Below are 1,118,608 nucleotides of genomic sequence, written 5' to 3' on the forward strand. Positions count from 1 at the left end.
TTATGGAGTAAATGTTTTTGAAAGGGGGAGAGAAAAAGAGTTTTCACCACAATCCTTGTTATTTCTCTTGTATAGGAAAATCTAAAATTGGACCAAAAGGAAACGGGACTATGAGCTTCCAGCATTCTCCCTGTGACTGGATTACTCCATATTATTATTTCTATTCATAGTTTACATTGCTTTTGTAGAGCTGTTATTACTGGAAACAAAAACACGACAATAACCCTTTGAAATCTTTTCCAGCAAGTTCTCTAAAGAGGTAGGCCTCTTCCCATCTCATCGCAATTCTTTTCTAAGAGGTCAGCTAATTTTTCCGTTTAAAATCATTGATATTTAAATCTGCTCTTTCTTTAATAGTCACTTGCCAAAGAATCGTCAAATCTCGTTTTGAGCACGGAGGTAAAAACGTCCTTATCCGTTGTTGAGGAGGCAAGTGTTCTCTGTCATCCCACGGGGAGGTGGCGGCCCCTAAACCCGCGTGGGCCGCCCCCTGGGCTACTTCTCGCTCACCTGCCTGCGCTCAGGTATGAGCAGGAGCGCAGAGTTGCCTGTGTGACAAGGCGACAGCCCCAGGCCCGGCAGAGACACGAGTAGCACAGCAGCAGGGACTTTTGCTCCTCGTTAGCCTTTCCAGATCTGCGGGGCTCAACCACCAGGTCTTTTTGTGGACAGGCAACAGGTAAGCGGACCTCACAGCCTGCAGCACCCGTGGTGCTTCCAGAGAACTCCATGCGCCCCGTTCACTGTTGTCGCATGCGTGCCAGGCAACCCTGGCCGCTTCAAAGGCACAGACCGCATAGGCCCGCATTTCCTTCCTAAGGCCCCAGACATCCAGTGCCTGCTCCGTTCCAGCCACGTGGGCAGGGTGCTGGGCTGGAGCCCTCCCCCCCCCCCCCACTTATCCCCTGCATGTAAATCAGCCTCCCCCTCTCCCAGGAACAGCAGAGACCCATATAGAGCAGTCTCCTGAAGCTGGGTTTGCTGTAGCAATGTCCTTGTCAGAACTCAGTTTCTCTTGTCTCTTTGTATGCCCAGTGAAAAATTCTGGAACAGTAGCCCCAAGAAAGCCTTTCTTTCCCCCTCTCCGCGCCAGCGCTCCTGTGGATGGGGCGGGGGGGCGCCTTCTGAGGCCTGCGGCCGGCTCCCCTGCTCCTTTGATGGCCCGGGAATGTACATTCCTGTCTATTTCAGCTGCGCTCCCTCTAAAGACGTTTTCAAAAATGTTAAATGCTGAACTCTAGCCAGCGTGAAGCCGTTTCATTTTGCTTCAGCCAGACTCTCAATACTAAAGCTCCCGCAAAGACATTCAAACTGTGTTTTAGAAACGAGAGAGAAACACAAGTTTGAGAACACTTTGCAGGAGTGAAATTGCGATCTTTGCAACAGCGGTTTTGACTTGTGTTTGGAATGAGTCGCAAGATAATACGAACCGGATTCAATGGCAGAAAATGGTACGAAAAGGCCCAGATACACCATTATTCAGTGTTTCTAAAACGGCATGGAGAGGGCTTTTAGCAGGATCTACCCCTGCTTATAAAATGTGTACACCTTTGCCAAGAGGAAAAATGTGAGAGCAGATTACATCTTCTATCTGAAGTGACAGTCCCTTTCTTTACTGTCTTCGTGATATTTGGCTCTGCAAACACCAGCAGCGGCGTGTCAGCTGCTTGTTCTACAATGAAGAATGCTCCGCACACATTGCGGTTGTAAGTAGGTAATCAATCTCCCATGTGGGCAAAAAGGGAGTGATCTCCCAAATCTGTATAGACCTTGTTTCTCTGTCTCCTTTGAAAGAATCTGTGTGCTCAGAGAAATTTCTGGTGCTCATCTGTAGCATATGTGGAAAAGCACGCACATGGAAACGGAACGCACATTATCCAAAAACGTTGTGATTAAACCAAGCGAGACTCAGGGGACTGAGCCCCGGAGGGAAGAAGGGAGGAAGCTCTTCTTTGGGGAGCTGGTTTGCTGAAATATTTTGTTTCCCATCCTATGGTTTGGGAGCAAAACCTGATTGCAGAAGGAAGCCTCCTTTTCTGGTGCTTGCTTGTCTGTAGTCTTGCAAGTGCAGAATAATTTCTGTAATTTGTTTTTTGGGGAACTGAGCATCAAAGCCTGGGACACTCAGCTTTTGCAGGCATCTCTGGAAAGGAGGCGGGGCTGTCCAGGGCTCTTTGCCTCTCTGTCACCTTGGCCACCCAACCAGGGTGGCCCACAAATTCTTTCTGATCTGAAATCTTTATTATTTTATATTTGTTTAGACTCCGGCTAGTTTCTGTGCTCCCAGGGAAGCAGCTCTAAGGAAGTGTGTGTCCGTGCCTCCAGGAAGTAAAGCAGGAACTTGCGCGTTGGACAAAGGGTCTGAATATGAGAACAAAAACAAAAACCCCAAACACATGTTTTCTAAAACTGCGTGGTTGTGATGCTCTCCATTATGGTTGCACAGGCCGCTTTTTTTTTTCTTTTTCCATATATGTTACTCATCACCAACGTGTTAGACAATGGTGTCATTTTTTGAGGAGTGCCTTAAAATTTTTTCAATTTAACAAATGATCAATATTTAAGTAATTAGATGAAACCAGTCATGCATTTTCTGTCAGTTGAAAGACATATGGTTAAATGAAGGTGGTTTTCTCTAGGCCGTTTAGCAAAGGGCATCATTTCTAGTTCAGGAAGTCACAGCCAGTCACATTCCGTGATAATATCGTTGGGTGCAGCTCACTCTCCGGCTGGTGCACATTGCAGGGTGCCCCGTTAGTGACTTGGGCTCTGCTCTGAGCTCAGAGAAGAACACTCACGGTGCAGAACAGCAGCTTTGCTCGGCTGAGCCCGGAGCTGCCATCAGGGGCTGGAGGCAGAGGCTCAGATGGGATCAATGCACGACTTGCAGCTAGTTCTAGAGTTTCCATTCTGTATCCATCATACTTCAGTAAGAACAATTATAACAGGATATACTGGTAGAAGTATGCAAAGGTCAAATGATGTTTGACTTACAAGCACGAACACCTGGGAGCTAGGGATAATTTTAAGTTCTTAAGCTCACAGAAATCAAAGTGAAATCATCCAGTTGCTTATTTGAAGGTGTGATCATATCAACATAGCTTGTTATAATTTTTTAAGTTCAGGAAGTCTTGTGTGTTGTCGTAACAACCCAAACAACAAACACTACCACATAGTTAAGTGTCATATGCCTTCTATTTGTTTGTATTATTTTGTTTTGTTCTTACGCATGTGGGCAGAGCATGTATACCTGAAATAAAAGTGACTGATTCGCTTTAATTTTTTTTTAAAGTTTCAAAGTGTTCGGCAATGGCTAGGAGAGACTCTTTTCATTTACCAACTTGCTCATGTCTCCCCTAAACCCCCTTTCATGTTGCCTGACTTGGTTTAAATTTGGAATGGTATAAAGACAAAGGAGGGAAACAAAAGCAGTATGTCTAATAATTGGATTGTATTTTGACAAGTTAATTCTCCACAGATGTCTGGCCTGCCAGTCTAGCTGCTACCTGGCTTCATTTCACAATACAGTCTTAAGGGCTCCTTACCAGGAAGATCCTTTTTAAAGACAAAACAGAGTGTCATCTTATATCAGAAGAAGGAACTACCTGTCTCTCAGAGTTGCTTTCTGTGTGGACAAAGTTGCTACATCCAGTGTCTGAAATACCAGACAGGATTAGGAAATTAATGACTTAATAAATTAATAACTTTTTATCTTACCAAGAGAGGATGTGATTGTGAACGGCTTCCCAACGCTTAATTTTCAGCGCTCTAAATGGAATTTAAGCTGCAGGCAATAAATCAGTGACACCTTTGATTCATTATAGATAATCAAGAGGAAGCTCTTCTGATTATCAGTGCTAGCAGATTCATAGCTCCTCATTTTCTTCAAACATACACGATCAGTCAAAAGGAGGGACTGGCCAGTGGCAGAGGTGGGGTAGTATTAGGTGGTAGGTAACAGCCGAGTGTCCTACCAGAAGCCAGATGCTTTAGGTCTATTCCACTGCAGCTCTACATAGTAGATGTCATACCTGCCAGGGCGTGGACTGACTACATTTGAGGCAGGGTGACATGGGCAGGTTTTCACCTTCTCTGGGAAATGAGGGTATGATGCTACCTACCTTCAAGGCTTTTTTTTTTTTTTTTAAGATTTATTTATTTGAGAGTGCATGTGCAAGAGCAGGAGTGGAGGAGGTGGTGGGAGGAGAAGCAGACTCCCTGCTGAGCAGAGAGCCCGATGTAGGGGCTCGATCCCAGGCCCCTGGGATCATGACCTGAGCCAAAGGCAGATGCTTAACCTACTGAGCCTTCCAGGTGCCCACTCCTGAGCTTGATGAAACCCATCTCACTGAGCGTAGGGCCTGGCACAGTCTGCTCTCGGGATGAGAGGTCTAGCAGTATCACTGTGGAGGAGAAATGGCAGCTCAGAGGGATAAGGGCACCTGCCAGGAGCTGCTCAGTCAGCAGATAGCAAACTTCAGGTCCCAAGCCAAGCCCTTCTGACCTCAAGGCTGGCCTCTTCACCAAGGGGCCCTTGCTCCCTGAGGCCCACAGGCCCTTTCCCATCTATTTCAGGGATTTATACTGCTCTTTCTGGACTCTGCACCTTCTCCTTGAGAAAGGACATGATGGAAACTCATGCAGATAGAGGCCAGGGATTTTCATTTGGGGGACAGGGGCTTATTGTTTTGGGGTCAGGTTTTGGTTTTTTGGAGATGTTTTTACCCCAAAAGATGCTCTAAATTATTATAATTGGACTGTCCTTTCCACATAGAAACCTGGGTTTTGTTTTTGTCTTATTCTGCTTGTCCTGACCAATGCAAGGCCTTAACTAAGCAGTGCGCCATCGGCTTGCTCAGGCCTTGGCCCTAAATTAGAACACATAGCCCCTGTGTCAGAAAGACCATGGGGAAGGTCACCTGCCAACAGGCTTTCTGAACATGAGACTTTCTGCTGGAGAGAGTCAGCAGAGTTTGTTGCTGGAGCACAAACATAGGCTCTATAAGCTGGCAGGTCCCTGGGCATGAGATTTGAACCCTAGAGCAGCCCCACCTTTTCTATGAGTCCCTTCCTTTTCCTGGCCTTGACTGGAAGCACCAGTGGTTCCCACCATGGAGAAGGGAGATCTCCAAGACCATTGTTACAATGTCCCGGACAATGAGAGAGCTTTCTTGTTCTTTCCCTTTGCAGATCAGTCTCACTGGCTTATTTACTCATTGGACTCACCGATGGCCTGATAGCAAGTCCCGCAAAGAAGGATGCAAGAAGGAAGCAAAGGAAATATTAGGTCAATGCAATAGATTCGTATTGAGTCCCTGCCCTATGTGGACCAGACACTAAGGACAGAGGTGCATGAGTGAGCCAGCTCATCAGAGACTTACAGTAATATATCCGAGAAGAGGAGGGATCCAATCCTGGGAGAAGCAAGTGAGGACACCTGTGAGAAATAACTTTTCAAAATGTTTTTTAAAAATATACGAACTTATAAGAAAGCTGGTTTCTGATTGGAGCGATGATGAAGAGGAAGAGCTAGGATCAGGTTTCTGGAGAGAGTTATGGGTGATGAGAGGGCCCGCGAAAGCCCACCTTAAGCCCAGTCTGGAGTTTGCCTTCTGCCCCTACCTTGCCTTCAGAAGCACCTGCTGCTGTCTGACCGCAAGGTAGGGGCCAACGGCCACCCTCTCCTCATGGCAGCCCCTCCTCCACATCACAGAGAAACTCCAGTAGGTGCTGACCCTCAGGCCTTCCTTAGGTCATGTCCCCAGAAACCCCTTCATCCTACCCACTGAGGTTTTTTATTCCAGGCTCCTATGGACTTGTACCGAACTGTAACTTCTCCTGCAGCTCTTTGAAAATTCAGGCTCTGCTAAGGTTCTTGCTCCTTTACCTCCAGGACACTCCACAGAATAGCAGAAATACTATTTTCCTTTGGTTCTCAGATCCATTTCCACTTCTTCCCATTTTCACATAGTCACATCCCTGAAAGCAGGGTGTGCTTGAGTGTTGATAGCATTTTACAATTAGAACTGGCAGCAACTTTTTAAATCAGTGGCACATAGAATAATGGCACATTCTACAATTAGCAGCATCCTAGATTTAATCAAATACAGCAAATTTGTAGATGCAAAGCAGTGCTTGGGCAAAGGGGCGGCACCCCCATCACTGGTACAGAGGATCCAGATCCCAGCATAACTGCAGGTCAGGGTCATGTGCTACCTCCCCACCCCCTGAACATAGGAGAACCTCTGCATGGCAACCGATATTTCCTCTTATTTCCAGAGGAATTGGGAGCGTGAGAGTCAAAAGACTTTCACAGTTCTCATTACACAAAGGGGGAAGGCTGCTGTCTAGACATAGACTATAATTACTATTATTATTTAAAGTCACTGAAATGCCTGAATTGAAGAAAAGAGCAAAAGGGCTCATATATGCCAAAAGCCCTATTATGGTCCCCAGTAAACACCTCCCTGTTTCATGTGACATCTATTCCACCCTTTGTCGGGGAAGCTGATAAAAGAAGCTACCAGAATCTCAGAGAAGTTTGTGGTTGATATAACCCATAGACAGTATTTCTATAGTAAGCTATTTTTTTAAGTGCTCTCAATTTAGTTAACTCTAAGGTCAGTTAAAGGCTTGAAATGCCTATGCAAGGCAGCCCAGCATGCTGAGATGAGCAAAGAACTTGTCAGTATTGCACTACATTTTTGTAATTGTCACCAGATCCTACAGAATGCCCCTGCTTTTATATTTTAAGAAATACAACATATGATTCATACTTAGATCTATGTTGGTCAAGGCACAACATTAGAAAAACAACCATAAGGCTGTGGCAGTGTATATAAACACTGCAAACTGCTTCTGAAAACAATTTGACTTCCAACATTTTCTATTTAGCTGACTTTAATCGTATTTATCAACATATTTGCTCTTCTTACTAACATCTGTCTCCTCCTGCTTCTCTCAACTGCAAAAACACCTTCCTTTGTGGGAGGATTGGGGATCTGTGTGTAGGTCTGTTGAACCCCAGAGTGGAGTTGGTCCCCTGAGTCATTGAAATGAGTCACCATTTGACCCGTTTCAGCCATGGCATCTCTTCCAGCCACAGCTGTGACCTACTGATCCCCAACTGCAGGTAGGGCCACCCTCATCTCCCCAGGACCATCCAAATCGAAAATGACACATACGTCAGTCTTCGAGGACCACACTGTAGTCAGACTCCTACCAGGGTGCTCTGGGTCACTACTAAGGCCCAGTGTGGCCCAGGCCCCAGGTTCACCCTGTGCCTCCCACTCTTCTACGTGGAACGTGGGTTCCTGGTGAGTTGCCTCATTGCCTGTGACTCCTGAAAGGACCTTTACTTTCCCGCCTCTACTCTGAGGGCCTGAGCCTCTCTCTCTCCTAATCCCCAGCTGGATGGTGGGGATGGCTGCCTCACACAGATCTGCCCAAAGCCATTTGTGGCCTCACTTTCTTGAGGATTACCTGCCCTGCATTCCGCTGGTACTGTTCCTCTCCACCACTTAGGACCCTGTGCTATGCCATCTATGTCATCCAAACCACACTCTTCTTAATTGGGTACTGTTTACCTTAATTGCCACCAACATTCCAGCCATTCCAGAGATGCATACTAGCCTGCTAGATCGATGCTGTTTTTGATAGCACCTGGCACCTGGTCTGTCCTTCAGTCGCTGTCCTCAGCCTTCTCATTCGGCTTCATGTAGCTTACCATGCCTCGTCGATTCCAGAACCATGACCCTTTTGCTAAAGGCTAGGCTCTCACCTAGAATGCCTGGCCATCTCTCCTATCCCCCTCCATCCTTCATGTCTGAGTGCACAATTCACTTCTGTGTTTCTTGTTCATTTCACGATTTATTAAATGGGTTGGACAGCAGCATGGGTCAGACCTAAGGTAGCCAGGATTCACTGAAGGCAAAAGAGGAAACTGAGGCTGTATGTGGGAGCTGTCAGAAGACCACACCAGGTGGGCAGGACTCTAGCCCGTGAAACACAGGGAAGATCAAGAGGGCTGGAGTAACTGATATAAAACCAAGGGACCCAAGTATGGAAAAGAAGGCTACAGGGTACTATTCAGTGGGAACCTTAGCAAGAAACCAGCAAATCCAAAAAGGATCAACATCTCCATTCAGTGATCTCTGAACCTCCTGAATTCTTGACCAAGTATGACATGGTCAGTCTTGATCAGTACAACATGATGTGTATCCCAGGGGCTGAGAATATGGGTATCTGAGACTCTGGGCTGGTGTCTGCTTTTGCAGTGCTCTGGTCTAGAATTTCCCAGCCTGCACTGCACAGAGCAGTCTTCATGAGACAGTCTAGGTGTGCCAGGTCAACTGAGTGCCATGATGGGATGATGTCTGGGCAATGCTGCATATTCAACATACATGTGGTGTTTGGATGCTCTCTCTACCTGAGTATGAAATTGCCTGCATATCATTTGAAGTATTTCCCAGAGATGTGGTTCTGTACATTCTATTATTTCACCGTTTCTAGAATCTGGAATCCCATTCATATTCATGTCTTAGGAGTTTCCAATTTCAGGTATCAATTTGCCGCAAAATGTTACAGAAATTTAAAATTTGTATTTCTTTCATGTCCCATTTAAAAGGGTAAGTATTTACTCTGTTTATGAGAGTGTAAATTAGCGCAAACATTCTGGAGAGCAATTTGGTAATATCTAGGGAAGTTAAAAATGCCCAATCATGTCTCTAGCCACCCTAAAATTTTGATGTTGAAGCTTTAACCCCTAATGAGGACCTAATGAAGTCATAAGAGTAGGGCTGTAATCCTGTAGGATTGTGGATTGTAAGAAAAACAGAGAGAGAGATAGAGAGAGAGAGAGAGAGAGAGAGAGAGAGAGAGAGATCTGTCATGTGAAAACACAACAGAAATGTGGCTGTCTGCAAGTCAGGAAGAGAGCTCTCACCAGAAAAGTGACCATGCTGGCCTCATCGCCAGCTTCTGGCCTCTAGAACTGTGAGAAAATTAATTTCCATTGTTTGAGCCTCCCCAACAGTATGCAGTATTTTATTGTATCAGCCTGAGCAGACCAAGACACCTACAATATAGAAATTTAGAAATTCAAGTTCTAGGTATGTGAACAAGAGAAACTTTGAATGTCAGTCCAAGGAGTCCTGTACAACAAAAATGGAAACCCAACTAACTCTTCATAAATAGACGAATAAAGGAATACATTATCTTATATTGATAAATAGAACACTATAAAGCAGTTACAAATAGCCAATCTACAAATCTGCAGGTGCCATGTAACTATATCTCAATATTTTTGCACAAAGTAAAAAAAGTCAAGTTGCACATGGACATGTCAAATATGGTAGCAGCTGTACAAACCTTAGAAACAAAAATCATCTTAACTGCATAAATATGCTTAAAAATGCATATGAAATGCATATGAAAATAAAAAAACATGGTGGAAAAATCACCAGTTTCAAAACAGTGATTCACTCTGAGATGAAAGGGAAGTGATAGAGGTAGGGGTATCACAAAAGGCCTCAGTTGTATATGTATGCTGTTTATTTTTTATAGGTGGGTTGATCCATCCTTGTTCCCTTCCATTTACTCTTAAGATCAATCCAGTCCCTATTTTGCCCTGATCACAACAATGAAACAGCTCTTGTGAAGGTCCAACCACTTCTATTGACACTTCTTTGTCCACATTTTACTTGACTTTAGTGAGATTAACCCCTTCCTCCTTGATAATCATTCTGTCACTTGACTTCTGATGTCATTTACCTCTTTTTTAAGTTTATGTCTTAGCTCCTCCTCAGCTTATGCTAGAATGTCCACCCATCATTCCTGGGTTTCCTCTACTTTACCTAGCATGTGTCTCCAGATATTCTCATGCCATCTACATGTTAATGACTCCCAAAGGCATACATCTGTCCTTGAGCTCTAGTCATATCTACTGTCAACTTGGCATTCTGACTTGGATGTCTACTAAATATTTCAAATTTAATGTATTCTAAACTGAGCTTCATGCTCTGCATGCAACCCTAAACCTCTTTATCTCTTGAGCTCCTACACCATTCCCTTCCTCCAATATTCTAGGGATTGTGCTTGATTTCTCTCTTCAACTCACTCCACTAATGCATTACCAAGTCTGGTAGGTACTACCTTGATTTTTCCCCATCTCCACCATTTCTTGCATGGATTAATGAGCTAGTCAATCCTCCACTGGTCATCTCCGCTTTCACTCTTGCTTGTCACTTTCCACAAGTGGATTAAGGAATCTTATCTCTTTATGCCTGTTTCTGGATCTTAAATATTTCATGATAATAATTCATTTTGTTTTTTAAGTTTAAATGCAACTTGCCAACATATAGTATATCATTAGTTTCAGATGTAGTTTTCAAGAATTCGTCAATTGCGTACAATATCCAGTGCTCATCACATCACGTGACCTCCTTAATGCTTGTCATCTAGTTACACCATCCCCCCACCGACCTCCCCTCCAGCAATCCTGTTTGTTTGTTTCCTATAATTGAGAGTTTCTCATGTTTTATCTTCTCTGATTTTTCCCCATTCAGTTTCCCCTTTTTCCCTTATGGTAACATTTTGTAATGTAAAGCCAACAGAGCCTAAACCCCCCAAGTCTACCATATACCCATAGAGCAGCTTAATAAATAGAATATTTCAAGTTAGTGAAAGCCTTTGGGTAGTAGCCCCCTCATTATTCTTCCTTTCTTCACCATCAAAAGTAAGCATTAAGTTTAATTTTGTGTTTGTCATTCATATATATTTCTGCATATTTTATCCTTGTGTTTGATTTTCTAAACATCACACAATTTTTGTATATTTTAAACTTTATTTATGAGTAGCATACTAAGTGTATTCTTCTGCAGTTTTCTTGCATTCCGCAGTATTTTTATGAGATTAAGCCATTTTGATACCTATGACTCATTCATTCATTTTTCACTGCTGTATAGCATTCCAAACATATAAAATAATTTATTCATCTTCCTGTGGATATTTAGTTTCTTTTTCTTTTTCATTAATTCAAACAATTCTTTCTATTGCTATTGACTGAGTGTTTGTGTGCCTCTAAAATCTGTATGTTGAAACCTAATCCCCAAGGTGATGTTATTTGGAGGTGGAGCCTTTGGGAAATGATTAGGTCATAAGGATGGAGCCATCCTGAATGTGATTCATGTTCTTATAAAAAAGGTTCCAGAGAGCTCACCTGTCCTTTCTGCCATGTGAAGGTACAGCAAAAAGTCAGCATCTGCTACCAGAAAATTTCTCACCAAAACTTGACCATGCTGGCACCCTGATCTCTAACTTCCAGCCTCTAGAACTATGAGAAATAAATGTCTGTCATTTGCAAGGCACAAAGTCTACGGTGCTTTGTTATAACAGCCCAAACAGCCTGAGGCACCTGCTATGAACATATTTAAGATCTTTCCCTGCCTCATGCTCAAGAATTTACCTAAGACCTATGTTCCATGGTAAAATTCCTGTACTAAAGAGAATGAGCATCTTCAGCTCTTCTTGAGATTACTGAACAATTCTCCAAAATATGTCTTACCAATTTATCATTCCCCAGCAGCATGTGGGCTCCTATTGCCCTAAATCCTTTCCAACACTTTATATTGTTAGCCTAATAATTTTTAACAATCAGTTGGGTGTGAAATAGCCTCTTGTGCCTTTTGAAATCTAAATACCAATCACGGACAGCTCAGGTGGCTCAGTGGTTTAGTGCTGCCTTCAGCCCAGGGCGGGATCCTAGAGACCCAGGATCAAGTCCCACATCATCCCTGCATGGAGCCTGCTTTTCTCTCTGCCTGTGTCTCTCTCTCTCTTATGTCTCTTATGAATAAATAAATTTTTTTAAAATAAATAAATAAATAAATAAATAAATAAATACCAATCACAGTGAGCATCTTTTACATGCTTATTAACTTCCAGTTTCACATCTTCAACCCATTTTTTCCATTGACTTTTTTCCTTCCTACTGATTTTTGGGGGAAAAAATGTATATATTATACACTAATCACTGGTTAGTTTGCTGGTTATTGCTTCACTTTTTATTTATTTATTTTTATTTAAATTCAATTAGTCAACGCATTAGTTTCAGATGTAGTGTTCAATAATTCATCAGTTGCATGCATCACCCAGTGCTCATCACATCACATGCCCTCCTTAATACCTGTCCCCCAGTTACCCCATCCCCCCACCCACCTCCCCTCCAGCAATCCTCAGTTTGTTTCCCAGAGTTGAGAGTCTCTCATGGTTTTTCTCCCTCTCTGATTTTTTTCCCATTCAGTTCCACCCCCTTCCCTATGATCCTCTGTGCTGTTTCCTGTATTCCACATATGAGTGAAACCATATGATGATTGTCTTTCTCTGATTGACTTATTGGACTCAGTGTAGTACCCTCTAGTTCCATCCACATCGATTAAATGGTGGGTATTCGTCCTTTCTGATGGCTGGGTAATATTCCATTGTATATATACACCACATCTTCTTAATGCATTCGTCTGTCAATGGACATCTCAGCTGTTACAGACATTGCTGCTATGGCTTCACTTTTTAAATCGTGTTTTTGATAATAGAATTTTTAAATTTTAATGCAGTGAGATTTATACATCTTCTTTAAGATTTTCTTTTTATGTTTTTTTTTTTTTGGTCTTTTTATGTCTTTCTTGTTTAAAAAAGCCTGCTCTACCCTGGCCTGTGGAAAGTAATGTGAATCATACCACATCCATGTCCTGCTTAAAATCCTCCAATGACTACCTTCACTGTGAATCTGAAAGCCAATTTCCTCCTTGCCTGCATCTCTGAACTTGCTGCCCCACTGCTCCCTTGCTCACTCCTTGCTGTCTTCTCTTCAATCCTCAAACATGCCAAGTCTGCTCCTGTGTCTCACCTCTTTAAACTTCCTGCTGCCTCGATGCATCTTTGCCTGCCTAGGAATATGGCTGGTTTCTTCTTATCACGTGGGTCTCAGTTTGGAGATCACCTCGGGGAGACCTCCTTTGACCCAAGTATCTAATGCTCCTCCCCCATTCCTTTCTAGAACATTCCTCCCATTTTATATTCTTTATAGCACTGTTGTGTTGTGAAATCATCATGTGTGTTTGTCTATTTGGTGTATTGTCTGTCGCCACCATTAGAAGATAAGTGTCTACAGAGCAGGGGCTTTGCCATCTGCTCTCCTCGATACTTCTGTCTTGTGTAGTGATTAACACACTCAAAGGCCTGAATAACTATCTGTCAAACAAGTAAATAAACAGAGAATGAATTTGAGGGAAACTTAACAAGATAATGGGAAAGCGGCAATCTGTAAAAGTGGTAGATGAGTGATGTGAGATACTGACCAAGAAACCCAAAATATGTGTAACTCTTATTTCTGAAGAAACTACAGGATACATTGAACAAACACAATGAAAGATCTAATGAACTTTTTAAAGTGTTTCTGAAGAATAGGAGGAGCTGAATCTTCCCATACCCTAGTCTATTCTGTACACAGCTGTCAAAATATTCCTTTCACGGCACACGTCAGGTTTTTCTTGCACTCAAAACCCTGCAATGGCTCTCATGTCACTCAGGGAGAAATCCATATAGCCCTGCTGGCCACAGAGTCCTGTGGGGTCAAGGCCTGGGGACTCATCAGTCTCCCCTCCTTTTCCTCCCATCCCCTCTGCTACCACACAGGCTGTCTTGAGACTTCCCCTCTGCTCTCCCTCTCCCCCTGCCTGACCCTCCATCATCCAGAATAACCACCTGCCTCTCACCTTCCTCTCCTTCACCTCCTTGCTCAAATGTTATTTTTCACTCAGGCCTTTCTGAATCAGCCTATTTAAAATTGCAATCCACCTCCATCCTGTAGGCTCTTTACCCTCTGTCAGAGCACAGATCGCCCTTCCAAACAGTGTTAAATTCACTCTTTATATTATGCTTACTGATTGTCTTTTCCCATGAGAATGTCACCTCTGCAACGACAAGGCTTTTGTCTATGTTGTTCACTGTCATATTCACAGCACACGGTAGGTGCTCAATATATACTTGCTGGATGAATGAATTCATTCAACAAACCTGTGTCTTGGGAGAAAAAATGAGACAGAATGACCAACGCTGAGACACACTTTCATAAATTTACAGAACCTCAGTTTCAAGAAGAGTCTTATGGAGATCCAGGCAGAAGAACACACATATGGGGAAGAAGGAGGGAGGAGGAGCCTCGGGCTTTTCCTCCACCATCAGTGCCAGCACAGTGGTCCATGCCTGCCACATTCTGAAGCAGAGAGAGCACTACACCAGCACTGTTGAAGGAGCCACTCTGTTCTTTGTGTATAGAGGGAGGACACTCTCAAGCAGCCAAGAACTCAAAGGAACTGGAACTGCCCACTTTCTTTTCTTTCTTTTTAAAAAGCATAGCTAATTGGCTTTATTCAACGATTCTTAAATCAGACAGCAACCCATCTAGCAAGTAGAGTGGTGCTCCAAGGAGTTGGTTATACAAAATGGAAGGTTTTTATAGAAGGAGGGTGGGCCGAGGAAGTTACTAGCAAAAGTAAAGGATGGTTCCAGACAAGGCTGCTTTCCCTTAAGGGAAAAGAAAGGAGGTCTTATCGTGCAGATGACCTCATCCTTCTTTGGGGGAGGGGAGGAGTGGACAGGGCCCAAGTAGCAGACTCACTGGTATTGATGGAAATATTCCTAACTGATCAGTTAAGACCACATTTCTGGGGGAGATCCAACTGCAATGAGGTTCTGTAGTAAGCCCTGGCTTGAAAACTCGGTTTAAGTGCCACCATTTCAAGCCTGTCAGCCACCACTGTCTAAACTAGTTTGTAGAACTGCTGTGTGCTGTCTGTTCCCCTAGCGTTGTTGTGTCACTCCAGCCGGGGACCGCAGGGCTGTCATTTACTGAGTGAGTGATTGCTATGGGTCTGGGCTTTTCACCTCCTACCCAATGAAAACCTCACACTCTAGTTGATGAGAAAGCCCCATTTTATACACGAGAAGCCTGAAACAGAGCAAGGTGAAGCTACTCCCCAAGGAATGCAGTAGCAGAAGGAGGATTCAGTGTTACACAGCATTGCAAATATCAGCCTTGCACCCATCAAACTCCAGGGAAATCCTACCTCCTGGCCTCCTAATAAAGCCGAGACCACCACTGTGCAAAAGTGATTTCTAAATCTCCATTTCCTCAATTTCTGACAGCTCAAGAAAATATCAGAAAGCAGAATTCCCTCCCAGAAATAACACAGAAAGGATTGGGACTCTCCATCTAGAAAAGAAAAGATGAATGCAGGACTTCATGAATATAATTTTTAATGTTGTGAGTAATGTGGATAAAGCCGATGCACTTTATTTTATTTATTTATTTATTTATTTATTTATTTATTTATTTATTTATTTATGATTTAATTTATTTATTCATGAGAGACAGAGAGAGACTGAGAAAGAGAGAGAGAGAGAGGCAGAGACACAGGCAGAGGGATAAGCAGGGTCCATGCAGGCAGCCTGACATGGGACTCGATCCTGGGTCTCCAGGATCACGCCCTGCACTGAAGGCAAATGCTTAAGCACTGAGCCACCTGGGCATCCCCGATGCACTTTAAAATTGAGAACAAGTAAGAAATAGTGATTGTGGTCAGTTATAGTCAAGTTATATTTTAAACTTCAAAGTACCTAAAAGACTAGATCTTAAGTATTCCTACTACCAAAGAACCCCCAAACAAACCAAAAACAACTAACAAATAATCCTGTGACCTGACAGAGGTGTTACTGATGCTATGTTGGTAATCCTACTGCAATATGTAAATATATCAAATCAATATGCCCGGCACTGTTGATCCTTCCACAATGTTATATGTCAATTTGATTTCAATATAAAAAAGAGGGACAGCTTTTAACAGTCTATGATAAAGCTGTGTAACCCCTACCCATAAAAGTGAGAGTAGCAGGAAATAAAAATAAGTCCAAGCTGTTTAGCCACGTTAAAGAAACTAGTGCCCTAACTGACTATTTCCCAGGTGAGCATGAAATCCTCAGCAGGAGGACTATCAGAAAGACCTGGATTTGAGCCATTCTTATTTAATACTTCTTTTTCCTCACCCCACATGCTTGCTGTTAGAAGAGAGTAATAATTGGTTTCACTCTACTCTTATGACTGACTTCATTTAATTTGTAAGGAATTATTTATTTACCTCGTTTCTGTTGCTACTTGATAAAGAAATATTGCATCTTTTAAGAAATGGTTGGAAGCCCAGACAGCAAAACAATAAAGAAAACAGAAATATAGCTGAAATGAAATAGAAGTAATTAGACTTGAATCTGGCATCCCTTTCTTTAGCTAACACAATATATTAGTACAAAAGGGAGAGTAATGGTTTTTCATTTACCTTCATATTTACGATCATTATGAAAAAATCACATAATCATAGTTAAAGAAATCTCCGCTTTAAGCCAGTGTTAAAAAAGGGTTTTACTTGAACTGCATTACACTAGTGATTTCTGAGCAAGTCGTTTTTCTGCACAGCAAAAAAAATATTTAAAAAAAAGTTATAAGCATTAGTCTTTTTTATCTTAAATTTATATATTTTCAAATTATGAGTGCAATATCTGCCACTGTTGTAAAGTCTTCTGCATCACCAAAGAATATCCTTTGGGGAATTAACATTTCAGAAATTACTGGAATATGCTGGAGCTACTTGTCATGTTGTTGCTCTATAAACCCATTTTGTGTTGAGTAAGACAAAGACACTATAGAAGTTGGTTTATTTTTACTTTCCTTAACTGGACCTGTATTATGAGATGAGATTTATTTCTTATGACCTCTTACCATTATTTTTTTTTAATTTTAAAATTTGGAAATTATTATTTAAAATATATATTTTTTAATTTTGAAAAAATTAAGCTTAGGAATTGTAGTATAAGCAGCACAATTACAATGAATTAAAACATTATCACTCATCAGCACTGTAGTTCCTCAGCTGAGGAACTCCACATCTCATGCCTGAAAAGGAAATAAAAATGAAGCTGAGCCTGGAGCTTAGAGCTCCATTATGGACTCAGCCTGGTTCTCATCAGGCCCCTCGATCCCAGATTGATCTCCTCATCTCCTCTCTGGGAAGAGCCATCAGGATGGGTGCGGCAGAAGCAGCCCTTCTTGCGAGCTTGTAGGGCTCTGCAGGCTTTTGAGCCAATTAAGACATCTCACCCATGTGCCGCAACATTTCTCGTTCCCCATCGTCTCTGACTCATGCTCAAGCCATTGCCAACTCATGCTCAGAACCACTGCTCACACAAATGCAATTTTTGATCTTCCTCCCTGTCAGAACTGCAACACAAGAAGCCCAGAGTTAGAGCAAGGGTAAGCTGAGTTTGGTGGCCATCTCATGGTTCTCTAGGGCCACACTGTCCAAGAAAGCAGCCACTAACCACTGTGGTCTTTCAAATTTAAAAGTAATTAAATATAAATAGAACTTAAAACTCAGTTCCTCAGTCTTACCATTTCACATACTCCATGATCACATGTGGCCAGTGGCTGCCATATTGAACAGTACCAAGTATCTACACGTAGAAGATCATAGAAGATCTCAGTTATCACGGAAAGCCTTCTTGGACACAAATGCCCTGGAAGGTATTATATGTCCTATAGGTGATAATTTTGGGTAAGAAGTGCTGCTAGGTCGATCTCAATGGAGAAAACCCTATCTTGTTCTCTGGCTCTGTCACCAACCTACTGGAAATTGGGGTAAGTTATCTCCTTACTCATGAAGGCTTTCTGGAACTAGATTTGGGTCCATGATGGAAGAAGGGCAGGCTTATATGGCATGTGGGTCCTAGAGCAGTTATTTCTGCATGGCTTTTTATAGAACTGGTTTTACCAAACTGTGGTTTTGTATCATGTCTCCCACTTATGTAAGGACAATCACATAAAATTCAGTACTGCATTCATTTCAGGGATATTTTTGAATATTCTAAAAATTATGTTGCATAATTTTCTTTTTATGAGACCCAGTGGGGAAATTTCTCTCAGGTCTCAGGACCAAGACAAAATGTGCTTCTTGTAAGCAACCTGTGGGCATTTAGTTTTCAAAACAATGTGAATATTGTAACTAATCTTGTTTTCCTTTTGGTTCACTGCAAGGAAGTTCAGAGCAATAATGTTAGAAGAAGTTAGACAGCATTTATGGTATTCATTCCTCTTTCCTAATTGTATAAATAAAAACTTTTTGCAAGCCATCAAAATATTTGGGGGAATGAATAGTAATTGAAGAAATTATTTTATTAATTGAGAGAAATAAATGTTTAGACCCTCAAAGCCCTCAAATACATCATGAAATGCATAACATCAAGTCCATGCTAAGAGAATCCATCTGCTGGGAAGATATCCTTACAAAGATGGGCTGTAAGCAGACTTGACCTTAGATTTGGAAGTTTGGTAGATACATATTTCTAGAGTCTAGTAAGAGACTAACAGAAGTTAGTGTGCCTGACTTCATTTATTTTCATTTTCATTTTTATTTTTATTTTTTTATTTTTTTTTTTAGTGTGCCTGACTTTATAAACTCAACTGTTCTGGAGATTCAACAATAAAAATACATCACTTTTTTTTAATGGAGGCTTTTGCTGTTCTGGTTAAAAAATATGTTCTTTGAGTGTTTCTAAAACTGTTGAATTGACAGATTTCTCACCATTCCTACACCAAGCATAATCTAAGAATATGCTACTTATTCCTAAATGAAGGCATAAAAAACAATACTGAGTATTCTTTTTATTACACATCTGAAAGTCTATTCCTTACATATTTGTAACAGAAATGATCATTGATATATCCTTGTCCTCTCAACGATCGTGCCAGATAAAGGCACAACAAGGAGTATTATTTAAATAATAATAAATTATTTTTACAGGGAATTTAGTACGTTCCAGGCATTCTAGATGGATTGTCTTGTTAACGAACTATGAGGTAGGTACTGCTTCTGTTCTCATTATAGACTAGATGAAACATGGGAGCTAACTTCTCTGGCTCCATAACCACTCAGTAAGAGATAGGACTCCAGCCTGGGACTGACTCCTTAGCTACGCTATTTGTCCTCAGCAGTGTGAATGACCTCACTGCAAGTTAATGTGGAAGTTGAGAAAATCCCAGAAAGGTCCCCATTCTCACCAACCATATACCCCAAAAAGCCCTTCTGAGCTCCTTCTCCACTGCCCAGAATAAATGAGCATGAACCAAAGGCACGCACACAAAGACCTGGGACAGAAGACTACCCAAATAACTAGCAGAAACTTTTCTGGCCTGGCTTCTTATCATCTAATGGCAAACTTTTTCATTTGCTTTTCCCTAAAGAGAGAATAAATGCAGTTGCACTTACACACAATTAATTTGCTTATCGTGTATATAATAATAATCATTCTGATTATCTAAGTATTGAGGCCAGATAGTTGCAACTCTGAGTAGGCTCAGTTCTCCTATCTCTGCTTCTAATTCTATTAAACAAGGATGGATAAAAGGCTTCCTTATCAAAGTACCTTAGTGTTTGATGATGAGTGCAACAAACATACACTGAACTGCCTTTGTATGCAGCTTAAAAGGCCAAGAGTTTTCCAGTGGAGCCTCTAACCACATGTAAAGGCCCAATCTAAATACAGCTTCTATAACATAATTAAGAAATCATACTTGTGGCCCGCATTTTACCATTCAAAAATAATTAAATGCTCACAACTGGCTAGGCATCTCTCTACAGATCGTGGTCCATTTCGTCTTAGAAGATGCCTTACTTATCTGTAGAATGAACGTGTGACGAACCATCCTCCCTTTCAGATTGAGTAGAAGTGGTTGGGGAAGAGAAAAGATGGGTCAGACCCTTCTTCCTTCAGTGTTTGGGAGCTAGAGCATCTCAGCTTGCAGAAGGCTCTGTGAGCTGCCCCACAGTGCAGCCCCAGGGGACAGGACCACCTGTCTGGGAAGGAAGGATGCCATGCTGGGCTTGCCCAAGCCCTGTGTGCTGGCAGCTGCCTCTTACCATATAAAGGTTTTTGCCGGCCTGTCGGACCACTGGGTAAGCAGCCCCCAAGGAGCTATCATTCAAAAATGTTTATGATACTATCCAGCTCTCCTGGGAACTTCCCCCACCATATTTAGACTTGGGCTCCTATAACTCATTCTGTGTGAAAGCGAACAATTGCCTGCATTTTGGTCTGAGATTGCACTCGCTGTTATAAATCTTGGTGATCCATTATTGTCTGTAAATATATAGATAACTAGTGTAGGTACATTTATTTGATTAACATCTGCTGGGCTCCCTTTATGTCTGTTAACTTTAGCACTGTCTCCTGACCAAGAAAGAAAATAGTGTTGCCTGGGCTCCCCCTCTTTCTCTTGCTCTCCAAAGCAGAAAAGAACTTGTCTCTTGTTGACCAGCTACCAGCCACCTGGGATTCCTGAGAGAACTTCCCACCCCTCCTCAGTCTCCTACCTCCCACCTCCCCCTACACCTGACGGCTCAAAGCCAAGTGCATTGACAAACACTCCCTGGACTTCCCGTGCACTCTGGCTTTGTGAAGTCGGTGCCATAGAGCAAGGAAGACTGAGTGATGAGCCAATGTAAACAAGAACTACTTCCGGGGGGAACTGGTATGGGTCCTAAGAGGACCCTCTCAGAGAGTTTGCCGTAGGAGGGCCCTCAGCAGACTTGGATGGTTCTTTCCAAGCAAACAGGCAGATCAAAAGCAAAATGATCAAACAGAGTCTTAACAAAGACATTGCGCCCGAGTGTGGTGAAGTGTGAATTTTAGAGCTCTGCTTATGTTCCAGCTCCTTGGGGAGTCAGGTACAAAGGCAAATTTTATTGCAGTAATGAAAAAAGTCATTGATTTACATGGTACTGGAAATGCATCTAGCCAGATGAAAGAACTCAAACAAAACAAGAACTAACATGCTCTCCTCCTGTCTCCTCCCTCCTCCTCCTTTCGGGAATGTGAGTTTGGGAGAAAACTCAAGAAACTATTTGTGCATGAGGCAGATAGCCGGGGCAAACGTCACTTGCTGCCTGGTCCCAGCCCTCAGCATCCTGCTGGTCATCAGTACAAGCAGAGTTGCAGGAGAAAGGCCCCTTGCCAACTCTAGCTGTCCTCACTCACCCTGGTCCTATGCTCCACTTTTGACAATTACTTGGATAAAAAAAAGTAGGCATAGAGCATATAAATTCCTTGTTTTGCCTGCCTGGCATCTGAACCTCCTTTTTTTTTTTTCAAGATTTTATTTATTCATTCATGAGAGACACAGAGAGGCAGAGACACAGGCAGAGGGAGAAGCAGAATCCTGCTAAGCAGGGAGTCAGATATAGGTGCTGGATCCAGGACCCTGGGATCATGACCTGAGCCCAGGGCAGATGCTTAGCTGCCTGAGTCACGCAGGATCCCCCGAACCTCCTTCCTATATTAGGGGAATAGCTTGTATAACAAGCCCTGATGGGAGGCAGAGCTCACCTCCAATAGTAGATCCAGAAAGTACCAGATACTTGCATTCCCTTCCAGCTAGGGTGCAGGTAGGTGACCCAGGACTTGCCACTCAGGCTAATGCACCCTCAGTTTTGAGCCAGAGGATGGGAACTCAGAGAATGATAGAGGCAAATCCTTTCCATGGCAGAGATAGGTTGTGGCAGCGGCTCTGGGTTTCCAGGCAGCACTGGCACATCACAGGGCCTGCGTCCACGGTCCAGGGCCACAGGCTGGGCAGGTGGGGCCATCCAGGCACAAGCAGTGACGTCCTCCACAGTCGGGTCTCGTACCCTGGTCTGTGGTGGCGTCTTTCCTGCTGCTCAGACTGCTCCTTCCCTGCCATGGCACAGGGTTCTGTGGCCTCCACAGTGATTCCGGGAGCCGCCCCACATCTTTGCAATCAATTGTTTCTCTATTTACATCAGCCAGAGTTGATTTTGTTGCTTGCAACTGAGCACATTGACTGGTAGCATATTTTTTAAATATGCCAAAGGCATGAAGCTGGAAGGAAAGCAAGCTCTGGGATGAGAGAATTAAGAGTAAAAAAGATCACCAGGACTGGAACCTAACAAGACGATATCAAACAGGAATAAATGTGTTTGCCTTAAAGTTGGACCCCAGAGCCAACTCTGTGAAATCAGACTTGAGCAACACTTCCCTGGCCTGCATTGCAAAATCCGCACTTTCATGAAACAAAGGGATCCCTTCGGGGTTGATTTTAATTTTTTTTTTTATCGCATTGCTACTCAAATATAAAGTAACATAAAATTAGGTATAAAGTCCTTATGATCATGGCTCGTTTACAGTTATAAAACCAAAACAAATTTACAAATTAATTACAAGCAGAACTACAAAAGCAATAACATTCAAATTAACATCATTAATTTAATGTGAGAGATGATGATGTTTTGCTGAAACTGGATCATTGCTCACCACATGGCTCTGGCACCAACTGCTGAGGCACAGGGGGTCTTGACGTGGGGGACGCCTGTCTGCAGGCTTCTAAGCTAGGAATCCACTGAGCCCAGGCACCGCCCCCCCATTCACCACATATCAGCTTCCCCCTTATTTCCCATGACAGTGTTCTGTCCCTAGAGTCAGGCTTTTGTCTTACTGCCCTGACTTGCACTGAAATTCCTTCTTCCCTCAAAGTTAACCCTCCTTAACTGAGCTCCAGTGCCCTGGGACTCATTGGCCCTGCATGAGGCCAATATTGATCCCTGATTAAACCAACTGAGGTGAAGAGACAAGATCAAATGGTGCTAATGCTATGGCTGCTTTAGATTCATGAGGATAGGGAGGGGGAGTCACAGTACAGTGCTGCACACCTATCTCAGCGACATGCCATGGCTAAGTCCTACATTTCTACTCTAGCACCATGGGAATTCTGATGCATGGCCATCGGGAGACCTGCATGAGGATGTTCACTGAAGCATTGTTTGTGGTGGCCAGGTGTTGGGGGTGACCTGGTTCCCATTACTGGGAAAGCAATCCACGGCAGATATACACCATGATCTACCAGTAACTATTAGAACCAATGGAAGTTCATACGTCAAAGTATGTGGACTTAAGAAACATGGCAATAACGAGAATGAGATTGAAAATACTATTTACATAAACTAGTGATACATACAAAAAGCAATATGCACTTGGCAAGAAGGTATGCAAATACAAAGATGCAGATTACATTTAAATATTTGCTTGTAATGGTGAGACGGGAAAGGTAGTGGAGTCTGCTGATAAGAGACATCAAACAAAAATAAACTCACTCACTTGCTTATCAACAAATGAGACAAAGGCCATATAAGGGCCAGTGATAATAACATCCACGAACATTAATGCTTAATGAATGCTTATGTCAACCCTCTGTACCCAAGGTGGAAAAAAAAAAAAAGAAAAGAGAAGGAAGAAGGAGGTAATAAGGAAGAAAGGGAGTGCTGGATATAGCAGGGATCCACCACACATGCAGATTACAGAGATTCTTTCTAAAGTCTTATTTCACCTGATGAGAAAAAGTTTTTGGAAAGTTGCAATTAGAAATTTTGCCTTTGAAAGGCAACAGCCATATTGCTCGATACGTAGTCAGGAACAGCTATTTGGACTTTAGCAGTGCCTACTAAAAGCCTGCCTAATATCCCACAGATCTACATCTTAAAAAGTAACCCAGTCATTACTCTAACTTTGACGTATCCAAATACTAGTCTACCAAGCGTGATTTGAAGGTAATGAACGTGAAGGTATTCTTTATTGCATAATAAGTTCGCACACAGCTTTATCTTTTCAAGCCAGAATAGGCTGTGCTATTTCAGTTACATCTGAGTGAGATACCCTAGTCATGAATCATGAAAACATTTCATTAACTGATTATATAGATCTTGTCACTTCAGCAGGGGAACTGAGAAGTGCACTTCTGACCTGAAAATCCTTCGGTACAGATTGAGTGACAGTGACACACCAAGTGTCACAATTCCCTGTTTGGTTGCCAGTAAGAGATGCTAAGAAAGTGACATTTCTTTCTAGCCAGGCATCAACCACATCTTAAAGAGATGATTTCCATAGTCATCCTGGGATCTATGAAAATCTTTTAAGACTTCGCAAGTAAGTTTTAAAAATAATGGCTTTGTGTACAAAAGAATCACCACCGGTTGATACTTAACTCCAAGGCATGAACAATAAGCTTGTTATGGTTTGACCCCGAAGTGAGCTTTCACCTTAAATTAAACCACACGTAATGAAGTCCCTATCCTCAATATGCAAATAAATTGAATAACATTTTTCAGCTGCATGAAACAGCTACTGTCATAAAACTTATCTTCTATGTGGTCCATTCTAAGTAAGGTCACAATTTATGTAGCTATCTATTGCATTATTCATGATATAAATAGTTTGCTTCAATATCTATGTGCTGTCTCAATTTCCCACTCCCCTTGCAGTTAGGTGGAGCCAGCCATGTGCATTTCTCTGGTCAAAAGGCAGTGAGCGGGAGTGATGAGTGTCACATCTGATGGAAGGAAATTAAGACCTGGAGTATGGAACTCACCTGTGGAGGGTTGTAGTGTCTGTTAGCCCGGGTCTCTGAGAGCCCATGAAGGGCAAGCTCCCACAGCTTAAGGAGGGCAGATGAGAAAGAAACTTCAGCTCTTTTAAGCCACTGAGATCCACGGGTCACTGGGTTACTGCAGCAAAACCTAGTCTATACTGACTAATATTCAATTTAATGACTTAATTAACAAAGAACCTAATATATCACATCCTAGGAGGAACAAAACAAAATTTAAAAGATAACTGACATGGGAAAGTTAGGCAACAATGTTTTAAAAATACAGTAGAAGAATTTCTTGAGCCTTTATCATGTGACCAAGTGAACCGTAAGTGAATGAGGGCTCCAGATTCAAAGAGGTGTCCCTGGGCTGCAGGGCTGGAGGAAGAATTCATAAAATAAAGTGAGATTCAAGATAACCCTTGTAATTGAGGCCAGATTTGGAGAGTCTGGAGCAAGAATGGGAGTAAAGGTCTGTAATTAAGTATGCACTGGGGTGGTCCAAAGATAGTAGAAAGAGAGATTCTGTTAGGAGAATAACTGGAAATCAAGTTTGGAAAATATTTTGATATCATAACATGAAGTCCATCAAAAGCTGAGCTTAGGATTTTATACTTATATTTAAGGCAACAGAGAGTTGGCTTGGCTTTTCAAATATGATGAAGAAAGAGAGAGAGAGAGAGAGAGAGATATGCTACATACTTTCCTATTTAATCTGTAAGTGAAAGTGATTTCAGGGCTCTGGGCAGGTCTGAGGACTGGACTGAGTGGAGGTAGAGGTCTGGAGAACGTCCCCTGGGGTTGTGGTCATGAAAAGAGAAGGAAAGGAGAGGCATGAAAGGCATCATGAAGAATCTACAGATATGAGTGACTTTGCAGATGCAGAGAGCGAAGGAGAAGGATGACTATCAAGCCATTCATTCATTCACTCACTCACTGATTCATTCATTCATTCATTCATTCATTATCAAATACATAGTAAGTACACACCACAAGCCAGACACTATTCCTTGGAGGGAATGTGGGGATTTTGGACATTTTAATGAGAGAAATGATAGCATTCTTTCATACCAACGGGAATGGGGTAGTACAGGAAGAGCTTTGAAAACACAAAAGCAGGAAGAAATACTTACAGGAGAAAACTTCCTGAAAACAGGAGGCAATAGGATCCAGAGAATCACTGGAGACTGTGTTAAAGAGGACAATTTTATCTTATAATTTGAGGGATTATTTAGGTTTTACTTGTTTCCTGTTTCAAGTTAATAACGGAGTCTCTGTTCTCTGTACTTTCTATTTTTAATTAAATTGAATTTGTATCTAATGCTTCTTGTTGGCTATGTTATGATGAAAAGATTTAATATTTTAAATACTTTAGAATGCCTGTTTTAGAGTACTGGAGAGGTGGTGTGGGAGAGAGGGAGGAGCACTTTTCAGGGGTCTAAACATGCTTTGATTGGTGATGTAAGGAAATTTAACGATTGATCAAGAGATTTAATGGTGTGCTTCCAAGGCGGTGAAAACATTGCTTTACACATATCACACCACCTTAAAAATCCTTCAGTCACTCTCAGAGTGTAACAAGTTTAATTGTGAACTCTAAATCTGGACTCCTAGTGCTTCCTCCACTCTTAATTGTACAATTTTGGACATATTCTAATTTCCTTATTTGTAAATTGGGGAGAGTAATACTTCCCTGACCAAAGGTAGGTGATCACTAAGTGTGATATTAGGCCAGTTATTATTGACTTGTAGGATATTGTCACAACCTCTCAGCATTTGTTCCAACTCTTCCCCATTGGGTAGAAACCATGTGGTTTTGGTAGTACTAATTCTACTTCTAACTCTCTCTCTTCTAGCAAGGAAGCAACTGAGAACATCTGGAAGTTATCTTAAATTCATGAGGGGAGTTAATCTTAAGATAAAGCAGACACCATGAGAGACAGAGGAGAAATGGAAAGGAAGGAGATCCATGATGACATGTTTGAGTTACTAGAATCAAGCCAACACTTAAAGTAAGTTATGTGAATTTTCATTGTTTTACCAATGTGAGTTGGATTTTCCATTACCTACACTTTGAGGGAAATTTTTAAAAAGCACAGACTCCAAGTGTAGAGTAAGATTTTGCCATTTACTAAGAGCTGAATCCTGGAGGGCAGGAGAAAGCCTTCTCCTGGCAGAATCAAGGAGATTGTTATACTCTATCTTCTTGACTGGCTGCCAGGTTGGAAGTCTATATCTACAAGTATGGAGGAAGGTGAGCAGTGATGAAAGGCAATGGATTTTTTTAGTCACCATAACTTCTAAGGGGGCACCTGGGTGGCTAAGTGGTTGAGCATCTGCCTTCAGCTCAGGTTGTGATGCTGGTGTCCTGGGATCGAGTCCCACATCAAGCTCCCAGCAGGAATCCTGCTGAGCTTCTCCCTCTGCCTATGTCTCTGCCTCTCTCTCTGTCTCTCATAAATAATAAATAAAATCTTAAAAAAAACTCCTAAGAATAACTCATTGTAGCAAAGGGTTATACCATTGCAAAGTGTGTGACATTGAATAGAAGTCAGTAAATGTGGAGAGCTAGCCACGCAGTGCTGATGAACACCCTGGTCAAAGGGATCAAGTACATCCAAGAAGAATAAAACCCAATGGTCTTAGTGTATCAGGCTTTCACTTTTTCTCTAGCTATGTGAAATGTAACTCTGTTATGGGGATGATAACAACAACAAAAGGCTTTAATTGACACATTTATTGACTCATAATTGAACTTTAATTGAATAAAGTTCAAACTCTTTCCTCCCTGTGACAGCACTGTGAGGGATGCTGGGGGGAAAGGATGAGCAAGATGAGAATGTCTCTGCCCTCATGGAGCTTACGTGACAGCAGAAGACACAGATGTTTAGACTCAAAGACCTACAAATCCAGGAATCATACACGTACAAAACGTTAGTCGGGGTGCTGTAGAGGAGAGACAGATGTGTGACAGCATGTAAGCAGTGAGTGACAGTCCCAGCATTCCCTGCCATACTCTCCTATGAATGGTGTTAGTGGCCTGTTGCCCACTCTTTGTCTCTTATCTTCCATCGACTTAAGTAACTTGTCACTGATGATTTCATTAACTATTAACATCATTATTGGATTGTCAGTAGGAATCTTCAGATAAATCATGAGTAGGTCAATTTGCCTGTGAACAACTCTTTTTTTTTTTTTCTGGTTGAGAAGGCTAATGTCTAATAGCACTTGGTTAATTTTTATTTATTCAATGGTTAAAATAAGAAAGCATTGGAAAGAGATGAGGAAATGGACATACTTACACAAAATCAGAGAAGAAGTAAACTGATACAACCAGTTTCAAAGATGATTTGGCAATAGCAAAATCATGTATGTGTATAAGCAGAATTTCCACTTATAGGACACTCCCCTACACAAGTATTGATGAGTATATGCAAAGACTTTTGTATAGAGTTGAGCATTGCATCATTGCCTTTATTAGCTATGTATTAAACACAACCAAAATGCCCATCTATATAGAAACCATTTATAGACACTTATATTGTAAAATACAGTGTAGTTGTTAAAAAAATGATGATTTTTATAGAATGAGATAGATCTCCATGAAATATTAAGTAAGAAAAGCAAATCATGGAACTATATATTGTGAGTTTTAATTTTTGTAAAAAATAACTAGAATCATGTTTGTGTGTGTATATATATGTAATAAAAGTAAATAAGAATATCTGGAAGGATAATAGCTACCTAGGGTGGGAGGTTAAGAGAATTAAGAGAACCTTAGTTTTTCACTCCAGACTTTGAATTTTTTACATTACCACAAAAGATTCTTTTTAAGATTGGAAAGCAATAATTGTTGTTTAACCATATTCTAGGGGTTCTGGAAGCTCTAGCCAGCATAATAAAAAGATTTTTAAAGCAATTGAATATATAAATATTGAAAAGGAAGGCATAGAGCTACAAATCTGTGATGAAACGATCATCAAATTGACTATTTTAAATTGAATCAGTGGGGAAATGGTTCAGTGTTAGCCACTTATCACACAAACACACACATACACACACACACATGCCTGTGTGTGTGTGTGTGCGTAAATGCATGCATAATCACACATTAATGCAAAACTTTCTAACTCTATTGGCCAGAAGAGGAAGGTAGAGATGTGGAACCAGGCTTCTAATCCTGTTCAATATACCAGAAACCACACTGAAAGTCAATATATTCCTGAAAAGTCTCACAAATGTCTCCACATCTGGAGAGAAGCAAACAGTATCACAAATCTTTTTCTTCTTTTTCTGACTGAAGAATTACAGAAACACCTGCTGGGAAGAAATTGGGAGATGGGGAGCAGACATGGGAGGAGACGGGACAGTGCTGATCCTCACCCTGCTAAGTAGTAGGGGACAATCCACTGATACTTTCTAAATCTGAAACATGTTGATTTTTAATAGCACAATAATGCTGAATGGTTGTCATAATTACTTTTACTTATTCCAGAAAAAAGTTTTATAAAACAATATATGTTGAGAGAAGGACATATTTATAGAAAAGCCAACAATTCTTTTTTATTTCCCTTCAGTTCCTTTCTTCTATGAAATTCAGGTAAAATTAAGAGTACTATTTTTATTAAAAACAAAAATATTCCATCTATTCTCCATATTTCTGTCTGCCCACCATTTTGAGCACATGCAAAAAAGGCCCACTGAATGGCACTTCGCAGTATTTTTCAGACTTAAAATAGGGCTTTACATTTCACCTTCATACTTTTTCCACATTATCTGAGTTGTCTGTAATGATTGCGTGTCACTTGTATACAGTTGGCAAAGGAGTAAGGGAAAATCTTCATCTCTCTTTGAGCTAAGAAGTACACTGTGGGTTTTCTCTCCTATTTAAAAAAAGTATATATACATATATGTATGTATGTATATATATATTTGGCCTATTTTATAAGTCACAATCATTTTGTAAAGTCAAAGTCATATTACTCCTTTTTTTTCCTTCTTATATAATTTTTAATTATCCATTGCTGCAGTCCATTGCTGTGAGGCAATAGAGTATGGGGCAGTAGAGTATAGTGGGTAAGAGCACACTCTCAGGTGGACTGCCTACATCCCCTGGACTTGCTATGACCCAGAGCAGGTACTTGGTTTCTCTGATTTCCTAGTTGCCATAGACAGATGCTCAAACAATATCTAGCTCATAAAATTATATAAGTCTCCCTAAATGCAGAGGAAGTGTTCACAACAGTCTACTATAATACTTTGCTCTACTTCCTCTTTTAATAACACAAGCAAAATAGGTTCACTTTAGAAAACAGGTCAATTTCAACTAAGCAAAAAGGGAAACAGGGAAAATAATTTGAATCTCTTTACCTACAAATAATTACATCTCAGCATGGTACTGTTATGTATTTTCTTTCTTTTTTTGTTATGTATTTTCTTATGCTCTTAATGTTAGTCCTCTTATGTTGTTATTCAGGAAAAAATAAAAAGCATTTTTTTCTCTCACTCTTTCTTCAGGAAAATACCTTTTGACTAGATATTATAGATACATGGTTGAAAGGTCAAAATGTACAGAAGCATCTGTCTACACTGGAAGGTAAATCTTCCTCCATCTCCAGCCACTACCCTGTTATCCTCCCTGGAGGCAACCACTACGAATTAATGAATGAGTGAATGCACACATACACTTTTTTGCTTACAATGCTTTCCTAATGGATTTTTTAAAATTGAGGCATAATTGACATGCAATGTCCTACTAGTGTCAGGTATACATCATAGTGATTAGATTTTTTTATTTTTGTACATTACAAAATGGTCTTCCCTGTAAGTCTAGTTACCACCTGTCATCATCTGTCACAAAGTTACTATGATATTATTAACTACATTCCTTGTGTTGTGAAAAAAAAAGTCTTATGACTTATTTACTTTATAACCCAAAATTTGTACCTCTTAAGCCCCTTCACCAATTTTGCCCACCCCCACAACCCTTTCCCTCTCTGGTAACCATTAGTTTGTTTTCTGTATCTATGAGTCTCTTTCTGTTTTGGTTTGTTTGTTTTGTTTTTTAAATTCCATATGTGGGGATCCCTGGGTGGCGCAGCGGTTTGGCGCCTGCCTTTGGCCCAGGGCAAGATCCTGGAGACCCGGGATCGAATCCCATGTCGGGCTCCCGGTGCATGGAGCCTGCTTCTCCCTCTGCCTGTGTCTCTGCCTCTCTCTCTCTCTCTCTCTCTCTCTCTCTTTCTCTCCCTGACTATCATAAATAAATAAAAATTAAAAAAAATAAATAAATTCCATATGTGAGTAAAATCGTATTGTATTTGTCTTTCTCTGACTTTTTTCACTTAGCATAATACCCTCTAGATCCATCCATGTTGTTGCAAATGGCAGGATTTCATTCTCATTCCTTTTTTCTGGCTGAGTAATGTTCCATGTGGTATGTATGCTACATCTTCTTTAGCCATTCATCAGGTGATGAGCACTTGGTTGCTTCCATGTATCTGGGCTATTGTAAATAATGCTGCAATAAACATAGAGGTACACATATTTCTTTAAAGTGGTGTTTTTGTTTTCTTCAGATAAATGCCCAGAAGTAGAATTGCTGAATCATATGGTATTTCTATTTTTAGCTTTTTGAGGAAACACCATACTATTTTCCACAGGGGCTATACCAGTTTTCACTCCCACCAACAGTGCACGAGTTTTCTTTTTTTTTTTTTTTACGAGTTTTCTTTTTCTCCACATTCTTGCCATCAGTTGTTTTTCTTTCTTTTTTTTTTTTTTAGTTTTTTTTTTTTTTTAGTTTTTATTTAAATTCTAGTTAGCTAATATATAGTATAATCTTGGTTTCAGGAATAGAATTTAGTGATTTCATCATTTACATATAAAACCAGCACTCATCACCACAAGTGCCCTCCTTAATGCCCATCACCCATCTAGCCCATCCCATGCTCACCTCCCATCCAGCAACCCTCTGTTTGTTCTCCATAGTTAAGAGTATTATTTCTTATCTCTTTGTTTCTAGCCATTCTGACAGTTGGAGGGTGATGTCTCATTGTGGTTTTCATTTGCATTTACTTGATGATGAGTGATGTTGAGGATCTTTTCATTGGTCTGTTGGCCATCTGGATGTCTTCTTTGGAAAAATATCTGTTCAAGTCCTCTGCACATTTTTAATCAGGTCGTTTGGGTTTTTTGATAGTAAAATATGTAAATTTTTAATGTATTTTGGATATTAATTTTTATTGGATGTATGATTTACAAGTATTTTTTCCCATTTAGTAGGGAGAAATTCTTTGTTTTGTTGATGGTTTCCTTTGCTGTGCCTCGAAAAATTTTTAAATTAAACTCATTTCTTCATGGAGGAGTGGGAGGAGGACATTTCAGTTAGCCACAGTCAACCACAATCCAGAAGCAGATGATCATCCTTCTGACATATAGTCTGGTCAACAGCAGCCTAACACTGCATCACATGCCCACATCATTGCCCTCACTTCCTCCCATCACGTAGGCAATTTCTTTGCATCTCACTGCATTATAGTACAAGCTATTTTTTAATAAATTAATTTTTTATTGGTGTTCAATTTACCAACATACAGAATAACACCCAGTGCTCATCCCTTCAAGTGTCCTCCTCAGTGCCCGTCACCCATTCACCCCCACCCCCCGCCCTCCTCCCCTTCCACCACCCCTAGTTCATTTCCCAGAGTTAGGAGTCTTTATGTTCTGTCTCCCTTTATATTTCCCACACATTTCTTCTCCCTTCCCTTCTATTCCCTTTCACTATTATTTATATTCCCCAAATGAATGAGAACATACACTGTTTGTCCTTCTCCAATTGACTCACTTCACTCAGCATAATACCCTCCAGTTCCAGCTATTTTGAGAAAGGCACCACATTCATATAACTTTTACTACAGTATATTGCTCTAAGTATTCTATTTTATTATTGTTGCTGTTAACCTCTCACTGTGCCTAATTTATAAATTAAACTTCATCATAGATATGTACAGTTAAACCTCAAACAGTACCGATTTGAACTGTGCAGGTCCTCTTATACACAGATTTTTTTTCAATAAATGCAGTAGTACAGTACTGTAAATGTGTTTTCTCTTCTTTGTGATTTTCTTAATAACATTTTTTCTGTAGCTTTGTTGTAGGAATATAGTGGATAATACATATACATAGTAGGAGTTAGCAAACTGTTTATGTTATCAATAAGGCTCCCAGTCAACAGCAGGCTTTTCCTAGTTAAGTTTTTGGGAAGCCAAAAGTTACACACAGATTTTTCGACTGTGCAGAGTGTGGCGCCCCTGACTCCCATGGTTTTCAAAGGTCAACTGTATGTGGTTCAGTACTCCCTGCAGTTTCAGGAATCCACTGGGGGTCTTGGAAAGGAACCCCTGTGGCTAAGGGGAAAGACTGTGTCTCACTAGGTCTTTCCTTTTCTTTTTCCTTCTCATGAATCTTTAAGAAATGCAGGAGAGATCTCTGTCTCCCCAGGCATAGTCTAGAAAAAAGGAGTGGACACTCACCCTAGCCTGGGGCCTTTTCAGATCATCTGCTTGCCTCATGATTTGGAGGAGATTGCTGGACACAAATCTCCTCCACATCTCTCCTCAGATAGGATTTCAGGGTGGCACAGCCAGGGAACTCCCCTCCCACAAAAGATACAAAGTTCTGAATCAATTGTTCCTTTATTAACTCTTAATGTAGAGTTTCTTTCTTACTGTAAAAGTAATAGATACTCATTAGTTTAAAACTTGGAAGAAAACATTTCAAAGTATGCAAGATAAAAATAAGCATTTGAATAGTTATAAATTCACCATTCGTAAAATTGTTTTATCCTTAAATATTAATATGGCTCTTGAGCTAATAATTGAAAATACACTAAAGCAAACAAAATATCACATTTAAAAATCACAATACAAAGAAAAGGGGGAGTGAAAATGTCTCAAATGAAAAATAGCCATTATTTTAAGTAATTTTAATATTTCTTAATAAGTAAGATTCCAATATGATATTTGGACTAACTTAAGATTCCCTCACCCTGTGTCATTTCTTGACCAGGATATCAGTATTTGGGAGTGATAAATATACTCCTTGAGGAATGAATTTTAAAGCAAATCAGCTATGCCAAATAATTATCATGTGTGAAAACTGGTATCATTTAATTGTTGACATTTGGTTTGCTAAGCTCCTTTGTAGATGTTAGGCATGACGTTTGCCCCTCCTTCCTTTCTTTGACTCAGCCTCTTTCCCTTACACAATCAAAAACTGAGATTGTCACTTCACAGAGAGAAGAAAGACAGGAAGTAAAACCACCAGGGGAAAACAGGTTCTATTTGAAAACTGTGATTACGTGTGGATAGAGGCTGATTTTTCAAACAAGTCAGTCATCTTTTACTGCTAGAATAAATTAATAGCTTAATCAAGATAAAATGTTTAAACCATTTATAATAAACAAGCTTGGCTTCCACATATTTTGGAGTCAGATAACTCTTATTTGTTCATTATAAACAACTATTTTTTTATCCTAGCTTATGTTATGCATAATAATTATGTTAAGGCATTAAAATATTTTAAAACGAAATATTCTGTTTTTTTCCAATCAGTCCAAAATAGTGAGATTTTACTCTATCAGGTATTCCAGAAATTTGCCTTTTCTCCTTTGTAGTTTTTATATTTTTTTAATTATACACAATATGTGTCCACTACAGAAAAATAGGAAATATAGCTAAATTTAGAACATTTAAAAAATTTAGAGGTCTGGACTTCAGCCATTGGTGAGAAATAAAGTGAAGACATCTACCAGAGATATTAAAATGAAATTTATTTCTCAGGACTTAATTAAGTACCTAGAACACACAGATTTATCACACACCTTTATTTTATTTTAAAATGATTTCATATCATGGTGCCTAGGTGGCACAGTTAAGTTTTGAACTCTTGGTTTTGACTCAGGTTGTGATCTCAGGTTCTTGAGATCGAGCCCTGCATCTTGCTCCACACTGAGCATGGAATTTGCTTAAGACTCTTCTTCACTCTCTGTCCCCCCCTGCTCTCGCTCTCTCTCTCTAAAATAAATAAATCTTTTTAAAAATGTAAAATGTAAAATTATTTCATGTTGACTGTGACCATCAAAGTTGCTACTAGTTTTTCCTCTATTATTAACCAAATAGAGAAGATGTTGACTAATTCAACCCATAGGCTGAACTATATCCAATTAGTCAGAAACAAGTGATTTTTAATTCTATTTATAAAATATCCAAGGGAAAACATCCTACCTTGCCCAAATAATCTGTTACTAAATTTCCTTCCTGCTCTGAATAGCTCTACTATAAAGAAGCTTTTCATTACAATTCATTTGAATCTCTTAAGCCATAACTTCACCTCATTTCTTCTCATGGAATCAGTTGTATTTGAATCTATTACCTGTGATTTTCACTTCCATCAGGGCATTTGTCTCAGTTTCTAGACTGTTTTTGGCTTTTCCTTACCTATAATCCACTTGTGCTATTTGTTTGACAGAAACAATTGTTGAGTTATGTGCATGTAACACATAACCACAAATTCTACTTCCAAGCCCAATTTCTAAAATTTTTTTGGTAAAAATTTGTAAGACTTTATAAAAATTACACAAGAAATGCACAAATACATTCCTACTATAAAAGATTTAAAGATATCAAAGTATATAGAATGAAACACTAACACCTTTCCTCATGTCTCTCCACACTAATTTCGTAAGCCGTTACCATCTACACTATCCGTTCAGTTCCTATACATTGTCAACCTGTTCTAATTTCTTTTCCCCAAGACTTATTTAGGGCTTATTTTCTCTGCCTCTGTAATAACAGAAGAAATACAGATCCATAGAATCAAAATAAAGTTCATAATCAGTAGATAAAAAACTTTTATGTCTTCCCATAGAGGCTCAATACTCACATTGAGTAGCTGCTATTTGACCCAGCCATCCGGAGTCATACCAATGGTTCATTGTCTTCAGTGTCCAGTCTCTGCTAATGAGCCAGGACTCACTCAGGCAGAAGAGCTCCACAGATATCCTCAGCAAAACCCCACTCTAGCCTCCCACCTCTCCAAAAGCACTATTTCACTTTACTTATCCTCCACATACTTATAGCATTTAAATAGTATTCCTCAGGCACCTGGGTGGCTCAGTGGTTGAGCATCTGCCTTTGTCTCAGGGTGTGATCCCAGAGTCCTGGGATCGAGTCCCGCATCAGGCTCACCACAGGGAGCATGCTTCTACTTCTGTCTATGTCTCTGCTTCTTTCTCTGTGTCTGTCATGAATAAATAACAAAATCTAAATAAATAAATAGTATTTCTCACTATTAATGAACTTAGTAACTAGTTGAGTGATGTTGGGAACATCACCTAACCTCGGGGGCCTCATTTTGTCATGTAGAAATAAATCTAGTAGTCAGATTATGCCATTTCTAAATTTCCTCCCTGCCTCTAAAATTCTTTAATATCAGGCTTAAAATAAGGTAATGATATTAGTAAGAATAATTTATAAAAAACATAGCAAGTATTTTTTTTCTAAGGAATTCTTCACCTTGTTTTCCTACTGAAAATATTGATTGACAGACCTTGACATCAATGATCTAGAAATGGTTCCCATACCGCAGCCCAAATGAACCAAGGAGTCTGCACTGAACTGTAAAGTCATTGAGAGGGCAATAATTAAGGAGACACACTGGATCCCAGTTTGAGGAAAGGAACAAAAGTTCAAGGTCAAGAAAAATTTGTCAAAAGTCAAGTTCCACAGATGAGGTAAGGCCACGAAGGTGAATAAAAATCACATTTCCAAAATGACCAGAAATAGACTGGGTATCAGAGTAAGAAAAAATATAGTGGCATGGTGGAAAATATAAGGTTTTTCATACTCTGTATTGGTTATCTACTGCTACATAACAAATTACCCTAAAAGTAGCTACTTGAAACAACATACATTTATTTTCTCATATGCTTTCTGAAGGTCAGGGAGCTAGAAATGACTTAGCTGGATGGCCTGGCTCAGGGTCTCTCATAAGGCTGTGATCAAGTGTTGGCTAGGGCCATAGTCTCAGAATTTTTGACTAGGGCCAGAGGATCCACTTCCAAGCTCACTCACATGACATTGGCAGGAGGCTTCCTCTCCACATGGGCTTCTCCATAGGGTTTCTTGCAATATGATTTCCCCAAGCCAAGTGATCTGAGAGTGAGAGGGCAAATATATAACTGACAATGTTGAACTAAATAGAACCAAAACCAGACATGGAGCAGACCAAGGTTTAATTCAAAACTCATCTCATCTGTTTTGTTCTTTTGTTTTGTTTCTTAAATTCTACACAAACAAAGGGAAAAAAAGACTCTTAAATACAGAGAACCAACTGGTGGTTTCCAGAGGGTAAGTGGTGAGGGGAATGTGTGAAATAGGTGAAGGGGATTAAAAGTACACTTATTCTGATGAGCACTGAGTAGTGTTTAGAATTGTTGAATCACCTATATTGCATACCTAAAACTAATATGACACTGTATATTCATTATACTTTAAGAAAAAAACCTCACATCATCTTTAAAAATGAAAATACAGAGGTTAGTTTACTGCTTTGTAAACATTTAATTTGATCACATTTACTTGTTGAAAATCTTTCCTCCATCTTTTTAATAAAATAATTAAAAATCATTTAGTATATAATTCAGAGGATGTAAGCAAGTTAAGCCAAATTTATTTCACTAGGAGAAAAAAAAGAGTAAAAGTAATTTGAAATAAGAACTTATCTTTAAAGAACTGAACTTTTGGAACTAATGTGACTTCCAAACAATAGACACTTCAAATTCATGAACCAACCTTAGTAAAACTATAACAGAATGGCAGGACCATACACCAAACATCTCCAAGTGTGTGAAGATAGCTTGGGAGAACGTTAGTGCTGATATCTGAACTCTTGCTCTTTTGAATTTTATTTTCTCTTTTATAAATATGAGAAATACAATAGAAAAAATTATTATACATATTATTTGAGTTTTCCAATTGGAAAAAGAAATTGGTCTGTTTCCTTTGATGATTACTTATATTTCATTTCAAAAGCGTGCTGAATACGTGTCTCTTTGATACAATAATAGACTATAAGCCATCTGCTGGTTAGTATCTTCCAACCGCTGATGGTGTCAGAACACAGAGACCTCTTCACCATTCCTAGGGTAACTCAGCTGAGAAGAAAGTCCATCCCCAAACTAGCTAAATCACCATAGAACTGTGCCACCCCATTTCTCAGTCTCATGCATTCATTCTCCTCCATCAATCCATCCATTCAAACATCTACTGTGGAGTTTCTGTTATTTCCCAGTCCTGGGCTCCACATAAGAGAGCCTCTCTCGGGTGCAAATTTGACCTAATCTCAACAAGGTTACAGAGCCCTCATCTCTAACAGGCTTTCCTCAGTTGTGCAGTCAGAGAAATTCAATTCATCAGCTTGCCTTGACACCACCTATAATAAAGAACAGTGCCTTGGAGCACCTGAGTGGCCCAGTCAAGCGTCTGCCTTTGGCTCAGGTCATGATCTCAGGGTCTTGGGATCAAGCCCCACATAAGCTCCATGCTCAGTGGGGAGTCTACTTCTCCCTCTCCTTCTGCCCATCCCCCTGCTCCTGCTCTCTCTCTCTCAAATAAATAAATAAAATCTTTTTAAAAACCCCAAATCAGGGGATCCCTGGGTGGCGCAGTGGTTTAGCACCTGCCTTTGGCCCAGGGCGCGATCCTGGAGACCCGGGATCAAATCCCACGTCGGGCTCCCGGTGCATGGAGCCTGCTTCTCCCTCTGCCTGTGTCTCTGCCTCTCTCTCTCTCTCTCTCTCTCTGTGTGTGTGTGACTATCATAAATAAATAAAAAATTAAAAAAAAAAGAAAACTGACATTGGTATATTAAAAAAAAACCCAAATCAAACAAAAACCAGTGCATTTTTTCATTGACTTAATCTTTGTAATTTTTTTTTTATAAATTAATTTTTATTGGTGTTCAATTTACCAACATACAGAATAACACCCAGTGCTCATCCCGTCAAGTGTCCCCCTCCATGCCCGTCACCCATTCACCCCCACCCCCCGCCCTCCTCCCCTTCCACCACCCCTAGTTCATTTCCCAGAGTTAGAAGTCTTTATGTTCTGTGTCCCTTAATCTTTGTAATTTTTTAAAAAAGATTTTATTTATTTATTCATGCAAGAGGCAGAGACACAGGCAGAGGGAGAAGCAGGCTCCATGCAGGGAGCCTGATGTGGGACTCGATCCAGGGTCTCCAACATCACATCCTGGGTCAAAGGCAGGTGCTAAACTGCTGAGCCACCCAGGGATCCCCAATCTTTGTTATTTTTAAATGCAAGTAGCAGCCAATGCTCAGAAAAGCCCAAAAGCACATTCTTACACTGATTAATAAACAAACCTAATATTTATTTTACATATAAGCCTGCTAAGTAATAAATCTGTATCATTAAATAAGAAAAAACCCCACAGAAACAGTATTTTTTTAAAAGACTTTATTTTTAAGTAATCCCTACACCCAGCATGGGGCTTTAACTTACAACCCCAAGATCTCGAGTCACATGTTCTTGTTGACTGACCCAGCTGAGTACCCCCAGAAACAGTACTTTTATTTTATATTATTTTGCTTTCATTTTAAAAAATATTGTATTTATTCTGTTATTCTAGAGAGAAAGGGAGGAAAGAAAATAGTGTGAGGAGAGGGAGGGGCAAAGGGAGAGGGACAAGCCAACTCAGTGCTGAGCATGGAGCCCAAGGCAGGGCTTGATCTCATGACCCTGAGATCAGGACCTGAGCTGAAATCAAGAGTTGGATGCCCAACCAACTGAGCCACCCAGGTAACCCAGAAATAGTACTTTTAACAGTTGTCTTTGACCTAAACAGGGTGTCACTTAATAAAAAAAAAATACTTCTCTGTTGTTAGATTCTTAGTTCAGAGAATCTTCTGAACATTCTTAGTTCAGAGAATTAGTGCTTATAAGCAGACAAAAGGACTATCTGGATATGCTGCCTGGTGCTGTTCTCCCTTCTCACATCCAGAAACCCAGCGTGACGTGTCAAAGACATGAGAAAAAAGAAGACATGAGCTAGAAAGATTCTGCTCATAGATTGTACAACCATTGTCAGTTCATCAGAAGAAGTTGTTTTATTTGGATGGGCTATTGGATTGCCCTAGGGAAATCTTCTGATTATTTATTGATTTAATTTGGTCGGGACATACACTGCTCTATGAACCACTGACTTCATTCTTATGAGGTAGGGCAATTAGTTAGAAAGAAAAGAAATGCACTATTTGAAAGAAAGACAATGAGAAGGGATACTCCCGTGCTTGAACTACTAACAATCCATTAGAAATCTCATAAAAAAAAAAAAAAGAAAGAAATCTCATAAAAGTTGGCGTTTTTTATAATATCTGAGCTGGGATGAAGTGTGGGAAGACAGGCACCTCTGTGTCATTGCTGCATACAAGGCCCTCCATTTTCTCACTCAAGCCTGTGAGGCCATTAACCCAATGTCCTCCAGCTCATTCCTCTTTCCGCCACATCCTGACCTCTGGAAAATTAGGTCAGTTAATACTTTAGGACATTTATCAAAATGATAGTTCTGAACTGATTTAGATGAGAAAGAATGCATATAATTTTAAAAGGTTTCTTTATCATGCATGATATATTTATACATAGTCATAACTGAATGAGAAGAAAGAGCATTCATCATCACGTGAGGAAAGAAATATTTTCTCCATTAGCAAAAAAGATATACATTCGGTTAGGTAAGCACCTAACTGCATATCAAAGAGACTTACACCTCTTATTTCTTATCTTTCAGGAACTGCCCATTCTGAGTGGAAATCATGTAAATGAAACAGGAACTATGGCATAAAAGCAATAAACCAATTCATGAATATGCAGTGCCTTATTTACATCAAATTCAAGTCAAAAATGATTTAAGGCTAGGGATTAGGAAAAACAGTCTATCTAGGGGTGAAACTAGGGAGGCTAGGGGTACAATTTAAATTCTACTCAAGAGGGAGAAGTTTTCAACTCTTTCTAATCAATACAGAATTTTCCTTAACTGTGTCCTAAAATAGCAAACTGTGATTTGAAATGATGACCTGAGAAAAGGGTCATTGTTTCTTCTTAGAACAAGGAAGAGTGTGCTCTTTTGCCCACAGAAGGCCTACACTTGCCCCTGGGGAACTCACCTGGCCTGTGCTCATAGACCAGAGGCTGAAGGCCTGAGGGCCTAATGTCTTAGGCTGGATTTGGGCACACTCGAGGTGAGCCCCAGAAGTAAAAGTGAAGGAAATAAAGTGGGAAAGACAGGAGGAGTTCAAACCACTACAATGTGTACTATTGACTCAGCACTTGAGGCTCAGGCTTATCGTAAGCAAGTCCCTGAAGCCCCATGCAGAGAGTAGCTCTAAATTGTTCTACAAAAGATGGGAGACTGGTTTATTCATTTATGACAAAGATGCTAAGACTACACAATGGGGAAAGGACATCGTCTTCAATAAGTGGTGCTTGGAAAACTGAGTAGCCACATGCAAAAATAAATAAATAAATAAATAAATAAATAAACAAACAAACAAACAAACTGGATCATCTCACTACCAAATACAAAAATAAACCCAAAATGAATTACACACTTGAACATAAGACCTGAAACCATAAAACTTCCAGAAGAAAACAGAGGGTAAGTTCCTTGACACTGATCTTGGGGATGATTTTATGAATTTGACACCAAAAGCCAAAACAACAAAAGAAAAAAAAAAACTATGTCAAACTAAAGAGCTTCTACACAGCAAAGGAAATTATCAACTAAATGAAAGGCAACCTACTGAATGGGAGAAAATACTTGCAAATCTTGAATCTGATAAGAGGTTACTATTCAAAATACATGAAGAACTCATACAACTCGATAGCCAAAAAAGGAAATTTGAGGAAGTGAATAGACATTTTCCAAAGAAGAGATACAGACGGCAAACAAACACAAGATGTTTAACATCATTAAGCATCAGGGAAATGCAAATCAAAATCGTAATATCACCTCAAACCTGTCAGAAGGACTACCACACACAAAACACAAGAAATAACAAGAGTTGGTAAGGATGTGGAGAAAAGGGAGCCCTGATGCCCTGTTGGTAGGAGCATAAATTTTTGCAGCCACTATGGAAAATAGTATGAAGGTTCCTCAAAAAACTTAAAAATAAAACTATCAGGAGTTCACTTCTGGGTATATACCCGAAGGAAATGAAAACAGAACCTCAAAGAGGTATCTGCACTCCCATTTTTATTGCAGCATTATTTACGACCATCAAGACATGGAAATAACCTAAGTATCTATCAGAGGATGAATGGATAATGAAGATGTCACACACACACACACACACACACACACACACACGAATATTATGCAGCCATAAAAAAGGAGGAAACTCTGCCACTTGCAACAATATGGAGCATTATGCTAAATGGTATGTTCGAGAAAGACAAACACTGCATGACCTCACAAATATATGGAGCCTTACAAAACAAAGTCATAGAAACAGATTGGTAGTTGCCAGAAATGAGTGGGGTTGGGGGGGATGTGAAGGAAATGGATGAAAATGGTCAAAAGATACAAACTTCCAGTTATAAATAAATAAGTCCTAGGGATGTAACGTACAGCCTGCTGACTATAGTTAACAATACTGTGTTGTGTATTTGAAAGTTGTTAAGAGAGACATTAAAAATTCCTATCACAAGAAAAAAATGTGTATGCCTGGTGATGCATGTTAACCTTATCATGGTAACCATTACTCTATATGTATAGATCGCAAATCATGATGTTATAAATCTAAAACTAATATAATGTTAAATGTCAATTATATCTCAGTAAAAGTTGGAGAAAAGAAAAGATAGGAGGCTGGGCATTATCAAGTTGGTCCCATCTTCTGTTTCTCCAGGGTTCTTCCTGAAGGCACTAAATCCCTTAAGCCTTGCAGCTACAGTGTCTCCACCTGAATGAGCTAGTGCAGCTTCAGTGGAAGTTCTAAGGTAAGAATCAGAGACAAAAAGGTTGCTTGAGACAGGACACTGCAGCATACATGGGAACTGTCCACTGCTCCTGCAGCCAAAACCGGAGGCAGGAGGTAGGATGTGCTATGGACACCATGCATGTCTGCTGGCTAATCTCCTGCAGCTGTCAGACCTACTCATGCCCAGATTGGATAACTCAGTTGGACTCACCCATCCTGGAGCAGTTACATGATGCCCCAGTGAATTCTCTGAATTCCAGATATGTGTCTCCCTGTCACATTATAGCAGCAACAGTAGCTCTTCGTGATCGTCAGAACTGATTTCTCCTGCCAGTGTAGGAATTCCTTCCTTGCCTGACAGTCTCCAGTTTTGACACCAAATTGCCCAGGCTGTAGACTCACTATAGTTTAGCTTCCATGGAACCCATACTGTTCCCAAGTCAGAGCCATCTTCTGCAACCAGAATTTTCAATCCATTAGAACTTAGAGTCACAGGATGGATGGGTGCTGAAAGTGATGGTGAGAAGGTCAATCCTACTTTTGTCTCTTAGTTCCTGAACCCATGAAGTCTAGCTATCAGAGATGCAGTGCTCCGTACCAGTGAGTAGTCCATTGCAGATGCCCCATCCTGAAGGACATCCCCAGGTTCATGCCTCTTTGAGACCTTGAAGAAGCCATTCCAATGTTCTTACTCTTTCTAGGTAATGAGATATGTGGGAGAACCACTGTGCTCCTGGTCCATGTGCCCATTGTCATACTTACTTTGCCATAAAATGGACCCTTTCATGCAAGGCAATGTTATCTGGGATCCCATGCCTATAAATGAAGCACCCTATATGTACCCAGACCACTGTGCTTACAGATGTGCTTCAGGCATGGAATACAACCCCAAATCTAGGACAGTCATCAGTCTCAATAAGGACAGATCTCTTCTCCTTCCAGAGTTGACTGTGTCCAGTGTAATTTACCTCCCATCAAGTGGTTGGCAGTTCAAACACATCAAAAATAGAGCCCCTGATATTCTCCTTCAAACCTGCTTTCCCGTCGTGATTTATAGCAACTCTATCCTTCTAAAGCTTAAAAATAAGGCTAACGACTTTGGGAGAAGCCCGGACTCCTCTCTTTTCCTCATGTTCTATAGCTGATGAACCAGCAAATCGTGTTGTCTGCCTTCAAAATATATCCAGATTATGTTTCTTCCCCATTGCTACCCCAAATTTACCTCTGTCAACTTTTTTTAAAGCTTTTATTTATTTATTCATGAAAGACACAGAGATAGGGAGAGAGAGAGAGAGAGAGAGAGAGAGAGAGAAAGGGAGAGACACAGGCAGAGGGAGAAGCAGGCTCCATGCTGGGAGCCCGATGTGGAACTTGATCCCGGGTCTCCAGGATCACACCCTGGGCTGAAGGCAGCGCTAAACTGCTGAGCCACCTGGGCTGCCCACCTCTGTCAACTTTTATCTGGATTACTGGATTTGCTTTTGACTGGTCTCCCTAATTCTGTCTCTGGCCTCATGAAGTCTATCCTCAATCCATCATCTGGACCAATCCTGTTAAAACACAAATCATATCTTGTCATTCCTCAGTTCAAAACTTCCTGATGACTACCAGTGCCAATCAGAGAAAAAGTCAAAGTCCTTATAGGGCCCTTATATCCTAATGTGATCTGAGGTCCCATGATCCTCTCTCCTAGTGTCCATGCCTTTGTGTGATCCCTTCCCTTTGAGTGTTGGTGGGAGCTGTGACTGGCTTCCAACCAAAGCATATAGCGAGGATGTCAGATGACACTCTTGCAATTACATTTATGTAACTTCATGTTACACTCCCTCTGCTTGCAGACCCTCTCACTCTCCCGCTGACCTTGAATAATAAGCAAGCTGCCATATTGTGAACTTCCTATGGAGTAGGCCATCTGGTAGGCTTAAAGCTGAGGGTGGGCTCCACTGAGGCCCAAGAAGAAACCCTTACAGCTCTCATTCTTACAGTAGCAAGGGAATGAATTCCAACAACCTGAGTGAACTTGAATGTGGATCCCTCCCTAGTTGAACCTCCAGATGAGAACACCGCCCATCTGATACCTTCATTGCAGCCTGGTGAGACCTAGGAAAGAACCTAGCAGAGACCTAGCAGAGAACCCAGTTAGGCTGAGCATGGACTCCTGACACAAGGAAACTGTGAGCTAATGAAAGGGTCTTGTTTCAAGCCTCAAAGTTTGTGGCAATTTGTTAGCAGCAATACATGACAAATGTAGTCCTGTTTCTTTTCTGAACACATTTCCTCCTACTGTCCTCATCATCTGCTCTGCTTGAGCTACACAGGCCTCTTCGTTGTGTCTCAGATGAGCCAGGCACATTCCCATCACAAGGCCTTTGCATTTGCTATGTTCCTCAGCTTGAAATGTTCTTTCCTAGGATATACACATGGCTTTGTGCCCTCATTCAGTTCTTGTTTTCACATAAAAGGCATCTTCTCAGTAGGCCTTCCCTAGCCAGCTTATCTAAAATTTCATCACTCTCCCTCATTTTATAACTTCTTTCCCTGCTTTTTTTTTCTCCTTGGATTTCACCATCTTATAACTTACTATTTACTTTAATCATCTACCCTACTTATTGTCTTTTCTCTCTCACTAGAGTGATAGCTCCATGAGGACTGGGAGTTTTGTGGCTTTACTATATTTATTCCACAGTGAATCCAGTCTGTGTGATTGTGATTCCTTTCTGTCACACTGAATCACTCTGCAGCAGGCACAGAATGAGAATATATTTGGGTTTAGCCAGGGTTGGAGTACGATGAGGAGACAGAGCAAGCAGCAGGAGGGCTGTGTGTGTTCTGGGGAAAGGTTACACCGTGAGATCAAGTCTAGAAGAGAAGTGGGGACATTCAGGAAGTGGTGGGTGATTTGAGGTCTCATTAAAATCTGAGAGCTCCTGGGCTGGGCTTACTAGATATTCAGGAGACTGGGAAGTTATATCTGGAGAGATGTTTGAAATTGAGAAGCTGGGAATGTGCTTGGTAATAACAAGGTCTGGGGTGTGGCTTTGTGAGTGGGCGCCTGAAATGAGGTGGAATAAGAGATTAGTGGCTGCAAATGATTTAGGAACTGAGAGATTAGTGTGTTAGATGGACAATTTATTAAATTACGAAGTCTCCAAGAATGGTGGTAAGGTTGTCAGCAAAGTGACTCAAGTGTTCAAGTCATTGAGGAGTAAAGGAGCACAGCAGAGAGATCAGCAATTCACAGCTGTGATCTTGGATGGTTGTAAGTGGGAAAAATCACCTTTGCCTAAAAGCTGAGGAAAACAGGAGTTTTGTAGGGGTGGCCAGGTTTTTGTTAGATCAGAGACTGGAGAGCTACTACCCTTGGGCCACATCTAACCTGTCCCTGATTTTGTAAAGAAAGTTTTATTGGAACACTTTGTTTATGTATTTTTGATGGCTGCTTTTGCACCGGAATGGCTAAGTTTAGTAGTTGCAACAAAGGCTTTGTGGCCTCTAAAGCCTAAAATAGGTATTACCTGGTCTAACAGAGGAAATGTTTGAGGACCTGGGTTAGAGCAAGAAGAATGTTCAGGCAAGAGGTTGAAGAATCACTGGGACTTTGTTGGGATGGACTCTGAATTTCAAAGGGACCTTTAGGAATGATCTGGGAGGAGGAAGAAGGGTGGAAGGTGAGGGCACATTAGGGCAATGTGGCCATCTTGAGGCTTGGGCTTCTGATGGTGATGGAGGCAGCCAGGATGGTGAGAGGCGTGATGAGTCGGAAGCTTAGGACACCCCAGACTGGGGGAGCTCCCCATGCATAGAGATGCTGCCCCAGCTACGGGAGCCAACAGCAACTGAAGACCTTGGAAGGTTGATTTGCCCTCGGCTGATGCAGAGGAACATGCAGCAGTGCATGTCTTTGGGGTCTGGGCTTGCAGGCATCTGGTCTGGGGTCAGCTCCCAGAGGACAGGCACTGCCTAATTCCTGAATGTGTTCCTGGAGTACAGAGGAAGGGGGTGGAAGGAAGCAAAGAGGGAGCAAGGCAGGCACTCAAACCAACAAGCCATGTAAATAAAAGTTAAAATGACAACTCTGGGTTACATATATTAGTTCTAGGTGCTCATAAGCTAGATAAAATATTAGCAAGCTTTTTGTATTAAAAAGTCTCTTTATGGGGATCCCTGGGTGGCGCAGCAGTTTGGCACCTGCCTTTGGCCCAGGGCGCGATCCTGGAGACCCGGGATCGAATCCCATGTTGGGCTCCTGGTGCATGGAGCCTGCTTCTCCCTCTGCCTGTGTCTCTGCCTCTCTCTCTCTCTCTGTGACTATCATAAATAAATAAAAATTTAAAAAAAAGTCTCTTTATGACCTTAGACAATCAAAGTAAGAAATCTTATTATCATCAGGCCTGTTCTGGGACCTAAAAATCCATGGCTCAATGACAGTGAGACAGATACTCTGTGTGTCTTATTCTCCTTTAATGCATTATCCTTCTAATCAACTACCTGTAGTCCTAAACAGTGATTGGGGCGCTCCTTTAAAATTTACCCACACTCTTAACTGTGTCAGAATGCTTGTAGGATAAATGAGTAACACATGGCCGCTGGCTAGCCCTGGTATTCCTGCTCTCCTGCTGTTAACTACGACTTTTACCTGTCTCAGCCACAGGCAACCTTTCCCACCTTCCATCAGAATAATGAAGGGGAAGGCAGTGCTGCTCCTGTCTCAGCCACTGTGCTAAGAAGATCCACACTCTACTGCTTCCCATGAGGGTACACAGTTTTGTTACACCCCCAGAGAAACTTAACCCAAATTCCCAGTAGGAAACCGCCAATTCTAGAACACTCCACCAGTTAATGACTGCAGTTTAATACATTTCCTTTTCATAAGAGTAGAACAGCCCCCTCCCTTCCCTTGTAGTCTGGAAGCTGCCTGCTGGATTCGCATACTGTTAAATATTTCTCAACTCTGCTGCCTTTAGCAAAGGTCTCTCCCCTATAAACTTGATCAGAGCAAATGGCCGAGACTCCAACAGGAAAAATAAAAACAAAATTCTGAAAAGATTTGATACCAATTTGCAACAGAGTTAATCTGGTTTGGTCATAGATATTGGGGGGTGGTTTGTTTGTTTTGTTTTGTTTTTTAATTTGAAAAAGAGAGAGAGCAAGAGAGCACAAGCAAGGGGAGAGGAGAGGGAGCCTGATGTGGGGTTTGATCCCAGGACCCTGGGATCACCACCTGAGCCGAAGGCAGATGCCTAACCAACAGAGCCACCCAGGCTCCCCTATCATAAATATTCTGCAGGGGGAGGAAAAAAACTAATTCAAAGGTGGGGAGTGAAGTAAGTCTGATAGCCAAAAGTTCTGAGAATCTAAAATGACATCGAAAAATCATATTTGTAAATGTACCCAGAGGCTATTGAATGATGGGCACCCATAGGAGCAGGGCCCCAGGCATTTGCCTGTGCCTCGGGCTGCTTGTGTTGATTGGCCAAAAATAGCAACAGCAAGTTTTCACCTAGGCTTCTACCATCATTCCCCCCAGCTACAAATGTAACTCCCATCCTAAGGATCAAAGTGATTCCCTTCAAGAATGTCTTCCATCCCATTCGTGGGCAAGTCTGCATTTTGCAGCAGTGCAGTCTGTTCTCTTAGGAGCCAATGAATTTCTGTTAGCATCCTTATAGCTGCTGTGTCTTAGGTTTTCATATTTACCTTTCTTTACTTCCTCTTGTCTCTGTGCTTTATCTTTCCTGCCCATTTCTACCTGTTCCTCTGAGCTTTGGAAAGCCAAGGGAGGAGCAATTAATTCTGATATGAAAGCTCTTGGGAAGACTTGACAGTATGTATAATATTCGAGGGAAAGACCGAGGGAAAGACTTTGTAGCTAAAGCAAAGCACATGTCCAACCTTGGGTCCGACTGTGAACCTTTATCCTAGAGGCAGTGGTCAGCCATGAAAGATTCCCTGCCAGTGACATAACTAGGTTGATGCTATAGAAATATCTTTGTATTACAGAAGTCTTCAATAGTTTATCTCTGGTTGCATAACAACTCATTCCAAAATTTAGACCTCACATAACAAAGTTTAGGAGTTTCTGTGGGTGAGGAATCCAGCATGGATAGCTGAATGCCTCTCTTCAAAGTCTCTCTCAAGGCTGCAATTAAGGTGTCAGCTAGGATGGCAGTCTTCTCAAGACTCAACTAGGGAAGGATCCAGTTCCAAGGTAACTCAAATGGTTGTTGGCAGGACTCCTTTCTTCACCGGCTATTGCTTGGAGGCCTACTTCAGTCCCTTGACACTTCTCTCTGGGCTTTTTTGTGGGATGCCCATTTTCTGTAGGCTTCTCCACAGAGCAGCTCACTATATGCCAACTGGCTCCATCAGCATGAGCAAATGAGGGTGCAAGTAAGAGTGAAATTGGAGTCTTTTTGTAACCTAATCTCACAAAGGACATCATATTATTTTTTGTGTGTTCTGTTCATTAGCAGGAAGTCACTTGGTCCAGCCTCTCTTCAAAGGGAAGACATTACAAAGGACATGAATACCAAGAGGTAGAAATCACTGGAACTCATCAAAAAATAGGAGGGGAATCAGGAGGCGACATTATCTATAATCCAAGGAAGAAGAGGATTTCAAAAAATGAGAAGTCATATATGGCACAGCAGTATCAATACCCTCCAAAGTTTGCCAGAAACCCACCTATAGTTGAACAAGTTGGGTGTATTATTTCTTGCAGGAGGGAAGGCACACACCATAAGAACCATGAAGTCTCTCGGTAAAATGGTGTTGGAAGCTACTATGGGTTTGGGGCTTTGGATGAGTGATTGGGGTGGGGGAGTCTAAGGAAGCAGGGGCTCACTGTGAACTGGATATTGCAGCGACAGTTCTGTGATTGGGTATCTCAGTAAATCTTATCGAAAGGGAAGGAAAACTAGAAAGAAAATAAAGTTGTAATTGGTTAACAATAAGCAGTCACTTGTTTTGGCTGAGAAGAGAGGGTGTTTCATATTTTATGATGGCACAGTGATCTTGCTATTGTCTGTTATCAAACAAAATTATGAAGTGGCCTTGTTTTGGCTCATTTTACCATGGTCTAAGGGTAGCCTTCTCTGAGGTTACTGGTCTGTGAGGATGTTTATGTTTAATAGAATAACATAACCTAGCCCTGAGGGACCAATCAGCTTCAGAATGTCAAGGGAAGACAAGAGCGGTTAAGAACATGACTCTAGAACCAGACTACCTGAATTCAAGTCTGACTTCACTGCTCACTAGCTCTGTGTCCTGGGCCCATTGGTAAACCTCCCTGTACCTTACTTTTCCCACTTTAGAGTAGAAACTGTAATAGTATCTATGTCATTGGCTTGTTATGAGGACTCATGAGTTAATATACGTGTGTGTAGAATCAAACTAGCATGTGAGAACTATGTGCATGTTGATTATCATTATCATCTGTGACCCCTGAAGGAGCGATCTTGTTCGAGTGGTAGAAGGCAGAAGCCAGACTGCAATGACCAAAGATAAATAGCAGTTGATGAAGTAAGGTCTGTATGTGCTAAACGGCCCCTCAAGAGAGATCATGACAGGAAGATCTGGAAATCCTGCAGAGAGAGGAAGGGAACTGGTTTATTCAAGGTCAGTATAGAGCAGTGCCTCTCAAAGATAGTTAGAAATGCAAAATGCCCTCCAGGTGACTCTTTTTTCCAATTGCTGAAGTATAATTGACATACATCAAATTGCACCTATTTAAAACATACAATTTGGTAAGTTTTGACATAAGCACGCACTATGAAACCATCATCACAGTCAAGAATGAATATTTTCATTACCCCTTGGTAATCCCTCCCTCCTGCCCCCCCACCCTCACAGTCCCCAGGTGGTTCTGATGCTGACATGTGAGATCCACAGGGGTTGTGAAACAAATTCTGTCATTAGAAGGACCTAGAGGGGGACACCTGGGTGGCTCTGTGGGTCTGCCTTTGGCTCAGGATGTGATCCCGGGGTCCTGGGATCGAGTCCCACATTGGGCTCCCTGCATGGAACTTGCTTCTCCCTCTGCCTATGTCTCTGCCTCTCTGTGTCTCTCCTGAATAAATAAAATATTAAAAACAGAAGATCTAGAGTCATGGCTCAAAAAGCAGTAAGAAAGATGAAATCCTAACAACTAATAAAAGGAGGAAATGGGAGCTAAGTGACAAGATCAGTGTCTGGGAAAGGCTGAGGCGGCCTGCCAGCCCCAAGGCTGAGAACAGGGCCCTTGCTGAGCTCTTTCACTTAGGGCCACTGGTAGAGGGAGCAGTGAGGACATACAAGGAGCTTTCCAAAGGCCACCACTCATGCACTTCTGCTAGGACAGTGCTTCAACTCCAGGTCTCTGGTGAAGGCATGCCCCTGTGCAAAACCCATGGGGGTCCCTTGGTGGCTCACTGGGTTAAGGGCTGGACTCTCCTTTCCAGCTCAGGCCATGATCTCAGGACGTGAGATGGAGCCCTGTGTTGGGCTCCATGCCGGACTTGGAGCCTGCTCTGGTGCATTCTCTCTCTCTCTCTCAAAAACAAAACCAAACCATTCAGTGGATTCCCCTCCCTGCAAGGTGCGGTAAGACAAATAGATAAATGAACAAACAGCAACAAAACCTGACCTCATACAGTCATACAGTCGGGCTGCCTGCCTCCCAGCACTGCCTTTCCCTCCTTCCACCCAGTTGGCTGGGATCTTGTCGGTGGGTTTGCTTCCCGTTCTGCAACTTGCTTCCTCCTTTCCTTCCTTGTGAGAGCGGGTCCCCCCTCTGGGTGGCCCCCACCCCGCGGCGCCCGAAGCCCCGCGGGAGGGCTGCTCTGCGGCCCAGGGCCTCGCCGAGGGGGCGACTCCCCGAAGGCACAGGCTGTGCGCCCCGACCTCGCACCCCAGCCTCGAGCTTCCTCCCTGAGCGCGTGCCGGCGAGCCAGTGGACCAACCAACGGGTTCGCCTACTTGTCCACCAGGGTTTTTCACCCCGGGCACCTTTGACGGTTGCGGGGGGCTGATTCCCCGCGGGGGGCTGTCCTCCACGCTGTCGGAGGCTGAGCAGCATCTCTGGCCTCCACCGCTAGATGCCGGGAGCACCGCCTTCCCAGCGGGAGGACGGGAAAGCCTTCCCGACGTCGCTTCCCGCGGCTGGAGGGGGAAGGAGAGCATCACCCTGGTGGAGACTCTTGAATATTGACTTCCCGGGAATTCCATAAAATTCGTATCATAAAAAGTATCGTGACAAGGATCTATCTAATTCAGGTCAAGAAAAGAAGAAAAATGTTTAACCCTGGGAACACTTCTAAGTCCCAGGAAACCCCCTTAGAGTTTTTTTTTGTTTGTTGTTGTTTTTGTTTTTCAGATTTTATTTATTTATTCAAGAGACACACAGAGAGAGACAGAGACACAGGCAGAGGGAGAAGCAGGTTCCCTGCGGGGAGCCTGATGAGGGACTCCATCAGGACCTGAGCCAAAGGCAGATGCTCAACCACTGAGCCACCCAGGCATCTCCCCATAGTTTTCTAAGTGGCTTTCTTTCTTTCCCCTCCCAACTTGGTCCTTCCCTAGTACCTGGTGCTGTATCCCCACATTCCGACCATCAATTCCTGCTAACAGCAAAGGAAAACAGAACCAGAGTCGTGAAGCTTTAGGAATGGGAAGGCCTCAAGAAGTTGGTATTTTGAAATAGGGTGCCCATTAGGTTCCTCAAACTGAGCTACGCAGGTACTGCTCACTTTATCTCCTCCTAATGCCTGCCGTGTATGATCTATAACCATCTGTTCTCAGGAACTGAAGACGGTAAATCACTTCTGCACATTTGTTATGAGATAAAATGTTTCCCATCTTGACTTCATGTGGACAAGTTCTGAAAGTGACAAAGTCAGGGAACACTGATTCATGCTCCGTCTCTCCGAGCTAATCTAGATCTTTACAATCCTAAGTGTTTCTCCCTCCTTCTCCTAGATCCAGTCTTGGTTTAAATAGAGTCATTTTCTTCCTTATTATAATATGATATATGGTGTTCATTTCGCAAGACTAATTCAATGAACTATTTGCTCAATGGCCTATTCAAATGGAGGAACGGCCTGTTACCCTAAGCCTCCGTCTGATTGCTCCGAGTCCGAGCATCCCTCCTACCAGCACCACCCGCTGCTCCCACTGCTTGGCCCTCCCCAGCTGCAGGCAGGTTGCTGTCTTTCTCCTTTGCAGCCTCTTCTTCTTCCCACTTCTTCTTTTTCTTCTTTATTCTCAATCTACTTCACGCTGACATTCTCCTTTGATCCTTTTATGCTTTATAGACCCTTTGTCTCTGTTCTTATACTCAGCTTCTGTCTGTGTTATGTGCTTCAATTTCAAATCACCGGGAACATAAGCTACATATCACTGTTTTCCTCCTTTAGTCACAAAAGCAAAGAAAAAATAAAAAGGAACTCATCTTTCTGCCTGAGTGGAGCCTTATTCATGCAGTTAGTCTGCAGGTCTGTTGCTCAACACCAGCTGGAGTGAACACTGGACACGATCGTCTTAATGAGGGAACTTCTGATGCAAATGAAAAGCATATGCTTGCGGGGAAAATAGCCTGGAAAAATATGGTAAGATACCCATCAGGAGGAAAATCAAACTTAATAACGATACTCTCATTGAGTTGATATCATAACAATACTCAGCTTTCCATAGAATGTTAGAATTTGTCCTTGATATTATGACTCTGGGGTTCTTTTTAATTTTGAATGTGTCTAACACAAATGGGAAATATCTTTGATTTTGGTCATTAATAAGCAACAAGAGATTCAGCTAGCTGAAGTCGAAGAGCTCATCGGCAAGATTGCCCCTAGAAGTCAGCCCCATGGTGAAGGATCCTGCCATTCTGTGCAGGTCGCTGTGTATATACCCATCTGTTTCTCTCATTGCTATGAGGAGCATCCTTAGCTGTGGAAGGTATAAACTATCTAAAACAGAAAAATGAACACATAACCAGAAATGTGAGTATACATATAATAGCAGCTTAACAAATGTTATGGACCAGTTTGGAGAACAATGATCCACTATTCATTCCTAAAGTATCACAATCTCTCCCACTGACCCTGTTCTCTTTTGAACTCTTTTATCAACTTGTCACTGTCCCTGATTACATATGCAGCCTGCAGAACCCAGAAGGAAAAATATTCCAGGTTCTGACTCCTGACTACCGAAAAATCTTTTCAAAACAAAACCAAACCACAAAAAAACCATCTGACCCCAGAGAAAGCTGAGAGTTTGACAGACAAGCAAGCTTAGAGAGAGGCAAATGTGCTTTGCCTAAGAGGGAAAGGTGATGGCAACCTTTGCAAATAGGGAAATGTGGGCTGCGGTCTATCGGAGAGAGCCATACGTAAAATGTGGAGACTTTATTAATTCCTCCTGAGTAGATATTCACAATGTGGCCTCAGTTTTTCATTTGATATGAATTCCCTGAATAACAAATATATTCACATTCGTATTGCAGTCCAAAATTTATTTTCCAAAACCAAATAGAAATAATCTTTAATATTCATGCTATTGCCTTTCAATAAAAATGAAGATATTTTTCCTTATGCATTTATTAATCAGAACATTTTAAAACTTGGCTGATTTTTTTAAGATTGTAATTTTATTACATAATATAAAAGGAGTATCAGTAAAAAATATCTCCTTTTTATTATGACATTGACATTTCTCTTCATGAAGAGAAGCAAGATAATGCCAATACTATTTTAGCCTTTCTCCATTATGAACTCAATAAGTTCATAAAGATAAATGTCATAAACAGAGGTTAGCGATCATGCAATATATATTATGAGGGATTGCATTTTGATCTGGCAAGATGTTTGGTTTTGCAATATTGTAAAAATTATTGTAAAATTTCAGAGGATTTTTTGTTTTTAATTTTAGTTTTTCAGCTGATGTATTTTCTTTCTCTTTCTCTCATGAGTTTTCTTCTTCTCTTCTTTTTTATTTTCTGAATCACATTTGCTTTCTGAGGTTGTAGCTCTACCAACCATATATAAATCTATTTTCTCTGTTTTTCCTCATTCTCAATTATAATGGACACTTGAATGGTAACCCTTTGGGAAATAAGATTCAACAGTCCATAATCTCGAGTAGTCTTCATGATATTCTGAAGTGAAAACATGGCAAATTGTCAAATCTGGAAGTGAGAAAGGGAATACTCACCATAGTCCTATTTGAGCTCTTGTAGACTTCAAAGTGTTTGATAGGAGTCCAAAAAAAAAACCCTCAACACAGAATATCACTAATGTGATTTACACATGCTGTATAGCTGCTCAGAGCTATGGCTTGATCATGTAATAATGAAACCCTGCATTTATACAGAAAGTAGATACAAGAACTAGAACATGACCAGCATGACCAAGGACTTGAAACCACTAAGCTGGAGGGCAGGAAAATTGTATTGGCAGTTTGAATACACCCAGGTATAAACTTTAGATGTTTGTATAATGTCAGAAGAAACCTGAATGGTAAGAAAGAAGTGCTAATTGTACTGTGGAAAAAAATCTGATAGTAGTGGAGTAAGCAAAAGGTGCTGAAGGAATGTTATTTTGGTTCACTAAGATTCTTGAGAATTTGCCATTATGAATAAATAATCAACCGGCTTGCTTTTGAGATAACCCAGGAGCAGTGCTGAGTCATTATTTATTTAGAAATACCCCCCAGGAACTGGGTAAAATATAAAGGCTTAGAGGATAGTGAAGGTTCTGGACCACAGGAAAAAAGATAGTATTAAATTATCTCTCCTTATCATCTGTTACAATGTTCTTGATTCTACCTACTATAAAGAAGGAAGCTGATCCCTAATTACATCATAAGAAAATAGGAGATGATCAAAGGATTCTTTCTAAGGCAGTTAATAATTAGGAAATAATAAAATAAAAGTTGGCTAGAAGAGGTTGCCAGGATTCTTTCCATCTTTTGTAAATAGGGGTAAAAGGAAGGCTATCATATATTAAATACTTACCATGAAAAGACAACTATTTAAAGCCTCTGCAAATGGTTTTAAGGGCAAAGACCAGATAAAGAAAACATAAATTCAAGAAAATCTATGAAATTTTGCTAAGAAAGATGAGAGTCTGTGGTGTTTGAACCAAGATTGTTCTCCCCTCCCTCTCCTTGCTACAGCCAATAGCACAGGCCAGTCTCTCCCCACAGCTTCCAGTAGGAGGGATTCTTCCCAAGAGACAGAAACTCAGTATTTCTCACCCAGCTCCATCGCCCTGCTGCCACTTCCTGATGCTGAGGCTAAGTACTAGGCAAGTGTGATTGAGAGGTGGGGACTCCCTTCCTCTGAACAGCTCTGACTCATGGGATGGGGGCTTTACCTTGGGCACAGCTCACCACACACTCTGGAGCCCTGAGAGTTTTCCTTCACCTTGTGGTTCCATGATAGGAGAAACAAGCTGAAGGAAGCTCAGGCTGCTGCCCCTCTGCACACTTCTCAGTCCACCTAGCATTCAGCCCCTGGAGAAGCAGAATCAAAGAGAAGGTTGTCATCACCTCCACTTCAAGCTCCCAACTCTTGTTTTAGAAATTTTGCCTAGGGAAGAGAGAGGCTGTAAAACCCATAGCTCTCAGTCGCTTCCTAAATATATTGACTTAATTTACAACAAAGATGGATAAGTTTAAACCTAACATACTCTCAAGAACAGTGGAGGTTGTGGTGAAAGGCAATTGAAAAGAGATTCAAAATATTAGTGAAATTGTTATGCACCACAGCATTGTTGAAAACACAACAGCGATCAACCAGCAGTTACTAAAGTTTAACAACTGGTTGTGGTCAGAGAAATAGGAGACTAGGGCCTTATCAAAGCCACTGTCATTCCAATGTCATTTTATAAATTAAGATATATATAGTAAACCCCAGAGCATCTACTGAAACAACTCAAGAAATATGGTGACAAATTAAAGTGCTGTACTACAAAATATTGATTTATTATAAAAAGGAAGCAGTAGAGGAGGGCTAGAGGAAGAAAAAGACATAAGACATAAATGTCAAGAAAAATGGCAGACATTACTCCAATCATATCAATAATAATGCTAAATATGAATGGATTAAAGATTCCAATCAAAAGGCAGAGATTGCCACTCTTTATTTTATTTTATTTTTGCCAAACTCTATTTTAAAAAGTAAGCTCAAACTATATGCTATTTGTAAGACATACACATTAGACTCAAAGATACAAATAGGTTGAAGTAAAAGGATAGAAAAAGATATATCATGCAAAAAGCAATCACAAGAAAGATGGAGTCACAATACTCAGTGCAAACAAAATTACCTTTAAAATAAAAATATGTAAAAAAAATAAAATAAAAAAATAAAATAAAAATATGTTGCTCAAGATAAACACATTTTATAATGATAGGTATGAAGCAAGATATATATATATATATATATATATATATATATATATATATATACACACATATATGCACCTAAAACAGAGACTCAAAATACATTAACCAACAAGTGACATAACTGAAAGAAGAAACAGACCATTCAACAACAATAGTTGGAGACTTTAATATCACTTTCAATAGTGAATAGGAAATTAGGCACAAGATCAACAAGGAAATAGAAGACTCAAACAATTACAAACTAACTAGATCTAATAGACATCTATAGACAATCCCACCCAATAACAACAGAATATACATTCTTCTCGAGTACAGCAAAAGATATTCTCCAGGATAAACTATATGCTGGGCCATAAAACAGGCGTCATAACCCTTTGGGAAATAAGATTCAACAGTCCATAATCTCAGACAGTCTTCATAATATTACGAAGTAAAAAGTAAGGCAAATTAAAAGCTAGAAATAATACAAAGTATGTAAGCATAATAAAGTACAAAGTCTGTTCTCCAACCTCAATGAAATGACATTAAAAAGTAATAGCAGGAAAATATTTGGCAAACTCACAAATAAGTGGATATTAAACAACACACTTCTAAATAACCAAGGAGTCAAAGAAGAAATCACAAGGAAATCAGAAAACACTTTTAGATTAATGGAAATGAAGATACAATATATTAAAACGAATGGAATGCAGCTAGAGCACAGCTTAGAGAGAAATGTATAGTTGTAAATGCATATATTAAGAAAAAAAGACTTCATATCAATGACTTTAATCTTCCACCTTTAGACACTGGAAAAGAAAAAGAACAAACAAAACCTAAAGCAAACAGGAAATAATAGAGATTAAATCACAAAGTAACAAAATGGAAGATAGAAAACCAATAGGGAAAATCAGTCAAAGCAAAAAGCTGGCTCTTTGAAAAGATTAACAAAATTGACAAAACTATAGGTAGATTGACCTACAAAAAAAGAGAGAAAGCACTCAACTATTAGAATCAGAAACAAACGAGAGGACATTACTATTGACCTTACAGAATTGTTTTAATGGATCATAAAATGATACTATGAATAACCACACAGCAATAAATTAGATAAACTAAGTAAAATGGGCAAATTCTTTGAAAAATACAAACTACTAAACTGACTAAAAAATAGGCAATCTGAATAAACCTATAACAAAAGAAGGAATTTAATTGATAATCAAAAACTACCCACAAGGTGTGCCTGGGTTCAATGGTTGAGCATCTGCCTTTGGCTCAGGTCATGATCCTGGGGTCCTGAGATTGAGTCGCATGTCGGGCTGCCTGTAAGGAGCCTGCTTCTCCTTTGGCCTATGTCTCCGCCTCTCTGTCTCTCTCTGTGTTTCTCATGAATAAATAAATAAAATCTTCAATAAAAAAAAACTACCAACAAAGAAAAGCTCACACCCAGAAGCAGCCTCACTGCTGAATTCTACTAAACATTCAAAGAATTAATACCAATTCTTCACAGTCTCTTCCAAAAGTAGAAGAGATGGGAATACAACCCAACTCATTTTATGAGGCCACTATTACCTGATACCAAAACCAAACTAAGCAATTCTAGGAAAAGAAAAGATCAATGTCTCTTATGAATTTGGACCCCCCCAAATCAACAAAATACTAGCAAGCTGAATACAGCAGCCTATAAAAAGAATTGCACACCATGATAAGTGAGATTTAACCTAAGGATGTGAGATTGGTTCTACATCTGAAAATCAATTGGCATGATACATCATATCTACAGACATTTTTAAAGTCACACAATTATCTCAATAATTTGCAAAGCATTTGACGAAAAAAAAAATCCACCACTACTTCATAATATAAACACTTGCTAACCTAGGAAAAGAGGGAACTTTCTCAACATGATAAAGACCACATATGAAAAACCCACAGATAACATCATACTTAATGGTGAAAGACTGGATATTTTCTCCTATCTCAGGAACAGGCATCTGCTCTTACCACTTCTATTCAACATTGTGCTTAAAGTTCACACCAGGGCAATTAGGCAAAAGAAAGAAAAAGTATCTAAATCAGAAAAGAAGAAGTACACGATCTTTACTTGCAGCTAACATAATCTTGTATACAAAAATATCCTTAGGAATACACTAAAACAAATAAACAAAAAAACGAACCCTAGTGAAGTACTTCTGCAAGATCAGGATTCAAGATCAATGTACAAAGATCAATTGTATTTCTCTGCACTTAAACAATCTGAAATGAAATGTGGAAGGCAATTCCATTTATAATAACATAAAAATAAAACATTTAGGAATAAATTTAGCAAAAGAGTAAGAGCTATACTCTGAAAATTACAAAATGTTGTTGAAAGAAATTAAAGATCTAAGTAATTAGAAAACATCTTGTATTCATGGATTGGAAGACAATATTGTTAAGATGGAAATACTCTTCAAACTGATCTGTAGATTCAGAGCAATCCCAATCAGAATCCCAGCTGCCTTCTTAATAAGAATGGACAAGCTAATTCTAAAATTCATAGGAACTGCAAAGCACCCAGAATAGCAAAAAAAAAATCTTGGCCAAAAAAAAAAAAAAAGTAGGAAAACTCACATATCCCAATTTAAGAACTTACTACAGGGTAACATTAATCAAGCTGGTGTGGTACTAACACAAGAATACACATAGAGATTAATGGAGTAGAAATGAGAATCTAGAAATAAACCCATACATCTGTTGCCAACTGATTTTCAACAAGGGTGTCAAGATCATCCCATGGGGTAAAAATGGTCATTTTAACAAATGGTGCTGGGAAAACTGGATACTCATATAGAAAATAATGAAATTGAACCTTTATATCACACCATGTACAGGATTAAGTCAAAAACCCCTAAGTATTAGGGCTAGAACTATAAACCTCTTACAAGAAAACATAGGGACAAATTTTAATGACTTTGGATTTGGCAGATGATTCTTAGATATGACACCAAAAGCATGAGCATCAAAAGAAAAAATGAATCAATTGGGCTTCATCACATATTAAAAAGAAATTTGTGCTTCGAAAGATATTATCAAGAAAGGGAAAAGAAAACCAACAGAATAGAAGAAAAAATTAGAAAGTATATCTGATAAAGGACATGTCTAGAATATATAAAGAATCCTTTTAATTCAATAACAAAAGACAAATAACCCAATTTAAAAATGGGAGAAGTATCTGAATAGATATTTCTTCAGGGAAGAATGGCCAAAAAAACACATCGAAAGATACTTAATATCATAATCATCAGGGACATGCAAATCAAGTGTACATACAACGAGATACCACTTTGAACCCCCTGAAATGACTAGAATCAAAAGTCAGATAACAAGTAGTGACAAGGATGAGAAGAAATTGGAGCTGCAGAGGAGGAACATTTTATTTCCTTTTCTAGGTTCTTTTGGCTGGCCTATTAATTAAATCAACATAAGGCAGATCAATGGGAGAAAAATTAATTTAATTTTATAAATACGAAAGCTTCACAGAGAAATGAGAGGTTCACAGTCAGGCAACTAAGATTGCAAGGGCCATCCTGAGCTAAGGAGAAGAGGAAAGGAGCCTGGGGCTTCAAAGAGAAGGAAGACAATTCACAGAAAGATAGAAAGAGCAAATGTTTGGTAATGGAGTGCAGACAATGGAACGCAGAAAAGAATTTGAACAGGACCTGTGGAGCTCCCTCCAGCTTTCGTACCTAGCCTGCACTTTTTGCAGCTATCTCTGGTGATAGCTCTCTTCCCTGAACCAAGCCCTCTATCTAAATTCTCTTTAGCAGTTAAAGGGGGGGGGGGTAAAAGTTTTTCCTGAGCTTTTTGGGTCTTGATTGTCTTCCACTCAAAATAATCCACATGCTGAAGTGGCACATTCTGGCAGACTTGTTCCAAAGCCCTTAAGAACCTTTGTACGTTGCCAGTGAGAATGTGAAATGATGCAGCCTTTTTGGAAAAACAGTCAGGCAGTTTTCCTCAACCATTAAATAAAGAGTTAGCATCTGACCCAGCAACCTTACTCCTCAGGTATATATCCAAGAAAAATGACAACATAGGTCCACATAAAAACTTTTACACAAGTGTTTATAGTAGTGTTACTTGTCAGAGCCAAGAGGTGAAAACAACCCATCATTTGAACAGATACATGGAGAACAGTTAAACAAATGTGGTATAGCCATACAATGAAATATTATTTGGCCTGAAAAAAGATTAAAGTACTGATGCATGCTATAACTTAGACGAATCTTTCTTTTTTAAAGATTTTATTTATTTATTCATGAGAGAGAGAGAGAGAAAGAGAGAGAGAGAGACAGGCAGAGGGAGAAGCAAGCACCTGCAGGGAATCTGATGGGAGACTTGATCCCAGGACCCCATGATCACGACCTGAGCCAAAGGCAGTCACTGAGCCCCAGATGAATCTTGATTAAACTGTGCTAAATGGAAGAATACACAGACACAAAACAGACTACATATTATATGATTCAATTCATAAGAAATGTCCAGAACAGGAAACTCTGTAGGTATAGAAAGTAGATTAAGGATTGCTTAGGACTGGGCATTCAGGGTAAGAGAAAAGAGAGGTAATAAAGAAAGGATCAGGAATTTCTTTTTGAGGTGCTAAAAATGTTCTAAAATTGACGATGTTGATGGTTGCTTATATTTGTTGATACACAAAAATCACTGACTTGTATACTTTAATGAGAGAATTGGATGCAGTGTGTGTGAATTGTATCTCAATAAAGCTGTTTAAAAAAAGAAAACTATCCTGAGATTAACACAGCACCTACCATTTCTACATACGAATGTCTCATTTCTAGGTTCACTTTTTTCAGGTGAGGAAACTGAGGCTTAAAATGTTTAAATAGCTATGCCAAGGTCACCCTGCGAGGAAGTAGAAGAGAGGGCATTAGAACAGGAACACTGACTCCCAATTCACTGTTGGAATTCATAGTTACTGCATTCGACTATGCTGCCAATTAACCACATTTCTATGTATTATACCATTTAACTCTTGAAATGCCTTCTGTGATGTGTAAATATTACTTTTTTCACTTCAGAAATAAGGAAACTGATCTTCAGAGAAATGGTAAACAGCAAAATTTCAAAGCCATTCTTGCTGTGCTTATTGTACCTCATCAGAGCTAAACGACACCTGCCTCCACGAAGGTTGGCAGAAAGAAGCTAAGACCCAAGTCTACTGACACTCTGAGTATAATATCCATATTAAGTGAAAACTTTTAACTACCTACAAAAGAATAGATCCAAGCCTAGAAAAAAATATATCTGCAGGTGAAGCAATATCACCAGCAATTATTAATGAGTCTTATTCTCAGCCCGGTAGACAACAGAAATGCAACGGCCCTCCCACCCCCCACCAAAGCCACAGTTTTCAAATTACTAATTTGATTCTATGGTCATGTGTCTTAAGCCTGCTTTCTGTCACCATTTATTTGTTTAGCTGAATTACGGATCAGCTTCAAAAGTCCACTAATGGTGAAATAACCTTTTTCAGAAGGGGAATTGTACAAAATGTATCAGTACTTTTCAAGAGAATAAAATGCTTAATAAGATTTGCCTTCAGAGATTTTTGAAATTGAGGCCTACAGAGGCAAAGCACATCTGCCAGCAGGACCTGTGAGGTCAGCTCCCTTGCAGCTTTCTAGAGTTTTCCTAAGAAGGGCTGGAAGAACAATAAGCAGTGCCTAAGGCTGGGAAAATAAGGGGGTGATGGGCAGCAGGAAGCCATTTCTGGGACAGGAGGAAGGATATCCAGAGGGGGCTTACTCATCTGTTTATGCTCCCTCCTCCCTCTCCAGCCTGAGAAATGAATAAGGGCAGACAGATTCTCATCTTCCAAGAAGAGAAGAGAATCTGCATCGAAGAGCAGAGAAGCTGCAAATTCCACTTGGATTTTCTTAAAGTAGGTCTTAGGCAAGAATTCTTATTGTCCCAGGGTAGTGTTCAAGGTATAAAAGCATTGGTTTCTGTTTAAAGATAAAATATCTTCTGTTTCTATACAAGAGTGTCAGAACCATATTTAAAGGGCTACCAGTCAGAAAAATATTTTGGGGACACCATGGGTGGCCCGTAAAAGTGGATTTCACAGGAACAGCTTTCCTTGTGTGCAAAATATTTTTTTACATCATCGCCTCAGCAAGGCACTTATTCTTTTTTTAAGATTCTTGGAATGCCAAATGCAATACAATCTTCTGAGAAGAGGGGAGTAAAACCTCGGGAGAGCTGATTAAATACCTGTGCAAGTATTGTCTGAGAAATTCAGGGTCCTTGGGCATTTTTCCAGGGAAGTCAGTCCTCCAACTGCTGGCTTGTCAGATTTCCAACCTTGGACTATTAGCAAATTCCAACTTACAGAGGGCTAAAGAAAATCTTAAGACCTTAAAAGCTTTTGGAAAAAAATTCACAGTCAGTTACAGTAAACCAAAAAGTTAACCAAAACCCAAACAAGTACCTAGGTTATCTGTTTTCAGCGTGCTAGTAATAGAAGCAATCAGAGTTTTTTTTTTTTTTTCAATCAGAGTTTTCTAAAACAAAAAGACACTTCTTCTTGCAGCGCAAATGCCTGCTTCATTAGAGCCCATACAAAGTGCCTTACCTTAGTGCATCTTCGGTTGGCTTCAGCTGCAGGCACAATTTTGACTAATTTTGGGAGACAAGATGTGCGAAGGAGTGCTTCAGGTATCCATTACTCTTGTTGAGAAAAGAAGGCCTGCAAATAGGAAGGAAAGTCTGCTTGGCTCATTCCCTCCCTCTCCTAGCTCTGTCTCTGTTTTCGGCAAACGCTTTACCATAGCTTATCTAGACAGCAGCTGACACAGGCCACTGATTCACTTTGGGTTGAAAAAGTGATCTCTTGAGGACAACAATCTCTTTAGTCTGTGATTGTAGAATTGTTACTCACTCTTTCTGTAACACACACACACACAAACTTAGAAACAATCATATATATGAAAGTTGTCAGTAGTGAAGTCCTAAGGCAGTCAGATTTTTAACTTATAATATTAGATGGATGAACATGACTTGATGATAGTGTGATATAACTTTCAGCTAATTGCCATTGTCCTCTCAATATGTCCTAGCTTTGGCTTTGGCTTCCTCTTTTTGGTTGGACAGCAATTAATGTGAAAGTGAGATCAAATTTCTCGGTCTTCTCTCCGTATTTTCTGATATTCTTTGGCCTTAGGAGCCTGTGGAGGGATTCCATCAGAGTAAGGCTCTTGGCCTTTCCCACCTTCACTTCCATGGGAAGACTTGTCACACCTCCCTGGACAGCTTGAGAGAAGGATTAACATGCTCCGATCAGGCTCTTCTGGACACCCTTCAAGGACTGCCTGTCCACAGAGTGAGCTAACATGTACTCTCATTTCCCAGGCTGCTCTGTCTCTGTGGGGGAAGTCAGGGCATGAGAGGGACCTGTGCCTGGCAGGTGGTTGAGTGCATTTAATGCTGGAGTTATTTAGAGTTAAGAAGCCTACTGTAGGCACACATCTAATTTTCATCCTCCAGTCTAGTATTTACTTGTGATAATACTGATTTTTTAAAAAATCTCCTTCTGCCATAGTCAAATCCATAGAGACAAAAAGTAGAACGGTTGTTGCTAAGGCCTGTGCCTGAGGGAGAATATGAAGTTATTGTTTAATGGATATGTGGTTTCAGGTTTGCAGGATGAAAATGGATTCTAGAGATGGATGGTTGTGATGGCTACACAACGAAATGAATGCACTTAGGTACTTACTGTCACTGAACTACACACTTAAATACAGTTAATATGGTAAACTTTATGTTACTTTACATTATGTATTTTATGTTATGTTACATATTTTAACACAAAAAAAAAAACAGAAAAAGCAATTTTTTCTAGTTCTTTTGCCTGTGTTTTCCGGGGCTGGATAGCTTCCGTTGATCATACATTTAACTGTAAGTTTCAGTGATGTAAAGGAGCCAGAAGCTAGAAATGTTACAAAGGAGATTCCATCCCATGGTCTTCCCCCCCCCCCCATGGTCTTTTATTCTACGAGGGGACTTCTTTCAACTTTCTCACCTACTCCTTTCCTTGAGAGGAAAGGTGACTCTGCCCTGCTAGGCAAGCTCTCACTTGCCCTTAGAACCAGCTGCCTAGAGGAGGCTGCTGTGGTAGGAAGTCTTTACATCTCTGCAGGAAAGGTTTAGGGTTGTTCAGATTTTCCTTGAACTGGATGGGTTACTTAAATTCTGAAACGAAGTATCAGGAAGCCAATTTGTCCATTATGCTACATTCTTCAATCTAGGTTTTGCTAATTTGTTCATCCACCAAGTATTCATTGGCTACTTATGTGTTCCAGGAACTCTTCTGAGCACTTGGGACAAAGTGACAAAGCTGCTATTTTTTTTTCTCTCTCTGTCCAATTCCTGGGTATTAATGCTTCATCCGGGAAGGAAAACAAAACTGGGGAAGGAAAGAAAAATGTGTTATGTAGTGAATCCCTAAGCTGCTACAATTAACTTTTTTAATGTATAATTTACCTACATTTGTTTATTCAATATATATTGAGTCCCTATTATAAGCCAGCCACTAAGATGAACAACAATCTTTGTGAAGCTTCGTGTCTAGTAGGGAAAAAAGAAACACCAGCAAGTATATTCAATACATTATATTGATAGATATTGTGGTATGAGCAGAAGCAGGACTACAATTAACATATTCTTATTTTAATTAGCTCAATATGGAATACATATCAAATTCTCAATATACTCTTAACTGAAAGCAGTAACCCCCACCACTTTTTTTTTTTTTTAATTCTGGCAAATGCCAGAAATACAGAAATTTAGAAAGGAAAGCTGAATGTCAACAAAAAAACCAAAAAGCTTAATCTAAAATTAGGACAGAGTCAGATATTATCATGCTTGGTGGTTAGTGCTAACAGGAATCAACATAAAATGGATAAGATTAGCCATCTGCAGGAATCATGGCAGGAAATAAGCCACCCAAGAGATGATTCACAAACATATTGCTAGCAATTCCAGGGTGCTTTCTACGTCTCACCAGGGTCTAGCATGCTTCCCTAAAAGGGAAGTCATCGATTTAAAATGTAACTAGTAGAAGATTAGCAGTAATTTAAGAAATTGCAAACTGTCATAGGAAATGACAGAGGTTTTAGATGACATATAAAAAGTATAGAAAATGAGTGGTATCATAGAATTTGTCACAATCTCCGGGGAAGGAAACTTGCTGATTCTAAAGACTACTAGGGGATATCTTAGTAAATATCTTAGGACCAAGAAGAGCAATTCATCCTGTTTGATAGTTGGATAACCCCTAGTTACAGCTGAGTCTCTTCTTTAGTCTATGTTCACTAATCAACCTGCTGATCCAACTGATGGCCAAGCACCAACTCCTCTCTGAGTGGCCCAGTAGCCATGCACAAATGACCTCTTATGGTCATCCTGTAAGGTATAATCCCCAAGGTAAATTAATGAATGGGTATGCTCATTGCCAGACGACTTAGTGAGTTGCATTAAGGGGACTGATCCTCTAGAATCTGTTCATCTTAGATTGCTAATAAAATTGATACATATTCTACATGTGTTGCTCTAATTCAGATTCAGGTATTTCAAGTCTCATGGCATAAACAACTGAGTTGCCTGTCTGTCTGCCATTCTTTCCCTAATCCCCTCAATTTCATTCATGTTACATCCACTCAGGCCAAAACTCTTAAAAACTTACTTTGAATTCTCTTAATCTACGTCATAGTCTGACACTTATCACAACCAATTAATTTTTCCTTCTAATTCTTCCTTCCAAATTCTAGGCCTTGAGGATATCATAACTCTGTGATGGCAGAGTATTTCCAAGTACAAATTGATATAATTACCCATGCCTACTCCTACTCCACCTAAATCACTCATTTGCTCCCTCAGAGCCCCCCTCCAGATGAGTTAGACAGGAGACACCTGTTGCCACTGTGGATTCACTACAGAACCAGAAAATGTAGAAAGTCTTGATTCTTGAGTTCAACACCCTGGAGGTGATACTGAAAGATACAGATCCACATATGGGACTTTCTAACCTAGACTAAAAACAGAATCCTCAAGCTAGAAAAGAGGGCAATGAGGGGAGAGGCTTGCAGAGAAAAAGAAATAAATGAGTGTGAGAGTTGTGCTCTGCCCTCTGCTCCCTCATGATAAGGCCTGAGAGAGGACATCACTGATCCTGTTATTTAAGTTTGAGGACCCATAAATAGAATGTTGTTCTGATGGAGTAGGGCAGACAGTAAAACTGGGAGACAAAAATCTCCCCCCCACCTCCCCTTATGCTGCCATCGTGCAGAAGAACCTGCAAGGTGGCTCACATTTGGCTAACTGGAGACAATCCACCCAGTGTCACAGGCTGGAGTGGTGTGGATGGCATCTGAAATCTCCCACAGCCCTCCACTTCTGAAGATTGGAGTCATTCTGAGAGGGACCTACAAGGTCCTCACGGCCAAAATAAGGGAGCTTCTGATAAGGAGGATTCTGTATCGACAGCCTCTTCTCCCAGTGAGAGGCCCACACCTACACAGAGGATAACAAGAGAAATGAGCTTGGGAGCAGTCTCCACCATGATGTGGTGAAAGTGACAATGAGTATCTCCCATGTCTACCATTCCATTCCTTTACCCTGTCCTGAAATAATGGAGCTAAAAAAAAAAAAAAAAAAAAAAACCTGAAAAAACACAGAAAAGGCCTTATTTTTACCTGGAAGTGACTAGAGTAAATTTCCTCCAGTGAGTGAAATGGAGGCTTAGTACCAGAAATTAAAATGAATTCTAGAAAATGAAGACACTTATGGGTCTTGTTTATGTTTTTGCACACTTGACTAGGACCTTTAGAATTTGTACCTGCTACTTTCATATTACTAAAATATCTTTTTAATAAGCTCCCTGCATCTATCTTACACACCACTGTCAAATTAATCTTCCTAAATGCCTACTTTAACAGTGCGCTTGATGGCTTCCTGTTGCTTTCAGGATGAAGTCCAAGTTTTTCATCCCTGAGGCATTGTGAAAGGCCCCACACCATCTGCTCCCCAGCTACTTTTGAACATTTTACCTCCTGCCATGTTCAATAGGAATCCTCTGTTTCCAGAAAGCCATCCCTCTGACTCCCAGCCTCGATGTTTTGTTCATCATCTTCTCTTACTACCTTTACCATATTGAAAGTGTTCTCCCTGCTTCTTTCTTTTTGAGAAATCTCAACTTACCTCATCAGTTACTTTAAAAATGGGTTTTGAAGACCATCCTTGCAATTTTCTGAACATATCTGTCCATTTTCATTCTACTATGTTGTAAGAAAAATAGTGATGAGTTGCCACAGGAAATGAGAGGAAGGGCAGATCGTCTCAAGATGGGGCTGTCAAGGAAGGCTCTCTAGAAAGTATGCACATGTGTTGGGCCATAAAGGCAGGTAAGATTTAGATATATGGAGATGGTCAAGATAGGGGATAAGAAATCTACAAGGAAGAGACAAAATTATCAGCAAGGAAATTACTCACACATTTGGGAATTGTTGAATGGTTGAGCCAAGCACAAGCTGAGTTTTATTTTCTTAACTCTTAAAATATGTGTTGTCTGTTCCACTTACTTTTTTATGTAACTGATTACCTTTGTCTCTATCATATCATCTCTCTATATATACCACATCATTTAAGTTATCTCTCAACCTACCTACTGGAATGGTTTATGTACATGACTTGTCTCCAAATAGAAAAACACCCGCCTATCATGGGTGGGATGTCTTAAAAATCACAGGTAACTTCTGACTATCAGTCCTTCTGATTTTAACATTAGTAACGTCACCTTTACTAATGACAGTATACGAAAAGCTAAAGAAATTTAGATGCTAGGTCTGAGCACTGACCTATCTGTAGCATTAATTGCCATTTATTTCCATTTAGAATTTCTAGCAAATGAAATATCTAAGGTGATGGATGCTTGGTTAATAATGATGTTTATAGAATCTGGATAAAATAAAAGTAACTAGAGAGAAGGTAGTAGACATGGAAGAGAGAACAAGATGATCCAACATAAGAATAACTTGTTTTCCAGACACCAAAAACTGCAACAAACAAAACAAAATAAGATGGTGCAAGCATCTAGGGATTTTTTTTCTTTCTGAGTATATTATTCAGTGGAGCCTCTGATGCACAATATCACTGCCGAAGAAGTCAGTTTTTCTGGGAAGAATGTTGAGCTCCTAACATCACAAATTGAAGAATGGAAAATTTTTTCCCCCACAGAAAAAATAAATACTGGTTAAATTCTTTTAGGATCAATTCTGGTAACTTTTGTGGGCTGATTTACATGAAGAGTCAATGTTTTTAGAACTGTTTCTATGTGGAAATGTGTTCTGAGTGTCAAAGCCCTAACTTAGAAGTAAACTTCTAGAATGTAAATCACTTTTTCATTTGGAAGTTATCTATATTTCTTGTGTAATGGCTTCAGAAAATTATACTCAGAACAGGAGTCTAGTAAAAGAGTCTAGTCTGTTGGAAAAAGAATGAATGTATGCAGGTGCTTAATTCTGAATTCCCTGGGTGATAAGAGTAATAGTTTGTGTGCTGGATGGGAAATGATCAATCCTTATGTGATAATTATGAGAAATCACAAGCACCTACCACATACTAAAAAATTATGATAAATCTTATCACAAGAGGGCAGAGATGGTGCTTCCAGCATGTAATTGTCTCCTCTTGGAAGCCAAAGATGGGACAAAACTGTGAGATGGATGCAGAGTGTATACTTCTTCTATACCATGAAAGGATGTTTTATGATAAAACTCCTGGACAAGTTTGGAGATCTGACCTCATAGGGGACCTGTGTCCCTAAATCTGGGCCAACCTCAGGAGAGCTAGATAGGGGTCAGATTTTTCCTTGCCTGATAAATAAAGGACAGAAGAAACATCTACAGGGTAAATCTGGGTTAAGCTCTAGTATAAAGCAGGGAGCATAATTTACCCTTATCCCTGGTGTGACATAATTGTGGTGAAAGACTTTGGACCATAAGAGATTTCCAAAACTCCAGAACAACAGAGGCAACCTGCCCAAAGTTCTTGAGGTAGATCCAGACCTGGAGAGACTGTATGGCCATGATTCCTATATGCACAAGCAGGAGAACCTGACAGGTAGGAGTGCAAATCCATGTAAGCTCCCTGGAACTTGTAGATGCAGTGCCACAGCAGGGAAAAAATCATGAATTGACTGAGATTAGTTTCTGCTACCAGTAGACTGAGTTAGAAATAAAAATTAAGGTGAGTTATGGAGAACAAAATTATATTTGTTGCATATCTGAGATTTCTACACACAACATATGAACAGAGAAAGACTAGAGTAAATGCTTTATAATAGTGATGGTAGCTATCACTCTAGGTGTTACCATTATGAATGATTTGATGTTATTGTTTGAAATTATCTAAATTCCCATTTGTTGAGATAATGGAGTATGTATGAATCTCAAATGTGGAAGAAATAATATAATTCTTTATTTTCTCTTACAGTCTAATATAAGCACCAGCCCTATCTAGTAGGAACTCTTCCCTAATTACTCTGGAGTACCTCCCATGTTTAATCAAGCTTCTGGGCCTTACGCAGTGTTAAAGAATCCTGTGTGTGTGTGTGTGTGTGTGTGTGTGTGTGTGTGTGTGAAGAGGAGGATTCCCCCCCCCCCCAATCATCACAAGTTATCTGTCCACTTGTGGGAGTTATCTCCCACTGTGTCATCCATTGTCACTCATCCCACAGTCCCTGTGACTTACAGTTTTTCCTAGGATTTCCTTATAATTCTTTGTATTTCTGTAAGGGTAGTAGTGATGTCCCCTATTTCATTACTGATTTTAGTAGTTTTGAGTCTTCCTTCCTTCCTTCCTTCCTTCCTTCCTTCCTTCCTTCCTTCCTTCCTTCCTTTCTTTTTTGCCAGTCTTGATAAAGGCTTGTCAACTTTGCTGATCTTTTTAAAAACTGAACTTTTGATTTGTTGATTTTTGTGATTGTTCTTCTACCTTCTATTTCATTCATTTATGTGTTAATCTTTATTATTCTTTTTCTTATACTTGTTTTGGTATAGTTTTTTCTTCTTTTTCTGGTTTCTTAAGGTGGAGACTTAGGTCATTGATTTGAAATTTTTCTTTTATTTTTAAAAATTTTTAAAAGATTCATTTATTTAAATAATCTCTACATTCAACATGGGGCTCAAACTTGTGACCCTGAGATCAAGAGTCACATACCCCACAGACTGAGTCAGCGAGGTGGCCCTCTTTTGTTTTAAATATAGGTGTTTACAGCCATAAATTTCTTTTTAAGCATTGTTTCAACTGTATGCCATAAGTTCTATGTTAACTTAAAAAAATCAAGTTGGTTTTAATACTAACTAAATTTCAATAAAATACAGAAACTTGCTTCAATACATCTATATTCCTTTTCCCCTCATTTGTGCTATACTTGGCACATAAATTACATCTTTGTGTATTATGAGTCCAACAACATAGTTTTGTAAATATTGTTTATGCAGTTCTTTTAATCAGAAAAAGAGTTACAAAAATACATTAATATTACCTTTTATATTTATCTATGCAATTACATTTCCTGATGCTCTTTATTTCTTCATGTGGATTCAAGTAACAAGTGCCTTTTCATTTCAGCTTAAATGGCTTCTTTTATTGTTTCTTGCAGGGTAGGAATTCATCTGCCAGGAACAAATTTTCAGTTTTGTTTGTTTCTCCTTCATTTTTTCATGGATGATGTTGTTGGATATAAGAGTGCATTGACAGTCTTTTTCTATCAGCACATAAATACATTTTCCAACTGCCTTCTGGTTTCTATACTTTCTGATGAGAAGGCAGCTGTTAATCTCATTAAGGATCCTTTGTACATCATGAATTATTTTTCTCTTGCTCTTTCAAGATTCTTTTGTCTTTCTTTGTCTTTCAACAGTTTGACCATGTGACTATATACGGATCTGCTTGAATTGATCAAGTCTGAATTTGCTTTTATTGATGTGAAGTTTGGCTTTTTTTAAATTAAATTTTGGAAGTTTTCAGCCATTATTTCTTCAAATATTCTTTCTGCCCCCCTTCTCCTGAGATTCTTATTTTGTATTTTTTAGTACATTTCTTGCTCTATCACTGGTCTCTGAAGCTCTGTTCATTTTTCTTCATTCTTTCATCTTTTTGTTCCCCAGACTGTACAATCTTAATAGACATATCCTCAGGTTTATGATTCTTTCTTCTTCCAGTTCAATTTTTTTTTGTAAAAACCTTCTAATGACTTTCTAATTTTCTTTGTTGTATTTTTAAGCTCCAGACTTTCTATTTGTCTCTTTTGATCATTTATTTTTACTTATATTCTCTATGTATTCACAGACAGTTGTCACACTGTACATTAATTCTTTAGATTTGGTTCCTTTGGTTCTTTGAACATACTTACTGTAACTGATTTAAATCTTTGTCTAGTAAAGCCAACATCTAGGCCTTTTTAGGGGCAGTCCTGCTGACTGCTTGGTTTCCCGTGTATGGCCACACTTTCCTATTTCTTTGCCTGTTTTATAATTTTTTTTCAAAGCTGGGCATTTTATATAGTATAATGTGGTAATTCTGGAAATAAGCTATTTCCCTAGTCCCACAAGCATTTGTTATTATTTTATAGGGTTTTTGTTGTTGTTCTTGTCATTGCTGTTTTTGCTATTTCTTTAATGACTTTCCTGGATTAATTCTTTCTTCCCTGTGGGGTGCAGCCACTGAAATCTGCTCAGTTAGGTTAGTGGTCAGATGATATTGGTCAGAGACCTTCTCAACTAATCGGCTTGAACCAATTTATTGGTCTGAACCAACATATTTCCCACCCTTTCGTCAAGGGCTCTGTGTGTGTGTATTGGCATCACTTTCACCACTCAGGCAGTTGAAAAGTCTGCCTTAGCCCACTTCTTCTGTTTGTGTAGGCCTCGAGGACACAGGTTAGAAGACTTCAGTTCTCTGAGGTCTTTCCTAGACATCCACACAGCCCTACCCATGTGTGTGGCCTCCAACATCCCAGCGGTATGACAAAGCTTTTCAAAACTCCTTTGGACAACTCAATCCCCAGATCTTCCTTCTAACTTTTTTTTGGTGACCTCTTGTAAGCCCCAACTGTGAAGTATCATGGCCTAAAGTAGAGATAATATTAAACAATTACTGGTGCTTATTTTTGAAAATTGCTCTTGGGGTTCTGTGTCAAGTCAAAAAATGACAACATCCTATGAATGGGGCTTTTCCAGGAAGCTGAGGGACAAGTCAAACAGTGACAAAGCCATAGAAATGGGACTTCATGAGGGACTTCAAACTCAGTCTGCATCCCCTGGGGCTTACAAGGCAACTAACTTGAAAGATTTCTTTTTTTTCTATATTATTATTATTATTATTATTTTAATAAATTTATTTTTTATTGGTGTTCGATTCGTCAACATATAGAATAACACCCAGTGCCCATCCCGTCAAGTGCCCGTCACCCAGTTACCCTAACCCCCCCGCCCACCTCCCCTTCTACCACCCCTAGTTCGTTTCCCAGAGTTAGCAGTCTTTCATGTTCTGTCTCCCTTTCTGATATTTCCCACTTATTTTTTCTCCTTTCCCCTTTATTCTCTTTCACTATTATTTATATTTCTAAAATGAATGAGACCATATAATGTTTGTCCTTCTCCGATTGACTTATTTCACTCAGCATAATACCCTCCAGTTTCATCCACATCCAAGCAAATTGTGGGTATTTGTCATCTCTAATGGCTGAGTAATATTCCATTGTTACTTGAAAAGTTTCTATGGAGTTGAGGAAATGAAAACAACATAATTTAGTTTTTATATTTAAATTGTGACCATTTATACACTGTCTCACACATGCATACACACACACACACACACACACATTTATATATTCACTATTGACATCAGAAAAACACCAAGAGGGTGCCAGGGTGGCTCAGTCCCTACATTGGGCTGGCTCCCTGCTCAGTGGAGTGTCTACTTCTTTCTCTGCTCTTATACTCTCTCTCTACCTCTCAAATAAATAAATAAAATCTTAAAAAAAGAAAAACACCAAGATGTATAGTGATTTAAATATCCCTATCCATTTTTTAAGACCTACCTCAATGTCCAGTTTGGGTTTTCTCATTAATTATGCCTTCCTTCCACTAACTTAAATTCTCCTTCTTTTGTTCAATAGTGCTTGGTCATGCCCATGTTGTATCACTTCTCATCCTGGATTATTCTTATTTGTATGTGTCTTCTCAATATTTTCAATATTGTAGGAACAAATAAGAAAGGATCATATGGACATGATCACCTCCAAAAAGTAATAATATTCAATAATAAGGCAAAAGAAAACACCTCTGAATTTATCTTTTTTTTTTTTTTTTTGATGATAGTGCTTTTAAAATTTCAAAAAGATACACTTCTGGAATGCCTGGGTGGCTCAGCAGTTGAATGTCTGCCTTCCACTCAGGTCATGATCCTGGGTCCAGGGATCGAGTCCTGCATCAGGTTCCCTATGGGAGCCTGCTTCTCCCTCTGTCTATGTCTCTACCTCTCTCTGTGTGTCTCTCATAAATAAATAAACAAAATCTAAAAAAAAAAAAAAAAAAAGATACAGTTCTGTCCTCTATGAAGAAACCATACAATAGAGAGTTGGTTATAAGCACTCCTGGAAATGAGGCCTAAATCCAGTTAGGCCTATGCAAAAAGTTATTCAGAGCCACTTGGATAAGGAGACAAAAGGAGAGATGGTAAAGAAGTATGAACAAAGAAAAAAATCGAAGTATGAGTAAATAGATCTAGGAGATGGTAGATTTATGGTCCTCCCTGGTACCCATGCCTGGAGTGGGTCTTGACAATGTTCTTTTCCCAAAGGAGATATCATTCTATAGTCAAGGGCACCCACATGGGTTTTAGACTCAGCTCCTGGAAAGAAACAAAGACCCTCTCTAGGGCCAGTATTATATAACTCTGAGCCTATTTCGGTAACAAAGAATAGAACCTAAAATTGCAAAAGATGACTTAATATGGAAGTGTGTCTTTTATAGACATGGTTGATGTGGAAGCCAAGTTTAGTCTCTTTTGATATCTAAACTGAATAGAAGTTTCTCTTTGGAACCATGCCACTCTGGGAAGTTGTGATGCTGTGATGAACTCTCATTTCACATTAGAGGTCTACTGGTTTGTAGCCCTGATCGAGTGGAAAGGAATAGATTCTGAATTAGGAAACAAAGATTGTAAGAACAATATAAAAACATAGCCATAGTGGGTTAAAAATTCTGTGCCATTCTCCTCAAGCCTAAGTCTTTTAGTTTTGATTAAAAAGATCACAGAGAATGAAGGGGCTTGCTAGCTTAGAGACCATACTGATAAAACCAGGAAGATTAACTACACTCCATTTTTGATATGTGGCCCAGGCCCCCTTTGGGTGAATGATGGGGTCTGGCTTTGGTTAAAGAGATCACTGATCAGATTTTTCAGGTAGGGGCAAGTAGGAATAAGCAAGAATATAGTACATAATGTATATAATTGTGATCTTATGAATGGAATGCTATGAAAATAATGGCATAAATATGCATATTCATTTATATTAATTTCTTGGTATAAAAATAGGATAAAAATGAGAAAACATTAAAAAATATTTACACTAAGGCAGAGTAAGTTTTATAATCATCAAACTTTGGCAAATACATTTAATATAAATTTATTTTTCTCATCATGGCTAAATAGAAAATGAACACTCCAATCAGTTTGAATTTCTATCTATGCCCAGAATTACTTTAGTTCTGCTTACTCATTACACATGCTTGGAGACTTTAGAGCACTGGGTGTAAACATTTGCCACTTTGGTCTATTCTGCTTTCAAGTGACAAAGTCTGTTTTATTTGCTAACTTTAATTACTGTGGATGGCTCCTTATCTGTGCTTGCAATGGGCTGATCCTGTCCTTGTAGTCATGGTCTTGGATGACACTGCATGACATTCAGAAGACTCTGGACATCTTCTTTTCTAGGGCCTGGAATTCCTCTACCCAGCTAAGAAGGCAACAACCCCCATGGAAATGGTACTGTCCTTCTAATTGGTTTGCTTACTTGGCAACCACATGAATTTATCACTCACTCACTGGAAATGGATTTAACCATGGGAATTGCTTTGTTAAATTCTGAGTTCCCATAACTTACAATCATTCACAGTGCTTTAAACTATATTTTTTACTATCCAACCTTACAGATAAAATACTTATGAATATTCTATCCTCTCATACTCATGTTTACTTGTGAATTCCAGACACTTCGAGCTATAGTTGGGATGTCCCTATGTCCATGATATTAATTCCTCACCATTCAAAGAGCTCTTTCATCTCAGTCTCAATTGGGCTCTTAGCAGTAAAGTCAGACTCCTAGAAGAACCAAGTGAAAATGTAAATTGGTGTTCTTTTAATTAACATCATTCTTGCTTCTCATTGTTGTAAGCCTTCCATCTGGATACTGGAAGACAATAATTTTTGGTAAGGACTGGAACTGAGTCAAAAGGAAGTCTTGTCAGCCAAACAATGAGAAAAATAGATGATTGGGAAAATAGGTATAAATTTCTAAAGTAGGGTATCCCTCCCTCCAAAAAATTAAATGCAAATGCTTGTTAAGTAAGGGACAATGCATTCATTATATGAGAATAAAACTTTAATTAAATGTACTCTGTTATTGGGTATATTTCCAGATTTAACTTATAAAACTAACACTGTGATACATATTCATTATTGTTTCTTTTAAAAGTTCTTTCTTTTTAAAAAATATTGATAAGATTACAGGCATACCTCAGAGATATTGAGGGATCAGTTCCAGACCACAGCAATAAAGTGAGTGAAATGTACTGTTTGGCCTCTCAATGCATATAAAAGTTATGCTCCAATTGCACTGCAATCTACTAAGTGTACAATTGCATTATGTCTAAAAAACAATGTATATACCTTAATTCAAAAATACTTTATTGCTAGAAGTACAAACCATCATCTGAGCTCTCAAGGAGCCATAGTCACTAATCACAGGTCACCATAAGAGATATAATAATGATGAAGTTTGAAATATTGTAAGAATTTCCAAAATGTGACACAGAAACATAAAGTGAGCAAATGCTGTAGGAAAAAAATGAATCAAACAGACTTGCTTGATGCAGGGGTTATCCACAAGCCTTTAATTTGTAAAAACAAACAAACAAACAAGACAAAACAAAAACAAAAAACACAATATCTGCAAAGAATAATAAATTGAGGTATGCCAATTTTTCATAGCATGGATGTTTGTTAACTATGAAAATTTAGTCAATATGCTTAAGAAAAAAGAAATCAAAGTTGCTCACAAAAAATAAAAAAATAAACATTGCCATAACCATAATCCCACCATTTATAAAATGTGGGGTTCTGGGATACTTATTTCCAGAATGCATGGTATTCATAGTTGAAATCGTGTGACACTCAACAAGGTGTAAATTATAAATATAAGATGGAAACAATAACTTATTAAATAATAAGCTTCCATTATTTGAGTTTTAGCAAACATTTAAATTATATGTATAAAAGTCATCTTTCTGTATTTCACCTCTATGCCTCCCTCAGTCCCTCAAGCCCAAGTCATTTTTGATGTGGTTTATATTTGGAATGACAACCACTCTGAATATAAGCAGATAACAATGGTTGGCAATCAAATGCTTAGGAGGGCTTGCAACTGATTTCTAAAATTTCTTACGCAAAGATGGAGTAATATGAACCCCCCAACCTTGTCACACCTGGCCACAGTTTACCCAAATGGCCCAAGGGAATTTAGAGCTGCCATGGTATTGCTCACTAGGGGAGACACAGGCTCATAGGCATAGGAACCCAGGGGCTAATCTGCACCCTAGTGAGGACATCTCTTCCCTAGGGATAAAAAATGCCAAACTTTCCTCTGCCCTCCAGCAAAATTACATAAAGGGAATTCTTTATCTTCTTATCCACAAGAGTTTTTTAGAGTAAATAATGAAAAGGCTAAGAGAAAATTAATAGATTTGATGAATTTAAACCTTCAAAATAAAATCTGGCAGTTTCAAAAGAAAGGCAAATGAGCCATTTCAGGTTGGGGAGACTGTGATATTCCATCCTATCAAAGAAATTTGTTTTGTATATTTTTCATTGGAGTTCGATATTCCAACATACAATATCACCCAGTGATCATCCCATCAAGTGCCCCCCTCAGTGCCCATCACCCAGTCACCCCCCCCCCGCCCACCTCCCCTTCCACTACCCCTTCTTCATTTCCCAGAGTTAGGAGTCTCTCATGTTTTGTCACCCTCTTTGATCTTTCCCACTCATTTTCTCTCTTATAATCCCTTTCACTATTTTTTATATTCCTCGTATGAGTGAAACCATACAATGATTGTCCTTCTCTGACTGACTTACTTCACTCAGCATAATACCCTCCAGTTCCATCCACATTGAAGCAAATGGTGGCTATTTGTCATTTCTAATGGCTGAGTAATATTCCATTGTATATACAGACCACATCTTCTTCATCCATTCATCTTTCGATAGACACTGAGGCTCCTTAATTTTGCTATCATTGAAAATAGTTGGGGAATAAATAAGCAGGCAGGGATCCACATGGTTCAGCACTGAAACTGATTCTTACTTTAAATTTTACAAAGCTTCAAAAAGCTGGAAATTAGTAGAATGTCTAAACACGCACTTGACATCAAGCTCTCCTGTGAATCAATGTGCTAAGCCTAATTGGAAACTAAAGGTAGATTGTTTGAAACTAAAATGAGTCATTGGGAGAGCTTTAGTCTGGATAAGGAAGGACAAGTTATAGAATAATGACCTACACGGTGCTTGTTGGGTTACAGATTTATCACGGGACACTATTAGCATCTTACTTTGTGCTGTACACCCTGTTAGCTGCTTTCACACATATTTTTAAGATAATCCTCAAAATAAATCCTGTAAAATTATGTATTCTCATTTTACATGTAAAGAAACTAGTGTCAGGAGAGTGTAAGTCATTTAGCCAAAGTCCTAGAGCTAATAAGAGGCTGAGCCATCCTTGGACGGTCTTCAGAGATGTCGGTTTTAATCCAAGAGGTATGAAATGTATTATAGACTCCACATCTCAGACTCTCGCACAAGCTCTTACTCTAGCAAACATTGTTATACAATTTTTTAGACATATCAGAAGGAATATTAGAAAGCAAATAAATCTTATATTAATATCATAGTACATTTCAGTTTGGAGTAATAGGTGTGATCTTAATGTACATTTCTTCCAAAATAAGATATGTTGGAGCTGGAGAAGTCACAGTGATTGACAGTGAAAACAAATCTGCTCTTAGGAAGTGATATCTCTTCAACTCAGTGTATCTGTGATCACATGTTGCTTAACAACATCATCACAGCCACAAAGCAAGTTCAAATACATTAATAACAGTCTTGCATCTAAATAATAATTTCCACTGCCCTCTGTCTTCTCCTTTCAAACATGAAATGGCTATCTGCTATTCTTTGCCTCCTCTCCCCAACCAATATCTATTTGCAGAGGTGCTTTCCTTTTGAGCAATGCCCTCTTCCTGTACTTGGAGTTCATTGGCCTTATGAAAGGCTTTGCCCATGCTGCAAGAATGAAAGGAATGATCCAGACTGACTGGGCAACTCTCAGTGATTAGCTCAGAGTTTGTCATGTGACTCAGGATGGTCCAGAGTGAACCTGTTGTTTTAGGTTCAATGGCTGCTGTAACCAGTTCCCACAAACGTGGTAAAAACAACAGAAAACTCACCCTCTCACAGTTCTTCTGAAATCTGTTTCACGAGGCCAAAATCTCAGTGTCAGCAGGGCCAGGCTCCTTCTGGAGGCTCTAGGGGAGAATCTGCTCCTTGCCTCTTCCAGCTTCTGGTGGCTGCCAGCATTCCTGGACTTGTGGTCACATCACCCCCCCCCCCCCCACCGTGGTACCTCTGTGGTCACATTATTTTTCCTTTTCTGTGTGTGTGTGTGTGTGTGTGTGTGTGTGTGTGTCTGTGTGTGTAGTCTCCTTCCACCTTCTTATAAGGATACTTGGGATTGCTTTTAAGGTCCAGCTGAAAAATCCAGGATAATGTGCCCATGGATTTATAACATAATCATATCCTCAAAGACCTTCTTTTCATTTTAGAATAGTATTTCCTGGTTTCAGGAATTAGGACCTTCAGATGGCCATTGTTCAGCCTTTTCTACCTACCTGGGCAGAATTAATGAGAGGAAACATTATCGGTTCACTCTGGACTCGGGCTTTGTGTATGTGGTCTGCAGACATCTTGCCATCAAGGGGATATCTGCCTGAGAATGACCAGCAGGAGAAAATAGAGCCAAACGCAGACAGAGGGGAGACCTAAATGACATCCTTTCAGGATTCTCCAGGCCCTAAGCGAGGCCAGCTTCTGGACCAGTTATTTAAACCAGTAAATTCCCCTTTTCCTTAAGCCAGATTTTTTTTTCTTTTGCTGAGAGAAGGACGAACATAAATTATGTCTCCACTATTAGAGCATATCTTCCAGAAAACTACCTCACATTAGGCCCATTTCATAATCATAGGGGTTTGGAAATTTTCTACTTAAACCCAATAACTTTGGAATACACGCATGTGCCTTTTATGAACACTGATTCAGAGTCAAAGGTGGAATCCAGTTTCCCTGAGTCCTGTTGGGCCTTTTTGCTTTCTCCATTGTCCAGAAATGCTTCTTATTCTCTCCTTTCATGCTGTTTTTCTTTCTGCATCACCTGCCTCCCACTCCATTTCTTTTCCTTTCTCACTTCAAAGGTTTCCTAATTGAAATGTGCCGAAGCAATTGAAATGTGGTACCTCGGTGAATTACTGTCAGACACCATAACCTTTGCACCAGCTAGCATCTTGTCGTGAGAGGAGACCGCGTATGTTGGTGAAAGTTTAGAAGAGAGTCGCAAGCAGTTTCACGTTGGCAAAGTTCTATACGAAGAGAAAATAATTTTTAAGAAGTTAAATTGTAAGGTGGGCCATTTGCTATTGACAATTAAACTTATCTCTTTTGTATGTTTTCTATCTATTGACAATTAACATTTTTGATACCAAATATTCTGAGCATATAAAGTAAAAGACATGTTGCAGATAGAGAGATTTGGGGTAATATGAAACAGTGTAGCTTTCAAGATTTCATTTTTAGAAGGTGGCTTTAAGAAAGATTCTTACAGCATTTCTGTTAATAAGATGGAGGAGCCTGGGCTGAGCAGTTAGACATGTAGCAGGTGTGTGACCAGAGGTTTTTTCTTTTTTTGTGGGGGAAAGAAAAAGAAACATCTAAAATTTATTCTGCAACAAGACAGACAGCATCAGCAGGTAAAAACTACAGGGGTTTCTCCACAGATCATACATTCACACGGGCATGATTTACTTAACAGGGAGAAAGGCTCTGGTGTGTTCTCTGTAACAATATCCACTTCACAGTGTAAACAGGTACTTGCATTGTGTTCTCAACTTACAATTCCAGAAGGAAAGGCACAACATGGCAAACAAATTTTTGGATCCTAAAGTCAGGTGCAATAACACAGACCAACTTTTGTTAGCAGTCTTGATCTACTTTTCCACAAAGGAGTTTCTCCACTCAGAAATTAAGGTCTTTCTTTCTCCTTCCTTGTTCAACCATCAGAGCACACACTAGATTACGGGCCTCATGACCAATGTTGACCCAGAGGGAAGTCCTTAGGAGATTTGCCAAAGGTTCTTTTTCTTTTGACATGCTTATTAATAACTTCAATCAGGCCAGGGTGGTATGTTGATCAAATTCAAGTATGACATGAGCTGGGGAAGACAAAGATTATACATTGAATGGCTGAATCCAAACTGAAACTGACAACCTGGATTTTGAACTAAATCGAATAAACTCAATTTAAAGAGGCCTCTATTTTAGATTAATATTCAGCTTCACAAATCCAAGATGAGGGAACTATGGATTAACAGCACTTTCTTAAAAACAAAAACAAAAACCCATCCACTTAATTTTGGTTAATTTCTTGATTATCATGACCCCAAAATCTGAAAAAAGCTACCAGAAGAATTAACTGAATCATGGTTCTTTGGCGGATCAAAGGAGTCCAGACCTGCGGGAATGACAATGGCCCTCATGTCCCTAGCTGTCACTGTACTAACCGTACTTGGTGAGAACCAAGTAAATGGAGTTTGGTCCAAAAAACAGTGATGTGGTGATGAATGGCAGGAAACCATGCCATCAAGGCAGTACTGAAAGAACAAGGACTCATGGTGAAAAAACTTAGAATCCCTAAGTATTAAAATGTGTTTTCAAAATTTTAAGCCATGCAGAATTCTAGGCCCCATTGTCAGAAATTTGGGTTCAGCAGTTAGGTAGGAGACTTCACAAATCTTTCTACAAACCTCCTCCCCCAAGGATCTGACCGATTAACTATTCAAGATCAGATTGTATGACTTCTAGAGCATCTTCCAGCGTATCTTATGCTTCTAAGAATTTTTGCTTCCTGAACAGTACATATATTTTAAAATGTTCCTTACAATGGATCTTGCCTCAAATATACATAACGTGTTTACTTTTTCCCCAGAAACAGAATTAGATTCCAGGCGGTTGCTACTGCTTCTCACACCCTGCCATGTCCCCAATCTCCACTCACTTGAGGAGTTTAGCTAACACCACACCCAGCTTGCAGCCTCCCAGAGGGAAATACAGGGTGGGGCCCGAGAACCTGTCATCTCTAAAAAGCTTCAATGATAGACAGAATGACACATTCGATGAGACCTTTCATTTGCTAAATAATTTTGTCTTTTATAAATCCACAAGTTTTGTTTCAAGGACTGCTTAGGTAGAAACAAAGGCTAAAAGGTTAACCAACACCACTTGGTTCATCAGTTACAATTCTACCCCTCTTCATGGAGTGGGTGTCCACACATCCGCAGGTGCCACAGAAGGGTCTAGGCGATCAGAACATCATTTGCACCCCCTTAATCGGTCCTCAGGATTTCACATGTGTCAACCCCATTACTGCTAATGGGAGTTATGTGCACTCAGCTAGGGAAGAGTCCTTGATAATTGTGGGATTCTGGGTTTGAAAAGCAAAGTCACATTTAATGTTTCAGACTTTTGTGAAGCCTTCCTGGCAGCCTTATTAATTTGCTCTTATTTTGGTAATCACTGTTCTTTCGTCTGAGTGGTTATTTTAAAATGGGAAAGGAACCTAAATTAGTATTTTACATTTTAAGACATACATTTGCATCCGTCATAAACTTTAATTTATACTTTGGCCAAATAATTTTAACAGTTGCTATAAAATCAGTTATTTAATAATAGTTTTTACTACCATATTGAATGCAGCAGGAGACAAGCTTAATAGCCTCGTGTCCACAACAAATTTCCAGCTATTATTCGTACATCCCACATGCCTTTGACAACTCCATGGACTAGTCAAGTTCCCACTGATTGCATTATTTGAATCTTGCTAAAAACTAGTTTGCCACGTGCACACAGTGGTTTTTTAGTGAATACATCTGTTTTCCCAACCTCGATTTCTTTTGCTTTCTCAGATTTACATCATTATAAAAACTACTGTTATTTTCAATAGAATAATTTTCCATAATCATATATGTGCCCCTTAATAGAACATCTGCAATTCAATTCTAAAGCACAAAGAGGAAGATGTGTGTAAATGACATTTAACATTTATATTTGCATTAGTAAACATGAGATAAGATTTCAAGGGGGTTAAAAAATATATTTTAGATACTTGCCAAGATAGCTAAGTAAGAAAATTTAAATTGGGCAATTTGTGAAAAATAGTTAAAAAAAATAAAAGTATAACACTAACTTGATTTCTGTTTTAGGCAGCTTGCTTTTTATTTATTTATTTTTATTTATTTATTTTTTGGCAGCTTGCTTTTTAAAAATTATGTTTATTTCCTCAAAAGCATGAATATAGCTTTAATTTACTTATCTAAATTTAAGATAACTTTGTCTGAATTTAGGAAAGTCTAAATACTCAACTTATCTTTAAAAAGTTAAATTTCTTTGTATCTTCTAGAACATATGACATCCAGTGCCGTACTTGACATGTGGAAACAGCATACAATATGTGAGTGAATAAGCCTAAGGACTTGTCAAAATATTATTAAGACTTTTTGAACTTGGATTGTTGGTTAGCCAACAATTGTTTTTCTTTTCCAGTGGTACAATAATTCTTCATCATTTAATTTATTAATTCAATAAGTTCTCATTAAATAGTCATTATAGATGTTTGGGATACATCAGAGATTTACTGTTTTTCCTAGAATATTTAATTAAGTAGTTAATTAACATTGAAGTATAGTTGACACACAATACCACACTTGCTTCATGTACACAACACAGTGATCCAACAACTCCACTTGTCAGGCCATTGCCCACCATGGGTGTCACCACCATTCACCACCAGTTTCCTCTATTCCCTGTGCGGTACTTTTCATCTCCATGACTTACTTATTTTATTACTGGAAGTTTGTACCTCTTAATCCCCTTCATCTCTTTCACCCATCCTCCCATCCCCTACCCCTCTGGCAATCACAAGCTTGTTCTCTGTGTTTATGAGACTATTTCTGTTTGTTTTTTAGATTCCACATATAAATGAAATCATATGGTATTTGTCCTTCTCTGTCTGACTTATTTCACTAAGCATAATATCCTCTAGGTTTTGGCAAATGCCAAAAACTTCATTCTCTTTTATGGCTGAATAATATTCCATTATATGTCTTTATATGTGTCACATCTTCTTTACCCATTCATCTATCAATAGACACATGTTGGGCAGCCCGGGTGGCTCAGTAGTTTAGCGCCGCCTTCAGCCCAGCCTGATCCTGGGGACCCGGGATCGAGTCCTGCGTCAGGGTCCCTGCATGGAGCCTGCTTCTCCCTCTGCCTGTGTCTCTGCCTCCCTCTCTCTCTCAATCTCTCTCTCTCTCTCTCTCTGTGTCTCATGAATAAATAAATAAAAATCTTCAAAAAAATTAAACACATGTTGCTTCCATATTTTCACTGTTATAAATAATGCTGCAATAAGCATAGGGGTGCATATTTTTTGAATTAGTGTTTTCATTTTCTTTGGACAATACTGTATTGCGGTTTTTAATTTTTTGAGGAACCTCCATACTCTTTTCCATGGTGGCTGTGCCAATCTGTATTTTCTACCAACAGTGCACAAGTGTCCCTTTTTCTCCACATCCTCTCCAATACTTGTTATTTGTTGTCTTTTTTATTCTAGCCATTCTAACAGGTATGAGGTGATATCTCATTGTGGTATTTGCATTTCCCTGATGACTAGTGATGTTGAGCATCTTTTCATGTGTCTGTCAGCCACTGTATGCATATATTCTTTGGAAACATGTTTATTCAGGTCTTCTACCCATTTTTAATCAGATTAGTTGTGGGTTTTTGGTGTTGCAAAAGTTCTTTATATATTTTGGATATTATCCCCTTATCAGACGTGTCATTTGCAAATATGTCCTCTCATTCAGTAGGTTGCCTTTTTACTTTGTTGATTGTTTCTTATGCTGTGATCTTTATTTTGGTGTATTCCTACTAGTTTACTTTTGCCTTTGTTTCCCTTGCCCAAAGAGACGTATCAGAAGCATGTTGCTAAGGGCAATGTCAAGTTGGCATTAATTCTTGACAAAATTATTTTCAATCTTTGAAAATTTGCAATGCCTCAAAATAGTGTGTGGAAACAAATGAAGACCAACCTAATGAGAGCAAAGGGTATTTACTAAGATCTTGCTGTAGCAAGAGTGTCAGGTACCATCACTTGTGTTTGCCTAAGACTCCAAGGCAGGTAGGGGAAAGCTTTATGGCTGGAAAAAGAAATGGCTTCAGGCTTGCCTTGCTTGGTGAATCATGGCATGGGGCAACTGTATGCAGATTAGTTAGAAAAGACGCATGCTTTGTGAGTGTTTAGGGGTGCGAATTTGGCTTTCATTGGTTGGTCCTAGTTGGAAGCAGAGACAAAAATTAGAGAAGCTGTCAGTTATTTTTTTTTTTTAAGCTGTCAGTTATTGATCGAGTTCTGGCCATTTGGGACCGATTGTTACAAGAGGTAATGGTCTGATCGTCTACAAGTCTCACAGGGAGTTGGCTCCCTGGGCTGGATGCAGTAGGTAATGGGTCAGTTTCCTGGACTGATTGTTGCAGATTGTGGGTCAGAGTTCTGTTTTTATATTTGGTCTGACCGTTGCCCATTTATAAACTCAGTGTTTCAAATGCTTAGAAATGGGCAAGTCCTGTAATCCAATGAACAAAGAACAAATTAGGGTTAAGAAACTATAACATTGTCCCCTGTAACAAAAAAATATAGTTTGGTAATTTAGTTGACTTTTTTGAGAAAGTTAGTTTATAGTTGTATTACAGTTACATATGCATAAAATCTGTCCTGATGAGCACATTATGATCACACACACGCACGCACGCGCGCGCGCACACACACACACCTATTCACACACACTTCCTGTTCTTAGGGGAAATCATTTTCATCTCTTGGGCATTTCTTTTGCTATTTATCTTCACATATCTAAATATCCCATTTACATACTCCTAATTTAAGACTTGCTATTGGTTGCCCACCTTGGAGGATAAAGATTTAGCTCTCTTTCACTATCACCCCTCAATACTATCACCCCTTTACCCTTGTACAGTAGAACTACCACACTTCTGTGCTCCCATCTTCTCAATACAGTTACATTCTCATTTTGATCGGATAAATATTTATTGTTAACATTATTATAACAACCAAATGCTGTTCACAGCTGATACATATTGTATCCTATGATCATATTTCCTCTTCTTCCCAAGTTTTTGTAATTAATAATAAACTTGTTTTTTCCTGGCTTAATTTTTGATTATTTAATTTCTATCACCAATTTATTACAAATTCTACCTACAAATATTGAAATCTCCTCTAAGTATGTTTTGATATACTAAAGTCTTCTATTAAGTTCATCTTTTTTTTTTTTTTAAGTTCATCTTCTTAGAGCTATCTCTTGTGGACCTGCTGACTCAATCTAGTCTTCCTTGAGTTTTCAGCACAGCTTTCATCCTGAGACCTCCCTACACTATAGTTCCTGATAATTCTGTCTTTCCTTTTCTTTTCCTTAAAGATGTTATTTATTTATTCATGAGAGACACAGAGAAGGAGGCAGAGACACAGGTAGAGGGAGAAGCTGTCTCCCTGCAGGGAGCCTGATGAGGCACTTGATCCCAGGACCTCAGCATCACACCTGAGCCAAAGGCAGATGCTCAACCACTGAGCCACCCAGATGCTCCATGGGAAGGGGTTTTTAACATCAATGCATGTCCTATGGTTACTGGGGCGCCCTCCACAGCCCCCTGCTCAGTAACAGGGCCTCACTAATTAGACTGTCACTGGACAAAATTGCTTGAGACTTAATTTACTCTCCCAGCTTTCCCCAACCTCAGTGACTTATTTAGACCAACAGTGACATAAACCATGTAAATCCTGGAAAAAAATTAAATAAAAGTGAGACATTATTTTATGGTTGTAAATTCTACCTCAATAGAGCTCTAAACAGACAAAAGAAAAAAAGAGGGGTGTTATGCAGCTGACACGAAGTTCACAGAATGTGGGTGAGGCTTGCCATCTTTATTTAGCTACTTGTATGGTTTCAATGCAAGAATCGCAATGTCAGAATTTACGTCTATTCTCTTGGTCTGGTCAGAGTCCTCAGAGAAGAATCTTCCAATCTTTTATCTCGAGAGTAAAATCCTGGTTGTCAATTCTCTGGAAGCTGAGTGGGAGAAAGGGGTTTCAAAATTCATTCCTCACCCTGCCACTTAAGCTCCATCTTCAACATGGTAATTCCCATTCTCACATGTACCTGACATTCCCAAGCAGTGCAGACATGGCCTGTCAGGACTTTGCCAGGGCATCATCTAGTCTTTGGCCAGAGCATACCAGAGGAAGTCAGCTGGCTAGGTGAAGAAATGATGAGCTGGTAGGGGGCAGTTGATTACATTTAAACAAAGTAACCAATCCTTCTGTTTTGGAGCCCACATAGACACCACTTCCTGAAGCCTTTGGGTCTTCAGTGATACAGATTGAGGTGCTTCTCAGGTTTCTCAAATGCCAGCTTAGGATCTGTTTTCCCTTGTCTTGCTGGGTAAGTTGTCAGTCTTCTTTCTTCTTTTCCACTTCAAAATTCTGTTGGCATTGCCTGCCCTGCCATATTGTCTATGTGGCTTAGTTACTCCCACTCCACCCCACCCCACTCTTTTTTTTTTTTTTGCCTATTTCTTTATCATTTTCTTTATCATTATCACTATTTTTGGCTTTCAGGAGGAGGCAACAATAAAAGTGTGGGTTTGATATAACATCTTTAACCCAAAGGACTGATGAATGTGTTGGCCTTTCTGCTCTCAGTATCTTATGTAAAAAGGGATGAGATATAGGCTCATGATACTATTTATACGATACAAAAATTTTCATCTGTATATCAGTTTACATCATATAAAATGTTTCACGTAAATCTCATTTCATCCTCCTGATACTTTTGCAGATATTGTTGGTCCTTTGACCTAAGTGGAAACCTACGATGGTGGCACTGCACCTGCCCGGAGGTCGCCATGCCAGCAAGGGGTGGAGACAGATGCACAGCTTCTGTGTGTCACATGGTCTCATGGAGCTATTTGAATTAACAGAGGACAAGGAAAACAAGAGAGCACTAGAGTTGATTCTGGAAGCAGAAAAAGTGTACATAATTTAACAAAAATGAGGATATTTAACAGGGATAAAAGATCCTGGTTTCTGTCAAGCCAACAGTTAAAAAATTCCAGGTAAGAAAACTAGAAATGAATCAAGATTTTCAGACATCATATTAGATTCCCTGGTAAGGATGCATATGACAGAAGCCATTATCTAAGCACAAAGCCTTATTTCTTAAGGTTAAATACTGATTTTCTTAACTTAGTTGTCCTCTGGGAAGCTTACTACCTTTATGACCATTCTTCTATATCAAAGTATCAGCGACACCTGAAGTGAACAGACAGTATCAAGTAAGATCTCTCTTTTCTGCTGAAGAAAAAATACAGGTAACTTTGGGACATATCAGGCTTTGTTTCTTTCTAATTCTATCGTTTTTTTCTCTTCAGCCTCATATTCAATCAATTAACAAAGATCCATGGAGCTCCTCCTTAGGAGGACCCAAAAGAAGATGAAAAAAAGAAAAATGCAATCTCTGCCCTGAAGGAGCCGTCATCTTTTGAGGAAACAAAACATCACATTCTAGCTCTACTGGAGTGAGCTCAAGCTCTCATACCCCATGAAAATACAGGATACTCACATCCTGTTAAAATTTATCACCCAAAACAATTCATTCATTCATTCATTCATTCATTCAACAAAATTGAGGTGCTTTCCTGTGCAGCTACTGAGTGATTGTGGCTGACTCTGATTAGTGCCATGTTAAATTTGAGATTTTTGTGAGAGGTATGCCATCTTCTCAGACTATTCTCAGAAATTGGGCCATTGACACCTCAATGTTCTTAGGTACCTCTGCCTTGATGTCTAGCCCCTTCTCTCTACTTTCAGGTCCTTTTTAATTCCAACATTTCACTGCAGCTGGAAGGGGATGGTTCTCCACCTCCCATTCTTTTTGACATGAATTTCCATAGTTTATTCTCCTCCTTCCTGAAGTTGACACCATTCTGTCCTCTTAGTAGGGGTCATAGTGGTATGGCAAGGAGAAACCCTCCTTTGTGGAAATATAAAGAATACCATCCCTTTAACCTTGGCAATTGAATGAAGCATTTTGAAGGAAATAAACAAAGTGCTACCTAAAAAGATAAGAGGAGAGACCTGTATTTATTGAAATGGTTAGAGAACTGCTTTCCATAGAGAGGGCATTATTTGGAACCCAAAGGCTGAGATAAAACCAACCATGTAAAAGAATGGTTCCTAGCAGAAAGAATCACAAAATAATTCCAAAGGAAGAGTATAAATCATGTCCTTGAAGTTGGTGATTAGGATAGACATGTAGGTAGACTATGAGCTGGGTCTTTCAAGTGGTATTAGAGGTCAGTCCACAGCACAGTCATCCCCAAACACATTCTCCCTTGCCTTACTCCCTTGCCCAAGAGGCTGGAAAAAGTATAACTAAAATTCCCAGCCACCACGGAAGTGAGATGTGGCCATATAACACCATTTTTACTGACAAGATGTAGGAGAAAAAGTCATTTGGAGGGCCTTTCCTTCCCCAATAAAACCCACAAGCCCACAAGAAGAGGTCATTTGGTCCCTTGCCTTTCCTATTTCTGTAATGCAGAGGGAGGCACATACGTTTTGCAAGGCTGAGAATGAGCAGTAAGACAAGAGAAAGCTGTGTTCTCAATGGCTCGGTGATATGGCTATACCACCTGAGCTCCCTACCTCTATGTGAGAAACTAGATACTGGTGACTTGTTAGCATTTTCTAAGCAGTTGACTTAAATTCTTAGTTATTCCTCTTAAGAACTTAAAAGAGTGAGTCCCATTGTTATTTCATTTTTAGATGACCAAATTGAGCCATAGAAAAGTTGAATAATTTACCCTAGTTACTCAGTGAGTGCAGAAGTGGAACTTTGAACTCCAGCAGTGTGCTACTTATTCCTACACCTTTAGCCATTATTCTATGTGCCAGTGTTGGCTGGGTTTTCTGTTACCGTTGATGATTGCAATCCTAACTACATCCTTGAAGTAAGGCTTGGATGGAAGCTTTCACATCATTATATAAACAAAGATGAGCACAGTGTGTGGCCAAAGGATGGCAAGTTAGACAACAATTTGATGCAGAGGGACACCTGGGTGCCTCAGTGTTTGAGCTTCTGCCTTTGGCTCAGGTCATAATCCTGGGGTCCTGGGATAGAGTTCCGCATAGGGTTCCCTGCAGGGAGCCTGCTTCTCCCTCTGCTTATGTCTCTGCTTCTCTCTGTGTGTCTCTCATGAATAAATAAATAAAATCCTTAAAAAAATAAAACCAATTTGATAAAGAATGTATGGCCGGAAAAGAGAGACAAATGAAGATGGAAATGCAGCAGAGTGGTCAGGAGAAGAGCTCAGGATATTAGAATCTTTGCCCATAAATTGCAGCTCTCCCAGTTTATAGCTTAGCTAACATTGCCTATTTTTATCGTCTTATCTTTATAAGATCGAAGTCATTCTACTTTAATCCTCAGTTTCTTCATCTCTAAAATGGGCGTGATGAAAATACCCATCTCTCAGAGTTTTAATGGCCTAGCAAGATGCTTTGTTCATAGCAAGTCTTCAGTAAATATCAGGCCCCACATCATATTGAAATAAGTCTGAATGTTCTCCTCTAAGGCTTGTCTCAACTTGACAATAATGACTGTCTAGAAATCTTCAATTCACAATGCAACATTTGGAAACTTTAAAATATCTAAGATGAAGAGAAAGTAAAGATGATCTTGTCTTTGATGTTAGCGGTGAAATGTTTTTTTCATATTCTCCAGGAAACTCAGCTTTATTACAGATCACAGGACGCAGGAATCCATTGTTACAATAATTTAATCTGAGGTAGGGCTGACACTGTTAGCGTAACGTTTCTTAATAGTATTAGTCAAGCAGAGCTTTAAGGAACATACCTATTGACTTCAAAGGATTTGTTTTAAAGACAGTGAAATAGAAAGGAAATAAGAATCCGTGGGAACAGGGTACAGTGACAAGATTTCCACTCCAAGTTTTGGAAGAACCTCACTAACCTCCAAACTGTGCTCCGAGAAAAACAGTTACCTTACAAAAGGCACAAGAACTAATATGAAACATGGGTTCAAAGCCTCTGGGGGAGAAGAGAGGGACACAAAGACAGTTGCTCTCTCCTGTAATGAACCCCCACGTGGCAAGTCGCTGCTATGTGGGGAGCTGGTGCCGGGTGCTTTAGAAGTGACCGTGATTCAGGCAGCAAAGTGTCATTTCATGCTCTGGGCTCTCCGAGTGAGCTGGCACACCTCGGACGCTCCCCAGCTCCAGAGATTGCAGAAGACGTTTTCTTCTAGGACTTCTGGGTGACTTAGACACAAGAGGTAGTGTGACTGTCTGGTGACAGCCAGGGACTCTGATAGAACCCTCATAAACCGATGTCTTCCCTTGTCTTCTCCCATATGCAGTGCACCAGCTGGAGAGCCCCCCCGGGTGTGTGTGCTGGGGGTGGGGGGTCCACTATGTGGCTGGTGCTGCTGCTTGCGTGGATGGAGCCCAGCTTCCAGACAGGATGTAGCCTGCTGCTGGCTCTCCTGTCCCGAGGGGCAGGGCCCACAGGCTATTCTGGTCGAAGGGGTGCTTCTGTGGGGGGGCAGGATGCAGGAGGCAGGAGCGGAAGGAAAGGGCACCGCATGACCTGCTTCCCCAGAGGGCCCCACAGCGTGAAGTAGCCCTGGTGTCCTGACGACACAGAGCAGGGAAGTCACCCGGGGATGCATCCGTCCCTGCGCAGTAGTATACAAAACAACCCACAGAAATCAGACTGCTGCAGGGATTCTCCAGCAGATCACTTCCTAGAGCCACTATTCTGGGAACTCTAGTTTGGACGTGGATGGAAAAATGACGTCTTCTAGTCTATTAAGATTGCCATGTAGGATCCACCTTGCTATGGGATCCCCACGACTAAGTAGAGAGGTTTTTTTTTTTTTAATGATTTTATTTATTTATTTATGAGATACAGAGAGAGAGAGACACAGACACAGAGAGAGAGGCAGAGACACAGGCAGAGGGAAAAGCAGGCTCCATGCAGGGACCGACATGGGACTCGATCCTGGGACTCCAGGATCACTCCCTGGGCCGAAGACAGGTACCAAACCACTGAGCCACCCAGGGATTCCCCTAAGTAGAGAGTTTTTGAGACTATCAGCCTACCTACCTATTTTACCAAAAACAATGAAAAGGGAAAAGTTCCAATCAGAAACAGATTTTTAAAGAACTATGACCTAAATCTGTAAATTGTGAACTTTTAGCCTCATATGGTAAAATGGCATAGAAGAGCTACATAAAAAACTTTAAGTTCATTAATTAGGAACCTGTTTATAAAGAATGTTCATGCCTACTGACATCAACTCTCTTACAGTGCAGTGGGGTAGACAGGACAGAAACAATTCTTCTCACTTTGAAGATGAACAAACAAGAAGGACCTGCCATGATAAACCATGTAGTTTTACCGCATAGTCTGCTGTTGGATCTGGCAGCTGATGAACCACAGTATGCCCCCGAAGAAGCGTCTGATGGAAGAACAGGAATATCTGTTGAAGGTCTTGCCATCTAACTGGTATCTGGACCCAATTCGATATTTCCACCCCATCCCTACTCGTACAGAACCCCAGCATAGAACTCTGTGCATACTGGACTCTCTTTACTATCTGATTTTAAAATCAGCGGTTAATAACAAGAACTTACATGTCACTAATAATGCAGCAGAAACTGTATTAGACACTTTACATTATTATCTCATGTATTTATTTATTTTTAAAGATTTATTTATTTATTCATGAGAGACACAGGCAGAGGGAGAAGCAGGCTCCATGCAGGGAGCCCGATGCGGTACTCGATCCAGGGACTCCAGGATCATACCCTGAGCCAAAAGCAGGGGCTAAACCACTGAGCAACCCAAGGATCCCCTATTATCTCATTTAATTCTCATAACTCTGTGAAATGGGCACAATTATTACCTTCATTTTACTGATAAAGAAGCTGAAACCCAGAGAGGTTAAATGACTTGTTCTATGTCACACAGACTAATGGCATGAGGGTTTAGGTTTTTAAAAAGAACATGCAAATGCGTTGCCCTAGTATCAACATTTCAGGAGATTAATTTAGATTCCGAGGGTATTGTGGGCAAAGCAAAGAACTAAAACCTATTACTTCTCCCCTTTTAATTAGGCCACGAGAAGGAATTCCTGGGGCATCTAAAAATTCATCCTAGTGATTTAAGCCTTTATACAAAAGTGGCTTTGAACTGTGCTTGGATGAGCTTTGCCTTTTGTCAGTGACAGGTTCTGACCTTAGGTAGGATATAAACAGCTACAAAAAAGGGCACCTGCCCCTGTTCTTTTCTTCTTCTGTTCAGGTGAGAACAGGGTTTCATTGGTGAAAGTTTAAATGACCTGGTTTCTTCTGACCTTTGTGAAAAACTAATGATGTGTTTTAAATTTTCATCCCATTGCCTTTGGTTTCATGTGGAGTAGTCTCCTCCCAGCCCTTATTTTCCAGGTATGAGAATACCTTCCAAGCCCCTCAGTGCATGCCTGAAACCACAGATGGTGCGGAATCCTATGTATACTATGTTTTTTCTATATATACACATCTACGTTAAAAATGTAATTTACAGGGCAGCTGGGTGGCTCAGTCGGTTAAGCAGCTGCTTTTGGCTCAGGTCATGATTTCTGGGTCCTGGGATCGAGTCCTGCTTCGGGTTCCCTGCTCTGCAGGGAGCCTGCCTCTCCCTCTGCCTCCCTCTCTCTCTGTCTCTCATGAATAAACAAATAAATAAAATCTTTAAAAATGTAATTTATAAATTAGGCCCAATAAGAGATGAACAATAACCAACAATAACATAGAACCATTATAACATTACAACATAGTGTAATAAAAGTTATGTGAATGTGAGCTCTCCCTCTCTCTTAAAGTATCTATTGTACTGAACTCATCCTTCTTGTGATGCTGTGAGATGAGACAATGCTTATGTGATGAGTTACACGTTCAAAAGTGAGCGAACCTGTGAAGTCCTGGGTGAAAAGTTCTCTCTGCTACTCTCATGTCTGAAACCAAGTAGAGTAGACTCCAGTGGTGAGTGTGTGCATGGTGCAGGGCTCTGTATAGCTGTGCCCAGTTTCCCCACTGCTACCCCCTGGCTCACGCTTCCCCTAGGCAAAGACAAATGGGGCAGGGGGGAGCAGAGACTGTGATGTGATGCTTGCTTAAAGCCTTGCTTACCCAGAGATCAACGCAATACATAATCAGGTTTGCTCAGTGCCTCCCAGTTCACACAGAGCTTTCACATGTAATACCATTTTCACAAGCCAGGAAACAGAAATTAACTTAAATTAATTTAAATTGCACAGTTGGGACTCAGTCAAGTTGGACTCCAAATTCTGAGCTAGCTTTCTCTGTCTCTGACTCTCTCTTTTGCTCCTTCTTTGCCTTCATTCATATTTCCTCCCTCCCTTCCTTCATCCATCCATCCCTCTGTCCTTCTTTCTTTTTATTCTTCTCTTTTTTCAAGGACACACTATCCTTCATCAATGAAAGATAATACAGTATATCATTGTGGAAACTTATACAAGCGTGCTTATTACATTTCTTATCTCAGAATACATGTTCAGAATCTAAGTGCATCTCTAAAAATGGGAATTAATCACTACAGCGAGGCCTGGAAATGAGAATATGAGTAGCAGAAACAAAGACAGTCTTTTCTTTTCCTTTTCTGCTGGATCATGATAGCTCCAATTAAGTGATCTTGGCAGGTATTTTAAAGTCTATGTCTATGCTTTTTGGCGGTGTGATACTTTGGATGGAGTAGGGACTTTCTGCATGTGGTTAACCTCCAAATTCAACATAACATTTCATATAGGTAAGGATGGGTTATGGTCAAATTAGTTTTCTTTTTTTCTTTCTTTTCTTTCTTTTTTTTTTTTTTAGTTTACATTTTGACTTTAATGGGGTTTGGACAAGTTTCACGAACTGAGTAATTGCTGCTAAAGACATCATCATTGCATAAGGATAGTTGGCAGATCTGCCTGCAGACCCTGCATAATGGGATCCTGCTCTGGCTGTGTGCCTCACAGGGCGCGGAGTATCACAACCTATACAAATGAATTTATTAAGGGACACATGGTCACCTCTGTCACTAGGGATCTGGTGCTCAGTGCTGAGAGAGCATAAAACATAACCCTAAACATCCAATCTCAAAACCAACTCTGTTCAGTCCCCAGAGAAATTTCACAATCCTTGTCCCATGGCCTTGAAACAGTACTGTGAAGGTTTTCTGTGTGCCCTAACATGGCAGATGGACACTCCTAGCTGTGTGGATGATGTAGTGGCAGAGACATTTAGTTAAAAGAAAAGTCAAATTAGTTAAAAATCAAGTCCTTCCTTTCAGATAGCAAGAATATTTAAATAGTCTTAATAACGAGTTTTTCCTAGGAGTGGTGCCAACCATCAATTTTCTTGCTTCTCTTCATGTTCTAATACATGGTTCTGGAAAGTTACACATTAGTATAGTATTTGCATATAGTTGAACACGGTGATTGAGGAATATGTTGCAGAATTAAATAATGTTAAATGGTAGATACAGAGTTATAACTTGATTAATAACTTTGAAATATTGACATATGATGTGTCTCCATGTACATCCTCTTGCCCCAAGCTCACCAATATGAGGGACTGGCTTGAAAGCCCTAACTCTGACCAGCCATTCTGTAAATGTCACTATTGTCCCCAGAGAGCCATGAGTATCCTGCGGTTTGACTAAAATAAAAAATCTTTCCTGCCGAAAAAAGAAGTGAAAGCAAATGTCCCGCTGGGAGGATTCCTACAGGGTCCCTTCCTTAGGGAAACTCTAATCCATTCATTGTCAATAGAGGCCTTCCATGTGGGCTCACAGTGGCTTTGACCACCTATCCCTGAGAGAGAATACATAAGAGAGTTGTCAAAAAATGGAAAGGGAAGGAGCTGCTGGTAAAACCCGTCACTGCTTGCAATGTGGATTGCAGACTAATATGGGTGGAAGCTTAACATTGTAGCCTCCTTTAGGAAACAGAGATAATGCAACTCCTTGACCCTTCCACTAAGTTTAACAGGAAGAAGGGCCCGGGTATCTTCAGGTTACCAGGGTAGCGGTAGTTGGAATCTCTGCAGGGCTTTCTTTCCTTAAGTGCAAGGAAAAGCTACAAGTGCAGCTGCCTCCCAACCCACCACCAAACCAACTTACACATTCCCTGGCCGCGGGTGTCCACTCTAAGGCTGTTCCTCACTTTCTTCCTGAGGCCGCCAGGGGATTGAGTCCCAGGCGCCCACAGTGGTAATCTGCTCATTGATATACCCACACTGGCTTCTTTCATTATATTATTTTTATTTTATTTGTCTCCTTTGTCTCATTTTCCAATTCCTCTTGTGCCGCTTCCTGGGATAACTGCCCCAGAAGATATCACTTGCACATATGTCCCCACCTCCAGGTCTGTTTCTAGGGGAGCCTAGCCTGAGACAGCCACCAGCGTGCACCATAGCGCCTGACATGAAGTAGGGCCTTAACAGATATTTGCTGAAAGAATTAACGTGGTTCGCAAATGAAATCCTACCTTCACGCTAACTTCTTCCAATTTAAACAAGTTACTCGGAAGGAAAGCAACTAGACTGACTTTTAACCTCCTCGTCTGGATGCTCCATGCATCTAGTAGCATAAAAGTTCCATTGGCAAGCACACTGCCGTTCAAAAAAGGCAAATTTAGGCTTGGTCACAGCGCACACGTGCTCTTAATCAATGGAAAGCCCAGGTTGCAGATTGCAGCGTCCCCACTTGCTGCTCCTTTGAGGTGTGCGCCTCCCTTCCCCCTTTGACGCCTGCCCCGTTCATTTTGCATTTAAAGACAAGGCTCGGGGATCCCTGGGTGGCGCAGAGGTTTGGCGCCTGCCTTTGGCCCGGAGCGCGATCCTGGAGACCCGGGATCGAATCCCACGTCGGGCTCCCGGTGCATGGAGCCTGCTTCTCCCTCTGCCTGTGTCTCTGCCTCTCTCTCTCTCTTTCTGTGTGTGACTATCATAAATAAATAAAAATTAAAAAAAAAAAAGACAAGGCTCGACAAGTACCTACTGCTGAGAAGTGGCAGGATGATGCCAAAATCATCAAGAAGTAAATGATTGACAGAGAGCCTTTTCTAGAGCGCACTTCTCTTAAGGATCCAGTGAGTGGAATTCCTCAAGAGAAGGGAATCTGGGGTTGGGACACCGAAAGCAAAAGTCCTCTAGTCCCCGAATTGGCCGCGGAGAGGCTCTCGTCTGTTGGCCGCGGGGCCCCGGAGGTGGCGCGGAGCTCAGCGCGGGATCTGCGCGCCCGGGGCCCCTGCGCGCCCTGGGGCGGGGGCGCGGGCGGGGGCGCGGGCGGGGGCGGGGGCGGGGGCGCGGGCGGGGGCGGCGCGCGAGAGCTCGGCGCACACCTGCAGGCAGCGCGCGTCCGCCCGGCTGCCGGAGTCCTCGCCGGGCTGGGAGGCGAGCGCGCTGCGACCTCCCCGGATCCGGTCACTTTGACTTCTTCTGTTTTCAAGCCCCTCACAGGCGTTGACTCGGCGGGGAGTGGCGTCTCCACTGTTTGGTGCTGGCTCCGTGTGCTTATTCTGGGGGAGACGGAAGAATCTGTTGGTCGATCGATGCTAATTTAGTGACTTGACAAAACGCCCTCTTTACCGAAGCATTCGTAAAAGAATAAAAGAGTGGTCCCGAGCACAAAATGGCAAATCACATATTGCAAGCCGTGGTGTGATGCAGCACCAGCCCCCTCCTCCCCGGCTCCCGGCACGGACGCCGCGGCCTCGCCACGCCCGGCGGCTCGGGTCCGAGCAGGGGGAGGGGGGCCGCGGGGCCGCAGCCGCCGCAGCCGCCGCAGCCGCGGCTCCTGCAAACTACGAGCGGCCCGCGACCCGGGACAAACTTCTGGCGGAGGCGCAGCCCTGGCGCGGCCCGCCGGCCGGGAGCCAGGCGCAGGGCACACGCCGCGGCCGGGGGGGGGGAGCGGGTGCGAGCGGTGCGGGGCAGGCGCCGCGGCGGGGGCGGCGGGGGCGGCGGGGGCGGCGCGGGGCGCGGGGCGCGGGCGGCCGCCCCGGCCGAGCTCCCCCCCGGGGGCGCGGCGGCGGCCGAGCGCCGGGGCGCGGGCGGCGGGGCCGGGCGCTCACGCCCCCTAGCGGGCCGCGGCGGCGCCGGGCGGCCGTGACGTGGGCGCTCCCTCCAGCCGGCCTGCGGGGCACCGCCAGTCAGTCGGGGAGCAGGAGCCCCGCGCGCAGCCGGCGCGGGCTCGGCCAGCGGCCCGCGGCCCTCGGCCCTCGGCCCTCGGCCCCCCTCGGCCCTCGGCGCACGCCGCCCCCGGGGCTGCGCTCGCGGCCGCGGCGACCAGGCGGCGGGCGGGACGCGCGCGCCCCCCGCCACGGCCACGGCCGGCGCCGGCGCCTCGGGTCCCGAGCAGGGGAAGGAGAGCGGCGGCGGGTGCAGGCGCCGGCACGGCACGGAGGGCGGCTCTGGGCTCCGCGGGCGCGCCCTCCGCTGCCTCTCGCGGCCGCGCGGGCTGCCGAGCGGGGCCGGCGGCCGGGCGGCGGGACCCGGGCCCTTCGCCCGCGGCCCCGGGCGCTGCCGGAGTTCGGACTTCGGCAAGTGCGGGCACTGGGGGGCTCGGGCTGCGCTTGCGGCTGCGCGCCTTCCCCTCGTGGCCGCCGGGAGCCGCGAGCCCCGTCCGCCCCCCGCCCCCGCCCCCGCGCGCCCGCCCGCGCGCCCGCCCGCCCGGCGCGCCCCGGGCAGCATGACGACGCTGGGGACCTGCCTGGCCACTTTGGCCGGACTTTTGCTAACTGCGGCGGGGGAGACCTTTTCAGGTAAGCGGGGCCGTCTGCGCCGCCGCCGGGGACGCCGGCAGCTCCCGGGCCTGGGGAGCCCGCGGCGGGCAGCGGGTCCCGAGCCGGGCGCGCGGGCGGGCGGGGCGCGCGGGGCGAGCGGGCGGGCGGGGAGGGCGGGGAGGGCGGGCAGGGCGGGCGGGGCGGGCGCCGAGCGCTGGCCGCGGAGCCCCGACCCCCGTCCCGCCGCCGCCCCGCCGCGGCCTGGGCTCGTGCTGGGGGCGGGCCGCCGCCGCGGCGAGTCCCCGGCCGGCCCCGAGAGGAACCGCGGAAAACTTTGCTTGAAGTTGGGCGCCGCAGCCCCGGGCCGCCGGGCGTGGGCGCTGCGCGATGCCTCCGACCCGGACCAGCGGCCAGGCCGGGCCGCGGGTGCCCGAGTGCGCCCGCGGCGCTCGCCCAGACCCGCTCCGGCTCGGGCGGTGGTGGCGAGAGCGCCCGGCGCTCCCCTCCCCTCCCCTCCCCTCCCCTCCCTCCCCGCCCCTCCCCGCCCGCCGCCGCCGCCGCCGCCGCCGCCGCCGCCGCCGCCGCCCCTCGCGGCAGCCGACCCCGGCCCCCCGGACGGTCGCACGGCGGCTCCGGAGAGCCTGGGCGGGCGCTCGGCGTCAGTCCCAGCGGGAGGAGCGGCAGCCCGGGAGGGAGCGTCCGGGCTCCCGGGCTCCCAGGCCCGCGCGGCCTGGCGCTGCCCCGGCCCCGCTGCTCGCCCTCGGCCCCCAGCCGAGCGCCGGAGCCGGAGGCAACTTGCGCAACTTGCGAGCCCAGCGCGGCCGCCCGGGGTCCCGGGTGGGACGGAAAGCGGCTGCGCGTGCACGAGTGTCGGTCGGCGCGCGCTGGCGCGGGGGCGTGCGGGGCCCGGAGCGGCCCCTCGGCCCGACCACCTGCGGGCCCCAGGGTGGGCGTCAGGGTGCGGCCCGGCGCCGCACAGTCTGGATCGTCGTCGGTACCTGGAACACACCCAGGGGATGCGAGGCGTGCACATTTGCACACTTTCATGCACACACACACACACACACACGCACACTCAGTTCATTAAGGTCCACGGGTAACGGTGAACTAGGATTCCTGTTTTTATTTTAATAAAACTCGCACGCTTTGGCCATGAACCTGGGTTGCAAAGTAGACTTCTTTGTTTATTAGGGAGGCATGAGTGAGTTGGACCTTTAAATTTATTTATTTATTTATTTATTTATTTATTTATTTATTTATTTATTTAGGGGTTTTCACTGACTGCAAAATGCATGATCTAAACATTGGAGATCTCTGGCTGACTGGCCTGTGGAAACATAAATTTTTACTTTCTTGGAGTCCCAGGTACACACAGGCACAGATGCTGGCGTTCCTGCGTGTTGCTGAGCTGCAGGACCTTTGACCACAGCTGGCCGCAAAGATGAAAATGAGATTGTGGTTGGCAGATTGCTCTGTACTGTGAAATGCAGACTGTCAACTTCAATAAAGAAATGCCCTTTCCCTAAGTTTAATATTTCCTTAACTGTCTGGTAATTGCACGTGCTCCAGAGGACTTTAAACGAGACACTGCTGTCTGCTATAAGATTGATGCGGATTTTGGCCTCCGTTCTTTCTTATTAACGAATTATGGGATAGATTCCCCGGTTTTTAGAGCCTTGTAACTCATTAGTGTTAGAAGCCAAATATGAGGGCCTTAGTGATGGTTTTCTCTTTATTAACATTCATAACTCCCTGCCTGGGAATTGTTTAAAGTTAAGCCTGTCAAATAGCGTTTGGATGGATTTTTAAGTTGTGTGCACGGGGATGGAAACAAATATTTATGGAGCTTATTTAAAGCATCAGCCCTTCATCATTAAAAAGGATTTCAGCATTAGGTAGTACTGACCTATGTCTTTGTTAAAGCTGATTTAAACTGTCAAACGCAAAGAGACTTTTACCAAAATTTTGCCATAATTTTTTTCAGAGAAAATGGATCATCCTATTTGTTATTATAGCATTAACTGGGGTGTGCTTTCTGAGTTATCCTAGTATGGTAGTGGCTAAAGGGGGAATGAGCAGTGTCTAAGAGATTGCGGAGAGATGTTGAAATTGTAAATGTTTGAAGTTGGTGACTTTTCTGTGCAACGAACGATCAGACATGTTGCTGTGCATTATGTTTTTTTTCCCCCCTCCACTTTGCATTTTACATAGTCTAGGAGTGGGGCTCTTAATGCTTTGGAAAAGACAGTTTCTTTGTGTATGTTGGGAAAGTTATGAGTGACGTTATGAGTGACGTTGATACTTTTTTTTTTTTGAGGATTCTTCTGGAAATTTTAATAATTGCTTTTCACGTGACACACTTGATAATCAATTTTAGAGATAGAGGAGATAGATTGCAAGCTCCTTGAAGGCAAAGCCAATATTTTTTTTCCTTGGTCCCCCATAAAACACTTAGCATGAAGCCTTAGATCAAACAGGCAATCACAGTGTGTTGAATAAAATGGGAATGTGAATGCTGATCATTTTGCAAACACTCATGCTGTACCTGAATTACCTGACACAGAAGGGAAGGAGAGGGATAATTGTAGGAAGTTAGACTTGTGGGGCATTTCCCTAAGTTTGAAATGGGGTCTCTCCTTAGGCCACCCGCTGACCTAAATCATGAGATTTTAATGTGTTCAGTGGTGAGTTTTTTTTTTTTTTTTTTTTTTGCGTGTGTGTGACTTAAGATTTATACACACTAGAGTTTGCTCTTCTCCCGTCTGCAGTGCTCTCAATCTCCTGTCTTCTTTGAGAGGGGTTTGGAATTTACGTAGTTATTAATCAGTCATTCCTGGAAATGGACTATGGGGAGTTTGGATTCCAGAGATCAGAAATAGAATGCTAAACTTATTGGAAAAAAAAAAAAAGATTTTTGTGTTTCATGTCAACTTTATTTACTATGAAGATTCCATTTTAAAAATTGTATTCCATCTTTACGATTTCTAATTTGTTAATATCCTGGGAATTTCTAATGCCCTTATTCTTATTGGAGGCTTACTTTCTGCCTTCTAGGCTTTTAATGATCGTTAAAAATAACTTTTATAAAGAGGAATCGAGTCAGACTCAAGGAAGTTAAAATCATTTTACTTTTGCTTGAAATTCTCTTTTCCATGGTGAGAAGCCAAAAACTGGCAAGTCATTCCTCTTTGACCCAGTTTCTTAAAAGCTGACTTGTAATACATATTATCCAACAAAGTGTTTAGTTTTATGTTATAATGGATCTGATGTGTTAAGGTCTCTTAAGCAAACTTTGGTTTGCAGAGATAGAAATAGAAACAGATTTGGCCCTGTTTCTTCTACAGTATTTGGAATAAATTAAACTTTAACATAACCTTGTGAATTTGGGACTCTTGTGGAAAAATTATTTAAGAAATACTCTTTAAGGATATTTGTGAGAAAACGGGCAACATTGGAATAAAGTCTATAGTTGGTGTTTAATTTCTTAATTTTGGGAATTCTGTGAGGGTTATGTCAATTGTAAATGTTAGGGAAAGGTGGGTAAAGCTTGAAATCTGTACTATTTTATGCAACTTTTCTGGTAAGTGTAGATTATTTTAAAATACAAAATATTAAAGTACCCTTTACAAAGAATGGGGATAGATTTGTTTAGCAGTGTCATTTATTTTTCTTTTTCAGATAACTATAGTCATGACATTTTACATTTTTATGGTGCTTTAACTAGACTGATAATTCATGTGAGCAAATACTTCAAATTTAAATCAGTGAGCATGAAAGAAATATGCCAAGAAATTACTATAACATTTTTAGTGTTATGTGTATGTAGGGAAGTATTTATTGCTTGAGTGTAATAAATTGTTCTGATCTGGAAAACTACAGATTTTAGTCTCCCATGTTTCCAAAGGATTATTCGGTTTTTTTTAGAAGTGAACTTACTTACATATCGTGATATATAAGTGTGTCAATAACTTGTGTAATTCTAACAGAACTTTCCTTAATGAACAAATAATCTGATTTTTTTGCCTTCAGATTGTATAAATCCTTGATGAAAGAAGCATAGCCTTTGGTTTTGGCAAAAATTGGTTTTAGAACTGAAGTGTTTCTGTGACAATTATATAGAAGTTGGTGGCTTTCTTCGATTTTTTTGCATAATAGTTCTATAACAGGACATTCTAGGAGCTGATGGGCTTTCTGTGTATATTTTAGTAGGGGAACTGTGTTTTGAACTGAGTATTGCTTCCTTTCACTTTTTGTTTTGGGATTCATGAAATTTTCTAGAAGGAGTATGTATCAATTAAATATCAGAAAACATAGGTCTCAGCTGGGGGTCAGGCATGTTAATAAGTAGTTAAGTTTTTTTTTTTTTTTTTTTTTTTTTGGCAGTATAACATTTTTCTTAAGGGTGTTGTCTACCACACTATGCTCTTTAGTTTAATTCTGAGGTTCCTGTCTTTGAAAACCAACTTTCCCACAAACTTTAAGTTTCATATCTCAGTTACTATCTTTACGAATATAACACATTAATAAGTTTATTTTGTAAGTGAGAAAGGATTTAATAACTAACGTGTTTCACACTCACTAGTGAAACATTAAAAAAAATGCAAAATAATATAAACCTCCCTTCACAAGACGATGCAGCTTCTTGGGTTCCTGAAATATTGCTAAAATACTGCTGTGGTTTCCAGTTTAGTCATCAGGAAGCTTGAGCTTGCTCTGTAGCTCTGAAAAACTCAACAGAGGAAAATAAGTAGAGCTGGTGTTGGGTGGGGAGCAGGAAAGCTTTAGTCACCAACCTTGGGAGTCCGTAGTACCCCCCACCATGGAATGGAAGTATGTAAGAGACCAATAAAAGAAAACAGGCATGAGAAGAAACGTGTTAGGAGCTCAGGCATCAGTGATGTGAATTCTGGAGGTCCTAGCAGAGGAGAGTTGTCACTGCCCTTATACTCTCTTTGCTTTTAAAGAATGGAACTTATGGAAAAGAAAGGGGAGGTATTCAAAAGAGTGACAAGTGTATACATAGGTTGTGCTGACATCTTGCAGGTGAGTGGTTTTAGGTGGCCTTGGGGAGGGCCTGGAGATGTTGAGTCCTTGTTGAGTGCAAACTGTGTTTAGAGCTGTGCTTCGTGGGACACCTGGGTGGCTCAGTGGTTGAATGTCTGCCTTGGGCTCAGGCCCTGATCCTGGAGTCCTGGGATTGAGCCCCATATTGGGCTCCCTGCAGGGAGTCTGCTTCTTCTGCCCTTGTCTCTGCCTCTCTCTCTCTCTCTCTCTCTGTGTGTGTGTGTCCTCTCATGAATAAATAAATACAAATCTTAAAAAAAAAAAAAAAAGACTTGTGTTTCTTAAAACTTAGTGTGCCCAAGGATCACGTGGAGTGGCCCTTCTAGCTCTTGATTTCTGGGGTGGACCGATGGTGATTCTGGAGGGAAAGGTTCATGCAGGGTCTCACAGCATCCCCAGGGAATCCTGGTTTGTGGCCATGGTTTGAGAAATGTTGATCTAAAAGAGTACTTCTTAAAGTGTTATCCTTGGACCAGAAGCAGGAGCATCACTTGGGCACTTATTAAACATGCCTACTCTGCACCCCCTCCCCCTGCCTGCAGACCTACTGAATCTGGAGGATGGGTAAGGGGGAGCTGGCTGCTGTCTGTGTTGGAACAAGCCCTCGAGGCCATTGTGATGCTCACTAGAACTACTTTTCCTGAAAGAACTGGGATCCTTATTCTGTGTATCAGCCTCCCTTGGATGAGAGTTGAAAGAGAACCAGGGGTAAAAATAGAATTCACATTCATACACTTATTAGCCTCCTGATGAACACAGCCAAAATTATGAACAGGCTGATGCTATGACTCTCAGCCTGTTAGGTGAAACCGCCAGTGTGACATTTCAAATAATAGTCTTATCTAGGGAAGATATTGGATCCAGCCAGTTGTAAAACTTAAATAGAAAAAGTTCTCAACATAAAGTTTTAATTAAATTTTGCAGCAATGATGAGCCTTTGGAAATTTCTCTGGGTAGATATTGTGTATAGAAGATACTTGTTTTGTTGTAATAAGTGCATAGTCCAATGTGCTTACAAAATAATGCCTTGAGTTCAAATAAATATTTATTGAGCACTTCTTGTTTGTAAAGCCCCTTTCTAGGGGAGCGCTTGGGTGGTGGTAGGCAATGATAAGAAAGATACAGTTACCAATTCTTTGTCCATTTATTAAAAGTTTCGAAATCCACTGACTTAGAAACAAGGGCTTTCTGAGGATAGAGCTGGAAATTAATGTACATAAAATTTGGAATTTTAATGTGGAAATGTGAAACTGGAGATTTCACATTTTTGGAAATGAACTCAGACTTCCTGATAGAAAATAAAAGATTTTCAATTGTACATCTCTTCAGTGTACTGCTAGCACATGTCCTAAAATAGAGCCTTGCATTTCTGTTATCCACAAAAGACAGCCATTGCCATGTCTGTCATTTAACACCCCAGGTAAAGAAAAGCGATCCTGACGTTACTGAACAGATTTATCTTGAAAACATTGTCGCCAGACTTTGAAAGAATCAAGGCGCCCAGTGCTTCCCACGAGGCAGGCTGGCCTGCTCCCCGCTCCTCCTGCTGCGATCCAGCTGATCACTAGGTGTAGCTGCTTCCTTAAACCCACCTGCCTGCTACAGGAGGGGCCCAGCCTTACCCACCGAAGGCTCTAGCACTCATCTGCTTAAGACCCGAGGAAGGCATGCTCTTTATTTAATGCATCTTCATCTGCTTTTCCATGCTTCTGACTCTTCTCCGTAAAATTAAACTCTTTAGTGGAAGGTGTAGTTCCAGGAGGTTCAGCACTGACCCAAAGACAGCTTGAAACTTATCTGGGATTATCCTTCTCGTTTCTTTCTTCTTCTTCTTCTTTTTTTTTTTTCCTCTGTCTGTTGTTGCTATTTCTATATACAGCAGTGGAGCTAGAAGTAGTAGTATATATCTGCCAACTAAGTAAGAGTTCATGTTAACTTCTGGGCCCTTCTCGATCAGGCCTTTTAGCAAGAGGCCCAAAGAGGCAGTGGGATGGATGGCCAGGGGCAGGTGTGTAACATGGATAGGAAGCAGCCTGTGTACTGTGCTTACCTCTGCAAGAGATTATACTTCTACGGCATTGTCAAATTTAGGTATAGAGTTCAGGAAGTGATTGCAGTTAGCATTGGAAATCTGATTCTGGTATTTTTCTGCTCAGAACACAGACGACTAATGCGTCCTTAAAAACTTTTTGTATGAAACTCAAGTGTTGGAAGCAAGGGAAGGGAAGGGAGGAGGACCTGATGGAAGGCAGTGTCACTCACTTTCTATCTGCGCCTGATGGGGAGGGCTATGACCTGGAGGCTGGAGAGCAGTGAATGCAGCATGTGAGGGAGAGGGTGAGTGAGAGCAGAGTTGTCAGGCACTTGTCAAAACAGATGTGTTTTTGGAATCTCCTTCAGAAGAAAAGGCCACCGTTTAACAGATTGATTTATTTCAAAATACAACAGCCTAAGCAGAAGCAAAGCATTTGCTTTTTATGGGCTGCAAAGCATAAAAGCTTATAGAGCATCAGTTTGTTTTCTGATGGGTGAATATTCATTTTGATCTCATTCCTATTCAGTATGCAGTAAGCAGATTTATTGCATTCAAGGAGAAGAATGTGTTTTAGTTTGCGTTACTGTGGAAGTCAAAGGCCCCATTCGCTCTTGCCAGCTTCCAGCTGTGGAATCCAAGCAGGTTCACAGGTAGGCTTCTGACAGCAGGAGACAGGAATTGGACCACACCCTGTTTACAGTTGCTATTTGATGGATCCTGTTTGATCTCTCTTCTTAGTTGGAGTATTTTGAGGTACTTTAATTCATGTCCCAACCACATGCTTGAAATGAACTCGTTGTATAATCTCTGGATACGAAAACAAGGTGTGACCTAAAGTATTCCTTTGAAAATAAATGTTGATGGGGTGCTGGGTGGCTCAGTCGATTAAGCGTCCAACTTGTTACTTTGGCCCAAGTCATGATCTCAAGGTTGTGAGATGGAGCCCTGCCCAGCACAGAGCCTACTTAATGCAGAGAAAGGGGAACCCTCTTACACTGTTGATGGTGGAGCCACTCTGGAAAACAGTATGGAGATTCCTCACAAAGTTAAAAACAGAGCTACCCCATGACCCAGCAATTGCACTACTATGTATTTATTCACAGGACACAAAAATAGTGCTTTGAAGGGGCACATGTACCCCAGTGTTTATAGTAGCAATGTTCACAATAGCCGAAATATGGAAAGAACCCAGATGTCCATTGATGGGTGAATGGATAAAGATGTGTGTGTATGTGTGTGTGTGCGTGCGCACATATAGTGGAATATTACTTAGCCATCAAAAAGAATGAAATATTGCATTTGTCACAATGTGAATGGGACTAGAGTGTATTATGCTAAGCGAAATAAGTTAGAGAAAGACAAATACTATATGATCTCACTCATATGTGGAATTTAAGAAACAATACTGATGAATAAAGGGGAAGGGAAGGAAAAATAAAATAAGACAAAAGCAGAGAGGTAGATAAACCATAAGAGATTCTTGATTCTAGGCAACAAACTGAGGGTTCCTGGAGGGGTGGTGGGTGGGAAGATGGGGTAACTAGGGGATGGGCATTAAGGAGGGCACTTGATGAATTGAGCTTTGGGTATCATATGCAGCTGATGAAATTCTACCCCTGAAACTAGTAACTAATAACAAACACTCTATGTTAACTAACTTTATTTAAATGAAAAAAAAATTGGCAGTGTTTTGACATGGAAAGAAATGATTCCGTAAAGGAGAAAAAAAAGATCCTCTTCCTATCCCCTTCCCTCCCCCTCCTCCCTCTCTCTAAAAAGAAAACAAAACAAAAACAAAAACAAAACTACTGATGATATATAAAATAAAAAATCACTGGGCAATGTATAGCACATATTAATTGCTTAATAATAATATTTATTGAATGAATACAGTGAAGTTCCCCTGGGGAGGAAAAATATCAAAGTACTTATGCTTGCTGCTTTTTTTTTTTTCTATCAAGTTTGACTTCTGAAAGCATTTGGAATAATGTTAATAATAGGCCCAGGCTGGGGATTTTGTGCTTAGTACCCTTAGCAGTTTATAGGCATGTAGATATTTGGTTGCTAAATTTAAAGGAAAAAGCATTACTTTTTGTTACTTAAATATATAAAAGTGAGCCTGTGATTTTGTCATGTATAATGGGAACCTATGAATCAGTTATGTTATAAAGGACAATTTTGCCAAAAATGGAATTTATCATGTGGTAGGTGTATCGTCATGGCTCTAGGGGGATTTGATTTTAGTCACTGGTAAATTAAAAGAACTATGGCATCACTGGTAAGAAGGTTCCATAACAAGGAGTAATATATATTATCTCTGCTGGTTGTATTTCTGATTCAGAATGTAATAATTATACCTACATAGAGCTCACTTTCCCACATTAACGTCTGGCTCATCTTTAGTAGAGCCAGTGTGCTCTAATTCCTTTTTTTTTTTTCTTTTAAAATTTATTATTTATTTATTTATTTATTTATTTATTTATTTATTATTTATTTATTTATTTATTTATTTATGAGAGAGAGAGAGAGAGAGAGAGAGAGAGAGAGAAAGGCAGAGGGAAAAGCAGGCTCCCTGTAGGGATCCCGATGTGGGACTCAGTTCCAGACCCCTGGGATCACGACTGAGCCAAAGACGTTCAACCACTGGGCCACCCAGGTGCCCCTCTAGATCCTTTTTCATTCAGTTTGGTACATACTCAAGTGATGATACTTCATAAAAAGAGGTCACGAGGGGGACAAAAGTCTCATAAATTGTGTTCTCTACTTCTTTGACGTTTGAAATCTAGACCCCTGAATATGGTGTGAAATCTCCACGGTTATCCAGTGGCATTATGTCCTGAGAGTAATGTTGTGGGAGTTCTTGTCCTATTTCTCTTGTCAGTTAACATTTTCATCCCATTTGCGTGGCTTTTTAAGGAGCCCCTCCCTTTTCTTCCAGTGTTGCTGGGTGGGCAAGGAGCTGCAAGCTTATTGAGAGTCCTCTGTTGCTGACCCTGGGAAGGTTTGGGGCCTTCCCAGTCACAGGGGGACTTGGACAGCTGGAGGACGTTAAGGCTCTGACGTCAACTGTGGGTTCCCCGGGGTTTGGAAAGAAGGACAGAGGCCCCCAGGCAAATCAGGTGTTGCTGATTTTGCAACAAGGCTTCTGAATAGCCTCATGGCCTTGGGTATGTTACTTAATTTTTCTGAGCCTTCGTTTTCTTTTCTGGAAAAGTACCTTGCAAGATTATTGTAAAGACTAACCAAGGCTGTGACATTAGAAGGCCTCTTGAGGTGAAGGCCTCTTGTCTGTGAAGAAGAGAACGTGTTGGCTGGTCCTGCACCATCCATGTCCATTATAGGTTTAACCATGTGAACCCACTGTTCTAGTAAGTCAGAAGGAGTTGAATATGGACAGTTTCATATGGTTCAAGCTAATAGAGTCTTTTTCTGGGTCTTGAGTGTTGATAGTGGTGCCCGGAGGCTATATAAGTGCCATTTATGTCGATGTGGTTGTACACATATATATGTGATAAAGTACATGGCCACTATTACGTTTTAGAAGAAAAAAAGTGAAAATGGGAAAATAATCACCTCAGAATTGGTACCATGCAAAGCCAGCACTACTCAGTGGCATAGAAAGTGGTGTTGCGTAGGTGCGTTAAAGTCACATGGGACTCCAGGCCTCATATTCTTGGCCCCAACACCCACTGAGTCAGATTCTCTGGAAGGGGCTGCAGAAACTGGTGGAGAAACATCCAGATGATCTTGATGCTTGTAAAAGTTGAAAGACTGTTAACTAAGAAAGTAACAGTGGCTCGGAGACCCTGCCCTTTGGAGAACTTACCACATCTTCTCTGATTAGTGTTAAGAATGCATCTAAAGATCATCACATGGATTTTTAGACCAGATTATTAACTGACCAAAGAATATTTCTTTTATGAGGCAGAGGCTTTCTGGTGTCGGAAGAGAACGTGAATTATGAAACAAGGCATTTTATAGAAAATTGGCTGTTTTGTACCTATCTTTCAACTTGGTGACCTATAGTAAATGTGCTATCAGTCTGGAATTTTTAGGATATAATAAAAGAATAAAGACATTTCAGAGTAATCAGAACATGATGACTTTAGATCTTCAGATTTGCAGCTCTGTGCTGCATTTTGAGATGACACTTTCACAGAACAGAATGAGACAACATGGCACTGGGAATAATATTTTCCAGTACTTATTCCTTTATCTCCTGTTCATTGAAACATGGACACTGTAGAATAATTGGTCTTAGGGGTCCCATAAGGGGACCAAAAGCTTGGCATTTTGATTGTAGTAGTTCCTAAAAGACTCACAAACCTCAACATGGGCATACCAGTCTATTTAGGACACTAGAAATTTCCACCAGCTCATCATTTTGACCAAAGAAGAAAGGTGCTTGTTGAAATGTCATGTCTGGGAGAGGTGGCTCATTAAGTCATCTTAATATGACATCTCCAACTAGCTGTCACCTTGATAAGTTGACATCCTTAGATGTCAGATTTCTTGTTAAAATGAAGACATTCGATTCAAGGATCTATAAGGTCTCTCCAATCACTCGAAGAGTTTGAGGATTGTCATCTTAGTTCAAATTAATTTTTCAGATAGCATGGTGTTAAGAGAGTGAGACCTGAATTAATGGGTTATTTTTGATAGATGGGGATGGGAGAAATGTCTAGAACATTGGGTCTAATCTAAGAGAGTACCTGATTTTTCATGAAGTTGCTTGTTAAGAGGAAGTTGAAGGGATATCTGAGTGATTTTAGATGCTTCCCACATTTGCTGTAGGCTGCCTCTGTACAAATGAAGCTCACTCTTTTCCTCCATACTTGAGAATGTGTTTGCCATTCATAAGTGTCACTAAAGGCTATGTGGCAACGAGGCTGAAGGCTGTGATTTTCTACTTAAATTGAGGTGACAGAGATAGGCCTTACTTGAGGGGGTTGGAATTGATAGTAATAAGTGACAACCGTGCTTTGAGCACTAATTATGTGTGAGATACCATGCTGAGAGGATATGATATTTTCAAACCCATTGCCACACAGTAGCTAATAAAAACTTGACTGTGAGTATTGATAGAAGCTTCGGGAGGTGAAGCTGTCTCCATTTCTAACAAAGCCAGGTCATCTGAGTGTGGGGTATATGCACCATGTATCTTCCCTCCCTATACGCACAGGTACAGAGTTGCCTTTCCTGATTTCTGCTTTGATTTGATGCCATCCATCTATATTGAGGTGTGCTCTATGCAGAAGCATTTCAAATGGAGTGTTGTGTCTGTTAGAAAGATGTTGAGTGATATTTTAGTACATGATATAGAATCTTTATAATGGCCATCTGGGGAGATTTCCTTCTGGGTCTTAGTTCTAGAAACAGGTGATTCTCCTTTGTACTTAGTTTCTTCTTGTGAACATAGTGAATTGTATAACCCATCAAGTTTTTCTCTTTATGTTGGCTGCTGGAATACCAGATTCAAATGTGTGTTCTGTCATAGTAAGAACTTTTTTGAACAGAAAGCCTCAGTCAAAGCTGGCCTTCATCAAATAGGGAATTTGTTGGCTCTTGAAACTGAGAATGCAGTGGGTAGGAACAGCTGGTCCCAGGGACTCAACACAGCCATCGGTGTTCTGGGTCTTCTTCTCTAAACATCTTTCCTCTTTATGTGGTATTTCTAAGGGGTTGCAGCTGAAGCCTCCAGCTCCAAGCCCGGTGGGTATAGAGATTCTGTTCCCCCAAGGTACACACCACTTCTGCTGGTGGGCTGGCTGAGTCAGGTTATATCACCTGCTTTCCCATTAACCTCATGCACTACTTGACCTGCCCACTGGACCAGGCATGTGGCCAGCCTACATGCACCACATAGAACCTGAGTGAGGAAATGGAGTTTTCTCCATGGAAAAATGCGTTCTGTGAACAGTTGAAGAGAGTGGTAGTGACAGAAAATAAATGAGTTCCAAATCTTAACATCTGACTCAGTGTTCCAAATGCAACTTTTGTGTGTGTGCATTTCTTTTACTTCGGGGTGACACCACATAACACATTCAAAGCTCACTGAAAGTGAAGAACACAGGAAGTTACTATAGTCTACTGTAGTACTTCTCCAACTTGTTTTTTAAAGCACCAGAATATTTTCATTAAACACAATTTTACATAGATGAAAAAGCCCAAAAATATTTGGGCTTAACAAAATTTTATGTGGGAAGATTAAAACAAAGGACTCTCCAAATTGGAAAACAAGGTATAATGGTTAGCTAATTGCTTGTAACAAAGCTCCCCAAAACTTGGTGGCCTAAAACAACAACTATTTTCTACTTTTCATGCTTTAGGCAGGGAAGTCTGCTGATCTGAACTGGGATTGGTATGCTTCATGTGTATGTCTTTACTTAGCTGATCTTGTCTGGGGTCTATGAGGTTGGTTAGGCTGCTGAAGGATGGCCTTGGCAGGGACAGCTGCTTTTTCCTTCATGTACTTCTTTATTCTCCAGCCGGCAGTTTCCAAAGATAGCAGAAATGTGCTTGGGAAGAGCACATCATCCCTCTCACCTTGTTCTTTTGGTCAAAGCCAGTCCTACAAGGCCAGCCTAGGACAAGGGTAGGGATATAAACCTCAGCCCTTGCTGTGCTGGGCTGCAGGACTACATTGTAAATAGTGTGGATACAAGGAGAGGTGGAGAATTAGACCCCACATAGGGTCTACTAGGCCCCAGTGTCTGTGCTCTGAGATGCCTCTGCTTTGTAGAACAAAGTTGGGGGATCATTGGTAGCATGAGAAAAGGGAATTTAAGATTGAAAGATCTGTATTCAAGGGTCCACCCTGCCACCGTCATCTGAAAAGGAAGCTGTTCAACCTTAGTTAGCTTAGTTCCTTATGTGTAATTAGGGTCATTCAGTGGCATTCTGATTCATTCATAGGTTTGCCTTAGAGATCAAATATGATCATGGGCTCTATTAAAAAAAAAAACAACTTTGGAAACCGTTGTACTTCTGGGTGTATTCTGAAGGTGATTATAGCCCGATGAAGCCTGAGCTGTCATCCTGCATGTGTCATTTATCAGTGGTGAAAGTCACATTGCCTCTTGGAGTCAGTTTCTTTATCTACGAAGAGGGGATAATGTCTGCCTCCCTGGTCATCCTATGGAAAACATAGTGCCCGGTCTCTTGGAACTGTTGTCATTGTTCTCAGAGTCCTATGACCACAGAATGACCTTGAGTCGTTGCCTGGTGTGTTTCCTTTCTGTCTGCAAACCCCAGAGGGTGTGGTTCCCCCAGCCCCAGATTTTCTTCCATTTGTAATCCAACTCACAAACTTGCTGCCACTTCCTCTGGGTTCCCAAGGGCAAGGGCAGAGGAAATATGAATATCACATCCTATCTACATGTGGGTCCTTTGCATGTTCTTGATCACCAGAGTAGTCCTATAAGGTGGAAATGGTAGCACTGCCATTTTATAGTTTATGAAACGGAGGGCCCAACACATTTTAATTGTTGCACAGATGGCATGTATACCTCAAAGTGCTCCATTCCTCCAAATGCCCCTTAAGCCCAAAGCCTGTGCTCTTGTCTCCACCTGTGGGCCCAAAGCATATGCCATCATTTCCACCTGTGCTTAATTGATTTGGTACAGTTTCTCATTTTGATGCTAAAAACAGTTGTAAATTTGGCTTAGCTCACAGTGCACTGTAGCCATTGCTGTTTTACAGCTCTGAAACAGGAAATTAGGAGGAAAAGTACTTAGCTTCTAAGTAACTTGAATGAAATTAATTGATGAGAGACATTATCCATATTTTTCGCCAGCACAGGAGGGTAGAATGTTGTCTTCTCTGGGGTTTCAGGGCCTCTGAATTATGTTTTTATAATTTCTTGTGTTTAACATCTGGATATGTGTGGGATGAAGTGTGAAATCCTTTGTAAATCTCTTATCTGTGTGTTAGTGGTCTCGGGCAAAGTGCCACTAAGGTCAGTGGCAATTTTATTTTTAAACCACTCCCTTCAGGTGGAGGTGGGCTGGTCTTTGGAAATTGATGTTAAATGCAATCTGTAGTACAAATTGCATTTTCTTTTGAGGTTGGACAAAGACAAAGGAAGCAAGTAGATCCACATTTGAAAGATTTAAAACAATCTAGTGAGTTAGGTCTTATTGTAGCCACCATGGGAAAGAACTATTTGTTATATAATAGTTTACCATAATTATGTGCTTTGCTTTATTCTTTTTTAAGATTTTATTTATTTATTCATGACAGACACAGAGAGAGAAGCAGAGACATAGGCAGAGAGAGAAGCAGGCTCCATGCAGGGAGCCCAATGTGGGTGGGACTCGATCCCGGGACTTCGGGATCATACTCTGAGCCAAAGGCAGGATGCTACCCATGCATCCCTGTGCTTTGCTTTAAATCACTTTTTTTTTTTCAACATTGTTAGGGGCAATTACACCAAAATAAAGAAGAGTAAGTAAATAATAAGAGAATATTAGCATCTTTCACAGTGATTTTAAAAAAGTTATGGATTTAGATTTTTTTGTCAAAATCACTTATCCGGGATCACGCCCTGAGCTGAAGGCAGACACTCAACTGCTGAGCCACACACCTGGAGTTGGGACATTCTGTAGAGCTCACCTGTGTTCCTCATCCTGCCCTGCAGCCCTCCTGCTAGGCCTGCTTTTAGTGAAAATGAAAAATCTACTAGCACCAGGTGATTGTTCTCTGTCTCTTTATACATAGGAAATTGCTATCAAGTTGGCATTTTTTTTTCTCCTGGGATGCTTTCTGAATGCATATTATTTCTTCCATACTGGACCCAAGGTTATTCTCTCATGCTTCAGTTCTATTGATTAAAATTGAACAGGAAGGTGAGAAATCCTCAATAATTGGAGGAATAGTCAAGAAGTGTTTTCAAGGGCATATTCTTTTCCAAAGAATAAATAACATATAGGGATACCTGGGTGGCTCATTTATATACATTGTGAAATGATCATAATAAGTCTAGTTATCATCTGTGAGTTTTTGAGGTAGTGGTCATCTACTTACAGTAGATGTGGAAGGGAAGAGGCCTGGGAAATTGGAAAGAGGAACGAACTTCATGTTTTTTGTTCTCTTTTAATTAGAAGATCATGCTGTTGGTGACTTGGCATCTTTCCCTTTTGTCTCTAAGCAGTAGATCTTAATTGCTGCTGTATATAAGGATGAGTCTGTATAGGTTGGAAATTTGGCCAGAAGTCGGAAAAGTGCAGGGTGTTAGGGAAGGTTCAGGAATAAAAAATTTGACTTATTCTTTTATTCCCATGCCTGTATTATGGTCCTAGGCTTTCTTTTTCTTCTTTCCTCCTTTCTCATCCTCCATCTTCATCTCATGTCGTAGGTGGATTTTAAAAGACAGTGGTGAATTAAGCAGGTATCTGTATCCCCCTGGACCATCACTGCTCTTACTGTATTAGAATTATCAGAGACAGGTATTGACATCCTATTTCTCCTCTGAAGGATATGGATAGGACAGTGAATATTGATAGAAATAGAGAGAAATGGTAAGTAAAAGTGTAACCATTACCATGTCTGGTTGGTGCTTTATCTATTTTATTTCTAATCGACACAGCAGTACTTAAGGGTACAAGTATTAGAACAAAAGGACAAGTAATTCTTATTGAATATTTAAAATGTCTAGGTATTAGTTTATGTGATTTTTTTTACATGTATTACCTGATTTGAAATTGATAACCACCTAAATTACCCTAACCTATTTACAAGCCAGGGAATAAGCTCAGAGGCCTAGCAGAGTGGCCAAGCTCAGACAAGTTACAAGGGCAAAGCTAAGGTTTTACTTGATCAGCCTGAACCTAAAGCCACTAAGCCATAGTACCTGCCAGTTCTTTGTATCAAACACAGAAGCCCTCAACCCACACCATGAACTTGACATGCTTCTGTTTCAAGACCCCCAGGGTAGGTGGATGGATGCTCTACATGTACAAGGCATTGGACCCTGAATGACAGGGTGAACAAACAGAGGAGAATGCCAACTCTTGGGACACTTAGGCTGGTCTTTTTATTTTGGAGTATGACTCAAAACAGTCAATGGACGAGTTTACTCATTCTGGAGACTATGTTGTAATATAACCAACAAAACTGTTAGAGTCCAGAACAAAATAAGGGATAGATACTGCTTTATGAGATCTTGCTCTAGAGAATTGGTTTTCTTGAACCAGGGCAGATGCTGGTAAGTTCCATGATCCCCGGCCATTGTCCCGGGTCATCTTCAGACTTGTGTATCCAGTCAAGTATTTTAAAAAATTGGACACTTCCTTGAACATTGATAAGTTCACATCTGAAAAATTTTTTAGAATTTTTATTTGTTTATGATAGTCATCACAGAGAGAGAGAGAGAGAGAGAGAGGCAGAGACACAACACAGGCAGAGGGTGCAGGCTCCATGCACCAGGAGCCCAACGTGGGATTCAGTCCCGGGTCTCCAGGATCGCACCCTGGGCCAAAGGCAGGTGCCAAACCGCTGTGCCACCCAGGGATCCCCACATCTGAAATTTTACATCATAAATTTATACAATTGAGAAGGAGGGAATTTATGCTCTACAATAAATATTGACGTTTTAAGGTAAAATGTACAACAATCCTTTAAAGACAACCTTCAGAAGCAACACACAAATACCAAAGAGATTTGATTCTCTCCATTGTCCATTGAAAAATACATGAACAAGCTTGTATTTAATTGAGAGAAATTTTACATGCTTAATTTTTTTCTTGAACTGGTATTTACATTTTATTTCCCCATAGAATCTTACTCTGTTACAACATGCTTAAGCTTGAGAATCTTTTAGTGATTGCTTACCAAACTTTTCTGCAACAACAATGTGTAGAAATTGAGATTTAATTCTATCTTTAATTTTATGGGACTGTAAAGCAGTGCTGTAAGTGCTAAATTTTATCTAGTTCAGTTATCACTCAAATTATTTGTATACAATTGAATTATGGTTAAAATATATTGGAATAGTGTTTTAGCTATCAGCTGGGCTTTAAAGAATTAGTTCATGTATCTGTGGATAGACATTATGACATTACTGCTAAATAGGGTTGAGCCCAAATTCTATTTCCATTTTTTTTAAGATCTTATTTATTTATTCATGAGAAATACACAGAGAGGGGCAGAGACATAGGCAGAGGGAGAAGCGGGTTCCCAGTGGGAGACCAATGTGGGACTCGATCCCAGGAGCCGGGATCACGCCCTGAGCCGAAGGCAGACACTCAGCCACTGAGCCACCCAGGCATCCCCTATTTCCATTTTTTATTTTATAAATATCTGTGTTGAGAAATTTGTTCATATATATATAGGTAGACAGTACTGGAGAATTTTTGTTATACCAGTGTCCCTTTGAATTCTTTTCAAGTTACATACCAAGATTCATATTGAGTTCTAGCATTAGAGATATCTGTACCAGTTTAATAGTTTCATTCTTAAAAAATCTCAAAGCCAAAAATTGGAAACTGACTAGTCTGTAAAGATTTTGCTGTCCAGTCATGCACCTTCGTGTTTGCTAGGAAGTAAATCCAAGCCGACTGTGTAAACCAAGATTCACCAATGCCTGTTAATTACATCTGTTATTTTTAACTTAAAGGTATCTTGTTTAACCCAGAAATACAGAAATATACAGAAATCATTTTGAAAGCAAAAATATTAATTATAAAATTTTAGCCAATGTATGCTTTAAATATACATCTACATACATTTATATACTTTGTGTACATGTACATATATATATAAATATACATTTTTATGTATTTTTTGTCAAACTTTAGAGATGAAGACTTAGGCTAATCACTGAATGAAAAATATCTATTATATGATTTAGTTAGTATAGTGGTCCTCATCAAAGCTGGCAGTCACATCAGCTTTACTTTCTATGAGAAAAGATCTAACTTAGTTTTTAATTTCAGATAAGTGTTAATTTGCATTTTGGGGAAAAGTGTAAAAAAAACAGTGAAAAGAAATAATACGGCGGATTATTAAAAGCCGTTCAGTCAAGTTTAAAACAATGTAGACTTAATGGAATTAATTATATTTTATATCAGGTATAAGTTCCTTTAACCATGGCAAATTTATTTTGTTTCTCATTAATTTATAGGAATGTAATATAAGGGGCACTTAAAATTATGAGGTATTCTACAGTGAGGATTATAACAAAAAAGCATGCTGTTTTTCTGATAAGTATGTGAATGTATGTGTTGAACTCTGGTGTTTGACTTCTGGGAATAATTAAATAAGAATCATGGACATACTTTCAGAAATAACTATATTAGTTTCTAAAGATAGCAGAATCCAACTTTTAAAATGTCTTTTAAAAAGAGCAGTATAGCTGCTCAAAATAAACTGGCAGAGCAGCAGATTGACCTAGCACATTTTTGTTAATATGAGGTAGAAGATGTTAGATATTTTAGAAGATGAGGGTTGACTTTCATTGGGCAAATTACTTCATGAAGGAATGTTTGATAAAGTGGATTTTAGTTATATTGCTGTAAAATGCACACTGAATCTAAACTAAATGTTTTGTATTTTTATTTGTGAATTTTTCCTGTATAATTTGAAAATTTTGGAAAGCATTGAAATTCCACTTAAAAAAAAGTGTCGGGAACATGCATACTTCCAGTTGTTTGAAGGTTCTTTTACTTCCAGCTGATGTCATGTTGTGAGTGTGAGTATACATGCTAAAAAAGAATTATTACATTTAGGTACGCTTAAAGGTAATGTTTTTGCATTTAATATTTACCAATGTCACCCTTTTCATAATTTCACCAATTCTTCAGCTGTGAAATGGGTCCTTTATGGTCAAGGGAAGGAAGATCTGTGGTTGTTAACTTGTGTCATATACCTGATTTTATCACATTCCACAAGGGCTGAACTATTCTAGCTCTAGTACATTGTTTTACCCTTAAATGAAATATGGATATGACAGGGAAAGACATGAAGCTCCACGGTGAGTGTCTGGTGTTTGATTAATCATTAAAGAATGCTTCCTTGAGAGCAATAGCTCACATTGTGTCTTTGATGCCAGGGACGTTTTTTACACTAGAGAGGTGCGCCTTCATTTTGTAAGGTGTGAGGTCTGTTGAGAAAGGGCAGACAGGAAAGCAGAGCCTATCTAAATCTAGGATGGAAATCAGTGGCCTTTCTCTGTACTGTGTCTGTACTGTGTATCCCTTAATTTTCCTGTGGCTGCAGAGGTCTACTGGTTTGCAGCTCTGTTGGGACTTCTGTACCAACCATGGAACTGATGGAGCAGGCCCTGGTGGCTAGGGGTCTGTTGCCTGTTTCTTTCTAGAGACCTAATTAAAAAAAAAAAAAAAAAGACTTAATTTTTTAGAGCAGTTTTAGATTCCTGGCAAAATTCTAAAGGATTAGGTACCAGAGATTTCTTTTTTTTTTTTTCCCCAGAGATTTCTTTTATGCCCCTTCCCCCACGCAGGCATAGCCTCCTTCATTATCAAGAGCCCCCACCATTTGGAATATTTGTTAACAATCGATGAACCTGTACTGACACATGGTTATCACTCAAAGTGCACAGTGTGCATCAGAGTTCTGTCTTCTTAGTGCTGTACATCTGTGGGTTTGAACTAATGTATAATGACATCTATCCACCATTATAGTGTCATACAGAGTATTTTCACCGCCCTAAAAATCCTCTGTGCTCTGACTGTTTAACTCTTCTCTTTCCCCCAACATGAAAAGGTGGAAACCAAGCTGGTGACCCCTGGTTTATAGTAACTCAGTTCTGGTCTTGACTTACTCTTTGTGACTTTGACAACTATTTCATGCCTCTCTGCCTCAACTATTCCTTCTGAAGTTGAACCAGATCATTAGGACTTAAAAATAATTTAGATGTTAGGACTTCAGTTTTTGAGTCATTAATAATTACAGGAAAACAGAACAATGGAATAAACTCATTTGCCCTGAAAGAATCAATTTGACCTGAAAGAATCTTGCAGAAGAAAAAAAAAATCGTTTCCCATTATGTAACTAAATCTTCCAGACAATTGGCACTTTCCGGTTGAATTCTCACCTTGTTCCAAGAAGCAGAATGTGAGGGAACAAGAGGCACATAAAGCTGTCGAGATGCTTAACACAGCCTGTGCGTCTCCACGGTTTCCCTGTACACTCAGTGTGGTCTTTCTCATGGTTTTTTTTTAATGGGAAGTGGGTGGCAATTATCTTATTACATGGATCTTGAGGCACAGGTTAAATGGTTTGTTCAGGCCTCAGAAAGAGCCAGAGCTCAGGTTCCCCATGAGTTCTTAAAGCAAGGCAGCCAATCGTTTGTAATGTACTACTTAGGAAAATGATGAAGCACATTATCCTTTTACTAATATTCAGTCACATTTCTCCTTTAAATTTCTTTCAGACAATACAACATCAGCATCTTGTAAGGATTTTAGCAATTTTCATACATAAGAATATAATATTATTTGAGTGGGATTGAAAAAGATGGAAATGATAGTGGGTTATCCAAGGTCAACCCATTGGCTTGTGTTTGTTTCCAGAGTGATGGATCATCTGAAGTAGAGTGTACACACCTGGGGTGTGGAAAGATGATGCATTAGGATGGAAAAAGGTTGGGGCTTTATTAAAATATGATAAATCTATACTAAGGAAATAAAAGTGGACATGTACAGAGAGTCCTCTGCAAGCATATTCACTAAAGCATTTTCTACAATAGGGAAAAATGGAAAGACTTGAATATCCAACAATAGAGAGTACATTAAGTCACTGTATATTCATGTAATAGAATGCCATACAGCCACTAAGAATCTTATCAAAGAATATTTAAGGATGTCAGGTGATCACAATATAGTGATATGGGACAAAAACAAGTGACAGAAGAATGCTAATATTAATGATTTAAAAATGTTTATTTTTTTAAAGATTTTATTTATTTATTCATGAGAGACAGAGAGAGAGAGGGGGGGGGGGCAGAGACACAGGCAGAGGGAGAAGCAGGCTCCATGCAGGGACTCCAACGTGGGACTCAATCCCAGGACTGGGATCACGCCCTGAGCCGAAGACAGATGCTCAACTGCTGAGCCACCCAGGCATCACTAAAAATATTTATTAAAAAAATCTATGGAAATGTGTAAAATAAAAGCCAAAATATTTATAGTGGTTATCTCTTGATAGTGGATTTATTTCTATTTTTGCTTTCTTTTAGCTTTCCTGCCTCTGCCAGATTTCCTTCTGTGTGTTCATATATCCCTTTTATGATGAGAGAAAGTGACTTAAAATATTATTAATATGTATTATATTAGTTATTATATAAGAGTGGAATCCATAAGTATTTAACTCAATAAAGAACTATGATGATTTTGTGCGTATGAATTGGCAAAGTGATGATCATCCCCCCACTTCTAGAAACTGAACAGGAAAAGAGGAAAATTCTCAGGTGGCATAAGTTATCTGATTTTTCTTTGGTCTGAAAGGTATAAAGTATAAATCATGTAAGTGTAGATGTGAAAACATGTGCACCACAGTGTGATTTTTTAAAACAGATTGTACCCTTAGCCAGTTGTCTTCTAATCCTCATTTGGCTGGCTTTTCCTCTGGAATTGTTTCTTTGCTAGAGTGTTAATGGATTGGTTAATTTGTGAGCAACACTCTTAATTGTATTAAATCTCTACAACCTTATTAAGCATTTGTGCAGAATTAGATCAGAGAGCTTAGGGAAGCAGCCTGCCAGTGGTTGGAGAGAGGGAAGGAGGGAGGGCTGAGGGAGGCTAACAAGCGTGTCTGTGCTCTAATTGAGCCCCCCCCCCCCAAATAAAACAACACAGATTGAAAAACTCACTGCTAAAAGTTCAGAAATATTCTAATGCACACGAAACAGCTTTTTTTTTGTATGTTTAAACACCAGTAATGACAGAGAGAGACACAGACCCTGAGAGAGGGAGAGCCACCTTGTTTTTATTTAGCTCTGTTAGGATTTGCTTTATTTGAGGGAAAAGAAATGAGCAAGAGTTAACAAAAATCTCAAGAGAGCTAGATTTTAATTCTGGTGGCCTATGTTAATATTTAGACACCAGGTTGCAGGTATTTGTGCTTAGAGAAACAATGTCAGGAAATATAATTGGACCATGCCGATTTTGAGAACTAATGGGAATAGCCTGAAATACACTGATTTTTAAAAACCACGACTGGTGGCTGCTTTCTTCTGCAAGCAGTGGGGACTGGGAGAGCAGATGAGGAAGCATTAGCACTGACCTCTGGGAACTCCTTGTGTCCCATTGCTTATACATACCTACTGGTGTTCTTTTCCCAAAAAAAGTAGAAAATTTTTACTCAACATTATCACAATTGTAATGGAACTGGAAGTAAAGAATTTCAGCAGCCTGTTGTTTGACTTAAAGTCACTGATTCCTTGGGTTACGTATTTTAGCGGTTTCGAAGTCAGAAATACTGATACACTGTTAAGGACAAAAAACTATTCAGGCCTTGAAGAGTCAGAATTCTTACTTTCTTAATAGTTCCACTGTACCCCACTCAGAGGGTTTTTCTTGTTGTTTTAGATCACACAGTTCTGTAGGTTTTTAGGGTCACCTGCAAAATAGAAAAGTAAAGGGTGCGACTAATTTTTGAAATTTTACGTAGTCATGTTTGTGCAAACAACTTAGGCTTGAAGGGTAAATAAGATAGAAAAGTAAGGAAAGAGGAGTAGGTGGTACTGCCTTCTCCACTCTCGGGTAGCTCTATTCCACGTGCCACTTCGAAAATCTATGGAGATGTCCCAAGGGCGTCCCCCGGCACTTTCCTGTCCTCTTCCAGGTAGGCTCTGCTGTTTCTGCTGCCTTGAAGGCTGTGTGGGAGGCCCTGCTCCTCATGGCCCCAGGCATGGACCAGACCAGTGGCCTGGCTTCTCTGTCTCCGGCTACCGTGTCTCACCTGTTCTGGATGTTTCCTGCTCCTGGGCTGGTGGGCCGCTGCCCTCCTGAGGCGGGGAGCCCACACCCAGGTCCTGGCTCACAGCTGCCTGCACTGCTTCGGAGGCATTGGCAGCGGCCCTTTATTTAGTAGCCCCTGCTCTGGGCTTGTTGGGGAATTGGCCTGACAGTCAGCAGGGTCCTAGAATGGGGAAGCCTACGGATTGGAGCACATGTTAGAAGAAAGGGGTTCAATTAAGAAGTAGAAGGGTGGTATAATGTGTGTGTGTGCATGGGTGTATGCTCAGCAAAGGGAATTGAGATAAGATAAAATTGCCCTCTGCTTTGGAGGCCATCCCTAGAGGGTTGAAAAAGCACACTGAGAGGTGGCTTTCCATAGTTGTGAGGAGTGAAAAAGGAATAGGCTTTCATTATAACTGGGACTTGAACATTTTCTAGATAGATGCAGCAAGTTCCTTTCAGATTTTCTAGGTCCTTGTCATGATGTAAACACATTTCACTTATTTTTTTCAGTCAGCTAAATATATAGGATGCTTCCTGGAATAAAATGGGTGGCAAGGAGAGTGCAAACTGACTGCTTAGTTAATAATTGCTGGTCTGGAGTGTTCTGTTACTTTGCTTCCCCCCCCCCCCTTAATTGGTTGAGTATTAATAAACTCATGGTTTGTTTCAAGGGCACAGCTAGTTTTTAATGGTCTTACAGAAATTTCAGGAGGAAAGGGAAAGAATTAACATAATAAATAATTATTGCTTCCAGAGTTTTTTGTTGTTAAGATAATAAAATGTTAAAAAGCAAGCCACTTGAGCGGAAAGTAATTGCCCTGACAAGCACCACACAGGCAGCATTCACAGTGAAGCAGCCCTTCCCTCAGTGTCAGCCGGATTTGCGTCCCACGTAAACGTTTCCTTGCATTATGGAAATCTACTTTTCCTATCAGCAGTGGAGAATGAAACTCCAGGCTTCTAATTAATCTTGGCTGACGTTTGATTTCATACGCAAGTTAAAGGCAAGAGGCAGTGGGTCTCCCCCTCCACGCCCCCCCCCCCCACGTACATGACCACAGGCAAATCTCTCCATTAATGTCAGGTTGCATCTGTGTGTCTCATTGTCGCTGCCACATGTCCGTCATTAATGCATTAGCGATCACTAGAGTCCACTTCCTTCCCACCCTCCTACCCACCCGGTCCCTGCTGGAGGAAACAGTGTTGCAGGACTTTTACTGGGCAGGCCTTTGACCTTGAACCTCTGTATTAATGAGTTAAAGACCTTTCTCAGATACAGTGCTTTACACATTATAAGTTGCTTGTGTCTGTTCTACGAGTCCTGAATCTTAGCAGCTTGGTGAGGAAGGCCATACTCGCAAGTCTTGGACACCAAGCTTCAGAAAACCTGCATAGCTTGTCTAGGAATTGGTGGCAAGTGGGTGGTGGAGTAGGGGTTTGAACCCAGAACTTCTTTAGTCAGGTGTACTCATCTTGTTCCTTTTTTGAGGGCTCCTTGAAGGCAGAATTAGGTCTACTTTGTCTCTCTGTAACACTCCTCCTGCCTTTTCCTCAGTTTATTTTCTGTGGATGTTAGGGAAGCAACAGATACTTTGGGTTGGCAAAAGACAAAAAAAAAAAAAAAGAAATGTATAGAAGAAATAGTAAAATCAGTTTCATTTAATTTAAGTGGAGCATAAAAGGATAAGAGAAGAGTAGTAACATTCAGAGTGAAACAGAAAGGTGTACACCATGAACTACTGGTTTGTGAAGATGCTTGCTGCTCTTTGGTTTCCATCCACCCAAGGCTCTCTTGTCAGGAGGTTGAGTGACATAATGGGGGGTGGGGGGGGATGTTCTGCTCATGAACAGCTTCAGTGTCACTGTAGCGGCAAAATGTATGCAGCTCTTTCCTTTTTTCAACCTGACCTCCAAATTGAAGGAATAACTTGAAAACAGCTCAGGGAAGGCAACTATAGGGCACAAAGATGATGTAGGGCTGATTTGATTTAAGGACGGAAATCAGCATACATACCTAGCAGAGTGAAAAAAACTGCTTGTTTCTCAAATTATCATCCTTGAAGCTCACTTCTCTGCATTGAATTTTGAGTCAAGGGCACAGCAGTATTGTCGCAGTGCTTTGGAGTTCTAGGGTCTTTCTACTGTCTGAATGGCTTGTCCAAGGACGTCAGCCAGGCTGGATGTGGGCAGGAGCCAGGGTTCTCTTCAGGCACAGGCAGGGCTTGGCTGTGATCCCAGAGCGCCACCGCCCACCCCCAATGATGATGGCAGAGATGGTTTTTGCCTGGAGGATTTTGGAGCAGGTGGTACCCAGGCAGTCACCATGGCTGTGGGAAAACCTCAGGAAGATGCCCATCAAGTACTGAAATCTAAGCAACATCAGTGCCTTCCTGATGTGCCTCTGAGGAGGAATTGGCTGCCAAGGGCCCCTTTAGGAGTGAAACAGATTGACCTGAGTGTGGAATGACTTTTTTATTGGCTACTTAAGTGTTGGGGAATATCCATCAAGCAGTTGATTTCTGTTCTGGCCTAGTTAATGTTCATCTGCTTTTGGGGGGACAGTAATTAAGTGAAGGAACATCAGTTCATGGTAGTGTTATCCTAGGAGCATGTAGCATTGCCAGGGAGGCCCGGATGTCAAATACATTTTATACAGTGTCAGTTGGTTACATTGAGAGAGGAACATGGTGGCATAGATGCTTTAGTAATAATGTTGCTCTATCCACATTTTTAATATGTTTTTTTTTCATTTTTAATATGTTTACTGTCAGGAACAGATGCAGATCTTCCCCTTGATTATATAATGAATACTTTGGGGCCCATTTTCAGGTCTTTGACTTGCTCTGCTGTTCACCTGTGAATATCTGGATATGGTGGGCATCTTCTGTCCTGAGGTCCCAGGAAGCTGAAACAGTACAGTCTTCATTTATCAAGATAATAATAAAACATTTCTATAGTTGTGCAGTTTTTATTTTTTCCTCTCTCAAAAAGTTAATTCTCTCCTAAAAGATAATCCCATGAGACTGGTAATAGCACTCACATTTTAGGAAGAGGGAAATAAACTTAGGCCTGGAATGACTAGTAACTAGTAGAGCCCTGGATGTGAACACTGGCCTTTGTGGGGCATATCCAGTATTCTTCCCCTGGTCCCACAGCAGTCCTCATCTGGAATAGGAATCTGATTCTTTATGCCTGTTCCCCATCTGGCCTGGAGAAGAGAGTAGTGTGTTTCTTGGAATGAAGCTAATCTAACTCCTGAGAAAACTTGGGACCTAATTATCCTTATGTTTTAATGAGTAATCTCTCAATCTTCTCACACCCAGGACTCTGTGACTTTTACTTACCTATCTTTTTAGTTCCTGAATGCTTAATACTATGCTTCATAGTGGGGATCAAGAGTGAGCAATGTCCTCATGGACTTGCATTTCAGTGAAGGGGGCAAACAAAAACAGGCCGAATGCCGTAGCAAGATGATTGTAAACTGGGAGGTTATGTAATGGGGAAGGCTTGGGCTAATCAGGGAAGGCTTCCTTGAAACTGACTTTTGGGATGATCATTCTTGTTGCTGTAATGACAGTGTGTCAAGAAAACATCACAGAATTATTTCCCCCAGTTGTTTGTTTGATAGAGACTAGGAGAATAAATACTCATGTGTTAAAATGGCAAAGTCAACCTTTTGCTTTCGAAAGGATTAAGGATACTGAAATAGTGACCCAAAAGTGAATAAAGCTAATAAAAATATAATAAATTAGTTTTAAAGTTACTTTTAAGAAATATTGTAGTGTAATTTCTTTCTAGCCTTCTAGTTATTGAATCTTTTTCACTGAATATTTAACCCCAAGTTGGGACTAAATACATAAACTTGATACTTAGAGTGGGTGAGTTTGTTTAAAAAAAAAAAAAACAAACAACTGATAAATGTTACTGACTTAAAATCCCATTTGCCAGTTTTAGAAAATGGCCTAATTTTTCTCATTTTGAAGGTAATCACTAGATTGTATTTTTTTTTCTCTATCCATATACTTTTTTTCAAGGGATAAGTTATGTCCTCTCCCCAGTTAAGTAGGCGGGTGAACCTTAATAATTCTGATGAAGGCTCTTGCCATTAAACTAATTGTTTTTATTTTTATTTTAAAAACTTAATTTATTTTTTATTTAAATTCAATTAATGTACAACATATTATTGGTTTCAGAGGTAGAGGTCAGTGATTCAACAGTTGCATATAATACCCAGTGCTGATCACATCATGTGCCCTCCCTTAATGCCCATCACCCAGTTACCCCATTCTCCACCCCCCTCCCCTCTAGCAACTCTCCTGTAGTTAAGAGTCTCTTATGGTTTGTCTCCCTCTCTGATTTTGTCTTGTGTAATTTATTCCTCTCCTCCCTATTATCCTGTTTTGTTTCTTAAGTTCCACATATGAGTGAGATTGTATGATAATTGTCTTTCTCTGATTGACTTATTTCATTTAGCATAATATCCTGGAGTTCCATGTACATTGTTGCAAATGGCAAGATTTCATTTTTTTTTGATGGCTGAGTAATATTCCACATCTTCTTTATCGATTCATCCATCAATGGATATCTGGGCTCTTTCCATAGTTTGGGTATTGTGGACATTGGTGCTATGAACATTGGAGTGCAGATGCCCCTTCGGATTACTACATTTGTGTCTTTGGGGTAAATATCCAGTAGTATAATTGCTGGGTCTTAGGGTAGCTCTATTTTCAACTTTTTGAGGAAGCTCCATGCTGTTTTCCAGAGTGGCTGCAAAATGTGATCTTTCTGTGTCCCTAATGGTTAAAATGGCGTGTGGCATGTGTCAGCCTCTTATTTCTTCAATAAGTGAATACGTTTCATAAATTACAGCATTGTGTAGCTTACCTTTTACCTTAAAACCTCTTTAGTGGAAATTCCATTTGTAGATAGCCTTTTAAATGAATATGGACATGTATTTTGAATTTACATTTTCTAGGAATATTTTAGTAGAAATATTATTTTACAGTTAACTTATTTCTTTACTTTTTATATATTGTGTAATTTACCTCCCCTTAGACTCTTATTCGTTAAAATTATTTTTTTCCAGGGCGCTTAGTGCCTCATCTGCCTTTGGCTTAGGTCGTGATCTCGGGGTCCTGGGATCAAGTCCTGCGTTGGGCTCCCCTTGAGGAGCCTGCTTCTACCTCTGTCTATGGTCTTTGACTCTCTTTCTGTGTCTCTCATGAATAAATATATAAAATAAAAAACTTTTAAAAATTAAAAAAAATTTTTGATACAGCAAGTTTGGAAAACAGGAAAAATATAAAGAAGAGGCAAGTTAATAATGCTGTCATTCATCACTACTATACTTCAATATATTTTGTTCCTGCTTGTTTGCAATTCATGTGTATTTTAAAAAATTAAAGTCATATGTATATAATTTGATCTTTTTCTTTTTCTAACTTTGTCTTAAAATCTAACTTAGTCTTAAATTGTGACCTTAAATTAACCTTAAACAATCTTAAACTGTATTTTTCTGTGTCCTTAAAATGTAAGAAGACCTCTGAGAGCATGTATTTCCTTGGCTGCATAATACTCCTTGTTACAGAAGAACATGCTTGTTATGCAACATTTTTGTGGGCTGGATATTGTTTCCAAGCTACTGCTATTATGCAAAATACTAAATTGTGATGTGATTAACATTTTTTCACACACATCAACTTTTTTGCACATGCCTTATTATTTACATAGAATAATCACCGTAAATGTATTCATGGATTTTTGACAAACTACCCTTCAGAAAGGTTGTATCTGTTTCTATTCATACTCCCAAAACACACCAGAAATATTTTAATCTTTGCCAGATTGTTTGACAAAAGACAGTGTTTCTTGGAAATGTATTGAAAAAACATTGGTAAAGTTTATCAGCCATTTGTGTTTATATATTGACTTGTCCTTTGCTTTTTTTCTATGGAGTTATCATCTTATTTATTGCTTTGTTGAAATTCATGGTAGGAATGTCATTTACCTTTCTCTGCAACAGTTCACCCTTGAACAATATAGGTTTGAACTGTGTGGAGCTACTTCTATGTGGAATTTTTGATGAATACAGTTTAGTACTGTGAATGTATTTTCTCTTCCTTATTAACATTTTCTTTTCTCTAGCTTACTTTGTTGTAAGAATACAGTATAGACTACATAATATACACAATATCTGTTAATAGGCTGTCAACAGGTGATTAGTAGTTAAGTTTTTGGGAAGTCAAAGTTATACACAGTTTTCGAACTGCGTGGGGTAGCAGTACCCCAATCCTCGTCTTGTTAGAGGGTCAACTGTATTTTCCCCTGGTTTCCTTTATTTATCTTTCCCATCATTTTCTTAACATAGAGAAACTCAAATGTGTGCATGTGTGGATGAGTGTGGATGAAGAAGTGTTTTGTGATCAGCAGTACAGGCCTTAGGGTAGTGATGGACAGGGGCTGAGTGGGCTGGGAGAAAGCTGTCTTTTCCTTTCCTTGGCTATTTTCTCCATCTCAGATGTGGATGCTAGTCTTTCCTCATCCATCCTCTGGATGTTATATGTGGAGATCAGCTGAGTTCCTTAGAAAGTTATTTCTTTGTGCTGAAGTTTCTGGCCTCTTCTCCCAATCTGATCTTCTCCACTACGCTGCACTGGTCAGGAGGAAGAGGGAGGACAGTCAGAATGGATTATGGTATGTACAGTGGACCTAGATGATGTATAATTCAGGTTTTCAATATTAGCTTATATTCCAGATCTTTTGTAAAATGCTTGTTTAGCTGTATGTAAGCATTAGATTTTCCTGCAGAGATTTCAGAAACCACAACTGTTTGAAAAAGTATGCAAATTTGCAAAGAATAAAAATGTGACAGTAGGAGAAAAGTTTCTTCCCCCAAACTGTCCAGATATGGGCAGTTTAGGATTACATGTCAGAACATTTATAAATAACACACATTAGTATTAATGAACACTGAAACGTTCAAACCTTGGAACGATGTATTGCAGTTCCCAAAATGGGATGGTTTGCATTTTCAAAAATGGCCTTTATAGAAAGAGCCTTTTTGAAATTAATGAGAAGTTTTAGATACAACATTAGATCAGATTCTTCAATATGACAGGCTGGTATTTTAAGAAACTATATATATATATATATATATATATATATATATACAAGTAAAACAAAATGAAGTCCTTTTGCAGTTAATCAGAATATATGTTCTTAGGCATTTCTTGTGTTTGTGCCCAGAATTACCCAGAAAATCTTTGGTTTCTCAAAACTCAGAATGTTTACTAGTGACAGCTAAGTAATATCTTCTAGTAAACAGTGTGGTTCAAAATTATGATCCTATGTTTAAATAACTGAAATCTGAGTTAAGTGCTTGTGACTGTATTTGAACTGACACATACTCTCCTAGGAATGAACTCAAATGTCTGATGTTAAGACAAATTTGTGTGGTGTTCATTATCTCTACATGTGTTTATGGATCATCTACTGTTGCTCAAGTCAGTGCTCAGTTCTCTGGGGTGAGGCAGAAGAAATTAGGTACTCAGAGAATTTTCTAGAATTAAGTAACATCTGTGAAGCAGACATAAAATAGTGCTAATCTTGTGTCCTTTTATAACAGGGTTGCCAACCATTGTTGAGCTTTGCTGTGTTAATAGCATTGTTGATGTCAGCACTTTCTTGGGAGAAGTGTTTTTTGCTTATTCAACTTTTGTCTCGTGTTAGAATTTTTTTCTGCTAAACGTTGCTGTTATCTTAGTGTTTGTTTTTTGTTGAACTACTATTTGACCTGAGAATCCAATTTTGAATCTTTTGTTTTGTTTTATTTTAAAGCAACATAGAAGACTAAGCAAGCAACTGTGTGTGTCTCTTGGTACAGTAGTCTATTTACTATGATTTATGCCCACTTACTTAGCAAGCAAGTCTTATTCCTAAAGGGTATAAACTTTATATTCCCTGTAGGGACCCTTGAATTGTTGGAACTCTGAACATGTTAAAGTGTTACTAAGTTTTAGACCACATAAAAATATTCTGTCTCATTCTAATTTTTGCCATTCCAAAATGCAGTGGCTCTCTGTGGCTTGAGTAGTGCAGTCCAGTGTTTAGAATTTCTTGGCTGCAACCTGTTGCAGAGGGTTTTAACTCGGTTATTGTTCAGGGAGGTCATTCTTCAGCCACTGTTAAGCTTTGTAAATATGTTATTGTTAAGAGCTGTTAAGGAAAAAGGAACTTTAATGTCTTGTTTAGAAAATGAGATGTACTCATTATGTTTTGTTTTGAGATATGGCTAAAATACATATTTTTAATTGCCACAGGGCAGTGTTCAAACTTGAAATAAAAAATGGCTCTACTCTTAAGACAGATTGAATTTGTAATTAAGAGCTGAACTGCTATAGTGAAAGCATAGATTGTACTAGGAGAATTAATGCAAGCCTACTTAGTCTCAAATGATTCTACAATTTGTACAATTACAAGTTTAATAAGAAGTGCTATATGGAAATTCTGCTGTCTAATTGGGGCTCTCCCATCTTTTGCCTGGACCATTGCTACAATTGTCCCATTTACCGCAGCAGAGTTTCTACCCCCTTAGGGTTCACAGTGTCATCTGGTGGTGGTGGGGCTGCTAAAGCATGGAGAGCTGGACAGTTGTGATCCAGGAGCCTGGAAAGGGAACTAGAAAGTCTAGAATTAAAACAAAACAAAACAAAACATTTCAGGTGCTCATGAAGGCCTCTTGAGAGAAAGCAAATGCTTTTTTTGGTGGTCGGAGGCTGATTTGGCCTCCTTTCCCATCACACTTGGTGAATTTTGTGGGACACTCCTAGAGACGGCTGTGGTGTTCCTCATGTGCCCTTGACAGTCACCTTGCAGCCCATTCTCTTGCCCAAGCTCTTCAGTGTGGGGCCACCCCACTCCCTCCTGGCGATCTCCTCATCTTCCAAAGTCTAATTTCATGTCATCACTTCTCTGTACTATACTTTTCTCCCACAACACACCCTACTTTGGTGTGATGGCAGCCACCCTCTTATCAATGTTCACATTATGCTTTAGTCACATCCCCTGTCCTCTTTCATACTTGTCCCAGTGGCTAAGAGCAGGACTCTGGAGCTCAAGCGTCTGGCTACTCCTTTCTAGTTGTTTGATGAAGGGTGAGTTACTTAACCTCTCTGGCCCTCAGATTCCTCCTGCAAAGTGGGAGAATAGTGGCTACCTCATTGTTTGTGGCAAGATGGAATGAAATAATAAATATGTAAGACTCAGGACATGGACTGTTAAGTGAGAAGCATGCAGCAAAGGTCAGACGTTGCCTTCGTGATTGTCTCTAATGTTATCTTTTCATCATCATCCTACAGAGCTCCTCCATGTCCAGAGACCTGGAGGGCAGGAATCTTGTCTTCCTGTCCATTTCCAGTACCTAACCCACCACTCCCTCCGACCGTTCTGCAAATGTTGATTGCATTGAATTGAATTGACTTCGCTTGCAAATACAGTTCCTGGCTTGGATGTCACCAGACCTCAACAGTCTGTGGCTCCAGAACACATGTCTTCATGACCCCTTGGAGCCTCCCTGAAGGACATACTTCCCTTGCTCGTAAAGCAGTCTCCGTGCTACGCCCGCCCTGCCTTTGGGTCCTCATAAGCTGTAGAGAGGAGCACCTGTGGCAGCTGCTGGCCGAGTGCACTGTGCGCTGTTGGCTTCTGCACCCACATGCTCCTCCTGTCCCCAGACAGGTGCCAGCAGCTTCCAGGAGCTGCACTTGAATCTCTTGGGGCCTGCCGGTGCTGCCTCAGCGGAAACTGCTCCTTCATCTGCAGTGAGCACTGCTTGCCTAGGAACAAGCTCATCACAGAAACCGGAGCCTGGTTTCCTCCGGAAGAGGCACAGCCGTCCACAGGAGGAGACCCTGTAAAGACCACCTGTGCATAGACAGAGCCTCCGCTCCTGAGTTCTGGGGCTCTGCCCTGCAAGGGAACAGATGGCACATTCCTACCTCTTAGAAGAGACAAAACTGGCCAAAGTGTCTAAATGACCATTTCCCAAGACTCGAGTTTCTAAATAGTTTCCTGGATCTTGGGTCCACATCTTGGTCCACTTTTCCTCCCCTTTAGCATTTTTTTGCAAGAAGTTTAATTCTAGCTGTGGAAATTCTTCCTCCTTGTATTTCTTGCTTGACAAATGACTGCGTTTTCTCTGCTGTGGTAGCTTCCTGATTTGATGATTTGAAACAACAGGCACTTGCTTTCTCAGTTTTGGAGGCCAGAAATCTGAGTTCAAGGTGGCTCCCTGAGCTCAGCAGGGTCACACTCCTTCCTAGAGGCCCTGGTGAACCAACCATTCCACGCTTTTCCCCTGGCTTCATTTATGGTGCTGTGGTTGTCCTTGGCTTGCAGCCGCATGGCTCCCCTCCCTGCCCCCTTTCACGTGACTGCCTCTTCCTCTTTCTTCTCTGTGAGTCTCTCTCAAGTACCCTCATTAACTGTAGTTAATGAGGCCCACCGGAATTTGCAGCCCACCCTGAATAATCCAGGATTATGTTCTTATCTCAAGATCTTTAACTGTATCTGGAAAGACCCCCTTTTTTCAAGGAGGGTAATATTTACAAGTTCCAGGGATTATGATTTGATATCTTTGAGTGGCCATTACTCAACCCACTACAGAAGGATAGTAAGAGTTTACAGGATCATGTGTTGTTGCAGTGTATGAATTTCATAAGCTGTTTGTGTCCGTTAATTTTAAGGTAATCTGGTTGCTGCCCAGCATCTTTCATATTTGAGGGAGAGAGAATAATGACAATTACAGAAACAGTCTAGTGTTTGAGCCCTTGCTGTGTGCTAAGTACTGTGATACGCACAGCCCTCGCTGCCCTACCATTCGCCGTTTTCCTGATGAGGTGACTGATGCCCGGGGCATGTCAGTAACTTGCTAAGATCTGCTTATCTAGTTGGTGGCCTAAGCAGCAGAGCACTCCTGGTGGCCACTTTCAGAGTCTGTTTTGAATGACTCTCCCAGCTGCAGAGAGGTGGCCACCAGTCAGGGTTGGGCAGGGGTCCTCGTACCCAGCACTTATGTGATGATAAGGCCATGGGCAAGTTACTTCACTTCTATGAACTTGATTTTCAGTCTTGCCCAGTAAAGGGACTTTGAAGAGGGGATTAGTAAGGAGGGGAAAATCAAAAGAAAGCCAGTGAGAAGCTTTGGAGAAAGGCTTTGTTGGACTAGATGTTTGGGTGATCGGGGAAATTTGGGACAGAGCTTCTATACAAAGCACTGTATAAGCTGTTAAGCACTATACAAATTTAAATAGTACTTTTATTCATTTAGCCCCATTTCCCCTTGTACTGCAACCTTGGTACCTTAAAGTTGATGGAATAAAAAAAATGCCTGTTACCGCTTCAGTGAGTTTAAATATATATGTCAATATTTGACATGAATATTAGGAGAAAGATGATAAGCTATTATGAAAGTATTTAAAAATAATTTCTTTGGAATGATTTTTATAGTCTCTGTTGATATTAACCTTTCACTTTATGATAAAGAAATAATTAGAGTTTTCCTTAACTGGGAACTTGTTTGGTTGTGGTCTACTCCAAAACTCCAGGAAATACCTTCTTGCAACTCCAGTTTAGGAGAATCATTTTGCATCTTTCCGGATATGTCTGACTTGGATGTTAAGCTACCTTTTGCCTTGGGTTCCTGCCTGTTAACATGTGCCAGGCCTCTGCCTGTCTGGCATTGGCGTTTGCTTGTACCCTTGCTGGGGGTCTGTGAGATGAGCGTGAGGAGAGCATGGCAGGCAGGCTGTGAGCAGGCCCGAACCTCCTGTCTTCTTCTCCCTCTTGTGCTTGGCTGTGTCGGGTGGTCTGTTTGAGGCCTGCCCATTCTTCGTGTTCCTCTAGCTCCGAGTCTTTCTACGGCTCCTCTGTAGCTTTGGCTTTAAAGTGTACAGACCTCCTGCTCCCCTGGTTCAGAATTAGTGATTTTTATCCTTTAAGGGATCTTGCTGTGAAACACACAGTAGCCTGTTGAGTTTCTGCTAAGCCCGCCGGCTCACAATGGAGCATTGATTTCTGTGGCTGAGTGGCACCCAGACTTGTGCAGCTCAGCGTGAGCTCCGGTCAGAAAGCACTTTCAGTGGGTGTTTAGATCTGACACTCTGGCTTCTGTTTATAGCTAAATCAGGGGCCTGCTTCCCCTTCACCTCCAGTCTTTATAAGGTGGTGATTAGTTCCCTCATAGATTTTTGATGCCAACATAATCATTTATGAAATCATCACATTACATCACATGTGCTGTTTTTTTTTCCTCATACAAGAAATGGCTTGCAGTTGATGTATTGATCAGTGTAGTTACTGCGAACCGAGCCTGATCCATTTATTCTCTTTTTTGAGATTACTAAAATTGCCTCTGTCTTGGGGAGGCCGAAAAATGATCCAGGTTGCGAATGAGTTGTTCCAATTCTTTTCGTGCCTGGCAAGTCTCCATGCTAAATTTGGGACCTCAGGAGACAGATTTAGGATCCGGAGAGTTAAAAGTGAGACATGGTGGCGGCCTGGCCACATGCCAGATGCCAGGAGGTAAGGCTGGAGGTTCGTGAAGGGGTTTGGGCATAGCTGCTGCTCTGTTAAAACAGAACAAAACAAAACAAAAAACCCTCCACCTGATTCCAGTGGAATATGTGCTAATATCTAGAAAACCAAGATTCTGTGGTGTGGGTAATCCCATGAAGTGCCTGGCTTCAGTGGTAGCACCTGGAAATACTCATTTCAATTCAAATTAGTCTGAAGTAGGTTCCTTAGGAGCTACAGGGGGAAATTTGGTGTTTGTGAAGTATTGCTGGCGGTGCCAAATGTATGAATAGTGAGGGAATGTGTGCACTCAGGAGGAAACAAAAGGATTTTAAAATTTTATTTTGACATCTCCATCCTGTGAAATGCATGGTCTAGAAGTAACTGTAAATGAAGATAGAGGCAGGGGAAGGTTTGGTTCCTGAGAGATGCCCATGAAGTATCCCGTTCATCTGGTGCATGTGCGTTCCCCTGGGAATATGGGTGCGAGTCCACAGGGCAGGCACAGGTTCCTTCAGCTGGAGTTGGAATAGAAAGATTTTTTTCAATTTAGTTTTGGTTGGAATGATAAAAGTAGTCCTGATATTTTCGTACTTCTCAGTGGCATTACCCAGTAATATGCATTACACAGGAATTTACGTTTTCAGTTTCCAATTTACTTTCCATTAAAGCTTTCCTGGGCTCCTATGATAGTGTTTTTGGCTCTTCTCTTTTGGGGCTGACACTTTGGTATAATTTGGAATACTGAGAAAAACTTGCAGTGCAACACAGATGAATTTTTAATGTGATAAGCTAACTCATTTTTACTCACTAGAATATTAATAAATATTATATAGCCAAAAGGTTTGTGCTTATGTAAAATTTCAGTGATAATGTCTCAGAAATTAGCCATATTCATCCCCTTATTTTGTATTTTATTTTCTAGAAATCAGCAAAAATATCACACATACCACCCTCCACATGCACCTTTTTTTTTCTTTTTTCTTTTCTTTTTTTTTTTTTTTTTTTTTTTGGTAGTAAGCTTCATAGCAAAAAGTTTTAGGAAGGAAAAGATGTTCTTGTTCATAGCCCATCAACATTCTTTTTTCCAGTAGAATTGTAAAGGAGGCAAGGTGAAAATCAGCTTGTCTTTTCAAGACTTTGCAGTGGATCAAGACAGATCTTCTCGGTTATTCTAAGGATTAGTTCCTGGGTTACATTGTAAAGTAGAACTTTGTGGACGGCATCAGGGTTAACCATGCACAGCTCATTCTGATGTCACTTCTTCTGAACAGCTTCAATTTTGCATAGGTTGCAATGTATGGGCCTTCATGTATCAGCTCTGAGGCCTGTGGCAGTGATTTGGGGAGGGGTCTGCTGTGTTGCCAGCCTAGCTTGTCCTGTCCAGCAACCCAAGGCTTACCTGGGCATAAACAGAGAGATGATACAGGGTCAGTCAGTACATCGAGGGGTCTGGTTCTTATCCTGAGATGAGCCTTTGCAAAACAGAATAGATAGGGAGAGGCTGTGGTTTGGAACCAGGTAAAGCCCCCCCCCCCCCCAGAACAGTCACTCCCTTCAGCTGTCCTCTGGATGGAGCAAGGCAGGGAGTAGGGAGGGGCGTTTGCTCCTTCCATGACTGCAGGGTGGCTGTCTTGCTCTCTACTACCTGCCTTTGCTACCTACCTGCCTTGTTGCTTAGCTACCTGCCCTCTCTCTTAACTAAAGACAGACCATCTCTAAAACTCCCAAGGATATAATGGCCTGGTTTGGGTGTTTTGGAGAAGACTCTTCTGGCTAGTGGTGTTGAGGCTGGAGAATTCAGTGGTTGTCATTCCTAGTTCCCTGCACATAAATGATTTAGGGGGCTTTTTGGGTCTGCACAACTCCAGAAAGAAGAATCACTCTCACTTGGTTGCTTCAGTAACCATCACCCTCCTTCCTCGAAGGACACAGATCAGACTCAGGTTCTGGTATCGCATGGGTGGCCCCCAGATGGGGAGGGGCCATCAGGAACACTGCTTCTCATTCAACACCTCCCACAGATCAGATGTGGAGGTGAAGAGCTGCCTTTTTTTTTTTTTAAAGATTTTATTTATTTATTCATGAGAGACAGAGAGAGAGAGAGAGGCAGAGACACAGGCAGATGGAGAAGCAGGATCCCCTCAAGGAGCCGGATGTAGGATTCAGTCCCAGATCCCGGGATCACGCCCTGAGCTAAAGGCAGACACTCAACCGCTGAGCCACCCAGGCATCCCATGACTTCTTATCCTACGGTCTGGTTCTGAAGTCAGTAGAGAGGGTAAACATCATTTTTGATGTTTTTTGTTTGTTTTCATGACTGGCTTTGAATTGGTTGTGTTCACCCAAGGGGTGAATGATTCCTGTGTATCCTGCCTGCATACAGTACTCATACTACATGGTAGCAGAGTGTGGTGGTATTTTCCAAGACCTACTTTGTGGAGATGAGCAAAATAACTCTAGTTATATGACTAGTTTATATTGGTTTAGAGCAGGAATTGCTATTTGGGCTCCCTTGACCTTTCTTATCATTCTAGTTCCCAAGCTTTTCTTCTAGACATAGCCCCTGGCTTTAGTTGAAGGAATGGGAGTTTTGTATTGTTTTTGAATCTTTAGTCTGCCCCAAAGATGCTGGAGGAAGCTTCCTTGTTAGTTTCAGATCCCTGGATTCCCTCAGAAGCATATTTTTTTCTGACTTTGGCCTTGGTGTCTCTGCATACTCCCTTTTATCTCTTTTGATTGAAACCATTCTGCTGGAGGTCCCCTAACCTACTAGCTCATCTGGTGGCTCTCTGAATTTTACTTCTACTCTGTCACTGACCTTCCTTTCTGCTGCTTGCAAACACCAGCTGCCTTACCTTGGAGGTTCCTAACCCGCATCTGGAGTCTTGTACTTGGACTTTACCAGTGGCCTCTGGCAGGTGGAGAAGGAGCTGGGTGTGTGCCAGCCCTCAGTGCAGTGTTGTACAGGTGCCACCTCGCTAAATGTTCACACCAGCTCTGAAGGGGAGCTGCTGCCATTCCCACCATTTTAATGATGCAGAAACTGAGATTCAGAGCTGTAAGGAATGTAGATATCCTTCAGCGTATTTCCTACAGAAATTCTCACCGCAGCAGTTGGTGCTTCCTTTCTTTGCTCACTGCATGTGGAAGAGCATGGAGATAAATTGTGTTGAGAGTGACGTGTTCTGGTGTGCCAAGCTGTCTCCTCAGGTGCATCTCCCACCTGAGGGAGGAAGCTTATCTTGAGGTTTAGACCACAGCTTACACTCTGGAGCCAGATTTCTGGCTCCTTGAATTGCTGTGTGATGATAGGCAAATTACTCAACTTGTCCATGCCTCACAATTAGAGATATTGGGGAGTGCCTGGGTGGCTCAGTTGGTTAAGCATCTGACTCTTGATTTTGGCACAAGTCATGATCTCAGGGTTGTGATATGAACCCCGTGTCATACTTTGCGCTGGGCATGGAGCCTACTTAAGATTCTTCCTCTCTCCCACTACCTTCACATACATGCGAGCATGCACTCTCTCTCTCTCTTAAAAAAAATAAGAGATCAGAGATACTAGTTAAATAAATTAAGCATTTGAGTATTCTTTTAGTAGTCTCTTGCCAGAAAATGAGCAAACGTCACTTCTGCATGTACCAGCTTGATCTGTTAGAGGATAGGGTTGTGGGGCCTTCTCTATGATAGCCTCTAGGCTGTGAAGTTTCAAGTTGCTGACTGCCTGCCGAATGCTAAGATGTCACTTTCCTAAAATAAGAATCCTGGATGCCATAGGTAAGCTGTCCATTCCTCTCCTTGCAGTCCTCAGAGAATTGGTAATCCTCTCTACATATGGCAAAGCCCTGTGGATGCCCCAGCAGTGCCCCCCCCCCGCCCTACCCCACCACAGACATGATTTTCTACTGCCCACCATCTGATGTTTAATCCTGAATGGCCTGAGGGGAGAGGAATGGGGAGCAGCTCAGTAGCTGGCTTATTGCCCTTGCTAGCCTTATCAGCTGCCCATCTGCTGGCCTTTTAGGGACATTGGACCCTCTTGCTCTGCGGGATCACTCTCCCACCTGTTCCAGTAGTGAATGAAACCATCAAGCCTTCCATCCCTAGTTAGAGAAGAGACTGTAAAGGCCGGAGCTCCTGACCGAGGCGCACACATCAACTGATATTCACATCAAAGGAATGAGCATCCCCTTTGCTTCTGAGTAGGCTTTTTAGAGAGATGGCAGGATAGAAGGACCATGAGAATATGAGATGAGATGGCAATGAGAAGCAGGGGTAATCTGGAGAGATGAAGAATCATTTTTCCTGATTTATGTTTTATTCCAGGCTGGCATGCTTCTGCACATTCCTGACATCACACGCATTTAAATACAGCTTGTTCAAGATAAGGAGGGTTTCTAGTAATTTCTTACATTCCATTTTTATGAAAAATTTCAGAGTTCTAGGTAGAAAACACTCATTGATCTGTGAGATTACATCAAGAAACTATTGGTTATCTCAATTTTTTCCATTGAAACTCCACACTGATCTCCGGAATTAATGTCATTACTGTCAGTGAGCTTTTGAGGACTCTAAAAGGAGAATGGCAATTGCCATCCCTGATTAGGTGACTCAAGTTGATGTGTGGTTATCTGGAGTCCAAATTTCCTTTGGATTTTCCACTTAACCCCCTAAGCCTTTCAGAATAAAGCACTGAATTTTCCCATGTAGGGCTATTTCCGTTTTTGTGGCCCATTCTTGAACCATGCAGATTTGGGGATGAACTGAAGCTTCTGCATTCACCTGACTTCCACTGTTCTGAAGGAGGTGGAAAAACTGTTAGTAGTATTGCTGGCTCTGAAAAAGCTTTGAGAACTTTTAGATGAACTCTCTTGGAAGAGTAGGGTAGTGGTGTGGGCATTGGAGCAGTCTGATTAAAGAGTAGCCTCTCCCAGTTGGAACAGATGTAAGAAGTAAAGAGAGCAACTCTGGCAACATCTGGAAAACTCTGAAGTGCTTACTCGTCCCCTGCACCCTGGAAAGTCAGCCTATCAGAAGCGATGGAGGAGGATGTCAAGGTTAGCTGTCTGGGATGCCCTTTGTCATTCCTGTTCTCTCCCCTAGGGTATGTTTATGCTATTATTAAATGATTACACAGACTTCTTAGTGTATATTTTCTGGCTAATGTCATTTAAAGCTAAAAATAATTCTGTAGTCCTTAGAGTTCTTGAGATTTTTCTGTCCTGCTCTTGTTCTTCTTCTGTGGTTTTTGGTCTAGAATTGTAGTGAATATTGACCTCACATTCTTTTTTTCTCCTTGTTGTAAAATGATGGGAAATTCTTGATGACGACATTGAGTTCTCATCTCACTAAGAAGCTACAACCGGTGTGGGGACGGGTGCACAGGTGGGTCCTGTATGCAAAATTGCCTTGGGCCCAGGCCTAGCTGTTCTGTTCCTACTGCTGCCACTGGCTGCCTGTTTCCTGGGGCCACCATCTCCTCTTGGAGAGACGCAGAATTCTTTGCCGTGGAATGAATTTTGGGATAGCGGTGCAGTCCAAAACCTGCTCCCCCCCTTTCGATAGCAGGGAAAGTCCTGTCTTCAAATAGCTTCATATGGAGCCTGAGTTTAGAAAATGTGTGTGTGTGTGATACATACATAGGATAGCCATCCAAATTAACTTTCCCTCAGGTCCTATTGGGGCCCCCAGTCCCTTCCCAGTTAAGGAAAAAAACATAACTTTTGATCTTTTGGAATTAGAAGAGCAACCCCAAGCCCTGGGGGATTTCTGGGATTTCTGGTTATTCCTCAGTTATGGTTATTAGCCTGAGGTTAGGGAAAGTATTTCCTCAGAAGTAAAACGGTAGTTACAGGGCATTTCTAGTCGTTTGAGGGAAACTGGCCTCACCAAATAGTGAGAATTTTACTAGTGATAATTGCTAACAAAGATACTTCTCATGTTGCTGGTGGGGAATGATGACAACTTTATTTCTCTGGGGAAGCCCTACACAAATGACGTCCACTTCTTTGTCAGTATTGGGGATTGGGAGACATTTTAATGAAAGTGGTAATTACCGACAACAGAGAGACTCCTTAGACAGATACAGGAGGATGTGAGAGGCACGAGACAAATTCTTTTGGCAGTTGGAAAACTTGACAAGGTAAATGGTCATTTTAGGAAATGTCTCATAAAGACTCCTCGAACTGAAAATTTTCTTTTTAAAAATTTTCTTTTAAAGATTTTATTTATTTATTCATGAGAGACACAGAGAGAGGCAGAGACATAGGCAGAGGGAGAAGCCAGCTCCCCCTGGGGAGCCTGATGTGGGATTCGATCCTAGGACCCCGGGATCATGACCTGAGCCAAAGGTAGATGTTCAACCACTGAGCCACCTGGGTGCCCTAACTGAACATTTTCTTATACTAACCTTGAAATTAGAACAAACTGACAAGAGCAGTTTGTTTGATAGGAATTACTGGGTTTTTTTGCATAGTTGTCCTCAGTGGGGCTCTCAAGCTTGTGTTTGGATGATAATTCTTAGTTGGTGAAAGTTCCACAGGATTTGTAAACTGTATCTGATGCCTTAAATTATATTTTATCGGTTATGAGGTCTTAAGTTTTCTAGTTTTTTTTTTTAAGATTTTTATTTATTTATTCATGAGAGACACACAGAGAGACAGAGACAGAGACACAGGCAGAGGGAGAAGCAGGCTCCATGCAGGGAGCCCCACGTGGGACTCCATCTCCTGTCCCCAGGATCAGGCCCTGGGCTGAAGGTGGCGCTAAACTGCTGAGCCACTGGGGCTGCCCAAGTTTTCTAGTTTTATTTTTTTTTATCTTTTATTTTTTTTATTTTTTAAAAGATTTTATTTATTCATGAGAGACACAGAGAGAGGCAGAGACACAGGCAGAGGGAGAAGCAGGCTCCCTGCGGGGAGCCTGATGTGGGACTTGATCCCGGGTCTCCAGGATCAGGCCCTGGGCTGAAGGCAGGTGCCCAACTGCTGAGCCACCCAGTTTTCTAGTTTTAAATTAGTGTTTCTCAAGCCAGGGTCTCCCAGAACCCTTTAGTAGGACATTTCTTTGGGTCCCAGATATCTTCAGAAGGCTTCTAAACCTTATTCAGACTTGAGAAACACTGACTTTGAGAGATGTCAAAGTCACTAATGCCATAGATAGCATGGTTTTCTCTTATACGTTTGGAATAGCATCTTTATTTCTTTGTCTCTCTCTCTCTCTCTCTCTCTCTCTCTCTCTCTCTTTTTTCGAAGACAGAGAAAGTAAAGGGAACTAATGTGCGTTGTATGTGTGTGAAAGGGACAGAATGGCCTTCTGTATTCTCCAATTTACTTTTGCTCTCTGTTCTGAAGAAATAGCCAAAATGTACATGGAAGCTGTAGTTGAAGTGCTGGTCACATTGCAGGTCCCTTTAAGGACACACGATCCTTATTCTGCGTGGAAAATCTTCACTGACTCCCTTTTCACTGCATCGGATAATTTATGTCTGGGTTCTGGGCTTTCCTTAGACTGATTTCATCTTTCTGGTCCACTGCACTTTCTGCTATGTCCCAGCTTCTCTTAACCATGCTTGTCAGGCCTATCCCACAAAATCACCTTGATTCTATCTACCTTGGAGCCTTGGTTCATATTAAACCTTTCGTTTAAAATGTCTCCACTTCCATCCATCTAAATCCCAACCATACCTTGATGTTTGTACCAACTCATGGCTCTGTGGTAAGTGAGAGTGAGGCTAAGCTGGAATCATATGTTCAGGGGATCCCTGGGTGGCTCAGCAGTTTGGCGCCTGCTTTTGGCCCAGGGCACGATCCTGGAGTCCTGGGATCGAGTCCCGCGTCGGGCTCCCTGCATGGAGCCTGCTTCTCCCTCTGCCTGTGTCTCTGCCTCTCTCTTTGTGTCTATCATAAATAAATAAGTCTTAAAAAAAAAAAAAGGAATCGTATGTTCATGCCAGATCCTGCAGAATTGGACACATGAGAAGGAGGAGACACTCCGTGTGAGTGGCTCTCATTCATTTCCATTGCCCCTTCCATTATGACCTCACAGATGCTTTAATTCTTTCTGTGAGGTATGGATGCTGCTGGACCACCCCAACAAGGCTTGATAAAACAAAACAAAACAAAAACAAAACAAAACAAAAACCATGCAACTAGGTAATTGGGTTAACGAAGTAGAATTTACTCAGCTTCAACTGGGAGTTTGCCTTCAAGGTGTTTGCTTGAACTCCCCAGGCTGCTGCCATGTTTCTCCTCAAGAGAACAGGAGAGCCACTGCCTTCCCACCTGCCTAAGGGAAACAGCGTCCTCTCTGTGATGTTTCTACCTTTTGCTAGTGATTGCCACTGTAATGCATTTCCTCTTTAGGGGAGCTGTCATCCCCAGTGTGTAAGAAAATAGCTTTGCTTATGACCTCGAAGGACAATTTGGGGTTTTCAAACTTTAGTCTGTGATACTCTGTATCTAGCTAGCTAATCTGTATTTTGGGTCTCTATATAAAACCTAAAAAATAATTAAATGTAGACATTTTGGGTCTTTATGTATTCTGTAAATCAAGATCAACTCTTAATTTTAGGGTTAAACACAACTTACCCCTTAATTATATATTGTCCTTACTTTTGTTTCATTCAGTAGGCGCTCAATAAATCAGGCTTGCGGCTGATGCTGACCTAACCACCGTGTCTGTTCCAAGAAGTTGAAACTCCCCTGAGAGCTGGGACCCTGTTGCCCTATTGCCCATGCAGTTATTGATCAGGAAATAAATGCTTGGTTGCTTTCAGTGCAACAAAGAGGTGACCCTATTTGATTAATCTCCTGGGATAGCAGATTACTGTTGTCAGCTCCAGCAGGGCTAACCTGTAATTTTTTTCACTTAAACCAGGTAGATACATTGTAGTATTGTTTAGGTGGAAAAGGCCCTATTGAGTGAAAAATCTGAATTTTCCCTGATAGCTTTATTGGGCATGCTGGTTAGGTGTTGGAAAAAAAGAAGGCAACACATGCATGCTTCAGTGGGAGCTTGCTGGATCTGATTTGCTGGCAGTGAATAGAGCACAGTGGATGAAAACCTCCACCCTCCCTAGAAAAACTGAGGGTAAGAAGCAGAACCAGAGAACGTGTGTTCAGTAGATCCAAATCAGACCTGCTAATTGTGCAAATGATTTAAGGGTTATTGTGGAAATTTACTTAAACCGCCAACTCAGCGTAAAACAGCACAAACATGAGGCAAAACTGGCGTTGCCATAGTAATAAAGTACACACAGGGTAATGAGCCTTTGGGATATGCAAGGCAATAGTTAGAGCACATCTGGAATGCCGGTTTCAGAAACAGAAAAAGATGCTAGAAGTTTGATTCTGTGTGATCAAAGATCATTTCAAAGCTAAGGAACTGAAGGAATATTAAAGAACGCGGAATGTTCATGTTTGAGGTGATTAGGGCTTCTTGTAAGCTTAGTAATAGGGAGCAAATGATAAATGATCCTAAAAAGAACAAAATAGCTTGTTACCCTGAAGGGTTGTCTTTCTCTTTAGAGAAAATTGGATCACTTATAGGCAATTGATCTAGTTAATAATCTGAATTTTATCAGACCCAACCAAATCATCCAGATGAATTTTTCCTGCCTTCTCTGCCTGATGTGAAAGCCTAGTTCAGTATCCCTCTCATTTTTCATTTAGAAATTGTCAGCTGCTGTTGACAAACAGATAATGAGCTTGACACAGGATCAATATTGCATCAGTTGTGTTTATCCCATAACGTGGCTTCTACATGCATTTGCTGAAAGAATTGTTCTTTACTCCAGGGAACACATAAATAAACTCATTCTAACGACTATTTTTAGAAGTTTATTTAAATTTTTAAGAGGGATGAGCAGTTTTTCATTGTTTTTTACTTTTAGATGGGATGAGTTGAGGCTTTAATTCTGACCTGATTTGTCTGCCCCCCCTAACCAATACAGTATTATAATAAAATTCAGTAAATGGTTTGTTTCTCCATTTTAAGATTTCAGTTTGATGTTTCAAGAGGTTAACATTGAGAACTCTAAGGAAGATTATCTTCAAAATCCCTTGTTTAACTCTGATAATTTTTCAATTTGGGGAACTAGTTTGATTTTGCTTAAAAAAAAAACCCTCCTCATTTAAAGACATTTAATTACAATTTCATTACAACAATAGAGATAATTTGGGAACTCTTAAGGGGGAAAAATCACCCATGCTCTTATCACTAATAGAAGTGCACTAATCGTGAGTTATTTCCATTCTGGTTTTTTTTTTTTTTTTTTTTTTTTAGCACGATTTGTTTTGCATACTTTGTTCTTCCATCTTATTTGTTCTTCGTGTGCCTACTCAACACCCAAGGAGTGGATGTCAAGTGCAGAGAGGTGACCCTGGCCCTGCAGATTATCTGTGACTATTCCTTTACATAAAAATAGGAATGACTGGCTTGGTGTTGAGGGTCAGGGGCTGGTACAGGGGGAGAGACACCAGTGCATCCTGGAATGTCTAAGGCTGAGGGTGCCAAGAATACAGGACTACTGGGGACAGATGGCCCTCCCCCAAGGAATCATCATTGCATGAAGGATGGTGTGAAGGGTGGCATTTCCTGTGGTGGTGCGCTTCAGAAATTTGTTTGCATAAAACAATCTTGACTTGTAAGCTTTTCACTGTGGGCTGAAACATATTATGTATTACTATTTTCCATACATATGTTTTCTGCGAAAACCTTGGAGCTACAAAGCCTAATTGGCATAGCCAGGCCTCGCCATCAAACCAAGTCAGCCAAATCTGACTTAACTCTCTTCAGCAAAGGCCTGAGTTTGTTTTTCGCATCATAGGGCCTCCCTCTGTCAGCCCTCTCACGTCTGCATTCTGATTCTGAAATTAAAAAGGAGGTTGTTTTTGTCTCCTCTGTCTCTGAAGTTCTCTTTCCATTGCACTCTAGTGACATCCCGCAGAAGGCACGGGGTGGGGGGGTGGTGGTGGTGATGAGACAGGCACCACTAACTGAGAGGAGGGTGCACAAGAGTCCATACTGGATGGGGGTTGGGGTGCAATGAGAGTGCGAATGGAGCAGTGGAAAGGGGGTTGGGGAGGTGTAGACCCTGGGCAGACAGGCCCTCAGGCCAGCGAAGGGCCCACCTGAAATGGATTCCCTTGTCCAGCTCAGAATATTTTCCAGAAAGCTTTGGGCTACCCCCCACCTTCCTCAAAGTATAGGGGCCACTCTTCAAAGGATGTCTGATAAACAGACTCTCCACATGTTGCTTATTTGAGGAGCTGGAAGTAGTTTGAGACAACCTGATCTTTTTAGAGACAGCCTTTATTCTTAAAGCCTCATCTCTTTATTTCGATGAGTGTTATAAAAATGCAGTTCCTTGAAGACCTGCCATTAAATGTGTCAGAAGAGTCTCTGTCCTTAAGAAGCAATTAGATTACTTATAGCACAAATTAAAGTCCACCACCACCACCAAAATTGAGAGGGGACAAGGGAGTTCCTCAGAGTTCTCTAGGTAGGCACTTTCTTCCTTTCCTTCCCTTTCCCTTTCCTTTCCTTTCCTTCCTTTCCTTTCCTTTCCCTTTCCCTTTCCTTTCCTTTCCTTCCTTTCTCCTTTCCCTTTCCCTTTCCCCTTTCCCTTTCCCCTTTCCCTTTCCCTTTCCTCCTTTCCCTTTCCTTTCCTCCTTTCCTCCTTTCAGACCTGGCATGTGCATGCAAGTGGGGGGAGGGCCGGAGAGAGAAGCAGCCACCCCGCTGAATGTGGAGCCCTACATGCCTCCATCCCAGGAGCCTGAGATCATGGCCTGAGAGAAACCAAGGGTCTGATGCTTAACCGATTGAGCCACCCAGGTGTCCTCAAGGCAGGCATTTTAAAGAGGGCGTCTCTGATCTCTGTGGCTTCAGGAGGGACAGCTGGGCTCCCTGGTGGAAGGTGATAAAGGGGCAAGTTTGTGCCCAATGCAGCAAGGTATTTTCTTGCAGTGCATTCCACAGGTGGAATGAGTTTGTTTTTCTATTATGTTACGTGGGGTATGGTAATAGGTTTCACAGGAGAAAAAAGTTGGTTTTTGTGAAAGATGTGTTTTTTTTTTAATTTTTATTTATTTATGATAGTCACACAGAGAGGGGCAGAGACATAGGCAGAGGGAGAAGCAGGCTCCATGCACCTGGAGCCCGACGTGGGATTTGATCCCGGGTCTCCAGGATCGCACCTTGGGCCAAAGGCAGGCGCCAAACCGCTGCGCCACCCAGGGATCCTGAAAGATGTGTTTGACGCAGGGCTAACCAGGTTTCTTTATTGAAGTCCTGGGTGCGCATCTGACCCTCCAAGACGGTGATGGTTTGCAGGATATCCTAATCACACTCGCTGCGGAGCCCTTGATTGGCTGGTGTCCCTTGGGACACACTCTGGTATATGCTGGAGTGACCGAATGATAGCTGCCTGCCACCAGCTGCAGTCCACTGGCCAGGTAGGTGGCCCAAGTATGTGCATGGAGGTGGTGAGCCTTGGGGCCCCTTATCTTAAAGTCAGACATGTGCTTTGATGAAATAGGGAGAAAAAGGAAGAAAGACTTTATGTAATGGAATGAAGCAGAATTTTGGACTAGGGCCAAGACTGTGTCAGTACTCGCACCTTGCCATCTCGGTGAAATGAAGCCCCGGGAGTAGAGCCTTCTCTGTTTGACCTGAGGGGCCATCTCTCACATAAGAGGGGGCAAGGAAGGGTGCAGAAGGCCTGTGCCTGCCATCTTGTTTGGAGCAGAGAGAGGATGAAGGAGCGGTGCCCGTTCTCTCTTCCTTTGAAGAATCCTTCTGTCCCTCTTGTAAAGGACTTCATGAAACTCTCCTTGGATTCCTGTGCGGGGATGTGGCTTCTGTTACAGGCACGCATGGCAAATGCCCTTCTGCAGGGAGTACATAGCCATAGGCCTGACCCCAGGTAACATCCCCAAAGCCTTGGGGATTATGTGCTCATGTCTTTTGGTTGTTGAGACTCTTTAGCTGAGTTCAACTAAAGAACCATTTTTAGTTCTGGTTCCTAGGAGGGTCCTCGGTTGCTCTGCAGAGCTTGGGGTCCCCTCACCAGGTACTAGCCTGGGCAGTGGATGGGTGGCATAGCTCTCATGCCTTGGGCCCCCTTTTCTCTTTATTCCCAGCCCAGGGCTGGCCTCCTAGGGACACTCCAGAGCCAGCAGCCAGTTTGTGTTTGGAGAAAAGCATAGTCTCCTCCCACTTCTCCAGCGTTAGTATTTCCTCCTGCTTCCCCTCAGGACTGCCTTCCCAGGACAGCAGAGCTCCTGGTGGCTTCTGGGGAGAGGATTACGGGAGGCCTAAGGAGACCCGCCCGTTCTCACCACTCACATGGCTACGTTGTTCCTGGTGTCTCTTGTTTGTCTGGTCTGCTTTCCTGGCTGGTGCCCAAGATGGAGATTTCTTAGTGTTTCCACATGTGAGTGACTGTGCTGTGCTGGGTCATTTGACTTTGTTCTCACCATCAGCACCTCCTCGATCAAAAGAAGTACAGAGAGGAAGGTTGTATATTCACAAGAAGCAGAGGGGAGTTTAAAATAAATGTATTTGGGTAGATGCTTTCGAAATAGTTCACAGCTGAATGGGGCCCCTCGCAGTAGAAGATAAGTAGAACTCTACACTGCGTCATGTGTGGCTTGTGTGAAAAGCACCCAGCCATGTCAGTGGGTGTATGGAGGTCATGATTCCAAGCACAGGTCTTTGAAGGGGGCTGTTACAATTTTGAAGTGAGTTTGGAAAAGGAAACATGGGAGACTTGAAACGGTGGGACAAAAAATTTTATTTCTAAGTTGAAAAAATTAAAATCTTTCTCTGCTTTTAAGCCCTTGCTTAAATGTCACCTCTTCCCTGAAGCCTCCCTGGATTCTTCCTGACTGGAACTAATGTTGCCATGCTTGATGGTTTTCTAGTGCCCAAAACATATGATCATTGTACACGACAGAATGTACTGCTTTTGTTTAAATGACTTTCTCCTCTATTAATCTGTAAGCTCTTCGAAGGCATAACTTCCCCTTTTCCATTCTGTTTCCCTGGAGAAAAATTATACACTCAACAAAGATTTATTGAATGGAGTCAAAATATATCAGATAGTCTTTCTTTTCCATTTTTGGGAAACATAGAGTTTTCCTAAGTAATTTTAGGAGTTATTTGCTTAAAAAAGATAAGCTTTAATTAAAAAACCAATTTTAAAGAGGGTTTGCATCAAGCTTAAACACTGGGAATAGATATAAATATATATTTGTATTTCACTGTAAGCCTTTCGTGAGAAGACAATAATCGTTAACCACATGAGTTAGTGTGGCGGAATGTCTGGGAAGTGGGAGGTTCAGGAATGCTGCATCGTTGAATAAATTGTGAACATTTCTGGTTTCAATTTGGTTTACCTACTCTTGGTCTGCAAGATCTGGAACGCTGCCCTGGACTTTTGGTTCTGTGTGAATTGGCTCTGAGGAGGAGGAATGCTAGAAGTAGCTGCTGGAATTATGAGCTTCAGGGACTGGGATCATGAGAAGTCAGTGGACTGGAATCTGTGTTCTGAGATGCTGCCCTGAGTCTGTCTCCTTGCTGACAGCCCCACGTTGGAAATACTCTTCCACTGTTAATGAATATGTTTTATTTTCACATGCAGCTTGCTAATAATGTAGCCAAAAATCCTGAAACAAAACACAACCCTCCCCCCAAAAAAACCCACAAAAGCTTTCTGGAAGTGATTACTTAATAGTGCACATTTCGTAGACAGTTGAGTAGAACACTACAATAAAGAAAATGTTGTCTTTCCTTCCCCGAGGGAAGAGAGGAGGGCTAACAAGCTTAAATATAGAAGGGGATTGCCGTCAAGTACATTTTCATGCCTCTGTTTTTCCAAATTCTCATTACTGCCCCTTCTCTTTTATGGATTTACTATTTATTCTACTTGAATAATCCATTTTTGGGGGTGTATTTCCCCCCTCACTTCCATTCTGATGTGATAACACATTTCAGAATGTCTATTTAACACATTAATAAAATTAGCTTTAGTAGGAGTTGTAAATCCAGGATATCACACCTAGATCGAGTGAGCAGATTGGCTAGGTATTGTGCCTGAGCCTTGGTGTCATTTTTTGCTTTTGATTATACTTCTCAGGCCCTTAAACCTGCAGACAAGTCATCTTCGCTGGCACTTGTCAGGTGCACTGTGCTCACACACAGACCTTCAGCCTCTCTCTTCTGTGTGGCACATTGGACTGCACAGAGTCAACAGGATAGGATTGGCTTGCTGGGAGAAAGCACATTTCCTAGCAGAAAGGTCATTCTCAGCAACGAGGATAATACAATTTAAATAATGACAATCGAAGCTCACTTACCTTCTCATTACTTTATTTTGGTCTAATATCCAAATCAGTTTGTCAAATTAAAATAGATTAAGGGTAGCAGAGTCCCCAAATGTGATACATTAGTAGGAAAAACCAGATTAGAATTAAAAATGTATATTTAATCATGAGGTAACCTTATCAAATAGGAAGTCTTTGTAGTTCCGATATTATTGAGAAAATCTCCAATTTTTAGTAGGGTGCTTCCTGAATCTCTTGGCCAGGAATAATAAGCACTTAATTTTCATTCATTGCCCATAATGACAAAGTTAGAAGGTGCCCTTCTATAGTAAAATCTTAATACTGTTAGAAGCAAACCCAATATAAAAGGCTGTAAAAGAAAAAAGGAAGTCATGATGTGTATTTGATTGTTGACCTATAGACTACCTGGAAGTAAAAACCACAGAAGTAGCTGTTCTAACCTGATTCGAAAATGCTCTTTCTTCTAAAGGATGTCTTTTAGCTGTTGGTTGGCCAACTGAGTGTGTCCAAAAGAAGCCATCTCTAAAACCCCAGTCAAGAACAGAGGATGTGGGGCACCTGGGTGGCTCAGCAGTTGAGCATCTGCCTTTGGCTCAGGTCGCGATCCTGGGGTCCTGAGATGGAGTCCCACATCAGCCTCCCTGTGAGAAGCCTGCTTCTCCCTCTGCCTATGTCTCTGCCTCTCTCTGTGTGTCTCTCATGAATAAATAAATAAATAAATAAACAAAATCTTAAAAAATCCTCCAAAGAATAGAGGATGTATGTTTGGAGATAATTGTGTCCTAGTGTCATAAGACATACAGAGGCTCTTTAGGGAGGTTTGTATAGGAGAAACTATTATTGAATTAGTGCATCATTACTGTTTTTTAAGTCCAAATTCCGGGAGGTTACCAACTGTTTTTTTTTTAAACTCCACAACAGAAGTAACATAGAAGCTTTTCCTTTAAATGACTGACAGAAGAAATGGATTTTGTGGAGAGCGATACCAAGGTACCATCTCCAGTAATTAGAGAAGAGTTTGGTTAGTGGGTATGTAAAGAGAGGTCATCCCCAAAATGTAGGGATATAACTCGGGATGTCATCAGTGGTTCACCTGATGATCTTGCTACAATGTTTTCCATGAAGGAAACCTTTCCATTGCTACAACAATCTTGATGACTGTTGATGACTGTTTGCACGTGTGTGTTGCTGGGTTGTGGACGTGGTGAGGGAGGTATTGGGCATTGTAGAGCAGTTGAAAAAAAAATTGCTCTAATGTACTGGTTTTCCAAATAGTCCTCCACTGGAGTAGATGGCCTGCCTCACCCTGGTTCTTTCTGAGGAGGTTTACAGGCATATCAATTAGTAGAGGCTAAAAATAAAACAACTTGAAAGAAAAGAACCTCCAAAGAAATACTCCATAGCGACCATCTCTCAAACCCATACAATAAGAATGTCAATCCTACCACATCTCTCTCCATTCTTCTTTTCATAGTTTAGTGTAACCTTTGGGTTGTATTCAAATGAAATGTTTCGTACCAGCTAAGATGAACCAACCTGGAGCTGTTATTTCGAATCCCCTCAACAGACCTCATGAAAAGCATCATTGTGATTGGACGTCACCCCTGTGACATTTAAGATGTATACTACACAAAATACAGTAGCTGGCTAACCAGCTCTATAGCGCTTGTTAAGCTTTTTCCATTCTGCAAAGGCAATAGCTCTGCAATACAGAAAGTGATTGCATTAAATCCTTGGCTGGCAATTTTGTGTGGGATTGGGTATTGAAATGCAGCAAAGCAAATAATGAAGGCATATGTTTACCTATAATTCTTTTTACCTTGGGAGAAGGATTAAATAGGAACAGTTTGGTTGTTGTCAAATTCTTAACAGTTGCTTTCAAGCATGAAACAGTCCCTGGGCTCTCGAAGGATTTACTTAGCAGTTTGAATAGAGAGGTCTTTACCGCTAATGGAACTGAGATGGCAGGCTTAAGCAATGGGGTGCTTTATAGCGTCTTTAGCCACTTGAGAAGATGTAGCATCAAATAGCTAAAACCATCCTGGTCTCCATTGGTGTTTAAGAAGTTGTGCAAAATTGGTGAATAAATAATTCAGCGTTGTATGAATGTCTGGATGCCAAAAGTGTGGAGAGTATCTAAAAGCTTGATTCACGGAAGGTTTAGTTCTGGGAGCAGCTCTGGAGCGCCTACTTGAGCTGGGCCCCAGGGAACATTTACAGACGATGACATTTTCTAAGAAAGAAAGAATTTTCACTTAGGATTTGACTGAGCTTTGTAAAGAAACATTTCACTGGGGACTCCAATCCTGGAAAAGTGTTATTCATAAAAAAAAAAAAAAGAATATTTTATTTTCAGTACAGATGGTTGGCAGTGACTGCTTGTGTTTGTATGCACGTGTGTGTATTTAAAATACGAGATGGTGACGATGATGTAGAATCTTAAGTAACTATTTAAGCTCTGTACTATTTAACAGTTAGCTTTCAGAAAGCACTTGTTCAAGAGGTGGGGGAGACACAGTCACAATTTGTCTTGTAGCCAGTTGAAGCTTCTGCTTCATACTCTCTCATCATTTTGTGCAGTATCCGGGGACCATGGTGGAGATGTTTATGGATTGTGTTCTTTACTGAGCAGGTGGAAAGCAGCTCTGAGGGATCTTCCAGAAGAGTGGATATTCACAAATTTTCTGACTCTCCCTCTTGGCATGGAGGGCTTTACTTTCTGTCCATTTGACCATATGCGGCCATATGACTTGGGCTAATTCATTGTCAAATTCTGAGCAGAAGCCCTAAGAGCCAGTGTGCGTCTCAGTAATCCCTGTGGCCCCTGCCATGGCAGCTTACCGTGTTTTGGCTCCAGGGGTGAGGATGACTTGGAAAGAGCCCCTGGCTGACCCGCAGTGGGCATGGAGTGGGGGCGAGAAGTGATACATCCCCCAGTATCTTGTAATTGTATAACTCGGCCTACCCTGAGTGACATAAGCCACAAGGTGCTAGATCCTTCTTGAGGAAGAGAAGTGTGCTCAAGAGTTCCATTGACATTTCATGACCTTAGGCTGAGTAAAGCAAGTCTTGTGCTGATGTGGTGAATGTTAAGTCAGGGACAGATAGACCTTGGTTCCTGAATGAGAACAACTTCATGGTGGGATTGGCCTTTCTCTTGACTTTCTTTTTTCCCCTCCTGTTATATAGCTCACCTCCAACATTCTTTTTCTTCCTTCTGCCAGTTGGAAGAAAAGACCCCCCCCCCCCCCCCCCCAGGGAGCTGTCATGGGATCATGCCAGAGCCTTGACAGTCTTTGTGAGGTGCTGTCAGGTGGAACTTTATGGGCACAAATGCAGCCGAGACTGGCCTGGCTGGCACATCCCCTATGGGCTGCACTGTGGCAAGGCCCCACATAAATAGGGTGCTTACAGAGAGGCAAGCCTAAGAGGGGGTGGCAGCCCTGCTGCTAGTGTAGGAGGTGGTCATTGAGCTGGGGGCAGGAGAGAGAGAGCAAGCCCCACTGCAACGTTGAAGAGGACAGGCATGCAGTGGGTGAGACCTTTAGGGAAAGCTGGACGGGTTTAATCTGAGCAAATCAAGAGTTAAATACTTGACGAGGCCTGGCTTTGTGTGAGTCTGTGTGTGTGTGTTGAGGGAGAGAGAAAAAGAACAAAAAAAGGGGTTGTTGAAACAAGCCAAAGTTCGGCCAAGTTCTCCTCTGAACCCATAATCCCTCCAAGATATTTTTTCCAGGCATAAGAGGAAAAATCATTTTCTAAAACTTTCCATTTCTGATTTTTCTGTGATTCTGGCCAGTCACTTGTATAACATTTTTATTATGCCTTTTTTATTTTTAAATCTTCAGTATGTGTAGCTTGCTTATTTTAATGCTATTTGAATTTCTGGAAATTATTATTTTTTATTTTTCTTTTATATGTAAGGTGATATCTTACTGGGGTGTTCTTGTATAATTTAGTGGCTTTAAAATGGTTTTGCTTTTAGTGTAAATCCTAACTTTTTTTGAAAAATATATATTTGTTTTGTCAAAAATCATTTTATATTTTTAACCCTTTTTCTGATTATATGAATCTTGCATTATCATTGTAGGAAAAATCAGAAAATACCAGAAAGTTTCAAAAAGAAACTAAAACATGATAAAATTACTCAAAGGGCACTATTAACAATTTGTTGTATATTTTCCAGCTTTCCCTGCATGTACTGTACATGTACATCCATCTGTATTGTACATGTGTACTCCTGTGCACAATAGTGAATATGTTATGAATGCAATTTTTGCAGCTTGCCTTTTTCAGAGATCAAGATCATCATTATTTTTTCTTTCTGAGAAATCATTCTGGAAAATATGATTTTTAATAGCTGCCTATGACTTTAGTACTATTCCACAATGTGTATTCTCTTACCTTTCTTAGTGTTGGGCATTTAGGTCATTAGCAGTACTTCAGTATTAATGCTACATTGAGTGTCTTTGTTCCATGTTTTCATTAATTTGAGAGTTTAGGTAAGAGATGATTAAGGCCTAGAGTAATAAAAACAGCTCCTTGTGTATTAACAGGCCCTGGACCCTTTATGTGCCCCAAGAACAATGATAGGAGGTGAGTGGCATTGTTTTCCCTGAGAAATAGTCAAATCAATCCATCCAGTGGCCACAGCTGGTGGGCTGTGAATGTGAGTCCAGGACTTACTGGGCGAAGCCTCAGTTCTTCAGTGCACCCCTGTTCCATGGAGAATCCCCCATGGAGAACATGGGGACTGAGTGGTGAGAGAAGAGCTCTGAAAATTGTATGGGAACCATCATGATTAAACAAAAACCTGCCAATATTGGAAGATCTAAAACCAGCTCAGATATGAATATACTGTAAACTATCCTACCAGCCATCCTTTCCTGGCTTCTGGTATTTTAAATTAGAACAAACCAAGGCCTTGTGATTTACACAAGTGAATATTTATAGGTGTGAGTAGGACCATAACCCCTGTTGGCCTTCCTCATTCTTTCCTTGCACTGCTCCAGACTCTCCAGGCTTACTAAGGAATGAAGAACTAGAAGTCCTAATTCTCTATTCATAATGAGGTCAGATTGCATATTGCACAAGGGACTTCTCCCCATGTTACCTAGTCTGAAAGCAGTCAGTATTTGTTGAAGTGCAAGGGTGACAGTACTGGGGGATTGGCTTGGAATCCCAGCTCTATCATTTTCTAGCTATGTGGCCTGGGCAAATTACTTCACTTCTCTGTGCCTCCATTTCCTTTTCTGTAAAATGGAGGCAAGACTCATATCTACCACACAAGGTTATTGTGAAGATGATACGGGAGAGCATGTGCAGGGCTCCTAGGACTTGCAGGTGTGTGCAGGTGAATTGCTGCTGTCTGGGGAACCAGCCATTATGTTTGTGCCACTTCCTTCCTTTGGCTAACATTTTCAAGGACCTAGATAGAATCAATTTTTGCCTCTAACAAAATTTATAGAGACTTTACAGGAGCTTGGAGTATACCTATTGCCGTCATTGAGCGCATATATTTAAGGGTAGTAGTGAGATAAAAGTGTGTAAAAAAAAGCTTTAGAAGGTTAAGAAAACTCCCAGATTTAAATATCTTTTAAAGCAGGCAGTAGAATGTCATCACAATTGTTTCCTTTATTTCCTGTTATGAAAGTTGTTGGAATAAAATTAAAAACAACCTAATAGCATATCAAAAAGTCAGAGATTTCAGATTTCCTGATTTGGTTTTACCTACTAGTTACTTTCTAGCTCTTTATCATAGTGAATGCAGATAGATTTTTGTAAAAGTCACATGAAATTTGAATCAGTTTTGCTATTTTTGTCTTAAAAATGAAAAAGGACTATGACCTAATCCCTGCCCTGTGATGAAATTATATTGAGGTAAGAGAATAGAAAATGCACTAAAAAAAAAAAAAAAAAAGAAGAAGAAGAAGAAGAAAGAAAATGCACTATAACTCTTCCATGCTTTCTTTTTCTTTTTAAAAAATTTATTTATTTATTTGAGAGAGAGAGAGAGCATGCAAGCAAGCGCATGAACAGGGGAAAGGAATAGAGGGAGAGGGAGAAACAGATTCCCTACTGAACAGGAAGCCTGATATGGGGCTCCATCCCAAAACCCCGAGATCGTGACATGAGCCAAAGACAGATACTTAACTGACTGAGGCACCCAGGTGTCCCCTCTTCCATGCCTTCTTGAATGAAAACATTGAGAGATAGCAGAGGTTCTGGGATCATCAAGAAGCACTTATTCTGTTCTCATCAGTCACTGACAAAGTTGCAGTGAGGCCACTGATGTTAATGTGTGACATTAGCAGTTATAGGTCTTGGTTTGAAATCCATATCCACAGTGTACAGCTGAGGGGCACCCAGCATCCTGGCTTCATTTCCTTTTCTTTTCTTTTCTTTTCTTTTCTTTTCTTTTCTTTTCTTTTCTTTTCTTTTCTTTTCTTTTCTTTTCTTTTCTTTCTTTTCTTTTCTTTTCTTTTCTTTCTTTTCTCTTTTCTTTTCTTTTCTCTTTTCTTTTCTTTTCTTTTCTTTTCTTTTCTTTTCTTTTCTTCTTTTCTTTTCTTTTCTTTTTTCTTTCTTTTTATAGAGAAAATACTTCCTACTGTGAGGATTGAATGAATTAACATTTGTGAGATTGCCTAATGCAAATACTCTCCTGACTTTGCACCTTTTCCTCTGAGGATGTTGACCAAGGCAAAGGGAAGGCTGTCCATAGACCAAGCTTAATTCTTATCGAGACTACATTCTAGGTTTGTTTTTTAAAGTGGGCTATTTTCTGATACTGTCTAATCAGATGATATGACATAGGACATTGTGTGCCCTCTGTGAGACAAGCACTCTTCTTTGGTAAAGCTCTTAGTCCCTGCCCCCATTTAAAGGTTTAACAATTTTTGGACTTTGGCAGGGTCCATATAGGCCTAACACACAGACTTAAGGGAGAGAGAAAATTTTCTATTTCTGTCTTGTACGTAGGGACCTAAAAACTGCTGTCAGAGTTTTCTTCGATGAGTTCAACTGTCAACCCGTGGGTAGATGGCCAGAAGAACATGTTGGGACCAGGGACATGGTATAATTTGCTCAGGGAATGGGAGGGAGCTTAGAGATAGCTTCTACTAGCATTATTACCTTCCACGTGACCCCCATCCCTGCAATGAAGCTGGTGGCTTTATGAACATAAGAGGTCTGCTAGTCATGAAGTTGTAATCTGTACAACCCCAATGCCCTCGCTCAGGGTCTAAGCCTAACCTGTGTTCTTTCAGCTTTCATACTTGGGTTATAATTGTGAGATTTTTGACAAGCTCTTATACTCAGTCTGATTACATCTCCCATTGGGAATTAATTATACTTGACTGCCCCTTACTTGAGCATTGTAGGCCTCATAACTATGCAGATGGCTTGGTGTCCTTCAAGGAAGGCCTTGTCTACAGAGGGAATTCCCTCTGAAGGCTCCAAAATGATGCCTAATGGAACAGTGGAATTAGGAATCCTTCTGGAAGCCACTGTCTCCGTCTCATGCTGTTTGTACTCCCCTCCTGACCCCACTGATTTGCACAACCAGTCACTCTGTCCTCACTTTGAGCAGGATATTTTCTCTCTTCAATTTTTGAACACCAAGCATCACAGTCCTTCTGGGCCTCAGAAATTAGCCTTTCCTTCATCAGGGTCATGGCTCCCTCCCTGGGGAACCTGGTTAAGCCAAGAAGCTGAGCAGGGAAGTCATTTACATTTCATTAATGTAGATTGTATGTCCTGCTCTGGGGCATCTTGTCTTTACCCTCCTAGTCCCTGGGAGGGAGATGTTGTCTGCCCAGAAGAGCACTGGCCAGACAGACTGCACACCCATCTGTTGTGATAGTCTTTGTCCTAGTGTTTTAGGGCTGGACTCTGGGCTTTGAGGTACCACGGAAGGGATCCATCAGGATATAGATTACCTAGGACCTGTGATGATGCTCAGTTCTTTCCAGCAAGTATTTAGGAAGCACCTGCTCCCTCCTGCCTCATGCTGTGTCCAAGGTAATATGAATATGAGGCCTCTGGTGTATACCAGGAGCAACCAGAGGCCAAGTACGTGGGCCATGCTTACCTTAAATACCATCTTAAATATTTCAGGTGGGAAGTTTTTGTGGTATGGAGTAGAATCAAAGTTAAACCCAGTTATTTTTCCTCTAGAAGGACCAGCACAGAAACCAGCAGTAGAGGTTAGTTAGGAAGCCTGTTACTTGTGGCCATGCTTGAGCAGAGTTCCATTTGTTACTAATAAGAGGCCCTGTGGAAATGGAAATCCTAGTGTGGGTAGCTCTCCTTTTGGGGGAAAAAAAAAAAACAGCTAATTTTTTTCTAAAAGGTTTTTGAGAATTTTCAAATGGCCATGTGACAAATATACTAGGTATATATTTCCATAGTAATATAAGAAATACGTATGTCGGGGTACATATTCTATGAGCCACTATTGGGTTTCTGTACACTAGATTGGGTTTTTTAAATGTCTGAGACATTCACCACGTTTCACTTTAATATTAATGAATTAAAATAATTCAGAAACAAAAATTGTTAAGTAGTTTAATGATTTGACTTAATGCAACTGATTTAATGCATTTCTGTTACTCCCTAGTGTACTATTGTTGCATGGTAGATACTGTCTTTGAAATGAGATTGGAAAAAGATAATAGTTTCCTAAAATTTGCAAATAATGCAAATAAGGTACAAAGTCTTGATTCTAAATCATACATTTCTTATTCGATTTTATTTAAAGGAATGAAACATTTAAATCACTATATGATTGGTCAAAACCATTGGTTGGCATTTTAAGGGTCATCTAAAGAATATACTTTAAAAGGAAAACTAAATTGGAATTCCTTTCCGTCTTAGTTTTTTCTTTTTTTTTTTTTAGCTATCTTCAAAATCAAATATTTTCTTATTTTATTATTTTTTAAAGATTTTATTTATTTATTTGTGAGAGACACACACAGAGAGAGACAGAGACATAGGCAGGGAGCCTGATGTGGGACTCGATCCTGAGACTCCAGGATCACACCCTGGGCCGAAGGCAGGTGCTAAACCACTGAGTCACCCAGGGATCCTGTATTTTCTTATTTTAAATTCTGCTTTGCCCACCACTGTTAATGATTCAGTCATTCAACAAATAATTGAATGCCCACTCTGGGTCAAGCAGTATTCTGAATGCTGGCAGTGCTAAGCAAAATTGTCATAAAGCTCTGTCTTCAGGGAGCTCACATCTATTTATGTACATTTCTGTGTGACAGGCACCAAGCGCTGTGCTATCCATGCATGAGCTATTTTAATCTTTATATTGGCCCAAAGAGGAAGACACTGTTGCTATTTCAATTTAGCAAATTAGGAAGCAGAGACTTGGTGTGGCTTGCAATCTTGAGCCTTCCTAAGTGACAGGCTAGGTTTCCAGTGCATATCCATTTCCCCACTACTGGTTTCATGATCAGTGTGCTGTTGAGAGAGAACCACTAAGTTAGCTTCATGAAGAATTGGCCTGGAACCATTGAAATTTGGCTTTAGGAACTACACTTCAAAATTGTGGTGGACTATGGACTCTGGGCAATAATAATGCACCTGTAAGTTATCAGTTGCAACAAATGTTTGATATTGGTGGCGGATGTTGATACTGGGTATCCAGTTGGCGGGGGGGGGGGTACATGGAAAATTTCAGAAACCTCCCCTAAAATTGCTATGAACCTAAAAGTGCTCTAGAAATTTAAAGTCTTAAAAAAATAGTAGATGCATGGAAGCAGCTTCAGAGGGAAAACATTAAGATGGTGGGATGTCAACATGTCCTATGAGGAAATTTTAAGGAATTAATGAAGTAGACCAATGGGTAGAAAGTTCTGGGACACAAGTTTCAGGCCAGTATAAGGAAGAGCTGTCTAACCTGTCTGTAGGAGTGGATTGCCTCATTAATGGTGATCTTGGCCCCATGGATATGATCAGGAGGGGTCAGTCAAGTGTTTGGAGAGATAATTATATTAGGTCCCCAAACCTACTTAACGGAATCATGTGGTCATTGTTGGAAGGATGTATTGGGCTACTCTGAGATGTTTTGATTCTTTAGGTTTAGGCTGAGGCCTGATCATCCAGATTTTTAATCAACAGTATAGATGATCCATTTTCAGGGTAGAAGTGGTGGTGGTGGTAGTGGTGTAGCAGAGGGCATCAGTGTACAAAAGACATTTTTTTGAGCAGGGTGTATAGAATGTTTTAGAAACTGTAAGGCCAGCATGTCTGTAACACAGAGAGAATAGGGTAAGGTTTATTAGAAAGAGTAGAGATGTAGGTGGGGACCAGAAATGGGAGAGTCTTCTAAACCATGTGAAGTATCTCAGGTACAGTTGGAAACTACTTGAGCCAAGAGCAACACGGACTAACACAATTGTGTGTGTGTGTGTATGCACATTCCCACACAAATACACATAATGTTTTTAAAGATCACTCAGGTTGTAAAGATAATGGATTTAGAAATGTGGTGGAGAGAGCAAGTATGGGTGGTGGTAAATGGGTTCATGGACTATGTCACTATTCTGGGTAAGTGACAACAGGGTGAGGTATTTGGGAGCTAAAATCAGCAAGGCTTGATGATAGATTGGATAAAATAGGTGAGGGAAAGGGGAAAATTGAGGTTGGAGGGAGATGCCATTTACTCACCAAGGGAACACAGGAGGACAGCCAGGGCTGTGGGGATGTTTTGCATGTGTGGTAGTCAAGTTGTGGAGATGGCTGAGGTGGGCTGAAGGGGAGGCCAGGCTACTGAAGCCAGGGGATGGATGAAATATCTAGAGAGCAAGAAGAGAGCTAGAAGAGGATCCAGGGAGGAGTGCAGACCCTCCTGACACTGGACACCTGGTGGAGGAGGAAGAAACACAGGAAGCCCTAGGAAGTGAGGGCCTTCCAAGATGGTGAGGTGGTCCAGACAGGAGGGAAGACAGAGCTTAAGAAGAACAGCCTTTGGCACCTGGCCTGGAGCCACCAGGGACTTGGTTGGGCACCTGATGTGTGCTGGGGGCTTGTAGTCACTTCAGGGGCGAGGGGCCTATGGTGATTGGCAAACCATTCTCCTGAGAAATGGGGTTGTGAAGAGCAACAGAGAAGTAGGACAGTTGCTTGCAGAAAATGTGGAAGGGAGTTTCGGAACATTTAACAAAATGGAACAGACTTGTGGCTTGTTTGCTGATTTATTTTAGAGTTGGCATGTGAGGGGATTAAAGAAAAAAATTGGAGTGATGCTTTTAAAGTTTCATCTTTGTTATTTTTTTTTAATTTTTTTTTTATTTATTTATGATAGGCACACACAGAGAGAGAGAGAGAGGCAGAGACACAGGCAGAGGGAGAAGCAGGCTCCATGCACCAGGAGCCTGATGTGGGACTCGATCCAGGGTCTCCAGGATCGCGCCCTGGGCCAAAGGCAGGTGCCAAACCGCTGTGCCACCCAGGGATCCCTCATCTTTGTTATTTTAAAAATGTTTTCTATCGTGAACTCTGAAGAAATCCTTGAGAGGATGATGGATTTCCATGGCCGAGCTTGTACACAAGTGAGTCCTCATGAAGGGACTTTATTTTTTTGAACCTAAGGCTTTGTTTTTCTCTCCTCCAGATAAGATAGAAACATCGTTAACACCACATTTTGCCTTATCTAGGAAGAGGAGAATGGTTCCAGATGTATGCTGCAGCACTAATGCGAGCCAGTGGATCTGTGCTGGAGGGCCTGAGGTCAGACCGTTTCACAGGCTGCGTGAAGGGGGGACCCACATCCAGGACCTGAATTTCCTCTTAAATTGAGTATCACGTTAAATTTGGGAGCCTCAGGGACCACCATTCAGAACCTTTTCCCTCACACTGATTTGCTTTTCTGGTCTGCAAGTCCATGTCCCATTTCATTTAAAACAAATGTAAGTCTTTAATTAAGAAGGTTTTAAAGTCATGAGATTACAAAGTAATCTTGAATCCAATCCTCTGGAATTTTAACCAAATCACCCAATATCTCTAAGCTGGGAGTCCTTTCAGCTTTAAATTGAAACTGAATCCCACTGAGAAAATATAACCGAGCCTCATCAAAACCTGTGCTAATTTCCTTCTTTGTTTTGACTCTTCCTTTTAAAAATAATCAATAAACTTGATTTTCTACAGCAGTGATTTTCAACTTTAGTAACTGTGATGAGATATATTTCTTCCTATTAACTTGGCTGTAATAGCACATTTGTATTCAGATGGACAGAGAGTTAACTAACACAAGGCCAACTTTTAAATTTCATGATACACCAGGGGATTCATTGGGGTGCTTCTGAGGATTACTGAGAGTCTAGTTTGGGAGTTAGATAATGGTCCCGAGATACAGAACTGTTTCCTAGATAGATCGGTGATTTCCCTGACACCTTTCCCTTCTCCCATGTCTAGACTTTTCCTGGTGATTGTTCTAGTGCCACATATCTGTCAAGGGTGAGGTAGTAATAGTAGCTGTGGGTCGTAATGAAATTTTTTTCCAGTTTTATTATTAAGGTATAATTGACAAACATTGTATGTATTTAAAGCATGCATATACATGTACATTGTGACATGATGACCACAATCAAGCTAATTATAATGTGTCTGTCACCTCACATAGTTATTTTTTTTCCTGTGGGGTGAACATTTAAGATCTATTCTCAACAAATTTCAAGTGTACAGTACAGTATTATGAACTATAGTCATGCTGTGCATTAGATGTCTGTAGCTTATTCGTCTTGAATAACCAAAATTTTGTACCCTTTGACCAGTACATCTCCATTTCCTGCCACCCCCATCCCCCCAACTCCAGCTTCTGGCAACCACGGTTCTCCTCTCTGCCTCTGTGTGTTTGACTTTTTTAGATTCCATGTATCAGTGAGATCATACAGTCTTTGTCTTTCTGTGTCTGGCTTATTTCACTTAGCATAATGTCCTCCAGGTTCTGGATGTTAATGAAATTTGATTGTCAATATATCCTGTGCTGATTGTACTCCAGTTAAACAAAATCACAAGGTGCATATGTATAAAAATCCAAATGTCAGATGCTAATCTATCAGTTTACAATGAGAATGTGACAAAGCGTTCTGTGAAAGGCACATTGTACCCAGATCTAAACAATCTAAAGGGAAGCCAAGTTAGAAGGTTGGTTATGTATGGAACGGGGATGATGTCAATGGCCAGTTGTCATCAAGCTGTTTGACCAGTGTATCCATTTCCTCTGTAGTGACACACTTCTGGTAGGAACCAGACCATGGTGTTTTCTGAATCAGTGGCCTGTTCCATTTTTCTGGCAGTTCTCTACTAGACATTTTATATGCAAAGGCATGAAGTGATAACCTCATTTTTATAGAAGAGCAAAATGGAGCTCAGAGAGGTGGTGTAATTGGCTTAAAAGTTGCACTGATAATAATGGTCATAATAATATTTAATATTAATTTAATATTTAATTCCAAGGGCTGTGTTTCCATTCACTGTGCTATACTATTAACATTTGGGTGGCCCCTAGGTCTTCAGTGGCACCAGTCATCTCTAAGAAACTTAAGTGTGTCAGCACTTGATGGCCCTTCCATGAGCAGAGCATCTGGTTCACTTTGCTGAGGTGTTTCTAAGCCAGGGTGGCCGCATCTGTTCTAATTAGGAACGTGTAAAATCTAGCCATCAACTGTGTCTGAAGTCTGGATAGGGTGAATACAGCAGATAAATGATCTAAGGCAAATGATCTGGATTTAAGGATGGTGTTTGGGAAGGAGTTACAGAGATGAAATGATAAAAGAGAGTTTTAATGGTCTCTCACCAAAGCTGTGTGCTGTTTACTGTTGGAATTAGCATGACTGATTAGTACAGTGCTCTGAAAAGCTGTGAAAACATCTAAAAAAATTCAGCGATTGCCTCAGTGCCCTAAATAGTCTTATGTCAGCAATTAGCATTAACAGTCTTTCATTAATCCGTCAGATTTCTGATGCTGCACATCCTAAAGCAGGAGATAATAGAGAATCCTCAGGATTAGCCACCGATGCATCGCACTACAGCATGTCATTACGGCAGTGGTGTTGAGACAGCACTTGGAAACGGAAGAAGGGGAGGGCAATAATTCTCTCAAAGCAGCAGTGCGTTCCTCTTCTTCATTCAATTCAGAGTGCTACGTAATGTGGCGCATAACCAAGGGGGAGTCTTTATCATGAACTCTTCCTCTCTATAGAGGTAGGTTGGCTTTTTAGTTGTTGTCTTAATGAGACATTGTTGTAAAAACGACATTCCAAGTGCCTCCTGGAAAGAGGAATATTGCTGCTGAATTCAAAGCAGTTCAGATGGTGCAACCATTACTTGCGGAAACTTGTCCGCCATCATTTATTTCATGAACATGTTCTATTTGAGCAGCATTCTCCATGTTCTTGTTCTTCCTTTTATTCCTCTCTGGTGGTTTCTATAGGAGAATCATTCAGCAAACAGTCCACATCTTTTCTGGTTTCTGTGAGTCCCCAGAAGACTTCTTCTTCTCCCTCATTCCTGGTATGCTGCTTTCCCTTCAACTTGACTTTCCCCTTCTTGTCAACTCTCCCGTCTTCCCTTTGCTCTGCTCAGAATTCCTCATGTTGTCACCCATCTGTTCCTGCATCTCAGCCTCCATCAAAGCTGAGTAGAGCATTTGGGCACTGGAGTTTGACAGATCTGACCTGCTCCTTATGGCATCCTACCAGAGTGAGCAGGACCACTCACCTGGAACTCCTGATTCTCCCATCTTTCTTTCCAAATGGTTGTCCTGCTTCTTTCCCATCTCAGTAAATAACAATACCTTTTGTCTGGTTCTCAGGCTAAGTAACTTGAAGTCATCCTTGCTCCCTTTGTTTCTCTCATACCCGCCTTCAACCTGTTAGCAAACCCAGGTGACTCAACCTTCAGAATATTCCCAGCCACCTTCCCTGCCATCAGGTAGGTCTTCTTGGCGTGATTCTTCTCCTGGATTATTGCATTAGGAACTGACCTTCCTGCTCTCCATGTTGTCCTATGATGGTCTACTGAGATACATTCAAAATACGAATGTGGTCATGGTACCTTCAATGATTTCACATTCACTTGGCAAAATACAGAATCCTTGTCAAGGCCTCACAGGTGCTATATGACCTGCTCCCAACACTCCTCTGATTTTATCTCTGCTGTATAGCTTTTCTTCTCTTCTCCATCACATGGTCCTACTATACCTTGCACATCCTCGCACACTTCATCCTTCAAACTTATTCTTGCTCTTCCCTGCCTGAGATACACACTCTCCATATCCTTTATGGCTTCTTCCAATTCCTTCTGGCCAAATGTCAATCCACATTAAAATATCTACCCTTATATATCACCATATCATGTTTTTATTTATTTTTTGTGTTTTAGATGTCTCTCTTCCATGAGAGCGTTTCCGCCTTTGTAAAGAATAGGATTTTATTCTCATTTTGTTTGCCGCTACGTCTGTTTCCCCTGTCTCCCTCTCCCTATCTCCCCTCTCCAATTTGAGAAATGTAGACCAATAAAACGAAGTTCTAGCTTCTTATCATGGCCTTTGGTCTTCTCTTTAGGGCCTGGTTCCCTGCTGAATTCAGGCCATTACTGTTCGGACATTCACAGGAACCCCTCCCCCCCCCCATACCTGAGTGTTTACCTCCCTTCAGGTTTTTGCCTTTGCCTTGACTGAGGGCAGTAGATGCAGGAAATCTCTCTCCTCATTTTTGCTTGTGAAAGCCTGTGCCTTATCTGTAATGCCCAACTCAATCGTCATCCAGAGAAAAATGTCTTACATTCTTTCTGATAAAATTGTATCTGTTTCTCCTGAGTTCTGCTACCACTTACACAGCATCAATCCCATTGGGCCTTGCATAAGCTATTTGTGAAACTTCTTCCTCGTTATCCTTGAAAACTCCTTGATGATGGATTTATTTTTGTTTCCTTTTTGATTGTTGTATTCCTACTTACCACCTTATATGTTATGTTTACCCAGCTTACTTACTGAAACAGCTCTAAGTTTCATATTTCAAATGATCTCAATTAGCATGGGAATTGTATGAATTATTTACTTGAACAAGAAATAACATGCATATAATAAATTAGAATGTATTATTTTCATATTAAATGCCTCTAAGATAATAAACAATGCATTATTAATGTACCACATAGGCATATGTCTTATTCCACTTTTGTTTTTTTAAAAAAATATATATATAAAAGCTAAATTGGTCTTAATAGGACGCTAATAGGGTGTTTTTAGGATTCCAGGGAAAAATGAGTATTTTTACTTAAAACAAAATCTTTAATTAAAAAGAAAAAAAAACCTGTTACATTTGCATTGAGTCCTCTAAAATTTTGCAATATATTTGATATATATGCTCCGGGAATATTGGAGTGAATATTTCATACATGTTAGGGTTTTAAACATTTTTACAAAATTATGGAAACAGATAAAATGAACTTTCTGTTTTTTTTTTTTTTAATCAGCATTTTAAAAATATTCCAGTAGTTAAAGTTATTCTGACTTTAATGGCTAAGGCAATTTTACAGAGCAGGGCTCAAATCTCATTTTCTTCCTGTCTGACCTCCCACCAGATAAGTAGTACTTCATGATTTAATGCACTAATATTTTGTGTAAAGTGCTTAGCATGGTACTCTATGCTTAATATATAGTAAACACTCAATAAATGCTAACTTTTATTATTCATAAAGAAGTGACCTTCCCTTTTTCGACTCTTTGGACTCCTTGACTTTTCATTTATCATACATTGTCTTATGTCACACTTATTTTTATATGCCTTTTCTAGCAAAGTATATTTTAAGACTGTAGAGAATTTTGTACATTGTAAAGGACTGATAAATTATTTATCCGCTGAATAAATAATAAACTTGTGAACATTCTTTTAAAATTTAAGTAGCTTTGATTATTTGATGTTCCAAAACACTGGGCCCAAATATGGTGGAAATGCTTGAGCACAGACAAGTTAATTCCTAAATGATCCTAGAAAAGCCACTGGAGACAGAAGGGAGCCCCTGGGGACTAACCAGAAGTTGTATTTGCCTGTCTGTGGCTTCCTTGCTGAGGCAGTTCTACTAAATTAACAGGGGATATATTACAGTGTTCAGAGAGCTCTAAGGTACTGTAAAACCCATAGAATGTCCACTTCAACTAAATTTGATAAGAGTTACCCATTTGGTTAAGATTAATTACTCAATTTATGGTTAATGACTCATTTGGCTTCCATTTGTTTAGAGAGAGGTAGGAATGGCAAAGAAGAGAATGTTGGAGACTGTGCACACCGGACAACTGCTTCTATTTTCTGACTGTGTAGTCACATGAGAAAGAGAGCCTTTCAAAAGCTTTTGCCTGGGTGCCTTACATTTAGAATGAGAGCAATTGGTCTTTACGAGCTGGGACCTTGGTTATAACAGGTTCTTCTTTGTATACCCATGAATGTCTGCAGGACTCAAGAGTATAGTAGGCATTGTCAGTTGGCTGGGTGACAGCCTGGACAAATGAGTAGTCCAGGTGGAGGAGGTAGCTTGCTCTAAGGAGATGGCTCAGTTGAAGCCTCATTTGGTTCTCCCAAGACTGTGTTTTGCTGGAAGGTTAAAATCATTTTCAAATCAATGAATGGAATTGATCATTACATCATCATTCTATGATGCCATGTATTTTCAAGTACAACCAATCTTCCCTGTCATGTTTATATTCATTTTATGTATTCCCTCAAGGATGCAAAAACACTGTCTATCTCAGAGTTGAGAATCCCTTTACCAGGCAGTAGTGGGGCTAACATGAATGAAAGGCTTGCATTTTCTTGAGGTTCTTGCAGCCTCAGAGGGAACAGGAGCTGCTCATAACAATGTCCATTTGGGACAGAAGGCCTGCTACCTGCTGAGGGCCTTCGGAGGCAGGAGGCACTGTGTACAGCTGGAGAAATCTGAAGAACTTTTTCTCTCTTCTACTCCATTAAAGTTTCTTTGGGGGGAATATAGGAAGTTCTTATCAAATAAGTACATACTTAAAAAATCTCAGAAGGGAATTAGGACATTAATAAGCAAGATGAACTTGTTGAAAATGCCATTATGGTTTTGGACTTGGGTGCAAATATTAAACACTGTATGTCATAGAGCTTCATACAAGGGAATGCATTTACTACTTTTGAAACTTTTCTGTGCTTTGCATTAATGTGATACATGATTCCATAAGTGAACCAGATCAGTATTAAAAAATATAATTTTATATTTTGGCCAACCTCACCATCAAATAAGGTTTTGGTAGTAATTTAAGCCTGAAGGACTTTTTTTGCTTTTACCAGAATAGGTATTTAAAGTTCTTTACACATTTATTAATGCTAAAATGTCTTTTACCCATTTCAGCTCTGATTTGAAGATGAGAAAAAAAAAAGTCAACTAAACAAAACTAAATATTATTAGTTAAAACTTCACAGGATATTTGTTTCCTCTATCCCACCTCTAAACACCAGTTAATCACATTTATTGGAGAGACACAGCAAAGCCGGATTAGTAGAACAAGGTCCAGAGTAAATAACTCATGAAGAACATTGCATGTATAAGCAGAAACTCTTTTGGAAGACAGAAGTTGCAGATTGACAATTTTGACTTTATATGATTAATCTAATTGTTTCATTTTTAAATGTATACTTACTTTTTTGGTCTAAGGTTCAAGTTTTCAGGAATGGAGAAAGATACCATATGACTACAGTTAAGTTTCAAAGTCTGAGAACTATCCATGTTTCTGCAGACCCTGTGTTGTATAAACTTCTCAGTGGCTTATAATTTCCTAAACTTTGGTCTAGTGGTAGTGCTTGTAAGAATCTACGTTTTATGTCTATTCCAGTCTTTTAATGATTTTAACTTCATTTTCATTGGTTGAGAATGTTATGTAGACTGTCCTTGGAGGAAAAAAAAATCACAAAGTGCTACATTACAGTATTAAGTTATTTAAATTAGAATCGTAGTTTTAATCCATTTGTTATTTGAGTATTATTAGGCTGATTCTTATGTTAATTTTAGATTTATTAACAGATATGCTTGTGTCTGCCAAGTATTAATTTTTTTCTCTTGATTCAGCAATAATTTATGTAGTCCATAATGCATATGAAATTCTCATAGTCTTTTAGAAAATTATTTTCTTTAGATTTAATCACTTGGTACAAGACAGATTTCATTAATAACACTTCTAAATTCAATTAAATATTAAATTCTTCCACAGGCAATGATCATTATAAACTCTTTTCTCACAGCAGAAAAGTTGATCTTCTTAAATAAACTTAACGTGTAATAAATTTTCTTGGTTTCCAGGTGATCCATGTAAACTGGGTATCTCATTTCCACTTTCAAAGCATTTTTTTCTGATTTGATTGACTTTCACTATTCTAAATGCTTTTAGTTCTTATGTATGTTGAGCAAGCAAATCCTGTCCTTATGTTGTTGTTTCCATTGACTCATTTCCCATGAACAAATAGATTGTCTTTACATTAGTTTTCTTTTCCAGTTAGAATATATCAGTGCTTGCTAACTTAACCCGAGAATGCTGCCACATGTTAATGGGTGGATTAGAGCTTTGTTACTATGCTTTATTTGACTTGTAACCACATACAAGTTATTAAGTCTTTCAATGGAAATTAATAACTAGTCTTTTCTGGGTAATTTATTTGGGGTGAATAGTGGCGGTAGATACAGTGGTCTATAGTGAAAGATGAATGAGAGAATGGAAGAATAATTGGCAGGAACAGATATTGTCCTAAGAAAGGAGACTAATCCTTAAAATGAGCTATCTTAGAAGGTCAAGAAAAATATTACATTATTATATCAACAACTGGCATTTGGGGGGTGGGTCTCTCTTCTGTGTAGCCATATACACAGGCAGTTGGAAAATCAGAACTTGCTGCAGAAAGCAGCTTTTTCCCCAGTGTCCAGTTGAAAGAATTAGTTGCAAATACTTATACCATTCTAAAGTATAGGATAATTACATAATTTGAAACAAATGATTATATGAAAGGAGCTTTAGAGAGTATCTTGGAGGAATTTTGTGATAATGAGGAAAACTGAGCTTTGAAGAAGTTTAATTTCAAAGTTGTTGTGTGTTAGGATGCCCTCAGGTGCAAGGCCAGAATCCCCAGTTGAAACTAGTTTAAGCAACCTTAAAAGAGAGAGAGAGAGAGAGAGAGAGAGATTGATTGATATGACTGAGAAGTCTAGGAGTGGATTTGGTGCCTCATCAGAATGGCCAGGACACTTGGCTTGGCTTTTCTGTCCTTTCTCCTTTCTCTACTGCAATGGCAAAAGAAGATTACAAGCTAGTATACAATTGTGCATCTGCTTTGTGTTTTCTCCACCAGGTCCCTGAGGCAGTTAAGAATTTTATTAAGAGTAGCAAGGGAGCCTATTCCAGATTAGCCATCCCAATAAGAAAAGAGCAGAGTTTTCTCCTGTATATTGTGGCAGTATTTAAAATAACAGGAAACAACCTGATTTTCCTGCTTTGGGTCATGTGAAGCTCTCATTGCTGTGGCCAGGGGACGGGTATCATAATTTTAGATCATGTCCCCATTTCTGAGGATGTGATGGGGGAGGGACACATGGTGGCAACTCCACTAGAACTACCTGCAGGGAGACAAGCATGTCTCTGAAAAGGGAAGCAAATGACCTAGAATAATGGTAGAATTGCTGGTGGAGTCTGGCCTTTGGACTTCAAAGCTAGAGTCATTTCCATCAAAACCTTAATACATTGTAGGATGGCTGGATTGGTTAGAAGGATTCCTAACTCTTAGTTGAGAAAATTGCATATTTAGTTGTCACTTTAGGGCACCTAGGAATGTGGGTTCCAAAGCCTTGACTCAATGCCAATAAAAGCTTATAGCTACAGCCTTTTGGAGGTTAGGGCATTTATAAAACAAATTCATTGTCGATGATGTAATAAACATATGCCAGAATAAAGCATGAATCGGCTAAGACAGTTGGAAGGCGTGTGTGTATGTGTTTCAATGAGGTGGAAATAACTTGTAAGAACATGCAAACCATGATCTGTTTTCTTAGGCCTCTCTCTTCATCCCACAGCAAACCTGATCATGGCCCTGTGTGTCCCGTCTGGGGCTGCTGGTCCTGGCCCTTTCATGGAACATATCCTCATCTGTTCCAGCCAGTGTATGGTATGCCTTCCCTCTCCAGGGACCTATTGTCATCGTCTCGAGCACTTTCTGTTCATTTTAATAGATGCTCCCATTTGCTTGCCAGATTTTAAGTGCCTTAAGAGCAGGGCTCATCTTGAGTTTTTCTGAATTCCCTGTTTTTCCAAGTACAGTGCTGAGTATGAAATATATATATATATATATATATATATATATATATATATATATCTCACATCTTCTTTATCCATTCATCTTTCGATGGACACCAAGCCTCCTTCCACAGTTTGACTCATATGGGGAATATAAAAAATAGTGAAAGGGATTGTAGGGGAAAGGAGAGAAAATGAGTGGGAAAAATCAGAGAGGGTGACAAACCATGAGAGACTCCTAACTCTGGGAAACGAACAAGGGGTAGTGGAAGGGGAGGTGGGCAGGGGGATGGGGTGACTGAGTGATGGGCACTGAGGGGGGCACTTGACAGGATGAGCACTGGGTGTTACATTATATGTTGGCAAATAGAACTCCAATAAAAAATATACAAACAATAAAAACGGAAAAAAAGTTTTGTTTCAGCCAGTAGATTTGCTTTTTTATATTATATACTAAATAAGTATGTGCTTATTATGTGTATGTATTTAAGTTTTACATTTGATTTTTTCTAATTACTCTTGGTGGATTGTTATAAATGTGATCATAAATATTCCATACTATCAGGACAGAAAGAAAGAAGAAAAGCCTTAGTTAATCAAAACTGCATAATATATCAAGACATGATTGCTGTCACATTAACAACAGACTGTTTTCTCAATAAGACGTACATATCTTCCAGATATTAATAACAGAAATGGATATAGTTTAATCATACCCCATACATAAAACCAGAGGGATAGCATGAATCCTAAGAAGAGGGTAATTACCCAGAGCTGTATTTCTGTATTGGATGGATAACTGTAATCACTACTCTTTCTTACAGGATTTGATGTGATACTGAGAACATAATGATTAATCAAAGGTAATTTTAAAATGGGAGACTTTCATTTATAGGCTTCAATTAGGGTTTGAGAATAGGGCAGTAAAAAATAGGTGAACATTTTATTGAGTACTTGCTCTAGTTCCAGTACTGTGCTTTACAGACATTCTAACGCCTCTCCCCACCCATCCATGAGTACTATTGTAGATAATACCCCACTTTACAGATGAGGAAACTGAGCCTTTGGTAGGTCAGTAAATGATCTAAGGTGGGTGCAGGTCTGACCTATGTCCTTGGGTACTATGGGATGTGGACCTGCCCTGGGCGCTGTCTGTGTAAGATGCATATGGACGGGCAGACATCTGATTTCTCAACTACCCATTTTTCTGTCTGCATCCATGGCAGACATTGCCCCAAATATCTTAGAATCTGAAAGCAAGTAGCTGTATGAGGCTTATTGACTTGTAGCTCTGTGAAGAAAAGAAAATTGGACATTTGTTTCTAAGAAAAATTGTATCAGAGTAGAGAGTGCCTTTAAATTGTATTGACTTTGGAGAAGTGTTTTAGGTAAGAAGAGCTACCAGGTTTTTGTTTTTTGTTTTTGTTTTTCCTAGAGCAGTGCTCCACGGTGTTATACCCTGGGAGAAATGGAATATACATTAACCTCCTTCCAGAGAACTATTTGTTCTCTCTCTCGCTCTCTTTTTTTTTTTCCTTCTATTTGTTCTCTTTTAGAGATAAGATCAGGTCTTAAAAGTTGGGCAGACTTCACATCTAATTATTCTACTGTTGTTACAATTCCGTATCCTAATCCTAAACCCCTTGGAGCTTTTATTATATTGGTTGGTGGCATTAGCTGTCAACAGCTGGATAAGACAGGAGTTGGAAAATGGACTTTTCGAGGTCAGGAAGCTAGGCAACCAGAAGAACCAATTTGTCAACTTAAATCATCTTGGGAATGGAAAAAATTATTCCACAGTGTGGGAAATAAAAGACAGCAATGAGCTCCTGTTTTGTTTTTTTTCTTTTTCCAGTTTGTACTTCTTCTTTCATAGCAGCATCAGGTCTGGATAACAGTGTTTAAATGTTGAATTTATTTCTGAGAAGCCATAGTATGCGGTCATTTGGTGTACTTATGTGAACATTATCATAAAATCTGTGGGTGATTTTTACCCTTCTGCTTAATTACCTGTGGCCACATCAACCTGACAGCATTTGAAAGAGAAAGGCTTCAGAAATTGCTTCTCATTTCATGTTTTATCACTTAAAAAAAAAAAACTTCCATCTTTGTATAATTTATCATCTAATAATGAGATATTAATATATTTTCCATATTTGGGATGCTAGTATATAGAGAATGAGCTTCACTTGCTGATTTGATAAAACTTATTTTTTTTACAATATTTAGGAATATATTTATTATAGTATTTTATAAAATTTAAATATAGCCTTCTCTTAAACTAGGTATTCTTTATGCTCTGTTGCAAGAGCAAAGACAGATTCCTTTACAAAATCATGACATGGGGGTGTTCATGACAGCGAAAACATGTGTCCCCTCATGGGTTATTGGCTGGATATTCCCTTTCGATTACTTGTGCTTTATTTTTCCTTAGTATAATACTTTGTAAAATAAAACTTTTATGGACATAGCATGAAATAAATGCTATGATTGGAAAACCTCTGTTTCTTAAGATTCAAAGCTATGATTTTTTATGATCTTTATTTTTAGTGTGAATCCATGTTTTTCAGGTTATTTCAATGAACCATGAAATCCAAATTACTGTTTCTTTAAATAGTAAAGCAAATATGCAATTTAAAATAATCGAGGCTTTTTTTTACAGTCCAAAGAAAAGTTTTACATTTTTACTCAGATTGTCTTTTTCTTTTTTCCATTTTATTTGTATATGTAGGCACAGCTTATGAATGGATAATCTATTATTTTCAAAATATTCTGTTATTAAAACAATTTAATATTGATGAAATCAAGTTTTAAAAAGCTAAATGGCAAGAAAACTTGTAATAACCATAAATTTTCAGTGCATATTTAAACATAGTAATTTGTGTAGGAATTTGTTTTTAAACAGACTTCCTGGGATCCCTGGGTGGCGCAGCGGTTTGGCGCCTGCCTTTGGCCCGGGGCGCGATTCTGGAGACCCCGGATCGAATCCCACGTCGGGCTCCCGGTGCATGGAGCCTGCTTCTCCCTCTGCCAATGTCTCTGCCTCTTTCTCTCTCTCTCTGTGTGACTATCATAAAATAAATAAAAATTAAAAAAAATAAACAGACTTCCTGTACGCTAATGTAACTTATTATAATAAGAATGTTTTTCTTTTAAATGTTGCATATTAATTGAAATGCCATAAATAGAATATTTTATAACATTTTGGGGTTTGTACTTACTAAAGAGGCTATGAGATGAATTCTTTTACAAAGTAAGGAATGGCTTTTTAAAACAAATACCCTGTTACTTGTTTTTATAAATTTCGATAGTTCTATACTGGATAATCCTTTCTTAGCATGAAGTACACTTTTATTTATTTTATTTCCAAATCAGAAAATCTTTATTTACTGTGGAAACATTTAAAAATAACACAGTTGACCAACTAATACTCTCTTTTAATTCAGTAAAACATCTTACCTAATGTCCACCCCAAGCTATGCACAATAGCATTGTCTGCCTAGAAGAGTTATCTGTATATGTCCTCAACCCTATTTATGCCAATTGTGTTTGCAATTTAATTCATTTGCAAAATTACCCTACCAAGAAAATTGGTGAAATTGAGTCGGGGATGGAGAGAGGGGGTTGTCCTACAAAAATTTAAATGAATTTTCTGGAAACACTAAAGGTGAGCTGCTTCAGAAAAAGAAAAAGAAAATAATGCTATTGCATTAAGGTAAGCAAGTCAGCTGAAAAAAAATTACAAAGAGATTGGAGGAAATCTAAACCAGAAGTTGGAGAAAAAGCATAAGTAGGTGAGGTTGATGCAAAACAAAGGAATGGGACCTCTGATCAGCAGACCTACACTCTAAGAAAAGACTGGTCATACATGAAATGAAAGAATTATGTACATTTACATCATTACAGTTCAAAATAAATTGTTTAATTAATTTATTATTTTAAAATTCCCTTTTGAATTTTAAAGTTCCAGTTAACTAAAAGAACTAATCATTCTTTTGGGTTGAACAAGAGGCCTATCACTGTATTGATTGTTATATTCAGTATGTGTTTGCTTCCTTTCAGTAAATATGTCTCCCTAAAACCTCTGTTGAGTCTTTTAAACAGGTGTGATTCTTCTGTCATAGTAAAGTAGTTAAATAGAAAAAAAAATGTGTTTCTCCCTAAAACTCTTCAAATACTTATATGGCTAAACTTTGGAGTAATTTTACAGAAATGTTATGTTTTTAAGTGAAACCCAGCAAGTATTTAATTAAAATTAAAGTCAGTTTTTAATTTAATTATATGAAATCTGATGTTAAATCAGCAACCTCATCATTTGCCACTATTTATTAGGGTGTAGTTCAGTATCACATGCACTTTGCATGCCTAAGATTTAATCATATTTCAATTCTAATCGTGTAACCATGTCCACGATTCAAAGAAAATCCTTAGTGTTTGGAAATGAAATTGCCTCATGATCCACCTATTATATCGAAATGGTTAAGCTTTGGCTTCCTTTTGATTGGATCACATCTAATCATTAAAAAAAAAAGATATTTTGAGAAAGCCTTTGAAGTAAAACTTATAGCCACTTTAGTGGGAGAATGCTAAAATGCTCCTTGGTTGTTGTATAGTTTTAAAAGCACAAGGCTAATACCAACCATCTAGTCTCAGAGGCAATAAATGTGTGAGCTTTCTTCTTTGCTCCTGGAATCCTGCTCATTTTGGCTGTCAGACCAATAATAATTCACTATATAACATAGATAAAGACTAGTCCATGGTGCTGTTCTCTTCTGGATTTATAACGCCTGCGGAAATTAAAAGTCCATTTAGTGAGTGACACTGTAAGGGAATATACTGTTTAGCTGCCCAGATAAGCTGGAGAGGGCGGTGTCTCCTTTATGAAGTTGCTAAGATCCAGAGTCTTTGGTCTTTGGAGAAGCAGAAGTCAGTTTTGTCAGTTCACCAAGATTGAGTCTCTCCCAAACTGGAGTCATACTGGTATTTTATTACTTATAATGTGAAAGTCAGACCCACTTAAAAGAATTGGGCACCCACAGCCTTTAGTCAGGACAGCCTTTCTTTGTTGGTAGCTCTGTAGGGAACCCATTAAATCACACTGTTCTTGGTGAGCCTGGAAGCAGGGATTGGAATGTACTGGAAGGCTTGAGTTTCTTTCGTAAACATACACCCAGATTTTAGGCTGGGGTTGTGTTCACATTAACAGTAATGCATTCTTGTCCCCTCCTGCATCCTGCACATACTGATAATAAGCTGTGCAAGCCCAAATCCTGTCCTTACAGAGTTTACAATCTGTGGGCGAGGCATCTTGGATACATCTGAGAGCATGGGATGGGGGATCACTCTGGGGTCCTTGAGGATCTGACATCCATCTGAGACCAGAAGGAAGAAAGGGCTGACTTATATGGAATGTGGGGCAAAGAGCACAGGTGGGAGAGAAACCCAGAGTACAGAGGCCAAGATATGCGGAGGGAGGGAGCTCCAGGGACACAGGAGGAGGCCAGTGCTGAGAGTGAGGCGAGTTGAGGAGAGGGAAGCCTGGAGGCTGCAGAGAGGCAGGCAGTGTCCTCTATCCACCTGCACGTCCCTGGGCCTGGCCTCATTACCTTCTGGATACCCCTGCTTCCTCCATGACTGCCCCATGTGCCTACGTGAGGGCTGCCTTCTTCCTTCTGCTGTCACTTTTCTTAGAGGGGATCCAAATTGGCAGTGTTGGTGGCCATAGTTGTTTGTGACATGGTCTTTGTTTTTTCACACTAGAACCTCCTCTGCATAGCCCTTGACTGTGAGTTAGTGGGAGTCTGAAGCAGGAGGCAGGTCTCGACAGCTCTGTCATGGTACCAGAAATGTCTCCCTGTCCTTACGAGGGAGGTGGCACTGCTGTTTCTTTATTCTTTAGCCTCCCTATAGGATCTTTTTTTTTCTTTTTTTAATTTTGTTTTTTTTTTTCATCATGATAAATGTACACTTTAATCCCTAACCCATTTCCCCTAACCTCCCGCTTGTCTCTTCTCTGGCAACCATCAGTTTGTTCTCTATAGTTGACAGTTTTCTGGTTTGCTTCTCTCTCTGTCTTTTTTCTTCTATGTTCATCCATTTTGCTTCTTAAATTCCACATCTGAGTGAAATCAGATGGTGTTTGTCTTTCTCTGACTTATTTCACTTAGTATTATATTCTCTAGCTCTATCATCTATCTATCTATAAATGAAATCTGTCTCACATTTTCTTTATCCATTCATCATTTGATGGGCACTGGGCTGCTTCTACAGTTTGGCTGTTGTAAACAATGCTGCAATAAAGATAGGGGAACAACATTTGCTTTGAATTAACGTTTTTGTATTTTTTGAGTAAGTGCCCAGTAGTGCGATTACTGGAATGTAGGGTAGTTCCATCTTAAATTTCTTTTTTTTTTTCCCATCTTAAATTTCTTGAAGAAGCCTCTTAAAGCCCGTCTCTTAATTGAAATCTGACAAGTAATGATCACAGCACACATTTCTTTGACTTCAAAGGGTGGCGGAGCTGGTCATATAGAATAGATCAGATGTTCTCAAACTTTAGAGTGCAGCAGAATTATCAGGAATATTTGTTAAAACAGAAATTGCCAGACCCATCCCCAAAGTTAGGGTGGGAATTAATAATTTGCATTTCTAACCGATTCCCAAGTGATGCTAGTAGTCTGTGGACCACATCTAGAGTACCATTGGTATTGATAGCTATGTCAAAATGTTTTGTAAGCTAAGTTTCTATGATATTCATGGAATAAAAGGTGGATTTCAATCTCCTTAAATTAGCTTTATGCTTTTTTATAAATAAAAGGATAAAAAATGTTTTAAAACATGGGCAGCCCAGGTGGCTCAACGGTTTGGCACTGCCTTCAGCCCAGGGTATGATCCTGGGGACCCAGGGTCAAGTCCCGCATCAGGCTCCCTGCATGGAGCCTGCTTCTCCCTCTGCCTATGTCCCTACCTCTCTCTCTCTCTGTGTGTCTCTCATGAATAAATAAATAAAATATTTTAAAAAATGTTTTAAAACCTACTATTCAGTGTGTCTGAAACCAGTGATTGCTTTGCTTAATGAAATTCTTATTTTTCGAGGATGTATTTATTGGGGCACCTGGATGGCTCGATGGTTAAGCATCTACCTTTGGCTCAGGTTGTAATCCCAGGGTCCTGGGATCGAGTCTCGCATCAGGTTCCCCACAGGAAGCCTACTTTTCCCTCTGCCTATGTCTCTGCCTCTCTCTGTCTCTCATGAATAAATAAGTAAAATCTTTTTTTAAAGATGTATTTATTTTAGAGAGTGAGCTAGTGTGGGAGGGAGGAGGGACAGAAGGAGAGGGAGAGAGAATCTCAAGTAGACTCCCTATGGAGGGTGGAGTCTGACTTGGGGCTCTATCTCAGGACCATGTGGTCACCAAAAGTGGAAACCGTATGCTTAACTGACTGCACCATCCAGGTGCCTCTTGCTCAATGTTTTTTTTTTTTTTATCGATTTATTCATGAGACACACACACATACACACACACACACACAGAGAGAGAGAGAGAGAGAGAGAGAGAGAGAGAGAGAGAGAGAGGCAGAGACACAGGCAGAGGGAGAAGGAGGCTCCATGCAGGGAGTCCGACGTGGGACTTGATCCCAGGTCTCCAGGATCACACCCTGGGGTAAAGGCAGCGGTAAACTGCTGAGCCACCCAGGCTGCCCTTCAATGAAGTTTTTAATGAAAAAAAGTTCTTTTATGTATATATGTATGTGTAAAATATATATATGCATATATATATATTTTATTGGAGTTCGATTTGCCAACATATAGAAAAAAAGTTCTTGATTGTATATTTTGTCTATTACTGAAATAGCATAGACATTGCAGATTTTTCCAAACTGTAATTTATTGTGGTTTTTGGCAAGAAGACTTAAAAATTAATAGGAAAGCTTAGATATCTTAGTTTAAAAATATTGAATTCTTAAAGATTCTTAATACTTTATCTGAAGTGGGCAATAATATTTTTCTTTACCCTTGTCTGTGACTGACCCATACATTCTTATACCTAGAAAGGCCCCTCTTTGTGTACAGTATCAAAATGATATAGAGATCCACGATCCAGACTGTACTGAAACATCTTATTCAGTCAACATTTGAAGCAGAAAAAGTTGAAGGAACTTTATGAAACACATGAGTCTTTTCAAAAAAAGGTGCTGGAGCAATTGGACATCCACATGCCAGAAAATGAATCTAGACCCTGACATTATACCTTTCATAATAATTAAGTCACAATGGTCATAGACCTAGATGTAAAATGCAAAGCTATCAAACTCCTAGAATAGGAGAAAATTTGGGTAGCCTTGGATTTGATGATGCCTTTTTAGATAACATTAACAAAAGCATGATCCATGAAGTGAAAGATTGATAAGTTGGTCTTCATTAAAGTTAAAACTTCTGTTCTGCAAGACAGCATTCTTAAGAGAATGAAAAGACAAGCCGCATGCTAGGGGAAAATATTTGCAAAACATATATCTGATAAAGGACTCGTATCTACAGTATACAAAGAACTCTAAAAACTCAACCATAAGAAAACAAACAATCCAATGAAAAGTGGGAAAAGATCTATCTGAAATGACAGCTCACCATGGAAGATATGAAGATAGAGAATAAGTATATGAAAAGCCACTTGTGCAATATAATACATAATTACGAATTGCAAATTCAAATAGCAGAGATACCATCACATACCTATCAGAATGACTCAGATATAAAAATGCTCACAATGCCAAAGGCTATATCAAGGTTGTGGGGCAACAGGGACTCTCACACATTGCTGGCAGGAATGTAAAATGGTACAACCACTATGGAAGACAGTCTGGCAGTTTCTTACAAAGCTAAACTGAGTCATATCAAATGACTCAGCAATTGTGCTGCTAGGTATGAGTTGACAACTTATGTCTGTACAAAACTTTTTTTTTAATTTATTAATTTATTTATTTACGATAGTCAGAGAGAGAGAGAGAGAGAGAGAGAGAGAGGCAGAGACACAGGCAGAGGGAGAAGCAGGCTCCATGCACCGGGAGCCCGACGTGGGATTCAATCCCAGGTCTCCAGGATCGCGCCCTGGGCCAAAGGCAGGCGCTAAACCACTGCGCCACCCAGGGATCCCTGTCTGTACAAAACTTGTGCACAACTATCATAGCAGCTTCATTCATAATTGCCAAAAACTGGAAGTAACCAAATGTCCTTCAATAGATGGATGTATTCTGGAGATTGATTGCACAACAAGGTGAATGTACTTAACACTCCTGACCTGTATGCTTAAAATTATTAAGATTATAAATTTTATATTATGCATATTTGATCATAATTTAAACCAAGAGAAAAAAAGATCAGTGGTTGCTAGAGGATGGGGATGGGGGAGGAATAATTAGGGGGGAGTAAAGTGGGTTTTTAGGGCAGTAAAATTGCTGTAATAGTGGATGTATGACATTACACATTTGACAAAACCCACATAACTGTGTAACACAAAACACTTTTTTAAAAAAGATTTTATTGATTAATTTGAGAGAGGGAATGAGAGAGATAGCACAAATGGGATGAGGGGCAGAGGGAGAAGCAGACTCCTTGCTGAGCGGGGAGCCCCCAGTGCAGGATTTGATCCCTGGACTCCGAGATTCTGACCTGGGCCCAAGGCAGATGCTTCACTGATTGAGCCACTCAAGCGCCCCCACAAAGTGAACTCTTATGTTAACTATGTTAATAGTAATGTATCAATATTGGTTCATCAGTTGTAACAAACGTACCATACCAGTGTGAGATGTTAATAACTGGGAAACTAAGGGTGGAGGGAGGGAGAGGAAACAGGTAGGTACTTCTGTCCTTTCTGCTCAATTTATAACCCTAAACCTGCTAAAAAAAACAAAGTCTCTTAATTAAAATAAAGCAAAAAAAAAAAAAATCACATGGGCCTAAAGAACAAAATAGTACAATGGAGCTAGCTTTTGAAATGCACACTGGAAGTAATCTGAGTAAACCAACTACCTGAGATAATTGAATCACCACTATGAGGTATGATTAAATAGACTCTCTTCATGTTTCCCTTTGCTGCCTACCCTGTTACCATATTCAGGAATTCACTGGAAAGAGAACAAAGTCCATGTTTTTGACCCAAAGTGCAACAGAAGAATATAGATGATGAGAATACGTTAACATATATGAAGAACCTTTTTTGGAGGTGTAGTTCTTTTCTGTGGCCACGTGGTGATCTGCTTGTTTACAGGTGATTGGATGCTTCTGTGCCCTGTTCTCTGAGAGAACGAGGAGAAGTTTGTTGTTTTCCTGTCTCGTTCTTTAGGGAGAGGATTCCCTTGTGCAAGTAGTTTCCTCTTCTCTCCAACAGACTTGTTCCCCTGGTGGGGGGAGCAGTCAGCTTGTGGGAGCAACACCTTTCCCTTGGAGAGCATCTCGTGGTCTTGCCCCGGCTTGGACTCCTCTGCAGAGAATGTGGACAGTGATAGACTCCCCGTTTTCCTTTCATTTCATTTGGAATATTTCTGCTTTTTACTGGCCCCACATTTTCAGTCGTGGGGTGGCCCTTTCTGCCAAAAGTTGGCTTTTAAGCATTTTTTAACCACCTTTTTCTTTGTAAATTTTGCTTATTTTTGGAACAGCTAGGTTTTGTGTGTTATTTCTGCAGCTTTCAATTTCCACTCCCCATGTTTAATATAAAGTACGTAATGGAGAGGTTTTGTTGTTGTTGTTGTTGTTGTTTTTAAAACCAAGAGTTAAAAAAAAATAAAAATAAAATAAAACCAAGAGTTGACTAGCTGGTTCATGGATTAATTCATAAAATTAGAACTATTTATTGAACAAAAGATTGAGAGGAGATAGTTGTGTCCATGTCCCTGTACCAAATTATCATCCCTTCCCTCCGGTGTGAGCGTTGCCCAAATCGTCGGCAGGGTCTGAAGGCCAAGGTCCTTGTGTGCTGCTGTTTCTGGATCTTCCATTGACAGCAGCCAGATTAGAGCGAAGCCCCTAAACTGACAGTTTAGGGCGGGCATGCTATTGCCGTAGGCAGCCAGGGAAGGCAGGCCCCCCCATCCTCCTGACTTAGGACATTCATGCCTCCTGAGGTGGCTTGTCCTTTCTGGTGATGGATTGAGGAAGACAGGCAGCACATGGGCGGACAAACACCCCGCCCGGGCATTTGGTGCCATTTAACAGTTTCTTCCTGCTCCTGACATTTTCATTTCCCTCCTTCACCCTGCTCATCACTAACTGTTTGCATCCTCCTTTCTTTACGCAGCAGTAATACAGAATGACAGGATACACATACAAGCTCCATTACTCATTTCATATGCTATATTCTAGTCAAATTACACAGTGGGTTTTACATGAGCTGAGCCATGAAAGGGGCATTACGATTTTAATTGTATGCTGGCCTTGTGCAGGGCATCATTCAAGACGGACAGAAATTTTCATGAAACAATCCTGCTGAAAAAGCAACCATGAAACAAAAAGGTGTTTCATTTATGTTTTGCTCTTGCCAGCATGGGCTTGCGGTGTTTATCTGCAAGCCTCTTTCCCAGGAAAGAACAATGAGGATTTTTAGTTGCATTCCTTTGGGAAGAAGACCCTGATGGCTGCTGTTTATTCTTGAATGCTCTTCTAGGCTGTGGGGTGACTCAAAGGTAGCTACACAGAATTTGCTTCTTTATCTCCAGAACGAGTCCTAGGAGGCCTGAATGTCTATTTAAAACTTTTAGACCTTCTTAAGAAAAAAAGGTAGCTTTGTTTCATAAACATATGTACTTAAAAAGTACATAAGCTTAGTGCAGAGAGTAGCAGAAATGCTCGGTGATTAATGCAGACATTGTCCAGGCATTTCTGCTTCAGACTTGGATTGAATCAATGGGCCTCTCTGCTTCCTATTTTCAACATGCCAGTCACCAGTTGTATTAGAATTGCACAGTTACTCTGCTTTGAGTGCTTGCTTTCTCCGCCATGCAAAGACTTTATATATGGGGAGGATGGGGGGCAGGTAGGGCCTGAAGTATGAGGTGACCAACAGACAAAATGCAGCACACAGTGTCTTACTCATTGTAGGTCCTCGGTGTCTTACTTGGTTGACTCAGTGAGTAGCTGAAGGCATGAGAATGTGCTGTTTGTCTCATGTGAAGCTTTCCTGATAAGTAGATCGAACAGTGAATGTTTACAGAAGCTGTGTCTTCTTTCTCTTCGGGCCACCTTGCTTTGGTTTCCAGGAATGCTTTCATGTTGGTCACCTCTCTGGCTTCATCTGTTTCCCTTCTCATTCTCTGTGCTTCAGTCACCCTGATGACATTTCTAGTCTTTAATGCTCTAACCCTGTTTCTGTCTCCGGGCCTTTGCACTTCCTGTCTTTCTACTTGAAGCTTTACCTCTAGTTCTTCAATGGGCAAAATTTCTCTGTGCAGATCTCCATTCAAATGGTAGATGGGGGCAGCCCCAGTGGCTCAGCGGTTTAGCTCCACCTTCAACCCAGGGCCTGATGCTGGAGATCCAGGATCGAGTCCCGCGTCGGGCTTCCTGCATGGGACCTGCTTCTCCCTCTGCCTGTGTCTCTGCCTTTCACTCTCTCTCTGTCATGAATAAATAAATCTTAAAAAACAACAACAACAACAAAAAAACCAAATGGTAGATGGTTGCTAATGAGGTCTTATTTGGTGACCTTATTTAAAATAGTACGTACACATGCACACATACACACACAAACACACACATACTCCATATCCCCCCTCCTTTGCTTTATTCCCCCCCCCGCAGATTCTTTTCCATTATACATACTAAATGTTTATTTAGTTTTGTCTCTTATTTTGTTTGTCTCTTACTAGAATATGAGTCCATGATTTCAGGAATATTTTTGCTCTTTCCTGTCTATGCACTCACTTCTGAATTCTCAGTGTCTAGAACAATGCGTGGCACTGAGGAAATTAGTAAATATTTATTGTCTAAATGAGTACATGGTGGCTATCCCTGACCACCCTATCTACAGCATCCTCTCCCTTGCCTCAGTTCATTTTCTGCCTACAATACAAAGTTGTCTTATTCATTTATTTGTTTCCTTAACTATCAGCTGCCTCTGCTTTCTCTAAGTGAAGAGAAAGTTCCAAGTGAGGAAGGGCCTGCTTATCTTATTACTTACTTAGCTGACATTCCAGAACCTACAGTGGTGTTTGGCAGAGAGTAGATGCTCAGTAAATAGTAGTCAGGGCATTGATCGGTTCTTCTTTCTACTCACCATCTTCCCTGTCACATTCATTCTTCACAGAGCAGCCTCACTGAATAATCTCTTTTTCTCATTTGTGACGCATGTCTTTTCTTTCACCTTGAGGTACTCTGTGGATGATGGAAACTCAAGTGTGGCTAGATTAGTGGAGAAGGCTGGCACCAAAGAAAAATGATTTGGTCTTTTCAGACTGGCTTGTTCTCATGGAGAAGCCTTAGATTGTCCCAGAAAGTCAATGATTTTGATTCTTCTGCCTCATTTAAAGTTTCTGTCATTTTTCCTCATTTGTTGGGGAGTCTTTGGAAAGCATGGCTTGAAGAGTTCTCCACCCAGCCTTCTAGAGGGTGCCAGTGGGCCCTGGAAGGTGCTATACTTGCACATAAGAAGGCAGACTACAGAGCACCCATAGAAGGGAAGCTTCTAAGGAGAAGTTCAGGAACCTTTGCAGGGATGTCCACAGACAAGCAGAATTCTTAATGATTTATTTATTTGAAAGAGAACATGAGTGAGAAGGTCAGAGTGAGAAGGAGAGAGAATCTCATGGAGACTCCCTGCTGAGTGCAGAGCCCTGCGTGGGTGCAGCATCACGACTGAGACACTAACCCCGGCCTAAGATCGCAATATCAGTCAAAACAAAGAGTTGGATGCTGTACCACCCAGGCACCCCCAAAATTCTTAAGTACAACATTAGATCATTCCCAAATACCTGGATACCTAACCTCAGCAGGTTATACAATTCAAGGAGAGCATGGGCTCCGTCCTCCTCTCAAGAAGAGCCAGCTGGCTTTCCTGATACCACAGTAGAGTCACTTCCTAATGTACCCAAGTTAGCTTAATGGTGAGATGAATCACTGGGGCAACAGTAGAAATCTGTGCAGGAGAACAGGATGGTCTTTGCACTGGACAGAGGGACAAGGAGGCAAAGGGAAAGATCTGCTCCAGAAATCATGGATGCATTTGCAACAGAATTTTATTTTTAAAAAGCTGTTCTTCTTTTCATGAGAAATGAAAAGATGTAGCACCGATGTGACTTTTAGAAGCTCTCATTATAGTGTGGTTTAGTTTCTGAATTCCTCCAAGAGAAAAGAAGACCCGAGATTGGCAGTTGGTTCTGTCTGTCTCTCTCTCTTTTTTTTTTTTTTTTGGTTCTGTCTCTTGCATCAGCTGCATCTGTGAACCATTCATGACGCTCATGTGGGATTCTTGCCAGTGAGTTTGCTGCTCTAAAGATCTTGGCCCGGACTGAGTTCTCAGTAGGGAAAGGTTGGGAAGAGTCCTTGGAAAGGCAGTGACAATGAATGTGCCAAGAAGAGAGAGAAATTTGTCTCTTGGCCAATTTCCAGGCTCATAAATGGAAACATAATCTATAATTGGTCAGAAGTATAGATTTATTTATTTGTTTATTATATATGTGTGTGTATATATATATGTATATGTGTGTGTATATATATATATTTATTTATCCAACCATTCATAAAAATGAAGTCATGATTTGAAATGATCTGGGTGGTCCAGAAAGATCCAGTTGTCCTATGGAAAGGTAAGGCTGTTCCTACTATGGACTTGTAGCTCCTGCTTCATGGAAAACTACTTACACTGTTATCATCTGGTACTCCTTGTAGACTCCTACTGTATACCTTCTTGGTTCTAGTTGGATAAATACCTGACATCTGACAATGAGGGGCAATGTGGTATGGAAAACACTTGAATAATAATCATTACTGTCATTAATGGTTTTTTTCTCACGTGGCCATATAGTTTGCCAAGTATGTTCACATATATAATCTTAATAAAAGATTAATGCTAAAGCCAGTTCTGATTCATGTTTTCACTTCCTTTAATGGCCAGGAATACGTCTTTGCATGTAGTAGACATTTTGTCCATGTTTGAAAAATAAATGCATTCTGCCCTCTGCTCCTCCCTGCAGGACTGTGGTTACGGTGGTCACAGGCCAGGACATTATATTCTGCGGGGTAAGCCGATGGTCAGCATGGAGAAGGGCAGTCCTGTCTACAGAGTGCTCACTCTGTGCCCTCTTCCCGGAACCACCAGGTCACTAATGGCTGGAGGAAGGACCACAGCCTTGCTAAGCACTGGCCATCAGCAGGGATGCACCGCACATTTTCCCAGCTACTTCACCCTCAGTATTTTAAGCTAGTGACATTTTCCTGTACCAGTCACCTGCTTATTTGTAGCCCCATCTAAAGATAAAGTTTCATCAGAATGAGACTTCAGTTCATTGGGCAAGTATTTATTGGACAGCTACTATGTGGGGCACTGTTCTAGGTACTGGAGGTACAGCACTAAAAAAAACACCCTCAACATCACTGCATGTGTGCACATGTACGCACGTGTGGCGGGGGCAGGAGTCAGGAGGTAAACAGCCAAGTAAGTGTTCTAGTTAGCTTTTACTGCACAACTGGCCGCCCTCAAGCTCAGTGACTAAAAAGCATAGCAACGTTTCTCTTGCTCAGGAATCAGTGGTTTGGGCAGAAATCCTTGGGGAAGGCTCATCTTGGCTTCATGGGGCCTCCACAGAGGCAATTCACAGTGAAGGCCACAGCAGGCATATGCACAGTGAAATTCAGAGCCCCTTGTTGGAAGGGCAGCAAAAGGGGCTGTTAAAATATTAAAATTCAGAACCTTTGTTCCTCCTTTTTTTAGATTCTTCCTGAACAGGACATGGTGTTTGTTATTTGCTTTGTAATGCTGAGTTCCCTTGGGCTTGGGGAATCGTACTGAATAGTGCAACTGCAGGCCTTGCCTTGCCACTCAGCACATGCAGCCCACTGGCTTGCAGCCAGAGGACAGGCACCTTGTGATCTGGCCAGGGGTGGGGGAGGTCAAGGCAGGCCTTTTCCCTTGGGCCCAACACCAAATTGGTAATGCACTGGTGGCCCTCAAGGGAGTCTAGCCTCCATGCAGGTTGTGCTTGGTACCTGGATTGGGGATGGAAGAGGGCCTGCCCACATCAAGTCACTTGTCATACTCACCATGGCTGCCAGCTCAGGGTGGGGATGGCTTTTGACATGCTGTACCTTGAAATGTTACAGATACCCTCCCTATGTTTGTACCCAGGCCCCTGCCTCGGGTAGAGGAGGTAGAAGTCACTGTGTGACAGTGAGTAGGGGGGGGGGAGCCAGTGGTTGGGGGAGTGGATAACTAAGAACGTCCCACAGATGAAGGACCACAAGGGAGCAAAGTCTTCAAGTCCCCAACTCATGCTCCATTGTCCCATCAGGCAGCTTCACATGCAGAATACAGATTTAAAAGTAAAATTGTTAGGAAGTGCAACACTGGCCACAGAGCATTAAATCCCAAGTGTAAGCCCTTGTGAGTACAAGTCCCTGTGTGACAAAACTGGAGTCCCGTCAAGAGCCTTATGGCCAGAGAGAGTGCTTTCAGGTGACTCACTCTGGTGGTGTACAAGTTGGTGCTGGCTCTCAGATGGACTGGGTTGATTTTTCTCCATATGAGCCTCTTCATGTGGCTTGGCCTTCCTTGCAGCATGGTGGCTAGATTCCAAGAACAAGTATCCCAAGAGAGCCAGGCGGAAGCTGCATTGCATTTTATGGCTAGTTTTGGAAATCACATAGAACTACTTCCACCACACTGTTAGTGGAAGCAATCACAAAGGCCCACCCAGGTTCAAGGGGAGAGCATATAGATTCCACCTCTTGATAGGGAAATGGCAGGGTTCTAGAGGAACATGTGGGTCTGGATGTACTGTCAGACCTCTATTTTTAGAAAACAACCTGCCACAGTAAGATAATATATGAGACAGGGAGAAGTGCTGTGGAAACAAAAAAAAGTAAGGCAGAGAAAGGCAGAAAAGGAGAGCATTGATGGGGATAGGTGGTTTGTACCATTAAATAGTGTGGCCAGGTAATGCCTCCCTGACCCTTGAAGAAGGTTAGAGATGGAGCCATGCAGATATCTGGGGAAAGAATGTTCCAGACAGAAGAGAAAGCCGGTCTGGAGTGAATTATGAAAGCAGAGAGGCAGAATCAAAGTGAGGGTGGAGGAGAGTAGCAGGAGGGGGGTTCAGAAAAGAAACAGTGACAAATCATTTTAAGTCTTATAGGACGCTCTAAGGCTTTTACTTGCACATGGGAAGCCATTGAAGATTTTTGAGCCAATGGTGTCATATGGTCTGACTTATTTTTTTAAAGAATCATTCTGGCTGCTTTTTATAGAATAGATTGTACAGGGACAAAGGTGGAAAAAGAGTGACCCATTAGGAAGCTTTTGAAATATTTAATGCAAGAGTTGATAGATGCTTGGACCAGCTGGAAACAATGGAGGTAATAAGGAGTGATTAGCCTCTGGATATATGTTTATGGGTAGAACCGTAGAATTTGGTGACATTGGATTTCATTAGGAGTAGACAAGGTCAAGAGTGACTCCTTCGTGTTTGGCCCGAATAGGCAGATTGATGGTGTTGCCATTAACTGAGGGTTGAGGGTTGGAAGACCATGGAAGGAATAGGTTTGAAAGAGGAAGGGTGATAGGGAAAATCAAGAGTTTGGCTTGGGCATTTTAAATATGAGGTGTCAAATAGATATTTAAGTGGGGTCGCTGAGTATGCAATTACACCTATAGGCTGATGTCTGTGGGAGGGGTCTAGGTTAGACATAAAAAACTTTGTAGTTCCACCAAGACAGCAATAAGAGAGTGAATATTTCCTGGCAAGAGTCCCCTCATGCATGTAGCTACTTTGACATTGAGGTGAGTATTCTTTTTATTTTTAGACTGATGAATAAGTAGATGCTATTATCACATTTTCTCATCCTGTATGTTTGGATAGAACACACTTTCATTCAGGCAACCAGTTTTCCTTTTAAGGGTTTTTGGTGTTCCCATGTGTGTATACATATGCATTACATTCTAGAAATCTCAGCCAATGAGTTTTCCTTTGAGATATTGGCCATTTATGGTTTATTATAGCTGATCTAGATTTTAAGATGTTCAGATTTTCATTTAAATAGGTATTTGTTTGCATTTTATATACTAACTTGTACATTTGATCAGACATAGTATGTAGACATAGATCAGCTCCAGCCTTAATAGTGTTTCGGAGATGGGAGATCAAATTATCCCTCCTGCTGTCTCCAGGCAATCTGCATCTTTTTGAAGGTATTATAATTTAAAAGAGCATTTAAATTAGAATCTTTGTAGCTTTTCCTTGAATGTGTATGCTTAACCTACCTATACTTGAATCAGGGTTTTATAGAGCAGATTTATTTAACTTTTGTTAATATTCTGTGAATATAGATGAGAAATATGCTATTAGATTGAAACAACAAGATTAATTGTTTGATGGAAACACGGTGTGTTTTGATCTTAGGAGAAAGACATGCCATAAGACATTTCAAATATATATCATTAAGATACATTTCACTAAATAAAGAATATTTTGATTAAAAAAAGTGTTACGAGGCTAAACTATTAATGCAAGTTTTGGTTAAAAAAAATTTATTCCTGGATTCAGCATCCCCTTTCTCTCTTTTCCACCCTTTGCCCTTTAATCCTCTGTATATATTCCCTTCCTTTCCCTTGATTTCTCTCTTTCCTTCCCTTTCTTTGGCTTCTGTTCCCTTCCCTTCCCAGGACAAAGATTGTTGCTTGTGCGGGGGAAATTGTTAAGTAGGTGGAAATCCCAAGTTAGACCAATAATACTGCTCATATCTGTATTAGCTCGGCCTTCCCCTGTCACTACCTGGACACAGAGTAAAGTTACCAGGGTGTTCTTGCTAGGGTAAACACTGGGGCAGCCTTGTGCTTTGGGCAATAATTCTGTTTTAGCTTAATTAATGGAAAGGCTCCAATGCCCACATAATCTTCACAACACTTTGTCCCAGCCCTCAGAGCTGTCATACAGATTTAATTCTATCTCCTGTAGCTGAGTCTTCTGGACACTCAGCAGATGGTTTTTCCCTGGTCCTATAGTCTTCCACTTTGTATCTCAGGAATACAGTCTTTATATCCCTGGTATTTTGAACTACGCCTTCTTGTCTTTGTTTATCTTTCTCAACCAACTTTCTCCCCACTATTCCAGTATAAAAAATTTGCATAGTAGTTTATTTAATACGGGTAAATTGTATTGTACTTGGAGATTTCAAGGCAATTGGTAGACTTTGAGGGATTGGATGTTGGGGGAAGTAGGTGAGAAGGTATTCAGAGCAAGTCAAAAGCCAGGGACTAATTATTTTATTTTAGGCATGGCCTGAGAGGCTCATAGGGAAAGAGTGTCTGCAGGTCCGGGCCACAGTTCAGGTGCACACTAATTGTTTTGCATTGAAGCACATTTTCAGTAAATAATACCAGGGCCAACTCTATTAATATGCTCAGCGGAGAGAAAATTAAGCAGTTGCTTGACTGATAATGATGCTGAACACTTTCAGGTGTTAGAATTTCATTAAGACTATGTGTTGTCTTTTACCATACCATTTACATTTTGTGTTGGGTATTTCAAATTAATCATGAGCATAATTAATAGTTGTCGTAATTAGATTACCATTTTGTGATGATCTGCAACATACCAGAGAGTGTGAAGAAGAAAAATGAGGAGGACCACTCAGGGTTCTTTGCAGTGGGAGACTTATCTAAACAGGTCACCTCTGAGGATTAATGCACTAGTGCTTCATTCCACATTGGCTTTTTTGTAACAGCTAAAAATGGAGACAGTTTTAATGGGAAGTGGAACTCCCTGAGGGCCTTTCGTCCCAAGCCACCATGACTGAATTGTTTTAGGAGGACATTATTATAACAATGGTTCTAGTGGAAGTATAGGTTACTTTTGATAACCATAGAGAAGCCAGGGAACAAATATATAGTTTTACATTACTTAAAAGTTTAATTGAGTTAAGGATTAGAATTCATAATCTAACAAAAAAAAAAGAAGTTTAGTACTTTAGAACTTAAATGAATTCTTGAACATATTTCAGATAGAAATTTTTTTTTTTAACCTCAGGAAAGGCTTGACGAGATTAAAATACCAGACAGAAAATTTTTAAAAAGCTTTTGGAATAGCTCTTATTAACCTGAAGAGACACTTAGTTAACTATCCATAGGCTAAAAGGAGAAGGACATTTGCATGGAAGTCACTTTTCAGCCATGGTTTACCCTAGAATAATTTCAAGTGATTGTATAATGAGGGCAAAAAGTTGCAGGGCTACATATAAACTGCATGCTACTTAATAAATTATTCATGTTAGCCCAAAGGTATAATTATTCAGTGAAATGAGAACTAAGAAAATTAGTTCTGTATTAATGTTTGTTTATACAGATAATTTTTTTTTTCTTTACATGGTCACATTTTCCTGCTAGAGGTAATCTAAAGGCAATCCACATAAAATGTTAAATCAGGTTGGAATTCCCAGAGTCAGTTGTGTTCCATCTTTTTCTCTTTCTGTTGTTATAGTTTGTTTCTAGAGAAAATTTTTCTTTCATAAAAAAGAGAAAGGCAAACTCTCCTTAAAGCAGTCCTTTTTTAAAAGGAAAGGAGCAGGAACACTTGGAAGTTCAGTCGATTGAGCATCTGATTCTTGTTTTGTGTCCAAGTCATGGTCTTGTGGTTGTGAGATTGAGCCCTGCGTGGGGCTCTGTGCCCAGTGCAGAGTTTGCTTGAGACTCTCTCTCCCTCTCCCGCTGCCCCTCCCCTGCTCTCTCTCTTGCAAATAAATAAATACATACATACATACATACATACATACATACATAAAATCCTCAAAAAAATATTAAAGGAAGGCGCAGCAAGATATTTTACCACAAGCATGCCTGAAGACATTCTGCATGCCTTCCACACCAGCTCTTTAGTGCAGAGTCAGAAGGACACCATTTTGTGTCTTGGCCAAGACAGGCTTTGCCTAACATCTCCCACTTTACCACTCATAGCCTCTTTTCCCACAGACCAGATCAGAAACAATGATTGTTCTTTTTCTTTGTCTAAGACATTTAGCTTCCAGTTGTGACAATATTAAACACATTTTTGAATAGTCTCTGCTTCTACCCTTGACTCCTGGAGTATCTAGAACAACAGATAGGATGATGAGTTCAAAGAACACTCAGAGCAAATCATTCTTTTGCTTAAACCCTTCCAGCAGATTGTTGGCTCAGAGTGAAAACTGAAGTCCTCCCAATGGCCTTTGAATCCTGCCTGGTCTGGCCCTTAGCTCTGTGGCCTGTGACTCAGCCTCCCAAACAGCTGACTGCTACCATACTGGCCTCCTTTCTGTGCGTGGACCATGTCCGCCCTGCTCCCCATATAGCTGCCTCCAGCCCCGTCCCCAGATGCCAGCTCTGCTCACTTCCTTACTCTTAGAGTGCTTTGTATAAACCCCACCTTCTCAACCACCCATATAACTATAATACCCTCAGCCCTAGGCTTTCCCTGCTTTTACCCTACACTGTGTCTTTTCTGCTTACCATTCATTACCTCCTAGCATACTATGTAATTCACCTATTATGTTCTTTGTTTATTTTCTGTCTACTTGCTTGAACAGATGATCGATCACTGTCTCTTTGTTCATTGGTGTATGCCAGGTGCCTCAGAACAATGCCTGGCACATAGTAGGAGCTCTGTAAGTATATGTTGAATGAATGAATGTATGTATTTCATGACACTCTTCCATGAAAATGCTACATCTGCTGCCCCCAAGGTGTATTAGATAGAGACTGCCCAGGTGCCATGTGGTGAATGCTCCATGACCAACAGTTTCCAGTTGTGGAAATCTAGGGAAGCCAGGGCAGGAAGGTACAAAGCAATGGAAGCAGTGGAGAGCTTAAGTGAGCTTAGGGCTAGAATTTAGCACAGTCATACAACCCATTTCCCCAACTCTTTGTGGTGACCAATTCCATAGAAAGAAGGCCTCTGTTTGGTGGCAATGATCTAGGATGAGAACCACACGTGTGGTATGGGTATTGCGAGGATGGCCTGATTTGGGCTGATATCCTGCTTGCATTCAACTGTGAAGTGAAGGACATTTTTGGAAGAGTTAAATGTCAGAGATCAGGCTAAAGGCAAGGAGTTGAATCTTTTGTTTCAGTAGCCTTCTTGATGGACAGCTATGCTGTTTCCTACCCCTGCAACACACACAGGAGAGTTAGGGAGACCATGCATGTCATCTTATAGCTTCATTTAATCTAGTGGATGGTTGAATTGCCTCAGACTATTTCAAATCACTGTAAAAACCACACTGTCCAGTAGAAATATCATGTGAACTGTAATTATAATATAACATTTTCTAGTAGCCACGTTTAAAAAAGTAAAAAGTTTAATGTATTTTAATTATATATTTTGATATATTTTATTTAACCTGAATATCCAAAATATTATCATTTGAATCTGTCATCAATATAAAATTAAATAATGAGATATTTTACTTTTTTTAGCTAATCTTTCAAAACTTGGTATTTTATTTTTTATACTTACATCTCAACTTGGACTAGCCACCTTTCAGTACTCAATAGCCATATGTGGCTGAGGGCTATTATATTGGACAGTGCAGATATAAAGAGTATATGATGAGATATAAAACTTCCTATTTATAGATTCTCTCTCACGCTTCCACTTTCTCTTTAAAAAAGTTTGCTTTGATTATATTTTCAGTCCATAAATTATGTTTCAGCATGCTTGATGTTATAAAGTCAGACTGAAACACGGAAGAAAATGTGTATTTCTCTATAGCTGATGATGAATGTAGTTATTAGCAATTGTACAATTAGCAATTGTATTTCACCTTAATTAGTTGGTGAATCAAGTAGCAAAGATACATCTTTGAATAGATATAGATATCTATAGATATAGAAGCAGAGAAAATAAGAAGTGGGGATTATAAAAACATTCATGCAGCAGTCTGATATGTTTCTGTTTTGATACTTGAGACTTTGTGGAGGTCTGGCTGAAGAATTGGTGTACTATTTGCTCTTTTGTATTTTGCGATATGATTATCCTTTCAAAACTGAGATGAAACTTACATAGAGCTGTTATGTCTTGGATCTCTTCCAAGGTATTTTAGCTATTAAGGACCCCGAATGAATTCTGAAGATTATATTCTAAGGATGCTTTGTGGTATGGTAAGCAACTTGATTGGCTATGAAAAATGATGGGAAGTTGTAACACATGCTGAGAATCCTACAGCATTGTCTTGATAAAGATGGTGAACAAGGTAGGTTTTCCATCAGGAATAATACCCTACATATTTGCTCTCAATCTTCTGAGCAAAACAAAGGTAATGACCTTTAGATTTAAAACAACAAAAATATGTTGCTTAGATGTTAAAATGAAACAAGACAGGGATCCCTGGGTGGCACAGCGGTTTGGCGCCTGCCTTTGGCCCAGGACACGATCTTGGAGACCCGGGATCGAATCCCACGTCGGGCTCCCGGTGCATGGAGCCTGCTTCTCCCTCTGCCTGTGTCTCTGCCTCTCTCTCTCTCTCTCTCTCTCTCTCTGTGTGTGTGTGTGTGACTATCATAAATAAATAAAAATTAAAAAAAATTAAAATGAAACAAGACATTTTTAATGTTGGAATGGGTCGTAGCTCTCTTTTTTTACATCATCAGGTCTTCTAGTTTATTCACTTCTGTAATCACTTTGCCCCTCCTTGTCGTGTTTGCCCCTCCCCACCAACGATTCGGAGAGACAGATAATTATATACACACCAGCTAAATGTCTGGTAAAATATCTGGGCAAAACTGATTTGACTTGTGTGGAACTGAATTTAAAAACACTTGATGGAACATTGCTTCAGTCTCTGAACACTTGTCAGGTTACATTTCTTGCTTTGCCTCCATTAGCACGACATGTGGTTTGGTCCTGAGAGATGCTTTGCCCAGACTCTCCCCCCCCCCCGACCCCTACCCGTTCCAAAAACATAACTTGCTTCCAAGGGGTCATAATCTATCAGCTCTTCATTTTGTCACTCTTAACTAGAAAAATATATATAATAACCTGTCCAAATGTTTTATGCCTAGGTAACCATCTTTTTATGAAGTTAATGTTTATATTATGGAATAGAGGAATGTTTCAGTATTGTGTAAGTGGAAGATATAATAATATGGAATACATATTATTATTTTTGAAGTATTCTGCCAAAAGAAAGTAATCAATTTAGAGAAAATCAGTGATCATTTCTAAGTCAATGTTATATAACTGGCCATTGTACTTGATCGTGATTTTGCATTTGAGGTTCTGCTAGCTGAGTGGAAGAGAAAGCTAGGCTTTTAAAAGCCCAAATAGGGGGATCCCTGGGTGGCTCAGCAGTTTAGTGCCACCTTCAGTCCAGGGAATGATTATGGGGTCCCGGGATTGAGTCCCACGTCGGGCTCGCTGCATGGAGCCTGCTTCTCCCTCTGCCTGTGTCTCTGCCTCTCTCTGTGTGTCTCTCATGAATAAATAAATAATATCTTTAAAAGCCCAAATAGTTGATCTAGTTTAATTTTGTCATGATTTACAAGAGAAACAAATAAATAAAAAAACTTATGACATAAATGGTGACAACCTTAGAATTTTATATTGGCTAGTATACCAAAGTACACAAGTGATGGAGATGGTTAAAGTTGGATTCACACTTAGCAGAGTGAAGAGAGAAAGGTGGTTGTCTTTGATCATCACTCTTAATTTTTAGATGTAATTTCTCAGGGAAGAACCTACCCTTCTCAAAGCACTCAGCCTGAATTTATTCAGGATCAAGTTAAATGAAAGTTAATTCCTGGCATTGGTAAGGTTTATAATCTTCCAAGCATGTCTTTCAAGAACCCATTTTTAAAAATGGAGTTTAAGCTCAATAAGCGTTGGAATCAATGGTCACTGAAATGGGGAGCCTTTTCTCATTGAGATTGTTAATAAGTAGAAAGCAAAATATATATTTATGACTTACATACAATGTAACATAGTAAAATATGTTGTCTTTTAGGAATGAGTCCAGTCTGGAAATATTCAGAATAGCAAATTGAAGCCTAAATGATTCTTTTATAATTTAATCAACTTAATAAGACTTTTTGGATAGTTAGCATTTGGTTGGCTTCCCCCCAAAAGGGGGGGGTATTGGCCTTAGTTTAAACTGTTTAAAAATTAAACAGAGACTTAGTTAAAGATGGTGGAGCAAAGGAATTTTTATTCCACTTTTCTGCCTGAAGCTCCCAAAAGGAACAAAGAGAATGAAAAATAAAGAAGAAAATCCTGTCTCCTGTTAAGTAGCTATACCTCAGATCACAAACTACAAGGAATATCTGCCAAATACAGTAAAATTTGAACCAAAGAAGAGAGGATGCTCTGAGCTTACACAGTCCTCAAATTTGGGGCAGGATGCAGATTTCTCAAGCAGTCGGGCCTATAAAAATTAAATGGCTTCCCTAAAATGATAAGATGGGGGAGGAGGACTCTTTCTGTAGCAGCTATGTTGGAGCTGATAGAGCAGAAGAGTCACTGGGTAGCATTGGACAGGTTGTGCCCTAAGCAACTCTAGGGACTCCATTAACATCAAAGTCTATGTGAATGGAGTTCCCTGGAGTGAGTGCCCAATTTGTGTGCCTGTGTTGGCCCCATGGTGACCACATGCCACTTGAATGAGTAGTATCCCAAAAATATGGGACTGCTCCAAATGAGGCTGGGAGAGAGGTCAGGTAGTGGTGGTCATGAGATGACCACACAGAGAGCCTGTAACATGAAGAACTTCTCTCTAATGACTTTGCATAAGCTGAGAGAGTCTACACCGAAAACTCCAGTGTGAAGTACTCCCAGGGTACAAAGAGGTGGAGAGAGTGTTGGAATTCCTTTCTGGATTTGAAGCTTGCAAGTCTATTCTCTTACTATTTGGTACATGTCTGATTGTCTCCATTCCAGCATGGATACCTTCTGGTAAATACCACACCTTGGCAGAGAGAGTGCAAACTCAGAGAAGAAAGAACCACAGACAAAAGGTAGAGGAAGAATGTATATCAGAAGACAAAATATCTCATAAACAGAAGGCAAATTTTGACTACGTTCTTCATGGTCTCCAAGGAAGAATAATAGCTGGGTTTTCTACAAAACAAACAAAAAGTTTAAAGAAAAGATACCTAGGGTGAAAGAAGACAGAAGAGAGAGAGAAAAGCTGAGCCAATCAATCATGGTTAAGAAATGAGAGAGAAAAATAAAACCATTTTACAGATGAAAGCCACATGAGAAGCCACAAACAATAATAAACACAAGTAAAAACAAGGGATATACCGGTCAGATTTGAGAGCATCCTACTAAAAAAAAAAAAAAAAAAAAAAAAGATAGAAATGATTTCTCTGAAGAGGATGCACTGAAAGACAAAAGATTATCACTTATTTGCTTGGTTTTTTGAAAGTAAGAGAGTAAGAGATGGGAACAAAAAATATTCAAAGGCATAGTAGGAGATGATGTTACTGATAAAGAAAGATTGTATGTGGAAGTCGGAAGGGCACACTGTTTACTAGAAAAAAAACTCTAGGAAGTAGGAATTAGACAAAATATATTGCCGAGTGGTCAAGGGCGCTAGAGGAAGCAGGACTGGGGAGTCCACTGGTGTTGGCAATAGGGTCACTGCTGGCTGTTGTGAAAGCTGTACCAGTAGGGCAGACGCTGGAATAAACTGGGTAGAGAAGTGAGTCGAGGTGAGGAGGTGAAAAGAGCATAGACAAATCATCCAAGAAATTTCATCATGAAGGAAACGAAGGGTTATGGATGTACCTACAGAGGGACATGAGATTTAGAGAGGGTATGTTTTTAAGATGGGAGAAACTTGCATGTACTTAAACATTCTTAGAGGAAAGCAGTGCTCAGCTTTATCTGTGCACCGGAGGCACCTGGAATCTCCTAAAAAAACACATTTTTTTTTTCCCTTAAAAACATGATGTTGGGTCCTACCCACAAAGGCTCCCCTGCCATTGGTAATGGATGTGGTTGGTGCTGGGATTTTTAAAAGCTGCCCAGATGATTCTAAGGACTAGCTGAATTTGAAAACCATTTTCAGGAAAGTTGAAACCGTATCCCAAGAAGATGAGAGGTAAACTGATCCTAAGCTTGATGGAGGGATTATCCCAAAATTAGAGTAGGATTTCCTCTTCCATTGTGGCTGCAGGAAGTGGTGGGAACACTTTCAGACAGATGGGAGCTAAAGGGATTTCTGCTCTGGCTTCTGTTTTCTCTGTGAAGGTGCAGAAGGTGGAAGAATGTGCTGGGAGGAAGATGGGAAGGTCTGGAGAGGAGGAGCAAATGTGCAGCAGTTTTATGGGGAATGAAGGAGAACACCAGGGAGGAACCCAGAGGCTGGGCGGGCAGTGTTGAGAGGCTGAAGTTCAAGGTCATAGTTTCATAGAGGCAGTTCCTTGTCCTTCCTAGGTGTAAATAAAGCACGACACAAATGAGAGAGCAGTTTTCCAGTGAAGAGTAGAGAAGTTAGTTACTCCTGAGGTACTCTAATTTTGTCCATAAGACAGAGAATCGACTCTGGTGGAAGTAAAATAAATAAAAATAACACCTTAGATTAAATTCTGTCTTAATCTCCTTTGGCGAGGCTCTGCATTGTTTCTGTGAATACTGCAGAAATGAAGCCAGACACTATCATTTTGCACAGTTAAATGGAAAGAAATGACTTTTAGTCCTACTGGTTCAAAAACACAAGTAGTAAGTGCTCAAGGACCTAACTCTTTCCCTAGGGTGACGTGTATGTTCTAGAACTAGTATGTGGTTTGCAGTAGAGAGCATGTTGGCACCATAGTAATTAAGTGTTGAAACAATGTGTGCACTCAGGCTGCATCTAGAAATATATTTTAGTCAACTTGGCAGGAGACATAAACTCAATCAGTTTTAATAAAACAATCCTGCTTTGTAAATATCACAAATAGAAAGTTACTCTTTTTGTTAGGTCTTGCTGGCAGGGTCCTGGGAGTAGAGATTTTAGTTTTTTAGCTTCAGGCCTCCATTCTTTTAGTGCCTTTTCAGTTGCACAGATAGTTTGCATTTTAAATCATCTCACATAACTTGCCAGAAGCTGTCCTTGATGCTGAGGACATTGTGACATTTTCAAGGAAGGCTGAAAAGCCCTGGATGCAAGAGTACCCTCATCCACGGGGCACACCGAAAGCACACCAGAGCTGACGTCCACGAAGAGCCCATGCAGAGACTGTGCAGTGAGAAGAAAATAAATACATGCATAAAAATTAAATCCAACCCATACAGCCTGAAACGTCTCTGGATGTTTACTGATGTCACAACTTCTTTTCATTCCAGTGGCGAGGACAGAATGAACATTGATTGTTGCTTGAACATGTTTTCAGAGCAATTTCCTGATCCTCTTATCACTTGGTAAAGAATACGGGTACTGTTTACCCCATGTCTGACCCTTCTCCACACACTGACTTTTGCAGATAACTAGCATGACACAAAACTTGGCGGGTGATGGGAAAAAATTTTTACTCTCACATTCACTACATTTTTTTAAATTGTGAAATTAACTGTGGCACTCTGCTAGGCATCAAGGGATGAAGACATAATTCAGACTTGGCCTCTTGTTCTCAAGAAGTGTCGTCGAGGCTTCTAGAAGTCCAGGGAAGCAAAGACATTTTCTTTGGCTTACTTTTTCATTCTTGGCTATTCGAATACAGAAATCATTTATTGTTGTGATGTTTGGAAAAATTCTTTTGTCTCCTGACTATCTTCTTTAGTGACAGGTTAGTAGACAGATAACTTCTTGGTCATCTCAGAGCCTTGGCGTTAAAAAATAGAAAAGTTTTGTGCCTCCTCATGAGTTCCACCTGTGGGGGCAGAGCCTTCCCTCTGTCCAGTGTTTTGGTGAACTTGAACTTCATATCTCATCCTTGTGCATTAGCCCGATTTATACTGTCTCTAGCTTGCAAAGGTCCACTGTAGAGGATTAATATGTAGCCAACATCAGCATCACTGACTTTTGTATCTAAAGTACCATCCTTCCACCCCTCATGAAAATTTTATGTCTCAAAATAGTTGGTTGATGTCCCATCTGGGCAAGTTTTCCATCAGCTGGAGGGTGATTCTAGTCCAGTGTATGTGCGGATTTTAGAAGAGAGCCCCCCCCCCATCTAAAGATTTAACTGCACAATTCTTACTGACAAGCATTCTATTGATTTGAATGTGGCTGATTATTTAAAAACTAAAACAATATGAACAAGATGATTTTTGTTAAGTCCTGAGAATATGAAAATATTTTTAAAAGTACTCTTTTAGTTCTTTGACAGGCACTTGTAAGTCTTTGAACTGATACTATTTTCTTTTGTGCTTGGCACAGTTTTGCCTATGAATTCCTGATAAGCCAAGTCTAGGGACAGATGTCAAAATTATTCGGGAATTTAGTTTGGGATTTAAGGAGTGGCATTTTCTCTTTACCTAAAATGCTGACACTTTCTAGACAGACTACATTGAGTGTCCTACTCATCCCGTTTTTCCAAATATTTCTCTCTTTCCAGTTTGATAAACCAGTTGTGTAAAACCCACATGTTGTTTTTAGAATTGCCCCGAAGCAGCCAATGATTACACATTTCTTACAGTTTGTAAAACCCCACCAGATTCTTCCCTGAAGACAGGCTTTTGGCATTGTTTGGAAGTTAATAAGTGCATTGTGTAAAAGAACTACTTTACTTTTTCGTAGTAACGTTGGATTCTTGCAACCAAAAATGACAAGTGGTTACTGGCTTTAATGGCTGTACGTTTTAGCAAATACAGCAGAACAGTTAAGTTTAACTATCTAGACATAGAGATGGAATCCACCAGAACTTACCCCTCTTATTTTGAACAAGAGAAGCAGATGGACCACAGTTGAAAAGGGAGTTGGTGAGAGGCACCTTCCTTAGAAGGCCTTTCTCTCTCTGGTTGATTAATATCTCACTGCCCCCACTCCCAAACATGAATTCCATTAAGACAGAGGCTGCTCTGTTTCTGATCATCATGTGGCAGAGTTCCTGGCACATGTTCCTTGGCCCGTTTCTTGGAGTAAAAAGTCTTCCCCTGTGTGAACAGGCCCCCTGCCTCCCTCATGCTTACTCCTTGAGTACCATGCTCTTCCTTTGGAGCCTTTTGCAGTGATTTCTCCTACCTGAAATGCTCTGCTCTCCATCCCTTAGATCTCTGCTCAAACACTACTTTTTCAGCAGACAGCCTCTCCTTTGCTGCCCCGCCTACCATTCTCTTGTGGTGTATTCAACAAACTTCTATCTTCTTTAAAAACAACAAACAAACAAACAAACAAACAAACAAACAAAAAACTACCTTTTCAGAGAGGACAGCCCCACCTTCCATATGAAATAGAACAGTTTCCACTACTTTCAACCCACATTCCCTATGCCCTACCCTGACTTATTTTTCTCTGTGGGCTTATCACTTAACCTATTACATATCTATTTCTTTATTGTGTGTCCAGCCCAAGCAGAATGTGACCTCCACAAAGACAGGTGTATGCATATGTACTTGGTTATTACCAGAAGGAATGAACAAAGAAGGCAAGGTGCTCAGTGTGTATTTGGGGATGAACAAATGAGTGAGGAAGATGTGATGTTTCTAGCACCTAGGTGAGGAAGGGCTTCAGACATCATCTTTTAGCAAGTAGGTAGTCATTATACTGGATGAGGGAGGGCACCCATACCTACAAAGGGGACATCTTGAGGAAAAGGGATGGTTAGCCAGTCATGGCTCAAGCGTCATGGGTAGGGTGGCTATATGTCTCTTTTTTTCTTAGAGTAGTCTTGACATACATCTTTTTTTTCCAGCTTAATATTTAATGGCACCCTTTTTCATCCTTAAAAGTTTCCCTGGTTGGATTATAAGATACACAGATGTTCCCCCAAGTTATGGTGGTTCCACTTAAACGATTTTTTTTGACTTTATGATGGTGTGAAAGTGATACATATTCAGTAGAAACTATACTTTGAATTTGGAATTTTGATATTTTCCCAGGCTAGAAGTATGCAGTGAAGTATTTTCGTGATGCTGGGCAGTGACAGGGAGTCTCAGCTCCCAGTCAGCCATGCTATCATGAGGATATACAACTGACATACCTACAACTATTCTGTACACGTACATTCATTCTGTTCATCACTTTCAGTAGAGTGTTCGATCAATTACATGAGATATTCAGCTCTTTATTATAAGATAGATTTTGTGTCATAATTTCGCCCAACTCTAGGCTAATGTAGGTGTTCTGAGCATGGTTAAAGTAGGTGAGGCTGAGCTATGATGTTCAGTAGGTTGAGTGTATTACATGCATTTTTGACTGATGCTATTTTCAACTAATAATGGGTTTATTGGGATGCTAGCACATCACAGATCAAGAAAAATCTCATGGTCATCCTACTTAAGAGATTTGATTGCATCTAGGGATGCTGTTCTGTGTGTGAGAACTCAAAGTCGGAAGCAGTAAGAGAAGCGACTTTTGGGACACAAGCATGTTTCATCCTTGACTAAATAGGGCCTCAGGGGAGTGAGAAGGTCTTCCCTCAAAGAACCACTGAGCATGTGCAGCTCTGGACCAGCAAGCACTATCACATCATCTGTCAGGTCCTGTGGAAGGAGACTCAGCAGTGACTCAAGAACAATACTGATCTGAGTTGATTCCAACTGTCCACATGATCCATGCAAGCCAACTGCCCCCATTCCTCTCACTTCCCCTGATCCTGCAAGCCCTCACCCAGGCTAGCTTCAGCTCTGGGGGTCTGGGACAATTTGGTGGTGGTAGTAACCTACTTATAGGAAGCTTGTGCCGTTAAATTTAGGAACTAACAGGGCATGATGAGAAGTACATCGTGAGTGTGGGGAATGGTCAGTATCAGGCAGTTATTTAAGAAGAAGATCACATGGGCTATATTTTTATAGGTAGCAGTTAATAGTTAACTCAAACATTATATCTTTGTATGTTCATATATAGTAGATATATCAGTCTAAACTTTATCCTATACTTTTCAATTCTTCTCATTTTTATTACAAAATAATTTAGGCTTGCTCTTAGAGGAGTTAAATCTTTCTTTTTAAAACCCATTTTTTTGAGGTTTTACAGATATGGCATTATGTCATACTCAGTACTTATCAAAGTCTTTTTCACTTAGCATCTCAAAACATCTCTGCTGGTCAATACATATCAATCTCCTCCATTCTTTTTAATTGCAGCTTAAGGGATCCCTGGGTGGCGCAGTGGTTTAGCGCCTGCCTTTGGCCCAGGGCGCGATCCTGGAGACCCGGGATCGAATCCCACGTCGGGCTCCCGGTGCATGGAGCCTGCTTCTCCCTCTGCCTGTGTCTCTGCCTCTCTCTCTCTCTCACTGTGTGCCTATCATAAATAAATAAAATTAAAAAAAATAATTGCAGCTTAATATTCTGTATGTGGATGTAGCATCATTGATTCAGTCATGTTCCTGTGATATACTTTCAAGCTATTTTAGTTTTTACTATTACAAATACTTTTTAAACAAAAGATACCTATCTGTATCTATCCTTAAATGCTGATACTTTTATTTCTATGGAATAGATTCCCGAGAGCAGGATTGCTGAGTCAGAGGACATGTGCATTTTAAATTTTAACTGCCATCACCAGATACTTTCCCTAAAGGATGTATAATTCATTCTCCCTGTAGCAATAGGGGCATTCCTGTTTTCTCACACCTCTGCCAACAGTAGATGCTTAAATCTTTTTATTTTTTCTAATCCTTCAGGTAAAAAATGAGATTATCTTTATTTTTGCCCTTTATTTTTAAGCATGTATTTACACATAGTCAGGTATTTTGATGCATTCTGCAACTTCAATATAGTAGCATTTACCAAAACTGCTAATATTCATTAAATAAAATTTAGACAACTAGGAAAACACACTGTTCACATTTTAAAAAATCTGAATCCATCTTCCTATGTCATGTTGAGTGACTTATTTAACATGTAAGAACCTTTTTTTTCTTTCTTTCTTTCTTTCTTTCTTTCTTTCTTTCTTTCTTTCTTTCTTTCTTTCTTTCTTTCTTTCTTTTTTTACATTTTTCCACATATGATTTTAAGTATGAGTAATAAGGGACTTTCAGATCAGGGTTTACAATTGGGGATATTTTTATTTTCTCAGATCTATATTTGGCATTCAAAGTTTTATAGTGAATTGTGACTATTTCTAATAGACTTTATGAGCCTAAAATGATATGGAAGGGTCACAGACTATAATGACACCTCACCAAAGAAGACATAAAGATGATAAATATATAAAAAGATGTTCAACATCATATGTCATCAGGGAAATGCAAATGAAAACAACAGTGAGATACCACTGTATACCCATTAGGATGGTCAAAATCCAAAACACTAACAGCACCAAATGCTGTTGAAGATGTGGAGTAACAGGAACTCTCATTTATTGCTGATGGGAAAGCAAAATGGTACTGGTACTTTGGAAGATAACTTGGCAGTTGCTTACAAAACTAAACGTACTCTTGCCATACCATGTAGCACTCCACTCACACTCCTTGTGAAAACTTAGGTCCACATAAAAACCTGTAGTTGGATATTAATAGCAGCTTTATTCATAATTGCCAAAACTTAGATGCAACCAAGATGTCCTTCAGTAGATGGATGAATAAATAAACTGTGATACATCCATCCAATGGAATATTATTCAGAGCTGAAAAGAAAGGAGCTGTCAAGCCATGGAGAGACATGGAGGAAACTTAAATGCATATTACTAAGGGAAAGAAGCCAACCTGAAAGAAATCAATTCTGTATGGTATCACCTAGTGACATTCTGCTAAAGGCAAAACTATGGAGACTGTAAAGAGATCATAGTGGTTTCCAGGCTTGGATGGTGGATGGAGAGATGTACGCAGAAGATTTTTAGGTCAGTGAAAATATTCTTTGTATTACAATGATGGATACATGTTATTATACTTTGCCCAAACCCATAGAATTTACAACACCAAGAATGGATCGTAATGTAAAATTATGGACTTTGGGTGATTGTGATGTGTCAGTGTAGGTTCATCCTAGGAAAAATAGTTACCATGTTGATAATGGGGGAAGGTTTGCATGATAATGGAGATCAGGAAATATATAGGAAATTTTTGTACCATGCTCTCAATTTTGGTATACACCTGAAAATTGAGGTGTATTTTTACATACACCTCAAAAAAAATTAGGTGTATAACAAAATTGCTCTAAAAAGTAAAATCTTTTAGGAGTGTCCTGGTGACTCAGGTAAGCATCTAAATCTTTTTTTTGGCTCAGATCATGATCTCAGGGTCATGAGATCGAGCCTTGTTTTGGGCTCTGTGCTAAGATGGAGGCTGCTTAAGATTCTCCTTCTCCCTCTGCCCCTCCCGCCTGCTTACATGCTCTTTTTCTCTCTCTAAATAAATATTAAAAAAATTAAATATAAAAAAATAAAATCTTTTACAAGAAAGTAATATGGAAGACGGTGATGTATTCATGTGTCATGTAATTTTTAAGTTAATAGTTAACTTTGGCAATAGGTTTTTTTAACCCATTATTGAAATATAATTTAGTGGAAGCTATGAATTCTAGGACTCAGACATGACGCAGAGGGGCAGGTTAATGAGCGGTGGTGTCCTTTGGCTGCATGTGATTCTGTGCCATTCTATAATGGCATTTCTATCCCTTAAACCAAAGGCGACTATGTGAACACAGCTTGCTTACAGCAGCGAGCTCTTTTCAAGGTGGCAGGTTTCTGTCTCCAAGGGCCTTGGTGTATTGTGAAAACTTCATTGATTGATGCTTGAATTGTTGCAGCACAACGTAAAAATACATTGTTGTCTGGTAGTGATGAAGGGAATTGTGTTATTGCACATCATGCTTGTGAGGGATGACATTTTCAAGGAATATTCCCACATGTTAGAACTGTTGTTTGTGTCCTCTGTCCAAATGCACACAGACAAGAGACTAATACATTGGGAAATTCTTTTATCTAGGAAACTGGGCATTTTTTGCTTGCACAGAGAAAACTGAAGAAGTACCTATTATCTTACAACTTTATGGTATAAGTATTCCTTGGAAATAATGAAATGTATCCTTTTTCGTCCTTACAACTTGCACCAGCTGTGACCTCAGCTAACTGAGTGATGTGCCAGGTGTTACTCTTCCTTCCTTTACCCACTAAGAATAGCCACTCTTTATCCATGTCTGCCCTGAGTGGCTGGTTCAACATTTGGCTCAATCCATAGTGAACCTGCCCAGCCCCTGGGACGTAACTCTTCTCCCTGTTCTCTAATGGTTGCAGACATACTTAAATCTTGGAATCCAACATGGAATGGTTGATGGAGTCAAGGGGAAATGTGAGTGAAGTGAGTGCTCAGAGAAAAAACGACACCGTGCTTTAGAAACCTTTAACTTTCTTAAGGTTAACATGTATAGAAAAGCCATAATTGTTTTGAGGATTTTCCCTCCTTTTGTAATATAGTTCTTTTTAAAATGTGAATCTCAGAATTGGCTGAAAAATGATGGATAAACTTAATGAGTCTTTCTCAAAAACTGTTATGCACTATTTCATATAATCCTCAGATAGCTATGAGAAGGTAGCTCCTGTTACCCTTTTTGTTGAAACTGAGATTTAGTGTTCAAAGTATTTCACCAGGAAGGCAGCACATGATGGCATAATGGTGAGGCTCTGAACTCACGTTCTCCCCTGGACACAGAATCTACACCTACATGTAGAGTAGCTCTTGCTGCAGAACTGCGGCTAATTGAACAACTTCTGCACAACAACTGACAGAGAGACTAATAGAGAAGGGTAGGAGAGATGGGGAAATGATAATGATGGGGAGCCCCACTTCTGATACGGCAACCTTTGTAAGGGAGGGATATCACTAAAGGGCTCACTGCAGGTTTGCCCAACCTGGGGCATAGATTAAAATCAGTGGTTTAAAGAGCAACTAGAATATAAATAAAGGAAATCCATTAACCCTACAGTGTTTGCCAAATTGAAAGGGAATGCTAGAACTTTCTCTGGGGTTAAAGGCTCTGGTGCCACTTTTTATGCTCCCATTCCACCTTGATAACACTGATGAGAGCAGGGTATAGGTGTTCTTGCTGGCCTGCTAGGGCTACCCAGTGTACCCAGGGCCCCTGGCTTGTATCTGGTCCAATTCCAACCATCCTAAGGCAGCCTTGGGATGGCAGGTTCTGGGATTCTCCCCACACTGCTGCTCCCATTGGCTTGTGTCCAATACAGCTCCAGTCAGACTGCCCAAACCACCAGTCACATTCAGTATATACAGGGAATGCTCCTACATAGGGCTATGGCTTTGAGAGGTAGCTGTTCCTCATCCTTTGTAGAAAGAAACACAGAAAGCCAAACAATATGAGGAGTCAGAGGAATATATTCCAAATGAAAAAAAAAAACAAGATAAAACTCTGGGAAAGAATGAGAAATGGAGATGAGGAATTCACTTAATAAAGAATTCAAAGCAGTGGCCATAAAAAAAACTAACCAAACTTGGGAGAAAAATGAGAGAAAACAGTAAGAACTTAAATGAAGAGTTAGAAAATATAAGAGCGAGTCAATCATAGAAGAAGAGTACAATAACCAAAATGAAAAATAAACTAGAGATTCAACAGATGATACCAAATAATGGTTCAGCAACCTGGAAGACAGAATAGTAGAAGTCACCCAGTCAGAACAGCAAAAATTAAAAAAAAAATAGCTTAAAATATAAGGATAGTTTGGGACACGTGGGTGGCTCAGTGGTTCAGGGTGTGATCCTGGAGTCCTGGGATCGAATCCTCCATCAGATTCCCCACAGGGAGCCTGCTTATCCCTCTGTGCATGTCTCTGCCTATCCCTCTGTGTCTTTCATGAATAAATAAAATCTTTTTAAAAAATGAGGTTAGTTTAAGGGACTTCGAGAACAACATCAAGTGGACTAACATTCACAATAATGGGATCCTAGAAAGAGAAGAGAGAAAGGGGGCAGAAAACTTATTTGACGAAATAATGGCTGAAAACTTCCTAACTTGGGTAAGGATTCACAGAGAGTCCCAAACAAGATGAACCCAAAGAAATCCATATCCGAGACATATTATAATTAAAATGACAGGAGTTAAAGAGAAAAAGAGAACCTTGAATGCAGCAAGAGAACAATAGTTACATATCTGGGAAACACCATAAGACCATAAGCTGATTTTCAGCAGAAACTTTTCAGGCCAGAAAGGAGTGGCAGGTACTAAAAAGGGAAAAACTAATAACCAAAATACTCTACCCAGCAAGATTATCATTTATATTTGAAGGAGAGTTAGTTTCCCAGACAAGAAAAAATTGAAGGATTTCATTACCACTAGCTTGGCCTTACAAAAATATTGTAGGCCATAACTAGGAATAAGAAAACATATGAAAGAAAAAATCTTACTGGTAAAGGCAAATGTATCATAAAGTAGGGAATCAGCCTTACTTACAAAGCTAGTGGGAGGATTAAAAGGCAAAAATGGTGAAATCAACTGTAACTTAACTAAAAGTAGGTGAAGGATATAATATAATATATATATATGTGTGTATATACACACATATTAATGTATAGGAACTTCATGGGTACCACAAACCAAAATCCTACAATAGATACACAGCTGCTTTATACCATAAGCAAAAATAAAAATGAATACAGACTTTAATCTTAATGTAAGACCTGAAACCGTAAAACTAGCAGAAAACTTAGGTAATGAACTCTTTGACATATATATGTTTATATTTTATATAATTTATATATTTTATATTTATATATATTATATAAATATAAAATATAAATTTAAATTATATATTATATAATTATAATATATATTATAAATTATATTATAAATTATATATTATTATAAATAATCTAAATAATATAAATATATATTTTATATATATATATATATATATATATATATATTTTTTTTTTTTTTTAGAGAGAGAGTAGGAGCCAGTGGGAGGGTCAGAGGGAGGGACAAAATCTTAAGCAGGCTCTATGCCCAGCATGGAGCTCAATGCTGGGCTCCATCTTATGACTTGAGATCATGACTTGAGCTGAAATAAAGATTTGGATGCTTAACCGACTAAGCTACGCAGGTGCTCCTAATTTTCTTTTCCTCTGGACTAGTCTCCTCAGACATGGGCAACAAAGCTAAAATAAACCAGTGAGATTACCTCAAACTAAAAAGCTTTAGCACAGGGAAGGAAACCATCAACAAAACAAAAAGGCATTCTACTGAATAGAGGATATTTGCAGGGGTTAATATCTAAAATATTGAGAGCCTACACAACTTAATATAAAAAAACCGCTAAGCCATCAAATTAAAACAGGGCACAGGACTCAATTTTTTTCAAAGAAGACATACAGATGGTGTTGGAGGGGTGGGGGTTCACATAATAGGTAGAAGGGATTAAGAGGTACAAACTTCCAGTTATAAAATAAATAAGTCACAAGAATGTAGTACAGGATAGGGAATATGGCCAATAATGTTGTAATAATTTTGTATAGTGACAGATGGCAACTAGACTTACCAACGGGATCATTTTGTAATGTCTAAAAATATCAAATCACTATGATGTACACCTAAAACTAATAAATAGAATATTGTTTATTAATTATACTTCAATTTAAAAAATTAAGTAGCTTGCCAAGGTTAATCATAGCCAGAAAGTAGAGTCTGCCTACCAAATCTGCATTTTATAGAACTTTGCTAAAAGTGGTTTTTCTTAATGAGCAACTTTGTAATTATTGGTTAATGGGCAAGTGGAGCCTATTGGCATATACCATCAAGTGTTCTTATAATTTTGTTTTCAGCATCAGTTTGATGCATATCTCTGTATTCTGTACTCTCTCACCTACTGTGTTCAGAAATTAAAATAGTGTTACATTCCTTTTTTAAAATTTATTAATTCATGAGAGACACAGAGACAGAGGCAGAGACACAGGCCGAGGGAGAAGTAGGCTCCACCCAGGAAGCCTGATGTGGGCCTCGATCCCGGGACTCCAGGATCACACCCTGGGCCAAAGGCAGGCGCCAGACTGCTGAGCCACCCAGGGAACCCCCTAGTGTTACATTCCTAAAAAATAATCCTTATTCACATCCAAGAAGATCTCCCAAACACATTACTGGTTTACTTACTAAATATTGCTAATTTGCTCTGCCTTCCTGATGACCACAACCACTTTACTAGCCACGTTACCTGCTTGATTGTTGGCTACTTAGCTTTTAATAACAACTCTGAGATTTTAAATTCACTTTACAGTAATTTTACATTTATATTTATGTACTAAAAATGTGGTCCTCTCATACCTATGGTTGTACGTTAGTATATTTCTGGTTTAATTGGGAATATGTAGGGATGGGGGTCCTTGGAAAAGAAGACCCTAGAAGTCTCTTCTGGTTGTTTGTTAAGTGCTGACAGTGGCTGTAGAGGAGAGTGTATAAATATAATAGAGCAAAACATTCATCAGAACTGATATTTATAATCATGCCTGACACCTAGTAAACACTGTATAAGTTCTTTTGTGGTTAATTTATTTCACCTCTACCATCCTGTGGGTGGTACTGTGATCTCTGTTTTCCAGAAGAGGAGGCTGAAATTGTGTATCATTCTCAAGAACACTCAGGTAGGAAGGGCTGGGATTTCAGTACAGTTGGTCAGTTTCTGGAGTTCCAGTTCATAACCATAGGCTGGATTTTTGCCTTATCCTGGTTCACGTGTATTTAAATATTCTGGCTGGAGAGTATCTCAGAGCGATCTCAGGAAAATCCATAAGAATGTATATGAAACATAGCATTGAATACATACTAACTGCATTTTTATTTAGAATTACTTGGCTATGGGGCTATGTCATCGATGCTATACATCTTCTTCGGGCTCCTAGGTGGCCCAGTGGTTAAGTATCTGCCTTTGGCACAGGTAATGATCCCAGGGTTCTGGGATTGAGCCCTGAGTCAGGCTCCCAGCTCAGCAGAGTCTGCTTTTCCCTCTCCCTCTGTCCTTCCCTCTGCTTGTGCTCTCTTGTTCTCTTTCTCTGCGAAATAAACAGATAAAATCTTTAAAAAATATTATAAATTTTCTTGAAAAAACAGAGAAGACTGTGGCATATTAAATTTCACTCACTTCTGTTCCCTTTTATTATGCTATACCTGATTTATTCCAGCTTTCTAAGGATATGGGACAATTGTTACATGATTGCTGCAGTGTCTTCTTGGCTTGCATTTGATAGTAGAAAGTATTTAAACAACTCTATTTGTTAGGTGCCAAAAACCAAAATCAAAAAAGACTCATTGTGTTGTAATTGTAGGGTTGATTAAGATATATGACCTCTTCAAGTTACTTTTAAAATGCAGCTTAAAAATCAGATATTATTTATTTATAAGAAATCACAAGTGTTTTTTTTTTTTTTCCACAAATAGTTTGCTACAGGGGCTTGTGGGGGAGTTGTTTAGAAGTTTTTATTTCAAAGGCTCTGTGAGAACATCCTTTCCTTCTGTCTCAGGGATTGAGAAGTGTGAGTTTCATTGGCCAGAGCATCCTGAGCCTGAACACTACTGTTTGTGTTTCTTTAGTGTCCTATGGTTTAGTGTCCTGTGGTAATTTTTGGGTAAGTATAATTTGGGATAAATTTAACAGTGAAAACCCAGTTTGGAGAATATTTGTTTCATGTTTCCTCTCACCTGCTGCTGTGTACTTTGACCTTCTCTGTCACCTACTATCTGTGGTGGCTTAGGTTCTTTTTCTGTGAAACGAGGATGCATTTTCTCCTACTAGGACTGCTGTGCACATTAAGTGAAGACGACTTGTAACATCCTGGCCCTGAATTGTCACTCATTCGTTGTTGCTGTCCTGTTCCTTCCTTCTGTCTCTTCCGTGACAGCTAGAGGATCTTAGTGGGTATAGGGAGTTGGTAAAGGAACTTAGAGAATAATTGCCCACAGACACTTTCTTTTCTGTAGGAAGACACCTAGAAGCCCTGGTATGAGAAGTAATTTTAGCTGATCAAGAGTTTCCTTTAAGATGTGTGTGAGTGTGTATACATGTATATATCTATATCTATATCTACATCTATATCTATATATCTTTGAGAGAGAGAGAGAGAGAGCATGTGAATAGGGGGAGGGGCAGAGAGAGAAGGAGAGAATCTGAAGCAGACTCCCCACTGAGTGTGGAGGCCAATGCAGGGCTGAATCCCATGACCCTGGGATCGTGACCTGAGTTGAAATCAAGAGTTGAGTACTCAACCAATACAGCCAGCCAGGATCCCCTAATACCCTTTTTTTTTTTTTTTTTTTTTTGAGAGAGACAGACTGTGAGTGGCAAGGGAGTGGGTGGGAAGGGGTAGGAGATGGAGAGGGAGAATCTTAGCCCTGAGCGGGGCTCAATTTCATGACCCTGAGATCATGAATTACCTGGGCAGAAATTGAGTCAGACACTTAAATGACTGAGTCACCCATGCACTCCTATAGTTCCTGATCAAGGGCTGTCTTTACTTTCTGTTCTTGTGTGACATGTTGCCATAGATGTAGCAGGTTAAGAGAGTGGGCGCTGAATAGCAACCAGTTCTCCCAAGTCAGAAGGCTGGGCTGGCTTTGTATGCTCAGGCCACCAGAAGGCCAAGATCAAGATGTCCCCTGGCTGAGTGATTATCTGGAGGCTCTGGGGAAGAATTCATTTCCATGTTCATTGCTGGTGGAACCCCCTTGTTTGTGGCTGGGCTCTGAGGACCGCATTTCCTTGCTGGTATTCAGCAGGAAGTTGTTCTCAGCTTGTCTAAAGCTATTTACATCCTTCTCATGGCCCCTCCATCTCCAGGACCAGCAAGGGTTCATGTAATCAAATCTTTCTGACTTCTCCCTTTTGCTAGCAGCCTGAGATAGCTCCCCACTTTTGAGAGCTCAGGAGATTAGATTAGCTCCAGAGAGTAGAATGTCTCACTCTTAAGCTCTACTCTGCCATATAAAAGCATGGCATAATCATGTTATCATAATCCTAAGTATACATATGATGATATGCAAAATAATGAACAAATCACAGGAGTGATACGTCATATTCTCCAGTTCTACAAGGTGTGGTATCTAGGGGTGGATGTGGGTGCACTTTTAGAAATCTACCCACCATAAAGGATATCTCCGAACGCCTCCAAGTGTTCTAGCTTTGTCTGAGCTCCGCTGGAATAAGCACAAACCTGTGTGACCCAGCTAATATCGTATTTCAGCAGAGATGGCTAGTTTCATTTGGTTTAAGAAGTTTGTAGGTAGAATTTTTAGCTAAAGTATGATCATTATATCTCGATGCCTCAAACGGTGTTAGAGATTCCTAAAGATAATAGTGAACATATTAGAAGAGGGGAGAACATTGTTCAGGTCTTTCCAAACTGTTTATATCCAGACTCTTAATGTGTCTAATAGGTGAGATAGAAACATATTATGGGTCAATTCGTTGCTTATTTTATTGTGGGAATGAGTCTGTGGAACTGAGTCACGTGGGGTTTTTACAAATATAATTGAGATTATAGGTCATAAGTTAGAAGGTCTATTATATAAATGGGCAAACATAACATTACCAAGGTGATCAGTTACCAAGTCCTAGGGCGACTTGGCAACAGCAAAACTCTTAGAAGCAGTTCTCCTAAGGCTATTGATTTCTTTGAATTTACCTCCTAAGGCCTCTTCCAGGCCACCAGGCAAGGTCAGGCAATGATTCATGTCTTTGCACAGCACCTGATGGCTAAAATCAAGTCAGTATTCATTACTTTATCATAGGGATAATCTCAGAAAAGGGCATCTGTATCAGTTAGAATTCTTTGGCTGCAAGCAATAAAACTGGACCACAGTTAATTTAAAGCAGGAGAATTTATCCTAAGGACATCAGGAAGCTCACAGAATCCAGTGGCAGGCTAGAAAGCTGGACTCAGGGTAGTGACTGTCAGGAGCAAGCCAAAGAAGTTTTAGGAAGATTTATTACCTAACTACTGCCCTGTGTTTTTGGGGCATGCTGCAGGCAACAAGGTGGAATCCTTTTTTCTTTCTAGGTACCACACTCATCAAGACTGAAGAGAAGCATTCATGGACCTTTCTGCAGAAAGGGAGGGGCTCCAAGTCTGTACCCACTGATGGAGGGATACATACCTTGAAGGAACTCAGGGTGTGTTTGCCAGACACAGAGGAAGTAAATGCTGGGGAAAAGCTCTAAGACAAAAAGCCGACCTTCACCCTGAAATCTTTTTGCTTAAAGTGCTTTCTCAAAAACTATTCTAAAAAAATATATTGAGTGGTGATTAAAAAAAACACACTTCTGCCTTAAACAAGACAGTTTTTTATTGTTATACAATTGCTGTCTTAAATCATAGAAACCCAAAGCCCCCAAAAGCTAATGTTAAATTAGAATATCTCAGGCATATTCCCTGATACGCATAATATCAATGAAATCCTTTGACTAGGTGGATATGAAGGGGCCATTTAGCATATGACAATGAAAACCTGTGGCAAAAAAAAAAAAAAAAAGAAAAAGAAAAAGAAAAGAAAAAAAAATCCCAGCAAATAACACAGGAGCAGAAAGCATTGTTTGTTGTCCTGGAGTCATGTTCACTGATTATTTATTTGTAAAATGAATACAAACTACAAAAATAATCCCCATTCTATTTGTTGCCTGATAATAGCTTTTAAAATGAACAACATTTGTGTCTAACATAAAAAACCCTCTGTATTTGACAATTTATGGGTAAGTGATCATGTTGTAATAGCATTGTATCAAAAGCTGCTTTTCTTTATAAACCCTTATATTTAATCCCTCTGACCAGCCAACAAGCTATATGCTTCCCAGGGAATTAATTTAAGATTCAAGATAAAAAAAGAGGCCAAAGTTAATGACATCAAAGAGAAAGCTCCTGAAAGAAGTAATAGTTTCAGAAAGATTTTGACTGTTTTATAAATCAAATATAAGCTTCTGTAGTCAGAATTGGTGTAAAATAAGGTTATTTCTTCTGACTTATTCAAAATTATTTTGTTCTAGTTTATAACCTCATCTAATCTCATAATAAATGTTTTAAAGTAAAATTTTAATGTGTGCATTGGGTATGCACAAAACTGACCAGTTTTACTATTAGATTGCAAAAACTGTTTTAAATATTGATAATGTAATTTTGATAAGAGCAAATCATTACTTTTAATAGTATGGGATTTTTTATGCATGAAGTATGAGATTTCTAAATGGGTAAAATAGGCAAAAAGGGGTTCATTGGTGAGTTAGAGAAAACCTGAGATTTAATTGTGCTCTGGCAAGGAGATATAATAGTAGCATAAAATCACCAGGGGAAAAAAAAAATCACTTTTGGAGAATACTCTCCATTTTCAATAAAAACCTTTCCATGTAATGCATGTAATGACTTATACCTATAGTGTAATTGAAGCAACACATTATTTACACATTTAATCTTATTTTGATTTACTCTAATTTATCTGATATCAGCAGCCTGTTAGATGATAATTTAAAAATCCACTGCTACCGTAATTGCTTTAGGAAACCTTCCTAATGATAATTTTATTCCCTAGAATAATTTAACTTTCCATTTAAAATGCACATCTAAGCACAGTAAAGTATGTATTGGCAACAGAAGATGTTTATGTTCATGTAGAATGATAATTTCCTTAATGGACAACAAGCAATACTATGCTTCATATTTTATGGTAATGGAGATGGACTGAAATTACATTAGACTACATGTACCTTCTATATTTGTATGGGCCATAAATATATAAGATATGAGTTTAAAGCATTAAAAAAAATTCCCCAGAAGTGTGTTCATGGAACCAAACTGAAGCAAACTGAAGTTATGACATCGTGTTTTGTCAGCTCTCAAGACACTCCAGTGAAAGCTGCTTCTCCAGCATAGTAGCACTTTGGAAGACCTATGCCTGACTCTTTCCTGGAAAGATGGGCGGGAATGGTTCTTTCTCCGAAGCCACAATGCCATGTTTCCAAGTCTGTGTCCCATGCCTGAAAGACAGCACCCTCTCCTGCATAACAGTGGCTCCCCTCCAGGGAGTTTTACTCCATAGGGAGGAAATGCTAGAGAAATCTCTGAATGTGCTCTCACTAGAAGAAAGGAGATAGAATAATGGAGAATCTCCAAAGGAAAGATGGTGTCGGAAATACAGAGATAGTCCTTCCAGAAAAGCTCTGGGGATGCTGTTCCCCCAAGCTTCGATGCTGTTGAGTATCTTCGGCCTATCATTGGAAGTTGAATACAAGGTAGAGGTGTTGGGGAAAAAGAAATCCCAGATGATGGCATTCAGGAGAATCCCAGGGTTCATGTGTGATGAAGCAGTAAGTTGTAGATGAAGGTTGGTACCTTTATGTGTAAGGTATCAACTGAAGCAGGTGCTTCCAGAAGTCAAGAAGAGATCAGTCTAGACACTTCCAAGCCATAAGGATTTGCTGTTGGGTGATAACAATTGCCTTTTGTGCATCTTTCCCTGTACGTTTTACTTTTGTGGGAGCATCAGGACAGGCAACAGTCACTGGGGGGGGGGGTAGCTCACAGGAACTATGTCTTTCATAGATGAATTCAGCTGGTGCCAAACCAGAGCCTTCAGGGGTGGAAGCCACAAATTAAAATGCCAGATCTCTCCTTCCTTTAGCCTTTGAGACTCCTCCTGGAGCCCCCTGTTCATGGACCCCAACTAGAGGCAGAGCCCATGTAGGTTGGCCTCGTGGGAGTGGTAGAAGGGCAGAGAAGGTGGGGGTGGATTTGGTAGCTAGTGGAGAATATCGAACCCAGACTTTATGTAAAAGTTGGAAGTGCACAAATTTATATATCATTCCATGTTATGACGAATAGTTGAAAGCATGATGAATTATAAAGGAAGTTTACTGATACTATTTAGTTTATAAAACCTTACTCATGCATCTCATTCTTCTGCACATGGCTAGGTAATTGGAGGGATTCATCACCCAGATTTTTCCTGACACTCCAAAGCACTTCCAGAGATGGAAGGATACTGAATACACAGAATCTACAAAGATGGAAAGAAGTCTATTGATACTCTCTTCTGTAGGGAGGGATATTTACCTAACCATGGAGACCCTGAGCTATGATAACTTTTCATCACCCCTTTATGGTGTTATATTTTTAAAAGATATAAAGTTACTAGAAGTTGTGCCATAGGAGGCTTTAAAATGAAAAGGAATCTTGTCAACAAACTAGGACCCTAATATGGATCTTTGAATGGAGAACTGAAGCCTTTGAGATTGAGACAGACATAAACCCTACAGTTCAGGATGATCCTACCTCTCCTCTTTGTGTGTGGTGACCTGGCTTGTCTACTTCATATATTGCTCATATATAGAGTGTTTGTTGCCTCTGGTATTCATCACACACTGCTAGCTCAGAATTTTTGTATATTACTCTGTAAAATATTGTGGGTTATTTCAAATTTCAGAAATGCTGCAGAGAACCATTTTTAATTTGAGAAGCAAGATAAAAAGTGTGCCCCCACACAGCACAAGGGAGAGATGTTCTTAAGAAAATTATTTATTATAGGAAAACAAATAAGGGCGTGAAAGGATAGTATTAAAATTCTAAAAGAACATTTTTGTCATTCGTAATAACTCCTGAATAATAAAATTGTATATGTATCTTTTAAATATGCAATAATAAAAAATATGACCCTTAGAATATGTTACAAAGGTAACAAAGCTACCTGTGAGGAATCACACAGAAAGTCTTGTACTTCATGTGGAGTGAATCCAACAAATACAGATACTGAGAAGCTATGATAAATATAGTTATTATTTTAGGAATAAAAGAAGGCTGTTACAGAAGAAAGAAGAACAAACTCCTGTATGTCACCTTTACCCTAAAAAGAAAATGTTATAAAATATGCTCTTAACTCACATATAATTTTGTGTGCTCAATCTAATATTGGAGCTAAGTAGAGAAATTTTAAAGCAGAAAGGTTATACTGTTTAACTGCTTGATTCTTGGTAATCTGAAGATGAAGTTATTGTTGCATTGCATTAATTTAGTTAATTGTAGGTAAAAGCTAGTGGAGTGTGTACAACGTCTGAGATCTGTTAATCCTTTTCCTTTGCTGAAAAAGGTCATAAAGTATGTTGAATTGCACAAACTTGTGCCATACACGTTGGATAAGTTGGTAAATAATTGTTTTTAAAATTTCTGTGTGTGTGTGTGTGTGTGTGTGTGTGTGTGTGTTGTTTTACCAAAGTGAGGAAGGTATGGTTTCCTTGGAGGATTTTTTGACTTTTCATCTTAAGTCAAAGCAAGCACAGTAATAGTGTTTTTATTTTCACTACTTCTCTGCAAATCCACTTGTATCAGAATTTTTTTGGTAACTCTAAACACAAAGACATTGAAGGAGTCATATATTATCTTGATCTCATTTAACTCCCCTTGATAGGTCCATGTGAAGATCACATATTAAGTGCACTGAGGGTCATTATCATCTAATTCATATGGTGCAGATGGTGAAAAGGGGAAAAATTTTTGCAGAAAAGTACAAAACACTAAAACTCTCATTTTTAATTGTTTATGTTGTCTTTTTTAAATATAATGGCCATACACTACCCTATTAGTTTTCAGGTGTATGCCAGAGTGATTTGATATTTTTATGCATTACGAAATGACCCCCACAATAAGTCTAGTTACCATCTATCACCATACAAAGTTATTACAATGTTATTGGGCAGCCCGGGTGGCTCAGCGGTTTAGCGCTGCCTTCGGCCCAGGGTGTGATCCTGGAGACTTGGGATCGAGTCCCACGTCGGGCTCCCTGCATGGAGCCTGCTTCTCTCTCCCTCTGCCTGTGTCTCTGCCTCTCTTTCTCTCTGTGTCTCTCATGAATAAATAAATAAAATCTTAAAAACAATGTTATTGATTGTATTTTCCATGCTGTGCATTACATCCCTGTGACTTACTTATGTTGTGACTGGAAGTTTGTACTTCTTAATCCCCTTCACCTATTTTGCCCACTCCCAAACCCTTACCCACTCTGGTAAAACCAGCAGTTTGTGTCCTGTATCTATGAGTCTGTTTCTGTTTAATTTATTTTTGTTTTGTTTTTTAGATTGCACATGTAAGTGAAATCATATGATACCTGTCTTTTTCTGAATTATTTCATTTAGCATAATACCCTCTAGGTCCATCCTAGAAGCAATATGGCAATATTTCATTCTTTCTGGTGACTAACTTTCCATTATATATGTGTCTGTGTGTATGTGTTTGTGTGTATCACATCCTCTTTATCCATTCATCTATTGACAGACACTTGGGTTGTTTCCATATTATCTATTGTAAATAATGCTGCAGTGAACATAGGACACATTCAGCTCTTATATTTGATGTTTTCATGTTCTTCAGATAAATACCCAGAATTGGAATTGCTGGATTGTATGAGTTCTATTTTAAAATTTTTTGAGGAAATTACATACTACACACTGTTTTTATAGTGGCTGTATCAATTCGCACCAACAGTGTACAAGGGTTCCCTTTTTCCCACATCTTTACTAACACTTGTTATTTCTTGTCCTTTTGGTTATAGCCAATATGATAGGTGTGAGGTGATGTCTTTCTGGTTTTGATTAGCATTTCTCTGATGACTAGTGATGCAGAGCATCTTTTCATATGCCTATTGGCCACCTGTATGTCTTTTTTTGGGAAAATGTCTATTCAAGTCTTATGCCCATTTTTAAATCAAGTTGCTTGTTTCTTGGGATATTTAGTTATGTAAGTTTTTTAATATACTTGGTATAACTCCTTATCAGACACATGATTTGCAGATATCTTTTTTCATTCATTAGGATACCTTTTTGTTTTATTGATTGTTTTCATCACTGTACAAAAGCTGATGAGTTTGATATAATCCTATTTGTTGCCCTTGCCTGAGGAAACTGGTCCAAAAAGTATTGCTAAAATTGATGTCAAAGAGTTTACTGCTTGTGTTCTCTTCTAGTTTTATGGTTTCAGTTCTTATATTCAAGTCCTTAATCCATTTTGAATTTATATTTGTGTATAGTGTATGATAGTGGCCCAGTTCTTTTGCAAGAAGCTGTTCAGTTTTCCTAGCATCATTTATTAAAGAGACCGTTTCCCCCATCTTGTATTCTTGCCTCTTTTGTCATAGAGATTAATTGGCCATATATGCACTGGTTTATTTCTGGGCTCTCTGTTCTATTCCATTGATCTGTGTGTCTGTTTTTGTGCCATTGCCATGCTCTTTTGATTACTACAGCTTCATAGTATAGATTGAAGTCAGGGAGCATGATACCTTCCACAGATCGCTTTGGTTATTTAGGGCCTTTTGTGATCCCACACAAATTTTAGGATTCTTTGGTTTAGTTTGGTGAATAATGCCATTGGCATTTTTATGGGGATCACATTGAATATATATATTGCTTTAGATAGTATGGACATTTTAACAATACTGATTATTCCAATTTATGAGCATGGAATACCTTTCCATTTATATTTGTTGTCTTTAATTTCTTTCATGAATATGATATAGTTTTCAGAGTACAGGTCTTTTACCTCCTCAGTTAAATTTATACCTGGTATTTTATTCTTTTTGATGCAATGGTAAATGGAATTTTAAAAATTTCTTTATCTGATAGCTCATTAGGGTATGGAAATACAACCAGTTGCTCTATGTCAATGTTGTAGCATGCAACTTTACTGAATTTAATAGTTTTTTTTTTTTTTGTGGAGTCTTTAGGATTTCCTATATTTAATATCATGACATCTGCAAATTTTACTTCTTCCTTTTCAATTTGGATGCCTCTTATTTGTTTTCCTTGGTTAATTGCTGTGGCTAGGACTTACAGTATGATATTGAATAAAAATGGTGAGAGTGAGCATTCATGTTTTGTTCTCAGTCTTAGAGAAAAAGCTTTCAGCTTTTACCATGGAGCATGTTAACTGTCGTGCTGTCATCTTCTTTAAGTACTACTTTATAATTCTCAGAGAGTGTGAACAAAATATAAAGATCATAGTAACTTTCCTAATTATAGGTAAGTAATTAATGTGGTGTAGATTTTCACCTAACTAGGTTTACTTGAATCAGGCTTAAATGAGCCAATGTGTTATCAATTTAACCTCTGTGTGTGTATTTGTGTGTCAGGGGGGAGGAGGGTAAGCTCTGGGAAAACTGATCATTGAGAAATAGTAGATTTTAAAAAGAGAATGGCAAAATGAAAGAAACTGGTATAATTTTTAGAGGGAGAAAAACTGTTTCTCCTATTCATTCCACTGATGGACCCAGCATGACTGAATTCAGTAGAATTCAATGGGATTCAGTAGGTATTTACTTATAGTTGGCTCTCTCTGCTATTGTTGATCAGACACTGACCAGTTTCCATTTTTTATTCTTACTGTAGTTTTATTTGAATAATTCATAAGCACAAGTTATGGAATGATACAGACCTCAAATAACAGAATCAAAGCTATAAGTTAATAATATGCCGATATTTTGCAACTGAAACCACAAGTTAATAATATCACGAGATGTTTTTAAGGTTTACATGCTGATAAGTAAATGTATCTTTAATGTTGAATTTTTATCGTATTTTATTTTTAGGTTTAAAATAAAGGTTTTCAAAATTATAAATGCTAAAAAAAATAAAAATAAAAAATAAAAATTATAAATGCTGCATAATTTAAACTTATTTTACATCCTTGAAGATAATTTTGTTTTTCTGCTGTACTTTGATGCACATTTAATAAGCGTGTAATATTCAATATATTAACAATATAAGAGGCTTGATTTGAAACGCCAAACTTTTAGTGTATGAGGCTAAAATTAGGGTCTCCGTCTAGTCCACATTCAACACTGACTAAGCAGCTATTTCCTCAATGCTTATAATTGGCAGGTTTTGTTAGGTGCTATGAAGAATACTGAATTAGACTGATACTCTATTCTTACATAGCTTGTACCCTAGCATGTGAAACAGATCAAGTAATTAAGCTTTTGTACTTTAATAGATTCCAGAAAAGAGTTAAAATGCATTCACTCACTGAACAAACCTAATGAGAATTTATTAGGTGTAAGCACTATATTAGACATATATCAATCATATAAAGGGCTCTGGTTGTTAAGAAAATGAGAGATGATGACACAGGGTCTCCGGAGACAAAGATGAGTGCCCTGAAATGAATGTGTCTCTCGGTGACTGTATGAAGGGCGTCAGCATGGGAAAGGTGCCAAATTCCAGGGTGCACGGACCGTAGTAGCCGACCGTGTGTGTAGGATAGCTGGGTTGGGAGGAACACGCAGGACAAGGAAGTTATTAGGTATGCTTGGGGTATAGATTACGTAAAGAAGCCTGGAGAGGTATTCAGAAAGGTTGCTTAGGGTCATGTTTTGGAAGAAGGCAGAAGGAAATGTAGTAAGGAATTTAGACACTAAAGGCAATGAGGAGCCACTGGAAGCTTTTGAGCAGTGACTTGATCTAAGTAGGATCCATCTGAAAACAGATTGGACCAGGGAATTGATGCATTGAAGAGGAGTTAAGACAGAGCTAATTAGCATCTGTACCTGAGCTCTGGGCAGCGTGACCTCTGACCACGAATGATTGGATTCTGGTGCTGGAAAGAGGTCTCATGCCCAGCCACATTGAGTGCCTATGCTCACCAATGCAGCCTGCCAGTGCTGTGCCACCCACTCCCACGTGGCCCTTGGGCCTATGGTAGCAGCCTCCTCCCACCCTGCTTATCCCTGTCTTTGAGTGAGGCAGCTTTCGGATTTTTTCCCCACCTGGGAAACCTGCTCGTCTCCTTATACATAGGAAATATTCCACAAACACTTATAAACTCTAAATCCTCCCTACTCTGCCTATACTTCTGACTTCCCATGTGCCCTTTTCACTGACTCAGTCTTAGATCTGAGGATCACCAGGAAGATCTCATCATTTTGTGGATTTTTTCTCTGGGCATATCTTTTGGAGTTATTTGTCCAGCCCTTGGAATCTTGTGATTTCCTGGTTCATAACCACGTCTCACCCACCTGGCTGGCCTGGAGAACATCGATATTCACTTGTGTTTCAGGTTGCCCGTCAGCACAGGAATGCTACCATGAGCAGTATGACCACCCTTTGGGGACTGCAGAGCTTTCTCTCATAAATTATCCCCTTTGATTCTTCTGATAACCCACCTCTGGGGCAGGTGACACTCCTGAGCTTAGTTACAAGTTGACACAGTTGCAGTGAGAGACCGTTACATGACTGAGGTTTCAGAGTAAGTGATGGGGTGGCAGTTTTTGTACGGAGAGCAGGAACGAGGAAATGCAAGCACGCTTTTTCTCCCTAAGATTTTATTTATTTATTCATGAGAGACAGGGTGGGGGCAGAGACACAGGCAGAGGGAGAAGCAGGCTCCATGCAGGGAGCCCGATGTGGGACTCGATCCCGGGACCCCCGGATCACACTCTGAGCCAAAGGGAGATGCTCAACCACTGAACCACCCAGGTATCCCTAGAAGCACACTTTTATTACATTTGTAAGTACCAGGCTTTGTGGGAAGCAAATGGCTTATGTGCTCCCCTCAGCTTCATACTTTAGAGATAAGGAAATTTGCCCTGGTTAAAAAGTGTCAGAACCTAGGCCTTCCTACAGCGTAGCCAGCAAGTTCAGCACACAGTGTGTGCCTTGCCCCATGCTCTGGGAGCACAAGCCGCTGTGTGTTGTTTCCCTGTCGTGGCCAGGAGCAAAGGGGGCTGGCACCGACCAGCAAACCTGTTGGGTACTATTTCAACGTGAGGGAGTTGAGTGACCAGTACACATGTGGACTTAAAATTAACCAGGATCTCCTGAAAATTTTACAGACCAGTGTCAGAAAATAAGTAATCAGCAATGCCTGCTGAGTGAATTTACTTTCCCTGTCAGTCAACATCCCTGGCTTTATTCTTCTTCATTATGCTCATTAAAGTTGTAATTAGTAGTAAGTACCTTTTAATTTTTAAAAAATAATTTCCTTACTTCATATCAGTGCTTTATACTCAGCCAGTGTTTCTACCAAATAATGTGCCTTCCTAAAAAGGGCTTATTGACCTTGAAGGTGATAAATCATTTTCCTTTACAATTGTACCACAAAGAGCCCAATTAAATAATTGTCAAGCAGCTCTATTTACATTATCTTTCACATCCAGGTACCTTAGGGATATATACTTGAGGAAAAGATGATTGTACTGACACTTAGTTTGTCGGTCATGGATCGGCAGAAATCAGAGGAGCCATGTGCCACATGGGTACAATCAAGATATTTTATTAATAGCTGTAGAAATTAATGTCATTCAGGAGCAAACCCTGAGCTGTGAAAGGTGAGCTCTCTACGACAGAAGCTCCTGGAGGCCAGACGTCCCTGCTACTATTCCTACCTGGAAAAGAACGCAAAGTGGATACAGATTCACAGTGGTCCCAGGTGGCTCCCAGTGTGGAGCATTGAAGGCCGCGTTTCTATAATTAATTAATTAGTTGTTTGGAATGGTTTATGCAGAAAAATCACGTTCATAGAAAAAAACCTGTGATTCGGTTCTGAGGCTAGCACCAAAGCTCATATTTAACCGCTGTATTTTCTTCCATTGTTCTGCCTTATGTGTTATTTACATTATTATATGTAGTGCCTTATATTACACCTGCTTTAATTTGTCTGTATTGCTTATTGGGCTGAGAGTTCCCTGAATGGGGATGTTTTGTCTCAGAAAGTGCTCAGGCCTATTCTGACATGTACAGGTTTTTTTTTTTTTTTTTGACAGTGTATGACATTTTGTAAGTTCTAGTGAACTACATGTATAAATGTTTTCAAGAGAGAAAACTATTCAGAATTCCAAGTCTGGAAGTCACAAAATACTCCTGGAATAGGTAAATTGAAGGCCATATGCAAGCAGTACAGCTCAATATTTTAAAATTACAGTCATTACCTACACTTCATTAATTCTGACTGCCTTGATAAACCCTTCAGGAGAAGCCTAACATTTCTTCAGCTGCACAGTGATATGATATCAAGGGTTAGTACTGGGGTTTTAGAAACCCAGCCTTCTTTCAACTCTATACTCTTTTCTAATCCAATGGAAAATTAAATTATGATTATATGTTGAGTTATTTTCTGGAATTTTAATGGAATGGGAATAGTGCTATTTATAATAGATTTCTTTTTTTTATAATAGTTTTCAAAAGCATTGTCCTATGACCCAGAAAAATATTTACCTTTTTTCACTTTGCAATGGATATTTCTTTTTTTTTTTAAAGATTTTATTTATTTTTTCATAGAGACACACAGAGAGAGAGAGAGAGAGGCAGAGACACAAGCAGAAGGAGAAGCAGGCTCCATGCAGGGAGCCTGATGCAGGACTCCATCCTGGGTCTCTGGGATCACGCTCTGGACCGAAGGTGGCACTAAACCGCTGAGCCACCCAGCCTGCCCGCAATGGATATTTCTTATATGCCACATCTGAATTAAGTAGTTTTTAAAAAGATAATTGTTTAGTATAAATGTTTTCATTATACATTTTGGTAGTTTTGAGATCTTTACTCCAGCCAACTTCCATGTGGGGAAATATGAAAATCAGAGTACTTTTATTTTTATTATTTATTTATTTTTATTCATTGAGAGAGAGAGCATATATGGGAGTGAGGGGAAGGTCCGAGAGCAAGGGAGAGAGAATCCCTAGCAGACTCTGCACTAAGCATGGAGCCTGATGTGGGGCTTGATCCCATGACCCCGAGATCATGACCTGAGCTGAAATCAAGAGTCAGATGGTCAACCAACTGAGCCACGCAGACATTTCTAGAGTGCTTTTATATTTGGAAATATCGGAAGCAAAATTTAAAAAATTTTTATATTGAACATATGGGAACAATATGGAAATTTTTGAACAGTGCTTTAAATAAGAAATTGAATTGGGTTGTGTTTATATTTTGAAATTTAAATATCTGTTAGACTAGACCACTTTCTGACTGCAATTCCCTTGAGAAGAGACTGTTCTACTTTTTATCCAAAATGACTTTCATAGAGCTGGGCACATAATAGGAACTATTGATGTTTGTAGAATGAATGAATTATGAAAAATTGACTCAGGTATGTTGAAGTCCACATTATATATTACTTTACCTTTCTCTGGGAAACTATCCCTCATGTAGTTCCAATCTTATGTCAAAATCTATGAGAGTGCTCTTGAGCAAGCCTAAGAAGTATTAAATAGTTTTTAAAAGTCAGAGTGTGGATAGCAGAATGTTCTCATGGGAGCAGAAAATGTATTTCTATAATGGCATTATTAAGAGTCACCAACATTTTCATTTTGAAACATTATGTGTAAACAGTTGGGAAATTAGAAACTTTTAAGTGATTGGGAAACCAACCATGATTATCCTTGAGTATGGATGGATGAGTATCACCAGTCACAAAGTCCTGTCTTTCTCTGTTTTTGCTGGCTAAAACCAAATTGTCTTTTTTTTTTTTTAAGATTTTATTTATTTATTCATGACAGAGAGAGAGAGAGAGAGAGGCAGAGACATAGCCAGAGGGAGAAGCAGGGTCCATGCAGGGAGCCCGATGTGGGACTCGATCCTGGATCCCCAGGATCACACCCCGGGGCTGAAGGTAGCGCTAAAACACTGGGCCACCGGGGCTTCTTTGGTTTTTTAATTATGCCAGGAACATGCTATCCCTGTGTCCACCAAAAGACATGGATTACTTGATAATTGGAGAGAAATGCCATGATCCTCTAGAAATGACATTATTGTATAGTATACATGCACAAGAGATTTGGGTGGGAGGAGGTATATTTATCCTTCCTCAATTAACTTTCCAGCAAGAAAGAGACAGTTGGAGAACAAAATTGTGAAAGTTACAGAAAAATACGAAGGAAAAAAAGATTTCCTGGAATTAGTTTGCTTATATTTTGAAAGTAGTTTTTCTGAGCACGGAGCTCACACCAGTATCTTATCAAATATGCATTACCCAGAACTAGTGTAAATACTGCTGGCAGGCTGACATGGGCTACAGACATTGCTGCTTTTATTCTTGTGTGAGAGAAACTAGTGACTTACGTGAATGTTTTTATAAACATCTTAATAGCTAACATTGGAAGGGTTACTACTACATAATCTATTCCACTTTCTACCCATCCTATGAAAGTAGGAGCTTTATCTTCCACTTTGATATATGCCTCAGTTGTTGGGAGTGACTTAGTCCCACAGCTAATATGTGGCAGAACTAGGATTGGAAACCAGGCAGTCCAATCCCAAAGACTGACCTTCCTACTACTTTGTAATGCCCTCCTGTTTTAGAAATACTGAAAGGCTGATGAACAGAAATAAACAGAAACACATGGTACATTGGTATAACATTTAACTTAATCCACTCCTTCCACCAAAAACAATATATTGACTCTCTACTATGTGTAATGCTGTGTGGAAAATATGAAGACAAATCCCCTGCAGGCCTGTTGTTCAGCAGAGTATAATAGAGACAATCTAGAATATCAGTGAAGAACTCTAGTTCAGGTGGGAAATAGGTGCCTTTTAAAGGTTATAAGGAGAGAGTAATTGCACTCAAGGAGAATTGGGGAAGGTGTGGTAGAGGAAGTGGCATTTGCACCGGGTTCTGGAAGGCAAGGGCTATCACAGATGCAGACTAGGGCTTTGGGGTTGAGGGGGTGAGCCTAAAGGAGGGGAGCAATTAGGAATAAGTATAGAGAAAGGAGAGACGGGACTGGTGTTTTAAAAAATGGGAAGTGTAATTTGAAGTGTAGTGGGTCACAGAGAGAAGTTTGATGATGCTAGATCTTAGAAAGCCACAGGACCCCAGGTCACTCTTTAGAGTCCATAGTGTATCACAGACAACTTTGGGGGCTGGTTGTTTTAGGCATGACTGGCCTCTTCTGTGCCAGGCTAGGAGTAGCACAGGTGATCACAGAAGCCTGGTGGCTTGCTTCCATGGGGTCTGGTCTTTTTGGGTCTTGTACTGACTACTCTGTCCTTATCCCTTTCCCTTGCTCTTGTCAACTTCCCTTAAATTTGAGGCCTCACCAGCCCCAGAACATAGGAAGGGTGTGTATTCTAGTCTTAATAAATTCCACGTGTCTCATGTTTCTATAGTCATTTTCCATTCTGCGCACTGTTGTGAGACATTAATGACTCTTCTTCCTCATAAGAAGAATGCTTGGGGAAACACTTTGATTTTGATCAGGTGTGGATAGTTAATAGCAATAGATGTAGGAAACTCCTTCCACATGGTGTTAATATAAAGAAAAGGGACGGGGGATCCCTGGGTGGCGCAGCGGTTTGGCGCCTGCCTTTGGCCCAGGGCGCGATCCTGGAGACCCGGGATCGAATCCCACGTCGGGCTCCCGGTGCATGGAGCCTGCTTCTCCCTCTGCCTGTGTCTCTGCCTCTCTCTCTCTCTGTGACTATCATTAAAAAAAAAAAAAAAAAAGAACAGGATATAAGAATATAGTCATGAAATGTAACACGAATGTGGTAAGTTTCAAAGGTCAGAATGTATACATTTGAGATAGTATTTTAAAAATTGAGGTTAAAAAAATTTAAAGAAAAAAGAAACCGACACAAAGCTTTATTGGAGGCTTCTGCGAGCAGCCCTGATTTAGTTTTTCCTAAGCATTGTCTCATTTGATTCTGACTGTAGCCCTGAGCCAGAAGTGTCATTGTTATCCTTGGTTTGCATGAGAAAACAGAGGCTTCCGGAGTTTGGTCCCTTGGACCAGTGTGTGCTGGAAGTGCTACTATGTGGCAGGGCAGGGGCTTGAACCCACGTGGCCTTACTCCAGAGGCTGTTGTTCTCTAGCTAACCTCCCCTACAGCTAGGAAATCAGAGCTTATCATGGCAGTGAAATCCCCTAATAAGACCTACAAACCAAAAATGAGCCCCAGGTCCTTCCAGTTACTCTTGATATAAAAAGGTAATTTTTCAGTGTCAGATTGGTTTTGAGAATACTTTGCCTTTTCGGGTGTCTGCATGAGTGCAGGGACACGTGGCCTGGTTCCCTGCAGCTGATAGAGACAGGCTGCCATGCCGTCTTCTGTGCTACTGCACCGTGCACCAGGCCTTGGCCCTGAAGGCACAGAGGGGATGAACTATGGCTGGTGGGTGGGTCTGCTGCCTTGCAGTCATCTCTGAAAGTTCTGAGTGCATTCAGCAGCATGTGCTATGTAATAGGTTTCAGACAATTTCCTTGATATTTCTGCACATCATCAGGTAATTGTAAGCATTAAAAATGTCCTGTCTATCTCTGACATATAGTTATTTATTTTCTTTTTAGTCGGTATTCCTTGCTTGGATTTTACCTACCTTAGATGGCTTTTCTATAGATTTAGCATCTCTGGCTTTGTCAGCTTCTGGAAGGTGGTGTCTGGTGCCATGGTGCTTATTAAGTAGTTCAAGTGGTGTGGTTCACAATTTGTGGCCAAGCTCCCATCCAAGTGCAAGTTTTCTCTTTATACCTTCAGTGAAGCTAATGGGTTTTGACAGGATTATTGACATTGCTCTCATGATGGTTTGAGGATAAGTAGATAAAAATGTTGCTTAAACTCCTTAATGTAAAATTAGTTCTTTATAAAAGTTCCTTTCTCTGTGCCTCAGTGACACTGACAGCCTTATTAATACTTTTCAATATTCTAATGTCAGCAGTCATTTGGTATCAGCTTAATCATTTTAATGGTTAATGTTGGCTTTTCAGCATGATCATTTAAATATCCCAAAAGATTGGATTTATTATTCCTCACCAAGTAGATTCATTTTAAAGTCAAGAAAATTGTATTACTTGTAACATCAGACATACCTTTTCAGGGATTTTTCTTTAAATCAAATCATTGTAGCTTATTGTTCTGACACTGAGTTATAGATCTATTTTGACTTATTTTATTTCTTAATAGGCTCACCAAAGAGCTTTTTTTTTTTTTTTTTTTTTGCAAAATAAACCTTTAGAAAACGAAAAGTCTTGTTTTTTTTTTCCTGATTCTAACAATACTCTTAAAAGTTTAGCACATGTTATCTCAATTTAACCTAGAAACAGGTTTTCAGAGTCGATGTCTTTTCATGTACAATAGCCTGTTTTATCTGTACCACAGATAATTGTTTGAATCAGATTTATCACTTTACTGGCATATTTTGAAATGTTAATTCAAAGGAATGTGTAAATGTTTCATTAGCTATAGATATACAAATGTACTATGTAGGAATCATTGAAAACTTCTAATAGCATGTGTGTTTATAGTTACCAGTTCACACTGGTCATTCTATTGCTGGGACTTTGTTTTTGCCCCTTTCTATGCAGAGCCCATTCATGAGGCTGTCTTTACTCTGCAGCCTTTATACTTGCAGATGATCCATAGAAACACAAACAAGGAATTCTAACAGCAGTATTTCATTCCTAAAGCTGAATGATGGCAGGCATAATTACTCCAGACTAACATCTGGAGTGGTTTATTAAAGGGAAACCTGCCAAGATTGTTAGCATATACCAAACAGCATTATCCATATGTGCCGCTTCATCACTATTGAATGTCGGGGTGTGTTAGGAGGAAGGGAAATGAATAAAATCCAGCAAAGGATCACAACTAACGAATTCTCTCTCCAGAGCTGATTTTAGTTGATCTCGATGGAGCAGTTTGCAATAGAGATTTTTAAGATCCTGAGCATCAGTCATCTGGAGGGTTTCTAAACATACAGGTACCTGGTTACTTGGTCTTGCCAGAGTTAAAATGCACCTCTTCATTAAACTCCTGCTTCTTGTTTTATAAATATTCTCCAAATTCTAAAAAGAATTAAAGGTTATTATTTACAAATAAAATTAGCAGATATTGAGGGTCTCCTGCATATTCAGTCTTACTGGAAGCTTGGTACACACTCTTAAGAGGGAGTTTAATGGGGGTCTTGTCTATAGGGTGATAGAAGAGTACTGTGGTGCCATTGTCATATTTCTTGGGGTCATGACACTGACTTGCTGTTGACTTTTCTCATTATTGGACAGCTCTGTAGTTGAAAAGAGGGTATTAAATCAGTAGGTTGGTCCTTCTCAAGCCTTTATGCAAGGCTCAATTCTTATGAATACTGTGTTCTAATAATCTGGCAAGTCAGTTTATTTAAATAGTAACCTAGAGAGGCAACCCTGATCTGGCATGGTAGTGTCCTTGTTGGACACTAGTAGGGGACATTATGCCCATCTACTTTCTGTACATAGGAGTGGAGGGAGAAGACACAGATCTTCAAAAGTCATACTTGGATGGAGAAAAATGTGTTCCTCAGAAAGTGCTCTCAGTTTCCCCTCCATTCCAGTCACTGCCAGGTGCCAAAGAGTGAGAAAGTACATTGCCATCCTTTGGCCCCGATGTCATCAGGGTGACCAATTGCGTTAGTAAATAATATCTGGAGATAGTTCCTGAGTTGAATGGTGGAGGTACAGACGAGTGCAGAGGGAATGCTGTGGAAGAGATAAGTGATTTAACGTGCTTGTTGGACAAACTTAGTCGATCACAAAATCTCATCACTTGCACTTGAAAACGACCACAGCAAACTCCCTCCCAAACCACGCATATGGTCTGTCCTTTCCTCACCCCTCACCCCATACAGATACTCCCTTGACAAAGTCTGCACTGGATACAAGTTCCTCTTCCCACAGAAATCCTGCTGCTGCTCTTGCCCTCTCACCTCCTCCCATCTCCGTTCTCTAGCCCCCTAGGGCTATGGGCCCAGAGCAGCTGCCTTCCCAGCTGGGCCTTTGAAGTTGGCTTTAACTGGTCTTTGTTGCTATCATTTGTGCAGTGCACACATCTCCCCTTCCATAAAAGTCTTCTTGGGAAGACCCCCATGGCCTTCTGCCATTTTTCCCACATTCTCACAGCAGGCTGTGATGTCTTCTGTGGTTTTCTCTCTGCCTTTTATTCCACCTGAAGGATGCTTCCCCCTTTGTCTTGTAAATTCCTTGTCAGCCTTTCAAAATGAAGGTCAGGCCTACACATTTTCGTTTCCAAGGGATGGAGCTTCCTCCTTCAGAGTCTAGTGGCCCTTCCGGACCCCAAGGATGCACATATCCCATAGCATTTCAACTTTCTGCCTCCTATATATTCGATGAGCTCCTTGAGGGTAGGGATCTGTCTTACTCAGCTGTGCATTCCCAGCGCCTCACACATTGTAGGTGCACAACACGTGTTTGTGGAGGAAATGCCTGACTGAGGTGCTAATGGAACTTGCCCTTGAAGGAGTAAAATTGATCAGTAATGAATACTGATTAATATGCACTTACCATTAGACAAATTTAGGCAGATCCCACACTTTTAAAAATGTGTTTTAGCAGAATAGATGTCCTGTTAGTGTATTAAAAAGTGGGCTATGGAGGAAGCCTACAGAGGGATGCAGAGGGAGATGGTATATTTGCAACTCTTATGTTTCTGAGACATTTTAGGTCTATGTCCTAAATGTATGCAGTTTAAAATAATCAGCTACGTAACAGTGTGGATTTAAAGATTTGACCCATTTCTTTGATACTTGGCTTCTTTGATTTTCAGACATTCTTACTCCCGAATTGCTACCTTGTAGCTTTGGAATGCACCAAACCCCAGTGCCTCGGGGGCTTGTGCGTGCATGTATGCACACAAGTGTGCACACACATACACATCCTATGTAAGAAAGAATTTATAGTCAATAAAATCATCTATAAACATTTTTATGTTTCTGAATTGTATATAACTCTAGCAGGAGAAGGTTGTTAAGATCCTCTGATCCCAGATGTCACCCTGAAGAAAAAAGTACACCATTGGTAAATACACATAATTAAAAGAGGCTGTAAGTTAGGGCTAACAGCCTGTGTGGTAGTAGGGGCATCTACAGTTGTGGGCATTTTGCCAAATATGATACTGAACATCTTTTTTCTACCTTTCTTTCTATCTGCTGCTTTTTTTCCCTCCTTTCCTCTCTGCCTTTGCTCGTCCCTGCTAGTGGACTCCCTGCATACTGTTTATTGCCTCCTGGTGAGCTGACAGTTGAGAAGACTGGGTAAGCAGACACGTCAGACCAGAAGTGATACTATGACGTGATCTAACATGCAGAAGGACTTTAGGAGGCTCACTTATTGACTAATTATGGACTTTTAGATCAATAGTTGTGGAATGTAGGAATGTGTCCAGAGGCACCGATTCAGACTGTCTACCACTGAATTCTTCCTCTTGAAGTAGGTTGGTGGAAGGGAGTTTATTTTTATAGATTAATAGTGAATTTGAACCTCAGCTAGGATTTTTATTGTTCTCTATTCCTTCTTTTTAATATATTTTGCCCATTTACCTGTTTGGCTGCTTTGGTTTTAAAGAACATTAGCATTCCCAACAAAGAACTACTTAGTTGGTGTATCCCTTATAGCTGTAAGTAGCTGGGAGCAAGATGTTGCTGGAGAGGGTTGAGAACAAGACAGGGATTTTTGAATTTCTGAATATCCTGCTTATTGATGCTTAGTAGTCAACTGTAGAGGCAGGGTGGAAGATACCTCTATATTCTGTTTTTCCTGTTTCTTCTGAATATTAATGGTATGAGTCCACCCTTACTCTTAACTGGCCCTGCAGGTGATGTTTTGTTTATATGGTGTGTTGTTTTGCTTTGCCTTTTTTTTTTTTTTTTCCTATAATAGCTTTCCAGAGACATATCTTCTGGGTCAAATTACTCATTATCCTAATCTCAGGATTTTCCAGTTTTACCTAGTTCAATGAAGTAAGCATCTTATAATTCATACAAGTACATTATCTTTCCAGCATCATGATAAAAGGAAGGATATGTATAACATGAGTAGAATTTTCTTGGATGATTAAAACTTACTAGATACAAAATTTTGCATTTTAACCATTTTGTGGGAAAATTGCCTAAAATATATCATCTGTATCAGACTACTAACATTTTAGTACCATCACTATTTTCTGATGGGTATATATGTAGAAGTGGAACTAATGAGTCATGGAGTATGCATACGCTTAGCTTCAATAGACAAATTGTTTTCCAAAGTTATTGTATCAATTTACAGACCTTCAACAATGTAAGAGGGATTTGGTTTTTCTACATGTTTATCAACACTTGGTCTGTCATTTTCATTGTAATACATCCTGGTGACTGTGTAGTATTGAAATATTGCAATACTGGTTTGCAATTCCTGGAAGACTTAAAGAAGCTCATCACCTTTTCTCATATTATTAGCCATTTGGATATCTTTATGTGAAGTGTGTATTCGAGTCTTTTGACCATATTTCCTTTGGATATCCTATCTTCTAAATGTTCATTTGTAGTAGTTTTTCTAAATTCTGCATTTAAGTGGTTTGTTGGATATATTTAATTAAAATATATTTTCTCACTTGCTGTGTTTCATTCTTACTATCTTATGATAATCTTTTTTTAAACAGAAACTCTTGATTTTAATATATTCTATTTGTAAGTTGTTTCTTTAATAGTTAACATTTTCTGTGGCCTGTTTAAGAACTTTTTGCCTAGGGCAGCCCCGGTGGCGCAGCGGTTTAGTGCTGCCTGCAGCCCAGGGTGTGATCCTGGAGACCTGGGATCGAGTCCCACGTCGGGCTCCCTGCGTGGAGCCTGCTTCTGTCTCTGCCTGTGTCTCTGCCTCTTTTCGCTCTCTCTGAATAAATAAATAAATAAATCTTTTAAAAAAGAACTTTTTGCCTATACGAAGGTCACTAAGATATTCTCCTATGTTTTCCTATAAATATGTTATTATCTTCCACATTTATATTTTAAGTCGTCCTGGAATTGATTTTGTGAATTGTGTGAGGTAAGGTCAGTCTTCCTTTCTTCCATATCCAATTGACCTGTCACCATTTATTGAAAAGACCATCATTTCCCCCATTGCACTGAAATGTCATTGTTGTGATAAATCACTCTATTTTGCTGCCTTCATTGTGGGATACTATACAGACATACAGAATTTTGTACACATCATCAGCTTGTTTCTGAAAATGTATAGATTAAGATATGCCATCAGAGGGAGTTGATAAGGAAGGTCCCTTATATTTCTTTGCTGGCGAAGCCCTGGATTAAGAAACCAGCATAAAATCTGAACAAGTACTCTGTTATCACATTAGTCTGGGGTAAAGACAACCATAGAATCATTCCAAAGGAATTTGGGACCCCAGAAGAAGATAATTTGTAGTAAAGATGGTAAAAATTTACAAAGCACTACAGGTAGAAAGGGAGACTATTAAGGACTTTCAAAGAGAATGGGCAGATTATTGACCAAAAGAAGACAAAAAAAGTGACTACAGATCTGTTATTAATAATAGATTATAGAAGATATTGGAATTTAAAGTACTAAGAAGAAATGTATTAACCTAGAATTTTATACCCACCTAAATTGTCACTAAGGCTTATGGATGAAATTAATGCATTTTTGACTTGAATAGAACTATAAGATGATTTTCGGAAGAAAACTACAAATAGGGAATGAATGCAAATAATCAACTTTACTGATAATTACAGGGATTAAAGTTAAAATAACAATGATTATATATTCAGTTCATCAAATTGAGATAAAGGCCAATAATGTTGACAAGACTCCTAGGACGTATAACTGTCTCACAGTTAGCTGATAAGTTTACATTGCTTGCTACATTTTTAGGAAACAAGACAGCAAAGACCTTAAAATTGTACAAGATCTTTGAGCCTGCAATTTTACCTCAGGAATATATTCTAAGGAAGTAATTTAAATTATATTTATATAGCTACAGAATTTTTGTTGCAGTGTTTTTAAGAGCTCAGGTTGAAAATCAATGTCAAACATGGGATGATTATTATATGTAATAATAGAATACTATATAGTCACTAGAAGCAACGTTTCAGTAATATGTCAACTGATATGAAAACATACATTAAATAAAACAAATATACTAAATGAAAAATTATAAAATTTGAATAGCATGATCTCTTTTTATAAATCAAATAATTTATACCTAAAAATATTTGAAAATATATCGATATCTATATTTATTTCCATATATACCTCAAAGATTTAATAGTGGTTGTACTTGGGTTGTTAGTATTGTGTGGTTTTAAAATATTCATTAGTATCTGTTTTATTAGTTTTTCAAAGTTAGATTATGATTTTTTTAGAAAAAAACAAATTTCACATTGGAGGAAACACAAAAAATATTGTGAGCATTATAATGTAATACTTAACACACACAGCAGCTTGATGTACTCGTTATTGTCAGAGTCCAATCAGCTGTGTCTAGTACATAGTTTTTTCATTGATTATAAGGATTAAGATGAAGCTTTTTCTGTATTTTAAATTCCAGTAAATAATTTTAACTTTTTAAATAAAATTTCTTTATAAACTCAAAGGAGAAAGAAGCACTATATTAATTATTCAGTACATAGAATGTATAAATATTATTTATCTTATTTTGTTTAATAGTTATATTTATGATAATCTACTGCTGTAATTCTTTTTATATATATTTTTTCTGTCTAGATAACCAAGGGACATTGGTTTGGGCCCAGATCATCTGAGGATGACATGTAGTGATCATCTGTTATAGGCATGAGGGTGTGAGAGATGTCAAGAATGAGGCAATGATGAGGGTTTGTGTGTGCCAGTTTTTTTCATTGAGATTTAAAAATAGCTTAAGAGAGGTGCCTGTTTCAAATAGAAGACAACTTTAAAAGGACTGGAAGCCAAGATTCTGATATGGAGGAACAGACTGTCCCAGTGGAACACAATGCAAACTACACCCTTATTCTTGCCAAAAGGAAATTTGCTTCCACCTATGTAAAAGAGATTATTCTGAAAATAGATAGTGCACATATTGAGAATTTTGAGAGTAGTGGGGATGAGTTATGATTTAAAACAGAAAAAAATTATAGGAAGCAACTATGCATTATTAGCCAACCAGCCTTGAAACATTTCCTATGAAGTACTTTTCTTTGAGACTAGCCGTGTAAAAATTGTTAAAGATTTGGGAGTGGGGGAGGAAGGGAGTTGAATAAATACAAGTAATTGGCCATTACAGTGGTAATTTTTAGAGCATTGATATTTGGTGTCTCTTGATTCTTGAATTCCTTTTGGAAATAATTGTGGAATCAGTTTTAAAAACCTACCTCATGGGGACGTCTGGGTGGCTCAGCAGTTGAGCATCTACCTTCTGCTCAGGGTGTGATCCCAGGGTCCTGGTATCAAGTCCCACATCAGGCTCTCTGTGGGAAGCCTTCTTCTCCTGTGTCTCTGCCTCTCTCTCTCTCTCTCTCTCTCTCTCTCTCTCTCTCTCTCTGTTTCTCTCATGAATAAAGAAATAAAATCTTAAAAAATATATAAAAATAAAAACCTATGTCATTTCTGAGAGAGCATTTATAAATTTAGGTGGATATAAATCATTATTAATTACTTGAGACACTATTATTTTAACTTTATATTATACATATTAAAATCATGAAAGAAAGAAAAATATTTTATCAGTCACCTGCAGGCTCTTTTTAAATGACTTAAGGGAACTTTTCCTCTAGGTCTTTAAGCAAAATATAAATTGACATCCAGTGCCAGCTACCTAAAAATACACCGTGTAATTCTTTACAATATGTGTCCCACATTCTCTTGTGTTAGCTGTGGTTTAGAGGGAGAAGCAGAAAAAGTGGAGTTCATACTTGATGGGGAAACCCAAAACTAGTTCTGGCTACATTTTTAGGAAACAAGAGAGCATCCAATCACTGGATATGTGGCTTAGAAAATCACTTGACCTCCTTGAGTTCACTTTTTTTCTCTATTAGGTGAAGGGGTTGAAGGTATTAGTAGGTGATTTTCAGCGTGTATTAGTGATCCTCAGAGTCCTTGCTACTATAGTATTGTATTTGTGTGTTCAGACACAGTGATCCCAAATGTTGAGACCCCATGTATTACCTTTTTCCAGCATTCTATTGAGAATTACTTTGGCACTAGAATATGGTGGAATATGCTATTTAAAAGTGTTTTTGATTATTTATACCCAACTGCTATATTCAGTTTTTCAGTTGGTTTTCAGAAAGCACACGTAAAGGTAAAGAAAGTGAGTATCTGGACTATAGAAATAGAAATTAAACAGGGGATTAAGAATATATATTTTTGGTAGTGTATCTGACTTTTACAATATCATATTGAAAGCCTTAATTGTAACCAAATAATGTTTTCCAGTCTGTGTTTAACTATACATCAACTCAGTGGACACGGTTCATAAAGATTATAATTGACAGCTAGTAAAACCCTTGCAAAAATGAATCAGCTTTTAACTCATATTAAATTATTCTTTTCTGAAAGACTGAAAACTATAATCAAGTTCTTTCTGTGTAATTTGCTATAGATTACTACTTTAAGAAAATAACATCCTTTGTTAAAAAGGCTTTTCTATTATTGGCTTATGGTGTCCCCTACTCCCACTGAATTAAAGCTTTCAACATGCTGCTAGATGCCCTGAGCTTTTCACCTGAACATTTTTACAATGAGAGCATAATGAATGTTGAAACTGGTATAGATTATTTAAAATAAGTTTAGATTAGCTCTCTGTTGCTGCTCTTGACCTCCAGAGAGAAAAAAAGAAACAAGTCTCTTAGTATAAAGGTAGAACTGTTATCAAATGCTTTAAAGCTTAAATTGTACAGATGAATTATGTGGCTTCCCACTGTTACTTTTTCTTTGTTTCTTGGGTCCACTTATTAGATGAGCAAGTACAAATCCTCTGACAGTTATAATGCACTCATTGTATATTATGAACACTAGAAAATGATATAATAATTGATATACAGAAGAATTAGGAACTTAAAATTGCTCATTTATGCATTTATTATAAATAATACTAAACTTTATGAGTGAGTATTCTTTAGATATAGTGTTGAAAATGCAGCCAACATTTCTGCCTTTGTAGAGATTTTGGGATTATGGTCAAGATTTTTATTATGATTTTCTTTATAGATGCTGAGGGCCTGTATGAAAATTCAGCACCCATTCCTGACTTTTTAAAAAACCAAAGCCAAAACCAAAACCAAACCACTCAATAAAATAGGAATTGGTAAGTCATTCTGTCACATTAGCTAAAATATTTAGACTGAAGAAAGTCAGCATCTTACTTAATGTTGAAATATGAGAATCATTCTCACTAGGCCCCAATAAGACAAGGTTGACAGCATCTTCATCTCTGTTTATATTTGAGGAATTAGTAAATGAAAGCAGACAGGAAAGATAATTAGAGGCATAAGAATTGTATGATAGGAGTGGGGACTATTTCTTTGCAGGTGACTCCTGGAAAATCCAAAAGAATTGATGAAGAAACTAACACAAAGAATAAAAAATTCAGTAAGGTACCAGGATATAATATTAGCTTACAAAAGTAAAATATTAATCGACCAGAAGATAAAGTGGTAGAGAAAATCTTATTTATGACAGCAATGACAATAACAATAGGAAAATAAAATACTTGGAAGTAAAATTAAGTGTACATATACAATAACTCTATAAGAAAATTCCAAACTGGAACGTATGGGTGGTTCAGTGGTTGAGCATCTGCCTTCATCTCAGGGCATGATCCGAAGTCCAGGGATCAAGTCCTGCATCTGGCTCCTGGTGAGGAGCCTGCTTCTGCCTCTGCCTGTGTTTCTACCTCTCTCTGTATCTCTCATGAATAAATAAATAAAATCTTTAAAAAAAAGTAAACTCCAAACCTTTCCTGGAAGATCCGGTAGTAGACTTGAATAGGTAGTTATAACCTCTTCTTGAATTGGATAGCTCAACATGATAAAGATGTCATTTATCTTTAGGTTAAAAAAGTAAATACAACCAGTAAAAATGATGGATTTTTACTTTGAGCTTGACCGTTTGATCCTCAAGTTCATATAGAAAATAAACATGCAAGAATATCTAGGAAAACCTGAAAGATGAGTCATGGAGAGTTTGCTTTTTCTAATACTCACAGAGCCCCAGTAATGAAATAGTGTGATGCTAACACAGGAGTTGGCCACTGGGGGAAAAAATCCAGAAATAGACCCAAGGACATACAGAAATTCAGTATGATGAAAGTGGATTCCCAAATCAGTGGGAAAAGATATACTTTAAAAAAATAGTAGGTTTTATTTAGTTAGTTTTATTTTTAATAGTGATAAAATGCACATAAAAGTTCCCATCTTAACCATTTTTTGTAAGCAATTCAGTAAAGTACATTTACATTGTTTTGCAACCAATCTCTAGAACTCTTTTCATCTTGCAAAACTGAAACTCTGTACCTATTAAGTAACATCTCCTTATCCTCTCAAGCCCAGCTTCTGGCACCCACTCTTTTTGTTTCTATCTGTATGAATTTAACTACTCTATATACTTTATATAAATAGAATCATTCAGTATTTGTCTTTTGTGACTAGCTCACTTCACTTAGCATAATGGCCTCAAGATATCAGAATTTACTTATTTTTTAAGGCTGAATAGTATTCTATTATATGACTAGACCACTTTTTGTTATGGACATTTGGGTTGCTTCCACTCTTTGGCTATTGTGAATAACACTATAATGAACATGGGTGAAAAAAACTTTTGAGACCCTGATTTCAATTTTTCTGGGGTGTATACATTTAACATTCCTACCAAAAGTGGATCAAGTTTGTGGTTTCTCTACCTTGTCACCAGTACTTACTACTATTTATTTTTTCAATAGTAGCCATCCTAATTGGCATGAGATGGTAGCTTATTGTGGTTTTGATTTACATTTTCTAATTATGAGAGATGTTGAGCATCTTTTCATGTGCTTATTGGCCATTTGTATATTTTCTTTGGAGAAATATTTATCCAAGTCATTTATTCAGGTTTTAATATTTGTTGTTATTGAATTGTATATATTCTTCATATATTCTGTATATTAACTCTGTACCAGATCCCTGATTTGTAAATATTTTCTCCCATTTGGTAGGTTGCTTTTTCATTCTCTTGATTGTGCCTCGATGCACAGAAGGTTTAAATTTTGAAGTAGTCTAGTTTTTTTTTTTTTTCTCTCTTGTTGCCTGTGCTTTTGGTGTCCTATCTAAGAAATCATTGCCAAATGTGATGTCAATTTTTACAAGATTTTCTTCTAGGAGTTTTATAGTTTAATTCTTATGCTTAGGTCTTTGATGAATTTCAAGTTTATTTTCATATATGGTGTAAGATAAGGGTCCAACTTCATTCTCTTTTGCTTGTGGAAATACAGTTTTCATCCTTTCCCCGTTGAAAGGTCTTATCACCCTTATAAAAAATCTTTTGATTATATATGTGAAAGTTTATTTCTAGGCTGTCTATTCTCATTTCATTGTTCTAAGAACCTTATTTTTTGAGTAGTTTAGCTTTATAGAAAAAAAATGAGAAAAAAAGTACAGAGTGCCCACATACCCTTTCTCCCTGAGTTTCCTCTATTTTTAACATGCTTGCATTAATGGAATTGCAACACTTGTTGCAATTGATGAGCCAACATTGATAGATTAGTACTAGTATAGTATTAGTATAGATTAATATAGATTAGTATTAACTTAAGTCCATAGGTTGTATTAAGATTCACTCTTTGTTTTGTATATTCTGTAGGCTTTTTAGGTTTTGACAAATGCATAATGACTTGAGTCCTTCATAACCTTATATAGAATAATAGTTCCTCAGCTCTAAAAATCTCCTGTGCTCTACCTATTTATCCTTGTCTTCCCTGCTTTCCATTGTCTTCCCTGCTTCCCCTTTCATCTCCTAGTTTTTCCTTTTGTAGGATGTCATATAGTTGGAATCATATAGTATGTAGCCTTTTCAAAATGGCTCGTTTCATTTAGCAATATGCATTTGAAGTTCCTCCATGTCTTTTGATGGTTTGATAGAGGATTAAGAAACATGGGGAGGATAAACCATTAGCTCTTTAATGTGATTCCTTGAAGAGGTAGGTGGAAATATTTTTAATAAGGGGTGTTGTGACAATTGAATAATTATCTAAAAAATATAAAATAGGATTCACATTACACACCATACCGCAAAATAAACTTCAAATGGGTCAGGGATATAATAGTAGGAAAAACTTAAGGGGAGAAAAATCAAGGGTTAAAAGTGAAGCCAGACAAATACTAAAATAAAACATGGGTGAATGCATTTATAAACTGCATATAAGGAAAGCCTTTCTATGACTTAGAAGCCAGATGGAGTAAAAGAAAAGATTGATGAATTTGTAACAACATAAAAAAAATTAAAGAAAAAATTTGCATGACAAAAACCACTCTAAGCAAAATCAAAAGAGAAATGACACACTGGAAAAAAATACTTACAATGTCAAAAATAAACGGATAGGCTCGTAATATTAAATAATTCTTAAAAATCAAAGAAAAAGACCAAAACTCAGGAGAAAAATGGATAAAAGTAATGAAAAGACAGTTCATGGAAATGGCTATGGAAATGGCTTAGGCCTATGTGAAGATGTTCAAGTTCACTCAGAATAAGAGAAATGCAAATTAAAGCAGCTCTTAACACCGAGATAACCATTTTTCATCCAACAGGTTGGCAAAAATTCAAAATCTTGAGAAATTCTATCAGCCGAGCTGAGACAAAACAGGCCCTCACTTACATTGCTGGTGTGAATACAAGATGGTACCCACCCGGTGGAGGGAGATTTGGCAAAGTCAAAGAGAATCACCTTCCAGGATCTGTCTTCGCCCTTTCCCTCCTGCCCATGGATGTTTCAGTGTGCTATGAGATTTCCACCCCAGAACCTTGAAAGTTTCCTCTGCCTACCATCATGGCAGGCTGGAAATGCCTGGGAATTAATATTCCCTGGGAAAAGCTGTCAACCAGTGAGTCCTGAGCATGAATTGATGTAATTCCTCAGGTGACTTAATTTTGAAGCCTGTTCTTTGCACCATTTCCCAGGGTTTCCCTTAAGGATTAAGCACCTGTCTCAGCTAGGGCAGCGGGGTCAGCAGAACACCCTTTCTTGCCAACATTGGTTTCTTGGTCATGAGGTCTGCTTCTGAAGAACCCAAAGTAAGACCATGTTATATGCAGCTACCCTGGGACCCAGCAATCCCAGGCCTTAGAGTTTAACCTGAATATCCATCTCCCCAAAATGAAACAACATTTGAACCAACCATCTCCCTTCCCCCCAAAAATAAACACAACAAAAATAAGACAAAAATACAAACAAAAAAAGATAAAATGGAACAGTGTTTCTCAAGACACAGACATGAGGCAAGGAAGGACAGTGATCCCTGAAAGAGGGCAGGCAAAGGAGGCAAGCCCTATAATGGGGCTTCCTACTACTGATTTATGGGGAGAATTTCCAGACCATGGTTCGGGGAACAGCAGTCTGAGTGGAGCCCAGTGGAATCTCTGAATGGAGGAGACAGATAGGAGTCTGCAGAGACCAAGACAGCTGGTGTTCATAGCATAGAGCATTGGAGGGGAGAGAGACACCCAGACTGGGCACCCTGAAGATTCACAGTGTGCCCCTCCACTGTGCAGCAGCTCAGTGCATACAGGTGAGGAGACTTGTCCAGTCTAGGAAATGAACCATCAGGAAGGATTGGGATGAACAGGGTCCTGTGAGTGGTGCTTGTTCCCATCAAGCAGACAGAGAAATCTAGACTCAGAAGTGGAGAATCATTTTTTTAAAGACTTTATTTATTCATGAGAGATACAGGGGGGGGGGGCAGAGACACAGGCAGAGGGAGAAGCAGGCTCCATGCAGGGAGCCTGACATGGGACTCAATCCCAGGTCTCCAGGATCACACCCTGGGCTGAAGGCGGCACTAAACCACTGAGCCACTCAGGAGTCCCCAGAAGTGAGGAATCATTAATCCCAGAGTGAGGTCTATTTAAACCCACCTAACAAGTCATTAATGCAAGACCTGAAAGGTTCAAACTGTGTCCAAGGAACTTAGCTGTATTCCATAACAAAGTACAGAAGGGTTATATGACTGTTTTTGTAGTTCAGAGTTTGAAATGATGAAATATTTTAAATATTCAAATCTAAAGCCAGAAAATTAAGGTTAGGCAAATGAATCTGATGATGACATAAACACACACACACACACAAAGGCAAATTGAAAGCCAAATTATTAAATGTTGGGCTCTGTACATAATAAATTCTCTATAGGAAAAAACATCCAACTGCAAAGCGATCTTGAACTTTACTTAGGGGTATTGGTGTAGGCATTCTGATTTATATTTGTGTGTTGTTGAATAAAGTAAATTATTAAATATATTGATGTTGAGAACCAGGGTTCTCATTTTAGAATGGGGAGATAAAAATAGGAAATGGGTAGATCCTGATACTTTAGAAAACTATTCCAAGGCTATATTCAATCAGTACATTTTATAAAAATGTACAGGAATTTTGGGTTGTCTAATGCAATGCGAGAGAAAGCTCCCTTACATATACTTCTAGTGACTGAAATTGCAATACATTCTCTGTGTCAAGGCTCTACCCCTACCATCTTCTAAAAGTGGCCTATTTCTGAATTCCTATTGATTTGCCCACCTATTTCTTATTTGTTTTTGACAGTTAGTATTTTTATGATTTTCTATTTATTTTCATGAAACTTACTGTAATTTTTTTCTGTGTACTCTAGTAATCTGCTCTTTTTAAAATGTATGGTTTGAGCTCGACTTTACAAAAACATGTGACCCTCCAAGGGTACAAGAGCCTTGTACATAGCTGTTACTCAGTTACATATCTGTTGAATGGAAAGTAGTAATACTTTGCTTTTTCATATCATCATTATTGAATGTACTAGTGTGATGTTTGTAAATTCTCTCTTTTTTTTGTTCATCAACTATTATGTTAGGAGTTCCAAATCAAATAACCATCACGAAGGTTTCTATTGTTGGAAAAGTGTGGCTTTTCTTTTTTACACTTAAAATTTTTAAATTAAAAATATGGAAAAAAGCATTGACCCAGTAAAACCTAACTTGAATTAGACCAAGCCTACAAGGCACCTGGCCCTTTGCAGGTAGTGACTATTGTAAGAGGAAGATGGATTCAGTGAGTCATGATCACATCTCTGCATGCTGGTGCATTGCATTATCCCTGCCACATGGTTTTCTACAAGGATCAGTTACTTGATCTTGACTGTACGGATTTTTCAGAATCCAGCTGTGAACTTTTATTATTTTTTAACTCCATTATGGGTACACCAGATTTATACAATTTCCCATGGTCAGAGCACACAACAGGCCAAATTAATAGTAAGGCAGCATATATTGCTTGATGTGAAGACAGAGGTTAGCAAAGATTAAGAAAGCGGTATGAAATGTTTGTTGGCTGTCCCTGGTATAAACATATATTTGCAATAAACTTTTAAATTCTTAGGTTAATGGGACTATGGCTCTTATTTTTAAACTATTGTTAATAGTAGTGTTATTGAAGATAAAGTGTTGAATTAAAATGTTAAGGTTTTTATTCATTACACACATTGCTAGTATTTTAGAAGTTACATTTCAGTCTAGATTTTAACAGATCCAGATGATTTTTCTCAGTTGTAGACAGTCCATCCATGGTAGCTATTTTGGAAACTTATTCAGCTTCTCCCTGAACTTGCTGTCTTTAGCAGTGAGAGAGCGCATTCTAACTATTGGCTACATGTAAATGATGGACTGTCACACTTTATTCTGTCTCCAAATTTAACTTTCTCATTCTTCTGAACACTGATGTTTAGGTCTGCTTTCTAAAATGACACTGTCATTTTTCCTTTTTTAAAAAATCATCTTTATTGGTATATTATTCACACACCATACAATTTACTGATTTAAAGTATACAATTCAATGGTTTTAGTAGAAACAAAGACTTGTAAAACCATCACTGCAATCTAATTTTAGAGCATTTTCATCACCCCTTGAAGAAATCCTATTTTTGTTAACAGTTAAACCCTATTTCCACCCCTCAACCCCAGCCCTAGGCAACTGCTAATGTACTTTGTGTCTCTACCAATTTGCCTATTCTGGGCCTTTCGTATAAATCGAATCATATAATACAGAGTCTTTTGTGACTGAATTCTTTCACTTAGTATAATGTTTTCTAGTTTCATTGATGCTGTGGCATATATTAGTATTTTATTCTTTTTTATGGTTTAATAATTCATTGTGTGGATATACCATATTTTATATATCGATTCATTAGTTGATAGACTTCTGGGTTCTCACTTTTTGGCTATTCATGAATAATGTTGCTATCCATATTAGTATATAAGATTTTGTATGAATGTATGTTTTCCTTTCTCTCAATTCACTTACATAGGGGTAGAATTTCTGGGTCATATGGTAACTCTATGTGTATATTTTTAAAAAACTGCCAAACTTTTCCAAAGAAATTGCACCGTTCTCATTCCCACCTGTCATGTATGAGGGCTCCATTTTCTCCACATCTTCACCAGTTCTTGTTACTGCCCATCTTTTTTTTTTTTTTAATTTTTGCCAACCCAGTGGGTGAGAAGTGGTACTGACTATGCATTTGAGTTGCATTTCCATAATGATTGAAGATGTTGGGTATCTTTTCATGGATTTATTGGCCATATATCTTCTTTTGAGAATTGTCTCTTCAGAGCTTTTGCCCATTTTGACTTGGGTTTATTTCTTATTTTGTTTTAAGAGTTTTTTTTTTGTATATATTCTGGGTATCAGTCTCTTATCTATGATTGGGAAATATTTTCTTTCATTTGTGGGCTGTTGAGAGTATTATTAGTATTATAACAATACTTCGTATTATTTCTAACTTTTTTTTTTTTAGCCCTCATAGGTCTTCAAATATTTAAAGATTGGTAATCTGTGACTTGCACAGTGCTGATACCTAGAAGGTCTTCAGTAGATGTTTATGAGTAGTTATGTATCTTCACTTTCCTTATAAGCCTTCTAACCACACTATACTTCATTCCTCAGTTGAGTCTCAAATCCTGCCATCTCTCACTAAGCGTGAGGATAGCCATTCTTTGAAAGTGCTAATTTGCCCTTGTCCCTTACTAAAGAGTGATGTTCCAAACCATATTTCTGATGCAACATCACCAGTGTAGGTACACTGGGACCATCACCTCTTTTGAACTTGACATTGTTTTCTATTTCTGTTTCCTACTTCCTACTTTTTAATTCAACTCATTTTTTTTTTGCAAATACATGAGCTCAAATATTTACCTTGAAATAACAGATCTGTGCAATGCAAAGCTATGCCTTTAGTTTAAGAAGGATCAGTATATGAGTAAAGAACACAGGGCATCAGCTGTGATTGCAGTTCATATGACAGTTCATATGACAAAACCTGGGTTTTTTTGGTTAGCTTATTAGCTATGATCTATTAGTTGGACAGAGTTTTGCTTTGGCTTCATTTTGTTTTGTTGGGGATTTCTTGATGGCTTTATTTATTTATTTTAAATTCAAATTAGTTAACATATATTATATTATTAGTTTCAGGGGTAGAATTTAGGATTCATCAGTTGCTTGTTAACACCCAGTGCTCATTACTTCAAGTGCCCTCTTTAATGCCCATCACCCAGTTACACCATCCCCCCAGGCACACCCCCCCCCCCCCCCCGCTCCAGCAACCCTCAGTTTGTTCCCTAGAGTCAAGAGTCTGTTATGGTTTGCCTCTCTCTCTGTTTTACTTTTATTTTTTCTTCCCTTCCCCCATGTTTATCAGTTTTATTTCTTAAATTCCACCTATGGGTGAAATCATATGATATTTTGATGGTCTTATTTTTTTTTAAGTTTTGTAATTTTTTTTTAAATTTTTTTTTATTTATTTATGATAGTCACAGAGAGAGAGAGAGGCAGAGACACAGGCAGAGGGAGAAGCAGGCTCCATGCTCTGGGAGCCCGATGTGGGATTCGATCCCGGGTCTCCAGGATCGCGCCCTGGGCCAAAGGCAGGCGCCAAACCGCTGCGCCACCCAGGGATCCCTGATGATCTTATTTTTAGTGAAGAGCTTTGTATCACAGCTGTCAAAAAATGAAATGGGTGATTTGAAAAGTGCTGAGTTCCCTGTCATTGAGAATATATAAGCAAGCAGAGGCTGAACACTGGTCAGGGAGATGATAGAAGGGAGTTTTGAACAGGAGGGACTTTGGACTGAGTGACTCTTAAGACCAGCCTCTTTCTCCTCTAATTCTATTATATGCCAAAGATACTTAATGAGAAAATCCAGTTCATTTTGTGCTTGTGTGAATTCTGAGATTATATTTTCAATTTATTTTTTCATTGGATACTTTTAAACCTCAAAAGATGGCATTTTTTCCCTAAAATTTTTAGGCTTGTAAGGAAAATATGCTGTCTTTAGTATTAATCCTTAATGAATTTACGTGTATACTCAGATAAATTTTGCTTAGTTGGGTATTCCTACTTTTTTTTTTTGTCAAGTTTCACAGCTGTATTTAGTAGAGTCTTTTGAGAGACAGCCAAGTAGCTGATTTTTTTGTAGCAAGCCAATAGCATGTCAAATTTGAATTTATGTTGGAAAGCTGTTTTGCAGACATAGAAATCCAAATAAACAGCCAAATTACCATTTCTCCCCAATTTGGATATGGGAAAGTGAGTATGTGTTTGGCTTTTATTTCTAGAATAACTGGAGAATGGATAAATAGGTTTTCCTGTGTGCTGTTAAACATTTGCAATTTTTCAGCAAACCCTAAATGTGAGAAATTTAACCCCAAAGAATTATGCTAAGTAGTTGAAAAATATCTATTACTTAAGATCATCTGCTGTGTGCTGAGTGTTTTACAAATGCTATCTTTTAGAAATGTAATCCCTGAAATAGCACTGTAGCCAAATAATTTCTGCGTTCTAGCCTCTACAATCAAGGGCAGCAGGGTTCAGGGTGATTTGGTCAAGGTCACAGAATCAGTAAGCATGAGTAACAAATTGGGACTTAGAACCCAAATCTTGTCTCCAGTCACAGGGCTTTTGTTCTAAGATTTCTCCAAGTTCTTCCAGTTTCAGTTCTTTTGTACCATGATATGAGATGATCCTTAACAGTCAGGTATTTTGATATTTAAAAATATTGCTTCTAAATCACATTACAGTATTTCAGTGGGTTAAATTATTCTATTTTTTCATGACTATTCAGTGTTCAAAATAGCAGCATTTCTTTTAGTTGATGGAGACGGGAATAATTTATCTGTGCACTGGACTGTTTCTGAATTCTACTTCAATTTAAATGTATATTCATAAGGAAAAAAACACAAAGGATCATCAAGAAATTAGCTATTAGTTGTTTTTGGAAAATTATTTTCCCTTCAACTTTCTATATGGGGTGTTCTTGAATGAAATGCCTTAACCTTTGTTGCGTATCAGAGAAATAGAGAAACTTATTAACTTTTTCCCCAGAGGACTTTGCAAGGATGCTTGTACGTCCCTGATTCTAAGAAGTGGATGATCATCACAGGGCAAACTTACAGAATCACGCTTAAGGCTAGCTAGGCCCTGGGTTCAGGATTAGCTGTTTCCCCATTTTCCCCTTATTCTTTAATTTTCTGCTATAAGCAAAATCTCTATTGTACTTAAAAATAGCATCTATTTTGTAGTGAGGCTGAAAGAAAAGCAAACAGTAAAAAAACATTCAAAAGAATATGGTCACAGTGGAGTTCCTGCCGAAAGGATGTTGTAACATTCATTGAAGTAAAGCAATTAAAAATGATCTTGAGACTCTGTTTTACTTTCCCTACTGTTTGTTCTAAAACTGTTTGTTCTAGGTGTTTTTCTCCTTGTCCCAGAGCACACATTTGAGTTTATTATTTAAATTATTATCCCAATTAGCTGCTTTAGTTTTTTTAGGTACCATAACTGTATAGATTTTTAAAACCTTTAACCAGATAGAATCATATAGAGCTAATCCAATTTTAAATCCCAGTCTCTTTTTTTATCTTAATGATAAAATAATGAATTAAAATCAAGCTTTAGACCGTGACGCTATCTTTTGTGTATTTAGTGAAAAGTAAATACTCAGGGCACAGTTAATTAAGTGCCCAACTGTAGATTTCAGCTCAGGTTATGATCTCAGGGTCATGGGGGGGTGAGCCCCAAGTCAGGCTCCACTCTGAGTGTAGAGTTTGCTTGAGATTCTCTCTTGCTTTCCCTCTGCCCCTCCCTCCACTCATGCACATGCCCTTTTTCTCTCTCTCAAAAGAAATCAAATCTTTAAAAAAAATACTCTAAACATATTGTAATGTTCATATGAAATGCCTTTCAAGTGTCAAGTATTTATGGAAAAAATACTCCGCTTTGCCCCTATATCTTTATTATGCCTGAAACTTCACTGTAACTTTAGGTTATAGTTGTGTAGATGTGGAGGGTCCCATTATTAGAAATATTTGGTACTTATGTAATAAGATCTGTTTTGTAAGGACCAAGAAAGTAGACTCAGTATTATGCTGAAACACGTATCTCTAGAGAATCTGTATTCCCAGGTTTTTGAGAGTATGTCACCACGGGATGATTGATGATAGAAATTAACCATGTCATGTTCACTTTTCCTCTGTTGAGCATTTAAAACTTATTTATTTAGAAATTTGGTACATCAATTATTTTCTTTAGCTGTTTAAGTATTTAAAACTGTCAGTCGTCTCTCTGATAGTTTCTCCATTACCTCTCCACCTTATAAATTCATGCTTTTATGGCAAGGAAGTGTCTGGATAAACCATACAAGTTAGAAACATGCATGTGCTTATTAATAAGCACATACAAACTAAATCAACACCTATATTGGTACCAAAGTCCAAATGATTATTTTTTGGATTACATACAGCTTAGCTGTTCTGTATCACTTTTCATTCAAATTTAGACCAGGTAATAAAAGTCATTTATCAGGGTGCTTGGGTGGCTCATTCTGTTAAGGGTCTGCCTTTGACTCAGGTCATATCCCAGGGCTCTGGCATCCCAGGGTCCTGGGATCGAGTCCCACGTCAGGCTCCCTGCTCAGTGAGGAGTTTGCTTCTCCTTCTCTCTTTGCCATGCCCCCAGCTTGTGCTCTCTTTGTCTCTCACTGATGCTCTCTCTTTCTCAAATGAATAAATAAAATCTTAAAAAATTAAGCCATTTATCTGTTATTGTTGCATTACTCTCGGAACATAAAGTACAAAATTTTTCTTTCAGGATCTCAGTAAAGTCTTTCCCTCAAGGCAAATATTTATGGAGCCAGGAACATTTTTTTTCCTTGGGGGCAGGGCTAGGATTGCCTAGAAAGCCTATTTCAATGTCCAAAACACTGCAGATGTGTTGGGTTTCACTTCACTGACGTCTTGATTGCACTTCACATCACACAAAATACCGTGGGACTTATTCTGTAAGGTTTCTGGCCTTCCCCTTTATCATAATTGTGGAGTGTCACATTGGTCTGATGGAGACAGATTCAGAACAGTTGTTGATTGGAAGCTCTTGATGAAGACAGGGAGTTCAAACACAGGCTCTGCCTGGAGATTCAGCTGTGAACATCACTCATCTATCATAATTTAACAAATGGAAAAGATCAAGACAACCTGCCATCCATCATATCTATTTAACTGTACTCCAGAGTGGATTACATTGTATTTAACAACTTTTATCTTACAGGATTTACACACTCTAAAAAGGACTAACACTTCTTCATCAAGGTTTTGCTTTCTGTTTATCAATGTGAGATTTTGAAATTTGTTCCAAAACATTCAGTATCTAGGAAATTCTTTTCAGTGATTTTATGGTTCTCAATTCCTCCCCCCCCCATTCTGTTTTTAACAGAGTACCAATTTAGTAGAATAGCAGTGGAAATGCATTCTTAGGATACAATGATATAAAAATAGTCACTTACTCTTAAATGTCAATGTTCTGAATTGATGTAAGCTTGGGGTATAGCAAGTATTAATTTGGAGCCCTTAAAGAAACTTTAGGTGGTATTATTTTAGGACCATAGAGCCCTAGACTTACAGAGCACTTAAGGGTCTCATCCAGTGCCTTTAGTTCACAGACTGGGCCCTGGGAGGTAAATGAGTGTCACAGGCTCTCAAGATGATTTGCAATAGTGCTGGGATACAATTGCAGTTTCCTGACTTCTAGGGACACCTTTTCTTTTCATCCATCCCCACCATACATCTTCATTTATCAATTCTACATGGATTCTGTGAAACTCAAGTCTTATTGGTATCTTTGGGAATTTAAGGGCAAGGGGAAGGATGATCACGGTGAGAAGTAATGTGACCTTAAAACCTTGATACCATCATTGTTGAGTTAAAGAAGAAATATGTGGGGGGAAGAAAGGGAAAGGAGAAGACTCCTTGTTCTTGCTCCTCTCCAGCTTGTTTAATTAACACTTGTGAGCGGAAGAAAAATTTATAAATTTTGCTAATAGATTTGCTATATGTTGCCATCTTGGATAATGGCAGAGGCGAAGACCAAATACTTAAGTTTTCCTTTTATTTATTTATTTTTTAAGTTTTCCTTTTAAGGAGCAAGAAAATCCAATAAGAAAACATTTCCTAACATCTTGATGGAAATTATTGGTATAAAGCCTTATGTTTTCATTAGGATTAGATCCAACTCAAGGTCATGGAAAACACAAAATAAGCATGAACTAAGCAAGTAAAATTTTATTATATTTTCTAAGTGAAAGGAATGCAGAAATAAGACCAGTGACTGGTATGGCAGCCTTCTTTTCTCTTGGTCCCCGTATGAGCCTAATGTGACAACTCAGGGCTCAAGATGATTGTGCAAGCTCCAGCCATCATGTGCTAATTTTAGCTAGCATTAAGTACAAGTGATGAAGAAGAGTTGCAGGGAGAGAGGATGTGCCAGGCCAGTGTGAGGTGGTTTATAAGTGGATTTCTGGGAGCAGCCACATGATACTTCCACTTACATTTATTTTCGTTGGTTAGCACTGTTATAGGAATACATCCTGCTGCAAAGAAGACTGGAAAATTTGGACTAATTTTGGAAAGTTCTAGGGAGCAAGAAGTCTAGTTACATCAAGATTGCATTGCTATGTTTGATTTTGATACATTACACTATTTGAAGTTGAAAGTCTAGTCTGCCATTTTTTTGTTGGCCTAATAAGTTTGCCATTGGTGTCCAGTGGCACCCTTAAAGATTCTCCAACTTATATTCTGTCTAAAAAGTCCATGTTTGGAGACATTGCATTTGCCGGTGGCCAGTTCTTTTTTTTTTTTTTTTTCTTTCAGAGCCTAAAAAATGAAAAGTACTGTGTAAATGCCCTAGAACCATCTATCAAAGCCATTTTGGGGGAACCCCTATATTTATTTCTCAGTTGTTTTTGATTGTCTCTTACTTGAAGTGAAGAATACAATTCAATGAAAAGTCAGACCCAGGGAAGGATTTCTAGGTCCATGGCCTCTTACTGCTAACAGCCTATTTCTAACAGACCTATCTACACAGAAGATACAGGGCTGTTGATATAGAGAAAGGGTCTCTCTGAAGCTTTGATTTGTTACAACCTGTATTTGCAGGCTTCTTTTCTCCCCAACTGGACCCTTATTAGTTCTTCTTCCTCTGGATTCATGCACCATCTTCCAAGTGCCTTTTCTGGCCTCCCCCATAGGTTTAACCTTGCTTTATCCTTGAGAGAGGAGGTTCAGTGCAGCTCAAACCAATAGGGATGTTGTTTCTTTAGTCTGCTTGATCTTCAGAAACTCTTGGGGAATATATTCATAGTGTGTACTCTTGGGTCTCATATCTGAACCACTGAATCAGAATCTCTGGGCTTAAAATTTGTGGATTAGTATCCAGAGCTTTTCCATCCAAACATAGCTTCCTGCTGTGTTTGAGGACCTTCACAGCACAATAAAGTCATTCAACATAAAATCCCTCTCCCCCAAAAGAAAAATGATATCTGCACTAAACACTGATACCTATGAAAGGCCGGAAACTCCCCACCTTATGTTCCACACCTATATGCAAGGCCAAATGAAGCTCAGTCCAGCTAGTGGGCTCAGAGGATAAATGATTAATGTTAATGTCAGGCACCACAAACAAGAACAAAGTGGATGCCCCATGTCTGCATGTGTCAGAGGTGGCATGGTTTGGGGAGGGGTTTGGAGAAGGGTTCGTAGGAAAAGAAGAAACAAGGCAGTATGTTGTTCCCGTACATAATAAATGAGGTTGCAATATGAATGTAGTGCATTCACCCATTCCCTGTGATATTCCAGCTTTAAATTAGGTTTTGGCTTATCTATTAAATCTGGAATATGTTTATTTAATTGTGATTTTATGTATCCTTAAGAGTGTAATTTGATAGTTAAATTGTTAATAGTGTTCTCCTAAATGAAGAGTGTCATGTAATTTTGTGAACAGATAAAAATTTGGGGGGCATGGGCATGCAAATATGGCTTCTTGTAGAGTTGATATTTGAAATTTATCAGAGTTGTCGTTTCTTAAGAGAAACAGACTACAGATTAATTGTATATGTTAATTAGAAAAGGAGAGAAAATGGGATGGAATTCTGCTTGAAAAAGCCTTCCTGGGATCCCTGGGTGGCGCAGCGGTTTGGCGCCTGCCTTTGGCCCAGGGCGTGATCCTGGAGACCCTGGATCAAATCCCACGTCGGGCTCCCGGTGCATGGAGCCTGCTTCTCCCTCTGCCTGTGTCTCTGCCTCTCTCTCTCTCTGTGTGTGACTATCATAAATAAATAAAAATTAAAAAAATCTTAAAAAAAAAAAAAAAGAAAAAGCCTTCCTGATATCAGGAAGGAGGTATTGTAACATTGCTCAAGTTCAATTAAAAATAGTCTGTGGTTGCCCCATTGGCATACTAGGGAAAAAAAGCCTTAATTCTCTTAAGACTGATGGTTTCAAACTCATTAGGACAAAGATTACCTGTCTTCCTCTGGGTATTTATTTTTGCTTCACCTTGGCTCCTGTCTTAGCTGCAGTGCCACTTTATAGCATGGGCACCTAAGGTTCCATGGCAAGGGCCACAAACCCAGGTGGCCTCTCATGCAAAGGACAAGAAACATTAGTTGGTGAAGCAGCCAGGTGTAAGAGGGGACACCACCGCTCAGCTCCAGGTGGATAAATGGCCCCATTTCTACTTCTACCAGGTCTTCTGAGTTTCCATAAAAGCCCAAGTCTGGCCTTTTAAATTGAAGTTTCCTGATCTCTCTGTGCAGCCAAGTAATTCACAGGAAATAAAGAGCATTGGGTGTTGAGCACTTTGTGAGCAAAATGAAGCCTGAGTATGGTCTTTAGGTCACTGTTTGCTTTTTCTCTGTCCTGTGGTGGAAGGTTTTCATTTGACCCCACAGACGAGATAAGACTCCAGACCTCGTTTTCAACCAGTATGGAACTGGTATCTAAAATGTTACTGTGTCTGTGGATCTGTTGATTAGTAGCTAAAATAGTAAATTCAGGAGTTGGTGCTCCTGGGGAAGCTTTGTGTGTGATTGACACTGAGGTCTGCAGCAACCTGTCCCAGATAGTTTCTCTGCCCTGGTCCTCTCCCCCAATGTACCCTTTAGGCCAGTGTGGGGCCAGACCCTAATGGGGACATGGGGCATTCCCAGTAGGGTCGTGATGAGACATACTGAAAGGCAGATATCTGGTACCTCATTGGCCCTTTGCTTCTCCAACTTCAGGCGATGGCTATTGGCTACCCATTGGCATGCCCCAGTGTTGCCCTTTGTGCCCAGTTGTGGGCGCTGTGGCTTCCCAGTGACCGTACTCATCAAATATTTGCAATTCTCAAACATGCTTTCTCAATATATTTTGCCTCTAATTTAGAATAATCTATTGCCTTGGACACATAATTTTATTTTTCATTCCTGTGTATTGGTGATGCTTTTTTCTTGATTTGTAGACCATTTTCCTTTTGTTTTCTGACTTTTCAACCTTATGCAGTGAGTTAACCTTTTGCTTATAATGCTCCCATTGCTTAGAATGTTCTTCTTGCTTGTACCACTATGCTGCTGTGGTCGGTTCTACTTTGATTTTCTATAAGTGTAAGTAATGTCTTCTTCCTTGAATCTTAAAAGGAAGAGGGTCCATCTGAATGTCTCAGAGAATTTACTGCTTTAGATTTCCTGTCCTGTATTGACACTTCAGTAAAAAAGTCTTTGGTCTCTCCTAAATTCTAAGGCTGCACTGTCCAATATGTTAGCTATTGCCTTCGGCTCTTTAAATGAATACAAATTAAATAAAAATAAAATTTTTCTTCCTCAGCGACACTAGGCACATTTCAGGTGCTCCCTACCCACATATGGCTGATGCATTGGGCAGTTTTAAATATTTCTAGCATCAGAGAAGGTTCTATAAAGACAGGACTGCTCTCAAGTCTTCGAGGGCTCTGATTTTCTCCACCCCACCCTTAGCTCCAAGCTGTCACTCCTGTGGCCATCCCTATTTTTATTGCAATTGCAGAGGAAGCAGCATGGGGTAGTGGTAAGTATATAAACAGGTGTTTAAGTACCTGGCTTCATGAACTGGAGCAAGATGCAAACCTCTCTTAGCCTCACTTTATCGGTAAATGGGAATAACCATAATATATAGAATACATTATGTTGTTTTCAACACAAAATGAGAAACTTCATGAGAAGTTCTTACCATAGCAGTGGCCATGAAGCAGGTGTTCAGTGAATGTTTTTTCAGTAGGTGTTCAGTGGGCATTACTCCTGGGAGTGCATACCTCTTCGTTTTGGCTGTACTCAGGCTGCAGCAAGGAGGTGGGCAGCCACCTGGTCTGCAGCCCAGGGGTGGCATCAGTTTTACTGAAGACGGGGAGAGCCTATTCAACCTGCTGGCATGCCTGCCTTATTCCAAAGCAAATGTTTGTCATTGCCATGGAGCTAGGTCACCCAGCCCAGAGCATTTGAAAACATGGACAGCAAGAGATTAATTTTGTCTTGCACAATTTCCTTTGTGCTTTTTAATAAAACATTCTATTTGTCAGTCACTAATATTATCAGTTGATGAAAACACACAGGGATGGCTCTGTGTTTCCCCTGTGGCTTCTGCGAAGTGCTGAAGGTGGCCACTTTTGACAAAACTGTTATAACTCTTAATGAGTGGCTTGACCTTTAAGGCCAGAAAACTAAATCTTAAGGGGTTTTCATTTCAATAAGATGTCTGTGCTTCTGATGAGATTGGTTTCATCTTTCAGGGCTCTGTTTTGAAAGAAACCATGAATTCCTTTAGTATAAATGAAGCCCTATCCCAGGCTTCGCCTGAACAGATGCAAAGGAAATCAGCCTTTCTGTCCTGTAATTGCTTTCATCAGTTCTCAAAGGCAACAGCCAAATTACAGGTCCCAGGGGTGGGGGGAAGTTTTCCTGCAGGGAAGTTCCTGTTTACTGGAATGACTGTGCACCCATTTGTCAAGAGCTATTGTTATTCTGATGTGCCACCTTCTATTCCTCCGGTTCTATAAAAAAACATTATATCTTTTAGAGCTCGATTACTTATGTCATTAACACATTATTCCCCACTGTCCTTCGCTCGATTTTGAAGAGAGACAAGATATGAGTGTGTGGGAAGGCATGGGTAGATATCTTCAAATAGCTAAAAGTAAAGGTAATAAACTTGGAAGTTTCTGGAAAAAGGTGATCTGCGATAGCGCAATGTGAATCCTACATAGAATTTTCATCTTCCCATTTTTAAGGCATTGTATACATTAAGTTGCAGCGAGTGAAAAATATGTTAGTTATTTCTAGCAACTCTAAAAAATAATCTTAGAACGAATTGGGAATAATTGGGTGCAAAAATGGGCTTTTAATTTCTTTTCTTATGTGGTGCCTAAGGTCCTGGGATTTTCCCACTGATCAGGCAAAATAGCTGAGTCCCTGGTTTTTCCTATCCAGTGACGTGTCTTTCCATTCATCACTCATTTGTCACTGAGGCACAAGAGCACCTGGCTCCGAGGTTCTAAACAGACCTGGTGCAACTACTCACTGCTGACAAAATCCAAAGGCAGAGAAACCAGTAGTGGTGAAACAAGGGATTTATTTCAGTGAGACCGACACCTGGAAGATGTCTTAAAAACTATCTCCAAAGTGCTGAAAATACTTCCAGGTTTGTATAAAGAAAATACGGACAAAGGTGGGTGGGTACATATAAGTGGACTGTGAAGGTTCAGTTGGTCATTGTCTTGGGGTCCTTTACATGGGGTCTGTTGGCTCATGGCAGTAGTCCTTATTGCTTGACGGGGTAGTTTGGGTTCCTGTCAGGGGATGTTTGTCTGCAGGTCTTTCGTCCGAGTTAAGAAATAATCTGGAAGGAACTTAATCAGTTAGAAAGTACAGACGGAGGTTGGAATGGAGACAGTTGACGTCTCCTTTCACATCCATTCACCCAACTATCTTGCTCCTCATTTCTACTTAAGGTATTATATTATTAAATTAGATAGATAAAACAATGTATATTTGAGAAACTAAGTTCAATCTTTTTAAAGAACTACTTTGAAAACAGACTCAAATACAGAGAACAAACAGATGGTTGGCAGAGGGGAGAGCATGGGAGGATGGGTGAAATAGGGGATGAGGATTAAGAGAGTCCATTTACCATGATGAGCATTGAGTAATGTATAGAATTGTCGAATCATTATATTGCACATCTGAAACTAGTAGAACATTGTATGTTAATTATACTTGAATTAAAAACAACCTATTAAGACAAGTAAAGAACTGCTTTGGTTTGATGGAGGATTCTGTGTAGCAGATCAGAGTTCAAGCACTGAACAAGACTCTGAGGCATACTTGAATTCTAAAAGATGGAAGTGTGAGACATAGCCAGAGATGGATTATGCGTGATAAGCCTAAATTTATAAAATTGTTAATAATTTCTGCCAAAAGGAGAAACATAACCCGAAAATTACAAATTAAGATGCATAGATTTATATGGAAGAGTATTTGCTTATTATCCAGGTGCCAGTCACAATGCTGTATATACTTTTTCTGATATAATTCTGATAACAGTGCAATTAAACCAGTGATCATATTCCCATTCAACTGATGAGAAAAGAGAGAGACAAAAGCATTAAGCAACATGTCACTTAACTGAAACATTCAAATCTAGGTTGTTCAAGGTAGAACAGGTAGAAAGGAAAAGGGTCCAGATATCCAATTCAGTATTACCACCTGTGTAGCCACTAATTGTCACTTAACTTTTCCTTGCCTAATTTTTATCACCTACAATGGGAGTTGTAATACCTGTTTTATCAAACATAATACACTATTGTGAGGATGTTATGGAATAATGCATGTAAAAAATTGTTTAGTGTAGTGCGTTGTGCTATGTAAATGAAAGTTAATATACTTACCTCCTTTGCATGTTTAAAAAAAAACCATTTATTTATTTATTTTAGAGAGAGATAGAGAGGGAGCCTGAGCATCAGGAGGGGCAGAGGGTGAGGGAGAGAAAAAAAAATCTCAGGCAGACTCCCCACTGAGCGCAGAGCCCATTCAGGGCTCAATCTTAGGACCCTGAGATCATGACCTGAGCTGAAACCCAGAGTCTGACACGCTTAACAAGCTGAGCCACCCAGGTGCCCTTGCATTGCATTTTTAAGTGGAATCTTTAACAACAGTTTAAGAAATTCTTCTGTCCTAATGTCAGTGAGTTGTGAATTTGTTCCTAAGTATTTGATGAGTGATTACTGTACTAGAGTGATAGAAATACAATTACTTGAAAAAATTTTAATAACATTCATAAAATAAAAAAAGCTGGCTAAAACCCAGTATTTTAACCAGCTAGACAAACAGAACTCCTGTCTTATTTAAAGGGTAGATATAGGGCTTTACCACTATAGGATTAAGTGTGTAACTGGCTAATGTCAGTGAATTTTCTCTTAAATATTGTGGACATAAAATTAAAAAGAGGAATTTATATGTAGGATAAATTATTACATGCGGCTTGATTTGTAAACTGGTTTATATAGAAACCTATGCTCTTATTTTAAATTGTAGATTAAGAACATCCATAGAAGCTATCAAATTAATGATACTTTTGTTTACATAAAAGCAGGAATACATTATTCAGTAGCTCTTATTCTGGGCTTAGTGTGTTCTTATCTGAGAAGCTTCGTGAGTATTCTGAAATAACTGTAAAATTCATCAAACAAATGGCAATGATTACCATGAAATCAGGCTTATGACTTAGATTTTTCTGCAATTAGGGGGAAAGCATCACACTTGGATTTATGTTATTTAGATTGACTGAGGAAATCCGTTTTAAAGCCTAAACCAGACTATATATTTTCAAGAATTACTCAGTAGAGCTTCTTTAAAAGGTTTTGTGAAAAATACATAAAATCAGGCTTGAAAAAAATCAGACCACATTTCTCTGCAGATTTGGGGCTGAAAAAGGCCACAGTGTGGAGGATATTAGATTCTGCTGCAAAAGAATAATTAGTGTATTTGTTTTCTTGTAAGTCATAAAGACATAGTAGCTACTCACAATGAATCTTGAGTGCTAAGGTTTTTATCCTAGGCATTTAAGGATGACAGGAAACTGAATTTGCAGGTGGAAAAAAAAAGCCTCAATTAGTCTATAAAGAAGCATGTTTTTATGATGAATAGAGGGGGAGTGAGGTGAAGCAGTTATCTATTATAGTTTAGAAAGTCTTATGTAAAAGTGAAGTCCTGCAACCTGCTCTTTATTTCCTGTCCTGGCCCCTCAAGCCTTTTACACAGCTCTATTCCCCCTCCCCACAGAATTTAGGATTTGTATAATTGGTTAATTTGCAGTATTTCCATTTCTATTTTGTTTCACCTACTAAAATATATCTCAAGGGCCTAGAACAATGCCTGGCATGTAGTAGGTAATAGTAAAACATTTTTTGAATGAATAAATGAACCAGTAGCCAAGGTCTTTATCTTTGTAGTCTTCAGTTTATTTGTCTAAAAAATGAGAACTACGTTGGACATCACCACCACTTCCATTTTCCTGGAGAAACTATGAGGATAACTGGGATCATAGATAATATCTTATTTTCAACTGAAATGTGATGTATCTCAAAATGTCATTTGTTTGAATTTCACATTTATTTTGCTATAGGAGAAAACAAATCCCAATGTGTTTAGATTCTGAACTCCAATAGAAAGACCATCATGAAGGAGGGGGTTTGAAATCAGCTATTGGAGTCAGAATATGCTTGGAACCTTAGCATGTCATTTTGTGAGTTTCTCTATTGCTTAGGTTGTATTAAGGATCAAATAAGAGAAAGTACAGTGAGTAGTTGTTAAAAGACTTCTCTTTTTTTTTGTTTAAGATTTTATTTATTTATCCATGAGAGACACAGAGAGAGAGGGAGAGACATAGGCAGAGGGAGAAGCAGGCTTCTTACGGGGGCCCCAATATGGGACTCGATTCCAGGACCCCAGGATCACAATCTGAGCCAAAGGCAGATGCTCAACCACTGAGCCACCCAGATGCCCCAAGAGATTCAACTTTAAAGACCTACAGAACCTGGTACAAATCATGACACCGGTAGCTGATAAACTGGGTAAATTATCAAAACTCTTTATTATTCTTTTTTTAAATATATATATATTTTTAAATTTGTATTTATTTATGATAGGCACACAGTGAGAGAGAGAGAGAGAGGCAGAGACACAGGCAGAGGGAGAAGCAGGCTCCATGTACCGGGAGCCCGACGTGGGATTCGATCCCGGGTCTCCAGGATCGCGCCCTGGGCCAAAGGCAGGCGCCAAACCACTGCGCCACCCAGGGATCCCTCAAAACTCTTTAAACATTCATTTTCTCTCCTATAAAATGTCAGTAAAGAGTAGTACTTCCTATAGTTGTAACAATGGAAATAAAAGTTTATCAGCCCATAAGTCAGTGGCAGTAGAACTAATTTGTCTTAGGTCAACTCTTGCTGAGAACAATTAGAGAACTGGACCATATATATACAGCTGTCTTTTTGGAGATGTTAAATAAAGGTCTGCCAAAGAGTAGTTGTATAATCCAGGAGGCCCATATCTGTGCGTCTGCATTTGGGACCACTTTTCTCCTCAAGACTGAGTATCACACTTCTCAGCCTGTGCTTTGATTACTGACAATAGATATTAAAGAGCATAGCTTTCAAGAGACTCACAGGGCTAGGGCTAGGGCAACTTGACTGAAACTTAGGGCTTGCCAAGGTGAAGATAAATACCCCAGGTCTCTGGGTCCCCAAAGGCCACATCCTAGATGTTAGGGTAAGTAGGAAGTAGACCAGCTCAAATTATCTTGATCTCTGATTAGATTAAGATGACCTGGAATTGCTAGTACCTCAAACCTGTCTACCTGTCGGAAGCCCATCAGAAATAACCAGGCTTATAAAGAGATGACACAAACCTATGACCAAAAACCAAGAGAAAATACAAACAGTAGCAGCAGATCTACAGGGTATCCCAAATAGGAGTTGAGCTGTATGAGCTTTAAAATAACTATGATTTAATATGTTAGAAGAGTTAAAAGACATCAGAATCTTGACATCAGTTACATGAAATTCTGAAGTTGAAAAGTACAATAGCTAAAATTAAAAACTTAATAGATGATTAAACATAAGAAGGGAAAAGTAGTGAAAAGACAGAATAAATTATCCAGATTGACAAAAAGAGAAACAAAGATTAAAAAAAAATACAGAAAAGTACCTAAGAGACATATGGACATGATGGATACAAAAAAAAAACTTAAATGGACGTAGAGAAAAAGCTGAGAGAAGAATGGAACAGAAGCAATGTCTGAAGAGATGGTGCTTGAGAATTTCCAAAATTAATAAAAGACATTTGGCAAAAGGTTTGGGAGAATTGTGAACCTCAAGAAGATAAACACAAGGGATACTATGTCTAGGGACAGCAAGGTCAAATTGCTGAAAATCAAGACTAAGAAAATGCTAGAAGCAGACAGAGAAGGAAAGATATGATCTTCAAAGAAGCAACAGTGAGATTTTGAGTTGATTTCTCAACAGAAACAATGGCATATCCAGAAGACAGTGATACGATATTTTTGAAGTTCTGAAATAATTTGGCCAGTCTAGAATTCTGTATTCAGTAATGATAGCCTTTAAAAGTGAGGACATAATTCAGACATATAAAATTTTATCAGCTCACTAAATTCTTTAGAACCTTAAATAGACCCACAGAATAATATTTTAAATTAGTAGAACCTGACCACCATGTACAGTGATCTTTCTGTGAAACCATGTGCTTGGAGTTCCACTTTGGGATACCTCGAACGCCTCTTCCCTCGGCCTTTGCATCCCATTACAGCCTTGACAGTAGGATGAGGCCCCTCTCCCTGTATTTCTGGTGAATGTCTGGTGACAATTTCCATAGAGAGCTTGTTCCAGCGAGGGAGAGTGGAGAGAAGCAGAAAGGTGTCAGAGGCTGTATAGGCATAGTCAAGGGACAGAGAGAAGACAGTAGAGACTTGTATGACTCCAGGGTAACTTACAAGCATGAGGCCTCAGTGGAAATAGTCACATGTGGCTAGAAACCCTGAATTGAGCCCCCAGCCCCCCACTGTGGCTGTATGTGGAAATGCCCTGCACAGATTCCCCAAGTGCCTTTAGAGGAGGCTTGTGCCCTTATCTTCCCTCCTCCCACCTTTCTCATGGAATGTGAATGGGCTGGTTGGAACTCATCTTGACAGGGAGGATCAAAGCTACCCCTTCAGACTGTGAAACCACAGGCTGGGAGGGTTCAGGGTCTCGGGGGACACCTTGGAGCACAGCTGCCATATCAGCCCTGGGCTACTTAACACAGACTTCATCTGTTTGGGAAAGAAATACTCTGGGGTCCTGTTTAAGCCACTACCATTTTGTTTTCTTACCTTTTTTGACTAATCGAATACTAATTAATACAGGAGGCCAAAGCCAAGTATGGTTTCCCAACCTCATTAGTGATGATGATAGATTAATATTTTATGGCACTCCAAATCCTTGCTGTCACCATTAAAACAAACCAACTTCCAAACGGGAGGCAGAGTTCTTGACTTAGGGACCCCTACCCTTCTATTCCCATGATTGGGGAAGGTACCATTAAGGAGGCCCAATTTGGTCCCACCCCCATTGGAATTAACTTCCAAAATGGATGAGATATCCTGGAAATTTCTGTTCACTAAAAAGTTTAAAGCAATTTGCCCATGTTTCACTCCAGGATAATTTTAGAATTCATCCGTTGATATTTCCTGATTACAACCTAAGTGGTCTCAGTTTGCTCAGGGTGAGACTGCTTGTATTTGAGGAGCAGTTTCACTTAGTGTGACATGCTTTGAAGGTCTACTAGCTGCTGGAACATTTGCATTTGGGGTTACCTGCCCAGATGGCCTTGTTAAGAACCAGGGGGCTCTGCAGGAACAGGACTGGGATGTGATCACATGAACTGCTGCTGGAAGGGGGTCCAAGGGAGAGAGCAGAATGGTTCTTCTCTCCCCTGCCCCCACTACAGCACCATTTTAGTTGGCAGAATTACCACCCACTGTTTTTGTTGGTAGCACTACTGCAAGCTGTGTGTGTTAAAAACCACCATTTTTTTGTCAAGCTGTTTTGACAGGGATTTGGTCTTTAAATAGTAATTGCTCATTAATTGCATTTCTCCCTACAATCCACAACCTGCATGGTCTCCTTGTATACTTTGGAATATCCAGAGATGTAAGCCAATAATATTTTTATTTTAACTGAGATTATGGGTGCGTTAAAGAAAATTCCTTGGGACCATGTGGGAGATGCATGTCTTGCCTGCAGTAGGACTTGGAGCCCTATTTAAGTTAATTACAGTCTGACCCCATTGGCTCCTAATAGCCTGAGCCGTCGTAATGGGCTGACATATGGTTTGTGCTTACAGGGTCACAGGCAGGAAGATGGGGCTTGCTGGAGAGTCACTCACTTTAACGATGATTTACCTGTATCTCGTGCTTTGTGGTTTATAAAGCATAGATGTATATTCTCAATCTCCATGCTAGGGATATTAACATCAACCAAAAAACCTCCACAAAAGCCTTTGCAGAAATCCCTAAGGTTAAACAATTCTGTTTTTAAGTGAAGTTGTTTGCCTGGTGAGGCCAGATCTGTCTGTGCTTTGTCAAGCATTCAATAATTTCATTTAGAGCAGGTCGGATAAAAGCCTGTGTTTGAGGATGGCTTAAGAAGGCTAGTATCTAGTGTTATAATGTCAATTAATGTTGGTTAACTGCTGCTTTTTTGACTTCTTAAACAAGGTCCCTATTCACTTTAGCTTCCCAGACTTGGTATCCAACTTGATAAGGGTTTCCGTATAATCCCCAAATACATAATCTCTTTCTAGGTTTTGCTGAGAAAATTGGAATTACAGGATAGTTTTGTGACTAAAGGATATTTTCTTCTGTTATTTTAATAACTGTTAAAGGAAATACCATGGGGATAAGTTTAGTTCCGATAATCTACATTTAAATTTATAACTTGTGTTTGCTTTTAAATTCTGTTAATTTTTAAAATTTTCTTTAAGATTTTATTTATTATTTGAGAGAGAGAGAGAGAGAGAGTGCACGCACAATGGGTAAGTGAGAGGGAGTAGACTCCCCGCTGAGTGGAAGGCCCAGCGTGGGGCTTGACTCCAGGACCCTGAGATCATGACCTGAGCCGAAAGCAGATGCTTAATTGACTGAGCCACTCAGGCCCCCTTATTTTTTAAAAAAAGAACATTCAAATGATTTCTAAGCCTCTTAGTGAAACAAGCTTGTTATAGGCTATTTTGTAACATACTGTCTTTTATATTGCCAGATCTTCCTCCAAGATACTTGGTGGATTTAACCCTTTTTCCTAATTTTGAAGCCAGTGTGCTCCTTGGTGATGTCTGGTCTCTCTTTTGTTCTGGTTCATACTGTGCAGCTGCGGATAGAGTAGTTGTTCTCATGTCAGTCTCTGCTCAGGTGTCCAGAAAGGCTTGTTACTGACCATCAGAACAAATAAAAGTTTTCTGTTTGACATGTAGGACCCTCCAGGACTTCAACATCTGACATTCTTACCTCAACTATGCCACATCCCTGTTTTATCCTTCCCACCTTTGGTCACTTCTGGAACAGTTCTTTTCTCCACAAATCTGGATCAAACATGTGCCATCAAATGACCAGTTTATTTCAATCTCATTTCTTCATTTTTGGATAAGTGCCTGTCCACCTAAAATTATCTCCTTCACTGTCTCTGGTCCCAGTAAAACTGAACTCCCAGCATAACAGCCTTTTTCAACGTCCAGAGTTGAGCATCCAAGGCAGAAGTGATCAAGATGGAAACCAGTCCCCTTGCGATAGGAACAAAAATAGTCTCTTCTTGGTCCCTATGGCAGAGCAGAACTTACCAACCTATGTGTCCCAGATGGGCCCTGGGGTAATTTTTCTCCCAAAAGGACAGAGACTGGACTTGTCCCACTCTACTCCAGTGAAATGTACAGCTAGTTGTTTTCTGTATGTACTGTGATATGAGGAAGGCTGGGTGCCCAGCAGTCAAGCCAATATCAGTTTGTCCCCAGCTAATGTTTCCAGCCTGATCTTCTGACCCTATATATATGTAGCCGATTTGTTCTGTTTCTCTGGAGAACTCTAATATACTGGCTTTTTGGGGGCCTATGTCATAATTATATATGTGTATGTATAACATATATATAATTTATTTATTTATATAAAAATATATAATGTAATATATTTTATGGCTTACATGATTATGGAGGCTGACACATTCTGTGATCTATCATCTATAAGCTGGAGACCCAGGAGAACTGGTGGTGTCGTTCTGAGAACCAGAGGGCTAATGGTTTAAGTCCAAGTCCAAGGGCAGGAGAAGGCTGATGTTTCAGCTCATGCTGTCAGCCAGAGAGAACAAATTTTCCATTCCTCCACCTTTTTGTTCTAGTCAGGCCCTCAATAGATTGGATGATACCCATCCACACTGGAAGGCTATCTGCTTTACTCAGCCGACCGATTCAAATGCTAGTCTCTTCTGGAAACACCCTCACAGATGTACCCAGATATAAAGTTTAGCCAAATATCTGGGAGCCCCATGATCTAGCCACTGTGACGTAAAATAAACCATCACAGCTGTTATGGCTGCCTGCAGAGAGGAAGGGTCAGATGGAGGAAGGTGGTATTCATCTTTGAATTCATTTGTCTTAGATTACCCTTTGGCCAGAGCAGCACTTCTTTTTTTTTTTTTTTTCCACATTTTGTTTCTTCACAAGATCATGACTCTCTCAAGCAGACCTTTGGAGAAAAGACCAGTCTTGTTCACTAGGTGGTGGAGTCTTGATATTCACATTGAGCTCTGTTTACATTGTGTTTACCACCATATCACAACGCTTAGTACACAGCCCAGCACGTACCTGGTGCCTGTGCATATTTGTTGAATGAATGACTTTTCCATCTGGCATTTGCCAAGCCTAATAGCACCTTTTTAAAATTGTTTTCCTCCCTCCTGTTCGCCCTCCAACTCATACGCATATATATTTATAATCAAATGAATTCAGGGTTTTTGGTTTTGACTCTTATTGAAAATCTCTTATTGTAAGGATTAGCCAAGTTTCCTAAGTTAATAAATGCAGTTGAGTTCTGCTGAATGCATTTTTGTGTTTTCTGGATCTTATATTTGTAGTGTGATTTTGAATGCCACTTGTGCTTGGACTATACAACATTCTAGAAAAGTACATATGATAGGCCATGGGTACATTTGAAAAAAATATTTCTATGATTTCTACAAGTAGGAAACATGAAAGTAATGGTTGATTTTAGAATTTACTAATGTTGGACATGAACTTGTAGGCCATGGAAACAGTACTCAGAGAAAACTACCTACTCAACTCAGCTATTTTGGTTTTTCAGCTGTGGCCACTTAGCAAAGAATGTGTTTTCTAAGTTAATCAGTTACTTTAATGGGTGCTCTTGGCTAAAAATCTATTTTGCTTTTTTGGTGTGTGTGGGGTAAACATTCTTGATTTTCTAACCATTCTTTAAAGGAAAAAGTCATTTAGGGGCTTAAGAATTGGAGAAGGGTGGATTTTAGAAATGTTACGATGAACAAGACATGGAGGAACACTTTACAAATCTGTGCTTTAGTAGAAGACTTAAGCTCCTTGGGAAGAGGATACCGATATTTTTCTAGCCATATAAATTTGATTGAAACTGTTTGGGAAAATTAGTAATTTTATAAAACATTTATTGAGAGGTAACCAGTGATCTCGAAATGCAATTTTTGTGAAGGGAAGAAAATGAGTGGATGGATTTTAAAAGCAGGCACATCTTGATTTGATGCTAGTTCTGGTTTTTAACTTGCTTATATAATCTCAAGACACTTATCTTCTAAGCCGGGGTTTGTTCATCAGTTAAACAAGCACAGTGCTTCCTGGTAGGGCTGTTGACTGGGAGTATTAAGTGTGATATGATAAGTAACTGCTACGTAGTAGGCAAGGTGAGTAAGGATCAGATTCTTTTCTCATTCCCTCCATGTAATATAACCAGGGTTTAAATCAACAAAACTAGTTAGTTCATATATGACTGGCAGGGTAGTTTTGCCATACTATGCTACCTTCGAGAAGTTTCAAATGGTTAAATTTGCTTCTCTTTAAAATGCCATTTTTATTCTTGTTCCTATCATTTGGTTTTGGCTCTATTTGCTAATGTTTTTGGTGGAATCATACCATTTTCTGTTGGCTTAATTTATAATTCTATTTTCTTTTTTGGCTGTATGCATACTATTTCATTTCAGGACCCATTACACTGTTGGATTTTTGGCTCCACTCACCTTTCCACCCCCCCCCCTTTTCCTCTCTGGCCCATCTCCTCCTATTTCATTTTGGCATCACTAACATAACTGTTCACGCGTGTGCTGTAATTCTGCCCAATACATCTTTAATGGGGCAGTATTCTTTTATTTTTCAAAATGGCAAGTTTATATTTCAAGTATGTGAAAATGCCTTAGAACTTGTTGTTGAATATAGATTAGTTAACATTTTAGACATTAACCAGGGTTGTATATTTGTGTTTTAGTTCTATTTCTTCTTTACCCTTTTCATCATATAGTTTCTGTCTGCAATGAATGATTATTAAGGATCCTACGTGTGTGGCTCCGTGCTGGACCTTGCATGGAGCAGTGTAAAGCAACCCTGTGCAATCACCTTCCATTTCCCTTCTGCTTATTTTATGAATAATTTCATAGAATATGAATTGTCATCTTCTAGTTGCTTGAAACTAACACAAATATGGACACATAGTCCAAACAAATATTTAAATGAAAGTATGTGTAAATAGTAAACAAATACACATGAGCATCATTGATTGTAGACTAGACTCTAGCTCCCAAGATATTACCTCCCTGCACTCTTTTCATTTTCTCTCACTATTAAGCCATCGGGCTCCCTTCCACATCACCTAGAATAATTGCTAGGCAGTTGTGCCACTTGAAAATGAGGTAACAAGTCCTTTGATTGGACTGGCAGTTGTACTACTTGTGATAGCATCTTTATAGCAGTGCTGCTTTATTCTTTTCATGATCTGTTCTCTTGAGGGATAATCAGTGGGGCTAGGTAGCAGTGGTTGGGGGGATCTCAGGACAAGTGGGAGACAGGACTCATCTCCCTGTGAAGGGGCCAAAGCAAGGTGGAAAGTCCCTCTGTCTTTTCCCTGGTAGCTGGAATGTGGTTCATTGGCCGCACGCAGCCAGCGAGAAGCTTAAATGCAGGAAACTGGAAATTTGAGGAATGAACAGTGGGGTTAGATAGTGATGATTCATGGCGTGGCTTTTGCAGAGCACAGAGTGACTTGAGAGTCTCGTGTTCCTGAGCAGACTGCTCCTGTCTGTCTCTCGTCCCTAGGTCCCTGCAAGAGCATGGTTCTCCCATCTGCCATTTATGATTCACCCTTTGATGAATTGCTCTCCTGTTTAGACTGACCAGGCTATGCTCTGTGATATTTGGATCCCAGGATGGGAATATAAACATCAGGCACATCAAACAAACTACCAGTAGTAGAGGGACATGTCCCCCTACAGGAAAGGGTAGATGGCCTGAAAATAAAAAGACCAGCCAGAAGGAGCCAAAGTGGATCTATTAATGGTGAGAATGGAAGATTGTGGCTGAACATCAGAGGACTTAGCAAAGAAGAAAGCAAGTGTGGTTTTCATTTCGTAGGTCCTTTGAGGAGTTAGATGTTGTAATTTGTCCAGCGAGCTTGAAATTCTTTTTCATAGCAAGGAGGAGGACTAGAATTGAGGAGAGAAATAAGGAAATGAAAACACACTGTCTTAGGGCATGGACAAGGATAATCTGCCTGCCACAGCAAGGAGAAGAACGTGTCTGGTCCACATGGAAGGGTAATTGGAATGCTTAGTAGCTGATTGAATTTGGGTCCAAAGCAAAAATAGGATTTGAGACAGTGCAAGAATTTTGTGCATTGTGTGTTCACTTGGCTTTTAAAGTGATTCAAAATAAAATGAGATGAGAACAATCTCTCCCATTTCTTTCTCTTCTTAAATATCGTTGGCCCAGTGCTATGACCAGACCTTTTAAATAGAAAAGTCCTACCTTCAGAAAACGATGGGATATAATTAATTATGCTTGTGCTCTTCTACATTTTTTTAAAATTTTGTAGTCCCTTTCCAAATGTCTGCTGCTATGTGGGAGACAAGAGTAAGAGGCAAGGTAAGAGTTTCAAGACCACTGAATTTTACGCTGAGAGATGGCTCTGATCACAGCCTTTTCAACACAAGCCTTGCCCTCCCGCTGGAGTTTCACTTGGGCAACTTTGTTCCATTTTAGATTCTTTGTCAGGTCCATCTTCATTTCCTCTATTCCTATCAGACCCCTACATTTCCTTGTACTTTTTGACCAAACACCATTGTTTTCTTCCTGCAGGTGGAACAGTAGATGCTCTTCCAGCTCCAATATTAATTTCCTTTCTGACACAGCACTTCTGAGCTGGAGTGCATTATCATTTCTTTTCAATTTTGAAGGGAGATTTGATCTCCTAGCACCCTGCCTCAGTGTCTGTGTTTTCGAGCTTGTACATTGTGGCTGCTTTTCATGTAAGGTCAGATTTCCAACGTAAGTGAAAAAGCAAACAAGCAGTTATTTCTGCATGTCTCTGCATATTGCTGTAAACATGCCTACCTCAGTGTATTGCTTCTCTGAGTGCTCCTGCTTAACATGCTACAGTTTGTAAAGGATCGATTTGTTGGCAGAATTATCGGTAGTTGATTCTGGGAGTGACTTTTCTCTGATATCTACTTAAGGAGATAAATCTCACTTCTCCCTGCCTTCCCTTAATTAACTTGATATTGTTGCCACCAAATCTTTTTTTAATAAGTGTGTAAAGGATCTTCAGTGGCATTAAGATGTCAGTGCTGTTTGAGGATGATATTCAGGGGTGACATCTAACGTGTTCATTTTAGCAAAAGTGCAATTTATTTAAGTAGTAAACATGGGAGGAGCATCCATGGAATAGTCCTTTTCCTGTGACTGTGTATAGCAGTTATTACTGTACAGGAATCCTGCGTCTTAGGGGTTCGGAAACCAAGGATCAGCTTCCCCCTCTGCCATTACCCGCTTCTTTACTATAAGTGAGTCAGATCACTGTCTTGTCTGTACAATGGGGTATCTTTTTTGCCCTCCTTTGTCACCTGGCTGCTGTGGGTGACCTTATGGGATCATGAATGTGGCAGTGCAGTAATCCCATTCCTGCCCACGGTGTACCCTGCCTGGCACTGTCCTGCTCTGGTCTGCCTTTGCAGCCTGATTCAGCCCCCCTTTCTATCATTCATGCTGAGATGAGCCCTGATTCCATGCCTTCTTTAAGTGTGTGTTTCTCCCCTTCTATCTGTGTGTTTCTGCTCTCTGGAATCTCTCTCTCTCTGCCCCCCAACACTTGACCCATCTTTCCCAGCCACATCTAAAATGCCTTCTCCCCTGTGAATTCCCCCCTGTTCTTCCTAACCTGAAATAGCCTTTTATGAATCTCTGGGACCACATGTGCTTCTCATCACAGGGCTGAACTAGAGTTGGTCACACATCTGTCCTATATTGCTTAAGTATGCTGAAATTGAGGATCGGGACCCTGTGTTTTGCCATCTGTTGCCACATTGAGCGGTGCCCTTGTATGGGTCTGGACTTACCATATGGTGACTGGAATGCCTTTGACAAAGCAGGCAAAGCCCCCAGCCTCATTTTCCTTATAATATAACACATTGGAGGATGTCTAATGTCTTTTTGGCATAGCCATTGGAGGGGTGACATGATACATGTTCCTGCGTAGCAGGTAAGACAGGCATCCTTCAGGCTTACTACAAGCAGATAAGGAATAGGCATCCTGGACGGCCAGGCATTCTTTCTGCCGTAAGCCTGGGGAGAATTATGAGCTGATTAAGTCAGAAAGAGACAGGAAACCAGTACATTTTTCATCAATGGATCTTAATGAAAGAGTGAACAATAAATTGCTGGAGGTTGGGTAGGAAGTGGATGGTAAAGGTACACAAGAGTCCAGGACCTGTTGTGCATGGAAGTGGGGGTGATTGTGAGTGGAGCATGCAGGGTGGGTGAAGGTGCTGAGGAAGATACTCTTAGATCAGGTGCAGATGACAGAGGCTGTGCCAGGAGTGGTGAGTGGGTACCAGGGGAGCATCTGTTTCCAAACCAGTTGATACCATGAGAGGAAGGGAAAATGGCCAGAACAGAGGATCTTAACCTGTTTTCAACCAGCAACAGAATGATTGGAAAGTGACCTAAAACTCAAAGCCTCAACCTCACCGCAGCAATTCTGATTCCATTGATCTAGAGCAGGGCTCAAGATCTGTGTTTTAAGAAATTATCCAGTGATTCTGATACAGGTGGTCAGTGAACTGCCCTTTGAGTAAATGTTGAATTGTTCTTAAGAATGTTGTAAACACAAATTATAAAATTTGCACGTATACACATTTGTTCTGGGAGACAGATCACGGATAGCTCTGTTCAGATTCTCAAAAGGATCTATAAACTTCCCAAAGTTTAAGAATCACCGAGGTAAGAGGAAAGTTTATATGCTTTTCTTAAGCTTATACAGAATGGGAACAATGTCACGGTAGGGACACTGGAGATCAGTAACCTTCAAAAAATGTTCTGTGATACAGGGAAAGTTGGTGTTTTCAGGAGCCCTATGTAAACCCTTGAGGGATTGTAAATTGGGATTTATATTTGGGTTCATATCTCAGTGTCTGAAGAAGATATAATGTTTGGTTGAGCCAGTGATTTAACAGTTTATCTGTAATAGGGTTAATTTTTTTTTCTGACCTAATTAATTCTTCTGGTTTCCCCTGGGTTTTATTTTTTAATTTTGAAGTTAGCAGTATATAAAGTTCAGTATAATGAAGGTCTTTATTGAGAAGTATTAGTAATGGTGCCACAGTTTGCTCTCCTGTGGTTAAAGTCATGTCTGCATTTCTATGATAAACATCTTTCTGAAATTTATGGGCCACATGGAAGAAAATTGATATTGATACAACTTGGTTTTTACTCCCAACCCAGGAACTTTTGTGTCAGTCAGGTGAGCTGCTGAAAAGTGGAGCCTGCTCCCTCATTTTTTTCTAAACCAGTGGTAAAGAGAGCATGTTGTTTATCCTGGCAAAATCAGTACCGCAGAAGGGACCCAGGAACTCTGGCGGGGGGGGGGGGGGGCTCTGATCAAAAACATGTTTCCTGGTGAGGGCTGAGGCTGGGCAACCCGCTGCTAACTGTAGCTTGTTCTTAGCTGTGAGGCTTGGGTCTCAGAGTCCACATTTGATCATTGGCTTAAATGTTATAGAAATAAAGTTGGCCTGGGAAGTTTCCTGTAGGCACATTTCTGCCCCCATGAAGGGTCACTGTTTCTTTTTTCTTTTTTGTAAAGATTTTATTTATTTACTCATGATGGAGAGAGAGAGAGAGGCAGAGACACAGGCAGAGGGAGAAGCAGGCTCCATGCAGGGAGCCCGACGTGGGACTTGATCCCGGGTCTCCAGGATCACACCCTGGGCTGAAGGCGGCACTAAACTACTGAGCCACTCAGGCTGCCCCGAAGGGTTACTGTTTCTTAAATCCACTCAATATTATATTGATCCACAAGGTTTATTCTCAATTCATGGAGTACTCAGTGCTAGGTTAGATATTGTTACAGGTTAAATGTCCAGTATGGACAAGGGCCAATGATAAGCTTACTAAAAGAGCATCCCATAAGAAAGAGACATCCAGGCCATATTTAATCAAGCATAAAATCACACACTCAGATGCTTAAAAACAACTATATGGTGACACTTTGATTAATCCCACTGACCACAGCTTCTTTTTTTTTTTTTGACCACAGCTTCTTATAACAAGCTAGCTATATTAAAATATAATAATAAATTAAAAAATAATCCTGAGAAGCAGGTTCTCCATTCTCTTGGCTTTATGTTATAATTCCCAATGAATAGTTTCTGAAGCAAATAGAACTCATCCCAGATATATTATGAAGTCACTGAATTGGGCATTATCTTTTTGTGAACCTGCTCCCCATCAATTTTTCCTGTTTAATGCCCTAAAGTGATCTTTATCAAAATAAGAAATATCTGCAGTGCCTGGGTGGCTCAGCGGTTGGGTGTGTCTGCCTTTGGCTCAGGGCGTGATCCCGGAGTCCTGGGATTGAGTCCTGCATCAGGCTCCTGGCAGGGAGCCTATTTCTCCCTCTGCCTGTGTCTCTGCCTCTCTCTCTCTCTCTCTCTCTCTCAGTCTCTCATGGATAACTAAATAAAATCTTAAAAAAAATAAGAAATATCTGTATCTAACATCTAGTTATTTGTATGTATGGATTGCTTGCATGGCCCTGAATATGGTCTAAATAAATATTTTTAGAGTAGATGTGGTTACAGGACTGGTCATATGCATTCATTTTCATGTAGAGTTTTAGATTTTGAGCCTCTTTCACCTCTTTCTTGTAGTAGAAAATGTAAATGGATTCAGATGCTTTTAGACGTGAGTAAATAGCTACTGAGGAGTGGGGCAGGTTGAGAAGATTTCTACTGAACGTAGATATTCTCAAATCCTTTTGGCAAATAGGATGTGTATCTTTTGGGGGTTGATTCGGAAGGCAGTGATCACCTCAAATCAGTTCCAGCCCACACAGGTTTGAGAATGGTGGGTACCCAGTCCTATGAATTTGTGTCCTCTGCTTTTCCTAGGCCAGGAACCTGGCTGGCCATTGCACAGATGTTCAAAATGTTTTTTCACCTCTTCACCACCTCTGCCTTAACCTTCTCTCTTTAAAGTTGAGCTCCGCTGTCCTTTTTGCTTATGTTATTTGACATTATTCTTCTTAGTTTCTATATTATAATCAGACTCCTCTTTATCAAACACCTGGATACATACTGACAGATTTTAATCTCTGTCATGTTCCCGATAAAGAAACATTGCATTTATGAGAAGAGAGAGAAAAATCATAGAATGTATAATCTTAATATGGAAATCTTACCTTAGAGATCATCTAGACCTGAAGTTGTCAAATATTGTTAAATGTTAGCTTTTTAGGGCACAATTCTTTTATTGCCCATGGAACACCAATATTTAAAATAAACAAATGTTGAACACAAGAGGTTGAAGCAGAGTTTTAGGAAGGCCTGCAGCAGGCTCATTTTTTGCAGCCTAAGGGAGCCTTAGAGTTCTGAGAGTCATACTGAAAGAACAGTGATCTAGTTTATCTAGGCTATTTTGTATAGATGAGACACTGAGGGCCAGAAGGGAAAGGGAGCCAACATTTACCAATTTACTAGACGGAGAGTAAGTGGGGTAGGGAAGTGGATATCGGTTTGGTAGATCAGCAAATAGATAATAGAAAATGTGTGTATATAAACATATATACAAAGTTTAATTCTTATAATGTTCTAGAAGGTAGATGGCTTTACACATGATTATGTGAGGAGAGCTTCTAACTGGATAGGGCTCACGTCTTTTTGATGGTTAATCTACATTCTGTCCACTGTATCTCCATGTTGCCAGCTGGTTGCTTTGCCCAAAGCCACATACAGGGCAGAACTAGGAACCAGACATTCTCCTTCCTGGTCCAGGGCTATTCCCTTAGACTACTTATTCTCTTTAGCCAGTGGCAAAACAATACCTGCTAAAAAGGGAACTAGAATATTGAGTAAATACTCACAAGAAGAAAGACACTTCGATTGTGTTGACCTTGAGAAGGGGTTCATGTTCTTAGTTTCCTATATTTTAGCAACTAATTGTTCACGTAAAATGGCTGGAGGGAAGCTGACTCACAGCCATTTTTATATTATGTGAATATTGTTCTTAGCTTTGAGAATACAGCTTCTTAGTTTAAAAAATTATACAATGAACTATTTTATTTCAAAGTTTACTTTATGGCCTGAGAATTGGGAAGTTTGATATTGATTTCTTATTCACTACTTTTACATTTCATCAAGGTGAATGATATATAACATGTAATCCTTAGCATTCTTTTTATGTTTGAAACATAAAATCCAAACACCCGATTGAGGCATTAAACCAGAGTTCCAGTATGATACACAGAAAATCCGTATGCTTTTTGTTGACTTATGCTGAGGTCTGCCAAATAACAGCCTTATTATGCAGATTCTTAGAATAACAGGCCATGGATATTTTAGATTCTTACATCTAGTTGCTGACTCTCTGGTTTTCTTTTTATCTGGACCATTTAGGGACAGGAGGCCTTCAGGATGAGTTTTGGGTCTTTCACTTGGCTCCTACAGAAGTTTTCCTCTCTTCCCTTTAAAAAACTTCCTTCCCCCCCTACCCAGGTTATCTTCTCTGAGGACAAGGATTTTTTTTTCTTCCATGTATTTCTTCTAACCCCCTCTTCCCTTTCTCCCTTCCTGTGCCTAGCACGTGGGTCTACAGTAGAGAGGAATTGGGCAGACAGGGAAGGAGGGAAGAGAGAGAGAAGGAGATGCCATGAAACAGATAAAAAAGACAAAGAACTCTGGAATCAAAATTTCTTCTGGTATAGTCAGAGTATTGAGTGAATAGAATCTGTCAGTATTTTTTTCCTTCAGTGTTCGTTTCTAATAAAGATAGAACAGTAGATGATTTTTGTGCTTACCTTTGTTATAGAAAACTTCACAAAATTCATTAAATCTAGCAGATATTTAATGGGAAACAGGCAACTCTCTAGGACTGAGGATACAGAGGTGAGGAGAACATTGTTCAGACCCATAGAACTCAGGATGCAGCAGAGAAGACAAACATGTCCACAGTCATTTTGCTGTATGAGGTGATAAGATCATCTAGAAGGCCTGTATATTTTGCAGTGATGGTACATAGGAAGGAGGGATTGATTTTATCTGTGGAAAGGAATCAGAAATGGGTACCCAAGAGAGGTAGCATGTGAACTGGTATTTGAATGGTGCCAGCCAGACTTGGGTGTGCATGCAGGGATGGTGTGTGCAAACATGTGGCATGTGGGCAACACAGTCCTTGGAGTGAATCTACAGATGGTCAGGAATTACTGGAGTGTATTGTTACAGTGAAGTGATAGCAAGAAATGAAAATAAAGAAGATGACAAGATTCAAATCCAAAAAAACCTCCTATGTTACATGATAACACTTGAATATTTTCTCATGGGCACTGAAGGGCCCATGAATTAAGTAGGGAGAGGCCAGTTTTAGCTGGTGTCTTATAAAAGGTCATCTTAGCTGGTCATGTATAGTATATACTGGACAAGGAAGAGTCTAGATGTGAGGGGATAGGTCAAGGTCAGTGGGGACATGAGCTGAAACTCAAGTTGTGTAATGGTTGAGAGTAGCAGGAATGGCAGAAAAAAACATCTGAGAAGGTGTTTGAGGGGTAAAGTGTTGGGAAGAGAGGTGGTTGACTCACAGGGTTTTGGCTTGAGCCTCTGATTTATGATGCTTCAGCCACCATAGGGAGGAACCATGGAGATGTCTGTCACTTTAATTTCATGTTTCGGATAGCATACACCAAACACTGCTGTGGCTTTCTTTGATGCTCATCATCTTGTAACAGTGAGTATGCTTTCACACACCCCACCAAGTTCACCCTGCACCATTTCCCTAGGAGATAGGTAATAAAGAGTACAAAAGAGTCATATCTTCTATAGGACATAAATCCTCAGAGATTTGCCTGAGGTCAGAATTGCTCCAAAAATCCTTTAGGGAACTTCTGAGTTGAAGACCAGTGCACTGTTTCTCAGTAAGCCCAGCAGAGCCACTGCCCGACTGTTGGCACTGGAATAGATGCTGTTTCCTCATTTGAGCACCATATTGGTAGGAGACTTGGATTTCAGATCCATGTTGTATAAAAAAAATGCAAATCTTTGGAAATGAGAATTATACCAAACCCATTGTGGTGTACCCTCTAAGAAAGGCACAATGGATAAAGGAACAGTGACTGATGTGGGATGGGGGCCACCAGTTAGTATTTCTCACTTCCAGCTCATGGGGCCATATTAGTATTAGGCTCTTGAACTAAATGGAAGACTTTTGTATTATAATCCCCCCATTTTCATCATTGAAATCATGTACATTAATTGGTCCTGTAATGTGAGCCTTGCATCTCCCATTTTCACACAGAGAACAAGACACATAGTCTATGACTTGTCCTAAGATAGAATAGGTAGTTGACAGATCCAGGATTTAATGTATCCTGGGTCTCAGATTCCAATTAAATAGAGTCAGTCTTACAAGTTACCAATTTTTGTTTTAGAATAATTACTCGTAATGATAGGAAATTGGAATGAATGTTTTACCAAGAGGATATAGGAAATTATATTTACTTTTTCCTTATAATTTGATTCTATCCAATGAGCATGATGTGTAGAAAAAATGTTCATTGAGGGAAATACATTTAGTTGAGTTTAGGTTAATCAACATCCAGTAAAAATAAACAATTGGCTGCCTGTTTTAAGCTGAATAACATGGCTTGGCTGTACTGCATACTGGTGAATTCAGGAGTTTATTTTATCAGCTTTCCCAGATAATGATTTTGTGCTAATAAAATCATCAAGAGATGGATTTGTAAATCATTCTAAACTGGCAGGAGCGCTACTGGGCATAAAATGAAATTGTGTGTGTGTGTGTGTGTGTGTGTGTGTGTGTGTTTTATTAACTTCCTGGGTTTCTCTGACCAACAACCAGGATCATTTTCTATCTAGGATATCTGCTCTTGTTGAGCAGTTGCACTCTCTTAAGAAAAAATTACAGATGGGGGGGGGGTTCTTAGCATGAAATTAGAGCATGGAATTCAACGCTTTGATCAAGCAATGTTACTCGGTTGCTCTTATTCACCTGAAAGATATTTATGACTAAAAGGAGTTATTTAGAGCAGTGATCTCCAAAAGGCTATCTCCATACCCTTTGAGATGTATAGTACAATCCTTTGGTGCATGAAAGAAAATATTTGAACTTCAATTTATATTTACTTTGTAGTTCACACTTTAAAAGGTCAGGTATGTGTGTGTCTATAATAATCTGCGTTATATAATTTATAAATAAGTAAACGTAGGATGGTTGTGACTTTTTTAAGAAAACTGATGATATCTTCTTAAAAGTGTTTGAAGCCACTGATCTGGAGCACTTTTCTAAAAATGGGTCAATGATTAGATTATTCTGGGAATTTTTTTTTTTTGAAAGCACAGATTCCTGGGGCTGCTCCCAGAAGAGTCTGGTTAAATAGGTCGGTCTGGAACAGTGGTTATCATACATTAGTAAGCACCAGAATCACCTGGAGGTCTGACTAGTTAAAACACAAAACCCCACCCCAGAGTTTCTCATTTAGTAGGGTGGGAGCAAGGGCTTGAGAATTTGCATTTCTAACAAGACCCCAGGTGATGCTACTGGTCCAGGGATCCACTTTGAGAACCACTGCATGAGTGTGGGAGCCAGGACCCAGGCAACTCTGAAGATGAAGTGATAAATTCTCATCTTGATTTGACTATCTTCTCCTCTATACAGTTCTTGGAGATATTGTGTCATCTTGTTTTCCTTTTTTATGGCTGTTGCTATGATAGAGGCAGAAAACTGTTTTTTCATACTGTAGTTTTCAATATTGGTGTGCGCAATAAGAGGGCTAGCGTTAGCTTCAGGTAGACTCGAATTTATAGGGAGTTTATATGAGTGGTTTAATTAAATTCTGTAGCAATTCTATAAGATCCTTATTTGTGAATGGAAAACTGAGGTCCCTAATGATTTGGATGCATCTGTACAATATTTGGAAATAGCAATGACACTCTTACTCGTTGGGAAAAAAGAAGATTTTAAGATCAATAAGAAAAATGCATGGTTGTTGCAGTCAGGCCTTTTTTACAATTAGGAATCAATAGATGGATATAAAATGAAGTATGCAGTAAGTATAATAAGTCATAGAAACTTTAAGAACAAGACAACTCATTTATATAAAATATATCCAATGGCAAATAGCACTTTTTACAATAGAGCATAGCATTAGCCATTTAAATGCCTGTGCAATGTGTAAAAACTGCTTGCTAGATTAAATTATGTAGAAGAACAATTCTATAATGCTTAGTGTCTGATTCACCAACCAACGCCGGGGCACTCAAAGTTTAAGAGGCTTTATATATTTGCATTGTTTGGCAGGCAATTGAACGTACACATCACTGGGATTGATTTATAAGAAGAAATCAGTGGTTTCACTATCTTGGTGTAGGTTTGTTTTTTTTAATGCTTAAAACAATTATGTATATTATAGCTCACTTTCTGTTATAGTTTGAAATGTATTAATTTATAACCATTTATCTGACAGTTTTAATTTGAAATAAGTGGATAAGACCACCTAAGATTACATGTATTTTAGGAAAATAGAACATATAACATTAATTTTTTTGTAGGGTACTTTTGCATTAGTTTGCAATTTGCCCTCTCTGTAAAGAGACCCATTTAATACTTTATGCATTTGGTAAAGGCTGCCTTAAATGAGGTCATTCTGTATTTAGAACAAATGAGAAAAATGTTCCAGAAATCTCCTCAAGGAGTATTGCAGTCTTTTCACAAAATAACTTTAAATGGACTGTAATTATAACAAGAAGAACTTGATTGCTAGAGTATATAAGTCAGTTTAACCTGTTAAGGGCAGAACAATTCAAAATATCTATGTATCTTATAAGTAAGTTTATAAAATTAACATTTGATTGTCTTCCACCGGCTTCTCAGAACCAGTACTTTGAAGAGCTTATTTGCAATGCAATTCATGCAACAGTCATTATATAAATATTACACATTGTTGTTTACTTTATACAGGTGCATTTAGGATAAAAATATACAGACTGGAAAGAGTATGAACTTTGGACTCAGACCTTGGGTGAACTACTAGCCCTACATCTAACTCTGTGGCTTTGGACAAGATATTTGACCACTCCAGACTCCCATTTATAAAAACAGGAGACAGATCCACACAGTAATTGGAAGAGAGAGAGTTTCACTTAAAGAATAATTAACTGTAATAGTGGACTAGAATATAGGAGATTGGCTAGTACAAAGAATTCCTCTAAGAATAAAGGAATAGCATTTAGGAGGAGCAGGCACTGCTCCAGGGAAGAAATAGGGGTCCAAGGAGGAGACCCTTCTAGAGCTGAGACCTAGGGCTCAGTAGATGGCCGGGAAGTCACTGTGGGGCCTTGGAGAAACAGTGTCCTCTAGAGTAGCAGGGGAAGCTGTTCATAGGAAGGATCTTTCTGGGGGGTTCCCCACCACAAAACTGCTCAGGGGGTGTTGGCACTGGGAAGGCTCCTGCATTGTGGGTCAGGAGAAACCTTGTGGGCTGAGGAGCCTTCCAGGGTACCCTGCAAGCCTGTCCTTTCCTTCCACAGTGCCTCTCCAGAACCCTCTATTGTTAGAGCTTACTGTCTTGCCACCTGCAAACAGGAAACATAGTTAGAGGGCTTGGCTACAGTTTTGCAGAGCAAGCAAGGACAAGTGAATTTAGAACTGAGAGGTGATACATTGATACCTGGCATAAAGGATATCAGTGTTTGCCTTTAGGGTTTTTAAAATTAAATAATACATGTAAACATACGCACGGTTTTGTTATGTAACAGACACATAAACAGTGCCAGGTCATGGTTCTCATTCCCAAACCTTAAAGACTACAGGTAGCAACCTTTGAAGGATCCTGAAGTCAGTTTAGTGGATCTGGACTAGGCTTTTCCAAAACCAAATAGAGATGAATAATATCAGTGTATCTCAGTAGAGATTAATTTGGTTTGTAACATGTACATGTTTGTGTGCTGGGTCAACATATGATCCACATGGGTCAGGATGTATATATAGAATTGTTGAATCATTATATTGTACACCTAAAATTAATCATACTGTATGTTAATTACACTTCAACAGTAAATTAAAATAAGGTAAACGCAAATACTACTCTAAATGGTGGGCTTTAACCCTTGTCCATTTGTTTTTGTCTGTTCTCCAGGGCTGATGCTTCAGCAGGACATAGAATAGTTACATGACAGATCTTAAAAGTTTCCCTTTGGGGACAAACTGGACCATCCTCTCCTTTATAGCTTCTGTCTCAATGATGTAATACTATTCATGTATCCACTGAATAGTTCTATGCTACTCCAAAGAACGAAGAGAGATAAATCCCTTCAATATGCAAATGATAATATTTTATTTTCATAAATCAAGAATGACCTTTATAGACAACTAGCCTTGCTATCTAATTACTGCCAAAAAAAAAAGAGTTCAACTTTTCTAAAGCAAGAGCCATAATTTGTGGAGACTTCATTAACATTCAACCATAATAAAAATGAACATGTTCACTGACTTCGTCACATTTATAACTTACTCATCTTGGAATACACCAGGACAGGGATGGCTATTTTGTGGAGCTATATTGAGATTGCTTTCATTGTTCAAGTCGATATTACTTTATGCTTCTTTTAAACATTTCCAGCCAAAATTATTGCAGCCAAATTCTACATAGAATTTGGGGGAATTCATTACCCATTTTTCTAAAAAGCATTTATTGGGTGCCTACAATATATGAGTTCTAGAGAGTACCAAGTTGATTAAGACCAGAGTTATAATGAAAATTACTTTTCAGCAGAATTCCTACTCTATCTATAGGCTTTCGTGCACCTGTTTTTTGTTTGTTTTTTAAGCTCTGCAATTCTTGTGAAAAAAAGGATAAGGCCTGATGCCATTTCATCTGATTCTTTTTTAAAGATTTATTTATTTATTTGAGAGAGTGAGATCATGAGAGGGAGAGAGAATCTCAAGCTGCCATTTCATCTGATTTCTAAAGCATGTGGCTTTATGTTTTAGTCATAACACAGAGTAGTTGCAATTTTTAGTTGGGGAGTAAGTACACAAACTCATGGTAGCCCACTAAGGCTTTGTTGAGAAAAAGAATATTCATAAAGACCATTTTACAGGAGATTAGAGCTTTAGTCCTAGAATGCACTGAGCTCCCATAAAATCAAGTTCACCGAATCAAGTTTGGGGACATACTACCATAACATGTTTCTAACTAGACCCTAAAGCACGTTTTATTCTAGTGGATGCTTTTGAGAACTCTTCGTTAACTTATGTTTTTTTGCTTCTTACTAGGGAGGACAGTTCTCTCTGGAATTAGGATTAGGGGTAGTCAGGTGTCTTTTGGGTTTTCAGCTTGGAAGATACTATCACATAGTGTTAGGAAAATGCGCTCTCAAGACGAGATGGCTGGGTTCCAGTCTCTGCTTCAGTAACTTGCTGCTTTGAGACCTGTGTAAGCTGTATAACCAGCCTTGTGTGCCTCAGTTTCTGTATCTGTGAAATGAGGATCATAGTATCTATCTGATAGGTTTGGTGTGAGGATTAAACAAGCCCTCAATAAAAGAGCCCTTATCACATTTAGCTCCCATTATTAGTTTTCGTAGTAACAGCATGGTCTCATAGATATGTGAACTATGTAATCAGTGATATCTTTCTCTCTGCACTGGTTACCCCAGAGCTTAAAGTGAGCTTTGTGGCTAACTTCCAGTTCATGAGGCTTGTGACATTTTTTTATTACTTGGCAGTGATGGTGGAGTCCTAGGCATATTCCTGGTATAATCTTCTAGTCCTGTTTTTCTGTGCTTTACTTGCCTTGCTTTTGAACCTTTAGCTTTTCTCTGATTTCATTAATTTAATGTTCATGTCATTGTGCTGCTCTGCATGTCCTGGAACAAGCCATGTAGTCATCATTATTGTACAGAAGTCATCATTGTTGTCAGTTACCTGAGTATTTGACACCCATGGACACTTCCTTTTGCATAATACCTCTCTCCTCATCTAGCACATGTTGTGTGTTGTATTCAGAGTTGCTAAGGAGGGGCACCTGAGTGGCTCAGTGGTTGAGTGTCTACCTTTGGTTCAGGGTGTGATCCCAGGGTCCTGGGATCGAGTCCTGCATCGGGCTCCCCGCAGGAAACCTGCTTCTCCCTCTGCCTGTGTGTCTGCCTCTCTCTGTGACTCTCATGAATAAATAAATAAAATCTTTAAAAAATTGGCTAAGGAAAAGTCTTTCCCAAGGTCTGATGAGGGCACATAGGCACACACACACATGCGTGTTAGTGTGTATGTGTGGGCAGGGAGAGAGAGGGAGAAGGAGGGAGAGGAGGCAGCCGAGAGAGAGGAGGGGGTAGTTAGAGCCGGATGAGGGGGGAGAGCAAAAATGTGAATGATGAAGACCATCATCCCATCCAGCTTGCATCACTTTTGCTCCATCTTGTGCATGACTTTTGGTTTAGTACTGATTCCTATCCACAAAAGATAAATAATTTAATTTGATTTGATAGAGGAATATGGTCCAGCCTTGAGCTGTTGGGCATTAGTCCAAACAAGACAACTTGGGGGAAACCGTGGCTATTCTATTGCTGACCACATCCCTGTATATTCCTGTACAAAAGCTGTGTTATTCTGAAAATCAAGAAGGTTTATTTTTGGAAGTGCTTCATTTTACTGCATCTAAGGACTTTGCTTTCTTATCACGTTCTTCATTGGCCCCAAAGCATTTCTAGCAACCCTCTGTTCTTTGCTCCTACATGACTCCATAGAGGAGCCCACAGGAGTGTGTGCCTGCATAAATGCTTATGGCTCTTCACCTTCTTGTGACACACACTTTAAAATTTTTCAATTACATATTCCAACTACTTGCAATGAAATGAACCCATGAGGGTAATTGTAAGTAGGATTTAAGAACTAATAATAACTGATGGTAGTTTAACATGCCTGACACCATGATACACTAACTTAACATTTGCTGTCTAATTGAATCATAAGAAATATTATGTGAGGTATGTGTTACCTCCATTTTATAGGTGGAGAAACCAGGATTCAGAGAGCTGAAGCGATTTGTCTATAGTCAAAAAGCCAGCAGTGGAAGAATGGGGATGTGCCACATGTTTGATCCTGTTCACGTCACCATTGCACAAAGCTGCCTTGAAAACCAAAGTTTAATTTTTCTCTCTTTAATTGGTTATTTTAATTCAGATATACACATCTTAATTTCATCTCATTTTAGCTCAATAAACCACCTTTAGCTATTTTTAGGGTCTCAACTCTCTTGGATAAAGGCCAGCGGTGGCTCTGAAAATTGGTGTGCAAGGGAATATATCTTTGAGCAATAGGAAACTCATAGTCTATCCCATTTTCCAGTGGTTTGATAATCATACATGGGTCCAGAAAGAACCATATCATGCATTTTATGTTTCCTTTCAAGTGATAAAAACAGCTTTATATAATGGGAAATTATATTCTCACACCAGCATTGTATTAGCCTTTGGGGTTTGCTATCCACCATACATGCTTTTTTGCCTTTATATTTGGTTATATCTTCAGTACCAATGGTTGTTTTGTAAACCAGATCTTTAACCACCGTTGAGTTGTTTTGTGGTCGCCTGTAGCTATTTTCACTGTTTAAGATTACACTGCAGGACTTTCATCAAAGTGCTATCTATGTTTCTATCGGGGAGCCCCTTTTCTGTCAAAATTCATGGTTGTTTCTTTCTGTTTGAATATTATTAGTGCTGTTGCTGTTTGAGCCTATTTCTACAGAACTGAAGTTATTTTCTACATCAAAATTAGGGTTTGCAACCGAAGGAAAATATTTCTCATAGATGTTTGCATAGTCTTCTAACATTTCTTACCCCAAATTGGAAAGTTGTTAGCATTATGTGCTTTTAAACAAATCTACTCTGTTTCTGAACTTGTTAAAGCTGAGTAGGAGGGAAGTATAAATTACCAGTTGTTGTCAAGGTGAAATATTGAACTAGTGCTGTATCTTTGTAATGAGTTTCTGTTCTCAGTGGAATGTTTAATTGACCAGTTCTGTTAAAGTGTCACAGAAGACAGTGTCCAGGATCACTAATTTCACCGTCATGCCTGGAGCTAATAGCTAAGACAGAGACAGAAAACTGAGAGAGACCTCCTAAATGGTCTGAAGTCCCTGACTTGGCCCTGTTTAACACTTTTCTATCAGCGATTTGGAGACAGACATAGAATGTATGCTTATCAAATTTGCAGATAATCCAATCTAGGGACTAACATCTGAATGATAAAATCGGGATTCCCAAAGCGCTCAACAGGCTGGAGTAATGCATGGAAAGCAAGGAGATGGGGTTTAGTAAGGACCCATGTACAGCCCTGAGTTCAAATTCAGAAGGTCACTTCCCTTATTGCAAGAGAGGCAGTGGAATGAAAAAGACATATGGGGCTTGAGGCTCACAAAAGCTTGGAATGGACCATCAGTCTCCCATGAAAGAACTTGAGGTCTGAAAAAGTAGCCAGTTGAACTCTAGCTCCAATACTGGCAGCCATTGTTTTGGAAGAGTGGTAATAACCCTGGGACTATCCAGAGAACACCTGCCAGGCCAGTGAAAATCTGAAAACCTTCTAGCAAGAGGAATTGGGGAAAGCAAAGCATGTTTTGTCTGGAGAAGTGAAGACTTAGAACATGACAGCTCTTTTGAAATAATCAGCTTTCCTGTGTGAGAGCAGAGATTTTTTTTGTTTTGTTTTTATTTTTTTACTATTTCTTCATAGGGTAGAGCTAAAATAAATGAGTGTAGATTTGAAGAAGCAGGGTTTGGGCCTTTTTAAAGGGGGAATTGTCTACAAGGTAGGGATGCATTTCTCAATTTTCTGAATGCCTCACCTGTTCAAAGCTGTCTATCTAGAAGGTTGTAGAATTTATGTAAACATTTGGATGGAGGTTGGCCCAGATGTCCTCTAACATCTGTCTTTACCTCTGAGTTTGTACTTGCTATTTTATTTATCTTCTCACTGCCAGGGCATACATTGCAGACATAGTGAAATAACATTCTTATTTTTGTATTTTCTTGACCAGAACCCTTAATTCTCATCATTTGAAAGTAATTATAGTTAATAGTTTTAATTAATATAAGTAATAGCATTATATAATGGATATTAGAATTTTCATAATAATATGGTCAATATAATCAGTCCTTCTTGCGATGTGAAACACTGGTGAAAAGATTTGATATTATAATAATTCAAAGTAAGAGGAGACATTTAAGAGGATGTGGGTGGGACTTAAAATCGTCAGTTTGCCCCAGGGTGCTGAAACAGCTGAATTGCTTTGTAAAACTGCATCTTCTTTTATTCTTTGTTTCTTTAAGTAGCTTTATTTCTAGCACCAGAATTAAGCAGATGTTTACCACATGTTTAGTTTTGAATTTATTCTTGCCTTTAAAAATTGTGTGGACTGTAAGCAAATTTATAATCTCTTTTAAATTTGAGACCTCAAATCTCCAAAGTGTTAAGTGAAACCTGTTTTTATCTTAGATTTAGGATAATTCTTTAAAAAAATATTTTGTACACTATGTTCATGGTCTCTATTGCATTCCCCTTCCCCTGCCCCAACATTGTGCCAGTGTTATGGTGAAAGCATTTCTCTTTTAATTTTTTGGACGCATTATTATGCTTTTCTATTAAAAACATGTTGAATACCTAGGGCAATCCTATTAAAGTTTTGAACACGAGATCACTTTTTCCAAATTCTTGCAAATCTGGAAAATATGAATTATAAATTTGTTTATGTCTACTTTCATTTGGATTCTACAAAGATTGGATTCTTTGGGGGAACAGTATAGTGTGGCAGTATGGCAAGGCATGGTTACTCAGCTTGGTTAGCACTTAGGGTACACTAGGGTCAAATCAAATTTAGTGTAGTATCAAGTAGATTTACAGTTACCTGCCATCATCATAGCTTATTCCTGAGGTCTTTCTGTTGCTTACATTACTTTTCATTCTTACATTTTAGGTGGTTGCCTCTTTGATGAGCCGTATAGCACCTGTGGATATAGTCAAGCTGAAGATGATGACTTCAACTGGGAGCAGGTGAACACCTTGACCAAACCAACTTCTGATCCATGGATGCCATCAGGTTTGCATGTAGTTTTACATTTTCTTTTTCAAATCGAAACTTCATAAGAGTCTGAATCACAGTAAATATTCATTGGGTATTAGCAGGGTGAGTGAGGAGGTTGGTCTTTGAGCACGGCCGTCCAAGGTGATTAACTAGCGAGGACAGTACAATTAAGAGGACTGGTTCCAAAGTACAAAGAATTTACCTTTGTATCTCTTCCTTTAAAGCCTAATTAAAGTTTATTTCCTTTCTCTTTGGGTACACCTGAGCTAGATTAATGGGCATTCCCCAGTTGATCCTTTCCCAAGCAGCAGATACAGGAAATAGATGGATGTCTCTTCTGGCAGATGTGTCTAGTGGATGGAACTCTAGCTGGGAAATCCAAATAACAAAGTCTCCATCAAATGGAAGACCTTGGAAAATAACTTAAACTTTGTCAGCCTCAGGGGCTCACTTGGCACCGAAGATAAAATGGTGATGCACCCATGTGGATACATTTTTTTCTGTAGAAGTGCTCAGTAAATTTTCCAATGAGTGGAAGGCATTTGTTCCATCGAACACCAGCAAGAATTCTACTTCTTTCTTTTTTTCTTTTTCTACTTCTTATTTTGAAGGAAGAGTGGGAAGGTGGTGATGAGCCAATCAATATTAATCACATTGGAACTTGGTCATTTTAAAGGGTCACCACCCCTTTGCAGGTGGTGGCGTTGGACATGGATCTATGAGTTTAGATAGGCTGATTCATGTTACAAAGGGGTGCTGAGTGTGCCCTAGTCAGTATTCAAACTGCAAAACATTATTCTTATTTGGATTTTAGATAAAGTACATTTTTTTGGACTTTTTTTAACCATAAAATTCTTTGTTGATACACCCAGGTGTAGCACTAATTGCATTTCATCAGTCATCTTTTTTTTTGTTTTGTTTTGTTTTTTGTTTTTTCATCAGTCATCTTGTAATGGTAGTTTTTAAGTAGAAAGTAGAGTTTAATGTTGTTCTTCACTAAGTTTTAACAGTTATCATGCCCTGCATGTTCTTGCCCTCTCCTTCCCACATTTAACTCCTTATAACTTCGAAGAAGGGAATGCTGAGCTCCTTATTAGCACTGTGGCTTTGCTGGACTTCAAATGTTTATAACTTTTAGTTATTTCCCCTCAGCTGACATTCTCTTTTTCTGGCTCTCCTTTTCTCTTGTATGTGTGTATGCTTTTGAATATGACTTGTGTTTGAATCAGTGGTACTGTAGTTGTTTTTACAGATTCCAGCTGTTGCTTTCATGCCTACCAGTGAATGGGGAAAGAGAAGAGGAGCATAGCAGAGCTCCTGCTGCAGAGCTGTCCTTCCCCAAATAGGCTTCTCATCCCAAAAGGCCTTTGGGGTGTTGCCTGTTATCTTTTGAGGACCCAGCCTGTGTCCAGAAATGCTGGGGATGGCTTGAGGCCATGATAGCGGGAAGGTGCTCAGATTTAGTCCTGGGGGAGTTCTCCACAAGAGTGCACTCAGCCTTTTCTCATTATCTTGTGATTGTGGGGGATGTGTGGGTGGTTGGGTGTCAGGAGGTCTGGAGGGAGCTGGGGAAAGACTAGCAGTCTGATTCCTCTTTCTTCCAACGACGTCAGTGGGCATGGGTCCAGATGAAATTTCTGAAAATTGGTAGTTGTTCCATCAAACTGAATTTTTGCCATAACACATAGAACTGCCAATAATGGTATTTTTTCCTCCCATTCATTAAACAAACTTTAGCCATTAAAAAAAATTCCTTTGAGCCCTACTATATGCTAATCATCATGCTGATTACTGTGGGGCATGAAATGTTATAAGAAATGAAATCTTTCTCTCTAGGAACTTATGTACTTGGGAAAGAGAGTTACAAAAATATAGTGAACAATCTAAGTCCGATATTATTAAGTGTTGTGTAGACCGGCAGTGTTATAAAAGCAACAGCCCCTATGGTAGTAAGGTTGTGGACTGGTGCTCAGCTGACCTATATGCCTACAGTGAGAAGTTAAATTCTCAATGCGATTTCATTATTTAGGAATAAGGAAATATCATCTTATAAAAACTTTTCATATAGTATCCTACAGTATGGATTTTAAAACAGAGTTTCCAGTGTATATAGACAATATAACCATGAATTGCTTTAAATACTATTTAGTTACAAAGGTTTTCTCCTCTTCCTCCTCCTTTTGCATTAATGTGTGTAACATGATTTATTTGTTACCAAAAACACATTCCAAAGCTGGCCCTCCTCCACCAAAACAGAAACTAGTGTTATGGATTTGTCTGAGTAATTGGGTGGCAAAAGCAGATACAACCAAAGTTTTCTAAAGGCTAATTTCTTTAAACGTTTATTTCATATATTATTGGATTTTTTCTCACATGTATATTTGTATGTGTTCTTTAGTATGTAATGCCTTAGACCTGTGATGCCTTAGACCAAAGATTGGCATATTGTGTCCTACAGGCGAAATCCAGCTGCCAGTTATTGGATGGCTCAAAAATTAAAAATACTTTTTATGTTTTTAAATGGTTGAAAAAAATCTAAATAGTAATATTTTGTGACACATGAAATTCAAATTTCAGCGTCCATAAACAAGATTTTACTGGCATGGAGCTTTGTATATTTTAGTAAATATCATCTGTGACTGGTTTCGAGAGACAATGGCAGAGCTAAGAACCGACACCACAGACACTTGACAGTTCACTAAGCCCAGATCTTTACAGTCTGGTTCTTTATGGAAAAATTTTGCTGACCCTTGTCTTAGACCGTTTTGGCATCAATCTACAATTGTTGGTTTGGATTCAGTTATTGTTATTGCTTCTGTATTCATATAATTATTAATACCCAAGTATTATTTTGTATTTTCAGATGATAGAGTTTCCAAACATTAGGCCATTAAAATCAGTAAGAAAAAAACTTGATGAATAGGGATTTTCTCTTTCTCATAAAGTTGTTTTCTATTAAAAAGTGCTGTGTTGGGACACCTGGGTGGCTCAGTGGTTGAGGGTCTAATTTCAGCCCAGGGTGGATCCTAGGATCCAGGATCGAGTCCTGCATCGGGCTTTCTGCATGGCGCCTGCTTCTCCCTCTGCCTGTGTCTCTGCTCTCTCTCTCTCTCTCTCTCTCTGTCTCTCATGAATAAATAAATAAATCTTTTTAAAAAATTAAAAAATAAAAAGTGCTGTGATTTTCTTTATTGCTTAATAGCATCATCCTTGTTGGACTATAGTGATTCTAATAAGCAAATAATCCATCAAGATGATTTTTAAAATTCTGACAGTGAAAGACTGATATTTTTACTCTAAATTTGCTCTGATTAAAATTTTACTTTTTCTGGGTCCTTTTTTTTTTTTTGAGATTGATGCTTCAGTGTGTTTAAGGTTTGTTTCTCTGTATCTTCCTGTGTGAGGTTATTTTTAGCTATATTTAAAAAATTTAAATATGGTCTGGGCTATTAAATAAGCTGACTTGGTAACTACCTTAAGGCTGGAACACTGGCTGGAGAAATAAAGGTTTAGGGCAAATAAAGACCAAATACCATTTAAATGTTTGTATTTGAAGCTGACATTTATGTTACAGATTATACTTGTGCAGTTAGCTCTGAACTAGTTAGTTTGTTGGTGAAACTGTACCATACATGGTTCCTCTTTATTGGTAAGCATGTAGTTCATTCCTATCAGTTGATCTCCATCAGCAATGGAGAACTTTCTTAGACTTCTGCTTAAAGATTACTACTTTGAGTGCAAGAACCCTTGATTAAGTAACCAAATAATAACCTGGTACATTTTGTTAGCACTGTTGTATTCTATCATTTTCTGTACTGCAGTACGTTGTCTAATTATCAGAGTATGAAGAAGTATTGATTAAAAAGTGTTTTATCTTGTAAAAACACCTGCACAGTTTGACAGTAGTTGATATTTTTATATCTCATTTCATATCATTAAAGGATATTCTTTGTACCTTCATGTTCCAGTTCTGTAAAATGGATATTTAACCAATTCCATATCTGATGTACAAATGCAGCTTTATCTTATACAAAAATTAAAACAATAAACCTATTCATAATATTAAAAATGTAAAGGTAACTTATAACCATAGCCATTTGATAACTCATAATATTGACATTTATTTATACCTGACACTATCCCCTTAAGAAATTGTGCCCTAGCAAAGCTGTAATTATGTGAATTTGGTTCCCGGTGCTAGGAAAACTTAACATGTTTTCTGGGAAGCGTAGCATGTAAGCATGTATAGGATAAAGCTAGGGAAAGCTCCTGTAGCCATCTACACTTAGTTTATATGTTGCAAACTGGGAATGGTGGTGTTTTTGATCTTCACAGAGACGCTATGACTAAGGATTGAATCGTCTCTGTGGGTGCCGCTATGAAAGGCAGAGAGAGGGCAGTGCTGGATGGAAGGGCAGTCTGCACTTTGAGTGTGATGACCCAGAAAATAGAAAAAATGACTGCATCTATTTAGGTAGGGTCAGTTTCACATTTGGGAAAGATGATGGATTGACAGACAAAGGAATGAGAGTTTGGGTGCATTCATCAGGCATATTTTCCTCTTGCTGGGGAAGACTTGCCTGTTTATTCACACTTCAGGGCTTATGCAAGGTTTGGTGAGTGATGAAGAGAAAACAACTTTGGGGTTGAAAGGCATTTTTCCTCCTTAAATTTCTTTTTTTTTAAGATTTTATTCATGAGAGAGACACACACACACACACAGAAAGAGGGAGAGAGAGAGAGAGAGAGAGAGAGAGAGAGAGAGAGAGAGGCAGAGACATAGGTAGAGGGGAAACGCTCCCTACAGAGAGCCCAGTGTGGGACTCAATCCCAGGACCTTGGGGTCATGACCCAAGCCAAAGGCAGAGGCTCAACCACTGAGCCACCCAGGCGTCCCTCCTCCTTAAATTTCAGTGTATATCTAGTGAGTAGTATTTTTGGCACAGAATATTCAGACAGTTGCCTAATTATTTCATTCATTCTTTGAATCTGTCAACATTCAACAAATATTTACTTAACACCTGCAATATGCTAGGCATTGTTATTCATCATATTGGGATTCATCACTGAGGGAGCCAAGTAAGGACCCCTCCCTGGTGCACTTTTCATTCTCAGTCTGGTAAGATTGTTCTTGGATTGCCAAAAGATTCTATCCTTTAAGACCACATATTCCCTGACTTATTAACGATTTTCTGGAATTGAATATTAAAAGGTAATACAAAATTTGGTTCATCAGACTCAGCATGCTATAGCATTAAATGTAGCTTTCTTGGATGCTTTGTCCCTTCAAAAAATAAAAACAAAGGCAAAAAAAATCTATATTGCAGGCAAGTAGCAGCCTGGCACCCTCTGATCTCATTCTCCTTTATCAAACAAAGGAATTTTATACATGTAAATGACTCTTAGCAGTTAACAAAGTTTGTTTCTTTGCTCTGTGTCTTTGATCTTCCTGGGGTCCCTGGAAGACTGGAAGGCATTATCTCTATTTTATACCTTAGGAGACTGAAGTTCAGAGAAGTTAAACCTGCTCCAGGCTTACAGGTCAGAGAGCAGCTCCCAGTTTTGCTCTCCTGAGTACTGAGGTGTGATCTTCCCGCATGAGCACATGCACCTAGGGAGGGGATAGTCTTCCTCCCAGGGGGGCAACTTTCTGCATCTTCTGAAAATGAACATGAAGGCTTATCCATTGTGGGGGCTGTGGGTCCCACCCAGGTCAGATGCTGACTCTCACTTTGCAGGCATTGACCTTGAGGAGATTCTTAAGCTCTCAGTTTCCCAGCCTCCTCTTCTGTAAACTATGAGTTAGTAATGCATGTTTGTGGGGGTGACAGCCGTGGGCCTGGCTGTCCATGCTGGAGCTGTGGTAGTAAACCTGTTCCCTCACTGATTGCATCCTTGGGAGAGATGGGCAGGAGCTAATAGGCAGAGACATGCACTGTGATGGGGAGATGTGCTAAGGGCTGTGGAGAAAAGCAACATCAGGAGAAGGGTCTAGTAAGTGATGGGAGCAGTAGACAGGATCAGCCTTTCTGCAGAGGTGACCTGGGGCAGAGACCAGGATCCCAACCAGCACAAGGAGAACGTGGAGGTTGAGTGATCTAGGCAGATGGAAGAGCAGGAGCCAAGCCTGGGGCAGAGGTGAGCTCTGACAGATGGAGTGGGGTGGTCCCGAAGGTTGTTTAGAACCTGCCTCCTAGGGTTGTTGACCAGGTGAGACAAGATAATCCACTTTGGGAACTCATACCTGGCCCAGCACAGTATGCAAGGAATGTCCTTCTTTTATTATTATGAAGTAATTTTTCAGGAACAAAATTGGTGTGAATTTCTCTCTTAGCTTACCTAATTTGGATTCTGAGTAAAGTTCATGCTAAGTTCTTATTTTCTCTTCTAAATGGTATCGACTAAGAAGCAATAGATAGAGACCTTCATATGATTTTTTAAAATTTTTATTTATTTATGATAGTCACACAGAGAGAGAGAGAGAGAGAGGCAGAGACACAGGCAGAGGGAGAAGCAGGCTCCATGCACCGGGAGCCTGACGTGGGATTCGATCCCGGGTCTCCAGGATCGCGCCCTGGGCCAAAGGCAGGCGCCAAACCGCTGCGCCACCCAGGGATCCCCTTTCATATGATTTTTGAATAGATTAAAAAAGCAAGCTGAAAGAAGTCCATTAAAATATAGACAATGTTTATTTTAGGATGGGAGGATGGGGGTAATTGCCTTATCATTTCTATGTTGCACATTTCCTTTATGATCAAGTATATCTTTGTAATCAAAAGTAACACTGAATTTTTTTTTAGGCGACAGTCTTTAAGTTGGCATCTTTTGGGTTGATTCTGACTATTTCCAGTCATCTTACTGAGGGGAAAAAAAAAGTTTCATTGTCCTTGGGAACCTCTTTCAGGTGTCCTATAGAAAAATACCTGCCTGCCAACTTGATGTAAAACAGTCATTGATAGACACTCTACACATCTCACTCAGATAGCCTTGGTGAGGCTTGGGATGGGTTTCCAGTTAGCTCTTAAACAGTGAATGATGAGACATAGTGAAAGAAATTGGATTGGAGTTGTAGTCTCTCAGTAGTTTCTAAATTATAAAATTGAGAAAAATAACTTTAGAATGTAATTTAAAAAACCCATTTCAGATCAGTGATCTGTGGGGAGTTCTTAATTAAACAGGATGGGGTTCTGAGTAGCCTCACTTTAGCATGGGTGTCAACAACATAAAATTGACCATCTTAACCATTTTTAAGAGTTCAGTGGCACTAAGTACATTCACGTTGTTGTGCAGTCCATCTCCAGAACTTTTTTCATCTTCCCAAACTGAAACTCTGTGCCTGTTAGATACTCCATCCTATCCTCTACCCTGGTCCTGGTAACCACCATTCTACTTTCTGTCTCTGTGAATTTGACCACTCTGGGTCCCTCATATATGTGGAATCATACAGTATTTGGCCTTTTGTATCTGGCTTTGTATCTGGTTCACCCCATCTCCTGCTGCCTGTGTCAAGCCAGTAACTTGACATAATATTTTCAATGATTCAGTTTTTACGTGCAAAGCTTTTAAAGATCAGAGCGGTCTTGTTTTTGTTGTTGTTTGTTTTTTGAAAAGTGTCTTGGTTTTTAATAGTTGTTTCAAGAAGACCAAAGGCCATTTGTAATATGTATGATCACATATTTCAATCATTCATAGTCAGTGTGCAACAAATATCCTCCTTTAAATTCATTCCAAATTCTTGTCTTGGCTGATTCAGAAACTGTAACAAAAAGTAAAAACAGTGGCTAGCTATTTTTTAAATATTTCCTAAAAAAGATACAAATGAGTCCATATATATATAAAGATGTGTTTTTAAAATACGTTAATTTATTTCTTGATTTCCTCCAAAATTATATGACATCATAAGAGTTATGTGAAGCCTAGTAATGGAATAAACAGACAAGGCCAATCATGAGAGATGTAAATCTCTCAGAATCTGAGTAGAAGAAGGCATTCAGGAAGGGTTCAGAGCAGGCGACAGGGCCATTATGTTAGCCAGCCTGAGAAAATCACACTGAGGAGCTGGGCAGCTCTCACATACTGGGTGTTCTGTGTGCAGGGCCCCCTGGAGGTGGAAAAGAGGAGCCCACTTTGGCCTAAAAGTCAAAAGAAGGGTCAGTGGATTTTGATGTGGAACTCCGTGTTGGTTTTTAGAGTGCAGATTCCTCACTGGGCCTGCAGTGTGTGTGGGGGGTAGGGATGGGGCTGATTTGAAAAGTTTCTCTAGAGACCAGAGAGCCTGAAGCCTGAGGGAGACATTCTGCTTGGGTCTGGGGCTGCCAAGCAGCAGGATCTTTGGATCTTGGGTAGGCTACTGATACACTAGCGTGCATGGCTGCTAAAAGGTTAAAGTTGCTCTTGCACAACACAGAGGGGGCCTTGGAAATTCTTTGTGGCCTGAAGGCTCTGGTTCACCCCATCTCCTGTTGCCTGTGTCCTCACAGATGCAGGTCCTACCCTGAGTGCCTCGCAGACTTTCCATGGTCCAAGGAATACAACAGATGAATAAATTTAAATAGGAAATATTTAAGCCTGGGTTATTCTTTTTACCTGAAGACCAGGAAGAAATGGAAGTCCTCTTTTAGAGCTCCTACTGTGTATGTGAAGCCCTGGGGATATATGTTCTGGGCACTGAGGTAAAGCCACAAATTGTGCCCCATCTTCCAGGGGATGTAGAAGTGGTGTGGCCAGTGCTGTGGTGGGGCCAGACTGCTGCCCAGGCAGAGACTGGTGGGTGAGGGCAAGCAGAAGGCCTCCAGGAGGAGGTGCTCCCAGGAGGGGCCATGAGAGCCTGAGGAATGAGGCCAGAGCAGGGGCTGAAGGAACATCCTGTCACGAGACAGTGAGTGGAGGTTGGGGAGCTAATGCACTCACAGTAACTGCTCAGGAAGTTGCAGAGTATCAGGGAGCTACCGACATCATAGCCTGGAGGAAAAACTACTTTTAAAGGCTGTACTGAGCTGGTGAAGAAGCAAAGGAAGGAGACCATTTGTTGATTTCTGGCAAAGGATCAAAAAAAGAAATCATTTGACTGTGTATACATAGAAGAAAATTCCAAATTTCTCCTTGGAGGTATCAGGAAAACATGCAATTAGAAAATGTGGTTATTGAATAAAGCATATGAATATGTAGGAGAATGCCTTTGTTCATGGGAGATCGGTGCTGAAGTGTTTAGGGGTGACTGGATGTCTGTGTAGAAAATAAAGTATGTGTATGTGCGTGTGTTTAGAGAGTGTGCAAATGCGGTAAGATGTTAACAATCGTTAAGTCTGGATCAAGTGTATGTAAGTATTTACTATACTGCCTTTTTTAAAACTGTTCTGTAGTTTTGAAACCAAGCAAAATACCCTGTGTATGTGGGGAAACACAGGGCACTGGAGCGAGGTACACCAGCTTGGTGCTGTGCCAAAGCAGTTCTTGTACACTGGTGCATTTTAGGCAAAATGTCATCCTGTCACATCGCATTGAAAACATTTAGATTTAAACTTGAAAAACCTAACTTGATCCATATCTTCCTTTTCTGAGCATATCAGGTTGATTCCTTGGTCTCTGTTGGAGAGGTCTCATGGATCCGATGCTCTGATTGAGAGTGACAAACTTCAGAGATGTCATTTTAGGACTCCCTAAAATAGGACACAGGCTTTACACTGGGGTATCATGCCTCATTGCATGGACCAAGTATAAAGATCCTTATCCTATTGGTAGGTATTTTGGTGGCTAGCTGCACTTTGTAAGAAGATGCGTAAGGAATTATTAAATTTTATTTTTGGATATATGCCTGCATTCATTTGTATCCTGTCCATGATATGGGACTGAATACAGAAAAAAAATCATACATGCATTTCTTGGCAAACCCCATGAAATTATTGTGCAGATCATTATTTTAAATAAGTGGCCTTTAATGCATAGCTGGTTGATACTTTATTCTAGGAGATTGTGATAAATTATATCTTAAAGTGATATTTAAAAGCTTAATGGTAGAAAGAAATAAATATAGCTATTTAATTCATTGTCAGCTGGACAATTGTGATGCCTCTCTCTGGTGGGCGGACAAATCCAGACCACTGATAATGCAGCAGTGTCTGAATTGGATATGTGGGGTGACATGTGACTGGAGTGGCATTCTTAGAGGATATCATTGGAAACGTGTTTTTCAAAGGGCCCATCCTTATTTGTATGCTTTAGGTTGTCTGATACGGGGTTGTTTCTTAATTTTATATTCCCCAGTTCCTTTTAGAGAACTTGAAAGAGACATCTTTTGTATTTACTCTTTTATCCATAGAAAATGTACAAAATATTGAAATCCTTAGCATCAGACTTGGAGACATAGACTGGGTTTGATTCAATGCATTTTAAAGCAGATATACATCAGTGAGGTTTCCGGTAGTCATCCTGGAAAATTACGAAATATCCCTTATAGTTATTCCTTTTCATGCTCTTTTCTCTTTCCATCTCTGTTGACTGTGATACTCATCCCGTTAAACACACATCTGGTGAAAAATGGTGTCACCTCCCCAATTGTACTTTATAAACACAACATGCCTTAGTTCCTCCTGATGGTCCTGGCTCAGGACCAGGACCTGGCTGTGGAGTGACAGGCTGCAATTTGCCAGCAGGTCAGTGACCCAGCCGATGACAAGTGACCTTTCTAACACTGCAATCAATGCTTGTTATTTGGAAAACAAAATGATACAGTTTGTATTTTTCAGCAGATGGGTCATTGGGTCAGCCCACCATTGACATGTGAATTTGTTACTTGGGCTGGGTGAGTCAGTTCAGACAGGAATGTTAATTTATTTGAATTGATTTGGGTCTTGCTCTTATGAAAAGGTGTTGGACATTTGTTAGTGGCACAAATTATTATAAATAATTGGTTTTATACGTCAGTCAAATGAAGCCTTTTAGAAAGCCTTTTTAACATAATAGTGCTATATACACTCGTTTAGGCAAGTGTACCATAATATGTTTTGTTGAGATTTGATGTTTCTCAATTATTTTGAAAGAAAATCTTAAATATGTGAACTTGAATGTGTCATATTTAAATATTTTTTCCCTGTGTGCTTCCTGAAATGTGCTTCATGGGGTCCCCTGAGTACATGGTCATGAGGGTGAATAATTTTAGGAAAAGATGCCAGGAAGACATTAGCTGCCTGAAGAGATAGTCCTTGTGGTAGGTAGTAGTGTTGTTGAATAACTGCTTTCAGCTTTCACCTTCTAGAAACATGAGAGGATTGTGTGTTTCTGTCCCTTTGATTTAGATGTGGCTACACCCGATTTGGCTGGTGAAATGTGAGTAGAAGTGACATGTGTCACTTTCAGGCAGAGCTTCTACAGCCAGTTTGAGATTCCCCATGTTCTCTTCCCTTTTTTCCTGCCATGCTAATTGTGGAAGCTTTGGGATGCTTTTAGCCTGGGTGCCTGAGGGAGGAAATGTAGGAATGACTTTTTCCCCCTCCCCCCAAACTTACTAGGTTGACTACAGGGGGCAGCACCTGGGGGACATAGAGAAGTTATGCCACTGAGATTTTGCAGTTCTGTGTTGAGTGGTTCTCAAACTTTGGTTTTAGGATCCCTTTGCACTCTTAAAGATTTTTTTTTTTGAGACATTTAAAGAGCTTTTTGTTCATGTGGGTAATACCTGTTTATATTTTCTGGATTAGAAATTAAAACTGAGAAATTTTGAAAACAGTGCATAAACACACATTTCATTAGCCATCAGGGCACCAATGTATATCTGTTAGTAAATGAGATTGAAATGGGAATAATAAAGTCAAATAATGTCATATAATTATCATGAAAACTGTTTTGACCTTGTGGATTCCTGGGTCTTGGGGATTCCGGGGTCCCTGGAAGACACTTTGTGAACCGCTGACCTAGACTATCTTAAGTGAAATGCCTTCACTGGCAATTCACAATTAATTGTGACAGCTCTGGGGGGTGGAGGGGAGAAAGGAAGACAAAAAGATTCTGGAAATACTGCCAGAAGGGTATCTGAGTGTCATAACTCACTTTTTCTTTTTGAATAAAGACAATATAAATACTTCATTCCTATTATTAAAAGGCATTTATTAGTGTGACTCTAATATAAATATTATATATTTAAAAATACATAGTATATTTGTTATTTTTAATTTATTAAATATAAATATTAAACATAACATATAAATATAAAAATAAATATTTTATTAAAATAAAATAATCTCCCCAAATTACATCATACAAAATCACATAACTGAATTTTACAAATTCTACGAAGGTCAGGTTTATTAAATGTCATGCTCTAGAAAACTATAAAAGTAGAATTAATACTCATATATTTGAAACTGGTTGGAGGCTTTCTGGACAGCAAAGGGTTGGATAAAGTGAATTATTTAAACTTATATTTATGTAGGGAAGGTGTATAAATTCATCGGTAGTGCTACTGCTGAGATTTTTAACTGCAGAATTATCATATACATTGTTATGATAAAATAAGTTCAACTCCTTTTATTATGAAATGTGCAGTGACAAAGTGATATAAAGATGGCTGAACATGATGCAGGGAGACATGGAAATTGTGCTTGATAGAAGCTACATATGATCTGATAACAAACCCTGTAGGTGAACCTACCAGTCATGTGTTTCCCCTACACCAGTAGCCACATTATGTAAGATAACACATAATAAATCCAAAGATAGGAGTTCTAACAGCATTTGCTAATGTTTAAAATGCATGATAGATAAACATTTTCTTTTTTAAAGATTTCATTCATTTGTGAGACACACACACACACACACACACACACACACACACACACACACACACCCAGAAAGGCAGGCGGAGACACAGGCAGAGGGAGAAGCAGGCTCCATGCAGGGAGCCCGATGTTGGACTCCATCTAGGGTCTCCAGGATCACACCCAGGGCTGAAGGTGGCGCTAAACTGCTGAGCCACCTGGGCTGCCCGCCAAATCACTTTCTAATTTGGGTAATTCCTTGAGTCCCCCAGCAGATGGAGACATTTAATTCTTTGCTTTTTTATTGGGTGGGCTGCTTTTTGCCCCAGGTGACAACACTAAGCTTCTCTAGTTAAATTGCAGGGTCAGGTTTTGCAAATGAGCTAATGAATATGTCCTGTGCACTTCCTTCCTCCTCTCCTTTGGCTAGGTTAAGAGTTCTTATTTATTCTTGTGTTTCATAAGGTCTTTATCATTAGTGACCTTCCCCGGTGGATAAGAACAATTATTTTCTTTAGTGACATGTTCACAGCAAAGCAAAGAACAGAGAGCCCCTGGAGCTCCAGGGGGGCAGATTTAAATCCTATGTGATTCTTTCCCTTCACAGCCTGCCCATGTTTTGATTCAGAGTAAAATCCCAGAGGTCAGATCTTTTTTCAGCCAGCAGGGTTAACTTTGGTCCCAGATTTTCTGAAGTCAGCCTAGGAAGTAGAGAGAGAGGCTATCCTCATTTGTCTCTTTACATACTCAACTCACCCAAAGAGAGGAATTTTGAAATAGTCTTGGTTTCAAGGGATCTTCCGATTCAAGTTAATAGTTCCTTTCTTTCTAGATTAGCTTATACCATTAGGTTCAGGTAGATCAAGGAAGAGATCTCTAAGACTTCATCTTTGACAAATTCAGCAAAACCTTTCAAAAATATTAATTATTGTGAAGTCCTTTTAGAGTCACCATTTGTTGCATTTCCTGCCTTTCTTGCTATTTCTACTACTCAGAAGGTAAATTACTGGCTTTCAGATTCTAAGTCCAGTACTTTCTAAGTTGATGAACTTTCCTTCAATACATTAATAGAAAAGAAAGATAACATCCTGAGGTAATTCATGGGAGTAGCTCCTCACCCTTAAGAATTAGAAACGAAAATTGGTTCACAAAAAAACAAACACAGAAAACAACTCACCAACCAACAAGAACAACAACAAAATGTGACCAAAAGCATTGTTATTTAAGGAGCTAGTAATTTATCATATTTTTGTATTATTAGGCTTTCTCTGTAATTTGAAGATACAATTTATAAATAGGTTGTTTTCCAAGCTAAGTAATTAATTACATTCATGGGAGACATTTTCACTTACTTCGTAAGTCTTGGTAAGAGCAAATGAAATGATTATTCTACAAATGTCTATTAACTTATTGAATGAGTTCTGGGAATAGGAAGAGTCCAAATTCAATAGGCCTTGTGATCTAGATCCTTACTGTAAGATTAAAGAACTTTCTAAAGAAAATGAAGCTCTTTGTTTTTTTGCTAAGAATTAATAGAATACAAAAAATGTACTAGATACTGGGACAAATAAATCCCCAAATTGCAGTGGCCTCAACACTGTAGACATTTATTTTCCATTCCTATAGTAGTCTAGAGTGCTTCTAGGTTGGAGGTTTTGGGGTTAGGAATGCCCTTCCACGTACACAATCCATGTTGCAAGGACTCTGCCATTTTTTTTTAATTTTTTATTTACTTATGATAGTCATACAGAGAGAGAGAGAGAGAGAGAGAGAGGCAGAGAGGCAGAGACATAGGCAGAGGGAGAAGCAGCTCCATGCACCGGGAGCCTGATGTGGGATTTGATCCCGGGTCTCGAGGATCGTGCCCTGGGCCAAAGGCAGGTGCCAAACCGCTGCGCCACCCAGGGATCCTGACTCTGCCATTTTTAGAATGTGTTCTCCAAGATTGCCCTCAAGTGGACATCTGGGTAGCAAAGGAGAAAGTGGAAGATCCATGTGGGAAGTTTCTATGGACCAAATTCAGAAGTAGAGAGAATAAAGTCATGTGGTTCCTGAAACCTGCAGGGGCAGCTGGGGGTATAGTTTAGTTGGATGCCCAGGAGGAAAAAGAAAAGACCATTTAGTGACTAGCTAGAAGCCTCTGCCATTCTTGTATTTTCAGAAAAGTCCATAATCCTTGTAAATTATTATAAGAAAAAAATTACTTGAACTTGAATATGATGATGACTTTTCTTCAAAATGGATACTGCCTTTAAGAATACCAGTTAATTGATCAAAATAAGTTTTTTTTTTTTAATTTTTATTTATTTATTCACGAGAGACACACACAGAGAGAGGCAGAGACACAGGCAGAGGGAGAAGCAGGCTCCATGCAGGGACCCTGATGTGGGACTCAATCCCAGGTCTCCTGGATCAGGCCCTGGGCTGAAGGCAGCACTAAACCACTAAGCCACCCGGGCTGCCCCGACCAAAATAAGTTTTAAGAATCCTCTTCAGTTTTGTGGTGTTTTCATATAAGAGCCAGTGAAAGCATAACTTATCCACCTAAAGACTTTCCTAAGCTTTATGTTATTAAACCATACTCTAATATTTCTATAAAACAGATATTCTTTTACCTTACCTTAACTCTGAGAAGATAATTTTCCAGATACAGCAAGATATATGACATATACTGATACTTAATTCAGTAAAGTAAATATCATTGAATAAATGTCAGCTTTTCCAGAGAAATCACTGCATATAACCTCTCTGGATAATATATTTATCAAAAAAATCAATATTAAGAGTAAACAGATTTTTAATACATCTTAAGGAGCTTCCTAATAAACCAGAATGCCAACTCATAATTTAAAGCTATTGATACCAATAGGTATTTACAGATGACATCATCATAATTTTTATAGATTATTCTTCATGGTGTTCTGATGTGATATATTAAATTCAGTTTTAACCTTGGGCCTAGCAGAAGTGGTTTATTGTAGAGGTATATAAAGACCATTCTGACTTCTCTTTCTAAGTGGGAAAACTAGAGGATGCAGAGCACATGGCACTTCCATTCCATTCTGTTCTGTTCTGTTCGGTGCTATGTGGTTTTGCTGATCTCCTGTCTACCATCCCTCTGACATCTGTGCTCGTCTTTCTGAGGCTCGTACCTCTCCTAGGAAACTGTGTTTCTCAAGCTTTTGGTGCCCACTGATGGTATGACTGACACTTAATACATTTTTTTAAATGTCAATCACAAATTTTAAAATTAATTTTGAAAGGTTGTATTTTAAACTGATAAAAATAAAAACGGTTTCTTACCAAAGAAAGGATTTTTTTAACATTATTTTCAAGCTATTTGCATAGCTGGGCCCTGAGAGTTCACCCAGCAGACTATGCCAGGGCTGTGTTAAAGGAACATCCACAATTGAAGGATGGAGGTATGGATATTTTAACTTGGGAGATAATAATAAATAGATTCCCACACCACAATTTGGCTGTACTCAGTTTGAGAAGATATTTTATTCTACTGAAATATTAGGCTTGGGTTTTATTTCTGTTCTGTAATATGTTCAATAGGAAAACCGCTATTAGTTTACTTACAGAGAGCTGTTTGTAAATAGTAGCTTATGACCTTGACCTCGGTAAACCTAATTTTTTTTAACGTGTAAAATGTGGAAATCACAACTCATGTCATAATGTTGTTGTAGGATTTCAATGAGAGAATTAGGACAATGTCTAGTGCAGAATCCAATTATTCATTTCTTTTTTCATGGAGGATGCCTCTGGTGGTGTATCTCAAGATCACATAGATTTTCTTCCATGGTTTCTTTTAAAAGTTTTAGATTTACTTTCGTCCTAAATATCTTACATTTAGTATCTATAAAAGTTAATTTTTATATATGGTGTGAGGTAAGGGTCTAAGATGATGATGATAATCATCATAATTTACACATGTATATGCAATAGTATCAGTCCCATTTGATGGTGCCCATCTGATGTGGATTAAATTGTGTCCCCCTTACCCCAAATCCATGTGTTGAAGGCCTAACACCTAAATGTAACTGTATTTGGAGCTTAGGTCTTTAAATGGGTGATTAAGTTAAAATGAAGTTGTTAGGATAAGCTTTAATCCAATGTAACTGGTGTTCTTAAAGAAGAGAAAAGACCAGCAATGTGAATACACAGAGGAAAAGCCATGTAAAGATACAATGAGAAGAGACCATTTGCAAGCCAGGGAGGGAGGACTCAGAATAAAGCAACCCTACTGCATCTTTATCTTAGACTTCCAAACCAGTTACAAGAAAATGCACTTCTGTTGTGGTATTTTTTTGGGGGGGGGGGGCTGTTGGTATTTTTTTTTAATTTTTATTTATTTATGATAGTCACACACACACACACAGAGAGAGAGAGAGGTAGAGACATAGGCAGAGGGAGAAGCAGGCTCCATGCACCCGGAGCCCGACGTGGGATTCGATCCCGGGTCTCCAGGATCATGCCCTGGGCCAAAGGCAGGCGCTAAACCCCTGCGCCACCCAGGGATCCCGGCTGTTGGTATTTTTTTAATGGCAGCTCTAGCAAACTAATATACTACTTCTCCATTGAGTTAACTTAGTGCCTATGTGGGCTTCTTTTTATCTCCCAGTTATAGAATGACAGGCTGTTCAAAATACTGAATGTGTTTCCAGCCTCTCTAGACCTGACTGTCTAGGTTTCTAGAGCTTTTATGGGGAATGCTTAGGGGTGGTTATCTCCAAATGATACCTGGAAATGTTACTTTAATATTGGAGCAGCCATGCCAGAAACAGTATGGCTGAAGTTTCTTTTTTCTTTCTTTCTTTCTTTCTTTCTTTCTTTCTTTCTTTCTTTCTTTCTTTCTTTCTTTCTTTCTTTCTTCTTTCTTTCTTTTTTTTTTTAAGTTTCTTAATCCAATACCACCACCTTGGGGAAAGTCTGGTCAGGATGAGTAAGATTGCGAGAATTCTTTTTTTAAACTGCATTTCAGGAAGTAGGGCTAGTATTAATATAAGCAAATGCAGAGACTTACAGAGACTACTTTCAAATACAAAGCCATTTAAAACCTCCAGCACTATTAAAAAATAATAATAAAAATTAAAACCTCTAACACTGTTGAATGAACTGCTCAGAGCTAGAAACAAAAATATGGATGCTTTTTTATTATTGTTATCACTTGCATTAAAAAATATTCCATCCATTAAAAAAAAAAAACAAAAAGACTATAAAATACTGAAGTGTTGCTGAAATATACAACTTGAGTTGGTCACATGAAATCATAGACTATCTTTCTTGACATTGTCTGTGGCCATCCAAGACATTTCATTGCAGCAAGGAGTCATCTTTCTCCAACACATGGTGTGCTGGAAATTGGGCTAAAATGTGGTCATTTCCCCATTCTCTCTTTCTTCAATAGTGAATCAAGATGAGAAGGCTTATGATGTTGAGTCTCCCTGAGTGTATGTCAGTGGAGTGAAGGTGGAGGGACAAGAGGGACAGGAAGGCCATGGCCCAAGCCTCACACTTAGACTTTCAACATTATCTTCAAAAATGGATAAACTTTAGGGCACAGAGACATGTGAAGAGGGTTGAAAGTAGAATGTGTTCATCACATGGCCAAATCTGTGCCTCACTGCTGGATCATGCTGCTGACAATGTGCTGGAAGTTAGTATTTTTGATCTATTTTATTATATGATGAATAGCATGAGTATACTGCATTATATTTTTAATGTTTATTCATATGTTAAATATTTAAAATAACACCATTTAAAATTGTATATTGTCATCGCTGCATTTTTTAATGTGCCAGAGATTTCAGAAATAGCACTGGCTTGGAACTCTTTGATCCTCAGGTGCTCTGTGCCAACTGGTGCCAATGAATAATAAATCAGGGTGTGGGGTGGTAGCCAGGTGCAGCTCTAAGCCCTTTTGATGGAAGCCTGGCTAGAGCTCCAGTAGGATGACCTCAGAGCACTTTTCCAAGTCTGCATCATGCCTCACAAAAGAAGCCTCAAATACATTAAGCAAAATGCTCTACTCCTCAAGCCACCAAAAGATGTAGGGCAGCTCTTCCTTCTAGCTCCACCTGTTCTAATAGTTGATTCACAGACTACATTTCGTGGTTTTCTCCCAGGAGATATTGTGGAGAGCTACTGTCATTTTCTCTTGTATGACTTTGTGACTTTTCTGTTGTCACTATATTTTGTTAGGAGACTGGTGGCCAGCAGTGTCATTTGATGCAGGAGTTCTGCCGGGAGACTCTTCTGCTTTCTCCCTGCGCGTAATATGGCTCATCAACCTTGCAGCTGGCTTCAGGAGGGTGTCAAAGTGTGATCTGTGTACTTATTGTTTCTCCTTTGAGACCAGTTTTGAATGGTGCCTCTGGAACTGAGGGTCTTCCCTTCCTTTCCCGGCAGCATTATTTAGGTTTATGGAGGGAATTAACGTGTTTGTTTTGGAAAATCCCTGTTGGATTATCCAGGGTTGCCACTTTAAGAATGTTGCCAACTTTTTGTTGAGCCACTGTTTGTGAAAATTTTATGACGGTCTGCTTCCTGAAAACTGGGGCAAATGCATTACTCACAGGATCAGTCAAATCTTTGAGATATTTATCATCTCCCTATTTGCACTTGATCCATTTTGGCAAACTGTAAGGTACCATCTCTCTTTTAGATGCTCTTATATGAGCACATACTCACTTGCATTGTATATTGCGTTGTGGTTTTTTTTTTCAACAAAATATTATTTTGAACTGTAAAGTTTGTGACTATTTCTGTCATTACTTTTTATTTTAATAAGCCACTTTTAAAACCTGGATCCATAATTGCAAATTTGAGATAAAGTACTGCATAATAGGAAAAAAGATGACAGACTTAACATATGTGATTAGCAGAAAGATGATATAAATGCACATCAACCATTGTGAACTGCGAACCTCTCTGAACTTGGCAGAGATGAGCCAGCTCAGTGCTTCTGGGCAGCAGGTGCATGTGATCGTCATTCAAGTCGCAGACGGGTTGTGGATCAGATTATAGGTCCCTCTGAGTTGAGAGCAAAGAGAAACGTACACATGCATAACCTTTTAGATTTAGCAAAAAGGCTTCCATACATGTGTGTACTTTGACCATATGGCTCAGAAAGGGCAGGTGCGACCTGAGTAATCTAGGAGGAGGGAAGTCAGAGCTCACTTCACTCACCCTGGGAGGTCTCAGCAGGGGCAGTGGTGTCACCTACTAAATAGAATGTCCCTGAGACACCAGACTGTTCCTACAAGAGGGGTTAGACCAAAGGCCATTGCTGAGCCTGAGAATGCCACTCTCAAGGGGAATGTTCTTGTGATCTGCTCCCCACCCCCCCACCCCTGTGTACCTGTATAGTGTATATATAACTTTCAGGAGCCAAACAGTTATTAGTATCCTAACAATGACATCCCAGGATGACTGAACAACATCATTCTTTATTATTATTTCGGATCTGTGAAATGCATGTAAATAAAATGGCTTCAGCCCCCTTTCCTCTGCAATTGCCCCATTTGGTGGACCACCTGCTGGAGATCACCTGATAGTGTTAAATGCTTTATGAGGCCAAATGTCAAGGAGATAATTGCCACCACTCATCTCTGTCCTTTTTCTGCTGAGTCACTAGGTTTCTGGGTTCTCTAAAAAGAAGGTGGAAATGCCTTCTATGTGGGTTGAGTGTCTAGATGCGCTGTAAAGTCAGTACAGTTGGCCTCCTCCCTTCTTGCCCTCTTTGCTGTCCTGAACTCCTTGCAGTTAGATGCCTGGCCTTATCTCCAACACCTTTGCTGCTCAAGACACCCTTCTTCTCCCCCGCAGAGACTCCCCCTTCTTTCCTGATGTCCTGAAGATGTTTGCTGTCTGTACTGTGTGCTCCTTCTGCTTCCTGCTGAAATTTCTATGGCAATGCCCTTCTTTCTTTGATGCCTGTAGTGGTCCCTTCCTGTGACCCAGGGTTTGCCCCTGCTCAGAGCAGCCCCATCTTTGGCCTTTAGGTTTGTTTGTTTAACATTCAGTGGTCCTCTGTAATTGAAGATGACAGAACTGAGAAGAACTAATTATGCAGATCGTAGCTTAACAGCTACTTAAATGCATGTGAACTATTGTAGGTTTTGAGGCTATTGTCTGGTATCTTGGAAAGTACCTAATTGAGCATAACCCTCACTTCCTCTGGTCTCCCCATTGAAGGGAACACTGCCAAGGAGAGTATGTGTGATCTCAGGAGCAGCAGAATTCCCGGGAACTAAGCCGCCAGAAGCCAGCCTTTTTCCTGGCAAGGGTCTGGTGGCTTCTACAGTATTCTGGGCAGTCTAGTGGGTTCTTTAACCACAGTCTTGGAAGGGGCTGATCCCAAATTCAGGGTCTGCTGCTACTGCTGCTATAGTTGCTGCTGCCACTGACCACTCCCTTGGACTGAGGAATCTTCGTACTGCCTCTGGGCTTTGATTTAGACATTGATGTCTGCCTTGCCTTCAGAAGTCCAAGGTTCCTTTCACCCCAGCAGAGGAGGACCCTCCCATTCAATTTAAGACTCGAATTAACATCCTATTGTCTGCTGGTTATAGTTACCCTAGGGTTAGAACTCCCCTGAGTGACAGAAATGCCTGAGTTTGTGATGTGCTGTCTTAGCTTAAAAGGAGAAATTAAAAAATAAAATAAAAATTTAAAAAGGGGGAAATAAAATACCCATGAAGGTTGGTAGTTAAAAAAAAATCAGAGATTGGTTGTACAACGCAGATATATTTAATACCTCTGAGCTATGCACTTAAGAAAGGGTAAGATGGTAAATTTCATGTGTGTGTAATTTATCACAATTAAAAAAATGTTAATTATTTCTGAAAATCACCTCAAAGCCTTTTCCAGGTTTTCAATGGTTAGTGATGAATTAGAATCCAGAAACATATTTATTAATAATCTCAGTAGGCTAAAATATGCTTCTCCAAACCCATGCAATCAATATGTGTAGAAGTTAATTTTTCTACCAATTGCTTATAATAATTTTGATATTTTGTATTAGTAAGAATTTATGAAATAATGTGATGTTTCATCTTCTTCATTGTTCTTTTATCATCAGTAGGCTTCTGACTTCTTGTTATAAATGTTTAGACTATGTTTTTCTTTATAATGAGACCTCTAATTTTAGTAGCCTGCTAGACAGATACTCCAGACTCAAGATGTTCAATATTGCATTTATGTTCATGTCTTGATTTTGCCAATCTCTAGTAAATTTACTGAAAACACCTCCTGCTCAAGAAAACAAAGTGTTAAAAATGAGTATTTCAAGTACCCATTTTGGGGTTTGATTTATAAAATTAGAGGAATGTGGGTGCACCATAGAGCACTTGGCAATATTTTGTTTTAGTGGGTATTTTTAAAGAACTTGTGTCTAAGTTCTAGTATTAAGATTTTTTTTAAATTGTGATAAAATATATTCACACTGTTGTGCAACCATTCCAACTCTGTAGTTCCAGGATATTCTCATCACTCCAAATGAAAACCCTGTAAATTACGATGTCACTTTCCATCCTCCTGCCACATTCTCTACTAGCCTCCAGCCCCTGGAAACCACTAATTTCTTTTCTGTCTCTAAGAATTTGCCTGTTCTGGACATTTCACACAAATGGGTAATATTACTTTTGAAACAAAATTTAAATTAGTCATCAGACGATTAGACCTGTTCTCTATTTTTTGTGCATATATGGTTGTGATACTTAGGGAAATCTTAATGCCTAGCAATCTTGGACTGGCTGTACTCTGTATGAACCATTCATGTATGAAACATATTAGAAGACTCTAGCGCCATTAAGGAAGGCTGCAGATATACATTTATTGATATTTAAAACTGCACATAATTTTAACTAAGGGAAAAGATTATAAATATATGGTCTGATTGTGTTCTATAAAATTGAAGGACCAAAGACAATGTCTAGGAGGATATAACCAGGGTACTGACAATGACAGCTAAGGTAGATAGTTTGAGTTTTCTTTATGGCCTTTCTATAGGTCCTTATTTTCTGCTTTGTGAGACCATTAACTTAAATGAGAAATAACAGCTTATCTATTGCCTTAAGGAGAACTAAAATGATTAGTATAAGACTTCATGGTATTTTAAAAATCTAACTAAAGTATATTAATATTCTTTCAATTAATTATATTAGACAAAAATTCATTGCCCATCCAATTTTGAAAATGAAAATATTGCAAGTGCATTAGTATTGAACCATTCAGTCTGTCTTCATGGAATGCAGTTGTGGCAAAATAAGTGTTTGGATTTTTAAAAATGTTTTTAAGGTAGCTCTATAGATTAGCTCAACCAATGTAATTCCCAGAAAAGGGCAGACAACTCAACCAAGCAGTAAAAATAAAGGAATTAGACTAGATATTTCAAAGCTCTTTCATCCTGCAGTTATGTGGTATAGTGATTTTAATGCTCATGTTACCTGTTCTTATGGCTGTAAAAAAAGAGTATCTAAATATGTGCCTTATACTGTAGTCATAAACCTGGCAAAGTGATTGAATTAAAAGAAAGACTAGCTTATGGACATATTAAATAATTCCTTTATGTTACTGTGATTGAGAAGGCAACATCTTTTCAGAGACATATTTAAGGTTAAAAAATATGTTTTAGTCTAGAACTGCTTGTGTCCATTATTTGTCTTTAAGACTTATAAATGTTCTCAGATCCTCTTCACATCCTAGTATAGGAAAAATTCTAACCATGTCTATCTTAGGCTCCTTTAAATCGCCATGTTCTAATGTGAATCATTTTAATTATGTAATATATGGCAATCATGACAATAAGATCAGACATATTTCATACTTTCATAGCTTCTCATTTTATGCCTCTGGTTTGCCTTTCTGAAGACCTGCACTTCAGACAGTGTTTGACCATGTGCTTCCCTTGATACACTATCACTCATCATTGTTATTTTATGTGTCTTTTAATTACTTCAAATTTCTCAGGAAATTTGAGGAAAAGTATGCAGTATTCAGGGTGGCTGGGTGTAGGATCTTCCGTATTTATGTGATTCATTGAAGCTTTGGTTCTTGTAAAGCATTTTTTATTGTGAGCTGTAACACAAACATGAGTAAAATATGAATGTACAGTTAAATAGTTTTGATATTGACATCTGCTTTACTATCACCCAGGTCAAGAAGCAGAATATTGTCTATATCAAAGAAACCCCTAGATACCCCTTCCCCACCACAGTGCTTTCCTCTCTCCAGATGTAACCAATATCTTACGTTTTACATGAATAACCTCATTGTTTTTGTAAAAGTAGTTTTAACACTTATTTATAGATTACACCCAATTTTTGTTCCACTGGCTTTTGAACTTTGTCGAAATGGAACTACGCTCTCTACATTAGCATGTGTCTTAATTCTTTTTCTCAGTATTATTCATGATTCAAGATTGTTGCATATAGCTGCATTAGTTCATTTACATTGCTTAGTGTAGGAATATACTCATTTTGTTTTCCTGTTTTACTTTTGCTGGACCTTGGGGTTGTTTCTGTTTTCAGGCTGCCATGGAACAATGCTGCTACTGATATTCTTGCATATGTATCCTAATTAATATAATCACATAGAGATTGGAATTAAGGATATAGGATGCGTGACTTCTACTTTATTTTTTCTACCGACAAACTTTTTCCATCATGGTTGTATGAATGCACACTCCCAGTGACAACACATGAGAAGTACTCTTGTGCCACATCTTTCTAATGGTGGGTATTGTCAATTTAAGTTGTCAGTTTAAAAACCCAGATGACAGATATGCAATAGAATTTTATTGCAGTTCAAATTTGTATTTCCCTTATTTCCAATTAAGTTCCACAATTGTATACCTATGACCTCTTGGAGTTCCTCTTTTATGAAGCTATTTACTCACTGTTTTTGTTAGTTTCTTAAATATCTTTTAAAAAATAAGTATATATACTTATTTATTTTTAGACAGAGGAGAAGACAGGGGCAGAGAGAGAGAGGGGGAGAGAAAATCTCAAGCAGACTCAATGCTGAGTGCACAGCCCCATGTTGGGCTCGATCCCAGGATGCTGGGATTATGACCTGAGACAAAGCCATGAGTTGGACACCTAACCCACTGTGCCACCCAGGTGCCCCAGTTTCTTAAACATTCTTTTTTTTTTTTTTAGTTTCTTAAGTATTCTTATAAGCCCTTTGTTAGTTGTGTGTTAGCCATCTTCTCTTATTCTATGATTATTCAGTCTCATCATGGTGTCTTTTAATGAATAGAATTCTTATCTCAGTCAAACAATTTCTTTTATAAGAACAAAGACATTGTGTGTGCTATTTAAGAAATCCTTCTATATACCAAGGTCTACAAGATATTCTTCTATATTATCTTTTAAAACCTCTATGTATTTTCCTATTTTTGTTGTTTAATCTACATAGACTTTATTTTTCTTCATGATTTGAAGTATGAGTCAAATTCTGTTTTTTCCTTCCTTCCTCCTTCTTTCCTTTCTTTCCTGCCAGCTTTCAATATGGAGACCCAATTTCTCCAACACCATTACTTTAAAGACCATTCTTTCTTCCCTGTTCTACTACCTTTTCATAAATTAATATAAGGGCATAACTATACACATATTTATAGTTATGTATCTGGGCTCTCTATTCTGTTCCATTGGTCAGCTTGTTCATCCTTGCACCAATAATTATAGTCTTGACTACTATGATTGTGTGCTATTTTTCCATATCTGCTAGACCAAGTCCTACTTTGTCTTCAAGTACTTTAAGAATATTTCAGATACTATTGGCATTTCCATTCATATTTTACAACCGGCTTGTCAAGTTCTATAAAAATACCTGTTGAGATTTTTATTGGAGTTGTATTAAATCCATAGATGAATTTGGGAGAGATTCAGTATATCAAATAAATCATTTCTTTTAATCACTAATCATGATGTAATATCTTCACTTATTTAGGTCTTCTCTGTTTTTGTTCAGGGGAGTTTTAATAATATACCTTGGAGAGACCTTAAACAGCTTTGGTTACATTTGTTCTTGATACTTGATATATTTTTCATGCTGTTTTAAATATTACACTTAAAATTTTTACTTTTTAACAGTTGTTGGCACATAGAAATGTATTCCTCTTCCAAATGTTTGTTGACCTTGTATCCACCTACTTGTTAAATTCACTAATTAATTCTAGAAGCTTTTCTGTAGATTCTTTTGGACTTTCCATATACATAGCCTCCTTATCTTGTTCTTGATCTTACAAAGGAAAGATTGCAATGTATCTTTATTAATCAGTGATTAAATCAGTGGTGTTCACTGAGATTCCCCTAGTGCTGATCTCATCCGTGATTGGGGAACATTCCAAGGAAGTATCTGTGAATGTGAGATGATACTACCTTGCCCCAAATCTTTTAAGTGGTGTGAGATGTTTGGATTTATGCATCTACAAATATGCGTCTAAGTTGATCCCAGTCTATAAGTTTGTCCCAATTACCCCAAATCCTTAAAATTAATTGTGCGTCTCATTAGTATGATGAGAAACTATTTAAATGCAAAATTGAAAGCATTAAATTTCCCTCCTCCCAAATTGCTAACAGTTACATTCTATAAGCAGGTGAACCCAAAAATCATAGACTACATCTATTATGACATTACCTGATAGAACTTTCTGTGATGGTGGAAATGTTTTATATCTGTCACTAGCCACATGTGCCTGCTGAGCACTTGAGATCTGGCTAGTGCAACTGGAGAACTAATTTTTTTTCATTAATTAAAATTTATTTATTTATTTATTTATTTATCTATCTATCTATCTATCTATCTATCTTAAAGGTTTTTTTATATATATATTTATTCATGAGAGACACAGAGAGAGCGAGAGGCAGAGACACAAGCAGTGGGAGAAGCAGGCTCCATGCAGGAAGCCTGATGCGGGACTCAATCCTGAGACTCCAGAATCACACCCTGGGTTGAAGGCAAGCGCTAAACCACTGAGCCACCCAGGAATCCCCCATTAATTAAAATTTAAATTTAGATAGCCAGATTCAGTTAATGGTTACTCTATGGGCCTGTGCAGTAGAGATATCACTTTTAGAAATAATCTTTTTTCTTTCCTTCTCTTAAGTTTGGCAGTCTTTGGCCAGAAAAACTTTGTTTTTTTTTTCTGCCACTCTCATCTCTCTGAGGCTTGCTTTTACCTTTTCCAGCTTTAGAAAGCTTGTTAGACACATTTGCTGGCATTGTTTCCTGAGGACCCTTGCCATGAACAACCTGTCTTGGCCACCCATTTCTGTTTCTTACTCTGCTTACTTGGAATCCTGCTGCTTCCTCCTGCTGTCACTTGGAAAAGGGATTAAGTGTGTTGTCTCTGTCCATGGGGCCACCGGGTTTGGGAATTGCATTATTCACCCAGTAAAATGTTTCAGTGCTTTCAAAAGGCATGGGGACAGTGGAGATGAGCTTAAATCACCTGGGTGAATCGTTGGACCTGTGAAGATTGGGCATAACATTGGCCAATGACGATTATCACTGAGATGATAGGGATGAAGGGGAAGACTTGGTGCAAGAGAGTACTTGTATACTCTTCAGCATCAGTATCAGAAGTATAGTTTATCATTTCTGCCTAGATTTCTGATATTTGTATATAACAGCCCATTGCTATTATTACAGATGAACAGTATTTAATCTATATTGCAATTTGTAAAGACTTGTAGACTTATCTGAGCACTTAGTTACCAATGACATTACTTTTGAATTCAATCTCCTGATAAATTAAATTCTGCCTATAATAAGAGAGCTGGTCTATTTGAATTCTAGAGAAAATCCCTCTCTTCACTGATTCATTCATTGATTACATCATTTTCTCAAATAATTGTTGAGAAACTATTATGTATCAGGCACTCTGGTGTAGTACATATTCAAGGGTAAACAAACCCTCAAGGAATCCTCCATTTATTGAGGGATATAGACCATTATGTAGGTAATTCCAGGTGTTTAATGGCAGTTAGAATTATGGAAAACCAATGCTGAGAATATCAGGTGTTATGGTAGCACAGAAGAAAGGTACATGATATTAAGTGTTCATACAGTGCTTCAGAAAGGAAGTGATGTCTAACATGAGACTGGAAGGTTGATAAGGGTTTATAGTAAGAGGGTGGGGGAAGAAATAATGTTTTAGACAGATACATTAGTTTCCTGTTGTTGCTGTAACAAGTTACCATAAATTTTGAAGATTGAAATAAGAAAAATTATCTTACAGTTCTGGAGGAAAGAAGTAACCAAAATGGATCTCATTGGAATAGAATCAAGGTGTCAGCAGGGCTGCATTCCTTCCAGACTCTCTCTAGAGGAGAATCCATATCCTTGCTTTTTCTAGCTTCTCAAGGCAACCTGCTGTTTTTTGGCTTGTGGTTCCTTCCTCCGTGTTCAAAGTTAGCAGCCTAGCATCTTTACATCTCTAACTCTGACCTCCTGTCTGCTCTTGCCATTTGTAAAGACTCTTGTGACCATCTGATAATCCAGGATAATCTCTCTATGTCAAGGTCAGTTTATTAGCAACCTTAATTCCATTGGTAACCTGAGTTCCTCTTTTCTGTGTGGTTTTACGGCTTCCCACAGTTGGGGGATTAGGGTATTAGGAGTCCTGGAGATTAGGACATGGACATTATTGGAGGTGAGGCAAAGGTGGTGTTTTGCCAATTACAGCAGAAAAGAGAATATAGCATATTGGAAGAGCTGAAAGAAACTCAGAATGACAAAATGCTTACTTTTGTGAGGGAATGAATAACACAAGAAAGGGCTGGAGAAGGAAGTCATGAAAACATGATTGAATTTCACCCTAAGGAAAATGAGGAACCATTAAAGAGTGAAATAATCAGAATTGAATGACTGAAAACTTTCTCTGTCCACACTTGGAGCCTCTTAAGTCATAACACATGCCTACTCCATTGACTATACATCGTAACTAATTAATATAGAATTACCAGAGTTTAATCTGAAATAGGAAATAGTAAGAAAAAAAATGTATGTTGACAGAACACTAAAAACAATTTTGAAAGGTATATGCTGACAGACTCTTCAAAACATTGATCAATATTTGGGTTAGGACTCTTCCATCTAGTGAATATTTCAACATAGGTGGACCCAACTACACAGGAGGATTACTGAATTATGAAAGAGAAATGTCCAAGGATACTCTTTCAGGCCTCGGTGGATCCAGGAGCTCATATAATGCCATCCTTGCTCCCCACTGTATTGGCTTCATTGTCCATCACAACAGGATCTTCCCTTGCGGAGACAAAAAGTCTAACAATAACTCCAGGCTCTGATGCTACTGCATCAGTCCCTGTTGCACTAAGGGTTGGCCAGTCATTCAAGTGGAAGTCCTAGAATTGAGTCTCATTGGACCACTTTGAGTACGGTGCTCATTCCTAATCACTGTAGCCAGGAAGACATGAAATATGAACTGGGCAGACCTAAGATTTGTCGTCTACTCTGATATTTAGAAAGTTCACTTCTGAAAGTAACAGTATGTTTTGAGAGTTGTACTGAGCTTTGTAACCAAATTTCAATTAAGATTGCTCAGATGGGTGCCTTGTTTAAATGTCTTTGTCACTTATTATCATCAGTGTGGATCTGAAATCTATTATGTTATTGCTAGTGCCTGATTGCTCTCTACATATGGACCTGGATTTGAAATCTTAAGATGTACATGTCTGTGTTCTGCAAAATTATCATTTAAAATCAGCGCCAAGGCTTTTGGTAATTGACATCATTTGCCTGACTTTGAAAATGGAAATATTTAATTAAACTTCATAAGAAATGGAATAAAATCATGCTTTTATTTTAGATCACTTTCTTCCCTTAAGCAACTGTCTCTGTCAGTCTCTGTCAGCAGATTTAATCTCACTTCCAGTAAGTCTTTTCAGTCACATTATCTTCATTTAAATACAGATGTGCTTTAGGATAATTCCTGTGTTCTTTATATATCGAGCATGTAATGACATCCTGCTCCCAGCATTTCTGTCGTTTGTACCTTAACATTTTTAAATGGGCCATCTTTACTTTTCTATGGGTGCAATTTTATATTGAGCAAATGGAAAATATATTAGAGCGTGGTTATTTCTCTGATTGGTTTTATTTATGTCAAAAGTGACAGAAACACTTGAAATTGCTTTCCATTTTTATTATCTTCGATTCTTCGGCACTGCCATTCCCAACAGCCTTTACCACCATTTCTCTGAACATAACTTGGAGAAACACCTCCAACTCTGTCATCTTTCTCTACTTCCATGTTTCCAGCTTTGTTTTAAACATTTATCTGTGGATAAGACTTTATTGTAAACTTAGCATCTCTAGAACTGACCTCCTTATCACTAATTTCCTTCAAACTCATTCCCCATGTTCATACAACCACCAAGGCTGGCCATTTGTCCTTCAGTTTCTGCTCGTTTCTTTCCAGAATGAATGCTACTGACCTATTTAGTTTCTCATAAGATTTCTAAACCTCTTCAATAACCTGCAGTACTCTGTCCCCATCCCTTTCACTTCAACCTTGGTACTACTGGGATAAAAAAAAAACTTTCTTAAAAACTGTTCAAGTTAGGGGCACCTGGGTGGCTCAGCGGTTTGGCGCCGCCTTCAGCCCAGGGCGTGATCCTGTAGACTCGGAATCAAGTCCCACGTCAGGCTCCCTGCATGGAGCCTGCTTCTCCCTCTGCCTGTGTCTCTCTGCCTCTCTCTCTCTCTGTGTCTCTCATTAATAAATAAATTAAATATTTTTTTAAAAACTGTTCAAGTTCAAAGAGTTTTAGGAATTGATACGCTCCTTCGACAGTAGGTTTAGAAGCAGTTTTTCTTACCTTCCTAACCCTTGAGGTTGCATTATTTACTTGATACTTATTCTGTGGGCAACTGTCTTATCTTTTGGTGTGGACTATAAGTTTTTTTGGGGGAAGAAAGCATGGTTTATGCTTTACGGTGTAAAATATATATGGAACTAAGAACTGATCTTTATAAAAGGTTTATGCTCAGTAAATTTCATATAAAGATTATAAAAGAGAGTTTTGAGGTTAGGTGAGAAACTTGTCTTCCTTCAGGATGGCAGAACCAGTTAATGTGAGTAGCCCCCTCCACTCCTAAATCAGTGGAAGGTCTAGAAAAACATATCAAAGTTTTAATATTCAAAAGATTTTAAAAATACATAGTCAAGGTCAGACTTGAAAAACGAGTATCTTAGGTGCCAAGAATGAAAGGGGGACACAGCATTGAACCACAATGGGGACCAACTTGAACGGATGTATGTTTGAGTGTCTAGAGTTTTCAGTGGAGACAGCAGGTCTCATACCTAATGGCATACTGGAAATGGATTTAGACTTGGGTGGGGAAGACCCAGAGGAAAAACCTTAGTTCAATCCATGTTGGAAATTGGGCCTCCAGCTTGTCCTTTCCTGTTTGGTGAACAAAATTGTCACCATATGGAAGCCCCAAGTTCAGGAACTAACATGAAATTTGGTCTGTAAATCAATAAACCTATAGGACTTCATCAAGATTATGTCTGCAACCCACGAACCTCATGCAGCCTCCATGGGGAGAACAGATTCTGAATTATTATGAGCTCACAGATGAATATTATAAACACATCTGAAAATTCCACTGTCATAGGTATAGTCAGCAGGTACGACAAATCAGATCAGTTAGAGGTAATAAATACTAAAGGAATATAATCTGCAAGGCACAATGAAAGTGTTAAAAAGAAATCACAAGCTGCTTTGGAGAAGGATAATCTAGAAATAAAAATAGAGCTGTTCAGTTTTTTTAAATATTCATTATATTGGTTCAAGAATGGACCAAACATAGCAAGGAGAGGGTTAGTATACTGGAGACAGGTGTGAGGCCGCATCACTGTTGATTTGTGCAGAGCTGGGCTGTGACCGGAGACCATGGCTTGCCCAGTGGATAGAAGGTGCTGCTCAGGGTTGCTCGTTCTTCACTTATTTGCCCACTTTTCACTAGACATGGGACATTTGATAGGCACAGGTTCAGAACTCCATGCTTAATTGCTTTTTATGCTTAAAAAAATTTAGATCACCTTATTTTTGTTACCTGTGTATACAGAGATGGAAGTGGTCATCCTTGTTCATGAAGGACAGGGCTACCATATTGGTAAGATGATATGGTGCCTAACCTTGTTCCAGTGATTGAGAGGAGAGAATCTGTGGGAAACAAGGTTGCTTTTTAGAGGATGGAATACTTCTTCCGCACCCCCCCCCTGCTTTCCCTAACATCAGTATTCTCTGCCAGGTGTTTACTGTCATCTCCACTCCTCCCCTGACCCTGCTTGAGGTAGCAACAAGTGATATCTAACACATCTCGAGTACCTTGGCAATGCTCCTTTCTGAGAGTCTTGCTTTGGGAGGCATGCCAATCCAAGATAAGCAATTTTCTTTCCGTATTCCCAGCTTTTTCTCCTTTGATAAACCTGGGTCTGCTTCCAAGGATTCATGCTTTTTCACAGATTCCAATTTTAAGAGCCGAAATTGTTGGTGATGTCATTATTTTCCTTGTGGTGCTGACACAGAGTAGATTTTTTTAAAAAAAAAAAACTCTGCTGAAATTTCTCCTTTAGGAAAGATTACTTCCATTTATCCTGAGTATGGAATATTGGCAGCAGAAATGGGAAACAGAAAAACTAAACTCATTACACATTAACTTGACTAAAGTTTATTAAAATATATATTAGGCAGTCCTGTAACACTCTTGTTGGCACCTTAAATTAAACACAATAACAACAACACCCAATAACTCTAGATTTTTAAAGAGCTTGTGTGCTACCTACCTACATATTCATCTATGTATCCCCTTCCGTATTTCATTTATTGCACCATGAAGGTATTTGGGATGTCTAATTAAATTATTACTTGAACACCAAAATGGCATTTGAAAAAAAAATATCTGTGCCTGCGATGTGGTTGTTTGCATTTCTTCTTTTTCATTATAATCTTACTTTTTTTCATTTTTAGTACCCAGAAGCTTCCTATACAAACAAGTGCAATGCTATGTTGAGAAATGAAAAATAAGCCCAGTGTCATCTGCTAGGACTGATAGTTGATTTGGGGTGGTTTTATGTGTTTGAGGAAATAGATATATATGAATATATGCGATTTTTAACTTTATTTTTGTATCTAACTCAGTGTGAGAGTCTCTGCAGTGTTACCATTTATTGCACGGGCATAGGTTTTGCCTCACATCATTACTCTGGAGGCACAGACATAGCCTTCTATTGGTTGATTTTTTTGCGTGTGTCAGATACTTAAGATTCTTTTCTAAGTGTAAAGCTAAAGTAGTAAATCTTTCTGGCTATCCCAGGAAAAGACACGTGTTCCTGTGTCCTATTGGCTTAGGCCTGTCAATGACATTCTGCAGTCTGTCTGAGGCAGGGTAGGGGTAGGGGGTGGGAGGAGCTTCTGGGAACACACTGAAGGCATTTCCCAAACCTCACATTTGGCAGTGTTTCTTTCTTCCTCTCCGTTCCATCAGATCTGTGAACTGGAAACAAAACTGACAGAGTGGAATTTAATTTTCCTTCTTTATAACTTTGCACAGTCTTTTGAAGAAATAAACACGTGTGATAAAATGCCTTAAAAGCAGTGGGCTGAAGGCAGAGAGGGCAGCCGAGGCCCAGCGTGCTGGTGTTGGAGGCTGGTCCCAGACCTTGCAGAGGGATTCAGTGCCAGCAGGGAGCCGGACCCCATTCCTGGGGAGACTCTGGGTGTTGGTTCCAGACAAAGTCTGTGTCTTACTTCATTGAAACGAACGAAGCTAACCACTTAGGGAAAGCATGGCCTGCATCTTTTCAGGAAACTGTATCTTTATGAGATTTACAGCAAAGGATTTTGCTAATTTTTAATTTTTCACTGGATTCAGGTAGAAAGTGAGCCTGGATTTGGTAACATACTTTAGACTTTGATCCCCCTGCGCTTAATCTCTTGTTGGAGGAAGGACTGAGGCTGAAATGTTGGAATTGCGTGAGCAGTCATAAAAGATTTCAGCTACTCTTAAAGGAAGTTTTTGGATGTGCACTTAAGCTCTAAATAGGAGGGATGAGGAATTTTTTGAATATGTAACATTTTATTAGCTTTTTCAGTATGACACTGTAACTGTCTCTGGAATTTCCTCCAAAATGTAAATCTCTGATGTTCTGTAAATTAAAAGTGAATAAACTGAGTGTGAAGATATTTGTTTGTATTTTCCTGATTTTAATTTGTTGTACTCTACTGATCGGAAGAGATGGAGGCCATGCCAAGACTTCTAGACTTTAATAATTATAATTACATACATATAATTATTGTAGTGGCCAATTACAGAGTCCCAGCTCTACGACTAATGCGGCTCTATGTTTTCCTGTGCAGTTAATTCTTAGTAATCATTACCCACATTGGACAGGTAGGGACCCTGGACGGTAAGGAGGCACGAGCACTAGTGTCAGCCCACTGGGCTGGCCAATGTTCTGTGGACGTCTCTGAAGCACTCAGCAATTCTGTCCTTCCTTTTCCCTTCCCACTTCCCTTCTGTGGGCAGCTACTGGCCCTGCTCTGCTCACACCTTCTCTTGGCCTCATTGGCACTCCTCCCAGGCCAGGGCAGGGTGCACGGAGAGGGGTAACTCTGTGTCTGCGGCTCCTCTGTCCATGCTCTGGTCACTGCCGTCCCATTGTTACTATGCCTCATCTTGAGTCTACAGCTCGGACTCAACTGCACTCCTTCTTCAGCATCCCGGTCACACAATCCCACCCACTAACCAGCCCTGCATTAACCAAGTGCTCTGGGTAATCTGAGCTCATGTTACAGTGCAGGTAAATCTTACCAGAGCCCTTCATGTGATTTTTGTCCTGTTCTTAGAGTTTAGGGTGAGAGGGGAGGGTGGCAGACCAGAGGGAAGAATGAGAGTAAGAACAGAAGAGGGAAGTGTCCTGAGAGGACTAGCAATCCATTTCCTACAAAAGTCTACAGGTTGCATGCTTGCTTCGGGGATGGACTTGTGATGGTACCCTTGGCAGAGAATTGTCCAGGGAAAGTCAAGTGGTCCTGAGCTGCTGCAGGACATGGTAACTTTGGAATAATAGGACACAGGTGGAGCCTGGGAGGTGGGGGGGGATAAAAAAAGGCAACTGGAGAACCAGCTGGAATCAGAAATATCCTGTTCTTGGGAATCTACAGGAGCAAAAGACCCCACTATCCATCTGCTGCCTTTCTTCCACCTCCCAGGCTTTCCTCGGCTCTAGCCCCCATTCCTCTGGACCTCGATATCTGCTCATTGGCAAATTAGGGCAGAGGTACAGATAAGTCCCCACTATGCAAGGCAAATTGCACTTCCTAATCTAGTAGTTAGGTTCAGTAGTACACTTGTTCCATGAGACACAGAGTGTGCCCTGGTGGCTCATTATGTACAGTCTGGAGATGCAAATCACTTGAAGTACACAGTTTTCATAAGAACATGTATTACGATTTTTAGGTAGCCTGCTTACAAATGAATTTCTTGAGCAAAGCCTTTTTATAAGCAGTAGACTATATGCATTAGCACTTGACTCATAAAGCATTAGAGGTGCAATGAAAATAGTGTGAGCTAAGTACCTTATTAGCCTGAAAGACACCTGCTTTGTGTGTGTGTGTGTGTTATGCATATGAGAGAGAGAGAGAGAGAGAGAGAGAGAGAGAGAGAGAGAGACTGTGAGATGGAGGGAGAGATTGTGATTTGAATAGACATTTGGAACGTACTATCTTGAGTTTGATGAGGGGCATTAAATTTTAGCAAAATTGCTAATGTACCTGAATAAAATGCACTGTACTTGACAAGCCTATCTTATATGAAATACTTTTCCACTGGAGCATTTATTTTCCTTAGCAGTTTTCTCTTATTTGAAATATATAGATTTTTTTTTACCAAAGCACACTCTTTTTTTTTAATTTTCTGCTATTTTGAATGAAGATATTAATTTAACTTCATTTTAAATTAATAAAATCAACACTTATCTATGGTTAACAGTTTTTCTGAACAAGTGAATACTTGCCCTAGTCTACCTTTTGTGCAGAGATTTTCTTTCAATCAGGATAGGGCTCATTTCCACAAGTCATGTTGTAGTGTAAGCACGTAGTGTGCCTCAGGAAACAATCCTGTGGGGAAAAACATATGCAGACCATGAGAAGGTTCTTGGAACAGTTTTCTGTAGGAAGCATAGGAGAAGTGGGAGTTGATAGAGGGTCCACAGCCTGTGATTGCCAGCCCTGAACTGGCTTCCATCAAAGCCACCCTCTTTCAGAGCATGGTGAGAGTTTCCCTGGCATCCTGTCCTTCTGCAGGAGAGATTTGCCCTGATTACACATCCCCAGTGAGGGGCTTCGCATTGGCTTTGCACAGGATGCTGGGAAGACTCAAAAAGTCATGGTGTCTGCACCATGACTGCAGCCAGGTTGGAGCTGTAGTGTTTGAGCGTGGCACCAAAGGGAGGGGCACAGTGTCTGGCTTCCCTTCGGTGATGTTATGTCATCCAGACAGGCATCTCAAAACTTCAGTACTGTGGGTCAGTTACCATCTATATCCTGAATACTTGAAAGAGTTTATATAATGAGGGTGATTTTGCACACCTATGGTAGCCTGGGTTTGTGATAGACTCCAGATAGCTTAATATCGGGGATTACTTTTGTAAAATTAATTTATAGCATATGCCTTTGGGCTGAAGGTGAAACCCTGAATCTGAAACCTTTTGTATGATAATTTACATCCATCAGATCTCTTACCCACTGATTCCTAATCAAGAAAAAGTAAATTAAATCCAAATTCAAATGAATGTATTTTCATTAGCAAATCTATCTCTGTGATGACATTAATAAATGAGATATTATTGAGTGATTATCACCTATTCCTCCAGTGCCCAGCTCCTCTATGACCATCATTCACTTTCCTTAAGGCTTGCTTTTTCCCTCATTTCAGTTTTTCAAGTGACTTTTAACTTTTTTTTTATTATGTCAATTAGGCTGTAGGTTCTATTGGGTCCATTGTGTGCTGTTTTCCCGTTCTTTTATCTCTCCCCTTCTGTAAGCAGGAGCGTTTCTTATAAGCTGCTTTTCTCTTTCCAGTCCAGGTACCCAGAGATGGCCCCATTAACATACGTGAGACTGAAAGGGAATGCTCTTTCGCAGTGGGAAGTGAGCCTCTTAGATCTTAAGCTCTATGGGTTTGGTGCAGGAGGGGCATGATGTGCCCCAGGAATCTCCTGCAGCTATTTATAAAAGGCAGACTCTTTCTCCTTCCTTAGGGGAAAGAATATGATGGACTGTCATGGCACTGTATGAAAATAAAACTCTACAAAGTAGGATGAGAGGATTGTGTAATCAGTCCAGAATTTAAAATGTCCAGCTGCCAACTTAACCACCGAATGTTGAAAACCAAGCCTTGGAAAGGATGCTTTTATTTTTCTCTCTTTTAAAGAGATGCTTGTTCAAAGTACCTTTGCTTAAAGGAAGAATTGGGTCTAGATGGTCTAGCTCTCTGAAGAGTGAGCATGAAGTGCCACTATATGGTGTGTAAATGCGGTATGAAATGATAAGGAGTGGCAGGAGTACAGGGGTGCATGGTAAAACTTGTCAATCTCAGGTGAGACTAAAGCAGAAAGAGGAGCATTTCTAAAACCTGTTGTAGTTTATTTGCACTGTCATGTAGAATGCAACTAGCAAATGCTCTAGCCACCTCTCCTGTGAGACATTGTACTGATGAATTAATCCCTGTGACTTATATATGATCGCAGATTATGTTCATTTTGGTGAGGTTTCCTTTCAAGAGGGCCTCTTACACAATTTCCCATGAAGATAAACATATGCCAAGACTACATCCCCATAGTTTCACATGAGAATGAAGTAGGAGAGAGTAAGGACTGGTGGGGAGGGGGCGAGAGAGAGAGAGAGAGCGAGCAAGGGAAACATAAAATGAGAAGGAATGGGAGTTAAAGATAAGTAGATACACATTATTAATGTGTTATGATCTCAAAGAGGAATTTTGCAGGAGAAACTTTACAGAAATTGACAAAGGGGAAAAGCTTGGATTCAGTAGAAAGACCATTTCTCAAAGACTGAATCAGTCGTTAATTTTTGGGCTTTTCCTTCCATGCTATAGTTTAAATGTAATGTTTTTGGTAACCACATATGAAATATTCAAGTTTTTTTTTTTTTATTCAAGCGTTTTAAGACAAAGGACCTAGTTCTCAGGAGCTTCTTATCCAGATATGAGTCATTGTTCCCTTCATCCAGCTTGGAATTTCACGAGCCCTATTGACTGAGGACATGTGCCTTCAAATCTGCACGTTTTTCTTCTATTATTTATTTGGTCTTTTCTGTTACTTTCTCTGTTTTCTTCTTTCAAAGTTCATACTAGACATATGTTAAAACTTCCTGCCTGTCGTAACTTTTCTTTCATATTTTAAATCCCCCCCCCCCACTTTTTCATTTGGTGAGGAGATGACTTGTAGGATAACCCTTTGGCTCTGTCTTCCAGGTTGCTAATGTACTACTACCATTCTTCAATGGTATCCTTTTTTCCTGTTTAGACCAACTATGGTGTTTTTCATGTCAAAAATCATTTTTTTAACATTTTCAAGATCACTTTTTTTTTTTAACATGGTAGTCTATTTCCATTCAGACCCCTTTTAAAATATTTGTTCTAATACTTGTTTGCTGGAGTATTACTTCTATGACTTGTTGTATTTACTGCCTCTCTCTCAGTGTTAATTTTATCCAAATGTTTAACAATCTTTGATTGTATGTGCATCTTGATGTTTGATATTACCCAATCTGTGAGGTTATATTTGTTTTCAGCTAAGAGACAGTGGGTGACAGGTACTGAGAAGGGTGTTTGGTGGCTGCTGTGGGAATTTCTGTTCCTCCAGGGTGTCAGCAGCATTCTGGGGCAATCTTGCTCACACTGTGGCATGCATTGTGCCAGGTGGGTTTTATCTCTTTGAGTACCCCCAGTAAAATAAGAGCCACAATAAAATTATGGCTTTATGGGAGTTCAAAAAAGGAATGAGTTACATCGAACCAAGGTGAATAAATAATTCTATTTGGAGGATTCTGAGATGAACCTTGAACAGCAGATAGTGAGGGAGTGCAATTTAAGGTCAGGGAACTGAATGGACAAAAGGATAGGTGGCACAAAATTTCAGGAAACCTGCATCATCAATTTCACTAAAGAGACATAAAACTAATAAATAAAAAATGAAATCAGTTGACACATTTGTCAAGTATGAGAAGATTTCTCTTACTCCATACATGCTCTGCTCACCATCCACTTGCTTAAGCTAGAAACCAGGAAGTGGTCTCACCTTCTTCCTTCCCCCTCATCCAGGCAGTTCAAAGTTACAATTCTTTCTCCTAAGTATTCCTCAGATTTGTCCACTTCTCTCTGTTCCTCTTTCTTACCACCCTTATCTCAACCATTGATAAAGTATAAACTAAGTTATACTTTTGTACCATGAAGACAGAAAAATTGATTGTAGGGAAACGTGATAAATTTGGTTTGGGGCATGTTTCTATCTTATTAATAGTAAGCTTTTCTCATGGTGATGTCCAGTGTGTAGTTAGAATTTGGGGAAAAGGTCAGAGTGAAGCAGTAGATTAGGAAGACATTATAGTTTAAAGTATGGGAATGGACTTAACGTTTGGAAGGGAAATCAATAAAGACAGGCAAAATGAAGTTTTAGTACAAAACCAGTGAAAATCTCTCAATGTAAGGGAGCGTCTTCATTGTGTTTTGTGCTACACTGTTAGAAGGATGTCAACATACGTCCTCTCTCTTTGAAGTGATATTTGGAAATTTTCCAGGTATTTTTGTTATTAATAACAAATTTAACTCCACCGTGATCAGAAAACACGTTTTGGCATGATATGAGTCCTTTTTACATTTATTAAAGTTTATTTATAATCCAGAAATATATACTATCTTGGCAAATGTTCTTTGTGCCTTTGGAAAGAACGTATAGTTTGCTGTTTGGTTGTAATGTTCTATGAACGTCAGTTAGGTAAAGTTGATTAATAATATTTTTAAAATCTTACTTATCAGTAATAATTTTTTGTCTATTATTCTGTTATTTACTGAGCAAGAGATATTGAAATCCCTGATTATAATTGTGGATTTGTTTATTTCTCCTTGTTGTTCTATCATTTTTTCCCTCATATATGTGGAAACTCTATTATGTGCACAAATGTTTAAGATTGTTACATTCTCTTGATGAGTCAGTCATTTCTAATTGTGAAATGACTTCTTTATCCCTGGTAATATTTCTTATTTTGAAGTCTACCTTGTAACTTTTCCAGCTATTTATTTTATTTTTACTTTTTTAAAGATTTTATTTATTTATTCATGAGAGACACAGAGAGAAACAGAGAGGCAGAGACATAGGCAGAGGGAGAAACAGGCTCCATGCAGGGAGCCCAATGTGGGACTAGATCCTGGGTCTCCAGGATCACTCCCTGGGCTGAAGGTGGCTCTAAACTGCTGAGCCACCCAGGCTGCCCCCATTCCAGCTTTTTTTTTTATTTTTTTATTTATTTATCGGAGACACAGAGACAGAGAGAGAGAGAGGCAGAGACACAGGCAGAGGGTGAAGCAGGCTCCATGGAGAGAGCCTGACATGAGACTTGATCCTGGGTCTCCAGGATCACGCCCCAGGCTGAAGGCAGCCACTAAACCGCCGAGCCACCTGGCCTGCCCCATTCCAGCTTTTTAAAAAAATTAGTATTAGATATACGTTTTTCTACTTTTTTACTTTTAGCCTACTTGTATCTTTGTATTTGAAGTGCATTTTTATAGGGACCATGTCATTGGGACTTGCTTTTTTTTTTCATATATTGTGGTACTCGTCTTTTAATTGGCATATTTATACCATTTATATTTATTGTAATTATCAATATGGCTACTCTTAAATCTATTATTTTGTTGTCTTGTTTTTTTCCCATCTCTTTTTTTTGTTGACTTCCCTCTCTTCTTTTATATTATTTTTTATAATTCTGTTTTATTTTCTTTGATGGCTTATCCACTACAACTCTAATAGTATTCATATTGTGTAAGTATTTAACTTACCACAGGCTGTCTTCAAGTGATCGTATACCATGTTGTATAAGAACCTTCAGTAATGAATTTCTATTTCTCTATCCTCAGTCTTTATACTGTCATTATCATACATTTTCCTTTTGCATCTTTTATAAACCTCGCAATATATTCTTTTACCTTTAACTTTATACAGTCTCTTATTTTATGCAATCTTTTATTTTAAAGAGATTTAAATAGGGAAAATACTATATATTTACCCTTGTAGTTACCGTTTCTGCTCTTCTTCATTCCTGTGTGTAGATCTGTATTCCTATCTGGTATTTTATTGTTCTTGTTTCTGCCTAAAGTACTGCATTCACTTATTAAGGTGTATATTTGTGGGTAATGAGTTCTTTTTTTTTTTTATTTATGATAGTCACAGAGAGAGAGAGAGAGAGGGGCAGAGACACAGGCAGAGGTAGAAGCAGGCTCCATGCACCAGGAGCCCGATGTGGGATTCGATCCCGGGTCTCCAGGATCGCGCCCTAGGCCAAAGGCAGGCGCCAAACCGCTGCACCACCCAGGGATCCCGTGGGTAATGAGTTCTTGCAGCTTTTGTATTTCTTCTGAAAATGGCTTTATTTTGCCTTCATTATTTTTGAAAAATATTTTTTCTGGATATAGAATTCTAGTTTGACAATTTTACTCTCAATATTTTAAATATGCTGCTCTGCTTTCTTTTCTCTTACATCATGTCTGATGGGAAATCAGCTTTCATCTTTATCTTAGGTCATCTACTCCAAGTATTGTATCTTTTTTCTCCTCCGGCTGCTTTTAAGATTTTTCCATTTATCACTAGTTTGATACAGTTTGTTTATGATGCACCTCAGCATAGTTTATTTATTTATATTTTCCATATTTCTTGTGCTTGAGGTTCATGAGCTTCTTGGATTGGTGTGTTTATCATCAAAGCTGTTTTCAAGTTTTCATCAAATTTGGAAACTTTTGCTGTTATTCCTTAAAATGGTATTTCTCTCTGTGTCTCTTTCTCTTTGTCCTTGGGAACATATATATATTTTTTCACTGCTTCTCTTTCTCTGTTTCCTTGAGAACATAATATATTTACTATGCCCTTTGTGTTCTATTGCTATGTTTTCAAGTTCCCTCATCTTTTATTCTGAAATGCCTGTAGTTTTCATCTCATACATTGTGGGTTTCATCTCTAGAATTTCTGCAATTTTTATGTCTTCTCTGTCTCTACTAAACTTTTTGAACATATAGGATATAGCTATAATAACTATTTTAATGTCTTTGTATACTAGTTCCAATATCTCTCTAAGTTTGGGGTCCATATCAATTGATTGATCTATCTCCTCATTATGGGTCCTATTTTCCTGTTCTTTAGATGCTTTATAACTTTTTAAAAAGGTTTTATTCATTTATTCATGAAAGAGAGAGAGAGAGAGAGAGAGAGAGGCAGAGACAGACAGAAGAAGAAGCAGGCTCCTTGCAGAGAGCCCAATGTGGGACTCGATCCCCAGACTGGGCTCATGCCCTGAGCCAAAGGCAGATGCTCAATTGCTGAGCCACCCAGGCACCCCATGATGCTTGATAACTTTTGATTGAATGCCAGACACTGTAGACCTTACAGTATTAGGTACCAGATATATTTGTATTCCTGTAAATATTGCTCAGCTTTGTTCTAGGAGGTGTTAAGTTACTTGGAAACAACTATTTTTTCATCTTGCTTTTAAGACTTGTTAGGTGGGGCTTGAGCAATGTGCCCTCTAAGTTTAATTATTCTCCATTACTAAGGGAGAACCGTCCTGGGTCTGCACAATACTCTGTGAATTAAAAGGTTTTTCAGAATGACTAGTGGGAATATGCACCATTCCTAGCCCAGTGTGGATATTGTCACCTCTAATCCTTTTGAACAATTCTTTTTCCAGGCTTGGGTTGTTTCCTTATGTATTTGGGTTGATAAGTATTCAGCTGAAATACTCAGAGAATGCACTATGGATCTCCAGAGCTTGCTCTCTTTCTCTGTAGCTGTCTTTTCTCCACTACTCTTTTCTGCAAACTCTAGCTACCTTGACCTCTCTGAACTCTCTCTTCTTAATTTGCTGGGCTCTGGGATCTGCTGGGTTCTGCCTGAATTCCTCTTACCTACGTGTAGCCTGGTGACTCTCTTAAGGGAGTATGTTGGGGTAGTTGTAGGCTTCACTTCATTTGCTTCCCATCTTTCAATTATCACTGTCCTTCATTTGCTGGGATTCTGTGTCTTGTAAACTTGTTTTGTATATTTTGTATGCATTTATTGTTTCACACAAGATGGTTAATTTGGGCCTGTTACTTCATCTTTGTGGCAAGCAGAGTTTCCCTTTGCAGTGTTTTTCAGATTTTGAACATAGAACCCTTTTTCCAAGGAGTCTCTAATTGGACTAGCATTGCCTTTGGAAAATGCCACTGTAGTAAGAGAGAAAGTGTGTCCTGTTAATGAAGCTGTTATTATTTTAAAGATTTTTAAAATTTATTTATTAATGAGAGACACAGAGAGAGGCAGAGACATAGGCAGAGGGAGAAGCAGGCTCCCCATGGGGAACCCAACGTGGGACTCGATCCCAGGACCCTGGAATCAAGATCTGAGCCAAAGGCAGATGCTCAACCACTAAGCCACCCAGGTCCCCATGAAGCAGTATTTTTCTGAAGTGGGAATCCTTAAAAGTGAGAGTCTCAGTGTTGGCATGGCATGTAGAGTTGACATAAAGATCCTCCAGTCTAGGTGTTTTCAAACTAGAATTGTTTTTAAACAATAATATACTCCCCTTTATATAGTTTGATATTTAGAGTTTCTCATCATAAGTTATAATATGTATAGAGGATCCAATTCCCAATAAGTTATAAAATTTAATTCAGAATATTTAATTCAGAATAAATATAATGGTTCAATTGTTCTTTAAATATATCACATGGAATCTAAATACCATAGTAATTTGAAGTCCATTTTTTAAATTTTAAATCATGAACAAATTCTTTTTCAACATTGAAGAATTTTGCATTCTTCTTCTTTCTTGTTGGCATCATATTTTTATTCCATTTTCCTTGCTGAATTTATCTTATATGTTGTGTGCTTGCTTCTGTAACACATTTATGGATCACCCTATTTTGTTTATCTACATATAAAATAAACATAAAAATAAATTAATACTTCTAAAAAATTTCTCATGACATCAAAGTTCTATGTTTTAAAATCAAATGCTTCTGGATTCACTTGTCATAATTATCTGTAGCACACAGTTGATCAAACAACATAAATATATAAAGGACCATTAAATAACATTTCAACATAATGACTAAAATTTTATTTGAAATGTATCTCTTTGAGAAGAGAGGGTCTTTTATTTTTTTTTTCTAGTTAGTCTAATTACCTCGGTGATAATTATTTATTGATGGAGTAAGACCAGGTCAGTAGATTATATTGATAATCCAAGGTAAATTTAACATTAAAAACATGCACTGGTAACCCCTAAAATATTTATATATCATGTGAAATTAGTTGATATAGCTATAATTACATATTACATATAATTAGTTTGAAGTTTTGTGAATTTCAGAGACAACTGTGATTTTTGCGTGGAGATAGATATATAATAGCATTAGGTATCATTTTGGGTTACTTTTGTACTACTCTTGCTCTTTTGTAGTAATTGTGACAGTTTGACTACTATATGAGCCTAAACTTGCACAATGGATAAAATAAAAGTTATGGTTTTTTTATTATACCAAAAGGATTCCTAGCATTGTGAAGGATTTTAAATGATTCAATTTACAAAATGATTTCTCTTCTGTTTTTCATATCTATTCTGTGAAATAATATCTACCTATGTTGGGATGCACTTTGGCCGTTCTGTTGTCCTGTAACTGTATGATGGATAGAACCATCTCTGATAGGATAATTGGGGTCACGCTGTAAAATTGGACTTGTCTTTGCATCATGTGATTCTCAGAAGTCATGAAATTCGGGCACAGGTCCAGGGCAGTCTGTCATGCGCTACCCTGAGCAGTGTTAATCTCCCTGCTGGTCTTCACTTGGAATGAGTTGCAGGAAAGTCAGTAGGGACTGAGGCTACTGACCTCTCTATCTGAGCGCTTAAGGATGAAAAAGCCTTCATGCTGGAAAGGAATGCTCTGCCGCACAGATGGTACAGGTGAAAAGTGGTGTCTGTCCTTAACCTCACACTCGCAGGTCACACTGGCCTAGGGATTTTACACTTTATTCCCACCTTCTCCCAGGATGAAATTAGTTTGCTTTTGTCATGGCCAACAGCCTCTTTGGAGGAAGTTTTTAACTAACGTCTGGGAACGATGTAACTTAATTTCTGGGGAATATGATTCTATTCAGTGGTACAGTTTCTCTTAAACTAACTTGGTTTATATTTACTTTTTTTTTAAAGAGATTTAGGGTGAAAACTAATTTAGGGTGAAAAAATGAAGAAAACATTATCAGTATCCTGGGCTAGATTTGGATAATTAACGTAACTTAATTTCTGGGGAATATGATTCTATTCAGTGGTACAGTTTCTCTTAAACTAACTTGGTTTATATTTACTTTTTTTTTAAAGAGATTTAGGGTGAAAACTAATTTAGGGTGAAAAAATGAAGAAAACATTATCAGTATCCTGGGCTAGATTTGGATAATTAACGTAACTTAATTTCTGGGGAATATGATTCTATTCAGTGGTACAGTTTCTCTTAAACTAACTTGGTTTATATTTACTTTTTTTTTAAAGAGATTTAGGGTGAAAACTAATTTAGGGTGAAAAAATGAAGAAAACATTATCAGTATCCTGGGCTAGATTTGGATATTTTTGCTGCTCAATGAGAGCTTTAAAGTATAACTAACCACATTCACTTTCTTTACTTCATTCCATCTTTTGAGAACAATTTTAAGTCCATCTTAAGGTAAAACTCATCCCTCCCTTCTTTCTATCGCATCTTACCAGGCACAGAGTGACATCTTAGGGCCTATGACACTTAGTTGAACTGTAATGTATCTTGTCTTTGCCCTCTGGACTCTGAGTTTTATTTATCTTTGTATCTACCATAGAACTTGGCATGTTGTGGATTTTGGGAGATAATAAATAAAGAGATCCTAAGCACCTCTGAACCCTTTCTTGCACTTTGTAGCTGTGATATCTGGGGGGAAGATTCCTACCTCTCTCGAGTAGGTTTCTGCACTTCCAAAGTGGAGATAATAATAATAATAATAAACTGCACACAGAGTTGTGGTCAAAATTAAATGTCTAAGCACCTCTGAACCATTGCTTGCATTTTGTAGCTGAGATACCTTGAGGGCAGTTACCTACCTCTCTGGAGTAAGTCTCTGCACCTCCAAAGTGGAAATAATAATAAACACTGCACACAGAGTTATGGTTCAAAATTAAATGTTCAACTCTTAATCATAGGAAACAAACTGAGGGTTGCTGGAGGGGAGAAGGGCAGGAGGATGGGGCAACTGAGTGTTGGACAGTAAGGAGGGCACAGGATGTAATGAGCACTGGGTGTTATATAAGACTGATGAATCACTGACTTCTACCTCTAAAACTAGTAATATACTCTGTTAATTAATTGAATTTAAATTTTTAAAAAAAATTAAATGTCTAGGAAGTACTTACACTGTGCCTGTGCCTGTGAATGTTTAATTAACATCAACTGCCATCCTTAGTGTTAGGGATGGCATGAATGCAGGAATGCATGTGTGTGCTGTACTGACTTCTGTGCTATAATATGCAGGGAGTGAGTGAGCCGCCGCCCTGGGGGATTCATGTCCCAGTAGAGTGACACCTGGGAATTCATGGTGGAAGCACAGTGGGTGAAAGGGTTTTATTAGAGACCCAGGAAGACTCAGGAGCAAAAAGTTTATTTCTTTTAAAGGTTAGGGTTGAAAAAGTTTCTCAGGAGAGATGAGGCCTGGGCAATGATCTGAGGAAAGAATATCAAACTTTTCTAGATGGTCAGTGTGGCAGAGCAAAGATAATAAGCTTGAGGGATTTCAAGGTGGTTTAGCACTTTTAGGGTGTGATGTTGAAAAGGGGTAAAGGAGAGGGAAGAGGAAAGCAAGCCCTTCCACAAAAGGTGGCCAGGAGCCGTGAAAGAATTTCCTGAAGTATGGTGGGGCATGGTCAGATATTTGTGAAAAATTAGTACCAGATGGCTCCCCACTTCTGTTGGTGAAACACATCGCTGATTTATACTTGTTACTACACCCAGAACCAGCATGAGATAGTGCAGGATCCTCCTGAATAAGAAATAGGTGGGTCTCCTTTGCTGTGTCCACCTGCCCTAGGACTCCCCTATCTCACATTAGCCACATCCGACTTGAGCTCCTTGCTGTGCTGAGCCCTGGCTGGGGCGGAGCCTGCTCATGGGGAAATGAAATGCTGTATCTGGATTTTGGCTACTCCAGTTCACTCCTGTTGGTTGGTATCACCAGCTAAACCAAAGGTAGTCATCTTAGAATGTGGCCTCAGAATTCAGAAGGTAGCCCTGGAAGCTACTCACTCTCTACAGTTAAACCTGCTGCTTTTATTTTTGTGTGATTCCTGGGAAAAGAATACTTAGAATCTGTCTGCATCGGATGCTGATCTTGAATGGAGAGGAACTCCATGATGACAGAGCCCCCAGATCTCCCACTAGAAACCGACCCCTTTGAGGTATCCCCCAGGTCGGAGAAGTCTTTCCCTGGGGAGCTCCGCTGCCTCCATGCAGAAATGTTCTCTCCGAAGCCTCCAGTCTTTTCATGCTGCCAGGCTGCCGATCCTCTGGGCACAGCCACTTCTATTAGTGACTGTTGTAGTGTGTCCACTGTGACCTGTGGGGAAGAGTAAGTGTACTTTCCCTTCGGCTGCTCTGTCTCAAATGTCGGCCAGACCCTTATTGGTGGCAGACTGGGCTGCCATTTACAGTGTGACTTCGCCAGAGGTTTAGCCTCGGTGCAGCATAGGAGAAATGCAGCAGGTCAGGACCTCCTCGTGGGGGCTCCTGCTGGCTCCAGCCTGCCTCTAGTGACAGGGGCCGTTTTCCTTCCCACAACTGTGAACCTTCCACAAGTCAGCCTCTCCCAGTTCAGACTGAGGGGAATGTTGACTCTAGAAAAGAGAGGGTCTTCTGTAATTCTGGTCCAAATCCTACCTCCACATGTCCTGCTAGGACTCATCTCAGGATAAGTGATGAGCAGAAAACCCATCCAGTAGTGATTCGTGGGAGTTTGGTTTAGCTCTGCGGCCCTAGCAGGGCAATTTCATAATAACCCAGCCATGAGCACACTACCCCTCTGGGTTCTCTGGAGTTCAACATCCCTGTGAAGTATACAAACAGTCTAACTATAAATTGGACTGTTCCTTTTCACGCTGTGTCGTCTAGAATTCAGAAAAATTCCATGAGACACACAAAGAAGGCCTTGTTATCCAGTGGTTAATGTGCTAAAGCAGCCTATGTTAGGTGGCTATGTAAAGTATTCTATGGCTTGTTTATGGGACAAATGGATAGAGATAAGAGTATTAACATTTCATAGATATATCTGCTTGAAGTGTGATTCCACTTATATTTCTTTACTTCATCAAATAATTTGTTTCATTTATATTTATTGGCAACACCCTGCCATGATCTGTACTTTTTGAACTATATTTTCTCTATGAATTTTAGTATTTTTTTCTCTCTAACCAGTTTCATTGTAGGCATATATATTGAACTGTTGAGACAAACTCAGAAAACAAAAAATAAAAAGAAATAGTTTGCTTTGGAATGCTTGTCCTGTTTTATAATATGGAAATATTTTCTTCTTTTATTTTTTTTTTTTTTAATTTATTTATTTATGATAGTCACAGAGAGAGAGAGAGAGAGAGAGAGAGAGAGGCAGAGACATAGGCAGAGGGAGAAGCAGGCTCCATGCACCGGGAGCCCGATATGGGATTCGATCCCGGGTCTCCAGGATCGCGCCCTGAGCCAAAGGCAGACGCCAAACTGCTGTGCCACCCAGGGATCCCAATATTTTCTTCTTTTATTGAGATTGGTTTGAGTTGTTATGATTTCTAGTGACCAAAAAAAAAAAAAAAAAACCATCATTGTAATAGAATTCATTAATTTGTGTTTGACTTGACAGTTTCTGGTCTAAATGGTACTTTATATACTGTGTCCTTATAGAATTATATCTATAATTTTTCCAATGGATAGATTATCCAAAGAATGTTGCCTATGACATAAAGGTATGTACAAGTAAGTATTTCTAGGTGGGGTTTAAGTAGCTGAAGATGTTGATTTGATGTGGTCTAAGGGTGAGATAGAAATGTCACTTCCATATTTTTCATCATTGTCATTTTTTTTTTTTTTAATGAGCAAAGTCTTCATGGACTACCTTTGTTTTTGTCACTACCCTTACATTGAAGTCTCTCCAGGCCACTATGAACCTCAAACTGTCAATTCCAACTGCCTCAAATCCCTTTTGGACTGAAGAAAGTTATAAATAAAATGGCCAAATGCAGCTTAATCTTTTCTTAATTTTCAGGTCCCACATGCTGACATGTTCAGTCTCCTGGGACAACATGACCACTCACACTTTCTTTCCTGTAGCAGTTCTGTGGTCCAGACTTGACTTCACAGGGACAGTTGTGTGTGTATGAGATTCTGGGCTGTCCATGCAATGTAGCATGTTAAGCTGCATCCCTGTCATCTAGTAGATGCATCTTAATGTGTAACACTCATGGCAATCAGAGTTTTCTGTACACATTGTAAAAAAAATGTCTGCCAGGTGCTAAAACTGCCCTGGTTGAGAACCACTGTCCTAATGTCCCTCACATTTATAGTATCCATTCTATTTTTGATGCCTTATTCAGGCCTTGAGATTTTGGTGGGGTATGTAAAGCACCCCACCTCACCCTCCCCACACACACAGAGCTGCTCTTGCCTTTCCTCTCTGCAAAGACACAGGATGATACATGGTAATGTTTACACACATGAAGGCAATAATACAAAAACTTCATGAGAACGACTAAGAAAACAAAAGAATCTCATGTGGGAGCAGGAGAAGAGTGATGATTTCACATGCATTCAGTTCCATAGATGGAAAGGTGCAGTTATGGACTGAATGTCTGTGCCCCTCCGAGCCTCCAAATTCATATGTTGACACTGCAATCCACAATGTGATAGTATTTGGAGATGGAGCTTTAGAGATCTTTAAATTTAGATGACGTCATGAAGTTGGAGCCCCCATGATGGGATTAGCATCCTGATAAGGAGATAAGGGAACAGAAACCTCCACTACCCACACTGCCTTGTGAGGATATACCTGGTTCCTCTTCAAACCAGGAAGAAGGCCTGACTGAGAACTGAATTGGTCAGCGCCTTGTTCTTGGACTTCACAGTCTTCAGAACTGTAAGAAAGAAATGCTTGCTGTTTAAGCCACCCAGTCTATGGTATTTTTGTTACAGCAGCCTGAGCTGCTTATGACAGATGTCGAAGTGAGTGGCCCTTAGCAGGCTGCTATAAATTCAAGCTTGGACCAAAGGGGCCCTAAGCCCTGCCCCCCAGTCAGGTGTATTGGCTGATCAGTCTGTATTGGCTTCTCCCACTGGTCTGCACAAGAGTCTCAGCAGCAAATGCCCCTAAGCCCTCCCTCTCTGACATCCTCTATCCCCACTCCAGCCCACTTCCACCTCTCAGAGAAATCCCTATTTTCATGCACGTGACATGGTGGTTCCCCATTCTGCTTCCCCAAGCCCAGGCCATAGCTGTTCTCCTGTGAGCAGGATCTAGACCCTGAGGGTTGGCCTCACTTTCCTATGCAACACTTACATGCATAGCATCAGTTTTCAGAATAAACTCTAGAGAAAGTGTGATTTCTCAGTGTTCTCCAAGGCAGTGTCAGTCTGGACTCTTGCTCACCGGTTATGGTGGAAACATGAACAACCATGGTGGTCTGATGGTCCTTACCAACCCTCCCAACACCACTTGGAAGCAGTTGCAGTTTTGTGGTGGCGATTATTTTGTTTTGATTTTTGCCCAATAGCACTCTCTTCCTTTTGGATAAAAGATTCTTTAGTATTATTTTTTTAATTCACTTTTTTGCTCATTTTTGTTCTGCATAATTTTCAGGGTTTTCTTCTCATTTCTTTTTTTCCCCTTTGCTTTCGCTAACTAGTAAGACTAGTTCTCTCAACAAGGTACGTTTTTAAATTCACTTGTGTGTTACATTTTCCCATTACAAAGGTTAACAGCTTTGCCTTGCCATTTATAATAAAACAAAACACAACCTAGATATATGGCTCTCCCTGGGATGTAGTAAAAGGGGAAAGACTTCCTTGTCCCAGCATGCTTTGCCCAAAGTGACTCAGAGCTTGTTAGGCACTTGCTGTCAGGTGAAGGAGGCTGGCCCAGGAGCTTTTGGGGAAGCCTGTGCTACTCAAGATGATGCTGGCTGCTTGCTGGGGTTCCTGGGTGACCCAGATCACTACTCTGCTTTCCAGACTTGGGTTTTTCTTCATGGATCTGTGCCAAATGCTTAAATGTGGCTGGCTCTCTGTTCTAAAGATCCAGAGATATTGATCTTCTCTTGCTTCAGTTGGTGTAGGTCAGTGCCATTTCACATGTGGTGGTTAACGGTACTGCTGGGATCGGGGGCTCTGCCCTGGTATTAAAGGAGGAAATTGGATACGAGGGGGTGGCAAGAGGCAGATCTGAACAAATGACATTCCTAAATGAGTTGCAGTCTATGTTGAAGAGAATAGAGCTGGGTTGCTAAGGCTCTGTTCTGCAAACTGTGTGCCAGGGCACCGTGGGGCATTGTGAAAAATTTACAGGGGTACTGCGGGATGTTTACATGGTCAAGAGAAACACAGCAACATCAGCTGGACAGCATGCAAAACAAGGTGGCTCTTTTGGCCAAAGGGTGCCATACAAAAAAATCACTGAAATACTGAGTGCCAGGAACCAAGAAATCTTGGGAACTTCTGCTCTAAAGGAACAGTTGGAGGTCCTTCAGGGCCAGGTATTATGAGGAATGGTGGAGTGGCAGGAAGGAGGGTGAGGAAAGAGGAGAAAACGTAGATTTGGAAGTTGAGCAATTGGGTCAAAATGACTTTTGTGTAAAAGGCTTCAGATTGGCTGATGGATACAGTGCTCTGGACTCCAGACTCTTTATGCTTTCTCAACTGTGTGAGACCTGACACTTCTGTCCCTTCTGGTCACCACTGCCCTAAACCCCTCCAACCAAGCACTTCACCTCTTTATTCTTAGCCTTTATTTGTTCACTCATTAAATATTTATTGGCTGCCACCTCCACGAGGAGATAGCAGTAAGCAGAACAGATGGGAATCCCCGATGTTCTGAAGCTTATATTTTTCTGGAATAATATTTAATAGGATGTTATTGGTGCTTACCACAAGCCAAGCCAGGCATTGCTCTAAAAGATTTGCATTTATTAATTCATTTAATCCTCACAAAATTTTTTTTCATAAGCATAATTATCATGGCCATTTACATGTGTCTGGTGTAAAGGATGACTCTCAGACCATTTTGCTGCTCCTATTCCTGAACTGCATCCTCACTAATCTGATAGCAGGCAGGCACAACAGCAGCAGCAAGAACCAGAATGAAACATGCTCCATCGATCTGTTTACATCTAGCACTGTGTGATGCTCTGATTGGGTGGTATGACCCTGCTCGATATTACCTCCCAGCAAACTACACACTTTCTAGAGTCTAAAAAACGTTCTGAGTACATTCTCATCTCCATGTACATTTTTCAGACTCAATGGAAGCTGCATTAGCAAAATGTTAAGCCTTACAATGGGCATGTCCCCTGTTCCTGTGTCTTTGTAGGGCTTGCGCTAAACACAACCTCTGAGGTCGATGTAAAACTGGCAGTGCCAGCCAAGCTTCTCCTCTGATCATGATGAAGAGTGGCTGGCTTGTGGGTTGCTGTCCAGTGAAGTCAAGCACTGTGACTTCAGAAGCATCAACTGGATGTTCTACAGTGGTTTCTTTCTGTATGTTGCGGGGCTCAGTTGTTTCCTACAAAAGCAGAATTCAACAGCAACTAAGGATGTTAGATGGTTGATGGTTATGTCAAATGAAATTTCCATGAAATACAGAAAGTTCATGCTGTTATTCTCTTCCCCATAATGAAGATACTACTGGCTCATCATAGAAAATGCAGAAAGCCATATAATAGAAAAAAAGTAACTCCAATCATATCATCCAAAGAAAACGACTCTTGACCTTTTGGCCTATTTTCTTTTACTCTTTTTCTTAGCAATGATCTGCTTCCCTTCCATTAATAAAAATCTACCAAGCATTGACTATATGCAGGACATCATGGTTGCACTTCGGTGCAAAGTAGCATAGACATATTTTCCCATTCATATGGATATACAAAGAGGCAAATTACTATCTCCCTAATCTTAAAAACAATCCAACCCAATACTTCCTCTCAGCCATAAGCCCCCTCTAATCTGTCTCCTCCTTTTTTTTTTTCCTCACAGCCATGAACTTGATTTCATTAAAGATAGCTGTGGTGTGTAGCTCTTCTCAAATTTTTATTAAAATTCACTTAATAGCAGAGGCAAAAGAAAATGTGTCCTGTCTTTCGTCCTTTGCTATAATGCTTCCTAGATCTGTGCTCTGGTTTACAAATCTCTGTCCTTTTGAGCAAATTATTTGAGCTTAGGGACTATGGCTTATCCATCTTTTTAACTTCGGAAAGAGGTAAGCGTTCAATAAATGTATACGCCTCCTTTTTGCTAGAGCCTTTGCTCCAGGGCATCCGTGATCTTGGCTGGGCACAATCACTGAACACCAAGGATCACCTAGACTTTTACAACAGAAGCCAAAGGGGAATCAACACCTGCACTGAGCCTTTGGGGAATCTGCATGCCTCCTTATCAGGACCCATCTGCATGGTTATACATGTGCCCGTGGCAGTGCAGGCATATCCATAATGGGCACTTGGGTCCTGAGATGATCAGCAAACATGATTTCCAACTGATTGTGGACACTGATTGTGGATCAGTCACCTGGCAACAAATGGGAGTCATAATCTGCTCATATTGTACGGGGTGCTTTACCAGATGTGTCAGGGTTATATAGAAGAGCCAAGTAGATTCCATGACTATAGGCCATTTGTAATCCAGAGCAGCGTGACAATAGCTGACACATCCTGGCAGATGATCTGAATCACTTGGGAAATCTTAAGAGAATTGTGCGTGTGTAAATAGGCACATGTCTGTCACATTTACACTTTATCCACTTCATGCTTACTAAAATCAAATGGGTACAGGGATCTGGAATTGCAAAGCTTCCCTCATGGTTCTGATGAGCAACAAGGCTTAGGGACTCCTGTGTTAGAATTCTTACGGAATTTTGAAAATTTTGAGAGGGGAACTTGAAACTTGAAAGCGACAAAAGTGTAAAGCCCGTAACACACGGCCATATCTGATGCCTCCTCACATGCAGAGGGTCTGGCCTCTACACCTCCTCTAGCTGGAAAGGCACCTCACTCCTGAGTTCCCGTTCAGCTGGGTTGAGGGTGACAGGAGTGCCTCGTGCCATCCATGTGATGGGAAGGATGCTCTGCTTTTCTAGATTGAAATAAGAAGTAAGCAAGACTACAGTAGTGAAAGGATGATTCCAATGCAATAGAGAAATTGTGTTTTGGAAGCCCTGTAGGAAAACTGAAAGTGGAAGTCCTGCTGGTACTACAGTTGAAGTAATGCCTGTGCTCCTTGTATGTAGTTGTTTCTGAAAAGATAAATGAAGTAATAGGCATGAAAAATATCTGTAAAAGACAGAATAATTGCAAAAATGAATGATGGAATTCTGTAAGTACTGCAATAATGAATCATTTTTCTTCTTCTTTTTGTCTGGCCTCCAGTAAATTCCAGCACTTCACATTCAGTGCCGCTGAGTCCCACGATACCAAAGGCGTGCATTGACTGTCAAGACCAAATTGTATTCTGAATTCAAAATAAAATAACTTTTCTATTATATACCATTTGGATTATCTGTACCATTTTTACTATAAATAATGAAAACCTGAATATAGGTGATGATAATAATAGTGATATCTTTGCGATGATGTGCTTGGTTCAGAGCACTTCTGTGTTGAGAGGAACAAACAAAATAATATATATAAATGTTAGACAGCTTTGTGCATAATATTTTCAGGACACCTGAATACCTGAGTACATAATAATTATATATTTGCCTGCCTTAGAATTCAAGATGACACTCTTTTCACATTCAAGATAACAATGGATGCATATTTTATTTCCAGGAAAATGCTGGTATATTCCATCTTAGCTAATCTAGGTATTTGTATTCTAAAGATAGGTGACCAAAACTAGATTGCTAATGTAAAGTGGCATTTTTGTATCATAGGTTTGTAGATATGCAGAATATCAATTGAAAAATTGTATGTATAAGTAGCCAAAACATGTGTTTGTGTTGTGTTATTGAAATTTTAAAACATTGGCTGTGAGATCACTCAAAGATATGTCAGTGTGACATGTAAATCTCGAGAAATTCATGAAGGATCTGCAAGAGCATTTGCAAGACCCTTGAATATATGCAATTGTGGGTCTCATGAAGTGGAATTCTTCCAGTGGGTCATGGAGAGGAAGAGTAAAGACTTCTATGTGGTACTTCTCAATTTTTATTTTTATTTTTTAATTTTTAGTGGAAACTAGACTGCTCCTTCTTGGGAGAGAACTATCTAGCCAGCATCCTATCCCCCTTGGGAATTTGTGTTTTTCTTTTTTCTGTTTATTTACTCATTTATCTCTTCACTTTTGCCTTCATTTTGGTATTGAGCATTTTAGGAATTGAGTATTGATTATCTTCATTTTTTATTTTCAGGTGGTAACTAAATAATCATTTAACAAATGCTGTCTTGTACTTTATAGAGTGAGTGTTCTGGTTAGCCTGGACCTAATGGAATGCCTCCCTTCTTTCAACTGTCATGAGTTAAATCTCATAACATAGTTCGATACAATTTATGGATCTGATAAATGTAACACCACACAATGTAGCAAATGTTGTGTTTTGTGGGACACCTGGATGGCTCAGTGGTTGAGCATCTGCCTTCAGCTCGGGCCATGAACCCAGGGTCCTGGGATGAAGTCCCACATCGGGCTCCCCATGGGAAGCCTGCTTCTCCCTCTACCTATGTCTCTGCCTGTCTCTCTGTGTCTCTCATGAATAAATAAATAAAATCTTTTTTAAAAAATGTTTTATGTCCTCATCCATTCCCCTTCCTTTCAGTATTAGAACCCACATTTTCATTGGACCCCACCTGTCTTATTGCCAACCCTATGCTTCTAGTGAGACTCTGCTCCAACTGTAGCCGTGGGACATGTCACACAGGGCTGGCCGGAGCCTGCTTCCCCCAGCCATAAAGGTTGGTTGAGAGGTGGGATTTTGCAAGTCATTGTAATCCTGTCTCTCTGGCCACCACTACTTATTTAGAGACTGAGTTCATTTGGTTAGAGTGAATCGTGAGACTTATGTCATAGTTGTTGGAAAACAAGCTGTTTCCCATGGGCCTTGAGTACTTGAGTAGGTAGGAGATAGGCCCATTATGGTTGCCAATCATTCTGGCTGAGGCTGGACAGAGCTGAGTGACAGAGATTTCAGCCAGAGGCATTGTTTGAATGTTTGAATCCTTTTCACCTAGTATCTGGGAGTTTTTCATTCCTGGGTCTGTTAATGATTCTGCATATTTCCCTTTCGAATTACCCTAGTTTGATTTGGGTTTTCTGTTACCCCTGAATAGAATAAACACTGGATTTTGTGTTTACAGGGTGAGGTGCAGAGTTTATCCCAAATCTCTCATCTCACTACTTAAACAGGTCAATTGCAGTGATAGGATTTGTAAAGGACTGACTTGGAGGTTCCAGAATAGCTCTGGGCACAATTGTGGGATAACGTGGGGAAGAATTTAAATTTCTTCCAGGTTCTAGAAAATCACTGTCTTCAATCTTACTGCACTTAGTTTTGAGGAAAAATACATATCCCTTTTATTTTCAACAAGGGCTGGATTGCAGGTGTCAACTATTGATTATCTGTACCAGGAAGTGGAGCCATGGTCTTAAATATTGCCAAAGGTTACTCATATTTTACTTTGTAATCAAACCCTTAGGGTGCAACTCTGCCTTCCTTTTTCATGCCGGTCTTATGCCAACACAAAAGTATATTTATTTTCTGAACATGTTCCAATTAACATTCCAGGCAGGATTACTGGCTGGTGGGGAAAGGCTTCTCGAGTTTTAAATTTTGTTCTGGATAATTTACAAGGAAAAAAAAATGCATGTGATTAGTTAGGAAATAAGTTAAATTAACGTATCAGGGCACTTGTGCATGTATAGTCACCAGGCAGAGCGTTCCTTTGAAGGTACCATTGCTTCAAGCTTTTGGGAAAGACATCTGGGGTCTGTGAGAATCACAGGTCTACTTCCAAAAGTCGACAGAGAAAGTAATCCAAATTTTTCACTGCTCTGGCAGGGTCTAGGCTGGAAAAGCCACGGGCAGGGTGTCCAATCTTCTCTGGCATGATTCAGCTTCCTGTTCAGAATTCAGAGCTCGCTGTGGCAAGAAATTGACAAATGGTCAGAAATGTGCCGTCAGTGACGTGCCTCTGTGATGTTGGGTTTTGTTCAAACGATGGATTGGCTTTATGTAGAATAAAAGCCATTAGAAACATATGGTGCAACAGTTGGCTGCAGAATTTGTTTGTTTTGTTGTAACTCCAGAAAGCTGCTACTGTTTGGCTTTGACATGCCCTTGAAAATCCAAGATGCTTTGGTCAATGTGTTTGTTGTGTTCAACTGCATATAAATTTTATGGGAACTTCTGTTGTGTAAGACAGGCTTCACTTCTTTTTTTTTTTTTAATTTCAAGTTGATCTGAGATGAAAGGACAAGATGTAATTTGTAAAGTACAAGGAAAGTAATTGGAGAAGCTACAGGCAGGAATTAGGCTTGTTATTTTGTAGCCACATGGCATTATTTTAAGTTTCTTTTAAGGTGGAAAAGCAGATCCTATTGAAGGGGTTTCTATCAGTGCTGAAGTTCATGCTGAAATGTACGTGATCATAACATAACCAAAACTGTGTAATTCAGAAAGATCTAGGGGTTATTCTGAAACCTCACTTTTGCTTAATGCTTCTTGAGAAAAGCAGGATTGTTGTATTTCTAAGTTTAGGTCAGACAGATTAGGACACTTTGGGCTCAAATCATTGCTTAATGAGAGGCATGTTCAGCACTTGCTTATTCAGAGAGCACTTTGCAGATTATCTGGCACCAGACTTGCTTAAAATACTCTGACATGATTATAATCATAGAAAGGAAGTGACTTAATGCTGTTGATGATGTGAATGTCCTTTGCTGGACGATTTGAGAATCAAATGCCAAATTGAACCTTAGGTTCAGAAAATTTATAAAACGAGCCCCTTGGCGAGGGAGTGGGAGATGGGAACGGAGTAGAAAAAATAAAACCATCTTACACTTTGAAATTCCCTATCCTGTGGGCATAGAAAGATGACATGTGTACTATGTTGTTTCTTTCTCTTTCTCCCTCTCTCTCTCTTTTAATAGCGTAGGTCAGTTTAAACTGTCCTGATGTTACCAGAGTAAATACTATTTAAACTTTCAAGAATCTGGGAAAGGAGTCACCATAATAAGTGTTTAACACATTAAACACCAACGTTTTGAATTAGACTCATAATTCAGAGAGTGAGTTGCTGTGACGAGCATGAATATAGGTCTAATGCCCCAAGCAAGTGAGGGCATCTGGACCTAAAGAGGGTAATGCCCTTGACCTGCTTTCTTAGAAGTGCCTAGCAGTTCCATTTCCTTTTTCCTTTAGAGATACTCACATACAGGTGTGGTGGAGAAGCATGAGGCTGTATGATCCTCTGGCTTACAAGATTAATTTGTAAGTAATAACCAAGGGACACAAGGGAGCTCTTTATAATTATGTAACAACAATGGGTATAAATGAAGGGTGTCCAGGACATGATGGTTATCCCAGTAATAATTAGCTTCATGGACCATTTGCTCTCTGTCCAGCATTATGCTGAGCACCTATGGGCATTATCTCACTCCAACCCAATGATAACCCAGTCAGGTAATTACTGTTTTTTGTTTGTTTGTTTGTTTGTTTTTAATTCCTGTGATGGTTAATGGTATGTGTCAACTTGGCTAGGCTGTGGTACCCAATTGTTTGGTCACAGCCTGGCCTAGATGTTGTTGTAAAGGTATTTTGGATGTGGTCATTTATTTTTTTTTAATTTTTTAAAATGACTTTATTTATTTATTCATGAGACACACACACACACACACACACACACACACACACACACACAGAGGCAGAGATGCGGGCAGAGGGAGAAGCAGGCCCCATGCAGGGAGCCTGACATGTGACTCGATCCCAGGACTCCAAGATCACACCCTGGGCTGAAGGCGGTGCTAAGCCACTGAGCCACCTGGGCTGCCCTGTGGTCAACGTTTAAATCAGTGGACTCTGAATAAACAGATAATCTTGCATATGATGAGTGAGCCTCATTGAATCAACTGAAGGCTTTAAAAGACTGAGTTCCTGAAAAAGGAATTTACATTAAGACTGCAACCTAAAAATCCTGAGTTTCCAGCCTGCTGCCCTATGAAATTTGGACTTGCCAGTTTTCACAATTGCATGAGATAGTTTGAAATGTCTCTGTCTCTGATATATTCTATTATATAACCGATATGTACTATTGGTTTTGTCTCTCTGGAGAACCCTGACTCAGGCAATCCTGATTTTACAGATGAAATGAAAGCACAGGGAGGTTAATTAACTTATCTAAAGTCAAGTCACATCATAAATGGAAAAGATGAGATTAGAATCTGGATTTTTGGATGCCGGGGCTCAAGCTCTTTACCATTAAGTTCTGTTGTGCCTTAAAAACATAAACAAAACAACAAAAACCCTGATGTGATTTTTGTTTCAACTGGCCTTACTTCCTCTGAGACTCTTGACAGTTTTCTGCTGTTAGAGAGCATCAATCAAAGCCTTTGTGATAGTTTTGTAGTGGATGATATTGGGCCACTGGTACTTCTGGTCCAGACTAGGCATTCTTCAATTGCCCTCCTACAAGATGTGCTCAGGGCATATGAGGAATATCTCTGTGCATTGTTTGCATTTATGGGAAGTTTTTCAACAGAAGACCTACTCCAGACCTATCAATGGATTATCATTGTCATCATTAATTAGTGCTAATTCACACATGATGCAATTGGCTGGCATGTTTTAAAACTAGTAAAAGGGGTAATTCTCTGAAAGTAATACTCTGCTAGGCAGAAAAAACCTCAAAACTTATTTTTATAGTACATTGAGAGGTAATTTTTTTTTGAGAGGTAAATTTTTATATGGGATTTATAATCAAGATTCATACTTTGAATCACAGGAATATGTGTGACTCAAAACAATAATTGTGATCATCTCTCAACATTTCTGAGTGTCATGAATTCAGACAGGGCACAGTGGGAGTGGCTTATCTCTGCTCCATGATGTCTGAGGCTTCACTTGGAGGTCTCAAAGGCCAGGGCCTGGAATCATCTGAAGGTTTGTACACTCACATGTCTAGCAGTTGATGGCTGTCAGCTGGAGATTTAGCTGAGGCTGCTGATCATAGCATGTACACATGGCCTCCTTGCATGGCCTGGAAGTCCTCACAATATGGTGATCAGGTTGCAAAGGCAAGCGTCTTGTAGGGAAAGGTGGCAAGTGCATTGCACTTTAGGAACCAGCCTTGGACGTCAGTAGCATCAATTCCACCACAGCCGGGAAGGCCCTCCCAAGTTTAAATGGATGGAACATAGACCCCACCTTTCAGTGGACATGTGTCAACATCACCTTTTAGGAAGAGCATGTGAAAGAGAACGCATATAGATTTGGCCATCGTTGGAAAATACAACCTGCCCAGCATCCTCTGGTTACAAAGGTTCACATCATGTCTCTTCCATGTGCAAAATACACTCACCTCCTCCCCCAAGAGCTGAAGTCTGGTTTCATCAAAGCATAGGCTCAGAGTCTAAGGTCTCACCATTTAAATAAGCTTCAGATGCAGAAGAGCTACCTCTGGTGTGTGTGTGTGTGTGTGTGTGTGTGTGTGTGTGTGTGTGTTTTATAAAATTTTGTATCTTCAGTCTGAAGATCTGTGAACTAAAAAGACAAGTTATGTGCACCACCCTCAACATACAGCAGTGGGACAGCCCCTGGAAAATGGGGCCTTCTATTCGGAACGGGCTGGAATGAGAAACATGCAGGAGTTACTGGTTCACAGAAAGTCTGAAACACTGCCTGGCAGGTGATGCAGCTACTTGATTAGGATTCAATCCTGCTATCTAGAAATGATTCCCCATGACTTTTGGCTTTTGTCTGAGTCTTTCTTCTCCTTGCATAATAAGTGACCTTTTTTTTTTGAGTCTTTTCCCCAGCCTCATATCTGCTTGTAGTAGTTTGAGGATTCAATGGTCTCTTTTCATCAGAACCATCTCTGTCCATTTTAGTCTGAGCTTTCAGTGTTTCTATTGGTCCAATCTTTTAAAAAAGACCTGGTAGGTCTGAACTGAATTGAGGTTCACTCCTTTAGACAAAACTACAGTCATCTCTTTGAGATAAGCCCTAGAACTTCTGATGAGGAATGTTACCCTCAAGATGTGGAGAGCCAGCACTGTGTTATGGGCAGAATCTTTGAGGCATTCTGGTTTACGTCTTTCAGAGATTTTATTAAAGGGCAAATGAACCCTTGGCTTTATTACTGAAAGTTGTTCTCTGGATGGAATTCATTATCATCTGTCCTATAAGAGCATTAAACTGGAAATGTTTGAGGTTCCAAAATTGCTTTTTCTTGAAGCAACAGTTAGAATGTGGCCAATCGAGTTCAAAATTGTTTTATGGGAGCTTGCACTGGGTATGTCTCAGATGAATGTGCAACAGTTTTGAAAGCTTCATGAAGACATGTAAAATGTCCAGACCTGGTTGCTTTACCTAAGTTAGGCTATATGTTCTGTTACTTTTTTATGAAGCAAAAGAATTTTGCTTATATTCTCACTCATGTGTAAAGCATCTCATCTTCTCATGACCACATAGGTCCTGTGGGATTTTCTTATGATCAAAGCTTTTATTTTGTGAAAACTTTTCACTACACTATAACCAAAATTTCTATGGGATAAATGAAATCGCCTGATTAGCAATATTTTTCTGTTACTATTGATTTCTCCTTTTTATAGTCACAGACAAATCACCCTTTTACTATAAATTTGATAGTACCTTTTTATGCTTGCCCTTCATCTTTCAGTAGTGAGAATTTAGAAACAAAAAATTCTTCTCTTCTTTCTAGAATCCCTGTGGTGTTTTCTGGGGTCTGTAATGGCCCACTGTTGCAAATTGGGTTCCCTTGGATCTAGATTAGCATGCAGGATCTCCTTTAGAGATGCTCTTGGGATCAGAATCTGGGGAAGGGAAAGGGAGGAAACAGCTTTCCTTCTCCCTCTGCCTATTCCTGTAACACAGTCTCAGCAAAGGCCTCAGCCAACCCCATGTGTAGCACCTGAAGTCTCATGGCCTTTCAGAGTGGTCCTGAGTTGGGGGTGAGGAAGCTGAGTCTTCATACCCCTGTGTTGATCAGTCATTAGATGTGGGTTACCTTGGGCAAGGTAACACTATCCAGCCCAGGTGCTATTTGAGCTCAACAGCTAATGGCCAGCAGTTCTGTTACATACATGTGAGGCAGAATGGGGTGGGGGAAGGCCAGACGAATTATTTGTATGCCTTAGTGGTAGATCTCTCATGAGATAGAACAGATGGTTTTTTATGTTGAGTTTTTTCTAAATCAAGAAAGAATTATCTTTATATCATTATGCAGCAAATAAAACGATGACTTCTTTCTATGAGAATCAGAGATAAAATGAAACACCTTTGAGAGCTTCTCCGTATTTCTTACAACTAGAACAACTATTTTCTCTGGGTTGTTAGGGTATTATTACATTCTCTGCCCTCATCTTTTGGTCTGAGAAGGTGGGGCTCCCACAGGTATCCACAGACATAGCAGGGTCTTGTGCGTAACATGATGAGCATGCGTACAAGGTTGCTGTTACTGGTTTACGTGTCCTTGTCCCACAGTGGATTGGAAGGCTTGGGCCATGCTTTATTAATCTTGTCTCATCTGCCTGGCCAAGCACCCAGCACTTGAAGGTGCTCACAAATGTGTCGTGACTGGCTCCTGCCTCCTGTAGCTGTTGTAAAGAAGGCATTATTTTACTTTCCTTCTTGTCTCTGAAACTCCACTCAACCATTCTGAGTAGTTGCTCCTGCTCCTATTTTAGCTGATTTCTGTTACTTATTCTTTTTTTAAAAAGATTTTATTTAATCATGAGACACACACACACACACACACACACACACAGAGGCAGAGACACAGGCAGAGGGAGAAGCAGGCTCCATGCAGGGAGCCTGACGTGGGACTCGATCCCTGGTCTCCAGGATCACACCCTGGGCTGAAGGCAGTACTAAACTGCTGAGCCACCCGGGCTGCCCATGATTTCTGATACTTCTTGAATGAACCTGCCCTCTCTACCCATTAAGAGTATCACATTATTTTCAAGGACAGAGCACCAAGTAGGTCTAAGCTAGGAGTCCCTGAAGGTCCCTTAGAATGTAATTTGTAGCTAGTTATCTAATAGTCGCTTCTTGATGACAGAGTACCATTTAATGTTGGATGTAGAAGGGTATTCTCATTCCCTTGTTTGATGATAGTTTCTAAAACTCAAAACTATCTTAATCATAAAGGTAAATTTATTGGCTCATATATTTGGGAGTAGGGGGATAAGGAATGACCTCAGGCACAGCTGGATCCAGGGGCTTAAACAACATCAGCCAGGTGCTCTCTCTCCTTTTCTGTAGCTCAGTTCAATTCCTCTATGCTGTGGCTTTATTCTCAGGCAGAGTTTCTCCCTATGGTATGAGAGATGGCTAATGATGACCTCAAGCTTATCTCTCTACAACTCAGGATCGAAAGGGAAAAGGTGCCACCTTTCTTCCTCTCAGCATTCATATTACACATTTCATGGGAAGGATCACATACCTAAATCCAAACAATTCCTCAACATTACTAGGGGATGGAAAATTCTTATTTGCCAGCCTGAGGCATCTGCACCTTGATTGAGACACCGACATAGACTGAATTTGGAGAATCTCCTCCAAGGAGAATATGCTGGGCAAACACAAGTGTCATCTGTCACCAAAGAGGGAGAGTGGCTGTTCACATAAAGAGAGCTGGTTCAAGAGAGAAATGGACAAGGTGAAGATAGATGAGCATTTCATGTTACAGGTCCCTCTGGCCGATGACTTAATGAGTCAGAATTTCAAATACATGACTTTTCAAAATGTGTAGCCATAGGCTTGCCTCAGTTATTACCTTGTCACATTTACCTCTTTTTTGGAGCTGGTCTCCCCCTTCCCTCCTCTCCCCATTTAGTACTGTACCCAGCCTATAGGAGGTACCTATCTGCTGGATAAACTGGAACTAGTGTCAAGTTTCTATTTGCATGCCTACTTAAATAGGTAGACTCTTTCAGAGTCAGACTGGCCAGGCAGCTCTGAGAGATTTTTGTCTTTTTTTGTAGTCAGATACAACAGTAAGAAAAATGCTTGATTGAGTTGAACCATGCAGGTTGCCATGCTTCTGCTAAACCTTCCTTATGCAAGAACAGGCAAACCACCATATTTTACATGGAAAAAAATGTGGTTTACTGTTATCTCATATCTTTGTTTTCATGAAGTCCTAAATTATAAGGAATTACTTAGGAATAAAATTCACTGTGGAGCACTCCTACTTTACACAGTAAGGATAAACCCACTGCTTCTAAAGTGAAATCTTTTAATTTTCTTTTAAAACTGTGAGTAGCACATTAACTTCTGGAAGCTAAATAGCTTTCATTGTCAATGTGGCAAATTTCCTTATAAATAAACTCTCAAAGTGTGTTTCGGCCTCAATTCTGGTTTTAGGAATTTGAAAGTTCTTTTCATCCTCAGTGTCACAGGGGAGCATATGGCTATTTGGCTGGTTCTTAGGTGGCATCTGCCTCATTAGTATATAGACATACTTTTTTTTTTTTTTTTTTTTTTTTTTTTTTTTTTTTTTGTAGAACGTATTGCACCCAGAATGATTCTGAATTTTCCTCTTACTGGGAAATAGATTTTCCTCCAGTGGCCGACTGTGATGTTTTGCTCATTTTACTTTGGGTGAAATCCATACATCTGTGGTTGCAGGTAGAGAGTCTTGTAGATTTCATTGGGGATCCAAAATGTTTCAAGTCATCAAAAAAGCATTCTCCTTGTGGAGAAGTCTGTTGTGTGTTTTAATGACATTCTCCTTGTGCCTCCCTCAGTTGCCCCATGCTCACTCCTTGCCCTTGCTATCTTTATTAAGGAAAGAGAATGAGGGGATCCCTGGTTGGCTCAGTGGTTTAGCGCCTGCCTTTGGCCCAGGGAGTGATCCTGGAGTCCCGGGATCAAGTCCCACATCATGCTCCCTGCATGGAGCCTGCTTCTCCCTCTGCCTGCATCTCTGCCTCTCTCTCTCTCTCTCTCTCTCTCTCTCTCTCTCTCATGAATAAATAAATAAATAAAATCTTAAAAAAAAGGAAAGAGAATGAATTCTAGATTTGTCCGTTTTAGAGTTTTAGTCACAAAAATTGTGTTGAAGTAGTCAGATCTGGTAAATCTCTAAAAATGTAAAACTCTAGCTCTAACCCTTAAGTAGGAAATGAGGGAAGATGGTGATGGATGTGTTCCTTGGGGGTTGGGATGGGTGGTTGGCTATCACCAACTACAAGGTGTTTTTTGAGCTTTTAGTCTGTCTCAATTTAGAGGAAATGAATATAGTTGGGCTTTCTGCTAATATCTTCCTTTGTGGTTATGAAATGGAGACATGGAAACACCTTAAAATAGTGAGGTGCAGGTGAAACTGCAGAGGAATAAGTGCAAGGAACAGGCTGACCATGCTGCAAAAACCACAATGAGGAGTGTATCTTCATTCAGCAAAGTATGGGAACAGAAGGGAGTCATCAGAAGTAACAATCTCAAGAGAGAAACTACTAGTATAAACCAAGGAACTGCCTTTACAAATGCATCATATGAAAGATGCTACTTACATTAATACTTGTTTTAATAATAATAATAATTATTATTATGAGTTTGCTAACGTTTGTTGAGCTTTCACTCCCCATGGTGGAACATACTTTCCTATGCTTTCAGGAGTTTTATTTATTATTGTCACAGCTCCCTGTGTTACAGGTGGTAAAATGATAAATAGTAAAACAGATGAACAGTTTCAGTAACTTCTCTGAGGTCAAACGTTTGAGGTTTGATACTCCACAGAAGTGGGTAGATCACAGACCCTTGCATCATCTGGAATAAGAACTTGGATTCTAGATGCACGTTTACAACAATTCGTCCTAAGGTATATTTTAAAATATATGCAATTTGGGAGAAAGTGCAATGAGAACTTAAGATTCTGGGGCTTTTGATTCTTGATATATATATATATATATATATATATGAATGATTTTATTTATTTATTCATGAGAGACAGAGAGAGGCAGAGACATAGGCAGAGGGAGAAACAGGCTCCCTGAGGGGACCTTGATGCGGGACTTGATCCCAGAACCCCAGGATCACACCCTGAGGTGAAAGCAGCTGCTCAGCCCCCAAGCCACCCAGGTGTCCCGATTCTTGAGCTTTTATTTACTTTTATTTTTTAAGATTTTATTTATTTATTCATGAGACACACACACACACACAGAGAGAGAGAGAGAGAGAGAGAGAGAGAGAGAGAGGCAGAGATGCAGAGATGCAGAGATACAGGCAGAGGGAGAAGCAGGCTCCATGCAGGAAGCCTGACATGGGACTCGATCCCTGGTCTCCAGGATCAGGCCCTGGGCTGAAGGCAGCGCTAAACCACTGAGCCACCCAGGCTGCCCGATTCTTGAGCTTTTAAATGACAGTATAAGAATTCCATTTCCAATAGTGGCAATAAGCTTGTTTGGGACTGTTCCTCATCAGAACAGCTAGACAGTCTGGAAGGGGTGAAGGATATCCACTTGAAAGTGTTGAGATTTATAAGATAGCAGGAATACCTGGGGCTGATATCCCAGGGAAGGTGCCCCAAAAAAGGTGAGCCTAGTATTTGGTGCAAGTCTCCTTACTTATTCAGGCACTTGCAGAATTAAAAGTGTCATCTGGGAGCTGAGAAGTATACTGGAGCCTGTGGAAAACTCAGAGGGTTTGGAAGTCATGTCCTGCTAGGGCAGAGGAGGCTGGGAAACAGCCCAGCTTTCAGTTGAACCCCCAACAGGTTTCACTAAGAGAATAGAGGTGAGTCTGGAGGAGGGCAGTGACTGCACAGTGACTGCAGCCCTGGAATAAAATAATCTGTTCCTAACCCACCCATCTGCCAGAAGCAAAAGTAAATGCTCTCTGGAGGAACATAACATCAACTGGACCCTCAATTTTTCTCAATAATCTATCATTTGGACTGCCATGCAATTAAAAATAACCAGGTACCCTAAAACACAGGATTTAACTGAAAATCAATAGGACAAGAATCATAAAGGTAGAAACCACTAGGTAGTCCAGGTTTTAGTTATTTAACTATAAAACAACATTAATCAGAAGACTTTAAAATAGCAATGATTAAGATATTGAGGGAACTGAATGACAATATGGAACAATTTCAGGGAACTGATTCTATTTAAAAAGAAAAACCCATCAAATGGAGATTCTTGAATGAAAGTTTATAATAATCTAAGTTAAAAATCCAGTCGGTAGGTTAGGGGTGTCTGAGGGGTTCAGTTGGTTAAGTATCCACCTCTTGATATCAGCTCAGGTCATGATTTCAGGATCATGAGATCAGGGTCATGAGATCAGGCCTGTGTCTGGCTCCACACTGAGAAGGGAGCCTGCTTGGGATTCTCGTTCTCTCCCCTTGCCCCTTCCCGACCCACTCATCCATGTGTGTGCTTGTTCTCCCTGTCAAAAACAAAAATGTAAACAGACCCAGGGGTTGGTTTAACAGAAGATTGTTCATACCTAAAAGACTCAAATAACCAAAATTTGGACAGAAAAACAGTCTCAAGTGCAGAGAGGGAAAAAAAAAGAAAGCATGGAAAACTTGAGACATAGTACCTAGAAGGTCTAGTATGCATCATGGGCATCCCAGAAAGAAAGAAGACAAAAGGACAGAAATAATATTTGAGTAGGTAACAGCAATAGTTTTTCCAAGATTGACAAACAGCATCAAGCCACAAATGTGGAGTTACAAACCTAGCATGAGAAATGCTAAGAAAATTTAAGCACACCATAGTCACACTGCTAAAATCCAAAGACAAGAAAAAGTCTTAAAAGCGGCTGGAAAAGTAAGACATGTTACCTTCCAAGGAGCAAGTAAGGCTTTCAGCTACCTCCCAATACAAATGATATGAGCTAATTAAAGAAGGTAGAATGGCACCTGTAAAGTGCTGAGAGAAAATATTTAATCAGTGCAGAATTGTAGAATTCTGAGGAAGAATGAAACAAAATTATTTTTATACAAAAAATAAAATAAAACACTGAGGAAATTAATTACCAGCACAATTGTACTATAAGGAATGCTAAAGAGGGTTCTTTAAACAAAAGAAAAATGATCCTAGGTGAACATGAAGGTTCAAGAAGTAGTGAGGAATAAAGGCAAGGGTAAATCTGAGCTTAAGTCTGAGTGAAGGGGATCCCCGGGTGGCTCAGCGGTTTAGCGCCTGCCTTTGGCCCAGGGCGTGATCCTGGAGTCTTAGGATCGAGTCCCGCATCGGGCTCCCTGTAAGGAACCTGCTTCTCCCCCTGCCTGTGCCTCTGCCTCTCTCTCTGTGTGTGTCTTTCATGAATAAATAAATAAAATCGTTAAAAACAAAAAAGTCTGAGTAAAAATTGGGGAGCTTGTGTGGCTCAGTTGGTTGGATGCCTGACTCTTGATTTTGGCTTAGAGTCCTGGGATTGAAACTTGCATTGGACTCTGCACTCAGTGGGAATTCTGCTTGAGATTTAAAATGCATGGCAGCTACAGCACATAAGTCAGGAAAAACAAAAGGGAATTAAAGGTGTTTTAAACTTCTTGAGTTTGGGGAAGTGTTATTATAAGTACAAATTGATACTGAGCTTTAGTAGCTCAGGGAGCCATGTTGTAATCTCTAGGGTAATCATGAAAAGAACAGAGAAGAAAATGAGTAAACAACAAGCTTCCAGTCTGGACATTCATATATTAAAACTACTAAATCCAAAAGGGGCCAGTAAAGGGGAGAAAAAGGATCAAAGAACAGGTGGCTCAACAGAAAGTTCAAGCTCAAATATAGTTAAAATTATACTAAATATATGCCAAAAAGATCTCTGCCAAGACAAAGATTGCCAGCTTGGATAAAAAGGATAGGGATATACAGCCTATTTATTGCTTACAAATAACGTATCTTAAATATTAAGCTATAGAAAGGGTGAATAAATGTTGCATCCCTACACCAAAGAAAAGCTGAGATACTAAATTGAAATCAGAAAAAAGTTGACTTAAGGTAAGAAGCATTAGTAGCAATAGGAAACTTTCCAGTGATAAAAAAATTCAACATAACTGGAAAATAGAACCCTTCTAAATATTGTCTACCTAATAGCCTAACTTCAAATTTTATGAAAGTGTTATTTTACCTAATATTCTGGTATTCAATATAAAGAATGGGATTGCCCAAGGCAGAGCAGATAGCTGACCAGGCATTGGGAAAATATTGATGGTGGTTCCATCTTTTTGAAGCTATCAGCCCATGTCATCTGTTTCCTCATCCCTTTCAAGGGAGATTGGCTTGGTGTAAGGTGAGAGATAACAGACTTGGTCTGCTTCTGCCAGGGGTTGAACATGGTGCTCAGTGGGCCACACCTGGGAGCTCCAGGGAAAATCCAGAATTGATAGTAAGGCTCTTTGCTTTTGTATATCAGTAGAAATCCTACCAGAAGTACATTGGCTCCAGAAGTAGCTGGATAAAATGAAGAAATCCAAGAAGAGTGAGAAGCCCATCTTCGCTATTCTTTGCTATTACACCCACCCAGTGCATCAAAAATGTGAATGTAAAGAAAATCACAATAGATCTTTGAATCGGTTCTTCATTTTGTACCCCATATTCTGGTTATTCATTGCTTAAAGGAAGCATCCTCATTGACAAGAAATGTTGGAGATGTAGAGGTGCCTTTGGAAGGGAATTTGAAAAAAATATTCTTAAAAGAACTTAAAATAACATTCTTTACCAAGCTGATTCTCATTACAACTGCCGATGTCCACCAAGATAAACAGCTTCAATCAGGGAGCAGTTTTCTAATCAGGTTTACAGCTCTGAACTTCAATGAAAACTGATTTTCTAAATTGTTAGTCAGTGGGATTACGTTTTCAGTCTAGTTGTCTTTTCATTCAAAGAAGCCTAGCTAATGAGAGCAGGTGTTGGAGAGAAAATGAGCCATAAAATTATCTTTCTCTATGTGTTGGACCTAGACTGCTGAATTGGCTATTTGTTATGATGCATTTCAGGATTTCCCCCTGAAGTTCCAGAAAACAGAAAATTTAAGCAATATTTAGTTTGTATATGCCATAAGAGAATGAAGAAAGAGAATTCCTTTAGCTAAAGGAAATGATTGATGGAGTTACTCTTAAGGAAATGATTGTCTTCCATTTTCCAGTAAATGTCATTCTTTTTTTACCATGTGACCTCTGGTTTTTATTGGTGAGATATAGAAAAAATAAGAGCATATTAGGGAAAGAATTCGATGAATTTCTAGTTCTGGTCTCATACTTCTTTTTATCTTCTCTTGGCTAAAGCAGAAATAATGAGAAACTAGTAGTCCTTTACATTTTTGCAAAGGCTCTTTTGTAAGAATCAAGAGAATTTTCTATGTAAAATCTCGACAGTTTCTTGTCCAAAAAATGTGGTGTGGAAAATGTAATCTAATTTCATTTTACTTGAAACTCCATTCTGGGATGAAAATTTGTAGTATAAAATACTGGCAACTACTTGAAAATTCAGGTACCAGAACAGAACTATTCTTAAGCTTGCTTCCTAAACTTAAAATACTGCTTAAAGATGAATCTAGTATCTAGGAGTGCACATATGAGCTTGTTAGCATTTGGTCATGTCCGACACACGGAATTAAAGGTTTGAGAGAATGAGAGACTTTTGGTTTTTTTACTTTTTAACCTTCAGAAATGTGACCATTTTGTATGCTGATATGTCATTTTTAAGAAGGGATTTTTAATGGCCTAGAATTTTTTTTTGTATGAACATTACATAAGGAGTATGGAAGAGAAGCTTCATTTCCTATCTCTTCACCCAGAAGACCAGATTTTGATCTTTATTTGATGGATTTGTTTCCCAGGACATAATTTTCAATAGCTAATCATTTTACATACATACAGCATGGAGGGTCAGTGGTAATATCCCCTGTCTTCAGGCATGAGCATATCCACCAAACTCCTAGACAGACAGGCACACTTTATGTTAAGAACTTCCAGGGGGAAAATTTACAGCTTTATTTGCTATGAGGATATTCTTGAGAATATACATACACACACACACACACACACACACACACACACACACACACTCTAAGAGACTCCTGCTACAGTGTCCATTTACTTCACTCTCTCTCCTCAGTTTAGAAGAGCTAGTTATTAGCCTTATGTACATAGCCTCTTAAATGATTAGAATGCTGTGCATGAGGGTCTTTGCTTAAAGTTCAGCAGTATTGCCTTTTCTCTCCTGAAATTCTATCTCATTGCAATTGCAATTAAAATATAAGCACAAGGAGTGATGTCACCAGGATGGCAAAATAGCTCATTCTTGACTTCACTCTTGCTCATAAGAAGAACAACTAACAGCTATTCAAGGACAAGATACCAGTGAGAGAATTCTAGAAGACAGGGGTGAGGCTAAAGCAGTCCTTCACTGGAGGCCAAGACAGCCTGCATTAGAAAGAGAAGAGAGAGGCTTCATGTTTGTTTGTTTTTTAAGATTTTATTTATTCATGAGAGACACACAGAGAGAGAGAATGGCAGAGACATAGGCAGAAGGAGAAGCAGGCTCCCTGCGGGGGGCCTGATGCAGGACTCCATCCCAGGACCCTAGGATCATGTCCTGAGCCAAAGGCAGATACTCAACCATGGAGCCATTCAGGTGCCCCAAAAGGTTCAATGTTGATCACATTGTTCTTCCCTCAGGACACTAAGCACCATGTAGAGAGGTCTCCCTTGAGCCTGTGGCTTCTCTAGTGAGAAAAGAATACTCAGGGGGACAGCCAGCCCACTGCCAGCATTGTGGATCAGTGTCTAGAAGCACCTGTTCTGATTTGGCCCTGTAGGAATTGAGGGGGAATCTGTGGAGCTCTGGGAAACTGGGAATCAGACTGTGAACCACTGGGAATCTGACTGTGACAGGGAGAGCCTTGCAACAACCAGCACACGGATCTTGGCAAACCAAGTTCATGCCTGCAGTGCCCAAGGAGTAGTTCTAACCAATAGCTTTGTTCACCTCCAGAACCAAGTCAGGGGTGCGTTCTCACCAGGGAACTTGTTTCAATACAGATCTGCTTTATTTGTATCCCAAAAGGTGAGTTTTGCTGGTCCTAGAGCTTGGTCGCCCATGCACATGCAAAGAGCCAAACAACTTGTTGGCTTGTGACAACTTCTGGAAACTGTGGCTTAGTAGTGCACAAGCAGGGATGCTGTCCCAGCTGATCTCCAGAGCAAAGCCCAGTCCTGGGTGTGGAGGTTAACCCAGCTACACACCCGCAACGGGATTAAATCATAGCCAAGGCTTAGGAGACTGAGAAATCGAGGGTAGTTTGAAGCAGACCCTCCCCTTTTGGTCCAGGAAAGGGGGCTGAGACATAGCACCACCTGCTAGGGGGCCCAGCCCCATCAGACCAGAAGGGCTGGCAACAACCAAGTGGCCCAGCAGCGTTTAGGCAGAGAGAAGCTCAGGCAGGGCTAATAGTTTGCAGAGCAAATCCATGGCCCTGTTTGGTCAGGGAACTTAGGGTGGTGGTCTTCTTGACTTAAGACAAATGCAAAGAGCTTTACTTGCTTTAGAGTTGTTTCTCCTGCTATACTGAGCAGGGAATCTAGTTTGTATACCAGCTCATCACAGAATACAGCCGTTAACCAGTTTGACCAGGAATCCTAAGCAGGGCACAGGGGAGCCCTATACTGTACAGTGGCACTAGTATAGACCAAATAGCCCCTGGCTCCCCCATCCACGGAGCAGAACCACTGGCCTCAACTGGCCAGGAAATTCAGTGTGCACTCAGGTCTGATCCAGGTCCCCAGTGAACTATACAGGCCCTGGGTCCTGGCCTGCTGCTCTGCCAGAGAAGGAAAGCTCATTCCTAGCTTTGTCTATTGCTGAATATAGTACCCAGTCCCAACCATCTAGTAAGCCTGACCAGACAATCCAGGTAACCATGGAGCCCATTCTACAGCCTCACTTGGGAAGGACATCAAGCCTGCAATCCTTTCTAACTGTTCTCCTGGTGTCAGCCAGCAGCGTCCCCCACTTCCCATCCTCAGAGCTCCAAAAGTTGCCTCACCCAAAACTAGACCATAAGGGGATCCCTGGGTGGCACAGCGGTTTGGCGCCTGCCTTTGGCCCAGGGCGCGATCCTGGAGACCCAGGATCGAATCCCACATCGGGCTCCCGGTGCATGGAGCCTGCTTCTCCCTCTGCCTGTGTGTCTGCCTCTCTCTCTCTCTCTCTCTCTCTCTCTCTCTCTCTCTCTCTCTCTTTTTCTCTCTCTGTGACTATCATAAATAAATAAAAATTTAAAAAAAATTAAAAAAAAAACTAGACCATAAAATAGTAGGTTCCCCTCCCCTGCCCCTTCACAAGAACTATAGCAGCAGACACAGCCAGAAACCAAGGCTGAGCTAACTGGGGAACAGTCTCTGCCAAAGCAAACCTGTAAAGTCTGGAACATGAGCCTGATTACTCAAATGCACAGGTAAAGAATCAAGGAACACAAAAATACTAGGTAAATATAACACCACTAAAGGAAACTAATAAAGCTCCAATAATTGGCCCTAAAGAAATGGAGATGTATGAACTGCCAGATAAAGAATTAAAAATAATCCCCTAAGAAAGTTTAGTGAACTGCAAGAAAACAGAGACAGACATGAAATGAAATTAGGAAAACAATGCATGAAGAAAACAAGCTCAATCAGCAGATAGCAACCATCACAAACAAGCAAATAGGAGTGTCTGGTTAAGCATCTGACTCTTGGTTTGGCCCAGGTCATGATCTCAGGTTCCTGAGATCCAGCCAGGCATTGGGCTCCACCCTCACCGAGGAATCTGCTTGAGCTTCTCTCTCCTTCTCCCTCCACTCCTACCACTTGTTCTCTCTCTCTCTCTCTCTCTCTCTCTCTCTCTCTCTCAAATAAATAGATGTTTATAAAAGTAAAAACAAACAAATTTCCTACAGTTTAAAAAAAACAATAACTGAACTGGATATTCAATAGAGAGTTTCAAAAGTAGACTTGACCATGCAGGAGAAAGAATTGGTGACTGGTGGACAGGATATTTGGAATTACAGATAAGAGGAGCAAAAAGAAAGAAAACAAACAAACAAAAAGACTGAGGAAGGTCTATGGGAATTACAGGACATAATGAAAAGAAATAAATTTGCATTATTGGAATTCCAGAAGGAAACAAAAGGATGAACTTGAAAAGGTACATGCACTCCCATGTCAGCAGCGTTATCTGCAATAGGCAAGTTAGAGAAGTGAAGCAAGTGTCCACTGATGGGTGAATGGATAAAGAGGTTGTGGTATATATTATATACAATGGAATACTACTCAGAAATAAAGAAAATGGAAATTCTACCATTTGCAACAACCTGGGTGGAAGTGGCTGGAACTTGAAAGCATGCTAATTAAAACATGACAGATAAAGCTAAATACTGTATGATCTCATTTCTATGTGGAATCTGGAAAAAAAACGCAGAAAACAAACTCAGAAAAGATCAGACTTGTGGCTACATGGGGCAGAGGGTAGGGGAAAGGGGAAATAGAGGAAGGCTGTCCAAAGATACAAACTTCCGATTAGAAGATGAACACTAGGGACCAGATATACAACATGATGACTATAGCTAATGCTGCTATATGATACATAGGAAAGTTGATAAGAGAGTAAATATTAAAAGTTCTCATCTTAAGGGAAAAGAAAAAAAGCAATTCAGCTGTACTGAGCAGTGTCCCAGACATTGTGTGACGTGCGTGGCAAACTGATTAATGAGACATGGTGACATCTGGTGTTGTCGGCATGGGACTAGGGTTTAAGGCTTGGAGATCACTGCCTGACCCATGTCTCTACCTAGCGTGCCCCTGTCTATGGGACTGCTCTCCACCTACAAAACTTCACTCTGCTCTTTTTCTTTTGTCCCTTCCATGCTTGGGGAGTGGGACCCACATAAAGTAGGTGGCCATGGTACAACTCTAGACCCAAAGGTTCAAAAACTGACTTGCCTTTGGATCCCATCTCCACTCCTTTGTGGCTGAATAATTATGAATAATGTACCACTTCTCACTATATCTTACTATATCATTTGTGAAATGGAAATAATACCAAACTCACCTTGCAGCATCTTATGACTATGTGAGGTTTTTGTCTATAAATGAGAATGGATCAGCTTAGTAATCAAGCTCCCAAAAGACTTATATAAAGTTAAATTCCAGTTTATTATTTTGCAATGAAAAAAAAATCCATCAGTCAGAGAGGACACTAGTTTCCTCTGGCTAACACTTAAAGAGACATTTAGCGAACACAGAATCAGAGTAAGGAGAATTAATGGCCATAATTCAGTTGTTTAATGTTGCCTGGGAATGTGGCTAAAAGTGTCATCCTCAGTGAGTAGGTCGCAATGGAACAAGCACAGACTTGGGAATCCAATGTACCTGGATGTGATTTCCACTAGCCTTGGTGACCCAGAGCAAGTTATTCACCATTTCTCAGCTTCTGCAAAATAGAGTATAATACTGGTCATTAGCTCGATTTAATTATTAAATTATTCAACGTGTATAAAGCCCCATGGGTGCTAGATATCCTCAGCCTCCTTTCAGATACTGAGTCATACTGGATATGTGATTAGTGAGCTTAATATAATCCAATATTCTGGATTTCCTTTAACTTTCCACGTGAATAGAGAACTTTCCTCATACTTGCTCTTTCCTCATTTATGTATGCTTATATCATGGTGGCCTTGATAACAATAGCTATATGTCCTGATAGCAAAGGTTTAAAAACATCATCATGTTTTATGCAGACACACTTAGAAACATGTGATACAACTACAGTAACAATTCTAAAAGTGGAAATTAAAAAATATTTTAAGCGATGCTATTAAGTATCAGACCAATGAAAAAAAAATCTTAAAGGGTCATTTATATGTCTAAGCTATAGTGAGTTGGTACATTTTCAGGGGACCCGGGGCAATATCTATATTTCCTGTGTTTATGCGGAGGTATTAATGCTCATCTCAAATACATCTGATTCTAAATAACTCACAGGTAGGAGCATTATCTCCAGGCTGACCACCCTTGCCTTTGCTCCTGAAGCCACTTTTTGGAGAACCTGTGTGTCCAGATACCTTCTCAGTTCCTCTCCTCTTTCTTTCCTTCTTATCTTTAAAGCTCAGATGCCATCTCTTTTGGGAAACTTCTTAACTCCTGCAGAGAGAAGGAGTTGCTGGCCTCTCTTTGCTCTCAGAGACCCATGGAAGGAGTCTGTAAGGAGTGGAGGCACGTGACAGATGGTAGCACTTTACAGGTAGCCTGGGCCCCGTTTGAAGGGTCCGATGTGCCACAAGAAAGATGAGGGGCTTTATCTCATTAAGCAGCTGGGAAACCATATTTTTAAACCTCAAAATAAAGTCACCAGATTAAATGTTATGGATTGTGTTAAAATAAGCAGCCCAGGTGTCATTGGCACTGTGATCTAATGACTGTGCTAATAGGTAGCCTTGCTATGCAGCTGGGACAGTGGCTTCAGGGAATCCGCATGAAGGCAGATCTTCATGCCAGAGTTGAAAATTACAAGAAAGAATTATTACAAGTGCACAATTAATTTGCTGAGAGAGGAATGAGACTGTACTTGTGTTTACATTTTGCTCTGGGGTATCTGTGGCTGGAAAGGTGGGCCTTTGGCAAGAAAGCTCAGTCTCTTCCACTTGTCTCTAAGCAGGTGTCCTTACTGCGTTGCCTTGTCCGAGGTGTTCCTCTCACCCTAGGACTCCTTCAGGTCACCTTTCCGCCTGCTGTTTGGATCACGTGTAGCTGCTTCCACAGTCAACTTTTCTGTGTCAATATAGCACTAGGACAATGCCCTTGAATGCCCTTGACATTGGAGGTATGGGCAGGAGTCAAGCTAAGATTACATCATACTATTCATTCTTTATAGCAACAGATGGAAATAGATAAGCAGACCATGGGACCCTCACAAAAATGGAGCAAAGAGAAGAAGGGATCTTACTTATTTTAATGTCTTTTTAAAACTGCTACTGGTAGAGAAGGAGAGGGTGCATCTTCCATTTGAATCTTTCTGACTTCTCAGGTTGTAAGACTTATTCTATGTGGTTCGTAGTACTCCAAATATTAAATCAGAGCCCATTAGGCTTACGTTCATCTTAGAGTTTATTAAGAACTTGATGTGGACTTTACTCTTCTGATCAAATATGGTAAATAAAAGTGAGGTACGGGAAGGTCACAGTTTGAAAGAGTGCAGATTATGTCACCAGTGCTGTTTTTTTTTTTTTAAGATTTTATTTATTCATTTATGAGCGACCCAGAGAGAGAGAGAGAGAGAGAGAGAGAGAGAGGCAGAGACACAGGCAGAGGGAGAAGCAGGCCCCCTGCAGGCCTAACATGGGACTCGATCCCGGGTCTCCAGGATCATGGTCTGAGCCAAAGGTAGACGCTTAACCACTGAGCCACCCAGGCATCCCATCCAGTACTGGTTTAAATGTGGCACTTAGAAACTGCAAAATTAAGTCCTGGTGGCAATCTATTTTTATTTTTGTTAATGGAGTTACCCATATAACATGATTTAACTTATTTTAAAAACAGTGTTAATATATGTAAAATACTTCGCACAATGCCCAGAAATGTTTTGGAGAGAAATCTTGGTATGAGAATAAGAAGTACAGTTACTGTACTGGGAGATCAATATGATCCTTGTAGGCTAACTTCCAAGTGCATTCCACACACCAAAGAATGTGACATTGTTTGCTAAGCACCTGGGAGGTGCTGGCTGGTGTGTTGAGATGCTGAGGATATACCTGTGAACCAGTCCTCCCGGAGCTGACCTGCCAGTTGACAAGCAGCCAATCAATCTTCAATCAAGAGAGGAACAATTTATGATTTAATTTACCTGTTGCTCCAATCATGTGACTGCTTTAAAGTACTGCATCCTTTGATTACAGAAGGAAGTCCCTGAGGCATGTGTTTCATTTCTGGAATCCTCTCCACAGTATAGGAAATGTAAAATCCAAGCATGTAGATGAGATTTGAACAGTTTTACCTCACCCACAGTTGTAATGACAGGAATGAAGGAAGAACACCTCCACCAAGGCCCCATGTCCTGCGTAACGTCTAAACTTCTGTAACATGAATCGTAAAAACTGAAGTGGAAGCCAGATGTTTAATGTCTGCATTAGATCTCCATGTATGTATAGATATGTGGTATGAACATTAATGTACAGGTGCTGGACCCAGTTTACTCCTCTTCCAGGCACCTCCTGGCCCGGCCATAGTTTTCTGCTCCACGTCACTGATATCCCTCCAGCGAGATTGCCTGACGTCTGCTGCTTTGTGTAGCCATAGAGGGTAGATTCCCCCTGATGCTTCATGGTGGCGGCCATGCCATCATGGCATCTCTGCTGGGCCAGCCAGGCCCCCTCTCATGACTGTCCTCCACTCCAACATTATTTGTGATCAAGAAGCAGCATTTTCACTGGACGCACCTGGGCTTGCCTGTGCCTCTGAGGGTCAGTGCTCCCTGTGACCCGCTGATGGTCTCTGCAAGCCTGAGCCTCCTAGTAGATGCCACTTCTGCAGTGGGCCTTGGCCACTAAGGGAGCAGCAAACCAATCAGAAATATGAGGGGCTGGTGCCCATGAGGCTGACTTTGACCACTGGAGGAGACCGGGACTAGGAAATAAATTCTTCCCTGATGACAATCTGCAGATTCAGTGTTTTTACAGCTAATTGACCTGTGGGGTGAGTGCAAACTGTCAGGGCCAGTGACCCACCAGCTCCCTTCTCTCGCTCTCCTGCTGCCTTTCCCCCACACTCCTGCCTTCCTCACTGTTTCCCCGTGCAAGCCAGGAAGCCCTCTGGGCCCTGTGTTTGGGGACCCCAGTGTGAAGTGGAGGTGGATTTGGGATTCATATTTGAGAAAGCTTCTGGAGAATTTTCTCATGTTTGTTGAAATGTATTTCTCTCAGTTTTTTTTTTTTTTTCATTTTTTCTCTCTTAATGTGGGAGGGATAAGCAGATTCAGATAAATGGATGGGTTCATGTGGTCAGGGAGGCCAGAACAAGAGTCTGTCTCCTTCAAGCCTCAAATCCCAGGCAAAGACCTAGTATACATGATTTGGAAAATCCCACTGCTAAAATCAGAGAATAAGTAGTTTTTCCACATGAGAATCACCTGCTCAACCTCTTTTCCCACCATTTCAGCTTGTCCTTGTTGTCCTTCTAGAATATCCGCATGTAGCAGACACAAGGTTTGCCTACCATGCAGGGAACTTATCTGAGATGTATATTATAGAAGAATAATTTTATTTGACATGTAAGGATCTGTGATTTGTACCAAATTTGCCCTGAAATTGCAATGCCCTTGAGCACAGGAAAGCCCACTCCTAAATGTATCTCAGCTTGTCAGTCTTTATTTTACAGGCCAGCTCCTGCCCTCTAGTTTCTGCCCCTGCTACTTCCAAGGAAATATGCTGACCAGTGCTCTCAATTGCCTCCCACTTGAATCCTTATTCTTGTGATTTTCTGGCTCAGATGGCACACGCATCCTTTAAAAAGTCCTCCTCTGAGAAAGAAGCCATTTCTCATCTGACCTCCTATTCAATCCTTCCTACTTACCGTCTTCTTTGTGCTTCCTCTGAACATCCTACCCTGCTGTATTCCTAGGATGCTTTAGATACGTCTGCATTCTCCTGTAGAGTGAGATAGATAGTGGTCCCGGAGGCCCAGATCCCCATTCCTGTCCACTCTAAATCTGGCTCCTAGTTCAGTATCTAGACTATTAGGAAATGCATTATGAGGAACTTGAATGTATGATTTCTTGGCCTCTCAGCCTTCCCTGCAAGATTTTTTTTTTAAAACTGGAAGTTAGAAGTTCAGTAAATCTCCTAAAGAAATTCATGCTTTGTGCTTTTAAGTTTCTAAATAAACAGAATAATGATTAAAATGAAACACACTCAGTATTTATAGTAATGTGAAAACTAAGTGAGGCTAACCATTTTTCACCGAGGATTTTCATGTCTTTAATATTTGAATGCAATCTGGCTTATTGTAGCAGGGCTTCGCAAGTGACAGTGTAATATTTTAAAATATTTATACTTGTACCTAATAAGCATTTTATACAGCTTATTTTGGAAAAATTGAAATGAGCTTAAAACTACAAAATATACATAGAACAAGTCTAAAAATCATCACACTTGAAGGCCTCTGTTTAACTTGTGTGTGGAAGTGACAATGGATTCTCCTTCTGAGAATGTGATCTGTTTGGGGAGGTCAATATACAACTGGGCATACAGACTTGGGTCCTCTGGTGGACAGAGGATCTACACAGAAAGGTCTTTTACCTTTTGCTTACAACCCAGCACACCCTTAGGATGGATACTCTGGTATTGGAGTATATGTATATGATTGTGTGTGAGATTGTGTGTGTGTGTGAAGTTGTATATGTGTATCTGTGTCTGTGTCTGTGTTAGAGAGAGAACCCTCATATATTCAGGAAGCTAAAGTCCTGATGCAGATAGCAATGTACCTACCAGGAAAAAAATAAACAAAAAGCCAAAGTAGACAGGAAATTGTAGGTGATATGTTCGATTGAATATTGGGGAGAAAACTTCTCCTCCATATTTGTATCATATTTAGGTGCCTGAAATTCTGTGTATTTTGAAAACATCTTTAAAATGCAAATGGGCTTAAAGGAAGGGGGAATCATAGAAAGATATGACCATCTAATACATAAGTTCATAATTGCTTCTATGACATAGACTTCCTCAGCAGTCTGGTGAACCCTTCAGATTCTTTCTCAGAATGATGGTTCTGAACACATAAGATAAAATCCATACAATTACAGTGGAACCAATTAAGCTGAAATGAAGAAATCTAAATCTTTAAAAAACTGATATAATAAGAATGCCTCTATATTATCACTGTGCTAACAATGAATACATCTATTTACTCTGGTAATTTCAAATTAGTTAATATAACAGTCATATGATAGGAGAATCTCTATACTTTTCTGATGATAAAGGCACAGTATTACTAACATGACTGTGGTATATCTCCTATAGTATATTTGAAAGAAATGCTACATGCCATCAGAAGGTATTAAATATTAAAATATAATTTTATTTTCATGCAAGTTCACATATCCTCGGAATTTTTTCCATAGCCGCCTCCTAGGGATTTTTCTGATTTTAGTTGAAAAAAAATCCTTTTTTAAAAACAGATTTTATTTATTTACTTACTTACTTACTTACTTACTTACTTATTGTGCATTCAACGTAGGGAAGGGGGAGAAGAAGTGGGAAAGATTTCCAAGCAGACTTGTTCTGAGTGGGGAGACCTATGAGATCATAACCTGAACTGAAATCAAGAGTCAGACGCTCAACTGACTGAGCCACCCAGACGTCCCTAGTTGAAGAAATTCTTAAATAAATTAATGGAAGGGCATAGAAGTGGAGGGTAGGAAATGTAAAATGGGGTGAGGAAGGTAAAAGATGAACTTGACGCTTCTGCTGGGGCTCTTTCTGCTAAGACTATTATACTGTGGCCCTGCTCTTGAACAGGCTAAGTGCAGTTCCTCAGTAAATGTGAGCAAATCGCTAAATAATTTCACCTTCATTTGAATTTAAGAGGTCTTGGTGTGCAGCCTGCCTGGGTAAATTCCTAAAGCAGGACTAAGGAGGCAGACCCTACGACCTCTATGTAGATTAGGTTATTGAAAGTCTGCATAAAACTTTGGCCAGGAAAAAATGCAACATGTGCATACCTGTTATTTCTATGGAAGAAGGATGGAGATATCTATAGAAACTCAGTAGAGTTTCCCATAGTCGTACTTACCTTTCTGCCATTAGGTTTGGATGGAAAAAATAAATTTGGCAATAGCATAAGTCATCAGAATCTCACCACCCTTTGACTGAAGTGTCTGTCTTTTTTTTTTTTTTTAAGTATAAAATGGTAATACAAATTTGATTTAATTGACCTGGGCTTGGTACTTTTGCCTGAGCAGATAAGTGATGAGGATTTAAGTTTTTAGATTTTAAGCTTCCCTAGGAAAGAAGTGATCTGTTTTTCTTAAAGTAGCCAGTAAATGGTAGTTATTAAACCACAAGCTTTTTTAGGAGTGCCAATTTCTCTGAGCATGTTCTAATGTAAATATTTATTGAATGCTTTCTGTGGTTTAAGTGCAGCCAGTATACTGGTTATGTTACCAATGGTAACACTTCACAGTTATAGATCTAGGATCACTTTTAGTTCAAATCTCACGGGTGCCTGATAGAATAAGTGAGTGGCCTGGATGACATCTGTTTGCCTATTCAGTCTTTCTGTTTCAATATTCTTACTCTCTAGGACTTAATTTTTCTTGTTGCTCATAGATAACTCTCTTTATTTCCCTACCTACCAAAGAATATAAAGTCAGATAGATAATTTTAAATGTGAAACCAGCTGAATGATTTTGAACATATTATTTAAGTTGAGTTTTTTCCAGAATGATTTTTAAGTATTCTTTGCCTTCAGTTCAGTTTTATCCTCTGGGTGTGGAAGTCATTCTGCCTAATGAAAAGGTTTAAAGATGCTCTCTACAGGGATCCCTGGGTGGCGCAGCGGTTTGGCGCCTGCCTTTGGCCCAGGGCGCGATCCTGGAGACCCGGAATCGAATCCCACGTCGGGCTCCTGGTGGATGGAGCCTGCTTCTCCCTCTGCCTGTGTCTCTGCCTCTCTCTCTCTCTCTGTGTGACTATCATAAATAATAAATAAAAATTTAAAAAAAAGATGCTCTCTACAATGCTCTAAAAAGAACTGCCTCTCTGGCAGTTAACTCTCGTGGGGGTAAAGTACCTTTCAAACCCTCACAGTGATGTTTAGTTTTAAAGCTCTGACCTGTTTGTGTGCCAGGTGGGAGTTCAACTCTGGAAGACCACTTAAGTCAGCAATACAGCCCTTGAAAGAAGTTTTATAAAAGCAAAGAACCAAGCTGTAAAGAACAAAGCATTTTAATGTGAGCCGCTATTACTTCTGGAAGAGCTCAGTTGCTTTCCTGGAAAGACACACTGTGATTCCTAAAACAGCTGTAGAAATACTGCTCCCTGTGGGGTCAGATTGCATCTTGATTTGAGTTGTTGAATGTTGGTTCATCCTTTGCACAGTTTGCACCGTGAATAAAGTGAATTGCAAGTATCCTTCCATCTGTTCAGATAAGGAGAATCATTATTTATATTTTTGTGGTGCTTTAAAATTCCCCAGTGATGGTCCAGTTTAGTTCTTAAATGATCCTGACAGTAATGCCAAAGTTACGTTAGCCACTCTTTTCTGCTTCTCTGCTGCTTGGAGTGTATGTCTGGCATACACTTAGAGCTTTCTACTCTGATTATTTAATTATGTCGTTGCCTGCCCTTTTAGTCTTGAAACTTCTGAATGGCCATGAATATGTCTTCCTCCCGCTCGATATCAGTGCCTGTTACTTATAGGGGCTTCCCAAGTGTTTGCTGAATGAACTAATGCAGACTCCCTAGGCCATTTTCTTTCCACCAGTGGTCTGGCTCAGTACCCGTCTTGGGAGACTCAGCCCAGAGGTCTCTTCCTCTAATGGGCCATCACTAAACACCTACCTCCCTGAACTCGCTTTAGCACCTGTTTTCTCTATGCCCTGAATGATTCTTAGAATAGCTCCATCACTGTTTACACTATTATAATATAATTATTGGCTTACCTGCTAGAGTTAATAATGGGGCCCCAGGCACCTGGGTGGCTCAATTTATTGAGCGTCAGACTGTTAGTTTTAGTCCAGATCGTGATCTCAGGGTCTTGAGATTGAATCCCACATCAGGCTCCATGCTGAGAAGGAAATCTGCTTGAGATTCTCTCCCTCTCCCTCTGCCCCTCCTCTCTCTTTCTCTCTCAAAATAAATTAAATCTTTTAAAAAAAATCAGGCTTGAGTCTTATTCAACTTTGAATCAATGAAGCCTACTACAGTGCCTGGCACACAGTAGTTAATCAATACATGTTTATTGATTTAGGAAGTGAAAGAAGATAAGGTTGTAATTATAGACTGGTTAGACCTTGAATGCTTTGCTCAGAAATTCAGAATAGAATCGAGGTACTTGCAAAATGCCTAAAGTTCGATCTTTCTTCCTAGAGTGCTAATTATATAAAGGATAAAAAGGAAAAAAAAATCAAAGAAAAAATATTCCTACCAGTAAGGTACATACATTGATTTTAAAATACATCCATTGCATTTTTTGTTTCTAATGTAATCTAGAAGTTAATCTGCAGCTAACAAAGTGCCTTCCATATGCCAGGTCATCTACAAGGCTGGGAATGAAGAAGTACAAAATGTTCTGTTTTGCTTTTTGTCAGGTGGAGTTCAGTTGTCAGCATAATATGGAATCATTGTTTTTCTACATCATTTGGGATAAAAATCATATTGGACACCCTCAGCTTTCTAGCCTCCCAATACCCATTCACACATCAAATCCTTTGGTTGTAACTTAAGGGTCCCATTTATCCTTCTCCACTCCTCCATATCACTGCCCTATGTCGGTCTACCATCATCGATCTGCTATTCCTAATATTTCACCTACATGTTAACATCAAAAATTATAACATTGTGCATTTACATTCATTTCACTTTGCAATTCTATTCAGTGTGTTTATGTCTACCCAATCTGTTTTTTCAACTGGATTAAGAAGAATACCTGTGTGAGTTATTCACAAAAACATTGGTTAAATGAAAGAGACTGGAATAAAAATACCTAAGGTAATCAGTGTCTTAAACTCTTCTCCATTTCTTCCCATTACATTAGCAGCAGTCACGAATGTATTATTTGTACAGGTGGTTCTCATGGTGACTCTTGACAAAACGTGTGAATGGGGGACTCTTTGCCGAGGAAGAAGATAGAGTGTACTTGGCATCGTCAAGGAGCTTTGCAAATCATCATGAATGTTTCTGACCCCCAGACTCTTTTAGCACTTAGCAGATGATGTTTGTCTTCTCTAGAGTTGTGTAAACTAAGGAAATTGGACATCTGTTTTGAATGATTTGACCTTAAGTCACATTTTTTAAGTAAAGCCATATGAGTATTATTGTATCATTTTATTGCATTAGGAAGCAACAAGAATAAACAGTATCCTCTGGGCTTCTGAAGAGATCAGGGGTTGATCTAATTGTTTATACAATATTAAATGTCTTATTTAAAATTCATATTTTCCAGTGAACCTTGGTAGTTTTCAAAGAAATAGATTTGGTTCTTATCTCCCTATTTTGCATTTGTCACTAAGCCTCATTTACTTGAGAAAAAATAATAGAACTAATTTTGGCTCCATACTGTCATCTTGAGCATAGTGGGTTTTAATTTGTTTTTAAGGAAGAGAATAGCTTATGTGATTTGAGAGTCAACTCATTTTATTTTTTAAGAGTTGTAATTCGAAGCTGAAGATAACCCTGATAACTTCTAGTATATTTTGGTTGTTATTGTTGTTATTTTTAATTTTCTCCAGAGAGCATACACCACAGATATTTGACTGTGGTGAGCATACACCACAGATATTGACTCTGCAATGTGCTACAAAATCTTGATTATATGTCGGTTTAAAATATCAGCTGTAGAATCAGATTGATTAGATTAAAATCCTGTTTTTGTGTATGACCTTGGGAAGGATTTTTAACACTTCTGAATATAAAATAATAATACTCATCTCAATGCATTATTAAAGGGATCAAATAAAAGAATGGTTAAGAAGTACTTTGCACAGTGAGCAGCACATAGCAAGCACATAATGGAGATTTAATGACAACAGTAAGAATGTGAAGAAGAAGTCATGGTCATTGGCCACACTTAGAACCAAGAAAACCATGAGACAGCTTCCTTAAGCTTCAAACCCACTGTCCCATTAGCCAGTCTGCTGTTAGCTAAAGTAACAGGGCTACTTTATGTAAAGCACTGACCATGATCATTAATAAATAAAAAATCAATTATTTTCATGTTTGGAGCAGTTGTTTAGTATTTATATCCATTAATTCAAAACATTGGACAATTAAAAATATATATCCCTTTTGGCCAGCAAATTGGGCCAGCAGGACCCTATTCTGCAGTGTGTTCATATGGATGGCTATTTTATTGGAGGATACTTCATAGTGGCAGGTATTAAAAATGTAGAACTGGGTCCTTATGCTCATTTTGGCCTAAAGAATTGTCTACATTATATTACTGAATAAAGAACAAAAAAAACTGCAGAGAAATGTGTCAGGTTATTATTTTTTGAAAAATAAAAGAAAAGGCTAAAAAAAAAAAAAAGACTCACCTCAGGTATATAAATATACACCTGTGGGGCAGCCCAGGTGGCTCAGCAGTTTAGCACCGTCTTCAGCCCAGGGCCTGATCCTGGAGACTCGGATCAAGTCCCACTTCGGGCTCCCTGCGTGGAGCTTGCTTCTCCCTCTGCCTGTTTCTCCCTCTGCCTGTTTCTCTGCCTCTCTCTGTCTGTGTCTCTCATGAATGAATAAATAAAAATCTTTAAAAAATATATATATATACCTGCATGTATAGAGTTTTGCAGGAAATACACTACTACCTCAGTGGGATAAGTGTGTGGCCATTGAAGATACTGTTAGCTTTTTATCAACATTTTTTTATTATTTAAAACTTTTATAATTAAAATGTTTATAATACACAGGGTAGAAAGCATATTTCTGTGTCCTCCTCATCAGACATTATTAGCTTTGGGTGCATAACACACTGTCCCCAAATGTGGTACCTTTTTTTTGTTCATTTGTTTGTTTTGGCGGGAGAGACAGAGGGAGAGGTGGAGAGAATCTGAAGCAGACTCCACGCCCACCATGGAGCCCAAGGCAGGGCTCAGCCTCACATCCCTGACATCAGGACCTGAGCCAAAATCAGGAGTCAGATGCTTAACCCACTGAGCTGCCTGGGTGCTCCCCAAACTTGGGTATCTTAAAATAATACCTATAGCTAACAATTCTATGTGTCAGTTATTTGGGCTGGGTTCAGCTGAGTGGTTCTGCTGATCTGGGGGCTTTGTGTGGCTGTTCTTGGCTGGCTCCTTCATGCAGCAGCAATAAGCTGTAGGATCGACTGGGGCCTGGGTGGGGAAAGCAGATCTCTGCTTCACAGGGTCCCCTTCCTCCAGCAGGCTAGCCAGGACTTGTTCACCTGGTTATGAGCAAGTTGTCCTTTTTCCCTTGTAGCCTTATGTTTCTCAGATTCAGACTTTACTTCTTTATATACACATGTATGTGTATTTGTGTGTATATTTTATAGATAGATTAGATCTATAGATATATCTGTGTATATATATTATATATGAAATACAAGTACTATATACACTGTGTACAGTATATATGTATTGACTCAAGAGGCTATAGTGTTCTTCCTAAAATTATCTAACTAAAAATCAAATCAAATCGAACTAATGTACTGCTTCAAAACTGAGAAGCAGCATGGTATCATACTCATGAGCACAGACTGAGTCACTTTGCCTGGGATCATATCTCATGTTTACTAACGTAGCTGTATAACCTTGGACAAGTTACTTAACCTCTCTACATTTCAGCTTTCTTGTCTTCTCTAAGATTTAAAAGGGTAAATATATATACTGCACTTAGAAGAATGCCTGGCACGTATTAAATATTATGTATGTGTTAACTGTTATTACTCCCCATATTAGTAGCCAATATATTTACCTATTTTCCTTTGTCACACTGTACATGAATCAACTCAGGTTTAGACCTTTCATAAGGTCACCTGAAGCTAAGTAAGATTTGTAGGTGAGATTTCTCTCCTCACCTGCTCTAGAAGGGCAAAGAGCATGACTGTCCTTATGATCTTTACTATCGGAATTCTATAATAAATGACAGTGCTTCCTTTCTGAACACTTGCAGGAGCTTCACCAGAAGCTCACAAACATTTGGTCTTTGAAATTTTTACATATCTAAGACGTTTACATTTGAAATTGTATCCAACATTTGCTTTATTTTAAATTTCATGATTTAGTGGTAAAGCTGAATATTTTCGCAGACCTCTCTTTACTAATTGTATTTTTGCTAATGCAAATTGCCTTTTCATGTCATTTGCTATATATTTATTGATATCTAGGGCAGCCTGGGTGACTCAGCGGTTTAGCACCACCTTTAGCCCAGGGTGTGATCCTGGAGTCCTGGGATCGAGTCCCACATTGGGCTCCCTGCATGGAGCCAGCTTCTCCCTCTGTGTCTCTGCCTCTCTCTCTCTCTCTCTCTCTCTCTCTCTCTCTCTCTCTCTCTCTCCCCCTCCCTCTCTCTCTGTGTGTGTCTCTCATGAATAAAAAAAAAATCTTAAAAAAGCTTTATTTATTGATATCTTGATGTTGTTCCTGATGAATTAATCCAACAGATTCCTTAATTTCCAGACCATTTTGATCATTTATAAATTTGATATCGTATCCTCCATTTAATGTGGAGGCCAGTTTAATTTCCTCTACTGACTAACCTTGTCAAGTTTGGATTATTTCTGCTTTCTCCCCCTCTGACCAGGCAGCGCAAGTCCCTGCGGGGCTTTGGCTTCTGACCTTCTGCCAGGCTCATGAAACATCTTGAGCAAAATCTTTGGTTCCCTCTTCAGGATTACGGGGAGCTCTCAATTATGGATGCTAACAGAATACTTACACTGTTTTGGAGAAATATTTTTTATGACAAAGTGATTTAGCTAACCCCTTTTGAGCACCACTAGCAGGCTCCTGTTAAACTGAAGAACAGTTACGTTTGGTTTACATTTTACATAGAAGCTAACTGTGTAATTTCTTCTTAAAGCAAGACAAAGTTTAGTCTGTTAGCAGATACACAGGTGAAAAAAAATTATCTCTAAGTCAACAGTAATTTACGGGGAAAATAAGTAGACACTTATATTGTGATGATTTGTGTCATTCTGAGATTTAGAACAAAACTGAACTAGTTTCTAAAGATGTCAATCAATAAAAAAAATCTGACGTATGGGAAATTAAGCAGTCTCTCAAGAAAGTTCTGAACAGTATACCTGTCACTTCTCCATTGTACTCATGGCTTTTCCCCCAGATACAGTCATTAGCATCAGCAGATAGTTAAAAGGTTGTGCTTGCTTTACTTTGTGTTTGTTTTTTACTTGTAAATTATAAAGTGCACACATAGTATTTTCCAGCTAAGTCACTGAAGCGAGTTTTGATGACATACTGTAACGTGAATTAGTTCTCAAAATAGCTTTACTTTTCTTATGAAAGGAGAGCATATTACTTTTCTGGATGGAACCTCCAGGATGTCTTCCGTTTGCCATGAGCCTCTTCATTCCTTCTTTTAAAAAAAAACTAATTGATATATAGTGTATTATTAGTTTCAGGGGTAGAATTTAGTGATTCAACAGTTGCAAATAACACCCAGTGGTCATTCTAACACATTTGCTCCTTAATACCCATCACCCAGTTATTCCATCCCCCCACCCACATCCCCTCCAGCAACCTTCAGTTTGTTTCCTAGAGTCAAGAGTCTCTTATGGTTTGTCTCTCTCTCTGATTTTACCTCATTTTATTTTTCCTTCCCAGTCTCAAAACTCTTTTAAAAAAAGAGTTATCAGTTGACAGTTCTAAATCTACACATTTTACAGGCCCTTGAGGTTGTGGTTATGTAAATGTTGGTAAACTTAATGGGTTGGGTTTGTTAATTCTGTGCATTTTTTTTCTTTCTGTGCTGAATACGAAATATCTAAAATACAATTACAGCTGAGCTGTGAGATTTTTGCTGGAGGAATTGGTCCAGGGTTTATTGTTCATAGTTCTTAAAATGCCCAGTATATAATGGACACTCAGATATACCCCGCTGTGGCTAAAAGTGGCCAGGTAAGGCAGATGAATTTATTTGGGTCAGCTCAGTGTTTTTATGAATAATAAATGGTAAAAATGCCCATTCTGTTATGCTTTGAATCACTAAATTGACAATTGTGTATTTTTTGAGCCTTTTTATATTAAAATATCTTGAAGGAAGTGTTTTATGCACATTTTTGGTATATGGTATGCTTATTATGATGCTTATTATTTAGGTGTATGCTATGCTTTAGTTATGCTTATTATTAATTTTATAGCACCTAGATTGATGTGGCATTCCCTTGGGGAGAATAGAATGCTGGATACCAGCCAGTCTGACTTGTAGGGAGGCCCCTGCCAGATGAGCCCATCACCTCTTCTTCCAGGAGAGTGCCACCTAGACTCAGGAAATGAAGAAGTGGCACAGTTAGATGGTTTTGCTGGGGCTTTCCTGTGGTGTGGGTATTTCTTTACCATCTGGGGTATTTTCACCAGTTTATTAGGACTGTGGCAAAAATTAGTGCACTTAACAAATGGTCTTGCCATTGGTAATATTTAAGAATCCAAGAGAAAGACAAGAGAGAGGGCAAAGCAGAAAAGCAGATATGATTGTTGGGTGAAAAGACCATTGTTTTATTAAAGTTTTACTCTCTAGGGGTTGCAAAATAAGTATTCACATTTGTACCAGGGTGAAATTTTTGAGAGGGGCATAGAAGAGGCAGTAGATGATGAAGGATGCATGACATCTGGTCTGCAGAATATGGATGTGGCTATGGATGTGGTTTTATCAGGCTGAAATGGGTGCTAATAAGTATTTTTAAAGTGGTGGTGGCACCTCCCTGCAGAGGCTTTGCAGAATATGGATGTGGCTATGGATGTGGTTTTATCAGGCTGAAATGGGTGCTAATAAGTATTTTTAAAGTGGTGGTGGCACCTCCCTGCAGAGGCTTTGTTCCTTTGAGCCTTGCTCCCTGAGTTCATTTATTTCTCCACAGGCTTTCAACTTCCTTATTTTGTGAGGTTTCTCATTGGAAAAGACATGTTCCTTAGGACCATTGTTAGTACTGGCTGAGGAACAGGAGGAGGGATATATTTTGGTATTTGAAGGATGAGATCAAATTTAAAATTACAAATTAAAAATGAAAAGCACTCTTATGAAGGAAGCGGATGGAGCACAGTATAGATCTTGTTCGTTTTGGTGATTGGGAAAGGAGTTGCTGTATGACCTGAAAGTATACATGGATGGGGTGTAGAATCTGTTGTGGGTTGTGCCCAGCATTGTTTTACTTACGTATGTTGCAAAATGGAGCAGAATAGAATGGGAAATGTGAGTATAATACACATACACATGGCAGGAGGAATAGTGACACACATTTCTTCATATAAGTTTTGTATGTTTGTGTGTGTATTCACATGTAACATCAGATGTGTGTGCTGGGATGAATATAAAATGTATTTGGTACTATGTTGGGTCAAAGTGTTTGAAAAACGTTGGGTTTAGAGCATTGCATTGAGAGCTTGAACGTGAAAAATTCAGATTCCTTTTAGCTCCATCGGATGCTGTTGGTCGACCCTTTGGTGAATTAACTGTCCTCTGTGTATCTGTGGGTCTTTATTGTTGCGAGGATTTAATGAGATGAGAAAGATATAGAACCCAGTCCAGGCACTGGGTGGCACAGTTTACTTCCCTGCATTCTCCTTTTCTCAAGAATAGCCAAGATGTGTTTTGGGAGCTTTCTTCCTCTCTTCCTTGCCTCAAAGCTAGTTCTTTTCTGAATTTAGTCTTGGTGCTGGCTTTTCATTCCCTGTGATCGTGTTTGCCTCTTCTCTCTCCATTCACTTCCTATGTTCCCTTTGTGTTTTCTTCAGCCAATTTCTTTCACAGCCAAAGGGTTTGGCCTGATAGCTTTCATCCTTGGGTTGAGAAACCAGAGAATTTTTTCCCCTTCCTTTCTTTCAATTTGTCCGTTTTAGTATTTTCCTACCACATTAAGAAAAACTGTTCATGTGGGTACTTGGGAACCAGTATACTATTCCATGCGAACCTTAAGCCTATACCACTTGGTGTGGTCTGCACGTCAGAGCTGGTCAACACATTGATCCTGCCCATGACCGCTATAGAAATCAAGAGCAATTCATTAGAAAATTTTATAGAAATTTGACAGTGATTTACATCTATTTAATCTAGTAACAAATTTGGGGTTGCATTTTGCAAGTCTTTTTATTCTTTTGTGAAAGTCCATATTTATTGCGTTTTACGTAAATTTGATGAGATGCATTGGATATTTTTAAAAAATGGCCCCTCATCATAGAGTGTTCAAAAAACACTTCTCTAGACAACTAAATTGTTACAACTGGCATGTATAATGGGTTAGAAGAAGAAAGAATGGCCATGTTAACTAGAGGCAAGATGTACACCAGCAAAAATGGAACTTACAAACTTTCAATTTGGCTTTTGGATTTTAAGTCTATACATTTGAAGACATGGTCATAGAGAAAAAAGGAAAAAAAAAAAAAGACAAAACAGCCAAAGGAAGAAAAAGGCCTATCATCCATGTGCTTTTACTAAAATTAGGAGGTTTAAGAAGTGAATTTTATAATGGCATTAAAATTTGTGGGGGTGGGTAATGTTCCCTTCTTGCCTTTGTTAAGGAGGAAAAAATGTCTCCTGTGCCTCAAGGGTTTTTTGGCTGGTCTAGGAATTTAATTAACACAAGACAGATTAACAGGAGAAAATAAAACTTAATTACATATGTACAGACGAGGGGAAGGGGTTTGTAAGACTATCAGGCCCTCAAGCAGTTAGGCAGTTGAAGCTTAGAGGCCATCCAGAACCAAGGAAAAGGAGGTGGACATCCAGGACTTCAAAGGGAAGAAGGATGTTTCATAGGAAGATGAAAAAAGAGTTAAATGTTTGGCAAGTAGCTGTTTGCTGGTTCATGCAGAAACAATGGGACATAGAGAGGAATTTTAACAAACAGACTTTTGTAAGTTCCTGCCTGTCTACCACACTTAGCTCATATAGTAATTATCTATGATGATGGCTCACTTTCTGGAGCAGCTCCTCTACCTAAATTCTTTTAGGGGGAAGGTCTAAGTTTCTTCCTGAGCCTTCCATTTCTTAAAAATAATCTGCCTAAAATTATCCATATGTCAAAGAGACACACTTTGAGGTGGCAAATTTTGCCCCTCTGCACCTTCTAGGTTCTTTGCCTGGTCTAATCATTAAATTAATATAAAACAGATTAAACAGAGAAAACAATCAGAAGTTTAATATCATGTACCCTTCCTGTATACATGGGAGAGACCCTAGAACAGGAACTCCCTAAAATGGCTGAAACCATCATCTTAAATACTATCTTCAGCTAAAGACAGAGGATGTTGGAGGTGGTGAGTCTGGGAAGGAAAAGCAGTCAACAAGAGTAAGGTTGTAGTGAACACATAAGTATTTGCCCCTCCATTGATAAGTTTCTAGAAATGTGGTTTTCCCCCTCTTCCTAGTACTGGAAGGGAGACACTTACAAATAGAGCTTCCTATGGTAAGTGTCTCTTATGCAAGGCTAACTTCTACTCAGTTTTGAGAGCTTCCTGTGTCTGCTGTTTAGAATAACCAGCTACTACTAGGTATTTATCCAAAGGATACAAACATAGTGATTCAAAGGGGCACCTGCACCCCAGTGTTATAGCAGCAGTGTCCACAATAGTCAAACTGGAAAGAGCCCAGATATCCATTGATAGATAAATGGATAAAGTTGTGATATAAGTAGGTAGGTAGAGTAGATAGATAGATAGATAGATAGATCACAGTGGAATACTATATACACATAGTAGAATACTACCGAACCATCAAAAATAATGGAATCTTGCCATTTGCAATGATGTAGATGGAACTAGAGGGCATTGTGCTAAGTAAAATAAGTCAATCAGAAATATGGGCACCATAAGATCTCACTCAGATGTGGAATTTAAGAAACAAAACAAATGAGCATAGGGGAAGGGAAGGACAAATAAGACAAAAAAATAGAGAGGGAAGGTCAACCATAAGGGACTCTTAACTATAGGGAATAAACTGAGAGTCACTGGTGGGGGAGGAGTTGGGTTGGGGAATGGGATAGCTGGGTGATGGACATTAAGCAGGGCACTTGATGGAATGAGCTCTGGATGTTTTATGTAACTGATGAATCACTAAATTCTACCCCTTAGTTTCAGGGGGGTAGAACTAGTAATCCACTGTATGTTAACTAAATTGAATTTAAATAAATAATTTTTTAAAAAGAGAGGGAAAAAGAATAGCCCGCTTAAAAGAATCCCCATGCCAAAGAGACACATTTGGGGTAGAAAATCTTTTCCTTTTCAAGTTGATAAAATGCTGCTTCTCCACCAGCCAAAGTATTTAATAACACCTAATACTCTCTTCTTACTGGATGAAAGAAAACGCTCCTTTTTTGTTGGGCACACAAAGTTTCTGAAATGTATGAGGAGAATTCATGCAGTTTCCTTCGCCTTTAAAAATCTTGAGTTTTTACCACACCAATGCAAATTTTAATGACGGGGTAGAGGGGAATAACTAATTATATGTAGCTCTGGCTGCTGTCACAAACAATGATGGAAGATAGTCCAGTCAAAAACATTTGCCAGTAGATATGATTAAGCTAAATTTAATTCACCCAAAGATTTAAGAATGTGCATTTTTCATGTTCTTGTAAGAGTCTTTCTTTTCCAGAGAATCCAAAATAAGGATTCTTAAAGTCCTTCAAAGGGTGCTTTTAAAAGTCTCCCATTTGAAGCCAGCTCTGTTCCGTGGAGCTCTTTTCATTTGCCTGCAATGTTATATTCTCAACTTCTACACTTGTGACTTAAGGATGTTTTGTTATTCGAACACAAGCAGAATTTCTATGCTAATTTGAATTCTGATTTCTTTTATTTATTTGCCCAGTTGGAGTGTTTTTTTGTTGGGGAAAAAAATTGAGGTAAGGAAGCACCTACTGAGGGAGACCCAATTAGTCTTTGAAAATGCATTTCCTCACAGTCAAAACATTGAAGCAGGAAGTAAAAATTAAACATTCAGCCATACAGAGATATTTTTAAAAACAGACTTAATAGTCTAAAATTGAATATAAATGCCTTGGATCCTTTAAACATTGGCGAGTTAATTTTACTTTCATTGCCGATAGGTGATGAATTCAGTTAAAAGCCATCTCTTCCATCCTACCTGCCATTTCTGTATTCACAATTGTGAATTCATCCCCAGGATTCTGGGTTTGCCAGAGTGTGCTAAACGTAAGTGTTCACACTTTCTCATGTAAACTCACCATAAGACAATCAAGTAGAACTGTCAGGAAATACTTGTGTTGGCTGAAATGTCATCTTCTGTACTTCGAAGCTGTGAGATAAGACCTCATGACCACACACAGAAATAAAGATCTTTTTCCCAAAGCTTAAATGTAGGGGCAAGATCAAGTGTGTTAAAGGTTTTGTAACCCTTCAATACTAATGTTCCTCTCTCGTGAGAAGAAACTTAGAAATTATCACTTAGAGAAATAGGAATAGGACTAGGAGGCTGTGAAGAGGACAGGTGGAATAGATCAAGCTATATGCTAAGGAATTGCAGATAATTTAGAGAAGCCCACACATTTTGTTGAGGTATGAGAAAAAGTAATAATAATACTCATCACCAACAATTTTTGTACTTCTGCTATATGGCGTGCATGGTCCTAAGTGCCTTTATACATTAACATTAATTATGGGAGCTACATTAAAATCCCAATGGAGAGACTCTGGATGGAAAAACAAAAAGGAACTCTCAGGTGACCATACCCCAGGGAAGGCGCTTGGTAAAGGGAGACTTTTCCCTAAAAACCATGTGTATTGACCATAGTGCGTTCAGGTGGCTTCTCTACTGTCAAAAGGAAGAACAACTTTGCTTGTGACCAGTCCAGGCATAATTGCTTTCTGAGGCCAGAACAGGTGAAGAAGGTGGCATGGATAGAGCTGGCACTTCCAGCAACACCACACCCATGTTCTTGGAAGATCTCTGACTAATTTCACAGAAGCACATACTTGGAAGTGATAGATTTTTCTGAGAAAAATGGGTTTGGGGCTGACCACTCAAAAGCTGGGCAGCTCTGTAGCTGGAGAGCCAACAAAAACAGTAACAACACTTCTAAAAATACTAGACTTATCAACTCCTCTCTGGCATCCTGAATCCCAGTGACTGCATCCTCAGCCCTGTACCCTACGGCTCTGGCTTCGTCCTTCTGCTACAGTTAAGTCCCTTCTAATAGAGATCACTTTCTGCCAACTTAAGAATAGGATTCAGGGTTTGTCTTCTCCATCAGTCAATATTCTTCCTTTTCAACTCGGGAGGGGGGCAGAAGCTCCACAGCTTCTTCTTCTGTTCTTGCAGTTTCCCAGGCAGCTTCACAAATGGAGAGGATGGCTCTGGAAACCACTCCAACTTCTTGCCACTTCTTCCCCTGAGTGAAGGCACCACTGCAGGACTGTAGTTTTGTTTAAAAGGTCATCATGAAGCCCTTTGTTGAGATCGCTTGATAACTTTTAGGTCCTGCAGAAAGTCACACATGAACCCGAGGGACTTTAGTGTTATATGGATGTCATGCCCCTAATTGCTAATCGGATTTGAACTAACCTGCATTTCAGAAGCACCCCAGGTAACAAAACAGACTGTATTTTTTTGGCTTGAAAAGGTTAAAAAGGAGAAAGGAGTATAAAAATTATGATCATTTGAGTGTTTATAACTTACAATACCTAAATTTCACTTTGACCTCAAGTTAAGAATTTCTGCATACATTAGATAGCTCAGAAAGCTGACGCAGCATTTTGTGCTGGAACGGAGTATAGTGGAGGATCGGTGACTCAGCTAGAAGAATATTTTTGGGATTCCTGGTGATTCCCTGAACAGTAATGGTAGGAAGCTATCCTGTTTATACCAACATGTGAAAAAGGACTTCTCTGTTTCAGTTTCATCCAGACATCCAAACTAGATGTCACAGGATACAGGAAATACACATTTTGCCATGCTTCCATGTTTACCACCGTGGCTGCCTGAGTTTCATTGATGGAAATTCTGCAAGAAGTACTTTCCTTGGCCTTAGGGCACTACTACATGTTTTGCTGATTCAGCATTGGCCTCAAGGCCACATCATGGTGGGCCGTGCCACAATACACATTGTAACTATGTTGTGGGTGATGGAGCCCCACTTGATCAAAAACAGAAAAGATCTGCTCGGATTTACTACAAAAAGTACGATTTTGAACTTGTGTTGTAAACACCAACAGCCAGCTTTAGAGTGGTGATGGGGTTGGTCAACCCTGCCTATTTTGAAGATTTGTTTTTTTGTTTTTGTTTTTGTTTTTTACATTTTGTAGAATGTAGCTAACCCCGAATCATTTCAATGATATTCCCTTGCTACTTGTTCCCTTTCTGAGCCCCCAACTCATTCTTAAATCACATTTGTAGTTCTTCCTTATTATTGGAATATATGTTCCATAGATAACCCTTCCCTTGTGGCTTGGCTTTCATATTTCCAGGTGCATAACATTCATCTCTTGAAAAATTGCTCTGTTTTCAAAGAGCGACTATAATTTTCCTTCACTGTCATGAAGGGCTTTGTTTTCTTCATATATGCTCAAATGGCACATGAAGAAACATGGGGTTATTGGAGTGTAGCAGGGTGAGTAATGGGCTGGAAGCTCAGAGGCTCAAAGTTTTGCTGTGGCCACTAACTCATCCTAAAACCTGGATAAACTGCTTCCTAATCTCTCTGTGACTCAATTCCTGTTTGTCTTTAATGTCATTAACACTACTAGCTCCTCTTACTAACAGCCTTCAGTAAACATTGTCTAATATTGTTCCCTTAACAGTAGCCTATTAATTTATAGAAGATATAACTACATTTATGTTTTATATTTTGTCCTTGTAATAATTCTCTGGGAAAGGTGATCTTCTCCTTTTGCTGTTTAGGAAATCACAGTTTGTAGACAAGAAAAGAAAAACTACACTTCTTCTAGTAGTGTAGGTATGTTTATAGATATCTGTTGGGTGTGTACTAAAATATATACACACACAAACATACATACATGTGTGTCCTTGAAAATTATGGTTCACAATAGGGGAAATTTTAAAAAGACTCTTCAACTGGGGGAATAGTATCCTCATCCAGTAGAAATCATGAGTCTAACCATATGTGAGTAATACTTTCCTTTTTCATCTTTATGCTCCAAATTTAGGTGCTCTTTCCCCTAGAGCTTCAATACATTTTTCCTCTCTGCCAGAAAGGCTTTATGATGTTCTGTTTTCCCTTTTATCCCTTTTATCTTAGAATATTTTGCTTTTATCTTCCTTTATATTTACATAAGGAAGATAAAGGTAAAATAAATGATATATAAAATTCATATAATTATTTTAATTGCCATTTCTGTTGATCTTAGACATGGGGAGGGCCTGAGTGACAGTTGATGCCAAGGTATCTGAAAGCCTGAATCCATTTGGAAATTCTTCAGCAGTCATGGGTAGGCTAGTGCTGTGGATATAGATACAAATTGCTCATAGATATTTCTGCAAATGACCATCCTTTGGTTCAATGGTTGCATCAGTACATGCTGTCATATCTGTCACGAAAACATCTCCACTATCAAGAAGTCAGTTGTTAAAGCAATGGGGAAGGGCTGGTAGCACTAAACTGCAAGAGAATTATATTGTATTGACAACAAGGAGAATCACAGGGCCAGTGAAGTTTTCTAGGATTCCACAAATTAGGCAAATCTGTTCTCTCTCTCTCTCTAGGTTACATGAGAATATTAAATGGCTGAAATTACTAAATGGTGGTACCAGTAGAGAATAGTATGGTCCCATAGAACTTTCTGAGGTTCTATAGAGAGGTTCAGTATCTCTGCATGCCACTGTGAGAGCAATGAGCCACATGTGCCCAGCCAACGCTTGAAATGTGACTCAGAACCTAGACTTTTAATATTACAGATTTTTACTTAATTTTAATGTAAATAGCCACATGTGGCTAGTGACTACCAGATAATCAGTGCAGGGCAGCAAATTATGCATATTTTTGTTGCTTAGGAGACTAATTGCAGTAACTTCAAGGGAACTTTCTATTCATTGTTCTTGGCAAACACTTGGAGGTGAAAAGGTATGAAAGAGACAGGACTCTAAAAGCCTAAGTAAGATATGGTGTATTGCAATGTCAACCCACATAAATGATGGCAGCTTGACAAATGACCAGAAATTAGTATTTCAGGCTGTAACTTCCCTTTGATTTTCTTTCCACAGGCTCTTTCATGCTGGTGAACACATCTGGAAGACCTGAGGGCCAGAGAGCCCACCTCCTCTTACCTCAGCTGAAAGAAAATGATACCCACTGCATTGATTTTCACTATTTTGTGTCCAGCAAGAATAACGCTGCTCCCGGGTTACTCAATGTCTACGTGAAGGTTAATAACGGGCCTTTGGGCAATCCTATCTGGAACATATCTGGAGACCCTACCCGCACGTGGAACAGGGCAGAACTGGCCATTAGTACATTCTGGCCTAATTTTTATCAGGTAGGTACTTTGTTTTCATTTCCTGTTTTGATGCATCTTCTAATTTCTGAAAATATAGTTTGTATATTAGTATAATTGGAGACTATAAAAAAGTATAGGTATTTTTTTTTTATATCGAGGTTAGGGAACCTTATGCTTCCTTATGGTAAGGAGTGTGTTCAGTGTGTTACCTTGAAAAATGAGTAACGAACACCTTTCAAACTTGTTTATGCCTATGTTGTTTTAAGAAAGTAAAAGAAAAATAAAAACAAAAATGTTGTTTTAAGTGACCCACAGCAGGGCAGGAAGCGTTATCTGCAAGTGCTATATTAAATAAGCTGTATATGACCAACAGAGACATAGCACTTGATTCTAAAAGAGGAAGCCCCTTTTGTTCATGGGTTTTCTCACAGGAGTAAATGTCATTAAGAAGTGAGCCTCAGTGGACCAGCTAGCTAGGTGCATTCCTTGTTCGCATCCCAGTGGAAAAAAAATAACATATATAGGCTAAGTCCTTGTCCTGGAGGGGCTGCTGTCCTGTTACTTGGGATATTCTTTTAAGAGCCACGTTACCCATGTGGAGTTCTCCTTTAAAGTAACTAAAGAGTGGAGGCCAGGAATAGTTAAAAAGTGGCACCAAAGCAACCCTGATGTCATGTCCCTTCTGGAGGAGAGTGACTTGTATCACAAGATCATCCTGTCTCAGGATCAAAGGTGGGGAATTAGTGACAAGGGCATTTGGTGCTTCCCCCCCCCACACTTTTGTCCACAGTACCTTTAAATAACTTGATATTGAGAAAAATACTCAATTAATTTCAAGCTAAGAGGATTCATTAAGAGGATTGAGATATTTTGCTTCTCTCTTCCTTAATTCCTTTGGCTCGCTTAGGAGCCAGCTGGAACATAGATCCAAGATCATCTCTCATATTTAATTGAGGTGCTTAGCTAGACTCAGGGAAGGGAAAACTGAGTCTTCTCAAGGGCTGCTTGTCTTCCTAATGGCAGGCACAACACCCAAGAATCCATTTTGCAGGTTTGGTGTTTATTAGAAAAGATGCATCAATCCTAGTTCCTCTCTCCCTGGATTTGATAATGGGAATAAATGGGCTGTCACTGTTGTGCCTCATTTGTCTCTCTACCCTTTTACCTGCAACAATTTCTAGAATTTAATGATTGAGAGATACATATGTCTTGAATAGTACATGTGTAAGTTGTTAAATAGTACACACATAAATTGTTCAAAGTCTTTTAAAAGCACACTTCTTTTAAGAGTGTTAAAAATTAGGTAGGTCTAAATTTAGCAATTCACTGTTAGGAATTCATCCTAAGTAGGGAAAAATGGTTGCAAATAATTAACTATAAGGATTTTCATGGCAGTTTATTTATAATGATGAAAAATCAGAAACAGTATTATTTCCAACATTAGAGCATTAATTAATTTATGTTACCTCAATTCAAAAATGCATTTTGCAACAATTAAGAATAATGTCATGGGAAGCCACTTAATGATCTCTTGAAGCTTATGTTGCTAAGGGGAAAAACTGGTATAAAATGATAAATCCCATTGTTTAAATTTTATATATTATGTTTTTTAATTTTAAAATAATGTTTATATGATAAGGTATATATAATAATGTATAATATATATTATAAAATAAAGACTAAAATATATGCTGAAATAAATATATTAAAAAGTGATATCTCTAGCTAGTAGGGTAACAGGTGATATGAACTTTTTTCTTTCTACCATCTGTCATATTCTAAATTTTCTCCAATGTATATGTTCTGTTTTTATTCATAAAATGCCAAAGAGAATGGGGCATCTGAGTGGCTCAGTCAGTTAAGCGTGCACCTTCTGCTCAGGTCATGATCTCCAAGTCCCAAGCCTTGCATCGGGCTCCCTTCTCAGCAGGGAATCTGCTTCTCTCTCTCTCTCTCTCTGTTTTCTCTACCCCTCCCCACTGCTTATTCTCTCTCTCTCAAATAAGTAAATAAAATCTTAAAATCTCAAAGAAAAAAAAAGTTTTTCTTCCACAGGGAAAATACCCTATTTAACAAATAACCTTTTTAATAACTAGATTAGCAATCAGTGGCATAATTTAAAAAAAATTGTTTCTGGGACAAAGTTTCTTTTTCCATAGTCTTAAAAAGGAATCAGGGGAAGTGGGTTTGGTTAAGCTAGGTTTCAAAAATTTTTATATGATGGACTAGGCTAAGAAGCTGTGCTTTTAGAAACTTTTTTTGGAGGAGACCTTACCAAAAGAGAGAAGACATAGGTCTATGATGTTCCCATTGTCCTTCTGGAACGTGCACTGGGTTCTGCCTTAGTCTCCAGGCATATGCTGGATAAAGGCAGTGGGATAAACTTGTAGGCAAGATCAGAAGGTACGTCTGCTCATCTGTGCTCCGATTTTCCTCTCTTTTACGTGAGCACTGCCCACCCAGAATCTCTAGGGGTGAACACCCTTGGGCCCCCTCATGCCTCTGGAGTCCAATGCATTGGTTTAGTTTTGACATTGGCTGCAATCCAGATCTTACAGTGGTATTTTGCTTTTGTCTAAGCTCAGGTTGCTCTGACAAATTACCATAGAGTGGGTGCCTCAAATGATAGGCATTCTTTCTCATGGTTGTAGAACCTGGAGGTCCTCCTGCAGGATTCTCATAGATTCAATTCTTGGTGAGGGCCTGTCTTTTAGATGGCCTCCTTCTTGTCTTCTCACAGTGTGCTCAGTGGCCTTTCCTCTGTCTGTGCATATGGAGAGAAAGAGCTTTTGTCTCCCCTCTTCTTATTAGGATGCTAATTATGGGGGCTCCACATTCATGACCTCATCTAAACCAGATTGCCTCCCTAAAGCTGCATCTCCAAGTATCATCACATTGGGTTCAGGGCCTCAACATATGAAATTGGGGAGGAACACAGCATTCAGTCCATAACAGCCTTGGCACATCTAGTTCAGAGAGTTTAAATGAGAGGAATGATTTAGTTTAATGATCTTAGGAGATCAGCCTTTAAAAAGGAATTATGGAATTATATTGAAAGTGAGGTGGTCCTATATATCAGGACATTGTGATTTCCAATGAATTCTTCTTCCTTTCTTGGGCTCTTTTGAATAAAATAGTTAGCCGCCCCAATTGTGACCCTCTGACCCCCACCCCCCCAGATCCACCTACTTCCCGCTCTAACCTCTCTTACATAATGAGCAGTACATGACTTATCAAGTTGAATCAGAACCTAATTCTCACTATTGCTTTTTTTTTGTATATTTTTTATTGGAGTTCAATTTGCCAACATGTAGCATAACACCCAGTGCTCACCCCACCAAGTGTACCCCTCAGTGCCCGTCACCTAGTCACCCCATCCCCCTACCCACCTCCCCTTTCACTACCCCTTGTTTGTTTCATAATCACTATTGCTTTTTGGTTCACTGGTTGATTCATTAGGAATAGCTTTCTACTTTTGATTTAAAAGTGGATTTGTAGAGATTCTTTAATACAGCATTGCTAGGTTGTTAAGAATCTGGTGATCAACATCTGTAAAAGGTTTGGATCCACTGAAAGGTCACTTGTTAGTTTGATTTCTGAGCCCTACCACCAAACATTAGTTTTTAAAGTTTTAAAGGCATAGTGAAAGGCATATATTTCTTCTTTATCTGCTGGGCAGTGAACTTACTGAAATCATTACTCTAATAGTAACACAAGCTATCAGATAAACGGCACTCTGTAGATGAGATAATAGAGATGTCAGGAGGAAACCTTCCAGACACTGAACAATAGGGCTTAAAATCACCATGGAAGACCTGAATGATGTTTCCCAGTTGGAATGAGAAAGGCAAACCATATTAACAAAGGCAAGTAAGAAGGAGAACATCTACCAAATCCGATTCCCATCCCTGGCCCAAGGTGTCAACCTAACTGGAGATGACCAGAAAACAGTTAGAAAAGTAAGTTGCCTGTGCATGGGCAGCACTGCCCAAGGAAAGAGCTTCCTTGCCCAATGCAGTCCTTAGCTATTTGGGTCAGCTTGCCTTTACTGAGGAGATGGCTATCATATCCTGATGCTCTTAAAAATGTGAATCATGTGTGAGCCCATCTGCTTTTGCATTAATTTCCCACCTCAATTTATCTATCAGAAATTCTGTTAGTCTAAGGATGTGAGTCTGCCCTATGTGACTATAGTTAACCTTTGAACATTGTAGAGGTAAGGAGTGCCAACCCCCCATGCACTGGAAAAATCCATGCATTACTTTTGACTCCCCTAAAATTTTACTAATAACCAACCTACTATTGATCAGAAGCCTTATCAAAAACATAAACAGTTGATTAACACAAATTTGTATGCTATATGTATTATATATTATATTCTTATAATAAAATAAGCCAGAAAAATGTTAAGAAAATATTTCAGGTTTCATATTTAGGTCTTTAATCCATTTTGATTTGTGTGTGTGTGTGTGTGTGTGTGTGTGGTGTTAGAAAGTAGCCCCATCTCATTTGTTTTGCATGTAGCTGTCCAGCTTTCTTAATACCATTTTTAAAAAGCTTTTCCATTATCTTCTTGCCTCCTCTGTTATTGACTAATTGACCATATAGGCGTGGTTTATTTCTGGGCTTTCTATCCTATTCCATTGATCTTTGTGTCTGTTTTTGTGCCAATACCATACTGTTTTGATTACTATAGCTTTGTAGTATAGCTTGAAATCTGGAATGATGATACCTCCAGCTTTGTTCTTTCTCAGGATTACTTTTTGGGGCTTTTTGTGGTTTTTTTAAAAGATTTTATTCATTCATGAGAAACAGAGAGAGAGACAGAGAGAGGAAGAGACACAGGCAGAGGGAGAAGCAGGCTTTACGCAGGAAGCCCGACATGGGACTTGATCCCGGGTCTCCAGGATCATGACCTAGACTGAAAGCGGCGCTAAATTGCTGAGCCACCCGGGCTGCCCTCTTTTGTGGTTCTATACAAATTTTAGTATTATTTGTTTTAGTTTTGTGAAAATGTTGTTGGTATTTTGCTAGGGATTGCATTTAATCTTGTAGATTGCAGGGCAGCCCTGGTGGCTTAGTGGTTTAGCACCACCTTCAACCCAGGGTGTGATCCTGGAGACCGGGGATCGAGTCCCATGTCAGGCTCCCTGCAAGGAGCCTGCTTCTCCCTCTGCCTGTGTCTCTGCTTCTCTCCTTCTCTGTCTCTGTCTCTCTCTCTCTCTCTCTCTCTCTGTATGTGCCTCCATGAATAAATAAATAAAATCTTAAAAAAAAATCTTGTAGATTGTTTCACGTAATTTGGATATTTTAGCAATATTAATTCTTCCAATCCATGAGCATGGGATATCTTTCCATTTGTTTGTGTTATCTTTAATTTCCTTCATTAGTGTTTTATAGTTTTCCAAGTACAGGCCTTTCACTTCAAAAAGGAAATGTTTATAATGCTGTTCTGTAATTATTGAGAAAAAATGCAGGTATAAGCAGATTCACAGAGTTCATACCCATGTTCAAGGGTCAGCAGTATTACATTTTAAATCACAAAATTTTAAAAATATTTTCTGGTGTCATGTGAGCATAGTTCATAAGAGTCAATTTCTAAATGATGCCTTTTTAGGATATAGACAGACCATTTCCGTATTAGAAAGCCAAGGGCAAGATAGTAGGACATGAACATCTGAAGGAACTAGGACCCTTGGGAGACCCTCTGTCAGTGCACTGGAAATCAGCTTTCCCCCAGACATCACTTCTACATTAGTGAATTTAGGCTGCAAGATACATTAGAGAGATCTAAAACATTTCTATGGAGTGGACATATACTTAAAATATTAGCATATTAAAATATTTCTTGTCTGTAAAGCACTTTATTTCTAAAAGATGCTTTTTACACTTTATTAATAGTTTTGATATGAGTTAAGATTGATGAATTAACTGTTTTTTAAAAAAGATTTTATTTATTTATGCATGAGAGACACACAGAAAGAGAGAGAGGCAGAGACACAGGCAGAGGGAGAAGCAGGCTCCATGCAGAGAGCCTGATGTGGGACTCGATCTCATGACTCCAGGATCACGCCCTGGGCCAAAGGCACGCACTAAACTGCTGAGCCACCCAAGAATCCCCCCAGAATTAACTTATAAAGGACTTTCATATTATAGTATTATTTGGAAATAGGCTGCATCATAGTATAGTAGAACTATATACCATGAGTTAAGCAGAACTGACTTAAGTATCAACCTTGTTTACTTGTAAGTTTGGGCAACTGACTTAAACCTATGGAACCTCACTAATTATGGGACAAAATAGAGAGGCAGTGCATGGTGTAAAGATGAATGGAAAAGCACATTTAGGGTGTGCTAACATTTCCATAAATAATGGTAGTTTATTGAGATTAAGATTATAGTAGACAGAACAAGGGAAATAGCTAATATTTGAGTGCTTTCCTCCTAAGTCACTCTTTAAATGTATTTAGTGGAATGGCTGAAGGTACTCAGTGAAAAAGGGTTACAGGAATGAATCCTTCCATGAAACTAGGTGAAATAAAGTGAACGCGGTTTCTTTCCAGCAGAAGCTCTGGACTCTGTACCATGGGAAGCAAGGGCCCCATCTAACTCCAGGGTTTGCCACACTGGGCTCCTTGCCCCTGTTCTCTCTCTCTCTCTCTCTCTCTCTCTCTCTCTCTCTCTTTGTTAGGAATGGCAATTGGGTTTTGGCTACTACACACTAGTTGTTTCTCAGCTTGGTCAGAGTCTGAATTTTTCAGTTGTTGGATTTGGAGAGGTTTTTGCTAAAAGTAGACACCACTACCCTGTGTACTTTCTCTAAACAGTAAGTTTCCTTGAGGATCTTTTGTTTTCCTACTCTTTCCCCTAACATTATCTTAACTCGGCATTTATTGAGTTTCAGAATGTTTCTTAGCAAAGTATTCTTGCCATTGTAATTCATTCCATGTAGCTTTTCTCTCTTCTCTCTTCTTTCTTCTTTCTTTCTTTCTTTCTTTCTTTCTTTCTTTCTTTCTTTCTTTCTTTCTTTCTTTCTTTCTTTCTTCTTTCTTTCTTTCTTTCTTTCTTTCTTTCTTTCTTTCTTTCTCTTTCTTTTAAATTTTTTTTATTTATTCATGATAGACATAGAGAGAGAGAAAGGCAGAGACACAGGCAGAGGGAGAAGCAGGCTCCATGCCGGGAGCCCGACGCGGAACTCGATCCCGGGACTCCAGGATCACGTCCTGGGCCAAAGGCAGGCACTAAACCGCTGAGCCACCCAGGGATCCCCTCTTTTTCTTTCTTTCTTTCTTTCTTTCTTTCTTTCTTTCTTTCTTTCTTTCTTTCTTTCTTTCTTCTTTCTTTTTCTTTTCTTTCTTTTCTTTTCTTTTTTTTCTTTTTAGGAGAAGAGTATTCTACAGGTACAAATCCCAATGGTAACCTGCATGGAACACACTTAATTTTAGATTAATTGTTGTTCATTAAAACATAAATTGTCAAGTATTTGGTGATTAACACATACTTAATTTCTTAATTACTGTTTGTCCTAATTGCTGCTATTTAGAACCTGCTCCTCTGTTGGGTGGCAGCAGTGAGTACTGCTGGCTACCTGCTTTCATAAGGCTACCTGGGCTGCAGGACCAAGTCCTTTGATTTAGACGTTGACTTCCTGCCATGTTAAGAATAGTATTTTCCTCTCTTTCCTCTCATAAGCACCTTCTTGCTTTATTGTGCTAATGAAAATAGCACAATATAGTGATAATGAATCCAGTCAGAGGCAAGGGAAGCAGTGATCTTTAAGATAAATGGTTGCCTTGAAAAGAAAAAAATGCACAGATGGTTTTGAAGTCCCTTTCCCCATGCCTCTCAGTAAAGGGCGGGCTGGGGGTGGGTGGGGGCGATAAGAGATGTGAGGACCAAATCAGAATGGTGATAGTCTTACTATTTCTCTAGAGCCTCCCAGTTAAAACAAATTTTTAGATGTATGGAAGGGTCCTGGTAGAAGACGAGGCATGGATTTCAGCTAAAACCTGTGGTAAATTCTCTGTGGAATGAGGACATGAAGTATCTTGCACTTTGGGAGAGGCTAAACCAAGATCCACCCTTTAGACTGGAGCGCATCTGGCGGGGCCTTGGGGAGAAGCTGGTGGGTCAGGTGGGGTCTCCGGTCAGAGGGGACTGTGGCTTGCTGCCTTCAGGCACCCCGGGAGCACAATTCCAGCCATGCAGGCCCCGGACCCCAGGGCACGGGGGACACAGCCCAGGATCCTGCGCTCCCCCAGGACAGATGGAGGTGGGGAGGACACAGGACAGCGGGGATGCTCCTGCCGCCAGGCGTCCCCAAGCTGTGTCAGCGCCCCCGCCCCCGGGGAGCACCTAGGCCAGTGCAGACTGGGAGCTGCGGTACATACTGCAGGAGCTGACTCTAGGGCTGGAGAGCTTGCCGCCGCCACTGTTGTTGTTCCTCCTGGTGTCACCCTGTGCCTGGGACAGAGCGGGCCGCTAGGGAGCAGGGGCCTCACAGGATAAACAGTTCCCACTGAGTCCTGCACCTGGCAGGGGGCGGGGCAGCTCCCCCAAGTGCACACACCTGAGAATCAGCACAGCAGCCCCTCCCCCAGAGACCCACTGGAAGGACAGGGGAAGAGCAAGTTCTTGACCAAACAGTGCTGGAAAGGGGAAGCCGAGGGATTTACAGTGTATAGAACCAGAGGATAACCCTCCGAATTTTTTTCTCCCTTTTTCTAGTACTACTTCGTTTTTATAACAGACTATAAATTTCCTTTTTTTTTCTCTTTTTCCCACCTTAACTACAATATCTTACCACCTCTTCATTTTTAAGATTCTTCCATTTTGACTTTCATATTTCTACAATTACAGGTCCTAGATATATTTTCCAACTTCTAGATTCCCTTCAACATACTCAACTTAACTTTGGGAGATATACAAGATATGTTTTTTTTGTTGTCGTTTCGTGTTTTGTTTTTTCTCTGCCTCATTTTGTTCTACAATGGCGGAAGTTAATACCTTCTAAAACATGACCAGCATGCACCCAGAACCAAGTGGAATACTGTGCCGGTTCATTCTGTGAGATTCCTCATTCCCATTCTGCCCCCCTCTTTTATCTCATTTATATTTTGGTTGGGGCTTTCTACAAGTATTTCTGGTTTATATAAATTTGGAAATGAGCATCTTCTAACATCCAGAACTTAACATACTCAGAAACAAAAGGATCAACCTCTAGAACCCCTCAGGTAGACTACATTCTCCCTCCACTACAACTTCTTCACCACCACCATCTCCCAGTCCCCCCTTTTTTTCTCTTCTTTCTATTTCTTTTCTTTTTTTTCCCCTCTTCTTCAATGGGATTCACGGCCTTTTATTTTTTTACTACTTTGTTTTAAAATTTGCTTTTCACTTTAGTGGTCCTTTTGTTTTATTTTGTTCTGATCTTTATTTTCAATTTCTGGTCTCTGACCTCAGCAGAATCATCTAGAGTGAAATTTACTTAGGTGGTGGTTCATATTCTTAACACAGCCTGCTCATACAACCACTCTACACTGAGCAAAATGATTAGAAAGAAGAACTCACCACAAAAAAAAAAAAAAATCAGAAAGAGTACTCTCTGCCACAGAGTTACAGAATTTGGATTTAAATACAATGTCAGAAAGCCAATTCAGAAGCACAATTACAAAGCTACTGGTGCTTTGGAAAAAAGCATAAAGGGAACAAGAGACTTCATGACTGCAGAATTTAGATCTAATCAGGCCAAAATTAAAAATCAATTAAATGAGATGCAATCCAAACTGGAGGTCCTAACAACAAGGGTTAATGAGGTAGAAGAAAGCGTGAGTGACATAGAAGACAGGTTGATGGAAAGCAAGGAAACTGAGGAAAAAAGATAAAAACAAAAGACCATGAGCAAAGGTTAAGGAAATAAATGACAAACTCTGAAGGAAAAATCTACGTTTAATTGGGGTTCCAGGGGGCACCGAGAGGGCCAGAGGACCAGAAAGCATATTTGAACAAATCATAGCTGAGAACTTCCCTAATTTGGGGAGGGAAACAGGCATTCAGATCCAGGAGATAGGCCACCCCCTAAAATCAATAAAAACCACTCAACACCTCGACATTTAATAGTGAAACTTGCAAATTCCAAAGATAAAGAGAAAATCCTTAAAGCAGCAAAAGACAAGAGATCCCTAGCTTATATGGGGAGAAATATTAGATTAACAGCAGACCTCTCCACAGAGACCTGGCTGGCCAGAAAGGGCTGGCAGGATATATATTCAGCATCCTAAATGAGAAGTACATGCAACCAAGAATACTTTATCCAGTGAGGCTGTCATTCAGAATAGGAGAGATAAAGAGCTTCTGGGGTAGGCAGAAACTGAAAGAATATGTGACCACCAAACCAGCTCTGTAAGAAATATTAAGGGGGACCCTGTAAAAGAAAGAGGAAGCCTAAAGAAGTAATCCACAAAATCAGGGACTGAATAGTTATTACGATGACACCAAATTCATATCTTTGATATATAATAGTAACTCTGAGCATGAATGGGCTAAATGATCCCATCAAAAGATGCAGGGTTTCAGACTGGATAAAAAAGCAAGACCCATCTATTTGCTGTCTACAAGAGACTCATTTTTACCTAAGGACACCTCCAGCCTGAAAAGGAAAGGTTGGAGAACCATTTACCATTCAAACGGTCCTCAAAAGAAAGCTGAGGTAGCAATCCTCATATCAGATAAATTAGAGTTGATCCCAAAGATTGTAGTAAGAGATGAAGAGGGACATTATATCATACTTAAAGGATCTATCCAACAAGAGGACCTAACAATCATGAATATTTATGCCCCTAATGTGGGAGCTGCCAAGTCTATCAATCAATTAATAACCAAAGTGAAGACATATTTAGATAATAATACAACTAATACTGGGAGACTTCAACACAACACTTTCTGCAAATGACATATATTCTAAGCACAACATCTCCAAAGAAACAAGAGCTTTACTTTATTTTAAGATTTTATTTATTCATGAGAGACACAGAGAGAGAGGCAGAGACACAGGCATAGGGAGAAGCAGGCTCCCCACAGGGAGCCTGACATGGCACTCGATCCATGTCTCCAGGATCACGCCCTGGGCCGAAGGTGGTACTAAACTGCTGAGCCACCCGGGCTACCTGAAACAAGAGCTTAAATGATACACTGGACCAGATGGATTTCACATATATTTACAGAACTTTACATCCAAATGCAACTGAATACACATTCTTCTCAAGTGCACATGGAACTTTCTCCAGAATAGACCACATACTGGGTCACAAATTAGGTCTCAACCAATACCAAAAGATTGAGATTGTCCCCTGCATACTCTCAGACCATAATGCTTTGAAATTAGAACTAAATCACAAGAAGAAGTTTGGAAGGATGTCAAACACGTGGAGATTAAGGACCATCCTGCTAAAAGATGAAAGGGTCATTGCTGCTAGAAACATCGGGGTGCAGGTGTCCCAGCATTTCATTGCATCTGTATCTTTGAGGTAAATCCCCAACAGTGCAATTGCTGGGTTGACGTGGATGGAACTGGAGGGTATTATGCTGAGTGAAGTAAGTCAATCAGAGAAGGACAAACATTATATGTTCTCATTCATTTGGTGAATATAAATAATAGTGAAAGGGAATATAAGAGAAGGGAGAAGAAGTATGTGGGAAATATCAGAAAGGGAGAAAGAACATAAAGACTCCTAACTCTGGGAAATGAACTAAGGGTGGTGGAAGGGGAGGAGGGTGGGGAGTGGGGGTGAATGGGTGACGGGCACTGAGGGGGGCACTTGATGGGATGAGCACTGGGTGTTATTCTGTAAGTTGGCAAATTGAACACCAATAAAAAATAAATTTATTATAAAAATAAATAAATAAAGCACACCACCAAAAAAAAAAAAAAAGGATGAAAGAGACAACCAGGAAATTAGGGAAGAATTAAAAAGATTCATGGAAACTAATGAGAATGAAGATGCAACCGTTCAAAATCTTTGGGATACAGCAAAAGCAGTCCTAAAAGGGAAATACATCGCAATACAAGCATCCCTCAAAAAAATGGAAACACTCAAATACGTGAGCTAATCTTGCACCTAAAAGAGTTGGAGAAAAAACAGCAAATAAAACCTACACCAAGCAGAAGGAGAGAGTTAATAAAGTTCCTAGCAGAACTCAATGAAATAGAGACCAGAAGAACTGTAGAACAGATGAACAAAACCAGGAGTTGGTTCTTTGAAAGAATTAATAAGATAGATAAACCATTAGCCAGCCTTATTAAAAAGAAGAGAGAAAAGACTCAAATTAATAAAATCATGAATGAGAAAGGAGACATCACCAACAATACCAAGGAAATACAAATGATTTTAAAAACCTATTATCAGCAGCTATATGCTAATAAATTAGGCAATCTAGAAGAAATGGATGCATTTTTGGAAAACCACAAATTACCAAAACTGGAACAGGAAGAAATTGAAAACCTGAACAGGCCAATAACCAGGGAGGAGATTGAAACAGTCATCAAAAACCTCCTAAGACATAAAAGTCCAGGGCCAGATGGCTTCCCAGGGGAATTCTATCAAACGTTTAAAGAAGAAACAACACCTATTCTACTAAAGCTATTCCAAAAAAATAGAAAGGAATGGAATACTTCCGAATTCATTTTATGGGGCAAGCATCACATTGATTCCAAAACCAGACAAAGACCCCTCCAAAAAGGAGAATTATAGACCAATGTCCCTGATGAACACAGATGGAAAAATTCTCACCAAGACACTAGCCAGTAGGATCCAATAGTACATTAAGAAGTTTATTCACCATGAACAAGTGAGGTTTATCTCCAGGATGCAAGGCTGGTTCAACACTCATAAAGCAATCAAGTGACATAATATCAACAAGAGAAAAAACAAGAATGATATGATCCTCTCAATAGATGCAGAGAAAGCGTTTGACAAAATACAGCCTCCATTCCTGATCAAAACTCTTCAGAGAGTAGAGATAGAGGGAACATTACTCAGCATCTTAAGAGCCATCTATGAAAAGCCCACAGCAAATATCATTCTCAAGGGGAAGCACTGGGAGCCTTTCCCCTAAGATCAGGACAAGACAGGGATGTCCACTCTCACCACTGCTATTCAACATAGTACTGGAAGTCCTAGCCTCAGCAATCAGACAACAAAAAGAAATAAAAGACATGCAAATTGACAAAGAAGAAGTCAAACTCTCCCTCTTTGTGGATGACATTATACTGTACATAGAAAACCCAAAAGACTCCACTCCAAAATTGCTAGAACTCATACAGCAATTCGTCAGTGTGGTAGGATACAAAATCAATGCCCAGGAATCAGTGACATTTCTATACACTAACAATGAGACTGAAGAAAGAGAAATTAAGGAGTCAATCCCATTTACAATGGTACCCAAAAGCATAAGATACCTAGGAATAAACCTAACAAAGAGGTAAAGGATCTATACCCTAAAAACTACCAGAACACTTCTGAAAGAAATTGAGGAAGACACAAAGAGATGGAAAATTATTCCATGCTCATGGATTGGAAGAATTAATATCGTGAAAATGTCAATATTACCCAGGGCAATTTATACATTTAATGCAATCCCTATCAAAATACCATGGACTTTCTTCAAAGAGTTGGAACAAATCATCTTAATATTTGTGTGGAATCAGAAAAGACACCAAATAGCCAGGGGCATATTGAAAAAGAAAACCAGAGCTAGGAACATCACAAATGCCGGATTTCAAGTTGTACTACAAAGCTGTGATCATCAAGACAGTGTGGTACCAGCACAAAAACAGACACATAGATCAATGGAACAGAATAGAGAATCCAGAAGTGGACCCTCAACTTTATGGTCAACTAATATTCGACAAAGCAGGAAAGACGATCCACTAGAAAAAAAAGACAGTCTCTTCAATAAATGGTGCTGGGAAAATCGGACAGCCTTATGCAGAAGAATGAAACTAGACCATTCTCTTACACCAGACACAAAGATACACTCAAAATGGATGAAAGATCTAAATATGAGCCAGGAATCCATCAAAATCCTAGAGGAGAACACAGGCAACACTCGTTTAGAACTTGGCCACAGCAACTTCTTGCAAGATACATTTATGAAGGCAAGGGAAACAAAAGCCGAAATGAACTATTGGGACTTAAGCAAGATAAAAAGCTTGTGCACAGCGAAAGATACAGTCAACAAAACTACAAGACAACCTACAGAATGGGAGAAGATATTTGCAAGTGACATATCAGATAAAGGGCTGGTATCGAAATGGACTGTTGTTTCCACATAGGGAGCTGGTCCTTTTTGGCTTCATCTGCTATCTATTTGGGGAATATATGCATGTTTTTTTGTGTTTTGAAAATTACCTGATTTCGGATAGTAATTAGTGGGACAGTAAGACGGGGTGCCTCATGATCATTGTGGGAAAATCTAGCTATTCTTACTCTATACATATCATCTGAGCCTTAACAATTGGAAGGTAGTTGTCTGGGCCTTAACAATTGGAAAGCAGTTGGCTTCAGAAACTTCTGGGGTATTATAAAGTGGGTGTACCAAAGGGTGTCCATGGTCCAACACCAATTGTTTTTTGGATGACATATCCAACAATCAACAGCACGTATAGTTGAGGCTAAAGCCCGAGTTACTTGAACTAGTGTGTTATCTTTCCAACCTAGGGAGAAAGAAAACATGATTTATACAGAGCACAGAATAAACATAGTTGTTATGCATTCTTTTTCTAAAGAGGTATTTTAAGTCCTAATTAGAGTGACTTTCCCAGTAGGAGGGTGTTGTGGTCTCTTCTATCTCCTCCTTTTCTACCTATGGGCACTGGTTTAACTCTTGTGTGATGTATTCACAGCTTTCCTGTGTAAAGTCCAATCCATTTTCAGTTAATTTTTGATCAGGTTCATGTTCTTTTCAAGTTTTTACTAAGATCTATCCCCAGGTTGAAATGGGTGCAGTGGTTCTTCCAGCAAGGAGGCCACTCTAGAGGAAGCAAACTAACGAATAATGGTTAATATTTGCTTCAAGTGTTTGACATGATGTTAATTTTTGTTTCTGTCCTATCTAGGTTGGGGGAGGTGAAACACAATAGGCCAGGCATGATCTTCATATACAGTTTCATAGGGGCTCCATCTGAGCCCACTCTGACATGCCACCCTTATGTGGAGAAGGCTGAGCACCAGTTCCCTATCTCATGTTAAATGAGCTTCTTTACTTTGTGATGATCTTTTTCAAAGATTTTATTTATTTATACATGAGAGACAGAGAGAGAGTCAGAGACATACCCAGAGAGAGAAGCAGGCTCCTCCTGGGGAGCCAGATGTGAGACTCAATTCCCATGTGATGGTCTTTTTCTTTTTTTAAAAGATTTTATTTATTTATTCATGAGAGACAGAGAGAGAGAGAGGCAGAGACACAGGCAGAGGGAGAGAGGGAGAAGCAGGCTCCATGCAGGGAGCCTGATGTGGTACTCGATCCCGGGTCTCTGGAATCTGGCCCTGGGTTGAAGATGGCGCTAAACTGCTGAGCCACCAGGGCTGCCCATGATGGTCTTTTTCAAAGTATGGTTCATTTTCTCCATTTTTCTTGTCAACTGTGAGCTATGAGAAATAGAGAGCTTGTTTCACAAACTTTTCCTCCCTAAAATTGAATATCTTAAAAGCAATGACCACCAACTGAGAGGAGTTCATACCTGCTGCTCCCTTGACCTTATTCAGCATCTTTTCTATATCAGGGGTGGGTGGGGACTTTGTCCAATAAAGATCAAATTAACCATTCTCAGATTTTCAAGAGCCTCAGGATCCTCGTTGGTATATTTTTGATAGGCTTGAGAAATCCTCTCCAGAAACTTGGAGAGATCATCATTTAATTTTTGTTAAATTTCCTCAACTTTAGTAAGACTTTTTTGCTTTGGCACCCCTCACTTTAGTCCCATTAACATACACCCTCATCAGTGGCTCAGATGAACCATTTCTTCAGCAACATTTGTGTCCCAACGAGGTTTGTCCATCAGTATTGCCCCTGCTGGTAAGGGAGTATCACCCTGATTTTTGTCATACACATGCCAAGCCTTCTTATGGGCTTTATCGGTCACTTACTAGGAGATGCTCACTGTCAGGAGCATACTTAATAGAGTCTGCATTTCTGCCTAAGGAGGCTTCTTGGTGGCAAAAATAGTAGTGAACAATTCAGACATTTTCCGAGGATCCTCTCTACAAAGTATGGTTTGAATTTTTCTAGTCTAAAAGGTCTGAGGTAGAGAAAGGATTGTATGTCTAATAATATCTGGCAGGCTGTCTCTGGGGATTCATCCCTACAGGGTAGTGCTGCAAAGGAAATGCCCTGTTCCAAATTGGGGTGCCTCCTGACCACATTTGGTGTCCTGGCAGGTCTTGAAAGGAGAGACCAGTCCTGCCCCTGGGAGCATAGCTAGGAGGAGGAGAAACTGGAGCAGATGCGGCTCTGTGAATGTCTATGTTTGGGGCCAGTGGAATTCCCAGGGCAGGGGGTTTGAAGATTCTAACAAGCTGAGTTTCTCATGTTTTCCTCCTTTGACCTCTGTCCTCACACACTTTCACCTCTGGGTTTCTCTCAGCAGGCCCACTATCCTCACACACTTTAACCTCTGCCATTCTTTGCATCTCAACCTTAGAGCCCTTATGTGCTGAATGTCTGTTACCTAACAGCATAAAAGGCTGAACATATGGAATCTCATTTCATTGACCAGACCTTTGACAAAACAATTCTAATCGGAGGATAGTTTGGTAATTTACTGACCCACTCCAAGTCCTGTTTTCCTTCTGATTCTAGTACATAGATGGGCCAAGCAATGTTGCAGTAAAAAAGTGTTCATCTAGTCATCGGCTTATAGCAGTATGTGGATGGTGCTGCCAGAGTGCACCCCAAGGGGGACTGTCAGAGGGGATGGAAGTAGCCTTTCTTTCCCACCCCAGAAAGGGAAGAAAGGAATGAGAAGAAAATGAAAGAAACCAAATCAGAGTGCTCTTCCAGATTCCTGCAGAGGGAAGCCAAAATCCTTGGTGAGACAGAGTTGGGACTATTGGTCATATAACTATGGTTTCACTTGGGTACCAAGTGTTAGACGGTTTAGCCCAAAAGTAGAAAACAGAGAATCTGGTCAGCACTGCTATAACTTCTCCAGAAACCTGAAGCTCCGTGCTTCCCAAATCTGTTTCTGTTTTCCAATCACATATAAAGGGGAAGCTGGGTCAGCAAGGGCAGGATAGAGACCTTTCCTTGCAAGTGGTCTCTGCAGCTGGCCTGCCTGCCCCTCAGAAATCAGTCCAGCCACTGGGAGGGGCTGAGGCTCCTACCTGGTGCAGATGATCACTCACCAAAGCAGCACGCCCTTCCTGGCTGGCTCGCCAAAGACAGTTACCCACCTCTTATGGCTGTCAACTTGGGAAAGAATGGGTGATCCCCCGTGGCTGCCCCGGCCAACTGCTCCCACTCACCTGGCAAATGCCCAGGAAGCTGGACAGGTAGGAAGCATAGCTCCTAGTGGGTCTGCCTATACTGTTCTGAACAAACTTGGATAAACTAGCCACAGGAGAAGCAGATAACTCAGGAGAGGAGAGTTTGGAAAACCCTTGGGTGCTGGCAGCGGGGCCTGAGGGGTGGGGTGCTAGCATGCTCAAGCTTTAACAATCCACCTGCCCCCAGCAAGATGGACATGTAGAATTTTACGAGGGTGGAGACATCGCACCTTGCACAGGGAGAGCGTGATGATGGTGTGTTTAGCACCCCCTCACCCTTCCTTCCTCTTGAATGTGGCATCTTTCTGTTCAGCTGTGGAGAGTCTCTTCTGTCAGTCTTCCATTGTTTTCTGGGTTATTGACACTGATGGGATCCTATCCAGCTGTACCCATGGGGCAAGGTGAGCTTAGGGTCCTCCTACCCTGCTGCCTTTACAGGAAGTCCTTGTCCTCTGCAGCTTTTGCTTAAAGAAGATGAACAGTGTGTTTTGAGAAATCAGTGGGGACACACGTGGCTGTCATGTTAGTGTGGACCTAGGGCTGCGTTTGGGAAGTGGATTAATTCATGAGATGGTTTTTCATCTTCAAAGATACTATTTTTAATCATTTATTGTTAAAATCTTACCACATCTCTAAGTTTCATTCTCAGCTTGTAGTTATTATTTGATGATCAAGGATAGGCACTTATTCTGGGGTAATATATCAGACTTTGCTGTGGTCTGTTGCTTCTTGCTTATCTGCACTTTCCTTTGTGACTTTCCTATTTTCCCCCCAAACTTCATTTTCTTCTATACCCCATCTTAAAGAGTGAATGTTTGAACTCTTGTTAGAAAAGATTTGAAAAGAATACTAGTTCTTTGTAAACATGAAAGGAAAAACAAATGTGAGGAAAGTCATATTTATTGGTTGAAAAGCAGGTGAAGTCATCATGTAAGAATGACTTAAATGAGTAGCCATCACGAGGCACCAATAATTCACTCCAAGGAGAATCTTGCTGTCCTTTGAATACCTTTAACTTTGGGAAGGTGGGCTTTTACTTTCCTCTGTTAATACGTCCATATAAACAAATATTTCAGCATTTTTTGCTGTTTTTTTAAGGCCACATAGGTTGTGGTTTTGCTTTGACTCTTTATCATTAGAGAAAGTTTTCTTTTACTATCTATGCTTTTGTGAATGAGTATGGTCCACCTTTGCTTTTTATTTAAATCAAAGCCAGAAAGGATCTCCCAGATTTTGAGCGGGAGGGCAGATATATACTATTTAATCCCCTTTGTCCCAGGGAATTGACAAATGACTTCCACCAACAGTTTCCGTGGTGAGTGTTTGTGTTGGTAAGCAAACCCCTTTTCTTTGCTCACACATAGCAAGGAAAAGTGGCAGCGTGGAAATCTAATTTTGCCCTTCACTGAAGCAGGAAGGATCAGGGATGCTGCAGTGTTAAACTGCTTTCATCTCCTATTTGGCAGGCTTCTGAAGGATAGCCTGATGTCAAGCCCCTCACAGGCCAACCTCCAGAAGGCTTTTCACAAGCAAACGAAAGAGCTCTGGTTAGTGGTTTAACCGCTTCTTTGTTACCTGAGAGCCAATGGCTGTTCCTCAAGTCTCCACACTCTGTGGGGATCTGACATCTTCTCTCCTGAGATGTTATTTGTTGACATATTGAGTGAATATTGGTTCTCTTTATTCTACATTCCTTTACATCCCATGACAACAAATAATATCCAGGAACCATCAGTAAAAATGAGTTTTGCATCCTTCCTGGGCCCGAGTACTTTGATAGAAATGGGGACTCAGTGTGAATCCAGGCACACGAATGGAGTTGATCTTCATTCATGCTTGTTATGCTCCATGAAGTCACAATGAGTGCTGAATTACTGAACACTGAACTGTTGCTTCCGGGGGATGTAAGGGATGAGTCCTGTAAGGGGTGGTCTCAACATCTTCATCAGCTGAGCAACGCATGTAACCTTTTTTTTATGAGTCTTTCTGTGACAGACCCCTTCCTTGATGGACACTGTTGATTTTTAATGTTAAACTCAACTAACAGCATGATAGCCCAGGCCTGAATGAAACTTCCCAAACACACATATTTTCCCCAACACATGTATTTTCCCCATAAGGCACATTGCAGCCTTCTTGTGCTTTGGGATGCTAGACAACACCTCAGGATTGTGGTTGAGCGCCATTATAAGTAGCGGCATCACCAATAAAAGGCACAGAAATAGGAAAAATGCATTACTGAACAGACTGAGATAAGGTCCCTTGTTTATGGTATGAGAACTGAATCAAAAGACAGAGCTTTGCCTTCACTGACCTCAGCTGGGATGTGCAGGTTTAATGGTTAGTGGTTAGTGGTTTAACCACTTAAACCACTCCAAAGTCGTGTGTCTCAGTAAATACAAACAAAGATATTTCACTGAAATCTAGCTCCTGCCAAAGAACATTGTGTAGAATCCCATAACTGGGGGGTCGGGTTTTAATATTAAAGTGTTATACAAAAAAAATAAAAATAATATAAATAAATAAATAAAGTGTTATATATTCTCAAGAGTTCAGTTTCTTTGTAGAAGATTTGACTGCTAAATATGTTTTTATTTTTTTTTTAATTTTTTTTTTTATTTATTTATGATAGTCACACACAGAGAGAGAGAGAGGCAGAGACACAGGCAGAGGGAGAAAGCAGGCCCCATGCACCGGGAGCCCGACGTGGGACTCGATCTCGGGTCTCCAGGATCGCGCCCTGGGCCAAAGGCAGGCGCCAAACCGCTGCGCCACCCAGGGATCCCTAAATATGTTTTTAAAAAAATTTTATTTGTTCATTCATGAGAGACACAGAGCGAGAGGCAGAGACGCAGGCAGAGGGAGAAGCAGACTCCATGCAGGGAGCCCGATGTGGGACTCGATCCCGGGACCCTGGGATCATGACCTGAGCCAAAGGCAGACGCTCAAACGCTGAGCCACCCAGGTGCCCCAATGAGTTTGGTTTTATTTTATTTTTAATTTGATATACTTTTTAAAAAATATTTATTTATTTATTTATTCAGAGAGAGAGAGAGAGGCAGAGACATAGGCAGAGGGAGAAATAGGCTCCATGCTGGAAGCCCGATGCGGGACTTGATCCAGGGTCTCCAGTATCCCACCCCCGGCTGCAGGCGGCGCTAAACTGTTGCGCCACCGGGGCTGCCCTAGTTTGATATAATTTTTATACAGTGTTTTGATGTCTATGAAGTAATTAGTTTCTATGGTTTTATTTTGGTATATTCCAATTACGCTTTTTAAAAAAAAAAGGTAATGAGGGGCACCTGGGTGGCTCAGTGGTTGAGCATCTGCCTTTGGCTCAGGTCATAATCCCGGGGGCCCTGGGATCAAGTCCCACATCAGACTCCCCGCAAGGAGCCTGCCTCTCCCTCTGCCTCTGTCTCTGTCTCTCTCTCTGGGTCTCTCATGAATAAGTAAAATCTTTAAAAAAAATGGTAATGATACTACAAGCTTAAGGGTATTGTAAACAGTACCCATGTGGGACACTTGAAGCAAGTCAAGCCAGGGAAGGGTTCCTCCCTGTTGTTGCTGGAATGTGAGGCTCCCACAGGGAGTGCAGGGCATGTTGTGTTTGGCTGTGACAAACAGTTGCTCTTGATATATGCTTTCTTGTTATCCAGAGTAATGGCAGTTGTTGGGGAGCTAAACAGGGAAGTTTTCTCTTAAATCTGGAAGCCAGGTAGTCATAATTATTTCAGGCTTTGTGGGCCAGATGGTCTCTGTGACATCTACGCAGCTCTACTGTTCTTGTGCAAAGCTGCCCTAGACAATATACAGTTGAATGAGAATCACTGTGTTATGATAAAACTTTATTTGTGGACATTGAAATTTCATTTTGTATAATTCTCATATATTGCTAAATATGGTTCTTTTGACTTTCTGCCACTACTGAAAATTATAAAAACCCATCCTTACTTTATGGGTAACACAAAAACCGAGGTTGGGGCAGATTTGGTCTGTTGACTATAGTTTGCTGACCCTTGTCTTAGAATTGATGTTGTTAAAACTATGTCATATAACTGTTTCTTGCATCTACATTTCTAGGTCAAGTAGATGATTACTACATTCCTTACTTAAATCTGGAAGTAAAAATCTTAGAACTTTGTGTGTGTGTGTGTGTGTGTGTGTGTATGAATTCAAGGATGTATATTTGTATGTGTGTGTGCATGCATGGTTGTGTATTATATATTTATGTGTCTGTGTGTATAGATAGATATGCATGTATATATGTAGAGGTCGGGTATATGTACATATATTCTACATATATGTAGTCTCTCATGCCTACTAGTTAAAGTAGTTTCATGATATAGAGTCCAGACTTAAAAGTAAAATAGACCTAGAATTATACCCTGACTCTGCAATGTACTAATTGTGTGATCTCAGAAAAATTACCTAATTACTTTCTGAGTCAGCCTCCTCATTCCCTAAAAGGGAATTTACTCACTCACCTCATATGGTTGACTGGGGAAAATTATATAATATAACTAAAATATACCTGAGGCATAGATGGGTGTAATATATAAGTGGTTTTTAAATTTTTGAATTTTCCAAAAAGAAAAGACTTGATGCATTTCTTAAAGAGACCCAAAGCTCACTTCTAATCTAGACTTCAGTGCATTCTGTCCTATTTGATAAAAGTAAGCATGGGCACATTTGTAAGTCAGCTTGTTTCACATTTCTTTTTCCTTTTCTGGTGATGCCACTGGCGTTCTTGTGTTATTGCTTCTTTCTTCTGATCTCAATCTTTTTGGCCCTGTATTCTGGCATTTTCAGACATCCCAGGGACCCCCACTGGGTTCTGCATACAGTTGTTATACTTCACTAGAGCAATACCTGTACTTCGAATAGAGCGGTTTCTTATTTGACAAAAATATTTTTGCTTTTGAAGCTTTCTTGGTAAGGGCACTGGCTAGGAAAAAGTACAAAATGGAAAACTTAGCAGATAACAAGAATTCAAGGCAAGGAAACCTTTTTATGGGATTCTAAAATCTGTTTTTAAGAAACCTGTTTAAAACCAGCCTCATGGTTTCAGTGGCATGTCTCAACCCTCGTGTTTGTTAGAAGCAACAGGGTGAAGCTCTTCCTGGTCAGATGTTCAAACCAAGTGAGTAGCCAGTCAGAGGTGCTTTTATAGCACTTAAATTCAGGTTATCTTCATTTAATCGTATTTATTTCAAAATAGCAAACTTGTCAGTACAAATCAGACCTGCTTTATAATTGTGATATGTGCTGAAACATTTATATACTAAATAATACACTTGATGAAATAGCTAATAAAACTGGTACTCAGAAGCCCTTTTACTGAAATTGCTAAATAAAAGGTGGAAAATGGTCCTCTGAAACACTTGCTCCAGTTTTTGGAAGGAAACATGGAAGTTACTGCTTCCAAACCTGTAGCACATAATCCACCTTCTCCAGTATAATACCTAAATGTGTCATATAGAATTTTTCTTGATATATTGTATATCAATGTGTGTCTGTGTGTGTGTGTGTGCGCAGTATGCACATGAACTTACCCATGAAGGTTATTCTGTCCTTTTTGTCTCTGCAGTTAGAGAAATTAAATGAAATCAGTGCTGGAACCTGCCAAGCTTTAGAAGTTTCCTTTCCAAAATCTCTAATTACTTAAAGGTCCATTGTTTTCTTGGTGTATTTGCAATCAGATGCTTCTTGGTATCCCAGCTAGGAGACTGAGAGGAGCAAATAAAGTTTCAGAAATGAGCCTGTGTTTGATTCTTTTGTTGTGGCCTCACTGGCAGGTCTTTCTGCTGGGAACCTGGGATGCATGGACTTGCTGCTGACTCTCACTGCCTCTGGTCCAGCAGAGAAACTTGTCGGTCCTTTTTGGGGCATCTGTGAGTTTAATGAGCAGGCTGAGAATTGGGTTGAAGGTTGTATTGGCTGTGTCGAAGTGTCCTGGTTGGTTTGGTAAGGAGGAGGTGACAGTCCTGTGGTGAAGAAAGATCACAGTCCTGTGAGCTCGTTATTGTTCCCACCTGTTATTTGGCCATTGCCTGTTTCTGTTTGTTCATTGTATTCCTTATTTTTTTTGTGGATCTAAAGCTTAAATTTCATAAAATTATCTATTTTTTTGGATTCCTCTCAGAGCTTACACTAAATATCCTATAAATATTTGGACAATAAGACTCAGAAGCTTTGAGTGTAAAGCTTTTAAGGTTAATGTGATGAATGACAAAAGAGGTTCAGAGGTTTTAGGGTGACTTCTCTAGGTCTCTAATTTCTTCCCCTCCTTTCTTTCTCTCCTGTTCTTTCATAGGACCACAGTCCTTTATTGGTTTAAATGAAATACAGTGTGTTAAATTTACATATGTTGGCTTCAAAAATAGATCCACAGGAACATGTTTTATATGTACAGTATATTCTAAGCGTTAACATCTCTCTTCAAAAATAAGGATTATTCCATTTTTATAAGAAACATCAACCCTTGTAGTTGATAAAGTAAAAATATACTTTGTTGTAAGAAGGACAGTTTTGCATCTCTTGTGTTCATGAGGCTTATCACAGGACTTATCACATTGCCTGGAATAAAGAGGACACTCGGTGGAGACTTGAATTGAATGAATGTGGAAGAAGGAGGAGAGGGTCAGCTGGGAGGAAAGAAAGATGGATGAACATTTCTGGTTTTGACTCTCAAAATATCCTTTTCATGAGCAGGGCCATGGAGCTCTCGGCTAGCTGGTGGTGCAGTGGCCATCGTGACCAGAGCAGGCTGGTTCCCGCACTTCCTGCTCTTGCTGGCTCCTGCCAGGCAGGATGTGACTTTACCCCAGGGCCCCAGATTTGAGGGTGTCTGGAGGGCTCTTTCCTCTACTTGTTCTCCGTGTTCATCTGCTTTTTGTTGTCCCAACTGTCCTCTTCTAGACTTCGGTAGAAAGCTAAATTTGCAAGATTCCATTGTAATAATATGCATGCATCTCTTCCTTTCCAGTGTCATTGGTGAACAAAATTGTTGCTTATAAACAGGACAAAATGTTATTTCATTTCTGTTCTGCCTTGGGCCTCTCCTGTCCCCTGTGTGTTTTGTGTTTCAGTGTAGTGGCATTATGATGCAGTGTCATCTAGTCTAGCAGCTCTTTCTGGGATGACTTCTTATCTAGGGAGCCCCCTGAGCTTTTCCGTTTTGGGCTCTTCTGATTGCCTTCTCCATTTTTACATCCATTGCACACACATCAATAATGTAGTCCTAGGGTTGAAGTGTTTGTTCAGGCAATGTGTAGTAGCGAAAACATGATATCCAGAATTGGAAAGACTGGGTCTTTAACAATTATTTTGTATCTTAATGTCTTTGTTTTTGAAATATTAATCCTTGAAGAATTTTTGCATGAACTGACAAGTAAGATAATGGAGTGATATCTGCCTGGTGAGTGGACCATACTATGTGCTTAGTAAATTGTACTTCCTAGTTACATTTTTAAGTTGAAATTTTTGTGGAGATAGTATAGAGTCAGATGCAGCAGTAAGAAGTAATACAGATTCCTGTGTACATAGTTCGTTTCCTCCAATGGCAATATTTTACAAACTGAAAGTATGACATTACAACTAGGAGGCTGACATGGTTGAAATCTACAGAGCTTCTCCAGATGTCCCCTTTTACTTGAACTTGTGCATGCCTGTCTGTGTATTTAATTCTATACATTTTTTTTTTACTTTTTTGCTATAGTAAAAATACAAATACCATAAAATTGATCATCTTAAACATGTTTAAGTATACAGCTCAGTGGCATTAAATACCTCTTTAATGTTGTGCAACTATCACCAGCATCCATCTCCAGAACTCTTTTCATCTTGTATAACTGAAACTCTGCATTTATAAAATAGTAACTTTCCATTCCTCCTCCCCCAGCCCCTGGCAACTATCATTCTACTTTCTATCTCTCTGGATTTGATTGTTCCAGGTAACTCATCCATGGGGTCACGCAGTATTTGCCCTTCTGTGGCTGACTTCATTCACCCATCGTAATGTCCTCCAGGTTTCTCCATATCATAGCATGTGTTGGAATTTCCTTCCTTTTTAAGACTGAATGATATTCCATTGCATCCATCAGTGGATGCTTGGTGGCTTTCATGTTTTAGCTGTTGCAAATAAAGCTGCTATGAGCTATCCAAGAGAAAACCTTAAAAGTTCCAACATCATAAGGATTGTTCACTTGTGCTGTCCTTTTGTAACCAACCCCTCTCATCCATTCTCCCTCCATCCTTAAGCCCTGGCAACCACTAATCTGTCCTCCCTTCAAAAATTTTGACTTTATGCAATGTTATATAAATGGAATCCTATTGTATGTAATCCTTATGATTGGCTTTTTCACTCAGTATAATTCTTTGGAGATCATCCAAATCATTGGGTATATCAATAGTTACTTCCTTGGTATTGGTGAGTGGTATTCTGTGCTATGGATATATCATAGTTTTTTTTTATCATTTACCATTGAATGACACCTGGGATGTTTCCAGGTTTTGCCTCCTGTAAATACAGCTTCTCATTTGTGTATAGGTTTTTATATGAATGAAAAATTTCATTTCTCTAAGAGTGCAGTTACTGGGTTGTTTTAAGACTTAGCAAATTTGCATTGCATAAACCAAAGTCTCCTCGGTGAGGCAGGCATGTGTAAATGGAGAGTAAAGTCATGTCATGTGAACCTTTTTAATAATAGCCTGATAGACAATTTTAGACAATCATGTTAAGAACATTGATAATTTCTTACTGGTTCTTTTTCCTCCTGTAACCTCAATTTCTCTGAAGTGGCTCTACGATCTCAAAAATGTTCATTCTGAGAACTTCAGAGTATGCTGCCCTTCTTTGCTTGCCTTACTTTTCCCATGATCAAGCAGTTGCCAAAGAATTCTTGATTTTACCACTGTAGAGATTTTTATATCATTGTCCTCTTAATTCATATCTCTGCCATCTGAATTTCAGCAGCCATAGCATCTTTATGTTACTAATATAGTGTCTTCCCTGGAGCTCTCTGCCCTATAAGAGGAGCTTCCAACCTGGTCACAGCTGACTTTTATAGCAATAGCTCCCTGTACTCCTCTTCATAGCCATGGCCACCTCAGAGCCTTTGCACATGCCCTAGAAGAAGCCTTACTCTCTTTCCTTCATAATCAGCTGTTAGAAGAAATGCAACCTCCTCATGGGAGATCCTTTTGGTATATGTTTTTCCAGTACCCTGTACTTTTTTTTTTCATAGCACTTATATACTAGGTTTTTTTTTTTTAATTTGAGTTGTATAAAACCCAGGGTCCCACATGGTTCAGCATGGTCATAGAATCCCTTCAAAGGAGTTGACCAGAAAATATATTTTCTTAAAGCAATTTAAATCTCAACATTGTCTCTAGTAAATGACTTTAAGTCTCTGTTTTCCAAACATCACCTCTTAACCATGGTATGTATACCCCCTTACCAGGTGAGTCTTGAGGTAGGATGTTGTCTGACCTATCCCTTCCCAATAACTTCCCTGAAAACTGGCTTGGATCTTTTTTATCTTTGTCATAGAACCTGGAACATTAACTGGCAGATTCTAGGCTCTCCATTAATGTTTGTGGAAACACGAATGAATGAATAAATGAGTAAATGAATGAACCAAGTGTTTTCTATATAGGAGACATTTGATAAAACTCTGACAAAATGAGTGAGTATTATAAATCTTTCTTAATTTTCCAGGTGATTTTTGAAGTGATAACTTCTGGACATCAAGGCTACCTCGCTATTGATGAAGTGAAGGTGTTAGGACATCCATGCAGTAAGTTGCCTCAACTCTTACCCATTTGGGTCCATTGTTGGGGGTATATTTATGTTACAGAGAAGATGCTAAAGCCTAGGGAAAAGTTGTCCTGCTAAAAGAGTTTCCCAGTAAGTCTTTAGAAGTCCAAAAACATCTATTTTATGTGTCATTCATTGTATGTAACCAAGTGTCTCTAAAATGAAGGTCAGGAATGGGGACTAATGGGCTACTTTGGTGTAGTCAACTATCCTTGAAAGATCTGTGGATTTCCCTTTAAATAGTAGCACAAAGTTAAACATTGAGAATCTATGCATTTTGCCCCTAAGTTCAGTGTATTACTGACATACTTTCAAACAAGATGGCCCCAAACAGGCCTGGGATCTATCAAATACAAGAAATCTACCTAAACTACTCGGGAGCCCCAGAAATGGCCTGATCTTCATCTTTTCAAAATTAACACTTGAAAAATGTCAATGGATGATAAACACACACTTTTCTTTTTATTACTTGGTATAAACAGCTATTAACAGGCTGTCATATTTGTACCAGAACCATTGTCCTTAAATCAAAATAAAATATTGCACCTAGCCAGTCCTGTTTCCTCCCCTACCTCCCTTGGGGCCACCATAGGAGTGAGGTTGCTGCTGCCCCCTGTATGTGTAAGACTCATATTGCACAAATAGCAGAAACAGACGTAGCAGAGTTAAAGAGAAAAGCTTTGTATAGAAAGGGGATTGGTGGCAGATAGAATCATGGGTAACACTGGTGATCTAAGCTCTAGGAATGGGTGGGAACCCAGAGGGAGGCTCTACAGTCAGGACCGTGGTGACTGCTATGCCTGAGAGGCCATCCTCGGGAGCACGAGTGCTGCATCCTGCTCTTTGGCCACCTGACCCCTGCCACCTGCCTGAACTTTTGTCACTGTCTCTGCACCTTTGCTTCCTCAGGCTTAGGCTCAAGACCCAAGTGGGATTGTCAGGGATTGGCAAGTTAGATTGTGTGCTTGATTCCCTTGCTAGCAATCAAAGTTATCTAGGAAAGCCCACTGTGGCTTTTTCTCCTTCTATCCTAGGAGTCAGGCAAGACTTTTACCAAAAAACATACAATGGGGAATATCCTGACCACAGAATAGTGCTTTGAGATCTGAGCAAGCAAAATGTGGCAAACATCTGTGTGTGCATGCATGTGTGCATGCATGTAAATGTGCTTCTTCCCATAATCACTATGTGGTTTGTAAAAAGTACAAAAATAGTATTTGCCTTTTGTAAGTTCTAATGAATAGTATCCAGCAGTACAAATTACTCTGTATTTTCTTTTCTCCACTTAGCATTATGTGTTTTAGGTCAATCCATAATATTCTATCATATGAATGTACTATACTTTATTTTTCTATTCTTCCATGAACATTTTTTTTCTCCCAGTTGTTTGTGCTAGTGCCTCTGGGTGCGATGTACAAGAATCTCAGTAGAGTATATTCTTAGAAGCAGATTTGCTAGGATGTAGGGTAGAAACACTTTTAGTTTTACTAGATGCTGCCAAATTGCTATGAAAAGTGTCTGAACCAGTTTATATTCCCACCAGCAATGCATGGGAGTTTTATTTTCCCTGTAACCTTACCCAAAATTGATATTGTCAGACTTTAAATCTTTGGCCAGGTGAGGGAAGGCTGCCTGCTTCATTTTTAGGGTCCCTAGCATTAAAGAGAGATTGGCTGGTTCATACATTTCTGGATTTCTGCCAATGGTCCCTACCCAAATTCCTGAGAAAGTGGTTATATTTGCAGTGGATATTAGAGACACAAACATTTGCACAAGTGTCTCTGCTTTTATTGCCTGGATTGAAGAGATCATGAGCTCATTCCCTGTGGTAGTTACCGAGAGCCCTTCATGGTTGTTAACCTGATGAGGGTATCATGGCACAGTCATCTGATTCCTTCCAGAGGGATTTTGCTCTCTCTGAGATCTTTATCTGATGCTCAGAGCTTGCCACAACACCAAAGTTGAAACGCCACAATATCTTGTTCCTTACTGAGGCAGACATTACTTCTATAACACATTGCATTTGCCTTTCTTCTGTCAGCAAGACTACTGGGTTCAAGAAGATTTTCTCCTCTTTCTTTTTTTTTTTTTTTCTGGAAAGGCAGGAAAACGAACAACACTGTACCTAATTGGAACAGCAGGGCAAATTTAGGAAGTGGAATATAATTACCTGAGTTGGAACTTGGCCATATTCTCGGAGTAATAGCCTTGGGCTTGGAAAAATGCCATAGGATCTTCTAATGTACATAAATGATCCCGCCTCAGATTTACCTTACCAGGAGGTTAAAGGAAATAGAATAATGATGCATGCATACTATGTGCTGAGCACCCCCTTTTACTCAGAGCAACCTTTGCCCCAAGGCAGATGTTTTTGCTGTCCTGTTGTAGATGCAATTGGTGAGACCAAGTTTGCAGGGGTCTCTCCTGTTCTGCGTCCTGGGTTTGTTCTACATCTGGTCATCGGCCAATAAAATAGCTCTTGAAGTGTGGCTCCTCCCATTCTGCAGGATTTGAGTCATTGTCTTCAGCAAGATCTAAAGACTTACTTAATGGTTGTCCTTCAATCAGAGCCTCCTGAAATGTGTCTCTTGCAGTTTTGTTCATTTCTTCCAAGCCCAGCTGCCTATAGCCATAGAAATGGTATTTATGATCCCTCCATTGGAGAGTACTGGTGCTAATACCTAATTGACTTTGCAAACTGCTCTTAAGAGACACAGAATTGCAAAACAGGCTCTGTACCAAGGTGATGTATGGTGCAACAGTATTTTGAACTGTAAACTTTAAATGGTTTTGATGATGGCCCTTCTATAGTTATTTTTTCCTGAATCTCTAAGTTTATGGGGAAAACATGCAAATAAAGATTTTAAAGAAGGCAATATTTGGTCTTAAAATGTAAAGCTTTGCAGGTAATATTTTAAGGGATTTCCCAGCAAGATTTCTAAATAATAATCAATTATTTTTAAATCGTGATGGTCATTAGATTTAAATCACAAGGGAACATAAATATTTCATAACTAAAACTATGCTTTCCAAAAAGATGCAAAACTGCTGAACTTTATTTACTTCACTCTAAAGGCCCCTGTTTGGATTCATATAGGTTTATGAGTAGGCATTTCAATATTTTTTAAAGTACTTGTTCTGTTAAGAGTATACAGTTGCTCATAAAATTGATTTTAATGTAGTGACAATAAAATGCAGGATCAGCTTGAAATGTGGATATGGCTGTGCAGAATCAGCAGCTCGATGGCTTAAGCCCACTTCTAATGAACACAGATAATTTTTGTTATTTGGTATGCACGCTAAAAATATATTTTGAATTTGGCCCAATAATCCTAGTAGGAGAACCTGAAGAAGCATTTTATCAGCTTCATAATGTTGCCTCCTGTGTTTCAGCAGGTTATAAGCTATGCATGTATGGGTATTTCTGTTATAACCTTGTACTCCTTGCATGTATTTTTATGTCTTACAAGCCATGCAGCATTTTAACAAGTTTATTGAGATATAATTCACATATCATGCAATTCACCCACTTAAAGTGTACAAATTAGTGTTTTTAGTATATTCACAGAATTGTGTAACTGTCACCACAATCAATTTTAGAATATTTTCATCACCCTAGAAAGAAGCCCTGCACTCACTGTAAAGTCAAGTCTCTGTTCCTTTGGCCTCTACTCCCAGCCCTAGGCAATTAGTAATCTACTTTCTGCCTCTATAGATTTGCTTGTTTTCCCATAATTCAGTTAGATGGAATCATACAATACATGGCCTTTTCTGCCTGACTTCTTTCACTTAGCACATTTCATGGTTCATGCATGTTCTAGAGTGTTTCAATACTTCATTCTTTCTTGAAGCTGAGGAACAGTCCATTGTATGAATGGCCACATGTTCTTTACGCATTCATCAACTGATGGACATTCAAGTTGTTTCTAATTTTGGGCTCTTGAAAATAATACTGTGATGAACATTTCTGTTACAGGCCTTTGTGTGGACATTTTTTTCAATTCTTTTGGTACATACTTCGGAGGAAGATTGCTGGGTCACAGAATAACTCTATGTTTAGCATTTTGGGTAACAGTGAAATTGTTTATCAAATTGGCTGCACCATTTTACGTTCTGAGGAGCAGTGGACTCTTGCCAATATTTGTTATTTGTCTTTCTTTCTTTTTTCTTTTTTGTTTGTTACCTCAGTGGCTTTGGAGTAGTATTTCTTTGTGAGTTTGGTTCCCTAATGGCTAATTATGTTAAGCATCTTTTTGTGTGTTTATTGGCCACTTATTTACCTTTTTAAAGAAATGACTATTTAGATTTTATCACCATTTCTAATTGAGCTATTTATCTTTTTTCCTCAGTTTTATTGAGAAATAATTAACATACATCACTGTAAAAGTTTAAGGCATCAGCATGGTGGTTTGATTTACATCTATTATGAAATGATTACCACCATAGGTTCAGCTAACATCCATCCCATATAGATATAATAAAATTAAAGAAAAGGAAAAAATATATTCTCCTTATGATGAGAACTCATAGGATTACTCTCTTACCAGCTTTGCTGTATATCACATGACAGGGATAGCTGTTGTCATCATGTTGTACATTACATCCCTAGTATTGATTTATAGCTGGAAATATGTTTCTTTTGACCATCTTCTACCATTTCCCTGCCCTACAACCTCCACCTTTGGTGACTACAAGACTGATCTCTGTTTCCATAAGTTTGTTTTCTTGTTTGTTTGTGTCATTTTAGATTATATATGTCAGTGAAATCATACAGTATTTGTCTTTTTCTGTCTAACTTATTTCACTTTGTGTAATGCCCTTGAGGTCCATCCATGTTGTCACAAATGGTACAATTTCCTTGTTTTTTTATGGGTGAATAATATTCCATTTTATACAGATCCTGCAACTTCTTTATCCACTCATCAGTTGACAGAAACGTAAGCTGGTTCCATGTCTTGGCTGTTGTAAATAATGCCTCTCTGAACATGAGTGTGAGGATGATCTTTTCCAATTAGCGTTTTCAGTACCTTTGGATTGCTAGGAAGCTGGATTGCTGGATAATATGGTAGTTCTATTTTTAATTTTTTGAGGATCCTCCATACTATTTTCCATAGTGGCTGCACCAATTTATACTCCCATCAGCAGCACACAAGTGTTCCCTTTTCTCTACATCTAAACCAGTATTTGTTACTTCTTGTCTTTTTGATGATGGTCATTCTAACAGGCATGAGGTGATATCTCATGGTGGTTTTCAGTTGCATTTCTCTAATGACTAGTGATGCTGAGCATCTTTTCATGTACCTATTCATCTTTCATGTATCTTTTTTAGAGAAATGTCTTTCTAGGTCCTTTGTCCATTTTTAATTAGGTCTTTTTTCTATTAAGTTGTATGAGTTTTTTAAATATAATTTTCATATGAACCCCTTATCAGATATATGGTTTACAAATATTTTTCCTGTCCCATAAGGTTGTCATTCACTTTGTTGATAGTTTATTTTGCTGTGCAGAATTTTTCAGTTTGATGTAGTCCCACTTGTTTATTTTTTATTCTTTTGCTTGTGCTTTAGGTGTCATTTTCAAAGATCATTACTAAGACCCATGCCAAGGAGCTGTATTCCTTTGTTTCCTTACAGGAATTTCATGGTTTCATGTCTCACGTATAAGTCTTTAATCCATTTAAGTTAATTTCTGTGATGTTACAAGATATGATGTTAAGATTTCTGCTTAAATTTCATTCTTATATGTGTGAATATCCACTTATCCTAACTCCATTATTGAAAAGACTGTCTTTTTTTCCATTGAGTATTCTTGACTTATTTTTAAAAAATTAGTTGAGTATGTATGCTGTGGTATATTTCTGGGCTCTCAATTCTGTTTATCTATTTGTTTATTTTTATGCCAGTACCATGCTGTTTTGATGACTATAAATTTATACTGTAGCTTGAAATCAGGAAGTGTGGTGCCTCCCACTTTGTTCTTCTTTCTCAGGATTACTCTGGATATCCAGGGTCTTTTGAGGTTCCATATAAGTTTTAGGAGTATTTTTTCTACCTCTTTAAAAAAATGCTATTGGAGTCTCAGTAAGAGTTGCATTGAATCAATAGATGGCTTTTAGTAGTATTGACATTTTAAAAATATTAATTTTAGGGTGCCTGGGTGGCTTAGTCGGTACCTTTGTCTCAGGTCATGATTATGGGAACCTGGGATTGACTCCCTGCTCAATGGGGAGTCTGCATCTTCTGTTTCCTCTGACCCTCCCCCTTGCTTGTGATCTCACTCTTTCTCTCTCTCTCACTCAAATGAATAAATTAAAAAAATCTTTAAAAATTAATAAAGATAAAAATATTAATTCTTTCAGTCCAAGTACATGGACTACCTTGCCATTTATTTGTGTCCTCAAAAATGTTTTTCATCAATGGGTAGTAGAGATCTTTATATCTCCTTAGTTAAATTTATTCCCAAGTATTATAGTATTTTGATGCTATTGTAAATGAGATGGACTGCTTTATTTCTTTTTCAGAAAGTTGTTGTCTTAATGTAGACATTTATTGCTATGAAGTTTCCTCTCAGAACTACTTTTGTGGCATACCACACGTTCTGGTATTTTGTGTTTCTATTTTCGTTTATCTAAAGAAACTTTTTCTACCCTCTAATGTCTTCTTTGATCCATTTGTTTAATGGATAGAATAGTTTAATTTCCATGTGTTCATGAATTTGCCAATTTTCCTCATTTTATTGATTTCTAGTTTGACTCCATTGTGCTCAGAAAAGATTCTTCTTCTTCTTCTTCTTTTTTTTTTTTTTTCCAGAAAAGATTCTTGATACAGTTTCAGCCTTCTTAAATTTGCAAAGACTAGTTTTTTGGCCTAACATATAGTCAGTCTATCCTAGAAAATATTTCATGTGTGCTTGAGAAGAATGTATATTCTGCTGTTGTTGGATAGAATGTTTTATATATGTTTGTTAGGTCCATTTGGTCTATAGTGTTGTTCAAATCTGTTTCCTTAATGATGCTCTGTCCAGACGCTCTATCCATTATTGAGAGTGGGGAATTAAAATCCCCAACTATTATTGTGTTACTGTTTACTTCTCCTTTTATTTCTAGAAGTTTCTGAAGTTTAGGAGTATTTTTTTTTATGTGAGTGCTTCACCATTGTATGTGAGTGCTTCACCATTGTATATGAGTACTTCACCATTGTATACATATATCTTCCTGTTAACATCTGATTGTTATATCTCCTTGATTAGGCTCCTTTGTCATTATGGAATGACTTTCTTTGTCTCTTTATATCATGTAAAAAAAATTTTTTTAAGATTTTAAGGATTTTTTTAAAGATTTTTAAAAACTTTAAAAAATATTTTGATTTATTTGAGACAGAGAGAGCACAAGCATGAGTGGGGAAGAGAGAGAGAGAGGGAGAAGCAGATTCCTGAGCAGGGACCCTGACGCAGGGCTCAATCCCTGGACCCTCAGGTCATGACATGAGCCGGAGGCAGACACTTAACTGACTGAGCCACCCAGGTGCCCCTCTTTTTACCATTTTCAACTTAAAGTCTATTTTGTCTAAGTATAACTACCCCTGCTTTGCTTTGCTTTGCTTGCTTGCTTTTTCTTTTTCTTTCTTTTCTTTCTCTCTCTCTTTTTTTCTTACCATTTGCTTGAAACATCTTTTTCTATCCCTTCACTCTCAGACTATGTGTGTCTCTAAGGCTAAAATGCTTCTCTTGTAGGCAGCACATTGTTGTATCTTATTTTTGTTTTTTATCCATTTAGACATAATGGATAATGTCGTTTAATCCATTTATATTTAATGTAACTATTGACAGGAAAGGACTCACTATTTCCATTTTGTTAATTTCTTTCTGTTTGCTTTGTAGATCCATTTTTCCTTGTTTCTGATGTATTTTTTGTGTGTTTCAGAGTTTTTGGTTTCAATATGCTTTAACTTTGTCTTGTTCTTCCATGAAATTACTACAAAATTTTTCTATATAAGTCCCATAAGGCTTATATAAAATATCTTAAACTTATAACACCCTGTTTTAAACTGATAACAACCTAATTTTAATAAAATTTAGAAGCTTTACACTATTTACTTCTTCTTCCCCTCACACTTTAGAATATTACAAGATAGATTCCAGGCCCCTGGGTGACTCAGCCAGTTAAGCATATGCCTTTGGCTCAGGTCATGATCTCAGGATGACCTCATTAATAACTGAGTCCCTCATTGGGCTCCCTGCTCAGTGAGGAGTCTGCTTCTCCCTCTCCCTTTCACCTTGGTCATGATCTCTCTCTCTCTTTCTCTCACACACACTCTCTCAAATAAATAAATAAAATCATGAAGAAAAGAAACCAAAATAGTTTCTTTGGTATAACTTATGTTTTTTTTATATCGTGTAACTAACAACAGATCATTTTATTTATAGTTATTTTTACCATGTTCTTTTTTTATAACTTAGAATTGTAAATAAATTGTGCACCACTATTACCATATTGCAAAATCTAACTATAACTACAAATTTACCATTACCAGTTAGATTTGCTCTACCTTTTAATGTTTTTATGATGTTAATTAGCATCCTTTGACTTCCAATCAAAGAACTCCCTTTGGCATTTGCCAAAGGTATATAAGGGTATAGTTGACATACATTGTTTTATTGGTTTCAGGTGTATAACATAGTTACTGGATAATTCAGTACATTATGGAATGCTCACAATTAAGTATGGTTACTATCTGTAGCCATAAAAAATTATTAAAATATTATCTACTATATTCTGTATGCTGTACTTTTCATTCCTGTAACTTGTTTATAACTGGAAGTTTGTACCTCTTAATCTATTTCACCTGTCCTCCCCTCCCCTTTGGCTATCACCAGTTTGTTTTCTGTTTCTATTTTGTTTGTTTGTTTTGTTTTTTGATTCCACATATATGTGAAATCACATGGTATTTATCTTTTTTTCATCTGACATATTTGCCTTAGCATAATACTCTGTATATTCATGCATGTTGTCACAGATAGCAATATTTCATTTTCTATGGCTAAGTAATATTCCATTGTGTATATATGTGTATATAACATTTTCTTTATCCATTCACATATCAATGGGCATTTGGGTTGCTTCCCTGTCTTGGCTTTTTTTTAATTTTTATTTTTATTTATGATAGTCACAGAGAGAGAAAGAGACAGGGGCAGAGACACAGGCAGGGGGAGAAGCAGGCTCCATGCACCAGGAGCCCAATGTGGGATTCGATCCCGGGTCTCCAGGATCGCGCCCTGGGCCAAAGGCAGGTGCCAAACCGCTGCGCCACCCAGGGATCCCCTGTCTTGGCTTTTATAAATAATGGTGCAGTAAACATTAGGGGTGCCTATATCTCTCAAATTTATGTTTTTGTTTTCTTTAGGTAAATACCCAGCAGTGAGATTATGAGATTATATGGTATTTTTGTTTTTAATTTTTAAGGAAACTCCATACCACTTCCCAGACTTGCTCAACCAATTCCCAACAGTAGTGCACAGGAGTTGCCTTTCCTCCACATCCATGCCAACCCTTGTTATTTCTTGTGTTATTGATACTAGCCATTCTGACTAGTGTGAGATGATACCTCACATTGTGGTTTTGATTTGTGTTTTCCTGATGATGAGTGATGTTGAACATCTTTTCATGAGTTCCTTATATATTTTGAATATTAACCCCTTATTGGATATATCATTTTCAAATATCTTTTATTTAGTAGGTTACTCTTTTGAAAAAGATTGAAAACAAAAACCTACATGCCATATATTGCATAAAGTGAATACAAAATCCAATACTGTGGTGTTTTACTACTTTAGAATATGAAATAAGTTAGCAGTTTTTCTTTAAACATTTAAGACATGCTGACTTCATAATACAGCATCCTAAGTTCAAAGTTATTTTATAAAACAAAATTAATTTTTTCACTCACTGATTTATTTGCATACCCAAATATTGCTGGCCTGCTTCTAAATTCATATATTTTATGAAGACATTAAGCAGTGTGATTAAAATAAGAATAATAGTGACAAAAAATTAGAACTATTTTCTTAATTATGTACTGCTGAGTAATGACAGATCACATGCTTCCGTTGAGAGGCCCATAGAATTCAGAACTGACATTTCGTTTTAAACACATAGGAACCTAACTTGGATTTTTATCCTCCAAAAATGTCATTCTTCTTTGAGATATGAATGACTTATAACTTTTTTTTCTATGATAAGAATGTTGAATCTGTTTTGCCACTTGAAAAATTATTTCATTAAGATCTATCCTTGGGATGCCTGGGTGGCTCAGCAGTTGAGCATCTGCCTTTGGCTCAGGGTGTGATCCTGGGTCTGGGGATTGAGTCCCACATCAGGCTCCCTGTGGGGAGCCTGCTTCTCCCTCTGCCTGTGTCTCTGCCTCTCTCTCTGTGTCTCATGAATAAAATTATAAAATCTTTTTAAAAAATCCATCCTTAACTTTCAAGCAAAACAAAAATAATTGTGTCCTGTAACCTGTTAAGAGCAAAGCTTCCTGCTTCTTTGTCTCAAGAGTTCCTTGGCCTCTTTGGCCCTATAAACACATTCATATAATGAGGATAATAATAATGATGCTTTCACAGAGTAAATGTGAGGATTAAATGGGAATGTACATAAAGAACGTATAACAGTGCTTGGCACATTCTAAGAGCCCAATAAATGTTAGCTGTTATTATTATTTTTAGGCGCTCCACCCATATGGGCCCACAAGAATAAGTTAGCTGCAAATTAAGTAGCTAAACTGATTGATTTCTTACATGGAGTAATTGATCAGTGTCCATGTAAAAATATAAAAAGAAAAATGCATGCAGAATGTACTGTTTTTCATTGTGGGCAGTCCCAAGCTATTCTCGTAGGCAGAAGCTGGCTTCCTTGTTTGTGATGACATGCTACACAAATAAAAGAGTTGACTGCTTGTTCTGGCAGTTTGAGAAAGCTTCCAGTTCATTTCAACCTGTGCCATTACCATTAAAATGCAAATGAAAATCATAAAAGGGTCAGGACTCATTCCTCTTTTGCCCTCCTTCAGTTCGCACTTTGATCTCACAAATTACCGTTCTTTGATTTTGTTGTTAGCATTTTGGTGCGGGCTTTGAAGGATCAATAATACAAAACATCTATGAAGGGATTTGCATCTTGGTCAATAATAGTTGACTTTGGGATCAGAGGTTGATTTGAGATCAATTAATACCTGAAAACCTCTCTTCTTTTACAAACTGTTTTCTTAATAAGAAGCAACAGAATATGGCAGAGATGAGAAAATAGGAGAGTTGTAGTAAAATTCCTGTTTGATATTCATGGGAGATACTTAGTTTTTAGAACTCCTGCCGATTTTGGAAGAAAGATGGCATAGCATTTTGAAAGAGTATCTAGGAGACAAATGGGCCTATAAATTTGGAGAGAGGGAGAGAATTTTTCTTTTTGAATATGGGATAGATTGAAATTTCCTACTTTAACGGTCCTATACCTGGTGTTACAATTAAGATAGTTTGGCAGGGTTCAGAGCATACAGCTCAGCATGAGATCAGAACTTTTCTGGCTGTAGAGCTTTTTTTCTTGGGATCTTTTCCAGTTTCCAGTGATACATTCGTTATTTTAAATACTAATGAACATTTTTGATGGTACCAGGCACACAGAATACCTTCCTGGAAGCATGTTGCTTAATCTTTTTTTCAACCCTATGTGATAGGTACTTTAAAAAAAAAAAATCCCTGTTTTACAAATATAGATAGATAGATAGATAGATAGATAGATAGATAGATAGATAGATAATGTCCACCAAGGCTTGGGGTGAGGAACTTTTACTTTCGTTCAGAGGTAGTAATGGGCTGAAATATTGATGCTTGAACACATGTGGCAGAAATCCAAATCTTAAAATAGTGTTGGCCTTCTGATAAGGAAACAGTTCTAGAATTCAGATCACTGGACAAGGAGAATCCAGGCATTTTATAACTTTGGAAAGGTAATATAGGCCTTTAACATTTATTGAAAAAACTTACAAATGCATTTTTTTTTTTTAGATTTTATTTATTTATTCATGAGAGACACACAGAGAGAGGCAGAGACACAGGCAGAGAGAGAAGCAGGCTCCCCCGGGGGAGCCCAGTGCTGGACTTGATACCAGGACCTTGGGATCACAACCTGAGCCAAAGGCAGATGCTTAACCACTGAGCCACCCAGGCGTCCCTACAAATGCCGTGATTAGAAATTTTGACTTCCATGTTCTTAGAAGAAACTGATGTGGAAAACAGAATTCCACAGTACCTTTGTCTTGTTCACCCTGGTGGATGTGTCTGTCTTCCATTTAGATAAATTATGTTTCATCTGACAAAGACACATTGCTTATAAAAACATTTATGCATAATAGGTTTGTGTGTGTTCATCTGGCTTGCATTTGAGTTGTGGCTTTTATTATATTAGCCAGATTTTTTTTTTCTGGCAGTGTTTTTCTCAACTAAGCAATGCTATTTCCCAAAGCAAAGACAGTCAATCCATTCCAGAGAAGGGCCCTCCCAAAGTACAATTTGAACAGAAGTATAAATTCCTTAAACCTTTAACCTTACTCTGTGAGTAATATGCACCGACAGTCTTTCAGAAAGCTGTATTGAAGATCAAAACAATTCTAAGGCAAAAGTAATAACTTTCGTTCTGTCCAATAAATCTTTAGGAACGGGGGCAAACAAAGACAAACTGTCACATAATCATATCTTTAGCCTCCAAATTAAAAATGTAGGTTATATCCTAACAAAAAAACCCTGGAGGCAGTAAGTATTAGTAGATTGTATTGATAAATGAGTTTTTCTGTGTCTTTCTTTTTGGTTCAGTTAGCCGTTGCTAGAAACAGGGCCCATAGGAAAGCAGTCTTGCTAGGGTGGATTTCCAGTGGATGAACAGACCAAGGACAGAACTAGTGACAGTTCTGATATTCAAATTACTTATTATTATAAAGTTAGCTGATAGAGCAGAGAGCATATATTTCATTAGTTTCTCAATACAGATTACAGAAATTAATACTTAGTATTTTTGAGGGGGTGGTGAAAGAGCTCTTTTATATATCGTGTTAGAGATGCAAATTGTTATATGCTTTAAGGAAAGCAGTTTGGCAATTTGTGTCAAAAGTCTTTTAAAAATGCATTTCTTTTGTCTTACTGCATTCAATTTCTAAAAACTTATCCTAAGGAAAAAGCAGAAAGTCTATATGATGATTTAATTATGAAAACTTTTATCTTGGCATATGTATAAGAAACTCAAATATTCAGCAGTAGAGGATGATCCAGTAAACTTTAGTATGTTTGTATCATGTATATCAGGACTTCTCAACCTCGACTCTTTTGGCCTTTCGGACCAGGTAATTGGGGGGGGGGGCGTGGGGGGAGCTATCTTGTGCACTGCAGATGTTTAACACCATCCATGGCTTCTTTTTACTAGGTACCAATGGTACCCTCTCCTTCTCTACCCCTGTTGTAACAACCAAAAATGTCTCCAGACATTGTGAGATGTTTCCTGGGGATGGTGTTGCCACAATTGAGGACCACTGATGTATATCAGGCAGATATTCAAATAGTTTTAGATGAATATTTAAGACAGGAAAATGCTGACCATATTTTGTTAATTTTTTTTAAGTGCATGGTTGCCACAGAAAAAGAGAAAGATACCAATAGACTGTGTTAGATGTGTTTAGTTTTCTTAATGGCAAGGGGTTGTTTTGATAATGTGATGCAAAGCCAGAAGCTCCCACCAGAGACCTCAGAACAACCCATGAATAACATAGCTGCCCACACTATGCCCCCACAAGAGGGGATTTACTAGGTGCTAGAAGCTTCCTTTTTTGGTTCCAGTGAAATTTTTTTTTTTAACCTTCATCCCACCCTCTCCCTATACCTACGTAATTTCTGGTTGTTCTCATGATTTGGCTTTTCATCTGTCTCCTCACCTAGTGCAATAAATAATCTTTATGAACATTCCTGAATTCACTCTAACTCTGGATGAATCAAAGTTTACCTTCCCAGCCTTCCTCAGGTTGCCCAGGTTTTAGGTCAACATGCTATGTGTCTCCTCAACACGTGATAGGATATGTTCCATTTTTTATAACAATGTGCAGAAATATATGCGTATTTCAAAAATTCTTTCTTAGAGATAAATTTTTATGATTAAAAATTACATATTTCTCTATTTTTAATGTTTGTTATTGAAAATATCTTCTAAAGGTGAAAAATAAATTATTTAAATCACAAATCCTAGGAAAAAGAATTAAATTGATTTCCAATATTTTGGACATTTTGAAATATATTAACCATATTAGTAGGAAGAGCATGTAAGTGAAGTTGGTCCAGGTAGTTGTTTTCAGATGCCATTCAGATCTAGGGGAAAATTAATTATATTATTTCTTGGGCAGTTTGGAAACATGCTATAGTATTTTAAAAGAGAAAGACACAACTATATGAATATCTCACCCTTGCTTTTCCAAAATAACTCTCCTGCCATGCTAGATAAGGAATGAAATTAAAAATTTCAAGATTTGAAATTCATTTTCTGTAAATGATTTTAGCCCATGGCAAGCTTACTCTTGATGTTCAAACTAAATGTATTTTAGCTTTCCCCTTGTGCCACTCAGAAAGTGTAGAAGCCTTTGAAGGGCTGAAAATCTCTAATGTTTATATCAGGAAGGGAAATGTTATAGGAACGAGAATCTTTCTTGCATTTCTGTATCTGTGGAGGAGGGGTGGCCGCTGAGCTGTGGTGTTCCACATGCTTTGATTAGACCTTCTGGTTGAGAAATTTTAGAGAACTTACTTGTGCTGCATAAGAAAAGCGAGAGGGATTTTGAGAAATTTCTTGGGGACCTTAAAGTAGAGAGAGAGTAAAAGGAGAGAGGAGACGGAGTCATAGGTGGGGTGCAGGATAAGAAGCCAAGGCCAAAGACATACATGAGTAACAGATGGAGATTTTGCAATGGATTTTTAGGGGAAACTTTTGATTTTTAATTTTTAGTAGCTTAACTAAGGGAATACCAGGTATGATACTCAAAACACTCCACAATCCTTTAGCACAGTCTCGGAACTGACCCTGGGCTTAACCAAGTGGGGTGAAGCTGCAGAATAGCACGTTGACTGCGACACCCCTTTACCACAAGTCATCATGAAAGATGGCTACATACTCAAAAATTTTGTCTTAGGGATCCAACTTGTTACAGTGGCCTTCAGCAAGAGGCTAGCAGAGTTAGGAGGCATGACATGGATGGGAGAGAGCAACGTCATCAGTGTGATGTCCTGCCAGTCAAAGGAGCAGGATAATCTGTCTTCAACAACCCACAGGAGTATGAAAGTAGGGGTGGTGCTCAGGGTATGTGGGAATCAGCTTGGGAGGTTTTCTCAAAAGAACAATTGAAGTTCTAAATAATCCTTCATGAAGTCACACAGACAGGAAAGGAAGTGGTTAGCCCTATACTGGTGGAGCAGGTAGGTATGAGGGATTTGAAAAGAACACACCAGCGGACTGAGCAGTTCCCATGAGAGGAGCAGGACCCGAGAGGCAGAAGAGAGGGGCAAGAACCAAAACCTGACTGAAGAGCTTCCAACTGAAGAGGCACCTGCCAAACAAAGAAGCCTGGGATTCGAACCCAGCTTCAGAGAGTCCACTCATTCTAAATATGACTCAAACCATAAGCCTTTTTATGGCTTACCCATGGATGCGAGAGGTGTCTCCAGAGGGCACAGAAGATGCAGTCCCTGTACCCAAAATATTCACGGAGAAAGAAAGCAAGGACTCCGTTACTCCAGAGGGAGTGCTACCGAGGCAATGGGGGAAAGGTGACAAGGGTCCTCATTAGGACTTGAATGAGCCACTGAGAGCTGGCAACCGTCTGTAGGGTGCCAGTCATAAATGGCACCCCAGCTCCCAGCCTACCCACCCCTCTGCCCCGCCAACTGCCAACTCCACATCTATAAAGGGCTCCTTCACTAGCCAGCTCATACCATGTTCTGTTAGAAAACTCTTCTTGACCCTTAGGGAAACATGCCTCTCTGTACCCTCTGCATACTGGGTTCATCGCACAAAATCTGAACTCAGCTGTCATTCTCAATTGCCCCTGCCTTTCCCCTGTGACCCAGTTTTTCCTTCACTGGACTGAAGGGTCTGATTTTTTTTTTTTAACTGTGCTTCTTAGGACACAGTTCCCTGCAGTATTTATCAGCTCTGAGCTCACCTGGCTTGTGAGCTTTCATCCTAATATGACTCCGGCAGTGGATCTGGCTCCCGCCCTCAGCTGACCAGTGGGGAATCCAGTGGCAGTTGTTTCCTGTGGTCTGGATGCCCTCTGTTTGGGGTGTGGTGCCATGTCAGGATTGACTCCAGAAGGGCTTGTCTGCCCCTGTGGGGGTTCACAGTTAATGAGAGTGGCTCCGAGGCTCCCCATAATAGAGAAGTTCCTTTGTGGCTAACAAGAGTGTAGTGCAGTGACAGGGTCACAGGTTCCTTGTTTCTAAGAATCTGATGTGGCTCTGTGGGGGTAGAGGGCCTGTACCAGGGTGCACACACACACACACTCCAGAAGAGAAAGTGAGCTGAGTCCTAATTCTGAGACAAATCTGCATGTAGGGGAGGAGCATAAAGAAGAATGAACAAAGGCAGAAGTTCCAGGAAAATGACTTTGAACATAGAATTTTGAAAGTTTTGGGGGGAAGTTTTAGAAAAAGATCAGTGTGGCTGATAACAGTTCTCCTTGGGAGACAATCAGGAGGAAGAAGGAAAGAAGGCTGTTGGGCCAATTAGGAGCTTGCTGGTAATCTGAGGAGAGCAACTTCTATAGATGGTGAAGGCTGTGTGACAGGGACCCTCTTGAAAGGGGACCCCCAATGGCTAAGGATGGTTGACAGGAAATGTATTTAGCCGCTCCCCAAGGAGGCAGGAGTGCAGGGTAGTGTGTGTACGTGTGTGTATGCATGTGTGTGTGTGTCTGTACGTGTGTGTGTGTCTTGAAAGCCTATAGAGCATAGACCACTCTGATCATCTACCTTTGAATTCCTGTGAAGTAGCTAAAATCTACTGCTGTACAAACACACGAGTGAACAGAGGGCTTACCTCTTCCATCATCTTTCTTCCTTTCATGAATGCTGTGTAAACAGTATAGTCTGATGTCCATGTGACTGGGGTAATGTGCTTATTAGAATTATTTTATAGGGAGAAAACAGTTGAAGAAGTTTCCAGTTGATTACAGGTACACTATAGTGGACGTATTGTGTTGGATTTGAAGAAAAAGAATATTCTATTTGTTTCTATTTTCTTGAAAAACATACAGCTTTTTTGCTTCCAGTGTAGTCCTATTAATTTAGTCACATCTCAAATTCTTAATGATCTCTATTAGTATGGGGAAACTGTAATATAGGTGAATCTAAAATAATAACTGTTAGGAATTTTTGTGTAGCAAAAGTGTATTCATTTGTGGCAGAGGTGAGGTTAGGAGAGTAGCATTCTACAGAAGTTGGAATTGCAAGTAAACAATTTTAAAGAATATAAAATCAAGTTAATTGAATAATATAAATTCAATGTAAATAATATGAATTCATCAATTCATTTTATTTTATTTTTTGAAAATTTTATTTATTTGAGAGGAGTGAGCGAGAGACAGAGAGAGTGAGAGAGAGAGAGAGGAAGAAAGGAAGCGCAAGTAGGGGGAGGGGCAGAGGGGGAGGGAGAAGCAGATTCGATTCCTCCCTGAGTGGAGAGCCTGACACAGGCTCAGTCCCCTGACCCCATGATCATGGCGAGAGCCGAAGGTAGGCGCTTAACCAACTGAGCCATCCAGGCGCCCCATTCATTGATTAATTTGAAATAATAAGGATTTTATTAATGTTAAATAATTTTATTATTAATTTCAAATTATATGAATTCAACTCAGTGGGCCTGGGCTTTGGAACTATTCACACTCTGGTTCTGACACTTACTAGTAGGCAAGTGTCCACAAGTTCTCCCATCTGCAAAATGGAAAATACATCTACCTCACAGAACATTTGTGAATGTTCAGTGGAAAGGTTTATGGCACACAAATGCTCAAAAAATGTTACCTTTTTCCATTTTCTAAAAATAAAACATCTTTCAGCTTTTTGAGAACAGAGACTAGAAGAGAAATTTGATTCAGGAACTTTCAACAGAGGTCTTTAAAAACCACAACATCATGTTATTCTTGGCCAAGGATAATTTAAATTAGTGAAAAATTAGGTCATAGGGCTTTAAATTAATATATTAGCATTAGAAACAATGACCCATAGTTATACTGCTTTTTTTAAAGAAGTTATTTAGGACATTTTGCATGCTAAGCATCATGGATATATTTTTCAAATTACTAGTGGCCCTCAAATTAGTAATGGACTTTACCTATGTGTTACTGATATTAAAATGCATTTCTCTTTGTTCTTGGGTAGTAACCCACTTCCATTCCTAATTATGTTCTGCACAGGCTGATAGTAGTGCTGGTGTATCATGTTTGGGTACTCAGTAGTGGGGTACCATTCTTTGAAAGTGTCTAGGCATGACCTAAAGACACATTGAAAGTGAGGGCAAGTCGAAAAGAAAAGAAAAGAAAAGAAAAGAAAAGAAAAGAAAAGAAAAGAAAAGAAAAGAAAAGAAAAGAAAAGAAAAGAAAAGAAAAAGAAAGTGAGGGCAAGCCAGAAAGGCAGAAGAAATTTATTCTAGTTATTGTCCAGATTTACCTATCCCTCCCAGAAAACACTAGCATCCTGTTCTCTCCCTTGTCTACTCCCTAACCTCTTCCTTTCCCAGCCCTTTGCTTTTACCCTATCAATGCTGTGATGAGACTTTTTCCTAAAAAAATAGAAGTTGGGCAGTCCCAGTGGCTCAGCGGTTTAGCGCTGCCTTCGGCCCAGGGCGTAATCCTGGAGACCCGAGATCGAGTCCCGCATCGGCCTCCCTGCGTGGAGCCTGCTTCTCCCTCTGCCTATGTCTCTGCCTCTCTCTGTGTGTGTCTCTATGAATAAATAAATAAAATATTTTAAAAAATAGAAGTTATCATAAAATTTAATTCCTGACCTGTCATTCTAGTTCCTTACCACACGTTTTTGCTCTGTTGCAGAGATTTGGTCTGTGCTTCTCAGATCAAATAGAATTATCCTTTATTCAGAGGGCTGTCCCCCCATGGACAATGTATGTTATGAGACTTAATGTTGTTTAGCATTTGGAATCATTCTTCTTGAATTGGGAATAAGAATCAGCAGAAACTGCCACGCTATGGCAGTCCCAACATAATTCCACAGAGCCTGTCTATGGGGTATTTTTGGTAGTTGGGAAATATTACATAAGTAATGCTGCATACCGATTAGTTGTATTAAAATATATATTACGCACAGCTTTGTACTTGGCTTAAAAAGTTTCCTTGACAACACCATTTAACTTCTTACTGTTCTTTTCATGTTGTTAGTATAAATATCTAATATGTTTTTGTTCAAAACATCAATTAGGCTTCAATGTAATCTTTATTAATACAGATCTGTTATTACGAGAAGACTGCTGAGCTATGATAATTTGCACAGCAGGAACAATAAAATATCTTCTTTCTTCTTGGTTCTATCCCAGAATGCTTGGCTTCTCTGTTCTTTCACAGAGCACACCAAAGCCTTCCATGATACCTTTTACAATTGTAATGAAATCTTGAAAGCATTCCTATAAGCAAAAGCGATGTTTTCTTCAAAGGTAAACAGAATGGAAGGGCCCGAAATTGCAGATAGATTCAAAAAAGACACATTATAAGTTACAGATCTCCACTTCTAATGTCTTTAATTCTCTCTCTTCATGTAGCCAGAACTCCCCACTTCCTGCGGATTCAGAATGTGGAAGTCAATGCCGGCCAGTTTGCCACCTTCCAGTGCAGTGCCATTGGCCGGACTGTGGCGGGGGACAAGCTGTGGTTGCAGGTACAGTAACTCACCGTCACCTGTTCAGGGAGAGCCCGGGGACAGGTGCATGCCACTGGGGAAGGGCCCAGGGGCCCAGGTCAGTGTCGGGGTACTGATGGAAAATTGATCCTGTGAATTGTCTCTGTTCCTTTCCTCCTTTAGTGATAAGTTGCGAGATTACTAAGAGTTCTAGATAAGCTCTTTTTCACAGACCTTTTTTTATTTTTAATTTCTATTCTTTCCTTTTGCTTCTACTTAGCTATCTTGCTTTGAAGATATGGTTGTGAAATTACTATTAGAGCAGGATATTAAAGTATCAAATATAGAGGTCTCCCCTACTCTTCCTCTTGAGAAATAGCCAGAGCATCACACACACACATACACACACGTGCACACATGTGCATGTGCACACACATGTACACCTTTTTATAATTTGAATCCCCACAAGGAGAAAAAAGCCTCAAGTTAGAAAATAACAACACATCTTTTCCTTTTGAATATTTAAGTAGACATTTTTAGTGTAATCATAATTTGTGTGCTTGTGTTACAGTCTTTCAAATTCCACCATAAGTATTTTGCATGGCAAATTGTTTCATGGATTTATCCATGGTCACCGGGATTCTGAGAGAATGAGTGGGATGAAGTGACCTGTCCCCTCTAACCAGAATACCACGTGCTTTTTTAGGCTGTGGCATTCTCCCATTCTTGTTTCTACCTTTTACTCACTGATGTGCAGGATGCTCATTCTTTACTGTGCCTAGTGTTGCTTCCCACCCATCCCTCATTCCTTGTAGATCTTATTGGTTTTGTTTTAGTTTGGTTAATTATTACTTACTTTAGTTTGCAGAGCTGCTTCATGACTTAACCTCTTTGTGTATCTATTCCATCCCACCGTGACTTTCACTTCACGCACACTGACCTTTCCTCTCTGATGTCACCTCTCCACCTCATATTGTCCTTCCTCTTCTACAGTGTTTTAGTGATTGTGATGTGTCACATTTGCATGACACTCTGTAACTTTGACATTCCCCTTACCTTTTCATCATCACAGCTGAAATAAACGGTCATTTTTATTCCTCTACTTCTGGGGAAAATGGAAAACAACCAACTGTGCCATCCCAGGAGTAGTCAATAATATGTTGACAACTGAGTAATACATTCTGGAGGAAGATTCTTAATACGCTTGGATCCACTGCACAATTCCTCACCTTACTACCTGGATGTCACTGTTTTCTCATCATCCTCCCCTGCGAGAACATCCCCTGGCCGGGAAGGAGGAATGTATGCAGAGGACTGAGTTTTCATGCACCAGATTCATCTATACTGTTTCTTTCTCTCTTAAAGTTTTATACTCACTACTGTAAGAAATTTTGCAACTCATGAGTACTGTGCTCAACCTTGATCTTCTGTATTTGACTTCAATTTTTCCTGTATATCCCACTTCCTAGTTCTTTTAAAATCTTGATGTTTGAGACTGAAAATTATTTTCTTAGTGGTTGTTTGGTATTTAACTTGATCAAGATGGACTGTGTATGGTAATTGATGAGACAGACATTTTTCATTGATAATTTCCACAATGCATTAACTGCCTTTTAAAAATGACACTATCCTGTCATCTTTGATTTATCTATAGAAATCTTAATTTTTCATGGAAAATAGTTTTGGGCTCCTGATATTTGTGTTAATCTTACTCCAGAGAACACAATGTAAGTCTAAACACTCGTCTCAACAGAGTCTTAGATATTCTCAGGAATTTATAGGCAAGTTGAGAATACAATTTTCTCTTTTTTGCATCCTGGGCTTGGGAAGGTCATGGTTGGACTTCAGCATTGTCTTGGGCATTGGAGATCTTTAACTGCTTCCCACTACAAAATGGAAGACTTTGTTTTTAAAGAGAATCTGTCATGTCATAGGGAGAAAGCTAGCTGCTATTTTGAAAAAAACAGGTCTAAATGCAAAGTCTGAGCTCTCACTCCACTTAGAATGACTGGGAGAGTTTTTGTTTTTGTTTTCTTTTTTTAAATGCCTGGTCTACACCATGATTCTTATTTAATTGGTCTATGATAGGGCCTCATTCAGGGCTCCCCAGGTGACTCCAGGGTGCATCCTGGGTTGACAGTCACTGGTCTGAAGCAGAGCACAACACATTCCCAAGTAAGGAATGAAAAAAGGCAAAACCCAAGGTATAATGATACCTGTATTCAGTAGCCTCGATGTGCTGTCATGTTGAATTTCCCATGTTCCCAGACTCTCTTGCTTTTGTTTTATCAGATTTGATCATTAGTGTTGACAAATTGTTTTTATAATTCATCCATTGATGTCTTTCTTTATTACCCAATCTGTCTTGCCCTTCTTGTCATTGATGACTACCTGTTGCCCTGTAGCTTTTCACATAATCATATCCTTTGAAATTCTAAGTGAAACTTAGTTTGTCCTGGACATGGCATGGAATTTGTGAATCTTCGTGATGTTAGAATAATTTCACTGTTAAATGATTTATTTCCTCTAGTTGAGTAAGCATCCTGTGGGGAAATGTATATTAATAGCTAATGAAATAAAACTAGCATCCTTCACTTGCAAGAATGGTTTCTATTAAATTGTATTTGTGCAGAGTGGCTTCAAGTAGCAGTGAGGATTTGTGGCAGGTGATGGTTTCATAGAGCCCTTCCGCCCCCTTGCCCATGCCCTGGCCTTTGCCTGAGGTCATTCTTTAAAAGTTGTGGGGAGAAGCAAACCTGGAATCATGGCTCAGGTCTTTCGAGTGGAGACCTATAAATATGAGCATTTCTTCTTTCCGCCAATCTACACAGTTTCAAAAATGCTTGTCTGAGTAAAAAGTCACTTGTGTCTTTAAAGTAATTCTGAGACCCAGGCAGGAAAAGAATGAGAAATATATTTTTAGGCTTTTCTGTTATTTGAATCTTCTCAGTAGTAAGTTAAGATTTAGAAACTAATAATACATTTTTATTTGGGGAACATTGATGCTTCAGAGTATAATCATTTATAATTATTCGTTATTCGTATGACTTGTATTACCATATTTTGAGTTCCACCAAAGGCAGGTGCATGGTGTATCCCATGGTCTTATACTTCTTTTAGAGATGAATTTGAGGTGCAGGATTGTTCATGGTCACAAAGGTAAATGGCATAGCTGAGGATAGTATACCTGTGTTTCTTTTACTTAACACCTGCTTGATTCCACTGTCCTGTGGCATCTTCCTATATTACAGTTCTAGGTGAATAGATAGTATGCACTTACCATACTGCTGGAATAATTTGGTTGTGACTGACATTACATGATTAACATCAAGGAGCCATCATAACCAAAAAACAAACAAACAAAAAGGTCCATATGTATTACATGTCCATATTGATCCACCTCTGCGAAAATGGCCAGTGGTTTGATTGTTTAAAATATAGATTAAATATAATCACTGTCAGAGCCTTTCACAAAAACAAAGCACTTATAAATCTGATGATGACACTAATGAAGAAATGTTTATGATTAACAAGTTGTGTCCCATCTGCTTACATTTTCTCTGTCTCATCTGTGGGCTACAGGTTATTGTCAACATAGAACTGGTTTTCCTAGAATACAAAACAACAATATTACAAAATGAGCATCCATTAGTATAGCAGCAAAAGACTTAAAATACCTTCCAGGCAAGGTACAGTAGGAAGATCGCATCTACAAAACTGATTTTTTTTTGTAGTACAAAAATGATGTGCAGTGCATTTGTTGAATGTACTTGCTGTGTGCTATCAGTTTGACCATCTATGAATACAGCAGGGACTGTAACTGTGGCATACACTCAGATGAAATGTAAGTGTAAAATCATTCAAGTACCTAAAACATGATGGTATTGCCTGTTTTTATCAACTTCCTGATCACTGTGAGCCTACCTTTTGAAAATATCTTAGAGTATCTATACATACTCTATATCTATACATATATAAGATACAGAGAAGAGAAAATGGAATTTTAGTTTCTTTCTTTTCATACTTACATATTACATGCTGATGAGCAATTTCTGAGTTATGTATTTTTTACAGAGTCCTAAAAATCCCTTAAGCCATGTATGATTATATTAAAATTACTGTTGTTCTTTCTTAAGTATTTTAAGTTTCGTTTTCCTACATACATTTGTTTCCCCTGAGAATTAATATTTGTAATGCCTATTTTCACTTTTCAATAAGTAAAGATGATCACCAGAGCTAGTATTGATGGTCATAAATCTGGAGATGGCTTGTGCACGTTGTTTTCCAGGAAACACGGGGCACCTTGTCCTCTTCCCCTGCACCTATGTAGTTTGGGCGTTTTTTAACTTCTGCTATTTAATTCTTTTTTAATGATTGTGGAGGCTCCTCCAAATTCCTTCATTTTCTTGTTTAGTGTCTTCTTTGGTTTGGGCTGCTATCACAGGCTGGGTGACTTAAAACAACAAACATTTATTTCTTGTACTTCTAGAGACTGAAGTCCAAGATCAGGATAGCATTGTGGTGAAGTTTTTGGTAAGCTCTAGCTCCCTGGTTTATACACAACTTCTTACTGCGTCTTCATATGTGGAGTGAGAGCTCTGGGCTAGGCATCCCCTCATAGGGACACCAGTTCTATTAGGATGGCTTCGCTCTGATGACCTCACCGAAACCTAATCACCTCCCAAAGACCCCACCTCAGTACCATCACATCAGGGATTTGGTTTGATCATATGAATTTTGGAGAAACAGAAACATTCGATCTACGATATTTGGCTACCATATCAAACCCAGAAATGAGTGGGGAGTGAAAGTGGTTCAGCCTCCAGGACAAATGGCAGAAAGCAGGGAGGCTGTGGAGATGCCTTTTCAACAATAGATAAATGGCAGCTTTGATCAAGCCAGGAATTGGCATGTGCAAGTTGGGTGAATAGTAGCTGGCCAAGGAAGCCTGGAAAATAATAATTTTCTCTCAACAGATAGAGACCCCTATCATTTTTCAATGGCTTACTTTTTAGAATCACAGAATTATATAATATCTGGATGTGGATTAGTCTTCAAATTGAATTCCTCATTTTATTAATGAGAAAATGAAAGCCCAGGAAAGGTAGGAAACTTTAACACAATAGTATATTATGTATTTAATTCATTTTTAATCATTGAGGAGGCTCCTCCATACAATTTCATTTGCTAGTAAAGTCGATTATAAATATACATTTATGAATAAGTGAATTTTACCACGTGGATATTTTTCTTCATTGAGTACTTCTAAATAACAGTGGTCTTTTAACAAAATATACTCAGATTTACAGTGAAAATATCTGTGTTAACTTTGGAACCATCATAGTACAATATCATTGAGTTTTACTTTTTTATCAAATGGGGCTTAGTGTTCATTAGAAGTGAGGCACCGGAATAACATTTTTAAATGCTTTCATAACATGTGTTCAAAGAAATAGAAAAGGAAATTGGATGATGTTACTATGAAGGACTCTATTGAAAACACCGGTTGCAATGTAGCTGCTAAAATAGTACCTGTCATATAAGAGATACTTAGTAAATACCTACTTATGGCACTTAGTTTACTGACTGCCTGAACAAATCATGTTTCTCCTCCAGGTGAGTCTCAAAGGCCCATAGTTGGACCAGGAAAACAGGCACAAAAAACAGGCACAGCATCTGTCTTTCTGGGATGCCTGTTTTATAGATACAGTTGTTCCACCTCCAAGGGATGGTTTTGATGAGAGAAGGGGCATATAGAACCTACTGATGTCCCTTTTACTATTTCAGAGTATGCAATAATATCATGCAGAGTTTGAGTAATTTTGGAAGCAAATGTGGTTATTAATATGTCATCTTTTCTAAACCTTCATTTCTTATACCTTTCCCTTAGGTATTTTTTCCCATGTTATAAAATTTTGTTCTCTAATTCATTTTTTTAGAAAAAAAATTCTTACCACAGGACCTCAATTAAAGGTAATAGAAATATACCTCTCAAGGCTAACATGTTTGAGTCCTCACTAAAACAACAACCTGTGTCATAGTAATTGAGGGATGAACCCACCTCACTCTTGTGTGTGTGTGTGTGTGTGTGTGTGTGTGTAATGTAATTCAGTATGAGCTCTTAAATTGGAAACACTGAATTTATAAGAATAATGTTCACTTAGGATTAAAACTTTTATAGCTGTTGACCTTGAGATTATTTTTTTCTTTTAAGAGTTTGATATATAATTCCACTTCAGTTACCCAATTGGGAAAACAGTATTTTGCACCTGCATAATACATTTCTCACATTTCTCTTCTGAGCTACATTTTTAGACCTTTGTGGGGTTTTTTAGAGAGAGAAAACGGAAAATCTTTTAGATTTTTGCAACTTAAAATGGTTCTCAGAAGAATACTCTGACTTATAGAATTTTATTTATGAATGGATAAATTATAAATTATATTATTAGTATTTATATCACTGACTTCAACAGATGTGTTTGAGATAAAAGAATTACAACTCCATTTACTGAGCACTGCTGTGTGGCAGATACTCTGCTAGGCTGTGTTTGGGCATTTTTTTCTCTGGACCCATCCATAGGAGCACTCTCTTATATACCCATAGAACAAGAAACAGGCTTGGGAAGTTTCAGTAATTTTTCCAATAGCACATTGCTGGTAACAAGAGCTAGGATTTGAACCAAGCCGTCTAACTCCAGAACGTACATCCTTAACTATACTGCCTCTTGCACAGTACAAAGACTCAGGCATTTCCTTGTGGATTCATTAATATACTGTAGTAATTTAAGTGATAGCTTTTATCAGAGTTTAAAATTAAAATTCTGCTAATGTGTGTAGATGTTGCCTTGGCTTTTTTGTTAAGGAATGTATATGTTTGAAAAAAAAAGGAATGTATATGTTTGGTCAACCTTTCTTGGTGGCTTTTAGCTTCCTTTAAAGATGAGGAGGAGGAAAAATCAGAACTGTATACCAGACCAATTTTGCTATTATATATAAAAGCCATAAAATGATTTGAAAAGATGTAAAATTATAGTGCCCTTGGCAAGCTTAACTTGGGTATTTTACACCATATATATTAAAGCATAAATTTAACATCACTTACCATCATAGAAAATACCAGGAATACACAAAGAGGACTGTCTTTAGTTGCTATAGGAACCATTTGCTCCTTAAAACTTTGAGTGGTTGAAATTACATCCATTATTGTTTTAGTCAATTGAATATCCATATATATATATATATATATAATGCAACATGAACATTCAGATTGAAACCACCAAAAGCCTTCAAAGCATATACCATATGTTTTAACTTAGTGTGATTTTGGATTAGCTTAATTTAAAGGAAAAGATTTCTTTTACATTGACAAACAGTATGACTTACTGAGGGAGATTCCAGGAGGCATTAATTAATAAATATTATTTTGTGATGTTACCTAACTCAATCAAGAAAGATATAAATTACTGGCGCTTTGAGAAGGATGCCCTAGAAAAAGCTGGAGCAGCATTTGGAGAGCTTTGTCCTCCCCAGCAGTCTAAGGGCCTCCAGGCCAGGACGGGAAATGGTACTTGAAAACCGCAGGTCGGAACGGTTCAGTTTGGAGGGGAGAAGAGAAAGGCATCTAGTCCTCTCAAGGGCTTCTTATTTGGCCCCCAGACCCATGAATCCTGTGAAAGCATTTTTTGTTGTTGTTGCTTTTCTCATATACATCAAACAGTTCATTTGTTTTTCTTGCTTCCAAAAATCTATAGGTATGTCACAAGAAGAGAAGATAGAGGTGGCTGTGCTCTGGAATTTCTGTGATTAGGGGCTGAGAATACCTTTCTATCTTTCTTTTCCTTTTACTGATCCAGGCCTTGGACTGAAGGCCCTGGAAAGTTTGGATACTATTAGAATCTCTAGTTTTTTCCTCTTCTACCTCTTCTTTTCAGAAGGAGGGGAAAACCGAAAATGTTTCATGTAGGAGGTTTATGTATCCGCCGCAGGTGGCCTTGAGAGTCCCAGGATGTTTTTGGTCTCATAATCTGGCATCACGCACAGAGGAAGGAGAGAGAGAAGTTGACTTAAGTCCTTCCTTGAGATGGAAAGAAAATTTGGCAACTTCTGATGGGCTTTAATCTTAAAAATGTCTTTTGGACTATAGAGGTGGAACGGAGAACAAACCATGTCCCCCCCTAGTCCTGGTATGACTCAGTGTGAGACAAGACCTGGACAATCTCTAACTGGCATGCGGCGGCAGCCAGGCAGTTCTTACAGAGGATGAACTTTGGAATCATAAAGTAGATTGTTATTCTCTTCTGCATCTCTCCTATTTATGAAACTGCCATCCTTCATTCCCTTCATTCAAAAGAAAGGACATTGGCTCTTGTCCAAGTGTAATAAAATTGTTTGTCTCTATTATAAGAAGTGATGTCCTCTAAGCACAAAGGACAAGTGACCGACTAATGGTTTTTCTGTTTATTCTTAAGATTTGGAAACCCGTTATTACTTTCACTCAAGAAATGTTTGTTACACACTCCACACGCTAGGTATATTAGTTATGCAGTTGTTGCCAAAGAACCAGCTACTAATGGCTTCCCTTTGTCACTGTGCATTTTCTCTTCTACTGCTAGTGGTATCTTTACCATGTAGATGGCTTGATGCTTTCACAGGGAGTGGATGAAACCTAGACAAAATACTTATGCAGCATTGGGGTATTTATAAGTCAGCAGCAGAATCATTTGGGGAAATAATGATGGTTAAAATAGCTATTCAGAAGTACAAAAATGAGCGGTTATTTTCTAACTGGTTCCTTGAAGAAAAATTTCTTTTTACTTTTTTTACGCAAGTTGAGAATACACACAGAGGTAGAGAGATGATGTAATAAGCCTCATACACTTGGCGTCCAACTTCAACACCTAACAATATGTGGCCAATTGCTGCATCTCTGTTTCCACCTGCTCCCCTTCTGATTGTTTTGAAGCAATCCCAGTCATCGTATCATTTAACTTGTAAATGTTTCTCTAAAACAGGGGTTGGCAAACATTTTCTGTAAAGGGCTAGATAGTAAATTTTGCAGGCCAGACGGGTTTTGTTGCAGCTGCTCAGCTCTGCTGTTGTAGTGGGAAAGCAGCCATAGAAACACACACATGAATGAGAGTGGCCGTTTTCAATGCAGCTCTGTGTGTGGACACTGAAATTTGAATTTCATATGATTTTCATTGTCACAAAATATTATTCTTGCTTTGTGTTTTTAATCATTAAAAAATTTTCAAACCAGTCTCAGCTTTTGAGCTGTACAAAACAGGTGACAGGCTGGATTTAGCCTCAGACCTCTGATCTAAAAGATAAGAGCCCTTAAAATAATAATAATAAGCACCATACATGCCCTGAAAAAATTGAGTATTCAGATTTCCTTGACTGTCTTATAACCTTATTTCTTTTAACAGTTTGTTTGAATTGTGATAGCAATAAAGTTTACACTTTGCAATTGGATAATGAGTCTCTTAAGTCCTCTTTATCTTTAGGTTCTTTATCCACTCCCCCTCCCCCTTTTGTGGTGATGGTAGTTGTTGCTGAAACTGTGCTTGTCCTGTACAGTTTCCCATATTTTGAGTTTTGCTCATTGCCCTCCAGGGTGTCATTTAATGTGTTCTTCTACCAGTTGTGTTTCTTGCAAATTGTGTTCCTTTTTGTGATGTTATCAGCCACTGAAGACCATTCCTACATTCATTAATTCACTAAGGGTTTCAGAAGGGTTCTGTGATATCAGTACTTCTTGGTTCAGTAGCTAGAAGAAAAACTCTCCTGTATCAAATATTGAGTTACCCTAATATGGAAATATAAAGGGAAGATGGTATAAATACTTTGTCCTTTTTTGCAAGTTTTCAAAAATAATGAGGTAGTTAACTGGCATCACCTAGAAGTCATTGAAGGGGTTATTAGTATTGTTGTTGTTGCCAACATCATGGTCATCGTCATGACATTGTTGTCATTGTCATCAGCTTGTGGATTTAAACACGTTTGATGTGTTTTGATCCATCACACTTATTATCTTTATTGCTGCTCATGAATGGGGCTTACTCAGGTGGGTGGTTCTTGTCCTGGGGTCATCTGACATGACTTTCTTACTTTCTGGTGGGACAATACATTCCAGGCTTATATTTTACATTTTCCACCTTGATGTTCTGGAATCAGCCATTTCTCCAGGGAACCCTGGTTCTTGTTTAGTGGAACTGGTCATTACAAATTACAATCTGAGCATAAGAGGTGCTCATTACTACGTTCTTTTGTCTCTGGATCTTCCCATGGGGCAGAACAAGGATATATACATATGTATGTGCATGCACACACACACACATAAAACATGTCCTGAGATCATATTGATAATTTCAGTTGAAATTCAGAACCACTGGGCTTTCCACCTGCTTTCTCTTGCATGTTTAGCTTCATTTTCAGCTATGTTTTCAGAAAAAGTTGTGTACTTTAAGGCATATTGATTGGGGAAAAAGTGATGTTCTCAGCCAGCCATGCTGAAGACTAGCCCCGTCTTTTAGATGGTGAACGATTATGCAGGCACTGCCATCTTCCTCACATTAGAGAGTCGTTATTATAGTTTTGAAGGAAACAGGGTCGATTCTTTGCCTAGCAAACCCAAAGCTTTAAAGTAACAGGAAATGTTTGTCAGTGTCAGGCCTCCAAGTTCCCCAAGGCTCAGTTAATCTAGTCAACAGTGAGATATTTGATTTTAAGACTAAAGAATTTCTAATTTCATTGGTTTCTAATTACTTCATGCATTGTGTATATCTATTATTTGGACGAACTTCTCTGTGAAATTTGAGCAAAGGTTGGTTAAATAACATTCAGATATTACAAATACATAGTGAAATGGACTACACGTAAATAGCAGCATGAGATTCGAAATTTCTATAATCAGATTTTTACTTGAAAATGACTGGAAGAGGGATCCCTGGATAGCTCAGTGGTTTAGCACCTGCCTTCGGCTCAGGGCGTGATCCTGAAGTCCCAGGATCAAGTCCCACATCAGGCTCCCTGCATGGATCCTGCTTCTCCCTCTGCCTGTGTCTCTGCCTCTCTCTCTCTCTCTCTCTCTCTCTCTCTGTGTGTGTGTGTGTGTGTCTCATGAATAAATAAATAAAATCTAAAAAAAAAAATGACTGGAAGACTATTATATATATGTTGAAAGAATATGCAGCTTTGGCTATCTGCATGTTACTTTGGCTATCTGGATATTTTTTAGCCAATTTAAGTATGCCTGTCAATGTATATTCATAGTATATGGTAATGTAAGTATGAACTTCTAGTTCTACTCTTCCAAACTGGTAAATATTTGGGTTGGCTTGGTTATGGCCTTGGCCAAAGTCAACAGTATCTTAGTTATTTAAAATATATATGTATATATGTGTATATATATATGTGTGTGTGTGTGTGTAGGTTCGAGAAGGTAGATTTGTTGAGGTATTCAATTATTACTGGATTTAGATTATGTAAAATGTTTTCAATACGTTTATTCCAGGCCTTGCTGCTATTAATGTGATCCCAGTGGTAAGAATTTCAGTCAGTGTTGTACAAATGAATGCAAGTGGAATAATACAGACTGTATTCCCTGTTGAATAAACAAAGGTGCAGTTGATCCCCAAGGATATGACTAAGGAAGGGTGACTGGCCTGTATCTCCTCTAAGCTTGTGCTCTCAGAGCAGCTTCAAAATGCCCAGGATTGACTAATTTGATCCAAGTGCTGCTAACATCCCAGACCTCAGTTTCTTTCAATCATTTCTCTGATTTCCAAAAGACTTAATATGTATCTTTTTGATGGTAAATTGCTGCTCATTTAGAAGTCCTACAGTCAGTCCCTTGCATAAAGGAGATTGTAAGCCTAATTTAAAAGACTATCAGGCACTGCACTTTTTCCCCTAGCATGCTCAGATTGAAATATATGCATGTTTAAAGATACTCTTGCTTTTATACAAAGCCATATTTAACCCACTTAAGATCATTTCATCTCAGACATGGCCATTATGATTGTTTCATTAAGTTAACAAAAGATGCGTCACCAATTTCTTTAACAACCCTGGACATTCAGGTGCCAGGTTCTGCATCAGGTATGGGCTTTTGTTCCTGACAGTCATATCCTAGGCTCTCTTTCACTGAGAACTCGAATATTCTAATGAACAATCTGGATGCCCATCCTTGGCAATGCCACGTTGTCTTGCTGTAATGCTTTTGACAACATGGGGCACCAGCCCTTGGGAGAGCACCTCTTTCTAACTGTGAGAATTTAGAGAAAACTAGCTGACAAATTCACTGTCTCTACCTGGTGTACATTTTCATCATTTCATTTTGCCAAAATAACAGAAAGTATCCCATAGGCTCTTAGATGCTTGGAAGTACCAGAGGTTCTGAACCCATTGTCCTATCTGCCATTCCTGTCATGGGGAAGGACACATGGGGAAAAGGATCATATGCCTTTTCACACCTCCCTGAATCAGAGAAAAGAGGCCACTATCCCCCATACTCCCTGTTTAATTCTGACCTCAGGAAGCCTATCTGTGGACCAATAGGCATCTTAAAGATCAACTTGTTCAATGCCTAAATAAATCCCTTTCATAGTGCCACCAGCCTTTCCTTGGATGTGCTAGGATGGTTTTTGTGCTAGAGATCTTATAGCAGTTAAAAATCTGGCAAAGATCCCTACCTCTGTGGGATTTGTATTCTAATAGGAGGTGAAAAGAATGATCTCTGCCTCTGTGAGACTTGTATTCTACTGGGGAGAGATAGACAATGACCATAATAAGTAAGCTATGTGGAATGTCAAAAAGTGCTCAGTAGCATTAATAGGAGTAGCTAGGCAGGACACAGAGCATTGGCAGGGCCATGCAGGAGAGGTTTCAGTTTTAAATCTGGGGCCTGGGGAGGCCTGCTTGAGAACGTACTTGAGCAGGACTGGAAGGAGGTGAAGGCATGGGCTATGGGAATATGTTGGGGAGGGCCTCCAGGTGGAGGAAGGCAGAGACCTTGAGGGTAGAGTGCCTGGGTGAGGAAGTGACAGCATGGAGCCTGTTGTGGCTGGAGCTCAGGCATCCAACAGACTTGTGGGGGTCATGGTAGGGTGGCATCAGAGCACAGGGGTGGAGGTGGGTAGGACTGGTTGTGTACATCCTTGGAGGTCACTCTTATTCCAAAGGCTAAAAATGGGAGTTCTCCATTTTTAGCAAAACCTGCCCACTTTTGTCATTTGTTAGATCACGAAACCTGACCTGAAACTTGTTGCTGTTTTTCCTCCTTATAGTCATAGTCACATGATTTGATGCAGAAATATCAGTGTCCTTGGTTATGGGGTGCTATTATGTGATGATACATGGCACCATCAAATAATATACAGTATAGAAACCTTTTTAAAATTAAAAGTAAATCTGAATTGTGAACTACACTTTACCCAAAGAGTTTCAGATAAGCGGGAGAGCCCCATGGCCATGACACTCAAATGCAGTTCCTATTTTACTTGTCTGGTCTTTCAATTTTGGAAGACAGTTGTCCTCTCCCTCTTGAGTCATCTCTTTGCAGGTGTTTACCAACTCTTACCCTGTAGAGATGAGTGCTGCATGCTCATGTGAGATTCTCTCCACATTCCTCTGGGCGAGCCTACTTCTCATATGCTCCGCAGAGAATGGGGGTCTCGGAACAGAATGCTGTCTTCTGAGGGTGTCTCCTGGAACCTCCTCTCCAGATACTTTATTAAAACAACAAAAATCTGAATTAGGTTAGAAAAAAAACCCACTTCACCATCTTTGTATACTTGTAAGTGATGAAAATGGTTCTAAGTTATGGCTCCAGTTACCCACTTGTAAAGTCAAGTGAGTACAGGATTGATTTACATTTATTTTGCTTGATATTTATCTCATTAATTTAAATTCATTGGTAGGCTTTGTGGATATCTTTTATCCCATTTTACTCTGGTTGGTTGTCACCTGTACATGTGACAAACACAACTAACTACAACTCTATCAATGACATTAGTAGACATGTTGGAGAAGTCAAGGATAGAACTTTTGCCCAGGCTTCAGAAATGTGCTTTAGCATCCATGGTGACAAGCGGCCATAGAGTGTGGTCATTCACAGGCTCCTAGTCTATCCAGTCCTCCTGGCATTTGTCCCATATTGTTCTCCTCTTGTCTACGAAGATGTCACAGGCAAAGCTGCCTGGTGCCCTGCCAACAGCTATAAACACTCTGTCCTCCTCCCCTCTAACAACCCAAGAAATCAGATTTAATACTAACAAAGTGAAGGGTGAGCACTCTCTCCTCCTCCTCCCTCCCCTGTTATCCAAGGACATTCTCTCATGTTTCCTCCATCAACCCAATGCTTCTTCATGCATGTTGTCAATCATTGAGCTAATATAGAACCCAAAGTCACCGTTGGACCGGACAGATTTTTCTCATCTTCAGGAAACAAAGAGGCTAATATTAAAACATATATGTAGAATTTCAAAGGAGACAAATAAACATTGTCCAAGAAGTGGGTCTTTCCTCCCTGGGTGAGTTATGACTTCCTCTCAAGATTGAGCATTTGGTCTGCTGTCATCTCTGTGCTTCGGCCTGTCTCCATCCCTCTGTTGATCCCTTCCTCTGCCATGCCCCCTCACTCTTCTGTTGCCTCACTCAACTTCTCTCCACTCTTCTCTGAGTATCTATGTTTGCACTAAAGCAGTCTTCCCTTATTCATGGTTTCAGTTACTCGCGATCCACCACGATCCAGAAGCAGATGGTTCTCCTTCTGACACATATTCAGGTCAGTTGCAGCCTAATGCTGCATCATAAGCCCACATCATTGCCCTCACTTCATCCCATCAGGTAGGCAATTTCTCATCCCCCAGCATCACCAGCAGAGTGAATACAGTGTAATAAGTTATTCTGAGAGAGAGAGACCACATTCACATAACAACAACTATAATATGTTGCTATAGTTGTTCTATATTGTTAGTCATTGCTGTTAATCTCTTACTGTGCCTAATTTATAAAGATCTTATTTATTTATTCATGATAGACACACACACAGAGAGAGAAAAAGAGAGAGAGAGACAGAGAGAGAGAGAGAGAGAGGCAGAGACACAGGCAGAGGGCAGAGACACAGGCAGAGGGAGAAGCAGCCTCCATGCAGGGAGCCGACGCGGGACTCGATCCTGGGACTTCAGGATAAGGCCCTGGGCCAAAGGCAGGCGCTGAACCACTGAGCCACCCAGGGATCTCCTGTGCCTAATTTATAAATCAAGTTTCATTATAGATGTAGGTAGTACATATGTGTAGGAGAAAACATAGTATACTTAGGGTTCAGAACTATCCGTGGTTTCAGGCATGCACTGGGGTCTCGGAACACACCCCCTGCAGATAAACAGGGATGGCTTAATTCCCTTCTACTCTCCTTTGTCACTTTTCCCTCTTTCTTACTTTTATTCTTTCTGTCTTCACACCTTTTTCTCCTGTTGCTTTCCTGCCTTGTTTAGACTTCCGTGGTTTGTTCTCTGTTCATTTGGTTCACATTGAGCGATGTCCCCATGTTTGCCAGTCTTTAGGCAGCTATTCAATTTCCATTTTCAAAGTGGGATTTTTCTGCCTGTGTAAAATTACTGGTGATGCTACCAATTTAAGTGATGTGCATCAATTTGAGTGATATATCTTATAGATATTTAAAAACTGCCATGCATCCCTGATTCTAAGTATACATTTTAGTAGTGCTACACACTCTTCAGTTACATTATCTTAAGCACACTTAATCTCATTTAGTTTGGTTTATCTATTCCATTTTTAGAAATATCCACTTATGGGTATTAAAGATGTGAATTTCAAGGAATACTCTTGTGGAAAGAGGCCAGTGTAGACTGCATCTCAGAATGTTACAGGGAATTTATCATTCTTGAAAATTTTAAAAATGAGATTAATTTTAGTTTTAAAATACTATCTATGACTGCATTTAAAAGAAAATTATTGAATTTGTTCAATGGAAGCCATGCAGTACCACAAAAATAAATATAATTTTTTTCTGAATATTTACTTTCTTACCCAAGATAAGCTGAAGATTTCCCCCCATTTTATACTGTTTTGAAAATATTGTAAGAAAAGATCAGTGATTCAGGCCAATTCTGTCCTATTTCATCTGTTTGTAGTATCTGAAAGGAGCTAAAAAATAATTTGATTTTAGGAGCCATCTGAACTCTTGTTAATAAAACAATCCTTATAAATAGATATTAACTCTCTGTAGGGCCATTTATGTTGTTCATCAAAAAAAACCCTTAAAATTTTTAATTCCTTTTAAACCAACAATTTTAGGAATAGAGATTGTCTTAAAATCATTTATAGTAGTGAAGCATGTAAATAATTTAAATGTATAATGATAAATTAATATATACAGAAATAATGGTTATAGCTATTAAGTGGGAAACAAAAAACATGTTTTTGAAACCATCTAAGGGTATAAACAAGTCTGTAGATATCATGGAGATAAAACACACACACAAAACACATATATGACTACCATTTTAAATTTTATTTAAATGAAAATAATGCATCAGAGAAAAGTAAACTAAAATACCTTAAAATATTTACCATATTTATCTTTAAGTGATTGAATTATGTGTAGTTTTTTAAATGTCTGTAATTTTTATTTTTATATTTAAAAAAAGGTTTCTCTAGGAAGCATTAGATTTTAAAACTCCATATCTCTTTTTATTGTCCCTAAGAATATACTTTGTGTGGGTCTGTCCTTTGCCGATTGTATCTGGTGTCTTGCAGACATTTAGAATGCTCTGCCATCTAATCAGGATTGTATGTTGGCTCCCGCATACCTGGCTGATTGAACCCTTTTTCTCTTGCTTTCCTCTTCTGCCCTTGCTTGGAAAGATCATGTCTGCTTTGCATCTCTCATTCTGTTCTCCATTTAACTCACCAAGTACATTTTACCTACTTTTTGCAAACATTTTTAACCTGCAGTCCAGATTATTTTACTAGGCAGTCTTCGAAGAAAAGTGCAAAAAGCTCAAGTTCATGCTATTGGTCTGTAGTAGATAGTGATGACTACATATGCATAACATGAAGTTTACCATTTTGACCACATTTGAGAGCATAATTCAGTGGTTAAGTACATTCACAATGTTATGTAACTATTACCACTATTTATTTCCAAAACTTTTCCTTTTTTTTTTTATTTATGATAGTCACAGAGAGAGAGAGAGAGGCAGAGACACAGGCAGAGGGAGAAGCAGGCTCCATGCACCGGGAGCCCGACGTGGGACTCGATCCCGGGTCTCCAGGATCGCGCCCTGGGCCAAAGGCAGGCACCAAACCACTGCGCCACCCAGGGATCCCTCCAAAACTTTTCTATCACCTGGAACAAAACCCATTAAGAAATATTGGGTTTCCCATTCCCACTTCCCCAACCCCTAGTAACCTTCATTCTACTGTTTGTCTCCATGAATCTGTTTATTCTGGATACCTCATATGAGTAGAATCATACCAGTTATCTTTTCATGACAGGTTTATTTCACTTCACATAATGTCATTAGAGTTTATCCATGTTGTAGCGTGTGTCTGAAATTCCTTCATTTTTTTAAAAAATGATTTTATTTATTTATTCATGAGACACACAGACACACACAGACACACACACACACACACACACACACACACAGAGGCAGAGACACATGCAGAGGGAGAAGCAGGTTCGCTGCAAGGAGCCCGATGTGGGACGCGATCCCAGATCCCAGGATCACACCTTGAGCCGAAGGCAGATGCTCAACCGCTGAGCCACCCAGGCTTCCCAGAAATTCCTTGCTTTTTAAGGCTGAATGATATTCCATTGTCTGTAGAGGCCACCTTTTGTTTATTCATTCATCCATCAGTGGACAATTAGGTTGTTGTCCACCTTTGGGCTCTTGCGAATGATGCTGCTGTGAACATTGGCACATACGTGATGCGTTTGAGTACTTGTTTTCAGTTCTTTTGGGTTATATGTAGGAGTAGAATTACTGAGTAATATGATAATTCTGTTTAACTTTTTTCAAGTATTGCCAAACTGTTTTCCACAGTGACTGCATCATTTTATAATCCCACCAGCAATGCACAGGGTTCCAGTTTCTCTACATCCTTCACAATGTGTTATTTTTAATTTTTAATTTTTTTGAATGATAACCATCTGCTGGATGTGACATGGTATTTCATTATGGTCTCAATTTGTATTTCCCTATTGACTATAGATGTTGAGCATCTTTTCATATACTCATCAGTTGTCTGTACATCTTCTTTGGGAAAAAATGTCAATTTAATTTCTTTGCCTATTTAAAATTATTTTGAGTACAGTTGATACATGTTCCATGTGTACAACATAGAGGTTCAGCTTTTTTACATGTTAGGATATGCTCATCACAAGTGTACCTACCATCTGTCACCATACAATGCTATTCCAGTATCATTGACTATATTCCCTATGCTATGACTTATTCCCATGACTTACTCATTCCATAACTGAAAGGCTGTATCTCCCACTCCCCTTTACCCATTTTACCCATCTCCCTACCTCCTTCCCTCTGTCAGCCATCAATTTGTTCTATTTACACGTCAGATTCTGCTTTTTGTTTGTTTATCCATTGTTTTGGTTTTTAGATTCTATATGCGAGTGAAATCATATGGTACTTGGCTTTCTCTAGCAGACTTATTTCACTAAGACTAATGACCATCCATGTTGTCATAAATCCTTTGCCCATTTTTAAATTGGATTGTTTCTCGTTGTTGCTGTTGGTTTGAAGGACTTCTTTATGTATTCAAGATCTTAATCTCTATCATGTATATGATTTGTGAGTATTTTCTCCCATTCTCCATTGTTCTAATCTCTTAATAGTGCCCTTTGAGGTACAACAGTTTTAATTTTGATGGTCCAGTTTGGTTTTTCTTTTGTTGCCTGTGATTTTGGTATTTTATTTAAGAAATCAATTCTGAATCTAACATCATGAGGATTTCCCCCTCTGTTTTCTTCTAAGATATTTATAGTTTTAGATCTTAATTTTAGACATTTGATCTATTTTGAGTTAATTTTTGTATGCAGTGAAAGATAAGAGTAGAACTTTATTCTTTTGCCTGTGGATATCCAGTTTTCCCAGCACCAATTGTTGAAAATAGTCATTTCCTCATTAAGTGGTCTTGGCACCCTTATCGAAAATCTACTGACCACGTATGAGTTTGTTTCTGGGCTTTTTATTCCACTGATCTGTGTCTGTCCTTATGCTAATGTTATGCTATATCTTTGATTACTATAGCTTTGTAGTAGTAAGTTTTGAAGTTGAGAAGTGTGAGTCTTTCAACTTTGTTTGTTTTGCCTACAGTGATGACCTGTGAATTGAACTTTCACCAGTCCTTAAGATCTAAACCTATCTTAAAGATTTGCTTGTAGTTATGACAAATCAGGATTCATGACTGCTGTGTATCTTTGAAAAGCCACAGGTTTTTTCAATATCTTGATGGTTACTCTATTAGGGTCCTATTGCTTCTTTAACAAATTACTAAAGACATAATGGCTTTATTATCTTATAATTCTAGAAGTCAGAAAGCATCATATAAGGTGATGGAAAGGCTGGTTCCTCCTGGAAGGTATTGGGGAGAATCTGTTCCTTACCTTTTGTAGCTTGTTAGAGACCTCCTTTATTTTTTAGTTCTTGATCCCTTCCTCCATTTTTCAAAGCACATCACTCCTACCTTTGTTTCTGTGGTCACATTTCCTTCTTCTGCATTTGACCTTCCTACCTTGTAATTACAGTGGGGGCCCATCTGGATAATTTAGTATAATCGTCCCATCTCCAGACTCTTATTTTAATCACATTTGCAAACTTCCTTTGGCTGTGTGTAGGGAGCATATTGACAAGTTCTGGGAACTGGTCAGTAGACATCTTTGGGGACTGTTATTCTGCCTACCTCAATCATGATGAGTGGGCATTGTTGGTGACTGAGTGACACACAGAATCTCTAAAGTATCTTTATTTTCCCTATTGGTCTCCCTTGGACCAAAAGACTAATTGTCCAGTTTTAGGATGTGGAGTGTAAATCTGTCAATTTAGCCAATCCATGTTTCTCTTCTACCTATGAAACATTTTTTCCACTGGAACTATGATTTTTAGAGTCAGCACAAAGTTACTGAGTTTTTTTTCAAGTTATTGAGTTTTATATCTTATGCATCCATGTACACCAAATGAATAAGATCCATTTCTTGACTTGAAAGACATTATAGTCTGCTGTAAGAGGAAGATGTTACTGTAGTATAACACATTTTTTATCCATTTTAGTTTCTAAATATCTTTAGAATCCTAAACACCTTTATAATCCTTTCTTCCTCTCTCTCCTCCTTTTGTTGTTTGCTGATTTCTAAAATGAAATTTAAAAAAAAAATTAAAAATTACCAGTTTCCCTTGACACCACCTAGGATCCCACATTTTTTCCTTCAGTCAGTTACTGTAGCCTTAGATATGTTCATGTCACCCCTCTACCTAAAATCCATCCATTCCTAGAGTCAGGATAAACTATAACCCTCCATATGTCACATTCCTGGTTGCAGCCCATAATGAGCTTATCTTTATAGCCTCATCACCTGCCATTCTAGATGCACTTTGTTCTAGTTGCGTGGAATCAGTTGTACTTCCTAGATCATTCCATGTTCTCTTGACTTCTTGACTTTTTTGCAGAGCTCTTCTCACTCACTGGGCTCCATATCTCCTCCTTCCCAGCATCCTCCAGCCTGGCCTCAAGCAGTGCTTTCTAGAAAGCTGATCCAACACTCACCCCCCTTCTTCAATGCGGTCCCCTTTTTCTGGATTTGCCATGCAGTTTAGTGCTCTGTACTATAATCATTGCCTTACTTGTCTGCTTTTTTCTAACCAGACTTGAAATTCAGTTAGGCAAGGGATTGGGCTTTTAGCTCCATTCTCCCTGGCTATGATTCAGCGCCTGCCTCCTGAAAGATTTTTTATTAAATGTTGGTTAAATAAATGCTTGGATCCCTGTACCTTTGAATGATTGAAGACAAAATAACCTGCAGATTTGAGCAAGATATACAATTTGGTATGGATTCTAAGCTAAAATGATTATTAGTTATCCCTTGGTTTCTCTTTCCTATGTAGTATTTCTCTTGAAGAAACTGAATCTAACTTTCTGTGTGATTCAATACATGGGCTTCAGAAAGAAAGCCCGAGTCCTGGGAGGTCATATGTTAGAGTTGTGTAGAGTTGTTAGTTTGAGGCTATTTATTTTAAAGAATAAGTCTGTGGCATGAAGACAATAGCTATGAAGTAATACTCCTCTCAACATATCTATACTTCCAAAACAGAGCTTTTCTTAAACTTGAGTGCCCTCAGTGCAGCCTTGAATCATGAGTGATCATTAAGTGCATACTTTAAGATTCTTTTAAATGAACATTCATTTGAAGTAGGTTTATTCTAGTAGGCAAAAGACAATGGGATTACTACAAAAGTATATTCTTAACAGGACTCGTGCTGCAAGGGAACAAATAAATAAGATAGCCTGTTTTTGGTTGCTGTTATTAATAAAACAAATACAGATATGAAATCTGCCTTTCTTTAGGACTTCAGTTTTTTCTCAAAACTGGAGATTTGTTTTGTTTTGTTTTTAGTTTGGAAAAAGACAAACAGAGTTATAGAGGATTGGTAGACCTGAGGTTACTCCTTGTGGTAGAATTTGATTGTTTATTTGCAAGAAAGGATGGGAGCCTGAATGTAAGGAATACAGAGAAGAATGCCTTCCCCCATTGTATTAATTAATCATGCCAGATTGATTTTATTTTGTTCTGCTCTCCTGACTGCTTGGCGCAGACCAAATGTAGAGGCTTCAGTAAAAACCAGGACAGACATAAGACGCATAAGGTGTATGTGGAATGTCATGTTTTGAAGCTATTCCCAAAGCTGTTGTGGCAGGTAGCAGAGAAGGTGATGCTGGGGGAACTCTTCTTTCCAGCCCCTGATGTTTCCTTCCCTGTGGCAGGAACTGTACCAGCGCAGCACTCTGCTGCCTTTTCTCTGCCCAAGCAGAAGCTGCCTGGGAAGGAAGCTGTGAGCAGGCACAGCCCAGCCCCTTCTTCGGGAGCTGACCCCCAATAGGAGCCCTGTTCTTCCATCCTGTGAGTTGGACAGCAGCAGCCAACATGTGGGAGGCCTTTGTGGTTTCTAAGGTGGCCTGTGCCTGGGGGGGGGGGGGGTGAGTCTTTAATTCTTGCTAAGTATTAGCAAGCCCATTGTTACTGCACATCAGCAGTATTCTGTGAAACCAGCTTCCCAGGCAGTAAAAGTGGTACAGTGACAGTCTGTTCGCCTCTCTCCTTGACCTTGTCATACAGTTGGTCCAGAGTTTGGGTGGGGAGACGTGGTGCTGGCCATTAAGCCAGCGTGCTTGCATATATCTTTACATTTTTGCAACTGCCCCGCGAGTGAGTTGTGTCATCTCCTTGTTGCAGATGAGGGAAAGGAGGCGCTAGGAAGGCAAATCACTTTGCAGTAAGCTTTGGCACCTTGGTCAGTCTGGCTCCAAATCCATGTCCACTAGGGCATAGTGCCAAAGAAAAAAAAAATCACAGAGAAAAGCTTTTAAAAGACTTTGCATAGTATAAATCACTAAGGGATATAGATGAGTTTCATTATGTGTATGCAGCCTAGCATTTTCATACTCTTACATAAAAACACTTCAATAGAGCCTGCAAGTCCCTGAATGCACAGGTGTTTCCTTACTTCCCTGGTTCCACCGGCTGCCTTGAATTCATCCAGAGCATTCAGTTCTCTCTAACCATCCCAGGCTTCCTTCCAGTTTCTTCTGGCTAAATAGAATCCTCCTCTCCCACCGCTCTCTCCTTACCCTTCACATCTCAGCTCATGTCCTCAAACTGGCCTCCCACAGCCACCACAGCTGAAGATGGTGGTTTCTGCTAGTCATCTGATCTGTCCCTTCACCACACTGGCCGTCACTTGTGATTCTGTATTCATTTCCAGCCTATTCGTCCCACTAACTAGAGTGCCAGGGGCACCACAACCACGCTTCTGTCATTCACCACCGAGCCTGGTGTCTTAACACAGTTGATAGCACCTGGTTGGCCCCCAAAATGGATTCAGAGTGAACAAATGGACAGAGTGCCTGGCATCATGCATTAACCACAAGATCTGTGCCCATTGTTTTTTACTCCATGCTTGCAAATACCCTACTAAAGATAGCCTCTTTCCTGGTGATTGTTTTTTGTTTTTTGTTTCTTTCCTGGTGATTGTGAACAACTATTAAGAACTAAAATTTCTAGCCTTTTTGTGAGACTCTAAGCTATAGGAAACAGAATAGATTTATAAGGCTACATAAAAAGACATATTCAAAGTGTTGGCGATGGTGTAAGACAAAGCTGCCACACGGAGGGAACCGCTCTATGTGGGTTTTGAAACTCTGGGGTAGGGGAGAAATGTTTCTTGTAGCATTTCAGCGTCAGGTAACATTAAGCATCTACTTGGTGTTTTTATTCTGGAAGAGCATCATAAAGCTTAGAATAGCCTGTCAGACCTGTTTGGTAAGGAATATGCTGATACCTACTTATGTTTTTAATGTAATTCTTAATAAATTGTCTCCTTGTTCATAAATAAAATGAGGTCAGCAATATGGTAGCAAGTGAATTAATTCTGTTTCCTAGCCAGGCATAACAACTTCAAATAAAGTGGTATGAAAATACCAAATGGTGATCGTTTGGGAGTAAAATGTTTTTCCATATGCATTTTTCTACTCCTGGTGAGCTCATTTAACATAATTAATATCTTGAAGGCCAAAAAAAAAAAAAAAAACAGAGCAAGACATTTTCTGCACACTTAATTTTGCATCCCTCAATCGTGAAAGTGTTGATCATGGCAGGATTTTAGTTTCCTGGCCAGCTGTTCTCTTGGAACCAGTGCCCATGGGTAATCAACAACAGAACCAAGACCCACATGGAGATAACAGGGATAATATGCCATCAGGTGTCTTACTGGTTCGACTTAACAGCTGATATTGTTTCTTTTTGTACCCCCACCCCCACCCCTCCATTTATACAGGGCATTGATGTGCGGGATGCTCCACTCAAGGAAATAAAGGTTACTAGTTCCCGGCGATTCATAGCTTCATTTAATGTCGTAAATACAACAAAACGAGACGCTGGAAAGTACCGCTGCATGATTCGAACCGAAGGAGGTGTTGGAATATCAAACTATGCAGAATTGGTAGTTAAAGGTATTTAATGTATTTTATACCCCTAAATAGTCATTATGTCAGATGGTTGTCAGTTCATTATTTGTGTGAAGCTCAAACTTACCCTTGTCTGTTTCAGAACAGTGGCTTGGTAACAGAGTAGTTCAGTGGATTGCATTTTAAGTACAAATTTTGTACGTGAGCAATATTTTTGAAAAATGTATTTTATTTACATCGGTTTAGTTGCATACAAAGCACTGAATGTGCTCTTGGCAAGTTCTTCTGCCAACTGTGTATACAGAGATCGCAACCTATAAATTTTTTTAAGGAATGAATTTTTTTTTACTGATAGAAAATCACTTAAAATGCAAATATTCACCAGCCAGGGTGTTTATGATAGCAGGATGGTTAATAAAATGAAGCAATGCCAGTATAAAAATGCTCACTCATATCACACAAGCCATATTGATAATACTGAGTTAACATTCATAATGTCGCAGTTAGGTTCCATTAGTATATTTTGCATGACTGAAAAATTGAGTCATTATATTCAGGAAGGTGGGGTTTGAGGGAAAAAAAAGAAGGGAAATAAGTTTCCTTTGCTGGTCTAATGCTTTTTTTGTGGACTGAGGAGTTTATGGTATTAAACTGCCAAGGCAATTCTTGATCCCAGACAGAATAATTTGGACTTGTGGATGTACTATGAGGCGTTTTTAGATCATTTGTGTCAGGCCATTGCTGTTTTATCCTAGGAGAACAGAATGATGCCTGTTTTTGAAATTTTTCCCCCTGCATTGTTTAAATATGAAACATAAAACTGATCTCTTTTGGATGGGTTCTTCCTTTTATCAGCAAATTTCTCTGTGCAAGCAGTTTTAAAGACCCAGAACTCGCTATGTGGGCATGGGCCAGTGGCTTACCAGCTCTGTGCTTCTCTAAAATAGACATGAACAAGGTCACCTACACTGTAGGGTGATCAGGAAGGTCAAGCAAAACATATATGAATGGTACTTAGAATAGTATACATAGTAAGCAGCCAGCACCTGTTAGGGCCAAGATGAGGACGACGAGGAGGGCGAGGTGATTCTTACCCTCTGCTCCTGTACATCAGTTTGCCTCATTTGTCATTGCTCTCTTTCTGAATTTTATTTATTTAATTTAAAGATTTTATTTATTTATTTATTTGACAAAGAGTAGAGAGAGAGCCCAAGCAAGAGGAGCAGCAGGCAGAGGGAAAGGGAGAAGCAGGCTCCCTGCTGAGCAGAGAGCCCAATGCAGGGCTGGATCCCAGGACCTCAGGATCATGACCTGAGCTAAAGGCAGACAATCAACTGAGTCACCCAGGTGCCCCTCCTCTTTCCAAATTTTAAGACATAAATGCCTGCCCAGATATTACCACCCATTGAGTGAAAATCTCTGGGGACACACTCTCTGTTACAGAATCTATAGGTGGTTTGGGCATATGCTTCTGTTGTGAAATCACTCCTGCCAATATTATTCACTCCTGGCTCCTGAGAGAATTGTGTTGGTGTGAGCCTGCCCCCGAGCAGCAGCAGTGATTGACGTTGCACATGTTGAAATACCTGCTCCACGAATATATTTTGCCACAGCAGATTCGTAGGAATTTTGGTTTGTAGTGAAACTTCTGCTGGTCTGGCTGGTCCTTGAGTTCAGGCTTAATAGCTATAAGAAAACTAACACTTGGGCAGCCCGGTGGCTCAGCAGTTTAGTGCCACCTTCGGCCCAGGGCCTGATCCTGGAGACCTGGGTTCGAGACCCATGTCGGGCTCCCTGTATGGAGCCTGCTTCTCTCTCTGTCTCTCTGTCGGTCTCTCTTTCTCTCTGTCTCTCATGAATAAATAAATAAAATCTTTAAAAAAAAAAAAAGAAAACTAACACTTTACAGTAATGCACACCCTACTTTGTAGAGAAGCAAGGACTCACCGTGTAGAAAATGGACACCGTTTACCAACAAATCCAGTAAAGCAGCAGCCATAGCTGCTTCGGTGTTCCATAGCTGAGTTCTTTATGATCATTATTATTATTGAATGTTCATCTCGGCTCAGTTCTTCGTGACTGTGTCCCATTGTCTGATTGATAGTTGCCAGGGCATCTCACTGTGACCAGCCATGTTCTTGAGGCATCATGCTTCATTATCAGTATAATGTAAATCTAGTAACCTTGCTAAAAATTGCCTCATTTGTTGGGTGGCCTAAGTAAATCATAAATGTCTAGTCTTCCAGAACAAATGTGAACACAAAGAATGAACGAGTTGTTATTCACATTTATGCACCACATTTTCCTGCCTCAGGACAGCATGATGGCAGCTTGGCTTATTGTGATTGTGTTAAATGTCCAGGCACCTCTTTTCATTCCTATGCATGACCAAAGCCAGGGACGGCTGGCTTGCTGTTGTGGCTCAAATCTGAAATTTGACTTTTCCTCCATTTTATAATTTTATAGCCAAATTTCATATATTTTATATGTTTTTATTTTGAATATATTTTATATATATATTGTATTTTAAGATGAGATATATTTTATATTTTAAAATTAGATAACATGCTAAATTGTACTAGCATGTTATACTTGACTGAAATATTACCTCGAGATGATTACTTTAAAATATACAGTGACACTTTGTTGGCCACTTGTATATAAATTAACTCTTTTTTTATATACATTACTTTGGGGTGTTAATCTTCTAAAAATTGGACAAACTAAAATCCATGGAGTTTGTAACTTTCTAACGGTCACACACTGATTTGGCACCAGCCCCCAAATCCTGCCTTTTCTTCCTTCACTTTGGGAAAAATTATCCGAAATGTTAATATAAACTTATTCTTGTACGGATTCTTTAAGCAACCTGAAAGTCCCTTGGAACATCTATCGTAATAGTTCCAGGTTCCAGTTGAATCTTTCATTTGATTTCCCATATCTGATACTTTTCTTCATGGGGAATTAATAGAGAAAATATACTCAGGTCAAACAAGCATTAAAGTCATGTCTATTTTAGGATATAGTAACAATATCCTAAATGAATTGGTGCGCACTCACTAACCTTCGTGGCCTTGCCCCTGAGTTATATTTTGAATGGCAGTTCAGCAACCCTTGCTAGCATTTGCAACTTCAAAGTAATTAACTGCTCTTTCAGCCTGGCTACATAACTGCCTTAGGATATACTATAAAAGGCCCATTTCCTGTCTCGGTTCAAGGAATCGCGTAATGATATAAATTGATGTTAAATCATTATGAGTTGAGTAAGAACTGCTTAAAGAAATGAAGAGCTAGCACAAAGTTGTAGTATATAAACAATAGGAATAATATTTTAGTACATTTACATGAATTCTGTAGTCTTCCAAATACAAGTCATCCTTTAGTGCCTATTCTGACTTAGTCTAATGAGATTTCCCAGCTATTTTTGAAAGTCAGTAAGGTTCATCACACCTTGACTACAGAAAAAGAACAAAGACACCACGCACCAAAGAGAACTGTTGTTACTGGTAGCTTATTCTAGGGATCAACCAGGTATGGTCTCAATGACCAATGTCAGATGGTCCTAGCTGCCGTGAGATTCATTTCAGCAGGAAACAGAACAGTCATCAGTTGGCTGTGTCTTCTGTGGTGACAAAATTTGCAGCATGCAGGCTAGTGTATGCCAGTACTGGAACATAGCGGGGCTTTATTTTTTGTGCATTCATATGCCCTACCTGAGGAGTTGAAACACACACACACACTCCCCAAAAAGACATAAACCACCTGCGGAAACATGCTTAAAAAATCAGAGAGAGTCAAACTGTGAGAGGCTCTTAACTCTAGAAAACAAACTGAGATTGCTGGAGGGGAGGTGGCTGGGGATGGGGTAACTGGAGGATGGACATTAAGGAGGGCATGTGATAGAATGAGCACTGGGTGTTATATGCAACTGATGAATCACTAAACTCTAATTCTGAAACTAAAAAAATAATCACTAGATCTTAGGGTTTTTTTTTCCTCAGGTGGAGGTTCATTAAGATAGAAATATGTTATTTTATATAATTATCTCCTTTCTTGGTATCATGTGTTGTGGTGCCTCTTACAGTGACAATGGGCATATAGAATGCCTTCATTGGGTGTCTGGCAAGCCGTTCAACCGACACCTCACTCACATACTGGGAACACTATTTAAAATGACATTGTCTATTTCTCCCTTCTCAGACAACGGTGTAGAAAAAAAGTTCATCTCAAGTTTTAAACAATGAAAGAGACCCTCTTGCGTTTAAGAGTATTTGCTATTGATCGCTTAGAATTTATCAAGCTGGGCATGGCTTGCACTTTGCTTTAGAGCTTTTCTTTCTACTCGCTGCTTTCATATGACTCATTACTGGTGGATCCTTGAACAGCAGCAGTGGTGGGCTTTATTATCCAGAGGTCTTCCTTCTCCTGTGGCTGAATGAGTCCACTAGGATGGCTTTTGGAGCAACAAGTCATCCTGGAAATGCATTTATGAAGAGGTAAACTATAATTTCCACCATGTTTTAAAATTGATGATATCTGTTGCGTAATAAGTATGAGGAAACTGGATTTAATGATAACTAGCCCCTTTGATGATTTTGAAGACATTCTCAATAAGGAATTTGGCCATAGAAAGCCTCCTGGAGTTAAGGGCTATCACTGAGAGAGCTTTTAGCAAGTTACTTTTAGTAGGGGAAAAAAAAATCCTTTGGTACCTGTGTAGATGTCTGAGAAAAAATAGTTATGTCCTGTAACAAACTGTGGGGTATGCCTACTTAAGAAAGCTTAGATATTAAGACAGTTTATTTCACAAATTTCAACACTGTGAAAAACTTCACCAGTATGCCTTTCCTTAATAACCTAAACAAACCCATCCTTACCAATTCATTCCTGACACATTCATGGCTTATATACTGTAATAATTGATGTACATTTAGCTGGTTTAAAACTGAAGCACAAAGTTTCTGAAAGATGACTCTCTGATTTGCCTTCCAGAGCCCCCTGTTCCCATAGCTCCACCTCAGCTCGCCTCTGTAGGGGCCACCTACCTATGGATTCAACTAAATGCCAACTCCATCAATGGGGATGGGCCCATTGTCGCCCGAGAGGTGGAATACTGCACAGCTAGTGGAAGCTGGAATGACCGACAGCCAGTGGATTCCACGAGTTACAAGATTGGGCATCTCGACCCGGATACAGAGTATGAGATCAGCGTGCTGCTCACCAGGCCAGGGGAGGGTGGCACTGGGTCTCCTGGGCCGGCTCTCAGAACAAGAACAAAATGTGCTGGTGAGTAAGGGACACCTGGGACTGGTCACCACTGTCTTTCTGGGCGTTGTGTTTGTTGGGTGCTTAATGTGCTTCCCCCAGCTCGGTCAGTGTCCTCTGCGGAAAGGAATAATTCCCTTTACCTGTGAATAGTAGCCCACCTGCCTGTGGAATTTGGGACCTCAAGGCTTGGTATCTTCGGGCAACCTCCACCTCCTTTTTTCCCAAATTTTTCTTTATACTTGCCTGGGAGTATTTAGTTCATATAGGAGATCTCCCTACAGTTAACAGAAACTGACTACTTTAATGACCTTTGCTCCTAGGTCAGATCCTCCCACCCTGGTCCCCTTGTTTTATGGTCATGGTTGATGTGCTTTGAGCCTGGAGGGGCACTGGAATAATAGAGTCCATCTTAGAGATGGCCTTAAAGCTGTGTTTTTATTGATGGATATTTAATGGAGGGGCTGCTTGCCAGTGACACAGGGCCCATTTGTAAAATAAGCAAGGGTGATTTGTGGGCTGCGTGCAGTCTTCAGGTTGAGATTATAAAGCTCTAATTGACTGCTGAACCCGTTCTGCAGCTTAAATAAAGTAGGGTTGATGGAGGGAGAAATGTAGTGTCTTCTAAAGATCAAAACCTGAAGCAAGCTCCCATGAGAGGTGATAGTGCTGTTTCTGTATGGCTCCTTTCTGCTAGGGAAGTAGAGAGAAATAATATTGCGGGATACCCAAGTGTTCTTTCCTCATTTAAATGAAGAATCTCTGTATTGAATGGTGAGCCGAGGGGTGGCAATTCAGTAAATTTTTATGGAATTAGTTGATTCTTCAGATAGCAGTATTTATTAATAGGCACAGAAATATGTTTCATGTCTTTTTTAAGTTTTAAAAATCCTCAAAGCACAGTCTGCCCCTGGCTGGTAGGAGAAACTATTAAGCCTGGACGGTTATAGATGTTCCCTTTTTTTCCCCCCTCTGTAATATGGAGTACATTGCTTCCACAAGTTCAAAACTCATGGGCAAATTCTGTTCTCATGTTGTTGGTGGTGGTATTTAGTTTCATTAGAAAAGAGAACAGCTACCTTCTTCGGGGATGCGTCATGGGCCTGTTGTAGCCAACCCTGCCTCTGTTTCCCGGATCCACTGCTGGGGACTCATGTCACTCACCGTGCTGGATCTCTAGAACCAACTGCTATTCTGGACTGGCCGTTCTTGCAGCCCTGGCTGCTGGGTCCATGGAGAAAGAAGTTTGAAAATTCTTTCTCTCCCTCACTTTGCCAGATGATGGCATCTCCTAATTCTCTTTCATTGAATAAAACTGCCCTCCTTTTTTGTAAGATAATTTCTTATATTATCCTATCGTCTGTTGCCGGGCAAACAGTAGCGAGGTAGAATGCCAGATCTATCATTTCACGGTAGAGGCATTGCTTTCAAACCTGTTATTGATTTGATAACTGCCTTGTGAAGGCTCCAGGGCAGATTCTGTCACCCCCTTATTACCAGTGGGGAGACGGGAGCCCACAGGACCTTCTGTATTCCAGGCATGATCCCTGAGCAATGTGTTCAGTGTTATTTCACTTTGGTGTGATTTTAAGGACTTCTATTTTGGGCATGGCAATATATAGTCTCCCTCTCTGTCCAAAAAAAGGGTTAGAATTCCATTGTCTAGACTGGAGAGAGGAGACCATCTGTTTCATTCTCCTCACGAACTACCCCGCCTACTTAATGTTTCCAGTCCTGTCCTCCCCTACAGATTTTTGTCTTGTCTCTTGCCTGTACATTTCAGCTCCTGACACAATTGTTAAATACATTTCCGTGAATATAATGCTTGTTTTTTTTTATTGCTGCTGAATATGTACATAAGTAACTCTCAAAGAGACCGCATACCTTTTATAAGAGATTATCAGTCTTTTAAAGAAATTAAAAGCGATTTTGAATTGACATTTGCAGGCCAACGCTAGGCCTGAAAAAGTATTATGCCTCAGGTAAGCAAGGAAGCCTAACGACAAAGGATGCTGTTAAGCTGTTTGCACCCTGAGGTGAGCACTGCTTCTGGAGTGTCATGCACGGACATTGAACGTGGCCGAGAGAGCTGTTGTTGGACAAGTCAGTCTTAGGAAACAAGCGTATGTGAGGTCAGAGAGTCAAAGCTGAAAGAAGGGGAGGAATGTGAAGACAAATTTCTCTTCACTGTATGAAAAAATATATAGTTTCACTCTTTCTTGACCTGAGGCTTTTGAGAAAATGTGAAGATAAGCCTGGTGGTCGTGGCCGATGAGCAGTGGGACACTGTGGAGGGCAGGCCTGAAGTACAAGGAAGGACACAGGTACTGCAGACTATAGACTAGAAGGTGTGGGATGGTCCCAGACTGTCACTCGGATGGTTGGTGAGCATTTGGGGCTCACAGAGAGCAGGTCATGGAGCTCAAAAGCTGGGAGGGCCTCTAAATATTCCGCAGAGTAGAAGGAAATTGTCCTTGGCCAGGCTTGAACAGTAGGTGAATCTAATAGGGTAATAGGCAGGAGGAATAATTGCACATTCATCCTGTGCAGTTTAAAACCCAACAGTACTACTGTGGAATTAGAGTAATAAAATTTAGCAGCAGCATATACAAAAGAGATTGAGGATGTGGCTTCAATGCATGTGAATCTACAGTATGATCTGTATCACTCTGTACTGTTATTTCCTTACCACCATCCCCCCCTCCACTGCACACATACACACACAAAACCTACTATAATCTTAGGTTGCATTAAGAAAGCCAAACACCCATGTTGAAGGAGGTGTTAGTCTTATTGCTACAGTGCTAGTTAGCCTCCCTCTGATTATCACACGTCTTTCTGCTCCCTGCATTTTAAGAAAGAGAGTACAGAATGGACTATGCTCTAGGGATAGCACCAGGTTAGGAAAGGTTCTGGAACCTTGGTCCACCAATGAGGAATGATGGAAAGAATTTAGAAAGGTGATGGAGAAGAACAGAGGGTCTGTACAAATCTGACAAGAACCGAATCATGAATAGTGAGTTTACAATGGCTGATCCATTTAGGCAGAACCTGACATTGCAGAAGGTGATTTCTATATTCAGAAAAGGATTGAACTGGTTGACCCTGCAGGTGTCTTCGACATGAAGATTCTATGATTCATGTGTTGTTCTCTTTCTTTTTTTTTTTTTTTTTAAGATTTTCTTTATTTGTTCATGAGAGACACAGGGAGAGAGAGAGGCAGAGACACAGGCAGCGGGAGAAGCAGGCTCCATGCAGGGAGCCTGATGTGGGACTCAATCCTGGGTCTCCAGGATCATGCTCTGGTCTGAAGGCGGCGCTAAACCGCTGAGCCACCCGGGCTGTCCTGTTGTTCTCTTTCTAAAGAGATGATCCATCATATGTTTCTACCCTGAAAGTCTTTGACTTTCACTTTTATTTGATCCTTGTCCGGAAACTCCATTCTTGTGCATGTCAAGTCCTGCTCCACAAACCAGTGGAGGGAGGTCAGTGATGGCATTTACAAAAGGCTGAGCAAAAGGGCAGGGTGGCGGGAGGTAGTGAGTTTTTAATACCGCTGAATAGATAACATTTGAAGAAGTGACTCTTAGTTTGAGATATGCTGTACGCTGCCTGATTTTTGTGTGAAAGTATCCCTTTTATGAAATGATAATGCTGGAGGTTACTAGAGCCAAGAGTCAGCAGCGGAGGACACAGGCTCTGGGATCATGCTGCCACGGATTGAGTTCTGGCTCTGCTGGGAGCTATACACGTGACCATGGGAAAAGTGCTTACCTTCTCTTGACTTCTGTTGCCTTATCTATAAAACAGGGCTGATGATAAAAATATTTATCTCATAGTGTGGCCATGAAGCTTTAATGAGCCAATGTGTATAAGGTGCCTAGAACAGAACCTTGCATATAGCAAATGGCCAATAAACGTTAACCACCATTAAAAAAAAAATCTTCTAACAGTTTCAATCAAAATAATCGGATGTTAGCAACACGATTTCATTGCCCTAGATGTGTTACAAATATTACATACCTGGCAAATTGAAAATCTGAGGACCAGTTTTATATTAAGGGCTCTTGGAGTTCTCGGCAGTGGAGCACTGCATTCATGACACACGTCATTCTCTCATTTCTTCTATTAAATTGGTTTCTTTTGGACAAGCTCTCTGTTTTCATTTCTGTGCTGTACCAGAGAGACCTGGCCTATCGTGTTTTGGTGACACCCATGAAAATGTATTTTGCTTCTTGCATTAAAATGGCAAGATCAGTATTTATTGTCCTTCTCTGAGCAATGGAATTGATTTTCGTGTGTGGCTGGTAGACACAATCTCATTACCTGGTCAGATTTCTTTCAAGAATTGTATGGTAGCACACTTCCAGAGTTCCTGCTTCTTATGTTTCTGAAAATTATTTTCAAATGTATGCATAGGCTCTTTGCATGTGACCTTGATCAAATCACTTAGCTTCCCTGGTTCTATCTCCTTATCTTTAAATAAGGGCAGTGACACCTGCCCTGACTGTATCAGAGGTGTTTTTGAAGATCCGGTTAGATATTATCTGTAAAGGTATTTTTGCAGGTGATAAAATGTTCTGCCTATACACAGTATTTTTTTTAAAAAATGATTATAGTAAGGAGCTAGTTTTAAGATTTATCCGCATATCCAGGTATTTTTCCAATTTTGCAGTTCAGCTATAGTTGAGTAACCTCAGAGAGTTGAAATTACTTCAGTAGCCAGTTAAGCAAAATATAATTTAGTTTGTGTTTTCTATTATATCTTATATTCTTATAATTATGTGCAGCTATGGCATCACAAGCCATTAAGTGGTAGCTACTTGAAAAAGAGAAATGGGGAAATGTTGTTAGATTAATTTTCACAGTAGACTTTTTTTTAAAGATTTTTATTTATTCATGAGACACACACACACACAGAGAGAGAGAGAATGAGAGAGAGAGAGCAAGAGAGAGAGAGAGGCAGAGACACAGGCAGAGGGAGAAGCAGGCTTCATGCAGGGAGCCTGATGAGGGACTCGATCCCAGATCCCAGGATCACTCCCTGGGCCCAAGGCAGATGCTTAACCGCTGAGCCACCCAGGCGGCCCCACAGTAGACCTTTTATGTGTTTTATTTTGGGATGTTGCTTTTTATGTATCCTGGTTATTGTTTAACTGTGCCTAAGTGACTTGCTAATAATAAGTTCAGGAGTTAAAGGATGGTGATAAACTAATGACCTAACAATTAAGATTAGTGAGAGTGAAAAAAAAGCCAAACTGAAATCTGTTCTATAGAATTAATATAACTAAAAATCCAGAAAAAAAGAATGATTGCACCTTTAAAAAATTTACTCATGAAATAATTATTGAACACCCATCTTTAGACACTGTTCCTGCCTCTGAGAGTAGAGCAAAGGACGAGATCCACCATTAAAGTTGATTCACTTGGGGGTATTTGAGGGATGAAATGTGTGTTCAATAAACAAATATATATACATATATATATATATGCTATGATAAATGCTATACAGAAAGAGAATGGAGAGAAGCAGGAGAGTTTTTATTAGATTACCTTTTATTGTTAATTGTGGTAAAATCATATAACATAAAATTTACCATCATAGTCATTTCTAAGTGTACAGTTCAATAATGTTGAGTACATTCAATCTCTGGAACTAATTTATTTTCCAAAACTGAAACTCTGTAGCCACACAAATTCCCCATCCCCCCACCTTTTGCAGGCCCATTCTACTTCCTATCTCTATGAATTTAACCACTCTAGGTCCCTCCTATAAATGGCATCATGTAAAATTTGTCCTTTTGTTACTGGCTTTCTCCATTAGTATTATGTCCTTAAGATTCATTCATATTATAGCATGTGTGATTGTACCATTTTAATTACTCTGATAATTGTACTGTGTATATGTAGTTTATGTGATTCTTTGTAAACTATTTTGAGACTTTAAGTAGCAACTTGGGCTTTCAATGAAATTAATGATACTCAAGGTATAAAAAAAATGCTCCATCTTTATGACTTGTGGAAATCTTGCCTACTAAAGCGAGTAGTGTGCTTTCAGAGAGTCAAAGTATAAATAAGTACCCTAGAAGTACTGTGTCAGAATGGTACAGCCATCCTGTCAACTATTGGCCTTCTGTTTGACAAGAATAAAGAGTGATACAAGAAATTAGAGTGCTTTTTATAATGTACCATTCTTTGAAACTAATACAGTGGGTAAACTTTTATTCCTATTTGCATATATATATATATATATATATTTGTTCTATATATACCTTGTTAGAACCTTTTATGTAATTGTAGTAGAAACTTCGAATATATGTTACATTAAATTTATTTTTGTTCTACTCAGTTGCTTTGATAACATGCAATTAGAGCTATCTTATCTGTAGCACCTTCAGTGACATGAAATGTGGGACATATTTCTCATCTGCTCAGAGTCTCTTGTATCTTCTGAAGTTCTTTGGTCTGGGAGAGGTTGAGTTTGTGTCCAATCCAGTATGGAATGTTTTCATGTATCTCCTCTCCTTTGTGGCAGGAGTCATGTGGTTGCATAAGAACAAATATATTCATATCCATTTGCTCTCTTGTGTCCTTGCCTTGGGCTTTGATGAACATGTGCATACATGAGTAAGGGATCAGCAGCCCTGATCTTGGGAATGCTCTGCTGACTACAGGGCTAGAGTATCATTTTGTCTTTCATCACACACCCTGAGGACATCTTTAGTTTGCTTAATACGGTAGCACCCTCTGTCCTAATTGTTCTACTCTAAGTCTAATATCGGTTTGAAAATGTTGATTCTCATGTTTGCTGAACATGACCCTGGAGAGACTCATTTAAAATACATATGAACAAGATTCACATATGGGCAAAGAGAAGTGATATCTTCTCAGCCAAGGGGCCTTACATGAAGGCCAGTCACCCTTGTGTGATACCTGCATTCCATTGAAGGCCAGCCTCCCCGTGTCTATTAATTTATTAGTCTTGGTTCTTCTTGTGGGAGAAAAAAGAAGCATTCTGGTTTGAATGAGGTTGATCTGAAATTCAACCCTCCCCAAACCTGATTTATTTTCTTTCTAAATCAAGGATAGCCTGATTTGTCTTTTCCGTACCAAACTGCCACTGGTGTTAGAATATCTGTTTGGACTAACACGGTTGGCTCATGGGCATTTGGGGGTGGGGGGGGAGCCTTTCTAAGATCTAACAATGGCTGTTATTCACATGGAAGACAGGCCAGAGACCTCACTGAATGGAACATAATTTATTTTTAATTTAAGTTTATTTACCAGGAAAAAAATTAAAGTGTTCTAATTCTACTTCTAAAACAGCTCTGCCAAAGGGCATTATGTTTTTAATGCATTTCCAACACATTAAACCATTAAGAACATTTTTTAATTATAGACATTAAAAGGTCATAAAAAGTATCTTTCCTATTAGACTCCAGATGTAAATACATTGCATTGAATAGCATCCTTGCATTTGGGTGGAGGACAGGAACACTGTAGCAATGCAGCACCTTTTTTTTTATAATATACTCAGCACCTTCCTTGTGAGTCTTTCTGCCCCAGAGGCTTTGTGATACCTAAGCCTCAAATCCTGCTTGCCTTTAGACATCGGGTCAGCACACTCCCTGTGTGTGAACCTAAGTGCATGGCATCTGAGGGGGGCAGTGTAAGATAAAACTACTCAAGTGGTTTTGTAGCAGAGGTTTGGAAGGGGCTCCAGAAAGACCAGATGGAAGTGTTTGCTTTTAGAGTTATCCAGTGACTCTTAAAGTCCCCTGATAGTTCTCTGGAAGGTGTTAAGCAGGTCTCTGGGCTGTGAAGAATGAATATGCTAACAATACATCCAGGCATGATTTGGCATGATTTGGAAACCTTTGTAGGCAGCTTCCTGTGTAGCTTCGAATAAACCAAGGAGGTTGAGAAATTAAGAGAAGACTCTGGAGGTTATCTGGCAATGGCCTTTGGCCTCTCCCAGCTGTGTCTAGTGGGCCATTTAACACTGAAAAAGGAAATCACAAAACCTTTCAGGTGTATTTTGTACATCTGTCAGTTAGGGGCTTGACCAGGTTCCTTGTTCCAGTGCTCTGATCTATCAGCCTCTGTCAGAGGGGTTTGCTATCATAGAGAAACATCAGTGTTAGCCCCTAATTGAGCACCAAATACAGTATGTTGAGTGACGTCCTAAAGCCGCCAGAATGCTTGAGAGTGCCTCTGCTTCCCACACCAGTATCTTCTAGAAAAGGAAGACAACCACTAAAAGTCTTCTTTGGACAATTTTTAAAGAGTTCCTGGGGTCATCCAAGTCTTTCTCCAAGTTTCATATATTTGGCAAAAAAAAAAAAAAAAAGGAGTACTGATAATGAAATTATTAATTTTTATTAGAGCAAATGCTTAGTTCTTTATCAAATTATGAGGCAATCAAATTGTTCCTTATGGTCTCTGTGTAAGGATTTATAATCTACCAGAGTCCCCATGCGTGTTCAGTATGTACTGTATGCGTAAGTTTTTTTGACAGGACTCAGAGCATGATTGATCATTCTAAATTATGAAGGTCTGTAATTTTGTTACTGCCTTTGCAAATATTTTGGATAAATTCAGAGAAGAGAACGCGTATTGGTGAACTTCTTTCACTTTAAAGTCTGACTGACTTGAGGTGAGTGCTGGTTCTGATACTAATAGCTAAAAGTAGCTCAACAAATACCCATTCTGGACCTAAGCTTACAGATAATTCTGGTCAGTTTTCCACTGATACTAGCACCTTCCTCTTCGTAGCAGCACCAGGAGAATTAAATATGCTAATGCACGAAAAATGGCTAGTGGAGTACTTTGGTCACTGGATACACCGTGAATTCAAAGTAGGCTTGCTAGCAAATTCTGATCTATTTATAAAATGAATAATCTCATCACAACTGAAGATATGTACTACTATGGCAAAACCTTGCAGTAGAATTGTTAAGCTGAGTAAGTTGGGTTTTGTTTGACACACAAAGATCAAGTTGCAGTTTGCTTTAGGTAAAACAAAAAATGGATGTATATCCTCAAGCTAATGTCAAAAACTGATTGGATGTCCACTGGAACCTGGGAGAACATTGCATTTTTGACTCTTTCATGTGTCAAGATAGAAAAGCATATATGACCCAGAGTCACTGAAGGGCGGCAAAGAAGAGAGGATAACTATGAAGGCTTTATCACATGTGAGACATTGTTATTCCGTGATATGGTTGCAATTATTGTTGACTTAAGGAAAGCTTTTGACACTTTAATTGTTTGAAGAGTACTGCTGCAGACCCTGACACCTCTAAGTTTGCCCAGAACACACAATACTTGACAACCACAGTTTGATTAGCACAGCAAGGCAGCCAAGACTGAGTGTTTTGTGGGGGATGTCTTTCCTTTTGCTTATTTACCCATGGACCTCAGGAAAGTTGAAGATCCTTATTAAATGAGATTGGAGATGAGGATTCTGATGCTCTGGATCTAAGGAACTCAAGTACACAGATCGAATCTTCCACTGTGAAGACTGCTTCAAGACACACTTACCTGTATCCTCTGCCCTGGACTCAGGAACAGAAGGACCTAGCCTCAGGAGGGCCTTTGTCTCCAAAACATACTAGGAAAAGTTCACTTCCTTTTAACTTAATAGATATACCACATGTTTGTGCCTGGACCCTCTGATGCAGCAATGTCATGAGATGGTAAATAGATGAATTTTAGTCTTTTACCTCATGCTCCTGTGTGCTTCTAGCCATTCTTCCCTAAGCATGCCCAGATTCCTCCTCTTCTTATCAAACCAGCTTTTGCCATACCTGTCCCCGTTCATGTGGACAGATAACTCATCAGAGCACATTCTGTGGCATTTGGCCTCTACTTAGAATTTGCCTACTCCATTCTGTAAGGATACAGCTGCTTGCTAAAAACTAAGTTAATGGAAGTAAAATAAATGAGAACTAAGACCTGCACAGTAATGACAAGAGATCATGAAACCTTGATGATATGTCAAGATTTTAGTTTATGACGGTTAACCATGCTCCTTTGTTTGGGTAATATTTTTTATAAATTAATTTTAAGAATATGAAGAACTGGTAATTACATTACCTATTAGAATAAATTGCAAGTGAATAGAAAGCTTTAAAAATGAATAATGCATATAAATGAAATTAAAACTAAAAATACAAGAAATCTTATTAGGAAGTATGGTTACACCTATTATTAAAATAAGAATGATAATAGAACTGTTTGATATCAGAATTGCTGATCTTCCAACCATGTTATTACACATGTGGAATGAGTAATAAAAAGAAATATAACTATTCAGGTAAAATATTTCTGTTGACCAAATTGTAGCACTTCTTCCATGTAGATCTAGAGAAGTGACAGTAGACACAAATACATAGTTGGCATTGAAAACCCTTTGTAGCTTAAATTACCAGTAGAAAAGATACAGATATTAATATATATTTCTTTTAAGTACTATATGTTGCTATTTCACGATTCTTGAGATAGACTATATCGCTTTTAAGTTGGATTACGAATTCATCAGAAATAACATTTTATTCATTAATGCTTATATCTTGTTACTTATCTGTTTTAATTACTGAAATAATAGGTTCCATACAAGAGGTCCAACAATACAGAAGTTAACAGACTCCTCCATCTTTTTTTCAGTTTTTCTCCTGAGAATAATACTTAAGTATTTTCCTTGCACATCTCTCTCTATGCCCACTTAGATATATAAGTAAATATCCATATATGTCCCAGGTCTGTTCCTTACTGCTAATTCTAATAGAATTATATATTCTGCAACTTTATTTAACATCTGTTCAGTATTCAGTGATCATCTCTAGTTGCTAGAGTGTAGTGCAATATATAGAGATTTAACTCATTCTGAATAATAGCTACTTATTGTTCTGAAATATGGATACCCTAATCACTCACCTCTCCTCATTTTGATGGGTGGAGTTGTTGTTTCATGTTAAAATGAATATTTCAATAAATATCTATATCTCCTTATATTAAAATAGTTTTAACTTCTAAGGTAGAATTGGTGGGCAAAAGATAAATTCATTTAAGGTTTTAGTTGATCTTGTCAGATTACACTTCAGAAGATTCTAGCATTAGCAAGGTGTGACAGTGTTGGTTTCTGAATGTGCCTTTGAGCATTCAGTATTAATGATCTATTAAATTTTGTTACCAGTTCATCAGCTTAGAAGTGGTATGTCACTATTTTAATTTGTATTTCACTTTTTCTCATGTTTTCATTGACTTTTTATATTTTTTTCATCATCAAATTATCTATTTCTATCCTTAGGGTGCTATTCCACTCTTCCCCTTTTCATTTTGTAGGAATGTTTTAGTTGTAGTAGGATTGTTAACCATTTACCTATCATATGTTTTCTAAATATTTTCCCTCATTCTACTCTCTGCCTTTTGACTTTATTCATGGTGTATTTTGTTAAAGAAAAATGTTTAAATTTATATAGTTAAATGTATCAGTCTTATCATTTGGGGATATACCATTTTATCTATTAATATATGATAAAAGTGTCATTAGAATTAGAATTTAAATCAGGCCAAATACAAATAAATTTATTATCAGTAGATGGCCAGATATGATGTAACATTTGCTTCTTAAACTCTTATTTTTCTTTGTGGCTTCTCACTGTCCAGTCTTACTTTAGAAGGTATTTTCCACATTGTCTTTGAACAATATTTTAAAGAGTTTATTTTTACACTTAGATCTTCAGTCTGTGAAGTGTTTGAAAAGCCTTGCAGGGAAGGGACACCTGGCTGGTTCACTTAGTAGAGCATGCAACTCTCAGGGTTGTAGGTTTGAGCCCCACATTGGGTGTAGAGATTACTTAAAAAAAAATCTTTAAAAAAAAGTAAAAGTTTTGTCAGGGAAGATCACAGGGCTGGGGAGCCTTCTAGGAAGGATTCCTTTGCTCTTTAATGATGTACAAGGAAAAATTATCTTTCCTCACTTTTGTTATGGGATGCTATGTATATGTTATGTATGTATAGCTCCAACCACATGACATTCTGGAAAAGGTAAAACTATGGAGTCAGTGAAAGGAACAGTGGTTGCTGAGGGTTAGAGGGGAGGGAGGGATGAATAGGTGGAATGCAGGGGATTTTTAGGGCAGTGAAAATCCTCTGTGTGATATTGTAATTGTGGATACATGTCATTACATATTTTTCCAGACCCATAGAATGTACCAGAGAGTGAACCCTAATGTATACTATGGACTCTGGCTGAGAATGATGTGTCATTGTAGGTTCATCCATTGGAACAAGTGTACCACTGTGGTAGGAGGAGGTAATGGAGGAAACTGCATGTGTGGAGGCAGGCCTATATGGGAAATCTGTACTCTCTGCTCAGTTTTGTTGTGAACCTAAAACTAGTTTTTTTTTTTTTTAAAAAAAAGGACAAAAGTATATCATTGGGTCTAGAGGTAGGGTGAGCTGTCCCTGAGCCACAAAGCATAGAGAACAAAAGCTGAATCAAATTAGAGATTTGGGGAGCTACTAGAAAGGACTGAGGAGAATGAATGCTATTTAAGAACCCACAGGATGCGTAATGCAAGTTGATGAATTAAATGAAGTATTTGTAGTCAGATTACTAGTGAGAAATTAGGCAAGGTTTGTTTCTGATCTTGCCCCAATGTTAAGTACTATCGATCAACCAGAATTATCTGGTAGATATTATCTGATCAGAAATATATGTATGGAGAATGTTGCATTTAATGAAAAAAACCAACAACCTTGAGTTTAGTAGAGATATTGGGAAAATTTACTATAGGGATTAATATAGGAAATTATTCTTTATACTCAGTGTTGATCTAACCTTCAGTTTTAATGAGAGAAATTTATATTACCTGAATTGTTTAGAGGATGTTGGGATGCAGTTTTCTTAGGGCCTCTCCTTCTTCTGCATGTCTTGCCAGCAGAGTCACCAGTGGCCTTTGTTCTGGGCTATCTTTTCAAGGATGTTTGGAAAGTGAACAGCGTTGGAAGATACAGTTAGTGCCTCTTTCTGGAGCAGAGGACAAGCTGTCTTACTATTCAGTACAGTAAAAATAATATTTATGGAGCAAAAAACAGACAGGTTTCCTTATATACATAAGAAAAGATTTGGATTCCCTACACCCACAGTTTCTCAGATGTAACACAGACCTAATGCATGTGTAGCATGATATGGACCATGGGACTCTGGGGGCAAGGGGAGCCCTGGGTAGCTGGAAGTTCATGCTACTTGCCGTATCATTCGTAATGAAGTCCTTTGTTTCTGACAGGAGTCTTACTTCTTCTGCCGACAGCTATGAAACTGGGGCAGATAACTTGTTAATTTAAAAGGTGGGTAAAATCTCAGATCCTTCATAGTTCCTGACAGAATGGACTTAGAAGAAAAAGGTTGAGTTCTTACATTTTGTTGACAGGGAAGTTGAGATGTGAAAAGCTGAAGCAACTTGCACACATGCACAGAGTCCGTTTACACAAGTGTACACCAGTCTGTTTGCACATGTGCACAGCATGTCTGTTTGCATGGGTGCACAGTGAGCTTATTTACACAAGTGTATACTTAGTCTGTTCACAAAAGTGCACAGTGAGCCCTTTTGCACAACTCACGTGTGTCTCTGGACAAGTGCATAGCAGTCTACACAAGTGCACAGTGTTTGCACAAGTGCAGTGAGTTGATTTATATAAGTACACAGTGAGTCTATTTACAAAAGTGCACAGGAAGCCTGTGTGCACAAGTACAGTGAGTCTGCTTGCATGTGTGCACAGCAAATCTCTTTGCACATGTGCACAGTGAGGCTGTTTGCACAGTGCAGTGAGTCTGTCAGCAAAAGTGCTCAGTGAGTCTTTTTGCACAAGTGTACAGCAAATCTATTTTCACAAGTGCCGAGTGAGTCTATCTGTACAAGTACACTGGGTCTATTTACACAAATGCATAGTAAATCTATGAGTCTGCACAAGTGCACAGTGAGTATATTTGTATAAGTACAGTGGGTTTATTGACACAAATTCATAGTGAGTCTATAAAAATGTTTGTACAAGTGAGATGAGTCTATTTGCACCAGTGCACAACCAGTCTATTGGCAAAAGTGCATAGCAAGTCTGTTGCTGCAGAAGCAGCTCTCTGAGCCAGTGCTTACAGCTCGAGGTGCACTTTGCTTTTGCTTCAGTACAAAACCTGGCTCTGTGAGTCAGGCCTACAGCCCTGGTTCAGAGTTGATTTAAGGATGTGATGGGACAATAAACATCTCTCATTTCAAGATAGAATCAGATAAAATTGACATAAACTGCATGGGGTGGTTAGTTGTATATAGCATATAGATATAAACTGACAGTTATTCAGCATTAAGAGATAACTTGAAGGAATAAAAGATAATTATTGGCCAGGGTCATTTAAGCTGTAACTCTGCTCACAACTACAATGTAAGATTAGGTGACACCTTCTCTATTACTCCTCAATTTGTGTGTTTGCTTGTTGCTGCAGTTTTGAGGCCAGGTGTCAATTTATTGTAATTTATAAAGTGGAACTCTGACCATCAGGTATTAAACATGATTTCTAGCCTTAAGGATATATAGACTTAGTAAAATGATCACATTAAATGTTTCATCCTCAGTTAAACTCTCAGATTAGCAAACTTGTTCTGCTCATTTATTAAGTGGACATTGGTAATACTTCTCTTTTTGTTTTGAAATATCAGCATGTATCTTTTTTTGCTTTAAAAAGAATTTCTTTATAGCACCATGAAATCTTAACTCTTGTTCTATATTTCGTCAATATCATGCCGGACCCTTAGAGCAGACTGATCAAATCTCAGCTTTAATTATTTAAAAGGTTTATATCATAATAGTAAGGTTAAGATATTAACTATCATGAAAGGCCTATAAGCAGGGGACAGAGTAATCTTTCATACAAATTCCAATACTGTTTCATAATTTTTTTAAAACAAAGACACATCTTTCTGCTTTCAGAATTGGCTTTAGTACCTTTTAAAAAGCAATGCTTCACCATGGAAGCTGACAGAACATGGCTCTAGGCTCTACACCTGTGTTTTCACTGAGCTGTAGGCCCGTGGCAAAGAAAATTGAATGTTGCCTGGGTGACCTATCTGTAAGCTGGGTCTTTAATTTCATTGTGACTATTGAGGCTCTCACCGTAGCCTAAGTGAAAACAGCAGTGAGGGCAGAGTGATGATTTCTGCAGATGATCTGGGCCCAGCCATCAGAGGAAATCGGCCCTCTGTTGTGTTTGCTTTCCTGTCCTGCCACCTCTGTCTATCCTGCCCAGGTGTATAAGACATACAAACATTCTATTCTAGGAGAGAATCCCGCGGTTTCGGAGGACTTTAAAAGAAATCAACAATATAGATGACTCTGTATATAAAATAATTGCAGATTCAGAAGCAGAGATACCGGCAATTAGCAGTTTATAATTCTTTCTGATAAGGTCATCAGTTGGGTACTTTGGAAGCATTTTCATAATTTATTTGAAAGAGTATACCTAAATTATTCTTTGTGAAAGATTATGAATCTTGGTGTTTCATCTGAGACAGATAGTTAACATGCTACATAATGTATTTATTAGTCCAAATGAACAACATTTAAATTAAACCTTCTTCTCCCAAAGAGGGCATAGAACCCTTAATACACTTGCATTATTTATCTTTTTCCAGCACTTTATGCTCAGAAAGTGATTTCGTTTTGAATAATTAATAGCAGAAATAAAATAGAAAGTAAAAAATGAGGATGGGGAAGCATAGGCTTCGGCATCTTGCTGTTGTGGTTCATGTCCTCTTGTCACTGTGAAGTCTGCTGGCAGAGCACAGAGGGTACCCAGGACAGGACAGGCTGGGGCCTTGGTGGTGGGGGTGGGATGGGCCGCGCCGGCATTTCAGTTGGAGCCTCTCTGGACCCGCTTCCTCTTCCCAACTGAGAATGACCGCAGGGCAGGCGACCAGCCCATCCACGGGGCATGTGTGCACGTCTCCTGGGCCCTGCCCTCATCCCAGCCCCGAGGGGCTCCATGCCCACTGGGTGTGCTACGGCAGCCAGGTGCTGGACACCCCACTCGCATTACCGGAGTGGAGTGTCTCCAGCTCCTCATCCCTAAAATGCAACCGGGCATCCCCCTCTTGTCTGACAGCCTCCCTTCACCCCCGCCCCAGATAAATATTTTACTTCCAGGGTCTCTCAGCTCAATAAATAATTCCACAAACTGTCCGCTCACTCTGGCCAGAAAAATAGGACTCACCCCTTGACTCTTTCCACTATTCTATCTCGTACATGGAACCAATCTCCAAACCCCACCCCTTCTTCTTTCCCAAACCTGTGGCCGTTTTGGAAGTTTATCTGCAATGCCAAGGCGCTGGTATCAGCCACCCATCCCAGCTCACTATGCGCCCTTCGATTCATCATCCCAAGTTCCTTTGGTCCCCTGCAGAGTTTCACAGGGGAAACTTTGCTGTCTCGGCTTCAGATGTCATGTACCTGCTTCACCTGCCTGCGTTTGAGCTGCATCTCCCTGCCTGAGAAGGCCCATGAAGCACCGCGCCAGTGCTTTCCCCCTGTGGCCCCAGGTGCTTGCCCTTCCATCTCTGCTTCTCATCCCTTCCTCAGGGGGCTCTCCTTAAGCTCTCCCTGGGCCAGGGAACCCTGCGTTCCCCTGCACTCTTTTAAACATCTGATCTCTCTGCTACCCTGGAAGCCTCCAGATTTCGAGAGTAGTATCTTTCTTACTCACTGATACACATGCAGCACCTGCCCAGGCTGGGCTCTCAACATTCAGTGAATAAATCCATGTCATTTAGAGTCTGGGTTAGCATCTAATGAGCGGTGAATGAAGAGGTTGTTTGTTCGTTTGTTTTCTCAAGGAAACCACTTACATCAGTGAAAGTGCAGGGCAGTGAGTCCCATCCCCACATCTCGCCATCCTTCATTTATAGACTGAATATCCCAGTTGAAGGCCCCTGACCCCAGCCTGCCTCCTGAGGAGTGGCTGTCATGTTACAACCCCTATGCCTAAATGAGTATTAAGTATATGGAAAGTTCTCTGGAGCTTGTAGGAACCAGGGAACGTTTAGCAAGGCCTGAGAGGATCTTCATATTCAGGACTCTATGCACCTGACCAGACCCTGCCCAGCAGCTTTTATTTTGGTCATTCTTTGTCATCTCTCTACACTTTATCACATGCTGTTCCCTTTCTCAGAAATTGCTTTCTTCTTCTCTACTTGTCAAACACTTAGCACATCCTTTGTATAAACTGTGAGTCCTTATCACATCCACCACATAGACTAGTGCCCTGCTCCTGTCCTGCATAAGACTCTGAATGTATCTTTGTTCACTTGAGTCTCCTGGACTTCAGAATGTTTCCTGTCCCTGGCTCCATCCTTAGTGTATAGGAAGAAGAAGACAAAAACGTAGGCTTGTATCTCTCCATGTCGTGTGTGTCAGTGCCTGGCACATATGACACTCTCAGCTCTTAGTTCTGTCTAGGTCAGGCTCCTTTCTCCTTTTAATGCATTTTTCTGTCTTCTTTGCCACCAGCCTTTTTGGAGAAAATAATCTGTGGAATGTCATTATCAAGTTATCTCAGCACGTATTTAATGTGTGTTTAGCTGCTTTACTATCACATAAAAACGTGTGGTAGTAAAATAAAGTAATAAAGCTGTCAATAAAAGCGCCACTTCCACTCAATATTTAATGCTAAAGAGCAAGAGACATTTGAGATATCCACCCATAATAGTAAATCGGCATTATCAAGGTTGGTAGGTGATCAATTTGCCTTGAAATACTGTTAACTTGATGAATAATAATGTAAACTGTTAGAATATAGTGTGGTCTAGAAAGCAGTGTGTTTCGGCATTCCTTATGGACTAGTCTTCCAGGAAAACCAGGTAGAAAGTAGTCCCATGCCATGAGGCCACCTCGTGGTTTTAAACAAAGACCAACAATCAGTCATGAAAGACTCAAGAAAAATGCCCTCATTGGTACCACGATAAGCGCATTATAATTTATAAGACACTGTTATACCCATTTTCTTACCCAATCCCCAAAATGATTGTGAGATAGATAACAGTATCCTTATTTTCCAAACCAGGAAGCTAAGTTTTCAAGAAGTTCTGTGGTATTCAGAGGCCACACAAAACTGGGATACAGTTTCCTATGTGTCTGGCTCCAGATCAGATCAGGTTCTTTCTGTTAGGGCACAGCTATGTCACTGTTAGCAAACTAAATTTTCCAAATTAATACAAATTTAGACAATATTTAGAGTATCTCCCATCGCGATTGCTATCCAAAGAGTAACTTCACATTGTGTCCGGACTAGGTGAGCCCTTGGAATAGTTGTAGTCCGAACCACCATCCAAGGGAGAGGAATGGGAATACGGATGGAAGTTCTTTCAGAGTCTGGGATTCATTTCTAAAAACGTCAACCCATTGTCCCTGACAGTATAAAAATATCAGAATTCACAGGAAAGTAAACCTTTATTTCAAAATTATTCTTTGAAGTTGGAAGATAAAAGGAGAGCTGTCTGAGGCCCCATGCTCAAATAGAGGGGCTGAAAACATCTTAAAAAATTCTAGAGAGCGTATCAGAATTTGAAATGAATGTGATAACAGATCCCCTATAGCTCAAGTCCTCAGTACTGTGTAATAGGGTTTAAAGCAGCTTAGCTCAGTCTAACACACACAGAATCAAAGCCTTTTGTAGGGTTTTTGAAATGTGTTTTCATTTTCTCTGGAAAGAGAAAAGCAGATTCCTTACATTTTTGTACCTGGTTGCCTTAGGAATGTTTTCTCTTTGTTGGTTCTGGTCCATTCTTAGAGCAACAGAGAAGCACAGTGGCACTTACTCGAATCCGCGACTGCCAGCCATCAGCTGGGCAGTGTTTCCCGTTGTCTCCATGTGCCAAAAAGAGCTGGCATTGTTTCAGTGAAGATCGGAAGCTCAAACCCACGGGTTGGAGCAGTGGACACACATCCCCAGCCAAGTCCCCTATGTGTAAGAGCCATGATGTTAGAGATTCAACAGCAGGGCAGGGGCTGGAGTTAACTTGACATCAATAAGCAAAGGAGGTGAAGTGTGGAGTGAGATGGTCCAAACTGAGAAGTTTTCAAACTTAGAAAATATCTTTATAGTAATTGATAGTGGTGTTCTGAGTAGGTATTTGGGGCTGAATCACCTTCCCCCAAAATTCATACATTGAAGTCTTAACCTCTAGTGTTCAGAATATGATTCTATGTGGAGATGGGGATTTTAAAAAAGAAGTAATTAAGTTAAAATGAGGTCATTAGGTCGGGTCCTAATCCAGTATGACTGGTGTCCTTATAAGAAAAGACCATTAGGACACAGGCATGTGGAGTGTAGGAGACGACCATCTGTAAGCCAGGGAGAGAACCTTCAGAAGAAACCAACCCTGCTGACACCTGGATCTTAGACTTTCCAGGCGCCAGGACTATGAGAATTAATTTCTTTTGTTCAGGCCACCCAGTCTGTGGTACTTTGCTATGGTAGCCCTAGCAAACTAACATGGTTGGTAACCCCAGCATGGAGACTGTCATTAAACAGAGCTTTCACATTGCAGCAGCATCCCCAAAACCGTATATATTTCCCTACTCCCTACAATGTGCCTCTGGAGAAATGTGTGTAAAAGTTTATGCAAGCCCTTTGCTAGGTTGTGTTTAAATATGAGTTTATAAGGATTATTCTTACATTATAATTACAAGAAGGTTGACTCAGTTGTGATTATGTGAGTCAGTTGAAGCTGTCTAAGCCACTGGTAAAGAAACACGGTGAGAAATATTTACTATGTCTAATTGTTCTTAAATTATTAATAGCATAAGCTGTCACTTCACAATACTTAATATATAATAGACATGAAAATCAGTTATGGGGAAGAACAGTCTTGAATGTTTCTTGGCAGTGTTCTTGTCCTTCCACCATGTCACCATTTGCAGTGAGCAGAGGGCAGACCCACAGCCAGCAGCTGTCAGTGATGCTCGGGGCACAAAGGATGGGAAGTGGGGCCCCATTCTCCAGGACACAGTGAGGGCTGATGCTGAAACGGATCTGGGTGGTGTTCCGATTTCTATTTTAACTGGTTTAGAAAAACCCATGAAGGGATCCCTGGGTGGCGCAGCGGTTTGGCGCCTGCCTTTGGCCCAGGGCGCGATCCTGGAGACCCGGGATCGAATCCCACGTCGGGCTCCCGGTGCATGGAGCCTGCTTCTCCCTCTGCCTGTGTCTCTGCCTCTCTCTCTCTCTCTCTCTCTCTCTCTCTCTCTCTCTCTCACTGTGTGCCTATGATGAATAAAAAAAATAAATAAATAAAAAATTAAAAAAAAAACCATGAAAAACAAATGCATTTAATGCTCTCATTAATACCATGCTAGTTTTTAAAACATATCATTAAAGATTAAAAACAGTGTTTTATTATGATTCATTTTTGTTCACAATGCCTAATTGATTATTTTTGAAATTTTAAGTAAAAAAGCCTTTTTACTCCTTTGACATCCTCAAAAGCAAATACATATTTGAAAATAAATTTATTTATTTATTTTTAATTTTTATTTATTTATGATAGTCACAGAGAGAGAAAGAGAGAGAGGCAGAGACACAGGCAGAGGGAGAAGCAGGCTCCATGCACCGGGAGCCCGACGTGGGATTCGATCCCGGGTCTCCAGGATCGCGCCCTGGGCCAAAGGCAGGCGCCAAACCACTGCGCCACCCAGGGATCCCGAAAATAAATTTGTTTAGAGATCCTTCCAATCATCTGAAATTTTTAGTGAAGTAAATGTAACCCTTTTGTAAGTTTGAAGTTTGAATAGAGTGAATAGAATTGCTCTAAATCTGATTAAAAGAAAAGTCAGGGCAGCCCCGATGGCCCAGAGGTTTGGCGCCGCCTTCAGCCCAGGGCGTGATCCTGGAGACCAGGGATTGAGTCCCACATCAGGCTCCCTGCATGGAGCCTGCTTCTCCCTCTGCCTGTGTCTCTGCCTCTCTCTGTCTCTCTGTGTCTGTCGTGAATAAATAAATAAAATCTTTAAAAAAATAAAAAAAGTCATAGGAATCCTTAGTGAGGGCTTTTAATTTTTTTTTGTGATAAAATATGCATAAAATAATACTTATCTTAACAACTGTAAGTGTACAACTTAGTGGCATTAAATACAATCACAGCATTGCTCAAGTATCACTATCTATACCCACAACATTGCTATTGTCCCCAAAGCATTTTCATCATCCTCAACTAAAGGACTCATTAAACATGAACTTCCACTTCTTTCTTCACCCCCAGGCTCTGGTAACCTCCATTCTAATTTCTGTCTCTTCGAATGTGCCTATTCAATACTTCATAGAAGTAGAATCATACAATATTTGTTCTTTTGTGTCTGTTTCGTTTCAGCATAGTATTTGAAAAGTCCATCCAATGTTGTACCATATATCAAAATTTCATTCATTTTATGACTAAATAATATTCCACCATATATAGAGAGCAGATTTTGTTTATCTGTTCATGTATTGATAGGATTTGCGTTCTTTCCAGTGCTTCAATGAACATTCATGTCCAAGAACCTGTTCAGATTCTGAGGGTTTTGATACAAGTTGGATTTAGGCCCCATGAAATTTTAGGTTGATTGAGTTCAGTGGAAGCCTGATGAAGATCAACTGCAGAGTAAATAACTATTTCTAACTCCTAAATGTTAGAGAAAATGTTACCTTCTCTTAAGTATTTATATATACCTTGCTTATTGCATTAATAAATATTTAATTAATATTTATTGGATTTAAATAAGTTGAAATTATGTGTGTGGTTATGTGTGTGCTAAGTATGTACTGTGCTTGGTTCTCTCCGTATTTCATTCCAGCCAGTTTATCTGAGATTATAGTCAAACACAGAAGGATTACAAGTACACAGTCTGCACTGATCACCTAGACGGAGGAGTTCCTTCCCCTGCACAGTGCCTTTTTAGAAGTTGTCCTTTTCAAGAATATGCTGTGTTCATGTCAGCCCATTTCCATGGATATAAATGATGGTTGGGCCTTGGGGGCAGGAGTACGGGTGGATTGCAGGAGACTCACCTCAGTGTGCCAGGTTTTATAGATGACAGGGTGTTTTTAATGGTTTCTTACATGAATGATTATTGTAGCTAATGGAGGCCTTGTAGAAATGGCTCAGATTAAGCTCCTGGTTTGCTTGAAGCTTACTGACCCAGTAAAATTGAGTGTAATTCAGTGGAATCAGTGAATCTGTATTCTCCCAGTTAATATCAATGTATTCAAATTGAGAATGAGAAAACCATGAATGACGTTCCTAATTTGCTTTTCTTCCTATGCCCTGACTTCTGGGGGAAGATTATGAAAGAATTGGGGATATTGCAAAAAGAAATTCACTTTGAAAACCCTTCTTACCCCACCCAGTTTTAAAGACCAAGTCCATTGGTTACACCATTCTTTAATTGAGAAATAATGCAAAATAGAGAGTATAGATTTTATTCCAGTGACACAGTGCCTTTAACCCCTGGAGGATTGTAGGGACTTTGGCAGTAACGTTAATGGAATTACTATTGTTTGTGATGAGACAATGGCTCGTGATTGGGGAGGGCAGAAAAGAAGGAAGGACCAAAGGAAGAATGGAAGGAAAGGAGAGAGAGGACAAACATGAATTTAAGGCAGTCTTCAGAAGTAACTATTATTTTTTAATAATAAATGTATTTTTTATTGGTGTTCAGTTTGCCAACATATAGAATAACACCCAGTGCTCATCCCATCAAGTGCCCACCTCAGTGCCCGCCACCCAGTCACCCCCACCCCCCGCCCACCTCCCCTTCCACCACCCCTAGTTCGTTTCCCAGAGTTAGGAGTCTTCCATGTTCTGTCTCCCTTTCTGATATTTCCCACTCATTTTTTTCTCCTTTCCCTTTTATTCCCTTTCACTATTTTTTATATTCTCCAAATGAATGAGACCATACAATGTTTGTCCTTCTCCGATTGACTTATTTCACTCAGCATAATACCCTCCAGTTCCATCCACGTCGAAGCAAATGGTGGGTATTTGTCATTTCTTTTTTTTTAATTTTTATTTATTTATGATAGAGAGAGAGAGAGAGAGAGAGAGGCAGAGACACAGGCAGAGGGAGAAGCAGGCTCCATGCACCGGGAGCCCGACGTGGGATTCGATCCCGGGTCTCCAGGATCGCGCCCTGGGCCAAAGGCAGGTGCCAAACCGCTGCACCACCTAGGGATCCCCCTTTTTTTAAAAAAAAAATTATTTATTATTTGTCATTTCTAATGGCTGAGTAATATTTCATTGTATACATAAACCACATTAGAAGTAACTATTAAAGTAAAACAAATATTTGCTTGCAAGGTTAGGTAGCACAAAGTAGAAACCAGGGTCTTAATTTCATTAACATTCTTGCAGCAGAAACTTTTCCTTAAAGAAAGGGATCAACTGCATTAAGCAACTTTATATTTTCTGATAGCAACCCTTTCTATCAACTTCATTTAGAACGTCTTTGGTTTGTTTCTTTTTTAAACTAATCAGATGTTAATTGCCTAACTCAGGAGAGCTTGTTTCCATTAATAACTGTTTGACACTAAAGTTTTTGCTGATGTGCTGATGGTTCATGTGGTCCAGAAAAACATGAGCAGTGAATGTTGTAAAGGCTCACGTGTAGGAAGCCCATAATTTATGGAAATTATGTAGGAAATAACCCATCATAAGATATATTGGTGAAGTTTCAGATTTTCAGGATGAACAAACTCTTTAGAAGCATAATGTTTGGTTAAACGTTGGGCATCCTATGGTCCAGTCAACACATAAAATCAACCATCACAGTCTTGGTCGGAATACAGCGAATAGTTTCAAGACATGAAGAATGGTGGTTCGAATAAATTGGTGAACAACATAGTGGGCACCAAGGAAAGAGAATACCATTTCCAAAATCTATAGGGAAACATGGCATTTTATCTTATTTAAATATTTTATTTATTTATTCATGAGAGAGAGAGAGAGAGAGAGAGAGAGAGGCAAAGATACAGGCAGAGGGAGAAGCAGGCTCCGCACAGGAAGCCTGGTGTGGGACTCCATCCTGGGACCCCAGGATCATGCCCTGAGCCAAAGGCACACGCTCAACTGTTGAGCCCCCCAGGCATCCCAAAACATGGCATTTTAAACAAGATGGAAATGTTTGATCTGAGGCAGAAGAGTAGGCAAGGGAAGCTTTAGAGAACAGAGTGGTGTGCTTGATTCAGTACGTACCTGAACTCATTAGCCCTACAGCTGCATCCTTCCATACTTCCTGTGACAGTATCGGTGAGCAGGTGAGCCATCAGAGCTGTCTGCTGAGTAGAGCTGGCACTTTTCATTCCTGTGTCCTGATTAGCACAAAACTGTGGGCCTCTAGAAATTCCAGGGTAGAGCTCTGGTTCTGCCCGGAGGTCTTGGTGCTTTTGCTGCCAAATACTGTCCCCTCCTCAAGCTTTGAATGGCTAAAACCATAGTGATAATGGTGTGTGTGTGCTCGCACACAAGTGCGTGACTTACCTTAACAGTTTTCTGGAAATTCTATTGGAAATTAACAATATTACCTGGGAGCCTAGACTCAGGCAATGGTTTCTATGCTGATCCAAGTCTGGATGAATGGTGTGGTTTGGGATTTGCCTACCAGTCTCCATGCACACTGACTTTTGTGACTTCGGAGGGCTATCAGATATATCTAACAAAATCAGAAATTATTATGGAATAATTCCAAGAATTGCATAGGCAAGTCCTCATTGCTCATGGGCCACACACACCCCTTTCTCTGCACTGATCTTCTCTCGGTGAGCCAAGCAGTGTCCCCATTGATTGCCTTTCTTTGCTGAACCCCAGCAGCAAGTTGGCCTGGTGACGTTGCTGGTGTCAGGTGACTGTCAGGTATATGGAAAACCTATGGGCAGAAGGCTTTAAGATTGGTCTTACTGAACCAATCTATCTACTACTGTTAACACACACATTGCTGTCTCTAGCCCAGAGTTCACAGTCAGTGCCCACCATACGTTATAATTGATGTTTTCCTTTCCTTGAGCACGGCTGCCTCAACTCATGTCATTAAGACTCAGAATTCTAAACAAGTTATTGTTAAGTGTTAAGTTAAGAAAAGAAAAGAAAACTGCTCTTGATTATTTTGGACATCAGTGGACCACATGGGATGGGTAATAGGAAAATTGCAGGTCGTCTACTCACTCACGTTTAGGCTACATTTAGATTTATGAAGCCAACCCCAAGGCAGAAAAACCACACATCTAGAAAGGGTGGCTAATAGACATTAGGTGCCTGAATGCCAGGTATACATATATACATGTAGCTTCTGTCTTTTTTTCTTATGTGAGTTTGGTTTCTATAAACCTTCTTAACACTGAAAAGCAAGCACCGAGAAGGAAATGAATATCCTGCCCTGAGAGTGATACATTCAAGTAGCAGAGCAAGCACTTCCTTACCTGCTAGGACTTGACCCAATCATATGCTAACTCCTTAGCACCCACCAACACCTGCTATTGAGGAGGTAGGAGTCAGAGCCAGTGACAGAAATGTCACAACAATAGGTCATTGGATGCCTGACATGGGATGAAAAATCCTGGTAGGAAATACAGGCATGGCTGGGAGGAGCTGGGTGATTGTTTCTCTGTTCTTGTGAGGACCAGCTCTATATGTTCTATCAGGTTGAGGTTCTCAAAGTATGGTCCCCAGACCAGCTGCATCAACATCATGTGAGAATTTACAAGAAATGCAAATTCTCAGACCTCCAGCCCAGAGGCATCAACTCGGAGACTCTGGGTGATGGGACCCACCAGGTTGTACTGACAAGTCCTTACAGTGATTCTGAGGCATTCTAAAGTTTGAGAACCAATAAATAATCACTTCTCAGCATAGGTGAGATAAAGTGAATTTCACTTCATCTTTCCATGAACTCAATCCATAAAAAATGTTCACCCATCTCTACTCACCAACACAGCCAGCAGTCAAGGGACTAATGGGTTTGGGAGTATTTTTTAATTCCAAAGTTTTCTCTTTTATTAAAAGCTGAAAGATGAAGTAGTATCCTCTAGAGATTGTCTACTAGGATCAAAGAGTGAAGTGAAATGTACAAAATAGTCTAATGTTTGCTTTGGGGCATTTATTAGCCAGAGTGCTTCTTACTTTGCCACGGCTAAGAGAACCGGCAAAGTGGGCATCCCATTTCTAGACAACAGAACCAGTGTTCTCCACTTAGAGAGAAAGGAACGCTGCTCTGCCAGAGCACATGGTTCCTCAACTTGCGGAAGATCTCCTCTGAATTCTTACATCTGCTCAGTGAAGGCCTGACCAGATTCTTCCCTTGTGCCATATATTTTTTTAAGATTTTATTTATTTATTCATGAGAGACAGACAGAGAGAGAGAGAGAGAGAGAGAGAGAGAGGCAGAGACACAGAGGCAGGGGGAGAAGCAGGCTTCCTGCAGGGAACCCAACATGAGACTCGATCCCAGGTCTCCAGGATCACGCCCTGGGCTGAAGGCGGCGCTAAACCGCTGAGCCACCGGGGCTGCCCCCCTTGTGCCATCTTGAAGATTACAGAGACAAAGCAAAATGTAAACTCCAGCAAAACAGTCATAGCTATGGCTCAAATCTGTAAACTAAATCTCTGGCAGTTAATTAGTTATGAGCATTAAGGATTTTAAGAGAGTGTGTATTTCTTTGCATCTGCCTAAGTGCACCATTAGTTCAACAGCTTCATTTAATACATGTTTCAGGGCCTGTGCCATACAAGGTGGCCTCCCTTAACTATTATGTACTCCTTGTGCTACTTCTTGGCCTTATGCCTGTGACCATTCTATTGAAGGAAACTTATGGAAAAAAGAAGAGAAATATTCACTTTCCTTTTCTTCCCCAGGGGAGCGCCAAGTTCAGTCACTCATTTCCTGCTAGAAGCTCCGAGAGTATAATAATGATTCTGGCAAATAGGAACTGAGTGAATTCTTCCAGACTTGAAAAGCACTTACTGAAACTTCTCTGATGGTCAGGTGTTGCCTGTGTGGAAGATACATACCTCTGGAAAAATGGTAATTCTTTCTTCAGGGACTGACCTGTTAACCTCCATGGGCCCCATGTGGCCTGCAGAGCAAAGGACAGTGAGGAGTCTCAGCTGTGCATTGAATTTCTCTAATCCAAATCACTTTCTCTGATTTGAGGGTGAATCGAGGATTGTTTTGAAGGCTAAAAGTGATTTGGGCTTTAAATGAAAAGCAGCCAGTCATTTAGAGTGAGGGTTGAGAGGTTATGTGTTATATAAGCCCCTGGTTTTAAACTAATGAAGGAGATGCATAGAATCACTATGATTTTGTAGTTCGTGGATTTTCCCTGTTTTTATGTAAATTGTGTGTGTGTGTGTGTCTGCCATGTGAATAGTGTCTATCTTGTAGGGAATGGGATAGAAAAATTGCTCAGGCGGTTCATATTGATAACTTTTTGGCACTAGTTAGCATATTTTGACTGGCTGTTTGCCTGCCTCATCTAGTGGACTTATAAAAAAAAAAAAGAAGAAGAAGAAGAAGAAAACGTGAAAGGTGTTCTCACAGGCTTGCAACTGAGTAATACAAAGATGGGGAGAGGGTGGGCCTGAGTCAATGTCCTTTGCAGCCCCCAGTAGTACAGTTCTGAAGAAGGCTGACATCTGACATGAGAGAAGAGAATCAGAATGAGGAAAAGCCTGTAGCACTGGGGTGAGAAGAGATGCTTTAACAACTAATTGCCATAAAGTTCATAAAGCTAGAAGGAACTGTGAGGACAGCTCATGGCTTGTGGCATGATTTGGAGTAAACCCAGAATCATATGAAGAAACTCAAACCCCGTCCTACTTCTACACAAACCTTGAATTTGTTTTTATTTACTTCAGCCTTGCATTTGTTGCTAAGTCTTTTCCCTTTGATGCTTCCCCCTCACCTTTGCTTTTCAACAAAGATGTTTTTGGTGCATTTAATGCAAAATATGCATTTTGGTAGACTCCAGCTGCCTGGTTATGTAAATGATGAGCATACTCTATATTTTCCAAAGTCATGTTTGCAGCTTGTAATAGCTAAAGGTTCATTTTATTTCAGAGCTTTTTAAAGAATGGTCCTTGGGGCACAGCGGGTGGGTTGCATGACAGTGCACCTAATGGCAGGGCCATAAAGCCACGGAGCAGATAGACCTCAATTAAGGAGTCCCCTCTGATAATCAGGTCAGCTGTGTTAGGAACAAACAAAAGCCTCCTGGGAAAAGCCACCAATTTAATAGCTGCATAACTAAAATAGCTTCATGTACTGCATCTTGTCTTGATCCTGTTAAAGCAAACAGGCTCGCTTTGGACAACCTGTCTGTGTGGGGTTTCTCTGCCCAGGCTCTAGCCTTCTGATGCACCGACTGCTTCCCTTCGATACATGGTTGTATACATTCAATGCTTTTACGTAAGTAATTCCATCTAACTCCCAGAGATACAGTTGTGGTTGACATGGTTCTCACTGTATAGATGGATAAACTGTGCTTCAGCAAATTGAAGACTATCCCTTCATTTAACAAGTGAACGGGGTCACAGACCTCTCTCCAAGACTCCTGCCACCACCTCCAGTGGCATTTCTCGTTGTAGAAGACTGCCTTTTTGTCACATCAGGGGCAGCCTCTCCCATTTTAAAAGCCTAGTGCTTCCCGGATTGCCCGCTTTCTTGAGCCCCCTGATTACAGTTACCAATAGTTGTATTATCATTATGATATTATTATTGTGCAGCTGAAACTCATTTATACTTAAGCACAATCTGTCTCTTGTATTGTAAGCCTTTTAATTTATGGAATAAGTGGCTTTTTTTCCCCTTACAAGTGATTTCAGGAGGTCCAGCAGACAACATGTATTGGAGATGGGGGATATCCTTCTGAGCATCCCCTCTGCTTGATCTGGGGAGCTCTACCTATAAGCAGGACCTGGGTTTATTTTATTTTAGGGTGACTTAGGTGTGTGAGATTTACATGGCTAATAGCTACCACTCTGTGGATTACCACTAGCTCATGCCCTCTTGCCTCAAGTAAACATTTATAGGTAAACATTTATAAGTACTTTGAAGAGATGTCAGAGAAATGTCAACTTCCTTATAAAACTTTAAGAGTAACAGTTGTATATGCTGTATGGGGAGAAACTCATAGCTGTGACTGGTGTTTCTATGAGTGAGGCCCACATGAGTTGCCATGGTCCTGTTGGCATAATGAATGTTTAGCAGAAAATATTTGCATATTACATGATGAGGCTTCCTGTCTGGCCTTCCTATTCTTGATTAATCACAAATACATTAGAAAGTCCTTGTATCAAACATCGTTTTGGATATAGGGCAAAAGTGTATTTGGCGAAGGCAAATCCCCCTCTTACTCCTCTTATCTGTTAGCTTCTCTGATAGTGGAAGGTGGTATGTTTCTGGCCCTTTTTTTTTTTTAAAGATTTATTTATTTATTCATTCAGAGAGAGAGAAGAGAGAGGCAGAGACACAGGCAGAGGGAGAAGCAGGCTCCCTGCAGGAAGCCCGATGTGGGACTTGATCCCGGGTCCCCAGGATCACACCCCGGGCTGCAGGCGGCGCTAAACCGCTGCACCACCAGGGCTGCCCTCTGGCCCTGTTTTCAAAAGATGAAGGCAAAATCCAGGATGACCTTGTATTCCTAAAACCATGGTATTTTATGACTGCTGTGGAGTGCTGGGTCCCCTTCATAGAAGAAGTAGGCCTCCTGAGTCACACCAAACATTGTCACAGTTCTCGGTCCTCCTGTGCTATCCAGAGTGTTCATGTGCGTCCTCAAGAGATGAACCAAATGTGGTCCAAAGGTGTAAGTGTCTTTTCTATCTGTTCTCATCTTAGTGTGTATTTGAATATGGATATTCTCTGAGAAGTCATCTGATTCTAGTCAAGACTCTGAAATCTTATTTCAGGAAACTCATTCCAGTTAGATAACCTACATTATTTTGTTCTCAAAATGCTTTATGAGTTTAATTGCTATTTCACTTCTCTGTTAGGGTACTTGTCATCTTTACTGAAATGGAAACACTGGATCCTACCCTCCCCCCTCCAAAAATTGAACAATATCACCAGATGGCTGTGTATTAAATTCCATGAGAACCAAGAAACTGAAAATATATTTGTCCCTCTACCCTCTGCACAATTATCTTTGACTACATCCAAGGAGCTGATTCCAGATCTCAGGGGTGGGACCTAGGATTCTGTACTTTCACAAGTAGTAGGAGTTCTTGGGATCAGGCAAGCTTGGACCATGGGACTAATTTTATGAGCAAATATTTGTTACATAAATACTACCTTTAATTTTTATGACTAGCTTATGATGAGAAGCACTTGACGCTGAATCCTATCTTTAATGTTGGAACATTCTTAAATGAGTCAGGTAAATAGTTTATCTCTTTTTTCAGATGAAAATCAAAACATAGCAAAGTCAAGTGACTTGCCTATGGGTGCCTTGCCAGCCATCAGGTGAGAATAGATCCAAAAGGGGCCTTCTCAACCAGTTGTTCATCCTGATTTAACAAGTAAGGAGAACCTGGAATTAGTGGAGTATTTGAGACACTGTGGTGGTTGAAGTCCAGTATTATAGAGAATGAAGAGAGCTAACAGTATAGAATAGTGGTGTGGGACCCAGTGTTTGAAATGCAAGGTGAAATCTGCTGCTGACCACCAGGAATCTTAATTCTAAACACTGAAAGTTAACACTGAGTGGAAAACTGTATATTAAATTTTTGATACATTGTGATTATTTCTGGTGATAGATTCTTATCTCCCGGTTAAAGATATTAGGAGAGGAATCCTGATTCTTTTTAGTAATTTGAATTCCCCTCGATAATTGCCTTCTGATGCCTGGGCTGCCTCATGCCCTCCCACTTGTGTGGCTGTCCTCAGTTGTAAAGTGACAGCATGTCTTTGCCTCTTCCTTAGGGTCCATGTAATATCTAAGAACTGTTTCTGTGGAAATTATTCCTGAACTACCCATGAGGGATTAGCAGGTGGCTTTGTTTGAAGAATGAAAAAGCAACTGAAGTGGCATTGTGTTAGAGACAGTGCCTCTCTAATCACATGGTCCTGTAGCGCCCTGCTCCCTCGCAATCTCTGGTCCTCCTCCTCCTCACCCTGAAATTGCAGAGTACGTCTGCAGTGGGAGGTCGGCAGTTCAGTGCTCCGCTATACTAGAATAAATTTCTGAGAAATCAATAAACAGTAGCTGACAGGACTAACTATGGAAAAATTACAGCCTGACGAAGAAGGCTGGTGAAAGGTTAGATCTTTCAGCTTCAAAATCTTAAGAGAAAAGCCCCCTTTTTGTTTTACAGTTTCAAATAAAACGTCTTTACTTATTGTTTTTAGGAAGAGGTAATTAAAGAATAAGAAAAAAAAAAAAAAGAAAGTTGTGTATCCTAACACTTGAATGCTTTGGTTCCCAGCTTAAATAACTAGGAATGTTATTTCTTTTTTATTGGGGGTGATTTAAGGTTTAATAATGTGGTTGGTTGACAGAGAAAAAAATAACGGATTGTTCTTTTTGATTTCTCATAGCTTTGGACATGAATGTTGCTTTTTTCTTTCCTCTGAAGTTTTGGAAGCTTGCTAAGACGAAAGCATTGTTGCTGGATGCCCTCTTCCTCCTGCTTAAATCCATGGAAACCAGCAGGGGCTTAGAGATCCACACTGACATCACTCCCTTCCTCTGCCTTAGTTTTGTGCATAAGTTATTCAGTGTTGGGAATACAAAAAGGTACAAAGGCTAAATCCTGCCCACTCAGAGTTTAGAGTCTAGAGGGAAAAGCAAAGGGAAAAATTAAATGCTTAAGAAGAATGTAAGGAGGCTTCAGCCCCGGGATGAATGGCACTGTACTGCCCACAGGTCCGACTCCAGCCCTGTGGAGAAGATGTTCGGGTTAGCGGTGGTCATGGGAGAAGGCTTCCCAGAGGGTTTGGAACGTAGGCTGAGCTTTGAAAGGCAGGCAGCACTTGGAGAGATATTGGCCAGATAAGTGGAGTGGGGGGAAGCAAGGACCTTTCAAACAAGGCAGCATCTACAATAGCCTTCCTCGTTTATAAACAGATCTTGTGTGCGGGGTGGTATTTCATAGTGAAATACGTAAAGCATAGAGCATGATGTCTGGCACAGAAGATGCTCAATCTCTATTAACTGTCATTTTGAAGGATTGTGGTTAAAAGATGAGGCATCCTAAGACAGTAAATAAAGCAATCATATTTCCTCGGCTTCTATATTATTATTATTATTAATTATTATTATTATTATTATTATCATTATTATGCTCAGAGCCTGAGAGGGTCACCTACTTCTCTAGTTTGAATCCTTGTTCTCCACCAATTAGCTAAGAAACCAAATAAATCACCTTTGCTTTAAGCCCCACTTTTCTTCCATGGGAAGCATGTCAGTTGGACTAAATAACATCAGGGCACCTTCTACTTTGAAACAGAGCACTTCACTCTGCTCTAATGAATGCAGGAAACTGGGACTGGGATCATAGAATTAAGCTTATGTTACTGATTTCTTTTCCTGAATTATATTTTTTTCATTTAAACTGTAATACCTATCTGAATGTCAACTCGCTTTACAGTCCTGTTAATAGCATAACACTAAATTGTTTGGGAATGAAATTTCAAGAACAGGTATACAGATTCAAGTTTGTTGGGCATTTCTTATACTTAAGTATCTATTCCATCCTGAAACACACAAAGTAGGAAATCAGAGACTGTCTATTTTGAGAAATGCTTTATGGCAGATGTGATGCCTATAAGAGCACCTAAGGCAGAGATGGGGACGTTCAAGACTAAAGGATATTATAAGGGTCACTTTATCCTTCATGAGATGATTTCTGTTGTCTTCCTTTCCCTTGATGCTCTTACCAAATTCGTTTTCCTAAAATTTCTTCGGTCAAGTCAGTTCCCTGCTCAAAAGTCTTCAGTGACTTTTGTCTCACAGATTAAGTACAAAGCATTGGGCTTTCTTATCTGGGTTCACTTTCTTTTCAGTGTTCTCTCTTCCTATTTTCCTTGATGAAATTTCTGTTCCTTCAGACATGGTTAACTCACAGACCTCAAATACATCCTGATTTTCATAACATTCTGGCTTTGTTGGCAGCAGGCTCTGAGCCTAGCCAGACTCTCTCCGTCACAAAAGACTCAGCTCTAGAAAGAGGAATCACCATGTTGAAAAGAGCAGGAATGGAGAAGGAAATATCAAGATATTAATATTCTGATTCTCCCTAGGGTGTGTGGCAGCATGTAGATGGGACATACAAACACAGAGGGTCAAAGTACTTACGGACTCCCTGAAGATGGTGAGAGGTTAGGATCAGGAAGGGTGAAATCTAAACTGAAGATGTTGGATGTATACAGCATACTTTAGGCTGAAGATGTTCCTGGAATCGAAGGTCAAAAAGAAGAGACAGGGAGGGACTTGGGATTCCTTGAGCAAGATTAACCTTGAATGTGGCTCTTATAGATACAGAGATTATAGGCTGTAGGAGATGAAGGGCAGGAGAAAACTGTGAGCTGGAAGATGTTTGATGCCATGGAAGTAATTTGGCAATAGTATCTTGAAATGGAAGAAAAATGGTGTTAAGATAAAAGTCCAGAAGAGGCCCTATAAAGCCTAACCCAAGATCCTTTCCCATAATCTAGGATATTTAGGACAAGGAACATATTTCACTTATGAAAATCCAGATTGAAATAAAGGAAGTGTCTGTTTCCAATAAAACAGGTTTTCTAGAAAGGATGGGGACATTGGAGAAAATAAAGTGTAGGACCCAGGAAATTTAACAAAAATCCCCTATCCCTGGACAAGCAGAGCAGGACTAACTCCGTTTTGTGCTGCACCCGCCACCTCCTGTATGACCCCCACATGTCCTGTTTATTGCTTAAGGCGCTGCCCCACCCTAGTCAAGCCGCTGGGCACACCCTAATCAGAAATCGGCTCATAACAATGTAACCCCGCCTTGTGCCCGCCAAAACTGCGCAGATTCTGACCAAAATAATAGGCCAGGTCAAATGGATACTATAGGGTAAGGTGTAATTCAATTGGCCACCTGCGTGTGGACTGACATGACTGTGCAACTTTCTGCGTATGTTACAATCCCATTGGCCACTGGCCCCTCTAAAGCTGCTGTGCCTCTTAGTCTCGGGGTCCAAGTCCCTGCTCCGCTGTGTCGGGTTCACTAGGACCCAAGCTCCAGCTTGTAATAAACCCTCGTGTGTTTGCTTCGGTGTCGGCTCTTTGGTGGTTTCTCGGATTCACAATCTTGGGCACAACAAAAGAAATATTGGAATTCAGGGCTTCATTGGGTTGAAATTGTAGGAGGAAAGATGGAAAAGACCAGATCATGTCCACAGTTCAGGCTGGAAGGGAGATAGGAGACAGATGTTGGCAATGGAAAACCATAGGTGAAACGTTGATGATCCAAACTTCCGGACTGGGGCCTGCTTGCTGGCAGGGTGTTGGGAAGCAAACAAGCCTTTCCTTGTAAGGGAAAGACTGGGCAGGACATTCTCTGATGATCAGTTCTTCATGGCCAACCATTTGCAGTCTTTAGTCCCAGTAAAAACTCTTGCATGGTTTCACTTCATGTCAGTTTATTTTAACCCATTTTTAGACTCATTTAAATATTCAATAATTTTCAGTGAGTTATGATTCCAATTCTTTGGTCTAAGTCACTGCCCAAAGCAAATTATGGTAACCTAGAGGGACTTTTGCAAAAATACAAAACTTGTGTCCACAATTCCTTTCTGTGGTCCTTCCTCCTGAACTTTCAAATGCAAAGGCGTGCTTTAGCCATTAGTAAATAATTGCTGAAGAAAATTATCACAGGTGATGTACAGGATTTGTGGCAGCCAGTGAACTTAACAGGAATACCAAGAACAAAGTTCAAAGTACTGCGTTTACAATGCAATTAACAATGATTTAATGCTAACTTTGGTTTTTGCAGACATATCTTGTTCACCACTGAAAGAAGAAATATCCATTTATTAGTACTCACCTTAAAATCATTTCTAGTAAGATGACCAAACTTAGAGGTGTAGGAATAAGTAGAAAATTAACGTGTTTTTCTTTCTCAGATTTTCTTTCTCCCTCTCTTAGAGAAGAAAATCAGGTTTGTTGTTGGCCGTGGTTCCATTTCCATATTCCTGGCTACTCTCTAGTGGATCAGACTATGGAATCACAGTTGCCCTGAGTGAAGAGATATGACTGTGAGGTAATACTAATCTGTGAGACTTGCAGCACTATAGGAGATTCTCATCTCTTTCAAAATGGTAATTAGACCTCTGGTAGTTTATTGTTTTAGATGCAAAGTTTTCTTTATTGATTCCATAAACTTTGGAAAATAGTACATCTGCTTTTTATTTAAAACTTAAGGGTTGTTACAAAAATCCTTTTGTTTGTTTGTTTGTTTCCTGAAACGCTAAAGGATATCCATGTCTGTGATAAGTTGAGGAGTTGTGGGGAATTTCTCGAGAATGGTTACTTTGCTTCCACCAGGATGGCCTCTGGCATTCCACAGACTTCCAATTATATCATCTGTGTTCTTTGCATGAACACCTCTGTGGTATTTGGAAATGCTCTTTGTGAACAAAGGGAATCACAATTTATCCAATATTGTGTCTCTCAAAAACATAGGTTTTTTTTTTTGTTGTTGTTTTAAACCAGAGTATGGATGCAAGGGATATGCACAAAAGAGCTAGACCACTCAAGGGTGAATGGTCTAAGCCTCTTGGTGCTCCTTCAGGGCAGGATGAAGGTGTAGGAATGGAAGCAAAAGTCCCTTCCCCATTCCCTGCAGGGTATATGGCAGGGAGGGAGGGAAGCTCTGCTAGCTAGCCGTACTGTGTGGGTAAATTCATACCTTGGTGTAAACACTGCTCTCAGTGCGTTCATGTTTAGGACTGGTTCAGTTTTCAACAGCATGAACTTTCAGAAAACAGTATGAAAATAGTATTAAAGAACAGCTTTTTTTTTTTTTTTTTTAGTTTGTAGCAACAAAAATTCTAGATTTAATCTTTTTAGTTTAGAAAATACCCTGCCTCTGAGGCACCACCCTTTGTTAGCCTCCCTGATGGAGGAATGTCATTCATTCCAGAGTAAGGGGCCTAGTTGAATGGCCACATGTTCCTTTGGGGAAGAAAATCCATTTGGGCTTCTAAAAGTTTTTCTAGTTTCAAAATTATGAAACTGTAGGAGTTCCATCACTTCACTTAAAGAGATTATACTCCTTAGCATTAAAAATGTAGGTCTTTCAAGAGAAAAATACAAATATGTTTTAGGCACAGAGTTCTTTTACATCCATTAGTGAAAATTATGTTTAAACATTCCATCTTGAAATTTAAGATTTTGTCATAAACAACGAATTCAAGTTAAAGTGAAAAAAACCAAAAGTTTTAGAAGCAGTTCCAGTTTTCCTCTTCTTTAATCCAGGCAGTGTAAGAAGGATGAGATTTTATTTTGGTGTAGAGTATTTAATTAGATTTTGAGGAAATTTGGTATATTTTTACCAGTTAGGATATAAGAAATTAGTAAGGGGCCAGTTTTGTTTTTGTTTTTTTTTTAAGAAAGATTACCTATCACCAGAAATATACATAGTTAAACTTTCAAAAATACCATGTAATATGTATATATATATATATATATATATATATATTTATATATACACACACACACACACACACACACAATTTTTTTATTGAGAAAGCTTATGTTAAGCCAAGGATTCACTTAGGTTGATCATTAAACTGGTTTTTTGACTGGTTTATAAGAAATTTTATTTCTTATATTTTAAGATTCCGAAGATTTTTAATTTTGTTTTGAAACAGTAACATTCTCCTGAATGAGTGACTTATTAAACGTATTTCATGTCTACATTTTTTCAATTTGTGTCTCAAAGAAAGCAAACACTTGTATACGCATACACTTAAGGAAAAAAGAGCAAGTGTTACAACATAATTAGAACTGTTAGGATAATTGCCTTTTATGGACACATTATGCTTCAGTTGTTTACTGCTAAATGAAATGTTAAAGTGTGTATTAGACTAAAGAATAATGCACAGAATACATCTAAATAAAAAGGAAATTGTATTTTGTTTGAAAATTTGTAGATAGGTGTAAGTTAAGAATATACATGCACACATATGTATGTGTGTGAGACTTGTGTGTATACTTAATTTATACATATACATGCACTTACACATATACATACACCTAATGCACGGAAACAGTCTATACATAGTGTCAAAACTTAGTGGTGGAAAACAAATGGAATTTATCCTGTTAGACAACAGAAAATCAACGGAGTATATTTTAAAGATCTGATTGGCATTATTGGATGGCTCATGAATGAGGCAGCATCCCGGAACTCCAGCAAATGGAAGGAGGCTCCACAGGGCTACAGAAGGGTTTTTAAAGGCAGGGAGGGAGGAGAAACAGGGAAGTTACTAGCAAAGAATGCATTCTTTGGGGCAAGGGGAATAGAAGGGTGTCTGTCAGCAGATAAGCTCAGTGCTGACCAGGAAACTCATGTTGGCCTATTAAAGGTCACATTTCTGGGAGAAGTGGAAGCTGCAGCCAGGTCAGGTCTTAAGTCTTGGTGCAATTTAGCATAAGTGACTCCATTCTGGGCCCATTGTCTCCTTTGAACAGTTTCCCCATTTTGATCAGACTCTCAGCTGAGAAGTGTGGTCAAAATGTACAGCATTCGTCTCACTCTGAAATATACTGCTCTGCTGTACCTGCATCTTTTTGTGAAATTTCGTTGATTCTTTGTGTGGTATTCCTGGGTCATGACATTTTTTGCTTTAATCTCTGAGCTTCACAGGCCACAGCTTCAGGTTCACAGTCTCTAAGTCAGTCATTCTCTTTGCTCCTTTTCTGATGATCTACCTTTATTTTTAAGATTTTATTTATTTATTTATTCATGAGAGACACACAGAGAGAGAGGCAGAGGGAGAAGCAGGCTCCCTGCAGGGAGCCAGATGTGGAACTCGGTCCCAGGACCCCAGGATGATGACCTGAGCCAAAGGCAGGTGCTCAACCACTGAGCCACCCAGGCATCCCCCTGATGATCTACTCTTAAGAGGGAGATCATTTGCTTGGTGGTTTGTGAGTGTGGTTTGAGAGAATACAATGCACCTGGGAGACGATGGTGATTATCATAAGCACAATAATTCCTACTGTTTGGAACACACTTCAGAACCCTGGTCCCCAAGACCTGAACCAGTCAAAATCAAATAAGTCAAAGAAGGACCCCACTGAAGGAGTCTTCTTTTTAAGCCAAGTGGATTGCTCAGTGATCTTATGTCACTAAGTTTCGCACTTCCCCAGAAGTGTTAATCCAGAGACAGCAGTTGTTGGCTACAGCACAGACACTTCCTTGCTTAGCTAAAAGATAATCAAGAACAACTCTGAGGAGAGTGTAAGGCTTTTTGAAGGGCAGTCACTGTCTTACTGATCAGTGTGCAATATCTTGGAAGTATGGCCCTGCCAAAGGGAGCACACCCTGAGGCATGAAGGCTTCCCGTAAATCCAGAGGAGCCGGCCAGTGAGATGTCTTATTTTGCTTGTGCAGTGTCAGGGGCACAGTTAGGTAAGCTAGGCATTGCCCAGCTATGCAAAACTGGAAATGGTAGTTTGGAGAGTTGGAGCCAGACATCTGAGGTAACAGGAAGAATTCAGGACCTGGTACAGTTTACAGGTATATATCAACACTTCAAAGACAATTAACAGGATCAGAATCTGATACAGACAAAGGTGCAAACACAGTTTTTCTCTCTACAATCATCCACATTTTTTTTTTACTGAATACAGTCACAGTAAAACTAATTCATGGGAATTAAACTTAGCTGGTTGCTTACAAGAGGGCAGCAAGAATAGTGATTGACCATATAAATGCTTTTGAAGATTGCCTTGCTGGGACCTTGTAAGCAAGTTACCCGGCCAGTTTTTCTAAGCAGTTCCTTAAAGCTGTGTGATCATGTTTGAGTCTATGTACATCTCTCTTAGACATGGCAATCCAGGGAAAATCTTGGTGACATAACTGGTATTTCCAATTGTGTCTGTTACAAGGAGAACAGATTCTCACTAAACTTATGCAAATAGCCAACTGTGTTGCCATGAAAAGAATACTCAAGAGTTTCCATTTTTTGGAGGGAGAAAAAGTAAATGTTTCATCTTTGTTTACAAAGGTATATTTTACCAAATTGCTTTAAGTTATAGATAGCTTAAGAGAAGAAGCTCCCTTAAATCTGGAAAAACAAACATCAGAAACCCAGCAGGGTTTCAAACACTCATAAAAATTATAATCATACTCCTCAGTTACTTCAGTCCCATGTTATTCTTGTTCTGCTTGAGTCTGCTTTTCCTCTAGCTCCAGAAATCCTCACTCAGTTGAATTTTATTATCTTAAGGTTATCAGAAACCTGTATTTGTCAGAAGTCCTGTCCATGAATCTCCTTGAAGATGAAGTACCTTTTTACAGATACCCTTTAGTAAATGCATCTGAATAAAACAATAACTGTCTATAAGTGACAGAAGACTTAAAAAATGTATATCATTAGGGATCTGATGAGAGTTCATTATGATAGAATTGACGAGGAAATTTGGTCACTTCTGTAACATACAACATTTTAAGATAACTAGAATCTTAACTGATTTAACGTTATACCGGGACATACCAGATTTCCAGGAATTTCATATAATGTCTGGAATACTTATAACACACACCTAGACAACATAAAGAAGGCATGGTGTCACTTGTTCACAGTGCTTCTCATGTAATTTAATGTACCTATTAAGCCTAGTTAGTTTCTCTCTCTCTGTCTTTTTATAAAAAGAGAAAACGAATCCTTTTAGATATTGCAGACACTCTTTGGGAAATTTGGAAGTTAGTTCAAGGTCGAAAAACGACTTCATTTAGAACTTGATTTTTGGGAAGTTTGTCAAAAATATCAAAAGGTTTGAACTCTTAGTTCAGTTGGATCACAGTTCATCACAATGCTGAGTTCTTAAAGCTTTAACCAAAGTAACAGTTAAAGACTTTGCAGGCAAATACAGAAAATTAAATAGTTGTTTAAAAAAAAACAAACAAACCACAAACACCTAGCTTTTTTTTTTTTAACCTTAGCTTTTTTAATATTGAAAAGCCTTGGGTTTTTTTTTAAGTAAGCAAAGACCTAATAAAGACAAAGCATAAAATGTTTGTTTTTCTAGACAGATAACATTAAAGGTAAAAAACACAAAAACAAAAATAAGACCTTTTGTTATAATTTCTTACTAAGAGCAGACCAAAAACTTTGTACTTTTTAAAAAAGATGTTATTTATTCATTTAAGAGAGAGAGAGCGTGCGCACAAGCAAGAGGAGTAGCAGAGGGAGAGGGAGAAGTGAGCTGGATCCCCAGATCCCGGGATTATGACCTGAGCCCAGGGACAGATGCTTACCCAGCTAGCTGTCTAGGTGCCCCAAAACTTTGTACTTTTAAGAGAGAAAAACCAAATTTTAATTTTGCACAGTGTACTTTAAATAGTAAAACTCCTTTTTAAGTAAATTCATTTTAATATTAGCCACCTTGGCCACATGTCAGAATTCCCTTTCAAAGATTCCTTCTAAACAAACCCTCTACAACTTTGTCCTTTACGTTCAGATTTTCTCCTATGTTTTTCCTCAAAATAACCAGCCTCACTTTAGGACAAAATTATTTTCTTTTCCCTAAATGAAAAATGCATTTCCATTCCTCATACCTTCTACCAAAAGTACACATCTTACTTTTCTTGCATGTTGAAATGTTTTCCTTATTATTTCTAGTCATTTTAATTACATATATTAATTAGAATTCTTAACTCTTAGGAACCAACGTTTTGAACTGCCTTTTACAGTAGCATTGTATAAATTGGCAGACTTATAAATGCTTTTTTATGACTTCTAAAAATGTGTTCATAGAAAATTTCTCAGTGTGACATAAAACATGTTTACTAACAGATTTAAGTACCTTTAGTTATTCTATTAAAAGAAAGCCAGAAATGGATAAATCCACATTCAGTAATTAATGGTTCCATATTTTATCTTATTTGGAAATTATCTGGATATTCAGTGACTTTAACTTAAACTCATCACTTAGCTAAACTTTAAGGTTTCAAGTTACCAAAAAGATTTAGGAAAACTATTTAAGAAGTTTACCTAAACAAGTTTTTATACTACTTAAATCTATTCAATTTATTTTTTCTTTTTATTTCCCCAATGTATTTGTTCTTAACTATTGTGTTTAGATTACCCACAGAACCTTCATGAGATGAAATTAGCCATTGTCCCAAGCTATTGTTTCGTTGACCTTTTGTAACAGAGAAAACATGAATTTAGTTGATTAGTAAACCCAGGCCAGAGAAAACTATAAAGACATTAATATTTTAATTAAACCAGCAAGCCTAAACTAGCTTTAATACTGAATATCTTCCCAGATCACATGAATCTGAATAGCATTTGGGTTAGTTTCTATTCTATTTCTGAGATTGGAAAATACTTAATTTATTGTGTTTATTTTTAAGCCAATTAATAGAGCTTTTTATTTTATTATTTTATTTTTTGTTATGGTTTCTTTTTTTAATTTTTATTTATTCATTCATGAGAGAGAGAGAGAGAGGCGGAGACATAGGCAGAAGGAGAAGCAGGCTCCACACAGGGACCCCGATGTGGGACTTGAACCCGGGACCCCAGGATCACTCCTTGAGCCGAAGGCAGACGCTGAACCGCTGAGCCACCCAGGCGTCCCAGTAGAGGTTTTTACAAATTAATTTTAGCAATACCATTCAGAGGTGGAAAATGCCACACATTTATAACATACGTAAATAGATACACATAAACATATAAATACAGACCTTATAGTTACTGTTTTAAAATTTTTAGCCATAACATGGGTATGATAATGTAGAACTCAGTCATTTATAAAGGAACAGTTGGGTGCAAACTGTTTCCCCAGCAAATGAAACAAGTTAAGGTTACCTGCTTAATGGCTAAAGTATTTTCTATTAATTTTTTGAAGACAGGGCAGCCCAGGTGGCTCAGTGGTTTAGCGTCGCCTTCAGCCCAGGGTGTGATCCTGGAGACCCCGGATCGAGTCCCATGTCAGGCTCCCTGCATGGAGCCTGCTTCTCCCTCTGCCTGTGTCTCTGCCTCTCTCTGTGTGTCTTTCATGAATAAATAAATAAAATCTTTAAATAAAAAAAATTTTTTTTGAAGACAGAGGATTTTTCATTTGTGTAAATTTCAAATGAACTTTCACCCTATTATTCTATTTCTGATAACAATTACCCCTGAGGTTTGTACTTCTAATATTTTCATCTCAGAGGCACTGGGAAAGGATGCAGTTTTCCCCAAGAGGGATTTTTGTTTAAGGCCAGTAATTAACAAGGCATTTGAGATAAATAGGAGAGATTTGGGGATCTGTAAAATGAATAGGTGAACTTTGAATTACCTCTAAAACTGCATCTCTAGTTTCACTGAGACTTGGAAGATTTAGGACAGTTGCTTTTAATTTCTCAAGGACTTAGGTTGTAACCTGGATGTCAAAGGACCTATACCCATCTATACTGGAATTTTGTTTTCTCCCTCTGGGTACATTGAGCTTATGGAAGAAGGTCTTTAGTTGGCTTGTAGCTTCCATCATTAGCTTCTGAGTGGGGTTTTAAGTGGAGACCACACCTCTGATATTTACTAGAATTTGGCAAAGCTTTTTTGTTCTTTATTTATTTTTATTTTTATTTATTTAATTTTTATTTATTTATGATAGTCACACACACACACACAGAGAGAGAGAGAGAGAGAGAGAGAGAGAGAGAGAGGCAGAGACACGGGCAGAGGGAGAAGCAGGCTCCATGCACCAGGAGCCCGACATGGGACTCGATCCGGGGTCTCCAGGATCGCGCCCTGGGCCAAAGGCAGGCGCCAAACCACTGCGCCACCCAGGGATCCCTATTTGTTTTTTAAATTTTAGTCTTCCCTTGGCTTTAAACAGCCAAACATTAAACGAGGCTAATGTAGCAGTTTACCAGAAAATTCCTTAGAGTCTCTTCAAATCTGAGGGGGGCTCATATGAGGGCCTCCCCTGCTTTGAAGGTGGATATAGGGGTGTCTGGAAGGCCATTCATTACCTTGGTAGACCTCACATAATAAACGTGGTCTCACGTTTCATTGCATCTGTATCTTTGGGGTAAATCCTCAGCAGTGCAATTGCTGTGTTATAGGGCAGATCTATTTTTAACTCTTTGAGGAACCTCCACACAGTTTTCCAAAGTGGCTGCACCAGTTCACATTCCCACCAACAGTGCAAGAGGGTTCCCTTTTGCCCACATCCTCTCCAACATTTGTGGTTTCCTGCCTTGTTAATTTTCCCCATTCTCACTGGTGTGAGGTGGTATCTCACTTTGGTCTTCATTTGTATTTCCCTGATGGCAAGTGATGCGGAGCATTTTCTCATGTGCGTGTTGGCCATGTCTATGTCTTCCTCTGTGAGATTTCTCTTCATGTCTTTTGCCCATTTCATGATTGGATTGTTTGTTTCTTTGCTGTTGAGTTTAATAAGTTCTTTATAGATCTTGGAAACTAGCCCTTTATCTGATAGGTCATTTGCAAATATCTTCTCCCATTCTGTAGGTTGTCTTTTAGTTTTGTTGACTGTATCCTTTGCTGTACAAAAGCTTCTTATCTTGATGAAGTCCCGATAGTTCATTTTTGCTTTAGTTTCTTTTGCCTTCGTGGATGTATCTTGCAAGAAGTTACTGTGGCCAAGTTCAAAAAGGGTGTTGCCTGTGTTCTCCTCTAGGATTTTGATGGAGTCTTGTCTCACATTTAGATCTTTCATCCATTTTGAGTTTATCTTTGTGTCTGGTGCAAGAGGGTGGTCTAGTTTCATTCTTCTGCGTGTAGATGTCCAATTTTCCCAGCACCATTTATTGAAGAGACTGTCTTTCTTCCAGTGGATCGTCTTTCCTCCTTTATCGAATATTAGTTGACCATAAAGTTGAGGGTCCACTTCTGGATTCTCTATTCTGTTCCATTGATCTATGTGTCTGTTTTTGTGCCAGTACCACACTGTCTTGATGATCACAGCTTTGTAGTACAACCTGAAATCTGGTATTGTGATGCCCCCAGCTATGGTTTTCTTTTTTAAAATTTCCCTGGCTATTCGGGGTCTTTTCTGATTCCCACAAATCTTAAAATAATTTGTTCTAACTCTCTGAAGAAAGTCCATGGTATTTTGATAGGGATTGAATTAAACGTGTAAATTGCCCTGGGTAACATTGACATTTTCACTATATTAATTCTTCCAATCCATGAGCATGGAATATTTTTCCATCTCTTTGTGTCTTCCTCAATTTCTTTCAGAAGTGTTCTGTAGTTTTTAGGGTATAGATCCTTTACCTCTTTGGTTAGGTTTATTCCTAGGTATCTTATGCTTTTGGGTGCAATTGTCAATGGGATTGACTCCTTAATTTCTCTTTCTTCAGTTTCATTGTTAGTGTATAGAAATGCCACTGACTTCTGGGCATTGATTTTGTATCCTGCCACACTGCCGAATTGCTGTATGAGTTCTAGCAATCTTGGGGTGGAGTCTTTTGGGTTTTCTAGGTACAGTATCATGTTGTCGGCGAAGAGGGAGAGTTTGACTTTTTCTTTCCAATTGAATGCCTTTTATTTCTTTTTGTTGTCTGATTGCTGAGACTAGGTTTATGCATACAATGGAATATTACTCAGCCATTAGAAACGACAAATACCCACCATTGGCTTCCACGTGGATGGAACTGGAGGGTATTATGCTGAGTGAAGTAAGTCAATTGGAGAAGGACAAACATTATATGGTCTCATTCATTTGGGGAATATAAAAAATAGTGAAAGGGAATAAAGGGGAAAGGAGAAAAAATGGTAAATATCAGAAAAGGAGACAGAACACGAAAGACTCCTAACTGTGGGAAACGAACTAGGGGTGATGGAAGGGGAGGTGGGCGGGGGGGTGGGTGACTGGGTGACGGGCACTGAGGTGGGCACTTGATGGGATGAGCGCTGGGTGTTATTCTATATGTTGACAAATCGAACACCAATAAAAAATAAATTTTTTTTAAAAAAAAAGATGGTCCCACAAAGACAATTCCGATGGAGGATAACTAGGCTGAATATTCAGAAAAAGAAGACCAGGGGGAAGCATAGGAACAACCTCAGTCTTACAGTCCCTTGTTTCAGGTTCCTCTTGTCTTTAATCTGTCATTAGCCTTTTATAATGAATCTTTCAGTGAAACTGTTTTGGAATTTTGAGACCTTTTGGACGTTTCAGCTTACCAATTAAGATAGGTATCCCATTCTGTTTGTTTAATTTGGGAACCCTGACTTTTAAGTGCAGTTTTTAAATGATCTTACATAATTGGAACATTTGTCATAATGGCCATTGTAATTTCCCTGAGGGCTGGAAGAAGTTTAGTAGGACTGATAGCTGAGAATGGAGTTTAGCCCACACTTCTGTTCTGTCATATTCTGGGGCCCCCAACCCAGTAGTTAGTTTCCAAGCCAGGCTTTCAGGATACTATAAGATTTTGCCGTTTTTACAGATATTTATAGCTTCCCAGACTATAGTTCCTAGACATGAAATAAGCAGGTGTGCCAGATGTGGGTACTTGACTCTTTAGAAATTACACATCTGATTGATTGATCAATTGATTGATTATGTATGTCTTTGGTTATAAAGATTCAATAGTATATAAGTCTATAGTTAGTCAGAGCCAGGTTAATACCATATGAGAAATGTGCCAGGGGGTTGGGCTTGTGTAGTGTTACACGATATATCTCATTGTATAGATACTTTCTTAAGGTTGGCAGGTGAACTAATGTCAATCTAACCCATTCCATAACCAACTTACCCTAACACAGGAGTCTTTAGATTAGGTGGCAAGTACTTCAACAGTTCTTGAATGTTCAACCCACGACCATCAATTTTTGTGGCTTTTTGGCCTCTGAGATCCCCATTAGCAATTAATCTATACCCATGTGCACAATGATAGCAACCAACAGTAATGGAGAAAACAAAGCTGCAGATACCAATGATAACCAAAAATGAGGGACTATGGAGAGGATTGAACCATCAGACCTCACACAATAGGGACCACATACTTATTCCGAACAAATTGAGAACTGCAGCTCCCAGCAGCCTCCAGCATGGAAGAGGAGGACAGAACCAAGGTCTGGGGTATAGGAGTTACTGCACAATGGCCTATAGTAGGCTCTGTACTCACCACCAGCCATTCCCATGGAAGCTGGGACTGTGGAAAGGACTGACCCAGCAGACCTCCATAAGTAGGGACTGCAGATGGGGAGCTACACACTGCCACTAACAATCCCCTAGTGGATCTCAGGACAGAATTAAGAACTGAGGATTTCCACCCACAAACCTGGCAATTGCAGACTGAAAAGTCAATTAGATCGGGAGCTCAACAGAAAGAAAGCAGAACTTAGAACCTAGAGGTAACATACTATAGCCCCAGGAAATGGTGAGAAAGACAATGATCTCAGAGTGTTCGTGGGGTATCTCGTCTGTGTTTCTTCTTGTCCTCAAAGCCGTTGGAGGTCTCCTTTGGTCCCACTGCCATCAAATCTGTTAAATAATAATAATTCAGCTGAGTATATTTTAAAGATCTGACTTCTCTAGGAAATAGAAAGGAGCTTCAAAGGGCTACAGAAAGAGATAGGTTTTTAAAGACAGAGAAACAATGGAAACAAGGAAATTATCAGGAAATGATGCTTCATTTTATGTAAGACCACACTCCTAATGGAAACAGAAGGGGTCTGTGGATAACCTCTCAGTGCTGACCAGTAAACTCCAGGCTGGTGTGTTAAAGGTCACATTTCTGGGAGAAGCTGGAGCTGCAGTTACGTTAGATATTAAAGTCTTGGTGGGGTTTAGCATAAGTGACTCCATTTTGGGCCTGCTGTCTCTTTTTAACAGTCCGTCATAATGATCCATCCTTTCAGTTGCTTTCCAATAGTGCATTGCTGTGAATCCAGAGTTGTTTATCAATTACAGAATTTATTTTTCATGCTCCAGCAGTTACCTGGTGCCTCAGAGAAGAGGGTTTTTCTCATCTCAGCCCCTCTCTTCAGATGTCTGGGAGTGTTGTTTGTGTTCGTCAGCAGAACTCATTTGTGACAAGCTCACTGAGTTTCAGAAATCATCCTTTTCAATGAATCCACGCTTGTGTGTAGTTCAATGAGACTACCATTGGCTCAGCCAACATAAGAAATGGCACAACACTTCTACATGATGACAAATACATGGGGTATACATCATTCGGCACAGACCCCAATTTCTGCCCTAACACAAAGGTCCTGTCCAAAGAACAGGTATAAGACAAAATGAAAAATTACTGCTTATCCTATTTCTGCAATTTTTTTTAAACATGACAGAATGAATATGCTTTTCAAACCCCTGGAGGTTTTTTGTTTTGGGGGGCTTTTTTGTTTGTTTTTATATTAAATGACATCTTCTCATTTAAAACTGTTCATACTCAATTCAAAATGTGAAACATTGCTTCAAAATCAGCAAAGAAAAATGTCCCTAATACTTTGAATAACTCATTAGGACTTGAATCTCTGGCAATCTAATCACTATAATTGGCAACTAGCTTACTTACATAGAGTTTAAGTCTCCTCCTTGCCCTTATCCATGGGAAATATGTTCCAAGTCCTCCAGTGGATGCCTGAAATCACAGATAGTATGAACCCAATGTATGCTTTTTTTTTTCCTACACATACTTACTTATGAGTAAGTTTAATGTATAAATTAAGCAGGGTAAGAAATTAACAATAACGATAATAAGAATAATTATAATAATACACTGTAATAACAGTTATATGAGTGGGGTCTCTAAATAGCTCACTGTATTGCCCTATCCCTCCTTATAATGATGTGAGATGATAAAATATCTATGTAATGAGATAAAATGAAGTGAATGACATAAGCATGTGACAATATGTAGAAAGGTAGATGATGAACTGTGGTTGACCACGTGTAAATGAAACCATAAAAAAGTAAAACCATGGATAAGCAGGTGGACAATTGTACTTGACTTAATATGATAGTTTTAAAATTATTAGTTTAAAATTTACATAGAGCAAATCCCCTCCATGGGATCTGTGATACGAATGTTTAAATACTTAAGTGGCAGAGAAGGAAATGTTCTTTATATGGATGCTCCTAAGCTTTGAAAGAAGATTATTACTAATTATTTTCAAGATAAGTGTGGACTTGACCATTCATCATTTTAAAGCCTTTTAAATTGGAATTATATTTGAAAATGCCACTCCTCTTCCCCCACCTCCACCCCCGTAAAAGAAATCCACAACATTTTCAGTGCCTAGAGATAGGAAAAAAATTGAATTTGCCATAATTAACCTTGCAATGATACTAAAGTTAGTTGTAAAAGCTTCCAAGGTAGATAAGTATAATCAATTCACAAAAGATAGTGCCTAAGATGTCTTCTAAGAAGTATAGCCTATTAACTAGGATCCCTTTTCTTGTGCATGAACACTGAAATGAGATATTGGAGCAAACTTGCGACAGTCCTGGAGTGCTATTACTACAAGAAGAACTCATCTGTCGAAGGGCTGGTGGGTGGACAGGTAAAGAAGAGAGAACTAGAATTCTGCCAACTGAATAAAGAAAGCACATGATTGGGTTTTTGCTCTTAAGAGTTTGATGTAAACACCTTGATTTTCCTCACTGGATAAAAAAAAATAACTTAAGAAAAATATTAGAGCATTATCAGCTCCTTCTATAGCAGATTCTGGTGCATTCAAAAGGTAATGATTTATGCATTTGGTAGATACAGGACAAAATAGAAACTAAGTGTGTGGTCACAGAAGCTAGAGGACAGGAGGAGAGTTGACAACAGCAGATAATTAATGTAGTTGATACCATTTGATCCCTGGATATGCACACTCATTTTTTAAAACAACATTTCTGTCCATATAACTAACCTGAAAACAATCACACATTCTAAACAAAGAGTGCAAGGGAGGGTTTTAGGCAATGATTCTACCTCTCTTCTCTGTCTTCCATCTCTGTTGCTGGCCAGTATTCTTGGGTGCATAGATATAGTTACTTCTCTGCTACTCATGGTTATGTAGTCACTACAGTAGTCATGTAGAGTGTTCGATGTTTATTATGGGAATGGATATATTCATCTATAATGAATTTTTTTTCTTCTCTGTTCATCTATAAATTAGACACCAGTTGGGTAGTTCTATTCCCTGCTGGTTTCGAAGAGTATTCTCTTTAAGTGTGTTTGTAATTGAAGTGGATCAAATATGTTATTATACAGTCCATGTATTTATCATTTCAAGTGTTTTACACAGTTTGCAACATTTTATCCTCTAAAAAATACACACACATGGACATGATACTTTATATTGATCTAGAAAAACAGTTTTCAAAGCATATTTTTGATTTGGGGTTAGGAAAACAGCTTCCCAGAAATGGGTGTCATCAGCCCATTATACAGTGAGGTGGGTGATACCCCCCTGTACGAGGCCATTGGAGCTCTGACTAGACCCAAGAGTCTTATAACTCAAGGGGTCACTGGACTATATTTGCCAAACATTCATGGCTCACATATTGAGAAACATAGGGAAATGTGCTGAGGAGGTACAGAGATAACTATATGCCTGGCCCCACTTCTCAAGGAGTGCATAGCCTTAGAAAGGATGAGCATAGCAATTATTAGGTAGTGAATGGGAACTTCCTGTTTAATAGAGGAACTACTAACGTGTGATATGACCCAAGAGGAGCCAGTGTGAGCCAGTGTTCAAGCCCATGGTGTACCAGCAGAGGCTGGCTGGAGAAGGTAGGAAGGCTATCTTTCTGCGAAGCCTTAAGGGATAACTAAGACTGTGTTCCTGATAAATAAGAAGAGTAGGTGTATGTTCCAGCCTGAAGAAGTGACATTCAGAGAAACACAGAGGGGTTGACATACTCGTTATGTTTATTTTGAAGTATCGAGGTGAATCCATTAAGTGAGATGGATGTGTCATACATATATTGAGAGCTTACAGCTGGACCTTGACACATGTGGTTTTCTTAAATAATTGTTATTTCTACTAAGGTACCATATAAAAGATAGCCTTTTTGATCCAAATCCAACTGAAATAGGAGGCCAATGATCAATAATAATATTAGAGGTTATTGGGAAATCTCTAGGAAGTTTTTTAAAATGGCAGTTTTGTAGTTGCTGTGCCTTTGTACAAAGAGGAAACGGTATTGTGAACCCAGTTTGAGCAGAGATGCAAGTTGTTTCCTGGTCCTTTTGCTATGCTTCCTTCCCTCAGTGTCACAGAGCATTAGACTTATCCTCCAGGCAGACACAGACATCTGCTCCCGATGAACAGAAAAGGAGCCATTCATAAGAATAACTTTGTTCTTTGTAAGAATTCTTTAAGGAAAGGAAAAATAATTAGCTACAATATCAGGGGATTAACTCCTTCAAGAAAAAAAAAACATATTTGAGTGTGAATTGATGGATAAATTTATTTTCCTTTCTCATGTAAAATTGTTATGACATGTTAAAAATAATTTATGTAATTATAGAGGGAAATTGGATTTTCTTTCAACTTTTATGTATGAATATGTGGTCATAAGATTGAATATATACTGAATGTTATACTAGAAACTGAATGATGATTCAGAATGGTATAGTTGACATTTGGTTTCATTAAAGATTAATAGTAGCTTGGCCTTGTGTATCACAAAATGTAAGATTTAATGGCTAGGGCTCTGGATTATGTATTAGGTGGCAAGACTTCCAGTCCAAACTGCCATTCACACACTGGCATTCCTGTTCACCAGTGCTCATTTTAATTTTCTTGTTTGTAATAACAATGGTAATAACATCCAAAACTAGTATACCCAGATAAATGATGAAGAATAGTAATGTAATGTCCATGACAGGCTTTTAGACTTTGTAGAAAAGTGCTGAATAAAAACACAACAGAAAAGCTTTCCAGAGAGCATATCGTCGATTCTCTTCATTCTTTATAGGAGAAGTACATTTAAACTTGACTATAGAATGTAAATTCCCTTTGTAAAAATGGGTTCGTGAAGGAAGAAGTGCAGTGGAAGGCAAAGTGGATTGACTTTGGAGTGAACTTGTGACTCATTCTTTGTATGACTTTGGACAAGTGACTTAATTTGGGGGAGCCTGTTCTATCCTATAGAACTAGAGATAACATGCATAATTCAGACTTAATAAGAATTACATGAGGTAAGTTAATTTATTACAACATTTAGTAGCATTCACAATCAGATAACCCTACTGTAATTTCTCTTTAGATTTGGCCCATGTGGAAAAACACATAAAAAACATTGCCATCCTAGCTAGGTAACAAAATAATGTGGTAGACCATAGTGTGGTATGGTTGTACTTGTACTTTGGTCCTTATTTCTGTGGTTTTTTACCATTTCTTGGACCTTACTTAATATTAAACTGTGCAGCCATGGAAAAGGAAACACATTTTATCTCCACTGCTCTTTCTTATCCCTTGTTGACTGCTGTGGAGTTCAACAGGAGGATTAGAGATCATGTTTTATTTTTGGAAGACCGACTTGAGGTATATATTGAATATCTAAACATTGTACTGTTGAGATTGTTCTTGTGAATTAAATCCTTGTGACTTAGAGTAACTGAAGAAAAGATCCATCCAAGAAACTTGATTATTATTTAATAAGGGGACACTTATTACTTTCTTTCAATAATCTAGGGTAACAAGAATTAAAACTTTAAAAAATGTTATCAAGGAGAAGCCTTAAAGATGAGTTTTAATATATATGAATCATTTATAATTAACTGTTGACTCTAATCCTCATCAGATTTTTTTATTGAAGTATCTTCTGGCAGAAAATGTCTGAAGTATCTGTGTTCATTACTCTCCACTTAACAAAACTACATCCTACCCATCTTTTTGTGTGTGTGTGCTTTTCTGTACCAAAGTCATTCCAGTCCTCTGTCCAAGTAACCATTCTTTTAATTTGAGTCATACTAGTGGGATTCTCATTGTTTGTGGCTTCACATGTCTTTGTGGCTTGACAAAGGGGAGAGAGCCAAGGCACAGTCCTTGCAGCATTACTGTAGACTGTGTCTGAAGGATAATGCCTATGATTAGAAAGGTGGAAGGGGAGGAGGGCGGGGGGTGGGGGTGAATGGGTGACGGGCACGGCGGGGGACACTTGACGGGATGAGCACTGGGTGTTATTCTGTATGTTGGTAAATTGAACACCAATAAAAATTAATTTATAAAAAAAAAAAAGAAAAGAAAGAATTTTTCTGGTCCTGTGAATATTCAGAATTTGAGGGGAAAAGAAAGTCTAAGACTTAAGCAATGTTCCAAATTATGGGCTTTTAAAAAAAAAAGAAAAGAAAAAGAAATGTCATCTGAGTAAGGTGAAGATACTTTTGAAAATATTTATAGCTCCCATGAAAATTTTAAAAACCATTTTAGAACATGGGGCACTCTCTGTGCTACATAAGATTGGGCTTATCTTTGCTACATCAGCAGAATCACTTTTTGATCTCTTAGTACTTAGTGCATTCACAGCCCAATTATGGTATATTTATATTGTGCTATATGCTATTATTTCAGGGTTCTTTCTTCCACTTTTGTTGGACAGTTTTGTTCGTTGGTGGCATTAAAAGAAAAAGATGACAATCATCCAACACAGTAAACAAACACCCATTTTGCATACTGTTTCTATGCAGTAGATGAGCGCAGAATCTGAATGTGCTCAGCAAAGTCTTATTTGGAAGAGTTCTATATAGGACTATGATTTTTTTTAAAGCTCTAGCACTCGTGATCACCGAAGCTTCCTGGGCATAGATCCAGTGGCATTTTCTGAGCCTTTTGTTTCCATTGCAGTAATGGGATTTGGTTGTAACTAAATAAATTCTACATAATAAATGTGTGGGTATCCTGGCTAGAAACACCTGTCAGGAAGGCTTAGAGAAAAGCTGTTAGGAGGTTGGCAGTCTTCTAGGTAGCAACACACCATGACCATCCTACTCCTTGCTCTGTCGGAAAACTGCTCTGGGCAATAAGAAATACTTAGTTTCTGTTCATGGTGACAGGTGAGCATTTCTGACCTAGGCCTTGGTTGATGTGAGGTGGCTGCTTTGAGCAGTCTTACAGGAGCTATGTGGTATGGTTAAGCCACTTTGGTTCCAAGACACAGAAAGCAGGTGATAAGCACAAAAGTAGGAAAGAGACCTAGATGGAAGAATATAGACAGGCCTCACGGGGAGGAATGATTAGGCCCTGTAACCTGTGTGGAATGTAAACTCATACTCTCCTTCTGTCTTGCATCTCTGCTTCCTCTCTTCATTTTTCTTCTCTCTGAGGGCTATTGTCTCCTTCCCTATAGATCTTATAGATGATTAAGAGGCTGTCCACAGCTCCCAAGTTGTACCCCCAGGGATAGAGATGTTTGAAATAAGGTTAAATCTGGAACACCCTTCTCTGGTAGACAGGAGCCGTTAGAAAGACTAATTGTGAACTTGGCCAAACCCCCTAAGGCTTCCTCATACGGTGATACGTTGCTCCTCATATTTCTCAGCCCCACTTCCACTATACCTCAGCAAGAGCATAGTACCCAGCTCCTTGGGGAATGTGATGCAAAGAAAGCAAGGAATCTTGGGAAGCATTTTCTAATAAAAATTCTGTCAATTCTGGTTGTTGCTCATTACTCTCCATACATAGTTCCTATCATTTTACAGCTCATGGCACATCTCTCTGGAATCTGACTCTTGGAGGGACTTCTCAAGGTCATCTTCTTTCCTCAGCCATGGCCGTCTGTACAGACACCACAGCAGAGAGCCGCCGCCATTACTAAAGCACACATAGGGCTGGGAAGTTTGCTCCTTATGAGTTTGTGACGTGCGAGTGGCTCTGAGTTGCCTTCTTCTTAATCTAAAGCTTGGCTCTCTGAAGCTTCCTCACAAGGCCCACGCTTTCCATGTGGAACAGTGTAAAATCAGACTGATCCCTCAGCATGACCTCCCAAGTTCCTTAATATGTAAGAAGCCATTCTGCTATTCACCTAAAGATATCTAAGTGCCTAAATTTTACTAGGCATTGTGGAAGTGCTGGGGATATGCAATGTTAAATCTGATCAAATTTCTGAGGGAAGGGGAGAGGACAGAGAGAAGTGGAAACTTCCTAGTGAGGTCTTGACCTGGGAAGATAGGATATCATCAGTCTGAGGTGACACCATCCTCTTTTTTTTTTTTTAAAGATTTTTATTTATTCATTCATTCATGAAAGACACACACACACGCACAGAGAGAGAGAGACAGAAAGAGGCAGAGACATAGAGGGAGAAGCAGGCTCCATGCCAGGAGCTTGATGTGGGTGGCACTCGATCTCAGGCACCATCCTCTTACTCAGAACTCCCAGCAAGTTACAGAGTCTCCAACACAGGGGCAAGAAGTCAGAATCTGGAAACTCCCAACACAGGACTTGGGTCTGCAGTGTGAAGGTAGTGAAGACAATGGTCAAGGGGTTGCGAGTAACAGTGAGAGTCATTCATGGGATCATCCTAGCTGGAAGGGAAAGAAGGAGAAGGAAGGAAAAGGGTGAAGAGCCTGAGAGAAATGGGTAAGTTGAAGAAACTAAAGATTCTGTCAAGTGTGAATTTGGAAGGTACATTATTTCCAGGTGATAAAAACCTACTTATATGTTCTTAGGAACATGGATCACTGAAATCATATACTAACATAAAAGATCTGTAGTGTCTTCTGATTGATTTTAAAACAGACCATATTTATCATGTTATCTATATTTAACTTATGCTAATAATAGGTATCGTTTTTATTTTAAGTACTGTTGGCATATGTAAGTTTGCATTCACAATTTGACACGAAGGATTTTATTCTAAGAGCCCACTAAATTTGTTTTTATAGATCATTGCAGTAAATTGATATATAAATGAACAGTTTTAGAGCATTCTGGTGTTCTTTCTCAAAATTAAACTAAATTATGTGAAGATTAAATGAAATTAAATGAAAAACTTTAGTGGTATGAAATCATCAAGATGGAGACATAGGTCATTTTTTATTTCAGTCCCCCTCCATGAAGACCACCTATCAACTATTCATAGACAGGACACCATTTTGAAAATCATAGAACCTGGGCATGAAGCTGAAGCATCCCCCAGACCATAAAGACTGAGAAGGACCATATTGAGGAAAACCTATAGCCTGACCAAATGCCTGTCCCACAGGCCAGCACAGACCCACACCAAGAAAGCCTCTCTGGGCATATGGTTTCTCCAGTGGGAAAAAGAGAACCAAGATGGACATTCAGATTTCCCAGCATTACAAGAAGCTTCTTGGTAGGCCAATTTGGGTACCATGTTTTGGGGATCACTGAGGGTATCTTCAGAGCTTAACCATTAGGGATCAGATAGACACAGAGAAAGGAGCAGGGCTTATAGCTACCAGCCCTCAGTTCTTTGCAGACTGCATTCTTGATTGCAGCAGCACCCAGAAATCCCAGCCAGTGGCTACACCCATCTGTAGAGCTGAACTGGTGGCCCTGTCTAGCTAAGGGACTTAGTTGGAAATACTTCCTGGTTTAGATCCTGAACCAGGGGGCCATACTGGCTATGGAGTCCATCTAAACAGAGGAGTAAACTCACAGCCCCACCCAACTGTCAAGTATAGTATTCCCTCTGGGAAGCATGGCCACAGGAAATGGGGGCCACAGCCTATTACCCACCCACACAAGGAGTCAAGACAATAGCTTTCTCCAACTTTTTAGGGTAGCCTGTGGCCCTGCATAAATAGGAGCCTGCACAGTCACCATGAGCAGCCTCAGAGCCTAGCCTAGAATATCACCCAGCCCTGGAACATAGCCCACAACACCACCCAGTACCAGAACCTATCCTGTGGTCCTGCCCAATTGCTAAATACAGCCTGGAACCTTGCTCAGGCAGGATCCTCTTCAGTGACACCAAACAATCATGGAGCATAACCTGTGACCCAACCCAACTAGAGAACCTGGGCAGTGACCCCAATTGATTGCAGAGTACAATCTCCAGCCCCACCCAACTATCCAACTATGGGGGACAGCTACAGGCCCCTGTTGAAGAGAGAACACAGCTGGTGACCCCATCTGGCAACAGAACATAACCAATGGCCTACCCATCACAAAGTCTGGACTGCAGCTTCACACAACTTTCAATATGGCCTATAGTGCCCTGGCTTATTACATACCACAGCCTGAGTCCCCATCTGACTTCAAAGCCTGGCCTGCAGTCCTACCTAAACACAGATTCTAGCCAGTGACACCATTTGGTTGGGAAACACAGCCTGAGGCCCTATCTGACTATAAGCCATTGTGAAGTACAGCCTGCAGTCCTGCCCCATCATGGAATCCGTGCAGAGGCACTGTCCTGCCAGGAAACACAGCATGCAGACCTGTTCAAACAAAAGTGATTGCGGAGTCCAGCTAGCGGCCCCAGCTGACCATGGAGCACAGACAGCAGCCCCACCAGAAGAGGGACCCAACTCAGCAGCCTCATTTGAATGTGAAGCAGAGCCAGCAGGCCCACCCATCCACAGACCCCTGTCAACAACACCCTTATCCCGTGACCTCAGAGCATGAACAGTGGCCTCAACCAACTAAAGACATCCATTGCAAGCCTTCCTGCTTATGGACAATACCAGCTTGTCCCTCTAGTACTTCAAGCTGAGCTGACCATTGAAGACCTTTCTTTGCTAAAGTGAACCTGTAAACTCTAGAAGGGAATCCCAAGTTTGCATATTTTTAAGATAAAATTTTGAGTCCAGAGAAGCACCATGTTTGGAACAAGTTGATTATTACAGCTTACTCAAACCTCTCTTTTCTTTCTTCCATTTGTGGGCAGTACTTTTGTCTGAATATATAAAAAGAAATGACTTAAGTGACCTTAGATTTTGAAGCTGAGAAACATTGATTGACTCTGTTCTGGAAACATGGGGCACCTCTCCATCACCTTTAGCCTCTAATAGGGACATAAAGGCTGTGGCTGGAGGGATGGGAAGACTACCAACCTCTTGAAACTCTCTCTTGAAAATCCGCCTGATTTGGAACAAGAGGTTTCTCCTTATGACTTAATCAATGTCACCTCCTTCAAGTTTCTGCAAAAGGTACTTACGCTCAAAGAAGGTAGTAATTGATTCATTCAACAAATACATTTGTGTATCTATCTGCTATGTCTGTGTATCATGTAATATATAGTAGTTTACTATTGCATAAACAGAAGAAATGAATTATTCCAATAGCTGGCCCCAGATTAGGGAGGGAAGTTTGGGAAAACACCTCGGTAGAATGTAGAACCTTAGGCCATTGATTTTCAGGTCCCAATGAAATGATAGCTAACCCATTTCAAGTACAAACAGGGATTTGAAGATGGGAGGAGCGAGAGGAGATAGGGATGAGCTTCAGGTTCATAAGGAACCAAACGATATCTTTTTTTTTAAAACGATATCTTTTTAATATTTAGATCTCTACTATATGGTCTGTTATAAAATCCTTCCTGTTTACTCCCTGAGAACTTCAGCAAGCCTGTTTTACACTTAAATGCCTGTGTGAAAAGATTCATAACAGAGAGCATGGGGAAAAGGTGCTTGTTAGTGAGTGGCCATCAGCACTAGTGCCCTTGGAAACAATCACAGGATTCATCAGCGAAAGAAATTTACCAAGAACCAAATGGAAGAGAAATATCCCCACTCAAAAATCTTCAGAAAAATTGCTAAAATCAGACACAGAGCTGCATTGGACTAAAGTATGGTGTTGAAGACAATTTCTTTGGTGTTGCAGAAGAAAGGTATCTTGACACACCTCTGGATCACAAGTTTATAAGATATTTTTGCCTCCATGGATGGTAGGTACAGTGTGAGAATGGTACAGCCATATACCATGTACATGTACATGTACCATGTACAGCCGTGGGGCAGGGTGATTTAGAGAAGGGAAAGAAGATGGGATTGAATATTGACTTCTTTCTTCACTTGTTTAGACAAATCCAATTCTTTGAATCATTTTCTGCTATTTAATTTGTGTTATAACTAAGTTGTGTGGTATATAGGAATTAAAATCATACTTGTGAGTATATACTGAAATAAGAATATACTAGGACAAAAAAACAGTATTGAAAATCACACACAGTGTTAAGAGTCTCAAGAAAAGTAAAATGAACAATAATGGTAGTTATATTTACTTAATTCATGCTGACTTCTCAATGTATGGAATATTATTTAACTAGTATTTTAGTTACCATATTTGCAAATTTTGGCATACTTAAAATAGATCAAAGCATGTCATTTAAAAATACGACTTATGTGACCTTTGCTGAGTGTCTTGTATTACAAGACATGAGCTTCTGGGGCCGGTGATACATTCATAAATAAACTATTTCCTCTGTCAAATAATTTTTTAAAATATAGATACCAAATACCCAAAATTATTGAATTTAATAGTACACAAATGTTCACTGATACTAGTTTATAGTCTTCTGTTTTATGTATACGAAATAGAAAACCCTGTGGCACCAGGGTGGCTTAGTCTGCTAAGCATCTGCCTTCAGCTCAGGTCAATATCTCAGGGTCCTGAGATTGAGCCCCGAGTCAGGCTCCCTACTCAGTGGGGAGTCTGCTTGTCCCTCTCCCTCTGCCCCCACTTGTGCTCTCATGCACACCGCTCTCTCTCAAATAAATAAATAAAATCTTTTAAAAATAAAAAAAGAAGTAGAAAGCTATTGCATGAATTTGATAATATTCATTTCTTCATTAAAAAACAAAATTCTCTTCTAACAAAACACTATAAAGTATTGTTAAAGTTGATCAAGTCTTGATCTATCCATTTAAGGATTAGACTCTTAGAATTCAAGTGACATATAATTCCATCCATTTATTATCTTAATATAAATAAGTTAGACAATTATTTTGGGCAATCAATTTTTACCTAGAGAGATGGCTTGATAATTAATTGTCTTGTATTCTAGAATGAGAAGTTTATCCCGTAAAAATAATGGAGGTTCCTACAACTTTGGCATCTGAGAGTTGATAGGATTTTACATTCCTCTAGAACATATTTTGTATGGAAATGTGTATATTTGTGAAGGAATAACCTTTGTGAGCATTTTGAAATTTCTGTTTATTCAGATTCTGCACATTTCTGCTAACATATTTCATAACCAAATATATACATGTATAAAAATATGTTTATTAGACATTAAAGAGACTTTCCACAAAACAAAATAGGAAATAAATAAATAAATAAATGCAAAAACAAAAATCAAAGCAACATAAAACTGGAAAGAATGTGGACTGCCTGGCTGGTTCAGTCAGTGAAACATACGATTCTTGATCTCAGGGTTGTAAGTGCAAGCCCCATGTTGGGTGTAGAAATTACTTAAAAACAAAATCTTAATAAAAAAAAAAAACTAGAAGGAGCTTAACCTATTAAAGCTTGATTTTAAAAGAGGAACATAATTTATGAATTAATATGGAAGATTTGACAAGTAAAGCCAAGTATAGAGTGATAGGTTTGCTGCAGTTTGAGGACAGTTGACTAGACACAAAGACATGTCTTATATTTGAAAAACTTATAAATAAAAATTAAAATTTATCTTAATGTTTCTTTTCATCTGTCCACCACTTGCTCTACCTCCAGCCCCATCTACTCCCCTTTCTTCCTTCTCCAACCCCCATTCCTTCCTCATCGTTCTCTGTTACCTTGTAGCACTTCCCACTGGTTGGTTGTCTTTATGGTACTTAACAAAGCTATTCCCTCTTTGTTCCTAAACACTTTCCAATCTGATTATCCATTCTTTTTTTTAAGATTTTATTTATTTATTTGAGAGAGAGAAAGAGAGCTTGAGTAGGGAAAGAGGCAGAGGGAGAGGGAGAAGCAGACTCCCCACTGAACAGGAAGCCCAACTCAGGCCTCGATCCCAAGACCCAGGTATCATGACTTGAACCAAAAGCATATGCTTAACCCACTGAACCATCCAGGCACCCCTGATTATCCATTCTGATTATCTTCTTAGATTTTAGAACTCTTAGATAATCCATTCTGATTATCCACTCTGATTATCATTCTTAGATCTAGAGATCCATAATCCAATAGCCTTATCTTTTTTTGTTGTTGTTTTGGGTTTTTGTTGTTGTTGTTTGTTTTTGTTTTTGTTCTTTTTTTTCTTGGAGAGGACCAAGTAGATCGTAGCATAATCTTTGGCACTTTGTATTACTGTAAGAAAATTTATTAAAAAATATAGATACAAAATGGGCAATTCTATGTTTATAGATAGTGCCTTCAACGTGTTTTTAATTTATGCGCATGACCAACTTACCCATTAAAGCCATATATACACTGTTGTCTGTGCAGCCTCCTAGAGCCTTGCTTAGCAATTCCCTTACTCAAAAAATTATTCATTAATGAAACTACTATTTGTAAAGTACCTACTATATATAGATAGTGGAATTAGTGATTATAATACTCTAAGTAAAAGATGGTAACTTTGTGATGTTGGAAGTTGATATGGTGAAAAACTGATGAATTCAGAGGATATTTAGGAGATAAAATGCAGAATTTGATGAGGAATTGCATACAAGGGGGAGAGGGAACAAGTAAGGAATCAAAGTTGACTTGTATATTTGTAGCCTGTTCAACTAGTTGAATGGCAGTAGTTTCTACCAAGAAGATATAATGGAGGTAGACAAAGTGTGCAAAGAAGATTGTGAATTCAGTCTTGAAACTGAGCCCCCTTCATTATTATGCCTTTTAATAATTTGGCAGTAACATCTCAAATGATGAAACATTTTAATTCATGCCCTTTGATTTTTAGTTATAGAACATTGTAATCCACCTAAATCCTCCAGAAAATGAAAGTGCAGATTCTGCTTTCTCTTTTTCTCCAAAGCCCTGGGCTGGGCTTCATTATACAATGGATTATGCATGTGTTTCCCAGATGGAATCTGGGACAACTTCCTCTCTGGTTGCATTAATATGGTTTCCTTCACCTCAAGTCCATCTTGACCTCCTTGACATTTTTATCAGGTTTGGAATGTCCTTTCCAGCTTTGCTTGCTTGGCCACTATCTTCTATTCTTCTACCCCGAGCTCCCATATCACCTTCTTGGAAAAGCCTTCCTTGCACTGATCCCTCATATTCCCTCATTTCCCAATTCAGAATTGATTCTTTCCTGTGATTTTTTGTACCTTGAATATACTTACTTCTATTATTGTCCTGATATTTTGTTTTTTAATTCGTACAAGTTTATATTTCAGTCTTCACGACTGAATGTGAGCTCCTTGAAAGTAGGGATTTATGTCTTACTCAATTTTGTGTCTCCAAATCAATATAATGCCTGACAGGGTAAACCCTCAGTAAATATTTCTTGTATTGAATGTTTTCCTCCCTATGTGTTCCTGATGTCCAAAGGTTGAAGTTTAACCTCAAGTGCAGCCCTGGTTGATTTGATCTTTCTTGTGGCTGAGGCAGCATGTCCACCTGGTCTTAGCCCTTGATCCAGACACACTAATCTCCCACCAAGCTTTTGCTAATGATGTTGTCCTTGCCTAGAATGCATTCTTTCTTTTGATGAACAGTTCAGACCATCTCTTCCTTTAAGCAAGAGCCTAGATACCACCGTGTTTGTAAGCCATTTGTTTGTAACCAATTCCAGCCTATATCATGTCTGTCTAGAATAGTACAGTGTGGACATTATATACCGTCTTCATTTGCATGTTCTGTGTATATTATATTCATATCCACCACAAAAAAATACTTTTGAGCAGTAGGAGTTGTACCTTATGTTGCTTTTGTATTCCTAACAGCACTGAACACACTATTGGGTCTAATAGTTAGGTATTCAGCAATTATTGCTATAGGTAGAATAGAAGAGAAAGTTTCATGGATCTAGACTCTGATCCATTGACCTACCAAAGTCATTTCAAAGTAACTGTTCAATGATTCTTCCCTAACCATGTTGCTTTAAAGTGGGAATTTATTCAAATCCTCATGTATAGAATACTGCATATGAATGTGTTCATAGTGTTTCTGTAGTGTACATTTCTAAAGTAATAGGTTGGCATGCTGACCCTGGGGTTCTCTTAAAGGTCATCTGTTTATTTTAAGATAATAAATTTTGGGGATCCCAGGGTGGCTCGGCAGTTTGGCGCCTGCCTTTGGCCCAGGGCGCAATCCTGGAGTCCCGGGATCGAGTCCCACTTCGGGCTCCCGGCATGGAGCCTGCTTCTCCCTCTGCCTGTGTCTCTGCCTCTCTCTCTCTCTATGTCTATCATAAATAAATAAATAAATAAATAAATAAATAAATAAATAAATAAATAAATCTTATCTTTAAAAAGCAAAAATAAATAAAATAATAAATTTTGAAATATTCGGTCCTTTTAATTCCATTAATGAAAGCCTTCTCTATGTCTCCCCTTTAATAGAACACAGAGGGAATTCCTAAATGAAGTATTCCTTCTCCAAAAGTGTGAAAAATAGTTTCAACCTTATGAATAATGTGAGGACAAGATGAGAGGATTCAAATGAAATTTGGAATATAGTAACTAGCACATAGTACTTCCTCAATATATGACTGTTGAATGATGAATGAGCTCATTGAACCTTTCTACCCCCAATGTTAAAAGTTACCTGCTAACTACCCAGTCTTTTGTTCCTAAACTGCAACATTGATTCTCACATTTTCTTTTGATTTTTGGATTCTTTTCCTTTTTTAAAAAAAAGGAGTTTATGTTTTGTATGTATCTCTACTCTTTCCTTGGAAAACAGTAGCCATTTCATCAGATCTTTGAGGAACTTAATCAAATAATTGCTTAGTATTTATTTCTGTCTTTCCAATTTTGTCATAAGTTCCATGTTGTGTAGGCTTTTCTGTAGTAAACATTTCAGTTAGCACATGCTGATCACACTCTTAAATCTTCACCCACTTGTAGATAACTGATATAACCTACTGGAAATTAAGGCTGTAAATTTTCAGGTAGGGATTTCAGTGTTGCAGCAATCAATACTTTGCAGATAGTGCTAACAGTTTTTTTCTATGAAATATGTTGGCTAGTGGGTAGAAAATCAATGCCTGGGAATGAAAAACAGGTGTCAAGTTTGATAGGAACATCATGCATTTGATGTTTGGAGGCCAGAGGGTCCTGTCAACAAACACAGCAGTAATTCTGTCAGACACAATATGCGTGGAATTAATGAAAATGCCAGAAACAAAGCATTCTGGACAGCAAGCCAGTGCTGCAGATAGAGCGAACACGGCCTTCCTCTTGCATCCAGAGTGAATGCTTTCCAGAAGGACAATGAAGGAGAGTTACAATGGAGGCACATTTGCAGTCTCTGATACCAAGAGAAAAGGTGGGTGAAGGAGGAAGAGGTGGCCTTGGCATTAAAGGGACACTAACAAGTTTCTGGCAGATGTGTGGAGATTAAGAGAGTGATGTAACAGTGCTGTAGTTGAATTCAGGAGTCACAAATAAGGAATCTTTCCTAGGCTAGTCAAGCTTGGTCTCATTCCAGAGTTGGTAAAGGATGACAAAGGCCTGAATTAGCCAACAGGGTAGAAGGAGTGAGAAAAGGATAACTGGGATGCATTTATTACATGCAAAACACACCGGATACAGTAATCCTTGATGTTCTAGAGTAAAAAAGAAAAAAAAAATATATATATATATATATTCGCAGTTCTTTAATATTCAGGAATTGTGTACTATTTTGATAAATTAAGGGGAAAATGAAGGAAAATATTTAAAAAAGAATAAAATTATCTGTTACTTTTTTTCGTGGTATTCGCTCTCTCAAAAATGTGGAAGAATGGGCAGCCCGGGTAGCTCAGCAGTTTAGCGCTGCCTTCAGCCCAGGGCCTGATCCCAGAGACCTGGGATCGAGTCCCACCTCAGGCTCCCTGCATGGAGCCTGCTTCTCCCTCTGCCTATGTCTCTGCCTCTCTCTATCCCTCTCTCTCTCTCTCTCTCTCTCTCTGTGTGTCTCTCATGAATAAATAAATAAAACCTTTTTTAAAAAAATGTGGAAGAAGCCCTTGAAAATTAATTAAAACTATTGAGAGACCAGTACATGCTTAGAAAATAAAATATATAAAAATCACTAAGTCTGGAGCCACACTGCCTGAACTCAAATTCTAGCTCTGATGCTTATCTATCAGTTATAGAAACTTGGGCAAGTCGCCTAATGTTAGTGCCTCAGTTTCCCCATTTGTGAATAAATGATTATACGTAAAGCCTTAGAACGGTGCCTGCTGCACAGTACAGTATAAATGTTTGCTGTTACTGTTGTGTTCACTGCTATTCCCAGCTTGACCATAATCTTGGAATAAAATGTAACTAAAAAGATGCCATTTACAACCTACCAAAAACATATACAATGCCTAGGACAAAACCTAACAAGAAATACTAATTAAATGGAGGAAGTCTTAATTTTTTAAAGCTGTTAGTTCTCCCAAAGTAACTTTTAAATTTAATATAATTTCAACTAAAATCCCAGTAACTTTTAGGGACTTGATAAATATTCTTAAAGTTTATCTGGAGTATTAGAGACATATGAAGCTAATCCAAAAAATTTTGAAACAGAAGCATTCACAAGAGGGTGATGTGACCCAGCCATACTAGAACACATTATATCATTATTGTAATAAAAATATTATAGTTCAATGGGATACAAACTAGAAAGTACAAGTGTATTAAATTTATAAAAGTAGCATTTTCAATTTAAATAGATTTCTTACATCTTTACTAATTTTCCTGGCTCTCAGAATGTACTTATGAGGAAAATCTTTTGTGCCTCCAATAATGGCTTCTTTAGATGTTTGAGAATTTCTTCTTTCCAAATGTGATTTTTAGTGTTTTATTATTGAGGCAGCATCCGGTCATTTTTCTGTTGCCGATTCAACGTCAAGCATCACAAGCCTATATTTAGTCAACTGAAGTTATTTTTAAAAAAGTACCCATTTCACTTGGTTTACTAAATTTCTCATTTTAAGAAATGAGTTAAATGTATATGTGAATAAAGCGGTCTGAATTCTCCACTCCCATAAGCACAGATCTTCCTCAACTTACACTGGGGGTTATGTCCAGATAAACTTGTCGGAAGTTGAAAGTACCATAAATTGAAAATGTATTTAACAAACCGAACCTACCAAACTTCACAGTGTAGCCCTAGCTTACATTAAACCAGCCTACAGCCGGGCACAGTCATCTGACACAAAAGCCTATTTCACAGTCAAGTGTTGGATATCTCATGCAATTGATGGAATACTGTGCTGAAAGTGACAAACAGAATGGTTTTAAGTCTTTCAGTTGTTAGCCCTGGTGATCTCGTGGCTGACTGGTAGCTGCCACCACCACTGAGCATCACGGGAGAAGGTCTACTGCATATCTCTAGCTCAGTGGGGAGAATAAAAATTGCAGATTTGAAGTACAGCTTCCACTGAATGTGTATTGCTTTTGCACATGGTCAAGTTGAAAAATCTTAAGTCAAACCATCGTAAGTCAGGGATAGTCAATATACGTATTCTAATATAATAGTATCACAGATCTTTCTGGGTTCTAATTCTCCGATTACTTTTTTTTTCCTCAATCCAATTCAGATTTATAAAACTTATAAATGAATTGTATTCTCTTCAGTTAATTCTGCAATGCTTTTTAGAAGCTGAGTGTAACTGGGTGGCAGTGCACTTCCAGTAGAGCAAGAGGAGGTCTGGAATAATGACTGGACCCGGTTGAAAAGTCCACCTACCTACACAGTGTCTGCCACGGTCCTGAGCTGCAGTGTTTTCTGTTAGCTCCAGATCACCAATGTTTACTGGTAATACTTTTGGGTTTCTCTTCCCGCCACAGTGGGGATGTGTCTCCATTGAAAAAACAGGAAAAGAATTTGTACTTCCAAAATTCTTACTCTGTGTTGAGACAGTTTATGTATGACCTATGTAAAAGACTCTGAGCTCCTTGTGTTCTTCATGTTTATATACTTTTACAATTACAATGAACAGTGTTCATTGAATGACTGAAGATTTCCCCCCAAATGCCTGTTGTGAATCTTCAGACAGAGAAAGAGGTGTAGCTACATCTGCCTTCCACCTGATTCTGAGAACATCTCTGTAACTTAGAATGAGATTTGTGGTCATGGTAATCAAATTTTCATTGGTTGTAGGAGGAAGGAAACAGCTGCATGGACTGATGAAAGAAGAAAGCCTACACAGTTTTAAAAATATATACTAGCTTTCTGGGTTTTTTTCCCCCTCTCTGCAGTTAGCTGCTTGAATTTTTAGCAGGTAGCCATATTTCTAATCATAATATTGCCACAGTATTAATAGTATTTCCAGTACCCATTTAGTCAGCCTCATGATTTTTATCAGTCAAGTCCTTCTCCTTCCCCCCTTTTAATTCTGTGGAACTGGAAAGTGATTAAAGTTATACACATGGCCAGAATTAGGATATTTGCTAGAGTTAGTTCTAAGAACATAATCCATGGTAAAAACATGTCCTTGTAGCACCTTGAAGTGGTCTTAATAAAGAACTGAAACTATTTTTTTAGTTTGTTTTTTGCTGGAATTATGTTAGAAAAAAAACAGATACATTTTATGATTTCCTGCAACTCAGAAGTAATTACCAAATTCATAATTCTGTAAGTAGCAGATTTTTAATACCTACATTATTAGAACATACCAGATTTATTGTCTAGAAGCCAGCCTTTGAAGTTAATAAAATGTGGTTGTCAGTGTTGCAAATACCTGTTAAATCTTGTATATTGTTTTGTATGCATATAAAACATCCATGAGGAAATGAAGCCTCATAAGAAGTTCTGGGAACTTTTACAGATTGCTATATTTCTCTCCTCAAAAATTTGATACTTGTTCAGTTCTGCTTCCTTGTTTAAATTAAAGGAGGTTTGACCTCAATCTTTTATTTCCAAAAAGTTTTAAGTATAATTTTAGGATTATTCCTTTTGCATTTATTAAGTTTTGCTTAAAAATATACTTGTTGACTGTATCCTTTGCTGTGCAAAAGCTTCTTATCTTGATGAAGTCCCAATAGTTCATTTTTGCTTTTGTTTCTTTTGCCTTCGTGGATGTATCTTGCAAGAAGTTACTGTGGCCGAGTTCAAAAAGGGTGTTGCCTGTGTTCTCCTCTAGGATTTTGATGGAATCTTGTCTCACATTTAGATCTTTCATCCATTTTGAGTTTATCTTTGTGTATGGTGCAAGAGAGTGGTCTAGTTTCATTCTTCTGCATGTGGATGTCCAATTTTCCCAGCACCATTTATTGAAGAGACTGTCTTTCTTCCAGTGGATAGTCTTTCCTCCTTTATCGAATATTAGTTGACCATAAAGTTCAGGGTCCACTTCTGGATTCTCTATTCTGTTCCATTGATCTATGTGTCTGTTTTTGTGCCAGTACCACACTGTCTTGATGACCACAGCTTTGTAGTACAACCTGAAATCTGGTATTGTGATGCCCCCAGCTATGGTTTTCTTTTTTAAAATTCCCCTGGCTATTCGGGTCTTTTCTGATTCCACACAAATCTTAAAATAATTTGTTCCAACTCTCTGAAGAAAGTCCATGGTATTTTGATACGGATTGCATTAAACGTGTAAATTGCCCTGGGTAACATTAAAAGACAACCTACAGAATGGGAGAAGATATTTGCAAATGACCTATCAGATAAAGGGCTAGTTTCCAAGATCTATAAAGAACTTATTAAACTCAACAGCAAAGAAACAAACAATCCAATCATGAAATGGGCAAAAGACATGAAGAGAAATCTCACAGAGGAAGACATAGACATGGCCAACACGCACATGAGAAAATGCTCTGCATCACTTGCAATCGGGGAAATACAAATCAAAACCACAATGAGATACCACCTCACACCAGTGAGAATGGGGAAAATTAACAAGGCAGGAAACCACAAATGTTGGAGAGGATGCGGAGAAAAGGGAACCCTCTTACACTGTTGGTGGGGATGTGAACTGGTGCAGCCACTCTGGAAAACTGTGTGGAGGTTCCTCAAAGAGTTAAAAATAGACCTGCCCTACGACCCAGAAATTGCACTGTTGGGGATTTACCCCAAAGATACAGATGCAATGAAACGCCGGGACACCTGCACCCCGATGTTTCTAGCAGCAATGTCCACAATAGCCAAACTGTGGAAGGAGCCTCGGGGTCCATAGAAAGATGAATGGATAAAGAAGATGTGGTCTATGTATACAATGGAATATTACTCAGCCATTAGAAATGACAAATACCCACCATTTGCTTCAACGTGGATGGACCTGGAGGGTATGATGCTGAGTGAAGTAAGTCAATTGGAGAAGGACAAACAGTGTATGTTCTCATTCATTTGGGGAATATGAATAATAGTGAAAGGGAATATATGGGAAGCGAGAAGAAATGTGTGGGAAATATCAGAAAGGGAGACGGAACATAAAGACTCCTAACTCTGGGAAACGAACTAGGGGTGGTGGAAGGGGAGGTGGGCGGGGGGTGGGGGTGACTGGGTGACGGGCACTGAGGGGGGCACTTGACGGGATGAGCACTGGGTGTTATTCTGTATGTTGGCAAATTGAACACCAATAAAAAATAAATTTATTATTAAAAATAAAATAAAATAAAAATATACTTGTATACTTTCTTAGAATACTGCCTAGAACATAAATATTCAAAAGTGGTAGGTATTGCCTTTAATGTTATTTTCTAAAATATGGTACTTGATACATGGTTAGATCTATATTTATCTTTTCTGGGATAGACTTTCAGAGATAGTATGCAGTTTAGAAAAAGCTAGCAAAGGTCTTAACACCCTGAGATGATTTGAAGGATCTTCCTGCAGTTGTGGATACCCATACCCTAGTCAAAAAAAAGGTGAGTGGGATTTGGGTTAACTGGGTGACGGGCACTGAGGAGGGCATTTGATGGGATGAGCACTGGGTGTTATGCTATATTTTGGCAAATAAAACTTCAATAAAAACAAATAAAAATAAATAAAAAACAAAAGCAAAAACAAAACAACACACAAAAAAAAACCTGAAGGCTCCAATTAGAGAAGAAAAATTTGGGCAGCCTGGGTGGCTCAGCGGTTTAGCGTCGCCTTCAGCCCAGGGCGTGATTCTGGGAACCAGGGATCAGGTCCCATGTCGGGCTCCCAGCATGGAGCCTGCTTCTCCCTCTGCCCGTTTCTCTGTCTCTCTCTGTGTCTCTCATGAATAAATAAAATCTTTAAAAAAAAAAAAAGAAAGAAAAATTTCTTCTGGATATATTACAAACTGGTAGAACAAGTTAGGGTTAATAATTTAAATCTTTTTCATTCATAGCTTTACCAAAGAAGTAATGATTTTTATGCAATGGCAAAGAATAGATGCTTTAATGGATAATTTCACCATAAGCTGAGGTGTGGGTGCATACACTGTGGGTACCTCTCCCTCACTTGACTGCTTCTTTCTCATGTACACTTTCCCCAGGCTTTGGCAACTTATCTTGCCAACTCAGGGCAGCTTCCTCTTGTCCTTAGAACCCTTGCCAAGTGATGATGTGGTGTCTTTGCTACCCACTGCAATCACTTCTTTCAGTTGTAGCCTCATGGGTGACCACCCCAAGCTTCTGGATTGTAGCAAAAACTTAGAGAGTGCATATTAGCTCATGAAGATTGGGCAGGTGCTGGCTGGTATACTTTCTCTAAATTTGTACCATGTGTTTTAATGTGTGGCAGCCAGGCATGAATCTTGCTCTCCCCGTTTTCACCCAAATAGTGTTTGCACTCATCTTTATTTTTGTATTTGGGTGATTCCCCACATGGAGAGCCAGCTACTCCTTCCTACCTCCTGTATTGTGATTGAGTTCCATTAAGTATAAGATTGCATTGGGCCAGCAGGCTGTGTGCTATCATTAAAAGTATGGAACTCTGGGAAATGAACAAGGGGTAATGAAGGGGAAGTGGGCGGGGGGTTGGGGTGACTGGGTGATGGGCAATGAGGGGGGCACTTGGTGGGATGAGCACTGGGTGTTATGCTAGATGTTGGCAAATTGAACTCCAATAAAAAAATTTTTTTTAAAAGTATGTAGCAAGTCAACCAAGAGCTGATTTGGAGTTGATAGGATAAGATATACTTCAAGGTCATTGGTAGTGGTAGGATTTAAAAGAAAAGAACCACAGGGTTTTTTTTTTTTTTTCTTAAGGTTTTATTTACATTCTAGTTAACACGCAGTGTAATGTTAGTTTTAGGTATATAATAGAGTGATTCAGCACATCCATACATCACCTGGGGCTCATCACAAGTGTATTTCTTAACACTTGTTACCTGTTTAGCCCAAACCCCTATCCATGTTTTTTGAGAACAGCGATATGGGTTTATATATGGGGAAATAGAAAAAGAGTAAGATTCAGTCAAAAAGTAAAAGCGAATTTCTTTTAATCTTAAATTTTGCAATTTTCACATCTGTGCTCTCTTCTGCTCTTATTGCCAGATGAACAGTTAACCATAATTTTGTGGTGAGAGAGCTATTTCTGTTCATTCTGGGTCTGAATGCAACGAGCAGTTCAAAGTTTATTTCACTAGTTGATCTGGAGGATATTGTTCATTTATCAATTCCTGCATTTGCGAGTTAATTTACCATTGCTGATTTCATTCTACATTCCTTGGCTCAAGTTGATTATGCATATCAGAATGTATCCATTTAGAAAAAATTAACTCTGCTATGTAGCCATGTGGCATTAATTGATAATATTTCTTTAGCATAGATTTATATGGCCATGCACTCTTGTCACTTTGGTTCAGTAAAGTCTTGTCTTAAATTCTCGATTTAGCTAACATTGCTGGGGATAATGATTTTGAATTAATGCAGTTTGTTAGCAGATGTAGACTGCAGTGATAGCAAGGATGTCCTGCTACATCTTCTTCAGACTGATGTATGAAATAGCATATCCCATTTATTTTTGTACAACATTATAAACAACATCTGTGCCTCCGCTTTCCTGACAAGGATGGAGAAACTAAAATCAGAAGATTTATACCATGGTTTATCATCTTACCAGGTGATTTTCATGGCAACCTTAAAAGCTTAAACCTGGAGCTTAAAGTATTGCTCAGGTATGGATCGTGGATTAGTTTAAATAATGCCTTAAAAATCAGTTTACTCTTTTAGCCATTTGGCACAATATAGAGACACTTGACACTTGATGGGGCTTTGAATTTAATTAGAGGCATCATAAGGTATGACCCTAAGTTAGTTAGCCTGCATCGAAATACCTTTTGTGTGACCAAATTAAAAAAGGGCAAGCATATTTGTCATTTCAGTACAATGTGGTTACATTTTCTGCGTTCTAAGTATGCAAGTTGCAGGGCACCTGGGTGGTTCGGTGGGTTAAGCATCAGGCCCTTGGTTTCATCCTAGGTCATGATCTCTGGTCATGAGATCGAGCCCCATACCAGGCTCTGCACTCAGTAGGGAGTCTGCTTGCAGATTCTCTCCTTCTGCCTCTCACTTCTTCTCTTTCTCTTAAATAAATAAATAAATAAATAAATAAATAAATAAATAAATAAATAAATAAATAAATAAATAAATAAATAAATAAATCTTTACAAATGAAGTAAAATGTGGAAGTTGAAGTTTTGCATTATGTTTATGCAGCACTTAAAAACCCAGGAGCTCTTATGAAGACCCTATCATCATATCATGATTAAGTTCAGTTGTGGTTGGGATTCTGCACCCCTGCAACTCTTTGGCTTGAGTCAAAGAGTAATTGTCAGCCTACTTACTTTTTGTTGACTTAGATATGTACCACATACCTGGGGTACGATTGGGGCAAATTGTCTCTGACATAAGGGTGAAGTGAAAAGTATATGTCTGTAGTCTTTTATCTTTCATTTAGAAACTAGACACATGTTTCCTTCATGCAAAGGAAAGAAAATCACAAGGACCTATGCTTGTCTCTCTTTAGAACTCTCTAGAATTAGCTTGTCATGAAATGTAAAACTAATGTGCAGTTGTAAAAACTGCTGCCAGCTTTTTGCTCACTACTGCCTGATGGCTAAGTAGATTTGGAAATGAAAGGGGTTATTATAAAGTGATTACTGAATAGCTAGGTATGTCATTTTAAACAAGCAGTTAAAATCTCTCTGTTAGACATTCAGGCTGTATGTAGTCTTGTTTTGTATCATTCATATTTAAGACATGATTTTGATTGTGGAGGAGTAATCAAGCACTAGGGGTAATTTAAGAAAAAAAAATATACTGGGTGATATTTCCTTTCATTCCTTATTAAAATACATTAGAATTTAAATGAGGCATTCTCTAAAATGTGTAACTATTAAGTATGTACCTAATATAAAAATCCAAATGCCAGTTGGCTCTAGTTCAGAGTTGAAAATTCTTTGCCTGACTAAAAACTTACCTTCTTTTAAAACTCAAGTAAAACCTATTGTAAACTAATGTATCAAAAGTGCCATGTATCAAAGAATGAGTGGTTTAAAATTTTTGACTCTTAATATCTCATTACTGTTAGTTTCATATGGGAGGGCAAATGCCTTGACTAATCTTAAAAGGAAAAATTAAAATCAAAATAAAATAAAGTTCAACTAATGAGGTCTTTTCCTTTATTTCTCTCATCCTTGTAAATGTTTTTCCATGGAACCACCATCTATGTCAGTGGCTTGAACAGTCGTATAACCCTGTGACCTTGAGCTTCATGTTTACCCTAAGTGCCACACTCACACTGGGTATCCTTCTATGGATATGACACAGGCAGTGAACAATCAGATACATCACGACCCAAGCCCTTCTCCTGTCTCACTGTCTTGGCAAGACTGCCTTCAGTTCAAGTTGTTTTCTTATTCTGCTCTTATCCCACCCATCTTTCCCACCCCTAACCATCTAATGGACTACATTTCATTATTTGTGTTTCCAAGACGTTTCTCAGATTGCCATTCTCCTGGTACGGTCTGAGTTCACCATTGCCGATAGAGTCCTCCTGTGGGAGCTCCAGCCTTCCACCCTTCCCTCTCCAGTCTGTCCTCTGCTGGTTACCTGTGTCTGCTTCTGAGGCTCATCTGAGCTCTCCTCCCCATAGCTGTACCCCTAATCCTGCACTGTCTCCAGGATCTTTACAGACCTCATGCAGGGGAAATTAGAATAAGACATGCAGTTCATCACTTCATTCCTCTGCTCTGGCTGCACTGTCAATTTGTTTTACCCCAGTGATAACTGAGCAGATCAGATCTCAACTCACACTTCATGGCAAGCAACTAGATGCCTATCATGCTGCAGAACCTAATCTTTTTTTATTAATATGCCTCATATATCCCCTGGATCCCATTCTGTGCCTAGGACTTTGCTAGTCAGTGTTATAGAATTTTCTATATTAACTTTACACCCTGTTTTAGTCTGCTGAATAGACATGGTTATGTGATCACTTGATATTATGTCTTCATTTATCTGTGGTCCACTCTACCTAGATTATCTCTTCTATTATTTGGTCCTATGCTAATTTCTTTATAATATATGCTTCCTTTCTGGTTTACATTAGAAATCAGCTTTGTATGTAGTATGTTGATTTTCTGTTTTTCTTTTTTTTTAAGTTACGTTATATATTTAGTTTTTCAGGGTGTTTTGCTTTGGGTTGTTGTTTTGTTTTGTTTTGTTTGTTAGTTGTTTTTTACATCATCCATGTTTGGGGAATGTCCATTTTCTATTCCCGATTCTTCCATAGAGGGAAAAGGACTTGGTCCTCAGCCCTTCCCTCTATCACAGACAAAGCCAGACACTAAAGTAGTAAAGACAGATTTTAATCCAACATTGTAATAGGGAAAAGAGTCCAGCAAGGACTAAACGCAACTTGGATTTGCTCCAAGATAACTGGAGAACGAAAGGGGTTGAGCAAGTGCTTAGTTGAATTAGGGAAGCAAAAATTTGCAAAAATCTAGAAGAGTGTGTTGGTCCATACAACACCCATCTGGTTTGCTAACTGGCATTTATCCAAGTTGGGCTGCTGCCCTCTATCAGAGACTGGGACAAAGGGGCCCTGTCTTTAGGTGTCACTGGAACAAACCATCAGTTTTTTTGGTAGCCTAGAGTTTCCTTAGGCAGGGACTTTAACCGGGATCTGGTCACCTAGGGATGCAGCTTTGAGTGGTTGGAAACTGTTAGAGTTTATTCAAGTCTTTATAGGCCAAAGTGAGGCTGGGGGAGGAAGTGCTCAGCAGAGCCAGCTGGAGTTTGGTCACAGAGAGAATCTTTGTCACTTTCACTCCTTCCCATGTGAGGAGTGGTGACTCAGAATGATGGCTTTCAAAAAAGGAAGTGAGGAGAGGGGCACCTGTGGTTCAGTCAGTTAAGTGTCCAACTCTTGATTTTAACTCAGGACATGATCTCAGGGTCGTGAGATTGAACCCTGTGTGTAACTGCATGGCCAGCATGGAGCCTACTTGAGACTCTCTCTGCCTCTGCCCCTCCCCCACCTGTCTTGGCTTGCATGCACATTCACAATCTCTATCTCTAAAAAATAACGAACTGAAGATATGTGATCAACTCCTTCTGGGTATGGTTCTCAGGACATAATTGTTCTTTTCTATAACCACAGATAAATTGACCTCCTCCTAAGTTGGAGTGAAGAGTTTTTAGATCTCCCAGTGAATGAAGAGGGATGTGGAATTTAATTCAAAAACAGACTCTTAACTACAAAGAACAAACTAGTCATTGCCAGAGGGCAGGTTGAGCAGGGGGATGGGTGAAATAGATAAAGGGGATCAAGAGTACAGTTACCTTGATGAGCACTGAGAATTGTATAGAATTGTTGAATAATTATAATGCATACCTGAAACTAATATAACACTATGTTAGTTATACTTCAATTAAAAAAAAGAATGGATTTACTGTACAACTGCAGTAATCAAATCATTGTGATATTGGCATAAAGATAGACATATAGATCACTGTGATAGAATTGAAAGTTTAGAAATAACCCCTTACTACATTTATGGTCAGCTTATTTTCAACAAGAGCGCAAAAAGACCATTCAGTGCAGAAAGAACAGTCTTTTCAACATATGATGCTGGGATGATTAGACATCCACATGCAAGAGAATCACGTCAGACAACTTCTTTACAACATTTACAAAACTTATCTAAAAATAAATCATATACCTAAATATAAGACCCAAAATTATAAAAATTTTTGAAGAAAACGTAAGTACATAAATCTTTGTGACCTCCATGTGGATTAGGCAATGGTTTCTTAGATGTGACACCAAAAGCACATTTGATGAAAGAAAAAATATACTCAACATAATGAAGCTTAAAATGTTTGTTCTTCGGGGACACCTGGGTGGCTCAGTGTTTGAGCGTCTGCCTATGGCTCAGGCCGTGATACCAGGGTCCTGGGATCAAGTCCCTCAAAGGGCTCCCCATGAGGAGCTTCTTTCTCCCTCTGCCTTTATCTCTGCCTCTCTCGTGTCTCTCATGAATAAATAAATAAATCCTAAAAAAAAAAAGAAAGACTGGCATGTATAATATAGAAAAAGCTCCTACAACTCAATTAGAAAAAAGACAACCGAGTCAAAAATGGGCCAAAAATTGCAGTAAACATTTCTCTAAAGAAGATATACAGATGACTAGTAAGCACAAGAAAAAATGCTTAACATCTTTAGCCATTAGAAAAATGAAAACCAAAACTGTAATGAGATACCACTTCATACCCACTAGCATTGCTATAAGAAAAAGGTAAAATAAAAAATATGGAAATTAACAGGTGTTGCTAATAATGTGGAGAAACTGGATCCCTCATAGAAATGCTGATGGGAATGTAGATGGTGTAGCTACTTTGGAAACAGTCTGACAGTTCCTCAAATGGTTAAACCTAGAGTTGTCATACGTCCCCATAATCCCACTCATAGCTTTAGACCCAGGAATATACCTAGGACATATGAAAACATGCCCAAACAAAACTTGTACATGAAAGTTCACAGTAACACATTCAAAGAGTGGAAACGATCTACAGTTCCCATCAAGTGATGAATGCACAAAAAAAAAAAAAAAAAGAAGAAAAACAGGTGGTGTATCTATACAATAGAATATTATTTGGCAATAAAAAGGAGTGAAATAATGATACATGTACAACATGGATGAACTGTGGGAATATTATGCTAAGTAAAGGGAAGCCAGTTAAAAAAGACCACATATTGTCTGATTTCAGTTGTATAAAATGTCCAGAAGAGATAAGTCTATACGATAGAGTAATGTTTTCCCAGGGCTGTAAGTAGTAGGATTGGTGGGAAATAAAGAGTGACTGCTAAGTGATGAGTCTATTTGGGGGATTATGAAAATATTTTAACTTAGTGGTGATGTTTACATAACTGTGAATATACTAAAAAAATGAATCATTTAATTTAAAGGGATGTATTTTATGACATTAAAGCTCAAAAAGATATTTTAAAAAGAATTGAATGAGGGCACCTGTGTGGCCTAGTCAGTTAAGCATCTGCCTTCGATTCAGGTCATTGATCTCAGGGTCCTGGGATTGAGCCCTGAGTTGAGCTCCCTGTTCAGCGGGGAGTCTACTTCTCCCTCTGTTCTTCCCCCTGCTCATTCTCTCTCAAATAAATAAATAAAAGCTTTATAAAAAGAGTTAAATGAGGAACAATAGGAGTAGACGTAGTAGCGAGCTTATATCAGGTCACAGACGTAAGCCTTTTTCTTCAGTCACCTTTATCAGTAATAACCTGATAGATTGATCTTCACAACTCTCCTGTCATTGGGTCTCTATCTCTCAGTTGAGAACCTGAAAGAGAAGACAAACTTCCTAAAACCTCAACCTCAACATACTTATGCATAGCTGAGAAGACCACCTATCTTGTATCTTGTCTCTATCTTGCATCTATATCTTATATCCAGACTCTTGTATTTATTTTTCTTAACTGATTCCCAGCATGAAGAGGGGAGCAATTGGGGAGAAAATGTGATAGTTTATCATGACCTCCTCCCCACCATCCCCAGTCTCTGTTTCTATACGTTCTCCATGACGTGGTTTCCTTGCTGGAAACTGTTATCTTTTCATAGACAACATTTGTATTCTCTCATCTCTGTCTACCCTACAAAGGTCTAGTTTTGGGACCTATCACTCTACAGTATTGCCAGTGTGGTCAAATTGACTTTGTCAGGGCACATCATTCAGAGCATAGATGGTTGTCTTCAAAATCCAGATTCCTGGACTTTCCCATCAAAATTAAGCATTACCACCACCTCACATTGGTCCAGGTAGGTCCCTACTATATCTGACACTTGTGCTCTTGCACCAAGTTATTAGTAAGTGAGAAATGTCTGGGAATATAGGAAAATGGGCACCAAGTCAAAATAAACATTATTTTAAATTCTGGAAGATTTTTTTTCTTTGCTAATAACTCAACTTCAGAAAGGCTGAAGAAAGCTAAGATTTTTTTTCAGTTTATTATATATATCAGTAACCTATTAGAATCATTATCTCTGAAACCTTATGAAAATGCCTACTTCATTTTCAACATGGTAAGATCCATGAGTATTTTATTTTATTCTTAAATTTTTAATTCCAGTATAGTTAACATACAGTGTTATATTAGCTTCAGTTATACAATATAGTGATTCAGCAATTTTATAATTTATTCAGTTGTCATCACAAGTGTGCTCCTTAATCCTCATCACCTGTTTCACCATCCCCCCACCCACCTCCCCTCTGGTAACCATCAGTGTGTTCTCTATAATGTTTTTTGATTTCTCTCTTTTTTTTCTTTGTTCTTTACTTTGCTTCTTAAATTCCACACATGAGTGAAATCATATGGTATTTGTCTTTCTCAATGTGACTTATTTCACTTAGCATTATACTCTCCTAGGTTGTTGCAAATGGCAGGATTTCATTCTTTCTTCTGATTATCATTCCATTGTCAAATTATGAGTATTTTATAACTAAACTGAACACTAGATGGCAAATTAATGATCTGCCTTATTAAGATTATAGTTTTTAATCAACTTCCAGGCAATATTCAAGGAAGCATACTTGTCAGTATTTTTTAAATTTTTTGTGGCAAATAATTAAAAATGAAAAATGTGTATCAGTCAATTGCAATTTATTTTTAAATGTTGAGTGATGAAGCTGTTATAATAATTCTTATTTGTGATAGTTCCCTTGTTATTTTACTAAAGAAATGATTCTTAGAAAATACAGCAGGTTAAAAAAAAAGAAAGAAAAACTAGCACCAATAACCTAAGAATAAAAGTGTGCTGCATTATACTGGTCACACAGTATCCTTTCTTCCAGTGTTAAATTACTAGTGTATGTGTGCACATGTCTGTAATTAGGGACTCCTTACCCGGTGGGTTGAAGGTGGTTTCCAGATTACCTCCAGGAGCTTTATAAAATCCCACTTTACCCTGATTCCCACCACCTCCACCTTCCCCACAAGTGGCTGCATGTCTGAATGGAGGGATGTAGGAGGGGTGCCATGAAAAGGCAAGGGATTCCTGGAGGGGCTTTCTGACCCCACCCCTCCTTGTTTTTGTCGGCTGTGGAGATGAGCATGTTTAGAACTCTTTTTTCCAATTGACATTAGGGACAAAGTTATTTGAGGGAGAAGTTTGGAGTAGTCATTCATAAATAAATGTAACAGACTACTCTCGAGGGGATATGGAACAGGTGACAGACCTGCAAAAATGTTGGAATTGATAACTATGAATCAGTTCATCTTCAACAAATAATTGATTGGTTTTCTGGCTTCCAGGAAAACAAAGAAAAAAATCCACATTGCCTTTCAATTTTTTCTTTTTTTTTTTAATTTAAATTCCAATTGGTTAACATACAGTGTGCTATTAGTTTCAGGTGTACAATATAGTGATTCAACACTTTCATATAACTCCTGGGGCATATTAAGTGCCCTCCGTAATCCCCATCACTAGTTTCACGCATCACCCCTTTCATCTCCCCTCTGGTATCTATGAGTTTGTTCTTTCTAGTTAAGAGTATGTTTTGTGATTTGCATCTCTCTCTCTCTCTCTCTCTTTTTCCCTTTGCACATTTGTTTTCTTAAATTTCACATTTGAGTGAAATCATATGGTCTTTGCCTTTCTCTGACTGACTTATTTCACTTACGTAATAGTCTCTAGCTTCATCCATGTGGTTGCAAATGGTAAAATTTCATCCCTTTTTATGACTAATATTCCAGCGTATGTGTGTATGTGTATCTTTTTTTTTTAAGTTTTCACTTAAATTCCAATTAGTTAACATACAGCCACTGTGGAAAACAGTATGGAGTTTCCTCAAAAAGTTAAAAATAGAACTACCCTAGGATCCAGCAATTTCACAAATAGCTATTTACCCAAAGAATACAAAATCACTAATTCAAAAGGATAGATGCACCCCAGTGTTTATAGCAGCATTATTTACCATAGCCAAATTGTGGAAGCAGCCCAAGTGTCCATGAACTGATGAAGTTATATATATATATATATATAAAATAAGGAAGATATGGTGTATATTTACATACAATGGAATTATACTCAGTTATAAAAAGAAAGAAATCTTGCTGCTCACAATGACATGGATGGAAACTTCCCATATTTTTAAATCAGAAAATTGAGCTTTGTCATAGTACCCTATACTTAACTATGTGGAAAGGTTAGAAAAAGAACATTGCAGGGCACCTGGGTGGCTCAGTGGTTGAACATCTGCCTTTGGCTTGGGTGGTGATCCTGGGGTTCTGGGATTAAGTCCGCATCAGGCTCCCCACAGGGAGCCTGCTTCTCCCTCTGCCTATGTCTCTGCCTCTCTCTTGGTGTCTCTCGTGAATAAATAAATAATACCTTAAAAAAAGAACGTTGCAAAATCAGAAAGATGGGAAAATGGAGTTAACGCCACACAAAAACTACTTTTAGGGTAAATAGCATGCTACTGTGGTGCTAATAAGATAGTGAATTCTGGAGATAATCCAGCAGAAAAGTAAACTACATTTTACAAAAAGAGCATTTTTAAAAATTTCTTTGCTGTTTGGGAAACAAATAATTTCAAGCTATGATTTTTGGTTTCTTCCTTCTTACCTTTTTAAAATAAAAGAAAGTGGTTCATTTTTTTTCCTATAGTAATCCCTCTGTAGCCCTGCTATTATAATCCCAAGTAGGATGCTGACAGCTGACTATCCTTCTAGAACTGTTTCTACCCTCTCATTCTCTAGGTGCCATAGAAGAAGATTAGAAGGATGGAAAACTTGGGTTTTTAAATACAACCTTATCAATTATATGTAACTTTAAATTGAGGAAAGTTTTTTTCCCCCCAAACAAGTTGTTGATGAAAACTAGGAAGAATCATAGTACAGTGATCAGTCTAGCATAGTTGAGTATGGTTTTTTGTGAAACTATTGGCCCAGACTCCTCAAACAGAAAAATGCAATTATAAAAAAATTGTAAATACCAAAATAGGAGGCTCTGAACACATCAAAATGTTTTAAATAACATTTCTCTGCTTAGTATTAACTAGAGGGAATGATTATTACAGGTATAACTAAAGTTATTTATGACTGGCTTTTGTCCAACATCAGTCACATTACTTCTCTAACCAAGAGTGAATGGCCGCAGTACTCTTTAGCTCTGGATAGAATAGTAGATCCAAACTCCCAAGGTTTTTTTGGGTATCACAGATTAATAAGGGTCAGAAGAGGTCAAAACCCATTTGAAACCAATTTTTGACAGTTCTCTAAAACTCTGTGGAAATCATTTTGCCATCTCCTATTTGATATAGTCTGCAAGAAATACCAAGGCAGTCTTTTACTGCAGACTCATTTTTATTTCATACAAAGGTTTTTTTCTAAAGTTCATCTATAGGATGAATTGCACTTTGTGCCAGTGCATCAAAACAATTGAAGATTCTAATTGTGCTGTAGAGTGATAGTGTTCCTTCTACAGGGATGAACTTTACACTTTGGAAATGTCACCGAGGAGCTCAAGCCAAAACAGACAATGCCAGGGATTAGTGGAAGCTAAGTTTATAGTGCGACTTCTTTAAAGCAATAAAGTAAAACAGAGGTGCAAGTCAAAACACAGAACTTGGAAGGACTTCTTGTAAAACATTAGTAAATTCTGGAGAAGATGAGTCATTCCTTGAATTGGCTTATGAAAATGAAATAACTGAGCTGGATTCTTGTCATTTATCATTCTGCATTAGTATCCTTTTATCAAATGTGTCAATAGCAAATATAAGCATCTTCTAGGACAAAGCATTCTTATTAGATGTGAGAGCAATATTCAACACACCTAATTGTTATAGAGCACTATAAAGCATAGAAACATAATCAACGTTATGAACAGTGGGATTTTGACCATGTGGGCCAATGAAAGTCTCAGTTTTTATTTTAAAAAGAAATAGTTGTGAAAGAGATTGATTTTCAGCAAAGTTTGAAAGGAACCAAGTTTGGAAGTCCCTTTTCTGGCAGATAAGAAGGTGACTATTACTGCGTGTATATGGGTCAGTGAAAACAGAGAGATTACTTTGGAGGGAGAACTCTATTTGGGGGACAGCAGATAGATTTCCCTGACTGGCATAGAAAGCAGGAATGATTATGTCACCTGTTTGATAGCTCCGACTAATAATGGAAACATTTTCTTTTTGGCTCATATGATAAGGAGGCATCAATTAGATTCCCTCTGACTGATTCAAAGGAACCATCACATATGAAAGGCATTCTGGCAATGGCATGAGGGACAGATAAGATTAGAAATGAGTAACTGGAATTGGTACCTTCAAGAAAAGCAATTTTAGTACTTTACAGTGCATATGAATATTGAAATCTGATCAATGAGTTAATGGTATTAATTGACTGAAAAAAAATCCATATACCTCTGTCAACATGCACGCTTCAGGTCATGCTTCACAGCATACTTATTTCTGCGGACTTGGTTTTTCATAAGTTTTGAAATTTTTCACAAAAAAAAAATGTCTTCTCTAGGATGCCTGGCTGGCTCAGTCCGTCTGCTTTCAGCTCAGGACATGATTCCAGAGTCCTGGGATCGAGCGCATCATTAGACTCCTTGCTTAGTGGGGAGCCTGTATCTCCGTCTGCCCATCCCACTGCTTGTACTCTCACTCTCTCTCTCAAATAAATAAAAAATCTTTTTTTTTAAAATGTCTTCTCTTGGGATCCCTGGGTGGCGCAGCAGTTTGGCGCCTGCCTTTGGCCCAGGGCGTGGTCCTGGAGACCCGGGATCGAGTCCCACGTCGGGCTCTCGGTGCATGGAGCCTGCTTCTCCCTCTGCCTGTGTCTCTGCCTCTCTCTCTCTCTCTCTCTCACTGTGTGCCTATCATAAATAAATAAATAAATAAATAAATAAATAAATAAATGTCTTCTCCAAGAACTAGAAGTTCCTTTTAGTGTGCAACATGTGTGTACATATACATACATATGTACACACACACATATATATGCTAGAAACAAATCTTTTTGATCATGTAACTTGCACATTTTGAACACCACACAAACATACACACCTATATACGCACACGGATTCAAACATGGCCATGGCATACAGTTCAGCTGCGATGTGTAAACACACAGTGCCCATTCATAGCATAAGCCTCATAGATGTATATATTTTTCGTGGCGCCTTTACAGCAGATGAGAAAAAGTGCCTTGAGGAAGAGGTGCTCTTTCTAATTTACATAAAGATGCTGTTCAGGCTAGCCATGGCCTTGTACAGTTGCCTTCCTAGCAGCTCTCCCCTACAGTTGGAGGTCCTGAGTTTTGTTTTGAACCTCACTGTGAGTATCCAAGAAAGAAGGAGAGTGAAGTCCAGAAGCTTGGACAAGGACAATGAATGCAATAGATAGATAGATAGATAGATAGATAGATAGATAGATAGATAGATAGATAGATAGACAGACTGTAAGTGTCCGAGTAAGGGGAGCAAAGGATTGAGACACAGCTTGCAGGCCCCAAAGGTCTGGCTTTAGGGATGAGGACATTACTGCTGTGGAGCCCATGACGCTTTATGGGAAAAGGGCTTTATGATGCTTTTGAGGTCACAGATCCCATCCATGGGTATGCATCTAGAAGAGTTAAATCTTTAATGAGACATTGTCTTGCTCCCTCAAGTCTGGTTAGTAGTAACCTAGTCTTTTTCCCATGAAAAACAAAGATCAACTATTCTCCAGAAAGGAGATTTCAGAAAGTTCAACAATGTTGCTGGAATATTCACGCCTTCTGTATAATAATCTTTTTTGAAGCTATTGTATAATATTTGATTTAAACAAAAGAATACATGCAACCTACATAAATTATGTAACATAAGATCAATGGACTCCTCAGCTTAAAAGCAGACCCCCCTAGAAACATTGTGTCTGATTTAACTGCATGCTGCTTCCCAGTTTATCCCTCTGCCTCCAAGTCAGAGGGAACTGGTGTAAAGTTTACCTTTGCTCTTGTCTTAGTTGTTGGTTTTATCATATATGTATGCATTCTTAAACAATTCTCTTTTGCTTGCTTTTCAGTTTTGGGTTTTTTGCATTTTTTTAAAGATTTATTTATTTACTGAGAGAGCGAGAGATGAGGGGAGGAGCAGACAGACACAGAGAGGGAGAGAGAAATTCCAGCAGACCCCCGCTGAGCAAGGAGCCTGTGGCAGGGCTCAATCTCATGACCAAGACGATGACCTGAGCCAAAATCAAGAGTCAGACGCCTAACCAGCTGAGCCACCCAGGCACCCCTTGTTTTTTAGTTTTATTAAATCATATCCCAGTAGTCTTCTGTGACTTGAGTTTTTCACTCAATTCTGTGCTTCTAAGATTCATTTTTGCTTTATTCATTTTCACTACAGTATAATTTTCTGTTGTGTATTTATCTGCGTTCTAGTCAGTAGACATTTGGTTTATTTCTACACTTTTCTTCCGTATTCCTTTGTCAACAATGCGCTGAAGACATTTCTGTAGGTATTTCTTGGTGCCCACAGGGAACAGTGGCTCTAAGGATGTGTCTTTCAGACTCTTCTACTGCAGTGTGAAATATATTTTATATTGCATCACAGTTACACAGACTCCTAGGAATTTGCAAAGGAATGTGTATGTATAGCTACAACAAAAATTGCACCATACAGTCCTCACCTTTGGACCAAAACAAATGTTAGTCTGAGTGTAAGACCTAGGGACCCAGCCTGCACTCTAAAAGTAATCCTCTAAATTAAAGTTTCTCAAGCTTTAATGTGCAGATGCACATTAGACACTCACATTAGGAGGCAAGAAGTGGGGCCTGGGCATCTTCATTTCTCATGAGCTTTCAGGTGGGGCCCTGTTGCTGGTGTGAGAACCAAACTTTGAGTAGCAGGGCTCTAGGCTTGTTCCCCAAACTTCTCTGGGGATTAGATTGACCTGGGCTGCGTCTCCAAGATGCAAATTTCGCAGCTTCCTTACAAGATCACCAAATCAGCATCTCTGGGGAAAGGCCTAGGAAGCCTGATATTTTAAAAGTGTTCCAGATAACTCTTATAATCAGATAAGTTTAGAAGTGCTGTTCTAGGATGTAAATATAACTACTAGGTCACAGAGTATTTGAATGTCTGTCTACCTTACAAGATGCTGCCAAGTGTTCTTCCATGGTAGCTGTACCACTCAACGCCCTCCTTCGTGGGGTGTGTGTATAACACTTACCATTGACCTACATCTTGCCAAAGGTTAGTATGACCAGACTTCTCAATTTCTACTAGTCTGATTGGTATAAAATGGAATCTTGCTACAACCTTACTTTTTGGCCTTTCTCAGGTTAATATGAAGCTTGAACATATTTTTATGTTTATGGTATATTTTCCCTCTTCTTTGAGACTCATGTTTGTGGTTTTCACCCATTTCTCTTTTGAGTTAACACCCTTTATCCTGTGATCCATGGGCATTCAGTGTGTATCCTGGATATCTTTCTTTTCTCAAATGGTTGCCAAGATCTTCTGTCTGTTGGTGCACCTTGTATACTTTTCTGTGAAATACCTGTTTATATCTTTTGTCCATAGTCTATTTGGTTGGTTTTCTTTTTTTCCCCAAGAATAAGCTTATTTATTAGTTTTCATTGGTGGTACAGCTTAATAAACATATATACGTTCTTGATTGTAATGTAGTATAAATAATCAAGCTGTTCATTGACACTTGGTGCTTCTTTTGTTTTTTTTCACTTGTTTTTTCCCAATGTGGATACACAGGTTCCCCAGTGCTAACTGTCTTTACTCCAGTAGTCAGAATAAGAACTTCCAGCTCTCTCATTTATTAGCACTCTAGGCAGCTTCATGCCTATTCTTTCAGCATTACCACTGTTTGGTCACTGTAGCTATCTGTGCCTTCAAGGGAGAGCTCTGGGTGTCAAATCACTTTAAGTGCAGTACGAGTTGTATAAGGAGGAGCCTGTGTGGATGAGCCCATGGTGTGGCACCTGTCAGTGTAAAGTGGTAACATCTGCCTTTATTTCCAGATGTAAACAAAATAATTTTGGAGGGCTTTCAACTTTTTTCCCTGAGCGATTTTTTTTTCTTGGAGTCTTGTTTTTGAGTGAAGAGAAAAATCTTAACATATAAATCTTGGATGGAATTGCAGCTCTAAATAGTTCAGAGTGCTATAGTTTTATTTCCTGGAAGAATAAATCCCTCTCTGTGGCATAAAAAAAAGGGGGGGGATCCCTGGGTGGCTCAGTGGTTTAGCGTCTGCCTTTGGCCCAGGGCGAGATCCTGGAGTCCCGGGATAGAGTCCCACGTCAGGCTCCCGGCATGGGCCTGCTTCTCCCTCCTCCTGTGTCTCTGCCTCTCTCTCTATGTCTATCATAAATGATCTTTAAAAAAAATAAAAAATAAAAATAAATAAATAAATAACTCCTGATACCTGATTGGAGAAGCTTCTCTATTTCATTATTGGCCACAGGTGTTATGACTATTTAGGGGCATTGGCTCTGTATTTATTTTAGAATCAACTCATCCTTTCTCAAGACTCTTCTTAGATTTTGATTGAACTTGCACTGATTCCAGTGGTTACTTTAGGGGGAAAGGATCGCTTTATAATACTGAGTGTGCCTGTTCATGAACATGATATAGCTCTACAGTTATGCTGATCCTCACCAATGCTTTTCAATGCATTTTTGGATTTTATTTTTGTTCTTTTGTAAGATTTGTTCCTGGGTCACCTATATATATTTTGGTCCTCTTGTAAGTTATATCTTTTTTAAAACTGGTATTCCAGTTTGTCATTGATGGATTTCTATACAAAGAATTTTAACAATGATTTATATTTAGCCACCTTGCTAAATACTTGCTGCTTCTTAGAATTTATAAAACCTGTGTGTGTGCTGACATGTAAGTGGTGTCTAGTTAGAGTTTTGTTTTTTCCTTATCAAATTTTATGCTTTGTACCTTCCTAACCATCTTGGCTAGAACTTCCAGGAAAATATTCATAGATGCAGTGATAGCTTGCATCCTTGTGTTCTTCCCTCATGTGTTACCATTCAGAACAATGTTTGCTGATTAGGAGTGTGAAATTTCATTCTGTTCTTATTTTGCCAAAAGTTTTTCCTATTATGAATGGACATTTTAATAAATACACTTTCTGCATTTATTTAAAACTATCCTATGGTTTTTCTTCTTTAATTTGCTAATGTGATGAATTACATTTATAGACATTTTATATTAAATCATTCTAATTAATCTAAGTTGGTAATGCAGTATTGTCAGTTTTATATATATATAATATATATTTATATATATATGAGTAGATTTGAATATTCTGTTCATAATTTACTCGTTGGTGCATGAATGAAATATGTTGCTCACACACGTTATCCTTATTTGGTTTTGTATTAAGATATCAATTCTTCATGTATTCTAAGGCTATCTATCTTATGGGGTGCATAAGAATTTATAATTGCTATATCTTCTTGGTGAATGTTTTATCTTTTTGATGGATTGAAACTTTTATCATTATGTAATGATTCTCTGTGTTCCCTTAATGCGACTATCCTGTGTTTCTTCTGATTATTTTGCAGTTACCTTTTTAATATTATTTTTCTTTTGAATATCCAAGTTCATATGGCTTAGATTTATTTCTTATAAACAATATGTAGCAGGATATTGATTTTACATTGAGTGTAATTCCCCAGATCTTTTAATTGACAAAGTTTCATTTACATGTATTGTGATTTGTAATATATCTGAATGTGTTTCCACCAACAAGTAGAATTATACATATTAGTATTTGGGGTTTTTTTCCCCTCTGAGTGTGTTAGGCTTTTAAAAATTGTTATTCTTTACTCTTGCAAAATATCACTCTACTGCTATTATTATAGTGGTTAACATAGAAAATAAAGTTACTGTACATATTTTAAAAAGCCTATACTTAATATCTTAAACTCCCCCCTCTTCCCAATGTTGTAAGGGTCTTATACTATTCTAACTCTGAGCATTGCCTTCCCTACTTATATTACTTATATTACAATAGTCAGCAATTAAATTCCATGCTATTTTCTGAAACCTCTCAGATTAGACATTATTATTATTTTACATATATAGAGTTAGATTTTTTTTCCCATCTTATTTTTCATAGCATCTCAGATATATCATTTTTATTTCTTTCTGAAGTTTATCCTTTAATGTAGGTTACTGGTAGTAAGCTCACTCTGTTTTGATTCTTTGAAATCCTTTTTATTTCACCTTTACTTATAGAAAGATCACTTTACTAGTTTCCAATTTTAAGTTGACATATTTTCTCTCACACTTTTGATATATTATTCCCATTTTCTGCCTTCCCCTGATACTATTGAGAAACCTACTTTCAATCTAATTGCTATTACTTTATAAGTGATATGAGTTTTCTCTCCAGGTATTTTTAAGATCTTCTCTTTGATTTTTTAGTATCTGTAGTTTAACTACACTATGTCTAAGTATGGACTTAATATCATTTACCCTGTTTTGTATATATTATATATTCTTTATGTTTTAATTGATGTCTTTTGTCAGGTCTGGAAATTCCTCAGACTCTGTCTGCTGGTAGTGTGCCTCCCCTCTGTTCTGTCTGTCCTCCTCCTCCTGCAATACCAATTACAGACAAGTTAGACCCTCAAATTCTGTTCTGCATCTCTCATTACTATTTTCTTTTTTTTTAAGATTTTATTTATTTATTCATTAGAGACACACACACACAGAGAGAGAGAGGCAGAGACACAGGCAGAGGGAGAAGCAAGCTCCACACAGGGAACCCAATGTGGGACTCGATCCCGGGTCTTCAGCATCACACCCTGGGCTGAAGGCAGCGCTAAACCGCTGAGCCACCAGGGCTGCCTCATTACTATTTTCTACCACTCCTTGTTTCTGGTTCTCTGTGCTGCATTCTAGATAATTTCCTCTCACCTATCTTCTAGTTCATTAATTTTCTCTTAAGCTGTGTCCAATCATGCTGTTTTATCCTTCCTTTGAGTTTTTGTTATAGTTTAATTTTTTTATTTCTAAAAGTTATATTGTTTTTAAAATCCAACTTTTCATTTTTCATGATGGCATTCTCATTTAGGTGATTATATTTTTAAATTTGAAAGAGTTACTCAAAATTTATATTTTTCATCTGACAGTCTTGGGGCTATAAATCTGTTGTTTCCTGTTTCTGCTAACTCTCACTGGTGGCAGTTTTCTGGTGGGGTGTGTGTGTGTATGTGTGTGATCTCTGCTAATGAGCTCATATTTGGCTGGTCTTAATCTCAAAACAGGAGACATAATTTAAGGATGATTTTGTTCAGAGACAATTTGTAAACACAAATCCTGTCTCTTGGGATCCAGGAGGCAGTACTGACTATGGATGCTTTAGCTACTTCCAAGTATCTGAGATTAACCTGTAGCTAGGGGTTTAGCTTCCCTATCCTGCTCTGTGCCCAAGGGTTATTCTTTAGATTGCAGAGCTGAGGTAGGCATTTATTATTTTATTTTATTTTATTTTATTTTATTTTATTTTATTTTATTTTATTTTATTTTATTTTATTTTATTTTATTTAGACAAGGAACATGATATAAGGTGCCACTGGAGATACATCATGGTCTGTGCAATTATATATATATATATATATATCTTATGCTGGATCCGGTTGTGTTGAAGTGGGAGAGTCCTTCATAGTGAATGATATGCCATTTTGATGTAATCTGAAAACTTAATGATTATTTTATTATTTTAGGGATATATTATCCATCAATTTATCTAATTCTGATGAGTTTGAATTTTTTATTTTTCTTTGATACACATATACATAATAGGATATAATGAATGGTAATTGGGAGAGATTCCTAACATAAACACTTGTCAAACACTATAGCCAGAGAAAAACAGTTCTGTACATAAATGTCCATTTCAAAGATTATGTCAAATACATAAGACAGTTCATAAACTGGTCCCAGATTAGACTTTGCTTATTTATACCTTACTGGAACTAGTACCAGTAATTCAAGATCTCTCCTCAGGAACAGGTTTTAGGTTTATAGCATTGAAATAGGATTTCACTGGGAGGAAAGGACTATCTGAATGTTGTTTTCCTTTTGGAGGGCAATTTGGCATTATCTAGTACACTTGAAGACATGCTAACTCTACAAGCCAACAGTCCCACATTTTATGTCATCTTTGGCTAAGGGATATATAAGCAGGGATGCTCCTTGTTACACTGCTTGTAATAGAGAAAAAGTAGACTCAACCTATCTGTTCCTCAATGGAAGAATATATAAGTAAACTATGGTTTATTTGTTTAATGGAATTCTATACACCAATTAAAATTATAACCAGATTTATATTTTTCAACTTGACTAACATAGAATGAATTCTAAATTGCAAAGAATGGTAGCTTTTATGTAAAATTGTAAGCATCCCAGATATATGTAATAAAAGTATAAAAAGATATCTGGGGGTAAAACATAATAACCTTGGGATTGCTTGCAGGAAAGTAGAAGAATTGAATGAGCAATATTTTATTTCTTTAATAAAACTGGTCTGAAGCCAAGCATAAAATGTTAACATTTGATATTAGTAGGGACACAAGTAATTGTTTCATTTGGTCCTTTTCAATGTGTTTCAAAGGTTTTATTGCTTAAAATTTCAAAGACCTTAAATTAATGCCAACAAAAAGAACACTTTATGTTTACCAGAATAACAACTTTCAACCATTGTGTGACTTCTAGCCTTATTTTGTGCAGTTAATCAATCCAGGAAGAATAAAATATGACAAATGTTATTGCCATTGAGTACCTTGTCAATGCCTACATTTCTTTACTTCAGAAGTTGTCAACAGTTAAATGTTCATTGCCTCTTTTTTTCACTCACCTTTCAATATACTTTATTTAAGAACATTAAATTAAATTTTTTTGTTTAAAAAATATTACCCTGGGGGTGCCTGTGTGCCACGATTGGTTAAGCATCCGACTCTTGGCTTTGGCTCAGGTGATCTCAGGGTGATGGGATCTAGTCCTGTGTTGGGCTCCATGCTCAGCGGGGAATGTGCTTGAGACTCTGTCTCTCTCCCTCTGCCTCTCCTGCTGTGCTGTGCTCTTTCTCTCTAAAACAAATAAGTAAATGTTTAAAAAATATATATTATCCTGAAGGACCTGTCAAATTATCCTAAAAAGCATGTACATTGGGCGATTAGCCAAAGACTTGAAATATATACTGATGACCCTCTCAGCCTTCTGGATCTGCTCTGGATGCTCAACAAGACCTAAAGAGGCTTTGCCTGTCCGGTCCTTACACTACAACATCTCCCCCGCTGGTCTGCCCACCCTAGCAGGGCCTCTCTGGCGGGCCTGGTCTCTTACTCCCATTCCTGCTGCCTTCAGCCCTGCCTGGCCCAGCCCACACCCCTGTGGGGTGGAGATGCCTTGTGGGCCTTGGGTCAGGTTCTGCTCCTTTGTGGGACCTGACATTTTTCAGCTCTTTGCTATAAAAGTAATAAACAAACAAACAAACAAACAAAAAGAGTGGTTACTCCTATTTAGAGTATGTGTGCAGCCTTAGCCTTCTTCCTAAAAGGGACTGAATTCTCACCTTCATATATATCCTAGTCATTTTGTTATGTAAGAATCCTTTACATTTTCCATAAAACATGAATATCAATTCCAGCTTTGTGCTGTGATGGAAATTAAAACTATCAATATAAGTGATATGTGGTTAGTCCATTTTCCAGCAACATGCAGTAGTAGATTATATACCTTTATCATTTAGGCTAACTTCAAACCCACACTTGGAAAACACAAGGGGCACCGTGAAGAGTATGTCCATCTTAAACCAAGGAATAAAGCAGAATGTTTGATTTTGTATGAGGCTTGCCATTGCTATGCTTCCATTCATTTATTCAGTAAGCCTGTTTTTTCATCTCTTAAATTAGTCCTGTTTTTTAAATTTAATTTTTTTAGGAAGAAACTATTCTTTCATATAGGATTGTGTGAAATATTTAAGAAAACTAGACAACTCTCAAGTACATTTCTTGATTTTTAATTATGATATATTCCAAAAACAATTCATGCAATACCTGTGAAAAGTATTTTGGTGGACGAGACTATTCAAATTCATGTAATTCTTACAACAACTTTTAATTTATTCAATTACATCCCAGATATATAGAATGATTATAGGGTAACATAAATTAAATTTTATGAATTTTATAAATTAAATGTTTAGCCTCACTGACAAGGGGGCACTTTTTAAACTCTGGAAAACATTGGCTAATCCAAAAACTGCAGCTGTGTCACTTGAAAACAGTGCCATGTCCCTGGAATCCTTGCTGCATAGGAATATTGAATGATTGGGTAAGCCAATATAATATTAATTAATCAGGTATTTGCTCTGATTTAACTGACGAGTTAAAAAAAACTGTTGGGATATTGTCTTGTCTGCTTTTGTCTGACTGATGAAGCAGAAATAGAGTTAGATAAAGGTGCCAGCGTGGGGCCCACCAGGCCATTCTGGTTGTTATCCCTTTTATCGCAATAGACTTCTGGATAGTTCTGAAAGAGGGAGGAAAGAGGAACCTGTTAGCAGGAGCATTGGTTGTAATCTGTGTTTTTGATGATCAATGACAGGATCCTAAAATTACACCCAGATATCTCTCACAGGTTCTGAAATTGAGTTTCTGAAAAAGAACCATAGTAGTAATAGGAGTAAAGAGCAGAGTTCCAGAGAAACGAGCTGTGAATTGAACCTGCAATAGAAATTGATCCTACCTGTCAGTTTCTGCCCTCATTCATAGGAAAACAGAATTGAGAGTAGAGGGAGCCAGGATCACTGATTAAATAGGATGCTAAAGTGCTGGAGGCCAGAACTGGGCTTACTGGTCCCTCAGGTCAGGGCTGCGACTGTCAGGCTTCTCTGCATGAAACCTGGCTGGAATTGGCAGAAAGAGAACAGAATGAAAAATGCTACCACCAGCCTGGCAAGCAGTAAGAACTCCCTGACGAAGCTTCAGGCAAGACAGCCAATGTGCTTCTTAGGGAGTCCATTCTAGTCTCTTATTGTGAGTCGGAGGGCCCAGACTGATGATTCATGATTCATGCCAGTGGCGGCCTGTCAAGAGACCCATTCTGGTGAGGGTATGAGTGTGAAGATAAACGGCCTTGGAAGTAACCCACATCCTCAATAGGTTCTCTAGGATTCTGAGGAAAAGGAAGCAAATATCCAACAATGAGTGGTCCTGTGAGTATAATTAATACCCCATTATCTAACCCTAAGAGATTTATATTGTGCACATATAATGGTAGTCATATATTCCACATTGTTTTGGCAGTGCTTGCATTCTGCTCCTAGAAATGCAGTATGAGTTGTAATTAGCCAACTGAAATTACACATTTCTGGTTATGAAGTTGCCATCTATTGCCTAGAGTGTGATATATTTCTGCAACAATGCCCTTCAAAGTCTGCAGCAAGCATCAGTATAACTCATGAGAGTAAATGTCCCCATGGAATGCCTCATTCACACTTAGCGGCATGCTAATAGAAATGGTTCCAACAGAAACATTGAAGATAAAGGTACTATAAAATGCTAACTTAAGATGTAAACCATTTCTGGAGCAGAGTACAATTTGCAGAATAGCAGAAGAGAATAAAAAAGCGATGAAATCAGGCCATTTCCTTGGGATGAGTTGAAAGGATTTTCAGATTCCCTGAGTCATTAGACTTAGCCTATCAACAATACCCTCAAAAGAGGACATTATCACAGGTACTTGGCAGGGTACAGCATTCAGTTATGTTATCAGACATCATTTTCTCTTCTCACTTAACTAACCCTTACCTTCTGGTCCTGATGAGAGAAATGACAGCCCTCCATAAAGGTGGACTCTGTTGCTGACGTCATGGTATTGATTCAACTTCTCTCTTAAGCTTTTGACCAATAGAAGCAGTCATGGAATGACTGGGATAGAATGGTTGTCAAAGTGTCATTCATCCCTGCCCCCTGTTGATATGATTTTACTCTGCCATTTTGGTACGGACATAGTAGGAAACACAACAGCACTGCACCCTCAGCAAAGGACCATGAAGAACATAAATGGAGATGTTCTGTGTGTAACAGCTTCTGTAAGATTGTTTTGTTTTGGGTAGCCAGGATCTTGAAGATGCAAGTCAGTGAACAGAAGCTTCTTTTTATCCAAGATTTAGATCTTATACAACCTCTGTCTCTAGTCTGCTAATTACCACTCTTGACAGCAGGGACTCTGGAACCTTAGTCGTTAGATACGGTTCTCTTGTGCTATGCTTAACTATTTTATTTGGCAAGGTTATGGAAAGTTTGAAACATAATTTTACCATGATGGAATTTGTAGAGGTATGACAGAAAGGAAGCTAGCATGCATTCCAAGAAAACTTGAGCAGGAAGCAGACAGGGCCCTTGGTTTTTCAATCCTGGAACTTTGTTCATGTGTGTATTTTCTTGACTAAGAAGTGCTGAATTGAAGCAGGCTTGTTTATACAGTAGAAAGTAGTTTTCTATGGAAATTAAATTAGAACTACATTGTTTAAACTAAACTCTGAAACATTTAGTCTTATTAACTTATTATACTTATTAAAACATTTAGTTTTATTAGTAAGTAAAATTGATGAAACCCTTGGGAAAATGCTTTAGAACACTTTTTTATATTTATTTTTTTTATTTTTTGCTTTAGAACACTTCTTATGGATACCTGTGATTAATAAGGAAAGGGGCAAAGAGATGAATGTTAACCTGTTTATGTATAAGGGATCTGGAGCTTATTCAAAGTTTTTGTAAACATGCAACTAATGAAGCATTATATAAAGTTAGACATTTCCTTTACATTGTAAAAAGTCACTAGACTAGAAAAAAACCTTCAGTTATTTCCAAATAACTTACAATATTTCCCCTAACACTAGTAATTTAAATATTAAAAAAAATGATTTAATAGTAAGAAAAATTTCATGGGAATGCCACTCAAGATTCCCTGGGGTAGTTTTCGTCTCATTCATCCTTGGTTCCTAGAGTTATTACAGGATGGAGTAGCATGAATGATCATTATTAACCTCATTTTATGGTTCAAGTAGATATCTGGCAGATAAATCCCATCTTGCATATATAAAACTAAAGCATTATTTCAGTTGAAATGTTTTCATTTGTTGGAGGTCACAGTTAAGGGAGTAGTTTTAGGTTCTCCCTTAGTCCTAAGTGATGGAGAAGACAAGGAATTTATGCACAAATGGAAATCAAGAAATGAACTCCAATAACAGTCCAGACAAATTTCCAGCAGCCACAAAATATAGGGAGGGTATTCTGCCAAAGCTGAACTGGGAACATAGAATAGAACCCTCTTCTATGGTATTAGAAAGAGAAGAGACTTCATGGCACATTTGCTCCAAAATTAAATACATGCGATCTTTATTATGTTTTACATTCCTTGGTCACGTTTTAGGTGGAGTTTTGTGTATTGTGAACATTCTACTTTCTTTTTTTTTCTGATTTTCTTTTCTTTGGTGAAGACACTGCAATAGAGAGTTAAAGCAGCATGTTTCACTGTCAGACACTTTTGAATTCATAGCCACAATCAAACCTTGAACCAAGTTCTTAAACCAATGCTGGCTGCAATTTTTTCATCTATGTATTGGGAAGAATGGTACTTGGTTCACAGGATTGTTTGAAGGAATGGGGACTACATATGAAGCAAGGTACACATAGTAAGTGCACATACAGTAAATGGTAGCTATTATTTCTTAAATTTTCATGCTGACTTTCTCTTACCAGTTGTAGATCTCTTTACATTCATGTATGATGACCACAATTCAGGAAAACAAAAATCAGAATATAGGGAGTGAGTATATTTGTGGCTATTCCAACATGGAGCATTTAAGATTAGATTCTCCACAAAGCCATGAAAGGTAAACTTCTTAGAAAAGTGTATATAGCACATAGTAAGTGCTCAGTAAATGTTATGTATTTAGTATTATTGTATTTTCATCATCATTTCATAAAGAAATTTACACTTTCTCTGTATATATTCTTTCTTTTAAGCCATTTATGATGCTTATATTTCCTGCCTGTCACTTTGATGTCTAAGCTTGAAACTCTGTATCTGGAGCTTGGGCTAAGAAGGAGTAATACGAAGACATTGTCAGGGCTAGGAAAGAGCAGTGATTCCATGAAATTCTATATGAATCAAAACTCAGAGAAGGCCTGGAGTCCTGCTCAGAGGTTTATGCTCTCTAATCATTATGTTATTTCATGCTGCATTCTCAAGCTTTCTCTATTTTTTTCCAATTACATAATTATGACTCAATTTAAAAATTTAAGATATATTTATCAATTAACATCAAGATTGGTTTCATGTATCAGAGCCTCAGAGGAAAAGAGCCTTAAATAAAAGTACTGTATTTCTCTCTAATGAAAATTTCAGAAGTAGACAGTTCAGGGATAGTTCGGTAACTTAGTGATTATCCGAAATTCTGCCTCCTTCTTCATTATTGCTTTGAATGGTTGATGTTTAAGTGCTTCATGGTCCATCATGGTGGCATGAGCAAAAAACATCATATCTTCACTCCAGTTAATGGATAGGAAGAAGGAAAAAAGATGGTGAGACTTTCTTCTGAGAATACCTCCCAGAAACTGTTCTTGATCTCATCTCGTATGCCATTCACCAGAATTTAGGCATATGGTCATGCCTCACAGAAGACACCGAAAATTCTAGTCTTTATTCTGGGTGGTGTTATGCCCAGCTAGGATTTAGGGATTTCGTTGTTATGGAAGAAGAGAAGACCAGCTATTGGGACAAGTAGGACTATCTGTGACTTCTGAGCTTCACCAGAACTCTCATAATACGTTTCTCTTATGTTTCCTGTTACTCCTTTTCTTTTCTATACTAGATCCCATGCGTGGCCCAAGAAAACTGGAAGTGGTAGAAGTCAAATCTCGACAAATCACTATCCGCTGGGAGCCATTCGGATATAACGTAACTCGCTGCCATAGTTATAATCTCACAGTCCACTACTGTTACCAAGTTGGAGGACAGGAGCAAGTGCGAGAAGAAGTAAGCTGGGACACAGATAATTCACACCCTCAACATACAATCACTAACCTTTCACCATATACCAATGTTAGTGTGAAACTCATCCTCATGAATCCTGAAGGACGGAAGGAAAGTCAAGAACTCATAGTACAGACGGATGAAGACTGTGAGTATTTTTACATGATATGTTTATATGAAATATATATGCTTTCAGAAAAGCAGCTTTTATTTCTTTTAAATTGAGATCTCTATAATGAAAATGAAGGAACCAGTAACTCTATTGAATAATAAAAATATGCTTTTGTGAACTTAGGCATTGATTTAAAAAGGAAAATGAATAAAGATGTTGAATTTTAATTCTTTATGAGTCATAGAGTTACCTTTCTATCTATAGATAATTATGCTATATTGCTCTAAATAGTTCTTAATTCAAGTTTTATTATTATGTTAGACTTAGGAGTTGTTGCTTGGGTATTAGATTATTTACATGAAATTTTTATTTAAATATATTTAAATAGCATTCTGAAACATATTTCATGGTACCGATAAAAATTTAGCACAAAATAGAGGCTGCTCTTGCTTTTCAGCATAGTGCTAAGAAATTACCTCATTAGATTGGTGGCCTTGTAATAGATCATACTTTTCCCATAGGAACAATATTGTAATTGGATATTACCTCGATAAACAAAGATTTAACAAATAGACAGCACATGTCACCAGCAACTCATGAAAAAAAGAAACACACAATTGCAATAAACCTCTAAAATAATTTAAAATAGTAAAATTATACATTGAATCCCATAGCATAGACATAAATGAGCTTTTATGTTGATTATACAGGTGACTCCCATGTACAAAACATGCACATATGGCACATAAATACAGTGGTAGCCTATCGTATATTTGACCTAAAACCTATTTGCCAGGCATCAGAATAAGTGGCAAAGAACTTGAGAAGCCCATCAAATGAATACATTTACTTATTCCTGGGAAAAAGAGCTATTACCCTTTTTTTTTCTTATGCAGCTGATTATGCAGTGATCCTTGATTACTGATTATAACATGCATTAAATGTTTACAGCACTTTACTGTTTCATTTAAAGAACTGACAAAGTATTTTTGAGTGTTTATTACCTATACAATATACCATCATATTGCTGTGGAAGGAAAACGTGGGAACAGCCAGGGTAAAGGAGGAACTCATCCCACAAATTCCTCTTCTTTTTTCTGGAGCCCTGCAGGTCCCACCTTGATGGTTGCTCTCAAGTAGTTGTCTTATTGGAGTTATTTTTATAAGGAATATCAGTTTGCTATAGGTCACCCAGTCAGGACTGAGATGAGAAGCCCTGTCTCTGCTTCTTCCAATTCTTCCTTATCTCTCTGATAAGTGAAAAGAAAGTGCCAACAACATAAGTTGGTCACCTCTGACTCTTCCCCACCTGCTGCATTTCTATGCTTACTTTGGTTCTAACTCCTATTGTTTCTACTTTAAATATTAGATTGTTCTTTTTTCTCAATTTTCATTACCTATATCCAGATCCTCCTATTTCATGCTGAAATTTCTAACCTACTTTGGTGGTTTCCAGCTTTACCCCATTCTTATGTTGCCTTACACACCTTTTTTTCTAAACTATAAACTATAAAGAAGAAACCTTCTATTCCTCTATAAAAATAGGCAAAACTAATCATAAAAACACAAAACTAATCATAAAAGCACTTGTGTCTCTGTGGTGTTGGTTGCTATTTCTCCTCCTTCATTTCCGATTTTATTTATTTGAGTCCTGTCTCTCTGACATCACTTACAGAAATATTTTTCCAGGTGTGTCTCCTCTGGCAAGGGAAATAAAAGCAAAATTAAATTTGGGGGACTACATCAAAATAAAAAGCTTCTGCACAGCAAAGGAAACAATAAAAAAAAAGGCAGCCTACTGAATGGGAGAAGATACTTGCAAATGACATATCTGATATTGGGTTAATATTCAAAATATATAAAGAACTTACACAACTCGGTACCAAGAAAACAAATAATCCAATTTTAAAAATAGGCAAAAGACCTGAATAGATGTTTTTCCAAAGAAGACATCCAGATGGCCAACAGACACATGCTCAACATCACTAATCATCAGAGAAATGCAAATTAAAACTACAATGAGGTATCAGCTCACACCTGTCAGAATGCCTAAAATCAAAAACAGAAAAAATAACAAATGTTAGCAAGGATGTAGAGAAAAAGGAACCCTTGTGCATTGTTGGTGGGAATGTAAATTGGTGCAGCTGCTGTGGGAAATAGTATGGAGGTTCCTCAAAAAGTTAAAAATAGAACTACTATATGATCCAGTAATTCTATTATTGAGTATCCAAAAAAATGAAAACACTAATTCAAAAATATATATGCACTTCTATTTTTATTATAGTGTTATTTGCAGTAATCAAGATATGGAAGCAACCCAAGTGTCCACATGTAGAGGGATAATATATGGAATATTACTGAGCTGTAAAATAGAATGAAATCTTGCCACATGGCATGGATGGGCATAGAGGGTGTAATGCAAAGTGAAATAAGTTAGAGAAAAACAAACATCACATGATATCATTCATATGTGGAATTTAAGAAACAAAACGAATGAAGAAAAAAAAAAGGAGAGAGAGAGACAAACCAAAAAACAGACTCTTAAATACAGAGAACAAACTGGTGGTTGCCAGATGGGCAGGGAGAGAGGTGAAATAGATAAAAGGGATTAAAAGTACACTTACCCTAATGAGCACTGAGAAATCCATATAGAATGAATGTTGAATTATGGTATTGTTCACCTAAAAGTAATATAATACCATAAGTTAATTATACTTGAATTAAAAAATTAATAATAAAAGAAAATACACCTGCATCATTTCACTCTCCACAGAACTTTGAACGACTTAATTTAAATCTTAATTTTCAAGGTTTTCTGTATTCCTGGGTCATTCTTTAAAATTTTTCCTTCAGTGCAGCTAATCCTGCAAAGATGTCACCCTGGCGTCAGTGCCATAGGCCATGCTCCTTCCGTTCCAGGCTTTTTCTCAGAGCCTAGTCTCCTCCACCTCCTGCCTTCCACCTGACTGCCTTCATTTCCATCTCCTCAGCTGCCCACCAAAGGGCTCCTCAGCCTTCACGTCCTTCAAAAAGCTGCTTCCCACTCTTACAGCCCATAGCACTCTCATCCTTCTGACTTCCTTTGCACTTAATAAAAATCTTTAAATCTTTGGGCTTTAATTCCCTCATCTGAGAAGTGAGAATAAGTAACAGTTTTCAACTGTAGTAGAGTTAGAAGAAGTTTACATAGAGAGCTGTTTGTAGCTTCAGGGAGGGGCCTTTAAAAAGTGATCTCGTTACTGTTTTAATGACTGAAAACAGCTCATTATGACCTTTCCCTGCTCTATCTCTTATATAATAATCCTTTTTTTCTAAACTAAACTATAAAGAAGACGCCTTCTATTTCTCTATAAAAATAGGCATGATTCTGAGTAGATAATAAAACATTCAATGTATTTTATTACTCTTTAGATTAAACAATAAAATTTGTGGAAAATCATCTCATTTATGTTTTAATCAGCATTAATGTTTTAACCAATGATAGGGGGAGAATGACATGTGGTCATTTCTAGAGATGGGCAGGTGTGTGTCTTGCTCACAAACCTTCATGCATGAACCCACTCACCACTTTTTGGTTTCAGATTAAGAAAGGACATGAGCTAGGAGTTCTGTTAAGTTCTGTCAAAACAGGAGATCAGAATAACTTATCGTTTTCTATTAGTTGTCTTGCTAGTCCCAGAAATAAGGGCATGCATGACTTCCAAATAAAAATCTATTATTTTCATTGCACTCTGGCATCCAGTTAATTATTTTTTTAAAGATTTCATTTATTTATTCATAAGAGACACACAGAGAGAGGCAGAGATATAGGCAGAGGGCAAAACAGACTCCCCATGGGGAGCCCAATGTGGGACTCAATCGCAGGACCCCAGGATCATAACTTGGGCCAAAGGCAGATGCTCAACCACTGAGCCACCCAGGTGTCCCTACATCCAGTTAATTAGAAAAAAATTTATTTTAAATTATATTTCCTAATAACAACAATAACATGACTTCAGAAAGAGAGAGAGAAAAGACAAAAATAGAATAATTGTCAATACCGAGTTTGAAAAGAATAATGGTGTCACTCTGCCTATCTACCATTATAAAACACTACAATCCACTGAATATTGTGAGCTTTACTGTGGTGTAATATTTCTATTGAATATTGTTTATTTCATGAGCAAGTGCGTGGGGAAAAATGTCTTTTTATTACTGTTAAAGGTATCACAAGGAAGAATAGGGCTTAATTCCACAAACTTAGAAACTAAAGCTTGTCAGGGTATCTGGGTGGCTCAGTCGGTTAAGTATCTGATTCTTGATTTCTGCTCAGGTCATGATCCCAGGGTCATAAGATTGAGACCCACTGAGCTCCACACTCAGCAAGGAGTCTGCTTGAGAGTCTCTCTCTCCCTCTGCCCGTCCCCTCTCCATGTGTGCATGTGCACTCGCAAACTCTCTCTGTCTCAAATGAATAAATCTTAAAAAATAAACTGAAGCTTATCTCAAATCCTGAATTTCTAAGAACTCCTAAGAACAGGTAGTAGACCTAAGTTCCTGTGAGGTACTATTATTTCTAATTTATTTAACTCGTCAGATATTTTATTTTAGTTTACTTTGTCTGCTCCTGGATATATGTATGTGGAGATATATATATATATATATATATATTTCCTTGTTAGCATTTCCACAGGGCCATCAATTACAGAATCTCCAGTATATTTTAATAAGTTTACCCTTAGAAGTCTGCATCTTAAAAGATGTCCTCTGTTCCACAAAATTTTAACTATTTCCCCTTTTTATTTCACTATGATTTAGAGTAACTGAATGAAATCAAAGATTTATTTTTTCCAAGTCTTTACCTCTTTACATCTGCACATAGATTAATAAGTATTTTCAGTGATTCCTGGGTGCCTCAGTGGTTGAGTGTCTGCCTTTGGCTCAGGGCGTGATCCTGGAGTCCCAGGATTGAGTCCCATGTTGGGCTCCCTGCATGGAGCCTGCTTCTCCCTCTGGCTGTGTCTCTGCCTCTCTGTGTCTCTCATGAATAAAAAAATAAAATCTTTTAAAAAAATAAGTATTTTCAATTAGGAAATATCATCTCAAAATAGTAGAGCCACTCATATTTATCTTGATATTATGAGAAAACTGATGATGGTGTCATAATGAATACTTTCAAGATCAAAACGAAGAGACTAAGTAGAGTTTATCTCTGGCATGGCCCATTTTAGTCCAACTTCTGACTGATGAATATTTCCAACTTGACCCTGGAATCTGAATTTTCTTAGAACTCATTAGTGTTATAACTTCTTAAATACGTTGGTTTTCTTTAGTTCCGGTTCTTATTTTTTTTTTCACTAGTTTATTTATTTATTCATGAGAGACACAGAGAGAGGCAGAGACATAGGCAGAGGGAGAAGCAGGCTCCGTGCAGGGAGCCTGATGTGGGACTTGATCCCAGGACCCTGGGACCACGCCCTAAGCTGAAGGCAGATGCTCAACCACTGAGCCACCCAGGCATTCCTCACTTCCATGTAGTTTCATATCGATTCTTTAAACCTAAGATAAACAAATATTTGCGTATTTATATATCATTTAGAATTTGGATGGTAGTGATGAACTAGTCCAGCTTCCTCATTTTAAATATGAGGCAGCTGAGACCCAGGGAGGTTCATGAATTGCCCAAACTACAGAGTTTAATCTCTGAGAAGTGTCAAATCACTTCTGACCTCCCATCAGAATCAGTATTTTTTTTCCTGCTAAGCTATATTGAGTTCTATTTAAAATAACTAGAAAATTCTACATCTATCTCAGTAGCCCCTTAACTAAAAAAAATGTGTACTACCTGTGAGTGTCCTTTTGTATTTCTAGGCAGTCTTTCTAACCTGTGGAGATGTTCACAACCCTTAAAGAACTGTTCATATCCTCTAAAATATTCTCCAGTCCCCTTTTATAATTTTATTGAGATATGTTTAACCATTCATGAGTTAGTGAACATTTGGGTTGTTTCCACTTTGGGGCTATTATGAAAATGCTGTTAATATTAGTATATTAATATTTGTGTAAAATTTAGTATTGATATTATGTATAATTTTTTAGTAGTATATGTTTTCAGTTCTCTTAGATATATACCTAGGGGTGGAATTCACATGGTAAATTTATTTATGTGAATCTATTTGAAGAGTTGCTAAACTGTTTTGAAGGAGCTGTATGATTTTTATATTCCTTCCAACGTGTATGAGGGTTTCAATTTCTCCACATTCTCACCAATACTTGTTATCTCAACATTATAAATATAAATAAAACATATAAAAATAATAAAATTATGAATGTAAAATTCATCCATGAAAATGTATATAGCTGTCACTCTCAATCATTTTTGTATTATATTATATGAATATAAAACAATTAAGCCATTCAGTTTGTCTCCAATTTGTTATTTTTATTAAAAATCGTATATTGACATCTTACTAGATGTCTCCTGGTACATACGTGGAAGAATATTACTAGGAAATATGCCTGGAGGTGGGATTATTAGGGCCTATGATACATGCCTCTTTAACTTTACTGAATATTACCAAATTATTTTCCCAAGTGACTATACCAGTTTCCACTGCCACAAGCAACGTGTGGGAATTCTTATTGCTCTATATCTTTCTTTATTTCCAAAGAATGTAAAAGTTCTGTTAAAAGGTGATTTTTGAGCTTCATTGAATTGATTCAAACTTTAAAGAAAAAAGTGATGAAATTATTTTCTTTATAAGAACAGTGTAGCCAAAATGGTTTTAAATTTTATATTTTTAAAAGAAAACTGTGACTTTGGACTATTAAATCTTATATCTCAATTAAGAGTTAAAAATCTAATATGTCTAGAAAAATCTAATTTGGAGGGGGGTGGTCTCTCAAACATTTATTAATTTTTCACCCTTTTTAGTGCCAGGTGCTGTTCCTACTGAATCCATTCAAGGAAGTACTTTTGAAGAGAAAATATTTCTTCAATGGCGAGAACCAATCCAAACATATGGTGTCATCACTTTATATGAGGTAGTATATACAGTCATTAGTAATTTAATTTTTCATTATAATTTATGTGATAGTCGGACTGTCTAGTATTTAAAAATGCATAATGGCATCATGTCTTTAAGAAGTTCAATGCCTTTGGTAGTTACAATGGTTACTGCATAGAAGCAAAAAAAAACCCTGAGTTTTTCAATTATGTATCATTTCAGGACGTATATTTATAATGATTTGGATGTTTCTAGACTATATGTTATTATAAGTAAAGACACAGCATAGTATTAAAAAAATCACCTGTATTAAAAACAATAAGTATTTTGAAGTGTACATTGATTAGGAAGCAACCACATGATCCTATTCTTGCTAGCTATAAAATATTTTCCTACTGGATTATAGAAGAATGCTGATTATCCAATTAGCAAAGTCAATAGACATTGTCTCAGGGGTAACAATAGAATAATGTCTTTTGGTTTCTTAGTATTAGCAAAACATCGTTTAGACTTCCTTGACATAGTTTTGTCTACTGAGGCATATCAAATGGTTGAATGATAGAGAGCAGAGAAGAATTTGATGAATTGTTCAAGGAAAAAAAATAACAGCAGTAACAAGGGGTGACAGTCATCATCACATCTGTATGAGCATGATTTCACTGTACCTATTGTCATAGAAACAAGCAGGTGCATTTTTTTAAGCCAGCATTTATTTGAATGCAAATTTAACAAAATTATATGTTGTTAGGTTTCTAAAAATTGAGGCAATTCCTCCTCGGGAACCTCGGCTTGAATACCTTTCAGAGCTACTGACAAAAGCCTGAGCAGATTAGCTGTCAGACAGTAATCACTGGTAAACCCCCTCCCTGACCCAACTAGCCTCACATTTATGTTTCCTTATACTTTTTGAAAATTGGTATTGAAATGCAAAAAATAATGTTTTTAATTGAAAGCTAAACAAAGTAAGAGAAAATATAGAAGAAAAAGTTGATTTAATAAGTTATTGATGCTGTTCATTGGCTGCTTCATTTTGAAAGAATTCAGTGTTATGAAAATCTGTAGTTCAACTTTTAAAAAGGTAAGTTTTAAAATCAAACAAGTTCATATTTTTTCTCAGTGATCATAATTTTTAGTTAATATTTTTGGCCCCAAGACCATCTTCTGGTCTCAGTTTTGGAGATTCCCACCTAAGAATAACAGATTATTTTACTAGGAAAGATAACAGCCAATGTTAAGTTCCAAGAAGTATGTCCATCTGTCCTAAAAACTACATGTTGATATCTAGACAGACAGAAAATAATAGCCGGCTTCTTTCTTCCTGGTACCTCTGAACATTCATCTTTGTATAATAAGTAACTTTAACATGAAAACTATAGAAATAATAGTTCAAAAGAGGAATCCATTGGGCAGCCTGGGTGGCACAGCAGTTTAGCACTGCCCTCCATTCAGGGCGTGATCCTGGAGACCTGGGATAAAGTCCCATGTCGGGTTAACTGCATGGAGCCTGCTTCTCCCTCTGCCTGTGTCTCTCATGAATAAATAAATAAGATCTTAAAAAAATAAAAAGAAGAAGAAGAAGAACCCATTAATCTCTGAATTCAGCAGCCAGGGTTTCCCAGTTGAACACTGATCTAAATGTGTTTTAGTGGGGATACCTGAATGTGTCATAAATCAGGGTTTTAAAACTCAGATATAGGTAAGTAGAGCACTTTGGTTTATTTTTCTAGATACGTAAGGGAAAATGTTAAATGTGTGAATCAGGTTTCGGTGATTAAATACAAGTTTTCTGGCCACCAGATCTTTCTCTCTCTTTCCCCCATGTTTTCCAAAAGCAGGAAGGGGGAGTTTCTGTTCTCTCTTAGGTGGCATCTCAGGAGGAGGCTCTTCTTAAGCTAAGATGTATATGCTGTGCCTAGCCTATGCCAGAGTCAGTGACAGGCACAGGTTCCAGACTCAGTCCCCTCTGGATAACCACAGCCTCTGGGTTCTGATGCCACGCTAAGGAAGTAGAACAGTTGCTTCCCCCAAAAAGCAGGGACCTTAGGAACAGTATGTTCTATCACAGAAACACATTTGATTATAGATAAAAACTGGAAGGTGAGATAAATGATCAGAGCTGGAGAAAAACTTAGTGATAAATGATACAGGTGTTTCTTTAGGGCAGGGAACACGGTTGGATCATTTTTGCAAGGAGAAAAGAGAAGACAGGTTGGATGCTGTAGATGTTGTAAATGAAATGCTATGGGTTCAGGTTATTTTCAAGTTCTCCTTTACCTCTTGGGAAAGATAAACCAAACCTTTACTCATTGGAAAATGCTGACATCGTTTTCTGCCAGGAGTCATGGCAGTTGAGAGCATTAAAGCTTTCTTTTGATCTTATCCTTTGCCTTTCCTTTTCATTCCCCTAACAACCATCTTCAGCCTTCTTGAACCAGCCTTTCCTTTCTGTTCTCCCCACCTTTGTTCTGGCTCTACCCCTTCCTGTCCCTTACCTCTCCATCAGCCCTTTATTTTGATCAGAGCCATCTGCCTAAAACCTAGACTGATAATTACAGCCTTCCTCAACAGCGATCAAAATTTTGATTTTATTAAATTAAAAATGTAATATCACTTTCTGAGAGAACATTTTAAGTACAGAAGTATTCAAAATAATATTCTTGCTTCCCAATTTCACTTTTCAGAGGTAACAACTGTTACAACTGGGTGCATGACCTTCCAGAATTTTACAAGGTAGAAATTATAGTGCAAGTGCATTTATGAACAGAGATCGATAACATTTAATAAATATTAGCAAACCCAGCATTTTTTGTAAGAATAATATGCCATATAAGACACACACCTATCTCACATCATACAAAAACCAAAACCAAATGGATTCATGTTCTAAACACAGAATACTGGGCAGCCCCAGTGGCGCAGCGGTTTAGCACTGCCTGCAGCCCGGGTTGTGATCTTGGAGACCCGGGATCAAGTCCCGCATCGGGCTTCCTGCAGGGGGCCCGCTTCTCCCTCTGTCTGTGTCTCTGCCTCTCTCTTCGCTCTCTCTGAATGAATAAATAAATAAATCTTTAAAAAAATTAAAAATAAAAAATAAACACAGAATACTATAAGAAAACAAGGAAGATATTTCTGTAACGTATCTTACTAAAGCTTGACATAAGCCCCAGAAGTCATATTTTAAAAGATTGACAGATTTACTTATATAAGAATTTAAACTTTTGAACGACAAAAGATACCACTAGGAAAGTCTAAATACAGACAGAAGAAATTATTTTAAAAATGGGTAGCACTTAAGAGGCTGTTGGTCACAATATACAGACTTGATACAGGTTGATAAGAAATGGACAAAGAATTCCATTAGAAAAACTGGGCAAAGAATAAGAGGAGACAACTCATAGAAAAAAGTCCAAGTAGCATTTGAACATGTGAAAAGATATCTACCCTATATCATGAGTACATGATTGAGAAATGAAATAAAAACAAGTGCTACAAAAAATTTGTGTAATATCAGGTGTTAAGGGGATCCCTGGGTGGCGCAGTGGTTTGGCGCCTGCCTTTGGCCCAGGGCGTGATCCTGGAGACCCGGGATCGAATCCCACATCGGGCTCCCGGTGCATGGAGCCTGCTTCTCCCTCTGCCTATGTCTCTGCCTCTCTCTATATATATAAATAAATAATAAAAATAAATAAAAATAAAAATTTAAAAAAAATCAGGTGTTAAACAATGATATGGGGAAATGCATGTGTGCATAGACTATTGATGGGAATGTACATTTTGCATCCCTTACAACTGATGCATTTCCCCTAGTAGACAATTTGGGGGAACCTATCAAAATTTAAACATTGCACGTGAAGCTTATTTCTAGAAGTTTATCAGCCAGTAATACTTCCAAATACAGAATACTTCCAAATATGTGTGTCCAGGTATTTTCATTGTACCTCACTAACTTTATATGGCTTTCACTCAAAAGCCTAGTAAGTGAACTCCAGATTCCTGGTCATGAGAGTAATGCATCAGCAAGCTTTCACACACACACACACACACACACAATATTATATATTTTATATTATGTATATAAAAGAGAGAGAGAAATAGACAAACCAAGAAAGAGACTCTTAACTATAGAGAACAAACTGATGGTTACCAGAAGGGGAGATGGGTAGGGGATGGGGGATATAGGGGATGGGATTAAGGAGTGCACTTGTCATCATGAGCACTGGGTAATGTATGAAAGTGTTGAATCACTATATTGTACACCTGACACTAATATTACACTGTATATTCACTAACTAGAATTTAAATAAAAACTATATATATATATATATATATATATATATTTATATGGTGTGTATGTAAGGTGCTGAGAGAAGACAGAAGAAGAAAGTACTATACCTTCTCTACTAGAAGTAGCAATCCTAATAGCAACTAACTATACAGAGAATGAAATAAGTACCAAAAGCAAATCACTTTAACATGTGAGGTGTGTAAAGTCCAGTGTTGTGTGGGCACATAGCAAAGTAGAATAGTCTGGGTTTGTCAACTGATGGGGGCGGGGGGCGTTCAAGAGTTGGAGACACCCCAGGATCCTGAGCCTGGATAACTGGGTTTAATTAATGACTATTGATTGAGATGGTAAAAATGTAGAAAGAAGTAGAATTTAAGGACCATGTCAAGAATTTTCATTTCAGTATTCAAGGCCTTCCATAATCTAATTCCAGTTTATTTTATTTTTTTTTAATTTTATTTATTTATTCATAGAGACAGACAGAGAGAGAGAGGCAGAGACACAGGCAGAGGGAGAAGCAGGCATCATACAGAGAGCCTGATGTAGGACTTGATCCAGGGTCTCCAGGATCACACCCTGGGCTGCAGGCGGCGCTAAACCGCTGCGCCACAGGGGCTGCCCCGTCTAATTCCAATTTAAATTTCTTACTGCATCTCCTATTATTTTTCTCCTAGAACTTAACGAGCTATATATATATAGAATTTTCTTTTCTCTGAAAACCTTCTGAACTATCACACCACGTGCTCTTATTTCTTCTTTCCTCCTGATGCTTTTGCCTCCTCTCTCCTCCTGTGAGACCTTTGCTGCTCTCAGGTTTTCATCCAAATATCATACTTTTCTCTGAAGTATCCTAGGTTCTTTCCTCCCCCGAAATCAGATTTCATTATTACTTCCTCCAATTGCTTGGCTCTCCGTTAAAGGACTGTATCTAACACTGGCTGAGATTCCAGCCAAGTCCCACTCTGTAGAAGATTTTTAATCCCCTCCTGGCCCCAAATTGCATGTTATTCTATTTTGATTGTCTATGAATCTTTTAGTTCAGAACTTGAGACTGTAAGTAGAAGAAGGGAAAGTAATTTGAGAAAATTTCAGGCACCTACGTATGAATTGGAAATCATCCCATAAAACTGCAGAGGCCCAACGTGGAATGTCAGTGTTCTTCATAGAGGCTGCATTAGAATTGCCTTGGCCCTCAGCCAGAGATACAGTGCAAGTGTGGAAGCAGTCCCAAACTTTCCTTCTGGGAGTTTCCCACTGCTTTACTTAATAGGCACTTAATAAACATGCATTAAACTAACAAATGAAAAAATAAATGCCAAAGGGACATGGTACATTTGGGTGTGAGCATAGAGGTGTTTTTTGGTGTCCTTTAGAACAGCTGCTCAGATATATGTAGATGGAGCATCCACTCTCACACAGGCAGTGGATTCTAGAGTGGATTGCTCCTCCTGTTCCTAAGGAATTATTATTTTTTTTTATTCCTGGTATTCAAACTCCCAGGGCTCTGGATGGCTTTGAGGAGGATCAATAACCATTCTGACATCTTGCGTGTGCATATGTACCACATACTGGCTTGTTAGGGATTTGTTAGAAGTGAGGGAGAGTAGGGGCACCTGAGTGGCTCAGGCAGTTGAGCATCCAGCTCTTGGTTTGGCTCAGGTCATGATTTCAAGGTTATGAGATAGAGCCCCACGTCAGGCTTTCTGCTCAGCATGAAGTCTGCTTGAGATTCTCTCTCTCTCTTTCTCTCTCTCTTTCTCTCTCTCTCCCCCCCCTCTCTCTCCCCTCTCTCTCTCCCTCACCTTCTCCCTCGACCCATCCCAACTCTCTCTCTCTCTCTCTCACATAAATAAATAAGTAAATAAATAAATAAATAAATAAATAAAATCTTTTTTTAAAAAGTGAAAGAGAGGATTCATAATTTTAAGAATGTCTAAATTAGTATGTATATGCATTTTTATGGGTTGGGGAGAGAGGATCTAATAATCCTAGCAAATTCTTGAAGGGCTGTGACTGAAACACCCATTACAGATCCCCAGTCTAGCTTACCCTGTATGACCATGGCAATAGGTGAGTACAGACCCATCAACCCTAGTGGAGCAACAGGTTCTTAGATAAAGCATTTGCTTTCTGCTCTATAGTCCGTGTGGGAGCAGCAACATCCTCCTTGCCATACTGTGAGCATTTATGGGAGCACATGCACACACCTCTTCTCCCCAGTGGCCTTTTTAGGAAAATAATATGCTGAGTGTCAAATATTTACTGATCACCTTGGGATTAGAAAGAAGAATAAGACATCAGTCACTCCTCAGAAGATACGATTACGTGAAAAGTTCCATTTCCTTTGGCATATTTAAATCATGATTTAAGACTACACAAGAGCTTTTATAGCACTCCCTGACGCATCGCCAAATGAACTGTATGAACACAGTCACAACATCACGCATTCGGCTGATCCAGTGATTGTTAGGCCTCCTTTGGAAGCCTTTACTGAAAAGTAAAATGGGAACTCTGGCTTCAGACATGGGCAGGCGGGCACATTTTGTTTCAATCTCGCCTGAACTCCCAGCGTCTTTGAAAGCATTACCTTCTTAAGATACTTTTTTCCTTTCCTTTTTTTTTCTTTTTTTTTAATAAATAAGTATTTTTTTAATTTTTTATTTATTTATGATAGTCACACACACACACAGAGAGAGAGGCAGAGACATAGGCAGAGGGAGAAGCAGGCTCCATGCACCGGGAGCCCGACGTGGGATTCGATCCCGGGTCTCCAGGATCGCGCCCTGGGCCAAAGGCAGGCGCTAAACCGCTGCGCCACCCAGGGATCCCTTTTTTTTTTTCTTCTTTTGATTTCCATGACAGCTCTCTCTATTGGCATTTCTGGCTTCATTTGTTGATTTCTCCTCCTCCACCACTGATTATATTAAATGTCAGTGTTCTCTCTCAAATCCTTTCCCCAATGGCCTCATCCATTCTCAAATCATAATAGTTCAGTGCCACTCACCTCCACATCTCTATTCCTGGACCAGACCTCTCAGATCCCAGCTTTAAACCATGCACACCATGGCCACAAGCCAACAGCTCATTTCCCCTCATTCATTCCATTGCATGTCAGTGAGCAGGGCCATCTTTTGCTTAAGCCCCAAATATGCCACCTTACCCTTAATTCCTCCATCATTCCCTCCACATTCAACCTATCACTGACTTCTGTCCACTTTGACTCTCAGATATGCCACTTCTCTTCATTTGCTGCTCTCCTCCCTATGCTCACCTTCATCCCAACCACTGCACCATCACAGAGTGTAGGTCCTCCGTGGTCTCTGCGGGAGTACCCTGTGACCTCCCTACTCGCCCACTGCCTCCTTCCAGCAAACCACTGCTCCTCCTGCCGTTAGTGTGGTCTTTTCATAAGGGAAGTTTGATGATTTGGTTTTCAGGCTGAAAAATGTTCAAAGGCTCCCCCTTGTATGCATCCTGACTTCTCATCTTAGGGTACGGAGTGCTGCACATATGGCCCTTCCCATTCCTCCAGCTCCTGTTCGAGGGACCACACTCACCTCACTTGCTAGGCCCCGGTCTCACAGGCCTTCCTTCTGTCCACTAACTATCTGCAGAATGCTCCTGCTTCACAGCCTTAGTCCATGCTCTTCTTTCCCAAACTCAAGTTCAAATCTCCTCAAATTAGCTGTCATCCCCTCAGTGGCTGCTTCTGCAACCATCCGTGGTAGCTCTACATGCATCCCTCTCTGCCCTACAATATTCTTTGCCTGAGCACCGTGTGGGTTTCATCTACTCAACTTTAGTATTTTAAAATGGTTCATTTACTTACCGTGTATCTCTCCCAGCTCCACCCACTGCAGTCCAGATTCTTAGCCACCTGACGAGATGGCCTGTGTCCACCCACTGACCGTGGTATTTACAGAGTCTGTGTTCACACCATCAATATCTGAATGGAATGAATGAATCTGAGTAGGGAGAGAAAACAGGGCACGCTGGCCCTATCACATTCCAGGCAAGTGAAAGTTCATGAGTAAAAGCAGTGTCAGTGGTACAGAAAATCTTTGTTCCCTGACCAAGACAGGAGGTAATGTAATGTCATTGTGTCGAGTATTCAGAAACAAATTTGGAGAAGATGTAGGCAGTTCTTAAACCCAGAGGTAGGGAGTTTGGACTTTGTCTCATATACAGTTGTATCCCATTACAGTTTTTAGTAAGACAACAAAATGAACAAGGAAGTGTACCTAGCTCTGGGGTGGGCAGTGCTAGTCCTCATTTTCATTATACTGTATCATAACTGTTGAACTGCTTCTCTACTTCTCCACCAGATCGGTCCCTCCTCCAGGACAGGTACTATGTCTCATCCACCATGTGAGATCCCAGCTCAGAGCACTTTGCTTGGTTCATTGGAGGCAGGCAATGAATATCTTGAGAATGGGAGAATGAATGAATGAATGAGCTTTAGGGAGGAAATAAGCCCTCATAGCTTAGCTTAGATCTACCCTCTCTGAACCACGCTTTTCTATAGAAGTGTCAGAATGAGGACCAAGTAAGCAACTAAGCACACAGTGGTGACGATGCTGAAGTCCCTTCCAGAGCAGCTGGTGTAGACACTGTCTTGTCTCTGGACTCAAAGTAATATCGTGAGGGAAGTTAGCTAGAGGGTTAATGACAGAAATGCTGCCTAACTCTGAGAATGGCATGCACTGTAGTGATTAATATATACAACAAACATTTTCTTGCCAAAGCTTAGAGGATTCAATCTAAATATTCTTTCAGAGAGGTCTCCCTAATTATAATGACATGGTATAAATATAAGAAGAAAGAATGTCAATTATCACTCCGTATAATAACAGTGTTAGTGTTCACGCACATAAATTATAAGTAAGTTTACCCATTTAAAAGCAAGAAAAGTGCTCAGTTTTGCAATTTAAAACTTCTGAATATGCCGCATTTAAAAATTATATCATTACAACCAGTAGAAGTTAGTAATCACCACTAAAATGCATGTTCGTGAATAGTTGATGAACTACTTATGTTGAAATTCTTTCAAAAATCATTTGAAAGGGCAAATTTAAAGACACCTATGATATATTTATTTTGACACATTCCAGGCTCGTCCAATGTGCCTTGAACACCTGTTATGTGGCATACATATGAGAGATTCTAGAGTGGTACTGCCTCAAATGGCAGCTCCTGGTCATGCTTGGTAATTTAAATTTTAGGGGTGTGCCGGTGGCTCAGTGGTTGAGCTTCTGCCTTTGGCTCAGGTCATGATCCCGGAGTCCTGGGATTGAGTGCCCCATTGGTCTCCCTGCAGGGAGCCTGCTTCTCCCTTTTCTTATGTTTCTGCCTCTCTCAGTGTGTCTCTTATGAATAAATAAATAAAAATTTTAATTTTTTTTATTTTAGTTCGCCAAAATCAAATAAAATTTTCAGGTCCTCGATCTCACTACTATGTTTCAAGTACTCTGTTGCCACTTGGGGCTGGTGGCTACCATACTGAAGAGTACAGAATAGAACATTTCCATGATATTACAAAGTTCTATCAGACAGTGTTGCTCTAAAGAAAAGAAGCAAATATGACCCCTCATGAGCACCGTGGTCAAGAACTACTGACTTGTGTCTAGGATTTATTTTGAGAGCAGATATCTTTGCCCACATTGATGAAAATACTTAAAAGTACCCTTGTTTCCAGTAGACAGTAATCCTGTTCAGCACTAAATCAAACTGGCCCCTGGATGAAAGATGAGGCCTTCTCCTTGTCAGGTCCTTATCTGTTTGAGCTAGTTTTACATTTTGTGATGTCATTTTAAGCCAACTGTAATGTAGTTTTCCAAAGTGACATTTTGAAAGCAAACAACTTCAAGGTATTAGCTTAAACCTGAACTCATCCTTTATGTTCTAATCTACTGGCTCTCAGTTGCTCTGTCTATAAAAGTAATAACTCATAGCAGTTTTGGCTGAGTTCCTGTGCCCTTTCACCGGATCCAGGATTTGAAAAGTCTAAGTGAATAGCGGAGCTTATCATAAAGCATCTGACGGTGCATACATCACAAGGGTTTATTGGATAAAGATGTGATCCTAGTCCATCTGCTCCAGATATTTTATCACATTCTTATTCTCTTGCAGATCACCTACAAAGCAGTCAGTTCCTTTGACCCAGAAATAGACTTATCCAATCAAAGTGGAAGAGTTTCAAAACTGGGGAATGAAACCCATTTTCTATTCTTTGGACTGTATCCCGGGACAACGTACTCCTTTACCATCCGAGCTAGCACTGCTAAGGGGTTTGGACCTCCGGCGACAAATCAGTTCACCACCAAAATATCAGGTATTAAACATTTGTGAGTTATGTCTTTTATCACAAGTAGCAGTTTTGTACTTTCTCATTCCTATTGTCAAGGATACAAACCTCATCCAAACTTACACACTGTTTTCAGATGAACACTTTGGCATTTATGAAAATCAGACTCATGGAATTGAATGAGATGCTGCAAATACTTAAAATTTGAGAGCTTAAGATCCTCCTGCATTAGGAAGTAGCTATGTTTTATCAGTTTGCATCGGAGAGCCTGAGCATGAGTGAGGGTTCTGGTCTGCATGCTCCTGCCCCCTTCACAGTTCAGGTTACCAGAGCAGCAGCTTTGGGAAGATCTCTGCAATGAGCCATGAATGATTGAGTGCCCAACAGAAAGACAGCATTATATGGAGTCTGCATCCAGAAGGATCAGCCATCCTTGGGACTTTCACCATTAGTAGTTGCCTGTCCTCTGCAATGACAGAGGGGTGGCAACAGGCACTTACAGCCTCCAGCTTTTTGCTGGTAGAGACTCAATTATGCCATCCAACCAAAGACATAATTCGAGAAGTATTTCTGGGCATGTGCAACTGTGCAGAAAATGTCTTTGTGCTTCGGACTAGAGGAAATGGAGTTGCCATCTGCTGTGGGATATATAACAGCAATAAACACAATCCCATGGACATTTCCTTTTTCCATTTTTCCCCCTTTGGGTATAAGTGGGGAAGTATTTGAGTTTTGGCTTTGTGTTTTGGTGGGGGGTAGATGAGCAGGAGGCAGGTGAGGGAAATAACGCTTTTAATCAATCGGTGTTAGCTAAATAATAGCCTTGCTTTCATATCTATTGTCCTCATTTCTAGTTTTTAGAAACTTTTTGCTTAGAATTGGAGGCAGGGAAGTGCTACAACAAGATTACCTAAGCACTTGATTAGGTTTTCAGAGAGGGAGGTTTGGAATTTTGTTTTTAGGCAATTATAACTTCTAGGGAAATTTTTCATCATATAAGATTTTGTTTATGATCACAAACTCAACTTGAAGTCCAACAGACACTTGATATTTCTTTGGAAGAGTTCAGTAATAAGAACGATAAGGAGAGTTGGAAGACGAGGAAGAAGTCCTTGGGAGGTTAGGGAAATGGCATAGGTCATACATTTCTAGACACTGCTAGACTTGGAATCAAAAAATCTGGCTTCTAGTTGTAATTGTCCATGCCTTCCCTCTCTGATCATGATAAAGTGCATTGATACCTGGATGTGATTAAGATGATATAATCTGGTGCTTGAATTTATGATGGAGACTAAAGAGGAAACATTTCATATTTGGATAATCCTTGAAATATGGCTTCAAATATGAAGAGGATGTTCATTTAGAAAAGATAATTCATTTTTACCATTTCTGTTATATAAAAATTCTGGTTGATAGGAGTCTGACCACCAGCTTCATACAGTTCTATTCAAAAACAAAGACAGTTGACATTTTAGTTAGCCTGCATGGACTCATCAAGAATAACTATTTGATTTTTATAGTTCAGAGAAAATTACAGTTTACGGGCCCCAATTTTCTACTTTCATGGACCTCAGATAAAGAACTATTCTCTCTACAAAATGTAATTCTATGTTATGAATTGGAGTTAATTTTTAATAGAATTGGAGTTAATTTTTAATGCTGAGAAAATCCAATAAATGGAAATGAGATATAACCCATGTCTCTTACATAAAAGCTTTTTATATGTAAGAGATGTAAAAAAAACTATATATATTTGTAAAAAAAAATGATCTCTAGTGTTCTCATTAGGTACCTACACCTGTGAGTCTTCAAAAGACCATGTGCCTCCCACATCACAGCTTCATGAAATGATCTCTCTAGTCCATGGCAAAGACAAGATTACTGGAGAGCTTTGTCATTATCTTCTCATGATTAAGACTGAACAATCTAGAAAACAAAGAATGCCAGGAAATGGACTTGAAAATAGGATTAGCATGAAGTGGGGGGAAAAAAGTAACATTTGTAGAATTATATTTGCCTGCCTCTATTATCTCTTTGAATTCCCATAATAACCCTAGGGGATAATTTCTCCTATTTTGAAAGACGAGTAAATTGAAGCTCCAGAGACAATTCATGTGCCTAAGCTCTTAGGCTGATTAGAACAAAACAACAAAAATCAAACTCAAGCCTTTCTTGCTCCAATTCCTTTATCTTTTCCACCTTCCTGCTCTCTCTGAGAGCCCGCCGGTGGTCACTAATTTCAACAAGCCTTCTACAGGCACCTAAAGGCCTCTTCAGATCCTTAGATGGATCTGTGGCCCACACAAGTTTTCCTTATTGACTTAGATGTGAGAGCTGTAATGTTCCATTTTATGATACTAGTGATTATTTCTTAAATATGCATTTAAAGTTATTTTTAAAGAAAAGCATACCTACCAATAAGTCTGCAAATTATAAGTATCTGGCTTGATATATTTTCTCAAGCTAACCTACACCCATTTAGCAAGAATGCAAATCAAGAGACACAATGTTACTAACACCTCAGGAGCCCCCTCATTCTCTCTCCCAGCTTCAAATCAAAGAAGTCGACATATACTGGTTTTAGCGGTGGTTCCTGATATTCTGTGTAGGGTGTATACACAAGGCTGCCCGTGGTCGGTTCATAGCTGCAATTTAAGCTCACTGTGTTTTTCATGTTCTCTGCAAATGGAACTCACCATTTGATTTGAAAAGATCAACCAGAAATAATGAGTCTCCCATCTCACACATTTTTCCCCCAGCACCGTCTATGCCGGCTTATGAACTTGAGACCCCCTTGAATCAAACGGACAATACAGTGACAGTCATGCTGAAACCTGCCCACAGCCGAGGCGCGCCTGTCAGGTACCGAGTAGAGGAGGGGTGGACTGGCTCTAGAGAGATTAGACCCTAAAATCAAAATTGATTCATTTCTTGGCTGTGTTTTCTAGGGATCTGCTATGAACCTCAGTCAGCCTGTAAACCCATATTTTTATTAGCTCTAATTAAAAGAAATGACTCAGGAAAGGGAAAGTGCTTTGATGTGGGGTGATCAAGTATTGTGTAGAGTTTGATTCTGATGCAAGTGGGTTGTTCTTTGAAGATAAGGAACAAATGCCTTAGTCTGTTGAGAGAGGTGGCTTTACTCCTAAAAAGTAATTGTTTGCTGCAATTTAGTTACCCAAGGGCAGATGCTATTTTTATCCTGAGCTCTATTCTTTAAATGGACCTTCAGGTTTTGCTTGTTTGTTTGTTTGTTTACCTGGGCTTTTAAGTCAGTTAACTTTTGGGAAATTGGCTTATTTCTCTGATGACTATGTGGTATATATTTACTTTTTTTTTTTTTTTTTAAGAAACAGACGATTGGAAGGAGCACTGTGAAGTCTTTATTTGAACATATTTAAGTTTATTACCAACATGTAGGCCCCATTTCTCATTCCATGATGATTTATATAGCTAAGAAATTACGAAGTGTAACTTCTACGGTGAATGAATAAAATAAATTTATTCTTCCTAGAAAGGAGCAAAGGAATGCCTGAATAACTCTTGAGTATGAACTTGTCATAAGCTCATTAATCTATATAAATGAAATTTCTACTTGTTTCAGAGGGATTTAGATATTCTGTGCTATAAGAATAGATTCCCTTCAGAATAACCTCTTAAACATTTTCATTCCCATTTAAGGCTATATGTTTTTTTTCTATATTTCTTGTTTAGAATTTTATTTCATTAACCTTTTGAAACTTGGCTCTATTTGATCATGTTTTCATGACAGTATCATAGGATAATCAGTTAGACTTCTTTGTACCTGTTAAGATATGTACAAGTTTCATTTCACATAGTTAGGAGTAAAAACAGAACAGCATTAGTTGATAGTAAGGTCAAGTTAGGGTGGAATCACAGGAATTTTTATTTGAAAAATCTACAAAATTTAAGGGGACAATTTTTAGTTCACTCTATTGACTTACTCGACATAGTAGTAAGGGACTTTCATCTAAGGGATTTAGGATGGCCATTCATAAGTGCACTCCATGAGAAGACTATGAAATATGTAAAAGCTTTATTCCAAATTTAAGATATGTATCCACTGACACTACCTCGCCCCTTTGGGTTGACCTGTATGCAGCGCCCAGGGGTTGCCCTAATCCGCGTGACCCCAGACACATACTCCTTAGATGGCTGGCCAAGATCCGAGTGTATCTGTGGCCTTCCGTCAGACTTTTTTCAGTCCAGAAAGCTGAAGTATTATTAAGTGAAAATTGATGCTCTGACCATGGCCAGAGCATCATTCTCTTGTGACCAATTTAAGAGTCGCCTAGACTCAGCAATGTGAGCTCTTAGGATGGGAGTCAGGGTTCTCCTGCAGAAGCATCACGATCAAATGAAAGGGTACAGACCACTCACCTCCAAACGGAAGGAATCTGAAATCCTAACCATTTCTCCAAAACAATGGGTTAGTCCCTGTTCTACTTTATTCTCATATAAACTCCTTTTCATTTTCTGATCTTTTTGCCTCTTTCCTTAACACTCTTTCAGTCGGATTTTCATCCATGTCTGTGTATAGATCTTTCCAAGTCTGAGTTTTCAAATAATATTCCTTTGAGCAATCAACATCATCTCCCTCCCCAGTTCTCCTTTCCTTATTTTTTTAAAGTGCTTCTTGCATTCCAAACTATGATTGAGGGGATCCCTGGGTGGCTCAGGGGTTTGGTGCCTGCCTTTGGCCCAGGGCACAATCCTGGAGTCCTGGGATCGAGTCCTGTGTCGGGCTCCTGGCATGGAGCCTGCTTCTCTTCCTTCTCCTGTGTCTCTGCCTCTCTCTCTCTCTCTCTCTCTCTCTATATATATATATATATATATATATATATATATATATATATATATATCATGAATAAATAAATAAATAAAAATAAATAAAAAAACAAACTACGATTGATATTTTCTAAGCATGCCTTTCAAAGGCATCGTCTTGTTGTTTTCTTTTCAAAACTTTCCAGTTTTTGGAGACTGGAGCCTTACTGGTTATTTAATTATGGATATTCTTGGGCTTTTTATTCTGATGTTATAAAAATACTCTTTCAACTGCTTGTCAGAGTGTCCAAAATACACAGCTTCACCACTTCTCACATCATTTCTTGAAGGCCAGCCTCTAACTCTGCTGAGGTTTCAGTTTATGTTATCACAGCTTCCTTCACAGCTGTTGTGATGCCTTATTTCCAAACTCAGTATTGCTCCACTTTGATTAAACATTATCTTATTATTGGCTAAACATTCCTTGAATTTGCCAGAGTCGCTTTTCGTTCTGTCTTTATTATACCTTCTTAGAGCCATACTATTAGCATCTTGAAATCAATAAATGTACTATGTTCATTATCTAAATCTATGCTAGAATCCAGATCAGTTCTTCTGGGACATATTCAGAAAGTATTGCAGGCAGACCCACCACAGATACCACCTTAACTAGAAGGATACTTATCTTAAATGGGTAAATTTTATTGGCATAAATTTGAGAATGGAAACTGTCTTGACCCCAGCTGTCAAAAAGTTGTTTTCTATTATTGTGTTTTGGTTTTTGCAGAAAGTGAATGTTCTTATCAAGGGATTTGGTATTACAGTACAACATAATAGGGCTTATTATCTATTGAGTAGATGCAAGACCAATATGTCTAGAAAGACTAGTTTGGAAAAAATGTCCATAATACTCTCAAACTAAATGAGGTATATTAAAATTTTTGGTTTCATTTAATGTTTAGAGAAATAAGAACTCTGATTAGGGAATCATAGGGGCCTAAAATATAAAGCCATAATATAGATTAAAACATTTGAACACATCTGGAAATTTGCAAAATGCACATGTAATCAAACTGCAATACAAGAAAGCTTTTCCCAAATGATAAGATAAAGACTAGAAGAAGGAGGGAAATGGAAGTGAACATCTGCTTCCTTTCCTGGATTTTGCACAGTATTATATGCTCAAAAATACTGTCATTGTGTGATTTCCAAAGCCAATTCTTTCAATTGATTTGATTTTTCTTTAATCCATAATCATTAGGTTTAAAATCTCAGTCCTGCTTCATTTATGTACTTCATGAAGTAAGGTGGTTCTGCATTGATTTCACTACAAAACACTTAGCATTGCTTAATGCAGATTCTTAAAATCGCACTAAACTCTCAATGTAAACAATTGTTGTCTTTTTATTGATCAACACATCAGCTCTGTCACATAAAATTATTTAAATCCTGAGATGGCCAGGAAGAACACAAATTCCATCATTCTGACTAGAAAGCTAGCACTTAGGACAGAATTTTACTGTCTGTTCATGGATTCAATTTTTTTTTCTTTAATAAGACAAGAGAAAGATTAATTTTCTTTTATTCCTTTAAAATCACCTCATTTCTCTCTTTTCTCCTTTCCACTGTTCATTACACACAGACACAATCCAACAGAGAAAATCCTTGTAATTGCCAGTAAAATAGCAGCTCTAAACAAAGAATGAATTTTCCACAAACTCTGTGCTTTTCTTCCACTAACAAAAATTCTCTCTGTGATTTTACACTTGTATTGTGGGCAGTGTCTCTCATTAACGATGTTTTATACGTTCTAATGGTCTACAGCATGAGACTCCATCACACTGTTGAGCCTTTAGATGATGGTGTTTTCAAATGACTCTCATTTTTGTTCCTTAGGCATTGTTGTTTCCATTTATTTGTAAATGTTTTGGAGCTATATGTCTTCTTAATTAAAACTCAGTGCTTGAATATGTTAATTAAACATTCTGATATTCATTTCAGTGAAATGTTAGAAAATTACCATTTTAAGTACTCATTCTTTGATTCATTCATTCAGGAGAAACTACCGAGTGGGGAAAACATCTATTAAATTGCCCGTCCACGGGAATGGGAGGTGGGCACCAATCACAGTCAACAACCAAAACATTACAACTGTTGCCCAAATGTGCGAATAGACTTTTAATGGATGGCAGCCACCTTGTTCTTCTAACAAAGGCAGTCCTAATTATTTTTAACACCGAGCTTTTCCTGTCATTGGTAACTTCTTATACTATGGTTGTCTTCACAATGAACGCTTCCTCAATAGTTATATTTAAAAAGCAATTGGCAAATAGTTCCGGTTGCTGAGAATCAGGGCCACAATCTTAAAACAAATAGGAACTTCACTACATCATGAATGAGGAAGAGATGAGGCTAATAAAGAAGGGATGGAAGAAATATTTTGCCTTCTTTTATTAAAAAGCATGTTCCTGAAAAGTAAAATTTCAAACGAGACAGGGAATATTTTCTGTTAGGAAAAGGCAGGCATAAATGTTTTATTCATCCAAAATACTTTTGATTTAAAAAGAAAAGCCTTGTACCATATAAAAACTTAAGTTTCATGTATAAATCAAGAATTTATTTATTTTTATGTAATATGTTCAGATTTTTATTAAATAGATTTCTCCTTGAATTCATTACCGTGGTAGGCTTGACAAATGTATGCTGTTTTCATTTACTCCTTTTTGTCACTTTTGCCTGAGTCTCGTTTGCCTTAGGTAGGCAGTCAACAAAACGTGGATGGATCTGAAACCATCATTGTTCACTTCTATTCCCTGATTTGCCCAAACTACTAATTAAATATTATTTTGTAAAAGTCAGATATAAAATAAAACATGTATTAAAGGATATGATTTTTTTTCTCATAACTGAGCTCTTTGTCCTTTGAAAACTCTCTGCTATATTCTTAGACCAAGGTTAAGGACAGGTTTTCTATTCCATTGAGGATAAATAGTCAGTAAAGCAATTGTATTTATGTTAAGAGAATTTGTTATACTTCCTAAAAATGTTTGATTTGATTCTGGAGCCATATGGAAAATGGAATTTGTTCTTTTTGTGGTCATCAGCTTGGACCCAGAAGTTCTTATTAAGGGGATTCAGCAGGAGAATGTTGAGGATCTATGAAAACTACCACCTCAGGGGATCCCTGGGTGGCGCAGTGGTTTGGCGCCTGCCTTTGGCCCAGGGCGCGATCCTGGGGACCCGGGATCGAATCCCACATCGGGCTCCCGGTGCATGGAGCCTGCTTCTCCCTCTGCCTATGTCTCTGCCTCTCTCTATCTCTCTATCTATCTATCTCTCTCTCTCTACCTCTATCTCTCTCTCTCTCTGTGACTATCACAAATAAAATTAAAAAAAAAAAAACTACCATCTCAGATGGGACAGTGAAACAGATCTTTTAACAGTAAAAGCAAGGAAAGAGATCATTATAATTTTCCTGTAGAAATTATACTTGTTGGCATATAATTCATTATGGTTTAGGAAGCTTTAGATTAGGAAGTATGGACCAGATATTAATTTTTAAAAAGTTATTTTAAGGCAACGGCAATCCATTTGATTGTCTGCTATCAGTACATCTAAGGAAAGACATTTTCACTCCCTGAATACCACCAGCTTGGGCATCCCATTCTCTTCTAAATATGCAAGGAGCCTTTGAGCAAATCAACATTGTGAGGTTCTTCTAAGGATTAAAAGAGGTAGGTTTTTTTTGGTTTGTTTAAAAAAAATACTCCAAACCATATTTTACATCCACTAACTGCTGTATAAGTGTTTTTTCTTATGGTAGCACTTTCAAACAGTGTCAGTAAGTGGTGGGTGTTGTTTTTCTTTTCTTCATAGGACTAACTCTGGTCCTCTAGCTTTTCCTTTGTTTGTCTCGTTTTATATATATTTTTTAAATATGATATCACAAAAAAACTTAATCTTACATGAAAACTAAATTAAGAATTTAACAAAGGTGTATCAATAAAATCATAAATAACAGAATTCCAGTAAATTCTAGTATCTCTACTACATTTTGAAATTTGATTGCATCTGTTTCCTATATGTTTCTGCATTTGCAAGTTTTTAGAAATTGATATTAAAAAATGGTAATGAACTCTTCCCTGCCCCCATTCTGTAGTACAGCTCTTTAAAAAGGTTAGATGTTTCCCTGTTATCTCCTGAATCATTAGCTAATGATGGTTATGGTCATCTCTACCAAATAAACTAAACTGTAGAACAAAAGGAAACAGATTTTCTGTTTATAACCATCCTGAAAGTGAAATTCATAAGATGATGTAGTGGAGAATCGGTGAGACACAGAACTTGCTTGGCTCGAAGAAGTCTTATGTTCTGTTCACCTTTGAAGAATCTAATTCTTCTAACCATTTCTTTAAAAAAAAAAAAAAAATATATATATATATATATGTCAATTAAATGACCATAAAATTGTACTTGAATCACAAGTATATATATATATATATATATATACACGTATATATATGTGTGTGTGTATATATATGTGTATATATATACACCTATATACGTATATATGTATATATACCTGTGTGTATACACACACACATACTTGTGATTCAAGTACAATTTTATGGTCATTTAATCATTATGATTGTGTTAGAATTTATTCTCTAGATTCTATAAATTATCTTTTTAATCAGAACAGTTTTCTCCAAGAATTTGATCTTGGGTCAGAGGAACCAGTTAAGTAGTGGTTGGCAAATTATTTTTTATTACTTATTCCCCAAAAGTTTATGCCATTATTTTATTTTATTGTTGGAATGACAGTATTATTCTGAGAAAGGAAAACTATAGTGTAAAACCTCACAATGCAGAGTTGGCTTTAAGATCCAAAGATCCTGTAATATAAATTTAAAGTAATATAATTTTAAGTTAGCCTACTATAAATTAGTGTATCATTTCCCTATCTAAACAGTGCTTTGCTGGGCAGCCCGGGTGGCTCAGTGGTTTAGTGCCGCCTTCAGCCCAGGATGTGATTCTGGAGACCAGGATCCAGTCCAACGTTGGGCTCCCTGCATGGAGCCTGCTTCTCCCTCTGCCTGTGTCTCTGCCTCTCTCTCTCTCTCTCTCTCTCTCTCTCTCTCTCTCTCTCTCTCTCTCTCTGTGTGTGTGTGTGTGTGTGTGTGTGTCTCATGAATAAATAAATAAAATCTTAAAAAAAATAAACAGTGCTTTGCTTTAAATTAATTAGAAACTATTGAATCTGTCAATAATCAAGACCATTGTAGACAAAGACACAAGGTAGTGTCAGGTGTCATGCATAGCCTTTTAGGCAAGGCAGGCAGACTCACTATTTCCTCCTTTGGCATATTCTAGGGAAGATAGAGTAATATTCAAATAATTACTCTGTTTTATGGGTCACATCAATTATGGACCTAAACTTTTAAAACGAGCCCCAGGATATAGAAAAAGGACATAGTCTGAAGTTAAATAAACCTAATTTCAAGTCCCAGTTCTCTCAACAACTAGCTCTGTGACTGTTATTCATCCCTTAACATCTCTAAACCTCTGGCCCTTCATCTTTGCAGAGCAAGGTAATATGACCTTTTCACAGGGGGTTATTAGGATTATAGTTATTAAGTACTAACAAGGTTTCTGGCACTGTTTTGAGTCCTGGGAACGCTGCAGAGCCTGTCATGGGCTCTCTTCTTCAGGAGTTAGCAATTTAAGGGCAAGTGACCAGCGTGTTATCTGGTACCCTATTGCAGGGATGAGGACTGGCACAGAGAGTCCAAGGGAAGGGGTTGTACACAGGAAGGTCAGGTGAGACTTAAGAAGAGTGCCTCCCGAGCCAAGCAGCTGAATCTTGCGATGTATATTGTCCAAGTGATGTATGGGGAAGTATTTGCTGGGGAGGTTAGGTGTGTGGCAGGGAATAAATGGGTAAGACTGATGAGTTCCAAAAGAGCAGAGAGAACTGAGCAAGTTGGTCTGATCTGAGAATGGGAAGCATGTTAGAAGTAGAGTGAGTGCGGGGATCCAAGGGAGCTCAGGGCTAGAACAAGCAGCCTTATGCCCCATGCTAAGTAGTAGAGATGTAGCCTTTAGGCAGAGAGTAGATCACTCAGGAGCTCTAGGCAAGGAAAAATCTTTGAGGAAGATCAGCCCTGAAGTGGGGCATGGATGGGACAGGGCATGGGAAGAGCTTCGGAGGAATGGCGGCTGGTGGGAATACTGAGCCTTCCCACTGTTCCTTTTTACTGGGTCCAGTTAAGACATAGCTAACCTTTAGGCATGAGGGGAAGAGATCTTGTAAGTGTCACATACTAATTTTTTTTATTAGAGACATGATTTAAAGGAATCAAAACCACTTAGTACTTTTTAGAGGGGAAAAATGTTTTGACTAACCCAAGCCACTGATGATATTAACTGTTTAGAGTATTGTTAAAGTGGACACTAGAACACTAGAAACTGAAAGCCTATCCTAGCAGTGACTCTCTATCTAGTAATTTATTGGAAATTACTAATTGTATGAGTATTTTTAAAATCTCAATTTTCATAAGCAGTAGAAATGTGGTACTATTAGTCCCTCTTGCTGAGAAGCTTCTGGATCTCTTTTTTGCTTTTCTCTACCTTCCTTTTATTACATCACCCTAACCCCTTTGTCATGCCCTTGTGCTAGGTGCTTTTGTAATGATTATAATTTGTACTGGGTTGTGTATGCAGTGCCTGTTGAATGGACACAGTGTTGTCTTTGCCTCCTGAAAGCCAAGTGCTAAGGCTTCTCTGAGCACCAGTCTGCTTAGTGGATGATTGGGGCTAATTCTTGGCTGCGACCAGGGAAGACCCAAGTGTTTGATCATACTATATCTCCTTTCTGCTGTGCCCTAAAGAATCCATGGTTATCTCTGAAAAACTAGGTGTCTGAGATTGGAACTCAGATTACATGAAAGCCTTTGAGTATCATGTACAGTGGAAGCCAAAAGTTATGCATGACTATCTCTCTGGAGGTGGGAGCATGTAGTCCTATGCATTCCCTGACTAGACTGACCACCCTCCCAGAAACCATCCATCCAGGTGACAGAGGTAGACATACAGGTTGGTCTCATTTTCCACTGACAATAGAGAAAGTCACATGCTGCTTTACCCCATCTATCTGGACCATCTGTGAATGTCAACAGTAGAATCATTTACGAGTAGTCTTAGTTGTAAACCTAGAGCACGAGAAGGTTACAAATGCCTTGAACTGAACACTGAATCACCTTCGTTATGAATCTCCAAGCTGCTATGCCCTTCGCTCTCAGGAGCTGCTGGTCTTCCTAATCACAGTTATTGATTGCAGGGAATTTAAGGGATGAATTCTAGAGGCATTCTGAGCTAAAACTAATAGCTTCTGGGAGCAAAGATCTTGGAAATTTTGACAGAGACTAATTGATTTTAACTACAGATGCCTCACTCTTATGTTTTAAAGTGCTAAAATCATATATGATATGAGAGAAAAGATCCCAAATTCTAAGAGGCTGATCAAGTCACGTAAGGAGCAGAGAGGGCAAGTCAACCCAGTGTGCTACTTAGAGCCACAAGCTTTCAGAGCTGAGGAGCCACACAGAGAGGATCTGACCACTTTCTGGTTGTGACAACACTTCTTAATCATATTGTGGGGGTGTGCATAGCCATATCATGAATGTGGTTTTCTGTCATCCTCTTCAGCAGAGCAGTTCATCAGTCAGCACTTAGAAATATGTTCAATGAAATTGTTAAGGGTGATAATACTAAAGCACATAAAAATTCTGGCATGCCTTCTGTTTCATCAGAAATAATTTTATTAAATATATTATTATATGATGCTTGATGGTCAGCTGTCTTTGGTTTTCAGCTACTTAATTATTATTTTTTTAATAAATTAATTTTTATTGGTGTTCAATTTACCAACATACGGAATAACACCCAGTGCTCATCCCGTCAAGTGTCCCCCTCAGTGCCCATCACCCATTCACCCCCACCCCCCGCCCTCCTCCCCTTCCACGACCCCTAGTTCGTTTCCCAGAGTTAGGAGTCTTTATGTTCTGTCTCCCTTTCTGATATCAGCTACTTAATTAATACTCAGCTCGTCAGCCTGTTTGGTAGCAGAACCATAGGGAACAATGTGCATTTTTCCATATCACCCCATGGCTTCTGTGTGGTTCGTTAAAATGCTCACCCTTTGTAACAATGCAGAGTGCCATAGGAAATTTCACAGTTGACATTTGGCTATTCGTTCATTCTTCATTCGTTCACCAAATATCTACTGAGCACTCTTTAAAAAAGATTTATTTATTTGTTTGTTTGTTTGACAGAAAGAGAGAGAAAGAGAGAAAGCATGAGATGGGGGGCAGCAGGCAGAGGGAGAGGGAGAAGCAGGCTCCCTGATGAGAGGCTTGATCCCAGGACCTGGGATTATGACCTTAGCCAAAGGCAGACACCCAACCGACTGAGCCGCCCTGGTAGCCCATCTACTGAGCACTTTTATGTTCAAGTAACTGTGCTAAGATGGTGATCAAGCTGGATAGAAGAGTCCAGAGTGCTCCAAGAGCATCAGATCAAGGACAAAATCTCAACCAGGGATCAGGATATGCTATTTAGGCTGAAACACGAAAGAGAATTAGGAAGTGGCCAGTGAGGGGCTGGACGCAGGTGTAGGTCCACCCAAGAGAGGGACAACCTGGAGAAAAGCCTAGGAGAAGAGAAAATAAAGAGATGTAAACAGTGGTCATCTTAGTAAATACAATTAGAAACACACACATAGTAAATGAGATTTGACCAGCACTCAGGAGTATTAATTAGATTTGTGCATTTAATGCTGAAAGTGAGCATTTTCCTAGGCTAATCATTATGTAAAGTGTATGTAAATGTGATAGGAACTGCAAAATGATCACAAAATGATTTTCATAATTTAGTTCCTGAATATCATTCAGTACCTCAAACCTAATTAAGTGTGCAATAAATGTTTATTGGATTGAACCTCATCTTTTTCTTGTGAGCAAAAGTAATTATCATGAAAACTTTTATAGATAATGAACTGAAGGACAGAAATCTCCTTTTAACTAGTTGGATGTATCGGGAACAAGAAGGATTTCGAATTTATATTTTCATCCTTAAAGTTAAATACCATGTCCCATCCATATAGGATAGAAGCATGAAAGAAGACCCTACCTTTACCCTTGAATCAATTTGTTTTTTTTTTTTAATTAGAAGAGAATTTCAGAAAAGCAACTTCAAATAAGCTATCACTGCAAATACAGATTCCCTCAGGAAGGTCCCTATACACTTGCACATCTGTACTGACTCCTTTGGAAGCTAACCTACCTCTCATCTCTTTAGATCTCAGACACCCCCACTTTTCTCCTTTACTTTCCATCCTCCCATCACTGCTATAGTTCATACTTTTATCTTTCTTGGCTCTCCAGTCACCGCTGCACAGTGTGGCTGCAGGGATCTTTTGTTCTCCTGCTTCATATTACATCAGGGTTTCTCCACTGCCCTCAGGATATATCCAGACTAACATGGACAGTGTGTATCATCCAATCATTTCGTGGGTCAGCCTCCCCTTCAGTCCTTACCCCAGTTAAAAAGACGTAAATTCTCAGCACTGAGAATATGCCAGTTGCAGTTGATGTGTTTTTAGCATGGAATTTTCTTTCTTCATCCTCTGCCCACCCACTACCCCTAACACACACAAATGATGGGACTGTGGGATATTTTAAAAGACTTTATTTATTTATTCATGAGAGACACAAAGAGGCAGAGACACAGGCAGAGGGAGAAGCAGGCTCCCTGCAGGAGCCTGATGCGGAACTTGATCCCAGGACCCTAGGATCATTACGTGAGCCAAAGGCAGATGCTCAACCACTGAGCCACCTAGGTGTCCCAGGACTGTAGGATTTTTAATGGGGTAGAAATATGATTGCATTTGCACATTGGGTCAATCTACCAGGGCAGGGCCACAGAAGAAGGAAAATTGACCCATGAGGCTTCCTGGCAGAAAGTTAACAGGTCGCCTAGAAGAGTGCTTCTGTCCATGGCTCCCACCAATCACAGAGGCTATTGGGTGAGAGGCGGCTCGCAGGTGCTTCTATGGTACACTGAGTTTTCTCCAAATGACTACAGTTTTACTTAGTAAAATCTGGTGTCTCCAATGTAAATCATTCATAGGACTTCATCTAATTAAAAAAACACTTAGCCTGGACCAGAAGCCTTGGGTTTGTGACCTTAGGCCATCCTGTGAACTTTGAGCCTTTCTTCAGTTTTAAAACTGGAGTCCAGTACACACCACCTATCTCACAGCCTTGTCATGAAGATTAATTCAGGTGAAAGCTCTTTCACTGAAGTGCTCAAAAAGGGTAAAACTATCATATCAGGATTTGCTTAACAAAGCATGTTGGTTAGATTGCTATAGTTTGGATTTATTATTTTATTCCCTGTTTTTGATAATAAACTTCAGATTTCTAATCATCACTATTATTTAATATTTATGCCCACATACTGTGATTATCACTTAAATAGGATCTATGTTTTAGAGGTGCATGGGTGGCTCAGGTAGTTAAGCCTCCAACTCTTGGTTTCAACTCAGGTCATGATCTCAGGGTTGAAGATTGTACCCTGCATTAGGCTCCATGCTCAATGCAACATCTGCTTGAGATTCTCTCTCTCTTTCCCTCTGCCCCTGATCGCACTCTCTTTTTCTCTCTAAATCAATAAGTAAAATCTTAAAAAAAATAACAAGTAGGATCTATATTCTAAAGGTAACCCATGAATATAAAAATAGTGAAAGGGAATAAAGGGGAAAGGAGGGAAAATGAGTGGGAAATATCAGAGAAGGTGACAAACCATAAGAGACTCCTAACTCTGGGAAACTAACAAGGAGTTATGGAAGGGGAGGTGGGCAGGGGGTTGCGGTGACTGGGTGACGGGCACTGAGGGGGGCACTTGATGGGATGAGCACTGGGTGTTATGCTAAATGTTGACAAATTGAATTCCAATAAAAAGAAAAAAATAAATAAATAAAGGTAACCCATATTTTGAAAATAATTTTATGGAAGTTGTAAGAACTGTGTGTGTGTGTGTAGTATTAATACTGTATGTTCATCTCATAAAATCATCAGTTTTGGAAGACCTTTTGTTCCGTCAACCACTGTTGGTTGGAGTAGTTGCAAATAACAGCTCTTTCCTGGGAAAGAAGATGCAAAAGTATTCAGAATCATAAACAGTGCAGCCAATCATCTCGTGCAGTTTGATGGTCGTGGGTTTAAATCCTGGTACCTGTTTGCACTGAAACTTGGGCAAGTCATGTAACTTTTTTGAGTCCCATTCCTCTCGGTAAGGGATGAGTAATCTACCTCAGAGGACAGCTGAGAGAATTAATGACAGCAAAGCACTCAGTATCTAACACAAATACTTTCTGCTCAACTAGGAAAGCTTTTCTTATTTAGTATTGACACTATTCTGGCCTATAATGATGGCAGTAACAATAACTAGATGATGTGATGGCTCCTTTTCTTCTGTCCATGTCTTAGGAAACCTTCCAGGTACTCCCAGAATACTCCTGAACCTCAGTTATGATCTGAGCAGTTTGTCATACAGGAGTAATAATTTTGATAATAAAAAATGAATGATCATTGTGACTTGGATTGAAAAGCTATCATGTGCCAGGCCGATGCTCAGACCTTTATGAGAGGATTTCTAACTGTCAAGAGCAGACATCCTCATCAGATGCCAGCATCCTTCTGCACAGGAGGTCCTGGGACCCAGCGAGGTGAACAACAGCACTAGGCCTGTGCAGCATCATGTGACCAGTGATGACAGGTGCACATCAGACACGTGCTTCCTCCCAGGAGTGTCTCCCTCCCTCCTCAGCCCGCAGACCTCTTCCCGGTAGACTCTCTCCAGAACCCACCTGCTTACACCTTCCTTTGCAAACATGGGCCACATCACAAACTAATATCTTCTCTTCATTGTCTCTCCTAGCATTTAGAAAACATGTTAATTGCACCTTTGATTTTTAGATTATGGTCATTGGAATCTTTGGGGTTTATTACTGTTACTTCTTAGAGGTTAGAAGGGATTATTTTTCTTGTTGTTTTCTTCATTATTATTTTGAAACCAACTTTTTTTTCTCTTTTTTTTTTGGTGAAGCCCAACTCCCATTACAATTTATTTAATGTTTAGCTTTACAGTTTTGAGTACTTGAAGGACTTGGATTAAACAAATGTGTTTAGTGTGCTAGATTGTTTTAATCAAATTAATCAGTCTTTCTTTGTTGACATGTATGTTCTTTTTCGTTTCTCCATCCTTAATAGTCTCCAGAGAATCAAGAAAAAGATACCAGCTCTTTTGAAATGCTTATGGTGTTTTTTAATTGCTCCCTCTTATTTCTTGAAGAAATGTGAACTGCAGGAGCATCATAAATTTGGTGGGCTAAATGTTCTTTTGTCAGTGTTCGAACCTTTTGAAAGATTCTATCTGGTGCTAAAATTGTTTAGGGAAAAGAGCTCTAAATATCTGACTTCCAACCTAAATTTTTTCCTTTTTTCATCGGGATATACAGAATCAAAGACCAAAATGTCATTCAATAGTAAAATTTCAGTTTTATATTACTATATTGGCTTGGATTTTTTATTACTTATTATAGCTGAATTGCAACAGTGTGTGTTAACAAAAGGTACTAAATCTCTTATTACCACCACCACCATCCTTACCCCACCTGATTTTAGGTGAATTTTATTGTATTAAAAAATAATACTCTGGATTCCTTTACTGCCAGGAAACAAAGATCATTTTTTTATTAATGTTGCTTCTATGATGACAATGTCAGTCATCTCTTTGAAAATTCATTTTGGAAACTAAGTTTGTTCTTCAAGAACCCTTGAAAAGAAGCTTTAAAAATGGCAGGGGAAGATAATAATAATAGAGTAGATGTATTTGAGCATTTATACAATGAAACTTAATTTAACTTTCCCTCAAACTCCATTTCAAACTTGCTTTTGTGCATGAAAATATAGTTCATAGCTTTCTTTCCCCTATTTTTCAAGTTTTCTTCTCTTCAACATAATCTCCTCTGAAGCATTCTATGTATTAGAGCAGAGCTCTGGTCTTATTACCAGGGCCTCCACAGTAGGTAGGTGCATCAGCAAGCACAGGTCCCCATGCTTAGGGAATGGCAGCCAGCCTTCCGGAGAGCAGAGAGGCTGTCCGTGGACGGGGGACAGCTGGAAATGGCCCTTGGGGCCAAACTCTGCAAAAACCCTCACCCCCAAAACACAGCTGAAGTGTTTTGATGTGACCTTAATGATTAACATGGATATAAAAAAAATTAAATAAATTTTAAAAAAACCATGGATATCATTTGAAATACTGAAATTGAGAAATTATGGATCCTGTAACCTGAGGATTGACTATATAAGACAGAAAGAGTAGTTCCAAATTTGTCTGACAGTGATTTGGAGACAGGTAGAGCAGAGCAGAGCCCAGGACTAGGTGTGGGTAGGCTTCTTCCCCCACCTGCCCACAGAGAGCAGAGGCAGCTGGGTTCTCGGGCCTCACTTGGACATCACGGGTGGCTGTGGGGGTCAAGACAGAGAGCCCTGCTTGTCATACTCTCTAATGCAGTTTTACCAGGAGCTGACAGTATCAAAATTGTGAGGGAAACCCTGCCACTTTCAGGTTGCACTTGGGGCATGCCTGCTGGAACTTCCGGATGTATCTGACCTAGGGCATAGCCCATTACCTTCAGTCTTCTGTACTATTGACAAAGGGTCCTTAGGGCTTCTTGGAAGCTGTCACAAGCAGTCATTAGTGAGTATGATGTTAAAGCTTATTGGAGCTTTGGTGGGGTTGTGTTAGCACAAGTGGCTGGAGAGAACGGGGACTATATAGGCAATCTAAAGACATTAGCTTTTTTGTTTGTTGTCATGCCTTTATTTTTAATTTGGAGAGAAAGCTGGTGGTCCGGGGTGCCTGGGTGGCTCAGTGGTTGAGCATCTGCCTTTAGCTCAGGTCATGATCCCAGGGTCCTGGGATCGAGTCCCACATCGGGCTCCCCACAGGGAGCCTGCTTCTCCCTCTGTCTGTGTGCTGCCTCTCTTTGTGTCTCTCATGAATAAATAAATAGAATTTAAAAAAATAAAGAAAGAAAAAAGAAAGCTGGTGGCCCTAGGCAGTAGAGCAGTCTTCGGGTATTAGTGGTGGTAATGTTTAGACACTAGGTCCAGCCTGGATGTCCTCAATGAACTGATGCTATCAGAGACTGGCATAAACATTTGTCACTCCTCCCCTACATTCCCCTACACTTTGTACAAACCCATTTTAGGTTCTCATCACAGTAGTTCTCCGTTTGAGCCACCTATTTCTAGTACTCTTAGGCTGGTTTTCTCAAGGACAGGGGCAGTCTGTACCTGCTTCCTCCTCTTATTCTTCCCCTATGCCTGGCACAATGCTTAGAATGGGAGGAGGGAGGTTACAGGAATGAAATAATTTTCTTCTCATGTACTGATGTAGAGACTTGTCTGGTCTTGTGCCAGGAGTTATAAAATATTAGATCTTGAAAGGACCTTACTGGTTGGCCGATGATTTAGTGGTAAAGCTGGACCCAGTTGCCTGTGTATGATGACTCTGAGTTCAGTGGTCTCTCAGCGGCACCCCCATTTGGTTCACCTGCCTTCCTTTTGGATGGTAGCATTTATATTCCAGCTCACCTAGACTGCAGTATTGTTCCTGTTAGGGACCAAAAGACTCTGAGTTGAATATAACACAGACATGGAGTAATGAAAACAGTTAGTGTGGCTTTGATGGTATTTGATTTCCATTCTTATTCAAATCGCTAGTGCTATTTAAGAAAACATACTTGAATAATAGTAGCTGACCTTAAATTATAATTTTTACAGTCTTGTGTTTGTTATGAAATTGTGATGATTAAATTATGATTAGCTTAAGTGAAATGAAATCTGCAAAGGAAAATGTCTTCATTTTTAAAATGGGGAGAAATCATTCTTAAAGAGGTTCCATCTAAGACTAATTTACTTGAAATTTGGTGTCTGCTGTGAAGATTAATAACAGGTGGCCTTTTACAGAGCTTCTTAGCCTGAGTCTAATGTTTTAGTTGTTCTTTTATTATCCCAAACCTCCATAACTAAAGGATTTTTTTCTTCCTGCCCTTTGTTCACAATATGGAACTGTAATTGACTTCATATTTCTCACCCAACCTTTCAGCTGTAATTAATATTTTATTATATCAGATTTTATCACTAACTAGCTGAGCAGCAGGGTATTGGACTGCACGCTTAGGCATGCTTGCCCATGCACACGCACATGCACGCACACATGCATGGGCACCAACACACACTGAACACCGGTAACTTACAGATGCTAGGCAAGCTCCTTGTGATGAATTATGGCTGAGAGAACATAAAATATATTTGTGGTGTCCCACAAAATATTCCAAAGCGATTTATGGCCAGTCTTATCTAGAACAGAGCAGGACAAAGAGAAATTAAAGTTGCTAACATAAAATATTCACACCACCCCCCACCCCATATCTATTTATGCTGTGCGGTGTGTTACCCATTGCCCACTATCTGTGTAAAACTAGTTATCAGTCGTCATTTGTGACTTAATGAACAGAACTGTATTAGGTCTTCAACTCAGTGCTAGTGATACATGAAGGACTCTGAAGAATCCTAGTCATGATGATCAACATGTTGAACATGAACTGACCTTTTATCCCTGGTGGCAGTATTTTTAAAGGCAACAGTATTTTTAAAGCTTAGTTAAGTTGTACTGGGTTGTTTGAATGATTGGGGTGTCATTTCAGTAAGTGCTAACAGGTTTAGGAAAAGGGAAGGACCATACCAAGAACAGGAAGAAAATAAATTCTGTGCTGTTGCATGGCAATAAACTTTAATTACACATTTTTACACGCTTTGCATCTAATTTATACTTTCATTTTCTATCACCTCCCTCCCAAAAATAATCTTCAGGAAGATAGAAATACCAGCCTTTATTCTTTCTTTATACATATAGAATAGATAGTTTTACCAAAAATTGCAAATCAAACAAAAAGCACTCTTAGGTACCATGAGATGAACAATATTCTAAGTCCTTGAATGATCACAAGTGTAGACTTTAAAGGATTAGCCAAAGCAACAATGAAATGGATCATTAACTTCTCTCCCTCTCCCCCTTCCTCCTTACCCCCTGTCCTGCTCTCTGGTTGGATAACCCTCCAGTTATTATATGCTGATAAGAAATAGAAAAAGTGGATAAGAAAAATGAACTTACAACTAAGGGTTTAATCTTTTAATCTTGAAATGAATTAAGACCAAAATTTTAGAGTCAATTTCAACTCTGCAGCAGGCTTCCCCTCAATGTCTTCAAAGTTAGAAAAAAAAAAAAAGTATCTCATCACATTTGAACTTTCAGGTTTAACAGAGTACATGAAAGATGTTCCGATGTTCTTTTCTAAGTTATACTTCATGTGCTAGCCTATATAAATGCAGATTTCTTATTCTCCTTGTAAAAGCCTTAGAGTTTTGCTGTAGGAAAGCCTCGCATAAATTAAATTTTAAATTAAATTTCATTCCATAAGAAAGTAATGATATAGTGATGTCACTTTTTTGGCAGATTCATCTTCACTATGGATTGTGCCTTCATATTGCAAATGCCGTAGGAAGATTTTATGTTACTTTAAATTCCAGAATATTGGTGGAATCAGGATAGGGATGGTATAACTTTAATAAACAAAGGGAGCAATGAGTAATACATTAAAAGGATAATAGAATTTTAATTCAGCTCACTAAGCTAGAAACTTCTGCTTGGTTTTCCATCCTCAAGAACTTGCTCTTTTTAATCATCTTTTTAGAAAAACCATTCAGAGAGTAAGATTTTCAAAGCTGCTTTTTGAGACTGCAATTGTGGTTGGGCAGATTTTATGAAATTCACTAGTGAAGTGATGTTATTTGCACCAATGAGAAATGTGTCAGAGAGTTCTGTTAAGGTGCCATTGACCTAGGTGCCAATAATGCGTTAATTTCCTTCCGGAAGACAGCAATGTGTGGCAATTGGGCAGCAGATAGGATTTAGCTATTTTTCATTAGCGCTTGGACGTTGATAAAGGGGAATGGAAAAGAGCTGCTTGACCTTTCAGTGCTTAAATTATTAAAGAGCAAATAGATTTGAGGTCTGGATGCTTGCAAATCTAATTTCTCTTGTGGAGCAAGGATGAAAAGACATTTTGGGTTTGAAATTGCTCTAGTCAACTTAGTTCTTCCTTTAATATATCTGAAGATGAGTAGACGGTAGCCATTTAAAAAGTAATATATCTGGAGTGGAGCAAAGTGTATAACATACCAGCTGGCTCAAATGAGGGCCCTCTAAATGATCATTTAATTCTCAATTTTTCATCTAATCCTCACAAAATTTCTGCTTGGAAAAATTAATTTCCTTTCCCCATATTCACATAGATGGTATTTAAATCACAAAACAAATTTTTCTTTCATTAGAGAATGTCAAATACTGTATTGTTAAGATAGGGCAATGCCTGATACATAGTACGTGCTCAAAAACATTTCTTAATAAGTGAGTAAATATACACACAACACAGCACACATACTACCAAAGTTGGAGAAAAGATGGATGAAGGTGTGGGAAGAGGGTAGAAAAACAGAGATGCAGCTTTTGATTCTCTCGGGGCTCTTTATGTAATCGTGGGTTATCTTGCATAAACTTACAATCAAACCAGCATCTTATCATCATGAAACCTGTTTCTTGATCATTTCTTCTCTTTGCTCTTGAGTATTCAAGAAATGAATACAAAATAAACCTAGTATTAAATTTTAGTTAAGCAGAGCATATTTGTGATCACCACTGTATTTCTTCCCTGCCACTACATATAATGTATATAAAATGGAAATTACTTTTGGATTATATTATGCTTTCAAAAATATGTACCTTATGGCTGACTTCATTTTAATTGTGCTGAGATAGAGATGACTAAATCATAGACCTTTCCTTTAGGAACTTGTGAGGTTTTTAAAAATACTGATAAATAGACACAAATGAGTACTAGTCTTTACAAAAAATATATTTTTATGAGTGTGGATCAGAGCAAGAGTACATCAAAATGGGGGAACAGATCATAAGCCCCTGATAAAAGGTTCATAAAAGGGTCTCAATCTTTTTGTGAGGTGGGGTCATCTGCTGAGAGTCGCAAAAGATTTCTGTGTGTTGGGGAGAACAGCATTTAAATAACAAACTTGGGTCCAGGCCAGGGTGAAGTAATAGAGGACAAGGTGTTTGTAATAGGAGAATTCAGGATGGTGGGATTGGACAGCCTGGAAGTGGTTGTGCTACTATTTCATCTCGAGGATCTGAAAATGAAAAATGAGTGATTACTATCCTGGTACCACTGGCAACAGTTTCTGGTTAGGACTGATTGCTAGAGAGGATACCAGCCGGGCACTGGCCTCACTGCAGATCCAGGAGCTCCCTCCCGGGAAATTATTAATGACTTGCAGAGAGATAGGAGTATGAATTGTGGTCAAAGGTAAAAGTACCATCTATAGCTTCTTTGTTGTTTTTTGAGGGGCAACTGGGTGGCACAGTCAGTTAAGCATCCAACTCATGGTCTTGGCTCAGGTCATGATCTCAGGGTCATGGGATTGAGCCCCACATTGGGCTCTCTGCACAGCATAGATTCAGCTTGAGATTTTCTGTCCCTCTGCCCCTACCCCAGCTCATGTACACTCTCTCTCAAATAAATAAATAATTGAATAAATAAATAAGTAAATAGATAAAATCTAAAACCCCAATTGTTAGCATAATTAGGATTAGAGCATAGATCAATGCACATGCCCCTCTCCCCCCAACCCCTACAAAAGGCATTTCAAGAGAATAGGCACATTTTCTTAGTGCTGTTTCTATTTAGTGGCATACTATGTTAGACTTCTCCATCAATCAGCTATTGTCTGCGCTGTGCTTTTTTTTTTAAGATTTTATTTTTATTTATTTGAGAGAGAGCAAGACAGAGAGAGCACAAGCAGGGGGAGTGGCGGAGGGAGAAGCAGAATCTCAACTGAGCAGGGAGCCCAACGAAGGGCTTGATTCCAGGACCCCGGGATCATGACCTGAGCTGAAGATGGATGCTTCACCAGCTGAGCCACCCAGCTGCCCCACGTGGTGCTGTCTTTTATTTTGACCTTGATCCCTTACTCTAGCTATTCTATGACCTGACCTTCTGTTTAATATTTGCTGCATATCCAACTACTCCAAACTCATCAGTTGAAAATAACATTTCTCTTCTGCTGTTAATATGTGGGCAGCAAAGCCTTTGCTGGGCAGTCCCAGCTTGGGGTCTTAGGTCAGCCATCAGCTGAAGGTCAGTCATGTGGCCTTCCACAGTGCCCCACGCACATGGCTATCAGTGATGCCAGTTGTTGGCTGGGAGCTCTTTGGGACTGCAGAGCAGAGCGCCTGCATGTGACCTCTCTAGTATGGCAGGTTCGGAGTCATTGGACCATTTATGTGGTGGCTGGCTTTTTCTTTTAGAAAGCTTCCTGGGGAGCCAGGCTGAAGATGCATGGCCTCCTCTGACCAGTGCCTTGAGAGTTATCCATTGTCCCACTGTTACATTCTGTTGGTTGTATGTTGTCATTAAGGTTGGCCAGCCCCATTCCTGATGGGAAAAGTATCAGAATTTGCATATATATTTTAAAATTGTCACATTTAACCATATATGTAGGAAGTCAGGGAGAAGGGGGCAAGAAATTAAAGTCCACTTTATCTCAATATGTGTTCCTTGTCTTCTATAGAGGATGATTCTTCCTAAATACATCCTTTTGTGTCATATCCATCACGCAGTGAGATTTCTACCAGATTTGGGGGAATGTCTTACATAACCAATAATATCAGGTCTGATGTTAGGAGGTTAGGAAGTATTTCTGGTTTTTATTTATTTAACTTTACATCATACTCGGAATTTGCTTTATCATTGTACTGTAGTCATTCTGATGTCCTACAGTTGATTTTTATTTGGACAGAATTATAGACTGGGCAGAATTATAGACTGGGCAGCAGCTGCTGCATTGCATTCCTGTAATGGAATGTGCTAAGTAGTTGTATTCCCAGAAATAGGTGATTTCACTGAGTGCACATTCGGCATTCACAAGAGCAAGACCCAAAGAGGGACCTCTCCAGGCCCTCCCCAGGCAGATAGGGATGTTAGGCACCTCTCTCCTGCTCTTCTTTGGCATTGATGAGTGTCTATATGAGCAACTCTAGGATTGCAGAATTGTTCCAGGGAGTCACAGTGCTTTTCTGATACAGTGAGAACAAGATCCATCTATTCTGGATTCAGTTCTTGAAAGCTGCTGTCAAGAGTTAGTTTTTGCTCAGTATTAGAAACTTTTTTTTCCCCACCCAAACTGCACAAATATTCATCATTATGGTAAAATACATATCTTAGTAGAAGCATCCATCCCTTCAAGGTTTGTCCCATTCTCCTGTGGCTACTTTGAAATTCAGACATTGGAAGGGGACAGGGAGGAAAGCGGGTAGGTGCTGGGACACCTGTTCAGGCATCTTCAGAGCATGCTCATCCCCATCTTATCTTCATGTATGATTAAAGTGACCCGGTTCATGATCTACTCTTAGAAACTGCTTATAACTCCAAGGCCTTGGCTTTTGAAATTCCAGTCTCTTTTTTATGCTCTCCTTACATCATCTCTTACCACTGATCTGATATGGTGAAGGGCAAAGGAATATAAGAAAATATGGGAAGTTAAACCTTACTTAAACATGAATCATTACATATTGTGTTTTTTGACTTGTTAATACTTCATGTGCATTCATACAGATGTCATTGAAGAAAATAGTACATTGCCTTTTAAAAAAACTTACAGTGAATATAATTTATAATTTCATTTATTTGCTCATTAGGTAAATTGAGTAAATTTTTCTATAAACTCATCTTCAGTTACATGTGAAAAAAATTTTAGTGTCCTGCTCACATAAACAGCAGAGATTGTTAGATAATTTTTTTGTAATTTTGATGAACTTTGTTTCCCTCAATACTGTGTTTTGGGGGGCGGGGTGAGAGAATTCTATGGGAAAATATTAAGCCCCTTCCCCCTCTTGTATTGAGCAAGAGTTAAGTGAGTATCCATATGCATTAAGCACTTATTATTGATGATATCCAGTGCATTCTTTATTTTGGATATCCCATGGCCCCCATGCAATTGAAGGCAAAGGGTATCAGCCCAATTATCATAAAATATCACTGATAATACTGTTTTTTCCCCCTAGTGTCTATCAAGTAGTTGTTGAGGAAGAACGTCCTCGAAGAACTAAAAAGACAACAGAAATCCTAAAGTGCTACCCTGTGCCAATTCACTTCCAGAATGCATCAATACTGAACTCACAGTACTACTTTGCTGCAGAATTCCCAGCAAACAGCCTCCAAGCTGCTCAGCCTTTTACTATTGGTGATAATAAGACATACAATGGATACTGGAACACTCCCCTTCTCCCCCATAAAAGCTACAGAATTTATTTCCAAGCTGCTAGTAGAGCCAATGGGGTAAGTTTTATAGATGGCTGTTTACTTAGGCCATTTAGAGTTATTAATGTGAACATAGAGTAAAGAAGATAGTAGTAAGAAATAAAGGCATGCTTTTGTATGTTTTTACTTGGAACAAATGTGGGTTTTGTTTTCTCTTTCTAAACTTATTTTCAAAAAAAAATAAAAATAAAAAATAAACTTATTTTCACCTAGAGAAATCTATGGAAAGAAATGAATATATTTGTATTTGTTTTGGTAGGACGAGTATATTGTCAACATGATGGTTTTTATTTTCAGTTTTTACTTGTTACCAAAAGTTGGCTAGCAATTCTGCTTAGCTTACTATTTTGCAGGGAAGTAGTTATAGCTATAGCACATACATTCAGCTCATTTAAAATTTTGTGAGATACACAACATCTGTCTTTTCAGCCTATTCTGTCCCATTTCTTTGGTTTCACGAGAGTTTATGCTTCCTATAGCTGTGACTAAATTAGGTATCTTCAGTTTTTTTTCTTAAGAGAAAATAGTTTTAGAAAAATGCGATGAAAACAAAAACTACGGAGTTGTTCCCGAATTTTTTTCCCCTCTCCTGTTCAGACCAACCCAGAACTCTGGTAAGATATTAAAGTCTCTTTAGAAAGAAGTGGGAATTTTCCAGATACCATGATGCTTTCCCTTCTTCACCACATGGGTCCAAGTATCCTCACTGACTCGACTTTTGCCAGTGAAAAGGGGGGAAATTCAGGACTCTGGAGTTATCCTCTAGTAGTATCTGCACAGAGAGTGAGCAAGGATCTGGAGATGCCAGGGCCACAAGGCAGAGATATTTTGTATGTAGCCCCTCATTCACCATCCGCTCCAGATGCCTACAGCCACCAGCTCTGGAGCTGGAAAATGTATCTGAGTGTGGTTTCTGTAATCATCATAGGAACTTGTATCTGAGCGGGGTTCCAGGAGTAATCACTGTGTGATTAACACCACACTCGGAACAATGAGATCTTTCCTTATCAGCATGTAAATAGAACTACAGATGTTTTTATTCATTTTAAATAAAACACGAATAGTGATTTTTTTCCCCTCTTTATTTAACACAGGAAACCAAAATAGACTGTGTCCGAGTGGCCACAAAAGGTAGGTTGAAATTGTGGGATGTTCTCCCAGTTTATGTCCCTTAAAAATTTAGATGGTATTTCAAAACTTCTCGGAATGTTAACTTTATTGAAAGAAGTGTGTGTGTGTGTGTGTGTGTGTGTGTGTGTATGTACTAGAGTCTTAGCAGTTAACATTGACTATTTCATGTAGATACTTTTTAAAATAAGGAATCATATTATTGCGTTCCAAGCAGTTTTCAATGGTTAGCTTTTTCAAAATTCATTAAAAGTAATGTTTATGGATCTTAGTACACGTTTTTTTTTTTTAACTATAGGACCAAATGAATACTATGACCAATGAATCTTGATGTGCAAAGTAGTAAAATATGACCTATTTTTAAGCAAGCACCTAGTGACAAGAGCTCTCCCAGGTGGAGAGCAGGTGCTTTTTTTCACTGACAGCGGGTCTATTGAACCCAGTAACTGGGTGATGTTAGTAGATCTTTGTTTCCCAGGTCTGGTTAAAGTCCCAAGAAAATGTGATCAGGGACCGGATGTAGAAGTGGCTAGGTGAACCACCACAAGCTCACCACACACAGCCTCCTAAAGAAGACAGTACAGTTGTGTGTGTGCTCGAGCTGTAACCTCATCTTCTCAACCTTGCAGCGTGGTTTTAACCAGCATATGGGACGTGTATGAGAAAATGCTTTAAGAAATGTAAAATCCTGCATTAAAATGAGGCATTATAAATTAACACTTGTAGTTGAACATACCCTTTCAGACCATCAGAGTGACCCTGAGCATGATGAAGTTCTGTGTGATTTAATTTAGAAATGATGGCATGAAGGCATTGTATGTCTATGGTACTAGACATAATCGGGCCGTAGGCAATCACTTGAGTTCTGTTGGATAAAAATACCATGTTTTTGTTGCTTCCCTGTCAGGAAGCATAGTTTGATATGTCATGGACTTCCACCTGCATTTTCAAAATTCTCATTGAATTCTTATTTTGTAAAGATACATGACCTCTTTATTCAGTTAGCTTGACAAATATTTTTTAGTTTCATGGTATGTGCCAAGCCTTGTGTCAGGTACTCACATCCTATGTATTTTGTTGGTCCTCATGGCCTCATAGTTCTGTTTCCAACAATCTATTTATATTGATTTTGAAACACTCAGTTTTTTAATATCATGATTGTACCTGATTAGCTGCCTTTATTTTTAGGAGTAAATAAATAATAAATGAAATTACAGATATTGGTATGTTTTACAAACTGTAATAGGCTCTTAGCTATTATTTATTATGATATTATGATGCCCTTCAATGAGGTGTTGATATCCTGAGACCTCCACACCACTGCCCGTGCTCCAGTTGCTGGAGTGAATTCTATTTCCCCTTGGGTTCAGAAAGAGTAAATCCAGTTCCAGAGTGCCTAATTTATAATGCCTTACATTGAATATCATAGCTAAAAAAAAATTGAAAGCACTTTTATACATGCACTATCTATTTCTTCAATATTACTGTGAGAAAGGAGGCAGGTATTGCTATTTTTATTTTCTAAATGAATAAAACGCATATTTTTAGAGATGAACTGACTGACCAAGGTCCCTCAGCTGCAAATTTGTGGGTCAGGGTTTAATTCTAAACTTTTGAACTCCGATCCTCAGTGTTTCACTATGTCTCACAGCCCTTAATCCAGCAGAACTCTGGCCAGTTATAGAACTGCATTGTATAAGTGTCTGCTCTCCCCTTTATTAAATTGTGGCCCTGCCCAGTTTACTTTGAAAGTGGTGAAATATCTGTCATCCTGTTCAGCTACATAGCTAAATAATTATAAGTAACACAGTTGTAGAGACTTAGAAATCTGACATTGGCTGTTTTCACAATAGATTGAATTAGATGGTGATTTGGATCATTTTCTTCCATCAGCTAGATTTAATCAATAATGTCATTTGTTTTTCAATTCACCCAAGGATGATTAAGTAATCAGATGACCTGATTGACTAAATATTCCCCACTCATATTTTCTGAGTCATTTACAAACATTTATATAGCAACAAACTCTATCCAAATCAACTCTTTTGGGGAAAGAAGGGAACGAATGTTAATAGTCATTATATAACATTGTCACTTCTATTCAGGAGAGCATAATACAAGAGGACACTACAGGAGAATATCTCTTTGCAGGTGGAACTGCACTGTCCGGCACTATTTTATTTTATTATGTTCTACATTTACAGATTCAATGAACTTCCTTTACAGCACAGTCTAATGTTTCACCCCCACTACAGTCAGATCATTTTTCTTTATTCATACTAAAAATTCTTTCAGCAGTGAGGAAGCCATTCCATCTTGACTACTTAGTCAAAACAGAGAAATAGGCAGTTCTAATCATTCTATTGGTACCTTGCAGTAAAGATGCTTGAAATTTAAAAGATCTCAAACTTTTTGTGTTTTTGCCACATATGGCTGACAGTGTGGTGCATTAATTGAATTTCCAGGCACTAAACCACTTTCCTAAGCAGCATTTTGAATTTACAAAGATGTCGATGTTCTCATGAAACAACTGTTGACAAGTATCTTTAAAGAGAAAATATGGAGGTGGATTTGTTTTCACAGGAATCTAGTTTGTAATTTCAAATATGGCTATGTCTCTTAAAGAAATATTTCATACTCTTTATAAATTTAATGTTGTGATTATTTTAATCATATTCCATGGGTATATTTTGGCACTAATCATCTCAAATATAAAGCCTCATAAAAATTAGACATGGGAAAAATACCCAAGGTATGTTCCTACCTATTTCCATATGTGTGGGGGATTGCCTATATTTTCCTATACCCTTTAATTTATATATCCAGATTTCTCATAGGTATATGTGACTCTTTTTATTATGGGCTATAGGCAAACTCATCACAGAATATTCTATCTCTTGAGTTAAAAAGATAAAGATACCATGCAATAATAGAATATGCATGATGTTTGGATGTTACCCTCCATGTGTATGGCGAAATGAATAGAATAGCTCTTAGGTATTCTCAGATTCTCTTAGTTTTATTTTGATTTTTAATCACATTCACATTTTTATAGTTTCAAGACCACCTTGGTCCAACTGTCTTAGCGGTTAGTATATGTATTTTCTTTGACTTTTGCATACCTTATGGCTGCCTGCTGATCAGTGGTAGGGCTGAAACTCTTTTTATGCTAGTTCTAGAAGGCTTTGTTGATTATCAATTCTAAATGGACAGGATACATTTAAAAATCAAAATCTGTCTTGTAGGAAGACTTCTTATATTAAATAAAGTATATCCATTCTAATTGACTTAATAATCAATTTAAAATGTATACTTTGCATCAATCTTCCATAAAATAATATTTTCCATAACATTATACCAGCTGTCCTTCTCCTTGACAGTATAGCCATTTTGGGGCTTTCCTATTATAAATTTATTTTAAAATGTATGTGAGCACCTTCTGAATGTTAGGAGATAATCTGTGAGACGTCCTAGTACATAAATATATCACTTCTAAATTTTTAACGATTTTGAGTTCATAGATGTTTTGAAGGGCTTTTTTGTTTGGTTCCTTTATTTTCAGTGTATGAGGGCTAGAGTCATATGTGTGTATTTATTCCTTTCTTTGCTATGATTTGGCTAACAGCAGTGTAACCAGAACTTGAAACAAAAACTTCATGAGAACACATACTAAATTCTTTCCAAAAGCATTATAGGAGTCAGACTAAAAGTCTTAAACAAAAAGAAAACAAACCATTATTCTAGTGTCATATTTTAAGGTGGATTTTTTGTGCAAAAAATGATTCACTCTTTTTAAGCTCAGTATTTTATTTAACTTAACATTTGTCCTGCAACGTGCATATGCTTTGCTAGAAGACCTTCAGAAAATTTTGAAGGATTTCCATTGTCTTGATACAGTTTCTAACTAGATTCAGAAATTTGAATGTTTCTCTTTTTAATCAATAGGCTCTTTGAGAAGTTTCTCTAGACTGTTTTCCTGTTCACTGTTTTGTTCAAAGAAATGCCATAGTTTCTAGGCCACAATGCTACAAAATGAAAACCCACCAACAAAAGAGCTGAAAAGAATGTCTGTTGACATGCAAAGCTAATTAAGATTCTTTTTAATTATTCATATTCAATACAGGAGAAAAAAAATTATATAGTAAGACCACTAATGTATGCTAATATGTTAACATTTAGCTATGGATTTAGAAAGAGAAATATAGATATGATCTACATTTGTCATTCAGCATTTTGTAGAGAAAATAAATTCTTTGATTGATCTTAAATAGTCTTCCTAATGTACATCATGAGTATATCCAGGCCCCTGAGAAGTTACAAAGGAAAAGAAACCTGTTTAATTTTGTTCAACCCTATGTTTCCCAAATAATTTGACCCAAACTAATTTTCCAAATAACATGAAAGTCATGCGAAAGAGTTTGATAAATACTGCTTCCTCACATTCCAGAAGACCCCAATTACATGCAGCTGAAATGATGCTTCAGAAGTCTGATCCACTTTTTACCTTTCATACATACCTTTGGACCTAAAAGAGATCCTACATTTATCAGCTACTATCAGATATTGTCTTCAAAGCATAGGTTTAGGATTTCTTACTTTATCTTAAAATTTAGCAGTATTCTGTTTTTTAATGCATTTGTATTGATATTTTAAGACAGGGTGCAGCAGATTTTCAGCTAAAGGGCAGATGGTAAACATGTTAGGGTCACAGACCTCATATGGTCTTTGTCACAACTTCTCAGCTCTACTGTTGCTGTGCAAGAGCAGCTGTGAGTGTTGTGTAAGCAATTAAGTCTGACTGTGTTCCAATAAAACTTTATTTGCAAAAGTAGGCCTTGGGCTGGCTGACTCCTATTTTAAGGTATTTTGTAACAGAATCAAGTTTTTTCCTGGTAACTAAAAATAATAGTCACAAATAAATACTTCAGAAGGCAGAACATAGAGATCATATAAAAAAAATCCCTCCTGATATCTATAATATATACTTTTTCCATCGGGGTTTTGAGCCTCCAATTGCAATTTGCCTTTCACTTAGTTGTAAATACGTGGCTGCCCAACATAGCCACTCTCAAGTAACTTTTTGTTCATTTTATTTAACTTTTTTCAGTATTGGGTAGATCTCTGTTTTTGATAAGACATTATAATTGGTCTTGAAAGCAGAGTAGGTCACATTTTCCTGTGAGTAATGGAAAACCATACTGGAATGTTTCAACAATGGTCTCTGACCAAGCAAATGTTATATGTATAAACTTGGCATCAACTTCTTAGTGAGTCTTAGAAATCACATTTTACTGTTTACAACTGACTATATCAGTATGCAAAATTGCATACTATATCCTACCCAGAAAATTATCTCTGTAGTACCTCGGGAGTCCTCCATCTTCTCCAACTGGTAGTTTATTCATCTTACTTAGCAAGACTAGGAAGTTTTCATTAATAATGTGTGAAAGATAATTTTCCCACTTTCGAACCCAGTTGCTACAGTTGTCTAGTTACAAGGAGCAGCACCGTTTGAATGGTGCAGAGGGATATTTCAAAATATTATGCAGCAGCAGTTTTGAGTTTAATTGTCTGCAGATGGTAGATGATCTATTTTCCTTACTCGCTGCCACATTTCTAATAGCACCCAGGCTGTTCCATGTAAATTAGTAATCTTTCATGTAAGCCTGTCCTTAATTTTCGAATATTTTTTCTTTGCATCATTTTCCAGCTGTATCATGTTAGAACTGACGTTTTAATTTTCTTTTTTTTCCTCCCCAATATCTGTGTGTCATAAATGTTAACCATTTAAACACAACTGCTGAGCTGTATAGGCAAACCAAGAAGCCTGACTGGTCCACTTCAAGAATCTTAATCATGTCTTTGGTCATATGTGAACCATGACAACTATAGCAAAGGCAATTACTGGTTTTCCTTTTTTTAACCGATGCTTTGAGATGCATTTTTTTCAGTCCCTTAATGTGACAAACTAAGGTTCCCAAATGGAAATGTTCTACACGAAATTTAGTTATCAGAGAAATTTCTCTACCTAAAACTGTTTTTAGTGAAAGAAGATAATGTGCTTCACAAAGGTGATTTTAGCAAGAAGAGGAAATATTGTGACTTCAGCAGCAGAATTTGAAGTAACCTAATAAATTTTAAAAGCCTAAAGTTGGGATCATCAGAATTAGCAAGGAATCATTTATACAGACGCTCGATAACAGTCGGGAACACTATTCAGTCTTGAGTCTTGTTTAAGACTTAGGTTTGTTTTTTCCTTTTTTTTACCCCCTTCGGTTGATCTACCCAAAATCTCAGCCAAAGCTTGAACTGTGTCATAGTTAGAAATCTAACTGCCTGACAAAGCTTATCTAAGGGAAAAGAATTCTGAAAATTCGACACTTTGCTATGTTTTTGGGGTTTTTTTTTTTGTTTTTTGTTTTTTTGTTTTTTTTTTTTTGTTTTTGTTTTTTTGCTTTTTGCTTTTCTTCTCTTTTTGTCGTTGTTGGAACAAAGTTGGGACGATGTGATTTACTGATCGAGATTCTCCTTGCTAGCCTAGCCTCAGTTTGGCTTTTTCTTCCCTCATGCATGCTGACCTGGGGATCTTCCTTTGCCATAGCTGCGATAATCGTGACTCAGCTTACAACACCTTACATTCGCATCGCCCCTGCCGCAGGCGACGACCAACTGACAGGTCAGACGTTCAAGTATAGATGAGTCATCTTGCCCATTTCCTGCTCATTTTTCTCAGCTTTGTTTCCCCTCTACATTTCCTCCTTTGCTTAAGGCTTGTTTATAATGTTTCAGACTCTTGGTACAGACCTGTGCCCGCATTAAATCAAGTGATGTGCTTGGCCTCTTCTGTGTGCACATTTATACCCATGCATTACGCACAATGCCACTGCATGTTTTCATCGTGTGTTTGTCTGTTTGTGTGTCCCTTTCTAGCCTAATGTTACACAGAATGAAATTTTTGGGACTTGCCTAGCAATGCCATCAAGCAGATTTCAATCAAAATCCATAAAGATGGATGCCCATTTATGCAAATTCACCTAAAAAGGCTTTGCAATGTGAGGGTGAGCGAGGTTTACTTTTCACCCTTGTAGGGTCTAGTTTGCACGCCCATGTAGCAATGCACAATCCTGAAATGAAAGTCACCCGAAGCTGTTTGGGGTGACACTGTTCAAACAGTTTTTCGTGTATGTACAACTGGAACAGAGCTGATTGCATTCCTTATAGATCCTCGTTTCAAAGCCAAGTGTTTACATAAAGCGGTGGCACATCTGCAAGTCAAATGCACTGAATAATTTAGGGACGTTTTTTGAAAAATTGAATGGCTTAGAGTCATAGACTTGAACTGTGTGCTTCTTTATAGAAGAAACAGCACACAGAAAGCAAGCTTAGCTAAGAGGTATTAGCTTGTCCATCCATACTATCTCCAGAGGTGTATGGACATCTACACAAACTCATAAGAGCCCAATAAATGACTCCAGATTGAAGGTGAGTGGCCAGAGAACCCCAGAAGACAAAGTTTTGTCCTGTAATAAAAGCAACTCATTTTCAAGATTTCCTAACATTATTACATGGACAGGATTCAAATTCTGGTTTCAGAGTCATCATCGACATCATAGTTTGTGGCAGGTAGTGGTTCAAGCTGACTAAGAACATTCAGCTACTTTCCATAGAATTTCCACTCCAGCAATTGTTTTAAGTGTGTGAAACGAAGGAATGAACTCTTAAGGCTTAAGGGAAAGAAGTATAGCTTAACTCATCGTAAGAATTCATAAATGTTTAAGTTGTTCTGTGAGCTTATATTTTGGAAAATAAAAGCAACCGAGACTTAGGAAATGTACAGACTGAGTTTTGTAAGGTGAAGAAATGTAGGCTAATTCTACTTCTTCCTCTGCTGGAATTCTAGCCTAATGTTATATATACATATTTTCAATCCCCTGTTTCAGGGCCCAAAAGCTATAAGGTTATTATTAACAGTGCTACTTCTGTCGCTTCCAAGCACATTTCTTTTACTGATGGAAGTTCTACTCATTACAGACTCTTTGTTATCCAGAACTTCTAAAGTGCTCTTCCCAACAGTAGAAGTCCTTACATGATAGTGTCTTTCTTAACACAAGTCCTCCACTCTGACACCTTCATGTTGAAGGACGGGCCCATGGCCCGGTTAGGTGTCCTGAAGATGACCTGAGATGCTTGAGCAAGTCTGACCCCCAACTGTGTCTAGGCTGGCACCAGTTGTTGTCAGCAAACTTTAAAACTGGGTTGGCCCCATTATCCTAAAACAAGTGCTTATGGGAAATGTAGCTAAATAACCCCCTTCTCGGGCTTTACCTCTACCTACTACTTCAATATTAAGCATGCTATTTACTAGGCATGAAATAAGTGAAACTTCTGAACACAGATTTCTCTCTAAAACTTGCAAATTAAGAAGCTACCTCATAAATCAGCCGCCTTCATGATGCTTTCAGATCCAGTGTATCTTGTTATTTGGGAACTAGTCTGTGAAGGACACATACATTGCTGTGGTGTATGGCTGCCATTCTTTTAAGGGATGCAGGAGATCTCCGTCATTTACTTTGGTTTATTAGAGATTAAAATGATGGAGTGTTAGAATAAGCCTCAAAAACCAGTAAAGAACTACTCCTGAGCTTTTCTCAGTGTTTACTGCTGGTTTTAATGATGGTTAATCTAACCCAGATAAATTCAAAATAAAGTAATATTTCTTTTGCATTTTCTATTTTGCATCAGCCATCAACTTTGACAGCAGTAACACTGTCTTTTTAATAGATTTATTCATGAGTTATGCTGCAAGCTTGAGACTTAATGCATTTAATCACTTACCTGACATTTATTGAGCACCCTCTGTGTGCCAGGTATAGATCTACTAACTCTTATAAAAAGCTTTACTTTGTATGGTTGCCCAAGCTCTTGGCATCAGGCATTTTGCATTAGTCACATCAAAACCTACATACACACATGCTCTTAGGAATGAAAAATTACTATCGTGCTCGTCATTTAGCAGTTAGGACAAGACAACAGTTTTGTAACTAGCAGGCGAAAAGGACATGGATCTCCAAACCTTTCTCGTCATGTGGAGCAGCTTAGGAAATGGTCATTAGGACAATTCTGAACATTGCACATCTGTGCCCCATTGAACAGTTGTGGTTTTGCTTATTAGATCAATATGGTCCCTTCCAGAAGCCAATAAGAGACACATGAGGGATACATTCTGAAGTGCCCTCAGCAGTGTTTTTGTTCATTTTGTTGTGACTGTGCTGACATCATGCTCCTCCAAGTGCTACTCAAGGCTGTACTTACACTAGGAAACCTTGGTGAGATAGTCCTCTGCAGCATAGTCCCTTTGTCCCTTGGCATGGATGGGACCTCCCTTGCTCGTGTAACACCAATGAATACATGCACCTGGTGACCTGATTTCATCACCAGGACTGTCCTGGACACAGAAAACTGCTCATAAACATTAGCTAATATTTATTATCTGTTTCATTGAACAAAGGCAGATCAGATTACAGAATGCTGGTGTGTAGGATGAGCAGACCTGTCATTGCACTGGGGAGTGTTCCTTAAAATTTTTTGTCTTCAGCCAACCTTGAGAATACATCATTATCCAATACACACAATATGCATACACGTTTATTTACCTGAAGCTAAGGCATTAGAAGTCATACTGACAAGACTACTCACTGAATAAAATTCACTCTGATTTGTTCTATTCTGGTCCATCTTATTCTGTTTCATTTTTTAAGAATTCTTACCACTACCTACTAAACTGATTTCCCACTATTGGGTTATAACCTGCAGATTTAAAAAATGCTTTACTAAACCACTGGATTTAGGAGATTATAAAAGGAAACAGAATATGTAACCGGTGATAAAGGCCCTATCTACCTCAAAACCACTCTAAAGAGTGCACACAGAGAAAGTGCTGGAAACTGGAAGTGCTTCTGGTTTTTACTTTGTTCCTTTTATTTTGTAGTTAATTTTCTCTGATATAGTACTGCTTTGGGAAGAAAATTAAAATCTGTACATGCTAGAAATTTCTCTTTAAGATTTTTAGTTGATTTTTATAAATACCTCTAGGCTGTTTATTTTATATTAAGATATTTCTGTTTGTGACTTAATAACCCAGCCAACTCTGAAATCCTGTGGAGAATGTTTTCCTTAAACAAATTTTCTATCATCCGTTTTGGTTAACACATACATCTAATACGATAAGATCTGTATCCTAGAATATTTATAAACAAAGTGACTTCTGGGATTCAAGTACAGATCAGATATATCAGCGCATGTAGAATTACTTGCTAGATATAATTAGTAATAAAAAAAGAGAGAGAGAGAACTAGCCAAAGATTACTCCCACACAGTTTCAAGTTTTGAAAAATGTATATGTAGCATATGTCTGTACTGTCAAAGATAAACACAGCTTTACATTAAAGCTGTAAAAACAAATTTTATGCACTAACTACTGACTATAGAGGATAGAGGCGGGCTCCATTTTGATTTGCACAGAAGGGACTGGCGTTTTAAAGGGAGAATGAAAATAATTAATTAATTAATTAATTAATTAAATAAATAAAATAAAGGGAGAATGAGGGAGAAGGGATGATGTGAGCAGGGGCTCAGTGGAGTCAGGGTAGTAAAAACTTACAAGAATCAGGAAAGGTGTATTGGTCCATAAAGCACCCATCTAGTTTGCTAACTGGCATTTATCCAAGTTAGGCTGCTCCCCTCTCCCAAGGGGCTGGGACACAGGGCCCTGTCTTCAGATGTCATTGGAACAGACCATCAATTCTTTGGGTAGCCTTCAGTTTTCTCAGGCAGGCAGATTAAGGGGGACCAGGTCACGTAGGGATGCAGCCGGGAGCAGTTAGAAACCATCAGGGTTCAAGTCTTTACAGGCCAAGGTTGAGGCGTAGGGGAGGAAGGGCTCAGAGGAGTCTGGCCAGAGTTTGGTTACGGAGAGAATCTTTGCCAGTGTGTAGACAAAGCAATCATGAAATACATCTCAAAGTGTTCCTTTTTCTCCTTAATGTGGCTCTTAAAGCAAATAAAGATTTTTTAAAATTAGTTTTTAAAATTTATTTAGTTAGTTATTTTAGAGAGAGAATGCACATATTGGGGGAGGGGCAGAGGGAGAAGGAGAAGGACAGAATCTCAAGCAGACTCCTCTTGGAAGCGAGCCCAACACAGGGTTCACTCTCCTGACCCTCAGAGCATGACTGGAGCCGAAACCAAGAGTCAGATGTTTGACCAACTGAACCACCCAACATCCCAATAGAGTTGGGTTTTTTTTTTTTAATTTTTAATTTTTAATTTTTAATTTTTAATTTTTAATTTTTAATTTTTAAATTTTAAATTTTATTTATTTATTTATTTATTTATTTATTTATTTATTTATTTATTTTTAAAGATTTTATTTATTTTCTTATTCCTGAGAGACACAGAGAGAGGCAGAGACAGAGATAGAGGGAGAAGCAGGCTCCCTGCGGAGACCCTGATGTGGGAGTTGATCCTGGGACTCCAGGATCACGCCCTGGGCCGAAGGCAGGTGGTAAACCACTGAGCCACCTAGAGATCCCCTATTTCTTATTTTTTTAAAGATCTTATTTATTTATTCATGAGAGACATGGAAAGAGGCAGAGACACAGGCAAAGGGAGAAGCAGGCTCCATACAGAGAGCCTGATATGGTACTCGATCCCGGGTCTCCAGGATTATGCCCTGAGCTGAAGGCGGCCCTAAACCACTGAGCTAACAGGGCATCCCAAGAATCTTTTTTTTTTTTTTTTAATGTACAATCTAAAACATGGAAGTCACTGAACTAGATCCTACTGAGGCAGTCAAGCAACTGAGTGTGTATGGGAAACTTCTGTGTTCTGGATGCTGTGCTAGAGACTTCCACAGGCAGTATTTCGCTAAGTCTCGCAACAGCCACCTGAGAGATTGTTGTCACACTTTTCAGTTGACAGAAGAAAGCTGAAAGGAATGAAACACCTCCACGGGCCCCAGGGACAAGTCAGGGACCAGAATCTGATTCCGGGCTTTGTGACTTGAGCCCTGGGCTCCTCTGACCTCTGCGTCTGTTTGAACTTCTCCCTTTGTGCCCTCTGTGCCCTCCATGCTCTCCCTTCTCCCCTCCTGCGCCCCTCAGACGTCACTTGCATCCCATCTGGCCCTGGCACCCTGTGCAGCCCTTTCAGTTGGGTTTTATGGCCACCTGGACCTTCTTGGCCCCCTGCTACCTTGCCCTCATCACACATCATATACTGGTCCCCAACCTGAGACAGTCCCATCACCTGCTTTCTGGGCTTCTGCTTTCATACTTCTGGGTGTTGCTTGACAAACGGCAGAATAGGAAGATTCACTGTACTTGAGATGTGTGCTTTGCCCCTCGCCTTGGTATTTTCCACTGATCAGTGTCCCCTGCATTTGCCATGATAGAAAGATGCCCTCCACTCCCACCCAGCTGTTGTCTCAGGCTGAGCCCTCAGATGGCTCTCCCAGGCCTCCACTTCCATTGCTGGGCCCTCTCTACTGGGCAGGCAGCCCTTTGCCAGCCGCGGCATGATAGGCCATCCTGACACCCCTGGGAGTCCTAGCCATTGGGTCACAGAGAAGGACACCTATTTCTCAGGAAGAAAACCCGCAATTGAAGTTCACCAGCAACAGCCCAAGGAGATTTCTTGGACTCTCTCTGATGAGTAGGTCTGTAGCAAATACCATATTTAAGTATACCCTAAAGCCCTAACACCATCTTTCCAGAACACGTTTATCCTGCCATTTTACAAAGAATGAAGGAGAGCGCTAGATGCCTCATGAATTTTGAGCCCTAGGCGAGGGCTGACACTAGGCCGGCACCACAAATTAGGATCTAAATTTGGTGGTGACTGTGGGGGGAGGTACATTGGGAAAGGCGAGGATCTCAAATCCTTCATCCCACAGGTGCTCATTAGTCAATTGCCAGAGAACATCAACATTGGGAGCCCTATAAATTGTCTGGTCCAATCATTCTTAAGCAGTGGTCTGTGGGGTTCCATGGGAAAGCCTCAGGAGCTACATCTCACACAGGCCTTTCGGCTGGGCGACAATTTCACTTAAGAACAGTTATAGGTAGCATGGCAGGTGGGAACACAGGCTCTAGAATTAAATCAGTCAGGTTCAAATCTCAGCTGTGTCACCTATCAGCAGTGTGACCTTGGGCAAGTTACTTCAAATCTCTGATCCTCAGTTTGCTCATCTGTGAAGTGGGAGTTATAGTTTTACTCACAGTAAAGTTGTCAGGATTAAATGAACAAGTAAAGTACTTTGTAAGCCCTGAATAAATGTTAGCTATGACTGTTTTCCTTCCTTAACACATTCTTTTCACTTATGGGAATGATGCAAACCTTTTTATTTGTTCATCGTTTCTTGGAGCACGTATTTCCTGAGTGCCTACTATATGCTAAACCCTGTGCTAGGCTCTTGGGATATTTCAATGAACAAAGCTTATATATATAAAAAAAAAACCTCATATATACTGAAAAATTTTATCCCATGTCTAATACTGATCTCATCTCCAGCCCCTATAATAGCTGTCTTTCTCTCTACATAAAAATATACAAATATATTCAGATTTTTTCACCACCATTTGTATACTTAACTCTGCTACTAGCATTTTATACTTACTGGGTCATGAATTCTCCTTCAAGCCAATACAAATCAATCTCAGACATTCTTTTCCCTAGTTCAATATTGTTCCTCTGTAGGGCCGTATGATGGTCTGTTCACCCAGGTCCTTGTTAATGGATATTCGGATTTTCACCAGTTTTTTTTTTTTTTTCCTGCTAACAAGTCACCACCACAAACTGGAATAAATAACCCTCTGTATATATTCTTTCCATTTTAACATTTCTTTCTTAATGATTCCCAAATATGGGTCAAAGAGCAAGTTCATTTTTTATGAACCACTGGCCATATTCCTTTCCTTCCAAATTGCAGCAGCTCATCCTTCCACCCAGTACCTGCTAAGTGCCCCTTTCCCATAGCTCCACCTGCACTGGATGTTTACCTCCTCATGTTTCTAGTATGGTGCATGAAGGTGGGATTCTCCTGACTTTTCCTGAAGCTGGGCATCCTTGCTTCTGTTTATTGGCCATTTGCGTTTTTTCTTCTCCATTTGTTCATACTTATTCCAGTCATTGCTATTCTTTTTACTTCATTGTGTCTTTTGGCATCAAGAAGTTGTCATTTTCAGATAACCAATATGTTCCCATTTTCCTCTATTTCTCCAAGGTTTTTATTTTGCTTGAGAAGGGCTTCACATCTGTGATTATTCAGCCATTCTCCTGCATTTCAGCTCTTGAATCCATCTAGAAATCACCACCAATAGAGTGTGGTCTTTTGCCAAGGGAGAGGTCTAGCTCTTTCCAGATAGACAACAGTTAGACTGGCTCTCATTATTAAATAAACCATTATTTTCTCACAGAATTGAAACACCATATTGTCATATATTAACATACACGTATAGATTTTGTTAGGGTCTTAGGGTCGTCCTACGTTATTATCATCATTTTTTATTAAGCTGTTTTTAATGATATTTTATTATACAATAAAACTAGAATTCTCTCCATATTCTTTGTCAAAAATCCTTCATTGCTGATTCCCTCCTTGTCTACTTATCAGTTCTTACGATGGCCTACAGCCTTAGATGACTGCCCCATTCCCCTGATGAGCTCTCCCTTCCTCCCTCTGCCTCATTCCACACTAGTTGCCCTCACCTCCCTGTGGCTCTTTGGCCACACCAGCCATGCTCCCTCCTTTGACCTTTCACTCCCACCTTCCCCTTACTTAGGAATATTCTTCCCCAGTTACCCACTTTGCCAACCCTCTTGCCTCCTGTAGTCCTTGTTCAGATTTACCTGCTCAACAAGTTCTGCTCAGATCTACCTTCTCAACTCACCCTTCTTCACACTGCAGCCTACTCCCCACCCTCTCCACACAATTTGTCCCCTTTGGCTGCTCCTTAGTTCCTTTTTATAACACTTATGTGCTATTTATATTTGCTACTATCTTTCTCCCCCTCCTAGAACACAAGCCCCTGAGGGCAAGAATCTTTCATTTGCTGTGTTCTGATGTATCCCAGGCACTGAGAAGGTGGCCAAGCTCACACCAGGCAGTCAGGTTCCAAAAATACCAGTGAGGTTCTCTTTGGATTTTTATCAAATTTATACATTATCATGACTATAGAAATATGATAAATCTCTCCATCAATTCAAATCTTGTTACAAGGCTTGTGATACAGATTTGGGGTTTTCTGCATTAGCTGGCTTTGTCAGGTCTCCCTCTAAAACATATTCTAGGTTCTCACCTTCTCGTCGCCAGCACACCAGCCTAAACCACTGCACACACACTCTGACTACTCTCGTGGCTCCCTGTTGACCCATCTGACACATGACCACTGGACTGACTTTGGGAAACTGAAGTCTCCTTCCATCACTCCTCTTCTTGATGCTCTTGAGTAGCTTCCTACTGCACCAGCGTAAATTCCAAACATCACATCACAGCAAAGGGACATGCAGGGTCTGGCCCCTCTCACACCCGGCCCTCGCCTTCTATCACTTCCTGCCCTCCACACTGATCTCCTTTCTCTTCAAAGGTGCAGCTGGATCCTGCACCAGCAATTTACATTTCCTCTTCTCTCTGACTGCAACTCTTCCCCTAATCTTCATATTTCCAGCTCCTTCTCAGAGTCCAAGACTCAGTGTGGAGGTACTTCCTTCAGAGAAGGCTCCCTAGACCACCATCCTGAAGCGCAGGTGTCTTGTTGGTCCCCGGCCATTGTCCTGCCCATCACTCTGCTTCTTTGTGAAGTTGCCTGATGACTGTGTGCCTCCTCCCAGAATGTGGGGGAGGCAGGGTTTCATCTGTCCTGTTCCCAGTGTAGCGTCTGGGCACCTCGCAGGTGTTCCACATTATTTACCAAATGACTGAACAGTTGATGACCTTTCTTGTTAAATTTAGTGCTAGGTATTCTGTAGCTTTCATCATATCGTTAGGAAATTTTGAATAAATTTTGATGAGGACAGGAAGCTTTTGTGTCTTTTATTTTGCCTACTTAGGACTGATTTTATGTTAGTTGCAAAATTCATCTCTTCTTTAAAATATATAAATATATATTTGATTCAGTAGACCTCTACACTGCAAATAAAATAGACTCATGATTTTCCAACCCATTTTTAAACAGGACGGTTTCAATCAGCCATTTATTTTAGCACGAACCATAAGAAAGGTTTAATTTAAATTTAATTGTTTTTGAGAATGGCCTGCCCACTCACACCAACATTATCTGCTTCCTTCCACTCCCCAGACTGCATCTGACCACTTCTCTCCCTCCACCTGTCAGACTCAGCCAGTGGATCTTTGGTACTCTTTAGGAGCAATAAGCTGCGACAGGCCTAAGCACAAGGCAAAGCATTTGCCCTTCTGTGGACTGAGGGTTCTCTATTTATAAAATGAAACTGTAATTAAAATCATATTTTCGTCATACTGAGCGTCTCAGTGGACTGGATACAGCTTGAAGATGGCATGATTGTTTACTGAACTTGAGTTTAGTCAGTGGCAGGAACAGTAAGTGCAAAGGTCCAGTGGTGGGAAGTGGCATGACCAAGAATGAAATATTTGTGAAAAAGACCATCACGGGGAAGCCTGAGTGGCTCAGTGGTTGAGTGTCTGCCTTTGACTCAGGGCATGATCCCAGGGTCGGGGCACCGAGTCCCACAGTCCCTGTGGGGAGCCTGCTTCACCCTCTGCCTGTGTCTCTCTGTATCTCTCATGAATAAATAAATAAAATCTTTAAAAAGAAAAGAAAAGAAAAAGGCCATCATGGCTGGAGAGCAGAGAGCAAGAAGGAAGTATGAGTGGTCAGGTTGTACAGGTGGGCAGAGGATGACCGGGACCTCAGAAATTACCTTAAGGACTTTCATGTTGATCCTACAAGCAATGGGCAGCAATTGAGGTATTTTCAGAGGTGGACAGGTTCAAGTTTGTACTGTACACTCCAGCCACACTAGAAACTTTGGAGGGTGGATGAAATAGATCAAAAGACTGGAATAAAGCTCTATGAAATGAAAGATTTCGTAGACAGAGGGAGCAGGTATGAACAGAAGAGCTAAATGCCAGCAAAATGATACAGCTTAAGTTCCGGCCCTGGGGTCTTGATAATCTGCAGTCAGCCCGGCAGAGCACAAGGTAAGGAATTTCAGGGACAAGTTCAAACATAGCAAAGGGATACTGTAAGTACCTTCGAGATGGAATGGTTTCATTCAACCTCTTGCCTGAGTTATCCACTTCATTTATTTTGAGAGCTATTTACTGGGGTATTCATATGAATCAAAACTGACAAAGAACATAAAGGATAATAAAACTCAGCAGTGTTGTTTGAATATATGGTCACTCAGATAAAATCTCAGCACTGTTAGCTGCAGACAGTTATATTTTGCCCGTTTTGAGAGTTGAGTCATTAGACTCATAAAGTCTTGTATTGGAGATTGTTAATTTTGTTGACTACGAAATATGTGTAGAAATATTTTATCTACCACTACAGGGGCTCTATTTCATTTACCCTGATACTTCCCACAGCCTGCCACTCAGTGCTTGGCACTTGAAAGATGCTCAGAGACCAGCTATAAATTTCTGATGGGATTAATTCAGGAACTAATTTCCACACCCTTTTTTTGAGGAAAAATAATATCTGTACCACAGAGGCACTCCCAACTATGACCGCCATCAAGAGGAGTGGGACTCAGGGAGGGGGGTGGGGGTGGAGTAAGCATCACATGACCATCCCATGGTCAGCCTCAGTTAGGAAGTAGGACATACAGTTCCATTCTGACAGGACTAAGTTACAACTCTGCCATCCTTGAAATATTTAGCTTTAGGGAGATAGGCTCTGTCTTGCTCCAAACATGTTCACTGTCCATACTTTAGGAGAGAAGCATCTCTCATTCATCCCTTATGTGAAGAGCTTCTCGTCTTGTTTCCTTGGGAAACTTGATGTGTAATAATTAGCTCTATGTTAAAAGATGCAGAGAATTTAAAGAAGTGTAATGTGTACTCTTTGCTCTCAAGCAACTTAGACCAAGGATCTTCGCTAAAGCCAACATAAACAGTTGACTAAATATTCCATGCCAACAAAATTTACTAACATCTTGAACCATTTGTAATAATGATAAGTGTGTAATGAAATAAGTTAGCATATATTCAGTTGTGCTCCAGAACATAGTATCTGTATGGTATCAGAGTCCTTCTCGGTGTCACAAGAGCTTTGATTAAATCTTTTGAGAAAATTTGGGTGAAAATAAAGGGAAGATAATGTCTCCATTAGGCTTTCTCATAAATTAAAATAGCCAAACTCTTCATTGAAGCTGATAATCTATTTTTTGGAAACGGTGGCTGAATTAGAGCTACTATTCTCCAATTAATTAGGTATCCTGATTTTTCAGGTGCATTCTCATATCAATATGAATGGTTAGCAATTCACATGCTGCCCTGTCTTAGGCACTTTTTGTTAAACAGTGAAGGGGGGTTTGTATCAGTGCTACATATACTTTTGCCATAGAGGCCAATATAGAAAGTTAGTGAGGGGAGGATTTGGTTGGAATTTCAGCATGTCTTATAAGTATTGCTTGAGGATTCTAAAAATTTCCTTTTCAGCTGCAAAGAATGTAAAGTGAGGGGAAATTTTTATTCTTTCTGCAACACCAGCTGAATGCATTTTAATGGGCTGTAGTGTCACTGGTGATTTATTACCCCTTTTTGTTCTTTTATGTGTTATATTTGTCATTTTGCTATGGCAGTTTCATCTATAAAACAGTATAGTTACTAGGAAATGGTGAGGGGATACAGGACTGCCATGGGAGATTCTGTTGCTCTTTCCTTGTCATTTTGGGGAAGGAAATACTGAGTCAAATGTTAAGCATTTAGTTTCAGAAATAATATATTTTAAAAGATGTATATTGCACCAAAATAGTATTGTTTTCCACTTTTGCTACATAAACTTAAGAATTTCTCTGTAACAGTTTTCAATATAAGAAAACAACTTCATTTTTCAATATCCTTTTTTGTTTTCCCTTCTACCAGCAGAGTGATAAAGGAAAATAAAACAGTGTATTTAACGGTCTTTTTAGCTTTCTGTCTTGAAAAGCACAAATTGAAATTTTATATTTTAGGAAATCTACCTTTTAATTTCAATATTAATATGGTGCATTGTACATGTCCAACACAGATGCTGCAATTAAAGCTTAGAACTCAAAATAAACCAAACTTTTGGTAAAAGATTCAATATACTGTGAAAAACAAAGTGCCTACAGTTTACAAAATGCTTTAAGATTTGTGTGTGAAAGATTTTATATTAATGAGTTAAATTAGTCTTGCCTTTTTTAATAAGGAAAGATATGTTTAAATTTTATAGTAAAATTAAATTAATTCATCCTTGATATGAGTAACATGGAAAAGGCCTGGATATTTTTAAAATATTTATCAAGATCGAGTGACACTATCTGTTTCTCTAGGTCTTTCTCTTCATCCAAGTGTCCAGCATAGAACCAGACACATAGGTGCTGTTCAGCAGTATCTACTTGTTGATAAATACCAATCATGATATTTTGATTTTTGTCCCTTGCTTCAGAAAAATGTCACTACAATTTAGAATATAAGGCATCAAGATTGATTCTGACAATTTTAGGTCTAAGAAATCCATGAATCTCATTCAGAATTTGTAGGTAAAAGGCCATGTTCTGCTGTTGTACAATTAACTTTTTTTGTTGGCTTTGGACTAGTCTCTTTAGTAAATAAATGTTTTTAGAATACTGTAAAATACTAAGTATTTGTGAGAGGGTTTCTTTTTTTAGGTACTTAAAGGTGTGATCTAAGATATGCAATCAGGGTGGGAAGGACTCAGAAATTCCTTCATGATCTTGATGCAATAGGGTATAGAAGAGGCAGCAGATCTAAAATAAACAAATCTCCTTTTTTTAAAAAAGAATTCTTAAATATTTTATTGACTTTGTAAAAGAATCAGGGGATAGTCAGGATGGGCAAGTGAAAGGAGAAAAAGCATAGTCCTTTCAGCAAGGACAGGTTTCAGTTGCTATCTTGATAATGCCAAGATGTGTTCATTAGTGACTCCAGTGGGCTGAAAGGAAGGCCAAAGGTCTTTAAAATGATGGGCTTCTAAAATTCTAGCATGTTAAAATTCCCCACTCCTTCCCAACACACACACACACACACACACACACACAACTTCTAGAATTGTCATCATTGCCAAGGTGAAATCTCGGGGGATACTTGATTCGTTCTCAGACCATGGCATTTCTAGCTTAGCTACCATATATTCTTTTCCTTTCACTATTTTTTCTGGGAAGGAAACACATTTACTTTCTATTTGGAAATAATGTCAGACTTCAAACTGCACACTTAAAAAATCACAGAGAATGCTGGTATATCCTTTATCATATTCACCTATTGTAAACATTTTACTCTACTTGTTCTATCATCTGCTCTCTCTCCTTACACAAGCATGCACACACACATTTTTTTTCTGAAGGATTTGAGTATAACTTACATATGTCATGACCTTTCACTCCTAAATATTTCAGTGCATACTTCCTAAGGATAGGGATATTGTATTAGGTAATCATAGTACAGTAATCAACCTGATGGATTTGCTTTAACTCAGTACTTTACTGTTCTTGTTCTAGTTTGACAGTGAACCTAAAATGCCCTTTGTGACCTTTCCCTCCTCCACTATAGGATCTAGTCTAGGATCAGTTATTCTATTTGATTTTTATGTCTGGCCAGCCTCCTTCGGGGTAGCCACTGTATATTCTTCATCGGGTGGCCGTTCTCTCTCTGGGCAGGCTGTCCTAAAGGCCAGGGGAATAGATGTCACTCTCCTTCATGAAACTGTAGTGTTTGTGTTGCCTCTTTCCCATCGCATATGCTTGTCAAATGGGAATCCAAGGGGTATCACTTTACTTGATGATAAATCATTCAAAACAGTAATTTCATTAAAAATCAGTATGTCCCGAAGTAAAATGCAACATTTGCATGGTTTTTTTTTTTTTTGAAAAGACTGAACAACAGACTTCAATGAAATTTCCTGCCAGTGGTAGGCCACTTACAATAAACCTCAGATTTGCCCTGGTTCTTGCCCTTTCTCATCTGCCCTTATATAGACACTCAACAGAAAGGTGTAAGAATCATGAGTCCCTTTGACCGGTTCATGGGGAACAGTGTATTAAGGGCCCTTGGGTGTAGAGTACAGATCATTTTCAAAACCACGTGATTTCCCAGGGTCGTTTTTAAACATATCTGGTGGGAATCTAGGCCCAATGAATCTCTGCATCAGATTTTAGTAGGGTAGTTCACACAGGAACTCTGGATCCCGGTGCACATAACATAGAAAACATATCATAACATAGAAAACTTTCATTTTTGTTTGTTTGTTTGTTGCATTTACTTCAGATAGAAAGTAGTGAGTCCAAGGCCCAGGCTTTTTGGGCAAATCCATCAACTCTAAATCTCAGTTTCCCTATCTGCAAAACAGAGATTACTTTTCTTAGCCTCATGGTAGGCCTTGGGAGAATAAATACAGTGACAGATATAAAGGACCTGCACAAAGCTGGATCAGGGTAAAGGGGAGAAATTCACAGTTGCTAGAAACTTCTTTTGTAGCTCTGTTGTTGTTATTTCAATAGATTGTTTTATGGCCCTCCGGTCTTTCAAGAGAACTAGGTAATTAATCCGGGCCACCTCCACACCCCAATTTGAGTGTGGAGGCGCTTCTGAGTGGTTCAAAATTGAACTTCTGGGGAAACGAATGGATTTCTTGATGCTATGGAGGGTGTTATTTACATGAACACCATGTGCATGCTGTGGGCTCCAGGAGCATCAGAGCATGAGAGGAATGTTATTATTCCATCATATGTCAAGACCTGTAATGAGTCCCCCACAGATGATATTTTCCATTTGTCTGTCTTTGGGATATGAACTGCATCAGCATGACCAGGCTATTATCTTGCTACTGGCAATGATGGTGATGATGATAATGATGAAAAAGTTACTGCATTTTCAAAGACAACTACTTTATTTGAAGCAGTAATAGCCCAAAGCAGTGTATAACCTATTCTCCTCTTCCCTGTAGCCCTGCACCATGGAATAAAATGCTGGGCTCCCTTTGTTGTCCTGGCCATTTGGGGTTCCTTTGTTTCTCACTATCCTTGGTTTAAACGTGGACACCTCTCTTTGATTACATCAGTTCTCGAAGTGGCCACGAGAGGATTCGGTTTAATAGAACTCCATTAAGAAAGCTTATAGATTAGCTCATTGAATAACATTTTTAGACATTGAATATGAAGTTGGAAAAATACAGAGTGTTTCTCAGGTTTTCATTCACATGCTGTTTTCATTTAGGAGAGTAAATAACTGTCTCTGAGAAACAATCTTTGCAAGTAAGCCTGGCACCTGCCTTGAAGTTAAGAAATGGCATCTGTTTAGCCCACCTATCAGATCTCTGATGAGTTTTCCCTTTCACTGTAGTAAATATTCAAGCAATACATCACTTTAGCAATGTAATTGATGTTTAGTTTAATTTACTTATTGGTATTGCTAATGATGCACTTATTAATTATGGTTTATTATTAATTATAACAGTTGACTCAATTGGAGCTCTTGGTCAGAGCTCATACCAGCATATCAGCTTTTGCCTAGGATCTTGCTGGTCTTTGCAATAGTCTAATGTTACTTATTTACTCAAGATTATATAGGACTTCAGAGTAAATGTGATAAGAAACAAAACTATCTTTAACATTACCAATTTGGTAATAGTGAAAGGGAATAGAAGGGAGGGGAGAAGAAATGGGTGGGAAATGGTCAGAAAGGGAGACAGAACATGAAGACTCCTAACTCAGGGAAACGAACTAGAGGTGGTGGAAGGGGAGAGGGGCAGGGGGTGGGGGTGAACGGGTGACGGGCACTGAGGGGGGCACTTGACGGGATGAGCACTGGGTGTTTTTCTGTATGTTGGCAAATTGAACACCAATAAAAAATAAATTTATTATTAAAAATATTACCAATTTGGTGGGTTCTCCTTGTATGTCTGAATAATTTTCCCAGATACTGGTGTATATTTATGTACATATGTGCTCGCACAGACAAACATGTAAAGACCTCATCAGAGTGGGTTACATGTGTCTCTTAGCCAAAATAGAGGCTTAATAAAGAGAATTTTCAGATTTCTTTCTTGTTTCTTCTATGAGTAACAAGAAAGTTAAAAAATACTTCTAAAGCAGGATCACAGGAATGATATAACCAATTATTAAATCCAATGATTCTCAATTATTCGAATCATGTTAGCCTTATCTTAACAAGTTTCTCTCTCTCTTTCTCTCTCTCTCTCTCTCTTTTCTTTCTAAAAAGGGCCAGATCATTGTCATCGTTCTCCAGCAGAAATTTTGCCTAGTTTAAAGACTTCTAAAACAAATTCCATATATGATGGTGAAAAATAGACTATAGCTACTTAATCATTACAAGTATTGAGTTCATAACACTTTATTCTTGACAGATACTCATTTCCTGTCTCTCTGATATGTACCCAGTTAACTTTCTCGTCATTGATGGATATATATTTCACTGCTTTGGTGGCTGAAAATATAACATTTTGCCACTAGTATTTATTTCCATGCTCTTTCTTTCTATTAATCTCATTTTATCATTGGTGGAAGTTTGGTCAGTAAATTTACAGGTAAGGACTTTTATCTGTCATCAACATACTGAGAAATATCCTTCTTCTGTGTGCTAATGGTCTCTCGGTATACTTGGTGGCACCAGTGTTCAGACATGTTCCTTCTTTCTTGGGATATTGTCTGGATGCCCATGGAAGGTCATCTGAAAGTAGCTGCAGATGCCTCTTTCCTTTGCAATCCCCTCACTACATCCTGGGGGCCCGTGGAGGAAAGACCAAAACGCTGGGCCAGTTGTTGTCTTTACTTACTTCCACTCCACTTTTTTCTTGTTTTTATCCTTTTATATCCATTGTGCTCTCTGAGAACTTCAACATAAATGGAAAAAGAATAGGCAAGTTATGAATAGAGTGTGATTCAGAATGAGATTAATCATGAGAGATCTTCAATGCAGCAAAGGTGTTCTCACAGGTACTGTGGATACATTTTAGGATATTAGGCCAGGTCATACGGGCACCAAAAAGTCAAAACAGCTTTATCCTAAGGAACTGATGTTAAAATGTAATGTAAAGAATGTACAAAAATAACTGAACTGAAGGTAGAAAGTAAGTTCTGTGCAAGAGGGGTAAGGCAAGGTTCTATAGCAGTTCAGCGGGACAGGAAGTACTTCCTACAAAGGAATCAAGAGCAACACTTGGGCTAGGTGGTCTTTGAAAGATGGGTACAATTTGAACCTATGAAAAGTGAGTAGGGGAATGTTTCCATGGAGAAAGACCAGGGAGTCCTGAGAAGGGGAAATGTTGGATGTATGTGGAAAACTGAACATGTCCATTGGGTTTGAACATAGATGAAGGAAAGTATAAAAAGAACATATAGTTAGGAAAAGGAGTTGGAGTTAGCTCATGGAAGGGCTTGATTACCTTTTTAAAGAAACATTAGGAAACTGTTGGGGTTTTTTGCTGTGTTTTTAAGTGAAAGAGAGGACTGATTAGAGCAATTCTTTGGGAAGACCAGTATGGCTACAGTGTGTAAAAGAAACTGATGGAATGTCTATCCGGGAGTCATGTACAAAAGTCCAGAAAGGAAATAAGCCAGGTTCATGGCAACGAAAGTGGAGAAGACATGAAGAAAGTATAGCTTTCTTTTTTTTTTTTTTTTTTTTTTTTTTTTAACTTTTCAAAGATTAGGTGAGGAGGTAAGAACTGACCTGTCAAATGTCAGGTACCTATTCTTCAACCCAAGGATAGAATGCCAAACCTCCTTGGTAACATATTTCATTTTTATATGCTGAGGGTTAAAACACCCTTTATATACAACCCAAACTCATTTACATTCTCTGACAAATGTTGAGTGCATGCTACATTCTAGGCATCTAGAGAGGAAAACATACAGCTTTTCTCTGTAAAACCTTGAGCTACTATTCTTATTCAAAAAGATTCCACGTACAGACACAGATCACACGTGGTCATGATTCTCTTTATAAATGCCTCCTATATGTTTTAAGACATCCATTCAGTAAAGCCTTATTAAGTGTTACTAAAGCATTGTGTTAATCACTATAAGTCAAAGGTGGATAAGAAATATTCCTTACTTTTGAAAAGCTCCAGTGGAAGACTGTATCAGGCACCTACTGGTCTCCTCTGTTAGATAAATGATCTAAATTCCTTGCCTCTTTTTGTGTCACCCTTCTTTCCTCCCCTCTTGGTTGTGTCTCTTCCCTTTGATTCCTTTCCATTGTCTCTACCTTGACCAGTGTATTGTGCCCTGGAAGGGTTATGTGCATGTCATTCCTCTGATTCATTTAAAAAAATCACATGGTTTGTATTACCAGGACTTTCTTTTCTGCACTTAGGCCCAGGAAGTCACATGTCCTCATATATTTATCCTATTCTTCTTTGAGGATTTTAATTTTCCTTATTGCATTATTCTGCACCTTTCCTTTGTTAATTTTCATTCTTTTCTTAGGCTCTCGTCTTTACAATTTATCAAGATGATTTTAAACTTGAGTCTTGTCATTCAGAGTGTGAGCAGTAGTCCTCTGTGTCAGCTGTGTTATTAGGGAAAGTTACAATGCAGTGAAGCAGGAGTGGGCTTCACAGACACCCCTGGACTCAGCGTGTAACTCCTTCACCTCCCTTCTCACTGTATGAGGACAAGCTACCTACCCTGGTTGCTTCTGCTGCCTTAGTTTCTTCATTTGTAAAATGGTACTGATTATACCTCATGGTGTAATATTAAATAAAGTTAGGTAAGATAACTGGTACATAAAGTAGGACTTCTAAAATGTAAGCCTTCTTCCTTCCGATGGAATGTTGTAGTAGCACCTGGCATTCCTTAAATTCTTTTACAATTAGGAATCTCTACCATTGTGGCAACTCATAAAACTAGGGTTTGATTCTATGAGGTTTGCCTCTTAATCGGGTAAAAGGATCATTTAAAATAGTACACTGAAATAAATTTGCTATTTGATAAAGTATTAATATATCAGAGGTGTTTTAAAAATAACAAACCAATTAGATATTTTTCCCATGCTGCCATAGTCTGTGAAAACCTTCCTCACAGATATTTAGGACCAATGAGGTTCTCAAGTGGGGTTTTTTTTCTTATGTTGTGCAGGGAATCACCTAGGGTGTTACATATAGGTTCTTGGGTCCTACCACAGACCTTTGATCCTGAATCTTGGAAAATCCAGTCGTCATCATCATGTTTGAAAAACTCTCCAAATGTTCTTAAGCTATCTATGAATAGAGAAACTATTCTAGGAAATATTGAACAAAATGACACAATTAATATAAGCCTTGTTTATTAAAGAACTTTATTATTTAAGGAAAAGTTGTATGTTTACTAAATGAGTATAGGGGGAATTATATGACCCCACTCTCTCCTGAAACCCCAGGAATCCTCATTACGTTTCTGAGGGTTACCTTTTGGCTCTGTGAAAGACATACCATGTTTCTGCGTTCAGTTTGCTAGACTCTGTACATTTTTTGAATCTCAGAAATAATGATTCTTCTAGCAAGCATATAGAATTTATGAGGTACACTTACTTCTTGATAAAATAGTGAATGAACAATTTTAGCAGCAACAAAAGCTACAAGGGGTTTTGGCAAACAGCTACTACTTTGTTCAGGAAGCCATAGTAATTCTCTCTCCCACAGGAATGATTTTTAAGAGCCAAACATAAGCTAGCTAGATCATGACCCAAGACACAAAGTCTGGAAGAAAATTAGAGGGACAGGAGATTTTTATTTTAATGCTTTTAAAGTTTAGTTTCAAGCAAAACTCACTCTTAACAGAAACATCCTCAAAAACATCACTCGCATTCCCTTTATGGATAATTCACTTTGAATGAAAAGTGAGCACAGCTGATACCTTATTACTGACAATTTGTTTCCTCACTTTATTATTTGACCATGATTTGAGAAATGCAAATGGAAAAAAATAAAGCTATTTCATCAGAATAGTAACAGCACTAATAATTCTCTTGAAAGTTTTAGTGCCCAGATAGTAAGTGGTAAGGCTTTGATAGATCATCTTACCCACAGGGTGTTGGCCACATCAATAAATGAAAGCAGTAACTGTCATGAAATTAGAACAAAAATAAAAAAGTAGATTAATTTTTTAAAGACCGTATATATCAAACAATCCAGTATCTCAGTTTTATATGAGAAATTATATTTCTGATTATTACTTGTAAGCCATACACACTCTGCATGCCCTACAGTGGAAATTAGGGACAAAGGAAGAGTTATAAATTCAAAAGCATAATCAGGTTACAAATAATACATAAAACGTGAATGTAGATTATTCCAGAGTAGTGATTGACTTTGCATTTCCCGGAAAGAATAACAATGATATGTAATTTAAATGAAAAATCTTGGAGATGTTTCTCGATTATGTATAACATTAAGGTACAGCTGAAAAAAACTAAAAACAGACTGCAAGGAATTCTAATTCTCTGAGCAACAAGACATGAATGAACTGTCTCACAGTCATGCTTAAAACCAGGGCATTGCTATTTTTAAGAAAAAGAAAAGAAATCTATCTCTGCAAATGGTAAAAACAAACAAAAACAAAAACAAAACCTATAAAAATTAATTAAAATAGCTTCTGTAGTCCATAAAGTCATAAAAATGCTAGCATAAAGTGGCCGAGGCTTCCTCAGTTGATGCTTCAGAACATCTTTTGGGACCCGAGTGCAGGAAGCATACTTGGGGAGACTGTCCTCTTACAAATGTCCACACCTGCCATTTTATTTTTCGTTTTTATTTTTCCTCATGACCTCATCTTTTAAGGTGTCTTAGCCTCCTCAGTTTCTCTTGTTTTTTGTTTTGTTTTGTTTTTTGACAACACCAAATGTTGGAGAGGTTTATTTTTTTTTTATTGGAGTTCAATTTGCCTACATATAGCATAACAGTTTCTCTTGTTAATGGTTCCCATGGTTGCTGTCTCCAACTTTTTTTCTCTTCTTTGCCTCCAAGTACCAAGAGTAATATTTCAGTGTTCAGTTTGCCACTGAAACCGTTTGTGTGTGGTAGGAATGAAGCATTTTGTTGCTTAGATTCAGTTCAAATATTGAACCCAGACACATGTTTTCCCTGGCAGGAAGCCAACCACGTACTTCCATGAATGGCCCCAGCAGCCACCCAGCACTGGGCATGTGAGACCTGTGCACACCCATGTGCAGCTGGCGGCGTGCCTTTTGTGAGCCCCTCGTCCTCACCTTTCAGGTCCACTCCCCACTTTAGATCAGACTTTTAGGCTCCAGGCCCAGGTGAGGCAGGAGCCTTCCTGATGGTCCCCAGATGCCTGGTCTATCCTTTCCCCCATGAGCCTGTGTAGTATCACCCACTTATTCCTCTCAAGGCACAGCTCCGTTGTCTTCTGCAGCTCCTTGTTTCTTATATTTGGTATAGGCTGTTCTAGCCAGTAAGCAAAGCCAGTAAGGAAACCATAAAGCCTCAGTTTCCCATGCTTCTCCTCCACTACTGCCCGACCTGCACCTGGGCTTCAGCCCAGCTAAAGGAGTATCTGATCACAGAGACGTCTTTGTGCTCTCTACCTCTCTGTCTTAGCTTATGAAGAACCTTTCTATTGGATTCCTCCCCGTCCTTCATGCCCATTCATGCTACAAGCTCTGGCAAGGAGCCTTCCCAAGCCTTCCTGTCCACTGTCCCCACATTGGGTTCTGTAGCTCCCCCATGGCACTTCACGTGCCTTCAGGTATTGTGCACTGAAGATGAGATGTCGGTCTTCTTACTCATCTCGAATCCCCTGCAGATGCAAGTTACAGCACTTTGAGCATAAGAGGTACTCAGTAAGAAGTTGTGACTTTTGGGGCACCTGGGTAGCTCGGTGGTTGAGGATCTGCCTTTGGCTCAGGTCACAATCCTGCAGTTCTGGGATTGAGTCCCATGTCGGGCTCCCTGCATAGAGCCCGCTTCTCCCTCTGCCTGTGTTTCTGCTTCTCTCTCTGTGTCTTTCATGAATAAATAATTAAAATCCTAAAAAAGAAAAGTTGTGACTTTGAAGTTTATGAAAACCAAGATTCACTCTGACATACTCAAGCAAGTGTCCATTCCAGAAATGCTTCCACCATTAATTCCTGACCACTTTTACATCTCTCCCCACCTTTGCGATATAACTGAGTAGTGACATCCTCTGCCTCTTCCTCTTCCTCTTCTTCATCCTAGTTATAAGGAGTGAGCTCTGTGTTCCTGGATCAATGCTCAGCCCTCCCCCAACCCTCCTATCTCACCATCACATTCTGCCTGGAAACCATGAGGATTCATTGCCTTATGCCTTTCTCAGCAAGCTCAGGTATCTAGCTCTCCCTTCTTCCCCTGGACTTCACTCCTGAACCACTTAGCATATCCCCATCTCGTTACTCTCTCTGCTGCTTGGAACCTTCCTGTGTACTCTGGGACTCCGGGTTAGTCACTACTCCATCCTTCACCCGTCTCCTTCCCACTGTTACTGGAAACTATTTCAAAACTTCTCCTCTCCCCAAATTACCCACACTTCCTTCCTCATGCACAGTCACACCTTACTATCTTGCTTCCTCCGTCACTGGGAAAATGAAGCAGTCAGAAGAGCCCAGTCAGATGTTCTACCACGGGACCCCCACATCTGCTCACCTCCAGGCCTCTGTGCCTGTGCTTGGTTATCTCTCCTGTTTCTCTGGGTGAAGTCTGTCCTGTGGCTGAAGCCAGCCCCTCCCTGGAGCACTGGAGACCATCCTCTCCTTCCCCTCCAAGAAAGGACACTGCTCCAGCAGTCTTCTTTCACATCAAAATTTCTCTGTTGGATCAGAAGCATTAGCATTCAGAAATGGTGTGCATTCCCCCATCTTCAAAGCAAACAAACAAACTTCCCTTGATCCCTACTTCTTCTCTGGCTCATCCACATTGATACGTGGCCTAAAAACACAAGCCAGGTCATGTCACTCCAACACTCAGAATCCTCCCATAGCTCTCTCATGCGGAGAAAAGGCCAAGTCCTCCCGGTGACCTAGGAAGGTGCCCCCAATTCTGACAATGTGTCCCACCATCTCCCCAGCTCAGTCCACTGCAGACTCATCTCCATATTCCACGATTTCATCTTGTATCTTTTAACTTTTTCTTCCCATTGCCTAGAACACCCCCTCTGGGTGTCTGTAGGGCTCCCTCCCTTCTCTTTTTCAGGTCTCTGCTCAAATATTGTTTTCTCAGCAGTTCCTTTTCTGATCCCCTTTTTCCCTGTCTCAGAGCTGAGTAGCACCTGCCTCACCCTCGCAGTCCCCACCCTGATGTGTGGGTTTCTCGGCAGACCAGCACTAATTAACATCCTGCTGACAATATTTGTTTCCATCTGGGTCTGACCTTCCCCACAAGACTAGAACTTCATGAGGACAGAGGTTTTTATTTGATCCTTTTGTTTACTGTTGTATTCCTACAATAGTCCATGGCACAGTTGGGGTACTCAATAAATTCTTGTTGAATAAATGAAGACGACTGCTGACTTTCTCCCACATTCAAGGACAGCGTAGCACTAGTCACCACTGCACAGACATTCTGGGCAGCCAAGCTGCCCCTGGGTTATTCCCTGGGTTATTCCTAATCTTCACTATTCCTGTTAGGAAAGCTTCCTGTTTTCTCAAGGTTAGGCAGTCCTGCTATCGTGGCCACTATGGTTAGTAGCCCCAGGCAGCAATGATGGCTTTCCTGGCCTTCTGGGCTTGCATTCTTGGGTCTTCTGGAAAAATTTCTGTAGCCAGTTCAGTAGTCAAAAATTGGGCCCAAACCTCAAACCAGTGGCTGAGTACACCATGTTCTCAGCCTAGTCTGCTGCTGTTATTTAATTTAACATGGGACACTGGGCCAAGAGTCACTGTTTTCTACTAAGTTGAAAACCAACCAAATACTGTATTGGATTCCATTTCTTTTGAGATTTTTCACATTAGAATGTTATATCTGTAACCTTACATAGTGCAAGTTCACTGAAATACTATCCTTTTTTGGGACACCTGGGTGGCTCAGCGATTGGGTGCCTGCCTTCAGCTCAGGTCATGATCCCAGGATCTGGGATCGAGTCCCGCATCGGGCTCCCTGTGAGGAGCCTGCTCCTCTCTGCCTATGTCTCTGCCTCTCTCTCAGTCTGTGTCTCTCATGAATAAATAAATAAATAAATCTTTAAAAAAAAATACCATCCCTTTTTAATTTTCTTGGTCGTTAAACAAAGCAAAACAAAACACCCAAAGCTATCACTAGGAGTCAGCAGAGAGGGCATCTGTGAAGATTATGCTCTACAATTTTAGCAGCCTGTCACCCCCAATCTATGAAATATTTAGCTTATTCATCATTTTAACGAATATGTTCAAGCCTAGATAATGCCTCCATTAAATGCATATATTTGAATTTATTTCCTTTAAAAGGATCTAAACGTGCAGTAAACTCTAAACAGAATGCATAGTAGAAGAAGAAAAAACTGCCTTTCCACAAAGAATTAGAATTTATATATATAAAAAAAAGAATAAAAGTTCATACCATTAGAAACCTGGCAAGAAAATAACAAGACAGAGGGGAAAATATTATGAAAACAACTCTTTTGCCAAGCAGTTTGTAAATTATACTGTTAAATTCATAGATTGGGATGTGTGGGGGGGAAACAAGCTATCATTTGCAACCACGTTCTGTCACAAATTATCCTCTGTCCCAGGCTGACTGACAGCTCACAACCACATGTTTCCAAAAAAACAAAAGTGAAGAAAAGAGCATCCTGTGGAAGGGAATCCATAAAGATACCCATTTCAGGAAAGGTTGGAGAGGCAGGGCAGGCAGACAAAGGCGGGAATGGCGGGTTGGGTACCCAGAGTGAACCTGGAATTAATGATGCACACCTCCTATGAGATTATCTCAGCGTGATGATTTATTTCATCCCGATGTGTGTTTACATTGATGCTTCCTGGATTAGTCCTAAACCCGGACATTCCAATCAATCCCTTCATTCTGGCTCTGTCACAGCGATCTGGTTGGTGGCTGTGCCCTGCTGCAGGCAAAGGGAGGGAAGAGAGGGTCACTAGCAGACAGCTCAGGGCCACCCTCCTGTCTTTTCTGAGTTGCTCTCCCATTCTGCATGATTGCCACCATAATCACACTGCAACTGTGTCCTGCAGAGATAGAACATTTCATTTTCTTGACCTGCAATGTGAAATGAGTTAAAAGTAAGTGCTAAAGAATAATAATACCGAGCTTATGCTGGCTGCATAACAATGGTGCTTGTCTGCTTCCCAAGGGGAATGAAAGGCTTCCAGGGGGTCTCTGTTCTTAACTCAAAGATGTGTAGAGTATTCACCGGTCTCATGGAGCTCAGACAAAATTTTGGCTAAAGTAAAACATAACCAGTTGTTTAGTTAACAGAAGCGAATGTGACCATTAACACGATAGACTTGTTCCTTACTGAGTGTTTATGATGTATGGGTTGTGTCCATGTTGTTTTTCACATTTCAGTATTTTAGGCCAACTAAAGTTTTTTTGTATTTCTTTCCCAGGTGTTGTATTTACTGGCATAATTTAGTTACAGAGAAACTCAGTGAATCAGTTATTTAGAAAATATATTTGGAGCACTTGAAATCTATTAACTAGTGAGATTAATGGAATGGCTCCCAATATGCCAACATTTGGAAGAATAAAACCAATTTCATTATATTTTTTTCAAGTTAAGTTTTTCTAATTGAACAGAGGAAATCAAAGTTGAAAAACACTGCCCCCTTTTTCACTTTTTTGAATTTTAAATGTTTATTTTTATACTAATTTTTTTATTTTTTTATTTTTTTTATAACACACATTTTATCTTTAAATCTTTCTTAGCAGTTTATTTAGTGTATCAATATCCTGCAAATCCACCACTTGGTAGTATGTTCCAGTGGCATATTGGAGTGATATACTTAAGATGTAATTACATTAAAAAATAGTAAACATTAACAGTTTCAAGGTTTATCTGGATAACTAGTGTGAGGGATATTCATTCAAACAAAATAGCAGGATATCCTCCTGAAGTTATCAGAAATTAAAATGGCCTAAAATAGGTTATGCAGAAGGGTTTATATTTAATAAGGAGTGACTTTTTTTTTTACATCATAGCTTCTCTCATTGGTATTGTCACTTTGGAATGCACATGTAGATGGAAACTCATCTCTGCCTTGTGTTTCTTCCCAGTCTAAACCAGCTTCATCAGTTTGGTGGCCATAGCTGGGTTCAAAATGCAGCATCTCATATAAAATCTTGACATGAATAACTTTTGAAAGAAATGTAGTTTATATATTTCCAATGGGAACAGATGGAAAGTTAGAGCTTGACACTCCCTGTTCCCTGAGATGACTCATCTTAGAATTAGCCCAGTCTGAAATACACCAGACACAAGGATAGCTAAGTTTTTTAAGAAATCAGGTGAACCATGAATGGAAAACCCAATGAAAGGGAGTAAGGGCTGGTATCAATATTCAATTTTAATTATATTTTTTTACCAACAAAAATGAAAAAATCCCAAGGTGAGAAATTTCAACAGAAAATCCCTACTTTCAGAATGGTCTGTCCTGACCCCCTAGCAAAGGTGGTGGCATGATGGCTCAGACACTCAGCACTTGTCACGTTCTGATTAAAGGGGTAGAAACCCCTTAAAAAATGGATTCTGCTTAGTGAATTGAACATTACATTCCTAATATTTTTTTTTCATCCTTAGCTCATTTAGCAGAGGAAATGGATATTTCATCAGACATGGATTTGACATTCCATCACATTATACCGTAAACAGGACAAATGATGTTTTGGAAATGGGAAGGCAGGCGGGCTAAGACAGTAGCCACTGTAAGGCTCTGGTTATCTCATTTAAACAGATATTAAATGTGGGTGCCAGTAGTGTGATCATCAGCTGCTTCCCACTTTGTGAATAAATTGCTTAGAAGGAGTCTTTTGCCTACCAGATGTGACCTAGATTTAGATTTCCAAAGGCAGGGGAAAAATCTCTATTGTGTTAAAAAACAATTGCTGGTAAAATGCATGGTAAATGAGCTTATCTCACTTTTCCAGGTGTTTGGGCTAATATGTTATGGAATTACTGCTTCACTTATGAAAAATAATTGAGGAAAATGTTCCAGCAAATCAAATTTGGATAAAGGCTTAGGATAGCTATTGTGTTGTTAGCAAGTTTTTAAATGGCAGAAAGAGCAGGGAGCCAATAGAGATAATAAAATATAAAAAACTGTTTGAGAAGAGTCTCTTATAAAAGGGTCAGGCGTGGGTGTACTATCCAACTTTTGTTATGGTTTCATAAAATATTGAAGAACAATGTGAGCAATTACCCTCCTTTCAGTGCATATGAAAGCTGTTGAAAAAAAAAATCAAAAGCTTGTCTGTCTGCTGGTTCTGATAAGTCTTCTTACTCTGTTAAACGCAGCAAAATTTTTAAAAATGTAACATCTTTATTCTCTTACCCACCGTCTGTCCTTTTTCATTTCTTTCCATCTTCAGGAGCTGCCACCCCAAAGCCAGTCCCAGAACCTGAGAAGGAAACAGACCATACAGTCAAAATTGCTGGAGTCATTGCTGGCATCTTGCTGTTCGTTATCATATTCCTTGGAGTTGTGTTGGTAATGAAGAAAAGGTGAGCTCCTAGCTGTTGCCAGGGATGTGATTCTGTCCCATTGTTTGCCAGGTTGCTTCATGTGTGTGAAAATATTCAATTATTGGGTTGGTTTTCAAGACCCACCTGTGACTCTGATTATCGGTGTTCTTCCTCATACAGCATTCAAGGTTTTCAGACAAAATTTAGAGTAATAGCTGTGGTGTTGTATGGCTATGCCAAGCATACCATGCCAAGTTTAATGTAAGACTATGTGTCTTCCCACACAATGGTACATAAAGCTTTGCAAAATCTTTAGACATTTACTAATCAGAAAGTTTTTAGTGCTGATTACTGAGGTACTAACACATTTGATGCTCTCAAAGACATGAGAAAGAAGAATTTTCCTGCTCATTATAATGAAGATAATGGTGATGATAAAATTTACTGAGCCCATGTTGTGTTTAGGCACCATGCTAGGAATTTACAACACCCCATGAGAAAGAGATTCTCAACAAACAGCCTTACAGGAGCACAGGCCGTGGTATGACTAAAGACAAGAACTAAAGCACATTGGGTGTTGTCGGATTGCTCTGTCTAGCCAAGGGGTGGTTTGCGGGAGGAGAAAGTCCGATATGGCTGTAATAAGCAATCCTTGCCTCCCACACTTGAAAAATATACAGCGTCCTTTGTGTTGTGGAAATGAGGAAAAACTTACTTAGTGTTACAGTGTTCAATTTATATAATTATCAACATAAAAATATAGATAGTAAGTGATAACTTAAATTTTCCCAAACAGAAATAATACTCAGATCTTAATCTTTTTCTCTATAGTTTCAAAACAATTACAGAGTGGGAGTAAGGGCATGGATGGTAGGAGATGAGGATGGAGAGGTCAGCAAAGCAAGGTCATGAAGGTCTTGTCTGTCATCTGAGGAGGCTGGACTTGGTACTAAGACCCAATGATGGCCTTCAAGTAGGTAGTAATGTGATGTCATTCTAATCTTAGAAAGATCACTCTGATGTTAGGATTGAGCACCATGAAGAGGGAAAAGAACTCAAGTCAGGAGGAGCAATTGGATGAAGAGGGGGCAGCTTTAGGAATAGTAGGAGGTAAATTTTAGAGGCCATTTGGAGGCAAAAGCCCAGGGAGAAGAAGCAACATAGAAAGAACCTAGTTACTGATTTAGACAACTTTGTGGAGATATTAGTATTCAGAAAATGCAGAATAGGTAAAGTAGAACATATTTGGAGAGTGAAGATTGGAGAGGTAGATGTTGCACTTTTTCAGTTCACTCTTCCTGTGAGATGCAGTGGAAATGTCCACTGGGCAGTTGGATGCCCTGGTAAAGATTTGGAACAACATTTTCCAAATCTCATTGACCTTGGCCGAGCTGAAACCCTAATTTTGGATGAGGCTGCTCAGAGTCACTGCAGAGTGAGAAGGAAGTTAAGGATGAAGAGAAGACCGTGGGTAGCACAGTATTTAAAGGGTGAGTTCATATCCACATTAATGCATACATATGCATCTTTTCTTGCTTTTTCCTTCACCTGATGTTTATTGCTCTACCTAGGCCTCAAGACAAACCATCCCTCTGTCCCAGGTGCACGTGGCACTAATGGGCCCCCATTGTTTGAGCTATTCCTTCCCATTTGCTCTACATCCTTGATTCCTTTCCTCTTTGACCCATCATTTCATTTCTTTACTTATTTTCTTTCCTTTTTTTCTTCTTGTGATGAGAGCTTTGAAGATCTACTCTCTTAGCAACTTTCAAATAGGCAACCCTGTATTGTTAACTATGGTCACTATGCTGTATATTAGATCCCATGACCTATTAGTTGTATAATGGAAGTCCCTTCATTTTTAATTCTTTTTTTTTTCTTTGCATTTCACTTCTCTGTAACTTTCTTTTCTTTATCCTTTTTTCTTCTTCTCTAGCTATTTATCTCTTTAGTTCTTGCCTCCTCCATGTTTCTCTTTTTTTTAATTTCTTCTACTCTTACTTATTTAGTTCTTGCCTCCTCCATGTTTCTTTTTTTTAATTTCTTCTACTCTTACTTCTCCATCACCTCTTAAGTATTTTTCTCCTGGATGCTCTACATTGCACCCTAACTCAGTGCTTATGCAGATAGCTTATCTTTGCTACTTGTAGTTGGTCCTGTTTTTTATTTTTTTTAATATTACTCAATATAAATTTGAAGCAACATCAGGCCTTTCTATGCCTGGATATTCAAACTAAACACTTTGAAGAGATTTATTTTTAGGTAAGGGAATATGTTGGATTTTTGTGTCATCTGGCAAACTCCCTATGAGGAGTATCCTGAGACTACTAATCCAGTTGCCCTGTGACCTTAGCTAAATGTCATTTCATCCTCCAGGGGTCTATTTCTGCTGGATTAATTCATTATTCCACCTAGATCTCTCTGGTAGTCATGGAGGTAATGTTATAAATTATGCATTTGAAGAGCTTGCCTACGTTAACATGTGATCTTGATATATTAGACTAAGTACCAATAACTCCTATCAAATTTACATGATTATTTACTAGGTACTAATCTTAAAAGGATTGTTTTCACAGCATGTGCCACTTTTTGTATTTGCATTTTCTGAAATACAGAATATGTTTTCTGGAAGGTAAATTTGCCAATATATCATGCCCATAAATACAAAACTTGTAAAATTTAGACCTGATCAGTCATGTGGTGCAAGCTTCCATATTAAGTAGGAATTCTTAAAAATCCTAATTGTTGGGGGTTTTTCTCCAAAATTTTAGTCTAAATTTTAAAAACTGTATTTTTAAATCATTAAGACATGATATTAATCATGAACAAATTGCAGGAGTATCATTGATATGTAATAAGCCACATTGTTTGGTTAGAAGAACACTGAATTGATTTTTTATTGAGGCCTACCTGCCATATAACATTACATTAGTTTCAGGTGTACAATATCATGATTCAATATTTGTATATATTGTGAACTGATCACCACAATAAATTTAGTTACGCCTCTCACCATCTTTTGATCCCCTCCCCCACTTTGCGCACCTCCCACGACCCCCAGGAGAACACCAACTTCAGATTTGGAATTCCTAGACCTGTATTTTAACTACATTTGTGATATACGTAGGTCTCTGGGCCTTAGTGTTCTCATTTGTATATTGAGAAAATAGTATTGGATGACCTCTGAAGTTCCTCCCACTTCCAAAATACCAGGTTTTCTCTAAATAGCAGCCTCTGGTGACACTGTATGTGTGTCATTCTAGAAGTACAGTGGGTGGCTTCATTGCTGTATTTCATTATTTAAACATAGCCTCTAGTTCTTCCAAAAGCTATCTTTGTTCAGTCAGCTCAAGTCTAAAAGTATGACTTGGAGAACACTTATCTTTTTAGCACTGTTTCCCACCATCAGACTGGAGGCATTTAATTAAAAGAAGGGAGTGGGAAGAAAAATGAAAACGGGGAAGGGGGAGAGAGAGAGAGAGAGAGAGAAAGAGAAGGAAAGAAAAGAACTGCCCCAGGTGTGGGGTTCTGTATGTCATGAGTCATTTTTGCTGGTTAAAGCCTGATGCTAATCGGACTCTGAGTTCCATTCCTGCATGTTAGCCCACATTGCTTCTGCCCACAGTGCTCTGTGTCAGCCGACACCAACATGTGCCATTGGTCATAAAGACAGACTGGGCCCAGGAGAAAGGGTGGTGGAACACACTCATCAATATTTCTGGAAATAGGGTTGGAAGTCTGTCCTGATGAGGAAAAGTCAGTGGTTACCATCTGTGTTTGATGGCATGCCAGGCCAGATGGGCCTGAGCTCCCTGGAGTCAGGGGGGACAGCATATTTAATTGGGAAGCATTGCGAATTATTAGCTAAGATTGTATTGCTTTCTGAAGGACTGGCCATCTACAAAAAGTAGTTGCTGAAGGTAGACCTCCAGTAGAACACATAAAATCTGTTCAACTCATGCTAACTCATGGAATTCTTTTACATATAGACAATAATGACTAAAAACTAAGAGAATCATCAGTTTTAGTTGGCTATTCTGTTTTATAAACCTATCACAAATGAATGTTGTTAATTTGTTTATGAATATTAACCCATTTGAGCCATGCTTGATTAATATAATATGAAACCACCTTTTTCTTAAAAATTTTTGCAAAATCTTTACATTTATTTTTATTTTTATCTGATAAGCAAAGCAACTTATTTTCCCAAAATATGTATTCTTTTGAGCGTGCAGTGTTTTGATGCAACAAATGTTAAGAAAGGTCTAAGATGGATATGAAATTAAAATTTCATATAGAGTCATATGACAACATACAGTTGACTCTTGAACAACATCGAGGTGAGGGACACTGACCCCCCATGTGGTCAAAATTCCAAGTATAAGGGCTCCCCCAATACTTAACTATTGAGAGCCTACTGTCAATTGACAACATAGTCAACTAACACATACTTTGTATGTATTATTGTTGTATGTTTTATATACTGTATTCTTACAATTAAGTAAGCTAGAGAAAAGAATGTTATTAAGAAAATCATAAGGAAGAGAAAATACATTTATGCTACCATCCTGTATTGAAAAAAAAAAAGTGTAGAAGTGGACCTACCCAATTCAGTGCTGTTCAAGGGTCAGTTGTGTTCTCAAAATTAATATAAAATAAGTTGAGCAGGAGATACTTAGTATTTATCATTTTTCATCCATGTATAATTAAATATATTTGTGTAAATGAGAATACCTGCATTTTCAACATTTTTCATAAGGAATAATTTATCTCAATAACATGTTTGACAGACTTTAGCATACAAGCACCATCAATTTTACCCTGATTAATTATATTTACTATTGTTTCTAAAATTGCTATAGATCTTTTAGAAATTTAAGGACATTTGTATTAATTATAGTACATTCCTGTCTCAGCTATTATGGTGAATAGAAAATACAGAAGTTGTGTCCATTTGAAAATAATTAAAGAGATATGCATTCTTGGTCAAAATAGCAAATGTTAGCTTTTCAACTCATGAACACCTGTTACAGGTAAATGTGACTATTTTAATCCTGAAGCCCTATACCTCTCTACCTCCTTTCCAGAACACATTTTAACAAGTGTGCGTTTTGCAAATGCAGCACATATCATTAAATATTTAAAACCTATTCTCTTATATTTAAACAATACTGATACTGAGGGAAAAAATCTTAAAAAAATAGGAAGTATTTCTGAAGACATCACAAAACAAAAAAGATAAGAGAAAATTTGATGAAAGCCCACTTTTCAAAGAGATGCCTGCAGCATGTGGCTGGAGGCAAGTTGACATTATCTATAGTTCTTTTGCTATACCTGTTTACATTTGGGATAATTTTTTTCCACTATAGCTCAGTGTGAGTTTTATGCAGAAAATGTCCTAAGTCTGGGTGCTCTATTCAAAGTCTTGTTTCAAAATCACATTTTCTGAAACCACATCAAGAAAGTCATATGTAGACATTTCTTTGTGATTATCATTTAAAATACATGTGCTTGATATGCTGCCATATAAATAACCAAATACTGAGACTTTTCTACTCCAGCACATCCTTCGGCATGCCTGAAAGTGGATATCTGGGTATACACAAATATGGATATGTCATCCTAATCTATCAATCAGCTAATGTCCTTCAGTTTTCTAGATGATAACTGGATGGGCTTGTGGGACAGAGGCTAAGTTAAACAAACTGAGGCCTCCTCTAACCCAGACTTTATGTGATTATCCTAATAGCTCCTATGTTAGCCACAATTTCAGGGATTCAACCTAAGGTTTGATTATGTTCTATTATGTTCTATAAGGGTTCTTTGGGAGCTGTTTATAAGGAAGATTTTATTTTAAACAGAAGGGTGGAGGATAAGGACACCCAAGTTTTTGTTTTATTTTTATTTTAGAGGAGGAAAGTGTCAGAGAGTGGTAAGGGGTGGCCACTTGGGCTTTAGAATCTTACAGACCTGGTTGGAATGCCAAGCTCCTACTTTAGCAGAGTAAACATGGATGAGTCACTTACTCTGTCTAAACTCAGTTTGCAATGGGAAATGTGACGATGCTACTTGGTCCTTCATAGGGGAACACAAAGGTTGAGTAAGATAACTCGTATACATAGCTGGTGCATGATAAATAATAGCATAGGAGCCCAGAAGTTTGAAAAGTTGTTCAAGGTGGTGTCCAAGTACAGGAAGAACCTAGCATAACTCAAGCTTGTCTGATTGTTCACCACTCTGCTCCACAGCTTACAGCCACAGCACTCAACTCAGAGGTGCCTCTTGCTCTGTTAAAACTCAGGTAGTGTCCAGATCCATTAGTTGGAAACTGTAGAGTCATCGCCTTGCTGCAGTTTACCATTGCTGTAAGTGTGCAAATACTTGAAACTCTTCCATCATGTTTTAGTGTTCTTTTTGAGCCATCATGGGAAAATAGCTAAATAAAAGCTTTTCCACTTCCTCCTTCACAGATGGTTTCTGTAAATCCTTTCAAGTACGTGTATTTCATGTCATTTTCTCAGCTGTTACATGGAGTTCGGATAACTCACAATAGCAAGGGTGTTCTGTCCTTGTCTGGTTTAGTGACCAAGAGAACTTTGTTAAGTTTGACAGCAAGTCATGAAGCAAGGGAGTGTTTACTCCTGCCCTTCCTTCTCAGAGACAAACTTTGGAGTCTGGGAGCCAAGTGCAGGAACCAGCAGTCCCTGGTTCACCTGCGTGCATGCAGGCCTGGGCTCTATGGCTTCCAAGCCATGTGACCATGGGCACACTGCTTGGCTTTATGTCCCTCAGTCTTCCCAGGATACTGAGGGCATAACAATAGTGCTTACTTTGGAAGAATGTTAGAAGAAAATGAGTTCTTACCAACAAAGGACTAGCCCTGATAAATATTAACTATATTAATAATATACATGATCTGCTACTTTTGTATATGAGCTCTAGCTGACCATCCGTACATGTTTCAGAGTTCTTGTTTCCATACACGAAAGACAGGCCAGGACAAGGGGCTGTTTCTCCTTTAGAGGGAGTCTACCTCTCCTTTGCCCATGGATCTTGAACCATGAGGGTAGCAAGGGAACACAGCTACCAGGAGTAAGGCAGCTCAGTGTCCTATTGTCAGAAGCTGGGCCTTCGTGCAGGATGACACAAAGGAAAACTGCTCTTGGGCTAGACTGGCTGTATTTTCTGCTCAGGCCCCTGCTCAGTGGAAAGGAGGGCTGGCATATGGCTTACACAGAAGGAAGCCAAAGTCTCGAGACCAATACTACCACTCTTGGAGATTTATCCCTGAGCCCCAAATTCTTCTGAGTGGTCATGGCATTTAACACAGACACTTTGTGGACCCAGACCTCCGAGACCCAGGTCCAGGGAGGGACCCAGTGGTCTGCCTCTGGGGTCAGAACAAAAGGCCAGCATTACTCTCTTCAGTGTCTGAATAGTACTGTACATCTGTGTGGACTCCCTGCACCTGCCTTAGATCCTGCTCAGCCAACTACCTCAATTCCCACAGGTTAGGGTCAGCTTCTGGAGCCATCTGGAGTGTGGACCCTCTTGCCTTGTTACCAGGCACCAGCTCCAAACCTGCACACAGTGAACAGGGTGTTTCACAGATCTCTCAGGGGACAGTTGTCCTGCTGATTTCTATTTTTGATGGCCATGACTTTCTCACATAGCACATTTTTGTCCTATGCTCATTAGCATAGCTTCTTAAAACTTGTTCTTTCGGTCTTTCTTGCCTCTGAAACTCAAGTCTCACAGAACCTAGAAGGATGTTAAGAAGGGGTTGCATATTTACTACTAAAATTGACTGTTCTCCACAGCTGGTGTCCCCAGTGGTTCACGTGGGTTGTCCCCATTGAGTCCCACCCCAGCTCTCCGTGTTCTTTTTTTTTTTTTTAAGATTTATTTATTTATTTATTCCTGAGACGCGAGAGACACACACAGAGAGAGAGAGAGAGAGAGAGAGAGAGAGAGAGGCAGAGGGAGAAGCAGGCTCCATGCAGGGAGCCCAATGTGGGACTCAATCCCGGGTCTCCAGGGTCACGCCCCAAGCCGAAGGCAGGCACTAAACCACTGAGCCACCCGGGCTGCCCGCTCTCCGTGTTCCGTAGACGGTGTATATCTCCAGTTATGTTGACATGCCTTCACTTTCTGGTTTGTAGAGTGGGAAATACTAAGGGCATGAAAGCTCAGGATAACTTTAAACCTGTCACCTTGGTTAGGAATTCAAACTTAGTGTAGGATCTCTTCTTCAATTCTTTCTGGTTTTGTTTTGTATTGATGAGTGAGACAATAAAGAAAAATACCTAGAGCATAGGAGAAATAGACAAACATATATTTTTTTTTTCAAGTATACCATTGTCTAACCTGACTTCTTTAGTCAAGATGCCTGACCCCTGTTCTAACATAAATCTAAATTTCTTTTTAACAGGGAAAGGAATTATATCTGGTGTCTTGGACTTAGGTTCATTTGTAGAAAACTACATAAAGTTAAATTTTAAAGAGGATAGAGAGGGATGACTGTCCTCTCTTTCCTTTTAATGAGGAAAAGAAAGAAGATCTCACTCTCTCTCACTCTCTCTCTCTCTCTCTTTATTTTGGGCAGACCTCAGCATTACAGATGCAACACTGCATGAAAGAGTGTATCAAGGTGAATGGGAAAGGGGTGGTTTTGCCCAGGGCCCCCACAGAGTGTGCCTTCTAAAGCACCCAGGACTTCCCCAGACCCACTGGAAATAGTTTTTGTTGCTGTTATTCTCATATATGCTGTTTCCCTGTCAGCACCTGCTGTGGTAGAACTGAAGTGAGTGGGTTTTATTGAACCAAGCAAAACTTGCCTTCCTTATTAAATTCAGCATACTTCTATTTATTTGTGAAAACAACACAAACAGAAAATTGGCAAAAAAAAAAAAAAAAAATGTAGCCCTGGTTGTCGTATCTAAGAATGGCCCATTTTATCGCTCAGACGCTAACACACGTGAACGCAACTTCCAAAGGTTAAAATCGTAGTCCCCAGGTGGCTTGAAGCAACACCTGCCTGAAAGTCAGAATTCCAGTTTGGAACCTGGGGCTTGGTGCTTCCCTACTCACCCCTTCATTACAGCACTCACGTACACTCTGCTTGCATGCAGGCTCTTGAGTTACCTGGGTCCCATCTGTCTTTTCTATTAGATTATAATATATTTAGGGCTGTGATGTGTTGTTGTTGTTGTTTTTTTCCATCTCTGACACCTTGCTCTCGTGCCCTGCAAGATGCTTTGTGATGTTGGGTGTGTAGTATATTTAGCAATTAAAAACAAAAACTCCTATTTAATGCAAGGCCTTTGCAGTGAATCCAATTCACTGGACTTTGAATTGCTTTGGTTTCTTATTTATTGGGGGAGATGTAAGTTTTATGATAGCATAAGATATTTTTTAAGTTTGCTGTGTAGGCATTCTGTTGGCCAGATTCCCTATTTTGAGTAGTTTGAATAACAATTATTTACATTGTTGATTTGATATATTAAAATAGTTTAAATGGATCAGGGACATATTTAAATTCAGATACAGCTTAATTAAAGCAAAGATGGATCCATAACTATCATTAGCTTAAATTATTATTTGTTTTTAAACCACCTCTGAAACATTTTTTATAAAGCATGGACTCCTTTAGTTTTCACAATCAACATCAATATAGATAAAAATGATCATATTCAAAAAATGAATAAACAGCTTCAGGATGATTTTCTTTTATACTATGGGCATGTCCTAAATAAATTAAAATATACTGATTTGTTAGGTCTTTTGTTCAGTAGTAGGTTTACAGTGAAAATGTTCAGGCTTCTATCTTTTGTAGCTAAGCGAGGGCTCTTTGGAATTCATTCGGGTTTTCTCATTTGCAGCCCTTGGGCTCCTAATAGGTCTCCTACGGCCTCCTTGTATGGAATTGTGTGTCGCCAAGGAGTGTGTGTTTGATAGGAATGTGTGTATAATAAACATTGGTTTACTCTCTTTATATCAGAAAGAAAACATTAACAGAAACAAAACCAGGAAAAAGCCATTTACTGAACAGCTTAGTGTAAGCATATAGTTACTGGGAACTCTCAGAATGGCCTTTATTTTTTTCCTAATTTGCCTAAAAGCCTGGGTGATAGGTTTGGCGTCAGCACCCTGTCCTATAAGAACTGGCCACTCCTTAAAGAGAATAGGTCAGGTATCAGTGCCTAATTCTCAGGGATGGCCTTAACCTTTACTAAAAGGGAAGGGAGGGAAATCTCAGAAATATATTAAGATTTTGACAATGAAATGCTGACATAGCATTAACTGAAATTCTTAATTCAGTGGCTGTCATCTGGGCATAGCATTGCCCCCTCAGGGGACACTTGGAAATTCATGAGAGTGTCTTTGCTGAGAATGGCTTCAATGAAATTGCATCTGTTGATTTGTATAGTTTTGTAGATACAGTACTTGAGGTTTTTCCGTCTATAATTTGTCAAGCTAGGGTTGACTCAGAGTTCTGGTCTTAAAGATCACAGTAGGTATAGTTTAAGAGTCACAATGGGCACTGCCTGGGGGGCCTGTAAAGATGACCCCGGTGAGTAAAGGTGAGGCCCTTGGTGAAGAGTGTGTTTCAAGAAAGCACCTGCCTTTCAGGTTCGGTCAGGGATATTGCAGTGACACACATCTTTCTGCTCTTTCCAACCCACAGGGAAGCAAGAAATCTTCATTTCTTTTATTAAATCTTCTCATTTTTTAATTATTAGCAACTAATCAATTTTTAAACTTTGGCCAAATAAAATGGGTACCCAGTCACCAATTTGTGACTCCTGATGGTAAGATAAACCAAGCAAAAGACATTTAAGGACCACATTTTAAAATTCTTTATCGCCTGTTTCTGGCTATAGATATTGTTTTACATCGGAAAAGGACTCCTTGCCCACCCTTTTCTCTGCCCATATTATCATTAGTACCTGTGATGCCCTCAGATAGTGAAATTGGCCTGCAAAGGATTTTGTGAGTAGGTAGTTCCTACTTGGAAACACACAATAACTTACGCTTCCCTGGGCTTGTTGGTGAGGTTGCCGGGTGGGGTGCATTTAGTATGCCCCCAGTTTATAACTAGAACCTGTTCCTGCTTTCTGCACTTAGAATACTGTTGACTCCAGCTCACTCCCTTGAGCTCTCTCTCTCTCTCCCTTTCTCTCTCTCTCTGTCTCATCCAGGTTTGAGATCTTTGGACTCTAGATGAGCTGCAGGTAGTCACATCTTTTAGAGTGTTTTCACGAAAAGATTGCACATTCATCATCTTTCTACTCTTTTAAAACAATTCGCCCAGTGTAAGAAAGAGTACAAGACTACCCCCTGCAGTGGGTTCTTGGGAAGGAAGCCAGCCCACATGAGCAAGGCCTTCCTTCCTAGAGTGACTTCCTGATGGAATGTGCCCTGAGTGCTTGGGTTCTCCTGCTGCTTAGTCCAGCCCAGGTAACAAAGCCAGGAAACATGGACATCATGTGAACAGGCTCTGTGGCTCCATGACAGTATCGCTATTGATTCCCTTATGCTGAGTTTGAGGAGTAATACTTAACCAGTCTGCTATAATCTGAGAATAAGGAGATAGTAGATGTCCCCTGTATATCATTGCTCGCTGCCCCAGGACACACACACACACACACATACACACACCCCTTTATAACCTGTATTTAAGAAAGAAAATCCAAATTTAAACAATTTCTGATGCCTTGTAGCTTTTGAGGCACCCCCACATCCAGTCCACTGCATGGTGACCCCACCTGGTTTCAACATCAGGCTACAGTTATGAAAACATTCTGCCGCTTTTGTCTGCAGTGAATACCAGAGCCCCCGTGGCACATCTAGCAGGCCTGCCCCACAGCCTTGCCACCCCCTCCTCGGCCTGCACCTAGCTCCTTCTGAGGAGCCCGCAGAAGCCTATGTGCCACATCACAGCCATGCCACAGCTTGCTCCCAAGGGCTGGGCCAACCTACTTTCACTCCTTGGCAGGAAATTGCTCAGGTGCCTGAGCTCCACTGACTTCACTTCAAGAACAATTTAATTTTCTATGTCCTAATTGCTCTGCTGGTGCCTGGGCTTAAATGACCCATCCACTTGGATCTCCAGATAGCTTCTAACTCTTGTCCCTAAATTTCTCCCTATAGTCTAAGACTGATTTTTTTTTTTTAACTTGGAACTTCAGCAAGTCTAGCTTATTGAGTGTCCCCTTAAGTACAGACATACCTATCAGGATCTCAGTGGTGAGGTTCAAGCTCTGTTACTCCATAGTCAGCTTCAAGTGTCCCTCAGCTGCCCACAGCTGATACCAGGTTGTTAGTGATCACTCCCGAGGGAAGCCCGCCGAGCACAGAGGCCCTGACAATGTTTGAGCAAAAGCATACAGCAGAAATAAATGGTAGTTATTCCGTGTGCTTTTTTGCCTTTTTGATAGACATTGATATACAGAACAAGAGACGACAAAACCTAACTGAAGTTATAAGTTACTAACAGAAATAATAAATCACTGTGTGAAGGGAGAAGCCAACTATAGGAAGAATGTGGTTGATTAATGAACATCATTAACAAGTTCAGTTTCAAAGGTCAAAATTATAGATCTGATTATGTGCAGTGTGACACTTTTTATTGATGTTCAGGTCCTTTTGCTAACACAGAGAGCTAAAGGACGTTACCAACAATTATTTTAATACCATGTGTTCTATGACTTATAAAATTTTGAATTCTCAAAATATCTCTTAATTACTATCCTGACCAGAGCATTAGCTTTATCATTTTTAGTTTAAATTGAGGGCACTTGGCAATCATTTCTCATTCAGAAGTTACACTAATTTTAGTGATAATATGTGAAGAACTACAATCAAACTGGAGTTCTGAGCAAGTAACAAATCAAGTTAAGCTAAGGTAAATGAAATAGCCGTAACAAAGACCCATAAATAAAGAGAGAAACTAAGTTGAATAGAGAAATACAAACTAGATTTTTGGATTCTAACATGTTGTGTATTATGATGACTTGAGCCCACTGGAAGAAGTCTCTTCCTGAGTTAATTTTGTGATTTGGCAGGCACAATCTGCTAAGCTTATTTCTCTAGCAACATGCAGTCCCTTTTGGAGGTGTACATGAAATGGAAAATGAACTAACTGGGACCCAGAAATGCAGCCCTACTGTTTCTATTTATAAAAACATCTTCCTCGGTATATACCCAAAAGCCCTGAAATCAAGTCAAATAGATATTTGTATACCTGTATTCATAGTAGCCTTATTCACAATAACCAAATAGATGGAAGCAGCACAAATGTCCACTGATGGATAAATGGATAAACAAAATGTGATATATATATCCAATGTGATTTACTTAGCTTTAAAAAGTAAGGAGATTCTGACACAGGCTACAACATAGATGAATCTTGAAGCCATTTTTGCTAAGTGAAATAAGCCAGTCATGGAGGACAAATACTGTACAATCCCACCAATAGGAGGTATCTAGAACATTCAGACCATAGAGACAGTATGGTGGTTGCCAGGGGCTGAGGGGAGGAAGAATAAGGAGGCATTGTTTGATGGGTGCAAAGTTTCAGTTTGGGAAGATGAAAAAGTTCTGGAGATGGGTGGGACTCCTGGTTCCCCGATGGTATGAGTACACTTAATGCCACTGACACTTTAAAATAGTAAAGTTAGAAAATGTTGTGTTATGTATGTTCAATCGCAATTAACAGTGTTTGACTATTGGTGGAGAGAGTGATGGGTAGGCAGGTCTTGAACTCAGCACCACCCTCACCATTCTAATCAGTGTTCAGCCTCAGAGGACTAGCCCACGCTACAGCATTGCAGATGGGGCTCATAATGGAGTGTCAGCCTTGTGGGCTGGAGAGTGGTTCCTCAGTGCAGCTCACAGCTAGGGAACACTGATACCATTCCATTGGTGCATGTCTACCTGACGCTGGGGGGCCACAGAAATACATCAAGCCACATTTGAAGTGTGCAGCCTGAAGTATCCCAGCATTTTTACTTACAGTGGTGACCATGAAAAAACCATGCCATGCCTTGGAAAAATGGTTCCTTTAACTGTTGCTGGAATACCCCTGACTCAAGGAAGGATGGCCATCGACCTGGAACCAGCCAGGGCACATGGGCCCAGATCACTGTGCTGCACTGGGTATTTCTCTTGTGAGTGAAGAAAACAATATTCCCTTGCATTATCTTTAGACGCCATAGAGTGAAATACAGGTAGTGCCAGGCCCGTGGCTTACATGACTGTCAATTGTTTTATTTTCTTTACTAGTCATGGTGCTCTGGCAGAGACCACCTACAAACAGAATGTGAATGTGTCCAACATTCTAGAAGCTAACAGTGCTTCTAGTGAAATCCACATTGCTCCCCATAGACAGGCCTCAGAATTTGTGTAATTTCAGTCTTACGGATTTTATTTTAAAAAAACAAAAAATAAATTCAGTATATGTTCCCTAAAACTTATGGCTAGGGTTCCTTTTGCCTAAATGAAGCTTAATTAGCAGATCCTGATTTATTCTCTGGTTTGACTCTTTCTAAGCAGCCTTTCCAAATGGCTCTGAGTTGACTAGAGATTCTCTGAGGGCAGGAACTGTGGTTTAATTATCTGCCATTTCTAACTATATAACTGTCTGTGGATCATTGAATAAATGAGTAAACAGCAGGTCCTACCATATGTGAGCCTCCTAGTGTTCTTCCTACCAAATGGCCCAGCCCCCCAGCTTCTAAAAGAGACTTGGCTGACTCCACACTTTTGCTTCCTGTTGTTACTGAGGGAAGAGGCAAGGCCCATTCTTGCTTTCCACTCTCTTTTCCCAACAGAACTCCTTCCCCTGTATTCCTTGTACTAACTGAAGTCACCATGACAAGGACAGAGCCCTATCCATGGGATTTTGCTCAACTATCTTATTTGAGGCACTATATGTTTACATATATGATGTGTGGCATCTGTAAGAAGCTTCATACAGAGCCTGTCTTCCCTGGGAACAAGCTTATTAACCAAAAGAGATTATTGTGATCCCAAAAAAGATAAAAAACAATTTGCCTTCAAATACATAAATTACGATGAACACATCCATGAGTGAACATGAGTTGACTCTTCGCAGTAGTCATTCCATTTGTATTACTTGTTACTTACATGATAATAATGACAACAACAGCGATTATAACAATGATTATTAGCCAATAGATGTTCAGCATTTGCCTCATACTGGGCACCACTATGAGTTATTTATGAGCATTAGTACAGTTAGGCTCGTAAAGGCTCTATGACATATGGACCATGACCCTGTTTTTACAGTCCAGGAAGCTGACACGGAGAAAGTAAGTTGTTTAAGGTGGCAGGGTCAGTAAGCTATAGAACCAAGAAGGGAAGCCAGTCCACCTGTCTCCAGAGCTGCCGTTCTGAGCCATTATGCTCTTTAGTCAAGATGGAATAGAAATAGGAAAAGATGGACCTAGTATTTACCCACTGAGCTGGAAAGAAGCCACAAGAAAATCACCTGACCTCTATTGTACTAGTATGTCTCACCTCAGATTTTGCAAAAGAAGAAAACCATACCTGTGTGAAAGAGGAACCTTGCAGAGCCAGGCAGGCAGTCTCGAAGCTGCTTCCAGATATTGGCTCTGCTCAAGGAAGGTTGGGAAGCAGAGAGGGGACTTGCACACCTCAGGCTCCTTTAGATGCCTTTGACACAGCAAGCATCTCCACAGGCTTGAAATACACAACAAATGAGTGGTCGTCTTCATGTGTAACTGATTTCCAAGCCCCACAATACACACATTTTGAATCCCAAGGTGATTTGGCAGCCTCTCTCACCCAAATGCAGTGACTACTCGGTTTGGAAATCCTGATAGTTCCCCCCCCACTTCTAGCCCTTGTGTCATAAAGCCGGTCACTCCCACAAGCAAGACCTGTTTTTAATGCATTTACACTGCATTATCCAAGGGAGCCAGGCTCCTCACTTCTCAGCATGACCTTGATCAGCTGGGCTCACCTTTAGGACTCAGAAGTCCATAATTAATACCCTCTTTCCAACCCACAGAAAAGACTGGAACTTGAGGCTCCACCTGTGTCTTTGTCACTTCTTACATGCTGACTTGTTAGATTCTGAGAGAAGAAAGTAAGGCTAACAGGTTGTGGACAGAACATACCCCAGCTCTGTGTTTCATGAGGAGAAGACTCTCTTGCTTGAGTTGCTAGAGGCAGGCACCTGTGGCAAGAAGTTTAGTGCCCTGGCCAAAAAGATGCGGTGTGGTCTGAGGTTTGAACTACAGCAAGCCAGATACAGGTGCCCTGGACAGGCTTGGGGACTCTTCCTGAAGGAACAGGCAAGGCTGCTTACGTGTGGTTCTCAAATGTGGAAAGGTGCATAGATGAATGTGATACAGCAGCTCTTCTTTTTCTCTTTTTGTCTTCGCTGACATAGTATGGCATCTGACACTGACATAAATCTATCTTCCAATGATGTAGGGAAATAAGTTAAGTCTTTGAAATGATTTATGCTTTGCCATTTTGGCTGGCATTGGGGCCCTGAACTGATTTTCCTTCCGGGTCTGTGCCCTTCCTTGCTTATTCCCAGTTGTAAATATTCCCATTTGTATCCTCCTCTGCTGGGCAGGAAATGGCCTCTGGTTCCCAGCTCTGAACAGCTCTGGGTATGTTTCTAGCACTCAGTTAAAAATATTTACTGGCATCTGTATGCTTTTTTTTTTTCATCTATTTCAACATTATATTATAGAATTTATCTTAGCCTGAAAGGTATTTCCTGAGAGCTACTAAGTATTTTTAAATGAATTTGATGAGGACATATTTTCATCTTTCATCACATCTAAATCTCAGTTTTTTGCCAAACTGTTTGGTTTTCACGTTAAACCTGGCAGCCCCAGACTGCTTTATGGCCAAGACTAAGAAATAGGAAACTATGGTAGGTCTTCATAACATCTTTTGTTATTCTTACAAAATGTACTTTGAAGCATCACTGATAACTATTTTAAATTAAACTTAGCAAAAATAAATGCATAGACTACATTTAGTGTGTGGTACTCTTAGTTTTAATTATCTTTCCCTCTTTCTCTCACTTGCGAATTTGCTAAATTTGGTAATTTTCAGACTGTTTCTTTTTCATTAGTGAGAAAAATAAGTTAGCTCCATATCCATTTTTCTTAAAATAACTATTTTCTAAAGTTCCCTTTATGAGTAGAATCAACACTCAATTATTTGTGTTAATGGGGGACAGAAAAGATCCAGATAAAACAATGGATAATCACAAATTGTTTATATAAGGGGAAAGTGCTGAATTTTATAGAACAAAGCTGATTTATGGACCACTTACCCCTCTCTTAGTAACACAAATCTACATAACAACAAATCCTTTTGCGTTGAAATTCCTCGCAGTAGAGCCTCTGGTCAGGCATCCAGCCTCACCATAGTACAGATCCCCTGTCACCACAGTTAGTGAGTGTATAGACAGGGGCGTTTGCTCACCCATAATCCAGATTCGCTGCAATATCACACATGTAAGCTCTACCTAGACTCCATGAAAGAAGTTAAATAAAATATATTGCATTCCTGTTTGACTTTGGAATTAAATTTCTCTATAAATATCGTATCAACCCCCTTAGAGATAGTTTCCTTTAAGAAATATTCTAAGTGTATGGGAAGAAAATGAAGACTAAAAACGATAAATGTCATTGACATATCACAGTGAGAAACACAAGAGACAAGAGTCCAATGTTCCCATACTATTCTATGTTCATTATTTTCTCTCCTTTCCCCAGAAAAATTAATTTAGGAAGTTCTGTTGCAGTCTATGACAGACACATGTAGCAGTGGCTACCCTACAGGTGACAACCTCAAAAATACCATGTCGAAGAAGGCAGTTATCCCTTATCAAATTAAGAAGACAGAAACTTTTTGTTTGTTGAGGAGGTGAAGCAAGGGTAAATGTAGTGGATTTATTTAAAGGTACTTCCCTCACTTCCCTCGCTGAGTGCATGCTCTGAACACTTCATAAAGTGTATCTCCGTGTAACTTTCCTGGATAGCAGAAATTTAGACATAGAAACAACATTAGCAACGATAAAGAAAAAAATCTTAAATGTCTAATCTAGAGCTATCATGAGATTCCATATGATTTGAGGATTGGTAAGAATTTCACCCGAGGTAGGAACCGAGTGTGGTACGTGGATATGCACTTTTATTTAGTCTTGAGGAATGATATGGATTCGTTGCGAATGTCTTTTTTTCTGCAAAGCTTCTATATTCACATAACTGAATGGATACTAATTCCTTGAAATGTGATTTTTTTTTACATTGGATCCTTTTTGTTGTTGTTGTTTTCTGTAAGTGCTTATTCCTGAAACGACAGCATAAGTAATTTGGAAACATGATTTAGTATGCAAGTATTCACTTTATATTACTATCATTTGGAATGCATTTAATGCACAAGATTGTTCAAACTAAATGATGCATAGAATTTCAAGAGCCACAAGGAGCCTTGGAGTTCATCTCTTCCTAACCTCTCATTTTATAGATGAGAAAACAGAAGCTCAGATAAGTTAAATGCTTTGGGGGTGGGTGGGGGGGTAACCACAGCTGTGAATCCCAATTTGCAATTTCTGCACAGATTGCTTTAACGTGACTTTTCTGGAGACTGCTTAACTGAATGATGTCAGCTATGCTAATTTCCTGACATGTCACTGACAAAGCAGGGGCCACACGATTAATTTGAAAACGTCTGTATTTTTCTAGTGCAGCTAGGTGAGCTCCACCAAGCAAGAAGTCTTAATCTGTGACAGGCCCCAGATGCCTGGAGAAAGTGCTCAGCCCGGAAAAGGCCAAGCTGTGATTGATTGCTGTGCCAGCCACACAATTACAGTCAGTTACCAGTGTCGGCTCCCTCAAACTACCGTGCAATAAATTCGTGCAGGAGCTGAACATTCCTGGTTCTTGGAGCTTCATTGTACTGTTTGCTCTACGCAACAAACTTGTAACATTAAGCTCAGAAAAAAGATAGCAGTCTTCAAAATTACTTATTGGCAGTCTTGGGGCTAAAGCTAGCTTGTTTGGGGCCGTCAAAGTAATACACAAGGGTTTGCTTACCTTTTCATTCATTATCGCAAATAGAAATCCAGACTCGTAGCCCAGACTAGGAGGAGAAACTCATTAAAGCAGAAATTTACAGGGAGATTCCTGACGAATCAATCTCTGGGCCAGTCCAGGCACTTTAATTTTGTCTGTCCTGGGATTTTTATTATAAAAAATTTCAGGTCCCTCCTGAGAGCCATCCAAGGTGTCCATTGCTTCTAGACTCTTCAAGTGGCAACAACATTTGCAGGTGGTGTGGACTGACCACTGATTGTCAAAACTGGTCCAGAATGAAACTGTTCATCCAGACTGACTTCTAAGTCACATAACTTGCAGATGCCCTGAAGCAACAATAAATTAGCTCTAAATTTTCTGTTGAGCAGAGTCTTCAATGGGGCCATCGTGCTAATGCTCTTCAGTCATTTTGCTCAGGGCAAAGAAAGAAGTGGAAGATCTAGGGCTACAGGTGCCAAAACACACTCATTCCCGAGGAAAGAGTCTACATTAAATTCCTGGATAATTAAGGCAAAACAGAAACTGTTCATTCTACACCTAAATAACCTTTCCTTGCTAAAAACTTTTTTTTTTAAGTTTCAGTGTTTACTGTCTGAGGGAGGCTTATGAAGGCTATGCATCCTGAATCTAGAATGTGCAGAAAGTCTACAGCTATAAATGTCTCCACAGCAAATGGGCTGTGTGGCGTGCTACAACCACAGCCTGCTAGGTAATTTATGTTGCTTAGGGACTGTACTTTTCTAATAGATTGAACTGTTAGTTTTCAGGAGGATTTAATGAAATATTGAACCAGATGCCACTGGTCTGCCATGAATGTGGGACTATGAGAAATGAGGAAATGTTGCTTGGTAAACAGCTAGGACCTCTGTGAAGGGGGAACACGTTGGGGCCTCAGTGAAAGCAAATCACAGGCAAGAGAAACATGGCAGGCTTCGTATAAATGTGTCTGCATCCACGTCCTATGCTCATTTAGAATAATAGGAGGCTATGTCTAGCCCAGGGCCCTTTTGATTTTCCAGAAAAATCATCTGAATCTGGAGGTAGGGAATAGGGGCTGAGGTTTTTCTGGGTCATTACTGTTGGCCAGTGTTAGTCCTCTGACTGGCCCTATAATTCCACTGGATATGCTTTTGCTGTATTCCTGTTTTCAACAATATTATCGGATAATTGGCACCAGGATTGAACTAGTGGAGTTTTGCGAAGAAAACAGTGTCTTCAGAATGAGAATCTTATGGTGTCACTGTGAGAGCCCTGACAATTAGACTCTTTCTTAACACTTTAGAACTCTTACCAACTTCTCCCCCCCCCCCCTTTTTTAATTACCAATGTCAGGACAAGAGGTTGTTTCTCAAGGAAAAAAAATCTTCAACTTATAAGTTCAAATTTTGATATTTCTCATTAGGAAAGACAAGTATTGCTAGAGAAGTTTTTTTTTTCCTCTTCTCTGTGAGCAATTACTTCAACTTCCAACACTTTCTTGAGTATCATCCAATTTATTTTGCTTAAGATTTTAAAAGTTGGTATTTTTTTTAAAGTTGGTATTTTAAAAGATATCTCTAGTTGTCCTGTTTTATCTATTTTTCTAGAAAAAAAAATACTAGTTTCAGGTGTACAGGGCAGTGATTTGACATTTATATACATTACAAAATGCTCATGGTAAATGTAGTTACCATCTGTCATTGTACAAAGTTATTACAATATTACTGACTATATTCCCTGTGCTATACTTTCCATCCCCATGACTGATTTATTTTACAACTGAAAGATTGTACCTCTTTATTCCCTTTGCTGATAAGACAACCTTCTAGTTGTCCTGTTTTACAGAGCTTTCTTGTTTCTGCATGGCCCATCCTGACCAGTGCCTAAGTGCACTTGGCCAAGAGCCACATGCAATGAAAAGGGGCCTGGCATAGTTCTGTGCAAATTTACTTGCCAATTAAAACAAAATTTGTGAGTTTAAAGATGAACAGTCAAGTCCATAAGGATTCATGTCCGTGGGGATGTTCTCTGTCGAAATAACTAAATGTCCAGTGTAACCTGGATTAATTTTTAACAATGTGAAATTGAAAGTCATCAGCTCCCTCTAAATACTTTTGGAATGGAGTAGGTGATATCACTGGAAATCTTGTTTATGTAATTCTTTCTGTCTGGCCCCAGGCCAGTCCTCAGTAGCTGATCCTAGAAAAGAAGCTGAAAGTTAAAGGAAAGAAGTGATACCTCTTCTTGTCAAGTTAAAACCATAGTGACTGTACATATTTATTTGTACCCATTTTATAGGACAGGAGTTTTCTTGCAGGTCATTCAAGGGAATCCTAGTGGATAAAAAATTAATAAGCTGCTTCAGAAAATGAGTAAGCTCATCCTGGTTTGGAAGAACAGGCATTGAGTTGTGTCTAGGGCCTGGGTTTTAGCCCCGGTAAGGTCACAGTCATCCATGACCTCCGGCAAGTCGTAGAACCTTTCTTGGTCTCTCTGTTCAATCCACAAGAACTGCAGATAATGTTTCTGGTTGCTTAGCACTGATGATACCTGATTCTCACATTACCAGCTCTGATCTTCACAACAAAGAAATAGATTAAATAAATTAAAACACGGATAGCTCCTATGAGAACTCTAGTCCAATTATTTGATTTGTTCATTTCTGTGACACTTACTCCAGCCTGTCAGATCTGTAGCCTCAAATGAATAGGGAAGCTTGTTTCCTGTTATATAAAGTCCACATTTTGGCTACAAATAAAGTGTGAAACTTATTTTAGTCTCCTGTACACCTGCTCTTGCCCTCAGCTACTCCTTTTAGAGAAGTAAGGATTTATTGCTGTTCCAGCATAGTGCACATCACATCATGGGCTTAAGGGAAAACATGATTTAATAAACAAAGATTGATAAATACATTTTCAGATATTTTTCCTCATGTCACTCTGATTTATATGATGGATAAGGATAGCCTATGGAAGCAGAAGGGAAATTTCAAGGAAACCTGTGGCTCTGATTTTCTGGTACTGTGTGACCATCCTATAGCAAAACACCTTTGGTATGTCAACAACTAGTCTTGAATCAGGCCCATATGGACTCACTTGACACTGTCATTAATTGTACCAGAGCATGATGATACATAAAACAAAGCCCTGCATATATGTGTGTACATATGTGTATGTATATATACACACTAAGCACATATACTTTTTTCTTGATTTATGATGTTCCTGTTTCATCATTCTTGATAAGAGATTGTACTCAGTTCGGGGTTTAGGAATGGTAAAGTGACATATTGAATCATTCAGTGAATACTTGAGTGTGTGCTTATTCGGGGCACACACTAGGAGTTGTGGAAGCAATACATATCAGACTAACCCGAAAATCTCAAGAGCATTATAGGCTAGTCAGAAACAAAAGCCATGTACATAAACTCAATATTAGGTTGAAATTGATAAAACACCATAGAATATGTGAATAAAGTCTTGGCAAATTCCGAAGGAAAACTTCCTTTCAGGTGGAGGGATTATGAGAACTATAAGGAGGAAATGGCAAGATCTTCAAACATAAAAAAATGTAAAACAGCATGTGTTGAAGTATTATTATTAATAATGATCATTTTCATAGTGTTTCATAGCACTTGCTGTAACAGAGCACCTAGCTTGCTCATTTCATGTCAGTATGGGTGCAGAGTGATGAAAACAGGTCAGATCAGAAGAGTACTGCTTTCCATCAGGGAACATTGGTCCATTTGCAAACAATCAAAATGAGTGTGATTGGGGAAGTGAACTTAAAGATTGACACAAAGACAAGTGGGTTTGGGTTTCACGACATCAGAATGGGTAATAGAGTTAACTTGATGAAAGAAATTATCGACCTAACAGTACAAGTGTAATTCCACAGAGCGTAGGAAACTCTTCAATGCAGAAATAGTAAGGCAGTAAGAAGAGGGGAAAAATTCCCTAGGAGAAAGTGCAATTTGCTACCCCTTTTTAAAATAAAAAATGAATTGCTCCATGAGTAAGAATGAACGCACTTTCTTATTAAAAATAGGTTTGTCTTATGATTGCCTGTTACTGTTTGAATCATAACTTCCAACTGCTGGTTTCATTCAAAAGAAGCCATTAAACTCTCATACTTCTTGAATGTGCCCAGTGTGTGAAAGCTTTAATTAAATCTACAAGGAGAGCCTTAAAAGAACAAGAATCAAATTAATTGCAACATGGGCCACGCATTTGTTTCCCTGACAGTCCCTGTGCTTTGGAGAGAAAGCAATTCTGGGTGCCTCTATCTGAATTAGTAAACTCAGTATCACTTTCCATTAGCATGGCCGCTCAGTGCCATGCATCTCCTCTCTGACACTGTTTACATGTTAATGCCTGCACAAATAGAGTTTGTTCCAAATGGTTTGCTATAGGATTCCAAAGCAGTAAATCCATGAGGTGGAATAAGTGGACTTCTGCTTTCTACATCACCCGCTTTCTGAGTTCCTCTCTAGACTGAGCTTCATAATTAGACTGCAGAGTAATTAAAGAAAATTCAGCACATGCAAACGGGCAAAGGATTGCCTGCTAATTATGGTTGTTATAGCATCGTCAAGAAAAATTAATTTCTAATATTATTCTCTGGCTTTTCAGTGACCTAGAATGTAAACTAAGGAAATGATGTTTTGTGCTCGAGAAGGACTTAGACAACGGAGTTAATCAGTATTTGTCCCATCAGGAAATTAGATATAAAAGCATATATTTGAAATTTTAGACCTACCCCCCCCCCAAAAAAAAAGACTCCAGAATTCCTATAAAAACTTCAATGTGTAATTTGTTTTTATTTTTCGTGTTGGTTTTGGAAGATGTTGTTTTTTACTCTGTCAATAGTACAGTATAATCACACCAGCAATCTGAAATATTCCCTCCTGTACCAACTTGTGACATTTACAATTGGGAATTTAATTAGACAGTGTATAATTTTCTTGTTTTAAGGTCTTCCACCAATTAATACCTTAGGCCAAATGTTTAAAGCCAGCGAACTGTGACTGGTTATATTCAGCTTTCTGTGAAGGAAATAGCCCTAAGCAAGGTGGCGTGGTTTAGCATGCTGAGTCAGACAGGTATCTGAAGGTAATTTTTTGGTTGCACATAGTTTAGAATTAGAACTGAAGGGATTTCCACTTTGAAACATTGCATATTTTAACATGGATTGTTTCACAGGCAGAGAATTACATTTTCTCACTGAAACTGTAAAGCAGATTTATTTGTGAGCTGTCGGCCCTTACTGCTACATGTTTTCTTCCTTGCTCCTCATTTCTGTAATGCCAAAGACTGAAAAGACAAGCCTGTGTTATTCCTATGACGGAGAAGGGGGGGATCCCCACGTTTTTAGAGTTTGGAGCTTTGCATGTTAATTAAGAGAAGGAATATTCACAAAGTATTAAAAATTAAAGATTTAGTCCATCCAGGGTCAAATGGGAAATTTAAAAATGTATGAGTTTATATTGTTAATAGTTTCCTAAGGGCAAATTCATCCCATATTTTGAGCGATTAATGAATTGCTTGTTGTGTGGCAGTATAATAGAGAGAAAGAGTACAGTTAGACATAATCTAGAAGTTCTTTTTGGAAACAAGCTAACAAGGGAGGCTGTGTAATCTCTATCCATTGCAACTTCTAAAAATAGGTTGGATAACCATCTATCTTGAGGGACTTCAGAGTGATATGCCCAGAGGCAGGGAGTTAGATCTGGAGACTTCTTAAGTCACTTCCATTTTGTAATTCCCATAATTATTCGTGCAAATATAAATCTGGACCACATGATTTTCTTTATTCCAGTTGTCATTGTGTGAAAAAAAAAAGATCCCCAATTCAGCACTTCCATTATAGAATGTTGCTGTCAATTACTAGGCTTAACCCCAATAATAAGAAAGGGAACCAAAGTGCACATCATCACCAGTAGGATGGTAATTTGTGATGTCTTTTGAACTTCCAAATGACTGTTGCATAAAGGGCTAAGAGAAAGGTCATGCGAAGCTTAGCTTCAGACATACCCTGTTGTTCCTCAAAAAAGATTTTGCTCTGATTTAGCAAAATACCAACGGCCAGTCGGGGGAGAAAAGATCAAGGCCAATAACCTTCCGAAAGGGAAGTTAACCTCAGGAATAAATGATGGCTGTTGCCTTCTCTCAGTACTACACACACATGCAGAATTGATTAATAATACCCTGCACCATGGCTTCTTGAAAGCCTCGTGATGGCTTCAGTTCTAATTACTTTTGGGTCAGATTGATCTTTTCTTTCAGGTTTTTCATCTTTTCTTTCTACCCCTTCTCGTTTCTGCCCTTTCTCTGTACCCTGACTTCATTATTTTGTACTTCTTTTTACATTTTTTCTATCAACTCCATATTCTCCCGCCTTTCTGAGGGGAGATGTGTTTTCTTTTTACTCATTCAAATACTGGTAGCCTTGGGGAACAAGAAAAATTATTTTACATTTTTTTTTTTTTGTACCTTTTTAAAAGCATGAAAAGCTTTCTTAGCCTTGTGGTGTATGCTTCCTCAGCCCATCATCCACTCAACAAAATAAGCAGTTTCCTTAACATTTCATTACAAAGTTTTCCATGCCTCTTGATTTATTTATTCATTCAACAAATTGAGAACCCATTACATGCCAGGCACTGTTCTAGACATCGAGAATAGAGCGGTGAGCAAAATAAACAGAAATCTTGACCCCTCTGGAAATTAAAAAATTACCTTAGAAATTTTACAATAATAAGCAGTAATCAGGGAGGAAAGAGGAGGAGTGAAGAAGGCTTTTGCCTTTCTCCATGCATACCCCAATCTTCTTCCTTGTGGTGGACGGTGGCTACGTGACCATGGTCTGCAAAGACCAGCCCGTAGGAGGCACGGCCGTGGTGAGAGGCAGAGATGCATCAGAGTTTCTGCAGGGCCAGCAAGGAGCACAGATGCAGGAGCAGATGGGATAGCAGGAGGAGAAGGCATCCTCTGGCAGAGCTGTGCCCCCAGCCCCGAGCCTGTTGCAAGAAGGCCGAGGCCTCTGCCGATGGGGATGTAAGAGCAGGTGACCCAGAACTGAGCTGTGCCTCACTGGGAGATGCGAGGGGCCCGGCGGAGGCCTGGAGCAAGTAGCCTTCCCAAGTGTACCAAAGCCTGGACTGCGGTGCAGAGGGGCAGGGAGGCTGAACCGGACTAAGTGCAAAAGGCAGCCGACCTCGTGCCAGAAAGGTGACGGCCTTGAGCAGCTGTGATTCTGCCTGAATCAGGTATTTGCTGCTGCTCGTGCATCGCAGGAAAGTAACATTGCATTAGGAAATATCTCCATTGGCTACTTCCCGTAACCTTCGGCTGCATCAAGCAAACCCAGGACCCCGCGGGAAGGTGGACCTGCCCCAGGTTTGCCCCACGTTACCAGTTCAGGACCCACTTCCCTTCATCAGCGCCGGCAGTGTTGCAAAGATCGCTCTCGTTGCAGAGCATCCGAACGGTAGTTCAGCCTGTCAGGATTTCCTAAGGGGCACCTGGGTGGCTCAGCAGTTTAGCACCAGCCTTCGGCCCAGGGTCTGATCCTGGAGTCCCGGGATCGAGTCCCACGTCGGGCTCCCTGCATGGAGCCTGCTTCTCCCTCTGCCTGTGTCTCTGCCTCTCTCTGTGTGTCTCTCATGAATAAATAAATCAGATCTTTAAAAATAAAAAAAAAATAAAAAAAAGATTTCCTGCAAAAGAGGAAACTGTAAATCAAAGGGAGCTTATTCTTTTTAAAATGTTTTGATTCGATTTTAGAATGATAATGAGCGGCATTAGTTTGGGGGCTTTAATTATACTGGGTCTCTGGCTCACCTTATGAGCTGCCTTTGATAGTTTTAGTCCTTATTTTAATTTAATTATGTTTCCTGTGCTGTGATTACATCATGAAAGGAAGGCCCTTGGATTTGTTCACTGTAGTGCAAAATTGAATAGGGTGGGTGGATGTATTTATAATTGCTGAATCTATTAAAGAATCACACTTATCTGATTTATTTTAAAGAAGTGTTCACCTCCGAGGCAGGGCTAGAGCTCTGAGATTGACTTAGCTAAATTCGTGTATTTTAAACATTTTAAAGTTAAAATGACCTGTTATGAAAATTGCACCAGTTAGAGTTCTCTTTTCTCTTGAATCGCCTTGTTTTGCTAGATATATTTCCAAATGAGAATCATCTAAGGGTACACAGATATCTAGCCCCTACCTTAAGTTTCCTCAAATAAAGAATAAGCAGCGATCTTTATTTTTTAAAAAGCACCACAGGTGATCCTGTTTGGAAACTGCTATCCTCTACCCAAAAGCACATGGTAGACACGTAAAATAAGAGATTACATGATGGCATTGATAGCTTTCTCATCTCTAGAAAGCTAACCCATGTGTAGTATAAAATATTCAGAGAAGGAAAGCACCATGACAATGGGAAAATAATCTAATATCTTCCCTCCTACCGCCGAGTTCAACGATTATTCTAATGATCATCTTTTCATACATCGCCATGTATGTGCACACATATGGGTACATGTGTGTGTCTGTCCAACATAGCTCATTTTTTTCACAAACCACCTTGCCACACCAAGAGTTAATTATATTCAACAATTTCATTGTAATCAATGACCACTCCCATGTGTGGCCCACAAAGTTGCCTCCGTGGACAGCTGTCCCCTCTGTTTCCACATCAGTGACACTAGTCCACCTCCATAGGAATATTCTGTAATCTTTTAGAATTCCCTAGAAGTTCATTCATTCAGCATTTTAGATGGCTTTAACGATAGTAACTGCGGTAGGAGAAACGGTGGTAGGGGCAAGAATAGCAAACTATAAAACTATATGCTGGGCATCATTCTAAACCCTTTATGTAACTGTTTAATCCTTAAAACTCTATTTTTATTCCATTTTGCAGCTGGAGAAACTTAGGTACACAGAGGTTAAGTGACTTTCCAAAGTCACAGAGTTGACAAATGATGGCCCTAGCTCTTGTACTGAAGCAGCCAACTCCAGAATATCTGGTTAGCACCACTCAACAGGCGAGGCGCAATGCAGAGTGAAATACAGTGAAAGCCTAAGGTGGCCTCATGCCTGCCTTTGTGGGCCTCACACTGTAGTTGAAAAGACAGGTACTAATAAACTAATCACAAAATGAACATGCAAATGCTCTGTGAATGATGTACCAGAAAGCAAGGCACGGAGTCTTCTATCTACAACCCCATAATAGGGGGAGTGACTTAGCATGATCTGAGAAGGTTTCACTCAAGAAGAGACTCCAGTGAGATCTCCAAGTTGAAAGGAGTTAATGAGATGAAGTTGAAGATAGAGCATTCTAAGCAGTGGAAACATCTGCCATGGGCCCCGTGTCAAGAGGGAACATGGCAAGTCTGAGTAACTGGGAAGAGGCCAGGTTGAGAGAGGCTTCTCTGGGAGGGAGGCAGAACCTGGCAGGCAAGGAGGCTGGGGGTGGCAGGGTGGAACCCCTGCAAGATGCCTTCTAGATTGGGGGTCAGACCTGGAGAGTTTTCATTTCTTCTGAAAGGGAAGGGAAACCACTCTTGTGTTTCAAGTCAGAGCATCATGCAAACAGATTTGTTTTCAAAGCAGTCTCTGGTGATGGTGTGGAGAGCAGATTGGAGTGGGGCCAGTCTGGCTTGGAGAGTCCTGTAGGGAACAGTTGCAAGTGAAAACAGAAGCCTACACCAGTTGGCAACAAGGAGCCGGAGAAGACTGGACAGATTTAAGAGGTGAAATAAACAGGACTTGGATAGAAGGCAGCCAGGGCGAGGCATTCGGAGAAGGAATGTCGGTGCTGTGCACCAAGCTGACCAAAATACGGCAGTCAAGTCGCACACCAGATGTGGCATCTGTGCCCACCTGGAGAGCGTGTGGACTTCAGGGCGGTTGTCATGAGAATCACACACGTTTCTTTGTGAGCCGCTTTACCCTTGAAGAACAGCTCTCCTGTGGGCATTGAACAATACATCATGCTTTATTCCATTTGCCTTTTGGAGATTTGTATGCAGATGGCAATTTCAGATGCTTATATTTAATATCCTATTTTTTTCTGTTTCTTTCCAGCCATTCTTGAAAGCATACAAGCTTTCCATCTCATGAGCTAAAAATATATTTCATTACAGAAACAGAAGAAACTGTCCGAAAGTGTAGGCTTCTAAATCCAAAAAATAAATTAAACTTGCTAACATTAATTATTTCCCAGGTATTTGTGGAGAGGTAGAAAGGAAATGTTCAGCAGTGTCTCATTTTTAAAAGGTAAAACAAAACAAAACAAGTCCAGGAGGCACACAGTTATAGCATAAAGCTAGCCACGGTTGTGCATAAAATTTGAATACTGTATAGTCAGAGGATGGTTCCTCCTGCGTTTTATACAAAGGATGCACACAGCTGGGATTTTTACAGTCCTTCATTATAACAGCAGCCAACATTTTTCTGCACACTATAACTCTGAAACAACTCATAATTTTGAAGCAAACTCTGTAGGAGATATTTAAGTGAATAATGCTGTTCTATAATGAAAAGAGCACCTAATGCTTCCCATGTACAAGTCAGTGCATTACCATAATGTTAAAGAAATGCCCGTCTTCAGGATCTGTCCCAGGTCACCGGGGTTGGCATATCTATTGTTTACATTGAGCCCTTGAAAGCCAATGGTTAAAGAATGCTCTGTTTGTTGAAATTTGGTGAGCGCAAATAACTTGACAGTAAAGACTATTAAGCTGATGATCTTCACTGTGAAATTTCTCTTAGTTTCACTATAGCCAATTTAATGGACAAAATGTGATTTTTCTTAAAATGAGGGGGTGTACATCGGAAACATCGTGAGAACTTTTTCTTTTTGAAACAGGTTCATACGGCACCCCTGACCTGCTAAGAATCTCCAGGGATGGTGCACAAGCATGTTTAAAAAATGTGTAACATAAAAAAAGTTACACTGCTCCCAGTTAAAAGCCACCAGATCAATAAGACAAGAGGTAGTGGCCACAGTCAAGTAATCTTTCAGAAAATGCCTTTCTGAAGATTGCTAGGTATAAGTTATTTTGGTTTTGTTCATTCAAAGATCTCAGAATTGAAAGGGAAGTGAAGAAAGCGTCCCCTGTTTTTTAGAGATCAGCTCACATCAGGGGCGGTCACTGATACTTCTGAATGTTCAGGACAAGGATGTAGTGACTGCTCTGTAGACATCAGCGTGGACGGTATCGTGTCCACTCAGTCCTCCTTGGGAGAGCTAAGGCATTTCTGCTGCTAAGGCAGCCAGTTTTGTTTTTTTTTTTTATTGGACCCTCAGCCCCAAATGAGATCATAACAAAGCAGTGTTTGAGAACTGCGTCTCTGCCTGAGATTGGCATCCCTCAAAGCTGCTGTGTGAGGCCTTCATTTGTTCCTTGCTTGAAGTGGAGCAGAGGAAATGTAACCCATTGCCTGAGCGGTGTGGAGGCTGCCACTGCCCATGGGTCACCTCTTCAACTGCCCTGCCCCTGGAGTGACCAGGGCAACTTGCTCATCGCCCAGACACTTTAAAGAATTATCTTTTAAGATGCAGTGAGATACTGTTAGTAAGTGTGATTTATTGGCATATAAATTTGTTGTGTTATAAATCGTCAAGAATATGTCCATCTTTATTTACAGTTGCTTTTTTACCTTTGTTTACTTAAAAAAAATCACAACTGATAATGCCATATTTGAAACACATACTCAGTCCCAACCCTGTAAGACTGGGTTTACCTTATCTCGTTCTGAAACTGATAGCACAGTTACGCCACTAACATACTTTCTCTAGTGTCTGTTCTAGACTTCCTTGGATTTCAGAAAGATAAAGATAATACAGTGTGTCTAAGAATCAGTAATTAAATTTTATCTGAATCTCTTATATTTCAGTCCACTCTGTTTGAAAATAATAAATCCATGTTCTCCTTATATGTAGTAACTCCCTATAAAGTGCAATTAATTTACAGATAAATCAGACTTCCAATACCTAGATTTCAAAGGTAACATACAAAATGATTGCTTTATTGAGGACAGAGAATATAGGTGGAAAAATGTGAAAAGACTCTTTAGTCATGGCAGATTTTTTCCTACAACAAGATTGAGTTTCCTCTTAGTGGAAAAGAAATGGTGTGCAGGAGGCAATGTCATGTGGAATGGGTCATACCTTAACCCTCAAAGGCTGGCATAGAAGAGACTAATTAATATCTTCTTAGGTGGATGCCTACTAAAAGCAGGAAAGCAGGCGGACCTCTGAAAAGGTCTGCCCTTGCCAAGTAAGGACGTTCCAGGGAGGCTGCAGGTTCTTTTTTTTTTTTTTAATTTATTTATTTATGATAGTCAGAGAGAGAGAGAGAGAGAGGCAGAGACACAGACAGATGGAGAAGCAGGCTCCATGCACCGGGAGCCCGACGTGGGATTCGATCCTGGGCCTCCAGGATTGTGCCCCGGGCCAAAGGCAGGCGCTAAACTGCTGCGCCACCCAGGGATCCCAAGGCTGCAGGTTCTATGCAAGTGGCAGCAGTCACACTGAGCTTATTTACAGGTTGCCAGCCAGCCAGGTGGCCACCCTGAGTTCACCTGCAGCCCTGGTGTTGGTAGGACACCCTTCAGGATGCTGGCTCTTCGTGTAGGCTGTGCCACTTGGTACTGAATCAGGGTGCCTGGAGATGGAGTTTAAGGTAGAGGTTGGTAGAACACGGGAGGATGTCTGAACACATACCCAGTATTTTCACCTTAAGCATTTTTGCTTCAAGCCTTTTTGCCACCAGGATTTTCACCACGTAACTAATTGGCTATAAGGCAATTTTGCTATAAGGGATAAAATCATGAAAAATAAAAGAGGGACAGTCATGGAAAAGGGCATAAAGAAATTGAAAAATTAATGACAAAATTAAAGACTATATGGCAAAATATAATGTATTTGAATACCGTACGTTTAAGATGGGTGTAGATTCATGGCAGTCCTGTGCAGATACCCAACTATATTTTTGTGGGTTGTACCTAAGCACTTGTCTTCAAAGTCTTTCATTCTTTTTTTTTTTTAAGATTTTATTTATTAATGAAAGATGACCTGAGCCAAAGGCAGACACTCAGCCACTGAGCCACCCAGGTGCCCCAAAGTCTTTCATTGTTAATACTATACAGTTTGGGTTTTTTTTCTGGTCGATCCATCTCTTCATTCACCATTGCACTTCTTTTCTCACTAAAAGTTCTTTCTTCATTGAAAGAGATACCAGTTTCCTGGGATGCCTGGGTCACTCAGAGGTTGAGTGTCTACCTTCTGCTCAGGGCATGATCCCAGGGTTCTGGGATCAAGTCCGGCATCAGCCTCCCCGCAAGGAGACTGCTTCTCCCTCTGCCCGTGTCTCTGCCTCTCTCTCTCTGTGTCTCTCATGAATAAATAAATAAAATCTTAAAAAAAAAAGATACCAGTTTCCAAATACTAGGAGGCATATTTGTGACTGTGTATTGCACTGCAAAAGCCTACACTGTTGTTTGTTCTTGGTGTATCTGTCACATGTCCCTTGATAGACATTCCAAAGCTCTGTGGAAAACGTGGGTTCAAAAGTATGTACCATTCTATAGACCATTACGACAGCTGCTTATATAAGAAAAATGGGAGTACTACAGCAAGAGCAAAATGAAACCAAACTGTCAACTAGTTGATGAAACCAACAAACTGCCAGGCCAAACTGTCAACCAGTTATTTTTTTTTTTTTATCTTTAAGGCAAAATTGCCTTAAGGCCAAGTAGTTATGCAGCAGCAATGCTTGCAACAAAGAAGCTAGTGGTGGAACTTTCTAGAACCATCTGAATGGTGCATCTTACTGAAAAGCTGTGAGAAACTGTGGTATGTACATTATAGTGCTACACAGCTAACAAAGAGATGGAAAACTACTTCTCTGAACAGAAGGCCCATGCAATGATTTCCAGAGGAGACAAACAGAAGAAAATCTTATCTTTATAGAAGGATGACAGCCAATAAAGGAGGAAGGGATGATAGGATTAGAATGCTACCACTTTGAAAAGGTCAGTGGAAATAAGGCTCATGTGATTGTATATGGAGTGATCTTCCAAGTAAGAAAGAAAGGAGAGTAAATAAACGTGTATGTTTGTCTATTAGCACAACACACACACACACACACACATTATTTTTACAAAGAGAACTCGAGAAGAATAAGCCCTAAATACCTGAAAATGGTTACCTGTATGAATAGGTGAATGGCAGTGGGGCAGAAGAGGGTATAAAAGATAATAAGCAAGAGACTTTTCTGAGAACAATTTTTTATAAAGTTTTGATTTTTGAATCATGTAAATATTTTGCATAATCGAAAAAAATTAATTAAAAATATGAAGCAAGCTAGGCCTGAGACTGAATGTGAATGGAAACATATGATCTAAGTATATATCAAATTAATAATTTACCACCCAGAAAGAAAAAGAATTCAAGTAACTTTGAACACAGCTCTGACTATATATTTTTAGTGGTATATAGTCTAAGGATGAAAAGATCTAAAATGAAACCTTACACTTTTTTAGTAGATTTATTTTTCATAGTAATACTGGTATTGTTATTCTAAAAAGTTTTATATGCAGCAGGATAAAGCAAAGAAGCCAATATATGAATGTAATTGGGATCAGAGTTCTCACTGCAAAAGAAAAGATTCAGAGACTTTTAAATGTTTTTTTAAGATTTAATTTATTTATTCATGAGAGACACAGAAAGAGAGAGAGAGGCAGAGACATAGGCAGAGGGAGAAGCAGGCTCCATGCAGAGAGCTTGACATGGGACTCAATCCCAGGTCTCCAGGATCATGCCCTGGGCTGAAGGCGGCGCTAAACCGCTGAGCCACTCGGGCTGCCCAAGATGCAGAGACTTTTAGAAAAAGAAAAGAAAATCTCTGTAATGTTAAATTTGAGTTGGAAATATTAGTATGATGTCATATTAGTATGTCATAATTTAAATATATACAATATATAATACATATAACATATCCCAAGTTTTATTCACTCAAATGAGCTAGATACAATAAAACTCCCAATTGTTATGGGCATTCATAACACCAAGATCTTTATTTCTAAATGCTATTCCCCAATTTAAAGAAAAACAAAAAACAAAAACTAAGGTTTCTTGGAGAAATGACTATTTCCAGGTCTAGGTCAGGGAAAAATCAGGTGAGCCTATAGCATCTTATGCGAGAAAGCAAGGTTATATTAAAAAAGATGATGTCAAAAGGACACAAGAGCCAGCTTGAAAAGGCTGCCACAGGCCAAATTAAGGATAATTTGATATCCAAAAGAATGATGACAGTAATTGGTTATAACACCTCAAATTTTTTTTATAATTCATGCATCTTTGGTAAACTTTTAAAAAACCAAAATAAATACAAAGGAATAAACAGAAAGGGATAAGGGAAGTCTTTCTTTACAGAGTAATACCAGTCAGTAAATGTAGAGGTGAGAGGAGAGATCACTTTCTGCAAAACTCAGTATAATTGATTGAGATGAGAATCATCAGTGCTTCTTCAAAAGACTAGGAGAGAGGGAGTCTGGGAGTCGGAATAGTCACACAACCTTAAATTGTCACCCAGCAGATTATCTCACTATAGGGGAGATGGAGCCTCCTCAATGGAAAGATCTGGTGATCGATGCTTCACTAATCAAATTAGCAAAGCCAATAGTGGCACCATCACCATCTGCCTCCTAATGTGATAGTTAGAAGGGTCTAGGGTGCCTGGGTAGCTCAGAGGTTGAGCGTCTGCCTTCAGCTCAGGGTGTGATCCAGGGTCCTGGGATTGAGTCCTGCATTGGGCTCCCTGCAGGAGCCTGCTTCTCCCTCTGCCTGTGTCTCTGCCTCTCTCTCTGAGTCTCTCATGAATAAATAAATAAAATCTTAAAAAGAAAAGAAAGGTCTAGATTTCACCTGTGTAGCAGTTATGATATAAATGTTTAACCTGGAAACAATCAAAAATATTTCTCTAGAAGGAGAGATATTCTGCAGTACAACTCACCTGGACTCTTCAGAAACTCAGTGTTTTTGAAAAGGAAAAAAAAAAAGCTGGTAGATTATTCTAGATTAAGGAAGGCTAAAGAGACATAACCAAAAACAGTTCTTGAACCTGGATGCAGGATTTTCCTAATAAGTCATTTGGGGGACAGATGGAGATATTGAATGGATACAGGCTACATATTAAATGACATTATAGAATCATTATTTTTCTCATTTGTGTTGATAATAGGATTGTGGTTATGTAGAGAACGCATTCTAGGGTGGTACTTTGAGATAGAAATAATATCCAAAACTATCACATGCTTCTGGGAAAAAAACATATAAGATGCAGATACACAGAGATTTTGAAAAAGCGAGAGAAAGCAAATGCTCATAACTGCTGGGTCTGGGTGAAGTATATTCAGATGTATATTGTACTATTCTTTTGCCTTTACTATAGACTTGAGAATTTTCAAGATAAATTGAAAGAGGGAGAAAGGGAGAAAGAGGGAGAAAGCCATCGAATAATAGTCATAGAGCTGCATTTTCTCTTCTAGATGCTTCTAAATTGATTTCATGTTATTTTTATTCTCCTTTCTGGTTTTATGCTTTCCAGTGTAAAAGTGAAGTCCAAGAAATGTGTGTACCTCTCAAACCCCTTAAAAAATCTGACCAGATGACGGGCCAAGGGTTTCCTTCCTGCAGTGAGCTCTGGGGCAGAAGTAATGAGCATAAGCAGTGCCCCGTCCCCTGCCCTGCCCTGCAGCCCGAGACCAGCTGCCCTCCCCAGCACCTCTTCTTGTGCAGACTCAGGGTGTTTTTGTCATGGGGGCCTGACATGTGGGGAGCAGGAAACAGAAAACAGCAGTGCACAGCTGGCAGCCTTCTGCTTTGATTAAGTTGCAGAGGGCAGGGAGGGACACAGGGCTTCTTGGGTTAGAAACCAGGGCTGCACCCCAGGATTTGGAAGGATGGTCCTGCACCAACTCCATTCCAAACTCAGACTGGAGAGGCAGGGCCCTCCACCTGTGGCCCACTCTTGGCATCTTGGCCTGCCTTACAAGAGCACTGTAGGTTTTTTTTTAATTGTTGCAGACATACCAGATCTTAGATTTTGAATTCTCACGGGTGCCATAATAAGAAAGGCACCAGGTCATACTGATCCGGTAAAACTGGTTTGTACTGACCCTGAACATCTTCTCCTGGGGACCGTCTGTAATATCACACTCTTACAAATTTCCTCCTCGTTCCAAAAGACTGTTCATGAGACAGAGCGACAACTTTTATTTCCAGCCATTCGGCCTGCCAACCTTTCCCCCTTATTTTACATGTCTAAACATTGCAGTTAAAAACATATTTAGAATATTCAATTCAGCACTAAAACTTACGGCTTTCTCCTTCTCCTAGTCTTTCTTATGCCCATCCCCTCCCCTGGCACTAACTCCCCTCCCCTGTTTCTGAGGCTGCATACATCCCTAATGGTCACACAGCCAACATAATAACCTTTAGTGACCAATCTATGGTGAACAATGTGAGAAATCTGTGGTGTTAGCCAGTGGTGTTTTGACATTGATGGGAGAAGTATGAGAAAATTGTTCAGGACAGAGAGATAACATGCAGAAAGCAAGAAAATTTTTAGTAAGTGTCTATCTGTCTCCAGAAAGTTCTGTCTGTGGAAGTTTATTCATAAAGGAAGGCTGTGCCCAAGGCCCTGTAAGAGCAACACACAAAGTATCCCTATAACCAGCAGGAAATTCCCGATTGGTTTGGGGTATTCCTTCATTAGGTCATATTTATTATCGTGATTGCAGTAGCAACGTGATTTATGGCGTAGGCCTCTGGAAACGACATGAGCAGGAAATAGTGTAGCCACAGCCGCCTTCATCCAACATATCCAGTCTGTTCAAAATAAATGTAGAAATCTCCTTCTCAATGACATTTTTGTGCTGCTTTTTTTTATTTCTCTTGCTTTTGAAATACTGTGTTGTTCAGTGCCATCCTGCTTGAGAATGCCATGTCCCCAGGATGAAATTGTGTTAGCCAAACCAAGATGTGGATTGTGTTTTTCTGTTTGGTCAGATCTGAGCTGCATGGGCCCTTGTTATCACCAGGGGGGGATGGGGCATACAAACCCTTCCTCTTTTAAAAAAAGAACAAAAATATTTTATTTATTTGTTCATGAGAAACACAGAGAGAGGCAGAGACACAGGCAGAGAGAGAAGCAGGCTCCCTGCAGGGAGCCCAGTGCAGGACCAGGGATCACACCCTGAGCCACCGAGGTGCCCCTAGAATTTCCTTTTTTTGATGTGTTCCAAGAAAACCAAAAAGCAGAGGCCTTTCAGATGGACTCCGTTAAGCAAATTCTGGTCTCTGGTGGCAAGAGTCTGTTTTGCTTTGTGGCTCCCTTGCCTTGCACATGAAATGAGCATCAAGTCAGCAAAGGGTGACTGCCTTTGGACAAAGCTCAGCCTTTGTTGTGACGCGGAGAGGCACTGCCAGCACCACACCAGCTCTCCGTTTTGAATAGGCAAAGGGACAGTAGAGAAAAATTATGAAATCAGTCTTGACATCGTATGAGAAAAAGTGAAAAGGGCACATTTGAATCTTGAGCTAAGCTTGAGTAATTTCGTGTTACTAGCTCATGTTCTTTTTCTGTTAAGCTCTTTGACTGGCTTTGGCTGACTTTGGGGAAGTCCTTCAAAATCTAGAATTACAGAGCCTCTGCTTGCATTGAGTTGGCTGTTGTCCAGAGTCTGGGCTGGATTTTGGGTTGGCCAGCACCAGTGGTCAGCTTGTCGGGTTACCTTGTACTAGCATCTCTTATGAACCCTGGGATGAGGCCTTCCATGTGACGCCTTCCCACAGGGTGTAAGTAAGCCTGCCTTAGGATACTTGGGGCAGTCAGAGGTCTTTACCACAAGCATAGCAAAAGGTGTCAGGTCCCTCTCTTCTTGGGGGTAAAGCTTTATCCCTCTGTTCTTGAGTGCTCTGACAGTGCCGAGGTGGCAGGAGGAGGGAGTGAAATGAGTAAATCTTTATCTCCTGGGAGAAAAGTGCTCTGTCAATACAAGGGAACGTCAGTCCCATGGGTGGACGACACCCTGGCACACTGGTTCTGCGATACCCAGAAAGTGTCCTGTTTGTACACAATGTTTGCCTACAATGTTCATCTATCTAGGATGAGTGTCCAGTAAGGAGGTTGACAGGAAAATTCTCATTCTAGTTGACTTTCAAATTATTTGTCAACTTTGATGGCAACTATGATCCAAAAGACCATTAGACTAATGTCAAAAAGCAGTCTGAGGAAATTTTTGTTAGTTGGAGGGACTTGGGCACGGATATTTCTAAACAATGTGCAATGTTGCTGTCCTCCCATACTGAGCCTGGGCTCCCCTATCATTAGTTCAGTTAGAAGCCACTGTCCTTCTGAACCATGACATCACTTAGAGAACACTCCAGGATGGCCATGGGCACTCAGAAATTCAGAATTGCATGAGGTGTGTGGTGGGATTAGAGCCCTCAGCATATCTGTATCACACCTTAGACAAAAATTTGACCTGAGCATATGGAAACAGGCAAACAGGAAGCCCATTGGTAATTCTAAATTTTGTTCTTCTTCCAAGTAGTTGATTGGAAGTATGTTAGCCAGAAAGCCACATAAATGCCCAGTCAAGCACTCTAAGGTATGAACAATATTGGATTCTGATTTATTTTGAGAGATTAGAATAGTTTGTGCCCACAGAAAGCACGCAAAACTATTTGTTGATTATTTGAGTGAATATCAAGGCATTAGATAATGTTGCATTCATGGGCTTCTTCATCCGCTTAGGCTGATGTCCCATCAAACAAGGCAAATCCTTCAAGGTTCTTATGTATTATTTTACGTGTAATGTTCCTATTTACCCAGCGTATGTTTTCATGGAAAATAGTGTGCTCCACAGATGCTGTGTCACTAAGTTAGCCATCTTTAGAGTATCATTGATAATCACTCAACTGACTGTTCCATGTAACTTATAATGTGGTCAGCCACCCTTAAACTATTAGAAAGACATGTTTACAATGAAAGGATGGGAAAACTAAAACTATTACTTTTTCTTGCTTCGTGGAATTTCATGAGTCCCTACTTTGGCACTTTAGTTTCTGTTTATAGGACAAGGTTAAGAGAAACAGAATTAGGAAGTTGCTTAGGAGTAAGCTTTTCTGTTTATTGGGAGTTGGTACTGAACATTCATAAATTTATAATCTGCATTATGTTCCAGCAATATGTTAATGCTGAGTTCATGAGATTAATCAGGCCACATGCTGTCCTGTGGTTTCACTAATATAGTTCTGAGTTACATCAGCATTTTCTCTTTCACACCACACGCAAAAAGCCTTACAGAGCAGTATGTAAGCAGTCCTAACAGGCAAATGTTCAGACATAATTAAAGATGAAGTTTAGCTTTTCTGTTATGGTTGGTGAACAAGATAATGTTCTTTAACTCCATGATAGGAAAATAGAGCCAAGGCATTTGGCTGCCAAACACATTCTCACTGAAACTTCACGCAGGACTTCACCAATTGCTGGCAGCTCATTCCAGGAATTCCAGCCTCCATGGGATCACTAAGAAGTCTGGTAGAATGAGAACATTCCAGGTCTAATGGGTGGAAACAGGTCATCCCTAAGCTTTGCCCACATTTTCCGATATGTACATGCTGCTTCTGGAATTTTTAGTAACCAGATATCCACTGGAAGATTGGTTCCTTTGGCTAGACTGCAAATTAGGGAGATAAGTGCATTCGTTCCACTAAAGTAAAATTTTGCCAGTGATTATTAGAAATTGGATCATAATTTTAAACTGAAGTTGTGTCTACTTAATTAAAGACATGCCTCCAATTTATAACAGAATAAACCAGCCACAATAATCATTCATTCAGCAGATGTTTCCAGAGTACCTACTTGGACTTGGATGTCTGCTTACTGCTGGTTCAACACTGGTGAGAGGAACAGTCTACACAGAACATATCCTGAGGGGTTACAGGTTCTGAGTAGTGAAACAAGTGCTTTCTGCCTTGGCCTCATGGCCATCACTCCTTCGACAGCCAGCTGCCTCAGTATCTCTGTTGAGTATAGCATGGCCCATCCTGTTAGATAGGCTCAATTACTGACAGCCTCTAAAACTGCCAGATTCCAGAATCAATTATAAATAAAGCATTAAAAAATAACAATAAAATAAAGCATTAAGTTAGAGTATTTACCTAGGCTGACTGGACTAACTTGTTCAAATTTACCAATTATTAGTGGGTTGTGTAAGGATGGTAAGCAAGAAGATGTGAGGCACCTGTGCCAGCTATGTGAAGGACCCCCAGGGGTCAGGCCACCGGAGAGGTCAGATGAGACATACTCCAGTTACCCTCTCCCTCCCCCAGCAGCATACTCTCTTGATTATTTTCAATATAGTAATAATAACAATCCTACTTTTCTGATCCTCCCATGCAGTGCCTCATAGTCACATTTTTAAATATGATACAAGCCTGTTGTACAATAAATATTTTGAAGTGATATTGAAGGGGAGGCCCTTCTCTATGCTGTGTTAGATTTATCATAGCCTCTTTATTTTGGATCTATTTATTTGAGAGAGAGAGAGAGAGAGAGAACACAGGCAGGGAGAACAGCAGAGGGAGAGAGACAGCAGACTCCCCGCCGAGCAGGAAGCCCAATGCAGGGCTCCATCCCAGGACCCTGGATTGTGACCTGAGCTGAAGGCAGATGCTTAACTGGCTGAGCCATCCAGGCAGCCTTTTTGTGTTGGATCTAATTCGAACCCCAAGAAGCCTGAATGGGCCACCTGTATGGCTCAGTCCATTAAGCATCTAACTCGACTTTCGCACAGGTCATGATCTCAGGGTTGTGAGATCGAGCCCCAAGTCAGGCTCTTCATTCAGCATGGAGGCTGCTTGAGATTCTCTCTCTCCCTCTGCCTCTCCCCCTGCTCATGTGCATGTACTCGCTCTGTCTCAAATAAATGAACAAAATCTTAAAAGAAGGAGGACTCAATAATGTGCACCCACTAAGCACCTCTACTTTTTTTTTGTTCACATGCAGGAACTGGTCTATATACAAACCCACACACACATACACACATGCACACCCCAAAAAACACAGGCTGGTATATATCTAGAATAGTGCTGGCCTTTAAGATGCTTATGTTTGGTTTCAGTCAAATTTATAATTCTTCCTTCATGTTTTCATTTCTTCTTTTATTATCTTGGAAATGATAAGAAATTGGCAGATTTCTCACCAATCTTCCGACATTTAGCTTGCTGCTGGTAATTTATGTAACCTGTCTGCCGTATCAGTTCCTTGTCTTCTAACAGCATTTTATTTCTTCCAAGATCAAGACCATCATGCTATTATTTTAAGGGTTTTTCTCCTTGATGCTGTCTCAGCTGTCTTGTCCTTCCCCTTCTCCTAGGCGGTCTCTTTATCTTAATAAAACATTATTAAAGCTGCACATAATTCTGGTCAGCCTTCGTTTAAACCTGAAAAACTTCCCTGTCTCACTTACCATACCTCTTCCTTCCTGTACACCAGTCCCTTCAGGATTCCTCTGCCCACATGAGGGACCTTCTTACCTCTGACAGCACATAGCTGGGATTACTTTCCTGTTCATCACCCCTAAAGATGAGCTTGCACTTTAATTTACAAATATTAAATATATGTATTTGTTTACAGTGAATTAAATCAAATGTGCATCTGTGTAATTACTGCTAGTTCAGATGATTTTGGGGAAACGGAGGAGCTCCCATCTGATGCGGTTATTTGGTATACAGCTCCTAGCATAGCACCGTTCTCAGATTTTGAAGGTAACACAATGCAACCGGTATTGGCGATATTAACATTCATGGAGTTCCTTTGCTCTCTTAGATAACTGGAGCTCAGAGAAGCATGGTACAAACTACTATAGAGTGAATTCCTCAATCTATGTCATATTTGAAAAAAAAAAACAGGTTCTAGGAAGCTTTTATAAAACAACTGATTTGTATTCTTAAAAAGATCGTGTGAGGTAAGGAAAAAAATTTAAGGGACTGTTCTAAATGAAAGAGACTAAAGGAACATGACAAGTAAATGCAGTGCATGATTCTTGATTGATTTTTAAGCAACAAAACAAAACAAGCCAAAAAAAAAAAAAAAACAACTATAAAGGACATTATTGGGGTGATTTGGAAGGTTTGAATACGCATACATATAGAGAGATAATATTTTTGTATCATGGCTAGATCTCTTAAGAGTAATAATACTAAAGTTATAAAAAATTCCCTGTTCTTAGGTGAGCCATGCTGAAGTAGTAGGGTACATTGTCATAATGTCTTCGACCAACAGGTCGAATGCTTCAGCAGGATAAGTGTATGTATGTACATGTGTATACATATGCTCATATGTATGCCCTTACACAGAAATTCTTGTCATTCTTTAATACTTGTAAATGAGGGGAAGACTGGTTTCTTAGTTAACTTTCCTGCTGATAAATACAAGATTTTTCTTATACTTCAAGATGCAAACTAAAGGGTGTGGCAATGGGGGAGGCCAGCACACCTGAGACCTTATCTTACAAAGTGTGGGTGGAAAGTCACCCTACAGGCCTTCCCCTGCATCCTCCACGGTGTTGATCATTTCACTTGTGCAAAATTAAACCAAGCCACCAACTAACTGCAAGAGGTTCTCTGCTATTTCTTGACAAAATGAACCCAAGAAATGTAAATCACTTGACACCAAATGCTTTAAAAAATGTGGCCAGTTTTTGCTGTGTCACTCCCTTGCCTTAAGCAGAATGGAATGGGGGAAGGGTGAGCTGCATTATTGTACATCCCTTACTTCCCGGAATTTGGGAAGAGCAGTGCCCCTATGTGATGCTTTTTATTTGTCATCACTTCTCACACTTTGGGAGATCGTTTACCCTCTTCTTCATGTGTATGTTGAATTGTGTGGGAAGGTGATTCGGCTCTTAGCATTTTAAAGTAAAATAGGCTTGTCTTCTTTGTAAATTCCTCTAATTGTTTACTGAAATAGTTGAGTGGGATTTAATTGATACATAAATAGAAAGATTAGTTTTGAAAACATCATGCCATCTTAAAAAAATACCCCAAGAAGGGGAGAGAAGAAAAATGAAGCCTATGTCTTAAAGTCAGTTACAGCTTTGGGGAGGAAGTGAAGGGAACTGGCTCACAGCCTGACGACCATCTCCAGGTAGGGCAGCTCTAATGCGCCAGGGTGAAGTTAGTGTGGCAGGAGGACCATTTTGCCTGTACTTTGCTTCACTGAAGAGTTGTCCCAAGTTGCATTTGGACTTCATACTGAAAATGACTGGACTGAGAGCTCTTCCTCATAAGTAGTCCTTATGTGGTAACTTCAAAAAAAAAAAATAATACTCCCCATCATAAAACCAGAATTTTTTTTGAGAATTTATATCCTCTTGTTTTCTCTCTATTGTATCCAGTTTCATGATTCTTCTGGTCAGAGGGTGGAAAGAATTTGGGTTATCAGCATGTGCCACACTCTCTTTCATAGGCATTTGTGAACATAAAGTGGTATTTTATTGTGTGTAAGTTGTGGTTAAATGTTTAGATTTTTTTATAGAGTTGCTCTTACATTGTTATCAGCCAAAATATTGTGTGGCTAAATGATTTCAGTTCATCTAATTTGCTTGACAATTAGACAACCATTCTAGCCTTGGGAACAAAATATGTTCATCATAAAAAATATTAAGAATGTGATCTAAAGTTCAATGCTGAAATATTAAACTACCTGGTGGAAAGTTTTAAGAATTATGCACTTAATATGCAAAGAAACAGTCATTTCTTACTGCTATAAATTCCATTCCTGTCCATAAAAGGAAAATACATCAAGTTTAACTATTTGATACTAAAAACAAATTCCATTAGGTCACCGTGTAGGTTCTCTAAACATCCTTATTTTTCTTATATGCATGAATGGTCTTAAGTTATGCTTATATTTCAGTTTTAGAAATGTTTACCAAACATGCATATGATTTCCATTACTAGGAATGAACTACACCAAGTTCTTTGGATTTGCCGTCTTTCTTCTTTATTATATGTTTAATTAGTTATGTACCTTATAATTTTCAATATTTTGACATTTTAGAATACAGCAATATGTTATATTGCTATGATCTATATATAGTTATATTTGGAATTATATGTTATGCCTGAGTTATAAAAATAATTTGACACATCCACTATGTTCAGTGGATATCATGTCTGCCAAAAATATTACCATTTACACACTGCTAGCTTTCATACATAATTACTTACTTGTTCATCTCAGGACATAATGTCAGCTTATACTATGTAATATAAAATAATCTCATCTAGATGCATAATGAATTTCTATTATCTAAGAGTTGTATATATTTGATGACATTTTCCTTCTTTGGAAAAATATACTTCTGGGAGAGGAAAATTATAACATTTTTAAAATCCATGCCTTTCTTTTTTTATGGCACTACAATATGTTTGAGTGCCCAATGATTAGGATCACTATTGTTTAGTGGCAATGTGCTAAGTCCGTAAAGTGCGAGAAATGGTTTCTGACTTCATGGATCTCATAAGACATCCTATATATTGGAAGGTAATTAATTAAGACAGGATGAGGTGAGGATGATGATTGCTTTGGAGGAAGGAGACTAATGAGGTCACCATGGACGAAAAGATCAGAGGCATCAGGGAACTGAGCCTTGAAGGATGGGAAAGATTAGGTGTTATGGAGTAGAGAGCAAATGCATAGAGAGATGAATGGAGAGAGAGCAGTGGAGGCAATGAAGACTCCTATGCAAGTTGAACATTTTGTGAGCGATGAATGTCTGATATTCCTACTGCAATCCGTTTACATCCATGAGTGATGTACTAATACTTTAATAGAAAAGTGGGCAAAGAATAGGAATGATCAGTTTATAGAAAGAAAATGCAAACCATCAATATATGTACTAAAAGCTGTTCAATGTCATTAATAAATAATAAAATGCAAATTTAGAAAATTACACACTCTTTATTTTTCATATCAAATTGACAACCTTTAAAATCCAGTAGGGTAGGGTACAAAGAACACCTCACACATTTTCTGGTGAGAGTAGAAATTGGTAAGCGAGTCTTTTAAAGTAGTTTGTAGTTGGCATCACTGCTATTTTAAATGGATGTGACAATTAACCCAATGCTGCTTGAAACTTCCTCTAAGGGAATTTTTAGATTTATAGATAAAAGTGCTCATCATAGGATTATATATGACAGTGAATAATCTGAGAGCTACCTAAATTTCTAATAGTGACATAAATAAATAAATGTCACTTTAGTAAGTAGTGCTGAGTCATTAAAACCTATGCTTTCAGAAAAATCTTAGTGATATGCGAGAGTCATAGAAATTAAATGGAACAGTAAAATCCAAATTTTATTTAAGATAAATGTATGGTTTTTTGTTTTGTTTTTTTAAAGATTTTATTTATTTATGTATTCATGAGAGATACAGAGACAGAGGCAGAGAGAGAAGTAGGTTCCATGCAGGGAGCCTGATGTGAGACTCGATCCCTGCATTCAGGGATCACACCTTGAACCAAAGGCAGATGCTCAACCGCTGAGCCACCCAGGAGTCTCTAAAATAAATATATGTTTAAAAAAAGATTGGATTAAAAGATCTCAAAGCATTAGTAATTGTTATTCTGAGTGCTAAAATTATGAGTGGTTTGTATTTTCTTTAACCTTCTATATTCTGGATTCTGTTTAATGAAAATTAATTATCTTTAGAAAAAACAGATTAGGGGATCCCTGGGTGGCTCAGCGGTTTAGCGCCTGCCTTTGGCCCAGGACGCGATCCTGGAGTCCTGGGATCAAGTCCCACGTCAGGCTCCTAGCATGGAGCCTGCTTCTCCCTCCTCCTGTGTCTCTGCCTCTCTCTCTCTCTCTCTCTCTCTATGTCTATAATAAATAAATAAATAAATAAATAAATAAATAAATAAATAACTTTAAAAAAAAGAAAAAACATATTAAACTTTCATCTATTTTAGCAATTTATCGAAACAGGACAAATGAGATAGGACAAGGCCTCAAAGAGGGGATTTTATAAATCAGTAGATGTCAGTGTTATCCCTGGACTCATTAATGAAATGAAGTTGCTGAATAAAAAGTGTGTGTGTGTGTGTTGATGGAGACCTTGTTGAAAAAGATCTGGGTCTTGTCCACAGTCTGGAGGCCAAAAAGGCACTTAAAGAAGAGTTTACATACCCAGGCCAAAAATGGTAGTGGGGGTTGGAATAGTATAGGAAAGGATGTACATAATTTGCAGGAACCAGCATGGTTTAAACCATCTAAAACATTATAGAGAAAGAGCCATAATGGCACCCATCTTGTGTAGTAAGGGTAGGAATTATTTAAAAAAAAAAAAAACTTCCAAAAATAAATAAATAAATAAATAGATAGATAGATAAATAAATGAATAAATAAATAAATATTTAAAAAAACTTCCCATCAGGTATTTACACACAAATTATTTTCAAATGACTTTGTAAGTACTAAGAACTAAATGCCCTTTTCAGAGTCATCTTTGGCCCCTGCACACTTGGCCTGAGCTGCTAATATGTCAACATGTGACCATCACATCTCAACAGTTGAGAACATCAGTGACTGATGAAGTTATTCAGGCCTTTATTTCAGATCCATTGGTTGCTTTTAAATAGTTATCATCAAATATCAGCAAAATCCTAGATGACAGATGAGTGAAAATCTCTTTGGAGGCTCTTCTGGTTGAAATTCTATCAATTACTTGAAATATACCTGTATATTTATTATAAAGAAGGAGAAAATGACCCTAATTAATGATTACTGTGAGCCTTGCCAACTGTATAAACACAATGTTCAAACAAATAAAAACTAAAGGAAAACCATAACTTTAGGATAAAACTTTTCATTTTTGCTCTAGCAAATGTTTATAAATAATAAAATGATAATAAGTAGCAGAACAAAATTTGAATATTTATTCCATTATTTGGTTTGCTAGCTTTCGCAACAAATAAAAAAAGTCATAGTAAAAAAAAGAACCTTTTAAAAATGCTTAGCAATTTGAAAGATATGTATTTGATCAATAAATATTCAGAAATTAGATATTATGTCTAAAAAGCTTAAGCGTTATCCATGGGAGGGAAAACAGAAAATGCCAAGTTTAGAGGAAATGAACAAGGAGTTAGAACCTAAACAAACAACAAATGCTAGACCCACAATCACAGGCTAAGGTCTGTTCAAACTCATGCATGTCCTGATCTCATGTGTGCTCATTTGTACAGCTACTTCATTCAATATACAACACGTTTGCAGTGCAACTGAGTCATCTTAATTCTACAATAAACACATTCACATTGGCAAGTACATATGTAGATGCTAAATATGTGTTCTTTATTCATTTAACAAATACCAAATGAGCAGCTGTAATGAGCCAGGCAGTATTCTAAGCTCTGCAGACCAGAATTAACCAAATTCCTTCTCTGTAGAGTTTGCTTTCTGATGAGAGAATATAGACCATAAAAAAATAAATAACTTATCTGTATTCTCAAGGAAAGTAAAGCTGGGAAGGAAGACAGGGAGCAGAGGGGAGAGGAGAGAAGTTGGAAGAGGTTAGACATAAATAGAAAGGCCAGAGAAGGTCTCCATTTTGAGTGAGTGACTAGAGAGGTGAGCCCTGAAAGTGTCAAGGGAAAGAGACTTAAGACAGAGAAATAGCTGGGAGACCAGTGGGGCTGCAACAGAAGGAGCAAGAGGAAGGATGTCGAGAGACAAGATCTGAGAGCTGATACACAAGCTAATGGAATCATGCAAGGCATATTAGGGATTGTGAAGACCTTAGCTTTTATTAATTTTTTAAAAACCAGTGATGTTCCATTTTTGTTTTAAAACAGAAGCATTGGGATCCCTGGGTGGCTCAGCAGTTTAGCGCCTGCCTTTGGCCTAGGGCATGATCCTGGAGTCCTGGGATCAAGTCCCACGTCAGGCTCCCTGTGTGGAGCCTGCTTCTTCCTCTGCCTGTGTCTCTGCCTCTCTCTCTCTCTCTCTCTCTCTCTCTCTCTCTCTCTCTCTCTCTCTCTTTGTGTGTGTGTCTCTCATGAATAAAATCTTTAAAAAATTAAAAATAAAAAAATAAAACACAAGCATTTTCTATACTTCAGTTTCTTTTTAAAAACTAAATGTAACTGCGATATTAAGAATAGACCATGATAGTATGGACATTTTAATGCTATTAATTCTTCCAGTCCTTTAACATGGAATGTCTTTCCATTTATTGGTATCTACTTTCATTTCTTTCAACGCTGTCTTACAGTTCTCAGTAAAAAAGTCTTTCACCTCCTAAGGATTTTATTACTACTCCTCATAGCTCAGAATGTGACCCTTATTTGGAAATAGGATCTTTAGGCAATCCAATCAAAATGAGGTTATTAGGGTGGGCCCTAATCTAGCACGACTGGTATCCTTATGAAAAGAGAAATTTGGGCACAGGCTGATAGAGTGGGAAGATGATGTGGAGAGACCCAAGGAGGGGGCCACGGGAGGACAGAAGCACAGACTGAAATTCAGTGTGGGGTTTTGGGATATGACGGAGGAGCTAGAGAGCCTAGTGGCTGAGTTCATGAGGAAGCCATTGTCATGATGGCTGTGAGATGTGACCCAGCTCAGAAGAGAAGTGAGGACATGAAAAGATATGAAGACCTTTTGGAATGAATAGGGAGAAATTTTTTAAAGAAAAAGGAAACTGCCATCTCAAACAAATCATAGTCTATTGAAGAAAAGAATCCTAAAAACAAAGCAGTTGGCGCTATGAAAGAGGACCATGGAAGAGACAATGGGACTGTTCCCGTTGGAGGGAAGGTCTCCTATGCCAAGGGGAAACAGGGACCAGGAACAACTTCAGAAAGGAAGTCATAAAGAATGAATGGAAATGTGATAGCAGGTACATGGAGAGAACAGCATGTGCAAATGTGACCCCAGGGGTGACAATGAACATGTGGACTGCAGGCAATGCATTTATTAACACATCTAGCAACTACCTCCTTCACTCTCCGGGATTATAAATAATAACTACTGTACTGCTTAATTACAAATGTAATGCTTCCTAACACTCTCCTGTATGTATGTTTGTGTGTATAATTTGTTGTATGCACTTTCTATATAAAAATTTACTGTATAAATTTTATACATATATATATGATTTTTAACTTACATGTACATCTTATAAATACAGAGGAAAAGCACATTGTTTCTCTTTCCCCCTCTGCCCACCAGCCATCATCATTCCAACTTCCTTTCCCTGACGTCTTGAATGTTCTTCCTAGCCTCTTTTTGACTAATTTTGCATCTTCTGGCTTTTAAGTGACTCTGTCTGCCAGTATTCCAGGATGCCCACTTGAAAATTCAAAACTCAAACTCTACTACGTTTAGCTTGGGTTTCAAGTGTTGGGGGGCAAGAATCTCCTGTCCCCTTCAAGGTGTTTCTAGCCAGACTAAGAATCAAATTGACATGAGACAGGTTAACAGGAGAAAATAGAATTTAATCTCCTATGTATGGGAAGTCCACACAGACATGGGAATTCCAAAGACAGGCACAGTGAGGTATATATGTCAGTCTGAGTTAGGGGCCTGGGACTTCAAGGGCAAGGAATGCAATTCATAGGAAGATGAAAGAGTAAATAATGCCTGGTAAACAAATGTTTGCTGGCCTACTCAGAGACCATGGGACACAGACTTTGATCAAACAGGGCTTGCTACCTGTCTACCCTATCTAGTTCAGGATGGTCAGATTCTCATTCACCTGGCATTCATTGAGCACACATTCTGTGGCAGGGCTTTGACAAGAGATTTCATAAAATGGATTCCTTGTCAGCATTCTTTTGATACTTCACAAATGACAGGTCATCAGCAAGAGTCAGATATTTGTCACCCAGGTTTATACTACTTTTGACCAGGTTAAACTGTGAAATGGAGATTAGTCATGCCTTATTCCAAATCCAGGCCCACAAAATGGTGGGGATGGAAAGAATTTCCAAAGTCACTGGGATTCTCCCACACTTAAAATACCAGCCCCCAGTTCCCCATTGAGGGTTTGGGGGTGGTAGCAGTTGGCTCATTAGGAGCCAGAATCCTATGAGCACAGCTTTTCATGAGAGGCATACAGAGGCTCTTAGTAATGCAGAAAGTTGGTCCTCCTATAGTCGCTAGATAAAACTATAACCCCTAGAGTCCTGTAAGAAAGGGTCTGCTTCTGTTGGGTGGTACATTTGTAAGGACACAGTGACAATATTAATCAGCAATAACATTAGGTAGCGGTTTCTGAACCACAACTTCGAAAGTTTGAGTAATGGTTGTTTCTTATTTCACTTATTAAACTGGTTAAAAGATTTGGTTATTACCCATAATGGGAAAAAATACATTCTGTCTTAAGTGATAATTTTGGTTTTTTTTTTTTAGCACTCTGTGTTCTCTTTTTTAAGTGATCCTTTTTTTTTTTAATCTGCAGTAACTCCATGTCTTTAGACTTTTAAATCCAAATTCCAATTGAGTTTTCAATGGTTGGTTTGTATTTTGTCTATGAAATCCAGAACATCTTTGTTAATGATTTAAACAGATGTTTCTGTAGGATCAAACTTGATGTTCTTTAATGACACCATTTTGACCACCTCATTAACCCTAGCAAATAGGATGAAATTTGAAAGTTATGCTGTTTAAAATTTTACCTTGTGGTTAAGGAACAAGATTAGGAACCAGTGGGAAGAGGTGACCTATGATCCTTAAGAGAGTTATATTTGGTATAACACGGAAGCACTACACAAATGGACCTCAATTGTGTGAACTTTTTTAAATAGTACTAACCCATATTATGCAGTAATTGTCATTTACCATCTCTTGCTCCACAGGAACTTTTCAGGATCTACCATTCCCAAAATTTCCTGAAGATACTCGTAAAAGCATTTTCCCTAATTCCTGGGAATATGCATATTAAGAGCCATTGCCGTACCTGTCAGGCATTATAAACAATTGTTCAAAACCTTTCTGATTTTAAGACTCACTTATTCTCTCCTTATTTTAATTCTCTCCTCTAGCCTACCTCCTGCTTCTTGTCTGGTTACATGAGGTGCAGAGTAACTTGGCTGCTTTCAATGAAAACAGCTTGGAATAACCTTTGTGTAGCCTACAACATGCTTCCCATGACCTCCCCCGATCTGTTAACCATGGGTACTCAGCCTCTGCTGAGGCACATGCCAAGGGTGCCCCCCTTGCAGAGAGTGCAGTCCTGTGGCCCTGCTTCCTCATTTTCCTCCATGTTGATTGGTTTTATAGCAAAAATCTCTGTTTCTGCTCCACTTTTAACTTTACCTTGGATTTCTATTTCTGACCCCAAGTCTCTCTCTCTCTCTCTCTCTCTCTTTTTTTTTTTAACTTATTCCTGGTAGGGTTGTATGGCCATTCATATCTACTGTCTGAAATTCTCCCCGAGACCTCAGATATTTGGAGATAGAAATTTCGGTGAACTAAAATTTTGTATAAAGAGAATTTGTGGTTGAAAAGAGATCATGGCATCCTATCTTAATTAACTTCAATAAATAAATAAGTTATTTCTAGAACGACAGTCATATCTATCCAACAGTAATAACAATTCAGATATGTCAAACTTCACAATATCCTGAAGGTAAAAAAGACATATTCTGCTGATTGTTTTCTTTCTGACACTCTTTCTCTGATACAGTGTGATTGTGTTGATAATCTACCTATTTCAGTTTGTTTTCACTCATTTTTCATGGTTTTTTGGGTGGATGGTTTTGTTTTATGTTATGTCATAACCTGAACGGCCAAATCCCTCATTTGGTTACTGTTTTCCAAAATTTTCTTTTTAAATAAAAAGTACATTTTGATTTAATTTTTCACCCAACTGGTTTAAAGACTGTCTCAGAGTCATATGGTGGCACATTATTTCCATGGGCATTCCTAAGCGCTTTGAAAGAAATTGCAAGCACTTCATAGAAATGGCTGCTTTTTTTTTTTCTTACCAAGAAGTAGCAGAGATTTTCATTTTGAATATGCTATCAATATTCATCAGGAGTTTTCAGCTAAGATGGGATGCTTGGGAAAATAACCAATTTTTCTCTGCTAAAAATCGACCAGGAGGGCCCTTGCATACCCCGTGGGAGATTGGAAATGGATGTGCTTCATTCTAGAGCCATGTTGTTTATGGAAACAGCTTTGTGTGGAATGTTTGACTCTCAGGCCATTTGGAAACCTTCTTCCTTGGCAATATATGTATCTTTTTCATTTAATGCTTTGGCAAGGTTAATAATATTTACACATACTTTTCTCCATGTTGTGAGATGTTAGTATAAGTTGGGACATGCTGGCTTGTCGTTTTCTAAAGTGAATCAGTTTATCTTTGGTTTAGCCTGAAATTGCACCAGAGAGTACGCTTCCTCCCGGGATCTGAATGCAAAATAACTGAAGCAGATTGAAGTTGGCAGTGACTAATGAAGTCTCGAGCAGAAGTCGGCAAGCCAGTGGGTTTCTGCGTATCAGGCAGGAGGAGCAGGAGCAGCCGAGCCTCTCTGAGATGAAGGCATTTCTTCCTTTCCCTCTGAGCCCAGCTATGATCGGGGAGGGGGCTTCACTATTCCTCCTACATTCTTTCTAAAGACATCAAATTCATAGTATACAAATTTGTTACATTACTGATAATTCCCAGCTAGCTTCCTTGTTTAATGAGCCATTTTAGCTGCCTGAAGGTATCCTACATACAATAATTTTAATCAGTCACATAAAATTTATGAAGCTGAGATTTCAGTGAAAATTAGCATGAATTAGAATAGTGTTTCTCTGAGAAATCCTTCAGTAAGCTGGCCACCTCATCCCACCTTTGGTGTTCTGGAAAGGGCTTTGTGTCAGTAATGGACATCATAGTGACTCCCTTGCTCAGCTTGTCTCAATGTATTGCGCAATGTATTGTGGCTTTGTTGTTTGGTACTATGTGTGCTCAGTATCCACCTCTGCTTCCGTGTATCTCTTACACATCCACACCTTTACTTTAGAAAATATTAGTTTCTCTGTTTCTCTCTTGAAATGTTTTATTTTTGCAGCTATTTTCTTACAGCTATAAAATCGTTCTAGGAATCCATGGTATCACCTTGCATTTACTAGCTTACACATACACAATTTGCTTGGTGCATTTAGAAATATGTTTTGAAAGAAATTGGTGTGCTCCCTCCCTTCGGTTCATCTCTCACAGTCCATGCCCACACGGAGAGCAACAAGATTTGTGTTTTCCAGCTCATTAAACTGACAGCAGAAATTAGTTTGTGGTATTAAAAACTAAAAAGTTAAATTACAGCTACACGTGTCCTTTATGCAATGGGGCGTGTGGAAGATGTTTGATTTTAATGTTTGCTATAATGGAGAATTTAAATTACAATGTTTGTCAAATCTCTAATCTTTGTTACAGAGTGGAATATTAATTACGCTTTTAACTATGAGAGGTAAATAAAATGAGCATCCACTGCACGCCCAGGGGTAAATTGCAGATTACCAACAACGTGACATAATGCTCTAAATGTCAGTTTTGTCAAACAAATTTAGAGGAACAGTTAAACTATTAGCTTCCTGTTGTTCCAGGACTTTTCTTGCAGCCAGCGACTGTTTTGAGCAGCAGGGACACTGTGCCTTATGGAAGACTAAGGGAGTTAAATTGAATAAGCAAGATGAATGAGGAGACAGCAGCACAGACGCACTCAATTAGTTCATAACTGTCTATTAAACTTCTCTAGGTGGTTTCGAATAAACAGCAGATTAACTGCTGCACTTTTGTGGGGGACATGGGGAGCTGTGGCAAAGGGCAGTGCGGTGCTCCACGAAAATAACAATTTTCTGGTTCTCATTTTCTTCTGTCTTCCACGTTTCACCATTTTGAATGTGAAGCATCGGGAATGGCTGTCAGGGCCTTGTCCCAGTATAAAGGAAAAGCCCTAAGGAGCAGAACAGAAGCACCTGTTCTGGACCCACCCTGGTCCTTCTCTTGGCTGTTCTCATGTGGAACAGTGGCATGATTATTGTTCCCCAAAGAATATGCAGAACTCCAGCCCCATGAATCTGTCCTTGGGAAAAGAGAAATGACAATCGGCCCTTCGAATTCAAAAAGGAAAAAACTCTCCATAAAGTATCAAAGTCAGGAGTTCCTTCACCATGCTGAGAGGGCTGCTGAGCTCTGGGCCTCCTTGCCTCATCAAGGCAATGTGGATCCTCACAGGATGTTTGAACTCAGCCTTGCTTCCAGTGAAGGCATTATTTCTCATTTCAGTTTGTAGACACTCCTGGTCTTTAGTTGCTCAGCTTGTACAGCTTTGCAGAAGCATTACATGGTTCAATCATTAGATTGCTATGAAGAAGAACTGTGAAACTTAATATGAAATTATTAAAGACAGTGTGGATTAAAGGGGAAGAGGGAGGGGAAAACAAGACCAAGAAAATGTGGAAACTGTGAATAATGAATTCAGGAGCTTTAAAGTGTTTCTACTGTTTCTGAACTTATGTCCTTCAACTGTGCATACCAACTTGCTTTTTTGGGCATGCAGACATTACATAATGCCAGCCATTTATCAGAATCCTTTTATATAGCACAGGGAAGTCAAAAAATACTCCTGCTTTTCATTATACACACATCCAGACACTCATACATGCACACATGCACACAAAGAGATCCATTTTTCATTTTCTCTTTTGAAAAAGCTAAGAAATTTACACTGGAAGCTCCCATTGGCCAGGTTGGGCATTTCCCATGGAGACCTGTCCCATTAAAAGTAACTGTCGAGAGAATTAGGGGAAATAAAACAGCATATAGTAGATGGGTTCGCTAAATCCGCATCATTTTTTATTAGGACAGCTATAGTTTCTCCTGAATAAGACTCATTTGGGGAAAAAAGCCAAGACTTAATCTAGCCTGTAGATATCTGTTTTGATACCTGTGACCGTAATTACTGGTTCACCATATAGTAGGAGTGTTTTCTTTGATCATCCCTGAGTTACCTATCCAAAGATCGTTAATGCTTTTAATACCTAATTTTACTTTGTACTAAATGTAAGCACTTAGGTACTGATGGATGTTATTAAGCACTACATCACCTTTATAGTCATTCACAAGAACCATCAAACTGAGGGCAATTTACTCATCAAATACTTCCCCAAACCCTTAGGATAGTAGATCCCAATGAACAAAGTAAGAATAATCAGATGAAGTAATAATCAGATGATTACCCTTGGAGAATTGAGGCATTTTGCTTACCTTGACCGTGAACTCTTTCTTTTTTTGTATTTCTTTTCTCCCTTTAGCCACTGCTGTTTTGCGAGGATATTTATTCTGCAAACTGCTATCAGGAGAATTTGCCATGGCAGAGTGGGAAAGGAACGGACAGGAAGGAAAGCACTATCCAAATGATAATCCAGAGTATATTCCCTCATTTTCCTGTGTGCCTTGATACTTGTTGGAGGCTGTATTATGACACGTTTTGTTGGTGGCTGCTTTGGCTTTTTCCACATGCCCATCTATTCTAGCAGCTGCATGTTTCTCTGAAGCAAAGGCTCTCATCTTTACCCTGTCTCCTAAGAGGTTGGCACCTTTCTAGGCTAACAGAGGGTGTTTATAAAATGCTGAATGAATTAATGCTGGGAAAGAGTGAAAGACATCTCTTGTGGATAGCCAGATATCCACGAAGAAACAGTAGTATTATATAAACTATTCAGCTGTTAGAAAAGGGTTTGGTCTCATTTTTCCCTCCTATTCATTGAGTCCTTAGCAAATAAGTAAGGATGTTTTACGGGTATTCTCATTTAACCCTCTTGATCACCCTACAATGTGGCTGGTGTCCTCTCCCTCTCCCTATTATATATGGGGAAACCAAGACAAAGTTTCTGTGTCTTTCACATGGAAAGTCAGAACTAATCAAGTATGTATAGGAGGAGGGGGGCTGTCCTCTGGTTGCTGCTCTTTGCTCGGTGAAATAAGAAGCATGCATCTGACAGGAAGGCTAGTGGAGGTATGAGGAGATAAGAGAAAATGAAAGAATTCATTTTCCTAAAACGTAATCCCTATTATATTATTTTCTGCTCCACATAACTCTTTTTGTCTAAGCATTACATCCCAACTTCTCAGCTTCACCTCCAAAGCCCTCCACAGAGAGACTGCAGGGCTTCACCGTAAGCAGCTCATCCCTTATGTGTTTTCCTGAAAGTTGGTTGACTTTCTAATAATGAGCTCTAAAATTCATAGCCATAAAATAGCAATTGTAACAATTAATTATTGTATCTTGTCAGAATGAAATGTTAACAGGGCTTCAGATCATTGGCCTTGAGTTGCTGGATAGAAATTTAACCATTCTTTCCAATGGATAGTTTAGCAAAAGGTTTCCAACTCTGTTAATCTTAATATATGGGTCACAGATATTTTTCACATCATAAATTTTTTAGTTCTAAACGTCATTGGTGGAATGACTTCCTGAGGATTTTCCTTGACTCAGTGAGGAGACCCTTCACAGAAGAACACAGCCTTGCACGGCCACTAAGCAATCCACAATGACATGATTGAAAATGAAATCTCCATGTAATGGGGCCCATCTTTGCTGTATCCTCCACCCCCAGGGAGTCTTAACTATTCAAATTACCCAAGACAACACTTCATACATTTGGGACTTATGTCAAATGTCAATATATGTCTGCTGTCATGCCATTTAATGAAAAGGGGAAAAAATAAAAACAGTTCCTTTAGAAATTAAACAAAGCCACGAATCTCTTCTCTGTATGTATAGTATGTGCAGGAGAAGCTTTCAAATACCTTCTACCCAATGTCTACTCCCCTTTAACTCTTTGATGTGAGTGAAGAGCGCCCTAGCACGACAAAGACAGGTCATTAGTTTGAATTAGTTGGGGGTGCAGAGGGGGATGGTAGAGTTTTTCTCTTTGCTTCAAAAATCAAAAGGAAATACAGTACCTGCTGGGTATACATCCCCTGAATGTTGCCAGCACTGTTCACCAGACAGCTCCCACATAAGCAGATGGCTTCTTTAATGATTAAACTCAATTTTTCTAAAATGCTAATTAGTTAGAGAAAGATAATTTGAAAGTCTGTTATACATTTCAGGAAATGTCTTTCATGTCTGTGTTATTTGCTCCTAAGAATTGCACAGCTATCACCTGAGTAGGCTCAGTTTCTCTCTTTGTTTTTTTGTTTTTTTTTCTCTCTTTGTTTTTAAATTGTGTGACCGCTTGATCACAAGAAAAGGGGAAAAACAGTGGATGAGGAAAAGGAGAACACCCTTTCAGGATGAAATGCTCAAGGGAGAAGAAATGTGTGGGAGATATCAGAAAGGGACACAGAACATAAAGACTTCTAACTCTGGGAAATGAACTAGGGGTGGTGGAAGGGGAGGAGGGCGGGGGGTGGGGGTGAATGGGTGACGGGCACGGAGGGGGACACTTGACGGGATGAGCACTGGGTGTTATTCTGTATGTTGGTAAATTGAACACCAATAAAAATTAATTTATAAAAAAAAAAAAAAGAAAAGAAAATAAACCAATCTTAGAAAAAAAAAAAAAAAGAAATGCTCAAGTAAAAGAAGAGCTATTTTTCTGTTTTCAAAAATCAGGCTTATTGTTACTGTTGGAACCCTGCATTTGGAACAATCTGTCCATTAGCTTCATATGGCATGTGCATCTCAATTCCTATTTCTACAGATTTCCATTAAAGCATGGAGAAACCAAACTGGCTGTATGAAAATTAGTTCTGACGATGAGCTTGTCAAGCTCAAGGTCTTGGTCAGAATGTATTAGAAACAATAAATCAAGATAAGGGAGACCTGGATTTTATTCTGGTCGCCTAGCTTTTCATATATGTGATTCCTCATTCAGAACATAGGTTAATATGTTATACCCTACCCTATTTGTTTGCTGAGTGAACCATTCATCCCATAGAATTTCCCACTTGTGAACTTGGCTGATGTATTTGGTAGTGTCATTTAACGTGTTCTTTTATTATCTGTAGTTCTTATGAACTGGAGCAAGAACTAGAGGCTTCATTAGATTTGGGTTTCTTGTTTTGGTAAGAATTGTTTGTTCATAGGTGATGCTTTGTAATACATTGCATCAGGAAGTACATAACTCAGATTGATTAGTGGGAGGTGCTTTTGCCAACCTGACCCATCCATTATAAAGTTCCACATCGTCCTGTCACTTAATGGTTTTTTAAGCTACTGATGATGATTGCCTAGATCTATTATTTTATTAGAGGTTTCAAAATGGTGACATCCTAATTCTATCATTCTGTCTGTATTTATTAAGTGCCATTCTCTACTTAACTGTTTGCTTACCCTGAAATATAGTTCATATAGGAACTCAAGATAAATGTTTGATTTCTTTATTTTATTTTCCAGTTTCAGAGTAAATTGGTGTCATAGCAGTTGTGTATACTGGCCAACAGTATCACTATGGACTCGAATTTTAACAAGTTTGATATTTTTTACTACTTCACAGTAATTTGTGTTTGGAAGTTCAAAGTATCTGACCTTTGGCCAATGGAAGCCCCTTCTTGTCTCTTGTGTTCCTTTGAGATTACTCCAGAAATCTTTGAGAATTCCCCTATTTCCTGGCATGACTGGGTGTTCTCAGTGCATTTTATGCATTGTCTTCCCCATGCCTGGAATCAGCCAATTTTTCAAGAAACTCTGGTTTCTTTTAGTAGGAAATGGCATTTAGAGACACAGTCTGGCTGCAAAGGATGATCACTGAATCAAGACAGCTGTTGCTTCTAGATCTACATCAACTACTTTCACCACCATCTTTAACCCTGTTGTCAGCTTATCTTTCTACCATATCTGACAAGCCAACATCTTAATTCATCCCCTTTGTCTTTGTCATTAGGAAGAAAAAGGTTGTTGGCATCTAATAAAATATAGGAGAATATCTTTATGACCTCAGGTAGAGAATGCCTCAAAACTATAATAGATATAATTGATACAATTGAATATATCAAAATTATAAACCTGTGTAAGTCAATAAACACATTTTAAAACAAGCTATAGATTTGAAGAAAATATTTTTAATATTTATATGTCAATATACTTACTAGAGGCCTAAATATTTTTAAAAATCTGTATTTTTGATAAAGCAACCATCATATAAGTTAATTAGAAACTGTACGTCTGGGTTGAGAAGAATGATTGGTAAATATATGTTTTAGAAAAGCCAAATAAATGGTCAGTCAAATGACCACAGAAATGCCTGTAGTATTATTTAATAATTTGATAATATTTATAATAAAATCCTAGATGCTGATTAAATGCAGTTATATTATTCTCCTATTGCTGCTATAACAAACCACTACAAAGTTGGTGGCTGAAACAACACAAGTTATTATCTCTCAGTTCTATAAATTAGAAGCCCAACAGATCTCCATGGCCTCAAATCAAAGTGTTAGCATGACTGCATTCCCTCCTGGAGACTCTAGGAGAGAATCTCTTTCCTTGTTTTTTTCAACTTCAAGAGACCACTTAATTATTTGGCTTGTGACCCCTTCCTTCAAAGCCAGCCAGAGTGGGTAGAGCTCTTCTCGCACCACATCTCTTTGACCTACTGCTATGTAAGATGTCCTATGATTACATCAGGCCACCTGATGTAGCTAATTAGCAATCTCAACTTCATCTGCAACCTTAATTCTCTTTTGCCTGTAGCGTAACACATATTCATAGGTTCTGAGATTAGGAAATGGACATCTTCAAGGGGTCATTCTGCTTAGGGAAAGACATCTGAATCCACACACAGGGGGACATCCCTTTCTGGGTTAAAGCTAGTGCTTCTGGAATAATCTCTTTTCGTTGCTCGATTCCATGATGGTTGCTAGAGCCCTTAAAGAAACAGCTTACATTTACTTTTCCATAAGTCAACCAGCAGCTGTATTTTAAACTTGGAATAGAATGATTTTGTTCAAAGTTTTCACATGTGTATAAATGAGCTTCTTGGGTAATTAGTTCTGCATATTCGAGGGGTCACCTGGTTTTTGTGATGACATCACTGCTTAGAGTATAGAACACACAGTTATCTTTTTCCCTGGTCTCTATTTTCCCTACGTGCAGACACCAATGGCATGCTCTGTTTTTGTTAGACAGAGGCATTCCAATTTTTTAGTGAGCTTAACAAACTTCATCAAGAAGAAACTGGAGTTACTATTCCAATATGATACACATTAAAAATTTCTGTTTCTCACTTGTATTTATAGTCTGATAGAGGATCAACAGTACACCAATTTAGTCTTGCTGCAGAGTGACATTTTTGAAACCATTAAATTTCGAGATAATGTGCACACATGGAATTCAGCAACATAAGCTGGCTATGAGTGGGGACCCACCATCGCTAATGTTACTTTATTCCCATTTTGCGCTATTGTGGATTATACCCGTTTCATATTTTCTGTGCTGTACTGATTCAGTCCCTCTGGATCCATATTGCCCTGATATGAGAATAAAACTAAACAAAATATTACTAAGGATGACAGATACTGCATCTATTATTTTTACTGCTGGCTTTTTTTTTTAGTGTTTAAAAATCTTACACTGGTTTGGGAAATTACCTTAGGTGCTCATAGGAGCTGTGAGTTACTCCCAAGAGGAGGATGTGTTTGTCAGGAGGGTGCTATCCGCAGGTGGATGTTAGAGAACAGAATGTAAGTGTGTGTTGGTCCTTGCTGCAGCATGTGTTCAGAGCAATTCAGCTTAAAACACAAGTCAGATGATTACAAAACAGGAGCTCTCACCATCCAGACACATAAGCCAAATATGGAACAAGGTGGGGTACATGGGGGCCTGAGGAGCTCACAAGGAATTTCTTGGATGGGAAAGAAAACCTAGGGAAGGGACACCAGGGTGGTTCAGTCCGTTAAACATCTGCCTTCTGCTCAGGTCATGATCCCAGGGTCCTGGGATGGAGCTCCACATCAGACTCCTTGCTGAGCAGGGAGTCTCTTCTCTCTCTCTCTCTCCCCCTCCCCATCATTCATGCTTTCTCTAGCACTCGCTCTCTCTCTCTCTCTCTCTCAAATAAATAAATGATACTAGCCCTTTATCTGATATGTCATTTCCAAATAACTTCTCCCATTCTGTAGGTTGTCTTTCAGTTTTGTTGATTGTTTCTTTCTCTGTGCAGAAGCTTTTTATCTTAAGTCCCAATAGTTCATTTTTGCTTTTGTTTCCCTTGCCTTCATGGATATATCTCGTGAGAAGTTGCTGTGGCCAAGTTCAGAAAGGGTGTTGCCTGTGTTCTCCTCTATGATTTTGATGGATTTACTCACATTTAGATCTTTGATGCATTTTGAGTTTATCTTTGTGTATGGTGTAAGAGAGTGGTCTAGTTTCATTCTTCTGCACGTGGCTGTCTAATTAGCCAGCACAATTTATTGAAGAGACTGACCTTTGTCCAGTGGATAGTCTTCCCTGCTTTGTTGAATATTAGTTGACCATAAAGTTGAGGGACCATTTCTGGGTTCTCTATTCTGTTCCATTGTTCTATGTGTCTGTTTTTGTGCCAGTATCACACTGTCATGATGATCTCAGCTTTGTAGTACAGCTTGAAATCTGGCATTATGATGCCCCCAGCTCTGGTTTTCTCTTTCAATACTCCCCTGGCTATTCGGGGTCTTTTCTGATTCCACACAAATCTTAAGATGATTTGTTCCTACTCAGTGAAGAAAGTCCATGGTATTTTGATAGGGATTTCCCTGAATGTGTAAATTGCCTTGGGTAGCATAGACATTTTCACAATATTAATTCTTCCAATCCATGAGCATGGAATATTTTTCCATCTCTTTGTGTCTTCCTCCATTTCTTTCAGAAGTGTTCTGTAGTTTGTAGGGTATAGATCCTTTACGTCTTTGGTTAGGTTTATTCCTAGGTACCTTATGCTTTTGGGTGCAATTGTAAATGAGGTTGATTCCTTAATTTCTGTTTTCTCAGTCACATTATTAGTGTACATAAATGCCACTGATTTCTGGGCATTGATTTTGTATCCTGCCACACTGCTGAATTGCTGTATGAGTTCTAGCAATCTTGGGGTGGAGTCTTTGGGTTTATTATATAGAGTATCATGTCATCTGCAAAGAGGGAGAGGTTGACTTCTTTGCCAATTTAAATGCCTTTTATTTATTTTTGTTGTCTGATTGCTGAGGTTAGGACTTCTAATACTATGTTGAATAACGGTGGTGAGAGTGGACATCCCTGTCGTGTTCCTGATCTTAGGGGAAAGGCTCCCAGTGCTTCCCCATTGAGAATGATATTTGCAGTGGGCTTTTTGTAGATGGCTTTTAAGATGCTGAGGAATGATCCCTCTATCCCTACAGTCTCAAGAGTTTTGATCAGGAATGGATGCTGTATTTTGTCAAATGCTTTCTCTGTATCTATTGAGAGGATCATATGGTTCTTGTTTTTTCTCTTGTTGATGTGATCTATCACATTGATTGTTTTATGAGTGTTGAAAGACCCTTGCATCCCAGGGATAAATCCCACTTGGTCTTGGTGAATATCAGATAAAGGGCTAGTATCCAATATCTATAAAGAACTTACTAAACTCAACAGCAAAGAAACAAACAATCCAATCATGAAATGGGCAAAAGATATGAACATAATTTCACCAAAGAAGACATACACATGGCCAACAAGCATAGGAGAAAATGCTCCACGTCACTTGCCATCAGGGAAATACAAATCAAAACCTTGAGATACCACCTCGCACCAGTGAGAATGGTGAAAATTAACAAAACAGAAAAGGGATTAAAGAGGAAAGGAGAGAAAATGAGCGGGAAATATCAGTGAGGGTGACAGAACATGAGAGACTCCTAAATCTGGGAAATGAACAAGGGGTAATGGAAAGGGAGGTGGGCGGGAGGATGGGGTGACTGGGTGATGGGCATTGAGGGGGGCACTTGACGGGATGAGCACTGGGTGTTTTGCTATATGTTGGCAAACCGAACTCCTATAAAAAATATACCAAAAAAAAGACAGAAAACAACAACATAAATAAATAAATGAAATCTTAAAACAAAAAAAAGAAGAAAGGAAAGAAAGAAGAAAGAAAGGAAAAGGAAAGGAAAGAAAAAAGAAAAGAAAAGAAAGAAAAGAAAAGAAAAGAAAAGAAAAGAAAAGAAAAGAAAAGAAACCTAAGGAAGTGGGTAAAGTGCCTGAGCAGATAGGTAAAAATGAGGGGGCATGATAATATAGTGCATTTCAGGATTGACCCAAAGGCTTTTCCTCCAAGGTTGTTATAGGAATAATGTTAAATTCAAGTCACTTTTTTAAAGTTGTGGGTTTTTTAAAATTCCTTTTCACAACTTAGAAAAAGGTAAAACATCTACATCCATGAACTGGCTGTGTGTTTAAAGCCATGAGAAATGGGTCATCTGTAAGCTCTAACCCAGGAATCTTCAAAATTATTGAATATGTATCAGTTTCTCTCTCTCTCTCTCTCTCTCTCTCTCTCTCTCTCTCTCTAACACACACACACACTCACAATTATGTTCATCCTGTATTTTTATGATCAGGAAATTATGATTAATCAGACATTCAAAACATTAGGAACAAGTAGAAGTATTTGTTGAGTGTCTACCACATATGTCAGTCACAGTTCTAGGACAGGGACTATACCGCAAACAGAAGAGGCAAAGCCCTGGCCTCAAGCAGCTCACACTAACATTTGCCAAGAAAAATAGGAAAATACCTGTTGGCTGAGTTATAAAAACAGGTTCCCAAACCATATATGGGTAATGCTTTCTAATCAGAAGTTCCTTTGAAATTCAAGGCTGAGAGAAACTTTACTTTTCATCAGTTGAACCTCTCCTCTTCAAAAACTTTAGGTACTCAGTCTCCCTCCAGAAAATAGCAGCCTCTATTCTTAATTTTAATTCCAAAAATAAAAATTGTTGAATATGTAAGGATATTGAAAAATTTGTTTTGTTCCCATATGTTTTAATAACTTAGAAGTCCCTGCCTCTTGTTGCAATAAATAATGTAAGAATTATGATTTCTTTCTTTATTATAACTCATGATAATGGCTCTCATGCCTGTCATACAAAAGGTCTAGGTCATGATTTTGAAGTGATCTGAGATTGTAATTCATATAAGTTCAACTTATTTTAGAAGGAAGTCCATCTTTTCCAAATATTACATTTTCAACACCTAATTTTGAGAAAGACTAATTTTTTATTAAATTTGTGTATTAGGGGGATCCCTGGGTGGCGCAGTGGTTTGGCGCCTGCCTTTGGCCCAGGGCGCGATCCTGGAGACCCGGGATCGAATCCCACGTCGGGCTCCCGGTGCATGGAGCCTGCTTCTCCCTCTGCCTGTGTCTCTGCCTCTCTCTCTCTCTGTATGACTATCGTAAATTTAAAAAAAAAAATTTGTGTATTAGAACCCTGTTCTTTGAACCTCTTCAACATTCAATACATATGGCTATGTGCATATGCTTGTGTATATGTTTGTGTGTGTGTGTACAAAGATCTGGACAGCTACTTGTCTAAGAGATGAACATTGTTTTTTACTTCTCTTGCTGACATATGTTCCTTTGCAGATGCCCTCACTTGCCAGGGAGGCATTTCTGGTCATCTTCACCACTAGGTCACCCGAAATAAAGCTGTAAGCCTAAAGTGATGTGTTAGTACAATTCGTTTTCAGTTCCAGGGTAGGAAGATGAGTATGTCAGACAAGTCTTACTTTAGCCACATTGGCCAAACATATTATCTCCTCACATAGTCAAAAGGCAAACTCTGGAGAGACCCAACAAAGAGCAAAATCTTGACTTGTCCTAACATGAAACTGTATTCTTTGTGATAAACACATGCCATGTCTACTAGTCAATGTTTACTAGCCAATGAAAACCAGAAGACACCCAGGGAGGCAATGAGTGTACTTTACAGTACTATGTCTATTAGGGACAGATTGAGTGCATTTCTCAAATGATGATACAGTTAGCAGTGATGTTGGAAGAACACTCTTACCTCAGTCAACAACTATAAAGTCCCAGCTGGCAAAGTAAATAGCATTTATTTTCATCATCCAGACTTAAGCAACAGATAAATTTTGATCAGTGATGCCAATGACACTCTCATGGAGGTGATTTTATGCCACACAGGTGACCTTGAGCAACTTAATGCCATCATGCCTCAGCTTCCCTCTCCCTAATATAAGAGTAATAATAGTAATTTCCTTACTGGGCTGTGTAAGAACTAAGAGACTTAATGAACATAAAATTCCTAGCTTCTCTAAAGTTCTAATAAGTTTTTATAATTATTGTCTTCAGTATTTTGTTAGTCTTCATACTGCTAGTTCTTTCAAATTGAACTAATTACATGTCAGACCACTATTCTTTTTACCCTTAATTTTTTTACCTTTATAAACAACATTATCTGGTAATTCTCACAGAGCCATCTTTAAGGAGACAGCCCCTTATTCGCTTAGGTTTATTCAGCTGGATCGTAGCAATTTGGTATAATCTATGCATTCTTTGACTCAGCCAATATCTTTTTCATACCTACTGTGAGAAAAATTAAATACTTCTTCTTGGTTCCAGCCTCTGCCCCAGTCCTTAATTAAGTCAGAGCACACCCTTAATTGTAGAAGCCAGGACCAGAAAGCCATTTGCCTCTTCATTCTTATGTCTGTAGGCAACTTGAAAATCCTCAAGCTCTGCTATCCCAGTAGACTTTTAAATGACAAATAATTTAAAAAATGAAGACATCTTTTCTCTAGCCAACAATTGATCTTCAAGTGAACAATGACTAAGTCATTTCTCAGTCTCCATCTTTGTTGATATAACCCAACATGGCAGGGTCTGTAATAGGATTGGGAGAGGTAGCACTATGCTATCTAGTGAACCATGTCCTACTACCCTGAGTCACAAAAATCAGAGTGGCTTGGTCCAAGGTTGAGCCTTGGATTCCTTCCCTTTTGAATTTGCTTGGTACCTGTAACAACATACCCTTCCATCCTGGTGGTGTGTTCCATCTCACAATTTCCAGTCAGTTTAATTTCAGAGAGGAAGAGTTATTTCTACTTTGCAGCCATGATGCACTTGAGTCCTGACTGGCAGCCATTCTGTAGGACATCGCTAAAGAATTCATTCATCACATGCTTTCTCTACCAGTTCTGACTCATACTGTCACATAGTTTATAACTTGCCAAGAAGTTTTCTGCCATTTCTTTCACCCCCATCCCATGGTTTTTTTTCTTATTTTTATGCCAGGAAATTTAAGAGAAATAATGGAATATAATGAGAATGAAGGGACCATCCTTTTAATTTGAATTCATCTCACATTTCTCTCCCTCCTACCTTTATTTTAGGGCTCTAACATTTTTTTCTCCTTCTAATTTTATTCCAGGCATTATTGTAAATTTTTTTTTATTTTTAGAACAGTTTTAGGTACAGCAAAATTGAGCAATAAGTGCAGAGACTTCCCGTATACCTTCTGCCCCATACGCATACTACTTCCTCCACTCTCAACACTTTGCACCTGACTGGTACACTTGTTACAACTGACAGACCTACATTGTCCTGTCTTTATAACTCAAAGTTTACAGATTACATTAGAGTTCACTCTTGGTAGTGTCATGCTGTCGTTTTAAACATCTGTATAATGCCATGTGTCCACTCTAACAGTGTCATATGGAATAGTTTCATTGACCTAAAAATTCTCTGTGCTCTGCTTAGTCATGGCTATTCCTCACCAACTCCTGACAAACACTGATCTTCTTATTGACTCCACAGTATTGCCTATTCCAGAATGACAGATAGTTGGAATGAGAGAATATGTGACCCTTTCCTGATTGACATCTTTCACTTAGTAATGTGCATTTGTTTCCTCTGTGTCTTTTCATAGCATGATAACTCATTTCTTTTTGGTGCTGAATCACATTCCATTGCCGGGATGTGCCACAGTACATATTTGTCCATCTACCTACTGAAAGTCATTTTGGTTGCTGCCAAGATTGGGCATTTATAAACAAAGCTGCTATAAACATCTGTGTACAGGTTATTATGCGGACATAAGTTTTCACCTCTATTGGGTAAATACCAAGAAGTATGATGGCTGGATCATATGCTAACAGCATTTTTAGTTTTGTTAGAAACTGCTAAGCTACCTTCCAAAGTGGTTGTTACCAATTTCCATTCCCACCAGGAACGAATAAGAGTTCCTGTTGCTCCACATCCTCATCAGCATTTGGTGGCGTCAGTGTTCTGGATTTTCCATTTGAATAGATTCATAAGAATATCTTGTTATTTTAATTTGCAACTCCTTGGTGACGGATGATGTGGAGCATCTTTTCATATGCTTATTTGTGATCTGCAAGTCTTCTTTGGTGAGGCATCTGTTAGGGTCTTTTGCTGATTTTTTAATTTGGTGGTTCTCTTGCCATTGACTTTTAAGAATTCTTTGTATATTTGGACTTAGATCTTTATTCCTTTCTAATATTTACATCCATGCCAGAGATTTCCCTCTGGAAATTTCCCTCTGTTGCATCCAACAAATTTTGATGAGTTGTGTTTTCATTTTCATGTCATTCAAAATATTTTTAATTTTCTCCTTAGATTTCTTCTTTGACTTATGTGTTAAGAAGAGTGTTCTTTAATTTCTATGCATTGTGGGATTATGCAGCTATCTTCTCTTATTGATTCTTAATTTAGTTCTATTATGGTCTGAGAGCATACATTGCATAATTTCTGTTCTTTTGAATTTATTAAGATGTGTTTTATGACCCAGAACATGTTCTATCTTTGTGAATGTTCTCTGTGAACTTGAAAAGAATGTGTATTCTAATATTATGTCAACTGAAGTATTCAATATCTGTCAGTTATATCAAGTTGATTGATGATGCTATTGAGTTCAACTATGTCCTTACTGATTTTCTGCCTTATGGATCTGTCCATTTCTGATAGAGGGGTGTTGAAGTCTCTGGCTATGATAGTTGATTCATCTATTTCTCTTTGCAGTCTGTCAGTTTTTGCCTCACATGGGTTGGCACTCTGTTTTTAGGCACATTAAAGAGAGGGTGTTTTGGATAAGTGACCCATTATCATTATTGAATGCCCTTCTTTACTTTCCATAACCTACCTTGCTCTGACATTCCCCAGTCTGAAATTAATGTAGCTTTCCCTGCTTTCTTTTGATTAATATTAATATTGCATATCTTTCTTCACCCCTTTACTTTTAATTTATATGTATCTTCATTTTTAAAGTGGATTTCTTGGGATGCCTGGGTGGCTCAGTGGTTGAGCATCTGCCTTTGGCTCAGGTCGTGGTCCCAGGATCCTGGGATCAAGTCCCACATCAAGCTCCCTGCAGGGAGCTTGCTTCTCCCTCTGTGTCTCTGCCTCTCTCTCTGTGTCTCTCATGAAAAAATAAATAAAATCTTTTTTAAAAAATTATTAACATATAAAGTAATTATTGAGATTGTTGAATTATTTTCTACCATACTGTTACTATTTTCTAGTCATTTCCCATTCTTTTTTGTTTTTCAGTTTTTTTTTGTTAGTAGTTTTAAATGAGCATTTTCCATTTTCTTTCCTTTTTTAAGTTTCTTTAGCTCTTTTTAGTGTTACCCTAGAGTTAGCAATATACATTTACAACTAATCCAACTCCACTTTCTTTTAAGATTTTATTTATTTATTTATTTATTTATTTATTTATTTATTTGAGAGAGAGGGAGCACCAGTAAGGGGAGTGGGGGAGTGGCAGAGGAAGAGAGAGAAGTAGGCTCCCCACTGAGCAGGGAGCCCAACATGGGGCTCAATCCCAGGCCCCTGGTGTCATGACCTGAGCTGAAGGCAGATGCTCAATTGACTAAGCCACCCAGACACCCCTCCAACTTCACTTTCACATGACATTATACTTCATCACAGATGGTATAAGTACTTTATAATAATAAAGAATTCCTAATTCCTCCCTCCTATCCTTTGTATAATTAGTATCATCCATTTCTTTTATAGATAAACTATTGTCATCTATATTGTTGCTATTATTATATTGAACTGTTATTTACTAGATCAATTAAGAATATGAAAAAGAGGGGATCCCTGGGTGGTGCAGTGGTTTAGCGCCTGCCTTTGGCCCAGGGCGCGATCCTGGAGACCCGGGATCGAATCCCACGTCGGGCTCCTGGTGCATGGAGCTTGCTTCTCCCTCTGCCTATGTCTCTGCCTCTCTCTCTCTCACTGTGTGCCTATCATAAAAAAAAAAAAGAATATGAAAAAGATAAGTTTTTATTTTACTGTCATTTATTCCTTTTATAATACTCTTCCTTTTTTTATGTTGATCTGAGTTTCTGATCTATATCATTTTCCTTCTTACTGAAGAACTCTGTTTAAAAATTCTTACAAGGCAGGTCTACTAGCAACAGATTCCCTCAATTTTTGTCTGAGATAATATTTGTTGTTCCTTCCTTTTTAAAAGATAATTTCACAGGGTACAGAATTCTAGGCTTGTTTTTTTTTTCTCTCTCTCTCAACATTTTAAATAATATCACTCTGCTATCTTCTTGCTTGCATGGTTCCTGAGGAGAAATCCGATACAGTTCTTACTCTTGCTTTTGTATAAGTAAGGTGTTTTTCCCCCTATGGCTTCTCTCAAGATTTTTTTCTCTATCTTTGACTTTGTCCAGTTTGACTAGGTTATCCCTAGGTGTAGATTTGTTGGCATTTATTCTTCTTGGTATACTCTAAGCTACTCAGATCTCTTTTGGTGACATAATTTGGGTGAAATTCTCCATCGCTCTTGCTTCAGATATTGTTTCTATCCCTTTCTGGTTTCTCATTACACCATTTGTAGTTGTTCCACAGTTTGGGGATATTCTCTCTTTTTTCAGTCTGTTTTTTTTTTCCTTTGCTTTTCAGTTTTAGAAATTTCTATTGTCACATCTTTCAGCTCAGAGATTTTTTTCTTCAGTCATCTCTTCTCTCTGAATGAGCTCATCAAATGCATTGTTCACTTTTATTACAGGTTTTCTGATCTCTAGCATTCCTTTGGATTTTTTTACTTAGAATTCCCATCTCTGCTTCTGCTATCCATCTGTTCTGGCATGTTGTCTATTTTTTCCATTAGAGCCCTTGGCATATTAATCATAGTTATTTTAAATTCCCAGTCTGATAATTCCAACATCCCTGCCATCTGAGTCTTATTCTAATGCTTGGTCTGTCCCTTCTGTGTTTTTTGCCTTTGAATTTGCCTTGTAATTTTTATTGACATCCAGACTTGGTGTACTGAATAAAAGGAACTGCTATAAATAGTCCTTTAGTAATGTGATAGTGAGTATTGGGGGAGGAAAGGCATTCTACAGATCTGTGATTAGGTTGTAGTCTTCTAGTAAATTTGTGCCCTTGGGCTGTGACCTTCACCAGTGCTTCTCAGTAACTAGCCAAACCACTAAGTGAGACAGGATAGCTAGAGGAAGCTGGAGTTGGGTATTTCTCTTCCCCTAGACTGAGTTAGGCTTTGATAAAACCCTAGCAGGTTAGGCTATAGTGATACTTCCTCTTGAGGGTGAGCCCTTACAAGAAGCATGGAAATGGGGGCAACTGGGTGGCTTAGTGGGTTAAGCATCTGCCTTCAACTCATGTCATGATCCCAGGGTCCTGGGATCTAGCCTTGCATCTGGCTCCCCTCTCAAGAGGGAGTCCACTTCTCCCTCTCCCTCAGCAACTCCCCCTGCTTGTGTGCTCACTTTCTCTATTTCTCTCTCAAATAAATAAATAAATCTTTATTCAAAAAAAAAAAGCATAGAAATGCTCTGTTCTGGGTATATCTCAAAATGGCTGACTTTTGCCTCCTTCTACTAGAAGCTGAAGGGTTTTGTATTTTTTTCCTCCAATCTTTACTTTGAGGACCTGATAGGGCTCTTGGGAATAAAACTCACAAAAGTATGGGGAATCCCCCAAAGACTTGTTGCCCTCTAGAGTTTTTAAGTCTCAGACTTGTCTACCTGAGCCTCCAGAAACTCCGTAGGAACCTACAGAGTAGGTTTTCCTACTCTGGAGCTGGTTCTCACAGAGCTTTCTGCTCATGGACTTCTGCTCTGGTGGGTCATGATTCCTTATATCACCTGTTTGTCTCTGGGGTCTTTATTGAGTCTTTATTAGGACTAGCAGCAGCTAGTCTTGTGACCTCAATTATCTGGCAAAGCTAAGAAGAGTTTCCAGGTTTCAATTTGTTCATCTCTTTACTTGTTAGAACAGAGTGATGACTTCCAAGCTCTTTACATGTTGGACTATAAACCAGAAGTCTTCTAATTTTTATGATCCGTTTTTAGATATTGATAAGAATTTATCATCATCATCATCATCATCATCATCATTAAGGGTCTTTGAGGTTCATGCAGTCCAAATTTGGAGCCTGGAAATTGAAATACATTAGGCAAACAATTTGTTAAAAATCAAATTGGAACATAAATTTCCTTGTATCTTTAAATAAGATTGCAAAGAGAATTCCGTTCACTTTAGGGGTTTCCCTGCACAAAACACTTTATTTCATTATGTTCACAAAGTTTTTCTCACAGTTTTAAAAGTTTTCATTAAAAAAATACAGATCTGAAACACAAAGCTTAAAAGAGCAATAGAAAAAAAGAGAAAGTGAAAATTTCCATTTATCCACAGTCATTCCCAATCCTCAGTTCTAAATCCAGCATCCCTCAGCCCTCTGTAATTATGGGCTACCACATTTAGCTGTGTATAAGAACAAATGACAACCCCACAATGACTCAAAACCTCCATAACCAAGCCAGCTACTTGTGAAAAGCAGCTTGTAGAAAAACTCTCCTTAATAATATTGTGGTATGATAATGATTAATTTAGTTAACAAGCATATTGAATACCATCTCTTTGTGTAAATGGCTAGGTACTAGTAAATTAATCTTACTTTTTCAAAGCATAATTCTCAGTTACAAGAAGGTAGAGTATTCATATAATTTGGTGGTAATTATAACGTAACTTGTAAGGAAACATAATGTAATGAGATACTTTACTGGAAATAACACATTGTTCTAGAATGAATGTCTTTGGGGTCAAGAGATCTGGAGTGCCATCTCAGCTCTACCATTTGGACACATCACCTTTTTTCTCTGAGGCCCATTTCCCTTATCTGTAAATTAGGAAGTAGGAAGGGCTTTTACAAGATTACTCGGACTAAGTGAGATAATACTTGTAGAGTACTGTCACTCACTATCTGTTGCACACTCCATGTTAGTTTCCACTCACATCCCAATACTAATTAAGTACCTAAGTGCTATTATATTAACGGAGAGCAGAAGTACCATAAACATGCTGTTTGGGGACCACTTAGGGTGTTAATAGTTTGAATTTGCATTATTTAACAACACTTAAAAATTAAAGAAGTCCACATAAAATCGGATTTCTATTTTTTCCTGAAATTTACAGTGTCTGTGACCTCCAATAGGGGATCCATCTGCTGGAACTTGAGAACATGGTAAGCCAGGTTTTGAAGAAGGTTCATGAACAGAGTATGTGCTTAATATAAACTTAAAGCTATAGGTCTCTGCCAGGACCTCTGATTTGAGCAGGCTATCTTGGGTCCTTAATGGGCTTCTTTGGGGGCAAAAATGAAGTGTATAGTTTGACATCACTGAACTTAGTTCACCCAGATGGAGGATTAGAAAGGAGATAGAGCTTTTCCAGGAGATTAGATTTTTTTTTAATAATTTTTTTTAATTTATTTATTTATGATAGTCACAGAGAGAGAGAGAGAGAGAGAGAGAGAGAGGCAGAGACATAGGCAGAGGGAGAAGCAGGCTCCATGCACCGGGAACCCGATATGGGATTCGATCCCGGGTCTCCAGGATCGCGCCCTGAGCCAAAGGCAGGCGCCAAACCGCTGCGCCACCCAGGGATCCCCGGGAGATTAGATTTTATTGGTGCACACATTCCCCCATCCCCCACCACCTCCCACCACCAACACTAGCAGCACATTCACTGTCCTCTCTAACCTGTAAGGATTGGATTAGAACACAAGCAAGAAAAGACTAAGGAGAGAAGTCTGGTGAACTTAATGATGCCCTTGTTCATAGGCAGAACAAAAGAGAATGTGGAGGCAGACATCTGCATAAATCAGTCCAAAGCAAATCAAAGAAATTCCAGCAGAAAGGGGACTTTTTGCCTGAATTGTGGAGCTAATTATCTCAGCCCTCCACTTCCGTGTTCCTGGAGAGACCTGGCTTAAAAATGCTTTCCCAATGAGCTGGCAGGTTCAGAAGTGGAGAGAAAATGTGTTATTGTAGCCACAGCTGAGAGGCCTGAGCCTGGTTGCTGTCTCTGTCCAGAACACCTGTTGAGAACATCCAAGCTCAGACCAGCATGGCTGGCTGGAAAAAAAAAAAGCAAAACTGAAAGGTGGTTTCAAGAAGACCATCGTGGTCCACGGTCTGCATGCTGGCAAGAGAAGAATGCCAGCTCTCCAAGAAGCTACTCTGGGTTGCTTCTTCAAATCTTTACAACATTAACACTGTCATAGAAGTTAGAGATGATTTTCACTTTTCTGTTTAAAATGTATCTTTTTTAAAAAAAACTTTTAGTAATAAAAAGGGCAACTTATTAATGAAACCCTTCTGCCTTCGAAGTATGAAATTAAAAGATTATTATAACTACAGGCAAGAAAGCATTTGGATTATGTGGCATTTGGAAATGACAATAAAGATTATCCATATGGTCTAATGTTGTCAATGTCTTACATTGCATTAGCAATCACCTAATATGGGTGTGATTTTGATTATGTGGCTCATTTTAAATTCTGTTGTGTCCTAGGTCAATCAGAGTCAAGATGATTTACTAGAAATGGCTGCCGTCGTCTTTTGTAAATGCCACCAGTGCTTTGCCAGAATTAGAATGTTTTAGAACGTAATATTTTTGGCATTATGGTGCAATAGTCTTAAACCTCACTTTATATGTTTTCCTTAAGTGTCTCTCATTTTATTCTTGGCTGTCCCAGGTACATAAAACAACCTCCGGTAGTAAGAGCTAAAAAAAAAAAAATTGCTTTATCTGTTTATTTGTATAGCAGGTCTAATATGTTTTTATGACTTTGTCCAGGTATTTATAACTTAAGATTATGAGTTCTTTGTGGTCAGAGAGCAAGATTCAGAGGCAAGAGTTAAACTGTGTCTCCAAAAGAATTGGAAATCTACCTTCCTTGGCCTTTTTTGCATTCTTTTTAATGGAGGGAGGAGATATGGGGACTTACTCCTCTGCTAAACTCTCCAAGGGAAGCCAACAACTTGAAATTTCTTTACCTTCTGCTCTGCTGACCAGCCTAGGTGAGGAAGTCCTCTGGGGTCATGTGGCATTAAGTCATGTCACAGCTCCCTGAGAAGTCAGGATATACCGTCCTGTGCACCTGAGGCCTGAGCCCCTTTGCCCTGGGTAGGCTGTCTGTCACAGCCAGCTCCCTTCCTGCACATCTTCCATTGATCCTACTTTCTTCACTTCTTGCCTACTTTTGTTTTTTTTAGTTCTACAGTATGCCATGGAGATGCATCCTTGGATTATTCAGTTTTTGTTTGGCAGATATTTACCAGGGGAATCCACTCTTTGCCACTGGTTGTAGAAAATAATTTAGTGAAATTTAGAAGCTTATCAATAAAAAGATTGTGATTGCCTTGGTCTAGGGCCATTGGTCATTTTAATCTGGCATATAGTAGGAGAAACAGAAAGTCATATTTTAGGCTGTACATTCCTGATATCTCCATGGGTTTTTTGAGGATGGGCAGTGGATGCTTTTCATCTGTGGTTCTGCAGCTGGCAGAGGACCTGACCTCGAGAAGGCATCATAAATAGATGTTATGGATGAATAGGAGTAATTCAGTAGAAATCATTCTTAATCAAGACCCAGTACACGTGTCGAGGCCTCACTTACCATGTTCATGCATGTCTATATAATGAACTCTTTGTCCTAAGGAAACTAGCCAAGAAGCGGAAGGAGACGATGAGCAGCACGCGTCAGGAGATGACCGTGATGGTGAACTCAATGGACAAGAGCTATGCCGAGCAAGGCACCAACTGCGACGAGGCATTCTCGTTCATGGACACGCACAATCTGAATGGGAGATGTAAGTGCACGCATTTCTTAGCTTCTAATACATTTCTCTGGTTTTCCAGAATGCTGGATAGTACTGGGGGATTGAAAAACAGAGAAACCTCCTGAAGAATTCTTAGGCCCTGGTGGTTTCTCCATCCCCTTCAGCAATTCTGAAAAGTTCTCTGGGTACCTTGAGTGGCTTAGGAGAGGATGATATGCCTGAGATGATAGGGCCAGCCAAGGAGCACTGGGGAAGCCACAAGTAAGTTTCCGTGAAGCCTTAGCATTGCCATGCAGGCTTTTCTCTTCTTAAAGATGAAGGCACCTGCTTCGCATCATCCTTTTTGCTGTTGAGATCCTGTTTATGAGCTAGCCAGGTGTGGAACTACACAGGGAAGCCTGTTAGAAAACAGCTTGCTAAATGACAGGAACAAGTTAATTGTTTATTTGTTTAGCTCACAGGTTCTGCCTCTATTATAGGGCTATTAGTGTCAATTAATAAGTTAAACTGTATTTCCGCTTCACAAGCCTCACATCTCACACCAGGTTTGTAAACCAAACTCCAGCTAATGCCTTCCCATATTGCCACCTGTGCTCCAGGTACCAGGCATTATTTTAAAAAGCTAACAGTTTGATTTAAAATATGAAGAACAAGACGAGCAGTTCTTGTGTCCCTGGTGATCTTCTCAGAGACCAGAAGTAAATCCATGTGGGTGTCTGATTCTGTGGTTCATGGCCATGGTGGACTCAAGGGCAGAGGTTTCTTTACTTTGTGAAATCCATGTCCACAGACTTCCGCTGACCCTAGTCTCATACTTAACATGTTGGACAGCAGGAGGATGGAACAAAAGTGCAGCCATCACCATCATTAATAAAAATGCAGAAAGTCTGGAACCGTGACCAAGTAGCCCAGAAATCGGGTTTCAGGGGTTTGGGGAGAGGGCTGATACCAGCTTGGACAGTGTGTGCTGTGTCCTGACCACCAGCTCGGCCTGTTCTTTTACTGAAGCCCCAGGCACCCCATCTGCCCATCCTCTCTCTGGTCTCTACATGGTCAGTGTCCCCCTCTCCCTCATGCTTTGCCCTTCTCCTGCATTAATCCAGGCTCCAGAGAGTTTCTGCTTTCTATTTTTGGTGGCTATACATGCCCACCTCTTCCTACTTCAAGGCACTACATTCATTCATCTATATGCACAACTTGCCCAGTGGAGCAAGAGTTTAGCAAACACTAAATTGTCACCTCAGTGGGAAGGGTGGCTCTCTTCATCCTTGGTCATTGCTCTTTGCCCTTTGGTGGCATTTTCAGTGTAAATGACATAATCTTTGGTACTCTAGTATCCCACAAACTACATCAAATATTATATGTGTATATGTACAATGCATTTAATGGCCAAAATAAAGCAACTTACGATACACTGGTGTGGGCTGGAGGTGGGGTGGATAGAAAGAGTCTTGCCTATCACCAACAGGGTTAGAATCTTGGTAGAAGTGGTTACTTCTTCAACATCATCATGGAAGGGGCTGCACAGATAGATGTTCTCACTTTCTAGGATAACCCATTAATCTTCCAAATTTCCCATTTCATGGTGAAATTCCTCACACATAAATTTACTAGGAATTACCTCCCCAGAGTATAAACCTACTTGAGTAGTTTCTAGGCTTTTGAAGTTTGAACAACAGGGAATATTTGCCTCTGGACAGGAAATTCAATTTGGCAGTTACTTCTTAAAGTAACTTCTTAAAAAGTGAGCATATCTGTGGAAATCCAAAAATGCTCAGGTTGCTGCAGAAACCAGCATCAGCTTCCATGGCTCATCTGCTACGAGCCATTATTTTATGCCTCCCATCAATAAAGCCGATAGAGGAAGCACAGCAGTAGGCGTACCATTTTCCTTCCCCTCTGTGAGCAGTGAGTAGGTGCCATCCAATCCCCAACCCTCAGGAGTGCCCATGATGTTAAACTTTATCATAGTTACTTTCTTAGTGCCTTCAAAATAAGAGATGAGCTACTGGGGAAGGAAACGTGCAGAAGAGGGGTTCATTAGATCCCTGAGCTTCCAACCCTGAATCTATTACAAGTCTGAGTATGTGTGAGGCCTTTTAGGGTTGGGAGATGAGTATCTTTTAGAAATGAGACAGTGAGAAAAATAAAATTGGAGAATTTAAAAATAAGCATGGACATATTTATGAAAATGGGGAATAATCTGTTCACCAAAGCAAATGGGAGTCGTACCATCTTCTTTTAATACATTACACAAAGGAGGGGAGTAGATATGTAGAGAGGGAATGGGTTTAATTTTTATACTAAAGATCAAAGCATTTAAAATATATTTTTAAAGGATGAAAATAAACATAGCTATTTTGTATCTGCTTTGCACCCTCTTACCTATGACATTAATATGTCTGTAGATAATAGACATTATTCTTACTGACCCTAGCATGTTTTATAAGTACTCAGGGTTTTTGTTCTTATTTTCGTCAATTGCTCTCTTTTTTCCTGGCCATTGACCATAAACATGCATTATAAATATGATATCTCTCTATTTCGGAAAAATATCATATGAATGACAGGCAGACTGGGTTCTGGTTCTTCATCTGTCTTTTATTAATTCTACATTTTAAAAATATAAACAGATGTAAAAAAACACTGTCATAAAGGAACTTCTCCAGGAGAGCTAAAATATATTAATATGTCAGCAGAATAAAGGTAACATACAATAGCAACAAGGATTTGGTACTTCTTCCCGTAATAAAATGATGTAATTGGGTATTAGTGTCCTGATCCAGAACTTTAGCATCAAATAAATTGTATAACTGCATCTGAAAGTTAGGATTTAAACTTATGTTTAACCAACTTGAACACTTGAGCACATTTAAATCATTTATCCTTCCCCTTTAATGAAATTAAGGTGATTTTTAAAGCACTAATCAATTAAGATGTTTAAGAGAGTTCACAGACTACTTTTAAAAAATGAAATACCTACGTTCATTGAAATCAGATTAATTGGATGGATTGACTTTCCCTCCCAATGGACATGAAGGGAGAAGAGGTCTAGTAGTTAAATCCTGAGTCTATCAGAGGAGTATTTCAAAGAAAAATGAGCATTTTTATAAAGACTGAAAGACTAACAGAACAATATGTAGGCATGAAACTTTCACCTTATATACAGTGCACATGAAACATCACCTTTATTTTTTGTAAACCAGGTCATAACATTATAGGAAGTTCTCAGAATATCCAAAATAGGACAAAAGAGAGAAGTTGGCAAATTGCAACATCAACCTTCAGAAAATTCTCCAAAAAGGTAGACACCTTCTCATACCCTTAGCCATAAAAACAAAACAAACGAACAAACAAAAAATGGCATAATACTAGAATTCTACAAGCATAGGCTAGAAGTCTAATGAATTTCTCGATTCAAAATGGCCGCAAAGGTTATGGGGATTTTTCTTCATGTGTAGGGTAAGAAAATCATTTAGGGGATAAAAGGGTGCTTGTCCTCTGAAGTACAAATAATTCCCCAGAGACAGTGGTGAGTGATAGCATTTACCATATAGATTTCAATAGATGTAAGCCATTTCTTCAGTCAAGTCTCTACCAGCATGGTGTCCTGAGCAACCTCAGAGGGCAGGATTTTCAGGTACTGCCTCTCCGCAACCACTGACTAGTCCTTTTCTCTTTTACAGCTGTGTCTTCACCCTCGTCCTTTACAATGAAAACGAATACACTGAGCACATCGGTGCCCAATTCCTACTACCCAGGTAACAGATTTTTCCATTGTTCATGCGTTCATAACCCCTTAGCAATCAGAATCAATCCGCGCTCTCACTTTGCTGTCCATGATGCTTGAGGAGCTTAATACGTTTGATGTGTTGTAACACGATGCTTTCTATGGCTTTCTGCGGGAAAAGTGGGGGGGCCTTTCATCAATCATTTACTGTTCTTTCTCTTTTTACTTTCTCTGCATTGACCCGCTTATGATGTATGACAGACCCATTTGTGCCAACTGCAATTTTAGGTGAGAACATTTCCCTTTATCACAGTTTATTGCAGGAGTAATTTAGAAAGTCAGTGGCCACTCTATAGAAGCCTGGAGTTCTGTTCTGTATGATGCAGTAATTGTAAGCAGGACAAGGGGGTGGTGGGTGGCCTGGGGGGAGGGCATAGTTAATAAAAAGACTTTCTCCAAGCAGTCTCCATTGATAAGAAGGGTTTGCCTCGTGTATGTCAGAAATGATACCAAAGGTTCAAATGAACTGTCCTGGCTCTAGTATTTTCCCTTTCTATGTTCGGAATTTAAAGTCAGATTTGATCCCAAGGGAAAACACAGTATGTCATCACTCCTCTGTGTACTTCCAAAAGCTGAATTCTGTAATGTGACAGTCGTAAAAGTAAAAATTGCTGCTGCTTATTTTCACTTACCACTAAGCACTAAAAACTTCAATTTCAAAAATAGCATTTTTCTAATTATGCCAAATGTTATGCAGAAAAAATGATCACAGGGGAGTTTGGGTCCCCCACCCCTCCTTAGAGCCTCTCAGGGCACCCCCAGCATTCCCAAGTGTCTGTCACACAGTGGAATTTCAAAGGAGCTGATGTTCTCAGCAGCAAAGTGACAAGATGGCACTTTATAATCACATGGTTTATTATGTGTCAGATGTCACTAGAAATGAAATAAAATGTTAGCCCAGTGGTGCAGAACACATTGAAAATGCAAACTGTTCCCTTGGGGAGCTGAAAGAACTTCCGTTTGTCCAATGTAAGAAGGTTTTGGGGAAATGGCGTTACCTGGCTCTGATAATCAAACAAGCATGAGCTGCTGTTGCATTTGAGATGCATCAATAACCCAAGTGTATCACGGCTATGTTCTCTCTCTACTACTAACCTTACCGAAAAGGAGCACAACACAAACGACTTCAAGGTATATACCAATTCATCGTAGCCAAAGTTCCATCCTCAGCTCTTCAACTCCTGCTTCCTAATTCTCTTTACAAGGGTTGATATCTTTGCAACATAATTTTTCCCCCTGTGCTTCTCTTTTCTCTAAGTTGTTACGATTTTTGTACGGAGGGTGATGTGTTTTCCTTAGGAGGGTGATGTGTTTTCCTTATGGTGTTTTCTGACCTTAAGCAAGTTTGTTGCCTGAGTTACAACTCAACTCAGACAGAGGTTAAAGAATGGACATAAACCCTAATTTTTAAATTTGCATCATTTTGCAGGCTATAAACAAAGCTCACTAAAGCCTTCCTCCCTTTTAATACCAGCTAGATGGAGGAAAGGCTGCATTTTTATTCTTTTCGTAAGTAAGGGGCACAGGCTAATTTTAGGCACCCGAACAATGTCATCTACATGCAGATGACATAGCAGCATCTTTTGATAGGCAAAGATTTGCGATTTCTTTGTGTGCCACGGCATTCATTCTACAGCTCCTCTAGTAGATATTCTGACCTTGGGGAAGCTGGAGTGGGGAGGGCTGAGATGTGTACTGTCAGAGGGAAGAAAATGTTCAGATTGCACAGCAGGATTAAGATAAGCTTATTAAACAAATATCATTTTTTAAAGTCGCTGCTTTGTTATTATGAACACTAATGACATCTTTTAAATTTGGTTAGGCTTCTTTACCGAAAGGGAATCACTTGAACAGACAATTCAAGTAGCAGAAATGATGCACATTTGTGAAGAGTAAGTCAGCCAGATTGACAAATAACTGTTATCACGTCTGGCTTATAGATGTACCAATGCAGCAAATGGCAGTGCTCGGGAACCGTTCCTCCCATGGTGTTTGGTGCAGATGTGAATCTGTATATTGCATAGTAAGGATTAATGAGGTGATCCCTTGACACCATGGGAAGAAGATAAGCTGTACATACATCTACTCTGGCACTTTTGGGAAACAGCACTATTAACAACTTACATTAAGACAAGAGCGTTTTATTGTGACTTGGAGCTCGGCACCCTTAAATCCTTTATTATCTCCACCTTTTATTCTTATGTGTTAAGGTGCCAGCCTAATAATGTATAGAGCTTTACTGTGCCTTTACATCATTTTCTTACCCAAAAAAAAGGGAGGGGGGAGAGGGAGAGAGAGAGAGAGATTAACAAGTAGATAGGGTAGGTAGGTAGGCAGATAGATAAATAGATGTTGATGGATATTTATAGATAGGTAAATAGAAGACCCCACACACACCTCAAAAACATAGCACTCTTTTCAATTCTAGATTTTTCAGCTGGTTTGTTGAGAATTGAAGATAGTCTATTAAAGAATATAGGTTCACGAATTCTTCAAAAACCATCAGAACTGTGAGAAGCTTTGTTTCTGATTTCCTTCTAGGCATAATTTTTAGTGGAAATAATTGTTGGTAACTTTTAAACAAATACAGGAAATCAATGACAAATGATATATTTTATCAGTAATAATTATTTTTAAGTCAGAGTGAACTGATTAATCACTAATTTTGGTGGAATCCAGAATTTCTAATAGTGTAGGTGACCCAGTTTCATAGAACAGATGGCACGAGAAGCCTTTTATTCCCTCTTTGATATCTATGTACTTGATAATCGCACTCATGTCTTAGATGGTCTCAGTAGTGTTTAAATGCTTTAAGATGGGCCCTGCACACTAGTAATGAGGCCGAGATCATAAGGCAGCGGGATGTGCTAAGTACGATGGGAACAGTGGTGGCCACTCTGGGAATTAAACCTTCCAAGAATGCCTAGCCCTAAGACCAGAGCCCTACCAGGTTGTGGTGTCTCCACAAAAAAAAAAGACCCAAATGATTCATTTAGGGGAAGTTTAGAAGGTCAGTCCACAATGGAGGGCATTTAATTATGTTCATCCCAAAAGGTACAAAACTGAGAGAATGAGAAGAGGCACAGGGGGGAAACTAATTAATGTTCCATTTATTTTAGTATAAAGAACAGAACTTCCTGCTGGAATATCTAAAAGCTCAATGGATTCAGTATCCCATTTTATGAGCTTGGCAGTTGCCAGCAAGTAAACCTGATGTGGAAATTTCCCAGTTTATTTGTGACTGTTATAATAAGATGGGAACATATGAATGGCTAATTTCAAAGCAAATCCAAATGAAAAACAAAATCATAAAATCAACTTACCACTCTTTTTTATTTTGTCTTTGTGTCTTTAGCCACCTTGTAGTGATACAGGTCCCATTTCAGCAACAGCGACATAGCTACACACTTGTGTACCACCTTTCATACCATGCATCCCCAGGTGCTTTGTGATGCAGATAGAACTGAGGTTTCAGATAACAGGCCCAGCTAACCAAGTGTCCTTGAACTAAATTTCCCTTGGAGCTGAATCTCTGAGAGAGAGAGAGAGAGAGAGAGAGAGAGAGAGAGAGAGAGAGAGAAAGAAAGAAAACAAAAAAAAAGAAAAGAAAAAGAAAAGAAAAGAAAAAAGAAAGAATACCCATAGCTGAAGTCCCTATTGATAAACAATCTGGTAATTTTTTAAAAATGAACATACACTTTTTTAATAATCTTTAATTCTGTATACCTGAAATCAATTTTGATTTAACATTCTCATTTTAAGTGAAGTTAACATATTTTATGTGACACATCCTCAATCACAAAACAGCTAAAGGGATTCAGCATTATAATGAGCTAACCTGTAGCATGTGGAACTCTTAATCTAATAGCACCTTCCTGCATAAGATATTTTTTAATAGCTACAATTTCTGCAGTTGATTAATCTAATTTGCTAGGAGTCTTCCATTAAAATATAGCCTCTTTAGGCTTTTTGACCAAATTTTGACATTAGTTTTGTAGTACGATTTGGTTGACTTGTTCAGGAAATTTAAACAAGAAAATGTGTCGAATACAAATAAGACTTAGTTAGTCATTACTTAGTTCATGGGGAATGAAGAGCAATTATGATACTATTTTAACCTCCTTTTTGTTTTTGAGTGCTTATATTAAACACTCCCATCCCAAGGTGATGGAAGAATTGAGGCCTTGACCTCTGAGCACCTACAGATAGAAAACTTAACTATCAAAGGAAAGCACAGACAAAAGACTACCTGTAATTATTCACACGGTATTATTGCTTATGCCCTGTTTCCTTTTTCTCCTCTTTTCTCCTGATATGTACCTTCTTAAAAGTGCCAATAAATGGTAAGTTCCCCCATTCGCCCATGGAAAAGGTGTGAAGGGAATGAATGGGAGTGTGTGTCTTATCTGTAGATTCTGACAAAGCCAGCTGGTTCTGCTGTGTGTCGGCCTGCATGTTAGCTCTTGTAGAACATTCCATGTGTGATGTGCTGGTCCCCAGTCTTCTGTCAAGCTTTCTGACACTGGAGCATGTGAGTGACTCATCAGACCCAGTCTGTTTCCTAGTTCTGCTTTCCTTGGAGTTCATGTGTTGAGCCCACATTTTCATTGCTAGCTTTATAAGCCAACCCATTTTGTGCACTTTTCTTTTGCTCACAGAACATTTGTACAGAGTTTATTTACTTCATCATACAAACTAGTTAACCAATCTTTGGAAGGATACAAGGCTGGTTTGGGGCCAGGCCTTGGTGAAGTTTCAGACTGAAACTTCTATAAACTGGAGCGCCCAAAGGCTAAAGGGTTCTTACTGACTAGCTTTGTGAAACCAATATATCGTTTGGACTGCTTTGTAAAAAAAAACAAAGATTTCTGCCTCATTCCTATCAGTATTGCCAATCCCATTCAAATTTCTAAACATTTTAACTTTTCTTTTTTTGCTGAGCCACCGTAGGGATTATTGAAGCTGTAGGTGGAGGTGGGTTTCAGCAGCAGCTTCTTAGCATTCTCAGTGACCCTCACGTAGCCCATGGTCCCCCTCACTTCCATCATGGCCTTCTTTTCCTTAGACGAAAGCCACACGATGGCCAGCGACACCAGCAGCTTGGTGCAATCGCACACTTACAAGAAGAGGGAGCCGGCTGACGTGCCCTACCAGACTGGGCAGCTCCACCCTGCCATCAGGGTGGCAGACCTGCTTCAACACATCACGCAAATGAAGTGTGCCGAGAGCTATGGCTTCAAGGAGGAGTACGAGGTGAGCACGAGCGCCGCACCACAGCTCCTTCTCTGCCATCCTGGACGTGATGCCAGGGACGGGCTCCCAGCTCCTGCAGCTGACCGGCGGGACCCGGGAGGGCTGCCAGAAAGGGACCAGGCATGTCATCCTGGGGTCTGTTCCCATCTGGCCATGAGATTTATTACCGGGAAGGTAACGTGCATAAAATGGAAAAAGGAGGCCCAATTCACCTTTTCCATTATTCCTCATAAATATGCAATGAAACAGGCCTACCAGGCTCTTTCCTCACTCATGTTTATGCTTCTTGGCTTTTTCTGTAATTATGATGTTAAATCCTAATAGTGTTGTGGTAGTTATCCAGGAAGAAACTGTCCACTTAAAGCAATTACAGACCAACCAGTGATGTCATGTGGTGGAGATTAGTTCCCTGTAAAGGGGCTGGCTAGTGTCACGGCTGTGACAGCTGTTGTCCTGCCAGCCCAGAGAGAGTGTGGCTATACCGGGACCTAGGGTGGGCAGCTCTCTGGGGCATTTCCAGGCACACCAGTGTTCTCTCACCTTTTCTAAAATGTAGGGCTCACTTTACCACCTCAGTCATTAGCTAATTCTGTTGGAAAGTCGTTCAAGAACTGGAGAGAATTAACTGATTTGAAGAAGTCTGATTCAAAGAAGTGTACCCATCACTTGAGTGTGTGCATATGGGCGAGGCCAGTGAAGGGGAGGAAGCGAGCGGGGCTGGACTTCTTTTTTTACCTTATTAAATAAAATTAGTTCACACTCATTGATGATGAAAAAGTAGCAGCTTGTGTACAGTAAAAACAAGATTATATAGATGTGTAGCTCTTGACATTTTAGAGTGTGTCTCTGCCACTACATCTACCTAACCAGCTCATGATTGGGAAACATTTTGTCTGGAATTAAGAGTATTTTAGGGGGTGCCTGGGAGCTCAGGTGTTGAGCATCTGCCTTCAGCTCAGGTCATGATTCCCTGCTTGGCAGGGAACCTGCTTCTCCCTCTCCCTCTGCCTGCTGCTCTGCCATCTTGGGCTCGCTCTCTTTCTCTTTCTCTCTTTCTCTCACTCTGTCAAATAAATGAATAAAAATCTTTATTTAAAAAAAATATTTTAGGGCAGCCCGGGTGGCCCAGCGGTTTAGCGTCACCTTCAGCCCAGGGTGTGATCCTGGAGACCCAGGATCGAGTCCCGCGTCAGGTTCCCTGCGCGGAGCCTGCTTCTCCCTCTGCCTGTGTCTGTGTCTCTCTCTCTCTCTGTGTATGTCTCTCATGAATAAATAAATAAAATCTTAAAAAAAATAAAATATAAAAAAGTATTTTAAAAATCAGTTCCTACCACCTCCATACCCTACGAGTTTCAAACTCTGCTTATTTCAAACTCTGCTTCTTTCTCCTCTCGGGGACACTCATGATACTTCATTTCATGCCCCAGATGCTGCATTGTCTTGGGTTTAGCTCCGTTTCTGAGCCGAATCACCAAAGAGTTCATTACAGCAGTCAGAGCTGCAGCACAGCTATGCCTCTTTTAAGACTGGGTCTTTAGGCCAGCGGAGACATGCTCTGCTCTGCTGACCGGAGTGTCCTCCTGTGTTGCCTATAACCTCGGCTCAGAAGGCTGCTGCGCCAAGGAAACTAAGGCCTCTAGGGTTGGATTTCAGTCCAGGCAATATTTTCAGATGAAGTTCTGCATTTTAACAACCCCCAACTTCTTAGATCTACTGTTAGCAATTTAGCTTGTAATTTGGTGAAACTGACTGCCTCTGCATATCTCCTCATGCACTTTTAAAGGCTAGCTTAGGAATTAATAGGATTAAGAGTAAGACTTCCAAAAGCATTAATATCTTATGAAAGACAAAATTAGGTTAGTGAGAAAATATAAGCCTAATGAATAGAAATGATGTCTTAGTTCTATCCAATATTCTGAATGCAGATATTGCTCAAATGTTTATTAAAGATGTTCATGTCAAAGAGATTAGTTATAGGCTCAAAGAACAATTCATAAAATCACCTGAGTCCAATTTTTCATGGACTATGTAAAAATACCTTGAGACTTCCTATAACACACTATAGATGATGCGTATTTGAAAGCATACCCAAAAATCATTTCCCATTCATATCTCCTAAAGAAATATGATTTATAAGTACAAACTAAAACAGTTTATATTCATTTGAAGCATATTCTAATTGATGATTTACTAAGGGTTATTACACTGAAATAAAATGTATTAATTAATTATGTTTCAAAAAAACTCTTTTTTTCATCCTAGCTGTTCAGTGGATCGGAGAAGACTATAATATAAACATATACCAATATCACATTGCACACCTGAAACTAACAAAATGTTACATGTCAGTTATATCTCAGTAAACTGGGGGGTATAAGTGCTTTTAAACACCAAAACCATTATCAGTTTGTTGTTTTTTTTTAAAGAGGAAAAGAAGAAGAAAGAAAAAAAAACTTAAAAAGAACATGTGCTAGAAAGGAAAGCAGGAACAAACAGGGAGGTTAAGAGGAGAATTATGAAATGGAAGATTCTGTAGGGATTAATCCTAGTGCTCCACACACAGCTCTATGAACCTGGCAGCTAAGTGTGCATCCTTTCATTTAATCCACACTGGAAGTCAGGAGTGCCCTGACTGTCTGGTGTGGTGTGAATCTTGTGGTGGTTTGGGATATGGACTCTGATCCCAGACTGCCCATATTCCAGCTTAGCCCTGCATCTTCTATGCTGTGTGACCTTGGGCAAGGTACCTAACCTCTCTGGGCCTAAGTTTCCTCATCTGTAAAATGGAATACCTATAGTGTCCACCTCATAAGCTTGTTGTGGAGATAAACTCATTTAGCATCATACGTGCTAGAATTGAATCTGGCATTTAGTTGAAGTGTTAACTAAGTAAAAGAGGAAAATACTTATGATAAGATCCAAGAGAAAAGTTCACACCATGTTCTTTTCGGGGGGATGGTGTCACCTTGTGGTTTCAGTACATCTCTATCATTTCTTGTTCAGCACTCTGAGGATAGAATGAGCCAGTCATTTTATGGCTCTGTACATTTTTGCTTCATCTAAAACACTCGATGGTTTCCTTGCCATGCACCTATCATCAAAAGTTCCCATTAATAAGTAACTTAAATGGGTAGATACATTTGATTCTGTGGACAAGGAGTTTGAGAAAATAAGTATTTCAAAATATATTCTGTCCCCTTTTATTGCTAAAAGAATATTTTCATATAGAAATTAGGAAAGTCCTAGGGAATGTTATGTGACTGTCGACCACCAAATACTGTTTATTTCTTAAAAAGGTTCTAGAGTGTCTTGGCAACAAAAGATGGAGGAGAGGTAGTTAATTTAACAAGTTGCTATGCCCATTAGTCTACCAGTGTGTACTAAAATACATGCTCAGAGTCTGATACTGCTGGGTACTGGGGAATGCAGAGAACTTTCTGCCCTGCCCTCAACCTCAGAAAGCTCGCCCCACTAGAGGAAGCGGCCGTACAGGGACTACAGCATGCCTGTCAAGTTAAACCCCATGCGAGAGATTTGCAGCAGGACTTTCAAGGCCACTGGAGGCATGTTGGGTAGTCTGTGGCACCAGACTAAGCTAGGATGAGCTAGGGAGTTGGCCAGGACAATGTAAAAAAAGGCAGATTCCAGGTAGATACAAAATCTAGACAATGGGATATACTTAGAAATGGCGGTAGTGCTGTGTGCCTGAATCCTAGGTAGGGCGAAGGGTCATGGGTGGTCAGGCTCAGATCACAAAGCATCACACCAAGAAGTTTGAACGTTACTCTGGAAGTCATGGTAACTGAAGAAAAACAGGTAACATGGGTCTCTCCTGTATTTGGATGGAGACTCATACCTGCACTACTTAGCAACCATCTAGTTTTTTAAACATTATGTGTATGAGGCACACAGGAATTGCTTGAAAGACAATACCAGCACCCAGAAAAGTAAAGGGGAGAGGGAAACTATTCACTGGAAAGCATAATGTGAACTACATTGCTCCATTCCCATTCAAAAAAAAAATGCTATGGAATGCTTGGCTTCATGACTTACTGAAGCAATGAACGATGTTACATCTCTGAGGATAAAATGTTAAGAAAGTCTCCAGTGAGTGCCGTGACACACCAGGCTCAATCAGTTGGTCTTTCTGGTTTTCTTCAGTCCGTGTATATCGGGAAAAACTAGCCATCTACATTGTAAAATAGTTTTGAAATAGTGACTTTCTCTCTGTTGACACCATTTCAACCAGTCTGTCTTTATCTATTCCAAGACAGAAATGTCTGAAAACTGTCCTAGGCGCTGGAAGGATTCATTACCATTCAAGTAGCTGACAGAAGTGTGTCCAAACAAAAGGGAAAACATGTGGTGGGGACGAGACTGAGTAGCACTGAGTGCAAATTTTATATTTGATTTTGTTCTAACAAGATCGTCATATGGCATATCTCACCAGGGAGATGCAGTAATTTGATTCAAAAGAAACTCAGACATGAATCACAATAAAAAAAGTAAACATGCTGAATTGAACAGAAAATGGCAGGTTGTCATAGGAGAGTGGATCAGGGCTCTCTGGAGAAAGACCGAGCAGAAAGGGCAAGTTTGTTTATGTTGCTGCAGAAGAGGAGGTGTTCTTCCTCCCAGCAAGCAAAGAGCAGTCTCTGCTAGCCTCTGGGGGAACAGCTGTGGTTTTACCAAAATTGGGAGAAAGGAGATAGCTGCCCATGTGGAACACAAGTCGGACGGGGCCATCCTGCCCCCAGAGACTTGGGCCTTTGTCCTCTGGAGTCACGGTGACTCTGCTGCTTCTCCCTGAACTGATGGGCCCCATCCTAGATGCAGGTGTCTGGGGCCCTGTCCCTTCTCACTGCGCCGGCAGGTGGGAGCTACAGGCTGCTGCGTCCTGCCACAGGGAGCCTCAGGGGGGACCCTGCGGGCTTGGAGAGCAAATTCCTCCCCCTCTGGGGTCCCCAAAAGTTTTTCTTTCCTTCTCTATTTTATGACTGAAAGTCCCTCTGGGGATCCAAGCAGAAAAGACGTTAACCTTCCGTAGGACCACAGTCACTTAAATCTGAAAGAACACATTTCGTGATCATTGTAGAATTCAGATAAAAGGACAGCACGTCGAAACTACTCCCAGACAGGGCATCCTGAAAAACACAGATGGCACTGTTTCATTAGCTAATAATATTGCTGTGGGGCACAAAAATTTATTTTCCATTTGCTGGAACTAGAACTTACAACCTAAGTAACTCTTTGCAGCCTGGTCTTGAAAAAAAAATAGTGTGTACATATATATCTAAATATATTTAGAAAAGTATTATTCTCATCCCACTTACTTTTCTCCTGTATATTTCTCAAGGGTACGAGCACTGGTGATTAATTGTATAATTGAACATGGAAACTGTTTTTCAGCTCAATTTAAACTGGGAAATTGAAGATATTATGCCAGAATCTTCGGGCTTAAGTACAACCTATGCATTTTTCTGAAACCCTGATTTTGTTTAAACATGTCCATCTCCTGGTAGCAAAGAAATGGATGGATTAGGTATTCTCCTCTCTCATCCTTCCCCCTCTTTTCTAAGTAAAATAGCCAATTTTGTTAAATGGAGCACCATGTTAACATTGGATGCTTGTGTGCATATTTGACGAAGTTGTAGCAAGTGAAGAAGGAATTATTATTAAAACATCTCAATTGCCCTTCCGAGTCTATTTTTTGCTTACTTGCGCCCTACCTCAGGAAACCCAACAAAACTTAAAGAAAAACCACCCCCTGAAAGCTGCCTCCACTCTGTGGACCTTGCACTTGTAATTCCTCATTCTGGTTCAGATGCCTTTAGACAAGACAGACCCTTGGATGGGAAGACAGACATGGATGCTCAGTGGGGACACCCGCAGAGCATGGGGAGGACAGCTCTCCCCAGGGGTGCCCATCTCTCCCCTGCTGGAGGCTAGCTGGCAGAGGGAGAACTGTACATACTTCTAGAAAAGTTTTAAGAATGGCGTGGTGCGCCACAGCATCTTTGTTGAGATCTGAAAACAGAGGAAGGGGCAAGTGGAATTAAAGGTACTTTGTGTTACTTAGCTGATAGAACCATTGCCTGACACAGCTGGTTCCGTGCTTCGGCGCGCAATCCGGGGTGGAGGCACCCCCTTCCTGCTCACCTCCAGCCCACACACTTTTCAGATGTGCTTTTCAGTTCCCATTTCATATTCTGAGGCACCAGCTGAGTCAATCAATTGCCACAATCAGTGCAGGTTATTTTCTATTCCACAGGATACAAAACAAACAAAGCACAACCATTGAAAGCTTAAGGATGCGGAGTTAGAAGGAGCGTTGGCAAGCACTGTAAATGCATTAAGAATCACAACAGCTGTGGCTCCAATGGCTCTAGCAGCCAAGTGAGTTTTGACATGTTTCTTCCTTTAATTATTATGGTGATGCTGAGCTGGTCCAGGAGAGAATGATTAAAAAAAAAAAAAAAAAAAACACCCTTCTACCTGAAATTTTGAAGTTGCTCCAGCTATTTGGGGCAAGTCAAGTGCATGTGTTGATAGATACTTTCTTAGTAGATAAAAGTTTCTGCATACTTTTAAATAATGCAATAGAAAGGGTTGATTTGACTATTTGGTTTATTTTTTTCTGAACTGTGAATATAAAAGTGTCTGTTCTATTTATTGCATGCTCCATGTTGTCCTGCTTGCTTTCAGGACCTCTTATGTGTTAGCTTAATTCAGTTGCTTTTTGCCCATGCCCCTGATAATATCACGTACAAGCTCAAACTTCAGAAAATTTGGTTAAAGATTGTTACTTCCTACAACACTATGTCCTCTCTCTGATGAGAGTTGATGGCGGTAGACATTTACCAGTTTGTTTGAAGCGCCTCTGGTCAGCTGTCTGGTTTCCATTTGGATGCTGGTTGTTAGAATTTTCTACCCTGGGAGAAGTTGAGTACTTTTCCCACTTGTTAACATGCTTTTAGTGTCGGATGGCATTAGTCACAGGACCTGGCCCAGAGGGACTGTAAATATGCCTGTGTCCTAGCTCTCGCTGACCTCGTGTGTTTGGGATCAGTTGGATGATGTTGCCACCCACGAAATTGGCCTAGCAAGCCTCAGCAAGGCCATCATTGCCACCTCCCTCACCCTTACCTCCCCATCAGCAGCTTACAAGTCCAGAATGTTCACCCTCCTGATCATTCCCAGTTCCATCCCTAGGAATCCTCTCTGACCCCACTGCCTGGTCCTCTCACCTTGCCCGAACCATCATGACAGTACCAACTTACCTCTCCACATTTCATGTCCTGTCTTCTTCTCCACTCTGCAATCAATTTTCTTTGTAAAACATAGATGTTATCACATTTGATGCTCAAAACTCTGCTGTGGATTCCTTTCAAAACTAAGAAACTCCTTAGCATAGTATACTCAGACCTCCATGACTCAACTCTGGCCTCCCCTTCAGGCTTGATTTGTGACTGCGGCCACCTTCAACCATGTGCCTTACAGTCATCTCTCATGCCCCAAGAATCTTCATGTCTGGCAGTTCTTCACCTTGTGACCTCTGCCTAAACTGACTTCCAGCTCCCTCTTCATGTGACTGATTCTGTTAGACCCAACTCAGATGTTACCTCCTCCAAGAGCGTTCCCGGTTCTCCCATCAGAGACAACCTGGCCCTCCACAGTCTCATGGCTCTGAGTTCAAGTAACATAGTAGGCAACACATCAATTGGTAATACAGCAGGCAGTATCTTAACTGATAATGTGGTAGGCTATCTATTCATTGGCTCATTCAATAGATATTTGACAAACACTGCTAAATAGAAGTTACTTTATATTTGCTAACTTAATTCCCGTGTATTTAAACACATATACCCTTAGAAGGGAAGATGAAATTAAAGATGGATAGAACTACAACAAAATACTCGCCATGATGTAAACCATCACCCAGGATCAAGTGAGTTAGCAACAGCCAATGAGAAAAAACTGTGCTGACCAAGTTGGACCTTACCAATAACCAATCGGATTAAACTGGTACTAATGGATGTGGGTCTAGCTAATCATTCTACTCACTGAACGCCAACCATGTGTTTGAAAATTTTAGGATCATATTTGTAAACCACATTTGCTTTAAAATTCTTGTTTAATTTCAATAGAAATAATGTAGAATTATTTAGGTGAGGCTTTTTAACATGAGTGTTCCGAGAGAGAAACTATATGTCATCATCATACACAGTTTGAAAGCTCATAAAAGTAATTTGTGTTGCCGTGGACATATTTCAGCAGGGAGCAAGGTTTGGAGGAGCTGACTTTTCATAAAGTCTTAATTGGCTCTGAGAGTTTTGATCATGATATTGATGGTACCTACTTCTGTCTAACACCTAATGTGTTCAGCACTGTACAGAGACGTACATGCATGCGCATGCATGCACAGGGATATTTCTAACCACAAAGCTAGTACATCATTATCATTCCCATTTACAGACAAGGAAATGATGCCAAATTTAAGTAACTTCCCCAAGGCCATCCCGCCATCAAGTGGTAGGATTTATCCCATCTCTGTTGACTCTAAAGCCCATGTTCTTTCCATTATGCTGTCACTGCTGCATGCAACACCACAGAGCTACAAACCTATGGAAATTAACCTTGTGTTTTATTGATTTGACTTGTGATTTCATGGCAGGAGTGTTATTTTTCCTCTCTGTGTTTTTGTTTGCTGTGAAGTGTTCTGTCCTTTGGCAGAGGACCCATCCAGCCCTGGGGTCCCCACATCAGTGCCAACTCTGTGTTTCCTCATCTCGGCAGAAGCAGATGCTGCCCATTAATCTCGCTCGGTGCCCCAGCTCTGAGAGTGAGGTCACTCCAACATTGCCCCTCTCCTACTCTAGTTTTTCATGGTTGAGAAATATAGGAAACTCATTCTGCAGATATCAGGCAGCCTGGCTCAGTGGAAACCCACCAGGACCAGTGATAAGCTAAAACCAAAGAATAGCTCTGGAGATCATGGATTTTATATGCTATTTCCCTGGATTATTACTGCCATCCAACCCAGTAGAGGTAGGAAGGGAGGGAGAAAATGAATATGTAAACTTGAGTTGTGTGTGAAAGCCCAAGGTTTTCTGAAAGATCCTTTCTGGAAGATGTTGAATCTCTTGTTAATGAGATGATACAGCACAAGGATGACAGTGTTGTTAACTGGCTGTCTGACCTCCAGGCAGAACCAAGATAACACCTTTAAGCTTTGACTACATAATATGAAAAGTCAATCATTTTCTTCCAAACAGTAGTGCTATATGGTAGAAAGCACAATAGATTTCCAGTCAGAGGGTATGGGTCCCAAGCCTTTGACCTGTCACCTTACTGAGGAGTCACCTGAGACCCTCATGCTGGAACTTCCAGCAAATGACTCAACTTCCCTGAAGCAACTCAATCAGTTGTGAAGACCAAGTCCTTACTGTATGTCTCTGACATCAGTAGTGCCATCACTCAGGGATGCCAGACTTCTAGTTTGGTTGGACATATTTCCATGGGTGGAATGTTTTCCAGTGGGCAGCACTGACTGGCAGCCTAAGAGCCACAGCTGGCAGTCACTGCTGTGTAGAGTGCCATTGCTCAGGATCCACAGGCAGTTCTCTGGCTCTCCCCTGCCAATTGTGAATTTATTCAGCATTTCTGAATGAGATGGTTTCCATCCCAACAGGACATTTCTATCTTTTCCTCCCCTCCGTTCCTCCAACTCAACCCCTTCTCACTCTTCTAACCCCACCCCATTTCCAAAAACTGAGAACTTTGAATTGAGAGGATATGGTAACAATATTAGTACACTTTTCTGTCAAGCCCTCACATTGTCTGAAATGTGTTCATGATCATAATTCCAATATATCTTTAATCCCCACTGTCCCAGTTTTTTAAGGATCATGGATAATAAGGAAATATATGGATTAAATGTTCTGAATTACTTCATTTATTTCACATTTCACATTGTTTCATTTCACATTATCATTCCATGTATTATTCAGACCAAAATAATATTGAATCAGAGCCCATAATTTTTTTGACTTGCCATATCACTGAAAAGAAAGCAGATGTGCTAACTTTTCCAATTTCTTCTTTTGCATCTTTTGAAATAAAAGTGATTTGACATCCATGTTGGAATTTGCCCATGTTACTCAGTATCTTACACTTTTAAGATTTTTTCTCACCCTCTTTATCTTTTATTGCTGCCCTTTAGCAATACCTTTTATCTGTTTACTTTTAGGAAATTATATGAGAGATACTGAATGGTTATAATGTCTTCATTGTTAATTATAAATATACAGCGTATGTTTTTATATATATTGTATTTATGTACTTTAGGTAATTATGCATTTGAGTCCTTTGCCAATTTTATAGCCAAAGTATTTCACTTGGCTGATTACTACGTGTATTTTAAGGCTATTTCTCAAAACATGAAAAGAATGTACTATAAATCCAATTAACATAATCTATCTGCCTAAAGAGAAAGCTTGCTTTTATTTTTTCTCTATTTTAATGGTGAAAATAGTTGTAGGATACAGAGTAACAAAATATGTTTTGAAAGGTTTCCAAGTCCTGATTTTATTGCTGTTTTCCTTTAGAAGCAACACAAGGGCACCTGGATGGCTCAGGTGGTTGAGCATCCAACTCTTCATTTTGGCTCAAGCCATTATATCAGGGTCCTGGGATTGAGCTCTGCATCCGGCTCAGTGGGAAATTTGCTTTAGGATTCTCTCTTTCCCTCTCCTTCTGCCCTTCCCTGCACAGATTCACACTCTCTCGCTCTCTCGATCTCTCTCTCAAATAAATAAATGCAACACATACTTTTTGAAAGAAATTTGGAAATTTTAAGAAAATTGTAAAGAAAAAGACAATAGCGCTCACCCATAAACCCACCATCAATATTTAGTCCTTTTCCGCACACTGAGTATTTTAATGCATTAAAATCATTATATAGTTTCATACTGTGTTTTCCCACTTAATATTGTACCACAAATGTTTCCAAAGTCTTTGTCTTGAACACTGCTATGATTAATTCCTTGGGTTTATGTCCATTGACTTTTAAGATTTTTTTTTAAGATTTTATTTATTCATAGAAACAGAGAGAGAGAGAGAGACTGGCAGAGACACAGGCAGAGGGAGAAGCAGGCTCCATGCAGGGAACCCAACGTGGGACCGGATCCTGTGGTGTCTCCAGGATCACACCCCAGGCCGCAGGCGGCGCCAAACCACTGCACCACTGGGGCTGCCCCAGTCCATTGTTTTCTACAGGTAGATTTCAAGAGGTGGAATCACTGGTTCAAAGAGTATTTTGGAGCTTAAGGTTCTTCATGCATATTAACACCTTGCTTTCCAGAAAGATTATACCAATCACACTCATCATGAGCAGTCTCCATGAGAATGCTTACTTCAACACACCCACGCTGCAATGAACGATAGTCCATTTTTATTTTTAATCCTTGCTGGTTTGAGAGATGGAAAAAGAGTATCTCATTATTGTTCCATCTAAAACCAGATAGGTCTTTGTATGTTTACTGGCCTTGTGAAAATTTTTTCTAGTGAACTATTCATGTCCTTTGCCTCTTTTTCTCACTAGGGGTTAAGGTCTCTTCCTGACTTGTAGGAGCTCTTCTATGGCCTCCTTTGTTCTTCTGTAGAAATGTATTGGCAGTCCTTAGGCTTTGTGCTTCCAAGATCCACACAACATGTTGTCCCTAGAAAATGTGGACATTTTATACAGTTGCCTTTATGAAAAACTGTGTAATTTCATTTTGAATTGCTTGACCTCTTGGCAATATTATATTTTCCTATTTGTTAATATGATTTATGTCTCTATCTATTTGGATCTTCCTTTATATTTTTTAGTCAAGTTTCAAAAAGTTCTCCATAAAATCTTGTACATCTTTTAGCTATGTGTAGTTTTTTTGTGATGGCAATAGCATCTTTTAAAGTTACATTTTCTTGGGCACCTGGGTGGCACAGCTGGTTAACCACCCAACTCTTGATTTCACCTCAGGGCATGATATCAGGTCGTGATCTCAGAGTGATCATCTCATGGTCCTGGGATCAAGCCCCACTTCAGGCTCCCTGCTCAATGGGGGGAGTCTGCTTCTCCCTCTCCCTCTGCCCCTCCCCCCATTCATTATTTCTCTCTCACTCCCTCTCAAATAAATAAATAAAATCTTAAAGTTACATTTTCTTTATTGCAAGTATATAGAATATACACATAAATAGAAAGATGTGTGTATGTATATATGTGGGTGTGTATATATGTTTATGCGCACATACACACACATACTATTACCTTTTGTATTTTGCTTCTATGTCCAGAAATATTTTCCAACTATCCTTATTTCAATGATTTGTCTGTAGATTTTTCTAGCGTTTTCTGTGGAGAAATCATGTCTATTCTCATTAGTGACTATTTGTTTCTTTTTAGTCCTTCTACATCGTATCCATTTATTCTTATTTTATAAAGATAACTAGAACATTCAGTACAACATTAAATAAAACTTAGGTTGGTAAGCATCATTGTCTTGGTCCTGATTTTAAGAGAAAATTCTTTTAATGATTAATAATTAGTTGGGATTAGGCTGGTGATACTTCCTTCCATCCCTGGTTTACTGATATTATTTACCATGGCTAGATATTGAATTTGATAGAATGCTCTTTCAGCATTTATTGTTATATAAAATAATTACTTGATTTAATATGTTAGCATGATGAGTTAACTAATATTCTAATACTGAACCAACTCTTCATTCCTGGAATAAACCTGACTTGGTCATGACACATATTAAACATTGCTGAATACTGTTCACTAATGATTTTTGCATTTATGTCATGAGTGAGACTAGTCCCTTAATTATCCTTCTATTTTCCCTTTTTTTACATTTTAGAATGAAAAGTATATGTACTTTTTTAAATCAATGGGCTAGCACTCTGTATTTTTTTTCTTTTGTAAGATTCAAATTATCTTTGGAAGTAGCCTGTGGCAGTGACTACATCTGGCAATTTCCTCCTGTTAAAATTTTTAATTACTAGTTTTTCAATAGTCCCAGTTAATATTTTCACAGGAATTTGTGCATTTTGTCTAACTTTGTTATGTAGGCACCTACGTGTTAATATTTTATTATCTTTCTAATTTGTCTGTACTCAGTTTCCTTTTTTTTCTTTTTTCATTATTAATGATGTTTATTTGCAACTTCTGTCTTTCTCATTTCTTGAATATTCTTGCCAGAGGTTTTTTTAATTTTATTATTCACCTTTTCAGAGAAGTAACCTTTGGCTTTGTTGATTTTGAATATTGCATTTTTAAAGATTCCTTCTATTTCCACTCTTTATTAATTCTCTTCTACTTTTTTTTTTAGTTTCTTTTTTTAAATTCTTAAGTGGGGTGCTAACCACATTAACTTTAAAGCTTTCTTTTTTCTAATGTAAATATTTATTTACTCTTCATTCTTTCTCTCCATAAGAGTGAGTATGGTTATCATTGATTTTTGAGTGTTTAATTTTGTGATTTTCATCATTTCTTCTTTGACCATAAGTTACCTAGAGCATGTGAGTGTGTGTTTTATTTATCAGTGCATAGGAAAGTTTTATATTGCCTTCTTATTAGTGATTCCTAACTTAATTACACTATGAGCAGAGGAAATTCATCGACGTTTGTGTACACTACTTAGAGCCTTACACATGGCTGACTTTCTTAACTATTTTGTATATTTTAACAACAGTGTTGAGTGCACTGTTCTCTATAGTCTTTAGATAAAGCTTTTTAAAAATTTTGGTGTTCAGAGTTTCTGTATACATAACTAGCTTTTTGTCCATTTAATCTAACAGTTAGTGAAAGAGACATGTTAAAAGAGGTCATATATTTTCCAGCAAGTTATCAGGGAAAAACAAGTTTAGGATTGTCATCTCTTCCAGATGAATAGAACATTACATCGTTAGGCTGCACTGCTATTTCTTTCATAATATTTTTATCTTATAGTTTATTTTGCCTAATTTCAATATAAATATGCCAATTTCCCTCTAATTAGTATTTTCCTATATATATTTTCAACCTCTCTATTTTAGTTGTCACTCATAGATAACACGTAGATAGATTTTATTATTTCAATGAAGTCTTACACTTTTACCTTTAAACTCTATTAATTTATCCCTTTGAACAGCTCTAATTTGTTGTGAATACTGGTATATATGTGAATTCATTTCTATCACCTTATGTTTGTTCTACTTTTTCTTCTTCTCTCCATTCACTCTTTTCTTTTTGCCTATTTTTAATTAATTATATTTTTGTCCTTCCATTTTTTTTTCCTCTACTAATCTGGAAATTGTATACTCTCTTTAGTTTTATCAGTCACTATAGAAATTTTAGCATGCACATTTAAATTTTACAATCTAAGATTAATTTAATTGCTTAACCTTATCCTCATAGATATCTTTCTTTCTGTCTAAATATCTCATCATATGGAAATTCCTGACAATCCAGAATTCCTGGGATTTGTAGCATCTACAAGGTAGTATTTCTTTAATTTGTTCATTCATGTATCAGCAGGTGTTTACTGTAGACCCTCAAAGCTAGGCCCTGCAATTAAAAAGATGACGAAATATTGGTTTCCGTCCTTAAGACCATCTCTTTTTGTTTTCTCTTCTGTGAGTACCTAGGAACCTACGCAAGGCTGCATAACTTTCTTATGTCCTAAAATCATGTTTTCCACCTGGTTGTCACATAGTTCCAGTGGTTGTAGGGTTGCAGTGTTGCTGGTAACAATGACAGCCATGCCTCCCTTGAACCTGGGCCTCTGCTATCCTTTGCTGTCATGTATTTCTTCTTCCGTTATTGGAAATGCTTTCTGCCAGAGCCAGTCACTGCATTTCTCTCATCTGAGACCAGACCCCTGACCTCTTCGCCTTCTGGTTTTGCTCCTTGCCTTTCCACATAGAACGTACATATGAAATGGAGTGAACACCCCTGATTTTCTTTTATCAGGAAAGTTCCAGATCTCTCCAGTCTTGATCATTTGTGTGAGCACCTTGCCAGCTCAGTTTTCCTCAATGGTCACAAGGGTTCTGGAAACTGGAGTTATATGTTCCACTCTTTGTGCTCAGTCACCTCTTCTCTTCTGCCTCCCGGGGCTCAACATTCATCTTCTTTCTCGGTGCTGCCCCACAGCCTGGCCCACAGCCAGGCCCACAGTCTCCCACTGCAGCTCCCAGTCCTCCACCTCTTCTTTCTACTTCTCAGGTCCTTGTCTAAAAACTTTCATGTCTAACAAGATCATCCTAGTGGAAACATATCCCCCGTTGTCAGAGGTTAGGGGGAACCAGGAGCTACAGGAGCAATAGCTAGTGGATGTGGGTCTGTCGTTTGTTGTGTTTGTAGTTCAAGGCTCCCTGAATTTAAGAACAATACAACTTGTACTGTAAGTCTGATGAGCAGAAAGGAGGAGAAAATGAAGCTGGATAAATGATTTAAAATGAAAGGAAAAGTGCTTTGCTCAAGAGCCCTGTATGGTTTGCTCACTTTCCTCCTCCCTTCTGAAATTCCTCTGGATATTCTGTTAGTGCATGGTCCTATAAATGTTTCGTTTCAGCACCCAGTGCTTACATGGTGGGGCAGCTGGCCTGCTCCCAACGGGCCTGCAACCATTGTCACTGTGCTCAGAGCACCGATGCTGGCTGCCATTGCTTATTGTCGGGCAGCTCCCTGCTTTGTTGGGGAGTAAATCTTGCACGAGTCTTCAGTGGTTTATGCTTTGTGTGCAGTCTTGATGTCCAATTTCCTTGTCCAAATTTTTGTTTATAGCCTGGCAGAGGTCTCATTAATATTATTGACCTCCTAACCATTTTAAAGAATATAGGGTAGGTTGGAGAACATGGAATTTGATCTATTTTGCACTAAATAAAAATTTTAAATTTATGTGTTTGAGTTCTAGCCACGATTACTGCTTTGGTCAGATAATTTTGGTGCTCTTAAAAAATGCCAATATTTGACATCAGCGTTCTCATAAAATAAATAAATGATTCTTCATAATTGATTTTCCAAAGCTTTTCCCATGTGATTTTTTTTCAATAGTTTTCCCTCCAAAATTGTTTGAGTAGTGGCTGTCATGATTCTTGTGAACTGGCAATTATGTCAAAACAATTTAATCAGTGCTTGAGCTGTGCTGGCATTGCTCGTGGAAGACCATTTTTCAGTATGACATTCCTCTTAAGCATTTGTTAAATAATTAGACCTATAAACATTTTTCCCACTAGGACCCTCAGAAGTACCATTAGACATTCAGAGCCTTGGAGACAGACTCTGGGTGCCTCTGTAAGTGCTAGAACACCCTGTTAAGAAAGGTTAGAAAACTCAGAGCAAGGGTAGATGATAGTTTAGAAGTTCTCTGTCCTCAGGAAGCATTCCTGCAAGAGCTTGCATACATAACTAATCAAGGAAGAACACACTGGGATTTTGACTGACATCAGATGCCGTTCTAACATCTCATGTTGAAGGCTTACTAGTGGGGTCTCCCCTTAATTTATGGGACACGTGATTATCCTTCAGCCCACAATCATTGTGGAAAGCGTGTTTTTTCTGCAGTTTGCAACTGGTAGAAGCTATAAGAGTGACTACATAAAAAATTAGTAGTAGATTTTAAAACTGTGATTAAATGGATAATACAAATCGGAGCATCCTCTTTCAGATATGTCCATTTGATTTATGAAGAGGTTAATAATAGGATTGTAATGGTTCCAAGAGTGTCTCTTGTGTTCAGACTTTTGCAGAAAAGCAAATATGAAAGCAGGTAGGTAGAGAAATGACTCTGATGTTTAGGCAAGGGATGAATGAAGGCAGAATGTCTTAAAATCTCAAGCCGTCTCCCAGTATCCTCTGGCATTGTGCTCTGGTTGCCCCTATTGGTGCACCTCTTAAACCCTCCAACTCCTCATTTAGTGAAGGGGATTAATGTCTCCTTCAAAGGACTGTCGTGAGAATGGAATTTTGTGTACACACTTCAATGCATGCATAAATAGATTTTTTTACTATGTTTCAAATTGGGTCCTTCCATTCTTTTTTTATATAAATTTATTTTTTATTGGTGTTCAATTTGCCAACATATAGAATAATACCCAGTGCTCATCCCGTCAAGTGCCCACCTCAATGCCCGTCACCCAGTCACCCCCACCCCCCGCCCACCTCCCCTTCCACCACCCCTGGTTCGTTTCCCAGAGTTAGGAGTCTATGTTCTGTCTCCCTTTCTGATATTTCCCACACATTTCTTCTCCCTTCCCTTATATTCCTTTCACTATGATTTATATTCCCCAAATGAATGAGACCATATAATGTTTGTCCTTCTCCGATTGACTTATTTCACTCAGCATTCCATTCTTGGGCCACTGCGAGAGCCATCTGGTCACGATCTCTAATTGAATCAGTTATTACACCACCACCAGGCTTTGCTGTCTTGAATAATATTTCACCCACCGAAATATACATTCCCTTGTGCTTAGAAACCTCCAGTGTGTGAAGCACTGGGTGGTTATGACCTCCTATCAGTAAGCTTTGCCCCACCTCTCCATATAGCCTTTTGTTCTGTAGTGAAAATCTTTCACTCAGGTCAGATCATCCCCTCCCTCTTCCTCACTCACTGTCATAGCTCCATCTTCGTAGCTGGCATCGCTTGCCTCTGCTTGGAACCCACTTCTCCCCTTCCATGTTCTTCCGGTTGGTTCTCCTAGGATCATCTCTGGACCATCTCTGTGAAGCCTTCCCTCACTCACCCATCAAGTCCTCATGGACCTCTCCTTTCTCCAAATCTTTACCACACGTGAGAGTCTGGGCCATGTAATTTGGCCTCTGTTTCCTGCTCTGTCCTGTTTGCTGTTTCATGAGTGTTATAGCTGAGCTGTGTCTGCCCCAAGGATGAAGCCTTCTCTTCTTTGGTGTGTTTCCACAGTGTCTAGCACTCTGCATAGCACCTTGTATGCACAGTGGTTGAATAATTAGAGTAAGGAACTCTTTACAGAATTGTCCTATGGTATGTCAATGTAGGCCCTAGATGCTGAAGTCTAACAATCTAATCATTATAGTTTCATGGTTTTAAAAATTATTAGAACCAGGTAGTGGTGAACATCTTCATGGTGGTAAAACTAATCAACCCTTTTATCATAATAGCAACTAACATGACCTGAGCATCAACCGTGGGCCAGGCACTGGGCCAAGCATTTCCTCACATAGAACTCCCCACACCCTCCTCACTATGGACATGGGGAATACAAAGCCTAAAGATTTCTGTCTCATACCTGTGTTGCAAAACTCATGAGAGGTGTGGAATTTGAACCCAGACAGCCGACTATAGAGCCCATGCCACCTTTTGGCTATAGCAAAGAAGTGAAATCTCCTTCACGGTCTCCCTCATACTCTGGACCTGTAAAATCTAAAAGGGTAGAGAAAATGAGACAGTTGTAAAAGGAGTTCTGTTTGCACCAGATACCCAGAATCCTCGGCAACCTTCTTTTAATTGTGAATGGCAGATCACAATTTCCTAAAATATAAACAAATAGCAGAAATGTTGGAAATTGTTTATTGACTGCATGACTATAGAATGTTGATGTAAGAATTTTTATCTTGCAAACTGACCTTGCTCTATTTGTTCTATATGTATATTTTTCACTTTATTTGAAAGTGTTGAAAGTCAGACTTGAGTATAGACTTGCTTTAGTCAACACCCAAGAGGCACCACGGAAGAAAGCTAAAGAGAGGGAGGTGGGTTCATCCTCTGGTACTGGCCACCAATGGGTGCATGTCCCACCCAAAACACGGTAATGCTGTTTTCCAGTAAGGGCAGTAAGTATGATCAAGTGAAGGAACAGTAGAAAGGAGACTTTGAAATTATTTGTCAATGTTTGATATGTAGAAAGAAACATATTTCAAAAGGCAATCTCCCAATGATACGAACTCTCAGAATTTTACTAGTTAAAATCCCCCAGCGTAAATGCAAAGCTTTAATTGATCAAGATTTGTAAAAGCTTGTTTTGTACACGTGTGTGCACTATGTGTGTGCATATGTGTTTTTGCATGTTTAATGCTCTCTTGGCATGGCGAACTGGAAATATTCTACTGATTATCACAGGTGTGCTGCTGGAAGAGCTGCAGCTTTTTAACTATTTTCTGTTTCTAGCACCGAAATGGCTTTTAAAGCATCCAGATAACAGTGATTCAAATGGAAAAACTAGTATATTTTGTGTGCCTATAATTTCACATGAGTAGGAAGAAAATAGAATATGAAAAGAAAATAACTATGGCAAAACATGAAGATGTCTGCAGGTGGAATTTTGGTTTCTCAATATAAAACATCTCATTTTGGTATTCTGAATGGATTGGACACACTATTTCCTTAGCTCTTTTTTGGCCAACATCTTACATCTGCTCGGGTCATACCCCATACACAATCTGAGAAACCATGGATCTAATGAAAAAGAAAGTCCTGGAATCTTTGTAAAGATAATATTTATACAGCAGCAGCCAGAGCTTCCTAAAAATGTTTTTTTTTTGGGAGCAGTGTAAAGCCAAACTACCTGCTATCTCCTGGGCTGAACTTTTGTCATATTTTACAGCAGCTAATTTCACATGACTACACAGCTCTAACTAAGGATGTTGGAGGATAAAAAGGAAGAGCTGAAATGTACATCTTCAGTGTCCTTGCAGATCTGATAAACTGCTATCCTTCCCTCAGCTTATGCAAAACAGAAAGTGAAGAGGCCTATTGCAGAAAACTAAATTATACATCAAGTCATTAAACCTCAATCTTCACTTCTGATTGAGGGATGGCTGTAGTCGTCAGTGAGAGCAGAGGCAAAATGAAAAAATAAATAAATGAAAGACCTGATCACATTATACATTTCGGTGGAAATGTAATTGCTTATAAGTTCATTTGAAGTTCTTGGGTACGCATAAAAAAGCTGCTGAAAATAAGAAAGGGGCCATGCCACACAGTGTCCTGGTGAACTCTGTGTACAGCCCGTGGATGTGATGGGCTCAGGGCTGGCCACTGCAGCTGCTGCTCAAACCTGTCTATCCTGATTAATCCTAGACCCTCCCATCTGCTGAGATGTTTGCTCACTTTCTTGACCTGGTTTTCTGCCCAGAGATGTGTTTATGTAGATAACATACACTGTTGACTCTTCTTTCAAAGGGTTTTTTTTTTTTTTTATAAATGTGTCTACATAGACCAACTCTAGGAAAGTTGTGAAATTGCCTTTTTCAAATATCACATATACAGGAAAATGTTCCCATCTGTCAAGGATGATCTAAATGTGAGCATTTTATAAGGATGGCCATGCAGTAATGACCTCTCTTGGGTCATCTTCTGCTACTAGGAATCTGAAGTGGAAAAGGCGGCACATGCAAGACTTCATAGCTTTGAGGCCCGACATGGCAGACGGAGCTGGAGAAAGAAGGAAGGCCCTTCTCTGACCCTTAATTAACTGCTAAGACCCTGCAGATTGCTGCTGGCTCTTCGGCATCCCCATGTAGTTCTTAATTAATTCTAGCTGCCGGAGTAGCCCACTGTATATCATTACAAAATAAGTCCTACCTGAGGAGCGAGTTAATAGCCATGGTAAGCCAACGGACCACATTGCCTTTCATTTGACGCTGTGTGTTGACGGCTGTGGCAGTAGGGTGTGTCTGCCTCTGTGAGTAGGTCTCTTTTAATCAACATGTCACAGTATTGTAGTATTGAGAAAGTATTGTTGCTTGCATGAACCATGGCTTGACTAAGAAATCAGTGATAACAACCACCCCCTACCCCCCGCCAAGATTAAGACTACAAATGTTCACTATGAAGAGGATGTTCAGAGAAGGAGAAATTGCATGTGCATATCCAGCACTGAATGTCAGCCTGCAGAGGGAGAGCTGTGTCTGCCAGAACCAGGCACTCTCAGTTTCCTGCACTGAGGTGACTTATCTTCCCAAAACCTCCACTTGCTTTATTCCCACCCAGTGGGCACCAAACCAGCCTCAGCATGACAATTGGCTTTCTAGGTAGTGTGTCCCACTGCACATGGCACTGTGGGCATAACAGACACTCAGAAAGAGAATATCCCCATTGTAAACTAGTACAGTGGCATTCTGGGTTACACATCGGAGTCACTTCAGTTAATATCTGTGCATCCATAACTGGGAACAGTTCATGTCTAAGTATTCTGAGTGTACTAGAATGTTAGGGCTGTCATCACAAAATACCACTGTCTTAAACAACAGATACTTATTTTCTCACAACTCTGAAAGCTGTAAGTCCAAGGTCAAGGTGCCAAAAGAGTTGGTTTCCTCTGAGGCATGCAAGTGGCCACCCTCTTGATGCCTCTTCATATGGCCATCCCTCAGTAAAAATGTCCTCTTATTCTAAGGACCCCAGTCATATTGAATCAGGATTCACCCATCTGACTTTATTTTAAATTAACTACCTTTTTTAATTTTTTTTATTTATTTATGATAGTCACAGAGAGAGAGAGAGGCAGAGACACAGACAGAGGGAGAAGCAGGCTCATGCACCGGGAGCCTGACGTGGGACTCGATCCCGAGTCTCCAGGATTGCGCCCTGGGCCAAAGGCAGGCGCTAAACCGCTGCGCCACCCAGGGATCCCTTAACTACCTTTTTGTATTATAAGCAAAATAAGCCTGTCAGAGAGAGAAAAAATATATGTACGATTTCACTCATATGCAGAATTTAAGAAACAAAATGGATGAACATTAGGGAGAGGGAGAAAAGAAAGAGAGGGAAACAAATCATGAGAGACTTTTCACTATAGAGAACAAACTGAGGGTTGATGGAGGGAGATGGGGGGATGGGCTAGATAAATGGATGATGGGCATTAAGGAGCACTTAATGATGCTTGATGATAATGAGCACTGGGTGTTAAATGTAAATGATGAACCACTGCTCTACTCCTGAAACCAAAAGAGAACTGTATGTCAACTAACTAGAATTTAAACAAACAAACAAATAAATAAAATAACTACCTCTTTAATGGCCCTGCCTCCAAATATAGTCACACTCAGAAGTGCTGGGAATTAGGGCTTCACATTTCTTATTCAGGAAATTTGAGAGATCTTGAAATGTGAGACCAATCCAAGGAGATTTCCCGGAGAGGTTGGACCAGGGAATCATCTGGCAAGTACTGGCCATCAACACCATCGATCCCTATCACTTGAGCTGTCCAGTATGGTAACTACTAGCCACATGTGGCTATTTAAATCTAAATTAAATTAAGTTTAATTTAAAATTCATTTCCTCAGGCACCCTGGCCTCATTGCAAGTGCTCAATAACCATAAGTGGCTGGTGGTCCTTGTACTGAATAGCACAAATGTAGTACATTTCTATCATCACAGAACCACGGTGACCTTCTACATCTGGAAGTGCCATGCTCATTGGCTATAGTAGTCATTAAGGAAACCCTGCAACCAGCATCCTACAGCCCCCTGCTTTGTACCCAGCTCTATGCTATGTGGGTTAAAAGTGAGGACATAGACCCTGTCTTCAGGCAACACATAATCTAACTGTGGCAACAAAACATTGCATATCAAATCTGTAAATAAAACTTAAATAGCACCTACTAATAGATGCAATAGAATTTTGGAGGAAAAAAAATGAACATCATTGAAGTCTGAGAAGAAAATCCTTCAAAGGAGTAGGTTTGAGCTGAGTGACAGCTCATCAACTTTTCAAGGCAAGGCAAGGAGAGCAAGCCCCCCCACCCAGAGCAACAGCGTGTCCCCCAGAATCGGAACGTCGTAAATGACAACAACTGTTAATATGCCCTTATCTTGGACCTACCGTAATGTTACTTTCAATGTCTTCCTATTAAGTTAGCTGAGCTTCTTTGCTTCTCTTGATCCTTCCTCAGCCTTTCCTGTCATTCATTAGTACAACCTTGGGCTCTTGCATATCCTGCAGAGCCACAAAGATTTTCTTCATTCTCCCATCTGCCCCTAGAACTGCTCTGTCCTTCTCGCCCACAGTCGGATGTGTGCTGCAGGGATTGCAGTCATGACTGCCGCATCAATGGAGCACGGCCCCTCCTAGAAGGTCAGCACTCCGTGGCCACTAGCCATTTGTAGCATTGAGCACTCTCAGCATGGCTAGGGTAACTGAGGCCTGGGCAGCAAGGCTAGAACCACTTTGGGTTGTTTAGGAAGTTTGGCTGAGCCATAATCCAAGAAATCAGCAATGTTTTAAGGAAGAGTGATATTATTATGGATAATAATAATAATGCATGAGAGGCTCTGGGTAAAGCACCTACAATAGTATTTAGAACATAGCAAGTATGCTGCACTTGTTGTCTTATGCTATTATTAATGTCATCTGGTCTATTCCTACTATTATCTGTTGTTCTTATTGATACTATGGAATTGATAGTTTATTGTGATTTCATTAGGAGAATTCTTACGTGATCAAAATCTTTTGAGCCGAAGAGTCTTCTTTATTACACATCTTGGCAAAAATTCAGATCCCCTTTCAGGAATTTTCTTTGCTGAATCAACAGTCTCTGGATATTGTGTGAAAGTTCTGTTTTGTGATGGAGCTGGAAAGAGGTCCTCCAAGGGCATTAGATCTTTGTTGTTTGCATTTCAAAACTGGCCCTCAAATTTACTTTTATTTACTTTCGACCCTCTTGCCTTCTCTAAAATATTTGAAGGCAGTACTTCTAATTCAGGAAGCATATTATTCTCAGTTCAATCTCAAACCTTATAGGCCTAAATAAAAAAATTGAACTATGTGCCCCCAAGGTTTTAATCTAATATCTGGTTCCTTGAATTAGGGCCAACTCTTCATTTTTTTCAAGTGTCAGCAGATTGTAAATACAACTTTTGGCTACTTTCTTTTAGCATCTGACCTTGATTCACTTACACTAATTGTTGTCCTCTCAGCAGATTGTGATTCTTAAAAGCAACAACAAAAACTATGGTATAGAACATTAGAGGAATTTTTCAGAATTCTGAGTGCAGTGCCCTCCAGGTGAACTGTGCCTTCTCAGTATTACTCTTAATCATTGTTGTGCGGGGCCAGTGGCCAGTGGGATACGCAGAAAGTTGCACAGTCATGCTGGTCCACTCGCAGGTGGCCGATTGAATTACATTTTACCCTAAAGTATCCATTTGAACTGGCCTATCACTGAGCCAGATTTCCGGGTAGGGTGTGCCCTGGGCTTGACTAGCGTGGGGCAGTGGCCTAAGCAATAAGCAGGTCAGCACAAGACAGGTGCAGCACAAAATAGTCCTGCTCTGCTTGTCCAGGGGTAGGGGATTTTGTTAAATTTCCTGGGTCCCACAATCATGATGGTGATTTATTTAAAATTAGATACGAGCATATAATTTTTAAAAAACTTTTTAAAGAACCAGCCTCAAAAATAATTAAACCCAAATTAATGATGTAGGACTCTTCCAATTTGTCATTGTCACCTTTGATTCATTAATAATTAGGCAGCTGCCCCTACCTGGTGGAGAGATGCTCAGTGCTGAGGATGTGTAGAGACTCAGTCTTCCCCAATGGGGCTCATGGTCAGGTTAGAGACAGCCGACCATGCTCTGGTGCCCTGTGCATTTCTGTGAAAGTTCTACAAGTTACATGCATTATGCTGATAACATGACAGTTGTATGGCACTTTATATGCATGAGCTCCTTACATGTTCTTTTAACCGAAATCCCTTGGTTTTAATATTAAAAGCCATCCTGTTAAATAATTTAAACTGTTACAATATTCCTATTGTGTAAATTAAAAATCAAATTCAGTAGCTAACCTGTGGTCACATTAGGTATCAGTCAGAGCTGGGATTTCAACCCGTCTTCTTATCCTAATCCTAAATCCCCTGCTCTCTCATCTTCTGTTTCCTGTGTGGTGCACCAGGATTGCTGGTGAGAGTTCTCCCCAAGCATGAGATGCAAACAGCCAATGATGTACAATGTGACTTTCTAGGAGGCCTACCTTATAGCACCGAATTACAGAGTGGGCAAGTGATTACCTGTCCAGTTCGTTCTTTGGTCCTGATTCATCAGTGAGCTTTGATTTGGGGCTAGCATGTCTTCTGCATCTCTCTCACCCAAAGAAGACTCAGAACACATCCGAGCATAATTGCCAGGCTGGAATTAACACCACTTGTTTTGTTTTCATTACTTACTTCTATTGTCTTTACCTGCTTCAAGTGTCTTGGTTTTTTTCATTTGCCGTAATGATAGGAAGTTTCATTTCCAAATAAATGTATTTAAATGTACAAGCATTAGGGATCCCTGGGTGGCGCAGCGGTTTAGCGCCTGCCTTTGTCCCAGGGCGCGATCCTGGAGACCCGGGATCGAATCCCACGTCGGGCTCCCGGTGCATGGAGCCTGCTTCTCCCTCTGCCTGTGTCTCTGCCTCTCTCTCTCTCTCTGTGACTATCGTAAATAAATAAAAAATAAATAAAATTAAAAAAATAAGTGTACAAGCATTAAATTTAAATCCTTAAATAAATTAGAGGAAAGAGGGATGGGGTGAGGGAAGCAGTGAAGGTGGTACACAGAGACACAGATTGCTAAGAACTTGCAGATTGTGGCTGGTTCCTCCCCCAGCATCGCTTGCCTTCCAGATTCTTGTTTCATCTTTCCCTTCACCTACTTGCAACTTCATGAGATGATTAGTTAGTCGGGAGTACATTCAGATAAACAAAGCATCCCACCCAAGGTCTGTGGTAAGACGGTTGTAACCAATAACATTCTATCTCATTCTATCTGTTTTGAGTGATGAAGTAGTTCTTTCAGGATTCCCCATGGAGGCTGTGAGTGGCTCTGTCACTCAGGGCAGGGGATGAGGAGTGGTGGTCAGGAACTTGTAGAAATTTCTGCCATGGCAGGATTTCTATTCTGTGCCTGGCACAGGCTCATTGTTTTAAACTTTGTTTAGAATCTCTTCCTCCTACCCATAGCAGTCTAGGGCTGAAAGCAAAGACTTGCCTCACAAGAAGTAGTCTGTGGACCTCTAAAGTGATGGTGTCTCCAGTCTTCAATAAGAAATGATGTTTGGCGATTGACTTATTTACTATATGTTGTCAAAGAGAATTTAAATTTTTTTAAAAATGTAAAAAAATAAAAAGAAATAAAAAATAAAAACAAATGGTGTTTGGCGAAACATCAGCCAATAAAGGACAACAGCTAGGACTCTAATTTCATAATGGGCTATAATTTTCCATAAAAATGTTTGCTTTTAAGAGTAGAAATTGAACTTTTGACAGTGCAAATTGAAATGCAATTATTCTTCCCTAAAATATTTGAAAAGTTAGTTCTAACCTTGATTTCCAAATTTCTAAATTCTCCCTTCTAAATTTTTTATCTTTAATCTTCATGACTTTAGGTACTGCAGGAAGAGCCTGGGAATTGTGCTGATAGATTTTATAAATTAATAGATGTCAAAAGAGAGCCACAAACGTCTCATTAAAATTTCTTTTTTCTGCTACGCTTATTCATTTCCAAGCCTGTCATGTCTAAAAATGTATCCTTGGATTTTTAGTCACATTTGATGGAGTCTATGTGCTGTGATTTCTGAGGTGAGCACATTTTAAAACTCACAGCTTTCCAAGAAACTCCATGGGAAAGATGTTTGACTTTTTTTTTAAGACAGGGAGCAAGAACAAAGCAATAATCGCCCCACTTCTGTGCACATTATAGAATCAGTGGAGGAAAAATATAGACCCACTAGAGGGGAAAAAAATAGAAAGGATTATTGTCAGGGTGACAGTAACAAAAATGGCAGCAAAGTCAGTAAGAATTTATTGTCATCAAAGCCTGAAGCTTTAATATTAGAACCTGGGCAGTAGCAGCTAGTGCTCTGATTGAGCACTTACTGTGCACTAGATGTGTTGCACACACGGAGTCTCCCCCTTGTGACTGCTATGCTGTCAGTAGGGAGGCCTGGCTGGGTATTCACATAAGAGAGTGCCAGGTGCCCAGGTGTGCTTTTAAAAACTCACTCTGGAAGAAATGTATAAACAGGTCGGTGGTGAACCACCCAGATAGGAACTTACTGCTGCAATAATACAGGCAAGAGATAAATAGAACTCAACTTTTCTATCTCAGAAACAAAGGAGCAGCTATATGGCTAAAAAAGCATCTATTTGTTCTCTAGAGGTTTTAAAGATTCCTTTTTCCCAAAAGGGACTCATGCTCATCTCCGAAGATCAGGGTGCTTTTAGACCAGGCTCCCTGACAAATCATTCTTTCAAGGCAGGTGCAGAGGAAATTACAGCTCTGGAGAAGTATTAACATCTCAAACCCTGGCAAGATCTGCATCAGAGAGGAAATGAAAATTGCTCTCTCTGGACTGTGGGTGGCAATCCTGGAGGAAGGACTCAAACCTAGAGGGATTTAGAGAAACTATGAAGCAGTTGAATCAGATGCTTTCACCTGCTTTTAAAATAAAGCTGTCCTCTTGTTGGTGCTGTTTGTGAAGGGCGCTCACTGGCATCGCTCTTTTGATAACCCATCCAATGACTGTGGCATCCACGGACTTGCCGGGGCAATGCAGTGAGGACAGGGCCAAGTCCCAGTTCCAGAGTCTTTGCAAAATTGATTAATCTCATGATCTCCCCCATGATCAAGAGATAGGCAATGCCCAAAAGAAGTAAACTTTGACCAAGTTTTAGATACTGGAATAAACAGTGTTATGAACCCCTTATGGTACAGCCCTCTTGTCATGCCAGTCTCTACTGCATGTGCACAGCATAGGCCCTATCAGGACCATCTAGAAAATTCACCTGCAGAAGCAGCCTTGGAGTTTCAAACTAAGGAATGTCTTCTCTTGGTCAGCCGTTGACAGCCCCCTTAAGGCACAAGTGCCAGGGAACCAGAGACTCCCCAAAACTCTGAACACTCTCTGCAGTATCAGTGGGTATGAGCTTCATCATGTGTGTAGAACAAGCATCTGTCCCTGAGGAGGCAACTGACATGGGGGAAAGGTGTCTGGGCCCTGCTGAGAATGCAGACCTTTGTCATTAAGTGGTCTTCCAGGGAACAAAGAGAAGAGGGATGCAGGCCATAAAGGGTTGAATATCCCTGAGCAGCTACACTCTGCCTCTTAAAATCAATGCAAGACCAGAACTCGCCCTAAATACATCGCAATAGTCTCTGTTTTATCTTATTTTATTTTTCCTTCCCTTCCTGAACTATGTTCATCTGTTTGTTTCTTAATTCCACATATGAGTGAAATCATATATTTGTCTTTCTCCAACTGACTTATTTTGCTCAGCATAATACACACCAGTTCCATCCACATTGCTGCAGATAGCAAGATTTCATGCTTTTTGATGGCTGAGTAATATTCCACTGTTTGTATATATTACATCTTCCTTATCCAGGCTTCAGTTGATGGACATTTGGGCTCTTTCTGTAATTGGGCTATTGCTGATAATGCTGCTATAAACATTGGGGTGCATGTGCCTCTTCGAATCAGCACTTTTGCATCCTTTGGATAGACACCTGGTAGTGTAAGTGCTGGGTCATAGGGTAATTCTATTTTTAACTCTTTGTGGAAACTCCATACTGTTTTCCAGAGTGGCTGCACCAGTTTGCATTCCCACGTGCAGTGCAAGAGGGTTCCTCTTTCTCCACAATTCTGCTAACATCTGTTTTCTGAATTGTTGATTCAGCCATTCCAACTGGTATGAGGTGGTATAGATTTGCATTTCCCTGATGATGAGTGACTCTGAGCATTTTTTCATGTATCTCTTAGCCAAAATAGCCCCCCATTTAAAACCACGTGACTATGTGTCAGTCTCTATAGCACTATGGGATATTGGACCCATCCGTGGAATGAATGTTCAGAAACAGCCAATACTGCCCAGTTACCATTTTTACCACTTTTCCTCCATCACTCAGCTGAAGAGTATTTGTTTTTCTGGCCACTTGATCAGTGGTTTTCAGATTTTTTTCTGCTTCAGTGCACTAGAGAGATGTGTCACATCATTAGCGGGAGCTTACTACTGCAGTATTCTGAAGGTAGAAAGAAAGGGAACTTTGAAATTGGGCACATTGAAAGAAAAGGAGGTAGATTGAGGGTCCCTCCAGAGTGTGCACAGCTTCACATTCCTGGGAACTCACTGTGCAGATAGGATGGAGCTGTGTGTAATCGAATGAACTTCTTCCATAAAAAAGTAGAAACTAGAAATGCTTGATGGCTTATGACCCACAGCCAGAGTGACTTCAGAAAGCTGAGTGCACGGGGCAATGCAGTGGGCACAGAGCCACGTGTTCTCCGCCAGCATTGTGGCCATGAGGGAGCAGCCCAGAGCTCAAAAGATGGTCTGGCATCCAGGCCCTAGTTTCTGTTTACCGATTACCTGATCTCAGGCAAGCCACATCATGCCTTTGATCCTAAATTCCTTCATCTATGCAATAGGAATACGAAGACTTACTTGAGAGATCTTCAAAAACCCCATAAGCATATATTTTTCAACAGGAAGTATATGACTGTGAAAAGTCACTCATTCAGAGCAATATTCAGCAGAATGAAAAACATGCTCTAAAACCCAACCAAATGTCAGAGGGGCAGGGAGGTTGTTTCTGGGCATGAAAACATCATATAATATTTTCAGGCTGCAAACCTCAATTCTATTATCAAAAGAGAAAGAGATGTGAGGTAAATAAATACAATATGACTATTGGCAGGATTATCACACACCTGGATCATCCTGCAAAATAGAAAAATTCTGCAAAATTGGGAATTGGACAAAGTTTCAGTAAAACATGGCCATTGGAAGTACTGAGATCGATTAGCAGCCTTCTTTAAAAATACTAAGAAATGTTCATATTTAGATTTCAGTCGGTTTAGACACAGTCTGTGCATCTGGATTCTGGCTTCTGCCCTGCCCCCCACATCTTTTTCCTGTAAAGCGTCACACGCTCCCTCTGGCTGCCTCTGTCCAGAACACTGGCTAATGACAGTCAAGACCATAGGGGGGCAGATCTTGGGGCCACCTTCCCATCAGCACTCCATTCTGGGGTCCATCAGGCAATTTTAGGTGTCTTCAGCTGCCTTAGTACAATAGCAATAAATAGTTTATATGGCCCTAATAAAATGCAGTGCCTGGAAGAACCAGAAGAAGTATGTGCAGAAAACAAAGAAAGTTCAGAGACTTTGCAATGCCCCAGCGAGTTCATCTTCTGTCTTTCAGGGTGATGGCTTCAATCATCTTATGTACCCAGTTTTATTCATATGAGAAAGGGAGGAAAAATTCTATTTCAGAAGCTTCTAAAAAAACTTTGACCCTGCACTGCCTGAAAACATCCTGTACATTATGTACAGCCTTGACCTGCATCCTTTTCTTCCTGGCAGCTTTTCTGTTGAATAGGATTTTTTTTCTCTCTCCTTTTTAATATCTAGGAGCTGTGGCATTTGTAACAGACTGCATCATTTTGGAGTAACGTTATCTCAAGGTGGGCAACCAAGATGGATAATTATATCCCGTGGAAAATGATAGTGGTGTGTGGGCTAGGAAAGGAGGTTATTGGATCACAAAAACATGTTTCCCATTCAGAAAAAAATGACTGTATGTGGGATGTTCAATTTCCTTCTGCTCTGTGCCCATGGAGAGCCCAGCATCTTAAAGTGGAAAAGTCATTGATATTCACTGGAGCTTGCCTGGTTTCATTTTTATTGTTTCTGAGACTTATTACTCTTTCAGAGTGGTTCCCAGGTTTGCTGCCTTTTCTCAGTATATATGAGCTAAGGTAGTCCGAGGAAACACTTTAATTACCTTTTAAGTAGAGTCAAAGCATAAGTATATTTATGAAAATTCTAACAGAAGGCGCAGTGAGACCATTAACTTAAATCCCCAAAATACATAAAGCGTTCTTTCATAATAAAAAGTCCAGCATTGGCATGTTAAATTGTATCTGCATATTAAAAATCCACACGAAGCATTAAATATTGCCTAAATGTCCATATTGTATTTTAAATTCCTCTTACAGAAAGTGTCCTGGGAGCATGGGCTGTCATTGTCTGTCTCCCAAGCTTGTCCTTATGTGACTGCCCAAAGGATAGGAAGTCATTGTTTGCTACAGGATGATTTTAGCTGTGTTCTTCTTCCCTTGCCCATCACTTTGTCTCTCATTGGACCTCTTTTGCAAAAGCATGCCTGTGCTTTGCTTGAACTTGATTTTAGCCAATCTGCTTATAGCCATCAAGCGGAATCTATAAGATGAGAGATGAATGAGTTAAAGGTTGTACTTCAACTTGACTATAAGGGTTTGTCTCAGACAAACATTTCAGGGAAACGTGAGGGGCAGTAAGCAGAGAACCCCCAAACAGATACCAGACATTGACGTGTGCTTAGGAATCCTCTGGTTCCTTCAAGGATCAGAGTTCTTTTTTTTTTTTTTTTTAAACCTATCATGTATTACTAATTTCAGAGGTAGAGTTCAGGGATTTATCAATTGCGTATAACACCCAGTTCTCATTCCATCACATGCCCTCTTTAATGCCCATCATGAGTTACCCCTGCAGCCCTCAGTTTGTTTCCTGTAATTAGTAGTCTTTATGATTTGTCTCCCTCTCTGATTTCCTCTTATTTTATTTTTCCCTCACTTCCTATGATCCTTGGTTTTGTTTCTTAAATTCCATCTATGGGGGATCCCTGGGTGGCTCAGCGGTTTGGCACCTGCCTTTGGCCCTGGGTGCGATCCTGGAGTCCCGGGATTGAGTCCCGTGTCGGGCTCCCTGCGTGGAGCCTGCTTCTCCCTCTGCTTGTGTCTCTGCCTCTCTCTCTCTCTCTCTCTCTCTCTCTCTCTCTCTCTCTATCATGAATAAATAAATAAATCTTCAAAAAAATTTTTTTAATTCCACCTATGTATGAGTGAAATCACATAATTGTCTTTCTCTGATTGACTTATTTTGCTTAGCATAATATCTTCTAGTTCCATCCATGTCATTGCAAATGGCAAGATTTCATTTTTTGATGGCTGAGTAATATTCCATTGTACATATGTACCACATCTTTTTTATCCATTCATCTGTCAATGGACATCTGGGCTCCTTCCACAGTTTGGTTATTGTGGACATTGCATGTATGAACATTGGGATGCAGGTGCCCCTTCAGACCACTATGTTTGTAAGGGACCAGTTCTATTTTCTCAGCACTAGGAGAATTCAAAACTTCATGGGCTTTACTTTCAAAAAATCTGATAGAAACAGCCCTTCTCTAGGTACCACATAAAGTATGTAGTGATTACTCACGTGCCAAAAAATTGGTTCAGAGTAGAATTCTTCTTAAAACATTCAGGCAATTTATATGATTTTTAAAGGCCACGTAAAACTTTTGACCTTCTTGAAGATTTAAAAAAAAAAAAAAAGATAGCTAAAGAACCTTGTCCAAAGAAGAAAATCCACAGAAGAAAGGCACATAAAATGTGTGTTGATTTTCTTAATTTATTAAAAAATATTTAAGTACCTATATGAGTTGATGGATGCCAACTAAACTTGCAGCAGTAATCATTTCACAAGATATGTAATTCAAACCATTATGCTGTACTCCTTAAACCTACATAATGCTGTATATCAAGTATATCTCAGTAAAACTGGAAAAAGAAAAAAATACTTAAAAGCCAAAAGTTATATGAAATAGGACATAATAGAATGATTGCATAGTCAAATTACTTAATTTTCGTCAGATATGTTTCACGGATGGGCTTATCAGTGATTATCTGTCCATCTCGTAGTCTGCCAAAAAGGAAAGAAAGAGAGAGAAGTGGGTGACAGATAGTCAGAAAGGCTCAGTCTCTTGGGATAATGAGGAGTACAGGAAGCAAGTATATCTGCTGCCTCTGGAGTCACACAGCTGTGCCAGGCCTCCCTGTGGACCAGATAGCCTCGATGAACTGCCTTCCTGCCTTGGTGATTATTCTTGCTTAGAATTCCTAAACCAGGAAAGGAGGGGCTCACAGTGTGGCAGGCCAATGTAACATGTCACAGTTTCTGGGAATTCCCAATGGCTCTAGGGCTATAGATAAAATTTTAGTTTCTAACTAGAAATTTAAACAGATAATGTATGCTAACAAAAAGCTCTAACATTTAAAACTGTGTCCATAATAGAAAATAAAAAGTAATAATAATCACCATAACAAAAGGAAACAAAAGCCAAATTAGTCAATCTAGAAAGCTCTTTTTTCCTCTCTCTGTGCTCCGCATAGGTACATTACTTATTTTCCAAGCCAAAGATAAGGAACCAAAGATAAGGATGTGTTTCTAATAATTGCAAATGTATTCATGAGGAGTTGGCTATATATTAGAAGCAGAACTGTTCCAGAAAATGCAAGACCTGGTCACAATGTCCATAGGGAGTCAGGTAACAATGGATGGTACTCGTCATTTCATCTTTTCCTTGGAGCAACTCTTTTTGTTATGTTTTGCTTTGCTTTTAAGAAAAAATACAATCTGCCACTTAAAAGTAATTCACATAATTCCTGGATAGGGAATTGGGGAGGCTTATGGCAAGAATACCCTCCCACTTCTGCTCTCCAGCTAATGTTTCCCTGCCACGATCACGTTATCCTATGAGATAAGAAAATTTCCTGTTTTGTAAAAGTAATTAACAGTTAAATGAAGTTTACTTGACATCTTTTATATTCTCTTGTTGTAATCCTTCATTTAGAGACAAGGAGATGTGATCGGGTGTGGAAAGCAATTGTTGGCCCCGTCTATTTAAGTAGGTTTAACACTGTTTCTCCTTGAAAGTCTTGGTCAGGGGAGGTGTAGTACAGAAGTGGACCAAGAGTCAAAAAACATTGAGGTCTGTCCCAGGCCCAGGTGTTAGGACTTGGTTGCATTCTCTCTACAAATCATGTCCCTCTGCTTTTAGAGCAGGGAGGCATCCCTCCATGCCGGACCGACCAATCTCATGAGCTTTAGTTGAGACAGTGGACTTGTTCATTCCGAAAGCACTTAGTAAGTGCACTGCAGCAAGTGTTTGGAGTCGGATAGTGCTTGGGCCCCACCTTGTGAAAACATGCCATGAGCTACAGTGCCTGAGCTCAGTGGCAGGGGATCATTATTGTTTCATCGTTGGTTTCTGTCTGTTTCCTGGTCACCAGTTACATGGAAACAATGAGATTAAAAAAACTGTTTGTAAAAGCAAGGGCTATCATGGAACATCTGGGGGTCTCAGTAGGTTGAGTGTCCAACTCTTGGTTCTGACTCAGGTCATGATCCCAGGGTCATGAGATAGAGCCCTGGGTCAGGCTCCACACTCAGCAGGATGTCTGCTGGAGCCTCTCTCTCTCTCTCTCTCTCTCTCTCTCTCTCTCTCTCTCTCTCTCTCCCTAAAAATAAATCAACAGATCTTTAAAAATAAATAAACATTTTAAATAAATAAAAATAAGTCAAAACAAGGGCTATCGTATTGGAAGACCTGAGGTTGTCATAAATGCTAAGAAACAGCTGCGATGTGCATACCATCTCCATAGGAGAGCATCTTCTCAGGAAGGGAAGAGATTCATGTGGCTTTGCCTCAGGTGACCTGGGAGCATTATCTTTACTAGTTGTACCAGTGCCTCTCCCCCTAGTCTCCTGTTGATACTCCTCTTTCTCACACACATACCCATGCACACACACACACACACACGCACATGAGCATGCGTGTGCACACATACACACGTGCCCTGTGATCATGCTCACCAAGGGCCATAGATTCTCTTAGAAGACTTAAAGGTCCCCCACAGAGGCTATTCCTACAAAAAACAAAACCTGGAAACCTTTAGATGGGTAGAAAAGGCAGAGGGAATTGAAATTGGCAATTACATCACGACACACTCAAAGTGGAATTAAATTGTTATGAGGGCAGTCAGATAAAAGTTATTACTCAACTGTAAAATAATTGTCATTTATAGAGTAACAAAGACACTATTCAGAAAAAGAGTATGACTCTAAAAGCCCTGAAGCTATTTTTAAATGCATATTTCATAACAGAATAGAAGTTACATGTCTGAATAAATCCTTCATCATATGATGGTCTTGTTCTTGAGGGAATTAACTAGTGATTTTTACTGCTAGTATTTCTGTTGACTTAATTTATTAATAACCTGGAAATGTTTTTCCTTATATTTGCCCTGCATCGTGCAGTATTTACCCTTCAATTATCAATATGTGGTGTGACTCTATTCATAGAACTGTAGATATATATAGTACATCTGATCTTGGTCTGCCACCACATTTTTTAGAAATGATAAATATAATGCACAAACTATTATGGTAATTAGGTGTCAAGGATGATTGTGATTCAGGTACCTTAAATTAAGACATGCCATTTAAAACTGTAACACTTCTGGTCACAGTGGTTTTTTTTGCTCTCGTATGTCATAAAATGGGGGGTCCTCCTGCTTTCTTGCATGAAGGGACTGGTGCTGGGACAGGGTTCTCTTCCAGCCACTCTCCAATGGGCACTGAGCTATCCCTATACAGTAACAGCAGGATCAACACACATCAGGTCATGGAGAAGGCATGAACTTCACAAACTGTAATAGGCAGATTGTCCAGGTATTTGAGCCCCTTGCACATTTGAGCTGTACAAGTAAAGCTTCATTTTGAGACCATCACCAAACACCGTGATGGCTCATTCACGTAATAACTAATTACTGGATTCCTCCCATGAGGCATAGGCTCCGCACAAACAACAGTGACAAGCACACAGTCCCTGTAGAGTCTCAGGGTCTGGTGGCAGAGACACTGAAATGAGCCGAGCACCATCCACAGCGTGGTCAGGTCTGTGCAGCATGCCAGCAGGGGATGCTCCCTTGTGGAGTCTGTAAACAGATGCTGTACTCACTGCAGCAGCAGCCATGAGGTTTAACTAATAGGCCAAACTGGACCCATAGAAAAGGGATAATAAATAGGTTCTGTTAAACCTTAGACTAATCACTGAATATCAGTAATGGTCGGAAATGGCCAAGATGGCCCAACACTCCAAGAGAGACAGGAATTGGGAGCTTCAGTTAGAAAAGAACTTGAAATGCCATCCTGGGTGTGTTTGAGGGTGTGAGTTCCTAACACCATGTTCTCTGGCCCTGAAGCATCTCAGAATGGTGCTCTCTTCATCAGCTCTACCTTTATGTTTTCTTTCTCTTCCTCTCTTCTTTCCCAGTTGATACCAAGAAGTATAAGAGTAGCTGTGGCAAAGACAAGAAATCAGTTTGACTAACTGCTTCTTGCTGCCATCCTTCTTCCTGTTGCCTTTTATATGCTTGGCTATACAAGGATAGAAGGGAATGTGAACTAAAGTGGAAATAAAAGTCCCAGATTTTTTTTTTCACTTGTCAACTGATACCAAAGGACATTTTCATTTTAACTGAAACAGAAAAAATATATATCTGACTAATAACATGAAGATTAAAGATCCTGGGCATAATATCGCCAAATCCTTAAATAAATGGACATCTAAGCTCCATTAGAAATGAAGAGAAAACTCTGGCAGAATTTATTACAGGATTTTAGCCTTGAAGGCGTGAAGTCATAGTTTCCCCCACCTTCACAGTTTTAACCAAAAATAACATTCTTTCAGTTAGCAGTTGTGAGGAAAAAACAGTATCTTTGTATCTCTTAAGAGAATATTGAAAAATGGCAATATAATTAAGAAATTGAGAGGCATGTTAATTTTTTCTATATTAAAGTAGGATAGCATGAACACCACCATTTTAATGGATTGTATGATAAATTGTGGGCTCACTCTTCAGCCCCCATCTGTGTGTGTAATATATTAAGTAAAGGAAAACAAAAAGCAAAACAAGGTATTTAATCCATCCTCTCATTCCTGTGAACATCCTTCTCCCTTCTTGACCTTTGCTGTACATTTCTTAAAAACATCCTCCATCGTTAAGATCCTGTGTTTACCGCATCGAATTGTAATTCTTTGTGTCACTTTTCTCTTTCTTCCAGAGCTTCTTTGAAGGGCAGTCTGCACCATGGGACTCCGCCAAGAAAGATGAGAACAGAATGAAGAACAGATATGGGAATATCATTGCATGTAAGTGTTGACAGTGTAATTGTGCTGTGGTATAACTTTCTTTTCGCATCTGCTGAGATTGACCACCAGCCTCACGCAGTGAGAATTTACAGTGCAATTACCACCTTCATCCTTCTGGAAAAGCCGGTGTTATGCTCGTATTAAAGAAAGGGATAACTACCTAAGTACCCCCACTACGTCAATGTGTCTTGCTGCGGGGCTAGTTTTACTTTCAGATTTAAGGTTTGGGTAACACAGGTAATGCTAAAATGCTGAGAAAGAAAATGCATTTTAGGAGTAAACATAATAGTCCTAATGTTTCCCAGCTGCTACATGAGAATGAATAGAAATAATGATGTGCAACACTCCTTAATGCAAGGAGCTCAGAGTTCTCAGCAAGCATTAACAAATTAATCCTCCAGACACTTGGGTTAGGTAGGTCAGTAATAGCCCCATTTTAAAGACAGGAAACTGAAACTCAGAAGTTAAATGATAGTCCCCATATCACAACACTCATTAGCAAAAGAGTGAGGATTGTATCTCAGAAATTCCCAGTTCCTGTGAAGCTGAATGTTACCAATCCATAATGCCTTGGACGGTTTTTAAATCGAGCCCAACCTCATTAATGTTCTGTAACAATGCTGAGACGCATGGTAGATTGATGAGCCTCCTTCTCCCAGGGCTGGAGCCATCCATCCCCTGCGCTAAACTGCTCCACGTCACACAGGACTGCCCCAAGGTGCTGACAGGTACTAACAGAATTAATACCACTTCTGAAGATACATAAATTCAAACAAACAAACAAACAAACAATGCAGGAATAGAGCTGGAGAGCTTGTAGCTCATCATGTAGCTGTTGAGAGAACATACTGGAAATGTTGGGGTAGTCCAGGGAATGATGTATTCGCTTTATTGATTGTGAAAGTGCAGTGAAATTTTATTTGTCCAAGTTAACATTTCTTGGAAGGACAGGAGAGACTGCCAATAGAAGTTTCGGTGATTGTAGAAGTGTTCTGAGTCTACATTCTCTGAAACAGTAGCCACCTGCCACATGAGCACTTGAAATGTGGCTGATGCCACTGATGAACTGAGATTGAAATTGTATTTGACTATAATTATTTTGAATTTAAATAGTACCTGAGACTTGTGGCTCCCACTGTTGGACAGTGCAGATCAACAGTGTGTTTTATCGTGAAAAAAGGAGGGGGTGGAGTTTACACATAAAAGGAACAAACCATCCCGACTGAACATGAGCATGCCCTGTTCTCCCTCTGACCGCTTCTAAGACCCCACCACTGGTTTTGCAGGTGACAAGTTCTAGCTTCGAGTGTTTTTTCTTTTCAGTTACTTAGTGCTTTGAGTGGTAATATCAGAGTCTCCGTTAGGCTGAAGATGCTTCCCTAAGATCTAAGGCTTCGTTGCCCCTGAGTGGATTCAGTCAACACTTACGGAGCACCCAGCACCAGGCCCACAGTGAGGATTCCAAGATGACAGGGATGGTGTGCTCACCTTCAGGACAGGGTGACGCAGGCAGGTAACAGAGCACTGTGACGCCGGTACCAGGAGATGACACAGTGCTGGGCTGGAGCTGCGTGTGCAAAGCCATCAGATTAGGGAGGGAAACGTGACTTCCTGCCAGAGAGTGGTCATGGGAAGAATGGGTTGACCGATATAGATCCTTCCAAGTTCCTTCATATTCTCTGGGAGCAGCTAAAGCTTTGCACTCAGAAGAATCCAGATTTCTCATAATGGCTTAAAGGGTCCCATTGAGCTCTCTTAGCAATGCAGCCAGCTCCAAGGGGGTTTCACAAGGTACAATGGAGAGTTCTCAATATGCCCTGGGCCTCCCTCCATACCAGGTAGAAGGAGATGGTGGTGGGCCTTTGACCTGCAGTCCCCGTAATATCCCAGATGTGGGCCCCTGCTGTGCACACAGAAGGCAGTGTCAAAGAGTGTGATTACCATTCATTGTCCCCTTGTTCAGAATGGGTGCTGAGGGGAACAGGATGTCAGAGGACATTTAATTATAGTCTAGGTCCCCTCTTCTAGCCTAGGGGACCACTGGCTGGAGGGCAGGGGCTAGCACACTGGAACATAGGGCAGGGAAACAGAACAAAAGATAAGCGTGGACTAACCTACCTCCCAACATCATTGAAATAAAAATTTATACTGTCTTTTTTTGGAAGGCATTGAAAAGCCACAAATCCTAAACAAATATAAAATATTTTAATTCTACTATGTGCTGTTCTCCTTTTCAAATTGAGGCACAGAGAGACAAAATAATGTGCCTGTGATCTCATGAAGAGGTAGTCATCCTTTTGTGATGTAAAAAAATATTTTTCTCTAATTTAATTGCTTAGGAAAGTTTGTTTTTATAGACCTAGGTAGAGGGATGGCCCCTTCAGGCACACACGAGAATGGCCTACATTGATTGCTTTCTTTCTGTGAAAAGTCTGTAGGCTGTCCGTGACATTCCAAGTAGATTCTCTCCTATAAAATTCTGTTCAGCTTCCAGAAGCCCCACCCACCTTGTCTCTGCCTTGACCTTCTGGATATTGGGTGTGTAGCTGTTTTCCATAGAAGCGTTGAATCTCATTCCTCTACCTGATTTCTTCCCATGGCTGGACTGAGAATATGTGGTCAGATAGACAAATAACTCATGCCTTCATTGAACAGATATTTACTGATCGCGTCCTATTTGTGAGACACCACACTAGGCACTGTTACAGAAGGATGATTAAACACAATCGGGCATGAAGAACAGATAGTGCTGGGACAGCTTCTCATTTCTACTACCCAGAGCACACTTCTACCACCACCATCATCATCTTCAGCCCTCAAGACCCCACACCTAGGACCGATGATTTTATACCCACCTGTGTAGACAGTGACTGTTCCAGGACGTTACAGTCTAGGAGCCAGAGCAGAGCAAGATATGCGTGAACGGATTGGAGAAAGGTACACTAGTGAGGGGTGAGCTAAAGAGGAAAGACCTTTTGGGCAAAAGAGAAGAACACAGGATTTAGAGCTAGCCGACGGAGTTGAGGTCTTGGCCTCACCATATACTAATTGAGTGACCTTGGGTCAGTCATGAACATTCTCAATGTCAGTTTCAGAATTTCATCTATTATGGAAACAAACTTAAATGTGACATAAAAGAACACTGATTGTTGTCAGCTGAAAAAAAAAAATCACATCTTCTCTTCTCCATTTTTCCTGTGTTGTTCTTTACTCTTCAGCTTAGAAGATTCTGTAGGTTATCTAAAAATTTTTTTAAAAATCAGCATTTGGGGGGTGCCCAAATCGGTTAAGCATCTGCCTTCAGCTCAAGTCATGATCCCAGGGTCCTGGGATCGAGTCCCCAAATCGGCTCCCTGCTCAGCAGAGGAGTCCACTTCTCCCTCTGCCTCTCCCCCGTGGCTTGGGCTCGCTCTCTCTCTCTCTCTCTCTCTCTCTCTCTCAAACAAATAAAATCTTTAAAAATTATTTTTTAAAAAATTTTAAATCAGCATTTGGAAGCCTCAAGTTCCAGAGGATGAGCTGGTAGGTAATGGCAGGCCGCATCTTGCTCCCTGATTGTTAACTCGACACTGCACAGTGACCCGGCTCCTGACAGGCTGTGACTCCGGGCTCCATTTCTGGGTAGTTTGCCTGGCTATCACCTGGCTAATTTTCTGCCTCTCACCTGCCCTCCATCCTGTTCCCTCCCGTCTTTCAGTATTTCTTCATCCAGTTGCATTGTTTGTTCTTGGGCTTTTCTAAAGACAACATCAAGATGAAAATTCTGTCTACAGAAGTCTACACTATCATCCCGTCTCCTATTCTAACTTCTCGGTTTCTGTGGTATCTGGAAGCCTTTCCCTGTGTACATGTATCATCTTTTATGTGCAGAATTATTCTATTCTATTCTATTCTATTCTGTTTTTTATTGAAATATAGCTGACACACAACATTACATTAGTTTCAGTGTACAACACAGCGATGAGACAAGTGTGTGTTCCTTATGCTGTGTTCACATGATGGTTTCACGTACAGATACATAGGAAAGGATCACTGTAATCAAGCTAGTTAACAGATCTTCTCACATAGTTGCCATTTGTGTGTGTGCAGTGAGAGCACGTGAAATCTACTCTCTTGGCATATTTCTAGTATTTAATACAGTCTCCTTTAATATAGTCATTATACATAAGATCTCTAGACTTATCCATCCCTCATAATTGCATCTTTGTATCCTCTGGCCAACATCCCCCCATTTCCCCTGCCCACTCATGGAATCGCCCTTCTACTCTGTTTCTCTCTGGGTTCCACTGTTGTAGATTCCACATATAAGTGAAATCATGCAGTTTTTTTCTTTTTGTGCCCAGCTTATTTCACTTAGGATGAGGCCTCCAAGGCTCCTCTGCATTGTTGCAAATTGTCATCTTTTCACCTAGTTTTCTGTTGTTTTCTAAAATCCCTCTAGAACTGTCTGTGATTATTTATGTAATTCTGTACGATGCTCTGTGCTGGCATATCCTGAGATAGCAGTCACTTAGGCCTTCTCCAGACAGACAATTATTAATGCTTTTTAAGTAGGGTATCCAAATCCTTAGAGACCACTGACAACTCACCCCAGGTAAGTAGGATAGTTTGATACCACCAATGGCTTGCAGAAACACCACTGCTGTTGCCTTGAATCCCAGAACTGGGGATGCCTGGGTGGCTCAGCAGTTGAGCGCCTGCCTTTGGCTCAGGGCGTGGTCCTGGAGACCTGGTATCCAGTCTTGCATTGGGCTCCGTGGGTGGAGCCTGCTTCTCTCTCTGCCTGTGTTTCTGGCTCTCTCTGTGTGTCTCTCATAAATAAATATAAATAAATAAATAAATAAATAAATAAATAAATAAATAAATAAATACATACATACATACATACATACATAAATAAATCTTTTAAAAAAAAAAAAGAATCCCAGAACTGCCCTGGGCCAACCCTTGCCCAGCCTCCAAGTCAGGCTTGCAGGCTGAGTGCTGTTTTGTTAAGGGAGTGGCCCCAGGTTGTTCTGAGGAATTGTTTCATATGGGAGCTGCTTCATTTGAGACTCTATGCATCTTTAGTTACAGCAGTGAAAATAAGTCTTCAATATTTTAGAGTTTGTGGAAGGATTTGAGATAAAAAGAATAAAAATACTTACCCAAATCCCACTTATGTATGCACCCATCTCAGTTTCTTTATAGGCATGGGGAAAAGTATTGCTATCCCCTTCCATCCTAAGAAATGGTGTAATTGTAAAAAAATTGGTTTTGCTGCCAGAGAAGCCTGCTTCCCAGTACCTAGGCATCCAGAATGAACACCAACCAGGAGGAGGAACTAGGGGGTTCAGTCCATCTATCTTAGAAAATCTCTTTAGTGCTTTTCAGAGAACATTCCTGTTGGTAATGATCACATTCATTGTTTGGCAACATCATTTGCATATAAAATGGTTTTAATGGTGCTTAAAAACTGTTTATTGGCTTTTGCTCTTAAGTGAATTAAACTTTTCCCTTATTTACATTATGAATTTGCTGAGCTGGTCCTTTCCAAATATAAAACACACCGCAAAAACAGCCCTCCTGATTTTCTCAGTAGTTCCTAATTATAATTAACATTGAGCTTAAGATACACACCAAATTTCCTGGCTAACGGGAACCCCTTGGAGCCTGGGTTCCTCTTTTCTGGGGGCTGGCAGTTGAAGATAAGGAGCCAGAAATCTGCAGAGCCTTCCCAGGCTCCTTCCCCACTCTGTGTGGTCCATTCAACAAAGACATATTGGTCTGCCGTGTGCCAGGCTCTGTGCCAAGCTAAAGGCATCCTTTCAACAGATATTATTGAGTGCCTATTAACATGCGAGGCACTATCCCAGGTGTCAGAGACAGAGCAGGGAATAGAACAAAATCTTTTGCCCATATAGCACTTGACATTCCCATGGGGGCAATAGAAAAGGTCACTAAGTACACCGCATAATATGTGTGTTAGGAAGTGAGGCAGGTGACAGGGAAAGGAATCACGTGGGGCAAAGGTTGCAGGTTTTTTTTTTTTAAGATTTTATTTATTTATTCATAAGAGACAGAGAGTGTTAGAGAGAGAGGCAGAGACACAGGCAGAGAGATAAGCAGGCTCCATGCAGAGAGCCCAATGTGGGACTCTATCCCGGGACTCCAGGATCACGCCCTGGGCCGAAGGCAGGAGCTCAACTGCTGAGCCACCCAGGGATCCCCAAGTTGCAAGTTTTAAATTGTGGTCAAGAAAGGCCTCCCTGAGAGATGCAAGCCAAGGCCTAACACAGGTGAGGAAGGGAGCCAGGGCCAGGCAGAGGCCCTCAGGGTGGGGCGACAGGCCTGTGTCAGCATGGGACACAGCAAGGAGACTGGCGACCCTGGAGCAGGGTGAGAGTGAGCAAGGGGAAAGGTGGAAATGTGAAGACCTGGGGTGACCATGGTGGCCCAAAGTGGACATAGCCCCCCATGTGTTCCAGGGAAGGAACAGGGGAGGAGAGACTTAAATAATTATACAAAGGAATTAAATAATTATTGAAATAAATAAAATAAAGTTAAGGGCCACAAAGAAGAGTCATGTGCTATGTGAGACTCTATAATGTGGGGCTTGACTTCAAGAGGTATGAGAAGGCTTCCCTGAGGATGTGAAATGGAAGACCAGTGAGTAAAAGGGTAGAGCAAGAGGGTATTGCAGATAGGGGGTGCATCCTGTGAACACACCCTTCATATGAGAGAACCCCTTGAGGGTCTGAGGAACTAAAGGAAGACCAGGTAGCCAGAGGTGGAAGTGTGGAGGAGTAGGCCAGTGTGGAGAGGGGGAAACAAGTGGAAGCCAGGCCTACAGGGCTTGCTAGGGAAGGTTAAGGATTTTAGTGTTTGTTATAAAAACAAAGGGAAACCTCATCAAAAGGCTTTTTAGGGGGTGGGGGTGAGGGAGGGGGTTGGTCATCAAATTTGCATTTGGAAAATTTAATCTGATTGCAAAATGAAAAATGAATTGGAAAGGGTCACTAGTTTAAGAGATTCTTTCAATTGCCCAAGTGAGAAACAATGATAATATAGACTGGAAAGAAGAGAAATAGATGGATTCCAAAAAGAAATACTTGATCAAATCGAATAGATAGGATGTGAAGTAAGGAAGACAGAGGGGCAGAGTTGCTTCTATGTTTCTGACTCGTAGGAGAATAGATGGATGGATGGATGAGTGGTACATGGATGGTGAATGTATACACAGAAGGATGGGCCACTTACTCCAATGGGGAACACTATAAGGGAGCCAGATAAGGTGGGGAGCTCAGGGATAGGCATGATGTTGGCAGTAGCAGGGAAAGCTTATAAATTGAATCTGGGGACACACCAAGATGCCTATGAAATATTCAAATGAGATATTCAATAGGCAGTTATATAAACTACTTTGAAGTCTAAAGGCAAGGGATCTGGGCCCAAATATAAACTAGTGAATCTTGCACAGAATGGTGGTTGAAACCATTGGCATCATAATGGAGGAAGCATAGACAGCCTAGTACCTAGCCTGGAGAGGCTTCAATGATGGGAAATACTGAGGCAATAATGACTAACATGTACAAAGGAGCATTGTCTCATGGGGAAAAGAGGGTGTCAATAGGATCTAGTGCAGTAAAGACTCTGATGTAACAACATGAGAATTATTCATGAAATTAGTAAACAGAGCTTTGGAGTGGACAGGGGTGAGGAGGCAATGAATGAGGACATGACAGGAGGACAGACAACTTTTTGAAGGGGAAGAGAAGGGGTTCCCTTCTGAGCTTTAGTTTTCATCCTCACTGTGGAACCCATACCATCCTACTCCATTTTCCCAGCTAATAGTGAGGTGTCTAAGAGGAAAGTGAAACCTTTAATCCAGTCTATCCTACCTGATTCTTTTAATCAGTGACCCAATCTTGATGCTCATACTAAGGACCACTCTTCCAAGGTTTTGTTTCATGGCACTGTGCTTCCTCTACCAGTTGAGCCCCTCCAACAGTGTCACTTCTCAGGAATCTACTACAATCATGATCCAGTGAAGGAATAAAGGCAGGTGAAGGGAGGATGGTGGGAACAAGGGTTAGCCGGATAAGTATGGACTGGCAGGGAGAGCTTTTGGCATTATAAATCAGATGGATGAGAATAAGGGAGAAGCAAATCAACACAATATGTTTAGGAAAGCAAAGAAAAACATCTAGAAAGATTAGGCAAAATAAGAGTCACGGATCCTGCTAAGACACTGAAGATAAAAGAGTAAGGGTCTGTAATTGGAGGTCTAGGTGTAAACAAGAAACACAGCAAGACTAAGTAACACATAAAACAAACAGCAAGAACAAACATTAACACGGAGCCACCTACAACTAAACTTGAATATTCCGTATACGCTTGGTGCTCAGAACTGGCATGGCCTGAGCATCCAGGTGTTCCCAAGCAGGGACACTAGGCTGACATACAGGCCATGCAGGGGTAGGTCACTGAGCACTTCCCATCCATTCCTAGTCTCTTCTGCATCTTGTACCTTGAAACCAGTGCAGCAGCAGTCCTTGGCAAGTATATAACCACAGGAGGAGCAAAGCCATTATTTGCAGAAATCAATTGTAATTAAAATTAATTTTGAGTCTCCTTTCAGAGGGCAAATGTTGCTTAGATCATTGTGATTCCAATTTACCTTAAACACGTCATCAATATTTAGCAGAAAGAGAGAACTGGTTAGAGGTGAAATATTATCAATGACACACACCACTTCTACTGCTATAGTAATACCTAATTACATACAAGTGACAGTTGCAAGGCTATTGCCCATATCCATTGTGTTTAAAATGAAAATGTTAAAATATTTGAGACTATTTAGAGGTGTTCTAAATATAATGTTATATGACAAAAAGGGCATAATTGACCCTTTTTAGAGACATAGAGTAAAACATAGAGACCTGCTTTAAATGTCTGGTGACCCCACCTCTAGTGTATGAATGCACACATCCATAAACCTATGTGTTTACACATCCATAAAAACACACATGCACACACATAAATACCCACATATAAATACCCACGCACATTCACAGATAAATACATGCACACATGCATATGTAAGTATACGTACATGGGGAAAAGCACCAGCAGATTATAATTTTTCAGTAGTAAGCAAAGGTTTTTTTGTGCTTTTTATGTAAGGACCAGGTCTTTATGTGCCTGTTTCTTACCCAAACATATTATTTTGCCCTATTTCTTATAGTCAAAGATTTGTTGAAAGGAATGAGAGGAATAGCCAAGATCTTTAAAATAGATTTCCCAACATGTCAGAATTTGTTATCTTTTGTCATAGGCTAACATTGAATTGTGATTATAGTATGAACATTATTTGGATTTTGATCATATTCCAGTCATCCATGGCTAAATTGGCAACTTTTTTCCCCAATTATAAAAACAATTCATACACATTAAAGAAAAATTACACAGTCGCAAAAAGTTGGGGAAAATTGCTCAGAACTTCACCAACTAAATTCAAACCCTACTAAAGTTTTTTTTTGTTTGTTTGTTTCATCTCTTTCTATTCTCTGCCTTGAAGTTGTTGGCTTTATATTTTTAATTTAAATAGGTTTATTGTTTTATTTCTGATTATAAAGACAGTATAAACTGTGTAGACAAAGTAGTACACAAAATCAGAAAGATGAAAATCAGTATCACTCCAAATTTTCCCACCCAGCAGAAATCTCACTCTTTTACTTATCCCACTATGCATTTCTACACACATACACAATTATTTCATATAAACAGACTCTTACAAGACATGCTGCTTTATAACCTCCTCCTCTTCACTCCAAAATATGTAACAGAGATCTTCCCAGGTAAAGAAATTAAAGCTGTAGTGATACTTCCTGATGATTGTATCATATTTGTTTTATGAAACTGTTGGTTCACAATGCTCTTCGAGCTTCCTGGGGAAACCAGCTCCCAGACACAGAGGGAAGGGAGACACCAAAGAAAGAGGCAGGGCACTCCAGGATGGTAGTTGGGAGTTTTAATAAATAAAGGGAACTTAGATACGAGGCTTGTCTTGGGCAGCAGCAAGACGAGTGGATCCCTGCATCTGCCTGCCAAACTTAAAGGTTTATGAAGATATCTTAACTAGGTTCAATTACCTCTATTGTGCAAGTGTTCTCTATACCATATCACTCTCTCAAGACTATGTCCTTAGAATAGCCCCAGGGAGCAGGAAAAACAAACAGAACCCACATTCCAAGGATAATGGGGAATGGGCAAGGAACTTCAAATGTCCGGGTCAGCTCATGGGTCAACCACCAGTCACATCTTTTTGATGACCTTCTGCAACAGAGACTACTGTTGATGAGTTCCCTGTTAATATTCTTGAATGGTATGAACTAGATGGGGACGCAGTAAGTTGTGTTTTAGAAAAGCAGCCCTCAGCATGAATTCAGTAGAGAAAGAAAAGTCTGAAAGCAAAAATGAAATAGTTCAGGGGATAAGTCACCAGGTCTTGAATTAAGTTATTGGCAATAATGATACAAAAAAAAAAAAAAACAGCTCACTTGTGCTTAGTTCTTTCTATGTGCCACTTACCAATGCTTTACTTATATTAACTCCCTTAATCATCACAAAAACTCTTTAAGGTAGGCACTATTTTTATTTCCATTGTGCAATTAAAGAAACTAAATCAGGGCAGCCTGGGTGGCTCAGCGGTTTAGTGCCGCCTTCAGCCCAGGGTCTGATCCTGGAGACCTGGAATTGAGTCCCACGTCAGACTCCCTGCATGGAGCCTGCTTCTTCCCCTGCCTGTGTCTCTGCCTCTCTCTCTCTCTCTCTCTCATGGAAAAATAAAATCAAAAAAAAAAAAAAAAGAGAGAAAGAAAGAAAGAAAGAGAGAGAGAGAGAGAGAGAGAAAGAAAGAGAAAGAAAGAGAAAGAAAGAAAGAAAGAAAGAAAGAAAGAAAGAAAGAAAATCACAGAGAGGTTAAAAACCTTGTCCAAAGTCACATAACTAGGGCAGCCCTGGTGGCTCAGCAGTTTAGCACCGCCATCAGCCCAGGGTGTGATCCTGGAGACCCGGGATCGAGTCCCACATCAGGCTCCCTGCATGGAGCCTGCTTTTCCCTCTGCCTGTGTCTCTGTCTCTCTCTCTCTCATGAATAAACAAATAAAATATTTTTTAAAAAGTCACATAACTAGAAAGGGACAGAATTGGGATTCAAACCCAAGGATTCACACTCCAAAGCCAGTGACCTTAACCCCTATGTTACACTGTATAAGAATAAAGATGGTAAAAAAAAAAAAAAAAAAGTTAATATCCCTGATGAACTTAAATGCAAAAATCCTCATGATATATTAACAAACCAAATTCAACAATACATTAGAAGAATCAGTACATCATGATCAAGTGGGATTTATTCCAGGGATGCAGAGATGGTTCAATATCCACAGATCAATCAATGTGACACACCACATTAACAAAATGAAGGATAAAAATTATATTATCATCTCAATACATGCAGAAAAAGCATTTGACAAAGATCAACTACCATTTATGTTAAAAATTCTCAACAAAGTGGGTGTGGGGGCATGTACCACCACATAATAAGGGCCAGATATGACAAGCCCACAGCTAATATAATGGTGAAAAGCCCACCCAGTGGTGAAAAACTGAAAACTTTTCCTCTACGATCAGCAACAAGACAAGGATGCCTACCCACTCTTGCCACTTTTATCTAACAAAGTATTAGCAGTTTTAGCCATAGCAATTGCTTAATAAAAAGAAATAAAAAGCTTCCAAATTGGAAAGGAAAAAGTAAAATTATAGTTATTTATGAATAACATGATTTTATATATAGAAACCCCTAATGGCTATACACATACACAAACACACACAAAATTAAAACTAATAAATGAATTCAGTAAATTTTCAGGGTACAACATCAACATACAAAAATCTTTTGCTTTTCTATACACTAACAACAAACTATCAGAAAGGGAAATTAAGAAAGCAACCACATTTAGAATTTAATTAAAAACAGTAAAATATCTAGGAATAAATGTAGCCAAGAAGGTGAAAGACCTATACTCTGAAAACAGTAAGACATTGATGAAATAATTGAAGAAGACACAAATACATGGAAAGATATTCTGTGCTCATGAACTGGAAGAATTAATATTGTTTAAATGTACTACCCAAAGCAATCTACAGATTCAATGCAATCTCTATCAAAATTACAATGGCATTTTTTTACAGAAAAAGAACAAACATTCTAAGAATTTGTGTGGGACCACAAAAGACCTTGGACAGCCAAAGCAGTCTTGAGAAAGATAAAGCCACAGGCATCATTCTCCCTGATTTCAAACTACGTTACAAAGCTGTAGTAATCAAAACAGTATGGTATTGGCATAAAAACAGACATATAGATCAATGAAACAAAATAGGGATCTCAGAAATAAGCCCACACTTATATGGGTCAATTAATTTATAACAGAAGAGGCAAGAATATCAATGGGAAAGGACAGTTTATTCAATAAATGGTGTTGAGAAACTGGGAAACCACATGTAAAAGAATGAAACTAGGCCTCTTTATTACACTATATATAAAGGTTAGCTCAAAATGAATTGAAGACTTGTATATAAGACTTTAACCCATAAAACTCCTAGAAGAAAACACAGGTGATAAGTTCCTTGTTGATGACTTTTTGGATCTGACTCCAAAAGCAAAGGCAACAAGCAAAAATAGATAAATGAGACTACACCAAAATAAAAATCTGCACAGTGAAGGAAACCATCAAAAAAATGAAAAGGCAACCTATTGAATGGGAGAAAATACTTGCAAATCATATATCTGATATGGGGTTAATATCCACATCATATAAATAATTCAGGTAATCTAGCAAAAAAATCCAGTTTAAAAATGGACAGCAGATCTGAATAAACATTTTTTTCTGAAGAAGATATGCAGATTGCCAACAAGCACATGAAAAATGTTCAACATCACTTCACTAGTCATCAGGGAAATGCAAATCAAAACCACAAAATGATATCACCTCACACTCGTGAGAGTGGCTGTTATCAAAATGACAAGAAATAGCCAGTGTTGGCAAGCATATGGCAAAAAGGGGAGCCTCATGTCCTATCGGTGGGAATGTGAATTGGTGCAGCCACTGTGGAAACAGTATGAAGCTTCCTCAAAACGTTAAAAACAGAACTACCAGAAGATGCAGCAATCCCACTACTAGGTATTTATATCTAAAGAAAACAAGAACACTGATTTGAAAAGAACACTCCTATGTTCACAGCAGCATTATTTACAATGGCCAAGATATGGAAACAACCTAAGTGGTCATCAATGTGTTGTGCCCAAGATTGCGAATCTGAGAAACCACCAAGGAGCTGACACCGATGCAAGTACATGAGGGTTTATTTACAAGCTCGAGCTTGGGTCCAAGTGTACTCCATACAGCAGAGCAGGGGCTTGGACCCTGAAGTGGGTTACAGCTGGGTTTTTTATGGGCTGGTCTAGGGGATCTTCAGAAGGGGTGGAGGAATTTTTTCCATTCCAATATGGGGGAAAGGATTGGGGAGTTTCTTAAGATCTGACACAGGATTCTCTGCCTAGGGCATTCTGAGCTTTATTGTCTTTCCTATATACGATTCCCTGCCTAGGACATTCTGCAGTTTTTCCTGTAAAGTACAGCTCTTATTCCCAGGGACCTAAGATGGCTGTACTTGTGCTAATGCTAAACTTGAGGTGGAATGGCCTTAATTTTTCTCAGCCTCCACAAATGGATGAATAAAGATAAAGAAGATGTGATTTAGATAGATAGATAGATCTTTATATATAGATATATATATAGATGTAGATGTATAGACATATACATACATATAGATATAAATAGATATACATATAGATAGGGAGGTATAGATATATCTATATATATAATAGAATACTATCCAGCCATAAAAAAGAATGAAACCTTGCCACTTGTGACAATACGGGTAGAACTAAAAGGTATTAGGCTAAGTGAACTAAGTCATGCAGAGAAAGATACTGTATGATTTCACTTATATATGGAATCTAAAAAACAAAACAAAGCTAAACAAAACAAAAATAGACCCATAAATGTAGAGAACAAACTGTTAGTCACCAGAAGAGAGGAGGTGAGGGGGAAGAACAAAATAAGTGAAGGGTATTAAGAGGTATAATCTTCAAGTTATAAAATAAATAAGACATGAGGATAAAAAAATACAGCAAAGGGAATATTATATCAGCTTTGTATGATGACAGATGGTAACTAGACTTACTATGGTGAGAATTTTGTAATGTACATAGATATTGAATCACTATATTGAACCCCTGAAACTAACACAATATTGTGGTTTCTAGAAGGTGAGGAGTTGAGGGGTAGGTGAAGGCAGCCAAGTGGTACAAAATCCCAACTATAAAATAAGTAAGGCATGGGAATGTAATGTAAGCATGGTGACTATAGTCAACAATATTGTAGTACATACTTGAAAGTTGCCAAGAGAGTAAATCCTAAAGTGTTCAACACAATTAAAAAAAAATGTGTAACTTTGTCTAGTGACTTATTGTGGTGTGTATATATTTACAATATATACAAATATCAAATCATTGTGTTGTACACTTGAAACTAATTTAATGTATGTCAATTATACTTTGATTTAAGAAAAAAAATTTAAGTAAAAAGACAAGTTCCTGAAAAGATGCCAGGGGCTTAAGATATAGGAGCTATTTGTTTCCAAACCTTTTTTCTGTTTCCTCTTTAAAACCAGCTCAAACTCATTTTTCCCAAAGATTGACTGCTTAAGGTACGCAGTTTTATCCTGCTCTGCTGACCTCCAAACAAGCATCTTTGTGGTTTGAATTGCTAAACAACAAGGATGTCACTTTTATTTACATAAGAGGGGTAATTCCTAATTAATGGAAACTCTCCCATATTCCATGTACTTGACATGTACTTCTCACTTGGTCTTCCTCAAGATCCTCTGAAGGTAGTCCATCATCAGCCTCTTTTTACAGATGAAGCTCAGTGATATTCAGTGTTTGTCTAAGTTCACAATCTGGGGGAGTAGTAGAGCCAGTATTCAAATCAGGGTCTCTGGGACACCAAAGCTAAACGCTACATAGTATCAACATGAAATGGTTTTGGAATAATCAAAAACACCCATACTGGAAGAGAAACAAGAATGCCAATTTATAATTCTATAGCTCAAGTCTTTTTTTTAATTGTTATTTTTTATTTAAATTCAACTAATTAACATATAATGTATGATTGGTTTCAGAGGCAGGCATCAGTGATTCATCAGTCTCATATAACACTCAGTGCTCATTACATCATGTGCCCTCCTTAATGTCCATCACCCATTTGCCCCATCCAGTCTCTTCAACCTTACTATGCTGTGTCTCCTGGAAATACCGGGTCCATATAGTCTTGACCCTGTGACTTTCATGAACAATTGACCTATTGTTAGCCACAAATCTCATTGGATTTCCCATACTTTTATACCTGAGCAGCTGAGTTCTCCAAATACCTTCCTCCTTTCAACCCAAGCCATAGCCCCTGGTATTGGGAAAGCCTCCAAAACAAAGTGGAAGGATAGAGATTTCAATCAATGGGCAGTGGCATTTCTGCGGATCCCTTGCCTGAGTGTCTCCCATATTTGCCAAATGCCAAAAATGTCCTCTAGGCATTTCCTCATAGTTGTTTGATACTATTTCACCTCCAGACTGCCCCAGGAGAAGGAATTGAGCTTCTTGAAAGACTGTGTGATGTATGATATATGATAGTCTTAATTGGCTTATGACTCAAGGTAAATGAGATTTCAAGAAAAGATGGTAGCGGGCCTACCTGTACTGACTTATTTGCTCCCCAATAGTCTATATTTATTGTTTTCATAACCAACTGAGCTTGATTTAAAAGAGGATGCCTCAGAATCCCAGTTTCTGTCACTGAGGCATTTTCAGATATGGAGCAGGAATTTAGGGAAAATTCTCCTGGCTGGAGGGACAGATCATTTTACTTCTTTTGTCTTTATTTTCTCTGATTCAGCATGAGTGATGGTGAGACTTTTCCTTTTTATTTTACTGCTGTTGAGGAAAGATGGTGCTCTCATTGGTGTGCCAGAAGGCAGATGAGTACCTTGATAAGTACGGGCCAAATGCAGCCAAGAGGGCAATAGTGCAATGACCAGCCTCCTCTCACCAGGCACAATTCATATCCTTTTGCTCTCCTCCACAGCTGACTCCTTCCTCTGAGAGATTAAGCCCATTCTCACTGCTCCTTGCCTGACCACAACTGTCCCCTTACTCCATTGAGACAGTGATGACCAAGACCTGGTATCCGTTTGTGGGGTGAAGGGTTAAATGTGTTACACTTACTTGCTATGTGTTGCAACCACTACATGTGGTTGTGTTGTGAAGAGAGGCCATGGACTGGGCGTTGGGTGAAAGGCGTTTATAGGGATATTCAGAATGGACACTATGTGGTCTCTCACCCCAAGAGGTTATAATCCAATGGAATCAACTTTAGAATAAGGAGAATATACTACCATGCTTATTAAAAGAAGTAAAACCAAGTTCAGTCTGCTTAGGAAATATGCCCTGCATATGTCTTGTGGGTTTCCCCATGAGGAGGATAGTGAAAAGATTAAATCTGGAGAAATGGCAGCCAAGTCAAAAAAAAAAAAAAAGATGGAGGGAGGGAGAGAAGTAACCAAATGAACACTGGGAGATGATGGGGAAACTCTATTTCAAAGGCCCTGTTTATGGGAAATGAGAGTGCAGTCTTATTGGAGATGGAAGTCCCTTTGCAGAACATTCCAGAACAATCTGAGAAGCCCAACGGTGGTAAATTACAGGGAATGGGCTGCATTCATCCTGAACCTCTAAGAAAAATAAAGTGTGAAAGAGGGAGGATTCTGACAAGGAGGTACAATAGATCCTAAGACAACACTGCTTCTAAAGATTGGGAGGCTCTAATGTGATGCCTGCCTTTTAAAAAACTGCCCAGGGAAAGCCACAGAGTACAGGAAGGCAGACCTAATCTCCTTTCGGAAAAGCTGACTAAAAGCCTGATGTGTGTGGAATAGCCATGATTCAGGTCTATTGGAGCATCTTTCATTTGGGAGGCTCAAATGGCTTTACTGCTGGCCTTGCCTTACCACCCTGCTCTGCAGTAGCTGTGTGTGCGCGCTGGCTCTCCTAACAAATACAAAAGCCTGAACAATCCACACGTCCCTGGCACCCCAATGACTCACCTCCCCCATGCCACCAGCAAAAATACGGATGGGGGTCTCTGGTTTTAAGCACAATGTACTCTGAGAAACTAGATCTTAGAGCTAGCTTTCCACGAGGAAAACTTCTGACTGCACATGGGCCCATTCTCGGGTTGCTACCATCTGTATGGGCATCAGCTGTAGAGATAGTGAGAAGAACAGTCCTGCATGTCTGTCACATGGCATGTGACAGTGGCAACAGCCGACATTTATCCATCACTTACTGTATACCAGGCTCTCTTCTCATCTTCTTTTCTATTTTATGTTCATGCTTACAATAATCCAATGAGGTGGGCACTGTGAATCCCCAGTCTACAGATAGAAAAACTAAAGCCCAAAGAGAGAATCCCCCCAAACTCTGAGTGGTGGATTCTCACTTGCACACCTAACTCCAGATCCACCTAACTCTGGATCTCATACACATGATGCAGAGAGCATTCAGGGACAACCCAGGTTAGGTCCATGTCTGCACCTCCCAGGAGGCTGGGCCATGGTTTATAACCATCATTTGTCAAGGTGGATGTCATAGGCAGCTGTCAAAATCTCAGGTTTTGTATGTGATTTAGTGAAGTTTGCTATGCATTCAATCCAAGAAATAATTCTGTTGTGATTCACAGGATTAAATGTGGAAGTTTCATACCTCTGCCAATGCTTCATGTCTGTAAATGATCAAAGAATAAGTTAATGAGATTTGCTGTAAAATGTAAATAATTATAAATCCTTCCTAGTTTTAAGAGCAAAATAGGAAATGTAGAAGGTGTGTAGTATTTAATTCTTTATCTTTAAAGCAACGTGGATGTGGAGGATCTCTGTGTGACATGCTTACATTCTGGGGCTCTGCACAGCCCAACAGATTGCTTTTAACCATTGTTTTCTTTTCTCTTTGCAGATGATCATTCGCGGGTGAGGCTGCAGACCATAGAAGGAGATACCAACTCAGACTATATCAATGGAAATTATATTGATGTATGTATTTTGAAACTGTCAGTAAGCCCAACTGTTGTGACACACTCCACTTCGTGTATCTACTGTGATATTGGTGGGCACACATTGCTCCAGCTCCAGAGAAAACACATTCATGTCGCCCCACACTCTACAGAACTGTACAGTGAAGACATGGTCACTCCTTTTCTTAAGTCAGCCCATGGGCTGGTGAACTCCTCTGCAACCTTCTGTGCCTTCTTTGATGTCCTGTGCTCCTATGGACCAAGAAAATGTTATTTCCATTTTTGGGTCAACAACTTAGATTATTTGACACTTAAAAAAAATCTGTTTACATATTAATAGGATATAACTCTCTAATTCCTAATTCGATGATTTGCAATCTCTCGTTATTACTGCACTTTTAAGTTGCCTTCAAAGTAGTCTGCAGCTGTTAGTTAACCAGGACATCTAATGCACACAAGACATGTCATTAAATATGTACGCTGTTTAATTATTGAAGATGGCTTCTTTGTTCATTCTGCATCATGTTAACTTAATGTCTTACATTAGAATAAGTTCCTGAGCAGACAGCATGTTTTCAGTTGAAAGAATGAATGAAATCAAAAGTAGCCTGAAAACGAAGGGAAAGTCACTGTTACCTTCAAGACCCAGGTTCACATTAAACAGGCTTTAGCTCTCCTGCAGTTCCCAAGGCACTGTGCCGGGCCGTCACATTGTCTTCTGGTCCATCAATACTTCCATGGACAGGTTTTACCATATATATATGTTTATATATGTTCATATACATCTTGATTGAATATAAATCAGATGCTACTAGAAGTAGCATCACAGTCTCTAAGGTTATCTAAAAATAACAAGAAGAAATGTTATTTTTAGTATAATTTGGAAGGATTTGACACATTGGTTATGGATCTGAGGGTGGGGCCTGTAGGATGACTGTTTGAAGAATAATTCAGATCCCATTCCTCAAATGAAGATTCCTACACTGCTACATTTCATAATGACCCAAAACATACCCAACCCAAGTTAGATTTTTTTCTACTAAAGCAAAATTTCTTCCTAAAGTACATTGCACTTCTTTTTTTATCCAGCAGATGTTTAGTGAGTACCTTGTGGGAGAATACAGAGGTGTCCAAGACCTGTTACCTTCTCCCCAAGACCTCACAGTTTAGAAGCTAAAGTAAGAAATGTTTTCTTCATAAAACTCTGTCCTTAGAGAGTCCAGGGAATACTACCCATGCTCCAGTCCCAGCTTCTAGAGCCCTAGCAGAGTCCTTCAGCACAGGGTAGTATCCAACTCATCTGTGTATCTCCTGTACCTGGCACAGACCTGAAACCCTGAAATACTGAATACTGAAATACTGAATACTGTAAGCACTTAATAAGTGTTTGATGAATCTCTGCCAGAGTAGTAAACATAATCAGATTAGGCTTTGTGGTAGAAGTGATTTTAACTAAGCTTTAAAGAATGGGCGGGTAGAGATGTAGAGGAGGAAAGACATAAAGTAATGAAAATACCAGATTAATTAGTTTTAATTTTAACAAAGAAAAGAGTCAATATTCAGGGCCCCTTTATTTACTTAGGTAGTAAGATTTTATTGAGCAGCCTATTATATTAGATGTCAGTTACTGTTATAGGTATTGGAGTTGTAATTGTGAATCATTCAGACCAAAAACAAAAGCAAACCTCTTGACTCAATGGAGCTGGTGCTTTAATCGGAGGAAACAGACAATAAATGAACTAAGCCTATATGGTATATTAATTCTATATGGTATATTAGATAGTATTATATACGATGGAGAAAATGAAAGCCATAACAGAAGTACCAGTATGGAGGTGGATTGTAATTTTTTAATGCAGCTCTACTGAAAAGGTAATATTTGACTGGAGAAAATAAAAGGTTGTCCTGTGTAGATAATCAAGGAAAGAGCATTCCAGACTGAGAAAAAGCCCATGAAAAGGCCTTGCTGTGGAGCATGCCTGGCAATGTTGAAATGAAGTAAGCAGGCGAGGGTTGGTGGAGTGGTATGAGGGGGTGGAGTCACAGGTGAGCAGGTGAAGAGATTGTGGGGCCAGATAATGTAAGCAGTCTTGCAGACTTGGGCTTTTACTATGAGATGGAGGCAGTCAGCAGAAGATCTGAGCACAGGGCTGATATGATCCCAAAGTGGGTGAGAGCAGAAGCAGGGGACCTTCCAGGAAGCTAAAGGAGCAATGAGAGAGAGGGGCTGCTACCTCCTACCATTTCCCATCACATGCAGACTGTGGTGGCACTGGAAGATGAGAGATGGTAGGATCCTGCATCCATGCTGAACACAGAGCCCTGGATTTACTGACAGATTATCTACCGGGTGTATGAGCAAGAGAGGGGTCAGAGTTGCTTTGAGAAGCAGTTGCCATTATCTGGGAAGAAGACTGAGGGCAGAGCAGATTTGGGTGGGAGAGACGGAGGAAATAAGGAATTCACTTTTACATATGTTAATCCTTAAGTATATGTTAGATATCCAAGTGGAAATGCTAAAGAGGAAATTGATACCACATGGGGATTTTGAGGGGAAAGGCCCAGGCTGGAAGTGAGGATACAGAACCCATCAGTATACAGATGGCACTGGAGGCCACGGAGCCAGATGAGATCACCAAGGGAGTCCATGTAGGTGACGAAAGAGTCCAAGAACTGAACACTCCAACATCAACACCAAGGCGAAGAGGAAGAGTGAGCAAATCAGTGAGGGGGACAAACCAGGAAGGGAGAGGGAGACAACCAGAATCATATCCTAGAAGCCAAAGAAGAAAGTATTTCAATGGGGATTAATCATGTTAAGTAGGTGGAGATAGGTCACAGAGATGAAAACTGAAAAATGACCACTGCATTTAGCAGCACCGGTCATTCGTGGACTGTGTGGATTATTTCTGTCTTGTAAATTGAGTTCCTCCTATCTCCTAGCCTTGCTAGGACTGACATGGAGCTGTACGTCAGACAGGGTCTTGCTTTGTGGAGCTTGTCAGCTGGCAAGGAATGAGTGAGCATTTAATAATCCTATTTAATATCTGTCAAAAGAGTCCATATTTGAGACCCACAGCAGATCAGTTGCATAAAAGAATGTGTTTGCTTTTGCTATTCATTATCAATGACTTGTTCCTAAGAGGAAAAAAAATCTAGCATATGCATTTAAATTGTCTGAGAAATCTGTATTTCCTCTCCAAGTTTTTCCTGTCTCCCATCTGGCTTTGGGCACAGTATATTGGGTCATCTCAGGCAACAGAAATGGAAAGTATTAAGGTCCCATGTTGATATTCTGTTACCTGCATGTAATTTTCTCTACATTGGTTTTCTCTTTCCCAGATATTGATCCTTCAGGGTTCTTTGTTCCTTTCTTTCTTTGGTCTCAGTTTTCTTCTTTCATTCTTTTCTTCTCACAGGGTCATGATAAAAGTAAGGAGCCTTGCAGAATTTCTGGCCGTAGCTAGAGCAGCATACCATGGAGTTAACAGTGTTTAAGAATGATGTTCAGTATTACTATTGATGGAACTGCCTATACCTGTAGAACAGAATATGTGTTAATGCCTTGGCATGTTGCCAGTGACATCCTAAACACAAATGAAATCCTATTGCACATCGCCAGCCTGTTCGTGATCTAATAAGAGTCGTGCTCATGTTATTTCAGAGAATCCATAAGCTGTTAGTATTTATTGCTCACCCATCATCTCATAGCCAGTGTATGATTAAGTTACTCCTACCACCTGTATAAGCAGCAAAACTGTGATGTTTGATGCACTGGTACTTTTTATAAGGAATTCTGGTGCTGGGTCTGGTTTTTTAAGTTCCCACTAATGCAATTGTTGGTATTTGTATGTGCATTTATTGTGGCAGACTTAGTGTGTGACTTCTATGCTGCTTATTGATTTCAAGTTTGTCAAATATTCTTTCTCATTTATTTTTAGGGTTATCATCGACCAAATCACTATATCGCTACCCAAGGTAAGTCTATTACAGCTTTGATGTCTTTGTTTGGTTGTTTGCCCCCTCTCTATCACTTTGTCGTGTGTCACCCCCTCCCCCAGAATGATATTCCCCACTGTCACAGTCCTGTTTATTGCTGTTCTTGTCATCAATACACGCCCGCCCGCCCCACCCCACCCCCCGCTTTGTTTTCCTGTTGGAAGGTCTGGTAATGCAATCATTTAGTTAGAACTTCGTGTTGTGATCGTTAGAAGAAGTGTATTCATCAATTCATTATTGAATTAAGTCTGTCTACCTTAGGAATTAAGCCTATATCCTCATAAATAGGTACATAGATATTCACTAAATAAATATATGCTGAGTGCTGTCTATACAAAGACCTGTGCTAGTTGCTGCCAGGTGTGCGGCTGAATCCATCAAGCACCCCCTCTCACATTGTGGTTTAGTGGGGAAGGTCCATTATTATAAGCAACACTAACCAGTTAGAAATCTATGGGAGAGGTGCAGAGAAAATGTTAGGAAAACTTGGAGAAAACACAAGTTGCTTTCAGATGGGATGATCCAAAAACTGCTTTATGGCAGCGGTGGGCTTGGGAGGAGAACTTCTGAATGGCAGAGACATCTCGAGCAAGATCCGAAAGCAGGATATTAGTGCTCCTGGGTGGAAAGTAGATGGTGGATTGCCTTGGCTAAAGGAGACGGGAAACCTAGAGGAACATGTAGGGGCCACAGCTTTTATAACATCTTCCTGAGACACTGACTGTGAGGTGGGCCATCTAGGGAAAATGAGGACTATGAGAGGTCTGAGGTATTGGGAAAAATTCATCATAAGGGATGTGTTTGTGCATCTGTTGGATGACCTGGAGAAATGCTGAGAAGCAGGGAGGACCCAATTAGGGTTGAGAGCATGCATTCTCTTCATTATATTATTTTACCATTGTTTCTAGTATTGCATGATACCCCAAAAACAGGAGCAGGGAAATCAAAAGGATATGAATTGCCAATGATTAGGGATTGACAGGGGAGCAAGGAGCAAGAAAATAAAGGATACCAAGAAAATCATGGCTAGAAAATGTAGGTTTAGAGGCAGGATAGTTGGAGGTGTTTGATGGACCACGAGAAGAGAGAAGTAGCTAAAGGATCAAGGTCAAGTTCAGTTAATGAATCATAGGTTGTAGTCAGTGAGCAGAATGCCAACACATAGAACATCACTATCCAGTAGAAATTTCTGTAATGGTGGAAATCTTCCACATCTGTACTGGGCAATATGGTAGCCACTAGTAGATACTAGTATCTACTGTGAATGAAGAACTGAATTTTAGATTTTAGTGTTGATTTTTAAATAGCTTCATTTGACTATTCCCTACTGGTAGTTTTGGACAGCAGAGCCCTGCCATAGAAAAGCTCTAAGAATGGCTGAAATGAAGCCACTGTGGGACTCTGTCCTCCCAACCCTAATAGCCTCAGCCAGAACCTGGGAGGCACCATACATAGGGTCCACAATCTCGTGTCACCATTTATGATTCTACACCTGGGTTTAGGTGACCTACTTAACCTCCAGTATGTTTCCCCAACTGAAATGAAGTCAGTAATGGGTCCTTCCAAGGTCACTTGGTTAGTCAGAAGAAAGGTCGCATGGAGCATGCCCTGCTTGAACCTGACAGGAAGCAAATCCTTAGAGGAGTTGCTAAGGTCTTCAGAGAGCAAGCATCTGGTGCAAACTCTTACCTGATGGGACAAAACAAGGACATGTGTCCAGGGCCTCTGAGTCCAATCCTTTTTGCCTTCTCCTATACCCTGCTGCTTCCAAACTGAATCAATCGGTGCTTTTAAAAGATCTCTGAAAAAAAAAAATAATAAATAAAGGATCTCTTTGTTAGTTCCTTAAAACCCTGCTAATGGATTTCAGAATATTCTACAGTAAGAGTCATAATAGATCTGATTTAGTAAATTTGATGATAATTTGGAATTAGCAGTTTTATAAATATATGTGAAAATTTGAAGATAAAATACACAAAATACTAGTGAGTTCTTAATTATCAACCCATGTTTTAATAATAACATGACTGTAGTTAAATCTTATTTGAATTTTCAAAATTGAGGACACCTCTAGATTAATGTGACTGAACAGCCAACCAAAGTAGAGATTAAAACCCCCAAAGGCCTATGTGCAGCCTCTCACCTGGCATTCCATTGCTCCTCCTCTCTGCCCCTCTCTCCCAGAGGGAGATAATGCTTTGAAAACAAAACTGCCATTAGAGAAGTCACTTTCTGGTGTCTTCAGAATTCATCTGAATCATACTTAATTGTTCAGTAGTCCTCTCTGGGAGCATTCAACCTATCGAGTGTTAATGAGTAAATACATTTGTTGGCAGCTAAGAAATGGCAAATGTAATCACTTTGCAGTAGGCCACCCATGTGCCCTTAATGGAGAAGGATGCTATATAATGTCCTGTTTGCCAGAGCATGGCACCTTTCCCGGAGCAGGATTGCACTTCCAAAACTGGCAGTACTTACGTCACTGCTGTTGGTGCAGGCAGAGGGGCAGAAATGAGCATATTTTTGCTTATGATTTATGTATTTATTTTCTAGAGAGAGAAAGAGAGTGTGAGCAGGGTGAGGGCAGAGGACAGAGGGAGAGGGAGAGAAGCAGACCCTCCGCTAAGCATGGAGCCCCATGCCGGGCTCGATCCCAGGATGCTGAGATCATGACCTGAGCCAAAATCAAGAGTCAGATGCTCAACCAACTGAGCCACCCAGGCACCCCAGAAATGAGCAAATCTTTTTAGTATAACATTCAATCAGGACAGTACACATCATGTTAAGAGTAATGCATTCCGACCATGATGTCTGGGTTGAAAAGTTAGAATCTCTTTTCTAGTATATTACACAAACACAATGTACCTGATAGCCTTAGCCTGCCAGAGGACTTCTGATCCTATGCAGTAATTGGCCTTTGTAAAAAACAAAAAAACAAAAAACAAAAAAACAAAAACAAAAACACACAAACATCTAAGAATTCAGCAAAATGGGTAATAAAGCAGGTGCAATTTTAAAATCTCTCCTTGCTCTTTTTCTTTCCTAGTGTGCACTGATCTGATTCTTTAAACCCTATTCATAGCAGGAACCCATGAAACTACATGAACAATCCAATTTACTGACAACCAGTTTTATCCCCAAGAGCTTAAAATACGTAGATTTTCACCAAGTCCCTTCAATCTAGAAGACATGTCATGAATTTATCTCTTCGATCTCTTCCTCCCTCACCTCAGCTTTATTGATTTTTGTACCAGTAACTAATTTTGACCTTTGAGGGTAACGGTAATGGTTCTACAGACTGAAGGGACTGCAATCAAGCCTGATCTGTGGCTTTTCTAGTATTTTCTTCCGGCCCCCTTCCCCCCCTCCATTTAATTGTTTTCCCTCTGCAGCTAATAGATCAGTGACCGTACTCACTTCATCATATCTGCCTGACCAGCCGTTAATACAACTGTAGCATTCAGGATTTATGATTTGGCACACCAGGAATCAAAGAAGAGGAAGTCCTGTCTGTTAACTGCATGTCTGTACTCAGAGTGGGGATTTCAAAAGCAGGGCGCACGGTGAGGGGCAGATGAGTACGCAGGTGGGTAGGGTTGCCCAGAACCAATCGTATCTCACAATCAAAAGCTTACCCCATGGAGACCACAGTGTGGGCCATGAGCTAGAGAAAGCTGCACACATTTAGAACCGCTCCCCCAAAATGTCTCAGGGAACACCTGCCAGCCACATAGTATGCAAATGATGGGGGCCTGAAGAAATATTCTTTTTACTATTGTTTGGTTTTCTTTTTGAAATGGATTTCAGGGGACGCCAGAGTGGCTCCATGGCTGAGCATCTGCCTTTGGCTCAGGGCGTGATCCTGGGGTCGTGGGATCAAGTCCCACATCAGGTCCCCCGCAGGGAGCCTGCTTCTCCCTCTGCCTGTGTCTCCACCTCTCTCTGTGTGTCTCTCATGAATAAATAAATAATATCTTAAAAAAGAAAGAAAGAAACTGACTTTAAAAGTCCTGCTATAGAAAAGTCAGAAATGATGCCATCTGCTAGTTGAGGAAGGTCAGTCTGAGATGGACACAGCCTGCTTGGCACTCAGCCCCTCTTCCTCACAGTTCCACTCATCTGTGGGCTGGAGGTGCACCCAAATTCAGGAGGGTCCTACGAGAGGAACTTGCCTGTCCTTCCTTCAGGGGAGCCCACAGGCATCAGGAAATCCAGAGGGCATGTCACAGCCATGTGGTGGTGTGCCAGCACTTGACTGCGATTTCTGGGAGCCAGGAAAGGGGTCAAGGGCATCGGTGGTGTGAGTGCAGATGACAGGTCTTCAGCAAGCCTTGAAGGAGGGTTCCTGTGTCAGAGGATGGAGGATGGGATGAACAGGATGCCTGGCCAGGTCAGAGAAGAGCAAGGAGCCCAGGTAGAGGGTATAAGCAGGAAGGGTCTGAGATAGGAAGGGTCTTCACCTCCAAGGCATCTTGGGCCTTCTCAGTGGCTTGCTGATCTTCTCTCGGGAAAAACTCACACAGACACACAATTTGATATAGGCATTCAGGCATTCACAGACAATAAAATCTAGCCTGAAAAATCTCTATGCCCCAGGGGACACCTGGGTGGCTCAGTAGTTGAGCATCTGCCTTCGGCTCAGGTTGTGATCCCAGGATCCTGGGATCGAGTCCCACATCTGGCTCCCTGCATAGAGCCTGCTTCTCCCTCTGCCTGTGTCTCTGCCTCTCCCTGTGTGTCTCTCATGAATAAATAAATGAAATCTTTAATATATATATATAATACATAACTATATATATCCTAGATTTAAAAAAAAAAAAAAAGCCCTGAGTTACAGGGGTAAGAAAGCCTGATGCGGAAGGTGAGGACATTGGTATAAAGGCTGTGAGTGGAGTGTTATTTAATGAAAGGAAGAAGGGCAGCGAGGGGAGAGGATGGGTGTTTCTGAGTGGTGGTGAAAACAGTACTTTACGAAGATGAGTTAGTATAGAATTATCCTGCAGAGAAAACTGGAAACAAAGGTAACAGAGAGTAACCACAAACAAAAATCTGGGGTACACACAAATGATTCAGACAACAATAATGACAGCAAGGCAGTTGTCGCTTTTATCCAATAATCTAAGTTACATACAGCCAAAATCTGTTTTCTAATATTAAATATAGTGTTAAAACGGTTGATTTTTAAGGGTGTTCCTTCTCATGCAATAAAAAGCGATAAATATATTTTCTTTCTGTATTTGTAGTTTTGCCTGCTATAATATGCTTCTTTTTGAAACTCAGCATTTTAATTTGTCCATTGATTCAATAAACATTAAGTGCCTGTTGAGTGCTAGACTTTCTAGTATAATTAATTTTCTATCCTCTGACTAATTTGGGTATTACTCGTCTATTTCATAGATGGAAGAAAGAGGGCCCTAGGGAGAAACAGGGGTTGAAAACAAAACCAACATGTAGTTGAGTGTCTACAGTGCGCCCACAAAGGTTCTAGATGCTTTTCCGCCTTTTCGTGTCTAGTGCTGCATGATTCCCTGTGATTCTCACCCTGGATAAGAGGCGCAGGGCTTGTGCTCTTTCTCCTGTACTGAAGCTCGCCTTTCAAAATCCAGTCCCTTCCTTCTAAGTTATGATCCTGCTCCCCTCAAAAAACAAATTTTCTATGATATAGTCATATCTGAAAATACCTCTTAATTAAAATGGTCTTAGGTGTCCTGAAATACGACACTACGATTCCAGAGTCTCCCTCCCCAGCAGACCTTGGGCACCTGTTTAGAGACCTGCCAGTCTGGGGAGCTAATGCTGACAAGGCAGCAAGATCAAGGCTGAGGTCAGGATTCCAGTGGGGTAGCCTGGCCTGTCAAATTAGCACAATACCTCCCCCCAAAATAAATGACAAAATCAATGTCAAGAGGCACCTGTCCTCAAGAAGAATTAAATATGTAGATTTCAACAATCTGAAGTTAGCACGTCCTCTGTTCACAGAAACTCTGGCTGCCCAGTGTCATGTTTCTGGATGCAGTCATACTGAGGCTGATAAAGAAAACCAACTACCAGATAGTTACTTACTATGAGAAATATCACTGTGTGCCAGGCAGGACTGCCTTCTGCCTGGCAAGGACACCCTGCGTTGCGGGCCAGCTAAAGAGGAAGATGCCTTGGCAGAAGGTGACTTCATGTTCTGGCATCAGAAGGGCCCCAGAGTTCATTTACTAATTCAACAGGTCCGTACCCACTGCCTGTGGAGAGCTGGCACGAAGCAGATGCCCAGTGAGATTACAAGAATGAGTGAGTGAGGGAAGAAATGGATACATGAACGCATTGGGGTGACCGTAGTGCCAGACACCAGTTAGGCAATAGAACATTCCAACCAAACATAAAGGACATCTCGCATTGGCCTGACATAGCATCTACTCACCTGAGTTGATTTGGGGATTGTGATCTCCAACTTCTGCAACTATTTCTTTTCTGAGTTAAAGCTAGTCAACTCCTATTCTTACGAGCACTTTTTCTTCTAATGTGCCAGCCAATCAAGGCACTGGTTTTGGAGATAACCCATCCTATTAAACGCTTTAGCTTATCTCTGCCCGGATCCTACTTGTGCATATTCCCCCACCCCTATACACTGTATATAATCAATTTTATTTGTCCATAATTATTATTTATTGATAATTTGGAAAAGAGAAAAAGAGAAGCCTGAAAATAAATGTCCTCCAGAGATCTTGAGCCAGAAGCAAACTTTTAACATGAAAATAACAAAAACCTGGGCAGTGAAGTTTTGTAGCACACACACCTCCCAATTGTCAGCTACAGTTGAAATTTTGCTAGAGTGACTTTCTTCCGTTTGCTCTTGATCTAGTTTCCTTCTTCATGTCTTCCACATATTCCCTGTGGTATGAACATTTTTCATAAGGATTTTCAGAAAGATAAATGTGGCTTATATTTTCTTAGCTCCAGATTCTCCCTCTGGCCTCTGAAGCAGTAAATAATGGTGCTTAGAATAGGTACACTTAACTCTCCTCGGCAAGTCACGCTTGGAGCAGAGACTTGTCAGTGTAAATGCAAGTTCTACATACTCTGTGAAGAAGCTTTTGTCTCCTGCATTCTGGCCTCCAGATGGAGATGAACCCTTGAAATTATTTCTCAGTAGAATTGGAAGAAAAAAAGTTTTAATCAAAAGCTAAGCCTTCAGTAAACAACTTTTGTTTTTATTCACTCGAATACCAGTGTGTACAAGTACAGTAGCTGACATTTCTTCCCACCTATATTGTCCTCATATTGCCAATGGATTGTAGACTATGTTTGGATTCAATTATTGTATCATCTTTGAGGTTGATTTAAACTCCTTGCCTGGTAAAGTGGAGTATTCTCTAGTTTTTCAATTTGAATAGGGAAGCTTTGAGGAAGTATCATTTACACCCAGCCAAACAGTGACCCCTCATGAAGTCCACATATTACATATGCCCAGTGCCAAACTCCATGCGGAGCCCACTGCACATTACCTCTCCCTGTACAGTTTTCCAGGAAGAATGAACAATTGCAATTAACAGCTTACCCACAAACTTACTTTGAAACCATAATTTTTCTTCACCAGATTAATTTCAACAGAGACTGGCCAATTAGCCAACAGGTCAGATCACAGACATTGCTCACCCTCTGCTCTTAATAAACCTGCTCATTAGTAGTGAGAATGTTTAGACAGGTTGCAAATTAAAAGATGAAACCAAAAATAGATTGCAGTAGGTGGCATCCACCCCTGTTGTTATAGATGCCATTGTAGAAGCATGTCCCTCAAGTAATGGAATCTAAACCAACACAGAATAATTTGAAAACAAACAATGCTGCTGTCAAGCAGGCACCCGGTTTTAGATTGTTTAAAAATGCTTTTTGAGGGATCCCTGGGTGGCGCAGCGGTTTAGCGCCTGCCTTTGGCCCAGGGCGCGATCCTGGAGACCTGGGATCGAGTCCCACGTCGGGCTCCCGGTGCATGGAGCCTGCTTCTCCCTCTGCCTGTGTCTCTGCATCTCTCTCTCTCATTCTATGTGACTGTCATAAATAAATAAAAAAATTAAAAAAAATGCTTTTTGAATCTGTAAGAATAATTTACTGGTATTCCTCATTTGAAGTGGAAAATCCTAGAATCTTTTCAAATCGGTAGAAACTTTAAACATCTTGAAGTCCAACTCCCCTGTTTTGTCATTGAAACAGTGGGAACTAAACTCACAAATTCATTTAAGTGACTTTCATCCATATAGTTCAAATGGGTCATGTATACAAAAGTATTTGCAAACTGTATGGATTAACATTCATGAATATTTTCAGAGATTGCATGCAGTGTCCAACCTAATGTGTTTCCAGTCTCCTGAGGGGTCTTTTGTCCAATCGAGGAAAAGTATGAGGTCACATCTTCCTTCTGGGTTCGGCCCTTTGAAAGAATAGAGAGCTGTAGCTGAATACCCAGAGCCACAGGCCCCGGTGCTGGCTTCTGGAACCTGCAACATAGTGGACTTCTTCAAAACAAAGACATTGCTCTCAGACCTAATTCATCCAAATATTCAACAAATATTTCTGTGAACCTACCAGGTGTCTGGCTCAGACGGGGTTGGGAATACAGCACTTACCTCCGGAACTCTATGGTGCTGTTGTAGATATAAACAATCAGAACTAATTTGATTTTGCAGGAAGACCAGATCTGGGAACTACTATAGGCTATTTCTCTCCCTTGCTCATATTCCTTAGCAAGTGGAAAAGTGAGACCCAGGGCAGGTCCAGAGCCATTTTCCTGACTCTGGTGATCAGGTTCCTTTATCACACACTGACTCGGTTTTCAACAAGTTTGTGGCAGACAAGTTAGGAAGTTTCTGGCTATTGGAAGTTACTTTTGTGCCTCGCCTTCTTACTCCAAAGCATGCTTGTGGAAATTCTCTGATGCAGTGCCCCATGCTGCCATTGAAAAATCAAGGTTGCCTACACTGAGGAATGTCTAGGGAATTAACTTATCTCTATTTTACTCATTTATTAGATTTATTCTCTTTTTTCCTAAATAAAAGAAGATCCCACTTGTATACTGAGAAAAGCTTAATTAAAGAATAGAGAGACTAATGGAAGCTTTTATTTCTCTGGCAGTGGCCCCTGAAGCATGTGAATATAGGTTTTTCCCTTTGCTTTATTTCTCCTTGACAGAAGGCAGCCAGATCCTTTGGGTCACCAAACCCCTCCATTCTGAAGGCTGCCGTTCTTCTTTTTTTCTCCTTGATTGCCTTCTCTCTGGTCCCCTCTTTACAGCATGAACAAGTACTCAAGATGAGTTTATGAGGGTTCTCTTTAGAGACAGGCCTGATGAATGCTCTGTGACTCAGCCAGCAGGAGGCTCTTGTGGTGTGAACATCTGTCATGTTCCTCCCATCTGAGGCTACAAACACTTTCTCATGCGCCTCTTCCCAGCTCTTCAGGCAATATTGCCATACAACCCCTCCCAGGGATCAAGGACCATAGGTCCCTCCAGTAGCAGGGCCTCTCTCTCCACAGGGTAGAGCAGATTATTGCCACACGCTGCCTACCACCCCTTCATTCTTTTCTATTCAAGAGTTTCTCTTTGGAGGCCTAATCTTTACCCCCGTCACTCAAATCTGATTTGTCTGCCTTTATCATTCAGCTTTCCACATCAGAAATAATAGCAGCCTTTGCCTTCCCATTCACTGCAAGCTGAAAATGTTTATGTAACTGCTAGGGAGGCATGATTCTCAAGGAGGGTTGAATATAGTCCACAAATAGCAAAATCCAAATAATGGTTCATTGAGGTAGATGGGGTTTCCAGAAATGCTTTGGAACATTTCAGTTCCAAGTGCAGGTCATGCTAAGTATCACCCCACTGCTGGGTTTACCCACACATACTGCTTTGCTTATGCAACATGGCCACGATCAAATCTTTGAAACTGGGGTCCCAAAATTCTTTCCATATAGAAATATTTTTTTTATGTCAGTGGCTAAGATAAGACTTCCCCTCCAAGTGGCAATGGAGAAGAAAGAAAAAGAGAGTGGATTCCAGAGTTAGACTGTTTCCGCTCAGATGCCAGCTCTGCAGGCAACTACTCAATAAATATTAGCTGCAATTCTTATCATTATCCTCATGTGGATACCAAAAGATAAACTTTTAGTAACACGTAGGCAGTTCAGGCTTTAATGCAGGTATAGTGTATATCCATATAGTTTCCACAAAAATTAATAATTCTACACTGTTCATGCTTCTTTCCAGAAGGATGTAGCAAAAGGAACCGCTTACTTTTTCACCAATACCCTGCATCCTCCTCAAAGTTCAAAGATTATCATCATTTTGAAACAAAGGACAGACGTGGGTTAGAAAGACAATAAGCTACATAACAAGCTTGGAGAAATCTATTTTTTCTTCCATTTTTGAAGTCTTGCAGAAATTGAGCAGCTCTGATAGCAGCAAAGGGCACCAGTCTTGATGTTCTGAAGGCTTCCCTGAAGCACACATGGGGTCAGATTACACGGAAGTAAAAACCACTAATTCCAAAGGCCAGACAAGTTTCTTCGCAATAGGCTTTGTCCAGACCAATTTCTGAGATAAGAATATACAAGGATATCTTAGAGAGGAGTATTGGAAGGCTAAGAAGCCACTGGATAACAAACAGGGCTGAGAAATGATCTTGGAGGAAAGAGAATAATAATGACAGAGTTGCAGAGTGGGGAATAAAGGGAAACATGTGTGCTCTTGGGCTCCTTCTTCAACCTGTATGTGTTGGCTGGGGTTAATTAGGCAGGTACCAGGAACCATCTTCCACTTGGCTAGAGGTTGACCAGATGCCTGGAAGTGGTTAGTTACAACCTACTCCAAAGAGATAGTGGACAGTGTGGTGCTGAACCAAAAGAAATTCCTTCAGACCACTTCTGAAATCCATTCCACATAGCAGAGGCCCAGAAAATGCAGGCGTCCCCCAAGCACTGCATGTCAGGTAAGGAAAAGGACCGCAGTCAAGTCGGCGCACAATGAGTTTAAAAATTATTGTTCTTTTTAAAATTATGTAACCGTTTCATAACCGGTATGTTCTTTAAAAAACTATATGCAGGGGATCCCTGGGTGGCTCAGCGGTTTGGCGCTTGCCTTTGGCCCAAGGCATGATCCTGGAGTCCCAGGATCAAGGCCTGCGTCGGGCTCCCGGCATGGAACCTGCTTCTCCTTCTGCCTGTGTCTCTGCCTCTCTCTCTCTCTCTCTCAATGTCTATCATGAATAAATAAATTAATAAATCTTTAAAAAAATATGAAGATACCCTATGAACTATTTACATGTAGGCAAGAAAATGTAGACCCTACACTTGTGAGTAATTGTGCCCTTGGCTTTGAGTTGAAGGTGGCTCCTACCCTGACCCACACCCAAAGCCTCACTACTCACACAGGGGAAAATAAACAGAATATTAAAATTCTTCGCCAGTAATTTATTAACAAGTTTCCAAAACAAATTTCCTAGCAACACAATCAGATCACCTCATTCTGTTTCTGTATGAAAAATAGATTTTTTTTCTAAATTTTCTTAACAGAAAATTTATACTACTTTCAAAAAACTTTTTATTGTTGAGTTTGTGTGCCAACATTTTTATGGATAAAAGTATGTTGGCATTTTTCTTTTAAACAAAACCTATGATTGTAATTTAAGTCATCATATGGCATATGTGGTATGAGGGCCACCGGAGTTACTTTTTGAATGGCTTTTTATTTTTTCATCTTTATTTGCGATTTTATTACTACACTAATATATCTAAACGATTAAATATATGTGTTTCCATGTCAGCAATAACTTGTTTGAAGGCTCCCTTAGCTGATCTTACAGATTTTATTTTTAAATGCTTTATTTAAATTAACCTTAACACATGTAGCTTTTGTTTAAGGAGAAAGAAAACTTCTAAAAATATTATGACAAACTTAGGTCTCAGAGTCACTATTTTCATTTCCTTGTTTAAAAGTCTTAAAATTCCTGGTAGGGGAAAGGAAGAAAGTACTCAGAATACTTGACTCATTTTGTTTTCAGTTTACTTTTTCTAAAAAGATGCTCCTTTATTTTTGCTGTGACTTGAGACACAGTTAAGAGTAGTGTGAAGGGACGTCTGGGTGGCTCAGTGGTTGAGCTTCTGCCTTAGGCTCAGGGTGTGATCCCGGAGGCCTGGGATCGAGTCATGCATCGGGCTCCCTGCATGGAGCCTGCTTCTCCTTATGCCTGTGTCTCTGCCTGTCTCTCTCTCTCTCTCTGTCTCTCATGAATAAATAAACAAAATCTTTAATAATAAAAAAACAGTGGTGTGAAAATGCAGGAACTTTATCCTAGCAAAGGTAAATTAGAGAAAACCAGAATAAAAAGGATGAAGGTATATAAAAATTTATAACAGAAAGGAATTATAATAATGACTTATCGAGGTTGGATGAACTCACATTGGAACTAAGGTACTAGACAATATGAATATGAAAAATGGGAAAGAAGAGATTAAAATTTTATTTTATTTTTTTAAAGATTTTATTTATTTATTCATGAGAGACAGAGAGAGAGAGGCAGAGACACAGGCAGAGGGAGAAGCAGGCTCCATGCAGGGAGCCCGACATGGGACTGGATCCCAGGTCTCCAGGATCACACCCTGGACCGAAGGCAGCGCCAAACCGTTGAGCCACGCAGGATGCCCAAATTTTATTTTTTTTTTAAAGATTTTATTCACTTATTCATGATAGACATAGAGAGAGAGAAAGAGGCAAAGACACAGGCAGAGGGAGAAGCAGACTCCATGCAGGGAGCCCGACGCGGGACCTGATCCCCGACCCCAGGACCACGCCCTGGGCCAAAGGCAGGTGCCAAACCGCCGAGCCACCCAGGGATACCCGAGATTAAAATTTTAAAATACCAAGTGCCTTATATTTCTTAGGCAGAAAATAGGTATTGATTAAGTGTATCTTTATTAAGACATACCAAAGATGGGACGCCTGGGTGGCTCAGCGGTTGAGTGCTCGCCTTCCACTCAGAGTATGATTCTGGGATCGAGTCCCACATCAGGCTCCCGGTGCATGGAGCCTGCTTCTCCCTCTGCCTGTGTCTCTGCCTCATTCTCTCTCTCTCTCTCTCTCTCTCTCTCACATGAATAATCTTTAAAAAAAAAAAAGGACATACCAAGGGAGTATCTACGAGATTATTCTTGATCATCTTTGTTTTTAAATATTTTCTAACTACTTTAATTGAATAACTGAATAAGACAAAAGACACATTATTAACAACAACAACAACAAAAAGATAATGTTTGAGGGGTTGTGACTCATGCCACAGAGAGAAGCTTCCAGGCTGTTTTAGAATCTGTGTGCAGCTTGTGCATTAGTGTTTGGTTTGTACCAATATTCTCTTAATTAGATCTGACATGACCTTTTGGTAGCCAATCAGGATTGCATATGTTCTAGTAATGCACCTGGAAACCAACATTCCCTGAAACTAATCATCTAGGGAAAGCCACGGATATTTGCGCTGTCAATGTTGGCACACTTTGTTATTTCAGCCTGAAAGGACAATTTTAGGGAATGGTATGAGTGAAGTGTAAACATCAACATGTGGATTATGTGTTTGAGGGGAACCGTTACTCATGAATATGGCAGGAAGTGTATGCCTGGTTTTAGGTTATAAGAAGAACACACACCTGTGAGCCAATTTAGAAGAAACAGGGTAATTGGCAAGTAGCTGATAACCTGAGTGGGCCGGGCAAAGGGAAGAGACTCACAGTGGGAAAGCCTACTCCCTGGTAAGAAGGAATTTATCTTTGTGTGTGAACCACTAAAATTATTAGCTGAAAACACTATTTAATGTCATTATTTAAGTCATTGCTTTTGACACTATTTTTAAAAAGGTGTATTTTATTATAGCTCCAGTGCCTGTTTTCTCTTTTACTGTCACTAAATGAAAGTTCCAAAAGACTAGTGAACATTCTGAACCCTATAATTCTGGACGTAGAAGGTACATCACGTAAGAGCTATCCTTAGAAATCCTATTTTAACATGCTACTAGCTATATTTTTGAATTTAAGTTAAATAAAGTATTCCCGAGTTTTTCTCCCCATAAAACAATCCTCAGTGTTTGCTTCTAATTTCTTAGTTGATTTATATTGTTTCTTTTAAATGGTAATTTCGAGGGGGGGGCAGGTATTCTTAGCAATTCAGGCAGATGAGCATATCACATCCCATGCACCCAGGCATCTCAACTTTGATTTCTATTTCTGCAGCTGAAACCAAAAATTACTCATAAAAATTCCATGATTTTAACAGAAGTACCCTCAGGGGAGAGCAAATGCGCCTATCAAATAAGTGCTGTTAAGGATTATCAATGCAGAATTTGACTATTGTCTATGTCACCATTATCACTTTTGTGACACGTGAGGCAGATTCAGTCCATAAAACATGGTGGCATATTTTACCTTTTACATTTCACTACTGCACAAATGAAAAGCTACTAAATGTAAAATTATAGACGTGTTATGGAAGTATCACATTGAGAAATCACATAAAGTTTTGTAATAAAAACTTATTCAGAACCCACTGAAGGGACATCTAATGCTCTGAATGTTGAATAACTAACGTCTATAATACTTATTCTCGATTATTGCCAGCAGGAACAATAACAATAATGGATCAGAAATTTAGGACCACTTTTATTTATGAGCAAGAGCTTTAAAATAAATGCATAAATCCTAAGTTCATCTTTTTTTCCACATTTGTATTCTTCCTTCAGTGGTCTTCAATCCTAGTGGGGTGAACTAGATGCTGAAGGACTTGACGATGCCCAAGCCAGGCCAGTGCCCAGAGCAAGGACTCCTGGGTTTTCTGCAGCTTCTTTGTGCCCTCAGTGTCCCCACTCCTTCCTTCTGTGCTGCCTCCATTCAATATGGTCCCCACACCACACACTGCCACCACCACCCCCGATCCCCGCACCCAGGACCAGTCCCAGCACAGCACAGTGGAGGACTGATTGATGTTCACTAACAAGCCTCACCCAGTCTGCTTAGGTCATTTTGAAAGTTAAAAAGTGCAACTGGATTGTTCTGGATTGTAATCCCAGCCTCTAGGGCATTTATTCTCCTAAAGCTGTTCCTCCTCTTAAAATGGAAATTTATACAGTTGCAGTGGTGAATAAATGAGAGGGTACACATAAAGCACATCTGACCCGAGGGGCTCATCACTGTGCATCAGTTCATTGTTCACCATCCTTGTTCTTCCCTTTCCGGATCCCCTTTCCAGCCCAGAGCCCTCTCTTGGCTCCTTTGCACCAAGGCAGCCAGAATCCTGCTCGGTTTCATCCAGAACTTCTCCCAGGGGAGCTCAGTCTCCCCAGTCTGACTGAGATGTGAGCCTCGTCTCTCCTCTAGATGTGAGCCTCGTCTCTCCCTGAGTGTGTCAGCTGTGTGAGGCCACCTGGAGGCCTGTCTCGCTGCCCACCACCATTCTGACCTTCCCATCCTCATACTCCATATGCTGCTCACCTGGATCCACACTGCTACAATCTTTGGGATTCCAGACATTTCCACATCTGGACATTTCCACTGTTGTCTCTGCCAGACACCCCCATGCCCAGGGAGCCATCCTTGGAATATTTTAACATTTCTTAATATATCTAAGGTAAAATATTCAGAATGTTCCCCTCTCATTAATCAATGTAGAGCACCATCACTTTATTTACTCTTTTTTACTATTCGTTATCAACATAGTCCTGATCCTTGGGAGTTTTTGTTCAATAAATAAAATAGGTCCCTCCACTATGGACACATACGTGTCTGTGTCCTACAGAAGAGCTCAGCAGCTCCCTCTGGACTTGCCCATTTAGTAGCTAGACTCACCTTTCCAGCCACTGGGCCTACTTGTGAAAAGCAGGTAAACAATAGTAAATATTTTCTAAGATAAAATGTAATTAGAATAAATATTTGATATGTGATAAACATATTTCAGCTGCTTTACAGATTGAAGCATATCTAACCTGAAAGAAAACACATGAAACTTTCAGCCATGGGTTTCATTCAGAAAAATTCAGTGGTCCAACAAAACATTCCACTTGCATTTATAAGAATAGGCATTACCTGGGCCACCTGGGTGACTTAGTAAAGCAACTGACTTGATTTCAGCTCAAGTCATGATCTCAGGGTGGTGAGATTGAGCCCATGTAAGGCTCCACAGTTGACGTGAACTCTGCTTAAAACTCTCTCTCCCTCTCTGTCCCTCCTCCACCCTCTAAAAAAAAAGAAGTTGGGGGGATCCCCGGGTGGCGCAGTGGTTTGGCGCCTGCCTTTGGCCCAGGGCACGATCCTGGAGACCCGGGATCGAATCCCACGTCGGGCTCCCAGTGCATGGAGCCTGCTTCTCCCTCTGCCTATGTCTCTGCCTCTCTCTCTCTCTCTCTCTCTCTCTCTCTCTCTCTCTGTGTGTGACTATCATAAATTAAAAAAAAAAATTAAAAAAAAGAAGCTGGGATGCCTGGGTGGCTCAGTGGTTGAGTGTCTGCCTTTGGCTCAGGGCGTGATCCCCGGGCTCTGGGATCGAGTCCCACATCAGGCTCCCTGCATGGAGCCTCCTTCTGCCTCTGCCTCTTTCTGTGTGTCTCTCATGAATAAATAAATAAAATCTTTTAAAAAATAAAATAAAATAAAATAGAAATAAAAAAATAAAAAGAAGTAGCAACAACAGCTGCATTACTGGCCTCCTCTGCTTCAGGTGTTCTGAATTCAGAGCATCTCAACATGAATCAAAATACCCCAGTCTCTAATATGATCAAGTCCAGGCTTGAATGGCATTCTTTAACAAATAAAATTCTCCTAGTATTTAAAAAATATATGCCCCATTTCTAACATCAGATTTTACCTGTAATAGAAATATCTTTCAGACAAGGAAGGCAGGAAGCTCTGTGTGTTTTCAGAGCCAATATATCAGTCAATTGCTTTGTTTCAGACTTGTAGGTTGTATACCTGAGCAGTGCTCCTTAGTAGTATTTGAGGTGGGTGAGGGTTTTGTGAAGTGCAAGAAAGACCGCTGTGCACGGGGGCTCCTTCTCAGGGAGATGAGTTCTGGTAGCATCCATATAGAGTTAAATGTCTAGAAATGAATCATTTTAAAACTAGTCATGTGTCCCATGGAATATCTCCATGTGACTCCAGAGGTGTGCTAGCTCAGTTCGAAGTTCAAGTATCCTAGGATATTTACCTTACTGCCCTTTAAATGAGAGTGTAATATGTTCTTGACCTGTCTCTACCTTATATAAGTACTAGCTTCTTGAGAGTAGGGGATGTGTTTCTATAATTCACTTGGCGTCCCTTCTATACCTGAGAGTGCCTGGCACGAGCAAGCTGAATGCTCACCTATAGTTACAGGCCACATACTCAAAGTCCCACCAAGGGCCAGCAAGGGGGTATGAACAAGGGAAACAAGCTAGGTATAACACCATTAGAAACGGAGAACCAATGACCTGAATGGGCAGGTCCACATTCACAGATCAACGAGGAAGACCTGCATTAAAAACACACTGGCATCACAACTGACTGTAAATGTTCGAAGAAATGGGGAGCCATGGCTCAGGTCTTGGAACACCTGCCTGACCAGCTGACCTTCAGTGGGCCAAACTGAGATAGAGGGACTTGCAGGCTTGAACTGAAGCCTGTATATAGGAGGGGGGTGATAGCAATTGGAGGAGGGCTTCTGCTCTGGAAATGCTCCTGAGTGACTACAGCTCAAGACGTAGAGAGATTGGGATGTGGAGAAGGGGACTGGGGTTGGCCATGCTCATGAAGTTGGATTTGATTCTGTGGCAATGGGACCCAGGGGAGGTTTAAAGGTAGGAAGCAACCTGATTAAAAAAAAACAACAACAACAACCACATGTTTGAAGAGGTAGTTTCAGGTGGTTGACAAGAGTTCTCTTCTATTATCTTCTTGCCAGGATCACGCTGACTGCACACACACACCTGTCAGCTAGGACCCTTCTGAGATGCTTTTGACGTTGGCATAGAGGCAGCATCACACAGTGGGTTGAACCTCCAACCCCAGCTCTACAGCCCACTAGCCACATGCCTGACTTCCCCAGGCCCCCTCTTCTTTCAGCAAAATGGGGGAGAATCATAGCCCCAATTACATAGGAATGCAATTTTTTAACTTAATGAGATAAGACCTATAAAATACTTCAAACAGGAACTGGGAAATAGCAAGTGCCCTTGAATAAGTCAGGTACTATTCTATTTATCATGAATCACAATGTGAATTTGTACTATCTTTTTTCCCTTCAAAAAACTCTAATATGCCACTGTGAGCTGAGGACCTTGACCTCTCGACAGCTCTAGTTAACACAGAAAACATGCCATAGAGAAATTAGAATGTGAAAAGAAGAGACACAAGTCTTCTATCAAGATCTGAAATTGTGATTTTTAATATCTCTTACTTCCCATGAACTAGAAAACTCATCTGAGCACAGTAGAGCCCATCCTTGAGTGTCTTTTCACTTATGTTTTTCATTGCCTTTAATTTTTTTTTATTGCACTCTAGTCCTCCCTGACCTTTTTCTCTGCTCTTCCTTCTGGGCTTGGGGGTGGTCAGAATGACCCCCAAGCACATTTTCTTCTCAGCAGAGGCCCATGTAAGCCAGCTATTTTGAGGGAAATTGAATATATTATTGGCCTGATACCATTGAAATTTCGTTACCTTACCTTTCACAAGTGCTTTAGTCCTTCGAGGGGACGACTGCTGAGAATAACCTTTTGCCTGTTGTACAAACATCTGTAAAGGCACAGCCACGGTAATCTCAGACTCCCACCCAGCCACAAACTGCAGGAATCAGACGGTGGGGTGTGGGTCACAGCTATTCGTCCCTGGAGTGAGGGAGGTTTTTCAGAGTCTGTTGTCTGCTATTGTAGATTCCTCATCTTGGGAGCCCTTTGTCCAGCTTGGGAGCACTCCCCAGTGACCTTTTACTGTCCTCATGGGAAGGACATTTGCCACACCAGCTTTTGGGAGAGGGACATGAGAGGCAGAGGAATACTGACCCTGCCCTGGTGTTCCTCCCCAGATTTCAGCCCTGTGGGGGTGCAGGTCCCCAGGGGTAGCTGCCTTGTGTCCCAGGCCTGCTTCTGTAAGCTTATGCCGTGGGGTCTCTTAGACCCCACCAGGAGCTGCCAAAATCAAAGGGAGTGACTCTTGATATCAGTAAAGCCTACCTGGCCTCTGGCCTGCTTTATGATTTTGTTAGAAGACATATGTCTCTGATTCATAATTTCTCCATGTCTCAGGGAAATAATTTGAAATATATTATTCAGTAGAATCTGTGACTACTTTAAAAGAGAAAAGAAGACTAGGATTGACCAATTTTGCATTAGAAACCTTAAATTGAGATGTCTTCGCATTTCTTTTCTTCCCCCCTCAAATGAACAAAAACAAAAAACAAGATTTGAATAAGCATTCATGAAAATATCTTGACTCATTAGTCAAGAAGATGAGAATCTCTAGTGCCCGCCCCTGAGTAGTTTTGTTGGTGAACCACCAGTGACCAGGTCAGGGAGAAGGTCAAGCTGTGTGTCAGAAAGGGCTGCTCTCAAATATTCACAGGACACGTACCATGTGAGGTAAGGGAAGAAGAGATGAAGAAGACCAAAGGAAAAGCACACCAGGGAAGATGGGGACCCTCGCTTTGCATGGCTGTTTGTTTCCTTCTGGGATCGACTTAGAATAATCTTTGTGCTCAAATTCATTTTCAGATCTTAACTCAACTGTTTTGGTTTTTCTGGATACCTGTCCTAATTTTAGCATTGAAAAGAACAATGACCTACTTCATTTTTCTATTCTAATCTTTTCCTATGTAAACATTAAAAAACAAAACAAAACAACACCCAATTACCTAAACTGCCTCACCCCCTTAGTGAGATGGTACAGCCATGTCCCTCGATGATACTCTATGAGTGAAGTTCCTTCTAAATCAGAGAGAATTGGGATTCCTTGATTCAAATTGCTGGTATACAAAGTTAGACTAATCAGTAGATTCAAAACAAACAAATCTTTGGTTCCACAGTTCATCTCCATATGAGACCCCCTGATAGGTCAGAAGGTGGAGCCAAATGTTCCTGATGCTATGGATCTATGGTTTTCCGCCAGGAAAGATTTAGAAACACACCCAGACCTAACCTCACCCCAGGCCAATTAAATCAGTCTTTGAGGTGAGGATCTCAATACTTTTTTTATTTTATTTTATTTTATTTAAATTCAATGAATTAACATATAGTGTATTATTAGTTTCAGAGGTAGAGTTCAGTGATTCATCAGTTGCATATAACACCCAGTGTTCATTATATCACTTGCCCTCCTTCATGCCTGTCACCCAGTTACTTCATCCCCCAATCACCGCTCCTCCAGCAACCTTCAGTTTGTTTCCTAGAGTTGAGTCTCTTACATTTTGTCACCTTTTTTATTTTGTCTTCTCTTAGTTTCCTCTCCTTTCCCCTATGATCCTCTGTTTTGTTTCTGAACTTCCACATGTGAGCGAGATCATATGGTAGTTGTCTTTCTCTGACTGAAGTATTTCACTTAGCATATGCCAAGCTGGTGCAGCCACTCTGCAAATCACTATGCAGGTTCCTCAAAAAGTTAAAAATAGAGCTACTGTACGAGCTAGCAATTGCACTACTAGGTATTTGCCAAAGGATACAAACATAGTGATTCAAAGGAGCACCTGCACCCCAATGTTTATAGCAGCAATGTCCACAATAGCCAAAATGTGGAAAAAGCACAGATGTTCATCAGCAGATGAATGTATAAAGAAGATGTGATATGTGTATATATATATATATATATATATATATATATATATACACACACACACAATGGGGTATTACTCAACCATCAAAAAGAATGAAATCTTGCCATTTGCAATGACATGAGTGGCACTAGAAGATCTCAGAATTTTTTAAAAGCTACATAATAATTGTAATATGCAGCCACAGTTGAGAACCATGGCTCTCGGTAGAGAACAGTACACTGTGTATGTGTAGAGTGCCAGGATGGCACTCTAGTTACCTAAGAAATGGGCTGAGTTAAGTTGAGATACAGAACCTTGAGTCTGGGAAACAGGAGTGACTTGCTTATTGGCTGGGAGCAGTTCTATCACAGCACCCTGAGTCCTGTGTGATCATCACTCTCATTCTGAAGAGATCCTTGCAAAAGATGCCCCCCCCCTTCAATGAACTGGAAAGGAGTAAAGTCAATGTGCTTTCTAGCTTCTACAGATAATCTCCAAAATATCAGTCAAGGAGAGGATTTGTACAAATATATTAACATTATTTAATATTTATACATATTTTAATACATTTTAATAATAATACAGTTCATACATAGACATACAGACTGATTCACTTATTCATTGAGCTCCTGCTATGTCCCAGGTAGTCCATAAGGCACTAAGGATATTGTAGTAAAGCACAACAGCCATGTTTCCCTCCAGGGGGAGCTCGAATTAAGTAACCATATGGGAGTCTAAACCTAAGAAAGGGTAAGTGAACTGCACTTGGGAACTTGCCCCTAGCCTGGAATATTTCTGGGGTGACTGCTGTCAGGCACCGAAGGGAGAGGTAGCTTTTCTTCTGCAGGCACACGCCTTCCATGATGCTGGGACATCTGAGTCACCCACGACAGCCACTGTCATCAGAACTTTTTCTGGAACTTTCAGAGTAGGTGGCACAGGCCTGTGTATGTACTGAAGGAAGCAGGAAGTGTCTGGGCCACCCATTTGTTTGGGGGTCATGCTGGGAAAACTGTTTACACAAAGATAGACTCAGGGTATTTTTTTTTTCTTGTGAATAAGTGACAAGCTGTTCAGTACACAGTGAAAGTTCCTCTCCACCAGCTATTAAAGTAGCGATGGATAGCATCCAATGTTTACTTGTCCCCTCTTCAACCTTAGATTTGCGTCATTTAAATCTTCAGCCCGTGTATCAGGAGAATGACACACACATGCCAAGGGACATGGGCTGAAATGGCAGGTACAGCTTTGTGAGAGGTGGTATACATGGTCCTATAAAGGGACGAGCCTCAGAGACATCAGGAGGTGGAGTCAATTTTCACAGGAAGAGTGAGCATGTAGTCAGAGCAGCAAGGAAAAATGATAGAAGCCTGTGTTGTGGACAAAAGGGAAGGAGGTTTTGATGGTGAAGCAGGAGAAGAAAAATCACACAAGAACCAGCTGACAGTTGGTCAAGAGGAATGGGAGGCGATTGAAGGGGGCCTCCAGGTGTGCCACACATTGCACAGTGTTTAAGCCTTAGCCAAGGAAAGACCACTCATAAATATCTTTAAACACACCTTTTCTTTGTTCAGATGTTCTGCTCTTTATAAAATGCCTGAGTATGCATTAACTCCATAAATCCTCAAAATAACCCTGAGAAGTGTTATTGAAATCAGTATGTAGATAAAGGAAAATGTTGACGCTGAAGCTCACAGTGGCTAACTTGTCTAAAATCACACAACCAGTTAAAAGGCAGAGGCAAATCTCAAATTCAAATATTTGAACTTCAAATCTAGTAATCTGCAATGTCAAGATCCTACAGTAAGACTGGGTCCTGGTCCCAGCATGTGCCTGAACATTTGTATGATTGCACACATATCATGTGACTCTTGTGCCTTTGAAATTGTATTCCTCTCATTTCCTTGCATTTCTCCTTGTCTTGTGAAGATTTATACTGTGACACTTAACCCCTCAAATATGCATGAGCATAAGGTAGAGATTAGGGTTTTACAAATCTGGATTCAAAGAAATTTTATATTCCACCTCCTGTACCTGCTAGTACCTATAGAAATGATATTTTGTCATGCCTGTCTCCCTTTTTTTCCCAGTCCATAAGAAAGAGCTTTTGAATACTCAGGTCCCAAGAGCTGAGCTGAGCCCAAGATGCTGATCATGTTCAGTGACAGGAAGTACAACTGCCTTAAAAGTCTAACTTCTTTCTCACTTTTGGAAGTCAGGTGAAAAAAAATAAGGACTCATCTGATAGCACAGAATAAGAAAAATACTAGAAACAATAAAAGGCCATTTTTCCTATAGAGGCTCATTTCATTCTATATACCATTTCCCTGGGATATCTGCCAATTGTTAGCAGGAAGAATAATGTTATCCATTTTTTAAAATTTCACTCTTGAGTATTATGGAGATAAATAGCTAAATGATGGAGAAGTAACTTTCACAGCAGTAGTTTAAGAAGGGTAAGTAAAAAGAGCTCAAATGCAGATGCATTTGATGACATGAGCAAATTCAACCGTGAATGAAAAAGTCAGTATTTCTATAGGTGCTGTTTTAGAAGAGTCCTCATTTACATCAACACTAGAAAGGAGAGCCAAGTCCATCTATCAAAATGAGGATATTAACAGGTTTATTTGCAAGCCCCAGAAATCTTCTGGTTGCAAACTTACAGACATTTTTTTTGAAGTCTTTTGTGTTCTGTTTTGCTGCAGGACCAATGCAAGAGACCATCTATGACTTCTGGAGGATGGTGTGGCACGAAAACACTGCAAGCATCATAATGGTGACCAACCTGGTGGAAGTAGGAAGGGTAAGTGGGGTATCCACCTACATGGCCACTGTTCCTTGCTCAGTTGGTAACATGAAGTAAGTAAGGGAAGAGTAGGCTTTTGAAGTATGATGTGTACTCCAGAAAACATTAACTAATGTACCTCCTCCTATCGCTTGCTGCACTTTCTTATAAATTATCAGTAAACATAGACTGAATTGCTTTCATTTGTTGCGATAGCAACAGACAGGAAAGGCACTCAGGATTTAAAAGCAGTTGTTATCTGGCTATATTGAGCACACAAAAACACCTCTGAGCATGAACACTTGTTGTGGGGTGTCAAAACTCAATAGGTGCTGTATTCGACATGACTGCATTCCCTAACTCAGGAAAATTGACTCTGGATGCAATTCTTCATGTGGCATTCCTGCATCTCCTCTTGCTTAGATTTTACTTTCCTGGTCCTCTGTTTCTTAACCTGTAAAACAGAGATCATCACCTGCCCCCAAAGTCTTGTATTACTTTATCCGGAGGAACTGGTCATGAGAGCTATTTTATTTAACCAGGAAATGCTTAAGTAGTTATAACTTTAGTATGCTATAAGATTATTACAGAGTTGAATTTAAAAATGAGAAAAAACACAGGGTGCAATCACTTTGTTTTGTAGCAGGGTCAATTCCATGGCTCTGCTCAACTCAAGAACCCACTAATTCTTAGAGAAGGTCGTCATTGTGAGACTGAACCTCAGCAGTAAGGGTAGCCTAGAAGATTAACCTAGGAGTGAAATACCGGGGCAGCAACCATAAAGGGGTGGTTTCTTAAGATTCTCAGTCAGCCTTAAAAAAGAAGGAAGTCCTGCCACATACAACAACATGGACGGACCTATTGTGGACATGTCCATGGAGGACATTGTGCTAAATGAAATAAACCAGTCACAGAATACATGATTCTACTTATACAAATTATCCCAAATAGTCAAATTCATAGAAGCAAAGAATACCATGGTGGTTGCCAACAGCTGGGAGGAGGAAGAAATTGGGAGTTGATGTTCAGTGGGCTTAAGGTTTCAGTTACACTAGATGAATATATTCGAGAGATCCACTATAGAAAATAGTGCTTATGTAGTTAGCAATACAATTTTGTGCACTTAATTTTTTAACAGCATATGTCTCATGGTAAGTGTTCTTACAAAAATGAAACAAAGTGACACAGTAAACTTGGGGAAGTGCTGATTATGTTTATTACCTTGATCTTGGTGATGCCATCAGGATGTACACATGTGTCAAAACTCAAGTTATACACATGAACCATTGTATATGGGTCAATTATACATCAATTATACTTCAATAAAGCTGTTTCCAAAAAAAAGAATTTTCAGAAGTATCAGGAGGTACAAATCAAGAAGAGAGACATTAAGAAGTGGGAAATACCTACAATTCTAGCAAAAATAGCAAACTAAGTAATCTCAAAACCCTCCTCCTACAAACATCTAGAAATCTAGGTAAAATATGAGTATATATTTAAATGTGTGTATATAATGTATGTGTAAATCGTGTATAAATGTAAATATATATGCTAAAAATGTTTAACTTAGCTCCCAAAAATGGAAACTACTAGAAACCAGAAGAGTGGGACTGGAGACAAGAGTGGACACTGCCAGTGTTCTCCAGGGGCTGGGCAGGTGGTGTGGGTCAGTCTTGGAGGGAGGGTGGGGGGCCTCAGCCTCAATGATTTTGGGTCTTAGGTGTTAGAGGCCACTGTGAACAGGAGATAATGTCTTAGGCCTGTATAGCACTAGGAATTTGAACTGAGATTGCCACATGATACCTAAGCCCGCAAGAGGTAAACACTTAGAGAAAGGTCAGTCCAGGGGGAAGTGGAGGGAAGCAGAAGAGGGATTTGACAAGCAGGCAGATCAGTTCACTGAGGGTCTGGGCGAGAAAGCACTTCCACTAACTCATGGGTCAAAATAAAATGCTCTGATAGAAATCAGAACAGAGTTCAAACTGTGAATCATAAAGTATTAGAGTAGACTTGTAGGATACAAATAAACTAGGACTTAAAAGGGTGTATATGTTTTTAAATGTTGTTAGAAAAGAAAAGAGACTGGGATGCGTGGGTGGCTCAGCGGTTGAACATCTGCCTTCGGCTCAGGACATGATCCTGGGGTCCTGGGATCAAGTTCCGCATCGGGCTCCCCAAGGAGCCTGCTTCTCCCTCTGCCTATGTCTCTGCCTCTGCCTCTCTCTCTGTGTGTCTCATGAATAAATAAATAAAATCTTATACAAAAAAATAAGAGAGACTAAGCATATAATTCAAGGAGTTATGTGAAGAACAGAGTACAACTAAAGAAAAAAGGAAATAAATAGAAGAGCAGAAAAGCATTCAATATAAAGCACAGAAACAATAATAAAAAAATCAACAGAATCTAAATGGTTTTGTGAAAAGATTCATGAAATAGACAGACGTCTGGCAATCTAACATAAATAGAAAGCCAGAAGCTCTCAATATTTGGAATAGGATAAAGATTCTTTTACCATAATAGGTGATATGACTAACAATAAATTTGAAAATTGAGGTAAATTAGGTAAGTTTCTTAACAAATTTGGTTTTTCCAAACTTACTCAAAAAATAACAGAAATTCTGAATAGGCCTTGGTTAAAAAGTGAATTATGGTTAAAAAGTGACCCAGTTCCAGATGTATTCACAGGTGTGTTCTACTAAAAATTCAAGGCATGGATAATCTAATAAAAATTATTTGAAGAGAAGAGAAAAGGCTAAACTGTTCTCTCACTTTATTTTAGAAGACTGGTATAACCTTGATATCAAAACCAGACAAGGACATAGGAAAATAGAAAATTATAGGTACCACAAAGAGAGAAATCTCCCAGATGTTGACTATGGCCATATGTGGAGAAAGCATGAGCTTTGCAATCAGATGAGTTGGGACATTTGGTTATTCATGTGGACAAAAAAGAAAAAAAATCATAAAACACCCAAAAATGAATACCAAATAAAGACCAAAATATATAGCTTTAAATTAAGCTTTAAAACCTAATTAAATTAAGCTTTAAGACTTAGAACAAAATATGAAGGAAAACATTTATGACCTTTTTTTAAAAAAGAATGTTTCAAAGATATCAAAAGTGCAACATGATAAGAATGGGAAAATTTGACCGCATTAAAATGGAAAACTTTCTGTACGATAAAGGATATAAAGTGATAAGACAATGGGTTGATAGTTAGGAGACCATTATATAAAGTATAAAAACTTACAAAGCAATATTTTATGTACTGAAAAAACAAAACCTGTTTATTGTCTTTCAGTTCCCTCCACTGGGAAACAGAACAGGGGAGCTGGCTTAGAGCCTGGGGTGGCAGGTGCTCAATGCATACCTGGCATAGAAGGGGCTGCCCAACCTCTCTGCCACCCACCTTTCACCTGGGCAATGGGGATGTCACAGCACCTGTTTCATAGGGTTCTTGTAAAGATTAAGGGAATTTCTGCGTGTCAGGTGGTTAGAGAAGTTCCCAGCCCATTCTAAGGACTTAATAAATATAGGGATTAGTGTCACCCTTACCTAAGACTTACAGTGATGTCTATAATTTATCTTTCTCGTCCCATTCTCTTGCTATAAAAGCAGTAATGACTACTGGGGAAAAAAAAATGAGCAGTGCCACCAGAATTTTTGGTCTCTGCCTTCTGGGACTCAGTAACTGCATAATGAAATGAATGAAGATTTCTTCCAACTTAGTGTCAGAGAGCTGTTAGCCTATGCTAGGTTAACATGAAAGAGTTAAGCTAAAGATTGTCTCTGTTTTCATGTACTTGGGTTTCTTTCCCTGAAATGTATGTATGATGGATTCTGAATCCTTCTTTCATTTCACAAATATCTGCTGATGGCCTGTGTATGATAAGGAGAGAGAAATCTGGAGACTACTGGTGTAATGCCATATTTTCACCATCACCATAATCCTTAAAAGTTATTCACCACCCCAGATTTTACATATTTGCATCAGAGCTTATGAACATAATCCCAAGATCAATTATTTGAGAAGTAGAGAATTTAAAAGTAACAGATACTACTGAATTAAAAATAAAATAAAGGCACACATGCTCTTTGCTTGCTTAATTGAAATTCCCAAGTATATACTCTCCAGACCCAGTAACTGAAGAAGTAAGCTATTTTCATATGATAAACCCATAAACTTTGGGGAAAGATGAGGACAGCATAGTTCTTTGGCTGCAAGATCAAAAGAAGATCGTGCTGGAAAATAACTGTAGTAAAAAAAAAAAAACTGATACGCTAAAGCCCACTGTCTATTGGACATGGCATATGTGGCAGGGAGCCTATTTTCATTTCAAGTTACCTGGCTTTGGAAAAATAAAAAATAAAGTCCATGTGGTGGTGGTCTGTTCATTCCATCAGGCACTTGGACCCATCCTATCCAGGGTAGTCACTGTTGGTTTTTTGATGGAAACTATTCCTTCGGACAACTAACCATGGAAGTTCCAGCTAAAAGTATGCAGCTGAAGGGGAGAGGGTGACTAGGTTTCAGGTTTACCCATAAATGGAAGTCCATAGGCTTAAAGAAACTCAGTAATTTTAGGTCTGGTAAGCTTATTGAAAAAAAAAAATCCTTACCAGGTTTGTGGGGATGTGGTCAACGCTGAAGAACACTCACCTCATTACCGTCAGCCCCGTGGATCTGCCTGTCTTCAATTAGTAATGAATTTAATGGCATCTGTCCTTGAAATGCCTGGCATGATTTGGGGATTTTGACAAGAGGTCACATTCCCTCCGGAAAACGCACTACCCTTTTTCCAAGCCACTTCCCATTGTTAATCCTGCACATTTGTTTAGAGATTACTTCCCCATTTTCCATGCTTAAAAACAGCAACAGCAAACCACCGAAGAAATCAAAATGACATGGTTTTTAAGGGCAACAACTACCTACTTAACATGTTTACTGCACATGGTGTGTCCTTCATGAATTAGGCATGAGCTAGGCGGATGCCTGTTTGTTTACACAGACTTGCTGCTGATTCATTAAGTCAGAGCTGGGAACCCGCTTTCCCGATTTTTGCCCTGAAGCGCTCAGCATTAGGCGGCTGTAATTGCCGGTGCTGGAGCCACTGGGAAGCCCTCCCTGTCGCAGCACCTGGTGCAGAAGACACCGACGCTGCACTTCCCTCCAGCGGGGTCCTTGGTACATCTGCCAGGACCTGTCATTATCTAAGACTTCCTTGTCACCACTGTGCATCCCCTTTCAGCCCATGTGTTCTGGGAAGGGACCCTTGTCAGTTTCCCTGGCACCTGCCGACGGCTGCACACCTGGCATTTAAATTGCTCTGGAATGTGTTGTGATTGTTTTCCCTCTTTAATGAACCCACCTGAGGGACATTTAGCTTTTTATCCAGTAGCCAGTTTCCCAGACATTCCCATTTACACCGTTTGTGTGGAGATTCAGAAACTCAGTTGGGTTGCTGTACTAATCCATCTGCCAAAAATCTTATAACCAAATCTGCGGAACTCCCAAAGGAGGTTTTTGCACTGGTAATTTAAGCTAATGATTTCTAAACATATTTAGTCAGTTTTATGAAGACCTCATTAGAATGTGACTGTTTATTAAAAATCCAAATGAGCTCTTATAGTCATATAGGACTCAAAATTATTTTTGAGTTATTCTAAAGAGTTCTGATAACAGGTGATAGTGTTTTGGAGCTAAGAGAAGTCAAAGCCAGAGATGTGAAACTCTATTAATGTAGAAGATGCATGAAACCATCAAAATGGATGCTTTAAAGGTTATTATCAACCCAAAGAGGTTGACTTATGATTGCTTTCACATTTGTTACTAAAAGAGTAACAAAGGAAAGAAGCTTCAGATGAACACTAAATGTCAGAGTTAACTTTCTAATTCACATGCAAGGAAGGTATATTAAGATTCCAAGTGCCCTTATCACATACAACAAAGAACATCTGCTTCTCTCCAAAAGCCATCAGATCCAGGATCAATGGAAGAAGCAAAAGAGAGGCAAAGTTACCCCTTTATAAAATGTGGAAATAATGCTGAATCATAAGAATAACATAGGTAATACCTAACAGTACAAAATATCAATACTATTTGTACAAAATCTCTCAAGTTCTTCTAAGACATCAAACTCATACTTGAAAGAGAAGAGACAAATTCTTTTCATAGACATTCCCAAAATTTTTCTGTCTTGAACTCTCATTATTGCCTTTTATAGATCTTTTTTAATGAACTGGATATTTATGATTGATAATTTGTGACCTGGGTAATTATAGTATGAGCATTTGATTAATTTATACTAATTCAATGACATTCCTCTCCATTTCAATCTACCATCAGCCATTTCAATGATCATATTAACGTAGCTGATTCAAGCCTTATCTCCCTCCATAACTTTAACACAAAACTAGGGGGGAAAAGAGTGAATTTGGCACTGTAGCCTGTGATGATTCCCACCCAGGTACTACCACACTTCATATCACCTTCCCCCAGTATATCACCCAGGAAGCAAGGCACTAGCTGGTACTGAGCTATCAGCAGCAGGAGAGAGGAGAGGGACCCTCTATGGACCCTCCATGCCAGCCAGCTCTTCCAGAAAGGATGACTCCCTAGCTGCCCTACTGAACCTTTGAGGTTTTCTCTGCCCAGAGGTTTTCTCAGTTCCCCTCTTTAAAATGTTTTAAAAAGAAAAACTAATGAAAGAGCCCAATTTGTCTTATTCACAAATTACTGTAAAAGTAGGCTTTCTACTCCCCTCTCAGCATAATGTCTCCAACATTTAATAATATACTTACTGTATCCATGGCACTAAGAAATACAAAAATGTTTATGATGCACTTGTCTTCAAGGAACATAAAAATGGTAATACATAACCATTTAAGCAATGAGCTATAATACATGTGAATCACAAGGATGCCAGCACCAGTGCAGGCCAAATTCTGCCTGAGGGAACATAGAAAACATCATGAGAACACAGCAAGGAGCTGGGTCCATCTGGGCAAAACGAAGCAGCACCATTGTAGGAAAAACACAGAACAGGAATAAATGGCAAGATGGGAAAGAACAAGTGGTTTGATGCAAGTGTGAGAGAACTAATAGGAAAGGTCAGCTAACTGAGGCTGGAAGGCTAGCTATGGCCTTCCGAGGAGGAGGTAAAAGTAGACACGGAGTGGGTAGTGTTGTTTTAATGGAAGGCATCAAGCTGGTGAATCATATATGTTCTAACTAGTGTTGTTGAAACATAATTCTAGTATCCACTCCAGAAAGGGTTAGAAAGGTGACAGAAGACATAGAGACAAGTCAGGTTGGAGCAAAACACACAGTGAGAGAGGACGTGGACTTCGAGTTGTGGCAATGGCAATAGCACCCTCTCCTGATAACATTCATTTTCCAGATCATGGTACCAGCAAGGCCATGGGCTAAAAGACTTGAGGAGATTAGGGAAATAGCTATTTAGGGAGGCCCAAGAGCTCAGGAGAAGGAGGTTGGCTTGGTGTAGAACCTGACATGTGCCTGTCTTAGGAAGAAGGTAAGAATAGGGAAGGGAATATGCAAGACTCGGTTGGCAGCAAGAAAGGCCAGGCTACTCAGGAATTCTGGGACAGCCAGTAGCCAGAGTCCTCGCAGAACCAACACACTAGGGCATTGTGGGCATTTCTCAGGGACTAAACCAACCGGTTCTCACTATCTAGCATCCTTAGTTTATGCATCCTCGAAATGAAGGGAAATGGACCCAATGAACTCTAAAATCCTATGGTTATATGAAGAATATTTGTATGTTTATGGTTTATGTTCTGGCTCCGAGATCTATTTGAATAACAGATGCATCTGCAGCTGAGATCTGTTTTAATGCCCGTGGCCTTGGCACCTCCCTGGAACTCACTGTGTTGGCTCTGAACACCAACAGGAGGAGGAAAGTATGGAGTCTGGATTTTCAAAGGGGAGTGATTCAGTAAAAAGACATGAGTGTCACTTCCTCAGGAGAGAGCTGTCCACTCCTATTTCTTCCACACTCTTATACATGAATTGTGTAGATCTAGAGCGGAATATTGCAATGTGTGATTAGGTACCGATGGGACAAATTCTGTTGGTGTTCTATCTATATTTATTTTATGCAGACCGTAAAAGATGCTCAGTCTATGATTTATAAATTTTCTTTTCAAAATGATACGATCTGACTACAGTAAATTATTATTTTGAGAGAAGATATTCTTTTCTAAAGTTCTCAAAATTGCCTATAACCATCCACAGGTTTGTCAGTAGGCACAATCAAGCAGTCTTACTTTCCACGCACATTTCTTTTTTTTTTTTCATTTCTTTTTTTTAATGATAAATTTATTTTTTATTGGTGTTCAATTTGCCAACATACAAAATAACACCCAGTGCTCATCCCGTCAAGTGCCTCCCTCAGTGCCCGTCACCCATTCACCCCCACCCCCCACCCTCCTCCCCTTCCACCACCCTAGTTCATTTCCCAGAGTTAGGAGTCTTTATGTTCTGTCTCCCTTTCTAATATTTCCTACCCATTTCTTCTCCCTTCCCTTCTATTCCCTTTCACTATTATTTATATTCCCCAAATGAATGAGAAACATGCATAGAAAACCCAAAAGCCTCCACCCCAAGATTGCTATAACTCATACAGCAATTTGGCAGTGTGGCAGGATACAAAATCAATGCCCAGAAGTCAGTGGCATTTCTATACACTAACAATGAGACTGAAGAAAGAGAAATTAAGGAGTCAATCCCATTTACAATGGTACCCAAAAGCATAAGATACCTAGGAATAAACCTAACCAAAGAGGTAAAGGATCTATACCCTAAAAACTACAGAACACTTCTGAAAGAAATTGAGGAAGACACAAAGAGATGGAAAAATATTCCATGTTCATGGATTGGCAGAATTAATATTGTGAAAATGTCAATGTTACCCAGGGCAATTTACACGTTTAATGCAATCCCTATCAAAATACCATGGGCTTTCTTCAAAGAGTTGGAACAAATCATCTTAAGATTTGTGTGGAATCAGAAAGGACCCCGAATAGCCAGGGGAATTTTAAAAAGGAAAACCATAGCTGGGGGCATCACAATGCCAGATTTCAGGTTATACTACAAAGCTGTGGTCATCAAGACAGTGTGGTACTGGCACAGAAACAGACACATAGATCAATGGAACAGAATAGAGAACCCAGAAGTGGACCCTCAACTTTATGGTCAACTAATATTCAATAAAGGAGGAAAGAGGGAACCCTGGGTGGCGCAGCGGTTTGGCGCCTGCCTTTGGCCCAGGGCGCAATCCTGGAGACCCAGGATCGAATCCAACGTCAGGCTCCCGGTGCATGGAGCCTGCTTCTCCCTCTGCCTGTGTCTCTGCCTCTCTCTCTCTCTCTCTCTCTCTCTCTGTCCCTGTGTGACTATCATAAATAAATAAAAATTTGAAGAAAAAAAAAGGAGGAAAGACTATCCACTGGAAGAAAGGCAGTCTCTTCAATAAATGGTGCTGGGAAAATTGGACATCCACATGCAAAAGAATGAAACTAGACCACTCTCTTGCACCATCCATGCACATTTCTGATCAGTGGTACCGCCTCTGTCTCCTGCATGCAGCAGGAAAGGTATTTGGGGGAGAATATGATTCCTTTAGAGAACTCTTGCAATCATTTAATAAAGATATGTGTGCACACCCCCGCTGTGTTCTGTGTAGCTGCAAGTGTGACTTTTGCATCTGGAAGACTCTCCTTGTGCATAGAAATAGTTATCTTACTCCCCCAACATCCATTAGAGAATCATCTTTGTTACTTAATGTCTATCAATCCAATTTGGAGAGCAAATCTGTTTAATTGAAAGGTAAACTGTGGTATAAAGGACATGAAAACACAGATACAATTGTAAAACAAATTCATCCCACAAAAAAACAGTTTATTGACCACTAAATTGGGTGACAATTCTGAAAAATGTGAGATGAAAGGAAAACAAATACTCTCAGAAGAAAGCAAGGAGAAAACCACATTGCTTTATTCTTCAGTCTTACTGAAAGCTTATTATGTGGGGGTTTTTGTTTTGTTTTTAGATTTTTTCTTTTTTTTAATAATTTTTTTAATTTTTATTTATTTATGATAGGCACACAGTGAGAGAGAGAGAGAGAGGCAGAGACACAGGCAGAGGGAGAAGCAGGCTCCATGCACCGGGAGCCCGATGTGGGATTCGATCCCGAGTCTCCAGGATCACACCCTGGGCCAAAGGCAGGCGCTAAACCACTGCGCCACCCAGAGATCCCTGTTTTTAGATTTTTTCATTTATTTATTCATGAGAGACAGAGACACAGGCAGAGGAAGAAGCAGGTTCCATGCAGGGAGCCTGATGCGGGACTCGATCCTGGGTCTCCAGGATCAGGCTCTGGGCTGAAGGCAGGCGCTAAACTGCTGAGCCACCCGGGGCTGCCCTATGTGTTTTAAGTTAAATACTAACTGCTGCATTTTAAGCCTTAAAGTAATGAGACTTCTTATGTAAAATTTGATACCTACAGTGTTAACCCTAATTTCTGGAAAAATTATTCCAATAGTGTTCCTGTAAATAAATATTTGTGTTTGTGTGAGAGAGTGAGTGTGTGTGCATCTGTGTGTGTGTGTGTGTGTGTCTGTACACACTTGAATTTTTTGAAAGCAAAATATTCCCGCCCCTCACATTTGCTCACGTGGGTAACTAGACTAAAACTCTTTCACAACTTCCACAGTCCTTGCACCTGATAAAAGGTTCTTCCTAGATATATTCATCACACACACACACACACACACACACACACACACGCACACACACATTCAGTCACACATCCTTACCTCAGTTTCAGAAATGCCCTCTGCCTTGTTGGGAACAGCCAACTGCCATCCATTGTAAGTGCAGACCACTGTGTCTTTCTTCTGCATTCAGTATGAACTGTCACAGTGAACTAATGAATTTCCTGAGGGCAAGACAGGATCTGGCTCATATCTTCTTCATGCATGTCCTGTTTCTCCACTGTTGTCCACATTAAAAACCTTAACCCCTTAGAGTTTTTGTTCAACTTGTTAACATATGAGTATCCAGTGACCTCTCAACCTGCTGTAGGTAAGGACCAGAAAGACAAATGGGAGGATCCTGGCCTTTAAGACATTTACAATCCAATATTAGAGGCATGACATACAATTGTGCTCAAGAAGGAACATTGGGTACCATTTTGTCCCACAGACAACAGGTCCCTGTGAGCAAAGACTAGCTTATTTCATCTCACCTGTGAATCCTGAAAGGCTAGACACATAGAAAGTGTTAGAAAGTAGTCAATAAATGTTTTTGAAAAAGTGGAAGAAGGAATATATAAGATAGTGGAATTTCTGTTTCCTGCCCTCCTTCTCTTGCTGTCTTCCATGTTGGGAGAACAGGCTGAAATCTAAAGTCACACATGTATATACAACTAGGTCATTATGTGTGTGAATGTAGTTCACTGCAGCTCTCTTTGTTATGACAGAAATAAATCTACATTTAGCCTACGTGATTAGCCCTTTTGTATTAATTCTTCACAGTTCAGCCTATTCCATCATGTCCGTGTTAAAAAAAAAAAGGAAAGTGATTTTTTTTTTTATCTGACGATGGGTTATAAAGAAGGCTTTGGAGCCAATGCCTCACCTGCTATAAGGCATCTGACACTTTCCTATCAGCCATCTCCAGTACTGCCACAGTGGCAGGATATTGCAGGATCAAAGCAAATTTGCAGGTCTGAATACCAGGTGTCTCTCAGAACACGCTCTCTGGGCTCCCTGGGTAACTGCAAGCGTGGTGCAGTCCAGCTCTTTAACATTCTCTGGCCGAACCCTTGGAGATGACTGGTGGGGGTGCCAGCTTTCATGGTCACCCCTCTCAAGCCCTGTCACTTGCTGTGTTGCCACAACTGACTGGCCCTGGAATATCCTCATGTTTGTCTGTGTCTGGGCTTCCTGAATAGTCACTGCTTTCCTGGCCTGGCCTTGGACCCTCTCTTGTCTCACTCTGTTACCACTAACTTTATCTGCAGTTGTCTTTGGGGTGCATGTAAGTGATCACCTGCCTTAGTGTCTGCAAAGCATTTAAGGGGGTGGAGGGCTGGAATGTGCAGCAGATGGACAGCGCACCTGGGACTAGAGCATCCTAGCATGAGAGTTTTATAGCACAGCCCCGGCCACATTTGTACCTGCACAGGCAGCATACAGCTGTAGTTTCTTGGCAGTGTAATTGAATGCAGTATGGGATGATCTCAAGGCTGCAGTAGCCCTCCACCTTTGTTCTGCTCACATGAGCACTTGGAAATTGGTTTTTCCCCCAGTTTGCACACTGCTATTATATCCTATTCCTCAGTAATTTTTTGAAACCCACAGTAAGTGCTGTCGTATCTTGAATGCAAAATTTTTCCCCTTCTCTATTTTCTAGATAGGCTAACTTCATTCATCTTCTGAGGCCTTGCTCTGGCCTCCCCTAAAGGCCTGGGGTTATCTGCCTAAATAAATATGTGAGTAATTGCTGGGAGCCTCCCAGAGAAGAGGGCCAAAGAGGCAAAATAGTCCATTGAGTGGTTTTATGAATCTACACAATTTCTCTCTTTTTGAGTTTATATCTCTTAACTTCAGATTGTCTCCTTTGAGCTAGAAACAGAACCCTGATAACTTAAAATTCTCAATGGATGAGAATTTTTATTCTAGAATGCATGGTGCATTCATCATCTCACCAAACGTAGACTTTCTGATGTAATAGGGTAGAGAATCCAAAATCAAGAGTGAATTTGTGTGAGTTCCAATTCATTCAACTGGTTGAATCACATATTTCCCATACTCAAAATAATTTCTATGATGCTCAGTCAGGAATTAGGTCAGTCATCTGTCCGTGTCCCTAAATTCTTCAAAGTCTCTTGCTCTGTTTAGCAACTCCTGTCATAACCTAAGGAAGAGGACAGAAGGACAGGTGAAGACACTGAAACCCAGGGAAACCAGGGACTCACATATGTTCTTCCTGAACCCCTAGAGCCATTTACCTTCCCGAAGAAATTCACTGGAACAGGTGCATATCCTCAGACTATCTCACAGGAATTTAGCCCAGATCTGTGTTTCTGAGATTAAAGCTCATTGTCTTCCCAATCCTGGCATCAACCATAGTATGCGAGCTGTGGTAACCAATAGAGCATGTGGCCAGGGTGTGCTACACTGCCAGCTCTTCCCTTCTGAATCACAGAGGTGCTGGCGCAATGGGAGAGGGGACACTGACAGCTACCACTAAGAGCTAGTGGACATTTCTCATATGCTAGCCAACATGGTGGGTCTTTAGGCTCTCACCACAGCTCTGCAATGTAAGCATTATGCTACCCCCACCTCCCAGATAATCAAATGAAGATTTCAAACATTAAGAAATTGGCCCAAAGTTTGGAAGCCAGCAACTGTCAGCTCACGATGAGAACCCCAAAACCATACGCTTGACCACTATGCTATGTGGCTTCCAAAAAACCTCATTTTAGAGTCATGTAATTGGGATAATTCTCAAACCTGGGATAATATGAACAGTCATATGATCTACTCTCCTCTTCTGCAAATAAGCAAAGTGAGGACCAGAATATTTCTGTGACTTGCACAAGGTCACATGGCTAGATTGTAATACAGCTAGAATTAGCCCCATGCTCTCCTGCATGCCAACCAGGCCCCTTTCCATCACACCAATGCTGTGTGTCATCATTAAATGTGATTTTCTAAAGAGGCTATAAAAGCTTTTTTATTGGTGGTCCTTAAAAATAATATTTTATACCTCTGCCTAGAAAAATGTGTATGTGTATGTGTGTCTGTGTGTGCGTGTCTGTGTGTATTGGGAGTAGTGTTTTCAAGAACATTTCTGGTCTGTAAATAAGCCAAAGAAGTCCTATCCTGGCAGCCTAGGAAAGGCAGGAGGCCAAGTCCCTGAGCTCACCTCTAGGAATCCTGAGGTGTATCCATTATGGTAATCACCCCATCTGGCTTCTGCAAGCAGCTGGCCACTATCTACTCAGCAGCTAGTGACAAAGATGCCTCACACATGGACCTGGGCAGTCACCTGCCCCGAGATCCCCCAAACCCAGCCCTGATTACTAGGGGTTACGCACATTCTCCCAAAAGGACTACTACCCTCTAAAAATGTAAGTCCTGCAGGAATCCAGTTCCTGCATTTTCCTCCTCTTCTTCAATATACACCTTCTTATGCCAACACCATTTCTGCTGTTTTAAAACATAGAACCAAAGTTCAACCAGGACAGTGTCAGAAGCAGCTGGAGATGGTGAAACAGAGACGGTTCCTACTGCTCTGGGGCAGATCCCATCCTTCCAAGGCCCCCTCCCCATCACCACCCCAACTGGAACTCAGGACCTTGCAGGCTTCCTAGAGATGCCTCTGCCAACTTTTTCCATTTAGAATCCCTCCCCTGTTCCATCCATCCATAGAACCAGAACTTCATCTTTCTGATCTCATTTGTAATGTGGGCTCCCTTGTACAGCTTTGAATCTCTTCCTTTAGAATTAATATTCTTTCCTCTGACTTCCAATAGCAGTTTTCATTTTGTTAATTTTAGCAAACGTTTACTTATGCCAACCAAGCATGTTCTAAGAGCTTTGCAAACAGGAATCTAGTTAGTCTTCACAAAGTTTTGTTATTATTATCCCATTGGACAAATGGGAAAATGGAACCACAGAGCGCTTAGGTAACATGCCCAAGGTCACACAGCTGAAAAATGAGGCCAAGCTTTGAAACCAAACAGTGTAGCTCTGGGTAATGTGCTCATGACTACTAACCTTGCCTCTCATTCTGCTCTGAGTTAATTTGTTATTTATATACCTGTCTCTTCATGAGCATTAAAACCATAGTTCATTCTTCTCTTGTACTCCAGCAATGCCTGGACTAGATTCTGCTCATCATGGGCTTTTGGGGTTTTCTGAATGATTGGCAGGACAGCCTAGATACCACTGCCCTGAGCTCAGACATAGGCTTGGCCACATTGAAGGCACAACGTAGAGCCCTTAAATTTCCAAGTCTGTCTCTTAATCTCTCCGAGTTTCAGATTATGTGTTTAGAAAATAGAGATAATACTGTGACAACCCCCCCAAATTAGGTGAAGTGGCATGCAATCAGATCCTTCTAGGACTTAGGATAATTACAACCTCCATATGGTCTAGTCAGAGCTATCTCATGACTTGCACAAAGCCAACAGATTTAAAACTTCTATAAACCTGAAAACTCCTATGTAAATCTAAATTGTTACCTCCGTGAGAGAAAATATGGATCCTTTTTCTCAAAGATATATCAGATTTCACTCTAAAGAAATGTGCCCTCAGGGTTTAGCATCACCTTTGGCCCAGGGCCTGATCCTGGAGACCCGGGATCGAGTCCCACATCAGGCTCCCTGCATGGAGCCTGCTTCTCCCTCTCTGCCTCTCTCTCTCTCTCTCTCTCTCTCTCTCTCTCTGTCATGAATAAATAAATAATCTTAAAAAAAAGAAATGTGCCCTCAGGAGATATATAGATATAAATATAGATGTAGGCAAAGATATAGACTCAGATATAAAGTTATCATCTCCTAAAAGATTTCTTAAACTCATCTTTCAGAATGATCTTTAGAGTATGTGACACATTCCTATTGTCCTCAGTGATGGAGGATCTTCCATGGCAGGAGGACTTAACTTAGGGAAATGGCTAAAAGTCAAAGCGAAATCTACTGGATAAGGTGGAAACAAAGAGTCTGGACATATGTGTTCCCTGGAAAAGCTGATGCTTTATGATATAGTTGGGTAGGATTCTTTTCATCCACATGAAGTGGAGAGAAAAATAACAAAACAGATTTCTAAGATGGTCTGTAAGAGTACTCTTACAATTCCCTATTAGTCCATCCATTTCATTGCAGTTGATGAATACAAATGATAATGCATATGGGCAGGACCTTGTACCTTATTACAAGTATCATATGTAATATTAATTAATGGGTGCAGTTGGAAAACCAGATAGAAACCCAGGAACTTTGGTGGTAGGCAAGGGGATGTTCAATAGAAGCTTGAAGATGAGAAAGGGGGATTTCCTCTGGCCACTTTTCCCAACTTCAAACTATCCAGACCTCTAGAAGTTCCGGATTTAGTGCCAGTTTCAAATGGTTTTCAAGAATGTTGTCAGAAGGAGACCCTAGGGCCAAAGAAAACAGGTCTGGATCTAGGAACTATGAAACCTCTTAGAAGCCAAGTACTTATGCAAAGCCTTGATATATATTATGTCAGATACTCTTCCCAACCTTCCTATAAAATCAGTGCTATTATTGCAGAAGATGGCAGGAGTAAACTGAGGCTCAGGGTATAAGTCACTGGCTGCAACACCACAAGCTAGCAAGGAAGAAAGCAAATGCTTGTCCATATGACATCATCACACAGACCTAAGCAACCTATATTTTCAGGGTATTTAAATGAATGAATATTTTTATTGCTATGAGCACTGTAAACATTTTTTTGCTTATAATAAATCTGTTCTCTTGGAAAGTTGGCTGGCAACTGCTTTTGGCTGGAGCTCTTTTTGGTAACTGTGCTTCTAGCAGTGTTCTAGCACTTGCTACCCTAGATCTCTATTGAAGCTATACTGGGCTAGCCCCGCACACAGCTATTAATAGAACTGGGGTCACTATCTCTTTGGATGGCTCTTGTGAAAAAAAAAGTCTGTTGAAAACCTCTTGACAATCACCTTAATTCCAAAACCAGACAAAGACCCCACCAAAAAGGAGAATTATAGACCAATATCCCTGATGAACATGGATGCAAAAATTCTCAACAAGATACTAGCCAATAGGATCCAACAATACATTAAGAAGGTTATTCACCATGACCAAGTGGGATTTATCCCCGGGACACAAGGCTGGTTCAACACTCATAAAATGATCAATGTGATTCATCATATCAGCAAGAGAAAAAACAAGAACCATAAGATCCTGTCAATAGATGCAGAGAAAGCATTTGACAAAATACAGCATCCATTCCTGATCAAAACTCTCCAGAGTGTAGAGATAGAGGGAACTTTCCTCGACATCTTAAAAGCCATCTACGAAAAGCCCACAGCAAATATCATTCTCAATGGGGAAGCACTGGGAGCCTTTCCCCTAAGATCAGGAACAAGACAGGGATGTCCACTCTCACCACTGCTATTCAACATAGTACTAGAAGTCCTAGCCTCAGCAATCAGACAACAAAAAGAAATAAAAGGCATTCAAATGGACAAAGAAGTCAAACTCTCCCTCTTCACAGATGACATGATACCAAAAGACTCCACCCCAAGATTGCTAGAACTCATACAGCAATTTGGCAGTGTGGCAGGATACAAAATCAATGCCCAGAAGTCAGTGGGATTTCTATACAATAACAATGAGACTGAAGAAAGAGAAATTAAAGAGTCAATCCCATTTACAATGGCACCCAAAAGCATAAGATACCTAGAAATAAACCTAACCAAAGAGGTAAAGTAAAGGATCTATACCCTAAAAACTATAGAACACTTCTGAAAGAAATTGAGGAAGACACAAAGAGATGGAAAAATCTTCCATGCTCATGGATTGGCAGAATTAATATTGTGAAAATGTCAATGTTACCCAGGGCAATTTACACGTTTAATGCAATCCCTATCAAAATACCATGGACTTTCTTCAGAGAGTTGGAACAAATCATCTTAAGATTTGTGTGGAATCAGAAAGGACCCCGAATAGCCAGGGGAATTTTAAAAAAGAAAACCATAGCTGGGGGCGTCACAATGCCAGATTTCAGGTTGTACTACAAAGCTGTGGTCATCAAGACAGTGTGGTCTGGCACAGAAACAGACACATAGATCAATGGAACAGAATAGAGAATCCAGAAGTGGACCCTCAACTTTATGGTCAACTAATATTCGACAAAGGAGGAGACTATCCACTGGAAGAAAGACAGTCTCTTCAATAAATGGTGCTGGGAAAATTGAACATCCACATGCAGAAGAATGAAACTAGACCATTCCCTTAGACTGGACACAAAGATAAACTCAAAATGGATGAAAGATCTGAATGTGAGACAAGATTCCATCAAAATCCTAGAGCAGAACACAGGCAACACCCTTTTTGAAGTTGGCCACAGTAACTTCTTGCAAGATACATCCATGAAGGCAAGAGAAACAAAAGCAAAAAATGAACTATTGGGACTTCATCAAGATAAGAAGCTTCTGCACAGCGAAAGATACAGTCAACAAAACTAAAAGACAACCTACAGAATGGGAGAAGATATTTGCAAATGACGTATCAGATAAAGGGCTAGTATCCAAGATCTTTAAAGAACTTATTAAACTCAACAGCAAAGAAACAAACAATCCAATCATGAAATGGGCAAAAGACATGAACAGGAATCTCACAGAGGAAGACATAGACACGGCCAACATGCACATGAGAAAATGCTCTGCATCACTGGCCATCAGGGAAATACAAATCAAAACCACAATGAGATACCACCTCACCCCAGTGAGAATGAGGAAAATTAACGAGACAGGAAACAACAAATGTTGGAGAGGAGGCAGAGAAAGGGGAACCCTCTTACACTGTTGGTGGGAATGTGAACTGTTGCAGCCACTCTGGAAAACTGTGTGGAGGTTCCTCAAAGAGTTAAAAATAGACCTGCCCTACGACCCAGCAATTGCACTGCTGGGGATTTACCCCAAAGATTCAGATGCAATGAAATGCCGGGACACCTGCACCCCGATGTTTATAGCAGCAATGTCCACAATAGCCAAACTGTGGAAGGAGCCTCGGGGTCCATCGAAAGTGAATGGATAAAGAAGATGTGGTCTATGTATACAATGGAATATTCCTCAGCCATTAGAAACGACAAATACCCACCATTTGCTTCGACGTGGATGGAACTGGAGGGTATTATGCTGAGTGAAATAAGTCAGTCAGAGAAGGACAAACATTATATGATCTCATTCATTTGGAGAATATAAAAAGTAGTGAAGGGGAATAAAGGGGAAAGGAGAAAAAATGAGTGGGAAATATCAGAAAGGGAGACAGAACATGAGAGGCTCCTAACTCTGGGAAACGAACAAGGGGTCATAGAAAGGGAGGTGGGCAGGGGGTGGGGGTGACTGGGTGATGGGCACTGAGGGGGGCACTTGATGGGATGAGCACTGGGTGTTATTCTAGATGTTGGCAAAGTGAACACCAATAAAAAATAAATTTTTAAAAAAAACTTGACGAATCAAACTTTTTACAGTTGCTTTTTCCTTTTCCTCCCTTTTACCCCTTTACAATCATGTTTATTAGATCACACTATGGTGCCCCCAGTTTAGGAACTAACATTCAATTCCTTAAGCCTTCTTAATTATGAGTTTCTTAATAAAATGAGTCCTGGGACCCATGCACAGTGCACAGAAACAGACCTTCACGTTCTGCCCAGGCACCTTCCTGGCAGCTGCTAGAGTTGGTGATACAGAAGACACCAGAAGAAAAGTAGCAATTCATGATCCCAGATAAAAATAAGCAATGGTTTCAAGAGTGTGCTTCTGTTGCTCTCGCTGGCCCCCAGTGCCCATCATGCCCTCTCTTGCTCCTAAAAAGGCAAGGTAGATAAAACCATTGCAAGGCTTCCCAGCTGGTATCAGTCCCTGAAACCAGACCTGGCAAGACTGAAGGAAGTATAATCCATCTTGAGTTCCCTCCTCCCAGAGAGCCTTGGACCCAGGGCCCACACTCCAGTCTCCAGCCTCTCCCTCGCCCCCATTCAGCTCATTACCCGCAGCAAGTCACTTGCCCTCTCTGCGCCTCCCTTTATTCCGTTTCTTCATTTTAGGACACAAGCAATGGAAGGAATGAAGAGGACAGAACCGAGGCAGGCCCTGGCCCACACCGGCTCTTTCTCTCCAGCCAACCACTCGCCCTCCCTGAGCCACTATGTGCAGCCACAGTCGGGAGAACACAGCGAAATCCAAGTGCTGAAACCCAAGTACAAAAGCCTTCTGTGTGACAGTTGTAATGATCTTGAAAATGAGTGTTTGGAACCTGACTATCTCTGGGATTCCCTGCCAGCTCTGGTGAATAGCAATCTCCTCCCTGCAATTCATGGACACCATTTCCTAAACTCTGTTGAGAGTTCACCAAGCCACCCTAGTGGAAGAGTGGACTGCTCCCAAGTCTGCCGGATCCCCAGCATACCTTTTGCAGGAGGGAAGAGTGAAGGAAGCACTGGAGTTTCTATTTGTTTCTTTTCCCTTTAGAAACCAGGCACATATGTCAAAGCTTTTCCTTCTTCCTTCTCCCGACAATCCCTCCCTTTCCCCTCTCTAGAACCTTCGTGGACTTCTGGCTCTCTGAACTCCTGCGGTCACCTGTAGTCCAGATCACAAAATCAGCACTTAATAATACAAAGAAAAGAGGAATATCCCTTTGATATTCCCCTTTTTGATGAAACATCACTGGAGCAAATGTTTTAATTGCATTGTAGTGCTTAGTGCGATGGTTCCCAGACTCTCTGCACTTCGGAGTCACCCCGGGGAGCTATAATATAAAGGAATAGTAATGCCTCTGCCTCACCCCCAGAAATAATGATCTGATTGGCACAGAGCGTGGCCTGGGCTTGGGAATTTAATAACCACCCTCCTGAGTGATTCAAATATGCAGGCAAATTTGGCAGCCCCTCACTATAATCTTAGAACTTCTGACAGAGGAACTAAAATCAGCCCCTCCCTGCAGATGAAAGTCAAAAGTTGAGCAAACTTGAGTGCCTTGCCTGACTCACATCCTCACATCGACCTTAATGAGACAGCCAGCCTCTGCAGTCAACTCATGTTGTCGAATCCTTGCTACTCAGTGTGTGGTCCACAGGCCAGCAGCATCACCTGGAAGTTTGTCTGAAATGCAAATTCTGGGGCCCCATACTGAATCAGAAACCGGGGTGGAGACTTGCTTGTTTTAACAAGCCCTCCAGGGGATTCTGATGCCTGCTGAAGTTTGAGAACCTGCTCAAGAGAAGTCAAGAGGCCCAGATGGTAATAGTAATGTGCTGCTGGCCAAAGGTGCAGAAAGCCCCTAGGGGTCCTGGGACCTCATTGTACCTGGGATCTTCTGGGCTGCTGGTTAAAAATGACCAACCTCGAAGAATTTTATTTTTTAGACTGCTAAAAATCCTGGAATTGTTATTTTCTGTGCTGTTTCATGTTTGTGAATTTTGAAGCCAACAAAGACTCCCTCACACTTGGAGACAGGGATTTCCTCATGCAACCCCTGCAGCTCTCCCAGGTGATGGGCTGGCAGCCTTGCCCAGTGGAACCATCACCGAGGTACCCAGGTCATTGGATGAGCCTGATCAGAGCCTTGCTTTCCAGGATGGAAACTGTTACCTTAGGTAATTGGGATGCATGGGAGGCACAGCCTATCCTGGAAGCTGTGCAGGTAGCGCCAGGTTACAAAAGGCAGCCAAGCCTGGCAGACGATCAGAGGAAAGAAGCATCTGGTTCTGCGGTTCCTGGGCTCTAACAGGTGCCCCCAAACCACTGATCTTAACATCTCTGTATACAGACCCTAGAGGCCAGCAGGTGACTTGGGCCAGATTCCCCAGGCACCACTTACTTGTTTTGCCCCCAGGAAGAAGTCTGGCTCTAGAAAAGCATGCATTCCTCTTATTTTTTTTAGCGAAATAGTAACTTGACACTAGTCCAAGTAGTTAAAAAGACACTAAAAGGAACCCAATTTAGAAAGGTTTTTAGTAGGCTAAAAACAGATGTGGCAAGCCATTTCAGGATATTCCGGGAGATGAGATGGAGAGGGCGGGCTTCGGAATGGCTCGTCCGCCTCTTCTGCGCCGCCCAGCCAGGTGCCTCTGCACGGAAAGGCTCGACCCATAAACACGTTCTGGAAGGAAGCAGCCCCAAGGCTTCCTTTCTGCTAATCACCGCTCCTGTGATGCATCCGGCCGGATCCGAGAGCGGCGCGCGTCTCTCGCCGCTCACGCGCTTCCCTGGGAGGGCGGTGGCACCTGTCCGGCAGGGACGGGGCTGTAGTTAGAGACCCTCGGCGACCCCCCCCCGACCCCGCCCCCGCTTCCTGCAGCCGACGCGTGGGGGCGCCCGGCTGCACCTGGCCGGCGGGGCGCACAGGGGATGGGGGAGGGCCCGGCAGGGTCACCGTGCCCGCGGAACCCTAGCTCTCCCAAGGGAGTTGGGAGAACGATCCCAAAACGGAACGCTAAGCCTTCAATACACTGCAAGGACTTCTGGTGTCCCTGACTCCAAGGCGTTGAAGCCGCTAGCACCCATATTTGTTGAAAATTCGGGATGGGGAGGGTAAGGAGTCTAAAATAGAAGGTGACCGGCTATATGTCCTACACTGAATGCATTCTAATAAGGTATCTTTATTAGATACGATGCACCCAGTATAGCATATGATGCAGGTGTGGGTGTGTTTTGGTCTCTTGTAATTTTCTGAGAAATACATAGGTTTTGAATCCTATATTCATTCTATTGAAAATTGGTTAACTTTAGGGACGTCTGGGTGGCTCAGCAGTTGAGCACCTGCCTTTGGCCCAGGGCGTGATCCTGGAGTCCCGGGATCGAGTCCCATGTCAGGCTCCCTGCATGGGGCCTGCTTCTTCCTCTGCCTGTGTCTCTACCTCTATCCCTCTTTGTGTCTCATGAATAAATAAAACCTTTTTTAAATAAAAACCGTTTAACTTTAGAAACACACATTAAATACTCCCATTGTACCTATCCACTACCTTCTGCTTGCATAACTGGAATCTCTAGGTAAAGGCAAATCTCCCAATATAGAAGGGACTCTAGTATATACAACCTAAGCATCTATACAACCTAACCATCTCTGTTAATTAGCATTGTGAAAGTAATTAGGCATTCTATAAGTGAAATTAGGGTTAGTATCAAGTTAGACATCATCGCAAATATGCATGATCTGCCCAGATTCACCTTATGCCAAGGAAAGGAACCAGAGAAATTCTCCTTCTCACACAGAGTATTTTAAACGCTGCAAAGGTATCCATAATGTAAATCTTTGAAACATTATATATAAGCCATAATACTTAAAAATATTTATATTCTGTAAAGTCACAGATAATGTACCTATGAGGGAAAAAAAAAAGACTCCCAAAAAAGACTAAAAATTTACTGAGGACAGGGACTATCTTTGTCTTATGTTCCACTGTATCCCCAAACCCTAATGTGTCTGGCTTACATCTTGCCAAGTAATGCTAATAAGGCTTAAGTAGAACTATACCGAATCAGCTGCCAAAAAGTTTCTTAAAGAAGCAGCTGAGATAATGACCAGCCATGTACCACACTGGAAACATTAGTGTACCAAGGTGTTTGGCATTCTGGAAGAGGTCATCTCAGCTCGTACTTCTTTTTATAAAAAAGAAGGATTTCTTTGGAAGGATTTCCACAGAAAATGCCCAAAAAACAAGTCAGAAATAAAATTCAGCACTCTCCCAATCTGGGATTTTCCGTCCTACGCCAATCCTATGATTTTCTCCATGAGATCAATCCTGTATGGATCTACTGCATGTTTAGGTGTTGTGTACGGGACACACTGGCAGATGTTGCATGGTTTACAGAAATAAGCAATACAGGACAGCGCAGGTGGCTCAGCGGTTTAGCACCCAGGCCTAGGACTTGAACCTGGAGTCCTGGGATCGAGTCCCACATCGGGCTCCCTGCGAGGAACCTGCATCTCCCTCTGCTTGTGTGTGTGTCTCTCTCTCTTTCTCTCTCTGTCTCTCATGAATAAATAAAATCTTTTTTTTAAAAAAAAAAAGCAATACACCACCCTTTTCACACTGACAGGTAATAAGCAGAATCAAGCAGTGTAAGAAGGGGTCCTATTAACAGGACAGGCATGTGTTATCAGAGGATCAGGGAGAGAGAAAGAGAGAGAGAGAGAGAGAGAAAGCTCTCATCTATAGAAGAAAGACTTTGAAAAGGTGTGGTATTTGAGATGTACTTTGAAGAATGAATAAAATCTTCAGCTGGAACAAGGTACGAGTTGGAAGAGAACAGTCCAAGCAGAAGGAATGGCATGAGTAGGAGTTTAGATCTGAGTGAGCCACTTATCTTTGAACATAAAATATATGTGGATAAAAAGGACAGTAGTAAAAGATATAGCAGAAAATGTTAGTTGTGGCCAAGTAAATAAAAGGTCCTTACATGCTGAGCCAAATTTAATTTCTCTTTAATTTCATGGGTTGTAGTTGGAAATAGAAGCTTCTTAAGCAGGGCAAGTGAATGCCCCTGGGATTACACTTTGGAAGGGTTCTTGGGTGGTATGGGGAGAATGCCCATGCAGGAAGTACCAGAACCTGAACTAATATTCTGACAGAGAATAACAAGTTGGAGAATGCTATTTGAGAGATAACTCGAAAATACTCTTAAGACTTGGCAGTTGGTTTTGTAGAAGGAATCAGCAGATTTTGTGCCTGGGTAACTGCAGAAATCATAGTGTCATTGACCTTGGGAGTCAGACAGGGGGTGGGGGCATGAGGGACCAAGGATTCGGTTTTAGACGTACTGGCTTTGTACTTCGTCTTTGGAAAGATTTCCACAGAAAATGCCCACAAAACAAGTCAGAAATTAAATTCAGCACTTGGAGAAACAGGGCTGGAGGTAGAGCAGTCATCCACAGAGGAAGAGCAACAGGAGTGGATAAAGCTGTCAGGACTTCAGGACAGAAGAGCAGATGATGTGGGAGAGCTTGGTTCTTGTTTCCTGGAGCCTAAGAATGAATCTCAGAGACAACAGAGCGCAAACAATAGAGGTTCATTAAGCAGAGACACAGAGGCAGCTCCCAGGAGTGAGGGGGTCCCCACAGGGTTGCCACTGAGGGCCTTTAGGGTCTGCTTTTTAGAGAAAACTGGCCAGGGAACTTGGTCCATTTCTTGTCAATATCAGGGTGGATATTTACAACAAACATGAACTTGTAACTGTCATAGCAACAAACAAGATTTTTTTTTTTTTTTAATAAATAACATGAGCCCAACCAAGGTATTCCCTTCTCTCAGGTTACTATCTCCTCGGTAACATTTCCTACATCTGGGGTTTTCTGTGATTACTTAGTAGCCATTAAAGGGGGAGACTCCCTAACAATTGGAGCTAGGGAGCCAGGTTTGATTTTCCTGTTTTTACTGTCTTATCTCTGTTTCCTGGGGATGGGTAGGAGCCTGGCTCTGGGGCCTTTCCCTTACCTTTCCCTGCCCAGCCCCATCGCCTTTAATTCGTTCCTACATCACAAATGCTAAGGAGTGAGCACCCCACCCCACCCCTATCAGCCACCTCGGCCCCCCCAGCCTCCCTCCTGCCCTTCCCTCCTTCCAGGCATTCACTGAGGTCTGGAAGAGCTACAGGACAAAAAATCAATTCGCTAGAAGGGGGCCAAGTTAACAAATTTCTTCCACCTGAAAAATCTTTAGATTAGAGGCTTCTGGCAATATGGAAAGACTACTGCTCATATTTTACCAAGTTTTGTATGTAGAATTTACTTAGATTAAAATGAATGTGTAATTTTAACTTGGGAAAACCACATAGTGACTTCCCTCGCCAGAAAAAAATCTCCCTCGCCAGAAAAAAATCTTCCCTTGCCCGAAAAAAATCTCAAAATTGTTTAGGCAACTTCTGACCTAGAAAGAATTTTAAATTCAGAGGAGCTAAAATGTTGTAAACTACCTTTTTATCGTTTATTTTTCCAAGCCCTTCTCTGAATAGAGATAAACAGGAAGTGAATGGTCACGGTAACTGGGATGTTTGCTATTTAAATACAACTTGTGAACTTTAGACAATTTTCTTAGGCTTTACTACCCTTATAATTCAAATTTTGTTTTCTTCTGAGGGTGAGAAAAGAAACACAGGTGATCTAAAAAATAAATAAACCTCATTCTGAAGTGTAGAGCTAAATTTCTGTTTTTGTGTGCAAATTTTATCCTGTAAATCGCACTGTGACCCATCATTTGGGTAGCTCCAAAAGAGAAAACAAAAAAAGAAGAAAAAATCCCCTCTAAACCCTTCATTTCCTTTGTGTTTTCTAAAGGTCAAATGCTGCAAGTACTGGCCAGATGACACAGAGATATATAAAGACATTAAAGTTACCCTAATAGAAACAGAACTACTAGCAGAATATGTGATAAGAACATTTGCTGTTGAAAAGGTAAGTTTTCACACCACTTTGAAAAGTTATGGTCAGATGTTAGTGGTAGCAGCCTCATTAACTTCCTTTGGATAATTTATATGTGGTCACACCTGAATGCAGGGAGGCTTTGCCTAGTGGTGTGTCAAGATTGCAACCTGCCTCCGATTCTATAATGGTTCGGTTCCATCTTCAAAGCAAATCATTCCCATTTCATAAGAATCTATATTATGCTACTAAATCAAAAGATAATGCCAATCTATTTCCCTTTTCTGTTTAACCTAGTTGATATTGTTCGGCCCATCTCTCTTTTTCTGTTCACACTTCGATAAATGTCCTTCATATTGTCCGGCCATATGGGTTTCCTAGTAGTGAGTTAGTGTCAGTGCTGAGACCCAGGTCCTACTTCCTTGAGGCTTTTCAGGCCTATGGCTCCATGTGGACTGGTGTATTTTTCCAGGTGGAAGTGACCTACCTGGAAACATAGGCAGATACAGGACACTCTTGCATGCACTAGTCCCTTCATTCATACTCATTCTCATACTGGTTTCAGCCTTTGTACTTGCTGGTGTTGGGTCATGAATGCTGTGCTGTGGCTCTACTTTGCCTCATCCCATGTGCATGGATGGGGCCTCTTCTCTGGGAAGCACACTGTAGGGCATAACAGGGAATTTCCTTATTCCCCCTCTTTCTGCTGACATAGGGAGGGGCCGGAGGTGAAGCAAACTGCAGTCCATCCAGAGAAGTGGCACAGGTAGGCTGTGGGGAGAGTGGAAGTGATGTGACTGAGAAACACTCTGCCTTTGATGAAGGGGACACACAGTTTTGTCTCAGAGGTCCACAGCCTTTTCCATCAAGAGACGATTCCCCATAACTGAGCCCTGCCCTGGGCCTAACAATTTTGTCACAAATTGGTGCAGTAAAAGCCTACACTCATTCAATAGCAGCAGGTTGCCTTAGAGGACCTGGGTGATAAGTGCCCTGCTGGGCCGTTGGCTCCTGACCTTCCTCTCTAATTTTCATCGCATCTAAATGCACTTTTTGGATTAACAAGACCAGTTTGGGAAAATCAAGGAAATTGCAGCATCTGTGTTTTGGCTAATTTACCCTGATGTTTTCAACTACATATCCCGGTTTTCAAATCCATATTTGTCATAGAATCACAAGGCTGAAAAGACTTTATTTTAATCTGTTTCTCATACTATTTAGCATTTTTTTTTCCTTAGCCTGTCTTTTTTAATAAGTAGGCAGGAGGCTTGGAGACTTCAAAGAATGTGGAGTTCTGGTTGACTCAATTCTTCAAGTTCTGAACCTCACACTTTGATGTCTTTTTTTTTTTTCTTCTTCTTCTTCTTCTTAGGCAGGATTGGAAAAAAAATGTGGAGGATTTTTGTATGGCTCTTGGCAAGAGCGCTCATGAATAACTGCATTAAAACAGATAGTGATAAAAGACCCTCAATATTTTTTTCTTAAAAAAAAAAATCATCCGAAGCCATCACTTAAACATGGAGTTCTTTGAACAATAGTCAGCTCTCTAATAAGCTGAAAATGCATCTCTGTTGCTAGAGGAAGGGTTTGTTTGTTTCCTTGCTCTTTTTTTAACCTCTTATTGTGCTCTCCTACATTCCCAGCTGCACAGAAATGTTTCTGAAATATCCAGTTATTTTAGTCCTCAGACAACCAGCAAAAGTTGGTGGAAGGAAGGGAGTAAGGAGCCCATTAAGGATTTGGCGGAAATCAAAATGACATGTTAGTGATTTCCTAACTGGGCAATTAAAATCTTTAAGGCAAACAAATCATTAGTACTTCTGTGGATCACTTCTTGTAGATTTTAAACTTTCTCCTTAGAAGAGAAAGGAAAAAGAAAAAAAGAAAAACAGTCAAGTATATTCTTTGCGAGGCCTGCAATTCAGGTTCTATTTTGAGAGTATGTTGCACCAAGGGACTCAAGGTGAAAGATGGATTTGGGCTCTACCCCCCAAACAAGCAGACAAGAAGACACATTGCAATTTGAAACTGCTGAGTTCTTGTTTTGCATGGGATTGTCATATTTCCTTTCTCCTGCAGCTGATGACTCAAAGCTAAATAGATTTTAAATAATAAAATTGTCATCGTGTCAGGAAGAAAACAGCTCAGAAGTCTCCAAGAATCTAGGCAGCCTGGTGAATCTCTCGCTCACTGTCCTGCCAGAAAGGAAGTTGACGTTGGCCACCAAAATCTCTCTACTCAGGAGGCGCCTCAGAGATGGCAGTGGAAATATGATCCTGTGCGCTTAAGGGCAGAAAGGGTAGTTGGTGACTGATTCATTCCACGAGACTTATTTATTAAGCCCCCACTTTGAGCGAGGCACTATCACGTCTTGGGTTCTTCCTTCCTATTGTATTTACTTGGCAAATGAAGTAAATGTCACTTTTTTATGTATCATTAATACTTGTTACAATGAAAAGTAAACAAAAAATATAATTGATATCAAGTTGGGATATCTGAGCTGCAATCAGCGATCACATTGATGATCTTTTCACCAAAATATATTACAAAACAGCAAAAGGAGAAATGGCCACATCCACAAACAAGAATGAGAGTTGGCTCAGAAGCAGTTGCCTTTGCTAATCTTGTCAATAGTGAACATATTAGAGGGTAGAGGCTTATTTTAGGAAAACGGTCTCTGCATGCCAGAAACTGACATTTACCTTGCTCAGAAAATGAGTCTTAAGAGCTCAGTTCGGGGCCCTTCTCCTGGTGGCTGGGGTTCTGAACTTGGAGGATGCTGGGCCTGAAATCTACCAAAGCTAGGAAGTAAAGATCTCAAAAAATAAAAAAATTTAAAACAAACAAACAAAAACAGTATATGGGAGAAACAAATGCCCTTTGTCCTCTTTGGAATAAATAAATATTTATTATAGGCTTTCCCACTTCATGGAACTACCCCTGCTCCAGGTGTCACATGTAAAGCTCAGAGGGGCTCTCCAGGGCTTTAGAAGGTGATACAGGCTCAACCGTTTGTCTTCTGGTGGAGATTTTGGGACTGGCCAAAATGTTACCATGGTTTCAGTGATAAGAGATGAGGGCTCCTAACCACCCAGTAGTATTACTCTGGAGTCACAGAGCATATTTAGTAGATGACGGTATGGATTTGCATTTCTGAATCCCTGAATGATTTAATTCCTTAGTGCTTAAACTCCATTAAAGAATAGCATGATTTTCAAAGAGAAATAAAGCTTCAGCATTTGTGGGTTATTAAACTAAGACATATTAACACCTTGGCAGCATACAAGTCTTATCTTAAAATCTGTAATTGTTTGCCTCTTCTAGTTTTTCCAAGCACATTAAAAATTCCAAATTTTTAAAAAACAAAAAAATTCTGAATTTCTTCCTAAGAATTACTTAGGAAGAAGAATTACTTGCTTCCTAAGAATATACTTGCTTGCTAAGTGTATGCAAACAATGACCGATGTGATAGTGAGCAGGGTAGTGGGTGTTTAATGTTAAGATAAGAGTAAAACCAAATTCAGAGCCCAACACAGAGATGGTATTCAGTAAGTGCTCATCAGATAAGGGAAAAGAGAAGTCAAACTTGATCCCAGATTTACCGTCTAGCCTTATTCTGGAAGTCATGTGTTTTGTTTTGTTTTGTTTTTTCAAAACAGATTTTTGTTTTGCAACACATCCTTAATATCTAGGTTGATAGTTTGAAAGAAAAAAACTGATGGATATAAATCAACTTTATTATTTTCAAAACAAGAGTAAATTAAAAAGAAAAAAACTCTGCAAGTCTTTTTCCTTCTGTCTTCACTTTACTTCACTGGGACGTAACCCTCCTTCTTCAATTTACTGATCTAACATAGAATTCCAGCAAAAATGCCTCTTGATTTCCATGGTATACATTTGCTGCCCTGCCTGTCTGTCACATGCCAGCTGTGATGGCCACATGGAGACAGGAAACCCTGTCTCCATAGCTCTGTGACCCCAGCATCTGGAGTCATGCCTGAAGCATTGCATTCACTCAGATTGTTGGTGATTGGATGAGTGGATTAAATGTTTACCCAAATTAGAAAGAGAAACCTATGCGATGCCTGGGTGGCTCAGCGGTTGAGCCTCTGCCTTTGGCTTGAGGCATGATCCTGGGTCCAGGGATCGAGTCCCACGTCAGGCTCCCTGTGAGAGCCTGCTTCTCCCTCTGTCTCTCCTTCTGTCTGTGGGTCTCTCATGAATAAATAAATAGAATCTCTAAAAGATAGATAGATAGATAGATAGATAGATAGATAGATAGATAGATAGATAGGAGAAACCTAACAAACCTGAGATGCTCATGAACATGAGTTCTCTGGCCTATCTAGTTGGACACTGGTGCCCATTCACTTTTCCAGTGACATTCTCTGTGCATCCAGTGTGTGCAAGAAGGTACCAGAACCCAGAAGAGCTAAAGAAGGCTCCTGCATTTCAGTCGCTGGTCTTGAGGCCACAAATACCCTTGAAGTCCATCAGGTCCCTGTTCTGTGCCTCTCTCTCTGTGGACTTGCACTTCACACCATGGGATCTAAGTGACACACACTGTTGATAGAGCCTACTTTGGAGGGAATTTCAAGGAAATCAGAGTGCATCCATTTGCTGCAATTGCACCTATAAATGGACATTTTCCCCCAACGTCACCTCCCTTTCACCCTCACGAATATCTTCCTACCTGGAATAAGGCTTCCCAAGTGTTTTTTAAATCTAAGAATGACCTTCCTCCCAGCAATGCATAGCGTCCTAGCCCTAGGCTTACTGACTGCTTAGGGATACTTGATGCTCTCCTGGTTGCTCATCATTTATTTTCGTTTGTTCTCTTTCTTCCTTGCTGTGCTGACCGACTGATGGCAGAGAGGTGTTCATGAGATCCGAGAGATCAGACAGTTTCACTTCACCGGCTGGCCGGATCACGGGGTCCCCTATCATGCCACAGGGCTGCTGGGGTTCGTCCGGCAGGTCAAATCCAAGAGCCCGCCCAATGCAGGCCCATTGGTGGTACACTGCAGGTAAGCAGAGTGCCTGGAGCCTCTCAAAGGAAGTACAGTGGGCAGAAGATAAAGGGGCTCCTTTGGGGGTGATGGCAATGGTTTGGAATTTGATAGATGTATGGTTGGACAACCTCATGAAGGTGCTAAATGCCACTGGACTGTATACTTCAAAATGGTTATTTCATTTAGATGATTTTCACCATAGCAAACAGGTCAGAGAGGGAGAAGCACAGGGGTCCTCCTTTCTCCACTGACAGACCCCTCTTTTCCCTCAGTGCGGGTGCAGGGAGGACTGGCTGCTTCATCGTGATCGATATCATGTTGGACATGGCAGAAAGGGAAGGCGTGGTTGACATCTACAACTGCGTGCGGGAGCTGCGGTCGCGGAGAGTGAACATGGTGCAGACAGAGGTACTTGGGCTTCGTCCCTGGGCCCCCTGCATCCCACCACCCAGAGCCAAGGGGGGAAGAAACACTGACAATTCTCTCTTCAAAACTCCTCAGAAGAAAAAGGGATACACCTGGCAATCTCTTTCCCTCTTCTTCCCTCCCTCTCTCCTTTCATTAACAGAAAAGGCCAGGAGTCTCCCAGGTAACAATCTGCAGTGAGCCTAAATATGACCATGCTGCTGCATCAATGGCCCCAGTAGAAGCTCTACATTAAGCTTTCAAGGATTCAGTACTATTTTTTTTTATTATGTCTTTTAAACTAGCTAGTAACCACAGCAAGATGACTCCTGAGAATAGCCAGGCATTTGCCAAGTGGCTTAAGGGTAATCTCTGTACACTTTTTTCTTCTCCTATCCCTAAAAATTCTGCCCAGTGGCTTGGCATCATGGGAATTTGCACACATTGTGGAAGTACTCCGTACCGCCTAGTACTTCTATAAATTAGAATTCACGGTGTGTCAGGAATTTAAATGTTTGAGGAAAAGAATTACATCCTGCCCTGAAGAAATTCATATTTTCACTTAATATCTGCTTGATTTAAGGAAGGATTACACCCACCACCTGGAAAAAAAATGATTCATAAGGCAGAAGGAAGAATAAGTAAGAATCCCTTCCATTCAGATTTTACATTAAAGTTTAACAAAAGCCACTGGTTTCAAGTTTACAGGAACCTAATTCCATTTCCAAACAACCTAAATAAAAAATAGCAGGAACTCTAAAGGCTCTTGTCATCTTTTTTCTTTGTAATAAGAGATTCTTTGCTTTGAAGATAATGATAATAATGTATTCTTTAGTGTATTTTACAGCTGATCAAATGTTGCCACGTCCCCTTTCCCACGTGGCTCTCTGTTCCTGAGGTGTTGTTTAATAGGACTGGTCTGTTTTTGAGAATTAAGCATCCTAGTAATTTATAGAAATTAAAATAAAAAGTAATGAGACTCTTTTTGCATCTCCTATAATTAAAGATCAATAATAAATATGGCGAAACCCTACTGATCAATTGTAAGGAAAGTCCGTGCCAATTCAGAATGAGAGGGCCCTTGTGTATACTGTGGACTGGTGCATACATACAAGAGCTCTGCTCTGGACACCTAAGGACTTTTGTCATTATCACATTAATGTTTCAAAATAAGTAGTTCTAAGTGCTGGAAACTATTTATTTTCATAGTGATGCCCAGTTTCTCTGGACATCCTTCACACCGTTGATTTGGTTAGCAAATTCCTCTTTCCATTTTGGACAGATAAGGTTCTGCTCCTTTCCGCACCTGAAATACTGAGTCTCAAACCCGTGGGATCAGAATTACAGAGGTGGTTAAGCCCCAGCCGGTGCAGCATGACAGTGCTTGCTCTGGGATTTATCAGTGTCTGAGTGGTTTTAATCAATCTGTTTCATGCTTCTCCATTGAGCCCATGTGTCTCTTCCTCCTGTTGCGCTGCACACGTGGCAGTCAGCATACACGCCAGCCATCCCATGTGGGCATCTGCACTACTCTGGTAGCGGGACCCCACCTCCCAGCGGTGAGGTCCTTACACCTGGTTTCGCTGTGGCTGAAATGGATTGTCCACGATGGACCGCTGTCCCTTTTTCCTGTCTGCAGGGGGCTGGCTGTCTTCCATTCTTCTCTAGTTCTCCCAACCCACCCTGGTTTCTAACTAGTCCCTTTTGCTTCTTTAGGAGCAGTACGTGTTTATCCATGATGCCATCCTGGAAGCCTGTCTTTGTGGAGACACCTCGGTCCCCGCTTCCCAAGTCAGGTCTCTGTATTATGACATGAACAAACTGGATCCACAGACTAACTCCAGCCAGATCAAAGAGGAGTTCCGGGTAAGTCCTGTGACAGGGAGAGGCAACCGTTGGCTGTGGCTTTGCTCCTCCAGAAGTATCTCAGAGTCGGCTATGAGCTTCTCAGCCTCAGCGTCCCTGACATTTTGGGCTGGATAATTCTTGGCTGTGGGTGCTATCCTGTAGGATGTTTAGCAGCACCCCTCGCTTCTCCTCCCTGGATGCCAGGAGGCCTCCTCACGAGCTGTGACACAACCGCTGTGTAGAGACATTGCCAGTGGCCTCTGGGAGCCAAGTGACCTGGTTGAGAGCCAGTGGTCTAGCAGGGCTATTTCCCCCGTGGGTGTCCCACACCGGGCAGGCTGCGCTCCCAGTGCTTGCTGGGCAGGAGCTCCTCGCTGCAGGCCTCATCGTGACGCCCGGTCCAAGCGGACGGGGCACTAAGTCAAACTGTAGCCAGCCTCCTGCTCCCGAGCCCCGGGGTGCGCAGCCTCAGGCCACACGCACGTCGTCCTCCAGATCCACGGCGGTGGCCCTTCTACCTGATGGGCACCGGCTGCGGACAAAATCCAGGGGGGGCAAAGGGAGATAAGCGAGGGGCTGGGGGTGGGGCCGTGCGGGAGCACCGGTAGCCGGCGGACACCGCAGACCTCCCGCAGCGTGGCCGGGAGACTGCGCGTGCGGCCGGTGCGCCCCGCCCGGGCCCCTCCCCACACGCCCGTGTGCTGCGCGCAGACCCTGAACATGGTGACGCCGACGCTGCGCGTGGAGGACTGCAGCATCGCGCTGCTGCCCCGCAACCACGAGAAGAACCGCTGCATGGACATCCTGCCCCCCGACCGCTGCCTGCCCTTCCTCATCACCATCGACGGGGAGAGCAGCAACTACATCAACGCGGCCCTTATGGACGTGAGCCCGCCCCGCCCCGCCCCGCCCCGCCCTCAGGGACCCAAGCCCCCGCCCCCACCCCACCCCCGCCCCGCGGACTCGCGAAGCCCGTCCCCGTCCCCGTCCCCGTCCCCGTCCCCGAGGGGCCGCTCCACCGAGCAGGCGGCCAAGCGTGGCCTGGGCTGCTTCCGCCCCCGGCCCTCGTTCTTCGCTGCTCAGACGCCAGCGAGCTTGCCCGCGAGGCCCATTTCGGATTCCACGTGCTCCTGCGGCGATGCCGCGGGCCTGGGTCTCGGGGAGACCAGCTGCCGGGACCCACTGGTCAGCGACACACACACGCACACACACACACACACACGTCCCAGCTACCGTCCGAGCGCGTCCAGTCCTAACCCGCCGGCCGGGGCGGGAGGGACGGCTATTAAGCCCGTGAGGCAGCGCTCTGGGCCAGTAGGGCTCGCAGCGTTGTTGTCCTCCCCCACCCTCGCAGTTGAGGCAGTAATTAAGGTGCGGAAAAATGGTCTGTGAGGACAGATAGCGCACGACTCCTTACTTGCTGTCAGTGTGTTTACTCCTGACCGGACGAACATTTGCCGTCCGATTGATGGGAAAAGTAAATGGATGTTTTCGGGGCTAATATGGAAACTCTGATTCTATTGGTGTGATAGCAGTGAAAAGGTACTTAAGTTTGCTTGAGGGCTCTCCAGAGCCCTAAGAAGCAGGTGTATCCTTCTGCGGCAGAAATTAGTAATGCCGTCACCCATACAAATGACCCTTGAACAAATTTTAGGAAAAGCGGAAGTATTTTCATTGTACGTTTTTGGTAAATTAGATCACATTTTTCTCCATTACGACGCTTACCCATAGGGCCGATACTGCCTTTCTAGCAGATACATCAAAAAATTTGTAAGAGCTACTTATTAAGGTCTCTGGGTGTCGATGCGAGAATACTTTATGACTAGTATTCTGCACATAAGTCTATATTTAGTCTGTTTCGGTGTTGACAGTGCTGCTGGGATTCAGCAGTCATTAAATGTGCCCAGAGTTCTGTGTCACAAGTTTCCATGTGCGCAAGATAACTGAAGCCTTCCCCCCTTTTCATTTTCCTGGGTATATCTGGATCTTTCTTGTTTGTGTTTGCAGAGCTATAAACAGCCTTCAGCTTTTATAGTCACCCAGCACCCTTTGCCAAACACAGTGAAAGACTTCTGGAGACTGGTCCTGGATTATCACTGCACGTCTGTGGTTATGCTAAATGATGTGGATCCTGCCCAGGTGAGGCTTGTGCCCAGAGTCAAATCTGGGTTTGTTCTGCTTGCACAATGAGAACATGGATCACAAATGCCAGGTGACGGGTGGGAGCTGGAGCGAAAGCACAAATATGAAAAGCAGATGGAATTAGGGTTGGGGTGAAATCTGAAACCCAAAAGATTAAGATCATAAAGCGACAGGCAAGACAAGGGTCAGAAATTGGCTGTTCCCAAAAGATGGAAATAGAAACTAGAGGGAGATACAGGGTCATGGGTGGAGTCAGAGCTGCGGGATAAGAATGTCACACACCTGCATCAAACAGAGCCAGCAAACCAGGGAGCCCCGAGGAAAGGACAGCAGCACCCAGCACAGAGCTTCTCCCATTCAAGGGCAGCAGTGGACTTCCTGGCATGGCTCACTGGAGCCTGCAGGTTGAGATGGTCACACTGGGGTGACAGTGGAGACCGGCAAGTGATTTTAAGGGACAACGATTACTTTTGTCAACTCTTTGGTAAAGATAGTAAAAAGAAATCTAACTGGGACTTGAACATAAAAGAAGCTCAGAATGATAAATGGGGCTTCCCCATAGCTGCTGTCCTTACACATAAAAAGAGAAAGAATAGGGCTGTATTGACTAGGTACTAGTAATGGGGTTAGAAACATGCCCTTAAAGGGAATTGTCGGCAAGCATTGGCACAGTGGCCCTTTAGGAGCTGAATTTATTGCATTCGGGTACAGCTATGCCGATTACACACTTAACCACCGTGTCAGAGGGTGTTACGGGAACTGTGGACTTCTTCTGTTTTAAGAATAAACTTGTTCTGAAACTGAATTAATTTTCTATCTGGTAGAGACAAGTTTAAAAAAGAAAAAAAAAGAGGCCTGAAGAGTTTTAGCATCCAACTTGGACAGATTTTTCCTTCCTGAAATCCATTTTATTGTCATCAATCTGCCATAAGTTCCATGGACATTCACTTCAGTTCTTTAATGTTTTTAATTATGTTTGAGGCCCTACATGATATTGTTAAGGCTCTAGCCTGAAAGCTAGTGAATGAAATAATAATGATAATCCTTGTCCTCATCTAGTCCTTTCTACTTAAGAAGCTTAAATATTTTAGAAGTCTTCCACATTGATCCCCTCCAAAAGAGAGATTGCAGCCATTTTTAAAGACCAGCAGACACTACAATTCAAGGAACTTCAAAGGTCCAACTCAAAATAGCACCAGGGATCCTGATCTTCTAACTCACAATGCCATGGGTTAAATTTCACTAATTCAAGATTCTTCAGTCAAAGACCATTAGGGGACAAGTGACTGTTTCCTCTTCAGAATCATCCCTTTTCCCCTAATGTGAATCCTGAAATGTAGTGATACAGTGCTTTTTTCATATCTGTGAATCAGGCATTAGTGACTTCCCCATGTTCTTTTAGAACGATAATGTTGGAATTCTAAAGCTGCATTCTAAACCCTAACTGTCTGGATTCAGACCAAGCCTTGGCCGACCCTGGTGGGAGAAGACAAAGAGTCCAATTCCACTCAACAGACAGAGCTGATTTTCAGAGTGAGAGAAAGAGGCTCCTGGGACACAGTCATTTAGAAAACACTAAACTGAGCATTTGAACTTAAAGTCTCTGCAGTTCTACAAGAATAGCACTCAACTATTTTAAGTATTTATAGGTCCAGTTCGCGGACGTGTTATGCACCATTTAAGCCATTTTCTACACGGTTTACTTGGGCTGAGTGCAGAATGTAGCGTGCCAAGCACCACTTGCTGGCTCGGGCCATTCATATTTCTCCGGTGTAAGTGATAAGCTTTAATCAGGGCTTGAACTGAGAAAGCAAGCAGAAAACAGAGCCAGCTCAGTCTGGAGAAAAATGGGCAGAACAGTTCAGATGTGCATGTTAGGACTTCTATTACCATCTCGACTTCCCATCATAACGCCTGTTAATTTTAACAGTGGGTACGCTTGGTTAGGAAGGGAAAATAAACACCAGTGTGCTGTCATTTGACAAGGAAGTCTTAGAACTTGTCACCAGGAAATGAAGGAAGTGGAATGTTTATGGAAGCCTTATTTTAAAATAAATAAATGTAACTTTTAAAATACTATAGACTTAGCTAACGTAAAAAGTACCCTTAGTTTACTCCGCCCTCATTCTTATGAAGGTTCAAACCTTCAACTTCTTTGTAATAGATGGCTGTTTCAGTTGACCCACTGTTAACTGAAAACTATCTTGCAATCTTGGGTGTAAATCAATCTTTACAACCTCTGTCAATAAGATTTTAGGTACCTTGGAAAATAAAAGTCATTCAAAAAAAAGGAAATTCAACATGTGAATTCTCCTTTTGTGGTAACATCATTCTGCTTAAAATGAGATAGATTTTTCATCTGCTCTTGGCCCAATAGAAACCATAGATAATGAAGTAATTCCCTCTTGCCTCCCATAAGCCACTCGTCCCTCCGGTAAATCAGAAAGATAAAAATTAAACTCTACTCCCAAAAGCATCGTTGGATGACCAAGTCCCAAAAGAAGTTTAATTTCAGGGCACCTGGGTGGCTCAGCGGTTGAGTGTCTGCCTTTGGCTCAGGGTGTGATCCTGGGGTCTGGGGATCAAGTCCCACATCGGGCTCCCTACAGGGAGCCTGCTTCTCCCTCTGCCTGTGTCTCTGCTGCTCTCTGTGTGTCTCTCATAAATAAATAAATAAAATCTTTAAAAAAGTTTAATTTCAGACTTTAAAGGCTCTCAAGGCATCTCAAAGTTCTGCGAGAAGGAAAAGTCGTGGGGGTTCTCCCCATCTCTCTGCAAGTTTAGTATTTCTGTGGGGTGGTAGCAAACTAAGATGCCTCTGTCATAAGCCACCCTTCCCAGCATCCCTTCTTCCACACTAAGGTGTGCATCACATTCACACAGTTTTAGTTACCTGGTGTCATCAATACCTGGTGTGTGAGACTCTAGGAAACTGTGATTTTCATTAAAACCACCTTCGGGTAAAACACAAAGGCCTTTACTCTTATTATATCAGGTTTCCTAGATCTCAGCTGAGAGGGTTTGGACCAGATCATGAAAATGTAACCCAACACTGTTACCAGTATCATGTCATTGAATGGCCCTATTCCCAAAAGTGATTACAAAGTACAAAGCAAGCCCACATGGGGGAGGATGGAGATTTGGGTGCCAGCAGGTACATGCACCATCTCAAGTATCTTAACTCTTGTAATGGCAGCCAGTGCCATCTCCCCAGGGCCTGATAAAGGCATGCAGAAGGGATCTCACAATGGGATGCATTGAACAGCATCCAGATGGCCTCCTTGGAAAGCAGAATGGCTTGTGGCTTAAAGATGCTTTCTAAGAAAATGAAGAAAAAAGTAGTAGAAGACCAGGTGGAGCTGAGGAATCAGCCAACAAGAAAGTCCTTAAGTCTACTTGCCAGGAGGAAAAGAGGGAGGGAGAGGAAAGAAAATGAAGTGAATCAAGGAAGTATTAAGACTTACTGAATGTCAAAAGTGACCTCCTCCAAGCTGTTAGGAGTCCTTTCATTCCTAAAATTAACCTTGCGTTTCTGTGTTGTGAACTCAGTTGTGTCCGCAGTACTGGCCAGAGAACGGGGTTCACAGACATGGGCCCATCCAAGTGGAATTTGTTTCTGCTGACTTAGAAGAGGACATCATCAGCAGGATATTCCGTATTTATAACGCAGCCAGGGTAAGAATCAGCCAGCGTCACTTATGTCCGGGTTCATTATTTTCTCATTCACTGAACATTTAGAGTGCTTGCTCTGTGTCAGTCACTGGTTAGGAGTTTGGAATACATTCTAGGTGTTTGTGAACAAAACAAAGTTCCCTGACCTTATGGAGCTTACATTCTAATGGGAGAAAACACAATAAATAAAAGATATAACAGATGTTATAATAGATACAGTATGTTAGAAGCAATAAATGCTATAGGGAAAAGATAGGAAGATAGAAAGCACTACGGCCATGAACAGAAGGGAGAACAAGTCCCTGTCTTAAATAGATGTGCCCTGTGAGCAAAGACCCAACCGACGTGAGGGAGCAGCCTCATGGCTCTCTGTGGAAACAACTTTATAGGCAGAAGCAGTAGTCAGTGCAAAGGTCCTGAAGTAAGGCCTTATCTTTCCTCAGAAACAGTGAGGAGGCTGATGTGGCTAAAACGCAGTAAGCAAAGGTGAGAGTAGCTAATTGAGTTGTCCACGTAGAGGGAAAGTAGCCAGGAATTGGGGAGGTCTGGGGGACAGAGACCATGTAGGGCCTCACAGGCTGCTGCTAGGATTTGGGTTTTTGCTGTGAAGGAAATGAGAAGTCAGTGCAGGATTTTGAGTAGAGAAGAATCCCATGATATAATGTACCTTTATAATGGAACACTCTAGGGGATCCCTGGGTGACGCAGTGGTTTGGCGCCTGCCTTTGGCCCAGGGCGCGATCCTGGAGACCTGGGATCGAATCCCACGTCGGGCTCCTGGTGCATGGAGCCTGCTTCTCCCTCTGCCTGTGTCTCTGCCTCTCTCTCTCTCTCACTGTGTGCCTATCATAAATAAATTAAAAAAAAATTAAAAAAAAAATAATGGAACACTCTAGCACCTGATGTGATGAGCACTGGGTGTTACAGTATATGTTGGCAAAATGAATTTAAATTTTAAAAAATAATAATAAATAGAGTATAAATAAATAGGAGTCCTCTAGCTTCTGGGTTGAGAACAGGTCGGGAGGCCATTATAAAATTCCAAGTGAGAAGTGACAACAGCAGGATGAAGTGGCAGTGGTTGGAGGTAATGAGATAGTGAGATCCTGATATTCTGATGGCATAACCAATGGGATTTGGGAATAGGCTGGATCCCAAGGGGTAGTGAGGTGTGTCTCAAGATTAGGGCCCTGAGAAATGACCCAATGGAAGTGACAATAACCTAGTTGGGGACAGCTGTGGGTATAACAGGACTCTCCTTCCCAGAGAGAAGGGTGGGAAGCAGACCAGGTTTGCAATGGCTAGACACCTAGGTGGACATGTCAAGGAGGCCTGGATCTAGGAGGGGAAATTCAGAAGAGGCCCCCCCTGGACATGTAAACTGATGACCTATTGGAGTCTTGAAAGCCATGAGACAGAGTGGGCTCATCAGGAGAGAGAGAGAGAGAGAGAAGACAAGGGGCCTGAGGACTGAACCTGGGGCTTCCATCAGCAAGAGGTCAGGGAGAAAGGGGGCCGAGAAGAGGGCAGAGTGGAGAAAGACAACTAGGTGAAGAAAGGCTCAGAGAGCAAGAACGATCACCCAGGTCAAAGGTGCCGAAGGCCGTGGGAGATGTAATCCAGTGATTTAGCTGCGGCCAGATGACAACCGTTGCCACGTTTCTAACACTTTCTTGGAATACTCCAATTCCATTGAATTGACTACGGACATTGTAGCAAGATTCACACCAGTATGCAACACCATGTTGTGCTCACTCAACGCTGTGAAACCTCTGTCCCCCTAAACTCACAGACATCTCCAGATTATAATTTTTTTCTTTACCCTTAAATTACCTACAATTAAAGTCAACCCATTTTACCCCTTACTGCACAACGGGGTCGGTGCCTCACATTGTGTGTTACTTGTCACTTGGCTTTTGCACAACCCTATAAGCATTCTGCTTCACTTTTATTTGTCTGGTCTGTCACTTAAAACTCCTAGTTTTTTATAACAGCCCCAGATTAAAGCTCATACCCCTTCAGGCCAGTGGAAGCCTCCTGGGTTATTTATAAGGCAGGCCTCTCCTCTACTAACGGGCTGCTTTCTGAGAAGTCTAAGCAGGTGGAATCAGCCTGCTGGAATTCCACACGTGAATGATGCCTTTTTTCTTTCCACTCCCTGCTTGTTGCCAAATCCCCTGTAGCCCCAGGATGGATACCGGATGGTGCAGCAGTTCCAGTTCCTGGGCTGGCCCATGTACAGGGACACACCGGTGTCCAAGCGCTCCTTCTTGAAGCTCATTCGCCAAGTGGACAAGTGGCAGGAGGAATACAACGGTGGTGAAGGCCGCACGGTTGTGCACTGCTTGTAAGTGCTAAGAGGGGCTCTGCACCTCAGAGGGGCCCAGCCACGGTCTACCGTCCCCCTAGTTTACTATACCTTGTGTCTCTATAAATGGAGAAGAAAATAAGTAGGTCTGGGTGAATGCAAATCATCTGTCTTCTTACTAAGGATTTGGTTTGCTTTGCAGAAAACGAGAGGCACATTCTGCATTGCATGAGGTATCACTGCTATAGAAGTAACCCCTGATCTTGTGTTGCCCCTCCCCCACCCCACCCTTCCCAAGAAACACCTGAGTGGGCTCACTGGGCTCCTACCAGCTCATGAGAGCCAAGTGTTAAGTTTAGGGGTATTTCCTGAGCTGATTATTAAACTGTTGGTAACTTGAAATCACCCACAGTGGAAGTATTTACATCCTCTACATCAGCAAATGCTGCAAATCAGGGCCCCTGCCCCACCTGGCAAAGCTGGTGATAGCACAGCTGCCCCTACCATCACACTAGTTGATAATACTCTAGGAAATCATGTCAGAAGTTTCAAAGGAACTGTCTTTCAAAGGAATTGTCTTCTGAGAGAATTTTGTGTCTTGTTTTTTGCCTGGGAATGTGTATATATGTGATTATGTATACATATTTGGTCAGAGCCGGTGTCTCCAAAGCATGGTCTCCAGGCCAGCAGATCTAGCAGGTGCTCAGAGGGAGAAACCCCTGCTACAGAGCAGTGATTTCCCAATTGTGGCTGCACTTGAGGAGATTTTTAAAAACTACAACAATAACAAAAAAGAAAAAAATAACTGTGCCCAGGCCACACCCAAAGCAATATGCTTTATCAGAATCCCTGAGGAGAGGCCCCAGACATCCATGTTTTTGCAGACTACTAGATTATCTCAACATGCGGCCAAGGTTGAGTCACTGAATAGAGACAGCCATGCTTTGTGGAGCACTTTCACCGGCAGTTTCTCATTGGTGATGATATGTAGCTAATCAGCCAGCTGGGATTGGCTTAATGGAGCAAGCAATTAGAAAGTCATGGCAGTTAGGGAAAATGTTTAGAGAATTTGTGGAAACTTCAAATATAGGCTGATGTCTCTTTTCAGCGGAGTGTCATTAGCACACAGTGAGATCTCTCCCAAATTGAAGGGAAAATGAGGTTTGACCCTGGGCAGACCAACCCTAGTTAAAATGATAAGCTTGCCTAAGGACATGGGTTACCCTCACCTTGAGGCCCATCCCTCATGCCCTGCCACCTGCCCAGGGGCCCAGGAGGGTCTGTGGTACCTCAGAACTGTGCCCTGCCTCTCAGGAGTCGAAAGGTGGCAGTATTTCTTCCTACAGAAACTGACAGTCCCTTGAGAAGAGTCTTCTGAACCCATTCACACTTAGCCTCAACCAGAGGCCCCAAGCCTTTGTCCTCCCTGCTTACTGCTTTTCCCTTCCTTCTTATAGACCCAGTTCATTAAAAACATTTCTACCAAGAAAATGTCAAAGAGGATTGATTAGCAGCACACACCCCCGTTTTTACTTCTCTAAGTGCAGATATAACTTCTGATCAGAATACAGTTGGTGGGGGGAGGGGGGTGACCAGTGTGAATTGATAAAGACCCAGCAAGGAAAATTGCCGTTTTAGTTAAGGTGTGTATTATATGTAAGGTCTTTTGAAAAACTAAAAACAGTCTGCAGATCCCCATATCTGTGTCTGGAGTGTGTCAGCGTCTGGAACTAGGAATGTAATGTATGCATGGTACCTCCTTTGATAGCAGCTTTCTAACAAGGACCAGTGCTATAACCCAAAGGACTAGTCACACTGGGGGACATTGAGGCACTGGGACAGCCTGAGGGAAAGATACAGAGACCCCTTAAATCACTGCACCTCATAGACAACCACCGACTATACCCTCCCAAGACCCAGCTGTGACCCCAGAACTAAGCAATCACATTGCCATTCCACGTGATGTCTACAGCAGGCTGTTCTTTATCGTGTACAGTAGTGGGCGCCTGTCATTTATGTCCTCTTGCCAGCCCAGCACCCCACCCCTATTCTGATGGGAGAAATTGATCTTTCTTTGGGAAACATTTTCCCCAATTCTGAAGTCCCCATGGTTGCCACAAGGCTGCCTCTTGCTCTCTTGGCATCAGGGTGGACATGAGACCTATGCCTGGTAAGACTGTTTATGGCTGTTTAGATTTATAAATCTTTTAGTTGTGAGAAACAAAGTTAGGTTGAACTCGTATCCTCCAGTATAGAGCGGGAAAGAATGCTTTGAACCACGGAAGCTCTCTGCTGTTCGTTTCTGAGGTAGGAACATTGTATTCAGCATAGCATAGTGCCACCTAATGGTTGTGGGCAGAGCAGTCCCTGCCCCAGACAGACCTCCAGGTGCTGTAATTGGGATGGTTCTTCGAGCCTCACATATACTCACGGTGAGCAAATAGGGGTGTTCTTTTTTTCTTTATACATCTCCCAGTTCATAAAACCAGAAGAAATAGATAGAAATAAGGTATCAGGGATCCCTGGGTGGTGCAGTGGTTTAGCGCCTGCCTTTGGCCCAGGGCACAATCCTGGAGAACCGGGATCAAATCCCACGTCGGGCTCTCGGTGCATGGAGCCTACTTCTCCCTCTGCCTATGTCTCTGCCTCTGTGTGTGTGTGTGTGTGACTATCATAAATAAATAAAAAAAAGAAATAAGGGATCGCCATTTTGCAAAAATAATGGATGTAGATAGACAGTGGTCCTGAACAGCTGCTGAAAGCATCAGGTGAAAAGCTGGTGGGGGAAAAGGAGTGTGGTATCAGTGCAGAGACAGAAAGTAGGCTAATGGAGCAGAAGAGAAAATCCTGGAATGGAGCCACACGTCACGATCACCTTATTACAGCAAAGACCCCACAGCAACATACCTACTGCAGGGCAGGAGCAAAAGACAGGTTGTGCACCTGGCCTCCCTCCTCATGCTACATATAGAAATCATTTCCAGATGGATCATGGACCAAAATGTGAAAATGAAAACAATGAAGCTTCCAGGAGAAAATCCTCATGACCATGAGGCAACCAAAGATGATGTTACCCAAGACACAGAACACTAGCTACAAAAGAAAATAGTGGAAAAATTGGATGGATTCCATTAAATTTAAGCACTACTGTTTGTCAAAAGACACAAAGGAGAGTGGAAAATGCAAGACAGAGAGTGGACAGAGAGTCGTGTGATACATGCATCCGACAAAGGACTCACAGCCAGAATGCCTCACTACTGCAAGCCAATAAGAAAAGATCGACCCAATTGTTTGAGCAATAGACTTGATGAGAGATTCGTTTTATAAACAAAGAAGATGTACATAGCCAATAATCACAGAAAAGGCACTCAGCATTATTCATTTTCAGGATAATACACACTAAAACCAGAATCAGGTGCCCCCTACACACTCACTAGAATGGGTGAAATAGGGCAGCCCTGGTGGCGCAGCGGTTTGGCGCCGCCTGCAGCCTGGGGTGTGATCCTGGAGACCCAGGATCGAGTCCCACATCGGGCTCCCTGCATAGAGCCTGCTTCTCCCTCTGTCTGTGTCTCTGCCCCTCTCTCTCTGTGCCTATGAATAAATAAATAAAATCTTTAATAAAAAATAGAATGGGTGAAATTGAAAAGACAAATAAATGAAAATACCAAGAGTTGGTGAAGCTGCAGAGTAACTGGAACTCCCATCCCCTGCTGGCAGGAAGTAAATATGGTACTGCCATTTTGGATCTGTTCGACAGCAATGCTGAAGGCTAAATATAAATATATTCTCTGAGCTCTTCCCCTCCTAGGTACGTGACTATGGAATTGAGTCATATATGCACCAGGAGACATTTTTATAGCGGATTTACTTAGAATACTGAAAACTAGAAACAGCCCAACCATTCCTCTGCTGATAGGTAAATAAATTATACAGTAGTGTATCTATTCAGTGGGATTATTCTGAACAATATAAAAGAACAAACCACTGATAAAAGGTGGATGATTCTCACATGGATAATGTTAAGTAAAATAAGCCAGAAGCAAAATAGTAGGATTCAATTTATACAAAATTCAAAAACAGACCAAAGAAATTTATGATGCCCAAAATGAGAACAGAGATCATCTTTGAGTTATTGATGATATTGATGAGAAGTCTGAGGGAGGCCTAGGAGGCTAATTGTGGTCTGCATCTTGATCTGAATGATGGTTAAGAGGCATATGCATTTGGAAATTAACTAAAATATATACTTACCATTTGTGGACTTAATTGTAGGTACATTATACTTTATTTAAAAAACTGATTTCGGACTTAATTATGAACTGATCAAGCTGGCATTCCAGCACAATGATTAATCCTAAAATCACAAAAACAAGGAACAACTTGATATTTTGTGCCTGATTTCCAACAAAGTATACTTGTAAAGTATCCTTGTCTTAAAGAATATGTAATTCTTTTGAAGCTGTGGAGCTAACTCTCAGTTTATAGGAAATAAGGGAGAGAAACATGTTAAATGATTCACAGAAATGCAATGAATGAGAACAACCCAGGACATGGGGCTCTCTACAGGAAAGATGACCCCATTTTCTCAACAAATAAATTGCCAAGAAAAAAAAAAAAAGAGCAAAGAGGAACCTATAGATTAACATAAACTTTTAAGACATATAGACCAATTACAATGTGTGGACTTTACTTGGATGTGGATTTGAAAATGTCAGCTGTAAGAAAATGTCTGAAACAATCTGGGAAATTGGAACAGTGACTAGAAATTCAATTATATGAATATAGTAATATTTATTTTAGATGTAATAATTATACTGTGTTTATTTTTTAAAAAAATCCCTTAGCTCCTTGAGAAATGGTTGATCTCAGAACTGGTGCAGGGAAGATACAAGATGAGTCTGGAACACCTTGTGGTTCCAGAAAGTAAGAAAGTACTCAAAAAAGAATGGAGGTCTGATGGAACTCCTAAGGGCCAACACCAGAACAATTTCAGCAACAAAATAAAGATTGATACTATTGGATTTTAGATCATCGAGCAAAGTGAACATGTGTAAGTCTAAATGGACTTATAAATAAATAATAAGATAAAAGAGGTAAGCAAATAAGTCAAATGCCAGAGAAAAGGCAGCTCTCTCTTACAGTAGAATGTTGGAGAGAGGGAAGTGGAAAATCAATTCGACAAACAGCACAGTAACCATTGTTGCAGGCAGAATCCACCAATAGATCCTAAAGCCAATGGGTGAAACTTTGAGGAGAGAAGGCATTTGCAGAGTTCCAGAGTATCTCTCCCAAGATAGTAACTACAAGGAAAAGATAACTATACAGTGAAAAAAAAATGCAAGGCACCATCTTAAAAGGTGATCAAGGCCAACATGACCAGCAATAAGACAGTTCAGCATCGTGAACCCCTACAGGGATGGACAGTCCTTCTGTGGTTTTCTAGCCAAAATGCATAACCTCATTCTCAATCATGAGAAAGCATCAAACCCAAATGAAGGGACATTCCGCAGTTTGTATTTTGTAATAACTTCTCAAACTGTGAATGGAGACCATGGCTACTGTCTACAGGTGCGTTCTATATTTTATATTCTACAAAATAACTGACCAGTACTCTTCAAAAGTGTCAAGATTGGGGCACCTGCGTGGCTCAGTCAGTTAAGCATCTGCTTTGGCTCAGCTCATGGTCTCAGGGTCACGTCCCATGTCTGGCTTCCCCACTCAGCAGGGAATCTGCTTCTCTCTTACCTTCTGCCTCTCCTCCTGCTCATGTTCTTTCTCCCTCTCTCTCTCTTTCTCTCTCAAATAAATATATAAAAATCTTTTTTAAAAAAAAAGTGTCAAGGTAAAAAAAAAAAAAAAAAAGGAAAGACTGAGGACCTCTCACAGACAAGGAGACTAAGGAGCCAAGACAAGTCAGTGCAAGGCAAGGTCCGAGATTGGATCCTGGACCAGAAAAAGGACATTGGTGACATTTGACTGGTGACATTGGACTAGGTCTGTAGTTGAGTTAATAGTATTGCCCCCGTGTTAATTTCCTGGTCCTGATCACATACTATGACTAGGAGAGGTGTTCGTATCAGGGGAAGGTGAGTATGCTGGGGAACTCGCCGTGTTGTGTTTGCAATGATTCTGCACATCTAAAATTTGTTCAGAATGAAAAGTTTTATTCAGAGAGAACCCTTACATTTTAGAGATAAATAATGAAATACTCTCATGGATTGTTTTAAGACCAAGTCCGTCTTTGAACATACCCAACACTCATCACCAGTTTTCATGGCAAATACTAGATGAGGTGGTTGTTCCCTGGAAATTTTCAGCCCTGGGTCCTGAATAAAACTAATAGGGCGCCATATCAGAGTATAGAATCCAGGGCGGAGGCGTAGCTAGGAGAGCAGAACGTGCCAGTTGATCATTGCCTCCAGTCAGGTGACCCGTGGGCCCAGTGCTTGGGCTCATTGACACCATTTGCTTTAATTAAAAGAATCCGCCCAGGTGGAGCATTCCCCTAGCCTCTGAGGCCCTCACCATTACCTGTTGCTTGGGCTTGGACACCACGAGAGGTTGCAGTGTGAGGGCCAATGGGACCATCTGATTTCTCTTCCAACAGGAACGGAGGAGGCCGCAGTGGGACATTCTGCGCCATCAGCATCGTCTGTGAGATGCTCCGGCACCAGAGGACGGTGGATGTCTTCCATGCAGTGAAGACACTGAGGAACAATAAGCCCAACATGGTGGACCTCCTGGTAGGACCCTCACTCTGGCCTGCTGAACCGGGTGTCTTCCCACTTGGCTGGCGTAGTTGGCGGTAAAACTGATTCCTGGGCGAGGAGACTCGTCTGCAGAAGCATAGTGGAATCACTGTGCTTGCAAGGGCCTTCCTCCCTCCCCTCTCTCACTTGGCTTTTCACAGGGTGACTTCACCTCCACACACTGGCACTGTGGAAAGAGGCGAGACTCACAAGTGAACATCCTTATTAATTTCCCTTCCTGGCAGTGCCTTCCACATGGCTAAGCGCTTAGTCTTCACGGGGAAGACATAATCACAGCACACCAAGTGCCAGATTTTCTTTTTTTTCTTTTTTTTTTTTAGATTTTCAAATTATATATTTTATAAATAGCTTAATCATCTAATATTTATCAAAGCTGTGAATTTTAGTTTGACATTGGAATATTGCATTTAAGTCTAGTGGCCATATCCCAGATGAGGACGAAGGAGCCAAGAAAGAAAAGATTAGGGGCAATTATTAGAGTATTTCAGGAAATCTTTCTTGTGTGCAGCTATTTAAATGCCAACCACCGCGACTTGCAAGTCGTAGAATAGCTTAAAGGGGGGAGCTTTCAGATTCAGTGTTTGTACCTCTCTGTTGATGGAAGAAGGATCTGAAGGAAACGATGGGACAATCCCAAAGTCAGGAGAACAGCCTGGGGTAGGGAGAGGGAGGAAGACATGGCTGGTACCACAGGCCTGGAAAGCCTATATGGCCTGGCCCTCAGCACTGTGGCAGTGGGCTTCAAATCTAACGTATAAGAAAGGGACTAAAGAGAGAGTGGAGCTTCGAGCCAAAGTTGAGAAAGTCGCCGTGGTCCCAGTCATCACAGTGCCCCAGGCACCATTGCCAACCCACTCCTGGGACACATCCTCCTTCGCCCAAGTCACTGTCCTGGAGCATTTGCTTCCCCCAGGTACACATGTCCTGCTTGATGGGTTATTCTGTTTCCAAGAAGCAGGGTGCTGCCCAGGGAATTTGGTGGAGGGGCTCTGTTTGGTCAGGTGCCGACTTCCAGAACCATCAGCAGTTAGTACCTTGGCTTCTGTGGAAAAGGACCATGCCCTCCAGACTGCTGACCTCTCCTCCCCGCCCTAGGGGATGCCCAGGAAAACCCAAAATCTACTCTCAGCTCTGCTACTCATTCAACTCAAGTGACCTCAGACAAAGTAACCTGGCAATTCACGTCTCCTTGAGCCAGTCACTTAGCTTTCCTGACCCCAAGTCCTGTAAACCAGGGATAACGTTGGCTGGTTGACATGATCCCACTAGACAGTATATGTGAGAGTGTTTTGGCAACTGCAAAGGTGAGAAAGTGGTTCTTGAGAGTGCAGGTGTTTACTGGGCATCCTGTAGCCAGCAGGTACATATGAGCTGGTTGGGTGAGGAGGATGAGGTGGCATGATGACAGCTAGCAGCTGTCATTCACATGGTGCTTAGTATGTGCCAGGCCACACACACAGTGGCTTTTACAGAGGCGCAGATTTCAAGTGAATAGGCTAAGGCTGGCTGGCATGTCCCGTGTGCAGGCATCCCTAGAGCCAGCCCCTCCCAGAGGCAGAGAACTGTCTCACTCCTTGGGGTCACCCGTGAATTTGGAAGAGTTGTACCAGAATCCTCCGTCTTCGGGGCTGCGTGGGGGCAGTTGAGATAGGGCAGCTGGGCCATCAGAGGTGGCCTGAGTTTAAGACAGATAAGAAGGGTGGCTCAGTGGTTAAGCATCTGCCTTTGGCTCAGGGAGCCTGCTTCTCCTCTGCCTGTGTCTCTGCCTCTGTCTGTGTGTGTCTCATGAATAAATAAATAAAATCTTTAAAAAAAAAAAAAAGATAAGGTGGGCAGAAGATGGAAGCAAATACCTAAGTTAAAATATTCTGACTTCAGTGGCATTTAACCTCTGGGATTCAGGGACAGATGTGTAGCTTCCAAACTTTGGTTGGTAGTTGGGCAAAGCTGACCTTGATGAAAAAAATACATGTATCATTTCCCTCTCACCGCAGCCGGAATTAAGCAAGTCATTAGTAATAGACCCTTCCAGGGCTTTCCACTAATGGCTCTGGCTGTAGCTTTCATCACTCACGAATTTTTATGTGCAGAAACAGTGCAGCTTTTTCCACATTGGTGGTACAGACTAAAGGATGGAGGTGATTCTTTGTGGACTGAATGGACGTGCAGGTGGTGGGACCAGCAGGGAGCCCACTGTTCTATAATAATTTAGGCGTTTCTGTGATTAGGTTTCTCTAATAGAGAAAATAAGATCTTTGGATGCCCAAACTTCTGAGGGTCAATACCAGTTTTAGGATAAGGTCAGTACTGAAAAACATAAGGAAAGTATTTTCAGTTTCCTGGAAGAATGTCTGATACATTTGTGACAGTGATTGTTAGCAAAATAATAGGTAAAATCTGGTGACCAGAGGAACAAATGTCACAGGGCTCTTTTCAGAGGGCTTGAAGCTTCCTGAATTGAATGAGGACTCCTGACGTTTGTTTGTTTTTGCTTACAAGTACAATTTCTGTTACTTTGGTAGTCATATATGTGTACCTTGGCTGAGGGAATTAATTAATTCAGGTCCACGTGATAAAACCCAATACAATTTCATTGGGCATAGAAGACCATCTGAGGCCCGAGCCTCTCCTAAGCACAAAATGTTGTACCAGCCACTGAAAAGCACAGGGTACTGAGTCTGCCTAGCTGCATCTTCTTAGAATGATGAAATGTGTTCCAGAAAGTCCTGGAGCGCACTTCTGTGCTGGCTGGTCAGGAGGCAGAGGGGATGGGGTGTGGAGGGCCAGGGACTGGGTCCCAAAGGAGGCTCAGTCGCCGCCGCCCCCCCCCCCGCCACCTCCTCCTGGGCTGGTTAGATTCAGATGGAGTCCCCAATGCCTGAGCGCCTTTGAAGTTTCTAGGGAAATGGGCTGCTTCAACAAACATCTCCTTTCTGTTTTTGTCCTCACTGGCTTTTAGGCGTTTCCAGAGGTCCGTTTTGATTTTTTTGTTTTTTTCCCCCTAGGGCTCTGTTTGAACAGAGAAACAGCCTTTGGGGGACAGATCTTTCCTAAAGAAACATTGTCCCCTGGAAGGTGGGGGAACTCTGGCCAACATGATGGGATTTGACATACATCTGCATTGTCGAAGGTTACCAAGATCAGGATAATTAACACATCCATCACCCCGCTTAGGTTACCTACTGGACTCCTGTGAGTCTGTAGTGAGAATGCTTAAGATCTATTCTCAGCAACTTTCAAATACATAATACTGTATCACTAGTAACTGTAGTCACCCTGCCTGTACATTAGATCCCAAGAACTACTTATAACTGAAAATGTGTACCTTTGACCAACATCACCTCATTCCCCTACCCCAGCTCCTGGCAACCACCATTCTATTCTGTTTCTGTAATTGGCTTTTTTTTTTTTTTTTTTTTTTTTTAATGAAAGCGTTAAAGAATCCTAAGCTCTAGGCTCACCACAGTGGCCATGATTCAGTTGATCTGGGAGCTGGCTGCAGCAGCCAGATGTTAAAAGCACCCCAGGTAATTCTAATATGTGGTAGGGTTAAGAAGCTTAGTGCCCAGTCTAGAATGGCTCCAGCCAGGGCCATACATCAGAATTACCTGAGGCACTGTCACAAAAGCCAAGGCCCCAGACCAAGTGTGGGTGCATGTGCATGTGTATGGGTGGATGTTGGGGGCTGTGTGTAGGTATGGGTGGGTGTGCATGTGTAGGGATATGGGGGGTGCATGTATACATGTGTAGGAGTAGATTGTGGGGGTGTGTAGGTGGGGGTACATGCCATGTGCAGGGGTGGATGTGAGTGTGTGTGTGTCAGCGTGTGTGTAGGCATGAATAGTGGTGTGGGGGTGGGCGTGTGTATGTGAGCATATATATGGATGTGTGTGTGCACATGTGTGTGTGCATATGTAGGAGTGGAGGGGGAAGTAGGTGTAGGGAGGTGGATATGTGTGTGAGTATATGTATGCGACGGGTACTGTATGTGTATACATGTGTGTATGTGCATGCATAGGGGTGGGTATGTGTATGTGAGTATATGTATGTATGTGTGCACGCGTGTGCACGCATACATAGAGGTAGATGGGGGAGTAGGTGTAGGTGTGGGTATGTGCGAGTGCTGAAGTGGAGGACATAGGCCCCAGACGGGGAGTCAGAGAGGCCCAGTGTGGCCCATCTCTGGAGACACTTGAGGACATTCCACTTCCCTTGGGCCTGGGCCTGGGCCTGGGCTTGACACACAGCCTCTGGGGAAGCAGCCATTCTCCCCGAGTCCTCCTGTGGAAGTCCAGGTGTAGTCTTCCTGCACCCTGCAGAAAGTAATCTCCAGTAAAGCCCTGTGCCCTCTCCCACTGCCCCCCACCCCAGACTCTGACTTCCTTGAGTCAGGAACTGACTCAGGCAGCAGAGCTCCTGGCTTGGGGCAGGGGTCCAGGACACAGCAGGTACTGAGGGGACTCTCACCCATACAGAGCTTCCCCTCGCTACCCTTGAACCTGGGGAGGCCGTGATCACACACTGATGAGTCTCAGAAGGAAACCAGGCACAAACTTCCCTTCCTTTGAGGGAAGAACATTCTCCCTACATTTTTCAAGGCAGAGATGAAAGTAATGACGCACTCTATTGTCAGAGACACACAGCTGTCTCATTGAGGGGTGTCCCTGGCTGGGAATGTCCTGGGGACATTGACACAGATGGCCCCACTCATGATTATTGGCACACTGGGGACCACTTGACCTTCCGGCCAGGGCCATCAGTCAGGGTTTTTTCCAGACTGTAGGACCTGTCAGTCCAGGACCCAGGTGAAACTGTGAAATTTGTTTCAGGTTCAAAGAGCAGGCGCATCCAGGAGAGGAGGGTTGCCCAGGTGAACTGTGCATACTGCTCTCTGAATCGTGTCAGAGATTCCCACTCGCAGGCAGCATGGGAACTGCGAGTGCCCAGGGTGACCGCAGGGCCCCTGGTTCCTCAGACACAAGGCAGCATGTGCTGAGACGGGCACAGCTCAAGCCCTTCAGGAAGCTCCCCAAAGCCACTTGCAGGCCTTGCAGCCTCGTGATGTACTCCCTGAGTGAACAGCAGTGTGGGGAGGTGGGGAGCTCTAAAACATAACCTCGCTTTTAGATGCCTCTTTATTTTTTATTTATTTTTTTAAAGATTTTTAAATTTATTTATTCATGAGAAACACACAGAGAGAGAGAGAGAGGCAGAGACACAGGCAGAGGGAGAAGCAGGCTCCACGCAAGGAGCCTGATGTGGAACTCGATCCCCAGTCTCCAGGATCACACCCTGGGGTGCAGGCGGCACTAAACCGCTGCGCTAAACTGGGGCTGCCCTAGATGCCTCTTTAGATGTCACTTTGCCATCTTCATGAGAACCAGAGGTGGGTCTGCTGTGAAGGTGGGTTTGGGGGCTTTAGAGGGTTTAGACCACCTTGGTTCCCACCCTACCCAAGGATGACCTCTGCTCGTGTTTGGGCTTTGCATGCCCCAAAGCCAGCTGATGTTGCCCAAATCAGGAGAATGTGGGATCCAGGCAGAAATGTTCTTTTTTTTCCCCCGGAACCACAGGGATAGCTCATGTGGCTTAATTATACCTTCCAAAGCAAGTAGCTGAGAGAGGAAACTGCAGAAGACAGGCCTGTACCTGGTGATCAAGGGTAATCAGTTGCTTTCCAGCATTTCCTGGGGTGCTTGGGGGAGGCCACGCAACAATTTATGGTCTTCCTTCTCCTTCCCTTTATTTTGCTGATTCAGAAACCAGTCATCACAGAATCTACTGGGATTGACAGTTTGCTTAGGAGGGATAAGATGATAGCGAATTCATTTTGAAAATTATAGTCATGCCTGGGACAGGGCAGCTTCAGTGATTCTAACATAGCAACCCCTTCAGTGAAGCCCACAATCCTTTTAGGGGTTGTGGCTGGAGGCCAGTCGCTATATGACCCTCTAGATGCATGTTCATATGTTACAAACCATCAAAAGGATGGTTTGTAGTAGTCACCAAAATTGCACAATTAGGTTTATGCGAGACCATGTTTATGCAATAAGTAATTGTATCTCTCAGATTTCCATGAAAAACATTGTCTCTGTGAAGGAAACAGAAGAACAGGATTGACCACTTCAAAGCCAACATTTCAGCCCAGGCATCTGACAACATGGCCTTTTAGAATTTTGAAATACAAATGGTTTCTTTTAAATATTTTGAAAATAAAAGTATCAAATCCTGAAATATGGATCAGAAATCTTTGATAGATGCATGTTCAGTTCTCTTGGGCATATACCTAGGAGTGGAGTTGCCGGGTCATCAGCCAATTCTTCTGTTTAACCTTTTGATGACCTGTTGGATGATTTTCTTTTCTTTTTTTTTCTTTTTATTTATTTAGTTTTATTGGAGTTCAATTTGCCAACATATAGAATAACACCCAGTGCTCATCCCATCAAGTGCCCCCCTCAGTGCCCGTCACAGTCACCCCCACCCCCTGCCCACCCTCCTTTCTACCATCCCTTGTTCATTTCCCAGAGTTAGGAGTCTCTCATGTTCTGTTTCCCTTTCTGATGATATTTCCCACTCATTTTTTTCTCCTTTCCTCTTTATTCCCTTTCACTATTTTTTATATTCCCCAAATGAATGAGACCATATAATGTTTGTCCTTCTCTGACTGACTTATTTCACTTAGCATAATACCCTCCAGTTCCACTGTTGGATGATTTTCTGAAGTGGCTACACCTTTCACATTCCCACCAGCAGCATATGAGGTTCCAGTTTCTCCTCGTCCTTACCAACACTTGTTACTCTCTTCTTAATCCTAGCCATCCTGGTGGATGCTACTGATATTTTCATCTTGTGGCACTTCTAGTATGTTGAAATGGTCTGTTTGCTTCCTGTCTTCCCCTCCAGATCGTAAAGTCCCAAAGAACAAAAGCTGTATCTTAAAATCCCTGGTCTCCAGCCTTCAATATTTATTGGGTTGAATCAAATGCTGCTAAACCCATATTTTGTTATCATTTACATATACGGCCAACGTTTGACACTCCCAACTGAATGTCACGTTCTGTGCTACAGACTGGTGTATTACATGCAAAGGGATAAAATATGGCTCTTTGTCTTCAAATAAACAGATTGGACTAGTGGGACATTCAGAGAACAAAATGTAGGTGAAGACAAGAAGACTGCAATGACTAATTAAGAGGCACATATCCAAAAGATGGAAATTTAGTTTTAATTAATTAACTCAAAGTAAGTGATCCATTTCCTTGGTTTCAGCCATTGTGTTGGGTAGTGAGACAGTGGTGCGCACACTTAACAACTTGTGAAAGCTTATCTCTTATGGAGATGGGAAGAGAGCCTTCTAGATGCTGAGCCACTCTGTCTCAGCTGCCAGGCTGCTGCCAGGTGGCAAATAGAAGCATCCTCAACTGCTGTGTCCCTCTGCTTGGCTCAGAGACCACACTAAGATGAGCGTCCATTAGCACACCACACAAACACAAGTGCAAATGCCCTCTCCTACCACCTGAGATCCCACCAGGGCCAGAACCTCAGGCAGGTCTCCCTCAGGCCAAGGTCCATGATCTAAGAAAGCTGTGCTCAAGAAAAATTACTTTGCTGCCTGATTAACAACTGACATGTGGTTCCCAGAGGGAATCCAACACTTCCCCTCTGGGCCTTTTGTTACATGGTTCCTCTACCTGGAATGCCTGTAGGTACCTGCTGCCTCTTACAGGTCCTCCCTAGGAAGTTATGCTCCCTCCCCTTCTGCGCCCAGGTTGGGGGACCATTTGGGGGCCCTGCTCCGTGCCGAGCCTTGTTATCATTGGGTACTGGTCTCAGTCAGACCATGGAATTCTCAAAGTCAGGGACCAGGTCAAGTACTTGGTACTTAAGAGGTGCTTGTAAATTCTCACAAAATGGAAGACATCAAGGGTATAGCTGGGCCAGGAGTGACGCATTTATATGTTGAGGACCTTGTATGAGTGAATCACAAAATATTTCTCCCAGACTTTGGGGAAAGTCTTTTTTTTTTTTCCTTCTACTTCTTGATTGATTTTCCCATACTCTGTATTCGGGACGTTGATGTACAGGTAAACATTTATGTGTGGACAAATCTATATATGTGTTCCAGTTGTCCAGAACTTTCCAGGAATTCTAGAAGAGGTAGATGTCAAAATACCTTTCATCGGGAAACAACTTGTGGGGAATGTCTCCAGACAGCAGATGTTTGTGGCTCCCAACCGTGACTTTCTGATTCATTTCTGATTCAAATCCTTCTCAGTTTGATTTCTTCCAATTAAAACCCTAACCTGGCATAATTGCTCTAACAGCACCAGCATTTGGATATCACATAGCTGACATCTTCTCCCTTCCGCTTTCTAGGATCAGTACAAGTTCTGCTATGAGGTGGCCCTGGAATACTTGAATTCTGGCTGATGGCATAAACAGCGCTGCAAACCAACCCTTTCATCCCACAAAGCCAAGACGTTCCATGGTATTTGTGTAGATGAGATGAAGACTTCTCAATATGCTTATTTTGCTTTGCATAATTGGCTCTTTTTAAGAGCCCAAGAAAGCGTTTATGAAACTGCTTTGCACTGCCCAACTCCCAGCAATGCTGCTGCCTGACAGAAGCACACACACAGCAGAGTCATCAAATACTGTCCTCCTCGGCATCGGCTTGTTAGAGCAGCGTAGACATCTGGTCAACCCAAGAGCACAATTATATTCTTATGAAGGAATTTGTACCTTTGGGGTATTATTTTGTGGCCCGTGAACCCTTTGTTATTGTTACAGCTGAGTGTACATTTTTGTTTTGTGGAGAATGCTACCTGGCATTATGATAATATATTATTTTAGTTAATATTTGTATTTTAACATGTTGCATAATATAAGCTTCTGTACCTTTCCAAGACTAACAGATAAACGTATAACGAACAAAGATACGCTGTATGAGTTGTTGTTTCTATCAGATTTGTATTGTTTCCAAGGGAAAAAGCTTGGGAAGAAGTCAGTTCAAAAATGCAAAGCTCAATGATGAGATTCACAGATCCAAAGCTTCTCCCTTTGTTTATATTGTAAATATTTTTGATTTCATCAAATTATTTATTCATTAAAAGAAATTTTTGTGAAGCACAGTGAGTGACAATCATTTTTATGAAGCGCAGGAAATGATTGATTGATTGTATGACGTGACCTTGTGTGAATTCTTCCTCAATAAATAAAGAGCGTGACCAGTCTTGCTGTATTCCTGGTGTCCCAGCGCCCCGGCGACGGGGGCAGCTCCGGTCACCGCAGGCCCCTGGCAGACAGATGGGGTCTGTTGGCCTGGAGCAGGTAGGGTTGGGATTTTTGAGAGAGAACTGTCCGTGAGACATCCTGGCCCATTCTGGGAGCCTCCCTGGCGGGGGAGGAGCTGCCTGCCCCCTGACCTGGTGGGCACAACTGTTCCAGAGTGCGAGAGGCCAGTCCCAGGGCCGTGACTTGGGACGACCAGGACGACCTCTTCCTTTCGCTTTTTTGTCTTGTCAGTGGGGTAACCTCTGTCCTCTCCAGGCTTCATTCAAACCTGAAACTTGCTGAGAGAACACTTTCTGAGGGGTTAAAGGATCAGGACACAAAGCTGTGTTTAAGCAGGACACAAAGCTGAACAAGACAGTCCCTGGCCGAGAGAAAGATCATGCAGAGTGGTCTGCGCCTCGCTCCTCAGGGCCTCTGGCTGATTCTGAGGGAGGAAGTGAGGCCATGCACTGACTCTATGAGTTCAAACTGAGTTGTGGGCTATGTTAAGTGACTTCCAACCGACAATGAGGGTGAACTTTTATCAGACACCCAGTTCTGCATCCGAAACTATGCAGGGTGCTTTCCCAACAGGCAGCCACTCCCCCCTGCGACAGTGATGGAACCGTCTTACAGCCCAAGAGACTCAGGTTGGAAGACATCAAATACTTGTCTGGTCTGTGCCAGGTGCCTCCAGGCCTGGGGAGGCAGAAGGATGGCAGTGGAAGCACCCTTGATACAACACAGTGAAAGGAAACTCCATTCCTGCTGAGACAGGGAGATACAGGACCCATCACCCCCTCCGGAAAATGGGGAGGCTTGACAGGAATTCCTGCCTGCTCTGAGGACCCTGGTGAGTAGGGACAACAAGAGTAGAGGTTGTCTGCCCAGGGGACTGAGGTTGACACCTGCACCTTAGGCCTGCAGTGCTTTGCTGAGCTGTGAGGACACGATCGCTATGCCCTGATGAGGGATTGCCCAGCACCCCTGAAGGAGATGGGATGCCACAACCAGGAGAGCAGGCCAGCACTGAGCTGGGCATCCAGACTAAATGCCTCACCACTGGGCTCCTCCCATACACTGTCCTCTCACCATCCCCACGCAATTCTCTTCAATTAAACTCCTAAAATGTTAAAAACTGCTCTTTGCATACCTCTTCAAAATGGCTTCCCCCAGATACAGGACTAGGGATGACATGCGGAAAGCTGTACCCACTGTGGGCCAGCCAGCCTGTGACAGGTGGGGAAGCGTGATGCCCTCAGTTCTCTCCTACAGGGTCATGGCTTGGGTCTTCATGCCCTAAGCCAAAAGATAAGCCACCTCCGCCTGGCACAAAAGTGGCTTGAGATTTGGGAGTCTGACAATTCACCCCATTTTGTAGGGATCAAACCCCATCTCATATTGAGGCCAGTAGTTTCCTCTAGACTTTTGAGTCTCTCAAATTTTCTTTCTTTCACTTGGTTTCACTTCTTAGCAGAAATAGTGATAGAAGAAAAGGGACATTGTGTGGGTTTTTCTGATTTCCCATGAGGCCTTGCAGCATGGTTGAGATTCTCATTCCTTTCAGCACACAGAGTAAGTCTCTGCCCCTTGCCAAGGAAAGAAGTATCCCTTGGCTCAGCATCCCTTCTCTTTCTTCTCTCAGTACTCTGGGTTCTTCTCTACAGTGGCATCCTCAGCCTCCCAGACTATCGACACCTGCAAAGGCTGGAGACACAGGAAATCCTGCCCCCAGCTTCCTGACATGGTCCTGCTCAGGAACTACTTAACAGAATTCAGTGTACAGGCTAAAGTGGCTTTGCAATATGTGGCTTCACTGAACTTATTTCCTAAATTCCCATTCTCTCCGTACTTCCAATTAGCTGAGCCCCAGGGGCCATTTTGTGCAAGATTCAGAAGCAGAAATGAGGCAGCAGCTGTATGGTTTTCACACTCAAAAGGTGAGAACAGCTGCAGCCACACCACTGCCATGTGCCAACAAGGTGAACCAGCTGGTAGTCAGTAACAGTGTGGATGAGCTGCCCACCAGCACTCTCCTTGTTATCCTTCTGGCTTATGCTTGTGGTCTGGATCCAAACTCATACCCTATTTTTAAGTTTTGTGAAGACATCCCAGTTCCAGGTACAAAAATCATCATTAGTTATCTACTGCTGAAAAACAAATGGTTCTAAAATGAAATGTTCAAAATACCAATAAATACTTAAGATCTCATGCATTTTCTATGGGTCAGAAATTCAGGAGTAGCCTATCTGGGTGATCCTGGCTCTAAGGTCACTCGCTAAGGGACTCTTCCAATGTTGGGTCAGGGATGCAGTCTTCTGAGATCCTAAAGGGTGGAGGGGCCCGACTTCCAAGATGGCTCACTCACACACCTGGCAAGTTGATGCTGGCTGTTGGCCAGAGGTTCGATTCCTTTCCATGTGAGCCCTTATACTTATGCAAGCTGTATAAGTGTCCCTGCAGCACGGGGGCCAGCCTCTCCCAGTGATCCAAGATGGAACAAGGCAGAACCCAACAGTTCTTTTATGACCTAACCTTGGAAGTCTCATTCTCTGCCATCTCCACAATATCCTATTGGTTATAAAGGTCAACCCTATTTAGTACAGAAGGAAATGCATAAGGACACGAATCCCAGGATGTGAGAATACTTGGAGGCCATCTGAGAAGTTGGCCACCACCTGCCATCTTACCTATCCTACAAAAGGTCAGTTTTAGAGAAATTCATCCAATACTTCTAATCCCAGACAAGCTAGAGTAACAAAGACCAGATTTACCCACCTACCCAACTAACTGGGAGAAAACATATTTAAAAAAAGAAAAATGCTTTCTTTACTTTTTTTTTTTTTTTTAGAGAGAGGAAAAAAATCACAAGTGTGGGGGGAGGGGCAGTGGGAGAAGGAGAGAGAAAATCTTAAGCAGGCTGCACGCTCAGCATGGGGCCTGGTATGGTGCTCAGTCTCACAACCCTGATACCATGACCTGGGCTGAAATCAAGAGTTGGATGCTTAGCCACCTGAGTCACCCAGGCGCTCCTAAAACAATGCTTTTCAAGACATTGGACATCAACTAGTAAAGGAAAAATAGAAAGCAAGTTAAGTGCACCCTAGAATTGCACCAGTTTATAGCCTGGAGAGACTTTCCAGACAATGGGGGCAGGCAGGGGAAGCCAGGTGTAGCCCAGTGTTTTCCCTTTGAAACAAGAGTTCTCTTATTTGATCTGACAGTTTCCAAAAATCAAAGTGGCTAGTTTTTAGAGCAGGGCAGCAGAGATGAGAGAGCTGTATAAAGAGTTCTGAACATCTGCAGAGATCCCCCATCGAGTCTTCCATTAAGAGCTGATAATATTAAGCATGGAAGAAAATTATCTGAGGCCAAAGAGAGAACCACCCCAAAATTAGAGGGAACAACAATTGGAGTTCACACACAGCCATATTAGCTCCTGTTCCCACTGGATAGAGCACCCAGAAAGATTTGGCCTCAGTAAGTGGCGCAAAATTATCTCTAGACTAAACACAGCTGTAATCCTGCCTAGCAAGGCAATAACTGAAAGGATCAAACTGTCTCCAAGTAACTTAACTGCATCGCAGAACAAAGCTCAAGAATATTTATTGAAATACAAAAATATCCAGCACCCAAGAAAGTAGAATTAACAGTGTCTGGCAAGCAATCCAAAATTACTAAGAACACAAAACAGGAAAGCTGGAAAACATGACACATTAAAAAAAAAAAAAAGGAGGGGGGTGGGAAATCAACCAGTCAAAACTCACCCAAAGATAACAGGGATGATAGAATTAGTAGACCAGTACGTTAAAGCCCTAATTTTATAATATGATTCTAGATGATCAAGAAACTAAAGACTTAGCAGATTTAAACTAAAACATGAAAGATATAAAAAAAAGATATAAACCGAACTTCAAGAGATGAAAATCACAAAACCTGAGATAAAAAGTATATCAGTGGGATTAATAGCAGATTAGAATGCAGAAGAAATTAGTGGACTTGAAGACACTGATAGGAACCATTCAAAATAAAATACAGAGAGAAAAGATTGAACAAAATTGAACAAAGCATCAGTGAACTATTGAAGTCTCCCCAGAGCAGGGCAATAGAGGGACAGAAAAAATATTTGAAAAGGGGCAAAATTTTCCAAATTTGATAGAGATCATAAAGGCACAGATCCAAGAAGCTCAATAAATCTCAAGCATCAGAAACATAAAACTACACTGTCATACATCATAATCAAATTGCTAAAAACCAATGACAAAAAGAAAATCTAGAAAACAGCCAGAGAAAAAATATATTGCAAGTAGAGAAAGACACAAACTTTAGCAGACTTCTTTTTGGACACAACAAAAGGCAGGAAATAATAGAGCTATAATTTAAAGTACTGCATGGATTAAAAGCTGTCAACCTATAATTCTATACCCAGTAAGACTATTTCCCAAAACAAAGGTAAAATAAAAATGCTTTCTGATGTATGAAAACTGAAAAAATTCATCGGAAGACTCATGAGTACAAGAAATGAGTCAAGAGTGGCTTCACCAGTTCACATTCCCACCAACAGTGCAGGAAGGTTCCCCTTTCTCTGCATCCTCTCCAACATTTGTTGTTTCCTGCTTTGTTAATTTTCCCCATTCTCACTGGTGTGAGGTGGTATCTCATTGTGGTTTTGATTTGTATTTCCCTGATGGCGAGTGATGCGGAGCATTTTCTCATGTGCGTGTTGGCCATGTCTATGTCTTCCTCTGTGAGATTTCTGTTCATGTCTTTTGCCCATTTCATGATTGGTTGTTTGTTTCTTTGCTGTTGAGTTTAATAAGTTCTTTATAGATCTTGGAAACTAGCCCTTTATCTGATACGTCATTTGCAAATATCTTCTCCCATTCTGTAGGTTGTCTTTGAGTTTTGTTAACGGTATCTTTTGCTTTGCAAAAGCTTCTTATCTTGATGAAGTCCCAATAGTTCATTTTTGCTTTTGTTTCTCTTGCCTTCATGGATGAATCTTGCAAGAAGTTACTGTGGCCGAGTTCAAAAAGGGTGTTGCCTGTGTTCTCCTCTAGGATTTTGATGGAATCTTGTCTCACATTACGATCTTTCATCCATTTTGAGTCTATCTTTGTGTCTGGTGCAAGAGAGTAGTCTAGTTTCATTCTTCTGCATGTGGATGTCCACTTTTCCCAGCACCATTTATTGAAGAGACTGTCTTTCTTCCAGTGGATAGTCTTTCCTCCTTTGTCGAATATTAGTTGACCATAAAGTTGAGGGTCCACTTCTGGATTCTCTATTCTGTTCCATTGATCTATGTGTCTGTTTTTGTGCCAGTACCACACTGTCTTGATGACCACAGCTTTGTAGTACAACCTGAAATCTGGCATTGTGATGCCCCCAGCTATGGTTTTCCTTTTTAAAATTCCCCTGGCTATTGGGGGTCTTTTCTGATTCCACACAAATCTTAAAATAATTTGTTCTAAGTCTCTGAAGAAAGTCCATGGTATTTTGATAGGGATTGAATTAAACGTTAAATTGCCCTGGGTAACATTGACATTTTCACTGTATTAATTCTTCCAATCCATGAGCATGGAATATTTTTCCATCTCTTTGTGTCTTCCTCAATTTATTTCAGAAGTGTTCTACAGTTTTTAGGGTATAGATCTTTACCTCTTTGGTTAGGTTTATTCCTAGGTATCTTATGCTTTTGTGTGCAATTGTAAATGCGACTGACTCCTTAATTTCTTTTTCTTCAGTCTCATTGTTAGTGTATAGAAATGCCACTGACTTCTGGGCATTGATTTTGTATCCTGCCACACTGCCGAATTGCTGTGTGAGTTCTCACAATCTTGGGGTGGAGTACAGTATCATGTCATCTGCAAAGAGGGAGAGTGTGACTTCTCCTTTGCCAATTTGAATGCCTTTAATGTCTTTTTGTTGTCTGATTGCTGAGGCTAGGACTTCCAGTACCATGTTGAATAGCAGTGGTGAGCGTGGACATCCCTATCTTGTTCCTGATCTTAGGGGAAAGACTCCCAGTGCTTCCCCATTGAGAATGATATTTGCTGTGGGCTTTTCGTAGATGGCTTTTAAGATGTCGTTCCTCAAAGAGTTAAAAATAGATCTGCCCTACGACCCAGCAATTGCACTGCTGGGGATTTACCCCAAAGATACAGATGCAGTGAAACGCCGGGACACCTGTACCCCGATGTTTATAGCAGTGCTGTCCACAACAGCCAAACTGTGGAAGGGGCCTCGGTGTCCATCGAAAGATGAATGGATAAAGAAGCTGTGGTCTATGTATACAATGGAATATTACTCAGCCATTAGAAATGACAAAGACCCACCATTTGCTTTGATGCGGATGGAACCGGAGGGTATTATGCTGAGTGAAATAAGTCAATTGGAGAAGAACAAACATTATATGGTCTCATTCATTTGGGGAATATAAAAAATAGTGAAAGGGAATAAAGGGGAAAGGAGAAAAATGAGTGGAAATATCAGAAAGGGAGACAGAACATGAAATACCCCTAACTCTGGGAAACAAACTAGGGGTGGTGGAAGGTGAGGTGGGCAGGGGGTTGGGGTGACTGGGTGATGGGCACTGAGGTGGGCACTTGATGGGATAAGCACTGGGTGTTATTCTATATGTTGGCAAATTGAACACCAATAAAAAATAAATTTATAATAAAAAAGAAATCAGTCAAAAGTCTCAGGTAAAAATCGGCATCTATGCAAAGAAATTAAGAAAACTGGAAAGAGTAACTAATGGCTAAATGCAAAAGACCCTTTTTGTTATTATTTAAATATCTTTAAAAGATATTGGACTGTTTAAATTTTTAAAAATAATGACAATGTAGTGTGTGGTTTATAACATAGGTAGAAAGAGAGGGTATGATAACAATCATATAAAGGCAGAGAGGTGAGAAATGGAAATATACTCTGATAAGATTCTTCTAGAATACATGAAAAATGTCTATCTTCAAGAATCTTAAAGGTATTATAGTAAAGATACTATAAGCGCTGCAGCAACCACTAACATCACACAACAAGAGTTATGGCTACTAAACGAATGAAGGAGATAAAAACTGAATCATAAAAAAGACTCAATCCAAAAGAAAGCACCATATGACAAAGAAAAATGGAACAAAGAACAGATGGGACAAATAGAAAACAAAGAGCAAGATGGTAGATTTAAACTAGACTATATCAATAATCACATTAAAATGTAAATGGGCTAAATTCCCCAATTAAAAGCCAAAGATTGTCACAGACCCAACTATATGCTGCCTACAAGAAACCCACTTTGAACATGAAAGAAACCAATCCATCTGCTTCCTATAATATACCCAAGCTACTAAGGCTGGTAGGGAGAAAATCACACAATGGGTCTACTATTGCTGCTGTAAATTCTTGGGATCCATCTTTTCCTAGTAACTCTCCGCAAATAGTTCAAGACTTTCTGCACTCAAGCTACCTAGGCGGCAATAACAATAGCTTTATAACCTAGTTCCCTGGAAAAATAAATGGTCCCCTCTCACAGCTAAACCATGTCCATGTCCATTCTCCATGTCCATTCTCACTTCTTTTACCAAATTCAAAGAAAGAATCCTTCAAGAGACAGGTCCTGAGCACAGGAGCCATCATTGAAGTCCCGGGCTCAGGACTGTTCAACCGATGGACGGGTGGGAAGGATGGGCAGGTTTCTTTCCTCCCTGTTCTAGGAGCTCCTGCTCACAGATACCCTGTTCCCCAGGGGGGTTAATCAGGAAGCCTGAGCTTGTCAGACTACTCCCTTAGTAGCTCTCCCCTCCGTCCTCTTCTCCACCCCACCAAAACCAATACAACACTCCCCCAAGCACCACTCCTCTCCTCTACAGTGGCCTGCAAACTCCTTTCTGGGGTTTGATCATGGCCCTCCCAATCCACTCTCCAGGCTTTATCCAGAGGATCTTCTAGAAAGCCAAAGCAGTCCTGTCATAGCCAACACATCTGCTTAACTCTTCCCTGCCCACCCCCTTCATTGTATTCAAGGCCAAGCCCTGGCTTTTCAATCTGCTCCATGTGACCTGGTCACCTTGCCCCCCACGGTCTCCCAGTCCTCTGGGCCACCGTCCTCTTTCGTAGCCTGCCACATCTCACGTCAAAACTCTCACACACGCCGTTCCCTCAGCCTTGAAAGCCACTCCACCCTGTGACTTCTCTCCTGCACCCACTTCAGCTTCAGCTTAGTTTTAAATATTCCTCCCTCCGTGGAGCAGGATGACTCAGCTCAGGGGATGCAAGAAGCTTCATCCTATTTTTCAAATCAACTTATATCTGACTCCAGCCTCCACCATGGCAGACCAGAGGGAGATCAGATCTCAATCTTTCTTGAGGCTTTTATTCTACCCACCCCCAAGATTGTACAAAATCCCCAGTCTTGTGTAGTTAGGATTTCCTCTGCTGCCTGTCCTCATGACAGCCAGGAAGATCTTGTCCAGCCCACATGATTATCAGGCCAGGTCAACCTGTATGAGCCATAGGACACAGGAAATCTGGGCAGCCAGGCATCGAGGGTCCTGTCTCTGGGAGCATCACACTGTCAGCCCCTCTGGGGTCTTGCCACCGCCTTGGGTTGCATAGCTTCCCCCACTGGCTCTCCAGGAATCCGCAGCTCTCTCTTCCCATGCAGTCCTGAGCCATCATTTCTCTCAATGTCCCTCTGCACCCCCCCCCACCACACCCCCCAGGACACCCCTAACAACTGCTCCAATGGGAGGGTCTCATGGGCAACTTCTTCTCTCCTCCTACCCACACAGACCTCCCAGAGCCAGGAGTGGAGCTCCTCGGTCCCTGCTTCCATGAGGAAAGAGTAGTGGAAACCAACTAGAAGGTGACCCCAACTCTAAAAGGTATCCTGCTTCGTTCCAGAAAGGCTTCCTTGGCCCTGCAGGCTAGACTGCTCCTCCTCTTAGGACCTTCCCATCTCCTTCATAACCCTAACCCTCCATGCACCCTTTCTACCCATTTATGTGGTGTCCCCCCCAGAGAGGAGCTCTGGGGGCGAGGAGTCCGACCCGGGGCACGCCACACCGTGGTGCTGGGACCTGCAGAAGGAACAGAGAGACAAGGGGCTCCGCGCTTGGGAAGGCACAGGCAAGTCCTGCAGGCCCAGAGACTCCGTCCTGGGGCTCACAAACTCTGAGACATCCCACAACAAAAATATGTGCTCTTACTTGAGAAAATGCTAGAAAGCCCAGCTCACCTGCGCTAACGGGAAAGGAGACAATGGTATTGATCTTGGCCCTGACACAGGGAGAACAAGAAAGCCCAAAGGAGCACGAGTTCTAACCCAGGCAATTAGCAGACAGAGTGTCGTTTTCGCTCTGCTTCTGTTCCAGCTAATGGCATTTAAATGACGGCGGTGACTCAGCACGTCTCAGCCCAATGCCACACACACCCCGGGAAATCCAAGGTGCGCGGGGACATCTGCACAGGCTGTGGCATCCCCCGCTCAGACTAACGACCCCAGTTTGCGTCCCTGGCTCTCCCGTGGACAGGGAGCTGCAGTGATTTTACAGTTAGGCTCACAGAGCCTCTGACAGCCTCCCTGCAACAGGTGGCACCTGACTTCTCTTCTCCAGACGTGCTTCTCACAAATGGGATGAAGTGCAAGTGGAAGTGTGGTGTGATTGCTGAGATGAGGGCCTGAAAACCCACCATGGGGTCCTGGCCCCCTCATGGACCACTCATCGGGCGGAGCTGGGGGGCAGCCAGATGGCCAGAGGAACACCTGTTTGGAGAGGCCCCTGCTGGCAAGGAGCTGATGCTCCCAACCAACAGCCAGGGAGGGACTGAGTCCTCAGTCAACCATCTGTAGACTAAGTGGGAAGAGGATTTTCCGGCCCCGGGGAAGCCTTCCGATGACCCCACCCCAGCCTACACCTCATGAGGTATACTGAGCTGGAAACACCCACCTAAGCTGCCCCCAGAGTCCCCACCCACAGAAGCTGTGCAAGGTAAATATTTGTTATTTTTAGTTTAGATTTTGAAGGATAATTCAGTATCTCTGACTTGGGTTCCAATTTGAGTACCTAATAGGAGGTTCCAGAAAGAAGTATGTCTAGCTTAGATGTAAAAGCTTAGATGTAAAAGCTTAGATGTCTAGCTTAGATGTAAAGATATAGGTCAATGTAGGCTTTATATCATCCCTTAGGTTCTGGAACCTTCTATGCAAGTGTTATATCCCAGGGGGCACCTCGTTGGCTCAGTGGTTGAACATCTACCTTTGGCCAAGGGCATGATCCTGGGGTCCTGGTATCAAGTCCATCATTGGGCTCCCCACAGGGAGCCCGCTTCTCCCTCTGCCAGTGTCTCTGCCTCTCTGTGTGTCTCTCATGAGTAAATAAATAAAATCTTTTTAAAAAAGTGTTATATCCCAAAGTATAGCACATAGACCATAGCTGGTTCAGGAGATGATTGTAGCTGGCACATAGATGAACATTTATTTTTTTAACATTTCTGTTTTCCATTTTCAGTGCTGATTGATTTCTTAGTGTCTGAGGGGCATTTGTGCATGGAGAGGAATATTCACTACTAATTGTAACTCAAGCGATGTTCCAACTATTAATCTTGGGAATTTATTAGACAATTAGCATACTTCTGGATACTAAACAACCAACATTGCCCTAAATATTTACAATTACTTAACATTAATAAATAAAAAAATTATAGATTTAACAAAATAAATGGTCCCAATCAATAAAAAAAACCCTAGATTACAAACCTAACCCAGCACTTTTAGACATTTAATTAAAATCTTGCATCTAACGTATTAATTCCCCCTCAATATCCTAAGACTCTTTAAATGCAAAATGTTCACACAAGAAATGTAAAACTGATTAATGCCCTTACACCAGGAGAGGTTATGATGATACTGGTTCCGTGACTTTAATTTGTTCATTTTATCCTTGCATATTCCCAGTATCACATGCTTTACATCGTCCTAGGATTTTGATAACACCATCAGTTCAATAACTGATATTTTACACCTTTATAGGACCCTAGAAATTTACCAGACTCCAGAGTAAGAGGATATCACTTCGATGCCACTGGGAGACGGCAGGCCTTGTGCTGGCAACTTACTGATTGTCTGCTGGGACGTGGCTGGACAGACCAAGTTCATTCAAACCTTCAAACCTGAGCCATTGGTTATCAGGGTGAGTTTCTTGCAGATGCAAAGAAAGAAGCAGTAGGTATTATATTATGAGACATCTCACTTCCTTTCTTCCTTAGCAATGTTGACTTTGAGACTCGAAGTCTTTTCCAGTAATGAACTGGTCTCTAGGTTTCATATGTGGCATCTACTTATTGTGCGATAACTGAGATTTGTTGGTCTGGTCTATCCCCATAATTGGAAGCTTGGGGACATAGATCTTATTATTATCTCATGATAATTAGTGGAGTTATCCAGGGATTTTGTTCCTTGAGCAAAAAGGGAGTAAGTCTGCAGCTTGCTTTTTCTTCTTTTAAGGGCATTTGGCTAATTTGTTATCTATATTTGGGTATTCTTTAATTGTTACTGTGTGGGATCATGAGCGCTGGCCAACGGCTACTTCACTTCCTACTTGCTCTCTTGTTCGTGGTACAGTTCCCTTTTATACTGGGATTATTTTCGCTGACTCACCAGTTTGAAGTCACTGCATCCTGCGTATGCTGGTCCATATCTACAGCTGACAGAAAGACACATGGTCACCAAAGCAACATGGTACCTACAGACAACATAGATGACACTTTCCATTATTAAAAATAACAAGGAGGAGGCCTATGACATTGAGCCCACCCTTTCTTGGAACAACTCCCTTTTTTTATACTTTAGATGTTTTTTATTCTTCTCCAAAACACTTATTCAACCCTCAATTTAGTCTTTTTCTTTTAATTGGAGATGAGTGTTAGAAACCAAAACGTAGGCCCCAAGATTGCGTGTGAGCTGCCAGTGTTGGAAGCAAAGCTATTTCCGTTGATGTTGTTGAGACACTTTTTCTTTTTTTTTTTTAAATTTTTATTTACTTATGACAGTCACAGAGAGAGAGAGAGAGGCAGAGACACAGGCAGAGGGAGAAGCAGGCTCCATGCACCGGGAACCCGATGTGGGATTCGATCCCGGGTCTCCAGGATCGCGCCCTGGGCCAAAGACAGGCGCCAAACCGCTGCGCCACCCAGGGATCCCGAGACACTTTTTCCAAAATAACTGTCGATGGTACTTCTTTTAAGTCCATGTATTTACATTGACATTCCAAATTTAATGCTTTGTCATATTACTTGATCTGTCTAATGACGTGATTCCATCAATCACCAAGACATTGTCTCCAGGATTGATGCACTACAGGTTATATAGCTTCCTTTGAAAAGATATTTAACACTAAAAAGTGAGGCAATTAAAACACTACGTTGTAAATAACATCACTGGGATGCAATCAACACCCTCACAGTGGATTACAAATGAGTGAAGCTCTGAACTTGCCCGCTGGTCTGTCCACATGTGAGCCCCCCGCCCCAGCACAGTGAATTAAGTTCCTCAAAGAAGCACCACAGGGAGGTGTCAAACAACAAAAATGTATTGTCTTGGGTCTAGAAGCCAGAAGTATGAAGTTAAGTGTTGGCAGGGCCATACTCCCGTAAGGACGGGTTCTTCCTTGCTTCCTTGGCTTGTAGTTATAGCACTCCAATCTCTGTGTGTCACCACATGGCTGTCTTCTCTAGGGGGTCTGTGTGTCTCTCTCTTCTTATAAGGACACTACTCAGATTAAGGGTTCACCTTACTCCATCCAGTATGACTCCATCCTAATTACATCTGGAATGGCCCTATTTCCAAATAAGGTCACATTCACAGGTCCTAAGGGTTATGATTGAAACATATCTTTGCGGGGACACAGGTCAACTCATGACAACAGGCCTATCAGGAAGCATAGCTCAGCTGTGGCCTAAGGAACATTCTTGCCCGGCCTTTCACTCAAGGTGATCAAGAACAGAGGCTGGGAGTTAGAGGCTAGAAGCAGTGATGCTTCAAAAGTAGAGAGCATATGGCCCCATGGAGGTCCAGGGTTCACCAAACAGATCTAAGACTTGCTCCTTCTGGTCAACAGTGTAGAATCTCAACCAGAGCAGGGTGGTGGTTGGTTGATCAGAATTAAAGTTGGTAGTGGGGAGGTAGTTTGGAAGAAGGGAGAATGATCTTATTGATAACTTAAAGTTTCTTAAAACTGTAAATTGAGGAGATTGGGCTAATTCAGGTGTTTTCCAATTCTGTTCCAGGGAGTTGTCCTTGGGCCCCTGTGCAGAAGGGTGAACACTACATCCCACAACAGCACTGCTTTTGTTTCTTTTACCATTTGTATAACTGCCCGCTCTGTGCCCAAATCAAGGTTTGGTTTCTTATACATACTGTGTATTTCTTCTTTTTGCTGGTGAAATACATATAACATAAGCTTTACCATTTTAAGCATTTTTAAATGTATAGTTTAGCAGGATTAAGTACATTCACATTGTCATATAACCATCACTTCCACGGGTGGGGGGGTGGTTGAAATGGGTGAGGGAGGTCAAGAGAACAAATTTCCACTTATAAATAAGTCCTGAGGATGTGATATGTAGCATGGTGACTATAGTTAACAATACTATATTTTACATTCGAAAGATGCTAAGTCAGTAGAACTTAAAAGTTCTCATAGTAAGAAAAAAAACTATATGTGACAATGGGTATCACTAAACTTACTGTGATGATCACTTTGCAATACATACAACATCGTGTTGTACACCTGCAACAAACACAAGGTTATATTTCAATCATATTGCAATAAAAAATTTATCTGAATTATGAAAGTTTTAAAAAACCCAACCAGAAAAAAGATGCTTAAAATGATACGTTTTTGTCATGGATAGTTTTACACACTAATATGAAACAAAACAAAAACTTGTCCTCCTTCCCTTCCAGGTGAAGTAAATGCATGGAAGAGGCATCTTCCAGTCTGAGGAGCTGGCTGGGCTCCCATCCCGCCACTTGCACACATTGAACAATCCCTCTGGGCCTCTCTGTGTGCACTACCTGCCCCCACCCCCGCACCCAGTCCTAGTACCAATCACAACCTTTGCCTCTGCAGGTGCTGTAGGGTTCTCTGGCCTTGAATTTCCTCTCTGCATAGAGCTCCCATGGATTTTAGGTTTGACTTTATAGGATTTCAAGTGGGAATCAGAGTGCTTTTTTTTTTTTTCTGAGCATCTGAAGCAACAAATGCAGGTGACTGGTAAGAACAGTGATGGGACATTTGCCTGTGGAAACCTCTAGACCCTCTTGACCAAATAATTCCAGCTCACCACAATCCACAGGATCCCTGTGGTCCCCACTTTGTCTCTCAGTAGGGAAACTTCCATGACAGGCAGCATATGTGAATGTCAGCCCCAAACAGACTGGATAGTAGCTCCTGTGACAAATCCTCCCCATCTGCAAGGACTTCTGTTCCATGTATCTTTTCTACAAGACAGCTATCTCTGACTCGGTGGCCTTGAACCTCCAGCTCTTGCTACTGTGATAGTGACGAGATAGAACCTACTAAGTAAAAGATGCAACCTAACAGAGTCATTTCAATATGATTGGATAATCATGTGCTACTGGGGTAGGGTGGGGGGCATGTAACCATTTGACCCCCTCACCTTTTCCTGTAAGAGAAACTGTATGGCCAACCTCAATCCTACTGAGTTGTAAGAATCTGATCCACCATTTAAGTCATGGGTCATCCTAGAAACCCAATGTCATTGGATGTTTGTTGAGTATATTTGCAAAAAGAACAAGACAGGGACACCTGGGTGGCTCAGTTTTCTAAGCATCTGCCCTTGGCTCAGGTCATGATCCTGGGGTCCTAGGATTGAGCCCCATGTCAGGCTTCCTGCCCAGCGGGGAACCTACCTCTCCCTCTGCCTCTGCCCCTCCCCTCTGCTTGTGCTCTCTCATTCTGTCAAATAAATAAATAAATAAACAAACAAACAAACAAAATCTTAAAAAAAAAAGACAGCGTTTCACTCCACTTTTTCTTCTCCCAAGAACAGAGACTATTCCAGAGCCCCTGATGCCCACTGCCAGATGGAAATGAAACAACCTGCCACTGCCGCCACCTGCCACCCCCAGGAGGGCTGCCTGACCCCGATGTTTCTAGCAGCAATGTCCACAATAGCCAAACTGTGGAAGGAGCCTCGGTGTCCATCGAAAGACGAATGGATAAAGAAGATGTGGTCTATGTATACAATGGAATATTCCTCAGCCATTAGAAACGACAAATACCCACCATTTGCTTCAATGTGGATGGAACTGGAGGGTATTATGCTGAGTGAAGTAAGTCAATCGGAGAAGGACAAACATTATATGGCCTCATTCATTTGGGGAATATAAAAAATAGTGAAAGGGAATAAAGGGAAAAGGAGAAAAAATGAGTGGAAATATCAGAAAGGGAGACAGAACATGAAATACTCCTAACTCTGGGAAACGAACTAGGGGTGGTGGAAGGGGAGGTGGGTGGGGGGTGGGGATGACTGGGTGCCGGGCACGGAAGGGGGCACTTGATGGGATGAGCACTGGGTGTTATTCTATATGTTGGCAAATTGAACACCAATAAAAAATAAATTTATATATAAAAAAATACAACAGGTTCAGTAAAACTTTTAATATAGAAAATTAAATATATTTCAAAAAGTGAAAAAAAAAAAAAGGAGGGCTGCCTCACCACCCACGTCCAAACCTCCATTCCCTGACCTGTGTGAAGCCAGGGTCTTCCCTTCCCTCTCCTTCTCTCAAGGATGTGGCGTGGAACAAAATGAAATAGGAAGGCGTGGTAAACTTGGAAAGAGTCCCAGGAATGCAAACCACAGCTGATATGAGTATCAGACCTAGGATCTACCCAAAGAATTTCTCACAGATAAAGGAAAAGTTGTGGTAAATAAAATGATCATTAATGGAAGTAGCTACGATGGGTGGGCATGGGAAGAAATTGCTCTTCCCTGCTGCAGCTGGGCAGCAATGCCAGCGTGGACTCTGGGCTCTCCCAACTGTTTCCATGAATGAGATGGGCTCCTGGGCCTGGAGCTTAGCAAGCAGCCGGCTGGGCCCGTAAGCAGAGATAAGACCACAACCAGGCTGCAGATGTGCTGCTTGGCGTCTGCAGACGCTTTCTCTTGGTTCATTAAAACAACATTAAGATGCCACTTTGTCCCTCTATGTTCATATAAATAATAGAATGAAAACGTAATTACCATAGCAACTTAATTAAGAACATCTCTGGAAGTTGCCCCTTGCTCCTGGTGTACAAAAGACCAGACTTGGAGCTCTTTGTCTGCACCAGCTCTGTGGCAGACAGCACCTCTAGTCCCCCAGAATGTCCCCAGGAAGCTGCTTTTATCAGCCCCATTTTGCAGGCGCAGAAACTGATCCTGTGGTTTCCCTGAAGTTGCACCAGTGCCAAGGGGTCGTGGCAGGACTTGAACTCAGGCCAGCTGTACCCACGTGTCCCCCGGGCCCTCCCTGGAGGGCCTGGGCTCTGGAGCCAGACTGCTAGGTTCAAGTCACGGCCACTCGGCTCCTTGGCTGTTTGATCTTGTGCAGTTTAATCTCTCTGTCTTAATTTCCGCATCAAGACAATTCAATCAGGTGCTTCTTGGCAACTGGCATGTTTTAAGAAGATACATGGGTTCTTTTCCGCCCTTCCTTTCCCCCTTTGTTGAAAGTGAACCACTGTCTTGCCACTAGTACAGCCTTGGCAGGCTCACCCCAGACCATTTCCACAGAGGCGTCTCTTTTCACTTGCTCCCATGTGGGACACAGTGGATTTGCAGCTAATTCTTAGGATGAAGAAAAAGGCAGCTCAGATCAGCGAGCCTGTGAGCACATGACGAATGCCAGGGAAAAAGCTTTCACTGCAGCCTAAGTCAAAGAGTGGCTCTGGAAAGCAGGCCAGACGCACGCTGCCTGGAGGCACTGGCACTGGGGGCCTGGAAGGCCCACGCCCTGGAACACGACGACGACAGAAGCGCCCTGAGCAGGGGCAGAGTCAGAGCTCACCCTGGGCTTCTCACGCCAGCTCAGACCTTGGCATGCACGCTAGGCACTCCTGAGCCTCTGACTTCTCCAGAGTCCCCTGGCCACCTGAGTGTTGCAAAGACACTCTGACCCTCTGCTTTGCTCTCAGGTCAGAGTGGGGCAGCACAGAGGGGCCCCTTTGGACTTGAAAGGCTGATTGGCAGCTTCACCTCCTGCACCTGGCAGGCCCTGGTTTCCCGCTGCACCCCCCTGTGCCAGCACCCATTCCTCGTTCCTCCCTGACCTTGGCAAAGGATGGAGAAGTGGTGGTCCCGCCAGGAATGCTGGCAGTGAGGCCTCCTCCAGGGAGGAGGCAAAGGGGGGCCTCTCCCCTTACCGGTCCCCGCGGCTGAGCTAGTGCATTGGCCTGCACGCCTGCTCCCTTGGAGGAAGCCCAGGGGATGCCGGGTTGGATCCATCAGCCACAGGCCAGAGCGATGCAGCTCCTGTAAGGCAGAGAATCCCTGCCCTGGCCTCGGCTGCGGCACCTGAGGACGAGTTTCTCGACAGAGCAGTCTTCCCTCGAGCACTGAATCGGGACAGTGGGTTCAGCCTAGAGGTGGGGCTGCAGGAATCATCTCTTAGGTGGACAGGCAAGGGACTGTCCTAAGAGTCCAGGCCCAGAGCGCAGCTGGCACGAGGGAGCACCCTGGCATCCCTGGACAAATGCTGCTCCAAGATGGCATTGGGGGCCTCCTCGGCAGCCCCAGAGAGTATGAGCTGGTGACACAAGACATCAGCCTAGACCTCCCCCTAGGGGTGACTCCAGTAGGGACAATACAGGACTGCCCCCCCCCCCCGGGTGGGCGTCTAGCCTGCAGAACTTCTGTGCTGAAGCCAGGCCAGCAGGGACAGCTGTGCTTCCCAGGGGGGCGGCTGCGGCCCTGGGGAGACAATGCACAACTCGTGCTGTGTGCGGGCTTCTGCATCCTTCCAGGGCCTGTCAGATCCCGGATCATCAGACCTGACCGCTCCTCATTGAGTTCAAAGTGGGGAGGAGCTAGTTAGTACTTCCTCCCCCTGGCTGCAGAGAGGTTTTCCTGGGGCGGGAAACCTATTGGATCTGGGGTTTTGCAACCCACGCATTGGCTGTCCCTCCCTGACCCAAGGCAGAGTGCGGAGGGGACACTCACTGCTGCTTTCACGAGGGAAGGTACCCGCCTGCCCAAGTCTCCACGTCTTCCAGACACTCTCCCAGCATCTCCATCTATTTCATAGAACACCAATTTATTGGATATTACCCCTCATTTTAAATTACATATATCCATTTAAACATAACTCACCTTCTCTTTCCAATGCCATTAGCTTATAAAAGCATTAGCAAATTGTCACACGTTTAAATGACCGTGTAATGGGTATTGGTTTTAATTGTCAGTACTTAAGTGGCCATTATAACAAAGTGTTTTGCTTCATAAGTCAGGTGAGCCCCTCACTCTCCAAGGAAAAATGCTTGATACGCAGCTGCTGGGAAGCTTAGAGCTCCATCTGCAATCTACTGGTAACACACCAATAGGATGCTGGCATTTTGACATTGGCCTCAAGAGTCTTTTTATTTCTTTTCATTTTTTTTTTATTGTGGTAGAATGTATGTAACGTAAAATTAATCATTCTAACCATTTTAAGTTCACTTCTGTGACACTAAGTACGTTCACATTACGTGCAACCATCACCATTATCCCCCTTCAGAATTTTTTCATCCCAAATCGAAGCTCTGCACCCATTAGTGACTCCCCTGCCTCCCTCCGCCCGGCCCCCAGTAGATACCACTCCACACACTGTAGATTTGACTACGCTAAGTAACTCAGAGAAGTGGAATCATACAGAATTTGTTCTTTTGTGACTGGATTGTTCCACTTAGTGAATGTCTTCAGGGTTCCTGCATGTGTAGCCCGGGTCATAATCTCCTTCTGAAGGCTGAATAATACCCTCTCGTACATGCAGACCACATTTTGTTGATGGACATTGGGTTGTTCCCACCTCTTAGCCATTGTAGCTAATGCTGGTATCAGCCTCAGGGTTCTTCTTAGTTGTATGCTCCAATTATGTGTTTTTCTTTTTCTTCCTCATCCATGTTTAGTTTATGCTTCCCTGTGACTAACACTGGACCACATCATGGCCCCTTAGTAAACTGGGTTAAACTGCCAAAGCAACATGAGTTCTAACATCAATGTCAGAGATAAGATCCCAAAGTCAAATGAGCCTTTCTATGTACAGAAGACTTCTTAACCGTTTTGGAGATAACCAACCCATTTGAGAATCTAAAAAGCTTTGAGGGGCGCCTGGGTAGCTCAGTGGTTGAGCATCTGCCTTTGGCTCAGGTTGTGATACCAGAGTCCTGGGATCTAGTCCCACGTCGGGCTCCCTGCATGGAGCCTGCTTCTCCCTCTGCCTGTGTCTCTGCCTTTCTTTCTGTGTCTCTCATGAATAAATAAATTAAATCTTTTAAAAAAATTAAAATAAAATATAAAAAGTTTTGAACACTCTCCCAATCAAAAAACAAAATTGCACACTCCCACAAACATTACATTTTTCATGTCAGTGGACACCCTGAAGCCCATTCTTACTTAGACCATAGGTTTATTCCTGCTATAATTAATTTCTTCCCCCAAAAGTCGTAAATCAGATTTATATGGCCGAAATGCTGAGGAAAGCAAATAATCGCTTCTGGCTTGACAATTACATAAAGCCGAATGTCTGTATTTGGAACTTCGCTAACACTGAATTCCACAGCAGAAAGATGACCGTGGGGATTTACAAGGCCTCTGCAGAGGAAGAACCTGGGAGGTTAGAAGCAGAACACATGGTTCCCATCCCCGACACAGAGGTCAGTGACAGCAGGTGGGACAAAGAAGTGCCTGAGAGCCTGAGAGGAGAGCTTGCCGTTCACACATTCTCACCAGGGTCTTTCCCATGCCTGCCTCTCCCCTTCTGATCACTGGTAGCTCTGGCCACAGGGCCCCACGTTGATCCTCACTTAAACACAAGCATTTTCCCATTTCCCCAGGGATTAGTCAGGGAGTCAGAGACCCTAGATTCCTTTTTTTTTTTTTAAGATTGTATTTATTTATTCATGAGAGACACAGAGTGGGGGCAGGGGCAGAGACACAGGCAGAGAGAGAAGCAGGATCCATGCAGGGAGCCCGACTGGGACTCGATCCCGGGTCTCCAGGACCACACCCTGAGCTGAAGGTGGCGCTAAACCGCTGAGCCACCAGGGCTGCCCAAGACCCTAGTTTCCGATCTAACTCTTCTCCTAGTTTCCGTGCCCCAGAAGGGCTTCAGCAGGCACAGAACATAGTTCCATCTAAGAGCAGAGCCAGTTGAACGGACCAAGGCTGCAGCTACTACCCAGCTTGGGCTGCAAGAGTGCTGTGACCAGCCAGGGTCTCATCTGAGACAGGAGGGTTCCTATAGATCTGCCATATCTGAGCAGAAAATGCAAGGTCCTCCTAGATTTAACAGAGAGCTGGGGGCTGGGCCAGTGCCAATGCAACGTGTGCTGGAGGATCTGTGCCCTGACGGTCAGGCATCTTTGTGGACAGTGATTTGCACATGAGAAATGGGTCCTCAGGTGTGCATACCTGGGGGCAGAGCCAAGTGTGCATATGAGTGTGTGTAGGTTGGGGGAAGGGGTAAAGTGGAAAGAAAACCACACAAATGTCTTGTGTCTGGTCCCCCATGGAGGGCAGGGCCACAAAACAGAACCTAAAGACCTCTGGTCCTGGATCATTTGTGGTGCTCTTCCAGGTGCTCCACAGAGCAAGTGACAGGGACAATCTGCCTTTTCCCTTGGGCAGAGAATCCTGAGGGGTACGGCTGCATGCACCCTTGGAGGTTTTGTGCTTTGGTAGAGATTGGCCACAGTATTGGGGCGGGGATGAAGCCAGCTCTTGGGAGCCCACTCAGGCAGCAGGGGCAGCCCTGATAGGAGCTACTCTCCTCCTTTCCCAGAAACCTTAGAACCTCATGGTCAACTGACATGGTCCCCAGCAGCACATCGAAGTCCCTGGGGACCTTCTAAACCCTTCCAATGCAGGGAGCCCCATTCTAGACCTATTATGTATATGTATAGAAGAATTCTGGATATATGGCCTGGGCATAGGTCATTTTTAAAAGTCCCCAGGTGATTCTAATGTGGAGGCTAGACCCACTGACAGCCCTCTCACTCCCATCTCCGTAGGCGCTCTCCCACCTTTGGTAATACATGCTTACGGGACTACCGAGTCAATTCTAACATGTATTATTGGATTCAGAGAAGGACGTTTCTCACAAGACCATCAGGCAAGTGACAGGCAAGACAACCTCCATCCTGCGGTCATCACTTTGAGTTATTGGCATTACTGCTACGGCCCCCAGTGAGTTTAATTGCTATTTTAAAATATTCTCAAAAATATTATACTAGGACTCGGCCTCGAAATGAGAAAATATCACACGTGTGATGAGCATGGGCACAGAGCAGTGGGGTGTGAAACTGATGTTAGCAAAGCAAATATTTCTTTTCTTTTCTTTTTTAATAATAAATTTATTTTTTATTGGTGTTCAATTTGCCAACATACAGAATAACACCCAGTGCTCCCAGTCAAGTGCCCCCCTCAGTGCCCATCACCCATTCACCCCCACCCACCCCCTCCTCCCCTTCCATCACCCCTAGTTCGTTTCCCAGAGTTAGGAGTCTTTATGTTCTGTCTCCCTTTCTGATATTTCCTACCCATTTCTTCTCCCTTCCCTTCTATTCCCTTTCACTATTATTTATATTCCCCAAATGAATGAATGGATAAAGAAGATGTGGTCTATGTATACAATGGAATATTACTCAGCCATTAGAAACGACAAATACCCACCATTTGCTTCAACGTGGATGGAACTGGAGGGTATTATGCTGAGTGAAGTAAGTCAGTCGGAGAAGGACAAACATTCTATGGTCTCATTCATTTGTGAAGCAAATATTTCACAATGCAATTCCACGTTCTCTTGCAAGGCAACCGCCAAGTGACTTAACAAAGGAAGGCACTCTCAGAGGGTACGTGAGAAAGGACTGCCTATTAGAAATGCAGCCAAAGGGCAGGAAATCAGCAAACCCTGAAAAGATCTTTATAAGAAATGTCACTCTCTCCTGCCCTGATGGCCCAGTCACCGTGGGAAAAACAGGCCTGTACCCTGAACCCAAAGCAGATCCCATGTAGTTGGAGGTTGATGCTGAATGGGGAAACCGATGTATTTCACTGATTAGCCCAATTTTGTGTAAGCACAAGAGTGACATATGATAAAAATCCATGTCCATGAAGCCCAAACAAGCTCTTTGAAGAAATCTAAAACTATGCAGTGCTAAAAAAGCAGTATGCCAGTGTTAGTGGCAGTGTTATTCAGTGGTGCACAAAGCAGGTATATAGAATCGATGGTTAGGACATTTCACCCCCAGGTATACGTTCCCAGGCCTTCCACTCCCCCTGCCCACTGCTCAGTCACGGGGACTGTGCTGTGGCCCCGTCCCTCCTCCCCAGGCCTGCACCTGTTCCGAAGTCACTCCCCACTCTCAGGTTCTTGCGTCCTCCGGGCCCCCCACCCTGGTCACACCCTTCTCCCGCCTCCTACTGCTGCTCTCCCCGAGTGCCCCTTTCCGAGTCTCTCTAGCCTGTTTCCACCACGGGGCCACGCACCTAACCCCGTCTCTAAAATGGGAGACAAGAAGATGCGGAGACTGCAAGCATAAGCTGGGGGGTCACTGACGTGGATTCAGTCCAAGCTCCTCCCTTACAAATCAGTCTTCTCGCCCAGGGAGAGACTCGGGAGAGCTTGATTCTTGTCTCCTGGAGCCGAAGAATGAATCTCAGGGACAACAGAGAGCAAACGATAGAGGTTCATTAAGCAGAGACACAGAGGCAGCTCCCAGGAGTGAGGGGGTCCCCACAGGGTTGCCACTGAAGGCCTTTAGGGTCTGCCTTTTAGAGAAAACTGGCCAGGGAACTTGGTCCATTTTTTGTCAATATCAGGGTGGATATTTACAACAAACGTGGACTTGTAATTGTCATAGCAACAAACAAAAAAAAAATTTTTTTTTTTTGTAAATGACAGGAGCCCAACCAAGGTATTCCCTTCTCTCAGGTTACTATCTTCTCAGTAACATTTCCTACATCTGGGGTTTCTGTGATTACTTAGTAGCCATTAAAGGGGGAGACTCCCTAACAATTGGAGCTAGGGAGCCAGGTCTGATTTTCCTGTTTTTACTGTCTTATCTCTGTTTCCTGGGGATGGGTAGGAGCCTGACTCTGGGGCCTTTCCCTTCCTTTCCCTGCCCAGCCACGTCTGCCCCTAACTTGTTCCTACATTAGTACTTTACTTCGCCCGTCAGCCTGAGTGTCTTCGTCTGAAAGAGAGGAAAACTAATAACCATGCCATGGTGCTGATGGGAGGATTCAATGAGATTGTGTGCACACTGTAGGCCCCCTTCACGACAGTTGCCCCCCGGCATCCTTTTAAAGGGTCAACCAAGTCGTTAGGCACCGTTGACCGTGTCCGGACCAATTGGCCCAATCCCAGTCATGTGACCCTGGACATGTGGCCTAGGATAGTCTAATCAGAGCGAAGCTCAGGACTTGGAAGGTTTGGAGAAGAGACCTCTACTTTGGTCCTGATGTATAGAGTCTATGAGTCCAGTAAGCCAGGGAGGCCGGCCTGGAGAGGAGGCCCACCATGGGGGTGGCGGGGTGGGGGGTGAGGGGGGTGTGGGAAGGGGGGAGGGAGGAAGAACCCAGCTAAGCCACATCTGACCCCTGTATTATTTTGGTTATGTGAGCCATAACGCTCCTTTGATTCCAACAAGCTTCAAGTGTGTTTTGTCATTTGCAACTCAAAACACTCAGACTGAGTATGAAAAGCACCTAAAAAGTACTTAATAAATGGTAGCTACGGTTATCAGCTCAACAGTTTAAAATGCATCCTGTGAATGAGGGTGAGTCTCCTCCACTCCCTTCCTCTCCCTTGTCCTCTTTTCTGAGATTTTTGGAGCAACGTGGCTCTTACTCAAGGCAAAGCTTCTGTGCAGTGGCAGCAGGTGAGCCTGTGAGACTGCTCTCGATTCTTCGGGCACATCATCACTGCTGCCCAGAGCTTCCACTCTGCCACCCAACACACTCGAAGTCAGTGACTCAGCACATCCCTTTCCTGAGAGGAGGTTGAGGGAAGAAAGGCCTCCAGCAGGTCTAGTGCCCGTACAAATCCTGCCCACCACTCAAGGTACACAGGTGTCCCACCTCCTCCAGGAAGCCCTTCGGCCTGCTGTGGCCATCACACTGGCTCCTCGCAACTCAGAGCATGTGCCCTCGGGCAGGTAGCTCCACATTTGCCTGCTTGTTGCTTGCACATCACCGGTGTCACCACCTGGCTGTCCATATGCCTTGTGGGTTCTCCTTAAAGTTGGGAGCATACTGACCTCATTTTTTTACTTCCTGCGGAGCCTATAGGACACATAATGCATAACCAGCACCCGATGTCTTGTGGATAATTGATAGTGAGTCTCATTAAATGAGCCTCTTTATATTACTCTCTACATTAGATATGTAGATATATTAGATAAACAGCTAATATCTCTCTCTGTAGATCTATTTATATTTCTAGAGTAATATAAAGTATTGGCTCCAAACCGCATCTCTCCTCTAAACTGAACACAGGAAATAGGAATCTTTCTATTTCTGCTCCTCCATGAAGCTCCACTGTACCCAGGCTCCCCACAGACCCTGAACTGAACACCCTGATCCTCACTGGGGCCCTCATGTTGCAGTACAGGAAAGTGTTGGGTCATCTTGGGGAAGCATGGCTTCCAGACCTACTTCCCAAGTGATTCGTGGCTGGCCTGGAGTCTACCGGCCTTGGAAAGAGAGAACAGCCCGCAAGCTTCCTCTTTTCACACTCCGCTGGGCCCTCATGCTCCCTGCGAGGGGGCCAAGCCAAGCTACAGAGGCAAAGGACTGTGTACCTCTAAACAGACCAGGTCTTCAGGGCACCAGGACATTCCCACAGTGGCAGCCAATGCCTTCCAGCCCAGGCTGCCATCCTGGGAGTGACACATGGGTGGCCCTGTCCTCAGCCATAAAATTGTCTGCCTTGAGAGACTAATTACAGCAGCACACTCTTATGTAACCAGTTGTCACAACACCACTGATGTGATTTGAAATCCAGTTCCTCGAGCTGGGACACAGCTCAGGCTGGCAAGAGCAGGAGCCCAGCTGACTGGAGTAGCAACCATGCAGGACAAGTTGCCCGTCCATCAGTGAAGCGTGCTCATAACTTTACCACCGTACCCAAGGCTCTGCTCGCTACCATTCTTGCTTCCTTGGGGTTAATGACATTTTAGCCTACTGACGCCACATAGCACACTTCATCCATCCAGAGGGAGGCTCCTCTGCCCAGAACTTGAAAGCCAATTTGTAAATACAGAGTGACGGATTTTGTTAGTAAGTTTACATCAGAATGAGGCAATAACTTTCCCACACAAATTAATGTATCTAAGCAGATGTTTAATTTTTGAATGCTGTTTAGAATATATATTACCTGATAAGTATATATACTGAAAGTATTTTTTTAATTTCCACTCATTAAATCTCAATCAAACCAGTAAACATCCCAAACTACAGAGTCACAGAAATTCTGCTTCCCTTTTCATCAAGTAACAGCAGTTTATTGCGGTATAAAATAAATGAACTGCTAATACAATTTAAAAATAACAACAATAACAAAGCCAAAGTCATCACGTCCCCCAGCATGGAGTGCTGCCATAGGTGGGGGCATGGGGCAGGGCCAGGCTTGAATTCTAGCCCTGCCACTTCCTGAGGGACTGTATGTAACCAGTTACATCCCCTCTGGGCCTCCACTTCTCCCTCTGCAGAATGGGAATAATCATCACACAACTTACAGGGCTGTGCAGGGGACTCGATGAATGAATACCTGTATTTTGAACTCTATCTGGCCTTACGTATTTGCTCTTATTGTTATATTTTAAATGACACCAAGGGAAGAAGGAAGCAAGGAAAACACTTCTGCAGGGACAGGCCTGGGTGTCAGGAAGGCCAACACCCGTTTCTGGCCTTCTGTTCCTTTTGTGTGACTCCTGAGAAAGTAGAACCTCCCCAAGTGCAGGCTCGGACACACAACCTCACACACCTGTCCCCAAGCCATCTCCCACTCCAGCCTGGGGATCCCTCCACCCACCATGGAGATGGACTGGGTCGGACTGGGGGATGGGATGAGAGGCCCTTTCAAGCCGACCTTTGAGTGCCTACTATGTGCCAGGCACGGTGTAAGCTGCCCTGATGCAAGACGACGTGGAATCCTGCCATCGTCCCCAGGTAGCAGTGACAACAGCTGATGCCGAGTGGGGGCCTGCTATGTGCTGTGTGTCCCAGTTCTTTACTGTACTAACTTCACAAACCATACTACATAGGCCCTGTTATTATCTTCACTCTGTAGGTGAAGAAACGGAGCCTAGAAAGGCTGAGTAATGTGCCCAGCTGGCACAGGTAGCCAATGACCACAGAGCCCGAGTCCAGTTTCAGGCAGTCAGAGCCAGATCATGCCCACTCAGCCCCCCTGGAGCCAATGGTATGATTTCTCTTCTTGGTTTACACATTAGGAAACCAAAGTTCAGAGAGGCTGAGTAACTTACCCCAGGTCACAGAGCTAAGTGTCAGGTCTCCACCCAGGCGTGTCTGAATGTCAAGCCCATGCTGTGACCGCTAAATCTCTGATTCAAGTTAGCCATAGGCTGTACCTCCTCTACACCCAGGCAAGCTGAAGCCCGGCCCCAGGCTGGCTCTGTGGGAGGCTTGTCTGCCCTCCTGCCATCCCTCCCTGTGGAATGACTTTCTAAAAATTCCGTTTCTGATAATACTACACTACATACTTGAAATTTGCTTAAACGGTCTCACCACACACACACACCTGTGTGAGGGGATAGAAATGTTAAATAGCTCGATTGTGGTAATCATTTCATGGTGTATATGTATAGCAGAACATCACATTGTACACAGTAAATATAGACAATTTTTATTTGTCAATCATACCTCAATCAAGCTGGAAAAAATAAATTAGGTAGTTGAAATTAGAAGCTTGAAAAAAGAATTTCTGTCTCTCTGCTGTGCCCAGGACTAACCGAGGCCGACAGGTGGTCTGGGCTGGGCTCCCTGAGCCTGTGCTCGGGTGGTCCTGCGAGGGTCTAAGTATCTACCTAGAAACCGTCTAAGCCCCCCTGATGGGACCAGTCAGCTGAAGCCATCAGCACCCTGTAGCGGGCAGGCACCCAAAATGGATTCCGCAAGGACCCTGTCACCAGCCAAACCTCCCTGGAGATTGCCTAAATCACATCTGGTGCCTGGGCCCAGCCAAGGGCAGCAGTGCCATCCAGGCAGGATGCCCAAGCCCCGCCGGGACCTCATCTCCACTTCCCTTTCTGGGTACTCTCTGACCCTCTCTCCTATGCAGGGGTTCACCAGTTGCCCCAAGGAGCTCTAGAACTGGAGCCTACAGGGTTGTCCCAGGCCCCAGGGCTGGACCCCCTGGACCAGAAGTGCCTGTCACAACTCCTGCTGGCCTGCATGTTACTTTTGTGTGGGATTGTGTAAATGGGCTGCCAGCTGGAGCTCACACACTAGTTATGAGGGACTCTCTCGCATAGGACGCAGGAAGAGTTCAAGCTCTAGGCTAGAGACTGCCTACCTCCCGTCCTCGGGCCTGAACTTTGCCTTGAACTCTATTCCTGCTCCCTCTGGATTACAGCAGCAAAGGGGGTGGGGGTGGCCGCAAGCATCCTTCACCATATCGTCCACCACCACCACTGGCATCCAGGTGGGTGCTCCCCACTACCACTGAGGGGGCCTCTGGGTGCCCACACCTTCTCCCCAGCCCTTCAGAGGCCATCATCCTGCAACCCATGGGCCCTTCTGATCTGTATCCTCTTCTTCCCCCATCAATGTAGTGACATCTTGCCCTCCTGCTTGGTCTTGAGCTGTGTGTGCCACAAGGGGGACAAGCAGACAAGCATTCCTCGTAGGATGGGACTGATTCCCTTGCTCCACTGGGCCCCTGGTTAATATCCCTGATACAGTTGTTATGGACTCTTTGTTTCCCCCCCCCCCCCAAATTCATATGTTGAAATCCTAACCCACAAGGCAGTGTTAGGAGATGGGGCCTTTGGGAGGTGATGAGGTCAGGATGGTGGAGCCCTCATGGATGGGATTAGTATCCTTATAAATGAGACCCCAGAGCTCTCTCAGTCCTCTTGCTACCACGTGAGGACACACTGAGAAGCCAGCAGAGGGGCCCTCACCAGAACCCAGCCAGGCTGACACCCTGCTCTCAGACTTCCAGCCTCCAGAACTGTGAGAACCAATGTCTGCTGTTTATAAGCCACCCAGTCTGCAGTACTTTGTTATAACAGACCAAAGGGACTAAGAACTAAGGTAGGAGTCAACATTGGCAGAGATCCCATTCTAGGGAGGCAGCACTTACCTGAGTAGGTCAGGAGAGATGTGGTTGGAAGCCAGAATGAGTCACCTCGAGCTACTGTAATGAAATACCACAGGCTAAGGGCTCAGATGGTGGAAGTTTTTGATCTTATAGTTCTTGAGACTGGAAGTCCAGGACCAAGGTGCTCCTTCTGAGGGTTTTGAGAGAAACCCCTGTTCCAGGCCTTTCTCCCGGGCTCATCAAGGGCCATCTTCATGTTCACATGGCATTCTTTTTGTATGCAAATCTTACTCCACATTTCCCCTTTGTCACAAGGACACCAGTCATAGTGCAGTAGAGCCTGCCCTGGTAGCTTCATTTTAACTTGGTAAATGCCATATCTCCAAATAAAGTTACATTCTGAGGTGCTGGGGTGAGGCCTTCAGCACAGGAATTTGGGGGGGACACGATTCAGCCCGTAGCACACTAGCAGTGAGAGGACACTGCAGCCCCTGAGTGGTGTTGCAGCAGCATCACAGAAATGATCCTTGGGGGCCACAGAGCAAAGAGGTTTCCATTGTGCCACCAAAGAGGTGCCCAGAGCCATGGCACTGAGACTTTGGGATGTGTGGCCACGTTTTCTCAAAATGAGCTATTACATTAGCCAGGAATGGGTATACGACAAGAGAAAACATGAGGATATGGTGCCGGCATATTACAAGGCATCCTAGCACACATTGACCAGGCCACGCACAGGGAGGTATTTCCTCCCACCCATTATTCTAAATGTCCAACAGTCACTGGGCCTGAGTTTCTACTATGTTTTAATTAGAAGTATTGATATAGACAGAAACCCCATAAAAACTATTTTCCCAGGACCCTCCCACCCAAGGAGTGGTTATTCCTGGGACCTATCCTGTGCCTGGGAAAGACTGCTGCTGGCCTCTGCTCTTGGTTCTGGTGACCACCTCCCTGTGTCCCCTCTCCTGACAGGCATGTGGTTCTCATTCACCATCAGTGAGATCGCGTTACAGGGTTACTACTGTCCAGCTTAGCAGGACATCCGGCTTTCCCCCAGGGTTCCCTCCATGCTCCCTCAGGAAATAATCTTAGCCTCTGCAGAAGGTTGGCCTCCACAGGGGGTGCCCAGATCCCCATTTGCAACCATCCTTGTGGGTGCAATTCAGGGGTCCTTTGACATATTACCCAGGAGTTAATTCTGCGTCTTGCACCCCAGGGGTTCCCCTGCAGCTCTGTGCACTATGGCATACATCTCAGCCCTGAACCTCCTGCCCAAACTTCTCAGAGCATCCCCTTACTCCAAAGAATGGGGACAGAGCTGCTATTGCTGGAGGACTTGCTCAGTGCCCGGTGCCATTGCATGTGCTCCCTTGTGGGGTCCTCCCAGGAACCTGGCCATTATAGATGAGAACTTGCTCTGGGCAGTGCAGACACAGGAGTTGCCCTAGCAACACTGGTGCAGTGTCTAATCATGGAGGGAGTGCTCAAGAAAGGTTTGGAAGTCGTAAGTGAACCTAGGTGTTTGGAGACATGAAGCTTATACAATTTGGAGAGTCTACTTGAAGGAAAAGAATGAAACTTACAGATACAAAAAAACCCAGGGCTTTGGAAGGGCCCTAGGTAAGCAAGAAACCCTGAGATTTCAACCTCAATAGCTTCACAGTAAATCTGCCACTGAGTCAATAAATAATGAATAAATGAATGAGTAAATGAAGTGCAAACACACATACTTGCAGAGCTAATCAGACCTAAAAAAGTATCTAACCTCAGCTCCTTTGTTGATAGTTGTAAAAACCAAAGCCCAGAGGAGTAACTTCCCCAAGAACACACAACTAGTCAGTCTCATCGAGGTAAACTGAGGCTACCCTCTGTCATCACAACTGTGGCCTGGTGTTGTTCAACCCAGATGGATCACCTTGACTCGGCCACTAACTCTGTCCCTACCTTAGGAATCATTGGTCCTCATCTGGCAACATGACCTACTTCTCCAAATTAGGACTGCCAAGCTGTACAACATCAAGGGGCCATTTCCCATGAAGTCTTCGTGAATGGACTCCCTGGAGTTATGGGTACTTAGGCTAGGTGGCCCTACACAACAGCCCTGATCCCGTTCCTGATCGTGATCTGCTCTTCAGGTGCTGGCTCTTGGAAGAGAGGAGGAAGGAAAAGTATCTCTGCCTTTCCCATGCCTCGCTCTTCTTGACCAGTGATCGATTATTGCCTCTCAGTTCCAAACTCAAAATTTATTGTCTGCTCTGAACAAATGGAGCTGGGCCCTGCAAATATCTTTCTGGGGTTGGCTGATATACTCCTTGCCAGTGGGGGGGGCGCTGGAGGGATGAGGAACATGGAAGGTGTCTTCTCTCTCTGGCCTGTGCGCATCTCTCACCGGGTTGTGGCAGCAGTTCCTCCAGGACAGGGCCTCTGAGGACAGGTGCTAGAGCGTAGCCCTGCAATGGCTTCTGAGATGCAGGCCCTCCTTGCAGAAGCTCCCCCAATTTCCCAGAGGGCAGATTCCCACCCAGTTCTGCTGGGGCAGCACCTCTGTCACATCTCTGCCTCCCCCTGAGCCGTGACCATGCCCTCCACCTCCAGTGAGGTCTGCATCTCAGCCCCGGGGGTGGGGCCTCCTCCTGGGGTGTTCTTTCTCAGCTTCCTTCTCACTGCTTCCTTGTCTGTGATCTTTGGTCTTTGTCCTCTTCACCTCTTACCAGCCAATCTCCTGTTACACCAATCCCCTGTAATACTTCATGATTCTTTCCATTAAGCTTTCAAATTTCTGTTTCTTTCCTGTCTCCGGGTGGGATCCACCCTGACTATTTTTATGAGGGTGGCTGAGTTCTGAAGCCAACAGCCTTTGGGGCCTTGTCTTCCAAAGCCAGCTCCATCAGCTCTGGAGAGCTGCAGGTTTAGCCGGCCCAGCTGAACTTCTTAGACCAATACCTGCCTGCTGCTGTGCTGCCCCAGACTAACATGACACAACGAGACAGTCAGGACAAGAGCCTGCACGCTAACCACCACCAAGCATAGTACAGATTGACTGTATCACACATATACGACGTGTGTTTATATCATCCGGAAGGGAAAAGGGATATGCTGAAAACACACGTACAGATGGGCTCTGCCCAACCAAGTGTAAGGATTAAATTCAACTTTAAGTCTGTCATGAAGTCTTAATCTCTCCAAAACATATGTTTGGCACAGGCAGTGGGCAGCTCAAAGCCAGAGTGAACAAGCCATGAACATCAGAGCTGGAAGTCACCTCAGAGATCCGCAGTCAGCCTCTCCATGTTTGTGGTCAGAATCTTGGTATGGGCCCCAAAGATGTTTACCTGTTTGCTCACAAAGGAGGAATAAGAAATATCTTCTAAATGGGTAGGAGGACAAGGAGGGGGTGATGCTGTAGGAAAGAGCCGACCCTCTGGTTGTGCCCAGAGACAGACAGGATGAAGAGGGCAGGGGCCTGACACTTCATCCAGACGTCGACATCACAGGTTTTTAAAGGTCATGCAAGTCTTGGACTTTTTACTTTCACTCTCTCTCAACTCATTTTACAGATGAGGAAACCGAGGCCTCAAAGTCTAAAGCAGCTTGAGTGAAATCCAACTGCAGTCCCACAGGGTAGACCTGAAGAGGTGGGCAGCATTGCTCAAAATGGTTGTGAAGACCCAAGACTAAGAGACCTTTGAACCATCATAAAACACGGGCATCCCTTATCCTAGAGTACATGTTCCTATTGACCCAACTGCAAAATAAATAAAAATCAAAACATAGTTTTAAAAAATTCTTAAATATAACAATCACATTTTAGCTGGCCCCTTTACAACAGATAGAGAGCTATTTAAACCAGCTCTCTAAAGGTGGAGAAGATGGTGCTTGGGATTTCCCTGACTTGTTTTCCAAAATGGCAGCCTTAGGGACGCCTGGGTGGCTCAGCGGTTGAGCGTCTGCCTTTGGCTCAGGGTGTGATCCCAGGGTCTAGGATTGAGTCCCATATCAGGCTCCCTGCATGGAGCCTGTGTCTCTGCCTCTCTCTGTCTCTCATGAATAAATAAATAATTTTTTTTTTTTAATGGCAGATTTAGCACAGGAGCATTTCCATCCCAGGCCAACTCAGATCACTCTGAGGGGCCAAGGGCCAGGCAGCTTCAAGAAGTCACCCGCTTCAATGCCTCCAGAGTCCCCTGTGTGTGTGGGGGGGGGGGTACAGTGTGAGGAACAGTGGGGAGGCAAGGAAGGAGTGGACGAAAGTCAAATTCTGAATTTTAAAATACTTGGTATGTTTAAAAGAGATTAATCCAAACAATTTTTAAAAGATTTTATTTATTTATTCATGAGAGACACAGAGAGAGAGGCAGAGGGAGCCCGATGTGGGACTTGATCCCGGGACCCCTGGATCACACCCTGAGCTGAAGCCAGATGCTCAACCACTGAGCCACCCTGGGGCACGAATCCAAACAAATTTACTGAGCTCGGCACTGTTTCTTGGTAAACAGTTGTAGACGACTCCCCATTTTCTCACCTCTCCTGTGCAGAAAGTTCAGAGAGAAACAGAACATCAAGAAGATGCTGAGGGAACTATGGAGCCAAAGGAGAGGAGGTCTGGGGGAAGCCACAGGCGGGGCCTAGGGCACTAACCATCACTACCGTGTTGGAACTGTGTGCTTATTCCCTAAACACATCAATCTTGTCAAGGACAACTATAATCAGTTGGGTTTATCTTTCCCTTTCAGGAGAGCGGACATTTGTGCGTCTGTTAGCTCTGGCCTTGGGTTACATATTAGCATAGGGGCAACTAGGGGTGGGACTGAGCATGGAACAGAGTAGGAGAAATCTGACATTTTCACCCCAACTAGAAAGGTCAGGGAAACTGAGAGCAGGCAATCTGGATGGGAACTTCTTCCTGGGGAGGTGACAGTGACTGTGCCCAGCCTGCACCATCCTCTCCTTCCATCCCCTTGTGTGTCAGCATGGCAGGGGGCTCACTCCAGGACAGGGGCACACCCCCTCTTTGTCTTCATCTGCAAAGTGAAGGGACTAATCCTGACTCCCAGTCTGAGATCCTCGGTCCTCCTGAAATCACCTCACGTTCAGATTTTACGGTCACATTAGAACACCTGGCATTTAGGAACAGTGAGCCCCAACAGTGCTCAACGTATGTCAAGGCCCTGTGGCATCTCAGTGGCAGTCAAAGGCTTTGACTGGTACTTTGGTAGATTTTGTGTAGTTCCAGAATCATTTCTTTAAAAAAACAAACAACAAAAGAGCTTCAGACTTAGAGGAAAGTTGCAAGAATGAGAACTTTCATATGTTTTAACCCGTATGCCCCAAATGCTAACATGTTACTACCTTTTCCTCATCACCTTACCTCTCTGTCTCTCTGGCTCCGGCTCTCCCTGTCTCATTCTTCACACAGGGGGAAGCAACCTGCTGTTTGGTGAGCAGCCCTACATGACACGGTGAGGAACGGAGCCCTTGGCCTACTAGCCCAGGAGAAAAGCCCATCAACAACCACATTCATAAACTTGGAGGTAAATCCTTCAGCCCCACGGTCTGACCAACAGAATGTGGCCTCACACGTTCCTAGTCTGCTCAGGACACCGTCACAAAATACCGCAAGCTGGGTGGCTTATGAAGAACAATTGATTTCTCACAGTTCTGGATGCTGGAAGTCCGAGATTGAATACCTGCCTGCTGGGTGAGAGCCCCATTAGGGTGGCAGACTTGCTGTGTCCTCACAGAGGAGGCAGGAGAGGGAGCTCTCTGGGGTCTCTATTCTAAGGGCACTAACCCCAATCATGCCGGCTCCATCTTCATAACCTAATCACCCCAGAGGCCCCACCTCCTGAGACCATCAGTTGGGGGATGGGTTTCAACATTTGAATTTTGGACCAAAGCACACTTTAGCTTTGCCAATCTGATAGGTGAGAAATAGTATATTTTAATTCATTTTAATTTGCCCTCCTGTTATTAAGAACTACTTTAAACTCTTTCATACATTTAAGGACTGTTTGTATCCTTGCCCATTTTTGCTATCATATGTATATATATCATATCAGCCCTTCATCTGTGATATGTGCTGCAAATATTTTCTCCCAGATTTTTATATTCTTTTGAGATACAAAAGTTCTTTTTATTTTTATGTAGTTGAACTTAACCAACCTTTTCTTTTAGTTTATTCAGCTTTTGAGTGATAGACACACAGCTTTTCCCTTTACCAAGTTTATAGGTTATGGAGAAATTCATCCATGTCTTCCTCTCGTTATTATGAGATTTCGCTGTCTACATTTGGACCCCTTGCCCCATCTCTTTTTTCTGGATGGCATGAAATATGATCTCCTTTTTTTGCCTTTTTCCAAATGTTAACCAGTTGTTCCAGCACCATTTACCAGTAAGTCTGTCTTTGCCCCAGTGATTTAAGTGCCACCTTTATCACAGATTAGATTTTTCACACGTAGTTAGGTCTACTTCTGATCTATTCTACAGCTGTTTTTGTCTACTCATGTACCAGTATAACCATTTAAATTATAAAGGTTACATAGAATATTTTAATGTCCAAGAGGGCTAGTTCTCTTCATATCTTTTTTTTAAAAAATATTTTGGCTATCCCTGTATGTTTATTTTTTCATATAAGCTGTAGTATCAACTTGGCTGGGTTTTAAAAGCTTGTAGGTATTTTGTTGGGATTGTATTGAATTTATAAGTTAAAACCAAACTTACGGTCTTTATATTGCTGAGTTGCCTTAGCCCAGAACAAGGGATATCTTAATATTTGTTCTGGAGGCAGAAGTCTGGGTTTGATCTCAACTCTTTTATATTATCTTAGGTTAAAATCACCACATTATGTTGCAGGTGCTATGTTTCTTTTTCCATGTGATGTTCTTTTCCTTTGTTCTTGCAGTTTTTAATTTTCTTCTGGTATTTAGTGTGGGACCCAGGAAATTTAACAAAAATCCCCTACCCCTGGACAAGGAGAGCAGGACTAACTCCGTTTTGTGCTGCACCTGCCACCTCCTGTATGACCCCCACATGACCTGCTTATTGCTTAGGGTGCTGCTCCACCCTAGTCAAGCCGCTGGGCACACCCTAATCGGAAATAGGCTCCTAACAATGTAACCCCACCTTGTGCCCACCAAAACTGGCGCCGATTCTGACCAAAATAATAGGCCAGCTCAAATGGATACTATAGGGTAAGATGTAATTCAATCGGCCACCTGCGTGTGGATGGACGTGGCTGCAACTTTCTGTGTGTGTTACAATCCCATTGGCCACTGGCCCCTATAAAGCTGCTACGCCTCCTAGTCTTGGGGTCCAAGTCCCTGCTCCGCTGTGTCGGGTTCACTGGGACCCAAGCTCGAGATTGTAATAAACCCTCGTGTGTTTGCATCGGTGTCAGCTCCTTGGTGGTTTCTCGGATTCACAATCTTGGGCACAACATTTAGGACGGGTCAACGTTTGTTCTAGCGGTTACCTCTTGCACTCACACCTGTTTAACTGCCACTAGTCTCTATGTTATTTTATTTTGTCCCCTACTGATTGCCTGCTTGACAATCAGTGAGCTTATTCTGCTCTCTTCTCCACTGTTGGTGGGATTATTTCTCTTTGGTGAGAATACAGAGATACAGAGCACATAACACACAACCTACAGCATGCAGACCACTACCCTCCAGCCCTCATTCTGACGTACCAGACTCCTGGACCTACAGTTACGCGGATGAAGCGCTCACTGCAAGTCCCCTCCTTTCAATCTTTTTTATTTATTTTTTTTTTTTATGATAGTCACAGAGAGAGAAAGAGAGGCAGAGACACAGGCAGAGGGAGAAGCAGGCTCCATGCATCGGGAGCCCCATGTGGGATTCGATCCCGGGTCTCCAGGATCGCGCCCTGGGCCAAAGGCAGGGCCAAACGGCTGCGCCACCCAGGGATCCCCCCTCCTTTCAATCTTCCCCTTCAGTCTCCCAGGCAGGGGGAGGGGGAGGAGGGGTGCTTTAATTTGGTACTTTGGAAATCAGAATCCTTAAAGCACCTGCCAGCGGGAGAAATGGAAGCGGGCCTGGGTGGTGGCAGAGGGGAGGTGATGGAAGGAGCAAAGGAAGGACTGTTCGCCACAGCTGTGGGCAGCAAGGTCGCAGGCAGGAGATGTCACGGCAGCCCCGGCCTCTGCAAAGCCACCGTCAGGGACACTGGTGCCCAGGCACCCAAACTGGAGACTAAACCAAAACCAAAGACCAACTGCAACTTCACCACCTTGTAAACAGGGGAAAAGCCTTTCACAGGTTCCCGTTGCAAGGGATGTAAACACCCTGCGGTGATTTTTGCCAGTTCAATCTTGCTGTCAGAGTCAGGCTGGCGAAAATGAGCAAGCGGCGGCTGTGGGCGGCCCTCCGGAGCAGGTGTCTGGAGGCAACCCCCAGGCCTCGTGGTCCCCGGAGGCCGCGTGAGACGGCCCCTTGGCTCCTGAGCCCCATCTCGCTGCTCTCCTCCGCATGCTCCTGGAACAGTCACACACACACCCCCCACCTTACACTTGGTGTATGCATCGCAGCTGCCATACATTGAGACTGAGGGGTGTGGGGAGGCAAATCCTCGGGTGCTCCGGGCCCGTGGGTGTCCTTCTGGGCTGTCCTCGGGCCCTTCCCTTCTTAGAAGGCGCGCCCTTCTCGGAGGAGTCCTGCAGCTTCGGCATGGCCATCTGCCAGCAGCCGGGGTGTCGGGGATGAAGTTCCAGGGCAGCCTGGAACCCTGGGGTCTGGGCCGTGGGGCTGGTCCTGGGGAAGCCGCTGGGGGGAAGGAAGCAGGTCAGTGATGGAGCTGCCCCCCTCTCCCAGCAGAGGGGCCACCTGCGGCACCTGCCCCTCGAGACAGACCCGACTCCCTCCCAGCTCAAGGCAAAGGAGGGAGCTGGGGCAGAGCCCAGAACGGAGGTGCAGAGCCCAGGGCAAGGTGGGGGGGCAGTCCCTGCTCCCCACATCTGGGTGGCCGCCTCCCCAGAATTTCTCCCTTCCCTTCCTCCCTGGATGACGCTCCCGGCTCAGGGCTTACGCAAGAAGGCCCCACAGACGGAGGATCCTCTACCTTCTTGTTTGCTTGAAACATTTTCCGGGCCATTCACGCTTAGAATAGTTTGGTTTGATGGAACATCTTTCATTCATATTTTCCAGGACTTTTTTTTTGTTTTAAATACAGCTTGATCGTTGCCTTCCTTGTCTTTTTGGGGAACTCTGATACATGTCTCATTCTCCTGCTGGTGTAAATGATGTTATCTTTTTCTCGGAAACCTTGATTTTTTAAAATCTTTAAATTTGAATAATTTCTCTAGGATAATAGTGTCTCAGAGTTGATTGTTCTTGGTCCCCCCCCCCACCTCGTACTCAGTGGGTCCTTTCAACACCCAGATTCAAGATTCTGTTTTACTTGGAATTTTTTCTTGTTTTATCAGTTTAGATGTTAGTTTTTTTCCCCTTGTTTTGTTTCTCTTCCTCGTGGTCTCCAATTATGTCTGTTGTTTTTTGTCTGCCTTTCTCACACTCTGGTTTCTTTCTCTCTGAGCCTTTTGACTTTTTTCTTTATATCATTATCATTCTCCCAGCTACTTTCCTACTTTTCTTCAGTGCTCTTGATTAAATTTTCATTTGAGCCTTTTCTCCCTGACATGCCTTACAACTCCCTTTTTCATTTCTGAGATCATTTCATCTTTTTCTTCCTTTTCTTCTCTGAGATCAATCACTTTTCTTTTCACTTCTCCCTATTTTTTTGTCTGTTTTTAGGTGTGGCATTTGAATTTCTGCTTCAAGGCAGGACTTTGGATTCTAAAATGCTTGTTTGATGACATTTAATTCAATTTGAGCGCTGTTACAGTTAACTCCTGCTTGGTGATCTTTTGAGGGAGGTAGATTTGGCTTCCCTCTTGCCCTTTTCTCCTTTTGCCTTCTTCTTCTTTTTTTTTTTTTTTTTAAGATTTCATTTACTTATTCATTCATGAGAGAGAGGCAGAGAGACATAGGTGGAGGGAGAAGAAGGTTCCCTGCTGGGGTCCCGATTTGGGACTCGCTCCCAGGAGCCCGGGATCATGCCCTGAGCTGATGTTAGATGCTCAACCACTGAGCCAGCCAGGTGCTCTTCTCCCTCTGCCTTCTTTCCTCCATGCCACCCATCCTCCAAAGGGTGCATCTCCCTTCCTTTATAGCTTCCCTACCCCACCCCAAAGCAACACCTCCTGAAGACTGCCCCCTCTGGTCATGCTCGCTCACCAGGCATTTTTGCTCTTCAGGAAGACTCTCTTTTAGCAGTTTAGGTCAACCTTACTCCTACCAATAGGCTCCCTCTTCTCTCTTCCATTCTTTTTTTCCCAGAGTACCCTTGTCTCCCACCATCTTGAGGTAGGAACCTGAAAAATAGCTTGCTGAAGTTTGGCGTTTGCTTTTCTTCTCAAAGCCTCCAGCATTCTCTGTCCTCCTGTTCTGCTAAGAGCTGGGTTTCATTGCTCTTCTGGATGCTCTCAGCTGACTTTTGGAGGATATGTTAGGAAATTCAGATTTATGCAGCTGCTATTACTTCAACTACCCAGAATCCTTGGTATGTTTTTAATTAACATAAAAGAAAACATTTACTTTATTTTTTTTAATTTAAATTTAAAAACCTATCAGTAAAATGAGATGCATTATGATTTTCAACTTTTTGGAGACTCTAGGGTGTCCCTAGTTCCAACAAAACTGTGCAATTTGATAAACAAAATCTTTCAAAATGTGATATCCTTGTGTAGAGAAAGGGGAAACCTTCTTGCACTAATGGTGGGAAAGCAAGCTGGTGCAACTGTGCTGGAAAACAGTATGGAGGGTCCTCAAAAAGTTAAAAATAGATCTACCCTATGATCCAGCAATTGCATTACTGGGTACTTACTCAAAGGATACAAAAATACTAATTCAAAGGATACATGCGGGCAGCCCTGGTGGCTCAGCGGTTTAGCGTGAGATCCCTGGAGACTGGGGATCAAGTCCCATGTCGGGCTCCCTGCATAGAGCCTGCTTTCCCTCTGCCTGTGTCTCTGCCTCTCTCTCTCTCTCTCTCTTTGTGTGTCTCTCATGAATAAATAAATAAAATCTTTAAAAAAAGGATACATGCACCCCAATGTTTATTGCAGCATTATTTATAATAACCAAATTATGGAAATAACCCAAGTGTACATCAATGGGTGAATGGATAAAGAAGATGGTGTGTGTGTGTGTACAGACATAGACATAAATATAGATATAGATATTAGATGCATAAGGGAATATAACTCAGCCATAAAAAAATGTGCCCCCCCACCCCAATATCTGTTAATTACAGCCCCCTCTGTTATCTGGCTGGGGTGTTCCTGCTCACATAGGCACCAAATTATAATTCACCCACATCTTTGCATTTGTCTCAACCAAAGAATAAGAAGGCTGACTCAGCAACCAAGTACAGCAAACAAATGTGTGATTTCTTCACCACTTCTTCTCCTCACCACTAACCAGATTTACAACCAGCCAGACAATAGACAGAAAGACATGCACACAGAACACAGATATAGGGGTACGCTGAGCTCCAGCAGAGCAGCAATGCAGCCAGCTCTCCCTTCAGCACCCACTCAAGGGCAGTGGAGACCCGGGATCAGATAGTCCTTTATCAAAGGAAGTGACTGGCAGTAGTCAACACCCTTCTGCCCCCATGGCTGAGCTCCAGCTACTGGAACTACACAAAAGCCAGGTTCTCAGGACCGCTCTGTGCATCTATGAGCCAACCTACCCTCCAGGGGCCTGGGTCACTATTTATGGGAGAACATTGGTACTCAGAGTCATCCTGTGCTAATGAAGGGAGCATGAGGTGGAATATTAAGCTCTATAAACATTCCATATTGGGAATAAGTGGTGACCATTAGGGGCAGAGCATGGGGGTGGCTCATGATGAGCAGCAGCCTGGCCTCCTCTCTGTCTCCTCTCTGTGGGCCTGACCTCAGCTGCACCCCTTTCTTATTTCCTACAAGCAGTTGCAAAGAGGTTTCCGAAAGCACGGGGAAAAAGAGAAGAAAATTACAATACGGAAGACCTTTTCTCTCTTTTCTGAGTCTTTCCTGCAGTTCCAAAGATTTCTTTTGTACAAAAACAAAAAAAAAGTCTTCTGTCTGCCAAGATTTTTACTTATCACATATGAAGGGATATCATCTTCTACACATTTTGAAATGCCTTAAAAATGGGTATCAAAGAGTCCGAGGCCCATTAATCTAAATAGCTGTAACACTTAGAGAAGAATAAAAGGCACTTTCTAAAATCTGCAAATGAGTGTAACCTACAAAATTACAGATTAAATGCTGGGAGAAAAAAGAAGCCTTAAGTTGTCAGCTTGGAACAAGTATCTTTAAAGGGAAAGAGAAATATTACTTCAATATTTTAAAATCATGTTTTGAAATAGAAGAGAACAAGAAAGATATGTACTTAGACACAATGGAAAAATACAGGGAAAAAAATTCGAGTCCGGCTCAGATTGGTCGCCATTAAATTTCATTCAATAACATTTCCCAAGGAAGGATCAGCTCCATAGACAGGCTATTTTTATCACATTTGCAGAAAGCCTTGTACGTGAATCTGAACTGCCAAGTCATTTATTCCCTGTGGAAAGAAGATACAGTTCTCAAAGCTTAGACCCGAATTCTCAACAGATGCAATTGGGAGGAAAGAGGTCATCTTAGTTTCCAGTTTGTGCCATTTAAATTTATTATCCAGTACTCTAATAGTAAAAATAGAATGAAGTGCCTATAATATTTGATAGTCTTGATTTTGCAGCCCCAGCCAGGATGAGAAAGCCATAATAATGTAATAACACCTTAAATTTACATCCTGCATATTTCTATAGAATTAATGGAGCTTTACCAGGCATTTTTAAAATCTAATTAATCCCATCATCATCTCTGACAGGTAAGTTCCTTAGAGGACAGGGGGTCTGCAAAGCCCTCCCCACTCACCAGGTGATGACGAGTCGTGGAGGAGGAAGACCAAGATTTATTGCATGCCTACTATGTGCCAGGCTCTGCACTCAGCCTTTTGCATCTTGTTTGCTATTTAATCCTTGTGTCACCACTATGTGGTTAACATTTGGGAATAGATGATAAAGACTCCCACAATTTGTGACCCTTCCTATACAGAAGCAGAGTCCAGTTCCTCACCCCATGAATCTGGTTGGCCATGTTACTTACCTGGGTGAATGGAATGTTGGTAAAAACAGAGGCTTCAAACAGGCATAGGTAATGAGGCTTCTTAGAACATTATCACCATGTAAAGAAACCCTGATTGATCTGAGAAGCATATGGTCTCATTACCTCTTCCACAGTTGACCACCACACTTGAGTGAGGTGGACCAGCCAGCAACAGCCAGCCTGTCAACTGACCTCACACACGTACAAGCCCAGTTAAGAGGGGCCAGCTCAGCCTACACAAGAAGAACCCATAAACCTAAATAAATGATTTATCATCCATGACACTATGAAACAATAAATAATTAATATAGCCTTACTATCCCCATTTTACAAAACAGAAAACATGGACTCAGAAAGATTTAGTAATTTGTTCAAGGTCTTCAATCAGGACTGTCTAGTTGCAATGCCCATAACAGAGTCCATACTACAGGAAGAAAAGTTGAGAAAACTGCATGTGTTAAGCTTGAAAATGAAAATTATTTAAACATTATAGCTGTTCTAAACAGTTGAAAAGAAGACAAAACAGGCCTATACTTTGGGTTGATTCAGTAGGGCCAAGGAATAGAAACTTTCAAAAAACTTAAGTCAAACAATTTAATGTTTAACAAAACATAAAATTTAAGTCAAAAAGAGAAAAAACATGATAACGTTAATTCAGAGTGATTTACAATAGAATATTTGACCAGAGAAGGAAATCCTTTAGAGGCTCAATGCCAACCTCAGAGCAGCAATTTCCTCTTTGGGGCTGATGTTGGCCTAGGGACAAGAGAGTCCTTTCCCTAGGGTTCCTGAGAGACATGATACCTTAGACCTGGGCCTCTGAAAAGTCCAAAGTCATTGTGCATAAAGCCCCTGGGACTTGAAATGTAATTCGGCCAAAATGATAATGCACATCACACTTGATGTAGTTGTTTGCCTAGAATGGCTTGTCACCTGGTTGCTTTGGTCTTCCTGCACCAGTGACTCCGATATTGCAGTTGACACCTGGCCACATGTCAAACGAAAATTTGGGCCAAAGTCTTGGTCCTTGCCATCATAGGAAAACCTTGTAAAATCTGCCCCCACCCCCACCCCCACTAGTTGCAGGCAGAAATGTGGTTCCTGCCATCATAGGGTGGTGCTACAGCATTCAGCTCCATCCCCCACTTTCCTTCTTCTATACCCATTCACCATAGGTTTCTGCACATCAGAAGTCTCCGGACTTACTGTGGTAGGGATGGATTTGGGCTCGTCCCTCAGGAAGAGGGTAGTAGTCGGCCTGACCTTCTGACTGTGGCTCTCTGCTTTTCATAAAAGGCCACCCAACACCTCTATGCAGTACTTAATCAACACTCTTCAGTGACTGGGTGATCTACAGATCTTTTAAGTTTGTTTCTTTTACTACGTTCTAATGGAATTCTGTGTTATACCCAAGTGTTACTTTCTGGAAAGGAAGAATTATACTATGATTCAAAAGAATTATAATTGTTGAGCATAAACATAATGATATACAAAATGTAAATAAAGCACACCTCTCTGGTCTGTGTTGATATTTTGAAAAAAAGCAACATAACTACAAATCAGGTCTCAATCAATTCCAAAAGATTGAGATTGTCCCCTGCATATTTTTTCTCAAGTGCACATGGAACTTTCTCCAGAATAGACCACATACTGGGTCACAAACCAAGTCTCAACCGATACCAAAAGACTGGGATTGTCTCCTGCATATTTTCAGACCACAATGCTTTGAAACTAGAACTCAGTCACAAGAAGAAATTTGGAAGAAACTCAAAAACATTGAGGTTAAAGAGCATCTTACTAAAAGATGAATGCATCAACCAGGATATTAGAGAAGAATTAAAATGATTCATGGAAAGTAATGAAAATGAAGATACAACCATTCAAAATCTTTGGGATACAGCAGAAGCAGTCCTAAGAGGGAAATACATCACAATACAAACATCCCTCAAAAAATTGGAAAAAAAAACTCAAATACACAAGCTAACCTCCCACCTAATGGAACTGGAGAAAGAACAGCAAATAAAACCTACACCAGTAGAAGAAGAGAGATAATAAAGATCTGAGCAGAACTCAATGAAACAGAGACCAGAAGAACTGTGGAACAGATCAACAAAACCAGGAGTTGGTTCTTTGAAAGAATTAAGATAGAAAAGCCCCTAGCCAGCCTTATTAAAAAGAAAAAAGATTCAAATTAATAAAATCATGAATGAAAGAGAGATCACAACCAATCCCAAGGAAACACAAACAATTTTAAAAACGTATTATGAGCAGCTATATGCCAATAAATTAGGCAATCTAGAAGAAATGGATGCATTTCTGGAAAACCACAAATTACGAAAGCTAGAAAAGGAAGAAATAGAAAACCTTAACAGGCCAATAACAAGCGAGAAAATTGAAGCAGTCATCAAAAACCTCCCAAGACACAAAAATCCAGGGCCAGATAGCTTCCCGGGGTCATTCTACCAAATATTTAAAGAAGAAACAATAGGTATTCTGTTAAAGCTGTTCCAAAGTATAGAAAGGGATGGAATACTTCCAAACTCACTCTATGAGGCCAGTATCATCTTGTTCCAAAACTAGACAAAGACCCCACCAAAAAGGAGAATTATAGACCAATATCCCTGATGAACACAGATGCAAAAATTCTCACCAAGATACTAGCCAAGAGGATCCAACAGTACATAAAGAAGATTATTCACCATGACCAAGTGGGATTTATCCCTGGGATGCAAGGGTAGTTGTACACTTGTAAAACAATCAACGTGATAGATCACATCAACAAGAGAAAAAAATAAAAAGAACCATATGATCCTGTCAATAGATGCAGAGAAAGCATTTGACAAAATACAGCCTCCATTCCTGATCAAAACTCTTCAGACTGTAGGGATAGAGGGAACATTCCTCAATATCTTAAAAGCCATCTATGAATAGCCCACAGCAAATATTCTCAATGGGGAAACACTGAGAGCCTTTCCCCCTAAGATAAGGAACACGACAAGGGTGTCCACTCTCACTACTGCTATTCAACATAGTACTAGAAGTCCTAGCTTCAGCAATCAGGCAACAAAAAAGAAATAAAAAGCATTCAAATTGGCCAAGAAGTCAAACTTGCCCTCTTTGTGGATGACATGATACTGTACATAGAAACTCTAAGATTACTGGAATTCATACAGCAATTCGGCAATGTGACAGGATACAAAGTCAATGACCAGAAATCAGTAGAATTTCTATGCACTAACAATGAGACTGAAGAAAGAGAAATTAAGGGGTCAATCCCATTTACAATTGCACCCAAAAGCAAAAGATACCTAGGAATAAACCTAACCAAAGAGGTGAAATACCCTAAAAACTGCAGAACACTTCTGAAAGAAATTGAGGAATACACAAAGAAATGGAAAAATATTCCATGCTCATGGATTGAAAGAATTAATATTGTGAAAATGTCTATGCAACTCAGGGCAATTTACACATTTAATGCAATCCTTATTAAAATACCATGGACTTTCTTCAGAGAGTTGGAACAAATTATCTTAAGATTTGTGTGGAATCAGAAAAGACCCCGAAGAGCCAGGGAAATATTTAAAAAGGAAACCAGGGATCCCTGGGTGGCTCAGCGGTTTGGTGACTCCAGGCGCAATCCTGGAGTCCTGGGATCGAGTCATACATCGGGTTCCCGGCATGGAGCCTGCTTCTCCCTCTGCCTGTGTCTCTGCCTCTCTCTCTCTCTCTCTCTCTCTCTCTCTCTCTCTCTCTCTCTCTCTGTCTATCGTGAATAAATGAATAAAATCTTTTTAAAAAAAGAAAAAAGAAAGAAAACCATGTCTGGGGGCATCACAATGCCAGATTTCAGATTGTACTACAAAGCTATGGTCATCAAGACAATATGGTACTGGCACAAAAACAGACACATAGATCAATGGAACAGAATAGAGAACCCAGAAATGGGCCCTCAACTCTACGGTCAACTAGTACTTGACAAGCAGGAAAGACGATCCACTGGAAAAAGGACAGTCTCTTCAATAAATGGTGCTGGGAAAATTGGACAGCCACATGCAGAAGAATGAAAGTAGACCATTCTCTTACACCAGACACAAAAATACACTCAAAATGTATGAAAGATCTAAATGTGAGACAAGATTCCATCAAAATCCTAGAGGAGAACACAGGCAACACCCTTTTTGAACTTGGCCACAGCAACTTCTTGCAAGATACATCTATGAAGGCAAGGGAAACAAAAGCAAAAATGAACTATTGGGACTTCATCAAGATAAAAAGCTTCTGCACAGCAAAAGAAACAGTCAACAAACCTAAAAGACAACCTACAGAATGGGAGAAGATATTTGCAAATGACATATCAGATAAAGGGCTAGTATCCAAGATCAATTAAGAACCTATTAAGCTCAACAACCAAGAAACAATCCAATCATGAAATGGGCAAAAGACACGAACAGACATTTCACCAAAGAAGACATACACATGGCAACAAGCACATGAGAAAATGTTCCGCATCCCTTGTCATCAGGGAAATACAAATTAAAACCACAATGAGATACCACCTCACACCAGTGAGAATGGTGCAAATTAACAAGACAGGAAACAACAAATGTTGGAGAGGATGTGGAGAAAACGGAACCCTCTTGCACTGTTGGTGGGAATGTGAACTGGTACAGCCACTCTGGAAAAGTGTGTGGAGGTTCCTCAAAGAATTAAAAATAGACCTGCCCTACGACCCAGCAATTGCACTGTTGGGGATTTACCCCAAAGATACAGATGCAGTGAAACGCTGGGACACCTGCATCCCAATGTTCACAGCAGCAATGTCCACAATAGCCAAACTGTGGAAGGAGCCTCGGTGTCCATCAACAGATGAATGGATAAAGAAGCTGTGGTCTCTATGTACAATGGAATATTACTCAGCCATTAGGAAGGACAAATACCCACCATTTGCTTTGACTTGGATGGAACTAGAGGGTATGATGCTGAGTGAAGTAAGTCAGTCGGAGAAGGAGAAACATTATATGGTTTCCCTCATACAGGGAATATAAAAAATAGTGAAAGGGATTATAGGGGAAAGGAAAGAAAATGAGTGGGAAAAATCAGAGAGGAAGACAAACATGAGAGACTCCTAACTCTGGGAAACAAACAAGGGGTAGTGGAAGGGGAGATGGGGGGATGGGATGACTGGGTGACAGTCACTGAGGGAGGTACTTGATGGGATGAGCACTGAGTGTTATACTATATGTTGGCAAATCGAACTCCAATAAAAAAATATACATAAAAAAGTAAATTATGGAACAAAAGCATAACCCTAACAATTTTCTGTACTGTTTTTAGCTGCCCGTGGCAGTAAAATAGCCGCCACCACTCTTAGATCCTTGTCAGTGTCTCAGAGGTATATCTCTCACATTCGGGTATGATAGCAGCAGGGTTTGCACTCTCGTTTCTCTTTATTTTTGATGGTTTTTAATACCAGGAAGAAGCTGCTACTGAGTTCCTCCTCTAGGTGACTGGCACTTAGACCTGGTACTCATGATGTCTCCATTTTCCCTGCTCTTCTTCCAAGCCAGAGAGAGTCTCTCCACCAGTGGTTCTTCTCCCTAAGCCAGCACCCCCCATACCATCCTCCTTATCCTTCTTCTCAGACTCAAGGTAGAGACCTGCACCCTTCATGCTATGGCATCTGCATTTTTCCCAAGAGAGATGTGAGCTGGTCCAGCTCCCAGGCCAGGAGCAGCAGATGTGGGGGGAAAGGGGGAGGAAGGCATTCAGAGACAATGTCAACAAGTAGATCTAACTTAGAAGGAAAAGGTGATAAACGTGACAAATAGGTGATAAAGATGTGTGACAAGAAGTGAAAATGAGTGTCTGTCTCAGCGATTTCTTTTTTTTTTTAGTAATAAATTTATTTTTTATTGGTGTTCAATTTGCCAACATACAGAATAACACCCAGTGCTCATCCCGTCAAGTGCCCCCCTCAGTGCCCGTCACCCACTCATCCCCACCCCCCGCCCTCCTCCCCTTCCACCTCCCCTAGTTCGTTTCCCAGTTAGGAGTCTTCATGTTCTGTCTCCCTTTCTGATATTTCCTACCCATTTCTTCTCCCTTCCCTTCTATTCCCTTTCACTATTATTTATATTCCCCAAATGAATGAGACCATATAATGTTTGTCCTTCTCCGATTGACTTACTTCACTCAGCATAATACCCTCCAGTTGTCTCAGTGATTTCTTGATTCCAAAAGAAAGTGAGAGAAATTCCCTATGCACGTTGTCCTTAGCTCAGTACTCAGTTAAGGGAAAGACTGCAATGTAAAGATCAGAGGAAAGGTTTCCTAGAAAGAGACTTTCCACCATTGGGACAGAGAGGAGTACTTTCTCCAATCTAGTTAGTAGCTTTCATGAAGAAGCTTCCAGAAAGCTTTACCTCGGGGCTGCCTTGTGTGCTTATGCAGGTCGACCCTGTACGGGGACATCTGGTCAATAGGTAAGTGGGGATAGGAAATCAAGACCTATCTCCTCACCAAGCCTGGCACATCCTGCTATGGGAGCTGCATCTCTCAGAAGGAAAGACTTCTTCTCAAATGCCATTCCCACACATGCCCACATGGTGCGCGCACACACACACACACACTCACACTCACACTCACCTGGAACTAAAGACCTATAGGAAGAGGTGGCCTGGGAGCTACTTGCCAATGATCAGGTCCAGATCAAGGGGTAAACCTGACATGGATAATTACTGGCCTGTGGTCAGCTTGAACTCCCCAAGAGCATGCTCTGGAGGGTTAGGGAGGTCCTGAAGAAAAAGGCTGGATGCAGCCACTGGGTGCCCAGAAACAAGGAGAGCTTTCCAAGGACACACAGGGGAAAAAAGTAAAATTGCCTTCGAACGTATGTTTCCAACAGTTCTGTTCGACAACAGTGGGCTGTGATGACACACAGTGTTCATCATCACGTAGAGAAGCAGGAAAGCAGCATGGTACAGTATTTTTCATCACATTAGCAAATATTCCAAAAACAGTAGTATTCAAAGCTTGTGAGGGCAAGGTGCAATCCTTGCATGTATAGAAAGAAAAAATTTTAATGACCCAAATGTCTAACACTAAGACAAAAAAAAATAATTTCTGCTATTCCAGTTGAGCATTTACAGGCATTAAAATTATGTTTATAAAGGCCTAAAACAATATTAAGTGACAAGAGGTAAAGTTCTAACAATGAATAGGAAAAAAGACCAGAAGAAAATACAGCAAAGTATAAAGGATGATTCTCCCCGGAGGATGGGATTACGTGGGGCTTTCTCTCCTTTATACTGTCGATGTCCTACAGTAGACATATCTTACTCTTCATATTAAATGAAGAAGAAAATGCATCAGTGTGAAAGCTTCATAGCCCGGTGGCCGGTGGCCTGGTGGCTTAGTTAGCTGATGCAGGTGCCGAGGGGGCTGTGGTGGGGGAGGCACGGGGCCAAGCATACATGTGATCCTCTTGGACCCAGTTATACCCGACAGGGAGGCTTAGTTCTGAGCAGTGTGGGTGCTGGGAGAAATCCATCTTGGCTGACACAGGGTCAAGGCTGTAGGTAGGCCGACAAGGGACGAGGCCATGGGTGGGCCAAGACACAGTGGAGGGCTGCCACACCTCAGGTTTCAGCTGTTCCCACCTTAAATGCTCAAGGCTGTCATTCTTATCTGAAACAGTCCTTGGGAGCAGACACTCGCCAGGGAATTTTGTTAAAATGCAGACTCTTGACGCAGAATATCCGGGGCAGAGTCTAAGATTTTGAATTTTTCTCAAGCTTCTAGGTTAACACAGATGCTACCCAAGTGAGGACCATCTCCGAGTGGCATGGCTCTAAGGCACTTTCTCAAACTTCAGGGCACACGGAACTCCCTGGGACAGTTTGTTAGACGCATAGAGCTGGGCCCACACCCAGAGGTTCCAGCTCTGTAGGTCTGGGCAGGCTGAGTAACCCGCATTTCTGACAAGCCCTCAGGGTGCTGTGACCCACAGGCCATACTTCAAGGAGCACCCTGCAATCGTTACTCCTCCGACACCTAGCTCCTCAAAAAGTATCCAAGAACCAGGAGCAGCAGCATCACTTGGAAGACTTTAGGAACTGCAGATTACCAGACCCACAGAATTACAGTCTGCATTTTTACAAGACTTGGTGATTTTATGCACCTTAGAGTTCAGGACGCTCTGACCTAGAGAGGAGTCCCAGAGCTGAGTGAGAGTATTTTCCAAATGATCAGCTGGGTCCTGCCCCTCCCAGCCTCCACTCTCTAGGTGAACCGGGCACTCCTCAGGGACAGGCTGAGCCACTTGCTGTTCCCCATCATGGTCACACAGCTGATGACCTGCCCACGAGGAATAGCTTCTGCATTCAGCTCATTTCCTTGAGCGATGCGGACTGTGTCCCTCAGGAGATGAACATCTCAGTCACCATGGAATCTTTAAATCAATCCCTTAAATTAGAACTCCTTGCCTCGAGGCAAGTGACCAGCGGAAAGGATGTTTCAGGTAGGGGAGACGGCACAGGAACGAACCAACAAGGAATTCTGGAAGCAGCTAGAAACTTAACCTATCAATTGCTGGAAGATTGCTAAGATTCTTGATTGTGAGACTTCAGGACTGAGAGTGAGGAGCGCAGTTCTTATGTTTAGGTGACTTCCACGCAGTGCTGTGCTGTAAAGAACTGTGGCATTTCACTGGAATGATATCCCTTGAAAAATATCCTGGCCTTATTTCTTTGTAATGTACTCCAACTTTTGGGGGGAAATCCCCTTTCCCAAGAAGGTTGACTATTGGAAAAGGAAGGAAAATGTTTTATTTATAGGAGACATTTATTTGCTAAGGTACTTTCCTTAGCCCTGGGCAGAATAAAATATACAGTCTAGATTTTTCTCTTTGCTTGAATTTAAATGCAGGGTATGTTGTCATATTTCCTACTAGTTGAAGGTGTTTTTCTGTTTTTTGTTTTATTTTTAATCTGACAGGAGGATGGGGAGGAAAGCTATTCACCAGTGGCTATTTGAAGTTTAGTGATTGCCCAGAAAGGAGGAAAAAAAAAAAACTCTAATGTTATTTTTGAGCAGTGAATATTTTTCACTCTGCGAAGAAATTACTGCAATTTGACACAAGAAATCTAAGGCATAGATAAGTGTGATCTTGAAAAATTGTCTTTTGTTGGCTTGATGGTAACAAAAAATAATCATGTCAATGCTAGAGGCATTTCCCCATGGTTTAGTGAGAATTCATCCTGTGTAGCAGAAAACCATACACCACTTTCTGTGCACTAACAGGAAAATGGGGCTAACTGCTAGAAATGATGGGGGTGGCCAACCTGCCCATCAGGCAAGGCAGGTCATGGTTATCACTTCCTGAAAGAAAATTATTTCAAATGACTTTAAATTTTAAGATGAATTACAATAATAATAATATATAATATATTATTATATTATAATATATTATTATTGATATATAATCAATAATATATAATATATAACCATATATTATATAGGTATTCAAATATGTTCAATATTACATAGGGTTATATTTTTATATTTGAACATATTTGAATAACTATATATAATTATATTAAATGCTATATATATTATATATTATATATAGTATGTATTATATACATGTATGTATACATTAATATATTATACTATATATAGTATATATATAATTATATATTATATTATATATATTTGAATAACTATATATAATATATATATTTTCACTTACCAAAAGAAATACGGCACAAAAAAAATTAAAAAAAAAAGAAATATGGCACAAAACTCTGAATTAACTTCAGCCTTTGATAACTATCCCCTGTAAATTACTGATGTTCAGGGTCACTGTATAAGCTGGCATCCTCCAAAGGTGACATAATAATGATTTTTGCTCCTGCACCCCTGGATCTCAGAGCAGACATGAATGATGAGGAACAAGCTTTGAAGATGGTCTCTATGCTTCTTGGATATGAAGGTAAAGGACACAATGTCCCCTTTCAGAGTTTGAGACCTTTGATAGAGAACAATATGTGTGAGTGTGGTGGGAAGGGTCATTTCTATCTAGTTTGTTTTCCCATTACTATGAAATTCAATTCTGTTTTTAGTTTTTTTTTATGTTAGTCGACACACAGTGCTACATTAGTTTCAGGTGTACAACATAGTGGTCCAACTTCTATACATTTGCTGTGCTCACCACATGTGTCACTACTGTCTGTCCCCATACAGCGCTATTACAACATCATTGACCACACTCCCTATGCTTTGCCATGTATTCCTGTGACTTCTTCATCCCATAACTGGAAGCCTGTACCTCCCATTCCTCTTCACCTGTTTTGCCCAACCCCTCAATCCACTCCCCTATAGCAACTATCAGTTTGTTCTCTGTATTTACAGACCTGATTCTGTTTTTGTTTGTTAATTCATTTGTCTTGTCGTGATTCCACATATGGCAACCTAGGTGGCCACTGATAGACAAATGGATGAGAAATATGTGATACACACACACACACACACACACACAAACACACACAATGGAATATTACATAGCCACAAAAAGGGTAAGTTCTTGCCATGTGTGACTGTGCATGGACTTAGAGGGTATTATGCTGAATGAAGTAAGTCAGACTGAGAAAGATAAATTTTTGTCTAGTTTTTCCATGTAGAGTCAGTTCTTGGGAAAGTAATCTCCCTACAGTGCCAGAACCTGGCTCAGTGAGAAAAAAAGCAATAAATGGGTATTTTCATGTAACACAAGCCTGAGAAACAGGCAGCTGAATCCTTCCCTGGCTCCTTGAGCAGTGATCGAAACTCCTAATGGCCCTAAGCACCTGAATGAGGGTATCTCACATGCTGCTCACCTGTTCTTTGTTGTATTATCAACTCCATAACTTTTGGAAATAATGTCTGAGAAAATCTCAAGCCTTTCCACTATTTAGCAGATATACTTAGTAAGTGTCCCTTTGTAATTGAAGAAACAGTCTCCAGAAAGTTGCTGACTCATGGTAGAGACCCCATCAGAGGCCACATAATGCCTCTATGATGATGGGGCATTATGGAGTTGTTGGGTTTTGTTTTCTGGGACAGAAAGAGGAATAAAAATATTCCATTCAACTTTTGTAACTTTAGAAAAATATGTAAAACAAATAAAGCAAAATGTTTTAATACATTTCATATTTATATTGTGATCATGGAAGAGGACAGTAATGAGAGGAGAACAAAAAGAAAAGAAGTGAACACAGATGTGGAGAAAGGCTCAGACCTGGATAGGGAAAGATGAAGGCAGATGCACATAAAAGTAACAGTGCAGGAATTCACTGCACAAAAAAAACAAAAACTGGTTTCATTTAGACCTGACGTTGAAAGCACAGATCTAAGAGTCTTCTCTCTCCATCACTGCAACAAAGAAAGGACTCTAACCGGGTGTTTGCAGAGTTGGCACCACCAGCTCTCTGGAATCCTCTAGAACCCAGTCAGAGTGTCTATCAGCCGCAAGACAGTTGGTGCCAGAATGTATAAGCTGCCGAAAGTTTGAACCAATTATCAAAAAGCAATTGTTAATGCATTTTGATAAAAAGAGAGCTTCAACATTGACACAGCACCAGTACACACATGTAATGACAATTTGGCAACAGGAAGATATTTCATCCTTTCAAGTGGCCCCTACACTTTTTTTCTGGAGGGATCCAGAGTTTGCAGTTTCTGGGAACAGGTTAAGAAAACATACATGCCCTGACTTGCCTAGAACTCAAATCAAGATATTACAGGCACGGATTACCTCAAAAAGGAATTTCAATAGTTCACCTGTGCTAAGAGTGCTTTTACCTCCTGTGAAAGCATTTCCAGGACCAGGATCTGTTGCGCATGGTCTTTCCCAGGTGCCTTGAAGGCCCAGGGCTTCCAAGTGTTCCCAGGACTGATGTGCCTCTGGTCCTCCCGTTAACCAGCCCACAGCACCAGTCTGCTCTTCCACATTCAAAATAGAATAGAACCTCTGGCGGCTCAATCATGATCTCAGGGACTTGGGATCAAGCCCTGCATCAGGCTCTGCACTCAGCAAGGAGTCCATTTAAAGATTCTTTCTCTCCCTCTGCCTTTCCCCCTGTTCTCTTTCTCTCCCTCTCTCTGTTTCTCTCTCTCTAAAATAAATAAATCTTTAAAAAAAATAGAACTTCTGTCTTTTCTTTTTCCTATGATGCCTTCTCCCCTTAAAGATCCAGAATGGGGGCAGCCCCGGTGACTTAGCAGTTTAGCGCCACCTCCAGCCCAGGGTGTGATACTGGAGTCCCAGGATCGAGGTCCCACATTGGGCTCCCTGTGTGGAGCCTGCTTCTCCCTCTGCCTGTGTCTCTGCCTCTCTCTCTCTCCTCTCTGTGTTTCTCATGAATAAATAAATAAAATCTTAAAGAAAAAAAAAGATCCAGAATGTTCTCATTGGGAGATGGTTTTCTTCAGGTTAGACTTGAACTCCTTTTAAATTGCAGCCAACCAGGGAGGGAGGGAACTCTCTGAGAACAGAATGTGGGAGAGAGCCAGCAGGGGAGGTGTGAGGACACCTGGGTCACAGGTCTCCTCTGCTTGCATTTTGCCCGTTTCCCTTTTCTACTGTGACTCTGCACTTGGGTCCATCCTTCTCAAGGAGCAGGGACAGAGTGGCTGTGTTCCTGAGCAGGCCCACAAGCAACGAAAACTGGCTGGCCTCCTTGGTCAAGATGGGAAAGACCTGCCTACTGCTATAGGAAAAGGAACTTTCAGAGACCCAGATGGCTTATCAAAAAGCAGTGACTCTGCAGGCTTGTATGTGACAGGTGGGGCAGGGGTGGGGACAAAAGGAGGTATGAGAGGCCCAGGAGCCCTGAGGAGGATCCAGGAAGAAGCAATGGTAAGGTCGGTTAGCAGGGCAGGCAGCCCAGGAGAGCCTTCAGCAGCTTCTTGGGGAGACCCAGCTGGAATATACAGGGTGGAGGAACACATTTGCTTCTGTGGCTGCCTCCCCACTGCTGGCTGGGTGGGAATGTCACCTCACCTCTCAGCGTCTGTACCCAGTACTCTATAAAATGGGGATAACCATCCAGCCACCCAGCCACCCAGCCACCCAGCCACCGGGGGTCACACAGAGCTCTAAAATCGCCAAGGGCAATGTTCGAAGTACCAACCAACTGAGATGCTTCTGTGGTAGTGATAGCTCTGAGAGAGGAGCTGGCTTCAAAACTGAAGTGGGATGTTTCCAGGCTGTGAGAGGGACTTTCTGGGCTGCAGTGGGAGATAACTCAGGGTTGGGATGGAGTGCAGAGGAGGTGTGGGGGGAGCCCAGCAGAACTGGAGTCCTAAGGTGGTGCAGCTGTTTGTTGCATTTCTGTCCTGATTAGCATTCTAATGCACTTGTGTTAACGGTGGCCCAGGGGGTCAGATTAATCAAAGAGGAAAGCAGTTCTCTTTCAATTGCAATTACAACCATTATTTATGTTATTGAAATTAATCAATCACTATTGATGGCCTTTACTATTTTTATACCATTTTGGGGGGCCTGGACAATCTCCAGTCTCTCTCAGGGCTGGGAGGTGGGAATGTTGCCCCCACAATGTAATGGAAGAAGGAAGGTTGTGTGGTTATTAAATTTTTAACATGCAATTTCTGTGTAAAGCAACATGTGATTTATGTTCTTCTATTTTCTTGGCCAAGAGCTTAGGCATTTTTTAATAGACCTGTATCCCAGACATCAGTCACCCACATTGGCACTAGATTGGGGTGTGCCAAAGGACACTTGCTAGTATGATGTGACTGTTCTGCTCATTGGGGGGGGGGGGTATATAGGAACCATGGAAAGGCCACGGTTTCCAATCCCACTACAGAAGTCTGCATATAAATTACAAGTACCCACTGGTCTCTGCTAGTTTGAATGTGTAGCACTTTTTTCCTTATCACAACAGAAAATGGATAAGCTTAACAATGTGGTGAAAAATCATACTCATGTTCTGAGCAAGACAACTCCATGATAGGGAATTTCAAATACCTTCCAACGTATAAGACTTTCTAAACACATATTTACTTCTAGCATCCTGTTTTATTCTTTTTACTCTCATAGCTAGGCCAGGTAGTTGTTAGGAAGTTGCCTAATAGGGTAGAAAGAGCAGAACTTTGGGCGTCAGGATAAGGAGCATTTGAATATTTGGTGGGCCACCGTCTCTGCTATATGGAACAAGGGACATCCAATTGGGCTTTGTGGCAAGAGTCCACAGGGTGGAGAGGTAGGGCAACCAAGTCATTCCGATGAGCCTGGGGCTTTTTCAGTGTTGGCACTGAGAGTCCTTTGCCCAGGTCACACTGCCAAGCCAGGGAAAGCAAAGAGGGCTGGTCACCCCACAAATGGTGGAGAGGGGAGGACATCCCAGGAAGAGCTGTGGATGAACGTGCAGCCTACGCCCGTTCCAAAGCTTACCAGCATGAGGAGCCCTGGGGAGCAGCCGGTCGGTGGCAGGTGGTGGAGGAGTGGAGGACAAATCTGGAAGGCCCACACTTACCCGGGTGGGCCATGGTCACTGGGGAGAGGGACAGGGCAGTTGTGCGTGTTGGCGCTTCCCTCCGGGCGAGTGTGCAGGGTGCACGGGGAGGCCGGGCTGGTTCAGGTAAGTCAGGTAAGTCATGAAGCTCTGAAAGGCTCAGTGAGAGAAAGATGACTTCCATCAGAATGCTTTGAGGACACAAACAAGAGTCCCCTGGAATCAGCTTCAACCACAGCTGGGATTGGATTTATGGACCCAAATTGGGGAAAATGCTGCTGATGGAGGCTCTGGCTTCGCCCTGCCTGTGAGGTCCTCCTGGTTTCCGCCCGTCCTGCTGGCCTCAACCTCCCAATGACTAAGCAGGGGGGACAACACTACAGGGGCTCCAGCCTCAGGCCCTTCGCCCCAGCCCCAGGGGGCATGAACACCCCTGCAGTGGCTCACTCTGAAGAGCAAGGACAATTCTTCCCCTCAGGGCCCCCGAGAACTTCCCTTTGAGTCTCGGCCGTTCCTGAACCAATGCCAGCGTCTGCATTCCTGGCTGCCCTTTGGTCATCTAGGGAGCTCGCCCTGAGGCCTTTGGGACTGAGGTTTGCATTGCAACTGTCTCTGCAGGAAACCCCTCCAGACAGAAAACAGAAGGAAGGCACCTGGACCAGGACCACTGAGAAGTGTGTCTCCCTGCCAACCACTTCACACACAGGGTGCTTAGACTCTACTCACGCAACCCACACAAGGCCCACCTGAGGCCAGAAAGGCAAAAGAGGGAGACCTGGGAATCCCTGCATATATTTTATAAAGACTTAAAGGCAAACCGCCTCTAAAGTTCTGCATGGGGCCCTTCAGCCTACAAAACAGTTCACTTGTAGTCCCAAGGTGGGAGGCTCCTATGGGAAAGAAGACAGACTCCTTGTACCATAATGGGGATCTCCTCTACATGTGTTGACTTTGTCCCCCTGCAGCTTTCTCCAGAAATCTCTCACTCAGCCCCCAGACCCTAGATCCCACCCATGAAAGTCCGTTTCCAAAAGCCTCCACTCCTGGCTCCACCAACTGCTGTAAACAGGTGGCAGTGTTGAGTCTCTGCCACCAGCAGGAGGTGCCACTGGACCAGCTGGACCAAACCCACCCAGTAAACAACCTTCCCAGCCCATGGCTGGAAATCTTTGTGGGTCAAGACCAAGCCTCAGCTCAGGACTCCACTCCAGCCAGGAGGCTCTCTAGTCCCCAGAGTGGGATGAGGGCTGACAGAACCCTTTGTGCATACTGCCATGGTATTTCTTATCACGTTGAAATTGTGTTTCAGTGTCTGTCTAGCCTTCTCATCAACTGGGAGTTTTCAAGGACCAATCTCGGCACAGCACCGTGGCTGAAATTTAGCAGATTCTCAATGTGTTGAACCGAACTATCCAGAGAAATCAAATAATGTGTTCACAAAGGTTAACCCTATCATCTACTCACTTGGTTCCCTAGCTTTCTTTCAGTTAAGAATATGAATGATCACTGAAAATTAGATCAACAGCAAGATCGATGGTAGCCTCATGAAACAATTTATCCCTTGTCCATCCACAGATGCCCAGACACCGTGGGACTTTGAGCCTTAACCTCAGATTCAGCTTATTAACCATACAGATAAAGGGATTTCTTGGCTCCCGGCTGCTATGCGACTCTTAAAGCTCCTACGAGGATTCCTAGCAGAGCAAAATACACTTTTCTGCTTTTTTTCTTGGAACATGGCATTTCTGTTGGGAAGCCAAGAGCTTCCTTGAGATTGTTGATCTTGTGCTGACACCTGTAAGCATTTCTCTGCTGCCCATTCCGAACATGGTAGCAAGAACCAAAACCCCTGTGCTGGATAAATTCGCTTCCCATGCTTGCATTAGCTCTGCTCTAAAACTCGACAGTTCATGGAATAGCATTGTCTAAAGTCTCCGAAATCTGGTGCATCTGCCATCACAATTGCAAGCAATTCTGCCCTAATTGCTCTAACCTAGATGACCATGCTTTTTGCTGTACAGGGAGAAGCTAATGAGATGGAGAGCTTTCTCGGATGTGAACCTGCTGGCCCACTGCCTAATGCGCCATGCCAGGGACCGCTGGGAGCCCACCTCCCAGATTGCCGATGTGCCTGGTTGCAGCAGAACATGCTGATGTGTCTATCGATTGCAATAGGATGGAAGTGGACTGTAAAATAGAGCAGCAGGTGAACAGAGGCCCTGCAGGGAAGCAACGAAATGGTTCCTCCCAGCACATTCAATATCAGCACATCGCTGGAATAGCCTCTTCTCAATAACAGGCCAGTTCTCTGTCCAGAGTGTACATTAGGAATACGGTGCCACAGAACCAGGCGGGGAGAGTGACAGTCACTGGTCTGGGATGACGCAGCTTTCTGCTCATGGCACCAGAAGCAAAGCTTTGGGCTTGGGAACCTGTGTCAGGGAGCAGAGTTATGATTTACCCTTAGAAATGATTCACTTCATGGCAGCTGGTTACATGGTCGTTAATGTTGTTAAGGTGAGTCCACATTGTGGGAGGAGCTGGTGGCAAGTCCTTCATTGAACTTTTCCTTTGTAGTTCAAAGAGGAGGGGATCAAATAGACGGGAAACAAGACACTGGTGATTTGTCTCTCTGTGAGATCCAAAGACTGACAAAAGGAAAGAAGGAATGACAAGAGCTTGGAAGATAGTCTGAGGGGTCTCCAGAAAGGATTAGAAGCTTCTAGAAGCAAATAATCATCTGGCTGCCCCTGAAAGAGGCAGGCAGGATACTGAGCCTAATAGTGGGTCACAGTCATGATATATGATGGAATCAGAGCCATGTTTTCCTTGCTCCCAGACTTGGCATGTCTTCTTATCCAGCCTAGTTCTCTGTGGGGATCAGAGCTAACAACATTACATCAAGTAAACGGGAGGGGGAAAATGCTCTGCATTGCCCTGCATCTTTCCTAAGAATAGAGACACCAAAACCCCTTTCTCCATCCTATTTGCTGAATTCCCATGGCACTCAATGTGAATGCAAACCTAACGCTTGTCTTTCTCACCTTTCTGTCTGCTGGGTTATGAGCCAAATAAATTACCTGGAGAAAGAGGAACCACGACCGCATCTGTGGCCAGGCTCTAACCCGAAGTCCCATCACTCTTACTTGGCAAGAGAGCCCACTCGGTATGTTGGCAACTGACTTGCCCAAAAGTTCTCCTGGAGAGACAAGCCTTTCACCTCCGTATGCTTGGCTCCATCCTTTTGGCCACCACTCTGGAAGCTGTCACCAGAACAAAATAGGCTCAGCCTTGTCATCTGAGAAGGACTGTGATACTCTGACAAGACACAAAAGAAATCAACCCCACAATATGAAACCGAGGCTCTGCTGCAGAAACAGAGATGACAGTGCTTGAGTCGGCACTGAGGTTTGCATCCCTTTTCCTGGGCTCTCGTCTGGGCCAGGGGCAGGACTCCTGCCATGATCTCTATGGAGACCAGCTGCAGGCACTTGTGTTTTGGAACAGCGGGTGCCCACCTTGACACGAAGCTCATCTAGCAGTTGGCAGCAGATCTGGGGAGCTCTGTGCTCCCCCTAGCTTTTTGGTCCTCATTATACCAGCCTTCTAACAAGTTCCAGAGTTGGAACGGCTTTCCACTGTTGTGACGAGGGGGTACAATAGTCCCCCTTTATCCACGGTTTTGCTCTCTGTGGTTGTAGTTACTCACAATCAACCTCTGTCCAGAAGCAGATGAGTCTCCTGAAAGATCACCAGGAGGTCAACAGTAGCCTAACACTACATCACAGGCCAATTGTTGCCCTTGCTTGACCCCATTTTATCATCTCATAGCATCATAATAAGAAGAGTGAGTACAGTGCAATAAGATATTTTGAAAGTAAGACCACATTCACACAGCTTTTGTGGGTTTCCATGGCACAAATATCCCCTTTCTGGCCAGTTTTTATAATGTATTGTTTCTTATAATGTATTGTTACAATTGCTCTATTATTGTTGTTGTTAATGTCTTACTGTGCCTAGTTTATAAATTAAACCTTATCACGGGTACATATGTATAGGAAAAAACATAGTATATAGAGGGTTCTTTATACTCTGCAGTTTCAGGCATCCACTGAGAGTCCCCACCCCCACAAAGATAAGGGGGGACAACTCTGACTCTGATCGGGGACTGACTGTTGCTCTGCTGGGTAGTTTCCAGGGAAGGACATCTGAGTTCCAAGAGCCAGGCTGGACACAGGAATTACAAACACTAGTTAGGTCACCTCAACCCAAGCTCTCTAATGGTCATTTTTCTTTCAGCACACTGTGACCTGTTTCAAATCATGATAGGGACAAGTTTTTCTGTGCATGATGGTTCTTAGCTGGAAAATTGAGACCAACACAAAACCTGTCTGGGGCATCATCAAAACAAAGCACACTTGTGGAAATACGTATACGCTTTGATGGGGCCTTAACTGGTTTTTGAGCCTGTACTTTGTGCAAGATGCTGAGCTGGGTACTCAGTGGGCTGACTCTCTGAGTCTGCTGAGGAATTTAGGATTGGATAGAAGGCTAAGCTGTCAGCACTGGCGGATGACGCTAACAGGGTAACGTAGAAAATAACACCTGGATGGCCAGATGGCAGGTGGTAGTCAAGGCACGGAGCATGGAATCCACCCTTCTCGGTGGGTTTCCTCTGCTCCCCTGTGCTCGGCAGCCCCCAGCAACACAGCTGCCCATGGGGTGCCCTCCACGAGGCAGTAAAATCTGTCACTCTTGCATCCGACAAAATCCTTTTACAGGAAATAAAATCCTATTGGCCTCGGTTATCCTGTGAACCGGCAGAAACAATAAATGTTTGTTGTAGGAATTAGAGAATCATTAATCCTTCGCTCCCACATCTAGTGGGGAACTGCTCCGAATACTGGCCTTGCCCTCACAGAACCCACGTATACCTACGTCAAGGCAATATGGTAAGATGTGAGGTCCAGGGATTATTCGGAAGTGCCTTCAAGCAGCAGTCAGAGCCATGCTGGAGTGAGCTCCATCAGCTTGGGAGAGCTGAGAGTTAAATATGCATGAGTTTTGTGAGCCAGTGGTAAACTGGTTGTACCTTGAAACTGGCCAGAAAGGGGATATTTTTGTGCCATGCAAACCCACAAAGCTGCACATCAGAGTGGTCTTATCTCAGAACAATATTTTTGTGTGCCAGTTTATCAGCACATCATTGGTCTAGCCACTTAGCTTCTCAAAGCCTGTTTCCTCATCTGTTAACCTAGGTAACAACGCCGGCTCCACAGGTTGGCTGGGAAGGTTAAGTGAGAAAATGCACGTCAAGTATGTACACTAAACTGTAATCTGTTCGTCTATGTACATGAAGGGGCCCACCCTTTCCCACAGTCTAAAGACTGCCTCAGAGCATAGTGATCTTCAAACCCCCTATTCTCCCCAGAAGGAAAAATACCACTATTCTAGTGGATCTGTGCCATCTTCTGGGACTTGCCAAGCTTGGGAAGTCTTCCCATCTCGGAACAGACCACATGGATAATTCCCATGACCAGGACTGGCAGCTAAGGAGTTCCCACCAGCAGAACTGAAGGATCAAATGAGTCACTACGTGCTTTGAAGTCTTAGGAAGCCCAGCCACTACTGATTCTCTCACTGATCAACAGGAAAAACTACAGTGTGCCCTTTTATGAAAATGTGGGCTAGTCTTTGCTCAGCTGATACTCCTCTCTGACACAGCGTGTCCATGCCCCTTTACTGCCTTTGCCTCCAGCGTCAGCCACTCCAACGCAGTGTTTCCAGCACGTAAACCACCACTGTGCTGCCAGGTGCTGCTAGTAGACAAAATGTATGAGCTAATTTTAAGATTCTTGGAGGGGGGGATCCCTGGGTGGCGCAGCGGTTTGGCGCCTGCTGTTGGCCCAGGGCGCGATCCTGGAGACCCGGAATCGAATCCCACGTCAGGCTCCCGGTGCATGGAGCCTGCTTCTCCCTCTGCCTGTGTCTCTGCCTCTCTCTCTCTCTCTCTGTGTGTGTGACTATCATAAATAAATAAATTAAAAAAATTTAAAAAAAAAAGATTCTTGGAGGGGACATTCATGTTCATTATCAAAGTAGTGTGTCCGGTCTGCTTTGGTATATCAGGGAAATTTTTTTAAAAGATTTTATTTATTTATTTATTTATTTATTTATTTATTTATTTGAGAGAGAGAGTGTGTGTGTATGTATAGGGGAGGGGAAGAGGGAGAAGCAGACTCCTGCTGATCGGGGAGCTCGAACCAGGGCTTGATCCCTGGACCCCAAGATCATGACCTGAGCCAAAGGTAGATGCTTAACCGATTGAACCACCCAGGTGCCCCAGGAACTATTTTTATTCAGTGTTTTGCATTAAAAATGACTTTTTTTTACTAATACAAAATTCGCAGTCTTCTCTAGAAAATTAGGAAATTGGCCTTCATTTTAGGATAAATTATATTTGTACTTTGAGTTTGTTCAAATATGTCCAGCTAGCTCTATTTCAGATGTAGAATAAGTAGGAGAGAAAGAGGCTAGGGCCAGTTACTTGCTGTCCAGAGGCATTTTTAAGACAGGGAAGGAATGAACTGGTAAATTTAGGGGCACATATTTTGAGGATGAGGCTATGTATTGAATTTTTTTCTAGCACCTTGGATGACAAAAACTGGTATCAGGCCATTTAAACCTTTTAAACCTCTTTTCTTCATTGGTGAATTATTCAGCAGATGCAGCCTTCCTCAATGGACACCCTATTTCCAGAAGGTAATGAAAACCTGACCATCCTTTGTACTCAGGAATACATTTTCCTTCAGAGTCATCAGAAGACTGGATTCATTAAGCTAATCAGAGACTGAAGGCGGGGATATTATATCTTCAAAAATGCAAGTTAGTCATCTAGGGTAACCTAGTTTCGATTATTTGCATCTTCAACCCTACTGTCATCATCTTGGAAAAACCAGGTTGAGTCTTTTGAGGGCAAGAGCCATACCTCTTCTTGACTAAACAAAGGTATGTTATTCACACATTTTCCCAGAATTTCCCTTATACTACCGTCTCCCTGTCCCTTCCTCTCCCTCCTCTTCCCTTCTTATTCAGATATGTGGCAAAGCCATTTTCTCCTCCTTCCCCTTAATGTCCTGATAAACAGATCCTCACTCATGGAATCTAGATTACACCCCCATTAATAACAATGCTTACTGAGTTTTAGATACTAGTTAATCATGGGACAAGCACTAACTCAGTTAAAATCACCATCTCTGGGCAGCCTGGGTGGCTCAGCGGTTTAGCGCCTGGAGACCCGGGATCAAGTCCCAAGTTGTGATCCCTGCATGGAGCCTGCTTCTCTCTCTGCCTCTCTCTCTCTCTCTCTCTCTCTCTCTCTGTGTGTGTGTGTGTGTGTGTGTCTCATGAATAAATAAATAAAATCTTTAAAAAAAATCACCATCTCCTTTTATGGAAATGAAAACCAAGATCACTCAACTGCGAAGTTGCAGACCCAGGCTAATGCAATACTCCCATCTGGCCTTCAAACCCCTTTGGGTAGAGTATGGTCATTTGTGAACCAAACATTTGTTGAGCTCCTGCCAGTACTAAGATCTGTATTGGGCACTGAGGTTGCAGAATCCCCAAGGACCTCAAGAGCCTCCCAGCCTCTATGAGGGGTAAGAGAGAGAGGAGGAGGGAACATACAATGTAGCATTTTAAGCAATATGCCAGACCCACACACCTGGTGCCAGGAGAATACATAAGGAAGCACCCAGCCCAGTCACGATGGGGCCCTGAGGCCTTCAGAGAGGAAATGATGGTAAACGGAGTCTTTGGGCTCCATGGAAAAAGCCAGACTGGGCAGGGCCAACCCCATGAACAAAGCAGGCAGGTGCAAACAGCTTGGCCTCTGGGTGAGCCATGGGGGTCCTGTTTCCTAGGGTATGAAGGCTCAAGTGGAGTTGGCTGGAGAAGAGGTCACAGCCAGTCAGATGGAAGGTCATGAGGCCTCAGGTCCCATCCTACACTGGGTGGAGGGGACAGGGCAGCACTGAAGCATTTCCTCACTTGTTGGGATTGATGGTGGGACTGCAGGGAAGGTGAGAGCTGAAGACAGTAAAGTCAATTTTGGTCTTAGATTGAAATGCCTGTGGGACACCGAGGCATGGTAGCCCATGGTAGCAGAACGTGCAGTCCTGGCACTACAGAGTACCTGCTGGGAGGGAGACATGAGAGAGTCCCATTGGTGGCTTCAGGTCATGGGAGAGGCTGCACTCCAGTGGGGAAGGGTGCAGAGTGGGAAAAGGAGGGGACGACACCAGCTCTTAGGAGGCAGAGAGAGGGAAGGGAGGCTTCAAAAAGGTCAGAGAAGGAATAGTCAAGCAGTCCTCAAAAGGAAAACCAGAGAAGGAAATAAATTGAGTGGACTATTACAAGCACATCAGTTTGGTCTATAATGTCAAATGCTGAAGACCCGGTAGGTCAGATAAGGGCTGAAAAATGAGCACTAAATTTAGCTACCAGGGGGCCAGTGGTGGCCTTGGTGAGAACACCTTCCCCAGGATGGTTGGGGCTGCAGGCAGGGTGCAGGGTGAAGAGGGGATAGACGGGAGGTAAGGACGTGGGACCAGCAAGTGTAGACACAGTGCACTTAGGCAGGCTGGGAGCACAGAAGATGGACAGCCTAGTAAAGGAGTGTTTTTCAGATTTTTTTTTCTCAGAGGAAAAAGGCATAAATTATATACATATACTTCTCTATATTCATATAAAAATATCATGTAAATATATTTTAACTATATCTTATAAATAGCTAAAATAAATAACATAAATAAATAACATAAATCAATCTAAATATGTGTCAACGCTGTAGAAAGAGAAACTTACAGAGAGGGAAAGGTTGAAGAACCATTTGGTGTGGGACCCAGGAAATTTAACAAAAATCCCCTACCCCTGGACAAGCAGAGCAGGACTAACTCCGTTTTGTGCTGCACCCCGCCACCTCCTGTATGACCCCCACATGACCTGCGTATTGCTTAAGGCGCTGTCCCACCCTAGTCACGCTGCTGGGCACACCCTAATCGGAAATCGGCTCTTAACAATGTAACCCCGCCTTGTGCCCGCCAAAACTGGGCGCGGATTCTGACCAAAATAATAGGCCAGCTCAAATGGATACTATAGGGTAAGGTGTAATTCAATCGGCCACCTGCGTGTGGACCCACATGACTGTGCACGGACATGACTGTGCAACTTTCTGCATATGTTACAATCCCATTGGCCACTGGCCCCTATAAAGCTGCCTCTTAGTCTGGGGGTCCAAGTCCCTGCTCCGCTGTGTCGGGTACACTTGGACCCAAGCTCGAGCTTGTACTAAACCCTCATGTGTTTGCATAGGTGTAGGCTCCTTGGTGGTTTCTCGGATTTGCAATCTTGGGCACAACATTGGGAGCAGAGACAACTGGTAGAACTTTGTCCCTGGGGAAGTTAGAGGGTACAGGATCCAGGGCACAGATGGACCAATTAGCCTTGGAGGGGTACCAGGAAATGTGACTTTGACCGGGTCTTGGGGAAGATCATCATGCCCCTGCGTCCCTCGCCTCCCTATTTGTAACCAGCTGAGTGAGAGACACCAGAGACTCATGCCTGATTTATTATACTAAGAAAGTGTGGTTTATATCAGGTCTGGGCCTTTCCCCACACTGTGCTCTCCACCCCACCCAGCATGCACCCAAGAGGCCCTATGTTGTTCTCCATCAAGATATAGGATAAGGGCAGCCTGGGTGACTCAGCTGTTTAGCGCCTGCCTGCAGCCCAGGGCGTGATCCCGGAGACCAGGGATCGAGTCCCATGTCAGGCTCCCTGCATGGAGGCTGCTTCTCCCTCTGCCTGTGTTTCTGCCTCTCTCTCTCTGTGTCTCTCATGAATAAATAAATAAAATCTTAAAAAAAAAAGAGAGAGATATAGGATAAGCTGCAGATCATAGCATCCTGTGTCAGAGAAAGCTACTTGCTCTGTGTGGCCAAGGAGGAGATATCTGACTTCCCAGCAATAGCCACTCAGGATAGAGAAAGAAATGCACATGGCCCCTGGACTCATGCATTTTCCACTAGTCGAGCAAGTGAGGAGGTGGAGACAAAGGCAGAGAGGCTCTTCCTCACTTCTGAGTCTTTCCAGAAGGCTAATGTTTCTAAATTAATTGACATAGGCAGGAAGGACAAGAGGAGATAATGACATTAAGATAGTAAAAATTTGGAAGTAGGCCAACAGCAGACTGAAAGGTTCATGGCCATTTACACAGTTGGTGACGGGACCACCTTCTGAGAGGAAGCAACAACCACCATAACCTGACAATAACTGCATCGTGGTGGGTTCCTCGTACGCCTGGCACTGTGTCACTGTCGCTAATCCTAAGAAAAACCTCCGCTGGGGAGTTATTATTGCCCTTTGACAGAATAACTAAAGCTCAGAGTTTCCACAGCCTGGTAGATGCCAGTGGCTGAGGCTTGCAGAGCCTGGAGAAGGAAAATGCTGTTGCAGAACCTGGGGGAGAGAGCTGACAGGGGACCCATCGAAGGACTGCTGAGCAGCCTGGAGTACCCAACGGAGAGTGGAAACTCCACACTTGTAATGGACCAAATCTGAGTGATTGCATGTGCTCAACAGCCCAGGGTTAGAAGTGGAAACAGCAGACTGCTGGACTGAGCCAGGATTGCAATTCGGCTGGGCAAGTCAAGCACCGAGGAAGCAGACGTGGGGTCGAGATACTTAGACCAGTCAATCTCCATCCTGACACCATCTCAGAATCAGCTGGGGAGTTTTGAAAAACACAGGAATGGGGATGCCTGGATGGCTCAGCAGTTTAGGGCCTGCCTTCAGCCCAAGGCATGATCCTGGAGTCCCACGATTGAGTCCCGCATCGGGCTCCCTGCATGGAGCCTGCTTCTCCCTCTGCCTGCGTCTCTGCCTTTCTCTCTATGTCTCTCATGAATAAATAAATGAAATCTGAAAGAAAGAAAGAAAGAAAGAAAGAAAGAAAGAAAGAAAGAAAGAAAAAGAAAAAAGAAAGAGAGAAAGAAAGAAAGACACAGGAATGCCCTGGCTCTAAAGATTCTGGTTTATTTTTTTTAAGATTTTATTTATTTATTCATAGAGACAGAGTGAGAGAGAGAGAGGCAGAGACACAGGCATAGGGAGAAGCAGGCATCATACAGAGAGCCTGACATGGGACTCTATCCAGGGTCTCCAGGATCACGCCCTGGGCTGCAGGCGGCGCTAAACCACTGCGCCCCCAGGGCTGCCCGAGATTCTGGGTTAATTAGCATAGGTGGCACCAGGGCAGAGCTGGCTTGTAACCCTCCCCAGGTGATTGGAATATGAGGTCAGGTCTGAGCACCCACCGAGCAGTGCTTCTCCAGGGTGGCCCAGCAGCAGGACAATGAGCATCATCTGGCTCTTTCTCAGAAATGCAAATTCACAGGCTCCACCCCAGAGCTGCTGAATCAGAACCTTTGAGGATGGGGCCCAGTCATCTGGGTTTCAAATCTTCCTCTGGGAGATTCTGATGTACCCTAAAGTTTGCTAACCACTGCCTTAGAGGACCTGAGAAGAAAGAGTGGAGTTGGAGTCACCTGGTGGTTAGAAAGGTCCAGGATGTGGGTGGCTGACATGGAATCCAGACTCAGGTGTTCACTGGTGTTCAGGGCGTGGACTCTGGGGAACTGGACTGTCACTATGGGACAGCAAGCTCGCTCAGGTGATGGGGAACTTTTGATAGCGTGTAGGAGCCTCAGTACACAAGGGGCTTAGGCAAGCAAAAAGACACAATATCTCTGCTCAGAATATTTGTGAGCAGAGATTTTTTTGAATGGCGTGTGTGTATAATTCCTTAGAAATAGCTTGGGGAGCAGGCGAATGCTGACCCTGCTTCTGAGCCCAAGCTGGCAAAACCTCTCATATCACACCCACTTCAAGAGAGGACCACCCACCTGCCCAGTCTGGAAGCCCCTGGGTTTGGGCTTCATGTTCACCTAACTCTCCTGAACCAAGTGAACGTGTGTTAGACCTCATTACAGCCACTGGGGGAGAAGGTAACTTTGCCAAGAACAGCCCACACAAATGTGACTCTAAGGTTAGCTCGGCACTGCACTTAGATTTTTCAGGAAAACACTATTTTCCACAGAGAAAATGCAGAGCTACACGAGCGCCCAGAAATTGCCTTTGCCCTTGAGACTTTGACTTATGTGCTTCACAGTTGAATTGGGCCCTAAGAACCGTGTGCTTTTTGCCTATTTATATCAGAAACCGACTGATTTTGAAAATTGCAGTGAGGGATTTATAGGACAGAGATTGTTCAAAGTAAGCTTTGTTCAAAGATTGCTTTAAGTACAGCTTGTGTTTCCCCCATTTAAACAATATTTTTAAGAAAAAAAAATGGTGGTGCCTGGATGAACATATACACAATACCTGTACGTGATGTGCTTTCACAGAGCATTGGTATCCAGTTGGACACATTCAAGTTCCTAGTAACAAATTAAGAAACCATCAAAGAAAAAAGAAAAAAGAAAAAAGAAAAAGCACCACCTCTCTAGAACTTACCCAGGATGGAGAGGAGCTATCACGACTACCTACAGCGCCCCTCGAAGTCCCGGGGAGGCCTTGCCTCCTGCGGGAGAATCCCTGATAGGGACCAGGGTTTGGGGCATCAGCAAAACCTTTGCTGTAACTACAGAGCCATCTTGTGGTCCTGCGTGGTATTTGTCACAAGGAAATGCACTGCACCGGCGTTTCTCAGCACCTCAGCACTGCCCAGATGCAACTGGGCCGAATCTGTGTTTATAATCAGTGAAATTCATTCCTTCACCTAACATGACTACGTAGGCCTTGGTAGAGGTCTTCTGAGTAGGGGAATGAGAATAATCTGGAAAGGGCAGGTAAAAAGAGCTCTGGGAAATCTCTCAGGTCTTTAGGAATAACACGCTCCTCCATCCATGTCCCTGCGCAACCAATTTCTGGCAAGGCCAAGGAGAAAAAGCCATGTAGCCTTTTCTGTGTGACAACGAAATAGTAGCAACAGATGGGAGGCATTTCAGCCTGGCCACCTTTGGGAAAGGAAATTTTCAGTAGAAGGTGTCAGATCTCTCTGTGTTTTAATGTTTCTGTCAAGTAGTAGGTCAATGTCAGTGCTCTGGGATGCAAAATGTACAGGCTCCCTCTTGCCTGGCACTCTCTTGCTTACAGAGAGACGTGCACAGCACTGCCTGCGAACACGCTCTGTGGCCTTTGGATTTGATGTATTCCAGTCTGAATGACAGCTGGGTTTGTTAATTATGACCACTATGGAGACTGGAGAAAAACTAATAAAGATCTTTATCACATCATTTAAAAAGAATAGTATAGTAACTTCTTGAACCACTTGGAATAAGCTTGCGACCTCTAAGCAGAGAAGATGAAGAATAACTTGCGATCCACAATAACTCTGTAGATAGGAAGATATGATGATGACTGAATTTTTTTATTAACTTTTCAAAATTCAATAGGTGTTGAGAAACCTCAATGAAAGCTCAATATATTAGAAGGGACTTCGAATCTTGGCATATCTCTGAAGAAGTGGTTTGTTACCTGATTCCAACGATAGAAATCTATCAGAGCCATAGGAGCTTTGCCTAGCAAGCATTTTTTACACTTTCCACTAAAAAAGCAATACATGTTCATTATATAAACTTGAAAAAGAGCACAAATAAAAAAGGAAATGAACTTATATTCCTTTTGCTGTTAATATTTCATTGTATTGCTTCCAGGTTTTTATGTTCTCTTACGTATTTTTTAAACAAAGGTTGTGATCACTGTTTAATTTTCCTGCTAACATCATGACATAGTGTCTCCATATCACCAAATTCCTCACTAACATCATTGTAATAACAGCTCAATACAGAGTTATGCACAGACATATATTGACACAGTTACTAAAAATACAAAAAAATCACATAATATGTAAACCAGAATTGTTTCTTATTCTTTGCCATTATAAATAACACTGCAGTGTCCTTGTACAAAACTCTGTACATGTTGATGCTTCTGCAACCACTACCTGAGAGTATTTATCTTACCCATAAGCCTTGCACCAGATGCATGATGTTGGGAAAGTACTCAGGATCCACCTCCATCCACATTCTAGCAGGTTCGGGCCGGTCCTGAGCTTGAATCAGCAGGCTCTTCCCAACAGGTATCTCTGATCCCCTTCCCCCACCCCCGCCCCCCCAATAAGCAAACAGACATCATTTCCAACTTTATTCCTGTCTGCACCACAACCCTCTGCCCTGGTGAGTCCCATTGCTTCCCTGAGCTCCTCCAGTTCTGGGTCAGCTCCATTCCCCCCTCACTCACTCTGTGCCAGGCTCTCGAGATCAGGAGTTGAACAAGACAATACTTAAACTGCAGAGTTCTCTCGCCTTCTGAAGTAACCTGCCTTCTTTGATCTGGCTATCCACATTCTGCCTGGTTCCACTTGTGATTTGCAAGGTGCGGGGTCATCTCAGATTATGTGGCTCCCACACGTACCCCCCAGTTATCCATTAGGGGGCCTGATTCATTTCTATGGGCTAAAGTGTAAATGAATTTTCTTGTCACCTTTAAAATGCACATGCTCTTGAAGACTATAACACATTAAACTGTTATGGATCATAATTACCTTGATATGAACTCATTTATCAGGTCCTTTCCTCTTCCCTCCCTTCTGAGCAAAGTTTTGTGTCTGTAAGCACTCTAAAAAGTCAAAGTTTTGTGACAAAGAAAGAGAAGTCCCCTTCTCCAGCCTTCCCTGACTCCTTAGAGGGCAACCTCTTTTAGCTTTTTCTTTGCTTCTTGCTTCTGTATTTCTAAATAAATTGTGAGTACTGAGATTTCTTGATTTTTCTTTTAACTTTTAGATAGTACTTATTCATTTCCATTATAGAAGATTAAGATCCAGCTTTTTTACTCCAACCCACCTACACACACACAGGCTTACATTCTTATGATAATTAAATATTACTATTTGTATGTATACACTAGTTCAGTTTCTCTTCTTTTACAACTTACTTTGGTGTGGTTTTTGTCTGAGTTCCCCTTGTTAATTGATCTCAAATTCTCTATCATTTATATAATCTCCTCTTGGTAGGTTGAAATATATCAGACCATCTTACCAATTTCATCCTTTTTTATAAGACTTCCTTCTTGGAGCACCCCTTGTCTTGTTCTAAACTGGGTGCCTCCCTGACACCTGCCAATCTGTGCCTCTCCTGTGATAAACTGCCTGCCTGGGCCCTGGGGCTTCCTCCTCTAGACTCACTCCCTTCTTCTGTTGAAGGATGTCTTCCAGTAGCTTTCTGAGAAAGAATACATGGATAGTAAAATTGGAAACCTTACACATCTTAAATCCCTCTCTCCCACCCATATTCTTGACTAACAATCTGACTAGATAATAGAATTCGAGGTTGAGATTTATTGTCCCTCTGAATCTTTTTTTAAACATTTTTAAAATTTATTTGACAGAGAGAGCACAAGCAGGGGAAGCAGCAGACAGAGAGGGAGAAGCAGACTCAATACAGAGAGCAGAGAGCCCGATGTGGGGCTCCATCCCAGGACCCCAGGATCTTGACCTGAGCTGAAGGCAAAGGCTTAACGAACTGAGCCATGCAGGTGCCCCTTCCCTCTGAATTTCAAGGCATCCAGTCCTACTACTGGGAAGTCTCTTGCCACTCCGATTCCTGATTCTTTTCCTATTACCTGGTTGGTTGGCTTGTTTTTAAATTGGAAGATTTAAGACTCAATTTTTTCCCCTAGTGTTCTGAAAGTTTACGCTAATGCACCTTCATGCAGATCTTTTCCCCTAAAATGTGTTGAATACTCAACGAACCCTTTCAAACTGAACACACTTGGCAATTTCTCCATTCTCATAAGTCTTGAATAACTTGTGTGAGCATTTTATTTCCCATATTTTCTCTATTCTACATTTCTGGAATGCCTATTATTGGTTTGTTGTACCTTCTGAAATGATCATTTAATTTTCTCATTATTTTCCTCCTGTATTGCTTCTTTTCTTGCTATTCTACATTCCAGAAGATTTATTATCATTTTATCACTCAATTTCTCTTTTCAATTTTTCATTTCTGCGATCAGAGTTTTAATATCTCCTGATGGGGGTGGTGGACCCACTGTTCTTGTTTTGTGAAACTACGAATATATGAATTATAATTTTTTTTTACTCTGTTCTCTATGTTGTCACTGTCTCCTCTGACTTCCTTATTTTCTTTGTTTCAGTTTGTGTCTTTTATGTTGAGGGTGTCTGGTGATCTTTGGCTGCCTTCTTTAAGGGCAAGACACTCCAAAAGTTTATTAGAATTTATGTAGACTCAGGATGGGGGTGGATTATTTACTGACCACTGGGCTTCACTGTGCAAGGCGATGGGTTGGCCACTGCATGTGATCCCCTCACCCCTCTGTGGCCAGCATCTTTAGATCTTTTCTCTTGGTATAGTCAGGCTCTCCTTGGAGGGATCAGGGAAGTGCGAGTCTGGCTGTGACCTCCTTGGAGCCATGTGGGGAAGGGAGCTTAGGTTTACATCAATCAGCATGTACTCTTTCCTCCAACCAGCCTCTTTCCAGTGCTATAGCTCTGAGTTCAGCTATGACTGGCATCCCCAAGGCCAGATATCTCTAGTTCAACTTTTCCTCAGGTAAAACTCTGGTATTCAGCTGCAGTTGGTGAAAGGGAGTCCCTCAGCTGCGTGGAACAGAGACAGCACGTGGGGCTCATTGTTTCCTAAAGGATTTGCAAATAGCCCTGTTGTTGGCTCCACCTAGACCTCTATTTTCCAAGGTCCCTGGCACTTACAATTCCTGAGACTTTCCTTATTTTGTTTTTATTTCATTGTCTAAGTCAGACGCTCATGCACATCACCCACTCTCATGTAGTGTTCTACTTTCTGCAGCCTGCTAAATCACTAAGCACTTTTCCTTCTGTTCTCCACCTTCCAAAGCTTTGTCACCTGACTTCTGATTTACTTTTTTTCCTTGTAGATCTCTGCCGGGGTCTGGGCAGATGGTAGTTGTTGGTTTGTTCATACTCTGTACAGAAAATGGAAGAGTCAGGTCCTTTTCATGATGAAGAGTCAGTTTTAATGGAAGGGGAGAGGAGAAGTTCACAGCATTTGTTCTTGCTCACATGGGGCATATCAGAAATCAGGGAAGCCCTTGACAGCCAAGCAGCAGCCTGAGCACCAGGATCACTGAGAATAGAGGCTGCCAGAGGGAAGAGAACAGGAAAGAAGGAAGGTCAGAGAGTGTCAGAGAAAAACTGTTACTTTAAAAGTATTTGGGGGGGGGGGCGGCGGCGCCAAGGTGGTACAGTCTGTTAAGTGGCCCACTGTTGATTTTGGCTCAGGTCTTGATCTCAGGGTTGAGTCGCTCTCTCTCTCTTTCTCTCTCTCCCTCTGCCCCTCCTCCCTGTTCTTTGTCTCTCTCTAAAACAAATACAACTTTAAAAAAAAAAAAAGTATGCAGTAGGCCAGCAAGGGCCTCAGTAACATTAAAACATTAATTCACAAATGTTCTGGCTGCCAGGAAGCACCCTAGGTGAAAAATGCTGTGTGAGCCCCAGCCCCAGCCCCACCTCGATCACAGACTGACAGACAGAGCTGGAAAGAACCCTAGGGATCTTTCATCCAGCCCTTACATTGCCAGGCTCAGGGGCTCAGGGCTATGTCCAGGTTCTCATAAGTAGTGACACAGTGGTGATTGGAGCCTAGACAGGCATGATGACTAGCCATGCAGCCTGGCATTGTCACCCCCAGTGGAAAGAAAACACTACTGCCACAGTGTTCTCTGGCACCACATGGCTTCAGACAGGGGGAAGCTGATGAAACCCTACATATCCGCCCCCCACCCCCGCTCCCACTGAGACCCTGTGCCCCATCAGCAACTACAGTCTACCCACCAGCTCCTTGGCGCCCCTAGGTTCTTCAGAGACACCATCATCTTTGTACTCTGAGCCTTTGAGATCATTCACTAGGTGCTTTTTGGTTCTGAGTTAACATTTTAACATGGTCACCTTGTGGCTTCTTGGTGAATGAGTTGGAATCAGCCAAGAATGTAAGGAAGCTGCTGCGGTGGCACAGGCAGATGACAGTGGCCTGGACAGGGTAGAGATGGTGGCCAGAGAGAGAAGTGGACAAACACAAGCTGCTTTTCCCTGAGACCCAACAGGACTGGCAGATGGATTAGTAATGAAAGTGAGGAATTCAGTAGGATTCTTACTTTCCAGCTCAAGTAACTGGGAGAATGTTGGTGCCATTTACTGTCATAGGAAAAGCTGGGGAGTGGGGAGCTGGTTTTGGATGAGAAATCAGATATTTTAAAGACATGTTTATTTCTTTTGGATGAAAGATCTAAATGTGAGACAAGAATCCATCAAAATCCTAGAGGAGAACACAGGCAACGCCCTTTTTAAACTTGGCCACAGCAACTTCTTGCAAGATACATCCATGAAGGCAAGAGAAACAAAAGCAAAAATGAACTACTGGGACTTCATCAAGATAAAAATCTTCTGCACAGCAAAAGAAACAGTCAACAAAACTCAAAGACAACCTACAGAATGGAAGAGGATATTTGCAAATGACCTATCAGATAAAGGACTGGTATCCGAGACCAATAAAGAACCTATTAAACTCAACACCCAAGAAACAAACAATCCAATCATCAAATGGGCAGAAGACATGAGCAGACATTTCTCCAAAGAAGACCTACACATGGCAACAAGCACATGAGAAAATGCTCTGCATCCCTTGCCATCAGAGAAACACAAATCAAAACCACAAAGAGAGGGATCCCTGGGTGGCGCAGCGGTTTGGCACCTGCCTTTGGCCCAGGGCACGATCCTGGAGACCCGGGATCAAATCCCACGTCGGGCTCCCAGTGCATGGAGCCTGCTTCTCCCTCTGCCTATGTCTCTGCCTCTCTCTCTCTCTCTCTCATAAATAAAAAAAAAATAAAAATTAAAAAAAACCCACAATGAGATACCACCTCACACCAGTGAGAATGGTGAAAATTAACAAGACAGGAAACAACAAATGTTGGAGAAGATGTGGAGAAAGGGGAGCTGTCTTGCACTATTGGTGGAAATGTGAACTGGTGCAGCCACTCTGGAAAACTGTGTGGAGGTTCTTCAAAGAGTTAAAAATAGATCTGCCCTACGACTCAGCAATTGTACTACCCCAAAGATACAAATGCAGTGAAACGCCAGGAAACCTGCACCCCACTGTTTCTAGCAGCAATGTCCACAATAACCAAACTGTGAGAGAAGCCTCAGTGCCCATCGACAGATGAATGGATAAAGAAGATGTGGTAATGTATACAATGGAATATTACTTATTAGAAACGACAAATACCCACCATGTGCTTCAACATGGATGGAACTGGAGGGTGTTATGCTGAGTGAAGTAAGTCAATTGGAGAAGGACAAACATTGTATGGTTTCATTCATTCAGGGAATATAAAAAGTAGTGAAAGGGGTTTTAGGGGAAAGGAGAGAAAATGAGTGGGAAATATCAGAGAAGGAGACAGAACATGAGAGACATCTAACTCTGGGAAACAAACAAGGGATAGTGGAAGGGGAAGCAGGTGGGGGGACGGGGTGACTGGGTGACAGGCACTGAGGGGGGCGCTTGATGGGATGAGCACTGGGTGATATGCTATATGTTGGCATATCAAACTCCAATAAAAAAATATACAAAAAAGGGCAGCCTGGGTGGCTCAGCGGTTTAGTGCCACCTTCACCCCAGGGCATGGTCCTGGAGACCTGGGATCAAGTCCCACGTCTCTCTCTATATATAAATACAAAAAAAAAGACATGCTGATTTTGCAATGTTTCAGACAAATATAACTGGAATTTCTCTGAAAATGTCAAGTAGACATAACCCTGAAACCTTCCTGGTCTCAGGTTCCTCCTCTGTGAAATGAAAAGAGTAAATAAAATCATCTCCATTGCCGTCCCTGACACCCAGACAGCCTTCATTCCAACACTTCATCACACAGTCTGTGATGGTGCCTGTCTGCAGACGCTGGAAGCTAGACCTGTCAGTTTCCATCTCAGAGGAAAAGTCTAGAAGAAAGACATGCATTTGGAACACGGTGGTGTAAAAATGGTCCTTATAGTCCAAGGAACTCTGTGCTCTTCTGGGAAGAAGGTGTGGGAAGAAAAAAGAAGATGGTTTGGGTTGCCTGAGCCCCAAGGAACTTTAAGTGGCCGGGGAGATCATTTCTGTTTTTTCAGCATTTCTGAAAAAAAGTGGACAAAGCAACACCTTTGAAAACATAAATGACTCACCTTTTCCCTCTAGTTGCAAAGTAGCAACGAAGAGCACAACTACTAGCTGAAACCGTCAATGCAACCGCGAAATTACTTTATCTGTGAAAACAGTGACCCAGTGGAATCCAGAGAGTCTCCAAACCCCAAGGAAAGGAGTTTTTAAGGAAAGACCCTTTTTGTGAAAACCACTGGAAATTGAGCATATGACTTAAAATGGTTTGACAGGTGGTTCCATGGTGGAGTGTGTTCATGAAGCATAAGGAAATAGGTAATGATAGAAGACGTGATCGTTTCTGAAGGAGAGAATTACAGAAGGCTACTTGGGTCTTAATACTCTTCAGGAAGCACCAAGCATAGGCTAAGGGTGAATTGGCCCACACGCAGGGGAAAGTGGGAAGCATGAATAAAAACAGTCAACCCAAACAACAGTGAGCACAGGTCCAAATTAAGTAATTCCTACACAAAGCAATTTACTGTCATTTTTTAATGTTAAATTGGGCAGCTTCCCCAGCATCTTTATTTTTCTCATCAAGATAAGTAAGTTTTCTGCCCCATTGAATATCAGGCTAATTTCCAGCTCCTTTGTATATTAGAAGTAAATTTAGAAACTACAATAGGATTAAAAAGAAGACATGGTGCTTACTCACACACTTTCATCTTAAACAATTTAATTTCCGAAACTGCCACCTAAACTAAAATGAACAAGATCATTTTAATTTTCAAATTACATGTTTCTTAAAAAGCAACCCAGTAGCTTCCAGCTCAGGAAAATCTTGCTATGCGTCTCAACTAACCATTTGTGACTATGAAAAATAAAACTTTAAAGTTGTGATTTTTGGGGGGTCCAGACTCTACAAAGTACTGCTATTCATTCAAAAACAACCTCAGGACTTGAGAGGGCCAGACGGTGGAGGAGTGGATCCCCAACTCACCTGCCCCCACCAACTTCATAGTTTTCAAATCATCCTGAAAACCTACGAATTCGACCTGAGATTTATTTATTTTTTAAAAGATTTTATTTATTTATTCATTCATGAGAGACACAGAGAAGGAGAGAGGCAGAGACACAGGCAGAGGGAGAAACAGGCTCCATGCAGGATGTCTGACGTGGGACTTGATCCTGGGACCCCAAGATCACACCCTGGGCCAAAGGCAGGCGCTAAACCACTGAGCCACCCAGGGATCCCTCGACCTGAGATTTAAAGAGGGAACAGCTGGAATGCTACAGAGAGAATAATCTGCACTTCTAGCAAGGTAGGAAAGCAGAAAAAAATAAAAAAAAGAATCCAGTGGGGGAGGGGCCCCGCGAGGAGCCGGGCTAAAGGGGGCAGTGGGAGCCTGCCCGACGGGAGAGCCCAGCCCCGGAGAAGCAGAACCTTTAAAAATCCACACCGGATTCTTCTTGGAGGGAAGGGCGCTCACAGGGAACTTGGGCAGAACCACAGGAGGGGCAGAGGAGCCCCCAGGTTCCCAGGGTCACTAACAGAGGAGGGAGGCCCGGGGGAGAGCTCACCCCACACCTCTGAGCGTGGTAAAGAGCAGGAGCGCACGCCCGGTGGGGCCCGGGGAGCAGCCCAGGTGGCTGCTCTGGGCAGAGAGGGCTGCGCGGCTGGAGCGTGATTCCAGTGGCTCAGGTCCCAGAGCCCAGGGCGCGGGGGACACAGCCCAGGATCCTGCGCTCCCCCTGGGACAGGCGGAGGCGGGGAGGGCACAGGACAGTGAGGACACTTCTGTCACTGGGTGCCCCGAACTGTGCAGGTCAGCGCCCCCCGACCCCGGAGCATCCAGACCAGTGCAGACTGGTAGCTACGGTGGTTACTGCGGGACCTGACTCCAGGGCTGTGGGGCTGGACACTGCCAGTGGGGTTGTTCCTCCTGGTGTCACCCTGTGCCTGGGATGTAGCGCGGCCACCAGGGAACAGAGGTCTCATGGGGTATACAGCTCCCGCTGAGCCGTGCACCTGGCAGGGGGCAGGGCAGCTCCCCCAGGTGCACACACCTGAGAATCGGCACAGCAGCCTCTCCCCCAGAGACTAGTTGGAAGGACCTGGGAAGAGGCAGTTCTTGGCCGAGCAGCGCTGGAAAGCTCCACGGGGATTGAGGGACTTACAGTATATTGAACCAGAGGGTACCCCTCCAGTTTTTTTTTCTTCCTTTTTCCAGTACAATTTCATTTTTATATCAGACTGTAAATTTCCATTTTTTTCTCTTTTCCAACCTTGACTACAATATCTTACCATCTCTTCATTTTTAAGATTCTTCCATTTTGACTTTCATATTTCTATAATTACAGGTCCTAGATATATTTTCCACTTCTAGATTCCCTTCAACATACTCCACTTAACTTTGGGAGATATACAAGATGTTTTTTGTTGTTGTTTTGTGTTTTTTGTTTACTCTGCCTCATTTTGTTCTACAATGGAGGAAGTTAATACCTTCTAAAACATGACCAGCATGCACCCAGAAGCAAGTGGAATACTGTGCTGGTTCATTCTGTGAGATTCCTCATTCCCATTCTGCCCCCCTCTTTTATCTCATTTATGTTTTGGTGGTCAGTGTTGGGGCTTTCTTTTTTTTTAAGATTTATTCATTTATTTATTCATGATAGACAGAGAGAGAGAGAGAGAGGCAGGCAGGCAGAGACACAGGAGGAGGGAGAAGCAGGCTCCATGCCAGGAGCCCAACACGGGACTCCATCCCGGGACTCCAGGATCATGCCTTGGACCAAAGGCAGGTGCTAAACCACTGAGCCACCCAGGGATCCCAGTTTTGAGGCTTTCTACAAGTATTTCTGGTTTATATAAATTTAGGACTGAGCATCTTCTAACAGTCAGAACTTAATATACTCAGAAACAAGAGGATCACCTTATAGAACTTCTCAGGTAGACTACATTCACCCTCCAATACAACTTAGTCACCACCACCATGTCCCAGTCCCCCACTATTTTCCCTCCTTTTTAAATTCTTTTTTCTTTTTTTCTTTTCTTCTATGGGATTCTTGGCCATTTATTTTTTACTGCTTTGTTTTAAAATTTGTTTTTCACTTTAGTGATCCTTTTGTTTTATTTCATTCTGACCTTTGTTTTCAATTTCTGGTATCTGACCTCGTGAGAATCATATAGGGTGAAATTTACTTAGGTGGTGGTTGATATCCTTGACTCAGCCCGCTCATACAACCACTCTACACTGAGCAAAAATGACTAGAAAGAAGAACTCACCACAAAAGAAAGAATCAGAAACAGTCCTCTCTGCCACAGAGTTACAGAATTGGATTACAATTCGATGTCAGAAAGCCAATTCAAAAGCACAATTATAAAGCTACTGGTGGCTCTGGAAAAAAGCATAAAGGATTCAAGAGACTTTGTGACTGCAGAATTTAGATCTAATCAGGCTGAAATTAAAAATCAATTAAATGAGATGCAATCCAAGCTGGAGGTCCTAACGATAAGGGTTAATGAGGTAGAAGAAAGAGTGAGTGACATAGAAGACAAGTTGATGGCAAGGAAGGAAGCTGAGGAAAAAAGAGAAAAACAATTAAAAGACCATGAGAAAAGGTCAAGGAAAATAAATGACAGACTCTGAAGGAAAAATCTACATATAACTGGGGTTCCAGAGGGCACCAAGAGGGCCAGAGGGCCAGAAAGGATATTTGAACAAATCATAGCTGAGAACTTCCCTAATTTTGGGAGGGAAACAAGCATTCAGATACAGGAAATAGAGAGGTTCTCCCCCCACCCAACCAAAATCAATAAAAACTGTTCAATACCTCGACATTTAATAGTGAAGCTTGCAAATTCCAAAGATAAAGAGAAGATCCTTAAAGCAGCAAGAGACAAGAGATCCCTGACTTTTATGGGGAGGAGTATTAGGGTAACAGCAAACCTCTCCACAGAGACGTGGCAGGCCAGAAAGGGTCCTAAATATATATTCAGGGTCCTAAATGAGAAGAACATGCAGCCAAGAATACTTTATCCAGGAAGGCTGTCATTCAGAATAGAAGGAAAGATAAAGAGCTTCCAAGACAGGCAGAAACTGAAAGAATATGTGACCACCAAACCAGCTCTGCAACAAATATTAAGGGGAACCCTCTAAAAGAAAGAGGAAGCCCAAAGAAATAATCCACAAAAACAGGGACCAAATAGGTATTACGATGACACTAAATCCATATCTTTCAATAGTAATTCTGAATGTGAATGGGCTAAATGATCCCATCAAAAGACGCAGGGTTTCAGACTGGATAAAAAAGCAAGACCCATCTATTTGCTGTCTACAAGAGACCCATTTGAGACCTAAGGACACCTGCAGCCTGAAAATGAATGGGTGGAGAACCATTTACCATTCAAACGGTCCTCAAGAGAAAGCAGGGTTAGCAATCCTCATATCAGATAAATTAAAGTTTATCCCAAAGACTGTAGTAAGAGACGAAGAGGAACACTGTATCATACTTAAAGGGTCTATCCCACAAGAAGACCTAACAATCATGAATATTTATGGCCCTAATGTGGGAGCTGCCAAGTCTATCAATCAATTAATAACCAAAGTAAAGACATACTTAGATAATAGTACGTTAATAGTAGGAGACCTCAACAGGGTGCTTTCTGCAAATGACAGATTTTCTAAGCACATCTCCAAAGAAACAAAGGCTTTAAATGAAACACTGGACCAGATGGATTTCACAGATATATACAGAACTTTGCATCTGAACACAACTGAATACACATTCTTCTCAAGTGCACATGGAACTTTCTCCAGGATAGACCACATACTGGGTCTATCAGTATAGACATACATCAGGTCTCAACTAATACCAAAAGATTGGGCTTATCCCCTGCTTATTTTCAGACCATAATGCTTTGAAACTAGATCAATCACAAGGAGAAATTTGGAAGAAACTCAAACACGTGGAGGGTAAAGAGCATCCTACTAAAAAATGAATGGGTCAACCAAGAAATTAGAGAAGAATTAAAAAGATTCATGGATTAATGAAAATGAAGATACAAAAAAAAATGAAGATACAACCATTCAAAATCTTTGGGATACAGCAAAAGTGGTCCTAAGAGGGAAATACATCACAAAACAAGCAACCCTCAAAAAATTGAGAAAAACTCAAATATACAAGCTAACCTCGCACCTCACTGTGATCATCAAGACAGTGTGGTACTACCACAAAAACAGACACATAGATCAATGGAACAGAATAGAGAACCCAGAAATGGGCCCTCAACTCTATGGTCAACTAATATTCGACAAAGGAGGAAAGACTATCCACTGGAAAAAGGACAGTCTCTTTAATAAATGGTGCTGGGAAAATTGGACATCCACATGCAGAAGAATGAAACTAGACCATTCGCTTACACCATACACAAAGATAAACTCAAAATGGATGAAAGCTCTAAATGTGAGACACAAATCCATCAAAATCCTAGAGGAGAACACAGGCAACACCCTTTTTGAACTTTGCCACAGTAACTTCTTGCAAGATACATCTATGAAAGCAAGAGAAACAAAAGCAAAGATGAACTATTGGGACTTCATCAAGATAAGAAGCTTCTGCACAGCAAAAGTAATAGTCAACAAAACTCAAAGACAACCTACAGAATGGGAGAAGATATTTGCAAATGACCTATCAGATAAAGGGCTAGTATCCAAGATCTATAAAGAACTTATTAAACTCACCACCCAAGAAACAAATAATACAATCATGAAATAAGCAGAAGACATGAACAGACATTTCTCCAAAGAAGACCTACACATGGCAACAAGCACATGGGAAAATGCTCCGCATCCCTTGCCATCAGGGAAACACAAATCAAAACCACAATGAGATCCCACCTCACACCAGTGAGAATGGTGAAAATTAACAAGACAGGAAACAACAAATGTGGGAGAAGATGTGGAGAAAGGGGAACCGTCTTGCACTGTTGGTGGGAATGTGAACTGGTGCAGCCACTTTGGAAAACTGTGTGGAGGTTCCTCAAAGAGTTAGAAATAGAGCTACCCCATGACCCAGCAATTGTACTAGTGGGGATTTACCCCAAAGATACAGATGCAGTGAAACTCCAGGAAACCTGCACCCCACTGTTTATAGCAGCAATGTCCACAATAACCAAACTGTGAGAGAAGCCTCAGTGCCCATCAACAGAGGAATGGATAAAGAAGATGTGGTCTATGTATACAATGGAATATTACTCAGCCATTAGAAATGACAAATACCCACCATTTGCTTTGACATGGATGGAACTGGAGGGTATTATGCTGAGTGAAATAAGTCAGTCAGAGAAGGACAAACATTATATGGTTTCATTCATTCAGGGAATATAAAAAATAGTGAAAGAGATTTTAGGGGAAAGGAGAGAAAATGAGTGGAAAAAATCAGAGAGGGTGACAAACCATGAGAGACTCCTAACTCTGGGAAACGAACAAGGGGTTGTGGAAGGGGAAGTGGGCAGGGAGATAGGGTGACTGGGTGACAGTCACTGAGGGGAGCACTTGATGGGATGAGTGCTGGGTGTTATACTATATGTTGGCAAATCGAACTCCAATAAAAAATATGCAAAAATGCTTTTAAAAATTAAAAAAAAAACTAAAAAAAAACTAAAATAAATAAATAAATAAATAAATAAATAAATAAATAAATAAATAAAATAAAAAATAAAAAAACTGCCTCAGCAGTGTTAAGTTCATCTGAATAATGCAGAGTTTCTCTCTCCAAAATGAAGATGATCAGTCCTGCCACCATTATATCAGAAGCCAGTAGAGAGTTTAGTTTTAATGCAAATAATTGAGTTGTCTTTTTAAAGAATTAATATCCAGTTTCTGTGGCATACCATTTTTCTAGCTTGTTTTGGCTTGTGGCAAACTAGAATAACCTAAGTTCTATAAAAATTACTAGTATAATAGAAAGTAATTTGGATAGCTTTACTATTTGTAGGAAAGGATGTATTACATGTTCACTGTAAAATAAAACATTGACAATACAGAAAAGTACAAACGGAAGCACAGATCATTGACACTGTATAATCTAGAGATAGCTATGGTTGACATTTTCTGTGCATACTTCCAACCTTTTCCTCTGTAGGTACTTGTGCACTCCACACCACATGCATACTCCTTCCCATACACATAAAATTGACATTATATTGTCAATACTGCCTTCTGACATTTTTTCCTTAACATATCATGACCAACATCCTTTATGATTTAATAGTTAGCTCATGATTTTTAATATCTGCATGGTATTTCATCATATAGCTATAACAACATTTACTTAACATTCCCAGATTATTGAACACTGGGTGTGTATTTTTCCAGTTATAAATAATGGTGCAATGAGTCATCTGTACATGTATTGTTTGCATCTTTGATGACTTCCTTAGAATAAATTTCTAGAAGTAGAATGATTGCATCAGGGAGCATGTTATACACATTAATGATTTTTTTTATTAAAAGACCATTTTTAGGACAGGTTTAGGATCACAGCAGCTTGAGAGGAAGGTACAGCTTGAGAGGAAGGTTCCCACATTTCCCCTGTCCTCAACATGCACAGCCTTCCCTATTATCAATATCCTGGTGCCAGAATGGTACATTTGTAACAAATGTATACTGACACATCATGATCACCAAAGTCCATAGTTTGCATTACAGTTTACTCTTGGTGATGTACATTCAGTGAGTTTGTACAAATGTATAATGACATGTACCCATTTTTATGGATCATACAAAGTGGTCTTACTGCCTAAAAATCTTCAGGTTACACACATGCTAAAGACAATTTAAATATTATCTAACAATGGACCAATTGATACTCTATCAGTCCGTGTCCCTTGCAACATTCAGATTATAAGGGAAAAAAGTCCTTGCAATGTGATAGATGAATGATGCTATCTCATTTTTATTTTTTAGTGAGTTTTAGTAGGCTATGTAGTTATTGCTTATTTAAATTCTGTGTCTGTTCATGCCCTTTGCCTATTTTAAAGCTGAATATTATCTTTTTTATTGCTTTAAAAGAAATATTTATAGACTCATTTTCATGTGTAGCTATTTTTTTCTCATTTAAAGATGACCTTTTACTCTCTGTATTTAGTGGTGATATTTTATTTTCTTTTAATATATAAAATTTTTAATTCTTATGTAGTCAATATATGGAAAAACAGTTCTGAATATTTGAAGCTAGAGTTTCTAAGGTTTTAAAAAAATACAGATTGCAAACACACATGAAAGAAGCATACTCTCACAACAAAGGAAATTCAAACATAAAATAGTAATGTGTAATTTTTAATCTATCATATTAGCAAAGATTAAAAGCCTTAATAATATGACTTGGGCAGCCCGGGTGGCTCAGCGGTTTAGCGCTGCCTTCAGCTCAGGGCCTAATCCTGGAGACCTGGGATCGAGTCCTGCATCAGGCTTCCTGATTGGAGCCTGCTTCTCCCTCTACCTGTGTCTCTGCCTCTGTGTGTGTGTGTCATGAATAAACAAATAAAATCTTTAAAAATAAATAAATAAATAAAGTCTTAATAATATTACCTTTAGTAAAATGGTAGGAAACTAAGCTCTCTTATATGCTATTGGTAGACATGCAAGTCCAGCAACTTTTTTTGGAGTGCAATTTGTCAAATGCATCTTGTCAATACCCATTCTATTTAAAATGTCTATACCCTTTGACCCAGCAATTTCTCTTTTAGTCATTTAACCTACATTTATTTTGGTAGAAGAGTGCAAACATATATGTACAAGAGGTTTGTGGAATCATTACTTAAGTTAAGATAGTGGAAAGACCTGTATTTTATTTATTTATTCGACAGACATTGATACAGTGCTTTCTATGTGCTAAACACCATTCTAAGCACTTTTTAAAAAATGAACTAATTAAATCCTCTTAACAACCCTGTATCAGAATACATGAGTTTCAGATGCTATAATTCCACTAACTTAAGAAAATAGAAAGGTTGGTCTCTCACATAATTGTGAATCCAGAGGTGAGAAGCCCAGATACAGTATGTGGAGCAACTAAAAAATGTCATCAAAAATCAGGATCTTTCCTCACTCAGCTCTGCCATTTCTTGGGTCAACTGATACTTCTCCTGTTTGCAAGATGGACACATGCTTCCTTATGCCAACCCAAAAGAGAAAGAACACAAAGGGAAGAGCATAGTCCCTCTCCCCCAAGCATGGTCTCTAAGCCCTAACTTTCAATCTTATTGATTAATTTAGGTTATATGTACATTTCTGGACCAATAACTGTCACTAGGATAAAGCCAAGTTTTAATGGGCTTAGGTTAATCAGTAGTTTTTCTAGAGCAGTGAAGGGAATAAGTAACTGAAGAGATTTGGAAGTATGTTAGGATGGAGAGTTTTGTTAGGAAAGCAGCCAGCAGTGCCCACTATGAAACCTAAACATCAATAAAAGATAGATCAAACATATTCATGGCACATCCATGGAGCAGAGACATGTATATCTGTCAAGAAGAAAGGAATAGGGAAAGATGGCAGAATAAGAACTACCAGGAATCTGTTGCTCCATCTAGACAAAAATTTTACTAGCAGAATCTGTTACAAGTGGAACAGGTTGCACACAATGTGTGAAAACAAAGGTGAGCAAAAGGGAACACTATCTTCTAAATATCACTGCTGATTAGTGCTTCTGATCATAGAGGTATGGACAAAGAAGTGGGCAGCCGTTGTCTCACTACCCTCTTGTTTTGCAAGGCCCTCTCCCTCCAGCTGATGCAATTTCCAGGGGACTTTAAAAGTTAGCATCCTTTATACCCCTTTATTTTTCTCTTTTTCTCCTTTTGGGAACTAAACATTAAAGACTAAAACACTCAAAAACAACTACATATATAGAAAAAAAGAAAGAGATTACACACCCTCAGGGGAAAGCACAGAGAAGACCCAGCAGAACCTGACATTTACACCTCAGGCTGACCCTAAGCAGAGATACAGCCTACAATAATAATTAAAAAAAAAAAAAACAGAAACAAAGAACAAATACAAAAATAATTGCTTAAAAACCTGCAAGCCCTGAGGAAAGGAGAGAACCCAATTTCTAGATTAACAACATTATTAGACTCAAATGTCCATTTTTCAACAAAAGTCACAAGGCATATATGAAGAATCAGGGGGAAAAAAACAACAGAAACTATCCCCGAAAAAACCTGATGGCAGATATACTAGGCAAAGATTTTAAAAACAATTGTCATAAAGGAACTCAAAGAACTAAAGGAAGATGTAAAGAAGGTCAAGAAAATGATGAATGAACAAAATGGAAATACCAATAAAGAGATGAAAACCCTAAAAAGAAACTAGAAAGAAATTCTGGAGCTGAAAATACAATAACTGAAATGAAAATTTCACTAGGGGGATTAAAAGGCAAATTTAAGCAGGTAGAGAAGGATTCAGCAAACTTGAAAATAGGACAGTGTAAACTGTAAACTATTGAGTTGGAGGAAGAGAAAAAAAATAAAGAAAAGGGAACAGAGGAGACTTGTGGGACACCATCAAAAGGATCAACATGCTCATTGTGGGCATCCCAGAATACAGAGAGAAGCAATAAGAAAATCTGAAGAAATGATACCTGAAAACTTAGCAAATTTGAAGAAAGGTATGAATATAAACATCCAAGAAGTTCAATTAACCTCAAATAAATAAACTTAAATAGACTTACACCAAGACACATTATAATCAAACACCCAAAGGCCAAAGATAAAGAAAGAGCTTGAAAACAGCAAGAGAAAATCTAATCATTGCATACGGGGATCCTCAACAAGATTATAAGCAGACTTCTCATCAGAAACTTTGGAAGCCAGAAGACAGTAGGCTGGTATATTCAAAGTGCTAAAAATGAAACAAAACAAAACAAAACAAAAGCCTGTCAATCTAGAATCCTACATCAGGCAAAACTGTCCTTAAAGGTGAGGGAGAATCCTGAACACCTACAAATCCGACCTGAGATTTATTTATTTATTTTTAAAGATTTTATTTATTTATTCATGAGAGACAGAGAGAGGCAGAGACACAGGCAGAGGGAGAAGCAGGCTCCCTGCAGGGAGCCCAATGTGGGACTCGATCCCAGGCCCCTGGGATCACACCCTGAGCTGAAGGCAGGGGCTCAACCACTGAGTCACCCAGGTGTCCCTCGACCTGAGGTTTAAAGAGAGAGGGCCGGAACCCTACAGAAAGAAAAGTTTTTGCTTCTAACAAGGTAGGAAGGCAGAAAATAAATAAATAAATAAATAAATAAATAAATAAATAAATAAATAAATAAATAAAGTGGGGGAGGGACCCTGCAAGAAGCTGGGCTAAAGCAGAGCAGCGAGAGCCTCCAGGACAGGAAAGCCCAGCCGCGGAGAAGCGGGAACTTTAAAAATGCACACCGGATTTTTCCCAGATGGAAAAGTGCTTAACAGGGAAATCGGGTAGAATCGCAGGAGGGGCAGTGAAGCATCAAAATTCCCGGAGTCACTACGAGAGGAGGGGCGCCCGAGGGAAAGCTCACCTCAAACCGAGGTCTGATATCGGTAAAGACTGAAGCGCACAGCCCTCAAGGCATTTGGGAGAAGACAGTCGGTTAGGCGAGGGGCTCTAGACAGAGGTGACTGTGCCCTGTTTCCTTCAAGAGAGGCAGCCCCCAGGAGCACAGTTCCAGCAGCACAGGGCCCTGGATGCCAGGACACCCAAGCGGACAAAGCCGGGGATCCTGCGTTCCCCCAGGTCAGGCGGAAGCAGGGAGGGCACAGGACAGCAAAGACTCTCCTGCCACTAGAGGCTCCCAAGCTGTGCAGATCAGCGCACCCGCACCACCCCAGGAGCATCTAGGCCAGTGCGGACTGAGAGACTGCAGGTAGTTACCCACGGGAAGCTGACTCCAGAGCTGGAGACCTGGCCACCGCCAGTGTTGTTGTTCCTCCTTGTGTCACTGTGTGCCTGGGATTGGTGGGGCCACCAGGGAACAGAGGCCTCACCCGGTAAACAGCTCACACTGAGCCCGGCACCAGCAGGGGGCGGGGCATCTCCCCCAGGTACCCACACCTGAGAGTCAGCATAGCAGGCCCCTCCCCCAGAAGACCAGCTGGAAGAACAAGAGAAGAGAAAGTTCTTGACCAAGAGGCACTGGAAAGCTCCAGAACTTAGGGAAAATAGTATATAGATATAGAGGGTCCCCTTTTTTCCCCTTTTTCCTTTTTCCATTACACCTGATATATTTATATTTCAGACTAAAAATATCCAATATTTTTTTCTCTTTTCCCACCTTAACTACAATATTTTACCAGCTCTTCATTTTTAAGTTTTTTTTTTCTTTTTGACTTTCATATTTCTACAATTACATGTCTTAGATATATTTTGCATTTCTGGATTTCCTTCAATGTATTCAATTTAATTTTGGGAGATATATGAGATATGGATATCTGTTTTTGTTATCTTTTCTGCATTTTGTTCTACAATGGCAGAAGTTAATGCCTTTTAAAACATGACCAGCATACATCTAGAACCAAGTGGAACACCATGCTGGTTCATTCTGTGAGAGTATAAGCTCTCTTCCTTCCCATTCTTCCCCTCTCTTTTATCTTGTTCATATTTTTGTGGTCAATGTTGGGGCTTTCTATAAGTATTGCTGGTTTATATAAATTTGGGATTCAGCATCTTCTACCATATGGAACAAAATACACTCAGAACCAAGAAGATCGCCCTCTAGGACCCCTCAGGTAGACTACATTCTCTCTCCATTACCACTTCCTCACCATCACCATCCCCCCAACACCCTCTTTTTCTCTTTTTTCCTCTTTATTTTTTTTTCTTTTTCTTTTTTCTTCTCCTTTGGGGATTTTGGCCTTTTATTTTTTACTACTTTGTTTTAAAATTTGTTTTTCAATTTAACGGTCCTTTTGTTTTCTTTCATTCTGATCTTCTGACCTTCTTCTTCATTTACTGGTCTCTGAGGGAGAGTCTGACTTCTTCTTTGCCAATTTGAATGCTTTTTATTTCTTTTTGTTGTCTGATTGCTGAGGCTAGGACTTCCAGTACTATGTTGAATAGCAGTGGTGAGAGTGGGCATCCCTGTCTTGTTCCTGATCTTAGGGGAAAGGCTCTCGGTGTTTATCCATTGAGAATGATATTTGCTGTGGGCTTTTCATAGGAAGGAAGACATAACAAGATGGAAAAACATTCCATACTCATGGATTGGAAGAATAAATATTGTAAAAATGTGTATGCTACCCAGGACAATTTTCACATTCAATGCATCTCTATCAAAATACCATGGACTTTCTTCACAGAATCGGTTAAAATAATATTAAGATTTGTGTAGAATCAGAAAAGACCCCAAATAGCCAGGGGAATACTGAAAAAGAAAAACCAATGCCAGGGGCATCACAATGCCACATTTCAAGTTGTACTACAAAGCTGTGATCATCAAGACAGTGTGGTACTGCAACAAAAACAGACACATAGATCTATGGAGCAGAATAGAGAATCTGGAAATGGGCCCTCAATCTGTGGTCAACTAATATTTGACAAAGCAAGAAAGACTATCCACTGGAAAAAGGACAGTCTCTTCAATAAACAGTATTGGGAAAATTGGACAGCCATGTGCAGAAGAATGAAACTAGACCAGACACAAAGATACACTCAAAATGGATGAAAGATCTAAATGTGAGACAAGATTCCATCAAAATCCTAGAGCAGAACACAGGCAACACCCTTTTTGAACTTGGCCACGGTAACTTCTTGCAAGATACATCTATGAAGGCAAAGGAAACAAAAGCAAAAATGAACTATTGGGACTTCATCAAGATAAGAAGCTTCTGCACAGCAAAAGAAACAGTCAACAAAACTCAAAGACAACCTACAGAATGGGAGAAGATATTAGCAAATGACCTATCAGATAAAGGGCTAGTATCCAAGATCTATATAGAACTTATTAAACTCAACACCCAAGAAACAAACAATCCAATCATGAAATGGGCAAAAGACATGAACAGAAATTTCACCAAAGAAGACCTACACATGGCCAACTAGCACATGAGAAAATGCTCTGGATCTCTTGCTATCAGGGAAATACAAATCAAAACCACAATGAGATCCCACCTCACACCAGTGAGAATGGTGAAAATTAACAATACAGGAAACAACAAATGTTGGAGAGGATGTGGAGAACACATCCTCTTGCACGGGGAACCCTCTTGCACTGTTGATGGGAACTGGTACAGCCACTCTGGAAAACTGTGTGGAGATTCCTCAAAGAGGTAAAAATAGAGCTACCTACAACCCAGCAATTGCATTACTAGGTATTTACCCAAAGATACAGATGCAGTGAAACGCCAGGACACCTGCACCCCAATGTTTATAGCAGCAATGTCCACAATAGCTGAACTGTGGAAGGAGCCACGATGTCCTTTAGATAGATGAATGGATAAAGATGTGGTCTATATTTACAATGGAATATTACTCAGCCATGAGAAAGGATGAATACCCACCATTTGCTTTGACATGGATGGAACTGTAGGGTATTATGGTGAGTGAAGTAAGTGAGTAGGAGAAGGACAATCATCATATGGTTTCACTCATACACGGAATATAAGAAATAATGAAAGGGATTATAAGGGAAAGAAGGGAAACTGAGTGGGGAAAGACAAACTATGAGAGACTCCTAACTCTGGGAAACAAACAAAGGGTTGTGGAAGGGGAGGTGGGTGGAGGGATGCGGTAACTGGGTGATGGGCACTTCATGGGATGAGCACTGGGTGTTATACTGTAAGTTGGCAAATCAAACTTGAATTAAAAAAAAAAAGCTAAGGGAGTTCATTACCACTAGACCTGCCTTGCAAATGCCCAAATGACTTCTTCAAAGTGAAAGGACAGTAGACAGTAACTCAAAAACCAGATAAAGAATTAAAGATCTCAGTAAAGGTGAATACATGGGCAATTATAAAAGCAAGTATTGTTGCAATCATAATTTGTAGCTGCAAGATTTTGTTTTCTATATGATTATAGAGATGAATACATTTGAAGAAAAATTTATTAGTCTAAAAACTAGTGTTATTGTAACTTTGCTTTGTAATTCTGAATCTTATTTTCCACATAATGTGAGAATAATGCATTTAAGAGAATAAATTAATTTATGGTCTGGGGCGCACAATATATAATTTGTGACTTTAACAACCAAAGGAGTGGGGGTGGAGCTATGAAGAAGCAGAGTTTTTGTATGTTAGGAAATTAAGCTTCTATAAATTCAAATTAGAGAGTTATGACTTTAGGATGTTAAACGTAATCCCCATGGTAACCACAAGGAAAATAGCTATAGATTATATACAAAAAGGAATGAGGATAGACTTTAAACATTTCATTATAAAAAATCAACTAAACACAAAAGAAGATAGTAATGTAAGAAATGAAGGACAAAAAAAAGCTATAAGACATATAGAAAACAAAAAGCAAAATGAAAACAGTAAGTCCCTCCTTACCAGTAATTACTTAAGATATGATACATACATAAAATAAATATTATTCATCCTTTAAAAGGAAATAAATTCTGACACATGCTGCAACAAGGATGAACCTTGAGGAAATTAGGCTACATAAAATAAGCCTGCCACAAAAAGACAAATATTGTATGATTCCATTTATCTGAGGTACTTAAAGTAGTCCAAATCATAGAAACAGAAAGTAGAGTGGTGGTTACCAGAGGCTGGAGGTTACAGGGGAAATAGAGAAGTATTGTTTAATGGATACAGAGTTTTCATTTTACAACATGAATAAAGTTATGGGGGTGGAGAGTGGTGATGGTTGCACAACATTATAAATGCATTTGATGCCACTAAACTATGCATTTAAAGTTATTAAGGTGGTAAATTTCATGTTAGGGCTATTTTGCCAGTCAAAAATAACTTTTTTAGAAAGAGGTCCTCCTCTTAGGAGGACCCTATGGTGACACTAGACCCACCTAGGTAAACCAGGATAATCTCGCCATGTTGAGAGCCTTCATTCAATCACATCTACAGAGTCCCTTGCCATAGAAAGTAACATGTGTGGAACTTTGGAACAGCAGCAATAGGAAACTGAATTTTTCTTCCTCTGCTGAATTTCCTTTCTTTTTTCAAAAAATTTTATTTTATTTAAATTCAGTTAATTAGCATCTAGTGTATTATTAGTTTCAGAGATAGAGTCCAATGATTCATCAGTTGTTTATAACACCCAATGCTCATCATATCACATGCCCTCCTTAATGTTCGTCACCCAGTTACTCCATCCTCACCCCCTTTCCTCCAGCAACCCTCAGTTTGTTTCCTAGATAAGTCTCTTATGGTTTGTTCTCCTCTGATTTAATTTTCTATGGAAAATATAGTGCAGTTTTAAAAAGGGCCTTGAGAAAATATATTACTCACCTCTGAATTCTTGCTATCAAATACACATAAAACACTTACTAGTCATGTAGAACAAATGATCTGCATGCTGCTTTGTCTTAGGTATGCACAATAGTCGCTGTTGGAATATAACATCTGACTTAGCATCTGACTTTGACTTCAGCACTGTCTCTCTGTGACCTTGGGCAGGTTACTCGTCCTCTTATTTACACAATGCTCTAATAATGCTTCCTCTACAAGACCAGTGAATTTATTTCTATTCTACTTTTAACATTTGAGTTACATGGCATGTTTAATATATATGAATAAAGTCTATTTATCGAGTGCCAGCTGTTTGTAGCAGGCAGTGAAGAGAATGCAGAGCTGTAAGGGAAATTAAAACCACACCTGCCCTAAAAACTTTAAAACTATAGTAGGGGTATAAGAAACATGCCCTACAATAGAAGTGATAATGTGATAAATAGCACACAATACAAGGAGAGACCAGAAGGGAAAGAGAGAAAGCATAACTGACTTCAAGGGTGGGTCAGAATTACCCATTTCCTTATATTCTGATGTGAAATTAAATCGAAAGTGAGCCTCCATCTGCCCAGACTAACAGGAAATTTTATTTCAAACATTATTCCTTTCCCGGCTTTTCCTATCTCAGTAAATGACATCCTACCCACATAGTTGCTTAAATTTATTTTTTTTAAAGTTTTATTTACTTATGATAGTCACAGAGAGAGAGAGAAGCAGAGACACAGGCAGAGGGAGAAGCAGGCTCCGTGCACCGGGAGCCCGACGTGGGATTTGATCCCGGGTCTCCAGAATCGCGCCCTGGGCCAAAGGCAGGCGCCAAACCGCTGCGCCACCCAGGGATCCCATAGTTGCTTAAATTTAAACTCAAACTATGTTCCTTGACGCCTATCTCTCCCTCCCCCTCCCACATCATGGGATTATTGTAAGTCTGATCCTCCAAAGCCAACCCAGTGGGGCTGCATTCCCCACCTGGCCCAGCACCTTCACCTGCCTAGACCACTTTATTGACTGGTGTCTCTGGCTTCTCTCTTTCTCCATCTGCTCCCCCAAAGCATCCAGAGAGCATCCAGAATGATCTTTTAAAAAAGTATCTTGGGACATGCCATATTCTTACTCAAATTTAAAGGCTTGCTCAGCAGAAGCCCCTCAAATGGTCCTAGGAGGCTTGTTTATTATAAATATCTATAGTGTCCAAGCAGCTTCTCATTTTTCCTCTGAGAAAATCCTTGAGGCAGAGGATTGAAACACACAAAGGAGAAGGGAAAGTTTTCAGCAAACATGAATTATCCTGCCATGTAATTCAGAGTGAAAACTACTGAGTACAGAATTATGTAAAGTAACTAATTATAATGCTCTCTAATGCATAAAAAACCCTAGACAAAGTAAAATAAAATATTATCAATGGTTATTTGGAAGAGGGAAAGGTTACTATGGATAATACTGACTTTTTTCTTTTTTTCAACTTTTCTGTATTTTCTACATCATATGTAATGAGAATATGTTGCTTTCCTATTGTTTTTATAAAGCTTTTTAAACTATATTTTTAAAAAAATATATTTTAAAGATTTTATTTATTTATTCATGAGAGACAGAGAGACAGAGAGAGAGAGAGAGAGAGAGAGAGAGAGAGAGAGAGAGAGAGGCAGAGACACAGGCAGAGGGAGAAGCAGGCTCCATGCAGGGAGCCTCATGTGGGACTCAATCCCGGGTCTCCAGGATCCCACCCTGGGCTGAAGGTGGCGCTAAACCACTGGGCCACTGGGGCTGCCCTTAAAAATATTTTTTAAACCCAGAATTCCTCACCTGGTAACTTATTATCTGAAAATAATCATGAATGTGCATTTAGATCTTTTAACAGAATCTTCACTGAAAATTTTCCATAATAGTGAAAAAGTTAGAAACAATTTGAACATTCAGAAATAAGATTATTTATAATGGCCAAATACAAACAGGCCTCAAAGTTTGTGCTGTAGAACATGTTATAGAAAAAATGTTCACTACGTAGATAGGTTAAAAAAGAAGATTGCAAAGCATAACATGAGCCCATTTTTGCAAGTATATACATATACTTAGGGGGAAAATTCACTTCCAAGTATAAAGGCAAAGCTAAACTTTCAGGACTGCTCAGCTGTAGATACGAAAGGAGGTCCTCGTTTTCTTATTTGTGCTTACCTTTTTCTTTTTTCCTTTTTTTTTTTTTAAAAAGAACATTCTTGGGGTGCCTGGGTGGCTCAGTTAAGCATCTGACTCTTGGTTTCAGTTCAGGTGGTGGCCTCAGGGTTGTGAGATCCAGCCCCGCATGGGACTCCACGCTCAGCACAGAGTCTCCTGGGCATTCTCTCTCTCCCTCTGCCCCTTCTTCACACTCTGTCTGTCTGCCTGTATTAAATAAATAAATAAATAAATAAATAAATAAATAAATAAATAAATAAATTAAAAAAATATTTTTAAAAAAAGAATACTCTATTACTTTTCCAGTAAGGAAAAAGAGAGCAACAGAGGTGATAGATAGATGATAGGTAGATGATAGGATAGATGATAGATAAATAGATCTATATATTTTTTAAAGATCCTCAGAACTGTCCGTTGATATGTGGGAGAGCTGATGTCCTGGGTGAGGATCCTCCAGGAGCCTCTGCTAGAGTGGACTAGGTGGGTACTGATGGCTTCCTGGTACTTAGTGAGAGGTAGCTGTAACAGTAGTTGGAACTCTTGGAACTTCTTCCAGTTCATCTGTTTGGATGCCTTGGGGGAGGGTGGGTGGTCATTAAGTCTAAGAAGTGTTTATTAAGCAGTTACTCTGTACCGAGCCCTGCCTCTGGACTTCAGGCAGGTGCCAAATGGCCTTAGCCACAGAATGATATGAGCCACTAGTGTTGACTGGCCTCCCAAGGTGAGCAGCAGAGCCCACAGTGACAAAGGCTGGTATCGAAGCAGAAAACCAGATAGCAATTCTCAAGACAGGGACAAGAATTGATTTAGGATCTCGGTACTTCCATCAATATCGTGATAAAGTGAAACACATGACTGTGTCCCTGTCTGTGAGCAGTTGGAAGCGAAGGTATTGCACACAGGGACCTGGGCTCACTACTACTCTTATTCTCTCTGAGACTCAGACACGTTGCTTCACCTCTGTGTGTTCTCAGTTTCTGCTTCCCTAAAATGGAGCGACAGAGATGTCTCAGTATGGGCATTAGATGAGGCAGCTTATGGGATGTGCTTGCCCCTTTATCATTTATCATTACAAGATGATGGTGATGCCCAGAAACCCAACTCTAACCAGTGGTCAGTGATGGCACAGGGGCCGGTCAGCTCCAGTTTTGGTTTAGGGTCCAGTATCCTCATCCAGCCAGGAGCCAAGAAGGTCCATTTGGCCTCAGTCTTAGAGATCCCCTTACATGCAGACTCCTGGAGGGAGGGCACACAGTAGGGTTGGGGGACAGAACAGGAAACGCCGCCCTTCCCCTGGCTTGGCTGAAGGCACTTGCTGGCCTGTTGACATGCTGGTGTTGGTCTGTCCTGCTTTCTGTTCTGGAGTTCTCATTTCTTCCATGAGTTCCTGAGCCCTGGACATAAGGGCCTGTGGTTGTCACCAGCTCTTCCTGCCTCTGTGCAGATTCACTATGGGGACTTGCCTGGCACAGAAGTGCTCCTCTGTGGGTTCCCCCCGACACCCAATGGCCTCTCGGGACACCCACCCTTCTCCTGCCTCTTTGTGCCTCAGGCTACTCACCTGGTGACAAGCTTCACTATGTAAGGGTGTGTGTGTGTTTGCACATGCTCATGTGCACATTAATGTATTTCACATACCACTACCCAGGATCCTCTGCCAAATCACATTCTGTCAATACTTTTTCTACCTTGTTTACCATTTTCTGTACTTTCCTGAGCTGCATTTGACCATCGTTTCAATGTGTGGTGTCATGGGAAGAACACAAGCTAGATTGGAACCCAGGCCTGGCTGTGTGACCCAAGGTGAGAAGGGAATCACTTAACTCCCGCACCTCAGGTCCTCCCCTGCCAAGGAGTGGAATACTACCTGCCATAGGAGCTCCAAGAGGATTAAATGAAGCATATGGGCACTCCTAATGTGGTACCTGGCATACAGAGGGTGTGTAATAAATACTCTGTACTTTAGTTAGCAGTACAAGACCCTCTTGAAGTTTCTACCTAAGATTTTACCTTGAGCTGTCATCCAACAGCATATCAAGAAAAGTCTATTTTCCTCATGAGAGCGAGAGCAGTACTACAAGAGAAATGAGTAGGCGTAGCCCAGTGCCTAGAGGAAGCTGGGCTGAGGGAGTGCCTTCCCCTCTTCCTGTCTCCTCCCTGTGGGGGCGGGTAGGGTACCTCACATATGTCCAGGAACTGCTGGCTTTGGTGGCACAGACAGACACAATCTGGTGAAGCATTCATGCAATCTCCATTCTTTGGACTCACTGAGCTGAATAATCCCCTCTGGTTACATGGATGGCAATGCAGAGAAAGCAATTTTGGGGACCCAGACAGAACAATTAAAATGATCTTAAGCAGCCGCCTGTCAACTGAAGAGATTTCTACTAAACGTTTGATTAGTGTTTACTGAAGTATGTTCCAAAGAACTTTAGACAGAAGAACGTAAATGAGAGCTCTGGAGGGAGGAAGGGTACCAGTGAAACACATTTAGGATATTCTGGGGAAGAACAGGCAAAGTGGGTGTCTTTGCCATGTGCCTTCTCAGACCTTTATCTTCTCAGGCACCTTGGTAAACCTCTCAACAGGAAATACCTACAAATACCTACAGTGCTTCCCAAACACAGGTGAGTGGAGAACTTTTTTTTTTAAGATTTTATTTATTTATTCATGAGAGACAAAGAGAGAAGTAGAGAGGCAGAGGGAGAAGCAGGCTCCATGCAGGGAGCCTGATGCGGGACTCGATCCTGGGACTCTGGAATCACACCTTGAGCCAAAGGCAGACGCTCAACCGCTGAGCCACCTAGGCATTCTTTTTTGAGGAACTCTTATTAACGTTTTGTAGAACTAGGATTCTTCTGTGAGCTATTTCAAGAAACATTGCTGATTTTTCACAGCCTTATTAAACATATTTTACATATCATTCACTCGCTTCAAGTGTACAAATCAATAATTTTCAGGAAATTTGCCAAGTTGTATAATCCTTACCATAAATCTGTTTTAGAACCTTTCCATCACCCCCAATGACATTCTGGTGCCCTTTGACTGTTAATCCCTATTCTCACCCCACTGCCCAGTCAACCACTAATCTACCACCTATGTCTATAGTTTTGAGAATTGCTGCTTTTTTTATTGTGGTAAAATGACATGACAAAATTCACCATTTTAAAGTGGCAGTAAGTACATAACATTCACAATGTTATGTAACTGTCATCACCACCCATCTCTAGAACTTGTCATCTTCAGAACAGAAAGTCTGTACCCATCAAACACTAACTCCCCATTTCCCCTCTCCCAACCCCTGGTGACCACCATTCTGTTTTCTATTGATAGACTTGGGTTGCTTTCACGGCTCAGCCATTGTCAATAATGCTGCTATAAATGTGGGTGTACATATATGTGTTCAAGTTCTTGCTTTTAATTCTTTTGAGTATATACCTAGAATTAACATTGCTAGATCATATGGTTATACTATTTTTAACTTTTGAAGACCTACTATATTGCTTTCCACAGCAGCTGCATTGTTTTATATTGCCACCAGCAATAGACAGTGTTCCAATTTCTCCACATCCTCACCAATACTTGCTAGTTTCTTTCTGTTTTTGTTTGTTTGTTGTTGTTGTTGGCTTTGCTTTTTTATAATATAATAGCCATCCTAATGGGTGTGGAAGTGATATCTCATTGTGGTTTTGGTTTTCATTTCCCTAAAGATCAGTGATGTTGAACATCTTTTCATGTGCTTGTTTGACATGTGTATGTACTCTTTGCAGAAATGTCTTTTCAAGTCCTTTGCCTATTTTGAATTGCATTGTTTGATTTTTGTTGTTGTTGTTGTTGTTAAATCGTAGGAGTTCTTTTTGTATATTGGATACTAATCCCTTGTCAGATATATGATTTGCCAATATTTTCTCTCAGTGTGTAGTTTGCCTTTTCATTTTCTTGATAACATCCCATAAAGGCAAAGAATTTTAATTTCGATGAAGTCCAACTCATCTACTTTTTCTTTTACTGCCTGTGCATTTGGTGGGAGAAACATTGGTTTTTACTTGTTAAAATTCACACAGAAAAAAAGAGCTTATCTGTGAAAATCAAACAGCAAAAATCCTCCTATTATCATAAAAGGCATTCTTATTTTTCTTGTAAAAATAATTGGGGGGTTTTTTTGAATAAGAACTCTCCCAAATTTAGCTGTTTCAAACCATAGTGAGTGGGCATACAGTTAAACAACAGTTGCCATCATGACTGAGTATCTGTTAGACACCAACAACTTATCAAATACAATCACAGCAGGAGATAAAGCAGATGGCATCTCTGGAGCTGTTTGTCCTATGCAGGATGAGAGGCATATTTATTAGTAAAAACTCTTTCCATTTTAAATGACAGAAAACCAGTTTAAAATAGTTTTGATAGAAAGAGGAAGTCACCAGAAGAAATCCTTTCTGAGGAAAGGCTTTAACTATAATGTTTCATATCTTTAAAAAATAATGATCTGAAATGAACATGACAAAATGTTAACACATGTGTTAATCTAAGTATTGAGTAAATGGGCATCTGTTTTTTTTAAAAATACTTATGCATTTAAGTTAACTTTCTCCCTTTACTGGGAGAACTACCTGATGAGTATCTGTTTGGTTTTCTTAATATTTTAATGCCACCACTCATGAAATTTTAAAATTAGGAAGTTAGGAAAGAATTATTTTTAAAACACTTTTCTTTTCCAGGCAAATGAACAGAACTGGCAGAAGGAGGAGGGGGATGAGGAGGAGGGAGGAAAAGAAAAGAAAGAGGAAAGAAAAAAGAGAGAATTCACTGGGTATAACCAAGATGTTGACAAGTATAATGGTTTTAACTAGATCCAGAGGCTATATATCTTAATTCCCTCCCACCTTCTCTCCCGAGCCCCCTCTCCATTGCCTCTCTCAATTTCTTGGCTCTGTTTTCAGCTTCCTTTTACCATCAGTCTCTTTCCCTCCTACTGTATATAACTGCCTTGGGGAGGGTAATAATGGCATATATTGCCTTAGTGTACAATCGCAGTAATGAAAATATTAAATCCCAGTAAATACACTGAAAGAGCCTCTTGGGGTCATGTGTCCATCTCTGAACCAATCACTGTGGCCACGGATTCCGGATTGGCTAGCCTTGGTCAAGTGCCCAAACCTGTGGGTGGCAGCTTGGGAGCTTAGGGGCAATAGTAGATGCAGGATTTCAGGAAGGAGGTATCCATGCAATGAATCTACATCGATACACTGGAGCACACCTGCCAGATATTGTGCAAGTATTTACTTACTATTTGCCTCGTTTCCTTTTAGTAATCTCTGTCTCCTATTTGTTCTTGTTTAGTAGGATTTTTGCAGGTATGACCGGGAATATTATGGCTGTATAAAACTGGGAAGTATCCCTTGATCCAAGAAAGTTCCAAGTAGAAGAAACATGAGGAGGCTCTTTAGACGTGGAAAAATGCACCCATAAGCAGTATCACTGAATGAACACAGCATACTAGACTGAGAAGCTAAAGTGGAAAGGCTGAGTGTTGATGACTAATCTTTCAGAAAGCAAGGTGATTGAGAAAGACAACAGACGTGGCTATTAGAAGAATCTCAGGATGTTTGTCATTGCAAGTAATGGTAAACTACTTTGGTCTAACTGGCTTAGTCCAAAGAAGGCAGTGTTCAATTCATATAATTGAAGAATCCAGGGATAAAGTGATTTCAGACAGAGCTTGATCTAGGGCTCACACAGTGTCTGCAAGAACCATCTCTGAGCTCCACATCCACTGACTGGACACCTTCTCAGGTTTTCTGTGAACCCCCAGTACAGCTACAGGTCCTCCCCTTATGGCACAGCATCCCCAAGTCTCCCATCCTCATGCTATTGAGCCTGGAAATAGAAAATACAGGTACCTGGATTCCCAGAAGTGGGCCTGAGTTTCTCTTTGAACAGACGAGCAGAGATCAAAGGCTCACTCCTGGATGAGTCACCATGGCCAGAGGGACCTACTGGGCCCCTCCCTGAACTACATCCCAATTACTATAGCTAGGAGACAGGAATATGCTAATTGATACCTAGACTTGAAGGTGGGGTGCATCCCACCCAAGCCACATGGCAAATAATGAAGGAAGGGATGGCTTTAAAATAACAAAACAAAAACCTGATATTTTTGTCCAGAAGGGACTGAAGTGTTTTGACAGCAAACTGGTGTTCATTATAAGGACAATTCGATTATTCAAGATGACAATAGATGATAGTATTCAAAGTAGCAGTGGCGTAAATAAAATCTAAAAAAAAAAGAGAGTGGGGATCCCTGGTGGCTCAATGGTTCAGCGCCTGCCTTTGGCCCAGGGCGTGATCCTGGAGTCCTGGGATTGAGTCCCACGTCGGGCTCCCAGCCTGGAGCCTGCTTCTCCCTCTGCCTGTGTCTCTGCCTCTCTCTCTCTTTCTCTATGTCTATCATGAATAAATAAATAAAATCTAAAAAAAAAAAAAGCAAAAACAAAAGACAAAAAAAAACAAAGTAGCAGTGAAAGATAAAAATGAATGACCACCAGGTCAGTGTTGAATAACAAAGCACCACCTGAGGCTAATTGCAAAGTCATCCAAAGTTTTCAGTGCTTGAAAATGCCATCTTATGCTCACAGACACTTGCTAACTGGCTTGTGCCCCTTGAGGCTGACTTAACCCAGACAACTTTTCATGAGCCCCTACAGTGTCATGACTATGGAATCAAATGCTGTCATCTTGCCCTCAGAAACTCCCAGATAAACCCACATATGAGCACAAACTCTCCAGGACAGATTCCTCAGGACAGCAGCCTCAACACTACACTCTTCAGACCATGGATCTGGGTTCAGAAACTGATTTTCTGAAATTCTAAAGGGTCTCACTGACACAAGCTAAATGGCAGATGAGAAAACCGATGTGCAAGCACAGAGAATTGATTGCTGCGTGGGGAGGAGTCTTCCCAGAGGGGATAAGATTTTATCAGGCCTCCGAAGAATGGAGGAATGGGGGGTTCTGGACAGAGAAGGGAAGGAAGAAAGGCATGTTCAGGAGGGAACTGCTATCTATCCGACAGAGCAGGGCAAGTGCTAGGAGAGCCACAGGAGACAAGAACACAGAGAGGGATAGGGCAGCATGAGCAGAGCGCAAAGACCTGATGGAAGTGGGTGACAGGAACCTTACTGGGGCTTTTGGACATAGGAAGGACACATGATTGGTAGCACTTGATTTTGGGGAACAGAAAAAGACTTGAAGGTGCATTGACCATTTCGTAGCAAAGGGGAGAGAGTTCTGGAGCCTGAATGAGGGCAGAGGGGGAGGAATGGAGAAGAGAGAATTCTGAAGGATAACCAACGTGCTTGGAATTTAGCAACTGAGAAACCAAGTGGTGTAAAAGTAAAACTAACAAGCATGTACTCATAAATGCCTATGATTGAACATTTTTTTCTGCTGGCTTCTCTGCAGGGAAGTTCCAGCTGATTGCAGAATCTGTTCCATTTGAAATCAGGGCAAATATGGTCCACTCTGTCCAAATTGCTCAAAGCCACACAACCTATAAAAGCCCTTCCTATTTCCAGAACTTGGTTCCCAACTCTACAGCAGAGTTACCTATGGTAGATAGGAAAAGAGAAAAGTTGTCTTTAATTGGCTTTTAAAAGGTCAAGGGAAGAGATTTCAGGTCAAGCTACAAGGTCCCAAGGAAGAAGCTCCCACTGAGTCTGCTCCCACCCATAGGCAGCCAGGGCTACTTCCAGGCATGCTAGAATGGCCAATTCTGTCCCATGGACCATTGGGAGGTAGAGCCACTGCAGGAAGGAAGGTCAAGACTGCAGTGGTGGTGGGGCATTGCTTAGCGAGTCTAGCTCCCTTGTTCCAGAACACTTCAGTGGTCATCTAATTTTGCACCCCTATTTCTCAGTGATGGCACTTTGGCTGGATGAGTAAGGTGAGGGTCTGGAGCAGTGGAAGGGGACGCTGCCCTATAGCAGGCATGACGAAGTCTCTGCATAAGGAACTTCTAACACACCATCCAGCTGGAGCACCCACCTGGGCATCTTGCTAATTGATTGATAGAGGTTCTTCAGAAATAGCTGCAGAGATCCCATGTCCAAAAATCAGTCATCTCTCTGCTGACTCCACATCTTGATTTAAGAAGAATTGTTCATGGGGCAGTGGCTCAGTAAGTTAAGAGTCTGCCTTTGGCTCAGGCCATGATCTCAGGATCCTAGGAGCAAGCCCCACATTGGGTTTCCTGTTCAGCAGGAGTCTGCTTCTCCCTCTCCCTCTGCCCCTCCCCTGCTTGTGCTTTCTCTCTCTCTTTTTCTCTCAAATAAATAAATAAATAAATATAATCTTTAAGAAAAAAAAAGAATTGCATATTAGATGCCAAAAACATATTCCTAACACATTTTTCCTAAAGAATATGATTTATTCAATTATTTTAAAAATCCAGTCCACCTCATCATCTATTATATTTTTGTCATCATGTATATTTAAACACATTCCTTTAGTGGATATAAGATGCTTTTATTTTATTCCCTTAATAAATATTCATTTCAAGGTGACAGCCAGAAGAGCTTTAGGCAGAAAAAAAAATAGTCTATCCTTTGAGCAAATTTATTATTGGTGCATTTTCTTATACACTGTCATAAAGGCCAGTATCTCACCACACATTAATTTTATGACTTTATTTGTACTTCACATGAATGCCAAACTCCAATTCACTTTTCTATCTGCTCACAGACTGGATCATTTTATTCTCCTTTTCAGAAAAGAAACGTTATATTATATTAGGCAAGAATTTATAGCAGGCTTAAAATTCAGCTTGCTGGAAGATCTCTTCCAGGAGGCAATGTTTGTAAAAAAAAAAAAAAAAAAAAAAACTAATTCAGCTTCATAGCAGGACAAGAGTATTAGTATTCTCAATTGTTGAATTTCTAGTAGAAGCTTTGATTTGCTGTGATTTTGATTATTGGCTCTATTCAGACTAACTATGATACCACATAACCCCTGATACTCACTTCATCAAGTCTCGATAGCTCATGTCCATTTCCCATGCTAGTTCTGCTCCATCTTTTGAGTAATGATGTCCAGCAGTGACATGGCAGAGGGATTCATCAGTGGCACCACAGTTCCAAGGAGACCTCAGGGGGAGGAGTGTACACCAGCTGTACACTGCTGCTTTATATGCACCATTGATGACTATAGAAATGTCTCTCTGAGCAGGGGCATGATCTCAAACTGAATTTCACTTCTTCTTCCTAATATAATCTTGCTGAACAGATTCATCTTTCATTTGTTCTCCAGCCTCAGATGGTTCCATTATATGGGCTGCAATAATTTGTAGTAAGAAGAATGAATACAATTTATTATTAAAAACAGCATGCCAGATGAGTGACATTGACAGATAAAGCACACCACTGCATTTGAACCAGTCTCTAAATCTTGGGTTAGATGATTGGCATGGTATGAGAGAGGGCCAAAGGGCACACAAAACTGTTCTTGAGGTGTGTCAGCTGAACCTCCTCTCATCAAAGGCAGACCTCCAACTCTGCTTCTCCTGTTTGGGCTACTGACATGATCTGATTCTTGAAGAAAGGAAGGAGGTAGCCTGCAAAGCCCTGTTCCTGCCCTCCCTGCATCCCCTCCCTTCCCCTCCGAAAACTCAAACCTCCAATTTCCGCTGAGTTTTTCTGAGGACAAACAAATGTGAGGACAAAGGAAAGATGTGGATGAACAGAGTGAGCTAGTCGGTGTCTGGGGACCTAAGAGGGTTTGGGTCAGGATGTAAAATGAGGACAGAATATAAGAAGGGATGGGAAGAATTGGAACTGAGCCCTTCCACAGGTGGATCTCAGGGACAGCTCCTTTTTGAGAGAGTTGCTATTACTCAAATTAAAGATGAGGCTGAAAGAGCAAATGGAGAGGGTCCTCTGTCAGTGGCCAAGGTTGAGGCAGGCTGGGGAACATATGGACTTCAGGCAAAGGTTCTGTTTGGTGAGACACCAGTCTCCAGTTGGGGTCTGACAGGAGATATAGCAACCAACTGGCTAAAACTAGTCCAGGAAGCAGGACAGGCTGACACTAGAAAAGCAGCTAAGAGATTGAGGATCTAAGATCCACCAGACGAGGGCCATGCCTAGGGCTCAACCTGCTTGGTCACATCCATTGTGGAGGCTGCCATGTCCTTCATTCAAAATCCTCACTCTGGATTCAACTGGATGGCTCTAGTTCTTTCCACAAGACCAGGCCTTGCCTCTTTTTAGCACCGCCTCTCTGAGGATACTCCTCAGTCCTTTCTCATTTGTAACTGCAGTCTGAGCAGTAACTGCCTTCTCTAGCAGTTTAAATGACCATGCATTTTGATACAGCACCCAAATACTGGTCATTAGTAGACAATGAGCCTCTGCTGATTTTAGATACAAGAAAAAGAACTGTGTTGAACACCAAAAACATATTCCTAAGCCACATGTGATCACAGGAAACCTTTCATTTGAGGGCACCCTAGAACTTCACTCATGCTAGTAAACATTTGAGTGTTTAGAGATTCCAGATTTGAAGTGTGTACTTCTATATCTTCTGGGAAAAATGTTTTGAGTTGACATAAACAATAGTTTAGTTTTTTTTAAGCTTAAAATAATTTGGGTACTACTCTCACATCCCTGATTTCACTTGATTTTTTTAATTTTTTTTTAATTTTTTGTATCTTTTTTATTGGAGTTTGATTTGCCAACGTATAGTATAACACCCAGTGCTCATCTCGTCAAGTGCACCCAAAAAATGAGTGGGAAAAATCAGAAAGGGTGATAGAACATGAGAGACTCCTAACTGGAGAAGGAACAAGGGGTTGTGGAAGGGGAGGTGGGTGGGGGGGATGATGGCGTGACTGGGTGATTTTTTTTTTTTAAGATTTTATTTATTTATTAGTGACAGACAGAGAGAAAGAGAGGCAGAGACACAGGCAGAGGGAGAAAGCAGGCTCTATGCAGGGAGCCCGATGTGGGACTCGATCCTGAGACTCAGGGATCATGCCCTGAGCCAAAGGCAGACTCAAACACTGAGCCACCCAGGCGTCCCTCATTTGATCTTAACAACTACTAGTGAGGTGGGCCAAAATGCAATTACTCAACAGACAAGAATAATGCCTTTATTAGTTAAATGACTTGCCAGAGGCTTTGTAGCTGGAAAGTGGCAGATCTGATCATTGACATTCATGGGCCAAGCTTTCTCATCCTGGAGATTTTGGTCTCTCCAAACTGGTCTTCATTCCCCACTGTGTCCCTTCAACTTATTTGTTTGTTTGTTTGTTTGTTTTTCCCAGTGGCTCAACCGTCTCCCAAAAATCATGGAGCCAGTCTGAAATAGCCCATATCCATTGGATGGTATCTCTTTTTTTTTCTTTTTTTTTATAACAAATTTATTTTTTATTGGTGTTCAATTTGCCAACATACAGAATAACACCCAGTGCTCATCCCGTCAAGTGTCCCCCTCAGTGCCCGTCACCCATTCCCCTCCACCCCCGCCCTCCTCCCCTTCCACCACCCCTAGTTCTTTTCCCAGAGTTAGGAGTCTTCATGTTCTGTCTCCCTTTCTGATATTTCCCACACATTTCTTCTCCCTTCCCTTATATTCCCTTTCACTATTATTTATATTCCCCAAATGAATGAAAACATATAATGTTTGTCCTTCTCCGATTGACTTACTTCACTCAGCATAGTACCCTCCAGTTCCATCCACGTTGAAGCAAATTTTATTTCGAAGTTGATACTCTGAGTTTTATTAAGGAAATTCTCACTTCTCAACTTCTTGGGTTCTCTAGCAGTTTAAGTGAGCATGCTGAGATACTCCTAAAATCTTTGGTAGTGAGAAGTATTGATCTTGGGATAGCAATTGCACCAAAAGTTATTTGTAGTACATGAGCATTGGAATCCCTTAAAAAGAATGGGCTTCAACTTTGATTTTCAGGAATCAATTGAATTTAGTGAGATTCCAATGTTTTGCTTGACAGTAAGTCCTCATCCCCAGCTGCAGTGGGAATTACAGCAGCCCACTAGGTCTCATTGTGTTCCTAAATGCTCTGGAAGATGTAAGGGCATGAGTCAGTCTGTATTCTTTAGATGCACAGCTAAGAGAGAATTATTGCCTCTCCTGGCCATAAAAATGACATATACAGTAAAACTCCCTGTTAATAATTCTAAAATTTTAAGTTTTTAATGGAAACCTAAAAAGGAAAGAGCAGAGATGATGGACCAGCTGCTCATTGTGCTGCTTGTATTCATTCGTTTTATCACTTGCCTAAAGCCATTTTCCATTTAGAATTCTTGACGCTTATATGACCATGTCAGGATACTCCTAAAACCATAGGCTTAGCAATGCATTGTGATTTTCATCTTCATAGAGAATTTAAGCAAGAGAAATCTCTGCTGCCACATTCACACTCTGATTAACTCTTCCTCAGTTCTCCAGAAGATGCAGTAGAAGTGCGTGTCAAGAACTAAGTTTTTATCATGTGTCTGCACCTTCCTGTCTTAGCCTCCAGCAAATCACTTAACCATCTCTGCAAGATGTATTCCACTGTCTCCAGTTGCACTCAACTCTTCTTTACCCTACTCTGTGCCCTCGAGGCTGACCTGGGAGGCTGGCATCAACCAGCCTCTCTTCTCACTGTCTGGCTTCTGATTAATGTCAGCCAAGAGGGGGGTGTGGGGGAAGTCATCGTAGGTCAGAGACCAAAGAGAAGGAGAACAGAATATGTATCCCTGAACAAATTGCTGTGGTTGGCTGAGTTCTTTTACCCAAAGCTCTGGTTGGGCAGCCTCCTCCCAAACCATATACTCTAGGTTCTGCTAACTGCTTCCCTTTACACCTTCAGGTAAGGGAGAGGAGCAGCTCCCAGATGTTGCTTCCCCCCCTACCCTGCCCATCCACGTACAGTCTCTTTTTTAAACTTTCTTCAAATTACCTATTTTGAGAGTGCCATCTGATTCCTCCAAGAGCTACCTAATCCTTGATTTTCCTACCTGTAGAATGGGGATGGTAATAGTTCCCCAATGGCCTCAAGAAATAGTGGAGGATCGATGAAGACTATAGATGGGAGAGTTGTATGGGCTGTACAAGCTCTAGCTTTGCAGTGTAAGGGCATTATTTTTTTTTATTTATTTATGATAGTCACAGAGAGAGAGAGGCAAAGACACAGGCAGAAGGAGAAGCAGGCTCCACGCACCTGGAGCCCGACGTGGGACTCGATCCCGGGTCTCCAGGATCGCGCCCTGGGCCAAAGGCAGGCGCCAAACCACTGCGCCACCCAGGGATCCCTGTAAGGGCATTATTATGGTCCAACTGAGAATATTTGTTCTGTCTAGAAAGAATACTCTGGAGCCCTATGTCCTTTAGAAAGAGTGCTGTTCCCAGTACCTCCTACTTAGCTTTCAGTATTCACTAAAAGAAGATACAGCAAAGGGGGAATCATTAAATAATCTTGTTGATAAGTTATATAATTTTGAAGTCTCATGAAATTTTCTAATAGTTTACAGTTCCTGATTATCTTCTATGTGCTGTAATATGTGAATTAAAAATTAACTTATTTGTCGATGCTTCTTTTCAAGTTGACTCCATTTCTGAAGACCTCATACTAATTATCCCCTCAGCACCGCTTCCCTAGGTAAACCTAGATTGCCCTCCCTTCCCATTTAGATGCACATGTCACTGACATGCCCTTTAAAACCATGATGAAAGAGACAAATATACAGTATGGAAAAAAGTAAATTCCCACCCAAAATTAAAATGGAGACCATGGTACTTCCAAAGAACAAAGAGGTCACAAGCAAGCCCCTTCTATTTAGTGTGGGCAACTCCTAACCATCCTCAGGACTCAAGAGGCAACAAGTTCATGGTCATGGAGATTTCACTGGCAAAAAAAAAAAAAAAAAAAAAAAAAAAAGGTGGCGTTTTCTTATCCCATGTTCCCATCATGGCAAATTCTTTAGGAAAGACCAGGACTTTAACTCAGTTTCTGATGTAGCTGTGGCTTTGCAGTAGTGTACCCCTCCTCCAGACATTACACTTAACCACATGAAGCCATCTATATCAAACATTGCCAAGGAACACTTCCTCATGCTAATGAAGGTTGTCATTTCTGCTGAAATTCAAGGTAAGCTATGCAAAGATGAAGTCCTAAAATGCCAGAATATTGCCACCAAAGCTACAGTCAAACTTCCTCTGTTTGTAGAAGACCTCCTTGAACTGGCTGATGATGCTGGAGCAGGGAAACTGCTGGATCTGTGGAAAGTCAGAACAATCCCATGCCATATCAGGGTGATGAAACAGATCCTTCTATAGCCAGAGACTCTCTCTATGGAGCTGAGCAACTGAGAGCTGAAAATGTCATCATTAAACATTGCCTCATAGCCAAAGACACAGCTGTCTCAGAAGACATATCCTCAGATTTTTCAGAAGACATATGTTCAGACTTGTCAGAAGATGCATTTGAAATCTACATTGAGTAGATAAGCCCAGCTGGTGGTTGAAGAATGCTTGCTTCTGCATGAGAGGCTTCAGGAATGTACCTGGCCTGACCTGGGAGCATAGGACAGATAACTGAGGCAGACCATTAGTAATCACGTGATTGTCCTCTGTCCATTGCCACACATTCCAAAGCCCAAAAGTCTTAAGGTGGAAAATGTGACCATAAGCCAAGGAATAATGTGCATCTGCACATTGAGCCCAGCCTTTGACACCCACCTCATGAATGGATGTCCTTGCTGGCCTTCCTGGAGCCTTTGCTTCCATCAGTAGATTTTTCAAGGCTGCTGAAGAATTTGATCAAAACCAGAGGTGTGAGGGCATCTGAGTGTCTTACTAGTGGAGCGTCTGCCTTTGGCTCAGGTCGTGATCCCAGGTTCCCAGAATCAAGTCCCACATTAGGCTCCCTGTGGGGAGCCTGCTTCTCCCTCTGCCTATGTCTCTGCCTCTCTCTGTGTGTCTCTCATGAATAAATAAAGTCTATAAAAAAAACAGGTTTAGAGCCACGATGTCCTTTGACAGATGAGTGGACAAAGAAGGTGTGAGATATATATATAATATAATGAGATATATACATATATATATAATGAAATATTACCCATCAGAAAGGATGAATACCTACCATTTACTTCAGCATGGATGGAAGTGGAGGGTATTTTGCTGAGTGAAATAAGTCAATCGGAGAAAGACTATTATCATATGGTTTCACTCATATGTGGAATATAAGATATAGTGAAAGGGACCATAAGAGAAAGGAGGGAAACTGAATGGGGAAAAATTAGAGAAGACAAACTATAAGAGACCCCTAACTCTGGGAAACAAACAAAGGGTTGCAGAAGGGGAAGTGGGTGGGGGGATGAGATGACTGGGTGACGGGCACTAAGGAAGGCACTTGATGGGATGAGCACTGGGTGTTATACTATATGTTGGCAAATTGAATTTAAATAAAATATATTAAAAAATAAAATGTCATGTCAATAAAAAAACAGAGGTGTTTAAAATTACTTGTCATTTTCTTCACTGATGTACCTTTGCCAAAGGTTGTCATGATGTGATAGATTTTTGAATTTTCTTTGACATGTTTGTAAAGCAGGGATGCAATAATGTTTTCATCATAGCCACAGTACTCTGCTTTCACTTAAAGCTAAATTACATTTATTAAGCAGAAGGATTTTGTTTTAGACTCCTGGGTCACCAGACACAATTCTTCAACCCATATTTCCCCAGACTTGAAACCATACTTTTCCAGCTGCCCTTACTCTAAACAGTACATTTATTGGATGTATTCATTTATTGGATGACTGGGAAGAATGCACCCTTTGTTTTCTAGAATTTATGTTGATGACTTCTGTCTTCCTACCTACTCCTGACTCTTCCTCTGCTGGGAAAGATACCATTATCCCAGTTTCTAGGGCTCTTCATGAGCCAACTTCTAGCCTATGACTTCTCCTCTCATCTCCAATGTTTCTCTAGCACTCAGCTCCAGCCAGCTGAAACTCTTTCTGCTTCCTCCAACATGCCTTTGAATCTTAGGATATAATATAGCCTTGAGTGCTCTCTATCTCCCTCCCCAGCTTCTGGGCAGAAACCCAAGCATCAGTTTCAAGTCCCTTTCCCTTACCACCTGCAATCAATCAATCATCATGTCCTACCTGTTCCATAAACCCCTCCCACACTGTTCACCTTTTCTCAGTCGCTGCTGACATTCTCAGTGTTGACAGCACCATCTTTCCTTACCTGGAAAGCTACAACAGCCTTCTAACTGACACCCCTACCTCCAGTCCTGCACCTTTCCAGTCCACTTTCCATGCTCACCAAGAGCTATCTGGCAAACAAAACTGAAAGAAAGAAATCCTTATTCTTCCAATCCTTTCAAAAACTCTCTGTTGTCTTAGAATAAAGTCCAGATTCCTTAAGAGTTTCTAGGGCTCTTCATGAGCCAACTTCTAACCTATGACTTTTCCTCTCACCCCCAATATGTTTCTCTAGCACTCTGCTCCAGCCAGTTAAAACTCTTTCTGCTGCCTCCAACATACCTTTGAATCTTAGGATACAATACAGCGTTGAGTGCTCTCTACCTCCCTCCCCAGAGATAACTTCTGCTCCTTCCTCAGACAGCAGCACATGGATCACTTTCTTCAGATTGCCTTCTCTAAGCCCCCAGCCCAGCTCAGGCTCTCTCCCACATGCCACAGAATCATCATAGCATGGCAGTTAGCAGGAGAGTTGCTGCAGCTAGACAAGCTGGCCCCTTAACCTCTCTGCAACCTCATGTTTCCTCCCTGTAAAATGTGGGTGGGTCTATTATTGTTGTAAGAATCAAATGAGATTATCTATTAAACAAATTAGAACACTGTCTGCAATAGAAGTAGAGACTTGATAAATTCATATTCAACAAGTGAGTCCCAGCTGCTTGAGTCACTTTCTCTTTTGGTCTGTGTTTCCAGGGGTGGGGGGCTGGATTAGTTATTGGAGCCTCTTCTGTTGAGCATTTGGGGCTCATCTCTTTGCTCACGCTGTACTCTGACTATGAAGTGCTTCTCTTCCTAAGCCCATCAACCCAAACCTTGGTCATTTTTCAGGGTCCTACCCTACCCATTTCTACCTCTCCCATGAGCTGGCCTTTACTCGTGAGCTTTCCATTGTGAATTCCTAGAACATATTTGTCCATTAATGACAGCAGTTACTTCTAATCACTGAGCCCCTGCTGTGTGCCCTTCACTATAATGCATGATTAATGTTTGATATCAATTTCACTCTCCCAGAGCCCCATAAAGAATGAGGTGTGATCATCCTCTCTTCAGGTGAGGAGACGAGGCTTAAGAAAGTTCTTATAGGGGATCCCTGGGTGGCTCAGCAGTTTGGCGCCTGCCTTTGGCCCAGGGTGCGATCCTGGGGTCCTGGGATCGAGTCCCACATCAGGCTCCCTGCATGGAATCTGCTTCTCCCTCTGCCTGTGTCTCTGCCTCTCTCTCTCTCTCTCTCTCTCTGTGTGTGTGTTTATCATAAATAAATAAATAAATAAATAAATAAATAAATCTTAAAAAAAAAAAAAGAAAGTTCTTGTAAACTCTCCCTGACTTCTGTGCCCTACTACACATCCAGGTGAACTCACTGGGCATAATTGTGGGTTTACTCTTCTTCCTTCCCCAGCAGAAGGAAAGCACTATGGTATCAGAGAAGGATCATCTTATTCACTGAAGTATCCTTGCAGAAATGGAATACAGAGTGGAGAGGTTTGGCAGCTGGGCACATGGGATGAGCAAGAGAAGCACAGGGTGGCCTAGAAAAAGTGCAGGGAAGGCAGACAGGGAGGGCCAGTATCTCCTTCTCTGCAGTTCTATGGTCTGTAACTTTGGGTAAAGGTGGAGGAGGAGAAAATCCAATTTACAAGTTTAGGAAGAGGTCTAAGAACAGAGCTAGACCCTGAGAGGGATTTGGGTCAAATTGCTTATTTGAAAGGTGATTCCAGGGGAGTAGGAATAGTGAGGTAAGGAAGGAAAGGAAGCCAATAGAAGTAATTGAAGTTCCATCTCACTGGAGGCCCTGGCAAGACTGTTTAGAACTAGGATCAGCAAACTATGGTTGAATCTAGCCCCACTAACTGCTTTTATCTGGCCCATAAGCTAATGGTCTTGACATTTTTTAATGGTTGAAAGATAATGAATTTTGCTCAAAGTAGGCTCTGACACTGGAAGCTTCTATACATCAATGACCTATGGCAGAACAAATGTTGGCCACCTGGATGGTTCTCCATGTGTTTGTGAGTGCTGTGGCAGCCCTACTAGACTCTCATAAGTAATACAGAAGGCCCTCTGCTCTTGACTAGATGCCTCAGGCTTCCAAAGAGTCAGAGCATGCCCACAGTTGTCAGAAAACTCTGTCACTTGTTATCTGATTGATGACAAGAGCCTTTTGTAGACAACATGGAAGTATCAGATGCAATTGAGATTTGCAAGATGGTGCCGTGAGTTATGTGCTGGCTTTCTAGGTCCCCAGTGCTTATACTAGAGTGTTTATGACTCTCTTCAGTCAATCATACCTGAATTCTAGCTTTACAGAAAAATAAGCTTAGAAGTAACATTTACTTTCTCTAGATATATGCTTTTTAGATTATAAAAGTAAAGCATCTTTAAAACTTCTGTTATAACAAAATATACACTAAAACAAAATTGAAGACAAATCAGATGAAATATTTAAAACAATTATGACAGATAAATATTAATACTGAGAATATGTAAAGAACTCTCTCTAGGCAACCAGAAAAAGACAATCTCATAGGGGAAAAATAAACAAAGGAAAGAAAAAGAAAAATCAGAGAAAATGAAGTGCAAATGGTCAATAAATATATTCAATAATGCTTACCTTCATTAGGAGTCATGGAAATGAAAACTTTAAAAGATGAAATACCATTCTCACTCATTGTAATGAAAACATTTTTTGTTTTCTGGTGTTAATGGTTGGTGAAGATCTGCTGGAGGGGAAGGATATTCTCATCATTGCTGCTGGAAATGAACATCTACATGACATTGTTGGAGGATAATTTGGAACTTCTTTTTTTTAAGATCTTATTTATTTATGACAGAGAGAGAGAGAGAGATAGGCAGAGGGAGAAGCAGGCTCCATGCAGGGAGCCTGACGTGGGCCTTGATTCTGGGTCTTCTAGGATCACACCCCAGACTGAAGGCGGCACTAAACCGCTGGGCCACCGGTACTGCCCATAATTTGGCACTTCTACAATTAAAATGAGCCCGTCTTTATAGCCCAGCCAGTCTGCCCTGAGAATTCACCCTAAAGAAACACTTATGGTGACAGAGGTTACCAGTCCCTATTTCCTTTCCTTCCCCCTCTAACCAGTGTGCAGGATGGATTTTTCAAGATTGTTGCCCTCAGAAGGAGGAAACATTGAGTCAGTTAAGCTGGGAAAAGACAAATATCCAGGAGCTAGGAACTTTTTCTTTGCTATTCCAAATAACCTCATATAGGTGTATGTGTCTGTCTGTAGTCTGTAAGCATGAGCACCTACATTTTAGTCATATCTGTGTCTGCAAATTGACATATGTGTCTATACCAGGCCCATCACAACCACTCCTTTAAAAAAATAAGTGAACAGGTATAAAAGATACAAGCATAGCTTCAGAGAGATCAGGAATGGGAGGGAGCAATTTTAATCTCCCCAAACTCTTTCTTTCCCTGTTGTAATGTGCCAGAGCATAGGTGGGCTTGGTATCAACACATGTATGTGTGCAGTGCCATCCTACCTGTGGCAGATGTGATTTTTAGATGTACGACCTATTCAGAAATGGAAGAAATCTTGGTCAGCTGACACACGGGTATTCTAGAGCCAGTGACTTCACCCAGTGCTGTAAACATTTTGGAAACTGCATGTTGGGAGTTAGCAGCTCAGGTGTCAGAGTGCCCACTGATGAGAGGCTCATAGGCATGTGGAAGAAATAAGTTTGGGAGAGCGGACTGCACTTTCTGCTCTAGCAGCTAGATATCCCAACCACCCATAGTTCTTACCCTTTCTCTTTCCTTTGTTTTTTTCTCATCCTTTTGCGACCCTGCCAAAATGAGAATGAAGATGGAGATCTTGTTCGTCACCACTCAGTGTTGAGAAGTTGGAACCGTGTCTACGTTTTCAGCTCCCTTTTTCCATGCACCTGGGAGGAGTTTATAATTTTGAATCCTGGGTCAACATTCTCTTCAGGATGGGACCTCTGACTGGCATGTGTCAGAGAGGACATTCATATCCCTAGGCTTCCTGCCTCTTCTCACAGAAAAGTGTATGATGATCCCCCATATAGGGGACAGAAGGTAGGTTGGGTTTTGGTGTTTGACAGCAGGAAGTAGTAAGGTAAAGATGCAAGAAGCCATCTTTTTAAACAAACTCTCCTGGCAAGACAGCAAGTTGCGTTTCTCAGCCAGAGCTATTGCTCTAGAACATGGTCCCTAGCTTTCCCCTCTCCCTTCAGTGTGCCTCAGTCATTTATTATTGATTTCACAAAGCAAAACAGAGATGGGTTACTAAAAAGGGTGTGGGTAGGGGGACAACTGTTGTTCTTGCAACAATTTTTTTAAAACATTAAAGTTAGAAGGTTTTTTTAGTACATATTTAAAATGTATTCACTTTTTGTCTTGAACCTTCAAAATAGCAATACAGTGAACACATGTAAAATCCAGCAGTGGCTGACACCTTGCCAAGCCCGCTTCACCTCTTCCTGTGCACGCTCACCTCCCTCTTGCCAAACCTCCAGAAAGTAGAGTGCACGTGGTGATGCTTCAACCACAACACATCTACCACCCCTAAAAAACAATGTAATTCAACTAAATAATCTAACACCACTTCCCCAGTTGTCCCAGTGATGTCCTTTATATTCTTTTTCCTTTTAACTCGGAATGTAGACAAGGTTCACATGCTTGCATTGAGTATTATGTCTTGTTATTCTCCTCTAATATAGAGAAATTGCCTCACCTTTCTCTGTTCTTCACAACAGTGAGTCCTCTGAAGAGTCCCTGTCAGGGATCCTACATTCTATATTTGACTCTTTTCTTCTGATAACAGGTCAAACATTACTACATTCCCGGCAAGAACTTTATTAGGTGAATTTATGAACTTCTCACTACTTCTCATCAGTAACACATGATTTTTTTGGTATTTAAAGCCATAGCCTCAAATCTGATGCACAGTGTTCTTGCATACTTTTCCCCATTCCACTCTTCCACTGTGAAATTTTCCCAAAACATGAATGTGTTTACTCATGCACTCTAATTTATAATTCACACCCAAAGAATTTTAGGTTTAAGATTCCAACACCATTTTTAAAAATCCATACAATATCAAAGTTATAATTTCTTTGCCTCTCTCTCTCTCTCTCTCATCCTTAAAATATATCCCTCTGAGGGTTTACTGTCAGCGTATTATTTTTGCTACTCTAGTTAATTAATTATTTTGTATCTGTTTTGGGAATTACAGATAATATTAAAGAACTATATATAAGGGCAGCCCGGGTGGCTCAGCGGTTTAGCGCCGCCTTCGGTCCAGGACGTGATCCTGGAGACCCCGGATAGAGTCCCACATCAGGCTCCCTGCATGGAGTCTGCTTCTCCCTCTGCCTGTGTCTCTGCCTCTCTCTCTCTCTCTCTCTGAATAAATAAATAAAAATTTTAAAAAAAGAACTATATATAATTAATACATATTCTGTTAAAATAATATATAAAAATGTTAAATAGTACCATTTTCTAGTAAAATAGAGAAATAAAAAAGGACATGCAAGCAGAACCAAGAAATTCCAAAGAATTGGAAGAGAAATGGTAACCGATCTGGCAGAGGAGAGGAAGCCACATCTGAAGGTGTGTGCCCAGGAGTCAAGAGGCAGGAAAGAAGCTGGCTCATCCCACCCTTCCTTGAACAGCTGGAGCACCGGGGGCAGAAGATGCAATGGAATGCTGGCTGAGGCATGGAGAACAGAAGTGGGGATAAGAGAAGATTCTTCATCCACAACAACTGCCTCCCAGCCTCCTGTCTCACCTTGTTTGCAGAATTCCTGGAAGCCAGCTACTCACCCTGAGAAGGCTATCAGAGGACTCACTCCCTTCTGGAGACATTGAGCTGTGCCCTAGAGAAATGATCTCTGCAGGATGTTCTCTTGGTCCTTCAGATCTACTCTATCCTTCTCTCCTGTGTTCTGTGTTCCAGGAGGCAAATCACGACACACTGTGTCACACAGGATCTCTCCCCTGCTAGCTTCTAGGAAAGTTCTGCTAGGTTACAGGTGCACTGGCATGAACCTGGAAGACTGGAAAAGAGAAATGGTTGGAGTATTTGTTCTGTTCCTTCATGACAGGCTAGAGTTTGGCATGCTGCATTCCCCCACCTATAGTAATGGTTCCTGTTGAGAAGCCCCTCTCCCATAGCTTTTAAGCTTTGCTAGATTCCAGAAACTTCTAATATTCCTGGTCTCTTCAAATCTCTAGTGGTAATGGCTCCCCAGTCACTAGGTGCTTCACCATCCATTATTGGTTCCTTAAACTCCACTAATAGCTCCATTGTTAAATTCCCTCCCAGTCCCCTTCTCAAATTCCATTCTATTTCCTGATGGGACTCTGACTGATACAACCTCCATAGACTAATTCTTGGCCCCCAGATAAGAGATCTTCTACCCACGTAAAAGAGAAGCCTACTGGTCAACTTCCAATCTGCTCTTAAGAGACTCACTCTTAAATCTGAATGGGCAACCAAGGATCACAATATATACAAGGAAAGTCCACCTTATGAAGGCAGATAAAAACAAATAAATGGAAAAAGAAAGGAGTCAGGGGAAACAAATTTTCAGGCAAAAGCTTTAAAATATCAATCAAAATGTAAATAATATCCTCAGAGAGGTTCAAGATAATATTAAACCCATAAATCAAGTAATTTGATGAATCAGAAAACAGAATACAATCTTGCTATTTGAAAAGTGTGATGTGTGGTTGAATATATTTATATTATTATCTACAATATTCATTTCTCCTCTTGAAAGAGGATTGTACTTTCCTTATCTACAAATGGCAGATTTAGTCATGTGACATGCTTTGGCCACTGAAACATGAACAGAAGGGTCTATCCAAATAGAAGCTTTAGGAGTTAATGTGTGATTTGCATGTGCTCCTTTTTTTATTCTTGTTAGGAGACCACCAATGTTCCAGGGGTGAATTGGGCTATCAGTTTGTGTCTCAGCATGACAATAATACAGAGAAGAGCCATGCTGACCCTCAAGGTCTGTGTAGCTTGAACTAGAAAAGAAACCTTTGTTGTTTGTTGTCGTTGAAATTTTGGTGTCAATACCACAGCATATATGAGCCTATCCTGGTCGATACATTTAAACATTCAACATTTTAAAATTCATCAAAATTGTTGAGAGAAAAAGTCAAGAAAATCTCCTGGGAAGTATAATACACAAGAGGATGAAAAATAAACAAGATAAGAAAATTAGAGATTCATTCCCCAAAAGTCAAATATCCTAATAATAGGTGCTCTAAAATAATAGGTGTTCTAAAATGAGAGAACAAGGGAAATTATTGGAACTAATTTACCCATTAAATAAAAAATATGAACTTTAATTGAAGGACACAAGTCTCTAAAATTACTGGGTGTATCAACAGCCAAATACCATAAATAAAAAGACCAACCTTAAGGCATATTTTCAAGAAATTTCTTATCACTGGAAAGACAATTCTAAATACATCCAGAGAAGAAAAAAGAAAAAAACCCAGATACAATAAAAAACCCTGCAATAATCAAAATAGCATCAAGCCTCTTAAATAATAACACCAAAATTTAGAAGTTAATGCAATATTTTCCTTAAAATTCTGAAAGAAAAATATTTGCAAATTATAATTCTATACCCAGCCAAACTATCAATAATATATAGGAACAGAATAGAATCCTATCAAAAATGCAGAAACCTGTAATACCACTTTGTAAGCTGTTTTTGTAAGAAAACTCCTAAAGAATGCTCTCCTATAAAATAAGAGTGCAAACCAAAAAAGATTAAGACATAGGACCCAGGAAACAAGGGATCCAACTTATGATTGGTGTAAAGACAAGATCCAGAATGCTCTCTACATATGACTGAAAAGCAACTAGTCCATGTTAAAATAGGGCTCCAAAGGGGAAATTCTGACTGCTACTAATTGATTCTGAATGATGCACTAGAAAAGTCTGACAATACATTTTCATTAGTGACTGGATGGCAAAACTAAGGCCACGTTTGTCTTTCTCAGACATCTCTAGATCTTCCCTAGAGAAGGTAGCATGAATAAAAAGGTTTGCATTCTTTGGCAACTATAAAACTCTAAGTTGGGGGTGGGGGGACGCGGTGCCTGGTGACTTAGTAGGGCATATGATTCACAGTTCTGGGATCTTGAGTTTGATCCCCATGTTGGGGATAAATGTTATTTTAAAAAATTCTGAGTTGTAGATAAATATCTACCGATATCTGAATGTCTATGGTTATCTATTCAGTAGCTCTTAAAAAGAATGAGGCAGATATGTGTGAACTCATAAAGAGCAATCCATAAGATGTATCATTAAATAATAAAATCAAGACAGAATAGCATCCAATATGCTACCATTTATGTGAGAAAATGAATATATTTATACTTGTACATACATACAAATGTTTGTATATGCAAAAAAATACTGTATTTGAGGTAAGCTGTCAGATTTAAAATACAAGATGCTCAGTTAAATTTTGATTTCAGGGTGCCTGGGTGGCTCAGTCAGTTGAATATCCAGATCTTGATTTCAGCTCAGATCATGATCTCAGGGTCATAGCACTGAGCCCCATGTCAGGCTCCATGTCAGCAGGGAATCTGCTTGAGATTCTCTCCCTCTACCACTCCCTCTGCTCAATCTCTCTCTATATATCCTTAAATAAATACATAAATACATTTTTAAGTTTGATTTCAAATAATCAATGAATAATTTTATGTCTATGCAATATTTGAAGTAAGCAATTATGCCTTGTTCATCTGAAATTCACATTTTAATTCAGCAATCTGAATTTATATTTGCTAAATATGGCAACCCTAATTGAAACTGATAAGGTATATGCAGTTTCATACCTATTGTCAAATGTTTAACCTGATAGGATAAGCACACATAGAAAAGGAAACCAACAGCCCCTTTCAAAACCACATTCCTGCATTGAATATAATTTTTACAGTGTCCCCTGGGTTTTGAGATGTAAGACCCTGGTCCTAGAATAGAAAGTGGAATTGCTAAAGGCAGTCCCACTGGTGATGGCAATTCATGGCCAGGAAATCACTGGCACTTGCAGTAAAGCAGACTGTATCTGTTCTCCAGGCACCAATATTGTGATTCCAGACCTTGTGTGCGGTTCAGATGCTCAGTATTTTTCTCCTGGTCTGACTTCTAGAAGAGCCACACCAAGTAGCTGCAATCAGCCAGTTTCTTCCAGCAATACATTCTCCCCCTCCTCCACCCCAAGGCATCATTGTTCAGATGCCCACATGAATTAATGCTTATCTATTTTTTGGCAGCTGGATCCAGATTTCACTTGAAAGATTTAACAAAAAATGTTATACTCCTTTTGAAGCTAGTTATAATTATTTATTTTGTAAATTTTGTTCAGATTCATTCCAGTGGTGACTGCTGACTGCTGAATGCATGTGAGTGGCAAATCCCACAAAGGACAAAGAAATCATTGAAGCTGGTTCTCCTTCTTCTCCTTCAGGATGAAAGCAATACTTTCCCTAGGGCACAAGGGCAATGAATGCTCCCTCCATCCTTTTTTCAAAATCTCTACTTAAGCCAAGAGAATTTTTTTCCCTGCCAGCAGCTGGGCTGCTGAAAGCCTGTCCTTCCAGTATCATTTCTAAGCACCACCACCACCCCACCCCCCGCCAAGAATATGGCAGTCAGAACAATGCTGATTTCTGCAGAGGCAAGCAGTCCCTGCTGAAGAGACCCACAAGACTATCTAATCCACTCACCCCTTGTGGTTGAGGATTCTAATGGAGATACCAGGTGGTTTGCCCATGGTCACGAGACTGGTTAGCAGCTCAGCTAGGACTGGACTGCCTGCCATATTGAACATAGACCCTGTATAGCTTCGTTTCTTCTTTCTCTTTTGGTCCACACGACCCTCTACCCCTAGCCCCCAGCTGACTTGCTTTTCCTCTTCTAGGCTTTAATAAAATGTCATACCGAGGGGGAGGGGCAAGATGGCGGAAGAGTAGGGTCCCCAAATCACCTGTCCCCACCAAATTACCTAGATAACCTTCAAACCATCCTGAAAATTTACGAATTCGGCCTGAGATGTAAAGAGAGACCAGCTGGAACGCTACAGTGAGAAGAGTTCGCGCTTCTATCAAGGTAGGAAGACGGGGAAAAAGAAATAAAGGAACAAAAGGCCTCCGAGGGGGAGGGGCCCCGCGAGGAGCCGGGCTGAGGCCGGGGCGAGTGTCCCCAGGACAGGAGAGCCCCGTCCCGGAGGAGCAGGAGCTGCACCAACCTTCCCGGGGGAAAGGGGCTCGCAGGGAGTTGGAGCAGGACCCAGGAGGGCGGGGATGCCCTCGGGCTCCCGGGGACACTAACAGGCACCTGCGCCCCGGGAGAGTGCGCCGAGCTCCCTAAGGGCTGCAGCGCGCACAGCGGGACCCGGAGCAGCTCGGAGGGGCTCGGGCGGCGGCTCCGCGGAGGGGGCTGCGGGGCGGGAGCGCGAATCCCACAGCGCAGGCCCCGGAGCACAGGGCGCCGGGACACAGCCCAGGATCCGGCCTCCCCCGGGACAGGCAGAGGCCGGGAGGGCCCAGGACAGCGAGGACGCTCCTGCCCCAAGCTGAGCAGATCAGCGGCCCCGCCCCGGAGCCTCCAGGCCCTGCAGACGGAGAGCCCCGTAGTTCCTGCGGAGGCTGAATCCAGGCTTCCAGAGTTGCCATAGCAACTGCGGCTGATCCTCCTGGGGCCCCACGGGGTAAACAACCCCCGCTGAGCCCTGCAGCAGGCAGGGGCAGAGCAGCTCCCCCAAGTGCTAACACCTGAGAATCAGCACAGCAGGCCCCTCCCCCAGAAGACCAGCTGGACGGACCAGTGATACTCCCCCGTGTTCCAATACAACTTGTTTTTGGCCACTCTGCACTGAGCAAAATGACTAGAAGGAAAACCTCACCTCAAAAGAAAGAATCAGAAACAGCCCTCTCTCCCACAGAGTTACAAAATCTGGATTACACTTCAATGTCAGAAAGCCAATTCAGAAGCGCTATTCTACAGCTACTGGTGGCTCTAGAAAAAAGCATTAAGGACTCACGAGACTTCATGACTGCAGAATTTAGATCCAATCAGGCAGAAATTAAAAATCAATTGAATGAGATGCAATCCAAACTAGAAGTCCTAACGACGAGGGTTAACGAGGTGGAAGAACGAGTGAGTGACATAGAAGACAAGTTAATGGCAAAAAGGGAAACTGAGGAAAAAAGAGACAAACAATTAAGGGACCATGAAGACAGATTAAGGGAAATTAATGACAACCTAAGGAAGAAAAACCTACGCTTAATTGGGGTTCCCGAGGGCGCCGAAAGGGACAGAGGGCCAGAATATGTATTTGAACAAATCCTAGCTGAAAACTTTCCCAATCTGGGAAGGGAAACAGGCATTCAGATCCAGGAAATAGAGAGATCCCCCCCTAAAATCAATAAAAACCGTTCAACACCTCGACATTTAATAGTGAAGCTTGCAAATTCCAAAGATAAAGAGAAGATCCTTAAAGCAGCAAGAGACAAGAAGTCCCTGACTTTCATGGGGAGGAATATTAGGGTAACAGCAGACCTCTCCACAGAGACGTGGGAGGCCAGAAAGGGCTGGCAGGATATATTCAGGGTCCTAAATGAGAAGAACATGCAACCAAGAATACTTTATCCAGCAAGGCTCTCATTCAAAATGGAAGGAGAGATAAAGAGCTTCCAAGACAGGCAGGAACTGAAAGAATATGTGACCTCCAAACCAGCTCTGCAAGAAATTTTAAGGGGGACTCTTAAAACTCCCCTTTAAGAAGAAGTTCAGTGGAACAATCCACAAAAACAAGGACTAAATAGATATCATGATGACACTAAACTCATATCTGTCAATAGTAACTCTGAACGTGAATGGGCTTAATGACCCCATCAAAAGGCGCAGGGTTTCAGACTGGATAAAAAAGCAGGACCCATCTATTTGCTGTCTACAAGAGACTCATTTTAGACAGAAGGACACCTACAACCTGAAAATAAAAGGTTGGAGAACCATTTGCCATTCAAATGGGTCTCAAAATATACCCTAAAATCTATAGAACACTTCTGAAAGAAATTGAGGAAGACACAAAGAGATGGAAAAATATTCCATGCTCATGGATTGGCAGAATTAATATTGTGAAAATGTCAATGTTACCCAGGGCAATTTACACGTTTAATGCAATCCCTATCAAAATACCATGGACTTTCTTTAGAGACTTAGAACAAATTATTTTAAGATTTGTGTGGAATCAGAAAAGACCCCGAACAGCCAGGGGAATTTTAAAAAAGAAAACCATATCTGGGGGCATCACAATGCCAGATTTCAGGTTGTACTACAAAGCTGTGGTCATCAAGACAGTGTGGTACTGGCACAAAAACAGACATATAGATCAATGGAACAGAACAGAGAACCCAGACATGGACCCTGAACTTTATGGTCAACTAATATACGATAAAGGAGGAAAGACGATCCACTGGAAGAAAGACAGTCTCTTCAATAAATGGTGCTGGGAAAATTGGACATCCACATGCAGAAGAATGAAACTGGACCACTCTCTTGCACCATACACAAAGATAAACCCAAAATAGATGAAAGATCTAAATGTGAGACAAGATCCCATCAAAATCCCAGAGGAGAACTCAGGCAACACCCTTTTTGAACTTGGCCACAGTAACCGGAGAAGGACAAACAGTGTATGTTCTCATTCATTTGGGGAATATGAATAATAGTGAAAGGGAATATAAGGGAAGGGAGAAGAAATGTGTGAGAAATATCAGAAAGGGAGTCAGAACATAAAGACTTCTAACTCTGGGAAATGAACTAGGGGTGGTGGAGGGGGAGGAGGGCGGGGGGTGGGGGTGAATGGGTGACGGGCACTGAGGGGTACACTTGACGGGATGAGCACTGGGTGTTATTCTGTATGTTGGTAAATTGAACACCAATAAAATTAATTAAAAAAAAATTAAAAAAAAAATAAAATAAAATGTCATACCATAAAGATCTGATGTCCTAAATCAGCAGTGAGTGAGCAAGTAAAGGAGGAGTATAAGCTACCATGAGAGGTCTGATCTCATCAGGGCTGAAAGAAGAGACTCATGAAATGGAACCTAAGGAATAAGTGCAATTGGGTGGGTGAGTTTCCCCATCTCAAAACACTCCATACTTTGGAGAATAATTCTCTGTAGTGGGCTGTCCTGTGCATCACAGGATATTTAGCAGCATCCCAGGCCTCTGCCTGCTAGATGCCAGTAGAGGCCCCCAAGTCATGACAGCTAAAAACATCTAGACACTGCCACATGTCCCTTGTAGGAAGGAGCAAAAATCACCCCCATTTGAGATCCACTGAACCACCAAAGACAGATGAAGCAGGAGGATGGGGCACAGAGGGCCTTCCTAGAATCAGCAGCAGCCTTTGTGATCATTTCTTGACCTCTCCATATTGACCTCCATGCCTAAACAGCCTTGGAATGTCTTTTCCATTTGGAAAACTCCTATAGGTCCTTAAATATCTAAATATTCCCTCTTTTCTTTTTTTATTTGAGAGAGAGTGGGGGGGGGGCATAAGCAGCAGGGGAAAAGCAAACTCCCGACTGAATGGAAGCCTGACATGGGACTCGATCCCAGGACCCTGAAATCATGACGTAAGCCAAAGACAGATACTTAACTGACTAAGCAACCTAGGTGCCCTAAATGTCCCCTCTTTTTGGCTTTCCTAGACTCATTTCTTCAGCACTCATGATACTCTAGATACCAAAAGGAAATACTCTAGACTTTAGAAGATAATCTGTTTCTTGCCTCTTCCAGCTTCTGGAATCCAGCTTCTCCCCGCAGTCTTTGGTCTATGGCCATATTGTTCTAACCCTTCACAGTCTTCTCTTGGCCTAGTATTCTAAATGTAACAAATCTCCCTCTGCTTCCCTCATATAAGGATACATGTGATTGCACTTAGGGCCCACCTGGATAATCCAGGACACTCTCCCCATCCAAAGTCCTTAACTCAATCACAACTGCAAAGACTGTTTCCAAATAAGATAATATTCAATTCACAGTTTCTAGGGACTGGGACAAATATATTTTGGGGCACTGGGGGGTGCATTTTTCACCACATTATAATAGCCTTAAGGTTAAGAGGCAGTACTCAGCTTCCCATCAGCCCCCTGAAGTTATTGTTGATGTTGTCTGTGTTCCAGTACCTTCTGTAAGTGCTGTTAGGAGGTGACATCAAGATATAGAAGAAGTCCTTGAACCTCACACATCTCTAGATACTTCAAGATACTCATAATGTAGATTTTTATTTATAAAAATATATTGGGTCAATAAAATATTGAGTCAATACTCGAAATATTGAGTAAATTTTTCTAGATGAACAAATCATCTGTCTGAAATGATTCCCTCTATAGGACACTACTTACTTTGCCTGACGTAGTCATCATTGTTCATAATTCACAGTATATAAGACTTCATTTGCTGGCCCTTTCCATACTTTTAATGGTTTAAGGTAATCTGTGTCATGCCTCCTTCTCAGATGGCCCAGCAAATGCTCCTAACCTCAGCATGAATGGAGGACAGTGGGGCAAAAAAAGACCTTGTGATGTCTGGCTCACAGGCCAAGGGATGTGTAGTTAGTACAAAGCTAGTACGAGGGGCATAGATGAGGAGCATGACTCATTACAGCTTATTAAGACAGTGTGAAATGCTGGATCACAATTCTATCAAAGCAGAAAGCCATCAGGTTGGTGCGACCAGGAGGCATCAGCCGTGCAACTGGTTTGGGAAGGAACATCTGAGTTCCCAGCTCTTCATGGACTTGTCTGATTTTGTCTTCAAAACATGTGTACACTCCCACACTTCCTTTCTCCTCCCCTGTCTTCCAAAGACATCCGGGCCCTGACATGCCTCTCATGAAACTGGTCTGGTGGCTGGCAAGTGTCTTCCTGCCCAGAGCTGGTGTTGCTATGCTCATGTCTACAAACTCTGATGGTTCTCTCCTCCCTGAGCTGTGCCCCCCTGCTTTGCTCCTGCTTCCTGTGGCTGCTGCTCTGTCATGTGGTACACACTTTGCTTGTCCATGATTGGTAGCAATGACCACTGCAGGGGACAATGGTCAAAGGAACAAAGGAACAGAGAATTTTTGTGGTCTGTGAGGGAGAGGGAACTAAAATATAATGTTCAGAAGCTCGAATGTTGGAATTTCAGAAGAGGGGCTGAAATCTGAACTATGAAAAAAAAAAAACCATTTGCCTGTTATAACCTGCAGGGGACAGGACAGAAATTGGCCTCGTCTAACGGTGCCAGGGACACATACGCATTCACTCTGGATGCCATCATCTTGGCTCTAATGTTCAGGCCATAGCCAAGTATTTCTGGTGCCTTGTATCTCACAGTATCTGACCAGATTCTTTAATTCCATTTGCAGAGGACACTGTTGGTGACCCTGCAAATAATCCACCTAAACCAACAGAAGTATGGGAAGAAGTGATGGATGTTCTCTATCTACACTCTCATGTCCACTGCAGCAACAGGATGCACAGCCCTACTCTTGCAAACTTTTACCTGGAAACTGTGGCCTCACACCAGGATGAGCAAACTGGGAGTGGTCAGAGAGGATGTGATGAGAGACAGGGTGGATCATGGCAGAACAAGGGGTGAACTGTGGTGGTTATCTCTTCAGGACATGTCTCCACAAATGCCTCTTCATTGGATGCCCAGACCTGTGACTTCCTCAGAGGACTCCCCCCGCACCCCCAACACTACTCAAGCTGGAAGCATTGGGACTTCATATCCTGCTAGGCAACTCTTAGCCAATAATTGAAGATCCAAGGATTTAAGCCCAGCTCCTTTGCCCTGCACACAGAGCCAAAGCTGCCCTGTGAGACTTGCTGCAACCACACCCCTGCTTGGCTTCTACCACTCTTCTGACCGCTTTCCCCACCTGCTTACCAGTGTCTCCTCAGAGCACGTCCTCAGTAAATCGCTTAGTCAGAAATTCCCATCTCGGTAACATCTTCTGGGAACCCCAACCTGAGATCACTCTTTTTAAAGTACTGAGCACTTATAACCTCCCGGTCCTCCTTCCTGTCTTCTTCCCTCATGCCATTTGTCACTATACAAATGATTCTATTCTCTGTACTCTTGTCCTCCCAGAAGAACAAAAGTTCAGTAAGGGAAAGGACTCCTGTCACTTTTATTCACTGTAGATTCCTCAGCATTTGGACCAGCGCCTGCCACACAGTGGAGCACAGTGTCTACGGAAAGAAGAATTGTGCCAAGGACTGGGCTGTGCACCATAACCAAACAATGAGCACAAGAGTCGTGTCCTCAAGCCCCAAAAGCTTTCAGTCTAAAGGGAAAATGCCTCATAAAGTAATATGGAATCTCCTATTTCTTCTTATCTTTAGAAATTCCCAGCTGCCTTGCTCCATATTATTGTACCTTGGGGTAGCCCTTCATTATTATAACCTTGGGTCCTTGTGTTCTCAGGTGACTCCAATATGCTTTGCTTGTGGCATCTGTTCACACCAAGGATGGATACGCCTGACCCTGCAGTGCTCTTCAAACATCATATTTTCTCAGCATCCATGTTTTCTCCCACCTTTCAGGTTGTTTCTTTTTTAAAAAAAGATTTTATTTATTTACTCATGAGAGACACACAAAGAGAGGCAGAGACATAGGTAGAGGGAGAAGCAAGATCCCTGTGGGGAGCCCGATGTAGGACTCAAACCAAGGACCTCAGGATCACGACCTCAGCCAAAGGCAGACACTCAACCACTGAACCACCCAGGCACCCCTCAGGTTGTTTCTTCAGAAACTAGAGCTGACCATTGCCTATCCCTACTCTCACAGTCATGGCAGGCACACATCAGGGTATCTATAATATGTAGCAACATCTAATCCTAATTGACAGGACCCCAGGTGAAAGTGAATTTCTCATATTTCCTATGCAAGATCACAGTGGCTCTCAGATATTGCTGCTTAACTGCATCATGCTCTTCCTTCTATGGGCTACAGTTGCCACTGACCTTGCCTTCAAACTTGCCCTCCCATGAAGCATTGGCCACTGGTGGTTTTTTCTTAACTTAAACATTTGACAAATGATTAAAATCCATCAGAAGTCCTGAATCCTGAAAGTCTCACACTCCACAGCACCTGGCTGGTGCATTCTGCCCTTGGATGGTGTCCTTGTGGCAGAACTAAGCCTAGACTCAGTCACTAGGAGTCTGCATGGGGAGCAAGGAGGACAAGTATGGATGGTCAGCTCAGGCAAACTTAGGGACAAGCTCCAATTTAAAAAGACCAAAGAAAGGGGTGTCTGGATGGTTCAGTGAGCTAAGCATCCAACTCTTGGTTCTGGCTCAGGTCATAATCTCAGGATGGTGGGATCAAGCTCCAAGTTGGGTTCTGCACTCAGCAGAGTCTGCTTGGGATCCTCTCTCTCCCTCTCCCTTGCCCCTCTCCCCCTCCCCCAAATAAATAAATAAATATAATCTTTAAAAATAATAAAATTAAAAGACCAGGGAAAGAGGAAATGTCTGTTAAATGAATAAAAACAGTGATGCATGGAACGGAAGGCGGGCGGGGGGTGGGGGTGACTGGGTGACGGGCACTGAGGTGGACACTTGACGGGATGAGCACTGGGTGTTATTCTATACGTTGGCAAATTGAACACCAATAAAAAATAAATTTATAAAAAAAAAGACAGGAAACAAGATGTTGCAGAGGATGTGGAGAAGGGGGAACCCTCTTGCACTGTTGGTGGGAATGCAAGCTTGTAGAGCCACTCTGGAAAACTGTGTGGAGGTTCCTCAAAGAGTTAAAAAAAAAGGGCTACCCTACGACCCAGCAATTGCACTGCTTGGTATTTACCCCAAATATACAGATGCAGTGAAACACCAGGAAACCTGCACCCCAATTTGATAGCAGCAATGTCCACAATAGCCAAACTGTGGAAGGAGTCATGATGTCCTTTGGAGGATGACTGGATAAAGAAGATGTGTGTATATATACAATGGAATAGTACTCAGCCCTCAGAAAGGACAACGATCCACCATTTGCTTCGAGGTGGATGGAATCGAAGGGTATTATAGGGACTGAAGTAAGTCCATTAGACAAGGAGAATCATCATATGGTTTCACTCTTACAAGGAATATAAGAAATAGTGAAAGGGATTATAAGGAAAAGGAGGGGAAGTGAGTGGGAAAAATTAAAGAGGGAGACAAACCATGAAAAAAAAAACAGTGATACAAGTGAACCCCTTTTCCTGTCTGATTCCTCAGGCTGTGCTCTTTTAGGACCAGAACACAGACCTCTACCTTATTATTTTTAAACAATGGATTAAGGTGAAAAAATTTAGTCTGTTCATAAGGTAATTGAGTGGCTGATTTTTTTTCTGAATTAACTCAATCAACCAGCTGTTAAATATCATACACACAACCTCTACATTTACAAAATAAGTCCCATGAAGTCAAAGTAGCCAACTTCTCTACTGAATAATCACAGAAAGGACCCTCAATGACAGCCACTTGCTCATCAAGTATGTCAATGTGTCATTCCAGGACAGTGACTTTTGAAAATTCATATTTAATGACTTTTATTAGATATAATAACTCTGTTAGAGAAAGTAATAAAAGAGGGAAATGCCTCTTCCGATCTTGTTAATTAGGCTAATTTAACCTTCTGGTCAATTATAAAATTCTTTGGTTATTTTAATAAAATGGAAATGAAGATGACCTAGCTATGCAAACCTAAGCAGAGTTGCAATATTGTGTTTCAAATGTAATGTATCAAAAAATATGCATTTGATACCAGAGTAAAAGCTTATTATCACAAACATAATTAGCTATGCTTAGGTGGCTTTTGCAGGCAGCTGAAATGGCTTAAAGGTACTGCTTATTTGCAACAACTCCTAAATGGAATTACTATCTACTGCCCTTCATAGCTTGCTATGGGAGTATCCTGCTGTCTAATTTGTGGCTTCTTCATTGAGATCAATTCTCTTCCTTTGCTCAGGGCAGGGTAATCCATCTCCAAGAAACTGCTAAGATCAAAGGTGGTGTAAATTCACACAAATCACCACACTGCCTGCTTTCCAACACTATAGTACAATTTGCTGACCTAAATTAAGATGTCTTTTTCAAAAGAATAGGACAAATACTTTATGTTTGGAAGAAACACCTATTTTTCTGCTTTTTAGTTTCTTTAGCAGAATTTTGCATCAGTATTTTTAACTTATTTCTAGAAATAATCCCATCTGCTTAAAGATCATTATTTGAGTACAGAAGTCTTTTATTTTTAAAATATGGCTTGTAACATGTAATTTTTTTTATTTTTTTAGTTTCAAGTTTTTATTTAAATTCCAGTTAGCAGAGTGCAATTAGTTTCAGGTGTAGAATTTAATGATTCATCAGTTACATACAATGTCACGTGCTCATCACAAGTGCCCTCCTTAATCCCTATGACCCATTTTACCATCCCCTCACCCACCCCCCCTCCAGCAACTCTTAGTTTGTTCTCTATAGTTTTATAGTTTGCCTCTCTCTCTTCTTTTCCCCTACAGTCATCCATTTTGTTTCTTAAATTCCACATATGAATAAAATCATATGGTATATGTCATTCTCTGACTTATTTTGCTCAGCAAAATATATTCTAGCTCCATCCACATCACTGAAAATGGCAAGACTTCATTCTTTTTTATGGCTAAGTGATATTCCATTGTTGATATATATACCATCTCTTCTTTATTCATTTATTAATCAATGGTAAATTTGGGCTCTTTCCATAATTTGGCTATCATTGATAATGCTGCTATAAACAGTAGAGTGCATGTATCCCTTTGAGTCAGTATTTTTGTATCCTTTGGGTAAAAACCCAGTAATGAAATTGCTGGGTCATAGGGTAGCTATATTTGTCACTTTTTGAGGAAACTCCATACTGTTTTCCAGAGTGGCTGCACCAGTTTGCATTCCCACCAGCAGTACAAGAAGATTCTCCTTTCTCTGCATTCTCATCAGTATCTGTTGTTTCCTGTGTTAATTTTAGTCATTCTGACAGATGTGAAGTGGTATCTCATTGTGATTTTGATTTATATTTCTCTGATGATGACTGGTGTTGAGCATCTTTTCATGTATCTGTTAGCTCTATCTTTGTCAGAAAAATATCTATTCATGTCTTCTGCCCATTTTTTAACTGGATTATTTGTCTTTTGGGGGTTGAGTTTGATAAGTCCTTTATAGATTTTGGAACTAACCCTTTATCAGATATGTCATTTGCAAATATCTTTTCCCTTTCCAAAGCTTGCCTTTTAGTTTTGTTGATTGTTTCCTTTGCTGTGCTTTTTATCTTGATGGAGACCAAATAGTTCGTTTTTGCTTTTGTTTCCTTTGCCTTGGGAGACATATTTAGTAAGAAGTTCTATGGCTGATGTCAAAGAAGTTACTGCCTGTGTTTTCCTCTAGACTTTTGATGGTTTCCTGTCTCATACTTAGGTCTTTCATCCATTTTGAAGTTATTTTTGGGTATGGTGTAAGAAAGTGGTCCAGTTTCATTCTTTTGTATGTTGCTGTCCAGGTTTCCCAACACCATGTATTGAAAAACTGTCTTTTTTCCACTGGAAAGGATTAATTAACGATATAGTTGGGGTCCATTTCTGGTTTTTCTATGTGTTCCATTGATCTATGTGCCTGTGTTTGTGCCAGTACCATGCTGTCTTTTACTGCTTTGTAATATAACTTGAAGTCTGGAATTGTGATGCCACCAGCTTTGCTTTTCTTTCCAAGATTACTTTGGCTATCTGGGATCTTTCATGATTCCATAAAAATTTTAGGGTTGTTTATTCTAGCTCTGTGAAAAATGCTGATAGTACTTTGATAGGCATTGCATTAAATGTACAGATTGCTTTGGGTAGCATAGACATTTTAACAATACTTGTTCTTCCAACCCATGATCACGGAATTTTTTCCCATTTCCTTATGTCATCTTCAATTTCTTTCATAAGTGTTCTATAAATTTCAGAGTACAGATCTTTTACTACTTTGGTTAGGTTTATTCCTAGATATCTTACAGTTTTTGGTACAATTGTAAATAGGAACTATTCCTTAATTCCTCTTTCTGCTGCTTCACTATTGGGATGTAGAAATGCAACAGATTTCTGTATATTAATTTTGCATCCTGTGACTTTACTGAATTCATGTATCAGTTCTGGCAATTTTTTGGTGGAATCTTTTGGGTTTTCTACATAGAGTATCATGTTGTGCAAATAGTGAGAGTTTGACTTCTTCCTTACTAATTTGTTTTTTTTTTAATATTTTATTTATTTATTCATGAGAAACACACAGAGAGACAGAGACAGAGACAGAGACAGAGACAGAGAGAGACAGGCTTCATGCAGGGAGCCTGACGTGGCACTCAATCCCAGGTCTCCAGATCATGCCCTGGGCCGAAGGCAGCGCTAAACCGATGAGTCACCGGGCTGCCCTTCCTTGCTAATTTGGATACCTTTTACCTCTTTTTGTTGCCTGATTGCTGAGGCTAGGACTTCCAGCACTATGTTAATTAACAGTGATGAGAGTGGACAACTCTGTCTTTTTCCTTATTATGGAGGAAAAGCTCTGTTTTTCCCCATTGAGGATTATATGAATGTAAGGGTTTCATATATGTCCTTTATGATGTTGAGATATATTCCCTCTATCCTGACTTTGTTGAGGGTTTTTATCAAGAATGAGTGCTGTACTTTGTCAAATGCTTTTCTGCATCTCTTGAGAGGATCATATTTTTCTTATCCTTTCTTTTATTAATGCGGTGTATCACAGTGATTGCTTTGTGAATATCGAACCACCCTTGCAACCAAGGAATAAACCTCACTTGATTGTGGGGAATGATTCTTTTAATATACTGTTGGATTTGATTTGCTAGGATTTTCTTGATAATTTTTGCATCCACATTCATCAGAAATTTTAAGCCCCAAAGTCTTTAAAAATCTATTAATATCTAAACAATATTGTTAGAAATATGGTGAGCACAGAGTGATGTATGGGACTATTGAATTACTATATTTTAATCTGAAACCAACATTAACACTATATGTTAATCTTCTGGAATTAAAATAAAAACTTATAAAAGCAATACTGTTAGGAATAAAATTATGAATTATTAGTGTTAACTAAATTATTTCCCTGTTGTTGATTTCTTTCAAAGTTACACTTAGGGTTCAAAAGTTCTATAGATTTTTTTTCTGCCTGTTTTTAATAAATTTATTTTTTATTGGTGTTCAATTTGCCAACATACAGAATAACACCCAGTGCTCATCCCATCAAGTGCCCCCTCAGGGCCCGTCACCCATTGACCCCCACCCCCCACCCTCCTCCCCTTCCACCACCCCTAGTTCGTTTCCCAGAGTTAGGAGTCTTTATGTTCTGTCTCCCTTTCTGATATTTCCCACACATTTCTTCTCCCTTCCCTTATATTCCCTTTCACTATTATTTATATTCCCCAAATGAATGAGAACATATAATGTTTCTCCTTCTCCGATTGACTTACTTCACTCAGCATAATACCCTCCAGTTCCATCCACGTTGAAGCAAATGGTGGATATTTGTCGTTTGTAATGGCTGAGTAATATTCCATTGTATACATAAACCAATTCTTCTCTATCCATTCATCTTTCAATGGACCCCGAGGCTCCTTCCACAGTTTGGCTATTGTGGACATGGCTGCTATAAACATCGGGGTGCAGGTGTCCCGGCGTTTCATTGCATCTGAATCTTTGGGGTAAATCCCCAACAGTGCAATTGCTGGGTCGTAGGGCAGGTCTATTTTTAACTCTTTGAGGAACCTCCACATAGTTTTCCAGAGTGGCTGCACCAGTTCACATTCCCACCAACAGTGTAAGAGGGTTCCCCTTTCTCCGCATCCTCTCCAACATTTGTGGTTTCCTGCCTTGTTAATTTTCCCCATTCTCACTGGTGTGAGGTGGGATCTCATTGTGGTTTTGATTTGTATTTCCCTGATGGCAAGTGATGCAGAGCATTTTCTCATGTGCGTGTTGGCCATGTCTATGTCTTCCTCTGTGAGATTTCTCTTCATGTCTTTTGCCCATTTCATGATTGTATTATTTGTTTCTTTGCTGTTGAGTTTAATAAGTTCTTTATAGATCTTGGAAACTAGCCCTTTATCTGATACGTCATTTGCAAATATCTTCTCCCATTCTGTAGGTTGTCTTTTAGTTTTGTGGACTGTATCCTTTGCTGTGCAAAAGCTTCTTATCTTGATGAAGTCTCAATAGTTCATTTTTGCTTTTGTTTCTTTTGCCTTCGTGCATGTATCTTGCAAGAAGTTACTGTGGCCGAGTTCAAAAAGGGTGTTGCCTGTGTTCTGCTCTAGAATTTTGATGGAATCTTGTCTCACATTTAGATCTTTCATCCATTTTGAATTTATCTTTGTGTATGGTGCAAGAGAGTGGTCTAGTTTCATTCTTCTGCATGTGGATGTCCAATTTTCCCAGCACCACTTATTGAAGAGATGGTCTTTCTTCCAATGGATAGTCGTTCCTCCTTTACCAAATATTAGTTGACCATAAAGTTCAGGGTCCACTTCTGGGTTCTCTATTCTGTTCCATTGATCTATGTGTCTGTTTTTGTGCCAGTACCACACTGTCTTGATTACCACAGCTTTGTAGTACAACCTGGAATCTGGCATTGTGATGCCCCCAGCTATGGTTTTCCTTTTTAAAATTTCCCTGGCTATTCAGGGTCTTTTCTGATTCCACACAAATCTTAAAATAATTTGTTCTAACTCTCTGAAGAAAGTCCATGGTATTTTGATAGGGATTGCATTAAACGTGTAAATTGCCCTGGGTAACATTGACATTTTCACAATATTAATTCTGCCAATCCATGAGCATGGAATATTTTTCCATCTCTTTGTGTCTTCCTCAATTTCTTTCAGAAGTGTTCTATAGTTTTTAGGGTATAGATCCTTTACCTCTTTGGTTAGGTTTATTCCTAGGTATCTTATGCTTTTGGGTGCAATTGTCAATGGGATTGACTCCTTAATTTCTCTTTCTTCAGTCTCATTGGTAGTGTATAGAAATGCCACTGATTTCTGGGCATTGATTTTGTATCCTGCCACACTGCCAAATTGCTGTGTGAGTTCTAGCCATCTTGGGGTGGAGGCTTTTGGGTTTTCTATGTAGAGTATCATGTCATCGGCGAAGAGGGAGAGTTTGACTTCTTCTTTGCCAATTTGAATGCCTTTAATGTCTTTTTGTTGTCTGATTGCTGAGGCTAGGACTTCCAGTACTATGTTGAATAGCAGTGGTGAGAGTGGACATCCCTGTCTTGTTCCTGATCTTAGGGGAAAGGCCCCAGTGCTTCCCCATTGAGAATGATATTTGCTGTGGGCTTTTCGTAGATGGCTTTTAAGATATTGAGAAATGTTCCCTCTATCCCTACACTCTGAAGAGTTTTGATCAGGAATGGATGCTGTATTTTGTCAAATGCTATCTCTGCATCTAATGAGAGGATCATATGGTTCTTGGTTTTTCTCTTGCTGATATGATGAATCACATTGATTGTTTTACGAGTGTTGAACCAGCCTTGTGTCCCGGGGATAAATCCTACTTAGTCACGGTGAATAATTTTCTTAATGTACTGTTGGATCCTATTGGCTAGTATCTTGTTGAGAATTTTTGCATCCATGTTCATCAGGGATATTGGTCTGTAATTCTCCTTTTTGGTGGGGTCTTTGTCTGGTTTTGGAATTAAGGTGATGCTGGCCTCATAGAACGAATTTGGAAGTACTCCATCTCTTTCTATCGTTCTGAACAGCTTTAGTAGAATAGGTATGGTTTCTTCTTTAAACGTTTGATAGAATTCCCCAGGGAAGCCATCTGTCCCTGGACTTTTGTGTCTTGGGAGGTTTTTGATGACTGCTTCAATTTCCTTCCTGGTTATTGGCCTGTTCAGGTTTTCTATTTCTTCCAGTTCCAGTTTTGGTAGTTTGTGGCTTTCCAGGAATGCGCCCATTTCTTCTAGATTGCCTAATTTATTGGCGTACAGCTGTTCATAATATGTTTTTAAGATCGTTTGTATTTCCTTGGTGTTGGTAGTGATCTCTCCTTTCTCATTCATGATTTTATTAACTTGAGTCTTCTCTCTCTTCTTTTTAATAAGGCTGGCTAATGGTTTATCTATCTTATTAATTCTTTCAAAGAACCAACTCCTGGTTTTGTTGATCTGTTCCACATTTCTTCTGGTCTCGATTTCATTGAGTTCTGCTCGAATCTTTATTAACTCTCTTCTTCTGCTGGGTGTAGGATCTATTTGCTGTTTTTTCTCTAGCTCCTTTAGGTGTAAGGTTAGCTTTTGTATTTGAGTTCTTTCCAGTTTTTGAATGGATGCTTGTATTGCGATGTATTTCCCCCTCAGGACTGCTTTTGCTGCATCCCAAAGATTTTGAATGGTTGTATCTTCATTCTCATTAGTTTCCATGAATCTTTTTAATTCTTCCTCAATTTCCTGGTTGACCCTTTCATCTTTTAGCAGGATGGTCCTTAACCTCCACGTGTTTGAGGTCCTTCCAAACTTCTTGTTGTGATTTAGTTCTAATTTCAAGGCATTATGGTCTGAGAATATGCAGAGGATGATCCCAATCTTTTGGTATTGGTTCAGACCCGATTTGTGACCCAGTATGTGGTCTATTCTGGAGAAAGTTCCATGTGCACTTGAGAAGAATGTGTATTCAGTTGAGTTTGGGTGTAAAGTTCTGTAGATATCTGTGAAATCCATCTGGTCCAGTGTATCATTTAAAGCTCTCGTTTCTTTAGAGATGTTGTGCTTAGAAGACCTATCAAGTATAGAAAGAGCTAGATTGAAGTCACCAAGTATAAGTGTATTATTATCTAAGTATTTCTTCACTTCGGTTATTAATTGATTTAAATATTTGGCACATATATGCCACATTCGGGGCATATATATTGAGGATTGTTAAGTCCTCTTGTTGGATAAATCCTTTAAGTATGATATAGTGTCCCTCTTCATCTCTCACTACAGTCTTCAGGGTAAATTTTAGTTTATCTGATATAAGGATGGCTACCCCTGCTTTCTTTTGAGGACCATTTGAAAGGTAAATGGTTCTCCAACCTTTTATTTTCAGGCTGTAGGTGTCCTTCTGTCTAAAATGAGTCTCTTGTAGACAGCAAATAGATGGGTCCTGCTTTTTTATCCAATCTGAAACCCTGCGCCTTTTGACGGGGTCATTAAGCCCGTTCACGTTCAGAGTTACTATTGACAGATATGAGTTTAGTGTCATCATGATATCTATTTAGTCCTTGTTTTTGTGGATTGTTCCACTGAACTTCTTCTTAAAGGGGAATTTTAAGAGTCCCCCTTAAAATTTCTTGCAGAGCTGGTTTGGAGGTCACATATTCTTTCAGTTCCTGACTGTCTTGGAAGCTCTTTATCTCTCCTTCCATTTTGAATGAGAGCCTTGCTGGATAAAGTATTCTTGGTTGCATGTTCTTCTCATTTAGGACCCTGAATATATCCTGCCAGCCCTTTCTGGCCTGCCAGGTCTCTGTGGAGAGGTCTGCTGTTACCCTAATACTCCTCCCCATGAAAGTCAGGGATTTCTTGTCTCTTGCTGCTTTAAGGATCTTCTCTTTATCTTTGGAATTTGCAAGTTTCACTATTAGATGTCGAGGTGTTGAACGGTTTTTATTGATTTTAGGGGGGGATCTCTCTATTTCCTGGATCTGAATGCCTGTTTCCCTTCCCAGATTAGGAAAGTTTTCAGCTATGATTTGTTCAAATACGTATTCTGGCCCTCTGTCCCTTTCGGCGCCCTCGGGAACCCCAATTAAATGTAAGTTTTTCTTCCTCAGGCTGTCGTTTATTTCCCTTAATCTATCTTCATGGTCTTTTAATTGTTTGTCTCTTTTTTCCTCAGTTTCCCTCTTTGCCATCAACTTGTCTTCTATGTCACTCACTCGTTCTTCCACCTCGTTAACCCTCATCGTTAGGACTTCTAGTTTGGATTGCATCTCATTCAATTGATTTTTAATTTCTGCCTGATTGGATCTAAATTCTGCAGTCATGAAGTCTCTTGAGTCCTTTATGCTTTTTTCTAGAGCCACCAGTAGCTGAATAATAGTGCTTCTGAATTGGCTTTCTGACATTGAATTGTAATCCAGATTTTGTAACTCTGTGGGAGAGAGGGCTGTTTCTGATTCTTTCTTTTGAGGTGAGGTTTTCCTTCTAGTCATTTTGCTCAGTGCAGAGTGGCCAAAAACAAGTTGTATTGGGAAAAGGAGAAAAGAGAGAGAGGAAAAAAGGAAAGAAAAGAGAAAAAGAAAAAAGAAAAAGGAAGAAAAAAAGGAAAAAAAGAGAAGAAAAAAGAAAAAGAAAGACAGGAAAAAAAGGGGGGTTGGGGGAAGCAAACAAATCAAAATGCAAAAAAAAAAAAAAAAAAAAAAGCAAAACAACAACAACAAAAAACCACGGGGGAGTATCTTCTGATTCTGTAGACTTTAAGTCCCTTGACTCCCCTGGAACTGGTCCGTCCAGCTGGTCTTCTGGGGGAGGGGCCTGCTGTGCTGATTTTCAGGTGTTAGCACTTGGGGGAGCTGCTCTGCCCCTGCCTGGTGCAGGGCTCAGTGGGGGTTGTTTACCCCGTGAGGCCCCAGGAGGAACAACCGCAGTGGCCGCGGCCAGCTCTGGAGCCCTGGAGTCAGCCCCCTCAGTAGCTCCAGAGCTCTCAGTCCGCAGGGCCTGGAGGCTCCGGGGCGGGGCCGCTGATCTGCTCAGCTCGGGGCAGGAGCGTCCTCGCTGTCCTGGGCCCTCCCGGCCTCTGCCTGTCCCGGGGGAGGCCGGATCCTGGGCTGTGTCCCGGCGCCCTGTGCTCCGGGGCCTGCGCTGTGGGATTCGCGCTCCCGCCCCGCAGCCCCCTCCGCGGAGCCGCTCCCGAGCCCCTCCGAGCTGCTCCGGCCCCGCCGTGCGCGCTGCAGCCCTTAGGGAGCTCGGCGCACTCTCCCGGGGCGCAGGTGTCTGTTAGTGTCCCCGGGAGCCCGAGGGCATCCCCGCCCTCCTGGGTCCTGCTCCAACTCCCTGCGGGCCCCTTTCCGCCCGGGAAGGTTGGTGCAGCTCCTGCTCCTCCGGGACGGGGCTCTCCTGTCCTGGGGACACTCGCCCCGGCCTCAGCCCGGCTCCTCGCGGGCCCCTCCCCCTCGGAGGCCTTTTGTTCCTTTATCTCTTTTTCCCCGTCTTCCTACCTGATAGAAGCGCGGACTCTTCTCACTGTAGCGTTCCAGCTGGTCTCTCTTTAAGTCTCAGGCCGAATTCGTAGGTTTTCAGGATGGTTTGAAGGTTATCTAGGTAATTTGGTGGGGACAGGTGACTTGGGGACCCTACTCTTCCGCCATCTTGCCCCTCCTCCCCAAAGTTCTATAGATGTTAAGTTTAATACAAAGTTAAATTTTTGAAGATATTTTAAAAATATAATGAAAATAGAATAGCAGCCCTTTGGGGATGTAACTGAATTATGCTCATACTTATCAAATAAAAGTCTGGCTTAGTGGACAATGCAGTAGCTTCAGCTAAGAGAACTGGGTTTCTGGTTCTAGCACTCATTATAATGAATGCCAATCCATCTTTAGGCTAATCACTTTCCCCAAACTGAACCAAATGTCACTTTATCTTTGTGGATAATGCCCCTGCCATGAGCCACAGAGCCCTATTGTGGGCATTACTTAAGATACTTTAAGATACTTGGAGGAACTAGAAACAGACCCCCTCAAATGTTTTTTTTTACTCAAAAGTACCTGATCCAAGAAGTCACAAGTTTTTGTTTGCTTGTTTCTTTGAAGAAGGAACTTTAAGCAGGTAAAAAGCTATAGATACAAATGATTCTGAGAAGACAAAGTCTTATGTTATCCATTATTTCTTGTTCTGAAAGAGAGATAGTTAACAAGGATTCATGTGCAAGTAACAAAATATAAATGAAATCTATATGGATTTTGTATCTTGTCATCACAAAGTTGAGTTTGTGTATGTTTACCTAAAACAGCAAAGAGCATTCCTCTTTTATTGAAAGATTTGTTGAAACAGTTGCAGGGAATATTGATGTAGGACCTTGAGACTATGGGTATTTGTTATAGGAAACTACACTTGTTGTAAGCTTTTGATATATACGGGTGCATTTGCTTACTTAAAGTTGAATATGCTTAGGACCTTGGAGATACCCTGCCAACAATGATCTTACAGATCTTGTTATGATTAATACAATAAGAATCACTGATTGTGCAGATTGTCTTCAATCCTGGATATATCTAATGCACATCTCCGCCCTTAAAAAAAAAAAAAAGAAAAGCAAAATAGGTATCTACCTGACGTAGAGTGAGTAAGATGTGTTGTCCTCAAAGCCAGAGCCCCAAGAAGGTGAGCATGTCTCCCACAGGGGACTGACTTGGCTTGGGGTATCAGAGCTGATAGAATGAGAAGTCTTGCCTTTGGGGGGGGGCCAGCCTGGTGTAGGGTGGGGAGAGCATCTACACAGGTATGCGGGTGGGGTTGGAGGCAGCAATTCAAGATTGAGTACAGCTAGGAAACTGACCAAATGAGTAACGATGCTGAGGATAATGGGAGCCAGATTTCTTGGCATTGGAGAAATGGAAAGGGAGGAAACCTAGCATGAGCATTGTTACTTGATTGGAATTGGAGGTTTTTAGGATATAAAGATAGATACCAAAATAAATACAGATGAAAATGTATACATGTGTTTGTGCATGTGCACATATACCTACATACAAACATATATGCAAACTTACGTACATTCCTTAGCTCTGTGTACTGACAGAGCTGGGAACACCAAGTACATGAATAGCAATGAGCACATTTAGTGCCCACATCTTGGTTTCTATATACCATTTTCCACACTAAAGGAACTTTGGGGTTCCTTTATTTTCCATACCACGTCAGCTTGGAGAAGTGGCTGATTCCAGCAACTGATGCAAGGAAAGTTCAAGATGACCCTAAAATCTTTTATTGTGCCAGAAAGTATGACAGTACTCAAAGAATGAGAGAAGCTACAAATGGACACAGATGCCAGCTTGAAGGGGCTCCCACTGACCCGATCTGGTACATTTTTCAGCATACAAATAGATAATAATAGTGACAGATTATAACCCATTGAATAGAAGTGTAACCCAGGGGTCCTTGTTGACATAAATAAGAAAATAAGTAATTTAAAAGTTTCATGAGGAATAGGATGTTTACATAGCCAGAAAAATCTTCCTCCAAAGTACTACTTATTTACTAAGGGAAAGAAAGAATAATTTTACAGGGGGAAGCTGACAAATACCTCTTAATAAATGATCCCAGTAAAAACCACTAGTAACGAGAGAAACTGAAATGTGCCACATGAAAAGCTGTGATGAAACCATAATATCACTTCTGTGATATTCCTGCAAAGATGCGTGGTTAATTGGAATTTAACCATGAAAGAACATCAAATCAATCCAAATTGAAGGATATTCTACTAAATAACAAACCTGTAATCTTCAGGGTGATGGAAACCAAGGAAAGACTGAAATTATTCAAGAATGAAGGAAACTAAAGAGATAAAAAACTGCCTGCAATGTGAAACTTAGATTGGATCCTTTTGCTATTTAGGACATTATTAGGACAACTTGTGAAATTTAAAGGGGTTTTAAGGGTTAAATGACGTGTCATATTAATTAACCATAGTGTGGTTATCCATATATTGTTGTGCAAATGCATCTGGGGGAGTCGGAACATTATGTGGGCAAATGGTGTAGGAAAAAATAGTTCTGTACTGTACTTAGAATTATTTCAGATTTTTTTAAATATAGGAGAAATCTATTAGGAAAAATAGAAATCTGGCCCACTTTTGAACAATGGGATAAATAAGCAGGTCAAAGTTATCTATGACAGTCAAAAGCTAATCTTTTCAGATGCATCAGTTGGCATAGTTTAAAGGATGTCTCCTTTTGGGAAAAGGAACTGGGACAATTAATATTTTACATAGTTCCAAATGGGGAATTATAAAAGTAGGGGATATCATATTTGTCTTATTACATAGAATAATCCAAAGGGAAGCGAAGCAATTCTACAAAAGAAGTGAAACAATGAAGAGAAAAGGGAAAAGTTAAAAATCAGTTATTTTTCATAAGGGTAAAACCATCTAGAAAGGCACAGGAAATGGAGTCGTTGTTAATCGCCAGTATCAAGGGGAGGGATAACCTACTGCATAAAGAAAGGAAAAGCGCTCAGGATTTATGAGCCATTTCTATACACTCAGGAAAGACTCTACAGGCCAGCCTGAGTTTGAGGTTGGGGGAGGAAGTGATGCAAGGGGAAGCAAAACCAGGGAGAGTAACCTGGCAAGACTGCAGGCTGGTTTGCATTCTTGGGACTACAGAAGAGAGCTAAACCCTGAGCAGACACAACTGGAGTTTGACCCAATGAAACACAGTTAGTCAGAGTCTAAACCGAACCTGTTCTATCCCCAGCTGCCTGGCTACAGAACCTCTCATTACGTTAATAGGCTGAAAGGAGCAGAGCCACAGAAATGGAAGTAAACAATAATTATAGGCAGGCCCACGCATGATCTGGTCGCTTGCTCCTCCGGTGGAGAATGGGGAATGTCTGGGAAGGAGCTCAGTGGTCATTGGTCTCTTAGGCCAAGGAGAAAGGGGGAAGGCTTTGATTCACTGCAACTGTGTGCTTGAAAGAGCTACAGGTTCTGCTGATCTGCTTTTTACAGACTCTGATGTGCTAACTCCAGGGTGTAAATGCATATGGTCCTCCCTGTGCTCACCATCTCAAGAGAAGCCTGGTCTGGAATAAAGCCAAAGTGCATATTCCTGGGGCCTAGCTGAAGTCATCCAGGATTCAGAGCAATGCAGGTAACCATTGCTTACCTTGTTTCCCTCTCTCCGACCACCCCAAAGGCTGGCCCAGTAGAAAGGGGGTTGGCCCCAACCCTCTAAAAAGTGGAAGCAGCTCCAATTTTTTCACTTTTCTAATCATATCCTTTTCCTTTAACTATATGTAGAGCCCAGTAAACCCACCCTCTATTCATAGCTCTAATTTGACAGTGCATAAATTCTCTGAACTCTGAGTTCTCAGATTATGATGTTTTCAGGCAGGCATTCGAATTACTTCTAAAGTAGGTAAGTCTTCCATTCTCAAGCAGGAAAAGCTATTCACTGTTTCTCCTAAATTATAAAACTATTTACATCTCATTTATGGTGTAATAGGAGATCCCACAAAGCAAAGCAATTTTCTGCTAAATGTTATTTACCATTTTCTGTGAAATTTCTGACATGTTGGGATAAGCACAATTCAAATTTATTCAGAGATCACATTTCAAAACTAAGCAAATTGAAAACATCTAAAAAGATCTCTTGAATATTCCTCTTTTCTGTCAACATTTTCAACCTGGAATTTCAAGCATTTATATTTGGTTTTGTGTAACTGATAGATTCAAAGCACACTTGGCAATCGTGTGATTTGCTTTTTCTATCTATACCAATACCAGCATGGAGTGGTCAGGATTCCCTACACATCCACATCCAGTCTTTGTTAGATGTTAAGAGCATTTATGCACAGCCTTTTAATAGATAGGGAGAAGATAGTTTTGAAAGCTTTCAAAAAATTATATTCTTTACACACACACACACACACACTACAGCATGTTAGAACTGATAAATTCAGCAAAGTTGCAGGATATGAAATCAACATTCAAAAATCAATTGTGTTTCTACACAGTAACAATGTACAATCTGAAAAGGAAATTTAAAAAGCAAGTCCTTTTACAATAACATCAAATAAGAATAAAATACTTAGGAATTAATTTAATCAAGGAAGTGAAAGATTCGTACACTGAACACCACAAAACATTGCTGAAAGAAATTTAAAAAGACATAAATAAAGACACCCCGCACACTCATGGACTGGAAGACTTGATACTGTTAACTTATCGCACTACATGAAGTGACCTACAGATCCAACACAACCCTATCAAAATCCCAATGATGCCCTTTGCAGACACAGAAAAATTCACCCTGAAATTCATATGGAATCTCAAGGGATCCCAAATAGCCAAAACGATCTTTAAAAAGGAAGAACAAAGCTGAGGTCTTGTTTCCTAATATCAAAACTTACTACAAAGTGACAGCAATCAAAGTGATGTGGTACTAGAATAAAGAAAGATATATAGGCCAATGGAATATAACAGAGAGCCCAGAAACAAACTCTTACACAAAGGGTCAAATGATTTTTGACAAGGGTGCCAAGATCATTTAATGGGGAAAAGATAGGCTTTTCAACAACAGAGGATCTCTCACGCACTGTTGGTGGGAATGTAAATTGGTGTAGCCATTACGGGAAACAGTATGGAGGTTCCTAAAGAAATTAAAAACAGAATTACCATATGACCTAGCCATTCTATTTCTGGGTATTTTTCCAAAGGAAATGAAATCATTATCTTGAAAAGATATCGGTACTCCAGTATTCACTGAGGCATTTATTCACAATAAGCAAATTGATGGACCTACATGTCTGTCAATAGATGAATGAATAAAGAAAATATAGTATATTTCAAGCTCTATTACAAAGCTGTAATCATCAAGGCAGCATAGTACTGCCACAAAAACAGCCATATAGATCTATGGAACAGAATAGAGAACCCAGGAATGGACCCTCAACTCTATGGGCAACTCGTCTTCAACAAAGGAAGAAAGAATATCCAATGGAAGAAATTTCTTCAACATATGGTGTTGAGAAAATTGGACAGCCACATGCAAAATAATGAAACTGGACCATTTCCTCACACCATACACAAAAATAAACTCAAAATGGATAAAAGGCCTAAATGTGAAACAGGAATCCATCAAAATCCTAGAGGAGAACACAGGCAGCAATTTTATTGACCTCGGCCACAGCAACTTTAATTAGACACATCTCCAAAGACAAGGGAAACAAAGGCAAAATGAACTATTGGGACCTCATCAAGATAAAAAGCCTTTGCACAGCAAAGGAAACAGTTGACAAAACCAAAGGGCAATCTACAGAATGGGAGAAGATATTTGCAAATGACACACAAGACAGAGGTTTAGTATCCAAAATCCATAAAGAATTTCTCAAACTCATCACCCCAAAACAAATAATCCAATCAAGAAATGGCTAGAAAACATGAACAGACATTTCTCCAAAGAAGACATACAGATGGCCAACAGACACATGAAAAAATGCTCCACATCTCTCGGCATCAGGGAAATACAAATCAAAACCACAATGAGATACCACCTCACACCAGTCAGAATGGCTAAAATTAACAAGTCAGGAAACGACAGTTGTTGACGAGGATTGTTGACAGTTGTTTAGAGAAAGGGGAACCCTCTTACACTGTAGGTGGGAATGCAAATAGGTGCAGCCACTCTGGAAAACAGTATGGAGATTCCTCAAAAAGTTGAAAATAGAGCTACCCTATGATCCAGCAATTGCACTACTGGGTATTTACCCTAAAGATACAAATGTAGTGATCTGCACCCCAATGTTTATAGCAATAATGTCCACAACAGCCAAACTATGGAAAGAGATCAAATGTCCATTGACAGATGAGTAGATAAAGAAAATGTGGTCTTATGTATAATGGACTACTATTCGGCTATCAAAAATACTGAAATCTTGCCATTTGTAATGACATGGATGGAACTAGAGGATATTACACTAAGTGACACATAAGTCAATCACCGAAAGATAATTATCATATGATCTCATTCATATGTGGAATTTAAGAAACAAAATAGAGTATCATATGGGAAGAGAGGAAAAAAAGTAAAACAAGACAAAATCAGAGAAGGAGACAAACCATAAGAGACTCTTAATCATAGGAAATAAACTGAGTTCACTGGAGGGGAAGGAGGTAAGAGGATGGAGTAACTAGGTGATGGGTATTAAGGAAAACATGAGATGTAATGAGCATTGGGTATTTTATAAGACTGATGAATCACAATCATTGACCATGAATTTAAAATGTTTAAAAAAGAAAATGTATATATATATATATATATATATATATATATATATATATATATACACACACACACAATGGAATATTATTCCACTTAAAAAGAAGGAAATTTTCATTTCCTTTAAAAAATGGAGGAAATCCTGCTCTTTGTGACAACATGGATGAAACTGAGGGCATGAAATGAAATAAGTCAGAGAGAGAAAGACAAATACTATGTGATATCACTTATATGTAGACTTTTAAAAAACATCAAACTTTAGAAACAGAGTAGAATGGTGGTTGCCAAGGGCTGGGAAAGTGAGGAAAATAGGTAGGTAAAAGGTATAAATTCTGTTATAAAATGAATAAAGTCTGAGGATCTAAGGCATAACATGAACACCGTACCGTATAATTGAAATTTGCTAAGAGAGTAGAACTTAAGCCTAAACAAAAAAAAAAGAAGTGATGGATGGATAAGTGAAGTGATGGATGTGTTCATTAACTCAATGATGGAAATCTTTTCATAATGTATACATTTACCAAATCATCACATTATATACTTGAAGTATCTTAGAACTTTTTTGTCAATTATGCCTCAATAAAGTTTTTTAAAATTTAAGGTCTAAAATCTTAAACGCTGGTGGCTTAGCGGTTTAGCGCTGCCTTCAGCCCAGGGCCTGATCCTGGAGACACAGAGATCATAGGATCGAGTCCCACGTCAGGCTCTCTGCATGGAGCCCTCTGCTTCTGTCTCTGCCTCTCTCTCTCTCTCTCTCTCTCTCTGTCCCTGTGTCTCTCATGAATAAATAAATAAAATCTTTTTTAAAAATTAAAAGGAAAGTAATTCTACAATAGGCTACATGGATGAACCCCAAAGCCATGATGCTAAGCGAAATAAGCTGGTCACAAAAGGACAAATACTGCATGCTTCCATTTATAGGAAGGACCTAGAATGGTTGCATTCATAGAGATTAAAAGTAGAATATTGGGTGCCAGGGGCTGCGGGAGGAGGGAATGGGCAATTGTTGTTTAATGGGGACAGAGTTTCAGTTTTGCAAAATGAAAGAGTCCTGGAGATGGACAGTGGTCACGTTGCACAACAATGTGGATCTGCCTAATGCCACTAAACTATACAATTAAGTATAGTTGTAGTATTTATGGTACCTATATATAGTATATATACTATAGTAACTAGTATATATGCCATAGTAAGTAGTTAAGATAACTTTTATGTCATTTGTATTTCATCACAATTAAAAATGAATTTTAAAGTGGTGCCTGGGTTGCTCAGTCAGTTGAATGTCTGCCTTGGGCTCTGGTCATGATCCTGGGGTCCTAAGATCGATCCCACGTTAGGCTCCCTGTACAGTGGGGAGTCTGCTTCTCCTTCCCCCTCTGCCCCCTCTCTACCCTGCTTGTGCTCTGTGTGTGTGAAATAAACAAATAATCACTTCCAAAAAATAAAAAGTTAAAAAAATAAAATTTAAAAAGATATATTCCTTCCAAGTCAGGGCTTCTTAATTTGATTTTATCTAAGTTCGTGTTAATAATAAAACCAATCAATAATAACACAACACAATATGCTGGTTGTCATCCTTAGATTGCAGATACATAGGCTGACCAACTAGTATTTCTACATTTCTGCACTTTGGAAGCTACAGAAAAGCAAATTTTTGACTCAGTGAGATCATTGACATAACAACCACCACAAAAAGTCCAGATCAAATGCTAGAAGTACGAGGGATAAGATGTACCAAAACAAGGCGAATTAATGCAAGTCACTTTTAAAGTCTTAGAATTCTAAAAGTGCAAAGGCAGAGGGCCAGGAGTAGTGGATACACCAGGCGTGGGGATGTTGCCAATGTTTCCATAGCACCTGGCCTGAGTCTCCAGAAATGAGAGACACCCAGAGAGATTCCTGGCCAGGAGCATGTGTCTGTCACCCTCGATATGAGACCCAGAGCCGCTTCCTCCATCGGACCAGGACACTAACTGAATCATCATGAAGATGATAGCCATGGGTACCATTTCCTGAACTCTGCTGTGTTAGGAGCCTGCTGGGCTCTCACCACAGCTCAGCAGCTCACAGTAGGGCTGGCACAGAGCAGCTGCTCGAAAAATAGTGGTTAGAGGTAAACAATACTATGAGGTAAATGTTACTATTATTATCACCAATTTATGGATACAACTCTGAGACTCAGAGAGGTTAAGCTACATGTCAAGGTCATCCAGCAGTACAGCCATTGTTCCAGCTCCCAAATCCAGCTCTGTATTTCTAAGGCTTCCCCAAATCTTCTGTTTTCCCATTCAACAGTCCAAGGGATTCTATGAGGATGGAAATCAGATCGAGTAACTCCCTTGCCCCCCGTTGGCCAAGGTTTCCCATCCCACCCGCTTGCTGTAGATGAAATGCAAAGTTCTGTCCCTAGCTAGGAGGCCATGCATGGATACACAGACCTCCTGGCTTCCACCCCCACCCCAGCCCAAGACCAGCCCCACCCCTGCACTCCACCCTTCAGCCCAGCCCACAGTGTCCTCTAGAGGCCAGGGCACTTCACCCTCTGCCAGAGTGCTCTTCCAGAAGTCCCTGTGGCTCGGGCCTCCACTTAGTCAGGATGCTGTTCTAATTTCACCTCCTCAGAGACGGCTTTCCTACCCACCTTATCTAAAGAGGCATCACAAACACTCTATGCCCCTTTCTGCCCCCAAACCATGTTATATAATAACTTGTTTACTGGGTATGACACCCTCCAGAATAGAAGCTCTAAGAGTTAATTCTCATATTTTAGTTACTGAATCCCCAGAATCAGTAAATGTTTGCTGAATGAATGACAAGTGCATTCATTCCACTGTTTGATTTTGAGTACAGTAGTTGACTCCACCCCAGGTCAACTTCCTATAGCCACAAAGCTTGTGTAGTCCTCCTCTGAGCACAGAAAATCATGTAATATCATAGGCTTATTGAGTATGGGATCCCCTCCTCCGCACACATATATATCGTACCACACCATATACCATATATCACATATCACGCCATACACCAATATACCACTTGGTATACCATATACCACTTGCCGTATCATATGCTATGTACTATATATACTATATGCCATAAACCATATACCATCTATAGACCATTATATATACCATATACCACATACCATGTACTGTCCAATATACCATATATCATACCATACCATGTACCATATACCATATCATACCGAATACCATATACCATATACCACATGCCACACATCACACACCGTAACATATACCATAGGCCATATACATGTCATTTTATACATACACAGCCCAGACTCCCAGGCTTTCCACTCTTGGGTAGGTACTAGCTGACCAGCTAACTGACCAATCCCAAGGAAAGAGGCTCTCACAGCTCAGGAACCCAGCAGATGTCCTCAGGGCAGAGGTCAGGGGAGAGAGGAAGGGGAAGCTCAAAGGATTGTGGGTCTCTCTCCTTCACTTCACATTTCTTCTGGACTCAGGATTATCTAAAAATAAAATACACTTCTCATTCTCACCATTGTTGCTTTTAGCTAAACATAAGGAAAGGTGTGTCACTAATCAGAACTCCTCAAGTGGAATGGGCTACCAGGGAGAGTTGGGAATCTCTGTCACAGGAAGCCATGAGGCAAGGCAGGACCAGCTAGGCCTGGTGGCAAAGGCAGGTTGGAGTAGATGTGCTTTACAGAAGAGCAGTAATGAGGGAGTCCTGGGGCTGGTGCTAGATAGATTTTTACTTTGATATAGAGCAGCATTTCTCAGCATGTGACTCTCTGATTGCTGACAGCCCCTGGTGGCCCGTCAGTTCCTTCACGGGCAGCCAGGCAGTTTGGGATAACAAAACAGAAGAAAAAATGCTTTATATACTTTTGAATGTAAAATCAATTACAATTTTCAAAGAAATTTCACCTATTCTAAAAAAGAAAAAGAAAAAATGACTTGGCCTACAAAGACTGTTGGCCAGGTCATCTCAATCATCACCTTAGAAGCTTATCATGCTAATGGAGTCTGATGTTATTTTGGTCATTTCTGTTCATTAAATTGGCACTTCTTTCAATTTCGTATCTCACACTTTACAGTTCACAAACCTGGAGGAGTGGTTGAAAAGTGGTTCACCGAGTATAGTATTGAAAATAATAATGCTAATACAACTCAGAATAATGCTGCAAAAACGTGTCTTGAGCACGACTTCAGTGAGAACAGGAAATGTGCATTAGTGTGTGCTGCAGCTGGGGAATCTCCACCTGTGATGATTTTGCTTAGGAGACCAACACTGGAAGGTGCTAATGGGTAATGTGCTGTCTGGTGTCAACTCTGTCAAAGAAAAGTATGAACTCTGTCAAAGAAAATGAAGCTGTCGCATCATTTTTAAGACTCTGTCATCCCTTTGGTAGAACTTAATGAGTTCTCCCGGAAAAAGCCCAACATAATGATTTCCAGTTTAAAAAAAAAAAAAGGTTTTTATAGCAAAAAAGAAAAACAACAAAACAAGTTGCACTCCCCGTAGCAAAAGCATGTGTGAACCACAGGATTCCCGAGAAGATTGAGAGAAGTCATGCTAAAGTTAAGGACAAATGTTACACCCAGAAGGAAAAAGAAAAACTAGCTGAAAAACCCTTTGTAGAAAGGATGCAGCAGGGTGTAATATAGTGTCAATGGCACATAACACAGAAAAGCAATCGCTGTTCCATGTCCCTACTGGAAGGTACTACACTTGACAGCTGGACAAACATGAGCAGAGAGTGAATCTGTGCTTGGCTGTACAGACATGATGCATCTGAGGGCCACTTGTCTGGTGGCAATTTATTCTGTTTATCACGGATCACTTGTGCAGCAAGAGCAGGTATCTTTGTTCAGATTAACAGTTGTTGATATAGACTGGAAAATACGCATCAAGATCTCAACTGGTGGAACCCTGCCAGGCTTTGCTCTGCAGGCAGCAGGCAGGGGCAGTGGGCAGGGGTCAGGGGACAGGGGCAGGGGCAGGGGCAGCGGACGGGGTGATCCAGGCCCAGGAGCAACTGCAATCAGCAGTCTGTCCCCTCCCGTTCCCCCGAGGAATATACTCACATCATAGGCACTGAAACAAACACTGTCTACTCTTCCATCTGGACTTGGCTGCCTGTTGGAAAAAAAGGAATGAGATTTTCAAAAAAGTTTCCTCATAAACTGGTAGTGTCAGTGAGGCCGGTTCTGTGACTTCAAGCAGTTTACTCAATAGATACAGCTGAACAACAGAAACAGAATCTGAAATATTCTAAACTTTCCACTTTAGAGCAGGATATTATGATTTCTAATGTGGAGGGTAAAAAAGAAGGCTCTTTAAGATGAACATTTAGTATGTCTGTATACTTGGTCAAAGACTATTTGGATTTGTTGGTAAATAAGGTTCTTTGATTGCAGGAGAAAGAATTGAAGGTTGATGCCTGAGTGGATTTAAAAACCACAGCCAGACACCGTAACAATATCTAAAGAAATAGCTCCCAGAGAGAGTCCACTGAATACTAGAAAAATGAATGCAAGAAAGACCCCCAACCAAGTGTGATGACCTCGAAGATTTCAGGGCTGATCGAGGAAAGGATAGAACCTGTGGAAGCAGTGACACTGAAGACCATAGATAGGTTAATTTCAGAAAATTCAACTAGTATAATTTTAACCAAAAAATGCAGGATAATGAGGAAGGAAAAAAGCAGGGAGAGTGTTGGAACATGAAAACTGGCTTCCATGACTGACAGTTAATGGATCGTGTCTGCTGCAGATAAATCCAGAAACACTAAATAATAAATCAGTCTCTCTTCCCATCTCTGTTTCCCTCTCATGTCCGCCTCCCTCCCCCCACTTCTCACTCTTTCTCTCTCTCTCTCTCTGAGTTGTCACTTTGAATATTCGTTCCATTAATGAAGAACAATAAAAAATATATTGTATTTGTTACAATTTTTTACTGATTAAAAATAATAAAAGCTGGGTCACCTGGGTGGCTCAGTGGTTGAGCATCTGCCTTCTGCTCAGGTCGTGATCCTGGCGTCCCGGGATCGAGTCCCACATCGGGCTCCCTGCAGATAGCCTGCTTCTCCCTCTGCCTCTCTGCCTCTGTGTGTGTGTGTCTCATGAATAAATAAAAAAAAAATCTTTAAAAATAATGAGATACATAAATGAGAAAGGAGAGAAAGGGGGTAAGGAGAATTTCAAGGCTCCAACTGTAGAGTCTGACCTACAGGTGAGACCTTGAGACCTTGGGACTAATGTAGATCCTGAGGCCATTTGTGTAACAAAGGTACCTCCTTTCTTCCAAGGGGCTGCTGGTTCATTTCTCTGTTTGTTTGACCACTGATACAGCCTGGAAATGTGCTCCTTTGACAAAGTGTGTCTCTTTTCCTTTTACTATCTTACTTCTAATTTATTCAGCACACTTTTGTCAAAGCCGGGTGCTGGGGATCTACTTGGCCAAGATGTGATCTGTAGGATCTCAAGGTTGTTTGATTTCATTGTTCCTTCGGCCAGGCACTGCACCAGCTCTGCGAGTGGCCTGTGTCCACATATCCTTATGCCATGTGTCCTTAAATGTGTGTAGGTCAGGAACACAGTTGTCCAGCCAGCCATACACTTAGGAAGCTCCTACCATCTTGCCAGCACCACCTAGGAGGGCCTGGAGGGGCCGTTCAAGTACTGTGAGGCTTCCTCACCCAAAGCATGAGACCACCTCAAACGTAGAACGTTGATGGATTTATTATTTGTGTGTGTGTGTGTGTGTGTGTGTATTTATTTGACTGAGAACTAGAAAGAGCATAAACAGGGAGAGTTGTAGGCAGAAGGAGAGGGAGAAGCAGGCTCCCCTGTGCCCCAGGTGGGACTAGATCCCAGAACTCTGGGATCATAACCTTGAGCCTCCCAGCTCAACTGACTGAGCCACCCAGGCACCCTAGAATGTTGATAGATTTAAATCAACCAGTACAAACCTCCTGATTTGCTTACTAGAATTACTCTTTTAATTTGCCATCAATTCTGAAAATATTAAGAGATCTCAGCAATTCATCCTGGCCTATAAATATATCTAAAAAGTAAAACCTTCAAGTCACACTGTCCATAGTTGCAAAATTTTCATGGGCACCATCCAAGTCAGGGCCACAGTGACCATAACAAAGACTTGAGGAACAGGGTAACTGCAGCCAAAAAAGGAGGGTGGAAGTTAATGCCTTCATTCTGGGTCAGGTGGAAGTTCATAACTGGTTTGCAATAATTATTACTTTCCCAGAGCATGACTTCCTTTCGCCTAATTTCTCTGGGCCTGGAGCCCATGGCCCTCTGGTAATCAAGGTTGTATTTGGGCCTTTTGATATCAGGATGTTTCAACCTGTCCTGCTGTATGCTGTCTCATGTTTTGATCTTTGATCCACTCAATACAGATTTCAGTAGATTTTTCTCTATTTCAGAATTACCATGCATGTTCCCAAAAGTTTCCTTTGTTGGATTTCTAAAATGTTTTGTATTGCCGAAACCTGTTCACTACAGAGATTGTTAGAAGCTAGAGGTATTGGGACACCTGGGTGGCTCAGTGGTTGAGCATCTACCTTCGGCTCAGAATGTGATCCCCAGGTCCTGGGATTGATTCCCTCATCAGGCCCCCCTCAGGGAGCCTGCTTCTGCCTCTGCCTGTATCTCTGCTTCTCTTTTTGTGTCTCTCATGAATAAATAAATAAAATCTTAAAAAAAAAAAAAAAGAAGCTGGAAGTGTTGCTTCACAATTTCTAAGATGAGAATATACTTATCTTAATTCTAGTATAGGAATAAAAACATTTAGGGATTTAGGTCAGCTTATGTCTGTGCTTTAAAATTAAAGGCCTTGAAGTTGTGGGGCAGGGGGAAAGGAAAAGAATTTTCTAAGCAAAGGGATCAGCATTGTGCAGGCTCAGAGGCAAAAGTGTGAGGAAGAAAGATAAGGCTTGAGAAGTAGGTAGCACCCCAGTGCTGACGGGCTTGAAAACCAAGGACATTAACTTGTGAAGCCACAGCAGAAATTTAGCAAGTCAATATATGTGTAGAACAGCCGGAGGCAAGCCTGGGGGCAGGATGGATAGTAGACAAATTTACCAATGAGAAGGCCAGCAGAGTCCCACACACTCAATTTCCTCTCTAGGTGAGTCTCTGACTTTCTTCCTCAGAATCACACCGTTAAACAAGGAAGGTGTCCGGGAAAACCTTATGACTGGCCCCAGAAGATTAACTAAGAGCAATATGGACAGTTGTTCAAGTTGTGCACTGTATAAGGACACCACGTTCAAGATGGGAACTATTCACATGAGAAACAGCTTTATTATTGTAGATGGTCTGTGTTTGTACTATATTTTGTACACTTCAAAGATGAGCAATTTGTATAATTATTATGACAGTTTTCCAGGAGATGGCAGTAATGCATCTTATTTTAACGAAATCAGTATATATGGATAAGTTTTGATAGATAAAAGGAAAGTGGCTTATTCTAAGAGTGTAAAATACATATGTGATTCTTCATTAACTTCTAAAGAGGAAATTAGTCAATAATCAAAGGCCTAATCATCTAGCCCATCTAAATAAATGTGTGCTTTTAAACAAGGAGCTTTTTTTCAGTCTGATGTACTAAACTGGGAGTCTTTTCAATAAATTTTTTTAAATTCCTTGTTGGCATTAGTGCAGTGACTAAATTTTGTGTTTTATGTTGCAGTTTTAGTCCTCTGCTGATTAGTAACTCTTCCAGAATAGTAGAACAGAGTTCCCAATTTAAATTTACAATACCTCCGTTAGGATACACATCTCTAAGGAAAAAGCCTTTCTATAATTAATAATATAATCCACAAATTAATAATCCACAAATGATATGTTTCAATATTGCAACTGTGTAATTTGCTGTTGTGAAAATTTTGTCAGTAAAGAAGTTATTACTGTTAAAACTGAGAGTCTTATTAAATACATGTTATTTTTTAAAGTTCTAAGTTCTAAGATAAAAATACTAAATTATTATGTTGTTTCTTTCTGAGGTGACAGGAAAAATTTTTTTAATCTTTAAGATCACAACACAAATAATTAAATCATTTTGTTCATTAAGTAAATCTTTGAAAAAAGTAAGTAAAAATGTGAGAATAAAATAAAACAACTCTAAAGAAGACTGTAACACAGCTGTATTGCTGACATTAACCATTACTGATGCATTTCAAGAAAAACTGCAAGTGTTTTTTTTTTTAAGAGAATGCATTAAACCAAATATATTTCTACCCATCCAAGTAGATGGCCATATGATTTGAACATTACATACTGGCTCTCGTTGAACACTCTTCTTGGAAACTATCCACCTGAAGAGATCTTTACCCTTCTAAAATTAGTGCAAGCAGAAAGATTAGAAACTTACTACACGCAGATTCTTCCCAAATGGAGAAGTCACCAGATCCTTGATACTTTATTTTATCTCGAAAACTCAGTTTATTGTCAAAATTGATAACTCTTTAGGGATGAGGACAATCAACCAAAGAATGAGTATGGTTGCAAAGGTTGACAGCAATTGTCACATGTTCTTGCTAAACATGAAATAAGTGAAATGTACGTCTTCACTGTAGTACTGTACTTTAAATACAGTAGTATTTAAAAATATAAACTGATTTGAAAAAAATGTACCTGTCCAATCAACAGGATAGAAACTATATGAAAATGAGGGGATCCCTGGGTGGCTCAGTGGTTTAGCGCCTGCCTTCGGCTCAGGGCGTGATCCTGGAGTCCCAGGATGGAGATCCCACATTGGGCTCCCTGCACAGAGCCTGCTTCTCTCTCTGCCTATGTCTCTGCCTCTCTTTCTCTGTGTGTGTGTGTCTCTCTCTCACGAATAAATAAATAAAATCTTTAACAAAAAAAAAACTATATGAAAATGAAAAAAGAAATTATGGACACAGTGAACGAATAATATGGTGATACAGCTTTTCTGTAGGACAATGTTTCGTGTTCAAAGGATGATCTAAAAACATTTATGACTGTGATGGGGGTAATTTTCTCCACTTTGCAAAATCCATGACAAGATTTGAAAACATTATAACAGGACATTTACACAAAATACAAGGATCAATGCATATTGATCAAATATTTGTAAAATATTAATTTGTAATTAATAAAATTAATTTACAAATAAAATGCAAAACTCCATAGAAGTACAATAGATGTGGTGAACAAAATCATTTTCAATAAGGTAAGAAATGCAAAATATTACCCAGCTGTTTCAGATAAAAGCCCAGATGAAAAACAGATAATTATTGATTTCTAGATTTTCAAGATGCAAATACTGTGTGCAAAGCTTCTATGGAATTTTACCCAATAGATGACATGGTTGATAGGGATTTATGCATATTCTTAAAAGAGTAATACCAAATTCAAATTTAGAGAGAAATACTTGACAGGCCATAGATATCCCTAGAAAACAGAATGGAAGGCAAGAGCAGGGCCCCAGGAAAAAACTCTAGGGCATCCAGTATTCCTTGTTTTGCCTATTTTCAAATATGTCAGTGAATGTTGCAGCAAAAACTTTTGATAACACTGGATTTTTGTTAATATCTGAGACCTGTATAACTACTTTGCTGCTTCAGTAAATATTGGTTGTATTAAGAACACATTTGCCAAGCACAAATTTGAAACCATTAAGTCTGCAATGAGAAGGCAGGTGGATGCCATCAGGCCTCAGATAAATCCACTTAGAAATTAAAAAAGATACATCCTATAATGCAAGCCAAGGTTATGATATTTTAAATTGCTATTTTCAACTGTATTTACCCTGTACTCATTTGAAATAGTGGTTAAAGTAAAATTAGCAATATAAGCAAAGTGATACAGTAACAAAAATGTAATGTACTAATGCCCATGAAAGCATCAAAAGGATTTGGAATTCTTTGAAGAAAAATGCAATATTTCTTTTAATGTTATTTAGGTGAAACAAATTGCAATCTTCTGACACTGAAATCAACTTCTCAACTATAGAATATACTAAAAAAGGAACAATACTCATTTTTACTATAGATCTTATCATTTAGGACCCAAAATGAAATTTCAAAATTAATTCTTCCTTTCCCCATATTACGTACAACAATAATTTTAGAAGAAAGTTTTATATAATTGAAAATATATCATAACACATTTCACTGTTTGGAAGACATACATAATTTGAAGAATATAACAAACATAAATTCCTATAACTATGTTAAGTTTACACTTGAAATTGGCTGATACACATGGCAAGGAAAGTTAAATTAATGAGATATCAATATGAAGAACGAAAGAACTTGAATGATTTTCTAATAACTAATATGACACTGTTTAAGAATTATACTGTTTGCAGAAATACATTTTGAGTATTTCTGAAGTTCCTAGCATACATCAAACTCTGCCGTTTTCAGTTGCCTGTGGAGAATATAGCTTCTCAAAATTAAACTTAAAAAAAGTTACTCAAGATCTAAACTTTAAAAAAATTATTCAAGATCTACAATGTCCTTGGAACATCTAATGACAGTTTCTGGAAAATGATATCCTGGAAAAATTATGCATTGGAATTTCATACAGAGATTTTCATACCAATGAAAATCCTCATTACAGCCCAATGATTCAATGTTTCTAATTATTGTTATTGAGCATTTAAATTCTCTGTTTTTATATTCCTTTCTTGATTTGTATACAATTGAAATCATTGCTTATTGTATTGTGACGAGAAGTATGTAAAATACTAAAGTTTTACTTGAGGGAGGGATATCTCTTCCATGGGCAGGTGGGTTAGCATGGCCTGGACTCAGGAAGCTGCCTGAACATTGTGTATATTCACCTTGCTTTTGATTTGGAATTTGTACCCAGATTTCATTAGCCAGGGAAAGGTAATGTAAGGCCTGGCCAGCTAAAAGGAGGTGTTTAATGTTTCCTGGAAGAGTCACCCAGGCCAAAAGAATGAATGATCCAGAGTTCTTTGTCATGAATTTCTTCATCAGAGGCCTCAGGAACCCCAAGGCCCTGATCCATGAAGAAGCCACCAGAAGCCCTTCCACTAACCCATACACTGGAGAAAGGAGGGAAATAGGGGCAGGTGGGGGAAAGCACTGAGTCTGGGCATGTTACAAAGAACAGCTAAACATTTCCAGGGCAGACTGGGCCAAACTGAATAAAGTTTAGGCTCCCTCTCCTGTGCAGAAAGGCCAGACCAGTAAAAATAAAATAAACAATATTTTTATTATAAACATCCAAATTTTGGTCTAAACAAATGTGCAATCTCTCTATACTTCCAAAAAAAAAAAAAGAGAGAGAGAGAGAGAGAAATTTTACTTCCTCTGAACACCCTAGGGGGAGAGTCCTCCTGAGGTTGACCAGAATCCACCCCAAACACCATAATTGAAAGATCTGTGTGATTCTGGTGCAGTTCTTCTGGCACACAGCTCGAGGCCCTCGTTAAGGCTTTCTTTTATGTGGGGACTAAATGAGAAACTAAGAAAACAGTAATGACAGAAAATTCTATTGAAAATGGATATAATCATTTGTTCTCATGCAGTTCTCCATTCTGTTGACCATAAGAAACTGAGTCAGAGGTACCAGATTTTGATTCTTTCCTAACTTATTTTAAAAACATTTGTCTAGGGATCCCTGGGTGGCGCAGCGGTTTGGCGCCTGCCTTTGGCCCAGGGCGTGATCCTGGAGACCCAGGATCGAATCCCACGTCGGGCTCCCGGTGCATGGAGCCTGCTTCTCCCTCTGCCTGTGTCTCTGCCTCTCTCTCTCTCTCTCTCTCTCTCTCTCTCTCTGTGTGTGTGTGACTATCATAAATAAATAAAAATTAAAAAAAAAACATTTGTCTAAACATTTATTCAGAGTTAGGGAATATATATATATATATATATATAAATATTACATATGTGGTATGTAGTATAGACTATACATTTTATACATATATTGAAATCCCACTAAGATAATGAGAAAGGGTTAGGTTTTTCTTTGTTGTTTTTTTTAGTAATAATCAATCCCTCAAGGGTAAATAAGAGACAATAAAATTTGGTCTCTAGAAGCAGATGGAAGAGTGATAAATTACTCAGTAAATCCAAGGAAATTGAATCTTATGCCAGCAGCAGAGAAAGCTGAGAAGCAACATGATATACACAAAAGAATCTTCCTAAGGACTCAGGAATTGAAGCATAGGTGAGGACAATTGGTTGTATGCTTAACCAAAAAACAAAAAAACAAAAAACAAAAAAACAAAACAAAACAAAACTCCCAACTGCCTTCGTAATTCTATGCAATGGAAACTTCTTACTCCTATCTGACAGAAAACAGACTTATTCTCTGGGCAGGTAAAACGGGGGGTCTCTGGAACAGAATAGAGTGTCTTGAAAAAAGAGACATGGATGTTTGAACTTATGACAGAAGGGGCACTGCAGTACAAGTTCACTTTTGTGCATCTGATTGGTGTGTGGCTTAATTTGCATTTCACTGGTTAAGGGAGTAGACCATCTTTTCGTAAGATCATTGACATTTGCAATACGTCTTCGAAAGATATTTAAGTCTTTTGTCCATTTTCCTGTTGGAAACTCTTTTTCTTACTCATTTACAATAGTTCTTTAGATATCCTGAAAGTGCAGAAATCATTCATTTGAAATGTTGTCAAAGTATTGATCTTTTTCTGTCTACATAGAGCTCTTTGTGTTCTGCACAAGAAGTCTTTCCTCTCTGAGATCATGAAGATTTTTCTCCCAAGTGAACTTGTTAAGTCACATACAGTTTCGTCTTCCCATTTGAGTTCCTGATCTACCTGGAATTTGCCTTGAGAGATGTGTGAAGTAGGGCCTAATTTCATTTTGTAGCCATGTGGGTGCCCAACCGTTCTAGGTCTGGTGCTTGAAAACACACTGTCCTATGGTGCCCCTGTGTCATAAATTGAATGTCCATATGCGTGTTTCCAGAATCTTTTTTTCTGTCCTTGTCTGTCTATCCCCATACCAGTACTATCCTGTTTTAATTACTCTTATTTTATAATAATAAATATGTTATTTGCATAGATCTTGACAAATTTGAATGAACCCCAGTTTTCCTGGACACTTTGGATTCATCAAGTTTCTCAGACAGCCCCATCGTCTCTCTATGTGGTCATATCAAACACAGGATGCTAATCCTTGCCCAGTTACTTATGTGGCAAACTTCCTAAGCTAATGTGGTCACTCAGGACCTTCGGTTGCTTGTTAGCAAGTGCTGGGAGCCACCCAAAATGGTTGAGGTGGGTGAAAGTTACCAACAACATTGCTGCTAGAATATAATGAACACGTTTCAAAACAGACATATAAACAAATATAAATATTGAATAAACAAATATTTATTAGTAAGAAGACACAAAGCGGTTTATGAAATCTCTTCTGTAAGCCCTATGAAATCCCAAGGCAATTGCCACCCTACAGGGAAAAAGTTTGCATAAGGCAGACGTAACAACTTTTCAGCAGCAGAAATCTGTTACCCTGACAGTAGGTTTTAAGCAGCCACGTTTTCTGCTAACAGGAGGTTTTGACACAGGGCTGTTTACAGATCGAGCTCTGGATCTCATCTCTAAGTGGATAGGTCATACACCTCCCTAGTTGTAGCATTACCTTCTAAGCTTATAACATGGTAGAGCTGATAATACCAGTTCATGATGGTCAGCTCTGGTCTAAGGCACTTGGTATCTCTGGTTAGCAAGCAGGTCAGTCTCCACTAGGACCCAATAGCACATTTGTTTTTCAAATGGCAAGTGGTTCTCTGCTGCAGAATGGCATCACTTCAGAAGTAGAAGAACTGACCATCCAGTGTCCTTATCTGCCATAGATACCTCTACTAGCATCAGCTCTGCTGGGTAAAATGGCCTGATGGAAAGCTAGCCTGGACCTTCTACAGAGCTATCCTACTTAAAACTGGTAGCCTTCTGAGCTGTACAATAAACGAATCAGAGCAGCACTCCCAAGTATGGTATGTGCTATGTCTCCAAAATCCAAAAAGTCTCACCAAAGGCCTTGTCTTTTTGGTGGTTTTTGTTTTTTCTCATAGGAGATGCAAGGGGCAACCACTTCTCTTTTTCCTTAAAGGGGACTTCCCTTCTTCCCCCAAACCATTAGATCCCTAAAATCTTTCCCAAAGTGGCAGATGCTCACATCTTTATGGCATGTATCTCTAACCCTAAGTCACATTTAAATTTTACAAAGACTTGTAGAGTTCTTCAGGTGTATGCTCACCAGATCCAGTTAGCAGGATATTACCAATAAAGCAACCCAACATGGTGGTTTGTGAAGTGTCAAGATAATCAATGTTCCTATAGATTATATTATGACGAAGAATAGAAGAGCTCAGGAAACTACTGGTATACTTTCTGATGAAAGTAAACTGCTTTTGATGCTTCTTTGAGAAAAATTCATTTGCCAGATCAAGAGCTGCATGCCAAGTGCCAGAAGAGGAGCTAAGCTGCTCCAATAAAGGTATTGTTCATGTGTTAGAGCCACTGCTTTTGGCTGCCATTTGTTTAATTTGCGGTAACCCACTGGCATCTGCCGTGATACCACTGGATTGTACAGGAACCAAACAGGATTGAATGGATATGATGAAGCTCAAATCCCTACATCTTCTGTCCTTGGTGGTAGTGCTAATCGGTGCACTATCTTCCAAGATGTAGTACTCCTTCCAGATTACTATATTGGCCAAGCAGTGAAAGGAAAAAACTCTTGTCACCCATTGGCCACGGGGACTCCATTGGGGTTAACTCCTGAATGTCCCAGGTGTTTGTGGAGGGACCCAAGCTGGCATCCAAAGAAGCCTTGTGGTAGGAAGTGAGAGACTGTTGACAGGAACCCATTGAGATGCAAGACACTGTCAGGTGGCCCCTTCCCAAAGCTTTTCAGAGCCTGTACCGTGCAGGTGGCTTCAGGGTAGTTGGGACACCATGTGAGGTCGGGAGGATTTGAAGAGGCTCCAGAGGTGTTTGCTACACTGAATATGTAGAGTAGTAAGCAGATACAGAGGAGACACATGTTTTTCTACTGCATAGTGAGTTTTCTCAAGGCAGGAATCAGCTAACACAGGAGTGCCAGGTCGACCCACTCGTTAACATTTGTTCGTTGCCTAAACTACTACGTTAAATTAGATGATAAAGCAACATGGGCTGGGAAGATCCAGGTCACATTCACAGGTGTGGCAGCCCTGAAAGGGAAAGTGCTGCTGAAAAGTCAAGCTGCCTTGAGTGTGCCTGGGTGCAGATTCGAGGGAGTCACAGCAGCAGTGGCACCTGTTGCGATGCGGGCTAAGGAAGACAGTACAGTCCCCTGAGCCCTGACTCCCAGGACTAAGAGTCTTTATAGGCCATTATTACTGCTAGAGAAACCCATTTTCTCTCACCCTGGTGCTTAAATATGTAGTCAGACCTAAGAAATTGAAGTCATCAGGAGAAAAAGACCAAGGTTCGCCTACTTCCTCAAAGAGGCTGGTGGCTTTCTGCAGTGAGGGAGCACAGATGGACGTGTGGGTGGGACTGCACCGGGAGGAAGGACCTTTGGAAGAGGAGCCAGACCTTAGTTTCTGGCCACCAGGGTTTTTAGCCTCCTCTCTGCCTTTGGGGAGAAAACAGAGGCTCAGTCACCAGGCAAATTCTAGGATGCACATCTTCAGCTGAACTAAAGTTGGAATGGGTGGTTCATGTAGAAACAAAATAGAAAGGGGGGGGGGGAGAAGGAGAGGAAAAAAGAGGAAGAAGGGGAAAAAGAGAGGAAGGTGAGGGTTTTTAAAAAAAAAAAAAATGGCACTTTTTTGTGTGGCAGAAAGCCACAGCTCCACCATTAGAAAGACATTCTTCCAAATAAAATGATTAGTCCCAGTGAGGGGCAGTAGTAACTTCAGACTTTGGAAATGCAATTAAAGCAGCAGTAAAAGAAATGTGTATTGTCCGCATAACAGAGAGGCCTGGCCCCCCACCTCCTCGCAAACACCTTGCGTGGGACAGCCTCCCTTGGCCTCAGGATCACGGATGTGTGAAGCCGTCCTTGAGAGACAGCATCGCCTGGGGAGGGCCCCATCATGCCGTTAATACCATCGAACATGGTTATTAAAGTACAGAATCATTGAGTTTAATCTTCAAATTTGAATGCCTCCTTTTGAGGAAAAATAAAAAAAATCTGATTTTTTTTATTATTTTTTTTTATTTATGATAGTTACAGAGAGAGAGAGAGAGAGATGCAGAGACATAGGCAGAGGGAGAAGCAGGCTCCATGCACCGGGAGCCCGATGTGGGATTCGATCCCGGGTCTCCAGGATCGCGCCCCGGGCCAAAGGCAGGCGCCAAACCGCTGCGCCACCCAGGGATCCCTCTTTTTTTTTTTTTTTTTAATCTGATTTTTTTAACAGTATGACCAACACTGAGGAAATTCAGAAGAATATTTGAAACATACAGTAAAACTGTAATCTCCAGGTGGCTGGCTGGCTCAGCCGGTAGAGTGTGCAACTCTTAATCTCAGGGTTATGAGTTCGAGCCCCATGTTAGGTGTAGAGATTTTTAAAAGTAAAAAATCTTCAAAAAAATCCCTGTAATTGAGCACCTGGGTGGCTCAATCAGTTGAGCATCTGCCTTCAGCTCAGGTCATGAATCTGGAGTTCTGGGATCGAGCCCCATTGGGCTCCCTACTCAGTGGGGAGTTGGCTTGTCCCTCTCCCTCTTCCTCTGCCCCTCCCCTTGCTTGTCCTCTCTCTCTAAAATAAATAAATAAAATCTTTAAAAAAAATTTTTAATAAAAATAAATTAAAAAGTTAAAAACCTTGTAATCTTGACTGAGGTGCAAATCTTCCAGTTTTAAAATCCTTTACTTGGGAAAAATTAGAGAGGGAGATAAACCATGAGAGACTCCTAACTCTGGGAAACAAAGGGTTGTGGAAGGGGAAGAAGGTGGAGGGATGGGGTAACTGGGTGACAGGCACTGAGGAAGGCACTTGATGGGATGAGCACTGGGTGTTATACTATATGTTGGCAAATTGAATTTCAATTTTAAAAATGTAAATAAAATAAAATAAAGATGTGAAAGGAAAAAAAAATAAAATCCTTTATGTAATTTCTTGCTTACTTCAGGGTTGAGATAGACACAAAGCAATACGTTATTCATGGCTCTTTTTTCTAGGTTCTTCTGTGTCTCCTAATTCTGAATAATTGAGTGCAGAAACAAGCAATTTGGAAGCCCTCTTTTTCAACCAACTCACTAGAAAGGTATTACCATTTCTAGTGTGGACTCTAAAGCCCAGCACCACATAACCTCTCAGATGTGAGATGTTTAAGAATGGATGCAGAGAGAACAGAGCACAGTTGCAATTTTAACTTTTCCAAACAAAAAACAGCTTTCAAGGATGATTTATTTATTTATTTATTTATTTATTTATGAATTCTTTTATTCATTCACTTAAAATTAATGTGAGGGGGCATTTTTTAACATATGAAAGAACACAAAAATGTAACTTTTTGCTGAGACTCTGACATCATAGGAAGATCATAGGCCAAACTGAGCTTCCAAATAAGGATGTTAACTCTTAAGGTAAGTGGTGAGGAACTGGAATCCTGACCTACATCAAAGATCAGGATGTGAGGAGACCAGGGAGATTTATCCAGAGGATTTTTAGAGAGACTATTGATGGGCTTTAAGTCCCAGCCCCTGGGGGAGGGAGATGGGGGACACTTGATCTCAACTCAGACTGCTGAGAGTGGTATAGGGGGGACATGTGGAGAGCCTGGCTGGAGTTCCATGCCATGGCAGCCCCAGAAATGGGTCTCTGATTCCCACTTGAGAAATCTAAAGAATGAGAGATGTTATGCTCTGCCAATGGCCCCAGGAGTGGGATGGCAGCTGTGTGGGAAGCTTGCACCCCAAGATGCTATAGCAAATGGGCATGAATGCTTCCGACATAAGAAAGCCATTGCAGGTCAGTTCTTATCCAAGACAGCCACCTGGAGGTGCAAGGAGTGGCAAGTAGAGCTCTGGGCGAAATGCAAACAGTGAACCAGGAAAAAAAAAATCACCCCCAACTCCCTAACTGCAAATGGGAGGTGCCCGCTCGGGTGGGTGGCTGGAGGAAGGCCTCTGAGGCACCCACACAAAGACTCATGAGACAGAACCTGCCACCACCAGAAAGCAAGAGGCCAGCTCATGACAGCATTAGCGTAATACAGAACATTCTTTCTCTTGCCTTCCCATCCTCCCCAGGTAATGCCCAATCCTGCAGGTGTCAGAAATCATGGTTAGCACACAGATGGGGTTTGGGGAAAAATGGAATAGAACATTGGATATTCTTCAGCTACAGGCCTCCCACCTGGTAGAGGAGAGACACCTCAATCAAATCAAGTTTGAGTTTAGAAAATTGTCGGGGACTGGAAATCCTCATTTCTGTGTTGAGACAATTTGTATTACTTGAGAGGGACCTGAAAGCCATCGAGCTGCCTGAGTTTTTATCCAGATATGGAGAAAAGCTTGTCCCACTGAACAAATATAAAAGAGCAGTGATAGATAAGATAAAATTATGTCATGATGGCACCCCATGAATCAAAAATGCTCAATGTACAGATTACAAGTGTTCAGAAAACAGAAAACTTCAAAAACTTGATGTGTCCAGAAATACTTCTCTTATTGCTTCTAAAGTATAAGGTTTTTTCAAATGATAAAAGTGGATTCATATGAGAACTTACAAAATACATAAAAATATTAGGAAAACTTAAAAACACCCACATGATCTTACCACTGCTTCTATCTTAAAGTGTGGATAGACCATGTGTTTTCTCAGGGAAAACAACAGTGTCCCAATATCCCAACTATTACCTCTGAATGATGTTATTATAAGTCTTCTCCCCTTTTTTACCTGCTTGTGGAAGCAGACAGCTATAATTTTGTTTCCCCAGCTCACAGCCCACGTCACCTCCTCCACCCGCTGGTACTTCTCTGGAATTGGCTTCCCCTGCCCATGAACCTGATTACATCAAGCTGTCCTGTTCTTAGGTGATGTCTGCTTTCTTTGCCACTCTTTGTTGGTCTAAAAGTGGAGCACCAACCCAAGCCAGGACAACCAGAGGCCTTTCCAATGAGTTTGGAAATAGAAAAAGAGTGGGGAGTATGTACTTTTCCTTTCTAGGAGCTGCAGGTAATAGTCTTTTCCTCTTTTTGCACCTGGGAAGCAGAGGAAGATCACAAGAGATAACCGATTGAACTGACACCCCAAGAGACATGGATGGAAGGTGAGAGAAAGTCCTGATGGCCCTGGGGTTTCTGCCTCCCCTTCAGTCCCTGGGCCCATTTGCATTTCTCTCTGTGGTTTCTATGTGCTGTGCCCATAGCATAAAAATTTATTTTTCATTTTTGCTAAAACTTGTCACTGTTCAATTTCTATAATCTGAAACCAAGCAAATCATTGTAATCTTTAAATTTTCTAATTTTCCTTTTTTGAGAAAGGGCATGTATACTTGCTTAGCTAAAATTTTCCAGGGACACAGGACTATCTTGATTGAGATGTAACATCTCTATCTACTCTTACAAGACACACACACAAAAAAAAAACATGCACACACTGGCTGTTTCATTTCCACTCTGCTCCCATGTGTGTGCTTTTGTCTGTGTTTAAAATAAAAGAACAATATTAAAGAGGGAAGGAAAATCCCAAAACAACAGCTGAGGAGTGTATGCATGTCTGTATGTAGGTACGTGTGTGTGCATTTGTGTGTATGTGAGAGAGAGAGAAGCAGACTGTGTTATATAAGCTACTACTGGGATGTTTAAATTCTCCATCTTTTTGACACCACCCACACCCACACATATTCCAAGGACTTTATTAAGCAGCATAAGTTGCACTAATACATTATGTCATTAAATAATACAATGGAGATAAGCATATTACTTCAGTTGAGCCATTTCACACAGGTAAAAGTGCTCAGGTCAAATGAAGGACAGTATCTAAAATATTCAACTGGAAATATTTTCATGTGGGGAAAATTAACACACTGATAAGGCATAATAAAATGAGCAGATGGCATGTCATTAAGAGAGATGTAGTTGACCCGCAGTAGTCCAACAGGGATGGAACTTGAAGAAAAAAACTCACCCTCACTCTCTCCCCACTTCTCATCTCCTACTATTGCCTCAATTGGGCCAAAGCCAACTGGAAGCCTGAGGGTGAGGGGCCTATCCTGGCAGCTAAAACAGGTCACCTCCTGAGCTTGGAACAGAGTGGAGAAGGTCAGAGAGTGGCCCTGGGAATGTCCATCATGGAGACTGTGTCCTCTTGTCCAGGATTATGCCCGCAGGGCCTAGCACACAGCAGGTGATCGATTTAAGCATGTTGAATAAATGAGTTAATTAATCTGCTCCAATTGTGTGTCTCTTCTTCCAAAATTCCTGACCCCTCACTGGTCCCAGGACATGTGGGAAGCATTTGCATCTCTCTATCTTTGTCTAGGCCTTATTTTCCAGCCCGGGCTATTCTTTGCCTTTCCCTACCTTACAAGTAGGGCTGTGCAGGCAGAAACATAGGACTGACAGAGTGGAGGCTGGAGCAAAGGGAAAACAAGGCAGTCATGCAGGCAGAGCTTCTCACTAGACCAGCTGGCTGGGGTGAAATCACAGACAGGTGGGCTTCTAAGCACGGAAGAGCAGCCAGGATGCTGCTGGGTTTGAGGCTGACGCTTACAGCAGGAACTGTTGGATGACGACCCAACATCCCTTTCCACCTTCTTCCTTGCTAGCCAAGCTCTGATTTCACTCCTGTCCAGCGCTCTCCCAGTAATTCATGGAGACTGACCAGAGGTAACCCTTGATGATGGACTCATTTCCTTTGCCAGCACCTGGCTTCAAAGTATATGACCTCATTTTGGCCAATGAGAGATGTGGATAATCTTCCCAAATTCTCAAAGTTCTTTGTAGAGGAACCACAGGACCTCGACATGGAAAAGCCATGAGTTGGAAGAGGCCATTAGGGGGCTTGTCTGCCAGCTGTATTTGCATAACACTCGATAGAACATCGAGAAAAAAGTCAAATGAGCATTTGTCAAAACTGTAAAGAGGCAGTAGCCCATAGAGTAGGGGGTGGGGGCAGACACTGATCCTCACAAGTTGCATTGGCCGTGCCCTTACCTCTACTGTCCTACAGTCAGTCTCCTTCCCTGGACCTACCGTGTCCACCAGCGCAGACTTCCTGGGGTGGAGGGTACTGCTGTCATCTAGGGGCAGATAGGGGTCCAGCCAGATTGCTTCCTGTGATTCCACGGCAGTAACAGGCTTTACCCCAGAACTGAGTCCTAAAAATAGAACATGGACTAGTGTCGTGGTAACAACAGTCCATCATTGAAACAATACCAGGGGCAGAGAGAAAAGAATTTCAGTTCTGAGTATCACAAAGGGCAGACCAAGCTTGTACCCAGGGCATCAGGAAACCAGAGGCAGCCAGAGAGATGGACAAGGAGGCAGAGATTTAGAAAAGAATTTCATATTTCTAAAAGAAAAAAAAAGGCACTGAAATAATTAATCATGACCCAAAAAATCAGAATTCCTTGGCCCTTCGTATAACAGTTGACCCTTGGACAACATAATTTGAACTGAGCATACACACATATGTTACTTGCATAACATGGGGTTCTTTCAATAAAGACAGTTCAGTAAATCTATCTTCTCTTCCTTATGATTTTCTGGATAACATTGTCTTTTCTCTATCTTATTTTATAAGAAAACAGTAGGTAATACATAGAGCATGCAAAATATGTGTTAATCTACTGCTTATGTTATCAGTAAGGCTTCTAGATCAGTCGCAGGGCATGGAAGTAGTCAAGATTTTGGGGAGTCAAAAGTTACACATGGATTTTCAACTGCATGGGACGGGCATCAGCACCACTAACCCTCACAGTGTTCAAGGCTCAACTATAGCTTGCTAGGGCTCCTGAAGCCAGGGACCATATTTATGGGGTGGTTTAGATCAATATAAACTTATTCTCTCCCAGTTTTGGAGGTCAGAAGTGAGAAATTAGGTGGGGCCATGCTGGCTCTGAAGTCTGCAGGGGTGATTCCTTCCCTGCTTCTTTCAGCTTCTGGTGTCCTGCCAGCAGTCTTGGCTTTTCCCTGGCTCACAGCTTTAGCACTTCGCTCTCTGCCTCTATCATCACATGGCAACCCCCTCACGTGTGCGCACCTCATCTCTTCTTCATATGAAGACACCAGCCATTTTGGATTGTGTCCTTATCTTAATTTAACTAATTACATTTATAACGACCCTATTTTCAAATGAGGTCACATTCTAAGGCACCGGGGGTTAGGATTTCAATGTAACATTTCAGAACACACATTTCAACCCCTAACACCCTTCTTAAGTTTATATTTCATTTCATCTGCTTTGTCTTTTGCATTACACACAGAGAAGGCACTGGTGGACACCATACTCTCCAGGGCTTAGGGCTTCCAAAGGTCTTGATATGGCCTTGGACTTCATAGAGACAATAGCATAATGATGGTTATGAGGCTCTGAGCATCCTAGGCATGCTTTTCTTCCCTCTTGCTTGCAAAAGCAGTGATCACCATCCACCAACCCCCTTCTCTGAGGCAAAGGGCAGCACTCAGTCTCCCATTTCTTCCAGGGTTTGGTTCTATCGATTATTCCCACATTAGATTTCAAACTCTTTCTTGTCAACAAGTTCTTATACAGAATCCCCAAATATGAAACAGATGTCCTTTTTCAAGTGTAAATATATTTTATACATTCATATTTGAGACATTTATTCATCTTGAGTAACAAGGAGGAAAAGGTTATTGATTTTGGTTAATATATAAGCATGGAGTTGAGATTTAGGCAGCTGTGGATTTATCACAAATGATGAAGCTTAAGCTTAAGGACCTTTTGTTTACAGAAGCTTGGGAGGGATCCAAGCACTGTGTTCTCATAACCAAGTGTCTGTGAAGTTTAGAGGAAAATAACTTTAGTGCAATTTGTCAAGGCTGCTGCCTCTTCCCACACCGTCTCTCCTTCCATCACATTTCCACCTTTGTCAGGTGGTGTTTGAGTGGCCATACCTATGGGGACATTGAACTGGGCATAATTTTTAGCTTAGGCTTAATGGGATATATTGTGTGGTTCATAGTCACTTGTATGTACAATCAAATTACTCATAATTCCAGGTAGGAATTAGCTTTTTGACCACTGTGCCAACTAACATGGGTTGTGACACAAAGGTTCATGTTCGGAAGTCATATTGCAATTAGAACATTGTTCTACTAGCTGGCACCAAAAATACATGGACACTGGTGGGGAAATGACAGGTGCAGCCAGAAGTTCACCTGAGGCGTATTATTTCAATAATCAGAAGCACAAAATTCTAAGTAGAAAATTCAGTCCTCATCAGTGCCCAAGCAGAGTGGAATTCTTTCCAGTATGGGATGCACTTAATAGTGAAGTGTAGATGGGGCTCCTGGGTGGTTCAGTCGGTTAAGTGACCAACTCCTGATTTCGGTTCAGGTCATGATCTCAGGGTGTGGGATCGAGCCCTGAGTCAAGATGGGGCTCTGCACTCAGCAGGGAGTCAGCTTGGGATTCTCTCTCTCCTCTTCCTCTGCCCCTTTCCCAGCTCCCCCTCTAAAATCAATCAATCTTTTTTTTTTAATAGTGAAGTATAGACAATTGTAAACACATGATACATTTTGCTTTCTTTTTGAATAAAAACAGTGTTGATCAGAATCCCTGTGTTTGTAGGACAAAAGCCTATAGCAGAACTGTGAACAGAGAATATGTATGGATATGAAGTCACATGTATTTTAACGTGTCCCAACTACCAATAACAAGAAGTTAAAAATTCCAGTCAACCATGCTAGAGTAAAGACTACATTTCCATTCTCTCTATAAAAGATATTACAAAATTATTTCATATAATCAAATGTATGCAGCCAACAAATGTAGTAAGAAAGATTATAGACATGATTCAGGCAATTCATTAATGAAAATACCAAGCTTTAAAATTTTGTTCAGAGCAGGTATCAGCTCTTTTAAATTTGTGAATTGTCATTTATTTTATCATTCGTAAAAAATATTTACTTTTAACCTAATTTTTGTTGCGAGATAATTTTCCATGAGTCTCTTGTGCTTCTGCACATCTTGCAACAGGGGCACTGATGACTTATGTTTCTGACGATCTTTCCTGGGATACTTGTAGAGCAAATGACCTTGGAAGAATGAGATCCCAACTCTTCAAAACAGAGGGAGGATTTTTCTGCTGACCAGTGTAGTAAAAACAATGATTCCCTCCTGGCAAAGGTTGGGCAGGTTTGCTTGCAGCCCTGTTAAAGACTGGGGCTCCCAGCTATCATGCAAACCCCACCCTGTGTAGCATCCACCTGGACACAGTCCCACAGCAGCTGTGGGACTTGGGGACACAGGGAACTGAGGTGAATATGATGCCCATATTGCTCACTGTGCTGGAAGCAATAAAGTGATAAGGTCAACTAATAAAATATGACCTGCTGTTGGTGGGAATGTAAATGGATGTGGCCACTTTGGAAAACAGTATGGAGGTTCTTCAAAAAATTGAAAATGGAACTACCATCTGGTCCAGTTCCATTTTTGGGTGGTCCAGTTCCACTTCTAGGTATTTCTCCAAAAAAAGAAAGTCACTGTCTCTCTCTCTCTCTCTTTTTTTAAGATTTATTTATTTATTCATGAGAGACCAGAGAGAGGCAGAGACACAGGCAGAGGGAGAAGCAGGCTCTGTGCAGGAAGCCCGATGTGGGACTTGATCCCCGATCCCGGGATCACGCCCCGAGTGGAAGGTAGACGTTCAGCCACTGAACCACCCAGGCGTCCCAGAAAAATCACTATCTCAAAAAGACATCTGCACCCTGTGTTCATTGCAGCATGGTTTATAATAGCCAAGACATAGAAACAAGCGAAGTGTCCATCAACAGATGAATGGATAGGGAAATGTGATAAATGCACATACACACAATGGAATATAATTCAGCTTTTAAAAAGAAGGAAATTCTTGAGACGTCCGGCTAGCTCAGTGGCCAGCAGCATGGAAACTGTAGTTAAAAACACTGTGTTGTATATTTGAAAGCTGCTGAAAATTAAAAAAAAAAAAAAAACCACACACACACACAAATTTTAAGTCTGTGAATTGATGGATATTAACTAAACTTGTTGCATCGATCATTTCACAATATATGCAAGTACCCAATCATTCTGTTTTACACTTTGGATTAAAACAATGTTATATGTCAGTTACATCTCAGTAAAACCTGGGGTGCCTTAGCAGGAGCAAGATTAGACTTGCTTGCCTCTCCAGGGTCCATGTCTTTAACCCAGGAGCCTCCTGTCCTCTGCCAGCACCTGTGAAACTGTGGTGAGCTAACTTGTTAGCTTGCAAGTTGTGTAACACCTCAGACCCTAAGCAGTTCTTGATGGTTTTGCATTTGTAATTTTGAAATTTTTTCTTTCCTTAAAAAGTGACCCCCCCAAAAATAAAAATAAATAAAGTGACCCCAAAATTGTCAAGCCCCACAAAACCTGGATCCACTCTGAGTTTTAGATGATGCTTTTTTATATCAGTCTCTGTGTCCAACAGAATGTTACCTTGGCTTCCAGTTTGGGGAAATATATTGAATTCGATATTCTTCTCGAGCTACTCCCACCTGTTGCCTTTCCTTCGTAGCTAGGACACCGCCCAGTTCCAAACAGGAGGACCGTGAAACACTTGTGTGTTGTGATCAGTTGTCAGGCACATCACAGGTAATTTGTGACTGATAAAGTACATTCTTTAAAAAAAGATTAGGACTGATTCAAGCTTACCCGTATAATGTCATGCGTAAGCACACATTTCCTACACTTGTTAGGATTCTTTCAGCTACAAATATGAAAAAACCTAACTCAAAAGATTTAAACAAGGGAATCTATTCTCTTGCATAGTGAGATGTCCCTAGATGGGGCGGGGGTGGGGTTGTCTCTATTGTTGGTTAATTCAGTGTCTTCACAATCACATCTAGGATTTTTTTTTTCTGTCCACTCTACCATCTACAACTTGTCAACTAGCTGTCCTCAAGAGAGCAAGATAGCAGAAACTCCTATAAACATTACATCTTTCACACAAAAGGTCAAAGAAGAAGAAGGTCTCTCTCTTCCTTGGGCCTTTTTTTGTTTTTGTTTGTTGTTTTTCCTCTCTAGGGTCTTTTTCAAAGAGCTTCAAACCTTTTACCAGAATCTCTGTCCTCCCAAGGATTTCCCTGCATGTCTCATTGACCAGACTTTGGTCATATGCCATCTTCTGAGCCACTTATTGGCAAGGAGAATAGAATCTGAGCGACTGACTGAGACAAAACAACATTCTCCCCCTGGTCCTGACGCTTGGGCGAGCTTTACCTGAACCACATGACTTCACAGAGCAGCGTGAGCGTCTGGACAAGACTCAAGAGTTCTGTTAGCAAAGAATGATGCAATCTGACTCCCACCCTCATTATAATGAATGCTTTTTTGGTACAGACAGTACTTTCTTTGCAGCCTCCGATAAACAGAAATTTCAGTTACCACAATTTAGTTAAATAACACCATTTCCCCAACCGGTTAAAATTTCCCTTACCCCAGTATATTAACTATGAGTAATTGCAGGGAGCACAAACTTCACAGCTAGCTCTTCCGCCCACAGATCACTACAAAAATACCAGGTATGCATTGTAATCAGTGACCAACATGTCCCTCACGGACACATTGAAGAACAGGATGGACTCCCACCAAAGTCTGGTATGTATGTCAAGACTGATGACGCCATGTGTATGTGAACAGGGATGTGCTTGCTTACTGTCATTGCTAAATGGCAAGAGAGATTACTACTCTCATTCCTATAGAGGAGGAAAGAAATCAACAGTTGAGAGTGGTTCCTTGCTTGTAAATGATGGACGGAGTTGTGTTTAAAATCATAGAGATCCAATCATATTTTAAATATTTTAAGAACTAGCAAAAAAAAAAAAAGGAAAAACTATTGTGGTTGCTTTTGGAAAGTTAAGGACTCCTGTACAAATGTAAACTTCCAATTAATTTGTGGGCAGTACAAGATTTTTACAAAACAGGTTTGTAGAGTAACATCCACATGTACTATGCATTACCAAACCCAGTTCTAAATAAAGCTGAAATTCGGTGGATTACGTGATCATTCTCAGCAAATGTGCCAGCTCCTATCATATTTAGAACCCTGTGTTCTGAGGTGCTCAAATTCACACTGAGGAATTTGCTAAGCAAATCCCTGGCGAGGAATCACAGCAGTGATTTTCTGTATCCTTAAATCCTTTCGACCAGAAGAGGCAAAACACGTGCCTGAGTCCATAACTCCTAAATTCTTGGAGTGTCAATCTTGGGGTTTCTCACTACTGTTGGAGGCTTAACTCACTGGCTCACCCAGGGCAGCATGCCATTTATTTATGTTAAAAGCGAAACGGAACAGAAACTTCTGTACTCCGAATGGGGCAGAAACCAGGGCTAGAAACAAGTGATTTCGTGTGTTCCTAGGAAGACAGGCCGGGGAGACAGAAAGGAGGCTACGTCCCCGGGGGAGCAGGAGGGGGCGTCGCCTGATTGGGTCTGAACAGGCGCCCCCGGGGGCAGGGTGTGACGGAGAAGGCCCGGCTCGGGGGGCCTGCGACCGTCCCAGCAACATTTTGAGTTCGCAACAGTGACTTGCGAGATTGTGATCTTGAGCGATGAGGTAACAGGTTTGGGGGAGCGATGGGTCATAAGCTGTAGTGGTGCTTGGGGACCGCGCTTAGTGAAAGAGGGTAAAAGAGGAGTGGAAAAGGAAAAGGCGGGAGGGAGGGTGAAGAGGGAAGAGAAGTTACAAGAGCCGACGGGGAGGGGAGGGGAGGGGAGGAGAGGAGAGGAGAGGAGAGGGGAGGGGAGGGGAGGGGAGGGGAGGGGAGGGGAGGGGAGGGGAGGGGAGGGGAGAGGAGGGGAGAGGAGGGGAGAGGAGAGGAGAGGAGAGGAGAGGAGAGGAGAGGAGAGGAGAGGAGAGGAGAGGAGAGGAGAGGAGAGGAGAGAGGAGGGAGAGGAGAGGAGAGAGGAGGGAGAGGAGAGGAGCCAACGGAGCGGCGCAAGAGAGCAAGGACGAGGTGCGCGCACAGACGCCGGCGGTGCGGACGGGGAGCGCCGAGCGCGGTCCTCCCGCCGGCAGGGGGCGCGCGAGCACCCGGCCGCCCGCCCCGCGCGCCTCCCGCGGCCCCGCCCGCCCCGCCCGCCCCGCGCCTGCGCTTCCTGCCCCTCCTCGTCCGGGATGCTGCTGCCGCTGCTGCGAAGTAGCTGCTTCCCTTCCTCCTCTCCCGGCGGCGGTAGCGGCGGCGGCGGCGGAGGCGGCGGAGACGCGGGCGCGGGGAGCCGGCCGGAGGCGCAGCCTCAGCGCGGAGCCCCCGGGCCGCCGGGGCCGCTCGAGCGGGCGGACGCCGAGCCCGGGGCCGACCCCCGGCGCGCGGCGGAGGCCGAGGGGGCGCCGGGGCCCGGGGCGCGCGGCCCGGGAGCGGGCGGCGGCGGGCGGCGGGCCGAGCGGGAGCCGTATGCGTGCATGGATCCGGGCGCCGCGCTGCAGAGGCGGGCGGGGGGCGGCGGCGGCCTGGGCGCGGGCTCCCCGGCGCTGTCGGGCGGCCAGGCTCGCCGGAGGAAGCAGCCCCCCAGGCCGGCCGACTTCAAGCTGCAGGTCATCATCATCGGCTCCCGAGGCGTGGGCAAGACCAGCCTGATGGAGCGCTTCACCGACGACACCTTCTGCGAGGCCTGCAAGTCCACCGTGGGTAAGGGCGCCGGGGCCGGGCCGGACCCAACCCCCCCCCCCCGCCCCGCCGCCGGCGCTGCCCGCCCGCGGTGCCCGTGCCCTCCCGCGGTGTCCGGGGCCCGTGCCCTCCCGCGGTGCCCGGGGCCGCTGCCCGCCCGCGGTGTCCGGGGCCCGTGCCCTCCCGCGGTGCCCGGGGCCGCTGCCCGCCCGCGGTGTCCGGGGCCCGTGCCCTCCCGCGGTGTCCGGGGCCCGTGCCCTCCCGCGGTGCCCGGGGCCGCTGCCCCGGCTCTGCCGGCCTCGGTCCTCTCCTGGCCTGTGAGCCTCCCCCCCGCCCGCACCCCCTGCCGGGTGGCCCTGCGTTCGGCCGATGGGCCTCTCCGTGAATTTTGGGGGGAGGGGCGGCCCCAGGGGACGTCCCTGATCCCTTCCTAAAGCCAGACCGAGATTTTCGTGCGGTCCCCACGCAGACTCGTCCTTGGGGCCTCCCGGCCTCTATCCTCCGCGGCACAAGCCCCTCGCGCCCCTCCCACGTCCCTGATCCCAGCTGGGTGTCGAGCCAGCGTCCCCTTCGCACCGTGCAAGGGCGGTCATGAGATGAGGGTGATGCATTGGTCCCGTCAGCTTTCGGGGACGGTGTGAGAGGCCACGGAAAGCTCCTGGCCTTTACGTTACTCGCCCAAGGAAGGGGGTGATGCGAGGTGGGAAGCAGGCGGGCGGTGTAGCGAAGCTGCAGCTGTGCGCCCGGCTAGATGGCCAAAGTGGGTCATGAATAGAGAATTCCGGTGCTTGAGAACCAGGGCTTATTTTGCTAATTTTGAGCTCACTTTTCTGATGCGCTGAAATAATGAAGTTTGAAATTCCCTGTGGAGGATCTATGGAGAATATTAGGACTAAAACTACACTAAATTCCTTGTTTTAACTGCCAGTGAGGGTCAGAGGGACTTCAGCTGTATTTGTCCATGACCTCAAATAACCCTGGACTTGCTGAAATGGGGGGAGGAGTCTTCCAGAATCACCTGGATGGGTGAAGGACGGCAATGAAGTAAATACAGTAACTCTGCAGGTCAGAAAGCATTTTGTCCTCAGGATCTAAAATTGAAACTACAGGGGAAGTTTTTTTTTAATGAAGTCAGATTTCAGGACTTGGAATTGAGGTTTGTCACGTTGGTGTGGGTCATAGTTTTCTCAGTGGAAAACCCCTTAAAGCTAGGGGAACCACATAGATGAGGTAGGTCTTCAAAGTAAAGGGCAGTCACTTCAGTGATGGTCAATAAAGGATTTCCCCAAGGAGGTCCAAGAAACCTTGAGTAGTATTTAAATTTGAAATACAGAATTAAAAGTATCTTACCATGTACTTGTACACATATTTAGCACTGTAACCAGTGGTACTCAAGGCAGTACAATTTGGGAAAGAATTGATTTTTATTTTTTTTTTTTAAGATTTTATTTATTTATTCATGAGAGACACAGAGAGGGGCAGAGACATAGGCAGAGGGAGAAGCAGGCTCCATGCAGGGAGCCCGACGTGGGACTCGATCCTGGGTCTCCCCAAGGATCTCCCCTGGGCCACCTGGGCTGCCCAAGAATTGGTTTTTAAATGTCATGTGACAGATCAGTATACATTTCCAGTGTCTCGTTGGAAAATTAAACCCTGATTTCATATTGTCTTTTTTGTTTTGCCATTGAGAAGTGTTTCCCTTGGTCCTTTTTTGGAATAGACTATTTGGGACATACTTGTGTTCTCTGTATCCTTTGTTTTTAAAGTGATGCCCTTGGGACCATGCTATCATAATTGAGTAGCATACCTATACCTGTTTTAACATCCAGTCCTGGATCATATAGAGGATAGGGAGTTACTAACGATCAAATGAGGTTTACATTGTAATTTTTAGTACCTGATGTAAGTAGAGTTAAAAGCAATTCAGAAGTATCAGTTTTATAGCTGCACACTTAATATATTATAAAAATGAGGGATAATATAGTTGTACTGCATGATAAAAATTAGCACAAGCACTGATAGGTAAAGAAATGAGAGCTTAGGTGGGTGGAGGGGGTTAGGAGATGGGCAAAGATGTACTTTAGAGTGGGAAAGAACAGGTGAAGAAGGGCTTTCTAAGCAGACTCTTAAGAGGTCAGTTGTACGGAACTACTCCTACCCCCCCTCCCCCTTCAGAGCCAATTGCAACTGCAGGTTTTCACTTGTGCTTCTGATTGACCTGCTGTAGATCAGAGGTTCCCACAAACCACCTCCTTAGGTTTGATTAATTTGTCAGAACAGTTGGCAGAACTCAGAAATCTACTTACTAGATTACCAGGTAATTATAAACGGATATAATTCAGGAAGGGGCCCAGTGTTTCCGTGATCTCCGAGCATGATGCTCTCCCCAAATACTGCGTGTTCACCAGCCCCCGAGCTCTAAACTTGCCCTTTGGGATTTTATAGAGGCTTCATTACATAGGCATGGTTAAACCATTGGCCATTTGTGATAAGAGTCAATGTCCGGCCCCTTTACCCTCCTTGGGACGGGGGACAAAAATTCAGACCCTCCAATCACTTAGTTGGTTCTTCTGTTGACAAGGCCCCATCTTTTGGTGATCTGGGGGCATTCCAAAAGTCACCTTTATAATTTTCTCCCTAGAAAATTCCAAAGGTTCTAGGAGCTCTGGGACTGGAATGGGGACAAAGTGCAAATATATATATATTTTTTAGTATAAATCTCAATCTCATAGCCACATTCTGGGAAAGACTCATTAGTAGACATTGGGAATAAGGCTTTAAGACCTTGACTGCCGTGCTAAGGAGCATGGACCTTATCCATAGCAACTGGATCTGGAAAGGCCTCTGAATATAGCATTGGCATGGAGACAGTGAAGCTAATTTGGCAGGATTACATAGGATATTTATTTGGGAATGATAAAGAAACAGGAGGCAAGGAGACCAGGCAGTTTGGTTCTCTGTCCTTTTGGCAAACATAAATATATACACTTCACATATCTCCCACACTGCCACCACTGTGGGGTTCCTTGTGATTGGGTTTTTGCCTTGCTCATTTTTGTTTCTTCCAGGCATAGCTTATAGTACTTGGCTGGTAAATGTTTATTAATTGTGGGACGTTCAGAGAAAGTTGATCACCTCTGGTCTGATCCACAGTAATAAGACCCTTCAGGAAACCTAAGTAGTCCCCCTTCCATCTCTGCCTCACAGTTGCTTTTTCCTTCTAGCTGTCAGATCATTTATTGAGCACCTACGGGGTGTGAGGTACTATGCTATCCACCAAAGATTCAGTGGTAAAGAACTGTGGTCTCTGTTCAGAAGTGGCTCAGAGCCTGTGGGGAGCAGGATGACCTATGTTGGTAAGAGCAGTGTTGGAGATGTGTATGGAATTTTTGAGGAATGCAGTGGAAGCCCCTCCAATGGGGGGGAGTAGGAAGAGGGCTTGTTGTCTGGAAGGCTCCCTCCTAATTGGAATGCGGTAAAGATGAATTCATTCCCCAAGTTCCTTTATAAAAATGGTATTTAAATGCAGTGTTGGGTGTGGTATAGGATTGGGGTTGCCTCACCTGAATGCCTACCGGCTGAGCAGTTAGCTCAGGCTGATTGTCCTCCTGAGGCCAGTTTTTCAGGTAGTACAGTTGGATCCACATAGAGAAAGATTCTCTTCCACAGAGGACTTTGCCTTTCCCTGTCTGGGCTTGCAGATGTGTGCTGCTCAGGCCAGCAGAGTCTGGAAAGGACCCCAGGCCCCACAGCATGGCAGGGAGGAATCTGAGCATGTGCCAACCCAGGTGGGTCACTGAAGTGACGGCCTCATGTAATTCAGAGGTTAGAAGAGTGGCTCCAACGAGTGCTTTTTTGTAGAGGATCAGACTCACTTGAACTTTCTCTAAAAGATTATAGTGGAAACTTAAAGAGATTTGAGATAAAGAACTTTGTGAAATTATAAATGAGCAAAATGTTGATTTTTTTTTGTTTTTTATCAAATTAGAAATTGATTTGATTTAAAACACAAAAATTCACCAGGATATGAAAAGCTAAAAAGACTGTATTTACTTAAAAAAAATTTTTTTAAATAAAAAATTTTTAAAGGACTATTCACTAATTGACCTATGTAATGGAAATTGTCTAGATGGGGTATTATTTTCAAGTGGGATTTTGTATCCATGGAATTGAATAGCCTGATATAATTAGCATAATTTGACAGGTCCTTTGAAAAGTACAAGGGCAAGCTCGCCTGGCTGGCTCAGTTTAAGAGTGTATGACTCTTGATCTCAGGGTCATGAGTTTGAGCCTCACACTGGGTATATATATTACTTAAAAAAAAAAAAAACAAACAGTACTGGAGCAGTTTTTAGAAGTTTAAGAAATGGAAACAAATTAGTTATGCTATAGAACTTTACAACTATCATACAAGAAAACTTACAAAATTTACATTTCTCAGCCTCTTTTATTTCTAGCTGTTAACTTTGTTTGAATTAAAATGGTTTTACCAGGTAGCACCAACTTTCACCCCCACACCGGCAGCATTACATTCTAGAAAAAGCACTAGAGTGAGAGGAGGAACTGGGGCTTGTGATTTAGGCTCTGTCACCAACTGGCTTGTGTCTTTAGAGAAGTATTTTAGTGGTCTGTGCATACAAATGTAACATTCTTTTAGCAGTAGCTACTATTTATTGAATATTTAAAATGTGCCAGCAAAAGGAACACTGATCCTCATAGCAATCCTGAAAATTATTCCCATTTTACAGATGAGTAAGCGAAGGTTCAGAGAGGTAAGCAGCTTACCCACTGTGACACAGCTGGTCAGCTAGTGGTCAGGGCCGGGGCTACAAGTGAGTTCGTTCTGTTTGTTCCTTAGCTTACTCTGAGATTTAAAGTTACTTTGATTTGTGAAAATTCTGACTCAGAATCAAACACCACAGAGTCCTTCACAACTTAATGGAATCTAGTCCCCCTGCAGGCCTGTGATGTCATTGATCTACAGTGTCAGTGAAATTGACTTCTTTATGCCCCTGTCATCACTCATCGCTTGCCTTCTGGGATTTCAAAATATGCTCTAAGAACTGGATTTCTTACCTAAGTAGCCATTTTAAAGCATCTTCGGCCTTTTGCATATTCATTAAAATTATTCAAAATTCTACATATATGAATAAGGAAAAGTAGGAGGAAGGCAGTCTAGACTAGAATTCTGATTTTCCTGGGCAATAAAATTTCCCCCAGCACTAGGATCCCAACCTAGGATTGCCAGTTTATTTTATTTTGCAACTAAAGACATTTTTGAAAGTCTGTCACCAACTTTTCAAAAAAAGTAGACAAAAAAAAAAAGTAGGAAAGACTATCAGAATTAAAAAGTTCTTTGAATGTAGTCCTGAGAACCTTACCACTCTTCATTTTTCTCATTGTGCATCAATGCATTAGACTCTACGAGCTGGCCCCTGAGTGTCTGGTCATGGGTGATGGTTCTTTACTGAAGCCCTGTCTTCACCGAGGTGCTGGCCATAGTCCTTGTGTTCTCTTTGCTGGACTCATCCCTTTTGAGTCCAGAGTTAAGCTGAAGGCACACTGAGGAGGACCCCTGTGCCATGGGCAGGAACTTAGTGGTGCAGGTGGGTGACTGTATTTCAGTCACAGCTGAATGTCAGTCCCCTGCAGAAATTGTTTTCTGTGGGTCTCGCCTTGAGTATTAGGGGCCATGCTGGATGAAATGCAGCCCACAAGTCTGGTCAGCTTTACCTGGAAGCAGTGGAACCGCTGTCAGGGGAAGCCAACTGCTTGTGCTTCATTCTGGAAACAGGTCAGACATTTTTGCTGGAAAACCCAGAAGGAGCATCTAATTCTGGATGAAAATTCTAAATTGTGTATTTTATTTTGCTCTTGTTTGCTCCTATGCAGTCTTCCATGCCATGGCTGATCTGCCTAAGTGTTTCACTTAAAAGAGAATTAGGGAGAGTAGTCCAGAATTCCCACCCCAAGAGCCCAATGCCGAACCTCTCCAGTGCTGTCTCACTCCCCTGCCAGAATGATGTAACACGATGACTCAGGGAGATGTGAGTGTGAAAGGAACAGATGCGAATGGTTAACATTTCGTTTTTAAAACAGCAGATGCTATGTATTGTCATTAGCTTGATTTATTTAATGAACTTGGTGCAAACGGATAGGCTTGTGCAGAGCACGTCCCTTCTTGTGGAATAGTCAGCTTTCAAAGAAAGTATGGAAATGTAGTTGCCGTCTGGTTGTTTAAGTTGAATAAAAATCTATTTAAAGACCTGGCTTAAGTGCATTCAGCCTTTCTGTCACTGTGCTGCACGGAAGAAGAAAGGTTTCATTATGCATGATAAAGATCCAGATTCTTAGAGATTGCCTCTCTCCCTCCAGCTCCGTGGAATCCGCCAGGAGCAATCTGCTAGCAGATCTTAGAACTGGCTTCAGAAGGCAGAGTAGGCTCCTCTGAGAACTGCTAAGTCCAAATTATTCTGCAGCCTCGAGTGCCAGATACATTGTTCTCATTAAGCATTTGTTGGCATTTGTAAAGAAAATGTAGCTTTATATAGTGAGTCCTTCCTGCAGGTATTATCAGGCTGTTGTATTTATGTAAGATACCATTCCACTAGCCATCTCGTAGGGCACAAAGCTAACACCTCCTTACCTGGCTTGTCCTTTTCAGAAGGGCAAGGGAAGGAGTCATGGAGATGGCCACAATAAAATGTTAGGAAAGAGGTAAAATGCTATATTGCTATAGTGAACAGAGGAAGAAATTGATTTTTCTCCTTTTGTCCTTTTGTTGCACATCTTTTACATTTGGAAAAACCAAACCTACAGACCTAAAATAGTGCCCTTAGTTGAATGTGATTATGTTTTTCAAAAACTCCTTATCCTTTAAAACCCGAAAACACAGTGCAGCCCTAACAGAACACTATATTCCATTGGAAACCTCTTCCCCCAAAAATCCGACAGCCTCCGTTGTTTGGTTTCTGGTGCTTACGTAATGCCTTCTGAGTTAACAAAACCAAATAATGGCCTGCAACTCCACACCAGGCAGGCCTATGGTGGAAGTAGCTGACGAATAAAATTCTCCTAGCTTTCCCAACCATAATTTAGCATTCAGGACCCCAGTGAAGGGACCGGCTTCTATGAAGAGCCTTGGTGTTCACCTGCTTCCTCTCCCTCCCCAGGCCTGACTGTTAAGGAACCACACCTACAACCAAATTTTCACTTCTAAAGCAAAGCACTGTGCCTTCTCCCTGGCCACTCCTCCTCCTAGATGCCCTTCCGCCCTCACCCCAGCGGTGTGACAGGTGGAAGGAATGGATTTCAGAGGTAGATGCAGGGTCCCTGGATCTGCCCTACCACGACGTGTGTGTGTGTCTTTAAGTGAGCAGCTTAATTTCATTTTCCTCATTCATGGAAAGAAAGAAGTAGGGGGCTTCCATGCTTTTCGTATCTCAGGCTACAGGAATAAATGGTGATGAAATATCTTAGGTACCTGGCCTGAAAGAGAAAATTATAAACGTCAATTGTGTTCTCTCCTCATTCATACCATAGATGCAAAAACTCTGGAACGCTCCAAAATGAATCTTTATCCTTTAGAGATATAGTGGAATGTATAGGTGAATGTGAAAATGGAAACGTAGGGGCACCTGGGTGGCTCAGTCAGTTAAGCATTCGACTCTTGGTTTCAGCTCAGGTCATGATCTCAGGGTCATGGGCTCGAGCCCCACATGGGGCCCCATGTTTTGCAGGGAGCCTGCTTAAGATTCTTGTCCTCTCCTTCTGCCCTCCCCGCACACGCACATGTGCTCACTCTAAAACAAATAAGCAGATCTTTAAAAAGGGAAGTGTAAACACATGACCTGGGTAAAGTGCAAAATACTTTTGACAGTCCCTGCACTTTTATGAACCCAATATTAGTAGTCAAGTTAATGTTTTTTGCATAAAAAGAAAATATTACTGATATTTTCTGTTGACCATCTAGGTTTTGGGGTTTCTTCCCCCAGATTCTCCTCCCCTCACTCAATATGCTTTTCCTCTTGTGACCAAAGGGAAGTTAACTCTGCCTTTTCAGAGAGGGGTCTGTCTGCCTGTAACCAGGAAGCAGAGGAAGGCTTGCTGGTGCAGGAACTGTCTGTCCAAGAAGCCGTGAACTTCACTCTTACTTGTTTTTTTTTGTTTTTTTAAGATTTTATTTATTTATTTGAGAGAGCAAGGAGAGGGAGAAGCAGGCTCCTCGCCGAGCAGAGCCCAACGTGGGGTTCAATCCCAGGACCCCAGGATCATTAACCGTCTGAGCCACCCAGGTGCCCCCCTCTTACTTTTTAAAAATATTTCTCTAACTATGCAAAACTAATATTAAAGTGATGTTTATAACCTTCCAGCTGTCCCCTCCTTTTCTCATCATCAGAGGAGGCTGCCCAGTGGGGCTGGAGGAGCACAGCCTGGCACCATTCACCGGGTTCAAATTCATGCCCTAACACTTACAGCTTCGTGACTCTGGGCAGGTAGTAGCCCCTGACCTCAGTGTTTTCATCTGTAGAATGGGACAACAATACCTACCTCATAAAATTGTTAAGAGGATACACTGCAGTGAATTAATGGACGTAAAGCCCTTAGAATAGTGCCTGAAGCATAGTAAACAGCAAAAAAGAGTTGTTAATCTTTTTATTGTGAAGGGAACAGCCCCCCCCCCCCCGTGAAATTCTTTCCTAAGTGTATATACTTCATGAAAACGCAGCTGCCTGCCCATCCTGGTGGGCTCTGTGGGGCCCACTTGCTTCCCCTCCCTGCCCGTCATTCGAAGTCAGTCACCTCAGACTCCTCCCTGCTTCGTGGTGTTTATGGTACCCCTGTCTTTGTCCAGTCGAGTGTGAGGCTATTTCCATGTGCTGCATGTGTCAGGGATGGGGAGACACCGGGTGGTCTCTACTTGCTCGCATGGTGGCCTGTCCAGCTTGGGATGAAAGAGGCAGATCTTACTGATAGGATAGAGATTTCATGTCCTCAGGCCTGATGAGTGGTTTTTTTTTTCTTTTTTTAAGATTTTATTTATTCATGAGAGGCAGAGAGAGAGGCAGAGGGAGAAGCAGGCTCTCCACAGGGAGCCTGATGCAGGACTTGTTCCGAGGACCCCGGGATCACCCCAAGCCACCCTGGCATCCCCTGATGAGCATTTATAATGTCATAGCATCTCTTTCAGGCCAGGTACCGTCATATTTTAATAATAGTACCTACCACTGAATATTTTGCAATCAGAGCACTTGGTTTCTGTTGCGTTGACTTCTTTATATGGTGCTTTCCTGTGGGACTTCTGTTGTACTCTCTCTTCTGGTAGGTGGCATTTGGGCAGAAGACTGGCCCCACATTTGAATGACTCGTTTTCCAATGTTAAATTTACCTCTATGTGACTTTGACTCTTAATTTATTTTCTCACTCTCAACTCAGTGAAAATGCCGGAAATCTTCTCCCTTTGTAGAAATATCATGTCTAAAATTGGATGACTCCATATAAAATCTATATCCTTGGAAGAAAAGCCACTGTATTAACTTAAGATAGTTATTATAAAGTGGCAGTAACATCACAACCATTTTTGAATTGAAACAATTTATTTCAAAGACTATGAAATCTTTCAACCTCCTAAAAGTATGAAGTAAAAGAAAATCAGATCTTGCGGGTATAGGGGAGATAGGCAAAGAAGAAAAAAGGGAGAAGACCATTGGGCTGTAATCATAGGTGTGGATCATGGTGTTAATCTTGCTTTTATTTATTTAGCTTTTTGCTGGAAAGGAATGTGAAGAAAGAAGCTTCTGTTTATTTTTACCACTTCCATTTTTGTAACTTCTTATGGCCTGGCAGAAAGAAATATGGTAATGTTTTAGAAATGTTTTGCCTTAAGGGGAACTTAGAAATCTTATCAGCACTAAGTATGCCAATTCTTTATGCCATTGCAAAGATTTATGAAAGATAAATACAAAGAAGGCCAAGTGCAAAGTTCAGCTTTGTTCTTTAACAGCTCGATTAGGGTGGTTCTGGGTCATTTACAGAACATTTCACACCTTTCCCTTTTTTCCATGCATATGACTCTTATTATAACCAGTTTTCATTGTGGCCAGTATTATAAATTTGAATCTGGGTCTGGCACTCAGCCAGCAGATACCTTGTCCTCTGCCTACACTGGTGTCTCCCTCTGTAAAATGAGGATACTAATGCCCACCTCATTGGGCTGCTATAGGATCCCGAGTCAGCACGGAGGGCTTGACAGATGTCCACCATCATTGTTATTAAAAGTAAGATCAGGAACACGTGGTAACTCAAACAGAACCATCTGTGCCCATTGATACAGGAATTTTAGCCCTGTGAATTGTGTCCTTTCTGATTAAAATATTTTTTGAAAGACTTTCATAGCCTTAGTTTAAAGAAAAGGTAAGCTCCTGTTGCCAGAATGATTCACTTAGTGGACCACTTCCCATCTACATGACTGAATGAACTATTACCATAATACTCCCCCGGGGTGAGCGAATGCGGGGAGAGGATATGAGTATATTATTAGGACTGCCCTATCCTTTAAGGATTTACCATCAACAATTGGAATTGTAGGGGAAATGAAATATTCCATTTCTAGGGCAACATCTATGTGCCCGGCACCTGTCACTCAGAACATCTGCCTTGCCTTTCTACTAAAGTGTTTTGTGTGAGTTTTGTTGTTTTGTTTTTATGAATCAGTCCTGAATTCCTTAATTTTTCCAAAAATAGCATTTTCCTTACATGTCCAGGATTTGAAGAGGGGGTGTCTTTCATTGATCAGTTTACCAAGTTGCTGGTGTGTACCAGGCAGTGTCTGTCCTGGGCTATAGGGAGTCAGAGATGACTGTCCTCAGGGGAGACACCAAGCAACAAAGAAGGAATGATGTGATAGGAGATACGAGAGAGTGCAGGTCTGAGAACAGAGTGCACAGATAGGACTGTGGGGCAGGCAGAAAGGTTCAGATGGGGAATCACGTGGGATGTAAAAGGTTTCTGGGCAGACAAGGAGGTTCTCTAAGAAGAGAGACCAGCAAAGAAAGACACTTCTTTGCCAACTGCATGGGGTGTTGATTTAGGTCAGTATGACTAAGCCCTTTAAGGGCAGGGATTGTCCCCATCAACTCATGGTAGGGCTGACTGCCTCCACTGGTCACATTACCTGGAGAAAACTGGGTTTTCAGTTTTTCAACAAGGGCGGGAAGTAGAGATGCCACTCTTTCTGCCCCTTACCTGTTCGTAGACATTGGTCCTAGCAGCTCCTTCTCCGGGCCAGAGCTCTGTGCTGACTTTTCCTAAAAGGGATCCGCTGAATATCTGAGGTTATTGAGGACTTACTACCTTCTATTAAGGATCGTTGTAACTTTTATGACCTGCTAATTCTTAAAATAGACAACATCGAGAGATTTTTTTATTATTATTATTTCATGTAAGAAGGTTTTTAGAAACATTTAATTGTAGACTTTTACAAGCCAGTGTTTGCAAGCCGTTAATTGGAGTCAGTTTCTAGTCCTTATAAGCCACTGAGTGGTGGTTCAATGTGGGAAGAGATACTGCATTCAAGAGAGAGAGCTATCTTAATGGGTTCTTTTCTTTTGTGAAATTTTAGATTTCACCACTGGGTATTTTTCTGTTGTTAGTAAAGATGTAATGAATCTCACTGAAACCAGACAGTCTTCATCTTGGCTCCCCAGATTCTTAATCTTTGTTTTGTTTTCCTGTTAAAATTAGTAACGTATTTACAATCAAAAGGTGATAACATTATCTCTTGTTTCCTGATTTTGAACACTAACACTCTTAGCTGTTACTTTTTATTCATTAGATTTTGTGGTTACAAAAGAGTCCTGGTATATATAGGATCCTTAAAAGCTGCAGAAGTTGTTCAAGTAGGTTGAAAAAGAGCGTCTGACGTATTCAGGCTCAGAACAATTCTTTTTTTTTTTTTTTATTGGAGTTCAATTTGCCAACATTTAGCATAACACCCAGTGCTCATCCCTCCAAGTGCCCCCCTCAGTGCCCATCACCCAGTCACCCCCACCCACCTCCCTTTCCACTACCCCTTGTTCATTTCCCAGAGTTAGGAGTCTCATGTTTTGTCACCCTCACCAATATTTTCACTCCTTTCCCTTTATTCCCTTTCACTATTTTTTATATTCCCTGAATGAATGAAACCATATAATGTTTGTCCTTCTCTGTCTGACTGACTTCACTCAGCATAATACCCTCCAGTTCCATCCACGTCAAAGCAAATGGTGAGTATTTGTCGTTTCTAATGGCTGAGTAAGGGCAGCCCGGGTGGCTCAGCAGTCTAGCGCCGCCTTCAGCCCAGGGCCTGATCCTGGAGATGGAGACCTGGGATCGAGTCCCACATCAGGCTCCCTGCATGGAGCCTGCTTCTGCCTCTGTCTGTGTCTCTGCCTCTCTCTCTCTGTGTGTCTCTCATGAATAAATAAATTAAAATCTTTAAAAATAATAATAATAATAATGGCTGAGTAATATTCCATTGTATACACAGATCACATCTTTATCCATTCATCTTTTGATGGACACCGAGGCTCCTTCCACAGTTTGGCTATTGTGGACATGGCTGCTAGAAACATCGGGGTGCAGGTGTCCGGCGTTTCATTGCATCTGTATCTTTGGGGTAAATCCCCAGCAGTGCAATTGCTGGGTCGTAGGGCAGGTCTATTTTTAACTCTTTGAGGAACCTCCACACAGTTTTCCAGAGTGGCTGCACCAGTTCACATTCCCACCAACAGTGTAAGAGGGTTCCCCTTTCTCCGCATCCTCTCCCACATTTGTTGTTTCCTGCCTTGTTAATGTTCCCCATTCTCACTGGTGTGAGGTGGGATCTCATTGTGGTTTTGATTTGTATTTCCCTGATGACCAAAGATGCAGGGCATTTTCTCATGTGCTTGTTGGCCGTGTCTGTGTCTTCCTTTGTGAAATTTCTGTTCATGTCTTTTGCCCATTTCATGATTGTTTGTTTCTTTGCTGTTGAGTTTAATAAATTCTTTATAGCTCTTGGAAACTAGCCCTTTATCTGATAGGTCACTTGCAAATATCTTCTCCCATTCTGTAGGTTGTCTTGTAGTTTTGCTGACTGTTTCTTCTGCTGTGCAGAAGCTTCTTGTTGTGATGAAGTCCCAAAAGTTCATTTTTGCTTTTGTTTCTTTTGCCTTTGTGGAAGTATCTTGCAAGAAGTTACTGTGGCCAAGTTCAAAAAGGGTGTTGCCTGTGTTCTGCTCTAGAATTTTGATGGAATCTTGTCTCACATTTAGATCTTTCATCCATTTTGAGTGTATCTTTGTGTCTGGTGTAAGAGAATGGTCTAGTTTCATTCTTCTGCATTAGGCTGTCCGATTTTCCCAGCACCATTTATTGAAGAGACTGTCTTTTTTTCTAGTGGATAGTCTTTCCTGCTTTGTCGAATATTAGTTGACCATAAAGTTTAGGGCCCATTTCTGGATTCTCTATTCTGTTCCATTGACCTATGTGTCTGTTTTTGTGCCAGTACCACATTGTCTTGATGACCACAGCTTTGTAGTACAACCTGAAATCTGGCATTGTAATGCCCGCAGCTATGGTTTTCTTTTTCAGTATTCCCCTGGCTATTTGGGGTCTTTTCTGATTCCACACAAATCTTAAGATGATTTGTTCCAACTCTATGAAGAAAGTCCATGGTATTTTGGTAGGGATTGCATTAAATGTGTAAATTGCCCTGGGTAACATCACAATATTGTGAAAATGTCAATGTTACCCAGGGCTCAGAACAATCCTTGAGAGAAAACAATGTAAACAAAACTTTTGGCACTGCCTGCTTCAAGGGATTCCTCTAGTTGACCCTGAGCAGAGCTCACAAAAGAAGGATCACCTGCCAGTTCTTTTTAACAGTAGCAGCCACTGTGACAAATTTTACAAAAGTTACAGCCCCCTTTACTGAAACCTAAAAACAAAAAAACCTCAGAGTAACTGAGAAACAAAATAGTAGTCCTGACAAAAATAGGAATTTGATTTGTAGTTTGCCCTCGCAGAGCAACAAGGGGAGGCCCTAACTTCAGATAATATCAGAAGGACCGCGTTTGGTCTTTAAGCTGTGCCTGTTTAAAATCAAGACATGGGCAGCTGGAGTGGCTCAGAGGTTTAGCGCCGCCTTCACCCCAGGGTGTGATCCTGGAGACCCTGGATCGAGTCCCATGTCAGGCCCCCTGCATGGAGCCTGCTTCTCCCTCTGCCTGTGTCTCTGCCTCTCTCTCTGTGTGTCTCTCATGAATAAATAAGTTCTTTAAAAAATAATAAAAATAAATAAAATAAAATAAAATAAAGATGTAACAAATCTCTCCAGGCTGTTTTTGTGCCTTGTAGAATATCACTTTAAGTTATGTGCTTCCCTATGATTGAGTCATTTGGGAACTCTGAGGATATTGGTAGCCCACAGACGCTTCCTTTTTCAAGGCTGGTTTAGAGTGTCATTTGACTTTGAAGAGCAGATCCTTTCCAGAACTGAAAGTGAAATTGAATTAACCAGCTTTCGCTCAGTGACATTTGAAATTATGCCTGGTGTTGTAAGAGATTAAGAATTAAAACATAGGGTACTCTCTAGCTTTGTTCTCCTGTGACCGTTTCCATTCCTGCAACTTCTCTGTGTTGTACAGGCCAAGAGCTGGCGGCCGCCCCCGCTGCCCTGCTGCCCCGAGTTGTAAACACGGCTTTCGGTGTTGCAGTGGTGTCTGCGGTGTGTTACTAATTATAAAAGTCACATGTCTTTCGCTTCACCTCAAGAACATCCTCTGGCTTTGCAGTGCTGCCTCAGATGCCGAGATGGAGAACCAGAGAGCGGGGTCCTTACTCGCTGGGTGGCGCAGAGCGCTCACCGACGGACTCGGGCCCTGCCTGGCAGAGGTGCCTGGCAGAGGCCCGGCAGTATTGTGACCCCGGGTCCCAAGGAGCAGGCCCAAGTGGTTCCCGTGGGGAATGTCTCTAACTCTCAAATTCAGTCAGCATCCCTTTGGTTTGTTGCGAAAATTGTGTGAAAAACTTTTTTTTTTTTTTTTTTGAAATCTACAAGCTTTCTATAATCGAGACCCATATAAGGTAACATACACAAATGGAGATTTGGTTTAAGAAAATCTCTGAAGGGGGATCCCTGGGCTCAGGGGTTTGGCACCTGCCTTTGGCCCAGGGCGTGATCCTGGAGTCCCGGGATCGAGTCCCACATTGGGCTCCCGGCATGGAGCCTGCTTCTCCCTCTGCCTGTGTCTCTGCGCCTCCCTCCCTCCCTCTCTCTCTCTCTCTCTCTCTCTCTCTCTCTCTCTCTCTCTCTCATAAATAAATAAATCTTTAAAAAAAAAAAAGGAAAAAAATTCTCTGAAGGCTTAAGGGCTTGATTAGGAAGGGACAGTGAGTGATACATGATGGTTTGCTCAGTATTAAAGTGAATAAAAAGTAAAATTGGTTAGGTTAACTTGTGTAAGTTTTTTAGAAATAATTCTTGTTCCACGCTATTGACAATGTAATAAAGAAGTCATGTTTATATATTAACTAAATTTTTTGTGGATGCTATAGAATTTAATGCAGTAATTTCTAAATTCAGACTAAGGCTGTCTGAAATCAAGATTAAGTTTCCAGCATTTTTTGTAAGAATTTTCCCCAATATATCATTCTTTTAAAGCCATTCCATTTTTAATGTAATTATCAAATGCAATTTTTAAATGGTTTTTTTGTTAAACTTGTGGTAGTAATAAATTATATTACTATTAGCAAATGCTACGTAGGTAGTTTGTGGTAAAATATAACCTAGGTTGACTTCATACAGTTCTGTGTGGAAGTATAGGCCACGTTACAGGTATTGGTGGACTTCTGCTTTTCCTTTTGGGACTTAGTGATACCACGTTTTTTGTTTTTCTGTTGATGATACAAAACGTACAGATAGGATTTTTTTTTATAGCAAATTGCATCTTTTTTGCTTCACTTTCATTTGCTTTATTTGCAGGTGTTGACTTTAAAATCAAGACTGTAGAGCTAAGAGGAAAGAAAATCAGATTACAGATCTGGTAAGTGGGGGATCTACACGCAGTAACCACCATGTATGTTCACAGTCTGTATGCCTGTCTGATAAAATTAACTGTTCAAGCTGGCTTGCCTCTCCTACCTTTCCTCTCCTTTGCTCATCTTTAAGTAAAATGAACAGTGAGAAAATTTAGGAAGTCTACCTGTTTCATACTTCATTTGCACGTGGGGAGTGGTGAAAGGAGAATGTCACTTTAATGATTTGGAGCCTTGATGCCTCTTTTCAAATCATTTGACATACTAGCAAAATTGTCATCACTAAGATGATTGCTCAAATGCTTGTCTTCACATTTTTAAAGTGATTTTTGTTGGCTAGTATGCAAAAAAAAAAAAAAAAAAAAAAATTCCATCACGTTCCAAACCAGATCTGTGCAGTTTCGAGGCAGATCACCCAGAGACAGTGGGGGCTGCCCGGGAGGGCGCAGTGGGAGCATCACTGTGGGATGCGCATGCTCCCGCTGGACGTGTGGCTCATGCCACATGATGTAAGCCCCACTTGTACCAACTGGGAATGAATCAATCCAGGGCCGCTTTCTGAAGAGAAGCGCCCTTCTCAAATCATGACCAAGAGCAGCTAAACCAGCCCTGTGGTAGCTGCGTGGCACCAGGAGCTTTCTGTGGGCTCCCAGTGGCCCGCCAGGGGCACTGGGAAACAACCTGCGGGGTGCAGAGCAGATGTGGTGCTGGTTTAACAGTGGCACCACCGAGGGGCTCAGAGAATGCCCTCTGTTCTTCACCTCCCCGCTACTGTGTACTCAGCCTACTAACTCCTCTGCAGGTCCACCTCAGCTCTGAGTGTCTGTCCACCATGTGTGTGTTTGCTTTCATCTGCGTTACTTGCTGCCTCATCTGTGGCATCATCGGTCACCTAATGCTTGAGTGTTAGTGCCATGCCTTCATTCTTCACCCGTGCCCCTGTGTGGGGCACAGCTGCAGCCCAGCCGGCATTGCTGCCTCCCGGAGGTGTCTGAGGTAATGTCTTCATTTGGTCACCTGTGACTGTACAACCCACTGTGAGGATTTTTGGGGTTGGGAGTTTGGGCTTTTGGTTTGATTATGAAACATTAACAATCTTGCCCAAATACATGATGGCCAAAAAAAATGGGTGTTCATTTTATTAGCCCTTAATTGGAAAGCCCATAAACTTTGGTATTGCTGCCCATTTTTTTTTGAACTCTGGAAGTAATGACAAAGTATCTCTCACATGAGCTGTTGTTTCTGATTATAAGCTCTCTAAGGTAAAGACAGTCTTTAAAAGGATCATCTGGGAGATGCCTGGGTGGCTCAGCAGTTGAGTGTCTACCTTTGGCTTGGGTTGTGGTCCTGGAGTTCTGGGATCAAGTCCCGCATCAGGCTCCCTGCAGGGAGCCTGCTTCTCCCGCTGCCTATGTCTCTGCCCATGTCTCTGCCTCTCTCTCTGTGTCTCTCATGAATAAATAAATAAATCTTTTAAAAATAAATAAAAGGATCATCTGAGGTACTTCACCTCTGTCTAGCACCTGTGGGTGAGATACTCTCTGAAGGAGATTATTGAACACAGGGGGATAGAGCTAGTATTAGAACGCCTGTGGAGCTTGCTTAGTGAGTGACAGCAGTGTCTAAGTGATGACATCATGGCCTGTCTAAGCAGACATACCTTAATTACTGTCTTCATACTTCAGGTTTCATCTCAGGCAGCAGTAATCCAACGTATAAAAAGTCTGTCCAGATGTCCTGTGGCTCCCTGGAACTCAGCCCATTAAGGCTCTGGGCCAGTGACATTGGATACTTCTGGAATCTCAGGACAGAGCCTTTGAATCTTATCTGAAAGGGCTCACCTGTGAATCCCACCCTGTGGGGAAAAGTGTACTGGTACAGTTCCAGGAAATACACAGGACACTCCGAAACCATATTTCTCTTTGATGTAAACACATTCCCCACCTAACTCCTCCTTCTAACTCCTCCTCCTAACTCCCCTCCTTGACTCTTCCAAAGAACACAACCAGGGAGAAAAACGAGATTCAGTGAATGTATTCAAAGGTTGATGATATGTTTTCCACAGGAAGCATCCCAGTGATTCAGTGAGAAAGGAGGGACTGAAGTTTTCCCAAAGGTGTTTTCAACAGTGAATAACATGTCCCCAAAATGCCCACCACTTGTTAATCACACAATACTCAAAGTAAGATTGGTGCCATCCGAGGTGCTTTATGTAAAGGATTAAATTTCCTTCATTTATTGTTACACAGTAGATAGCAGGTATGGGAATCACAGTTCACTATTTAATACATGACTCCTTTCAGAGTCAGAAGCCACGCCTGTGCTGTTGCTGTCATGGTCTGCTTTGTTGGGGGTGTGTTGTCACCACTTTGCCATCACAGTTGAGGGCCCAGGAGGAGCCTGTGTAGTTGGAGAGGGTTCTTCAAAGAGCTTCAGCGGCCTTGCTCTGCTAATAATAGCTGTGCTCTGATTTTCTAGAATGTCAATCCATGAACATTCCCAGTTGGCTTTCACAGAGATCTGATTAGAAGAAATGCATTTTTTTTTTCTTGATGATTTCTGGATATAGCCAATATGAGAAAATATTAACCAGAGGTTCCTGAAAGTTTAAGGAAGTTTAAGTTTAAGGTAACATAAGCTGTAGATGGCATTGTCACACTTTTATGCTACATTTTATATCATTGCCACATTTTTAAAATATTAACCAGAGGTTCCTGAAAGTTTAAGGAAGTTTAAGTTTAAGGTAACATAAGCTGTAGATGGCATTGTCACACTTTTATGCTACATTTTATATCATTGCCACATTTTTTTCAGTCCCTGGATTATCTGTGGTCAGAAAAAAAGGACCACTTTCTCATCTCTGTACTTAAAAGTGTTTCTTCACGTATGTGTGTAAGACCTTTATGTAAGTGTAGCTAAAACAAAGTGCGTCAACTAGAATATAACTTCATGAATGACATTCAGATGCGGTCCTACAGATTAAACACAGGGAATTAACATGTGTCATATATTGTCCCGTCCACCATGCCAGTCTTCCCTGTAGGGGATTTGGTTCTTATGCCAACATCAGGCTTATTTTTCATTCTCTGCTTGGATGAGGTGGGACATTTCATACACAGAAAATTAATAATGACATCTTTAAGTGGATATATTAAATGCAAGTAAGAATCTTTGAATTTTCAAAGCATGGTCATATTACAAAACTGGGGAAACAGAATTGCAGGAATTTTTCAATTTGCACAAAAAGCAGGGAGAGAAATAATCACCTCTTATTCCAGCTGCAGCAAATGACAGTTTAGCTGCCATTACTACCCTACAAATCTCTAGGAATGGTCTCTTTATCATGACAGTGAAAACTCATATTTACGGAGATAAAGAAGGGAAATATTAGGATTCTGCATCTTCCCAGAAAGAAGCATCATCAGTGCATTGGTGTCTTCTTAGCATCTCATTTTTTTGAGAAGTAGGAACTTGGGTGGCACTTTTATGCTGCTGACACATAGGAGATCTGTAATAAATACTTATTGAACTGTGTCTGCATTTCATTTCTCTGTTCTTTGTATGTAGTAGCAGATTATTTATTAGGGGCAATAAATCAAGGAAAGGAGCTTCAGAGGACTAGACAGCAAATTTGCACAACCCACATATTTTGGAAATAAGGAATAGTCAATTTCTTAAAGGAAGATTCTTTCCTATTTCAAGCCTTCAGAGCCAGACAAAAAGGTGGAATTTAAGGAATGACTTGACATGGGAGTGGCAAACTGGTTAATGTTTCCTTAACTGGCTGATTAATGTTTTTGTAAACTGAACTTGCTGGCTTATTTGTGTTAGAATCCCTCAGATTTTGCCTTTGAGGTCTTGTCGTCTTCTGTTGTCTGAGTGAAAGCCAGCAGAGACAGCTGATTTCTTAATGTTTCTAAGATTCCTGGCTGTGCCACCCAGGCAACAGGTGTATTTAACTCTATCAGAAATGCCCTTTACTCTCCCTGTTCTTCAACTGTTGGCTTTTTAACACTTTTGAAGTCTGTAATACATTGTGCCTTACATAACAATACTCTGTTACATCCAAAACTCTGTTAAAAGAAAGATTTCATGGCAGGTCTTCTTACCACATTTAAATAAATAAAAGCATTTAAAAATAAAATAAAAAACCGTTATCTCTAATCTCACTATGTTGGAACCCCCAGTGTCTAGATTCTAATTCTTTGAATATGTGCAGAAATTAATGTCAGTTGAGTTATGCTAAATAGCCAGATTAAAGTTGCTTAGAATAAAGGCTTATTCTGTTAAACTATTAAAGTATTGTGCTCGGGGATCCATAGGTGGCGCAGCGGTTTGGCACCTGCCTTTGGCCCAGGGCATGATCCTGGAGACCCGGGATCGAGTCCCACGTCGGGCTCCCGGTGCATGGAGCCTGCTTCTCCCTCTGCCTGTGTCTCTGCCTCTCTCTCTCTCTCTGTGTGACTATCATAAATAAATAAAAATTAAAAAAAAATAAAGTATTGTGCTCACCAAAGATTTCAGAGTAGTAAAATGTTTTTTTTTTTTACTTTTTAAAGAAATGAGATCTTGTTTCTTAACAGTATCAAAACAACACAGCATATTTTTAAGACATTAAAAATATTTGATCAGATCCTAATTTGATCAAGCCATAACTTGTGATAGAGTGGGAAACCATGCTCTGAAAGATTTAACTCTTTATTGATGCAAAAGTAATTATAGGGGCACCTGGTTGGCTAAGTCAGTTAAGTGTCCGACTCTTGATTTCAGCTCAGGTCATGATCTCAGAGTTGTGGGATCAAGCCCAGCATCAAGTTCCATGCTGGACATGGAGCCTGCTTTAAAATCTATCTTCCCTTGCCCTCTGCCTCTCCATCTCCCCAAAAAAAGTATTAGTTACACTCCTGTATGCCTAGGATTCCAGAAACAATTTTACCCATTGATTCCTTGTGTAAATGAAATGGTATCTGCATCAGTTCCTTCTCACTAACCTTGAAGGTGCAGTGCCCATTAGTGTGGTCTTTGAGGTTTTTTAGTAATGTTGAAGAATTCAGTTCCCATCTATCTAGATGGCATTTCTAGATCAAAAAATAAAGTTTATTTTGCCTTAAAGTGGCATCAACTGCCACATTTTAAACATGTAAACTTTTGTTCAGGACATGCTTAATGGCAGCATGCTGTGGGCTGGGCACCCTGCTGGACCCTGCTGGACAAAAACAGACTGGTCTCAGCCCTCCTGGGCGTTATAGTCAAAAGCAGCAGGGGATCCTTATATCCAAATGGCTTTGCTTTATGTGAAAATGAATTTGCCAACAAGCTTTTGTGTTTATTTAGCATAACAACAGGCATCACTAATGTGAGCTAATTTGGTGGCAAGCTCAGTGATACCATCATTGCTGAAGGGAAGGGTACTTTAGGGATACAGTCCCACAACGTGCACCTCAAGAGAAGTAGTCTTTGGTCAAATGCATTTGGGAAAAGGTACACATTCTGTCCACTCCGCGGAAATCCACATGCCCCCATCATTGGAGGCTGGCCTTTCAGGAAGAACCCTATCTGTTCACCGCATTGCCCCCTGGCAATGTTCCTGCCTGCTTGACCCACCTGTCTCACGTGGCCCTAGGGGGAGCATGCTGTTGAGTTCGGGTTCTGTGGGAAGAGCTAAATTACGGATCGTCTTTAAAGAAAATTGTCTACAGATAAGAAGGCCTGCTCCATTGAGCTCATTCATAAATACATGATGGGTTTCAGCAGTTTCTTGGCTTATTAGATGGAGAAAATGTCTTAGCCAGCTGCTGTATTAGTATAAGCTTACATCATTCTTCACGTTGAAATGATCGACTTCAGCCTGGAGAATAAATACAACTTCTGGCTTTTAAAGTAGTCAGATAATATGGAACTTCATCGTATTTGCAGAACTATCTGGTCTGTCCTACCTTCCCCTTTGACCCCTCTTCTGTTTTAGAAAGGCTTAAGGAAATAATGATACTGATTTTATAGTATTTTTCATTAGCAAGCGAGTCTTGGTCATCATCTCAAAAAATCAGATATAACCATTGATGTCGGTTAAAAGAGAGTTTGTAGGGGCGCCTGGCTGTCTCAGTTGATAAGACATGTGACTCTCGATCTCAGGATTGTGAGTTTGAGCCCCACATGGGACATAGAGGTTACTTTAAAAAAAAAAAAGAGTTTGTAGATGGTGTTAAATTTCATCATTCTACACATTATTCTCTTATTTTCAAAATCTTGAGAGAAATTGGGACTGTTTTTGTCTGAATGTAACTCAGAAAAACTACCTTTCAACCCCCTACCCCCACTAATACTGATGCAGATGCATGGATGTGACTAGAAATCAGCCTGCAAGGGGGCAGGGCGGGGCCTCCACTCCTGTTCACATTGGAAGGTGGAGTTGCCCCCTCTGGTTCTTATTCGGGAGCTGATTTTTGCTGCTATTTCGTAGGGACACAGCAGGTCAGGAGAGATTCAACAGCATTACCTCAGCTTATTACAGAAGTGCCAAGGGGATCATACTAGTATATGATATCACTAAGAAGGAGACTTTTGATGATTTGCCAAAATGGATGAAGATGATTGATAAGGTAGGTGTTGCCTTTTCCTGTGAGACCTATATTAATCTCATAGATAGAAAGGCCTCAAGCATCAGGGCCCCGTTAGGTACTCAGTTTGTGAATCTGCTGAGGTCTTGAGATCAAATGCTCTCCCCCTTTTCGTACTTGACTCTTGCTTTTTACCTTTTTGTGAGTTTCTCGAGTACTTCCCCTGCCCAGTCCACACCAGGCCTCATCAGGCAGGCACTGTTCTGCTCCCCACGTGCCACACTGTGAAAGAGACCGAGACCCCTGAGTACTTGGCCAAGGTCATACTATCCAGGTGTCTTTTTCTGCAGCCTGTCTCAAGTAGTTGTTTAGAATACCCCCAAAAATTCAATGAGTTATTCAAGAGAGTTTATTTAGTCTTTTTAAAGAGAGATCCTACTGTACCTATATATTTTTTTTAGAACTTAGAAACCTAGCTTTTTTCTGATCATAAGATTAATGATAATCTTGTCATGATAGAAAAATTTGGAAAATCAGGCACAAAAATAAATTTAAAAATGTATCGTTCTGCCATTCTGAAAAACTGAATTGAATCCATATTCCATGTAGTTCTGCAGCCTGCTTGTTTCACTGAATATCCTATCATGCCAGCCTATTAATGTTCTTCCAAAGCATAGGTGGTTTGGGTTTTTCTGAATGGCTGCATTCTTTTTATGTACCATAACTTATTTCGTTCTCCATCTATTCTGTTGGACTTTCTTCAGTTGATGGCCATTTTAAGTACAGGGCTTTGCCTGTCTTGTGAATCATTTGCTCTGGAAGATTCTTAGAAATTATCTCAGAGTGTTGTGGTTCATAATGCCTGCTAGCACATCACTTTCTAAAGCCCTAAGCCCCATGAGGACAGTCTCCGACCCCACCTGAGTCGATCCCACCTGGGACAGGGCCGGGGACAGGGCCGCTGCTCAGAGACTGGGGAAGTGAGTGGATGAACGCACAATGATCGCAAAGCAGCAGACTTGTTTACGTTTTCTGTCAGTATGACACTGCCCACCTTTGAAATGCAGCTTCTTTTAAAATTCCACAGTATGCTTCAGAAGATGCAGAACTTCTCTTAGTTGGAAATAAGTTGGACTGTGAAACTGACCGAGAGATCACCAGGCAGCAAGGTGAAAAGGTGAGAGAAATGGGGAGAAGGGACATCACTGCCCACACGCTGTGCGGTTAGCAGGTGGGAGATTTTTTTCTTTAAATAAATGGTTTTTTTAATTGTGAAATAATTATACAGTCACATCCTTCTCATTTGTTTGGATTTAAAGGAGCAGGGAGTTTTAAAGATCATTTTGAGATGGGGGGGAGCGCAGTATCTGCATCAGTATATACTACATTGTTCTCTAACCCAACATTTTCTACAGAGAAATGTTCTTTAATCCGTAAAATTGCTTTCATGACTTGCGCTCTGGTATTGCACCCTTCCGTGGAGAATCGAACTCCTTGAGCGTAAACGGGGCTTTGAAAACCTGGTGCCCTCCTTCCATAAAGCCAGAGCGCAGAACGCTGTGATTCCCCCAGTCACAGGCCACCTGGCCGCACACACCACTGCATGGCAGGCCACATGGAAAATGTGAATCTGTGTTCTCAGTTCGCGCAGCAGATAACCGGGATGCGGTTCTGTGAAGCCAGTGCCAAGGATAACTTCAATGTGGACGAGATCTTTCTGAAGCTTGTCGATGACATTCTGAAAAAGGTAAAACAATTACAGCAGTCAGCTGTCTCATCTGAAACCTGTTGTTCTCTTCATGATGCTTCGGTTGAGAATGTTTTCCTTAGAGAAGCAAGGTACTCACTCAGCGGTGAAGAAGCAGGTGAGATGGTTACGGTGGACGGAGGCCTCCAGCTGTGGTGGCCACCGTGTCCCGCCCAGGGCGTCTCCATGTCCACAGTTGGTGTCCAGTAGATTTGCTGAGCCCTAAAGATGGTTGCGGGAAGTGACTGGAGCAGGTATAACAACAGGCCGTGTTTGTTTGACATTTGCTTTTGGTTTTTTTCCCCATTTTCCCACAATAATTAAGATAGATACAGACCGTGGGGACCTGGGGGGAGCGTGCAGGTGTCTCAGTGAGGTGGGAGCCCCTGCCTCACCCTCAGTGCGGTGCTCCCTGCGGGGCCTGACTCCATTCGCTAGGCCTTTCCAGGACACGAAGTTGCAGGAAAATTGCTAGACAGCATCGTCGAACAACAGTTTCTTCAAGCATCTATAGGCTTAAATTCAAAGATTTTTTAAAAAGAACTTTCCTTGGGTTTATGTTGTTACTACATATAATCTGCTAATCCAAACATAATTCAGAAGCTCCTAATAAAAGGATTGTTTAGGGGATTCCTGGGCGGCTCAGCGGTTGAGCACCTGCCTTCCGCCCAGGGTGTGATCCCAGAGTTCCAGGATCGAGTCCCACATCGGGCTCCCTGCATGGAGCCTGCTTCTCCCTCTGCCTGTGTCTCTGCCTCTCTCTGTGTGCCTCTCATGAATAAATAAATAAAATCTTTTAAAAATAAATAAATAAATAAAAGGATTATTTATATAATTGTTAAGAGAAGTTATTTCTTCCCTTAGTGATGCTTCCCCTGAGGGTGCAGAACCATTTTTTCCCCTGTATTAATACATTAGATTTCCATTATCACAAGGTTCTATGAAAATACATGTTTATGAGGTAGATCCATCCAGTTTCTTTTACCATGTAGTATGTTGAGGACTGGCCAGTGTTTGTGCATGACACACAATACCCTGAATCTGGTTTTAATTTTTGTGGCTTCATATTTGAGCGTCTAATTCAACGTCGATGATTGGAGATCTTTATGTGAAACTCCTTTGCTCCCATGTGACTGTGTGGTCTGCAGAGCACTTACACCTACAACGCGTGGTTAAATAAATGTGTTTGTCTTTTTTCCTTTGTCCTTAAGATGCCTCTGGATATTTTAAGGAATGAGTTGTCCAATAGTATCCTCTCGTTACAACCAGAACCCGAGATTCCACCAGAACTGCCTCCACCAAGACCACACGTTCGATGCTGTTAATTTGCTACTTTGGAGACAAAGTGGAAATGATTCCTGGAAAGGGGAAAATGTTCTCTTCTGCACTACAATACAATCATTTTGACGATTTCCTTTCGCACTTTGTAATCCAAGTCAGAGCTCTACACTAACTTGTAAATATGCAAATATGCAATCCTGGGTAAGTTTTGGTTATAAATTCCATATTTCCCTCCAAATTATATTTCATTCATTATCCCAGCATCTGTTGTACATACACTGGGAAACATAGTACTTCTAATATGAAGAATGGGAGAAATGAAAGGTATAATGTTTCTTGAAATAAATAATTGTCCTCGTTAATTATAGTATGAGGACCGAAGACATTCTGATAAGAAAGAAAGTGGTGCTTTGCTTACCGTTTTAAAGAAAATTTGTAAAACTAAAGACTTTTTGGGAAAAAAAATAAAGCTGTCATAAGTGCTTTTTCTTTATTTACAAGACATTTCCCCCAGACGTAGCATCTCTGAAGTATGGGAGTATTTCTGCCACAAAGCAAAGCTCCGTTCACAGCCGTCTTTGAAGGTTATTTATTAATGTCAGTGTCACCGTAGAGTACTGCTAGTTAGAGGGTTGGGGTTTGACTTGGTCCTAAGGCCGCAGAATCTCTCTCATGGTTTCCTGATGGACATAACCCTGTGCTTTTAAGAACTGCAAAGATTCAATAAAGAAAGAAGTGTTTTTGAGACTATAGAAGAAGATTTTAAAACAACGCTGCTGTCCTAAACAAATCCTGTTTAAAGGAATTTTAAAGAGATACATTTTACTATATCAAAGAACATACGTATTTACCTAAACATTCTATACCTTTGTAATGATAAAACTTCTCCCCTTTACGGTGAAGCTTATTCCTATTAAGCCTAGACTGTGTTCAAAAGAATTTTTTTTTTTTTGGTCTGATAATGAATTTGTGAACTCTATCTTTGGTATATCTTTTATTAAACTGCACTGTTTTGTTTAGTCAAGGTAAATAAGTAATTATGTATTTGAATAACTTGGCGTGTCTTGAGTGTTGTGATATGAAAAGCATTGTGGTCTTTCTACACTAATGAAGTGCAAATAAAATTTTGTATTTATGAATGACAGTTGAGTTGCCACATTTCTTTGTGGAGTTGCAGATTGTACACCAGACAGTATTTTTCAAAAGCTTCGCATCTTAATCTTTGGAGCATTTTAGAGAAGAAAAATATAGTATCCTCCACTATGGAGGATACAGGCTGCTTCTCAAAAGTTAAACCTAAAACTATAATATGATCCGGAAATTCCACCTCTAGGTACATACCAAAATAAAAACAGAAAGCAGGGGCCCAAAAAGACTCTTAACACACCAGTGTTCATAGCATTATTCACAATAGCTAGAAGGGGGAAACACACCAGATGCCCATCAACAGGTCAGTGGGTAAGCCTAAGTGGGCTACACGTGCAGTGGAGTATTGTTCACCCTTAAAGAGGAAGGACCTTCTGCCCCCGCGCCACAGCATGGACCAACCTTGGGGACATTCTGCTAAATGCAAGAAAGCCAGGCATGGAAGGACAGGATTCCATTTATATGAGGGACCTAGAGTAGGCAAATTCATGGACCAAGTGGAATGGTTGTTGGCAGGGGCTGGGGGTAGGTGGGATGAGGAGTTAGTGTTTAATTGGGAGCAACTTTAGTTTGGGAAGATGAAAATGTTCTGGCAATGAGTGGTGGTGGTGATACACACAGTGTGAATGTGCTTAGTGCCTTTGAACTGAACACTAAAACACGTATATACTGTCCTCGAGAAAACGTTCTTGTTAACGTTTGTACCTTTTACCATTGAACTGTCAGATGTGGATCAGTTACCTATTACTGCCACCCTCGTGGCTGTGCTCTGTGGTGCGGCGCTGGGACTCTAGAACATTCACCAGACCCTCCTCTTTGGGTCTGGGTGGGAGAGACTTGAAGGACTGGGAAGGAGAACAGGAGGGATTTGCTTATCATTTTTTCATTCCAGTCAGCTCCCTAGAGGAATAGCCCAGGCCGGGCATCCAGCCACCAGCGTCCTCTCCCTGCACCGCACACTGTCCGTGTCCTGCCTGCCTGGCCCCAGCCCCAACCATCCAGCGCCTGCTGACTCCCTCTTCAGATGTTTGTCTGCCCAGCGGGTCCTGCCCCTGCTCGGCATCAGCACCTGCCAGACTGGCAGCGCCCCCAGAGCTCAGGCCGGGCCTGTCTGAGCTCCAAAGTTTGGGTAATGCCCCATCTTCCAATCTGCTGCCCCCAGTACTGGCAGCCATTGTAGCTCCCTTCAGTTGTCTTACCAGCGGATTGCCCTAGCGTTCCCTCTGTGGGTCAGCATGTTAACAGTGATGTGCCTAGGACACCTGGGTGGCTCAGCGGTTGAGTGTCTGCCTGTGGCTCAGGGTGTGATCCCGGGGTCCTGGGATCGAGTCCTGCATCAGTTTCCCCATGGGGAGCCTGCTTCTCCCTCTGCCTGTGTCTCTGCCCCTCTCTCTCTGTGTCTCTCATGAATAAATAAAATCTTTAAAAGAAAAAAACACAATGATGTGCCTACTATAGATAAGAGGCTCTTATGATTTGTCTCCCTCTCTGATTTTGTCTTATTTTTTTCTCTCTTCCCCTATGATCCTGTTTTGTTTCTTAAATTCCACATGTAAGCGAGATCATAAAACTGACTTTCTCCAATTAACTTATTTCCCTTAGCATAGTACCTTCTAGTTTCATCCACGTTGTTGCAAATGGTAAGATTTTTTGATGGCTGAGTAGTATTCCATCGTGTATCTGTACCACCTCTTTATCCATTCATGGAGGGGAGGTGGGTGCAGGGGTCGGGTAACTGGGGGACGGGCATTTAAGAAGGGTGCCTGATGGAATGAGTACTGGGTGTTATATGCAACTGATGAATCACTGACCTCTACCTCTGGAACTAATAATACACTATATAATAATTGAATTTAACTTAAAAAAATAAAAGTTGAGCATTAAATTTAAAAAAAAATTGTCTTCAAAATGAAGTTTGAAAAAAGGCAAAACCCCACAATAATCTGGCTAGTTTCCTATAGCTAATCCCTCTTTAAAAATGCCTGATTTCCACCTGTTTTCCTGGCCACTGGGGGACGTGGTATTGGGAGGGGTCTCAGGAAACCTGCTCGAAAGAGTTTAAGGAAAGAAAAGTTCTCTTGCCGTGGGCATTTGCGGCTACTTCAGTGATCTGTGGCCTTTCATATTTACAACTAAATCTTTGCTCCTGCATCAATGTCTGTCTGCTGTAGTATCAGCAGAAGCACCCTTGTTTTCAGTGGGGTAGTTTTGGGGTTAAAGGCAGGATTTTGGGATGCCTGGGTGGCTCAGCGGTTTAGCGCCTGCCTTTGGCCCAGAATGTGATCCTGGAGACCTGGGATTGAGTCCCACATCGAGCTCCCTGCATGGAGCCTGCTTTTCCCTCTGCCTGTGTCCCTGCCTCTCTCTCTCTCTCTCTCTCTCTCTATCTATCTATCTCTCATGAATAAATAAAAATCTTTAAAAAATAAAAAAAAATAAAGGTGGGACTTTGCAAAGTGTCCTAGTGTGGTTTACAGCTCTTGCCTTTCATTAAATTTTTATTCTCTAGGTTCCTACTATGTGTTTAGGGTTCTTCTCCAAACAGTAGGATTGTAGACAGTGTGACTAGGACTTTTCAGGGTCCTCTACTATAACCCTCCATAATTCTTTAGGGCTGGTTATTCATTGTCAACTCTGTGACAGTCCATCAAGTGAGAAACTGAAACTCAATGTCATCCCTCTTGATTTTTAGAAGGGACTCTCAGTCCATGAAGGAACTACTTGAAGCACAAAATATTCCAGACAGTTTTGGAAATGTATGTCCAGAAACGAAGCCAGTTTGACACTTAGCCTGTGGTTATATAATACAGCGAATTCTACGGAAAACACATGGTATAAAATGGTAAAAATTCAAACTGTCAAGCAGGTGCAAAGAAATGCTGACTTCGTTGAGTTAGACTACACCACTCTACTTCCTGACATTGCATCTCAGGAGATTATTCCTTGGCAAATGCAAGTTCTCTGGCATCCTCAATATGGTAATAAAGTCAAACATAACGGCCATCTGCCAAAGGAAGCACAACCGGAATAAATGAAGCCTCTAACACTGAAGTGTCAACATGCTTATTAATGATGTGTGTGCCGGTGTTCATTGATACTTATATGAGGCCATGCAAATCCCAAAGTGTCACTTTGTGTAAATGTCTTCATTACAGTATGGAACTATATGGATTCCACAATAGAGAGTATCATGATGTAAAAGGGTCCCAACACTAACAGTATATGTATATCCCATAATAAAAATCTTCAAAAAACAAAACAAACAAAAACAGCTGTTTTTATAGCTCATTGTCCTAGATGAGTGCTCATTGGATTCTCAGAAACTGAAATGAGTAGAGAGACTGGTGTAAAATGAATTTGTAATTGTCCGTGTAGACGGAGAAGAACAAAGTCTGTGGATTTCCTATAATAATCCCGGCATGCAACAGATACTTAGTAATTAGCTATTACTGCGTAGCTTTTTTTTTTTTTAAGATTTTATTTACTTATTCACGGTTGACACACAAAGAGAGGCAGAGACACAGGCAGAGGGAGAAGCAGGCTCCCTGCAGGGAGACCAACGTGAGACTCCACCCACCCTGGGATCACGCCCTGAGCGAGAGGCAGACACTCAACCACCACCCAGCCACCCAGGTGCCCACTGCTGTAGCTTTTAAAAACCCTTTATTTTTTCATATTTTTAGACTGACAGGAAATTGCAAAAAATAGTACAGAGTCACCACATACCCTTTCCCTAGTTTTCCCTGATGACATCTTCTAGAACTATAGCACAATTATCAAAACTGGGACATTTACATTAGCACAGCACTATTAACCAAACTACAGACCTTATTCCAAATTTACCAGTTAATTTTTGTTTTTAATCACCATATTATCTTTCCAGAATCTCTTCTTTCTTGGATTCTGTGGCCCCTAATGTCAGTGTCCTCAGAATATGTCTTAGCATCTCCCTTGGTTTGTGTTGTAGGCATTATGCTCCCCAGCAAGTGGCAGGCCTTTGGGCTTCTATCCAATGGTCATTTCTTCACCTCTTTCATTTTGTTCAGGTATTGAATGGTCCTGTGCTTCTGGGAGCACGGGGGGGGGGGGGTGAATCTTAACCAGTGTACATTCACCATAACTCCCTCACTTCCCTGAGGATTGTTTAGGGATGGGCAAGTAACTACATTGAGTTCAAGCCCACTGGTGGTTTCTCTTTTACCTTAAAAAAGGACTCTCACACAGATTGTCTGGTGCCTCTGGAATCAGTCATCCTCAGGATTGCTTGGACCTGCAGCAGCCATCTTGGACCATAAAGAAAGTCTCCCAAAGAACAGTCAAAAAGCCAGAGAAGATAGATGAGGAAAAGAAATGACACAGGCCCTTCAGTTTAAGCGCCACTGAGTTAATTGTACCATCTTGCTATGTAAGATAAAAGCAGCTTATACCACTTTTAGTTTGAATGTTCCTTACTAACAGCTGAAAGCCTCCCCACTAATAGCCCAGGCATCTAGCCTCAGCCCACTTTTCAGTGTATACATTCACCCATGCCTATGGTTCCAGCCCCCACCCGTATGCCAACGGCTTCTACGTCTCTAGCCCAGATCCCTCATAAATCGGGCTACCTACAGACACCTCCACCCTAGTTCGCCAGACCCCTCAAACTCAACTGACATGAATTAAAAACTGGTATCACCTTCTATTGATGAGCCAGCCCCTCTAACCTGCCCTGTATTGTATATCTCAATGAAAGAACTACTATTTACTACACTTCCCAAATATGAAACTTGAAAGTGGCCCTAGACCTCTCCCTTTTCTATCCTCTGTATCCAAATGGCCTCCAAGCTCCATTGAATGCAGTCTTCTTCTCTCTAGCCTGAATTATCTGAAGCTTCATGGTTCCTTGTTTGCATTCTTACAACAGTCACTGATTTGTATATATATTGTAATTATTCTCCCTGTCTAAAAAAAAACAAAAACAAAAACCTCTCAAGTCAACTATGACTATTTATTAGATTCCCTTTTATTGCCCAAACACATTCAGAATTCCCATTTTCTCTAGAGTGTTCTAAGTAGAGAGATTTTTTTCCCACAGATCTACCCAAGATTCAGAGATAGTTCCTCCAATCATTTGTAGCATTATTTCCTCCATTTGAGCTTCAATGAGATTAGGTGCTTGTCCAGATCTGCAGAACTAGCAAGAGGTAGAGCTAAGACCTTGCAAGCCCCAAGTCTTTAGACTTCTTGCTGCCTTCTCTCACACTCTTTGAAAAGACTTAGTAACACTTTGGGTTAAATATATACGTAAGCATGCCTTATCTATTTGTATTAACCACTCATTGGGCAATTGATTTCCTGCAAAGGGAAAGATGGCCCAAAAAGTTTGTGTTCTTATAGCCATTATAGTTTCCTAAAAGTCACCAGTGTGATTACAGCACAAGCACTGCCTTTAAATATCTTTCTAAAGCAAACATAAATAGAAAACAACTATCAAGATGGTGAAATTTATTCCACCCATATTAATAATTATATTAACTGTGGACAGTCTAAATCTATACAATAAAAGATAGAGATTGGGGCAGCCCAGGTGGCTCAATGGTTGAGCGTCTGCCTTCAGCCCAGGACGTGATCCTGGGGACCCAGGATCGAGTCCCACATCGGGCTCCCTGCATGGAGCCTGCTTCTCCCTCTGCCTGTGTCTCTGCCTCTCTCTCTCTCTCTCTCTGTGTCTCTCATGAATAAATAAATAAAATATTTTAAAAAATAAAATAAAAGATAGAGATTGTCATATAAAAAAGCAAGACCTAAGTATATGCTGTGTACAATAAATACATTTATAAATATGACAAAGATAAGTTATAAGTCAAAAGATGGTGAGATGTCATGAAAACACTAATCAAAAGAAAGCTGGATTGTTTATATTAATATCAGAAAAAATATATTTCAGAACAATAAATATTACCAGGAAAAAAAAGAGGAGCATTATATCATGATAAAGGAATCAATTCACCAAGAAGACAACAATCTTCAACTTGAATGCACCTAACAACAGAGCTTCAAAATACATGAGGCAAAAATTGGTAAAACTGAAAGGAGAAAAAACACAGATCCACAATTGTAGTTAGATTTCAATGCTCCTTTCTCTATAATCAATAGGACAAGCAGACAGAAAATCGGTGAGGCTATCAAAAACCTGAACAACAGGTTAACCTAATTCAACTCCATCCAAGAACAGAATATATGTTCTTTTCAAATACACATGAAAGATTTATCAACATAGATCCTATTCTGGGCCATGAAACAAACTTTAACAAATTGAAAAGAAAGGAAATCAAGGGGTACTTTGCTGGCTGTTAGAAGAGCATGTATCTCTTGATCTTGAGATCATGAGTTTAAGCCCCAAGTCGGGCATAGAGATTACTTAAATAAACAAACAGTTTTTTTCAACAAAATGTTATTTTTAAATACTCGCTATACCCAACTTGGGACTTGAACTCATAATCCTGAGACCAAGACTCGCGTATTCCACCAACGGAGCCAGCCAGGCATCCCAAAATTTAAACTTTTTTTACACACACAGTATGTTCTCTGACCATAACTGAATTAAACTAGAATAATAGAAAATGTCTGTAAAGTCTCTAAATAGTTGGAAAATAAACAATACACTTTTAAACAACCCATTTGTCAAAAAGAAATCAAAAGGGAAATGTAAAAACATTTAAAATTGAATGAAAATGCAAATACAATGCATCAAAATTTGTGGGAGGTAGCTAAAGTAGTATACAGAAGAAAATTTAAAGCATTAAGGGCTTATATTAGAAAAGAACGAAGATCTTGGATGACTGATCTAAGTTTCACTTTAAGAAACTAGTGGAGGAAAAGCAAATTAAACTCAATGCAAGAAGAAGCAAATAATAAAGATCAAACATAAATCAATGAAATCAAGAACATAAAAATAATAGAAAAAAATCAATAAACTAAAAACTGAATCCATACAACTCAACAACAAAAATCAAACAACCCAATTTTTTTTTACAACCCAATTTTTTGAATGAACAAAATATAATCATTAGGGAAGTCCAACACAAACTTACAATGATACCACTTCACATTCATTAAAATTGCTATTATCAAAAAACCAAAATAACAAAAGCTGGCTAGAATGTGGAGGAAAATTGCATCTTTTATGCACTCCTAGTGAGAATATAAAATGATTCAGCCTCTCTGGAAAGTGGTATGGTGATTCCTCAAAATATTAAATATAGAACTGCCACATGATCCGACAGTTCTACTTCTGGGTTCATGCCCAAAGAAGGGAAAGGGACTGAAACAAACATTTGTACATCCGTGTTTATAGCAGTATTATTGAAAATAGTCAAAAGGTGGGAGTAACCCACACGGTGCCCACTGATGGATAAATGAATAAACAAGATGTGGTATGTGATAGGCACATAAAATGGAATGTGATTCAGCCTTAAAAAGGAAGGGAATTCTGACACATGTTACAACATAGATGAACCCTGAAGACATTACCCTAAGTGAAATAAGCCAGTCACAAAGGACAAATACTGACAAATTATTCCATTTATATGAAGTACCTAGAGTAGTCAAATTCTTAGAGAAGGAAAGTACAATGAGAGTTACCAAGGGCTGGGGGAAGGGCACAGGGAGTTAATGCTTAGTGAGTACAGAATTTCAGTTGGGGAGGGAGGATGAAAAAGTTCTGGAATTGGATAGTGGTGATGGCCGCACAACAATGTGAATGTACTTGATGCCACTAAACTGTTTCCTTAAAAATAGTTAAAATGGGAGGCACCTGCATCAGTTAAGCTTCCAACCCTTAATTTTGGCTCAGGTCATAATCTCATGGTTGTGGGATTGAGTCCCACATGGGACTGCCTGTTCAGTGCAGAGTCTGTTTGGGATATTCTCTCTCTCTCTCTCTCTCTCTCTCTCTCTCTCTCTCTCTCTGCCCCTCCCTCCCTCTCCCTCTGCCCTTCCCCCCCAACTTGTGTTTAAAATAAACAGTGGCTCAGTGGTTGAGCGGCTGCCTTTGGCTCAGGTCCTGCGATCCCAAAGTCCTGGGATCAAGTCCCACGTTGGGCTCCCCACAGGGAGCCTGCTTCTCCCTCTGCTTGTGTCTCTGGCTCTCTGTGTGTATCTCTCATGAATAAATAAATAAAATCTTTTTAAAAATTTTTAATAAGTGAATCTTTTAAAAATAGCTGAAATGTAAATTTATATTATATATATTATCACAATAAAAGTTTTAAAGAAAAAAAATAAAAGTTTTAAAGAAATGAGGGATAAATATCTTTGAAAAGATCAGCAAATTGATAAACCTCTATCCAAATTCATCAAGAAATACAGAGAAAAGGGACAAGTTATCCATATCTATACTCAAAGAGAAGACATCAATACAGACATTAAAGACATTAAAGGAATAATAATGAAACCTCTTAAACTATTCTATGCCCATAAATGTGACAACTTAAATTAAAGTGAATGGATTTCTTGAAAACACAAACTGCCAAAAATCATTCAAAAGAAATAGGGAACTTTCTCAACTTGCTAAAGGTTACCTACAAAAAAACAACAGAGAACTTCATACTTGTTGGTGAAATATCGATTGCTTTCCCCCTAAAATTAGGGACAAGCCAAAGATGTTTGTTCTTTAATTAGTAGCATACTAGATGTCCTAGCCTGCAATAAAGCAAGAAAAAAAAATAAAAGGAAATACATACAAACAAGATTGTCTCTATTCACATATGGCACTATTGTCTACATAGAAATTCACCGAGAATTTAATTTTTTTTTTTATTTATGATAGTCATACAGAGAGAGAGAGAGGGAGAGGCAGAGACACAGGCAGAGGGAGAAGCAGGCTCCATGCACCAGGAGCCTGACGTGGGATTCGATCCTGGGTCTCCAGGATCGCGTCCTGGGCCAAAGGCAGGCGCCCAACCGCTGCGCCACCCAGGGATCCCCACCGAGAATTTATAACAAATTTATTAGAACCAATAATAGACTTTAGCTAGGTCACAAGAAACAAGGTCAATATACAAAAATCAACAGTATTTGTATTTACTAGCAATAAACATTTTGAGATTGAATTTTATACCATTTAAATAGCACCCCTCCCCAAAAAGAGCCAAGAAATTCTTAGGGACAAATCTAACAACATATATGCAAAATCTATATCCTGAAAACTATAAAATCTTGATTAAAGAAAAAAGATCTAAATAAATGGAGAGATTGCTGCTTTTATGGATTAGAAGTCTCAATATATCAAGACATCCACTCCCCAGACTTGTCTATGGATTCATTGTCAATCTGATCAAAATCCCTAGTTTTTTAGGGAGTTTTTGTAGAAATCAACAAGCTAATTCTAAATTTCATATGTAAAAGCAAATGAACTGGAGTAGTCAAAGCAATTTTGAAGAAGAACAAATCTAGAAGACTCACATTATTTAAGACTTAATATTTCTAAATCTTAACTATAAATCCACAGTAATAAGACATGGCAGAGAAGAAAGGATAGACACATAGATGAGTGGAACAGAATTAAGTCAAGAAATAGACCCACAGATATATGGTGAATTCATTTTTATTTTTTTATTTTTTATTTTTGAATTCATTTTTAACTAATGTGGGAAGAGGCAACTCAATAGAAAAAGATAGGGGTTTTTTTTTTCAATTAATGGTGCTGGAACAATTAGACATCCAGATGCAACAAATGAACCTCAATCTATCCCCCTCACTCTATGCAAAAACTAACTCAAAAAGGATCGCAGATCTAACTGTGACACTTGAAACTACAAATATTCTGGAAGAAAACAGAAAAGTCACTTCCTTCTCCATCTCCCCCATGGCTGATCCGAAAATACCTTACCACAGCCTATTTTTAGAAAAGCCAGTAGAAGGATTCAGTAATTGTGCATAAACTGAATACCAAGAATGATGCTATATGGCCATCCGTTCCATCTAGCATTTTCATTAGGCTTTTTATTTTCCACCAAAAATCAAGACAGTCCTCCCATCTGCTTGGTGATTTAAAAACATATGGATTGCTCTTAATCAGCTCTGCAAATTACACACACTCCAAGCTGCTGAAATTGAACACAAGCTTCAAATATCTGCTGCTCAACTTTATAAAAAATTTTGTGATGCAGAGTTCAAAAGTCACACTCTCTATTCCTTTCTTTCGTATTACTCTCCAGATCAAGGCAGCTCATAGGAGAGCTGGGTGTAGAAACCCATCGTCTTGACTCTGGGGATTGTCTCTATGCTTTGAAGTCATGCCTTCAACTAAATTGGAACAACTGTGGGAAACTTCTTTGGAATCCGTTATTACCTTGAGTGAAGGGATGTTGTTGAGGACATTGTAAGCCTGAATTTCTTTTTTTCCCCCACTATATTGTAGTGTGTATATTAATTAGGCCACCTCAAACCCCTAGGGAAACTACTTGGACCATAAAATAATGAAATATCTTAGAGGTCCTGGAATAATCTTTGAAGTGCTTCTGCAATCATGCAAACTGTCCATTAGGAGGAGCCAGAGCACTAATGATTTTTTTAAAGACCCTGCAGGTTTAAAAAACATTTATGAATAGTACCATTATTTCTAAATTGGAGTCTTTGTTATTTTAATGTTTTCTACCATATATAAAAGGCATCATTTTGCTATATTGTATAACTTAGAAAAGGAAAGTAAATCTTTAAAACCATGCCCTACATTTTAGCAGTGATTTGAACTGACTGGTGAATTCAATTTGCACTCAGGAATTTTTCTAAATCTAAAGCTGAAGATCTTTATTCATAAAGAAGTGTTAGAGGTAGAGGCACCTCGGTGGCTCAGCGGTTGAGCATCTGCCTTCGGCTCAGGGCGTGATCCCAGGGTCCTGGGATCAAGTCCCACATTGGGCTCCCCGCATGGAGCCTGCTTCTCCCTCTGCCTGTGTCTCTGCCTCTCATGAATAAACAAGTAAAATCTTTAAAAACAAAAAAGAAGTGTTAGATAGAGTATGATAGTTTTCAAGATAATTCTTTTCATAAACTTTATTGTTTGCTTTTTATCTAGGTTTCGTTTAAGGAAAACAAAAACCTGTATTTTATTCTTTAAATCGACTTGACATTTGCTTTGTAAATTCTGGCCGTGGACAGCACTCAGATCATGACTCCTGGCTGTGGCATTTATGGCAGGAGCAGTTGAGAACAGGGCAGGGGACATAGCCAAGGGGTGGGTGGGTAAGGAATTCAAGCAGCAGGACAGGGATAGCCAAGGGATTGATTTCCACAAGGCAGGACAGCCCCTGCAGACTGGGAAAGAACTTTAGAGAGGACGCAACATCAGGTACAGCATGAGGAACAGAGAAGCTGGAAGTATAAACTCCTCTGAGAAGGAGAAAAAGAGAGGGAGAATTTGAGTGGACACTCTAACGAGTCATCTAAGTAGGTACCCTTGGCAAGGGTACCTCGAAGAGTCATGATCTAGCTTATACCACTTGGAAATAAAGGATGATTTCTCTTGCTCTATGATGGTGTTAGGTAATGAGTAGGTTTAGGATGTAAGAAAAGGGTACTAGCTCCTCTCTCCTTGGCAACTGGGGTCAGGCAGAGAGAGTGACTGGCAAGGCCATTGCGAGGTAAACAAAAGAAAGAGAGAAACAGGAGATGAGGAGAGAAAGATAGTTCTCTCTGGGCCTCTGAGAAGTTAGGGGAACGTCAAGAGGTGGCCAGTAGTAGGTACCAGAGAGACGACAGTCCCGTGGACTGGACAGACCAGCACTTCTCAGGGGCAGGCTCTCCTGGAGGTTTTTACTTTGGCTCTTTTTTGTCTTCATCATCTTTTATTTACTTTATCTATCTATCTATCTATCTATCATCTATCTTCAGATTTTATTTATTTATTTGACACAGAGAGAGTCAGGGAAAGCAGAAGGCAGATGGAGAAACAGGCTCCCCCACTGAAAAGGGAGCCCAATGTGGGGCTCCATCCCAGGACCCCGGGATCAGGACCTGAGCCAAAGGCAGACACTCAACTGACTGAGCCACCCAGGCGCTCCATCATTTTTTTAAAGATTTATTTATTTATTTATTTATTTTTAAAAAAGTGTGAGTGGGGAAAGGGCAGCGAGAGAGGGAGAGAGTCTTAAGCAGACTCCTTGCTGAATGCAGAGTGTAATGCTCTTAAGCTCGTGACCCTGAGATCACGACCTGAGGCAAAACCTAGAGTTGGACACTTAACTGACTGAGCCCCCGGGGACCCCCGACTTCATCATTTTTATCATAGAATAACATACATAAATCATTAGTTGCACAGCTGATAGACTTTTCTTGAAGTAAAGAAAGGATGGTACCAAAGTCTCAGAAGTACCCTCTTATACACTCTCCTAACTTCTAACTCCATAGACTGGTTTGCTGGGTTTTGAACTTTCTTCAAATGGCTCATTCATAAGATGCTCTCTCATGCTACTGTAGGATTTATCTGCGTTGTCACAGCGAGTCATGGTGTGTCCATCCTCATTGTGTTATCCATTGTATGACTGAACTGTTATTTATCCATCCTATGTAAGTGGACATTTGGATAACTTGGGGTTATTAAAAATGGGGCTGATATGAACATTCCTGTTTTTGTTCTTTTGGTGAACATAGGTATGCATTTCTGCTGTGTGTACCTAGGAGTAGAATTACTGGGTCATAGGGTATGTATATTTGGTTTTAATGGATACTGGCAAAGATGTTCCCCATAGTATTGGTACCAATTTTCAGTGTGCATGTTTACCAGCAGCTCTATAATTAAGCTGTCCTATTTAATATTACTAAAAATAACAATTTATTATTTTATAACAAAATACTATAATTATTCAGTCACATAAATATAACTAGTAGTTATAATTACATTAATATAACTTCTCAGCAACTTGAAATTGCCTATTTTTTTTCATTTTACGCATTCTGATGGCTATATAATGGTATTTCATTATGGTTTTAATGTTTTTTCCCCCATCTTTAGCCCTTTTTTCCTATCCATTGTCTGCATTTTACATATTGATTTGTAAAAGCTCTTTTTATATACTGGATACGCACCTGAAACATTTTTATAGATATGTGAATGCACCAGCCAGAGCCCCAGGGAGAAAATACAAAAGGGTGAGCCCTCACTTGGTAGCAGTGGGGCTTCCTGGGACTGTGGTTTGGAGAGCAGCAGAGGCCAACACCATCTTGCTTGGATGAATTCCAGGAAAAGGGCTTAAGTTAAACTCAATACAAGGATATGTGACTTTGTGTTTTAATGGACAACTCCTTTGGCATATCTTCCAAAGAAAGTCACAAAATGTTTGCGGTTGGGGGTGAGCCATTCCTTCACATTGTGGTCCACATGATTTGTTGGCAAAGGGAGGAAGTTTCATATGTGGCTAATGAAACCCTTTAGTATGAGCCCATCCTGGCACTTAGCAGAGCCTTAGCATCGTTTCAGTGTTCTGGAAACAATAACATTCAGGTTCATTCGGATGAATTGAAAAAGCAAATATCGTCCATTGTCGCTCAGGAGTTAGGGCTTTTCAGGTTAGCCTGTTGGGATAGTCAGGAAGGCTGAAGATTTTCTCAGCGATGACCCTGACTCAAGTTTTAATCCCACGTCTGCAACAAACCAGCAGGCTGCCCCTAGAGTCCTCCTCCTTCAACATCCAGAGCCAACTACTCACCCCAACTGGACCCCGGCATAGCTTGGGTCTCTGCAGGTGGATAAGAGTGGTCACACGGAGGAGAACGGATTTGACAAAACACATGAACACTTGCTGGTTTGGCCTTACCTGACAATAACTATCCTGGCTTTTTTTTTTTTTTTTTTTTCATTTTGTGCCTGGTATCATTGGTGACGACTACTCGAAACTGCCACTTAAATTCATTTCACATTACAAGAAAGGTCTGATTTCATAGGAAGAAATACTTTAAATTCAAGGCAGTGCAAAATCTCTAGCCATCTGCCAGCCCTGATAGAAAACTCTCGGTGTGCTCCTGGCTGAGGGCGGCTGCAGCTCTTCCATCGCAAACACAAGCCTGGCTTTGTCATTGCCAAGGTCGCTCCCAGCCCCTGCCTGTCACTCACTGCCCCAGGCTGCAGGCTGAGGGAGTTGCCTCCGATGCTTTCATATACTCTCTCCCTTAGTTCAAAAGATGCAGGTTGTTCCCTTTTTTCTCTGCCTTTTGTCCTTGGGTGGGATTTTAATCTCCACCACGACACTGTTTTCTCAGGATTCCATGCCCTCACGTTTAAGGCCCAGCCGCTGGTCCCTTTCAGGCGTTCTGGTGCTTTTCTCTGCCATTTGTGTAACTTTCTTCATCAACGTTTTATAGTTTTCTTTTTTTAATCTCTGATTTATATATATATATATTTTTAATTATTTTTTTATTGGAGTTCAATTTGCCAACATATAGCATATCGCCCAGGGCTCAATAATCTTCCCCTTAATTAGGGAGAGAATGCTACAAGTCCTACACTCACTTTAAGGCCGCCGTCACCCCACCGCAGGCAGGCCCAGCCGAGGCCTACCTCCCGCACAGCCCCCCCCGCCCCCCCAGCCTCCGGGAGAGGCTGTCAGGTTGCCGTGGCAACCAGCCACCTGCCGAGTCAGCTAGTTGGGGCGGTGCGGCGCTGAGGCTGCGGCTGGCGGAGGGGGTGCGGCCCACAGGCCCCCCTCTGCGCTGGAGGGAAACACCCCCCCCCCCCCGGTGCCCTACGAGTCCTGGCAGGATCCTGCCGGCTCCCTGAGCTCGCTTGTCTTGGCAGGTCCTTGTGAGGGTGAGGCTCCCGCCCGGGGAGGCCCCCCCAAAGCTCTAGCGCTTCTCCCGGCAGGACATCAGCCGTCGCTCTGTCCTCAGAGATGGTTCCTTCAAAAGTCCGGCCCGAAGGCCTTCAGCTTGAAAGGATGGTGCCCCCCTGGTCTTGGTGTCTTACCCTGGACTGGACTCTGGCTGGGGGCAGGGAGAGGAGACGGACTCTAAGAAACGGGGGCAGTGGGAATCCGGGCAGATGTCGTCTCCTTTGCAGTTTTGACTGCATTTCCGACGTCCCGCTGCTGCTAAACTGCGGGAGTGGCTGGTCTCGCTGGAGAAGGGCTCCCAGGGCCCCGCGGGGCTTCTGCCTCAGAGGCTTCTTTGGAAACCAGCGGGCGCACCCCGGGAGGGACCCACAGTCATCTATAAACCGCAACCGCTTTGTAACAAAAGAGGTCAATGGCTCCGGGACGGACAACCCGCAGAGAGGGGCAGCCCGGGGGGGGGGGGGGGGGGGGGACGAGGAGGGAGAGGGGCGAGGAAGGGAAGGGGGAGGAGGAGGGGGAGGAGGGGAGGAGGGGAGGAGGGGAGGAGGAGGCGAGGGGGAGGGGAGGGGGAGGGGAGGAGGGGAGGGGAGGAGGGGAGGGGGAGGGGGAGGAGGCGAGGGGGAGGGGAGGAGGCGAGGGGAAGGGGGGAGGAGGCGAGGGGAAGGGGGGAGGAGGCGAGGGGAAGGGGGGAGGGGGCGAGGGGAAGGGGGAGGGGAAGGGGGAGGGGGCGAGGGGGAGGGGAGGGGGAGGAGGCGAGGGGAAGGGGGGAGGAGGCGAGGGGAAGGGGGGAGGGGGCAAGGGGAAGGGGGGAGGGGGCGAGGGGGAGGGGAGGGGCCGAGGGGCCCGCGTGGCCTCCGCAGCCGGCGGCCGGCTGTCCGACCGGAGGACAGAAGGGCCTATTGATCCGCCGGCAGTGCGGGCACTTGGAGACCACGAAGGTACAAAGGGGCTGCCTCTGCGCCTCCCGTGACTTAGCTGCTAACGACGCTGGTATCAGCAACCGCGTTCAAGCTGAGAGGCAGCTCCTCCCGGGCTGTAAGTACAGGCAGCGGCGGCTGGAGCCGGGGTGGCCGCTGACGCCGCCGCCCGCGCGTCTGCCCCCGGAGCCCGCTCAGCCCCGAGCGTCCGCCCGCTGCCTGGCCCCGCCGGCCCCGCCCCAGCTCGGACGCGCTCACCGCGGCTCCGGGAACCGCGCGCGACTCTGCGGCCTCCGCCTCACCGCCTCGGCAGACGGGATTGCGAGGGGCATAAAGCACCTGCGCCCAGGCCCTGACACGGACCCCGGCCGGGAGGGCCCACGTGTCCCCGTCTGGTGCCACGGGGGGGGGGGCGCCCTGGGAGCCAGGCAGGTCTGCGGAGAGGCTGGTGCGGCCCCCGCCAGCTGGCTGCCCCGCAGACGCCCTGGGGCTCCCCCCACGCCCGTCGCCCCGGCCTTCCGGGCCCCCCCCTCCTCGCGGGAGACTGGAGGAGGCCCTTGGCTTCCAAGGATTTCCTATTGGCTATTTGGAAGCTCCTCAGAGCTGACTCTAAAGCATCCAAAGGGGTGTGCCAGCGATTCTGCTGGAGGCCACGAGAGCCTCCAGCGCGCCCGCCCCGGGTGCTCCCGAGGGTCCTCCGCACCCCTCTGGACCGCATCCTGTGGCCTCGCTCTCCCCGGTCTCAGATGCTACGTGGCTTCCTGGAGGCTTCTGGGGGCTATGAAAACTGTGTTCTCGAAGAAAAATCCGTACGGGAAAATCCAAGTGAAACGAAGTTGGTGAATCGGGGTCATTACAAAATGACGGCAATTTCCTTGCTTTGCAAAATGATTCACTGTCAGATTGCTTTTTTTTTTTTTAAGATTTAAATTCAACCAGCCAACTTAGAGTACATCATTAGTTTCAGATGCAGCTTTCAATAATTCATTAGTTGTGTGTAACACCCAGCGCTCATCCCATCACGTGCCCCCTGTTGATGCCCATCACCCAGTTACCCCATCCCCCCCCCCCACCCAGTCAGATCGCTTTAAATAGTAAGCTCCCTCTCTGAATTTTAAGACGTGTGATCTCAAATAAACTGAACCACTTTTCAGGAACATATTCATGCCTCTATCAAGACATACCTGATTCGACCCTATTTATGTTTTCATTCATCCATTCATTTGTCCCCTTGTCCTGCCTTAGCGGTCCGGGTCCGCTGCTGGGGAGCCAGGCTCGCCTGGAGGTGCAGGCCAGGACAGGAATTGGGGATTGTGAACGTCAAGGTGACTTTCTTGACTCCACAGGCTGGTGGAAGCAGCTTGCCATTCGGGTTATAATGCCTTTTTATGCCTGTGTCCCCAACTGGATTGTGAAGGGAAGGCAGGGGACATTTCAGTCTTTGTAAAATGAGTGTCTGACCCAAAGCAAACATTCAGTGAATGTGTGCTGACAGTAAATATATCTGGCAAGAAAAAGAGAGAGAAAGGAGTAAGAAAGGGAAGCAAAGATGGAAGGAACGATGGAAGGCAGGCAGGCAAGCAGGCCATGTAACTGTGTACAGCGTAGTATTTCTGTGTAGGTACATGGATGGATATGGGGATACATTTAAGCCACAACCTCACAGAGTCATTGAAGAACTGCTATTTCTCTATAATTCTGAGACCAAGAAAGAGAAAGCTTTATTCTCACACAAGCCTCCTTGTCCTATTGTAACTTGACGGTTTAGCATTAATCGCTACACAGAACGCAAATGTAACTCATTTGGGAAAACACCAATTGTGGTTGTGCTTCTTTTTTTTTTTACCTATTCATACAAATTGAATAATAAACTGGTGAGCAATCAAACCTGCCATTGATGGTATCGATTGGAAGAAGGATTAGGGAAGTAGAACATGTTAAAATACATTCCACAGTTCCCAGTGATTGCTGGAGGTCAGCTTTTATTGGTTAAAAGGATTAGTTCACTACTCAGGTTAATTTTTACTAATTTTGACTTCCTTCCCCTCCCTGTGAATTTACCCAGGAAAACAGCACCACCTGTCACCTAGGAAACCGGTTCACACTGGCTGATATTGAAGAGGGCACCCTTTCTCATTACAAATTTGCACTTGCAGCTGGGATCCCGGTGACCTTGCCCAGGGCCTGAAAGCTAATCCGATGAGGGTGAATGAAGGTGCTGGGGTCCTGCACCGCCCACCTGACATCCTGAGGACTGAGCCCCTGGGCCCCAGCAGATCTGCCTCTGCTGCCCCTCCGGAGCCTGCTGAAGCTGTTAAACCTGCCCATTTCTTTAAGAAGGAGGCTGCAAAGTGTTTTGTTTGGAAAATGGTTTCAAAATAATAATAATGCTCTCTGAATTGTAACTCGGCAAGGCCGGGTGGTTTCGAACCTTGACCCTCGTTGTTTTTCACCAAGTTCCCAGAGCCTGCAGGTTAGCATTGCACTTGAGGCCTTGAGAGGAGGACAAAGGCCTTAGATTCCCAGTTTAGGCTTAATTTAAAAGAGGGGGGGCGGTGTGCCCGGACAAAAGGAATCCCGTGGCACTTGTCAGCGGGCTAAGTCTTTATTCTGAAGCTTTGGCAACCGTGGCTCCTTTCTCTGCCCCGCGTGTGCCAGTTGGCTCAGGGACTTCTGTCAAGAGAGTCTGTGCGCCAGCTGTATGCAAAGTGCGGGGCGGGCGGCGCTGCAGAGAGAGGCAGCTGCGTGTGTTCTTTCTCTGCCACTGGTTTCTCCCCAGCCCTCCTCCTGCTCCCTTTTGTGTAATAACAACAGCTGACCAACACCTTTAGCCACGGGTCCCATCCTAAGCACATCATATGTATGAAATGATTTCATTCTTACAACAGCCTGCGAGCTGGGCACCTTTGTATTCGGATTTCAGACATGGGGCCCACAGACACACAGGTCTTGGGGTTTGTGGGGCAGGCGCTGGCTCCGAGACCCTCAGCGCTGTGCCCCCCAACCCCGCGCACTTGCAGCTGGTGTGAGAGGTTCCGCCCAGGACTTGGACGGGAGTGCGAGGCACAAAGCTCAGGTCTGCAGGTTCAGGGGCCCAGACTGAGGTCAGCCAGGCTAGCTGTTCCCCAGCTCTGGTTCCCACTCTGTCTCCTGGAAGAAAAACTGCCGCCCCCTCCCCATCCGTGGCTCCTAATCCTGAATTGTCCCCCTCCGGAGCACAGCCTGGCTTCACCCCGCCGCCGGGGGCAGCACCCTGCAGGACAGTAGGGATCCAAGGGAGAAGGTGCTTCAGACTTGTCCAAAGGGAGGCTACATGTACGTCTTATGCCCAGGAAAACAACTACCTAGCTAATGATTTTAAAGGCCATTTTATGGGCAGCCCGGTGGCTCAGCAGTTTAGCGCTGCCTTTGGCCCAGGGCCTGATCCTGGAGCCTCAGGATCGAGTCCCACATTGGGCTCCCTGCATGGAGCCTGCTTCTCCCTCTGCCTGTGTCTCTGCCTCTCTCTCTCTCTCTCTCTCTCTCTCTCTCATGTGTTTCTCATGAATAAATAAATAAAATATTTTTTTAAAAGGCATTTTATGAGCACCTACCAGTGCCCAGCTGTACTGTGGTGGGGGTGTATGTGGGGAGGTGCCGTGATGCTCTTTGGAGGCAGTGGGGGGTCCGTGCCTCATGTGCTGACCTTCTGAGAGCAGTGAGCAGACCAAGGAGATACCAAGAGCATGAGGGAAAGCCAAGGTGGCCACAGGATAGAGTGAGGGCAGAGTGAAGGGATGTCTTAGGTAGAGTGCTCGGAGAACTGCTCTAGGGACAGGTACTGGGATGCGCTTTGGAGCAGGAATGAACCAGATGCGCTGGGCAAGTGGAGGACACAGGCAAGGGACTAGGCAAATGGCCACACAAGACCCCTCAAGCCTAGAAGAGGGATCTGCCTTCATTCTAGCTGCAGTTGTTCCCCTAAGAGTAAGGAAGGCACTTGGACTGGTGAAGGATCTGCTGTGCAGTTTGTCCAGCAGGTAAGGAGATTTTGCATAAACATTGCTGGCACAAGGAGTAAATGAAAAAAGCAGCGCTTCCTGTGAGTCAAGACCTTATCTGTGTCATCCCGCTATGCCCACTTGTGTGCTTGGCTCAGAGACAGGACCTTCCCCAGACCCACCCAATAGTCAGTGATCTCCTCTACCCCACACTTACTGTTTTGGTGGGTGTTCATCAACTGTTCCTAGTGGACCAGGCATTGCTAAGGGGGGGTAAGTCAAATACGAGTGATTTGGAGAGTACAATATTTGAATTCATATTGGACTTATAAAATCATTCTGATATATATGATTGATCTTATGCAGTCCCTTTTAAACAAGGGATGTGTGTGTGTGTTTCCTAATATTGTGCTTATGATATTACAACACAATAAATGAGTGGAGAAAAAAGGAGAATAAACAAAAGGTAAGGGTTTTGAGAGAAAGAGAACTGAAGATGGAAAAGAAGAACATATTCAGCAGATTAAGAGATCATCAGGATTTTATTCTCTTTTTGCCTCAAAGGACAGTTAATTTGTTACTTTTTGTTATTTGTCTCAAAGATAATGAGCCCAAGTTCCCACACTAAAATCTAAGACAGTAGTAAAAAATCTAAAACATTTTTCATTTGGTAATAGATACTTGAGTCCTTGATTCAGATGGGATTTCCAGAATCTCCTGGACCCCCTACCTCACACCAGGCACAACAATTAACTCAAAATGGACCACACACTTAAATCTAAGAGCTAAAACTACAAAACTCTTATTTTTTTAAATATTTATTTATTCATGAGAGACACACAGAGAGAGGAAGAGACACAGGCAGAGGGAGAAGCAGGCTCCATACAGGGAGCCTGTTGCAGGACTCAATCCCAGGACTCCAGGATCACCCCCTGAGCCAAAAGCAGACGCTCAGCTGCAGAGCCACCCATGTGTCCCTACAAAACTCTTAGAATATGACTTAGGAGTAAATCCTCATGACCTTCAGTAATGGCTTTGGATAGGGCACCAAAAGCATAATTTTTATTTAGACTTCATCAAAATTAAAAAAATTTGAGCTGCAAACAATGCCACCAAGGAAGTGAAAAAACATCCATATGTATATCCATAAAATGAAGTGTGACTGTATCGAAATATTTGCAAATAATATCTGGTAAAATATTTATATCCAGAATATATAAAGAATTCTTACAATTCAACAATGAAAAGACAAATAACCCAATTTACAATGGGGGAAGGATTTGCATAGACATTTAACCAAAGAAAATATACAGTTGACCAATACATATATGAAAAAATGCTCAACATCATTGGTCATTAGGGAAAAATGGGTAAAAATGAAATGAAAAGCCACTTTACATCCACATGGATGGCTATCATCAAAAAGACACAACACCAATTGTTGGCTGGGATATGGAGAAATTGGAACCCTCGTGCAATGAGGGTAGCAATGTCAAATGGAAAAAATGTTTGTCAGCTCCTCAAAAAGTTAAGTTAAGCTATGATCCGGCAATTCTATTCTCTTGGATACATACCCAAGAGAAATGAAAACATGTCCACACAAAAACTTGTCCATGGATGTTCACATCAGTATTACTGATAATAGCTCCAAACCAGAAACAACCCAAATGTCTCTCAATTGGTGAACAAGTAAACAAAATATGATCTACCCTTACAAAGGAATATTAGTCAGCCGTAAAAGAAATTCATGCAGCAACATGCCTGAGCCTTGAAAACATTCCACTAAGGGAAAGAAGCCAGCCACAAAAGACCTACATACTGTGTAATTCCACTCCTAGGAAATGTCCACAGTAGGCAAATCTGTAGACACAGAAAGGAGATCCATGGTCGCCAGAGACTGGGAGTGAGGGTGGAAAATGGGGAATGACTGCTGACTACATGAGCTTTTCTTTGGTGGCAATGAAAGTGTCCTAAACTTAAGGTTATGGCAATGGTTGTACGACTCTGTAATACACTTAAAGACGCTGAATTGTATATTTTAGATGGAAAAATTCCTTGTATGTGAATTATAGTTCAATAAAGCTGGGTTTTTTTGTTTTTAATGGACTGTCCTAGAGAAAGCAAGCTTGATTTGAACCGAAGTTTCTCCAAGGCCAGGCCATCACAGGCAGGCTTCTTTGTAAATAAACTTCCCCATTTCTGGAAGGATGTTCATCTCTGATCTCATGTCCTTGGACTCACCGTCGCACTGGTATCCTCCCCACTCCTCAAACTCAGGGCCATGCCATTTCCTGTGACTGCCGTCTTTTCCTGTTCCCTTAGACAGAAAATTCCCACACATCCTTCAAAGCCTCTGCTCCACCAACAGGCCTGCTGGTCTCCCTCTGCCTTCCCCTAGCAGCGATGATTCTAAGAGGACACATAGCTCAGTTTAAATAGATCACAAATAAATAGAAAAATCTAGGTCTCATTAGAGCAGAAGGTGTTCACAGAAAGTGCTAAGCCCTCATGCAGAACATGCACACATGATGGCAGAGAGGAGGCCGTCTTCATAGGTGTAAGCGGAGATTACAAAGATCCAGAGGAAAGAAATGGGTGAGCAGATGGAGGATAATGATGCCCTCTGCTCCATGCCCTGTGCTATGACTTTACTCACGTATCTCTACAACCCTGCTAGGGTTCAACATGCTGGTATTTGTAAAGCGTCTACAACAGTATCAGGCCCATCCTACATGTGAAATACTTACTTGTTAAAATAATAGGCACATAAATAGAAAAGAGGTAAGTACCATTATTATCCTCATTTTAAGTTGAAGAACCCAGGCACGATGGCACTGAAAGTCTCAGTAACTTGTCCGAAGGTTGTCCTGCTGAATGAGCAGGCACCCGCATTCAGCCCAATCCTGTAACTGAAGAAAATGGGAGGAAATAAGGAAAATAAGAAAGTAAGATACTGAGAACTTGAAAGAGCAAAAAGCTTTTTAGGTTCAAATCAACCCTGTGGTCTTGTTATCTGTGGTTCTGAACAGAGATTTAATACATTGAGGAGAGGGTCTTCTCTGTGGCTTCCTAGTAAAGAAAGAATGTTTTATTTTATTTTATCTTTTAGGAAAGAATGTCTTTTTTAAGACTTTATTTTATTCTAAAAATTTTATTTATTTATTTGAGAGAGAGGGAGCAGAGCTAAGAGCAGAGGCAGAGAGAGAAGCAGAGTCCCCGCTGAGCAGGGAGCCCAACACGGGGCTCGATCTCAGGACCCTGAGACCATGACCCAAGCTGAAGCCAGACACCCAACTGATTGAGCCATCCAGGCACCCCTAGGAAAGAATGTTTTAAAATAATGCTAAAAAGTAAGTGCAAGGTTAAATATTTTCAAGTTACATTATATAATAGGCAGGAAAGCCATTGTTAGAATTTAAGGGAAAAAGCAGAAAATTAAATTAATATAGTATAATAATGACTAAACTTGACAAAAAAGGCAAGAGTCACATGGACAGAGAAAACATTGAAGAGGACTACATCTCTTTCAGGAACTTTTAATTTAATTTGTAATTTTAAATTATACAGAGTAATGCACACGCAAAAAGTTGCTCTCTGTTGAGTATGCATTATCTTGACAAAAATGTTAACCCTAAGGTTTTAATTTTTAAGAAGAAAAAACAACAAGCCAATGGGAGGGTGAAGACCTCAGTTTTTTCTCTGTTCTTGGCTAAAGGGGAGTCTGGAGCTGCTCCAAGTACTCTGAATTTAATGGACCACTGCAGATGAATCTTCTCTAAGTTTTCCAGAAATATTTTTCATTCCCTCTTCCATTTCACACCAAAATGGTTCTTCCATACGTATGGATAAAATATCTTTTATATAGCTTGCCTCTCCACAGCCCTTGGCCTCGTGGTTCTCAACTTTCTCTGAGTGTCAGAATTACCCTAGGAAACTTGGAAGATGCACCAATGCCTGGCCTCTGCCCTGAGACATGGATTTAACTTGACTAGGATGGGGCCAGGCATCAGAGTTCTGGGGGATTCTAATGAGAAAGGATGGCTGGGGCTTGGCACCATTTGACATAGTTGACATATTTTTCTCCTGGAAATGTGGAGATTGGGGAGTAATGTTTCTGTCTTGGAAAGTGGAGGTGAGGAAGAGAGACAGAGTCGGGGGGTGGGGGTAGGCAGAGTCAGGGTGGGGCACGTTGGATGTGTGAGCTGGCATGATGGGCTACCCCACCTGAAAGAGTGCAGGCAGCAGGTTGGTGAAGAGCAAAGGGTGATAAGAGATCATGTGCAAGGCAGAAGGAGCCCAGCTCTCACGGCCCTCCTGCTCCCAAAGCAAGTGTGCTCAAGAGAGGTGGACCCTGATCTCTTTGAAATGAGCTGTGACTCCTTCAAAGTAGGAAGTTGCAACTTTTCTCTGCTGGAAATAAGGGAGGAGGGGATGAAAAAGTAAGAAATAAGACTGGGAAGATCTCTTGAGAGCAGTTACTCTGCTAATGTCAGTGCTTTATAAGGGAGTCCTTGATCTGGAAGTCAGGAACTGAAGGGCTCCTGGGGGTTGGAGTCTCCTCAGAAGTTCAGGTAGAATTTTCTGGGCATTTGTGCATAAATGCATTTTAGAGAGAAGAAGAACTTTAAGTTTTATTCTCAAAGGAGTCCACGACCTCATAATTTAAAACAACGACCCTATAGAACATTTCAATGACATCTGTCCTTCCAAACCTAGGAATTTAAATATCTTTAAAACACACACTAGAGAGAGAGAGAGAGAGAGAGAGAGAGAGAGAGAGAGAGAGATCAGTAAGTTCAGAGCAAATTTATTTTATTTTATTTTATTTTCAAGATTTTATTTATTTATTCATGAGAGACACAGAGAGAGAGGCAGACACATGGAGAGGGAGAAGCAGGCTGCCTGTGGGGAGCTTGACTCAGAACTCGATTCCAGGACCACAGATCATGCCCTGAGCCACAGGAGGCACTGAACCACTGAGCCACCCAGGTGCCCCACTCGGGCTGGTTTAAAATGTAAATGGAAGAAGAATGCCATATGTTGGAGGGACCAAAACACTCATACACTGTGATGGGTGTATGATTCAGTACAGCCATTCTAGAACCTTTTCTGCATTATTTTGTAAAATTACAGCCACCAGAACTGCATGTAACATGTGCAGCAAAGAATGTTCACAACACTGTTATTCTTAATAGTTACAAATGTAAATGACTAAAGTGACCACAAACAGTGGAAAAAATAAACAGATTGTGGCAGTCCTAAAATGGAATTCTATGTAGCAATGAAAGTGAATGCAATAGAGTTACATAGAACGATTTGTTATGTGGAACTCATAAACATTAACATGAACCAAAGAAACGGGATATAGAAGGAAACACACCGAATGGCTCCATATATATAAGGTTCAAACCAGGTCCACTAATCTATGGCGTTAGGAGTCAAGAGAGGGGCCACTTCTATGTAGCAGGTGCTCCGTAGGCCTCTGGGCTAATGGTCTATTTCTTGGACGGTGCTTAGATATATTCACTTTGTGATAATTCACCAAGATATGCACTTAGGATTTGTGTGGTTTTATCTCTAAATACTCTACTCTAAAAAAATATTTCTGCTTGTGTATCTACAGACAACCCTATGGCATAACATTTAAATGACAAATGTCTTGGACACATAGTATAAGAAGAATTGCTACAAACATAAAACACAGAAAGTTGGCAAAATAAATAATGAGCAGTTTCATAACGGAGTGATGAGCAGACATACAGTTCTGAAACGGTGATACAGCAGGAGTGTGGGGACTTGTCACCCTGCCGTGGTCTTGGCCGGAAAGAAGGTAACCATTCCATGAATTTAGACAATCTATCTCTCCAGGCACAGCACACAGCATGAGCTTCTTGTTGGAACTGGTTCTCTTACCCAGCTAAGCGTGGGGCTAAGCAATAGGGGACACACAGGGCACCCGTGTCAGAGCTGGGGAACCCTTGAGCCTAGCGGCCCTCCAGTCTTAGTGGCTGCTGGCAAACCTGCCCATTCTCCCCTCTAGAGCAAGAGGCAGTTTCTTTGTTATCCTGAAGTGTAAGCAAATCTCTGGGGAGAATTTTTGTTCTCTGTTTTTAATTTAAACATAAATTATGACATTTTTTTTGTCTATTCAAACCAAATAAAGCCATTTTCACTTATGTCTTCCTCGCCTGACTTTTATTCTATGTTTGTAATTGGTGGCAGAAAAAGATGACCTTTCTTACACTATTGTCTCCCATTTCTGGTCTGAAGAAATTTGTAGCGCTGTAAATATCCCCTGGCTACTTAATTGGTCCCCATTTGGCTGGTTACAGTTTTAGTTCAGAGGTGTTAGTGATAAAGTTCTCAACCTCAATCAGGCTGAGATAGCGGGGCTGAGTTTTGGCACTTATACCTGAAACTATGTGTGTTATCAGTTTCTCCAGCCGATTTAAAAGAGGATGTGAAATAATTCCTGAAATTAGTAATCGACTAAACTTCATTTGGTTGAGAAAATATTTAACTTAGGAGGTTTTGTATTCTTCATTTGCGCAATTGTCTTTTTCCTGGTATAAAAGGGGATGGGAAATTTACACAAACTGTTTCAATTCTGGAGGCCAAAACTATGGTTTTCATTATCCCTTGAAACTCTCACCCAGGATTACAGAGCCTGATGTGGCAAAGGCCTTGGGGACTCAGTAGATAATATTTCCCCTTTTCTTCAGGAATTTCTCAGACCTTGGAAAAGAGGATCCCTTAATTCGAGGCTGAACTTGTATTTATAAATAAATGGGAGATGGCAAGACATGGGAAGTTAATTGCATAGGGATGAGGAGGCTTGTGGAGAAGTCTAGGAATGATTAAGCTCTCTCTTTCATCTTTAAAATATAGGCAGCTCAATATGGTGTATAAAATCTGTCACTTTTTTCTACAGTTTAACGGCAGTGTTTGTAAACTATTGCAAGGCCAATTGCAAGGGCATGCTGCCTGCTTTTTATCTAGATCAGCAGTTCCCAATGCATGGCCCCGGAGGAACAGCAGCAGCCAACAGCAGAGACACCTCGGGGGTGTTAGAAATGCAAGTTCTCTCCATTCCTGTGGAATCAGAAGCTCTGGGATTGGGCTCCAGCTATCACTGCATAAACAAACCTTCTGGACAATTCTGATACATGTTAAGGTTTGAGAACCATGGCCCCATAGTTCCAAGGAAAAGATTATTTTCAAACTAACAAGACATCTTCAGATGCCAGTTCAAAGCAGGGAAACAAAACACAGAAGGGAGGAATGTTGGCTAAAAGCTTTTCTTCCAAAAAAAAAAAAAAAAAAGCTTTTCTTCCTAAAATAAATGAGAAGACAAATGGAGAGGGGAGGTCACTGCAAGGGCACAGAGGTTCATTATAACTACTGTATACAAAATTATTTTTCATAATTTGGTCAAGCAATTTGAAAAATTGTAACCAACCTGAAAGAGAAAGGGCTACTTTTTTAGTTAGAACTTCTGGTTTTGCAGTTGCCTTGTCTAAATTCTTTTAGGAATCACTGGTGTGAATAGGAGAAATTCTCTGATAAGAGTAAATATAGTGAAATATATTTTCAATGTTTTCTTTCCTGCCACCATAAAAATGATTAAAAACAATAGAATTCCCAGAGGAGATAGATAATTTCAATATGTTCTTATGGTGCCTCGTCAGTCAATGGTTGATTCAATATGTGGCAAATGAGAGTAGTTTGCTTATAGCTAAAAAATCTGAGAAAGAAGAATTTTCCTTTTTACCTTCCAGAAATGATAAATGCTAAACGGATGTGTGGGTTGCTGTGCTACAGGTAGAAATGCAAGTACTTTGAAATTAAAATAACCAGGGAACCCCCTGCTGTGGGGAATAGACCCCGGGGTACAATGTGAAGACAGGAGGAACTCCTGGGGTGCTGTCCATCCCCCTGGCCCCAGTCTTACACCAGACCCCCAGGGAAGGCTGTGAGCATGGAGTAGGACCAGAGTATCCTGACGGAACTTTTACTGTGGTTCTGGATTCCCACCTTGCCTTTTGGTATAAGGTTGTGATGAGTCAAAACTCTCCCGGTAAAAACACCACTTCTAGTGCCAGAAAGTCCTAGAAATATTGGTAAAATTCAAATTTAAAGACAAACAAAAGAAGGAAGGAGGCAAAGGGAGCAGAGGAAAGGTAAGAAATCTCCTTGAATTGAAACTGCCTAAACAAGGACTTGAAGTCACGAATGCTAATATTAGAGGCCATTGTCTTTTGGGGATTACAAAAGGGTTTTTTGCCCCATAAATTGGCACAAAATAATACATGTGCTATTAAATCCACATATTCATTCAAGCATTTGGATTACAGTTAAGCATATGGTTTAGACCCTTGAGATCAAGGTACAATTTTACACATTGTTAAGAAAAGAAACAAGAGGTTCAAAATAGAGTCACTTGTGCTGAGCCCCATGCCAGCAAAAGCAAGACTTAATACCTGTCCTAATTGCAGTTTCAGCCTCTCCCTAGAGGGGAATTTAAACCCATAAGCCTGGAACTACTTGATGAGCACTGGTGGCCTGATAGACCTCTACCCCTCCCCTAAAGGAAGGGGACATGGACTGAAACAATCCTTTCTTTTGTTTGACTTCCTTGCCTCTGCCCCCCCCCCCCCGCCTGTAAATCTTCTGTTTTGTACAACTCCTCAGAGCTCCTTCCTATTTGCTAGATGGGATGCTGCCCAATTTGTGAATCACTGAATAAAGCAAATTATAATCTTCAAATGTACTCTGTTGCATCTTGTTTTTTTAACAACATCCATAATTTTTCTGTCACCTTTCCTGCAAAAAGAAAATCTCTGACGAATAGTCACACTGTTCTGAACTGTGAAGAAAGAGAGGTGTGTGACTATTCCCCAGTGTCCTGAGTGAGCAGAACTAAAGATTTTGCCTCTCCTGTGGAGCCCAGGGACTGAGAACATGACCACGCCCTGAGATGACACTAGTTGTGCAGCCAGCTTGGGGGTGGATCAAGGGTTCAGAAGACCTTCCCACCTATGCCGATCTCCTGGACGCAGTTAATCAGATTCCTCTACCCCATTCCCTGAATTCCTGATTAATTTTCTGGAAGAAGAATGAGATGGAAAAGAAACTAATCCATTCCGAGTATCTAGCTAGGTACTTTATGCACCTAGTGCCTTGTATACAAAGATGTGAGGTAGGATGTATACGGTCCACTTCGCAGGCATCCATCATTGATTCCCCACCAAGACTCCCCTTTCTTTTGGGGATGCTGGGCTGGCCATCGGCCTCATAGCTGACAGCTGGATCAGGGCAGATCCCTGGCTCAAGTTGGGTCAATCAGATTTTTCTCTCCAAAGAGTTCTGGAACACAGGTAGGAGAAAAGGAGTCAGATAGCTGCGGGGACAGAGCTGCAACCTCCTGTGTGGTGACAGCCAAAGCTATCACAGACTAAAGCTAGACACAGTGAAAGCACCAAGTGAGCCAAGACAGCCAGCTTGCAGAGAGAAGGGCAGATAAGAAACTCTACTGCTGTGCGGAAGGCAGGAACTCTGATTCTCTAGTGTGTATGATGTGATGCCATTTCCCTTCTTAGAAGCCTGAGGGAGTAGCTACTGAATCCTCAATAAAACCACCTTCTATTTATGTTAAGTAAGTGCCTTGTGTTCCTGGTGTAAAAGAATATATGTCCAAACCCAATCTGGAAAGGAATTTAATTCTCTATACTGTAATTCCCAATTTTCTTCTGGAAAGAAATTAGTGTTCTTGACTTCAAAAAAAAAAACAAAGCAATTTATGATAAATATAATTTTTTTAAAAAGACTTCATTTACTTATTTATGTGTGTGTATGTACGTGGGTGCGTGTGTGTGTGCGTGTGTCTGTGTGTGTGAGAGAGAGAGTGTGTGCATGAGCAGGGGGGAGGGGCAGAAGGAGAAGCCGACTCCCTGCTCAGCACAAAGCCTGATGCTGGGCTTGCTCCCAGGACCCTGAGATCATGACCTGAGCCAAAACCAAGAATCAGAACTGAACCGCCCAGGTGCCCCATATGATAAACTTCAATGAAGACTGGTTTGGGGGAGAGGGGTGGGGCACCTGGGTGGCTCAGTCAGTTAGGTATCTGCCTTCATCTCAGGTCATGATCCCAGGGTCTTGGGATCAAGTTCCGAATTGGGCTCCCTGCTTAGTGGAGAGCCTGCTTTTCCCTCTCCTCCCTGCTTATACTCTCTCAAATAAATAAATAAATAAATAAATAAATAAATAAATAAATAAACAAATAAATAAATAAATAAAATGTTTAAAAAAAAAAAAAAGACTGGTTCCGGGAAACCGGTCACCCACCCACTCAGTCAAGTGAGACAGAGGTGGTCTTTAATTGAACATCCTTTTCTTATTTTATCTGGTCTAACCATATAAGATTACACTAAGTGTCATACTTAAATTGAAAAGTTTGCTTTATCAAGAGCAATCAGTCATGCTCTGAGGCAGTGGTCAAAACTTGGTCTCACCTGGGAACTTGCTAGAAATGCAAATCTCAAGTGCAACCCAGACCTACCAGGAAGATTTGAGGGCGGGGGAATTTGAGGGCAGGTGCTGCTGATAAGGGAATTTAAGAACCACTGCCCTGAGGGCTCTGAAACTGGGCAAGGTAGTCCTTGGATGCTGTTAAGAACCACCTTCAGGGGGCAGGGCCTGATCCTAGGGACCCGGGACCAGAGTCCCATGACAGGCTCCCTGCATGGAGCCTGCTTCTCCCTCTGCCTATGTCTCTGTCTCTCTCTGTGGGTCTCATGAATGAATGAATAAATAAAAAGTTAAAATAAAAAAAGAACCACCTTCAGGATGGGTTGTATGAGAGTGGAGAGAACCTAACCACAAACCACCTTTCCATATTCTTCTTGGTTCTAAGTGGCCTCATTTCAAAGAATCAATTATCCTAAAGATGGGGGGCTTTCAAAGTGACCTAGTGAAAAGCCCACCTACTGTTTACAGTGTAAACAGTGGGGCTTTGTTTGGGGAACATGACAGTTGCCCTTCCCCTGGCTATAGGAACTCCTAGCTGCTGGCTGCTGGTGAGCCCCGGCTTCCCCACGGAGGAGGTAGATGAGCAGGCCTGGCTGAGCTCCCCTTACACAGGACGTGCCCAAACAAGCCGGCAAAACTCTGATTTGCTTGCAGCTATTAGCCATGCAGATCTCCCTGTGACACATCCAGCTTGGGAATAATGGCATGTCCCCAAACAGGACTTAATCTTGACAGATAGCAAGAGCTACTATCTTCCCTGAAAATGAGGAGCAGGAGAGGACCTTCATAATTAGGGGAACACAGATTTGGGAAAGACAAAAATGGTCACCTCCTTTTGAGACTATTCCTCACCAGCCCTCTCCTATTTCACCCGCAGGAGGCTGCTTATTCTTTCCTTTGTGCCCCACAGCAGCACCCATCTCCCCTCACACATCATAATACATCATCCTTGCTTATATATTGGCTCCTTAACAAGACTCTTTGAGGGCCAGAGCAATGATTAGTCATTTTTGTGTTCTCTGTGTTTGGCAAAATGTTTGTGCTAAATGAATGAGCCTTAACTAGGGCTGACTCAGATGTTTGGGTGGGAAACGGAATCAACCAGCAGATTCTAAGACTCAGTCAGACAAACCTTTCTGACTGTAGAGATTTCTGCTGGATGCACACTTCTGATCCCCTCCCCCGACATAAGCACACATCTTGATGGTGATTGCAGGTCAGTTAAACTTTCCTTTCAGCTTAAAAATGCTTCAGGAGCTGTCACTGCTAATTGCAAATAGAATTAGCTTCCAAACAATGCTCTTAAAGGAAGGTGTGTAGTATGCATTTGTTTTTGTTTTTTAAAGATTTTTTAAAATTTATTTATTCATAGAGAGAGAGAGAGAGAGAGAGAGAGAGAGGCAGAGACACAGACAGAGGGAGAAGCAGGCACCATGCAGAGAGCCTGACGCGGGACTCGATCCAGATCCTGGGTCTCCAGGATCACACCCTAGGCTGCAGGCGGCGCTAAACCGCTGCACCACTGGGGCTGCCCTGTAGTATGCATTTGTAAGGTCATTTCCATTCCCATCACTCAACCAAAGAAAAATCTTAAGAATTCAAACTGCATTTTTCCCCAACCTTGTCAGTTCCTTAGGGGCTGCTCAGAAGTGTACCTTTTGTGTTCTTAGTGAACAAGGGTTTGCTAAGGAAAGGAGGAGTGTCAATAAGATTAGACACCATTCAGGGAGTTGGGGTGCCATTTACATATAAACAGTGTAATTGCAGTGATAGCGGGGAGCTGGCACAAATGAGGCTGGTGCTTGATATGCTAATTACAATTCTCTATAATCCAAGGGGGCTGTTTGGGAAGAGAATTTAGAATTGGAGAGAATTGAAACTAGTGAGGTTAAGTGACTTGCCAGAAGGTCACATGGCTAATTAAATGGAACTTGTCTGTGTATTTTGAATGTACAAAAGGTTTGACACACAATATCTCATTTAATCCTCACAACAACTCTTGGGGGAGTATTTTATCAGTATTGTCATGCTGCTGGTGGACAAAGGAAGCTACATGGAGAGAAGTTAAGCCATGATTTGACCAGATTCACTCAGCTAGCAAGATCCCCTGTGGTCTATTGAGATTTTGGCTGAGGTCAGTCTGGTCCTAAATCAGGACATTTGCAGGTTATTCTTTGCTTGCCAGGGGCAGAACAAGATTGGGTGTCCCAATTCTTAAAACCACAGTGAACAGATGCTACCTACTTCCCATTATTATCATACATTAAAGTCTGGTTTCCTAAATCAGAAAAAAAAACCTATAAATTTTCTACAATTTAAATTAGACTTTGGGGCACCTGGCTGGCTCAATCAGTGGAGCATACAACTCTTGATTTCAGGGTGGTGAGTTCAAGCCCTGACGTTAGGCATCGAGCCTACTTAAAACAATAAAAATAAAAAATAAATGATTAGTCTTCCCTGTAGTTCTCAACCAAATTCACTATTACCAAGATTTTTATATTTCATCCTATTCACAAGCTGTCTAAATAGCAATAAAGATTTTAACATTGTGAATCAGGAGGGAAAAAAAAACATATAAAATTTTCTTTGTCGTTTTCCCCCTCATTTAAGATTTGTAATGTATCTAGCAGTAATTGATGTGTTATATTCTCTGCCCTCACTTTTAAAAATTAAAAAAGGAAACATTCATGTTCACGTAGTTGAAGGGGAGTACTTATGCTTTTGCACAGCAGAAGTAATGGATAGATGTATCCATCCACCCCATTCATCCATCCCATTCGGATGGATGGATGAATTCATTTTCCCTTTTCTTTAATATTTTATTTGTCCATTCTTGAGAGATACACAGAGAGAAGCAGAGACACAGGCAGAGGGAGAAGCAGGTTCTCTACAGGGAACCTGATGTGGGAGTTGTTCCGGGGGCCAGGATCATGCCCTGAGCCGAAGGCAGACGCTCAACTACTGAGCCACCCTGGTGTCCCTCATTTCTCCTTTATTCAAGAAATTTCTTAGCGATTGGCAGGGCATCTCTCAGACTGAAATGTGTATACAACCTGGTCCTTGTTGTTTGTGCAGGATAAATATGGAAATGTTGAAATCATATGCCATAAGTTCACGTTAGGCATTCTGCTCCCGTGCTGTGCCCTGAAGCTGGCCAAGCTTGCAACGACAGGAAATGGGGGTCAGTCATTACCCAGAGGACTTCAGAGAGCTTGGACAGTGTGCAGGGTAGAGGTCAGGGGCTGAGGTAGGGGCATCATGAAGGGCATGGGTGATGGCTGTGTCCTGCATATAGAAAATGCTCAAGGAGAACCTAAGTCTCTGAATTGATTGGCTTAGAAGTCTTTGGGGAAGCAGAGAGAGAGAAGAAAGATGGACCTTCCGGAGCCCAGAACCAACTTAAAGGGCCAGGAAAGGATCAAAAAGTATCTTCTCTTCTTGCAAGCATCAGCTCCCTCCTCTGTCTTCTGAAAGTGCCTTCTCAGTAGAGTTTCAGGGGCAGACCCTTGGCTATCCTTTTACCTCCTTAGATCAACTCTCAGCACATGGCTCCAGTGAAACCTCAACATCCTCCAAAGTAGACAAACAGGGATGGGACTGTGGCAACTCTCTCCCTAGTTATTAATGTGGGAAAGACTGCCATGGGAGACGAGGAACTAAAAACATCCAAATTTGTGGCCTAAGAAGCTAAGTCAATTCCACACACATATGCAAAATCATCAGTGACATCATATACACCAGTGACATGTTATATTTTCTTAAAAAAAAAAAAAGATTATTTATTTATTTATTTATTTGAGAGAGAGAGAGATGAAGAAGGGAGGGAGAGGGAGGGGGAGGGAGGATGAGAATCTCAAGCAGACTCCCCACTGAGCAAGGAGCCTGAGATCATGACCTGAGCTGAAATCTCAGCCAACTGAGCCACCCAGGTGTCCACATGATTTTCACATCTATGTTGCTATTACTATTATCAAGGGCTTTCCTAAGCCATTTTATTAAATCAGCATTGAATCTGACCACATTATCTCTGTGCTCAAATAAACATCTGAAATTGAGATACTTACTGTTTTTGAAGGCATGGATCAAAATTTATTTATGTATCCGATAGCAAGGAAATGCAACCCAACAGTATTCTTGGTGGGCTGGCACTTGTCCATTGTGTATTCCACGATGTAGCACAAAGAGAAACAGGTCCAAACACAGCAGTGTTGTCAAATGGACATGGGAAAAATCACAAGTCATTTCCCTCATGCCTCTGTTTTCCAAAGAATCTAATTGCTTCTTCCTTTGCGCCTCTCAAACAACACACTCCAAGACCACACTTAAACTTCTGGAGGAACCTAAAGACAGACAGTTTGTTTCAGGTGCTCAAGGTCAGTCTTTCCCTAGGTCACCATACAGGGATCATGCTGCTCATCACCCAATGGCCCTAGTCATATTTTTAATTAAAAAATTGCTTCCCAGGCAGCCACGGTGGCTCAGCGGTTTAGTGCTGCCTTCAGCCCAGGGTATGATCTTGGAGACCTGGGATCGAGTCCCATGTCAGGCTCCCTTCATGGAGCCTGTTTCTCCCTCTGCCTGTGTCTCTGCCTCTCTCTCTCTCTCTCTCTCTCTGTGTGTGTGTCTCTCATGAATAAGTAAATAAAATTTATTTTTAAAAAAACTGCTTCCCCACCTTTTCCAATTTTAACTTATATAGAATTATTTTGTGCAGAACTCATTTTTTCCTGTATGGACTCTGCACTCCCAAAGACCTCTGATTCCTGCTAAATATGAAACTCTCCTTCCACCATCATCTCACTGATGAATGGAAATAAAGAAATGCTCCTGGCTTTCTGAACCCAGAGAATAGACATCTAGCATTAAATTTCCCATGAAGGCGTAGCCTGGGTGGCTCAGCGGTTTAGAGCCGCCTTCAGCCCAGAGCCTGATCCTGGAGATCCAGGATCCCCACGTCAGGCTCCCTGCATGGAGCCTGCTTCTCCCTCTGCCTGTGTCTCTGCCTCTCTCTCTCTCTCTCTCTCTCTCTCTCTCTCTTTCTCTCTCTCTCTGTGTGTGTCTCTCATTAATAAATAAATAAATAGGGATCCCTGGGTGGCGCAGCGGTTTGGCGCCTGTCTTTGGCCCAGGGCGCGATCCTGGAGACCCGGGATCGAATCCCACGTCAGGCTCCCGGTGCATGGAGCCTGCTTCTCCCTCTGCCTGTGTCTCTGCCTCTCTCTCTCTCTCTCTGTGACTGTCATAAAAAATAATAATAATAATAAAAAATAAATAAATAAATAAATAAATAAATAAATAAAATCTTTAAAAAAATAAAAAATAAAAAAAATAAATTTCCCATGAAGAAGCAAGACATCCATGGCTATTACCTGCCTGATGATGGCTAGTTCTTTCCTTCTACTTGCCTCTCTAGCATATCTGTCCTCTGTGCATCCTGTGAAGTCAGCCTCCTGTCATCCCTAGGCAAGGTCCATATGCCATGCTGGAGTCGCCCCACCTGCGGGGAAGGCAGCAGCATACGCTGGGAGGTAGTTCAGGGGTATGGCAATGGGTGTGCACTGATGGAGCACATCTGCGTGCAAAGTCTGGCTCTGCCACTAACTAGTGGTGGGGGGCTTGTTGAATTACTTTTCTTTGTGGCTTGGTTTCTCCATCTGTAACACTGAGAGAACAAGCATATCTAGGACCCATTATTCCATTTGATAAGCCTCATTTGCTACCTCCACCATAAAGCCTGGCCAGACTTAATTACTTCCCTCTGCATGTTTTCTTCCTTTTTTTTTTAATTTGCCAATTGGAATACCTATTCATAATTTTCCAGTGAGAAATGGACTATCAAGCACATTCTTTGCCTGTAAGCGGATTTAAATAGGAAGCTGAATTATCATCAGGAAGTTGGTTGGTGGGCACAGACTCAGAGATGCTGGTATCATGAATCAATGATACATTGCTTCAGGGGCACCTGGGTGGCTCAGTGGTTTAGTGTCTGCCTTTGGCTCAGGTCATGATCCCGGAGTCCTGGGATCAAGTCCTGAATCGGGCTCCCCAGGGGGAGCCTGCTTCTCCCTCTCGCCTATGTCTCCACCTCTCTGTGTCTCTTGTGAATAAATAAATAAAATCTTTTTTAAAAAGTGATATGTTGTTTCATACCTTCATCTCCACTAGCAATAGCTAATCTTCATTCAGGTCTTGCTGGATGCTGAGTAATATGATTTTCAATATCTGTGTGTATTAAAATTAGGGGCGCCTGGGTGGTGGAGTCGGTTAAGAGTCTGACTCTTGATTTCCAGTTCAAGTCCTGTGAGATTGAGCCCTGCATCAGGCTCTGTGCTCAACACTCTCTTTCCCGGGCAGCCCAGGTGGCTCAGTGGTTTGGCACTTGCCTTTGGCCCGGGGTGTGATCCTGGAGTCCAGGGATCGAATCCCACGTCGGACTTCTTGTGTGGAGCCTGCTTCTCCCCCTGCCTGTGTCTCTGCCTGTCTCTGTGTCTCTCATGAATAAATAAATAAAATTAAAAAAAAAAAGACTCTCTCTCCCTCTCCTTCTGCCTCTAACCTTGTGCTCACTCTCTCTCTCGCTCAAAATTAAATGAATAAATCTTTTAAAAAAAATGTAATCCTCACACCAACCCTATGAGTTAGGCACCATAATCATCACCATTTTATAAGAGAACTGAAGCACAGAGAGTAGGTGACTTATCCGAGGATACAAGTTGGCAATGCTGGGGTCTTGCATTGGGGTCTAGCTCTCAGCTACTGGCTTGTGCTTTCTTTTTTTTTTTTAATAAATTTTTTTTAATTTTTATTTATTTATGATAGTCACACACACAGAGAGAGAGAGGCAGAGACACAGGCAGAGGGAGAAACAGGCTCCATGCACCGGAAGCCCGATGTGGGATTTGATCCCGGGTCTCCAGGATCGCGCCCTAGGCCAAAGGCAGGCGCCAAACCGCTGCGCCACCCAGGGATCCCATGGCTTGTGCTTTCTTAGAGTAACTGGGCAAGCCCTCAGGCTGCTGTTCACTGTGCCCCACATGATGCACGCTGCCCCAAACTAATTTAGCTCTTTTGGTTTTGCTCCTTGATATTTGCACATTTTTCGCCACACTCATAACCTTTGGCAGGGAAGGAAGAAGGGGTTGCTGATGTTCTCTTTTTATTTTATGTCATATGTCATCATTTTCAGTGGGAGTGCCAACAAAGGAAGTAGCAAGAATAGAAAATAATAGGATAGAGGTCCTAGATCATTTGTGCTTCTTTGAAGTACCAAGCAAGTCCTGGTTGGTGCAGGTCCTGATTCGAAAGGAAAGCCTCCCAGTGCCACCAGCGCCCTTGCTCACTCAGTCATGGATCCAGACCTCTCAAAATTCCCAGGAGCCCTCAGCTGCTCCCAGCAGCTCCTGAATCAACAAATTCTTTTTTAAAAAAATATTTTATTTATTTATTCATGAGAGTCACAGAAAGAGAGAGGCAGAGACATAGGCAGAGAAAGAGGCAGGCTCCACACAGGGAGCCCGATGTGGGACTTGATCCCGGGACCCCAGGATCATGCCCTGAGCCAAAGGCAGATACTCAACTGCTGAGCCAACCAGGCGTCCCTTAACACATTCTTTAAAGGGTGTAAATCTGCCTTTTTAAAAGTGTAATTCACTTTAAAAAATCCCAGGCATCTAGGAGGTATTAAATGTTGATGCTTTTCATCTTGATTTTCCCACCTCTTTAACTAAGATTAAAATGAATTTCTATTTGAAATGCTATAGGATAACCATACTTTGCTCTCACCTTCTTGCCCTGCAAGTACCTGTAGATGTAGTCTAAAGAAAAGCTTTGACCTCCATCATTTTCAGTGAATAAAGCAAAAATGAAAGCCAGGATGTTCTCCTTGATAGAATGTTGTCTAAGGTTCTAGAATCTCGCAGAGTGAATAGATGGAAGGCCAACATCCCTGAAGAGGCGAGAGCCTGAAACAGACAGACAATTCTTCTAAGTTATAAGTAACAAGTCCCTTGACCTTGATGATACTTTTGTAGAAACTTTGAAGAGTGGGAGCACAGAAAGAGATAGGCAACTTTATGATGACATAAAATCCTGATATGTGTGGAATGTTCTCAGTGTGTAGAATATTCAAGACACCGACAACAACGAAGATACTACTCTTGTCTTCTCAAGGAACAAAGACCAGAAGGAAAGCCATAGTAATGGCAGTAGCTCTTGTTGCTTTCCAGCTATGCACATTCCGAGCTGTCTTCCTTCTCGACCCCCTCTTGCTCCAGTGGTTAGAAAACACTATCTACTATGTGCAGATTTCTTTTTCTTTTTATTTTTATTTTTTAATTTTTTTTTTTTTTATTTATGATAGTCACAGAGAGAAAGAGAGAGAGAGGCAGAGACATAGGCAGAGGGAGAAGCAGGCTCCATGCACCGGGAGCCCGATGTGGGATTCGATCCCGGGTCTCCAGGATCGCGCCCTGGGCCAAAGGCAGGCGCCAAACCGCTGCGCCACCCAGGGATCCCCCTATGTGCAGATTTCTGTACTGCCCTGTGGCTCTGTACTCGACAAGGTTGTACTCTATGGAAGACAGCTAAGAATACATCTCCAAAGTTTTAAAGCACCTGGGTCCAGATAACAATCTTCTCTGTAGCATTTTCTGAAACACAGCCTTCAGCCTGGGCAACACATATTCTGAGAACTTGCAATTGTACTTTTAAAGAAGACAGCTAAAAAAAAAAAAAAAAAAAAAAAAAGACAGCTCATTCCATTCTATTTCACTTATCTTTTTAGGGATGAAAACAATTAAATCCTTCAAATACTGTCCTTCATTCCTTTGAAATGCTGAATAGGCAATGAATTTTTATTTTCGGTATCTCCTCTTTCTATGCTTCTCTGTTATTTCATTTTTCAGTACTTGATACATTTCCAAACTCCTTGATGATATTTGAGAAGCACCGTACAGAGAAGATAGAAATAAGTAAACAAATCAAGATGCATGGCTGAAAGGAATTGGGAGTTCATGAAATCACTGAATGCTATATCCTGGATTATAAAATGATGTTATGTTGGTGCAAAAAATAAGATCCTCATGTCACCGTAGAACAAAAGCAATTCGTGGAGCTGAAGGGACTATCTATCAGCATCATCTTCAGAGTAGGCTTTGATCTGGGCAGCTATTGAGAAGGTTTAGCTGCTCAGAGACTTAGTCTTTAAATATATAGATAATGATTTCTCAATATTTATACAGTCTTTTTTCAAGGACAAACAAGAACCATTAAAGCAGGAAGACTGTGTTTCACATACTCATATATTTGTAGAACAGAGAATGGTTGCTAGATTCTGTTTCAGCTGCATTCCTTGCCTTACGTTGACTGTCCTAATTACCGAGTCACCAGAAGCAACACTCCTGCGGCTGAATAAGTTGGGATTATTGCTCAAGGCAGCGAGGGAGAAAGGAGGACACCGAGCCTTTGGTAGGAGGATATTAAAGAGAGCATGGATTTGGACTTGGGGGATTTGGGGGAGGGCTTAATGACGTGGGACTCTGCTATAGTTTGGATGCTGTCAGGAAGTGGGGGTCATTCTGATTGGGTATCTCAATGAATCTTACAGAAGGAGGAACAATGCAGCAAGGCTGAAACTATAATGGGTAAGAAGCTGCAGTCACTCCAATTAGGGATTAAAGAGGGATGTCTAAGCATTTGTGTGGTTTAGGGAATGTTCATGTTTCGTCTACATTCAGATATGATTATTGAGAGAATTCTTAGGTTTCAGTCTTGACCCATCATGGTCCCAGAGTGGCCTTGTCTGATGCTGAGGCTCTGTGACATTGTTTAACAGGAGAACACCAGGGAGATCCGGGCCAGATCCTAGGAATATGAAGGCCTAGGTGATAGTGGAGGCCAAGTCCAGATGTCAGGGGCAGCTTTTCTCTTAAAATATTCTCCGTAGGAGATTATGAGCCCCGTAAAGGCGGATGCCATTCTTTTCATCCCTGCTATTCCCAGTATCTGTATGTAGCCTAGCATTTTCGAAGGTGTTCAATGAACAATCTTTGAAAGAATATGTGTATAAATGAGTAAGTGGATGGACAGGCTACAAAGCTTCCTTAACAGTCTTCTTTCCACAGGACGCCTGGGTGGCTCAGTGGTTGAGTGTCTGCCTTTGGCTCAGGACATGATCCTGGAGTCCTGGGATTGAGTCCCTCTGCCCATGTCTCTGCCTCTCTGTGTCTCTTATGAAAAAAATAAATAAAATCTGGAAAAAAATAACCAGTCTTCTATCCAATTATATATAAGAGAGTTAGACAAAACAAAGAGTTCATGTCTCCTTAGTTACATGGACATAAAGATGAGTCAGTCTGATCCAATTTGGAGACATTCTTACCTTGAGGAATGTGCTTTAGTCATAGGGTGACCTGGGCTGCCTGTTCAGGTCCAGTTCATGCCTGTTGTCTCATATCATTATTAATAGCGCCCCTTCATTCTCATATATTCTATAGTCTGATTATGATCACCCTAATTATGGATTGGAGGGCTTAATTATAGGAGGACTACTTCAGAATAACAACCAGTGGGTTTCCTGGGGTTTTCTAGATAGGGGCTGACAAAAGAACAGGATGGCAAGCTTTCCAATGCCTCATTCTGCATTCAAATTCTCAGATTAATCACTTCTCGGCCTTTTGGCTAAGATCAAGTGCAAATTCTCAGATCAGATAGTATTTAAAAAGACAAATGTGAAGTGTACTTATTCTAAGTCATAATAGTGAGGGCCACTTAGAAAGCATGATTAACTTTTAGGGCACCTGGGTGGCTCAGTTGGTTGAGCATCTGACTCTTGGTTTCAGCTCAGGTCATAATCTCAGGGTCATGAGATGGAGCCCCTCATTGGGCTCCATGCTCAGTGTGGAATCTGCTTGAGATTCTCTCCCTCTCCCGCTGTCCCTTTCCCCTGCTCACTCTCTCTCTAAAATATAATAAATGAAATCTTTAAAAAATTAACTCTCAATAGTTTGCCCCAATAGGATAATCAGGAATATGCACAACTAACATTTGTCATATTTATTCCATCATATTAACCTTCTTAATTATACTGTTCTTCTATTAAAATTGGTTTCTAGGGGATCCCTGGGTGGCGCAGTGGTTTGGCGCATGCCTTTGGCCCAGGGCGCGATCCTGGAGACCCGGGATCGAATCCCACATCGGGCTCCCGGTGCATGGGAGCCTGCTTCTCCCTCTGCCTGTGTCTCTGCCTCTCTCTCTCTCTCTCTCTCTCTCTCTCTGTGTGTGTGTGACTATCATAAATAAATAAAAATTAAAAATAAAATAAAATAAAATTGGTTTCTATTTCCTGGTACATTTTGTCTGAGAATGAAGAGAGGTGGCCTACAATTTGCTACAGATAATCCCATGTTGATAATTAAAATAACACGCACAAATTCACCTCAACCCCAAGATTCATGAAGCTGGGATATACATTGAAGCTTATTTAAGTTCAACTTCCTGATTTTATTTTATTTTTTAAAAGATTTTATTTATTTATTTGAGAGAGAAAGAGGGACCGGCAGAGGGAGAGGGAGAAGCAGACTCCCTGCTGAGCAGGGAGTCCGATGTGGGGCTTGATCCCAGCACCCTGAGTACATGACCTGAGTTGAAGACAGATGCTTAATTGACTTAACCACCCAGGTGCCCCAACTCCCTAATTTTATAGATGAGGCCTCAAAAGCCCAGGAAGACTGAGCTATTTTGTCCAAGGTAAGTGAACAAATCATTGTGATCAGACACAGAACCTGCATTGTTCTATTGCCTTATTGGTAAACTTAGCTTGACAGTAATTTTACATAGAAATAGTAATTAAAATGTATTTATATGGATGATCTTTTGTAGTGTTGTATTTCCTGAATTATTTGGGAAACATTTCATAAGTACTATGTGCTATGGAATCTTCTATAAATCCATTGATCTATTTTTGCTTTCTGCATAAACCTACTCTATTACTTATTAATTTTATTTTTTAAGACTTTATTCATTTATTCATGAGAGACACACACAGAGAGAGAGAGGCAGAGACATAGCAGAGAGAGAAGCAGGCTCCACGCAGGGAGCCTGATGTGGGACTCGATCCTGGGACCAGGATCACACCTTGGGCCAAAGGCAGGCGCTCAACCGCTGAGCCACCCAGGCGTCCCCCTGCTCTTATATGGAAAGAATTGCTCTGTAGTTGGGGAAGCTAAGCAGTGAGATGAATTGATTACTGACATCTTCTATTTCACATCATTTCTGTTTTTGAAAGGTAGTAACTGTGTGGGTAGAGATATAAATAATAGTAAATCACAATAAAAACAAACACACGTGTTGTACATTTCGGAAGCTGCATAATGAAATCTGTAATGTTCTAAATTAAGGGGATGTCAACATAACACATTAATTTTCCTTAGTTTTTTTGGAGTATACGTGCTGCTGACGGGAAAGGTAGAGAATTTTGATTAGTTTTCCTTATTTAACAATGTATTTTCCATGTGCATCAAACTTAGAATCTCAAAATGACTTTTAAAACATAATTTTAAAAATTTTAGCAGTAATGTTATTAGAAGAAGGGAGCTCAAATTTCTAATTGTAAAGTTAGCAAACATGTCTAAACCTTTTGTAAGGAATACCGCCCTGTTTAATGAGAGGAAGTCTCTTAGAATCACCAACACTTGCAGACTCATTTTCTCCCGTGCTGGGGAAGGGATGCCATCACAACACCCACCGCTAGGGGACATCCTCCAACACAGCTTAGCTGTCCCCGCAGGAGCTGTGGCTCTCCACCGTATCAGAGCATAGCACCCTCTTTTCTTACAGGAGCCCTTACTGTCCTGAAATGAGATTCATTATGTGTGCATCACTCCACTAAACATATCTTTAAAAATCAATATAATGCTCTATTGATTATATAAAAGAGAAAAAATAAGAAAGTAATTTATAATAAAATATTATGTATTTCCACATTAAAGCTTAGGTCCAAATACACCAGAAAATACATATAGTTTAGTAGTCAGATTCTATACATAGAGGCAATTGCTAAAATGCAGGCAAATACAGGTGCATTATGTTGAGGACTCAAATACTTTGAGTGGCGTTGCCATCAATGACAAAATGACTGAAGATGAAGTCATTGTAAATCTCCACCACACCGAGCTAATCACTTCCCAAACACCCTACCTCCTGAGACCGTCACATTGGGCATTATTAGGATTTCACATGAATTGGGGGATGAGAGGGACACAAATATCGACAGCACTATTTACACATAAACACAATACTTTTACACATAAAGCAGAATTTTTAGGGTTGTTTTCATAGATACTGGGGTTTGGGTGGGTTTGAGAGAGAGAGAGAGAGGGGATCCCTGGTGGAGCTTTCATGAATGGAATTAGTGCTGGTATAAATGAGACCCCATTTGTTTTTATTTAAGTTCAATTTGCCAACATATAGTATAACACCCAGTACTCATCCCATCAGGTGCTCTCCTCAGTGCCCGTCACCCAGTTACCCCATCCCCCTGCCCACCTCCTCTTCCGCAACCCCTTGTTTGTTTCCCACAGTTAGGAGTCTCTCAGGGTTTGTCTCCCTCTCTAATTTTTCCCACTCAGTTCCCCTCCCCAGAGGGAGAACACCAGACACATGTCCCCACATGGGGACAGAAGAAAATGGCAGTCTGCAGTCAGGGAAAAAGCTCTCACCCTTGACCATGCAGGCACCCCTGAGCTCAGACTCCAGACTCCAGAGCTGTGAGAAATAAATTTAGGTTGTTTAGAAGCCACCCCATCCATGGTACTCTGCTATCACTGCTCAAACAGAGTAAGACAGTTACATTCTTGGCTCAAATAATGATAGTGTTTTGTTTTGTTTTGTTTTGAACTTATATGAATGTTTCAGAAGGGCATTTGGAAGTTGGACAGTATGAGGAGCAGTTCCTCTCTGGGCATATTGTGATATCTGGCCTCCCTGACCCCTCTCCTAAATTCCAAAAGTGCCCCACAACCCAACTATCACGACAACAAAAAATACACCAACAAATTCCAAAATGCCCCTAAAAGTGCTTCAACGCTCATGGACAAAAGCAAAAAGGGCCTCCTTTCTACCCTCATGTATATATCCCTTTGGCTCTCAGATGAGAGGGAGATTCTCCTCTTACCCCCAAAAGACTGGCCCTAGGAGACATCCTTTGATGGGACATTGTCTTCAGTTCAGATTTAGGGTACATCTCTATCTTGGTCTCTACATTTGTCATCCAGAATTTCACACACAGCTTTGGAAGGAGTTCCAAAAAGAAACAGGAAGAAATGCAGAGGGAGGGACGCCTGGGTGGCTTAGCGGTTGAACATCTGCCTTTGGCTCAGGGTGTGATCCCGGAGTCCAGGGATCGAGTCCCATATCGGGCTCCCTGTATGGAGCCTGCTTCTCCCTCTGCCTATGTCTCTGCCTCTCGCTCTGTGTCTCTCATGAATAAATAATAAATAAAATCTTAAAAACAAACAAACAAAAAAGAACCAAACAGGAGATAGTGAAGTAACCCAGAGAACTGCAACCACAGGAAGCCTTGACTGGGAGGTAGGGGGAGGAGAAGGCGGAGTTACCACAGGCTTCAGGTCATCCACTGAAAGCTGGAACCCCAATAAGCCAGTCCACAGAGGAGACCGGGTCACTGTGAAGAAGCCACTAGAGGCAGAGAGAGAAGGGAATAACCCTGGTTTCTCTCTTGTTGTTTACGCTCCAATCTCTACTTGCCAAAAGCCATCAGCAAACCCAGGAACCTGGAAAACCAACCCTTATCAGTTGTGCTCTTCTGTAGAGAGCAGTCGAGGAAGAGCACACCCACATGGGATTTTGTTGTTGTTTTTCCAGAAGAAAGCATCTCAAGCCTCCTTTAAATAGTAACCCCCAACACCTTTAGACGAACTTGATAGAACAACAAAATTTTTGAAATATCACATGTAGCTTTACAACCATCTATCACATAAGCAGCTATCTTTTTATACCTATACCTCACTGAATATCAGAAAAAGAAAGCATTCTTGAACGCCTCCTTGCCAAGGGTCAGCAGAACCAGTTGCCAGGCTAAAACTTCAGAGTACGGAGTTTGCTTAACTCACTACCTGAGGGAAAGGGAAGCTGGCCACAGAGGGTATGGTCATCTGGCTAGTGTTTTTGGAAGGCCAATTTACTGGAACGCTTTCAGGTGGCCTTTTGCAGGATTATATATGGTGTCAGGAGCTGGCCCGCTTGTGCTAGGAGTCCTGGACATAATTCTTCAGAAATGCAGGGTTCTGGAGACTTCTGGGTCACTAGAGGAGGTTCCGTGTGAAGGTCCTGGCTTCTGAGCTACCCTTGAGGCCGCTTTCTGACCATCACCTGAGGGGGTAGAGTTGGAGCGCCCTCTAGGGGAGAGCTGGCTGTTGCCCCCTGTACCCCACCCCCACCCTCCCTGCCTGCTGGGCACCCCACCCCTTCTGCAGTGCTGGTGCTTACCAGTGTGTTTTCTTCCAACACTCCATGACATATGGCTGTGGTCTTATTAGCTGTTGTGTCAAAGGCAGTGCAGGACAGACTATATTCTGCGTGTGCTGTCACACATTCGGTGGAATTGCCAGATAAATTACAGAAAAGGCGAAGGGCCGCAGAGAGGAACCGGGTTCCAGAGCCCTCCAAGCCCAGCCACAGAGCATGGCCCAGTACGGCGGCCAGCATCTAAGGAGAAGCAGACAGGATGTCTCTGGGAGCACGACTCTCCTGATTGACAGTGGTTCTTAAAAAATCACTTCATCCTGTATTTTTTGAAGGAGGTGACCGCCCCCTGGTCTGTACCTGTTGCCACCACTGACTGCACCTCCCCCCCCCCATGGGTCTGTCTATCACCGCATCTGCCCCTGGGATCTTTCTAGGCAAATCAGATCAGCCAGGCTCACAATCCTCCAAAGGCTCCGCCAGGCTTTAGGATAATAGCCCCAGGATATTTGGTTGCACACCCCCTCCAGGGATCTCTCACCTACAGCCCTTGCTCTGTAAATCCCGGGCACCCAGCTACACCCTGTACTTGGGGGAAAACAATCTTCCCAGGCAGGGGCAGATGCCCACCCTAGCAACTCATTTTTTTTTTTGTTTGTTTTTAATGGTTAAGATAGTAAATTTAATGTTTCGTGTAGTCTATAACAACTTAAAACAACAGTAATTTCTTTCCTTTTCTTTTGTTATTTATTAGTTCATTAAGGCTTCTCTAAATACATTACCTCCTGAATAACGTTTTACAGTTCTTCAAGTTACAATTTAAATTCCAGGCACTTTAATTTCTTTCTTTTTTTTTATTGGAGTTCAATTTGCCAACATACAGAATAACACCCAGTGCTCATCCCGTCAAGTGCCCCCCTCAGTGCCCGTCACCCAGTCACCCCCACACCCCTCCTCCTCCACCACCCCTAGTTCGTTTCCCAGAGTTAGGAGTCTCTCATGTTGTCTCCCTCTCTGATATTTCCCACTCATCTTCTCTCCTTTCAACCCCAGCAACTCGTAATTCCAGCCCGTCCCTTTGCCTCCTGGCAAGGCCAAGTGTGGAGCACAGGCTGGGCCTTACTCCTCTGAGTATCCCCAACATCCAAAGCCTGCACTCAAGGATATTTGAACAGTGCTTCACAGTTTGCACAGCGTTTCTCACATCTGCCCATTTAATCCTCCCAACGCTCGGGGAGCAAGTAAATTACGCAGGCAAGGGAACCGAGGCTGGAAAGGTCAGGGGCCCACGCTGGGCCCTCGGTGGCAGCACCGGGACTCGCACGCGGGGCTCCCCGAGGGGGCCGCACGCAGGGCTGAGCGCGCCTCGGGCTCGGGGTGCGCGCTGACCCGCCACGGCCGGGCACAGCCCCCGCCTCACCCCCGCGCCCCCGCCTCACCCCCCGCGCCCGCGCCCGCGCCGCATCCT

The 1,118,608-nt window shown here is 40.6% G+C and overlaps 2 protein-coding genes across 3 annotated transcripts; both read left to right on the forward strand.

Annotated features, from left to right (window-relative positions):
• Nucleotides 1-99,532: 99,532 nt before the first annotated feature.
• Nucleotides 99,533-868,226, forward strand: PTPRM (protein tyrosine phosphatase receptor type M). Of its 2 annotated transcripts, XM_055323971.1 has the most exons (32): nucleotides 99,533-99,646; nucleotides 290,230-290,352; nucleotides 389,953-390,224; nucleotides 417,450-417,528; nucleotides 437,395-437,510; nucleotides 461,570-461,744; nucleotides 466,692-466,985; nucleotides 563,480-563,788; nucleotides 570,666-570,775; nucleotides 581,153-581,354; nucleotides 584,087-584,189; nucleotides 607,443-607,716; nucleotides 608,793-608,829; nucleotides 615,428-615,502; nucleotides 643,560-643,692; nucleotides 718,783-718,934; nucleotides 722,591-722,665; nucleotides 727,760-727,947; nucleotides 764,890-764,977; nucleotides 783,147-783,223; nucleotides 787,146-787,182; nucleotides 810,697-810,794; nucleotides 836,857-836,973; nucleotides 841,813-841,967; nucleotides 842,225-842,360; nucleotides 844,074-844,223; nucleotides 844,917-845,090; nucleotides 846,213-846,344; nucleotides 849,897-850,022; nucleotides 852,203-852,366; nucleotides 858,938-859,073; nucleotides 867,477-868,226. In XM_055323971.1, exons 1-32 carry the CDS (start codon nucleotides 99,574-99,576, stop codon nucleotides 867,528-867,530), a joined length of 4,434 nt encoding a protein of 1,477 aa, XP_055179946.1. In that variant the 5' UTR covers nucleotides 99,533-99,573; the 3' UTR covers nucleotides 867,531-868,226. The 2 variants fall into 2 exon arrangements, with proteins under 2 accessions (XP_055179946.1, XP_055179947.1); XM_055323972.1 differs by lacking the exon at nucleotides 615,428-615,502.
• A 175,926-nt stretch (nucleotides 868,227-1,044,152) lies between these two features.
• RAB12 (RAB12, member RAS oncogene family) lies at nucleotides 1,044,153-1,071,427 on the forward strand. The gene is made up of 6 exons (XM_055323731.1): nucleotides 1,044,153-1,044,663; nucleotides 1,060,646-1,060,706; nucleotides 1,067,159-1,067,297; nucleotides 1,068,343-1,068,432; nucleotides 1,068,898-1,069,002; nucleotides 1,070,214-1,071,427. The coding sequence occupies exons 1-6, from the start codon at nucleotides 1,044,153-1,044,155 to the stop codon at nucleotides 1,070,325-1,070,327; spliced, it is 1,020 nt and encodes a 339-aa protein (XP_055179706.1). The 3' UTR covers nucleotides 1,070,328-1,071,427.
• Nucleotides 1,071,428-1,118,608: the final 47,181 nt, after the last annotated feature.

This window comes from Nyctereutes procyonoides, unplaced genomic scaffold, assembly GCF_905146905.1.
Source record: "Nyctereutes procyonoides isolate TBG_1078 unplaced genomic scaffold, NYPRO_anot_genome, whole genome shotgun sequence".
NCBI classification, from domain to species: domain Eukaryota; kingdom Metazoa; phylum Chordata; class Mammalia; order Carnivora; family Canidae; genus Nyctereutes; species Nyctereutes procyonoides.

What these genes read in the sequence shown, in the direction of transcription:
- RAB12 (XM_055323731.1), top strand. Translation starts at nt 1,044,153, where the DNA reads ATGCTGCTGCCGCTGCTGCGAAGTAGCTGCTTCCCTTCCTCCTCTCCC. An exon ending in GGATGAAGATGATTGATAAG is followed by an intron (nt 1,067,298 to 1,068,342) that starts GTAGGTGTTGCC and finishes AAAATTCCACAG; the next exon opens with TATGCTTCAGAAGATGCAGA. An exon ending in CCAGGCAGCAAGGTGAAAAG is followed by an intron (nt 1,068,433 to 1,068,897) that starts GTGAGAGAAATG and finishes CTGTGTTCTCAG; the next exon opens with TTCGCGCAGCAGATAACCGG.
- PTPRM (XM_055323971.1), top strand. Translation starts at nt 99,574, where the DNA reads ATGACGACGCTGGGGACCTGCCTGGCCACTTTGGCCGGACTTTTGCTA. An exon ending in ACCTGGTGGAAGTAGGAAGG is followed by an intron (nt 810,795 to 836,856) that starts GTAAGTGGGGTA and finishes TGTTTTCTAAAG; the next exon opens with GTCAAATGCTGCAAGTACTG. An exon ending in GAACATTTGCTGTTGAAAAG is followed by an intron (nt 836,974 to 841,812) that starts GTAAGTTTTCAC and finishes GACTGATGGCAG; the next exon opens with AGAGGTGTTCATGAGATCCG.